Raw genomic sequence first — 1153433 nt, forward strand, 5'->3', positions numbered from 1 at the left:
TTAACTTTGTCGCCACCCTGCTGTGTAATCCACAAAATATACTAGCAAACTTTTATCATTTACCAATATTATTTCAGCGCTTCTTGCGCATCTGTTTACATTCCCCTCACCCGCCATATCCTAAACTTATAAGAACGCTACTACACTTGATCTTATACAAAAGGTTCTTAGAAGTGCTGTTTGGGGAGTAGCCTAGAGACAGGGGCTTGGATTGGCGAAAGCTCGCCTGGCAGCGGAGCGCCAGCTCCATCCCAAGATCCAACTAACATAGTTTTAACTGCAGCACCTTTAATCTACTACTAGTTCACTGCCTCCATACATGGTCCCCTTATCAAACGAGCTGTGTCAGGCAGAATTTTGGGTTGTTTTCATGGCTTCCACATCAAACTTGTTAACTTTGTCGCCACCCTGCTGTGTAATCCACAAAATATACTGGCAAACTTTTATCATTTACCGATATTATTTGAGCGCTTCTTGCTCACCTCCTTTGGTTCCTCTCTGCCACCCATTGGTTTTAAGCCTGAGTCCATTTGGGGTATGTTGCCAAGACACTCTCTAGCCTGCCGCTGCTGCCGCTGCCTCTACATGCCGTCCCCTATAGTGTCAGGGTCAATTATTGGATATTTTAGATGCTATCTAGCTTCATTCTGTCACTCTGTCATGGCCATGCTGTTGCCCATAATTTTGGCATAATGGTGCGTTTAAGCAGCCTCAGAGGCATCCATGCATGCTGCCCCTGCTTTTTCCTGTCCATTTCCGTGGTGTTTCCATCCTTTTCTGAGGTTTCCAGGTGTTTGGCCAAGCTTCCCTGTGCAGAGCCTTGGTCCCCTTGAAAAATGCTCGAGTCTCCCATTGACTTCAATGGGGCTCGTTATTCGAGACGAGCACTCGAGCATCGGGAAAAGTTCGTCTCGAATAACGAGTACCCAAGCATTTTAGTGCTCGCTCATCTCTAATTACAACACATACATTTGGACATAAAAATGCCCAGAGTTCATTATTAATTAAAATGTAAGGTCCACCCCCCCCCCGTAATGTCCCCACAGACCCTTGTAATACCCCCCATAATATTCTTTGCAATGTAAAAAATTAAAAATACTTACCTCTCTCTCACCTGTCTTCCTGTCACCTCTTCTTCTCCTCGTGCAGGACAAGACATGGTGACATTCTCATCTGCATTTCCTGCTTCCAGCATCTGTATGGAGCTGCTTGAAATAGGGAACCCAATGTTATGACATCACCATGTCTCATGCTCTCTCTAGTAGAGCATGCAGCTCACAGGTCCATACTAGTTTTGGTGATTCGAGCAGCTGCCCAAGTCACCCATGTGAACAGATATTCTGCCCTGGTTGGGTGCCCTGGACAGTCGCCCACTCTGACCACCCATTTCACTGACCCTGAATCCACATTCATTTAACTAAAAAACATAAGCTACATTTACTATTTTCTCATTAAAAGGTAATTGGACATCTGGAACTTTTTCAACAACCTTGAAATTCCTTGGAGCAGTAAATCTTTCAAATAACTATTTTCACTAAATCACATGTTAGGACAAGGCCCATGTTTCATAAGAAAAGTTCAGGTCTGGTGCACTAGCCGGTATTATTGACTAGATTTAAACCGGATGAGAGATGACTTGTTTGATTATTTGTGTTAACACTTGGAGTTATTATAGTCCCTCAGCTGATTCTGTGACTTAGGATAAATAGTAATGTGTCTAGGATAGTATATGCTGAAATATTGTTATTGAACATATTCCTGAGTTACTGGATGTGCATGCCAATACAAATGTACTCTACTGGAAATTTGATGTCCTAAACTAGATTTATCCTATAATGTATGAACAATGACACTGGGCAGATTCATATCTCATTCAGTCATACAACAACCAGTTGATATTGTTAATATATTATACTCCTGCTTGCTTAAAAGGCTATTCCCACAAAGATATCATCCTTAAATATACTCAGGATAACAAAATAACAAATTATCTAATTCAACACATTATCATAATTCACAGATATAATTACACTTGTCTCTATCAGTCCTGGTGTTTCCAATTTCTGTTTCCCAGGGATCCAACTTGAAAACTTCTGACTATGGTTGGGCAGGGCAGATTCTTCTCATGAATAGCTTCTCCTGGCTGCACACTGCAATGTACTCTGCATCCAGCCCCTCCCCCCTCCATTACAAGACAACATATACAAGACTACATATACATTGGTATACGTCACTGACTTTCCCAGAATGTGGGGGAAGTAGTGAACATCAGCAGCAGCCAATGATGGGTGGTGTTTGAACTCAGGGTGTGTCAAGAAAAGAGTTGCAAGAGGGCGCGGGGCCTCTAAGGAAAGGGGTGTGTCTGTCAACACATTCCATTAACTTTGAAGGAAACAAAGGTCCCCTCCTGTACATAACCCCCTCACATATGTTTGTGCCAATAACAACTTTACTGACGATGTATACAGCTACAGATACCCACAGGAAAAATCCCTACTTTTTACCTCCAGTGATTGCAGGTGACACGTCCTCCATCTTTTCCATTAGGCCCAACATCACCACATCTTATGTTTCTCTTAGGGAACTTATTTCCCTAATTCTTGGTTCCCTGGCAGTATTATCCTGCTACTGCCCCTAACAAGCTCCCCCAAATACTGTAAGTCTGTGTTCACACATTTGTCTTGTAGTTAACCAACACCAGGTGCTTGTTACCCATCACATGTTAATTACTATAAGCGCAAATCAAATCAGATCAAATCAAGGCCTGTCCTAGTGCCACGTGTGAACATACCCCAAAAAATGTGCCCATTACCCCTAGTAAAGTCCCCCACACAGCCCCCCAGTAATGTCCTCCACACAGCCCCCCAGTAAGTAGCTTGTAGGGGCTATAATATTTATACAGCCTAGAGCCCATGGCAGCCTTAATCTGCCCCTGGAGTGGGGGCTGAGTGAGAATCTTGAAGGTAGGGGGAGTGCAGAATTTTGGGACTTCCTACGGGTTTTAATAAAAATAATTCCTTTATTTATATAGCACACAGATTCCACAGCACTAAGGGGAATCGAGACCAGGAGTGTTTTGAGCAAGTAAAGGAATAAAGTTTGGGCAAGATTGTGATCAGTTCCTACATTTTTTATAAAACTAGTCAAGTTTAGCAATTTAGTGTGTTTTCTGTTGTTTCCTGCTTTTCCCCAACTTCATGGTTGGGCAGTAGTTGTATGCAGAGGACTGACCTGCGGAGCCTTCTTCACAAATCCTGGTACTAATTGCGGGGGTGATTTAAATGCTGGTGGCTCATGGGCACAGCCTTCTTGGGCTGGATAGTCATGAAATTCCTCATATACTGCAATACAGTAATATTGCAGTAAATGTAAGGATGAATTAAACCCCCTAAAATTCATGTACTTGAACACCCAAAACACTGCTCTTTTGCCATTTTGCAACACATAAAAAATGTCCTTTTACACAGCTCTGTATATAAATTTGGTATCTCTGTGATTATACTGACCCAAAGAATAAAGGGGAGGTGTCATTTGAAGCACACAGTGGAAGCTTTAAAAACGATATCCAAAAGAAAATGATGCTTTTTTTCTGTCAATTTCACCATATTTGGAATTTTTCCCAGAACATAAAATACCATCAATAAGAAGTACAATTTGATTTACAGAAAACAAACCCTTCTACAGTTCTGTACACAGAAAAAGAAAAAAAAGTTACAGGTTTTTGAAAGTGGCAAGTTAAAAGTGGAAATGCAAAAACAAAAAAGGGCTGTATCGTTAAGGTTAAAGCAGATATGATAATGATGAGGGCAACAATATTTACATTGTTCCCAAAGAAGGGATAATTTCTCTGTTAGCATTTTTTTCTTTTATAGCAAATTCTCTTTCACTTTCCATGATCCAGCACTCGTCTATTCCTTTAATGTAATTTAAAGTAGATTGCTTTTAAAAGCTTTTGCTTCTTTTAGTTAAAAAAATCCCACATTTCACATTTATAACAAACAGTAGATTGTGGACCTAATGTGACATCCAACTGGTTTAATTTTGGGCCCCCATTAAGGGTGTTATCCTTGGAACCCTCAGATATTCACCCTTATTGGATAAAATTTTCCTTCCATCTGCTCCACGCTGTTCCAATCAGACAGAGCAGAATTGGACCTAGAACTACTAAATGAATTCCATGAATTCCAGAAGCTTATTATTATTAATGCAGACTAGGTCTTCTGTATAAGATTGCCTTCATACTCATTAGGGTATTAAATCACGCACAGGAAATGAGCATGAATATGTATGATTCTCTGTACACCGCTTTTGTATCACTGCTCATAAATCCATAGCTAAATAACAAATTCTAATTGCATGATATTTAGCATCTCAGACTCCAATTAAGTTCTTCAGAGAATGCACATATAAAGACATAATTCAAACCATTCATATTAAGAACTAAAAAGAAACAGCCCACAAGGAGTCTGCCAATGTTACCAGGACTGGCTCAACATAAACAGAGCAACACAGCATATTCCTCTGGGATAAGACAATGTTTGAAAAAATATTAGAAATTCTTGGTGTGGAAATTCTTGATGTGTAAAATATAATAAATATAGAGCAGTAGAATGTTGACGTAAATGGAACCTGTCAGCGCTAGTAACAGTAAGCCAACTACAGGTCCTCATGGACCCTATATCATCTTAGTCCCTGGTCGCTATTAAAAATACTAACATATTATAACTAAGGATGCATCAGACTCATCTCTGGTTCTTCACTGAACTGAGAGCAATCTTCTTGGTGCTATAAGGTGATTTGAAGCACTAAATATTGAGTCCATGAAGGTCTTTGGGTTGTTTAGTGTCCCATATTATCCTGAACAGAAATCTTTAGCCCCTTTATGCCTATGTCTTATTTTTGAGTTTCATTCTTTTTTACTTCCCCCCTTTCAAAAGCTATGGCGTTTTATTTTTCTGTTTTGTAGACTTGTTTTTTTTGTAACACATGGTAAAGTACTTACTAGTGCCACCACTTATTATCCCATGCAATGTACTGGGAAGTTGGAAAAATAAAAGTTTTCATGTATAGTAAAATGGCAAAAAAGGGCTGATTCTGATGTCACATTTCCTTACAGGGTTCACTGCCAGGAATAATATTTTTTTTATTTTGATAGATCAGGCATTTTGGTATTCAGCGATACCTAAAAAATGTATGTCTGTTTGGTACTTTAATCCTAGGGGTCTGATTGCTCATGCCATATACTGTGATACTTATTCTGCCAGATTGGTATAGAAGTCTTGGGGGAGAGGCGGAAGAATGTTTGCCGTGATTACTATAGTTTTCAGCTGATGCTCTGTAACTTTGTTTTCTGGGATCTTGGGAGAGAACAGGTTATTAGCTATATTTTCTCCACAGCCTTGTAAGAAAAAGCAAGAAAAATGTGTTCCCACGAATGGCTGTTGTCTAAATTGGGTTGCATCTTGCATTTAAATCTGTTTCTGAAAATCTGCATGCAGCTGTATGTACTCATGAAGATTGCTATACCAATTGTTACTTCACATTTACTATGCATTAACTTGTTTAATTGGCTCATGTAAATAAGCAGCATGTTTATTGGTCACTGTTGCTCATTCTGGAATTGCTATAATGTTGTTTCCTAAATGAGTAGCCCCCTTAGGCCCGTTCTACACTTGCGAGTGTGATGCGATGAACTCGCATCACACTCGCAACGCGTGCTGCCGAGATCTCCCAGCCTGAACGCGGCAAACCGGGACTGAACTCGCTAGTGTAGAACAGGCCTTAATTGTTAAAACTTTTGTATGGCGACTAGAGTAGAACACAAAAGGATAGCCATTGTGAAATAATTATATTTCACACACTTTTTATATTAAAATAGTTTATTAAAATGAAAAATGTAAAGATTACAAAAATACAAATATTATTACAAATAAGAGATTGTACATTTTTACACCATTTACATTATACAAATTTTTACCACAGAGAGATCAATGAATAAAAATTTTACTTTATTTAAGTCTAAGAAAAATCAATAAAAGGGTTGTCCAACTTCTGAAAATATTGTCTGGATTTAAAAAAATAAATAAATAAAAAATAAACCTAAATCTTCTCAGAGATAACAGATTTCCAGTCAGACTGGTAACTGCTAAGGTCACTCAGTGATGTACCTTTTGTTTATAGGACATTGTTGAGGCCAGTGAGTGATAAAAATGAATCATCGCCTTAAGGAACACGGAAAAGGTGATTTTTTTTAGGCTATTTCTAGGACTAATACAAGTATTCAGGGAAATTTTTAGTAACCCTTTTATTGTTGATGATATGAAAAAAAGAAATAGTTATAAGAATCGTAATACTGCAAAATATTGGTACCATTGGTTTAAACATACAATATCCAAAGGAATATAATGTTACATTTAGTCAGAACTGTTTAATCAGTTCATTAGACCTACTGTACAGACACAGAACATTTCACACATAAGACAACATAAAACAAAGTGTGGTTGAAGAATCATTATGATCAAATATACAATGGGATAATGTCAGTAAGGAATTGCTCTCAATGGGGTTGATCCCACTTAGGAAGTTATCCCCAATTCTATCAGGAGAACGTTGATATCAGATGACCCAATAGAACTGAATGAGCGAAAGTACATGCTCGGCCTGCTACTCTGCCCTTTAGTGTGAATGGAAATCCTGTTATTCTTCCTGAGGGGTCCCATTCTCATGATCAGTGGGGGTCCCAGATGTCAGACCATCACTGATTAGGAAGCTATCCCCAATCCTGTGCATTGGGGATAGGTTCCTGATAAGGGATAGTTTCCTAAGTTGGGACAATCCCTTTAAATATAGGCAACCATTAAAGGACCAATGTCCTCATATATATGTGTTTTCATGGTATTGCCAACACATTATGGTGCTGCGCAACAGATGTAATTGTAACCTTACCTTTGTTATATTGGCTTTTTACAATGTATTCCTGTTGCATTGTAATTTATTTTTCCTTTACTTGTGGTACCAGTATATACATTTTTACATCTAATATTTATATTATTTATATTATCATCACTACACAGAATGGTATCTATCTATAGCTGACATTCTCTTGCATAGCAGGAGAAGCCTTATTAAATATTCAGCTTTTTTAAAAAAAATTGCTATATACATAATACTGCCAAAAAACTAATAAGTGATCTAAATTTAGTTTTAATATAAAAAAGGCTGACAAATGCTGCATACGTACGTAAGTAACATGTTGTTGTTATACTTCACCTTTGCTACTATGTTTGCTATACAATATTTAATAACATAAGCACATAAGTGTATTTATATATTAAATTCCGTTGGCCTTAGTACTGTGCTCTTTGGTAATATTGTGGAAACCTAAATTGTTATGCAGTATAGAGCTATAATAGTTAATAGCATTTCTTTGATAACTATTATATATACAGTGTTATTGTTTAGCAGCAAGATTTTGCTATTAAAGGGTTTCTATGGAGTATATGTATCTTAAAGGAAATCTATCAGCGAAATAAAGCATGATAACCAGGGACACATACTCATTGAACCAGGCACAGTGACTCTGGTAAATTTCTTTAATTTGTTGTCCATGGCCTTCTTCCTTCTAGAATAAAATTGCTCTGAAGGTTGGCATTACGAGTCCCCATTGCTATGGCTTCAGAGGCAGTTACACTGTCTTCCCCTACCCCCTGCTCCTTTATCACTTCTACCTCTCTCTGCCTGCTGTAATCTCACACAGCGAGAGTGGGGAAGTTCTCCTGAACAGTCTAACAGCCAGTGAAGCTACAGCACAGAGAAACTCTGCTAAGACCTCCGAGAGCCCTTCTTAATTATCAGCATAATTATAAAGTTGATTTTAGAAGGAAGGAGGCCATGAATTAAGAATATAAGAAGATTACCAAAGTCTCTCTGCCTGGATCTATAAGTAAGTGTCCCTGGTTTATCATGCTTGATTTTCATGGTAGAAGTTTGTAGAAGTTTTGTGCTCCTGCTATTTTGTCTGCTTTCATGCTTGTCAGATGTAATGTGGATCTTAGATTTTCCATCCTGCTACATATGGTATTTGAGGACTTAAGGCATGTATTGATTTTGCTGCTTTTAAAAAAAAAATCACAAAAAAGTAGCAAATTGCCTTAAAACCAGTTCCTTAACCTGGCGGGAGCAGGTATGGTTTTGCACAAAAATTTGCAATTCCTTAAAACGGTGCAGTGATAATTTAGGCAACACTGAAGAAACCACAAAGCAAAAAAGGCTCAAATAGGTCCAAAAAAGTCACAGAGGTAGAAGAATAAAACAAAACAAATAAAAGATACATGTGTCCCATTAGTTAAATTTGATTTTCCCTAGTAACTAGAATTTCAATAAAAACACGTCATAATATATGTTCCATTAAAGTGGCCAAAGCTCTGTTTTTATTAAAGTAGAGCTTTACTTTCCTTGCATGTGCAAACCTCCAACAAGTCATCCACTGTAGTACTTATTGCATTCCACTAAACAAGAGGATGTGGCTTAGATGGAAAGAGGCGCAACTTAGTATAAACATGGTGCTGTTCTAAATTGTGAGAGAGTTAAGGATAAAGCTAAGCACAGTCATTCAGCTGTTTCCATATCCATCATTATTTTGTCCTGCAGTAAATTCCAGTGGCTAAATACAAAGCAATGACACTCCATAGCAATACAATTAGAACAATTTGATTTTCAGCAGTATAAAGAATTGGATGTATAATGTTATATGTTGTATAATCTACTTAACATCTTATTCGTCTAAGTTTTGGACCATGCTAGATCAATTCCTTTGGGGTGGACAGTGGGCATGTGCACTTTTTAACTCTAGTAGACAGCTAGTAGATAAAATATTAAACTTTTATAACAAACCTCAATATTTCGGCAAGGGGAATTCTTGAGAATGTAATTTTTCTAAATGCTGTAAGGGTTTAAGATAACAGAACATCTTTTGTGACCAACTTATTTTTCATAGATTGTCACTTGCACCATTTCCTTCTAATTGTTCGCACTGAAATGCATATTCCAGTAGAGAGGATGGAGTGACATTCAAAAGCAAATCCTTATCTTGTCAGCAACGTTCAAACAATTTACCAGCCTGATGAAAGTGAAACCTTTATCCAATTTACAAATCATCAAAATAATATACCCAGGTAATGGTTGGGCACCTCTCAATTATGGCACCAAGTGGCGCAGGAAACGTGCTATAATTTTCAGTGGGATGTAAGTTCGCGGTGCTAGGGATTAATGAATTGGCACACGTCCAGAAATAGTCTTACCTAACTCCTCATTCATGATAGTAAAATAGAACTCCCTAGACCTGCTTTTTGCCACTCTTAGTTTATACCCAAAATTATGGCAAAAACATGTCAGTAAAGTAGAAGCGCTGGAAAAGGTGTCGGATTCCCAAGCAGTGGCAAAATTTTGCGCCCAGAAAAAGATGTTGTGAGTGTCGAAAAAGCACCAACATTGTAACTCTGACAATTCATAAATAAGGTGCAACAGGCGCAGCAAGGGAAAAAAATAGTTTTTCGAATGAAAGTCAATGGAATGATGTCTTATGAAGTGGAATGATGTCTTATGATTTAAGATTACTATAGAGATGGCAAAAATAATATATATGAATATATTGTAATTGCTTTGATTTTAATTCTAGGAGTTACTTACTTCTATTCATTATATTTTTTTGGTGTTAAGAAGTATATAAAAAAATGTTCAAAACAGTCCCCAAAACAATGTTTAAAATTAGACAGTTAGGATTTCAGGAATTATGTTGCTGTTGAAGATCAAGATTGATTGTGACTTGTAGTCTCAACATGTCTGAAATAATATTGCATCATTTTAATATGTGTGCATTTCCTAACACGTATTTCATCACAAACCCAATGTTTTGCACATGTGTTTGCTGCTAAACAGAACAAGATAGCAAGATGGCACTTTACTAAAAATGTTTGAGATTATTTCTATGGGGATCATTTATCTTTAGTCTGGAAATCTGTGTCTTTTTATTTATTTTTTGGGGGGGGACCTTGGCTTTGGGTCTATTTGATTTCATCAAGATGATGTTAAATCCGAGTCGGTTTATTTTTGGAGACTTTATTTGCCATCTCTTTTAATTGGAGTATTTTGCACAAAATATTACAACTTTTTAAAACAGTGGATTCCAAAGATAAATCAGACCTTTGCTGAGAGGTGAAAAAGTTGCATAAAAATTAGCAAATTCCCCAATGTGCCCCAAAAATTTACAAAAAAAAATGACAAAGAGAAAAATTTGATAATATCCTCGTATATGTCTAAATTGTTCAGTGGTAATTCAATTGTTAAAAAAATCTTACTAGTTTGCACATTACTTTCAAATGCTTAATGTACCGATTCTACTGATGCTCCATTACACGTCGTTTCGAGCGCTCAATGATGTTCCAGACTCCCGATATATAGGATTGATATCGGATTTTATTGATTAAAAGATCAATATCACAACGCGTTTCGGTCCGGTACTCGGACCTTCGTCATGGATTACCTGACGAAGGTCCGAGTACCAGACCGAAATGCGTTGTGATATTGATCTTTTAATCAATAAAATCCGATATCAATCCTATATATCGGGAGTCTGGAACATCATTGAGCGCTCGAATCGACGTGTAACGGAGCATCAGTAGAATCGGTACATTGAGATACCTTCCCCGGGTGACCCTGGAACACGGAGGACGGGAGAATCATACACGCTGAGCAGCCAGATATCCGTGACTCAAACCCCATATTGCTGTATACTGATCATCGATCAGGTGAGAGTCCCATTGGACAAAGAATTTTTTTTATATCAAATATCATCGCGTAATGCACTAGGAGAGCGCTCCTTTTTGTTTTCTCTCTGTCTCTACACTATTCACTTTGGAGGAAGTTTGCAGATCGTGCATTACTCACTCCAATCCCAGGTTTCTATATTTCAAATGCTTAAGTCACCGGGGTGGAAGGAGAATTCAGCGGCATTCACAACAATTTGGGGTCATTTGATAATTTAAAATCTTATTACTAATTTCAATATGTAAATTAAAATGTTTTTGGAACTTTCTGACTCCTGAAGTTTCATAAGTATTCAGGATCACAGGGTGTGAGAACTCTTCTGCACCTTCTCTTGGCTAGGAACCGCAACAGGGCTTGATGTTCTGCAGAAGACTTTATGAATGACAGTTCAGCAGCCTCTTTAACCTGGAAGTATGGCTCAGGGGCCAACTGGTTCAGATTGCTGAACTACTCCATAGATATCCAGTCACTCTTTTTATAACTGCAAGTTTTATACACTTGTTCCAGTAACAATTGACTTTGTCTTTCTGCCTCCATATGATATTCTGGAATACTCTGCTGTAATCTTGCTTTGATTGTAACCCTTTTTCCTGAATGTTACTACTGTTCTATTCTTAGGATTTTGCACCTCAGAGCCATATTGGTTTGTGTGGTTTGCCTTGATGTCTCCCTTATCTGTTAATTGTCTTTCTCTACTATGCACTTATCCAGGGTAGAGACTATTACCCAGTTGTTGCATTTAGTTTAGTGCAGGGCTGACAAGTAGGTAGGGAAGTTGTTGGGAGCTCAGAGCCCTCCATACTTCTTCCCTATCTTGATACAGGGTCAGTCTATTCATTATATAAGAAACCTAAATAAATTCAAATGGTCTGGTAACCCATTAAAATCATTATTGAGACATTGTTACACACTGGTTTAATGACAATGAAAAGTGTTTAAGGTATTGTCTTCATCTAAAATATCAATTCATAATGCAATCTAGAGAACATGTTGATCCATGGAGGTTGCTAATGTCTTAATGCCAGATACCAACTTCAAAGATTTTTTTGGATCCACACAATACCTCTATGGGAAGTATATTGGTGGCATATATTTTTACATTTTAATGTTATGGCTGGAAAGTTAAAATTTGCAAATACTTTTGATTTCATTCTTAATTAACTAATTAAGTCTTTGTTTCTGAAACTAAACCAAACTTTAGTCATGAAATAAAATCAATACAGATATTTATGACCCTGTGGCGATTTTTGGGTGGACATCATATAGTAGTAGAAGTTGAAGTAGAAGGTTTAGAGTAGATGATGAGGATTTCTGAATTGATCTATAGAGAAAAGTATAAATTTGATGGTGACAAGGATATATGGAGTTTTGTATTTATAACTATTAGTTGATGTATATGTCTACCACAAGTTAAAAATAAATAAAAGAATGACACTTAGTGTAACATTTTAGGTCTGATAATAAACTTATCAATGAAAGCAGCATAAAAGTCTGTCTAACTACATATCTTCCTATTGTTCATACAAAAGTTGTTCAAGTATACTCAGGAAATTTGTCACCCTATCAACCAAATATCTCAGCTATGAAAGAACATGACAATAAATTAATTGTAAAGAACAATAAGCACAACTTGATTATCAAGTAAAGCTTAAGGAATCATAATTACTTTTATCATAGTGATAATTGTATTGTCTATGGAGATTTGTAGGTCAGGATAATCTTGTGTATCCACTTTGCATAAAAAGCCACTCTAACAAAAATGACTGGTCTGTTCTGGGCAGCACAACCACGTCCTGGGATAATCACTCCTTGTACAAAATCAGTCCTGTTCTCCGAACAGACAAGAGGGCCTCCGTAATCCCGCTAAAGAAAGACAAAGCATAAGAGAAGCAAATAAATATAACAAGCTCTGTGTTACTATATACATTTTAGATTCTATTTCCTCTATGGTCTATGAATATAAGCTTTTCCTCATTACAGTTAACACATAAGTGCCTGTGACACCAAAACGTTTGTAAATTGTACTTACCTAAAAGCATTTCAAGCTCATATATAGATATATATATATATATATATACACTCACCGGCCACTTTATTAGGTACACCTGTCCAACTGCTCGTTAACACTTAATTTCTAATCAGCCAATCACATGGCGGCAACATTTATGCATGTAGACATGGTCAAGACAATCTCCTGCAGTTCAAACTGAGCATCAGTATGGGGAAGAAAGGTGATTTGAGTGCCTTTGAACGTGGCATGGTTGTTGGTGCCAGAACGGCTGGTCTGAGTATTTCAGAAACTGCTGATCTACTGGGATTTTCACGCACAACCATCTCTAGGGTTTACAGAGAATGGTCCGAAAAAGAAAAAACATCCAGTGAGCGGCAGTTCTGTGGGCGGAATTGCCTTGTTGATGCCAGAGGTCAGGGGAGAATGGGCAGACTGGTTCGAGCTGATAGAAAGGCAACAGTGACTCAAATCGCCACCCGTTACAACCAAGGTAGGCAGAAGAGCATCTCTGAACGCACAGTACGTCGAACTTTGAGGCAGATGGGCTACAGCAGCAGAAGACCACACTGGGTGCCACTCCTTTCAGCTAAGAACAGGAAACTGAGGATACAATTTGCACAAGCTCATCAAAATTGGGCAGTAGAAGATTGGAAAAACGTTGCCTAGTCTGATGAGTCTCGATTTCTGCTGCGACATTCGGATGGTAGGGTCAGAATTTGGCGTCAACAACATGAAAGCATGGATCCATCCTGCCTTGTATCAACGGTTCAGGCTGGTGGTGTCATGGTGTGGGGAATATTTTCTTGGCACTCTTTGGGCCTATTGGAACCAATTGAGCATTGTTGCAACGCCACAGCCTACCTGAGTATTGTTGCTGACCATGTCCAGCCCTTTATGACCACAATGTACCCAACATCTGATGGCTACTTTCAGCAGGATAATGCGCCATGTCATAAAGCTGGAATCATCTCAGACTGGTTTCTTGAACATGACAATAACTGACAGTTCACTGTACTCAAATGGCCTCCACAGTCACCAGATCTCAATCCAATAGAGCATCTTTGGGGTGTGGTGGAACGGGAGATTCGCATCATGGATGTGCAGCTGACAAATCTGGGGCAACTGTGTGATGCCATCATGTCAATATGGACCAAAATCTCTGAGGAATGCTTCCAGCACCAATGCCACGAAGAATTGAGGCAGTTCTGAGGGCAAAAGGGGGTCCAACCCATTACTAGCATGGTGTACCTAATAAAGTGGCCGGTGAGTGTATATATATATATATATATATATTTTTTTTTTTTTGAGTGTCCTAAAAGCCATCCAGAAAACTATTCCTCCAGTGCTGTACTCTCTACAACAGGGGTCCCCAAACTACGGCCCACGGACCATTTCTATCCGGCCCCAGTCATCATTGGTGCTCTTGGAGTGGCAGCGCCGGCCCCCTGGTTCCGGATTTATTGGTTGGGGGCACCTGGGCTGGTACACAAAATAGAGCCAATGATTAGGCTCTTGCTGGGGCCTCCGGCGGGCCACAGCCTCCGGTAGACGGGCAGGGGCCTCTGTCCGTCCAGAGAGGAAGCTCCTGCCCGTCACTGTACAGTGCTTGATGCGGCCGGAAACGGCCGCTCAAGCACTGTTACTGGAGCGATGTGGCCGAAAGACAACCCTGGCGCACATCGCTCCATGAACTAGGCTGCGCGGCCGCATAATGACATCATCACGCGGTCGCCCACCCCTTCCTGTCTGCCGGCAAGAAGAAAAAAGACACGGGAGCCAGAAGAAGCCAGAGGTAAGAGTAGGATTATTTATTTATTATAGAGCAGTAAAAACATTGTGCCTCCATGGGGCCCAACATATAAAACAATTCATTATGGGAGCAAATGAAATAATTCATTGTGGGAGGCAGCATATGTAATAATTAATGATGGTGGGAGGAAGCATATGTAATAATTAATGATGGCAGGGGGAAGCATATGTAATAATTAATGATGGTGGGGGAAGCATATGTAATAATTAATGATGGTAGGGGGAAGCATATGTAATAATTAATGATGGTGGGGGAAGCATATGTAATAATTATTGGTGGGAGGCAGCATAGGAAATAATTAATTATGAGGGGCTGTCTAGTAATTAATAGGGTGGGGGGAGGGAAGCATATTCAATAATTAATGGAGAGAGGTCCCAGTATATTAAATAATTAATTAACCCAATAATTAATTCATTGGGCCAACATATAAAAAAGTTCACAAGGGGGTGCAGTATATTAAATAATTAATTGAGGGGGGAGCCAGTGTATTACGGATGCGGTCACATGTACCGCTAATTATTTTTAAACTGTCTGAGAGGGACAGTGAACTGCCCCCTATGTAAAAAGTTTGGGGACCCCTGCTCTACAAGCTGACAAAGCTAGGTGCGAAACGTGCATTGGGGTGCCGGACAGTGTGATCTTTTTTGACACTACAAAATGGTCAGTCGTTGGTATTGATTGGTTTCTTCCTTTTTCATGGACTAGGCTTCTTTCAGGATTGTTAATCCTCATCACTCGTTGTTGTGCTTACGGTGCTCATTTTGTCTTCTGGACAATGGGTTCTGATTTGATGTGGTTATAATATAGATCCCTAGCACCACACACGTGTGCTATAGATTATAATATTGTCTGCATTTATACGTCTATCTGATATCATATAGCCAGCGTCCATTTATATCTATTGTTGTACTATTTCCACTGTCTTGATACATGGGTATTTGTATTGTGTTATATGTATCATTTTCACAGCCCAAATATTGAATTTTCCTCATATTGTGCATTGTCTTGTCACACTGTCCATGTTCATTGTGTGTTTTGATATTGTGTTTTTAATAGGGTATTTTTATGCTATTTGGTGTATGGATTTAATATAAATGTTACGACTGGTTATTATTATTATAGTATTCACTGAAGTTATTGATACACGTAGGGGTTGTGCTTTATTCTTCAATAATGTCATTTAATAATCCTAGAGGTGTGATGTGAGTTAATAGTTGAACCAGCAAGTCTTTTCTAAAAGGAGTGGACTGCTCACTACAAACAGTGCCATTTTTATATTATTACATCTAGTCAGTGAAATATATGAAGCTGTTTTGCCAGAGCCCAGAATTACCGTCACAGCTGTCTGTGCAACGTATGGAATAGAGGGGTCCATTTATAGACTTGAACACCTCTGCAAATGTTTACGGTACAAGGTGCATGATACTGGGTACAAAAGGGAGGGTCTTGTGTATTTGCATTTCTTTCTTTCTTCTTCTTAGCATAACTAGCTTTTATATTTGCATGCAACCATACCTCATGCTTAGGTGGTTGTTATCACTTCAGACATTCATTCCCTATCACATAAAATAAACAGATTTGTAGGCTGCAAGTCCCCCAGACCTACCCCATGGAAAATGTGCCAATGATTAATTTATCTTCCCTTACCTCTTAAAGTATAAAAAAACATTTTTGGGATACTGTATGGAGTTCTTTTACTTTTCTTACACTTAACTTTACATATGTTTATAGTGCTATCATATTTTGCAGCACTTGATTTACATGAAATCTTAATAGTACAGAGAAATAAAATGTAGCTTTTCATACAAGTACACAATGAAATTGATAAATTGACACGATAAATATACAATCCAACAAAAAATACAAGTGCAGTGGAATTTTCAAAATAAATGTTTCTCCGTGCCTTACCTCACAGGGAGCAATGTTGGCAGTTTCATTAATTGCACAAATTTCAGATTCATTGACTGTAATCCTCCCCTTGTGATACTCGCTGCATTTTTCATTTCCTACAATAACCATTTTTCCATAATGAAGCTGGCCGTCGTAATTGTTTGCTAAGAAATAACAATTTTATTAGTTATTTTGCATAAAATATACTTAATACACCAATTACTTATGCCATATGTCATTTTACACTATTCAGCTTAGAAATCTGATGAAAGTGTTTTGCTCTCATAAAAACAACCTGAAACAGTGGTGCCATGTAGATTTATGCTGACTTTTACTGGAAACAAAATGTCCTACATCAATATTGCAGATGATAAGATGCCTTTCTTCCTTATTCAAGCAGTTTGTGTAAAGCAGCTTCCTGTCCCCATACCCTCTGACAGCTGAGCACTAAAGGAAACTAATAAAACATCTAATGACTTTGTAATCTCCTTTCAGTCTATTCTCCTTAGACCAGTGTGCTTGGGCCGCTAAGATGATGCACAAACTGTGGTGAATGGGCGGATCATTTCCTATGGACATCAACGGATGATTGCAGAAAAAAGACAAAGAGTATATTTAAAGGAAACCTACCACTTGATGTGGCAGGTTTCAGAAGAAAACACCGAGCACCAGCTCAGGCTGAGCTGGTGCCGGTGCTTATTTTTGTTAGTGTTTTAAACCGCGGTATCGCGGCGCAGGGAGGTACGCGCTCGGCGCTTACCATGCGCGCGGCTCTCCTTCACTTCCTATGTAGCCGCGCGCACGGTCGCGCACATGGTAAGCGCCGAGCGCGCACCTCCCTGCGCCGGCTATACAGTTTAAAAAGTGTTTTAAACCACGATACCGCGGTTTAAAACACTAACAAAAATAAGCACCGGCACCAGCTCAGCCTGAGCTGGTGCTCGGTGTTTTCTTCTGAAACCTGCCACTTCAAGTGGTAGGTTTCCTTTAAAAGTTTACTATTATCCTCCACCCTATTCATTTCAGAAATAAAAAAAAGTTTCTTTCAGTATACTTTATTAGTACCTTATATTCAAGTATCAAGTAAAAATATCTTACTTCCAGTGTGCCCCCATCCATACACAGCACATACTGTTTTTTCTGGAATTGTACATCCATAATTTGGTAATTTGATGAATGCAACATATTCATTAAGCACCGCTGATCTGTTGAAATAACAAAATTAAAGTTAATTAAGAACAAATAACTAGATCTACAATTCCTATATCTGATGTTTTTGCATTAACAGTAATATTTATCTACAAGTGTTTCAACTTACATTCAACGAGGTAAATGGAAACCTTAAAATCTTTATGTGTAAAAAAATATTCAAGGACAATTTCACAGTCAAACATCAAGTATTGATAGGATCCTGTCGGTAATCATTTGTTTATTTTAGTGTACTTTGTTACTATTTAAGGCATTGTATTTATGTATACATAAATACCGATTTGACATGCTTTGTGCAGCACTGCATAATCTGTGTGCGCTATATAAATAGAATTATTATTATTATTATTATTTATTATTATAAGTAAACTGTTACACACCACATGTGCTATTTTAAACAATTCCACATTCCAGCAATTTAAGAATTTTCTTTGTTCTCTATAATGAGAATTATAGGCAAAGCAACTATAGGAACAACAATTGGGAAAGAGTGTTTCTATGAACGCATCTACCCAATAATTTGCAGATAAGGAGTATGAGGAAATGGGTCTTTACATCTACAATGAGCTGTTTTAATAGCTTTATACTTATACTATCTCTACTTCATTTTACCTTTGATTTTGAAATTGTCCCTTTAGCGTGTCACTGCCTAGCATTCCAAGTGACTGAAATATACATTTCCTATGAGTAACTCATATCCTTTGCAGCTGAAGTAGGTTCTATGTAGTAGAACACAAATCATTGCTGCTAAGGTACAGGGTGAGTCACTATCCATTTTAGGACCTACAGCTTGCTTTGGTCTCTTATTAAAAACACATGTTCTCTACTCTATATAATATAGAAGCATTTCATTCTGCTGTCTCCTGTTTGGAATATTGAAATAAAAAAAATTGAGATTTAACAACTTTCTCTATTTTAATTACATTACATTTATTTTAATTACATTTTAAGGAAATGTAAGCCTTACATAAGTAAGATATCAAATAAAAACTATATTCCAGGTTATGTTCCAGGTTAGGTGGCAACTTAATGGGGGTCATTTACTAAGGGCCCTATTCGCGTTTTCCCGACTTGTTACCCGAATATTTCCGATTTGTGCCGATTGTACCTGAATTGCCCCGGGATTTTGGCACACGCGATTGGAATGTGGCGCATGGGCACCGGCCTGCACGCGAAGGAAATCGGGGGGCGTGTCCGAACGAAAACCCGACGGATTCGGAAAAACCGCCGCATTTAAAAAAGGAAATTGTGTCGCGGAGCTTGCACTCACCTTCATCCAGGATAGGATCGTGAACTTCAGTGCATTTCAGGGAACTTCAGCGCAGCAGCGCCACCTGGTGGACGTCGGAGGAACTGCCTTGATGAATTCCGGCCTGACCCGAATCCAGCGCAGAGAACACGCCGCTGGATCGCGAACGGACCGGGTAAGTAAATCTGCCCCAATGAATTTGGTAATCTGAAGTGTAATATTTATCATGGATGTGGTATTACCGTATGTACTTGTGTGTAAGCCTGACCTTGGCTTATACATGAGTCAATTTAAAAAAAAATGTAATACTCACCCTACGGTGCTTGGATCCCGGCGGCGGCTCCTGATCGCGAACCCAATGTTAAGCACATTAAAAAAATAAACTTCATACTCACCTTCTGCCGATACTCACCCCTGATCCTCGGCACCTGCTCCCGATCCTCGGCCGTGGCTCTCCAATCTCGGCGGAAGCTTCTGTCTTCTTTCCTCTCTTGCCGGCGGAGTCGTGTCCATGCCATCTCCCCACCAGCACACAATATGATGTGGCGGTGTCTCCGCTGATGATGTCAACAGCAGCGACACCGCCGCATCATAGTGAGCGGGGAGATCGCATGGACGCTGGCTGGCTGTATACCATTTGGGGCTGGCTGTATAACACTTGGGGCTGGCTGTATAACACTTGGGGTTGGCTGTATAACACTTGGGGTTGGCTGTATACCACATGGGGCTGGCTGTCTACTACAGGGGGCTGGCTCTATTCCTCTTTGGGCTGGCTGTATACTATTTGGGGCTGGCTGGCTGTATTCTATATGGGGCAGGCTGTATACTACATGGGGCTGGCTGTATACTACATGGGGCTGGCTGTATACTACTTGTGGCTGGCTGTATACTACTTGGTGCTGGCTGTATAATACTTGGGGCTGGCTGTATACTACACCCTCGGGTTATACTCGAGTCAATTGGTTTTCCCAGTTTTTGGTGGTAAAATTAGGGGTCTCGGCTTATACTCAGGTCGGCTTATACTTGAGTATACAAATATACCGTATATACTCGAGAATATACAGTAATTGGCTCTTGCAAAAACTTTAACATACATAACTTACCTGGAAAGTTTTAAAAGAACAAGGTTTGATCCCTTTGGTCCATGTACCAGCTGTGAAATATTGAAAACTTGTCTGTGTTCCTGTGTCCTGCTGTAGATATTGTGGATCCCAAGCCAAGCTTCATAGTCTTTTAGGTCAACATCTCTATATAAAGTAAAAATTACTCTGTCAATGTGACCTATAATAAACCTTATTTTTGAAATAATGCTTTTTATAGCTGCAAGAAGCTTATACATGTGACCAATGGACTACAGGCTACCTACCTACCTACAGGCTACCATGATTTAATGCTCTGTCATTAATTTGGACACGGACTGCATTACATGGACAGCAATATATTCTTTGGGGAAATGCCTAGATTCTTTTTCTTTATAAATGGTTCTAAAGCAGATGAATGGACTTGAATCTGTGGCAAATGTTCTTTAAATTAGTCGATATTCTTATCCAGATTTTAATTAGTAAACATAACAAATATACCACAGGGTCTATGGACTATTGTAACAAATGTCCCAAAAAAAATTAAATAAAAAATAGCTTGAACATGTCTTGCATCACATGTATGCCTTTTTGTTTTGGACAATAATTATGTCTAAGTAAAGGAATATTAAATACCCAGCATGAGCAACTTTGATAATGTTTTGCACATGAACTTGTTTTGATACTATGATCAGTAAATCTAGAAAATAATTACACATCCATGTTATAAACTTACTAAGGAAAAATACACTAATTAGTTTTGTTAATTGTTACATTGTCTCTTGTCATTGTCAAGTATAGAGTATTTTTTCTCACTTTTTGGTTAAATTAAAAAACATTGCATATTTACCCAGATAGAAAACACTGACTGGCTGTAAGAACCCATTTTTCATTTACAAGGGATCCTCCACATTTATGTCCATTCCTGTGAAAAGAGCCAAGGTAAAATGGGAACAATGAGATCACAGGTCTAAAAAGGAGAGCAGCTTGTGCGCTTATTTTTCAGGGTTTTATTTGACATTTAAGTTATGGGAGTGTTGAGGAGGTTATCATTTATGTGACATGTCATGGATGCTATCCAAGAATGTAAATGTTATGTGATCACAAAAGCATTTTGTTTCAGTTCACCTCTGGCTAACATGAGATTTGTTGCTTTTACACCAGTACTAGATTCTAAAAGGGCAGCCATTAAAGGAAGGGGTTAGCTTTACACAGTAAGTCCATATCACACAGATGTTAAAAACTTCAGAGAGACAGACTGGGTAAATCCCAGACTAATTTACGGCTGATCTTTATTGCAAGGGAAAGACAGCAGGATAATATAAATGCTTGTTTGTTTTTTCTTGTTTCTTTGCTTTTTTTGTTTCCTGTAGGTCTGTTTTTCAAGAGAGGAATCAAACATCTGGTTAAATTAAGCAAATCTGATTCACTTATGCCCTGTTCTAATCTTTAATAGCTCAAAGCAAAGTATGTATTAGTCAGTCAGCTCACTTGCCAATACTCTATAAATGTAGTCGCTGCCTACACATATAACCAAACGCTAATACAACCACTGGTGTGTATTTGTTTTATAAGCTCAGTGGAGGGGGAAGACTATAAAATCAGAAGTCTGAGAGAGGGGGCGGCAAGCCTACTATTTTACATGTCAGGACATGCCATGAGTTATAATAACTTTGGTTTATTCTGTGAAGTGCATTGCATTCTTGTTTTACAAAAGGCAGCTACAAAGAACATGTCTTATGTGAACAAAGAGACTTCATGCTGAGCACAATTATGTACATCTTATTAGATATTTGAAAATTAGGAGAAGAATGGTATAAGGCACCTTCATGTTCACTCTGATACAAAGAGAGAATATGGACCAGTTACTCTATGATAATTATCACCTTGTGTTCGGATGATAAGAAAATGTTTTTAATGAGAATTGTTATTATATATTATGCCTATATCATATACCGTTTCACCAAGATGCAACAAAAAAAAAAACAGCATTAAAATGGAGGGATGTAGAACATACATTAGGGGCACCAATCAAGAACATGGCATAAAACATTTCAATATGAGAAATGTTTATTATTGTCTTTGTCCCTCTAATACTCAGGAATAATGCACAAAATTATCTCACAGTACTGCATTGAGATACTGCAAACAGTGATGTCACAGTGTGTCTTTCTGAAAACATGAGGGAATGTCATCAATGGAGGCTGGGCAGAGATTCCATGATCTGACAGATTTGTAAGTCTTATAAAAAATATAGTTATATAGTTGGAATGTATGCAATAGCATTCTGGACAATCAATAGAGAAGAGTATTTCTACCCATCACTATAACAAAATATTTAATTAAAAGTCTCAGAAGACGTTAATGTCATGGTTTACAAGGAAGCAAGAAAATTTATTCAGATCCATTGGGGAGTTTTCTAAATTTGTGAAAACACTGTGAAGGGATAGTAGTAGTTGTGGTTGCAATGATGATGTTCTCCATAGAGTTCTATTGTTATCCTGTCTAGTTTGTAATCTGATTTTAATTTTTCAGAGCAATAATGAAAGATCATTAGACAGTACACAGAGTATTTTAGCAGACCTATTAAGCATGACGTATAGCCTAGAGGTTACATTGAAATTCCTTATTTAACTTTTACAATATTTAAATGCTGTTTGGTATTTACTTATGCATTCTTATAAATACTTTATTATGACATAATAAAGGTAGCCTGCAACTTCGAAAGGTTTTCCATTTGGATTTTGAGCTGTGTTAACCCCTTCCCGCCGCAGCCCTTTTTCTGCGTAACAAATTACACTTCAAAATGGTAATATTTTATATTCCATGCCGTGTACTGGGAAGCGGGAAAAAAATTCCAAATGCAGTGAAACTGGTAAAAAAAACGCATTTGTGCCGTATTCTTGTGGGCTTGGATTTTACGGATTTCACTGTGCGCCCCAAATGACATGTCTACTTTATTCCTTGGGTCGGTACGATTACAGGGATACCAAATTTGTATAGGTTTTATAATGTTTTCATACATTTAAAAAAATTAAAACCTCCTGTACAAAAATTTTTTGGGGGATTTTGCCATCTTCTGGCGCTAATAACTTTTTCATACTTTGGTATATGGAGCTGTGGGTGGTGCCAGTTTTTGCGGATTTTGATTAAGTTTACAATGTTATTTTTAGGACTGTACGATCTTTTGATCACTTTTTATAGAATTTTAAATTTTTTTAAAAATGGCAAAAAAGTGCCATTTTCGACTTTGAGCGCAATTTTCCGTTACGGGGTCTAACGCAGTGAAAAACGTTATCATATTTTGATAGATCGGGCATTTTTGGACGCGGTGATACCTGTGTTTATGATTTTTACTGTTTATTTATAATTATATCAGTTCTAGGGAAAGGGGAGTGATTTGAATTTTTAGGTTTTTTTATTATAATTTTTTTTTTTAATTTTTAATTTTTTAATTTTTACTATTTTTCAGTACTTTACTACTAGGGTACTTTAACCCTAGGGTGTCTGTACAATCCTATCATATACAGCCATACTACAGTATGGCAGTATATGGGGATTTTGCTACTCATATATTACAATGTGCTGATAGCACATAGTAATGCATGGGTTAACCCGAAGTAGCTTCAGGTCTTCGTGAGACCCGAAGCTACCATGTCGATGGATCGCCGCTTCCCGATGACGTCACGGGGAGTGACGAAGGGGTTAAACAGAATAAATTTTTAGACGGATTGGGGCACATTTACTAAGGGCCATGCACAAGTTTTTGTCAGACTTCTAGTGCAAACTGCTGGCACTGGTATTTAAGAAGTGTTTGCACCACAAATGTGTTGGACATGACCCTTTTGTGTTTCTGCTACACGACACAAATTTCTGCACTGAAGGTCCATTTCTGTGCTTAGTTGGACCGAGTGCCAGATTTTTGTTCAATAAACTTTATTGAAATTAGCAAATGACAAGGTTCAACCGAGTGCCAGATTTAACACGCAAAGTCCAACAGAATTGTGTTGCATGCCCTATGTTAAAGGTGCATCAAAAAAAAAAAGTTGCTGCACTCTGTCACTACTGTGCAAAGGGCACCAGATTCATGCACTGTTCTTAGTAAATGTGCCCCATTGTTTTTTAAATGTACCGTATATTGCTAATAATATAATTTCCAGAAATTTTCATTTACATTTTTTTGGTAAGACTTTTTCCAGACTAACAGCATAATAAAAACTATAGGAGGGGGGGGGGGGGGAGGGCACGTGGGGTTATAGTCAGTCTACTATTTACAGTACAGTGGCAATTTCATAAAGCCCATGGTATTTTAAAGGGAATCTACCAGTAGTTAGAAGAAATAAAAGTAGCCAACATTGCTGTTATGCGTTCCCCTAACAGACTTTAAGTTTCTGTACAGTACAATCCACATATAGCACATTACAATGAGTACATTTAGTAATATATACAAAATGATCTGAGTTGCAGATGAAACACCTGTTTATATGAAAGATCTGATTGTTAGAAGATGAAAATTGTATAGTAACTTAAATGTATTCACATAAACTGCATCTCAGACCCCCACACTTATGGCTACCTATTGTATGTAACCAAGTTGGTTTCTTCCTATAAAATATCTGTATATTTCTGGCATTATATTTTAGTTTAGTTGAAAGGGGAGGGGAATGGGATAAGCAGTGGATGAGATAACCCTTCCTCTTTTCTAGAGCAAGATTCCAGGAAAGGTTTCACCCATTTTATTCTGACATAAACCGCTAAATAAAAGTCTAAGTTATAGTTATATAGGTATTACCGTATTTTCCGGGCCATTAGGCGCACCGGAATATAAGGCGCATTAGTCCGATGTGCCTTATATATGTAATAATTCCATATATAAGGCGCATCGGACTATAAGGCGCGGGGTCCGAGGGCGTGTCGGAGGTCCGGGGGCGTGTCGGAGACGCGACGGGACGCGACGCAGAGAAGAGACGCGTCGCGACCCGAAGACGAGACGCGGCGAAGGTGAGTGGGAGGTGGAGGAGGGCAGCGGACCATACTTACATAGGTCCCCGCTACCGGAGACAGCAGATCTCCAGCGGGAACTGCAGACCACGCGGCAGAAGTTGTTCGTGCCGCGTGGTCTGCAGTTCCCGCTGGAGATCTGCTGTCTCCGGTCTCCGGTAGCGGGGACCTATGTAAGTATGGTCCGCTGCCCAGCGCCATACATAGGGCGCACCGGACTATAAGGCGCACTTTGGATTTCCAAGGAAATCCAAGGCTTTTAAGTGCGCCTTATAGTCCGGAAAATACGGTATGCTATCTCCTTTATCATGATGAATAATTGTAGTCCCAAAAGCAATTTATTATTTAAATTTGGCCCGACCACAGTAGGAACAGACCTTTCTTACATAACTCAGGAGACTGGATGATTATTTACCTATGTCTCAGGCTGACCATCCATCCATTCTTGTCCTGTGCAGGACTTCCATTTACAACTCTCAGTTGCTTTGTTGATGCACACGAACCTGGATCTAAACCCAAAATTGCATTACACAGTCAATTGTTTTCATTCATCTATCTGTGCAGGCATATTTTTTAAACTATATGAAAAAAGTGAATGAAAATACCAAAGATTATAATTGAAATGCTTAAAACACGCAGGTTATGATTTCTACATTATTCACGTAGTGTTTTTTATATATAATGTGAAAGAACTATAGTTGACTTACTGTCTATAGTTGCCAATAAACTGGTGGTGTCTCCTTCACCTGAAAAAAAGGCGTAAAGTTAATATTGATCTACATTTTAAACCAACGACTGGAAAATCAATGTGGTGCGCAGTTGTCAATTAGTTCATACATTTCTAGGAGGAATAATAGGAACAATGCTACAAACAAGATGATTATTTGATTATTTAACAAACAGTTAAAGAAATTGACTTTTTAAAAACTGATAATGAGTCCCACTTATACAGCAAAAGTATACATACTAAGCCTCAACATAAATCCAAAGTAATGCCCACATCATTTTATCCTTTCACAATAAGTTAATTTGCCAATAAGTAAAATTAAATGGCATTCCAAACTATATACTATGTAAAAGATTGCAAAGTGTTACTTAGCCATTTTTAAGACCATTCCACCAGCATTAACAGCACCAGTAGCAGCACTACTAGCAAAGAATTTTTTCTCATTTCTATGCTGTCACCTCCAATCATTAACTATAATATGTGTTGATGCAGCCTCCTAAAAAATACCAAAGAACCCAAACTTTGTTCATATGCTGTAAGAGCTTGGTGTCTTTGGAACATGATGACTTAGAAGGTAGTATTACTCATTTGGAAGATTGTAGCCCAGTCTTCGGGGTCATGTACTTTTCTTTGCATTGCATTTTTTTGCTCTGCATTTGAAAAGTCCAAACTCATATGAGTATTTATCTGCATTAAAAATTTTACTTTTTAGTAGGATATTTTAATATCCTGAGACGTGTTCTAGAAGGCTGGAAAACAAACACAAATACATTTAAATTGACAAAAAAAACACAGTTGCACAATTTTTTGCTGTTGTAATTATGGCCACCACTGTGTTGTCTAAATGAAACACCCCTTTTGTTTGTGGCTGTTAATGTGAGTTGTCATGTAAGTCATGTTGTTGTCAATGCATTCAGTAATTTTATTCTAGTTTCTTCTCATATTCATACTTACAAAGAGGTTAACTGGCCCTCTATGAAAACACTAAAGTATATGGGGGTCATTTATCTATATTTTTCTTCCTCCTTCTTCTGTCTTTTTTTGAGACATTTTTGGAGCATTGCCATTGACATTTTGAAATGTCCGCCGGACATTTGTTTTGTGCTAAATGCAACAAGTGACATTTATAATTTCAAATTGTCTAAAATTTGCTACATTTTTTGGCGCAAAATACTCCAGAAAAAAACAATACTTCAGGAAAACTTAGAAAATGGAAAGAAATGACTTGAGACATTTTTGTGAATATATAACAAATGTCTCAAAAAGAGATCTGAAAAAAAAAACTCATATAACACAAGGAAAAAGTGAGATTGATAAAATAGGACAGAAGCAGATGGCAAAAACTAGCCAAAACAAACAGAGATAAGATAAATGACCCCCTATGTGTTTTTGGCATGGAATTATTACATTGTGTGCCCCACTAATAACAGGAACTAATATGAATACTAACAATTTATTTACAGTGATTTAGCATATGTTAACGCCAAGAGAGCACCTAGAAAAACATAAATAATGGGAACATACATAAGATTATTCTTGAATTCTTAAAATCAGTGCATTGTCTTTCTCACACCCTTTTGCTGGAATTAATTATCACATTCCATCTAACTCTGCCCCATCACTAAAGATGTCAAAAAGATCAAACAGTTGGCTTGCAATATCTACCAAGCCCCTCTAGAACATTTTAATGGTACTCTAAAACCATATTTAAATCCAACAAAATTTAACACTGTGATCAAGGCCATAACCTCTAGAAATGATTATGTTGATATTATTTTGGAAATTCCTCAGGATTTCTCAGGCAAATAATTCTTGGAAATTATATATATATATATATATATATATGAAAAACTATTTGGGTAAAAATACTATTTTAGACCTGACTATTAAAAGGGACATGAGAATGTGAGGATCCATTTCAATGCGAGAATTTGAATGTGCACCGTAAATGTATAAAAATCTGTATTGGTTAAGGAATATACCAGTAGACCAAATGAGGCCATTAGCCCCTTTGACCAAATTTCATTAAATGGACAATAAAACTTCCACACTCACGAATTGTTCTAACTGCTTATTCCCATTCTCTATTTAAATGTTCTATTTCACCTCAGTTGACTTTTTGATTATTATTTTTTACTTACTTTTTACTATTTTATACTCTAAGGACCTGAGTGATAATGAGAGGATGCTGTGGTTCAAATTCAACCAACAGCAACATTGCGGCATTTGTATTTTTATTCACCATGTTTATGTGGGTTTAGGGATAATAGCTGAGGACTTCCACTGTAAATGATGCTACAGTATGTTGTTGATATAAGCAAATAATTAAATAAAGAGACCTTGGTACCCTCTACAGTTTTGCATCACCCTTTCAACTATCTATTGAAAGGTATCACTGGGGCACATGTATCATAATTTCAGCTAGCCAAATTGTCTAATTTTAGCGGCTTTTGCCGTTTTTGTGCCATTTTTGCGACTTTTAACTCTGTTCTTTTTTTAAGTACGCCTTGGTCTGCACCTTGTGCAGTGTGCCTCATGTATCTTTGCTTTCCAGATGTTCCGTGCGACAATTTGCCATTTTTGAGCCATTTTTGGCGCAATTCTGCACCTGGTCCAGGGCAGGTGCAAAGGAATTTTAATTTCCATGGACGTGATTTTAACATGTAAATTGGAATTATTTCACATGCCTTAACTGTTTAACATTTTGCACAGTAACCTCTTTTGTCAAATTTATTTTTTTTATTGGTCACTTCTAAGGGTGAGGTCCCACGTTCCGGTTTAATTGCGTTTTTAATGCATTTTGAAATTATTTACAACAGCTGAGGAGAGGTGATTTTCCTTATTTCATTACTGTTAAAATTTGCGTTTACAAAACGCAATATAAACACCACATTAACACATGTGTTAACATTGTGTTTACTATGTGTTCGTTAAATTCAAATGTTAACAGTAATGTAATTAGGAAAATCCATTCTCCTCAGCTGTTGTAATAGGTTTTAAAATGCATTAAAAATGAAACATGTTAAATCCCAAATTAACAGTAATGTCCACCTCTGTATATGAGACTCAAAAAAAGGGTAGGATCATGTGTGTCGGCAGGGATTCATAACTTAAAGTTTTTTACAGATTTGCCATTGGCAAACTAGAAGACCCATATCCAGACACAAAAATTGTGATTAAAACATAACTTTTACTTGGTAGCTAATAAAAGGCAAATTTTCTACCGTTTCACATTACTGGATACTCAAACTGGGATTTAATTTAAAAGTACAATGCGCTACCCTGGTCTCATATGGCCAGGCTTAATTTGCTAGTTTAGTGTCTGTTAGAGTACAGGCGCAGATATGTATATAGGTAGAGAATAACCTAGCTACACTAATGACAATGCTGGATGTGTGGTTCCAGAGTGTCTCTGGCGATTTTGGTCAAGAGGCCGCAAGTCTGTGATCTCAAGTGGCCACTTTGTTGTCTCAAAAATATGTTTTAGATTGTATAGATTGTACATTCATTCCACACTCCTGATGTGGTTGGTATGAGACTATGGTTTAGCCACAGGGGTAGCGGTGTTCACACTGTGGTCCTAGAGCAGATAGGTCAAGATGACACTACCTAATCCCTATTGTAAAGTATGGCTCACTCAACAGACCTTATTGCATTACATAATTACACACACTCAATTGGACACACGCACACACACACTGATATATACACCTCTGTATATAACCCCCTCACGTGACTTGTGTCCTCTCCTGCATATAATCCCCTCACATGGCTTGTATCCTCTCCTGTATATAACCCCTCACATGGCTTGTATCCTCTCCTGTATATAACCCCTCACATGGCTTGTATCCTCTCCTGTATATAACCCCTCACATGGCTTGTGTCCACTCCTGTATATAACCCCCTCACATGGCTTGTATCCTCTCCTGCATATAACCTCTTCACATGGCTTGTGTCCACTCCTGTATATAACCCCCTCACATGGCTTGTGTCCACTCCTGTATATAACCCCCTCACATGGCTTGTGTCCACTCCTGTATATAACCCCCGAACATGACTTGTGTCCACTCCTGTATATAACCCCTGAACATGACTTGTGTCCACTCCTGTATATAACCCCCTCACATGGCTTGCATCCACTCCTGTATATAACCCCCTCACATGGCTTGTGTTCACTCCTGTATATAACCCCCTCACATGGCTTGTGTCCACTCCTGTATATAACCCCCCTCACATGGCTTGTGTCCACTCCTGTATATATCCCCCTCACATGGCTTGTGTCCACTCCTGCATATAACCCCCTCACATGGCTTATGTCCTCTCCTGTATATAACCCCCTCACATGGCTTGTGTCCACTCCTGTATATATCCCCCTCACATGGCTTGTGTCCACTCCTGCATATAACCCCCTCACATGGCTTATGTCCTCTCCTGTATATAACCCCCTCACGTGGCTTGTGTCCACTCCTGTATATAACCTCCTCACATGGCTTGTATCCTCTCCTGTATATAACCCCCTCACATGGCTTATGTCCTCTCCTGTATATAACCCCCTCACATGGCTTGTGTCCACTCCTGTATATAACCCCCGAACATGGCTTGTGTCCATGTGTATTTGAGACATTTGCACCAAAAAGTCTCAAAAAGAAGCCAAAATTTGCGCCTGCTAGGATAGGAAAAACATGTATATATATATATATGGAAATATAATTGGGCCCAATTATCACTTTGCAGTCGTTTAGAAAAAAATATATAATTTGCTTTGTATTGAAAATGGTGAATATATAACTTACATCTAGAAATTTGACAATAGTCCCAGGGTATTAGAGGATTATCAGTATAACACCAGGGTCCATGAGCGTCATTGTCAGGATTTCTGCAGTAATTTTTCTCAAGTATAGAAATATCTGGTTCCCGGAAAGTATGTCTGCAACACAACAAAAAGTAAACATTTGATGAAAAAAAAGCAATTAAACTCTCTCTCTCAATATATATATATATATATATATATATATATATATATTTATATACATAAATGTATTATCATCAAAGTATTACATATTCTTACAAAAGCATAATAAAAAGCATAAATTATTATCATTCAAATGATCATGTAAAAAAAAGATTACATAGTTTTAAGTCTACATAAATTTACAGGCTAGAAATAATATATTTGCATACCTTCGTACATCAACCATATTTTTCTCCCACATGGCACATGGAAGCCTAAATCGAGTTCTAGATATAGTCCCTCTGTAAGTGATGCCATTGCCATAGTAACACTCTGAAAAATACCAAATATATATTAAAGCGCAGAAAATGTGAAAAAAACAAAGGCTGACACAAAATCCCACCCAAAGGCAAACAGCAGCTGCTCCAGTGGTTTTTACTTTACACAAAAGAAAAGAGAAAAAGCTTTACAACTGAAACCAAACAACTCTTTGATTAGAAATGAAGACCAAAAGGCTGAATAAATACACAAATGGATTAAAGTTTGTTTTATTAGATTGAAAAAAAGACATCTGGAAAAGAATTGTTTGTATCAGGTTTGATAAGTGACTATATAGAGAAGAAGATTTAGGAAATCTTGTACAAGTGAAAAACAATATTATAAGTATTCCTAGTAAATTGCTATAAAGATTAAACAGCAAGATAGGTGGGTAGGGGCTATCTTGCTGATTGGTAGGTGTCTTGGTGATGGGACCCCCATGGACCTGCTCCATTCATCTCTATGGGCTAAAGGAGATATCAGAGACCTCTGGAGATTAATAGAGGAGCAGGAACATGCGCGACTGGCTGCTCTTTTAATCTGGGGTACAACAGACCGCTGTTCTTGTGATATGTGGGGGTTCCATAACGGAGACAGATTAGCAAGTTGGCCCCTATAGTGGATAGCAGCTAGTTTGTTGTCACTGGAGAGCCCCTTTAAAACCACAATCATATACAGTACAGTTAAAGAGAACCCGTCAGGCAAAATAACCCCCCTAAACTAAATATATTTTCATATAGAAAGCATGCCACTAGAAAGCATTGCCTCTATCCCTTCATTGTCCCTCTACATGCCTGTAAACGTAAGCAATAAGGTCCTAAAGCTATATGCAAATGACCTTTGAAATGTCGAATGAGTCATTAGCATATTCAAGCTGATCAGCTTATTCATGAGTGGGAGGCACAGCCACACCCCCAGTGCTTGACTGACAGCCTGTATAATGGTGTAACGGCTCCTCCATGTGCTTGCTGGTGGCCACGACCCCTGAAACCTGTGTGTATAGGAGAGATACAACAGCTCCAGGCAGCCATGTTATGGCAGAACATGTCAGGTACTTGTGTAGCTGATGTCGGTGTCTCACACATGTGTATGGGAGGATGCAGCATGCCAGCAGATGCAGCACAGACACTAGCAATGCTTTAATATACATTACACACAGACATGAGCAGGGGGGAGAGGGGAGGGGGAACAGGGGTGACATCATTGCCTCTGACCATGTGACCAGCCTCATTTACATAATAAAGAATAGATGATTTTACAATGATTAATGTATGAATTGAATAGTTTAAGGCTGCGATGGGATCCTTGTGAGCTGCTCCAAAAGGTAGTAGTGACAATAGACCTGATGACAGGTGTCCTTTAAACCTCTTTTCGAGAAGACCACTCAATTTTACACTAAAAATTGGTCATAGAAGAGCAGCTTCCATAGAGTATAGTGACAGGGGCGTAACTACAGCAGTAGCAGACATAGCAGCTGCTATGGGGTCCGTAGTGAGAGGGGGCCCAACATCCAACCTAACACACTAAAGAATTGAGGCTTTTCACCATTATACACATAATATACTGTAAAATAACAGGACTAGGGATCTCTCATCTCTAATTCCACATTTGGTCAGCAGCTTCTTGGACAAATCTGTGTAAGCGTATAAATGTATCAGTGCATAAAGTGTTTGCAAAAGTGTATAAATATGTGACAAATATGTATTTTTTTTTAAGTCGTTGGTTCCCCATTCAAAAGTCTGCTATGGGACCCTGACTTTCCTAGTTAGTGGGGGAAAAATCAGACACTGAAAGAAAATTGGCATTTTAGAATAGGTTCTTCTCAAAATGGTGGTCTTTTGGAGAGGCTTTTTCTTAATTTAAATTGGCTTAGAAATTACTTCTAAGCTACACAAGTGTAGTAGAAATGACAATAGAAATAAATTTATAATATCCCAAAACTGACCTATGTTAACCCACTCTATTTTAAATATTTAACTATTTATCCAGTTGATTTCCCAGCGGGTTAAAACTTTTTTTTTTTAAAATGACCTACCATAGGTTAAAAATTATACCTCACATCTGACATGCAGGTAATGCCCAGTTTTAAATGACAAAGCTGGTTCCTTGCGGTAACCTGTTGTTGAGTAGACATTTCCTGTGTTCCTACCTGGAGAAGGAGGTGTGCCTTAATTATTTTACCCATTGTGAGCCACATAGAATATGAAAATTACCCTATTATGCCATTTGTATATCATCAATAGTGTGGGGGATATGTCTTTATTTTGGAATTGTCATATATAACCTAGAATACTGCAAACATACAGTATCTCTTATTATTGTTATTATTTATTTATAGATTTCTATTCATTATATGCTGATGTACATTTGAAAATGATTCACAGACATTACATTAAAGATGGTGACCACTTTTAAATAAATCTGTTCCATTAGACATGTTTCTGCATGTATATGTTCCAGTTTCTTAGCCTTTCCCTGTTCCCACCATGCTGCACTCTGTATATATTCACAACTTCTTATCTCTCTAATAACTTATGTTGTATTAAGAAAACGGGAACCCAAATCATATTAGAGCAATTCAACACTTTATTTTCCTATGGAATGTATGTAGGAAGCATGAAGAATGTCAATGCTAAGTCCTTTATTGTTGTCCTGTCTAACCATCAATCCTAAACTCATTTGCTTGTGAGAAATGTACCACTATGTCCCATTGATCAACCTTTCTTCACCTCTTCTCCTTTTCCCTTGTCTACACTTATACTGTCCCTTTTTGTCTATGTTGACACATATCTCTCATCACAGACATATTCACTAACTACAAAAAATGGTGCTGCTACCTCTCAAACATAAAATATCCCAAGAGATAAATGTTTCAATCCAACTCATTGAAATATTTCCTTCAGTGGGGATCCAAGCTTTTGGTCCAAGCAGAAAATAAATCATGATATTTACATTTAGAAATGTGAGCAGACGTATAAAGAATACTATTATTATTAAAGTGAGGTAGTAGTTAAATGTATTGCTTTAGTCACCCAATATATACACATTTAGAAAGCATAGTCTGTTACACTGTTCTATCAACATAAAAATAAATGTATAAAATGCACAAAAACAATTCATGTAAATAAAAACAACCACAATAATACATGTGAAGAAATGCTTCAAATGTAAAATCATGTTCTTATGGCTGTTATCCACGTGGATTTTGAGTAATCCAAAGAAAGTTACAATAACCCCAAACTGAATTACAGAAAACCACTCCTGATATTCAATTTTTTGTCCAGTTAATAGGGGTCATTTATTATTGGATTTCCGACAGTTGTAGCTATTTATTTTATTTTATTTTTTTTTTGCTGCGGCATGTGCTCCTTACTTTTTATATGTCAGCACCACAAATCACCTTCTATTGCAACACACACTATGTTTTTTTTGTCTCTCAATTTAGATGCAACTTGCAAATTCCCACACTTTTTCTGTACTCTTTGGATGGCCGCAACCCTCTTCAAGCTCATCCAAGCCCATTAACATAGAGCTGGCGTAAAGGGGACAAGAATCGCACTGCCTGACGGCTTGCAAAGTATTGTGATTATTTCAGTGCTTCTAGTATATTGGGGTAAGTGTTCCCCAATGTTTGGGAGATTAAAAATTAAAGCAAAGGGCCACATAAATAGAACAGATTTTTGTACAATATCACTGGGAATCCATGTAGGTGCATGCAGTCGCCCAACAACAAAAGTTAAAGTGCCAGTTATAGGCCAATTATTTATTATCTAATGCTCCCAGATCCTACCTTCAAGTGAAGTTCTGTAAAACTGATCAGGTAAAAAGAAATATATTGCTTCCTTCTATTGTTTTCCGGATGAATTCCTTCACATAGTCTAATGTATCACAGTCACACATACAGAGCTCATGCTTGTCATATTTACTGTGACCTCTCTCACACCCATCAAACTGAAGCCTCCAGCATGACTAGCTATTGGAATCTTGAATTGGATTACTTGAATTTTATGTATGTTTCCGGATTTTAACAAAGCTATTGTTACAAGTACATTTTTCAATAGAGTATGTAATCGAAGAATTATGTACAAAGCATTAAAGAGGTATACAGTGCATTTGCATCCTGTAGGTTCCACATCTCCAAGATCAAAATCTGGTTTTGGCTTACAAATTCTGATGCAATTATTTACCAACTTCAATGAGAAAGTTGTCCTAATCTTGAATTAAATAGAGTGTTAAAGCTGTTACATTCTATAAAATATCAACAGAATTATAATGAAAAGGAGCAGTTACCTTGATGATACGATGGTTCACATTTTGGTATGTGTGAACAGTGGCCAATACGAACATTTGGATCTGTTGTGAAACACCATGGGTACTCTGATCCATCAGGATTTCTGCAATAATTTTCACTCAGATCCCTAGAAAAGGTTTGATGTACACAAACATATTACTTCCCCAAGCAAGCTATAATTATTTGTAATTATACAAATACATTTATTTTATTTAAAGCAAATGAAAAGCATAAGAACAAAAAACGTAATCATAGAAGACATATTGAAATCTGTGTTTATGTCAAAAAAATTACAGAACACTGATTGTAATATACTAGATAGGAATAATATGGCAAAAAAAGGTAAAATAATATATAGACATTTATGGACCATTACTGGAGATGTGGTCACAATATTTTATTATTTTGAACTTTACAGCGGTCCGGAGTTCTGAGGCTATGGCGCTGCAGTGTCCGCTAGCTTTATTGGAGGGTTCCGATAAAGTTAGCAGTTTAACACTGCTAAAAATGGGGTAGCACTAGGAACTCCTTACTTTAGTAGGGTGGCAGGTCCTCTTTAATAATTGTTGTTACAAGAATGTTCAGTTGATATAATTTTTACACTCATTGGCCATAACTTTTTTTCGTGCAATACCATAGAAATGTTTAATGCATTTTTTTTTATGACACATGGTGATTGGGGAATTTTATTGCTTATTTTTAAATATTTAATGATATGCAATGTGTGTGTGTTTTCACTTTTTATGTCCCTCATGAGGTCAAAAAAGACCGATGGGGGACATTTCCATATTTTTAAAAGTTAATAACATTTTTTTTTGCTTTCTTGTTTTCACCTGTAACTGGGGCATCCATAAGAGCCCCAGTTACAGGGGAAAATAACCCCTGTGGGGGCACATGTTTGATCAGAGTTGGACTGCAGCTCTGATAACCCCTACTGATCCAGCAATCACGTGACCACTGGGTCTGTGGAGCACCCTTCTCCCTAGGGTTTGGAGATCCGGTCCTGCTCCCAAAGACGTCACTGAAGACCCATGCTCGCTGACGTCTAAAAACAGTGGGTGGTCAGGATCGGGTAAATTTCCATGCCATCTAAAAGAACATTTCTTAAATAAAAATGAAAGAACAAACAATATGCTAGCAGTGATCTTGCTTCAAAGAATCAAAGTAATAATGCATGGATGTTAAGTAATGTAAAACATCTACAAATTCAAAGCCATAAAACATACATTTTCTGCAGAGTAATAATGTGATGAGAGATTTGGTGATTAGAAAATGTAATTGTGTTTTTCAGAATTTATAAATCGCTGTATTTCCAAGTGATTCACACAGTGGTAACCTCCACAAAAATAACTTAAAGTAAGGAAAAAGAAACTAAGAAAAATAAGTTTGAAAGGGAAAAGAATTTTCAAAACCTTACATTTTTTTTAGCTGAAGACCAGTCATAGGGGCAGATTTATCAAGCTGTCTAAAAGTAAAAATGTTCTTTGTTGCCCATGGTAACCAATTACAGCTCCCCTTTAGAATATTCATTAGCACTGGTAAAATGAGTGTTGAGCTGTAATTGGTTGCCATGGGCAACTTACTTTTAGACAGTTTGATAAATCTGCCCCATAGTCTCCATGTTGACTGGTTGCCATTTTGCCAGTATTGTAACTGTTAGCTGGTGTTGAGGGGTGAATAGTGAACTAGTTGCCAGAAACCTTTGTCTTTGCCAATAATTTTTCTACAGACAGACGTTTACAACATTCACAACTAGGTGCACCTTAGCCCTCCAGTAGATAATGAATGCAGTATCATAGAATGCAAATAATGGTCCCATGTTAATCCCATGTATCAACAATAGCCGCAAACTCAGGAAGGATTACAACCTGCTGTACCTGCTTTATGTTTGGCTTGCACATGTCCCAAATTCACATTCGTGTGCAGGTGTTATTTATGTATAACAGATGTATTATATTTTTAACTCAAAGTTGTATCTCAGTAGGTACATGAATATTGGAAACTTAACATGAAGCAATGGAAGAAAGGGTGTAAATAATATTGTTATAAATCATATGGACGCCCTGGTGTTCAACACTTGATATACAAAGAGGGCAACCGAAAATCGATGATCTAGACAATATTTCTCTTTGGTCTTGGTGTGGAGGTTATCTTGCAATGCATAGGATCACCTACCTAAATGTTATTTTGAGATCAAGTAAACCACTTCATGTCAACAGAATATTTTACCATGCCAGACTACAAATACCATTGCTTAGGAATGGTATAAGAAAGATGATCAATCCATTTATATCCCACTTTCCAACATACAGGACTAAAGAGATCTGCTTCCAACTTTTATCTGAGCGCCAGATTCCACAGATTGCACTAGCCCAATCCTGCTTCAACCTGTCAGGGCTGTTTTGGCTGCACGAGCAGGACCTACTGAGTAAGCAGGTGGGGAACCTTTGAGGAGGATATGGCCCAAAAGCAGCCATCAACCTGCCATTCAGTATGGTAACAGTTTTTTCAATCATGTCCCTCTATATTTTGGAAGATTCCCCATTGTGTAGAAAAAGGGTGTTGTATTCAATTGACCTTCAAGGAAACACAGGGATATTGGATAGTCACACAGATGTCCACTCCTGGCTTGAATAATCACCAACAGGCATGATACATTATCTTAAGTCTCACCTCACATCATCGACTGTTAGGAGACAGACCACACATGTGACTCCTTATTGCTTTTTTTAATACTTTGTACAAAGTGCACATTACTGCATAATAATTAATGCTCCATAGTATAGAATGTGATCATGTCACATGGTTGGTAGAAGTGTATGGGTCTAAATCCTCATAACAGGTTCCATTTAATGTTGGGACTGATACGTATATGGAGAGTAATGTCATTATATGTAATAATTGTAAATAAAATAGGTCTTACAAGAGTTAATGTTTTTGACTTTTGGCTCTTCTATGTGAAATGTGTGACTCATTTATTGAATCCATACTACTACTGTGAATTATTGCGGGAAAATTATCTTATACAAATCTCTGTGAACACACATTTACCTCTTGTGGATTCAAAAACACCTAATTATTAAAAAGGAAAGATAAAGTGTGATGTATTTATCAGCAGAAGGCAGTCCCAGGGAGCCATGCAGCTTGTTCCAAGCAACTCAACAGTCCAATATCTTCACATGCAAATAATATATTCCAATGTTTAGATTTTCAAGAGTAAGTCATTTTCCCCTGAAGCTTGCACTATCTAGCTCCTCCTTAATGTCTTTTGTTTCCATTGTATAAATCTTTATACACTTCATCAGGGGTCACCACATTCAGCTGCTTTCTCAACAATTTTTCTCTACCCTAGCTTGTAATGTGATCTATGACCTTAGTGCTGAAGCAGTAAACCGGTAATTTTATGTCACCCCTTAATTTACCTGGATGAGGTCAGTTTTGTATCTTTCTAATGATTTCTATGTTCTTAAGCAAGAATGCTACATATTACATCAAGTATAGCATCCACTGTATACTAATGCAACAGATTTATAGATTCTCTATTGCAGATTGAAGCACTTGACTCATTTTCACAATTTGCCTATGACAAAAGTCTACACATCTTAGAAAATATGTTTTGATGATAAAGAAAATATTGCCATTCATCCTCTCGAACTTTCTGATTTATAACACAGGGGGTAATCAGGATTTTGTGATGATGGAGTAGTTATTTAGTGGAATTAAAATGAATTACTTTATTTCAGATAGTCTGCACATTTTCTTTTGACTTTCTTTGATGCAATATTTCGATTTATTGCGTTATGATTTATTTTATCATGATACTGTAGTCGGCTTCTCATTAAAATAACCAAGCATCGATAAGTTTTCAGAGGGTATGACATTAGACTTTGAAATCCACTGGGGCAAAATAATAGACAAGAATTAAAATTCTATAGGGCCAATTATTTTTAGAATTTTAGAAGTGTCTAAGAGCAGAACAGATCTAGTTGCCCATGAAAACAGAGCTCAGCTATTATTTTATAAACGGATGTGGTAAAGGGAAGGCTGGGCTCTGATTGGTTGCCATGAGCAACTTGAGCAGTTCTGCTCTCAGAAACATCTGATAAATCTCCCCCTATATTTTTATATATTGAAGTATCAAGATAAGTCAGACAGAGACATGTATAATACAGAGACAAAGAAGAGATGAGTGTAATACAGAGACAGAATATGTCCATGCTATACCTCCTGCTTTGAAGGCCAGTAGTTGCCTTTTGGGACCAATTATTGCACACTCTGCGCTTTTTAAGGCACTTCCCAATGGAAAGTTGCTTAAGATATAAGGTACCCAGTATTCTGCAAAGGTGTAAGAAAACTCCAAAAAGGAACGGCTCCCACAGCCCAGTCTTTGTCAGCTGGGTTCTAATTAATGAATTTCCAATGCTTGGAGCCAATGCTGCCTGGATTGCAGCCGTGGAGACTTACATGTAGATAGGAAAACACCAGCACCAGAAAAAATAAAAATAACTTCCTTTATTAGTTACATCTTAAAATAACAGACAAAGGGTACTGCCACCCCAAGCGTCAGACCGCTTGGGGTGGCAGTAGCCTTTGTATGTTATTTTAAGATGTAACTAATAAATTAAATTATTATTTTTGATTTTTTATGGTGCTGGAACCGTTTTTTTTTCTATCTTCATGCAAATACTGCTGAAGTATATACATACTTTTCTCCTTGTTCAGCTTGTCATAACCTATGCCTGTCCCCTTTACCTGTCACCCACAGTCTAGCTAAAGCTTAATCTGTACACTCACCACATCTTAACCTGTGCTCCTACAAAAAATAACAGTAGGTCTTCAGAGGTCACTTTCAGTAAAAATGACACAAAGGCACTGTGGAATAGGAGCAATTCTATTACCGCGTTAGCCTGGAACCTTATAAAGGTTTTGAGGCTTTCATGTTACTCTAAATAGATGGTTATTTTATTCCTGAAGCCTTACAGTCTTTAAAGGTATTGAAACGTAACAATAACTATATGAATTTTATATATTGTTACTGTGACCTTCAGATTAAAGATAATGGGGGAAATTTATATTATTGAACATTTTATTGAACACTAAGAGCCTCCAATATCTTGCTATATCTGGAGTTGTGCTCCACCACAGGAATTAAATTCCAGATTCAGATGACTTGATATCTGAGAATACATATGAGGTTTCAGATGTCATCTCCACAGGTTTTACAGCAGAGACTATAGTAAATATGGCAGGCCGGGATTTTCACACCCTCGGAAATGAAGGTTTTTTATATGCAAGCTAATTTCACCCAATGTGGCATTTGGACTGCACAGTGAAAACCATGAAAACCCATAACATAATGTCACCACTGTTTTTACTTCCACTACTAAGCTTTTCAAGCTTCCAAGGCAAAATAAAAGGTACCACTAGGGAATTTTATATAATTTGTTAAGGCTTTAAAAAAAGCAAAAATCCTTAATGGTTAAATAAAAAGAAGAGCAAACAAAATAAAACTTCTACTTGGAATAAACAAGTAGAAGTTTTTAGAAAAAAATATTCATGCCACACATTGAAAATATCAAACTGTTACACATAAGCTCAACAAACTGACTCTTTAGTAATGCCACTTTTATTCTTTACTAAGGTTAAAAACATGGAGATGTGGTGGACATCTGTTTATAGCAGATAAGCTTACCATTTTATGAGAGTCTTACTCTTCAGCACATCAATACCCCTCTCTGTTTTAGATTTTCATCAATAATATTACCATATCTTATGTGTTTAAACTGTGGTTTTGGTTCCACATACATTATTGCTCAATCTTGTGCAATATATCTTCCACATACAAAACTCATTAAGCTTCACACTTTTAAGCATAGTAATAATAACATCATGTCTTTATTTTACTCAAAAGACACATTTTCATCTTTCTGTATTAAAACAGTTACATTATATTACAGTAATTTACCAGACACAAATAATGAACGTCCTGGATAAAAAGTAAAAAAAAAATCACTGACTTCCCAAAAATGTAATTTGTGAGAGGATGTCCTACTAATCTTAATGTCTGTTTATTCTCATGGAATATAAAACCAAATATTACAGTGTTATTCTTTAGCTTTGAAACAAACAGCTATGTTTATGACAGTGATGCAAAAGAATATTATGTATATGAGCAGTTGAAAGTAAATTTTACATTTGTTTACACATCTTGGGGCTCCTGTGAGTCAGAACACAGGGATCACCTATGCATTTCATTGTAAATATTAATTGCAGCACATCTCCCCTCTCTCTTTGTATAGGGGACAGGGAGAGAGGTGAATGCTCTCTAAGGGTTAATTAGTGTGGTCAAATGCAAATGACCCTTTCATTTCAAATGCCGTTTCATTTGCAGCTGCAACTACAGCCAACACTGCCCGACCATTCATTTGACTGCAGGCATGATGCTAGCAGGGAGCATTCACAAGCATCCAGCCATCAGCTACCAAGGAAATGTCTACATCTTTAGATTCTCAAACCTATGGAAACCTATTCAATGATTTGAATTCACTTGTATTTGTCTACATTTATTATCAATTCATCATCATGGCTTGCTAGTAAATAATGTTTAATCTTAATTAGACAGCACCTTTAATTTTGCATTGTGAATCAGAATGTGAGTTTATATTAGCATGGAAATAAAGGATTTTTTGAATAAACGTCTTTTTTTTTTAAAAAAAAAAAGGATCCTGTTTTGTTCCTCAAACTCTGGGGCCTCATAGAAAACTCAACTATTATTAACCTGCTATACAGTATTTACTTCCAACAATCTAATGTTTTGGAAGTAAACTAATGAGTTAAATTGTCTGTTAAGAACTTATATCTACTTATATCTACCTTAAATCAAGAATGATAAACCACTTACTCATAGATCCAGGCACTGTGACTTTGGTAATCTTCTTATTTTTGTTATCAATGTCCTCCTTCCTTCTAAAATCAACTTTTAAAATTATGCTGACGAGCCTGAAGGGCTATGGGTATTACCTGAGCCTCTCGGTAATGGGCTGTAACAGGCTGTTAAATTGTCTCACCCTCTCTCTGCTACCTATGCAGTGTGCATTTCACCCCTCCCAATTTGTGGTGAAACTTTCTCTGTTGCTGTGAGATTAGAATAGGAAAAAGAAGGGGGAGGAAGTACCGAAAGACAGGAGGAGGGGGGAGACAGTACAACAGTCTGTGAAGCTACAGTCTGTGAGGTATGCCCAGACTATAAGAAAAAATCAAACACTGTATTCACCTTTCCAACTCTTACCCCCACAGGTCTTCTTCTTTCTCCAGTGATGCTCCGGCTCTGTGTACCTGAGTACAGTGTTTGTTTGTTTGTTTTGATTGAGTCAGGTATAAGCTGATTAGGGTTTTTCAGCACATTTTTGTGCTGAAAAACTTGGCTTATACTCGAGTATATATGGTAACTCTTAAAGAAGAATATCAGAGGTTACCTCTTAAATTATGATGCACCTTCCTATGTTCAGTATGTTCCTATTAGATGTTAAGCCAACAGAAGTACACTAAATACTATGTAGAATATTCTTACATAAACTTTGACCTTCTAACTGAAGAGTGTTATGGATTAAAACCTTAGAGCCTAGATACAATAGCTACATATAAATCATTTTCTTACTTGCATTTGTAGTTTTCTGGAGTAAAATTATGCTGATGTGGAAACTGGGAATCCCAACGCTGACATACAATGCCGTTGAATGTTGTTCTCACAGTTCCCCGATAGCCTTCTCCTTGACTCTTCACACAATCCATTGTAATATTAGTTGGGTCAATTATACTGTGTGCTGAAATATAACATAAGTACATGGTTCTCTTACTTGTCATTGCACAATATTATCTGAGGACAGAATTTACTTTTTACATCTGTAATACAATGGAAAACCACAGCACATTACAACAATATATAATCTTCGAGATCAGAGGTGGCAAAATCTCTTTTAAAGCGATTTCTTTCCCAGATCAGACATCATGTCTTTCTTACAAATCAAACTAGAGCCCCATTGCCATTTAAACTAACAGGCAGCTGTTCCCATATCTAGGACTTAAACATCTGGTAACCAAGCTCACATTGTAATCCATGATATTTGCTGATGTATTATGATATTTGTTTTGGCAATCTTATTTCAAAGGATGCCAGATCATTTCTACAGTGTGTTCATTTACTGGATACTCTGTTAAGTACCATTATTTTCTGGAAATCTTACAAAGCACTGTCCAATAATTGTCTTGTTATAGAATATCAAAGATATTCACAAGATTACATTTTAATAAACCAACATCTTAAATGCTTTGATTTGATAATATACTTTTATTTTTTTTAAATGTCTATTATATTGTTGTGTGCAGTTTATAGTTCAAACCGGACAGTTGTTTATTGAAGTCCTTTATACAAGAATGGTAGAATGGTATTCATGGGACTGATATTGGCTTCCCCATAAGATACGTAAATTACTAGCTATCCATGTGCTGCAACCTTAAATGATCAGCAGTAGGTAAGCAAATGTTAATTTACATTACCACCAAAGTGAAATAAAATCAAATCAGTGGACATCCCCATGACTGCTAAGAAGTTCTAGTTATTTCAGAACAAGAAGCGCTTTTGCAACATGCGACTTCTCACAATGACCCATGAAAAACCACATGAGAAAAGGCACCTTAGCCAATAAGAAAATCATATAAACAACTGTAACTATGATATGAATTTATTGTTTACAGATTACTCTGCCCAGAAATGTTTAAGGTTATTATGACCATTCAATAGTTTTTATATCATTCCTTTGTGTACTTATAAAGTAAGCTTGTGTTACCACTAGAGGTAGTTTTACTTCTTTATGTAAACTGGACCATACTTAGGTTGGTACATATTTGTCACACTTCTGATCCACAGCAGATGATCCACACGATGTGGCATAAAAAAAAATGATCAATTGAAAGGCTCATATATACTTAATTCAAGCATAATTTCTTGATTGTTAAAGTGTTTAAAACTATGGATTTATATATAAAGATATACTGAACATATTTGAGTATATTGGCAGTCTGGTATGCTAATAAAGATAAAGTAAGCCACACAGTAGGATATATTTGGTTACTACTCACCACAGGGTTTAATTGCACAGAACTCCCATGGGGTGTCAGGGTCAAGCGTGTAACACCATGGTCTCGCTTTGCCATCAGGGTTGCGACAGTAATTATCATTCAGACCCTTGTTAGGATATCTAGAAAGGCAGTATAGAAAAAAAAGAACACTTATGTGTCATCCAAGTAGACTGACAGCCCCAGATCACCTTTCATTCTTAAAGCACCCAATTAGGTGTGGGTTTCATAAACACAGCATGGTATTTCAACTCATTAGGGAAGCTGAAGATAACAGGAGGAAAGTCCATCCTTTCAACTGGTAATGAGATTTGTGATGTTCTGCTTGTTACTTGGGCTTAAAGAGGATTAAGGTCATTATTTCTTTTAAATCATTCCTTTTATTATATTTCTCCTTGTCGAAATCATAGCAATCAAGCATTAAAATATTGGAAAAAAGGTCAATGTCATATGGAGAGACACATTTAACTTCACGTTGGTGTTCATAGTAATTCTGATTTATGATAAATAGACTCTAAAGATAAGATGGGTTACAGTAGATATAAAATGTACAGTAAGACAGGTAATAGTGGGCTAACTATATCAAATGCATCTGCTTTGGTATAAAATGCATTGCTACATTTTAGAAGTATTCTGCAGCCAGGCCTTCCTGTAATCAACTAAATTCTGCTCGGAAACCTAGAAGTGCTCAATTCCACTGCAGCATTACCACCAAGGAAACTAAGACTACTGATCAATATTCAAATCATGCAAATCAATACACAGGAGAGATTTAATTGCTTACTCTAAAAAATATCCAAAAGGTAAGAGTAGGAACACAAATTCTGACTATTTGATTTTTCCATTGCTACACATGTGTCACATAAGCACACGCACACACAAAATTTGTCAAGAATGTCTTGATGTTCACCTTTTTTGGAGCATGTCACACTGGATATGCTAGGCCTGGGGTCAGGAACCTTTTTGGCTGAGAGAGCCAAGAACACCACATATTTTAAAATGTTATTTCGGAAGAGCCCTACAATATGCACATGCCTCCCAGTAGATAGTTAGCCCCAGCACATGCCTCGCAGTATATAGGTAGCCCCAGAACATACCCCCAGTAGATAGGTAGCCCCAGCACATACCCCCAGTAGATCGCTAGCCACAGCACATGCCCCCAAGTAGATAGGTAGCTATAGCACATGCTCCTAAGTAGATAGCTAGCCACAGTACATGGCCCCAAGTAGATAGCTAGCAACAGCACATGCCCCACAGTACATAGGTAGCCACAGCACATGCCCCTCCAGTATATAGGTAGCCACAGCACATGCTTTCCAGAAGATAGATAGTCACAGCACGCTCTTCTCTTTGACCCAGGCTTAGACAATGGTGGCAATGGCACCTGGGTCACACAAAGGACGTAGGCTTCCTGTGTACAGTGATCAGTCTAAGACACACAGCAGACACACACTATTTATTTAAGATCTGTCTGAGAGCCATATGCAGCCAAAAAAAGAGCCACATCTGGCTCCCGAGCCATAGGTTCCCTATCCCTGTGGTAGGCACTACTCTGGCATACAATTCCACCATTACCTGTGCCAGGAACCTTGTCCAGGCTAATGGGGCGTCCGTACCCTGGCACAAATAGGGGCAAAAAACATAATTCATGGTCATGCACTAGGAATACAAGGCATGATAAGTACCCCCTATAGTAATGTCAAACAATTTATTTATAGTAAATTTAATCCCCAAACACCCAATATCTGAAGCTATAGGTATCTGACATAATACATTTAAGATTGCTTATAGAAACCATTATTTAGTAGATGTAGGGATAATTTATGAAAACTTTCTTGCAAATAGATTATCATAGATTATCATAGATCATCAGATAGATACATTTGTCATAGATAGATATATAGATAGACAGTCTGAGGGATTAAATTCCTGTATAATTAAACCCAAATGTAGTTCAAAAGCTAACTTACTTTAAACTCATAAATACCCAAAGTGACTTAATAGTATTTTCTCCTATCTATATGTGCATTCCTGAAAGGAATGTGGACAAAAGGAGAAAATTCCCAAATATGTAATTGTAAAATAAGGAGATTTCAGTTTTTACTGTTTATTTTAGATATGTGATATGACCCATCCTGATAATTTTTGATACATGTAACTGTAGAAGTAAAATACACAGGTATCACTTTTTATTTGTGCTTTTTTGATTTTTTTTTCCACTTTAACATAAGTCGTATTGGATACATACTGGTAGTTGTTTGTTATAGAATATAGTATTCTATAGTATTTCAGGACATAGCTGAAGGGGTTTTCCAGTTTTATTAAAAAGAGCTTAGTAACCTGTGCAAACACCAAAACTCTACCTAATCCAAAAAGTCCACAGCCTTGGTGTAATCTTTGATTTTAGCCTCTCCATTAAGTCCAAGATCCAGGCCCCTGATCCTTCTTAAATACGGAGATTATTAAATTAGATTATCCCCTCGTCATTTTCCCTTTGGACTACTGCAGCCTTCTTCTCTGTGGTCTACCAGCTATACATAAATAAAAAGAGACAGAACAACACCTTTAACTTAAAGGAAACCTACCACTGCTCGCATGATAAAATCATGCGAGCAGACCACCTGGTAGGCTATTTAATACTGATGCCGGCACATACTTTAGTTAGGCACGGCGATCGTTAGTTTAGATAAAAAAATGTTTTACTTACATATGAAAATATTCCTCCAGTGCTACCCCTACGTCATCTTCGGAAGGGAGATGCCTTTCGATCTTTAATTATTCACGCCTCCTTCATTGTAGCCGTTTCCTTCGGGTGCCGAGAGCCGTGACATCACCAAGCTCTCGGCACCTATCGCTGTCCAGCTGTGTGAGAGTTAGTATCTGCGCATGCGCGATAGGTGCCGAGAGCTTGGTGACGTCACGGCTCTCGGCACCCGAAGGAAACGGCTACAATGAAGGAGGCGTGAATAATTAAAGATCGGAAGGCATCTCCCTTCCGAAGATGACGTAGGGGTAGCACCGGAGGAATATTTTCATATGTAAGTAAAACATTTTTTTATCTAAACTAACGATCGCCGTGCCTAACTAAAGTATGTGCCGGCATCAGTATTAAATAGCCTACCAGGTGGTCTGCTTGCATGATTTTATCATGCGAGCAGTGGTAGGTTTCCTTTAATATTTAAAATCATTTATAGATACAAAAACTAACTCCAGTTGCAGAATTAAACGTCACAACTTGATAATTTCCAGATGTCTCTGAGCCAGAAAGTCTTATAATTGGTAAGACAGAAGCTTGAAGGTACAAAAAGGAAACCTAGCGACAGGAGGTAACTAATGGACATTGTGTTTCATGATCATTTATGTTTAAGGAAGACAAGACCTCTACTGAGGAGATATTTCTTGGTGCTAGCTATGTTGAAAGACCTACTGAACAAAAAGTCTAGCTGCAAATTCCTTGGAAATGTCAACAGCCTTCTATAATCATGAAATGGATCAATGAAGGAGGCAGTAGTCTGGCACCAGCCGACCAAAATGTTGTGTACCTTCAGTGAAACCCGGCATTGGTCTTGACAGGGTGGTTAAGCCGTAATGCACTTGTCTGCATAACGGTGGTGCTCAGCAAGAACAAAGACAGTCCAAATGTAGAACATAGGAAATAGCGGCACTCACCGATACAGTACAAAATGTGTCCTTTATTGAGGTGTATACATGAACAGAGCGGGGCCAGGCGACGGGCCGTTTCGCGCCAATCTAGCGCATCATCAAGCCAAGTGACCTTGGTCACTTGGCTTGATGATGCGCTAGATTGGCGCGAAACGGCCCGTCGCCTGGCCCCGCTCTGTTCATGTATACACCTCAATAAAGGACACATTTTGTACTGTATCGGTGAGTGCCGCTATTTCCTATGTTCTACAGCCTTCTATAATCACATGCAATTTTTTGAAAATAGGTCAATATATAAATGACCTTATTTTTTTATTTATTTATACTTTTATGTTATGGAATCCACATCTTATTTTTTAACCCTACATAAGGTGAACAAACAGCTAATATTTTTGTATCTGAAACTCCTACTAAGGATCATGACAGAAACAGTCTTGTAAGCCCACAGCTGCACACAGACTATAAGTTAGAAAATTAATGTTTTGCAGTATGTAATTTCTTTATAAAAACAACCCTGTTATTACAAGGTGGATCTACAGGCTTAGGCTTCTTGTTATTGTACAGCATTATTCAAAATGATTTGAAAAGCTATAAAAATCTATGCAGCTGTAGGTTCACCAAATGTGTATCTAGCACAACCCTATAATGCACAGATGTGTCATACAACTGTGATAACAAAAACTATTAGCTACAGTAAATCTAATGGAGGCCTGAAAAAAATGATGTTATCCAGCACTGAAGTTCTGAAGTATCTATCTATCTATCTATCTATCTATCTATCGTTCTGTGTGTATGATTAACTTGTAAAGCACAGTTTAAGTAAGGATCAACACATTTCTGTTCCCCAATCATACATTTACAATCTTTCATTAGGCCACAAAAGAAATCTGTTTAGTAAAGGGAGGCTTTAATCCATTGCTATTGAATGTGCAATAGATGTAGACCTATATTATAAGTTCCAGCACTTAAGCTGCCTGTATCTGGCTGCCACAGGAGCCTTGGTGCAGCGTTCCTCCTGACTTGAGGTAAGGCTCTGGTGGTGATCATTTAAATTTCAGGTGGTCTGATAAAGCTTCTACTGGTGCTCTTGGCTGCCAGGGTCCGATTCCGGTGCTCTGTTATGATCCATTTAGGGGGGGCTGATAGGCCAAGTGGGTTAAGGGGTGGGGTCAAAACCCGGAGCCAATGCACAAGCAGCCACCTACAGCAGTGCCATCTTGGCAGTGCCACTACAAGTACACTAGATTCGAAGTGGGAAGAGGTGATGGAGGAAAGAGGTAATGGTGCTTCTCAGATAACTTTTTGAAAGACAAGAGATAGACATGTTCTTACAGAAAGTCCCTTTGTTCCCTTCTGGTTCAATTCTGGTACTATTATGTAAATGGTAGACTAAATCCCTAGTGTCCAATTCATTAAAAGGATTTATATATTGCTGGGTGGTGTATGAAAACAATAAATACATCACCTCTCAATAAATACTTACCTCTTTCAGCCTGAGCCCCTTCATCTAGCTGTGTTGTGATGTCACTGCTGAGAGAAAGTGGCAGTAACTGGCATCACCACTGGAGAACATGGAGAGAGGTAAGTATAAGATGTTTATTGTTTTAAAATACCATCAGCCATACATAAACCTTTTTTTCTGATCCCAGACAACCCATTTAATCTCTATGTGTATTTTGAATCTTACCACAGAAAATTATGTCAACAGAGAGAAATGTAATTTCAATTAGTGTGTTTTGCCTTCAAACTCCCAAACCCCATTTTACAATGCACTACTCCTGTCAGCCAATGGCTCCAAGTCCCATAATTGAAAACCCTTATTAGCAGCCACATGTAACTGGATGGGAAATTTATTTTTACAAGGTACCTATTAAAACTATTGAGAGACCATGTAATACATGTCTACACTGAGCTTTCCATCCATAGCAAAACTCTTTTAAACTCTGTTTAACACTGTTGTCCTGATCTGAATAATCCAGGAGCTTTCATGTAATTTATTTTTTAGTTTTTTGTATCTTCACTATTGTGGTTTATTTGTATTGTTGAAAACATTCTCATTTGTATGCTTCATATATATATATATATAGAGAGATATATATATATAGATATATATATATATATATATTTATATATTATCACTGTGTATCCTTTCCATGTTGAGCAAGTTTCATCAGTTGTAGTCTGCTACAACAGGTTCAGTCACTGTAAGATGATCCATGTCTTATGCATAAATGTTCACTGTTTAGTATCAGATGTCAGGTTTATGCTTCAAAATCCAACTTGAGATTCTTTAGCGTTTAATCTCTTAGCAGATATAACTATATTGCTAAATTCTTTGTTGAAAGGGAGTCTGCAAAAGAGAATTATGAGTACTCATAGATTATAAAAATGTATCTGTCCCTTTGAATAATGATCAAATTTAAAAGGAAACCATGAAGCAGAAATGATTCATCTGGGAAATGCCTCACAATGTAGTCCCCTTGGCTGTTAACCGCACATGATTAAATATCCAGTCTTCTTTTACAGTACTGTTTTATTTTATTCTAACAAATTATCCTATTTGCCCTTAGACACTCTTATATGTTCTTGGTCTTGCCCTTAAAGTTGGATTAAGGATAAAATGGATGAAGCCAGCCCCCTTATGTCTACATGTGTTAACTCACCAAAAGTTTGCATCTGGGTCCAATCAAACTTTTAAAAATGAAAGTTTTATGGACATAAATCAGTGAATTATTTATGTCCATTGGGCTGTTTACCTCATGAAAGAGAAATGGTACAGTTTATAAATGTATCTTTAAATCTTTACGAGTTTCTCAGAAATCTTCAAAAAGTGTAGATATACATTATTTAATGTAACTTATATAGCACCTATTTATTCTACAACTGCTTACAGATCACCAACACTAATATAAAAAAAAGTTACATTCATTTGCATTGCCTATTTTGCATTGCAGGGCAGAAATGGCAATTTTGATAACATTTCTATTTTATTTCTAACGTTTCTATCAGGGTGGTTTCTATCATTTTATAAAACCTTTGAATACTTGTTATGTTCATATTTATTTATTTATTTTGCCACACAATGAAGTACATGTCTCTTTTCTCTTTCTAGTTTTGCTGTCAGTCTAATTCCTTTTTTTTGCTTTTCAGTCTATTATGTCACAGGTTGATTTTCCTTGTGTTAAATTGCACCTGTGCCTGGTAGTCTAACATCACTGCCTGGTGTGGATCATGCAACTTTTTAAAGTTGCAAATTTCTGTGCAAAAAAAGTTGCAAAGTTAGTTGTCCTGCTTCTACCTACAGGAGAGAAGCAGGACACCAAAATATACCACTGCAGACCTGATACCAATAAAACACAGTTGGATTTTGGTAAGATATTATGAGGCTATCAAAAAAACAAAGTTTGAGACGGCATCCAAATTTGCCCAATCTGTGGTGGGTGCCCGCAGCAGAAAGATCCCAGTTGGATGGGCCCAAGAAGATACAATCGAGGAAACAGCAGCAACACTCTGTTGTAATCCAGCAAATCAAGTGTCCTCTTTAGTTATCAAAAATACATGCAGCATTTTGGCATTTGGTCTTTATTATGCTTGACAAAGACCGATTATTGAAAAGTAGCATGTATTTCTGATGAATAAAGAGAACACTTGATTCACTGGATTACAACAGGGTGTTGCTGCGTTTTCCTCAATATTATGTTGCTATGGTATCAGAATCACAAATGCCAATATCTAATTATTTGATTTGCCATGTCCTAGAGATATTATACTTCCAGGATATATTTTCCTGTTTTGTGTCAAAGAACATACTAAATAAAAGTCTTGCTTCCATACACTGTACATTGTTCACAGTTTAACAGCCAAGAATTAGTGTATCTATATAATTAAAATCTTATGTCCCGTTCTTTCATGTGGAATACGTTTAAAATGTATACCAAGTCATTTCAAAGTTTGGTGTTGTTTGTACATTCTATGTATGGATTTTGGTAAACATGAGAAACAACCAATAACACATCAATCTTGTTGTCACTTTAAAGTAACTACATTGATTTCTGTAATATGGACTTCCTAGACAGGATCCTTGAATGGTCTAAAGTAGATATTGAATTTAACATTGATATGAAATTCAATCTGCCAGGTGCTTTGATGGACACTTGATTGAAAAGAAAGTGATGTTTGTGAGTCGTTTTTGATTATGCTGTTAAGGAAACATAGATCTTTGACTGGAAAAAAAGAATATTGTTTACTAGAAGGACTTCGTTTTTCAGTTTTTTTTTTATCTAGACACATATCACAATTCATATGTGAGAAAAAATATTTTTCATATCTACCATATTCTGGATGAGATTTCTACAATGTGGAGAACATGCAAATCCTTGTTACAGGTTTTCATCTTTTGCAGTGAAATTCATAATAAAAGCTTACTATCTCAGCAATTGACTTTGTTTTAAACACTAATTTCGCTATTAATCCGCAACATATGTGTTCCATATGTGGATGAACACTGCACATATCTAATGATGTGTAAATGTACTACACGGTATTCTGAAGTATTATAGTATTTCATTACTGGGGCATATGCAAAATCATGTACTTTTTGTAGCCATAATATTTTAAATATAATAATTTTCCTTCCACATATCAAATTCTTCCTTAAAAAACCACTTCAAGCATTTAACTACAGTATACACCTATATAGACCACATAACTATCATATTGGGGAAGATTTACTTACCCGGTCCATTCGCGATCCAGCAGCGCGTTCTCTGCGCTGGATTCGGGTCCGGCCGGGATTTATTAAGGTAATTCCTCCGCCGTCCACCAGATGTCGCTGCTGCGCTGAAGAGCATCGGAACGCACTGTAATACACTGAGCCGGGTTGAGTGCAGGTAAGTGCAATTTTCGCGACACATTTTTTTTTAAAATGCAGCCGTTTTTCCGAATCCGTCGGGTTTCACCACGCCCACCAATTTCCGTTGCGTGCATGCCAGCGCCGATGCGCCACAATCCAATTCCGGGGCAATTCTGGGGAAATTGGCTCAAATCGGAAATATTCGGGTAACACGTCGGGAAAACGCAAGTCGGGCCCTTAGTAAATGACCCCCATTGTGTATAGGCTGCAAGGTATTGTTGACATACTATATGCCTAAATTTGATAGGTCAGCAGATATAAGGAGAGCTAGAAGCAACAAACTAGACAATGGATTCATTGTTTGAGAAATACATAAACACTGTTATATTCCTTAATTTGTTAGTCAATCATCAGCTTTTAATGACACTGATTGGTTTGTATTCAATTCTTACCGCTCTGGGCGAAACTTGTGTCTATGTGGCCTTTGCAAGTCCCATCGCTGACATTCTTTGCCTGTTTCTGTGTGATCCATTGGTCCTCTGTAGTGTTCACCATTACAGGCCACGCATTCCACTGAAATGATGATATGTGGTACAGTACATAAACAGTTTAAATAGGTAGAAATATTTACATTTGTCTTAATAACTTTTAAAACATAAAAAATTATACAATGTTAAAAAAGATATCAAATATGTGAAATGACTGTAAAAGACTTACTGAAGGCCTTGCAAAAAACAACATAAGTGTATAATGATCGCGAGGCAAATGATTTAACCATGCAGATGAATGAAAAAGAAGAAGGATCTTGTTAAAAACACCAGCCGAAAATGTTATAAGTTCAATAAAACTGCAATTGCTCCATTAGGAATTGCACTTGCATCATACATTTTTATGTTTTGTATTTAGAATGTCAAATTAGTTTATTTTATTTCCATGGGTCGAATTAGACACAGAAAGCAGAACAAGTTTAATGGCTTTCTTAAGCATCCATCTTTCCTTTGTTAATATAGATCCCATTTCAAGAATTTGCTTTTGCTCTTTCTTAAGCATAATTAGCAGCACATGGTAACACATATGTTCTCAGCTATTCCGGAGTATTCTTATGCACATACAGGCCTCAAAAACTATAAAACAATAATTTACTACCGGAGAAAGAATATATTTTTATGAACCCAAAAAAAAGCTTCAGCCATTAAAGGGATTTTCCAACAATGGCAACCTCCGAGAATAGAAATCTTCTATGTGAGGGGAGTTTCCACTATGAGATGAAGAGTACTGTTAACACTAGAGATGGATCCTTACTTACATTTAATTCAGGGCTATAGATGTGAAGATGTGAATGTTTATGCGCCATTTGCTGATGAACTATTTACTATATGCAACCAATAAGTGATAGGATACACAAAGTAATTTGCACAATACAGGTAGTCCCCGGGTTACATACAAGATAGGTTCTGTTGATTTATTTTTAAGATGAAAATGTAGGTAAGTCGGAACAGATATATTTTATAAGTGAAATTGTAAATACCAGTGACAATTGGATTTTCACATTAAAGGAAATCTACCACTATGTGTCAGTTAAGTTAAACTAAACATTACCTACCGCCATTTTTTCCAGGATCCTGGCATTTATCAGCGGCGCTCTGGGCTGTTTCTTATTCACGCCTCCTGCATGATATATAGCTCCCTCTCCAATGCTGGGATGTCACGCAAGAGGCATGAATAATTAATAGTGCCCAGAGCACTGAAAATCACACCCGATGCTCTGTAGCTGCTTTTATTTAATTCTTTTTTTACAGCGCTCCGGACAGCAGAAGATAGCAGTAGGTAAGTATGTTTAGTTTAACTTTACTACCACATAGTTGTAGAGTTCCTTTAATGAAATAACCATAATGCTTCATTGCAGATAGCTTTGATAACTCTTATAATTGTTCATTGCAGACTGGGGATAAAATTCAGTAATTACCAGCATCCAGAGAGCACTAACTCTGGCCAGAGAAGTTTGTAACTATGGATCGTCTGTAAGTTAGGTGTTCTTAGCTGCCTGTAAATATGCCAAGTGCGACCTCCCATTACCTGCGTTGTCATGGTATTTAATAGGTAATTCCATAAGCTATGTAAATGAGACTTATAGAAAACACATCTGTGTGATAGGTATAGCTTCACTACACTACTTAGCCCTGGTTTTCCCAACTGAAAGTTCTTTTTAAATCACATGTTCATTCGTTTAAAGTAAATACATAGAGACAGATATATAGTTGAAATGTTAAATTCTGATTTTGTGGGGTCAACAATTTCTTAAGTAATCTTCCATGTCAAGATTTTAAAGCTGTTTACAAAAACCACAATGTTTGCTGTGGTTTCCTGCTGCCAGTACAAACAGAAAAGCTGTTGAATCTTGAGGAGGGATTCACTGTTGCAGTCTAGCAGCAATTCATAGAAGAGCTACAAATAATACTGCAAGGCCTTATGTAATAAATAAATAATGTTACAGAAATATTTATATTTACTGATTAAGCCACCTATAAGTTTTATTGGCACAGATATTTTGGGTAAGCTACTACTGCCTTTTAACATCTCCCAGGTTGGCTCTTTGCTGTAGTCTCTATGAGAACTTTGACATTTCCAATTTTTTGCCTATGATGATCATTTTTTGTTGACCTTTTTTTAATGTTTTATTAGTTATCATGATAGCTTGTTATCATATTTAATGTTATACAAAACAAACGTCTTATGCCTCATGCACACGTGTGTATTCGCCACAGATCCAATGTTTGCGGCCCCTGTGTCATCAGTGTGTGAAGTCTCTGTTGTTCTGTCACTTGGTCTTACACAAGGGACTATGGAAAGCACAGCTGTGTTTATGCACCCATACAAAGATGGAATGTGTACTTTCTCTTAGCACATAACCTGAAACAATGTTCATGTTCATGAGGCCTTATGCAGAATTGCAGAAAATAAATGTATATTTAAAATTTGTTATCTTATGAAATGCAGAATTTTGTGAACAGATATGTACATCTTTTCAATAATTTGTATTTCAATATAATGTTTTTATTGATACTCCTGATACTCTTATTTTTACATAAAATTGAAAGAGAGGAGTAATTTGACACTGAATGAGATCTGTTAGTCTATTCAACAGCACAAGGGCAAAATGAAAATGGCAGAAATTAGCACACAGGTAATGAAGAATCTATATGTTTTATAAGTTTTGTGCAAAAGTTAGGTACTGTTTAATGTAGTTTGATTTTACTTCTCATGCAACCAAGTTATTTCAATTTGGAGACCTGGCAGAAAAACACTTGGAGAGGTGTTATACACAATATAATCACTGGGGGACCACATATAGGCATACATGTCTACCCCTTATAATTATGATGTCTTAGTGTGATCTTGCTGCATAGATAATGATTGATGGGAATTGTAAAGTATATGCACCAACAAGTTTCTTTGCCTTGGCAGAGAGAGTAATAATGTACTGAGTCTTTAGAGTCATAGTGGGTATTTATTTAGGTTTCTGCGCCACGCCAGTGGTAGACACCTGTGAAATAATCGCAAATGCTAGCTTATTGCTAGCACATGTGATTATTTTCCCCTTTATGCCATCTCCATGCAAGAGGGAAGTGGAGGGTCTTGAAGGGGAGGGGGGGGGCGCTTCCGTTGGTGGATCGGTGTAGGGTGTAGTGGGCTTGCAAATTTTCACAGGCCTGGCATATAAATAAACGTATACATCAAGAGGCCTTTTGAAGTATGTGTCTGCACTGGCAGAGTGGCAGGGCTATCATACGACAACGTGCCGGCATATGATATATAACTCCCAGAGAGTCTTTAAATTAAGTTAATGTAATCCCAGCTACGATCCACATTTGCCCATGTAGTGTGACATATGTGCACATGTCCAGCCAAGAGAAGAAAACATATATATTTGTAAGGGAGTTTGTGTTTTTTACATTCTATTCAAAAGATAAGCTCCCTGGAAGTTTATTTAAGAATCAGCTTGTGCTAGCCAATGGGGGTGAAAGCCTTATATTTTCTTGGGGTATGTCCATGTGTTCTGTATGATAAAAAAAGGTTACTGCCACATGTTAGAATAAGATAATTCATGTGGGGGCCACATCTATGGAATGGGTGGTGACATTACAAATTCTACATTGATCAGGGAAATTTCAACAAACCAGGAGATATATCATTCAGCATTTTGTACTTAGTGACAAGTTCCCTTTCAATAGGTCTTCTAACGAGGAAGGAAAATTGTAGGTGAATGATGATTTTTTTGACTAACGAGTCGGTTTTTATCCGGAACCAATCAAGTTGCAAAGGAAGAACAAAATTCAGCACTTAAAACATTAATCTGTTTACTACAGTGACTAAAATGGGTAATTCCCGAACATGCACATTGAATAATGGGCAGATGTGGACACTTTTCAGCATTATACCTTCCTCATAGTCCCATAGAAAACAATAGCATCTGTGTCAGTTTATTCTATACTGTATTTGGTTTGTAATTAAAAATATTATCCAAATGTGTTCATTCATCAGTGGACAAACACTGATTTTATTTGCCTTGTTTACAATCATATACTCTAGTAGTAAGTAGTAGTAAGCATGAGAAGATTATCACTTTAAGGTTCCATGCACGCAAACAGATATCCGGCTACAAATATCCATCCCCAAAGACGCCAGTGGTGCCCAGCCACAATACAGTGAGTTCACATGTGTGTCACCTTACTGTACTGTCTATTTTACACTGGTCTATTTTACCCTATAGAAGAGCACAAACTATTACTAAATCAGGGGCATAACTACAGTGGCAGCAGTCATAGCAGCCACTATGGAGCCCATAGTTTTAGGGGGCCCCGTCATGCTAGCTGACACACTAAAGATAGGAGATGGGCTTCACATTATGCATATTATGCTGCACATTATAATATGTAACAGACCAACACCTCACCAGGTAAAAAGCTAAATACAAAAGCTAGGTCCACACAAATGAACCAAGCTAAAATCCAACACTTGTATAAATCAGTTAATTATAAAATGGAGATAAATGTTCAATTAGTGTTTGTAGTAGATATCTGAGGGTATGCGTCAATGTAATTCACCGACTAAAGAAAAAGCAGAGCGAAGGTTTGTCTCTTCTCTCTTATATATACCCCGTGTTTATGCCCTTGCATCCTTCCAGTGCATGGATGCTGAGCAGTAGGTGTAGTAGAAAGGAGTTGGCAAGAATCCTTACAACTAGCATTAGTTATGGAGGGAGTTAAGGGAGAAGAGACAAACCTTTGCTTAAAACAAGTCTATAAGTTAACTGCCTCTCACAAAGATGAGAATATGTATCTGGCAAGGCCTGTAATGGAATGGCTATATTTTTTTCAGGAGGGAAAAATAAAACATTATTTTCCAGCCATCAGCCGTAAAGATAAAATGATGACATGGATAACATATGCCACATATCAACAGCGAGCGTGATTACTTGAAATTCCATAAAATATATTCAAACTCTCTTAATCACTTTTTTATTCAGATATTGTAAGGTAAAGTATTTTTATCACAATTGTGTTTCCTCCATGCCACCTGGTTTGGATTTACAGAATAATGCAGCCAAACAATGAAATGTTGTTGCCATACAACAAGTTCAGTGCTAAAAGAATATTCTCCAACTGGTTTTTCTTATGTACCTAATGGTGCTTTCTGTAACAAGATGAATTTTTATAAGCAGCTTATAATAAAAAAAACTAAGCATTATAAATTATTACATTACAGTGTTATTTTTTTAGCATCTTGGAAGACTTTTGTGTCTGATCCTGCATTCTTAACTCTCCTATTCTCGTTTATAATGTCAGGTTGCTTGACTAATGAGAAGTAGAGCATGATTCCAATGGAAGCTTAAAAATGTTACCAATACACTCAGATATTTATCATACTTTGGCGCAAGGGGGGGAAATAATTGCAAAGTTTTTTTTGTTTCTTTCAATAGCCAAGATTAGGCAAGCTTTATCACATTTGTATGCAAATTTGAAAAAAAATCACAGATTGAAAAAAGCATAGAAAACAAGAAATAATAATTCAAACAAAAATTAAGTGAATGTGATCAAAGGACCAAAGTTATTTCATCAGCTTTTTGCATCAGTAATTACAAGAATGAACCAATAGTAGAAATGTGCTGCAGATATGGTGAAATTGGAAAATTAGCACCTGCTCTGTTTATTTTTCATTCACATTAGCTGATGAAATAACTAAAATGTAAACTGGCCTACAAGTCTTTTAATGTATACATAATAGGAAAAATAGGAGTTTTGTTCATAAATGCTTTATTATGGATTTCTTTGAATGCTTAATATCATTGAAAACAAAATGGTAAGAGATTGGAACAGGACACTTCTTCTATGTCTGAGTTATGAGAAGAGCAAAATATATTTAGGGAGGACATGAAAATATTATGAAATGACGTTATACAATCAGAAAACAGAATGTTTCTCTAATCTTCATCTCAACCTCATGAAATAGTTTTTAGTTGTAAATTTTCATCATCAATGTAATAAAAATCTTGGCATGTAAACAACAACTCGATCTATCTGTTTGGGACATTGTAAATTAATTCCAGAGTGGTTAGTATTTGCTTGTGTGTCTTAGCAATTTCGCATATTTCATAGCAAGTCAAATAAGACAAGCACAAGTTTGTTTTGAGGCCTCATACACTCAGACTTTCCATTTGCATTTTCCATTTGTTTTCTGCCACAAATAAGAAGATTCAGTGAGGTCCTACCTAACACAAGTGTCATTATATTTGTGTCTAATTCTAAATTCGGGGGTATCGTGTGCCAACATTTGGTGCAATTCCTGTGCATATAGTAGCATCTTGTTTTAATGATAGTTATAATATTTAAGTGGATGGTTTAAAACAACAAATACTTTTAACTTATTCAATTCTATATTATATCCTATATATATTCAATATTCTATCCTGTTACATGTATGTTTCTACTCTTTTTATGGGCGACAGTGTGATCATAAATTCTGGGGCAGTATAAGACTGTTGTTTTCTTATTCAGACCTATTTTAGTTGGTTTAAACTGTGCACCAAGATTTTAGGTGGATAGAACAATTTCAGTTGACCCTGCCCCTTTCCGATGAGGCGATCATCAAAAGGTCACACCCTTTTAGTCGGACCAATCACTTTTTTGACACAAATCCATCAAAATTCTGCACAATTATGTTAATGAATTTCCTGCAATGTGTGCCATATTCAAACAAAGAGGCAGATTTATCAAAAGTGTCATAAGGTAAGAAAGTAAATCTAGTCATCATAAACAAATTGATGAATTTGCACCCAATATTTTTTTACCTGAAAATTGGCTGCACACTAATGCAGCCTTAAAGAGTAACTAAACCTTTAAGCCAATTTGCATAAATTAATAGTATTGATTACTATAGTCCTGTTTTTCCTCCCTTTCTTTCTACATATCAAAAATATTTAAAGATGATCCTGAAGAGCTATTAGGATAGTCTGCACCTTAAACTGTCACACAAACACTGTTAAAATAGACAGGCTTACATAATTTGTACCCGTGTTATAATGATTCATATAACAAGGCCAAAACATTCTTGTGTTTGTGCTTTTAATATATTAAAATGGCCTGCATGAATTAGAACTAAATTAAAAAATCCATTTAAAATACAATATATTCTGTATATAGAATTCTTAAAATGTTACCTTCAGAGCACGATGGTATGTTGCACACTTCATGACGAATTTTGGGATTTTTTGTAAAACACCAAGGTCCTCCCTCTTCTCCTTTAGGATTTCGACAATAGTTTTCGTTGAGGTCTTTACTTCGGTAGCTCGAATGCAAAAAGCTAGTTTTAAAATAATATTATAGCACATGTTGTAGTTAGTGGTAGTAGTATCAAAGTTAGTATGAACATTTCACATGCACTCCTACAGTAAAGATATTTTAGTATGACCTCTTTCCATGTAAACCATGCCCTACATGGGACAATCATGCCAAAGGTAATGTTAACCATATCATGGATCCCAAAATTAGCAATATTAATTAGCAGCTGACACTGTAAACACAACTAATTACCAGACTGCTTGTGACAGCTGGCTGTATATTATTAAATGCTTCCTATGATAGGTAAGCTCTAATAGTATACATTGGAAAGTGTTGTCTTGTTATTCGATACTAAATGGTTTGTAAATAATTTGTAAACATAAAACTAGCAAATTAGTAAAATGAATGCAATGCTTAGTCCACAGAATAATAGGGGAGTATTAATAGAAATCTGATTGATTAGTATAAAGAGGAAAACTACAATACACATACTTAAATATTTCTAGGTAATACAATACAGAGACAAGTTTGCATCTTTTGGATATTTGGCTCCACTCTGAATGATATATTATCCAATTATATACTATCAAATATTCTGGCTGCTCATTTCATGTTTGAATACTGACATGAAGTTAAATTATTCCCTTCTAAACTCTACCTGCAATATTAAATTTTGTATATGATCCTCAAACATTATAGTTAACAACTAGTGATGAGAGCACCAATTCAAATTTTAGAATTTTAAAAATCTGTTCAGGTCCGGGTATCCACCAGTAGCGCCTGCAATCGGTGCTACCACCAGTTGTGGGTGTCAACTAAGTAAATGCCACTGACAAAGGCATTATCGCTCCCGAAGACATAGTCAAGTTTTCTAGACAATATTTATTGTCAATAAAGGATAAGCATTGTTATCTTCTATTTAAATCCTAGATGTGATGGGAAGGAGGTGTCACTTGTGTCCAGAGTGAAAAGTGAAGGCTATTGAACCTTTTAATAAATATAGTGACATGGAAAAAAATACTCAAATATATGTTTGACATGAAACTTGGTCATTTTTTGGTGGTACCTTCCCTTAAGGCTCAATCATTTTCTGGTGAGTGTTTTGCATACTATACAACTTAGGGAAATATTACCATCAGAACTTTTTATGATTTGGAGGACCCTGGGGTAAAAATAAGCACCCTAACATAGTATCATAGTATCATAGTATCATAGTATATAAGGCTGGAAGGAGACGCAAGTCCATCAAGTCCAACCTTCAAGAATTAAATAAATGTTTTATCCCCATAACCCGTGATATTTTTTCTCTCCAGAAAGTCATCCAGGCCTCTCTTGAACATGTACATAGAGTCGGCCATAACAACCTCCTGCGGCAGAGAGTTCCATAGTCTCACTGCTCTTACAGTAAAGAACCTTTGTCTATGGTGATGGTAGAATCGCCTCTCCTCTAGGCGTAGAGGATGTCCCCTTGTCCTGGTCACAGGCCTAGGTATAAAAAGATCTTTGGAGAGATCCTTGTACTGTCCGTTCAGGTATTTGTACATTGTAATGAGGTCTCCCCTCAGTCGTCTTTTTTCTAAACTGAATAATCCCAAATTTTGTAATCTGTCAGTGTATTCTAATCCCCCCATTCCCCTAATAATCCTGGTTGCTCTCCTTTGCACCCGTTCCAGCTCTATTATATCCTTTTTATACACTGGTGCCCAAAACTGTACACAATATTCCATGTGTGGTCTGACCAGGGATTTGTATAAGGGCAAAACTATGTCTTTATCATGAGAATCTATTCCTCTCTTGATACATCCCATTATTTTATTTGCTTTAGCAGCAGCCGCCTGGCTCTGGTCACTAAAATTAAGTTTACCATCCACCAATACGCCCAAGTCCTTTTCAGCTTCAGTTTTACTAAGTAATTGACCGTTTAGAACATAATTATACTTTTTGTTTCCATGGCCCAAGTGCATAACTTTACATTTATCTACATTAAACCTCATCAACCATTTCTCTGCCCATCCCTCAAGCTTCCACAAATCCCTCTGTAATGCTAAACTATCGACCTCAGTATTTATTACTTTACACAGCTTAGTATCATCTGCAAATATTGAAACTTGACTGTGTAAACCCACTACAAGGTCATTAATAAAAATATTAAAAAGAAGTGGCCCCAATACTGACCCCTGTGGCACTCCACTGGTAACATCAACCCAATCTGAGAATGTGCCATTAATGACCACCCTCTGTTTTCTATCACTAAGCCAATTACTTACCCAGATACACAGATTTTCTCCTATTCCCAGCAGTCTCATTTTGTATACCAACCTTTTATGTGGCACGGTGTCAAATGCCTTTGAGAAGTCCAGATATACAACATCCACAGCGTCCCCCAGATCCAGTCTTGAACTTACCTCCTCGTAGAAACCAATCAGATTAGTCTGACAGGACCGATCTCTCATAAACCCATGCTGACGCTGGGTTATAAGGTTGTGCACAGTGAGATACTCCAGGATAGCATCTCTAATAAACCCCTCAAATATTTTCCCCACCACAGCAGTTAGACTTACGGGTCTGTAGTTTCCAGGATCGCTATTTGATCCTTTTTTGTATATTGGTACCACATTTGCTATGCGCCATTCCTGTGGAACATAACCAGTCCTCAGTGAATCTTCAAATATTAAAAATAACGGTCTGTCTATCACGGTACATAATTCATGCAGAACCCGGGGGTGTATGCCATCTGGCCCCGGTGATTTATCTATCTTAGTGGTTGCGAGGCGGCGCCGTACCTCTTCCTGGGTTAAACTGTTGACATTATAAAAAGAATTAACATTATTCCTCATTGTGTCTTCCACCAGGGGATTTTCCTGGGTAAAGACAGTTGAGAAGGCGACATTCAGTAGATTGGCCCTTTCCTCATCTCCTTCCACCATGACCCCCATGTTATTTCTAAGGGGACCCACACTCTCTGTTTTTAGTTTCTTATCATTTATATACTTGAAAAATAATTTGGGATTATTTTTGCTCTCCCTGGCAATATTTCGCTCAGTCTCTATTTTTGCGGCCTTTATCTGCTTTTTACAGGATTTATTTTTCTCTCTATAATCCTGTAATGCCTCATCACTACCTTCACGTTTTAGCACCTTAAATGCTTTATCTTTCTCGCTTATTGCTTTCCTTACAAGACTAGTTAGCCACATAGGCTTTTTCTTGTTCCTTTTATGCTTTTTCCCATAAGGTATGTGTTTCTCACAGGACTTTTTCAGAATATATGAGAAAAAGTCCCATTTTTGGGGGGGGCTTTTGTCCTTGAGAGCATTATCCCAGTCTATGCCTTTAAGGTCTTCCCTTAGTTGCTGAAAATTTGCCCTCCTGAAGTTTAGAGTGTTGGTTGCCCCTTCACTAACGCTCTTAGTAAAGCGTAATACAAAATCAATGATATTATGGTCACTATTCCCCAGGTTCCCCCCAACCTGTAGTTTTGATATCCTATCAGGTCTGTTGGTAAGGATAAGGTCCAGCAGTGCCCCCCCTCTTGTTGGCTCCAGGACTAGTTGCGACAGGTAATTGTCTTTTGTTGTTGACAAGAACCTGCTGCCTTTGAAGGACCTGCAGGTTTCTGCCCCCCAGTCAATATCTGGGTAATTGAAGTCCCCCATGATAAGTACTTCACCATGGTTTGAAGCCGCATCCATTTCACTTATCAGCATTTCCTCTGCTGCCTCCATTATATTTGGAGCTTTATAACAAACCCCTAGTAATATTTTATTATTCTTTTTCCCTCCCCTTATCTCCACCCATAGGGACTCCACATTTGCGTTACTGATGTCATCTCGCAGGACGGGCTTGAGGCAAGAATTCACATATAAACAAACCCCTCCCCCTTTTTTATTTATACGATCCTTTCTAAAAAGACTATAACCATCTATAGTAACAGCCCAGTCATAGCTACTGTCCATCCATGTCTCGCTGATGCCCACTATATCATATTTCCGTTCCAACATCAAGAGTTCCAGTTCCTCCATTTTGTTTGTGAGGCTTCTGGCATTTGTGTACATACACTTTATATGGTTTTCCCTGTCCCTATTCCTTTTGTCCTTATTCCCCAATCTCATTCCAGCCCCCCTTCCTCCCCCATGGACTATGACCCTTCCCAGCTCTCTATGTACACCGTCTATTTGCCCTGCACAAGTGTAATTGCCCTCCCCCCAGGTCTCTAGTTTAAACACTCCTCCAACCTTCTAGCCATTTTTTCCCCTAAAACAGCGGCCCCCTCCCCATTGAGGTGCAGCCCATCCCTACTGTAGAGCCTGTAGCCCACAGAAAAGTCAGCCCAGTTCTCCATGAACCCAAACCCCTCCTTCCTACACCAACTTTTGAGCCACTTATTTACCTCCTTGATCTCCCGCTGCCTTTCTGGTGTGGCACGTGGTACAGGCAGTATTTCGGAGAAAATTACCTTTGAGGTCCTTGCCCTGAGCTTATGGCCTAAATCTCTGAAATCATTTTTAAGGACCTTCCACCTACCTGTTACTTTGTCATTAGTGCCAATGTGGACCATGACCGCTGGTTCCTCACCAGCCCCTCCCAGTAATCCGTCAACCCGATCCGCAACATGCCGAACCCGAGCACCCGGCAAACAACACACTGTTCGGTATGCACGGTCTTTGTGACAGATTGCCCTGTGTGTTCCCCTAATAATGGAATCTCCCACTACCAGCACCTGTCTGACTTTGCCTTTGCTCCCATTACCCTTCTTACTGGAGCAGACATTCCCCTGGTTGCTAGCGGCCACATCTTTCTGCAGCATTGCTACCCCAGAGCTGATATCCCCCTCATCCACCAGCCTGGCAAACTTATTGGGGTGCACCAGATCAGGACTAGACTCTCTACAACTCTTCCCTCTACCCCGCCTTCTACATGTTACCCAACTAGCTGCCCCCTCATTCTGCACCTCCATACTTCCCTCCCCACAACCATCTTCCCCAGAGAGTTTGTGCTCCAGGAGCAGCAAACTTCGTTCCATATTATCAATTGCCCGCAGCCTTGAAACTTGCTCATTTAGATCCAGAATCTGGGCTTCCAGATGAGCAATTTTCACACACCCCACACAGCAGTATTCCCCCTCGAACGGCTGTTCAAGGAAAGCATACATGGCACAGGATGTACACCGTGTAGCAATGCCACTTATGGAGTCCATAATTCTAATGGGGATTACAATATAAATATGCACAGAAAGAAGAATTTACAGTCAAAGTAACACAAAACACAGAAGTTACCTACTAAAGCCCCTCAAACTTAAGTCCCTTAAACCTAAGTCACACTTATGACACTGCACACACTTGGGATCAGTGCACACTCGCTGCCAAGCTCACACACTCGCTTTGCTAATGCTTTTTTTTTAAAGTTATCGGCCACAAAAATCTGCAGAGCTCACTGCACAAGATCTGGCTGCAAACACATGCTCAACTTCTCTAAATCTCTGAAAAACCTAAAGAACTAATTTTGATCTCCTCCTTTCTACATCTATAACCTGCTGGGGAAAGATATAATTGCTGCCAAATTATAAATGTTTTTCTAAAATTTCAATTAAATACACCAATGCGTATTTAGAGGAAATAAGTCGTTAAAGAGAAGGGGGCTGACTCAAGCTTACGTTTCTCAGTCCTCAGATCGGAAATGACATAAAACAGAACATTACTACAAACCCCACTTGTAAAAAAAAAAATCAGAAAATAGCTCACAATTACTACACAATGCATTCCATGACATAAACATGGAAACCACCTTCCTAAAAACAGATGTTCAGATGAAGTTGCTCTGTGAATTTCAGCCCACACATTAACAAGCAGCAAATGTTCAAGTTTTTAATTCTTTTCATTTACAGTTGTGCAGCACATGAGCCTGTACTAATGACATCATGATATTTTTACTGATAAACAAAATAGCGTGCGGCCACTTCATTTGTCAGATGACCTTTGTAGGTTTGGACTGTGCAGCATGATGTGAGGAGTCTCAGCCTGGCATCATGCTGTATTTGTTAATGTGCATTGTAAGCTAATTGTCAGGTCAACAAGCTAGACCTTTATTAAAAATAGTTATAGGCATCAATAATTCAGTAACAAATCTCTAGCCGGTGATTATAACAAACCATAGTAATGACACACATGAGCTAATAAATAAAAGATATTGGGGCACGTTTACTAAAAACTCACTGAAGTGTTCAAAGTGCGCCAAATTCATGATTTGTGGCGCCTGTTCTGAATTCATCTGGGGTCCTCTGCACAGCTGTGACAGAGCGCACCACTTTTTTTCTGGTGCACCTTTAACATGGGCCGTGCAACACATTTATGTCTGACTTTGGCAAAGAACTGGCAAAGTCCGACAGAAAACCGGTTGCAAGCACTTTAAATGTGGGCCATTGGGTTTTTTTTATCCAAAAGGTATGCGCTATGTACTGATCAGCTATGGCATGACAGATGTAAACAAAATTATCTGGGTACAATGACACTTGTCAGGAGTGAGAACATATAAGGCATTCAGTTTGTGATGTTGATGAATTGGAAGCAGGAAGAATAACTTCAAATATAAGAATCTCAGCAACTTTGTCAATAGTGAAATTATAGTTAAAGCATCTCCAATATGGCATGTCTTATGGAGTAATTCTAATTTGCGGTGGTTGGGACAAATTAAAACTGGATAAACAGTCCCACAAGACTGTGACAGTGGCCTCTTTCAGCAGAATACTGCCACATGGCCACATTTCTGTCTAATTATTTTATGGTAGAAACAATTCTTTAGAAAAGTATGCAGTATTCCATAGCATTTTCCTGCTCATTCTTTAAACAGTCCAATCTGACATTTTACTTCATGCAGGTGATTACCAGAAGGGGTAGTGCTGACAATTATTTTGAAGAATAACACCCTTGGGTCATTCCTCTTTTAAGACTAATGAGACCTTTGCACTTTGTAACCCAATGACCATCATTTGTTAGTACTAAGTAATTACTGTAAACTAATCACTTACAGTATCTCAATCTATAGTAATGCAAATGTACTTTAACAAAAGCTATGTTCTCAGGCATGGGAAAAAACACAGGGCATGGTCTGGAAAACGTGATAGGTGAAAAATTAAAATCCACAGATAAATTGGTTAAAGCTTTATATTTACATTATAAATGTGGTGTGTACAGTAAATCTAAGTGGGAGCACTAAAGGTATTAATATACCACAATAGGAATGAACTGGGGATGACAAATTCTTAAAAGTCTATTATTTAATCCTAAACAATTCATACATTATTGTTTACTTACAGAAAAATGTAAGTTTGGCATCAGATGTACTTGCATTCTCATTAAGCAGACTATATTTGTGCAAGACATATGTTGTAATGTCATTCCTACCTGTGTTCATGGGGGATCATTGAATTCCATGACTGGCATACAATGCCACTCTTTGTGGTATTCCGTAAACCTTTATAATTACTGCCCTTTCCAATAATACATTCACGGACGTAATCTGCGGTTTTGAGAAAGTGAAGTTAATAGATGTGAAATTGGTACTCTATTTAGTACCTAATGTATATATGATTTATGTTAATCCATACAACAGTCACAAATTCCCCCAAAACTCACAAATACAGACACTTTATTAGTATAGGTTCTCATCACTCAAAAAAATAATTGGGTTTTCCAGGTTATAAACATTAATAACCTAAACATGGAATAGGTCATTAATACCACATTTGTGAATATCTGACACTTAGCACCCCCAAAGTCAGCTATAATTTATTTGGATGCTAGGACTAACAGGGAACTAAGCTACTCTTCTGTTGGGTTATTGCATGTGAAAGGAAGCTGGGAGGTAGTAACTTAATTTGTCCACCATACAGAGAACAGAACTATGCTCCCAACTGTGGCCATTTTCATATTTCTGGTGCCGTAGGTAGCTTCACAGAACTGGTTAGTGAACACCAATCTGATATGCAGGTCCTATTCTATGGATATCTTAAATATTTATAGACTAAAGAACCCTTTGAACAGAATCCATCACCACGATTTACCTAACTTTAGTAACTGCTATGTAGGGCTAAGCCTACACATGCTACCCGTGCTTTTGTTTTATTTTCCAGATGAAACTTCCATGCCAAAAGTTAAATTCATAAATCAATAAAGCTGAAGTGCTTTGGAGAGTATTCCAGTTTCACAGCAATAACAAATTCCCCTCTTACAATGCCCCCGTCCTGTTATCCCTTGGCCTTCAGCTATGTCACTTCTGTATGAAAGTGCCAAAGCACTTTATCCTAATTTGTCTATTTCTAAAGTGAAGTTTTGGCATGGAAGAAACAATTGGACAATAGAAACAAAGATACTGGTGACATGTGTGGGCATAGGTCTACATAGAATAATAGTTATTTTTATCTATCTGGTAGATTGCGGTGACAGATTCCTTTTAAGCCAATATATAACATTGTATATTTCACATTATCTGAATTTTGCTTTCCTGAAATCTCATAAGGAAACATCTAAGACTCATGAATGCTAATGAAACAATTAATTATGTTAATATTTTTCAAATGAATACAGTACATTGAATCTATTAATACATTATCTCTATTTTTCAGTTTGGTTTAATAGTTCAGAAATACTGTACCCCACTTTGATATGCAATTTAAATTTCAAACATAATTAGAATATTGGAATTACCTGAAAATCTGCCCCCACCAATGTAAGTAATCACACATACAACCACAATAAAGAACATTTAATGAGTTTTCTTACATTTGAAGCATTTCATAAGAATAAATGTTACCTTTCTTTTCAAAAAGATCAAATGCATGATCTAGTTTCTTCTTTATTCCTGTTGACAAGCTATTGAAAGAGAACCAGTGGCATCTCTTTATGTTTTTATCAAAAGCAAACGCCCTGGAGAGAATAATGCATTTATTAGCATTAAACATAGATTTCTTTTAATACCCCTTTAGCAAACTACAGTCTTTTGTGCTTCAATCAAATAGGTTGGCAGTAAAGAAAGAATGTAGACTGACTCATTATATTGTTAACTGTATAGGGGCGCATTGGTTTATCAAAGTCTTTGACTGTGTTTGATGAACCAGCATTCACCATAATTATGCAGCACAAAGATGGCACTTATTTCTTCACAGTACAATCATATTGAGTGGGCCCAAGTGAGTGAAACTACCTGCATGCTTCTACTTCTAGTACAGTAATGTCATGACATGCATCATGGAATAAGCCATGGGAATTTCAGTAAATACAGTATGTCGGATGATTATGTTCTTAGGTTTCTCTCCTAATCTTTTGCACTACACAAATTCCTAAGTTCTGAAACCTTGACAGCATTTCAAAGTCTTGTAATATGGAACTTGATATTTTTGAGTATTACATTGTTTGCTATTTAGATCCCCAGGACATAGTGGATGAAAGGGAAATGTCTAACTGTATCATCACTATGTTAGATAAAGGAGAGTAAAAAAAATATAGTAAATATTTTATGATTTATGTGCATAGAGTTGTTTCATAGTCATCTGTATTTGCCTCTCACCAGTCCAACCACCATATTTTGAAAAAAATGGACAGATACATTTAAACATTTTATGAATACATTTTAGATGGATAATAGACACATGCATCCTTATACAGCACTGTGCAAAAGTTTTAGGCAGGTGTGGAAAAAATGCTTCAAAGTAAAAATGCATTCAAAAATGTGAATGAAAAAAGTGAATGCATGAATGACAGGAAAAAGAATCTAAATAAAAAAAAATATTTGGAGGGGCACCCATTTCATGAAGTCCTGGCCCACACAGAACCTTTATTTGGACATATGAATGGAATGTATAGAAAGTAACATAAGAATTACAGCAGGCATACATCCACAGAAGAAGATTTATGGTTCATTTTCTAAGATGTTTGGAACAGTGTCCCTGCCAAGTTCCTTCAAAAACTGTGCTCAAGTGTTCCAAGAACTGTTTTGATTGCAAAGGGTGATTACACCAAATTTTGATCTGAATTATAATAATTCTTTAGATTTCTCTTTTGTTAATTTACTCTTTTAAAATTAAGTATTTTACTTTTTGAAAGCTATTTTTACTATTATGTTTGAAAGCATTTCTTCCACTCCTTTCTTAAACATTTGTACAGTACTGTATATAAGCATGCACATGGAATTTTATGAATTGACTATGAACTATTACTGAACACAACAAATATTTTTAACATTTACCAGACAAATGATGAAAGTCAAGCCTGGGGTGTATGCAGCCAAGCCTACATATGTTTAGCAGATGAAAAAAAAGGCAACACAATAAAATTGGCTTTTACTAAGTAACAATTTAGAGCAATGTGAATGTTCCACACAAAGGAGGGAGAGGTATCATATCAATATCACATAGTAATAGTATCAGCATAACATGTCTTCGTACTTGCAAGTAAAGGCTAGCCCTTTATTCCGGCTGCATCTTTTGGCACAGTTCTCGGTGGTATTGTATAATTTTGTTTTCATCTTAAGCTCCTTGTTGATTCTTATTAAAGTGGTGTCTGAAGTCTTTGTATAATCATGCAGATTGTTTCGTCTTCTTTTCTGGGCCTCTGTGGAAATATAATCACCAGAATAAGAAAATCATTTACAAGCCTCAGTCTCAAGTCGATATAAAACGAATGTACATATTGGGGCATATTTACTAAGGACCTTGTGCCAGTTTACTGTCAGATTTTGCACATTCTTTTCAGTGAAAATTGCTTGCACATGTATTTAAGATGCACCACATTTGTGGGAGCCTTGTAGCTCACGGCGTGGCTATTCAACACCCAAGTGGTCTCTTGCGTTCTGCATGCGCAGAACCCAGCTTTTCAGACGAGTCCGCACAGCTCGTAGCTGTGCGCTGAAGATGGATTGGTAGGCGAAATGCAAGAGGCTACTGGGACGTGGAGTGGAGTGGCTGCGCTGTGTAGCCTCTGTTCCGGCTACTCCACACCCCAGTAGCCTCTTTAGAAAATTTGCATATTGGGGGAATTAAAATGTATAAAAGTTCTGGGCCATGAAAGAGTTATCCCTAAAAAGGGCTATACTACTATAAAATAGAGGAACCTGCCACCGGATCTACCTTAATAAGTAGATCCATGGTGGTAGGTTCCTTTAATGTGTGTAGATTCTTAATAGCCATTGCTGTGGACTATGGAATATGCTAATATGTTTACAGGGTGGAAAAGGAAAAAACTTTATAGTTAGAGTAACTTTAACCCCTTACTACTTTTCAATTTCCTGAAACTGCCCTATTTTTAGAATCTATGTCACTATCAGTGATTATAACTTTGAAACACTTTAACATATTCAGGTGATTTTGAGAATATTTTCTCTTAACACATTGGGGAACATTTACAAAGAACAGTACAAACTTCACTAAATGCAGTTTGCCTGTGTACAGTGCAGAGTGTGCCGTTCTTCATGAATCTGGTACTCCCTGCACTGCTCCGACAGAGTGCACTTTAACACTGCTGTCAGACTTTGCATGTTAAATCTGGTCCGACTGACCACTTGAACGACCCCTCATTTGTGTCGCATGATGCCTAGTGCAGCTGCATCACGTGCGGCAAAATTGTGGTGCAGGCACTTCATAAAAACCGGTCCGAGCTGTTTGCACCTAAAATAACTGGCAAAGTCCGATGGAAAACTGGTGCAAGGACCTTAGTAAATGTGCCCCATTCTACTGCTAGTTACTGAAAATATTTGGGTGATTCTGTAAGTGATCCATTTTCACAGTTTAATGTTTCTATTTTCCAGGCAGATATTCATACCACTCAAATAACTTGATAACTAACATTTATTGAATATCTGCTTTATGTTGGAATGTTTTTTAAAGATTCTCTCATTTTCTAAGGGTGTTATGAGGCTTATAACTTTGGGTGAGATTTTTTACATTTAAATATTTTGAGAGGCCTGCTCAGCTTCCAAGTGAATATGAGAGGCCTAAATAATGATAAAACCCCATAAATTACCCCCTTATAAAAACTATCCCTCATAAAATGAAAAACAACTTATAAGAAGTTTATTAACCCTTAAAGTGTAAAACAGGGATTTTTTTAAAAATGGAGGTGCGATTTGAAAATAATAATTTGGCCCAAACTTACACATTCACACTGGATTACATGATGGAATGGTCTGCCAACTTTAATAACCAATTGTCGTGTGAGATGAGAAGCATGGAGATGGATGGAGGAAATGAAAATCATCAATTCTTGTTTAGAATTAGAGATGAGCGAGCACTAAAATGCTCGGGTACTCGTTATTCGAGACGAACTTTTCCCGATGCTCGAGTGCTCGTCTCGAATAACGAGCCCCATTGAAGTCAATGGGAGACTCGAGCATTTTTCAAGGGGACCAAGGCTCTGCACAGGGAAGCTTGGCCAAACACCTGGGAACCTCAGAAAAGGATGGAAACACCACGGAAATGGACAGGAAACAGCAGGGGCAGCATGCATGGATGCCTCTGAGGCTGCTTAATCGCACCATTATGCCAAAACTATGGGCAACAGCATGGCCATGACAGAGTGACAGAATGAAGCTAGATAGCATCTAAAACATCCAATAATTGACCCTGACACTATAGGGGACGGCATGCAGATGCAGCGGCAGCAGCGGCAGGCTAGAGAGTGGCATGGCGACATACTCTAAATGGACTCAGGCTTCAAACCAATGGGTGGCAGAGAGGAACCAAAGGAGGTGAGCAAGAAGCGCTCAAATAATATCGGTACATGATAAAAGTTTGCCAGTATATTTTGTGGATTACACAGCAGGGTGGCGACAAAGTTAACATGGAAGCCATAAAAACAACCCAAAATTCTGCCTGACACAGCTCGTTTGATAAGGGGACCATGTATGGAGGCAGTGAACTAGTAGTAGATTAAAGCTGCTGCAGTTAAAACTATGTTAGTTGGATCTTGGCATGGAGCTGGCGCTCCGCTGCCAGGCCAGCTTTCGCCAATCCAAGCCCCTGTCTCTAGGCTACTCCCCAAACAGCACTTCTAAGAACCTTTTGTATAAGATCAAGTGTAGTAGCGTTCTTATAAGTTTGGGATATGGCGGGTGAGGGGAATGTAAACAGATGCGCAAGAAGCGCATGATGCGCATGGAGCTGGCGCTCCGCTGCCAGGCGAGCTTTCGCCAATCCAAGCCCCTGTCTCTAGGCTACTCCCCAAACAGCACTTCTAAGAGCCTTTTGTATAAGATCAAGTGTAGTAGCGTTCTTATAAGTTTAGGATATGCCGGGTGAGGGGAATGTAAACAGATGCGCAAGAAGCGCTGAAATAATATTGGTAAATGATAAGTTTGCCAGTATATTTTGTGGATAACACAGCAGGGTGGCGACAAAGTTAACAACTTTGATGTGGAATCCATGAAAACAACCCAAATTTCTGCCTGACACACCTCGTTTGATAAGGGGACGATGTATGGAGGCAGCTATATGGACGGCTTTTGGAGGTAGCAATGGAGACAACGTGTGGAGGCTGCTATGGAGACAATTTAATTTGGATAGTGCCTGTATGTGGCAGTCCAAAAAAGTTTTCAAACCAGAGGAGCAGGTAGGTGGCCCTCCAGAAAAATGAAATAGATTGAGTGCCTGTATGTGGCAGTCCAAAAAAGTTTTCAAACCAGATGAGCGGGTAGGTGGCCCTCCAGAAAAATGGAATAGATTGAGTGCCTGTATGTGGCAGTCCAAAAAACTTTTCAAACCAGAGGAGCAGGTAGGTGGCCCTCCAGTAAAATGGAATAGATTGAGTGCCTGTATGTGGCAGTCCAAAAAAGTTTTCAAACCAGAGGAGCGGGTAGGTGGCCCTCCAGAAAAATTGAATAGATTGAGTGCCTGTATGTGGCACTCCCAAAAATTGTTTAAAACAGAGGACCGGGTAGGTGGCCCTCCAGAAAAATTAAATGCATAAAGTACTATAGCTAGAGCCAGTGGGCCCTGTCAAAAAATAGCCAGTTTCCTCTGCTTTACTGTACAAAGAGGAGGAGAAGGAGGAAAATGAGGAGGAGGAGGAGTGGATAAATTATTCAGGTTGAGCTTCCTTCACCTGGTGGAGATTGGAAATTATGAGAAATCCAGGCTTTATTCATCTTAATAAGCGTCAGCCTGTCAGCGCTGTCAGTCGACAGGCGTGTACGCTTATCGGTGATGATGCCACCAGCTGCACTGAAAACCCGCTCGGACAAGACGCTAGCGGCAGGGCAGGCAAGAACCTCCAAGGCGTACAGCGCCAGTTCGTGCCACATGTCCAGCTTTGAAACCCAGTAGTTGTAGGGAGCTGTGTGATCATTTAGGACGATGGTATGGTCAGCTACGTACTCCCTCACCATCTTTCTGTAAAGATCAGCCCTACTCTGCCGAGACTGGGGACAGGTGACAGTGTCTTGCTGGGGTGACATAAAGCTGGCAAAAGCCTTGTAAAGCGTACCCTTGCCAGTGCTGGACAAGCTGCCTGCTCGCCTACTCTCCCTCGCTACTTGTCCCGCAGAACTACGCACTCTGCCGCTAGCGCTGTCAGAAGGAAAATACTGTTTCAGCTTGTGAACCAGGGCCTGCTGGTATTCATGCATTCTCACACTCCTTTCCTCTCCAGGGATGAGAGTGGAAAGATTTTGCTTGTACCGTGGGTCCAGGAGAGTGAACACCCAGTAATCGGTGCTGGAATAAATTCTTTGAACGCGAGGGTCACGGGATAGGCAGCCTAGCATGAAATCTGCCATATGCGCCAGAGTACCAACGCGTAAGAATTCTTTCCCCTCACTGGCCTGACTGTCCATTTCCTCCTCCTCCAACTCCTCCAACTCCTCTTCTTCTGCCCATACACGCTGAACAGTGAAGGACTCAACAATGGTCCCCTCTTGTGTCTCGCCAACATTCTCCTCCTCTTCCTCCTCATCCTCCTTCACCTCCACCTCCTCCGATATGCGCTGAGAAACAGACCTAAGGGTGCTTTGGCTATCAACAAGGGAATCTTCTTCCCCCGTCTCTTGTGACGAGCGCAAAGCTTCCGACTTCATGCTGATCAGAGAGTTTTTCAACAGGCCAAGCAGCGGGATGGTGAGGCTGATGATGGCGGCATCGCCACTGACCATCTGTGTTGACTCCTCAAAGTTACTCAGCATCTGACAGATATCAGACATCCACGTCCACTCCTCATTGTAGACTTGAGGAAGCTGACTGACCTGACTACCAGTTCTGGTGGAAGTTGACATCTGGCAGTCTACAATTGCTCGGCGCTGCTGGTAAACTCTGGATTACATGGTCAGTGTTGAATTCCACCTCGTGGGCACGTCGCACAACAGTCGGTGAGCGGGCAGTTGGAGGCGGCGCTGCGCTGCCCTGAGAGTGGCAGCATCTGTGCTGGACTTCCTGAAATGCGCACAGATGCGGCGCACCTTCGTGAGCAAATCAGACAGATTGGGGTATGTCTTGAGGAAACGCTGAACTATGAGATTTAACACATGGGCCAGGCATGGCACATGTGTCAGTCTGCCGAGTTGCAGAGCCGCCACCAGGTTACGGCCGTTGTCACACACAACCATGCCTGGCTTCAGGTTCAGCGGTGCCAGCCACAGATCAGTCTGCGCCGTGATGCCCTGTAATAGCTCTTGGGCGGTGTGCCTTTTATCGCCTAGGCTCAGCAGTTTGAGCACCGCCTGCTGTCGCTTAGCGACGGCACTGCTGCTGTGCCTAGAGCTACCGACTGATGGCGCCATGCCCACGGATGGTATTTCGGAGGAGGTGGAGGAGGGGTGGGAGGAGGAGGAGGCATAGTAGGCCTGAAACACCTGGACCGAGGTAGGCCCCGCAATCCTCGGCGTCGGCAGTATATGACCAGCCGCAGGGTCAGACTCGGTCCCAGCCTCCACCAAGTTAACCCAATGTGCCGTCAGCGATATATAGTGGCCCTGCCCGGCAGCACTCGTCCACGTGTCCGTGGTCAGGTGGACCTTGTCAGAAACGGCGTTGGTCAGGGCACGGATGATGTTGTCTGACACGTGCTGGTGCAGGGCTGGGACGGCACATCGGGAAAAGTAGTGGCGGCTGGGGACCGAATACCGAGGGGCGGCCGCCGCCATGAGGTTGCGAAAGGCCTCGGTCTCTACTAGCCTATAGGGCAGCATCTCCAGGCTAAGCAATCTGGAGATGTGGACATTAAGGGCTTGGGCGTGCGGGTGGGTTGCACTATATTTACGTTTCCGCTCCAGCGTCTGGGGTATGGAGAGCTGAACGCTGGTGGATGCTGTGGAGGATCGTGGAGGCGACGATGGGGTTTTTGTGACAGGGTCCTGGGCAGGGGGCTGACTATCAGCTGACACAGGGGAAGGAGCAGTGGTGTGCACGGCCGGAGGTGAACGGGCTTGTTGCCACTGAGTGGGGTGTTTAGCATTCATATGCCTGCGCATACTGGTGGTAGTTAAGCTAGTAGTGGTGGAACCCCTGCTGATCCTGGTTTGGCAAATGTTGCACACCACAGTCCGTCGGTCATCCGGTGTTTCCTTAAAGAACCTCCAGACTTCGGAAAATCTAGCCCTCGCCGCAAGAGCCCTCGCCACGGGAGCTTCACTAGTTGACACATTTGGCGCTGATGCACCAGCTCTGGCCCTGCCTCTCCGTCTGGCCCCACCACTGCCTCTTCCAACCTGTTCTGGTCGAGGACTCTCCTCCGTCTCAGAAGCACTGTGTTCACCCGGCCTATCAACCCAGCTTGGGTCTGTCACCTCATCATCCTCCGATCCCTCAGTCTGCTCCCCCCTCGGACTTCCTGCCCTGACAACAACTTCCCCACTGTCTGACAACCGTGTCTCCTCATCGTCGGACACCTCTTTAGACACTTCTTCCACTACGTCAAGAAGGTCATCATCACCCACAGACTGCGACTGGTGGAAAACCTGGGCATCGGAAAATTGCTCAGCAGCAACCGGACAAGTGGTTTGTGAGTGTGGGAAGGGTCCAGAAAACAGTTCCTCAGAGTATGCCGGTTCAAATGGCAAATTTTCCTGGGAGGGGGCAGACTGGGGGGGAGGAGGCTGAGGTGCAGGAGCTGGAGGAGTGCCGATTTCGGTGACATGGGTGGACTGCGTGGAAGACTGACTGGTGGACAAATTGCTCGAAGCATTGTCGGCAATCCACGACATCACCTGTTCGCACTGTTCTGGCCTCAACAGTGCTCTACCACGAGTCCCAGTAACTTCAGACATGAACCTAGGGAGTGTAGCTCTGCGGCGTTCCCCTGCTCCCTCATAAGCAGGTGGTGTCTCACCCCGCCCAGGACCACGGCCTCTGACCCCTGCAGTAGTTGGACGCCCACGTCCCCGCCCTCGTCCTCTACCCCTAGCCCTCGGGTTAAACATTTTTAAAATGAGAGTTATAACTTTAATTTTTTTTTAACTTTTTTTTGTGTTTTTTTGTTTTTTTTTGTGTTTTTTAGTTTTTAAAACCAAACGATGCTATCCTATTGCTATGGCTATTTTCTAGCCAAGTATGAAAGCACACTACTATGCCAGATGAGATGACGCTGAGTTATTAAACAAAATAAACATAAAATAAAATAAGGAAATGGCAGACTGTGCCTAATTGAAATCCAACCCCTAATAAATTTTCCCACTTCGGTCTTTGCAATGGATATGTGCGTCACTAAGCGCAAAACACAGCGGTCGCAAGTCTCACTACAAATTGCTCACAATTTGCTAGTAGATGCACTGCAGCAAGTACAGCCACCAGCAGATCAACCAGAAATCAAATATATATAACGCTACTGTAGGCGTAAGTAAGCCGTTTGGATTCTCCTATGGCTATTTTCTAGCCAAGTATGAAAGCACACTACTATGCCAGATGAGATGACGCTGAGTTATTAAACAAAATAAACGTAAAATAAAAAAGGAAATGGCAGACTGTGCCTAATTGAAATCCAACCCCTAATAAATTTTCCCACTTCGGTCTTTGCAATGGATATGTGCGTCACTAAGCGCAAAACACAGCGGTCGCAAGTCTCACTACAAATTGCTCACAATTTGCTAGTAGATGCACTGCAGCAAGTACAGCCACCAGCAGATCAACCAGAAATCAAATATATATAACGCTACTGTAGGCGTAAGTAAGCCGTTTGGATTCTCCTATGGCTATTTTCTAGCCAAGTATGAAAGCACACTACTATGCCAGATGAGATGACGCTGAGTTATTAAACAAAATAAACGTAAAATAAAAAAGGAAATGGCAGACTGTGCCTAATTGAAATCCAACCCCTAATAAATTTTCCCACTTCGGTCTTTGCAATGGATATGTGCGTCACTAAGCGCAAAACACAGCGGTCGCAAGTCTCACTACAAATTGCTCACAATTTGCTAGTAGATGCACTGCAGCAAGTACAGCCACCAGCAGATCAATCAGAAATCAAATATATATAACGCTACTGTAGGCGTAAGTAAGCCGTTTGGATTCTCCTATGGCTATTTTCTAGCCAAGTATGAAAGCACACTACTATGCAAGATGAGATGACACTGAGTTATTAAAAAAATAAACGTAAAATAAAAAGTAAATGGCAGACTGTGCCTAATTGAAATCAAACCCCTAATAAATTTTCCCACTTTGGTGTTTGAGGTGGATATGTGTGTCACTAAGAGCTAAACACAACGGTAGCAAGTCCCCCTGCAAATTCCTCACAATATGGTACTAGCTGCAAATAAAAAAAAAAAGTATAACGTTATTGTAGCCCTAAGAAGGGCTGTTGGGTTCTTGGAGAATCACTCCTGCCTAACAGTAAGCTAATAGAACACCCTAACGCTTTCCCTGACCAGCAGCAGCTCTCTCCCTAGCGGCATCCAGACACAGAATGATCCGAGCAGCGCGGGCAGCGGCTAGTCTATCCCAGGGTCACCTGATCTGGCCAGCCAACCACTGCTATCGACGTGTAAGGGTACCACGTCATGCTGGGTGGAGTGCAGAGTCTCCTGGCTTGTGATTGGCTCTGTTTCTGGCCGCCAAAAAGCAAAACGGCGGGAGCTGCCATTTTCTCGAGCGGGCGAAGTATTCGTCCGAGCAACGAGCAGTTTCGAGTACCCTAATGCTCGACCGAGCATCAAGCTCGGACGAGCATGTTCGCTCATCTCTATTTAGAATGTTTAGCTTTTTATTTGGACAATCCAATATATAATAAAAATAATATGTTATTTTTATTCTATGGGTAATTATGATTACGGCGACACGTTATTTACTTTTTATTTTTACCCAATTTGAAATAACTAAAATGAATTTGGAGAAAATCCCATACATTTTAGTACTAACATATTTTCAGAGGTATCACTTTGGTATATTATGGCTGTTGGGGGCTTGATTTTTGCAAGAGTTGTTCTTTTCAGAGGCATCAGTTTGGGACATTTGACACTTTTGATCATTTCATAGAACATATTTTCTGTGTAGGGATTAAATAAAATCTTACTCAGTCACTTACACTCAGATCCTGACAGAACCATGATCTGACATGACAAAGCATCAGGCAGTTCTGGTGCACTCATCCGGCCTTGGGAGGGATGACCCTGGTAAGCTAGCGGGTAGAGTAGAGTTAGGGTGATTCATTTCTTTGGTCATTGCTGCTAGAGCAGGTTGTCAGTTGTAATATAGAGCTGACATCCACAGCTTCTGGCACTAGCTATATTTATGAGGTGATGTCAGAAGCTATACGCATTGCACAATGTGAAAGTCACCTCCCCCGCCATGCGGTACTAGTACACCCAATGGATGGTTAATGCTGTACATCAGCATCAGATTATTAAGAAGACTAGTGACATGACACCGGACAATAGTCCCGAAACAAGTAAGTGTTTTTCAAAAGAAATAAATTCCCAACTGTAGTCAGTGCTGTTTTGATGTCACTGCATCTCCTCAGTTAGGCTAGAGGACTTTGACTCTCCTAAAATTGCCATTGCAGCCAGCGTCTTCAGGCTTACAGAGTCTCACACACAAGGAATATCCTAATGAGTTTTACTATATCATTCAGAACAACAGGATTTTGTCTAGCACATCACAATGATACGATTGACTGAGATTGCAGGACGTTTTTAGTAAAAGAACAGAAAAGGAAGTGCTGCTGAGATGATTTTACTTTGTTGTAGTAAGCAATTTAGTGCAGTTACAACTTAACACAAATGCTTTCCCAAACTGGTCACAAATCTGCCAAATTGATAATTGATGCAGCCAACCACAGGTTTATCACAGGTTGTCAGTGACACAAACATTCTTTTCTTGTATAGTACTGATTCACTGAGGAAAGATTGTGAACGCAGAACAGACAGTATTTACATATATTTAGTTATATTTATACTTAATGAGCTACATTCATAATTTATAAATAACTTTTTTTGTGGGTTTTCTTTTAGTTTTTTCTTTCAAATATTTTTTATTGAGTCAGTCACAATAAACAAGTTACATATATAACAGCTTATGTAAAGGGCATACTTTTTTTTCTAGCAAACAGTGCAGATTTATAGTAGCAAACAATTCTGATATTGAAAGGGAGGCTGGTGGCTTCCAAAATCTTGCAACCAATAATTTTGCTGTCTGAAGTATGTGACCTGTTAGATTCCTAGAATTTGAAGGAATTTTATTGATACCCAGGCCTAATAGCGCTAAGGCTGCGTCTAGCCATACATACTTTTTGTTACAAGAGGATATGATGTCTTCAATTCTCCTCCAAAAGGATTTGATTATAGGACAATCCCAGAAAATATGTAAAATTGCACCTCTGTGACCACAATTTCTCCAGCATCTATTAGAAGATCCTAGGTAGATGCGGGCCAGATGTGCGGGTGTGTAGTACCACCTTGATAAGACTTTCTGATGAACATTGGTGAGGTTTGAGCATTTAGAGGCTTGTTATGACCAGTAATTGGACTCTTTTCATTGTAGCATGGTAAATTCCTGCCCTAGGTCTTTTTCCCATTTAATTAGGCGTGCCATCCTGAAAGTACCCCCTCCCTCTATTAAAAAGTCATAAAAGGAACTGGAATTTTCGCAAGAGGCAGATTCTAGGGTTGTATATAAGATTATGTAGAGAAATAGGAAGTTTGGTCTTCCCTATTTTGTACATAGGATAAGCTTTTCCCTTAGAATTGATTTTTGTCTGTCTAAATTTGGGCTAAAAAAAAAAATAAACTGATTTTCAGTAGTTCTTCTGATAGTGTATATTTTTATGTGTATACACAACTGGCTCTGTGGTTGCAGAGTTTATGAAAAAACAATAGGCTTTGTTTTTATAAAATAGTCTCTCTAAGTACTTGGTAATTACATGCCTTGACAGAGATATACAGATTAAAACAACATAAAATGGTCCTTGTACAGTCATGGCCAACAGTTTTATGAATGATACAAATGTTAATTTTTACAAAGTCTACTGCAACAGGTTTTATAATGGCAAATTGCATATACTCCAGAATGTTGTAAAGAGTGATCAGCTTAACAGCAATTAATTGCAAAGTCAATACTTGCCTAAAAAATGAACTTTTTCCCCCAAAACACATTTCAACTTCATTGTAGGCCTGCCAGCTAACATTGATTCAGTGATTGCTCCATTAACACAGGTGTGGGTGTTGATGAGGGCAGAGCTGGAGATCAATCTGTCATGTTTAAGTAAGAATCACACCACTGGACACTTTAAAAGGAGGCTGGTGCATGAAATCATTGTTTCTCTTCTGTTAACCATGGTTATCTCTAAAGAAACATGTGCAGTCATCATTGCACTGCACAAAACTGACCTAACAGGGAAGAGTATCGCGGCTAGAAAGATTACACCTCAGTCAACAATCTATCGTATCATCAAGGAATTCAAGGAGAGAGGTTCCATTGTTGCCAGGGCGCCCAAGAAGGAGCAGCAAGCGACAGGAACGTCTCTTAAAAGTGTTTCAGCTCAGGAATGGCAGCAGGCAGGTGTAAGTGCATCTGCATGCACTGTGAGGTGGGGACTCTTGGAGGAAGGCCTCGTGTCAAGCAGAGCAGCAAAGAAGCCACTTGTCTCCAGAAAAAAACATCAGGGACAGACTGATATTCTGCAAAAAGTACAGGCAGTGAAATGCTGAGGACTGGGGTAAAGTAATTTTCTCTTACGAATTCCCTTTCAGATTGTTTGGAACATTTGGAAAACAGCTTGTTCGGAGAAGACAAGGTGAGCGATACCACTAGTTTTGTCTCATGCCAACTGTAAAGCATCCTGCAACCATTCATGTGTGGGGTTGCTTCTCAGCCAAGGGAATCATTTCTCTCACTATATTGCCGAAACACATCCATGAATAAAGATTGGTCCCAGAATGTCCTCCAAAAGCAACTTCTCCCAACCGTCCATGATCAACAATGCCTTTTCCAGCATGATGGAGCACCTTGCCATAAAGCAAAGGTGATAACTAATTGGCTCAGGGAACAAAGCATAGAGATTTTGGGTCCATGGCCTGGAAACTGCCCAGATCTTAATACCATTCAGAACTTGTGGTCAATCATCAAGAGACGGGTGGACAAACAAAAACCAACAAATTGTGACAAAATGCAAACATTGATTGTGCAAGAATGGACTGCTATCAGTCAGGATTTGGTCCAGAAGTTGATTGAGAGCTACCAGGGAGAATTGCAGAGGTCCTGCAGAAGAAGGGTCAACACTGCAAATATTGACTTGCTGCATTAACTCATTCTGTCAATAAAATTTTGTTACTCATAATATCAAATATATTATATTACTCAAAATATAATATTTGTGTCATTCTCAAAACTTTTGGCCATGACTGTAACAGGACACATGGTCAATGAAGAATAAAGTTTCCCTATAGTGTTTTAGTCCATGGAACCAAAGGGATGTATCTACGTTGTAATTTAAGGAATGTATGCCTTTAACATAACAATTCACAGAGCAGAGAACTCCAGCACAACAATAATATTGTAAGCTAAACTAACCCACAGTACCAACATTCTCATAGTTAAGTTCCTATACTCACTTAGTCAAAAGGGGTATTTGGTCCCCTTTTATAGAGATCGGGGGGTGTCAATGGTCAGAACCCATTCAGAATTTAACATTTATTAGGTAATAGAGAAAATGTGAAAGAATACACATATATTCCTGTGAAATAATAATTTCAGATTCCTGTGGCATGAATAGCTTCTCTTATGCTGCAGGGGGAGGGCATGAGGCAGAGAGCACTACAGACAGGGGCACTTCCTGCCTAGAAATGTGTGGATGAGACACCAGCTCTACAAACTCTACTGACAAGATAAGATCTTATATCCATCTCATGACTTTGATCTGTCTCATCTCTCTTTTTCTGTGTCAGACATTAGTTGAATCTTCAGAAGCTAAATGAAAGTGTAGATAAACCCTGTATCCTGATAATCTAAGCACATTTTCAGCACACAGAATCTCATGGCATAGAGGAATAGTTAAGTTTCTGCTCTGCTAGGGCCCACATACACTACTGAATCTTGGTGACCAGCCTAGGCATTGATAGAAGCAAAAACAGTAATAAAACTAACATTGCAAAGTAAGGGGTTAAAAATGTTCTTTATTGTGTAAACATCCTAGGGGATTAACATTTCAGAACTTTCCTTAATGGGCAATCTACTTTAAGTGTTATTTATACAGTGACAGTTGTATAGTGTGGTTATTTTTCTTTCAGTTTTATCCTTATGCTTAGTTTAGAGTACATGGGAACTTACTGCACAGCTGTAATATTTCACATTGCAGAACAGATACAGCAAGTGATGAGGATATGTACTGATACATAATATCATTTGCACTTACCAGAGAACCATTACCAATTTTTTTCTCTATTTCAGAGATCACCTATCAAAACATTTTACTAAAGTCATTACTGTCTCTTCAGTTTCCTTGAAATGTTTAATATGACCAAAAACAAAAACAGTCTCAACTTAAAGTGATCTTTTAAATTCAAGTTAGACTGTACTCAGCATTTCACTTGCTGGATAACTGTCTACATTGATTACCAAGATTTACATTGTAAAGAAGACTTAGCATAAATGGGTACAGTTCCTTATATAAATAAAGTAAATATGACAAATGTTGGAGTTTCTCAGAAAATAATCTACTTGTTTGCCTGGATTGACCTTGTATTTTCTCATTGCCTTTGTAGGTTTACTTTATTTTCTGACAGAGCAAAATATTGGTCCAGACAATATAATACATATTACAAGACACGTTGTTTTTTTTTTTTCCTTTCTCTTTCTGGTTTCTAGTTGTCTAGTTTCATTTTTGTCTAGTTTCTTAGTCTAGTTTGTCTTGGTCGTGATATTAAACATAGTGGGGGTCATTTACTAAGGGCCCGATTCGCGTTTTCCCTACGTGTTACCCGAATATTTCCAATTTGCGCCGATTTCCTCTGAGTTGCCGGAGGATTTTGGCGCACGCGATTGAATTGTGGCGCATTGGCACTGGCATGCACGCAACGGAAATAGGGGGCCGTGGACGAACGAAAACCCGATGGATTCGGAAAAACCGCTGCATTTAAAACCAAAAAATGTGTTGCATAGCTTGCACTTACCTTCACTAGGAATAGGCTGGTGAACTTGAGCGCGTTCTGATGCTTTTCAGCGCAGCAGCGCCACCCGTCGGAGGAACTGCCTCAATAAATCCCAGCCGGACCCGAATCCAGCGCAGAGAACGTGCCGCTGGATCGCGAATGGACCGGGTAAGTAAATCTGCCCCAGTGGGTCTCAGGTTTGCCTATTTTTGCGCCTGTTTGTTTTTTTTTTTTACTTTTTTTGACTTGTGATTAATAATGGATCTAGTTTTCCCTTAGTAAATGAGTTTTTGAATTGTGGCATGTCCGATTCATTTGCGCCTAATTTTGCGCCAAATTTGTCTCAAATTATTACCCTACAAAGTATATCTCATTTGCACATTAAGACTGACAATAATCCCACTCAAAAATATCATCCTATAGAAAATGATGGAGTCATTATTTTACATTTTAAAACTGCGCTGAAGTATTTTTTTCATGTTGCATTCAGTTAATTTTTCATTCGGGAAGCGTTGAACTTTGTTTTCAGTAATGAAAACTTTTTAGGCATAAAATTATGTTATATGTCATGCAAACATCTGCAGAACAGCCATTTACTATGTCAGATAAGATGCAGAGAAACCAAAATTTGTGACTTTTGCTTGCACCCAAAAAAGTCGCAAATTAGAGACAAATTTACTGTGCCAAAAAAATTTGCAAAAATGGGTTTTTAGAGCACGTTTGTGTTTGGTATTAGTCTAATAATATTAGGTAGGGCATTCCAGAGTATTGGTGCACCTCAGAAGGAGTCTTGGGGATGTGCACTGGAGGTTAGAATTAAAGAAGAGAACAAAGTAAGAGCACTGCTGATTGAAGAGCACGGGGGTGAAAGATAGACTGCGATGTGGGTAGAGAGGTAGGCAGGTGCAGCACTGTGGAGAGCTTTGTGGATGAGGGTGTGTATTGCAGTGACTGGCACAACCAAGTATGGCTACTAAATTAAGAATAGATTGTAGAATTGATAGGCGAAAGTAGTAGGGACTTACAGTAGTCAAGATGAGGAAAGCTTTTTAAATTGTGAATACATTCCTGTACCCCTATCAGTGATGCTGATATTTATACTGTATAACACTACTCAACAGTTCTAATGAAATGTTTTGTGATCTGCCAACACAACCTGGATGTATTTTTCTATGCTGTCATGAACAACACAGCATTTGGCAGAAGTCTAATATAAGAATGCAGAGGCTTTCCAGAATGGAACTATTCAAATGTCACTTAAGGAGCAAGTAGAATTCAATAACTGACCGAATTTGTTTTAGTTCAGGGATATTGCTATGGGGGATGGGGCAGTTGCGCTTGGAGCCCTGGTGCCTGAATTTGCAATTTATGTTTGTTTCACAAGACTTCAGAACTGCTTCTGATTGATTGATTGATATACTGCTTCTGAGAATGATAATCAAAGAATTGAAGATTGCTGGTAACCCTTGTATCAGTTTAGTTAATACACAGAAAAACACAGAAGACTAACTTTCTCCAGTGAGGAATGGAACAAGATATATATATATATATATATATATATATAAATATATATATATATATATATATATAAACGTCCCCTCGGCTTATACACAAGTCTATTGCCAAAAAAAAATGACCCATTTAAAAAAAATAAACTTATATACTCACCCTCCGATGTCCGCGCGGCTTACCGATGTCCCCGATGTCAGCGTGTTCCTTCTTCTTTCTTCTCCGTGGCTCCTCTTCTCTCTTCTTGCTTCTGTCATGGACGCGGCCATGTTTTCTGCGTGGCCGCGCATACTATGACGTCAGCAGCGGCCGCGTCATAGTGTGCGCATGCTAGAAGAAAACATGTCCGCGTCCATGCCGGAAGAAAGAAAAGAGAAGAGGAGCCGCGAAGAAGAAAGAAGACGGGACACGCTGACATCGGGGACATCGGGGAGCCGCGCCAACATCGGGGAGCCGCGCTGACATCGGTGACATCGGTAAGCCGTGCTGACATCGGAGGGTGAGTATTTAAGTTTATTTTTTAAGGGCCGTGGGGGCAGGCTGGCTGTATACTTCTAGGGGCTGCTGTATACTACTAGGGGCTGCTGTATACTACTAGGGGCTGGCTGTATACTACTAGGGGCTGCTGTATACTTCTAGGGGCTGGCTGTATACTACTAGGGGCTGCTGTATCCTACTAGAGGCTTGCTGTATACTACTAGGGGCTTGCTGTATACTACTAGGGGCTGCTGTATACTACTAGGGGCTTGCTGTATACTACTAGGGGCTTGCTGTATACTACTAGGGGCTGCTGTATACTACTAGGGGCTTGCTGTATACTACTAGGGGCTTGCTGTATATTACTAGGGGCTGCTGTATACTACTAGGGGCTTGCTGTATACTACTAGGGGCTTGCTGTATACTACATGGGAGCTGCTGTATACTACATGGGGGCTGCTGTATACTACTAGGGGCTTGCTGTATACTGATAAGGACTTGCTGTATACTACTAGGGGCTGCTGTATACTACTAGGAGCTGCTAAATACTACATGGGGGCTGGCAGGCTGTATACTATTGGGGGCTGGCAGGCTGTATACTACTGGGGGCTGGCAGGCTGTATACTACTGTGGGGGGGTTTGACCAATGCATTTCCCACCCTCGGCTTATACTCGAGTCAGTAGTTTTTCCCAGTTTTTGGTGGTAAAATTAGGGGTCTCGGCTTATACTCGGGTCGGCTTATACTCGAGTATATACGGTATGTGTATGTATATATATATATATATATATATATGTAAAAAATGGCAGCACTCCGAGACTTATATGTGAAAACAGTGTAGTAGTTTATTCACACATGTGTCCAAAAACTATGTTTCGGCTCCTTAGACCTGGAGCCTTATTCAAGTGAGGTGTACATAACAATGTGAAGATTTATAGCAAATGTAGGGGAAGTGACATCATATCAGCAATCATGTGATCAACAAAGTATATGTAAACATAAACATTCGTATGTATATTACAATTCCATTACTACAGCAGCGTGATACTATAAAGTGCATTAGTGCATATAGTTCAATAGAGATCAATCGCTACCTTCTGAACTGTGCAAGTGTCTTCGGCATCCTGCTTAAGACACTGTGCATGGAACAGCGAGCGAGGGCCACGGCGCCATCTTGGAAAAGGGAAGACCGCAATCAAAAAGGTAATAAAAGATAATACAGCAAAAATGCGATATAGAGAAGAATAAGGTGCTAAGGACCAAGCTCCAACTTAAGCCACTATATCGGGGCTGAGTTATTGGCACCAACCAAACCCATAGCAACCATTTAGGACGATGTCCAACAGACGCACATTTAGGGTCTGGGAGTCACTCCTATACAGGTCACATAGATAAAACCAAGGAAAATATAAATACAGTCCCCCTGAATAAATGTGCACAAACAAAAGTCAAAGATCACTGAATATTAGCGCATATAAAATCAGCGAAGATCGGATCTTCAATTGTGAAGTGACAATGAAGTGCTTGTATATATATATGGTCCTAACCCCATTTATAAACCTGACAGGACACCTGCGATGTGGAAACCTTTTCTGGTGACTACCGCTTGAAGCTCATCAAGAGAATGCCAAAAGTGTGCAAAGCAGTAATCAAAGCTAAAGGTGGCTGCTTGGAAGACCCTTGAATATAAGACACATTTTCAGTTGTTTCACACTTTTTAGTTAAGTATATAATTCTACATGTGTTAATTCATAGTTTTCATACCTTCAGTGTGTCATAAAAGTACAGTAAACTCTTTGAATAAGAAGGTGTGTCCAAACTTTTAGTCTGTACTGTATATATATGGTAAACTAAAATTGTGCAAATCCACAATAAATTGGCACATTAACATTACCACATTGATAGAATGGGCATTTATAGTGTTACAAACTGGGAAACGTATTGACTCAAGTATATACATAACATGGAAAACACCAGACCTTAATAAAAGATCTAGTAGCTCCCCTCATTAATAAAATATTCAACAGCCTCCCCTCATTAATGTAATGTCTAGCAGCCTCCCCTCATTAATGTAATGTCTAGCAGCCTCCCCTCAATAATACGTTGTCCAGCAGTTTCCCCCCATTAACAAAATGTCTAGAAGCATCCACTCATTAATACAATGTTGAGCAGCCTCCTTTCTTTAATGAAATGTCCAGCGCAACCCCTTCATTAATGAAATGTCCGACGCAGCCACCTTAATTAATGAAAAGTCATGCCGAGTACCCTCATTAAGTACATTTTCAGCCCAGCCCCCTTTTTTAATAAAAGAAATATGCCCATCTCCCTCATTAATAAAATGTCCATCTGAGCCCCCTTAAAAAACATAGTACTTATCCTTTGGCGCTCACCTCCAGGGTCCTCTTCTCCTTCCATCTCGTCTTCTGATTCCCTGCAACACATGCAGATGCACATCTATGCGCTCTGCCCATGTATACACAGCAACCCAGTTGGGACTTCTATTGCTTATTATCTTTACAAAACTTCTAAGTCAATTATCTAGGAAATTTCCAGCCAGGACCTGCATGGTCCTTGGTTCATAAAAACCTTATATGGTTGCCCACAAATATTGCAATGGAAGAAGTCCCTTCACTTTAAGCTGATACATTTGAGAATTAGCATGAGAAACAAAACCTCCAGAAGGGAGAGATTAACATTGAAAAACAAACAACAGAAACATTGTAATCATGGACAAAACGGCAATGAAAACAAGCCAATAAACTATTGCTTATGATTCATTCATTATCTTCCTTTTCCAGTGAACTTCTTCTTGCTACCGCAATGACTTGACATTTATTTTACAGAAATGTATTACAAATCAATTACCATTACATGCTCCTTGCTGGCAAGGCTGCAATGACTTCCTCTCACTGTAGCAAATACAATTATTTATTTAAAAGCAGAAGCAATCCGTGAGTAGACTTTACTAACAGTTCAGAGTTCACTGCTACATGATCTTTACGTCTTGTATGATGCATACTCCACCAATTGTGATGGTTAATTTCCAGTGTTTAGTTTGTAGAGCAGAGAACTGCAAATTGCTATACTTTACTTTTGTTATGAGGTCATCTCAGAATATAATACTCAGAATTATCTTTTTATCTTTTCATATACCATATAGTTGTGGGACACCTTTTGCAATATTTTGACTCTTACCAATTGAACAAATTAAAAACAGGTGGGATAAATCATAGAAATCTTCCCAACTTACAACATAAATGCTTTTCTTATTTCTTTTCACCCACACAGAAAAAGATTCCCACAAAATATTGAAACCCTTAGACCCTTCACATTTACCCTTAGAGTAGTTTCACTAAATATTCTTTGGTGCATATCTTTTCTCAATTTTAGGTAGTAAAATTTAAAACAATAAAATTTAGAAGTAAACCCTATCATAATTAAAAATATAATTACATTTCTCTTTTCTTCTTAAATTAGTTTTTATTTTTTTGGCAACTGTAAAAATACAATCATATAAAATCTAATAAAATTGTCCATATAATATATTGTTAGGTTGTTCTTAAGCATAAATATGTGATGTCAACGAACAGTTGAAATAGGTAGAACACATGTAATGATCTTTCATGAACTGTCAGTGATAACCTTTGCACAAACTGTTGTAGGAAAATGAAAGCTTAGCACTCATTGGTTTTCATGTGCAACTGGAACACTTTTCTATCTTTTGAAAGCTTGAAAGCTAAAGACATGTAGGGCACAATGAGGGGTTTCATTTATCCCTACCTGATTCAGTCAATATAGGTGTATATATCATAAACAGAAACTCTCGGTCAGTTGCAGGCCCAAGACTGGAGTAATGTGGGAACATGGAACCAGATTGAGGTAAATATTTTTCCATATTCAAGAACCGCTTTAACTTCCAGTAATATATATATACTTCAGCTCAAAAGTTTGTGGTCAATTTGAAATTTCCATATTTTTAAAGAGCTGCTTTAACTTCCAAGTAATATATGCTACTGCTCAAAAGTTTGGGATCAATTAGAAATGTCCTTATTTTTTAAAGAAAAGCAATATCTACATAGGTGTATATAGGCCTATTTCCAACAGCTACCACTCCAGTGGTTTAATTGTACTGAGCAGAAAGAGAAATGGGAGGCCACACTCTACAACTAAACAACAAGATAAGTACATTAGAGTCTCTAGCTTTAAAAACCAATGCCTCAAAGGTCCTCAACTGGCAGCTTAATTAAATAGTATCTGAGATTGGCTCATAAAAAGAAAATATTAACCCCTTATGGACTTGGCCCTTTTTCGTTTTTGCATTTTCATTTTTCACTCCCCACCTTCAAAAATCTGTAACTTTTTTATTTTTCCATGTAAAGAGCTCTGTTTGGGCTTGTTTTCTGTGTAACAAATTTAACTTTATATTGATGGTATTTATTATTCCATTCCGTGTACTGGGAAGCGGGAAAAAAATTCTGAATGCAGTGAAAATGATGAAAAAACGCATTTGCGCCGTTTTCTTGTGGGCTTGGATTTTACAGCTTTCACTGAGCACCCCAAATCACATGTCTATTTTATTCTTTGGTTCGGTATGATCACGAGGATACCAAATTTGTACAGGTTTTATAATGTTTTCATACATTTAAAAAAAAATAAAAACTTCTGTACAAAAAAAAAATTCTTCATTTTGGGTGGTGTCATTTTTTGAGAGTTTTGATGAAGTTTTTAATTCTTTCTTTTTGATGACTGTATGGGCTTTTGATCACTTTTTATAGAATTTTTTATATTTTTCAAAATGGCAAAAAAGTGGCATTTTCGACTTTGGGCGCCAATTTCCGTTTCGGGATTAAACGCTGGGAAAAATCGCTAATATATTTTGATAGATCGGACATTTTGGGACGCGTCGATACTTAATGTGTTTATGTTTTTTACTGTTTATTTATATTTATATCAGTTCTAGGGAAAAGGGGGGGATTTAAACTTTTACTTTTTTTACTATTTTTTCATTTTTAAAAAAAAAATTTTTTAAATTTTTTAACCATTATTTTAGATCCTCCAGGGTAATTTAACCCTGCAGGGTCCGAATGCTAATACTATATACTGCAATACTACTGTACTGCAGTATATACCTATTTTACAATGATTTTTAATAGCCTGCACTCTGGTGGCTATTATAAATCATTGCACCTGGCAAGCCTACAAATCTCAATGAGACTCTAGGCTGCCATAGCAACCGATCGCCGCCCTCCGATGACGTTCCACACAAAATGGCGGCCGGCATTTAACAGTAAGTTAGGTGCCGCAGTCGGGTTCGACTGCGGCACTTAACAGGTTAACTGCCGCAATCGGTGACAGCACCGACCGCGGCAGTGACAGGCGGGTATTGGCTGTATTATACAGCCGTTACCCGCTGTGTATGGAGAGAGCTCAGCTCGTGAGCTCCCTCCATACACCCCTTGCCGCACGAGGACGATATAGTTCATCTTCGGTCGGTAAGGTGTTAATATGGGCAAAAGAATACAGAAATTGGCCAGAGGAAGATTGAAAAAAGTGTTATGAACAGACAAATCTAAGATTAAGGTTTTTGGAGGAGTGGAAGAGTGCCTGACACCATCCATCAAGCATGGTGGATGTAATGTGATGGTCTGGGGAGGCTTTGTTGCTAATAAAGTGGGAGATTTGAAGGTGAAAGGGATTTTCAATAATGCCATGCCATACCCTGTGAACATGGATCAGAGCCAATTTCATCCTACAACAGGACAATTACCCAAAGCACACCTCCAAATTATGCATGAACCATTTAGGGAAGAAGCAGGCAGCTGATAATCTATCTGTAATGGAGTGCCCAGCCGGGTAACCAGATCTCAACCCCATATAGCTGTTGTGGGAGCAGCTTGACCGTGTGGTACAAAAAAAGTGTGTACCAACTTGTGAGAGGGGCTCATGGAAGCATTGGGTAAACTTTTTCCTGATTAACTCAGCAAATTAACAGCTAGAACCCAAAGGTCTGAAAATTTCAAATAAAAAAAATATATTTCAAACAATGAAGAACTATATTTGCTATTCAGTTTGCAACACATTTAAAAAATTAAAAGAATTACTTTTCATGGAAAACTCTAAATTGTCTGGGTAACCCCAAACTTTAGTTATATATATATCACAAAATAGAAAGTCTCGATATATTCATGCTTTCAGAGGAAATAAAGACATAAGCTACATTTATTCATAAAAGAACTTCTGAACATTATGGTGCCAGGCTAGCAAAACAGTCTGCAATGCACATCATAGCCATTAGGGACCATGTATAGGTAAATATTGCAGACAAACCACTAAAGACAAAGGAATGTTCTTTTAAAAACTACTGAACTCATACCATATGTCTCATGATACTTTGAGCCAAGAGCAAATGTAAAGAAAACATACACCTGTATTTTTGGGGAAAGTGAAGTATTTTGTAAAGTAGTTATGTTTGGGAGCAAAGAGATCCTTTTTAAGTGACTTCTACTACCTGAAATCAATTTGATTTCCTTTCCAACTTTCACTTCTTTCTCACTCTTCTAAATTTATTTATACAGTGATTATCCAGAAACACAAATTGAAGTAATGTCATTTGCAATCTAAAATACAAAAGGTCATAATGTATGCAGTAGATATAAGCCAAATCTCTATAATATTGTCAGGCTGGGGGGAGTAGTACGGTTGCAGATGTCTTAACCAGTCAAACTGGGGCTGGAGGGACCAGTTCATATGGGGATAATAAGAGGAGCTGAGTTATGCCAAGAAAAATAATATATTTTGTTATGCAATATTTTGACTTACCAAGTTTTAACAAAGAATTTTGATAAGGCTTTTAAAAGCAAAAACATTTCATAATAATGAGGAATAACACCAAAACTGAACACTACTTTGAGATCTTCTAAATAATACAGAATAGGTGATGCCTGATTTACACTAAATCAAACAGAATGATAGCAATAAAGGAAAAGAGGCAGAAGTCACACACAGTCCCTTATGCCTCAGAGATCCCAAAGACCCCTATGAGAAGATTTACAAATATTTTGGTGTAAAAACTGCAATATAGCTGTCCTTTTACTTCAACTTCTTTTCTTTGCACTGAGGTCAAGGGGAAGGTCAAATGGTTCTATGAACTGACGTTGTGGGGTAGGTTCCCCATGGTTTAAGAGATCTCTGCTTGCTGTCCTATTATAGAAACTTTCTATGTTTACTTCCTGTGGAAATAAATCTGTCCATGGTCATGTGACTTCTCACAGGTGCTCATGTGATGGAAAACAATATCAATTATTTGCAAAAGGTGGACAACCCTGTTAAGGTACTTGTAATTGTGCATTTCATGGGTCTCAAACAACAGATGTGTGCGATCAGTATGTGTCCACTAACACTTTGATGACCACAATAAAGACAGTCTAAGCCACAAACATGATTAGGAATATGAGGAAAACAAGGCCATGTAGAAGTCCATCGATATGAATTTGTCTTCATGTTAATTGCTGAATTAGAAACAACATACTTGTGCATGTGGTCTTATGCTGATATTTTCCCCACAAATCTCAATCTACACAGCTCCATATGCCCAATCACATTATGCTTACAGACTACAATTCATATGCATGGTACAAGACCCCCTTTACAAGGATTGTGTGGCAGGAAAGAAAGTCTTGCAATGGGTTAAAGTCCAATCAGTGGCTAAGGTTGGTTACTACTGTTGTGAGTCAGTGGCTGATCAGGCATTTGTGCATTTGTATGTTCAGATCGGAATAGGAAGTATAGTATGTATATATATATATATATATATATATATATATATATATATATACACACTCACCGGCCACTTTATTAGGTACACCATGCTAGTAACGGATTGGATCCCCTTTTGCCATCAGAACTGCCTTAATTCTTCGTGGCATAGATTCAACAAGGTGCTGGAAGCATTCCTCAGAGATTTTGGTCCATATTGACATGATGGCATCACACAGTTGCCGCAGATTTGTCTGCTGCACATCCATGATGCGAATCTCCCGTTCCACCACATCCCAAAGATGCTCTATTGAATTGAGATCTGGTGACTGTGGAGGCCATTTGAGTACAGTGAACTCATTGTCATGTTCAAGAAACCAGTCTGAGATGATTCCAGCTTTATGACATGGCGCATTATCCTGCTGAAAGTAGCCGTCAGATGTTGGGTACATTGTGGTCATAAAGGGATGGACATGGTCAGCAACAATACTCAGGTAGACTGTGGCGTTGCAACGATGCTCAATTGGTACCAAAGTGCCCAAAGAGTGCCAAGAAAATATTCCCCACACCATGACACCACCACCACCAGCCTGAACCGTTGATACAAGGCAGGATGGATCCATGCTTTCATGTTGTTGACGCCAAATTCTGACCCTACCATCCGAATGTCGCAGCAGAAATCAGACTCATCAGACCAGGCAACGTTTTTCCAATCTTCTACTGTCCAATTTCGATGAGCTTGTGCAAATTGTAGCCTCAGTTTCCTGTTCTTAGCTGAAAAGAGTGGCACCCGGTGTGGTCTTCTGCTGCTGTAGCCCATCTGCCTCAAAGTTCGACGTACTGTGCATTCAGAGATGCTCTTCTGCCTACCTTGGTTGTAACGGGTGGCGATTTGAGTCACTGTTGCCTTTCTATCAGTTTGAACCAGTCTGTCCATTCTCCTCTGACCTCTGGCATCAACAAGGCATTTCCGCCCACAGAACTGCCGTTCACTGGATGTTTTTTCTTTTTCGGACCATTCTCTGTAAACCCTAGAGATGGTTGTGCGTGAAAATCCCAGTAGATCAGCATTTTCTGAAATACTCAGACCAGCCCTTCTGGCACCAACAACCATGCCACGTTCAAAGGCACTCAAATCACCTTTCTTCCCCATACTGATGCTCGGTTTGAACTGCAGGAGATTGTCTTGACCATGTCTACATGCCTAAATGCACTGAGTTGCCGCCATGTGATTGGCTGATTAGAAATTAAGTGTTAACGAGCAGTTGGACAGGTGTACCTAATAAAGTGGCCGGTGAGTGCATATATAATGATCCTAATTTATATAGCGCCATAAAAGGATATGCTCCTTATATTACCGATAACCCATAACTCAGACATCTGATGTTATATTTTGTTGGTTTTTTTGTAGCCTGTCAGTAAATTTTAACCTGCTCTACTCTACACCAATAGTTTTAGATAAACATATCTTAACACATGATTAATAATTTGGATTTTGTGGTTCCTCTTAGCCTTTTTTCAAGACTATAAGTAAAAATTCTAAAACAGACAATAAATGATGTGCTTAGCATGTATGGTAGTTTTGGTGCAATTTTAGTCAAAGAGAATTTTAATGAAAAGTTTCCTCTTTACAGGTCTTGGTGCACACATCCAACTAAAATAATACATTGCAGAGTAATAAAGTAATTATCAGGTCACACAATAGTAGTGAGGGTCCTGAATAGAAGAGTTTACTATCAATGACTGATCTAAAGTAAAGTAGCAGTGAGTTACATTGGCCCAATTTTTTCAATATGAGTAAATTTGAATGTGCCTTATATTTAGTGACCGAAGCAAGCATTACATACTAAATGATTAAGAATAACCATTAGAAATCTGATTTTGGCATGTTTCCCAACAAGAGAAGGAAACTATTTATCCAGCTCATTAAATCCACCTTTTCAAGTGTTGCTTACAGTTATACGATAGAGAAGCTTGAAATCTACACTGCTGAGACTTCAATAATAACAATAATAATAATTATGAATCATGCTGGTGATGATAATGAAGATGGTATATTTCTGCAGTAGCAAACATGCAGAAACCTTTGCTATGTATAACTGCATTTGGCAAAAGGCCTATACATGAATAAATATGCTCTCTCATTATTTAATTGAATTAGCAAGTGATCTAATTCTTTAGGGAATGTTCTGTTCTTAAAGCTTCAAGCCATATTTCTGAAACCTCAAAATGTTATAAATAGCATTACTGACATTCATATGTTCCACAGATAACAACATACAACTGCACAAAGCCTAGGCCATTGGCCCTATGCCAACTTCAGCTCTACCAAGTAAAACACACAAGCAGCTCTCAGTATGTCTGATGATCAGCTGTATATTGCTTACTCACTGCTAACAGCTTAGACACATACGTATGTGCTAGTGAACGGATGACTGCTCTAACAAAATAAAGTCCATGTAGATTATTAGTTACAACTTTTTCTTACTGTTATATTTACAGAAGAGTAATCCATTTTACATGTCACGGACTGTTACTCATAGACATTACTACTTCGCCTGTATAAATATACAATTTGTTCAAATTCTCCTTTAATGACGCTTCAATGCATGGAACAACAATCTCACATACATATAGTTGGAATGGTCACTAGTATAAGCTGTTTATTAAGTAAGATTTCTCAGATTAGACAGTTATTGCATTGTAAAAATCAGATGATGAAATCCTGTTTAACAATATCTTGCAAAATATATCCCATGTCCTGTTTTTACAATTGATATCACAGAGAATCTACTAGTAAAAATTGTGTCATACACTTTCCCTTAGCTTAATGACAATTGTTTCGTTCCACAAAAGATTACTGTTATTTATTACGGTCCATTGAGTCATGCGTTGTGTCTTTCTTGTATAAACATCTGGTTCTGCTGTTATGATACACCATCACGGATACTAGTTTATATTGACACAGCTAGGATGGATAACAGCCAAGGTGACCATTTGTTAAAAGATGATATTAACAGAACATTATAATAATGTCCTACTCACCTCAATAATTTCCACACACTTAAGCTCTAATGCTTCCCAGTTTTCCCACCAGTCTCTACTTCTTGGTCCCTAGAGACTTCCAACCAAGGATAACGTAGCCAATCACTGGCTCAGACTGATCGCTGCCATGGCAGTTATTGGCTGAGCCCTAAGGCGCTGTCCATTGAGAGGGACCAGGAGGCAGAGACTGACAGGGGAAAGATTCATGGGGGATTGGTGAGTATAAGATTTTCTTTCCCCCCCCCCCCCCCCCCTGCAATTTTGATCTTTTTACTATTGTCTGTGCACCCCCTTCATTATGAAACAAGGTTTGGAATTGATTACTTTTCAAGTATTCTATTTCATTGCAAAAAATAAACTTTCATGCATACTTACTGATAATAATAGTCAATTAACGGATGCTACTTTTTGGAAAAAAAAATAAAGTTTTTATGTGTACACTAAATAGAAAGATATGAATATGTGGTGAGTAAAACAATAAAAAGCAATATCATCAAAACATAAAAGACAACTAAATTCACACAAAAATGTTTCAAAATAAACCTGTATCTATATATAAAATGTCTCATAAAGTTAAATCCTACAGCACCATTTTTTTCGGAATTAGCTACAAATGTCATATTGCTATTACAAATGTAGTAAGTTACAAATAAATTTCTAGCTACCTCTGAATATAGCCATTCAAATTCTGTGGTGTATGCTGAAAATACTGTAATACACTATGTCTGCAAATATTTCCCAATGCAAATCTCTAGTTAAATGAAAACAAGAAGCCTCCAATCTTCCTCACATCAGATTCTCCTTTAAACATAACAATTGGAGGAAAATGACAAGATTTTGCATTTGCCATTTGCAATTCACTTCCTTATCATCAGATACAATATCAGCAGCACGCTCATGTTAAACCACAGACTCAGACAATGAAGATTGTGTCACAATTAATTCATTCTGAAAGCTTAGGATGGAAATCCATTGGTTAATGCTGAGCTAAAGTATACTTCTATTCCACTAACAATTATCTTTTTAACCCCTCTGCTCCCAAAGCCCAGGGCTGTGTGATTATTACCATATAATTTAGTGCAACATGGTTTTTATAGTCCAACTAGAAGTAGCATGCATGTATTGCTTTAGTAGTCATCACATACAAACCAGTGATTTGAGAATAGCCTCCAGATAGGTATTTCAAACATGTGTGACGCCCGGTAACCTGACACATTTTGTCTTTGGTTGAAAAAACTAGAACTATTTATAGAAAAAAATCTATTTATTAAAAAGAATAATTCTACTGAAGCCATCAGAGGAACCCAGTGATATGAATCTGATGCAGTTCATTTGCACTACTTCACCCAGTTAGTAAGTGACCTCTTTATTACAGGTCAGTAGGGTATCAATCTTCTCTTGATCTTCCACCATGATAAAGTTCACATCAGATTTGTTAAGGGAAAACATTCCAGCCAAAGGCAAATCTTCTGTCTGATTAATTTCACACAACCTTTCTCCAAATTTCATTTGGCTTTCCACATAAAACTCTAATGTTTCAGTTCACAGGAGCCTTTAACTAAACAGGCAAGCAAGCCCGATGTTTGTATTTGAAGGTAAAATTTGTAATGAAATTAAAATTATATTCGTGTCTAGATCAGATAATTAAATATTTATAATAAAAACACAAAAATGTGTGTAGAATTCTTACCAACAACCAATGCAAGTAAACTACCAAAACAGACATGTAATAAAATAAAGAATAAAATAAATAGCACATAGTTCAATAAATGTATAACAACTGTCATTTATGAAAATAAATAGCTTATAATGAGAATAATTGGTTAATATGTGAATTGGGGGGATTTATATGTAGTAATTATAAGAACATTTCTTTTTTATGAACACAGTAAAATAATATAACTACCAAAATGAGAGAAATGAGCTGTACTCACCTGTACAAAAGATGAGTAGAGAAAGAAGTAAGAGTTTTGCTGCCCACATGTTGATCCTGGCAGATGTCACAGGGATGTTGACTGACTGCAGAGCACCATTCAGTAAAAAGATGTTCTTCTCAGCAGCTCGTCTTAGTACTCTGGCTGAAGCTGGGTAACTCCTCCTCCCCTTTTCCTTTGCAATAATAAGAATGATTTCTTTGCTGAGCACTGGTAAAAGTTCTCAGTTGCTTGTAGGTTACAATGTCAGTTGTTAGAGGGATTTTCATGTAACAGATATACTGGATATTTGCTTAGTAGTAGCATCCCCTAAAGGCAGCTACACTGGTACTGCAGGGCTTTATGTATCCCAGAGGAAGGAGCATTGCAATCTTATCTGAAATCTGATCATTTAGATTTCACTTCAGAAGGATTTCATTCAGATAAGATTTGTCTGTCCCCACCCATAACAGAGGAAAGCAGACTGTCCACATTCTGATGTCTGTCTCAGAAGCCTTAAGCCATTGTGTTGTAATGAATTTCCCCTTCGCTGGTGTGATTCTCTGAACAATTTAGGAAGATGATATAAAAGTAAAAAAATACACCAGAACTTGAAGACAAAAATAAATGGAAAGGTTTGCCTGCTTAAAGCATAAATACTTTTTAACTGGTCCATTCTGTAAAGGCCATTAAATATTTTTAAAATAAGAGTTTATTGGCTACTCCTTAAAGGAAACCTACCAGTGGTAGTGGTAGTTCTAACCCACAGATACATGGCCGGAGCATATTTTCATTAATACAAGAAACCCCCGATCGCTGATTTATACTTTATATTAAAATCCGTTTCGGCGCACCAGAGTAGGGCACGGTGCACCATGCGCGCGACCATGTGTGCGGCTGATTCTGAAGTGCCGGAGAGCCGGTAACGTCACCGAGCTCTCGGGCACACTCGGGCCAGCGCAACTTTCCACAGCGAAGTTGTGCAGGAACGAGTGTGCCCGAGAGCCATAGACATGTTTCTTAGGGAAAACATCACTATATTCATGGGAAATTATCTTCAAACAGGTAATTTAAAAAAACAAAAACATGTCATTAAAGAAATGTATATGTACGTCCCATTAATTAATGTAATTAATTAATTAAATGTAAATAGCCCTTCAATTCATTCTGTTTGCAATGTTTGCTGCTAACAAGACATTGGGGCAGATTTACTTACCTGGTCCATTCGCGATCCAGCGGCGGGTTCTCTGCGGTGGATTCGGGTCCATTCGGGATTCATTAAGGCAGTTCCTCCGACGTCCACCAGGTGGCGCTGCTGCGCTGAAGTTCCCCCTGGAACGCACTGGAGTACACCGAGCCGGGTTGAGTAAAGGTAAGTGCAAGCTCCGCGACACATTTTTTTTTTTAAATGCAGCGTTTTTTCCGAATCCGTCAGGTTTTCGTTTGGCCACGCCCCCCCCGATTTCTGTCACGTGCATGCCAGCGCTGATGCGCCACAATCCGATCGCGTGCGCCAAAATCCAGGGGCAATTCAGGGGAAATCGGCGCAAATCGGAAATATTCGGAAAGCGCGAATCGGGCCCTTAGTAAATGACCCCCATTGTGTTATAAGGGTGGCAAATACTGGCTTCTGCCTTATTCAGATAATTTTGCCTTGCTCTGGATAAATACTGTTTGATAAACAAAATAAAATGATAAGACAGATAGATAGATGTGGGTACTACTTCTAACCTCTGTGTGATTACTGTTAATGCATGGCTCTTTGCATTCAATTGAATAGGAGTTCCAAAAACAGCAGACACTGCCTGCTTAGTTTTATTTATAAAATTTGCAAAGAAGTTTCCAGAATAATATTAGGAAAACAATGCATCTTTAGCTATCTTGTAAGATAACCCCCCCAAAATCAAGAATGACTTTCCAGAAGCCTAATGATTGACATGATGGTGCAGATTTATCAAGCAGTCTGAAAGTCAGAATATTTCCAGTTGCCTATGGCAACCAATCACAGCTCAGCTTTCATTTCACCAGTGCTCATGAATATTTAAAGGGGAGCTGTGATTGGTTGACATGGGCAATTGGAAATATTCTGGCTTTCAGACTGCTTGATAAATCTGCCCCGATGTGGGAATATGGCCAAACTAGTATATCTTTTCGTGAAGGAAACCAAAGATATTCCCCAAAGCGGGGAAAGAGAGGAAAGACACTAACAACAAATAATAGAAATGCAGTAATTCTTTAATGAAAAAATGTATAAGAAACATACAAAAATGTGTAATGAATATAAAACATAAGATGCAGACAATTGTACAGGATGGTGAAACACAGACAGATTGCAATCGAAAAAAGCAGCATAGGGAACACAGTAGAAAATTCTACTAGGTATAGGTGTATACCAGGGCTGGATATAATATATAATCCCAAGGATGTCAGTTAGAATTACTAAGGTGCAAAAAAATGCCAGGTTGGCACATAGGGAACATGATAAGACATCCAGGATGATGTGAATACCAGTCCTTACCAGTGAATCAGGTATGGTGTTGCCAGTGGCTGCGACGCCCCCAGTGTCTGTGTTTCACCATCTTGTACAGTTGTCTGCATCTTATGTTTTATATTCATTACACATTTTTGTATGTTTCTTTTACATTTTTTCATTAAAGAATTACTGCATTTCTATTATTTGTTGTTAGTGTCTTTCCTCTCTTTCCCGCTTTGGGGAATATCTTTGGTTTTCTAGTAATTATGCGAGGTTTTGACCGCTTTGCGTATACCTAAGGGGTGCCACTAGGCATTTAGATGGGGTTTGGACACCCACACCTGCACTATGCTCCATTTGTTTTCCCCTCTATACTGTTCCTTCTTGTTTGCTTTCTTTTCCTGAAGGAGCAGATTCCAAGTTAAGACAGCATTGTTTTGATGTGGTTACATCTCTTCAGTACAGTGTAGGGAACTGGTTTAGCTAAGTGAGAGGCTTTCGACAAGGATCAGAAAAAAAGAGCTCTACCTACAGAGACTTAGCCAATTAAGTCTGCCTTGTAAGCATTTGGAGACTTATAGCTATTGCTGCTCTGGTTGGGGATTCTGAGAAATATGCAAATAAGTTTAGCATGTATGCACAGTCATGTCTTTCTTCTCTGTGACCATACTTTTTTAAAGGGAGTGCCTAGGATGAAACTGCACCATACAGTACCTACAGCATTGTGTACAGGTTGTCTATGGTGTTGCAACTACATACATGGAAATTCATGGAGTTTCTCAGCAATGCCAGTAGAAAACCATGTACAGGTGTGGTATAATTTCTGGAAGAAATTATTAAAATTAAAATTTGTTGCAATTAAAATTTCAATTAAAACACTGAACATGTACTTTCTAAAAAATGGATAGGAAAAGGATAAATCATCAATATCAGATATGAGGGGCGGTTTGGTAGCCTCATAATTCTATTCAGAACACAGTGCCATATAGTGTCAAGTGGTTGTATCTGGCATTACAAGTAAATAACATTCACTTAAAAGAAACTAAAATTTAAATGAAATTAAGAGAAATCTGACTATCATCATGTGATGTCACACAGGTGCGCAGCTTGTTATAACACACAGCTCTGATTACTCTCTGATACTAACGAGCCGTGACCCTGTGTGATCATGGTCAGATTTATGTCCACTGGAAGTAAACATAGAAGCTTCTTATAGAATGACAGAAAGCAGAGATCTAGAAAACCATGAGGAATTGATATAAAAAGTATATTGCAAAAATGTATAATTTTTCATCATACAAACAAACATTAATTTACCAAAATAAGAATATCTCTTAAATCTTTTCAGGATTCTACAAAATCTTCTATCCAAACTTGTTCAGATTTCAAGTTTGCTTGCACACAGATTTTTATGATATCATTTCTTATAGATTTTAGACTTAATGTAGTAAATTTTTTGCTTCTTTCCTTTATTTACTATTCCACTTGATCTCAAATGACAGAATACCATATGGCAAAGTAATCTGTCATATATTAACACTTCAGACAATTTCTGGTAATAAATTCTCTATTGTAATAATGATCACATGATTAGGCATTTTTTCTGACCCTGGAAACAGGTGTATTGCTTAAAGGTGTGTAGAGAAGTATATACTTGTCTTCAGACTCTTGTTCGTGACATGACTCAAATTTTAAGAACGTAATGAGACTTATGGTCTGGCTGTTTCTTCCGATGGTGATATTTAATTTTATATTTTTACTTTGTTGTTATTATTCATATTTTTATCCATATAAACTATATGTATCACTTTTGATCTAATAATTTTTTTTGTTATTTGAAAAATGCCTACAGTACATATTAGACATTGGGGCTTATTAACTAAGAGTTTATGCGTGCACTTTTGTCTGACTTTCCGACGTTTTCAGGCTTTGCACGGCTGTGACAGGTAATCGGATTTTGGGCACAGCTGCACTGGCTTTTATGTAACTGAAATTGGGGGGCAAACCGTCCAACGATCCAACTGATTCGGACTGAGGGCGGGATTTAACTTTCACTTTAATTGTGTCTCTGTTGGACCTGGGAAGGGAATCGGCACATGTAGGATATCGGGAGCACAATCAGAGCACATTATTGTCGGACAATGTACTTTAGGGGAACTTCATCGGACAGATAAGTAAATGTGCCCCATTGAGTTACGGAGTAGATCAAGCTGAAAGTCAGCAGGACACTATTTAAAGAAACACATTTGATTACAGGTAGCCTAAGTGTGTGATGTGTGTTTTGGGTGGAAATGGGTCTCTGTGAACAAAGCTGCCATCCATAAAAAATTACTATAACCCACCATGACATAGTAACCTTTACTGCACAGTTAAAGTAATTCCAGTTACTTCCTATTACTACCATGGTCCTAAGCAGTAGCAGCTTTTAGACATACTTTTACTATTTATCTCAGTGGCTATGAAAAGTATGGGAATGTAATCTCATCAAAAAATAAGGAGAATAGAATTTTGGACCTTTTCAGACATAAGTACACTTTACATTTTCATGCTGAACAATATTGTACATTTTTCATTTTTTATAGACATTTCCTCATGAATTTAAAAGAAACTCCCATGTGATATCAATTATTTTTCCTGTGAACTGATGAAATCAAAGCAGAAAACAAATCTGTTTTTATACTGTACATTCTTTGAATTTAGTTATTACATCTATTTATTTTGAGCATTAATTCTAGTATGTTAAAATTTGTGTGTAAAATATGATAGTATCTAAAAACGTATTAAACACTTAAAATGTTACCTTTTGGCATTAGCTAGTGGCATCTAGCATACAACGTGTCAGTTGTCAATTTAAGGACATGTTAAATATGACTACTAAGACCCTCTTCTGAAAAGAAGGTAATTATCGCAATAATGAAGTGTCAGTTGGACTTAAAATTCCTAGCTATTACTTTTTGAACTTACTACTAGAACAGCAAGCCATCTGTAATAAAGTTTGGGTTATACTACATTACACATTCTGTATGCTAGAGTCAATTCCCTGCTGGAAAGGGATATTTAAAATTGGCATTGGATTTGAAGAGAGCTATAGAAACTGATTCATTGAGTAAAAATGCAAGACTGATTAGATTTAAAGGTAATTCTTAAATAATGTTGCTACAGTAAAGTTATCTTAAATATAGGATCAGATTCTTATATTTATTTCTTCAGTGCTTCACTTGTATCAGGGACATAACACATAATATTAAATATACTAATAGATTGCATGTGTCAGCAGTTAAAAAAGGATCCTGATATTATTAATCCTACAGCAGAAGTCAAGAATTCTTTACAGCAGAGTTCAATAGTAGGTATTCAAAGAAAAGTGACTATTATTTATTGTCAATAGCCCCATTCATTTTAAAGTCTTTGGCTGAAAAAGCCTTCAAAACCTCAACTCCAGATCACTGCTGAAAAAATGTTTTACAAGCAAGTGAATTATATCTCAAGGATCAATTAATCTCAAAGAGAAAGAATAATACAAACCACACAAATCGCATTCAGAAGTTATTTCAGGCATTGTGTGACTTTTAGTATAATGGAAGATTGCCAGTTTAGTCACATAAGTTTCAATGTAAAGATAATTTGTCTCAATTAGCAAACAAAGTTTTATTCCATTTAGATACTTCTACAGACATATCTGTAAGTACGTACTGTCACATGTTAAACTATAAATACTTAGATCCTTAGGCTTGATAGCTACAATCTTATACGCCAAATATCTTTTACCTTAATTCTTTTGGCATTTTTTAGCCTCTCAGGTGAATATCTTATTCAGTTGATACAGTGTAAGGTCAACTCAAACGTATATTACTTAAATATTACTATTTTTAAATTATCTTCATTCACACAATTGCAGTAAAGTTGTCATACACTAAAATTGGAAATATTTCCAATTTTAACATTTTTACACACATAGTAGACATTTGGCATTTTTTTTCTCTTGCTTTTGGAATTTTAGTAAACATGACATAATTAAAGTCTTAGCATTCTAACATGAAAAGATATCCAAAGAATTCCTCATTAAACTGCACAATGGCCTCTCATTTGTCCACAGCTTTCAATGGGGGATGTATAAACATGAAAAGGGAACGCTATGTCTTTTCATTGGACATGTTTACGGAAAGGATTTCCTTAAAAAAAGAGTAATATACGTACCGATCTCAGACATTCCATCTGCCAGGTAAACATATTTTTTCTTGAATAATTATAGCTAATATGAAAGCTATTACGAGATGAAATCAAGATATACCAATACGTTCTCAGATATAGTTTTCACAATGAACTAGTGAACAAGAAACTTTGCTATATAACACATTGTGAAAGATAGATTTGCCATCAGATCTTAACATATGATCTGGTCTTCGTCATGTGGTAATTGTATCCTCCTTGTCCTCATTGTCCTCTTTTGTTTACAACCAGCTCTGATCCTTTCCACGTCTGTTAGCAATTTGTCTCTAAAAATACCTCAGACAAATGAAGACCCTAATTTATTTTCTATATAGTTGAAGACTTTTCTGTTGCACTATAAAAACATTTACCATGATCTTTGTTCAAAATAAAGTGTCAACATTGCAAATGTATCTTTGTCTACAAGATCTAGTGTCACATTTTTTGTAATAAGGAATTATTTTGTTAAACATTTTTGCAAACTTGCTTTCTTCTATATTCAAAAAAGGGTCTTTTAATCTGTATGGAAATGTATGTACAGAAGAAGGATGCACACATGCATGAGTCCTTATGGAGATTGCCTTTAGAGGCCTTCTTTGAAGGCATACATATACATAGTCTTAAGGAATATGCATGTTCCATCGAGGATTCTGTAAATAAGTGTTTCTGAATGGGAAAAGAAAAAAAAAAACTCATGCCTGCAGACTAAGTTGAAGGGGTTGGCTCAAGGCCGGTGCAAGCTCTAGGCATACCTTGGCAAATGCTGGGGCCCTCAGCTGCTAGGGGTCCACTCTGACCCAGAAAAAATTGCTGTCCAGGAAGCCTGCTACATTTGGCCAGTTGCCCCAGTGCTTAAAACTGCTCTGCTTGCTGTAGCATTTCTGCTTATAGCATCGCTCCATGGGCCGCTGTACCCCATAGTCCATGGGCACAGTGACTGATTTGGCAAGCTCTGTGTAGCGCTGTGTAATCTGTGAGCGCTATAAAGATAAAGGTATTAATTATCAATTAAAGTCTCTCTTTCCTTCCTTACACAGGACTTTTAACACTCCTTTGTGCTTTAACTTAAAGGGTTATTTTCATCTGGCCACTTACATTTCATTTAATTAATATGCCATTCATGTACATTTCTTCAATGGGATGTTATTAAAAACAATTTACCTCTGTAAAGATAATTACAATCAACTAAAATTTCTTTGGTTTTTGACAGGTTTAATTTCAGACTATTTACCACGCACCAATCGCAAAATTAAGCCACAGATGTCCTATACCCCCTATCCTCCCCATCTTTTATCAGTCCTACAAGAATAGTATCATCTGAATATTTTTGTAAAAGCACCCATTGTCATTCCTGCGAAAGTCTGCTGTGTATACAGAAAACAAAAATGGCAAGAGAACTGTCCTCTGCAGTACTCCTATGCTTGACAGAATTTCCCCCAACCAGTAGCCCCCAACTTTCACTTTTTGGGTTCTGTTTTACTAGTAATTCAAAATCCAGCACCCAGTTTTCTGGTCTACGGATAGTTTTTAAAAAATTTCTCCGCCAGAAATCTCTGGCACAATGCAGTTAAAAGCACTGCTGAAATCAAAAAATGTTATGTGAACAGCCTAAGATATCTAAATGAGAATACACCCTCTCTAGTAAATATAGCAGTGCGTGGTCTATCTCTAGTCCAGGCTGGTAGGCAAATTGGAGCGGGTCCAAGTGTGGGGAAACAACTGTCCTTAGTCTGTATAATACTAGGCGTTCAAAAACTTTCATAATGAGTGCTGTTAAGGCAATTGGTCTAAAATCATTCAGATGTGTCGGCCTCTTGACCTTACCCAGTGGGACTATGGTGGTCGTCTTGCAGAGTTTTGACACATAGGCGGTGTCTAGACTATATTACAAATTTTGGGAAGTCAGTTCTTGACTTCATGCTTGCAGGACTCTTGCCGAAATATTGTCCGGACCAGATGCCTTCCTTAATTTAAGTCTATTTAGTTCTTTTTGGAGCTCCCAAACTTCTATGTTACTAAGTACACAATTTGCCAATTCTGAAACTGCATGATTACCCTGCTTTATATCTGGGACTAATGTGGCTGGTCCTAATGAGGAAACCTCATTATTTACTTCACAAACTCCACCAGCCTCTGGTGTGAAGAAACTATTTAGCTTCTCTGCTAACTCTCCAATTACGTCTACCTGCCCCGCTTTAGATGGTAAACCCGTTATTGTTCTCAGACCTTTCCATACTTCCCAGGGGTTACCTTCAGACAGTTTATTCTCTAATTTTTCCCAATATTGTTTCTTACATGCTTTAATTCCTTGGACCCCATCTGAAAACTAACTTTGTCCTTTCTACAAAAAGCTTGACTACGCTTCCTAAGTAAGTATTTTAATTCTGAATTCACACAAGGTTTGTTGTTTGGATATGATTTTGCAGTTCTCGCAGGGACTACATTTTTTACACAAAAATTGATGTAATCTGTGATGGTGTCCACGCAGCCATCAATGTTTTCCCAACAACTGTGCAGAAATAAGCCCCAATCTGTGATTTCGAAAAATGACTGTAATTCTTCCAATGCGGAGTCTGACCACTGGCATACAGTTTTGGCTGGGCACCGTAACTTTAACAACTGGGCACTGTATCTTTACAGACGGGCACCATAGCATTACCACAGGATGGCTGTAGGACATGCAGTAACACCGGACATTTCATAAGAAAAAAATATTTGTGTCTTTATGCGTTGGTGGTGGTTGTATCCAGGGACAAAAATCTCATTTCTAAGGGATCATATGACTACATTTATGATAAACTATTTTCACACAGTTACTTTATCATTAATCAAATCCAATTGATGAAATGTATATATGGAAGATGAACTAAATAAAATGTCAATGCCAAGATAATAATAACCCTTTAAAGAAACAGGCCTATGTGTCTTTAGTTTCTGCCTTTTTAATGTTGCCACAAGACTTCAATGCAAAGGGGCCCCTTAGAAGACCTGTTGTCCAGGGGCCTACTTAAACCTGGAGCCAACCCTGGGTTGACTACTTTAAATAAATCTCTTCCGTTAAATATGTTTCTGCATGTATATGTACCTGTACATTTTCCTACTTTGATAGCCTCAGCTTTTCCTTGTCCATGGTGAATTCCTTCACCATGGTGAATTCTGTACATATACATAACTTTCTGTTTCTCACTGCTCCAGCCTGTCCTCATGGCGTCACCCAATCTGCCTCTCTCTCTTACAGTCCATCTCACTGATAGACTCATGGAGAGGTGAGGGGGGAAGGCAGCATGAGTCATAATGTTGCAGGATCCTCCTATTAACCCCTTAAGGACGCAGCCATTTTGTAGCTTAAGGCTCAGCCCGATTTTTTGGATTCTGACCTGCGTCTCTTTATACGGTTATAACTTTTGAACACTGTTACTTATCAAAGCGATTCTGAGATTGTTTTTTCCCCACATGTTGTACTTCATTTTAGTGGTAAATTTTGGCAGATAAGTTTTGCGTTTATTTACAAAAAAAAAAGAAAATATGATAAATTTTTGGAAAAATTTGCCATTTTCGAAATTCAAAATCATTGCGTTTTCAGGCAGATCGATTTACCACCTAAATAAGTTGCTGAATAACATTTCCCATTTGTCTACTTTACATTTTCATAATTTCTGAAATGTTTGGATAATTTATTTTGCCGTCACGCGGCTTACAAAAAGAATATCGCTTTTCCGGATTTCCAGAATTGACTATTTTGGGGATAAATACAGTTTTGAATGAAATTTTACATATTTAGCATCAAAACCCCCTATATAACCAACCCATTTTCAAATCTGCACCCCTCAAGCTATCAGAAACAGCTTTTACGAAGATTGTTAACCCCTTGAGATCTTCATAGTAATTGAATCAAAAAGGAGGTGAAATTTAGAATGGTCATATTGTTCCCTTATACGTTCATTTAGCCCTAAAATTTACACATTTCCAAAAGATAAAAAGAGAAAACCCACCATACAATTTGTTCTGCAATTTCTCCTGAGTACAAAGACCCCCCACATGTGGCTGTGACTTGTGTTATGGGGGCACAGCGAGGTGCAGAAGGGAAGGAGGGCGCTGCAGCTGCCAGGATTTTAGTTTCCTCATTGGCCCCTTTTGAAGGCTATAAAATTTTCGCTTTTCCGTTATTTGGGCCATGTGATGCCATTTTTTTTGCGGGATGAGATGCTTTTTCCAATGTTACCATTTTGGGGTTTGTATCACCTATTGTTGAAAATTTAGGAACTTTTTTTGAGGACAGGAGTAGAAAAGCATCAATTCTGTACTGGATTTTTTACTTCTTTTTTTTTTGGTGTTCACCGTATAGACTAATAATCCTGTTATCTTTATTCTATGGGTTGATACGATTACGGGGATACCAGACATGAATATATTTTCTTACGTTTTACTAAATTTGTCAAACAAAACCCTAATGTGGGAAAAAATCTATCATTTATGTATTGCCGTCTTCCAAGTGGCATAACATTGTTACTTTTTTGGCTACGGAGCTGGTTGATGGCTTGTTTTTTGCGGGACATGTTGTACTTTGCACCAGTATCATGTCGCAGTACATATGGTTTTTTGATCACATTTTATAGCATTTTTTGTGGGATTGAAAAGGTAAAAATCATAATTTTTGGAGGGTTTATAACAGTTTTTTTTTACGGCGTTTATCGTGCGGGTTCAATAATGATTTACTTTTATTCTACGGGTTGTTACGGACGCGGTGATACTATATATGTGGGGTTTGTCCTATGATTTAGACTTTTTTTTTGAGTTATAGTCTCTTTATATGTTTTGGGGATTTGGGGCATTTTTAGTGATTTATGACTTTATTTTTTTATTGAATAACTTTTTTTTTTACTTTTTCACTTTTTCCACCATGGGACATGAAGAAGCAATCATCTGATTGCTTCTTCATGATAATATTCTGCAATACTGATGTATTGCAGAGTATTATCAGTGTCAGCCTATACACTTGCATAGGCTGGCACTGTGCCAGTAAGATGACGTCACAGACGCCATCTTACTGGCAATTCTTGCAGGTAACTCTGGGGTCCAGATCGGACCCCAGAGTTACTATAGCAACGATCGGCGCACCCCGAAAACGGTTCGGGGGGGCCGATCGTGGGGGAAAGACCCCCCAGATACATGTTAGATGCCGCGGTCGCGCTGACCGCGGCATTTAACGGGTTAAGCACCCGCGATCGGAGACAACTCCGATCGCGGGTGTTACACTGGGGTGCCGGCTATCAGTCACAGCCGGCACCCCGTCTTTCCCGATGCCGGTTCGGCTCAGATCTTGAGCTGAACCGGCATCAGCTCAGCGTCCGATATATCGGACGCTGAGCGCTAAGTCACTGCGCTCAGCGTCCGATATATCGGACGCTGAGCGTTAAGAGGTTAATCAGTGTTTAGTAATGTAAACAAATATCCACAATGAGTTAGCAGAAAGCACTAAAGTAAGTAGCAGGAATGCTGAATTACTTGATAAATATTTAGGGATTACTATTAGGGCAATAAAGGCACATGGGCAACTTATGTAAAAGTCTGTCTTACCTTTTTAAGTAGTTTATAGCACAGGACAAATATGCTTATCTGTACGGACTAAATGAAACAAAATGAATATACTATTTCTGCAAATCGGGCAGGTCATGCACTGTCTGCACAGTTAGAAGCAGGAGACTGGCTATAGAACACCATCTGACCTCTGCTGAATCGGCATGATCATAGTAAATAGAGAAGGACTGGGTAAGGAGAGAAGCGACCATGGTTAAAATCTTTTTTTAAATCATTTATCTAAAAATCTGCTAAATTACTAAGATAACTAAGATTACTAAGAGCACAGAGTGACCCCTTGTTTTGTGTTCCAGTACTGATCATTCAATAGATGAGGGGACAAAGAAACTTTGTTGTGTATTGCCAGATGAACCCCTAGAAAAAGCCGGGTTCACCATTTGAACCAGCTGTAGGGTTCAGCTAGAGAATTAATCCAAAACGGACAGACACAAGGATAATAGAGAATCTACCCGTTGTTGACGCAGCTGGACTTTACTCCACTCATGGACACGCTGAGAAGAGATCTGGCATCTTTACCACTCTATCTGAGATAATATATTATTGCCACTTTCCTTACAAGCCGTGTCTCCATGATCACGCTACAGAAGTGTGTGATCCCAGCAGATGATAGCCGTACTGCACACTAGTCAGCACCGAGTATTAACTATACAATCTAAAGCTGTAAAAGCTATATATTAAGCTGCATAAGCTAATTAGAGGCTAGTAAACTGTAGTCTGAATGTAGACATATGCTGGCTGGTGAATAAATAAGCACATCTTGAATACTCTGCTGAAAAGTGATAATAGTGTATCTAAACATGGGGAAATACTGCTCCCAGAGCAGCTTTAGTGACAAGTAATGTGAAATAAATATAAATTAATAGCACTGTTCAAATATTGAAACACACAACAGAGTTCCTTTAAATCACTTGCTATTTATGTCCCCCGATCCATTGGATGATTATCAGTGCTGTATATTATTGGTGGTGCCCATGGCTTGGTCTAATAAAAGGAGAGTCAGTGTAAACCTGATCACTTAAATGCACTGCAGTACAGCAGTATTATAATGTATTGTAAATTCCTAGCAGGAATTTAAAAAATATGAATAAAGTCCTTTAATCCTAATAAGATATCATGTCACTATACCTGTACTATGGAGGGCATAAAACATAAAAAGCAATCAAAAAGTCAGATAAACCCTAAAATAGTACCAATCCAAACATTAACTTATTGCACAAAAATAAAGATAAAGCTCTTATGACACGGAACAAAAGTCAAAGTTCTCAAAATATGGCAACACATAAACAAATTAGTATCTCTGGTGTGTGCCCCCTTTGGCAGGATCTGCCCTTCTTGTAGCTTCTTATGCCCTTGTTTTTAAGAAATAAAGGTTTAAAAATCATGGAAATGAGCCGGTTGGGCTCCAGGCTCCATTGACATCTATGCAACCCTGAGCCACTCAGGTCCATTTGCATAATTGTTATAACCTGTTTTTTGTAAAAACAGGGTCCTAAGAAGCGAAAAGAAAAGCAGATCCTGCCAAAGGTGGTACACACAAGTATGTAAGTAGGCTTGATTTACAATCCTTCATCCTGGTGGTAGATTTACTTTAACAAGGTGGTTTTTTTTATTACTAAAGTAATAAAACATAGAAAAACATGTACAAATGTGGTGTCTCTGTAATCGCACCAACAGAAAATATAAATTTAACGATTTTACAGGATGTCTTATGTAAACATTTATGTAAATACGTTTATACAATCACACACATTTACACACTTATGTACACAAATTTATATTACCGTATACAAATACACAAAGTTTTAAAGTCATACACTCATTTTTATATACTCATATACACTTTTATGCACACATTTATGAACTTATATATACATTTATACACTAATGCATACAGTATACACAAACTCATAACGTATATACACACATACAGTATTTACACATCCATACATTTATACAAACATACCGTATATATTATCAAATTTGCACCCATACTGTATAGAACATACACATTATATAAATATAGTGTATATATACATCATATACTAATACATACAGTATACACTTACCATTTATACACATAAAAGCAGTATAAAACACACCATATACACACATAGGAGGTCATTTATCATATTCCGGCGCTGCTCCGGATACATCAGCCGGATACATCAAGAGGCAGGGCCTGGTATAGAAATAAACGCAGCCGGTGAATTTTCACATGTAAAATTTCACTGGCTGCATGGATTGCACAGGCGCTGAGACAGGAATGCCCGGTGCCTGCCCACTCCTCATCAGCCGCGCCCCACTGGCGTGAAGGTGGCGAATAGGGGGAAATAATTGCAAGTGCTAGCAACAAGCTAGCATTTGCAATTATTGCAGTGCTTCTATGCAGGGCTTCTACTGTGTACACATACAGCATACATACATATACATACAGTATATACAGAATCTATACACATATTGTGTATACATACAGCATATATACACATACAGGATATACAGCATCTATACACATACTGCGTATACATATATATAAACTGTGGGAGATTTGGCCCAGTAGAGTCTGATGTAGGGGGGTGTTGGGATGCAGTTCAAGACAGTGACACCAAGGTACAGTCCAAAACAGGTCTCGCCTGCATTTATTGCAGCAGAAAAATAAAACAGCCTTTACAGGCCTTTACATTCAGGCATTAAACAAACAAAATCCTACCCGTCAGGGTGCTAACTAAACAGAGTTTCTCTAACTCACCACTAGTACATAAAATAAGTCGCTGCTCCAGGCACAGAGGTCAGGGCTGTGTGCTCTCCAGCCTCCTTTCAGAGAGAACACACTTTTAGCTCTGCTCAGCGGCTTTATGCAGACTCATTAGGCTGCTCCCACCACCTGTGTCCAAGGTGCTGGACAACACAAACCTCAGCACTAAGGCCTTGTATAGTATGAAAACCTAGGGGAAACATACCGCCCATCCACAGTTAACCCCTTCAGTGTCTCACATAGCCTCCCCCTCTGTTTGACCCTGTGAAGGGCGAGCACTTTTGGCCATCAGACAGTGGGTACGAGACAGGGCATCGGCATTCCCATGCAGCTTTCCTGCTCGATGTTCTACCGTGAACTTGAAATTTTGTAACATTAGGAACCACCTTGTGACCCTGGCGTTCCTCTCTTTGGCCTGACTCATCCAGGTGAGGGGAGAGTGATCGGTCACTAGCGTAAACTGTCGCCCTATCAAGTAATACCTCAGGGACTCCAGAGCCCATTTGATCGCCAAGCACTCCCTCTCAACTATACTATAGTTCTTCTCAGGGGGTGTGAGCTTGCGGCTCAGGAATGTCACAGGATGTTCCTCACCCTCCACTACTTGGGACAGGACAGCCCCTAAGCCCACGTCAGAAGCGTCAGTCTGCACAAGAAAGGTTTTGGTGAAGTTAGGGGTGATCAGTACCGGTCCCTCGCACAAAACCGTCTTAAGTCGCTGAAACGCCCCCTCAGCCTCTTCACTCCACTTTACCATTACCGACCCGCTACCCTTGGTCAGGTCAGTCAGGGGTGCTGCTATTGTCGCAAAATCGGGAATAAATCGGCGATAATAGCCCACTATGCCTAGGAAAGCCCTCACTTGCTTCTTGCTCACAGGTCGTGGCCACTGCTGTATCGCCTCCACTTTATTTACTTGGGGTTTGATGACACCTCGCCCAATACGGTACCCCAGGTAACGGGCCTCTTCTAGACCAAGCGCACATTTTTGGGGGTTCGCTGTCAACCCTGCTGCCCTCAGGGAGTCTACCACTGCTTGTACCTTGGCTAGATGACTCTCCCAATCGTTACTATAGACTATGATGTCATCCAGGTAGGCCGAGGCATATCCCCGGTGAGGTTTTAGCACGAGATCCATTAACCCCTGGAATGTGGCGGGAGCCCCGTGTAGCCCAAAGGGGAGTACCACATACTGAAATAGCCCATCAGGAGTAACAAAAGCTGTCTTCTCTCTAGCCCTGTCAGTAAGGGGTACCTGCCAATACCCTTTCGTCAGGTCAAGGGTGGAGAAGAACCTAGCCTGTCCAAGTCGTTCTATCAACTCGTCAACTCTAGGCATAGGGTAAGAATCAAATTTGGACACCTCGTTCAACTTCCTAAAGTCATTGCAGAACCGTAGGGAACCATCAGGCTTGGGAATCAACACAATAGGACTCGACCAGTCACTTTTAGACTCCTCAATAACCCCCAGGTCTAACATCTGCCTGACTTCTTCGGTTATGGCTTGCCGGCGCGCTTCAGGGACCCGGTAGGGTTTTTGGTGTACCCGGATGTGGAAGTACGACCTGGTAACTTAGAGAACACATCAACGTTTCTGAGCACAAACTCCTTCACTTCCTGAATCTGGGCCCTGGAGAGGGACTCCGAGATCCGTACTTCAGGCACCTTGGCATCGGGTACACCTACCTCGGGTGTCACCTTCTTGGGGACAGACACTTTTCCTACTCCCACGGCTATCAGGGACTCTCTTTCCCTCCATGGCTTTAGGAGGTTCACGTGGTATATCTGTTCAGGTTTCCTCCTCCCCGGCTGATATACCTTGTAGTTAACCTCCCCTACTTTCTCTATGACCTCATATGGACCTTGCCATTTCGCCAAGAACTTACTCTCTACGGTGGGCACAAGAACTAACACTCTGTCGCCTGGGTTAAAGGTCCTGAGTCTGGCTGATCTATTGTAGACCCTAGACTGGGCCTCTTGTGCCCTTGCCATGTGCTCCTTTACAAGGGGCATTACTGCCGCTATGCGGTCCTGCATAAGGGAGACGTGTTCAATCACACTACGGTGGGGGGTCCTTTCCTGTTCCCAGGTCTCTTTAGCTACGTCCAGGAGTCCACGCGGGGAACTGCCATATAATAGCTCAAAGGGTGAGAAACCTGTGGAAGACTGGTGTACCTCACGTATGGCAAACATCAGATAAGGCAACAAACAATCCCAGTCCTTCCCATCTTTGCTGACCACCCTCTTTAGCATCCCCTTCAAAGTCTTGTTAAACCTCTCGACCAGGCCATCTGTCTGGGGGTGATATACAGAGGTGCGGAGCTGTTTAACCTGCAGTAATTTACACATCTCCTTCATTACTCTAGACATGAATGGAGTACCCTGGTCAGTCAAGATTTCCTTGGGGAGGCCTGTGCTGGAGAATACCTGGAACAGCTCCCTAGCAATGTTTTTGGAGGAGGTGTTCCTTAATGGAATCGCCTCTGGATACCGCGTAGCGTAGTCCAGGATAACCAGGATGTACTGGTGCCCCCTTGTGGATTTGACTATGGGGCCAACCAAATCCATTGCAATCCGTTCAAACGGCACCTCTATGATTGGTAATGGAACCAGAGGACTCCTGAAGTGGGACACCGGGGCAGTAAGTTGACACTCAGGGCAGGAGCTACATCTCTAGAGGTCCCAAAACACCGGTAAGTCTCTGCCGATAAGTACCACAGGGTGTATGTAGGTTGATGACGGCAGTGGGATATTCGCAAGTGTCCCCATGTATACATAGCACTCCCACTTTATGCCTCCAACCTTTTGACCACCGATTGTGACCATACACACTTGGGATTCTGCATCCGTGACTGACTCGGCTGCCAGAACCAGCCGGGCAAACAGTGACATTCGCCGGGTCTGGTTGCAGTCCATTGGCTCCACTGACAGGGGACAGTTGGCAGCAATATGGCCCATTTCATGGCATCGCCAGCACTGGATACGGCTATGACCTCTGTCACGAGCCTCACTGGGTTTCTGTGTATCCAAGCCCCCCAGTGGACCCCCTCCCAACCTGACCTGTTTCCCTTTTTCTGCAGTCGCAGTCTTACCAGCTGGTTTAATGGCCTTGTCACTGGCACTGCTTCGTGTGGGAGAGATAAGTAGAAGATCCTCCGTAGCCCGATATCTCTCTACTAGGGACACGAGTTCGTCAGCATTAGTGGGACCGGCCTGTCCAACCCATCGCTGGAGCCGAGAGGGCAGAGAACGGGTGAACTTGTCCAGAACCACTCTCTTGACCATCTGTGCTGGGGTGCAGTCCTCGGGTTGTAGCCACTTCCGGACAAGATGGATCAGGTCATGCATTTGGGAGCGCGGGGGTAGTTTTTCAGAGTATGCCCACTGGTGGACCCGGCTGGAACGAACTTGTATGGTGACCCCAAGACGAGCCAGAATCTCCGCCTTTAGATGGGGGTACTCACGGGCCTCTGTTTCACTCAGGTCGTAGTAGGCCTTCTGCGATTCGCCTGTCAGGAACGGTGCCAGGACATCTGTCCACTGCTCAGCTGGTAACTCCTCTCGCTCAGCTACTCGCTCGAACACAGTGAGATACGCCTCCACGTCGTCGGTCGCCGTCATCTTTTGTAAAGCCTTCTGCACTGCAGCCTGTGCGGAATGCTGGACAACCGGGTACCCTTGCAAACCAGTATGGGACCCCTCAGTAGTCGTCGCTTGCGGTGCTGCCATAACGCCAGAAAACTTTTCCATCATCAGCTGGAACATGGCTCGGGACTCTTCCTGCTGTTGCTGGAGCATGGCTTGCTGCTGTTGGGACCTCTCCTCCTGCTGCTGGAGCATGGCTTGCTGCAGCTGTCGATTAGCCTGGGACTCTTCCTGCTGCTGGCGGGACCTCTCCTCCTGCTGCTGGAGCATGGCTTGATGCAGCTGTCGATTAGCCTGGGACTCTTCCTGCTGCTGCTACCGATTAGCTCTGGCCTCCTATTGCAGGTATTTAATAAAGTCCTCCATCTTGGCTTTATCCTGCAATTTGCCTGCTGCTTTCACCCAGGCCATGCAATGTTGCAGGATGTAGCAAGCCTTTCAGGTGTGTGTCTTTTGAACTGCCCGCAATCCGAAGCACCATATGTGGGAGATTTGGCCCAGTAGAGTCTGAGGTAGCGGTGTGTTGGGATGCAGTTCAAGACAGTGACACCAAGGTACAGTCCAAAACAGGTCTCGCCTGCGTTTATTGCAGCAGCAAAATAAAACAGCCTTTACATTCAGGCATTAAACAAACAAAATCCTACCCGTCAGGGCGCTAACTAAACAGAGTTTCTCTAACTCACCACTAGTACATAAAATAAGTCGCTGCTCCAGGCACAGAGGTCAGGGCTGTGTGCTCTCCAGCCTCCTTTCAGAGAGAACACACTTTTAGCTCTGCTCAGCGGCTTTATGCAGACTCATTAGGCTGCTCCCACCACCTGTGTCCAAGGTGCTGGACAACACAAACCTCAGCACTAAGGCCTTGTATAGTATGAAAACCTAGGGGAAACATACCGCCCATCCACAGTTAACCCCTTCAGTGTCTCACAAAACACATACATATAGTATATACAGCATCTACACACATACTGTGCATACATACAGCATGTACACATATACATAAAAATATCTGCAGCATATACATACACTGCACATACATACAGCATATACACATGCATACAGCAAATAAGTTTTGGGCGAATGCCAGAGGTGGTGGGAGAGTGTGCGGCTGACACAGGTGGGCAGCTCTGCGTTCAGTTACTGCTGTGCTGTTAATAGGGAGAGAGGGGCCCAGGAGAACGGCACAAATAAATTTTGGTTTCGCCGTCCATCCTGGGCCCTTGTGCTATAGCTGTTGTTACACCACTGAAAATATAGCTAACTGGAAAAAAAAACCTTACATTTTAAGTCAAATGAAAAATAGTGTAGATTTTTAAATTGATAAAAAAGCTATTTGTAGTGATGTAGACTTGTGGATGTAACTGATAAATTTTATTGATTAAAAAAAAATTCTACTAATAAAAAACATTAAGAGAAACCAGAAGGAGCCACAGGTTTAAACAGGATGGGTTAAAGCTATGGCAATAGATTTCTAGTTCTACTATTAGGATCAGAGTTGTCCAAAAGATAACTTTGTTTGGTGCTCTGGAAATCTCAAATCCACCTCTGCTGATACATTCCTGCAACAGACCAATAAACAAATCGCAGCAGGGAGTAACAAAGCTCAATACTGGAAGCAGTAGGGAGGATGGTTAAATATAGCTTGTTTTGTGAAATTAAATCATTTTCCATTGACCACTTATACTTGTATGCGGCAGTTCATCGAGAGGAAGGACATAACCACCTACTAAATGTAACATACTCCTTACAAAATTCCCACACCAGATGCCAACATCAGTAATGTTATGTTGTGTGTTTTGCTATGTGGTGTTTTACAATAAAGGTACATAATTCTGTCTTCTATAGTTTATGAGTAGAGATGAGCGAGCACTAAAATGCTCGAGTGCTCGTTATTCGAGACGAACTTTTCCAGATGCTCGAGTGCTCGTCTCGAATAACGAGCCCCATTGAAGTCAATGGGAGACTCGAGCATTTTTCAAAGGGACCATGGTTCGGGAATAAAATGTGTTAATTAATTGAAAAAGAATGTCTTCTGATAAGTTATCAGATGTATGCAAACATCTGCAATCTATTCTTCACTGTTCCGCGCATATATTATCTCCCGACAAGTTAACAGATGTGAAGAACAGTGAAGAATAGAATAAAAACAGTGAACACAGGATCATTTAAGTGAAAAACACAGTGAAGAATAGATTACAGATGTTCTGCACATCTGCTTACTTGTCGGGAGATACGCTGTCCCGGGATCCGCTGCTCTTCTTCCACTGAAGTCTCCCCGATGTCTCCGTGCCCCTCGATATCTCCGTGCCCCTCGATGTCTCCGTGCCCCTCGATGTCTCCGTGCCCCTCGATGTCTCCGTGCCCCTCGATGTCTCCGTGCCCCTCGATGTCTCCGTGCCCCTCGATGTCTCCGTGCCCCTCGATGTCTCCGTGCCCCTCGATGTCTCCGTGCCCCGATGTCTCCGTGCCCCGATGTCTCCGTGCCCCTCGATGTCTCCGTGCCCCGATGTCTCCGTGCCCCGAAGTCTCCGTGCCCCTCGATGTCTCCGTGCCCCGATGTCTCCGTGCCCCGATGTCTCCGTGCCGCTCCCTGATGTCTCCGTGCCGCTGCCCGATGTCTCTGTGCTGCCGCTGCCCCATGTCTCCGTGCCCCGCTGCTCTCCGTGCCCCGCTGCTCTCCGTGCCCATGTCTCCGTGCCCCATGTCTCCGTGCCCCGCTGCTCTCCGTGCCCATGTCTCCGTGCCCCATGTCTCCGTGCTCCGCTGCTCTCCGTGCCCCGCTGCTCTCCGTGCCCCATGTCTCCGTGCCCCGCTGCTCTCCGTGCCCATGTCTCCGTGCCCCATGTCTCCGTGCCCCGCTGCTCTCCGTGCCCCATGTCTCCGTGCCCCGCTGCTCTCCGTGCCCATGTCTCCGTGCCCCATGTCTCCGTGCCCCGATGTCTCCGTGCTGCCGCTGCCCCATGTCTCCGTGCTGCCGCTGCCCCATGTCTCCGTGCTGCTCCCCGGTGTCTCTGTGCTGCTCCCTTGTGTCTCCGTCCTGCTCACCGTGTTCTGCAATGTCTTCTTCACACATATATATTGTTCTTCACATGCTATTTTGTTCGCACCGTTCCGCGCGTATCTTCCGACAAGTAAGCAGATGTGCCGAACATCTGTAATCTATTCTTCACTGTGTTCTTCACTGTGTTTTTCACTTAAATGATCCTGTGTTCACTGTGTTCACTGTTTTTATTCTATTCTTCATTGTTCTTCACTGTGTTTTTTTAATTAAATGCTCGATCTCGAGCAGGGGAAATACTCGTCCGAGCAACGAGCCGTCTCGAGTACCTTAATGCTCGAACGAGCATCAAGCTCGGACGAGCATGTTCGCTCATCTCTATTTATGAGTAAAATGTAGAATTGTGTTGCACGCATGTAAAAGGTGCACCAAAAAAAGTTGGTGCACTCTGTCAGAGCAGTGCATGGAGCGCCACATTCATGAAGAACAGGCACCAGAAATCCTGAATCTGGCGCCCTCTGCACACTACACAGGCAGACAGCATATAGTGCATTTTGCACTGTTGTTAGTAAATGTGCCTCTATAATTTTAACTGAATTGCACTCTAAAATATGTGCCCGGGATTCAGATTTTTTTTTTTTACATTTATTGTTATAGGGACCAGTTGCATATGTACAACCATTATGAATTCTATAGTTTAACATACCAGGACAAAATGAAATAAAGGAATGAAAACACCTCCACAGAATTATGCAATTAAAACCTTAAAGGGGTATTCATTGGGGTACCCCTTAAAGGGGTATAAACGTATGATACAAAAACCCATAATGCTATAAATAAATGAATATAACAAAAATGTCATTAGTCACAAAATGAAGCTTAAATAGTTTGATTTTATGATTCATAAAATGTTATGGGCTTTCTAAAGTATCTAGAGTTATCATCAAACTACAATAATAATAATAATTCCTTTATTTTATATAGCGCACACAGATAACGCAGCGCTGCACACAGCTTGCTAAATCAGTCCCTGTCCCCAATGCGGCTCACAATCTAATTAACCTTCCAGTAAGTTTTGGAGGACCCGGAGGAAACCGATGCAAACACGGAGAGAACATAGAAAACTCTTTGCAGATGTTTAAAGAATCTTTTACAAGCCAAAGGCCATTTTACAATAATTTTATCCAGGATATAAATTGTGGGCTAAACCCCATTTTTTCCAGGGTTATCCACAAAAATTATCAAGGAACAGTACTGAGCATTGTCCAGTATTGGAAGGAGTCTGCTGCAGATTTCAGTATAATCTACAAAGATTATCCAATGTAGGACCTCCTGGTCTAAAACCGTCTGATCAGGATGTATCACCTCTCTTATATATTTTTTAATCTTTTTGCCAGAACCTTGGAAAGCAATTTATTATCCCCATTTATAAGAGATATTTTAATGGAACAATTCCACTTTCTTTTATCCTTTTTGGGTTTGTGAACTGAAATTATCAAAGTCTCCCTCATTGATAGATCTAAGGAACTGTTCCAGACATTAGCCAATTGTTCGACCATCTCTTCCTTCTAGATGTCATAAAATTCCACAGGACCAATTTAATATCCTGCTCATCTTACTATCTTTTTTCCCTTCTGCCCTTCCTTCTATTTCCCTCTCACTTCCACCTCTTCCCCTTTAAAGCAAGTGCTACAAATGTCGAGACACAAACACAAGGCGAATATAGATATTTTTAATTCTCCTAGGCTCCAAGGATCTGTAAAACCATTGGACAGAGGATACAAATATTCATACACCAATTTCCAACATAACAGAAGAGGTCCGAGACCAGATAGATGTTGCCCATGCAACAAAGCCTTATTGCAGCATAGAAGAAAGGTCTAAAATTGCACATTCATAAGAAGGGTTAATCTTCCAGTGTCATTTATGAGGCAAAAAAGCAGATAACAGCATTAGTTCTTTCTTTCCAGCTTAGTGCAGCAAAGAGGAAGAGGTTAATAATGCACAAAAAATTGCCCAGATGTAAACATGACCCTCAGTCATTCATGAGCTAGCCGCAGTTTGAGAATCCATTACCTTACTAACAATACTCATCTTTTATGTTGCTGTGCCTTTGACCATTCACCTGGTACATTCTTTACAACTAGAGCTTTATGTCATTTGCTTATAAAGGGGATTCAGTCAATTTTTGCATAATATATCAACATGTTAAATACTCATGGTTTTATACAGATACCTGGGATATTCCCCTTCTATCTATTGTTCAGTACAATGAGTATTCTTCCAAACCTGGGCAAATATTTTCAATTTTAATAATAATAATACAATTATAATATTTATGTTATGTTTTATGATGTTGTTTCATATTTTTAACTTTAGAATAAACTTCAAATTTAAAATCAATATAAACCAAATGAATCAATAACAAATATGTCATATTTTCAGCATTGTGAACATATATCTTTCAGCCACAGATGACATTTTAAGGTTCAACCAATAAAATTATGACTAACAGTAATCTCCTCTGACTAAAGAGTCCGGTTAGGGAATCTAGAAACGTAAAGGAATCCTCATTTAGAAGTTATTATTTTCTGTAAGCTAGGCAATAAAATAGCTTCACCGCTGAGCGTCCCTGTAAAAAAAGGTTTATGGCGGCTTATGGGTCTCCTAGGATGATTTAAGTGACAGAGGGAATGTTATATGGTAATAATTCATTTTTTAATTTAAATGTTTATTTTGAATTCGAATTTTTAGTTTACTCAGAAAAAAACATTTTTAACTAAAAGTACAAAGACTTAAAAAAAATGTTATAATATATAATAATATAGTAATGGAATATAAAGGACCACCATATTAACTTCTGTTCAAATCTACCTTTTTGAGTCAGACTATGAGTATATTCCCTGATATTTACTTATAGAGGGTGGCAAAAAAGTTGCATTTTAGAAAATTGGTTGTTTTTGTTGAGGTGTTCCCTGCACAGAATAAATATTTGTATATTTTAATGTATTTGGCATTTTGAGTTCTGGGAATTTAATTATTTGTGCATTTTAGGGAAAAGGAGGGTTGATACTCATTTTTAGGATTGATTGTTATGTTTTAGACTTCCTAGAGGAGTTGAATACTCATACAACGTTCCGGAACACCTTACTGACTCAATAGCAGGATTAAGATGCAGAGTGTGTGTGTGGGGGGGGGGGGGGGTTATTTTAACATTTACAGGAGCCACTGACAAATATCAATATCATCATACACCATACACAGAAACTCACTACAGTAAATGACGTAGGACCTTTGGTTTGGTGGACAGGATGCGCCTGATGGGTTCCCTTTAAGCTATTCTGCCTTTCTCAGAATATTAGAATACATTGCTTGGTGGCTTGAGCAGCAAACAGTTACTACAAAAATATACGGAAAGTATAGCAATGGCTAAAAGTTAAAATAACTTTACTTGAAATATTCTAATTTTTGCATTTCACTTTGGAAAGCAGACTAAATTTAAATATTCTAAGATGCTGATGTTTTGGAGCAGTCTGTGGAGTAAAAATATGTAAAAACATTTTACACTACAATTAAAATAAAATATTGAAATAACATCAACCAGTAGGTTGTGTAAACTTTTAGCAAACTCAAGGAAATCTACCATCATAAACAAACATCATAAACCAGGGACACTTCCAGGCAAAGTTAATGTGGTAATGTTCCTATATTTCTTATCTTTAGCCAGGGCCACCTTTAGACATAATGGGTTCGTGGGCAAAACTAAAAGTGCGGCCTTAAAATAAAACTATTTTGTGAACAGTCTCAGGCTCCTTTAGTCCTTCACAATAATAATACTTTGTAGTTACATCCAGTAGTGTGGTTGGTCAATCTATAATATGGGACTGTAGGAGAATTGTATAGGAGATAGACAGATGATAGATAGACTGATGATAGAAGATACATTTGAAAGTTGATATATATTTATAGATAGATGTATAGATACATAAATATATGGCAATTAACATTCAAAATTTCCTCTAAAATATTTACAAATCCAGAATACTTATATAAAGAAAATATACTTTTCTAAAACAGTAAGATGTGAGGAGATGATACATACCCCACACCAATATATTCACCAAATTATGCAGCAAAAGGAACGTTAAATCCACAGGGACACCAAACAATTTTTGCAGAAAATTGCACTGAGCGTCACACAGATCTATCATTATATGCTCCTTACACAATGGTAACCCAAATAAATAACTATGTATCCATAAACCAAGCTAACCATGGTGGCCCATGGTTAGATACATAGACAGATAATAATAGTCACATTTAGATGTGTGCCAATGTATTATCCCCAAAATAACAGAACCCTTTCACGCTTCATAAGAATATGAGTGAGAACGCCATAACTTAGGTGTAAATATTGGAGGATAGTGTGAAATATAAACTTTATTCCAGAACATGTGTGTGTTTTTGGTGTTACATATAGCTTTATGGACATGTCCTGGGTCACATTGTTAATATATAACAGCAACATTAGGCAAAGAAGATCGAATGTTCAGTCAATTTTCGAAAAAAAAAACTATCACGAAATAAAAGGCAATGCGAGAGAAAGTGTGTTCTTAGATAGTTCTGCAAAGAGAAGGGTTAAAAACATGAATATTAGTTGATATTATCCCTTCTCAAAATGTAGTAACATATAAAGTGAATATTTCCATTATCTGTGAGGTGCAGCAGCTCCTGTGTGCAGCAAATTCTCCCTGTAGCCTAATGGCTAAGAATCTAAAGTGGGGTACACTCTTCAGGGGGCTGTATCTCTGGCTCTGTGACATAGAACCTCACTTCTTTTTTTCTATGAAAGAAGAGAGTCTCCTCCTCTTTTATATGAATCTAAATTTTTGTTTCTAATTGTCAGGAAAACTGAGCTATTAACTGTTAAACTGCCGTCGGGAGTGATTTTTATATATAAAAATGGCACCTGATATTCTCACTTTAAACCTTTGGATCCATGGCACCTAGAAACAAAGATCAAGATTCATTTGAAAGAAGAGATTCTGCCCTTTCAGGGGACCCTGGGCAATTGCCCACTTTGCCTACCCATAGCGCCGGCCCTGACTGTAAGCGCAGTTAAGGTGCAAGATAGGCGCAATGTTAGATCTGGGCAGTTACATGTGATCCTCCTACAAGCTTCTCTCTGTTTCTCTCCCACACCCCAGCATGACAATTACACTTACATCAGAATCCAGGTTTGTGACACCCTGCACCCAGTGATCTCCTCAGCAGTGGGTTCTCCTGGAGGGGATCCCCCGATGCTGATCTTCTCCTGCACCCTGCAATTCTGGCCAGTATCCTCGTCAGACACCAGTGTGGTCATCTTACTACATGGGACACTTCTCTGTAGTATCTGCAAAATTCTTCTCCCTTCTCTTCTATCTAGTGATGGGTCATTCACAAAGAGACAGCTCTTGTTTGTGATTGACGAGAGCAGGCTCTCCCCTTTAACCCAATATAATCGTTGGTGACTGACTGGCCTGCAGCTCCCTATTATATGTTTAATGGGGAGCTGTTCAGGAGCCAGAAGAGCCAGCTCTTCTTAGTGAGCAGAGCCTAATGAGCCAGCTCACTAAGAAGAGCTGGAATTCCCCTCACTACTTCTATCCTGCTCTGAGCTGCTGTTTTTGCACATTGTTTTGTAAGTAGAAGGTCATGAACTGTAAACAAAGGCTGCAGTAGTGTCTGTACTAGTGTCTGGCTGAGCTCTACTGCAGGGGATAACCTGCTCTGCACAAGAGCTCAGTGGGGGACATTTATCACACTGTGTTGCTTCTCAGTTTATGCCACCTTCATGCTAGAGTGTTTTTGCGCCCGTTTTTGCACCTGAATGAAAAGTCGCTAATGATGAATATTATTAGGGGCAAAAAAACATCTGGATTGGTAGGATAAATGAGGGAAACATGGTAATTTTTGCTGCGCGGCTAGTTTGGTCTTTAGTTGCAAAACTGGCGAAAAAACAGTGCGACACTATGAAAATACGCAAAAACAACAGAAAAAATTAGTGATACATGTGGCCCATGGTTAGATACATAGACAGATATATAGATAGTAACAATTGTAGGGAATAAATAACTAGACAGATATATGGTAGATTTATAGAAAGGAGATAGTTAATAAGCATATACACCCGGGCATTCAACCAAGTGGTACTAAAAGAGCAATACATATTCTGCCCACAAAATGAAACATGCGGAGAGCCCCTTTAGGACAGGAGGCCCTGGGCAAACTGGATGAGTAAATAAGCTGCCTGCTGGCGGAGCACATAAATTGATGAGAGGGTTGCTAGCACAGTGTATGAATTGATGAGAGGGTTGCTTGGACAGTGTATGAATTGATGAGAGGGGTGCTGGCACAGTGTATGAATTGATGAGAGGGGTTCTGGCACAGTGTATGAATTGATATGAGAGCATTGCTGGCACAGTTTATGAATTGATGCGAGGGGTGCTGGTACAGTATATGAATTGATGAGAGGGGTGCTGGTACAGTGTAAGAATTGATGAAAGGGGTGCTGGTACAGTATATGAATTGATGAGAGGGGTGCTGTCACAACATATGAATTGATGAGAGGGGTGCTGGCACAGGGTATGAATTTATGAGAGGGATGCTGGCACATTGTATGAATTGATGAGAGGGGTGCTGATACGGTGTATGAATTGATGAGAGGGGTGCTGGTACAGTGTATGAATTGATGAGAGGGGTGCTGATACGGTGTATGAATTGATGAGACGGGTGCTGATACGGTGTATGAATTAATGATTGGGATGCTGACGCACTGGATGAATTGATGAGCTGGGTGTTGTGGCAGCGGATGATTTGATAAGTTGGGTGCTGGCACAGTGTATGAATTAATGAGCAGATGCAGGGGATGAAATGATAAACTGGGTGCTGGGGCAGTTTATGAATTAATGAGTGGGGTTCTGGTGCAGCGGATGAATTGATTAGCAGAATGCCAGTGAATTCACAATTTCCTTCCTGCTCTATATGTTGTACATCAGTAAGGGCTATATGCAAAGGTCTGAGCCCTCTCTATACACGGTAAGTGTCAGCTCAATAACAGAGCTAACAAAAGAATAAAGTAGACATGTCAAGTTATAGATTATTGAAGGTGTGGAGTGAAAAATGGAAATGAAAAAAACAAAAAAGGGCCAGGTCATTAAGGGGTTGCGTTGATTCCGTATAAAAATTTGTGGGAGCTATAGAATAAACAAATTGATATTGTATTTAAATATTTTTAGTGGGTGCATTTGTATATTTATCCAGGGGGTACTTGATAATAATTTCTTTAGGGAATATATTATATACATGTAATATTTTGGGGGAGTGCAATATTGTGGTATCTTTAATGGAAGTTATAAGGAGTAAATGTTTTTGTTATCCAAAAAACACTATACTGTAAGTAATTGGGATATTTTAAGTGGTGTGGAGATGTATGGCTTAAAAATGAAGATACCTGGCTGGCAGATCCTGTGGGGACACAGAGTAAAGTCCAGGCGTGGACCAGACCAGTGCTAGAGGAAGAATGCAGCAGCTGTGACTGATTTAATCTGCTATATATATCTATATATAAATATATCTCTGCTATATTTATCTCATCCCTGGTGTGAACTGTATTTATATCCACTATATTTACCTGCACAGCCGATGAAATTGTGCTTTATGTGTTCAGTACATACAATGCTGGTATATTTTCAGAATATTCACAATAGGTACATATTTATGTGTACTATAAATAGTGTATACACATTGGCCCAATTTTATTAAAGCCTTTGCGCCAGTTTTCTTTTGCACTAGAAAGAACATGAATACTGCTTGTACACGTGTCCGTGATACATTTGTGTCGCAGAGACGTTCCAGTGCAGAGTCTGACCGTGTGCTACATTTATTACTGCGACTCTGCAAAACAATTTTCAGGAGTAGTATGACTTTTGTAAATGAGAGAGAACAATGGCTCAAGCAAAACCAGATTGGAAGATTTTTTTTAAAGCATGCATCACTAAAGTAAAACATTCTACATTGTTTAATAATTGTTTAAAGCCCGTTTCTCTAATTCCTATTGTCATTTTAGTCCAGACATGTCAATGTCTGTTTATTCAAAATCAGGAAGTATGTTTTTCATGAAGCTGGAACCTTGTCCCCATGTCTCCTGTGTTATTACATCCCTTCATGTCTTCACAGTTGGTGCCTAACCTACATCCTTTTTTTTTTACAACTACAAGTTGTCCGTGGATGCTATTGAAACCTTGACATAAGTTTTATATTTACAGGCATTCAAATTAGGTTGTGGAGACACTGTAATGCAAACAGCACAATTCCAATTCACTAGCAAATCTGGCAGAATGGGTGGTTTGAAACTGACTGTTTGGTGTTCTATATCGTCCTCAAAATTGTTCACATTTAACATCTTAATGCTTGAACTGAATATGCATCTTGATCTGGACTTGGTAATTAGTTCACCACTCCTTGACTATTTTCGAGGTGTTGTTATTGGTTCCCTTTTCTCTACATGTAACTTTTTGAACCCTTTTTTTATTTTGCTCTTTGGGAAGTGGATGCACCTTTCTAGATTTTTTTTAACATTGTTCACTATAAAAGACAAATAACACAAAGGTTAATTTGGTCAGGTTGTTAAAAATTGCAGAGATTTGTGTTGAGCGAACATTAAAAGTTCAGGGCTGTGTTCAGCTCAACTCCCCATCCCACAAAGTTAAAGCCTACGATCGTTGCTAACATTGATCACAGGTGTAAACTCCTTAAGTGCCCGTGCGAACCAACACTAACCTACTGACATCATCGGAAGTAACGACCCTCATCAAAATGGTGGTGTGGATTGCTGCCTGCATGATAGTGCAGGTGTGTGCTGGCCTAGAGCATTTTAAATGTTTCTGGTGTCTTTGCCAATGGTATTTAAATAGTTGACATCCACAATTGATGCCAAACACATACTTGTTCGAACCTAAATTTTAAAAGATCTACTCATCACTAGCAGTGATGTACCATAATAGACGGGCTTTTGGGACCCATAACACACCACGCCCAGAGTGCAACTGCTATCTCTGATGGTGGATGTCTTCGGCCCCTTTCACACTTGCGTTGCAGATCACGTCAAAGTTTGCTCAGTTTTCAGTCAGAGTTTGTTCAGTGTCTCAGTTTTTCACGCGCATTTTCAATGCAATTTCAATGCGTTTTTCACACACAGGTAATGCGCGTGAAAGGACTCAGGGCTGAGCTCTATCTTTTCTATGGCAATTGATTCATGAAAAACGCATTGCACTTGCATTGCACTTGCAAGTGTCTCAGAGTGCAATGCATTTTTGATGCATCTCCATAGACTTGTATGGTGCGTTTTTCACACGCGATGTCGAGATTTAAACGCGCGTTAAAAAAACCGTGCATGTGTGCGTGAAAATAAACGTTTCGAATCGCCATGAATGCTTGACGAAGATTCATGGCGAATCGAAATGTTGCAGTTTTTTCATGCCGGTGTCAATAAGGTTTATAACCTTTTTCATCATATTAGATGCTATGGCCTTTTCCTTTCTAGACCTGATATATATGTTATACGGTTTTATAACCTGTTTTCTCCTGCTAGAGATCTCTGCATATCTTACAGTTTTTTACACTGCTACCACCTGCTGTACAAAGATCTCTGCATGCCAAACCCTGATATCACCTGACCCTGCTATCACTTGCAGTACAGGGAGCGCTACATGTCAGCTCCGGGGATATAGATTGTGAGCACGGGTTGGCCTGCGCTCCTGGACCTTCTGGTGTTTCTTGAGCACATGTATCAGCGATTGCTATGTATTGGTGCATTTTAATTTTGCATTCACATGTTGCAGTCATAATATCATGCAACCTCACAGCAGGTCTGAGCTGCCAGATAACCTCTGCACTCTACAAGACAAGGTAAGCTGAATGCGCTGATGTCATATCTACCTGCTGAATGCGCTGATGTAATGTCTACCTGCTGAATATTCGGGTGCAATATCTACCTGCTGAATGCACTGATATAATGTCTACCTGCTGAATATTTGGGTGTAATATCTACCTGCTGAATGCACAGGTCTCATATCTATCCTTGCTGAATGCTCAGGTATAATGTCTACCTTGCTGAATGCGCTGATGTAATGTCTACCTGCTGAATATTCGGGTGCAATATCTACCTTCATTGCTTATGTATATCTGCATTTCAAGTCACTCCTGCGACCTGACCCCAGGGTTTATATGCAGAGTCTGTGAGCTCTGCTTTACTGTGAATTATCTTACCGGTATTTCCAGGGGTGTAACTTGAGGGGGTGCAGAGGGTGCGATCACAACTGGGCCCAGGAGGCTTAGGGGCCCATAAGGTGTCACTTTCCCATATGAGAAGACTAGTACTATAAAACATACATTATAGTCAAGGGGGCCTAGCACAGACTTTGCACTGAGGCCCTGCAGATTCCAGTTACGCCACTGGGTATTTCATGTGTATAATCTGTGATCTTTACACTGTGAATTTACTAACCATTTTTCTCTGCTCTCAAATGTAATAAATGAGAATACGCTGGTAAGACTGGTATATAATGAGCATGCACTCAGCCTCTGGTATGTAATGAGCATGCACTCAGCCTCTGGTAAGTAATGGCCTTTGTGTTATATACTGTACCAACGGCCTCTATCTGGTGAAATGTGCAGGTATCTATGATCTGTATACATAGTGAAATAATGTAATAATGATACAGAGCAGACTGATACCAGAATCTCTAATTTCTGCTTCTATGTATGTTCTCTATAGTCTGCTCTAGATAAATGGCACTGGAGAGCGATCCTCTCATATCCAGGCAGCAGAACTCCTCATACAGTGATGTTGGCTGCATATGGCTTGTCTGTACACATCTTTACCTCATACTAATGTCTCCTTTTTGTTTTCACTAGATGTCCTCTCCTGAGCGTCTGTCACAGACCCCTATAAGAGTTGGAAAGAGGAGGAAAACTAGGAAGAGGTTATGTACTAAACCTATTGCCTATTGAGAATTAGTCTAATATCTATTCTCCTGTGTTTACCCCAGGATACAGATCCAGAGATTCCCAGGCTAAAACCGCCCAATCATGGATCATCTCACAGGAGATGTCTTCTTTTCTTCTAGATCCCCAGTAGATCCTCTACTGCAGAGTCTCTCTTATAGGAATATTAAATCTCACAGAGATTAAATCTGATGACCCAGACCAGATATTCCTTCTGAAAAAGAAGAAAGAGTAGAATCCACTAAAGATACAGAAGTGAAACGACAGGGAAAGGATAATTCTACTTTCCAATCACTGATGATGACGTCTTCCCTATATAGACGTCCTGTCTATATATTTTCAGCATGGATGGACCAGACCTGATAATGGCATTAGAGGTCCGGTGACCAAGGGAAGAAATCCTACAGTCTTTTCCACTACAGGCCATGTAATCTGTCACAATATCTATTTGATGCTTCTATTACTGTCATTAAGGATTCCTCTTAGTCGCTTTGGACGCTCCAGCAAAAGGATTTTTTGAATTTTCAAGGTTTTTTTTGCCAGTCTTAAGTATTTATTCCACAGTTAAGCAAGATCTTGGCTGCAGTCCCTGTCATTTTTAAGATGTTAAAAATCAAAAATCCAGGAAGTATGGGACAGTTTTTCATTCCCTCGCATTAGTACACAGGGTCGGTTCAGACAGAGGCAACATCTTCCATGGGTCGGTAGAAAGCCACTTAACTCAAAACCAGGGGTGTTAGTGCATCTGGCCTGGTGTATTATTAACAATAAGAAGACTGATGTACTTCTTTCATCACATTGGCCAAAGTATTTATTAGCAACATAAGTCCTGTTTTTTTTTCACAGAAACTAGTGGTGTTTATATTACTTTTCTAATAATAAGGATGATCCGTAGGTTCTTTGCAATGTGAGAGCAGAAATTTAAATCCAAATATATTAGCAAACTCTACAATATATTGTTTCCTACCAAAAACTTAAAGACAACTTCATATAGTCATGATACCAAAAATTATGAACCAACCCTCATTGATTTCTAATACATAAATATAGGAACTGCTATAAAACACTATGGGGCTTATTTACTAAGGGTCCTGCGGCCGCATTTCCGTCAGGTTTTCCGACATTTTCGGGGATCACGCCACTGGAACAGGAATTTAGAAGGGGATTGTGTCGCACGTGATCAGATTTTGGCAGAGTGCAGGATTTAACTTTAAAATTGTGTCGCATCCAATGCACTTACATGCACCTGGAAGAAGAAGGTGTACTCCAGCGGTCCTGAGTGGGAAACGACACATGCAGCATATCGGGCGCACAATGTAAGGGAATTGCGGCACAGTGCATGATCGTCGGGCACTCCGGATCGGGGAACGTGCAGGACTGGGTAATTAAATGTGCCCCTATATATTATTATTATCGAAATAAGGGTCACTCACATCTTTTATGCCTAGGAAGAGAATGATAAATTTCAAGCTTTCTTGGTTGTTACAGATACATTTGGACTGGGGAAATACCAGTGAAATAGATTCTGTGGACCCACCAAATTCTACATGCAAATATTGCAACACATATATAGGCTGTGTCCACACTACGTGTTGAGGAGCATATCTAGGAGAGACCGGGCCCGATAGCAGATTTCTGCCTGCCCCCCCCTTCACCTTCAAAATTTATACATATTTATACATCCACATATATACTTATGTAGACACATAGGGGCAGATTTACATACCCAGTCCATTCACAAAGCGGTGCGTTCTCTGTGGTGGATTCGGGTCCGGCCGGGATTCATTAAGGAAGTTCCTCCGATGTCCACTATATACACTACATATAGTGTATATACACATTCCATACATCATGTACACACATATATAGCGTATACACATATATATATACAGTACATACTGCACATATTTATGCGTACAGAGATGTGTGTGTGTATATATATATATATATATATATACAAATACAGATGCATATAGATAAATATAAAAGGCACATTTATTATACTTACCTCTTGCATGTCAAGGATGTCCTTGTGTCTGTTCGGGATACAGGTCACTCCACGTCATGTGACCTCAGCCGGGAAGAAGAGGATCGGAAAGAGGTGGACGGTCCAGGTTGGGCTGGGCTGCAACACCTAAGGCAACAGCAGCAGAGGAATGGCCCGAAGGCACAGCCAAGTCATAATTTATTTGTGCAATATCCTGCATATGTTGCTCCCCCGCTCAGGTCCCCCAGAGTTCACCATCTTCCTCCCGGTGCATGTAAGTGCTTGGCTTGCGACACAATTTTGAAGTTAAATCCCGCGTTTTTTCCAAATTTGAAGGTTCATTCGACGGGCCGCCTGCGATTTGTGTCGCATGAAAGCATGGTGCGTTTGCGACACAATACGATCGCGTGCGACACAATCGCCTTCTAAATACCTGTCCAAGCAGCGCGCTCCCCGAAAACGTCGGAAAACCCGGCGGAAATGCGGCTGCGGGACCCTTAGTAAATTAGCCCCATAGTGCTAATGCAGTGTAAGGCCATGTTCACAAAATGCGATAAAATGCATCTCAAGTGCCTTCTTACTGAATGCAGATGTGTCTAGATCTAAACTAGTGTCTAGATCTAGTAACATATGTTTTTCTATGTTACAAAAAACACTTCAAAACATAATCCAAGCGAATAGTGTGAAAATGGACTCTCATGAAAAGAAATCTGTGCTTTTAGCAGCTCCCTCTCATGTTGGGGGCCTATTATTTCCAGCCCAGATTGTTTGTAACCCCCCTCATTTCCCCCTGATATTGTGGCCCCATCATCATCCTTCATACTGCGACCCTTGTTATCTTGAGGCCCTATCTCATCTCCACCTCAAATTGTAACTCCCTCACCTCCCCCCTCACATTGATTCCCTAATCTTCCCCCCACATTTTGTTACCCTCATCTCCACCATCACTTTGTGACCCCTTATCTCCTCTTCATATAGTGACCCCTCATATTGTGGCCCCTCATTTCCCCCTCATAAAGTGGAACCTAATCACCCCCCTCATATGGCCACTTATTTCCCACTCATATTGTGGCCTCTCTTCTTCCATTGATATTATGGCCTCTCATCTCTCCATCATATTGTGGAACTTCATCTCCCCCATCCCTTATCTATCTTCTCACATTGTGACTCCCCTAATCTCTCCCTCACATCCTCTTTTCTACCCCATCACATTGTGACCCATTATCTCCTCATATTGTGACCCCTCTCATCTACCCCTAAGATTTTTTAACTTGTCTTTCCCTCATAATGTGAAACCTCTCATATTGTGGCCACTCCTATCAGCCCCTCATATTGTGCCACCTTATCTCCCCTTATATTGTAGCCCTCACCTTCCTCTCATGTTGTGGCCTCTGATCTCCCTCTCACATTTTTGCCTTTCATCTCCGCCTCATATTGTGGCCCCTCATCTTCACCTTATACTGTGACCCCTCATCTTTCCCTCATATTGTGGTTGCTCATCTCCTCCTCATATTGTGGCCATTTGTTTCTACCCCCTTATATTGTGGCACCTCATCTCTTTAATCTCTCTCTACACATTATGGTCTAACCATCTCTTCTCTCACATTGTGAATCTGTCATCTTCTCTCTCACATTATGAGCCCTCATCTTCTCTCTCACATTGTGACCCCCTTATCTTTTCTTCATATTGACGCCTCTCGTCTCCCCCTCATATTGTGGTCCCTCATATCCCGCACACATTGTGGCACCCTAACCGCCTCCTCATATTGAGGTCCCTCTCATTATTTCCTCATACTGTGGCCCCTCACTTCCTCTCATATTGTTGGCCCTCTCATCTCCCCTTCATATAGTGGCCCCTCTCCTTGCCTTCATATGGTTGTCGCTCTCACCTCCCTCTCAAATTGTAGACCCCCTCATCTCATATTGTGCTATTCTCAAACCCTACCCATCACAACGTGGTCACTCCTTCTCCTCAAATTGTTTCAGGTGTAATTAAAAAATAAGAAACACTAGATATACTCTTTCGCTATCAGCTCTCATCCTCTCATCTTCCTCCACTGCTACTATGTGCTGTGATGCCGGAAGACATGTTTGACATCATCACATTGTGCCTGCTGGCCTCTGTTGCTCACAGTTGCACCATCATTCATTATTCAACTCTATCTGTGCCTAGAGGATATATTTGAAGTGTGCAGGCGACAGGGGTCAAAATTATTGGGCGCAGAGGGCAGAGCCAACAAGTGACAGGGCCCGCCCCATTATATGCAACAAAGGTAACGTTCTCTAGAATGTATATGTATTTGCAATCATGGCTATGAATTGTAGATCTTTTTATAATGATGGTTTTTGGATTGTGGGGTTAACACAATGCCAATGAATGATTTTTTCACATTGCCTAATCTTAGATAGATTTTTAGTAATTTGAGACCTTTTTATTTCTGTATCTACCTGAATGGCACAAATATATTTTTTCTTTTAATATTTGTTAACAAATAGCTTACAGGCAGCTTTAAATATAAAAATACAACCTCTCATATTTATAAACTACCTTGTTTAATGTTTATGACTTTTGTTTTCAACACTTTTTGATTCTCTGTGCATACTGTATTCATTACCTAAACAAGAATACATGGGGTCATGCAATTGACTCATTTCCCATGAGTTTAATAAGTTGTCTTGGGCAGTTTTCTCTTTGAGATTTTCAAATGGTTAAGAATTGTGTGATTTCTCTCCATTTAGATTTCAAAAAAGATTATTCTGTATATTTTTTGGTCAAGCCATACGTGTTTGTGTGTCCAATGACTAATAAATATTCAAGTCATTTATTCCAGATGTTACTCCATTAGTCACCAGACAGGAACCTTAAGAAATTTCACAAAAAAAATATAGACAACCTATTTAAGGTAATGATAAAACCAACTCATTGTACGATGTGTGGCCTTCTAGACCACATTCTATAAAGGCAACTGATCTTTATGTCTGCTTTTACACTCGAGGATCCAAACTATTTAACATTGTAACCTATTTATGTAAGGAGTTGTTTTTTCATGCTACACACAGACTAGAAAGATAACTCTGAGCCTAAAACTTTAACAAAAAATATGATTCAGAGTGAGTGACTCACTAAGTAGCAACTAGAAAGGGTCAAGGATTCAAACCTCATACAAGTGATGTGTAATAATATTAACTTTGCACTCAATGCAATCTATTAAGTTACTGACACGCTGTGTATCGAATATAGGTAAGTAATGTGCTAAAGGGAACAAAGATGTGCTGATCACAATATTGTTTCTGAAGTCCTCCTCTTCTTATATTACAGATACATCGTTTATTTCCTGTCTTAATGAGAAGAAAGAACGCATAATCCTGAAAGTAGACAAGAGCTCTAAAAGGTTCTAAATCAGATCTAGATCAGGTAATAAATGCATAGTAATTGGGATTCAAGCTGACATATATGTCCTTATTCAGCCATTACAAGTATTTGATAAGCGGTGATAAGTGAAATAAGATCATACCGGATATATAAGCTCTCAATGAAACTGCAAAATTCACATCCTTCACAAAGACAACATGAGCGTTGTAAACTCCTAACAAGCCTAAGGGACATGCTTACAGTATTGTTTCAGGAACATGGTCCAAAGAGCATTACAAGTATTAATTCTATGTAATGACGTAGTATTTATCGAGCAAATATCATGTGATTTGTCTTTGTTCAATCAAGCTTTATATCCAAACCGGAAATGGAAAACACACAGAGCAATACTGTAGATTAACTCAATAATTACTTAGCCCCTTAATGACCAGGCACTTTTTTGTGTTTGCATTTCAATTTTTCACTCCCCCCCCCCATCATCAAAAATCTCTAACTTTTAATTTTTCCATGTAAAGAGCTGTGTGAGGGCTTGTTTTCTGCATAACAAATTGCACTTAATAGTGATAGTATTTCCATGCAAATGCGGTGAAATTGTGGAAAAATGCATTTGTGCCATTTTCTTGTGGGCTTGGATTTTATGGCTTTCAATGTACACCCAAAATGACATGTCTACTTTATTCTTTCATGGGCATCCAAAATTTATATAGGTTTTAAAATGTTTTCATACATTTACAAAAATTAAAACCTCCTGTACAAAAATAAAATCTTCATTTTGCCATCTTCCAGTGCTAATAAATTTTGGTGTACAGACTTGGGGGTGGTGTCATTTATTGTGACTTTTGATGACCATTTTAAGGACTGTATGGCCTTTTGATTTATTTAATTTATTTTTTTACTATTTTTCAGCCCCCCCTAGGGTACTTTAACCCTAGGTTGTCTGATTGATCCTACCATAAAATTTTGTATGACTCAAGGCTGTCATAGTAACTGATTGTCGGCCCCCGATGACTTCACAGGGACGATCAAATCCAATGTGGAGGCATCCAAGCTCCACGGCAGCTCTGCCAGGAGGATTTACAAGGTTATCACCTGCGATCGGTGCCAGCACCTACCACAGGTGTTACAGGTGGGTGTTTGCTGCAATATGCAGCAAACGTCCACCTTGTATGGAGAGGGCTCAGACTGTTAGGGGCTAAACAAGTCAATGATAAAATCCTTCCAGAAAATGAAAACACCCTCATTGATTTTTTAAACATAAGGTAAAGGGTCATATTGTGACATCACAGATGCTTTATTGCCCACCATAGGATTTTAGCTCTAAATAATTATATAGTTGATTAACTGTGAGCTTTGCAGGTACAGAATGTTTACATTGTACCTGCTCCATTCCGTACTGTAAATATAAATTGTGAAACATTTTGTCTGTTTTTTCAGAAATGGCATTACAAACAAAGCCAATAAAATATCCTCTCAGCATTAAACTGAGAATTATTGTTTCAGTCCTGCAGACAATATCTTAGAAACTTTTTTGGTAAGAAAATGAACATCTACACAGACATAATGCAGATGTTTCTGATTAACACAAACCCTGTGGGAAATAATAAGACACTTAAAAACATAATGAAGCAAATGTTCTCTCCTATCTTACTAAAAGCATTAGCTGTATTCTTAGTGGTGTTTTTGAAAGCAAATAAATGAATATTAAAAAAAAAGTAAATAAAATCATTTGGAAAAATGAAGCTATGTTAAGAGCTCCTGAATAAAAAAAAAAATAAAACAATGGGAGGATAAACATTTGTTTTCAAATGGAGGCAGTAAACAATTCTTACAATCATCTGTCCACTTATACTATTTCCATGTCATACATTTTCCATTCATTTGGCTCATCCACTAATAATAAATCTCTTATACATACCAACAGCGTCGATCCCTTTCTCCTACGTTGCTGTCCCAACCACTACCACATGCCTGCTACTGTCTGAACTCTATATGTGGCAGGTGCATGGATGTGGTGTGGATGGTACTGCTGGCCTCTGCAAACTAACACAGAACATTCAGTGATAGGCAGGAGGGCAGGAGCATGGGAATGCTGAAGAAGCTGAGTAAAAGTAGTTAATTTTTTTAAGCCACCTCAGCCACATAATATTTTTTTTATCCCAAGACAACTCTTTTAATAGTATGACATGGGGTTATATATCATGTTTCGGGGCTTGTGTTCCAACATATGATAGACCCGCCGCCCCTCTAGCGCAGCCGGATACATTAAGAGGTTTATATGTGAAAAGTCGCTGGCGGCAGCAAGTGCCCTGAGACCACTCCCCCATCCTCCTTCACGCCCCCTCTGGCATGGAGCCAGCTTGAATGGGGAAATAATATGCTATAATATGCAAGCATTTGCAATTATTTCTAGTGCAGAAGCCCAGATAAATAAGCCCCACAGTGTTTATCTTTCAGTATATCTTTTTCAAACCCCACAGTAGGTGAAATAGCACACAAACATGAGAGAACTCCACGTGACCGTTGTCAGGGCATAACTAGAATTGACAGGGCCCCATAGCAAAATGTGGTCATGGCACCGTCAAAAGAAACAATGATTAAAGCGTTGTATGGCTTCTATTTATTTTTTACAAATGACGTTGGCAGCTGTAAAAACTAAAAAATCAGCTATAGGAACCTTAGCACTGCCAGTGTCACTGCCAGTATCTGCATGTATACAGAGGTATCCAAAAGAGTGTAACAGGGTGGTAAGGGCAAGAAATAAATAAGTTTACCCCCAGTTAAACTAATAATGATAACCAAAAGTTTGTAAGTCTTTACATCTTTATTTAGTTCACAAAACATAATTAAAATGTAGCCATTGGCAAAGAAAGCCAACAAAATTAAAAAGGTGTGTGTTATAAGCCATATCACTAATTAACCCAAAATAGGACACCAAACCAGCCAGCCCCAACACGTGTTTCGCAATAAGCTTCCTCCCCCCCAGAGGAAGCTTATTGCGAAACACGTGTCTGGGCTGGCTGGTGTGGTGTCCTATTTACTGGTATGATTTATCCCATTGTTTTCTATGTAGGAATTCTGTTGTTATTAGTATAATACAATTAAATTTAGAGTGATTAGGTCTGTTCTGTTGGAATATGCTTTGTACCATATTTATACTTTGGGTTAATTAGTGATATGGATTATAACACACACCTTTTTTTTTTCTGACTTACAAACTTTTGGTTATCATTAGAGATGAGCGAGCACTAAAATGCTCGGGTGCTCGTTATTCGAGACAAACTTTTCCAGATGCTCGAGTGCTCGTCTCGAATAACGAGCCCCATTGAAGTCAATGGGAGACCCGAGCATTTTTTTAATAAAACTGAACAGTAAAAGAACAGTGCAAAAAAAAAAATTCCAGATGTTTGCAGATGTTTTACTTGTAAGAAGACATTGATATAACACTATTCTTCACTTTGCAGGTGTTCGCGCGTGCCTCCCGCTAAGTTAGGAGATGTGCACGAACATCTGGAATGTGAAGAATAGTGTTCTTTCAATGTGTTCTGCACTTAAATGCTCCTGTGTTCACTGTTTTTAATGTTTTAATTCTATTCTTCACTTTCCAGGTGTTCGCGTGTGTCTCCCGATAGGTTCGGAGATACGCGCGCACAGCTGCAAAGTGAAGAATAGTGTTATTTAAATGTGTTCTGCCCTTAAATGGTCCTGTATTCACTGTTTTTAATGTTTTAATTCTATTCTTCACATTGCAGGTGTGCGCGTGTGTCTCCCGATAGGTTCGGAGATACGCGCGCACAGCTGCAAAGTGAAGAATAGTGTTATTTCAAGTAAAACATCTGCAAACATGTGTAATATTTTTTTTTTACAATAAAAATACTTTTATTCAATTTATTTTATTAATTTACTGCTCGATCTCGAGCCGGCGAGATACTCGTCCGAGTAACGAGCCGGTCCGAGTATGCTAATACTCGACCGAGCAGTATACTCGGACGAGTATACTCGCTCATCTCTAGTTATAATGTATACAGAGGTGCACAGGTGATGTCATATCAACAGCATGCAGCCACACCAGATCCTGGTTGTGACTTTTGTGAGCACACACAGGCTGCAGGCAGAGGCTGGTATGGCTGCATGCAATGGTTGAGACATCACTAATGCCCTTCTGTATGCATAAAAAATTGCACATAATAATCTCCTTGAGGCCGCGCTCACATGCTCCTTTTGAATTGCATTTTGAAACACAATTTTGAGACTGTGGTGAGGAGCTACACTACACAGACACCACGTTTTCCCCCTAACAAGGCAAAACACGTAGTCTTTTGCTTCTAATTATAAATGTTCAGTGTAAACATACATGTGACCAAGAGAAGCTCCTCAATGCAATTTAAAAGCAGCATGTGAATACGGCCTCAAGGAAATTATTATGGCTGATTTTTTTTTTTTATTCCATCGCACATCGCAAGGGAATAGATACAGCTGGGGACAAAGGAAAAAGAAACACCTTGAGAGGCAGAGTCAGGGATTCCAGCTAATCTCCTATTTCTCCTCTTTCCCCCTTCTCTGACTACAGCACAAGAATTTCACAGGAGGGAGGGGGAGGTTCTCACTGCAGCAGGGCTCAGCATATAAACATAAGCTGCTGTGTGGGCAGGGTTGACAGTGCAGTCTCAGGGCTTCAGATACTACATATTGGTATGAGGGTGGCTACATTGAGCAGTTGTTCAATATGAGTAAGAGGGTGGTTGCATGTAGCAGATACTACATATGAGTAAGAGGCTGGCTACATACAGCAGATATCACATGTGAGTAAGAAGATGGTTGCATGAAGCAGATACTACATATGAGTAAGAGGCTGGCTACATACAGCAGATATTACATGTGAGTAAGAGGGTGGTTGCATTTAGCAGATACTACATATGAGTAAGAGGCTGGCTACATACACCAGATATTACATGTGAGTAAGAGGGTGGTTGCATTTAGCAGATACTACATATGAGTAAGAGGCTGGCTACATACAGCAGATATTACATGTGAGTAAGAGGGTGGTTGCATTTAGCAGATACTACATATGAGTAAGAGGCTGGCTACATACAGCAGATATTACATGTGAGTAAGAGGGTGGTTGCATGTAGCAGATACTACATATGAGTAAGAGGCTGGCTACATACAGCAGAAACCACATGTGAGTAAGAGGTATGACATACTGCTGCTTGGCTGTGGTTTTGAACCTGACCTTAGTACTGCACGGTAACAATGCTAAGCATTGCATAATAGTCAGATTGATAGATAGTAGGTAGATAAATAGGTAGGATGTAATATAGATAGTTATGGTAAAAGTTATCTAGTTGGTGAACAATTGGCCAGTGTACATCAATATCCTATTGTCTCAACTTTATTAAAGTATATAGCCAGATGTGGCTATACAACAATAAAAATCTATACTATAAAAATATATTTTCACATGTAAATGTAAATTTGTATCTTAGATCCCTTAATGTGCATAGGGCAGTAAATAGACATACCGTTACATATATTTAAACAATCATAGCTCAACTTTAATTTGGTAATAAATTAGCAGTCAAGAATGTGGAAGAGAATGGCTCTAGAACAAGCTGTCAGACTGTCTGATGGACTTGCGTCTGGGCTGTATTCTGCAGCTAACTGTGCAGTATAACATCTGGCAGCTGCAGAAGCCAAATGAAATATACTTTGTTATAAAATAAATATCAGTTAAAATATTAACCACAAACATGTAAAATTTATATTAATTGAAAAGGTTAGAATATGTCCAAATCTTTTCAATGTATGAAACATTTTGTTTCTGTGGTTTCTGCATACAATTTGCGATGTAATGTAAAAAAAGTAAATCTTACCACCATCTTAGGTCATTCAGTTAGTGATTTACCAGCAGCTATACATCATAAATTGTGTTGAAGTGGTTTAAAAATCATGTATCCGAAGTGTGGCTTTCATTAAAATTGTCATTAACTTTTTACTTATTTCAAGTTTTGGGAAGTGACAAATTAAAGGTCACATGTTTAGCTAAAAAAAAAATCCATCCACATTTTGTCAGTGTAAGATAAACAAATTCTACTCTTGATCTCTTTTCCTCCCTTTGAACCTTTGACTGTGGGTAAACAAATTGTGTTTTTTGCAGTCAGTATTTACATTGTATGACTAATGCTCAGGGGAGCTTAGAAACATTTACGTGTTTAAATGTTTAAATGTTTCATGAAGTTGAACAATCATCCAGTGACTATGTATATAATTAGGGGTCCAATGACTGAGAAAACAGAGTAAGACAGCAGTATGGTACAAAGTATAGAGTATGATGTATTTAGTGTTGTGGGTTATAATCTAGTAATTACCTGCAATCAAAGATGTAAGCATAGCTAAATGACTTCATACATAAAGCATGTGCAGTTTTGGTGTCATTTGTTGAGTCACAGCTGGTAGAATCTGTAGCAGGAAGACGTACCTCCTTTATATCAGCTCTAACAGAAAGACGTACCTCCTTTATATCAGCTCTAACAGAAAGATGTACCTCCTTTATATCAGCTCTAACAGAAAGACGTACCTCCTTTATATCAGCTCTAACAGAAAGACGTACCTCCTTTATATCAGCTCTAACAGAAAGACGTACCTCCTTTATATCAGCTCTAACAGAAAGATGTACCTCCTTTATATCAGCTCTAACAGAAAGACGTACCTCCTTTATATCAGCTCTAACAGAAAGAGGTACCTCCTTTATATCAGCTCTAACAGAAAGACGTACCTCCTTTATATCAGCTCTAACAGAAAGAGGTACCTCCTTTATATCAGCTCTAACAGAAAGACGTACCTCCTTTATATCAGCTCTAACAGAAAGACGTACCTCCTTTATATCAGCTCTAACAGAAAGACGTACCTCCTTTATATCAGCTCTAACAGAAAGACGTACCTCCTTTATATCAGCTCTAACAGAAAGAGGTACCTCCTTTATATCAGCTCTAACAGAAAGACGTACCTCCTTTATATCAGCTCTAACAGAAAGACGTACCTCCTTTATATCAGCTCTAACAGAAAGACGTACCTCCTTTATATCAGCTCTAACAGAAAGATGTACCTCCTTTATATCAGCTCTAACAGAAAGACGTACCTCCTTTATATCAGCTCTAACAGAAAGAGGTACCTCCTTTATATCAGCTCTAACAGAAAGACGTACCTCCTTTATATCAGCTCTAACAGAAAGACGTACCTCCTTTATAGCGGCTCTAACAGAAAGACGTACCTCCTTTATAGCGGCTCTAACAGAAAGAGGTACCTCCTTTATATCGGCTCTAACAGAAAGAGGTACCTCCTTTATAGCGGCTCTAACAGAAAGACGTACCTCCTTTATATCAGCTCTAACAGAAAGAGGTACCTCCTTTATATCAGCTCTAACAGAAAGACGTACCTCCTTTATATCAGTTCTAACAGAAAGACGTACCTCCTTTATATCACCTCTAACAGAAAGAGGTACCCCCTTTATATCAGCTCTAACAGAAAGAGGTACCTCCTTTATAGCGGCTCTAACAGAAAGAGGTACCTCCTTTATAGCGGCTCTAACAGAAAGACGTACCTCCTTTATAGCGGCTCTAACAGAAAGACGTACCTCCTTTATAGCGGCTCTAACAGAAAGAGGTACCTCCTTTATATCGGCTCTAACAGAAAGAGGTACCTCCTTTATAGCGGCTCTAACAGAAAGACGTACCTCCTTTATAGCGGCTCTAACAGAAAGACGTACCTCCTTTATAGCGGCTCTAACAGAAAGACATACCTCCTTTATAGCGGCTCTAACAGAAAGACGTACCTCCTTTATAGCAGCTCTAACAGAAAGACGTACCTCCTTTATAGTGGCTCCAGCAGAAAGAAATAACCTCTTCCTTTGGTTTGAGAACTAGATGAAAGCTGCCACAAAAGTCATAGAATTTCTCTTCCAAAAATACGTTGCAACTGAATCACACATTCATACATTTTAGCACAACACTAGAACGAAAAGAAAATAAATAGAACAAACAAATAAATAGAACAATAGAAATAGATTAAACAATGTACTCTATCTAGGAATTGGGTTAAAATGCTATGTGGCTGGTAATAAAGAAAAGTTCAGATCGAGACTCCCAAATGTAGGATAGGTAAATGAACACTGTTTTGAAATGTTAAGTGGTCACTAAGACCGTTTTACTGTATTCAGAAAGTCTACACAAAAGGTCCAATACATTTGAAGGACTTGCCCAACAACAATGAACATAAAAGACATCATAATTGTTGTAAAAAAAAGGTTTAAATTGAAGAATGCAGTTTCTGAAAGCAAATGAGATTCACCCTGCTCACAAAAACACAAAAGCTGGATTTGTATACCCTAAAAGTCAACTAAAAACTTTAGTCACTAAAGAAAACCTGGCAAAAGGTATACTTTGCCATATTGTGTTAGTTATATTGTTTTAGTTTGTAAACCATAAAATGCCACGCATTTAAGCCAAAGCAATGGGTCTCTGCTGTGACCAGCTTTCCCCAGAAAAACCGCCGCATTGCTTAATCCCAAGAAACCAGCTGTCCGATGCATTGCTAATAAGAGCCTGCCTGCAACACAGGAATTTCCAGCCCTGAAATGGAAAAGCACAAGTTGATGACCTACTTGGTTTGGCACAAATTGCAAAATGTACTGATTTTGATGAATCTGGAAATTATTGGATTTTTCTGCACAAATTCCCGTAGAAAAGGGAAAAGCCAGACATTCAGACCAGGTAAGAGCTCTTAGCCAAAGCCAGATCACAGTTATGCTCTGACACAGTCATGAAACTTGGAACCCTTTTCCAGGTCTTGTCAAGTTATTTTGTCATGGTGGATTTGTGTAAAAAACTTTGAAATAGGTCGACCTATCTGTGTTATACATACATTTTCAAGCGTATCATGAAACTTTCTGGGGGTTAAAACAAATCTGCTACAGAAATTGACACAAATGGAATTTCTTGAAATGCTATCATTCTAAGGGTAAATTCACATGAGTACAGAACTTTTCTGTATGACATTCATTTATTCAAAGGATAGCAATGATTTTTATGGGCTCTTATTGTAGAGTAGATCCTATTCTTGCCTGAGTTTTAGGCTCCGGCAGTTACTTCCTGTTCACACTGATGACACTCTGGCCACAGAGAACCAAGGGTACACATTTGAGTGTAGATAGGCTTATTTTGCAATCAAATCTTTAAAACTCTCAGTGTATATTTGTAGAAGAAGTTTTGCTACTAGGTAGTAAAAACCAGTACAAGACTTAGGGAAAAAAAAGAACAAACCAAACTGCAAAAAGTATTGTTTCAGTGTAAGATACTTATAGAAATTGTCAAACAAATGCTTAAAATTAACCCTTACAGTTACCCCATAAAATTTATATAGGATGGTTTTCATCATCGGACACAGCAACAAAGTCTAATCAACACACACATTTTTTTTCCTTGTGATTTTTGCTTTCAAGCGACAGCTTCAATTAAAGGGAATCAAGTACTTTTTATAAGCCAACACAAACAATCTTATCACTCCATTTAAGAATTACGCCTTTTCTTTCAGTCACTGATCTGTTAAAAGGCTGTGCTTCATTTCCCTTGGGATCAGGACTGGAAATTGGATCAGAGGATAATGGATTTAGTTGAAGTTAAATTCCACATCAAATTCTTGGAAACTATGTGCTGACATACATGACTGTGAACATCCAAGCCATGTAGGATTTATGATAAAGTTCCATATGACTGCATGTATTCTAAATAGTTAAACAAATTTGAACAGAGAATTTGAAATTAACAAGTTCATTGAAATCTTTATAGATGACTACCCCTTTAAAAAGTCCCCCAACCTCAGCTCATTTTCTTTACAGATTAATTTTTTTCTGCAATATAAAAGCTACTTTATTTGAAACTTTGCAAGACAGGACAGTGCTAGACCTCATGTGGTTGGAGTGTGTCAGCAGTTCCTGCAATATGAAGGCATTGAAGATATGGCCTGTGCCACTCATTCCCCAGACCTGAAACTGATTGAGCACATCTGCAACATCATGTCTCGCTCCATCCACCAACATAACATTGCACCACAGACTGTCCAGGAATCAGCAGAGTCTTTAGACCAGGTCTGGGATGTGATCCCCCAGGAGACAATCCGATGCATTGAAGGGAGGTCATACAGGCACATGGAGGCCATACACAATACTGAGCCTCATTTTGACTTATTATCAGGACATTAGATCAAAGTTGGTTCAGCCTGTTGTGTGTTTTTCCTCTTTTTTGTAATCAACAATAAACTTTATTAAAGGGAATTTGGAGACATAATGTACATGGTAGATACAGCACATAAATGGTGGTCTTTCAGGACACCACATAAAAGGGAAAGATATAGAGAACAGGGTACAGTTGTACAGTATACAGTTATACAACCATAGCTGGATAGTCTTTCACAGCAAAGAGAAAGAAAAGAGGCATGTAGAAACGTCCAGCATGTTTATAAGCATACATGTGCAGAGTGCACCCTACAACAATGGGTTCAATAAAATTTAGCACATGCCCATGTAGCAACAAACAAATCGGAACATAAACAGCACAAAGCACCCAACCATGTACACACACCATATTCGCACCCAGAGCTGCCTCTAATGGTGTAACTACATAAGGGTGTGAAAGACCAATACATATCAGAGAGAGTGTTAATAGAATGGAATAGAATAGGGGGAGTCAAGCCATTTGTCCCTGATGGCATGGAGCCCCCTATCCTTCTTCCTGTGTATAATTAGGCACTTTATATGTTGGAGGGCGTTGTTCAATGCCTTGATCCAGTAGCGGAGAGTGGGGGGATGTGCAGCTAAAATCTAGCTACTGTCTTCCTAGCATAATACAACACTTTTCGTAAGGAAAGATCATTCTACAGTGTATTGGAATAATTCCAGATCTACCAAAAATCATACATAGCTTGGGGTCATCAGAGACAGCCACTCCCATTTTATCAAACAAAAATTTGCATGTTTTTCCTCTTTAATTTTGGGTGTGACTCCAAATCCAGACCTCCACTGGTTAATACATTTGATTTCCTTTTATGATTTTGTTTTTGTGATTTTGTTCCACATTCAACTTTGTATCGAACAAAGTATTCAATGAGAATGTTTCATTCCTTCAGATCTAGGATGTGTTATTTTAGTGTTCCTCAAATTATTGGTTATTTTAGTGAAAATAAAAATAGTGCAAATGTCCATCCTGTCTTTTTTTCTTTTAACAGTAATCATTGTATATATCTTCACCATTACTAATATCCTTTGTTTAATGTTCTAGGACTAACAAAATAAAGTATTAGCAAATTCTTCGTTAAATTCGAAATGGTTAGAATGGTAATGTCTTCCCTTTATAAAGTTAAAAGCTTTTAAGGCTAAGCACAAAGAACCTGGTTTAATGATTGTAAGACAGTACTTCCTGAGAAAGTATGAATTATAAAATAGATAATGCATTTTTACTGCAGAGCACAGTCAACAGGAAGGAGATATGACGTGTTTGTGGCTTCAAGCAGCATAATCTACGTCAGCCCATGACTTTACTATAGACAGATGTTTGTATCATTCTGGGAAATGTTCCATAATTTGTATTTGTGTGTCACTCATGTATTATACAATGACAAAACTGGGTGTCATTCTTCATTATATATGTATTTTAACCCCTTAACGCCGAAGCCACTTTTCAACTTCCTGACACGGCCCATTTTTTCAAATCTGCCCTGTGTCACTATAAATGGTTATAACTTTGAAACGCTTTAACATAGCTAAGTGATTTTAAAATTGTTTTCCCGTGACACATTGTACTTCATGTTAATTGAAAAATGTTGGTGGTATGTTTTGCATTTATTTATGAGAAAATCAGATATTTGGTGAAAATTTGGAAAAATTCTTGATTTTCGAACTTCAAAATGTTCTACTTTTTCCACACAGTCATAAACGCAAAAAAACTTAATAACTAACATTAACCGAATGTCTACTTTATGTGGACATGTTTTTTTATGCATACTCTTATTTTTGTAGGATGTTATGGGCCTTTGAACGTTAGGTGCGATTTTTCACATTTTCATAAAAACCGCAAAATACTGCTATTGAGGAACCTGCTCATGTTTCAAATCACTTTGAGAGGCCTAAATAAAAGTAAAACCCCATAAATTACCCCATAAGAGAAACTACACCCCTCAGTGTATGTAAAACAACTTTTATGAAGTTTGTTTACCCTTTAATTGTTTTACAGGGGTTAAAACATAATCAGATCCAATTTTGAAAGTACATTTTTTGGGGCTAAATTAATTAATCAAAAAATTTACAAATTCTCAGTGGATAAAATACCAAAACGCTCCACAAAATTTGATACCCAATCCCTCCCATGTATAACAATACCCCATATGTGGTGGTAACCTGCTGTATGGGCACACGCCAGGGCATTGAAGGGAAGCTGCACCATTCAGAGCAGATTATGCATTGTCACTTTTTATTGGCTATACAATCTTTATTTTTTGGCAATTTGGACATATAAGGGCTTACTTTTTGCGCCATGAGATGCACTTTACAAATACTTCATTTTAGTGGGTCATTAGCTTATTGATGAGATTTTATTAATTGAATGTATGGGTGAAAAGAAAATTTTGGCTTCCTTTCTTTTGCATTTTTTGGGGGTTGTACACCGTACACTAAAAATACTATATTATCTTTATTCTATAGATCATTATGATTACGGTGATACCTCATTTGTATAGTTTTTCATTTATTTTTACAATTTTACTGGAAAAAAACTAATATAGAGGAAATCTCATTTGTTTTAGCATCGCCATCTTTTCGGAGACGTAACTTTAATATTTTTTGGTTGACAGAGCTAGTTTAGGGCTTATTTTTTACGTGTTGAGTCGTCTTTTCAATTGATACCATTTTGGCGCACATAACTTTTTTTGATCACTTTTTAGAACAGAGATTTTATGAAAAATTTAAATTTTTGGCGAGTTTTTCAGGTTTTGTTTTTACGACGTTCACCGAGCGGATCCAATAATGTTTCAGAGTTATTGTACGGATTGTTACGGACGCGACTTGTGTTTTTTTCACTTTATTGCATGTGCACTTTTACAGGTTCACTGATCGCTTGTTCAAGCTATTCTTCACCTTATACAGCGTGTTAGGGGTTAACACCCGCGATCGGAGAAATCTCCGATCGCGGGTGTTAGAGGCAGGTGTCAGCTATAATATATAGCTGACACCCGCAGCTTCTGGCCCCGGCTCCGTTCAGGACGTAATAGTACTGCATTTTGCGGGAACGCACCTCCCGCCATGCAGTACTATTACGTCAAATATCGGGAAGGGGTTAAAAGGGATTTTAGAGATATATAATGTCATTGTTTTACATTTCCAATATTAATCTACCTTATTCATATTCATTTTATTTAAGCTGATAAATTAAAATTCCATTCCTCTTGTTACCATTCCCAAAGGGAAAGGCAGTGCAATCGACACTTGCCGGATCTTTGTGCCTCTCAGCCCTTGAGAAAGCTTGGCTATGCCCTTTGCTTGTATTCCGAATTCTCATTGTGACCCCTGTTCCATTGTTATCCCATGCTCCCTGTCCTGACCTACCGCTAAGTCCCCGACTCCGATCCCGTGCTGCCTGCCTCGACCTCTGGCCCGTCCCGGCTGTAACTAACAGCCAACACCCCAGTGTAACACCTGAGGTCGGAGTGGGAGTGGGTGTTTAACCATTGAAACTACCTTCTGGGGGACTCTGCCCCATGATGGCCCACCTGGTGCCATCTTCAGAGGGTTCCAATCATTGTTATGGCAGCCCTGAGGTCCAATCAGGAACTCAGGGCTGTCTGCAGACAGTGCCTGTAAGATGGCATCTGTCACGTTATCTTAAAGGCACAGTGTCAGCCTATGCACTGTATTGCAGAGTATTATCATGATCAGATAGATGATTGCTTGTTCATATCCCATTATGGAACTAATAAAAAAGTTAAAAAAAAAATTGTTATTCAATAAAAAATAAGAAATTAATAAAAATGGCCATAAGACCCATAACATATAAAGAGATATATAATTCACATAAAAGTCTAAATCATAACATAAACCCCACATATATAGTATCTCCGGGTCCATAACTACCCGTAAAGTAAAAATAAATAATTATTGAACCCACACGATAATTGTTTAATACCACAAAAATGCAATAAAATGTGATAAATAAAACATATGTACTCCTAAAAGATACTGCAGTGAAGTACAACATGCCCTGCAAAAAACAAGCCATAAAACAGGCCCATAGCCAAAACAGTAAAAATGTTGTGCCACTTGGAAGATGGCGATGAACAAATGATAGATTTTTAAATTAGGATTTTATTTGCCAAATTAAGTAAAACATAAGAAAATATATATAAGCTGAACTCCAAAAAAAGTAAACAATCTAGTACAGAATTGGTGCTATTCTACACCTTCCCTCAACCCCAAAATGGCAATACTGGAAAAAGCATCTCATCCCACAAAAAAAAATTACGTCACATGGTCACAACAACGAAAAAGCTAAAATTTTATAGCCGCCAGAGGGGCCAATGAGGAAACTACAATCCTGGCAGCTGCAGGGCAATGGATGTAAGATGGATTTTCTTTTTTTCATCTTTTTGGAAATGTGTACATTTTAGGACTAAATGAACGTATAACTAACAAAATTTGACCTAAATTTCACCTCCATACTAATTAAATTACTATGTAGTTCTCAAGGGGTTAACAATCTTCTTAAAAGTTGTTTCGGATAGTTTGAGGGGTCAGATTTAAAAATGGGTTGATACATATGAGGTTTTTAAATGTTAAACATTTAAAATTTCATTCAAATCAGCAATTATCCCCAAAATAGTCGATTCTGAAAAACTGTATAACCGATATTCAAATTGTAAGCCTCGTGACAAAAAAATTAATTATCCAGACATTTTAAAAATGATGAAAACGTAAAGTAGACATATGGGAAATGTTATTCAGCAAAAATAAAAAAATTAGAAAAAATTCATAAATGTTTCTTTTTTTGTCAATAAATTCAAAACTTATCAGCCAAAATTTACCAAAAATGAAGTACAGCATGTAAGGAAAAGCAATCTCTTAAACGATTTGATAAGTAACAGTGTTAAAAAATTGTAACCATATAACGTCATGCAAGTCTTCATACAAAAAATTGGGCTGTCTTAAGCTATAAACTGGCTACATCGTTAAGGGGTTAAACTAGTTCATTAACATCAACAATAAAAAACAATTAAAACACACCCCTGCAAAAAAGCTTATGCTTAATTAACTGGCTCCCAAATGATAAGTTAACATTACATTGTATTAACCACAAATAATACAAAAAATTAGAGGGGAATTGAGGTTTTTTGGACTTAAATTGTCTCTATTTTGCACCATATTTATCTAATTTCATATTTTTGTGACTTTTTGTGAAAAATTTTAATGAGAAAAAATCATATAAATCAGCATCAGCTGATAACATTCTCCTGGCAACATACAATCATTTAACAATTCAGAACATTCTTCAGACTAATAGTATTTTTGTGGGGTAGATTTTTTAAATATAAAAATAAAAAAATGGATATAATTTTATGTTTAAATTGTAATAATACTATTTCTTACCTCTTAAATGTATAGATCAACTTTGTTTATACAAATGCCATACCATTGTATGTCCTATACAGGCGGTCCCCTACTTAAGGACCCCTACTTACAGACGACCCCTCTGCCCACTGTGACCTCTGGTGAAGCTCTCTGAAAGGTTTACTTTAGTCCCAGGCTGTAATGATCAGGTGTAAGGTGTCTGTAATAAAGCTTTATTGATAATCCTTGGTCCCATTACAGCAAAAATTTTTGAAACTCCAATTCTCACTGAGGCAATAAAAAAATGTTGTCTGGAAATACAATTATAAAATATACAGATTCGACTTACATACAAACTCAACTTAAGAACAAACCTATGGAATCTATCTTGTACGTAACCCAGGGAATGCCTGTATTTATTGCTGCATTCACCACTCCTTTTTTACATATACTATGAGGAGAAATTGTGTGGCTTAGGAACATGTCTTTACAATGTATGTCACTGATGTCTCGCTTATAGGGAACTATACATTGGCTGCTACCTAATCCTCCCCCCTGAAAGCAGGGGGAGGAGTCAACCTCGGCAAAAGATAGTGATTGACTGTTGCCAATGTATTTGGTGGTTTCCTAGTAAGGTCAGTGCTCTTATTTGGAAACTGAAATCACTGGGGATCTTAATCCTGCTGAGTGACATATGTGTTCAGGTGGGGGTGGGGTCATGTGAACAACCCCATATTATGATACTTTAAATTGTTCAATTATCATAATTATTTATGTTTAAAAGCATAAATGTTTTAAAAATATATATTAAAACAACAGTCATACAGCTGTCATACAACAACTGGATGCTTTTGATAAAATGTTTGTATGAAAAATAAACATGAAGATACAAAATTAAACTTTTTTTAATCTTTTAACAAAAGTATTAAAATTTTGACAATTAATCAAAATCTGCACACCTTGCTATCTGCACACCTTGTGGACTCCATGTGGATTTTACACACAGATTTCGGTGCAGAAAATCTGCAGTGTAATACAGTAGTAATAAAGTGGATGTTGTTTGGAAAAAGTCATGTAGTTGATATGTTTTTGTCCACCGGGAAATTGTTGTTCATTGCAGAAAATAAAATGATCATCATTATTTTTCTTGTGTTTCCTCACAGATTTTTGCATGCATTTTTTTCACAAGCTATCGGAAAGTGAAAATCTACATTACATCTGCATGTGCAGTTTTCATGCAATTCCCTTATGCAAAAGGGATGGAGAAAAAAAGAGGAAAAAAAAACTAATGCAGAAAATCTGCATGAAAAATGTACATAAAAAACACACATGAGGATTTTGCGCATGACAATCCACAATGCGTGCAGATAGCCTATCACACAGGCATTTTTAACCTACATTTTAAAACAAAAAAAGTATATTTATCACATGTCCTTTTTTTTTTGGTTATCTACGCCTCCTCCACAGAGGAGAAATTTTGACACTGTTTTCAGACAAATTAAAATTACATCCTAGTGCTGCAGGGGGTGTATAGAGAGAGCTCACAGGCTCATGGTCCCAAAATGCCTGTAATGGAAAATTGTGCCCTTATGTCCAAATCGCCACTTTTTCACCAATTTTCCTTCCATGAATAAAAAATGATCAGACCGTCATATAGGTCCCAAACTAATATATATTAAAATGCCAGCATGTACTGCAAAAAAAGACACCTTGCAGAGGTTCGTACACTAAAGTGTGCAAAAGTTATTGGCCTCAGAATTTGGTAAAATGGCAAATATTTTATTTGTAGAAAAGATTTACCTTTTTTTAAAATCTACTAAAACCTAATAAAACCTATATACATTTGGTATCCCAGTGATCATACCTATCCAAAGAATAAAGAGGAAGTGTCATTTGGATCACAGAATGAAAGCCGTAAAAACAGAGCCCATAAGAAAATGCCGCAAATGTGTGATTTTTTGTCAATTTCACTACACTTGGAATGTTTTTCCAGCTTTATGGAACATTGAATGGAATACTAAATGGCGCAGCTTAAAAGTTTGTCAATTTGTCCCACAGATAAGCCAATATACATCTCTTTAAACTTAAAAATAAAAAAAGTTATCGCTGTTAAAATGAGGGGAGTAAAAACAGAAACACAAAAAACGTAAAGGGGCTGAGTAATGGTTAAAAGGAAAAAAAGATAAATCTACACCTTTATTTCCTATATAAAATCCTAATTATACAGTGCAAAAAGTGCCATCAAGGAGGAAGGTAGTGATATATAAGGGGGAGTTTTGCATTACCCATCTTGAGGTAATGACATTACTCATTTACTTTGACATTTGACATGATATTTTGGGGATTCAACTTGTTTTTTGCTTGGCATATTCTCCTTAGGTACTTTTTGCATTTATTTATTTAGTGCTCATCATATCATATGTTATATAACATATCTTATGTAAATATAACATTAGGAATGTTTGGTGAGCACTAGAGATGAGCGAGCACTAAAATGCTCGGGTGCTCGTTATTCGAGACGAACTTTTCCCGATGCTCGAGTGCTCGTCTCGAATAACGAGCCCCATTGAAGTCAATGGGAGACTCGAGCATTTTTCAAGGGGACCAAGGCTCTGCACAGGGAAGCTTAGCCAATCACCTGGGAACCTCAGAAAAGGATGGAAACACCACGGAAATGGACAGGGAACTGCAGGGGCAGCATGCATGGATGCCTCTGAGGCTGCTTAATCGTACCATTATGCCAAAATTATGGGCAACAGCATGGCCATGACAGAGTGACCGAATGAGACTAGATAGCATCTAAAATATGCAATAATTGACCCTGACACTATAGGGGACGGCATGCAGAGGCAGCGGCAGCAGCGGCAGGCTAGAGAGTGTCATGGCTACATACCCTAAATGGACTCAGGCTTCAAACCAATGGGTGGCAGAGAGGAACCAAAGGAGGTGAGCAAGAAGCGATGAAATGATTTCCTATGTCAACAAAAGGTTGACGGTATATTTAGTCGATAACACAGCATGGTGGCGACATAGTGACCAAGTTCCATAACGTATCTGGTGAAACACCCGAAAAAGGGGACGACATGTGGAGGCAGCCATGGAGACGACTTCCATGATTAAGAGCGACAGTATGGGGCATCCATATTGCGCTGCTATGATTGCAACTTCAGGTCTCCAGCATGGCGGCGACAGATGGGCCGAGTTCCACTATGTATCTGGTGAAACACCTGAAAATTCTGCCTGACACAGCTCGTTTGATAAGGGGACGAGGTATAGAGGCAGTGAAGTAGTAGTAGATTAAAGGTGCTGCAGTTAAAACTATGTTAGTTGGATCTTGGGATGGAGCTGGCGCTCCGCTGCCAGGCGAGCTTTCGCCTATCCAAGCCCCTACACGCTAGCGGCAGGGCAGACAAGAACCTCCAAGGCGTACAGCGCCAGTTCGTGCCACATGACCAGCTTTGAAACCCAGTAGTTGTAGGGAGCTGTGTGATCATTTAGGACGATGGTATGGTCAGCTACGTACTCCCTCAGCATCTTTCTGTAAAGATCAGCCCTACTCTGCTGAGACTGGGGACAGGTGACAGTGTCTTGCTGGGGTGACATAAAACTGGCAAAGGCCTTGTAAAGCGTACCCCTGCCAGTGCTGGACAAGCTGCCTGCTCGCCTACTCTCCCTCGCTACTTGTCCTGCAGAAGTATGTCCCCTGCCGCTAGCGCTGTCAGAAGGGAAATACTGTTTCAGCTTGTGCACCAGGGCCTGCTGGTATTCATGCATTCTCACACTCCTTTCCTCTCCAGGGATGAGAGTGGAAAGATTTTGCTTGTACCGTGGGTCCAGGAGAGTGAATACCCAGTAATCAGTGCTGGAATAAATTCTTTGAACGCGAGGGTCACGGGATAGGCAGCCTAGCATGAAATCTGCCATATGCGCCAGAGTACCAACGCGCAAGAATTCACTCCCCTCACTGGACTGACTCTCCATTTCCTCCTCCTCCATCTCCTCCAACTCCTCTTCTTCTGCCCATACAGGCTGAACAGTGAAGGACTGAACAATGGTCCCCTCTTCTGTCTCGCCAACATTCTCCTCCTCTTCCTCCTCATCCTCCACCACCTCCTCCGATATGCGCTGAGAAACAGACCTGAGGGTGCTTTGGCTATTAACAAGGGAATCTTCTTCCCCCGTCTCTTGTGAAGAGCGCAAAGCTTCCGACTTCATGCTGACCAGAGAGTTTTTCAACAGGCCAAGCAGCGGGATGGTGAGGCTGATGATGGCGGCATCGCCACTGACCATCTGTGTTGACTCCTCAAAGTTACTCAGCACCTGACAGATATCAGACATCCACGTCCACTCCTCATTGTAGACTTGAGGAAGCTGACTGACCTGACTACCAGTTCAGGTGGAAGTCGACATCTGGTAGTCTACAATCGCTCTGCGCTGCTGGTAAACTCTGGATAACATGGTTAATGTTGAATTGCACCTCGTGGGCACGTCGCACAACAGTCGGTGAGCGGGCAGTTGGAGTGGCAGCATCTGTGCTGGACTTCCTGAAATGCGCACAGATGCGGCGCACCTTCGTGAGCAAATCAGACAGATTGGGGTATGTCTTGAGGAAACGCTGAACTATGAGATTTAACACATGGGCCAGGCATGGCACATGTGTCAGTCTGCCAAGTTGCAGAGCCGCCACCAGGTTACGGCCGTTGTCACACACAACCATGCCTGGCATCAGGTTCAGCGGTGCCAGCCACAGATCAGTCTGCGCCATGATGCCCTGTAATAGCTCTTGGGCGGTGTGCCTTTTATCGCCTAGGCTCAGCAGTTTGAGCACCGCCTGCTGTCTCTTAGCGATGGCACTGCTGCTGTGCCTAGAGCTACCGACTGATGGCGCCATGCCCACGGATGGTAATTCGGAGGAGGAGGTGGAGGAGGGGTGGGAGGAGGAGGAGGCATAGTAGGCCTGAGAGACCTGGACCGAGGTAGGCCCCGCAATCCTCGGTGTCAGCAGTATATGACCAGCCTCAGGGTCAGACTTGGTCCCAGCCTTCACCAAGTTAACCCAATGTGCCGTCAGCGTTATATAGTGGCCCTGCCCGGCAGCACTCGTCCACGTGTCCGAGGTCAGGTGGACCTTGTCAGGAACGGCGTTGGTCAGGGCACGGATGGTGTTGTCTGACACGTGCTTGTGCAGGGCTGGGACGGCACATCGGGAAAAGTAGTGGCGGCTGGTTACCGAATACTGAGGGGCGGCCGCCGCCATGAGGTTTCGAAAGGCCTCGGTCTCTACCAGCCTATAGGGCAGCATCTCCAGGCTAAGCAGTTTGGAGATGTGGACGTTAAGGGCTTGGACGTGTGGGTGGGTTGCACTATACTTCCTTTTGCGCTCCAGCGTCTGGGGTATGGAGAGCTGAACGCTGGTGGATGCTGTGGAGGATCGTGGAGGCGAAGATGGGGTTTTCGCACGGGAGGTGTTTGGGCCGGGGTCCTGGGCAGGGGGCTGACTAGCAGATGACACAGGGGAAGGAGCGGTGGTGTGCTCGGCCGGAGGTGAATGGGCTTGGTGCCATTGAGTGGGATGTTTAGCATTCATATGCCTGCGCATACTGGTGGTAGTTAAGCTAGTAGTGGTGGAACCCCTGCTGATCCTGGTTTGGCAAAGGTTGCACACCACAGTCCGTCGGTCATCCGGTGTTTCTTTAAAGAACCTCCAGACTTCTGAAAGTCTAGCCCTCGCCACGGGAGCTTGACTACATGAAACATTTGGCGCTGATGCACCAGCTCTGGCCCTGCCTCTCCGTCTGGCCCCACCACTGCCTCTTCCAACCTGTTCTGGTACAGGACTCGCCTCCGTCTCAGAAGCACTGTGTTCACCCGGCCTATCAACCCAGCTTGGGTCTGTCACCTCATCATCCTCCGATCCCTCAGTCTGCTCCCCCCTCGGACTTCCTGCCCTGACAACAACTTCACCACTGTCTGACAACAGTGTCTCCTCATCGTCCGACACCTCTTTACACACTTCTTCCACTTCGTCAATAATGTCATCATCACCCACAGACTGCGACCGGTGGAAAACCTGGGCATCGGAAAATAGCTCAGCAGCAACTGGACAAGTGGTTTGTGACTCTGGGAAGGGTCCAGAAAACAGCTCCTCAGAGTATGCCGGTTCAAATGCCAAATTTTCCTGGGAGGGGGCAGACTGGGGGGAAGGAGGCTGAGGTGGAGGAGCTGGAGGAGTGCTGATTTCGGTGACATGGGTGGACTGCGTGGAAGACTGACTGGTGGACAAATGGCTAGAAGAATTGTCCGCAATCCACGACATCACCTGCTCGCACTGTTTTGGCCTCGACAGTGCTCTACCACGAGTCCCAGTAACTTGAGACATGAACCTAGGGAGTGTAGCTCTGCGGCGTTCCCCTGCTCCCTCATCAGCAGGTGGTGTCTCACCCCGCCCAGGACCACGGCCTCTGACCCCTGCAGTAGTTGGACGCCCATGTCCACGCCCTCGTCCTCTACCCCTAGCCCTCGGGTTAAACATTTTCCAAATTAAAGTGTAAACTTTAAAAAAATTTTGGTGTTTTTTATTTTTTTTTTAAACAAAACGATGCTATCCTATTGCTATGGCTAGTTTCTAACCTACACTGACAGCACACAACTGGATTTTGTGCTGTGCCTGATGACTTTGAGCTATAAAAAGAAATAAAGGTAAAAAAAAATAAATCAGCAGACTCTGCCTAATTCTAATCAAACCCCTAATAAATTGTCCCACTTCGGTGTTTGAGGTGGATATGCGTGTCACTAAGAGCTAAACACAACGGTCGCAAGTCTCCCTGCAAATTACTCACAATATGGTACTAGCTGCACTACTAGTGCCAGCAAGCCCAGCCACAAGCAAACAAAAAAAAAAGGAAAATATAACGCTATTGTAGGCCTAAGTAAGCCGTTGGGGTTCTCCTATGGCTATTTTCTAGCCTACACTGAAAGCACACTGCTTTGCCAGATTACTTTGAGTCATAAAAGTAAATAAACGTAAAAAAAAAATAAATCAGCAGACTGTGCCTAATTCAAATCAAACCCCTAATAAATTGTCCCACTTCGGTGTTTGAGGTGGATATGTGTGTCACTAAGAGCTAAACACAACGGTCGCAAGTCTCCCTGCAAATTCCTCACAATATGGTACTAGCTGCACTACTAGTGCCAGCAAGCCCAGCCACAAGCAAACAAAAAAAAAGGAAAATATAACGCTATTGTAGGCCTAAGTAAGCCATTGGGGTTCTCCTATGGCTAATTTCTAGCCTACACTGAAAGCACACTGCTTTGCCAGATGACTTTGAGTTATAAAAAAAAAATAAACGTAAAAAAAAATAAACCAGCAGACTGTGCCTAATGCAAATCAAACCCCTAATAAATTGTCCCACTTCGGTGTTTGAGGTGGATATTTGTGTCACTAAGAGCTAAACACAAGTCTCCCTGCAAATTACTCACAATATGGTACTAGCTGCACTACTAATGCCAGCAAGCCCAGCCACAAGCAAACAAAAAAAAAGTAAAATATAACGCTATTGTAGGCCTAAGTAAGCTGTTGGGGTTCTCCTATGGCTATTTTCTAGCATACACTGAAAGCACACTGCTTTGCCAGATTACTTTGAGTTATAAAAGTAAATAAACGTAAAAAAAAATAAATCAGCAGACTGTGCCTAATTCAAATCAAACCCCTAATAAATTGTCCCACTTCGGTGTTTGAGGTGGATATGTGTGTCACTAAGAGCTAAACACAACGGTCGCAAGTCTCCCTGCAAATTCCTCACAATATGGTACTAGCTGCACTACTAGTGCCAGCAAGCCCAGCCACAAGCAAATAAAAAAAAATATATATAACGTTATTGTAGCCCTAAGAAGGGCTGTTGGGTTCTTGTAGACTCACTCCTGCCTAACAGTAATATACTAGAACACCCTAACGCTATCCCTGCAGCAGCAGCAGCTCTCTCCCTAACAGCATCCAGACAGAGAATGATCCGAGCAGCGCGGGCAGGGGCTAGTCTATTCCAGGGTCACCTGATCAGGCCAGCCAACCACTGCTATCGACGTGTAAGGGTACCACGTCATGCTGGGTAGAGTGCAGAGTCTCCTGGCTTGGATTGGCTCTCTTTCTGGCCGCCAAAAATCACAACGGTGGGAGATGCCATTTTCTCGGGCTGGCGAAATACTCGTCCGAGCAACGAGCAGTTTCGAGTACGCTAATGCTCGAACGAGCATCAAGCTCAGACGAGTGTGTTCGCTCATCTCTAGTGAGCACCATCATATTTGTGCTTACTCCCAAATATTATTTCACGCAGGAGAGAATTGTTGCTTTTTTAATTCTTTTATATTGCCTTTATTTAACTATAACATACAAATTAACATATCAGGTACAAGGACCTCATTTGTCATAGAAAGAAGATAAAATAGAAACCAACTTGGACATTAGACATGTCCACATAAGCCCATAACATCAATGATATCCAAATGATGCAGATCAAGTATAAAAAATCCTAAGTGGTAGAAACAAGAGTAAAAACAGTAAAAGCAAAAACAGAAGGAAAGAATACAAAGTTCCTACTATAACCTGGATGAGATGGTCCCGGAAATTAAACACAGGTAATATCATTCCCGCAACTAAATACCACAAAGAAACTAAATTCTTCAGATACTTGAAGAAATGTCCAGGTAAAGCAAATTCCCTTAATTTACACCCTTTCCTTGGTCAATAGATGGAGCACCACTGAACGATGTTATGCAGATTAGGCACATTATAATAATTTGTGAAAGCCACTAGCCTAAACTGGAAGACAGAAAAAATAGAATATACAATGTGTATTGCCTTTTTTATTTACAGTCCTTAATAGAGATATGTATGTGTATTCAATGTTTTGGCTAAATATGGAGAGATAACACTTTTCACCAATATCACATGCTAAAAAGTGAAGAGAGTCTATAAAGCTCAGCAGCCACTCTTTGCCATCGTCATTTTTGTCCTTCTTCTGTGAACTAAATGGAAAAAAATAGTTCCTTTAAACATGAAAACGCACAAGAGATTTAACCTTTGGATTTATTAGTCCATCCTGCAATCTAATGTTACATACAAAAGATAAATAGCCGTGAAAATATGGACTTTCATTCACGTATTCTTTAATAAAATGAACAATGAGGGACGTGTTGTAAAGTGATAGCTAGAAATAATACATTGTTCTGAATCATTCTTCTCTATAAAGTTCTAGTGGGATACGGACCAGCGTATGGGATCATCCACCTGGTTTTAATTATAAATTCATTCTTGGAGTTGAAAAGAAAACCCTTTATTTACCATTTTTCACAATTAATGCACATTATTTTTTACAAAATATATCATTATGTTTTCAGACCCAATAAAAGTTTTTAAGTGAAAAATATAATAAAATGTTTTTATGCAGAGAACTTGCAAATATTAACACAGGTCACTGCAGAGCAACTGCATAATTATTCAGAACACAAAGACGCAATTCACTGTATTTATTTGGGAACAACTTAGTAAACTTACAATAAAGTCAGAGGTTTTACAAAGTAAAAATTAATGTGAATATTTTGTACTTTATCACACATTTAATAAAGCTGTTACAACGAAAAGTTTTCATCTTGCTACCAGAAGAGTGCATTGGGTCCCACAATCAGTCTTTAGAATTAGGTTGAAATCTGAGCAGTTATCCATATACTGTACTCGAAAGTGCTCATCCCAGTGCCAAATCCCATATTCAGTTATATTATACATATTAATAATCAGTAGCTAAAATGGGTATCTCGTCATAGGAATTCATCACATAACAAAGAAAAAAATGTTTGCATCATGTCATCATCTTGAGGTACAAAACACGGCTACATTAATTGTAATGCAGATTGTTTTTTAAACTATCGTTGTGTCTATTCCATTTATAAGTAGAGCAGTTCCTCGTTGGTTCTGTTTTTAAGTTAGATTATGGTTTATGAGGATCAGTGAAAAATGGATGCCACATATTGGGAGGTTTTATTACCATATTGTATGGTTTATTGTACTACTTTTTGAAACTTTTTGGGGGGTCATTTATCTCTAGTCTGGAACTTTGTGCTAGTGTAATTTTTTCTCTTTTGGACTTGTTTAATTTATTATGAAAGGTGACATATTTAGCATTTGAGTTTGTTGGGTTTTTTTTGCAACTTTTCAAAAATCTTGAGCTACCCATACCATTCTATTACCTATGTCTGCTGGGGCCTGGAGTTTATTGCAAATTTGTACTGTGATTGTGTAATTTTTTCAACTTTTTTCATATGCCCACATCTGGCTCAAAAATAAAACAAAACAAGAAAATAATCTAAATAACTCCAAAAATGTATTACAAGAATCCAGACAGTAGGGTTATTTATTTTAGGGATTTAGATTCTATCATATCTAGACTTTTTTTAATGCATATATTTGCCTAGCAAAATTAGCCACACAAGAAATTGTCAGTGTTGCAACAGATATATCCTTAAAATATAGATTTGGACTTAAATAAAGTTGCAATTTTGGCACAAATCATGGTAAAATGGTGCAAACAAACGCTAGATTGTGGCATACATTTACCGAGAGCGTTTGACATTTTACTCTATGAAGGGTCACCATATAAAACCACACAACAGTAATTACAATGTATTTTGATTGATTTATTAAAGAATAATTATTAAGGATCATGCAATGTAAGATGTCACAAGTTCAATCTATGTCTGATGACAATTAAATTAAATCTTTATATAAATTATTGAGTTACAAAAGATCTCTCAAGAGAGTTTTTTTTCCCAAAAACAGAGTAAACCCAAAAAGGATAATACTAAAGAAACAATAGGGAAGTATATAAAAGGTAGAAATATTTAAATTAATATACATTATATACTAAATGCCTCCAAGTATAAGAAAATATCCTCATGCTTGCCAAAGTTTGCTATAATGGAGATATAAACAGAAACTACATTCAATGGTTTGGCAGTGATGCTGGCTTCTTTTATGTAAATTAATGTTATACTTTATCCTTTGGCTAGAAGTTACTAATGGATTGTATTTTCCTGTTCTTAGGCAAGATATATATTTACAATGTTGAAACGAAAGAGAACATTTGTTTTATCTAGTGAATTAAATAATTGGCAGTAAAATAATATATTTTACCAATAAAAATTCAAAAATTGAAGCACAGATGTAATAAAAATATTAATAAGTTTGAAAAGAATTTCCCTGTAAGCTAACATAGGGAACATTATTTATTTTTGTATTCACTCTATTCAATGCAAATAATAAAATTACAATTTCCATTATATTGATAGATAGGTAGATAAATGGTTAGATATAGACAGATATAAAGATAGACATAGAAATAGGCAAATTATAGGAGATAGATAACTAGAAAGATAGAGGATACCCTGTTTCCCCTAAAATAGGACATCCCCCAAAAATAAGACCTAGTACAATTTTGTTCAAGCTTAGAAGTATAAGAGCTCCCCTAAAAATAAGACCTAGTGGAAGTCATTGCAGCAGCTCCACCCATGGCATACATTAGTATTTGTAGATCATTTAGGTTGTAACATGGATGAATAATTCATGGGATAACATCCCTAACTGTTGCGCTGAAAATGCAATACAAGCATTATACCCAGACAAGAAGGGTTCATTTAAGGAAAATGCTATTGCTAAACATGAGCCAATGATTCCAATAGAAATGGAGTCACAAGAAATTCTGCATGAAATAAGTTTGGCGAGTTATAAGGATGTTAGAGAAGTTGATTTTTTTTCTTCAACAATAAATTAATTCTTGTTCATAGAAAAATAAGACATTACCTGAAAATGAGACCTAATTCCCCTTTAGGAACAAAAATTAATATAAGACACTGTCTTATTTTCAGAAAATCATGGTCATTATATAGACAGGCATTCAACCATTTGGTCTTAAAGGAACAATACATTCTCTGCCCATAAAAGTCCATTTGCAGGGGGCCCCTTTAGGACAGGGGACCCTGGGCAAATGCCCGGTTTTCCATCCCCTCACGCTGTCCCTGAAGTAGAGTAGATGTCCTTAGCTTGACTTGGCTATTTTGGCTGCTATAGGCACTTATTTCAGCTTTCACTTCCACATGATTTGATTAATGTACTAAACTTTAAAACGTCCTTGGGAGTGAAGTCAATACGAGAAGTATTCAAGATCCTTATGGGAAAAACTCCTATTTCAACAAGATTGCATCACTTAGAGGTTTCACCACAAAAGGTAAACAAGAAATTATCAAAAATAAAACGTATGCATATCATTACTATTGTATAAATGTGTGTTTTGTATAGTGTCAATTCATGGCTATTCCAGCAGAGACTCATGCAACCAGAAAAGGAAACATAGTTTGAATATAATTTTACTTCAATATTTTCAATAGCAATAATGGAATCAATTGCACCAAGAACAAGATTAGTGTTGTTCCTCGTTTTCTTCTGTTCCACTGTTTTCTTTTGTTTATTTTTATAAAATTACTTTTTCTTACAGATTGTAGTAAAACACTACAGAAAGAGTTCAACATTTTCAGATTTTATAAAGAAAATCATAGTTCTTGAATGAACCGATACAATGGAGCATATTTATCAGGGCCTCTGTGGAAGCCTCTTGATGTATCGCACTGGGTAACTGCAGTGGCGGGGCTATCATACGCCGGCACACAAGCGCCAATGTATGATAAATATCCCCCAATCTGTTGAAACAAAAGCATTTTATAATTGATCTAAATGCAGCATATTCCATTCTGTTAAGTTTGTAATAATGCATCTGTAAAAGGTTTTAGACAAAGCCTAGTGTGAGCCAAGTTTTAGTTGTATATGAAACAGAAATTGTTTATTGCAGCTGGTAATGTATGCCTGTTATATACAAATGCATAGGATTACATTAAAGTGTCCCTATTGTGTTAATAATGATAATGAGAATTTAACATAGGATGTGTATAGTGTGTTGAACTGCAGCTTTCATCATGTAAAAGTGTAGTTTCACTGTATGGAATTACAAGTAGTAGTGAAATAAATACATGAAGTTTATAGTCTGTGCTGTGTAAGCAGTAAGGGGTTAACAGCTTCCTATCTGTGTAGATAAAGTGTTTAGAGTGAAGAGCTGGGAGGAGGGAGCTGCAAGTAGTGAAGGTGTATGTGCGCATGTGGTGCAGGCTGAGTTCCAGTGTGAACACTAAAAGTTGTAGACAGAGTGAGATGGAGTAACTAATAAGGACCAGGGGAACTCCTCGGTCTCCACTATTATGTGCTGTAACCACATTGAACTGAATTCTATATCCACAGAACTGCACAGCCACAAGGATCTCCTGCTAACTGCAATGAGAGAACTATTATATGTCTTGTACTCTCTCAGGAGTAAACATCAGCCTTTCCCATATTTATACGATCATTCATCAGAGCTCTACTTCTATTTTTCATTTAGAATCTCCAGACAATAAGATGATCCTTCACTTGTAAATAACATCAAGAATAGTTGTAAATCAGGATACATCCGTTTTCTTACCAGATCCATTTTCCAAACTATCACACCATGTTCCTCTATACTTGATGCTATTTTTCTTCTTCTAGATGGATTACGTAAAGTGTGTAATTACCCAATGTATTTAAACAAAATATTTTTGAATATACACGCAAAAGAGCTAAAACTGTAATAATACAATCAAGTCAACAGGACAGCAAATAGCATAGCCCAACTCTGGTTTTCGCCCACTGCAGCCTCTTCTGGGGAATATAGTTGGTGTCATCACAGTACATTTAATACTTTTTCGCAACATAGTATTAAATACAAAATAATCAGTAAAATTTTAATTTTCAAAACTCATTTCCATAGAATATATAAATTTTATTTAAACTTCATTCCTTCTTTTTAAATTCAGATAACTGGTTTTTGTTTTTTAAAAGTCCCTTTCTATTTATAAATAAATTTCTACTTATCCCTTTCTTCTACTTGCCTTGCATTCAAATGAACTGCCTCCATCCTTCAACCAATCCTGTGTCATCTTATGTAATGTAAATGTAATAAAAACACTTCCCATTTTTATGCCATATTTAGATATCACATATATGCCCAAAAAACAATGGAGAAGTACAAATATAAGAACAGGAAAACCTCCATGTTTAAACTTTGTGCTCCCTTGAATGTCCAATAGTGTGTGAACCAATGTTTTAATATACCAAATCTAGCCAATAGCCACATTAAAACCATTTTAGCTGAAGGTACATCTAATAATAAATTGAATAATAAAATACATATAGACTTATACCCCCCAATTCAAACTAATAGTACATCCATCTTAATTATAGTATTGCATCTACTGACACTGGTATTTTTGGTGCTAGATAAAAACTCTCCTATACCTTTCTGAGCAGCCAATAATATTCATTCCTGATTGAAAAATAGTGGTAATCCGGGCAGACAATGACATTAATACCTACTGTTTGGTGCCTCTTTGGGAAACCAATTTTATTTAAATTTACCATTTGAATTTGGTTATATTTATATATCTCACTACAGTATTGTTGAGGTTCACCCTCCCACTGATTTTTTATGTTCAAATAAATATAAAAATCATTATCCTTCAATGTACTTTATATTAATGTAAAAAACTAATTAATTTCAGATTTGTCCTAACATACCACTTTTCTCAGTGCTATTTAAATGTTAAGGACTGATTGAGTAGAGCTCTGACTAATGACCATTTACAAATGCATTAAGCATCTTTCAATAGGACTTTCTCCTACTGACAGCAGCCCCTCTAATAGATTATTCTAAAATACATGTGAATATCTTGCCCCCTCCCATATAGCTGGTTATCGCAGTTTTTTTGTGCAAACAAGATACGGAATAAAAGAGATAACCAGCACAGAGAAAGAACATAATAAACCACAGACTGGTGATTTTATAGGCTACACTGTGGAGGATGCACAAGAATGCTGAAATGAGGAGGAGGGCAAAATTGTTCCCCTAAGGTTGAGTAATGGCCTCTATATATACATTACCGCTCAAAAGTTTGGGGTCACTTAGAAATTTCATTATTTTTTAAAGAAAAAAACATTTTCTCTCTATGAACTTTACATTAAATGAATCATAATTACACGATATACATTGTTAGTGTGGTAAATGACTATTCTAGCTGCAAATCTCTGGTTTTTAATGCAACATCTACATAGTCGAATATAGGCATATTTCCAACAACCACCTGTGGTTTAATGGTACATTCTGTTTGATAACTACGTAAGAAGGCTAATGGATGTGTAGGAGGCTAGGTTGCACAACTAAACAACAACACATTAGAGTTTTTAGTTTGAAAAACCGATGCCTCACAGGTCCTCAACTGGCAGCTTCATTAAATAGTACCTGCCAAACGCCAGTGTCGACAGCGCTTGTGGTCAGTGCTTGATTGGAGCCAATTTCATCCTGCAACAAGACAATGACCCAAATCACACCTCCAAATTCTGCAGGAACTATTTATGGAAGAAGGAGGCAACTGATATTCTATCTGTAATGGAGTGGCCAGCCCAGTCAAGAGATCTCAACCCCATCTAGCTGTTGTGTGAGCAGCTTGACCGTATAGTATGCAAAAAGTGCCCATCAAGCCAATCCAACTTGTGGGAGGGGCTTCTGGAAGCATGGGGGAAAATTTCCCCAGATTACCTCTGTAAATCAACAGATAGTATGCCAAAGGTCTGCAATTCTGTAATTGTAGCAAAGGGAGCATTAAGTGAAAAAAAATATTTCAACTTTGTCAATGTCTGGACTATATTTTCTATTCATTTTGCAACTCATTTGAAAAATAAAAGTATGAGTTTTCATGGAAAACACAAAATTGTCAGGCTACAAAAAACAAACTGTTGGGGTAGCATAGTACCATGTCATACCATTTCATATTTTTAGATACAGTACCTTATTATATATATATATATATATATATATATATATATATATATATATATATATTTTTTTTTTTTTTTTTTTTTTTTTTACAAGCGGGACCTATGGGTGATGCCTGTAATAGATGTCACTAAATTGCATCTATCTAATAGACTCATAAAAATAGAACATAAAAAATACTGTATTCAACTTGGCAAATTTAGTTTTGTCCAGATGAAAAGTCTTATTCATTTGGACTATAGTCTAGCTATAAATGCTTCTTTTAATGACATACATGATTCTTTGAAAGGATTGTTAATAACAGTCTAGAATAAATATATGAATTTGATATAGTATACAATATAATATTCTTGGGTACAAATAGATAGCAAAATCATTTTATTATATTAACGAAATGTTCAACAACTAAAAAAAAAGTCTAACTAAATATGTACAAAATGGAATATGAAGGAAAAGTCTAATTATTTTATCAAAGAAAATAATTTATTTTAAAAACAAATATCACCTCCGCTAGCACTCCCGTCATGCTAATGCCCCCTCTTACCGCCAAGTTCTTTTTGTTTACAAAGGCTGGCGCTACCACGGCCACAGCCAAACACTTTCAACAGAGATCTGGAAGTGACAGGCAGTGCCGCAGGTGAACGGAAGTATTGGTGGAGGCTAGTGGCAAGTGGTTTATTGTTTTATAGCTAGACCCCCCAAGCCATATATAACATTTTTGAATCCTGGCCAATTTAATCGCTAGGCTTAGAACTCACATGCTGGTTATTCAAATATAACCACTGAGCCCAGGACAGGTACAGTGTTTGTGACATCAATTAACCGCCATTTAATCAGGGAAGTCCTCAGGATAAGCGTGTGTCCTATTATAAAAATTATATTGTTTTGAAAAAGTCTCCAGGGGTTTTTAGTTTTTTTGGAAAACCTCTTTAGTGACAATACATTTGTCTAACTTTTTTGGACAAAAATGTTGCTGGAATTTTTTTTGTATATTCTCTTATAAATGTTTAAATATTTAGAGTGCATTTCATTGTATTTTTATATTTATTTTATTTTTTTAAGAAGTCACAATTCGTTAAAAAGGTAAAACAGTCAAAATAATTATGAAATTTACAGTAGAATTCAATAGAAATATGCACAATTAAAGGGTGACATTAAAATAAAATAGTTTCTTAAAATTTAACAATTTTATTGTAAATACATTTTTAATATTTTGTTATCTTTATAAAGTACATGCATTTATATGTCAATGTATATTATAGAATTACAAATACCAAAAAAGAAATATTTTTAAAAGAAAATCTTAATTACATAATTTGGATGTATTTGTTAATTAAAACTACTAAAATGTAAGTCCAAGGTTGTATTTGATTATGTGCTGAGCATTTTGAAAGTTTGTGATTCAGTTCTAACTTTGAATCACAACAATTTTTTATAAAATATATCTTTCCATTTTCTCGAGTAGCTTAATTGCCAAGGTCACAAATGATTTGACCAAAATTATTTTCATACCTAAATTAAATTAAAGATAACTAAACAGTAAAATAATAAAACTTTTTATATTGTTTCTTCTTTTTAATGATTAAAAAGTACCAAATAAAGAAGCAAAAAAAAAAACTATGAACCAACTGGTGAATGTTCTCCACCTGTTTGCTACATCATCAGTTTTTTAGTTTTTTGGACGTTAAAATTCCTTCTGAGATTTTGTAGTTGATTATAAATAGTAAATAATAGAATAAATAAATGTTTATGATACCATAATTTACAATGATATTGTTACATTACATTCATTTACACTATCTGTAATAAATTGTAGATAACAATTGGAAAATTATCACAAAAGGTAACTAATTAGCATCAGATTGCAGTGCAACAAAATATTCACTCAAAAAACACTAGAAATTTCATCCTAACAAAAAATAAAATAGCAGCAGCATGAGCATGCTAAATACCATTGGTACATTTCATAACCAAAATGATTCTAACTGAATATCCCTCAGTCTTCAGAAAGTTTGGTTAGATTTGATACAGAACTACATGTACAAAACTAGAGTTGAAAAGATTTACACGGCACCCAAAGAGATTCACAAAGGTCAAGCTCTCAAACATTCACCAAATGTATATGCAAATATTGTACAATATACACTTATTCAACTTTTCATATTTGATGCTCATAAAACCATTTGAGTATATATGTCTTTGTGTTAGTAATTCTATTTGGCAAATCAAGCCATTCAATATACAATATAAGGCATTTCAGTTTGTTTGTTTTTTTTGTTTTTGTGTTTTTTAGAAGACTAACCAATATAGATGCACTTGACTAAACAGGAGCATTTCATTTTCCACATACATTTATATATTAAAAGCATTAGTGCTCTTCTAAACACAGCACACAATAATAAAATAGATCTGATGTACACAAGTAGACGCATATAGGGCTGGGGTGCAACAAACTGAAGGTCAAATAAATTTTACAAATCAGATGTACAGAAGCAATATTAAAGGGAGCCCTTTTACATAAAGTCATTGACGATGCAACAAAGAGATCATCATAGTTTGTTCAATAAAGCACATTTACTGTAGATTTCTGTTCTGATGGCATAGATGATGCAGCATTCACACATGATGCCACTGAGGATTTGACACTCCGACATGCAGACTTTGTAGGTGTTTCTGTGAATCTTTCACAGAAAAGTCACAGCATAGACACAGCCATTCTTTAATTGTCTCAATTAAGTGACCTCATTCAAGGAAAACCGAAGGTTAATCTTTTGGCAGGATGTTGATTTAAGAAATGTAGATTTTGGTTTTTAGGGTCATAATTGGCAATGATTACTACCAGATAAAAGCCAGAGCAGGACAAATTGAATGCCTATCATGGACCATAGTGCAGGAGTCAAACCAGATACTCCACCACAATCACTGTCATCTTCCTACAAGAAAAAAAAGTAAATGGATTAATAATCTTGATAATGATGTACGTACAATACTATAAATATGACAGGCAAAGTGTGTTTGTTATAAACTACTAAAAGGCAAAATTATTTAATGTATAGAATAAGATGATTTCAATAAAAGTTAAGTTGGCTTTTGAACATCAAAAAGAGGAGTTGGGAGCTCACTGTAGTTACTGAAAACAGGGGACTCACTATTAAATGCTATACTTTGATTCAATATTCTGGTTGCCTATGGCCAATGAATTGCAACTTGAAGGTTGTTACGCCCATTTTTTGTACACACATTATTGGCACACACCAAGATTAATTTTAAAGAAATTTGCTAGTAATCACATGTTATTAGAGCAGCCCAACATTACTAATTCTCAAGTTCTAGCTAAAGTTGGTGCCATTAAATGGCTTATAAGGGTTGTGTCTGATGACTGGAGTCTGACTTTTCGGAGCAGCAGGACTGTGTTCAAAAGTCCCAAAGTTCCTGTGCAGATTACACTCTATTGCATATGGGGAATTTCAGGGAACCTTCAGCAACCTTCATCTGTCCAGTTCTACCACTGGGGTTCTCAGGGTTAATTCCAAGTAAGTGTAAACAAATTGGAGGTGATTTATCAATCTCTCTACGCCAGAAAATATGAGAAATTTGCACCTGAGATGCCCCGCTGCACATTTACTTATGGTTTTAGAACAGTTTTAGGTAGTTTTCCGACTGCTATAAAAAAGGTGCATGCCCATGACAAAAGGGGGTGTTGTCAGTGCCAGAAATAACTTGTGGGTCAGAAAATTCCATCCTTGCACCACAAAATTAACTATTGGGGCCACAGAAAACCAGAAAGACTAAAAGGAGGTGCAGTCTTATAGTGCACCAGATTAATCTTCCAGAGAACTTTCTAGTTCTACTCTGCATTGGTCTAAAAACTAACACATTGATATAGCTCTCCTATTGTGTCTTGTTGTCTATCGCAACCAGTTCAAATTTGGCAACAAGATAATAAGAATGTTATAAGGAGTAATACTCCAAATGTAACATCTATATTACTTTACAAACAAAAACAAGTTTACATTATTTTTGAATTAAAGAATGTCTCAAAATACATTGATCTTATTTAGATAAAATTACTCGTTTATAATTATGTAGTCCTTGGAAATATATAAAAACGTTATGTTAGTATTTTATGAATGCCTTTTATTATAGGGGACTGCAGCAATTCAAAAGATTCAGGATTATACTAGAAAAAATCCAGAAATATTGGAAGCCAGCCATCCAAAAATTTTTTAGCTTTATTCCGGGTGAATAGTTTAAAAGGCCATTTCCATGTGTGGCTACAGAGGAAAAAAACATAGGTGGGGGCTAGTTAGTCTTCCAAATAATGATGGCAAGCATCTCACTGCTAATCTCTGTTTACCAATGGGACAAAGCCATTTTGTGTGATGATCACAAAGGGATGGGGGGAACCTGCACTATCACTGCAGCTCAATCCATTTAGATGGTCTGTCTGCCTATATCTGCCTACATATTATACCTGCCTACATATTAGAGAGGGAGAATTAGTTGAAATAAATTCAGCAGTTATTACAAATCTTGCTGCCCATCAAAGCTTTACACTTTCTAGTAAAATTTTTATCCATACAGTAGGTGAAATTGTTAATATTCAGTGATGTGATAAAATGTGCATTATAACAGTAGTAGGAAAACTACAAAAGTTCATAATGCTGTACATGCAAAATGCAGCGATTTTGTATCACAGTGATTGCTGCTGCAGCCTCATAAGCTGTCACTGCTTCTATGGGCACTTAGCTCGTCACATCCTGCCTTATGACAAATTTTGGAACAAAATATTTTGTGATGGCATTTTTTGAAACACTTTGGTGAAGTAGTAGGATTTAATTTTTTGAGAATTAATTATGTTTATATTTGTTATATGTTTTTATTTGTTAAATAGAAACTGCAGTGGTTTTAAAAATATTTTAACACTATACAATTTTTCCCTTCATTTTTAAATTCCCTTTGACTTTAACATGCTATTATTTGTGCGCAACTCCACCAAAGTCATGCTAGAGAAATTGTTTAACCGGGAATACTAAAGGACAGAGAGCCATGACATTGGGGGAGATTTATCTTTTCTTTTTCTAGTTGTCTTGTTTCTTATTTATCTAGTTTCTTAGTCTTAGGTGGATTCTTAGGTTAAATTGCAACTGTCCCTGTTAGTCTAACATTGTTCCCTGTTGTGGGAGATGCAACTATTAAAAAATGATAAATCTTCCCCTTTCTTTATTTAATGCTTTTGGTTATATTGTTTTTTCCATTTGCACAATGTTATTGTCTGAATAAAGTATTTCAGATAACATTTTTTTACATTGCTGTCTAGAATGAACTTTTTTGTGACAGAGAATATACCTAACTTTAGTCTAAACAGCTGGATTTGTAAGATAAATACAAAATATCAATTGAAAAGTGGCAAAAAAAGTTTGCAAATAAGTTCTAAGCTTTGTTTTAATAATTAGAAGAAAGGTAGTAAAAAATCTCCCCAATGTTATCACTTACCTGTAAACACAGTCACTATGTTCACTAACACTGATGCTATGAACCCCAACATGAAAGTACCCAAAAACAACCCAACCACAGCTACCCAATAAACCCTAGACACATTATAACATTTTTTGTAAATTTTTTACATCCAAAAAGCAGTATTAATAGATCATTGATATTTGTAAAACATATCAGGAATTGAAAATAAATGTAAAACCTATAACATAAAGTACACTATACAAAAAAACTTACAAATTGACAAATGTATGCAAAATTTCTGTTTAACTGCAATACACTGAAATAGTTTATATATATATATATATATATATATATATATATATATATATATTTATATATATATATATATATATATATATATATATATATATATATATATTTGTGTGAATATTTCCACAGTATAAGAATACTTGCAGTAAAATGAAGATAGGTGTAGCAGTCATCATTGAAGAGGCAGCATTCACTGTGCATAAAGGCTCATCCTATCATTTATACGCAAAGCAGAGTGTAGAAAAAAGAAAGGGAACATAAAGAAAGACACACACAATGATTTAGCATGCAATTGGCGAGCTGTTAGAAAGATGCAATAATTCACTAAAACATTGACAATACTTAAAACAAATGAAACCAAAATCCTTAAACAGCAACATGCAATAAAAAAAATGCACTAAACGAAATGCATAAAACACTTTCACACAAGAACATACTGAATGCCGTATTAAACTCATATGGAAACTACAATAATCAGTTGTGGTTAATAATAAATTATGATCACCATAATAAATACTTTATAATCCCCAAATAATAAATTGATGTCTTGGTCAATTTATTAAGTGGTCAACATAAACAGTATATTATGGTGGGCTCCATTAACACCTTAACAAATTTGCTCTTTTTCGCTTTTGTGTTTACATTTTTTGCCCCCACATTCAAACATCCATACATCTTTTATTTTCCATGTACAGAGCCATGAGGGCTTGTTTTCTAAGATGGGGTAAAATTGGATAAAACTTTACTTATGTCAAATGGGGAAATTATTTTTGCTACAGTATATACAACACAAACAACACATACCAATCACATATACAATAAAAAATGCACAGAATCATAGACAAATAATAATTACTGACCCTACTATATTCTTTTAGAGACCACCGACCCAGCTATCTACCACTCCTATTAACATCAAGTAAATGAATGCACTTGGAGATTTTAATCCTAAATTGTCTAAAACACCCACTAAAAACACTCTTCCTATCCATAATTAGCTTATATAGAGTGTTTGATTCTTTGTTTTAAATAGCATTGAATCTTTCTAAGATTCTCCTGTCTGTTGTCTCTGCAAAACCCTCCTTCTCATCACCCATAACTGCCCTGATCTTCTGTGAAGGAAACTGTGACGTTCCGGACCCCTGAGGGGTACGCAAAGTCACTTAGTTATCCTTTTATAGACACACAGGTTCTGAGAGCCCAAGGAAGTGATTTAAAGTTGTCCACACAACTTCCAGATATGGCACAAAAATAATTCACAGCCCTGAACTCATGGAGCTGCCACCAGTTATTCTTTAATTTAAGCTCAGTCCGTAAAGGGATTATAAAGGGTGAGGAACCAACCCGGTTGCATCTCGTGGATCGATATAAAAGAGCAACACAGATTACATTTTATATTTAATTGCCTTAAGGGCACACTAGGCAAAACAATATGCACATTAGAGATGTATACAGTTACACAGAGTACAAGATACGAGTAGCACTACAAGTAACAGCAGTTCAGTAAGTTTGTTACATTGTGTGTGTTGGGCCTAATGGAATCTGTTAGTCCACACGTTAAGATCCTTCTCTGCTCTTGATATTAAAATGGTTCCCAGAAAAAAAGATAATGTGGCCTTAGAGGTGCCTGATTATATCATGTGGAGTCACACCTCTGCCCACCCAACAGGAGGGTTCATGGGTCCCTACTACCTGGTATTACAACCAGAGCCCTAGAGAAGCCATAGCTTCTCAAGGGGAAGTCATAGGGTCATGGTTCTGGTATCATTGCATCCAGGTGAATCCCTGGATCGCATTGATACCAAACCTGAGCCATTTGCTATGGTCCCAAGTGTTCTAGATTCCCAGAAATTGGACCATTGTGATCTCCTGAAAATATCCAATCCAAAAATGTATTTGTTCTTCTGGTGGGATGGACTATAACTCCATAACTGTCCCTATTCAACCTATTGGTTTGAGAGTTTTTATGGCTATTTGTTTGAGACTTTGGGGGGGTGCATGTAGATGAAGTGGCTGCAGAGGCCCTTTGAAGCTGGGACACCTACTGTGTTCATAAACCACCTAGTTCAATTAGGCCAAATAAGCTGAGGCTGGGGGAAAGTGGGGTAGGAAAAGGCCCCCCTCCCTCTAGTCACATTTATCACTGCCTACATCCCTTTTTGTCATTCCCGGACCAAAACATGTTATCCCATGAAACAAACTCCCAGCTACAGCAGTGTCATAAACCATTTTCAACGGTTTCTTGCTGACATTGAAGGAACAAAGTCTGTAGAAGAAAAACAATTTTGACTGGCCTTTGTATACAATTTATCCTCCACTCCATATCCCTGTGGAGGAAACCCCCCACATATTTGTACTGAATGACCTAAGTCACAAAAGAGTCACCAATCCATTTTTATTCCAACTGGTATGTCCCATTTATTCTGTGATACCAAATTCATATAGGTATTAATATGTTTTAATAGATGTAAAAAAATGTAAACCTTATTTAGGAAAAAAAAAATCTTTATTTTGCCATTTTTTGATGCTTGTAACCTTTTCATACTACAACAACAAACTTGTGTATGGTCTCATTATTTGCAGGACTAGGTGACATTTTCATTGCTGCCATTTTGAGTATAGTTTGATTTGATTATAAATGGTGAAAAAGTGGCAATCTGGACATGTGCTATTTTACATTACAGGGTTCACCACCACGAATAGCTGTTTTTATATAAATCGATATAGATATAGATATATAGATAGATGGATGGATAGATAGGAGTTTTGGGAAGTGGCAATACCCCCCAAACCAAAAATTCCTGCTTATAAAGGACTAAAAGTTGTCCCCATTTCACCAAAAATTAGCTTCCTGTGAGACACTGTACATTAATTACAGCCATTTTTCTGATATGCAGCCTTCTTAACTCCTGGGTTTGAATCTTCTCCTAAACTGGGCTGCCAGTGAACTTTCTTGCAGATCCTGGTGAATGGTGAACATTGGTAAAGAGCCATTTTCAAATCTCTCCAGAGATGCTCAGTTGGGTTTAGGTCGGGGCTCTGGCTGGCCAGTCAAGAATCGTTACAGAGTTGTTCTGAGAAACTGCTTTGTTATTTTAGCTGGGTGCTTATGGTCATTGTGTTGTTGGGAGGTAAACCTTTGGCCCAGTCTAAGGTCCAGAGAACTTTACGAGAGGTTTTCATCCAGGATATCTCTGTACTTGTCCGTATTCATCTTTCTTTCAAATCAGTGGTGCTGTTAGGTCAAAAGGGATCTTTTGGCCAGAGCCCTGGATCTCTAGGTTAGCAGGACATTCGTCCTGCTCCAAAGGCACTCCCCACTCTCATCAAGATCCTTGTCCTCAGGACACAGATCATGATGAGAAAGTGTGCTCCAGGCACACTGCTTTCCCTTGCCGGGGAGAATATTACTACCTGGAGGCTGCAGGACCTGTGATGATGTCATGATCACATGACCTGCAGGGGAAGCTCATGCACAGAGCTGCATCTGTGAGAAGGAAAAATAATGGTAACAAAGAACGGGGGGAACATGTGGGCAAATTTCTGGGGGCTTCATGGGGGACAATACTGGGGGGATGTGTAGGGGACATTACCGGGATTATGTGTGGGGGACATTACTAGGGGCTGTGTGGAGGACATTACTGTCAATATGTGCAGACATTACTAGGGGGATGTGTTGGGGAGATTCCTGGTGGGCTGTGTAGGGAACATTACTGGGGCACGTGTGGGGACATTACTAGGGGGATGTGTGGGGGAATTACTGGGGGGATGTGTGGGGGAATTACTGGGGGAATTTGTGGGGACATTGCTGGGGGGATTATGGGATATATTATGGTGGGGATGTATAGGGGACATTACTCCATACTGTAAAGTTGCTATTGTCCCAACCAAATGTGAGGGGGTAATGTACAGGAGTTGGCAGAAGGAGAATGGCCAAGTTGAGGAAGAGTTGTGGTCGCCCCAAACTTCTTCCATTTAGGAATTATGGAGACCAACGTGCGCTTCAGAACCTTGAGGAACACAGGTCATGATGAGAAAGTGTACTCTAGGCACACTGCTTTCCCCTGACGGTCCTAGCCTTCGGGAGACTACTACTACCCAGAGGCTGCAGGACCTGTGATGATGTTATGATCACATGACCTTCAGCGGAAGCACTTGCACAGAGCTGCATCTGTGAGGTGAGGGGGAAACATGTTGGGAACTAAAGAAAGGGGGGAACATGTGGGCACATTTCTAGGGGGGCTTCATGGGGGACAATACAGGGGTCTGTGTATGGGACATTACTGGGGGATGTGTGGGGGACATTACTGGGGGGCTGTGTTGAGGACATTACTCTGGAGCTGTGTGTGACATTACTGGGGGGCTGTGTGGGGGACATTACTGGAAGGCGGTGAGGACTTTACTGGGGGCTGTATGCGGGACATTACTGGGGGGATGTGGGGGGGACATTACTGGGGGGATGTGGAGGGACATTACTGGGAGATGTGTGGGGGACATTAGTGGGCGGATGTGTGGGGGACATTACTGGTGGGATGTGTGGGGGACATTACTGGGAGGCTGTATGGGGAACATTACTGGTGGGATGTGTGGGGACATTACTGGCGGGATGTGTGGGGACCTTACTGGGGGGATGTGTGGGGGACCTTACTGGGGTTATGTGTGAGGGACATTACTGGGGGCTGTGTGAGGACATTACTGGGGGCTGTGTGAGGGAAATTACTGAGGGGATGTGTGGGGGACATTACTGGGGGGATGTGTTGGGGACATTACTGGGAGATGTGTGGGGGATGTGTGGGGGACTTTACTTGTGGGATGTGTGGGGGATATTACTGGGAGGCTGTATGGGGGAAATTACTAGTGGGATGTGTGGGGACATTACTGGCGGATTGTGTGGGGACATTACTGGGGTTATGTGTGAGGGACATTACTGGGGCTGTGTGAGGACATTACTGGTGGCTGTGTGAGGGACATTACTGTGGGCTGTCTGGAGGGCATTACTGGGGGGCTGTGTGGTAGAAATTACTGAGGGGATGTGTGAGGACATTACTGAGGGCATGTGTGGGGACATTACTAGGGGGCTGTGTGGGGGACATTACTGGAAGGCTGTGTGAGGACTCTACTGGGGGCTGTATGGGGGACATTACTGAGGGGATGTGGGGGGGACATTACTGGGGGGATGTGGGAGGACATTACTGTGGGGGCTATGTGGGGGACATTACTCAGGGGCTATGTGGGGGGATATTACTCAGAGGATGTGTGGGGGACATTACTGGGGGGATTTTTGACTAAAATTACTGGGGGGCTGTTTGAGGACATTACTGGGGGTCTGTTTGAGGATATTACTGGAGGCTTTGTTATGGACGTTACTGGGGGGCTGTGTGGGGTAAATTACTGAGGGGATGTGTGGGGGACATTACTGGGGGTATGTGTTGGGGACATTACTGGGAGATGTGTGGGGGACATTACTGGGCGGATGTGTGGGGGACATTACCGGTGGGATGTGTGGGGGACATTACTGGTGGGATGTGTGGGGGACATTACTGGGAGGCTGTATGGGGGACATTACTGGTGGGATTTGTGAGGAAATTACTGGGGGGATGTGTGGGAGACATTTCTGGGGTTATGTGTGGGGGACATTACTGGGGGCTGTGTGAGGACATTACTGGGGGCTGTGTGAGGGAAATTACTGAGGGGATGTGTGGGGGACATTACTGGGCGGATGTGTTGGGGACATTACTGAGAGATGTGTGGGGAATGTGTGGGGGACTTTACTGGTGGGCTGTATGGGGGACATTACTGGTGGAATGTGTGGGGGACATTACCGCTGGGATGTGTGGGGGACATTACTGGGAGGCTGTATGGGGGACATTACTGGTGGGATGTGTGAGGACATTACTGGGGGGATGTGTGGGGGACATTACTGGGGGAATGTGTTGGGGACATTACTGAGAGATGTGTGGGGAATGTGTGGGGGACTTTACTGGTGGGCTGTATGGGGGACATTACTGGTGGAATGTGTGGGGGACATTACTGGTGGAATGTGTGGGGACATTACTGGCGGGATGTGTGGGGACATTACTGGGGGGATGTGTGGGGGACATTGCTGGGGTTATGTGTGAGGGACATTACTGTGGGCTGTGTGGAGGGCATTACTGGGGGGCTGTGTGGTAGAAATTACTGAGGGGATGTGTGAGGACATTACTGAGGGCATGTGTGGGGACATTACTAGGGGAAAGTGTGGGGGCATTACTGGGGGGATATGTGGGGTATATTACAGGGGACTTGTGTGGGGGACATTACTCCACACTGTAAAGTTATCATTGCCACAACCAAATGTGAGGGTGTAATGTACAGGAGTGGTTATTTGTGAAAGTGCAATACATATGTATCGAGGCCCGTTCGCTGGATCATTTACCACCCTAGCAATGCCCCTGCTTCAATTTCAACGAGTCATTCTATGGCTGCAGCTGAAAAACACCCCTATAGCATGATGCTGCCAACACCATGTTTCACTGTTGGGATTATATTTGGCAAGCAATGAGCAGTGCCTGGTTATCTCCACATATCCTTCTTAGAATTAACACCAAAAAGTAAAATCAGAGAATCTTTTTTTTCATAGTCTGGGAGTCCTTTATGTGTTTTTTTTTGCAGGCTTTCATATTTCCTGCACTGAGGAGAGGCTTCTGTCAGCACACTCTCCCGACTGGTGTCTTTGACTGGAACTTTCTCCCAGCTCCCTACTGCATATCTGAAGCTCAGACACAATGATATTGCAGTTATTTTTTACTTCTCTCATCATGGGTCTTATCCCAGAATTGTTTGGTTTGGCTGAATGGCAAAGTCAAGGAGGAGTTGTGGTCATCCCAAACTTCTTCCATTTATGTTTTATGAAGACCACTGTGCTCTCTGAAACCTTGAGGGCTACAGAAATTATTTTGTAAGCTTTTCCAAATTTGTGCCCTGCTACAATTCATTCTCTGAGCTCCTTGGGTAGTTCCTTAAACCTAATGATTCTCATGTGCTCATGAGCTTCTAAGATCTTATATAGATGAACGTGTGCCTTTCCTAATCAAGGACACACACTCTCTGATGCCAGGTAATATAAGATAAAGTTAATTTATGGGGATGCAAGGGAAACACTTTTTTTCTAAAAGAAGTGTGTCAGGTAGTTACTACTAGTCACTAGCTGTATTTGTGACAATGTGGTGACAGGTTCCCTTTGCATTGAATTTGTAAGTTTTGTAAATATACTTCCAGACAATTAATTTTGTTGTCCCTATGACAATTGGATTGTCATAATTTTGGACTGAGTCAAAGTTCAGTAAATTACCAGCATCCAGAGAGCTTTACCAAAGGTAATTAAGGATTGTCTGTAAGTCAGTCATTTTTAAGTTGGGGACTGCATATACATTTTTAATTATTGGTGGTTATGATATGTACCACTATTAAAGGGGTGATATCCACAAAGGAGATAATTATCTCTGCATAGCTTTTAAAGATCATCACATAGTACTTTTATTGTTTGGGAGTTATTTATTTTTTTTTTTTACTATGAAAGGGGTTTTCACAGCAGAAATAAAACTTGTTTTACTCAGCTCAGTATCCCTTCCTAATCAGTAAAGGACAATATTGTTTCACTGGAAAAGAAATATCAAACATAGATGCATAGTTATAAGACTATAGGACTAGAGATGAGCGAACATGCTCGTCCGAGCTTGATGCTCGTTCGAGCATTAAGGTACTCGAGACGGCTCGTTGCTCGGACGAGTATTTCCCCTGCTCGAGATCGAGCATTTAATTAAAAAAACACAGTGAAGAACAATGAAGAATAGAATAAAAACAGTGAACACAGGATCATTTAAGTGAAAAACACAGTGAAGAATAGATTACAGATGTTCGGCACATCTGCTTACTTGTCGGAAGATACGCGCGGAACGGTGCGAACAAAATAGCATGTGAAGAACAATATATATGTGTGAAGAAGACATTGCAGAACACGGTGAGCAGGACGGAGACACAAGGGAGCAGCACAGAGACACCGGGGAGCAGCACAGAGACACCGGGGAGCAGCACAGAGACATCGGGCAGCGGCACGGAGACATCGGGGCACGGAGACATCGGGGCACGGAGACATATGGGCACGGAGACATATGGGCACGGAGACATCGGGGCACGGAGACATCGGGGCACGGAGACATCGGGGCACGGAGACATATGGGCACGGAGACATCGGGGCACGGAGACATCGGGGCACGGAGACATCGGGGCACGGAGACATCGGGGCACGGAGACATATGGGCACGGAGACATCGGGGCACGGAGACATATGGGCACGGAGACATATGGGCACGGAGACATATGGGCACGAAGACATCGGGGCACGGAGACATATGGGCACGGAGACATCGGGGCACGGAGACATATGGGCACGGAGACATATGGGCACGGAGACATCGGGGCACGGAGACATCGGGGCACGGAGACATAGGGGCACGGAGACATATGGGCACGGAGACATCGGGGGAACGGAGACATATGGGCACGGAGACATCGGGGCACGGAGACATATGGGCACGGAGACATATGGGCACGGAGACATATGGGCACGGAGACATCGGGGCACGGAGACATATGGGCATGGAGACATCGGGGCACGGAGACATATGGGCACGGAGACATATGGGCACGGAGACATCGGGGCACGGAGACATATGGGCACGGAGACATATGGGCACGGAGACATATGGGCACGGAGACATAGGGGCACGGAGACATCGGGGCACGGAGACATCGGGGAGACTTCAGTGGAAGAAGAGCAGCGGATCCCGGGACAGCGTATCTCCCGACAAGTAAGCAGATGTGCAGAACATCTGCAATCTATTCTTCACTGTGTTTTTCACTGCGTTTTTCACTTAAATGATCCTGTGGTCACTGTTTTTATTCTATTCTTCACTGTTCTTCACATCTGTTAACTTGTCGGGAGATAATATACGCGCGGAACAGTGAAGAATAGATTGCAGATGTTTGCATACATATGCTAACTTATCAGAAGACATTCTTTTTCAATTAATTAACACATTTTATTCCCGAACCATGGTCCCTTTGAAAAATGCTCGAGTCTCCCATTGACTTCAATGGGGCTCGTTATTCGAGACGAGCACTCGAGCATCTGGAAAAGTTCGTCTCGAATAACGAGCACTCGAGCATTTTAGTGCTCGCTCATCTCTATATAGGACCTTTGTTGCAGATCTGTAACAGTGTGCCAGTGGCACAATTTAGCAGAACTATGGCAAGCTATATATATACTGAAGTACCCTGGGGGGTTTCAGAAAAATAGTAAAAATAAACAAACACAATCATAAACATGTTAGGTTTCATTCCACAAGTCCTAATCTATTAGAGTATAAATACTTTTATTCCCGGTGTTGAACCCTGTAATGGAAAATAGCACCCAAATGTCAGAAACACCACTTTTTCACCATTTTACTATAAATCTAAATACTGTCACTACAAGTTACAATTTACTATGCAGAAAACAAGCCCTTACACATCTTTATACACAGGAAAAATAAAAAAAGGTATAGAAGTGAAGATTGAAGTGAAGATTGAAACACAAAAACAAAAAAGGCATTGAGGGATTAAGAAATTTTTGTTCTATTCATATAATTTTTAATCATTTGGTCAATTTTATTAACAAATCAATATATAGTTAAAAATCGAATTTTCTCTCTCTTTCATGGCTGTCTTTTTGGGGTGGGAACATAGAGAATCCTTGTCTAAATTTAGGTTTGATTTTCATTTGATCTCCTGTCTACAGTATTCACTGTCACGGTGTGATAATTTGTCCCTTTTCACACATCTCTTACTATCTAGTTTAAAGGGATAAGGAAAATATTGCTTCTATAGCTACGTTTTAAGTCTTCCCCTTTAACATCAAGCATGACTTGCAGGAAGCCTAATTAACATGATGTGGGATTAAAGCGAAAATATCTATCCCAAAAGGAAGAGATTACCAGTAGACAACACTATTTCAATGTGCTTGTGTCTCTTTAGTTCAGCATAAAGAACTGGTTTATCTTCAAGATAGGCTTTTGACTAGGGTCAGGAAGTAAAAGTTTTGTCAATTAAGGCCGCCTTGAAGACATGTGGAGAGTTAAAAAGGGTTTGCTTTACAAGGTAGCTAGAGAGGCAACGTTCTCCTTATCCTATCCTGAAAAACATATTTCTCAGAATATCCTAGTGGAGAAGCAATGTCTATAAGCCACCACATGCCTACAACACAGTAATATGTTTATTTGGAGCACTGCTCCCATAGTTAAGCTGTAACATGAAATTTTAACACTATGCAAATTGAGCTCAAGGGCTATGAGAGACATTACCAGAGCCCCATTTTTAGCACACAGAAATGTGCTACTACGCATTTTTCATTCATCAATGATGTAACAATTGAAAGTAGTACAGGGAGAAAAAAATCATAATTATAAGAATCTTGGTATGAAAATGATGTCAATGGAATGTAAATTGTTTCAGATGAAATGATCCTATGAAACGTTGTAATAGTCTGCAACTCTGTGGAGGGGAGATTTATCTATTTAAAATTATTTATATAGAGAGTTTATTCATATAAACCCTTCCCTTCCCACTGTGCTGGATATGTCTTGTCCCATGCCAGCCCACTTCGCAGCCTACCATCCTTACTTGGCATGGAGGTATTGTAAGGGGGGAAATAGTCACAACAAAAAATGGCATGCAAGATCTGCTAAATATTCTTTATTTGTTGTGTGAAAGTGAATATTCATCATAAACACAATCTAGAGATCAACATGTAAGTAAACACATGCAAGATGATAGAGAGGCATAAAAAGGCATTTAATTATTAGTGCAAAACCACTCACAACCAACACATTTGCAAATGAAAGTAAACAATAATAGTGTGAAATAAAAAGGTGAAAGCTCAATGAGAAAAATATTCAATTTGGGGACATTTAAACAGGTAAAACAGCTGGTTCAGAAATAGCAAAGGGTGGTGAATCTGTGTTTATACCCGAGGACTTCAGGTGAAATAAATTTCTACTATTCTTAATAAAGATATTAAGAATTAATTACTTACCAAATCATCTTGATCAAAACAAGCATCTGGACCTTTTCTATACCTTGGATTTTGAGCAAGCAAGCATGGATCTGGACCATTAGCTTTAGGTTTTAGTTAGGGAGATTTTCTATGAAATGTCAATGCTTATATATATTAAATTGAAAACAACATTTTTATACAATTCATGTCATACAACTTCAGCTGATCACAGAAAAACCTACCCTTTAAATAATTTAGTACATTGAAGTACATGGGTGTAAAATATGGCAATACTACATTGGATTGCACACTGAAAGTCTTGTTAAAAAAAATCTTGTAAAAAACATGGTACAACTTCATTTTCTTGTCAGATCTTCTTTTTTATGTTCAATCAGTACTTTAGTCACTGATTAACTTTCTATTGTGTGAGCGATATCTCAGCATATGTAGTGTCATTCACAAAGTATCAGTGAGCCAAGTCTATATTATGAATGTTGGCTGGCATTGTGCAAGTGTATTATTAGTTATTAATATTTTGGTTCGGGTGGGCCTGCTTTTTAAAGTTTGTATGGTAAATTTATTGTACATGATGTAGCGGGCACCAGGGGTAGCAGATTGTATCTAAAAAGTTAAGATTGGTTGGGCCTACAATGCCTATAAAGCCAGAGGCCCTTGGTAGCCTTAAAGGAAATCTACCACTCGGGTAGACACTATTTGAACTATGAAGAACTACTGGTGGGCCTTTTCTTCAGTGTTCTGAAACTCCTTTGCAGTATTCTTGAAACACCTGTAAAAAGATTTTAAAAAGCCTTTATAGACTATACGAATTAGCGCTGGGTGCTTCTGTGGAGGTCACACAGGCAGCCCCGCGCTTCTTTGTTTCCTAATTATGTACACCTACGGCGAGTGCTATCATACCCAACCATTCCACTTCCCCTGCCTGAGAGCTGGTGATGTCAACCAGCTCTCGGGAAGTCTCACGTGCATGAGCGGTCCAGGTCTCAGCTTAGAAGTCGACTCGCACGCACAAGACTTCCCGAGAGCTGGGCGACGTCAACTGCTCTGGAGCGGGAGAGAGGAGTAGGTGGGTACTGCAGGCATGCATAATTAGGAAATGAAGAAAGGCTGGGCAGCTTGTGTGATGTCCACACAAGTGATCAGCACTGATTAGCATATTCTATAAAGTAGTTTTCATCTTTCATCTTTTTACAGGTATTTCAAGAGTACACTGAAGAAAAGGTCCACCAGTAAGTGTTCATAGTTCAAAAAGTGTCTACCGAGTGGTAGATTTTCTTTACAACTGTGACATTTTATGCATAAATCACTATCAATACAATCCAATATCAAAAAGACCCATAACACTATTCCATGCATACAGTACCAAATTCTAGTGTAGCATATCACAAAAAAAACCTCTTCAGGTCATAGATCCTTACCTACATTAGTTTGAAGTTAATTGAAATTTATATGTACAGATTTGTAAGAACTTTGAAAGGATACAGCGTTGTTCTGCCTGTATCAAAGGCTGCTGCTCACACAACTCACACGTGTGTGGGTTGTCTACAATTATGAATAGTAAATTTGTGTTGAGAATCTTTTCAACATGATAAATTCTGAAAGAAATAATTAGATTGCTTTGATTATCAATAATAAGCAAAGGTCTTAAGAATGTGCAAAATGTATCCCAAATATATAACAATTTAAATATGCCAGAAATGTGTGATTGTTTATGGTTTCATAAATGGAGGGAATATCAAGGTCCCTAAGAGGTTTACAAATTCCCATGTATATACTAGTCTTCCATAAAGCTAGAGTTATAACCAGGTTTTATTTCACCTTGGGTATATGTTCATCAACCTTCCTTAGCTTTCTTGCTACTCTCCAGAACCACAGTACTTAAAGGAAACTTGCCATCTCGGATCTACCTATTAAGTTAGATCTGGTAGGTTCCTCTAATAAATGCCCTTTTTAGGGCTAATCCTTAAAGGGGTATTCTCATCTGGGCAGTCACATCCAGATGAATTAATCTGCCATATATAAACATTTCTTCAATTACATGTCATTAAATTTTTTTTTTACGTGTGTGAAGATTATTTCTCATAAATGCCGTCATATGGTCCCTTAGAAACAAGACAGTATCCCTAGATACGACCACCTCTGCTGGAGGGATTGCACAAAGAATCAAAACATTTTTGTATATGAAATGTCCAGGAGTTACTGCATGTCCTACAGCCATCCTGCAGTAATGATCGCTGAAGCCACGTTGTCAGGCAGGACTCAATAGCGCCTGTCTGGCCACCGCTGCCAAAATGTGACGTGGTCGTATTCGAGGAAGCTATCTCGTTTCTAAGGGACAACATGACTACATTTATGAGAAATGATCTTCACACAGGAACCTTTTTTTTAATAACATCTGATTGAAGAAATGTTTACATAAGGACAATTAATTAAATTAAATTAAAATGCCCGGATGAGAATACCCCTTTAAGTATCCAATAAGTTTGTACATGTTTTATTGCCCTAATATGCAAATTGGAAAAAGAGGCTACTGGGGCGTGGAGTAGCCGGAGCTGAAGCTACACGGCGCGGCTACCCTACGTCCCAGTAGCCTCTTTCGATCCTTCTATCCTGATACCTTCAGTGTGCAGCTCCTGGTAACTGTGAATACTCGTCCGCACCCTGCATAGAATATGCATGCAGAGCCTGTATGCAGAGCCTGTATGCATAGCCTGCATGAGCAGTAGCTCCGGCTTAAGAACCCAGTGTGCACAGCTGCCAGCTCAAACGCAGACGAGTGTGCGCAGCTACCAGGAGCTGTGCATAGAAGATAAAGTATGTGAATTGAGAGAGGATACTGGAGCCGGAAGTAGCCACACTGTGTAGATTCAGCTCCGACTGCTCCACGCCCCAGTAGCCTCTTTCACTAATTATCGGGCACTGAAGGATTTGCCCTAAAAAGGGCTCCAATGGCATTTATTAGGGCAGTGGTGGCGAACCTATGGCACGGGTGCCAGAGGTGGCACTTAGAGCCCTCTTTATGGGCACCTGCACCATCACCCCAGCGCAGAGTTCGCCAAACAGGACTCAAGGCCCAGTAGTATACAGCCAACCCAGCCTGCCCCCAGTAGTATACATCGTGCCCCTAGGAGTATACAGCATGCCCCCAGTAGTATACAGCGTGCCCCCAGTAGTATACAGCCACCCCAGCCTTCCCCCAGTAGTATACAGCCTGCCTCCAGTAGCATACAGCCACCCAGCCTGCCCCCAGTTGTATACAGTGTGCCCCCAGTAGTATACAGCCACCCCAGCCTGCCCCGAGTAGTATACAGCCACCCAGCCTGCCCCGAGTAGTATACAGCCACCCAGCCTGCCCCTAGTAGTATACAGCCACTCACCCTGCCCCCGTTTGTATACAGCCACCCAGCGTGCCCCCAGTAGTATACAGCCCAGAATTTTTAAAAAAACTTATATACTCACCCTCCGGTGGCCCCGATGCGCAGCACTGCTACCCCGATGTCATCGCGACTCCTCTTCTTGCTTCCCGGCTCCTCTTCTTGCTTCAGTGCCCATCTTCTGTCTTCTTTAACATGGTGCTGGGCGCCGCCATTGTTCTCTCCCGCTGCTGACGGGAGAAAAACTTGGCTGCGCCCAGCACGATGGGTAAAGAAGACAGAAGACGGGCGCTGAAGCAAGAAGAGGAGCCGCGATGACATCGAGGGAGCAGCGCTGCACATCGGGGCCAACGGCGCGTGAGTATGTAAGTTTATTATTTTTTAAGTCCATATTTAATGATTTTTTACTCGTATTGACTCGTGTATAAGCCGAGGGGACGTTTTTCAGCCCTTTTTTTGTGCTGAAAAACTCGGCTTATACACGAGTATATACGGTAATTAAGCAGCTAAAAAGGACTTTGGAACATTCATTTTTATTACCTTGTGCAGTTGGGACATTCCAGATATCCACTAAATGATCTATTTTCATTTTCAAAAAAATATTGGGTTTGCTCGGTGATACAGCTCTGTTTTGCCAGAATTGCAGAAAAATCATCATCATCAAATTCAGCTGCAAGACATATTTATCGTTAATAAAATTATACTAAGCATCAAAAAGATTACAGAAAATGATAGTGCTGCATCTTTGTAATTTTTGTTTCTTAAGATACAGTCTCTATCACACAAAACAATCAATTATTTTTATACCTGATACAATAATTGATCATTACAACATAAATACACAACATATGAATAGGTTATGGGTTCCAAGGAGGAAGCTCTGTCAATGAGATACACATTTCACATTACAAACCCCTTTCTACAGGATGTCACCCCACTTCTATATGTCAATACATAGTGGAGACTATAAAACTATAAAAATCAGCAAGCAGTCTCTCAAAATACAAGGTCTACCTAATAAAGGCCTAATATCACTTGTCGCTTCTCTATAATACATATACAGTAGGTATGGAAAGTATTCGGATTCCTTTACATTTTTCACTTTTTGTTTCTTTGCAGCCAATTTGTAAGATCTAAAAAGTTCTTTTTTGCTTATTAATGTACACTCTGCACCTTAATTTGACAGAAAAAAACTGAAATGTAGATATTTTTGCTAATTTATTAAACAAGTAAAGCTGAAATATCACATTGCCATAAAGCACTTTTTGAGCTAGTACAGCCAGGAGTCTTCTTGGGAATGATGCAACAAGTTTTTCAAACCTGGATTTGGGGATCATCTTCCATTCTTCCTTGCAGATCCTCTCCAGTTCCCTCAGGTAGAATGGTGAACGTTGGTGGACAGCCATTTTCATGTCTCTCCAGAAATTCTCAATTGGGTTTAAGTTAGGGCTCTGGCTGGGCCAGTCAAGAATGGTCAATGAGTTGTTCTGAAGCCACTGCTTTGTTATTTTAACTGTATGCTTAGGATCATTGTCTTGTTGACAGGTGAACAAACAGAAATTTTCATCCACAGCATATCTGTAAATAGCCTAATTTTTTTTTTTTCAATTGCAATCTGATGTCCTATCCCTGCAGCTGAAAATCAACTCCATAGAATGAAGTTGCCACCACCATGTTTTACTATTGGGATTGTATTTGGCAGGTAATGAGCAGGGGCTGGTATTCTCCACACACACCACTTAGAATTAACTCCAAAAAATTCCATCTTCGTCTCAACAGATCAGATGATTTTATTTCTCAGTCTTGGAGTCCTTCACGTGGTTTTTGCAAAGTGCGGGCTTTCATATGTCTTTCACTGAGGAGAACCTTCTCCCAACTGAAGCAGAGCTGCAGTGATAGTTGACTTTCTAGAACTTTCTCCCTGCTACATCTCTGTAGCTCAGCCACAGTGATCTTGGGGTTTTTCTTTACTTCTCTCACGAAGGCTCCTCTCCCACGATTGCTTCATTTGACTGGACGACCAGATGAAAAAGGTGTGTTTTGCCCCAAACTTCTTCCATTTAAGGATTATTGATGCGACTATGCTCTTTTTCCAGTTCTGTGCCTTGCCACAATTCTGTCTTTGAGCTCCTTGGGTAGTTCCTTAGACCTCATGATTCTCATGTACCCTGACATGCACTGTGAGCTGTGAGGTTGTATATAGACCGGTGTGTGGCTTTCCTATTCAAGTTCAATCAGCTTAGTTAAACACAGCTTGAATCCAATGAAGGAGTAGAACCACCTCAAGGAGGATCAGAAGGAAATGACCATTTGATATTTCAGTTTTTCTTGTTTAATAAATTAGCAACAATATCTACATTTCTGTGTTTTATTATGCAAAATAGGGTGCAGAGCACAACAGTTTTGTAGATAATGGGGCAGATTTACTTACCCGGTCCAGCGCGTTCTCTGCGGTGGATTCGGGTCCGGTCGGGATTCACTAAGGTAGTTCCTCCGACGTCCACCAGGTGGCGCTGCTGCGCTGAAGTCCACTGAAATGCACTCAAGTACACCGGCCTATTCCTGGTGAAGGTAAGTGCAAGCTCCGCAACACTTTTGCTTTTTAAATGCGGTGGTTTTTCCGAATCCGTCGGGTTTACGTTCGGCCATGCCCCCGATTACCGCTGCGTGCATTCCAGCGCCGATGCGCCAAAATCCGATCATGTGCGCCAAGATCCAGGGGCAATACAGTGAAAATCGGCGCAAATCGGAAATATTCGGGCAACACGCCGGGAAAACGCGAATTGGGCCCTTAGTAAATGACCCCCATTGTGTCCATGCTGTCAGCTCAGCATAAAAAAGTGGTTTGTATATCAGTAGTGATTATGGTAGGGGCACATTTAATAATGATCTTGTGCCAGTTTTCTGTTGGACTTTGCACATTCTTTTATGTGCAAATTGCTTGAAATATCAGTGCCACATAAGTGTCAAGCATGACTCATTTGTGTTGTGGCTTTAAAAATACCCAGAACACCCTATGTTAAAGGTGGACCAAAAAACAGTTGGTGCATGTGATCATATTGCACCAGCTTTACATTTTTTTCATTGTTTCTTGTCCTTTTGAAAAAAATTATAACTGACCAAAGGACACTACATGCATGAGACTCCATTTGGCAGAGCAAATGGTATTTACTCTTTCCAACCTGCCAGTGCTAGCTAGGGCCGACCACACCAGGAGGTCTCTTTGTGATCAAAGATTGGGAGGAAGCTTGTTTGTGCACCACATGTGAGCAAGGCTTGCAAAGAAGAGGAGATCAAAGGATTAGAAGGCCTGTGGGTTGCTTTCCTGCCAGAAAGCCAGAACAGACAATAGAGATATCATAGCTGTCCATAACTGGGACATAATTCATAATTATGGTTCCTAAGTTACAGGGGAGAGTAAGGATCGAGATACCCTATGTTCTTTAACATATAGTGACTGCATGTTCTGTGAGAATCATCAGCGCGCATTGTCTGTGTGGTTGAGGTGCCTTCGGCCGTCTTAGTAAATCTGTGGGTGGTGACATTAAGTTGGTCTTGGTGCTAAATGCTTGGGGGTAAATTTTGCGTAAGGATGCCATTTAGTGTGTGGAGCTTAAGGGCATCCCGCAGTTGGGCTCGAGATTGGGAGTTCATCACAGTGCACACTGTCATTAGTATAGAAAAACAGGTAGGATGTGTAAAAGGACAACTATATTCAATAGTATATAGCAAGAAATATCAATTTATTTATACAAAACACTAAACACTGACATTTAAAAACATTTAAAATGAGCACTCCAAGAATAAAGTGCTATCCACAGTGCATGACAATAACAAGTGCACACTGTCAGGGCAGTGCGGGAAATGCCAGATTCATGCAAAATGAGGCCACAATTAATGATTTTGACGCACCCTGCACACTACACAAAGTGCAGTTTGCACTGTTTTAGTTAAAAGTGGCCCATAATCGCAATACTGGAAGGCTTTCCCTTTACTTTCTTTTAGTGGCTTCTGTTCCAATTTTGGTTTACATTGCTCTTCACATGTAGATAAGTTTATTTATACACGTGGGATGGTCTGATGGTGGTCTGATGTTTTTATTCAGCAAAAAAGTCAAATGTTTGTAATTTTACAATTTTTTTTAAAATGGTGCATGTCCACCCCTTGTGGCGAAACATGTCGGGGGGGGGGGGCTACTGTGTGAATGTTTTTAGAATCATCAGTTCCTTCAGGCAACTTTAAAATTTTCGTATGAATGTGTGTTTGCAGTGAGTGCTCAGATAATAGGGCAAGCATATAGGAATCCTCCCTTCCCCTCTCCCCTCCTCCCCTTAGCACGCTTAGTCCGTATGTTAGAGTATACATGCACTCAACTAGACTCTGCATGGTGCGATCTCTAAAGGGGAAGAGGCTTTGCGGGATAGGGTCCACACACCTATAGAGCACCAGCTCAGTCCCGTGGCTACCTTAGCGGTTACATTGGAGAGCCATAACGGAGCAGCACGATTGCTACACAGTACTGTGGGGCACTCCTACTGTTGTATATGCCCTCGAGTATACTGCCTTCAGTAAGAACTGTTTGAGAAATTTTAAACATTTTTCTTTTTTTTGGTTGGTCCACTTTTAAGTACAGAATTAAAAGTTAAGTTTTATTGACCAATGGGTACAAATGTCCTAATGGACAAATTATTTGCTATGTGAATGTCCATAACTGCAACATTATTGGACAATTTATGGGGCAAAAAAATTTTTTTTTTTTGGTGCAAAAAGAAGCACATTAGATACATCAAGTTGTGATAAATCCCTCCTATTGTTATTTCCATTGAGCTGGTAGGTCACAATTCTCTGACCCTCAGTACAGTTACTTTTAATCTCACACTGTAAGGGGACTTACACCCATTGGTTCACCATTGGTTTCTGGAAAAAATGCAAATAAGTTTTCCAGGATGGGACAAGGAAAACTATGCCTCTTTCGTGTCGCATTCTGGAAAACATATTTGCATATTTCCCATTGTATTGTAAAGTGACATTTGTTTACTCTTTTTTTGTAATTATGTCAAATGGTTGAATCCATTTTACACCCCAAACTTGAAAAAATTGTTCTACTTTAAATAATATTCCTAGTTAGTTCAATTATGACATGATTTTTTAACTCCAAGGCAGAAGACTTTCACCTACACATCTTCACAGCTTATTTTTCTATCCTTGAATTGTACTCATTATTGTCCTTTGGCTTTCTGTACATAGTATAAGTAGGTCCCCTTAGGTATGTTACTGGAGCCAAGTGATATTATGACAAATTGCTCCAAGGATATAGTTTAAATCACCTACAGATTTGGTGTAAGAACATATCAGTTTCATTAAATTTCAACATGTACTTTTCTGACCTTCACTTAACAGCTGCTTTGATTTCGTATACTACCACATTGCACTGAGGATTCTGTTAACTTGAGAATCTCAGGAAAATTCAGGAAGAAACAAACTGTAATTTAATTTAAATGATAAATGCTGGCCTGTATTATTCACTACTCAGCAGACTAAATGATGCATTTTGTGTATATAAAAACCTACTATCCAAAAAACAAGGTCAAGTTCAGCAGCAATTTTTAATTGAATCGAATGCATTTTAAATGAAGAATGAAGTTTACATATGTAGCAGTGTTATAGATGAAGGCATTACATACCATTTATTTCAATGCTATATTATACATTAAATGCAAATTTTGCTACATTATGAAATGTAATGTTCCACCTGCCGGTTATATCAGCTCCGGACTCCGGATATTTTAAGATACAGAATGGGTGCAGGCTATAACTCTACCTCCAAGCATGGCCCACTTTATGCCCCTCCATTCCCTGGTGGTATAAGTGGGAAAATAATTGCAATTCTTGGGCAGAAATTACCATTATTTCAAGGCTTGCTTGCCAAAAAAGTGGCATACAAGCCTTGATAAATTTCCACCCCATTTTCTTCTAATTCTCAAAGTCAGGACTCAAGTGCAGAATTTCATCATTTGGAATGCTAAATTGAAGTATGTATTTATGCTTTTAAAAAATCTATTCTTAAACTAAATTGTTTTTTTTTATTTTAGGAATCATAAAGGGCTTTAATGTGATATTATGACAAAAATGGTATTGTTAAATTTATATGACTTATGTTGCAGAAAAAAAGGGATTAGTTTAAAGTGACAGGAATGTCATTTTTAGCTGGTGATAAATTCTAATAGCCTACTGTCACATCTGCGCCTGCTCTCTGCGTCTCCTCTATCTGTGCTGGTAGGATTAGGAGGCACTGAGTTTTTCATCATCCTGCAGTCTGAACTAAGTTCTATGGCTGTCTGACCTGATGTCTGCCATACTCCTTACTGATTCAGTCTTGAAAGAGTTAACACTGTGGATCTGTAATTGCTTTCTCCTTCCACCTGTGGCAGGGCCTAGGTACCCTAAAAGTGTCAAGTGTAGCGTTGACTCATTGCTGGTAAAACTGCTATGTTGCTGTGTTCACTAGCTTCTCTTGCATTCTCTAGTTCTGGTTTCTGATCTCTTGCCTGTGTTTTGACTACTCTATTTGGATTGTGATTTGTTTATTGTTATTTCCCCACTGTTGCTGAATCGGATTGTATACCTTGCCTTATTGTGTTTGTTTGTCTGTATTGTTACGTGCTCACACCTTACCCAGGGAGGGTAAGTCGCCCAGTTATTGGCCTCCGTTTAGGGGGGAACCAATAAGTAGGTAGGGACAGATTGGGGGTCTCAGTGTCAGGGCTCACTGTCCTTGTTTGTGTCCTGCCTTTATATCTACGCTATGCTGATTTTAAAAATGCCTTTGTCAGCATTCTGAATCATTTCACATTACCTGGCTCCTTGCCAGCAGTGAGTAGTTAGCCCAGAGGAAAGGTGTGGGGGGGGGTGTTAGCTGCAGCAACCTGGATGAATGAGGAGGAGTGGAGACTAACATGGTCACACACAGGCTGCATGGAAGTAGGCAAGTATTAAAATCCATGTTCATCTGTAGAATATTTTTATTAAGACCAGTACTGGTATGCAAATATTGGTAATCAAAGGAGCTGTTAGATTTTAATAAGGAGTATTGGCTAGTTGCTTCTTTTTTCATTTTTAATTCGTTAGAGCAATACAAAAATGTCTGCAAAGTTTAACATAACCTGAAAAAAATTAATTGCCATAAACCTAATAAATAGATACATGATATTTTAAATGATGCAATCACCATACAAATTGAGACACTGAAAATAAAAAAAAACCTAGAGTTGTAATCCTAAAGTTGAAGTAGTAACATAATATACCACTGCTAGCAATGATGATCTACAAATCAAATTTTAATAAATCCAGATTAAATGAGGCACTGAATATAAACTGCTCTTAAACAAATTCCAGCACTTAATTTAAAGTGGCCCATTCTGAAAGTTTACTATTTCTTTAAGAATCTATTCAATATTTTTATAAATTAATATGTAACATTTGCAAAAATGTAAAACACACTTTCCTAACACCATAGGGTAGCTTTATCAAGCTATCTGCACTGGAATTCCAGTGTAACACATTCATCAAGGTTTTTAGACCATATTTTGACACTTTTCAAATGTGTACAAAAAAGGGTCATGGCCTCAGAGAAAGGAGGTGTGGCTTTGGTGCACCAAAATTAAAAGTAGGTCATCAAAATTTGTTGCAGTGAACTTGAGCAACTAAAGATGCCTTACTGTAAAAGGCATAAATAATTTAGCATCATTTACAAAAATAAAAATAGTAAAGTGTAATAACAATTAAAAAAAATACATACCTGCCTCATTGTACCTTGGGAAAGTTAGGGTCAAGAACAACTGCTGCAATAAAGACCTGAAATAAATGTTTAATACAGTCAGTTTTTTCATTAACTGTTAATAAAGGAAAGCAATATTTATTTTAATTAAACAGGTCACATTTTTATGTAATATAATGTATATATAAATCTATAACTTTTTTATTTTTACACGTAAAGAGCTCTGTGAGGGCTTGTTTTCTGCGTAACAAATTGCACTTCATAGTGTCAGTATTAATTATTCCATGCCATGCACTGGGAAGCTGGAAAAAATTCCAAATGCAGTGAAAATGGTGAAAAAACGTATTTGCACCATTTTCTTATGGGCTTGGATTTTACAGCTCTCACTGTGTTCCCCAAATGACATGTCTACTTTTAGTTTTTATAATGTTTTCATACATTTACAAAAATGAAAACCTCCTGTAAAATTTTTGGGGGGATTTTGCCATCTACTGGCGCTAATAACTTTTTAAAACTTTGTTGTATGTGGGTGGTTTGGCAGTATGTGGGTGGTTTGGAAGGGGATTTTCCTCCTCATTCATTAAAATGTGCAAATTGCACATTGTAATGAAATGGTTAAAACGAGACAGCCTAGACTGTCATGGCGACATGCACCGTTATCTTTTTGAAGCTGCCCGCACAGCGGCCGGAGTGCTTTTGGAGGAGCTATAGATCATTGACGAAACCATGATACCAGCATGTACTGTGACATACTGAGGAAGAGCATAAATGTTAATAACCCTGAACACACCTCCAAGACGACCCCTGCCATGCTAAAGAAATTAGGGCTACGGGCAGATACACGCAACAGTTAAAATCGGTTATCTGCTGCCTGTGTTTTGAATAGTCAGCAAACCGCTGCACTACATGCAATAACATCTCCATAGCATGATGCTGCCACCATAATGTTTCAGTGTTGGGATTTTGTTTGGTAGGTGATGAGCAGTGCCTTTTCTCCACAAGGCATTTGTTAAATTTTCATCTCATCAGACCAGAGAATCTTTTTTCTCATGGTCTGGGAGTACTTCATGTATTTTTATAAAACTGTACGCAGGCTTTCATATGTCTTCCACTGAGGAGAGGCTTCCGTTGGCCCACTCTGACATAAAGCCCTTACTCTTCTTCAAAGCTCTTCTCCTATGATTGCTTAGTATTACTGGATGGTCAGGTTGAGGAAGAGTTGTGGTCATTCCAACCTTTTTCTATTTAAGAATAATGGAGGCCACTGTGCTCTTAGGAACCTTGAGTGCTGCAGAAATCCTTGTGCCTTGCCACAAATCTATCCCTGGGAATTCCTTAGACCTCATGATTCTCATGTGCTCTGACATGTACTGTGAGCGGTAAGATCTTATTTAGACAGGTGTGTGCTTTTTATAATTAAGTCCAATCAGTATAAATAAACACAGCTGGACTCCATCACAAGGAGGATCAGAAGGAAATGGACTGCATGTGAGTTAAATATGAGTGTCATCTCAAAGGGTCTGAATAAATTAGCAAAAATATCTACATTTCTGTTTTTTTCCTTTGTTGAGTTTTTTTGAGGGAACAGTAAATTTATTAGATGTATAAAGTGTGCACAGACTACTTTACTACTACTACTGCATTGCCACATCTTTAATTTTGTTCGATGAAAGACAGAATAAAATATTTACATAAATGTGAGGGGTGTAAAACTAATGGGTAAACTTTAAAAAGGTAGTTTGGTGATAGACAAACCCGTATTAAAATTAAAGTTGGTCAAAGGATCACTGCAGATCCTTCCAGCCATCAACTTTTATTGCGAGAGGAAATTTCATTCAAAAAAATGTTTCCCTACAAGTATGGTAAAGTAGTTTAACTGGATCATCTAGGACTATTTCAATGAGATTGCTTTTATGACCAAAACTTTTTAAGTTGAATATAGAGTGAAAGAATACATAAATCATTAATTATCTTAAATAACCAGGTCTAATAAAAGAACTTACCAAGCAGCAGCAGAGGCCCACCATCCAAGATTTAAAACATCTGCTATGGTAGGCTATAATTAAAGGACACATTTGTTATAAAGAGATAGATATTATGTTGCTATATAGTGCAAAGTAATATATCATACCACAAACACAGAACGAGGGGCAGCTGTTTTTGCTGGCTCTTCAACTGGATCACATACTGACTGGTAGTCATAAGACTTATTAAATGCATATACAGAGATGTTGACAAGTTGTCTCATCAAGTTTGGATCAATCTCCCCAAAGAATCTTCCAATCTAGAAATAAAAAACATAAACAACATTCAATTTTCTTCCAAAAATGCTTTCAAAAAGGGCTTATTTATTGCAGAATTAACTTGTTGAGGCGGTTTGATTGGTATTTTCTTGAGGTACATATAACCTGTGGGTTTTTTTTTTTATTATACCTTGCATTGTAGGATAAGCAAAATTATTTATTAGGATGTAAACCTCAGATTACGCTACCACTATTTAAAAGTTTATAAAGTAGTGATTCATGTTATTACCACCATGGCTATTGCAGGAGGAGCCTGATTGTTTATTCTAGTCCGGTTTCTACTGATATCACACAGGCACTACTATGCCATCATGATTACATTCAGGTGTGGATTCACCATTCTTCATTAAATCATAAAGGATAAAGGATATTGTTAGACCATGATGCATCAACCGGTTATGTAATATTTGGTACTGAGTGACTATAAAGAGGTCTCTGCTGTTCCAGGGAATCCCCCTTTCCGACTTCAGCCTGTTCCCTTGTAGCCCAGATGTTATTGATTCTCTTGGCAGAGCACAGGAGCACCGACACAGGTCATTGGAAAATCCAACCGCTTAACCATATAGGGTAATTCCCGATCTCTGGGAGGGTTCCCCCTGACACAAGGTTACTTAACAGTCTTTTATCTGAATTTTGACTGACAAAATTCAAACCCCATAGGAGGCATTACCAGTGAGCTATATGTTCAACTACTATTTATGGGAGGAGTAACTAAAGCTTAAATAGTGTTGTTCTGCATTTCAAGCCTATGGCACTGAAAAATAGTAAAAAGAGATATCTCTATTTATCACTACATTGTTATATAAAGCATATAATAAATAGTATTACATTTAATCAATAAAATATATGACACAAAGTGAATTACACACTGTATAATGACACTACCATGTCTACCATTACAATATAGTAAACCATACAGGCATTACAGTAAAAAAATCCCCAGTGGAAATGCTTTCCCAGTCTGCATGTGACATGTCAATTATACTGGTGTGGAAAAAAGTTGCAATGCAAATGTTGCAAAGGTTCAGCTACACCCCTGGCTATGGCAAAGTATTTTTTGCATTAGAAACTTGCCAATTTACGGATTAATAAAGGGGTAAATCCAGAGGCCATTTCAATAACATGTGCAGGTACACGAAAAGTTTATTTTTTTTCCATCACAAAGTATCATTTTGGTTTCAAGAATTGTGATACTTCACTAATTATTGGTATTCAATTCCAAATGTATGGTATCAAAGAAACAAAATAGAAAAAATAAGCCAGAAAGAATTGTAATAGTTGTTTGAAATAGGAGGTATTATTACCCACCAAAACACATCATATAAAAATGTATAATACAAAAACGGTGTTAATAAATACACATTTGATAAAGGAAGCAGTTGGTTTACAAACACCAACATTTACAAAGACCTCCAATAAGTTTATATCATGTCACTGTTCTCTATGTTCTTATATTAAAAGTACTTTTATAACTTTTTCCTGTATGTGTTTGATAATTGAATATACTCTGTTATGTTAAACATTGTATCACACATGTGTATTTTAGCTATGAGAAAGCCCAAATGAAAACTGACATCTTCTAAGATTTAATTTCAATAAATGAAGCTTCGAAACTTTTGACAGTGTTAGAACCTCTTCTTTTAACACCTTCAAGTTCCGAAATGTCTTTTTATTTGCAATAGTGCTTTAGTAAAAGGATACTCAAAAGTAAAAATAATTCCAACCATTATGATGGTTTGCAACCTAAAAGTAGTGAATATTGTATTGCTAAAATAACTTTAATAAATTTATCTTAATAATTCCCCATTCAGATAAAATACTTTAGTATAAAATAGGAAAAAGGTTATTACAGGACCACATAAGCAATTTTATCTCAACTATAACATGTTTGAAAATTAAACTTCATACAGTTTTCTTATTCTGTATGCCAAGTTTATGCAAAGGCTTAGCATCTGCAATACATTTTCCTAAATTTTCTGTGTAAAACAATCCTTTCACATGTAAGGTGTTTCAAAGTTTAAAAATATTAACTTGAACATTAAAATATCCAATTTATATATATTTCACAAATAGTTATCTTCAAAAATGTTATGCGGTAAAAGACCCCTTTTTGGCTTATAAATGGTATGCCGAAGTTCCAGTGAGGTTGCAATACTTATTGCCCCTGTCCCAGTAGAGATAAAGAAAGTCAAAGCCATACCTGAGTGTTGTAACTCTTTTGATTTGACATTAATAGGAAACCACCATCATCAAGAATTATGCAGTCTAATTGCTGTAAAATATGAAATACATTTTATTAAGATACTTTTAAGCCTTTTACTGGAAAAATAAGATGCAAACTTTTGAAGATATAGTTTTCCAACCACAATGGTGAAGTCAACAACAGGACAGCCTTGTGACCTATAGCAGCATTGGGATCAACTGGCTTTCATTCTACAGCCTCTTTCATGGGCTGCAAACAAGGTGCCCAAATTCTGCTCACACGCCGATGAGCATATAAAAGACTGCTTGAACTTTGGCAGGAATAGGATATCCCCTGAGGTTTTAATCTTGGGGAGTCAGCTCATACACGGCCATGTGTATGAGCCCATTATACAATGTGGAAACCTTTTATAGCTGCAAAATCCAAAAGCTAACATACGTTCCACAAACACGTTTGTGCGCAAGAGGTTTAAAGCGTTGGTCCTCATAGAAAGGCCTATTGATAACATGTATATGTGAGTAACTGTGTAACAACTGCAGCAAATAAATGTTTTATAACCCTGTAATCTACCAAAAATAAATAGATATTGGGGCATATTTACTTACCCGGCCCATTCGCGATCCAGCGGCGCGTTCTCTGAACAGGATTCGGGTCCGGCCGGGATTTATGAAGGTAGTTCCTCCGCCGTCCACCAGGTGGCGCTGCTGCGCTGAAAATCATCTGAACGCGCCGGAATACACCGAGCTGGACCAGGTGAAGGTGAGCGCTTCCCAAGCGACACATTTTCGGTTTTTAAATGTGGCGGTTTTTCCGAATCCGTCGGCTTTTCGTTCGGCCATGCCCCCCGATTTCCGTCGCGTGCATGCCAGCGCCGATGCGCCACAATTCGATCGCGTGCGCCAAAATCCCGGGGCAATTCAGGTACAATCGGTGCAAATCGGAAATATTCGGGTAACACGGCGGGAAAACGCGAATCGGGCCCTTAGTAAATGACCCCCAATATATTGTCACATCTGCTGGCATCGACAAAATTACATTCACACTATCGTTTGGCAGTGATATATTTCTTAAAATGAACAATAAGTGGCACATTTTCATGAAACTCTATATATCATATTTTTCTATAAAATATCACTGATCACCGGCTCCCCCAACTGGGAAAACACAGCTGTAAACTCCAGATTCCTACTTTATACAAGTTTGAGAACTCTTACCGAGCTGTCTAGTTTACAGTTGCAGACTTCATCCATCCGGCACTGGAGAGGGGAAATGGAAAATTGTATTCATTAAAAAAAGACACAAAGGAATATGATCAAACTCTGGCATTTTCCCCCAGACAGCAGCACATTATTCATGAGACAAGCAGAAAATCACATTGTTAACAGTAGATTGAGTAAATTGCGAAGACTTTTGTTTTTTAAATTTACAACGTTGTGTCAACAGAATATAAATGATTCTAATATGTTTGTTAGAAATAAACTATGCTATGCTTTTGTCCTTTTATATGTTATGCCCAGCAGCGTTTATTGTAATGATTACAATGAAGAATGGCGCTGATTAATATGTTAAATGTCACAGTGAGACAAATCTTACTTTTAATGTTCTGCTCATTAGATCAGTATTCAACTTATGTGGTTACATTTCCTGTGTCAATGGACTGAACAAGAGCTAAACTACTTGTTAAACATTCCTTCTATAATTAGATTATCATCGTTGTAGCCCCTTACATAGAGCCACTGCTCATTTCATATTTGCTCAACTTTCATTTTCATTCAAAGCCTTACAGTTTGATGTTGATAAATTAATTGTAATTGTTCTTATGATAACTGCAGAAGTAGAAGACATAGAGGACTTCAAATGCTTTGTTAAATACACAATGGGACTAAATATCAGCCACACATCTATAACACAATATTATAGTACATGATAATTGTACTTAAACCCCAGTACAAAGAGTTGGAATAACGCGTTTCATGCTAGGACTTAGCGCTTCCTCAGATTCAGATTAAGCGCTAAGTCCTGGCGCGAAACGCGTTATTCCAATTTTTTATTGTAAGAACCTTTTATTGTTTTATTGCCATTTATGGCTTAAATAAAAAAAAAGCCTTTTTTAAGGAAAAGCTTTCGAATAAGTCAGCGCCTGTCTCATGTCCCAAAACTTGAGGAGAACATCAACGCACCCCATTCGGATGCTTTTGAATACTGTTTACAGGAGAGTAAACAGAGGGACCAGGCAGCGGCTTAGAGCATTGTTACAGGCATCAAAAGGAGTTGTGCCCTTGATGCACAACTCTCAGAGGTGGGTGGAATACCACAACACTGATATCTATATTATCAAGGGTAATACACCATAGGAGCGCTCTCTGTCTCCTCTTGTCTCTCCACTTCGTTCCTATATCTTGAGTACAAGGCATTGTAAGTCATAAAGAAAACAGTCAGCTACTGTTATCTCTCTCTACCAAAACACAAAATGTGTGTTTGGCATAAAATTGTAGTCCTATGCACAAAATATTGGCCCATATTTATCAAACTGCTTGCACCAGTTTTGTGTCAATGTTGTGTCCAAAACTGTGCATCTAAAGGGCTTTCCAATGTGGTTTTGCACCGGCCACCACATTTATGTAAAAAGTCTTGATAATTGTGGCACACGCCTATAAAACTGATTGCACCAGAAAAAAAACTGGTGCACTCGGTTTAAGCATAATCAGTGTGTGCAGGGTGTGCCAGATTATTGAAGATCATGCGACGGTCTCTATCAATCTGTTGCACTATGCACCCTATGTGCAGTTTTCCTCACTATTAATAAATGTGGGCTATTGTATCTATTTTACACGGTTTTGTGATAGGCGAAGTTCACACCTCATTTTTTGAATATGGGGGGGTTGATACACATTTGAATATGTAAAATCTGAAGAGTTCCTAGAGATATGTTTATGTTGACAAGTGCAGAGAGAATTCTGCTATGCCTATTTTGATGAATTTTTATTCATTTATATTTTTGCAAAGCACAATGTTTTGAAGGAAAATTGCATGAAACCGACAAAATAAAAGGGTTACAAGAAGCATTTGCACAACTGACTTTCCCCAGAAGTATGGTGACTTGACATGTTTTTTTAAAATAAAAGTTCACATGGCTAGTAGCAAAGGAGGATGATAGGAGCAAACACATTTCCAAAACTGACAGGGTTTCACTCTCATTTTCTACATTTTCATGGTGTCTACACAAAGATGAGTGAAATGGGAAAAACTAAACCTTACACACCTCAAATAACCCAAAGACAAAGAAAAACTTACTGGTTCTTTGGTGGTGGCACTTGTAAAATTCTCCATCCAACTCTGAAAATCTATTTTGACTCCAACAACTTAAAGAAAATGACATGAAATTTTTGAGGTCTAATAAATTTATTTTATGAACGACCTACCACAGAATCATTCCAGGAAAGTATTCTGAAGTGGTAAATTCTTTTAACAATAAGTAAAATATCAAATGAAGTTGTGAATCATTTTGTATCTGTTTTACTGTCTAAGCAATTACAGTGTAAAAAAGGAACTAACATAGCCAGTATGGTTCTAGTGTGAAGAATAAGATGTGTCCAGTGAATAGTTGTGGCTAAACACATACTGACTAATCAAAATTGTATTATCTCACAAAAACATTCCCATAAATATTTTAAGCATAGAATAATAAAATGATTCTAATGATTGAGCTAAGAAAGGAGCGAGGACTGAAATGCTCAAACAGTATAAAGTGGTTATAACTACTAATACATTTTCATGTGAAGAATAAACATGATATATACTGAAGTTCCAAGTAATATTTTGCTATAGCTATATTGACTAATGCACAAGTCATATATCTGCACATTGTTCTTATACATTTTTCCATGGCTTACATGGCTTTCCCATGCTTCACAAACATACTACTCTCCTTGTGTTTTCTCAACTAATTTAACTGTCTACTGAGTTTTAAAATTGATGGAACTGTGCTGCAGTTCTCCACACATTTATGCACAGATAGTGGCTGTGTCCCTACTGTACAGTAGGTAATTATTGAATGGGACACAGGTTTATATCAGTATTGCATTCCCTCCTTTTCTTAAAATTTGTACTAAAGCTTTGAACTTTCAACACTGCAAGTGCACCTTGCCACTAAAACATAAAAACTAAAAAATTGCCATCAACATCACCATATATAAAAGAATCTTGTCAAAAAGACATATTTGGCATTTTTTTTCCTTTAGCTTACTTTCCTATCCAGTCTTTCCTTAATATGGAAACAGATTAGTATAATGTGCTTTAGTCTCTGGGGCCGGCACTATGCCCGCTGGCTAATCTACTGTAGTAGTCTAAGTAATAATTTGTAGGTAAAACCACTTACCTGCAGGCTTTAGTAGTTTACCATCAATGGTTATTTCTACTGCCTTGCTCACCATTATTCCATTTTCAAAGGAGGCAAATCCACTTCCTGGAAAAAAAGGCATGTAAGTAACAATTTGGTCTGGATACGAAAGGACACATCAATGAATTATGTTAAAAAGGGTTAAATAACCATGTTATTTTGCATATGGCTACAGTGCTAAAGAATTAGCACTTCTTGTATCTGCTGCAATAGACAGATTTTACTTGAAATTAAGTAGCACAAGAAGTGTTATTATTAACTCTTACCACACCTACAGCATATTCCCTTAAGCTCTCTGAAGTGATCCAGAGACTGTCTTAAAGAAAATCTAACAAGCATGATAAACAAGGGACAGTGATACATCGATCCAAGCATTGTGATTGTGGTAATCTACCTATATCTGTTATCTATTGCCTCCATCCTTTTAAAATCAACCAGCCACCAAGGGAGGTAGGGCAAGAGGAGGGGGGAAACCTTTTAAAATGATGTAATGAGCCTGAACCTTTTTTAATTAAGAAAAGAAAAATATAGGGAAATAGGGAGAGATCTCTGAGGGGATGAATCACTATATACCAGTGTAACCCTGTAACTCTATGAAAGGTCTAGTGAAGCACTTGGTTAGATAAAATCCTTCCATTGACAATCAGTCTATAGCCTAGTGGATAAAAGGTATGGTATGAGAGTGGAGATTGTAAGTTCATATCCGGTCTGACCAAATAATTATTAATTGAATAACATTAAATTATTTAGAGACCTTGGGGGCTATTTATTATATGTTAGTGCTCGTGCATCAACATATGATAGCTCTTAGTAAACGCAGATAGTGAATTTTCACATATGCTTTAAGGATTTAATATTGCAGCATAAAACCAAATACAATGTTCTTTAACTCAGGGCAACAAGTAACATCAAAAATAACTGTCCATGCCAAATGTGCCAATGTGCCTGCAAAATATTAATTAATGGAGTATTTCAGAAATAAGCATAAATCATATACAAATAGGTCCTTCAAATATAAGTTAATATGTAATAAGTTTCCAGTGGCCATCTTGGTGATAACTCTGCCTACTTTAGAAAGCCCATAACGCTGGGTTCTTGTATCAGACGTTCATATTCCCAGAATAGCCCTTTAAATGCTAGTAATAAAATGTTCTTGGCCATGTGAAATCTTTACTCACTCATCTTAATAATTTGTTACTCAACAGTTAGCCAATTCCCCTAAAATTGAAATTGTAGCTCTTTATATAACACTATACATATTTGTAATTAATTCCAGTATAAAAACTTACTGTTAAAGTAAGGAGCAGTAAACACATAATTATCATTGTCCAAACTACGTTTATAGTAGCTATCTTCATATGTTTCAGGATCTTCAATCCAGTACTCTCCAGCACTTTAAACAAAGTATATAAACAAAGCATTAAACAAAGTATATGAAAAATTATAAATATCATCTTTGGTTACAAATAAATAAGGAATCTTTAAAGGGGTTTTACCATGAACACAAGTTAGACCCTATCCACAGGATAGGGCCTAACTTGCTGATTGGTGGGGGTCTCAGTGATGAGACCCTCACAGATCATGAAAACAAATGGTCAGATGGGGTCCCACATACCTCCGCTGAACCACTCATCACTCCGTCAGAGTAATGGAGCAGACGGCCGTGCAAGACTGCTCTGCTCCATTAATCTCTATGGATCTGACGGAAATTGCTGAGTGCCTTGCTCACCGATCTCCTTCACCATTACTGAGACCCCCACCAATCAGCAAGTTAGGCCCTATTTTGTGGATAGGGCTTAACTTGTGTTCGTTGGAAAACCCCTTTAAGGTGCTGTCTCATCTTAGGCTTTTATGACATAACCACAAGATACAATCGGGTCAAAGAGGTCAAGAGGTTGGTTCTTGAGAATATAGGTCCACTTATAGGTCCATTTGTCCTTACTGCTCAAATGGAGCAGTGATTAGAACTAACCTGATTGCTGTTATCAGCGATTCCTTTAACTAGAATGGAGAGAATGTGATCAGATCTGACCACCGCTTCATGTAAGCGGCAACTGAGACGGAGGTAGCTGGCTAGTATGAGAAATTAACCAATATGTTTCTTAGGCCATATCTTTTAAACACATTAAAAAAAACAAGTAGAAAACATATGTGGCTTGAAAAAAAATCCAATTACAACCTTATTCACAAAGGACCATATCAGACATAAAAGATGTTTAAAATGTACTCATTTAGAACTTTATGGAAGCAATTCAGTTATCCATATACTGCAGAGACAACTGGCCTGCTATATGGTTATCTCCATTAGCCTCGGTGGTGCTGATGTCTGACCCAAAAGTTGTATGACTGGGTATACAAAAGCAGCTTAGAGAGGAAGAGACTCTTAGAAGCAAAGAAGGGAAACAGAGTATTGAGAAAGACATGTGGGTAAAGGACAAGGTCCTTACACAATATTATTCTGTAATATGTACGTCCCCTAGAGGACTTGGTTACAGCATGATTGAAAAAACATGCTACAGGATGTTGTCAGGCAGCCAGGTAACCCTCCCTCCTGCAGTCAGTTTGCTGTGCCCACCCCCTGTATCTGGCATCCCAGCCCTGCCTTCTGAATGGGGAAGGGGGGGGGGGTTAATGTGAGGTCAGGCTCCCTTAAAAGGTGTTTTGTGGATGGATGAATCCAAATTCGAAATTCTTTTTGACCACCATGGACTCAAGAGCTTGTTACCATGTTCAGTTCAGCAACCTGTCTCTTTATTGCAGTTGAGCCTATGGCATGTGAAGTTTACATGTCTTGAACACTATCATGCTGAATATTTTAATGATGTATTAGACTAACATATGCTCTCATCCATATCTTTTAGGAAAAACCTTGCATATTTTAGCAAGACAATGCTACACCACATACTGTATCCAGCACAGCAATATGATTTTATGAAAGAAGAGTTCAATGCTACATCAGACACAAATGCAACATTCCTGTCTTAAAACTCAAAAAACCTGTCACTAAACTTCCCAGACATTAACAATTACAGAGTTTTGTTAAAATAAAATGGGAAACTTCTTAGAAATGTCCTGCTGACGTCAAGTCGTAAAAGTTAATACTTTTTCATAAAAGTCTCAATTAAAACATGTGATATGTGTTCTATGATCCATTGTAAATAAAAAACAATAGTAAATAATTGCATTTCATTTTTATGTATATATTTTAAAATTTTATATAGCATCCCAACTTCTTGAGGTTTTTTTTTTTTTTTTGTAAAGAGGTGAAGCTTAGTTTTTCGTCCACTTATGGCAGACAGAGCAGTTGGAAAATGATACTTCTGTCTATAAAGGTATTTAAAACATAATCATAATGAAAATAAGAATAATAAAAACATAAGTAAACCTATAATTAATGGCAGTTGTAATAATTGTTGACATGTATACTTTTTGAAAAGACAAATTATATGTAAAATTTAATGCATCATCTAAAATGTTTTTATTATTGCATCAGCCAATTTGCCCTCTTATGCCCAGTCTCTGTATACCCTTACCTTTTGGGATAAACTCTAGTAATTCCACCATCAGTGGCTACAAATCTAGCTATAACTCCTTTTCTAAAAACAAAGATTATATAAGGTTAAACATTGCTCAATAGATTAGTACATTATAGAAAAGATACATGGATATATAATCAAGTACATCAAAGAGTGAAACAAGGATGATTCCTAACTGCTAATCCAAATTATATATGTAAAATAAAAGAAATGTTATGTGAATGCATGTCCTGTTTATTCAATAAAGAGCTGAGGTGTACAGCCGAGGTACTGTAACTGTTTGCTCCTTACCATCAATTGTACCTCAGTTTGGGTTGATTATTCATGTGCATCCTAATGTCTACACTACACAGAGACTTGTTTTAATTCTACTAAAATTAATTACATGCAGATTATTGATAATTGTCAGAGTTAGACTATAACCTGGTAGTCACCTGTAAAGTACAACTAGTCCCGGTGGTGCATTGTACATGATAATATTATTAAAAATGTATCTATCTTTACAATTGGTGTTGTGTCTTTGACAGACAATTTAAATCACTAATTTCTCCAAACTGAATAACATTTGATAGAAGTTTTTATTGGTCAATCTAACATTTAAGATAAGGGAGGCAAATATATGGAACAGTTTTTATTCCAACTTCTTTTATTCCAACTTATAGTAAAAGGTAAAAGGAAAAAGGACTATTTTTCAAGCGTCTGAAACCTACTACAGAGCCAAAAAGTAATAGTAAACAATTAACAAACTGTCTAGCATGATGGTCAGAAATGTAGTGGACCCACTGGACCACTATGGACGTTGATGTATGCTGACACCAGGGAGGGGAGTCTAAGTGGCACCTGCACAGCGGGTTGGACTTGCTGCTTCGTGGTATCACCAGGTCACTCCACAGATGGTGGCCAAGGCAAGGTACAGAATCATAAGGCAGGCACAGAGTCGTGGTCAGGCAGAAGGTCAGGACAGGCAGCACAGGATCAGAGTCGGGGACATAACAGAAATTCTGGGCTGGCAGCAAAGGAGCAAAGTCAGGAACGGAGCTGAGGTCACAATGGGAAATCAGCATAAACGCAAGGGACATCAGGAGCAAATTTTCTCTAAGGCCCAAGACACACAGATCCGGCATGGGGCACAGGAAAAGGCTGGGAATTGATGTGGGAAGGAAGTTGGCCAGCACCAATCATTAGTGAGCTCACCCTTTAAATCTTAGACGGCTGGCATGCACATACCCTAGCAAGCAGGCACGTGCACGCCAGAACAAGGAGGCGGATGCTGGAAGGCGGCAGAGTAAGAGAATCTGCTGAGCTCCAGGGGCACAGGGAGGCAGATGGGTGCACCTGCGACACAGTATATAGGTCACAGGGGCACACCTGACATGATTTATTACATTTCTGACCATTTAGACAGTTTTGAGTAAGATTGATGGTAGGTACCTGGTCCTCCCCACTAAAATTAGGCAGAAATTTGTCTATTGGAACGAAGAGGGCTTTTGTGAATGTTTTTGTAAATAACTAATAATAAAAAATTGTTATGAATCACATAATCATTTATATAAATATTTTGGTAAATTGTAAATATTTTAGCATAATGCTTGTTATGATGGCTAAAAAATATATAAATAACCCTATTATATTATATGGGAAGAATACAGAACTTTAGATTTAACAGTCCCTATTTTTAACTTTTAACAGTCACACATTCACGGATCCCTTGTGTTTATAATGAAATTCATCAACAGAATAATAATCAGATTATTTCAACATCGTTCCCAGGATACATAAGTGTGACAGTTATGAAAATGTCTCCCTATCATCAGGTCCTACATGATTTCAACAGTCATCCAATTAAAAAAATTAACATCTTACGGTAAAGCTCCTTTCCAGTGAGTCTGCACCAGCTCATATGTAAATCCTGCATCCAATAGAGCTCTATTGATCAAGTCCTTATTGCCTGTTAAAAAAATATAATAAAAAGTTCAACACAGATATTTGAGAATGTATTCTAGTGTGCAAAATGGCCATAGTATTTTAAAATTTTATAAAGAAAGCCAACCATTTTTAAAGGAAACCTACCATTTCAAATGGTAGGGGTAAGCTATAAATACCGAGCACCATCTCAGGGTGAGCTGGTGCCGGTGCTTACTTTCGTTAGTGTTATTAACCGCTGTATCGTGGTTTTGACACTTTTTAAAGTTTATAGCAGAAGCTGCTTCAGAGCTGTCTCCAGCATTTCCTGTGTAGGCGCGCACACGGTGGTGCGCACGCAGCGCCGAAGCAGCTTCGGCTATAAACTTTAAAAAGTGTTAAAACCGCAATACAGTGGTTAATAACACTAACGAAAGTAAGCACCGGCATCAGCTCACCCTGAGCTGGTGCTCGGTATTTACAGCTTACCCCTACCATTTGAAATGGTAGGTTTCCTTTAACTGGAGGAATCTTCAAACATTTACACTGTAAACATTTTTTTTCCTAAGTCTTATCTTCTCTTCTTCACTTTTGGTAACCAAGAAAAATTTTACAGAAAATCCATTCTGGTAAATAAACAGGTAGGAAGAAAAAGTAGTATTTTAATAGGTCCATTAGCTGTTCAGTATTATTGATGTTTTAAAAAAACTTTAATAAAAAACAGCAATGAGCAATTATCTCACTGATCAATATGCATTCCAGTTAAAGAATAGTAAATGAAATACATAAACAACCCGGCTTAGTTTCATTTTTCAATTGGATATTTAGGAAAACATTGGGGCAGATTTATCAAGTGTCTGAAAGTCAGAATATTTCTAGTTGTCCATGGCAACCAATCACAGCTCCCTTTTAAAATATTCATGAGCACTGGAAAAATGAAAGCTGAGCCGTGTTTGGTTGCCACGGGCAACTGGAAATATTCTGACTTTCAGACACTTGATAAATCTGCCCCATTGTTTTGTACCGAATGATATAACCAGTACTAAATGTCACATAGTTTATCACACAATATTGTGTCTGTGGAAAACATATACAGATATTAAATACATAAAATATTGATTGTAAATTTCAAAGTTAATATTTTTCTTCAACATCAAGCATTTCTTAATAGGACAATAAACCTAAAGGTAGAGTCATAGAAAGTAGATGCCCTTTGGCCATATCCCACACTGATGACTGCTGCAATATAAACAATGCTCTTCTGAACCACATGAGGAATGCCAAATAACTCCAGGCACATTTAAGGAGATCATAGACATGCAACTTCAGCATCAGAGCATTATTAATTATTTACATCAATGTGGTCTGCATGCTAGTCAACCTGAAAGAGTACCTGAACACAACACCTTGCACAGGTGTCATTATCTTGCATGGGCCAAGGAGCATCTGTAATGTTGGAAACGTCAAGTACAGTCCTATGCATCAGACTCTATTGTCACCAGTGGAGACTTTGGTGGAGTTAGTGTTTTTACGAAATTTTGGCAATTTTGTATTGCCTAGACATACCTTCCCTATACTTTCCTATGTTAATGGTAACAGTCACGAGCCAATACTGCTTAAATAATATCATTATTCCAGTCATTTTGCCCCACAACACAGGCTTTATTTAATCATCATAGAAGATGTCATTGAAGTCACCACCATGAAGAGGCTCATAACTCTGTACCTCAGAACCTGAATTACATGAGGGTCGCCCTTCAAGAACAGTGTGATGCTACAGTATGCTTTAGCAGACAATGAGTGAACAGCATGATACACTGTATGATGGCATTGCATTGTTCAAGGCCACATACACTTAAATAGTCCACTTTCATGATTTAATATCACTGCTGCTTGAACATTTTGGGGTTTTCACTAGTTTCATCTGAAAGTAAAATATCCCTTTTTGTCAGTAGTGTATACCTGGATATTTCAATCAAATGAAAAGGTGCATAATGCCAATACATGCCACAGCACACAAATGCCATTGTTCACATATACACCCTCCAATGTTATTTTCACTGGAAGCTAACTAGAATTGTTTTGTTTGGAGTGTCATAGAAAATACAGGGAAAAAAAAACATTTTACTTTAGTGGAGATCATATGTAGAATGCATAGGTTGGATCCTATTTCATTAGGTGCTAGTGTCATATAGTAGCTGTGCATGCTACTGACTCACTGGGCTGCCCCGGAATGGGGATGATATTTCCAGATTCTACATATATAGTTAATTTGTAGTTCCCACTTACTTTACATCTTTTAAGTGGAAATTTGAAATTTAGAAAAAGTCAGCTACAAATGATCAATGATTCCCAAGGTCTCAGAGGATGCTTATTACAGATAGTGGATCTATATATACAGTATTTATTCTAAGCTAAGTGATGTATGAAGCAAGTGCATCATATTCATAGTAATGGAGCTAATGATGAACATATTATTTTCATTATTTTCAGGTACAGTGACAGTTAACAGTGACTAACAAAATGCAAACTTTGCAAATAAGGACAATTACTTGTCTGAATAGGAAAATGTCATAACTCCTTTCATGATAAACAGTTTACATAACTTCCTGGTATTATAGTTAATATTTTAGATAAAGTTCAACATCATAACCTATGATACTTCCTGACTAGTGATATAAGGAAGGACAGAAGTCACTGGACGCATGAAGAATAAAAGATAGCTTACTGTACATATTGTTTGTTAAACAAGGAGGAAATGTGAAATAATGTTGCACTAAACATTTCATCAGAATTAACGCTATCAATGTCTGTCATATCACAAATTATAGGTGCTCTTTTATTTAGTAAGATTTTAAAATGGCTTTTATTAGTAATTATTAGTATTTAAAGAGCATTTTTATTGCTTAAGTAAAACAAATACAAATAATAATAGAAATATTAGAGGGATATTTGTTAGAAGTATATGAGATCAAAAGTGTTCTAGTTGCACATGGCAACCAATCAGAACTCAGCTTTCGCTTTCTCACAGCAGTTTAAAAAATGAAAGCAGAGCTCTGAATGGTTACCATGAGCAACTAGGACAGTTTTACTCTCAGACACTTATCTTAATATTTCTTTTGTTAATTATTTTTATAGAACATGTTTTGCACTAAGATGACTGACATAATTTGTAGTCTATTTGTACTGCCCAGGGCGAGTCATTCTTTATCATGGGAAATAGACTTTTACTAATTAAACAATTATGTTTTACATTTTGGAATGGTTCAAAAACTTTATTTTTTTAAGGTTACTTATTTCTTATGACTTCTCTGAAAATTGAATAAAATTAATTGTTCTGTGATGTAAGGATCACTCCCTGGTGTACACCACCTTAATGATACTGTGTAGATAGGGACAGGTAAAAAGAAGTGAGTAATAGCGAGTGGGTTTATATTAAAACATAGCTTTTATTGATATAATATAAGATGGAGTATAGATTCTCCAGAAATCTTGTCACATGAGTTTGACACTAGTCGGACGCTATGCTTGGCGGCAGTTGCAAGAAGAGCAAGCAGACAGTTTGAGCTGGCACGGAGCTTTGATCTAACACACTATCCTGCTGTTGCCGACTGTATGTAGGTGAGACCATACACATTAAATATACTGACTGTCCCTCGTATCACTATCCCTAATCCACCGTGTGGATCATAACTGTCTAGCACATTTCTAGGGGCCAAGACTAGAATTTACCTGCTTGGTAGGTAGAAAGCGCCGCCGTCTGATACATACAGCGACCATGGCCAGCACCAATCACAGGTGTTAGGGGTGGGTGTTTGTGGGCTCGGCCTGTGAGCCCTCTTCAAACACCTGCTGCCACATCATGAGAGAACATCATGTTGCCACAAGGGATTGAAATAATCAAATTTCAGGAATGCTATAAAATATTTAATGTTATCGTATAAATCTATTTAAATAAAACCAGTCCCTTCAGGAAGGGTATAACATGTCCTTTCTAGAGTTCTCTCTTTTATGTGAAATTTCATCCATTTACCTATAAAAGTCAGGCAAATATGACTATAAGTTCTATAGTACCTAGAAACAAGCTTTGTGTATCATTTTAAAGATAAGGGTCTAATCTTTAAGATCACATCATGGTTAATGGTTTTGTAAGCTACAGAACTGGGAACACAGACAGAAAAAGACATAGATAAAATCAGTAGTGGATTATAATATAGGCAGTTTGGGTGGTAGCCTGGGGCCCAAGCCTTTTTGGGGACCCATGGCCACCCAAACCACCAACCAAATTTTATAGTGAGAAGGACCTTCACCAATGAAATCCCTGTGAATCTGTTCATGCTCTCAATACTAATGTACACAACACACAAGAGCCATTTCAGGACCTTTGAAAGTCCTCCCAAGGTCCTGTAACCACAGATTAAAAGCAGACAGTAGGAACACATTGTCTATTCTCCAAGAAGCTTGGTTCTAATACCATATGTAGGAAGTGATTTCCAGCCCAGAGCCCATGACTTAATCTGCCCCTAGATAAAATGCAAGCTACAGCCTATTGATGGGATCTGAAAGATGAGAAGCTTATCTTTAATATGACACCTGTTTCATGGTACTATAGAATGAAAAATAGGGCATCTGAAGTGAAACTCCCCCTTCAGCCACTAAACTTGACTCATCTCATGCAAAAATGAGGTGAGAAGAGTCGCCTAATCGCCTATGTTTGGAGTAGATATTTTATAGATAAAAAGGTGACATTTTACATAAAAGAGGGAACTTTAGAAAGGACATTTTGACCTGATGGTGATAGGTTCCCTTTAATAACAAAAATACCTAATATGTTGTGAGTAGCAGTAGATAACAGAATGCCACAACTAGACAATTACTTTTATTATATTAAAGGTCATTTAATATATTTAGTATATAATAGTTTATTTTGGTTCTGGATTTCAAAGAGATTCTGTACTAAGTACTTTCTTGGCACAAACAAAATGGTTTTAAATATATTATGTAAGCAATTATACTGAAATGTCAAGACCATTTCATGACTAAAGTTTACTGTTTTAAAATGTAACTTACTGAATGAACACAAAATATTTCAGTATTTGTGTTAAATAACAACTTTCTAAGATGTTGAAAGAGATAAAATATATTTTTTTGCAACATAAAAATGTTCCGTACTAAAATGTGACTTTATATAAAGTAGTTTGCATGATAATTAGTTTAGAAAATATTTTATTAACATATTATATTTTGCTAGTTATTGACACATTATGTGACATAAACATGCAAAACGGACATTGTTGGGTCAAAATATTACTTAAAATTTAGTAGGAATTTAGAATTTTATTTGGAAATCAAGAATTCGATGCAGTATTTCCTAGTTGGCAAGGATTATGTGACATAAATAAAGAACCATAAATTATCTACTTAAGAAAAAAATCTACTTACATGATGGACTGCTTGGTGTTTTGGTGTCTATGTATTGGTTGAAACTTAGTAGGAACTCTGTATTATTATTGGAAATCTGTAAGTCTGTGCAGTATTCCCTGTTGATATTAAAAAAAAAGTATATGAAATTCAAAGAATAATCAGAATCAGAAATAGAATCAGAAATCAGAAATAATAGTTTACAGATTCATATCCCTAGCACATAATGACTTGGCTTTAAAACAACAGTTAAAAGAACTTTACTAGACAAAGTAAAGTACTTGATATGTTTGAATAAAGATAAAAATTAAACTGATAAAGCTTTACAATTCAGCAGAAAATTGGCCAACCTTGGAGCTAAGTAAGTAGTACCAACATCTTCAAAATACTCAGGCTTCAATGTTTCAGAGTCTAAAAGAAAAATAAAGCAAATTTAATATAAAAACACATTATTGTTCCATCTGGCCTTTCTCATGCCTTGGAATAAATAAACTACATCCATGGTGGAATGTTCCATAACAAACAAAACATTTCAGACAATAGAGAAAAAGACTAAATTTGATTATATAGCTGTATATATTCTACATCACAAGGTAGGATGTACAATTCAGGATGTACAGGTATAACTGTACAGGATTTGTTTGTGAGCATTTGCATTTGCTCATTTAATCAACAGATATCACTCCCAGCTCTTTAGGTGGTTTATCTCCAATAAAATAAATCTTAGCATCCAACATGCAAGTCCTAATCTCTACTGTGATTTGTTACCAGCAGATTGTCAGGAAGCCCCTACAGGCGGTCCCCTACTTAAGGACACCCGACTTACAGACAACCCATAGTTACAGACAGACACCTCTGCCCACTGTGACCTCTGGTGAAGCTCTCTGGATGCTTTAAAATAGTCCCAGACTGCAATAATCAGCTTAAAATTGTCTGTAATGAAGCTTTATTGATAATTCTTGGTCCTATTACAGCAAAAAAATTTGAAACTCCAATTGTCACTGGGGCAAAAAAAAAAATTGTCGGGAACTACAATGATAAAATATACAGTTTCGACTTACATACAAATTCAACTTAAGAACAAACCTACAGTCCCTATCTTGTATGTAACCCGGGGACTGCCTGTATATGGGTCTATGGTCCTGCTGAAAGTCAGTATCCATCTTGAAAGTGATAATCTCTTTTTTCCAACTTTCTGTTTTGTACTCTTACTCCAAACAAAACAGGCAAGGAGACGATTGAATTGTGGTAACCTGCTGCATATTCTCTGCAAAATGTATGTAAACTTACCTGGGAAGTATTATTAAAGTGTTGCGTGACTGTATAAAGCTGTGTTTATGCAGCTGTGCCCATTGGATATTTGTATGAATACACCATGACTGAAAGTTAATTTTAAAATAATCTTTGAAAGCTTAAAGTTCTGCCTCTAATATGCTGTAATAGCTGTCCTATAGCTCAGTATTATACAACATGCCACTGTAAACGGTCTAAGCGCCAACACATAGAGATGACAGATAAATAAGGGGAAGTAGAAAAGGGTGCCTAAAAGGCTAAAAGGATAGCAAAGACTAGAAAAGTAACCATAAAGGAAGTACTTGCCCTTTAATTTGCCCCTTTTGGCTGTGAATATCCATCATAGAGAGAAAGCAAGGAAAAAAAACAGGAAAAAGGGTAAAGGTAAAGGGGGTCACAAACAATATTTTATTCAACGAAATTCTTGAATAAAGATATTGTGACAAGATCAAAGGTTTATTCATGTAAAATTAAAGTCTGAAAAGAAAAGACACAAAAAGCACAATCACAACAAGAATGTATTAACGTCCCAGTAATACCTTGTTGCAGAAAGGATCTACAAAGCAAATGTAATGATAATGGCTACAGTGTGCCTGCTGTAACATATGCATTTCCCTAATGGCTTATAAATGTCAGGCTTATCAATAAGCCCTATCAATTTTGTATAAACATCTGGATGGAAAAAGTTTATAGGATACAGTTTAATAATGCATTTAGAAATTGATGTGGGTCCCATTGATGGGGAATTACATTTTTCATACATTTATGACATTTTATGAGAATTTATTCTAAACATCTAATATATATGTAGTAGATATTAGTAGAAGAAGACATTGTGATGGAAATTTGAGGTGTTTGAAGTTTTTGAGGTGACTATGAACAAGTCTGGTTGTAGATGAGCCCATAAGGAAATACAACAGCAGTTTCCTCTTTCTGAGTCAATAAAGGAACATAAAATGTGTATATAACTAATAATTTTAAAAAAATATTAGAATTAGCATTAAGTAGCCTTTACTTTCTAGCCAGAGACATACATTTGCAAAGGTATCCTTGATACATCTTCACACAATTAGATTTAGGCTACATTCAGACAATGTATGCCCGCCGTACCATAGTACGGTGGGCAAACATCAGTGCTGCGGAGATACATATACAGTGCATATACGGTACATATACATATACAGTGCACAGCGCCGTATCAGAGTGGTACAGAGTGGTACAGTGCCGTGAGCCCATAGCAATGTATGGGGGACGTATATCGGCTGTATATATACGCCGGCCTTCTATACGTCCCCCATACATGTGTGTGAATACAGCCTTAGGGGGAGATTTATCTCTTCTATTTCTAGTGTTTCTGTCAGTATAGTTCTTGTCTCGCTTCTTAGTCTAATTTTCCTTTTGTTAAATTGGTCATGTGCCTGTTAGTCTAACAATGATGCCTGGTGTGGAGGATGTAACTTTTTTCAGTCACAAATGTTTGCACAAAAAGTTGCAAAGACAGTTGTACTGCTTCTTCCTGCTAAGTTCCTGTGGCCAGGCGAGCTTTTGCAGTTTTTTCCAAGTTTTTTTTAAAAACATAGAAAAACTGCAAATAAGCAAACTACTCAAAAATGTGTGACTTTTTTGCAGTAAAATTATAAAGAAAAAAAATTAAATCTCCCCACAAACTTTTTGCATTTCAAATTTGAAACTTTCCTTTTTCATTACAGTGTACATTGATCATCAATATAGGTTGACATTATCAAAATTGATGAGCTGTATGAGACTTAATAATTAGCACCAATATTTAAGAATCTTGCAATCTTTTGGGGGTTTCATGATGGCCATTGTCAAAAATAGATGATATCACCAAAGTATAGATATAAGCTACATCAAAGTCTATTGTTTGATTGAACATGTTTCAAGTACTTACATTTTGCTTGAGTTATAGTTTCTTCCAGTTTAGCTTTAATGTAATAAAAGCTGTAGGAAGGCAGCACCAGAGCAAGGCTAAAACACAAATTGATAAGTTGTTTTAGGAGTTCAGAATATAGTATTAATCTAATCTCTATGTATCTATGTAAAAACAAATCAGGTACATAATTGTTGTTGGGATACTGATTTACAATATTTTATAACAACAATGAAACAGATATATAATGTAATCAAAGCATAATACAACTGAATAAAAAAATCATATACATGTTTTATACATAATTTTTTAAAGTAGAAGCCCCATTTTGGTAAAAAAAAACATTGACAAACAGGGCAGATTTAATAAAAGTATCATAAGGTAAGACAACGCACAGTTAGAGAAGTGTTATGCTGTACCACCTTTATCAAAGTTTCTGATGATGGATGCAGTTTTTAGACTGTCAATCCCGTACACTTCATATCACTTAGCTTAGGTGACATCAGTTTTTTACAACATAATTTTGTTTTTATCTTTGATAAATCTGTCTAACACTGCACTAGTTGGAAGCCACAGCCTTTCCAATGAACATTTTTGTAAAAGTGACTTGGCGGTCTAAAATCAGAATTGGGACAAATTTTCCTGTCCGTTGTCAGTAGTCTACATAACTATCTTCTCTATTCTGTTAATTGTAATCTCTACTTACAATGGGAACCTCATAAAAATCTACATGTGCTGCTGTAAACCAAAAAGTTATAGCAATAAATGCGAATACTCAGGACACAAGAGTTACGAGACATTCTGGGTCAGAAAGTTAAGTGCCAATATATAACTACGGATAATATAAAATATGTTTTTAGTTGTATTAGGCAGGTACCATATTAGTTTTGGTCACTAACAATATACAGGTATTTCTTAAATTACACTGATTTAATTATGTTTTAATCTTCTTTTTGTTCATTCCATGAGTCACAAATGTACAGCACATAACATGGATGACATACTCAGCGCAAGATTTTAAATGAAGTCTTTAAGTTATAATTCCAACTCACATAGCCAATTAGCTTGAAGACAAATGTCTGGCCTGTGGAAGTTCTTGTCTGGATGTTGGCAAATTGGAATCTCATTCAGAAGCTATTGGAAAATTTTACACTGCATCTGTTCAGAGTCAAACATCTTGTACGTTATGAGGCTCATTAAATCCCTACCCCTCTGTGCACAGGTGGAGATACTTAAATCAACTGACTCAAGAAGCTAAATAATTTTTTTCCTAACATAAGTGTACCATTATTTATCACTATATCAGTCATAAATTTGTATTAAATATAACCTTATGATAATTATGTCACATTACAGCTGCTGCCCTAATAAATATCCTTCAGTCTAATGTATGTAAACTACTTCTAAAATTGTGATCATAATCTGTTTATAGTAATATTTTATGCAACAGTTCAAGAAAAATATATGAATGAAACATTTTAAAAGGAACCTGTCACCACATTTGCACATATACAGTCAGTGACAGGTTCCTATAGAGCTCTATTCACTGACTGACTCCCTTCTTTTAGCTTAAAATAGTTTCGCTTACATCCACATAAATACATAAATCACCTTTTATCTTATATTGCCGCGCATGAGAGGGGAGAATGTCCTGCTCGGCCGGCCCCTCCCATCTAATGCTACCCATGCCTTATGCCTCCAAACTGGTCACAGTATATGTCATGTGACCAGAGTGACATCATCTCAGGTCCTTTAGACTCCTAATAATAGCAAACTGTACCCCATGCATGTATGTGATCACATGTAGTCACAGCCACCTCCATGGACTTCTACTCCTCTCCATCCTCCATGGAGGCTGCTGTGATTTCATGTAATCACATACATGGTGTACAGTTTGCTATTCTTAGAAGACACATGGTCACTTGTCATGAATATAACACAAGGCACCATGTAAAAAGATTGACACAATGGGGCAGATTTATCAAGTGCCTGAAAGTTAGAATATTTCAAGTTGCCCATGGCAACCAATCATGGCTCAGCTTTCATTTTGTCAACCACGAGTGCAGTGCAGCTTCCAACACCTGCACCGCCCAGACCCTGTTATCATTTTTCTGGGGGGAGCATATAGATGGCACTGGCTTCCTGATTATCCCTGCTGGCTACCTCTAATGTCGGGGGGGGGGGGGGGAGATGGTGCTGCTGGGCGCAGTGTTTCACAATTGGTTACGTGGCAGACTTGTCTTGTGTGCTGTTTTGTCTCCCCTTCCTCTACTGCACTGTTCTGGTAGTTAACTGTGTAGTCAGCAGTAACAGCAGGGAAGGGGAAGAATTGAAAGTGACACATGAAGCAGAACAGGAAGAGAGGAAAGTGATCCAACAGATGCAAATTGTTACAGGTGTAATTTAATGCAAAGATTTTTGTATTTTTGTTGTTAAGACATAAAAAAACTTTGTGACTGAACTGACCCAAAGAATGGAGGAGATGTCAACTGAGCCACATAGTAAAAGCAGTAAAAATAAAGCCCATTAGAAAATAGTGAAACTGCATTTTTTTGTCAATTCTACCACATTTGGATTTTTTTCCAATGCACACGGTGCAGAATATTAAATAGTGCCAATAGAAAGTACAATTTTTTTTTTATTTTTTTAATTGACTTGTGTATAAGCCGAGGTGAGGTTTTTCAGCACATATTTTGTGCTGAAAAACGCAGCTTATGAACGAGTATATATGGTAATAATTCCTTTATTTATTTATATATCCATTCATTTGTATGAACACTGTGCAAATGCCATATACTGCAATACCCTAGTTAATGTAACCTAATGGGTCTAAAAATTCTTAAAAAAAAAAAAGTTTCACAAAAGTTTCAAAACTAATAAAAGAGTAAAACACCTAAAAGTTCAAATCACCCCCTTTACCTATAACTGATATAAAATGTAACAAAAGTGAAAATCACAAACACGTTAGGTAGTGCGGCGTCTTAAAATACCTGATCTATCAAAATATAAAAACGGTTACTGCCAGCAGTGACCCCCATAACGGAAAATAGCGTCCAAATGTCCAAAAACGCACACAAAATCACATAAAAAATGGAATAAAAAGTGATCAAAATATCACACTGTCCTCAGAATGGTAGCATTGAAAACGTCGGCTCATTTTGCAAAAAAACAAAGTATGAAAAAGTGTCAGAAAATGGCAAAAAAAAATTTTCATTTTCATACACAATCTTTAACTTTTGAAAATGTATTAAAACGCAATAGAACTTGTATAAATTGTGATTGTAGCAATTGTAACGAACCAAAGAATAAAGCACCTGTTATTTGGAGCGCATATTCATAAAGTCATAAAAACTGAGCCCACAAGAAAGTGATGCAAGCATGTTTCTTTCCAATTTTTCCACTTTTGAATTTTTTTTCCAGCATGGCATGGAATAATGAATAACACCATGTGTTAATGCATAAAATAGGCTCTCACACAGCTCTGTACACGGAAAAATGAAATAGTTATGGATTTTTTAAGGTGGAGAGCGAGAAATAAGTGAAAAAACTCTGCGTCCTTAAGAGGTTAATATGAAAGGAAACCTACCATGAGTAATCTACCATCCTGTCTTCCTCTGCCTAAGTATGTGATTTAATAATCCTGGAACCTAACCCAACTTGTTAAAATCTTTATCTTAGTAATATGTAAATTACCTGCTAAGGCTACTAGGTCATGGAGTGCCTTTACCAGGATCTGGGAGCTAAGGCTAATCCACACTCCAGTAGCCTTAGCAGTGCCACCTCCTCGTGTGTCCTTCCCCCCTGGGAATGTACAACAGTTCCATAGAACCCAGGGGAACATCTGAAACTTTTGTGAAGGCGTAACTATGAAGAGGAGTGAGGCAAGGAGGTGCCACTGCTAAGGCTACTGGAGCATGGAACAGTCTTAGCGCCCGGCACCTAGCCAGGCTACTCCATGTCGTAGTAGCCTCTGCAGGTAATTTACATATTACTAAAATAAAGTACTTAACAAATTAGGTTACATTCCAGGATTATTACATTACAGATTAGGGTAGAGGCAGGCAGGTGGAACCTACCATCAGATTTACTTCTGATGGTAGATTCATCATGGTAGGGTTCCATTAAAAGAAGAGCTATAAGTAATGAAAGTATTTATATACTCTACAAAACGGAGATGTAAATGTCATAAAAGTGTGATCATGATAACAGATAATGCCTGTACAGAACACGATAATATAATGAAATAATTGTTAAAATGTAGATACCTGTAGTCTGTTCCATTTACTGGCCCCCAAGTATATGTCCTGTTTGCTTTGTCAATATATCTCTAAAGATAAAAGATTAAAAAAAAATATTTTAATTAGTACAATTCTTTTACTTTTTCCTGATATAATATTGCTTTAAGGATTATAATGTAAACAACACAACTCCTTTTCTAAAACTGGATTTGCAAATGGTAACTAAACTTTTAAGCCAAATTGCATTAATCAATGCAGAGATTATTCGTCAACTTTGTATATCTTATTAAAGAAAAATTATATTTTTCTTCTCTTTATTTCTTTCTGTATAAAGCATATTTCCATCCCTCACATAGACAATAAGGAGAGTTTTAAAATGTTTTTTAGACCTTGACTCCATGGATAGTCTTATCTCATTAGAGTATTTAGTAATAAAGCTGAATTTTCACTAGGTATGAAAAAAGCTTTTCTAAAATCTTTAGTTTCCTGTCCTATCTATCTGCTGCGTATAGACTTGAGAAGGTCTTCAAAGGCACCGCCCCCTATATTAGAAGAAAGGAGCATAGAAAAGGGAACAGGGATGTTTGTTTACCCTTAATAAATTATTGCAGTTTACATTGCTTATCAGTTTTATTTATTCCTTATTAAAAGAATGAGCAGATTAAGGCTGCATTTAGACAAATGTATGCCCGTGCAGTTATGGCCAGGTGGGTGTAGGTCAGGCACTCTGGATAGGAGGGGGGGGGGGGGCTTGCCTTTCCATAGAAATGCATGGCATATGGCCAAGCTGAAAAAATACCCTCCAGATTGTGTTTCCTTCATGGCCCTGTGTGGTGGCATCATCTAAAAAAAATCAACTTTGAAATGAGATGTAAATTGGTTGTATAAAGCCACAGGGCAGGAACACTAAAATCAACATCAGAAAGCTTTCTTTGCTGTATTCAATGGTCTTGCATCCAGGGATAAGTAATTAGATCTCCTTTCCTTTACACAACCTATTTACATCTCACTTAAAAGTTGATTTTCTGGATAATGCCATCATACTGGACTATGAGGGAAACATGGTCTGGAAAGTGGTAATCTGCTGGCAACATACTGGTAGTGGTTTATTGGCTCAAATCGTGCTGTCAGTTTCCATTTATAAATGTACCATATTGTCACTGATCACCAAAAACTCAATATTAAACTTAAATACAGTGTAACATAAAATTTAAATGAAGACCGCTAGTAACACATCATATTTTTCATTCTTATTCATTTATCTTTTACAGAATATGACTGAAGCGGTTAAACTGCTATGGTTCATGTATCTTATAGAATACATTATCATATACCTTACATTAAACTCTAGTAACTAGGGAGTTCTTGCACCTTATTTCAACACTACCTATCAGATTTTACAATACATATGATAAAATACTCTTCAAGTCTCTACTCAAAATATTCATATTTTGATAGGTTCTTACCTCATCTTGAGATTTCACTAAGGTGTGAAAGGTCCGTTCCCCTATTTCTCCATCAATCATCTTATTACGTATCTAAAAAAAAAAACTATAACTTTGAATCCTGAACAGTATTTACAGTTAGTAGCCATTTCTCTGTAGACAAGCTACTTCTATAGCCTTTGCAAGGTGAAGAATCGAATGTCCAGACTTACTGTTTTATATGACACAAAACCCATCGTATATATCAAACAGGTAAAAATTAGTTACCAGTATATAAAAAAAACTGTAAATTTACTGTACAACTTCCTGTATGGTAATAGCAATTATATTATTTTATTTCTAGCTAGGGAAAAGATTACACTGACTTCACCAATGGTAAAGAAATATAATTTTTCTTTCAAAGTAGGTATAGTATGTAATTAGGAAAAAAAATGTACCTCTACTTTGTGTTCATTTTCAAGTTCTGCATCCAGAAAGTCAAGTGTTACAGGTTCCTGTGATTTTGGATTCTAAGACAGAGAATACATAGTGTAAAATAACAGCCTTACCTCAATTAAACTACCACAATCTATAAAAAGAGCCTAAACTATACTAAACTAGAAATGTAACTTACCCCTTTGGATTTATTGCGCTATGAAGCATTAACCATTTTCAGCAACATATCATATAAATGTGTCAAAAATAAAATGAAGAAATGTCTAATAACTCATAACTAAGATTCATAATACCATTACAATGCAATATGAAGAAAAACAATAGTATTGTTATATTGATTCTGGGCGGACAGACTTGCCGTAGAATAACCATTAAAGTAAACATAGATAACAGTCATAATAAAACTATATGTAGAACATGTAACAGGGCCCATGTATCTATAAAACATACTCAGAATTACAATTAATTAAGTATAGACTCACCAGATATACCAGTGAACAAAGCCAGAATAAAAGTCTTCTAGCAAAGTGGATACTCCCTATAAATATATTCTCGCTGTGATAAATGTATACTAAAAAAAAATACTAAAGTGCTACATTTTACAGCAAATTGTCTCAATGCCACCTGTGAACCAGCATGATGATGCTGAACCTAGGGCAGTGTTTAGCATCGGGCGGGGTATCCAATCTCCTGAGGCACCAGAGAGGTGCGGAAATGGGTACAGAAGCTGCTGATGTACACCCTGCGCTTCCTTTCCTCTTCTTTCATGGAGAAGTCTGGTCAGTGAAAATAGAGGATTGGACAGGGTACACAGGGTGCATAACCCTCACCCTTCTAAAATGACTGCATGGCAGACTTCACTGTGAGTAAGTATATGGAAGAAATATTTGCATGTATGTTCTGCAGGAGCTAAGAGGTATATTAAGAGGTACAGCAGCTGAGGCATGCATAATGATGTTCTGAGATGGGTATTATGATGCTCTGCATAGCTGAGGTGCATGAAGATGTTCTGCAGCAGTTGATGTGTGTACTGTTATGTTTTGCTGTTATGTGAGCTGTGTTTTATGAGGCTCTGCAGAAGCTCAGGTGTGTATTATGACATTCCTCAGCAGCCAAGGTATGTAATGTGAGGTTCTGCAATAGCTGAGATGTGTATGATGATGCTCAGCAGCATATGATGAGTGTGCTATGATGTTCTGCAGCATTTGAGGTGTGTATTCAAGTTTAACACTCAAGTTAAATACAACTTTTTATGCTGTGCACTAAAAATCTAATGATATGTATACAATCTTTACTGCCAGTAGTTTTTGTACATAAACTCAATATACCTGAGTCATCAAATGTCACAGAATTGTATAACATCTATAAAAATGAATTGCTTCATAAATAATTATATTTTATTGATTTTCTGTAGTTGCCAATGAAAGTAAATGAAAGTTGACATCATGTTTGGTACCACATTGGTCAAATGTCACTGGCTAACCATTTAATGTGTATAAGGATGGCTGAACTTTTTCCTTATGGCAGCTGTTGGAAAAAAGTATCTGTAAGGAGCTTATTTACATCTTTCCATTTATCTCTCACGCACTCCTAATTGAACATCAATATGTATGGGGGATCAAGAGAGACAGTTTTGAAGTGTATAATCGGTTCAAGTATGTCTGTCTCATCATGGGTTATCTTGATGATATTCAAGGGGAAATTGTCATTAATTTTTTGCTTGTACTTAACAAAACATATCAACTTTTTTCTAATTGTATCTAATCTGTCCATGATTAGGTTGGTCCCTACCTTACCTGAGCTCAGTTAGCAGCATTTAGTGCTATGCTTTACAGCATTCTTTTGACAATAGACTGGAAGAGTCTGGAGCTGACTCATTGAGGTCTGTGGAGAGTTTTGTAGGAATGTTTTGTGCAGAAATGTGTAGATAAGCTGTAGCATCATATATTGTCAGTAGTGGATGCAATAGTCGTTTTTCCTTTAAGGTGTTCTATGAGCTAAATCTGTAGTAAACTTTGTACAAGGTGACTACTGCATAGAACACAGAACTAGTGTAAGTCTGTTGTTAAGCTTAGAGACAACATGTAAAATGTTTACTTGATGTAGCTGACAAGATTAAAAAGTAACATGATTAAAAAACATTAAAAATATATTAAACATAAAATATTATTTTACCGGTGTGACATTCCCTTTGAAAATCAAATTACCCTTTTATATCGACTACAAATATATTCTACACTATTAAAAAAAAAACAATTACTAGCTTAAGATTTCGGATCCTCTTCTTTTGAAATAAAGTTATTTACAATTATGATAAAGCCCACAAAATCAAAATGCAAAAGAAAAGACAGTTTCTTACATGCAGTGGATAATGAACAGAACGCCCAGGCCAAACAGCATGCAATGACAATGCAGAACAGACATTTTCCCATTCCAACCAAAAAAGAGCAGAAGAAAGAAGAAAACAAAATAGTAAGAAATATACTATATTATGATGCTTAGAAAAGAAATAAAATAAAAACTTTAAATATTTGTAGCACTGAATTGCGATGGCTTGTAGTGAAGTGCTTAGATAGTAATGAAATAAAGTAACAGAAGTATGGCATGCTAGTTGTAATGAAGTAGTAGAATAATAATACATGTCAAAGAATGAGTATTAAAACTCAACAATTTAATGCAACATATTATTATAGAATCATGGAAGATTGGATTGTATAAAGATGCAGGTCTGTCAATTCCAATCTATACAAAAATCCCTTATGTTCAAGGGGGTAATTTATCAAATGCGGGTGCATGGTGCACCAGTTTCTATGTTCCCTCCACCTCTCCTGCATGCTGGATATATCAGGAGGCTTCAGCCTGGTTTAGCATTATGCTTTAAAGGGAACCTGTCACCAACGAGACGCCTGTTAAACCCCTAAACATACCTTATAGGGCAGTGGTGGTGAACCTATGGCACAGGTGCCAGAGGTGGCACTCAGAACCCTTTTTGTGGGCACCCGGGCCATGAACAGAGAGTCCTCCAGGTATCTTCCACCAGCCCCTGATACCCCATGACTTGCTGTGCACAGAGCTAATTTAAAGTGACAGCACTACCTGGGAATACTGGAGGAGTGGGAAGATGTGGACAGATCTGTATTATCATTGTAGCTCCTGCTCCGGCCCTGACAATTTTTCCTGTTTATGGGACCCTAGATGGAACCTACAATGATCATCCAAATTTCTTCTATATCAGTCCTAAGGGGGCTGATATGAATGAAAGCTGTGACAGAACAGGGAGTATAAATCACGAATTCAATTTCTGTGTTGGCACTTTGCGAAAAATAAGTGGGTCTTGGTTGTAGTTTGGGCACCCGGTCTCTAAAAGGTTCACACATTATAGGGTGTATGAATGTTGTCCAGGCATGTCCTTATAATGCTGGTGTGCCAGCCGCATGCTGAAATATCACCTTATATTCCAAGTCATCTACTAGTAAGGGGGGCGGGCTTAGGGGTTGACAAGTCAAGCATGCACCCAGCTTCCGGCCAGGTGTGTCATTAGAACCCTGCATCATTACTCCCAGTATCTCCCCGTCCTCTGGGATCTCGTCTGAAATCTCGGACATGTGCAGTACGTTTAGTATCTCCGCTCCGGCCCTGTGAATAACTCGAGGGAGAAATGCGCACACCAAACATGCGGTGCAATCTGTGCACCTCACCGTCGCATGTGCTGTGCATGTTTCTCCCTCCGGATACCCGCAGGGCCGGAGAGGAGATACTAAACATACTGCACTTATCCGAGATCCCAGAGAACAGGAAGACGCTGGAGACACTGAAAAGAGAAATGTAGGTGGAGTTTTAATGGCGCAGCTGGCAGGAAACTGGGTGCATGCTTGACTAGTCAACCCCTAAGCCCGCCCCCCCCTTCCCGACCAGTAGATGAATTGGAATATAAGGTGATATTTCAGCATGCGGCTGGCACACCAGTGTTATAAGGACATGCCTGGACAGCATTTACTACACCCTATGTTTAGGGGTTTTAACAGACGCCCTGTTGATGACAGGTTCCCTTTAACCGGAGCCCGTTCAGGCCTGAACATAGCCAGTGCACTGGAGTGGTGGCAATCCGCTGCAGAGCACGCTACCCTTTACACCCCTTGCTGGCTTTGGGCCAGGTATTGCAATTATTTTAGGGCTTTTATGCCAAAAAAACTGGCCTGCAAGCTCTGATAAATATCCCACAATGCTTTTATATGCTGACAACATTTCTGAAATTGTCCTGAAGATATTCATTCACATGTTGCCATAAAAATTCTATTTTCAGCATACAATTCAAATGGCACATACAATATGAGTATACATATAATTGAACTAATATTATAAAACAAAAATATTTTTTTTACAGTAATGTTTAAATTATGAAAAGAATTAATAATGATCTAACAGACTTACCAAATTGTATAGTATATGGGAAAGTATGCAACCTTTAAACTGAAGGAATTGGAACTGAATTGGAAATAATTGATATGATATAGAGATAAAAATATACGGGTTGACTTATCAGAAGTGTTTGACAGCAGAACTGTTCTAGTTGCCCATGACAACGAATCAGAGCTCAGCTTTGAAGTTTTACCTCAGACACTTCTAATAAGTCTCCCCCTATGTAATTACTGAAGTTTCTCTGCCCCCCAAATTTTTCTTTATAAGTCACAGAAAAAGTAATTGTTGGAGCTATAACAAAAAATAACAAAGTATTGAATTCATTGATTCTAAAATTTGGGAATTTAAATGCAGATATCATAATAGTTAATGTTTCTTACAGATAATACTAAATAAACAAATTAACTATAATAAGAGACATATAATATAAGGCCTGTTTAGACACAAAACAGTAATGTGCATGGGGCCTAAATATAATGACAGCTTCCAACAAGACTCTTCTGCTAAAATTATCCTCTGATGATAAACGGATCCCATAATTTCCTCTGGTTAAAAACTATCTGTTAACCATCTCCAGAACCCAGCAGGTAGTTTAAGTTTATCTACAGTGCCCTACATGGGATGAGGCTTCAAGACAAATATTAAATTCATTAGGCTTCTGAATGAGGTGATAAGAATATGCTTTACTGTAGTACTCCTCCTCCTCCATCATCGGTAAAATAAAACAACAATATCTAACCAGTTAAGATTTGTGCCTATTTCGAAATTCTACTTTTTTTTCTCACTCTTGTACCCTAATCAACAACATCATAGGTTTGTGCTGGGCATACAGCATTTATGTGAAGCATTGTGTTAAAGCTTTCTGAATAAATTCTCAAATTCAGTAAAATGCCTCCTATAGTATGGACACTATAATGCATGCTTCCACAGAATACAGCCTTCTAGGTTAGTTGTTTTCAGCTGTTTACTAGCATTCAATTTTACCTGAGAACCAGGACTTCTTTTCCTCAAATTTATCATAGGAACACCTATGCCTATTGGCTGAAGTAGTAAAGATAGTTGAATTTCTTCTTACATTTTTAATGATATAAAAGCTTAATAGAACAATACTTGATGTACAGTGACAGAATGTAAAATCTCTCTTCTTGTTTGCATGATTTTCCTCTCGCCTCCACCCAAACTCCATACACAAAATGGTTACATTGTTTCCTAAAAAATTAATCATGTGTTTGGGATTCCCCTCCCCATTGTGAGCCCACATGGAGATTATAAGAGTGATTATAATCTCAGTACAATATAAAATATATAGGTAATATTTAGGCCACATGAATTTAGTTCCTTTACAATATGTTAGGGCATACTGATCAAGTGGTTTACAAATCTGTCTACAATGCCTTTCAGTACATGTAGGCTTTAAGACAATTTTTAGGTTAGCCACTGGGATAGAATTCTTTCCTCCCAGGCTACAGCAAAACTTATTATCTTACAGTTCTAAGTCTCATTTCACTTGAGAAAGTCTTCCATACTCCGAAACGAGTTGTGTTCCGATATTTCCAATAAATACCAACCATTACCCTAAATGACGTATTACTCTGACCCTGTGCGTGCGCTGTAGCAGACAGCATCCGAGCTACTTCTTCCTACCAGAAATGCCAGGGGTCCTTGCTTATTTATAGCATGTCACAACAAACAAAAAAATCAGTTATGCAAATAAAGGGGGGTTGAGAGTAAAAGTGTTCAACTTGCTCATGATACCAAATCAGAGCACAACTTTGCATATTGTAACAGAAATGACAAATCCTCGGGTCTTATAAAGACCCAAGGCTGTCATCGTGATGGATCGTCCTCAATGACAGGGAGTGACAAACACAGATGTTGGCGTCCATGTGTTGCTGGCAGTCACATTCCCATCTGCAAAGCTGAGCCGGCAAGAATGGAGTTAAGCTGCTCGGACAAGGAGACTGGTATAGGTTGATGGTAGGTTTAATGTAGCATACTGCTTAGCCATTTTTAATGAAAATTTGATCTAGAGTGGGCTAAAGATTAACCTTCACCAAGACAATTACACTGAGTACACAGCCAAGATTGTCTCAATGCTGTGACTGCCCTAGGCCCAGTTAGAGTGCTAACTTAACCCCCAATGAATATCTCTAGAGAGACCATATGAATGGATGCTCACTAACAGTTCTCATCAAAGATTGAATATGAACTGCAAAGAAAAGGCCCATTTTACTTCATTTTAATCTTTCAGCAAAGACATACAACATAATACCTACAAAGTGAATATTTATATTAGTTTATATAGTCATACCTTTGGTTGAAGATTTGGATGGAGTAGGACATAACCATTCGGGTCAAGGGCAAAATAATATCCATTAGGGCAGAGCTAAGGAAAAAGGTGTAGAATTACAAAATTGAAACATGTTGCTGCCCCTTTTATGTGCTGCTGTTTACTAAATATACACAATGGTGGGAATTTATCAATGTTCTTTTCGTCTATGTTTGACATTATTTTCGAGCAGTTGTGGTATGTTTAGACGCATGTTTTGGAGAAAAATAACCCGGGTCATCCCCTGGCATAGAAATAGGACAACACCACTACCAAATTTATCAAGATCAATTTGCTCCTTAGAGGGACATATGTGCCAAAAAAAAAAAACATTCTGAGACAAAAACACAAAAAACAATACTATGAGAGAAAAAAAAAACAATAACTAATACCGAATTAAATAACTAACTAATAAAACAACATACATAGACTGACTTGATAAATTCAGATAAAGCACAAATGAAATTAAACATAGACGAACAAATCAAAGACAAATTGTAATGATGGGGCACATGTATTATCGCATCTGCGCCAAAAAAATGCAGGGATTTTAATGTTGTTTTGGCGCAGAACTGTTGCAGATCATTTATGATGAGTTTGCGCCAGAAAGAACAGATGTTTCCGACTATCCCGACACCTCCGACTTTTTTTGGTGCAAGTGGGCGTGGCCTAACATTTCCACATTATCCTCCACATTTATGTGTATTTTGTCGGCATTTTTAGGTGCCCGACTGATCAGTTCCGTCTACTCATTAATTACTAACAGCCTTGCCCCACTTAAATACATCGGGTTGTGCTTTGCAAAGACTGATCTCCGATGCCAACAGACGTGCTTGCGCCACAATTAGTAAATCCCCCCCAATGTGCAGGGTTTATGGGTTTATTGTTCTCTCTGTTGTTGGTCTTACGCCAGTTTTGATATTATCCTATCTTGCATGATACATGTTGGTCTAATTGGTCTTTAATTTGGAATGTGGCGTCTTGTTGCTAGCAGGCCACTGGCATGGTTTTGCGACTTATTGTATGCCCAAATGGAAAGGTGCAAATAATAAATCTGGCACAAAGCAAAAGATCAATTGAAACAGCAATGGTGAATTTGTTGCAAGTTTTGTGCACAGTGGGGGATATTTATCAGGACCTCTGCGCACCGCCAGTGGCGCAGAGGCCCTGAAATAATCGCAAATGCTAGCTTATTGCTAGCTTTTGCGATTATTTTTCACAATCCGCCACCTTCACGCCAGTGGGGCGTGAAGGGGGGGGGCGCAGCCGGCCGAGCGGGGGGCGCGGCCGGCCGAGCGGGGGGCGCGGCCGGACTGGAGTGGGCCGGCACGGGGCGTTACTGTCCCCGCGCCTGCGCACTCGCTGCTGCCGGCGACTTTTCATACGTGAAAAGTCGCCGGTTGCGTTTTTTTTCTACGCCAGGCCCTGGCGCAACTGGCAGCCCGATACATCAAGAGGCAGAAGCCTCTTCATGTATCGGGCTGCGAATTTGCGTATGCGAGCGCCAGCGTATGATAAATATCCCCCAGTATGTTTCTTTTAAAAAGACTAGACACAAAAGGCACATAAAATGGCAGACATAACACTGGATAAATGTAAACTGTCAAATATACCAGAATTAGTGACAAATAAAAATGTAATTCCTGACCTGAGAATTTGACAGAATAAATAAGATATGCAATACATGGGCAGGATATATAATAAACTTACTGTAAATCTTGGAGTAAGCCTTTTAATGTCTTTCAAAGAAACATCTACACCCATAACACCTAGTATTAATTGGTTCTAAAAACACAAAAAAGGGGAAAAAAAGCAACATAATAATTTAGATAACAATATAAAAATTATTATAGAATAGTACAGGAAATAAAATGATAATGCATCAGAGTATCTAAAAATGTTACATAATTCCAAAAGTTTATAATAAATCATAATAATGATGTAAGTAGCTGAGCGCATGGAACGTTAATATACTTCCTACATAAATAAGGCTTATTGATTGTATTTTCCCCCAGACTTCAATTAAACATAAGAGTTTTCTTTTGGTCCCAAGAAACCAATAAAGAATATCTAATGTGTGTGGCCAAGTTTATATTACATGGACTTTTGTCAGAAAGCCCAGAGTGATTTTCCCTTCTGAGATTAGAAGTCTAATAAAACAAATGCTTTAATAATGATTCTAAGATTTATACTGTGGGCAGTTAAAAGCACCATCAATAACCACCAGAAATCAACAAGGAGGTTTCACATGCTAGAGTTCAGATTACGGTACAGAAATATAGCGTGCCACGATGGAGATGCCTGAACCTCCCTGTCTAAAGGACAACATTTAATGTTTATATCCTCACCGGTTTATTTTTATAAAGCAGGAGGAGTGAGCTGGAAACAGATGACTTTATATAGCATAACCAATATATATTTTAATGCTGACCATTTCTATGAACATTTTTTGTTCATCTTTTGATAAACAGAGAATGAACAGGAAACAAATCTGTTCTCTTAGTAGTGGAAGAGTCATGTCCGTATAACTTAGCTCCCATTCAAATGAATGGAAGCTGATCTGCAGTACACTTGCCTCACCACTACAGAGTACAGAGCTGTCTGCTTCCTGCTTCAATCTCTGTTTATTAGGTGCTGTGAACACTTGCTTGGTCGAGGTTCTGGGTGTTGGTCCAACAAATCTGATACTGAGGAGTTATTCTATGTACATCTTTTATCAATAATTTTTACCTGAAAATGCTATGTTGATATTTTAATTTTATGTGCAGTCCTAACACCCCCTTTGAAGGGAATATCTATTTTATTTGCACAAACTAGTAACAAATGCTTAAAAGTCATAACATAGAAACCGAATAGCTCCAGGATTTTTGCTGTATCACAAGAATAACATGTCCAGTCTAACTGAAAGTACAGAGTTAAAATAAAACCTTTTACACAAACCACTTTGGCATAATGGGCAGTGCATTAGGTGCATTAGGTCCAGTCTTCAGAAATGATGTCATTACCATATGCAGAATATAATAGCTGGAGGTATACTAAACTTTACCAAATGGATGTAAAAGTTTAACCCTCAAAGGGGTTGCCTGGTGGTATATGTTCTTTTATTAAATGGGCATAATGAGAAATAAAAACATTGATCATCTCACAGATCCCAGACCCCTGTTGGGTTTCAACGCTTCTGGGGTCCTCCACTGCTCTCTACAACCTGGTTATCCCCATTTGGAAAAATACAAATTACTAAAGAGGAAAGTTATTGGCTGATTTCTCATTTACAGGTTGTTTAGAGAGACCAGGATTTAGAAAGCAAATGTTCAAATGGTAGTCTTATGAGGAAATGTGAGATATATATTATTCTTAATCTATTCTGCACCTTTCCTATAAAGTTTTATCATGACCTCATGCAAGTGACCCCATAATGATTACATGAAGGTTGTTTTATGAACCTTTTAGGTAGCAAACATTTCATCTAGTCAGCAGCTCCACTACTCACAATGTAGTTATTACAAATATGTTCTCAAAGCTATAAATATAACATGGGTATAATAAAACAAAATCTGTCTCCCAATAAGATTAAATACTTATTGTTATAAATTACACTTCCCTAGAGTGCAATAATATTGGCAAGTCTTAAAGAAAGCAAACCTTAACTGTGTCAGAAATCCTACATGTTCACGGCTATGGATAATCCATACAGGAAATTAGAATCACAATTTCAGGTAGATTAGTTTAGTACAAAATATAAATTTCAGCCATCAGTAGTAATGTAAGGAGATGAATCATGTTATAGTAAAGCTGTCACTGGCCTATTTCCCCTCAGACTATTGTGTGGACTAGTTGTTTAAACGCAAAGTTTTATAATTGGAAAATTGCATGCTAAATAGTGTGAAGATTTTATTATAACAGGTGGTAATTGGTGTTATAGCATTTAGTACCTTAGGTTAATACTTATGCTAACAAAGCAGTGACCTGAAACAACATGACACTGATTTGTAGAACTTACTTTATTTTCTTTTCTGTCCCCAGTCAGATTGAACACAGGTAATGTACCAGTGATAACAAGGCCTAACTCCTGCAAATTGCAAATAAAATAAAAAATAGGATTATTTCATCATACAAATTTTACAGCACACCAATATAATATTAATAATAATAATCTTTATTAATATAGTGTTATCAAATTCCGCAGCCCTCAATACTAATATGAATATGTTGACTTTCTGCTAATTCATTATTGATGGAGACTTTATAGACTTAGTCTGAAGTTTTGTAATAAACCCATTACATTTTCATTGTTTTGGCTAGTAAATATTAGAAATTTAGATATGAAAAAAAATGGTGTTGCCTTTTTCAGAGGAATTTACAGTTATACTCCTACACACAACCGTATGTGGCGCCAAATGCTAGCTGTAGGAATGGAGCTGTATGCTAGTTATAGGAATGGCAGCTATCACACAGCTGCCATAGGAGTGCATTGTGCGCGGCACAGTACAGTGAGCACAGATATGTGTTACCCTACTGTGCCATCATCATAAAAAAGCAGCTCTCACCCCCACCACCTCTCATATATATCCAGTCGAACATATGCTACATCCAGGTCCCAGCTAGGGTGTTGCACACGTTTGGGAGCCTTAGATGGTGAGGAACCTTAGATGGTATTTTGGTGTTAAACATTGATGAGAGGTAAAGTACTGTCATAGACCTTAAGATATTTAAAAAACAAGAGAACGGATGTCACCAAGACAAAAGAGTGTATTTACAAAAGAGTGTATCGTATGTACTACGATTTTTATTTTAGGTATAAAGGTGTTTTAGTCATTATGTGGAAAGTATGCAGACTCTTTATTAAAATATGCAAGAAATTGTTGAAATATGCCTACATTCATAATAAATGAGCATAAACATCTGTCATCAATGAAAAAAAGTATAGTGTATACTAGTATACAGTATATAGCACTGGTCAACTATCAGGAAAGGGTTGTATGTTTATACAACCCCAGTATAACAATAAATAACATTAGAGCTATACATCTTACACACATGTAAGCTTATACACACCAGTATTTAGGTCAGTTTCTGTAGGCAAAAAATGTGACTAACATAATAAGAAACCTGGTATCATGGAAAGATTTATATTGATGCATAATTTCAAATGTGCCTTAAAATACCATCTTTTTAGTCAGTTGTTTCCTATTCCCTAACCTTGCCTCACATTCACTGTCCATGCCCACAACTCAAGCACACATCCCCATTTATGGGTGGACATGGTTTCAACAGCCCTATGTGGCCCTTCTACTGTCATCGGCTGATGATACATGGGCAGCAAACACTGGACCATTGAACAAACCATTATGAAAAATAATTCTGTGTGAACTGGGCTTCATTTAAGTCATAATTCATCACAATATACAGCACAGAGCCATGTGCTCGGATTCCATGTGCTTCAATAATGTCCTGTATGTATGGAGCTTACACATAATAACCCCAAAATAACCACTTAACAAACACACACAAACACATATATATTTATATTCTCTTATAGACATTAAACATAATAGTATTTTACTGCACATTCAATTAACCCCATTAATTTTTATAGTACAAATAAAGTCTAACAATGTCCTCAAGGTTTCCAGTAAAATCACAAGACTGTTATGAGGTCTGGCCAATGAACTACCGGTCAGTGGAGTAAAGAGAGATATAACAAATAAATCCATTAAGTAGCTATTTTCTGTCCTGTATCTTGTCAGATACACCAAAGATGCTGAGAAACTTTACTGTAACTCTGAGGAGACCCAGTTGCTGTATGACAGTAAGTGTAGCTAGCATGGACTGAAGTATCAGTTTCTGAATGTTCGGATTTCCTGAAGATGTTTACACTGCAGACACAAGTAAATGATAAGAAACAATACTGTCAGAAATACTGGCAGAACCAGCTAAAGAACACTAGTTAATCTTAAAGGGGTTGTTCCCTTTCAGGAAATATTTAATATGGTTTGATAAGGAAAAGTTATACAATTTTCCAATATACTTTCTGTATCAATACCACATTGATTTCGAGATCTCTACTTGCTGTACAAAGCTTTTTATGTTGATTTTATTGTGGGTAGAAATCTGTCCATGGTCATGTGATGTCACACAGGTGCACAACCCTTTAGTATCACCATTACTCTCTGTGATACGAATGGCTCGTGCACTTGTGTGACATCACATGACCATGGACATGTTTCTATCCTAGGGAAGTAAATATAGAAGCGTTATATATCTAATATTTATTTTGGTATTTATGCTATTGGAAGATTCTATATTTAATATTTATTTTGGTATTTATGCTATTGGAAGATTGTATAATTTTTCATTAATCAAACCACATCACTTATTTGCTCAGAGTGGACAACCCCTTTAACTAATGTTACAGGCCTGGCAAATCTGGACTTACCCATGTCTAACTGAAAACTTACAGGAGTGAAGATGTCATTAAGCACACCTACCCCAAGCACATCACAAACCTACCTATAAGTGCAGGGGTTAGTGGTCCGGTAGTTCCGTCCACTGTGGGGGTGAATACATCACAACCCCGTACACATCTGATAGCCAGTGGGTCCATCATGGGTCCGCTGACACCAAAAGTCTTATATACCCTGTCTTTGCACTTACTATCCGTCTCATACACTCCATATGGATGTAAAGTGTCTTTGATCATCTAAATGTTTTAATGACACATTCCCCTCTGTTGACAACTACAACGGACAAGCATCCTCATGAATAAGGAATGGTGAATCTTGTACTATATGCTGTTTACCACATAAAGGTGAGCCCCCGGTTAGGTCCTATTCAGTATTATTCTTAGATTTGTATAGCGAGTGGAGGACACCAGGCATCTACATGCATATTTTTTCCTTTATTTTTTTTTTTTGCTTGTAAGCAACAGTGTTCTAAATTGTATTGTATCTGTTAGGGATTTTTATGCAGGGCCCCAACAGCCCTCTTGTCTTTTGTAAGGTGAGTCCTAATTAACCCTTTGAGGGAGGATGAGATGGCTGCCGGCAGCGAGCTGACAGAGTAAATGCAAGACACAGTCGGTCTTCTGATGCACTCAAATCACACTGTTTATTTCAAACAGATACAGCTATAGAAATCAGCATTTGGGGTGTTGATAAGGCACTTAGATTCTATTGGCCATTATGTTTTTGTACCAGCACATTCTGGGAAAAATGACTAGGCCTTGTTTACAGCCATGCTTATCTACACAATGGCTCCTAGAAGCTTCTTCATAACCAAAATAAATAACAAGAATACAGAGGCCCGAAGGACAGTAAGAAATGCCAAGGATATTGTGAAAAGGCAAACAACAGTTTAAATGAAAAAAATAGCTGAATTAAAACATTTAACTCTATAGCTTCTTAGAGGGAAGCATACCCCCCCCCCCAAGGTGGCCGCTGTATCTAAGATGGCGGACAGTAGTCAAGATGGCGTCCGAAACCAGTGCGACCTCCTTAACAGTATCCATTTTAATACCCAAGTAAAGGTTATGTTTTAAATCACTCTTTGTATATATTTTTTTAATACTATTATATATTAAGTATCAATCACAAGAAAAACCTAAATCACTGCGATGGGACCTATCTCTAATCCTGCTCTTTAAAGGGGTAGTATAAGGCATTGACAAGGATATACAGGCGGTCCCCTACTTAAGAACACTCGACTTACATACGACCCATAGTTACAAACGGACCTCTGGATATTGGTAATTTATTGTACTTTAGTCCTAGGCTACAATAAACAGATGAAACAGTTATCACATGTGTCTGTAATGAAGCTTTAGTGTTAATATTGATTCTTATGACAACCCAACATTTTTAAAATCCAATTGTCACAGAGACCAAAAAAGTTCTGGCTGTGATTACAATGCTAAAATATACAGTTCCGACTTACATACAAACTCAACTTAAGAACAAACCTACAGACCCTATCTTGTATGTAACCCGGGGACTGCCTGTATAAAATTTTACTAAAGATGGAAGATGGTCAATTCATCGAAGGTATTGATTTATTGATATATCAATAAATATATGAATTAATTTCTGTTAAAAAACCTATCTGCACTCTTACTCCTATGCAACAAAAAAACATGGAGCTTCTTTTCGACAATGGCTAACTATTACATGCATGAGCACATGATTTGGGGGCACAGATTTACAAATTGAGAATAAAAGATTGAACATTACAGTATCTCAGCGAGAGGACCCCCCAGGGGTGTGACAAGTGGGGTGACGGGGGTACATTGGACCCCAGTTCTTGTGATCGGTGGGGGTCCTATCACTGAGACCCCCACTGATCAGCAAGTTAGGTCCCATCCTGGAGATAGTGCCTAACTTGTTTCATGGTGAAACCCCTTTAATTCATACTTTGGATCTAAACTAGGAAACAATGGTCAATAGAGTTTTATAGGAAGAAGACATATGCTGGCACTCTGGAGCTCTGGAATCAGTCTGTTGTGACAAAGAAGCATGAAGAATGTCAAAGGTGGCCGTATTTCATCGAGGGTCATAAACAATTGTGTAGTATTTCAGACTGCAATCATCATGAGTTTCCTCTCGTTATCAGTAGTCTAAAGCTGCCCATTAAAAGTGAAGCAAAGTGTGCAGCTTACATAATTTATAAGACCCCTGCTCTGTACTGAGGAGGTCAGACTGACCAGTCAAAAGATGATTGTAATTTGATACATATGAAGCCTTTACTTATGTGGTAGTAATGTTAGTAAATGGTAATTGATATAAAAAAGCTCCATATTAATCATTGTTTTACTTTTAAATCTTGTGGCATGACTTAGATTGTAACGGTGGTGTCCTAAGACAATTCCAAAGCAGCAGCTATTTGGCCCAAGCCCAGTAGACGGGGAGCACAGACTAGTCAGCAGACAATGGTAATGAATGAATTAGCATTACTGTCTTTTTCCAGTATAACATCTGTTAGGGTGGTGAATAAAACACATGTAGGCAACGTTATGCCTATTTACGATTCATCCATGTGGAAGTAAGTGAATTTGAATTACCACTAGTTGCCTCTACGTGGCACCATGTTAATAGCATGTACTACCAACTGTGCTGCAAATTAGCATTGTGCATGGCAGATTGTAAAAGTGAAGCAACAGTAAGTGTTACTTGCTGTTTCTCAATGATATAGACAAATTTCTGAATAGTGACTTCTTACAATGTCAAAAGTCTATTGTACAATCTCACTTTGGTTAAGGGAGGGGGTTGAAGAAACATCTCCTGACAAGGAGCAGCACATTTATGACCATCATGCAACATTGGCAAGGATTTATTGTGTGCAATATTTTTTAATTCAGTTTGTTGTAGGCAAGATTGCTGTTATGAGATAAGACAAATTTATCAAAATGTCATAAGATGACAATAATTTGTCTAGAGAGGTTTTTTGTTCAATTCTCATGTCCTCAGCTACTGGAATGAGATCACAGTACAATATTAAGAATGAACAATTCATAAATATGTCTGAATCCTAACCTTGTAGTCAGCTGTTTTTTCTCCTCTTTTCCATGTCATAAATGACTACGATATCTGTTAAAACTGGTTAATATTGTATCCTACAATACATTGCTGTAAAAATACACCAAAAAACTAAAAAAAACACAAATACACTGACAAATGTGGGTCATTGCCTCTAACTAAACTCAATTCAAAGATAATGTAAATGATAAATTAACCCCAATATCTTATCCTTAAGATAGCATTGGTGGTCCTGTCTAGCTAATGTTTTATCTTGTTTTATGGACATTTGTGGTATGATTGATTGTTTCAGTGACATTATGTGTTAACTATCATTACTCCCTGTCAACTCTCCTTTTGTTGCAGCATGATGTGTCCTTATATAAACCTCCATTTCGATAGGACAAGAGAGAGGAGAGAACTCTTTTCTGGTTATAATGATTGTATTATTTTGCCTGTTTCCAAATTCCACATGCACATTTCTAAAAAGATATATCCCCATCTTTACATTACCCTGCCTTTTTACCTTTACCTGTGGTTGATAACTTTACACACATGTACATATTCACCAGATGTAAAGCTAACAGGGATCCGGTAAGGCCATGTTCACTTCTTCAGATTAGGTTTCCAATTTAAGGGGTCTTCTAATCTGGGCATTCATATATAATTTAATTTATCTGATATATACACACATTTCTTCAATTGGTGGAATTTAAAAAAAAATGTTCCTGTGGGAAGATAATTTCCTATGAATGTACTCATATGGTCCATTAGAGATGAAGGACAGCTAACACTGTTGGAAGTGATTCCACTAAAGGAACAAATAGTTATTGCAAATGAAATGTCTGTGAATTACTGCATTTCCCACATCCATCCCATGGTAATGAACACTGTGGGAGTGAGCCTCAATAGTGAGTGGCCAGAATGTGGGGGTGGTTGTATCAATTGACAAAGGACAATGTAAATACATTCATGGGAATTTATCTTCACGCAGGTAAATTTTGTCATCCAATAGAAGAAATATATATATTTATTAGAATACATACTGCCCATGAATTAGGTTGGTGCACAAGAATGACACTTTATGTTGGTCTATGTCAATGCTAATGGGGTTTATTCATCTTTTAATGCAAGGCACTAAAATACAGTAAGAGTAACTTAGCAGAGTTGTACTGGGTTTTGAGTGCCAAATGACTCCACTAGGCCCAAAATCTACAGTAACCTAATAATTAGCTGCAAAAAAGGGGGCACTCCAATACCATGGTATGTCTATCGATATGTCATATGACATTGTTCCCATTCACCTATTGTAAACTGTGTAAGAAGTTTGATAAAACAAAGCACTTCTATATCATTCTAATGTCTAAAACTGCATATAACATGACATTTCCCAGATTGATTGAAAATTAGCAACCCACTATCATCTAGGTCACATGTGTGTTATTGTATTGTAAACTTTATGTTAAACCTATTTCTATACATTTTCTCAATACATTTTGTTCTTACCAAGGCGTCCAAATAAACATTTGTCCACTGAACTTGTTTTGCCTTTTCCCTTGCCAAAACCATTGGTCTTCCAAGGACATCTAAATATTCCTGTCAAAAAGAGAAATGATTTTCATGACAGAGCTTTAGTTTAGCTTAAATAAAGATAGCAGTTTTGTGGTGACATCAGACATAAATATTACTTGTTTTACATGGCACGGAATATTTTAATTTTCAACATCATTCAATAAAATGTTACATCCTTCTTATCATAATACAGATACATACATATTCCCTTAACATTCATATACAGTGGTTTAAAACATGCAACTCTGAGAAATTCAGGGAATTTCAAGATACCATTTATTCATTCATCAGTAGTTTAAAATAATGGCTTCCAATTTGTTTGTAAAGTTAGTCCATAAATGTTTTGACCAGGAATACAATAAGGAGTGATGGTAAAGCTCTCTAGGGCAGCTAGCTAGCAGTGCCTATTATTTTGTAGGGTTACACCTGCTGACACCATCTAGTTGTACAGCATATGATGAAGGGCGTCCTGTGGGGCCAAAAGGCAAATGGGCCCGGTAGCGACTGCAACCTCTACATCCCTCATTGCCCATCCATTATTTTCTATGAAGGACATTTTTATCTCTTAAGAGCTACTGTTATTCTTTACCTAAGCTACATTCAGTCCTCTAAGCTTGGCATTAATAATTAATACATGCTTATCATAAAAAGAACAGTGTTTTATCAGGAATTATCACATGATTAGTTCTATTAAACTGGTGAATAAACTTGTGAAGTTCTCCTAGTGTCAAAGTGTTTATGTTACGGCAGCTGCTCACAATTAATGTACCAAGCAGAACGTAAGGTCAGGCTGGGCAGCTGTGTTTAAAATCTCGGCAAACATTATTTACACTCTAATAGCCTATTATATTAGACACATATGTGCACCTATCATTGCATGTTACAAACACCAACTCCCTCCTGCAAATTAGAAACACTAGAAAATCCTGCACTACATTTTGTGGTAGTGGAAAGTGCACCTAGTGGACAGTTATTTAACATCAGGAACATATTTTCATTGATATATGTAACATAAAAAACAGACCTAATTTGACAATCTTATAATGCACCAGATTAATAAAAGTCTCTAATAATGAATGATAAATCTGGGTAGTCTAACTTTATACTGTTTAGCTGGCTTACATTATGACCTTTTTAGGCACACTTTTGATGTAACTTAGGCCAAAAACTGTCACCAAGCTCATAACTCCTTTTATGTACATGAAGAAAAATCTAAAACCACTGAAAAATGTGGTGCAAGGTTCTAGTTCTCCTCCAATTATAAATGATATGTGTTTTAAGCAGATTCAGAAATGTGCACAGACCTGCTAAGTTAGTAATGTTCTATTTCTGAGAATTTACTGTACATATAATGAATAATATATTTTCCTGGTTTATTTCACACAAGTGTTATATGATAATGAGGATATGTCCTGGACTGGATATCAATGGCAAAACCAACAACATCCTATATCCTTAAAGAGGTTGTTCACTTTAAGAAAAGTTCAGCAAATAACTGATATTGTTATTTGTTATATATATGAAAAGTTATACAATTTTCCTATATACTTTCCATGTAAATTCCTCACAATTTTGTATATCTCTGCTTGATATCATTCAACAGGAAGCTTCAATGTTTACTTCCTGTGGTAAACACAAGTGCATGGTCATGTGATGTCACACAGGTGCAATGCACATTATGACACACAACTCTGATTACCCTCTGTGATATAATGAGCTGTGCACCTGTTACATCACATGACCATGTACCGCTATTTATCCACAGGAAGTAAACATTTAAGCTTCCTGTTGAAAGACATCAAGTAAATATCTAGAAAACCGTGAGGAATTGACACAGAATTCATAAAGGAAAAATGAATAACTATTAAATGCAAACAAACAATATCAATTATTTGCTGAAATTTGCTTAAAGCTCATTTAAAATGCTATTTGATATAAAAGTATAATGCATGTCTAAAAGTGACTTTAAAATTTATTATCCACAACCAAGTAAACCAAATATCTTTGACATCAGCGACAAAATGGGAAAAGGTGATAAGAGTGAAAGAGGGATTGTTTTGGAAGAATACATATGATGCAGGAGAATTTTATTTAACTTAAAATAATCACAGAATGTCACAATTTGTGGTGATTGTCATGGGTGCCCCTGTGACCCATGTTCCAGGTTGCAGGCACACCAGTGTGCCTCCTTGTGTCTCCGGCACTCAGCTTCACTTACCTTTGCCATGTTCCAGCGACAGTCTCCTTGCTCCGGCGTGCGAGTGCCCACCTCCCAGGGCGCACTTGTGTTGGCCATCTAAGATTTAAAGGGCCAGCACACCAATAATTGGTGCTGGCTGACCGACTTCCCAGTTAAATATCCCGGCCCCTTCCTGTGTCCCCTGCCAGATCTTTCCCCCTAGTTCCCTAGAGAAAGCTTGTTCCTGATGCTATGCGCTTATATAGCGAATTCCCATTGTAACCCCAGTTCCGTTCCTGACTTCACTACTCTGCTGCTTACCTTGTCCTTTTACCTTGCTCCTGACTCCTGTCTGTCCCCTACTACGATTCTGCTCTACGACTCTGTACTTCGCCTTGGCCACCACTGTGGATAAAGTCACGCCTATTCCCATTTCAACAAGCGAATGTTATTGTTTGTATTATAAAAAGTCATACATTTTTCCAATATATTTTCTGTATCAATTCCTCATCATTTTCTAGATCTCTGGTTGCTGTCATTTTATAGAAAGTTTCTATGTTTACTTCCAGTAGACAGAAATCTGCCCATGGTCACACAGGTGCACGGCTTATTATAACACACAGTTCTGATTATAATTTTGATACTAACTAGCCATACACTTGTGTGAGTATGGTCCTATTTCTATCCACTGGCAGTAAACATAGAAGCTTTCTATAAAATGACAGCAAGCAGAGATGTAGAAAGCTAAGAAGAATTGATACAGAAAGCATATTAAAATTTGTATAACTTTTTATAATACAAACAATATTGTGGATAATACGTTAAGATGTGAATGATATAAAAAATAATAAGAATAATCAAATTATAAGTCTATGTTCTATGTGGTTTAGATACTGGGAAAGAAAGGGAGAGATTACCAAATTACCAACAGAAATAACTAAGTTATTAAGTAAAAGGAAAATTACCGTATATACTCATGTATAAGCCGAGTTTTTCAGCACAAAAAATGTACACGAGTCATACAGTCATAAAAAATCTTTAAAAAATAATAAACTTATATACTCACCCTCCGGTGGCCCCGACCTGCAGCGCTGCTCCCCCGATGTCTTCTGGCTTCGGCACCCGTCTTCTGTCTTCACTAACTTCGTGCCGGGCGCCGCCGGGGAAGAACAATGGCGGCGCCTGGCACGAAGTTAGTGAAGAGAGAAGACGGGAGCGGAAGCCAGAAGAAGACCCGCGCGGACATCGGGGGAGCAGCGCTGCAGGTCGGGGCCACCGGAGGGTGAGTATATAAGTTTATTATTTTCTTTTAATGCTGGGCCGGCTGTATACTACTGGGGGCAGTGCTGTATACTACTGGGGGCAGTGCTGTATACTACTGGGGGCAGTGCTGTATACTACTGGGGACTGGCTGTATGCTACTGGGGACTGGCTGTATGCTACTGGGGGCAGGCTGTATACTACTGGGGGCAGGCTGTATGCTACTGGGGGCAGGCTGTATACTACTGGGGGCAATCTGTATACTACTGGGGCAAGCTGTATACTACTGGGGGCAAGCTGTATACTACTGGGGGCAGGCTGTATACTACTGGGTGCAGTGCTGTATACTACTGGGGGCAGTGCTGTATACTACTGGGGACTGGCTGTATGCTACTGGGGACTGGCTGTATGCTACTGGGGGCAGGCTGTATACTACTGGGGGCAAGCTGTATGTATACTACTGGGGGCAGGCTGTATACTACTGGGGGCAGTGCTGTATACTACTGGGGGCAGTGCTGTATACTACTGGGGACTGGCTGTATATTACTGGGGGCAGGCTGTATACATACTGGGGGGGGTCTGTGACTAATGCATTTCCCACCCTCGGCTTATACTCGAGTCAATAGATTTTCCCAATTTTTGGTGGTAAAATTAGGGGTCTCGGCTTATACTCGGTCGGCTTATACTCGAGTATATACGGTACATGTATGTAATTTTTTAGAAGTTTTGTCATAAATTATGGATTATGCGGTCCCTTCTTATCATAGGTGAAGTTACCTTTCCCTATGAGTTAACATAATTAGCACTTGTTCTGTAGATTCCACTGCCCCTTAGAAATGTTAATTGGTTTCCTGTGTCCTTGAACAGAATTATTCTTGATTGATACAGACTTGGTGTCTCCAAGCCCCTCATGGTTTTTCATGTGTCTTAAAATGGCTACTTAAGAACATGACAAAATTATACTTCAAAGAAAACATGGTCATAAAGCAAATACAGGCAGTCCCTGGGTTACGTACAAGATTCTGTAGGTTTGTTCTTAAGTTGAATTTGTATGTAAGTTGGAACTGTATATTTTATAATTGTAACCCCAGCCAAATTTTTTTGGTCTTTCTGACAATTGGATTTTAAAAATGTTGGGTTGTCATAAGAACCAGGATTGATGCCTAAGGCTAAAGTACAGTAAATTACCAACATCCAAAGGTCCGTTTGTAACGAGGGGTCATCTGTAAGTCAGATGTTCTAAAGTAGGGGACCACCTGTATTTCAATTTCAGGTCAACAAATCTGGATCAGCATCCTCTAATAATCTTGGGATGTCGAGTACCAAAGATTTCAGAGGAAGGGAGCCAAGAAATTGGCTATTAGACCATTGGGCCAACATTTCATAATGGTGTTTGGTATTGTTATATTTGTTAATTCATGCTGAGAAATATGGTGGGCAGATCATCTTATCAAGGGTCCCTTGGGAAAAGATATAACATAAATTAGGAAATGTCTCTAACTTTCCACCTTGATTCAGGTGTAGCCACACTCCTCTCACATGACCAAGGGGGAGGATTAGGTGGTTTGTTAAAAGTAGCATGCCAGCATTCAATTCTTGTTAGTCTGGCCATGGAGATGCATTGAGTTTGCAGGCGGTCCAAGGTTTTTAATCGGTTTGTCCACTGTAGATCTCTATGCCTATCCAATTAGTAATAGGTCCATCTTTTCTTTATTGTATCCCTTTCTATTTTGCTGTTTGCTTTTATGTATGTCTGTTATTTCAACATTTTTGTATCTATTAAGCATTGTGCCTATTTTTCATATTAAATAGTCCTTTATAGTTTTTTCCTTGTGCTTTATATGTTCCCATAACTGTGGAGAGGTAAATCACTGGCAAGCCTTGTTACCTTGTGTGTGTATGTGTGCTAGCAGTAGCTATAGGCAGTGAGTGCCTGTGTACTAGTAGTTGATATAGGCAGTGATTGTCTGTGTGCTAGTAGTAGCTATAGGCAGTGAGTTTCTGTGTGCTATCAGTAGTTATAGGCAGTGAGGTAGCTATAGGCAGTGAGTGTCTGTGTGCTAACAGTAGCTATAGGCAGTGAGTGTCTGTGTGCTAGTAGTAGCTATAGGCAGTGTGTGTCTGTGTGCTAGTAGTAGCTATAGGCAGTGTGTGTCTGTGTGCTAGTAGTAGCTATAGGCAGTGTGTGTCTGTATGCTAGAAGTAGCTATAGACAGTGTGGGTCCAGGTGATCTGTACGGCACCTAGTAAAGTGTGTATCTGGGTGTATGTGTGTGGGCCTAGTGTGGGCGTCTTGTACGGCGTAATTATGAGTGGTGGTAGCGTTGAGTTGTATGGAATAAATGTTGACTGTATCTGGGTGCAGAGTTGCTCTGTGCAGTTGCGTTCCATAGATATGTAAGTGGTAGTGGGTAAGTGTGTAGTGTCTGGGATTCGGATGTGTTTGGTTTCCCTCTTATTTATGCGACTTTGGCAAATTAGATATATTTATGCCTACATTTGCGACTTTCCCATTAGCAAAATTAGTCAAACAAGAATTCTTCAGAGTTGTGCCTGATATATTTTTTAAATCCATATGTGATCATATGAAAAATTTTGGAGCAAATTGAAAAATTTGCAAATAAACTCTAGTCCTGACTAGGTGTAGGAAAAACTTAAGAAGAAGTTGCAGAACAGTTTGAGAATTTTTGCTACCTTTTAACAAAAAGTCACAAAACCCCATTGACTTAGCCGGATATATCAACCTCTAAGATGAATCAAACAATTATTATTTGATAAATGTCAAAAATATATTTTTTTACCCATTTTTTGGTTTTTTTCATTTTTAATTCTTATTTTCTTTTTTATTTATCTATAATATATAATAATATGTAGATATGGTAATGTGATAATTAACATTAAGAAGTACAATATAGAAATAAGGAAGTCAATAAGTTAATGGATATTTGTGAATTATTCTCTACACGCTATTTGGAAAATCTTCATACTCATTTTGCAATCATACAAAAAAACAAAAAACACCAAAACAATCTTTGTATCTAAGACCACAACACTTAAATGTTGGAAGACAAAGAACATCTATAGTACTATAAACATAAAACAAGAGGAAAATGTACAATACTAACCTGTGTGTTAATTCGAATTGCTCCAATAGACGGGATTTCATAGTAGTAACCTGAAATATTGAAGTTTGAGAATGAAACTGAATTGTGTAATTATTAAAAATGATTCCACATCTGTCCACTCCTTTTTTAATTATCTGTTCAAATGGACAGAACCTAAGAAGAATGAATTATACATGATGAAAGGTCCAAAGTACTCTTTTTACATTCCAAAATATTCCAATCTGTATGTATATCAGTTCTAGTCACAAACTGGTGCAAAAAGTTGTCACTAACTAATAAAAAGACCCTAGCAGTAGGTGGCACCATTGTTGCAAATTTTCACTAGGATCTAAGAGCGTTATATAAGGCCTCAATTTTAGTGTGTGTAACACATCCACTTAGTAACCTAAACATAATGATCCAAGGAGGAGGACTATTATATCTTATAGTAAAGATCATGACAATTGTACAATTACTTTTTTATCTTTATTTTTGTGTTACAGCACCCCCACCCATAAAAGTAAATGCTAAAATAAACCCAACCCAAAATGTTTATGTAGGTATGAAGGATTCTCAGAACACAGGCAAAATGGAAACATGTATCCAGTTAAGTGTATCCAGAGCTGAGCTCTCAAATAATCAACTGTCACAAAACTGCAACAAACAAAAAAATTGAATTAATGTTACAGATAATATTTTTTATCTTATAGGGATAAAATTACCAACATTCCAGTAACCAATATTAGTGAAAAAGAAAGGTGAGATGTATTTACATTATTCTATATTGCAACCAATTTCATTACATTAAAATTTAATAATGGCAAATTATTTTTCGATAGGACATTGATCTTATCTATAATATTTGAAACGAGACTCTCATTTTATCATTTAAATCCTTATGAACTGGGCTATTATAATGTAGATTGAGATCAATATCTGTGTGGAGTTTAAAGTGTTGAAGAAACATACAGGGGCACATTTACTTACCCGGCCGACGGAGTTCACCCAAAGTGCATTGACCGACAGTGCCTGTGCCGCGATTCCCTAAGATCGTGTTCCCGATTACCTACATGTGTCGCGTCCCCGCTCAGGTCCGCCGGAGTTCACCTTTTTCTTCCCGATGCATGTTAGTGCATTGGATGCAACACAATTTTTATCTTAAATCCCGCGCTCAGTCATAATCAGTTTGATCGTCAACGGCCTGTCCCCCCCCCCCCCCCCCCCGCTTTCTGTCGCATGAAAGCCGGCGCCGCTGCACCAAAATCCGATCGCAACAATTTGAACAATGGTGATCAGGTGATCAAAGGTTTTGTACTAAATATTGTACATTATAAAGTGGCCACTAAAAATCTATATATTTACATAGTCGAGAGAAGCCTCCTGTGTTTCTATTTCTAAGGGGTAAGGTGGATCGGTAGAATAGATCTTTTGCATTTATTTAAAGAAAGGTAACAATTTTTATTATGTTGGCAAAAAACAGCAGTTCTGGCACATAACAGATGTAGTTTAATAAATATAATAAAAAACAATGCAAAATGTCATTCATGGAGAGTTTTAAGGCTACAGTGGCAATGAGAATCCTTCATATTATAAAAATAAACATTTCTGGGGCTTATTAGAGAACGGAGATAAATGTAAGATAATATCTTCATTCCACATGGGGGTTGCATTGGGTGAACACAAACATCTCACTATGGTTCGTTATCACCTACAAAAACATATTAAGACTGAAATAAGACATTTTCCATGTACAATACCTTTGTTTTCACAAGCCATCCACTGTATGGGTCCCTTATCATAATTATGCTGGCCGACAGAAAAGGTAAATACACGGACCTAGAGAAAAGACAGTAAATGCTGAAATTATATTATCTAGGCACTAGAAGAATATGCGCTCTATAGTGCTTTTGCACTGTTAACACAATATACAGTAGGTTGTATGGATGCAAATGAGTCATCCATATACAGCAGACATTTTGATATTTATTTTAAGGAAATTCCAAAGCAGAATATAGAAAGTATACATATTAATCTCTATCTATCGCTAAATCTTGGTGAAACTGTGGAACAGGACAATGACCACAAGCACACCAGCAAATCAACAACAGAATGGCCCATTATAAAGTTCAGACCTCAACCTAATTGAAATAATATGGCAGTATCATAAGAAAGCTCTTCAAAAACCAATGTCCTATGGTAAGAACATAATTTTAGGGGGTGAACCTCTGCCCCGGAGATTTGGGAGACTCATAAGATGTCTCTTCCATGTTTGGAGGCCCTAGTACTATAACTGTAAAACTATTAGGAGGTCTGGTACAGATTTTGCATTGTGTACAGCAGCTCCAAGTTACACTAAACTCTAAAGTGCTACATAGTAGAGTGAAATACATGTGAGTCATTGGGGCAGATTTATCAAGCTGTCTGAATGGCAGAATATTGCTAGTTGCTAGAGATGAGCGAGTATACTCGTCCGAGTATACTGCTCGGTCGAGTATTAGCATACTCGGACCGGCTCGTTACTCGGACGAGTATCTCGCCGGCTCGAGATCGAGCATTAAATTAAGTGAAGAACAGTATTTTTATTACATAATAAAATATCCCAGATGTTTACTGATGTTTTGCTTGTAAGAACACATTGAAATAACACTATTCTTCACTTTCCAGGTGTTCGCGCGTGTCTCCCGCTAAGTTAGGAGATGTTCGGAACATCTGGAATGTGAAGAATAGTGTTCTTTCAATGTGTTCTGCACTTAAATGTTCGTGTTTTCACTGTTTTTAATGTTTTAATTCTATTCTTCACTTTGCAGCTGTGCGCGCGTATCTCCGAACCTATCGGGAGACACGCGCGCACACCTGCAATGTGAAGAATAGAATTAAAACATTAAAAACAGTGAAAACACAAACATTTAAGGGCAGAACACATTTAAATAACACTATTCTTCACTTTGCAGCTGTGCGCGCGTATCTCCGAACCTATCGGGAGACACGCGCGCACACCTGCAATGTGAAGAATAGAATTAAAACATTAAAAACAGTGAAAACACGAACATTTAAGTGCAGAACACATTTAAATAACACTACTCTTCACATTGCTGATGTGCGCGCACATCTCCGACATTATCGGAAGACACGCGCTAACATCTGCAAAGTGAAGAATAGAATTAAAACATTAAAAACTGTGAACACAGGAACATTTAAGTGCAGAACACATTGAAAGAACACTATTCTTCATGTTCCAGATGTTCTGAACATCTCCTAACTTAGCGGGAGACACGCGCGAACACCTGCAAAGTGAAGAATAGTGTTACTTCAATGTGTTCTTACAAGCAAAACATCAGTAAACATCTGGGATATTTTATTATGCACTGTTCTTTTAATGTTCTCTTTTACTAAAAAAATGCTCGGGTCTCCCATTGACTTTAATGGGGTTCGTTATTTGATACGAGCACTCGAGCATCGGGAAAAGCTCGTATCGAATAACGAGCACCCGAGCATTTTAGTGCTCGCTCATCTCTACTAGTTGCCCATAGCAACCAATCACAGCTCCCCTTTAAAATATTCATGAGCAATGGTAAAATGAAAGCTGAGCTGTAATTGGTTGCCATGGGCAACTAAGAATATTCTGACTTTCAGACAGCTTGATAAATCTGCTCCATTCTGTCACCCTTTCTTCCTCATATATTATAAATAGTGCTGAGCGGATGTGAACCGCAAAGTTCAGGTTTGTACTGTGGCTGGGTTCGGCTCAACCCCTACCCCAGCTGCATTTAAATCACAGTGACCATGTGCACTAGTACCAACCTGCCAGCAGCAATGAGCGTTGCTATTTTGGGGAGGATCTGTACTCCCGTATGACGATATTGGCAGCAGCAACCCACCCCAAAATGGTGTAACACACTGCTACAGTATTTTATTTGCTGCTGCCAACTTTGCTATCAGAATTTAAACAGTCAAAACTTGTCATTTGTGCCAGCACTGTTTGCAGGTGTTACTGGTTGGGATCAAGGTTTTGGTACCCAAATCCGGACCAGAGGAGGTTTTTAAACTTCTATTTTTAATGGGTCCAGTCATCACTGATTGTAAGCTCGTGGCGGTAGGCTCCTTATTCTTATTGTTTCATCAGACCCTTTTATTACCCTGTAATGTCTGTGTGTATATGTACCACTTGATCTGTAAAGTAAAATGATAGCACTATGTAATAAATATTTATTATTATTTTCATAGTTATATTATGCATTGTTACGGTTCAATTTTTTTTACCATTTCACATATTTTTTACCATTAAAACAGGAAAAAATAACTTATGGCCAGGCTATTACTCCACAATGCCAAATCTTTACCTGGTATCAAACTTTGGTACAATGTTGACATGTTGACTAAATTCATTGCATTCTCTGTCTCTATTTCCTCATACTCCCTATTTTGGCATCTCTTTGGCACAGGGTTAATGTCAGATATATTTACAGAATATCCTTGTGCATTTTAAAAATCAATGAATAAGCAATAAAAAAACATTCAAGGACTAGAATACAATGTTAAGTTATTACATAACCACAGCAGGTCCTATTTTACAAATGTTAAGCAGTGACTGCTTTTCTCCTGACCTCAGTTTGTAAGGGGTCAGGTGAACAACAACACTTTATAAATTGCCATGATCACTTCTAATGATAACAGGGAGAATAGAAGTAATTGGAAGAGTATTTGCGGAGAGAACAGAGTGAAAAATGTAAAATACTAACAGATCCGAATCATCCCTCGCATGACCTTACTTACGATGCCGTAGAAACCTTTTGAGATACACCAGACACAAAAGACGAGTAAATGTACATTTCTAAATAGCAAATTCTTCCACTGCAGTTTAGAGAAATAATACAGTGCATTAAACACTGACCCCTGTAATGTAAAGGAGGCGACTGACTTATCCAAACATTTAAGTATCAGGTTCTCTAAGTAATACTTGTAATAAAAACATATAACAAATGTGAAAAAACAGTTCTTATGATCTTATGACGGAATCCATTAGTGCTTCCAATGTCATTACATGTGAAAAATTAGTACTTTAATATCTGGAAAATGATAGTCACAGAAACCTGAAAGGTTCATTGTGTACCACAGCATGCTTTTCAAAATGTAGAGATATTTCTATATAGGAATAAAGCAAAGCAAGACTTTTTTTCTGTCTTTTTTGAGACATTTTATGGCCCTTTGCAATTTTTGCAACTTTTTGGGGGAAATTTTTAAAATGTGTACTGCCGGAAAATTGTTTATCGTCAGTAAGACACATTTATCTTCTATTCCAGTCGCAAATGACATTTATTTCCTCAACATTTGAAACATTTTTTGGTGCAAAAATTCAAGACAAGACCATACTTAAGGAAAACTTACAAAATGGAAAGAGGCGACTTGAGACATTTCTGTCGCAACAAATGTCACAAAAAGAAATCTGAAAAAAACCTTTTAACACAAGCCTGATAAATTATCAAAGAAGCCGACAATAAAAAAACAAAAACAAGCCAAAACAAACAGAGATAAGATAAATGACCCTCTTAGAATAGCTAGGTAAAGGTTGACTTCTTATATTCTCTAGTAAGGCCTTAGGGGTTAAGTTAAAAGTCCCTCTTAATCAACAACAAAAAAATCCCGACTTATAAAACTGTGTCAGTAGTCAACTCTTTAAAGTGACTCAAACAGCAAACAAATGGGTCTATTTCCTTCCAGCCCCACTGGATTCCTCATCATCAGGCTTCTGAGCTTCTGATAATCGGCATGGTGTGAACAATGACAAAGGAGGTTGGTTTCAACACTGAAGTGTGGTAAGATGAATCATTTCTGAGCTTTCATTTTATGTAGTTGTGGCACAAACAATTTATTTGTGAAGATTTATTTAGGACTTACAGCTTGGTCCTGTGCTCCATCAATGCGTCTACTTTTATAGGACACTTGTATGTTCTTGACTGCTAGCTTATGGCATACTGTTACCCACAGTTCTAGCAAAAGACAGCAGCAAATATAGATATCCATCCATCATTCAATAGGGGCTAAAAAAAAGGGTGATGTGTAAATCTTTATCTGTCATTATCTACTGTGTGAACACTATAAACCTTGCTTACATTGCTTACCAACACAATATGCGAGGGTATCAAAAACTATTTCCGACAAAACACTTTATTGTATATTGTAAGCTCTTGTGAGAAGGGCATCATTCCTATAGTTTCATTGCACTATACAGGCAGTCCCCGGGTTACGTACAAGATAGGAAACACAAAACCAAATCAACCCCTACACTCCTCAACAAATCATGAAACGCCTCTCAAACTATACATACAAAATACCAAAAAAACCAGAGCGGCAAAAAACACTAATCTGTAAAAAGTAATATTCTTTATTTAGAAATAAATACATCAATTCAACATATATAACCCTCAAATGGGGAAAGAGTATAAATACAATGTATAGGGGACACAAGTAGCCCAAGATGGAAATAAAGGGCAACACAGGAGACCAATGGCTACCCCTATTTAGCCCAGAGTCCAAATAATATAATAGATAATGACAGTGATGGGGTCAAAATATTTGACTCAAATAAATAGGGAAAAAAAGTGGCAATAGTGCAGTGTGGATAAACCATGCACAACACTGGAGGTACCGTCCAGTGTTGAAAAAGTATCAAATTGCCATTGCACACTTACCCGAAAACATAATGGACAGACGCTGGGCAGATCAGGGGAAAGCCAAAGGATACACCCTATCCTGTGGCTTTCCCCTGATCTGTCCCAGCGTCTGCTGCGCTGAAGTTCCCCAAGGCCCGCTGGAATGCACTCAAGTTCACCGGCCTATTCCTGGTGAAGGTAAGTGCAAGTCCCGCGACACTTTTTTTCATTTAATGCGGTCGTTTTTCCGAATTTGTCGGGTTTTCGTTCGGCCACGCCCCCCGATTTCCATCGCATGCATGCCAGCGCCGATGTGCCACAATCCGATCGCGTGCGCCAAAATCCCAGGGCAATACAGGGAAAATCAGCACAAATCGGAAATATTCGGGTAACATGTCGGGAAAACGCAAATCGGGCCCTTAGTAAATGACCCCCAATATGTTAATGAGTAAATACATCAGAGTGACTGGTTCAGTTGATTGCAGAGCCCCATCTGGAAGAAATGAGCTACTGCAACACAAAATTTTGAATTTGCTCTTGGGACAGGTATTGGTCCATGTACATATATGTATGATAGCTGATGTATTGGAGCAAGTTTTGTATAATATGCAAATGCAAGGTCAAGTTCAGCAGCTAAATGTTCTTGAAGTTTAGGCCTCTGTGTAACTTGGTTTCAGGATATGAAAAACAATTTCTGATGTCTTTCCTGCCCAGATAAACTATTTAGATAGATGGTTAATCCAATTGTAGTCTCCTGGTGCAAGATTTTAATATCAGTAAAATATCTGTAGCATGTAAGATAGGCTGGGGATTATCTTCAAAATGTTTGTAAACCCACAAAACAACAAAGGTACCTGCTTCCATATGATCAGGGTAAAGTAAGTAGCTCCTTAGCCCTACCCCACTAATAGCAGTGTTAAATCGCTGCACTGCCATAGCTCTCTAAACACCGGACCAAACATCGGTCCGGCGTATTCATAAGGGGATTATCTGACCAGGCGACATGGAGCCTGGCAGTCACCGCCAGTATCAGGTGTGGCAGTGGTGGTTCGGGGCAGAATCTGAGGTAAGTGGATTGCCTCGCACCACCCACTCTTGAATGTTGTAAGCTTGGTCTGAAGTTCGGACGGCTATGTAGTGCACTTTTTCCTAGCTTATCTGTATGTTCCGATGAAACTAGCGATTTAACACTGTTATTACTGGAGTAGGGCTAGGGAGCTGCTTACTTTAGTAAGTGCTTCTAAAAGGATTATTTCGCTTGACAGGTCCTCTTTAACATTATGTTCTTCTGTATTAAAAACCATTCAATTGTTTTGTGTCTGTAAAATGTGTTTAATCATTAAAAGGGGTTTTCCTGAGATTTCATCTGCATAAAACTGGAAATCTCAGTCCCCTCTTATCAAAGAATATGACATGTTTAGTTTACAAAAACCTTCATTAATGTTGCTGCGTTGCTATTTTAGGATTTACCATAATATTTCTGATTTGACCTCCTGTAAAGAAACAGGACTCTGACAAATGTCACATGCTTTGTGTACACAACTTTTAGCTGGAAGGACGTCAGTATATCACATTACAGGAAATATTCATCTTTAGATTAGATTGTAGTTACTGAGATAACTGACTTACTGAAAACGCTAGCTTACAATGTTCTTAAACTTGTGTATAGCTGTGTCTTGTAACTTATGACTTCTACAGAACTTGTATCAATTATAGATTCCAAATAATAATACATACGGTGTATATGTTTTGAATGTTTTATTTAATAAGGTAAATACATAGTGAATTGCATATAGTCTACACAATGTTGATAGGATTTTTTTCTCATAAAACTCTAGGAATTAATTTATTATTTATTATTATGTATTGTACTAGGTGCTTTTATTCTTTAAAGGGCACCTACCACCCCGATTCTACCTATAAAGGTAGAAGGGGTGGTAGGTTGATGAATGGGACGTGAGGATAGCCCTTTTTTGGGATAATCCTCACGTCCCGGGTGTCTTTTAGAAAACTTTATGGCATCTTAGGAGCTGCGCTCCGAAGATTACCTGCTAGGCGGAGTAACGCGGCTACTGGGGCGTGGAGTAGCCGCGACTAGTAGTTTCATGTCCGGCTACTCCACGCCCCAGTAGCCGCATTAAAAAATTTGCATATACATGCAATAAAGTTTTCTAAAAGACACCCGGGACTTGAGGATTAGCCCAAAAAAGGGCTATCCTCACGTCCCATCCATCCACCTACCACCCCTTCTACCTTTATAGGTAGAATCGGGGTGGTAGGTTCCCTTTAAGCCCTAAAAGATTAGGCCTAGGTGTGTCTTAATGATCATGGCTTTTTTCCTTGTTTTATCATCAATTTTCTATAGCCATAACTTTTGTATTTTTCTGACAACATAACCGATTAAGGGTGGATCTGTCATGTGGAGAGAGAGCTCTGCCCATATACAAGATAATGTACTCGTATCCTAGCTAACACTTGTGTGATTTTTTTTCCCAAAACACCCAAGGACTTTTCTTCAGAACTAAGTTTGCTGGTGTGGTGTCCCTTGAGGCTACAAAACTAAGTATATGGGAATATTGCTTTGTGAGAAGTAGAGCCCCAATGGCTGGTCTCCAGTCATGCCATTTTGCTAGCCAGCAGCTGTATACATATATCCTCAGGAAAAGCCTCTGACTGCCATTCCCCGTTTTTCTCCGCCTGCTGAAGAGAATCCCCCTGGTATCATAGTCACTACCTCAACCTTGTACTGTTGAAGGAAACAAGCGCAGTTTTAGGCTAAGAAGCAGAGCATTGACATGGCTGCTGAATCTGCTCACTTCGGAAGATGCTTACCAGAGACATCAACTATACATATTTATGATTAGTTTCTACCCTGGCATAGAACACCTTTTGCTTCTTAACTAATTTAATTCCTTACATAAGTGTTTGTACTCAGATCCTATTTACCTTCCATAGTATACCCCCAAATGATTGTTTCAGGTAATTACTGTAGCTCTCCAGCTACAACTTTGGTCATATTTACACAAGGTTATTATAGTGACTGTTAATCTAGACTCTTACAGCATTAAAATAGAGGCCACATACAATCCCTCTTGAAAAAGGCCAAAATACATATTCAAAACCAAGCATAATAACATAGTTACATAGTTTATATGGTTAAAAAAAGGCATATGTCATTCAAGTTTAACCAATGAAGCAAAGGGAATGGATGACATAAGGAAGGGATATAAGGAAACATAATTCTATATTAAATAACATAGCCATCAATGTTATTTTAATGTAAGAAAGCATCTAGTCCATTCTTTGGGCTCTCTGTTGTTCTTACTGTGACCTCCGCCTGAGGCAGGCTATTCCATATATTCACAGTTATTTCAGTAAAGAACCCTCATCACCTCTGGTAATTAAACCTTGTTTACTCAAGGCAGAGACAGTGCACCCTTGTCTTTTGATTTTCTTTGGCCTTTTTTATTTTTTTCACTTCCATTTTTCACTCACCACCTTCAAAAATCTATAACTTTTTTATTTTTCCACATAAAGAGCTGTGTGATGGTTTATTTTCTGCGTAACAAATTGCACTTCATAGTGACGGCATTGAGTATTCCCTGCCGTGTACTGGGAAGCGGAAAAAAAATTCCAAATGCAGTGAAAATGGTGAAAAAACACATTTGCAATGTTTTCTTGTGGCCTTGGATTTTACAGCTTTCACTGTGCGCCCCAAATGACATGTCTACTTTATTCTCTGGGTCAGTGCAATTACGGGGATAACACATTTGTAAAGGTTTAATAATGTTTTCATACATTTACAAAAATTAAAACCTCCTGTACAAAATTTTTTTGGGGGATTTTGTCATCTTCTGGCGCCAATAACTTTTTCATACTTTGGTGTACGGAGCAGTGGGTGATGTCCTTTTTTGCAACTTTAGATGGCGTTTTCATTGCTATAATGTTTAGGACTGTGCAACCTTTTGATCACTTTTTATTAATTTTTTTATATGTTTCAAAATGGCAAAAAAAGTGCCATTTTCGACTTTGGGCGCTATTTTCCATTACGGGGTTAAACGCAGTGAAAAACTGTTATTATATTTTGATATATCGGCATTTTTCGATGCGGCAATACCTAATGTGTTTATAATTTTTACTGTTTATTAATATTTATATCAGTTCTAGGGAAAGGGGGTGATTAGAATTTTTAGGTTTTAAAATTATGCAAATTGGCCTGAGAGGCTCCATTAATGCCTATGGAGCCCAAAGCCTCTCAGTCTCATTTGCATAATTTTAAAATACTTTTTTTATAAAATCCAAGGCATAGAAAGCTAAAAGAAGAGTGGATCCTGCCAGGGGGGCACACACCAGTATGCAGGTGTGCTTGGATTACAATCCTTTATCCTGGTGGTAGATGTCCTTTATCTTTAGTCATTATTTTAAATGAGTGAATAATCACTGAGCTTATGAAATACATTTCATTGACAAACTCAGCTATGCTACATCTGCATACTCCCAAAGGAAAGCAAAGAGTGCAAGGACAACTCTACTGACAACGCATAATAGCTCTATTACCTTGTTAAACTCCTCATGGTTTGAAACTAGATACTACATGACATAACCGCTCTCTAATATAATAAAAAAGGAAATTTATGGAGAAATGGTCACGTTGTGGCCTTCCAAAAGAGACCAGTCTAGTAGGTCACATGATTTGTGTTTCTTAATCATTTTACTGCAGTACCAGGCAATCTTCCATTTACTATTACATTATACAAGGGAACCAAAGAGTAAGACTGTGAAGCAGGGATTACATATTTGTGCTGAATAAATCTCTCTGTTCTTTCTCAAGAGATTTTTAGAAATCTGTATATGATGGATAGCCTAACTGCCTTGTATCCACTTGCCGGCATGCTATTATCCTGTATAATTTCCGCTCTCTTCCAGGCCCGGCACCAGCAGGTGTTTGGAGACCTAATTTAATAGATTTGGACTTCTGAGGACGCTTCAGCATCTGGTTGGGTTTCATACTTCTTCTTACTGTTAATGCTGATTAATGTAGTAGAAGTTAATGCAGAAAAATCCAGAAATAAAGTACTTTGAAATTGCAGGTTTCTGTACATGTGGCAATTTTTTATGCCAGACAGAGACTAGTAAATAGGAATATTGCACAACTTAAAAATAGCAACTTATGTACTTCTTTTACGTATAGGGGGCACAACGTATAGCATGGAACTGTGTTGCATTGATGGTTTAGAAGAGCTTCTGAAAGGACTGAATGGCTTCCACTGAAAGGCATCAGCAAAAGTTGTGTTGGGATGAGAAAGTTAACTTTTGCACTGGGGCCTGTAAGCTTTTTCTATGCCCCCATAGGCACACATGGCATATTACAGCTGTAGACTGTTTTCAACTTGACTATACATAAATATAGGAGGATTTCAGAATCACTACTAAATTATATGATATTTTAATATCCCTTATGTACATAAACTGCTGGAGTTCATGAGGGGATAATGGGATAAAAGCTACTTGACATGCAGTACTAGGGTATTAGTTCAAACGTGTTCTGGCCATTGTATGCATTATCTCTAGGGTATCTCCAAATATAGATGCCACATAAGTAAGTGGTTATACTAGAAATAAAAGTTTAAATGTTACTGCACAAAATATAATAGCCCACATTTATCAAAGCTAGTGCAGTTGTACTATGTGGAGTTTGCCTGCTGAATGTGTAAAGTGTGGCAAATTTATCAAATCTGGCACACAGTCTTCATTTTACTGGTGCCCCCTACACTGCTCTGGAAGTGAATGTGCTTGCACACGTATTTAAGAACTGACACAACGCCAGACAAAATTCTGCACATAAAGGGGCGTTCCGGTGCAGAGTAGAAACCGTTCAGCGCGTGGTTTATTACCACGATTCAACAAAATTATGACGCACGCTCTATGTTGAAGGTGCACCAAAAAAAGTTGGTGAACATTTCCCAAGCAATGCAGGTGGTTCCAGTTTAATGAAGAACACGCACCAATTTTCATGAATCTGCTCACTCCACAGGCAAACTGCACCTAGTAAATTTGCGCTAATTTTGATAAAAGTGTTCATGCTGCACAATTGTGGCACGGACAGAGTTATGGTGCATGTCAGTAATAAATGTGGTGCAAACTCCAATTAAGCACTAACATGCCCCTTTAGGTGAACATTATTTCTGTCTTGTCGGACACAGTGTAGCCGCAACACAAAACAGGCACAGACACTTTATAATTACATGTGCCAGCAGTTTGCATGTTCTTTGCAGTGCAAAGTCAGACAGAAAACTGTCACAAACACTTTAATAAATGTGGAGCAATATTTCAAAATTTTCACTTTGATGTCTTCATGTTCTCTAATGGAAGGAATGCTGGCAGTACTTTACAGACAAATCACTAAATACGCATTCTGCATGCTTTAAAATGATAAAGTAAGTACTATAAAAGTTTTTTTTTTCTATTTTCACAATTTTGGAAATTAATTTAATTTCTGAATGTACAGGAAACTAACAAAGCAGACTAATGGTCACTGTTCACTTTTACGTTGTCTCAGTACTGACATCTTGTGGAAGCTTCAGTAATCCTACAGTTCAGAAAATAGTAAAGAAATACAAAGCTAAGTATCAAGTCCCTTCATGTGACACTTCAAGGCCATTTGGAACTAGAATACATCTATGTGATAGTATATCCAACCGAAAAGAACAAGTTATGGACATCGACAACTGTTAATTAAACTGGCCAAGCACCAAGTGGAATTTGGTGTTATATATAATAACAATAATTCTTTTACTTTTATAGCCCACACAGATTATGCAGCGTTACACAGAGCTTGCCAGGTTCTATATATATCCAAAACGTAGCACTTGGGTGAATAAAGTACCCACTCTTTTTTATATTGTGGTGTGCAGCCTATTTTTTTTACTTTTTTACTTATATATATATATACATATATATGTATGTGTGTATATATATATATATATATATATAAATATATACACACACACACATACTGTACATATAATATATATATATATATATATATATATATATACATATATACTCAAGGAAGTCTTTGTTGTGAAAACCGCTACATTTCCTGTCTCTCTTTTCAACAGTAAAGAGAACTGACTGCATTTAATGATATATTTAGTAACAATTTTTCTTTTTCTTGAGCATATGGCTCCGTAGTCCCTACTGGGTGCATCCTAAATCACTCAGCAGGAATGGGTTTGCTATGTTAAATTTTTTGAAAATAGCTTACTTAACACTGTGTGTACATGTTTTTATGATTTTCATTAAGTCTTTAAGTACAAAGACAATGAACATCCCCATTTAAATTATTCCCATATAGAGGGTTCCTGTGTTCAACAACTCCTTCAGCTTCAAAGGAGACTCTTGTTCAATAGATAGACTGATATAATTAATCTATACAAATATAGATAAATAGATGATTAATTGTTAGATAGATGTAGATAGGTAGATTAAGATGCTAGCGTGTGTTGTGTTAGAACACACTCTTGTCAGATAGATAGATAGATAGATAGATAGATAGATAGATAGATAGATAGATTAGATAGAATAAATTATAGACACAAGATACAGATCAATTATTTGTCATAATAAATTAGAAAACAGACAGTAACTGACATGTCTTCAGTTTTGTTCAGTTTATTTCTGTTTATCATCTTCTTTTTTCCCTTTTTAATGGAAATTCTGACAGTAGTGTCAACTTAGTTGACACTGTCCTGAGGAAATGTTTACAGTTGAGAACCTGTTCCTTATAGAATGTAACCTAAATATAGTGGTTTATAGAAACATCTGTAAATGTAAAGTTCTTTATTTTCAAAAATTGAAAAAAAAATACACATATTGATTTGAAGCTGCTGTTTATGATCACATAATCGGCAGCCTGAATCTGACCCCCTACATAAATAGTCATTTCTTGTCCATCTGGATCTCTATCAAAATCCAGTGAAAGGGAAAATCCCTGTGTCCTGCACTGTCATTCTAGATTTCAGATTACAATAGCAAGCTGTCCTGAATATTATACTTGTACAGAATCCAGAATTTTCTTGTTGGAAAGTACTCACTGTTTTATTCTTATTGTACAGCTTAAATGTTTCAGTTGCCTTATCCTCTCCTCCATCAGTGAACAGCATGATGATCTTATTACAGTTGGCTCTGGATACATTCGTCTGCAAAGAAGATTAGCAATGATATTTAATTAAAAAGGCACCTTATTTACATAGACACATATTTACATCTTAAGTAGTAGATACACTCAGCAGAACTGCAGGCTAACAAACACTCAGACCACCTCTTTATGACTGCTTTTTTGAAAGGGAAATTATATTATCAACTAAATAAATAAACAATTAAGAAAATATCTTATTGATTATAAGTAACCATGGCAGGACACAGCCTTGCCTAGTAGCCAGTCCTAGGTTTGCTCTTCCTCTTTACCAGTCCTGTTTGTTCATGTTGTTAACATTAACCTTTTTTAAATGTACAGATCCCTGGTATTTTAGGAAAAATAATGTGTCACCCCATTTCAGGCTATTAGACTACTATCCCCCACAGGTATGGAATAAAATATTCTTTCTAGCAATGTATTTTTATAGTAAACCTTTTGTTTATCCTGTTTACCTATAAAAAAATCTCCTCAATAGTCATGTGAAAGTGAGCAGAAAGAAAAGTGTCAATTCAGACGTCTCTAGCTTCAGAACCAGAGATACAAACAGTAAAAAACAAAGTCTTAGGGGCACATTTACTAAGAGTCCGAAAACCGCATTTTCGTCAGGTTTTGCGGTTTTTTTCAGATTTGCCCTGAATTGCCCTGGGTTTTTGGCGCACGCGATCGTATCGGCGCCGGCTTGCAGGCAAAAAAAACAAATTGGGGGAGGGATATCGGGACATCAGGACATCGTACAACCCGACTGATTCAGACAAACAGCGGAATTTAAAAACCAAATTGTGTCGCAAAATCAGCACTCAGGAAGAAGAAGGAAAACCTCAACAGGGGAAGCAACACATGCAGGAAATTGGACGCACGATCTTAGTGAATCGTGGCAGCTCCGAATCCTCATCGGACATTCTGGATCGGCGGCGTCAATGGGGTGGGTAAGTAAATGTGCCCCTTAATGTTCTGCGCTGCTGTTAAAGATACAGTTACCATCTATTTCTTTAACAAACATGTATCTCTGGTCCTGTAAGTCACAGGATGACAAACCTGATGTGACCTGAACTAGAATAGACAAAATATGACTCTTCTCTGCTCATTTCCACATGACTTTGGAGATTGTTAATTATAGGTAACCAGGTGTTTCTCAATGTATTTTACATGGTTTTCCAATCTATATATCAATAACTTTGTTTAATTTTCAAATCAAAAATGAGAAAAAAGAAAAGCAAGGCTGATTTGTTTACCAAAGTATATTTTAAAAGTCCTCTTCAACTTTAATTTCTGTTTCCACCAGACAAGTAAGAAAGTATAGAGATCTTCAGTTATTTAGAGAAAGATCAGTCTACTTTTCTTACACTGATACAATATATACTGAAAGTACTATGACATTTATTGAAGGAATCATCTAAATTACAATCTGTAATATTTACAAATATTTACTTTACATTTTCAAAGATCATCTGGGATTATTTAACCTAATCTTACAAAACATAATAAACATCGTATATAATATCATTTTGGTGGATCATACTCCACTGAATATCCTGTAGCTTGATATGTTTTTTTATAGTTTAATGAAATGTAATATTTCTTATTTGTGGGGTAGCTGTCCTGGGAGAATATATAGAATGTCAAATTATTATTTAGTCATACATAACCAATTCCAGCAAAGACTGATTATCTCTATTTCCCCAGAGTCTCTGACTCTGTGTATCTTAATTTCCCCAGATATATCAGCCTTCCAATCTTGCAATCTCTTCTCTTCCTCTTCTTTTTATAGGCTAAATTGTAACAATATTATTTGACTAATAAGTATATCTCTTATAAATGAAGAAAGTGGTATTTGGAAAGAAAATTTTTCATTAAATCTCTTAGCACAATGGAAACATTTAATGCAGCAATTTTTTCATAAGGGAGAAATTAACAAAGAATAATAGGGACAAAGTGGTGGAGCAATAAAAAATGCAGTATCATTGAATAATGCGCAAACATACAGACATCTTTAGGGATGTACAATGACATCCTTTAGGGAAATACCCTAAACAAGGTATCCCTCTGTATGTCCATTGTAAGGACACATGGGGAACCTGCATGTTGTATCCTTAGAACAGATGGCTTTTCCCTGTCTTATATATTAACAGTGTATACATTTTTTGCTTTATGCTTAACACAGTGACTGAAGCTGGATGATACATTTGAGACACCTTGGGGGTCATTTACTAAGGGCCCGAATCGCTATTTTTCGTCAGGTTTCCTGAAAAATACAGATTTGCGCCGAATTGCCTCGGGTTTTTGACGCACGCAATCAGATTGTGGCGCATCCGCGCCGGCATGCACGCAACGGAAATTGGGGGGCGTGGGAACCAGAAAACCTGACGGATTAGAAAAAAAGGCGGAATTTTTTTAAAAAATGTGTCGCTTGACACATGCTTACCTGCACCCAAGATAGGCCGATGAACTCCAGCGAACTCCGGCGGACTTCAGCGCAGAAGTGACACCTGGTGGACATCGGGCGCACTACCTTAGTGAATCGCCGGAAGACCCGAATCCTCGACGGAGAACGCGCCGCTGGATCGGGAATGGACCGGGTAAGTAAATCTGCCCCCTTAAGTTATGTACTCTTAATTTGTAACTTCTATACATGAGTTTAACTTATTGTTAGAATTTTCTGATATAATTATTACACTGTTTGGTATCTTATACTATGTCCTCTTTCCAAAAGCCTGTGTTTTTTGTCAGACAAGTTGTCTATTGTCAATAAAAACTAAATATATGTGGTGCAAGGCAAAAATATCAGTTTTTTGACACAACTTCATTAGTTGTGTGTTTAAAACCACAATAATTAAACATATTTTAATTGTAAATTTGATATCATTGCTACAGTGAGTAACACGGGCATCAGTATTACATGTTGAGATCATTTTTATCCTTTAGTCATTGTTTTGTCTTTTGTAATTCCTCATCTTTGAAACGCCATAACATTTAACATTTTAAAGTCATAATTGCTTGTGAGTGCTTGTTTTTTTGTGGATTGGGTATTATGCACCATTCTCTGGTACACTGAATTTATTGATGCACTTTCAATAAATTTTGTTAAACATTTTTTTTATTTACTGGGCTCAACTTGTGGGATATATAACACAATGGGGGGATTTATTACATGCTGGTGCGTGGTGCATCAGCACTTGATGTAAACGCCTCTCCGCTCACAACACCAGATATATAACGCTGACCTCCTGATATATCTGGTGCTTGCGTGCAGCCAGGCAAATATTACGCTGCAAACTGTGGCCGTTCCTGGTGCAGGCTATATCTTGTGTGCAGACATGGGGCAAGAAATCCCCACACATGCCCATTACCCATCATGCTCCTCCATGTACACTTGGGGTGGGGGTAGTGTAAGCAGGAAAATAAATTCAAGGCTTGACAAATGATAAATAGGTGTACATACAGCGCTGGTTACAATTCTTTATAAATTTTTATAAGAATGTGAATTTAAAATCATATAAAAGCTCCATTGCACTGCATGTATAGTGCAGCATGCAATGGAGCTTTTATATGATTTATTTATTTATTTATTGTCTATATTCAATGTAATGTTGGTGCTGTCGTGGTATAAGTTTTGTTTTGCTACTTTCTATTGCACCAAATAAACATAGGACATTGCAAAGTTTTGCTTGCATCAAATGCATTATTTACATAAACACAATTTTACGTGTTTATTTGTGACTTTCCGTTTAGGCGCAAGTTTCAGTGCAAATTGACACCAGTCCCTACCATGGTCTATGTTCTGTAACTTTTGATGCTTTTTTGCAACTTTCCATTTAGACTCAAGTTTCAGTATAAATTGATGCTAGTCCCTACCATGATCTATGTTCTTTGACTTTTGATGCTTTTTTTGCGACTTTCCATTTAGGCGCAAGTTTCAGTATAAATTGATGCTAGTCCCTACCATGATCTATGTTCTTTGACTTTTGATGCTTTTTTTGCAACTTTTCATGCAACTGTCGCAAACGACCCATACAGCATAAAACAATAATGGGGAAATGATAAGGGCTAAGAGAAACAGTCCAAGCACAGAATATTTAAAAAAAGAAATGGAAAAAACAAAAGAGGCTAAGAGGATATAGGCAACAGACTACAAATGTAGCAGTTAGTAAAATTAAAAATACAAGTAGAGAAAGCTTGCTGCAAGATAAAAAGATCAGAGGTAATGAGATAATGAGAGAATAAAGAAAAAGAATACCAATACACTTATTACATTTGTAACTACATACAGCAGACTTTTTAATGAGATTAAACGGATTATGAATTGAAATGTGTCCATTTTATTGCAGGATCCAGAATTGTACTGTATAACATTGTGTCCACAGGCATTTGATTTGTTTCTAGGAGAGGAACCTCAAGAGGCACATATGTCCGATGCCACGGGCAATAATCCTAATGTTTCTGATTTGTCCAAACACTTCAGAAATTGTCATGGGGGCTACATGGACAGTTTTGAGTGGCAGGGAATAGAAAGAGTCATTAACCCTGTAAGAGGGTAAGATACTAGAAAGAATTTGCCGAATCGTGTGTCCTTCTGATGTTTTTTTAAAAAACAGACATCCATAAGGACTCAATCTATGACGGGATTTGATTCTCTCCTATTAATGTATAGGTATTTATGGAATTGTTTCCTTTTGAATAAAAAAAAGTAATACACTATACAACTAACTAACTAAGGAACTATCCGTTCCTTAACCTCCTTTGTCCCATTGTAATGTATACTGTTCTGTTTATTGTTTATTTCCCCTTTAAGAGAGAAAGAAAAAATATTTCATATTCATTCATTTATTCATTTTGTGCTGGCACACAAAGAGTCTTATGGATGTAAAGTTATATGCCATCACAGAAAGAAGGAGGTAATCTAGTGTTTTAAATTTTAGATATTGTATATCATTTATATATCAAATATCAATTTCTGCAATTGGATGTTATTAAAAAAAATGTTCCTGTGTGAAGAGAATTTCTCATAAATGAGGCCATGTTGTCCCTTAGAAACGAGATAGCTTCCTTGGATACGACCACCTCACATTCTGGCAGTGTTGGCCGGATATAGTGTATTGAGTCCTGCCTGACCTCCTGGCTTCAGCAATCATTACCACAGGACGGCTGTAGGACCTGCAGTAACACCTCGGACATTTCATATACAAAAACCTTTTGTTTCTTTGTGCAATCCCTCCAGCAGAGGTGGCTGTATCCAGGGATACAGTCTTTTTTATAAGGGACCATAGGACTACATTTATGAGAAAGTGTCTTCACACAGGTAAAAAAAAATAATAACATCTATTTGAAGAAATGTATATACATGGCAGATAAATTAAACTGAATTTGAATGCCCAGTTGAGAATACCCCTTTAAGCTGTTACAGCTGAAACGTGTCAATCTATTATGATGTAGTGATGGGAATCTACTCTATGCATGGATGGATTGTATAATGATTAAATCATGAATTAAATTATTTTAACCCACCATGGACTGTGCTGGATCTTTGTGTGTTTGAGGATTCCAAAGTTTCGAGTTTGTCCGTGCACAACAGGTGGATGTACTCAATGAATGGTGAGCTGGAACTTTGTTTTATACATAGCCAACAGATTTATCAATGGCTCAAGACAGTTTAATGAATGGTGGTTAATGGAAAATGGTAATATGTTTTCACCAACTAGCGAGAAGGCATACACTGTATTAGCTATTAGTGCATAGACTTTCATTCAGTATCTTCCACATGACTGTGCAAACTGGCTATATACCAAATAGTAGTATCCAAGAAGCTGTCTTGATTTATGGTAAACAACAGTAGCTACACTATATCCCACTGTTTTACTACATTTGATTGCAACACTAAATAACTAGTTATCTTGCAGCAAAGTATTTAGTAGGATGAAGATGAGAGCAAGAAAACTTTAGAACAGAGACTCCCATCCCTGACATGTTTCACCTAGCTCAGGCATCTTCTGGGGGAATGGGGCTATTCCAGGGCTATGGACCCCCCCCCCCCTCTCCCGTATTACTTTTTCTCTCCAGGTTGGTGCCATTTAGGAGATAACAAATACAAATATTTTTTCCCACCAATTATGTCACCAATAAAAAATAATTTGAGTTTAATATTAAATACTTACATTACGAAGTTGATCAAAAGCAAATTTGAAGCCTTGCTTGTAGTCTGTCGTTCCTTTGGCAGTGATGTTATTGACTGCTTCTTTAAGTACTTTCTTATTTCTAACGTTTGCTTGAACTAGATGGTGGAAGCAGCTGACATCATGGGCATTGCTGTTGAACTAAAAGAAGGAAGTAAAAACAAGTTAATATAAGGAGGCTCTTTTCTATTGAAAAGTTTGATTATTTCTAATGAAATATCGCAGCAAAACTTTATCATCTGGATCCATTACCAATTAAAAATTGCATTGATGTTTACATAAAAAAATGATTTTTTTATGCACACCTGTGTAGGATGAGTAGGATTCGTAACATATACAATGCTGTAAATGAATCATAAAAGTGAATAATGTAAGTGGCTTATGTTAAGTACTTTATTCATTATATGCATGTGGACATGTATTCTTGAATGATGAGCACTTTTGTAATCATTTTAACTCCAATGCATTTTAACAAAATGAAAGGGAGCTTTTACACTGATATAACAAACTAGCAGCCTAAGGAAAGGTATGAAATATGCTCTTAGAATTCACTTTTATGTGGGATCTCTCCTGTGAACTTATAAAATTTACCTCTAAAGTCAAATGCATGAGCTGAAAAGAGTCGCCTTTTACCTGCCGTCAGTCAATTTTAGAGGCTAAGCGGGGGGGGGGGGGGGATTTATCATGCTGCCTAAGAGTAAGAATGTGCTTAGTTGACCATGGCAACCAATTACCGCTTCCCTTTAAAATATTCATGAGCACTGGTAAAATGAAAGGTGAGCAGTAATTGGTTTAGACAGCTTGATAACTCTCCCCCTAGAGGTGGAAAATTAATTTAAATGTAAAAATTGTGAAAACTTCTTTATCAATAATGCAACAAAATTTGCTGAAATTCCTGACCGGGAAAGGGTTAAGGCAAAGTAGGGTATAACAAACCCTAGTCCATGACTGCCAATAGTAACAGTGTGCTGGTAAAATAATTCTAATTGTAGTCTATACATAAAAAAGGTACAAACACAGTTTTAGTGCTGTTACTTTAAATGTAACCCTGTCACTTTTGGTCACTACAAGGTACAAACAGTAACTTAATCCTCAGCAGCAACAAGTGGGAATTAACCAGAGTAAGAATGTGCTAGCGCTGCTGATTAGCGTTGTTAGAAAAATGAGGAGTCATGCAACCATGCCTCCTTGACATTATCCTAGAGACGAGAAATAAAAGTGCTTTTTAAAGCAATAGTCAAATGTATAGAAGTTATTAAACCAGTGATGAGACTCTTGGAAAGTTAATAATAAAGCATTATTTGTAGTTCATGGGGCATATGTCCCTTTTAAATAAAACACAGACAGGTCCTGTTAAGGAACTTTTACTGCTGTGTCTCTATAATTTAAAGCCTTTGTCAGGATTCAGCCGACACCTGGGAGCGGAGTCTAAGTGGTACCTGGTTTTTACCAGAGCTTGCAGTTAAGCAGGTTGGACTTGCTTGCCACCTGATACCACCAGGTTGCTCCACAGACAAAGGTGAACCACCGAGTCATAGAGCAGAATCGTAGTCTTGGACAGGCAGAACAGGGAGCACGGGATCGTTGTCAGAAGTAGAGCAGAAGGTCAGGGCTTTAGTCAGGAACAGAACCGGGGTCACAAGGGAAATTCAAGGAGACAGTCACAAGGCATAGGGATAAAGTTTTCTCTCAGGCACGAGGCACAAAGATCTGGCAGGGGAAACAGGAAGGGGCATGGAAACAAAAAGTATAATTATGTTCTAAACAGTCAATTACTTAGTAAAACTGGAGCTGAAAAGGACTGGGGGTATTGGTGGATGGTAAACTTAATTTTAGTGACCAGAGCCAGATAAAATAATGGGATGTATCAAGAGAGGAATAGATTCTCATGATAAAGACATAGTTTTGCCCTTATACAAATCCTTGGTCAGACCACACATGGAATATTGTGTACAGTTTTGGGCACCAGTGTATAAAAAGGATATAGTAGAGCTGGAACAGGTGCAGAGGAGAGCAACCAGGATTATTAGGGGAATGGGGGGATTAGAATACACTGACAGATTACAAAATTTGGTATTATTCAGTTTAGAAAAAAGACGACTGAGGGGAGACCTCATTACAATGTACAAATACCTGAACGGACAGTACAAGGATCTCTCCTTAGATTTTTTTATACCTAGGCCTGTGACCAGGACAAGGGGGCATCCTCTACGCCTAGAGGAGAGGCGATTTTACCATCAACATAGTTAAAGGTTCTTTACTGTAAGAGCAGTGAGACTATGGAACTCTCTGCCGCAGGAGGTTGTTATGGCGGACTCTATGTACATGTTCAAGAGAGGCCTGGATACCTTTCTGGAGAGAAAAAATATCACGAGTTATGGGGATAAAACATTTATTTAATTCTTAAAGGTTGGACTTGATGGACTTGCGTCTTTTTCCAGCCTTATATACTATGATACTATGAATTTATCAGGGCTGATGGCCTGCTTGCGGCAATTTTCGGCATACTGGTCCTTTAAATCATACAGAGGCGGCACTTATGCACATTAGGAGATGGAGACGCACACATCGGAGCGTGGGGACCGGCGCTGGAGCCAGGAAGGGAAGTGAGGCTGCAGACTGGCTCCAGGGGCACAGGGAGGCAGATGGGTGCACCTGCGACTTGTAACAGGAGCACCCGTGACAGCCTGTAAGCCTACCTCTGATGATGCAAATTCTTATATATATATATATATATATATATATATATATATATATATATTTACATTATATTCATTTATATTTATTTTTACAGTAGTCTGTGACTACTTGGAGAAAATGAATAGTTAGTTTTCAGCATTGAAAAGGTGAACTACTTCAATTTTTGGCCTACTTGAGAGAAAAGCTTAAAAGGGAATTATCACTCTGAGTATATATAAAACTTGACAAAAAGCCATTAGATAACTACAGTAAAGCTACTTTGGCAATGTTAGTATTGCATCAACTACCAAACTGTATCTCAGCAGTACTAAACTTGATATATTATATGGATGCAAGCTGATCCCAAGAAACAATTCTGGTGACCTGCTGAGAACATAAAAAGTAGGGTCAAATCGAAGCACAGTTAAGTGCAGAGAACTTCTGCTTGACTACTCAGTCCTAATACCTTTGGGGGCTACATTGTATAAGTTACTAAATATTGGACACTAAACACAATAAAGTCATGGTTCAATTTAACTGGTTCATAAACTGATTACATACACAAAGATGGGTTAAGACAAAACTGAATTCCCAGTGAGATATAACATACTTTACTCTACCAGTATACGACAAGAGCCTGAAAATGAAATAAAAGCTTTACAGAAAAGGAACAGTTGTAACATGGTCTTACATTGGATTTTATTATTTTAGGATTTGAAATAACATTTTGACAATCCTTCATGCCAAACATTAATAGAAATAGTTGTTGGTGAGAGACAGTAAAAGATACAGTAAGTGGCCGTGATGGAATAACTTGGTGTTTTAGGTAGTTTTAAGAAATGTATCTATATAAAGAGAAAGAAAACAGAGGATTCAGTTTTTATCACAATGTCTGAAAAGATATTTAGTCGAGTAAATGAAGCATTCAGTGCCTTTCCCCAAATCCCTAAGAAAGGAGTCAGGCAACATTGTAAAATGTTTTGTATTGCTAAATCATGCAGATGTCTACAATAAATACTTCTCAAGGCCTGCCTGAAAGACATACAATGAAGAGCTATCTTTTACTGCAGCTTCTTCATCATGGCTGCTCACTTACAGGGTTAGCCCTCTTTAAACAAATACATATTATTGTTTGTATAAGGACAAACTATTGTATTTCTAGTTCTGCAGCACTTATATTTGGATTTCTTGCATCAATAAGTAAGGTGGTGAGCACAGGATCAGATCCCAACCAAGGAGATGGAAAATTAGTATCCCTGCTATCACAGGAAGCAGATGTATCTCCTTGGCTCTAGAATACAGCATGGCCCATGTGCTTAATACACAGTTATCTCATGGGCCTGGTTTAATGTAGTTATATTGTGGTTGCAATGCTACAATTCAGCACACTGTCTGTCTGTCAGTGGTGAATTACTTCATTTATGACCCTGCAAGGGTGAAAGATATAAACTCTGAAATCTCGACTAGGGTCACTATACTGGGTTAGTCTAGGAGCAGTTGTTGTTTGTTTTAATTTACACGTGCCGTACTATTATGGTGCAGCGTCGGGCTGGTTTTATAGAGAGGGCTCACGGGCAGAGCCTTTTCTATACAAGGCGATCAGTGCCAGGATGTTATCTATTCAAATACCCCCACACAACCTCACGGAGGCAGCTATCAGTTACCTTGACAGCCTGTCATTCTGACAGTTCTCTAAGCATCTGCCAGAGATATGCTTTTAGAGATCAGTAGTAACCTGCCATATACTGCAATACAGTCGTATTACAGTATGTCAGAAACAATCATATCCCTAGTGTTCAAGTAAAATAGTGAAGCTAAAAACAGTGTAAAAATAAAAAAGAGAGAGAAAAAAATGTAAAAAACCCTAAAAGTTCAAATCACACCCCTTTACCTAGAACTGATATAAAAATAAATAAACAAAACAAATCATAAGCATGTTAGGTATCTCCAGGTCCCAAAGTCTATTAAAGTATGAAACTGAGGATTTCAGGCAGTGAACCATGTAATGAAAAAATAGCGCCTAAATATCTTAATCGCCCCTTTTCAGACATTTTGCAACAAAAATTGGCATATAAAAGGTCCACAATTAATGACATTTAGATTACAGATGATCGTATTCTACAGCTAGCAAGCTAAATCATTCTTCACTCTGCATTGCCCTTCAAGCAGATGAAAAATCTACATGAGCAGCCATGTTTGAGATGACCTGGAGTAATTCATCTTCAATTATCCCCATGCTAGCATAATATCGCATGGGTAATTTATATCAATTAGTAACCTGCTGACCATGTGCATTGGAGATGAAGCAGAAATTAAATAAATGAGGTACATTTTCTTTATTTGTAAATGTGAAAAGTCCCTAAGCGACTGATGTCAGAAGAATATAAATAGATTACACAGCAAGATGGGTTAAATAGCTAATATTATGAAGAAACAACAATGCAGAAGCTCTATATATCTATAATCTAATCTATCTATCTATTATCGATCTATCTGTCTATCCATCTGTCTATCTATGTCTATCTATCTATCTAGATTCTAATCTATCTATATCTATCTGTCTATCATCTATCTATGTATCATCTATCTATATATCCTACAACTATTTTTAATGCTAGTTTCTAGATTCTTTATTAGGCAGGCTCTTATTTCAGTTATTTTGATATTGTTTGCACGTCACATTAATCATAGTGACATAGACAGCTGTCTTTCATGTCTGCATTCATGTGATAGAACTGGAGTAAGTTGTCTGAGTGGGTAATGAGCCATTTTGAAAATGAAAACTGACATAACTGCAATGATATATCCTCAATATATTATCCTTTTACTCTTTAGGATGATGTGATGATGGTCAACAATCCTATGTATTATGATGCAAGCTGGTTGGTATTTTTCTCTTATTCTGGTTACCTTTATCCCATATGATAGTGGGTATCTGTATATATCTTGCAGCATAGCTTTATGATAATTGTGTGCAAATCTTAGAAGGATTGTGCTGCCTTCCACTCGCGGTTACTGGGGTGTGATATATATCAACTGGGATAAAACAAGCGCTTGGCCACCACAATATGTGGTTTTTTAACCTGTTTCTTAGGTCCAAGTTCTTTGGTGTTGGTCTCTCTCTGGTATAAGATTTTTAAAAAAAAATCTATTACTCTTTGCGCCAGATGTATCACTCGTTTTATCTATTGTTTTTCTGTTTTTGCACCTTTCCATATTATCACACTGTTTTTGCACCAGTTTTGCGACTAAACACCAAATTAGCCACACACCTGGGCTCTGCTGTGAGGGTTATTCTCATGCTGGGGTGCGGGGTAGAAGCAGAGAGGAGTTTGTAACAGGATCACATGTAAGAGCCCGAATCTAACATTGTGCCTAAACTGCACCTTAAGGCCCCTTCCACACTTGTGTTGCAGATCACATCAGAGTTTGATCAGGGTGCGATCAGTTTTTGGTCAGTGAAAAACGCACATTTTGCATCAGAGTGCAATAAGTTTTCAGTCAGAGTTTGTTCAGTGTCTCAGTTTGTTTCAGTGAAAGGACTCAGGACTGAGCTCTATCTTTCCTATGGCAATTGATGCGTGAAAAACGCATTGCACTTGCATTGCACTTGCAAGTGTCTCAGAGTACAATCTCCATAGACTTGTATTTTGCGTTTTTCACGCGCGTGACTTGCAAAAGTAGAGCATGTCGAGATTTAAACGCGCGTTAAAAAAAACGCGCGCGTGTGCATGAAAAAAGATGCAAGTCTGAAAAGACCCATTGATTACAATGGGTCAGAGTGCAATGCAAGTTCTGCGCGTCAAAAGCACGCGCAGAAAACGCGCGTGAAAAACGCAAGTGTGAAAGGGACCTAACTGTGCCAAAATTGCGCCTAAAGTAAAGTGATTAATAAGAGACAGGATTCAACTCATCACAGATGGTTGTAACTTGTGATAATTTAGGCGCAACAGTGTGCCAGAATATAGGTGCAGCAACTACACCTGAGTGCAGAACAGTGATTCATCTGGCCCATTACCTTTTACTTATTGCAAGTAGTATCTGTCCATCTATCAACTGTCATTTTATTTTTCTGCAGAATGTATAGTAGTAATCTCTTTTTAATATACCTGTTCTACAGTACCTACAGTATTTATGTATCTATTATGTAATCTACAATGTATCTCTTACTGTACATACTGCAGATTACTGTACATGCCACATTTCCTCCTGTCTTGCTCCAGTCTAATACTATAAAGCTACGTGGGATCATGTTGTGTATTAAGACCGAATGTAATTGGTGATTGATATCACAGCCTTATTAACTGTAATAGAAACAAAAGAGAGAGTTCTTGAATATATTAAAGTGAAAAAAAAATGATCTTGTGTAGTAGTATTTTATTGTATCTCGTGAAGTACCATAAAAAGGCTGCTAGCATAAAGAAGCATAAATAACATGTCTTAAAATAACTAGATAAGGCTAAGTTCACACTACCATCGGCATATCCATTTAAAAAGAAAAAAGGATGGTAAATAAAGGTAAATAAACTAACAGTAACTGATGACATAGTGTCTGTTTATTTAACTGATACCCTAACATTGCTTGGTTAAAAAAAAAAAAACTTGTTTTTCAGTTAGTGTCAGTTTCTTGAACAATCAGTTTTTTTAATGACCCTTTAGGCCTCTTGCACACTAGCGTTGCGTTTCACGTCAGGGTGCAATGCGTGAAAAACTGACGTTTTGGCTGCGTTTTTGTTCCATTTTTCCTTGGAGTAATTTGCGTTTTTTTTGCGTTTTCGGCGCATTTTTGACGCGTGATTCAATGGGAGACTCGAGCATTTTTCAAAGGGACCATGGTTTGGGATTAAAATGTGTTATTTAATTGAAAAATAATGTCTTCTGATAATTTGCAAACATCTGCGATCTATTCTTCACTGTTCCGCGCGTATATTATCTCCCGACAATTTAGCAGATGTGAAGAACAGTGAAGAATAGAATAAAAACAGTGAACACAGTGAAAACAGTGACCACAGGATCATTTAAGATAAAAACACAGTGCAGAACACAGTGCAGAATAGATTACAGATGTTCGGCACATCTGCTTACTTGTCGGGAGATACGCGCGGAACGGCGCGAACAAAATAGCATGTGAAGAACAATATATATGTGTGTAAAGAACACATTGCAGATGTTTAAATACATCTGCAATGTGTTCTTCACACATATATATTGTTCTTCACATGCTATTTTGTTCGCGCCGTTCCACGCGTATCTCCCGACAAGTAAGCAGATGTGCCGAACATCTGTAATCTATTCTGCACTGTGTTCTGCACTGTGTTTTTATCTTAAATGATCCTGTGTTCACTGTGTTCACTGTGTTCACTGTTTTTATTCTATTCTTCACTGTTCTTCACTGTGTTTTTTTAATTAAATGATCGTTCGCGAGCAGGGGAAATAATGTTATTCTGGTCACCTAGCAACCCTTACGTTTAAAACGCATTGCACTCGCATTGCACTTGCAATGATTGCGAGTGCAATGCGTTCTTGATGCATCTCCATAGACTTGAATGGGGCGTGAAAATTGTGCGTGACTCGCAAAAATAGAGCATGCTGCGATTTTGACGCGCGTGCAAACGAACGCAAGCACGCGCGTCAAAAACAACGCTAATGGAGAAAGACCCATTGAATACAATGGGACAGAGTGCAATGCGAGTTCTGAGCGTCAAATGCACGCGCAGAACTCGCGCGTGAAAAACGCCAGTGGAGAAGGGGCCTTACTTTCACTTTCAAAACATTGATCTACAGCTTCTATAATCTATCTATCTATCCATCCCTCAAACAAATCTATCTAGCTAGCTAGCTATTTAGCTTTTCTATATCTATCTATCTATTTATCTGCCTATTGATCTCTTATTTCTATTTGCCTACCTATCTTTCTTTCTATACCTCACATTTATCTATAATCTATCCATTATTTATTCTATCTATTTATTAACTATTTTGGTCTGTATCTGTCTATTGTCTGCATCTAAAAAATAAAAAAAAAACTTCCTATTTGTCCCATCGACTTCAATTTATAAAAAAGCTTAATGTCGTCCATTGTGGTCAGTTTGAAAAAACTGTACCACTGATGACAATTGATGACATAAAAATTTACTTCGATGGGATTTAAAACTGATCCATTCTATTTCAGTTTTTTACTTTTCTAGGCGGTCTCTAGAGACGGAAATCACAACTGCAGTGTGAACTGAGCCTAACAGGTATGAACTTCATTACTAAGTATTATTTCCAAATACATGTTCTTTGACTGCAACTAGGTCTACAGGAAACAATCTCAATGATAGCCACTAGGTGGCAACAAAGTATTTATGTTGTCTCTCGGCTATTGAGTAGTTTGCAAACACAAGTCACCCAGCTATGTAATAATGTATGAAGCTTAATTCAGTGTTGTCATTTCACTAAATCACAGCCTACAACAATCTTTAGATATATCAATCAGATACTTTCACTGTAGTTAACATTCTGAATATTAAATAGATTTTTTTTTTACAGTATCTTATTTTATTTCAGATAAATTATCTGCAAATATACTCAGTTACATATCTTTAGGTGTAACCTGAAGCCTCAATGGAAAGGCTTTATGCAATAGGATGTTGTAAATGTCCTGCTTTAGCTTTTAATGGTCAAAAGTAGACAAGAAGGTAAGTTGTGGTATGTGTTAGTAGCATGCATTATGTTCTCCAGGGAATGACACTCCTTATTAAAGGGCACCTACCACCACGAATCTACCTATAAAGGTAGATCGGGTGGTAGGTGGATGTATGGGACGTGAGGATAGCCCTTTTTAGAGCTAATCCTCACGTCCCCGCTAGCGTAGTATAAACTTTATTGCCCTAATATGTTAATTTAATTAAGCGGCTACCGGGGCGTGGAGTAGCCGGACACGAGGCTACACGGCGCGGCTACTCCACGCCCCAGTAGCTGCTTTCCCCCGCCTACCCTGTGATCTTCGGCGCGCAGCTCCTGGCAGCTGCGCGCCCTCGTCCGAGAAGCCGGAGTTCTGCGCATGCGCAGTAACTCCGGTCAAGATGCGCGATCTCGGGAACGAGGCCGGAGTTACTGCGCATGCGCAGAACTTCGGCTTCTCGGACGAGGGCGCGCAGCTGCGCGCCGAAGATCACAGGGTAGGCGGGGGAAAGCAGCTACTGGGGCGTGGAGTAGCCGCGCCGTGTAGCCTCGTGTCCGGCTACTCGACGCCCCGGTAGCCGCTTAATTAAATTAACATATTAGGGCAATAAAGTTTATACTACGCTAGCGGGGACGTGAGGATTAGCTCTAAAAAGGGCTATCCTCACGTCCCATACATCCACCTACCACCCGATCTACCTTTATAGGTAGATTCGTGGTGGTAGGTTCCCTTTAAAGGACAGCTGTCAGCCAAAAAAAAGAGGACTAGCTGCACATACAGATGAAAAACTGTCCCTAGCCCTCTTCCATTTACCTACTGTCAAAATCAATGACTTAGCAAAACATACTGATAAACTCTGCCACACTGTGGCAATTAGCAGTCGATCGCAGTGGTCCAGCGTATTCATGAGGGGGCCGTCCAAGGGGTGTTGAATGCAGCATGGGTCCGGTAACAGCTGAACTGTTCTTTGGGCCTAATCTTTTACTGCATCACATTAAATATATGCTTGTCTGTTGGCATCTCATCTTGTCTATACATGTTGAGGGAACTGAGATGTGTCAGGTTGTGGTTTCAGGCTCTGAACTTTGACCTTTGTGTTACTGGCAAGTTGATTGACTCCTGTGCTTCAAATAGTCCAATTACCAATTCCTCTTATTCAAAAAGCCCAATGTCTGACTACATTAGTAAGTAGTTCTTTTCATTTCTACCAGTTCACAAAGATATAAAACATGGCATTTCTGACATGTCTTTACTATGGGCTGAAGCTTGATTTAATATATGTAGACATTTTGATGTGTTCTAACACTGTTAGGTCTTGAAAGATCAGTTTATGTCTTGTGGAAGTCAAACATATGACCCTTCTCTGTTACAAAGATCTTGAACTTTTGATGACTTTGTGACTACGATCTGCTGTCCTTTTACCTAATCTCTTCCACCCCAGCCTACCAGTACAAACCATTCTTAGAGCCCAGGACTGAATAGCTATGTGCAAATACTATCTGAACCACATTCCTAATTTCCTAAAACAGTCCAAGAAACAGTCGCTTCTTCGTCAGACCCGAGGCTGCATGGCAGCTGCAGTTTTGCTACAATGAGCCACTGGCTCATTGTAATAAATACTGTGTGAAAAAAAGCATTGCAGTATATGGTAGGAACTATCAGGCCATCTAGGGTTAAAGTACCCTAGTGAGTCTAAAAAATAGTAACAAAATAAAGCTTAAAAAAGTTTCAAAGTTCCCTAGAACTGATATAAAATGTAATAATCAGTAAAAATCAAAAACATGTTAGGTATTGCTGCGTATCAAAATGCCAAATCAAAATATAAAAAACGGTTACTGCTCCCCGTAAGGGAGAAACAAGGGCGAAACTATTTCTTTTTTGTATACACTTGTTTAATGTTTGAAAATGTATAAAAACACAATAAAACCTAGATAAAATGTGGTATGACCGTGATTGTACTAAACCCAAGAATAAAGCAGAGATGTTATTTGGAGCGCACAGTGAAAGTCGTAAAAACTGAGCCCACCAGAAAGTGACGCAAATGCGTTTTTTGGGGGGAAATTTCACCACATTTAGAATTTTTTCCAGGTTTCCAGTACAAGGCATGGAATAATAAATAATATCACCGAGTAGTAAAATTTATTACAGAGAAAATAAGCCCTCTGTACAATGAAAAATGAAAAAGTTATGAATTTTGAAGGTGAAGAGTGAAACATGCAAAAAAAAAGCCTGCATCCTTAAGGAGTTAAGAGAGATACTGGTTGGTTAGATATTACCTTTACATGTCATCTTGGTCATCTAATGTCTAATTTCTACAGTATATAGAAATAAATTAGGGATAGAGATGAGCGAACACTAAAATGCTCGGGTACTCGTTATTCGAGACGAACTTTTCCCGATGCTCGAGTGCTCGTCTCGAATAACGAACCCCATTGAAGTCAATGGGAGACTCGAGCATTTTTCAAGGGGACCAAGGCTCTGCACAGGGAAGCTTGGCCAAACACCTGGGAACCTCAGAAAAGGATGGAAACACCACGGAAATGGACAGGAAACAGCAGGGGCAGCATGCATGGATGCCTCTGAGGCTGCCTAATCGCACCATTATGCCAAAATTATGGGCAACAGCATGGCCATGACAGAGTGACAGAATGAAGCTAGATAGCATCTAAAACATCCAATAATTGACCCTGACACTATAGGGGACGGCATGCAGAGGCAGCGGCAGCAGGCTAGAGAGTGTCATGGCGACATACCCTAAATGGACTCAGGCTTCAAACCAATGGGTGGCAGAGAGGAACCAAAGGAGGTGAGCAAGAAGCGCTCAAATAATATCGGTACATGATAAAAGTTTGCCAGTATATTTTGTGGATTACACAGCAGGGTGGCGACAAAGTTAACATGGAAGCCATGAAAACAACCCAAAATTCTGCCTGACACAGCTCGTTTGATAAGGGGACCATGTATGGAGGCAGTGAACTAGTAGTAGATTAAAGGTGCTGCAGTTAAAACTATGTTAGTTGGATCTTGGCATGGAGCTGGCGCTCCGCTGCCAGGCGAGCTTTCGCCAATCCAAGCCCCTGTCTATAGGCTACTCCCCAAACAGCACTTCTAAGAACCTTTTGTATAAGATCAAGTGTAGTAGCGTTCTTATAAGTTTAGGATATGGCGGGTGAGGGGAATGTAAACAGATGCGCAAGAAGCGCTGAAATAATATCCCTAAATGGTAAAAGTTTGCAAGTATATTTTGTGGATTACACAGCAGGGTGGCGACAAAGTTAACAACTTTGATGTGGAATGCCCTGTAATAGCTCTTGGGCGGTGTGCCTTTTATCGCCTAGGCTCAGCAGTTTCAGCACCGCCTGCTGTCGCTTAGCGACGGCACTGCTGCTGTGCCTAGAGCTACCGACTGATGGCGCCATGCCCACGGATGGTAATTCGGAGGAGGAGGAGGTGGAGGAGGGGTGGGAGGAGGTATAGTAGGCCTTTGAGACCTGGACCGAGGTAGGCCCCGCAATTCTCTGCGTCGGCAGTATATGACCAGCCCCAGGGTCAGACTCGGTCCCAGCCTGCACCAAGTTAAGTGTAGTAGCGTTCTTATAAGTTTGGGATATGGCGGGTGAGGGGAATGTAAACAGATGCGCAAGAAGCGCATGATGCGCATGGAGCTGGCGTTCCGCTGCCAGGCGAGCTTTCGCCAATCCAAGCCCCTGTCTCTAGGCTACTCCCCAAACAGCACTTCTAAGAACCTTTTGTATAAGATCAAGTGTAGTAGCGTTCTTATAAGTTTAGGATATGCCGGGTGAGGGGAATGTAAACAGATGCGCAAGAAGCGCTGAAATAATATCCCTAAATGGTAAAAGTTTGCCAGTATATTTTGTGGATAACACAGCAGGGTGGCGACAAAGTTAACAACTTTGATGTGGAATCCATGAAAACAACCCAAATTTCTGCCTGACACACCTCGTTTGATAAAGGGACGATGTATGGAGGCAGCTATATGGACGACTTTTGGAGGTAGCAATGGAGACAACGTGTGGAGGCTGCTATGGAGACAATTTAATTTGGATAGTGCCTGTATGTGGCAGTCCCAAACATTTTTCAAACCAGAGGAGCAGGTAGGTGGCCCTCCAGTAAAATGGGATAGATTGAGTGCCTGTATGTGGCAGTCCCAAAAATGTTTCAAACCAGAGGAGCAGGTAGGTGGCCCTCCAGTAAAATGGAATAGATTGAGTGCCTGTATGTGGCAGTCCCAAAAATTCTTCAAACCAGAGGAGCAGGTAGGTGGCCCTCCAGTAAAATGGAATAGATTGAGTGCCTGTATGTGGCAGTCCCAAAAATTGTTCAAACCAGAGGAGCAGGTAGGTGGCCCTGCAGTAAAATGGAATAGATTGAGTGCCTGTATGTGGCAGTCCCAAAAATTGTTCAAACCAGAGGAGCAGGTAGGTGGCCCTCCAGTAAAATGGAATAGATTGAGTGCCTGTATGTGGCAGTCCCAAAAATGTTTCAAACCAGAGGAGCAGGTAGGTGGCCCTCCAGTAAAATGGAATAGATTGAGTGCCTGTATGTGGCAGTCCCAAAAATTTTTTAAAACAGAGGACCGGGTAGGTGGCCCTCCAGAAAAATGGAATAGATTGAGTGCCTGTATGTGGCACTCACAAAAATTGTTTCAAACAGAGGACCGGGTAGGTGGCCCTCCAGAAAAATTAAATGCATGAAGTACTATAGCAAGAGCCAGTGGGCCCTGTCAAAAAATAGCCATTTTCCTCTGCTTTACTGTACAAAGAGGAGGAGAAGGAGGAAAATGAGGAGGAGGAGGAGGAGTGGATCAATTATTCAGGTTGAGCTTCCTTCACCTGGTGGAGATTGGAAATTCTGAGAAATCCAGCCTTTATTCATTTTAATAAGCGTCAGCCTGTCAGCGCTGTCAGTCGACAGGCGTGTACGCTTATCGGTGATGATGCCACCAGCTGCACTGAAAACCCGCTCGGACAAGACGCTAGCGGCAGGGCAGGCAAGAACCTCCAAGGCGTACAGCGCCAGTTCGTGCCACATGTCCAGCTTTGAAACCCAGTAGTTGTAGGGAGCTGTGTGATCATTTAGGACGATGGTATGGTCAGCTACGTACTCCCTCACCATCTTTCTGTAAAGATCAGCCCTACTCTGCCGAGACTGGGGACAGGTGACAGTGTCTTGCTGGGGTGACATAAAGCTGGCAAAAGCCTTGTAAAGCGTACCCTTGCCAGTGCTGGACAAGCTGCCTGCTCGCCTACTCTCCCTCGCTACTTGTCCCGCAGAACTACGCACTCTGCCGCTAGCGCTGTCAGAAGGGAAATACTGTTTCAGCTTGTGCACCAGGGCCTGCTGGTATTCATGCATTCTCACACTCCTTTCCTCTCCAGGGATGAGAGTGGGAAGATTTTGCTTGTACCGTGGGTCCAGGAGAGTGAACACCCAGTAATCGGTGCTGGAATAAATTCTTTGAACGCGAGGGTCACGGGTTAGGCAGCCTAGCATGAAATCTGCCATATGCGCCAGAGTACCAACGCGTAAGAATTCACTCCCCTCACTGGCCTGACTGTCCATTTCCTCCTCCTCCAACTCCTCCAACTCCTCTTCTTCTGCCCATACACGCTGAACAGTGAAGGACTCAACAATGGTCCCCTCTTGTGTCTCGCCAACATTCTCCTCCTCTTCCTCCTCATCCTCCTCCACCTCCACCTCCTCCGATATGCGCTGAGAAACAGACCTCAGGGTGCTTTGGCTATCAACAAGGGAATATTCTTCCCCCGTCTCTTGTGACGAGCGCAAAGCTTCCGACTTCATGCTGACCAGAGAGTTTTTCAACAGGCCAAGCAGCGGGATGGTGAGGCTGATGATGGCGGCATCGCCACTGACCATCTGTGTTGACTCCTCAAAGTTACTCAGCACCTGACAGATATCAGACATCCACGTCCACTCCTCATTGTAGACTTGAGGAAGCTGACTGACCTGACTACCAGTTCTGGTGGAAGTTGACATCTGGCAGTCTACAATCGCTCTGCGCTGCTGGTAAACTCTGGATAACATGGTCAGTGTTGAATTCCACCTCGTGGGCACGTCGCACAACAGTCGGTGAGCGGGCAGTTGGAGGCGGCGCTGCGCTGCCCTGAGAGTGGCAGCATCTGGGCTGGACTTCCTGAAATGCGCACAGATGCGGCGCACCTTCGTGAGCAAATCAGACAGATTGGGGTATGTCTTGAGGAAACGCTGCACTATCAGATTTAACACATGGGCCAGGCATGGCACATGTGTCAGTCTGCCGAGTTGCAGAGCCGCCACCAGGTTACGGCCGTTGTCACACACAACCATTCCCGGCTTGAGGTTCAGCGGTGCCAGCCACAGATCAGTCTGCGCCGTGAGGCCCTGTAATAGCTCTTGGGCGGTGTGCCTTTTGTCGCCTAGGCTCAGCAGTTTGAGCACCGCCTGCTGTCGCTTAGCGACGGCACTGCTGCTGTGCCTAGAGCTACCGACTGATGGCGCCGTGCCCACGGATGGTAGTTCGGAGGAGGAGGTGGAGGAGGGGTGGGAGGAGGAGGAGGCATAGTAGGCCTGAAACACCTGGACCGAGGTAGGCCCCGCAATCCTCGGCGTCGGCAGTATATGAGCAGCCCCAGGGTCAGACTCGGTCCCAGCCTCCACCAAGTTAACCCAATGTGCCGTCAGCGATATATAGTGGCCCTGCCCGGCAGCACTCGTCCACGTGTCCGTGGTCAGGTGGACCTTGTCAGAAACGGCGTTGGTCAGGGCACGGATGATGTTGTCTGACACGTGCTGGTGCAGGGCTGGGACGGCACATCGGGAAAAGTAGTGGCGGCTGGGGACCGAATACCGAGGGGCGGCCGCCGCCATGAGGTTGCGAAAGGCCTCGGTCTCTACTAGCCTATAGGGCAGCATCTCCAGGCTAAGCAATCTGGAGATGTGCACATTAAGGGCTTGGGCGTGCGGGTGGGTTGCACTATATTTGCGTTTCCGCTCCAGCGTCTGGGGTATGGAGAGCTGAACGCTGGTGGATGCTGTGGAGGATCGTGGAGGCGACGATGGGGTTTTTGTGCCAGGGTCCTGGGCAGGGGGCTGACTAGCAGCTGACACAGGGGAAGGAGCAGTGGTGTGCACGGCCGGAGGTGAACGGGCTTGTTGCCACTGAGTGGGGTGCTTAGCATTCATATACCTGCGCATACTGGTGGTAGTTAAGCTAGTAGTGGTGGAACCCCTGCTGAGCCTGGTTTGGCAAATGTTGCACACCACAGTCCGTCGGTCATCCGGTGTTTCCTTAAAGAACCTCCACACTTCTGAAGATCTAGCCCTCGCCGCAAGAGCCCTCACCACGGGAGCTTCACTAGTTGACAGTGGCGCTGATGCACCAGCTCTGGCCCTGCCTCTCCGTCTGGCCCCACCACTGCCTCTTCCAACCTGTTCAGGTCGAGGACTCTCCTCCGTCTCAGAAGCACTGTGTTCACCCGGCCTCTCAACCCAGCTTGGGTCTGTCACCTCATCATCCTCCGATCCCTCAGTCTGCTCCCCCCTCGGACTTCCTGCCCTGACAACAACTTCCCCACTGTCTGACAACCGTGTCTCCTCATCGTCGGACACCTCTTTACACACTTCCACTACGTCAAGAAGGTCATCATCACCCACAGACTGTGACTGGTGGAAAACCTGGGCATCGGAAAATTGCTCAGCAGCAACCGGACAAGTGGTTTGTGACTGTGGGAAGGGTCCAGAAAACAGTTCCTCAGAGTATGCCGGTTCAAATGCCAAATTTTCCTGGGAGGGGGCAGACTGGGGGGGAGGAGGCTGAGGTGCAGGAGCTGGAGGAGTGGGGATTTCGGTGACATGGGTGGACTGCGTGGAAGACTGACTGGTGGTGGACAAATTGCTCGAAGCATTGTCAGCAATCCACGACATCACCTGTTCGCACTGTTCTGGCCTCAACAGTGCTCTACCACGAGTCCCAGTAACTTCAGACATGAACCTAGGGAGTGTAGCTCTGCGGCGTTCCCCTGCTCCCTCATCAGCAGGTGGTGTCTCACCCCGCCCAGGACCACGGCCTCTGACCCCTGCAGTAGTTGGACGCCCACGTCCCCGCCCTCGTCCTCTACCCCTAGCCCTCGGGTTAAACATTTTTAAAATGAGAGTTATAACGTATTTTTTTTTTTTACTTCTTTTTGTTTTTTTTTGTGTTTTTTTGTGTTTTTTTTTTTTTTTGTGTTTTTTGTTTTTTTTTGAGTTTTTAAAACCAAACAATCCTATCCTATTGCTATGGCTATTTTCTAGCCAAGTATCAAAGGAAGCACACTACTATGCCAGATGAGATGACACTGAGTTAGTGCCTAATAGAAATCCAACCCCTACTGAATTTTGCCACTTCGGCCTTTGCTATGGATATGTGCGCCACTAAGCGCAGAACACAGCGGTCGCAAGTCTCACTACAAATTGCTCAGAATTGGCAAGTACATGCACTGCAGAAACTACAGCCACCAGCAGATCAACCAGAAATCAAATATATAGAACGCTACTGTAGGCTTCAAGAAGCTGTTTGTATTCTCCTATGGCTATTTTCTAGCCAAGTATCAAAGGAAGCACACTACTATGCCAGATGAGATGACACTGAGTTATTGCCTAATAGAAATCCAACCCCTACTGAATTTTGCCACTTCGGCCTTTGCTATGGATATGTGCGCCACTAAGCGCAGAACACAGCGGTCGCAAGTCTCACTACAAATTGCTCAGAATTGGCAAGTACATGCACTGCAGAAACTACAGCCACCAGCAGATCAACCAGAAATCAAATATATAGAACGCTACTGTAGGCTTCAAGAAGCTGTTTGTATTCTCCTATGGCTATTTTCTAGCCAAGTATCAAAGGAAGCACACTACTATGCCAGATGAGATGACACTGAGTTATTGCCTAATAGAAATCCAACCCCTACTGAATTTTCCCACTTCGGTCTTTGCTATGGATATGTGTGCCACTAAGAGCTAAACACAACGGTAGCAAGTCCCCCTGCTAATTCCTCACAAAATGGTAAAAGATGCAAATTAAAATAAAAAAAGTAGAACGTTATTGTAGCCCTAAGAAGGGCTGTTGGGTTCTTTGAGAATCACTCCTGCCTAACAGTAAGCTAATAGAACACCCTAACGCTTTCCCTGACCAGCAGCAGCTCTCTCCCTAGCGGCATCCAGAGACAGAATGATCCGAGCAGCGCGGCCAGCGGCTAGTCTATCCCAGGGTCACCTGATCTGGCCAGCCAACCACTGCTATCGACGTGTAAGGGTACCACGTCATGCTGGGTGGAGTGCAGAGTCTCCTGGCTTGTGATTGGCTCTGTTTCTGGCCGCCAAAAAGCAAAACGGCGGGAGCTGCCATTTTCTCGAGCAGGCGAAGTATTCGTCCGAGTAACGAGCAGTTTCGAGTACCCTAATGCTCGACCGAGCATCAAGCTCGGACGAGCATGTTCGCTCATCTCTAATTAGGGAGTTTGTTACACAATCTACCTATACAAAAATATAGTTGGGTTGCTGTATGCTGAATATCTGTATGAAGTGAAGGTTATTATGTCATACTCCATTTATTCAGGGTCTGGAGGCCCACCTACTTTAGGTGAGCACCGGTGGATTGACTTTTGGGACAATCCAAGCCTGGTTGGGTGTGAGGTGTTGGGGAAAGGCAAACTGATGACTACTTGAGAGATCAGAAAGAAGCGGGTTGGATTACTTACTTAATGATCTGGTTCTTTTTTTGCATTGTCATTCCCCACCTCCAAAAAGTGTTTACACTTACAGAGCTGTATGAGGGCTTATTAAATACAAATTGCACTTCCTATGTATCATGAAGCTGAGAAAAAATCCAAATGCAATATAAAAAAATAAAAGTCAGTTGTGTCATTTCCAAAAGATTTATATTGTTTTGTTATGTTTTAATAACTTACTATTATATTTAATAATATTTAATAACTTACACAATTATTTTCAAGGAAATGTCTTTACTATATTGCCATATTCTGCCATATATCTGACTGTATATGCTATATTGTTGTATTGTTGTATGATATATATATATATATATATCATACAAGATAAACAGTCAAATATATATATATATATATATATATATATATATATATATGACACTTATGCTTAACTACTCTGTCCCTCTTGTTGTCCTCCGTCACTGCTTGTTTAGAGAGGTAGGCGTTGCAGTCCCACTACTTCCATTCTTTTGATATGGCGTTGAATATAATGCTGTATAGGCGCATGGCTTAGGACGGGTGGGTGTTCATGCCTGCCTCTGTAAACAAGCAGCAGCACAGCATTGATGGGAGGTACTACAGGACAACAGGATGGCCTGGGAAAGTCAGGAAGTCAGTATCAATGAGACACCTGGAAAGTTGTTGATAGCTTTTCTATGATTTATCAAATAACTATTTTATACAGAATTTATGGTTTTATGATTAATAATTTTTTTGCATTTTTATTTATTACTTTTTCAATTCTTTACCATCTACTTTGCATACAACAGCAGGTTTTCTTGAATTCCAATTTCATTGCTGTTTGATGCACTTGCAAATAAGTAAAACAAAAGCTCGGAGAAGATGAAAAGCAGTCAGAGAATGCTAACTCTCGCTCTATGCATGAGCTTAAAGTGTATTGCGGTAACTGGAAGAGGCGTTTAGATTTTATGAAAAACTTGATATTGTCAGTTTCCATAATGAATATAGTCTGCACATTACAGGAATTGTGCAGCCTGTCAGGATGTTTCCTACATAATGTGCATATTCAAGTCTAAACTGAAAAGACTCCTTGTCTAAAGACAGCAGCTTCCTAGTAAGTGAAGAGTTTCCACCCACCACTAGAGCATTAGATAACTCACTGACTGCTGCTGCAATATTGAGAAACACGTAAAAGAATGTACATAAATATTTAAATTTACTGAATACATTATAATCCCCTGTCAGAAATCCAAAAAAGCAATTCCCAAATTGGGGTAAAGGGTGTATATCTGAAGACTGGCCCTTAACCCCTAAGGGTAACTTTTTTTATTTTTCCAGGTAAAAAGCTGTGTATGGGCTTGTTTTCTGTGTAACAAATTGCAATTCATAGTGACAGTATTTAATATTCCATGCTGTCTACTGAGAAGTGGAAAAAAAATTCAGAATGCAGTGAAAATGATGAAAAAATGCATTTGTGCCTTTTTCTTGTGGCTTTGGATTTTACGGCTTTCACTAAGAGCCCCAAATAACATGTGTACTTAATTTTTTGAGACTTTTGATGGTGTTTTCAATGCTACCATTTTCAGGCCTGTACAACCTTTTGATAACTTTCTATAGAATTTTTTATATTTTTCAAAATTGCAAAAAAAGTGGCATTTTGGACTTTGGATGCTATTTTCCGTTATGGGGTTAAACGCAGTGAAAAACCGTTATGATATTTTGATAGATCGGGCATTTTAAGACAGGGTGATACCTAGTGTGTTTATGATTTTAACTGTTTATTTATATGACTTCTAGGAAAAGGGGGGTGATTAGAACTTTTTGGGTTTTTTAATATATATATATATATATATATATATATATATATATATTTAAAATGTATTTGTACTATTTTTCAGACCCCCAAGGGTACTTTAACCATAGGTTGTTTGATTGATCCTACCATATACTGCCATACTACAATATGGCAGTATATGGGGACTTTGCACATCATCTATTACAATATTCAAATCACACATTGTAATAGATAGCCTAAAACATGACAGCCTTGGATCTTAATGTTACACAAGGCTGTCATGACAATGGAACACCACTCCCCAACGGCGAGTGACGATCCGAGTCAAGATGGCGACGCCCACGTGCCACCAGCTCATTAATGCCACCGGCAGTTTTGCCGGAGGCGATCAAAGGTTTAACACCCGATCTCAGGTGTTAGCGACGGGTGTTTTCTCCATTGTGCAGCAAACACACAGTGAACATGAAGAGAGCTCAGCCCGTGAGCCTGCTTCATACTCCCCTCTACGTAACTGTGTAATTTCTGCAGACAACCAGGACACTTCAAGGCCATGTGTCCACAGCGCCAGGGAGGCCCAGGACCGTCCCTGACACCATCTCCTGTTTTGTTTGTGGGTGGTGGGATGTCCCCTGATAATTTGCAGCCCGTCACCATAGGCCAGGCTAGGGCCATGGGACTGAGAGACACTGGTGCTGGGTTGACCCTCGTACGGCCTGAACTGGTGTCCCCACAGGATTTGATACCTGGGAAAACCCTTGCGGTTTCTGGAATTGGAGGAACAGAACCGGCACTGCCCATTGCCAAGGTGTATTTGGACTGGGGTGCGGGGAGAGGCATGAGGGAGGTGGGCGTGTCACCTGACCTTCCTGTGAGTGTTCTGTTGGGAACAGACTTGGGCCGACTAGTGTCACAGTATGTGACCCCAGAATCATCAGGGACTGATCGGTCAGACAGCAATATGCAGCCGGCCGCTGTAACTGTTATTGAGATTGATTGTTATCACTCTGATGTTGATATTGTCAATGATAATACTGATGTGTGTGACCTACCTACTGCCAGGAATGTGGGGGTGGGTAGGGTCATGGGTCCCACTTTGCCCTTGGGGGAGGGGACCATCCAAGCAGAGGGTCAGGCTACTATGGGGAGTGGCCTGTCATCCTCTGGATACCTGTTGTCCTCTGACACTCCTAGAGTAGGGAGAGACAGGGGGCTAACAGCTGCAGGGGGTTCAGGTAAGAGGGCCTGCAAGTGAGGACGGGAAGGGTCTTCCCGGCAAGGACCCACTGCAGGGCCCCTTACCAACCGGACTGTCTCAGGACCGGGCCCATCCGTCTGCCTTGGCGACTGGGTCAGAGGTGGAGAGGAAGCGGATGCTACCTGCGGTCACAGCGACCATCGTCGCTGGGACATGCAGTCGGAGCGTTGTAGCCCCTCAGGGGCTCATCGACTTCCTCCCTTCTGATCAAGTGGCTGCCAGGTCAGATGGAGGCCAAGAGACAGATCCGGGGAAGCTAGCAGAAGATGTGGGTTTTTTTCTACTCTCCCCACATCGAGTCAGTGGTCTCAGGAAGGAGGGCCTGTCAGCGAGGATGGGAAAGTGCCGGGAGAGGTATTCTTGGCAAGGACTCGCTACATGGCCCATTCCCAACTGAACTGTCTCAGGACAGGGCCCACCCATCTGCCCTGGCGACTGGGACAGAGGCAGTGAGGAATCGGACGCTACCTGCGGTCACAGCGACCATCATCGCTTGGCCGCGCAGCTGGAGCGTTGAAGCCCCATGGGGGCTTGCCGACTTCCTCCCTTCTGATCAAGTGGCTGCCAGGTCAGATGGAGGCCAGGAGACAGATCCGGAGGAACTGGCAGAGGGTGTGGGGGTTTCTTCTACTCTCACCACGTCAAGCCAGTGGTCTCAGGAGGGAGGGCCTGTCAGCAAGGACGGGAAAGTACCGGGAGAGGTAGGTCTTCACTGCAAGGACTCGCTACATGGCCCATCCCCAACTGGAATGTCACAGCACCAGGTCAGTCTGTCTGCCTTGGAGACTGGGTTGGAAGCTGAGAGGAAGCAGACACTACTTGCGGTCACGGCGACCATCGCCGCGGTGACGTGCAGGTGTAGCGTCGAGGCCCTTTGGGGGTCCACTGCCTTCCTCCCTTCCGACCAATTGGCTGCTAAGACAGACAGAGGCCAGGAGATCGATCCTGGGAAGCCAGCAGAAGATGGGGCAGTTGCACAAATTCTTGCCACGTCCAGCCAGGAGTTTCCGGCAGCGGTAGATGCTGACGCTTGCCTGAAAATTAAGGAGAAGCAGGTGGTAGGGTCTCCCTTGGACTCCGACTCCAAGCGGGTCTGGGACCAAAGGCGACTGTACCAGAGGACAATTCAGCAGGGTACACCAGAGGTATGGCCCAGTGACCCACATGCAATGGTACTCTGTCCAGTTTGGGCAGAGGAACCCATTGCGGATGTAGAGGCTTGCCAGCAGCTCCGGGCAGACCAAAGGTCCCAGCTGTGGGCAACCCTTCACCCCTTCCGGGAGTTGCTCAGCAACCAACCTGGGAGGAACCCTTTGGCAGTCTATCACATGGACCCTGGAGACCAAACCCCATCCCAGTTTTCAGCATACCGGGTCCCTCCTGAGGTGCAACAGCACCACAGCTGGGTGACTGACGTGATGCTGAAGCTGGGTATCTCTCAGGCATAGAGAGGTAGTGAGTGGGCGCATGGGGAAACACAAAGATATTACCCCTTAGCGCCCTCTAAAGAAGGGAGGTGTGAGGAACCTGCAGGTATTGTCTTGGTCATCAAGCTCCCCCCCCCCCATCCCCCGGCCTCAGTATATTAACCTAAATGAGCCAGTTTGTTGACAAAACCAGCATGTGACCGGGTTTCAAAGACCTATACAGACAAACCGACTCCAGGCATCACCCCCCCTCGCCTCCCAAGTCTCAAACAAAGAGCCATTAAAACTCTCAAATCACCAGGTTGAATAGAGAGAGTTATGAAGTTATGGTCCGTCTCACCAGAACACCAATTACATTTTTGGATTTGTTATTCTCAGTAAATAATAACAACCCATTGTTCATGGCTCTAGGATACTCAGATCCAGAGATATCAATATCTCTGGATAGGACCATAGCAAATGGGTCAGGTTTGGTATCAATGCGATCCTGGGATTCACCCACATCTAATGATACCAGAACCATGACCCCAGGACCTTCCCATGGGGTAGCTGTAGCTTCTCCAGGGCTCTGGATGTAATATCAGGTAGGAGGGACCATTGACCCCTCCTTAGGGTGGACAGAGGTGTGTCCACAACTGATATAATCGGGCACCATTGAAGGGGCCTGTGTCTTTGTCCTGGGGGAAACTAACATCAACCAAGCGCAGGGAGGATCTAAAAGTGTGAACTATCCATCGCCATTAGGCCACACACACACACAAAGGTAACTAACTAACCAAACTGCTTAGACTTATAGTGCTACCCGTGTAATTTGTACTCTGTTTACTGTATTGTATTGTGTGTACTGTATTGTCTAGTGTGCCCTTAAGGCAATTAAATATAAAATCTAATCTGTGTTGCTCTTTTATCTCGATCACGAATCTTACGTCCGGATTTCTCGCTTATATACATGCTACCGGGTTGGTTCCTCACCCTATATAACCCCGTTACGGACCGGGCTTATATTAAAGGAGAACTGGTGGCAGCATAAGGCTGATAATATTCTGTCTCACTGCGGCTAGTAAGAGGGATCTTATAGCCATTCAGGGATTTGCTTTAGGGTTGCGCCATATCCGGAAGTTGTGTGGACAACTTTAAATCACTTCCTGCGCCTCTCAGAACCCATGCATCTGGGAGTGTCTGTAAAAGGATATCTGAGTGACCTTACGTACCCTTCAGGGGTCCGTAACGTCGCGGTTTCCTTCACAACGTCTTTTTGCGTTAAAGGGTTAATGCTTAACTTTATATGCCAGTTTAGCAAAAGCTTTTTCACTATATATATATATATATATATATATATATATATATATATATATTCTGCACTGCTTCGATTTGGTGAATACTCTTTTATGTTTCTATTGTCCAGTGTTTGCCTTATGTCTTTGCACTTTAGGCAGGAAGGTAACGTTGACCAGTTGTCACTTGGCTGGGTAGGCTGGGCAATAAGGTAGGGATAGCTGAGAAGGGGGTTAGCATAAGGGCTCACTGTCCTTATTGGTTCCAAGCTCTTTCCTTAAATCAGAATAACAGTTTTCTCCCAAGAGATCACTTCCAACAATGTATGTTTGATAACCTTTTACTACAGGCTATGAATTTGTATCATTTATTACAAAATTCCTATGGATGTTAGTGTCAAATTAATTACCAAACATGCTAGTTTGGTTGCATATTTCATTTTCAGTTAATTGCGAGTTATGTACGTGATGAATGTTCTCAAACAATATTTTAGCTTAATTTAGCTTAATTTTATTGCAAAGTTAAGCTAATTAAATTACATAATATAAGCTTAAACTTTTTGAAAGACCTTGATTTATCATTAAAACTGAATGAACAAATGAATATAATGATTAAATAGTACCCTTGAAAACATGGGTCTAGCTTTTCCTGAAATAGAATAAAATATTGAGGTATTTCTGTAGCAACATCACTTTTCACATTGAAACAATAAGCATTGTTTATCCCTGGATGTCTGAACCACTGAACAATGAGATACAGTCGTAGATGTCATTCATTCTTTTCTGCGCAAAATATGGTTATTGAAATGAGTAACCTTGAAAGATAGCTTTAGAACTTAGTTATCTACATATATATGGAGAAAAATCAAACAAAATGTTCCCTTTATAACATAATTGTGAAATCAATATGACCAGTATCTAAATGTAAGAACATGTCATAGTTCTTGCATTTTAGGAATATATTTTATGCATCATGACATAATTTAAATAAAAATTGGTCATTAGAAGTTCTGAAAATTAGGTAAATACAACCTTAGATGAAAAATAACCCACAACAGATTTAAATGTTACAATTAAAAACCTGAAAAAACCTGAAATGCTTAAAAATAAAAAAAATAAAAAAATCAGCATCCTTAAGAATCAAGGGGTAAAACAGTCCACCTGTCTGTAGTAGGAAGCAGGGATGGTTAACTGTTGTCTGTGCCATGCTGATTACTCCATGTATGGTTCTTAGTGAGTGCAATGTACCCAACACAAGACTTGTTGTGATACTCCTGGAAAGCACTGATGAAGGTCGATGAACTTTAAAGTTTAAATTTAAGTGATATTTAGCTGCATTTTATGATCTCTATTTGATCCACACTTAAAACTTCTCTTGAAAAATGTTAATGAAAAGAAATAAGTTTTCCTGAATCATGCAAAAAACGTTGCCTCCAAAACACAAGGCTTCTTGAAAGTCCACCACTTTCTATCACTGGAGGCTAAGTATTTGTAACCTGGCATTGTTACAAAATCATCCATTTGTGGGTGATTGCCACTTACGGAATTGGCCTTGCAAGCCTCTAGGCTGTACTCAGTTACAGTCCTCTATGTCTCCAGGCAAGCTCCAGGCTCCTCCTTCTCTAACTCTCATAGAGTGTGGGTGTCACTGCCTCTTAAAGGACCAGTCTAAACTCCAGCATGTTTGTATCAATGCTCAACTAGGGCTATATAACCCTGCATATTCCCCACTTAGCAGAGGTTCCTAGCTTGTTTAGTCCTGCTGTATGGAACTCCCGATTCTCCCAATTTTGACCCTAGGCTTGTTTCTTGACTTCCTGATCTGTGTTTCTATGTGTACAACCCTGTCTTGTTTCAGATCATGTGCTGTCTGCCACAACCCTTTGAATGTTACCTGTGATATTGCTTGGTCAGACTTCAGACTGACCCTGACCATTGTCTCTGTGTCAGCTGAGCCAGCTGCTATAGTTACCTGGAGTAGCAAAAGAGGTAGTGGCCATGTGACCTCTCTGCAGTGATGTCCAGATCAATGTATAGGGGTGAAGTGTGAAAACCAGAGATGTCCACTGATAATAATAATGTTAAAATGATAGAATGGTAGGAGGGTTCACAACACGCTGCTTGTTACAGTTTCTTTTTTCATCCAACAGTGCAAATTTACATATTCTTTTCCCTTAATTCTTAGTAGAGCAATTCTGGCTATCAAACAAAATGGAATAGGAAACTAATGGACATTATTTCAGTAGAGCTTTTTTTAGGAAATCTCATATATAAAGCTGAGAAAAGTCGCCGGCTGTGTTTATTTCTACACCAGCCTCTTGATGTATCACGCTGCAAAAATGCATTGACGGGGCTATCATACGGCGGTGAAGGAGCGCCGACATATGCTAAATATCCCCCTATGTGTGTATTTGTGTATGTCCGCTATAGCAATCTACACAGCTACATTTACAATCACCAAATTTTAGGGAACTTACTGAACTTCTTAGACTAGGCTTTGAGCCAATATTTTAGCCCCATACTTTCCAAAATACACCTTTTAACCACTATATACAGGAGCGATTGTCTGCTGCTGCTCCTGTGGCAGTTAGAAGCCATGATTGGTTGGGACTAGGGGAAAATCTTTGTATTTTGGTAAGTAATTGGCTTAGTGATAGAAAATAGAGGGTTGTCATTAATGGCACATTCTCAAATTTTGTTGACATTACCAGTGGAGTGCCACTTGGGTCAGCATTGGGGCCACTTCTTTTTAATATTCTTATTAATGACCCTGTAGTGGGTTTACACAGTCAAGTTTCAATATTTGCAGATGATACTGAGCTGTGTAAATAATGAGGCTGAGCTTGAGGAGTGGGCAGAGAAAAGGTTGATGAAGATAAATGTAAAGTTATGCACTTGAGCTATGGAAACAAAAAGTTAAATACTTTGTAAAACTGCAGCTGAAAAGGACTTGGGGGTATTGGTGGATGGTAAACTTAATTTTAGTGACCAGAGCCAGACAGCTGCTGCTATAGGAAATAAAATTATGGGAAGCATCAAGAGAAGTATACAAAGGACATAGAAGAACTCGAATGGGTGCAGAGGAGAGCAACCAAGATTATTAGGGGAATGGGGGGGCTAGAATCCCAAAATTTGGGATTATTAAGTTTAGATGGCTGAGGGGAGACTTCATTACAATGTACAAATACCTGAACGGGCAGTACAAGGATCTCTCCAAAGATCTTTTTATACCTAAGCCTGTGACCAGGACAAGGGGGCATCCTCTACGCCTAGAGGAGAGGTGGTTCTACCATCACCATAGACAAAGGTTCTTTACTGTAAGAGCAGTGAGACTGTGGAACTCTCTGCCGCAGGAGCTTGTCATGGCAAACTCTATGTACATGTTCAAGAGAGGCCTGGAGAGCAAAAATATATTGGGTTATGGGAAAAAACATTTGTTTTATTCTTAAATATTGAACTTGACTGACTTGCGTCTTTTTCCAGCCTTATATACTATGATACTATAATAGAGACTGACAGACAGAGACTGACAGGCTGTGACAGAGACTGACAGACTGTCAGTGACAGAGACTGGCAGACAGTCTGTAACAGACTGACAGACAGTCTGTGACAGAGACTGACAGTCAGTAAAACAGATAAAATATTGTTGTTAACCCATTCTATTTTGTTATAGCTAAGAGCAGTTATTTACTATCCCGGAAGCTACAGCTAGTATTTAAAAAAAAATGTTGATAGAATCAGATATAGATGGATCTATTAACCTTGCATTCAGTGAAAAGTTTAACATTTTTTAATGATTAACAAAGTAACTGAAAAAATAATTTTTTTTCCGCAACTTAAAAAAAAACACCCACAATTTCCTCAGTATACCTCAGTATATATATTTTACAAATATTATGCTTTTCTTCTCTGATATATGAGCTACACTATCAGATCAAATTATATTTACTATATCAACATATGAAATAAAATCTGTAAATAAATAAGGTCAAATATTTGGCTTTATCATCTTCCACTTCTTGCAGTCAAGGTCTATAACTAAATTAGTTGGGAGGATGGTACTTCCCATTCATTTGCAAATTTCACAAAACAGCAAGCTCCTGTCCACATGCAAAGAGCAGCAGTTTCTGTAGCAAAGATGAAAATTAAGAGGAGAAGATGTGACACATTAACCCTTAGGTGATTTATATTGCCACTGCACGGTTCACATACTGCAGCTTACCAAGAAACAAATGCATTTATATAATTAAAAACTCTGCACTTAAGTGTTTCGGCACATTAATATTTAAGCCTCTTGTTCGTTGAGACTTCAGCATAAATCCTGATACGGCTGATTAAGTCACAGTGTCATTTTCCTGCCTTCACTGGCAAGAAAGTATATCTAATCTTTTAGCTGTGACCATGAATAATGATAGGTAAGGTTCTGCTAACAACATGATTGGTAGAGCCACTTTTATTTTTATCTTAATTCTCAAGATAGATGTAAGCAATTGGAGTGCTGCATGTCTGAAGCGCATATGAAGGAGATATTTGGAGATTGCATCTTGATTGCTTTGCATCAGTCTTATTTAAAGGGATTGAAAAGTGTGTGTATTCTTCATCTATGTATATTGAAACATCTTAATTCTGTTCTATGAGCATCATGACATGCAATAAAGTCTACTTTGGGGAATATTCTAGACAAAAATTATACATTGTATTATACCCAGTGATTTCCATTAGTGGTGGTGCAATGCAAATTTGGTTGGACCATATTTACTAAGATGCTTGTGGCAGTTGTCTGTCTGACTTTGCAAATTCTTTTCAGTGCAAACTGCTTGCACATGTATTTATAAAGTTCCTTGCGCTACATTTATGGCACACGCGATGCACCTTGTACCGTACGCTGCGCTATTCTTCATGCAACACAAATTTCTGCACTAAAATGGTCATTTTGATGCTTAGTCACACTGCGAGCCACATTTATCATGCAAAGTCCAACAGAATTGTGTTTCCAATCCTATGTTACAGGTGCACCAGAAAAAAGTTGGTAGTACAGGGGGCACTAGATTCATGTAGAACGTGCACTAGAAATCCTGAATCTGGTGCCCTCTGCACTATACACAGACAAACTGCACATAGTACAATTTGCACTGTTTTTAGTGAATATGGGCCATGGATGGATCCTGGCATTCACTTTAGAACCTTCACTGGGCAGAGCACAATGCTTTGTTCATAATTTTCCTTTAACTGTTGTGTTCTAGAATAAAAAGATTGAAGAGCTTGTTTGATTGATGTCAGGGAAGAATTCAGTTCTCTTACAGGTTTTGTAAACGAGGGAGTAAAAACAGGAACATAAAAACACAAAAAGACTGCATTAGACAGTTTATACCTACAGTGACTGAAATATCATAGAAAAAGAAACCATTCTAGTAAATCAAGTAATTATTCCTGCCATAAGAAGCAAACGTAACACCAAGCTGCTTGCCTATTGCAGATTCACATCAAGCTGCTTGCCTATTGCAGATTCACATCAAGCTGCTTGCCTATTGCAGAAGAAGAGAGAAGAAATCAGGCAATACCTTTTTGAGCCTAACTGAGTATAATTGATGGTGAGCTTTCGAGAATACTAGTTCACTTCGTCAGACATGATGTTATGCATGAAACAGAAAATTCACAGCATTTTATACACACTAGGCAGTGATCATCAAAGGATATTAAACCCTTCCTGACTTTTGATGTGGTACTGCATGGAGCCGGCACCAGAAGCTGCGGGTGTTGGCTGTATATTATTGCCGACACCCACCTCTAACACCCGTGATCTGAGGAATCTTGACTGCGGCATGGAAGGGGCTTTTCAAGTGAATAGGACCCCCCGTGGCACTTACCAGCGAGAGGTCAGCTGCTCTAATCGCAGCGCCGGGTTCTGCCAATGTTCCGGGGCTGTGTACCAGTGGTCCATATCCCTGGTCTATATCTGAATTCCTGTTATCTATCGGCTCCACCATCCAGCAACTGCCAGAAGTTGTAAGTCTTCACTGTCACCTTGTAGGGTCTCTCAGGAAGGTTAGTTAGCTTCCTGATAGCATTTTTACCCTTATCAGGGCAGCTTATCTGCTGCAGGCAGGGTCATAACCCGCAGGGACGTTGAGTTCCCCACCACTTACCCAGTCTGACAACTAGTGCCAAGCCTGGTTGTGTTTGCACTGTTGCTGGACAAGTTCATTACAGACCCGTAGAGATATAGGTTAAACTTGGCTCTTGCCTCAGATCCACTTCATGTACCTACTTTATTTGTTATGTTCTTGCCATGGTATTGAGTATTATGTAAATCGTGGTGGATAATATCAAGAGCACTAGGTATAATGAAATACTGATGCTACATGTCAATATAGGCTTATATTCATTTAAGTTCTAAATGAAAACAGTGAATCAATCAACAAGACTTGTAACCTCCGGTCTATGAGGTACTCTGGGTAATGATAAAATGCCCAATAATTCTTCTGTTGTATTTCCTGCTTCTATAGTATATATTTTCTGGCTTCATGGATGTAGAGAATGGCAAGATAAAGGTTAATTCTTATTGGGGCACATTTACTAAGAACGGTGCAAACTGCACTAAATGCCTGTGGATAGTGCAGTGTATTTACCTTCTAAAATACATGTGCAAGCAGTTTACACCTAAAAGAATGTGCAAAGTCCGACGGAAAACTAGCGCAAGGCCCTTAGTAAATGTGCCCCATTATTTCCAAAGTTCAGTAGATTTTGGCCCCACCACGGCACAGACACTACGCAGAACTAAGAATTGGCAACAAAGAATTGTTCTGAATTGCTTAACCCTTATTTTACAAGTTGTTATGGAAGTTAACACAAACCAAGTATTTTATACTTTTATAGGGTTACTTACAGCAGCAACATTCACAAAATCATCATCTGAGAGGGTTTCCAACATCTCAGACACAGAGGTTCTTATCAACTTCAGTGTCAGCCCACTGACACTCCCGCTCCTGTAGAGAGAGGATGAGAGAGGGGTTACACAAATAAATCAGTCTGAAATATCCTAATCAGTTTCAGGTGCAATGTCAATGAAATTAATTGAAAAGCTTGTCTGGGTTCTCCATGTACGTCTATTTCTTCCTCCTTGGGATAATAGGCATTTTAAAGGATCTAAATGGCAGCTTGTCTGCTTCAGGGCAAAGCTCAAACAGGAGGTATTGCAAATGCTGATGAAACACATTTCAGTAATATAAAAGTATTTCAATCCATTTAAAACATCAGATGCAATCTATTCCATCAAAGCGACAAACTAGAGAATAGATTTTTTAGTACAAAGCAATCTACTAGACACATCAGGCTTGATGCTTTTCCCCTAGACATTCACCTAACAAAGAGTCCTCTATGGAAAGCAAGAGATGCTTTTAATAGACTCAGCCTCCCACTTTTTACCCAGAATATACAACTGTGATATCAACAGTATGTAAAATATCTGGTTGAAGTATTCTATGTTAAACAAAAACAAATCACAACAATTCAAAGAGATTATCAACAAATTCAATATTATAGTTAGGGAGATAAACTAAGAAACAAATACAATTCTGTAATAATTTGTGCTATCAAACTATGCCACAAAGTGTGTTAGACATGGGAAGGGTTTTTACATCCAGTGCAAAAAGGTTTTAGGAAAGGGTTTGAATGGCTTAAATTGCAACATTGTGCACAAAAAAAGCTCCAGTTTTGAGAGATTTTTCTGGCATAATAGGGGGTATAAAAAAAAGAACTCATGGCTCTTGCCAATTGGCCAAGAGTAGGGAAAAGTTCCTTCCTGACCCCAAATATGGCACTCGGATTGGTGTAAAGATACATGAGGTTTCACTAACTTGAAAATCTGGATAGGTATAAAACGATTTAAATTTATTATAGACGGTTTTAGTTTTTCTTCACCAGTGTGTAACATTGAGATTTTTGAACATTGACATTTTGATTGTGTTCAATTAAAAAGTATAATAGAGGACATGTTCTTTAATGCAATATCATAAAGGTGCATGTTGACACAATGGTCCAGTGTCAATAAATACTGGCCTCTTGTGGTAAATATATAACTACCTGTCTTTTATTATCATGTTTCAAATTTCCTTTTTATGCTATGTTAATACTTGCATGCATTGATAGACAGGCTATTAGCCTTATCAGTCTTCTACCGCTGCTCAAACAAAAAGGAGTGTTCTTTTCTGATATTATATGTATCTTGCTACAGTATATTGCGGTTACACCTTTATCTACCAAGCCTACCATTAATAACTATAGTTGACCACTATCAGCCCACTCTTCCATTATTAATGAAACATAGCCACTGCCAGAGTCTAGCTTGCATTATTAATGGAAGAGTGGATAGATAGCAGTATATCAACAGGTTAGCCATTTGAGCGTAAGAAAAATATGGGTTTTCTGTAAACTTCTATTATATTAGAACTTAACACAATGTCAATCTTCTATCAGGGCTATTATGAATTATCAGTAAACTAGTGGTGTTCAATGCAACCTTATAATATGTGATGGTGTTTTTATGCTGCAGGGAATATTAATAAATATTAATAAATACCCCCCAATATATTTTAGCACCATAATAACAGTAATGTTTAGATGATTTATGACACAAGTAATAATGTTGGCAGGTAAAGGTAATAAAAATAATTTATAGATTCTCCTAACAGTGCAGTGTTTTTACTTTATGCCCTCCTAAGCCTTCTTTCTATGTGAATGAGAACTATTGTCCATACACATACAACAGTCAAGCTCCTTTTTACTTAGTGTGTACACTGGTCTATCCTTAGTGTGGACGTTATATGGACTTATCCATATCTACCCGGGAACTGGTGATGTATATATGCTATTGTTGTCTTTGTCATCCTAAGTATATATAAAGAAGATAGTTTGGATTGCACATTTGGTCTGAGTTTTGTTTGAAGTTGAATGAGAACTATTGTTACTGCACGTGATTAAAGGAACTACTACTGAATTTGTGTGGGCATGTTTAGACTTCAAGGCATTTTGTAGCCTAAAATAATGACATGATATCCATAAAATAGGTCTTTAACATCACATGGGCAACAATCCAACACCACCACAGATTCACAGATCAGTGAATGAAACAGGAAGCAGATAGCTCCAGTATCAATGTAGTGTTCGAACCAGATTACTGCAGATCAGATCCCATATATCCTGTTAGCTACTACACTGAGGATGAAAATCAGAAGTAGATTATAATATAGCCACTTTTGGTGGTAGCCCAAGCATTCTAGGGGTCCAATGGCCACCCAAAAGAACCTGCCAAATTTGGTTGGAAACGGGCAGAAAGATGCAACCTCCATTCAACCGAGAAGCTTGATTCTAGTAGCATTTGTATGAAATGAATTCTGGAATATTCATACAGCCCAGTGCCGATTGCAGTTTTAATATGCCCCTGATGAACATGTCTCCTGATGTGAGGAAGATTGCAGGTTTCAGTGATACGCATGAAGTTTGAAGTCTGCTTAGCAATACTATGCTTGCTGAATTACTTATACTTAAAGGTTTATTCTATTAAACTTCACTTTATTGTGTGTTTGTTTTGTTGCACATTCTTTTGACCCTTTGAAAATTGATTAACAAAACTGTAATATGTTGTGGATTTTTTTAAGCATCATTTTTATTAAAAACTAGTATCTTTTGATATCATAAATTTGTTATATGACAGTTAATGGCTATGTCACATGTCAAAGCGCCCTTAACTAGTAATGAGCAGACCCATTCAGGTTTGCTAAGTTCAACTGAACCTCAAACAAAATTTTGGTTAGGGTACCCAATTATTACTCTTTAATACCCAGTATCAGTACAGACACCCTTTACATTCTCACATTACAATCCCCTAGTGATGTTAATACAATAAAGTTCATTTTAACCCCTTACTTTACGATTTTACTCAGTTTTAGTGCTGTTTTAGCTCCTATCACTCCCTATGGTGATCAGTGCAAAATCCCAGGGTGTGGGCAGGGCCTCTCTAAGCAGTCACATTACTGTATTATCCATCTAGTTTTGTGGGGTGACAGTGTGGTTAGATTATCAGGGTACAAGGTGTACATCCACTTTCATCTGGCTTCTGTGCTTACACACTGACACTACATCTGTGTTCTGTGTGCCTGCATCTCCTTCTCTCGGATCACTTATCTCCTTGTAGCTTGTAATTGCAGCTTGTCTCTTCTAACAATCTCCTGCCTGGAAGCGAATCAGTGTATGTGCCTGTGTGAGCTCTGGTGGTAGAACTGCAGGGGGCATGGCTATGGGCAAAAGACACAGAAATCTCATCTGCATGCAGTTACATAGAAATCCAAGATGGTGACCCGGCCCTAAGTGAGAAGTTACAGGGCCGGGTCTAGGGGCAACTGAAATTGTGTACACCAGGACTGATTGAGACATGTTGGACTTATATCTGTGAAATACTGTATTTTTTGTTATTAACATTGAATTAGAGAATGTATTATTTTGTTGTGCTGAGTAAATATAAGAAACTTGTCTTAGTGGGACTACCCCTTTAAATTTATCCTGCAAATCTGCCTCATGAGGTCATTGGGAAGCAGCAATCCTATGGAGAATAGATGCCCGGATCTGAGCTTACAATGTTTGTCATGGACCCGTACATTGTGGCTCGGCTCTGCTCATCTTTACTCTTAATTTTTTTTTTTTTGTATCATTTGGTTAAGTTTTTTTTTTGGTGACTAATAAAGATTATATTTATTATATGGGGTGTGGATGAGTATTTCTTAATATGTTTACCTATTCTACTACAATTTATTGACTCTGTGATGTCCCCCATATTGCTTTCATGTCCTCCATATTGCTTCCAAGGATAGTTCTTCAATATTTCTAACCTGGAAACACCTTTGACCATAGATGTAGGTTATGCTTTACCAAACAGATACCTTAAAACGATTATAATAATTGTTTTATATAACATTCTAATAAGTTAGCAAACTCACTAAAGCCAAAGCAATGGGAAAAAAATGCTGATATCTCATCTATTATACTTTGTATATTTTTAGATAAAAATTAACAAAAATAGATCCATAAAAACCATTAAAATAGAAAATATTAACGTACACAGTTTAGAAAACAAAAATAAAAGCAACAAGATCAAATAAAGTATACATACACATCCACCAGAATAAGCATGTCTTTTGGAGATGCAGCTCCCTGTATGTACCTTAAAATATACAGAAAAAATATATGTTTAGACCATACATATATATTTTTTTGTTTTTGGCATAGAAAACTATTTCTTCAATAGTCAAAAGCATCCTAGGTTTCTATTTGCATGGATCTAAAATATAATACATATTTTGTTATATAAAATATATCACGTGGATGTATCATTTCCGTATCTGAATGCATTTGAGGTTGAATAGAGAATATTAAATAAACCCTATTAATCTGAATGTATTTACTGTGCATAATGGAATCTGAATGAAGCTCTAGAGTTCCAATTTGCAGGAATTGTTTGTTAAATGACACAACCAGAGAGATCAGCTGTTTTGGAAAATAGATTAGTATAATTGTGTTTTTTTCCTTTCCCTTACAAATGTGTTCACCACATTTTCAATGTATCCACTTACCGTAACCTTGTTCGAAATGCAGGCATTGTAGGTATTAGTATGTATCAGGAGAAGTTTTTAGTGGAACACAATTAATTGTATGAGAAGGATGTTTTTAGCAATAAACTAAAGCTTTTGTGAAAAAAGAACGCAAGGCCTTCTGTTATACTGAGGCTAAAGTGCCTTAGGTATTTCACAAACACAAAAGTAGAGAACATCATGTAGTTACCTTCCCACTCAAACCCTCAACATCTATTTTGAACCTCATAATGCCAGAATCTAACAAAAGAAGGCCAAGGATGCAGCTGTATGGAACATAGTTCCCTAATTGATATATCTTATAATAGAAACTAGGAATGTGCTATCTCATATAACTGACCTCTGCAGGAACGATTGTAGCTTTCACTATATGTATACATCTGTAAAGACACTTGTCAAATGCAAACAGATCAGAAAATGCATTGTTTTAGCAAATCAGGAACTAATTAAGATTTTAATGATTGGCTTATTATAAAAAAGAAAAGGAATATTGCATGTTCAATTAAAGAGCATTCATGAAAGATCAAAATGCATGGGGGTATTAATTATAATTTAGGTAATATTTGTCTTATTTATCTAAAAGGAATGTAGATCAATAACAGATCATTTATGAAAAACAAACAAGATACTTAATAATGTCCCACCCATATTCAGTTCTGTGCTGTTTAGACATTTTAGGGTTACTGTTTCTAATTAGCTGGTAGAACAAAGGTCACGTTTACATTGTGCTTAAGGATCAGCAGAAACCACAACCATTAGACCACTTCAAGATTCAAGCTTCATTACTATGCAATCAGTATACAATACCACCTAGCATGCTGATACTGAAATAATGAAAATTAATGATACATAGACCAAATGATCACTAATTGTCTTACATTTTTGCCCTGTATATGCTAAATATATCATTAATTCACTATTATTGAATACAGTTTACTTAAGAAAATGAAGTGCACTCACCAAGGTCTTCTCCGAACATCATAAAGATCAATTTTATTTGGAGTCCGGCTTTTATCTACCCATGGAGAAGCTAAATAGGAGACACCAATTATTATTATTTTGATTTCATCAAAATAGCAATAGAATTGAGCTCACCATATGAAGGTCAAGAGAAAGCAGATTGTTTGTTAAAATAATAGTCAATAATAATCAATTGCTCGTGTGCAACATAGATTTATGTAATCAACATTTTATTGTATAAATTAAACTGGTTTGACCTGATATGTAATTATCACAAATAATATAATTTGATATTTTCATTTTCTTTCTCTGTATAAATGTGTATTAATAAGTGTGTGTGTATACAAATAAACACATGCAATTTAACCTCAATTTCGAATAGCATATTACTGTTACACTGCATTTATTAACACTGTTTCTTTTACTACTCCCAAAGAATAACAGCTTTTTGTAACACAAATACAACAAATGGTAAAAAAAAAATGAACAAATAAAAAACAAAGCCAGTGGAATATTTATTACCTCTCACAGTACTTACACTTCTGGCCTTGAGGAAGGCAACACTTTTCCCTTTCTTACATAAGTTTCTAAAAGCTGTAACTTTTTTTTATCTTGGGTTGAGGGCTTCTTTTTACAAAAAGAGTTGTACTCTTTGGTGGTGTCAGTTTGCGGTGGCTATAATTCAACAATTAGATTACATTGATTCTATCTGGAGAGGTTGAAAGACCCCACTTATTTTGGCAGGTCAGTACTAATCGGTCAATACTAAAGATGAGCGAGTATACTTGTCCGAGCTTGATACTCGTTCGAGTATTAGCGTACTCGAAACGGCTCGTTGCTCGGACAAGTATTTCGCCTGCTCCAGATCAATATGAGATCAATATGTGTGAAGAACAATGTGTTCTTCAGTGAAGAACACATTGCAGATGTTTCCGTACATCTGCTAACTTATCATAAGACATGAGTACAGAAAGGTGTTCTTCACGATAGTTTGTGAAGAACAATATGTGTGAAGAACACATTGCAGATGTTTAACACGGGTCATTCTCCTTTTTGAAGTTCCACGAATATTCCATTGAATAAAAAAAATAAAGAAACAGGACTGACTTCCTTATTTCTCAATAAAATGATACATTTTATTGCAGAGCCTTGGTCCCCTTGAAAAATGCTCGAGTCTCCCATTGACTTCAATGGGGTTCGTTATTCGAAACGAGCACTCGAGCATCGGGAAAAGTTCAACTCGAGTAACGAGCACTCAAGCATTTTAGTGATCGCTCATCTCTAGTCAATACCTAATGCTTATATATCTGTGTGGTGGTTGTTTTGCTAGTGTTAGGCTCAGTAGAGACTAACTTTCAGATTTCCATTTCTAGCTTCCGCTTAAAGTAAAAATAAGAAATTGAATGGATCCGTTATAAATCCTATTGAAAAAAATGTCATTTTTTGTCAGACATTAGACTTTAATCTGGGGCTCCTGAAGCCAGAAGAGGTATTTGTGACATAGTCAGGAGCCCCTGATGCTGATTTGCATAAATTTAAAAGATGGTTTTCTCAAAAACTAACTGTCCTATACATTGAAATTAAAGTAATAAGAGAAATCACCTCCAAAAGGACTTATATAGTTATAACTTGTAAGTTATAACAATGGAAGCAATGAAAAATATGCAAATTGTTGTTAGAGCAGGGAAAGTTAGTAAATATGCTATGGTGAAATGGCAAAAGAAATCAAATTATTTTAAAGGTTTAAATGTACCTTTAATGAGGTCATAATAGGACCGTATACCAAATGGATGCTATGGGATTACATATGACTTTTAGCTTTAAAGTAAATCTGCCATCAAAATCAACCATGATAAATCAAACAAACTTAGTCATAGATCCAAGCACTATGATTGGTAGTCTTCTTATTTGTTATTCATGGCCTCCTTCCTTCAAAAATTCTTATAATTATTCTAATGAGCCTAAATAGCTCTAATTTCCAGAGCCCCTCAGTGCTGCAGCTTCACAGGCTACTACACCGAGCAGAGCAAGTCTCTCTTTACAATTCCTGCTGCTGCTATGCAAACACGTGGAGGAGTGAGAGCGAAGAGGTTGGATGAGACATGTTCTGCTCATTGTAACAGCCTGTGAAGCTACAGCACTGAGGGGCTTTGGTAGCACCACCAGAACTCCTCATGCGCATAATTTTAAAAAGGAAGGAGGTCATGGATATAAGCAGATTACCACAGTCACGGTGCTTGGATCTATGAGTAGATGTCCCTGGTTTATCATGCTTGATATTGATGGTAGATTTTCTTTAAGCCTGAAAAGGTAATACAGAAATAAACAATGCAATAAATGTTAATGAATATCTATCTCTCTATTTTGGCCAGAAAGATTGGTTGTTAATATTATTAAGTACAGGCAGTCCCCAGGTTACATACAAGATAGGGACTGTAGGTTTGTTCTTAAGTTGAATTTGTATGTAAGTCGAAACTGTATATTTTATCATTGTAGTTCCCGACAATTTTTTTTTTTTGCCCCAGTGACAATTGGAGTTTCAAATTTTTTTGCTGTAATAGGACCAAGTATTATCAATAAAGCTTCATTGCAGACAATTTTAAGCTGATTATTGCAATCTGGGACTATTTTAAAGCATCCAGAGAGCTTCACCAGAGGTCACAGTGGGCAGAGGGGTCCGTCTGTAACTATGGGTTGTCTGTAAGTCGGGTGTCCTTAAGTAGGGGACCGCCTGTAATTAGAATACAACCACCCCTGTAACCACTTGCTAATTTGATATCAGACTGATTGATTGAAAATTGTTTGCTGTCTGAAGCTTTCATGCTTTTACAAAAATTACCAATTTTTTTTATCTTTTATCAGTATATCTACTGTATGTTTGCCGGTCTACAGTATCTCTATATGTTTACCTACTATGTTGGACACAAATATTTCTCACATTATTCTGTGATGTCCTTCTAAATGAAGTCTGAAAAGTTTCCTTCGCTAGGAATATTGAAGTACAGTAGTACTTCTCCTGACATCCGCCATGACCTAGTTTGTTAGGCTACGTGCAAATGATTGTGTATGGGGCCCCCATGGAGGTCTATTGTGCATGGTCATGGTGCGGTGAGCAAACTATGTCTCACTACACCATGACCAGGCAAATTATAAAGCAGATTCTATTCCTGCCCATGTTGCAGCATGGCCACCTAGTGGACTGCCAAATATTTTCTTTTTAAACGTACTAAAGTTATGGCACATAAAAGGTAAACTGACTCTAGACATCCTAAAGCAGGATGGGATCATTGATATTATCTAAAATGATGGGTACTTGAATTGTTCTTGTAGAAATGTATTAGAATAGAAAATACAAATAATATAGGAAACATTCATAAGGCTGTATCCTAGCTGTAACACTGAGCTGAAGGATATGCACATGAGGTCGAGAAATAGAAAATCCTAGAAGAAAATTCTGCTCAGGGACTTGATTTATAAGACAAATTAGTCTTTCAGCACTTAGTTACTAATGGAGAAAAATAATATGCTGCGTGAAGTATTGATTAATAGTTATTATAAGTATTACAACTATAATTAAGAATGATCTTTAGCAATATTAATAGTTGAAATGACCGCTTTGCACCTAGCTCACCCTTAAGCCAAACAGTCTTTCTGCCTTGCTAATTGTAATCCCTCTGGACACTCGTTCATAATGGTGCGAGCCGGTACGCCAGTTAGCAGGACAAGGATTGCATAAATTGGATGTAATGTAATATTGGATTCGTTTATAGCAATGTATCCTAATCAAGAGATGCTTATTTAATTGTACTACTGACTGCAGTTTGCAAAGGGCAGCAGTTTTTAGAAAGCAGCAGGGATTCAGGATACTGATGGGAAAAAAACAGAAGCAAAGCACTTCTGAGAGTCCCATTACAAATGTTCTTAACGATAAGCACACCATTTGTTCTGCACAATTTTACATTGTATTGTTAGTATGTACGTTTTAGTTTACATATGGCCATTGTTCCCCAAGATCTTCAAGTACACCAAAGACATGTTATGAGAATTTACCATATCAGGTAAGAAAATACATGATGTACTGATTATCAATTTGCCTGTACTGTTACACCCAAGCCATTTTTGAGAATACAGGCAGTCCCCAGGTTACATACAAGATAGGGTCTGTAGGTCTGTTCTTAAGTTGAATTATTATGTAAGTTGGAACTGTATATTTTATCATTGTAATCCCAGACAGAACCTTTTTTGGTCTCTGTGACAATTGGATTTTAAAAATGTTGGGTTGTCCTTAAAATTTGACCTTTTGGGGGTACATGATGAACAGAATTGAGGAGAATTGTATTAAACCACAATTGGCTCTTATAATGCATTATAAATTGTTAATTCCCTCTTCTATAGAAACTGAATCCCATAAGCCTCCATAAAAAAATGTCTCATCTTCCATGCAGGACAAAAGAAAATAGTGTAGTATAAACTTTATTTTGTTTTTATTTCTCAAGCATGTATGTTCTAACACACAATTTTTCAGCTAATATATATTTTATTCTATTTACTCTACATGATTGAAAGTTGGAATCTTGTCTGGGTTTTTACAAAAGCAATTCAAGAAGAACTATCCACACAAACAGTTTATATTGTGTTGTGAAGCACAGTACATGCGTGAGGGACATATTTGTGCCCAGATTTGCTGTGTACCCAGTAATTTAGTATGGAAATTGGAGCAGTGACCGGTTCTCTTCTGCCAATGTCCAAGGGGTGTCCTCCTTTCTGTGGCTCACATAGCCCACACACTTGTGTCCGTGAAGCCTTGCAATGATAAGCATTAATAAGGTCTGTTATTGGTCAGTTGTGGGCTCATTTCTTACACAGTTGAGATGGAAGGTTAATGCTGAGAATGGTTTTCTACAGTATTGAATGGATCAACCTCTTGAAAGGTCTTTTCAGTTGGAAAACATAAGAAAAAGCTAACTAAAATATTCCAGTACAAATACAAATGTGAATAAGAGAAGTCTCAAGATGCTAATTTGAAGGTGCACTCTATGTCCCAAAAACACATTGATATATTTACAATGAAGGATCAAAAACATCTATTAATCTACATCAAATATTTCTGGAAATATTCTGGAATTGCCTCATAATTGATAAGCACCAATTATTTAATCTCAATGGTCGGTGTAGTATGTAAAACACTATGGCAATAATTGTCTTAGAGGTTCTTAAGTAGGTCAACAACATTTTAGTTTTTTCATATGTTGTTTTTTTTGTTCTACTGACATGCCTGGACTGAGCCCTAATTTACAAATTAAAAAGCCAGAGCCTGTTGTACAAGTTTTGTAGCTTTTAGAATAGCAGAGCTTTTAATATTGATTTTTCCTTTCCATATCTAAAATCTAATACTGTTTGTTCAATATCCCTTGAATTATGAGCAAAGCGAGAACATGAAAAGAGGCCAGTTAAAAACAAGAAACTCTACACAGAACATCGGCTAATAAGTACTTCTCTTATGTGAAATACTTCTAGTTACCATGTTAGCAATTTACAAACTATGGCAGGCAGAGAAACTGGAAATACATACATATCAAGTCCATGGTTATAATCCATGCAATAGTAGCTGTTACATGTAAACATTTTAACAGAGATAGATGCCAGGGAGAGAAATAGGTCACAGTATAATAAACTTTTTATTTAGTTTACTCATATTAAATATAATAAAAAAGGGTGACCTGGAGTATTTGACTCTCCATGCAATTGTCTATAAATAACCAAGCCCTGTTGTATGAACCTTTCTACTAATTTCAAGACCATTCAACTGTTTTATGTGAATAGGAGCCTACTAGATTCTCCACTGACATATTAACTTGATGGTTGGAAGGATAAGGTATGTTGGCATTTCAATGCCCGATATGCAAGGTCTCAGGGAGATAACTCAGAGGTGTCTGCCAGACAATCCATGGCTGGGTTTTATGTGAATAAAGGAGGTGAGAGTAACAGCTACTAAAGTTGTATGGTTCCTTTAACAAGATAATGGAGATGTTGATTAGATATGTATTTCTTTAGAAATATGAGTGATAGTCAGTATGTACAGCATACATTATATGTGCTCAGTATATTGAAAAACAATCTGGCCTTACCTACCTGGGTAATACCTGGCCAGTCCTGTTGCACTTCCAAACACTTGCCAAAGGAGTGTATTATCTTCATTGTGGTTTTTTTTAAACACTTCATCCAATGCAGCGGTCCAGTTTAGTTCATTTAGTACTATGGTAGCTGTAAAAAGTGAAGAGGTTTACAAATGTATTAATGCATTCTGTTTATGAATACAGTTAATATTTATTCTAAATGTAAAAAAAAATGAAATAAGTAAATAACTGCAACACAAGATAAGGGCTATTGCCAGGTTCCGATTAAAACCAATATAAAAAGGACACAGAAGACATTGTGGAACAGTGATATTATTAGCCTTTTAAAGCCAATTTGGGAATAGCTTCACAACATTGTGCTCATTAGTGTAACTTAACTAGATATTCATGTTTATGGATGTGATAACAGAGAAAAATCAGTTATGTGTGCATGAATATTCATGAAATGGGTCAGTTACATAGTGAACCAGAGCTAGGAGGATATTCATATTCAGAAGCATGAACAAATTATTTTTTTATGGTCAAGGACCTGTAAAACGAGAGTTACATTAAAATGCACACTATCACTATCACAATGTAACTGTTTATATGTTGTGCTATCCAATACACATGCCTGACAGTGTCTAAATGATTTATATTGTTCATCATCATTGTGTACATTAGCACAAACTAAGAACTAAATTAGAGTATACGATTCATGATAGTACCAAACTGACTTTTCTATTACTATATATTGTAGATGCATAGCCTGCACAGTATCTGTTCAAGACTGATTCAAAATTGCTTTTTATTAAGGATTGATAGGTATAAAAACTGATGGTGTTAGACTCCCTTTAAATACTGTATGGAATCTACCACCAGGTTTGAGCCTATAAAGCTATTCATGTATCCATACTGTTCTTAAGTGAATAATTGTCATAGTATTAACTCTGCACAGTGGTCACTGTAAAATTAGCTTTTTCTTCTTTTCTTCCTAGAGTGGGATAGTAAAAGTTAAATGGGTTGTAACAAATATATAGGTTTTCAGCTATTCACAGAGTAGGGGATAACAGGATGATTGATGTGGGTTCACCTGCAGGGATACCCACTGATCATGAGAACGGGGAATCCCATTCTCACTAATTGATTGAATGGCAGGATAAGAATGCACCCTGCCACTCCATTCCTATCACTCCATCTATTAGTGAGAATGAGATCCACATTCTGTTAAGTTAGTGAGACCCTTAAAACAGTCCTATTGTAACTGAAACTTCCACAAATATCAGACCCTTATAGAACAAAATTGATGGAAAATCAGTTATGCCTCTTTGTTTGTAGCAACAACAAAAACAAAAAAAGGACTACAAACGGTCACCATGGGATTAATTGCTATTGGCCAAATTTAGCTAACTTATGAAGCCCTGCACATGGTTCCATCTTTCTTCAAACTAAATAAAGTAACAATAGAACGGTGGACCCTGCTTGCAAAAGCTTAAAGTCTACGAGGACGAGGGGATGACACAAGAGGTATTAGAATTTGTATAATTGTACAGCCATTCTTTTTAAGGGGGTGAAATAAAAATAATTTAATAAATAAAAAATGCTGCTGCTTGAACCAGCCATCAGCCGCCATCTTATATACAAAGTTCAAAGTCAGTGGGCCTGCAGAGAAGCATTTTCCGGATAACAGACAGGGGGAGTACCCAGAACTGGTTAATAGAGAATTAAAGTTGCATGCTGTTAGCGAGTGTGATAGACCTGCCAAAATAAATTAGTTTTAAGAGAACCTTTGAAGCATTGAGGGATGGGTATTAGTCTGATAGACCGGGGTAGGGCATTAAAGAGAAATGGTGCAGCTCTGGAGACGTGCATGGGAAGTTGGAAATGGGGGTGCAGAAAGTTAATGGATCCTGTTGTAGGCACAGCTATCCATTAGGGAAGATAAGAGAATATTAGCTACTTGCCACTGCCAATGTCATTAGCTTCCCAACTTGTACAGGGCACCACAATTCATGAATCTGTTGCACTCTGCAAACTGCACAGATAAACTGCTACTAGAGCAGTTTGAGTTTTTGATAAATGTGGGCCAATGTGTTGCTATTGAGAGAAGGGGCTATACAGAGGTTATTGAAACAGTTCATCAGTGCCACCTGGTCTGATTGAATGAAATGCATAATGGGGGAGCTCTATCGATCTATTTACAATAGAATTCTGGAGTAATATGCACCTGAAATGGCTTGTGCCACATTTATTAAGGGTTTTAGACGATTTTTTGGCAATTTTCCGATTCTTCAGAAAATTGGGTGTGGCTTTGGGGAAGTGGCATGACCTAGTCATTGCATCAGAGAATTCAGTGGGTTCACCAGAAAAAAATCAGTTATAAACTAGACCAAGCAATAATTAAGTTAGATTCCACAGTAGTAAACTACTCCAGCTTGGCACAGAATATGATTGTGTAGTCTCGCTCTGCTGTTGTCCCCCAATATGTTTCTAGCTAAGGAGCTGGTGTACCTACAGGATTACAGTTGCAACCACATTCTTCCACAGTTCAAATCAGACCAGATCGTATAACTGTCTGCCTGGTGACAAACTGACAATTTCAGATGTTGATGAAAATAAAAAAAATAATAAAAAATTGTGAAAGATAACATGAGCTAAATTATGCTTCCTTATAAAAATGCTTAATATACACAGACCTTACAATGATTAAAAAAGGATCTATGGGGATACAACATACTCTCTTGAAAAGCACTGCACAAATTAACTTCTCAATAATAGGACTTCAGTTTAAGAGCAGAAAATATATGCAAATATTAAAAGCATGTGGGATGTGTTCTGAGTTCAGCCACCAGAATCTAATTTAATCTCCATGTAAAGTATCTATTAATTAGATGGGGGACTATAGGCACTCCAGATCTAATCTACGTAATCCTGATGGCTAAAAAAATCATTACCCTTTATACAGCTGTAAAATACTGTACCTAAATTGATATATTAAAACCAATGCAGGCAAATCTGAAATATATCTACGTGTAGAAGATACATCAATCACAGTAACCCACACAGCAGCCTCCACCAGTTTAGAGATTAGGATGTGCTTCTGTCAGGTTACATACTATTGATGGTTTCTCAAATGAGATTTCACCGTGGAAACTAAAGTGACTGTAAAGCCTGTGGTTACTTCTAGGTAACCATACAAGCACATGAGAAATATGTCTGGTTACAATATGTATTATCTGAGATTGGCCACCATGTGAACTTACTCTCAATATAATGTACAGGCATGTAGGAATGTAGTGAAAAAGGTTGCTTATAGAGATGAGTGGATCTGAACTTCCTGTTCGTTTTGGGCTCAACCCGAGCATATTGCTGGATTGGCTGCTGAACAGCCAAATCTGGCAAATTTACATCCCAAGCTACTAGCCATGGCTGTGATTGGCAAGTGGGAAACCCCTGGCCAATCATTACTATGGCTAGTTGATATAGGCATTCATTTGCCAGAGTGGTTGTTCGGCAGCCATTACTCCAATATGACTGGGCACATGGGGCACACCTGAACCCGAATTGGAAGTTCCGATCTGCTCATCTCTAGTTGCTTATCATTGCGTTCTCATACTTTTTATTATGAATCTACAATGGTTTACTCTACACAGATTGTATTACAGTTTCTTATTTTCACTTGAACTACATATATACTATATATGAGCATACCTCATAATAATTGGCTGCACAGAAACACTCAGAGTGGGTCCTATCATGAGGCAGGTTTATCATATATTTATTATATCATATATAAATCTACTCAGCTGCTACACTTTACATTGTCATAATTGGCATCAAGTTTATCAAATATTGTATAGTGTTTGATAAAATTGGTTTATCTTTAAATCTAATCTTTTATTCTTCAGAATTTTTTTAAAATTTCTATGGGAATTGCAACAAGTTTTATTAATGAATCTAATGAGGGAGATGAATGATATGTTGCTGCCTGCCATGCCGAATTTATCAGGAGGCTTCACAGGAGTGGGGCTGTTCTATGCCAAGTCCTGGCTAGCGTAGAATTGCACCTGCACCTAGAGGTAATGTGAGTTGCCCCACGCCAGCCTAATTGCTGCTGGGCGTGCACGCCTCTGTACGCCTACTCACAGGACAAATAAATGGAATTACTGGCCATGCACCAAGAATTGGTGCTATTCCTGGGCTTTATAATAATTCTTTATTTCTATAGCGCACACAGATTATGCAGTGCTGCACAAAGCATGTCAAATTGGTCCTTGTCCCCATGGGGTTCACAATCTAAACAACCTAACAGTATGTATTGGAGTGTGGGAGGAAACCGGAGTACCCAGAAAAAACCCAAGCAAACACGGAGAGAACATACAAACTCTTTGCAGATGTTGACCTGGGTGGGAATCAAACCCAGGACCCCAGCACTCCAAGGCAGTAGCGCTACTCACTCAGCCCTTGGGCTTTGCATTTCTTTTTCTTTGTTTACCACTTTCTAAAAGCTATCCCTTTCTACGTTTCTGTGACAAGAGCCATGGAACAAATACTGTAAAATTTTCTAGAGCCACCATAAATATTTAATATTCCATGCAATGTACAGGGTGGCTGGAAAAAAATTCTGGGTCAATACGGTACTCATGTATGGTTCTGTGTAAGATGCTATTTTTTTTATGAAACAGCAGTGGATAGTGATACAATTAGAGAGCCTGTACAACCAGTTTTTATTCAGGAAAATTAAGATGTAAGCATTGTATAATATTTTATAGAACTTTATATATGGAAATTAACATTATATATATATATATATATATATATATATATATATATATATATATATATATATTAAACTAGCTTTTAGTTTAAATGTTTAAAAAATTGTACAGTTTTTTTACATTTTAGTTGGTTTTGCAGGTTGCTGTTGCCTTATATTGCTATCCAACTGTATTGCAGTATATTGCAGGATATAATAGAGATCTCTTAGTGACTAAGAAGCTCTTGGCTGTCATGGCAACTGGTCAGTAACAATTTTTCCCCCACCCCAAAGTGCCATGTTATAGTTTGTGGCAGTTGACAAACGTTAGGGTACATTTACTAAGGGCCGTGCGCCAATCTGACTTTGTGCATTCTTTCTAGTGTATACTGCTGGCACAGATATTTAAGAAGTGTCCACGCTACATTTGTGTCGCATGTGACTGTTCTGTAGCATGAAAACAGTCAAAACATAGGAAAAAGACAGCAACTGAAAAAACTTCTGGGCTATGATGTGGATGATGCACAAAGCTGTAGATCCTGGTGTATGGGATACAAATACTCACAAAATAAGGAAAGTCCACCTCGAAACCTTGCTACTTTTTTCATGCCCATGTGAATAAAGGCGTACAGCCTTCTCTTAACTGCATTGGATGCTGTGGCTTTTCCTTATTATGTTTCGTGGCATGGTTTCACTATGCTTCATGCAACACAAATTTCTGCACTGAAATGGGTATTCCGCCACTCAGTCGGACCGTGCGCCAGATTTAACATTCAAAGTCCTACAGAATTGTGTTGCACGCCTCATGTTAAAGGTGCAGCAATATAAAAGTGGTGAACTCTGTCAGAGCAGTGCAGGGAGCACCAGATCTATGAAGAACAAACACCAGAAATCCTGAATCTGGCGCCCCCTGCAAACTACACAAGTAAACTGCACATAGAAGACTGCACTGTTTTTAGTAAATGTGCCCCATTGTTTGCAGTATACAGACACGCTATGGAGTCCCTCCTTGTATAGACAGGGCTCCGCTTTAATTATTACTTTCTATTATGTTGTAAAGGAGTTAAAAAGCTGGCCTGGTCCTCTCCTTTGTAATGCTCTGACTCACATTTGCATCAATCATTCCATACATGTTCTCAGATTTTGCATTGTTACTTCCTTTTGTATTTGAACACACATATTTTTTACATTTTTCAAACATATCTTTGTTGTAATAGCAAACATAAGCAATTGTTTTCTAAATACTGACAAGAACATGCTTAAGAGTTAAGTATGTCACCCAACACTTTCAAAGAGATCTATGGTGCATTAATGTGATTAGCAACAAACCGCTACTACTGGATCTGTAGACAGCTCCGGACAGTGATTCATTGCTTCAGAAAGGTCGTTTGGCCCCAGTGGGTGAATGATGAAAAGAATTAAACATTTTAAATTATAGCTTTCTTTCTAAGGTTTTTTCTCTTGGTGTGAACATGAATGCAGCCACTTCAGAAACCCATAATCAGTCTAACTTCAGTAGTCTAGATCACTTCAACATTTTGATTAATGACACAGTCATAACATCTCCTGCAACTGCCAAGCATCAAACAACTTTTTGCACTTTTCACAGGGTTAAAAAGTACCATGTATTTAGCATTATTACATACATGAAACAACAAGGCAAGAATGTAGGAAAAAACATGCATTAAAAAATGCCTAAAAATCTACCTCAATGTAAGGCCAATTACACTAAAAACTGTTTTTATTCTCCTGATTCTCATTCACGGCAATTACAAACCAGCATAAATGAAGACAAAAATCAAACAGATAAGTAATACAACTAGTTTTAACATTAATTGTTGATTGTAATTTTTGTTGACATTCGGATCAGATAATGTAAATACCGCTGAATGGGTCAATGTTTCCTGCAGGTTATGGAAGGACTAGTGTTACATCTGTGCTCAGTATTTTCTGAGAGAGTGAGTCTGCTGATAGTGATTGCATGTCTGAACACTGGTGTATTCATTCTCCAGAAAACATTTATTGATTTGCACTACAACCGTCTGTCTCCTGCTCTGCTCTGGTTCACTAATAGTTAATCTGCTGTGATTGATAAAATCTCTTTCCATGCCAATTGTCATTCTATCTGAAATCAGAGTACTGATCCAATCACTTTCTGGTCTGTTCCATCTCATTATTATAAAACATAGGGGGAGATTAGCATGCCTAGAAAACTACCATACGCCTAAGGCCTCATGCACACGACCGAATGGTCTTTTCTGCTCTGTATATACGGCTGTATTCTGGCCGTAAATACAGGACAGATTGCAACAGTATGGCAACATATTGCACTGTATCCATATAAAATATGATGGGCTTGCAAATGATGAATGGCTGACTATTGACTTGTTGATAGAATGCACCTCCCACTGGTACTGGATACTACATGTATATACGGCAGCATATGGTGCACAGCCGTATACAGCACGTATTTAGCATGTATTTCATTGATTTAGTTGCCATTGACTTCTATGGGCCATTCAGAACGGAAATATGGTGGAAAATAGGAAATGCTCTATATTTTTATATGGCGCATTTACAGTACGGTGCGGTGGACAATACGGCTATGTACTTGGATGGCCGTGTTGCCCATTCGAATGGATGCGGTCATATTCCAGCTATATATACGTCCATTTTTATACGGACATGCACATAGGGCCTTATTGAGTTTGCTACAGGTTATTCTGCCTATGTCCATGAGGCTGCTGAAAATAAATAGCTAATAAAGCTCAGGCAGTACGACAGGCCCTGTAATCAAGGACAGAAAACAGTATAAAACAATCTACAGAAAAAGATATATTTTGCCATGTGGCTTCAATCATTCTAAAACAAAAACTAGCAACATATTCCCTTTAAGAAGATTTCCCAGAATACAGGGTGTCTTACACAGAAGACTCCTGCTATTAACAATTGTGACCATGTAAACTACTAGCGGTAACAATCAGTTGTTCCCTATGAAGGGCCCCCAGGCTTGTCATAATAAACCTACTTTACAGAAGACTGTAACCAGACTGCATTGCGTTCATGCATCCTTGGAGGTCAAAACATTTAAATATATTTTCCAGTTCTAGCCCATCTTGAATTTTTTACCCAGCTTTCTAATACATTGCATTGATTTATTCTTTATAAAAAAATTACATTCATATTAAAATAAAAACCCTTAATAGTTATCAAACTATCTTACTCCCTAGAATTTTAGGTAAGTTAAACATTCTGTACAGTATTTCTCTTACAGTATGTTAAATGCCCATTTCAAGCCACCTAATATTCTATGCCATTGTGGTTCTTTACAAAGCAGAGTTAAAATGCAGACGACATTTGCCTTTACATTATCAAAATGGCTTTCTCTGATGAGAATGAGAATATTCCTAGAGCAATAAACCTGTTCCACTAAATGGATCATAATAATGAATTATTGCTGAGTGAAAGACATAACTGAAGACTCGCTGTAGGCCATACTTGATATTGACAAAATACTACTTACAAGAAAAATATTAACCCTAATTACATTCAAAACTATATTTGTACAAAGTACTTTTTAGCCAAGGACATCTTACTCAAAGGATTGGATCCAAAAAAGCTTACAGTATTTATTTTAACCCCTTCGTGAACAATGGTCATTGGTGCCTGAATGTCCAGATCAATTTTTGATGTTCTGCTATGCGCTTCTTTAATTGATGATATCTTTGGAAAAGCTTTACATATCATAACAATTTTCACTTTATTTTTACAATTAAAGTTTTATTTTAATAAGTAGTAACTATTACCAAAATAAATACCATAAATATAAAAATACCATAAATATATTCAGCAATATTCCATCACCCTTTCCCAGGTTGAGCTACAGATGCAGAGGGTGCTTGCACTTTTGCAAAGAGAAAGTGAAAGTCTCCTGCAGCTTCTTCTATATTCTGAATTCAGCTGGCATGCTGTAGGGTTGCACAATTCAAACATCTATATCTCATGAAACCTTGCACCTAGAAAGCCAGTCCTGATGTCATATTAAACAGGAGAGTCTATTTAATAGGATATGGATTGTGCATGGATTCCAAACAGAACCAGAGATATCCACTCTTAAATAAAGGCAACTTATGATCCCCCTTTTTGATGATTCTGTGGATCCAACAGCCAAGACCCCCTGTGATCATATATTTTCCCTCTAATCTGTGAATAGGAGATATAATTAATGACACAATTTCTTTAACTATTTATCTTGTAGACTATACCTCACATATCACAAGATAGCTTTAAATTAAATGCCACACAAATTTAAAAACACAAAGTGAAATTTATGAATTTTCAGTTCATTCATATACAATGCCTTAAACCCTTGACGCTGAAGCCACTTTTCACCTTCCTTCAAAATGTTCTACTTTTTTGACACAGTCATAACAGCAAAAAAACTTGATAGCTAACATTTACAGAAAGTCTGATTTACCGTATGTTGACATGGTTTTTAACACATCCACTAATTTTTGTAGGATATTATGAGGCTTTGAATTTTAGGTGGGAATTGTCAAATTTTCATAAAAAACGCTAAATCATGCTTTTGAGGGACCTGCTCAGATTTCAAGTCACTTTGAGAGGCCTAAATAATAGTAAAATCACATTAATTACCCCATCATAGAAACTATACCCTCAGCATATGTAAAATAACTTTTATGAAATTTGTTAACCATTTAATTGTTTTACAGGGGCTAAAACAAAATCGCGTGCAATTTTGAAATTAAAATTTTTTTTTGGCTAAATGAATGTGCTTTTTTTTAAAATTACATGTTCTGAGTGGATAAAATACCAAAATGCTCCACAAAACTTTATCCCCAATTGCTTCTGAGTACAACAATACCCCATATGTGGTTGTATACCACTGTATGGGCACCCGGCATGACATCAAAGGGGAAGCTGCGCCATTCAGAGCAGATTATGCATTATAATTTTTAATGGCAGTACAATCTTTATTTTTTTGGCAATTTGGACATACAAGGGCTTATTTCTAGCGAGATTAGCTAACTTAGCCCTCTACATAGATAGTAAGTCTTTGCTAAATATTACAGTAAAGACTTACCGGTAACACCCGCGATCAGTGGTAGCACCGATCGTGGGCTTTATCCCGTACATCTCCGCCGACAAAGCTTCCGGTGGCTTCAAAAAGATGGCAGCGCTTGGGCGCAACCATCTTGGTGTAGATAATATCTCCCCATGACGTCATTGGGGAGCGCCGATCAGTTGCCATGACAGCCTCGGGTCATCTGAAGATTTTTGCACATTATAATGAATGAGGAGGAAAATCCCCATATACTGCCATACAGTGCTATGACAGTATATGGTGGGATCAATCAGACAACCTAGGGTTAAAGTAGCCTAGGGGGTCTGAAAAATAGTAAAAATAAAAAAAATAATGTTAAAAAAACCCCTAAAAACTCTGATCACCCCCTACCCTTTCCATAGAAGTCATATGAATATAAATAAACAATAAAAAATCATAAACAACTTCGGTATCACTGTGTCCCAAAATGGCCGATCTATCAAAATATACCAACAGTATTTCACATTGTTTATAACGCAGTAATGGAAAATAGTGACTTTTTTTTACCATTTTGAAAAATATTCAAAATTCTATAAAAAAAATAAAACAAATCCGTTTTTCCACCAAATTTACTGCAATTGGAATTTTTCCCGCTTCCCAGAATATGAATATTAAATACCGTAACTATGAAGTGCAATTTGTTATTTATGTGTAAAAATAATAACTTATAGATTTTTGATGGTAGAGAGTGAAAAATGGAAATGAAAAAACAAAACAGCGGCCCTGGGGTACTAGCAGACCCCAGAACTGCTGCGGGAGCATGGCGTGTGAAGGAGGGGGGGGGTCCGATACACGTTAAAAGCTCCTTGCATGCTGTGGTCATGCGTGACTAGAGCATTTAAAGGGTTAAAACCCATGGTCAGAGGAAAGCCTTGTGCTTTTTTTTTATTTTTCTGGGTTTTTTTTATATATATCATATATTACTTTTTTGTGACTTTTTTTCTTTTTGTATATATATATATATATATATATATATATATATATATATTTGAATATACATACCTTAAAAAAACGAGAATACCTTCAACACACAAAACAAGTGAAAGGAGGACCCTTCCTGTGATGCTCTGCAAACTATATGGGTGGGAAGACCTTGACCAGCACTTACTAAGATGTCATTATGCCAATAAAATTATATAACTTTAAAAGCATATGGAGCACGAGCGGTGAATGTAAATGCTGTGAATAGAATGACCTATTACTTCATAAGCAACCCCTGGAGTACCGGAGAGCCCATTTCATGATTCTAAATGTGTATAGAGTATTTTTATGTACTGCTGTTTACAGAATACTGCATCATCAGCAACTTAAGTAAGATAACAGCAATACTACTACTACTACTAATAATGTAAAGAAAATCCAATTACAAAAATATACAGTTTATTAAATGTATAGAATAACAAAATTAAAGTTTCAAAATTTCATTAAAATTTCAATACCGGTACTTCTACACAAAAATACTATAAATAAATAAATCTTGTATGAGAAGGACACACACAAATTTCTTTTTGAGCCCTCGCAACCCAATGTGCATTTAGAACATACAAGAAACATCTAACATCCCTATCAATATATGCCACAGTTCATGTATATATTTGTAAGTCTTATTAATAGCTTTGTTATGAAAGAAAATATCATTGCAACATGCAATGTTGGAAATCCAATAATGCAATATAGGAATAAAATATTCAGTACAAACAAAACCAATAATAACAGCACAAGCAGCACATGCTGTGCAATATCCCTTCCATTACCATTTGTAAAAGCTGGTTTACAATCAATACAGAAATAATTGGGTCATGCTGTCTGCTAAAAGAAGACAGGCTTTCCCTAATTCTATATATAGCGTCTGGTGTGCACACAACATAAATGGGAAACCCAAGAGCCTGATGACATTTGCAGCAAATAAACATTTGCAAGGTTAATCCCTGTATGAACTCCATACACATTCATAGGAATTATTTATATGTAAAAGCAGGTCACATCTTTACTGTTTCTCATATTGTGCCAAAAATAACAAAACTAGAAGAGAAAGAACTGGTTAGCACAACCAAATCCAATGTAAAGCTGGCCTTGTGTACCATGCATGGACATGGAAAAACAGAGAGAAAAGCGATACACAATGCAGGCCAATATATGAAACAGCAGAATATAATCCAACAATAATATCTTTATTAATGAAAAAACGGACAAAAATACCATATACAAACGTCTAAAAACATTTAAAACACAAATATACAAAGAATGACCAATGTGGAATTCCCGGTCTGGATCATCCACAAGAAACCTCCAAGTCCAGACACTCAGTATGGTCTATAAACCTCTGCCCAGTAAAGATGAATGTGTGGTAAGTATAGCATACAATGCTCCTAAATAACTGGAGATGAATGGTGGGCAATGAACAGCCCCAAGGTAATACTAGAGTCAGAGTAAAACAACCTCTAAAGTGCAAGTGCTACCAGTATGACAACTATATCTACCCTGCTGATGGATAGAAACATCTAGAAAAAGTGTGAACAGACTTATAAAAAGTGCTAAGTGCAAGTGCAATCAGGTAAAGTAGTCTTACAATAGGTAAGGTAGAGAAAGGCACTCCTAAGAAATGAGTGGAGCATTGGGAGCGAGGCAGGACTGGAGATGGATGGCTCCCCACGCGTATCGTCGTCCAAAGGACGACTTCCTCAGGGGTAGGTGACCTACCCCTGAGGAAGTCGTCCTTTGGACGACGATACGCGTGGGGAGCCATCCATCTCCAGTCCTGCCTCGCTCCCAATGCTCCACTCATTTCTTAGGAGTGCCTTTCTCTACCTTACCTATTGTAAGACTACTTTACCTGATTGCACTTGCACTTAGCACTTTTTATAAGTCTGTTCACACTTTTTCTAGATGTTTCTATCCATCAGCAGGGTAGATATAGTTGTCATACTGGTAGCACTTGCACTTTAGAGGTTGTTTTACTCTGACTCTAGTATTACCTTGGGGCTGTTCATTGCCCACCATTCATCTCCAGTTATTTAGGAGCATTGTATGCTATACTTACCACACATTCATCTTTACTGGGCAGAGGTTTATAGACCATACTGAGTGTCTGGACTTGGAGGTTTCTTGTGGATGATCCAGACCGGGAATTCCACATTGGTCATTCTTTGTATATTTGTGTTTTAAATGTTTTTAGACGTTTGTATATGGTATTTTTGTCCGTTTTTTCATTAATAAAGATATTATTGTTGGATTATATTCTGCTGTTTCATATATTGGCCTGCATTGTGTATCGCTTTTCTCTCTGTTTTTTCAAAAATAACAAAACTCTCACTGTCACAGTAAACTCAGTTTCTGCATCTTGTAATACCGTATACTGATATCTCCTGCAAATGTTTATAGCATCACTGCAAAATTATCAAAGTTAAGTGGGAGAATTAGTAAATCTAATATTGTAATGGTCCTCTATAGTTGGAGACCATTTCCTTTGCAAAATGGGATATTATAATGTATAAAAACTCTGTATTATACTGTACACATTTCATACTGCTGCTATCAGGGTACACATACTCCCTTTACTCTACATTCTCCTTCTGGAGGGATCATTGAAGGTTGCAGTAGTGTGGGTAAAGTGGTCAGACATTTATAACTTTTGCAGAATAACATCTGCTCTGAGGAAGTCAAATTATATGACATGGTAAGGGTAACGACATAAAATTTACTTTCAATAATATCAATGTCAGGATAAGTGCTAGTGGATCCTCGGTACCACAGCGGACAATAACATAAGCCAACACTTAAGACCAGAGTCTGATATCCAGTGTTCACCAGAGCCTGCCGCAAAGCAGGTTTGACTTGTTGCGATATGGTCTTTCCACAGGCGCCACTTTGTCCATGGTGGTGGCCAAGTCAAAGTTCAGAATCAGGGACAGGCAGGAGGTTGAGACAGGCACCACAGGATCGGAGTCAGGAATGCAGTGGTAGGTCAGGACAGGCGGCACAGGCTCAGAGTCAATAACAGAACCAGGGTCACAACGGGAATTCGGAAACACAGCATAATTCATGAAATAGCTTTCTCCGTGGCAGTAGGCACAAAGATCCGGCGGGGAATGCTGGGAGAAGCCAGCCTTTGTCAATTTTCTGGGAGTGGCCAGCACTCATTAGAAAGCCCTTCAGTTTAATATGTAAACTGAAGCAGATGCAAATGGCTCCACCATCATCATAGCTCAAAGAACTAACACCCACGATCCAACAAGGCTGGCACCAGGATTACCATTGCAATGTCTTTGTGTACAGCAGAATCATTTATAATGTGGGGAGACAGAGCCTATTCTTTGTATAATAATAATAATTCTTTATTTATATAGCGCACACAGATTACACAGCACTGCACAAAGCATGTCAAATTGGTCCCTGTCCCCAATCTAAACAACCTAACAGTATGTTTTGGAGTGTGGGAGGAAACCGGAGTACCCGGAGGAAACCCACACAAACACAGAGAGAACATACAAACTCTTTGCAGATGTTGACTTGGGTGGGAATCGAACCCAGGACCCCAGTGCTGCAAGGCAGAAGCGCTACTCACTCAGCCACCGTTATAATTATATATTTGTAATGTTTTTAAAATAAACATATATTTTCTTTTTCTCACCAAGTTCCTTGTGTGGGTCTGTGTGCTTTGGTGCACAATATTAACTACAGTAAAGAAAAATATAAAGGCAATCTATATAATCCTACATGATAGGATCATTTAAGTTTCTAAATTAGATTTCGCAGGCAACACAGGCCAGCATTTTATTCCTTGCTCTTTCGCCACTGTAAGCACTGGGATGTTCCAATGATGGAGTGAACAGGGAAGGTTAAAGCTGTAGTACACAGGGAACACAAAACTTTAAATTGTCCAAAATGTGGTAAATGAATACATTCTGAAAACATTTTATTCCTGTAGTAAATTACTGTTACATTTATAGTGTTAGGCACAGTAGGTGTAGCATTATGTCTCCATTTCTGCTGTCAAAGTATCTCTGGCTCAAAAATTACATAAATATGGTTCTTTAAGGGCATACCGCTACCAATAGTGAAGAGATAACTCAGTAGTAGAGAGCTATTAAACTACTGACAAGTGAACGCAGTAGGTAAATTCTGTCAAAAGAGTTTTCTACAAAGCAGGGACAGCTAGCAGTATATGAGCTCCAGCAGCCTCAGTGGAAACATAAAAGAGACAATAACCCTGTATGCTATTAGGTACTGCCTGACAAAAGAAGACAGACTCAGAGTTCTCGCCTTTCTATCATCAGAAAAAGATCAGCTTAGGTTAAAAGGTGGCTCTCTACCACCGAGTACAGATCCAACATCCCCGTGCATTTCTCTATAATTAATTGCTCTACATGAGGTTAGAGAACTCTGCTGATATATGAGATGAAATATAACAAATCCAATTACTAAACAAATTGACTATCAATTTAAGGAAATGCAAAACGAGACATCTTGACAGATGAGAGAGTTTTATTAATTATTTTTCTACAGGTTTATTAGCACTTGATAGCTATGAATTTTATATAATTCTCAAATCAATTTCTTTGTAGGTTAAATTGGAATTTATATTGTCAACACCATTAAAACTTGGTGCATACATTAAATCCTTATACACAGCAACTTTCTTTTATATTTTCTATTGCTTCTTTATGACAACTGTGTTAACAATTGGCTCTAAAAGATAACCACTCTTCATATGGAAGATGACGTGACTTCCATAAACCCTTGTGTGTATTGTTCTACTTATCAGGCGGAGTTACTAAAGGGAAAAGAAGCAATATATATATATATGATGCATAACTTATAATGCTTTCATTCAATATTAAACAATGACATTTTCTGATAGTGGCCCCCGACATTAAGAAATAGGGTTTTATGACTTAGAACCACATCACATGTGCATGACTCCCAGCAAATATGGAGGACATATCAAGGCCTGTACTGGTGTACAAACCTTGATAAAGTTGCAGTTCCTGAAGCAAGCACAGGAATTGGGATTTCCCCTCACCCCCAGGTAACCTCTACCCGTGTAGCTGTAGAGGGACAGCTTGTTTGTTATTTTTTGTCATTACACATTTTTATTTTATCTATTTGATCCAGTTGAACATAGTATTAATAGATAGAGCATGTTATTCATAGGTTCACATATTTCAGATATATAATGTTTATTTTTGTCCAATGTCAGAGTCTTTGCATCAGTCTTCCATCAGTTGTACTAATTTGAGGGCAAAAAACTGATGTACCTGATATACTGTATGTGCACTATGTCATTCATATCTTACTTATCCAGCATTCCACAGCAGTTTGAGATAAAATGTCTACTTTCACATGTCACAAGATACTGTGCCATAAAAAAAACTCTAAAACTCTTATCCCCACCTCTGTGCTCCTGTACAGCTTCTCCCGCCCCCACTGATGTCAGCTCAGCAGACTGTGAACTCTGAAAAGGAGCAGAAGGGAGGAGCTGTACAAGAGCACAAAGGTGGGGGCCAAGAGCTGAGCAGTCAGCAGCACGGACAAGTCAAATGTTGTTTTTTTAAATACATCTAAACCAAAGCCCAACCCCTGGGACTACACAGAGGATTCTATCATGCTGTAGGGTAAGTTATAACATACAATTATATTGTAGTGCAAATGCTTAGAGAAAGCAGAAAGGCATATTTGCACTGCAGATGTAATTGGCTTCTGTAACATGTCGTTAGTGAAAATGAGGTCCCAGGTGACAGTTTTTTTTAAGCATGCTTTGTTAAACTGGATTATATACAGTATACAGAAGAATTTAGTAATCATAATAATAATAAACTGTGATTAGTCTGTAACGTGAATACCAAGTCCTAAAGTAAAAGTTTAACAAAATAAAACGTTTTTGTTAAGCCTCTAACTAACTAATTTCAACCTCTATCAGTTTAGAGTCACATAAAAACAATGGTCTCACCGCACTTTTCAGTGTTGAGAAATTGATTTTAAAGAGAGCTCTGGAACCTGCTTCTTCTTTTCTTCTTACACAGGGAGGACTTTGATGACACTTGTGTTTTCCCCGTAGTAACATCAGTTTCCTGGTCACAGGTAGAAGAGATAGGCCAACCTCATAGTAGAGATCATAGTGAGATTGGCCTATCTCCTCTACCTGTTACCAGAAAACAGACGTTACTACGGGGAGATGACTAGTGGTATCCCACAGCAGTATGAAAGAAGTCTGGGCTATGTGAGTAGAGCGGAAAAAGCAGGTTTCCGGGCTCATTTTTAAAATCCAGTTATAAAGACTAAAACCAAGGAGGTTGAAGCTTGACAAAACTTTTTTTTATTGTATCACTATACTGATCACTGCTTAAAGAAATTGATTGAATGTAACTGTGTTTTCTGGAGAACATAAGAATATGAATAATACTGTAGGTGTGCTAAGTATGCTCTCTCTGTTAATACTTGGGTGTTAAATAAGTGGAAAAATTCAATGTCGTATATATTAATATATTATTTTCCATTATCAACAAGTAACAAGGCTGACACTATGTTTAGCCCAATTCATTTAGTCCAAGGGCACTTTTTAATTGTTAAATATGTAATTAGTTTAGCGCTATATTATTTCCCATATATTCAGTCAATTATCATTATTATGCATTGTTTTCCAATTCTGTGAATATAACTAACAGCGTAAAGAATATAAAGAAAAGATGGTTTTATTCTAGTTACTATGGCTACATCCAAGGACAGGCATAGTCAAGGATAAATGTGCTTACCACTCATGGTTAGATTCCTCCTACCTTAAGACCGTGCAGAAGTTCATGAACATCTTTTTTTTATCTGAATTTTTATCTATTTAAACAAAATTATAACTGTTGTGTAGGCTAAAGCATATTTTTTAAAGGGTCACTGTATATTATTTCCACAAAGTTGAAACATGGCCCAGAAATGAAATGGTCTTAAAAATGATGCTAGTTGTGCAGATAGGATTAGGGAAATCAAGCTGATAGTTCCTTGTCTAATAGAACAAAATACAAAGATACAGGCTTAATACAACTAAGGTAACACAGAATTCAGTCCAGGGAGCAGCAGCAGAGACATTAGGACATTGACAGCTGCAGAGTCAGCATTAACATGGTCACCATAACAGAGGTTGAAAATGTCCGTCTTCCTGACTTCTACTCCATTAATTGTGTAACTGAGTCCATCTCTGATATACCTGCATGTGTTCTGCTGCTCCTCCAGGGTCCTATGGAATGGGGGGCTTTTGAAGTCAGAGATTTGAAGGTACAGCATGCCCATAATAGCTTAGCTATCCAAAAAAATAGACGGACAATCGTGATGAGCTTTGAAGCTTTAAGTAAACCTTGTCACCTGCTACTTTCTAATCAATCAGATGAGATTCAAAAGTAAGCACACTGTCAGGACATTTGATGCCACTAGCAGCTCTGTAGCCGTTAGGCCTTGAAGGCCATCATTTACTTCACTTACAACAGTCTTTATTAAAGTCCTTAACTAAAAATGCTTATATTATAGAGCTGAATATACATGTCCTTGCCATGCCTTATTTTATGACATTTAAATCTCATACTGCAATGTAGATGTGTCCACCCTTATGTAGCTCAAATGTGATTAACCACTTGCCTACCACTGTAAAAATTGTATATATGGTGGAGAGTGTTCATACTGCACTCCGGGCAACTGCTTGCTTTGACAGCCTGTCACAGTGATCATTTAGTAATGAAGACAATGCAGGAAGATTGAGCTTTTTGTAGACATCTTCAATCTCCTTGCACAGTCTGGAGACAGATCACAGAAGTCTCCGATCACTGTGAATGCCTGTAGACAGCGGCAATATCACTGCACATCCAGGAGACTATTTACAGTGATCAACAGGTAAATGGTCACTGTGACAGCCCATCACAGTGATTATTCAGAATAATTATATAGTTTTAGAAAACTTTAGAGAGAGTTTTTCTTTCTCCATGATCCGGGCACCATTCACACTACTGGATGTCCAACTTTTGAAAAACAAACATTCCGTTAAATAGTTTTGTTATAACCTTGAGATATTATATCGGACGATGCAGCGCCATTCTATATGAGAATAAATCCCCAGTGTGCACCAGTAATAAACTAATAAAGATATGCTTTAAACCTGCCTAGATGTGCTATCTGTTCTCCTCTCCCAACCTGCTACACCTGCCTGTAGGTGTATAATCACTGGCTAATCAAGAGTCTTAAAGTGCAATACCAGGTTTGAAAGAATACAAGAGGACGTGTTGCCAAGGGCCAAAATTGTCTGTCTGACTTACGAAGAAGACAGCGAATTAAATGAATTGTTGGTCAGAACATCAGAGAGAATTTAACACAACCTTACATATGCTGTTTGATATCTGTCTTCATTTAAGCAAGTGTTAAGGTACCAATTATATTTCTAAATTAGGATAATGCTGCTTATTCTGCTTTTAATAGTACAGTAACTCATTAAACTCTCTTCCCAATCTCATAATAAGCAGTATTTTGTGGAAAAGCTCATTTCTCATTAAAGTGGGGTTAGAACATTTTACTTCCCAGAGCATTCTTTGCAGATTATTAACCTTGGCGGTTAAACCATCATTGTTTTCCCTTGCTTATACAAGATGTAGACACAGCTAATATGTTGCTAGAGAGACAGGTATGAGCATACTGTAGTATATTCATTCCCTGGTGTCTTTACTTTGTATGCTTTCTGCTCCAGCATCCTCTTGGAACATGTAAAGCTCTGTGTACATTTTTTATGCATCCATCCTGAGGTTTTATATTTTTCACTGATTTGTAACAATAGGAGTGAAATAAAGTATGTTTCCATATGTATGTGGCTGATCAACTATAATAGAATTGATACATTTGTTTGTAAGGACTATACAAATACGTTTTCCAGGGAGGGAAATGGTAAATGCTTACCTCCAGTGCAACTTTAAAGGAAATCTACCATTTTAATTCATGCATTTTGAACCTTGAGAACATACCTTGAACATACCTTGAGAATGCTGTAGATACAACTGATGCATAATCATATGACATGTTTAATCCCTGTGCTGAGTGGTTTGGCTGAAAAAAACTATAATAAAATCCAAGACCTTGGGAAAGCTGTATCCACATTACACACAAGCTTTCTGAACAGCCAAGACAGGACTAATCAACCTGAGCAGGATCACTCATACACTGCAGCTCGGGGATGGTGCATCAATTGATTATTCTGCCTGAAAGGCATCATCCCCTGAGCAGTGCATAACTAATGTGCTAGGAAAAGTGCCGAGCCCGGAAAAAAAGCGACAGAGCTTCATTATCATACTTTTATAATTGCTTTTTCCAGCAAAATCACTCAGCACAGGGATTAAACAAGATATGATCCTGCATCAATGCAGCTACAGCATTCTCATGGTATGTTTGGTTCATAAGGCATCAAATCAAATGGTAGGTTTCCTTTAAATATGGGCATTTCCTATACACCAAGTCAATATTACATCACTTAGGATATTAGCCATAGCAGTATGTTTCTTCCAAAAGGAAAATGCACCTCTTAAACTAGTCATATGGGTTCCCTACACTGTACTAATGAGATGCAATGACATGGAAAACAGCATTTTATGATGTAGGGTTTTTTTTCCTTCTAGAAGAGATTTTTTGGTATGAACAATGTAATAAGGCTTATTGAAAGTTGAAAACTGATATTTCCCTGGAGGCAAATATTCTTTTTCCTAAATATGGAAAACTTATTTGAATATGAATTACTAAGAATTCTCGGTGTGGCATCTGTATTTCGCTGATCTTCAGAAACTGTAGCCTGTGAGAGATCCATGAAAAACAGTTCAGACTAGGCTCTACTCTAACAGATACATGTACAGATACATGTTGCATTAAAATAGAAAAGGCTTGGAGAATCGATCTATTAAATTGTTTTGCATTAAGTGCAGCCTTGACTCTGTTGTACACCTACAACGGCAATCTCCATAAAGAGTTTAATTGCCTTGATCTAAAATATGCTTTGTTTTTCAGACTGCAATTTCTGCATTTCCTTAAACTGTACACCACCAGTTATTCCCCCTGGTACAGTCTTCACATGAGGATTTAGAAACAATTAAGTGGTGTTTTTAATATTTATGTCAGTACATGCTTTTAGCCCATCACAAGTAGAAGTCACACAATGGCATAAATTCACTTTTCACAACTTCTCTAAGCAATGTTCTGTGAAAAACATTCCACATAATGCAAAGATTTTCATGAATCCATTGACATGAAAACAGAAAAAAATTGTCCAAAAGAAGTGCATGCAAAGCTAAGTCACTCTTTATCAAGTTGAAGGGAGATGAGTAGAGATGAGCGAGTATACTCGTCCGAGTATACTGCTCGGTCGAGTACTAGCGTACTCAGACGAGAATTTCCCCTGCTCGCGATCGAGCATTAAATTAAGTGAAGAAAAGTGTTTTTATTGTTTAATAAAATATTACAGATGTGTCCTGATGTTTTGCTTGTAAGAACACATGGAAATAACACTATTCTTCAAATTGCAGGTGTTCGCGCGTGTCTCCCGCTAGGTTTGGAGATGTTCGGAACATCTGGAATGTGAAGAATATTGTTCTTTCAATGTGTTCTGCACTTAAATGGTTCTGTATTCACTGTTTTTAATGTTTTAATTCTATTCTTCACATTGCAGGTGTGCGCACGTGTCTTCCGATAGGTTCGGACGCACATCTGCGTCAAAAAAAAGTTGTGTGTAAATTCAGCAGGGTCCTTGGTAACCCTGCCACCCCCACTAGAAATTTCAGAGGGAAAATGCTAATGCTTAAACTGTATTTTTCTGGCTTGTCTGGGTATCTTATGAAATTAATCAATGCGTTTGGACCTTCATTATTATCTCCCGTCACTAAAATGATAACTGAATTATCTGTTAAACTTTCCATTGATTTCAATTTACTTTTAATGGATTCCATTAGTGTCCATTCACACCACTTCCTTTATTATATAGTTAGGCCATACTTTTAGTTGTAATTAAATACAAAGGACCTCAATAGTGTAGCACAAGGCTAATATCCTTTTCAAGACTATAATGTAACGGTTTCATCACAGTTTGGTCAGTTTAAGGCTGCATTCACACTACCGCAAGGGGGACGTATATACGGCCGACGTATATACGGCCGATATACGTCCCCCATAGACGGCAATGGGCGCACGGCGCCCTACGGGAGCGGTACGGTGCAGCACACGTGCGGCACCGTACTGCTCCGTGCCCCGTGAAAAAATAGGACATGTCCTATTTTTTCAGGGCATACGGCGCCGTGCGCCATATATCCCTATGGAGAGGGGCGGGGGTGAGCAGCGCTCTCCCCCTCCTCCTCTCCCCGCGCGCTGCCGTGTGCCCGCCGTGCTACGGTACGGCGGGCACCGGTCGTGTGAATCCAGCCTAAAATTGACAATTTCAATCACTTTTTCAGTTTTCTCACATTTTTGATCGTTTTTTAAAACCTTTTTCACAAGAAAAAACTGATGATCTTGGTCTGTGTCTTTAAAACAATGAATCAGTGAAACACATTTTGAAGAGTCCTATAGATTTGTAAAATTTGTGTTTCATGCAGCTCACTAGCAAGTATAGAGCATGCTGCAAGTTTTGCGTGCATTAATAGAAGACATAGAATGCCTAAATCGGTCATGCTTGCTCCCAAGGCCCAAGGAGGCCTAGCAGTCCCACATATTGTGAATTACTACTGGGCAACACAGCTACGATATATACCATACTGGGCGGCCTCCGCAGCCTATACTAAGTGGGTCGAAATAGAGAAGCTCTGGTTGGCCCCGATGCATCCTAATTTGTGTCTATGGGAGCCTAACCCCCACCCAACCTACCCAACCATTATTGTGCCCTATTACATTCACCCTGTCCACTTGGTGAATATGCCAAAAAAGGTTTAACCTCTCCTCTAAGTGTTCCCCAATGATGTCAGTCTTATACAACCCTGTTATACCAGACAGCTTGACGTCTCACATGGTGAGACAGTGGTCTAAAGCAGGGTTGTTCCACCTGGCGGACATGGTGGACCCTCTTACAATGGAGTTGAGACAGTTTTCATACCTTAAGGAAGAATGTAAGCTACCTAGAGACGAATGGTACCATTATATGCAAATAAGACACTATATTACTGAACAATATGGTTCAGCGCAAGTTTCCAGGCCTTCTGAGTTTGAACACTTGTGTAGAAGGGGTACCTCGTGTCGAGGTTCAATATCTGCCATTTACCAGATTTTGACTGCCCCTCCAGGGGACGCCCAGGCCACCCATAGATATATGAGTAAATGGGAGACGGATGTCGGACGCACTTTTCCCCTGGCCCTTTGGCAGGTGATTTGGCGTAGGGCGGCGAAATCGTCAAATTTGCACGGCTTATAAGGAAACACAATATAAGATAATGATGCACTGGTATCATACCCCGGCACTACTACATACCCTCAACCCGACAATTCCGCCCATTTGCTGGAGATGCCAAAAGGAAGCAGGCACGCTTTTCCACATTTTTTGGTCTTGCCCTCATATAGCACCATATTGTCGGTGTGTCATGGGGCTGACTGGGAAGCTGTTTAGTACTGGGGTTCCATTGGATCCTCTGATATATCTCCTTAATGTACCTCCACAAAATATGCGCAAACATCATATGAAGCTATTCTTACATATCTGTATGGCAGCCAAAAGTCTAATAGATAAGGCTTGGAAACAGACTGCCTCTCCGTCTGAAGTAGAGTTATTTACCCGCATTAAGGAGATTTATTCACTGGAAAAGATGACAGCCTCACTCAATAACTCCATGGACGCCCTTCTGACAGTATGGGAGCCGTGGGACTCTTTTTGCACCCATATAGGCTTATAAGCCTCCTCGGGCTACATTTTGGACAGCACCAACTATCTAAACTTGGATACCCTGCCCCGAGATCCATTTAACCTTTTGTGTCTATTGTCTTGTCTACCCAAGTCTTGTCTTTATGTTTTATGTTCTAAATTTTGAGTTACATAAAGTTAGGTTACTTGTTATAGGTAGATTTTACGCTTTTGGGAGAAAGCATGGCAGACTACAGAGAGTCTAGGTGTAAGCCTATCTTCAATGGTTGGTCTAATATTGCCTGGTGGTAGATAATTAAGAGTAGGCTTTACTCTGGAATGAGATCTTTATTTGAGCAAATGAACCGCATTATACCATTTCACTGTTTAAATTGCTTGTATTGTGTATTGTACACTTCCTGTACCACCAGAAACAAAATCTATTATTGTACAAATAATGAGGACCGCTGTATTACCATGCTTGTTGTCCCTGTCGTAAAGATTGAAAATATAAAAATTTTAATAAAAATTAAAGTTTAAAAAAAACAAACATGTGAGCATGTATTGAAAAAATAGCATGTGTGAAAAAGCCCTATAATGGGTCAGAGTTCAATATGAGTCCTGCGAGTCACAAACATGTGTGTGAAAAATACTTGAGTGAATGGGGGTCATTTACCAAAGCCCCCGATCGCGTTTTTGCGATGGGTTATCCGAATATTTACAATTTGTGGCGATTTTCCCTGAATTGCCCTGGGATTTTGGCGCACGCGATCGGATTGTGACGCAAAACCCGACGGATTTGGAAAAACCACCACATTTTAAAAGAAAAGTGTCGCTAGATACGCACTTACCTGCACCCAGCGTAGGGCGGTAAACTTCATTGCACTCCGACTGAATTTAGCACAGCAGCGACACCTGGTGGACATCGGGCGCACTACCTTAGTGAATCACCGGAAGACGATAAAAACAGTGCAAAATTATTTGCAATTTCAGTGTCTAGTCTGTAGAGGGCGCAAGATTTGTGAATCTTCGTGAATTTGAAACATCTACTTGACTAGAAACGCTTAAAAATATGAAATTCTCTTTATTAATTCTTTCTTTAAAAAAATTCGACTAGTCTCTAAAAAACATTCTAATCAGGCATTAGCCATTCGAGTCGACTAGTGTAGTGGTCCTAAGTCAGGATATTCTTTTGCTTTATATATTATCCTGGCTTGTGAGCCTTACAACTTTTCAGTCTGTTGGGACACAAGTTAAATAGTATTTTAAATATATGTGCAAGTAGTTTGCACAGACAAGAACGTGCAAAGTCATACAGAAAACTGGTGCACGGCCTTCATTTAATCTGGGCCACAATGTTTAGCTGATTAGTGCATCAGGTACATATTTTTTCCATATTCTACAAATGTTGGTTTTAACACACAAAGATCTGCTTATTTTAAATCCTCTCACCTTTAATACAAATAATATCCTCTGGTGTTGCTACTAAAAAAAATCTGTTGGTTCCAGGTGTCCTGGCCTTTCCAAAAATGTCATGCTGGAAGCACAAAGGAACACGGAATGGCTGCATTGTATATGAACCGCATCTGCCATTGCCTTCTCACAGCCATTATAGATTCTGTAAGCCAACTAGTTCTTGACAGTTGTGACATTTTCAATGTGTTACGTGTTTGTCGTAATAATGAAGCTCGCTATGCTTGGCAGGCATTTCAGGGGCTTCAATTTCTTCCTGCTGTCTTTAAAAGAAAAAAAGCACCAATGTTCTATATATCTATCTTGTTATCTTCTTTATGTCAGGAGTAAAGTACTGCATATCTATCTGCTCTATCTATCCCCTGCAACTAAGGAGATTAAGCTGATGCATGCAACAAATTGTGTGAACAAATGAGTACTACAAAGCTAAAATATATAAAGAACAAGTGCTCTTAGGGCATTTGATCTGTCAGGTAAGTATAGACAGTCTTATTCTCCACCAGATTCATACAAGTGTCCAGCACTGGATGATAAATCTGGTGCAGTATAAGACTGTCTAGTCATACTCTGCACCTCCTATTAGTTGGCTTACTTTATGCCAGAAAGTTAGGACACAATTCTGTTGGGTCAGGAGTATTTTTGACCAAGCCCCATTTTCACAGGCCACGCCTTTTTGTCTAGCTAGTCATAGAAGCACCATAAAACTGTATAAGTGCAAACTACAACAGAATTCTTTAATTGCTGATTAATAAATCTCCCCCTTTGTTTTTAAAAAACATAAATTGCAAGCTATCCCGAGGATTCCTATTACTAGTCAAGCGTGATCCGCTGGATCCTAATTTTTGCCTTAATACAGTAAATGAGAACTAGAGACAATTTATAGTAATGTACACTTATTAGAATAACAATCGAATAAAGATTTTAATAAAGTCAATTTTATTATACATGTATCTTAAAAGTATTCTTACACTTAGACATATGCTCAGGGATGATATCCCTGGCTAGAAATGCCGGTGTGTGGTGTTCATTCATGGGTAAGGACTAATGGACCAATTTTCAATATTTTACTTTCTTTGTCCGTATATGAGCATTATTATTGGATTATTTCCTCTTTCCTTCCCACGTATATATACAGCATTTAAATGTATGTTATTTCACGTGATAAGTACACAAGAATAGATTTTGACCTGTACCCTCGCCGTTTCTGTATAATAAAATTGACTTTTTTAAAATCTTTATTCTATTGTAATGTGGTGGAATTTTTCCTTGTTTGGTTTAACAATTGTTCACACATTCCACGTTTTTGATGTGGCTTCCAATATTGGTAGCAGCTTTCCGCAAGGGATGTGATTGTTGGGTTTCTTCTTACATATTAGAATAATTCACATCTTCTTATAACCATATTAGTGAATGAAGTTTAGTTTCTTTATTTTCAACTTAGTATAAGTCTAATTTCACTATGAACCTACAAAACAAGAGAACTTGTAGCAAAAATCTATAATTAATAATAACAGGGATTATGAGTAAGTATGAGTAAGTAGTATGAACACTAAATTGAATTGTGTATAAGCATACAGGGTTCAGTGTGACCCTTTTTCAGTTTGGTTGTTTATAGGTTTCTAGAATTATAGTGCTTCTTTCAGATAATATTTTGACTAAAACTCCCTAAATAAGTAGGTTATGTTATTTACGTAGTAGCATCACCATAGCTTTGGAATTCGTTATGCAGTACAGATCTCCACTCTGGAATGTATGAGCACAATGGCACAAAATTGTCCTGCTTTCACTTGTATTGGAAAAAGTTGACTGTTAACCATTTACTTAACTATTTTTAAAACAACCCATCTACATAGGAGCTAAACATCTACTATTAATATCAGATACAAAAAAACCTTCATTTTGAACTGTTGTACCTTGCTGAATTGGCATGTCATGGGAAAGACTTTTACAGACAGTTTTTGTCTATGGCTTCAAGCTGCAGGTCATAGCAGAGCAGGGAATAAGATTACCATTATTTGTACAGAATGCTGCAACTTCCACAAGGAAGTGATGACCAGACAGCCTAGAGCCATAGTCTCACAAAAATTAGGTTTTGCTAAATGCATCCTGACATTTGCCTTAGGAAATGATGCAATTTATTTTTTAATTTCTGTGTAGGCTTTTCTCCACATTTCCCATAATAGTAGCAATAGTAAGCTAAAAGTTTTTAGTAAAACAACCATGCATAGATATTCATAGTTTCTCCATGACTAAATAATGTTAATAAATGCTAACTAGGCAGACAGCTTAAGGGTTCTCAAAACAGGATAATGAAGCATAATTAAAAGGGTTGTCCACTTTTAGAAAATGAATGATATTGCTTGTGTAATGAAAAGTTATACAGTTTTACTAAATACTTTCTTTATCAGTACTTCACGGTTTTCTAGATCTCTGCTTGCTGTCCTTCGATAGAAATCTTCCAGTGGATAGAAATCTATTCATGATTATATGATGGACAGGCAGGTGCACGATTTGTTATTATTACAGAGAGTAATCAGAGCCATGTGATAATAACAACTCCTCCCTGTCCATCACATGACAATGGACAATGGGACAGATTTCTATCCACTGGTAGTAACATAGAAGCTTTCTCTAGAACAGTGATGGCAAACCTTTTTGACGCTGAATGCCCAAACTACAACCTAAACCCACATTTTTTTCGCAAAGTGCCAAGGCTACTCCCTGCTCTGTCACATGTTTAAATTGTATAGGCACCTGAGGACACCAATACAGTAGGAAGAAGGCAAAAAAGTTTTGATTATCATTGTAGCTTCCTTCTTGGGTCCTGGGCTGCCTGGGACTGCAAGAGGCCTTGAGTCCTGTCTGTCGAACTCTGTGCTGGGGTGATGGCACAGGTGCCCATAGAGAGGGCTCTTAGTGCCACCTCTGACACCCATGCTATAGATTTCCCAACACTGCTCTAAAAGAACAGCAAGCAGAGATCTAGAAAACTTTGAGGAATTGATGCAGAAAGTGTATTGGAAAATTGTATAACTTTTCATTACACAAACCACATCAATTATTTGCTGAAAGTAGACAACTCCTTGAGGGTAAATAAACTTCTGTACCACAATAATGATCATTATCAGAAAGAGGAATTAAAGGGGTTTTCCCATCTGGGCATTCACATTTAATTTAATAAATTTTCCATATGAAAACATTTGTTCAATTGGATGCTCCTGTTTGAAGATAATTTCTCATAAATGTAGTCATGTTGACCCTTAGTAACGAGATAGCTTCCTCGGATACGACCACCTCACATTTAGGCAGCCGTGGCCAGACATGGTGTATTGAGCACTGCCTGACCATCTGGCTTCAGCATTCATTACCACAGGACGGCTGTGAGACATACAGTAACTCCCGGACATTTCCTATACGAAAACCTTTTTTTGTTTCATTTGTTTTTATTGAAGATTTTTTCAAACATATTTTCACAAAGGAACAATTGCAGTAACATAGCATATAATACATCAATTACCTCTGTCTTATTCTGAAAAAACAGTGTTGCCAGAGTAACTACTTGCTGTATATGTAAAATAAACTTTACTTTCATAAAATGTACTGTCTTTCGCTATTTCCTTCCAATATATGAAATTCGCATATTATCCAAACAATTAACATTAAAACAACATAACTGGATAACAGGTCTCACATGCATCAAGTTACAGTTCCCATTTCATTTCCCGGATCTTCTAGGGAACGTGCCCTATTATTTCCAGTACCAGTACCTTCTTATCTTTTTTCCTTCTACTTTGCACTAGAGCTACAGGGTTGTGCAGCCCACGGAGCCCATATTTGGTGGATAGGTTGTGATTTGAGCCATCCGTATGCCAGAATTTTTTCTAGTTCGTATACTCTGTTTACCTCCTCTGTATATTCCGTTAGACCCGGGGGATTCAATTGTTTCCAATGTCTGCAAATTATTAGTCTAGCCACTGTGAATAGTTTACACAGGAGTGCTCTGTTGCCCTTTTCTAGATGGGGTAGATTCAAGTGTAAAAGCGCTTGGGCCGGTTCTTTAGGCACTGTTTGCATAAATATCTGTTCTAATAGCTTATATACCTGGCTCCAAAAGCCACTTATATACGGGCAATCCCACAGTATGTGAAAAAGTGTGCCCTTACCTCCACAATTCCTCCAGCAGTAAGGAGATGCCCCAGGGTATGCTATATGAATTCGGTCAGGGGTGAAATACCAATGTAATACTGTTTTTAAGGCATTTTCCACCTGGGCACTACATTTTAGGGATTTGTGTGTCACCCTAAGGGCGTCCTTCCATTCTGCCTCAGAAAATTCTTTAGCCAGGATCTTTTCCCATTTTGAGAAAGGCTGCGATTTTTTAAATTCCCCTGCTCCTGTCAATTGGCTATAAAACGGGCGCAAGCCCTTTTTTGTCGCTACTAGGAGTGTAAGGAGGCTTTCATCGAATTTACATTTCCGTGCTAGTAATACAGAGGTTGCATGTTTTACTCTTAAGTACAAAAAATATCCCTTGATATTAGGCCAAATGTTTGAGCTAATTCTTCAAAAGGAATTACTCTTTGGTCCTTTAGGATTTGTGAAATTTTGGTTATACCTTTTTCTTTCCATTTTTTAACATAGGTTCCCCCTAAGGCTATATCTAGTATCTCTATTGGAAGTTCCCTGATATTCATAGTAGAAAAGGATCCGTTAGAGTGCAGGATTTCCCAGCACGGTATGATTGCCTTGGTAATCGGAGATACCAATAATACTTTCTCTGGCATTACGCTACTAGCATATAGAATATCTTTAATATGTAAATCTCCTGCTAATGTTTGTTCAATTTGCATCCAAGGCATATTTGTTCCTGCGGTTGGAGAATCCCACCATTTGGCTGCATTGGCTAGTATTGACGCTTGATAGTAAGCTTTTATGTCCGGCATACCCATGCCCCCTGAGAACTTATGTTTAGACATGATAACTCTGGCAATTCTGGGTCTGCAACCTCCCCAAATACACTGAGATGCCATCTTCTGAACCTCTATAAAAAAACGGTTTGGTACTGATACTGGTAATGTGTGAAATAAATATAGTAGCCTAGGTAACAACAACATTTTAAATGCTGCTATTCGTCCTATCCACGCCACTTCTGCTTTTTGTATTTGTGCCGCTTCTTGTTTCAATTTTGTTAAGAGCTTTTGGTGATTATGTTTGTATAGTTGACTATGTGCCTTGGTTACCATTATCCCTAGATACTGTATGTGTTCCATTTGCCAGTCAAATAGGTATCTTTGTTTTAAAATTTCTAAGGAGGATTGAGGAATGAACAGGGGCATTGCTTGCGTTTTTTGCATATTTAATTTATAGTACGACAGTTTGCTGAATGCGGAGATTGCCTCCATTGATTTTTCTAGGGAATTTTCTGGTTGAGACATGGATAATATAATGTCGTCCGCGTATAGCGAAATAAGATGTGATTTCCCACCCACCTTGATTCCTTGTATGTCGGGGTGATGTCTGAGCATAGCTGCCAGAGGTTCTAGAGAAAGAATAAAAACTAAGGGGGACAATGGACACCCTTGACGGGTTCCATTTGTAATTTGGAAAGATTCTGATAAGGGGCCATTGGTGAACACCCTGGCTGATGGTTTGGAATATAGGGCTTTAATAGCCCTCAGGAAGTTCCCATTGATACCCATGATCTGTAATGCCGAGAAGGCGTATAACCAGTGAATTCGGTCGAACGCCTTCTCGGCGTCCAAGGCTAACAATATTGCAGGCTTCTTACGGGAATCAATGATTTGTGTTAAATTTAGGATCCTTCTCGTATTGTCTGCACCCTGCCTACCTTTGATAAACCCTGTCTGGTCTGTTGTTATTAAGGAGGGGAGGAATTTCATTAATCTGGCTGCTAGAATTTTTGCGTAGATCTTAATTTCCACATTGAGTAACGAAATTGGCCGGAAGTTTTGTGGTTGATCTGGCTTTTTGCCTGGTTTAGGCAATGTTATTATTAATGCTTGCTGGTTTTCAGCTGGGAACACTCCTGTGGACATTGCAGACGCATACATCTGTGTCATAAGTGGAGTTAATATGTGAGAGAAGGTTTTATAGTACTCCCCCGTTAACCCATCAGGGCCTGGGGCCTTGTTAACCGGTGTTGTCTTTATTGCCCATTTTACCTCTGCTTCTGACAAGAGAGCATTTAGTTCATCTGACTGAGATGTATTAAGACAGTTCAAGTTTTGGCTCTTTAAAAATTCCTGAATTTCCTTAGGTTCAGGTTGGAAAGTAAATGGATCCTCTTTTAAATTGTATAAGGATGCATAATATTCTTTAAACCTGTTGGCTATGTCTAAAGGATGTGTTAATTTCCCCTCTTTGTGAGGATGTTTAAGATAGGGGATTTTTGTTTTTAAGTGTCGGGCTTTCAACTGGGAAGCCAATAGTTTGCCAGCTTTATTTCCTTGTGAATAATAAAGGGCTTTTGTTTTTTGCAGCCTTCTCTCATAAATATATAATAAAAGGGACCTAAGTTTATCTCTCAGTTTTTTGAGATTATCTGCCAGTGCTTGTGCCGGTGCGATCTTATTTTGTGTTTCAATTTTATGGATCTCATTAATCGTTTCCCTAGTTTGGGCTTCTCTCTGTTTTTTAATTATATGGCCTAATCTTATTCCAGTGCCCCTAACAAACATTTTATGAGCATTCCACAAAGTGTTTATAGGTATATGTTGATCTTTGTTATTCTGAAGGAACTCTATTAGCTCCGATTCTAGAGTTTGCTTGTGTGTGGGATGAGTTAGTAAGTATGAACTGCACCTCCATAGGTAAGTAGGTGATTGTGAGCAGTCTTCTGATATCTCTAGGGTAATGGCGGCGTGGTCTGACCATGTGATTGTCTCTATAGTGCTGTTAGTCGCTTGCGAGAGGGCGACAGAGTCAATAATAAACATGTCAATCCTTGAGTAAGAATTATAGACAGGAGAATAAAAAGAATAGTCCCTTTCAGAACTGTGTTGTGCTCTCCAAATGTCAAACAGGTCGTTTTTCCACCAAATGTCTCCCATTCCTCTGTCATGGAGTTTAGCTAGGGAGGAACAATCAAGCTGGGGGTCAGATGTTGCATTAAGATCTCCCCCAATTATTAGGGTCCCTTGCTTATGTTTAAGTGCTAGTCGCACTATTTTCCTAGCAAAGTTGGCTTGTTTGCGGTTGGGAGAGTAAGCGCATACTAATGTATACGGTGCGTTATTAATTAAGCATATTACTATGATATATCTTCCCATCGGGTCTATGATCGATTTAATTTCCTGAAAGGCCACTGTGTTTTTTATTGCCATCATTACTCCCCTACTTTTCTTAGTATAATGTGACCAATATATCTGGGGGAAAGCTGCATTCTTGACTCTGAAAGCATCTTTCTCTATTATGTGCGTTTCTTGTACAAACACAATATCACAAGCCAAAGAGCGGGTTTCTGCCCACAATCTAGCTCTTTTATAAGGGATATTTAATCCCTTAACATTCATGGACATGAATTTTAGCACCATAGTCACTCAAATTTCAAAAAGCTGTTAACAAATATATACATCTTATAAACATCATAGTTGTTCATTTTTACCTTGTGTATGGCTATCTGGTTCTCTATACAATCCAGGTTTACTATATAACTGACACTAAGTGAGATGCATGTGAGGAATAACAGAAAATAACCAAACTTTCTGGGATGCCTAGGCATCAACTGAAAGAGCAGTGAAAGTTCTTTCTGCTCTACTTGTAGGGGGAGAAATTATAGTCCTGTTCTTCGGACTTGCTGATACTAGATCAGCTGGTACCTGTTCTGGAGAGGGGACCACCAAGAGTAATCCCGTGTCAGGAACCTTGTCGTTTGAGCAGTCATGTATCCTTGCTCCTTCTTGATCGGACTGTGTTCCATTCCTCTTCTACCCGCCGGGGTCTTTGCTCTCTGGTCGTTACCAGGTTTTCTGGAACGGATATCTCCCACGCCCTGAGGAGTTTACGACCTTCTTCCATGGTTTGGACGGTTTGTATTCTTCCATTCCTGGAGATTAGAAGACGTGTTGGGAAGCCCCACTTATACGGGATCTGTTGCTCTCTTAATGTAGAAGTGATCGTTGCCATTTGTCTACGTGCTCGCAGTGTAGTCGCTGATAAGTCAATAAAGAGCGTTACATCCTGGTATGGGGATGGGAGAGGATGATTTTTCCTTGCCGCCTCCATTACCTTTTCTTTGGTTCTGAAGAAATGGACCCTAGCAAGAACGTCTCGTGGGACGGTCTCATCAAGGTGTTTGGGTCTCGGCAGTCTGTGTGCCCTGTCTATTTCTAAATCCTGAGTGGAGCTGTTGGGTAACAGGACCTGCATGAGCCCTTGTAGGTATTTCGGCAGTTCATTTTGGAAAATCAGTTCAGGTATGCCTCTAAATTTGATATTGTTTCGGCGCGACCTATCCTCAAGATCCGCCATTTTAATTTGCATACGGTGTAGTTCTTCCTCTAATTCATAATGCGCATCAATTAGGGCATTGTGTGATGATGCAAATTCACCCATCTTGTTCTCCACTTGGTGTACTCTTTCTCCTACTTGAGAGAGTTCTGCTGATATTGGATGTATTAAAGATGTGATATCCTTTTGAAACGATCTCCTTAGTGCCCCCAGCATACGTTTCATTGCAGCCTCGGTCATAACGCTATTTGACACAGGCATATGTGTCAGAGCGTCTTGTTCTTCTTCCAACTCACTATCATCAGTAAGTCTCTGCTCTCCTACTCCATTATCTGGATCTTGGCTGCTTATTAAGCGCGGCCGTTGCTTGACTGGGCTTTGTGAAGGGGAGCCCTCTCCCTCTTCCCCCCCGCACTGTAGTCCCGCCATTTTCCGGGAGTTGCGGATCTCGGCCGTTATAGAAGGGGATTCTCTGGACTCACCCCAAGTGCATGTCCTCGTGTCGTGGCGTAATGGTGATGTTGGTGCCGAGGAAGATCTTCTCTGATGAGAGGCTGATTCTCTGGCTCTCTGCGCTGTGAGGGTTTCACGCTGGTAAGAAGGAAGCTTCTCCTCGTGGATGCCATCGCCATCTTGGATTCGCTCCGTGGCTGGTGAGAAGTAAAAGTTCATAAGTTTGTGCGGTTTAAGCACATTCTTCCTTCTTTTAGTCATCTCAGTTGGAGAGCTTGCTGTATAATGCTGTTGGGCACTTTTCTGGCAAGGATAGCTGTTCTTAGTCGCTATTTGTAGGTTCTAACACGGGAGCTCTGTCCTCACACGTCTATACAGCTCAGCAGCCCGGACACGCCCCCCATACGAAAACCTTTTGTTTCTTTGTGCAATCCCTCCAGCAGAGGTGGCCATATCCAGAGACACAGTCTTGTTTCTAAGGGACCATGTCACTACATTTATGAGAAATTATTTTCACACAGGTAAATTTTTTTAATAACATCTAATTGAAGAAATGTATATATATGGCAGATTGATTAAATTAAATGTGAATGCCCAGACAAGAAATACCCCTTTAAGCATCATCCAAACATCAATCCTTACAGACCTATCTATCTAGACCTACTATCCCCATTAATTATGGTAATTAGCATCACTGTGATACAGTAGTTTACTTACCTTAATTACTCTATATTGTCTTGTTTTGAGAACCCTTCAGCGGTCTGCCTACTTAGTGCTGGTGTTATCTGGTTGAATGTCACATATGGTTTGAGGCCTCACTTGTGTTAGTGATTCCTCGTATTTCAGTGCAGGTCATCAAATCACACCATCGATAACTTTATCTTATTACTCCATAGTGGTCATATGTATATCTTTATTGTTCTTCCAGTTTTTTCTGTCTTTTTTAGACATTTTTTGGCATATCTTTTTTTTAAATTTTGAAATTTCAGCTGGACATTTGTTTTTCATCAGTAAGATACATTTATCTTCTATTCCAGATATGCTAAATGTTGCAAATTACATTTTATCTTTTCAAACTGTCTAAAATTAGCGATATTTTTTGGTGCAAAAAAAGGAAAAACCATACTTAGGAAAACTTAGAAAATTGTAACAAATGTCTCAAAAAGAGATCTGAAAAAAAAAAACATTTAACGCAAGGAAAAAGTGAGATTGATAAATTACCAAAAAAAGCAATTGGAAAAAAGACAAAAACTATCCAAAACAAAGATAAATGACCCCCATATCTCCTAATTGCACAAGTGTTTTTCCCATTTTAATTATTAATAAATCATTAACCCCTTAACAACGTGCCTGTTTAGTATGTTTATTAGAGATAACAGGACCATTTATTCTTGGAAACTATTTTGATACATTAGTTCCTAATTGATGAAGTGAATTAATATTACTATTATTACTTTTTGGTCACTGATATTAAATCCAAACAAAGTATATAGATTTAGAGATGTCAATGAAATGGGAATTCACTTTAACTTAGCACAAAAACAACAAGAATGTGCATAAACTGTTGGGATATATCTGCAAACATGCATTTTCTAACCCTCCATAAGAAAGCACTGCTAATAATGAAGAATAACTCCGTCTACGACACAACAGCTGTCTTTGTATATGGTCTAATTTCCCAGGTAGGCAGTATCTTATTTTATCTATGATCTGTCAAAGTTAATAAAGATGAAATAGCAGAATAAGCCCTCGTCCAGTAAACGTCTACCTCCAAACCTCAATTTTATCCAATATGAACGACTCACAGTGCACAATAACATGATATTACCTGAAGTACAGTTGACATTGAGCGAGAGAAGCAGTCAGGCTTTAAAAGCTTTTGTCATAAGGTATAACATAAGCAGATTTGAAAGATGACTATACAAACTGTTCTTGTGCTGGAACCTTGATATATGCTATGAGACTACTTAATGTGCATATGTCTGGCAAAGTGTCTGCCCCTGAAATGATGGGTATCTGTGGTGCAGTATTAAAACAACAATAGTTAACATGTTCAGTAAAACAGACTAGCACCCAGACCCTCCTCTGTTAACCATAAAGGAGAAGAGAATCAGCGATGTATGACATGGTATTTAATTTATTTGTAAGTCTATTGCCTACTACTCCCCAGTGATCAGCTGATATCCACAGTTTCTCCCAATTCATTAAAGGGCACCTGTGATTTCAGACATAAAAACACACCCTATAGTTAAGTCCCTCTTTGCTTGCTATAAAAAAAATGTTTACTTACCACAGTCTGGAGCTCCCAGCGCATGCTCCATAGATACCCTGCTCATGTAGCTGGGTGTACTGCTCTGGTTTCATTGAATCACTGTGCAGGCATAAACAGCAGCAGCTATGGGTCTGTATATTTTTTAATAATGGTGGAATATGAATGTGTACAATTTAGCATATGCATTTACATACATTGTAGGTACAGGCGATCCCCTACTTACACCTGACTTACAAATGACCCCTATTTAAAGACAGACCCCTCTGCCCACTGTGACCTTTGGTGAAGCTCTCTGGATACTTTACTATAGTCCCAGACTGCAATGATCAGCTGTAAGGTGTCTGTAATGAAGCTTTTTTGATAATCCTTGGTCCCATTACAGCAAAAAAATGTGAAACTCCAATAGTCACTGGACCAAAAAAAATTTTTGTCTGGAGCTACAATTATAAAATACACAGTTTTGACTCACATACAAATTCAACTTAAGAACAAGCCTATGGAACCTATCTTGTACATAACCCGGGGACTGCCTGTATATGTAAGAATTTCTGGATTCCAAGAATACATTTTAATAAAGACATATAATAAAGAGTGCACAAAGATCAAATCTGTTGCTTATAAAAAAAAAATTACAGAACCATCAACATAACAAATCTTCTCTCTTTTATTTGTTTGTGCTTAACTCTCTGCTCGTTTGGAGAACTATTCTAATTTAAGGTTTCATTATCTTTGTTCCTTCAGCCTCTGAGTGGTCTGTCACATGTTATTCTCATCACCCTGAACTAGTCAAGCACACCTCTGATTTCAGCCGATGGCAGATGGGAATATATTTTCTGTATAACTGTGTTTCTGTAGAACATTTTTTTATGGCCAGACTGTCTCAAAAACCTGTAAAAAATCTAAGCAACTCTTTACTCGAGATCACTTTGTTCCCTTGACTGTCTTACCTCTCATAGAGGCGACGGTTAAAAATTGAGTCACAAGTTTAAAAAGACTCGAGTATAAGCCAACCCGAGAATAAGCCTAGACCCCTAATTTTTCCACCAAAAATTGGGAAAACCTTTTGACTCGATTATAATCTGAAGGTGTAGTATACAGCCAGCCCCCATGTAGTATACAGTCAGCCCCATGTAGTATACAGCCAACCCCCTGTAGTATACAGCCTGCCAGTCCCCTGTAGCAAACAGCAAGCACCATGTAGTATACAGCCGGCCATTGCCCTGTAGTATACAGCCAGCCAGCCCCTGTAGTATACAGCCAGCCAGCCCCCTGTAGTATACAGTCAGCCAACCCCTGTAATATACAGCCAGCCCCTGTAGTATACAGCCAGCCACGCTCCTGTAGTATACAGCCAGTTCCTGTAGTATACAGCCAGCCAGCCCCCTGTAGTATACAACCAGCCAGCCCCCTGCAGTAAACAGCCAGTCATCCCCCTGTAGTATACAGCCAGCCCCCTATAATATACAGCCAGCCCCCTGTAGTATACAGCCAGCCCCCTGTAGTATACAGCCAGCCCCCTGTAGTATACAGTTTGCCAAACCCCTGTGGTATACATCCAGCCCCCTTCAGTATGCAGCCAGCCCCAAGTAGTATACAGCCAGCCCCATACAGTATAAAGCCAGCCAGCCAGCTCCCTGTAGTATACAGCCAGCCCCCTGTAGCATACAGCCAGCCCCATGTAGTATACAGCCAGCCCCATATAGTATAAAGCCAGCCAGCCCCCTGTAGTATACAGCCAGCCAGCCCCCAGTAGTAAACAGCCAGCCAGGCCCCAGTATGCTAAGCACATAAAAATAAATAAACTTAATACTCACCATCCGGCGATACGTCATCAGCGGCGACACTGCTGCATCATAGTGTGCGCCGGCCGGCAGATCGCATGGACGAGACTCTGCCGACTAGAGAAGAAAGAGAAGAAATAGAGAAGAAAGAAGAGAGAGGAGGAGCAGCCAGGAGCCGCACCAAGGATCCAGGTGCCAGAGGGTGAATATTAAGTTTATTTTTTTTATTTGACTCATGTATAAGCCTGAAAACTCAGCTTATACACAAGTATCTATGGTATAAACTCTGCCCAACATCATGCAAAGGTTTTTAAGTCAATTCTCAATTGGAAAAGTGTATTGGGGAAACACTCTAAAAAATACCTTTAGAGGAATTCTACCACAAGGATGAAGGATTGTAAACCATCTACAATGGCATACTAGTGTGTGTCCCCTCTGGTAGGATTCACTCTCCTTTTAGCTTCTTATGCCCTGTTTTTTAAAGGCTTTTAGAAGTATGCAAATGAGCCAAAAGAAATTTCAGGCTCAATAGGTGTTAATAGATCCTTAAGCCTCTTAGGCTCATTTGCATAATTTTAAAAACCTTTTCTCCTTAAAACAAGGGAATAGAAAGCTGAAAGAAGAGTGGATCCTGTCAGAAGGGGGCACACACCAGTATTTAAGTGTGTTGGTTTATAATCCTTGATCCTTGTAGTAGTTTTCCTTTAAAGAGACTGTACCCTAATGGATACACCGGACCACTGTAAGCTTGGTCCAGCATTCTGAGGTTATGGCAGTGCAGTGTTTGCTAGCGTTATAGGAAGGTTCTGATAAAGCTAGCAGTTTAAGGCTGCATTCACACACATGTATGGGGGACGTATATACTGCCGACGTATAAACGGCCGTTATACGTCCCCCATACACTTCTATGGGCTCACGGCATCATGCTGCACCGTACCACTCCGTAGAAAAAGGCTTATGTCTCTGCACCATGTCATTGAAACTTTTTTATGGTCTACAAATAACCTCCCACTCCCCCCCCCCCCCCAATATTGGGTGTCGGCGCCTGAATTGTGGCTCCCTTCCCTATACTCTTCCCTTACCCCTCCTGCTTGTGATGTTCTGTTTTGTTTCTTTGTCAGTTTTGTCAATGTGAAGTCAAGGAAATTTGGGACACTAAACCCTCCCACAGGTCCTTATGAACCACTGATTTAGTGTCCATAAAGAAAACTATAAAAAAAACTTTTATACTTACCTAAAGGCGGGTCCAATAAGACGCCGTAACCGCATCGCATGTGCAGTAAAGTCGGGGAATAGTAAGCCAGTTTCACTACATTACTGCACAGACATGGGGAGAACCGGAAGCAAGTAAGTATACATTTTTTAAATGAGGGCAAATAGAGATTTGGGGACACTAAAACCAATTGGACACTAAACAACTGATCCATAAGGAGCTGTGGGTGGTTTAGTGCCCCAACTTGTCCTGACAGGTCTTTTTAAGGACACATGTTTAATTTTAATGCAGAACTTGTTAGATCATCAATAGTGCGACCCTGTACAAAGAATCCCCTTTTCAATCTGTTCTGGTGTTAAACTGCAATGAACTGATATACAACACACCATTACTTTCCCCTTTGTTAATGTTGTATGTATGTCCCAACGCAGTCTAGCTTGGAAATCTAATTGCGTATACCCACTTATATATTATATTATATATATTGTGTTGCTTGTATGTTTAATTTTTATACTCATACCATACTTCTCTATACAGTACAAAAAAGTTTTCTTAATGTGTTTCTCACATGTGTGTGTAAAATGAACTCCACACAGACTGAACACTGAGATATTATAAACAGTGGGCATTAGGAGTTTTCTGGATGAACCACAACATCATTTCATGCACTACGCCATTAAAGTCTCCTTTATCGAGTGCAGGCTTATTTTACTTAGAACTGCACCAAGGGCAGCACACAACATAAAATTATAGCTTCTAAAAGACAAAAAGCTTAATTAAAAGCCTAAAAAATGCTCTTTGATGAGCGAAGAGTGAAGTTGCCTTTTGACAATAAAAATCATGCAATTGATTCATGAATTAGAGCAACAAAAGATAATATTTTTATCTAGAGAATTAAATAAGGGTTTTACCGTGATTTCATGTGGTTAGAACTAGTAAAACCACTCAACCTCAGAACCTGCTGCAGATGAGATATAAATCATTACAATATAAAGAACAGGGCAGGAGGGAATAGGAAAAATGGGTGTTCTACACATTATTATAAAGACCTTATCAGTTCTGGGTCATTCTACTTATTTAAAGGACCTGCCTTGGTAATTATTCGGCTTTTGTAGGAGACAGGCTGATGTTGATGCCCTGCTAGTTACTAGGCAACCACAGTTGCAGGGCCTCTAATTGGCAAATCGCCAGATTCATATTTCAGTATTTTTGATAACTCCATATGGTTTTATGTCTAGGTCTGTAGTATTTGTTTAACTCTCAACTTTCTAAATTTTATAGCTAATAGATGAAGCTTTTTGCTAAATGTTTGCTACTTTCTTGCCTGAATAGAAATAAAGCGTCTTTACTATGTAGATGGATTAAATGCATCAGTTTTTTTTACATATTTGCTATTTAATGTTACTATAGCATCAATATTTTATTCATGGGTAATATACACAACAGGTTAAATAATAACCAGTTCTTCCTGGAACAAAAAATACCATATGGAGTCATTTTTGTTACCTTTTAAGCCAATGTCCTACCCTTTCACAATTGTGCAATGTAACTTAAAATTTGCTTTTATTCTCCTAGTTTAATGTTTGGTATCCACAAATTGTGATCACTTTTTGTGATTTATTGTAAAAATCTTTAATCTTTAAGTGAAAATTGTTATTAATATTCAGGAACTCATGTCTAATTTATTTCTTATTTCTCTTGTTAAAGATAGTGCTTTTCTCTTTATGTCTTTTACATGCTCATTTTTATTTCATAAAAGCCCCATCCTGCTTATGGACTGCTCCGACCATGTTTGGCTTATACACATTTTTAAAATTTTTAATTAATGTAAAAACATAATGAACTATTTCTTTAATTGAAAAAGAGTACCATAAAACACAAATGCAGTACCCCGAAGCTTTTTTATAGGCATACAATTGGATAGGTCTAGTGTACACATTCTCACTTCAAATGTGTTCAATAAGCAAAATCCCCAGAGGGTGGGTAAACAAACCTCTAGGTATGCAATCATTTATTTACTTGCTTAGTTACACTTTATTATTTGTCAACTGCTGTGCAACTCAGCATACCTGACACAATATAGGTATCACATATTGTTTGTCATGCATCCTGCCTTTCATATTACTTCTACCATGTTTCTAGGAGAGTTTGACTGTCAGTAACTCTTGTAACACAACTTTTATGACTGGAGCTGAATAGTGATAAGCAGGGTTTCCTGTCAATTAAAGTTGTTGTGCAGGAAAGAACTAGGCAATCAAAAATAACCAAAATATACTTTAAAATATGACTAATTTGAATTAAAATAAGAATACATATGTAGTTTTCCCCTTTTCATATAAACAATAATATTATGAATATTAAATACAAAGACATTATAATTAGGGATGAGCAGACCCAACGGCAAAGTTTGGGTACCGACCAAGACCCAAACCCAAACCTGCATACCAATAAATATTTCCCTATAGTTAAGTAGTAGTATCAATCCCTATACTACAAAACACTAATTCTACTAACCACAGTATATTGGATACCAAATCCATAAAAATACATCAATCTTTATTAATAAATATCACAGCAAGCAATATAAACTAAAAACCCATACCTAAAAACCACAAGAACAAATATGTGGTGGTGGCCAGTCCCATCAAGTATTCAGCATCACAATGTTAATACCACACAAATCCAAATATACATATACAAATAATTTTACACACTCAGGTGTTGCAGGTTACTCACATGTATCAGGGACATAAAAGAAAACCCCCACTAAAGCACCCCGAAATACATTTTGCCGTTGCTTCCTCAAGGGGTTGTTACACATACAAAATGATTTGTATTACATGAAGTATCTTTTGATTTGTGTCCTATTAACATTGTGATCCTGAATACTTGATGGGACTGACCACCACCACATGTTTATTCTTGTGGTTTTTTGATGTGTGTTTTTAGTGTATATTAATTGCTGTGATATTTATTAATAAAAATTGATGTATTTTTACAGATTTGGTATCTTGAAATGATTTAATGTGATCCAAACCAAAACCTGAGCCTGGACTTTATAAGAAGCCTGGGTTTTGGGTCTGGCTCAGCTTAACTCCCCAGCCCGCAGTTGGTAAGTGTTAAAACTGTGACGGCGGCAAATTGAATTTTGATCCAGTGCATGCATGCTGGGATTGCTGATCCTCCCTAAAGTGTGTTAGCACATTACTACTGGCATGTATGTGCCACTTCAATTAAAATGTCACTGACGACTTTCTGGTGGCACTTAAACAACACAATTGGGTGTGTTGCTGGGGTAAAGGGGGGGTGGGGTACCAAACAGGATTTTTAATTTTGGTTCTTGCTGAATACATCCACAGTACCCTATCATCTAGGATAGTGCCGCTTAATCATAATGTCCTTCTGTCTTCTGTAAGATTCAGGATACTAAAAGGTCCTGGCTGTGTACCTGAATTAAATTCCACACCAGTTGACCCCGACCAGCTTCCTGTCCCTTTATTTCTGTTTCTCTGTCCACTTGACATGGATGTGGTGTAGGGGTTTACCAGGAATTGACATTTTTTCATGGCTTGTGGCCATAAAACTAGCATATAAGACATGATAAACTTCCCCACACTGTCTGTTTGCTTACTAACTTCTCAAGTATATGTTTTTTCCCATAAAACCCAGCAATCTTTTTGTCACAGTGCTAAAACTGGATTCTAGAACAATGCTGACACTTAATAATGAGCAGATATTCAGCAGTGGTACAGGTATATTTTATTCCATGCAATTATAGAGTAGGGGTTAAAATGGATACACAAAAGTATCTAAAACATTCTAAGTCATGTAGTACTGAGTAACAAAGAATTAGGAAGATGCTTAACTTTGAGCTGTAACCATAGGAACTAGTTCTGAAGTAGCTTCTAAAAGGGCAAACACATTAGGAGTACCGCTGCCAAAGACTCAGATAACACTGAAATTCGATAATCAAAAAAAGAAAGGAGACAAGTATTGTCTGACCTTAATTCAATCAAATCTTTCGGGAAGCCTGTGAGCAGATTTTGAAGTGCAGCCATCCAAACTAAATCTAAGCTTTCCTTTATTTACTAAGCAAGGCACAATTCCAAAAATATAAAGAAAAAACTCAAACTGTGAAATACACAGAAATACAAGCCATTTGAAAATTCTTTTAGCAAAACCTACACATGGTCATCCAGTAGTCTTGGCACTGTATAAAACTATGCAAAACTGTTCCATCATTTATCTCCACTTTCATAGTGGGATATAGTAGTTATCTGCAATAATCTGTACAAATCTCTCAGATCCTGTAACAATTTATACCAGGCTCTATCTGGTTCTTTATTTATGTGGGGTAATGCCATAATATAATTACTCTGGAGTCACTATTTGTTAAGATTATGATACTATACAATACATTTTTATTGTGTTACATCTCAATATTTGTATCTCTTAGCTTGTTTCTATGCATTACTCTCTATATAGATTTTAGGAGAAATCTATGAACCATGTACAGCAATTACTTCTCCTATTATGCAATTATGTGAATAGAATTGGTCATCCCTGGTGCTGGAGCCTCTTAGTATATCTGGTGGAACCAAAGGGGCTGCAGGAAACATTATAGGTATGATGTAAAAGTGCTAGGTAAAATCTTCCCCTTTGTGTAGCACCATATATATTTGAGCAATGTGCTAGTGAGGTTCAATGTAAAAGTTTGATTTTCCAGAACCTAGAAATTATAACACAGTTAAAGAAATGACAAACTTTTTATAATGTTCTCTTTACATATCTAGCTTACTCATCCATGGCACAATTTAATATAGCTTTAGCATCAACAGTTTTCAAAATAAACTATATTTTTCTGGCTTTTACATTGTGGCGGAAATTAGAATCAAAAGATTAAAGCAAATATTTATAAAGTTAGAGATATGTAAGTAGGGCATCACATAATTAATATGCTTCCAAGTAATTGCTGATAATTACATGTGTATGCAAAATTATATTTTGGATAACACATTCATGAATACTAAGATAATTTCAATGCAATTGACAAGATAAAACTCATTAGAATATTAGATGCTTAAACAATTCTAAATTAGAGATGCCTCTGTGGATATGTCTTGTGAACTTTCTTAATTAAAATTAAAAAAGGATCTTAAGATATATTTTTTAGCATGGTAAACATTTTAATTTTATACTATGTTATAAAGCATTTTAATATAGTGTTATTTGTATTTATTCTTTCCTTATACCTGGAACAGAAAAAGCTTAAAAAATGTACAAGCTTAAAAATATTGTTTTGTGTAGATATCTACAGCAGAAATGTTGGTGCTTTTTTGGGTCATTTTGTCTCATATGTGATAGAAATGTAAAATACATTTCAATGGAATGTAATTTTCTTATAGTAATTTCTAAGCATGAAAGCAATTAGTTGCTTTGGGGAGGGATTAGTGATAGAAAAATTTATGTACAGGGACGTCATTACAGAGGTAGCAGTCACAGCAGCTGCTATGGGGCCCATAATGTCAAGGGACCAATGGAATCTGGTGCATTGGGTGTGTATATGTTGTATGTGTGTATATGGTGTATGTCTCTATATGGTATTGTTTGTTTGTTTGTGTGTGTATGCTGTATGTATATATGGTATGTATATACTGCATGTGATTGTATCTCACATGTGTGAGTATCCATATATATATTTTTTTTTCTTAAGGAGGATGGGGGCCCCATGCAAAAGTCTGATGTGGGGCCCTGCCTCTCCCAGTTATACCCCCGGGAAGGGTTGTAACCAAAGCAGTAGCAGCCATAGCAGCAGCTATGTCAGGGGGCCTGAGCATGCGAACTAACACACTAAAGAATAGATGATGTGCACTAATATATTACACTACACATTGTACAGTATAATCTGAATATAACAATGCACATCTTCCACAGTATACACCATAAATTGGCAGCTCAGATAAGAAATGTTGGGAGGGAAAGGGGGGAGGACAGCACAATGACAGGACTAAGGATCTTCCATCTATAGTAACTGTGATCTACTTCCCTCATGTAGTCAGCATCTACTGGGACAGATCAGTGTAAGTGTATAAATGTATATGTGAGTGCTTAAATGTGTGCACATGAGTATATAAATGTGTGTATAAATGTGTTCGTATACAAATATGTATGTTTTCTGAGGGGTTAGGGCCTCATTTAGAAGTCTGATATAAGGTCCTGCCTCTCCTAGTTATGCCCCTGCCCCTGGGTATGTAAATGTATCACTATGTAGAACAGGCTCCTACAACTACCCTATACATCACATCTACACTACCACATACAAGACAACTACTGCTGACAGAGTTTACTAGCAGGAGGCTTTAATTTTAGTATCGTATGCCCTTGTTACGTGTGCATTGTGCTATAATATCTGCCTATCATTTTGATTGTCACCCCATGTGTAGTGTAGCCATGGATTTATATCCTAATTTTTACCTTTCTCACAAATTGTTATTGTTTACAGGAACATATATTAACATCTACTTTACTAAATGTATAAATAATGTTTTCAGAAGCAGGGAGCATGTGTACACAGGAAGTAGGAAGCATTTTACAGAAGCTTTAAGATATCATAACCATTAAAATTATTGGTTACCATTGCCAATAATATGGATGTCCTGCCTTGGCACAATCACTAAACAGGCAGTTTCATGAATGTATCTCAAAAGTAAATAGTTTTCTGACAAAAAAGCCTAATTAGTATGCAATATTTTTTTTTATATAACATTGAATTATTAATTATTTACAGTTTGCCTTAATCATAAATGAAGTTAATAAGAGTTTACATTTAAACATTTGTATACATAATTGTGGCTTGTAACTAATGTGTTAGGGTTACAGCTATCAAGATGATTTAGGTATTGTCTAGCAGCTAGCCAAAATTATTCATAGAGGTCAAATGAGCAATAAATATATCCCTAAACTCTATTCTATAAATGCCGACTCCAGTAATGTAAACAAATAGCGGGACAGATTTATGATGCACGATAAAACAGCATTTGCTTACTTTCAGACACATTTGGTATTTCAGCAATGCTTAAACAGCATATTACATTTATCGGAAAATCTCATTAGAATAGTACTGTATATATTCTCTTAGCTCAGCAATTATAAAGTGCATTTTATAGTTGTCGCTGCCATCAATTCAACTAATAGCTAAAAAGTCAAAAGTTATCATTAAGTTCATTAATTTATATAATGATTACTAAATGTACAATTAAAATAAGTTGTATGCAACATGTATCTATACAGTAAGTGTATTTATACTATTTTCTATATACTTAGGGAGCCATTATGCTCCAGCACTTTATGTTAAACCCGTGCAGCAGTTCACGCTGGATCTACCATGCAGCTGGGCAATTGTACGCCAGTTCCTGCAAAATAGCAGGTTTCTTTATTTAGTTTTCTACTTTCTATATTTTTTCTGCAAGAAATAACAATCCTGTAAAGGGGTGCTGCTGGGTAGTATGAAAGGCAATTACAAGTGCAATAGCAAACCTGGATCTGCTCTTATTGCATAGATAAGCTAATTTGCATAATGATAAAATATAAAATATATAAAATCCATATTCTTTAACTTCAATGTGAATATGGAAGGCAAAGGTAAAGTAAGGCATAATGCTGATGTTAAATGAGTGAGTGTGTTTCAATGCATCCTTTCCATGTGTCTGGTGAATGTTCCCTTCCAAATGATGCAGCTAAACGGAACTAACGTTCAGAGCTCAGTTCAGCTCTTCTACATATGGGCTGCTAAATCCAGCAAATACGGAGGGGAGGTGTACCATAGCTTTTATTCCAGGTTTCAGGTGCACAAGACTGAAAAAGTTGCAATTCTTGGTGGATGCCCAGGAATTCTGACTTATTATCCACCTATGTCACTCACATAACAGAATTCTACTTTTGGAAGGACCAGGTTCACAATGAGCCCAGTCATAATAAATCCCCCCCAAGGAGTGTAATAGTTAGACCAAACTCACTTGTAAACTTTCCCTCCATATTCAAAGGACCAGCAGATAGATAAATAAATAAATAGAAACTTTAGCAACTTCTCCTTAACTCCGTTTAGACAGTCACTTGATAGACTTATCACCTTACAGAGCTGCCCACTGTGTACATATATCAAAACTGCTTTTTAGATATAACACAGGGGAATATGGGGAGAATACAAAGGACAAAGCATTTATTTTACAATGAAGCATATAACAGAGGTCTGTTATGAGCTGCACTATTGATTTATAAAATAAATTAAGCCACCGTAGACATATAGTTGGAGATTTATGAAAAATATGGTGAATAAACCAGTGTTAGACACCATTATCATATCCTGGATGATGATGTGTGGAATTTGCTTTAGACAAGCTATTTGTTGGCCAAGTTTTAAACGGAATTTTCTGGCTCACAGATTGAATTTTCTGGTGGGTGCTTGTGCAAGACAACATCCTATTTTCAAGGACACAGCCCATTTTAGGACAAGATAGAAAACTGTTTAGCCATGGTTTAAAACCCTCAATAAATGTGGCACATGGCATTTCAGGTACAAATTTCTCCAGTATTCTGGCACAGACAGAACTTTATACAGACAGAAGGAAATATTACTTAGTAATGAATGATTAAAATATTTAAGAAAGCAATAGATTTATGAAAACGTAACTTACAGCCCTCATAAATATCCGTAGGAATATGAACCGCTGAATGCTGGTACGATGTTTGCCGACGAAAGATAGGATCATCTTGAAACACTGGCTTGATACGATGACTTATTCTTTCACTGTCATTGTTCTCTGACTAAAAAGAAACAATATGTAATTGGTATAGGAAAGCAAGTGATCACATAAAGTGCATGCCATATACTATACAGATCAAAAATATGATTAATTCTTATTCCAATTTTTAAAATGTGAATATGTTGTGAAAATGTTAGGTGATCCGGGGGAAAGGGAAATTAAAGTAAACAAACATACTTTACATTTATAGACTCTAACTTCAGTAGCTACCAATGGTACAATGTTGAGTAATGGGATAGTATCATGAACAAGCAATATGCTGCCTCTTTAATCATAATAATGTATTCCATAAATTACTGTAATCCCTCTATTTTTTGAAAAAAAAACTGTCAAAACAACATATGAATTCAATAATATCAATATTCTGTTTCACCCCCCTACTCTCCTAAAGGAATCAGAGAGGCAGTCACATGACTTTTAAATAGTGCAAGTATTTTATTTGCAGAATATATCACTTGACCCTTAGAGGAAGCAATGTTAAGCAATGCCTATTGAGAGAGAATTTATGCTCAGCTGCTACACAAACTCTTGAACCCAATCACTACCTTGCCAGCTTGCCGAGATTAGATGGCTCACCTTTCTCATCCAAGCACACAAGAAATAGGTTTTCGGGAAAATTAGATCACAAAGCAATGTGTAAAATCTTTCTACAGGAAAACACCTTTTCCTTCACTTTGTTAAGATTATATATAATTTTTCAATATATCCCCAAAAGTATATTAATGAAACATAATTCTAACAGTAAAGGATAAAGATTATGTATATTTAATACATGGCGGTCCCCTACTTAAGAACACTCGACTTACAGACAACAGCTAGTTACAAACAGACCTCTGGATATTGCTAATTAACTGTACTTTAGCCCTAGGCTACAGTGATCTGTTGTAACATTAAGGTGTCTGCAATTAAGCTTTATTGTTAATCCTGGTTCTTATGACAACTCAACATTTTTAAAACACTATTGTCACAGAGACCAAAAACTATTTCTCTGGGGCTACAATTATAAAATAATAAGTTGTGACTTACATACAGATTCAACTTAAGAACAAGCCTACAGAACCTATCTTGTATGCAACCCAGGGACTGCCTATATATATATATATATATATATATATATATATATATATAGAGAGAGAGAGAGAGAGAGAGAGAGAGAGAGAGTCTTTTAGTCTTTGAGCAATGTGCACCAGCTCTTGATGTTCTCCTTGCACATTGCACAAGATGTACAAAGAACAACTTCAGTGCTCGCTCGACACTTAGTTCGAACACCGAGCTGAGTGGTTGGAAGGAACATGCAGTCAGTGGGATATCAGCTACTATAGGAGAAAGCTGTACTTATACAGAGTATACAATCGGACACCTATGCTTTGTAAACAATTTTCGGGTTTAAAGACTATGAAATGACACTGATGCACCATGTACAAGCAATGCACCATGTGCAAGCGATAACCTTTCTTGTGACTTATTAACTTCCTTTGTGGTGACCTCCGGAAAACCTGTTCTTTGTGTCTTTGTTATTATTGTTTTATTCTTTGAGTCATTAACCCCTTAACGCTCTGCGCCGTAGCTCTACGGCGCAGAGGTATAAGGGAAGTATGAAGAGGGCTCACGGGCTGAGTCCTCTTCATACAGAGGTGGGAGTTTTTGCATTTTGCACAAAACCCCCACCGCTAATAACCGCGGTCGGTGCTTGCACCGATCGCGGCTATTAACCCTCTAAACGCCGCCCGCAAAGTCGCGGGCGGCGTTTAAAAGACGGCGGCGCGCGGGCGCCGCCATCTTTTTTTCGATCGCCACGCCCCCGAACGTCATCGGGGGGCGGCGATCGGTTACCATGGTAGCCTCGGGTCTTCTCTTGACACGAGGCTACATGGTTTATGCAGGTTCGTTACAATGAGCCAGTGGCTCATTGTAATGTAAGACCTGCAAAAACGCCATATATTGCAATACTGTAGTATTGCAGTATATGGTAGGAGCGATCTGATCATCTAGGGTTATTGTACCCTAGATGGTCTAAAAAATAGTAAAAAAAAAAAGAAAAAAAAAAGTTTAAAAAATAAAAAAAATTAATAAAATATTAAAAGTTCAAATCACCCCCCTTTCCCTAGAACGGATATAAAACATAACAAACAGTAAAAATCACAGACATATTAGGTATCGCCGCGTCCCAAAATGCCCGATCTATCAAAATATAAAAACGGTTACGGCCGGCGGTGACCTCCGAGGCGGGAAATGGCGCCCAAATGTCCGAAATGCGACTTTTACACCTTTTTACATAACATAAAAAATGAAATAAAAAATGATCAAAATGTCGCACAGACCTCAAAATGGTAGCAATGAAAACGTCGCCTCATTTCGCAAAAAATGACCCCTCACACATTTCCGTGCGCCAAAGTATGAAAAAGTTATTAGCGTCAGAAGATGGCAAAAAATTTTTTTTCTTTTTTGTACACATTCGTTTAATTTTTGAAAATGTATTAAAACACAATAAAACCTATATAAATTTGGTATCACCGCGATCGCACCGAACCAAAGAATAAAGTAGGCGTGTTATTTGGAGCGAAGAGTGAAAGTCGTAAAAACTGAGCCCACAAGAACGTGATGCACGTGCGGTTTTTTTTCAATTTTTCCACATTTGGAATTTTTTTTCAGCTTCGCAGTACACGGCATGTTAAAATAAATAACATTACGGGAAAGTAAAATTTGTTACGCACAAAATAAGCCCTCACACAGGTCTGTACACGTAAAAATGAAAAAGTTATGGATTTTTGAAGTTGGAGAGCGAGAAATGAGCCGGAAAACCCTCCGTCCTTAAGGGGTTAATATTATTGTTTTAATATGGACTAAAATTGTGTCATGACATTTCATACATGTGCAGTAATATGATTTAAATAATATGTAGACAAAATAGAAATAAAAAAACTGATAGAAAGAAATAATAATATGGTTTAATATGTAATAAAAAAATCACATTTTATGATGGTAGATGAAAAATAGAATTGTCCATCAAAAAGGGTGCAGGATGAATTTGTGATAAAATCATAACAGCAGTAATTCTGAATCTGGAAGCAACACAAATCAAGAAAATTTACCATCACAATTGAGCGTGGTTAACCAGGGACACTTACTCATAGATCCAGGCGCTGTGACTTGTGGTAATCTTTTTATATTTGTTATCCATGGCCTTATTCCTTCTAAAATCAACTTTTAAAATGATGCTAATGAAAGGACCCCTCTATAATCTGGCTTTACATGCTGTTACACTGCCTCACCCTTCCCCTGCTCCCTCAACACTGATATTACAACAGGAGTTGCTCCCTGCACAAGCACTGAGGGAGAAGGAGGAAGGCGAGACAGGATAACAGTCTGTTAAACCAGACTGGTAACCCCTTAGACTCATAAGCTTAATTTAAAAAGTTGATTTCAAAATGAAGGAGGCCATGAATAACAAATATAAGTAGATTATCAAAGGCACAGTGCATGGACATATGGGTAAGTGTCTTTGGTTTGTCATCCTTGATTTTCATTTCGTTAAAGAAGTTGTAAGTTCACAGGAGACCCAGCAGGTACATGTGATATGTTTCCCAGCCCAGACAAGACAATACAGATAAAGGCTTTATTGTGTGCTCAGTTAGCTCAGATATATGGAAAAAGCATGTGGAAAGACAAAAAAATAGAAGGCAAAAGTGTAAAAATTAAAAAATAGCAATGTACCCAGATACAGTTTCAGCTTTTCTTTATTTTACAGCATATATTTTTAAGTTTGCAAATAAATCAAAGATAAAATAAGCTAAATATATCATATGCCTATGATGAAAATGTATACACACTGAGAAAAAAATACGGTAATTTGGTAGACTGTCTATAGTTTTTTTCAGGCAATATCTGCAATGGTCTTGTGAAGAATAAAATTGAGCAGTTTCAAAAATGTAATCCTCAGATTCTGCAAAAGACAATTAAAATACAACCGCAACCAATTTGTCTCACGAGGAAAAGACTGAAATTCAATCAAAAATGGCACAGCAAACTCCCATAGGATGTTTGGCTGCAGATTAATTTTTCATCTTTTCTCAGTCATCTCTCATTTACTGGAATTCACAGTTACTTTGTGCAGGCTTAGGAGGGAGAAACGTTGCCCTGTATTTCTGCTTTTGTTGAAAGATTTTTGTAATGTTCTCTTTTTCTAAATCCATACTAAAATAATTACTTAAGATAGTGGTAGAAGGGAATATACAATTCTAATCTAATAGACATTGTATCACAAAGCTTACAACAATGCTATCCAAGCATCTGCCATCCCAGTGGCACAGTTTCCTCAAAGCTTTGTTTACACTGGGAAAGGCAGTTGTTTAAAAGTAAAATGCTGACCATTTTTCAGCTAGTTGGCAATGTAGGAAAACACAAATTAGATGAAGACTTATTGTACAGACAGATTGTATCAAAATGTGTGCAACAAGCTTGAGGCTAATCAATCCATCTATGGCCGTTTTTTTTTTTTGCTACTGTAGAAAAAACAAATGTCTGACCTAAGCTGCTACAAAAAAAAAAAAAAAAAAAAAAAATATATATATATATATATATATATATATATATATATGTATAGTACAGGAAGTTACATTCAGGAACATTTTAAGTAAGAATTCTGATTTGACTTAAAAACTCTATGGTTAACCCCTTGTTGCACCATGATGTTCCCTAATCTCATGGTGCAGTAGTGGGTGCATGAAGAGGGATCAGCCAATAATTCAGAAAATACCCACCACTAACACCCGCAATTGAAGCAGGCACTGAACCCCCTAGTTCAAGTATCCTAAGTACAAATAACCCCCTTTCCTTAGAACTCATGTAAAATGAAACAAATAAAACCATAAACATGTTAGGTGTTTTTGCGCCCCAAATCCCCTGACCTATTAAAATTTAAAAAATGAAAAATAGTGGCAAAATATCAGAACTGTCACTTTTTTGCCATTTTGTAACACATACAAATTTTATTCAAAAGTGATCAAAAGGTTGTATAGTCTCTAAATTGGTAGCAATGAAAATGTTATCTCATCCTACAAAAAAATGATACCTTAAAAAGCTATGTTCACTAACACATAAAAAAGTTATTGGAATATGGCAAAATGAAGAATTTTTTTTTGTACAAATCTACTAAATCTACTAAAACATCACACTGACCCAAATAATAAATGACAGGGTTATTTAGAGCACAGTGAAAACTGTAAAAATAGGGTCCAAAAGAAAATGGTGCAAAAGCTAATGAAATTTGAAAGTACTGACTCAAAAATGGAAATTCAAAAACAAAAAAGGGCTGTGTCCTTAATGGGTTAAACAATGAGTCCTGATATTAGACAAAATCATTGTGTATTGTTTCCACTAAATAACCAATATATTTCTTTTAAAATCATAACTCTTGTAAAATCTCGTTGAAGAGTTTAAGTGGTTTGAACCTATACAATGTAATACGTTAACTTGTAACACAAGTAAAGCCCCACTGTTTAAGTACTTAAACCACTTAACGCTCAGCACCATACATGTTCAGCACAGAGCTACTAGCCCTGTATGAAGAGGGCTCAAAAGAAAAGCCCTCAACATACAAAGGTGGGGTTTGCTGCATATTGCAAAAAACACCCACTGCTTATACCTTTTGATTACCGCCAGTGGCTCCGCATAGGTGCCACCATCTTAGTTGAGATCTCTGCTCCTTGTGACAACATCAGTGAGTGCAATTGGTTGCCATGATAGCCTCAGGTCTTTGTAAAACCCGAGGCAGTATAGCTTCAGTATGAATGCTATATAGAAACGCCATATACTGCAATACACTAGAATTGCAGTATATGGTAGAACAATCAGACCAAATAGTAAAAATAATAATAATAATAATTAAAGTAAAAAAAGGAAGTTGAAAAAACTAAATAAATCTCCCCCCCCCTTTCCCTAAAAAACCAGTAAGAATCACAAACATGTTAGATATCCTCATGTCCCACAATTCCCAATATATCAAAATATAATTTAAAATGTGCATCATTTTTTAAGACTCTTTTCATTAAAAACAAGTTTAAAGAAGAGCAGATCCTGCCAGAGGGGGCACATGCCAGTAAATCAGTGTGCTTGGTTTTTACCACCTTCATGTTAAAAGCTGGAGCCAGGTAGTCTGTACTGGTCCAGAACCACTGATATGACAATAGACAGACTAATTAGTGCTACGTGTGTTAGTTAGTTTCTCTGCTGTCGGTGATCATAGACTGAAGCAGAAAGCTTAGTTCTACCCACCTGATAGAATGGATGTGAAAATAATGACGCTGATAAATTGGATATGGTGTGCGCTGTAGATAAATTTTAACTATGACGCACTGAGCATGCCACTGACTATTAAAGAGTCCAAACCTTGGGAGTGAGTAAGTCCTGAGAATCACTGGACCTATGTAATAATTAGCGGTGCAAACATGGTCCAATTTACATTTTACAGACCAAGTCATTTTAATTGCAACATGTGTTTATGTAGAACAATGGATGTTACAAAAATGATGACCTTGTTGTTTAATTTATATAGACTGCTGCTTCTCATATCAGTTGGTTGTTTTTTGAAGACTTTACAACCCTGTAATTTGCCCAACTTTCTTATTAATAACATTTTTTTTTTCATTTTAAAGTTTATATTTCATTCAGTACAAACTTGACTTGAATAGTGGATTACTTAAACACTGTTAAAGTAAAAATTGGGTAGCATTACTGCCAAAAATGTGGGTTTTATACAGTATGACATTGGTTGTAATAGTTTTGGAAAGCTCAGAAGATGACATATTGGAGAGTTGTACATGGAATAGAAAAAAATCAATACATCTTAGGAAAGGGAGGATCCAAGAGAATAGAAGGATGATTAAACTTATATGGATCACAACCAATGTTCTTTATAAGCTGATTGATCTGGAAATGAACTAGTGAAGAGCTAATTGCCCTTTGTCTCTGAAGGTCGGGATTATTAAAAAATGGTCATTTTCACATAAGCAGAAATTTAATAGATATTAGAGCTATCATGTTATTCAATTGAATAAGAGCATGTGTAGTGCTTGAAATATGTTGATTTTTAACTGGTTGCTTATCACCTGTTTTGGATGCCAGACTAGTCTATAATAAAGGCTGTTTTATCCCTTCAATTACCTGGATCTGAATTTCAGTAAGGGGATCTGTGCACTTGATGGGAGAAAACAAAAAAATACAGCGGTGAGCTAGTGGCTTGGACTTATTCATGTTATTTAACAGCTTAAATACACAATATAGATTTATAATTAAAGGAAATGGTCCTTTTTACATTTTGGATTATCTTATTCTGAAAAGCAACAACTTTGAAATGTGGCCTTTTCCACTTTAGAGGTGAAAAGAAAAGAACTATGACTTAACAATATTGATATGTTATGAATTATGCCCTGTGCATGATGAGGTGGTACCATCCTCATGATCTAATGGTATGGTAGTTGTTAATGTAAAAGCTGAGGTCTTGTACAAAGACATGGCATATGATTTCCCAATCTAAGGTCCCTTTTATAGCAAAAAATAATGATTCTTTCTTTATATAGCGCACACAGATTATACAGCGCTGCACAGAGATTGCCATATCAGTTCCTGTCCCCATGGGGCTCACAATCTAATCAACCTACCAGTATGTTTTTGGAGTTTGGTACGAAACCAGAGGACCCGGAGGAAACCAACGCAAACACACAGAGAACATACAAACTCATTGCAGATGTTGACCTGGATGGGACTTGAACCCACAATTATATCCCACTGCTTATTCCACAGCATTACTATCACTATTTCCTTTAGTAAAGATTCCTAGTTATTTTCTATATGATAAAATTCTATAAAAACCTTTACAACAAGAATAAATAAAAATATTGTAAAAACATTTTTAGCATTTTAGCATGTCTCAGGAGTGCTCTATATAACTGTATTTTCGATGCATCCAACAATGAAAAAAATACATAGTATGGATAAATCAAACCTATCTATCTTAATATCTATTGGTTAAATTACTCTAATGGATCCCACAGTCACAAATACAGCAGGTTAATTGGGACAAATGGGTCATGGCAGAAACTTGAATGTAAAGGAGAAAGGACCATACGGTACCAATACCAATCCAGTTTCTAGTGGCTATTTTAACATAAAAAAAACAAAAATCAATTTTCAGTAATAACAATTCCAATTGAATAGACTCCTTAACATCTTAGAAAAATTAAACTAATATAGGTAGCCTTAACCATTGGTATTTTACTTTCATTCTACTAAATTCCTACCAGTTATATTGATTTTATAACTTTTATTGGTTAAATTATTCAAATGCATCCACCCTACAATCACAAATACAGAAGGTTAATTGGGACAAATGGGCCATGGCAGAAACTTGAATGTAAAGGAGAAAGGACCATACAGTACCAATACTCTTCCATTCTATAGTGGCTATTTCCACAACAAGAAATAAAAGAAATCAATTTTCAGTAATAACACTTCCAATTGAATAACCTCCTTAGCATCTTAGAAAGCTGAAACTAATGTAAGTAGCCTCCACCATGGGGATTTAACTTTATTCTACTCAATTCCTACTAGCTAGATTGATGTTGGCGCCGTTAATGTAGATTACAGTCAATTTTAAATACAGTTGAGAATCCTTTACTCAAAGTACCCAGTCAGTGACCAGTTCCTTAAAATTTAGCTGAGGACAAAGCTTATATCAGTCATGTAAAACAACTGGTCTGATTAGGGGATTAACTTTTGCCGTAAAGATAAATCCCCTAAAAAAGCTTTTATAAAAAAGCAAATGTACTTTACGGAAGTCAATTGTTTTCTTTACACATAAACTGATATAAATTTTAAATTAAAGTTATTGTCCCACTTTCAGAAAACAATTGATATGGTTTGTGTAAGGAAAATGTATACAATTTTCCAATATACTTTCTGTATCAATTCCTCATGGTTTTCTAGATCTCTGCTTGCTGTCATTATTTCTATTGATACAAATCTGTCCATGCCCTTGTGTGGGCACTGGGAGCTGTTATTAACACAGAGAGTAATTAGAGTTGTGTGATAATAACGACTTGTGCACCTGCCTGTCCATCACAAGACCTGGGAAGAATGCAATTAAGTTTTCCAAGGTGTTAAATGGAAAACAATACCTCCTTTTGCTACCTTGAAAGGCAGCCCCCTTAACACCAAGTATGACCTACAAGAAGTCTAAAATCATGGTGTGGGATTAAGCCAAACCAGTATATATATTCCATAAGTAACAGACTCCCAACTGTAGACAGCACTGTTTCAACCTGGTTGGGTCTCCTCAGTACCATGTAGGGAACTGATTTGGCTGTGTGAGAGGCTATTGACTAGGGTCAGACAGTAGGTGTTCTCCTTAAGGAGAGATTGCCAATTAAGGCCACCTTAAAATATTAATTGGCAATCTCTCCTTAAGGAAAACACTTACTGTCTTACTGTCATTTGCTGAAAAAGGACAACCCCTTTCATGTATAATGGAATTCAGTAATTTGTTTCTTTTTTTTTTTATTGCAACAATTTTTGTATCTTCTCCAGAATCTGTAAAACTGTCCTAAATTTGATGGCACTATATAAATGAAGGTTATTATTATTATTATATTTAATATTACAGTCATATTAACATGATCTGGAAAGTTAATATTCTGCATTGCTTCATTTGAAATGAAAATATGAATAATGTGACATTTGAACCTCTGGATTTATACCTTTGAAGAAGCATCAAATTCTTACAGCACACGTATAAGGCTGAAAATGGATTGTGAAGTCTTGCAGTAATATATTTCATAGGTGTGAATGATATTTCATTCGTGGTGACGCATGTGTCAGAAACCTGACATAAAAATACTTAAAATGATTGTTGATCTTTCAACCTCTACTATACCAGAATCAGATTTTTTAACATGGATCTTATAGAACATGACACTTGAGGATGGGATACCGATGCTGTCTCAAAGCAGAACACAATTTATCACCAATTGTTATTAGAGAGGATAAGTGCATTGATTATTATAGACAGATATAAACTAGGTAAGAGAACTCTAAATTATGACAAAAAGAAACAAACTGAACAAAAAAAACAGAAAAACAGACACAAAAAAAAGTTAAGGGAACTAGCTCTTGAGTCCCATAAATCAGTGCTGTCAATTAGGCACAGAGCCCTTGCTGCGAGAAATGTGTGCAGTTAATTGAAGGGGAGACAGAGAGGAAGCACTAGAGCTATTAGCAAACACACAGCATAACTGAAGATCCAAATGACTTGAAGACAGCTCAAATTGGATTATGTAAGGGGAATAAAGCATTGGGCTGTCTTTGAATTGAAGTCAAAACATTCAGCATAAGAGAAATACACATTGATGCTGGGAGTGATTTGCATATAAATTTGGGAATTGCATAAAACCTTTAGTATTTAATAGAACCATAGGAGATACATTTGTGAATGTATCAAAACTTTAAATAGCAAATTAAAATATAAAGATAACTCTTAATGGCATTAATTCAATTGGCATGTGTCAAAAATACTAACTTTTACTTCTAGGTAAGGCTGTCCTCAGGACTTGTCTAGTGGGGCTGTGTTCAAGGCCCCCTCCTCCATTTTCCTATCAAAAAGGGGGCCCGAGGGGCTCATAGTGCCCAATAAAACCCACATTCCAGGGTCCTATATGAGAAAATAATAAAATTAAAAAAATCTATACTCACCTTTCGGCTTCTTCTCCATGGCCCCATGGCTCTGTCTTCTGAGAGGTGCATTAGTATGATGTGGCAGTGTCGCGGCCGTGTGAAGTCATATTGCATGTGCAACACCCTCGCCGATGCAATGGCGAGGTAGTGTTTGCGAATACGTCCCACCTGCATGTACCCACATCACACTACATGGTCCTGATAGGACATAGGGGATATTGCAGTGGTGAATCCTGCCTGGCAAGGCAGAGGTTAAGTATTTTGTATGATGCAAGATACTGTTGTCCAATGATATGTGTTACATCCTGTGCTCTGTAAGCTGAGATGTGATTGGAGGAGCAGCCACCACCTGACCAAAGGGAGGTAATAAAACTCCCTGGCCAGGAATGTTCTGGGTCTCAGATTCTGGAGATTGAGAGAGATTCCAGTGTAGGAGAATCTTAGAGTGAGTGAGTGAGCAATCTCTGTCTAGCCCATACCAGAGCAGAAGGAGCCTAGCCGCTGCCTCTGAAGAGTGGAGTCTAAGACTAGAGTTAGTGCAGTGAGGAAAAGGGGTATCATCTTACCTTCAAAGGTGATACCTGAAGCCCTACAGGACAAGCTGAAGCTTCCTACCAGGACACAGCTGCCTCCCAGCCTGCCCTCTACATCCAGGCTGGTGAACTATCTCCTGAGGCTCCCTCCAACTCACATCTCGGCACTCCATCTACCTGTTAAAGGCACGTTGCTGCGGTTCTCCGTCTGGTCCCTGCTAATACGGCTGCCTTCATCACCGGCACCCTGTCCATCACCCAGAGACTCACACTCGGGACATTAAGGGGTTGCCCCAGGGAGATCCGATATAGCAGCCTCTCCCTCATCATTTCTTGCCAACACCACCCTGCTGGAGACCTGCCAGGCTGTAGGACAGCCCTCCGGTTCCCCCGTACCAAGCACCGTGACAATAGCGTGCTTAGGCCGCAACCGCCAGCCACTCCGGTACCGCGGGCCCCGGCTGTCACCAGGCCTCTCCTCAAAGGGCTAGGCCCCGGTGGGGGATGTTGCAAGTGGCGTCACGAACAGGATATATACTTCTGTGCCTTATTCCGGCATTAAAGACTTTCCTTTATTAAAAAGACTGTGCTGCCTAACCCTGCTGCCATCCGGGTTTAGGCCCAAGTAATTGTGTGTTTCACATTGAACTGTTATACTGCTGCCACGTGCTGTCGAGCGCCGCTCCAGCACTCAAGAGGTTAATTCCTGAAGCCTGAAGCATTTACCTCAGAGGCGTGTGGCGCAGCAAGTATTTCAAGCCCGCCAAATCTTGACTGGCGGGAACTCCAGAGGCGTCATTAGGCTCCGCCCCCTGCGCGAGTGGCGCGAACTACCGTGGAGGAGGAGCTGGAGCGAGTGCGGCCGGCAACGAAGAGGGTTAATCGGCCATCTTGGATTTCGGCGCAGGCCGCGCCTGAAGCCTGCCAGCAGTGTGCGCCTCATCCGGAGTCCCGGCGCACGTGTCCTGCGACTGGAGAACACCGCGGAGCATCACTGAGCCCTGCTGCCTGCCGGACATCGGGAACGGAGACCTTCGTGTACCGGAGCTGTCCTGTCACCGCGGCTGATCCTGAGTGAGTACCGCTGGGGAAGTTAAAGGGGGGTAGAGATTGTTTCCGACGCTAGGTTATTGGCTCACCTCCCAGGGAATAGTGACTGTGTCTTAAAGTGTCCACGTCCCATTCTAGCCATCGCCCCTAGCAACGGACATTGTATAACCCTACAGGCTTCCCTCAGCTAGGCCAGTCATGTCCGCCCAGGACGAAGATACGGGACTGGCGCAAGTCCCGTCCCCTGGTCCCTCCTCAGGGTACCGGAGCATGTTAAGTCCTCCAGAGAGTCCCTTCAGCCCTGCTACAGCTAGTGTCCCTGGGACTCCCACCATGATGCCTCTGACTATGCCCTACTATCTGGGGGCCCCCTGGTTACCTTACTACGAGGGAGAATCACATACTCTCCCTGAATTCAGGGACAAGTTGTTAGCCACCTTCGCCTTGCTCCCATTCACAGAGGAACAGAAAGTGGGCATTCTCATCGGGCAGTTGAAAGGACCCGCTCTCCGGGAAGTCAAGTCCTGGCCCCGAGAACAGTGTCAGAATGTGGTCCAGATTCTTGATAGGCTACGTAACACCTTTGACAAGTGTACTGTCTCCGAGTTGAAGCAGAAATTCTTCGGGAAAAGACAGAAGCCCCAAGAGTCCCTCCGAGACTTTGCCCTCTCCCTACAGGAGACATGGAAGGCCATCACCTGCCTTGAACCCAAAGACGCTGAAACCTCTGATCAAACCTTAAGGGAACAATTTATCAATGGACTTGTTGATAGAAATCAAAGGTGTCAACTAAAGATCATCTCTTCTCAACATGCCCAGGCCTCTTTCCTTGAGTTTAAGGAAATTGCCATTGACATATTAGGAGACCGATCACCTACTGGACCGCAGAAAGAGCCTGAATCCGTAGAAATGGAAGAATCTGCTCTCGCTTGCCATCCCACGCAGTCAGCATCACCTACTCCTGCGACTATGGAAGTTACTGGCATAACCTGTCCCTAATCTGGCGGACACCCTGCATCAAATCCTTGATCGGTTGACCCAGTTGGAAGTAACTGTCTCTGCTATGAGGAGGAAACCTCCAGAGAACCCGGTACGGTCAGCTACTCCTCGTGAATCTCCGACTAAACAGCGCCCAAAAGAAGCGAAGTCGTTAAGCACCTGGAGTCAGAAGAAACCCCGTCAGCGGTGCAGCTACTGCCATAAATATGGGCATGAAGAGAATGACTGTCGTCAGTTAAACGACAAACCCTTGGAGCTAAGGGACGACCTCCAAGGGAAGAACTTGTAAGTCCCCGAGATGCTAACTGGATGCCCAGGTTCGTGGGGACTCGCCCCATGGTTCATGTAACCATCAATGGAGTTACCCTACCGGCCTTAATTGATACCGGCTCTCAAGTGACCACCCTCCGGAGTGCTGCCTTCGAGAAATGCCGGGGAAAAGCATCCTTAGTCCAGCCTCCCAAGGCTTACTTGAACATTATTGCTACGAACGGAAAACCCGTTCCCATCCGCGGCTACTGGGAGCCCACACTAACCATTGGAGACACTGAATTAACCAGACAGGGCGTAGTGGTGACACGTGTGCCCGAAAACGGTAACTTCTCCCTGGTACTGGGTACCAATGTCCTCCGCAACTGCTACCCTGAAGTGCTGAAGGCGCTCCACGACTCCCTGCCAACAGTGCCCAACGGTTCCCGGAAGGTAATTCAGGAGACTATGCAGGTTCTAGCGGCGCAACAGAAGTTTGCTGGCCCTAATGGAGAAATCTGCAGAGCCCGGATCAAGGATCCCCAACCTGTCCGCCTTCAACCTGGGACTGAGACGTTAGTATGGTGTCGAGCCTGCATGGGCGTCCAAGGTCAAGACTACCAGGCGATAGTAGAACCTCTACCAGCTGATGAAGACCTGCCCATTCTAGCCGCCAGGAGCCTAGTCACGGTATCCCGAGGACAAGTACCCATTCGACTGCTAAATGTGGGAGACTCCCCAGTGGATCTGAGAAAGTACCAAGCCATAGCCACTCTCTTCAGCGTCCATCCTGAAGACTTGGTGGAAACCTCTCTGTCTGCCTCCCAACAGTTGGAAGTGAAGCAAGGTGCTGAAGATGAGCCTGCCGAGCAGTCCTGGTGGCTTGAGCTCAATATTGGAGACGACGATTTTACTCCTGCAGACCAAGTACAAGGTGTCCTGGATGTCGTTATGAAGCACCACCGGGCCTTCAGCAAACACCCACTGGATTTTGGGCAGACTACTCTGATCCAACACACCATCCCTACTGGCTCTCATCCTCCTATCAAGGAACGATACCGGCCCATACCTCCAGCCCGCTACCAAGAGGTGAAGAAGCTGGTACAAGAGATGAAGACGGCCAACGTTATCCGGGAGAGTCACAGCCCATGGGCTGCCCCGCTGGTCCTTGTGAAGAAGAAGGATGGAACCCTTCGATTCTGTGTTGACTATAGGAAGATCAACAATATCACCCACAAGGACGCCTATCCTCTGCCTCGAATCGAGGAATCCCTCGCAGCCCTAGGGTCAGCTGCCTACTTCTCTACCCTGGACCTGACCAGTGGCTACTGGCAAGTGGCCATGGCACCAGAAGACAGAGAGAAGACGGCTTTCACCACCCCAATGGGCTTGTTCGAGTTCAACAACATGCCGTTTGGGCTATGCAACGCCCCAGGCACATTTCAACGGCTGATGGAGAGATGTTTGGGTCATCGCAACTTCGAGACCGTCCTGCTATATTTGGACGACATTATCATCTACTCCAAGACTTATGAAGACCACCTCCACCATCTGGCTGAAGTCTTCCAAATCCTGACCCAACATGGGTTGAAGGTCAAGCCATCCAAGTGCCACCTGCTACAACCTAGCGTCAAGTACCTGGGACATGTGGTGAGCGCTCATGGAATTGAGCCAGACCCAGAGAAGATTGCAGCTGTCCACGACTGGCCTACCCCATCCACCGTACGGGACATCAAAAGCTTCCTGGGATTTGCCAGTTATTACAGGCGTTTCATCCCGAAGTTTGCCCAGCTGGCGGCTCCCCTGCAAGAGCTTCTAAGGGGCCTGCCAAAAGAGAGCCAACGTTCCCGAGTATCCATTGAGTGGACGGCCGAACGAGAAGCTGCCTTCCAGATGCTCAAGCAACGGCTGACTGAACCTCCGGTGTTGGGATATCCAGACTATAGTCTGCCTTTCACCCTATACACTGATGCCAGCAAGCAAGGTCTAGGGGCGGTATTATCCCAGCTCCAAAACGGAACTGAAAGGGTCATAGCCTACGCCAGCCGTTCCCTCCGAGAACCGGAGCAAAACGACCAGAACTATAGTTCCTTCAAGTTGGAGTTTCTGGCGTTAGTCTGGGCTGTGACCGAAAAGTTCAAGGACTATCTAGCTGCATCATCTTTCACTGTCTTCACAGACAATAATCCTTTGGCGCATCTGAACACCGCACGTCTTGGAGCACTGGAACAACGGTGGGCCTCCAGACTTGCCAATTTCAGCTTTACCATCAAGTACCGGGCTGGTAAGACCAATGACAACGCCGACGCTCTGTCCCGTCTCCCTGACCAGTGGGAGGGACCCTCCACGGATGCTCAGTGGGAAGATGTGGAGATGCCAGCGTTCTATGCCCGGTTTGTGCGTCAAGATGCCCAGAGAGTTTACTCCCTACCGACAGAGGCAGTGCCAGCTACTCCTCAAGAAGAGTCAGAGCCCCCTGCGGAAAAGGACCTCTGGATGAGTCTTCAGGCTGATAGCCGTGCCATAGGAGAAGTAATGGACTATCTCTCTAGTGGGCGAGTGCCTGAAAGAATCCGGCGCAGTAGAGCTGATGGAGAACTGTCTCAATTGTGGCGCCAGAGAAAGACTCTGAGCATGCACCAGGGTCTGCTAAAGAGAAGAACTCTGGATCCTATCACGTATGACCGGCTGTACCAGATTGTGATTCCCAGGAGGGATGCCAAAATAGTACTGGAAATGTACCATGACCAGTCCGGCCACTTTGGCGCTCAGAAGACTGAAGCCACCCTCCGAAGGCGATTCTTCTGGGTCAACATGAAGTCCGACATTGAAGCCTGGTGTCGAGAATGCCCAGCCTGCGCCATCGCTCGAGGAGAGCGACACAATCAAAGGGCCCCTCTCCGTCCCATTGTGAGCCAACGGCCCTTGGAGATCCTGGCATTGGACCACGTGAAGTTGGAGCCCAGCAGATCCGGTCACAGTTATGCTCTTACGATCATCGACCACTATACCAAATTTGTGGTTGCAGTACCTGTCAGAGATCTGTCTGCCAGGACCACCGCAGCGGCCCTGTGGAAGAGCTTCATCCTCCCCTATGGCTGTCCGGACCAGATCCTTACAGACCAAGGAACAGCATTTGAGTCCCAAGTCTTCCAGGAGCTGTGCACTCTATATGGCTGCAAGAAGCTGAGGACCACAGCCTATCATCCCCAAGGCAACGGGCTTTGTGAGAAGATGAATCAGACTCTAATCAATATGCTGAGGACTCTGACCCCTGCAAAAAGGGCTGACTGGCCAAAACTATTGCCCGAATTAGTGTACCTGTACAACAATACCACTCATTGCTCCACAGGGTACACCCCGTATTATCTGATGTTCGGGAGACACGGCCATCTCCCTGCTGATATGACCTGGGACATGGAGTCCCCTGATTCCCAGTCTTTACTCCCCCAGACTGACTGGGTTCACGAACACCAGAGGCGCCTGGCGGATGCCAGAGAAGTTGTGGATCTGCGGTTAGAAGAGGCCCGGGAGAAACAAAAAAGGGACTTTGATCGTAATGCCTGTGCTGAGCCTTTTGCCCCAGGAGATCGAGTGTGGCTGCGCAACAACCATCCTACCAGTAAGCTAGATGGGCGTTGGGAGCGTGAGCCATACCTAGTTAGGGACAGTCTCTCCCCTGAAGTCTACGAGATTTCAAGAGGAGACCGTCCACCACTCCGGGTACATAGGAACCGGCTGAAGAGATGTCTTCGTCCTTTTGCCCCTATGTCTACACCTCTCACCTCGACCCCCAACTTACAGACCTCCTTGTGTTCGCCTACCCCCAGTTTCTTGGAACTTGTGACTGTGCCTCAATTCTGTTTTGTTTCCACTCCAGTAAGAGGTACCTCGCAGAGACCATCATCCCCACCGCAGTCTCCAATACTGCTGCCTGTGGAGGATGATCCGGCTCCACTGTCTGCAACCCCTGAAGCATCAGAGCCAGCTGAGACTCCGACTCCAGCGCCTGAATCAGAGGACGACGATGAGGAGATTGTTATCTTCTCCCAGCCGGAACTGCGGAGGTCTCAAAGGGAGACAAAAGGTAAAGCTCCTGCGTACCTGCAGGAGTATCAGCTGGTGTCACGCAGAAGGAGGAGGCAGGTACGTTTTTCTGACACCGAAGTACTTACCACCGAAGAAGATGCAGAGTAACCCCTGAAGGGCTGTAGCCCACTTCAGGTACTGTACTGTGTACATATTGTATATTTATTTCCATTGACCCTATAGAGCCAGAAACTTTCCTGAGACTCTTACCCTTATTTATCTCAGTCAAGAGATTTCTTCAAAGGACTCTGTCCCTCTACACATAGAGGAGACCCTTTGCTTCTCAGTGCACTTTTCCCCACATCAAGGGCTGTACCCAGAAGATGGACTTTGACACTAGAGACCTTCTGTGAGACTTTTGCCAGATACTACCAGGAAAAGTTGCAATGTAATTTATTATCATTTTGAACTTAATGCCTTCCTTTTTAGGTATGGACATTCTGCTTGCACTCTTTATGCCTTTTCTTTGCAGGAAAAGAGACATTTACTATCTTGCTACCCTGAGTAGCCTATCTATCTGTAACGTTTGTAACGTTTTAAGATGTGTACCCATTGGGCTCCTAAGCCAATGTGAATTTACCACCTGTTTGCACACTGTCGTATATGCCAGTAGTCTGCATTAACCCTTTTATAGGCTTTTCAGGTTGTAGTGTGGCTGTGTCGGACCGTCTTTCTTGTAAAACACTGACCGCTACCTGATCCCTCAAACTGAGGTTTGCACGTGGGGGTAGTCCGTAAACTGCGGGTCCTACGGGGACCGGGGGTGTTACACAGTTAGCACCTGGATGCCACCCATACATGGGTAAGGATACCAGTCAGGAGGTACTCGTGTCGCATATGCTAACGCAATGCAGATATACACACTATATAATTGCCGCCAGGGAAGAAGCGTTGATACAACAAATATACAGGCCTTGGTGCAAGGAGTGGATTACAGGACATGACACCACACCTTTCCTACTGTACAGTTCGGTTTAATGGCGTCAGCGACCAACTGTCATACAGCTATATGTTTTGTCTTAGTCCGACACCAACCCAGGTGCCTGTCTCCAGGACCATGGGCGGTTTGTCCCTACACCTCACATAGCCTGCACTTCCCAGAAGTGCCTTTAGCCCCCTCTGTGCCCCAAACCATCTGTAGTCGAGCCGAGGGCGGCTCTTTCAATTGCCCCCGGGGTATGCAACACCCTCGCCGATGCAATGGCGAGGTAGTGTTTGCGAATACGTCCCACCTGCATGTACCCACATCACACTACATGGTCCTGATAGGACATAGGGGATATTGCAGTGGTGAATCCTGCCTGGCAAGGCAGAGGTTAAGTATTTTGTATGATGCAAGATACTGTTGTCCAATGATATGTGTTACATCCTGTGCTCTGTAAGCTGAGATGTGATTGGAGGAGCAGCCACCACCTGACCAAAGGGAGGTAATAAAACTCCCTGGCCAGGAATGTTCTGGGTCTCAGATTCTGGAGATTGAGAGAGATTCCAGTGTAGGAGAATCTTAGAGTGAGTGAGTGAGCAATCTCTGTCTAGCCCATACCAGAGCAGGAAGAGCCTAGCCCCTGCCTCTGAAGAGTGGAGTCTAAGACTAGAGTTAGTGCAGTGAGGAAAAGGGGTATCATCTTACCTTCAAAGGTGATACCTGAAGCCCTACAGGACAAGCTGAAGCTTCCTACCAGGACACAGCTGCCTCCCAGCCTCCCAGGCTGGTGAACTATCTCCTGAGGCTCCCTCCAACTCACATCTCGGCACTCCATCTACCTGTTAAAGGCACGTTGCTGCGGTTCCTGCCGGTTCAAATAAAGAACTGTAAGTTGTTTTCTTCAACTTCTGTCTCCGTCTGGTCCCTGCTAATACGGCTGCCTTCATCACCGGCACCCTGTCCATCACCCAGAGACTCACACTCGGGACATTAAGGGGTTGCCCCAGGGAGATCCGATATAGCAGCCTCTCCCTCATCATTTCTTGCCAACACCACCCTGCTGGAGACCTGCCAGGCTGTAGGACAGCCCTCCGGTTCCCCCGTACCAAGCACCGTGACAATAGCGTGCTTAGGCCGCAACCGCCAGCCACTCCGGTACCGCGGGCCCCGGCTGTCACCAGGCCTCTCCTCAAAGGGTTAGGCCCCGGTGGGGGATGTTGCACATGCACCGTGGGGGCCCTTACACTATGACGTCCTGCTGCCATGACACCACCACATCATAATGATGCACCCAGGCCGGGAGAGCAGAAGACGGAGCCATGAGAAGACAGAGCTGTGGGGCTGGGGATAAAACGTTAAAAGGTCAGTATTAAGGGGGCATTTGGCAGGACAATTCATCAAAGGGGAGTTTGGCAGGACATTTCATTAAAGGAGGCATCTGGCAGATATTTCATTAAAGGGGGCATCTGCTGTGAAGTGGGAGGCTGACTGGACTGGGTGGGCTATCTATACACTGTGGAGCCATGTGCTGGAGCTGTGTATATAATGAGTGGGCATGTGCAGGGGCTATCTATATACTGAGTGGGCATGTGCAATCAAGTAGGGTCCTGTCTAGCTTGTTATGGCTTAAAAATGTTTTGGTCAAAAAAAGAAATTGGGGGGCCCACAAAAATATTCCAGTCATGGGCCCCAAAATTCCTAATGGCGGTCCTGCTTCTGAGTAGTGATGAGTGGACCTGAACCACAATGTTTGGATCCAAGCCTAACATTACAGGTTTGGGTCACTCAAACTCGAACTTCTGTTAGAAGTTTGGTTCTGGGTTAGAGTCTGTTCACTTCGCCACAACCCAATATCCCCTCCTCTATTATTATCATCCACTATCGATGCTGGAACCAATTTTGGGTGTTAGTTTTTAAATGTCCTTTTACTCTTGGGGCAAATCAGTGTGGCTTTCTTAACCCTGTCAGAGTGAAAATTCTGAAATGTATTTTAATTCAAGGTTTCAATTTGATAAATAAAAGCTTCATTTTACCCATTTCTCTGCTCCATTTTCTGTTTAAAAGATCACAAGAGAGCAATCAACAGACATAAAAAATAAAGAAAATAAAAACCAAGCATCCATTTTGATTCTTCTTTTACAATATTTAACTCTGAGATACCCATCAATATACAATACATAATCTGGCCACCAAAAGTAACCATGGTAACTGGTCTCCATATAGACTGGAGGTACATACAGTATTCAACTAGAATTTTAAACAACAAAAAATGTATATCACACACAATAACACAATAAAACAGTCTAAACTGCTGAGTTACCAAATACCCAAAAGATAGATTGGTAGATACTAGAGATGAGCGAGCACTAAAATGCTCGGGTACTCGTTATTCGAGACGAACTTTTCCCGATGCTCGAGTGCTCGTCTCGAATAACGAACCCCATTGAAGTCAATGGGAGACTCGAGCATTTTTCAAGGGGACCAAGGCTCTGCACAGGGAAGCTTGGCCAAACACCTGGGAACCTCAGAAAAGGATGGAAACACCACGGAAATGGACAGGAAACAGCAGGGGCAGCATGCATGGATGCCTCTGAGGCTGCATAATCGCACCATTATGCCAAAATTATGGGCAACAGCATGGCCATGACAGAGTGACAGAATGAAGCTAGATAGCATCTAAAACATCCAATAATTGACCCTGACACTATAGGGGACGGCATGCAGAGGCAGCAGCGGCAGGCTAGAGAGTGTCATGGCGACATACCCTAAATGGACTCAGGCTTCAAACCAATGGGTGGCAGAGAGGAACCAAAGGAGGTGAGCAAGAAGCGCTCAAATAATATCGGTACATGATAAAAGTTTGCCAGTATATTTTGTGGATTACACAGCAGGGTGGCGACAAAGTTAACATGGAAGCCATGAAAACAACCCAAAATTCTGCCTGACACAGCTCGTTTGATAAGGGGACCATGTATGGAGGCAGTGAACTAGTAGTAGATTAAAGGTGCTGCAGTTAAAACTATGTTAGTTGGATCTTGGCATGGAGCTGGCGCTCCGCTGCCAGGCGAGCTTTCGCCAATCCAAGCCCCTGTCTCTAGGCTACTCCCCAAACAGCACTTCTAAGAACCTTTTGTATAAGATCAAGTGTAGTAGCGTTCTTATAAGTTTAGGATATGGCGGGTGAGGGGAATGTAAACAGATGCGCAAGAAGCGCTGAAATAATATCGGTAAATGATAAAAGTTTGCCAGTATTTTTTGTGGATTACACAGCAGGGTGGCGACAAAGTTAACAAGTTTGTTGTGGAAGCCATGAAAACAACCCAAAATTCTGCCTGACACAGCTCGTTTGATAAGGGGACCATGTATGCTTACAGTTCATGCCAGTAGCTGCACTGGCTGCCAGTCTCCTTTCGAATAGTTTAAAATAATAACCCTCATCCATAAAGCTCTGTATAATGCTGCACCCCCCTACCTCTCCTCTCTTATCTCAGTCTATCGCCCAACCCGTGCTCTTAGATCCGCCAGTGATCTTAGATTAACCTCTACCGTAGTGCGGACCTCCCACTCGCGTCTCCAAGACTTCTCTAGAGCTGCACCAATTCTATGGAATGCTCTGCCCTGGACTATCAGACTAATACCTAAACTCCAAAGTTTCAAACGTGCTCTTAAAACCCATTTCTTTAGGCAAGCCTATAACACTCATTAACTGCATGAAGTTTTAACTCTTCTACTAACCCGTCCTGTGTCGTCCTCCCATCTGTTATCCAGCAACCAACAGGCACCAGACTTCTCTACAGTCCCATTCACCCTGGACCTGGTATATAAGATGACGGCTGAGTGGTTCAAGCGACAGCAATTCCATTTATTATATTTTGTTCTATTCCCTAAGAAGAATGGCTTGACCATTAAATATTCTTTTACCTCGTGTTACCCCATCATCTTCATAAACCGTAAGCTCTGGCGAGCAGGGACCTCACTCCTGTTGTTCCATACAAATGTTGTGCTCTGTTACATTACATTTGTATTTGTTTCCTATGATTTGTAAAGCGCTACGGAATATGATGGCGCTATATAAATAAAGATTATTATTATTATTATGGAGGCAGTGAACTAGTAGTAGATTAAAGGTGCTGCAGTTAAAACTATGTTAGTTGGATCTTGGGATGGAGCTGGCGCTCCGCAGCCAGGCGAGCTTTCGCCAATCCAAGCCCCTGTCTCTAGGCTACTCCCCAAACAGCACTTCTAAGAACCTTTTGTATAAGATCAAGTGTAGTAGCGTTCTTATAAGTTTGGGATATGGCGGGTGAGGGGAATGTAAACAGATGCGCAAGAAGCGCTGAAATAATATTGGTAAATGATAAAAGTTTATTAGTATATTTTGTGGATAACACAGCTGGGTGGCGACAAAGTTAACAACTTTGATGTGGAATCCATGAAAACAACCCAAATTTCTGCCTGACACACCTCGTTTGATAAAGGGACGATGTATGGAGGCAGCTATATGGACGACTTTTGGAGGTAGCAATGGAGACAACGTGTGGAGGCTGCTATGGAGACAATTTAATTTGGATAGTGCCTGTATGTGGCAGTCCCAAAAATTTTTCAAACCAGAGGAGCAGGTAGGTGGCCCTCCAGAAAAATAGAATAGATTGAGTGCCTGTATGTGGCAGTCCCAAAAAGTTTTCAAACCAGAGGAGCAGGTAGGTGGCCCTCCAGAAAAATAGAATAGATTGAGTGCCTGTATGTGGCAGTCCCAAATATTTTTCAAACCAGAGGAGCAGGTAGGTGGCCCTCCAGAAAAATAGAATAGATTGAGTGCCTGTATGTGGCAGTCCCAAAAAGTTTTCAAACCAGAGGAGCAGGTAGGTGGCCCTCCAGAAAAATTGAATCGATTGAGTGACTGTATGTGGCAGTGCCAAAAAGTTTTCAAACCAGAGGAGCAGGTAGGTGGCCCTCCAGAAAAATTGAATAGATTGAGTGCCTGTATGTGGCACTCCCAAAAATTGTTTAAAACAGAGGACCGGGTCGGTGGCCCTCCAGAAAAATTAAATGCATAAAGTACTATAGCTAGAGCCAGTGGGCCCTGTCAAAAAATAGCCAGTTTCCTCTGCTTTACTGTACAAAGAGGAGGAGAAGGAGGAAAATGAGGAGGAGGAGGAGTGGATCAATTATTCAGGTTGAGCTTCCTTCACCTGGTGGAGATTGGAAATTATGAGAAATCCAGGCTTTATTCATCTTAATAAGCGTCAGCCTGTCAGCGCTGTCAGTCGACAGGCGTGTACGCTTATCGGTGATGATGCCACCAGCTGCACTGAAAACCCGCTCGGACAAGACGCTAGCGGCAGGGCAGGCAAGAACCTCCAAGGCGTACAGCGCCAGTTCGTGCCACATGTCCAGCTTTGAAACCCAGTAGTTGTAGGGAGCTGTGTGATCATTTAGGACGATGGTATGGTCAGCTACGTACTCCCTCACCATCTTTCTGTAAAGATCAGCCCTACTCTGCCGAGACTGGGGACAGGTGACAGTGTCTTGCTGGGGTGACATAAAGCTGGCAAAAGCCTTGTAAAGCGTACCCTTGCCAGTGCTGGACAAGCTGCCTGCTCGCCTACTCTCCCTCGCTACTTGTCCCGCAGAACTACGCACTCTGCCGCTAGCGCTGTCAGAAGGGAAATACTGTTTCAGCTTGTGAACCAGGGCCTGCTGGTATTCATGCATTCTCACACTCCTTTCCTCTGCAGGGATGAGAGTGGAAAGATTTTGCTTGTACCGTGGGTCCAGGAGAGTGAACACCCAGTAATCGGTGCTGGAATAAATTCTTTGAACGCGAGGGTCACGGGATAGGCAGCCTAGCATGAAATCTGCCATATGCGCCAGAGTACCAACGCGTAAGAATTCACTCCCCTCACTGGCCTGACTGTCCATTTCCTCCTCCTCCAACTCCTCCAACTCCTCTTCTTCTGCCCATACACGCTGAACAGTGAAGGACTCAACAATGGTCCCCTCTTGTGTCTCGCCAACATTCTCCTCCTCTTCCTCCTCATCCTCCTCCACCTCCACCTCCTCCGATATGCGCTGAGAAACAGACCTAAGGGTGCTTTGGCTATCAACAAGGGAATCTTCTTCCCCCGTCTCTTGTGACGAGCGCAAAGCTTCCGACTTCATGCTGATCAGAGAGTTTTTCAACAGGCCAAGCAGCGGGATGGTGAGGCTGATGATGGCGGCATCGCCACTGACCATCTGTGTTGACTCCTCAAAGTTACTCAGCACCTGACAGATATCAGACATCCACGTCCACTCCTCATTGTAGACTTGAGGAAGCTGACTGACCTGACTACCAGTTCTGGTGGAAGTTGACATCTGGCAGTCTACAATGGCTCGGCGCTGCTGGTAAACTCTGGATAACATGGTCAGTGTTGAATTCCACCTCGTGGGCACGTCGCACAACAGTCGGTGAGCGGGCAGTTGGAGGCGGCGCTGCGCTGCCCTGAGAGTGGCAGCATCTGTGCTGGACTTCCTGAAACGCGCACAGATGCGGCGCACCTTCGTGAGCAAATCTGACAGATTGGGGTATGTCTTGAGGAAACGCTGAACTATCAGATTTAACACATGGGCCAGGCATGGCACATGTGTCAGTCTGCCGAGTTGCAGAGCCGCCACCAGGTTACGGCCGTTGTCACACACAACCATGCCTGGCTTCAGGTTCAGCGGTGCCAGCCACAGATCAGTCTGCGCCGTGATGCCCTGTAATAGCTCTTGGGCGGTGTGCCTTTTATCGCCTAGGCTCAGCAGTTTGAGCACCACCTGCTGTCGCTTAGCAACGGCACTGCTGCTGTGCCTAGAGCTACCGACTGATGGCGCCGTGCCCACGGATGGTAGTTCGGAGGAGGAGGTGGAGGAGGGGTGGGAGGAGGAGGAGGCATAGTAGGCCTGAAACACCTGGACCGAGGTAGGCCCCGCAATCCTCGGCGTCGGCAGTATATGACCAGCCCCAGGGTCAGACTCGCTCCCAGCCTCCACCAAGTTAACCCAATGTGCCGTCAGCGATATATAGTGGCCCTGCCCGGCAGCACTCTGTGCCTAGACTGTGCCTAATTGAAATCCAACCCCTACTAAATTTTCCCACTTCGGTCTTTGCAATGGATATGTGCGTCACTAAGCGCAAAACACAGCGGTCGCAAGTCTCACTACAAATTGCTCACAATTGGCTAGTAGATGCACTGCAGCAAGTACAGCCACCAGCAGATCAACCAGAAATCAAATATATAACGCTACTGTAGGCGTAAGCCGTTTGGATTCTCCTATGGCTATTTTCTAGCCAAGTATGAAAGCACACTACTATGCCAGATGAGATGACGCTGAGTTATTAAACAAAATAAACGTAAAATAAAAAAGGACAAATGGCAGACTGTGCCTAATTGAAATCCAACCCCTACTAAATTTTCCCACTTCGGTCTTTGCAATGGATATGTGCGTCACTAAGCGCAAAACACAGCGGTCGCAAGTCTCACTACAAATTGCTCACAATTGGCTAGTAGATGCACTGCAGCAAGTACAGCCACCAGCAGATCAACCAGAAATCAAATATATAACGCTACTGTAGGCGTAAGCCGTTTGGATTATCCTATGGCTATTTTCTAGCCAAGTATGAAAGCACACTACTATGCCAGATGAGATGACGCTGAGTTATTAAACAAAATAAACGTAAAATAAAAAAGGACAAATGGCAGACTGTGCCTAATTGAAATCCAACCCCTACTAAATTTTCCCACTTCAGTCTTTGCAATGGATATGTGCGTCACTAAGCGCAAAACACAGCGGTCGCAAGTCTCACTACAAATTGCTCACAATTGGCTAGTAGATGCACTGCAGCAAGTACAGCCACCAGCAGATCAACCAGAAATCAAATATATAACGCTACTGTAGGCGTAAGCCGTTTGGATTCTCCTATGGCTATTTTCTAGCCAAGTATGAAAGCACACTACTATGCCAGATGAGATGACGCTGAGTTATTAAACAAAATAAACGTAAAATAAAAAAGGACAAATGGCAGACTGTGCCTAATTGAAATCCAACCCCTACTAAATTTTCCCACTTCGGTCTTTGCAATGGATATGTGCGTCACTAAGCGCAAAACACAGCGGTCGCAAGTCTCACTACAAATTGCTCACAATTGGCTAGTAGATGCACTGCAGCAAGTACAGCCACCAGCAGATCAACCAGAAATCAAATATATAACGCTACTGTAGGCGTAAGCCGTTTGGATTATCCTATGGCTATTTTCTAGCCAAGTATGAAAGCACACTACTATGCCAGATGAGATGACGCTGAGTTATTAAACAAAATAAACGTAAAATAAAAAAGGACAAATGGCAGACTGTGCCTAATTGAAATCCAACCCCTACTAAATTTTCCCACTTCGGTCTTTGCAATGGATATGTGCGTCACTAAGCGCAAAACACAGCGGTCGCAAGTCTCACTACAAATTGCTCACAATTGGCTAGTAGATGCACTGCAGCAAGTACAGCCACCAGCAGATCAACCAGAAATCAAATATATAACGCTACTGTAGGCGTAAGCCGTTTGGATTCTCCTATGGCTATTTTCTAGCCAAGTATGAAAGCACACTACTATGACAGATGAGATGACGCTGAGTTATTAAACAAAATAAACGTAAAATAAAAAAGGACAAATGGCAGACTGTGCCTAATTGAAATCCAACCCCTACTAAATTTTCCCACTTCGGTCTTTGCAATGGATATGTGCGTCACTAAGCGCAAAACACAGCGGTCGCAAGTCTCACTACAAATTGCTCACAATTGGCTAGTAGATGCGCTGCAGCAAGTACAGCCACCAGCAGATCAACCAGAAATCAAATATATAACGCTACTGTAGGCGTAAGCCGTTTGGATTCTCCTATGGCTATTTTCTAGCCAAGTATGAAAGCACACTACTATGCCAGATGAGATGACGCTGAGTTATTAAACAAAATAAACGTAAAATAAAAAAGGACAAATGGCAGACTGTGCCTAATTGAAATCCAACCCCTACTAAATTTTCCCACTTCGGTCTTTGCAATGGATATGTGCGTCACTAAGCGCAAAACACAGCGGTCGCAAGTCTCACTACAAATTGCTCACAATTGGCTAGTAGATGCACTGCAGCAAGTACAGCCACCAGCAGATCAACCAGAAATCAAATATATAACGCTACTGTAGGCGTAAGCCGTTTGGATTCTCTTATGGCTATTTTCTAGCCAAGTATGAAAGCACACTACTATGCCAGATGAGATGACACTGAGTTATTAAACAAAATAAACGTAAAATAAAAAAGGAAAAATGGCAGACTGTGCCTAATTGAAATCCAACCCCTACTAAATTTTCCCACTTTGGTGTTTGAGGTGGATATGTGTGCCACTAAGAGCTAAACACAACGGTAGCAAGTCCCCCTGCTAATTCCTCACAAAATGGTACTAGATGCAAATAAAAAAAAAAAAAGTAGAACGTTATTGTAGCCCTAAGAAGGGCTGTTGGGTTCTTGGAGAATCACTCCTGCCTAACAGTAAGCTAATAGAACACCCTAACGCTTTCCCTGACCAGCAGCAGCTCTCTCCCTAGCGGCATCCAGACACAGAATGATCCGAGCAGCGCGGGCAGCGGCTAGTCTATCCCAGGGTCACCTGATCTGGCCAGCCAACCACTGCTATCGACGTGTAAGGGTACCACGTCATGCTGGGTGGAGTGCAGAGTCTCCTGGCTTGTGATTGGCTCTGTTTCTGGCCGCCAAAAAGCAAAACGGCGGGAGCTGCCATTTTCTCGAGCGGGCGAAGTATTCGTCCGAGCAACGAGCAGTTTCGAGTACGCTAATGCTCGAACGAGCATCAAGCTCGGACGAGCATGTTCGCTCATCTCTAGTAGATACGCCAATGAATGATAGAAAAGTAAATAACTGTACAAATCCAAAGATATTTTTTTTACAATAAATATTTTGCATATTTCTTTTGTTTGAAATATTTAATAAAGTCACACCAGTACCTGGTTTCTAATGTTTCTCTGCAAATCCAACCTGTTGTGTCAAGCAGCCTGTATATTGTTTTTTCGCTAAGGTAGAAATGGGCTGTTCAAAAACAATCTCTATTTTCAGATGATCTAACAAGAAAGACTGCCCATTGGCTTCTTCTTATTGATGAATCCAGCATTCATAGAGACATCAATTCTGATTGAATTCAATGTTGTTTTTACAACTACATACACCATTTCTAAAGCCCAACTGCACTATAATCTTTTCCCAATAAGAACATAAAAAAATGGAGCAACTTCATTTGTTAATATCTGTCACTTTGTAAATGAAAGCTCCAATGTGTAATATTGTGCAAAGAGTTAAGGCATGCTTCAAGGTAAGAGTGTGGTAAAGGTTTTGTTTTAAATTAACATAATGCTGCGTGAATGCATAAAGACAACTATACCAAATCAACTGTTTGTCTTCAAAGCAGCATCAATTTTTCTAGATACATTCACAGTTTTCTGAAGGAATTACTTTCTATCCTGTGAGATTCCAATAAAAATCATCATGGGAGACTTTAACATATGTAATAATACCCCCATATTGCCTCCTGCCTCTCAGCTCTTATCACAAACTACCTCTCTAGTTCTTTAACAACTTTCTTATACTCCCACTCATAATGAATCTAATTTTTCCTTTACAGTTTCAGACCATAGGCTTCTTTGTTTACCTGTCAATAATACAGTCAATAATCTCAGAATCTGTCAAACCCATTGTATTTACTGCAACTCACATGTCATTGACCCTCACCACGTCACAGAAAATTTGTGGTCTTCACTGTCCCCCATCTCCTCCTTTTCCTGGCACAACCTGCTACTAACCATTATAACCTTATTTTCAAAGGAACCCGAAATGAGATGACACCGCTTTCTATCTAAAATTTTTAATGTTGAAGCAGGGAACCTTTGCACATGTACCAAACCCATTTCCTTTGGCAATGCTCCAGCAGGTGACAGCGTATGGCTGTCTTCTAGGTATGTCCGTTTGAAGATTCTCAGCTATAAAATTAGTACTCGATTCCTGAGTCCATTTGAAGTACTGAAGCACATCAATCCTGTGGCGTATACGCTTTGCCTTCCTTCCACCATGCGCATCCCAAACTCCTTCCATGTCTCCATCCTGAAACCAGTCATCTTGAACCGCTTCTCCCGACATCTAATTCCTCCCGCTCCTGAGGCTGATGCAACTGATATCTATGAGGTAAAGGAGGTCCTGTATATGAAGTCAGTCAGAGTAAAGTGGTTCTTTCTTGTAGACTGGAAGGGGTTCTGGGAGCCTGAGGACAATATCCTGGACCAGGATCTCCTGCAGAGATTTCTCCAGCCCAAGAAGAGGGTAAGGCTGAAGGAGGAAGGAGGGGGGGGGTTGGTACTGTCACGGATGCTCGTGCAGGTTACGCCGCTCTTTCCGTGCCTGATTCTGGACCTCGGGCCATGTGCACGCGTCCCCGTCTGCTAGGGGGCACGAACCAGCTTCAGAAAATTTAAAGTGCCAGCGCACCGTTAATTGCCGCTGGCCATTTCCCAGAAATCTGTTCCCTAGAGAAAGCTGTGTTCCATGCTATGTGCAGATATTGTGATTTTCCATTGTGACCCCAATTCCGTTCCTGACTACACATCTCCGCTACCTGTCTCGACCTCCTGCCTTTCCCCGACTACTATGCCTTGGCCGTACCGCATACAAAGTCGGAACTGTGGAACGACCTGGTGGTACCACGGCGCAACAAGTCCAACCTGTTTTGCGGCGGGCTTTTGTGAAAACCGGGTACCACTTAGACCCCAGTCCCAGGTGCTTATTTCATCATCCGTGGTACAGAGGAACCACTACCACTTATCCTGACACAAATGCATTGTAGAAGCCAAAATGTTTTGGGTCTCGGTCACAATTGTATTTTAAAAATGTTGGGTTGTCATAAGAACCAGGATTAACAATGAAGCTTCATTGCAGATACCTCTGATAACTGTTATAGCTGTTTATTGTAGCTTAGGACTAAAGTACAGCAAATTACCAAAATCCAGAGATCCGTTTGTAACTAGGGGTCGTCTGTAAGTCAGGTGTTCTTAAGTAGGGGACCGCCTGTAATTTAGGTAAAAAGTTTCCTCAGTGTCAAGGGGTTAGTAACGTATATTGTATGGTAATTGAAATGTATCTAATATAGGCTTGGAGATGCTATAGATATTATATATTATATTAAAATTATGTAGACTATACATGGTATGGATTATGAAACCACCCATAGCCTCCAAACGCTCATTAGTACATCCTAAAAGCCTTTGAAAGTTTAAAGGATAAATTAGGTCAGAGAGATTTTGGTTCATCATTTATGAAATTGCAAAATTGCAGCATATTATCATTAATAGTGTATTATAAAATTGTTTTTCATCTTTGACAGATTTATAGCAAACAACATAACAACAAGAATTTACCTAAGCCTAGTGTGAAGCATTGCCTATAAAAAAAGAGTATTCTGAAAATGGAGAAATCCATAAATAAGAAAAATTCAGTTCAAATGGTTTACAGTTGGATTCTTTAAACTTGTAATAAAAAATTCAACTTGATAAATGGTCATTGCTTCACAACACAGACATCAAGTTCTCCTTTCCCTTCAATACCAGGATTTCAAGAAGCCAGTCACTGCTCATTACTCCATCAATCAGTGTCAATGCACTTTACCCAATCTACTTCACCTGATTTTAGAGATAGCAGAGCCTCTGCACCACTCTCTCTGTCTCCCTGCAGGACCTTGAATGATGTCAGAAGCATGTGATCAATCACATGCTTCCTGCATGACTGATCCAGGCAATGGGGCCAGTGGATGGGACTTGGTAGGAACTGTGCAATCCAAGATATTCATTCATTGTGGAACAAATTGTTTGCATTTCAATGATTTCTTATGGGAAATCTTGCTTTGATATCAGAGCATTTTGGAATAAAAAACACATTCCCAGAGTGAATTATCCTCAAAATACAAGGTCCCACTTTATCAATGCAAACTAAAAACATACAGTATATTTTTAGAATATTTAAAATGTTATAACTCACTATCCAAAATCCAAACGACATCAGCTTTTAGTTCTAGTTTTTCACAAGGACATTTAACCTTCCAGCTTAGATACAGTATATTTAATACTCCTATGCTTGTAACCACTATGTTTTAGAATTAATAAAATATCAGTAAATTTAAGTGTATTTCCAGTAGACATTAAACTACTGTTCATATGTTAGAGAGCTGAAGGGATGCTGCAGTGGAGGAGGGGTTGTATAATGTTACTCTTCTTTCTCCAATCAGAGGCAGACTGTGCTAGAGAAGCTTCTGTGTATGTGCAGAGTGCCATCTCATATGCTCATCTATTGGCCTGTCCGCTGCACACATATGGGGACATGTATGTGTATGTTTGTCTCATTTTTGTGACTTTTCACTGCAACTTTTGCTGTCGTTTTTCAAGTACACCTTGGTCTGCAACTTGTGCAGTGTGCCTTGTGTACCTTTATTTTCCAGATGTTTTGTGCAATTTTCTCTTATGTATCACTTTTTAATTTATATTTGCGACTATTCCAGGGCAAGTGCAAAGGATAGATTTAAATGATTAAAACATGTAAATTGGAATTATTTCACATGCTTTAAATGTTTAAAATTTTGCCCATTATCCTGTTGGGCATTGAAAGTTTGGGATGTTTTTTAAAATTCATACATTTTTGCTTTTATGTATTGGTTTATTGGGTGAGGTCAAAGATAGTGGTCAAACACATGCATTTTCAAGAACAGACTTGCCTAATTACATTGCTGTTAACATGGTTTTTACCAAAGAAACGTTAATACCATGTTAAAAAACACATTTGTTAGCGCTATGTTAGTGTGTATGTTAACTAAACATGTATCACAAGAAAAAAGACATGATCATACATAAGGTGCAAAAACGACCTTTCAAACTTCTCAATTATACACCAAAGAAAAAAAAACCTAGGATACATGTACCCCATAGTATCATAGTATATAAGGTTGAAAAAAGACTCAGGTCCATAAAGTCCAACCTTTAACAATTAAACAAATGTTTTTTCCCTATATTCTTTGATATTTTTTCTCTCCACAAAGTCATCCAGGCCTCTCTTGAACATATACATAGAGTCCGCCATAACACCCTCCTGCGGCAGAGAGTTCCATAGTCTCACTGCCCTAACAGTCAAGAATCTCTAGACGTAGAGAATGCCCCCTTGTCCTGGTCACAGGCATAACCATAAAAAGATCTTTGGAGAGATCCTTGTACGGCCTGTTCAGGTATTTGCACATTGTAAGGTACATTGTACAGGTACATCAATGAGCATTAAGGAGTTAAATATACCATACTTTATTGTTTACTGGTGTTATGCATTGAGAAATGAAAATTACAACTTGAAATATAATTTTCACTGTAATTAATTTGAAACAAGAATTAAAATAAAAAAAAAACTGCTTTATTGTTATTGGGAGGTTAACAATGAGAAACACAAAAAAAAAATACGAGTCAGTCCTTAATAAACAACTGAAGTTGATTTTCTAACATGACACAATTTAATTAAAAATATAACTCAATCTAAATGTGTAGATAAACTTTAATCTAAAAGGGAATTAAAAAATAACTATTAAAGGATTGTCAATTGAGGATGACAGATATGTGAAAATAGTTACTTACAAGCATTTGATCCTCCTTTGCATTGTAGTAAACTACATCATGGGCCTGTCAAAAAATAAAAAGAGAAGTTACACTTCAACATACTATTCACTTGCATAAAACAACATAAGCTTAACATAATTCCATAATTCAGTTGTTCCTTTTACAGAAAATATATTACTTGGGGAATGAGAAGAAATATGACTTCCATGGAGAACTCAACAGAGGAGATTTATTACTATTGTATTAAAGGGGTTGTCCACTTTCAGCAAATAATTTATATGTTTTAGGCAAGGAAAAGTTCTACAATTTTCCAAAATACGGTTTTTATAAATTCCTCACAGTTGTCTTGATCCCTGCTTGCTGCCCTGCTATAGGAAGCTTCTATGTTTACTTCCACTGAAAAGAAATCTGTCCATGGTCTTGTGATGGACATTCAGGTGCAGAAACTGTTAGTATCACATGGGTATAATTACTCTCTTTGATAATAACGGCCCGTGTACCTATCACATAAGCACGGACAGATTCCTGTCCACTAGAAGTAAACATAGGATCTTCCTAAAGCAGGGCAGCAAGCAGAGATCTAGAAACTGTGAAGAATTGATACAGAAAGTATATTAGTAAATAGAATAACTTTCATTACATACGTTTTATCAATTATTTTCTAAAAGTGGCCAACTTCTTTAAATTTGAAGAGCTTTTGTCCATGGATTTGTTCATTCTTTAATAATAAAGAAAAACAACTTCATTTAACTCCAGCTAACCAATGCTGCCGCTGCAGTGCACTCCCGGGTTTCTGGTATGACAAGCCGCCTGTTTCTGCTATTGCCAATTAGCAGTGACCCTTGCATGATACCCTAGTAATAGAAATCATCATGCTTGTAGTACAGAGCTTCACAGCCGCTGATCATCCTCCATGAAAAACATATTAGATGCTGAATAATAGATTAATAGAAAAGCACATACCTGGCACTGAAAATACCTTTAAGAAATAGCTTATCAATTATCTGATTCCTTCTTGTTTGTTCTGGTTTTTAATTTGAAACTCAAATTTAGCAGAAAAGTTTGTAAAAACTATTGAAGGTGAAAAAATTTGTGGTCATGTACCAACCATCCCGTAACTTAAAACAAGCAATGTGGTTAAGGCTGCAAAAATATACTGCCTGGGTAAAATAAGATAAGTACAATTGATTCACCGACATTGATATGAGTGGGCTCTTATTAATTTTTTTTAAATTACAACCTCCTTTAGAACAGGCAAAGTAACAGGAAGTTGAGCTAAGGTAATCACAGTCGCCCGTGTATGGTCGGCTTACGTTAGACCAATGTGTTGTATGTGATAAACACCCTTCTCTAGACTTTTTGCAAAGTGAAAAAGTTGTCTAAAGCAAATCTAATAAATCTAATTTGTCTAAAACAAATCTAGCACACAACAGGTTGTATTTTGCTAATTGAGTCAAACTGGTTCACAAGAGTGGTTCCTTGAGAAGCTATCCCAGGTTATAAAATGTTGCTGCTGAATTATTAGATTTAAAAGTAGAATGTATAATAAGAAAGTCCTTCTTAATTCTCAAAAAAACCCAGACATTGGGACACCATATGTGTAACTTGTGCACTTACAGGGGTATTCCCACAAAGACAAGATTCTGAAATATACTCAGGATAACAAAATAACACATTCTATAATTCACTGTTATTAACAAAAAATACAGCATTTCACAGGCATAATTTTAACCTGTCTCTATCAGTCCTGATGTACACAATTTCAGTTGCCCCTGGAACTGGCCCTGAATCTTCTGACTTTAGAGTTGGGGGGAACATATTGTTCTTCTGTCTGATGCTGCACTGAGCTCCTCTCTACCTCCAGCCCCCATCCTTGCATTCCAGGACGAGCTCACACAGAGCACAAGTGAGGAGAGAAAAGGTACAGGCAGATAAGGTCTTTATAAAGAGCAGGGGGAGGGAGGCTCAATATTATGTTATGGCTGAGATGTAGCAGAGCTGAGAATGTTTTATGCATCTCATGGATCTCGTCATCTCATCATCTCTGATCTGTCTCATCTCTCTTTCTATGTGTCAGATACTAGTATAATGTTCAGAAGCTAAATGAAAGTGTATATAAACCTGCACTCCGATAATCTAACCACGTTGTCAGCACACAGCATCTCATAGCATGTCTGCTTAGAGAGTCCCTGCCCATACTCTGGAATTTTACACTGATCAGACCAGGGAGTAATAGGAGCAAAAAACGCAATAAAACTGAGCAAACTTGTAGAGTAAGGGGTTAAAATGGATCTTTATTGTGTAAACATCACCTTTAAGACACATCTTTTTCCTTTCAATTAGAACCCATTTAAAGAGAAGTACATGAGAATAAGAGCTAGTAATTTTATGACTGACAAGTGACAAATACTTTTAAAAAATGATGGGTTCTAAACTTAATTATGTCCCTATATATTGAAAAGGGGTTTGCCCATTAAAGAAAGTTCTTAAATTTTAATCCTCTAGTGATGTTTACAAAAATAAAGATAAAGAAAATTTGAGAGTGTGGTGGGCACTAGATGAGCAGAGAGAATGTGTTATTTAGTTATCCTGGGTATATTTAAGAGTCTGGATTGTGAGAATATCCCTTTAACAGAGCTTCCTAAACTGTCCAGACAGGACTAATCAACCTGAGCTGGATGACTCACAAATAGCAGGGGATGGTGCAGCGATTGATTACTTCTGCCTGTCAGGGACAACACAGTGATTACATCATTCTCTGTAGCAATGCATAATTATTGTAAGAGAAGTAGCGCCGAGCCCCAGCACAGAAATCTGCTGCTTGAGGCAAGATACTCATCTCGCCTCATGGCAGATACGGCCCTGACTGGGGGAGTGCTAAAAATGGGTCTCCTGGTGTCAGGTTCCCTTTAAACTTTAGGTGTATTTTATATACAATTCTGTACAGTTTAGTTCATATTCAATAGAAAAAAAATACCAAGTGCAAAATTACATTACCTGTTTCATATTAATAAAGAAACCTTCTCTAAAAACTGCACAGTGAAACCTTAAGTCCCTTTTATTTAACACATCTCTTCCATTATCTAATGGAACTGCTATCAAATAAATCCAACATTTCCACTTTAATAATTATAAAGCGCATAGTTCAGATATGAATTCCTCAATGTTAAGAAAACTGTATTATTTGGTCACTGAAATTACTTTATTACATCCAATACAATTAAATGTCTCAATTGTACAGGTTCAATGGAAAATAATAGAAAAGTAAAATACAACTAACAGCAATGTCCCAGCAAATATATCAAGACCAAAATCTTTTCAATGATAAAAGTATATGATGCTGAATAATTCAATAGACATTCACCTCAATGGCACGGAGAAAACCTTTAAAAATAGGCTATCTCTAATCTGATGCCTTCTCTTTTTCTTCTCTGGTTTTTAATTTGAAACTCTATTTTAGCAGAAAAGGTTGGGAGAATTCTATATAAGCAAGGAAACAGCATAGGGAATTGTATTTACTTGTAAAGCCAAGGACCAGCAGCTTCATTCTATTCTTCTATTAGGTGCAAATATCTTTCTTACTATTACTAAATCATAGGACGGCTAGGGATATAATGCATTGCACATATTTAAAGGGAACTTGAACCCTTCCAAAGATCATACAGAAGATAGTCAGAAGCAATCATTTTGTTTGTCATTTTAATATTTTATCTTTATCATTGTATCAGCTAGGTTTTAGGAATACCAAATTGATATTATCCTGGAACTGATACAATAGAGTATATTCATTAGGGAATGGTGTCTACACTATCCGAATAATCAAGCAGAAAAGGTATCTTCTAGAAATTAGTGTAAACACTAAAATTCTGTGCTTTTTTCTCCAGTAAAATGTTCTTTTTGTTCTAATCTGCTATTTTCCATCTGAAATACTTTCTTTGCGCTTTTGCAAACCAGAATGTGACAGTGTTTTATCTTTTTGTGTGACATTTTTGCTAAATTATTAGGCAAGCAGAATTTTTATATTTTTGAACAATTATGGTTCTGTGGACCAGTGAAAAAGGTTAAAAAAATTAAGATTTAGCTTTTCTTAGGAGAATATATATGTGTTTGTAATTTCTGGGTGAGAAATGGATAGTATATAGCAGTGATGGCTAACCTATGGCACTGGTGCCAGAGGTGGCACTCAGAGCCCTTTCTGTGGGCACTCAGGCCATCACCAGAGATGACTCCAGATATCTTCCTGCAGTCCCAGACAGCCCAGGACTTGCTGTGCACAGAGCTATATTAAAGTGACAGATCTACCTGGGACTATTTTCTGCTTTATTGGTGCCTCAGGGGCTGGTATCAATGAAAACTGTGACAGAGAAGGGAGTATAAATCACAAATTACATTTCTGTGTTGGCACTTTGCGATAAATAAGCGGGTCTTTGTTGTAGTTTGGGCACTCGGCCTCTAAAAGGTTTGCCATCACTGGTATATAGTAACTGTGTGCAAAAAATGTAAACATTTTGAAATAATGGACATATTAATTAAACTACTTAAAATTCACAAATAAACAAAAAGAATTCAGTGACTGCAATAAGAATCAGTCAAATTCAACAACTAACCTACTGTGTAGCTATCCAGAGATATGTACTGTTTTTCTTCACTTTAAAGGGAACCTACCACCACAAATCTACCTATAAAGGTAGATTGGGTGGTAGGTGGATCAATGGGACGTGAGGATAGCCCTTTTAAGGGCTAATCCTCACGTCCCCACACTTTTTTGATAACTTTTATTAGATATATATTCAAATTTACTTATGCGGCTACTGGGGCGTGGAGTAGCCGCATCTGAGGCTACTTTACCCCTCCTACTCACCATCTTCGGCGCGCAGCTCCGCGTAGCTGCGCGCCCTCATCCGGCGATCCTGCCGTCTGCGCATGCACAGAAGAGCAGGCCCGCGCCGGTTTCGGAGCAGTGACCGCGCAGGCGCAGGCCTGCTCTTCTGCGCATGCGCAGACGGCAGGATCGCCGGACGAGGGCGAAGCCGCGTAGCTGCGCGCCGAAGATGGGTGAGTAGGAGGGGAAAAGAGGCTACCGGGGCGTGGAGTAGCCGCCTCGTGTAACCTCAGATGCGGCTACTCCACACCCCAGTAGCCACATAAGTAAATTTGAATATATATCTAATAAAAGTTATCAAAAAAGTGCAGGGACGTGAGGATTAGCCCTTAAAAGGGCTATCCTCACGTCCCATTGATTCACCTACCACTCAATCTACCTTTATAGGTAGATTTGTGGTGGTAGGTGCCCTTTAAATCTACCATAAGAGGAGCTGACACGTTCTCAATAGAGTTAAGGTCATATTTGGAGGGGGTCTATATCCTTATTTTTTTATTGTTAAGGTCTTGATAAGCTAGCCTTGTAGCGTAGTATTTTAATCCATGTGATGGAGTATTATTTTCTGAAATATAAAGACTGTTCCTTGTGCCAGTGTTTAATAGAAGGGTGTTCTAAAAACTGGAAGTAGTTTTGGGGTTGACTTTTTAGTGCACCTTCCACATAATGTCCATCTTTGTTCAAATAGCCCTTTTCCATTTTTTGTGTCTTGTTTTTTTGTGCTCTACTCCTCTAAAAAAAAAACTCACTCTCCTCCATTCTCTAGATCGAATGTCCATGCATCCTAGACTAAAATCTACAGTCCTTACTTGAGCATTGCATTGCATAGTGATGTTATTAAAGAGGTTAAAGGGAACCTGTCACCGCTGTTTCAAAAAAAAAAACCTGAGACAGATTCCCATAGAGCCCTTTAGTCCTAAGGGCTCCCCTTTTTCATCTTACACCAGAAAAGCAGAAAATTATGTTTTATCCTCTACCTGGTAACTAGGGAGAGCCCAGTGAGTTGAGATGGGTGGATCATCTTGGCTTGAGTCCACGGCCTTCCTCTCTGCAGTCAGCCAGCACACACCTCCATCTTTTGTTTTCTACTCCCCCTGTCTGAGTTCCCGCATTTGCAAGCATGGGCAGTGAGCCGGTGGTTTTCGAGGACCACTGCAATACTTACTGCCTGGGGGTCTTGTGACGTAGGAAAGATAGAGGCATGTGCTGGCTGACGTGCAGAGAGGAAGCCAGTGGACCCGCCCAACTCGACTCACTGGGTTTTCTGCCTAGTTACCAGTTACAGAATAAAATGTAATTTTCTGCTTTTCTGAGCATTGCTGGTGTAAGTTGAAAAAAGAGGGCACTTAGGACTTAAGGGCTCTATGGGAACCTGTCTGAGATTTATTTTTGAAACAGTGGTGACAGGTTCCCTTTAAAGGGGTATTCCCATTACAGCAATTTAATGTTATTGTTTGTATTATAAAAAGTGATATAATTTTCCAATGTACTTTTTGTATCAATTCCTCATGGTTTTCTAGATTTCTGCTTCCTGTCTTTCTATGGAAAGCTTCTATGTTTACTACCAGTGGACAGAAATCTGACCATGGTCACACAGGTGCAAGGGTCGTTATTACCCACAGCTCTGATTGTTCTCTGATACTAATGCGCCATGCACCCGTGTGACTATGGTCAGATTTCTATCCACTGGAAGTAAACATAGAAGCTTTCTATAGAATTACAGCAAATGGGGATCCATGAGGAAAAACCGCAAGGAATTAATACAGAAAGTATATTGGAAAATTGTATAACTTTTTATCATAAAAACGTTAACATTAATTTGCTGAAATGGTTGGTACATTGTCAACCAGGTCTGCAAAGGTGTAGGGAACTGAAATGTTCAGCACCGTGTCATTATAACTACATGAATCACAATGACAAAATGCAGCCTTATAATGTGTCAAAACTATTGAATGGAATATCAGCCACACAGATAATTTTTGAAAGGCATTATAGCTACTTTGTATATTGGCAGAAGCATAAATGTTTGCATACATCTCATAAAAATTAGATCAAGGAGATTCTATTTGCTATGAAGTTTTTGTGTTAAAAGTATTGATTATTAAAATGTATTATTCAAAATTATTTGAAATTTTAAAAAGAAAACTTGAGAAAATATACATTTTCTTTTCCTATTTTTGATGTTTCCCTCTTAAAAACCTAAAAAATAAAAAATATACTAGCTTTGGATACAGCAATAAAACCTTGCTTGAGTTGCAAGGAAAGAAAAAAAATATTTAGCTTAAGTATAAATTAAAAAAAAAGCTGGCAAAGTGTCATTCAGGTAAAAAAAATTCAATGGGCATTTAGGCATCCGAAGGCCTTGAAAGGGTAAATATTCCATTCAAAGATGTATGAGGGCTTGTTAACATTTTGTACTTCCTAGTGCTTACCATCTAAAATTCCACGCAATGCCTATGACATGGTTTAATTCAGGACAATAGATCGCCGTCCTCAATGAGGTATTGCGGGGTAACAATCTCAGACAACGGGGCTCATTTACTTACCCAGTCCTGACGCGACGTGGTGCATTCTCCAACGAGGATTCGGGTCTTCCGGCAATTCACTAAGGTTGTGAGCCCAATGTCCACTAGGTGTCGCTGCTGTGCCGAGGTCCACTGGAGTTCACCATCCTATTCCTGGTGCATGTAAGTGTGTGTCAAGCGAAACATTTTTTAAAAAAATGACCGTCTTTTTTCCATATCCGTCGGGTTTTCCAACAGCCACGCCACCAATTTCCGTCGCATGCAAGCTTGAGCTGATGCGACACAATCCGATCGTGTGCGCCAAAAACCCGGGGCAATTCGACATAAACTGGTAATTTTCGGGAGCCCTTAGTAAATGTGCCCCAATGTGACAGGATGTCGATAGCACATTACCACCATGTTTGTTCTGTGTAAAATAGCAGTAAAGGGATCAGCCCATGAGCCATTTTCATTCATTCTGAGCCACAGGTTTGCTGCAATATGCAGTTCAATTCCATGGGCACTAACAGGGACCAAATTCACAAAATAAGTGAAGCGGGAATGCAGCCTGACAACGAAAAGTCTGTGCCGGCTTATTTCACTGATATTTTGCCCTTATTTTCATCCGTCAGTGTCCGCTTTCAAATGGTCAATGATCTATTAGTATTGCTAAACCCAAAAACAAACAGAAGTTGATCCAAAACCACAGATGACCAGTAAATGGGATATTTGCATGTCCTCTGTGTTCTGTATCCATTCCTGCTTTTGGCTATCAATGACAAAGATTGAAGTTTGAAATGAATTCAAAGTTTGAAATTTTTTATTCAAATTTGAAGATTAGAGACACTACATGCATCATTCATTATAATTTCCCTAAAATATTATGTCTTTGCCAAAAAAAAACATGCAATTTGGGGTATACAGATTCCCCAAAATGGACACCCTGGGATTGGAGCAGAAATCACTACAGAAACTATGTGGATTTTACACAGATTTCTTTCTATTCACTTCAGCAACAAAAAACTCTGCAATTTAGGATACACAGATTCCCCAAAACGGACACCATAGGACTGTAGCAGAAATCACTCCAGAAACTATGTGGATTTTACACAGATTTCTTCCAAATCACTTCAGCAACAAAAAAGAACTGCTATTTGGGGTATACAGATCCCCCAAAACAGACCCCCTGGGATTGGAGCAGAAATTGCTATAGCACAGTACAGTACAAACAGCTAGACGCTGGAGACAGTACATGCAGTGTGAAATGCCACGATTAGAAATGGCTGCCTGTTTTTACAGGGCTGTGTGCCATCACATAAGCCTGCCAGTCGTCGCTGATTGACTTACAGATCAAGGGTGTTCCTTTCTTCTTTCCAGAGTTCTTTGTCGCATGTAACACATTGTGCTCACACCCATTTTGGTAATAAAGGAGAAAAAAAAATTCATTCCTACGAATCACCGTAAACTTCGGCTTTGTGACAAATCGAATTTTCCCTGAAATTTGGACCGAATCCCACTTTGTTCGAATTGAGTCACCCATCTCTACCAGTGAGCCCTCTACATACTCCTCTTGCCTGTTACGGTGGCTTGAAGCAAGGGGTTAATATAAATAATATAAAATATAATATAAATATAACATATATATTTAACATAGAATGTTTAATCTATAAGACTCAATTTACTGTGATTTGAAATGATAGGTAAGCCTCCTACAAATATTGGAGTATACAATTATAAATTTGCCTAATGGGAAAAATACACTGCGGACACAAGTACTCCTTTTAGGGTCACATGCTGTGCCTTTCTGTCCATACTACTATAAACCTGGTCCCAATTATGACATACATTTCATGTGAGCCAGTTTGTAGTGAGCAGCTGATCTTGGCTGGGGCTACTATTCTTTTTTTATATGTAACTCATTCTGGCCAATCATCCCCCTATAAGACATCATGTTGAATCTAAGAGTAATATAATGTTGATCAGTGTGTGGAACACACATAGATCAACATTAAAATGCGATTTGTAATTTGGAAGATATATTGCCATAGTGCAGGAAGCTAATAAATTGTAATTCCCAGTTAGGCACATATTAACCTATTTTTTAAACAACACTGAATTTAGTTAGCTTTAGTCCCTGTTTGAACACAGCATAGAGAAAACCTAGCATTAATATCCAGGCTTCTATAATTCTTGTCGTATTACATTTGCAAGGTGACAAGCACTAGCCCGGAGCATGCCTTCACGCTTACAAATCAAGCCATGTAAATATTGCTATCCACAGAGAAAAAGTGCTAATTTCAACTGAAAATATATCATTAAAATTAAATTTTAATGGGCTGTGAATGGTTTATAGCATTCTTTTTATGGTGAAAAGTGTTCATGAATATTTGAAAAGAAAATTGAAACTAATATGAATCTCCAGCACGGAAAGAACACAGTGGCAGTGTGATGGCTATAAATACTTTAAGTATGATACTAGTATAAGAAACATGAACAACTATTCTTTGCAAAAATCAAATAATGCATTGCTACTAGTTACAATATATTATATTTAAGGGTATATGCAAGTATTTTTTTTCTGGATGGAAAATGGACAGTTATGTCTCCAGTGCTATCTTTTAGAAGGCAGTTACCAAGAAGTCAACTGTGGTCTTTCAATAAGCCAAATCAATTCTGGAGGCAAATAGCGACTATGTCACAGTACTTTGTCCTTATGTCTTCAGAGTAAGAAACTGGTTTGGCTAGCCATGGATGTAGTCTTCATTGCAAGAGTGTGTAGATTTATGGTTCATGATTGTTCAACAAAGGATTCTGGGTATGAAATATGGCGTTAACAAACAAAAATATTGAGTTAAAACATTTACCACTGATATAAATCTCAGTTCTTAAAGAGAAGCTGTCACTCACATTAACCCCCAAAAACGAAATATATTTTCATAACCTGCCATTAGAAAGCATTGCCCCTAAACAATCAGGTCCTAATGCTGTATGCAAATGATGTGAGATGGGTCCAATGAGTCATTATCATATTCAGCAGTCCAGATTATTCATGAGAGTAATGCACTGACACACCTCGAGTGCTTGGCTGACAGTCTGTATAATGATGTGACAATCCTTGGGCTGGTTTTTCTATTTGCCTCCTGGTTCTGGCGGCCATGCCCCCAGCATGCCTGTGTGTGTGTATGAGATACTCCTATAAACATGACTGACGGCCTGTATAATGATGTGACACTTCTGGTGCCGGCTCCTCTATGTGCTCCCTGGTTCTGGTGCCCCCTGCAACCTGTGTGTGTATGAGATACTCCTATATACATGACTGGCAGCCTTTATAATGATGTGACACTCCTGGTGCTGGCTTCTTTATATGCTTCCTGGTGCTGGTGGCCACACCCACTGCAGCATGTGTGTGTATGAGATACTCCTATACATATGGCTACATCCTGTATAATGATGTGACACTCCTGGTGCTGGCTCCTCTATGTGCTTCCTGGTACTAGCTGCCATGCCCATTGCAGCCTGTGTGTGTATGAAATACACCTATATACGTGACTGATAGCCTGGATAATGATGTGATGTATAATGAAGTAATGGCTCATCTGTGTGCTTTCTGGTTCTGGCTGCAACACCTTCTGCAGCCTGTGTGTGTATGAAAGACACAACTACGACAGGATGCAGAAATGTGTATAGGAGAACACAGCAGGTACTTGCCTAGCTGACGTCTAGCTGATGTCTGTGTCTCTCACATTACACACAGACATGAGCAGGGGTAGGAGTAACAGGGGTGACATCACTTTCTCTCTCCATGTACCCAGCTTCATTTGCATAATAAAGAAAATATGATCTTAGAATGGTTAATGTATAAATTACCTAGATAAAGACTGGGATGGAATCCTTATGAACTGCTCTAACAGGGAGTGTTAACTGGTATCCTTTATGTAGTCCTCTTCTCAATTCGATTTGATTCATTACTGCCACAGTTATATCTGGGTTATATCTACCATATGAAAATGTATAGTTAAAAAATACTTTCAAAATATATATGGTGATATACTTTTAAATTTATGTTGGTCATGTCTTATATGAAGGCTTCAACCATGAAGGAAGAAACCAATATGAGGAACAAGGGAGTAAAAAGTTGTGGAGGGTGTGGACATTGAGATCTCATTTACAAGTCAGCACTTAGTCAGTATTTCATCTAAGTAGTTGCTATTTTTGACCTGGATATCAGCTATGCATGCAGCTTACTTACTAAAAAGTCCTTACATTGCCTCAAGAAGTGAGCAACTAGCTGCCACCCCAGACTTTGGACATTTATTAATCCAGTGCATTGTCTTACATCACCTTTTTAGAGATACAGACAACTTGTCAAGTAAATAATCAAAAGCTAAATCCTTCTTTATATAAGAAGTAGAACTATCGGACCAAAGGCACATCAATAGAATCAATCTCAATGGAATTAATGGAATCATCTCTGCACTGCATGTGAACAAAATCTCCGATATGCAGGTTTTTCTATTAAAATAAATGAGAATACACAGACCTCTATGCAACAACATATGGAGGGATATCTGTACCACAGCATGTTTTTAAAGTGCACCTGTCAACAGGTGACAGGTTCCAATAGTCGTTTTAGAGTCTAAAAGAATTTATATTAAGCAATAAATATTGATATTTTGGCAACATGACTATTAGTACCTTTCTTTAGTCTTAGGGTGTATTTGCTCTTTGCAGTGATCATGATTCATAATGATCGTGATCGTGAATCATGATTCAATAATGCTCATACTATAGTAGCAAACAACTCAAAAAATATAACTCTCATCGATGAGTAGTAAAAGAATTCTTTATTGTAGTCTTTAAAGCATCATCCACAGCAATACAATACAGGCAAATACAAGTGGAACCTGCTCTGTACAAATTTGTGGGAATTTCATTAAAAAAACCCTTAATGACTTTAAAATTCAGATGATCGGATCAACTGACTTAACCGGTTAAGGACCGGGCCCTTTCCCGTTTTTTCATTTCCATTTTTCACTCCCCACCTTCAAAAATCTATAACTTTTTTATTTTTACACGTAAAAAGCTATGTGACGGCTTGTTTTCTGTGCAACAAATTTCAATTCATAGTGATCGCATTGAATATTCCTTGCCATGTACTGGGAAGCGGGAAAAAAATTCCAAATGCAGTGAAAATGGTGAAAAAACGCATTTGCGGCATATTCTTGTGGGCTTTGCTTTTACGGCTTTCAATTAACGCCCCAAATGACATGTCTACTTCATTCTTTGGGTCAATACTATTACAGGGATACCAAATTTGTATAGTTTTTATAATGTTTTCATACATTTCCAAAAATTAAAACCACATGTACAAATTTTTTTTTTTATTTTTGCCGTCTTCTTGCGCTAATAACTTTTTCATACTTCGTTATACGGAGTTGTGGGTGGTGTAATTTTTTGCGACTTTTGATTATGTTTTCAATTGTATTATTTTTAGGACTGTATGACCTTTTGATAAGTTTTTATAGAATTTTTAATTTTTTTTTAAATGGCAAAAAAGTGCCAGTTTTGACTTTGGACACGATTTTCTGTTACGGGGTTAAATGCAGTGAAATGGCTCATCTGTGTGCTTTCTGGCTCTGGCTGCCACACCTTCTGCAGCCTGTGTGTGTATGAAAGACACAACTACGACAGGATGCAGAAATGTGTATAGTAAAACACAGCAGGTACTTGCCTAGCTGACATCTAGCTGATGTCTGTGTCTCTCACATTACACAGGCATGCACTTTTTATAGAATTTTTTATTTTTTTTTAAATGGCAAAAAAGTGCCAGTTTTGACTTTAGACGCGATTTTCTGTTACGGGATTAAACGCAGTGAAAAAACGTTATTATATTTTGATAGATCGGGCATTTTCAGACGTGGCGATACCTAATGTGTTTATGATTTTTACTGTTTATTTATATTTATATGAGTTCCAGGGAAAGGGGGGTGATTTGAATTTTTAGGTTTTTTTATTATAATTTTTTTAAAACTTTTTTTTATTTTTATTTTTACTATTTTTCAGACACCCTAGGGTACTTTAAACCTAGGTTGTCTGATCGATCCTATCATATACTGGCATACCACAGTATGGCAGTATATGGGGATATTACTCCTCATTCATTACAATGTGCTGATAGCACATTGTAATGAAAGGGTTAAAACAAGGTAGCCTCGGGTCTTCGGACGACCCGAGGCTACCATGGCAACTGATCACCGCTCCCCAATGACGTCACGATCAGCAAGAAAACACCAGCGATCGGTGCTAGCACCAATAGCGGGTGTTACCGGTAAGCCTTTTCTGCAATATGCAGCAGAGACTTACTGGCATACATCGGAACCCAACCGCCACCGTGAATACATGGCGGGCGGTCGCGCACCAGTTCAAAGGGTTGGCCTCATGATGACCTCATGTGAGGTCATGTGATCTCTTTCTGTCCAAGAACAATAGCCAGGGTCGTGGCATGTCTAGTATTTGACTTGTCTAGTATTTGACTTGTCTAGTATATCCTATGTAAACAAAAATGCTTATCTGAATGTTTATATATGGAAAATGAGCTCATTTGAATACAATAGTTAAGACCCATGTGTATCCGCAGCTCTATTATTTGAGTTGAAGATTTTTTTCGTATCACTATACATATTAGCATCACAACATGCACACATTGTCAGCACCCGTCCAGCAAATGCGCAACCAAAACCAGACTTGGCGCTAGCTGTCAGACTACGTAAGTGATGGCGAACTCACCCTGCGACGTCCCTGCGGGCTAAGGCCCTGCCTAAAGCAGATAGACCGCCCTGATAAGGGCGAACCCACTATCAGGTACCCAACTGCCGGTCCCTGAGTGACCCTACAACAGGAAAGGGGACACTTACTTTTTCTGGCAGCTGCTGGATGGTGGAGCGGACAGGTAACGAAAATACAGATATAGACCAGTGTTCACACTGGCGCACAGAAACCAACACAGACTGAACAGGTAACCGGAATAGACCAGTGTTCACACTGGTGCACAGAATGCAAACACAGGACTGAGACAGGGACAAAACAACAGACATAGACAGGTCTTCAGGCAGATAATCACAGATCAGATCCAGATACAGGTACAGGCAGGATATACACAGGTCAGGTCAAGATCAAGCAGATAATATACAGGTCAGGGCAAGATCAAGCAGATAATATACAGGTCAGGTACAGATACAGGCAGACAAGCAGAGGCAGGTCAAGAACAAATGGGTATAAACACAGGTCAGTTAAAGATCAAGATCAAGCAAGTATACTCAGGTCAGACTCAAAATAACCAGCAAGGTAAGATGGGAATGGGCAGGTATATAAAGCCGATCCCGGACATGCCTCCAGCAGCACACTGGGGGAATTGTCCATCAGGCTAGTAACCCTTGCTGGGCAGGACAGAAATGCAAGGAGCCGGGTGTTGCTCAGTTAATCCAAACACAAGAATTAAGCCACAGTTCACACACAGATAAACACCTCTATTCCGCAAACTGTGGATACAGCGACGTTCAGGCACGGACGTTACAATACCCCCCCTTTTATGAGGGGCCACCGGACCCTCACCATTCTCATAGAGGTTGAGAGGAGGGCTTCCACGAAGAAGTGACATGATGCCTACCCTCTTGCCTTCATCATTACCAGAAGACTGGGACCTAAGGTGAAAATACAGCTTGCAAATTTCCCTGAAGGGAAAAATGTCTCCAGCGAAGAAATAAGAAAGCTGTACCTTAGGCTCATACACAGTCTGACCAGAAATCAAAGGGAGGCGCTGTTCATGCTGCTGCATATGTTCAGACAGATTCTGAACCACGTGAGCCAGATTCTGTACCTGACTAACAACATCTTCCATGGCCTCCATAGTGTAGGTTAGGCTGGTTATTATGTCAGCACCCGTCCAGCAAATGCGCAACCACAACCAGACTTGGCGCTAGCTGTCAGACTACGTAAGTGATGGCGAACTCACCCTGCGATGTCCCTGCGGTCTAAGGCCCTGCCTAAAGCAGATAAACCGCCCTGATAAGGGCAGACCCACTATCAGGAACCTAACTGCCCGTCCCTGAGTGACCCTACAACAGGACAGGGGACACTTATTTCGTCTGGCAGCTGCTGGATGGTGGAGCGGACAAGTAACGGAAATACAGGTATAGACCAGTGTTTACACTGGTGCACAGAAACCAACACAAGACTGAACAAGTGTTTTTGTGATGCACACTATCCCCTATAGAAGCTGCCAAACAGTCACAGATGGATCCCACATCTAGCAATTAGTAAAAATAAAACAGTCTGACCGGAGCTCCTTGTGTGTCCTTTTATATTTCCTTTGATAAATTGACGATTTCACTCCTTTCCCAACTACGTTCCAAATTCCTCAGTACACTTCCACACAAACAGTATTTGGATGGGAATAGATCGCTATTCAGACAGTTTTAAGCTGCATTTTCTTGCATCCTGTAGCCAAATAGTGTACAGCTACTATAGAAGAGATTAAGCAACAGATAGGGTAGTATGTTCAAATATATGGAATTTATTTTCTTAAAACATACTCACAAAATAGAATAAAATCATGCGCATATAAAATCCACCATGTGGACGCCAGACTCGCTAGTTCGCCCTAGCGAAGAATACTTTTATTGCTGAGTGCCGGAAGAATCCTTTTCTAGTTGTTTGCATGTGCCGAGCTACAGACCAACTGTGCACCAGATACAGCAGGGATTACACGGAATTTGTGTTAGCTGCCGTACATGTTTTTTCTCATATCATACTATATATAGCTGGGGCAATAGCAGGAAGGGTTAACACTCACTGCCCAAAGCTGTGTAAATAAACAGGTGAGGAGAGAGACCTATCTCCATCCCAGTCAATATGGATATATCTACTATGACAACAGAGAAGTAGCAGTGCATAAAAGTGCCACTCTACAGCCTATTCCTTTACAAACCAATCAGGATTTCTTCATGAAGCATATTAGAAAAATAATCACACAATCAACACAATATCAACAATAATCTTAAATGACAGAGTATACTAATAACAACAAACTACTGAAGGTAAAGGAAATCCTTTTGCGATAGCATGCATGGAAAAGTTATTCACGCAATGATTCTGCTTTTTTGACAAAAAAATAGTGAAGGCTGTATGCTATTTTCTGTTTTACTAATCAAAGCTTCAAAACATGTTAATATTTATTTAGAACAATTTCTGAACGTTTAGCACCCAAATGTAAAGATAAGGATTGTACAGTGCAATTAAAGGTAGTGAAAGTAATTTGTAATAATGTGTGTGTATATGCACAATAAGATCTTGGCATGATATAAAATTAGTTTTGCTAACCATCCATTACTGAGCAATTAACTATGATATCCAGTGTAGTTGTAACATATCTGTTTAGGGAATCAAAGCAATTACTTCATGAATACTCTTTCTTCTTTCTTTTCACACAGGAATATCTGAATGACAGCTCTGTCACAGGTCCCTGAGCCGCATCCAAAAATGAAACAGAAAAACCTGACTGCATGCAAATGATTTGCAGAAGCTTGATTAAATTCTTTCATTTACCATCAAGATAAAAGTGACAAATAATATATTTCTGCCAACGAAAACAAGCCAAACACTTTCTGTCCAGTTTCAGTATGAAGTATGTCGTGAACAAATATTCCTAATTCCAAACAAAGATAATGACATACAAGTAATGGGAAACTTATCAAAAAGGATAAATGAAGGACTCGTTACTAGTTATTATACTTTGTACCATTTGTACCATGCTTCACACTCCATAACATACTTGTCTCTTCCATACACAAGGAAAGACTGGCATCTTTACAAACTACAGAGCCCCTAAATGCATCTGTGCTGTTAAATTTTACGGCACATTTCTGAGAGATTCTGATAAAGACATATTCTCGCCTTCATGAAAACCAAAAGTAATATATAATGTATTCTAATATATAATGTATTCTAATGGCTACACATATTTACTCCAGCACCAACACAGGTAGTGTGCAAATTGTGACCAGTATCTCTAACACGATGTCCTATCTCTATATGACACTAAATCTTCCTTATGTAAAATCTGCCCTTTACTTACAATCGAAAATAGCATTTGTTATTGTTGTTCCCATTTTGATGACTGCACTAATAAGTCTTAGTCTTAGACAGGCTTCTCTTACTATCCAACTACTAATCTGATGCCTATACTTTGTGCCAATCTCTGTATTAGAAGCACATCAACTAATGAATACAATTTGATTTTATTGTCAGGTGGCACCCTTACAGGAAGTCTAAAGACGAGAGGACCCAGTCCCCCTAGGCAAGTCAGATCTACAGTAGGGTGGCTATTTTTTCAGAGCGTCCTGGTCTTGGCAGAAATTCTTCCACAAACAGGGCTAAGCATCATGCAACGCAGGGCTCCAGAGGGTCAAATAGGGATAGAAATTCCTCACAGTCTCACCAAGGAGCAATAGGAATAGCCACATCTTTCTTTCCCGGCCATGCTCAGAGCCTGAATTGGGAAACCCTGAGCACAAACTTAATTGGAAAAATTGAGTGTTTCCTGAGCTCTGTGATGGGACTGGGAGATTGTGGAAACCTTTTCCAATCCCCTGAAGCCCCTCTGGTCATAACCTTGCCCTTGTTGTGGTAGCATTTCTGCCAAGACCAGGAGGCTCCTGGTCACCCTCCTGGAACAATGACTCTGCCTGGTGTGAACAAGTATTCCCAGACTTCCAGAAAGGTTGTCAACCTGGATATCTTGTCTGTTTTTTGGTCCTGGCAGAAATTATGCCTCAACTAGTTCAAGGTGCCAGGCTGTGCCAGAGGTATACCAGGCGGTTTGATAGTCCTACTACAACATCCTGGTCTTTCTTATCCAACCTCCTAGAGCTATTTCCAGAATGACCTGGTGCCTTGCCTCAGGAAGCTCTCAAAAGGTATCCTAGCCAAGTATCCAGAAAATTATTTCTGAATCTTGCTTTGAAAGAGAAATTGTACATCTTTGGGCCTCTATAGCAATGCCAGGAACCTTTTCAGTATGACCTAACCCCTTGACCTCATCATGGCAGTATTGCCAAGACTGTAAGACTCTCAACAAGTAGCCACTCTTGGAATTTCAGCACTGTGGCTTCCTCCAATGAATGCACTTGATAATGGGTTCTTGCACCTGAACCTTTAGCTGCGAGCACTGGCTCTGTGTTTTACAAATACTCAATACTTATTCCTTATTCTAATACCTCAACAAACAATAACCTCTATATTGTAGGTTTTCAGATACACATCATATCCGCAAAAAGAATTGTTTAAGTTTACTACCTATATTATATGAATACCAACAAAGATACCCTCTACAATCAAATGTAATCCCTATACCAATCAAGAGACAAATACCAAAAGGCAGTATATAGGATCTAAGTAGTAAACCACTATCAATATACAGATACCATATTATTATGAAATCAATTTAAACTGTATTGTGTAACAAATTGACACTCCAAAAATATAATAAAAACATGATTAAAACCACAGAAACAACAGAACAAAAGGGTGGTGGTCACAAGTAATAGTAACAATGCATTCCACAGTGGGATATCCCAAACAGGCACATGAAGGATAGTCAAATAGTAGGTGTTAAAAGTAATACCAATGCCCAAAGCAGGGTACAAGGAAGCGACGGAGAACGTACGTCGGGGTGCTGTGGTGGTGGTCTGTTGATTTGAATCCTATTGGTAGGCACTTGTGGGCTATATTATACCCTGCTTTGGGCATTGGTATTACTTTTACCACCTTCTATTTGACTATCTTTCATGTGCCTGTTTGTGATATCCCACTGTGGAATGCATTGTTACTATTACTTGTGACCACCACCCTTTTGTTCTGTTGTTTTTGTGGTTTTAACCATGTTTTTATTATATTTTTGGAGTGTCAATTTGTTGCACAATAAAGTTTAAATAGATTTCATAATAATATGGTATCTTTATATTGATAGTGGTTTACTACTTAGATTCTATATACTGCCTTTTGGTATTTACCTATATTATATGGCTTGTTCTGGCACAGAAGCCCTGATACATGAGCCCCTCTATTTTTATGTTTGTTTTTTGTTCTTTTGTAAAGCAAAACGAAGATAATGTGCAGGATTGACACAAAGATATGTAAGAATTAGAGATGAGCGAGCACTAAAATGCTCGAGTGCTCGTTATTCGAGACGAACTTTTCCTGATGCTCGAGTGCTCGTCTCGAATAACGAGCCCCATTGAAGTCAATGGGAGACTCGAGCATTTTTCAAAGGGACCATGGTTCGGGAATAAAATGTGTTAATTAATTGAAAAAGAATGTCTTCTGATAAGTTAGCAGATGTATGCAAACATCTGCAATCTATTCTTCACTGTTCCGCGTGTATATTATCTCCCGACAAGTTAGCAGATGTGAAGAACAGTGAAGAATAGAATAAAAACAGTGAACACAGGATCATTTAAGTGAAAAACACAGTGAAGAATAGATTGCAGATGTTCGGCACATCTGCTTACTTGTCGGGAGATACGCTGTCCCGGGATCCGCTGCTCTTCTTCCACTGAAGTCTCCCCGATGTCTCCGTGCCGCTGCTCGATGTCTCCGTGCCCCGATGTCTCCGTGCCCCTATGTCTCCGTGCCCCTATATCTCCGTGCCCCTATGTCTCCGTGCCCCTATGTCTCCGTGCCCCGATGTCTCCGTGCCCCTATGTCTCCGTGCCCCGATGTCTCCGTGCCCCGATGTCTCCGTGCCCCGATGTCTCCGTGCCCCTATGTCTCCGTGCCCCTATGTCTCCGTGCCCCTATGTCTCCGTGCCCCTATGTCTCCTTGCCGCTCCGTGCCGCTGCCCGATGTCTCCGTGCCCCGATGTCTCCGTGCCCCGATGTCTCCGTGCCCCGATGTCTCCGTGCCCCGATGTCTCCGTGCCCCTATGTCTCCGTGCCCCGATGTCTCCGTGCCCCGATGTCTCCGTGCCCCCATGTCTCCGTGCCCCGATGTCTCCGTGCCCCCATGTCTCCGTGCCCCCATGTCTCCGTGCCCCCATGTCTCCGTGCCCCCATGTCTCCGTGCCCCGATGTCTCCGTGCCGCGATGTCTCCGTGCCCCCATGTCTCCGTGCCCCCATGTCTCCGTGCCCCCATGTCTCCGTGCCCCCATGTCTCCGTGCCCCCATGTCTCCGTGCCCCCATGTCTCCGTGCCCCGATGTCTCCGTGCCCCTATGTCTCCGTGCCGCTCCGTGCCGCTGCCCGATGTCTCCGTGCCCCGATGCCTCCGTGCCCCGATGTCTCCGTGCCCCTATGTCTCCGTGCCCCGATGTCTCCGTGCCCCGATGTCTCCGTGCCCCGATGTCTCCGTGCCGCTCCGTGCCGCTGCCCGATGTCTCCGTGCCACTGCCCGATGTCTCCGTGCCGCTCCCCGGTGTCTCTGTGCTGCTCCCCGGTGTCTCTGTGCTGCTCCCCGGTGTCTCTGTCCTGCTCACCGTGTTCTTCAATGTGTTCTTCACACATATATATTGTTCTTCACATACTATTTTGTTTGCACCGTTCCGCGCGTATCTTCCGACAAGTTAGCAGATGTGAAGAACAGTGAAGAATAGAATAAAAACAGTGAACACAGTGAACACAGTGAACACAGGATCATTTAAGTGAAAAACACAGTAAAGAACACAGTGCAGAATAGATTACAGATGTTCGGCACATCTGCTTACTTGTCGGGAGATACGCGCGGAACGGTGCGTACAAAATAGCATGTGAAGAACAATATATATGTGTGAAGAAGACATTGCAGATGTATGTAAACATCTGCAATGTGTTCTTTACACACATATATATTCTTCTTCACATACTATTTTGTACGCACCGTTCCGCGCGTATCTCCCGACAAGTAAGCAGATGTGCCGAACATCTGTAATCTATTCTGCACTGTGTTCTGCACTGTGTTTTTCACTTAAATGATCCTGTGTTCACTGTTTTTATTCTATTCTTCATTGTTCTTCACTGTGTTTTTTTAATTAAATGCTCGATCTCGAGCAGGGGAAATACTCGTCCGAGCAACGAGCCGTTTCGAGTACCTTAATACTCGAACGAGCATCAAGCTCGGACGAGTATACTCGCTCATCTCTAGTAAGAATCCCAGCGGACACATATAGTAATAATTTTAGTTTTAAATAAATCCATACCTATGTTTGACTGTTTTCTAAATATACTGTGCCTCAAATTGTATATCTATATTACTTTCAAATTTCGAGCCTTCATCACAAATTCAAGTCTTGTTTCACAATAACAATGTACATGTTATATGTGTAGAGAAAATATAGAAAGGATAATATTTGATAATTATTGAAAGGATTACTTTTGTGTTCCCAGACATTCATATCTTTGTTATTTAACAGTAACAGTCAAACTCTCAAAAAGCAGAGTTCTACACCACACTCTTGTAACAATTCTGTTTCCATTTATAGCCATAAGCCTTCATACTGTAATTCATCAAGATTAAACCGCTTCTGACACTAACTCTTTTCCTTTGTCTTTTGTTTTTTTTTCCCCCTGCAGTAACAAAACTAATTATGGCTCAGGAGTGCATATGTAGATGCATGGACTTATCAGTGTCAAAATTTTTGCTTGTATGATGTTACAGATATAAGAATAGTGGGCTAATGCAAGAAATCATTATTACACTGTTGCACTCTAGTTCATTAGTTATCTTAATTGCATCCAGATTAAGTGACTGTTATACAAAATGTTACTTATTATATTATTATTAGAAGGCATTTCTATAAAAAATATAATAAAGTTGCTTTGATATTACCGCGTGAGATGTATTGGTACCAATTTGTGCTGTGCTGGCAACAGAACAGGTAAACAATCTAAGGTTACATTCACACAATTTTCGGGGACACGTATATAAAGCCCCAAATTATACGTCCCCCATAGATGGCTATGGCACCCAGGCTCGTCACGGTGAGCAAAAAGTTTGCCCAGTGTTCCATGCTTACACAATAGATAGAGCTTGCTCTATCTTTGGCCGTAAGAATGGCCCTGCAGTGTGATGTACTATGCAGAGGGGAGAGATGAGCAGCGCTCATCCCACTTCCTCTGTCGCACACCGTCCTGTGCTTGTCTGGGATACCGTATTTGAGCTTCATGCCCCCTGAAGTGCCTGTGTAGAGGAATGCCCTGAGATGCCACATTTTAGAAACCACATGCTGTGACATATATTAGCTGGTACATACTATCAACTTAACATCAACCCTAAGCCAATGCGTACCAACAGAGGGCAAAGGAAGTGGGAGGCAATGTGCTGGACTGGAGTGAAGGAAAGAGATAGTATAATTTCTAAATCTAGATAGAGCTTTTGTTGTGTTTTATCTCTTTATTATTCACAAGCATGTGTGATATTTCTGCAGCCTGTACACCCCTTTTTATGGCTTTTTTTTTTGCTAAAATAATAACAGGAAACTGTCTTTCTGTCATTTTATCATAACACAACAATACAATTCAAACACTTAATGGGTGGAATCCTGCAGGTATGAAAACAACAAAATCTGAATCCCACTCCAGATCAATAATCTGCTCTTGAGGGCCTCTGGTCATATCCTGTGTAAAAGGCTTCATCTAATTTGTTTGTGAGCAAAACAATATTACAAAATTATGTCATACAGAAGCTTAGTTAGGGGTTGATACAGATGGTGAGGGCCATGAAAATACCTTGAGAAAAGCCTCTAGCTCATAGGCCTCCACAGCTTAACATGTCTAGAATTAGAATTAGTTTTTTATACTGTACAAAACAGATTCAGTTTAATGTTTTTACAAAGCGCTCTTCACAATATCCTGTTCAGAAGGTATTTCATTCACTGCCTGTCCCAAAAGGATTGAATAACATATGTTCCTTTCTTCTGCCCTACATATTTGACTAAACATTCTACTGTAATATAGAAGAGAATAAACATTTAGATGTCATTTAGTTATAGTTCGCATGAATAAATAAAATAAAAACATATTTTCTATAACAACTAATGAAATCTAAAGTCCATTTCATCCATGTATCCATTTACTCTTCTGAAGAAAGTAATTATAGAATTTAACCCCTTGTCACCAAAGCCACTTTTCACCTCCTGACAGAGCCCTATTTTTCGAATCTGCTATGTGCCACTATAAGCGGTTATAACTTATAGTGACACATGTCACTATATAACATTGCAACACTTTAACATATCCAGGTGATTTTGAGACTGTTTTCTCATGACACATTGTACTTCATGATCGTTGAACAATTTTGGAGCTATGTCTAGCCTTTTATTATGAAAAAAACGCAAATGTGACAAAAATTTTAAAAAAAATCTCCATTTCAAATGATCTGTTTCAGACAGATAATCATACCACAAAAATAAATAATATTTTCCAAATGTCTGCTTTATGTTGGCATACATATTTAAGTATCAGTTTGTAGGAATTTAGGAGGCTGTTAACTCTGGGCGTGATTTTTTTGCAAAATCACCAAAACTTACTTTTTCAGGGTCCAGCTCGCCTTTCAATTCACTTTGCAAGGTCTAAATGATAGAAAAAAACACACATTACCCCACCTTAGAAACTACAGCCCTCAATGTATGTAAACTGCGTTTAGGAAGTTTGTAAACCCTTTAGGTTTTTCACAGTGGCTAAAAAATGGAAGTGCAAATAAGAAATAGCATTTATTTGGCTAAATGAATGTATTTTCCAAATAAATGACACATTCACAATAGATTAAATGACACAATGCACTGCAAAGTTTAATACACAATTTCTCCTAAGTATGCAAAACCCCATATGTGGTGGTAAACAGCTGAATGGGCACATAACAGCTAAGAAGGGAAAAAGTGCCACTGCAGAGTAGATTTGTTAATGTTAATATGGACATATGAGGGCTGTTTTGTGGGATGAGATGTACTTTTTCTTATTTTGGGGTGTCTATAGTTCATTGCTGAGATTTTATAAACTCTTTCTTGGTGCAGGAAAAGAAAATAATCACTTCTTTTTTAGATTTTGGGGTTATTCTTTTTGGCCGTTCACGCTTCCATAAAAATAGTTTGTTGTCTTTAATATTTTTTTTTATAACATTCTTTTTTTATTTAATTTTTACAAAAGAATAAACAATACAAAGGCACATAAAAGAAGGCAATAATAAAGAGAACATCTGAAAATATATGAGTGGCATGCTTAATGATTTTCAATAAATGAGTTATAATAGACTTGATGCGGCAGGCAAGACTATGCCAAAAAATGTATAGCAAACAAAGTATGAAAGGTCGTAAAAAAGTAACACAAAAGTAAAAAGAAATAATACATTTACAAAGGGAGGGATGTAAACATGTTGGGAAACACGGGAGTATTGAGGGATGTTTCAAGTCAAGATACGCCGCTGCAAGTTTGCTTCCGCCTCTTGATGTATCGGGGCTGCCGTGCATCCTGGGCCCTGCCTGGCGTAGAAAAAAACACAGCCGGTGACTTTTCACCCCGCGCCGGCGCACTCCCGGTCGGCCGCTCCCTCCGCTCGTCCGGCCGCGCCCCGGGCAAATAATTGCAAAAGCTAGCAATAAGCTAGAATTTGCGGTTATTTCAGGGCCTCTGTGCCACTGTCGTTGCGCAGAGGTCCTGATAAATATGCCCCAAAGAGTACATGTGTTGTGTAGATCAGCAGTCAATTATTTCACTTTCTGGATGCAGCACCAATATTGGTAAGGCACTGAATGGAAAAGGAAATGTAGCCTAGCTTGGACCCTATGCAAGAAACACACTGGGGCACATTTATTTACCCGGTCACCGGAGTCCACTGAAAGTGCATTGTCTGACTATAAAGCATTAATTCACTAAGATCATGTGCCAAAAAATGTGTTGCTTCCGCCATTCAGGTCTGACAGAGTTCACCATCTTTTTTGTGGTGCATCTTTACCTACCACTGAGGATCAACAGATTTCCTCTCCACCCCGGTTGAGAGTGGTTACCAGGTGAGCAACCCCTTTAAGGGGTCCTGCTTCTTTATATCATATTTCCAGGAGGTACTACTCAAGGCACCATCCTCTGGACAAAGTAGGGCTAACATGGATGAGACAATAATGAGGCCATAGATGGAGGAGATATCTCCTTTGGGAGAGGGTCACATAGATGATCCAAAGGAGTGATGTCTCTGGGGAGTCAAAATTGGGTATTACTTGAGGAATATAAAATAGAAAGTTGTGTCTACTTTCATAAAGACTTAGAGGTCATTGAACTACCAGAAAGTTGAGTCAAGAGGGTTCAAGTCTTTGAGGGGCAAATCATTGTAAAAGGGGTTCTCACTTGCCCAACTACCCTGAAAAGCTGGTGTTAAGTTCAGGTTGCTGGTCATGAGTAGAAAGAGTCAATCTGGAGCATACATAGATAATTCCCTTTTAAGCTTCATAAAACCTGGGAAACAATTATAGGAGGGGTAGAGAGAGCTGGCCTTCGTCACTGGTAGAGGCAAATAGAAAATAAGTGCAAACCCTAGTATAATATGCTCCAAAAAACAGCACAGAATAGCAGTGTTAGTTTGTCTCACACCTTCTGGTGGGGAATATGTAATAAATGGACCTTAATATTTGTGCAAGAACAGCATATTAATACAATATATAGTAACCAGTGGGCTAAAAAGCCAAAGTAAATGGGAACAAAACATGTACACCACTGTGGCCACTATCACTTTTTAGAGTTGTAGCATTGACAATAAAAGCTAGATGCCTCTTCATATACATCTTAACTGCATCATTTCCTACTAAAAAAGAGTGGAAATCTTGCAGAAAAAAACTGCAAGGTAGGTATAAGGGTATTGTCTGTAATAGATACAGTAGGCATGAAAAAGCCTACTGGTGACACATCCTAGATTTGCTTCCAGCCCCATCTTGCAATAGCAGACCTAAGGGATTGTGGGAAGGGATAAAGTTCACAGCATAACTATAAACCTAGATATGCCAAAGATCGCGATGACCAGAAATACAGGATATAGGTATACAGAGTAGCGGAAAAGGATCACAGTCCAGAATAATCCCCATTGCAAAACTGTTAGAGACATTTACTTTAAAATGCTGAAGTACCTACCTGACTTATGTGAAGAGCATTATATTTAGTTACTTTAGTAAAATTAAAAGAAATTGCTGAATTTTCTTAACCATGCAAAAAATAAAAAATAAAAAGCAATGAAAAAATAAAGTCATAAATGATACCAATAAAAACTTCAAATTATCCAGCAAAAAAGCACAACTGTAAAAACAAATCTATGGAGGGAAAATTTTATTTTTATGTGCCTTAAAATTTAGTAACAGGAAAATTATTTCTTTGCCAAGTATTATTATGCAAAATCCAATAGACACTAAAGTTAGTGTGTTTTTTATACACTGTAATTTACACATTGTAAAAAAATTGCTTCAAAATTGCATGCCTCAACCCACAAAAAAACAAGCTCATCTACAGTGATTATGAAATTTAAAGATTTAGGAAAATCATACTGAATAGGTGACAAAAAGTGCTTTAGTGTTTAAACCAAACACAGACTGGTAACAAATGGGTGAAAACAATGTTATATTACATTATACAGGTCACATGCTTATAATTTTATACAAACAGCATAGAAGTCTTATTTATTGAAGAATAGCTTTGTACATAAGACACTCAACAACATTTTAAGGAATCACATATGGAAGCAAGTTCTAGTAAATAACAGGAATAATCCAGAGTTTTAATTTAAAATCTAACTTTTCAAAGCTATTAAGCTGCAGGCAATGGACCTGTAAAATAATGAAACTTGGGTTCCTTTCAGTTAATCTCAATTTTATCCATCCATCCTGCTACTCCCCCCATTGGCGAAAGCAGGTTTCCCATTCTCTGGAAAGCTGGGGTGCCAGCAGTCAGACCTTCACCTCTCAGCTAGTTATCTTGTAGCAAGATCAGGAGATTGTGGATGCCATATGCAACCTCCCTTTTTTACATATCCTAGCAGTCTCTCCTGAAGCCCTCACTCAGGCTGGGGGTATCGGCTCCTCCAGCTCCCGCTCCAGGTCCCAGACTTAATGGAATGGCACCACCTGGTGTATGCTCCCTGGGAATTGCAGCTTCAGTTCACTAGCAGTAAGAACTTCTTACTAAGGCAGAGTAAGGGCTCCAGGGGCACTACAGTTTAAGAGAATCTGGCTTTTGTTAGAAATTTGCACCAGGCCGTGTCTGACAGGTATGACCAATTCCACTACAGACCAATTTGCTCATCTACAGTGATATTTATTAGTAGATCAACTATGGCCAAGACACATGTCTGAATCCATAAAAAGTGACTAACGGTTATGGATATCAATGAAAATGTGCAGTTTTTCTGTAAACTCTATGGTGATATGAAAATCACATTCTAGATTTACAAAAAAAAACTTAATTTTCGATCAACACAAAATAGATTAGGGAGAAATGTTCTCTATAATAATAATTATAATAATAATAATAAAAACGATAAAAGCATGTTGGAATAAATCTCTGATCATAATATGAAAAATGTATCCTTGTAATGTAATGAATAAAACATACCCCCAAATCATCCCTCCATTGATGTGATCCTTGTATCTCTTCTGCTTTTTCTGCAAGATGCTGAAAGACACAAAAATTTAGAAACTTAATTTAACATAGGGCAATCTTTTTCATAGTTCTAAAGTTAAAAACCTCATAACATAAAATGACAAAAGGTCCCAAGGTTTTTAAAAGCACAATATGATAACAGTAGGTGTATCACTACAGCCATTCAGAGTATAGGCTCTGGTACACATATATTATGGTTGAGAATATATATGAGAATAGTTATCATTAGAAAATAATTATACCACATCTTCTACTTATAGACAGAACCACAACTAATTTAAATGCACCTTTTGTGGTTATAGCATAATTTCCCATGTGCCTTGTAAAGTACAATAATAAAGTATCTAGAACATTATAGAAATGGGGTGCACAGCATATGCACCTAAATATCAGCTCACTCTGATTTTTAAATTAACCCCATTATCACTCCAACATATGGTAATCTCAAAAGATTAAATTACAATCACCTGCCAGATTTAAAGTAACCTGATCCAAACACTAGTACAGGTAAAATCATTATTTCAATTGCCATTCAAAGTTGTCTGGCACCTGTAGAGCCATTAATTAATTAATTATTAATTACTCTAAATATATCTTAATAAATCAGTCACATAGCCTTTTTTATATTTTAACAAAGTTATTTTTCAATCATTATTCAAAGAAACTACTTTTTAAAACCAGTCTTAATAAACAGATAAATCTGCATTGCACTTACTGAGCAACACATATGATGTGCTCACTTTTTAGAATACCCTTCTTAAACAATAACACCCTGCAGTGTAGGTTATTGAATGGTCTGTTAAATCATTAACTTGCCGAACAGGAAGAAGTACATCCCCACTGTTTTAGGCTGTTTCAAGAGAAAAAAAAAATGCACAATTTTACAGAAGTTTACTATGTATGCATAGTACTGATGAATATGTTGACCTTTTAAAACCTGTTTTTAAAAGCTGACAGCTATTGGTAAGAATAAAGAATAATTGTCAGTACAGTTCAGAAATTTCAATGGACATTTAAACAACTTCATAACTTGTACACTTTTATAGAACCTTGGAATAAAATATAACTTTGTGTCAACTATGATTTAATATTAATTGAAAATAAACTCTGAACTCTGCCCCCCCTCCCCCCCCCCCCCCCCACACACACACACACCCTGTGACTTGCTGGATGTTGCTGCCAGGGAGCCAGGTTTTTCAAATTGACAAAATTAAACCTGCAGGGGTAGGTCTTTCACAGAGGCTTTTTTTCAGATTTAACGTTTGGTTCCAGATGATCCCTTCCCTTTGATCTGTGGGTCTGTACAACCATGAATATACCAGATTTATTTAGATTTTGTTATGTTTTAATACTGTTAAAGAAATTTTCATTTTTCAAAAGGAAAAAATTCTTGGTATTGCCAAATTCTGACACTACTTAATAATAATAATTCTTTATTCATATAGCACCTACAGATTATGATGAGCTGCACATAACAACTTTCTAAATGGTGATTTTTTTTTGTTGGATAGGAAAGGCGCAACCCTTTAATCTCCTTTATTTACATTTTGATGGGTGACAAAATGGCAAAAAATGGTGACTAGGCATTTTGACATTTTTTTCTTAAGACAGTAATCAGATGGAATCATTATTTTTTTATATATCTTATCAGATTTTTATGCAAGATACTCAAAATGTTTATGATTATATTTGTCATATGTGTATTTTTGGATTAGGGGGGAGTACTATGTTTTTTACTATCTTTTTAACTATTTTCCAATGCCCATTAGCAGGTATTTCTTACAAATACCCACACAGGAATAAACAGTCTCATAGCAAGAGTTGTTGTCAGGGCTTTAGTGGTGCCCTATGTGGAGGGGTCCAGCTAGTAGATGCTGAGTAAGGCCTTGATACCTACTGACAAATAAGAAGATTTGGAATTTCTAGGGCACCAAGCAATGTTATGTTTAATTCTGAATTACAGAGACAAAGGAGTCTATTGCTCCCTACTCTGCCGCAGATTTAAACTGTATTTGAATTAGCAATTATAAAAATAATATTGAAATAAACAAAGACTTATGATATAACAATATTAAGAAAAACATGCATGATTTAATTGATGTAGTATTATTGGAACAATTGCAAACATTGCATTAGCACTCTTACTATTTATCCTCATTTACTACAAATTGCAAAATCATGATGGCCATTAAGACTAAGCAACCCAAAAAAAACCCTTTCCCTTACTTAAAGTATTGCAAGATATCCCCACCAGAAGAAAATTGATATTGCCATGAACATTTTGAGGTATCAGGATGTAGAATATATCATTACAAAACTTTTACCTGATATAAAAAACTAAATAAAAAACAAGACAATGGAGAAGATCAATAAATACCTTGGAGGATATTTATCATTCCTTTTTTTTCAAAGTTAGTGCACCACAACCCATGATGCACTGTTTTTAAATGGCTCCGATTTATTTATTTATCTACCAAATCCAGCTGTTTACACTAAAGTTAGTTGTATAGGCCATATGCAACTTTTTAAAAAGTCACAGAAAATTGTGTAAAAGCTCGCCTGATCTCAGGTGGCGAACTTGGCATCCTCAACACCAGACAGAAATGTTAGACCAACAGGCAAAGGTGTAATTTAACACAAGGAAGATCTACCTAAGACAAATTAGACTAAGAAAGAAAGAAAGTAGACTGACAGGAAAACTAGAAAGAGAAAAGATAAATCTCCCCATGGCTGGTTTCTTGTATTGCTTTATAAGACTTTTTGGTCTCTGTTGAGACCTGAGATATTCCATAGAAGTAAATGTACTTGTACAGCTCAACAAACAGCCTCCAGACCACAGCTTAAGTTTGTTGAGAAAGTCTTCTGATGCACGGATTTATTACTGCCTGGACTGCAGCCACAAAATCTTACTTGAAAAACTAGAGAAGGTTCCCAGCACCACAGTTAAAATTTTCTTGATTTATTTAATACATGTTAAAAACGAACAGGCTGGTATTGCTATCCATACTTGCTGACAAGTTTCGGGGACCTTTTACAAATTGTGTGCCCTTAGTCATAGCCTGAGACCAAAAACTCTCAGACAGCAGTACAAGAAACCAGACAATGTGGTGATAGATCTCCCGCTGAATGCTTTTATACAGATTATATAAACCAGCAATAACTTTAACATTGTTATATTTTCAATATATAATCATATACTTTTCCAAGTATTAGCATTCCAGGAAAATAATGATGATTTATTTGTGATTTATTCAGGTTTATCTACATTCTACATTTTTCTCTTCTGTCTATAGCTATAGGGGGTGCAGAAGCAGCAGTCACACTCAGTATCTTGCCAAGTATGTAAACACAGTATCATAAATTACACCTGATAGGTCGGGGGCTGTCATGTGTCATTCAACTTATGCATTTGATTGTCAGTAGGAATTCTTTATTCTTATGAATTATGTGTCACATTTACTGATAAACAGTCTTGAAGTTTTGCTTAAATGTCCATATGAGCAGTGAAGTCTCCAATAATGTTATCAGATAAGCAAAAGATCAGCATTCAAAAACGCTATTCTTCTCAATATAAGCATTCTCTTTCCTTTTATCCTTTCCTCTGCCACGGGGCTACTGAGAATTGTCACTAGATAAGACACAACAAAAGCAGAGCTTATGAAGCCTATCTATTAATACTGCTGTCTTTTATATACTTTGTTAAATAAATTCTTGACATCTAGACACTTCAGTCTGCTAAGCAGGTAATATGCAACTTTCTTCCCAGTCCCAGTCACACATCTAGTTACCTGAGAGCAAACCATTACAAGTTAAAAAGTGTTCTGTCTGTTTTGAAGGCTAGTCTACAAGGAATAGTTCAGAATGTTCAAGTATTATGTAAACTTGTTACAGATGCAACTAACTTCTGGAATGTGAAAGTTAGGAAATTATATAAGATGAGTATTGTCGAACCAAAAAACCCTGTATTAAAGTTTAATTACACTTGGATAACAAAGAGAAATGACAGTATTGTGTTTCATGGATCGAGGTTTACAATGTGACAAAGGTGACATTAAAAGGGTTTTTCAAGAATTTTTATTACTAAAGCACCTTCGATATCTGATAGTTTGGCGGCCCAGACACTGCACAGATAAAATGGTTTGTCTGTTATAGCTGTGAAAAGTTGGGTCTGTTCTTCCTGTAGTGGCTGAAAGCTATAACTACAGCCACAGCTCTAATAGAAATACATATGAGACACAGCTGGTCAACGGTCCTCTGTTCTCTATTTTATGATGAAAGAACAGCTGCTTACCCTGTGTTCATATCTCTTTTATATCACCAGTTATTTGCATATGTTATTTTGAGCCAAAAAAATGTAAAGCAACCACAAGACAGATAAGTTATAACAGAAATACTTACACATGCTCTTTGTGCTCGACCACACCTAGATTTGACTCTATACAACTGATGAAAAATAACTGAACAAGTAACAGAGATGCGAACTGGTCCTAAAGAATCATAATAATTGGTAATTTGCCTTGGAAAAATGAATTGTGAATGTTATATAGTATATATATATATGTATCTGTTGACTCAATGGCCCACATTTATTAAAGCCTCTGCGCCAGTTTTCTGTCTGACTTTGCACATTCTTTTTAGTGCTTGCACATGTATTTATAAAATTTCTGTGACACAATTATTTAGCAGCTACATTATACCCGATGCGACCTGTTATACCCGTTTGCACGCCCTATATAAATGGTGAAACAAAAAAAGTTGACTGAGCAGTGGATAGTACGCTATATTCATGAAGATCGGGCGCCACAATTCATGAATCTAGTGCCCTCTGCACACTTCACAGGCAAACTGCACCTACTGCAGATTGCACAGTTTATGATAAATGTGGGCCAATGTAGTTGAAAATGAACTATAGCTTTTTAACACCTCTAAACAATGGAGTGATAAAAAATAATGATGTGTTGAGAGTGAAAAGCCATTTTCTGTGGCACTCAGACTCATGAGAGAAAACAGCTGGTGAGTTGCATTGACCTAATAACATTCATTATTACTTATTTTCTACAGGAAGAAACAAGAAGTCATTAAGATGTTTTCTTTAATGATTTTGGTAACTTAGCAAGCCTTTTTTAATGTAAATGATCCGATCTTATGAAAGTCTGCCAGTTCCCAAATAATCCATCCAATGATTTAGTTTTGTGCTTGGAAATGTATGTTTGGTCTACATTAAGATTAGAAAAGTGTCTAAATTTCTTTGTCAATCGATAAACAGCATTGTTTAGAAAAAATAGCAATATATGATATACAATTTGATATTAACACATACATAAATGAGGGTTATATGTTTATGAACATTTATACAAATTAGAGTAGATATTTACTACCCCCTTTGGGTAGCCATGGTGACAAAACTCAACAACCTAGGACTGGAAGCTTAGAGGTATCACAATGATGGCATTGCTCCTCATGGCTCACTCTGGCTCCTATCTCTTCATATGATGTGAATTGGTGCCATTTTAGGTATTTATATGTGCATGCTATCTAGTGTATTTTGAAAAAGCGTGTTCCAGCCTGTATTCATTTATTTTGAATGTGTGTCTACAAGATAAAATTTCGACTCCTGTCTGCACGGATGTCCAGAGAGAGCTAATGGCTTGCTGACCAGTATTCAATCCAAGATACCTTTAGACGCATGAGAGTCAATAATCTAATGGGGCTATCTGGGGTATATATTAGATATATTTTGCAGTATCACACAAAATGCTGTCTTTCTTTGTTATTGGTTTTATCTGTAGTTAATTCAGGGGAACGGAAGACAATATGTAAAAAGGTAGCCCTGACCATAGGGCAAGAAGATTTGTGGGTTGGTGAAAGGGAAATTTGGCCCAGTTTATCTTCTTCAACCATAAAGAGTTTTTCTTTAGAAAAATGTCATCCAAGTTAATCAAAGACCAGGATATTTGCATGTTTATTGCCTTTAAGGGCAGATACTCTAGAACAAAGGTAGTTTGTGATAAAATACTCAAACCCATTCAAAAAGCTTTCACAACTTTAATAGGAAATAAAACTGATATGTTTATAGAAAATTATTTTGTAAGATGTGAAAGTATTGGAGGTCATTACTGTAAAAGGAATAATATTTCACATATCCCTGACCAAAACTATGTTCATAGACAGTTAGAATTCATACCAAAAGGTGTTTAATTAGAATGTCTATCACCTAACGCAGTCATCAGCTAGATCAAAGAACATAGTCAAGTACCATTAGTAAATGCAGCACAGCCAGAGCTCAAAGTATTATTGTTAACAACGTGTGTCTTTAATTCTTAATGGAAAGGCGACATTGACACTCCAACCCCTGTCTTAAGTGTATCACTTTCATTTGTTTAAAAGGTAAAATAAAAGAGGAAAGTTTAACAATGTCCCGTATTATCCAACTTTTTAATTAAGTCCAGGTGTTGTTTTAAACACTATAATACAAACATATTTAACAGTTTAAATCATCTTCATAAACTCAAATTAACCACAGATTTAAAATGTTTCCCCCACAATTGAGTGCTTTTAATCACAATTTTTTCATTGTGAGATTTTTAAAAAAGCAAATTGCAAATTCGTTATTTTTTTTTTTTTTAAATCACATCCACAAAGACTAAATAACATCTAAAATGTATTTTCTGGGTCAGTTCAACTACACAGATTCACATATATATTGTATTTCACTTTCTTTTACTTACAATATTCACCACTCTACTATTATATATTTTTTCAACTTAATTCTTTCTATGAAATTATTAGTATATATTTATATTTAATAATACATTCATTTAATAAATATAATTAATATATATTCATTATGTTGTTATTCTTAAAGCATTTTTTACACTGTATTTGTTCCACAGGCGGAATGGAAACTGTGATCTTTGTTCAATGACATAATACACTACTGTTATGTAGCTCTTCAATCCTCACACGAAGTGGAAGAGCTGGGATGTTATTACACTGAACATCTCTGGCATCTGAAAGAATGGAAGACCTAAGCTCCGCTTATACTTTAGCACTGTAAAAACATAATACTCTAGAATAAGGACACTTAACGGTTAAAAAGGTTTATTGACAATCATAGAGGGGGTAAAAGTATTTCCATTAATCCTGAAAAAAACCAATGGGGTCCGGGCAGGTGAAACTTTTTTAAAAATTGTACTTATTCTTCTCCATCTTCTGATTGGCTAATCATTACTGATTGGCCATAGTAATAGACCAGAAAATACAGCAGTTTTCGAACCAGACATGGTGTGATAGAGACTTGGGTGAAGATTTTGGCAGGGATCTGGGAATGAGGGAAGAAGCAGAATGTTTAAGGTAAAGCTATAACTAGAATCAGCATGGGCCTTGTCAGTCATATTCAGCCACCGCTATCCAGGGGTCCATTACCTCTTAGTAAGGTTAAGATGCAGGGCTGGATTATAAGGAGGGCTCCAGGGGTGCATGGCCCAGGGCCCTCACCACTTTACTCATAAGGGAGCCTCCACCAGCAATGTCCTCCAAGCTGTGACAGTGACTCACTGGCTCTGTCAGTGAGAGCATGCCTGCCTAGTCCACCCAATCTCATTCTGCGTGCAGGATGATTTTCAGGAGCTGTGCTGTATTTAGAGTGGCACATGATTCCCCCTCCATCCAATACCTGAACTGGTTGCAAGCCAAGTCCTAGCTGATCTGTATTAGGTTTACTTCCTCACAGATCACTTGGCCCATTCTGTGAGAGGAGTTGAGGGCACTCTAAGGGTAGTAGTGCCACATGGGACTGGTGCGGCTACTAGGACTAGTAGTTAATACCACTGCCACCACTACTGCCAAGTTAATACCACTGATACTGTGCAAAGTAGGCTAATTAGGAAGAAAGAAGGATAACATTTAAAATATTAATAAAAATTTTGAAGAGTTATGTGTACCACTGTCTGGGCTTAATTCAGTTTTTGTGCCCAAGGGTCATCACCAACCTTAATCCGGCCCTGCTAAGATGTAGTCTCCTGTATGCAATAGTGGGAAGTTTCACTTTGTAGCTATCTGCATAGAACTGTTGATAGAATGACAAGATGATTTGGGATATATATGGAGATGGGATAGTTTCAAAACTTACTGGGTTAATAAAAAGAAATTGAAACAGATTAATTTTACATGTACTGTGACTGATTAAATTTAATTGTAATAGTTAACATAAATTTTACACTATATGACAAGGAATTTGTTGTTTATCATATTTTAAATTGACCTTGTATTTTGAAGATTCTAATGTTTAGTATACACATTTAGTATTGTATGTTTAGTATAATGTATATTTGAACACGTTTTTAGGTTTTTTGCACTCGTTTGTGCTTAGGTTTTGCACTTTGCATTTTGACTTATGTGTGGTTATAATATGCTTTGCTTGTGAAAATTTGGATCCCAAAACACTGCATATTAAATTAACTTCACCTATAATCATAATTTTGGATTTGTTGTGTCTTTTGCCTACATATATAAAAAAAAGTATGATCTCTTTATTCTCTAATAAATCACACGATGAAATCTGAAATAATTCTTAAAAATTATAGTGAATGAAAAAAGTGACTGTTAAGGATACTTTCTGGCTTAGAATCCAAGTACTAAATGAAGGTGGTGGAACAGAACATGTTTCTGTCAGTGCTGGTTCAGGAGGACATGTTCCTGATTACTAGGAACCTGTGTAGCAATCCCGATGACCTGAAGCGTGAATGCAATTCAGTCTAAGCTATTAAGATGGTAAGGGTTACGAGCATGAGCATCCAAAGATTCTTCTAATTGTCTGCTCCAATAACATATAATTTTGGTGTCCTTACTAAAATTGTGTAATTAGTATTACACAGCAAGATCACCCAGATCACACAATACATAAAATATATATAAATAATAAGACAATGGAACCAGGCTTAAAAAGCAGTTGATAAATTGGTTAACATGACTGGTAAAGCACCTGTGCTCAGCAGTTCATCAGCCTCACCAGCTAGCACAGTGCATGGTGTATAATTACACAGACCCTCAATGCTGCAGGAGGCACAAATAACAGATGGTGCAGGTTCTGAATAATTATTTAAATTTGACTTGGAATATGAATCAAATTTGTGTGGCAGAGTGTTGTGGGGAAGCATAAAGCCGGTTCACACTAGTCAACTCTTGTGTCTTGTTTCCACATCTTTATTGTACAATGGTCTACAATATTGACCAACATTATTTAAATCAAATTTTGCTAATTTTTTCTCTTTGTCCTACATTAAATTATTTTCACTATAATATCAATCAAATTTTGATATAATGTAATTTTAGTGCAGGCTTCAACAACCGTCATTATTCAAAAAGGTAAAAATGAATATTTTGTGGACAGCAGCTTTTTGTGTGTTCATACAGTGAATCTGGGATCCTATTGCATTAAGAATACTGCCTTTCAAATTATTTATGGAGGAGATATCCAGCAGAGTGTTATTAAGATGTCCTAAAGGTCCCAAAAGGGCAATCCATCACAGCTCAATATATGGAATAAATAACGGACAGCTATAATAGGCTTAGATGACAGTGAAGAAGTGAGTGGCAGACAGGCGAAGGTTAGGGACTTGCCACAGTGATTGCTGGTGTTGGATATCCAAACTGTCAATCAAATCCGTCAGTCAATGCACATTATGAATATAAAATGCATGCATTTTAGTTATTAAACATATCCATTAACACAGCAGCAATAAACAATTGGGAGAGCATGAATCTGATTAAGGAACAAAAATAATTTGGTGGTGAAAAGGTAAAATATCAATCATGGTACTGACTACCTAGCCAAATTAAAACAACCATCACTACTTTAGCATGATGAAGAGTTAGGGCTCATTCATACAGGCATGTCCTTTTTGTTAATTCCAACACATTTGGGTTTTTTCCAGATTCCCACTACAGCTTTCCAGAAAATCAAATGGTACTAGTAAGAAACACATTTTGTTCCATGGAAAAAAAAAAAAAAAACCTCATGTGTCTGCTAGGTGAAAAAAATAATGGCCTTTGAAAGGTGGAAAGTGAAAAAACTAAATTTAAAATAATAGGTGGAGCAATGGTGGGGGAAGGGTTATTGCTACATATGCAAATACTAGAACATTAGTTTTACTATAAAGCTATATGCTGATTATCCACCTAAATTCAGATAATAATGATTAACATTGTCAGTGCAGAAGAATTTGCCAAATATAAATTTGCAGTAACCATATGTATTTTATTTTGATTAGATTGAAGGAACATTAGTAATAATTAAAGTAATTGTAAAAAGTAGGTATTATAGCTTATGATCTACCCACACAATTTAACTGGTGGGTGCAGCAATAGTGACAAAACCTACCGATACATTTTTAAGGTGTCTCTTATGCATAGCTTCACATGACTTAAATAAGGAAAAGAATATATGAAAACAATGGTAATGAATAGCCTTATTCTAAAACCAACCTAGGTCCACAACTTGACCAAAGATTGATTTTTTTTTCTCTTTTTCTAGAATTTAACCACCACCAAGAAGGGAACTGAAGAGTTTGTTTCAGACTAATGGCTTTCTTATAAGCCATCCTATAGAAAATGTGCGACTATGACAGATATCACAAAAGGTAAAGTGACTGCTGAAGTGGTAGAGAACCAACGTTAGTAGTGATTTGCACTTTTGTGTAGTACAGCCCCTAATCTCCTATGCTAATAAGCGATAACTATGTTTTGGCTACTATTTAAAAGGGGTTTGTATAGTGATACTGTGGTGGTCCTTCACCAATGCTGTTTTGCATCCCAGCAACACACTTTGTATGGCTTTTTTTGACAAACCAAGTCATAAAAAAAGAAGACAATAAACAAAGTACACCTTGGGGGAAGTAACTTTTATGAAATTGGAACCACCAGGAGATTGGAGGTGTGTTTGTTCCCTTTACAATGTGTAAACACCAGGACTTGGTGTGTATAATATATTTCGGTTGGCTTTAATTATGTGACCTGAAATGTGGAGCTTTGTTTCATACACATTGCATGAATAGCCAATGTAATTGTATTTATGTAAGAAGTCATTTGAGCTGATTAGTGACAAATACTAAATGAGAATAAAGTATTGTCTGCTATCTTCATTCCACTTGACTTTCTGGTTTATTGGGTAGCTTTTGCAGACATTATGAAAAAAAGGGATATTTGTTAGCTGTATCAAGATTTTATTTAAATAGATTAATTCCCAGCATAATGCTACATTTGCATATTTAGTGAGATGGCTGTGTATTTTAAACAATGTGTGAAGCCAGTAAAATGTTAGTGCCAGGGAAAGTTTATTACAAAATCAATGAACTTATGAATGGAAGATTCATTGAACTGTTAATTGTGCATCTTGAACACCTTCTGTATTCCTCATGGCTGATGTGTCTAATTGCTTCCTAACTTGGAAGGAACATAAATTACATTGACTATAGACATTGCCATTACAAAACCTCTCCAAAGCACTGGTCTCATTTTTCAAAAATCACTTTACATTCATGGACTGCCTGGAAGGAGCAAAACAGAAGCAACAAACATTGGATTGATCTAACAATATCTGCAAGTGCAAATCAATATTCGATATTCCTTTTCTTTAATACACATGCGCTTTATTAGTACTTTACTTAATACTAATAAAACTGTCTACTAGTACTTTGCCAAATATTATGGCACCATTTTGGAATAGTGCCTTATATGATATATTTTGCAAAATATATTTCATATGCAAATTTTTGTACCTCTATATTAAAAGAAATCTGTCACCACCTGGGACGTCATTTTCACTAAAGACAGATTGCTGAAGCCCATTATGGCTGGATTGCAAAGATGCCTTTCTCTCTTTTATGCGGATTTGCATTGCGATATAATTGTGCATTTTATTTTTCTTAGCACCCAGACAGAATCCTGTTCTCAGTTCCAGGGTGTGTTAAGGTTTGGATGCATTTAAAAATAAACATGTTATTTGTCTGTGGTGGTCACTCACTCCTCAGCTCTCCGTCCCCACCTTTTGCTCCAGTAAAACTCCTCCTTCTTTCTCTTTCAATCACACAAGGTCAAAGCTCACAGCTTGGTGAGATGACATCAGTGGGGGAGGTAGGAATTGTGCAGGAGCACAAAGGTGGGGGCTGAGAGCTGAAGAATGAGCAGCACAAACCAGCAGCACATGTTCTTTTTTTTGTAATGCAGCCAAACCAAAACAAACCTGGGACTTAGAGCAGGATTCTGTCAGGGTGCAAGGTAAGTTAAAACACACAATTATACTGTATTGCCAATGCAAAGGCAGAAACACATATTTGCAATGCAGCTGTAATGGACTTCTGCAACCTGTCCTTATTGAAAATGAGGTCCCTGTTCCCTTTAGTTTAGTTTGTAGGTGTCTCTTCCAAGTACAGCATTTTTCGGACTCTGTGGCGCACCGGAGTATAAGGCGCACCATCAATAAATACCTACTAAAATGTCTAGGTTCATACATAAGGTGCACTGGACTATAAGGCACACCTGATTATAAGGATAAATGACCATCAGGTGGCAGACCTGTGCACAGTTCAAGGCAGCTATTGTCTGTAAGTAAGGTTTATATATAAGGCGCACTGGACTATATGGCGCACCTTTGATTTCTGAGAAAATCAAAGGATTTTTTTGTGCGCCTTATAGTCCAAAAAATACGGTATTACAGTTTCATCTCACATACTAAATAAAACATACTAATACGCTATAGGCAGCATGACTATATTTTATGACTTGGGATGAACACTGCACAAGGACCAGGACTACTGACAGAGTACTTGTCTATGATGCTATGAGTCCCAGCGCCCAAAGATTCACTGTCCCATATTCAAAACACAATTGTAAATGTCTAGATCCTGAGGCAGTGCTTGGTGTCAGAAACAGGTTTGTTTAATTTCAATTATTAATGATAATAACAAGTAGCTGCATTTAAATTTATGTGACATCTAAGCAAATTAGTAAAACATTATATCCAATATCATATTAATGGCTATATATTTCAACCAACAACTTCTGTACACTGCTGCTGAATCTACAATATTTCAGTATAGAAAAAAATCAATACTGATGATGCTGAGTAAAATCCAGAACTTGGAAGTATTCTCATTTATTTATGCCCGACAGGCTGTGTCTCTTCCATCCACTAATTATCCATATGTCTCTCCCGGGAACTTATTGTGATAACATGAAAGAGTCACTGGGTCAGCCACAGCTCTTGTTACCCAATCACAAACCTGTCAAATCTAGGTGTAAGCTGCTACCCTTCAACCTTTCCATTTCAATACTGTGGAAACCAGCTGGTGTGGCAACACGGAGTCCCACTCAAAACTGACATGCTATCTACGCGAAAAAGGTTTCACATTTATGTGAAGAAAGAGTCCAAATACTTTGCAGAAGTACCTGTAATGTGAGTTTACCAAATCTCACTTGGTATTACAAGACATAATGGCTCTCAGGAGAAGGAATAAATAACAGACCTGATGCAGAATTAAATGTAAACCTTATCCTGGTTAAAAAGGGAAATATCTATAGAGCACAATTTTTACTTTGTGCTATTGCTAATCTTTTGCTTAGCTTCTTTTTTGATACACAACACTCCTCTGTAAATTAAGATAGGCACACTGAAATATGAATGGTTCTATTTTAATATTACCTCCAAATCACATGGGCCTTTCTAACTGCATAGGACTGGATTACCTTGAGTTTATTATAATTAGTTTGGTTGCTTTTTCCACTGAAAAAAGTGTAAAAAAAAACTTGGCACTAGGTACAATTTTAGTACTGACTACAAGCTAGACACCAAGTGAACGGAATGATAGTTCTGTTATTTCAAAAGTCCAAACTTCTGAGCTCTCATAGGTATTTGTAGATAAAGAATCTACTGTGTGCAGTGAAAAAGCAACCCCGTGGTACCTATAGCCTGTGTTGAACTGTTCCACTTCAAACCAAGCTGACTTAGTATTATTCAGTAGAAAAGGATCTATACAAAACTCGAGTGATAATTCAAAATTGTCAAAATCACAGTGTCTCTAGAGCATTTCTATCAACTTTCATGTTTAAGATATTGCATATCTTCAGTACTAACATATTTCTACTTTGGGTTATGTCAATGTCAGGCCCCTGGGTACATTGTGTGAATATTATATTTGGTTTAATATAAATTATAGTAAGAATATTTGCATTTGAATTTGCACTTTACAAGATAATTCCCATAAATAATTATTTAACACTAATACCAATTAAATAAATGTAATAATGGCTTTTCAAAATCAGAACAAATCCATGTAAGACAAATAAATATGAAGGCAGGTAATGTTAGAAAACTATGAGGGCTCAGTGCAAAATATCTTAACAATAATAATAATAGCAAAAAATATCTGAACAATAAGACATTACCCAAACAACCTTAGTACGTACGCTAGGCTGTAAAATAATGAGAGCCTAGCAGCTAACATGTGCTTATCACTTGTCATGCATGAAACAAAAATAGATACATTGGCTAGCATATTTTTATAGGTTACTACATTATTTAAAAGATATCATTATTTTATGCCACCCATTATAGACATTAATTAACTAATGGATTGAAATGTGTAAGCAATTAACAAATCAAAGACTACAGTGAAGGAAATAATAATTTCATATATATACTTTTTTTTGTTTCCCCTATGAACCATTAATAGTTCTGGCTCCTACAGACCAGTTAGACGCCCAGTTGACAGACAGTCAACTGTATAAAAGACTCCTGCCCATAGACCTAATTAATAAGTCAGACTGTAACCTCCACAATATGGTCAAGACCAAAGAACTTTTGAAGGATGTCCGGGACAAGATTATATACCTGTGTTGCACAAGGTTGGAATAGGCTACAAAACCATAAGTAAGACACTGCTGGTGCATAGTGCATAGTAAGATAATTGAAGAAGAACAAAATGTCAATTGACATCGATTTTGGGCACCACATGGGTATCTATCATCATAAGGAAGGTGAGAGATCAGTCTAAAACTACATGGGGGTACCTGCTAATGATCTCAAGGCAGCAGGAACCACAGTCACCAAAAAACCCATTGGCAACAGATTAGGCCGTGATGGGTTTAAAATCCTGTAGTGCCCACAAGATCCCCCTACTCAAGAAGGCACATCTGCAGGCACGACTGAAGCTTGCCAATAAAATCCTGGATGATTTTGTAATTAGGAGAAGGTGCTTTGGTCAAATTAGATAAAAATGTAGCTCTTTGGCATTAACTCTTTGGAGGAAGCGAAATGCTGCCTATGACTCAAAGATCTCCATCCTCACTGTCAAACATGGAGATGGAAACATTATGTTTTGGTGGTGTTTCTCTGCTAAGGGCATAGGACTATTTCACCGCATTATTGGGAGAATGGATGGAGCCATGTACCTTGACAACTTCCTTCCCTCCTCGGGGACATTAAAAATGGGTCATAGCTGGGTCTTCCAGAAAAACAATGACCCAAAACATATAACCACGGTAACAAAGGAGTGGCATATTAAGGTCATGGGGTGGCCTAGCTAGTCTTTAGACCTTAACCTCATAGGAAGCTGCAGCACTGAGTTGTCAAGCGAAAGCCTCAAAATCTTTATGATTTAGAGATGATCTGGAAGAAGAGAGGACCAAAATTTGTAATGACATGTGCACAAACATCATTGTCAAGTACAAAAACGTGTAACTGTTGCGCTTGCCAACAAGGATTTTGCTTCCAAGTATTAAGTCTTGATTACCAGAGGGATCAAATACTTATTTCTCACTGCAAAATGCAAACAAAATTTATATAATTTATACAACATGATTTTAGGGATTTTTTTTCTGATATTCTATCTCTCTATGTTAAAATTACCTAACCTTAAAATTATAAACTCTTCGTGTCTTTGCCAGTAGTCAAACTTATAAAGTCATCCAGGGATCAAATTATTATTTCCTTCACTATAAAGTATAAGAAGAAAAAAGCTGAAAAGTATTTTTCCATCTATAATATCATAACATAGAATATAAACTTAGTGTATTGCTCTTATTTTGTGACTTATGACATATTTATCTTATTTTGTGACTTATTTGTTTATTTGGAGCTTTTTAATACAATGTATAGAGTATTGAAATTCATTTTAGGCCTATGATTAAACCCAGAGACATGTCATCCTGCAGATGTCTCTTTTTTCTTGGCTGAGCACTGCATTATTTTTATCTCAAGAATGTATGCTTTGGAACTGTTTGCCAATTCAAATTCTCCAAAAGTCAAATTTTTCAAAAGTTCTTCATCGCATCACTCAGATATTTAGGACCCATCTGTTAAAGCAGAGCTTTGCTTGATTAAACAATACTCAGTGGAATAGTACATCTTTGAGATAGAATATTTGAGGTAGCTACATCAACAACCTATTTCTGCGTGCCAACACTAGAGTTCTAATTATTGCTGTGAATTCTCGGCACAGACCTGCCTCCTGTTTAAATCTTCAAATGTACAACGATACAAGTTAAAATTAGACATTAGAAAGATAATAATTTGACTCATAGTTTTAATTTATAATAATAGGAAATTACTTGTTAAATTTAGTTATATAGTAATATCTAGATAAGTATTAAAGCACACGTAATTGTATGTTTGCATCTAGAAATAAAAAGAAAAAACTATAAGCAAGACATTGGGGCACATGTATCATTGTATTTCTGCTGTCTCTTTTCAAAGTTGTTTGCTGTTGGCACATCTGTATGTTCTTATGTATCTCAGTCAGAGATGCACAAGAATGTGTGTTTTTCTTTTGGTGGTGTGAGTTTGAGCATTTTTTTAAAAAATTTTGTGACTTTCTGGGCGCAAATATGGAAGTAAGTATGGGTCAGTTGTACTTTGGTTTGCACCTAAAAAGTCTCTCATTTGCTCAAAAATAGGGGGTAAAGAAAATGCAAATAAATAAATAATGACTAGTGATGAGCAGACCAAAAACTGCAATGTTCTGAAGTAAGATTCTGGATAAGATTTTGCTCAGAATCCCTCCTCTTTCCTGAATCTTAACTAAATGCCGCCTGCAAAGCAAAAGTTACCAGAGTCCATTAGTAACACCCGCAATGATTTTACCAGCTGCATTTTACCAGATGATTATTTTACCAGATTCCTTTCCAATAGTTAACACCCGCAACCTGTGCCAGCACAGACAAGAGGTGTCCTAAACACCATTACACTTATGTTTTTAGAGAGTCAAATATAGTGTCACTATATGCATGCATCTATCCTCTGCATATAAATAAGTGGCCTGCTTCTGTAACTAGAAAGTTTAGAAGTGCAATTCACACTGTTTTATTATTGATTGTCAGTTTATTTATAAGAAGGGGATTTGTTTGAAACCAGTTTCAATAATGTGGCAATTTACCGTACAATCAGTTTTTAATGTCATAGTAATTACTCCCATACCAATAAAAGAAATCTTGCATTTTGTAGAAAGCAACTGTTAGCATAGTTTGGTTTGGTTTTCAAATAGAAATTGTAAATTATTTTTCACCATAGAGTGAATTTGTTATATATACATATAGAACTTATATTGAACTTTACGTATTGAACTTTAACCCCTTGCTGCCGAAGCCACTTTTTACCTTCCTGATACGGCCCATTTTTTTCAAATCTGACATGTGGACACATTGTACCTCATGTTAGTGGAAAAATGTAGGAGATATGTTTGACATTATTTATGAAAAAAATAGATATTTGGTGAAAATATGGTGAAAAACGCAAAATCATACTTTTGAGGGACCTGCTCAGCTTTTGCATTACTTTCAGTGCCAAAATAATAGTAAAACCCCATAAGTTAACCCTTTAATTGTATTACAGGTGTTTACAGGTGAAATTTTGAATTTTTTTTTTGGCTAAATAAATGTATTTTTCAAAAAATTCACAATTTCTCAGTAAACTTTGGTATGGGCACACTCAAGAACATTAAAGGAAAGGTGTGCCATTCAGAGTAAATTTGCAGAGCAGATACATTCTTCAATTTTTTGGCAATTTGGATACATAAGGGCTTATTTTCTGCTAGATAAGATACACTTAACAAATACTTCATTTTAGTGGGTCTTTTAGATTATTTTAAAGAAAATCATCAATTATCATTTCTTTTTCTTTAAATTTTTTAAGGGTGTTTACCATACCATAAAAAATGTTATCTTTATTGTATAGACCACTATGATTATGGTGATACCTTATTTATATATTTAAAAAAAAAAAAATTCAATTTTACTGAAGAAAAACTAATATAGAGAAAATCTCATTTGTAAGCGCTGTGGAAGGATCCAAGTTACTATAGATGCCCATTACATGCCACAGTCATGCACGACTGCGGATGATGGCTGTAACATACAGCTGACATACACAGCTTCTGGTGCTGGCTCCGTTCTAGAGTTGGTGCCAGAAGCTTATCATAGTAGTACGTTACGATGCAAGAAGTAACTCCCGTCCGTGATGTACTACTACGTCCATTGCTAATAAGGGGTTAAAGGAGAATTGTTACATTTATATTAGAAAATGCTCACAACACTTCCACCTCCTACACAATATTAAAAATTATCGCACATGATGCTTTAAGCTTTGATAGTTGTATTTTGCTATTCATGCACTCGATGGTAAACATGTGTTTTACAGGTGAGAACAGAAGCAGATTTTTTTTAACTGCAGTTCTCTACAACTCTACAGTATATATTTACTATATCAGGGTTTTCTCTATATCATATGTGGTATAAAGGGCCCTTAGCACCCTATGCATCTATGAAAGGAATGTGAAGATAGATGCTGTATGGTCGATCTACATATAAAAATCATTTACATGTGCTGCAAAATTATTAATAAGATCTAAGGTCCCATTTCAGCAGAGTTCAGTAAAGGAATAAATTAACAATGCCACGACTTGAATAATCATCGTCCCTCCACAGCAGGTAGTGATTGTGTAGGATCCAATTTAGAACATCTGTCAATACCTTAGGCTCTGCAAAGCTGGTGCTATTTATTGGCTGGCTGTGACTTAAAAGTTCTCTGGGGACATTTCAATATTATAGACTAGTGCATAAAATGCTACAGAAGGGAACAATGCATTTGCTTGGCTTAAAAATTAAAAAGGGATGCTTAGTGGATAATTAAATAAGCTGCTAGCTAATAATAAAAGAAGAGAAACTGCTTCAGCTAAAGTATGAAGATGTCAAATGCAAAATTAATTTTAATCAAGAAAATATTAAACTAGCAGTATCCCTGTGGATATAGCACAATACCAGTCAGATATGAGAACTCTCATAAATGTTTAGTATTCACAATCTTTCCCATATTGGGTGTATTTTACTATGTATGAACCTAACCACTTGATAGTTTCCTTATACAGAAATCTGCTCATTTACTTTACTACAGCTATCCACCCAATGTATGCAAGATGCCAACAATGCACATTGTGTAACGGTTTGGCAAAGTACCTGACTAACCTATTAATTGTGCATTCCCTGAATTTGGATAATTTGGTCTGCATGTCCTACAATTGCCTTCTATTATGCATCAAGTATATATATATATATATATATATATATATATATCGTATATACTCGAGTATAAGCCGACCCGAGTATAAGCCGAGACCCCTAATTTCAACACAAAACACTGAGAAAACCTATTGACTCGAGTATAAGCCGAGGGTGGGAAATGCATTGGTTACAGCCTCCCAGTATATAGTCTGCCAGCCCCTGTAGCATACAGCCTGTCCAGCCCCTGTAGTAGGAAAAAAAATAACACTGTACTCATCTTTCCGACGTCCCCCATAGGTCCTCTTCTGTCTCAGACTGTCTCAGACAGAAGAGGACCTACGGGTGACGTCAGAAAGGTGAGTTTTGTCTTTATTTTTTTAGTTGACTCGAGTATAAGCCGAGTTAGGGTTTTTGAGCACAAATTTTGTGCCGAAAAACTAGGCTTATACTCGAGTATATAAGGTATATATATATATATATATATATATATAGACATGTATCTTTTTGTCTCTTTAGGTTTAAGATACATGTTTGGGGAGGCTTTATCTGTTGTGGAGATGAATAGCCTATGGCTTCTGGCCACGGCACGGTGATCGCAGACATGTGCCACTGTTCTGGCACACCAGTTGTGAAATGTTAGTAATTCCTGGTGCACATACAGGAATTGTCACTATTTCCCCCCCTTGAGCCACCTACTTACTGATCGAGCATGGAGAGATGTAAATGGGGCTGTCCCTGGCTGCATAAGGAGCCTCATAGAGTGTTTCTGCCCCATGCCTGCGCACTAGCTTAAGCCTGCGCCAGGAAATGGCTATTGTCGTACATTAGGTAGATCTTTATCAATGTCCATTGATCACTATGCAATCAAGTATGTTGTTAGGTTGCAACACAAATTACTGTATGTAACTTTATTGTTTTGTTAAAATAAATAAAAAAATACTTAAAAAAAAGAAAATGGCTATTGTAATTATATCCCAATTATATACCATATAGAACCTGTTGCAGAGTTGTCCTGACATACGGCAAGTACTGGATAAATACATTTTCCTTCTGTTTCCATCATATTCTGTGGTTTGCCAAATTTTAGGAATTTGATTTACTAACTCTGTGAGAATTAATAATTCCTGGTGCTTATGATACTCTAAGGCAGATGTGTGAAGCTTTGTTTTCTTTTAGCTTTTATTTTACTCAACTGGGATGCTCCACTAATAATAAACACATTTAGGATCCTGTTAGAAGTGCACACACAAAGTTTAATGGTGTCATTATGTAAATCAACTCAAAAGAATTCTAATTCATTTTCTAAATTTCCTCATGAGAAAGGTTAAAATGATTTCAATACTTGATAACACAGCATATATACCAAAGTTAACAAATTGTTGAGTACACTTGACTAGATCAAAAGCTCCCAAAACAACTTTGGTTCAAAGTCTCAAAAGTGTAACATGAACTTTTTAACATGAACTGAACTTGGTAACACTTTCAAAGTGTTTTATAACATAGAATATTTTTAATAATTCATAAAAAATCACATCAAATTCTGTATTCTATATTTTTTTTAAAATCAATAGCCAAACTGTAGCTCTAAGGAGAAGTACTGATGAATCACCTTTGATGTTCCGCTTCCAATTAGCAGTGTTGTACAAATAAGAGCTGCTTCTATTTAACAGACGTTATGTTTTGCTTCAATCAATAGACAGCTGCAAGTGATTCGTTGAGGCATACAGTTCTAACTCTGAGCGTTAACATATTGACTTCCGTTCCTCGTGTATCACTCATTCTAGTCACAGCTGACTGAGTTTCATGTCAACCTGTCAACCCACAGCTGAAATTCTCATTAACCTTGAACCAGGTTGGGCTTGAACAATTTTTGAAAAATTACAAAACTAGCTGTTAGACAGGTGTATATATCATGCACCTGATTGGAGCCCATATGTTTTTAAATAAAAGATCTCCATTCCTGTTAAATATACTGAAAAAGTTAAACAGCTCCATCTGTATTTTGCAGTCTAGTGTCTATTAACATGAATATAAATTGATAGGTTGGACCTTGGATGTCAAATGTGGATCTTCTAGCACAGTGCACACCAACCTGTTGATTAATTTTCATTTATATTTTGTGCACTGATGACCTTGAAGACAGTGGTGTTTTATAGCTATGCATCAAGTATTTTCTCTAGTTTGTGCTGATGTTCTACCTGAATCAGCAGCAGTCCAAGGCTTTCATCCATTCATCACAATCTGGGTGGTAACTTGTCTCAATAGTCCTATGGCTTGCACTTCTGTTCTATATCTGGACTTGACAGCAGACATTGAGACGCTGAATGACAAATGACATTCCTTTTCAACTTTAAATGATATCCTCGAATAATTTAGTTTCTGCTGAAGACTAAAACTAACAGCTCATTTACATTGAAAATTCAAACCCATTCAGGCAAAAGGAGTAGCAGAATTTTTTGTACTTTTTCATTTTCAATTGAAATGCAAATTTATGAATCTATTTTATTTTATAAAGTTGTCTATACCTTGTAATTTGAAGTGGAATCATTATATTATCCTCTGTCTATTCTCCTTCAGTTTTAAGTAGCTTTTGATAAAAAGTCGTATGACACAGAGTCAACTCATTCAGAAAACTTAAAGTTGCATAAAGGTGATCAACATCTTCAAATCTTAGGAGCCTGTACGGTAATCTGTCTGAAAGCTGGACTATGTTTTATGAGCTGCAACACAAAGAACATTCTCTACATAGTATTGGGAAAATATTTTAGTAATAATGTCACAAGTCACACCTGTGTGCCCCCGTATGGTGATGCCCCATTGCGGCGGCTGCAAATGCGCTCACCTGTCTGTAACCCAACAATGGCTCCTGTGGCCTGGTGCATGTCCCCGCCCCTAGGGTACTCTGATGATTTTGTGAAATTTAAAGGGCCAGAGCGCCCCTAATATATGTCCTGCCTCTTCCTTTGACCTCTGCCGGACCTTTGTCCCCTGTTGCCTGAGAGAAAGTGTGTGACTTTTTTTGTGACTTTCGTGATTTTCCTGTTGTGATCCCTGATCTCAATTCTTTGATGCCTGTCTTTACCACTTGCTAAGTTTCCAACTCCACTTTTGTGACACCTATCCTGACCTCTTGCCTGACTACAACTCTGCCGCTTCTGTACCTCGGTTTGGCCACTACCGCGATCGAGTTGTACCCGTGGAGTGACCTGGTGGCTCTGGTGAATACCGGGTGCCACTTAGACTCTGCTCCCAGGTGTTGGCTTACATTATTGCTCGCGGAGGTTCAGTGGGTCCACCACCACCAACACTGACAAATAATAATTCCTTTATTTTTACAAGCTGGCAAAAAGATGTCCCTAGCAACTAACCATGCCTATGATTGGCCAGGGGTGTCATGTAAGATCTGTATGAAAGCTTTATCTTTTGAGGTTTGTTTATTTTCCATTTCCACATTTTGTAAGTGATTTTTTTTATGGCCTATTTAACTGCACATGCTGTTACCTGGAAAATATAGTCAAAAGAGCAGTTCTCTGTACATATGTCTTCATGTTGAGCATTTAGTCACTGTATCACTCTTATCTGTTTTGTATTAGAAAATTCTAACCTAAAAGATGTATCCATTGTTTTCTATGATAATTAGTATATTTATGATTCTTCTTAAACTTGAGGAAACTTTAAAACATGCTTACCCTGCAGTTACAGTCTACTGCTTTTATGTTTGAAGAAAAAAACTTTGATGGAAACATGTGACGATCCAGTGAGGCTTAAACCATCTATTTATCCGGTAAATGTTTGGCTTTCTCATTGCAGTAGATGTTAATGCCAACGCTTCTTGCAATGCTTGCCAACTTGGTGCTTCCTACTGGTTTTCTAAAGCTGTGTTTCTATTAGTAGTTCTTGGCCATTTCTACTCATTCAATTTTCTCATTGATTTATTGATTTGTTTACAACAAACATTTACTAAAAGATTTTATACAAGTGCTGCTTTCCATTCATTTGTAAAATGAAGCAATTTACAGAGACTTTTCATTAACATATAGAAGGTAATCAGTTGAATTCTACCTCCAGCTTTATGAACGTGTTTTATCATGTCTTGCCTTCCAAGTGCCTGGCATGCACACGTTTAGATACACCATGGGCATTCTGTTCCATTTTTAAGCACCTAACATTAGATTCAAATGACCTTTAACATGCCTATAAAATCTGTGGTTTCCTTATCACTCATTCATCACCATTCTGCTTCTTGAGATGAAGCCTTTATTTATAAGCTCAATGATCAATAGCCCAGATCAACATCAATCCATTCTGAATTGTTCTAAATTCATATTCTATACTTATAGTTTCAAAAATGCAATATCCTTGCATTTGGTATGACACAGTGACTTGTGTCCTGTGTGATATATTTTATCATTTTGCCATCACATTCAAGCAGTGAACTTTATTCCTGTCTCATCTCCCCTTATCTCCCTTTATCACTTTTCATATATGTACCTTGGTGCTGCACTCAATATCTTCTAATGGCTTTGGTTTATGGCTTAATTACTCATCCATACATTACATCATTTTCCTTTTTACCACTGGAGGGTTTTGTAAAGCCCATTTGGAGATTCTGTAGGTGATGGAGCAGCAGTACCAACTTTGATTTTTATTCTATTGACAAGAAATATTGAGAATATTAACAGTAACCCCTTGAACAAATCTTAGGCAAAGGATTGGCTAAAGGATATGCCAAGATTATAAACTAATTTTAAAATACCATATTGGTTTGAACAGAGAGTGGCTACAAGTCTTATTTCTCTCCTGCCAAGTCTGTACTTCATAGAGACAGACTATTGATTTCATGCTGCTCCATGCATAATGTTTTACTTCTCTAGGGGAGGGGCTGCAGAATGATACCAAATATTCATGTTAGTGATATAGGACCTTTCCCTCCCAACAAATATTTTTGAAATATTTTGATCCACACTTAACCAAGTTTCTCTGAGATAAAAAAAAGTGCTTGACATCAAGCATACATACAACAAAGCAATATAGCAAAAGTTAAAAATATCGTTGAAGTCCCAGGGTCAACATCTACAAAGAGTTTGTATGTGCTCTCCATGTTTGCGTGGGTTTCCTCCGCTTTCCTCCCACACTCCAAAACATACTGTTAGGTTGATTCGATTCTGAGCCCCATTGGGAACACGGATCGATTTGGCAAACTCTGTGCAGCGCAGCGTAATCTCTGTGCGCTATATAAATACATTTAGGATCATCATAGGTTATAAATGGACACCACTAGTCAAAGTACTTCACAGAACCACAGAATGAGTGTGTCTTTATGTTCCCTGGTAAACCCAGACAAAAAAGTTTGAATAATTGTATTAATTTTGAGAAAAAGGAAGGTAAAATTAACCACAGAAAACAATGTGACTCCATTTTAAAAGCTATGGATAAGGTAGAGGGAATGTGACTTGAGTTCAAAGGTACTTGTAAATATAGGAGTGAAGTAATCCATAACACAATATAAGTAGGATTATCACTGTTGTATGGATTAATATTGTAATGTAATAATGCTTTAAAATTTGTTTAGTGAAAATTCCAGTATGTCCTAGGTTCCTTGTTCTGTTGTGATATGTGTATCAGAAGTTAAGCAGGTTTTCACTATGTAACATGATCTCTTGATAGTTTAACATGAAGTAATATGATAGTTGACAATCTGTGTCTATTTGTGGCCATCCTGTTGGCCATGGGTGTAAAATCAAATGAAAATATGGATTTTTAGGCTTTCGTTATGAAATTTTGCTGAATCAGTTTAATGAGAAATTGCATTTCACAACTAAATACCAGAGATGGGTAAACTGTACACAGCTCTGTTTTAATTATTAGCCATTTATGGCTGGGGAGACTGATTGTAGCATTATCAAATAGGAATGCTGACAACAAGTGCAGAAAAAATATTTCCCCTAGGTCACTATTTCATTTTATATTTGCAGTTCTGCAAATTTACAGATACAGATATATAGTCTGGTAGTGGGACACTGGACTAGGGGACAAAAGACAGGACAGTGATATAGCGATATAGGACAACCACAAAGGCAGTCTCGTCCTGCCCCAAAGTGTGGACATGTAACAAGATAGACAGACAAATAAAGAGGAGGTCAACAGTCTGGGTCAAAACTGAGATAACATAAGTATATTATCGAATACATAAGAGAATTGTCAAGAACGTAAGCCAAATATTGAAAAACCTGAAGAACAAATGTATAACAAGAAAAGCACGGACAAGAAAGCTAGCAAGACATACTTTTTAACTAGCTATGGAGGATAGGACACATAGAGGTTTTATCAGAGTCTGACATATTCTCCAGGTGAGAGGGGCAGTGCTCTGAATGTGTGGGAGTGTTTATCCTTTCATAGTTCAGAGTAAGAATTACAAAGAGCCTGCAATCCGGGCAATAGAGCACTGTTCAGAATGATGACTGAAAAGCTACGGTTAGAATTCGGTGTCCTTTGCAGTAGACCAAGATACAGATATAATAACTCACAGCACATTGATTAGATTAAAAAAAATGAAGACACTAGTTTATTATAGTTTATCGTCTTATTGCAATAGTTATTCAATAATTCAATATTTCTTTTAATTTCCCTATTGCTTTATACTAAGATGATATCTCTAACATATGTATTTTTACAGGGAAACAAAGTCCTGTTTCCTAAATACACTCTTAGGAACCTAGTAATTTTGTAGATCAGCAATAAAACATTTCTACGTGTGAACCTTGGCTGTCAGGCAAGTAGAGACCTTTACTTATTGCTTTACCACATTTCATTTATAGATCAGCACATAAGCTCTTAATCTTCCAAGCATTTCCAATTGCTATTTCATTAAAGTTAATAGGTGGACCTCAAAATGTCACCAGATGGTGTAAAACTCTTGAGAACGTCTAGAACTTTTTCTAATGATGAGATTTCACCGAGATACAAAACAATTAGATTACAGTAAACTCATTTACATAACGAAATACAGTGTTCTTTTCCTTGTTGAAAGATTTATAGCCTTTATGCTGCCATAAAACAAAGACATATTCTTGTCTGTGACATAAGGTTCCAACTTAAAAATGTAATTTTGGAAGGCAGATAGAGAAACTACTCTCATAAGTTATAATATAAATTCGAAAGTCAACAAGTTGAAAGGTCTAGGAAATAGACTAGATTTCTATACTTTTGTATCCTTTTTTTTGTACACAAATTATAGTGATATTTCTCAGGATGATAATAACCAGACAAATAACCAACACGCCAGCCAAATGGTTAATATACCCAATAGATGAATAAGGCACAACCTCTACCCACAAGGTATTTAGAGCCTAACTACCTAAATGCATAGCATGAAATAGGAACAGTAATAATGTAAGAAAACTGTTTAAATTAACTGTACACAGCATTTATCTTTTGTAAAATATATAATAAAATGCAGAAATACTTCTGCTGAATAGGAGTCAACCAATGGTATCATCTGCTTGAAGAGTGTGCCTTGTGTATGTACAGGTATTTGATTTCCTTTTTACATGCCAACCTTATATTAATAACATCAACCACTCTTTGACATGGCAATTCCACAGATTTTAAATTTTTGTTAATTTTTACAATTCACCCATTTCTGGCCCTATAGCTATATGATGGCTTTTTTAGAGAACAAGGTGTATATTTTTTGTAAGCCTTCTTAAGACTTAACCTGTTAATTTAGCTTTTTTTGGTGGGATCTTTGGATACCATCACTTTTCACAGTAGCATTTGAGTGATACAGTGTCCATAAGCAGTTAGCTTCATTCAAAGACATTGACAATGTTCTGTAAGCTGAGCACAACTGTATGTACTGTATCCTGAGGACCATCATTTTACCTCTGGGGATTGGATTTCATTGGGTTGTAGAGGCCATTGCATATAGCACTCAATATAGGAGATGTATCTTATGCCAGCGCTTCGGGTGCTGGTGTATGATGAATGCACATCGGCAGTCGTCTGCACTGGCATAGAACACGTGGCATAGAATTGTGCTGTTACCAGCTCTGCAGCTTTCCTAATGCACAATACACAACATGTCATGGGCAGAAGCACCTCTTCGCACCACTTAGTGTGGAAAAGGGCTTAAGGGAAAAAAATATATTGCCTGACAGTTTGCCAGGCATTGCAATTGTTTCCAAGCTTGTACGCCAGAAAACTGGCACATAGGCCCTGATAAGTGTCCCACAGTCACTTGTTTTTGGCAAATATCTTCTACATACTGTAGACTTGTAGTATATTTTGGATTTTAATTTTGAAAAAAAGGTTGCCCTTTATAAATACCAAAAAATAATAATCAGGAAAGTATTAACACACTTGTAACATCTTTCAGGGTGCTTCACAATGAGTCATTGTCAGTTCCTGCATTATGGCCAGATAAAATTCACAAATTAAGTGCAGCAAACCAAAGAACAGCTTACATTAGTAACTTGCATTAGGCAGGAAGGAGAAAAGAAAAGGTGGACATCCACCACACACTTGACCCACAATTATTAAGTGTGCCTCGAAACACCAGGACTGTGCTCACATCTCCTTTGTGAAAACGGGGTCTCATATTACTGTAACAAGGTCAGATGAGTTTGTTGGGATGTCAACAATACTATGTCCTTAAAGGGGGTTTCCCACAATTTAAAGTTAGGCCCTATCCACTAGATAGGGCATATCTTGTTGATCAGGGGGTCTCAGTGCTGAGACCCCCAAAGATCACATAGACAAGGGGTCCAATACGGTCTCTCGTTTCTCCGTCAGACCCCTCGTCGCTCCGTCAGACCAATTGAGCAGATCATTATTGCTCATCGATCTCTGTCAGCTCCATAGAGATTAATTGAGCAGAACGATCATGCAAGGCCGTCTGCTCCATTAATCTGACAGAGTGACGAGGGGTCCGACGGAGGTACGTGGGACCCCATCAGACCCCTCGTTTTCGTGATCTGTGGGGGGTCTCAGCACTGAGACCCCCTGTGCTCAGCAAATTAGGCCCTATCCTGTGGATAAGGCCTAACTTTTGTTCATGGGAAAACCCCTTTAAACAACTAATGCATTTTAAAAGAATATACTTTTAAAATAGTGCACTTATATTTCCTGTATTTTAATTAATTTAATTTCTTTATTTATATAGCGCACACCAGTATAACTATGCCATTTACAATGAAAGGTGTACAGCTGAGTAACACTGCTAATACAAAACAATGTTTTAAAATAATATATTTTAATGAGATCCGATTTTTTAATGTGGTTATTGGATAAAAAAAATAAATAGAAAAACGGAAACAAGAAAAACATCAGTAGCCAATATTATTTTATTATTTATTTATATATTAATTATAAAAAATCTTTAAGTTCCCATGTGTACATGCATCATATATTAAAAAAAATGTGAACTGTAATATTCAATTTGGCCACTAGAGGTCCAGGGAGACCGATGCTCTGCACCTCATTTTCAATGCTAAAGCGAAAAATCCAGAAAAAAAAAAAATCGATGTAGTAATCTGCTAATGCATTTAATTCATTATTATAAAGTATTATTTTCGGAAACTATCATTATATAATAAAGATTTAGTATATGGCACTAATTTACAAATTTACTCATATACTGTAGTTTCCACATGAAAAATAACTACACACACATAAAAATCATGCAGCCTTATGAATGAATGAATACCGGCTGTATGAATACATGCAGGTATGAGATTGCGAGATACATTTGCAAAGGCCACCACTAGTGATGAGCGAGTATACTCGTCCGAGCTTGATGCTTGGTCGAGTATTAGCATACTCGGACCGGCTCGTTGCTCGGACGAGTATTTGCCCTGCTCGATAACGAGCATTTAATTAAAAAAAAAAAAAGTGAAGAACAGTAAAAAAATACAATTAAAACATTTAATTTAATCATTTAATTGAAGTAAACAGTGAAAGAACACAGTGCAGAATAGATTGCAGATGTTCGCGAACATCTCCGATCTGTTCTGGAGACACGCGTGCAGAACGGTGTTCTCCGCAATAGTATTTGAAGAACAATATGTGTGAAGAACAACTTGCAGATGTTTGGCAACATCTGCAAGTTGTTCTCTACACATATTGTTCTTCAAATACTATTGCGGAGAACACCGTTCTGCACGCGTGTCTCCGGAGCAGATCGCAGATGTCCCGGAGACACGCGTGCAGAACGGTGTTCTCCGCAATAGTATTTGAAGAACAATATGTGTGAAGAACAACTTGCAGATGTTTCCAAATCCGTTCTGCAGTGTTCTTTCACTGTGTTCTTTCAGTGAAAACATCTGCACTGAACAGTGCTCGTTCAGTTTGTAATTTTACTGAAAAATGCTCGGGTTGATTTCAATGGGGCTCGTTACTCGAAACGGGCACTCGGGCATCGGGAAATGTTCGGCTCGAGTAACGAGCACCCAAACATTTTAGTGCTCGCTCATCTCTAGCCACCACCCATACCACATACAGTCTTGTTAATTAGAATGAGACCATATGCCTCATACAGTATGATTGTGGAACATCTTTTTCTACCCTAACCATTACTAATGCTATTAACAAAGAGGGGCATCCATAAGCAGCTGCCATTGAAAGCACTGAATTTATAGGGACACACCACCAGCATTACCTCAGAAAGATGTTCCAGAACTCTCATATTATGGGAACTGTAATTACTTAATAAAACAGGCAAGTCACAACACCTCTAAAGAGGCCCCTGCTGTCTGACGCGTTCCCACCAGTGCTGATGGCAACAACCTTTCTTGCGTCACTGATTTGATAAAAGTTGCTAAAATGTAACTTTTATTAGTCTGCGTATAAAATGTACCTTTGGCTCACACAAATGCTTAGGCCCTATAACATATGAGCCCTCAACAATTTTACTGTTCTAGTAATTGACCCTGAACCTGACCCTACACGTTTCAGCGAGAGTCACTTCCTCAGGGGTCTTTTATTTCACTCTTTAATTTTCAATGTGTTATCATGTCAGACAAGACTACATTTATTTAAAATAAAGGTCAACAGTATTAAAAGGTCTATTTATCTAGCCTTGCCGTTACTCAGCTCGTTATTCACACCTTGCAGTTGTGTCCTTTTTGGGTACACAAAAAAGCTCCTACAATAATTTTATTAGATGTATTTTCTGTGTATTTCTTAACATGTACTGCAAATAATATCCTAAAGGTGGGATTGCACTGTTATGTGTTAGATCCCATTAGGACTGTGTTCATTTTACACTAGCTCTAATCTCCTATTGAGCAGTTATGTTGTAAAACAGTGGTAGTCGCATATCCTGTGACATGGTAACGCTGTTATTTCCATAAGCATAGCCTTTAACTGATAGTGCTATCCTTCTAAACTTCTCAATTGGTGGCTACTATCACTGTCTCATATCATAACACTAATCGCGCAGTCATGGCATATCCTGGTACAATCTATTACGTCTATCTAGACTTATATGCTCCACAGTCCACTGACTGTCTGGTTTTTAGATGCTTTTACAACATTGGCCACATATAGAGAGCACAGCATTACTCATTATGTCCACCTAGACTGCGCTGTGACTGCTGTACAGAAGACTAACTGCCTACTCAGGAGATCACTGCTGACATTGAACATAACATGTGGCAGATATTATGCCGGGCCCTTGTTCTGGGGGCTTGTGCATCTGTGTGACATCACATGACCATGGAAAGGAAGTAAACAATAAAGCTTCCTGTTGCATGACAGCAGGCAAAAATCTAGGAAACTGTAATGAATTTCTACAGTAAGTATACTGAAAATGTTATTACTTTTCATGACACAGTTGGTGGCATAACTTGAAACTGAGGGACCCCAGTGCAAAGTCTGTGCCAGGCCCCCTTCTTATATGGGAAAGTGACATCTTATAGGCTCTCTAAGCCTCTTGGGTCCAGTTATAATCGCACCCCCTGCAAACAATATCAGTTATTTGATTAAAGTGGACAGTGGGTACCTGTCCAGATGTCTGCATCATAGGTCCACATATTCATATATAGTTTATAGATGCACTGTAACCTATAGAAGTAGTCCTGTGGATCCCTCGTATCTAAGGCCAGCAGCTGTAAATGATGTGTATCTTTCCCATTGACACTCTTAAATATAATATTACATAGAGATTTATTACAGTCCTACAAGAAACTGCATACTTATTACTATAATGAAAGCTTATCTACAGTAAAAATCACTACACTCTGTTCCATTGGTGCTTTTGTACTATGATAAGGATTATCCGGCTCTACACCTGAATAAAAAATGTATAACACTGCCAATATATAGGTAAAAACTGATCATATTAGGGATTCTCTACAAATAAACCTTAAAGACTTTATCCAGTATGTGCTGGTTCAATTATGCCGTTCTCCTGTCAGAAACTAGTATGGGTAAGGATATCATGTCAGCACTGATCCCTGCAAGATTATTTTTCTCAGAGCTAAAAACATACATGAACAATAGGAAGCCAAATAAAAAATGTAACATGCCTCACAGCAAACCCGTACAAAGGAATCAACAATGAGAAAAACAACCTAAATATAACATGTAAAGAATATTCTGTCACATGTTTCGGGCTATTTCTTGGAGCAACTCTTCTCCCATTATAGATATGGGGAACCATCTTCTATTTAGATTTATATATTACAGCCTTAGATTTATTTCTATTATGATACTCCAGAACAGGATAGAATGTTCGTCAGACAGCAATGATTTTTCCTATAAGCCAAATCTTTAGGTCAAGAGGTTTAGTTTTAGATTCTGTTGGGTCACGTTCTGAGAAAGGTCCAAACAGATCCTTTAATTTTGATAGCTAACTATCTAAAGATATAGAATTGAAACATGATAGAACAGAATAGAACAGGTAATCAACATCAGAACAGCAGGGGACTAACACCAAGCACCCTCTAACATCAGAGGTTTCCAGAAGTTGACAAACACATCATATAGCATGCTGCTCCATTTTCGGTGTGGTAGTCAAAGCAGGTTACTGCTATTAGTATAAATGGGATTTAAAGGGAATCTGTCACCACATTTTTCACAACTACTACTAGTGGCAGGTCCCCACTGACGCCCTTCTTTTTTTTAGCAAAATGTTGTTCCCCTCACACTCCCATATATTCAACTTTATAATTTTACCAGGTATCCAAGGATGTCTGTAGAGAATTGAAGTGGGTGTGGCCTTTCTGAATCCAGCTGTTCCTCCTCCTTTCTCTGCATGCAGCAGTAATGTCATGTGACAAGAGTGACATCACCACAGGTTTTTTTAACCTTCTAACATTAGAAACTGTACACCAAGCATATCTCTCGTGGAATCACAGCATATCTTATAACATGAAATCATAGCAGCCTACATGGAGAGGTGTAGAAGTCGATTCAGGTATGCTGTGATTTTTTTATGTGCTCAGATAAGTGCATGGGGTACAGTTTGCTAATGTTAAGAGGGTAAAGGACCTGTGATGATGTCAACATTGTCACATAACATTAGGACATGCCCCTCGACGCAGCCTATAGATCCCTATATACCAGGCAAATGTATAACTCTGATTTTATTGGGCTCCAAGGGAAACAGTTTTTAGCTAACAGAAGGGTGTCAGATAGTTACTAGGGCTCTATAACAGCCTGTCACTAGCTATATTTGTGAAAAATGTGGTGTCAGGTTCCCTTTAAGCTGCAGTAATTCCAGTCAGCCTCTTCACATCTGCTCTGTGAGGGTGCTGGGTATCAGATCCCACTTAGCGATCCTACTCTTCTTCTTGTTATATTTTCTTGTCTTATCTCCTTAAATAAGGAAAAAATGTCATTAAGATTCATAAAACAAATTAGGGTAAACATTTCAAACTGTGTGATAAAGAATTATGTTGCAATTTGCACCAAAAAGCTGAATGGAACACCTTGCACCACATTTTTAAATTTTTTTCAGACAATTTTTAGACACTGTACCAAAAACAGTTCCAGCACATAGACCAGCAGGGGACTAGAGTGACTATGAGACTTTTAATGAGACTTTTTGCAGAAGTCTTAAGTCATGAATCTGGCTTTGTACAGTGTTGCACTAGCAGTAGTTCTATGTTTACATGAGATTAATGAAGAGGTGTATATTTTCCTGTGAACCTTTTTAGCGGTAAAAAGTCTCAAAAAACCTCAATGCGATAACTTTGAGACTTTTTTTACATCAAAAAGCCCAGAAAAAACAATGATAAATACCCCACTTTCAGTCTAACTTTGAGAAACTTTTGATAAATCTGACCAACTGTCTTAGACTTTGTGTGCCTTGTTTTAACATAGTAGTGGCACAGCCTTCTCAGATTGTTGTGTCTGGATTCTAATTGTTTGTGTTTAGAATTGTGCCATGTGGTTTTTTAGCTTTGTAAGGCTATTGCCCTCTTGATATTACAAAAAAACAATAAAATTAAGGTGCAGAATCAGTTAACTATCCAGTTAATAAGGGAATATGTGCTCACATCTTGATAGAGAGGGAAAAGGGGAAATCATATCAGTAGCTGAAAGTGAAGTCTAACACAATTTTATTCTGTCTCTAGTATTACCGCTGTCACCGTGTACTCTTTCACCTGTCAGCTGTGCCACAGAAAAGAAAAGAGGAGGGGGTTGAGTACAATCTGCAAAATCGGCTTGTATCCTACCTCCTGAGGCAGAACACACACATCTTATGGGTAGACCCTCTGCTGGCTGTGCATACAAATAGACAGAAGAAAGCAAGCAGCACGCCAGGTAGACTTAAGTAGCAAAAAAATAATAATAAATCAAAAATCATTTCAGCGCTTTGGCTCTAGCATTTCTCAAGCCATGTGACCAATGTTTGAGGTTAAATTTATTGATAAAATAAGAGAACACATGATTAGAGATGAGCGAACACTAAAATGCTCGGGTACTCGTTATTCGAGACGAACTTTTCCCGATGCTCGAGTGCTCGTCTCGAATAACGAACCCCATTGAAGTCAATGGGAGACTCGAGCATTTTTCAAGGGGACCAAGGCTCTGCACAGGGAAGCTTGGCCAAACACCTGGGAACCTCAGAAAAGGATGGAAACACCACGGAAATGGACAGGAAACAGCAGGGGCAGCATGCATGGATGCCTCTGAGGCTGCTTAAACGCACCATTATGCCAAAATTATGGGCAACAGCATGGCCATGACAGAGTGACAGAATGAAGCTAGATAGCATCTAAAACATGCAATAATTGACCCTGACACTATAGGGGACGGCATGCAGAGGCAGCGGCAGCAGGCTAGAGAGTGTCATGGCGACATACCCTAAATGGACTCAGGCTTCAAACCAATGGGTGGCAGAGAGGAACCAAAGGAGGTGAGCAAGAAGTGCTCAAATAATATCGGTACATGATAAAAGTTTGCCAGTATATTTTGTGGATTACACAGCAGGGTGGCGACAAAGTTAACATGGAAGCCATGAAAACAACCCAAAATTCTGCCTGACACAGCTCGTTTGATAAGGGGACCATGTATGGAGGCAGTGAACTAGTAGTAGATTAAAGGTGCTGCAGTTAAAACTATGTTAGTTGGATCTTGGCATGGAGCTGGCGCTCCGCTGCCAGGCGAGCTTTCGCCAATCCAAGCCCCTGTCTCTAGGCTACTCCCCAAACAGCACTTCTAAGAACCTTTTGTATAAGATCAAGTGTAGTAGCGTTCTTATAAGTTTAGGATATGCCGGGTGAGGGGAATGTAAACAGATGCGCAAGAAGCGCATGATGCGCATGGAGCTGGCGCTCCGCTGCCAGGCGAGCTTTCGCAAATCCAAGCCCCTGTCTCTAGGCTACTCCCCAAACAGCACTTTTGTATAAGATCAAGTGTAGTAGCGTTCTTATAAGTTTAGGATATGGCGGGTGAGGGGAATGTAAACAGATGCGCAAGAAGCGCTGAAATAATATCCCTAAATGGTAAAAGTTTGCAAGTATATTTTGTGGATTACACAGCAGGGTGGCGACAAAGTTAACAACTTTGATGTGGAATCCATGAAAACAACCCAAATTTCTGCCTGACACACCTCGTTTGATAAAGGGACGATGTATGGAGGCAGCTATATGGACGACTTTTGGAGGTAGGAATGGAGACAACGTGTGGAGGCTGCTATGGAGACAATTTAATTTGGATAGTGCCTGTATGTGGCAGTCCCAAACATTTTTCAAACCAGAGGAGCAGGTAGGTGGCCCTCCAGTAAAATGGGATAGATTGAGTGCCTGTATGTGGCAGTCCCAAAAATTGTTCAAACCAGAGGAGCAGGTAGGTGGCCCTCCAGTAAAATGGAATAGATTGAGTGCCTGTATGTGGCAGTCCCAAAAATTGTTCAAACCAGAGGAGCAGGTAGGTGGCCCTGCAGTAAAATGGAATAGATTGAGTGCCTGTATGTGGCAGTCCCAAAAATGTTTCAAACCAGAGGAGCAGGTAGGTGGCCCTCCAGTAAAATGGGATAGATTGAGTGCCTGTATGTGGCAGTCCCAAAAATGTTTCAAACCAGAGGAGCAGGTAGGTGGCCCTCCAGTAAAATGGGATAGATTGAGTGCCTGTATGTGGCAGTCCCAAAAATGTTTCAAACCAGAGGAGCAGGTAGGTGGCCCTCCAGTAAAATGGAATAGATTGAGTGCCTGTATGTGGCAGTCCCAAAAATTCTTCAAACCAGAGGAGCAGGTAGGTGGCCCTCCAGTAAAATGGGATAGATTGAGTGCCTGTATGTGGCAGTCCCAAAAATGTTTCAAACCAGAGGAGCAGGTAGGTGGCCCTCCAGTAAAATGGAATAGATTGAGTGCCTGTATGTGGCAGTCCCAAAAATTCTTCAAACCAGAGGAGCAGGTAGGTGGCCCTCCAGTAAAATGGAATAGATTGAGTGCCTGTATGTGGCAGTCCCAAAAATTGTTCAAACCAGAGGACCGGGTAGGTGGCCCTCCAGAAAAATGGAATAGATTGAGTGCCTGTATGTGGCACTCACAAAAATTGTTTCAAACAGAGGACCGGGTAGGTGGCCCTCCAGAAAAATTAAATGCATGAAGTATAGCAAGAGCCAGTGGGCCCTGTCAAAAAATAGCCATTTTCCTCTGCTTTACTGTACAAAGAGGAGGAGAAGGAGGAAAATGAGGAGGAGGAGGAGGAGTGGATCAATTATTCAGGTTGAGCTTCCTTCACCTGGTGGAGATTGGAAATTCTGAGAAATCCAGCCTTTATTCATTTTAATAAGCGTCAGCCTGTCAGCGCTGTCAGTCGACAGGCGTGTACGCTTATCGGTGATGATGCCACCAGCTGCACTGAAAACCCGCTCGGACAAGACGCTAGCGGCAGGGCAGGCAAGAACCTCCAAGGCGTACAGCGCCAGTTCGTGCCACATGTCCAGCTTTGAAACCCAGTAGTTGTAGGGAGCTGTGTGATCATTTAGGACGATGGTATGGTCAGCTACGTACTCCCTCACCATCTTTCTGTAAAGATCAGCCCTACTCTGCCGAGACTGGGGACAGGTGACAGTGTCTTGCTGGGGTGACATAAAGCTGGCAAAAGCCTTGTAAAGCGTACCCTTGCCAGTGCTGGACAAGCTGCCTGCTCGCCTACTCTCCCTCGCTACTTGTCCCGCAGAACTACGCACTCTGCCGCTAGCGCTGTCAGAAGGGAAATACTGTTTCAGCTTGTGCACCAGGGCCTGCTGGTATTCATGCATTCTCACACTCCTTTCCTCTGCAGGGATGAGAGTGGCAAGATTTTGCTTGTACCGTGGGTCCAGGAGAGTGAACACCCAGTAATCGGTGCTGGAATAAATTCTTTGAACGCGAGGGTCACGGGATAGGCAGCCTAGCATGAAATCTGCCATATGCGCCAGAGTACCAACGCGTAAGAATTCACTCCCCTCACTGGCCTGACTGTCCATTTCCTCCTCCTCCAACTCCTCCAACTCCTCTTCTTCTGCCCATACACGCTGAACAGTGAAGGACTCAACAATGGTCCCCTCTTGTGTCTCGCCAACATTCTCCTCCTCTTCCTCCTCATCCTCCTCCACCTCCACCTCCTCCGATATGCGCTGAGAAACAGACCTCAGGGTGCTTTGGCTATCAACAAGGGAATATTCTTCCCCCGTCTCTTGTGACGAGCGCAAAGCTTCCGACTTCATGCTGACCAGAGAGTTTTTCAACAGGCCAAGCAGCGGGATGGTGAGGCTGATGATGGCGGCATCGCCACTGACCATCTGTGTTGACTCCTCAAAGTTACTCAGCACCTGACAGATATCAGACATCCACGTCCACTCCTCATTGTAGACTTGAGGAAGCTGACTGACCTGACTACCAGTTCTGGTGGAAGTTGACATCTGGCAGTCTACAATCGCTCTGCGCTGCTGGTAAACTCTGGATAACATGGTCAGTGTTGAATTCCACCTCGTGGGCACGTCGCACAACAGTCGGTGAGCGGGCAGTTGGAGGCGGCGCTGCGCTGCCCTGAGAGTGGCAGCATCTGGGCTGGACTTCCTGAAATGCGCACAGATGCGGCGCACCTTCGTGAGCAAATCAGACAGATTGGGGTATGTCTTGAGGAAACGCTGCACTATCAGATTTAACACATGGGCCAGGCATGGCACATGTGTCAGTCTGCCGAGTTGCAGAGCCGCCACCAGGTTACGGCCGTTGTCACACACAACCATTCCCGGCTTGAGGTTCAGCGGTGCCAGCCACAGATCAGTCTGCGCCGTGATGCCCTGTAATAGCTCTTGGGCGGTGTGCCTTTTGTCGCCTAGGCTCAGCAGTTTGAGCACCGCCTGCTGTCGCTTAGCGACGGCACTGCTGCTGTGCCTAGAGCTACCGACTGATGGCGCCGTGCCCACGGATGGTAGTTCGGAGGAGGAGGTGGAGGAGGGGTGGGAGGAGGAGGAGGCATAGTAGGCCTGAAACACCTGGACCGAGGTAGGCCCCGCAATCCTCGGCGTCGGCAGTATATGAGCAGCCCCAGGGTCAGTCTCGGTCCCAGCCTCCACCAAGTTAACCCAATGTGCCGTCAGCGATATATAGTGGCCCTGCCCGGCAGCACTCGTCCACGTGTCCGTGGTCAGGTGGACCTTGTCAGAAACGGCGTTGGTCAGGGCACGGATGATGTTGTCTGACACGTGCTGGTGCAGGGCTGGGACGGCACATCGGGAAAAGTAGTGGCGGCTGGGGACCGAATACCGAGGGGCGGCCGCCGCCATGAGGTTGCGAAAGGCCTCGGTCTCTACTAGCCTATAGGGCAGCATCTCCAGGCTAAGCAATCTGGAGATGTGCACATTAAGGGCTTGGGCGTGCGGGTGGGTTGCACTATATTTGCGTTTCCGCTCCAGCGTCTGGGGTATGGAGAGCTGAACGCTGGTGGATGCTGTGGAGGATCGTGGAGGCGACGATGGGGTTTTTGGGCCAGGGTCCTGGGCAGGGGGCTGACTAGCAGCTGACACAGGGGAAGGAGCAGTGGTGTGCACGGCCGGAGGTGAACGGGCTTGTTGCCACTGAGTGGGGTGCTTAGCATTCATATGCCTGCGCATACTGGTGGTAGTTAAGCTAGTAGTGGTGGAACCCCTGCTGAGCCTGGTTTGGCAAATGTTGCACACCACAGTCCGTCGGTCATCCGGTGTTTCCTTAAAGAACCTCCACACTTCTGAAGATCTAGCCCTCGCCGCAAGAGCCCTCACCACGGGAGCTTCACTAGTTGACAGTGGCGCTGATGCACCAGCTCTGGCCCTGCCTCTCCGTCTGGCCCCACCACTGCCTCTTCCAACCTGTTCAGGTCGAGGACTCTCCTCCGTCTCAGAAGCACTGTGTTCACCCGGCCTCTCAACCCAGCTTGGGTCTGTCACCTCATCATCCTCCGATCCCTCAGTCTGCTCCCCCCTCGGACTTCCTGCCCTGACAACAACTTCCCCACTGTCTGACAACCGTGTCTCCTCATCGTCGGACACCTCTTTACACACTTCCACTACGTCAAGAAGGTCATCATCACCCACAGACTGTGACTGGTGGAAAACCTGGGCATCGGAAAATTGCTCAGCAGCAACCGGACAAGTGGTTTGTGACTGTGGGAAGGGTCCAGAAAACAGTTCCTCAGAGTATGCCGGTTCAAATGCCAAATTTTCCTGGGAGGGGGCAGACTGGGGGGGAGGAGGCTGAGGTGCAGGAGCTGGAGGAGTGGGGATTTCGGTGACATGGGTGGACTGCGTGGAAGACTGACTGGTGGTGGACAAATTGCTCGAAGCATTGTCAGCAATCCACGACATCACCTGTTCGCACTGTTCTGGCCTCAACAGTGCTCTACCACGAGTCCCAGTAACTTCAGACATGAACCTAGGGAGTGTAGCTCTGCGGCGTTCCCCTGCTCCCTCATCAGCAGGTGGTGTCTCACCCCGCCCAGGACCACGGCCTCTGACCCCTGCAGTAGTTGGACGCCCACGTCCCCGCCCTCGTCCTCTACCCCTAGCCCTGGGGTTAAACATTTTTAAAATGAGAGTTATAACTTTTTTTTTTTTTTTACTTTTTTTTTTTTTTTTTGTGTGTTTTTTTTGTGTTTTTTGTTTTTTTTTGTGTTTTTTGTTTTTTTTTGAGTTTTTAGAACCAAACAATCCTATCCTATTGCTATGGCTATTTTCTAGCCAAGTATCAAAGGAAGCACACTACTATGCCAGATGAGATGACACTGAGTTATTGCCTAATAGAAATCCAACCCCTACTGAATTTTGCCACTTCAGCCTTTGCTATGGATATGTGCGCCACTAAGCGCAGAACACAGCGGTCGCAAGTCTCACTACAAATTGCTCAGAATTGGCAAGTACATGCACTGCAGAAACTACAGCCACCAGCAGATCAACCAGAAATCAAATATATAGAACGCTACTGTAGGCTTCAAGAAGCTATTTGTATTCTCCTATGGCTATTTTCTAGCCAAGTATCAAAGGAAGCACACTACTATGCCAGATGAGATGACACTGAGTTATTGCCTAATAGAAATCCAACCCCTACTGAATTTTCCCACTTCAGCCTTTGCTATGGATATGTGCGCCACTAAGCGCAGAACACAGCGGTCGCAAGTCTCACTACAAATTGCTCAGAATTGGCAAGTACATGCACTGCAGAAACTACAGCCACCAGCAGATCAACCAGAAATCAAATATATAGAACGCTACTGTAGGCTTCAAGAAGCTATTTGTATTCTCCTATGGCTATTTTCTAGCCAAGTATCAAAGGAAGCACACTACTATGCCAGATGAGATGACACTGAGTTATTGCCTAATAGAAATCCAACCCCTACTGAATTTTCCCACTTCAGCCTTTGCTATGGATATGTGCGCCACTAAGCGCAGAACACAGCGGTCGCAAGTCTCACTACAAATTGCTCAGAATTGGCAAGTACATGCACTGCAGAAACTACAGCCACCAGCAGATCAACCAGAAATCAAATATATAGAACGCTACTGTAGGCTTCAAGAAGCTATTTGTATTCTCCTATGGCTATTTTCTAGCCAAGTATCAAAGGAAGCACACTACTATGCCAGATGAGATGACACTGAGTTATTGCCTAATAGAAATCCAACCCCTACTGAATTTTCCCACTTCAGCCTTTGCTATGGATATGTGCGCCACTAAGCGCAGAACACAGCGGTCGCAAGTCTCACTACAAATTGCTCAGAATTGGCAAGTACATGCACTGCAGAAACTACAGCCACCAGCAGATCAACCAGAAATCAAATATATAGAACGCTACTGTAGGCTTCAAGAAGCTATTTGTATTCTCCTATGGCTATTTTCTAGCCAAGTATCAAAGGAAGCACACTACTATGCCAGATGAGATGACACTGAGTTATTGCCTAATAGAAATCCAACCCCTACTGAATTTTCCCACTTCAGCCTTTGCTATGGATATGTGCGCCACTAAGCGCAGAACACAGCGGTCGCAAGTCTCACTACAAATTGCTCAGAATTGGCAAGTACATGCACTGCAGAAACTACAGCCACCAGCAGATCAACCAGAAATCAAATATATAGAACGCTACTGTAGGCTTCAAGAAGCTATTTGTATTCTCCTATGGCTATTTTCTAGCCAAGTATCAAAGGAAGCACACTACTATGCCAGATGAGATGACACTGAGTTATTGCCTAATAGAAATCCAACCCCTACTGAATTTTCCCACTTCGGTCTTTGCTATGGATATGTGTGCCACTAAGAGCTAAACACAACGGTAGCAAGTCCCCCTGCTAATTCCTCACAAAATGGTAAAAGATGCAAATTAAAATAAAAAAAGTAGAACGTTATTGTAGCCCTAAGAAGGGCTGTTGGGTTCTTTGAGAATCACTCCTGCCTAACAGTAAGCTAATAGAACACCCTAACGCTTTCCCTGACCAGCAGCAGCTCTCTCCCTAGCGGCATCCAGAGACAGAATGATCCGAGCAGCGCGGCCAGCGGCTAGTCTATCCCAGGGTCACCTGATCTGGCCAGCCAACCACTGCTATCGACGTGTAAGGGTACCACGTCATGCTGGGTGGAGTGCAGAGTCTCCTGGCTTGTGATTGGCTCTGTTTCTGGCCGCCAAAAAGCAAAACGGCGGGAGCTGCCATTTTCTCGAGCGGGCAAAGTATTCGTCCGAGCAACGAGCAGTTTCGAGTACCCTAATGCTCGACCGAGCATCAAGCTCGGACGAGCATGTTCGCTCATCTCTACACATGATCAATTCGGACTGCTACCTCATTTAGAAACATGACACAATTACATTTGTAAAGTGGATAAAAAATAGTGTCAATCCATAATATTTGTGTACAGATTTGTGTATAAAATACAATTACTGATAATATAATAAAACAGTGTTACATGGGCGAGTATCATACATTCTTGTTCACAAAGAATCACATTAAAGTCTATACTAAAGTGACTTGTGCTAAAGTGTACATGCAAAACATACCCCACCGAGTAGTGGATCATCATCCTGAATGCTCCACATTCACAATAACCAGAAAACAAACACGCTGACTCTGTTTTCTGGTTAGTATCAATCGGAGGACCTGTGGCCTGGTCTGTAATTGGCATATACCGATGACAGATCTCCTTAATGTGCTGCTATTTTGAATAGAAATAGCTATATTTCAATCTTAAAAGAAATCTGCTGTCAAAATCAAGTATGGTAAACCAGGAACACTTACTCATAGATCTAGGCATTGTGACTGTGGTAATCTTCTTATATTTGCTATCCAGTGCCTCCTTCCTTCTAAAATCAACTTTTAAAATATGTTAAAGAGCCCCTAACTGCTGTAGCTTCATAGGCTGTTACAATAAGCAAAGCAGGTCTCCCCTCCCCCTGCACTTCCTGCTGTTGCTTTGTTACACAGGCATAGGTAGGAGGGAGAGGATTGGGTGAGACGTGTTCTGTTCATTGTAACAACCTGTGAATCTGCAGCGGGACTCTGGTAACACCACCAGAGCCCCCCAGGCTCATTAGCATAATAATAAAGGTTGTTTTTGGAAGGAAGGAGGCCATGAATAACAAATACGGTATAAGAAAAGTACCACAGTGTCTGGATCTATGTGTACGTGTCCCTGGTGTATCATGCTTTTGATTTTAGATTTTCTTTAACCCCTTAACGACTTGGCCTTTTTTAGTTTTTTCACTTCCATTTTTCACTCATCAAATTCAAAAATCTATAACTTTTTTATTTTTCCACATAAAAAGCTGTGTTATGGCTTATTTTCTGCGTAACAAATTGCACTTCGTATTTAATTGCACTTCGTATTTAATATTCTATGGCGTGTACTGGGAAGCGGGAAAAAAATTCCAAATGCAGTGAAAATGGTGAAAAACCACATTTGTGACATTTTCTTGTGGGCTTGGATTTTACAGCTTTCACTCTGCGTCCCAAATGACATGTCTACTTTATTCTTTGGACGCTATTTTCCGTTACGAGGTTAAACGTAGTGAAAAAACATTATCATATTTTGATAGATCGGGCATTTTCGGACGCGGCGATACCTAATGTGTTTATGATTTTTACTGTTTATTTATTTTTATATCAGTTCTAGGGAAAGGGGGGTGATTTGAATTTTTTTTTTTAGGTTTTTTTATTATAATTTTTTTTTTAAACTTTTTTTTATTTTTACTTTTACTATTTTTCAGACTCCCTAGGGTACTCTAACCCTAGGTAGTCTGATCGATCCTATCATATACTGCCATACTACAGTATGGCAGTATATGTGGATTTTACTTCCCATGCATTACAATGTGCAATTAGCACATTGTAATGCATGGGTTAAAATGAAGTAGCCTCGGGTATTCGGAACACTCGAGGTTACCATGGCGACGGATCGCCGCTCCCCATGACGTCATCGGGGAGCAGCGATCCACGACAAGATGGCGGCGCCCATGCCCCGATCGCGGGTGTTACCGGTAAGCCTTTGCTGCAATATGCAGCAAAGACTTGCCGGCTATGGAGAGGGCTCGGCCCGCGAGCCCTCTCCATGCACCGGGACCCGGCACGCGCCGTACTAGTACGGTTAAATATGATTGTATTTCCAGCAAAATTAAACTGACTCATGTAACTCCATCAGTTTAATCAATCATTGATTGACCTATAAAGATTAATTAAACTTAGCTCAGAAATTATGAGTTCTACCAAAACACACATTTATATGGACAAAAATAGCTTTTTCATATAGCAATCATAACAATAAAGAGAGAAAAGCAAACTTATTACCCCCTTATAGGCCTCGGAATTCTACCGTATTTTTCGGACTATGTGCGCCTTATATATGAACCATACTTACAGACAACAGCTGCCTTGAACTGTGCACAGGTCTGCCACCTGCTGGTCATTTATCCTTATAATCAGGTGCACCTTATAATCTGGTGTGCCTTATATATAAACCTAGACATTTAAGCAGGCATTTATTGATAGTGCACCTTATAATCCGGTGCACCTTATAGTCCGAAAAAATACAGTAGTATGCCTAGTTCTGATCTATATGTAAAAAAGGAAAACTGACATGATAGCCACACTTTTCAGGTTCATGGCAGCTCCACTAACACTTTCCACTAACAGGGGCTGCAATGCTTGGTAGTTACAGTATATTACAGCACATTGGATACAGTGTCAAGGGGACACAGAAAATTGGTTGTAGTATTAATTAGTTCTGTGGTGATGAAGATAGGGGAATATCAACAATTATGAGTAGAAGTAAGTGCCCCCTCACTTACAATTCATCTACTTATCTTTAATCCAGGCCAAGATACTAGTGTCATAAACAGGTGGGTTCTACCCACACCCATTACATAGGCCAGCAAATTGTATGAGATCTAATATAAAACCCCACTTCTTGCTATATCTATCTATACATAAGACATATGTGGCAAAATGTTATCTAATTCGACTTGTGGATAAGACATTACTGGAACTACTTATTTCAAGGACAGAAAATAACAGAGATGAATGTAAACCATCCAAGACAGCACATTGCCAGTGAAATATCATTTAATTCCTGAAGAGCACAATACATAGACCAAATACAGTGCAAATACTTGTCACGTATTTTGTGTAACACAGGAGGGCCTTCTAACAGATATGCTAATATTTGATTTGTTCTCTTCCAGATGCTAAAAACCTATATTAATAATCATTGCATGAGTCTGCACATACTGTTCTCAAATGTCAGGCTGCATCAGATGGTAGCCATCTGCAAAATCTGCGTTTGGCACTGTTGTTTCCATTTATTACATCAGTGTTATTGGCCCCCATTCACACATACCAGGTTTTTTTTGCAGGTAGCGCACAGTTTTGCATTTCTCTTGGGCCTAACCCTGTTCTATCATCCACCAAAAGATAATTTGTTTTTGTCAGACAGCAAGGCCCCTGGCAATTCTGGCTGCTTATTGCAGAACTATACAATTCAAATGTGCCATTAATAACTTCCACTGGGAATAGGTCCCAGATTTTCATGTACAATGTCTTGCCATGAAAGGTTACATAGGTTAAAGTGTTGTTAGCCATATGCAAACAAATAGGATTTCTATCCTCAGAAATCCATTTTATTCCCGAGAATTAGGCTCTAACCATCATTTGCTTTATACTATTCTGCTGGGTCCCATCCCCCATCTACTCTCCAATCACTGCACATTTTCATGTAGCAGATCAGGGTTTGTTGTGTTGTCTTTTACATGCATTATCATGTTTTAGTTAATCTTGAGAACTATAATTAACTACTCTGAGAACAAGACAGCCTTATATTATAGATATTTCTCTTTCCAATTTGTTACGAACCACAGCTGTTATGGGGTCTAGAGAGTTCTCCAGCTGTAGAAACCTTGTAGAAATAATACATACAAAACTAACCGCTGCCATTTTCTTGGAGATGTATTTTGCATTTGTAAAAACATTGCTTCATAGGGGTGAAAATATGCAATAAGAAAGATAGATGGGTGGATAGATAAATAGATAAATATAAATAAAAGATAGAAGAATACACGCCCATGCATATGTGGCTAGATTTATTATAAACTTTAGTCCAAAATGTTTAATTGAATTTTTTATATTTCTTTTGTAGGTTTTCTTGTGAATTTACACGTTTGCATTATTTTTATTGTGGTAGTATGTTACCAATAAATTGAATTCTAGTGGCAGATTCAGGTAACTGCATGATGACCCACAATTGGTGCAAAAGGACATCATTCCAATGCATGGAGAAGAAGTGTTTTACAAATTCATCAAGAGGCATACACCTCTTAACCGCTTAATAACATGTGCCAAATAGTACAGAGCAGTGCTCATACCTAGCACTGAAAGGCTGTAGTGCTGACCACTGAGCCACCATGTTGTTTGTTGTTTCTCAAGTTTCCCAGTGTATTGCATGGATTATAAAATTGTGCCACTAGGAAGTACAACGTACCCTAAAGATAACAAGCCCTCATATAGATTTGAACGAGCACACTGTTATAGATCATGCTGAATGTCAAGCGTGGGACTCTTACATTGACTGTCTCAGCAATCATCATCCCACAATGATGTCATGGGGGACGGGATAATGATCTTGCCCAAGATGGCAGCACCTGTGTGCTGCTGAAATTTAAATGCCCCTGGCAGCTATGCCGGAGACATTTAAATGGTTCACACATGCGATCGGTGCCAGCACCAATAGCGGGTGTTAGCTGCATAATCGGCCTGTGAGCCCTCTTCATACAATCGCTGCTGCACCATAACATTGGGAAATATCATGGTGTGGCAACGGGTTAAAATTACTGACATAGTTGCCAAGAGTCTGCTATAGATGGTTTACTCTAACAAATACCCTCAATGCTAACAGGGGAATAACTCTAATCTTTTTACCAAGATTTCCACTTTGCAATGCCATTAGTCATGTCAATGCCATGTGGTAGATTTTGTCCTATTCTGTATCTATAACCCATTGTATAAGTTGTCCACATGTGGAATAGTGTATTATCATTTTCCTGTAGTACATAACAATAGTCAATTAATCCAGTTTATGCAGTATACTTTGCATGTGTTGTTTTAATAAAAGAAGGAAAGATAAAGGATTTTACTTCATATTTACACTGTGATGATATCAAAGTTCACACTACAACAAAAGCCAGAAGACTCGTCTTATGTAAGATAGCAGATCTATCAGTCATCTGGGGAATACTCTAACAAGCTGCTTCAAAGAGGTGTCTTGCCTTCCAACCCATCACTGTTATGTGCTCCATCTAGAAATTCCGAGTGATGTAAGACATTTGGGTGGAGTCACTATCGATTAGCTGTGTGATACAAAGTGTATTGGAGAAATGTATCCATGTCAGTTAATTTGTGCAGCTCAAAATTCTATCTCTGTAGCCTTGCTTCCAACCAGTATGTAAATGTAATCTTACAGTATATTATTCTTATTCCTTAGTATTCAGAGAGATTCAAACATTGCATTTAAGCGACTTCATCATAAACAACCACCGAAGGCAGTGCATATCTCAACGGGTCAGAATGAAGCTAACTATTGATTTCAAGAACCATGCAAAAGTGTAGTGGACCCTCTTACTAGGCTTCTTTAATGATTTAAACAACATGCTGAGGTCAACAAATAACTTGGGGAAAAATGTTATTATTTTCCTAGGGCTTCCTAGCTCTTTTTTTTCCCCTGGCAACAATACAAACATAGAAAATAAGTTTCTATCTCAAATATTTACTAACCAGTAAACAGTGTATGTGTATACAAGGTACGGAATGGGGGGGGGGGGGGGCGTGCCTGCTGCCGCTGTTTTCACCGCTCCCCTAGGTCCAAACTCACCTCACCTGGCTCCGGATTCTGCAACGGTCCCGTCCTGGTCCCACGCCGGCTTCCTTCCTCCTCTGCCGCGCTCCTGCTTCTTGCCGAGGCCGTGTGCTCCCGATGCTAGTGTGCGCGCCCGACTCTCCAGGAATTTAAAGGGCCTCCTTATTGGTTCTGGCATCCCGGCTCTGTTATATAGCCTGGCGACTCCCAGCATCCCCTGCCGCATCTGTAGGTCATTCTGCTGAAGAGAAAGCCTCCTGAGCATTTCCAGACGCCTCTGTGTTCCTGTGGTGTTCCCATGTTCCTGTGGTGTTCCCGTGTTCCTGTGGCATTCCCGTGTTCCTGTGGCGGTCTCGTAATCCTGTGGCGGTCCCGTAAACCTGTGGCGGCCCTGTTATCCTGTGGCGATCCTGTAATCCTGTGGCAGTCCGGTATCCCAGCCAACCTTCCGAGGTCCTGCCAGCCATCCTTCCGAGGTCCTGCCATCCCGAGATCCTGCCATCCCGAGGTCCTGACATCCCGAGGTCCTGCCTTCCTGGGGTCCTGCCTTCCCAAGTTCTGCCTACCCGTGGTCCTGCCTACCCGTTCCCTACCTTGGCTGCCACCACTGGCCTAGTCGCACCCGTGGAGCGACCTGGTGGCTCCCCACCAAAGCAAGACCATCCCGCTTTGCAGCGGGATATGCAGAGACCAGGAGGTAGTATCGTTATCCCATACAGTGGTCCAGGGAGCCAACAGACTTTAGCCCCAGAGACCCGCACCCCAGTGCGTGACAGTATGTTAATATATATTTTGAATAAAATAGATATATAGTTGCTCCTATAAAAATTAACCATTTCTGACAATAATTTCTGATTAAGTAATTAACACTATTATTGACTAGATAAATTAAGAAATAAAATTATATTAATACCATAGAACACACCTCCTTTCCACTGTTAACAAATAAGGAGCATATACCCTGGACTAGTCTACAAGCATAAAAGCGCTAAACATATCTCCTGTATGTCTATAAAAAGCACATTTTATGAACTGTAGGCCCTACTTATAAAGGCATTTTTCAAGCATTCAACACCTATTCAATGGAAAACATAAGCATCTGATCATTGGAGATCATGACAAGTTCTTATCCTTTAACCCATAAATGGAGTGGCAGCACAGAATCATGACTCATGCAGACAAATTTTTGCTTATTTCTTTCTTCATTTCCTAATGTTACTCATAAACTCATAATCCTACATACCACACACACTACAATGTTTAAAAATTATTAAATTACTAATTCACTGTTGCATGAGTTTGGAGATTTACCAGATCTTATCCTCACCTATGCTCATAGTTGAATACCCTGGTATAAGCCAAGGTACTTAATTTTAACACAAAAAACTGGAAAAACCTATGGACTTGAGTATAAGCCGAGGATGGGAGATGCATTGGTCACAGCCCCCCTGTATATAGCCTGCCAGCCCCTGTAGTATATAGCCTTCCTGCCACCCCTGTATATATAGCCTGCCAGCCCCTGTAGTATATAGCCTGCCAGCCCCTGCCCCCTGTAATTTATAGCCTGACAGCCCGCTTTAGCATATAACCTGCCAGTCCGTCTAGTATATAGCCTGCCTGCCGTCTGTAGTATATAGCTAGCCCCTGTAGTACATAGCCTTCTAGCCCCCTAGAATATAGTCTATCAGCTCCCTGTAGTATATAGCCTGCCAGTCCCTCTAGAATATAGCCTGCCAGCCTCTGTAGTATATAGCTTGCCAGCCCCCTATAGTTTATAACCTGCCTGCCCCAAGTATATAGCCTGCCAGCCCCCTGTAGTATATAGCCTGCCAGCTCCCTGTAGTATATGGCCTGCCAGTCCCATAGTATATAGCCTATATTGGAAAAAATAAACCTCACTCAATGTTTCGGAGTATACAGGTGCACAAGTAGGTTACTACACCATATATATAGAGAAAAGATAACTTGGCACTCCTTATTGGTCAAAAACTGAGAATTTATTTGGTCCAGAATAAACAGTATAGTAATCCAACAAAAATATTATTTTGCAACGTTTCGGTCTTGTAAAATCAGACCTTCGTCAGGCACGGATTGCAAGGCATAAGTAGAAATGGAGATGAGATGCGGTGCTATGACCGCTGGAGCGCAGGTGGAAATGAGGAAAAGCGCAAGAAGACCCGCAAAAGTTAGTTATCCATAGTATATAGCCAGCCTGCCCCCCTGCAGTAAAAAAAAAAATTAACACTGTACTCACCTTTCTGACACCCCCTATAGGTCCTCTTTTTGTTTCGGATCCTCTTTTGGTCCTTTGAATCTCCATCAGGTCTTTCAGTCTTCTTTGGCTTCTTGACCCGGAGCTGAAGAGGAGCGGAAGAACCTGAAGAGGACCCAAAGGACCTAAAGAGACACCGGAACATCGGAGGCAGAAGAGGACCTATGGGGGGCGTCGGAAAGGTGAGTGCAGTGTTGATTTTTTTTAATAACTTGAGTATAAGCTGAGATTTTGTGCTGAAAAACTTGGCTTATACTCAAGTATATATTTAGAGTGAGTCCATCATTTCATTTAGTTGAGCTCATGAGGAACATACACCAGTCACAGAACACTTGTATTCCAGATGTGCCGTGGATGCCTTAATTGGCAAAGTCCACATTCGGCTTCCTGAAAGTCATGCTTGATGGCAAGGCGGGTGCCTTACTAGGCAGCAAATATGGCATGGTTTTCCTTTTCCTATCCTGGAAAACGTATCTGCATATTTCCTAGAATCCTCTAGTGGAGCATCAATGGCCATAAGTCTCCACATGCCTACAAGGTGTCCTCAATTGGCACAGTCTTTGTAAGCAGAGCTCTTACTCCCTTATTCCCACAGATACATATGTAGCACTGGTTATCATGAATGACTTAAAGTGTTAACCCAACATAATATCTTACTCTGGCATAAATAAGGAAGCGGCTCATTTATGAATTGGCTGAATATGTTCACACATCATAGGTCATATTAACCAGTACAATATCTGTACAATGGTCAGAAATAAAAAAAAAGTTACTATAGGTAGATAGTCTAAATTTATCAGTAACATCATTATGCTATTTATTATATAGTGAATACTTTATACGGTGAAACTTCTAATATTCCGATCAACACTACTACATCTATTTATGCAACTATCATTCCTGCCCTATATGTAAAACAACAGAATTAAGTTACTTCCATGTTCTCTGTGTATCTTGCAGCTAGGTTTATTCATAACTTTATTTTATTCCTTATATTTGGTAAATTGACAATCTTTTTGCTTTTACCAATAAATTATTTATCTCACCTCCATGCTGAAACACAAATGCAGGCTTTATTTTCTCAGCTAGTGTGAAGGTGGCCATACAAAAATACAAAAGTAAGCTGAACCTACTGATTTCAGCGATGATTGGTTAACAATCTCATTTGTATTGTGAATTTTAACTTATCCTTTGTTCTCAGTAGGGATAGTTTGCCACCTGAGGTGTTTAGCAGAGACTTGGTCCTCTTTCCCAACATAAATACAAACACATCACGGGATACCCAAAGTACTAAATTACCAATAACTAAATCTAAAAATAAGGATAACAAAACTAAATCAACTGCAAACAAATACCTCATATTTTTTAATTTGTTAATGAAATTCAAATTTTGTTATAGACACATAAAAATTGTCTGTAATATATATCAACATCTCAGAGCACTGCAGTGTAAGTGCTGATGGGAGACTGTCCCCGGGTAAATAAGGCAGGAGAACCATTTCCTGATGTGTCAGAAATCAGCTTCCTGTACATAAAGAGGATGAAAAGCCCATGAAAAAATGTGTACCCGTATAAGTTGCTTTAGTTGTTTTTATTTTTAGCTCTAAAATGAGAACAACTAATTGGAAACAGTTTCAAAGATGCCAATTTGAGGACAAATACTATAAACTGATGCAAATAATTGTAACTTATATATGAGAACATACCCTAAGATGTCAACACGTTTAATTACATTTTATAAATAAAGTATTCATTTGGCAGCAGACCAAATTTTTTTCTGTGGACACCTCAAATATATTGCTAACACTATTGTTTCCAATTATTTCTTGTAGATACGTTAGATGCATAATATCATACAATGCCATATGTTTTTATAAACTGGCATGAAAGTGTACAATCATAAAATTAAAACATGACAAATATGGCTTTGTCTTAGGACTAATTTTAATTCAAATTAACACGATTTTTGAACGTGAAAGACTACTAGAAAAAGCGGTAAGACTTCACATTCACATTCATAAGTAGATGTTCCGAGCGAAACATCATTCACTACATTCTAGAGAGGAAAGCATGCGTCTGGATGTCACAGAGATTCTGCCTTTGACTAATCTGCCTGCCGCCCACTTAAATGGCTCTTCATAAATAATTCAGATTTTAATTACGTTACAAGCCCCTGACCTGAAGAGAAATGTAGACTGAGAAATGAATGGAAGGAAGTAGGAGGGAGGGAAGGGTGAATGGATCCATGGACTGAAATTTTGCCTGCAGCCGATGAACCAATCTTATTTTCTATTCTTCAACAAGCTGTAGCACGTCTTAATGGTGCAGGGATCTCTGGCAGCTTAGTGCACCAGAGAAAAAGAACATTTCACAAAATGGCTTAAAGGGATTTAGTGCAAAATCTAAGCAGAAAGGCTGTTCTTTTCATTGAATAATGAAATATATTACTTTAAAACGTAAGAAAAAACTTGACTTTTTGGAGCTTTCTGCTTACATATATTTTGTATGTGTGTTTTATGCTTTGGGACATATCTGGGGATTTTCATCAGCTTAGATGTGGTATAGGATATTGTTGTAAGGTAAATTGGAAGCAGATCAATGCTTCCACTAACACCCATATCTATGAGCATAATGCAGCACTGCTATGCCAGCATGGTTCTTAAAGCACTATATTTATACACAAACAATAGAAAATTGTGTTAAAATGATAGTACTGGAAAGAATGAATTACAGAAAACTTTAGTATAGACTTTAGTTTTAAAAGTCACAATATATATAAAAAAATGCATAAAATATAAAAACACACATATAAAAAAACATCCAAAAATACACAATTATAGGAATATCATAGATACGCAGCACTGAATAATCAACAGTATATTTAGGTGACAGGCCATCTTTAAATAAAATAAAGCATATCACGTGCGTCGTATGCAACCACATAAGGGTCAAGTACGTAAAGTAGCTGACTGTTACATTAAAAACAGGTAGAACTGTGATGAGCAATTTTTGAGACCAGTATTTACTCTGCTCCACACTTGTGGTTAAGTATTGAATGTGTATTTTCCTTTATGTTTCCGTTTACAAAAGGGAAAAGAAACAAAAATAAAGCCTTTAAAAAAACAAAAACTAGTAGAAGCTTTCTAATGTTGTTAAAAATGGATAGAAGGAGCTCAGATAGCCAATCTAATATATTTCAGTAACTAGTAGACTAGAGAGTAGGCATGAGGGAATCCAATTATGTTTGCACACGCCAGGTTCAGCCAAACATTGAAATTACGTTTGGTTTAGGGACTCAAACCCAAAAAAAACCCCACTTTGCCACAGCCCACCTGTGCACGCTGGTGACTTTGACAATAGCATTTATGGGGTTAAAGGAAACCTACCACTTAAAAGTGGTAGGTTTATACACATACACATGGCACCAGCTCAGGGTGAGCTGGTGCCAGAGCATATTTTTGTTAAGGGAACAAAGCCCCTATGTTAGAATTATAAGTTATATTAACTTATAACTCGGCGCACCGCACTTGGGCTCGGCGCACCGGATTGTGAAGTGCAGGAGAGCCGGTGACGCCTCGTTCCCGAGATCGCGCATCTTGACCGGAGTTACTGCGCATGCGCAGAACTCCGGCTTCTCGGACAAGGGCGCGCAGCTGCCAGGAGCTGCGCGCCGAAGATCACAGGGTAGGCGGGGGAAAGCAGCTACTGGGGCGTGGAGTAGCCGCGCCGTGTAGCCTCGTGTCCGGCTACTCCACGCCCCGGTAGCCGCTTAATTAAATTAACATATTAGGGCAATAAAGTTTATACTACGCTAGCGGGGACGTGAGGATTAGCTCTAAAAAGGGCTATCCTCACGTCCCATACATCCACCTACCACCCGATCTACCTTTATAGGTAGATTCGTGGTGGTAGGTTCCCTTTAAAGAGATGGGACCAGCACAACATAGAGTAAATGGCCTCTAGGTCAGTGCATATATAAATGACTCAACCAAAGAAAACAAGTTAGACATGCCATATAACCAAGACAATACATTCTTTATTGGTATAAAAAATCACCACAACACAAACAGAAAAATAAAAACATTAAAAATGTGAGCAAAGTCACAAAATGATCTGATGCAGGAGAGCCAAACATATGACAGTGTTGGTTGTCCCAAACCCACCAGCTCCCCCTCTAGACAAAGGCTTTACATAACACAAAAAAGGTACAGCAATAATATCCTAATAGCAATTGCTTAGTGAGCTCAAGATAATTCAAAGCCACCATACAAAAATGCCTACCATCAGTCCACTAGTAGAAAATGCCACAGAGCTACACCTGAGTCCAGAAATGAACGTATATTACCTGTGCGGCAAATGTCCAAAAAAGAGGGCCCCAGCTCCCTCTTGTTTGGACATTTGCCGCACAGGTAATATACGCCCCCATGCGTATCAATACCCAATGTGGCTTCTTCAGGGGTCATGGAGTCAAGGCACAGGCAATTTTATGCCAGGCAGGACCTGTGGTAGAACTCCTCAGTTATATATTAAGAGGCCGGAGCTTCATTATATATCCAGCATGGCCAGAGGGGCAGGGCCAACATCAAGCACTGGTGCTCAGAGCAGCAGCGCTTGTCAAATCTACCCTATAGTCTTGAGATAATCACACAGGTAGATGACTTACTACAAAACAACCAAAGTACTATCTCTGCACAATTTAGTGTATAGAGCATAGAAATCAATATAAACCTTTACTATATGCAGTCATATAGTAAATGTACAAATACTGACCAGCAAGTTATCTCAATGTATAATTCACAGAAGGTAAATTAATTTTAATAAAATGTTTTAATTATCCAGTAAAAGTCATTTAAACCCCTTTATAACATAAGATATGAGGACTAAGGGCTGCAATGACAACTTCACGCCATGTATAAATATAGGCTACACCAGTCATTCTGTAGTTTACTGACCTGTATGAAATATCTGCGTTTTGTAAAATGTAAACTTATCCGGGCTGAATCCACTGTGTAAAAAGTTGATGCTTTATATAATAAATGAATGATGAGTTTTTGTGATCATATCACGATGTCTGTTTAGCAGCATCTTCAGAGAAGGATGTTGTCAGCTGCTATGGGAAAAGACCATTTTGTGGGGTGAAAAACTGGAAGAAAACTTTATCAAAAAGAAATGCATCCCTTATTCATCAAAACTCAAACTTCTTATTGTGTCTTATAACAAACACTACTTTGATATACATGATGCAGTTTGTTTCCTTTGCTTACATTTACATCTGGGATTTTGATGCATAACTTGTTCTTCTGCCTGTGCCTAAGGCTTCAAAATGAGATCATCCCAACTTCAGGATAGCAGTTCTGCTTGATAAAATGTATTTGTGGTGACATAGGGATGTTATGTAAGAAGCATAATGTCTCAGTTATTATACCAGGTGCCAAGATACATTGTATTTCACACAAATACTGTTCTGCCCCAATTATCTTATCCAAAACATTACAAAATGTAGATACAAAATGCACAAAAATATATCTATAGTAAAAGTGCTTATACAGTCCCAAACTAACCGCTAGACTCACTGAGGGGGATATAGGAAGCGCTGTTGCATTGTCAGAATTCGATGTTCCTACTGCCCTTTTGCCTGCGCCATATGTAAGGAGATTCTGGCTTCACGGCTGGACACTTCTTAGCCTGTTTGGTATAGACTTGAGCTATAACCTTTGCCAGGAGCTGACTAAAGCCAGAGCGCCAGCTTCTGCCAGCCTAGTACGCCCACAACTCCACTGCCAATAGGAAATGGGGAATAGTCTTGTGCCAGGAACTGCGACTTTAGCAAGGCTTGTATGTCAGTATATCTAACATTCTGGTCCCTGCATCTGATCATTCTGAGCATGCAATCTATGTGTATATAAAACTATATATACTCTTTCTCTAAAGTTTGTAATAATTGTATTACCTTTCTATAAAAGAGGGAAAACAATATGGCAGCTCTACAGCTTTCACCATGTCTGGTGTAGCCATTTTCCTTTTCTATGCTGTCAGACACTGCCCCTATGCATAATGATTGACATCCCTTTTAGAAAGAGGGGTAGAAAAGCACAAGCAGCCCTGCCCACAATAATAAACAAAAATTAGCCAAATTACATATAACTGAGAAACAGAAAAAGTATGTCAGAAAGCTTACGCTTTTGTAACTTGTGGGATAATTCAGGAACAAGTCCCTTTAAATCATTCATATATAATAAAATTATAAATAATAATATTAATTTATATATTGATAAGTCCAATACAGCTCACCCCTGGAGAGTCTTGTAGCTGTGGGTCCGATCACATTTCAGGTCAGTGCCATGGAACAGGTTGTCTGGACACAAAGGAAGTCCTGGCTGTCATGTGATTGGAAGAGGAGTTTTGTTTTCCAATCACATGACAGCCAGTACCTCCCCTCTCTATTTAAAGAGACATTACATTCTCACATTACTTTGCTATGACCAATGGCATTTTTTTTTCACCTGAAACGCATCCGTTTGTCTGCTTTATGTAGTCACTCTTTTCAGTGTAACCTAATAAAACATTGAACAATTTTTTTTCCAGTATTTATTTATATGCTAGGATGAACCCCCTTCAAATTACTAGGTGAATCGTTGTGAAAGATTTCTACATCTTATGTTATTTTATCTGAAATGTACAGAATTATATTTAACATGTGATGCAATAGAAATTATATGTTGTTTTTCAATAAAGAAATAGTCTTTTTAAGAGTTTAAGCTAACTTATTCAAACTACTTTATAAGGCAAGTAACTAATATTTAAAGTTTTACTGTCTCATTAGCGATAACTATATTTTGACACATGTATTTATTATTCATGTATCTTAGCTCAAGTATCTCTCTGTTAGGTAATCCGACTGTCCTCTAGAGTAAATTAACTATAATTAACGTGGCATTTTTAAATTATACACAATGGTATAAATTGTAGAAACATATTGATGTTCTCACCTTGATATCACTTGCTAGTCAATAACTCGAACACTGCATTGTCTTTATTCACTAATACCTTCTTTTACTTTGTTACTTTGGACAAATTGTCTAATCAATAATTTACAAAACACACTGTGATAGGCATTAACTTGCAGACTGAACGGTAAACAACTCAAAGATCTTGGCAGCCGCATTGGACATGATATTGTGCACTGTCCGTCAAATTATATAGCCCTTCATGTTGTCATTGCTAATATATCTATACTTTAAAGCGGTTTTTAAATTTGTCTGATCAGACAGTGTGACATCATGCTACTTCTACATTTCACCAATTCCTGTTCTCAGAACTCAAATTTGAACGAATGACACCTGACCACTGAGGTCAGTGACTGTCCTAGCACTCATTTGTAGAATATATATGATGTTAGCACTTCTTTTTGCCAGAGCCAGAAACAATGGAGACTGAGATTTCCAATGGAGCCATGAGGGACTCTGGAAATTTAGAAAGAATATGGCAAATCTCAGCTAAGCCAGGCCTGGATACACCACTTCAGCACTCAATAGCTGACTGGCTGCAGCACTTCATCACCCCTCATATGTAAAGATAAGTACACTTTATATTTTGTGCAAATAAAAACAAATTATAGCAGGAAAAAAAACACATTTTTAAATTTCCATGGTAAAAAGTCTTTGTAAACTTAGGAACTGGTTGGGACTTTCCTTTTGTCAAAACGTTGCAAATTTATTCCACACAGTAGCACCTAATCAAAACCACATTTATCAAGCTGTCAACATAATAAATCTGATGTGCAAAATGCACCAAAAGAGCTACAAAACTATTCAAAAAAACTAAAATGAGACGTTGAATGATGAATCTGCCCAAAAGTGTTTTAAGCACAACTGTCCCAAAAAATAAAGAAGGAGCTTAATACAAATGAAGGTTTCCTGAGGTCTCTGAGAACTGTCTGGATGTATTATTATCTCTGTATCCTACAGCACAAGACGGCCATGGCTATGTTTAGGATCAACAATCTGGAAACAAAAGCAATTCACACCTAATTAATTAATACCAATCAATAGCTGACCTTAAACTTGATTCAGCATGTCTCATTTATGCTAATTACATGCATCAGAAGTAGTAAAACACACACATCACAATAAGGCAGATGAAGCATGACAGACCTCGGAAAAGGAAGGCTGGCTGGGAACACATTAGTTATTTCAAAGAGAGAGTCCATGTGTATTGCCAATTACACTACTCCATAAACCCTATTATGATACAGCTCTAGGTAATCCCCACTGGCAGCTCATATGTTATCATGTTAACAAGCAGTGAAATACATGGCATGGACAATAACTGATGACCTCACAATGTAAACAAATGGTAGTGCAGAGGATCTTCCCTTATTTTATTTTACTGAAGCAGTGAATGTATTTTCAATGCAGAAGTAATACTCTCAGTATACATGACCTGAATCTAAACGCTATTTCTGTTCCATAGTACGTAAACTGTTTTACAGGTGCATTCACATTCAGCAGATTTAGGATATGTGTGCTTTTCACATGCCGCTAATAATAGATTTGTGATCTGTTGTTTGCTGCCTGTGTGTCATCATTGGCATGTGAAGTTGGCTCACATGCCAGTGACAATGATGACTGCCCAAGCTGGAACCATGAGCAAGAATAGGACGTGCTCGGATATTCAGCCAGCACATAGATGCATGAAAATCATGGCTGTGTGCATGAGCCCATAGAAATGGATTTGTCTGTAATAATGGGTAAAAACAACATTTGTGTTTCACCTGCAACATGAATATCTTGAAGCCTACATCAAAATGAATGGAAACTATTTTAAATTGTAGAAATAATTGCACCAAAATTATTTTTGAAGTAGCGTGTTGTTCTCTAGTGACAGTATGGAAAACCATAGTGGCTGTTGCAATTTCTGATTTACAGACTCCAGGCTTAAAGTGAACCTGTTACAACATTTTCACATATACAACTAGTGACAGTTTTCCATAGTGCCCTATTAACTTCCTGACACCCTTCTTTTATCTAAAAATTTTTCCCTTACGTCCACATAAACCAACTTTATATTATATTCCCTGGCATCAGAGAAAGCCCGTCCTGCTCGACCAGCCCCTCCCATCTACTCCTCCCCATGTCTCATGCCTGTTATCAGCATGTCATGTGATCAAGGTGACATTATCACAGGTTCTTTAGCCCCCTAACATTAGCACACTGTTCACCATGCATATATCGGATCATGTGAAATCACAGCAGCCTCCATGGACTTTTAGTCCTCCCCATTCACCATGGATTTCTACTTCTCCCATCCTTGTTTATTGATTTTATATTTTACATTGCAAATATAAGTACACAAATGAGCATTCAAGTATCAATGATCATTCATTTAACAAAAGAGAACATTTTGCTCCAGAAATTTCCTTAGATGGAGGGAAAAGGGGTGTGAGGGTTGGGACTGGGTATTGGGTTTGGTGGGATGAATTGGTTCTGGGAAGGGAGGGGGGAAGGGGAGGGTTGATGGGGTGTATCTTATCTACATACAAATGAGTATTTATTATGTTTTTCAAACATTTGAGTTAAGAACAATAAACAACCGTGATTTAATGTGATGAGATACATACACAGGGTAGATGTTGCAGATGTAACATGATGATGTCATCCTAGTCATGTGACTTTAAGTGCCCAATGATGTAACAGAGTTCTCTATACAACAGAATATCAAAGTCTGTCAATCAGGAACAAGGAGGCAGGACAATGCAAGTCCATTTTTATATGCATGACTCAATTAGTGTGAATTAGTCCCTTTTGCATTTATGTTTACAAACCGATTTATGTAACATTGCAGCTATGGAAAGGAACCACTTAGAGATAAGATTAATGCTTTTTAATAAAATTTTGTAATGAAGCCTTTATTTTCAGTACGTTCATTTTTAAGGCTGGTTCTTTTTTAAAGTAAATCTACCAAAGTCAAGGGTGACAAGTTATCTGTGGCCTGTTTCCTTCTAAAATCAACTTTTAAAATTATGTCACTTAGTCTGAGGACCCTAGAACCCCTGTGACTTGGTTTTACAGACTGTTACACTATCTCACCCTTCCTCAGCACTTGAGCACTTCCTTCAAGGGAACCTGTCACCAGGAATGTCATTTTTAGCTGATGACAGTTTCCAATATTTTTTGCTGGTCCACTTTTCCAATATCCTTTGCTAGGGCCTAACTTGTTTTGCTATACATTTTCTATACATATACTCATGGATTATACTCTCTAGTCTGACAAGTCTCTTGCTGTGCAGTTCACTGTTGGAGGATTATAGGTTTTCCATTTCATTCTGTATCTAGATCTATTGCAGTTACTCATATAACTTCCACACAATAACCTTTAACGTAAGACCACCCACAGATATAAGAGTTAGGCATTCTCTGTTTTTATCTAAAAAAAAAATCTTTCTCTTCCTCCTACTTACTGGCACTGCTGTTCATGCGAGGTGATTTCAGAACACCCTTCCCATCAGGTTATGTCTGATCCCATCAGTCCAACAATCAGCTTTATCATTATCACAGGGAGGGGTCTTTCTCATGTAAACCCCTGCTCCATGTATGCTTTTCTGCTCTCACCAGTGTGACAAGCACCATCCAGCAGGCAAGACTGTGTTATTTCCGTTGAGAACCTATAATTACTTACCAGAAGCAACACTTTAGCATGTTTAACGTATTAGACAACACATTCAGCGGACAGCGAGAATGACAAGTCACACACAGAGATGTTGACATATTTTATCTAACCCGGATTCCTCTCAGCACTTATATGCAAGAGGCTTCATGTGAAATATTTCTTCAATCCAGCACTCAATATACGAGTCACATATGACCAAATTATTATATGCAAACCATCTGTGTGAGAAGTACATGCATCAGCTATTAAGCTGTATCTATAATAGAGGGATTCAACTTAAGACCCTTATTAACTTCTCTTCCCAAAATGGATTCATGCGTTTTTTGTTTATTGTTCTAGTTTTTGTAGCCAAAACCAAGTGTGAACAATAAAAGGCAAACAGTATTTTTTTCTTTTTTGACTCCAAAAGCTGCCGCAAAAAATCTGAAATTGTGAATCCAGTCACATAGAGCTGTAAATGTATGACACAACCAGAAGTGTCCAAGATATAAAAATTAGGAGAATGTGTGGAACAATATAAATATCAAAATAACTAAAAAATATCCCATCTGTTCCAGCAACACCTCCCAGGGAGTCCAGGCATAGTTGTTACTTGCCTTGGAGTGATGATATACAAAGACCTTCTGGGACCACCAGAGGAACAGAACTGTTTGGCAGTGGAAATAACATGTGAGGTATATTTAATAAGATGTTTCAGCCTTTTTTTATGATCTATTGGTCAACCAGTTACCCTTCATAGTCCTGCAATGTCACACCCCCCACCCCCACCCCCATCATAATATGGCAGGCTGTAATTCATCCCAATTCAAGTAAATGAGGCCAAGCTGCAATACCAAGCACAGATACTATACAATGTACAGTACTATGCTTGATTGACTATGAAGAAGCCACTGTATGACACAACAGAGTAGACTACACTTCCAATAGCCATGCAACAAACAGTGTGCGAAAAATACACTGTATTCATGGTATTATCAAGGCATTCAACACAGTAATCCCAGCAATCACAGTAATGAGTTTACATAGGTCACTTGTGTGTAATAGTCTAGGTTCTATAGGTCTATGTATCAACAATTGATTTAGTTTGTAGTATTTTATATGCCTGATATAGTAGTCTAGATAGCTTTATTTTAGAATGAGGTGTTAACGTCTAGAGTAGAAATTTTGGCAACTTTGTTTTACCAAAAAGACGCTGATCCACCCCATACTACATCACAGGACTAGAGGCAGGGTACAATAGGAACCCCGTCACAATATCATTTAATACAAAAGTTTTGCAGTGTATTGTATGAGTGATTTGTTGGTTTTCAAACACATTAATCAGGCTTTAAAAATTATAATGATAATAATATGATTATAACAACATAAAATATAGTAAGTGTTGCCTTTTCAAAAAATCTAAACTAACACAACAGACAGTAGCCAAGAATTGTACAGTATGCAGTATTAAATCAAAAATGAAGGACATTATGTACTTCTCTATATATCAGTGACAACCAGACGATACAGAATATTTGAGACCATTTATGTTTTCCAAGGTTATTTATTGAATTATATAAATTATTGTAGTCCTCAAATAGCAAAATGAGATAGCTTTTATTTCATTAGAGGTTATATGGAGTGTATTGCTAATGCTCAGAAATGTGCTCCTTCTTGAAGACTTGATGGTTAGTTTCAAAAGAAATATATGTGAGAGCAACAAAAAGCCTCAATCTCCATTGAAATTTATATATTCATGTCACACTATGAAGGAATTACCTCAACTGTTTTGTGGTGTTTCCAAGTCTGACAGCGACTCAGAGCAGAAATTATAGGAATATTGATTCCAACAATAAATCATTCTGAAAGGTGCCATTACAAGGAACGGTACAACTCCTTGTCTTTGTGTTTCCCCATCAACTCAGAAAACCCTACTACTGTATACAAACCAAACTATATAACACGGTATATATATACATATACCGGAGATCAGTATTAGAGAATGATCAGTTTAATAGATTTTTTTTGTAAGAATAGTATTCAATAGAACAGTGTTTTACAAAATTACCAAAGTATATCACCATGAGGTCATAAGGACAAGCTTTACCCTTTTGGCTGTATGCCCTTTATGAAAATATACCCTAAACCATGATACTTCCTCTTCACAATTCTTTACACAATTGGGGTTCATTTTTTCCCAAGTTTGTCAATGAAAAAGCACAATGCTAGATTCATGGGATGAGTTGATATTAGAGATGAGCGAGCACTAAAATGCTTGAGTGCTCGTTACTCGGGTCGACTTTTCCCAGACCCCATTGTAGTCAAAACAAGCTTGGACGAATATACTCGCTCATCTCTAGTTGATATATGTAATCCTTAAATTACAATGTGTATCACAATCCTTTGGCAGCTAGACAAAAGGGTAAAAGTGCAATAGGATTGTGCTACACATTGTAATTTAAGGATATCATGGATCAACTGACCTCATGATACCAGCATTGTGCTTGTTGGCTAGCCCTTCTTTTGAACTTGTGATTGAGCCCTTTTCCTAATTTTTTTCTATGTTTCTTTTAACTATGCTGTGTCCTTGTAAAAGTTTATCATGAATTAAAGATTACATATGTTTTTAATAATAAGTACTGTTTGGAGTTTTGGCTCAGCATTTTCTTAGTAGGAGTTTACTATGTTTTTTTTTAGCTATCCCTATAACATAGAAAGGCAGTTTGCAATTTGGTGATGTTAATTTATGATATAAGCCTAATATACTTCTATTTTAGGATATATTCACATAGAACTACACAATGACCTTGACACTTAGCAAATTGTATGTTGTTGTCTAACACATACTTTCCCTTTACTCACTTTAGTAAGCACAGCACAGTTCCTCACCTTTGCTCTGTACTGTCCATCAAGGAAACCACTGTTGTCATTGCACGGAGCAGATGGAAAGGACCATGGAGCAATTAAGCATTGGGGAATGCATAGAGGCTATGGCATTTGTGCTGTGACAGAAAAGTCGAAGTCAAATAAAAACAGATACTTCTAGTTCTTATTTTCTGAAGCAGAATGTTCTGAGCAGCATCAATACTCAAAAGACACTGTAATTAGAGATGAGCGAACACTAAAATGCTCGGGTACTCGTTATTCGAGACGAACTTTTCCCGATGCTCGAGTGCTCGTCTCGAATAACGAACCCCATTGAAGTCAATGGGAGACTCGAGCATTTTTCAAGGGGACCAAGGCTCTGCACAGGGAAGCTTGGCCAAACACCTGGGAACCTCAGAAAAGGATGGAAACACCACGGAAATGGACAGGAAACAGCAGGGGCAGCATGCATGGATGCCTCTGAGGCTGCTTAAACGCACCATTATGCCAAAATTATGGGCAACAGCATGGCCATGACAGAGTGACAGAATGAAGCTAGATAGTATCTAAAACATGCAATAATTGACCCTGACACTATAGGGGACGGCATGCAGAGGCAGCGGCAGCAGGCTAGAGAGTGTCATGGCGACATACCCTAAATGGACTCAGGCTTCAAACCAATGGGTGGCAGAGAGGAACCAAAGGAGGTGAGCAAGAAGTGCTCAAATAATATCGGTACATGATAAAAGTTTGCCAGTATATTTTGTGGATTACACAGCAGGGTGGCGACAAAGTTAACATGGAAGCCATGAAAACAACCCAAAATTCTGCCTGACACAGCTCGTTTGATAAGGGGACCATGTATGGAGGCAGTGAACTAGTAGTAGATTAAAGGTGCTGCAGTTAAAACTATGTTAGTTGGATCTTGGCATGGAGCTGGCGCTCCGCTGCCAGACGAGCTTTCGCCAATCCAAGCCCCTGTCTCTAGGCTACTCCCCAAACAGCACTTTTGTATAAGATCAAGTGTAGTAGCGTTCTTATAAGTTTAGGATATGCCGGGTGAGGGGAATGTAAACAGATGCGCAAGAAGCGCATGATGCGCATGGAGCTGGCGCTCCGCTGCCAGGCGAGCTTTCGCAAATCCAAGCCCCTGTCTCTAGGCTACTCCCCAAACAGCACTTTTGTATAAGATCAAGTGTAGTAGCGTTCTTATAAGTTTAGGATATGGCGGGTGAGGGGAATGTAAACAGATGCGCAAGAAGCGCTGAAATAATATCCCTAAATGGTAAAAGTTTGCAAGTATATTTTGTGGATTACACAGCAGGGTGGCGACAAAGTTAACAACTTTGATGTGGAATGCCCTGTAATAGCTCTTGGGCGGTGTGCCTTTTATCGCCTAGGCTCAGCAGTTTCAGCACCGCCTGCTGTCGCTTAGCGACGGCACTGCTGCTGTGCCTAGAGCTACCGACTGATGGCGCCATGCCCACGGATGGTAATTCGGAGGAGGAGGAGGTGGAGGAGGGGTGGGAGGAGGTATAGTAGGCCTTTGAGACCTGGACCGAGGTAGGCCCCGCAATTCTCTGCGTCGGCAGTATATGACCAGCCCCAGGGTCAGACTCGGTCCCAGCCTGCACCAAGTTAAGTGTAGTAGCGTTCTTATAAGTTTGGGATATGGCGGGTTAGGGGAATGTAAACAGATGCGCAAGAAGCGCATGATGCGCATGGAGCTGGCGTTCCGCTGCCAGGCGAGCTTTCGCCAATCCAAGCCCCTGTCTCTAGGCTACTCCCCAAACAGCACTTCTAAGAACCTTTTGTATAAGATCAAGTGTAGTAGCGTTCTTATAAGTTTAGGATATGCCGGGTGAGGGGAATGTAAACAGATGCGCAAGAAGCGCTGAAATAATATCCCTAAATGGTAAAAGTTTGCCAGTATATTTTGTGGATAACACAGCAGGGTGGCGACAAAGTTAACAACTTTGATGTGGAATCCATGAAAACAACCCAAATTTCTGCCTGACACACCTCGTTTGATAAAGGGACGATGTATGGAGGCAGCTATATGGACGACTTTTGGAGGTAGCAATGGAGACAACGTGTGGAGGCTGCTATGGAGACAATTTAATTTGGATAGTGCCTGTATGTGGCAGTCCCAAACATTTTTCAAACCAGAGGAGCAGGTAGGTGGCCCTCCAGTAAAATGGAATAGATTGAGTGCCTGTATGTGGCAGTCCCAAAAATTCTTCAAACCAGAGGAGCAGGTAGGTGGCCCTCCAGTAAAATGGAATAGATTGAGTGCCTGTATGTGGCAGTCCCAAAAATTGTTCAAACCAGAGGAGCAGGTAGGTGGCCCTCCAGTAAAATGGAATAGATTGAGTGCCTGTATGTGGCAGTCCCAAAAATTCTTCAAACCAGAGGAGCAGGTAGGTGGCCCTCCAGTAAAATGGAATAGATTGAGTGCCTGTATGTGGCAGTCCCAAAAATTCTTCAAACCAGAGGAGCAGGTAGGTGGCCCTCCAGTAAAATGGAATAGATTGAGTGCCTGTATGTGGCAGTCCCAAAAATTGTTCAAACCAGAGGAGCAGGTAGGTGGCCCTCCAGTAAAATGGAATAGATTGAGTGCCTGTATGTGGCAGTCCCAAAAATTCTTCAAACCAGAGGAGCAGGTAGGTGGCCCTCCAGTAAAATGGAATAGATTGAGTGCCTGTATGTGGCAGTCCCAAAAATTCTTCAAACCAGAGGAGCAGGTAGGTGGCCCTCCAGTAAAATGGAATAGATTGAGTGCCTGTATGTGGCAGTCCCAAAAATTGTTCAAACCAGAGGACCGGGTAGGTGGCCCTCCAGAAAAATGGAATAGATTGAGTGCCTGTATGTGGCACTCACAAAAATTGTTTCAAACAGAGGACCGGGTAGGTGGCCCTCCAGAAAAATTAAATGCATGAAGTATAGCAAGAGCCAGTGGGCCCTGTCAAAAAATAGCCATTTTCCTCTGCTTTACTGTACAAAGAGGAGGAGAAGGAGGAAAATGAGGAGGAGGAGGAGGAGTGGATCAATTATTCAGGTTGAGCTTCCTTCACCTGGTGGAGATTGGAAATTCTGAGAAATCCAGCCTTTATTCATTTTAATAAGCGTCAGCCTGTCAGCGCTGTCAGTCGACAGGCGTGTACGCTTATCGGTGATGATGCCACCAGCTGCACTGAAAACCCGCTCGGACAAGACGCTAGCGGCAGGGCAGGCAAGAACCTCCAAGGCGTACAGCGCCAGTTCGTGCCACATGTCCAGCTTTGAAACCCAGTAGTTGTAGGGAGCTGTGTGATCATTTAGGACGATGGTATGGTCAGCTACGTACTCCCTCACCATCTTTCTGTAAAGATCAGCCCTACTCTGCCGAGACTGGGGACAGGTGACAGTGTCTTGCTGGGGTGACATAAAGCTGGCAAAAGCCTTGTAAAGCGTACCCTTGCCAGTGCTGGACAAGCTGCCTGCTCGCCTACTCTCCCTCGCTACTTGTCCCGCAGAACTACGCACTCTGCCGCTAGCGCTGTCAGAAGGGAAATACTGTTTCAGCTTGTGCACCAGGGCCTGCTGGTATTCATGCATTCTCACACTCCTTTCCTCTGCAGGGATGAGAGTGGCAAGATTTTGCTTGTACCGTGGGTCCAGGAGAGTGAACACCCAGTAATCGGTGCTGGAATAAATTCTTTGAACGCGAGGGTCACGGGATAGGCAGCCTAGCATGAAATCTGCCATATGCGCCAGAGTACCAACGCGTAAGAATTCACTCCCCTCACTGGCCTGACTGTCCATTTCCTCCTCCTCCAACTCCTCCAACTCCTCTTCTTCTGCCCATACACGCTGAACAGTGAAGGACTCAACAATGGTCCCCTCTTGTGTCTCGCCAACATTCTCCTCCTCTTCCTCCTCATCCTCCTCCACCTCCACCTCCTCCGATATGCGCTGAGAAACAGACCTCAGGGTGCTTTGGCTATCAACAAGGGAATATTCTTCCCCCGTCTCTTGTGACGAGCGCAAAGCTTCCGACTTCATGCTGACCAGAGAGTTTTTCAACAGGCCAAGCAGCGGGATGGTGAGGCTGATGATGGCGGCATCGCCACTGACCATCTGTGTTGACTCCTCAAAGTTACTCAGCACCTGACAGATATCAGACATCCACGTCCACTCCTCATTGTAGACTTGAGGAAGCTGACTGACCTGACTACCAGTTCTGGTGGAAGTTGACATCTGGCAGTCTACAATCGCTCTGCGCTGCTGGTAAACTCTGGATAACATGGTCAGTGTTGAATTCCACCTCGTGGGCACGTCGCACAACAGTCGGTGAGCGGGCAGTTGGAGGCGGCGCTGCGCTGCCCTGAGAGTGGCAGCATCTGGGCTGGACTTCCTGAAATGCGCACAGATGCGGCGCACCTTCGTGAGCAAATCAGACAGATTGGGGTATGTCTTGAGGAAACGCTGCACTATCAGATTTAACACATGGGCCAGGCATGGCACATGTGTCAGTCTGCCGAGTTGCAGAGCCGCCACCAGGTTACGGCCGTTGTCACACACAACCATTCCCGGCTTGAGGTTCAGCGGTGCCAGCCACAGATCAGTCTGCGCCGTGATGCCCTGTAATAGCTCTTGGGCGGTGTGCCTTTTGTCGCCTAGGCTCAGCAGTTTGAGCACCGCCTGCTGTCGCTTAGCGACGGCACTGCTGCTGTGCCTAGAGCTACCGACTGATGGCGCCGTGCCCACGGATGGTAGTTCGGAGGAGGAGGTGGAGGAGGGGTGGGAGGAGGAGGAGGCATAGTAGGCCTGAAACACCTGGACCGAGGTAGGCCCCGCAATCCTCGGCGTCGGCAGTATATGAGCAGCCCCAGGGTCAGTCTCGGTCCCAGCCTCCACCAAGTTAACCCAATGTGCCGTCAGCGATATATAGTGGCCCTGCCCGGCAGCACTCGTCCACGTGTCCGTGGTCAGGTGGACCTTGTCAGAAACGGCGTTGGTCAGGGCACGGATGATGTTGTCTGACACGTGCTGGTGCAGGGCTGGGACGGCACATCGGGAAAAGTAGTGGCGGCTGGGGACCGAATACCGAGGGGCGGCCGCCGCCATGAGGTTGCGAAAGGCCTCGGTCTCTACTAGCCTATAGGGCAGCATCTCCAGGCTAAGCAATCTGGAGATGTGCACATTAAGGGCTTGGGCGTGCGGGTGGGTTGCACTATATTTGCGTTTCCGCTCCAGCGTCTGGGGTATGGAGAGCTGAACGCTGGTGGATGCTGTGGAGGATCGTGGAGGCGACGATGGGGTTTTTGGGCCAGGGTCCTGGGCAGGGGGCTGACTAGCAGCTGACACAGGGGAAGGAGCAGTGGTGTGCACGGCCGGAGGTGAACGGGCTTGTTGCCACTGAGTGGGGTGCTTAGCATTCATATGCCTGCGCATACTGGTGGTAGTTAAGCTAGTAGTGGTGGAACCCCTGCTGAGCCTGGTTTGGCAAATGTTGCACACCACAGTCCGTCGGTCATCCGGTGTTTCCTTAAAGAACCTCCACACTTCTGAAGATCTAGCCCTCGCCGCAAGAGCCCTCACCACGGGAGCTTCACTAGTTGACAGTGGCGCTGATGCACCAGCTCTGGCCCTGCCTCTCCGTCTGGCCCCACCACTGCCTCTTCCAACCTGTTCAGGTCGAGGACTCTCCTCCGTCTCAGAAGCACTGTGTTCACCCGGCCTCTCAACCCAGCTTGGGTCTGTCACCTCATCATCCTCCGATCCCTCAGTCTGCTCCCCCCTCGGACTTCCTGCCCTGACAACAACTTCCCCACTGTCTGACAACCGTGTCTCCTCATCGTCGGACACCTCTTTACACACTTCCACTACGTCAAGAAGGTCATCATCACCCACAGACTGTGACTGGTGGAAAACCTGGGCATCGGAAAATTGCTCAGCAGCAACCGGACAAGTGGTTTGTGACTGTGGGAAGGGTCCAGAAAACAGTTCCTCAGAGTATGCCGGTTCAAATGGCAAATTTTCCTGGGAGGGGGCAGACTGGGGGGGAGGAGGCTGAGGTGCAGGAGCTGGAGGAGTGGGGATTTCGGTGACATGGGTGGACTGCGTGGAAGACTGACTGGTGGTGGACAAATTGCTCGAAGCATTGTCAGCAATCCACGACATCACCTGTTCGCACTGTTCTGGCCTCAACAGTGCTCTACCACGAGTCCCAGTAACTTCAGACATGAACCTAGGGAGTGTAGCTCTGCGGCGTTCCCCTGCTCCCTCATCAGCAGGTGGTGTCTCACCCCGCCCAGGACCACGGCCTCTGACCCCTGCAGTAGTTGGACGCCCACGTCCCCGCCCTCGTCCTCTACCCCTAGCCCTGGGGTTAAACATTTTTAAAATGAGAGTTATAACTTTTTTTTTTTTTTTACTTTTTTTTGTTTTTTTTTGTGTTTTTTTGTGTTTTTTGTTTTTTTTTGTGTTTTTTGTTTTTTTTTGAGTTTTTAGAACCAAACAATCCTATCCTATTGCTATGGCTATTTTCTAGCCAAGTATCAAAGGAAGCACACTACTATGCCAGATGAGATGACACTGAGTTAGTGCCTAATAGAAATCCAACCCCTACTGAATTTTCCCACTTCAGCCTTTGCTATGGATATGTGCGCCACTAAGCGCAGAACACAGCGGTCGCAAGTCTCACTACAAATTGCTCAGAATTGGCAAGTACATGCACTGCAGAAACTACAGCCACCAGCAGATCAACCAGAAATCAAATATATAGAACGCTACTGTAGGCTTCAAGAAGCTATTTGTATTCTCCTATGGCTATTTTCTAGCCAAGTATCAAAGGAAGCACACTACTATGCCAGATGAGATGACACTGAGTTAGTGCCTAATAGAAATCCAACCCCTACTGAATTTTCCCACTTCAGCCTTTGCTATGGATATGTGCGCCACTAAGCGCAGAACACAGCGGTCGCAAGTCTCACTACAAATTGCTCAGAATTGGCAAGTACATGCACTGCAGAAACTAAAGCCACCAGCAGATCAACCAGAAATCAAATATATAGAACGCTACTGTAGGCTTCAAGAAGCTGTTTGTATTCTCCTATGGCTATTTTCTAGCCAAGTATCAAAGGAAGCACACTACTATGCCAGATGAGATGACACTGAGTTAGTGCCTAATAGAAATCCAACCCCTACTGAATTTTCCCACTTCAGCCTTTGCTATGGATATGTGCGCCACTAAGCGCAGAACACAGCGGTCGCAAGTCTCACTACAAATTGCTCAGAATTGGCAAGTACATGCACTGCAGAAACTACAGCCACCAGCAGATCAACCAGAAATCAAATATATAGAACGCTACTGTAGGCTTCAAGAAGCTATTTGTATTCTCCTATGGCTATTTTCTAGCCAAGTATCAAAGGAAGCACACTACTATGCCAGATGAGATGACACTGAGTTAGTGCCTAATAGAAATCCAACCCCTACTGAATTTTCCCACTTCAGCCTTTGCTATGGATATGTGCGCCACTAAGCGCAGAACACAGCGGTCGCAAGTCTCACTACAAATTGCTCAGAATTGGCAAGTACATGCACTGCAGAAACTAAAGCCACCAGCAGATCAACCAGAAATCAAATATATAGAACGCTACTGTAGGCTTCAAGAAGCTGTTTGTATTCTCCTATGGCTATTTTCTAGCCAAGTATCAAAGGAAGCACACTACTATGCCAGATGAGATGACACTGAGTTATTGCCTAATAGAAATCCAACCCCTACTGAATTTTGCCACTTCAGCCTTTGCTATGGATATGTGCGCCACTAAGCGCAGAACACAGCGGTCGCAAGTCTCACTACAAATTGCTCAGAATTGGCAAGTACATGCACTGCAGAAACTAAAGCCACCAGCAGATCAACCAGAAATCAAATATATAGAACGCTACTGTAGGCTTCAAGAAGCTGTTTGTATTCTCCTATGGCTATTTTCTAGCCAAGTATCAAAGGAAGCACACTACTATGCCAGATGAGATGACACTGAGTTAGTGCCTAATAGAAATCCAACCCCTACTGAATTTTCCCACTTCAGCCTTTGCTATGGATATGTGCGCCACTAAGCGCAGAACACAGCGGTCGCAAGTCTCACTACAAATTGCTCAGAATTGGCAAGTACATGCACTGCAGAAACTAAAGCCACCAGCAGATCAACCAGAAATCAAATATATAGAACGCTACTGTAGGCTTCAAGAAGCTGTTTGTATTCTCCTATGGCTATTTTCTAGCCAAGTATCAAAGGAAGCACACTACTATGCCAGATGAGATGACACTGAGTTATTGCCTAATAGAAATCCAACCCCTACTGAATTTTCCCACTTCGGTCTTTGCTATGGATATGTGTGCCACTAAGAGCTAAACACAACGGTAGCAAGTCCCCCTGCTAATTCCTCACAAAATGGTAAAAGATGCAAATTAAAATAAAAAAAGTAGAACGTTATTGTAGCCCTAAGAAGGGCTGTTGGGTTCTTTGAGAATCACTCCTGCCTAACAGTAAGCTAATAGAACACCCTAACGCTTTCCCTGACCAGCAGCAGCTCTCTCCCTAGCGGCATCCAGAGACAGAATGATCCGAGCAGCGCGGCCAGCGGCTAGTCTATCCCAGGGTCACCTGATCTGGCCAGCCAACCACTGCTATCGACGTGTAAGGGTACCACGTCATGCTGGGTGGAGTGCAGAGTCTCCTGGCTTGTGATTGGCTCTGTTTCTGGCCGCCAAAAAGCAAAACGGCGGGAGCTGCCATTTTCTCGAGCGGGCGAAGTATTCGTCCGAGTAACGAGCAGTTTCGAGTACCCTAATGCTCGACCGAGCATCAAGCTCGGACGAGCATGTTCGCTCATCTCTAACTGTAATCTGAAAAAATTGAGCTGTTCCATAACTTAACCCCACTATAAAAGACTGCAAGTAAGAAAACACATTACAGTCAAGCAAAGTGCTACATGTGTACAAGGGTGGTGCATCAATGACCTTGAGAAACTATTGCTTTCAACACTCAATTGTGCACACAGCATGCACAGTTTTTCCAATTATTTTCACAGTCATCGAGAAGAATCTGTCTGTCAAGTCTATGCTAAAGTGAATATAACATCAAAAAGCAACATCAGTTATTTTCTTGATCCTGTAATAGAAAATAGGATTTTTCAAAAACATTTGATGAAGTTTGAACTTTTTGCTGATCTAGGGAGACACATACCATTTTAACAAAGCTTTTTATTATACTGTATTATGGATTACTTTATTTTTTATAATAATAATAATAATTCTTTATTTATATAGCGCACACAGATTAGGCAGCACTGCACAAAGCATGGCAAATCGGTCTGTGTCCCCGTAGGGCTCACAATCTAATCAACCTAACAGTATGTTTTGGAGTGTGGGAGGAAACCGGAGTACCCGAAGGAAATCCATTCAAACATGGAGAGAACATACAAACTCTTTGCAGATGTTGACCTGGTTGGGACTATAACCCAGGACTCCAGTGCTGCAAGGCAGAAGTGTTACCCACTCAGCCACCTTGTTACCATTGTGCTCACAGTAAAGTCCTTCCAGTGGCTTGCACACAGAATAGCAAGAATACCTGTTCCTAACGTGACTATATTTTGGCCATAGAATCAGGGATTTATAATCCCTAAAAGAAGATATTGATATATTGATTGTATATTGATGCTGGATGAAGGTAACTATTTTGATTAAAGCATATTTGCCAAAAGTTTGCAGCAAAACACTGTTTCCCAATAATACATTTATTCTGAAGTGCTGAATGTAAAGAAAATGCGGTCCCTGGGTTACTTACAGGATAGGTACTTTAGGGTTGTTCTTAAGTTGAATTTGTATGTACCTTATATACTCAAGTATAAGCCTAGTTTTTCAGCACAAAAAATGTGCTGAAAAACCCAAACTCGTCTTATACTCGAGTCAAAAAAATAAATATATCTAAACTCACCTTTCCGGCGACCCCTGTATATCTTCTGTGCGATCTGTCCGGCAGATGCGGCAGGCTATATACACAGGGGCAGGGTCTGGCAGGCTATATACACTGGGGCAGGGTCTGGCAGGCTATATACACTGGGGCAGGGTCTGGCTGGCTATATACACTGGGGCAGGGGCTGGCTGGCTATATACACTGGGGCAGGGGCTGGCTGGCTATATACACTGGGGCAGGGACTGGCTGGCTATATACTGGGGAGGCTGTGACCAATGCATTTCCCACTCTCGGCTTATACTCGAGTCAATAGGTTTTCCCAGCATTTTGTGGTAAAATTAGGGGCCTCGGCTTATACTCGGGTCGGCTTATACTCGAGTATATACGGTAAGTTGGAACTGTATATTTTATAATTGTAACCCCAGACATTTTTTTGTGGCTACACTTTTTGTGCACCTAAAAATCCTTCATTATACTAATGCAAATTTCTCTCAAGTGAGAGTGGTCTACTTACTATTTAAAGATTAAATCCCACAGATGGTCTCAAAAGAGAAATTTGTAGTAATGCCCTGTTGCTGCCAGTTCTACTATATCTTAGATCTTGCTAATGTACCATTTTTGTTTAGCTTCAATAATAAATCAGTGAATTGCTCTAGTGGCTGCTACTTAAAGAGTAGGAACTTTGTAATTTATGCAACCATTACCCTGGTTAACAAATAAAAAAAATGTCACTATGCCTTGAGTTTTTCACCTGATTCCGGCTATTTTTGAGCTGCTGGTTCTCAAAATACCTTTCATTTCTATCTAGCTGCTTTCGTTGATGAGATGCTAATGCAATGAGTACCTTGTTTTTATGACTATGGCTTCTTATCCCTCATTCTTATTGGAGCAACCAGCATCACTGTGCTCATCACAGGAAATCACAGAATTCAGGTTTCAGAGACCTAACAGAAAATATCCAATCTACAGCCACAAAATATGATATTCATTTTCTAAATTTCTGTAGCACAATATTAAGTGCCCACAATTATTATTATTAACAATATGACATTTATTAATTCTTTGACATTAATTTACAAAACTTTTAAGTACAATATTAAGTGCCTGAGTAACTAGTTTTAGCAGTGTATACTTCGTAAAAGCAGAGCTAATAGATCTCCATATGTAGAGCTGATAGGGAAAAATGGGAGTCATCTCCAGAATCAGGGCCCCAAAGCATAGTTTAAAACAGTTCCAACTTTTAAGGTACCAAAATGTGTTATCATTCTACAAATGGCATCAAGCCCTAAAAGTGGAAGACAATGGGCAAATGTAACGGTCTGAATCACATTGAGTGGGGCCATATTATAATATATAGACAACTAGGTCAGAAGATATCCAAAACAGCACAAGGTCTGTGGTGGGATATTATTGGTAAAAAGAAGTTAATGCCTACATAAAATGGTACAAGGAAGGACGATCAGTGAACAAGCAATGATGTCAGGAGAAGCCAAAACATACTAATGCGTGTGAAGAATCTCATTTAATCTATCTGGCTTGATCCCACAAATGTGCAAATGTAGCAGAAAAAGCTACAAACGATAATGCTCACTAGATTATAAGGTGCATTGTAGCTGGTGTTCCTGAATATATACAATATTAAACATTTGGCAACTCATGAATATTTTCTATGAATGTTTTTGCTGCCTATATTGACCTTCTAGTAACCTTCCAATGGCAGGAACTAGTGGTTTCAAACAAATTTTGTGTTTCTCCTGGTGTCACCTCCGGTAGTCCTGCTCTTGTTTTACACAAAAATGTAATAATAATAAAATCTCCAGTATTATTGACTAATAAATAAAACCTTTGTCTAGAACATACATTTATTTCTATGTCTCCTTAGAAATTTCATCTGTCTCCTTTACATCTCTGCCCTTGTCTGTAACTTCTTTTTAGCCTTATGTTAATGAGCTGAGTAAAAAGTCATGTTTTCTAGCTTGTTCTTATTGAACTCATTTATGTAAATGTTAATCTTTTAACTTGTTTTTGTTATATTATTTATGGGTGGTGAAATGTCAAAATAGTGTTGATTTTTTCATTTTGACATATGTTTCCTACAGACATGGAGTTTGCTGCATATTGCAACGAACACCCAGGATCAACAGTCAACAGTCAGAGTTCAGTGGAGTCCAGTGTTTTTGATCTTCCCTCCCTGTGACGTCATCAGGGAGCAGTGATCAGTTGCCATGACAGCCTTGTGTCTTTGTAAGACTGGAGGCTAAATAGTCTCTACAGATTTTTTAGAATGTGCCAGCGGCACACTGTATTAGATCATGTCTATAAATGTCATATACTTCTACAAAGTAGTATTGCAGTATATCTTAGGAACAATCAGACTGTCAAGGGTTAAAGTAGTATAATAGTAAAAAAAACAATTTAAAAAAGTTAAAAACATTTTTAAAAGACCTACAACTTTAAAATAACCCATTTCTCTAGAACTGATATAAGATACATAAACATTAAAAATTACAAACATGTTAGGTATCTTTGCATCCCAAAATGCCTGATCTATCAAAATATAAAAACGGTTATCTCTGGTGGAAAACCACATAATGGAAAATAGTGCCAAAATGTCCAAAACGCCACTTTTTAGCCATTTTACAACATATAAAAAAATGTAATAAAAAAATTATCAAAAGGTGGTACCATCCTCAAAATGATCACAATGCAAAAAAATTAAAAATTAAAAAAAAAAATTCATACACTGAGGTATGAAGCAATGTTCACATTTTTTAAGATGTATTAAAACACTATAACATCTATATAATTTGGTATCACTGTGATTGTACCAAGCCAAGGAAAAAAGTAGATGTATCATTTGGGGTGCGCATTGAAAGCTGTAAATACCAAGTCCACAAGAAAATGGCACAAATGCCTTTTTTTTACCAATTTTACCACATTTGGAATTTTTTACAGCTTCCCAGTAAATGGCATGGAATAATAAATACTGTCACTAAGAAGTACAATTTGTTACACAGGAAACAAGCCCTCATGCAGGTCTTTACATAAAAAAGATATAGATTTTTGAAGGTGGAAAGCGAAAAATGAACAAAAAAGGTTTGCAACGCAAAGGGGTTAAAGCATTCACCGTATGGAATCATGATATTTGTATTCTATTTTTTTTTATATGTTTTATGACAAAGGGGGTGTTTTGAGCATTTATTTATTCTTAGTTTTTTTCATATTTTTTATTTTACTTTTTTTTAACATCTTTATTGCTGCCGTGATGAAACATTAACATGTGGTCATCGGATCACTTGTACTAAATATTTTATACTGTTGCCATATATGAGATTTTTATACATTGCTGCATAAATAGAGCACACAGAGTCATTGTGTGCCTGGAGTGGCTGAGAGCCCGATTTATAAACGCAGCTCCCCTTCACTTTCAATTGGAGCCATAGTTGCAGTTATGGCATCTAACAGAACAAGGACACAGAGCCATCTTTTTCTAGCCCAGTGTACTTTAGTTATGCAGAGTCTTCCTTCTGTTCAGTTCATAGATATAGTGCAAAAATGTCATATACTAAGATAGTGAACAGCTAAAATGCATGGTTGCTTGTGATCTGCTGATGCCAGACAGTGACTCCTGGTCCTAAGGCAGTGATGGCAAAACTTTTAAAGACTGAGTGCCCAAACTACAACATAGACCCGCTTTTTTATTGCAAAGTGCCAACACAGAAATTTAATTTATGATTTATACTCCCTTCTCTGTCACAGTTTTCATTGATACCAGCACCTGAGGACACCAATAAAGCAGAAAATAGTCCCAGGTAGAGCGGTCACTTTGAAAATACCTCTGTGCACAGCAAGTCCTGGGCTGTCTGGGACTGCAGGAAGATACCTGGAGTCATCTCTGGTGATGGCCTGAGTGCCCACAGAAAGGGCTCTAAGTGCCACCTCTGGTACCAGTGCCATAGGTTAGCCATCACTGTCCTAGGGTATGTGTGCATGCCCCTCCATTAAATCTATATGGCCAGTGTGCCTTATGCTAATGTGCCTCTTGCCAATCTGTGCACACTGGGGTAATAAAAAGCACCCTGCACAAATAGGTGGAGGTGTCTGAGAATTCAGGTTACTATTTGTTACAAGTGAATGTATGTTTTATGGTGTGCTTTGGATTGTTTGGGTTTGATCCTAGCTTTGGCCATAACTCCTGACCATAATTCTTCTCTGTTATTCTCTGTGTCAACTGCTATCTACACCTGAATCGCCACCTTCTGATCTCTATACAGCAAAGGCCAAATTCCTGTATAGGGATGAAAGGGTGAAGACCAAAGTCTGACCAGTTTGATAGCAAAGTAGGTCCAATTCATTTTTTTAAGTACCTGCTTCAGGCTTGATGCCAAATAAGACAAAAAGTAACCATACTATTATGTGTCCAAACTGCCAAGCTCTGATTAATCATCCTACTGTTTGCACCATTCTCATATTACTTGAACAAAGTTAAATTAAACCAAACTAAGTAAATCTTGTACCATGAAGTAAAAAAGGGTCTTTAGAGAAAACATGCATTACATTACAGTTCAATATCTGCATCTTTAATCATCTCCATGTATCTATCACTTCAAGTATGTTTGAAAGAACCTTTTAAGCTAAAAAAAAAAAAAAAAAACTAACAAAAATATATATTTTTGTATGCATGAATAATTGAAATAAATATTATGTCTGGAGTAAATTACATTTTTTCATCCCTTGGTAAATGTAATCACTGCATGAAAACCAATGATACATGAACTATAAAGTTTCTCATAATTATGTTTGCCGTATTTACAGGGGAAACAATGTATTGCCCAGGGTGGTTTTAATTACAATCAAGTGCAAGGTGATTGAAGTTTTAATAAGAAATCTAGCACTTAAAAGACATTAAACACAAAATTATCATGAAGAACTATCACTAATGAGCAATATCTTCTCAGGGTGTACTCTACAACACTTTGATACTAAGAAACTCTAGCAGCTTAAAGATGATGAACATTAATTAGTAGAAATATTATATCACTGCTTGCAGAGATTTCATTGCAGCAGAAACAAATTCTTCCTCATTTGAATAGCTTCATATTTATGTGCTGGAGTAAGCTCCCTTAAAATGTCAGGAAGGATTTTTAGATGTATATACATATAACTTATGCTAAGGAGCAACCAGAAAGATGATAAACAATTTATTTCCTAAAATAATTAGATTTATTTACTATCCAAAGAAGAAATAGACAATTCATGGAAATGTTAATGGTTGATAACTGCATGTATTTGAAATAGAAAATGATATAATATATTTATATAATGCAATCACACAATAGTCGCTACTCAAGTAAGATGTCATGGTTCCTACTATATGCAACAAACACCTATATTATTGAAAAAAGTATGTAAGGACATTATTAGAGATGAGCGAACACTAAAATGCTCGGGTACTCGTTATTCGAGACAAACTTTTCCCGATGCTCGAGTGCTCGTCTCGAATAACGAACCCCATTGAAGTCAATGGGAGACTCGAGCATTTTTCAAGGGGACCAAGGCTCTGCACAGGGAAGCTTGGCCAAACACCTGGGAACCTCAGAAAAGGATGGAAACACCACGGAAATGGACAGGAAACAGCAGGGGCAGCATGCATGGATGCCTCTGAGGCTGCTTAAACGCACCATTATGCCAAAATTATGGGCAACAGCATGGCCATGACAGAGTGACAGAATGAAGCTAGATAGTATCTAAAACATGCAATAATTGACCCTGACACTATAGGGGACGGCATGCAGAGGCAGCGGCAGCAGGCTAGAGAGTGTCATGGCGACATACCCTAAATGGACTCAGGCTTCAAACCAATGGGTGGCAGAGAGGAACCAAAGGAGGTGAGCAAGAAGTGCTCAAATAATATCGGTACATGATAAAAGTTTGCCAGTATATTTTGTGGATTACACAGCAGGGTGGCGACAAAGTTAACATGGAAGCCATGAAAACAACCCAAAATTCTGCCTGACACAGCTCGTTTGATAAGGGGACCATGTATGGAGGCAGTGAACTAGTAGTAGATTAAAGGTGCTGCAGTTAAAACTATGTTAGTTGGATCTTGGCATGGAGCTGGCGCTCCGCTGCCAGACGAGCTTTCGCCAATCCAAGCCCCTGTCTCTAGGCTACTCCCCAAACAGCACTTTTGTATAAGATCAAGTGTAGTAGCGTTCTTATAAGTTTAGGATATGCCGGGTGAGGGGAATGTAAACAGATGCGCAAGAAGCGCATGATGCGCATGGAGCTGGCGCTCCGCTGCCAGGCGAGCTTTCGCAAATCCAAGCCCCTGTCTCTAGGCTACTCCCCAAACAGCACTTCTAAGAACCTTTTGTATAAGATCAAGTGTAGTAGCGTTCTTATAAGTTTAGGATATGGCGGGTGAGGGGAATGTAAACAGATGCGCAAGAAGCGCTGAAATAATATCCCTAAATGGTAAAAGTTTGCAAGTATATTTTGTGGATTACACAGCAGGGTGGCGACAAAGTTAACAACTTTGATGTGGAATGCCCTGTAATAGCTCTTGGGCGGTGTGCCTTTTATCGCCTAGGCTCAGCAGTTTCAGCACCGCCTGCTGTCGCTTAGCGACGGCACTGCTGCTGTGCCTAGAGCTACCGACTGATGGCGCCATGCCCACGGATGGTAATTCGGAGGAGGAGGAGGTGGAGGAGGGGTGGGAGGAGGTATAGTAGGCCTTTGAGACCTGGACCGAGGTAGGCCCCGCAATTCTCTGCGTCGGCAGTATATGACCAGCCCCAGGGTCAGACTCGGTCCCAGCCTGCACCAAGTTAAGTGTAGTAGCGTTCTTATAAGTTTGGGATATGGCGGGTTAGGGGAATGTAAACAGATGCGCAAGAAGCGCATGATGCGCATGGAGCTGGCGTTCCGCTGCCAGGCGAGCTTTCGCCAATCCAAGCCCCTGTCTCTAGGCTACTCCCCAAACAGCACTTCTAAGAACCTTTTGTATAAGATCAAGTGTAGTAGCGTTCTTATAAGTTTAGGATATGCCGGGTGAGGGGAATGTAAACAGATGCGCAAGAAGCGCTGAAATAATATCCCTAAATGGTAAAAGTTTGCCAGTATATTTTGTGGATAACACAGCAGGGTGGCGACAAAGTTAACAACTTTGATGTGGAATCCATGAAAACAACCCAAATTTCTGCCTGACACACCTCGTTTGATAAAGGGACGATGTATGGAGGCAGCTATATGGACGACTTTTGGAGGTAGCAATGGAGACAACGTGTGGAGGCTGCTATGGAGACAATTTAATTTGGATAGTGCCTGTATGTGGCAGTCCCAAACATTTTTCAAACCAGAGGAGCAGGTAGGTGGCCCTCCAGTAAAATGGAATAGATTGAGTGCCTGTATGTGGCAGTCCCAAAAATTCTTCAAACCAGAGGAGCAGGTAGGTGGCCCTCCAGTAAAATGGAATAGATTGAGTGCCTGTATGTGGCAGTCCCAAAAATTGTTCAAACCAGAGGAGCAGGTAGGTGGCCCTCCAGTAAAATGGAATAGATTGAGTGCCTGTATGTGGCAGTCCCAAAAATTCTTCAAACCAGAGGAGCAGGTAGGTGGCCCTCCAGTAAAATGGAATAGATTGAGTGCCTGTATGTGGCAGTCCCAAAAATTCTTCAAACCAGAGGAGCAGGTAGGTGGCCCTCCAGTAAAATGGAATAGATTGAGTGCCTGTATGTGGCAGTCCCAAAAATTGTTCAAACCAGAGGACCGGGTAGGTGGCCCTCCAGAAAAATGGAATAGATTGAGTGCCTGTATGTGGCACTCACAAAAATTGTTTCAAACAGAGGACCGGGTAGGTGGCCCTCCAGAAAAATTAAATGCATGAAGTATAGCAAGAGCCAGTGGGCCCTGTCAAAAAATAGCCATTTTCCTCTGCTTTACTGTACAAAGAGGAGGAGAAGGAGGAAAATGAGGAGGAGGAGGAGGAGTGGATCAATTATTCAGGTTGAGCTTCCTTCACCTGGTGGAGATTGGAAATTCTGAGAAATCCAGCCTTTATTCATTTTAATAAGCGTCAGCCTGTCAGCGCTGTCAGTCGACAGGCGTGTACGCTTATCGGTGATGATGCCACCAGCTGCACTGAAAACCCGCTCGGACAAGACGCTAGCGGCAGGGCAGGCAAGAACCTCCAAGGCGTACAGCGCCAGTTCGTGTCACATGTCCAGCTTTGAAACCCAGTAGTTGTAGGGAGCTGTGTGATCATTTAGGACGATGGTATGGTCAGCTACGTACTCCCTCACCATCTTTCTGTAAAGATCAGCCCTACTCTGCCGAGACTGGGGACAGGTGACAGTGTCTTGCTGGGGTGACATAAAGCTGGCAAAAGCCTTGTAAAGCGTACCCTTGCCAGTGCTGGACAAGCTGCCTGCTCGCCTACTCTCCCTCGCTACTTGTCCCGCAGAACTACGCACTCTGCCGCTAGCGCTGTCAGAAGGGAAATACTGTTTCAGCTTGTGCACCAGGGCCTGCTGGTATTCATGCATTCTCACACTCCTTTCCTCTGCAGGGATGAGAGTGGCAAGATTTTGCTTGTACCGTGGGTCCAGGAGAGTGAACACCCAGTAATCGGTGCTGGAATAAATTCTTTGAACGCGAGGGTCACGGGATAGGCAGCCTAGCATGAAATCTGCCATATGCGCCAGAGTACCAACGCGTAAGAATTCACTCCCCTCACTGGCCTGACTGTCCATTTCCTCCTCCTCCAACTCCTCCAACTCCTCTTCTTCTGCCCATACACGCTGAACAGTGAAGGACTCAACAATGGTCCCCTCTTGTGTCTCGCCAACATTCTCCTCCTCTTCCTCCTCATCCTCCTCCACCTCCACCTCCTCCGATATGCGCTGAGAAACAGACCTCAGGGTGCTTTGGCTATCAACAAGGGAATATTCTTCCCCCGTCTCTTGTGACGAGCGCAAAGCTTCCGACTTCATGCTGACCAGAGAGTTTTTCAACAGGCCAAGCAGCGGGATGGTGAGGCTGATGATGGCGGCATCGCCACTGACCATCTGTGTTGACTCCTCAAAGTTACTCAGCACCTGACAGATATCAGACATCCACGTCCACTCCTCATTGTAGACTTGAGGAAGCTGACTGACCTGACTACCAGTTCTGGTGGAAGTTGACATCTGGCAGTCTACAATCGCTCTGCGCTGCTGGTAAACTCTGGATAACATGGTCAGTGTTGAATTCCACCTCGTGGGCACGTCGCACAACAGTCGGTGAGCGGGCAGTTGGAGGCGGCGCTGCGCTGCCCTGAGAGTGGCAGCATCTGGGCTGGACTTCCTGAAATGCGCACAGATGCGGCGCACCTTCGTGAGCAAATCAGACAGATTGGGGTATGTCTTGAGGAAACGCTGCACTATCAGATTTAACACATGGGCCAGGCATGGCACATGTGTCAGTCTGCCGAGTTGCAGAGCCGCCACCAGGTTACGGCCGTTGTCACACACAACCATTCCCGGCTTGAGGTTCAGCGGTGCCAGCCACAGATCAGTCTGCGCCGTGATGCCCTGTAATAGCTCTTGGGCGGTGTGCCTTTTGTCGCCTAGGCTCAGCAGTTTGAGCACCGCCTGCTGTCGCTTAGCGACGGCACTGCTGCTGTGCCTAGAGCTACCGACTGATGGCGCCGTGCCCACGGATGGTAGTTCGGAGGAGGAGGTGGAGGAGGGGTGGGAGGAGGAGGAGGCATAGTAGGCCTGAAACACCTGGACCGAGGTAGGCCCCGCAATCCTCGGCGTCGGCAGTATATGAGCAGCCCCAGGGTCAGTCTCGGTCCCAGCCTCCACCAAGTTAACCCAATGTGCCGTCAGCGATATATAGTGGCCCTGCCCGGCAGCACTCGTCCACGTGTCCGTGGTCAGGTGGACCTTGTCAGAAACGGCGTTGGTCAGGGCACGGATGATGTTGTCTGACACGTGCTGGTGCAGGGCTGGGACGGCACATCGGGAAAAGTAGTGGCGGCTGGGGACCGAATACCGAGGGGCGGCCGCCGCCATGAGGTTGCGAAAGGCCTCGGTCTCTACTAGCCTATAGGGCAGCATCTCCAGGCTAAGCAATCTGGAGATGTGCACATTAAGGGCTTGGGCGTGCGGGTGGGTTGCACTATATTTGCGTTTCCGCTCCAGCGTCTGGGGTATGGAGAGCTGAACGCTGGTGGATGCTGTGGAGGATCGTGGAGGCGACGATGGGGTTTTTGGGCCAGGGTCCTGGGCAGGGGGCTGACTAGCAGCTGACACAGGGGAAGGAGCAGTGGTGTGCACGGCCGGAGGTGAACGGGCTTGTTGCCACTGAGTGGGGTGCTTAGCATTCATATGCCTGCGCATACTGGTGGTAGTTAAGCTAGTAGTGGTGGAACCCCTGCTGAGCCTGGTTTGGCAAATGTTGCACACCACAGTCCGTCGGTCATCCGGTGTTTCCTTAAAGAACCTCCACACTTCTGAAGATCTAGCCCTCGCCGCAAGAGCCCTCACCACGGGAGCTTCACTAGTTGACAGTGGCGCTGATGCACCAGCTCTGGCCCTGCCTCTCCGTCTGGCCCCACCACTGCCTCTTCCAACCTGTTCAGGTCGAGGACTCTCCTCCGTCTCAGAAGCACTGTGTTCACCCGGCCTCTCAACCCAGCTTGGGTCTGTCACCTCATCATCCTCCGATCCCTCAGTCTGCTCCCCCCTCGGACTTCCTGCCCTGACAACAACTTCCCCACTGTCTGACAACCGTGTCTCCTCATCGTCGGACACCTCTTTACACACTTCCACTACGTCAAGAAGGTCATCATCACCCACAGACTGTGACTGGTGGAAAACCTGGGCATCGGAAAATTGCTCAGCAGCAACCGGACAAGTGGTTTGTGACTGTGGGAAGGGTCCAGAAAACAGTTCCTCAGAGTATGCCGGTTCAAATGGCAAATTTTCCTGGGAGGGGGCAGACTGGGGGGGAGGAGGCTGAGGTGCAGGAGCTGGAGGAGTGGGGATTTCGGTGACATGGGTGGACTGCGTGGAAGACTGACTGGTGGTGGACAAATTGCTCGAAGCATTGTCAGCAATCCACGACATCACCTGTTCGCACTGTTCTGGCCTCAACAGTGCTCTACCACGAGTCCCAGTAACTTCAGACATGAACCTAGGGAGTGTAGCTCTGCGGCGTTCCCCTGCTCCCTCATCAGCAGGTGGTGTCTCACCCCGCCCAGGACCACGGCCTCTGACCCCTGCAGTAGTTGGACGCCCACGTCCCCGCCCTCGTCCTCTACCCCTAGCCCTGGGGTTAAACATTTTTAAAATGAGAGTTATAACTTTTTTTTTTTTTTTACTTTTTTTTGTTTTTTTTTTGTGTTTTTTTGTGTTTTTTGTTTTTTTTTGTGTTTTTTGTTTTTTTTTGAGTTTTTAGAACCAAACAATCCTATCCTATTGCTATGGCTATTTTCTAGCCAAGTATCAAAGGAAGCACACTACTATGCCAGATGAGATGACACTGAGTTAGTGCCTAATAGAAATCCAACCCCTACTGAATTTTCCCACTTCAGCCTTTGCTATGGATATGTGCGCCACTAAGCGCAGAACACAGCGGTCGCAAGTCTCACTACAAATTGCTCAGAATTGGCAAGTACATGCACTGCAGAAACTACAGCCACCAGCAGATCAACCAGAAATCAAATATATAGAACGCTACTGTAGGCTTCAAGAAGCTATTTGTATTCTCCTATGGCTATTTTCTAGCCAAGTATCAAAGGAAGCACACTACTATGCCAGATGAGATGACACTGAGTTAGTGCCTAATAGAAATCCAACCCCTACTGAATTTTCCCACTTCAGCCTTTGCTATGGATATGTGCGCCACTAAGCGCAGAACACAGCGGTCGCAAGTCTCACTACAAATTGCTCAGAATTGGCAAGTACATGCACTGCAGAAACTAAAGCCACCAGCAGATCAACCAGAAATCAAATATATAGAACGCTACTGTAGGCTTCAAGAAGCTGTTTGTATTCTCCTATGGCTATTTTCTAGCCAAGTATCAAAGGAAGCACACTACTATGCCAGATGAGATGACACTGAGTTAGTGCCTAATAGAAATCCAACCCCTACTGAATTTTCCCACTTCAGCCTTTGCTATGGATATGTGCGCCACTAAGCGCAGAACACAGCGGTCGCAAGTCTCACTACAAATTGCTCAGAATTGGCAAGTACATGCACTGCAGAAACTAAAGCCACCAGCAGATCAACCAGAAATCAAATATATAGAACGCTACTGTAGGCTTCAAGAAGCTGTTTGTATTCTCCTATGGCTATTTTCTAGCCAAGTATCAAAGGAAGCACACTACTATGCCAGATGAGATGACACTGAGTTATTGCCTAATAGAAATCCAACCCCTACTGAATTTTGCCACTTCAGCCTTTGCTATGGATATGTGCGCCACTAAGCGCAGAACACAGCGGTCGCAAGTCTCACTACAAATTGCTCAGAATTGGCAAGTACATGCACTGCAGAAACTAAAGCCACCAGCAGATCAACCAGAAATCAAATATATAGAACGCTACTGTAGGCTTCAAGAAGCTGTTTGTATTCTCCTATGGCTATTTTCTAGCCAAGTATCAAAGGAAGCACACTACTATGCCAGATGAGATGACACTGAGTTAGTGCCTAATAGAAATCCAACCCCTACTGAATTTTCCCACTTCAGCCTTTGCTATGGATATGTGCGCCACTAAGCGCAGAACACAGCGGTCGCAAGTCTCACTACAAATTGCTCAGAATTGGCAAGTACATGCACTGCAGAAACTAAAGCCACCAGCAGATCAACCAGAAATCAAATATATAGAACGCTACTGTAGGCTTCAAGAAGCTGTTTGTATTCTCCTATGGCTATTTTCTAGCCAAGTATCAAAGGAAGCACACTACTATGCCAGATGAGATGACACTGAGTTATTGCCTAATAGAAATCCAACCCCTACTGAATTTTGCCACTTCAGCCTTTGCTATGGATATGTGCGCCACTAAGCGCAGAACACAGCGGTCGCAAGTCTCACTACAAATTGCTCAGAATTGGCAAGTACATGCACTGCAGAAACTAAAGCCACCAGCAGATCAACCAGAAATCAAATATATAGAACGCTACTGTAGGCTTCAAGAAGCTGTTTGTATTCTCCTATGGCTATTTTCTAGCCAAGTATCAAAGGAAGCACACTACTATGCCAGATGAGATGACACTGAGTTAGTGCCTAATAGAAATCCAACCCCTACTGAATTTTCCCACTTCAGCCTTTGCTATGGATATGTGCGCCACTAAGCGCAGAACACAGCGGTCGCAAGTCTCACTACAAATTGCTCAGAATTGGCAAGTACATGCACTGCAGAAACTAAAGCCACCAGCAGATCAACCAGAAATCAAATATATAGAACGCTACTGTAGGCTTCAAGAAGCTGTTTGTATTCTCCTATGGCTATTTTCTAGCCAAGTATCAAAGGAAGCACACTACTATGCCAGATGAGATGACACTGAGTTATTGCCTAATAGAAATCCAACCCCTACTGAATTTTCCCACTTCGGTCTTTGCTATGGATATGTGTGCCACTAAGAGCTAAACACAACGGTAGCAAGTCCCCCTGCTAATTCCTCACAAAATGGTAAAAGATGCAAATTAAAATAAAAAAAGTAGAACGTTATTGTAGCCCTAAGAAGGGCTGTTGGGTTCTTTGAGAATCACTCCTGCCTAACAGTAAGCTAATAGAACACCCTAACGCTTTCCCTGACCAGCAGCAGCTCTCTCCCTAGCGGCATCCAGAGACAGAATGATCCGAGCAGCGCGGCCAGCGGCTAGTCTATCCCAGGGTCACCTGATCTGGCCAGCCAACCACTGCTATCGACGTGTAAGGGTACCACGTCATGCTGGGTGGAGTGCAGAGTCTCCTGGCTTGTGATTGGCTCTGTTTCTGGCCGCCAAAAAGCAAAACGGCGGGAGCTGCCATTTTCTCGAGCGGGCGAAGTATTCGTCCGAGTAACGAGCAGTTTCGAGTACCCTAATGCTCGACCGAGCATCAAGCTCGGACGAGCATGTTCGCTCATCTCTAGACATTATAGTATTTTCACAGACTCTCCTATAATTTTATATGTGTAACAAACATTTGACTCTCGAGTTACGGCACAGGGTGCACCTACGCTAGAGAGTCTTAACTTTAGCACATAAAGACCTGGGGATCTATGCAAGATGGTGCTTTTATGCTTCGTTCTACCCAGCTCTTGTACTCAACAACAGTACATTAGGTGGATAGTGTGATCTCCCTGTAAAAGTCCACCAGGATCAACAAACACTAAGTACAAATGGTGGATGTCAAAACTAAAACTTCACTTTTAACCCCTTAATGCTCTGCGCCGTAGCTCTACGGCGCAGAGGGATAGGGAATGTATGAAGAGGGCTCACGGGCTGAGTCCTCTTCATACAGAGGTGGGGGTTGTTGCATATTGCAGCAAACCCCCACCGCTATTAACCCCTTCATTGCCGCCGGCGGCCCGGTCTTCGTTTGACCCGAGGCTATCTGGCTTCTTCAGTGGCTCATTGTAATGAATGAGCTGCAAAAATGCCATATATTGCAATACAGAAGTATTGCAGTATATGGTAAGAGCGATCTGACCATCTAGGGTTAATGTACCCTAGGTGGTCTAAGAAATAGTGGAAAAAAAAGAAAAAAAAAGTTTAAAAAAATAAAAAAAATTAATAAAATATTAAAAATTCAAATCACCCCCCTTTCGCTAGAACTGATATAAAACATAATAAACAGTAAAAATCACATACACATTAGGTATCGCCGCATCCCAAAATGCCCGATCTATCAAAATATAAAAACGGTTATGGCCGGCGGTGACCTCCGAGACGGGAAATGGCACCCAAATGTCCGAAATGCGACTTTTACAACTTTTTACATCACATAAAAAATGGAATAAAAAATGATCAAAATGTCGCACAGACCTAAAAATGGTAGCAATGTAAAGGTCGGCTCATTTTGCAAAAAGTGACACCTCACACATCTCCGTGTGCCAAAGTATGAAAAAGTTATTAGCTTCAGAAGATGGCAAAAAATGTTTTTTCTTTTTTGTACACATTCTTTTAATTTTTGAAAATGTATTAAAACACAATAAAACCTATATAAATTTGGTATCAACGCGATCGCACCGAACCAAAGAATAAAGCTGAGGTGTTATTTTGAGTGCACAGTCAAAGTCGTAAAAACTGAGCCCACAAGAACGTGACGCACATGCATTTTTTTTTCAATTTTTCCACATTTGGAATTTTTTTTCAGCTTCGCAGTACATGGCATGTTAAAATAAATAAGATTACGGGAAAGTAAAATTGTTACGCACAAAATAAGCCCACACACAGGTCTGTACACTTAAAAATGAAAAAGTTACGGATTTTTGAAGGTGGAGAGCGAAATGAGCGAAAAAACCCTGCGTCCTTAAGGGGTTAATAAAGCAAAAAGGATAAAAATACAAGCAATAATGTATAAGTTAGTAATTCTGAGTAGAGCACTTAAAAATTCCAACCAGCAAAGATAAATTATACGCTCATCAATGGGACACAATATGAAATGTCCCTATCCCTCGAGGAACATATCAATGTTTTAAAAGAATCACAATAAAAATGTCTGATAAAAAAAGAGTTAAAAAAGTACCCTTAGTGACCTCTGTAAAAAGATTTCTGCCACAAATCTTCTGCATGTGAATTTGGCTGAAAGATCAAAAGCTTACGGTATTTGTTAAACCAAGTTTTTAGACATCTTCTTGATAGTTTTAATGCATGTCTGTCTATAAGGGATGCCTTTAGAAATTTTATTCATATTACCAATGTATCATGAGACACTTTTACTGATGTGTCACACATTTGAGACATATTCACAAACAGCCAAGAAATGAAGGGGAAACAATGATTTTTACTCGTTATGCTAAAAAACTTTAAATTCAACATTGGAATTCACTGTCTGATCTGACCTGAAGTTCTTGTTTCCTGCAACTGGTGGCTTTATATATAGCAATTATTTAAGGTTGTTTTTGTAGTTTTAGATGAATTTGTGTTAAAGATGTACCAGTGGAGCTGAAACATCTTATTTATTTAGCAAAACAGCAGGAGGGGAGCAAAAATAGAAAAGAGAGCTTTTTTATTGGCTCATTGCACACATTAAGTCTTGACATGAAACCAGTCAAGCCATTTGGCAAACATAGAGAGACTTTGAAAATTTCTAATGCCTCCCGATTCTCTAGTGGTCAATAAATCGAGGGGGTTTACTGAGACTCCCAAAGCAGGTAAAACATGCAAAGAACAAAGTGTTCTTAGAAGCTGGTGGCTAGAACATCATTCGACAGAAATCTTAAGAGTTTGGGAAGCAAAGAGAACATACCTGAAAGATTTAATAGCAGTTTTTTAAATTATGCTTTTAATGTAAAATAGTTATTGTCAATCAGAGGAGTTACTTTAACTAGTAAAGGTATTGCACACAATCCTACTTTCACACTTAGATAATATGCACACATACTACACAACATATACATCTACAGTAAATTACAGAATGTGCAGCTGAATGGAAATAGGAACACATTGTACAGCTGCTGGTTGTGAACGGAAAATGAGATGGAAAAGGAAAAGACAGACACAGGCAGTGAGCTCTAAAGCTAGATGCACCAACTTGCTTTTTCCTACCTACACTTTTTGCCTATCCAACACTTGATGGTAGGCAACAACTGGTTGACATTCCCTTCCTATGCCAAAGTGACAAGCAAAGATAAAACAGGACAAGCACAGAAAATGGACATCCAAATTTGAGTCAAAACAAAGAAAACAATGCAGTACAGAATCAAAAGACAAATGGATGGTTGGAAAATAAACAAGAAGATAAAAATAAGATATAAGAGTCCTGGTTCAGAGAATGATCTGAACGGTCCCCTGACATCAAGACAACAGAGTAGAAATGTGAGTGGAGGAGGTATCTAACCATTACCTAACTATTTACAGCCCAAAACGGGTTGTGGTGGAAATCAATTAAGACAGCCCGAGGTGAAATAAGGAAATGTTCAGAATAGTGCAGGACAGAATGCCAACTAAAAATCATAGTCAGGAGCAAATCCTCTGTCATACTTTACTGGCAGAGAATGAAGCTAAAGCCTAAACAAGCAGAGATGTTACACACATGTTTTGTACTGCACACACAAATATCAGAAATATATTAACATCCACTGTGTGCAGATTCAGAATTTCCCTTTATTGTTTTTCTTCCCATAAAATTCCATTCATATAACAGGAAATAAATATGTCTCAGATGTTTCTAAATATGACTACCTGGTTGATTCATCAAACACTTTTATTATGCATCACACATCAAAGACATAGTTATGCAAAATTCATTAATTGAGACGGTGTGCATAAATTACTTACAGGAGCAACAGTTATGTAGAAAAGTAGTACTAAGATAAAATATCTATGTCTTAATACCAATTTTATATCTATTGTAATACACAAGAGAAGATTTATTATGCCATCAAAATCCACACATCCCCACCAGTTCTGAGGATTATTCACCTCACACACCACTTTGGGTATGTCAGGGAACGGGTTGGGCAGTTGGCGAGTAGTGGCTTGGACACCCCGGATCACCAAATTTAGTAGAGTCACCGTCTGAAAACCATACGGAAACTATAGAAAAAATCTCTGCCAGGTCAGACCTGGTCTAAACAGGAGCCTATTAGAAGATATGGGTGCCGGAGTACCAGTGTGGGAAATTTTAAGACTGGCATTTAAAAAGCCAGTCTTAAAAATTTCCACACAAGGCGCCTAGTGATAAAACTTCAGAAAAGCTAAAATGTCAATTCACAAGGTAACAGTAATGGCTTATTGTATATAGTAAATGTGTTATTTGCAAATTGACCTTCAATTGTGACAACTAGATTAGTTAAATGTTGTAGATTGTCACAGAGATGCCATGAGTTTAAAGCGGGAATGTATTGATTGCTTTGCAGCAGTTCCCTATGTAAAATAATGGAGTTCAAGATGGTGATTTTTCCTGACAATTTTAAAAAACTGGCAAGAATAGTGGTAAGGATTTTGTGTGATTATACATGTCCTCCTTTCTGATATGTATTACATTTACAGTAATTAAATAGCAGCAAACCTTCAGCTATTTTATTCCTCCAGGTACATTGTCTCTTCAGGATTTACCGTATATACTCGTGTATAAGCCGAGTTTTTCAGCACAAAAAATGTGCTGAAAAACCTCATCTCGGCTTATACACGAGTCAATAATAATTAAAAAAAAAATTAACACTCACCCTCCGGCTCCCGGTCCTCGGCGGCGGCTCCTGGTCCTCGGCGGCAGCTCCCGATCCTCTGCAGCGGCTTCTATCTTCACGTGCTGGCAGTCGCGTCTATGCGACTTGCCGGCGGGCGCACAATATGATGTAGCGGTGTCACCGCTGATGACATCATCAGCGGCGACACCGCCGCATCGCACTGTGCGCCCGCCGGCAAGTCGCATGGACGCGACTGCCGGCACGTGAAGATAGAAGAGAGAAGCCGCCGCAGAGGTTCGGGAGCCGCCGCAGAGGTTCGGGAGCCGCTGCCGATGACCGGGAGCCGCCGCCACTAAGCATCAAAGGTGAGTATCGTCGGAGGGTGAGTATTAAGTTTATTTTTTTATTATTCGCTAGGCATACTGAGGGCAGGCTGTATACTTTTTGGGGCAGGCTGTATACTTTTTGGGGGCAGGCTGTATACTTTTTGGGGGCAGGCTGTATACTTCATGGGGGCAGGCTGTATACTTCATGGGGGCAGGCTGTATACTTCATGGGGGCAGGCTGATTGTATACTACTTGGGACAGGCTGTATACTACAGGGGCTGGCTGGTTGTATACTACAGGGGGCTAGCTGGCTGTATACTACACCCTCGACTTATACTCGAGTCAATAGGTTTTCCCATTTTTTGTGGTAAAATTAGGGGTCTCGGCTTATACTCGGGTCGGCTTATACTCAAGTATATACGGTAATACTTTATGTAGGCATAATGATTGCCTAAACCACACCCATCCATCTATAAATCTGTCTTGTACAGCATATTAGAAAAAACTGCTAAGGACCCATAAAACTGCTGATAACCAGGACTGTATCTGAAATTAGGGTCTATGGCCCAATGAAAGGAGTTTATACAGTAGCAGATTATGATATAGGTGGTTTTGGTGGTAGCCTGAGGCCCAAGCCTTCCAGGGGACCCATAGCCACCCAATACACCTATCAAATTTTATACTGAAAAGGGCCTTCACAACCCATGAAATCCCCATACATCTGGTCCTGGTCCCAATACATATGTACACAAGTAACATTTCAGGACTTTTGAAGGTCCTCCAAAAGTCCTGGAACTGCAGATTTAAATCAGACAGAAGGGACAGAGTCTCCACTCCCCAAGAAGATGATTCTAGCACCATATGTAGAAAGTGAATTCCAGACTTGTAGGGGCTATAATATTCATACAGCCCATGGCCCATGTCAGCCTTAATCCGCCCTTAAGTTTATAATATAGTAGACTGGAGGAATAGGGGATTTAATACAAAGCATAGTGGTCCTAAAACATGGGGTCAAAGGGGTGTCACCTTACATTGGGTTTGGGGCATAGAGGAGCGATATATATGTAATTGTTGAAAGAAGTGGGAGCATAAGGAGTCATGGTATATGGGAATTCAAATACAAGTGCTGATTCTAAAAAAGTGTAGGCCCAGGCTTAATAGCATATTAGAGTGGGGATTAAGAGGTTCATAGTCTATATAGTATAAGTGTTGTTATCAATGATGCCAGTGGCGTAACTACAGTGGCAGCAGCCATAGGAGCTGCTATGGGGCTTGGATGGTCAGGGGCCCCCGGCTTCTGACCTGTTACACTAAAGAATGGAGGATGTGTACCATTATATACATATTATGCTGGACAATGTGCAGCATAATATGAATATAACAGTGCACATCTTCAAAAGTACACATCATGAATCAGCAGCTCAGATAAGAAACGTCAAGGAAGAGATATATGTGTGAGTGTACAAATACATGATGAATATCCTTTCACTTGATATCCTTTGTGAAAACTAACCAAATGACATTATAATTGCTTTGAAATAAGCAAATCCAAATAATTGTTGAGTGTATATGGGCCTTTGATGGAAACATATTAAGACTTGGTACCTAGGGCAGTGTGAGCTAGAAAAAGTAGCTACACATCCCAGAATCACAAAGTAGAAACTTAGTTCATTCTAACCTTTATATTATTTCTAAATATTGCACAATGATAATTATATTGGCACCAGCCTTTCTTTCCCCTTCTGAAGTGAGCATATTCGGGTTTGTAAAGCAATGCATTATTCATGTACCTTTCCTTAGTTTCCTTCAGTTCACCTACATAGATTGTGATTTAAGGTCAGTTTTGGAGTTCCTGTTCAATCAACAGCTATGTGACTAGTGATTTACTTGTGTCTTACTACACATTTGTACTGTACCTTTCAGCTATTTTATCTGTTTCTATAACCCAGTTAGTCATTTGGTTTATTAACATTTTAACAGTGCAGATAAAATAGGGAATTTTGAAACATTTGCAGATAAGATAATGTAAATGTATGCAGGAACATGTAGCAAAATAAATGCTCTGCTCAATTTTTGACTTTGTCACCTTTGGAAAAATGGCAGAATGAAAGGATTTTATTTGATATATTATTTACATAATAGTTCAGAGTAGGTTTGGTTTGTGTGTTTTGTGCATCCCATTCTGCCCATTATTTAGTATCTTCAGGGAAGAGCTGCAAATAGCAGTCGTAAACACAGCCAACGGGGCACAGAATTCTTCCTGATGCTGTTTCACTTGCAAAAAAGGTCATTTCGCATCACCAGAATAATTATTTTCATAAAAGTTATGCTTAGGGTTGATGAAGAATTCAAAGCTCCATTCGGGTAGAGAACAGTTGTGTTTAACATATATGTCTTAAATGTTTGTTATTTATTCAACATTGTAGAAATTTCTTTACAATAAGAATATATGATACAGTCATTGGGGATGTTATCATTCATAAACTGTGCTCTTTTTGGTTGTAACATTAACATACAGAGCTGTACATTCCTATTAAATTCAGCAGCTGGAAAATGTGCTATTTTACATTAGTGCTAACAGGCTTCAAACCTGATGCAAAAGAAGGTCAGCGATGACTTAACAACCCCTTGCCGCTTACAAGTCACATTCTCTCATTTGAGAAAAAAACAAATAGATTGGCTCAGAGCCAGATTCTAATTTTCTTCTCTCACCCATGATCTGTAGTACACTGGTCGCACTAAATTTACCACAAGAATCACAATGTACTTTCTTAATGAAGCATTAATGCAGCAAATCCATCACAAGTTGCATTGAGCTGCTGCTCTCGATTTACCACCTGCTAGCATAGCACATTAACCCTTTCAAGAACATTTTTCGGGGGGTTTTATGTTTCCATTTTTTACTCTCCTTCACCCACAAGCCATATATTTTAGATTTTTCTTTTTACAGAACTATATAAGGGTTTTTGTCTGTGGGACAAAATGTTCTTTCTAGTTGGGCCATTTAATATTCTGTGCTATGTACTGCGAAGCTGTAAAAAAAGTCAGAGTATTGGCAAAAAAACACAGGTACAGCATTTTCTGCTGGGTTTTGTTTTCATGGCTTTATTTTACTTACCCATCCTGCGCGATCCCCGAAAGTGCATTGTCCGACCGGAATGCACATCTGCCGTGATTCACGAAGATCGTGTGCCTGATATCCTGCATGTGTCGCTTCCACGCTCAGGTCCACCGGAGTTCACCTTCTTCTTCCTGGTGTACGTAATTGCATTGCCTTGCGACACAAATTGAATGTTAAATCCTGCGCTCAGTCCGAATCAGCCAGATCGTCCGACGGCCTGCCCCCTCCCATTTCTGTCACATGAAAGCCGGCACCGCTGCGCCAAAATCTAATTGCATGTGACACAATTCCCTTCTAAATACCTGTCCCAGCGGCGCAAATCCCAAAAATGTCAGGAAGTCCGAAATGCGATCCGCGGACCCTTAGTAAATAAGCCCCAGTGTCTTTTTTTGTGAGTTTAGACTTTGTTTTCATTGCCATGGGATGCATTTGGAAGCATATGAAGTATTTTCATATTTGTATATTTATATTTTGATAGATCAGAGTGTAGTTATGTAACATGTTAATTAACATGGGTTAATTAGTTTTTTTTATGTGTTTTTTAGGTAAAGGGGGTAATTTGAATTACCGTATACACTCGAGTATAAGCCGACCCAAGTATAAGCCGAGACCCCTAATTTTACCACAGAAAACTGGGAAAACCTATTGACTCAAGTATAAGCCGAGGATGTAGTATACAGCCAGCCAGCCTCCATGTAATATACAGCCAGCCCCCATATAGTATACCGCCAGCCAGCCCCCATGTAGTATACAGCCAGCCCCACGTAGCATACAGCCTGCCCCCATGTAGTATACAGCCTGCCCCCGTGTAGAATACAGCCTGCCCCCATGTAGAATACAGCCTGCCCCCGTGTAGCATACAGATAAAAAAAAATAAACTTAATACTCACCCTCCAGTGTCCCCGATGTTCGTCGCGGCTCTTGGCGGCTCCCGATCCCCATCGCGGCTCCTGGCTGCTTCTTCACTCTTCTATCTTCTATCTTCTCTAGCTGGCAGAGTCGCGTCCATGCGATCTGCAGGCCGTCGCACACTGTGATGCGACAGCGCTGCATCACAGTGTGTGACGGCCGGCAGATTGCATGGACATGACTCTGCTGGCTAGAGATGATGGAAGACAGAAGAGGAGATCGGGAGCCGCGAGTAACATCGGGGACACCGGTGGGTGAGTATCAATATTTTTTTTAATCACTGACTCGTGTATAAGCCGAGGTGAGGTTTTCAGCACATTTTTTTTTAAAAACTCGGCTTATACACGAGTATATACAGTAAATTTTTTATTTTTTTCTGATTATTTAAAATTATTTTTACTATTATTCAGCCCCCAAGGGTACTTGAACTCTGTGGCATGTGATCATTAATCAGTACAAAATACTGTGAATATACTGCTTCTCTATTATAGTCTTTAAAAGGCTCCCATCTGTCATAGGCACCTTCCAAGAACCTCATGGTCACATGTAGCACTGATTAGGTTGTATGGTCAGGTTTGACTATGGCACTTAACAAGTTAACTACTGAAATCAGTGCTACTAGTTAGTAGCAGGTGTCAGATTTTTATCTGCAGCTTGGATTTGTGTGTGACACCATGCTGCTGAGATTTCTGTCCCTCTTTCTGCTCTGCGCCTGTAACCCCCCCTGCCCCCCTGCAGTTTAGCACGGACACTCACGGACTCACTTCCTGCCAGCACCACATGGTTAGTAAAAATAAGCTGCAAACTCCAGGTAGATAAGTGATCCGGGGGAAGGGGGAGGCAGGCAAATGTCAGTGATAATAGATGTAATGCAGAATTGACAGTGTAAAAGTCTGTCAGCCTCTGAGTAATAGGCATCTCATGCATCTTATCATCTATGATCTGTGTCATCCTTCTTTCTATGTGCCAGTGTGTAAGTAGAATGTCAGAATCCAGTTGAAAGTGTATAGTCCCTGCCCACACCATGGAATTTTGCACTGACCAGCCTAGGGAGTGATAGGAGCTAAAACAGCAATAAAACCGAGTAAAACTGTAAAGTAAGGGGTTAAAATTATCTTTATTGTGTAAATACTAGGGGATTGAAATATGAGAATTTTTTTCCATGGGCAAATCCCTTTAACATGAAACCAAAAGCATGTTATGTACTATAGAACCAAAGACAGGGGTATCCAAAGTGACACTTACCCTTCAACCTCTAAACTTGATCTCGGACACATATGTCTCCAATACGCCCCCCCCCCCCCCCACACACACACACCTCTTACAAGTCCCCCAGGGCTGCACAATGTCTTAACCAGGCTGGGCACTGCTATGCGCAGCATGCCAGTATGTTATATAAAAAAGTGAAATACATCTGTATAGCACTGTGTTAGATGAATAAAACCTTGAACAAGCAATTTGAGGATCACATGTTCAAGCCAACCTGTAAGAAATACAAAAAAGTTTAAACCAATTAGTAAAGATTTTTTCCCCTATACACATGCAATGTAATAATAATAATTCTTTATTTTAGATAGCACCTACAGATTCAGCCAAATTAGTCACTGTCCCCATAGGGCTAACGATCTAATCAACCTACCAGTATATTTTGGAGTGTGGAAGGAAACCAGAGTAAAGTACAAAAACACAAAATCACAAAAAACTCCACATTTTTGGTATCGCTGTGTCCGTAACAATCTGTACAATGAAATGGAAACAATGGACCCAACCAGTGAAGGCCATAAAACAAACCCAGAAAAACTTGCCAAAAATGTGACTGCAGCCTATGTACTGGGGGGAGGCAGTGGCTGCAGCCTATATACCGGGGTTAAGCAGGGGCTACAGCCAATATACAGGGGGGAGGCAGGGGCTGTAGCCTATATACTGGAGGGAGACAGGGGCTGCAGCCTATATACTGGGGGGAGGCAGGGGCGGCTGCCTATATACTGGGGGGCGGGGCTGCAGCCTATATACTGGGGGGAGGCAGGGGCTGAAAACTATATACTGGGGGAGGCAGGGGCTGCAGGCTCTATACTGGGTGAGGCAGGGGCTGCAGGCTCTATACTGGGGGTGGGGCAGGGGCTACAGGCTATAAACTGGGGGACAGTGGCTAGTGGCTATATACTGAGGGGCAGGGGCTGGCAGGTTATATACTGGGAGGCAGGGTCTGGCAGGTTATATACTGGGGTAGGGGCTGGCAGGCTATATACTGGGGGGCTGGCAAGCTATATACTACAGAGGCTGGCAGGCTATATACTACAGGGACTGTGACCAATGCATTTCCCACCCTCAGCGTATACTCGAGTCAAAAGATTTTCCCAGTTTTTGTGTTAAAATTAGGGTTCTCTGCTTGTAGGCTTATACTTGAGTTTATACGGTAAGTTATGTCATTTTCTCTATATAAGTTTATCTTCAGTAAAATTGTAAAAACTATATAAATGAAGTATTTGTATGGTACAGTGAATGGCCCAAAAATGCAAACAGTCTTAATCCAGAATGGATGATTTTCTTTTCCTCCATACACTCAAGAGTTAATAAAATCTAATCAATAAGCTAAAGACCCACTAAAATGAAATATTTGTAAAGTGCTTCTAATCTTGAATATAGCCTTTAACCCCTTACCGACGAACAACATATTAGTATCCCTCACATGCGGAGCCCGTGAGACTTCTCCATACAAGGTGGATGCTTTCTGCAATATGCGCCAGCTAGCACCGATCGCGGGTGATATCTCTTCAATAGCCATCGGCAAAGTGTGGGCGCCACCATATTGGCTTAAATTGTTGCTCCCCGTGACCTCATCGGGGAGTGGTGATTTGTTACCATGACAGCCTCAGGTCATACAAAGACCCAAGGTTGTCCCATTTTAACCCATTTATTACAATGTGTGAAATCCCCTCTTTACATGAAAAATAAAAAAAGTTATAGATTTTTGAAGGTGAGGGGTAAAAAATAGAAACGCAAAAACAGAGCCTGTCCTTATCGAATTAAAAAGTGGCAATGAAAATCTGCTCTGAATGGCGTACTTTCCTTCAATGCCATGGCCTGTGCCCATACAGCAGATTACCACCACATTTGGAGTATTGACATACTCAGTAGAATTTGGGTGTTAAAGTTTGTGGAGAGTTCTAGTACTGTATCCACTGAAAATGTCTACAAAGAGTTGTGTGCGCCAGAAATGTGGTGCAGGAACCTCTTAATTACCTGTGCAAGCAGTTTTCACTGAAAAGAATGTGCAAAGTACACAACAAAACTTGCGCATTGCTCTTAGTAAATGTGGACGATAATGCTAATTAACTAAACATAAGCTATTATGTGATTCTTTTTGCATGTGTAGAAGTACTATAAAACACACAGGGCATGTCTATTTTGTCTCTTCTCAACCAATAATTCTTAAAAATTTTACATTATTTAGTATTTTGCACTATTCTACTCAATAAGAAGAAATGAAATAATATGCTTATATGTAACATGATTCAGGAATACATCATATCAGATAATATTATGGTGATCTGACAGTCCTGTTGACCTTCGATAAGTAATGTTATCTCATGGAATTCAGTGGACAGTTATAACATGTAAGGTCTTGGAAATGGAAAACACATTGTAAGCATGCTTTGCTGATTACAATGGCAGATCTATGGAGTCATGTAGAATGATAGTAAAATTAATGCTAACTTACCAATATGAAAACATAAAATAGCAGGATCCGAATAAAATGAATTGCTACTAAAATAGGCAGAAAACTAGGGAGCAACACCTTGGTGTTAGCAAGATTTTTTCATGGAAGGAGGAAAAAGGGCACAAAATGAGATTGAAGACATATAAAAACACAAAAAAACCCTTAGGATAAATAAGCACCAAAAAGAAAACACTGGAAAAGAAAATGAAACAACAAAGAGACCTACAAATGGCCCCAAATATTTTTTTTCCATTTGTTAACTTTTTATGTTTTGTCGATGTCACTAAATAAGGGATTGACGAGTATTACTTTTTAATGGTTTAACTTTCTAACTACATTTTAACCTTGAATAATTTTTTTTTGCATAAAAGAAGTTACTTAAAGGGAACTTACCACCACGATTCTACCTATAAAGGTAGAATGGGTGGTAGGTGCATGTATAGGACGTGAGGATAGCTCTTTTTAGAGCTAATCCTCACGTCCCTGCTATCTTTTTAAAACATTATTGCCCTAATATGTAAATTTGCTTAAGCGACTATTGGGTGGTGGAGTAGCCGGTCATGAGGCTACACGTCGCGGCTACTCCACGCCCCAGTAGCCCCAGTAGACTCTTTTCTCCTCCTACCCTAACATCTTCAGCACGCAGCTCGTCGCGCGACCACTGCTCTGAAGCCGCGTTACTATGCATGTGCAGAACTCTAGCTTCTCGGACAAAGATATCAGGGTAGGAGGAGAAAAGAGGCTACTGGGGCATGGAATAGCCGCGACATGTAGCCTCATGTCCAGCTACTCCATGCCCCAGTAGCCGCATGAGAAAATTTACATATTAGGGTATTAAAGTTTTAAAAACATAGCAGGGCCTTAAGGATTAGCTCTAAAAAGGGCTATCCTCACGTTCCATACATCCACCTACCACCCGTTCTACTTTTATAGGTAGAATTGTAGTGGTAGGTTCCGTTTAAAGGATTTTTCTTTAAGGTTAATCAAAGTAATTTAACAATATATTTGATCTATTAATAAATAAATGATCTATTAATAAACTGCAATCCAATATACAAGGTCTTCTGGATTAACCATGGCAGGCCTTCATTTGGTCTATTTGGCATGGCAACACATCTTTGCCCACTGAGTGCTGCACAGGGTTGGAGTGTGTGTGTGGGGGGGGGGGGGTCGATATTTTCACTTTTGTTTTTCCTATTCTCTTAGACCCAGCTGTCAGTACAAACCACAGCCTCTAGGGAGTTTAACAGAAGTGATCCCTAGTAACATCAACCATTGCCATTCCAGCAGTAGCCTAGCTGTCAGTTGTATGATTTTAAAAGAATTTCATGAAGGAACACCAATTTAAAAACACTATATCATTGTGGGGTTTGGCGGCTTTGCTTCAAAGTTAGGCCCTACACAGACAACCATATTTGGGTTTTGTGTTTGCTTAATTTCCAAACCCCACACCGGTCAAGTGTAAAATAGGAAAATAAATTCCTAAAGTCAATTTCTAGGTGTTGAAATTAGAAAAGAAAACAACAGCATGAAAAAAGTTGTTACAGTCTTGATTTTCGTTTTCAAATATGACAAATGATGTCAATGGTTAGTGATGTGAATTCTGTTGAATTGAACGTCCAATATAAAATTATAAATGGACTCACCACTAGAGCTTTAGAGCGATTTCTTAGAAGTTTTTCTATATTAGTTGCAGCACTTTCCACCAGCTGCCGTGCGTTGTTGGCTTCAACTGTGTACAAATTTTTGTTTTTCAAGTAAATCTATAATGATAAAAAAACACACAATGAAGTCAATTTATGATCAGTTAAACACAATATTTTAAGATTTATTATTATCAACTCAGAAATGTAATAAAGAAGGCAATTATTTCTCATTAAAGCGAGTAGTTAAGAGATTTCTTTTTCAATTTTTTTCTCATTCAAGCTTAATAACATGTTATAATCTAGTTATTCTTCTTGTCAAAGAGAGAGGAAAAGTAAATGACAGACACAACACTTAGACCATCTTGACTAATCCTAGTGTACAACACGTGACATAATAATGGAAAGCAAATCTTTCTATAGCGTGATCACACATATTCATTGTACTTGTAGCCCAAACCGCCTTGACATCTTCTTCAGTAACTTTCTCGTTCAAACCAAAAATGCAGGAAAAAAAAATAGAAAACAATAATCTAACCTTCATCAAAACATAAGCATTCTGTAATATAACAAGATGAGAACATAAATACAACCACACAATTTGATGACACCTTGGCTTTTAAAGGCTTTATACTTTGTAACACTAAAGAAAGATTTTTTCTGAACTTTCTAAAGAAAATCATAAGGTGAAAGTTTGTAACTTTTGCAAAAAATTAGAGATTTACAAGGATATTGTTGCCATAAAAGGCAATAGCATATTGCTTCTCTTGCTTATCAGCAAAGGTTTGAATTGTGGCTGCCACAGAGCGCCCTATTCCATAAAAATTCTCGTGATCCACAATTCCTAATACAAACAGGATTCAACAGCATCCCTCACCAAGCAACAAAGGGTTAACATGCTTGTAAATTCAGTGTAGCAGCCACAGACTCCTGTGGGTAATACATAAATAATGTCTCCCAATAAATTAAGATTATACAAAAAAGTTCCTAAACTGACATGTCTAATATAATATATAAGGAGATTGAAAAAGCATTACCATGGAAACAAACAGGTACCTGGAAGAGATCTGGCAAAGTGCCAAGCATCATATTTTTAACTTGACACAAGTGAATCTTTATGCAATTCTTGTATCAATGAAAGTAGTAAAACAGTAGATCTGTGAAAAGTATCAGTCATTCAGCTAACACTATAATGAGAGAACAGACTTACAAGTTATTAGACTGCTCTGCTGTTACAAAGAATATTCGGTTGCAGTCTCAGGCTAGATATTACAACATAAAAGTTGTTGCACTCATGATGATGTCTGTAATTTTCATTTACAATGATATCACTTAAAAAATGGATTTATTTCTGGGTAATATCATTACCAGCTAACATGTCACTCTCACTACTAGTGTAATGGGCTTGTCCAAATGGTGTTACAGTGCATCAGTTTTCCAATGGGCATGGGTTGTGTAAATATTTGAAACATATATTATGACATATTTTAATCTTAACCCTTACCGACATGTGACATATTAGTATGTCACACACAGGTCGGTGGGCGCCGCCATCTTGGCTTAGATTTTCGCTCCCTGTGACATCTTTAGGGAGCAAAGATCTGCTGTCATGACAGCCTCGGGTCTTTGTAAGAAGTATGGTAGTACTGTAGTATGGCAGTATATACTGTAGTATGGCAGTATATCGTGGGATCAGACAACCTAGGGTTAAAGGAAATCAACCACTCAAAAAGCAAAAAAAACCCTACAAATACTCACCTCTGCTCCTTTTCATCTTGTTCCTTGCGCTGAAGATATGCGGCGATCTGGGATGCTAATTATGCACGCTTTCGCCACCTCTCTCCCATACCGGGAATAGGAGGTGATGTCATGCCAGAGGCGTGAATCCATGTCGTTCACGTGACGTCAGCTGGGGCGAGGGCATGCATAATGAGCAGCCCGGAGTGTCGGACATCTTGTCCCCAGCTCCGTGATGCTAATTATAACTTTTCTAGGTGAATCCAGTGTGTCATCACTAGTGATAGACAGCGCCGAGATCAAGATGAAAAGGAGTGGAGGTGATTATTTATAGGGGTTCTTTTTGTTTTTAAAATGGTTGATTTCATTTAACGTACCTTGAGGGGGGTCTGAAAAATAAATAAAAAGTAAAAAAAAATGAAATCACCCCCTTTTCTTAGAACTGATATAAAAATACCAGTAAAAATCAAAAATATGTTAGCTTACTTTGCATCCCAATATGTCCGATTTATGAAAATTATTCCTGGTGTAACAGGAAATAGTGCCTCAATGTCTAAAACGGCACTTTTTCGCTATTTTCTAACATACAAAAATTTTTTATAAAAAGTGATAAAAAAGGCCATATAGTCCTCAAAATAACACACAGCTCCATACATCAAAGTATGAAAAAGTGATTGTGCCTGAAGATGGCAAGATATATTTTTTCTTGTACAAAAACTTATAATTTTTTAAATGTATTAAAACACAATAACACCTATATAAATTTAGTATCCCCGTGATTGTACCGACCCTAAAAGGAGACATGTCATTTGGGGTGCACAGTGAAGACAGTAAAAAGCAAGCACACAAGAAAATGGAGCATTTGGAATATGCAATATTAAATACCGTCACTGAAAAACAAGCCCTCGTAGAGCTATTTACATGGAAAAATGGCAAATTAGACTCATCTCTTGTGTTCCCCATGCCTTCACAGTTCTTTAATGAAGCCAGAGAACCACATCCCAGCTTCATTGCACAAGCACTGTAACTATGGTGCATCTGCAGTGAGGCCGGGTGTAGTATGCATTTTTTTATTTTAATAGTGCCCACATAGGAACTTGCTAAAGGACAATTTGGAAAACTAAACCACTGTTCTATAAGGTCCTCTTTAAACATTTTATTTATAATATGTATAGTAAATATATGGCTTCTTTTAAATGGTTCCCCTTTTGTATTTTCATGTTTCACTCCTTCACTTTAAAAATCCATAACTTTTTTTTTATTTTTCCCTCTATAGGGCTTTACAGTGCTTGGTTCTATGTAACAAACTACTTCCTAGTGACTGCATTTCATATTCCAGGCAAATGCTAAATAACAGTCAAAATTATGGATGAGGAAGCCATGGTGGTTGTCTATGATAGTAGCCTCATATTCAAAGCTGTAGTGGGTGGTGAAATACAAGCATTGGTTAACATGGCTGTCTTAACCCATTAACCAGATAGGATAACACAGTCTATAGCAATAGTGTCGAACCTATGGCACGGGTGCCAGAGGCAGCACTCAGAGCCCTTTTTGTGGGCACCCGGGCCATTGCCCCAGCACACCAGACAGGACTCAAAGAATCTTCCTGCGGTTCCAAGCAACTTAAAAGATGCTACCTTCAGTCATATATGTAAGTGATACTTACTTCGCTACTTGGGAATGTAGGAAGAGGGAGAAGGGATGAATTATCTTTGGAGGACCTGCTGCTGACCCCACGATTCTCTGTGTACAGAAGGACACTGGAAAGAAGCTAAAATGATACAAATTTTCCAACTTGTCCTCGGGAGGCCATATGATGGAATGTTGATGAGGAACAGGAAGCAATAAGTTACTGCTTTCATTTTTGGTTGGCACCTCGCGATAAATAAGGGGGTTTTGGCTTGCAGTTTGGGCACTCAGACGCTAACAGGTTTGCCATCACTGGTCTATAGTATAAGTGAATACTGGGATCTGCCCATTTAATGTGATAACTAATTGTATTTACACACTTTCAGTCATTTTAACCGTTGTTACATCAGTATGTAGCTTTAAATCCAAAGTACAAAAAATGGTTATTCTTTTGCTCATCAGTATAAATGAAAAAAATATATATATTAAGAATAATTTTCATCTTTATTAATTTTTTAGCCACCGTCTCTACAGTGGTAGAGTGTAATCTTAATAACTGAGCACAGAACAATGTATGGCGGATATATGTTTCTTAGGAACGACCATTCCTAAGACAATGACAACTTAGGTAGTCATGGTCAAATTGAAATAGGTCACACAGCATTAGGATTGCACTATGAGTCTGGATTTTGATTGGTCCAATCACATCTGTCAGGACATCATAACCAGCAATTACAGTGCAGCAGAGAACAAGACAGCAGGAAAAAGAGTACAGGCAGTCCCCGACTTAAGAACAACTGACTTACAGACAACCCCTAGTTACAAACTGAGCTCTCTAGTCACTGTGACTTCTGGTGATGCTGATTTGGACAGATGCTGGCAACTTACTGTAATTTAGCCCCAGGCTGCAACAATCAACATAAGAGTAATAAAGTTAAGTAAAATCAGGGCTGTAAAAATGCTTTTTCCTACACTTATAAAACATACCCCTTCCAACTTACATACAAATTCAAATAAAGAACAAAGCTACAGAATTTTTCTTGAACGTAATTTGGGGATTGCCTAAAGTGGAAAATTCTAGAGCTTAAAGGACACCTGTCATCAGGTCTGTGTCACTATTCCTGTCACTATTACCTGTTGGAGCAGCTCACAAAGATCCCATCCCAGCCTTTATCTAGTTAGTTCATACATTAATCATTATAAAATCATCTTTTCTTTATTATGTAAATGAGGCTGGTCACATGGTCAGAGGCAGTGATGTCACCCCAGTTCCCCCTCCCCTCTCCTCCCCCTGCTCATGTCTGTGTGTAATGTATAGTAAAGCATTGCTGGTGTGTGTGCTGTATCTGCTGACATGCTGCATCCTCCTAATACACAGAGACACAGACATCAGCTACACAAGTACCTGACATGTTCTGCTATAACATGGCTGCCTGGAGCTGTTGTATCTCTCCTATGCACACACACAGGCTGCAGGGAGCGCCAGCACCAGGAAGCACATCATTATACAGCCTCACATCATTACACAGGCTGTCAGTCATGCACTGGGGGTGTGACTGTGCCTCCCACTCATGAATAAGCTGGACAGCATGAATATGCTAATTACTCATTGGACATTTCACAGGACATTTGCATACAGCTTTAGGACCTCATTGCTTAAGTTTACAGGCATGTAGAAGGACAATGAAGGGATAGAGGCAATGCTCTCTAATGGCAGTTTATGAAAATATATTTAGTTTAGGGGGTTATTTTGCATGACAGGTTCTCTTTAAGAGTTCAAATGCAAATAATTGTTCTTATTGATCAGTGTAGTGAGATAAAATAGGACATATATTGGTAAACAACTGAATATAATTAGAACTATTCATTTAAAAGCAGTTTTGTTTCTAAATATAGTAACTGGTTATGTACAGTATAAAGAGACATTTCATGTGTTAAATATTTCTATTCTCCCCATCTATCTTATTCTCTGCATTAATTGGTTACATTATCAAAGTGTGACAGATGCAGAACTATGCAGACAATTCCCATCAGACCAACACTGCTGTGGAGAAAGAAAGGATTTCCATTTCCATTAAAATTTCTGCTTTATATATTATTAGAATCATTTTTAACAGTCTATTAAAAATAAAGAAAAAGCTATTAGGACATATTTACTACTGTCTGACATTGTAGATTATACTGACAAAAAATTACCCAGATTATAGTAACTGATGCTGCTGATAGTTTGTACTGTTGCACTATGTGCTTGCATTAGTGCACATTAAAGGGGTATTCCAGGAATCAGCATAATTCATATACAAAAGGGTCCTTAAAATATAAGCTAATATGTGATTAGTTGTTATTTAAAACTTTGCTTCCCTTAGCAGCAAAATGCTGGTGACATAGACTGTAATGAAGAATTAAAATCTTACTGGCCCTTAAATCAGTCCAGTGATTTTCTCTGTGCGGAGCAGCCACAGGAAAGAAGATGGCGGTGGTCACATGTCCACATCACATGTCCTGCACCTGCCTGGGAAGGTCACGTGATCATCACTATGTTTGACTGTAGTCGGTTGCAGTACACCCAGTATGGCCAGTGTTGTGGTAAGACGTCATCTCGGTGAGGCAATGTACAGTGATGGTAGTTACACATCATTACTATGGTAACAGAGCAGGACAGTCTGTTACATCATCACTGGGAGCAGAGCATAAGAGGGAGGAGGAGTTCCTGAGAACTAATGGATCATGGGACTTGTAGAATCCTATGATAGCCATCTTGGTGATAACTCTGCATACTTTAGAAAGCCCATAACATTTTGTGAATCATAAAATCAAACAATTTAAACTCCGTTTTGTTATATTCATTTATTTATAGCATTATGGGTGCTTGTATCATATTCCCGGCTCACACTTTTCCTTTACTGTTAAAGGGACACTATCACAAGCTTTTACACCACTAGACTAATGGCCCCTTCCGGGAAAATATGAATTATCCTTTTTAGGATTCTTACTTTTATGCTTACCAATATAAAAATAGAGTCCTAAATCATATGCAAATGTAATGTAATGCAAAAAGCTTTTTTGCCTGAGATAAGTCACTTTCAGGGGCTGGAGGAGGAGAATCACTTCAGGCACCCTTATCATGCTTTATAGCAGCAAGAAGAAATAATCACTTCTTTCATAAAGCAACATGATTGTGATTTTGTGTGCTATAAAACCAGGAATACCGAAAGATTAAGACTTGGTTAAGAATGTGAGCTACAGATTCACATCTTTACAGTGACACCAGAACCATGATACCTGCTGCTGTGTGGCCAAAGATAGGGACATTTAAAGTGATGCTCCCTCTCCAACCTCTAAAAATGACTCTTCGAAATTATTTTGCATATAGCTGATTAGTTTTTATAGGTGAATAAGCAATCTTTGATGTAAAAGAGTAGATTTAATACTCTACTTGACAGGGCTTTTAAGTGAACTTCCAGAAGAAGTTCTAACTTTGCCAGTGGCATTTAAACAGTAACCACCCGCGATCAGTGCCAGCATCGGGTCTGCTCATCACCAGTGATTGTGTGCATTACTACCTACTAGGGTCATGTCAGACAGTACTTCTTTAAGATGGCATAACAAGTAGTGTCAATCTGGCCTTGCATGTGTGTAATTTTAAAGGCAAAGCAGAAAAGCTGTAAGCCATTAATTGATCATTATATTCAAGCACTTCCAGTGTCTACGCCTTTCTCCTGATAGATTGTAAGCTCTTGCGATCAGGGCCCTCACTCCTACTCTTTTATATGACTATGTTATTAATCTGTAATCTGATTTGTTTGTATATGTACCCCATGAAGTGTAAAGCGCTGGGTAATATTGCGCTATGTAATAAAGTTTTATTATTATTTTGATAATTATGTAATTTTCTAATTTGCAGTAGTAGTATATTATACTAACAAAATACACAACATTGCAATACATAAAAACTGCAATGATGCAAAAATCAACACCCAGTTGGCTAGCAACATAACCTGGAGGTTAATATGACACCATTGTGTCACTATGAAAAATGTACTGCTTATATCTATCTCCTCAACCTCCCCCTTCATCTTATTTGTATACAAGCATACCACATATATCACAATTCTAGCAAGGTAAAATACTACTGCTATGTCACATAAAAATAAAGTATTTTAAATATCGGAATGTTTATGTGAATACATAGGATAAAATATGAAATCCAGTTTTTGTATGATATGGAATTTTTCTATGGTTCTCACTCCTGTATATCTGAATGTGATCTTCTTTGCAGCATTTTACACGGATCGTAGCAGAACATTCCAAGTATGATGTCAGCCTGACATGCGATTCTTAATGTCACTCATAAAAAAGTAGTTACTTTTCCCTAGTACACATCCCTCATTCTTTCTGAATCTCTTCCATCAATTAAACAACTAATTGGCACTCAGTGCCTTGGACAAATGCCACCATCGTACTTATCAGAGTCTTCTGCATGAACACTTTGACAGCACGACCCGACTTACTAGAGCAAAAAAAGAGGAAAAAGGAGAGTTCAACAAGTATAGGAAATAGCCTACAGGAATTCTAACTGCTAATTATGTCCTGTGGCAATTCAGTCTGTTATGGAAGGGAGTATTAGAAGGCAGAAAAGAATACAGCATGCTCAACATTTTTTGTTTCACAATCTGACTTCCTATTGCTATTTTTGCTCACATTTTCATTTTTACCTCAAGGTGATTTAATTTTCAATAAACATACTGTTATACTAATTGTCTATGATGTGATAGAAACTTGGCAGACTTATATATAATATCATATTAAAGGGGTTTTGCCATGAAGACAAGTTACGGTAGGCCCTATCCACGGGATAGGGCCTAACTTGCTGATCAGTGGGGTTCTCAGTGCTGAGATCATCACAAATTGTGAAAACGATGGATCACTCCATAAGAGTGGTGGAGCAGATGACTGCACATGACTGTTTTGCTCCATTAATCTCTATGGAGCTGATGGAGATTTCCAAGCAATTAGTCAGAGGAGCGGCGGACCCCTCGTTTTCGCGATCTGCGGTCTTAGATGAGTCAGATTAGGCATTATCATTCATTTATCAATCAAGAGTACAAAATGATTGTTGAAATGGTTGAAATAGCCCAAATATAGTCTTTTTTTGTTACCATTAATACAGGTGTGTGAAAAGTTCCATGATAACATAACATATCTGAATACCCAGTAAGTAATTGGTGACGGGCCTATCTTTTAGATAGTGTGATGCGATATTGGATCAAATACATATTAAATAAGGCCAGGACTATTTTAGAAATTGATTGCAACAATCAGATTTGCAATATCTCTAATAGTCAGCAGTGGATTATAGCATAGATGCCTTCTATGGGACCCATGACCACCCAAACCATCTACCAAGTATTATACTGTACAACTGTTCATGCTCTCAATACACATGTATACACAAGCTCTGAAGGTCCTGCAAAGGTCCTGAAACCTCCAATTGACAGCACACAGAAAGGATACATCCTTCGTTTTTCAAGTAGCATGATTCCAGTATCATGTAGGGGCTTTAATATTTAATACAGTACAATACAGTAAAAAAAGGTTTTCAACATTTAAACTTGCAACAACAACTGGTAATGTTCCCTGTGATGCATAGCTATTTGTTTTTTCCATGGTACTGCTAAACACAAAACTGAAGGCCCTCACTTTGATTGTTATGACTCTGTACGCAAATCTTTATTGTCAGGTTTTTTTTTGTCTTGGGTGCCTGGAAATGAATGAATGCTACCTACAAAGCAAACCTTTTCTTCTATTAAAAGATGTAAGACTCTTTATTATTCACGTTTGCTGGACATGTCCAAAGATGTGTGATCGAATGGCTTTTCATGGCAATATTGTTTGCCCATTGTGTGTCATATAATGATATCCCATGTGTGTCTATGTGTAAATATATTTCAATACTAGACTATAATAACACTTGGAAAGCTATTATTTTATGGTCTATTAACAAATAAGTCCCTGGCTCTCTGTTATAAGTGTTCACTGGTAGTGACAGATTTCCCTGATAATTTCCTGTACAAACTCCCGGGTGATTCATAATAGCCCAGTGTAGTTATACTATGGTCATTGTGTGATGCCATTATCAGGTGTAGTGTCTTGTAAACTGAGTCCCAAATGGATCCTGAAATAAGGCTTCAGCTGCAGCCTATACATAGTGCAGTCATCTTTATAGATGATCATTAGAGATGAGCGAGTATACTCGTCCGAGCTTGATGCTCGTTCGAGTATTAAGGTACTCGAAACGGCTCGTTGCTCGGACGAGTATTTCCCCTGCTCGAGATCGAGCATTTAATTAAAAAAACACAGTGAAGAACAATGAAGAATAGAATAAAAACAGTGAACACAGTGAACACAGGATCATTTAAGTGAAAAACACAGTGAAAAACACAGTGAAGAATAGATTACAGATGTTCGGCACATCTGCTTGGGGCATGGGGCAGCGGCAGCAGCACGGAGACCTGGGGCAGCGGCAGCAGCACGGAGACATGGGGCAGCGGCAGCAGCACGGAGACATGGGGCAGCGGCAGCAGCACGGAGACATGGGGCAGCGGCAGCAGCACGGAGACATGGGGCAGCGGCAGCAGCACGGGGACATGGGGCAGCGGCAGCAGCACGGGGACATGGGGCAGCGGCAGCAGCACGGGGACATGGGGCAGCGGCAGCAGCACGGAGACATGGGGCAGCGGCAGCAGCACGGAGACATGGGGCAGCGGCAGCAGCACGGAGACATGGGGCAGCGGCAGCAGCACGGAGACATGGGGCAGCGGCAGCAGCACGGAGACATGGGGCAGCGGCAGCAGCACGGAGACATGGGGCAGCGGCAGCAGCATGGAAACATGGGGCAGCAGCAGCAGGGAGACATGGGGCAGCAGCAGCAGGGAGACATGGGGCAGCAGCAGCAGGGAGACATGGGGCAGCGGCAGCAGCACGGAGACATGGGGCAGAGGCAGCAGCACGGAGACATGGGGCAGAGGCAGCAGCATGGAGACATGGGGCAGAGGCAGCAGCACGGAGACATGGGGCAGAGGCAGCAGCACGGAGACATGGGGCAGAGGCAGCAGCACGGAGACATGGGGCGGCACGGAGAGATCAGGGAGACTTCAGTGGAAGAAGAGGAGCGGATCCCGGACCGCGTATCTCCCGACAAGTAAGCAGATGTGCCGAACATCTGCAATCTATTCTTCACTGTGTTCTTCACTGTGTTTTTCACTTAAATGATCCTGTGTTCACTGTGTTCACTGTTTTTATTCTATTCTTCACTGTTCTTCACATCTGCTAACTTGTCGGGAGATAATATATGCGCGGAACAGTGAAGAATAGATTGCAGATGTTTTCATTCATCTGCTAACTTATCAGAAGACATTCTTTTTCAATTAAATAAAACATTTTATTCCTGAACCATGGTCCCTTTGAAAAATGCTCGAGTCTCCCATTGACTTCAATGGGGTTCGTTATTCGAGACGAGCACTCGAGCATCTGGAAAAGTTCGTCTCGAATAACGAGCACCCGAGCATTTTAGTGCTCGCTCATCTCTAATGATCATACAAGAATTTTTTTTATCTCATTATCATGTTTCTAGAGTTATATAGACTAATATACAGAATCGCAGGAAATATTCTGCTGTTTTACTATTGCCAACCTTTTAAAAAAAAGATGTGCAGAAATGGGGCTTACAAGGAGGGATCAAAATTTGTAAAATAAACTGCTTTGCAACATAAATCACTGTAAAATATTAGTTACGTAGACCAATCTTTGGTCTCTTTTTAAGGAACTGTTATTGTTATAGTTGACTAATAAGAGGAGGAGACTGCTTTATGGGAAATATTTTTTTTTTCATAACATTGTTCCCTGTAGTAAAATATTTTGTTTGTTACAGAGATTAGCAGATTGTGGGTCATGCTGTTATCTCTAAATTTACTGTAAATGGAAACTCCATTACAGACCAGAATATCCCACAGAATTCATTGGGGAGTCTCGCTAGAATGTTTGCTGAGCAAATATCTTTGAGCTATTTCTTAATAAAATGTAAAAAGACATGCTGAATTGCTGTGTTCTTTTGGAAATACACAGTAGCATTGTTATGCCCAAATCTGAATCTTTAAAAACTACTTCAAATATCATTCTGTATAAAGGAAACGGTCCTCATCTCAAGACATCTTCTTCTGAATATCTATTTCTAGGGAAACTAGTTAGAACCAGGGTTTGTTCTAAATTGTATTGCTTACTTTAGACACCAGACTTAATCCACATTTAGTACACTTGATGGTGCTGCCTTGCATGCTGAAAAGTCAATTCACAATTTTAGGTCCAACATCAGTGTCAGTAGTGATAATTTTCCCTTGGGATTATCAATGATGAAGATATTATAAAGTTTGCACTAAAGTTTCAATTGTAGCATAGACAGTTGTATACTGCACCAGAATGATCACAGTTTCAAACACTGGTTGATAAACCTGTTGAAATTTTACAAATAGCAGTTTAAATTTTATACCCCCTATAAGTAGGTGTAGAGGCACAATATATAATGCTGCTACAACATTTACTAGATCCATAAACTTTGAACATAAAACCACACCCCTTTTTAGTATAAGTCACTGAAATGTGTAACGTGTCTAATATTGTTGCTGAACGTGGCAGAAGTAAGCTACATAAAATAATATTTCATTAAGGGGGCACTGAATATGGTATTATTTATTTTAAGAAGGCACTACAGGCAGTCCCCGACTTAAGAGCACCCGCCCATTGTTACCTCTGCTGAAGCTCTCTGGATACTTATTAGCTATTCAACTGATTTATAACATGTAAATATGAATATCAGGAAAATATGTTTTAAGCTAATCATAAAAAGGGACACAAGGACATCCTAAAGAGAAATCAATAGTAAAGATTCAGTAAATATATAGTAAAGAAAAGAAATGGTGATAAAAAAATTAGATAAAGAGAATAAGGCACAGCCAGTCCTCATAAAGAGATTACAACAGCTAAAATAGCTGATATAATTCATTAGGAGAGAAGAGCAAGGAGAAATGACGTCAAGGAATATAGAGAGAAAATTAAATCATAAGCATTTGGCTGACATTCTCCAGTAATAAGCCTAAAAGCGAAAAGGCTATATTTTGTCCAGGAATACTGCCAAAAATCATCATTTATTTTTTGTTATCCATTGTTCTTTATATAAATACATATACCGTATTTGTTATTCCTACCAGCCTCCAATATTTTAGTAGTAGAGATTAATACTAAAATGAAGGTATTTAGATTTTGAATGAAAATATGTCACAGACCAAAATAATATTGACACTAGTCCTTTTAAAAAAATAAAATGAAATAGTTCTTGTATATGGCTGCAAGGCCGTAGAAGAACTCGGAGTAATTAGTATACATCTCAGTATGACTTAGAAGTGTGCAGCCTTCAAGTACTGTAAGTCGTCTTGGGAAGCCCTTTCATGCAGTACTTCCAACACTGCAAAGGTCAACACACTGCAAGCTACACTGCTGTTAGCTTTCATTCCTGCTTTTGATTCCATACATATCTGGTTTCAAAAACACACAAAAGATTTGTTGCTTCATACTGCAGTAAAACATACAGGGCATGATTAAATATTAACTTTAAAGTTTAGCTGACTTTGTAGGAATAAAATAGAAATGAAGTGGCAGATATTACTTTCTTCAAACAAAATAACATAAAACGCTCACACTATAATAAACCAATGACTGCAGCTTACAAGAGAGCAAAAAGTCAGGTTTTTATAACAAATATAAGACAAATGTAGTTAATATAAAAGAAAACATTGTAATTTGCGCAAAACAAATAAGGCACACAAATTCATATCAATCGGGTAGTGGTTTTTCTAATAAACGAATAAAGAAGTAACCACAAACAGAATGGGGACATGTGCTTGCACCAGTTTTCTGTCGGACTTTGCATGTTCTTTCATGTGCACACTGCTTGCACAGCTATTTAAGAAGTGTCTGCGCCAAATTTGCGTCACATGCGACCCTTTTGTGTCACGGCTGCACTAGTGATCATACAACACAAATTTTGACACTGAAATGCAAAGTCAGACAGAATTGTGCCCCATGTTAAAGAGCACGAAAAAACGTTGATGCACTCTGTCGGGGCAGTGCATGGAGCATCAGATTTATGAAGAATAGGCTCCACAATTCCTGAATCTGGCGTCCTCTGCACACTACACAGGCAAACTGCACATAGTACAGACTGCACCATTTTTAATAAATGTGCCCAAATATGTATGAATGACACACAAAATAAAAAGTATTGACCGCTCATGGAATTTGTTTATTTAATTAAGCTTCATGGTGTCATATTGGAATTAATGAGGATTTTAAGAACAAAAAAACTGAAAAAGGCTCCTTAATATCAGTGTGAACAAAACTATGCAATGCCAAACTCAGTGTCTAAAAGAAAAAGTTATTATTCCCTAATTCATGAACTCAGGTTTGGCTGAAGCTATAGTCTTCGGCAACATTACATTTTAAATTTTCTCCAAACTGTTCAAGTTCAGGCCTCTGGACAGTAATTAGGTAGAGTAATATATCTTGTGAAAAATTAACACTATTCCCCTTAGCAGCGATGGGCCTTTTTACTCTTACAGGAACTACGTGGCCTTATGCTCTCATATGTACTGGAAATCCTTGTTCTGGATCCTGTAGGCTCTGTACCCAGGCCTCGCAGTTCTGTAATGTAGACCTTTTGGTACTGGTTGTACATCTATACAATAAAAATTCTGTAGACATCATATTACAAGTCTGTATCAACATATTAATCAAAAAGATGATCATTACAATCAACATGTCTCGATAAATATTAGATCATTTTAAAATGAATTATTTATCACACACCCAACGGTACAATAACTGACTGGAGCTGATATTTCTACTTCATTAATAAGTCATCTGCTTTAGTAAGGTAGTAATAACAAACATATTATCTGCATACCAAATAGATCTGAAGAAAGCCCCCAACATTTTCTACATTTGCTTACTTACTTCTGCAAGCTGATCCACACCACTTGCTGTTCTTGCCAAAGTAACAAGATCATTCTGCATCTTCTCAACCCATTGTTTAATGCTAAGAAGACAAAATAGATAAAATAGATTTAGCACAGGAAAATTTGACAAATATCAGCAGTAGAGTAAAGGCATAGCATCTTATTGAAATATTGGGGCTCATTTACTAAGAGTGTGTGGACCGCACAAACATCAAATATTCCGACGATTACCATTTTGTGCTGCATTTAAAAGGGGATTGTGGTGCACGTGATCGGATTTTGGTGCATCGGCGCCGGCTTTCAAGCGAAATTGGGGGTCGGCCCATCAGACGATCCAACGGATTCGGACTGAGCGCGGGATTTTACATTTAAATTGTGTCGCAAGACATGCACTTACATACACCAGGAAGAAGAAGGTGAACTCCTGCGGACCTGAGCGGGGAAGCGACACGTGCAGGATCTTGGGCGCACGATCTTGTTGAATCGCCGGACTTCATCTTCGTCGGACCGTCCGGATCGAGGATCGTGACAGGACCAGGTGAGTAAATGTGCCCCATTGTGTGGCTATTTAATATCAGTTTGACAACCAGCAAATGGCCTTAAAAGGGTTGTCCAGGCTTTACAAAAAATGTTTATCAGGCCTGAGAAGGCTATAAAGACAATAATAATCTTATACTTGCCTCCTCTATATGTCAATGCCGTGCTCCTGTGCTCCAGGCCTGTGCTTACATCTGTCACTTTCATGGTGTAGCTGGCGTGTGGAAGTGCCAGCCTCTGTAAACAAACAGGGGCACTCCAATGACAGGTGGAGGAAGTAAGCAGAAGTATAAGATTTTTATTGTTTTAATAGCCCCCCCCCCCCCCCCCCAGGCCTGATAAATATTCTTTGTAGGCCTGGACAACCCCTTTAACAAAGTGAGACTGCTAATGACAATCTTTAGTCAGCAACTATAAATATTCTGAATATATGTCTATATTTCTTGATCATGCTGATACTTTTATCAAATGGGTTGTACCAAGTTCTGTGGTTCTCTTCTTCATGATTGTGACATAAAAAGTAGATTCCCATGCATATTACCATAGCAATATTGACAGTATAACAATACTTATTATGGAAATTACGGACATGTAACATGTATGGAAACAGGGGTGACATAGATTAATAGATCCTAATATATAGATATAAGTCTTTAAAGGGGAAGCACACACTTTATCCACGGCATAGGGCAGTGGTGGCGAACCTATGGCATGGGTGCCAAAGGCGGCATTCAGAGCCCTTCTTGAGGGCACTCGGGCCATCGCCCCAGCACACCAGACAGGACTCAGAGAATCTTCCTGCATTTCCAAGCAACTTAAAAGATGCTGCTTTCAGTCATATTTTGATACTTACTTCGCTACTTGGGACAGTAGGAAGAGGGAGTATTAGACTGGGCCGAATTTTCTTTGGAGGACCTTCTGCTGGCCCTACGATTCTCTGCGTATAGAGGGAAACTGGAAAGAAGCTAAAATGATGCAAATTTTCCATCATTCTACTGTGTTGGTGTCCTCAGGAGGCCAATATAATTTGAAGTTGTTTAACAGGGAGCAATAAGTTACTGCTTTAATTGTTGGTTGGCACCTCATGATAAATAAGCAGGGTTTTGGGTTGCAGTTTAGGCACTCGGACCCTAAAAGGTTTGCCATCACTGGCATAGGGGATAAGCTAATAAATGGGGCTTTGACTCCTAGGACCCTCCCCAATCACAAGAATAGAAGTCCTGTTCTCACTAATGGATGGAGCAGTAGGTTAAGCATGCATCCTGACAATCCACTTAATTTGATAGGAGTGCTCCCTAAAGAGAGGTACTATTCTACTCATTTGGAGGAATAATCCGATCTTTTGCCCTTTCTGGAAGGCTGATTTTGAGATATATAATCAAACATCTATTTGTTCACTTTCTGCTAGCTATGCTATCGCTGCTCTCTGCTTCACTATACTACTCAGACTCTGACATTTTCTGTGTGTACTAAGATTCCCCGCGATTGGAGGAGTCCTCAACCTCTGATTATGGTAGAATGAGTCCAGGCCAACCATCTCCACATAATGGAAGAAATTATGATAATTTTCTTTCCTACTGGCAACATGAGGTTACTCCAAGGTTCCTTTGCCTTTCAGGCTTTTGTGGTTTAAAGGGGTATTCCCACGAAGACGTTTCTTAAATGTACTCAAAATAACAAAATAAAACATTCTCTAATTCAATGTTATAAACAAAAATACAGCATTTCACAGATATAATTCCCTCCTGTCTCTATCAGTCCTGCTGTATACAATTTTGGTTGCCCCTGGACCCGACCGTGAATCTTCTGCCTCCTGTCCCCACCCTCGCATTCCAGGACAAGCTCAGACAGACTCACACACATACACACACAAATACTGAATTCCTGCTGGGGCTGTGGGGAAAGTAAAGCTTAGGCAGATTCCATAAGGAGGTGGGGGGCACAGCAAATCTGACAATTTGTGTTATAAGTCAGATATAGCAGTTCTGTGTATGTTATGCCTGTAATAGTAGAGCTGAGAATGTCATATGTAATATGCATCTTTTTCTATGTATCAGATACTAGTAAAATGTACAGAAGATTAATGAAAGACTATATAAACCTGTACCTTGATCATCTAACCACATTGTCAGGACATTGCATCTCACAGCACTAGAGAAATCTTAATGTGTCTGCTTAGAGAGTCCCTGCCCACACTAAAACAGCAATAAAACGGAGTAAAATTGTAAAGTAAGGGGTTAAAAGTGATTTTTATTGTGTTAACATCATTGGGGGGTAATTTATTTAAGCATGTCCCTGAGTTAAGTATACCTTATACTTAAGGTATACTTAAGTAATGTTGCACTGGTAACATTCATCCAGCTTCGCTTTGAAATGTTGTTGTAACAAAATATATGCAAAAAATGAATAGTGGCCGTGATAAACTTTGATGTGAGTAAGTGGAATGTTCCACCAGCACTCTATAAACAGAAGCAATTCAATTCCATAAATTCAAAAAGACAGCTTTTAAAACACATCAGGGAGATTACATAGCAACCAATTAAAGTGACGCAAAATCAAGACACTTCTGGCCTTTTAAATAGATTTCTTTTTACTGTGCCATTTTTTCAAGTAATGATTCTGCTGAATAAGACAAGTGAGACACAGAGCTGGGACCATGATGAATCATCTAATCTGCCAGAGAGCTATTAGTAGAATTGCAACACATTTAGATAAAGCATACATATTTCAGAGGGCAGAGCTGGCTTGTTATGTAGAGGTGAATAAAAAGAAGACTGGGCGCCATCCAGTTTTTATAATATACATTAAGATGGTTTTAACTATAGTCACTTTGGTCTGGATCTCACCTCTGTACATTTAAAGTAAAACATTGGAGCTATAATCTCATTAACCAATTATATTATGTACGCAATTTCTTCACAATGATGTATCAGTAGTGAATAAGTAATGATCAGGGTGTGATACTATATATACCGTTTTTAAGAGTTTAAGAAGATGGTGCAAACTGAACCAAATGTAACTAAATGATGCATTTGGCAAAATGTATTAAATCCCCAACAAGATGACAAAACATCTTGGACAGCTCTCTGGAGACGTCTCTGGCATAATTTATTGTATACACAAAATTGTTGGTACTGCTCTTTTAAAGGAAGAAAAACCCACTGGGAGACAGGGTATGTTAATATCCCCCATTGCTTTCTGTTATTTTTACATATGCCATTGTGGGATTTTGAAACATTGCTTAGAAAACCTCCTCAAATCGTCTAGGGAAAAACCATCAACAATTTAAGCGATTTGCAACTAGCTCATCTGTAGCATCTTCAGGGCTGGTGTTAGGGGGTGGCAAACTGGGCAGAGGTTGTATTGCTCTTTTAATACCCCTTGGTTGAATTCTGGGTTGAAGATGCTTATCATCTATCTCTGGTCTACTATATATGTATCAAAATTTGTCTATTTCCTATCTATATATCTGTCTATCCAATGATTTATCTATCTAGCTTTTTTCTATCTTATTTATCTACTTATCTTCTACCTACCTAGCTATCTCCTATCCATTATCTATTATCAATGGATTTTCTATTTCTCTTCTACTGTATAGTACTGTATCTATAGACAGAGACAGTCTGAGAAACTTGAAGACATAAACAGAGATAGCCAGAGACAATTGCAGATAGTCAAAGACAATCAGAGACAGACAGTGTCAGAAAAATCAGAGACAATTGGAGACAGTCAGAGACAATCAGAGACAGACAGTGTCAGAGACAGTTGGAGACAGAGATGGTCTGTGCCATAGATAGTTTGAGATAGACAGGCAGAGACAGAGATGGTCAAACAGTCAGAAACAGAGATGTCAGAGACAGTCAGCGCCAGAGACAGTAAGTGACAGACACAGTCAGAGACAGTTGGAGACAGAGACAGACACAGTCAGGGAAACTTATAGACATAAATGTTTGGAGACAGTCAGAGAGAAATGGATAAAAATAAAAATATATTTTTTAACCCATTCTATCTTGTTATAGCTAAGAGCAGTTATTTACTATCCTGGGCTACAGCTAGTCCCATATTATAGGTTACCTTACCATAATGCTGTTTGTAAATGATAAAGTGTTATTAAAGGGCTTAAGATAACCTTTCACTGAATGTGACTGTCTAAAACTGGCCCTGAGCATCTTTTCAAGTTTTCTGAAAGTAATTTATAAGATAACTACAATTCTACAGTACGTTCTACAGTATTAGGCTAAGACAATGTAAATTCTAGCCCTTTGACTATTCTCATTGTTCTATTAATATTCATTTTCAGCAACAATGTGAACTTGCACTGAATCCCTAAATCATCACTTCTACAGTATGTTAGACAGCCCTCTAAGTAATTTCAGGATATGCTAATAAACTTGAAGAATATAAGCCAAGCATTTTAATTAGAAAATGGATAAAAAACCAGGATGAAAAAAAATGACAAGAAATAAATAGTAAATATAAAAGCCCATCTTTTTTGTAACTGGTCAAACAGTAACTTCAAATGGAAAGAGGACTTCTCACAATTTAGGTGAAGAAATCCTTTTCTTTATTGGTTAAAATACGGCATAGCGATCACAAATACAGGTACATCGTAATATTAGCGATCGTCGCGTTTCGGCGTATAGCCTTAGTCATGATCTAAAATTGTGTGAACAAACCCGGTTTAAAAAAGCATCCTCATCTAGACCTCATGTCCAGTGGGAGGGGAAAAGGTGCAAACCAACATTAACCTTTGCATTGCTGGCCTATGTTAAACAGAGATCACTAATCATACAAATGTGAACATGGGCCTATGGGGAGCAAGCCCTAAGACACTATACATGTGTACACAATTCACTAATGTTCAAAAACAATAACAAATTATAAAAATTATCTGCATTATCCACACACAGGGTGCTTCTTTACAAAGATACAATGATCATAGCACAAGTTTTGTAAACAAACTAGTGAATATTACGAAGTGGTTGCAACCACGGATGTTAAAGGTCAAAGTCTTCTTCAACCCCTGATAAACTTTTGCTTACACCTACTCGGGAATGGAGTTTATTTGTGCCAAAGTAGCGTCCACATATGGATTTTAAAGATATATCAAATGCAACACTGAAAAATTCCGCCAAGGCAAACTTTGCTAGTTGAAAACTCACAAAGGTTAGCACAATAAAGCAAATGCACCAAAAAAAGTCACAAATATAATATAAGTGAAAAAAAAAAGCCTAAGATAAATGATCCCCAATAACTGGTTGATATACCCTTAACCCCTTAATGATCTGGCCCTTTTTTGTTTTTTCATTTCAATTTTTCACTCCCCACCTTCAAAAGTCTATAACTTTTTATTTTTACACGTAAAGAGCTGTGTTATGGCTTGTTTTCTGTGTAACAAATTGCACTTCATAATGACGGTATTTAATATTCCATGTTGTGTACTGGGAAGTGGGAAAAAAATTCAAAATGCAGTGAAAGTGGTGAAAAAAAGCGTTTGTGCTGTTTTCTAGTGGACGTCAATTTTACGCCTTTCCCTACATGCCCAAAATGACATGTCTACTTTAATTTGTGGGTCGGTGCGATCACGGGGATAACAAACTTGTACAGGTTTTATAATGTTTCCATACATTTACAAAGATTAAAACCCGCACAAAAAATGTATTTTGATTTTGCCATTTTCTGTCGCTAACAACTTTTTTATACTTTGGTGTATGGAGCTGTGGGTGGTGTCAGTTTTTGTGACTTTTGATTAAGTTTTCAATGCTACTATTTTTAGGACTGTATGACCTTTTGATCACTTTTTATAGAAATTTTTTTATATTTTTCAAAATGGCAAAAAAGTGCCATTTTTTACTTCAGGCACTATTTTCCATCACGGGGTTAAACACAAAAAAAAGGTTATTATATTTTGATAGATTGGGCATTTTCGGATGTGGCGATACCTAATGTGTTTATGAGTTTTACTGTTTATTTATATGACTTCTAGGTAAAGGGGGAGGATATGAATTTTTTTATATCATTTTTTTAATTTTTATTTTTACTATTTTTCAGAGATTTTTCTCCTCATTCATTACAATGTGCAAATCGCACATTGTAATGAATGGGTTAAAACGAGACAGCCTTGGGTCTTTGAAAGACCCGAGGCTGTCATGGCAAACAATCACCACCCATGACCTCTGCCGGAGGCAATGGACGGGATAACACCCATGAATGGTGCTAGTAGAGGTAAGTGTTTGCTGCCATATGCAGCAAAAGACTATTACGGCACGTCGGGAAGGGGTTATTAGGTTCATATGGGGTGGGAAAAGGATTACATTGTTAGGTCCCAATAATTTGCTGTAGTTTATGAAATATTTCATTTTCTTCCTGTAAATTCTCCTTGCAAATTATATTTAATTTTCATTTTATTTGTTGCTCGGCATTTGATTGATGAATACCATGTGAGCTATGCGGCCGCTCTCTGCTCTCAGAGGTGTAATTGTATGTGTATAATAAGCAGTACAGGTTTGCCTTCTATAATTGTATGCAGCTACTAGAGAACATTATTTCCATGGTTTATTTACTTACAGGTCAGCAATAGATTTTACAATGGGTTTTATGGTCAATCTCAGCAATATAAAATGTTTCATGGATAACTGAACTCTGTTTTTAATATTCTCATGCTCACTGATAAAATTTGAATGAATGAATGGAGAAGGTTGTGTTTACTTACATCCACCTCTCTATTGGGAGACGCATCTATAAACCCCTTCAGAGTTTGGAAGCAACACATAAAGCTGAGTTACAATGACAGGTTACTCAGCAATTACTGCTATATGGGGACTTTTATTACAAGTAACCCAAAAACCATTAGATGAAGCAACAATGCTGGCACTAATACTGTAATAGAGGGGGACATGATTTCTGCCAATTTTTAAACATGCCAAGAGAAACTGTGATTTTTATCTATTTTGCAAGAAATCACTTGCAGAAACATGCTAACTTTTTAAAAAATACATCTTTTTTGTCTTTGTGTGCCACATATCAAAATGAAAGCAGAATAAACATTTATGAATGATATCTGTGCCTACATATCTCATGTTCCTAGCTAAATTTAAGGTATCTTGAAAACCAATATTGGGGAATTACCAAATCCTTCCCCCCAAGTGCCCTGGAGAAAAATGTGCAAAATTTTGCATTACTTTTGACTGCCCATAAACCAGAAAACTAATCTATAAAGAAAAGCATTTATTTGCATCATAACTTACATACATTTCTTGCATAAATTCTAGAAGAAATGTTCTTCTGCAGGTTTCACCTTTATCTATACCCCAAATACTTTTCCCATCATTTTTCCTATCACAAAAAAAGATGTGACCAGGTAACATTAGGCCACGTATAGGAGATGCTACTAATGAGGCAGTAAAATGTTTCTATGAAGAGATCACTCTAACACAGCAAACCATCTTTAGATACCAAGCATAGAAATTTCTTCCTGTATGGAATCATATGCAGTTAAAGAAGGGCCTCATACGAGGCTTGGAAAGCTGTAATAAAAACATGGACATGGTCAGTGATTTAGCAATGCTAGGCTATATCTCATCATTCCACATAATGAATTACTGTGCGGTGAGCTGTTCCGATCAGGTTTCTCTCTTTTGTAACTATGGCTCCTTTAGTAAATTACATACAGAGTTCATTTCCGTCAGATCAAACATCCTCATGGAATCCGTATGTTTTCCCTTTTGTTTGAATTCTATACCTTTGATACCTTTAACCCCTTAGGGATGTGGCCCTTTTTCGTTTTTGCATTTTAATTTTTCACTCCCCACCTTCAAAAATCTGTAACTTTTTTATTTTTCCATGTAAAGAGCTCTGTTTGGGCTTGTTTTCTGCGTAACAAATTGCACTTCATAGTGATGGTATTTATTATTCCATGCCGTGTACTGGGAAGCGGTAAAAAAATTCTGAATGCAGTGAAAATGATGAAAAAACGCATTTGCTGCGTTTTCTTGTGGGCTTGGATTTTACAGCTTTCACTGAGCGCCCCAAATCACATGTCTATTTTATTCTTTGGTTCGGTAAGATCACATGGATACCAAATTTGTACAGGTTTTATAATGTTTTCATACATTTACAAAAATTAAAACCTTCTGTACAAAAAAAAATTTCTTCATGTTGCCATGTTCTGGCACTAATAACTTTTTCATACTTCAGTGCACGGAGCTGTGGGTGGTGTCATTTTTTTGCGCCTTTTGATGATGTTTTTAATGCTATCATTTTGAGGACTGTATGGGCTTTTGATCACTTTTTATAGAATTTTTTATATTTTTAAAAATGGCAAAAAAGTGGCATTTTTGACTTTGTGCGCCAATTTCCGTTACGGGGTTAAACGCCGGAAAAATTTGCTCATATATTTTGATATCGGACATTTTGGGACGCGATGATACCTAAAGTGTTTATGATTTCTACTTTTTATTTATATTTATATCAGTTCTAGGGAAAGGGGGGTGATTTAAACTTTTACTTTTTTTTACTATTTTTTCATATTTTTAAAAAAAAATTATTTTTATTTTTTTTACTATTATTTAAGATCCTCCAGGGTAATTTAACCCTGCAGGGTCCGATTGCTAATACTATATACTGCAATACTTCTGTATTGCAGTATATAGCAATTTTACAATGATTTTTAATAGCCTGCCCCCTGCTGGCTATTATAAATCATTGCACATGGCAAGCCTACGAGTCTCAATAAGACTCTAGGCTGCCATAGCAACCAATCACCGCCCTCCGATGACGTTCCAGGGGGCGGCGATCGTCCATCCAAGATGGCGGCGCCCATATAACGGTATGTTATGTGCCTCGGTCGGGTTTGATCGTGGCGCTTAACAGGTTAACTGCAGTGACAGGCGGGTGCTGCCTGTTTTATACAGCCGTTACCCTCTGTGTAAGGAGAGAGCTCAGCTCGTGAGCTCCCTCCATACACCCATTGCTGCGCGAGGATCGGCAAGGTGTTAAAGAGGACATGTCACCCTTAAAAATGGCACTAAGAGCTGCTTACTAGTGCTACAACAGTCCCTGCAGTGTTACAATATTAGTGTTATCGGAAACCTCCGATAACTGGACTGTACACAAGATCTTAGCTGATGCAAAGGCACAAACAGATACACCTATAAGATATTTTCACTGCTAGCGAAGATCTGCTGGAGGGAAACATGAATTTAAGGTGACCTGCAAACATTCCCTAAATTGTCCATGAAACACAAAATAACAGCTATTTCTCATCTGATCTGGCATCCTATGGATACATTGGAAAGTTTTAGTGTAGCATGATGTTTGTTCAAAACATGGACAGCATTCAGCCAATATACACTGTTGTGTGCCACTGGCCTAAGGCTTGCTTAAAAGGAACCTGTCAGCAAGAACAGGCACAATAAACCTTACCTCCCCCCCCACACACACACACACACAAACACACCGTGCCTTTGTTGAAAAGTGCATTGCAGGCATCCTGGCTTAAATATGCCTCATCCTACCAGTAAAATCACTCCCCTATATTTCTGTGTCTATGTTGGCTCCACCCATTGCTGCTTGGCTCGTCCTAATGCAGGGTGTGTGAAATAGTGAGAAGATCTGCAGTTTCCTACACAGTACTCACTGCTAAGTTCACCATACAGAGAGAGGGAAAGCATTCTTGTCAGGGAGAGGACTTCCTGTCTTCTTTGACTGTGATCTAAAGAGACACAGAGCTGTCAATCAAAAGAAGGAGGCGGGTTTCACTGGCAGCCTGGAGGAAATGTGACTTTTCTCTACAGCTCATTTTAGGTGGTATGGTGAGGACTTTTAACCATTTACCAGCAGATATTACTGTTGTGAGGGTGTATAATCCTGGTGACAGGTCTTCTTTAAGTAAGTAAATAAGACGATCAGATTGATTGTCATTGTGTCTGTATGAGACAGAAACATAAGAGGAAATGACTATCATTAAAGTTTAGCTAATTTTTCCAAAAAACTATGAGTAAATTAGCAGTCCTTGTGTACATGTCGAATAACTCTGTTCCTGAGAATTATAGGACTTTTTATCTTAATTTTCCAACAGTTCTCATATTTTCAGGCTCTTTCAGTTATCTGCAGTTGTCTCACAGCTGGTAGGTACACATCTAACTGCTGCAAGATTGTCACTGTACACCTCAGTCACTATCTGTAAGTAAAGTAAGTAAAGCATGAGGCACTTTCCTCTAATAAGATGTATTACAAAGTTTCTTGTATTCACTTCATTCAAGCTAAGTTTGTTAAAAAATTAGTTAAGGCTTACACTTTTTGTACAGCACTGCAGACTAAGTTGCCAAAAATATAAATATACCCCAAATAAAAATGTTTTTCCACCTTTATTGTTCACTCCAAACAATACCGTCCATATTAATGTGTTTATTCTTAGATTGACTAGGCAGGTGATAATATATAACTCTAATTTATACTGTTCTGTTTGTCAAGTAAATGTGTGTTTGATTATTATCAAAAGTAATGTTCTTCATAACCAGCAAAGCTTTCCAGCTAATAACAAGAACTGTAGGAAGCACTAATGTAATGAGCAAAATAACAGCATTGTAAAAATGGCTTGTGGCAGTTAATAGTAAATGAGTGCTTCAATGTTATATTTCGCTTATTATTTACGACCTTCATCTTTTATATGGTAATAATAAAGCAGCTAATTTCATAACAAAAAGTTTCTGATGCAATAAAACATCTGGTCGTTGTGCTGTGCTCACATGATATCATGAAGTTTAATTTCATGGTTACAAAAGCAAAATAAACCAAACAACATGAATTCTGCTAATAAGGTGGAGCCTGCTGTGTAAAAAGAAGGAAAATCTAATTTGCATGAAAAAGATAAAGTTGCCTGAATTTTAAAATGATCTCAACAGATTTTATGTGAAGCTCATCTGTTAACTAACCTCATTTCATCAGGGACAATAATTTTTGGTTTATAAAAACTAGTTTGTAAATAAATACAATTATAAAGATACATATGACTCCACAGTGGAATTGTGGGTATAACCTCCTAAATTAGGTCATGCATATTATAATTACTTACACACAATAAAGTTGGAATACTGTTTTTTGATTACCGGTATTACAATTCAGAAGCGTCCTTTCTTTTTGCTTTTTATACTTTCTCACATATACTATGTTCTCACCTCCCTATGTGAACTGTAAGAATAAGAATGTGCTTCAAGAGATTCCCCTGTGACCAGCAAAATGTTTCTCCAGTGAAGGTTGTAGTTCTCATGCTCAGAGAATTTATTGCTGACAAAGAATTCTGTTTTGTATTTATTTCTTTACATCAGAGCCTCTCTGCCTTGTAACAAATGTAAAAAAAATATATAAATGTTGTTGTGTATTTAGGTTATTTTTCTGATCTAGAAATATAAAATAAAATTGAAATTAATGTGTCGGTTTTCCATCAGTTAAAAAAACCAACAAAAACAATGGGGCACATTTACTAAGAACAGTGCAGTCTGTACTATGTGCAGTTTCCCTGTGTATAGTGCAGGTGGCGCCAGATTCAGGGTTTCTGGTGCACATTCCTCATGAATCTGGTGCCCACTGCATAGCTCTGACAGAGTGAAACACTTTTTTTTGGTGCCGTACACCTTTAACATGGGGCGTGCGGCACATTTCTGTTGGATTTTGCATGTTAAATGTGGAACATGGTCAGACTGAGTACCGGAATGCCCCCTTCAGTGCCAAAATTTATGTTGCATGAAGAATAGTGCAGCCGCGTCACAAAAGGGTTGTATGCGTCACAAATGTGTACTTTCTTAAATAAATGCGCAAGCAGTTTGGACATGAAAGAATGTGCAAAGTCAGGCAGAAAAATGGCGCAAAGCCCTTAGTAAATGTCCCCCAATGTTTGTGGGATTGTAGTCTAAATATTAGAAACCCTTTAGGGTGGAAGGATTTTTTATACACATGCTTCCAGACATCTGCACCTCCTATGTAAGGATCAAATTAACCATTTAATGGCAGTCATTAGGTTAGTACATAGTCCAGTAATGGAGGCTGAAAAATGCAAGTGCAAGGGATAGAGTATTTTCATAGCACATGTCTGCTAAGCTATATATAACATTTACTATGTTTCTACCAATACAATCAAGGAAGACATCACCATATGTAACAGCACTGTAATCACATCTCACTTTGTAAAATTGATATCTAAATAACACCATAGAGATGAGCTGTAACTTGGCTGCCATTAACAACGAATAAAGAAAGACTTCACATGGCTTTGTCAGCATATGTTACCTAAGAGAATGGGAATACAGAGGACATTAAGAAAATGCGACATTTTCTAGTCCTTACATAAACTGTCTAGATATCTACAGTGGCAAGGTGGTAAGTAAAGTGTAAAAAAAACAGAATAAAGGTAGTATAGTGCATAGTATACTTCACTGCTTAGATACATTATTAGAATTTTGTTTACAGCATAGCAAAACTATCAACAGAAAATAGGAATAAAAATGTACTTTTATTATAACATGAGATTAAAAGGTGGATTCCACACAAAGGATGTGTCAGTACTAGAGATGAGCGAGACGAACTTTTCCCGATGCTCGAGTGCTCGTCTCGAATAACGAGCCCCATTGAAGTCAATGGGAGACTCGAGCATTTTTCAAGGGGACCAAGGCTCTGCACAGGGAAGCTTGGCCAAAGACCTGGGAACCTCAGAAAAGGATGGAAACACCACGGAAATGGACAGGAAACAGCAGGGGCAGCATGCATGGATGCCTCTGAGGCTGCTTAATCGCACCATTATGCCAAAATTATGGGCAACAGCATGGCCATGACAGAGTGACAGAATGAAGCTAGATAGCATCTAAAACATCCAATAATTGACCCTGACACTATAGGGGACGGCATGCAGAGGCAGCGGCAGCAGGCTAGAGAGTGTCATGGCGACATACCCTAAATGGACTCAGGCTTCAAACCAATGGGTGGCAGAGAGGAACCAAAGGAGGTGAGCAAGAAGCGCTCAAATAATATCGGTACATGATAAAAGTTTGCCAGTATATTTTGTGGATTACACAGCAGGGTGGCGACAAAGTTAACATGGAAGCCATGAAAACAACCCAAAATTCTGCCTGACACAGCTCGTTTGATAAGGGGACCATGTATGGAGGCAGTGAACTAGTAGTAGATTAAAGGTGCTGCAGTTAAAACTATGTTAGTTGGATCTTGGCATGGAGCTGGCGCTCCACTGCCAGGCGAGCTTTCGCCAATCCAAGCCCCTGTCTCTAGGCTACTCCCCAAACAGCACTTCTAAGAACCTTTTGTATAAGATCAAGTGTAGTAACGTTCTTATAAGTTTGGGATATGGCGGGTGAGGGGAATGTAAACAGATGCGCAAGAAGCGCTGAAATAATATCGGTAAATGATAAAAGTTTGCCAGTATATTTTGGGGATTACACAGCAGGGTGGCGACAAAGTTAACAAGTTTGATGTGGAAGCCATGAAAACAACCCAAAATTCTGCCTGACACAGCTCGTTTGATAAGGGGACCATGTATGGAGGCAGTGAACTAGTAGTAGATTAAAGGTGCTGCAGTTAAAACTATGTTAGTTGGATCTTGGCATGGAGCTGGCGCTCCGCTGCCAGGCGAGCTTTCGCCAATCCAAGCCCCTGTCTCTAGGCTACTCCCCAAACAGCACTTCTAAGAACCTTTTGTATAAGATCAAGTGTAGTAGCGTTCTTATAAGTTTGGGATATGGCGGGTGAGGGGAATGTAAACAGATGCGCAAGAAGCGCTGAAATAATATCGGTAAATGATAAAAGTTTGCCAGTATATTTTGGGGATTACACAGCAGGGTGGCGACAAAGTTAACAAGTTTGATGTGGAAGCCATGAAAACAACCCAAAATTCTGCCTGACACAGCTCATTTGATAAGGGGACCATGTATGGAGGCAGTGAACTAGTAGTAGATTAAAGGTGCTGCAGTTAAAACTATGTTAGTTGGATCTTGACATGGAGCTGGCGCTCCGCTGCCAGGCGAGCTTTCGCCAATCCAAGCCCCTGTCTCTAGGCTACTCCCCAAACAGCACTTCTAAGAACCTTTTGTATAAGATCAAGTGTAGTAGCGTTCTTATAAGTTTGGGATATGGCGGGTGAGGGGAATGTAAACAGATGCGCAAGAAGCGCTGAAATAATATCCGTAAATGATAAAAGTTTGCCAGTATATTTTGGGGATTACACAGCAGGGTGGCGACAAAGTTAACAAGTTTGATGTGGAAGCCATGAAAACAACCCAAAATTCTGCCTGACACAGCTCATTTGATAAGGGGACCATGTATGGAGGCAGTGAACTAGTAGTAGATTAAAGGTGCTGCAGTTAAAACTATGTTAGTTGGATCTTGACATGGAGCTGGCGCTCCGCTGCCAGGCGAGCTTTCGCCAATCCAAGCCCCTGTCTCTAGGCTACTCCCCAAACAGCACTTCTAAGAACCTTTTGTATAAGATCAAGTGTAGTAGCGTTCTTATAAGTTTGGGATATGGCGGGTGAGGGGAATGTAAACAGATGCGCAAGAAGCGCTGAAATAATATCCGTAAATGATAAAAGTTTGCCAGTATATTTTGGGGATTACACAGCAGGGTGGCGACAAAGTTAACAAGTTTGATGTGGAATGCCCTGTAATAGCTCTTGGGCGGTGTGCCTTTTATCGCCTAGGCTCAGCAGTTTGAGCACCGCCTGCTGTCGCTTAGCGACGGCACTGCTGCTGTGCCTAGAGCTACCGACTGATGGCGCCATGGCCACGGATGGTAATTCGGAGGAGGAGGAGGTGGAGGAGGGGTGGGAGGAGGAGGAGGTATAGTAGGCCTTTGAGACCTGGACCGAGGTAGGCCCCGCAATCCTCGGCGTCGGCAGTATATGACCAGCCCCAGGGTCAGACTCGGTCCCAGCCTGCACCAAGTTAAGTGTAGTAGCGTTCTTATAAGTTTGGGATATGGCGGATGAGGGGAATGTAAACAGATGCGCAAGAAGCGCTGAAATAATATCCCTAAATGGTAAAAGTTTGCCAGTATTATTTTGTGGATAACACAGCAGGGTGGCGACAAAGTTAACAACTTTGATGTGGAATCCATGAAAACAACCCAAATTTGTGCCTGACACACCTCGTTTGATAATTGGACGATGTATGGAGGCAGCTATATGGACGACTTTTGGAGGTAGCAATGGAGACAACGTGTGGAGGCTGCTATGGAGACAATTTAATTTGGATAGTGCCTGTTTGTGGCAGTCCAAAAAAGTTTTCAAACCAGAGGAGCAGGTAGGTGGCCCTCCAGAAAAATGGAATAGATTGAGTGCCTGTATGTGGCAGTCCAAAAAAGTTTTCAAACCAGAGGAGCAGGTAGGTGGCCCTCCAGAAAAATGAAATAGATTGAGTGCCTGTATGTGGCAGTCCAAAAAAGTTTTCAAACCAGAGGAGCAGGTAGGTGGCCCTCCAGAAAAATGAAATAGATTGAGTGCCTGTATGTGGCAGTCCAAAAAAGTTTTCAAACCAGAGGAGCAGGTAGGTGGCCCTCCAGAAAAATGAAATAGATTGAGTGCCTGTATGTGGCAGTCCAAAAAAGTTTTCAAACCAGAGGAGCAGGTAGGTGGCCCTCCAGAAAAATTGAATAGATTGAGTGCCTGTATGTGGCACTCCCAAAAATTGTTTAAAACAGAGGACCGGGTAGGTGGCCCTCCAGAAAAATTAAATGCATAAAGTACTATAGCTAGAGCCAGTGGGCCCTGTCAAAAAATAGCCAGTTTCCTCTGCTTTAGTGTACAAAGAGGAGGAGAAGGAGGAAAATGAGGAGGAGGAGGAGTGCATAAATTATTCAGGTTGAGCTTTCTTCACCTGGTGGAGATTGGAAATTATGAGAAATCCAGGCTTTATTCATCTTAATAAGCGTCAGCCTGTCAGCGCTGTCAGTCGACAGGCGTGTACGCTTATCGGTGATGATGCCACCAGCTGCACTGAAAACCCGCTCGGACAAGACGCTAGCGGCGGGCAGGCAAGAACCTCCAAGGCGTACAGCGCCAGTTCGTGCCACATGTCCAGCTTTGAAACCCAGTAGTTGTAGGGAGCTGTGTGATCATTTAGGACGATGGTATGGTCAGCTACGTACTCCCTCACCATCTTTCTGTAAAGATCAGCCCTACTCTGCCGAGACTGGGGACAGGTGACAGTGTCTTGCTGGGGTGACATAAAGCTGGCAAAAGCCTTGTAAAGCGTACCCTTGCCAGTGCTGGACAAGCTGCCTGCTCGCCTACCCTCCCTCGCTACTTGTCCCGCAGAACTACGCACTCTGCCGCTAGCGCTGTCAGAAGGGAAATACTGTTTCAGCTTGTGCACCAGGGCCTGCTGGTATTCATGCATTCTCACACTCCTTTCCTCTCCAGGGATGAGAGTGGAAAGATTTTGCTTGTACCGTGGGTCCAGGAGAGTGAATACCCAGTAATCAGTGCTGGAATAAATTCTTTGAACGCGAGGGTCACGGGATAGGCAGCCTAGCATGAAATCTGCCATATGCGCCAGAGTCCCAACGCGCAAGAATTCACTCCCCTCACTGGCCTGACTGTCCATTTCCTCCTCCTCCAACTCCTCCAACTCCTCTTCTTCTGCCCATACACGCTGAACAGTGAAGGTCTGAGCAATGCTCCCCTCTTGTGTCTCGCCAACATTTTTCTCCTCTTCCTCCTCATCCTTTTCCACCTCCTCCGATATGCGCTGAGAAACAGACCTGAGGGTGCTTTGGCTATCAACAAGGGAATCTTCTTCCCCCGTCTCTTGTGACGAGCGCAAAGCTTCCGACTTCATGCTGATCAGAGAGTTTTTCAACAGGCCAAGCAGCGGGATGGTGAGGCTGATGATGGCGGCATCGCCACTGACCATCTGTGTTGACTCCTCAAAGTTACTCAGCACCTGACAGATATCAGACATCCACGTCCACTCCTCATTGTAGACTTGAGGAAGCTGACTGACCTGACTACCAGTTCTGGTGGAAGTTGACATCTGGCAGTCTACAATCGCTCTGCGCTGCTGGTAAACTCTGGATAACATGGTTAATGTTGAATTCCACCTCGTGGGCACGTCGCACAACAGTCGGTGAGCAGGCAGTTGGAGGCGGCGCTGCGCTGCCCTGAGAGTGGCAGCATCTGTGCTGGACTTCCTGAAATGCGCACAGATGCGGCGCACCTTCGTGAGCAAATCTGACAGATTGGGGTATGTCTTGAGGAAACGCTGAACTATCAGATTTAACACATGGGCCAGGCATGGCACATGTGTCAGTCTGCCGAGTTGCAGAGCCGCCACCAGGTTACGGCCGTTGTCACACACAACCATGCCTGGCTTCAGGTTCAGCGGTGCCAGCCACAGATCAGTCTGCGCCGTGATGCCCTGTAATAGTTCTTGGGCGGTGTGCCTTTTATCGCCTAGGCTCAGCAGTTTGAGCACCGCCTGCTGTCGCTTAGCGACGGCACTGCTGCTGTGCCTAGAGCTAGCGACTGATGGCGCCATGCCCACGGATGGTAGTTCGGAGGAGGAGGTGGAGGAGGGGTGGGAGGAGGAGGAGGCATAGTAGGCCTTTGAGACCTGGACCGAGGTAGGCCCCGCAATCCTCGGCGTCGGCAGTATATGACCAGCCGCAGGGTCAGACTTGGTCCCAGCCTCCACCAAGTTAACCCAATGTGCCGTCAGCGATATATAGTGGCCCTGCCCGGCAGCACTCGTCCACGTGTCCGTGGTCAGGTGGACCTTGTCAGAAACGGCGTTGGTCAGGGCACGGATGATGTTGTCTGACACGTGCTAGTGCAGGGCTGGGACGGCACATCGGGAAAAGTAGTGGCGGCTGGGGACCGAATACCGAGGGGCGGCCGCCGCCATGAGGTTGCGAAAGGCCTCGGTCTCTACTAGCCTATAGGGCAGCATCTCCAGGCTAAGCAATCTGGAGATGTGGACATTAAGGGCTTGGGCGTGCGGGTGGGTTGCACTATATTTTCTTTTCCGCTCCAGCGTCTGGGGTATGGAGAGCTGAACGCTGGTGGATGCTGTGGAGGATCGTGGAGGCGACGATGGGGTTTTTGTGCCAGGGTCCTGGGCAGGGGGCTGACTATCAGCTGACACAGGGGAAGGAGCAGTGGTGTGCACGGCCGGAGGTGAACGGGCTTGGTGCCACTGATTCGGGTGTTTAGCATTCATATGCCTGCGCATACTGGTGGTAGTTAAGCTAGTAGTGGTGGAACCCCTGCTGATCCTGGTTTGGCAAAGGTTGCACACCACAGTCCGTCGGTCATCCGGTGTTTCCTTAAAGAACCTCAAGACTTCTGAAAATCTAGCCCTCGCCGCGGGAGCCCTCGCCACGGGAGCTTCACTACGTGACACATTTGGCGCTGATGCACCTGCTCTGGCCCTGCCTCTCCGTCTGGCCCCACCACTGCCTCTTCCAACCTGTTCTGCTATAGGACTCTCCTCCGTCTCAGAAGCACTGTGTTCACCCGGCCTCTCAACCCAGCTTGGGTCTGTCACCTCATCATCCTCCGATCCCTCAGTCTGCTCCCCCCTCGGACTTCCTGCCCTGACAACAACTTCACCACTGTCTGACAACCGTGTCTCCTCATCGTCGGACACCTCTTTACACACTTCTTCCACTACGTCAAGAAGGTCATCATCACCCACAGACTGTGACTGGTGGAAAACCTGGGCATCGGAAAATTGCTCAGCAGCAACCGGACAAGTGGTTTGTGACTGTGGGAAGGGTCCAGAAAACAGTTCCTCAGAGTATGCCGGTTCAAATGCCAAATTTTCCTGGGAGGGGGCAGACTGGGGGGGAGGAGGCTGAGGTGCAGGAGCTGGAGGAGTGCCGATTTCGGTGACATGGGTGGACTGCGTGGAAGACTGACTGGTGGACAAATTGCTCGAAGCATTGTCGGCAATCCACGACATCACCTGTTCGCACTGTTCTGGCCTCAACAGTGCTCTACCACGAGTCCCAGTAACTTGAGACATGATGAACCTAGGGAGTGTAGCTCTGCGGCTTTCCCCTGCTCCCTCATCAGCAGGTGGTGTCTCACCCCACCCAGGACCACGGCCTCTGACCCCTGCAGTAGATGAACGCCCACGTCCCCGCCCTCGTCCTCTACTCCTCTAACTTTTTTTTGTGTTTTTTTGTGTTTTTTAGTTTTTTTCTGTGTTTTTTAGTTTTTAAAACCAAACAATGCTATCCTATTGCTATGGCTATTTTCTAGCCAAGTATGAAAGCACACTGCTATGCCAGATGAGATGACGCTGAGTTATGAAAAAATGAACTTAAAAATAAAAAGTAAATGGCAGACTGTACCTAATTGAAATCCAACCCCTAATAAATTAGCCCACTTCTGTCTTTGCGATGGATATGTGCATCACTAAGCGCTAAACACAGCGGTCGCAAGTCTCACTCCAAATTCCTCACAATTGGCTAGTATATGCACTGCAGCAAGGACAGCCACCAGCAGATCAACCAGAAATAAAATATATATAACGCTATTGTAGGCGTAAGTAAGCCGTTTGGATTCTCCTTTGGCTATTTTCTAACCAAGTATGAAAGCACACTGATGAGATGACGCTGAGTTATGAAAAATAAACGTAAAATAAAAAGGAAATGGCAGACTGTGCCTAATTGAAATCCAACCCCTAATAAATTATCCCACTTCGGTCTTTGCGATGGATATGTGTGTCACTAAGCACTAAACACAGCGGTCGCAAGTCTCACTCCAAATTCCTCACAATTGGCTAGTATATGCACTGCAGCAAGGACAGCCACCAGCAAATCAACCAGAAATAAAATATATATAACGCTATTGTAGGCGTAAGTAAGCCGTTTGGATTCTCCTTTGGCTATTTTCTAACCAAGTATGAAAGCACACTGATGAGATGACGCTGAGTTATGAAAAAATAAACGTAAAATAAAAAGAAACTGCCAGACTGTGCCTAATTGAAATCCAACCCCTAATAAATTATCCCACTTCGGTCTTTGCGATGGATATGTGCGTCACTAAGCGCTAAACACAGCGGTCGCAAGTCTCACTCCAAATTCCTCACAATTGGCTAGTATATGCACTGCAGCAAGGACAGCCACCAGCAGATCAACCAGAAATAAAATATATATAACGCTATTGTAGGCGTAAGTAAGCCGTTTGGATTCTCCTTTGGCTATTTTCTAGCCAAGTATGAAAGCACACTGATGAGATGACGCTGAGTTATGAAAAAATAAACGTAAAATAAAAAGGAAATGGCAGACTGTGCCTAATTAAAATCCAACCCCTAATAAATTTTCCCACTTCGGTCTTTGCGATGGATATGTGCGTCACTAAGCGCTAAACACAGCGGTCGCAAGTCTCACTCCAAATTCCTCACAATTGGCTAGTATATGCACTGCAGCAAGGACAGCCACCAGCAGATCAACCAGAAATAAAATATATATAACGCTATTGTAGGCGTAAGTAAGCCGTTTGGATTCTCCTTTGGCTATTTTCTAGCCAAGTATGAAAGCACACTGATGAGATGACGCTGAGTTATGAAAAAATAAACGTAAAATAAAAAGAAACTGCCAGACTGTGCCTAATTGAAATCCAACCCCTAATAAATTATCCCACTTCGGTCTTTGCGATGGATATGTGCGTCACTAAGCGCTAAACACAGCGGTCACAAGTCTCACTCCAAATTCCTCACAATTGGCTAGTATATGCACTGCAGCAAGGACAGCCACCAGCAGATCACCCAGAAATAAAATATATATAACGCTATTGTAGGCGTAAGTAAGCCGTTTGGATTCTCCTTTGGCTATTTTCTAACCAAGTATGAAAGCACACTGATGAGATGACGCTGAGTTATGAAAAAATAAACGTAAAATAAAAAGAAACTGCCAGACTGTGCCTAATTGAAATCCAACCCCTAATAAATTATCCCACTTCGGTCTTTGCGATGGATATGTGCGTCACTAAGCGCTAAACACAGCGGTCGCAAGTCTCACTCCAAATTCCTCACAATTGGCTAGTATATGCACTGCAGCAAGGACAGCCACCAGCAGATCAACCAGAAATAAAATATATATAACGCTATTGTAGGCGTAAGTAAGCCGTTTGGATTCTCCTTTGGCTATTTTCTAGCCAAGTATGAAAGCACACTGATGAGATGACGCTGAGTTATGAAAAAATAAACGTAAAATAAAAAGGAAATGGCAGACTTTGCCTAATTGAAATCCAACCCCTAATAAATTTTCCCACTTCGGTCTTTGCGATGGATATGTGCGTCACTAAGCGCTAAACACAGCGGTCGCAAGTCTCACTCCAAATTCCTCACAATTGGCTAGTATATGCACTGCAGCAAGGACAGCCACCAGCAGATCAACCAGAAATAAAATATATATAACGCTATTGTAGGCGTAAGTAAGCCGTTTGGATTCTCCTTTGGCTATTTTCTAGCCAAGTATGAAAGCACACTGATGAGATGACGCTGAGTTATGAAAAAATAAACGTAAAATAAAAAGAAACTGCCAGACTGTGCCTAATTGAAATCCAACCCCTAATAAATTATCCCACTTCGGTCTTTGCGATGGATATGTGCGTCACTAAGCGCTAAACACAGCGGTCGCAAGTCTCACTCCAAATTCCTCACAATTGGCTAGTATATGCACTGCAGCAAGGACAGCCACCAGCAGATCAACCAGAAATAAAATATATATAACGCTATTGTAGGCGTAAGTAAGCCGTTTGGATTCTCCTATGGCTATTTTCTAGCCAAGTATGAAAGCACACTGATGAGATGACGCTGAGTTATGAAAAAATAAACGTAAAATAAAAAGAAACTGGCAGACTGTGCCTAATTGAAATCAAACCCCTAATAAATTTTCCCACTTTGGTGTTTGAGGTGGATATGTGTGTCACTAAGAGCTAAACACAACGGTAGCAAGTCCCCCTGCAAATTCCTCACAATATGGTACTAGCTACACTACTAGTGCCAGCAAGCCCAGCCACAAGCAAACAAAAAAAAAAAAGTATAACGTTATTGTAGCCCTAAGAAGGGCTGTTGGGTTCTTGTTGAATCACTCCTGCCTAACACTATTCTAATAGAACACCCTAACGCTTTCCCTGACCAGCAGCAGCTCTCTCCCTAGCGGCATCCAGACACAGAATGATCCGAGCAGCGCGGGCAGCGGCTAGTCTATCCCAGGGTCACCTGATCTGGCCAGCCAACCACTGCTATCGACGTGTAAGGGTACCACGTCATGCTGGGTGGAGTGCAGAGTCTCCTGGCTTGTGATTGGCTCTGTTTCTGGCCGCCAAAAAGCAAAACGGCGGGAGCTGCCATTTTCTCGAGCGGGCGAAGTATTCGTCCGAGCAACGAGCAGTTTCGAGTACGCTAATGCTCGAACGAGCATCAAGCTCGGACGAGTATGTTCGCTCATCTCTAGTCAGTACCTGTCCAGCAAACCGCACAACCACAACCAGGCTTGGCGCTAGCTGTCAGACTAGGTAGGTGGTGGCGAACTCACCCTGTGGAGTCCCTGCAGGCTAAGGCCCTGCCTAAAGCAGATAAACCACCCTTTCAGGAACCTAACTGGCGGTCCCTTAGCGACCCTATAAGATTACAGGAAGACTTACTGCGTCTGGCAGCTGCTGGATGGTGGAGCGGACAGGTAACGGAATACAGGACTAGACCAGTGTTCACACTGGTGCACAGAATACAAGCACAGGACTGAGACAGGGGGAAAACAACAGATATAGACAGGTCTTCAGGCAGATTATACACAGGTCAGATCTAGATACAGGCACAGGCGGGATATACACAGGTCAGGTCAAGATCAAGCGGGATAATATACAGGTCAGGTCTAGAAACAGGCAGACAAGCAGAGACAAACAAACCGGGTCAAAACCAAGATGGCTGCAAAGGTACAGAATCAGATACAAAACACAGAATACCAAACAAGATAGCAAGAGCACTAATCTAATGGGAATAGGCAGGTATATAAGGCCGTTCCCGGGCACGCTTCCAGCACACTGGGGGAACTGTCCATCAGGCTAGTGACCCTTGCTGGGCAGGACTGAAATGCAAGGAGCAGGGTGTGGCTCAGTTAATCCAAACACCAACAATAAGCCACAGTTCACACACAAATACACGCCATCTATTCTGCCAACTGCAAATGGAGCGACGTTTAGGCACGGAAGTTACAGGATGATTGCTTTAACCACATGGGGCCACTCAGGAAAAAACAAAAGCCTGAAACAATGGTCACTAACATGGGTTACACTATTAAAGGGATCCTGTCATCATAAATTGGCCTAATAAACCACAAGCAGTATATTGATAAGCAGCTGAGAAGATTCTAGACAATGTTTCTTTCATGACCCATGGCATCATCCAGAAAATCAACTTTGAAGTGGAATGTAAATTGACTTTATGAAGTCAAGGAGGTGGAGAGTTTAACACTGAAGTCAAACTTTCCCTGCCTTAAAATGCCTTCTTTACTGTAATTGATGGTCCTATGTCCAGGGACATTATTGATCAGATCTCCTGAAGTCCGCTGCATGATGTCAATCACATGGGAGGAGGTGCTCAGAGAGCTTGACTTTTGACTTCAATATTAAAATCTCCACTTCCCTGACTTTATACAACTAACTTCAAAGTTGATTTTATGGATGATGCCACCAAACTGGGTCAAAAAAGAAACCTGATCTAGAAGCTTTTTAACTGCTTGACAAAATACTGGTAGTGGTTTATTAGGCCAATTTCTGATGACAGATTCCCTTTAAATAAGATGTGATAATAAAAGTTAAGTTTCATAACTACACTGGCGACTTGGATTCCAAAATTTGAAAAGGGACCCTTAGCCAGGTAAAAAATATTAGAAAATATATGATACTATTTTATCTTACGGATTTTCATGCATAATGTGCAATGTGTGTGGACGGATTGAGGATTTTTTTGATCTCTCACTTAAGGAAGTCACAGTACATGAATAATACACACAGTGATGTCGCCATACAAGGATAATGCAAACAGTCATGTCTCGGTACAAGAATAGTCTGAGAGCAATGGCATTTCATAGTTGCTATTTCCCATGGCAACTATAAAGTTACAGAACTGAAACTAAAGCAACTAGTTATCTGCTCCCTGTCACACCAGTCCTTAATGACAGCAATATGAAAAAGGAAACCTACAACACTTGCGTAAACTGTATCTAATTCTGATAATATGGAATATTAGCATTAAAAGTACAGCTATCTGAATAGCTGGGCTCTTATGTTATACAGAAAGAGCTCATGAATCTTTTAAGTAAATGTCCAGGCCAGTCTTGATATAGGAAATTATTGGCTTAAACACATGGCCTAAGCCCCTTTTTGTAAAATCAAATGTTATTTTAAAATGGAGCCAGGACCACAAATTGTTTAAGTAGTCGCTAATGTATTCATGTCAGATATTTTCTGTTTCTGAGCTTCTCCGAGTCCCTTTCTGGGATATGCCAGGATGAAGCTATAAATAGCCAGTAGTCCTGTACTGCTAGGGAATACTGAAATGTGTTTAACATTCTGGTAAACATGAGCTAGAGGCAGCTTTATGTAGCTGAGCTCACAAATGTGTTATTTACCTTCCTGGATTATGGCAACAAAACTAACATCTGACATCCATTCTCCAAGGATATAATACACAGAGCACAGTCTATGTTTATATTTATTTCCGGGGATGATTGTCACCACTTTACATTCAAAGACACCACTATACATAGCAGCAAGATCCGCTGCTCTGCTGTCCCTTCTCTAAATCATTGGGCCTCATCAATAAAAAAACAAGATCTCTCAGATTTTATTCACCCCATATTTTCTCAGAGTATATAAGTATAGCATCACAAATCCCATAGAAGAAACACAGTGTAAAGATCCATCTCTAATAGTTCCAGCCGCTAATACCACCAATAATTTCTATTCTAGTTATGGCCACATGAAAACGCAGAATAAAGAAGACCTTTATAAACCCATGTTCCCCTGTGCCCTTAAGGACTTTAAATTTGCAACAGGATGACTGCTAGGAACTCCAGTGATAAAGAGAGCAAGTCTTAAAGTTCACTGGGACTTTCAGTGGCATTGCTAATCCTTCAAACTTTCCCTTTAAAGGAAACCTACCACTTAGAATGGTAGGGGTAAGCTGTAAGTACCGAGCACCAGCTCACCCTGACGCTTCGGCGCTGCGTGCGCACGATCGTGCGCGCACCTACATAGGAAATAGCGGAGATGTTGCGCGCGCATGGTCGCGCGCAGCGCCAAAGCCCCTTCTGCTCTAAAGTTTAAAAAGTGTTAAAACCGCGATACCGCGGTTTATAACAGTAACGAAAGTAAGTACCGGCTCGGTACTTACAGCTTACCCCTACCATTCTAAGTGGTAGGTTTCCTTTAAGACCTGGTATAACTACCATAGTAGCAGTAATATAGGGCTCATCAATCAAAGAAACCCTTATCAACAAATCAACCCCTTAATGACCGCCCTATCGGGATTCTATGGCGGCCATTAAGGGTACATCGGGATTTAGGGACATCAGGTCAGTATAGTGCCGCGGTCGGGCTGTGACATTTTTATGTATAATATCCCTGTACATCACTATATTTTATACCTATTCATCCTGTTTATCACGGTGCCATTATCCCTCTACTGTGACTTCATTGTACTAGTTATGCCCCAGCTTTGAGAGCCATGTTCATGTGTTTGCCAGTGTATTAGTACAGAAGAAGAAATATGAAAAAAAAACTAAGCCATTTACTTCTTACTTTACTTCAGCAACGCCCCGGAAGAAGCCTTGCCGGCGAAACCCTGGGTCGGGCGGATAGAAAGCTAGCGTCCCGTTATGTGAATTTGTGATATGCGCATTTTTAATGGATTTTTGTGAGTATGATGAATTGGAATAAATTTTAACCTTATTGGAACATACCACACCATCTGCCTGCATATTTTCTTCCAGTTACAATACAATTAAAAGAGGAGAATGAGAGTGCGATGGTGCTAGTCTGAATGGTGACATACTTTCAGCAGGAGAAATTGAAGATTGGTGCTGTTCATCGAAGTTTTAAGATAAAATAAGAGGGAGAAGAAGAATCCTTGGAGCTCCGGTCATAGTGAAAATACTTTTCTCTATTTTTGTGGACTTAACTTAACAACCTAGACAATCACTAGAAACCACTCAGGTGCAGAATAAGGCTGAGACTTTAAAAAAGGCAAATTCTTATTAATTGGTTGGCTTTGTTGCCTGAGTACCACAACCATTATATTGCAAACATTCAGATTCTACAATCTCAACCTTTAATATTTGCCCGTGCATGTGCACAGACCCTACTAAATTGCAAGGTTATCATTGCCTTTATATCACCTATGAAAAATTGTATAAGACTATCTTGACACCCACACCGTTCTTTTTCAAAGAATTTCTTTATTTGACAGGAATTTTAGCACATCAAGCAACAGTGGGGCAAATTTACTAAGAATGATGGAAACTGCAGTAAAAGTGCTCTGCCCGTGTATAATGCTGGGTGCGCCAGATTCGTTAAGAACATGCGCCAGAAATCGCAAATCTGTTGCTTCCCTGCACTAGCCCAGCTGAGTTCACCATCTTTTTTGTGGTGCACCTTTAACATAGGGTGTGCGACAGACTTTGTAAGATAAATCTGGCGCACAGTCCGACTGACAGTCCCCCTAATTTGTGTCGCGTGGTGGCTAGTGGCTAGTGTCTGCACCACATTTGTGGTGCAGACACTTCTCAAATACCTGTGCAAGCAGTTTACACTAGAAAGAACGTGCAAAGTCCAACAGAAAACTGGCACAAAGCCCTTAGTAAATTTGACCCATTATGTCTCAAAACGAAAGACAATGGGCCACATTTATTTTATTATTATTATTATTATTATTTAAGTGTTTGCACCAGTTTTGTGTCTGACTTTGCAATGAAAAGAACATGCAAACTGCTGGCACATGTATTTATAAAGTGTCTGCGCCAGTTTTGTGTCACGGCTGCACTGTGCCCGACAAGACAGAAAAAATGTGCACCTAAAGAGGCATGTTAGTGCTAAGTCGGAGATTGCGACACATTTATTATTGACATGTGCCACAATCCCGTCTGCTCCACAATTCTACAGCATGATCAAAGTGCACCATAACAAACTTCCCTCGAGAAGTGCACGGAGCACCATATTAATGAAGACTGTGAGCCAGTTTAGATGAATCTACTACAAACTGGATACTCCACAGTCAAACGACACAAAATACACACTGCACTAGTTTTGATAAATGTGGGCCAATGTGTCAGTATCCAACAGACCATACGAGTCAAATGCATGTTACTGTTGTTGTTCATCATGCAATAAATATGGAACTGTTTTGAATTGTGTAAAACCAGTAAAAACTACCTAGTCAAAATTCTACACATACAAAAGAAAACAAATAAATAATAGTATACTAAACCTCTCAGTAGTATATAGCCCGGTCACTCTTGGGAGTCAATTATAATAAGATGTATGCATAAAACCTGTGTTGTATTCTTATTATCTACACCTGGCTGATGGCTGAAATCCACACAAATATATTGTCTACTACAAGCTTTTTTATTACAGGGTTTACCAACATGGATCACAGTATTTCATAACTTGCACAGAAAATCAATTTTATTGTTGAATGACCTCTGCTTTCTTGGAGGTTTCGATTCCCAGTTGCAGCCTGTCTTCAGATCTCAACTACTTCATATAACACATAAAATAGGTTATCTGTACAGTTTCACTGTAGTGCCTGTAGAAGAGTAACTTCAATGCATGGCTTTTACATATTTCATCATTGACATAGTAGAACCTGTCAGGGGCGTCGCTAGGTCAAAAGATCCGGGCCTGTGCCCCGGATCTTTTGCCTTGTGCCCCGAATGTCCCGGGTCAGCAGGACACTTCTCCTGCTGCCCGGGCAGATTTCCCCTCTCTGTACCCTGTAATGGAGAACAGAGCCATCAGCTCCGTTCTCCACTAGAGGGAACAGGAGACACAGTCACACAGCGTCTCCTGCTTCTAGCAGCTCAGTACAGCTGCCAGGAGCAGGAGACGCCGGGTGATGACGTCACCGCGACTCGGTCCTGCAGAGAATAGCAACAAGCCTGAGGAGACTGAGGTGAGTGGCAGTGTTTTTTTGTTTTTTTTATTATGCAGTGGGGGAGGGGAGAGAGGCACAGTCAGACGACTTAGTCATGTGGGGGACATTGCTGATGGCTACAGGGAGCGCTGGGGATATCCCTGGGGCTGTAGGGATGTTACAGGGAGCTTTGGGGGACTTCTTAGTTGGGGCTCTGGAGAACATCATAGAGGGCTGTGGGGGACATTACAGGGGGCTCTGGGGACATTCCTGGGCCTGTGAGGAAATTAGGGGGCATTGGGGGGGCATTACTGGGAAATGTGGGGGGTATTCTTAGTGAGGGACATTAGAGGGGGCTCTGTGGACATTACAGGGGGGCTGTGCAGGACATCACAGGGAGTTCTAGGGACATCACTGGGGCCTGTGAGGAAATTAGGCGGGGTGTGGGGGAACATTACTGGGAACTGTGGTGGGTCTTCTTAGTGGGGGCTGTGAGGGACATCACAGGGAAAATGTGGGCGACTTTACAGGGGGCCTCTGGAAACTTTACAGGGGGGCTGTGGGGAACATTAGAGGGGGCTCTTTTAACATTACAGGGGGGCTGTGAGGGGCATTAGAGTGGTATCTGTGGACATAACAGGGGGCTCTTTGGAAATCACAGGGGGGGGGTGTGGAAGACATAACAGGGGGCTCTTTGGACATCACAGGGGGTGTGTGGAAGACATAACAGGGGGCTCTTTAGACATTGCAGGGGGCTCAGGTGGACATTAGAGGGGACTTTGAGGGACATTACGTTGGACTGTGAGGACATTGGGGCACTGTGGGGGACTTCTTAGTGGGGAGTGTGCAGACTGCTCCTTTATGTGGACATGATTAGGCAGGGCATCATTTAGTTTAGGGTCATATGGAGGGCAAATTAGTGGGGGGCCACAGTTAAAGATATATATATATATATATATATATATATATATATATATATATATATATATATATGGTGGTTTTTATGGCTTTTACAATATGTTATATTAGGAAGCATTTATTATTTCTGTAATAACAGTATTTTCAGGAGGACTTTCTGTGTATCTGTAGGCCCCTTTCACATGATTGTATATGTTGGCCGTATGCTAGCTATATGAACAGTAGCTAACATACGGCTACCATAGGAGAACATTGTTCACAGTACAGTGAGCACACTTGTGTGTCACCAGAAAAAAGATCTTTCGTGAGAATGTGAGGAGCGGTCAACCCTGCACCTCCCCCTGCCAAGCAGTCCTGGCCTGGCCGTAGCATACATGTATGTGAAAAGGGCCTTACAATAAAGGCGTTAGAGTGTTAGGGGTAGCAGCAGGATAACACTGTTAGGGGGCCAAGATGCAGGGACAATGAAGAACATAAGATGTCTGTGTGGTGAAATCAACAAGGAGGACACATGGCTGAGGAGACGTGGTGATGCCAGGACCTAATGGAGAAGATAGAGAACATATCACCTGCAGTCACTGGATGGAACAGGTAGGGATTTCTCCTGTGGTTTCTAGAGCTGTTATATGTTAGGTACAGTAGTTATAGGTCCAACCACACATGTACAGGAGTGGGCATTACTGAAAGTTCGATACATGTGCATTGGGGCCCGTGCCCCGGCTCTTTTACCACCGTAGCAACGCCCCTGGAACCTGTTATGATACCCCTGTGATCACTGCTATAAAATACTTAGGCAGGAGTATCGAACAGCAAAAAAAATTTTCACAAAAAGATACTCAGATACCATGTTAATATACCCCGCAACTGTCCCAGATTGACTGTAACAGGTGGTGAGATGTATGTCCAAGAATCCCTTGATAGATTTCCATGTAATGGTGGATTAGTGAGCTGGCAGTCCACCATTAGTCCTCTGCGGTTATTTGCTCTTTATTCTGTTGTAAGGAGGCATTGCACAATGGTGGCCACTAAGGCATTAAGCAGTTTGTACATTGTTCCCCTTTATTGCCCCTTTTATCATATACCATATATACCCGAGTATAAGCCGACCCAAGTATAAGCTGAGGCCCCTAAAAAAACTGGGAAAACCTATTGACTCGAGTATAAGCCGAGGGTGGGAAATGCATTGGTCACAGCCTCCCCAGTATATAGCCTGCCGGACCCTGCCCCATAGTATATAGCCAGCACCTGCCCCCCAGTATATAGCCTGCCAGCCCATATCCCCCAGTATATAGGCAACCCCCTGCCCCAGTATATAGCCAGCAGTGGGGGAAGCCAGAAAGGTGTGTTTTGATATATTTTTTTTTACTCAAGTATAAGCCGAGTTTGGATTTTCAGCACATTTTTGTGCTGAAAAACTAGGCTTATACTTGAGTATATATGGTAAATTAGTGTCCCCCACTCCCTAATGAACAATGTTTTTTTTCTGTGTCACCCACTGTGGCATTTTACAGTGTTGGGAACACTGGGGCTGGGATTATTACAGTAACTTTTACTGAAAATGCTTGGCCCCATTTCATCAATGTACTGTAAATGTAGGGAGATATGTCCTTTATTAAACAGCAATGTAAGCCATTAGATGCCAGGACCAAGTATACAGATTTGAATTTTCCCCTAGACCAGTTGTACAGAGTCAAGTCCAGAGCATAAATCTTGCTCTGCGTATCTGGCAATTTTGCCATCCCATACCACATTTAGCTCAACTGAACTTAGCAGGTCCTTGTTAGTTGAGTTCAGCTGATTAGTGTTCCGATCAGTAAATCCACCATGGACAGAGCCGTGACACATGGACAGAGCCGTACATGTAGTAAACTGCAAACATTAACACCTTAATGTGCAAACTTATCAAGCTGTCTAAACCATTACAATAAATCTAATGTGCAAAAAAGATGTAAGAAGCTCCTTAGCTACTCCATAAAAGTAGTGTAGATACCTAGTACTGATAAATGGAGCTCATTGATCTTGTGCTGAGTTACAGAGTAGCTGCTGTATGGATTTTGCTGTTCTGTGTGGTGCCTACATTTGCAGAGACTATCTTTTGTCAGGAACAATCTCCCTCGCTCTGATATGGATTTTAGCAGGTACTAATTTGCTTGGAGCTTGTTACTAATTATATTACGGATCACTGCTGAGAAACTGACAGGTGTTGTTGTCTGCAGCAGGACAATGCAATTTATAGGGGCTTATACAGTGGGTTACAAAAGTATTCATGGACAGAAGAAGAAGGAATACAATTTTGAAAGAATTCCATAAGAAATCCTGCTTGATATTCGTGACAAACTATGAAGGAGACAGTGAGGATATGGAAGATAAATGCACAGTGAACTTTATGTAGAGTAAAGCCAACATTTTACATCATTTTGATCACACAGTCCTCACATTATGAATGGTTGGGACAGCATCATGATGTGCTGTGTGTTGCTTCAGCAAGAATTGCTAAACTAGTCAAGTTAAGGGGAAGATGGATGGTGCTAAATATATGGCAGTCCTGAAGAAAAACCTGTTATAGGCTGTAGCAGTCTGGTCAGGGAATTAACATGACCTAAGTTGTATTCAGGTTAAACTCACAAAAGGTCGGTAATATTCCTTGTATTACTTAATACAGCAGAGTAGTAATGTCTAGTGAATGGGTTAACCCAGTGATGGTGACCATGTGTATATGGGTAACACAGAAGACAAGGCAGTTTTATGTAACATAATTAAATATTCCAATTATGTGTTGGGGTAATAATTGCAATTCTAATAAATAGTAATCGGCAGTAATTAATGAGAGAGTTATCTAATGAAATTTCTGATTGATATTATGATACACCTATATTTCTTGTATATGTTAATTATACTATTTTTATCTAGTATATGTAACTATGAATAATTACACTAGCTGGTTAAAGAGAGGCTTGTTTAATAGGCTGTACCTGACATGACTGTAGGCCAGCTACCATTCTGAGGAACGGGGCCAACCATGAGTGTGAGAAAGAGAAGAATGTGATAACAGTCTGCAACTCAATCACTTCACCTCGGATCTCCATAAATTCAGATTAACATTCTGTTTATGGAGTATTACCCATAGCCACTATAACACAAGCTCTCAGTAAACAATACAACTATTCCCAAATGTATTTGTTAGGAGTATACTGAAAGAGGCATAGGTGGCATTCAGCTCCAGAGCCACAGACATTCAGCAGCTCTGAGAGACAATACTAAACAATGAGCATTGGGCCTGGGCAGATGGCACATTAATTAATAACCACACTGCTCTGAACTTTGGCAGAAGACAGATGTTAGTATGTTATAGCTGAAAAAATACCATGTTCACAAACCCTGCTACAACGGTCTCATAGTGAGACACAGAGATCATTTTAGCACCACACAAACACATCTAATATATACATATATATTCCTAAATTTAACTTTGCAGTGTAAGTGCTGCAAGTCACATACATAGGAATCAACATCAAAAACTGCATTTAATAAATCCACAATGCTCAACCTGCACATCAATGTGAATGCACACCTGAAAATTAAAAGGGCTTGCCCATGAAAGAAAGTGTTCAAATTTCAATCCCCTAGTTTGTTTACACAATCGAGTCAGGAGATGGAAAGAGGTGTAAACACCTAAGCAACAGAGGAAAGGGAAACTTCACACAGGGACATACTTAAAGGGTTTGCCCAGGAAAGAAATCCCCCCATTGATGTTTACACAATAATAATCACTTTTAACCCCTTACTTTACGGAGCGGAGACTCTCTAAGCAGAGACATTATGATCCCTCTAGTTCTGTGTGCTAACGATGTGGTTAAATTATCAGGGTACAGGTTTATATACACTTTCATTTAGCTTCTAAACATTCTACTAGTATATGAAACTTGAAAATAGAGATGAAACAGAACAGAAATGACACATGGCATTCTCCCCTCTGCTATCACAGCCATTACATACCAACAGATCTGCTATATGCCTCCCTCCTCCTCCCCTGGATAAAGATCTTAACTGTCTTTAGCTTGTAGCCCACAATGTATTGCTTGCTGACAGGAAGTCATGTGTGTTTGAGCTCTTCCTGGAATGCAAGGGAGGGGGCTAGAGGCAGAGAGCAGCTCAGTGCATCAGCAGACAGAAGAACAATATGTCTGTTGACCCTTAAGTTAGAAGATCCAGGGTCGGGTCCAGTGACAACCAAAATTGTGTAAACCAGGATTGATAGACAGGTTGGAATTATATCTGTGAAATGCTGCATTATTGTTAATAACAGTGAATTAGATAATGTGTTATCCTGAGTGCATTTAAGAATATCGTCTGTTGTGGGAATACTCCTTTAATTTTCCTTTTTAATTTATTTTGTTAACTACATTAGGAACATAAAACAAGCACACATATCTGCACCTTTTAATTCATAAAAAATATATCCTTAATTGAATACTGAAGAAGGGCATACAATTCCTTTTCAAAAACAATTAAATACACAAAGGAAAATCAGAATCATACATGGTGGATTAACAAATCCAACAATCCTCCAACTATCAATAACTAAAAGGTCATTACAACAAATAATGTTCACTTTTGCCAAAACTTCAGCAAAAAGAGTAATTTTTGTGTACCTATATCTCGTTTAGATTAAAGTGAAGCATAAAGTGAACCTGTCACCAGGAATGTAACTTTTAGCTGGTGTTGGGTTCCAATAGCCTATTCTATGCTAATTTTAATTGAATCAGTTCAGTACTTTAGAAAGCATTATTTCACATTACCTGGCTCCCCAGCAGTGTTCGGTGAATCACAGGAGGGGCAGCTGCAGAAGTCTGTCTGTGTCTCGACAATGCATTCTTCCTTTCATCCACACCCCCCACACCCTCTCCCCGTACATGAAGTGGGGATGGGTGAGGGAGCTGGATGAGTGATGAATGCATAAGGAGACTGATACACAGGCTGCTGTAGTGGCCTCCACCCTATCAACGTGCCCCCCAATCACAACAATGTTATGTGAAATAAAGTTTGCATACTGAAATGATTCAGAATACAGACAAAGGCATTTTTAAAATCAGCATAGCATAGCAAATGCTAATGGAACCTGTCATCAGCTAAAAATGACATTCCTGGACTGATTAAATTGTCCACTTTAAGACACAATTTTAAATGACAAATTCTCAAACTCAAGCTTTACACCAGGCGGCAGAAATGCTTTTTCCTTATTGCAAATAACTGGATTCACAGCGAAGATTATTAGCAGTCTCATATTTCAGTCTGGAGAATAGGTCACCGTTCAAACCATCACAGCATTCAAATCAACGTTCTTCAATGTGTTTTCAGGTTCTTCACTAGTCTTCACTTCCTTGTTTTTAATCTGGTTATCTGCAATAAGGGAAAGGAATTGATTGCTCCCTATACTAGAGCTTAAAGGACATCTACCACCAGGATGAAGGATTGTAAACCAAGCACACAGACAAGAGCAGGTGTGTTTCCCCTCTGGAAGGATCTGCTTTTATTAAGTGGCTTACGGCCTTGTTTTTAAGAAAAAAAAGCTTTACAAATTATGCAAATGAGCCTGAGAGGCTCCAGGCTCCATTAACACCTATGGAACCAAGAGCCCCCAGGCTAATTTACATAAAATGTACATATAAAAAAGGCCATCAGAAACTAAAAGAAGAACTGATCCTACTTGAGGAGGCACACACCAGTATGACAGTGTGCTTGGTTTCCATTTCTTCATCCTGGTGTTAGATGTCCTTTAAGTATGCAGAGAAGAAAACCTCTGTCATTGTAATTTACTGCTGTCACAACACTCACATTATATTTCCACTCAAACTTAAACTATATGATATCCTAATAAAATACATAATAAAATAAATGTCCCTGGTATAGATCTTTTTCCCTAATATTAAGCAGAGAGCCAAATCTATTCCAGTGATTGACAGTGGGGAACAAAAAAAGGAGAAAAACCAGTGCCATGTTTCTGTTAACCAACACCTGAAAGCTTCTCTAAGACTTACTATTTTGGAAATGTTCTGACCCTTTCTTCTAGGTGCCAAAAGTTATGTTGGTTACCAAGCTCCTGCTTCCTCGCCACAACCACCCCAAAACTGGATAATAGCTGTCAATTTTACACCCATCCTGTCAACTGGTCTTGCCACAAGTGTCAGGTTTTTAATATTGAGTTATAGATGAAATAAAACAATTGGGGATGTTTAATTACATATAGGTCTGTTTTAAAACAAATATCACAAAATTGTCACTTTTTTAAAAAATTGCAAATTTAGTGGCTATTCTCCAGTTGTGCAGGAAAAACTAAGGAACTGTTTCAATCAAGAAGTTCCAATTCCACTCCAAACTGTAAAGCCTCAATGCCAAAATGAGACATTTATAAACTTGTCAAATTCTATAAATCTAACATACATAGACCAAAAGAGTAAATGTAATTTAAATAAAACTGGAGATGCAATTTGTGGTCGGTGTATTTTGTCCTGCAAGTATTCACAAATAAAGATGTATGGAACTGAAGCAAGAGAACTGGTACTTTATGTTTTAAGATGTAATTCTGGACCATAGTAATGTGGATTTGAACCAGGCTCACAGCACAAAAAAGGGGTGAACTGGAATACAATTTTTTGCTGCACTTAGGATAAAGGAAATGCAATAAAAATTAGATTTCTTCATAATTATAATCACTGTTAATCAGTGATAACTGATCAAAAATACGCTTTCTACTTTAAGAAAAAAAAAAATAAATTGAGAGTTGTCCTCTTATGGATAGCTGTGCTAGAGAACTTGAACACTCTTCTCTTTTTTACTGCATGACAAATCCAGCAGAACATCCCACTACTCCACCTTATATCAAATCCAAGCGGTTTAATTGCGCTGCCATTTTCTTATTTTTCAAGCTCCGCCTTGGCATGACCAGATGGTTGTGCATCAGCTTTTAATGTGACCCTTCATTACCCTATACACAAAACACATGTCTATTCTTATGTAAAGTAGAAGGCATTCTTGTCATAGCAATTATCTATCTCCACGTTAAACAAGAAAACATATTTTAAAATGTTTAAGGGCAAACAAGACAGTACAGCTCCAACCTATTCTTTATCAGACTATTGTGTCATATAAAATTACTATATTAGATATTGTCCAACTGTGGTACAATGAAGATATATTGCATATGAGTAGATTGTACAAAAAAGAGTTTATTTCATTATACATTTGTTAGCATTTCATTTTCTTCCAGGCCAATAGAAGTGTTGAGGGTCACAAATTCACCATGTGCCTCTGAGTACTCGATATACCCTAAAAAGACAGCCTATTGAAGAGCAGCCAGTGACATTTCTATAGTGACTCCCTCCCCTTTTGAGTCTTTCTTCCCTATCTTGACACATTCCTAATTAAGCAGTAATATAAAGCTGTGTAATTGAACAGATGTAGTAGTCATTAACAAGAATTACCCATTCTTCTATAAATTCTGGATGTACAGAGGGGGCTGGATGAGCAGTGGGTGAACCTAATTGCCCAGGAATTCCTCAGGGAGATGTAGTAACAGATCAAGACATCACAAGAGTGAGAGGTGTGAGTTCTGACATAGGATTCTTGTCACTCTCTCGTTTATCTTGCTGCATTGAAAAGTTAATGGTGGCAGGAATCAGTCTTGGGAGGTGCCATAAATAAGGCAATGTCTACTCCTGAAATGAAGCACCACTGCTTTGTCTGGTTTTTGGTGACATTTTGATTAACGTGTGACATAAAGCAGTGCTTTTTATGAGCAGCTGCTTAAGAGACAATCTATTTAAGTGAAAACACGGTTCCAAGTCTCTCATTTTTGTCAGCAATTTACTGGAAGGTATGTGTTCTGCTTATGAAATCATTCTCTATCACAGATTTATCCAAACTATTATTGCTGGAATTTGTATAATACTAAATGATTCTCTTTTCAAAGCAAAAAATGTCATTCTGATTTTTAGAGTGGCAGGAGGGTCAACCACAATGTCATAAAATCAATCAGTCATTGCAAAATGTTTACTTTCCCGAGAAGATCGTTATGTTCTTTTGGATAGACCCAACAAATACTTGATATTTAAGTAAAGTGAAACAGTATCCGTTTTCTTTTATCTGCATCATTGTGCACAAAGACTGCATAGGCGCATGAGGGGAATTTATATAATGTCACAAAATTGTCACATCTGACAAAATGTGACAAATTTGTGAGTTTTTGCTAACCCACTTCACTTTTTATTTCAGGTAACTGGATGTTTAAACTGAATAAAAAGTGGTAGACAGATTTATAAAGTGCAATTTAGAGTAGGTACAAATTCACTCCAGCTCCCAGTGGCGCAAGAACAAAAAGTTTCAAATCTGATGAAAATGCCCAGAAAAGGAGTAGTCCCATCTGGGCATTACATTTAATTTACTTCATTTTCCATATGTAAACATTTCTTCAATTGGATGTTATTACAAAAAATGTTCTGTGTGAAGATAATTCCTCAAAAATGTAGCCATGTTGTCCCTTAGAAATGGGATTCCCCGGATACGACCACCTCACATTTTGGCAGCAGTGGCCAGACATGCATTATGGAGTCCTGCCTGGCCACATGGATTCAGCGTATAGTACCACAGGACGGCTGTGGGACATGCAGTAACACCCAGACATTTCATATACAAAAAACTTTTGTTTCTTTGTGCAATCCCTCCAGCAGAGGTGGTCATATCCAAGGACACGGTCTTGTTTCTAAGGAACCATATCACTACATTTACGAGAAATTATCTTCACACAGGTAAAAAATTTTTAATAATATCTAATTGAAGATATATGGTAGATTAATTAAACTGAATGTGAATCCCCAGATGAGAAAACCCCTTTAAATGTATACGTAGTGGAATAGATTATGTAAAAGACAACTTATTATAGTGCAATGTTTAGTTTCTCCCTTGATGATCTTACAGACACTTGATCACTGGGTTTGCCAGTAAACACAGAACTTATACATACAAGCAATAAAACATAGAGCAATGAAAAAGGGGCACTATCCAATCTCCTTATATGTCTTGAGTGCAGATATATGTGTCCTGAGACGGCACAAACATTATATATAAGAACATATAGGTGGTGCCCAGCATTCATAGGAAAAGTACAGTCAGCATGAAAGAGATAAAGGAAGATTGCGGCACTCACCAATAAAAAGTCTTTATTTCATCACAGGTTAAATAGGTCCGACATAATAGCCCAGTCAGGATAGAGGTAGGAGCGGGGGATTAGAAAAGGCCCCAGCCGTTTCGCGCCATACGATGCTTTCTCTAGCCTCTATGGTGTGGCGGCCTCACCTCACCTAAAATACTACTACTGCATTTGCATCACTAAGTCCTAAGTACTACACATATTTCCAATTGGGACTATTTTGCATGAAAATCACATGACTACCACAAAGTTTATATTGTCTGTGAGTTACTATAGTACTGGTCTTATAACACAACCAAAAGTGGTTTGCTGGATTGAGAGCTGCCTGTGTCGATCATTTAGGTATGTTTAAATGAAGTATACACTCAAAATATAGCACAATAAACCAGGGGCACTTACCCATAGATCCAGTCACTGTGACTGTAGTATAATCTTCTTCAAATTATGCTAAAGAACCTGAGGGGCTACCTTAGCCCCTTTTAATCTGGCTTTAGAGGCTGTTACACTGTCTTACCCTCCCCCCTATTCTCTCAGCACGTGTGCAGTGACCACTTCCTGATCACTGCTCAAGTGCTTTGGAAGGTGAGGGGAGGGTGAGACAGTGTAACAGCCTGTAAAGCCAGATTACAAGGGGCTGGGGTAGTCCCTCAGGTTCTTATGCATAATTTTAAAAGTTGATTTTAGAAGGAAGGAGGCCATGGAGAACAAGAACACAAAGGGGCAGATTTACTTACCTGGTCCATTCGCGATCCAGCGGCGCATTCTCTGCGCTGGATTCGGGTCCGGACGGGATTTATTAAGGCAATTCCTCCGACGTCCACCAGGTGGCGCTGCTGCGCTGAAGAGCATTGGAACGCACTGGAATACACTGAGCCGGGCTGAGTGAAGGTAAGTGCAAGCTGAGCGACACATTTTTTTTTTAAAATGCGGCGGTTTTTTCCGAATCCGTCGGGTTTCGTTCGGCCACGCCCCCGATTTCCGTCGTGTCCATGCCAGCGCAGATGCACCACAATCTGATCGCGTGCACCAAAATCCCGGGGCAATTCAGGGGAAATCGGCACAAATCGGAAATATTCGGGTAACACGTCGGGAAAACGCGAATCGGGCCCTTAGTAAATGACCCCCTACAGTAACTGTGCCTGGATCACTATGAGTGTCCCCGGTTTATCATACTGAATTTTGAAGGTAGATGTACTTTAAACTATTATGGAATTTGTGAAATCAGTTTCTTTTGGCAGAAACAACATACATTTCATTTTAAAACAGAGTTTGAAGTTATTTGGGAACTACATCTAATAACATGTAAGCAAGATTAAACGAAAAGAAAAATATATCTTACAATTAAGTGATTGCAGATTCCATGGAAGCTGAAACTAAGAGCTTTTCAGAAAGAGTATCACAGGTTGCCTAGTCAAGTCTCAAGTATTTTGTGTACATATTACAAGTTGACTTCCTTCATTTTTTTGTTTGCTTCTAAGTACTATTGACTATATTATCTACCTCAAAGTAGAATAAGTCACATGGAATCACTTCATTTCCACCACTGCTAATCCATTATCCAAATTTTGTCAGAGAGATTCTCGATCGATCCTGCATAACACATGGCAGACTCTACACCTAATAGAAACTGACTTGCTTCATTGGGGCCACACTGCCTTCCTGTCCCTCTGCCAACATCTTAGATTTCATTTATTGATTTCAGATTCAGAACTACTTTGGAGAGTGCGAGATTCTCAGCTCTTCTCCGATTAGGTTGTAACAGAACATTACAATAAAGACAGCACCTTTCATTCCATAGTGGGCTTCATTTACATCAGACAACTTTGGAATAACTGTATGACTGAAGTGGGTATTTCAAGTAGGCAATACCCTAGCTCTATCATTATTACAGTACTTCACAATATTTCTATTGTTGAATGATCTTGACTATACAGGCAGTCCCCGGGTTACATACAAGATAGGGTCTGTAGGTTTGTTCTTAAGTTGAATTTGTATGTAAGTCGGAACTGTATATTTTATCATTGGAATCCCAGCCAGAACTTTTTTGGTCTCTGTGACAATTGGATTTTAAAAATGTTGTGTTGTCATAAGAATCAGGATTAACACTAAAGCTTCATTACAGACACCTCTGATAACTGCTAGAGCTGATTACTGTAGCCTAGGACTAAAGTACAATAAATTACCAATATCCAGTGGTCCGTTTGTAACTAGGGGTCGTATGTAAGTCGAATGTTCTTAAGTTGGGGATCGCTTGTATATAGGACACCAAACTGATCTATAGATATCTATGGACCTGACACTTGTAAAAATAGTGATCCTATTGACATGATGTATTTATCAGCATATTGTTAATACCATCAATGAAAAGCATAAAGGACTAGTCAATACGATGCATCATATGCAAATCTTGTGACATGGAAAATAGTTGGACACCTCTGACTCATTTGTCTGGCATATAGGCACAAAATAATGGTTGCCTATAATCTGTATAACCTTACACATTATAACCTCACTGGGATGAATGCATTCACTACTTAAACTAAACTAAAATAAGTTCTAATAATATAGAATGTTATATGGGTATGTTTTGTTAATGCAGAAGTAGTAGAGTGCTAAGCAGGTTTTAATGTCTGGGATTGTAATATTATACATATCAAAAGTCTCAATGTGTTGTGTGTGACTCAATGTGTAGTACTGTACAGAATTTACTAAATGTCAGGTCATTAAATAAAATAGGCCTCATGCCTACTTGCTAGCGGTGACAATATAAACAGTATATATTTCTGGTGTAAATTTCATCCTGCGATTTGGGGTGTTAACTACATCATTAAATATGCACTGATAGGTTGCTTTTCTAGTAACCATAGCAACTTTCTTGGCATTTAAAAAATTCCTGATTTGTTAATCTAATCAGAAGTACATAGAGAATGCTCATACATTACTCGTATAAGTGGGTTACTACTGGTATAATACTTCAAACTGAATAATATTTGTTTGCAAGTTTCTTCATGTTTATCTGTAGAGGATTTATTAAAAATCAATGGATATCAGTTTAGAAGTGTGAAGAGGAAGTTGTGTATAAATCAGCATGTGCTAATAATTTATAATAGTTAATATTTCATGTTCCCAAGGTTGGATCTTAGCTTGTGATATTTCAGAACACACGTTATTATTGTATGTTTTGTTCCTAACAAAAAATAAAGCACCATGAATTCATATCTAATTCTATTATTTTTGTATGAGCGCTTTCTTCAACCAATTGTTCATGTATTTTTAATTATCTTTGTCTTATTTATAACAGTCATATCTCTGTAAAATCCACAGTAAAATAACAGCAGCATATTAAAGCTAAATATTTGTACTAAGTCTAAGTCAGTTTGACATTTTTAAGGAACAGTCCAAGTAGCCATTTTTTAAGGAGCTCCTTGATTGTAGAGAGTAGATGAGAGAGTACAGCAGGGTTTCAAAGGATGCCAGCAATCTGCATATATCAACAGAAGATCCTAAGGAAGATATGAAGGACCGTAGTTGAAATTAAGGCAAACCAAGGCAAGTAGGAAAGTTTCTAGTCAAGAGCAGATGGGATAAGTGAGCCTTGAGATTTTCCTGTCCAGTAAAGGTAGTGAAGTAAGTGGTATGAGACCTAAGTCTTCATCTAATCTAACCCATTTGTCCTTCAAGTGAAACCAGTCATTAACTCTCGTGAATAAATCAGACTGGTGGTATCTATGGAAGTCTTGGAACCCCATGCCACCCTGTAGCTTAAGGTGAGACAGGTTTGCCATCTAATCTTGGGAATTTTGTATGGCACAGTCTGCAAAACATATATATGAAAATATGAACATTAATCCTGCTAAAGAGATCATACAAGAGGGAGGAAACCTGAATCCTAAATACCCCATACTAGTCTTAGTTTTAGGATGTTTGATAAACAGGAGAAAATCCTCAACATGTATGGCCAGTTTGGATACCGAGACTCCAGTGGCAAACTACTAATAGAAGGGATGTTCCATAACTAGAGTACATAAATTAGAGAAGTTTGGGCACCTCTGGTGATTTTAGAGGCATTGGAGCAATCCAGCAAGCCAGTGCCTTCAGTCCATGATAGAGAGCCATGACTTTAGTATATAACAGAAAGCTGATTCCTATCTGTTGGAAGGTTTTACAATGGACTATATTGAAAGCCGTTTTGGCATCCATCGAGAAGAGACACATTGGAATTTTCTTAGACTAGGCACAAACTATAAAAGTCGAGTTTTATTAGTATTGACTCTCACTTCATTTCCTGGGATAATCCCCATATAGGCAATTGAAACCAGGTGGGGGGGATGATCAGTCTGATATGCAATTTAATACCCAAGATAACTTATGGTTGAACCTATCAGATCCAAGGTTTTTCGCTGATAACACTTGCAACATCCTCCACCGAAAGATCAGAGTAAAGGGATTTGCTCTCTTTGTCAATCATCATTGGCACGGCTGTTTTGGCTATGTAGATGTCTTGTTGATGGTCTACGTTAGGATACATATATGGATCCTCTAGTAGGGTACAGAGAACATAGTTTTGGGATAAACGAAATATGTATAAGTGGATAGACTGCTCTCCCATATTAGTCCGGAAATGTATTGTAACATCTTCTAATCCTAACCTGGCATGTTTCTGATCAATCAAAGCTCTTAGATAGTGCTTATCGGCTGGACCGGAAGAGGACTGGGAGCGTTTATGAGCACTTTATAACTCATATTTTACCATGCCTCGTACTGTGGTGAGTTGTTTCAGCCAGAGTACAGTTATGTTGCACTGGCCTTCAGGTGTATTCACAATTAAAAATGCATTGTATAAAGCTTAATTCCATTTTGTTGTGTTTTTTGTGAAATTGTTAGATTTTTTTAGGTGAAAAATGTAGCTGTTAAATTAGGAATCTTTAATCACTTAAATTGATCAGCTATTTGTACCTGAAAAGTGAAATAACCACTGCCAAACTATGGTGGTTGGAGTAGTGAGTACGGTTGAATGCAGTTATTCTACACTAATTTCGTAGATATTTTATTAAAATATATTAAACATAACAATAATACATAAAATAAACCAATTTGGCACTAATTCTGTAACTCCCATAGAGGTGATTTGACTTATGGAAATTTTGTAGCAGAGTAACTTTGGAGTAAAACCATAGCTTATTGTGCTACCCTATTTCTGTAGAGCCTATTCACCTCCATGGGTTTGAATTCACCTACATGGGTGTTATATATACAGGCAGTCCCCGGGTTACATACAAGACAGGGTCTGTAGGTTTGTTTTTAAGTTGAGTTTGTATGTAAGTCGGAACTGTATATTTTATCATTGTAATCCCAGCCATAAATTTTTTGGATTTTAAAAATGTTGGGTTGTCATAAGAATCAATATTAAGGCTACATTCACACGACCTTATGATTTCTCCAGTCACGTATTTACGGGCCGTATGAGCCCGTATATACGTAACGTTTTTCATCCGTATGCAGCACGTATGTGACCCGTATTTTATACATCCCCATAGACTTCTAGGGCATACAGGACTGAAATACGGGAGAAAATATATATATTTTTATACGGCTAGTATATGGTACGGTACGCTACAGTGTCAAAAACGGTAGAGATACGGACGTTTTCATACGTCCATGTGAATGTAGCCTAACACTAAAGCTTCATTACAGACACATTTGATAACTGTTACAGCTGATGATTGTAGTCTAGAACTAAAGTACAATAAATTACCTATATCCAGAGGTCCGTTTGTAACTAGGGGTCTTATGTAAGTCGAGTGTTCTTAAGTAGGGGACCGCCTGTATGGCATTGAACAGCCCCAGTCTGCTGTTTTTACAACTGCAACTACCTCAAGTTGCTGGTATGGTGAAATCTCAGGTTTAGTAGTGACATGTTACCAGAATGAAGACCCAAGCAGATAAGAGGATCAATTGATTTACTGTGTATATTAATGTACAATAAAAACATAAATGCATACAAATAGTACTCAAAAATACAAAACATGATAATATCATCCTATAAAAATGCATAAAATGGTGCATCAAATCACATAAAGCAATAATACAGTTGAATAAACACATTTAATATAAGGATAACATATAGATATATAGACAACACATATAATAAATACATAATGTATTTGAAACATATGAGTACAATAAAACTTACAATATCATACAATATATAAACCATAAAATCAGATTTAAGCCAATGACATTTTATTCTTATTATTATAAAATTAAATAAAAAATTACAACCCCCCAAAAAATAATGGCGATTTGCTGGGATTTACTAGCAAAAAATGTTTATTTAGCATAGAAAAGCATAGAAAAGAGATGATATGCAAAGAATGACTCCACTGTGAAGTCCAAATATATGGGCAGGGAAAAGGTATATTCTGTACATAGCATCAGTCTTAACAGACTTCACCATGTTCCTATTTCAGAAACTTTTGCGCAAATGGAGTAGAATAAGGTTCAAATCAGTGGTTTCCACAAAATGGCTTTGATAAATGCTTGGTATGATGTGCAGAAACATATGGCACGGAACACTCAGAAACAATGGGGACAAGAGAAAACTTTTATTTTCTCATTATTACTTACTTTCAAAGACTTCAAAGACAACTACAGCTCTCAGATTTAGCTCTAACAATTTAGTTAAAAAAAAAAAACATTTTTATTTGTTGATCTGGTGCAACGGTGTTTTGTCTGTACATAAGTTAATGGTTGTGTGTTTTGAGAAAAAAGCTGTAATTTCCTCTTCCAAACTGAACTTAAAGGGGTATTCCAGGAATCAGCATGATTCATATACAAATGAGTCAGTAAAATATAAGCTAATGGGTAATTAGTTGTTATTTAAACTTTTGCTCCCCCTAGCAGAAAATGCTGTAAACATACACTATAATGAAGAATTAAAATGCTACTGGCCATTTAATCAGTCCGTCAATTTCCTCAGCGTGGAGAAGACACAGGACAGAAGATGGCCGCTGGTCACATGTCCACATCACATGTCCTGTATCTGCCTGCGGTGCAGCCAGTATGGCCAGTGTTTTGGTGATGTGCAGGGATGGCAGTTACACATCATTACTATGGTAACAGAGCAGAAAAGTCTGTTACATCATGAATGGGGGGGGGGGGAGAACAGGAGAGGGAGAAGGAGTAACTGAGAACTAAAAGATCATGGGCCTTGTAGTTTCCAGTGGCGGCCATCTTGGTGATAACTCTGCATACTTTAGAGAGGCCATAAAATTTTGAGCACCATAAAGTCAAACTAATTAAGCTCCATTTTGTGACTAATGACATCGAGTTCTGTTATATTCATGTATTTATAGCATTATGGGTTTTTGTTTCAGACATTCATATTCCCGGAATACCCCTTTAATACTAACTCATTCTTGTCCTATTCCATGAAAGGTTATTGCAACAACTATGCAGTCACTGGGGCTCATTTACTAAGGGTCCGCGGACTGCACAAATGTCAGATATTCCGCCGATTATCGTTTTCCGCCTTATTTAAAAAAGGGTATTGTGGCGAGTTTTGGCACAATCACACCGGCTTTCATGTGACACAAATCTGGGGCGGGCCATCCGACGATTTAAAGGGCACCTACCACCACAAATCTACCTATAAAGGTAGATCGGGTGGTAGGTGAATCAATGGGACGTGAGGATAGCCCTTTTAAGGGCTAATCCTCACGTCCCCGCACTGTTTTATAAACTTTTATTACATTAATATGTTAATTTACTTATGCGGCTACTGGGGCGTGGAGTAGCCGCATCTGAGGTTACACGAGGCGGCTACTCCACGCCCCGGTAGCCACATTACCCCTCCTACTCACCATGTTCGGCGCGCAGCTGCTCGTAGCTGCGCGCCCTCGTCCGCCGATCCTGACGTCTGCGCATGCGCAGAACAGCAGGCCCGCGCCTGCGCGGTCACTGCTCTGAAGCCGGGGCTGCGCAGGCGCGGGCCTGCTGTTCTGCGCATGCGCAGACGGCAGGATCGGCGGACGAGGGCGCGCAGCTACGAGCAGCTGCGCGCCGAACATGGTGAGTAGGAGGGGTAATGTGGCTACCGGGGCGTGGAGTAGCCGCCTCGTGTAACCTCAGATGCGGCTACTCCACGCCCCAGTAGCCGCATAAGTAAATTAACATATTAATGTAATAAAAGTTTATAAAACAGTGCGGGGACGTGAGGATTAGCCCTTAAAAGGGCTATCCTCACGTCCCATTGATTCACCTACCACCCGATCTACCTTTATAGGTAGATTTGTGGTGGTAGGTTTCCTTTAATGGTTTCGGACTAAGCACGGGATATAACATGTAAATTGTGTCGCAAGACAATGCACTTACATGCACCGGGAAGAAGAAGGTGAACTCCAGTGGACCTGAGTGGACACATGCAGAATATCGGGAGTACGGTCTTAGTGAATCGCGCCGGAGTCCATGATCGTCAGGGAATGTACAGCGAGGATTGCGACAGGACCGGGTAAGTAAATGTGCCCCACTGAGTTGTTGGCTGTATTGTTCATCTAGAGTGAATGAAACAAATATGATTCCATACCCCTTATGTACCAATATAGACTGTGAAAGGTAAGTAGTTAGAGAAGAACTTCTCTCATCTACTCAACCGCTATACAACAAAATCGCAGGGTACTGAGAGGTTGCTATGGTAATGAGAGACCTAAAAGAAATGGCCTCTAGGATGCAACATATAAATTCCCATTTGGCCAAGAAAAAGACAGCACTAATGCTGAATAGTAGCAGTACAGCGCTTTGGATTACCTCAATGCTAAATAGATTCAGTCACTAATTAATTTCTGCTTTACTTAACTACTATCAGTGCACTATTCCCTTTAGTCCCATCCCATAGTCATTTACAGGATCAGAAAGGTCAATGATTAACAGCTTCCAGATTGATCAATATACTCATCTCATGATCAATACTAAGTTATTCAATGTGAAGATGTGATAAAATGTCATTATATCCCAGCCCACTTAAAGCAAATCAAAATCCATCATTATGCTAATGAGCCCGAGGGGCTACCCTTCCTGTGCGGGGATAGGGTGAGACAGTGTAACAGCATGTAAAGCCAGATCACAGATGGGCTAGAGTTGCCCCTTAGCTACTTTAGAATACTTTTAAAAGTTGCTTTTAGAAGGAAGGAGGCATTGGATAACAAATATAAGAAGATTACTACAGCCAATGTGCCTGAATCTATGAGCAATTCTCCCTGGTTTATCATGATGGATATTGATGGTAGATTTCTTTAAACACTTATGTCCACTTAAAGGAAAACTGTCATCAAAATAAAACATGGTAAACCAGGGACCCTTACTTACAGACACAGGCACTGTGAGTGTGGTAATCTTCTTATATTTGTTATCCATGGCCTCCTTGCTTTTAAAATCAACTTTTAAAATGATGCCAATGAGCCTGAGGGGCTACCCTAACCCTTTTATGATCTTTTACTTTTACTATTTCTCACTCTCCCCTCTCCTGAGTATACAGCAGGAAGTGCTCACCGCTCAAGTGCTGAGAAGGCAGGGGGGAAGTGAGACAGTGTAACAGCCTCCAAAGCCAGATCACAGAGGGGCTTAGGCAGCCCCTCAAGTTTATTAACATAATTTTAAAAGTAGATTTTTAGAAGGAATGAGACCATGGATAACAAATATAAGAAGATTAACATGGTCACAGCGCCTGTATCTAAGAGTAAGTAACACTATGTTTATCATGCTTGCTTTTGATGATAGATTCCCTTAAGGCCAAAAAGATTAATGAAAATGAAAAGTGCATAATGTTATAAAATAACCACAAGAATGAGTATATACTGTAACATAAAACCCTTGCAGAGACCCTTTTACACCAAATTAATTGGTTTACCTCTACTTCTGAAGGGTGATCTTACACATCTCTATAGAGATGAATAGTACACAGATGCTCTAAAGGGGGGACTCATAAACCCATCAGTAATGTATATTGTATATATTTTATATAATTAACAAGTTGTTGGCCTCTAAGACACTTTAGGACCCTTAAATGGTTACCCATATCATACTTTCCCTGGTAAAGTTTTTGTGTAATCTTTGGGGTTAACGTGATCGTAATGTCCAGTGTCCTCCTAGCTACCCGCAGCCAGAGGAGGCTGTGCAGCCATTACAACGGTAAGCATCACATGGGCGACCACTATTAGTAACAAACATCTTAAAACTGTATTGCATTGCATTTGATGACACCACTGAAGGTGCTTCCATATAGTTTTGTATTATTACTTTGATTCTGTAAACCTTTCTAAAAAAGAGCTAAATAGTCTTTAATGGACTGAGTTTTCTGCTTTTCTCACATTGAGTCGCAGGGCTGATACTTTTCAATGGGTGTAAAGATCGGGATAGATCGTGTATACATCAGCCTGCAACTCAGCATGTGGTTGCTAGGACACCAGTGAGCCAACATTTACATAACCCTTTCAGCACCAATGCAAGATAAAACCCAGAACTAACAAGGTGTCATCCTAAACACATTCTTATTTGCCAATGATATGCAACGTACAGTATGAAAACGTTTGTTATGAGAACTTGGGCGCTTTAATATGTGCAGTTGGGCTTCTGACAGCGGCAAGTCTAAATATAGCGTAATGATTATTTAATATGTGGTATGCCTTTTCTGCTTTTCGGAGATGGGTTATGTGCTTGTGCTCGTGATTTGTTTAACTTGCAGTGTTCCAAGCCTAAATTGTGTAGGAGGACGCTGAAATGGATACAGGGCAAATTATTTCTGTGATGTTCGTTTTTACATTAGGCTTACTATCACTACAATTAGATATATCTTTGCTACCTAACATTAGAGATGATTTATGCTTTTTACGTAAAATATTGTCTTTGTTTTTCCTATATTAGATTCATTTGATGTTCAATTAAGAAGTAATAGAAACATGTCTTTGACTCTGTACTACTCCATGGATTTGGGATTTTTTTAAAGTGGGGAGTGAATGGAATCCCAAAAATAAAAAAGGACTGTGGGGTTGAAATGGGGTTTTGAACTGGACAAGCTCAAGAGAGAGTTTGCTGCATACGCGCTGCCAGTCTCCATTCAGGTTTATGAAGGTAGAATGGCTGTACATGTGCATCAAACTCTGTATTTGGCCTGGATATGGACAAGGAGTCAGAACACCACCATTCTAAAGATAGGTTTGGATTCCAGAGGTAACTGTATCAATTGTGTATTTATGACATATCCTGTGGATGCCCAAGATGGGGAAAACTGCTGTGTGCTGATGAGCAACTCTACCCCGTAAAGTCTTTGTGAAGCAACAATGTTATGTGTCTGCATGTGGGATTTACAAAACTCAGTCTTTGCACCTTTTTTTTTCAATTTCTGCTACTAGCATCAAGGCTCCAAGGCTCCATCACTCATATCAAGCAACTACATTTTGTTTGAAGACAAGTTCTTTCTCCAGCTGTGGTGGGGAGCTCTTGTGCTCCCACATTCTCAAACCTTTCTTTAGGCTGCTGCTAAAGAGAAATCACCTTCTAAGAAAGCATGGAGGAATGGACCATTTTCATTATAGTCGAGGTTTATTGACAATATTCTCCTCCTCTGAAATTGTACCCAGGAAGATTTCAATGATTTCAATATATTCTTCATATGTGAAACCAACCAGAGAGAAATTATAAATAGGAGAGCTGGTGACTAAACTGTTCAGGAAATCGACTACCATCAGTAGAAAGAGGGTATACCCAATGGACAGTACATGCAAATACACAGAAACTTTGCATCCACTGAGTAATATTTGCAGGCAGCCAGGGACCTTAAACAGAGATTTCATGCTAAAGGATATCCAATACCAATCTTGAAGGAGGCACACTATTACACTCTCAATAAGCATAGAAATGAATGACTGAATCCAAAGCCCAGGACTGATCAGATCAAGCACTGAAATTCTTGGAACATATGATGCGAGCCATAGTGAAGTACATCAAATCTTACAAGCTAACTGGAGGATTTTTAAGATGGACCTTGATATTGCTGACCTAATTGACAATAAGTCTTGCAGACGGAGTTGCAATATTCAGGACTGTGTGTTCATAGCCGTATAAAACCATCAACAAAAAAAAAGACATGGCTTCCAGACTTTTAAATGTAGTGGCTGCAAAGCCTGTATTTATTTAATAAAAGGTAACACCTTTTGAAGTTTGTTTACTGGAAAACCATATTGAATGAGAAGTTTTGCCAACTGTAAATCAGTAAGGATTATCTATTTGATGACCTGTGTACATCATAAATTTTATGTTGGCAAGAGGGGTCAGGAAGCAAGAAGAAGGTCTAGGGATCATATCAACAACACTAGAAATGGAGAGGGCACTGCCATGTTTGGGACTCTCATGGCAGTGATTTAAGGGTCCTATGCTTTAAGATCATTTAGGTGGTTGCGGTGGGCCTTACCACATCCTCTGATATCACAGTGGGAGGGTGATCCCATTGTTTTAGCTCAAACCTCCCTGCATTGATGATGTATAGGGGCTATCCAATGGCAAAGCACCTTGTGGGTCCAAAACTTCCCTGGATGGACAAGACATAGAAGCTAAAGAGCTGTGTATGCATTTAGGACAGCCACACCAGTGTCAACGTCCTGATAGCTAGATTGCACAACTCTGTATCAGATAGTTAGCTAGTAGAATGTAGATGGTAGGAAGCACCTTCTTTCTAAGCATTGCGTAGTGCATACATAGGTTGAGCTTCACGTCATAGAACCTCTAATTAATCACCATAATGTCTCTTGGCATGGAAATGTGTTAGGTGCAAAGGCTTTTGAAGGGATGAAATTAAGCACAAGGGTGCCTCATTACCAGCACTTCAGTAGGAACTAGGGTATTTAGTGGACCTTGGTTTTTAGCAATATAAGCAGTTAGAAGAACTGGGGGAAACAGTATATAAATTAAAGTTGATATATACGTATAACTCTTCTGTCCATGTTAACCTAATACATATGTTTCAAATGCCACTGATCAAAAACCTAACACCTAGTCCCTGAACCTGCACAGTTTACATATGGGCTCTCTCTTTTTTGCCTTTTAGTCCACATTTTATGTTCATTTAATAAGTTGAAGTTGTATGTGATTTTTCTATAACAGTAATAGTATAAGGCAGTATTACTTTACTTTCTTTAAGACTGCCATCAATTTGACTTGCAGGACTGATATCAGAATACATCTTGTGTCACTGTTATTAAGTTTTGTTGTTCGGGGAGGTGTAGAGATAGGTCAGGAAGACACTGGGCAAGCACAGTTGCTGAGGCAACCATCTAAGTTAGAAGAGTTTCCTGCTTGACCCCTATTAATAAGAATACAGTAGGTCAGAATGGTCATAATACTTTGATCACACATTGATCATAATACTTTATTAAGATTGGTTGCTTTAACAGCATAATAATGTTTTGTTGTGTTCTGTCATTCTATTATTGCACCTTCTTTTCAGAAGATGTAAGCAATTGTAGTTAGATCCCATAATTATCCTAATATAGAATAAGAAGATACATTAAATCATCAAATGTATGTGTCAAAACCAGATAACCATCTTTTCTTTCTATTGCAATTCCCTCCTGTTCATCCCATTCAGGTTTTTATCTTTATAATTTATGAGTTTGTCTTGCTGAGATACATGGGAGATACTAACCATCACGTAGCATGAAAACAAATGCATTACAATGTATAGTTATTACTGAATAATGACATGTTTTCATCTAATGTTTTGTCAGCACAGAAAATAGGGAGATCACATGTATTTGTGTTCAAAAAGAATCTTTAAACAGAGAACATCTGTCAGGCAGAAATCTAACCATAGACAGCCTGAAACACATGAATAGTAAGGCCGGCCGCACTATATACATTAGGTGTCCTTCTTATTTGAACAGTGCACAATGCTTGACAGAATAGCAGATGGCAGGGTCTCACTATGCAACCTGTGCATGAAATATGAATTGAAGTAGTGTGTACACACCAATGATCAAAGAATTGCTTCCATATAGATTAACACGATATGGCAAGACATCAAGGCTTTACATTTTGCATTTACATAAGCTAGACTTTCCTACACAGAATGAAAAAAGTACCAGTGTATACCAATATATTGCTCCCTGGCAGTTCCTCTTGCGGCATACACAGGGTCCATAAGTGTCTATAGATAAATTGAAGGAAATGTATTAATCCACTGTTGAGACTTCTGCTATCATTTGTGTTAAAAACTGTCTAAAATGACTTGAGACACATTTATGAAGGCTTTTAGACTATTTTTTAAACACTTTTCCAAGTTATTAGATTAAAGAAGGTTGCCGTTGAAAAGGGGGGCGTGGTCAGGTATCAAACAGTCCATTTGCCAAACATTAAATTAAAATTAAGACTTTGGGGCATATTCATTAGGACCTATTGATAGCACTTGCAACTATTTAGCCCTCTCTGGGCGCCGGGCGACAGTCCAAAAGGTCCCTACGGGATCTGCCATTGTTGGTGACCATATGTTTACAGGCATATCAAGTAAGTAGTTAAGCAGAGTTAGTAAATAGAGTAAGATGGAAAGAGAGCTGTTCTTAAACCCCTTCTCCTACCTTCAGTACAACCTTAGCTTCTGCTGATCTAGGTGGGAATGGCACAGGAAGTACTTTTGCTACTTTTTCCTCTTTTGCTAGCATATTAGATGCTTATACTAGTGATATTTAGCTGCACTATAGTATGGGATGCCATTTTAATAAGAAGCTAAAAGAAGAGCAGATCCTGTCAGAGGGGGCACAAACTAGTATGCCAGTGTGCTTGGTTTACAATCCTTAATCCTGGTGGTAGATGGCCTTTAATGGATCAAATATCTAATACCAATAAGAGATCCTGTAATTACATAAGAGAAAAGTGATATAGAGTCACAACAATAGCCACATGAACAAAAGTTGTAGGTCATCATACACCAAAATCTTATAATGGTGTGAAAAGCCTAAGTAGAGCCAAAGCAGTAATTCTTCAGGCCAGCCCAAACAATCACAGGATAAACCATTAATAGATGACATCTGTAAGATTAAAAGGCATGAACAATGAAATGAAATCCATGTTCTCTAAGCAGATCTCCACCTACTTGAAAGCTGCAGTGAAGTGTAACATGAAGTGAGAACACACATTCAAGACTAAGGCAGTAGAAGTAAAAATGTACCTGTTACCGTTACCATTTTTTTGCAAGTAAATTTTGTATTTTTTAAAATTATGTTTCCTTTTGAACATATTTATTTAATGTATTTTTCAAATTCTAAAGAGAATGATGAATTCTGAAAAGAATGTCACTGAACACAAATGCAAATGCTAAAAACCAACATACAATGTATGTAGTTGTTTCTCATTTCATCTTGAATATTAACCCCTTTGTCATTTTTGTATTTCAATTTTATGTGCCCCTTCCTTAAAAAATACTAACGACTTTTACAGCTTTCAATGTGCGTTGCAAATTACACCTCCCCTTTATTTTTTGGCTTGGTACAATCATAAAGATACCAAATTTATATAGGTGTTACTGCGTTTTAAAGGATTAAAAAAAATTTAAAGCATCTCGTACAAAAAAATTCACCTTCTTGCCATATTCTGACGCCAATAACTTTTTTTAGTGTAAGGAGCTGTGTAAGGTATAATTTTGTCCATAATGAACTGATATTTTCATTACTACAATTTTGGGAACGTATGACTTTTAATTACATTTTCCATGTTTTGAGAGATGGCAAAAAATTCACAATTCAGACATTGGGGTGCTATTTTCCATTACTATGTTCACCAACGGGAATCATTTTTTCTATATTTTGATAGAGCTTTTAGGTTGCGGAAATAGCTAACATCTTTACAATAATCTATGTTTATTTATTTCTATTTTTTAATCTAGGTAAAGTAGGGATGATTTGAAGTTTTATTTTTTTAATTTAATTTTTTAACTTTAACCCTAGGGCGTTTGACCGTTTAATCCATATACTGCAAAACTACTGTCTAACAGAAGGCTTTAAACACAGCTTACTGATACAGAAACTAACAAGAGGCAACTGGCTTGGTGGTTATAGCATGGATTAGAGAAAAGAGCAGAGTTATTGACTAGAAAATCTTTTCAATAACATAAAGTCCTTAGTAGAACCTAAATGTATGGACATGTACTCCAGAAAAGTTACATTTCTAATATAAACCCCTGTCTTCTGTGTGTAACTTTATAACCCTTTTAACTATTTGTGTAGAGAGGATCAAAGGTAAATAATACTTTTCACATGGGACATGAAGGAGCCGTGCAAAGATGCAAGGCGTTAATGTCATTTAACATTTTACACAGTCACCTATAACCAGTGACTATTATGCTCTTTCATTCTATAACTAAATATGGAGGAGGTTTTTTTGGCAAATTCTTGGTATACGTTTTGATACCTTTCTTGAGTATAAAAATATCAGGGGTTATGGGAAAAAATATTATTTTAAATTGTGTACATTAGACTTGATGGACCTATGTCTTGTCCCGGCCTGATCTACTACGATACTATGGAAGGTGCACAGAAGATCTTCTACTACCACACATATTGAAGGCACCCTACTACCATTACTGCATGTGTGGAAGGCACCCTTCAGTCATGTTTCAGTTAAATCTAACATTTAAAATGATGTGGTCTGCAGCACTATTTTCACTGTTTTGAATACATAAGTCCAACATTATGTTCTGCAGTTTTCATTAAATCTGCTTCCATGAAAATCCATACTGACAGGATGATAAAACAATCAAATTGGTCCTTGGGTTTTAAAACTAATTCATATGATTCTTCCGTCCATCTATAATACGCAGAATAACCAAAGCTGAATATTTATAAAAATAAAGAAAAGACTTAAATAATTAAAAATTGTTCAGATGTTTCTATAGTTTATCTAACGTCAGATGTACTTGTCACGTGGTACCAAATACTAAGGAATTTAGTTCCACTGATGTATTATGTACCGGTTGTTTTTCTAGTTAGAAAACAGAGGCAATATTGATAGGTAGTCATTATTTCTCTGCTGTATTATCTCGCAACTCACTTGTCAATACACAATGTAAACCATATATACAGTTAGCAATCATTGAGTATAATAATCATGCTACATTCACCATAAGCCAAACACTTTGGAAATCATTAATTCAAACAACTCTACATGTCTATGTAATGTATGGCAGTAAATACAGGATCCCTCCGACAGTTAAATGTAACACACAGCTTTTAAGGGGTAACTGCAAATCTATTTGTGAGACAGCTGTTCATCAGAGTTAAGAAAAGAACTCATCAAAGCCAAAATATAAGATTTCTATAAATCTTTTGTAACTTTTTGCAGCACTACTTACTTCCCATTTCTATGAAATATTGTGGACTATAATTCTTGATCAATAGTTTAAATTCTTCATTAAAGTATCAAACATTCACTTTGTAACTCTGGTCTTAAAGCGTTTATCCAGTTTCAGCAATACATTTTATTGTTTGTATAATTAAAAGCTAAAAATGTTTCCAATGTATAGAACAAGGGTGAAAATGGAAGAGCGCACCTATCTATCCTCACTATATGTTATGGATGGTGCTGATGGAGATAGTAATCCCTGGTATCTTTGGGAAAAGATTTTGTATATGAAAAAAGAAAAATCTCTGGCACTTCTCTGCAACACACAATAAAATATTTCTTTATTAAAACTGTTGCGTAACAAGAGAGCAACATGAACACTATTGTAAATTATAATGTAGCCCAATCTATTTCCTTACTTAATGTTAAACATTTACATCACAAAGATATATAATATGCTCCTTAAAATTCTGGTAAACACCAGAAACAATATATATGAAGTGCAGATTTCTAACGAACCACATAAAAGACAATGGGAGAAAATTATCATACGTCTTTCATCACATGCATTTATTTGGTGCAACGAGCTAACTGCGCCTATTTTTTGCAACTTTTTGAAGCGACCCAGCAGTTGCCCTTTATTGACCATGGATGTACTGAAGTGATAATCAGCTGGCTTCATTTTTTCACTTTCGCTCAGTGTGCAGGACCTAACATCATCTAAGTAAGTGACTGCGCAAATAATTGGTGTTGGCTTAATCGTACTACCCATTATAGTAGTTTTTTGCCTTTTTTTAAACTGGGGGTTCAACTGGATAAATGTTTTAATTAAGAAAAAAAGGTAGCAAAATAGATGTTTATTCTGTTCCCCCAAAACAAAGGTTTAATAAATCTGTATCATGATCTTTACTTATTTTTAGATTTATTATATTTTATATATTAAATAATCTTTAGCTATTATATTTTACCCTAAAAATCAAGCCTCATTTAAGCCATATAGATACAACTCGTGTCACAAGAAGACAAGCCCCTCAAATGTTTGTGTAAGACAAATAATAAAAAAGTTATGGATTCTGGAATTTGACCATGGAAAAAACAATGCGCTCCATCACTCTGACAGAATAGGCTTTGTACTATTTTCAATACATTTCTGGGTAGCCATGACTCTTCTTAAACAAACTCATTAATAATATTCCATTTTTGGCACACATAATTTTTAAATTGAATCTTGGATAAATTGTGTTAAAAAGGATTGTCCGAAAGTTCAAATAGACAGAAGCCTACCCCTGTGTAGAAGTGGTCCAGAAGTGATGACAGTCCATTCATCATCCTCACTGGATCCAGCAGTGATCTGCACAAATGAAATATGACTTAAAGGGAACCTGTCACCAGGAGACCCATTTTTAGCACTCCCCCAGTCCCCACAGAGCATAGCACATACACTACCAAAGTGTTTTTGTATTAAAAATTGGTTTTACAGAAAAAAAGATATGTTATATTGTACCTTTCATTAGCATCTGCTGTGTGACTAGGCAGTTGCCTTTTGGGAGGGGCTGGAAAGGAGCAGTTCCCCCCCACCCTTGGGAAACATGTGACCTTTTCAAATATATGAATAACTCCCCTCACTCAGGATTGGCTGTAGAGGAGCAGGGGGCGTCGCTAAGCCTAGTGATGGGTGTTTTCATATGTTTGAAAAGGTCACATGGAGTAGCTGTTCCCTAAGGGTGGGGGGGAACTGCTCCTTTCCAGACCCTCCCATTTGGCAACTGCCTAGTCACACAGCAGATGCTAATGAAAGGTACAATATAACATATCTTTTTTTTCTGTAAAACCAATTTTTAATACAAACATTTATGTTAGGTTTTCTCTTTTTTTCTCATATATGCGACGTTTTTGGGGGGTGCAGAGGAATCTGCAACATTTGTGAGACTTTTTTTAAAAAGGCACAAAAAAACCAACAGTAACATATGCCTGATATATCGGCATCTATGATAAGTTAAACATGTTCAAAACCCATAAAATGCAAAAAGAAAAAAGAAAAGCACAAATATCCTGACTAAGGATAAATGGACCTCTAAGAGTAATTTATACTGGTCAACAATTTGCTAGGTATTTCAATCTTAGCAATCTTAGCAAAAACTCCTTTCCCCCATTCTTCATAAAATGTGGTGCTGCAAACATCACTTTCAAAACTTCAACAGCCATTTCACACCATTTCTAAACATAAAATACAATTTTGTTGATATCAAAAATAAAATGTGCATATAAAAAATGCTTCTTTTTTCACTCCTTTTCTCACCACATGCACCATTTTGTCTAAACAAGCTTCAATATGACCATGCTTACACATAAAGCAGACAGATAAGTAGAACAAAGTTTTGTGGAAAGTTTATAGTAATAGTTGTAGATTGACTTCTCTCGTAACACAACTGAATTAGGGCTCCCACAGACTGTTGTGATTGGTCCATAAATTAGAGTGGTCCTGTTCCATAGACTGATACCATTGCTGGGAGGGAACTCCTTGCATCATAGTGATGTATGGTGAAGCAGCGACTCCATGCATCATATGATGCAAAGAGTCTCATCCTGGATACTATGGTTGGTCCATGAAAGAAGACACTGGATGGTTTCCGATTCCTTGACTATTCACAGCAATATGAAACTACCCTTATTCAGTGAAATATTTTTTACCTATCCAAGTTGTTAATATTTAGCTTATTATCCTTGTCTGTTGTTGTGTTGAGGACAAATAAGAATTTTCCTTTAAAAAAGTAGAAATGCTGCAGTTAGGAAAAAAGGGAGTTTATTCTTGTTTTCTAATTTTCTTTATGCCATTCTGAGATTGTGAAAAAAAATTCTGGAAAAAAACTTTAATTGACAGTAATTTTACAATCCAACAGTTCTGAAAGATAGAATAAAGTATACAGATTGTCTTATGAAACCTTACCAAAGTTTTAAAACTTATAAAAAATCATATAAATTTAAAGACTATTTACATAGACATGTCAACAGGCAGGTGGTTATTGGATTTTCCATCAGCGTCATAGAATATTAAAAAAGTATTTGTAGAAGCAGCGGATTGTGTGGACTATGGGGCAGGATATCTGACCTACCAACAAAGGCGTTCATTGTGACCTCAGCATCTGTTGTTTGCTTTGTATGACCAATATAAAATTACATAAAGCTTTCATGGCTAATAAATCATTTATAGATGGAAAATGGATTGTTTGCCGATTAAAAGAAAGAAAATAAATATCTAATTCATTTTCCAACCACCAAAAATATATGGGATAAACAGATACTGTGGTGTGTGTGTAGGCTATAATATTTGAGATGTAATATGTAACTGCTATAGGGAATGCCATTGCAATAGATGATTTCACAGCTTAAAAGACATCTACCATCAGGATGAAGGATTGTAAACCAAGTGCAATATGCTGGTGTGTGCCCCCTCTAAAAGGATCTGCTCTTCTTTAAGATTCTTATGCCACTAGTTTTAAGAAAAAAAAAGGCTTTAAAAATTATGCAAATGAAACTGGGGGCTCCAGGCGCCATTAACACCTATGGAGCCTGGAGCCCCTCAGTCTTATTTACATATTTATAAAAGACCTTTTTGTAAAAACAAGAGCATAAGAAGCTAAAAGAAGAATTGATATTGTCATAGAACACACACACCAGTATGTCAGTGTGCTTGGTTTACAACCCTTCATCCTGGTGGTAGATGTCCTTTAAATATGCAGTAGTGTCTTCAAAAACTCCTGGGAACAAATGAAAAATCTATAACAGGTGCTCCACCTACCAAGAGTTTATCATATTAAATTACATTTGGCCTATCAGGAACAGAGGTCAAGGTGTGACTTCTAGCTCAAGACCTCATAGCATCATATCAGAGCATCAGATATCTAATAATTTAATTATGCAAAGTAATGCAGCAAAAAAAAATATGATAACTAAATTCTACTGCGGACGTCGACTTACATTGTAAATGTAGTCACAGCGAGTCAGAAATATTATACTTTTCATACACATCTATTAGGATCACAGGCATCAACTATGAAATATAAACATATGTTTCAGGGCATATCATGCATATGCTCGAAAAATGCTAATGAAACCACTGGCACAAGATGACGTATCTCAGCAGTTCATGTTCACCTTGCTAACATCTGCTAAAGATTTTTCTTGTTCATCAACCAGATGTACCATCAAGCTCTGCAATAAACAATTTATTGTGCTAAATAATTAACTTCCTCACATCTAAAATCTTCATCATTTCCAAAACAACTACTTATTGTTGGCAAAAGCCCCACAAGCAATACCTATTCTTCTGTATGTTCCCTCAAACAAGAGCTGCTGAGGTGAATGTTGTGCTGTCCAATGTGAACCGAAGCAACTCAAGTGTTACGGGGTGAACCTCCGTATAGTTTCCTTTCTCCATAGGCAATGCGAAATGAGCAATCATGGATGGTTGAACTAGTCAGTCTTATCTCTTAAACTGGGCTCTCATTTCACAAACAATTTAACATTTGACTAGTTTTCCACTCGCCTAGCAAAGTTCACCCCAACAGAGTTTTTCAGTATTGCACCTGATATGATGTGGACGTGTGAAAAAGTTGTGGTAAAAAGTTGCAACTTTGGTACAAATAAACTCCACTCCCAAGCGGGTGTGGGAGAAAGTTTAGAGGGGAAGGCAGAAGAATAAAAGAAAGTGCAAAAACCCACTAAAAAGACATCAACAAATGTCCAGACTAAAGATAAATGACCTCACTGGCAACTGTTAAGAGTAGGAAGAAATCAATATTTTTATAATGCGTAGTGCTATTTCTCAGTGAGAAGCCATAGGTTACTAATTGCTAATCAGTGATGGAAACTATGGAAAAAGCTGGAAGTAGACATCTCAGTCCATAGTGTAGCAGCTGTCTTATTATGCTAGATGGCTACTAAACTATGAACAGAGCTGTCTACCTCCGACCCAATCCATCTGCTCACATACGAATGGCCAATCCTATACATAGGTCATTAAAAGATTTTAAACCCTTTAAGGAAATAGATTAATGCTATATACCAGTGATGGCAAACCTTTTTGAGACCAAGTGCCCAAATTACAACCAAAACCCATTTATTTATTGCAAAGTGCCAACACAGCAATTTAAGCAGTAACTTATTGCTGTCTGTTCTACCACAAATTCAACAGAAGAAGGACCTCCATCGATAAACCGCCCCTGTCCATACCTTCTCACTCTTTCTACAGTCCAAAGAAGCCAAGGATGTGTTGCTTTAAAATAGTGCTAAGAGCATTTACAATACCTCTCACTGCAGGTGAATTCTTTGAGTCGTGTCTGGTGAACTGGTTGGGGCAATGTGGCCTGGGTGCCCACAGAGAAGGCTCTGAGTTCCACCTCTGCCACCCGTGCCATAGGTTCACCACCACTGCTATATACTTATGAATTTTTAATCAAATAGATATGTTGTGACACAGATATTTGCATTTGTTAGAATTCAATAGTCTTAGAAAGCAACTAAGTGGGCACGCTATACTTAAAGGGAACCTGTCACCAGGAGGCCAATTTTTAGCACTCCCCCAGTCCCCACAGAGCATAGTACATATGCTGCCAAAGTGTTTTTGTATTAAAAATAGGTTTTACAGAAAAAAAGATATGTTATATTGTACCTTTAATTAGCATCTGCTGTGTGACTAGGCAGTTGCCAAATGGGAGGGTCTGGGCAGTAGCAGTTCCCCCCCCACCCTTGGGGAACAGCTTTTCCATGTGACCTTTTCAAATATATGAAAACACCCATCACTGGGCTTAGCGACGCCCCCTGCTCCTCTACAGCCAATCCCGAGTGTAGGGAGTTATTCATATATTTGAAAAGGTCACATGTTTCCCAAGGGTGGGGGGGAACAGCTCCTTTCCAGCGCCTCCCATTAGGCAACTGCCTAGTCACACAGCAGATGCTAATGAAAGGTACAATATAGCATATCTTTTTTTTCTGTAAAACCAATTTTTTTATACAAAAACACTTTGGCAGTGTATGTACTATGCTCTCTGGGGACTGGGAGAGTGCTAAAAATGGGTCTCCTGGTGACAGGTTCCCTTTAAAGGGATTTTGTCACAATAAATAATGTACTACTATCAGTAGAGCAAACCATTTTGAACATGTTTGTAATATAAACCTATTGCCAATTTTGCTTAGTTCTCAATATTTTGACTTGACCAATGTCCCCAGTAACTGTCAGTGATATTTTATAAGACAGCCACATCCTGCTTAGCAGCCATAAAAGCAGGTCGGGCTCACGCTCATTCAGTTCATTCGGGCTCACGCTCATTCTATGAATCTAAGGTGGATGAAAAAAGCATGCATATTGGTTTCTATCCATATGCTATTCATATGTGTATATAACCGCTCATTAGTCATAGTTCCAGCTAAATGAGCATGAGTTAGACCTGCTTACATGGTTGTTAATCAGGATGTAGTCATGGGCAACTGTAAAACTGACAGGGTAGTGGGGACACTGGCAATTCAATATATTGAGGACAATGCAAAATTGGATATAGGTTTATATTACAGCTATGTTCAAAATGTTATGTTCTAATGACAGAAGCCCATTATTGTTAGTGACACAATCCCTCTAAACCCAAATGTAGAGAACCACATATGACTAAATAAACTGTCCTTGTCTCATAAGGTGGGGGACACTAAACACAGCAGCCTCCATGCAACAATACAAGCAAATATAACATGGTCTCAGTGAACACAATGATACATGATTCAAAATGTATAGAATTTAGCTGTTGGTATAATGCCGATGGATAGTACTGACACAGCTTCATGGAGTCTATATTTATTTATTATACTAATATATAAATGTATATATTTATTTATTAGATTGCACATAACTTGTACAGTATACCTTGGGGACTCTCTGCGCATTGCTAGTCTTTTTGAGCACTCATACACAAACATATTGAGAACCTGACAAAGGCGTAGAAAGAGCTGCTGAGTGCCAACACGGCAAGGGTAGTGACAAGTTGTGAGCAAATCTGCTGCTCATGGGAGCTGCTGTCATCTATTTGTTTTAATTTTTTTTAGACATACAATTTCCATGTATTGAGCCCTCCCAGCTGTTCCCCAAGAAAAAAAATGTCTGCAGTTAAACTGCAGTACGAATGATACTCAATGTATAGTGTATTTTAATGCTTAAGTGGAAGTGTTCTTGAAGACTATGCTTTGTAACAAAAGAGTTTGAGATTTTGGACTAAACAGCTTCAATGTGCAGAAATATATGCAGTGAATGATATTGCCTTTTCTAGGGTGACAGGAGCAAATGAAAGGCAGCAAATCATTGTAACAAGGCAATATCAAATATCAAGACATATATAGCTAATGGAGCAATATCCCAATGTCACTGATTGTGACCAACTCAGGGAGGGAAAATAGTGGTTTAGAGCAGTGATTTTCAACCAGTGTGCCGTGGCACACTAGTCTGCCGCGACACATGGTCGGGTGTGCTGCGGGGAAAGTTCCCCAAACTATGGTGCCCCCTGTGTTTTGTTTCCCGGCACTGCGCAGTGATGAGCAGTCACGGCTTCTTACAATGTTGTGTACAATAACACATGCGCAAGCTTTGAACCTCGCGCAACAAAATGACATCAAAGAGGCCGGCGCATCATCCTGAGAGCGGAGAGACTCTCGCATTTGCCCACCGCCAAGGTAATGCCCACCAATAATGCAGACTATATGAGCTTTTGCCTGAGTATATGAACTGTTGGCAGAATACTCAGCATATGAGCTGGTACTTTTAGTACTCCAGCAGTATACTGCATATAACAAAGAGAAATGTAAAATGAGAAATACTATAGTCATGAGGCTGGAGTACTACAAGTACCAGCCCATATGCTGAGTATATGAGCTGGCACTTGTACTCTGGCCTCATGGCCATAGTACTTCTCATTGTACCCCTTTATTTTGCAGTATATGAGCCACATAATAATCAGCACCATATACTAAAAACAGGGAGAAACTGAGAACTGTTGAGGAAGAGCTTCGTGTGTGTCTTTCCACCATTCCTGCCAGGATATCCCTTTTGTGTTTATCGAAACAGGCCCAGGTTTCACACCGAGTGAGTAAAATTTAGAATCTATATTATTGACTATATGTATAATATGACTCTTTTAGTGTCATTTTGTGCTATTTTGGTTGGTGGTGTGCCCCAGGATTTTCCAAGTATAAAAAGTGTGCCGCAGCTCACAAAAGGTTGAAAATCACTGGTTTAGAGGTCTGAACAGTGTATAATTCCCTTCAGAGAAAAACAGAAAGCTAAATTTCCTTACTGTGTATTATGGCTTTCTTGAGGAGAGAGATTTCTTCGATATGATTTTGTGTAAAAATCTGAGCATGTGGCATTTGATCTATAAAAGCAATTAAAAGTAACTTGCTATAAGGAGTAAATACATTAAATTCTTTAACAACTACTCCTTACCTATGTGCTTTCTGAGTGTGAAAATAAAATGTATTTGGACATACTAGTATGGATAAAAGGGAGGAAAATAGGACAAATAGACTTTTTAGTTTAGTAAAGTATATGACAGTTTAGTTGGCTTTAAATATTAAAGGGGTATTGTGGTATGGGCATTCACATTGAATTTAATTAATCTGCCATAACTATACATTTCTTCAATTAGATGTTATTAAAAAAATTACCTGTGTGAAGATAATTTCTCATAAATGTAGTGATATGGTCCCTTAGAAACAAGACTGTGTCCTTGGATATGGACACCTCTGCTGGCGGGATTGCCCAAAGAAACAAAAGGTTTTTGTATATGAAATGTTCGGGAGTTACTGCATGTCCCACATCCGTCCTGTGGTAATGAACCCTGAATCCAGGTGGTCAGGTGGGCCTCAATAGTGCATGTCTGGCCACTGCTGCCAAAATGTCAGGTGGTCGTATCCGAGCTATCTCGTTTCTGAGGGACAACATGACTACATTTATGAGAAATTATCTTCACACTTTTCTTTTGATAACATCCAATGGAATGAATGTTTACACATGGCAAATGAATTAAATTAACTGTTAATGCCCACATGCTAACATCCCTTTAAGTTACAACAATAGAAAAAACTACAGAAACCTAAAAGCCCTTATTGTTCAGGGCTGTATGTACTGTATAGATTTGTCCATCAAGTGTAAAGTGGGCATGCCAAGAAACTGCAGCTCTTGGTCTATTGTCTTGAATTTTTCTTTAAACTGAAAGTATAGGTGTAACTAGTTCATTGGAAAATTTGGATTGGCTTTATATAAATCTCTTTATAGTGTTGACCCAACCAGCTCACCCATTTTGTCTGATAAATAGGAAAAGCAATCACTGGAGGTTATCTATCGCTAGACAGGTTCCTTGAGACAGTTCTATGTCTATTTTTGGAGCTCCGCTGCTCATTAGATGAATTAAAGTGGCTTTGGCCCTATAACCACATACCGACATGGGACGTAGTACTACGTCATGGGCGGCAAGGACTTCCCGCATCGTAATGTAGTACTATGTCCAGGGCCGGTGCCAGAAGCTGTGGGTGTCGGCTGTATATTATAGCTGACACGCGCCACTAAACACCACGATTGGAGATTCCTCCAATCGCGGGTGTTAACCACTTACACACCGCGGTCACGAAATCGGACCCTTGGCACTTCCCGGGGGTTGCAATGCTCGGATGGCAGCCCCGGGGTCTGCCAGTGCCGCAGGGCTGCGCGATCTTTCCAGGGGAGCCGGGTCCTGCCTCCCAGCAGGAACCGCCTGTAACACACTCAGCATGCTAACACATTGAGCTCTAACACACTGAGCTGTAATAATCTGTATTACACTGTGTTATATGAATTAGAGATGCTCTGTAAAAATAAAAAACAAAACACTTGAAAACACTTTATAAACACATTTTTTAATAAAAAGAATTAATTAAATAAAGTGAAAGTCCCCTAAGCACCAACATTCCCTTTACATACCTAATAAAGTACAAAAAAAACCACAAAATAATGAAAAAAAAAAAATTTGGTATAGCCGCATCCGCAGCAATCTGTACAATAAATCAGTAACATTATTGGACCCACTCGATGAGTGCTGTGAAACCAAAACCTGAAAAACTTGGCAAAAATGTAAATTTTTCATAAAATCCATTCACAAAAATGTTCCAAAAAGTGATCAAAAAAAGTTATGTGTGCCAAAATGGTACCACTGAAAAAGACAACTGAACACGCAAAAATAATCCCTAAACCAGCTCTGTCAACCAAAAAATATAAAAGTTATGTCTCTGATAAAAGATGTCAATACAAAAATGAGATTTTCTTTACACTGGATTTTCTTCAGTAAAATTGTAAAAATATATAAAAAATATGTATAAATGAGGTATCACCATAATCGTAGTGATCCATAGAATAAAGATAATATTTTATTTTTATGGTACGATGTACGGCCCCCAAAAAATACAAGAAGAAAGGAAACCACAATTTATGATTTTCTTTCCCTACGTACATTTAAGAGTTAATAAAATCTCATCATTCAGCCAATAACCAACTAAAATAAAGTATTTGTAAAGTACATCTCATGTCCTGAAAAAAATCCTTATATGTCCAAATTGCCAAGAAAATAAAGATTGTATAGCCATGAAACTTTATGAAAGTTGTTTTCCATACGTTAAGGGGTGTAGTTTCTATAATGGGGTAATTTTTGGGGTTTTACTTTTATTTAGGCCTCTTAAAGTGACTTGAAGCAGGTCCCTCAATAGCATGATTTTGTGTTTTTTAAGAAAATGTGAAAAAACGCACCTAAAGTTCAAAGCCCCATAACATCTTTCAAAAATGAGAGGATGAAAAAAAACCAAGTCAACATAAACCAGACATTCAGTTAATGTTAGTGATCAAGTTTTTTTGCTATTATGACTATGTATGGAAAAAGTAGAACATTTTGAATTCGTAAAACAAGAATTTTTCCAAATCAGTTTTTTTCATTAATAAACGCAAAACATACCACCAAAATTTTTCAACTAACATGAAGTACAAAGTGTCACGAGAAAACTATTTCAAAATCACTTGGATATGTTAAAGCGTTCCGAAGTTATAACCACTTATAGTGACACAGGGCAGATTTGAAAAACTGGGCCGTGTCAGGAAGGTGAAAAGTGGCTTTGGCATTAAGGGGTCAATTAACTTTCTTATGGTCTATTTTCTGTCTATTTTCATTTTTTAAAAAGTCCCAAAAATAGTCTCAAAATGCATAAAAAGTTCCATAACGTCTACCAGCTGAGGACTGGAGTAACTATGAGACTTTTTATGGGACTTTTTGCAAGAGTCCCAAGTCATGAATCAGGCTTTTCACTGTGTTGCATGGTGTAGCACAAGCAGTAGTTCTATGTTTATGCCTGATTAATGAAGTGGCGCAATTAGGTGATACATTTTAGCATTCCCAAAAATTCCCAAAAAACCTCAATACAACTTTTTTGGAAATATTTTGAACAGAAAAAAATTATTAATAACCCCCACTAAGTACAGTCAATGAAAAGAGCCTGTGCATACTTTGACTGAAACTTATATATGTTATTCCTTTTTTTAAGAGGATTGCATAAGATTAAGATTTATATCTGTCCCTATTAGTAAGCACTGACAAGGTCATAATATAACAATCCTATTCTGAAGCAGAATAGTAACTGATAGGGCTAGTAGATTCTTTATAGTCTAGCTATGAACAGATAAAACCATTTAGGCCACAGATTTGTCTATCCTTAACTTAACTCTAATTTGGTTAAAGACTTAAATTTCTCATAAAGCTCAATGCCAACCTAAATCAAAGACTACAACTTCAAACACAAACACTGGATGGTAACACATTGACACATGGAAGGACATTTATCAGGGATTGTACAGCAGTTCTCTCACATACAAGCCTCCTGATTAGAGATGAGCGAACATACTCGTCCGAGCTTGATGCTCGTTCGAGCATTAGCGTACTCGAAACTGCTCGTTGCTCGGACGAATACTTCGCCCGCTCGAGAAAATGGCAGCTCCCGCCGTTTTGCTTTTTGGCGGCCAGAAACAGAGCCAATCACAAGCCAGGAGACTCTGCACTCCACCCAGCATGACGTGGTACCCTTACACGTCGATAGCAGTGGTTGGCTGGCCAGATCAGGTGACCCTGGAATAGACTAGCCGCTGCCCGCGCTGCTCGGATCATTCTGTGTCTGGATGCCGCTAGGGAGAGAGCTGCTGCTGGTCAGGGACAGCGTTAGGGTGCTAGTAGATTACTGTTAGGCAGGAGTGATTCAACAAGAACCCAACAGCCCTTCTTAGGGCTACAATAACGTTATACTTTTTTTTTTTTTGTTTGCTTGTGGCTGGGCTTGCTGCAGTGCATATACTAGCCAATTGTGAGGAATTTGGAGTGAGACTTGCGACCGCTGTGTTTAGCGCTTAGTGACGCACATATCCATCGCAAAGACCGAAGTGGGAAAATTTATTAGGGGTTGGATTTCAATTAGGCACAGTCTGCCATTTCCTTTTTATTTTCCTTTTATTTTTTCATAACTCAGCGTCATCTCATCAGTGTGCTTTCATACTTGGCTAGAAAATAGCCAAAGGAGAATCCAAACGGCTTACTTACGCCTACAATAGCGTTATATATATTTTATTTATGGTTGATCTGCTGGTGGCTGTCCTTGCTGCAGTGCATATACTAGCCAATTGTGAGGAATTTGGAGTGAGACTTGCGACCGCTGTGTTTAGCGCTTAGTGACGCACATATCCATCACAAAGACCGAAGTGGGAAAATTTATTAGGGGTTGGATTTCAATTAGGCACAGTCTGCCATTTCCTTTTTATTTTCCTTTTATTTTTTCATAACTCAGCGTCATCTCATCAGTGTGCTTTCATACTTGGCTAGAAAATAGCCAAAGGAGAATCCAAACGGCTTACTTACGCCTACAATAGCGTTATATATATTTTATTTATGGTTGATCTGCTGGTGGCTGTCCTTGCTGCAGTGCATATACTAGCCAATTGTGAGGAATTTGGAGTGAGACTTGCGACCGCTGTGTTTAGCGCTTAGTGACGCACATATCCATCGCAAAGACCGAAGTGGGAAAATTTTTTAGGGGTTGGATTTCAATTAGGCACAGTCTGCCATTTCCTTTTTATTTTCCTTTTATTTTTTCATAACTCAGCGTCATCTCATCAGTGTGCTTTCATACTTGGCTAGAAAATAGCCAAAGGAGAATCCAAACGGCTTACTTACGCCTACAATAGCGTTATATATATTTTATTTCTGGTTGATCTGCTGGTGGCTGTCCTTGCTGCAGTGCATATACTAGCCAATTGTGAGGAATTTGGAGTGAGACTTGCGACCGCTGTGTTTAGCGCTTAGTGACGCACATATCCATCGCAAAGACCGAAGTGGGAAAATTTATTAGGGGTTGGATTTCAATTAGGCACAGTCTGCCATTTCCTTTTTATTTTCCTTTTATTTTTTCATAACTCAGCGTCATCTCATCAGTGTGCTTTCATACTTGGCTAGAAAATAGCCAAAGGAGAATCCAAACGGCTTACTTACGCCTACAATAGCGTTATATATATATTTTATTTCTGGTTGATCTGCTGGTGGCTGTCCTTGCTGCAGTGCATATACTAGCCAATTGTGAGGAATTTGGAGTGAGACTTGCGACCGCTGTGTTTAGCGCTTAGTGACGCACATATCCATCGCAAAGACCGAAGTGGGAAAATTTATTAGGGGTTGGATTTCAATTAGGCACAGTCTGCCATTTCCTTTTTATTTTCCTTTTATTTTTTCATAACTCAGCGTCATCTCATCAGTGTGCTTTCATACTTGGCTAGAAAATAGCCAAAGGAGAATCCAAACGGCTTACTTACGCCTACAATAGCGTTATATATATTTTATTTCTGGTTGATCTGCTGGTGGCTGTCCTTGCTGCAGCGCATATACTAGCCAATTGTGAGGAATTTGGAGTGAGACTTGCGACCGCTGTGTTTAGCGCTTAGTGACGCACATATCCATCACAAAGACCGAAGTGGGAAAATTTATTAGGGGTTGGATTTCAATTAGGCACAGTCTGCCATTTCCTTTTTATTTTCCTTTTATTTTTTCATAACTCAGCGTCATCTCATCAGTGTGCTTTCATACTTGGCTAGAAAATAGCCAAAGGAGAATCCAAACGGCTTACTTACGCCTACAATAGCGTTATATATATTTTATTTCTGGTTGATCTGCTGGTGGCTGTCCTTGCTGCAGTGCATATACTAGCCAATTGTGAGGAATTTGGAGTGAGACTTGCGACCGCTGTGTTTAGCGCTTAGTGACGCACATATCCATCGCAAAGACCGAAGTGGGAAAATTTATTAGGGGTTGGATTTCAATTAGGCACAGTCTGCCATTTCCTTTTTATTTTCCTTTTATTTTTTCATAACTCAGCGTCATCTCATCAGTGTGCTTTCATACTTGGCTAGAAAATAGCCAAAGGAGAATCCAAACGGCTTACTTACGCCTACAATAGCGTTATATATATTTTATTTATGGTTGATCTGCTGGTGGCTGTCCTTGCTGCAGTGCATATACTAGCCAATTGTGAGGAATTTGGAGTGAGACTTGCGACCGCTGTGTTTAGCGCTTAGTGACGCACATATCAATCGCAAAGACCGAAGTGGGAAAATTTATTAGGGGTTGGATTTCAATTAGGCACAGTCTGCCATTTCCTTTTTATTTTCCTTTTATTTTTTCATAACTCAGCGTCATCTCATCAGTGTGCTTTCATACTTGGCTAGAAAATAGCCATAGCAATAGGATAGCATTGTTTGGTTTTAAAAACTAAAAAACACAAAAAAAAACTAAAAAACACAAAAAAACACAAAAAAAAGTTAAAAAAAAAATTAAAGTTATATAACTTTCATTTTCAAAATGTTTAACCCGAGGGCTAGGGGTAGAGGACGAGGACGAGGGCGGGGACGTGGGCGTCCATCTACTGCAGGGGTCAGAGGCCGTGGTCCTGGGTGGGGTGAGACACCACCTGCTGATGAGGGAGCAGGGGAACGCCGCAGAGCTACACTCCCTAGGTTCATCATGTCTGAAGTTACTGGGACTCGTGGTAGAGCACTGTTGAGGCCAGAACAGTGCGAACAGGTGATGTCGTGGATTGCCGACAATGCTTCGAGCAATTTGTCCACCAGTCAGTCTTCCACGCAGTCCACCCATGTCACCGAAATCGGCACTCCTCCAGCTCCTGCACCTCAGCCTCCTCCCCCCCAGTCTGCCCCCTCCCAGGAAAATTTGGCATTTGAACCGCCATACTCTGAGGAACTGTTTTCTGGACCCTTCCCACAGTCACAAACCACTTGTCCGGTTGCTGCTGAGCAATTTTCCAATGCCCAGGTTTTCCACCAGTCGCAGTCTGTGGGTGATGATGACCTTCTTGACGTAGTGGAAGAAGTGTGTAAAGAGGTGTCCGACGATGAGGAGACACGGTTGTCAGACAGTGGTGAAGTTGTTGTCAGGGCAGGAAGTCCGAGGGGGGAGCAGACTGAGGGATCGGAGGATGATGAGGTGACAGACCCAAGCTGGGTTGAGAGGCCGGGTGAACACAGTGCTTCTGAGACGGAGGAGAGTCCTATAGCAGAACAGGTTGGAAGAGGCAGTGGTGGGGCCAGACGGAGAGGCAGGGCCAGAGCAGGTGCATCAGCGCCAAATGTGTCACGTAGTGAAGCTCCCGTGGCGAGGGCTCCCGCGGCGAGGGCTAGATTTTCAGAAGTCTGGAGGTTCTTTAAGGAAACACCGGATGACCAACGGACTGTGGTGTGCAACCTTTGCCAAACCAGGCTCAGCAGGGGTTCCACCACTACTAGCTTAACTACCACCAGTATGCGCAGGCATATGAATGCTAAACACCCGAATCAGTGGCACCAAGCCCGTTCACCTCCGGCCGTGCACACCACTGCTCCTTCCCCTGTGTCAGCTGATAGTCAGCCCCCTGCCCAGGACCCTGGCACAAAAACCCCATCGTCGCCTCCACGATCCTCCACAGCATCCACCAGCGTTCAGCTCTCCATACCCCAGACGCTGGAGCGGAAAAGAAAATATAGTGCAACCCACCCGCACGCCCAAGCCCTTAATGTCCACATCTCCAGATTGCTTAGCCTGGAGATGCTGCCCTATAGGCTAGTAGAGACCGAGGCCTTTTGCAACCTCATGGCGGCGGCCGCCCCTCGGTATTCGGTCCCCAGCCGCCACTACTTTTCCCGAGCCCTGCACCAGCACGTGTCAGACAACACCGTTTCTGACAAGGTCCACCTGACCACGGACACGTGGACGAGTGCTGCCGGGCAGGGCCACTATATATCGCTGACGGCACATTGGGTTAACTTGGTGGAGGCTGGGACCGAGTCTGACCCTGGGGCTGGTCATATACTGCCGACGCCGAGGATTGCGGGGCCTACCTCGGTCCAGGTCTCAAAGGCCTACTATGCCTCCTCCTCCTCCCACCCCTCCTCCACCTCCTCCTCCTCCGAATTACCATCCGTGGCCATGGCGCCATCAGTCGGTAGCTCTAGGCACAGCAGCAGTGCCGTCGCTAAGCGACAGCAGGCGGTGCTCAAACTGCTGAGCCTAGGCGATAAAAGGCACACCGCCCAAGAGCTATTACAGGGCATTCCACATCAAACTTGTTAACTTTGTCGCCACCCTGCTGTGTAATCCACAAAATATACTGGCAAACTTTTATCATTTACCGATATTATTTCAGCGCTTCTTGCGCATCTGTTTACATTCCCCTCACCCGCCATATCCCAAACTTATAAGAACGCTACTACACTTGATCTTATACAAAAGGTTCTTAGAAGTGCTGTTTGGGGAGTAGCCTAGAGACAGGGGCTTGGATTGGCGAAAGCTCGCCTGGCTGCGGAGCGCCAGCTCCATCCCAAGATCCAACTAACATAGTTTTAACTGCAGCACCTTTAATCTACTACTAGTTCACTGCCTCCATAATAATAATAATAATAATAATCTTTATTTATATAGCGCCATCATATTTCGTAGCGCTTTACAAATCATAGGAAACAAATACAAATGTAATGTAACAGAGCACAACATTTGTATGGAACAACAGGAGTGAGGTCCCTGCTCGCCAGAGCTTACGGTTTATGAAGATGATGGGGTAACACGAGGTAAAAGAATATTTAATGGTCAAGCCATTCTTCTTAGGGAATAGAACAAAATATAATAAATGGAATTGCTGTCGCTTGAACCACTCAGCCGTCATCTTATATACCAGGTCCAGGGTGAATGGGACTGCAGAGAAGTCTGGTGCCTGTTGGTTGCTGGATAACAGATGGGAGGACGACACAGGACGGGTTAGTAGAAGAGTTAAAACTTCATGCAGTTAATGAGTGTTATAGGCTTGCCTAAAGAAATGGGTTTTAAGAGCACGTTTGAAACTTTGGAGGTTAGGTATTAGTCTGATAGTCCGGGGCAGAGCATTCCATAGAATTGGTGCAGCTCTAGAGAAGTCTTGGAGACGCGAGTGGGAGGTCCGCACTAGGGTAGAGGTTAATCTAAGATCACTGGCGGATCTAAGAGCACGGGTTGGGCGATAGACTGAGATAAGAGAGGAGAGGTAGGGGGGTGCAGCATTATACAGAGCTTTATGGATTAGGGTTATTATTTTAAACTGTATTCGAAAGGAGACTGGCAGCCAGTGCAGCGACTGGCATGAACTGTAAGCATACATGGTCCCCTTATCAAACGAGCTGTGTCAGGCAGAATTTTGGGTTGTTTTCATGGCTTCCACAACAAACTTGTTAACTTTGTCGCCACCCTGCTGTGTAATCCACAAAAAATACTGGCAAACTTTTATCATTTACCGATATTATTTCAGCGCTTCTTGTGCATCTGTTTACATTCCCCTCACCCGCCATATCCTAAACTTATAAGAACGCTACTACACTTGATCTTATACAAAAGGTTCTTAAAAGTGCTGTTTGGGGAGTAGCCTAGAGACAGGGGCTTGGATTGGCGAAAGCTCGCCTGGCAGCGGAGCGCCAGCTCCATGCCAAGATCGAACTAACATAGTTTTAACTGCAGCACCTTTAATCTACTACTAGTTCACTGCCTCCATACATGGTCCCCTTATCAAACGAGCTGTGTCAGGCAGAATTTTGGGTTGTTTTCATGGCTTCCATGTTAACTTTGTCGCCACCCTGCTGTGTAATCCACAAAATATACTGGCAAACTTTTATCATGTACCGATATTATTTGAGCGCTTCTTGCTCACCTCCTTTGGTTCCTCTCTGCCACCCATTGGTTTGAAGCCTGAGTCCATTTAGGGTATGTCGCCATGCCACTCTCTAGCCTGCTGCCGCTGCCTCTGCATGCCATCCCCTATAGTGTCAGGGTCAATATTGGATGTTTTAGATGCTATCTAGCTTCATTCTGTCACTCTGTCATGGCCATGCTGTTGCCCATAATTTTGGCATAATGGTGCGATTATGCAGCCTCAGAGGCATCCATGCATGCTGCCACTGCTGTTTCCTGTCCATTTCCGTGGTGTTTCCATCCTTCTCTGAGGTTCCCAGGTGTTTGGCCAAGCTTCCCTGTGCAGAGCCTTGGTCCCCTTGAAAAATGCTCGAGTCTCCCATTGACTTCAATGGGGCTCGTTATTCGAGACGAGCACTCGAGCATCGGGAAAAGTTCGTCTCGAATAACGAGTACCCGAGCATTTTAGTGCTCGCTCATCTCTACTCCTGATATATCCCCAGCAGTGGAAGGGCACAGGGAACATCATATGCTAGAGAGCCGTATGCCAGCAAATGATAAATTCCCCCATGTTGCACATCACTTTGCGATGCAATATCATTGCATCTTAAAAATTTTCCCATGAGATACATTGGTATAATAAGTGGTAGATTTCCTTTACACGGACAGTCTTTCACTCCACCAAAACACAGGCTAATTCAGAAGAGTCCACGCATCCCAAATAACCATGAAATTACACACCAAAAGAACAGTTGGATGCGTACAATGGACTGACCTATATTATACAAAATACAAAATTTATTAAACAAATTCTTTAACCCCTTCACGCTCCGTGACGGATATATCCGCCACGGAGCTGTGAAGGTTGTATGAAGAAGGCTCACGGGCTGAGCCTTCTTCATACAGTGATGGGCTTTGCTGCATATCGCAGCAAAGACCCATCGCTATCACCCGCGGTCGGTGCTTGCACCGATCGCGGGTGTTAACCTCTTCTTTGCCGCCGGCAAAGTCGCCGGCGGCACTTTAAATTTGGCGGCGCGTGGGCGCCGCCATCTTACCTCCGATCGCCGCTCCCCCGAACGTCATCGGGGGGCGGCGATCGGTTGCCATGGTAGCCTCGGGTCTTCGTTTGACCCGAGGATACATGGCTTCTGCACATGCATTACAATGAGCCTGTGGCTCATTGTAATGTATAGTGTGCAGAAATGCCATATACTGCGATACAGTAGTATTGCAGTATATGGCAGGAGCGATCAGACCGTCTAGGGTTAATGTACCCTAGAGGGTCTAAGAAACAGTGGAAAAAAAGAGAAAAAAAAAAGTTTAAAAAATGTAAAAAAATAATAAAATATTAAAAGTTCAAATCACCCCCCTTTCCCTAGAACTGATATAAAATATAATAAATAGTAAAAATCACAGACACATTAGGTATCGCCGCGTCCCAAAATGCCCGATCTATCAAAATATAAAAACGGTTACGGGCGGCGGTGACCTCCGGAACGGCAAATGGCGCCCAAATGTCCAAAATGCGACTTTTACACCTTTTTAGATGACATAAAAAATGTAATAAAAAATGATCCAAATGTCGCACAGTCCTCAAAATGGTAGCAATGAGAACGTCGGCTCATTTCACAAAAAATGACCCCTCACACATCTCCATGCGCCAAAGTATGAAAAAGTTATTAGCGTCAGAAGATGGCAAAAAATTTTTTTTCTTTTTTGTACACATTCGTTTAATTTTTGAAAATTTATTAAAACGCAATAAAACCTATATAAATTTGGTATCACCGCGATCGTACCGAACCAAAGAATAAAGTAGGCATGTTATTTGGAGCGCAGAGTGAAAGTCGTAAAAACTGAGCCCACAAGAACATGACGCACATGCAGTTTTTTTCAATTTTTCCACATTTGGAATTTTTTTGCGGCTTCCCACTACATGGCATGGAATAATAAATAACATCATGGGAAAGAAAAATTTGTTACGCACAAAATAAGCCCTCACACAGCTCTGTACACGGAAAAATGAAAAAGTTATGGATTTTTGAAGATGGAGAGCGAGAAATCAGCGAAAATACCCTGCGTCCTTAAGGGGTTAAACAATGAAGGAACAGGACAATTAAAAAAAAAAAAAACATTTAAAACGTACACCCTCAATATGTACATAAGCTACCAAGGGCCAACATGGACTCTTCACTCTCTAGCTCAATCTGACAATCCAGTAAGCACTAGAGATGAGCGAGTATACTCGTCCGAGCTTGATGCTCGTTCGAGTATTAAGGTACTCGAAACGGCTCGTTGCTCGGACGAGTATTTCCCCTGCTCGAGATCGAGCATTTAATTAAAAAAACACAGTGAAGAACAATGAAGAATAGAATAAAAACAGTGAACACAGTGAACACAGGATCATTTAAGTGAAAAAGACAGTGAAGAACACAGTGAAGAATAGATTACAGATGTTCGGCACATCTGCTTACTTGTCGGAAAATACGCGCGGAACGGCAGCAGGGAGACAACAAGCAGCAGGGAGACATCAAGCAGCAGGAAGACATCGGGCAGCACGGGGGAGACATCGGGCAGCGGGGAGACATCAGGCAGCACGGGGGAGACATCGGGCAGCACGGGGAGACATCGGGCAGCACGGGGAAGACATCGGGCAGCACGGGGGAGACATCGGGCAGCACGGGGGAGACATCGGGCAGCACGGGGGAGACATCGGGCAGCACGGGGAGACATCGGGCAGCACGGGGGAGACATCGGGCAGCGCGAGACATCGGGCAGCACGGGGGAGACATCGGGCAGCACGGGGGAGACATCGGGCAGCACGGGGGAGACATCGGGCAGCACGGGGAGACATCGGGCAGCACGGGGGAGACATCGGGCAGCGCGGGGAGACATCGGACAGCTCAGGGGAGACATCGGGCAGCACTGGGGAGACATCGGGCAGCACGGGGAGACATCGGGCAGCACGGGGGAGACATCGGGCAGCACGGGGAGACATCGGGCAGCACGGGGAGACTTCAGTGGAAGAAGAGGAGCGGATCCCGGGACAGCGTATCACCCCGACAAGTAAGCAGATGTGCCGAACATCTGTAATCTATTCTTCACTGTGTTTTTCACTGCGTTTTTCACTTAAATGATCCTGTGTTCACTGTTTTTATTCTATTCTTCACTGTTCTTCACATCTGATAACTTGTCGGGAGATAATATACGCGCGGAACAGTGAAGAATAGATTGCAGATGTTTGCATACATCTGCTAACTTATCAGAAGACATTCTTTTTCAATTAAATAACACATTTTATTCCTGAACCATGGTCCCTTTGAAAAATGCTCGGGTCTCCCATTGACTTCAATGGGGCTCGTTATTCGAGACGAGCACTCGAGCATCTGGAAAAGTTAGTCTCGAATAACGAGCACCCGAGCATTTTAGTGCTCGCTCATCTCTAGTAAGCACCAAGGTGTATGAAAAGGCAAATACGCATGGAAATAAAGACCGAGTGGTAACTAATGGATGATATTAAAACCAAATTCAAATAAACCAGCAATAAGCCTAAACAATACAATACCGCTGTAAAGATTGTATGTCCGTATATTGGAGGCATAAAGGCATGGTCAGAGGGTGGGGGAGGTGGGTAGACCCCACGCGTATTGTCACAAAAGTGAGACTTCCTCAGGGGTAAGCAATTCTTTAACTCGACCAGTCACTGAACTATATATCTGGCATTGTTTAAGGCTAGTGATGAGCAGACCCATTCAAATTCTGGTTTGGCCGAATCCAGCTGAACTCAAATTTTTCACCACAATGTCTTAGTGGTTAGCATTATAGCCTTACAGCACTGGTCACCTGGGTTCAAGTCCCAGGGTCAACATCTGCAAAGAGTTTGTATGCTCTCTCCGTGTTTGCGTGGGTTTCCTCCGGGTCCTTGGGTTTCTTCCCACACGCCAAAAACATACTGGTAGGTTGATTAGATTGTGAGCCCCATGGGGACAGGGACTGATTTGGCAGGCTCTGTGCAGCGCTGCGTAATCTGTGTGCTCTATATAAATAAAGGAATTATTATTAGATTTTAAAATCCTGTTAGGCACCCAAACCCAGGCTCCAACCAGTAACACCTGCGATCGCTCCTGGCACTGCTGGTTTTAACTATTTAAATGCTGCTGGCATAGTTGCTATGTGCACCCATTTATATAGCCATTTTGTGTTATCGGTTACAAAAGTGTCTAAAACCCATAATAAATTAAAAGCGATGTATCATAAACAGATGGATACCGGAACGTATTTATATATGTAAGTTTGTTTGGGAAGAGTCATTAATAATAATAATAATAATAATAATAATTGTATTTGGTGGTTGACAAAATGCAGGAAGTTCAAAATCTCTGGTTAAAGTAACCTGATTTGTGGTCATCTCATGAACATATTACAACAAGAGCTCAGTTATAAAAACCAATGCTGTAAATGTTATTGCACACAAGGGTATAGTGCATGAAATATATAAATAGAATAGAATTCATATGCCATCTGTTGTAATTTCATAATGCATAGCAATATTACAAGTAAATAAATGATAAATGTATGAAGCTGCACTGAACAGAATGGAGGGCAGCAAGAAGTACTTGGCCAAACATGTTGTTCCAGATAAGAATGTGAGCTGATTACTTGACATGTATCCAGTCATCAAATGACCTGTTCGGCCAGGTACGCCTTGCTGTGATCAACAGCTGTGTTGTAGTAAACACTGAAATTCCGATATTATCAGCAAGTTCTAAAATGTCTCATACCAAGCTATAATGCAATACAGGAACTTTGAAAAATCAAAGGCACACAAAAGCAGTTACTATGGGACACAACTATTTTTTAAGAACCTTATGGACCGATCCGTTTTAAACAACTTTCCTATCAATAACAGCAATTACAAAGCATTTTCAGTCTGGTCAAGTCAAGTATGTAATCGAACCCCATCACATAAGCGTTTCAGTCTCTCTTCAAGGGTACAGACTAGAGATGAGCGAGCACTAAAATGCTCGAGTGCTCGTTACTCGAGTCGAACTTTTTCTGATGCACGAGTGCTCGTGTTGAATAACGAACCCCATTGAAGTCAATGGGAGACTCGAGCATTTTTCAATATGTGTGAAGAACACAATGCAGATGTTTCCATACATCTGCTAACTTATCAGAAGACACGCGTGCAGAACGGTGTTCTTCACAATAGTATGTGAAGAACTATATGTGTGAAGAACACATTGCAGATGTTTCCATACATCTGCTAACTTATCAGAAGACACGCGTGCAGAACGGTGTTCTTCACAATAGTATGTGAAGAACTATATGTGTGAAGAACACATTGCAGATGTTTCCATACATCTGCTAACTTATCAGAAGACATGAGTGCAGAACGGTGTTCTTCACAATAGTATGTGAAGAACTATATGTGTGAAGAACACATTGCAGATGTTTCCATACATCTGCTAACTTATCAGAAGACATGAGTGCAGAACGGTGTTCTTCACAATAGTATGTGAAGAACTATATGTGTGGAGAACACATTGCAGATGTTTCCACAGGTCTCATGCTGCCATGCTGCGCTGGGACAGGGTAAGAAGAAGAGGAAATGGGAAATTGTGTGTGTGTATGTGTGTGGTTCTGTGTGTGTGTATAGGTGAGCTGAGTGAGTGTGTATAGGTGAGCTGTGTGTGTGTATAGGTGTGCTGAGTGAGTGTGTATAGGTGAGCTGAGTGAGTGTATAGGTGAGCTGTGTGTGTGTGTGTATAGGTGAGCTGAGTGAGTGTGTATAGGTGAGCTGAGTGTGTATGTGGATGGATGATGCAGGGCTGAGCGTGTATGAGGATGGATGATGCAGATCTGTGGGTGTATGTGGATGGATGATGCAGAGCTGTGTGTGTATGTGGATGGATGATCTAGAGCTGAGTGTGTATGTGGAAAGATGATGCAGAGCTGAGTGTGTAAATGTATGTCTGTGTGCACTGTGCTTTAGTGCGACCAACAGGGATATTTTAATTGGTGTAAAATATATTTTTCCTTTTTTTTGGAAGCCTAAATCTGGGGTGCGTCCTATAGTAAGAAGCGTCTTATAGTCTGAAAAATACGGTAAATGATCCTTAATGATCCTTAAATGATCCTATGTTCACTGTGTGCACTGTATTCTTCACTGTTCTTCACCGTGTTTCCTTAAGTGAAAGCTCGTTCTCGGCAGGCAAAATACTCGTCATAGCAAAGAGCCGTTTCGAGTACGCTAATACTCGAACGAGCATCAAGCTCGGACGAGAATGTTCGCTTATCTCTAGTACATTATCTGGACTGTTCTTTAGATGAAACCTAAATGTCAGTCTGCCAAGGAAACATATTTGTGTGCTCTTCTTGTACTCTCTTTTACATTCTAAATATGGTAAGAGGCATTTACCAAATGTAATTTTGTTCAATCAGGCAGAAAATAATGGGGCACTTTTTCCGTAGGCAAGCTTATTACTCCTTACTTACTTACTCAATTTTTTAAAAAATTTAAAAAAACATAAAACTGGCATAAAACTGCCATTTGTTTACTGTTTTAAGGTGAACAATGGTCTATCTAGTATTAGACATTCATTTCTAGTATTATGCAAATAAGACCTAACCATCACATATAAAAAAAAAGAAATCACCTAGGAAATGGGTCATATGCAAATTAGCTGAAAAAAATCTGTTTTTGCCTGAGATGAGTTCATACTAAGACTGTGGAGGGAAATGTAATTTCTGACATTCCTATTTTGGATACTATAGTATTCTTATGGTGTTGTTTTATAGATGTGAAACATATCAGGGTTGTGGTTCTGTGTGCTACAGACTATGTACTAAGTTGCTAACTTCCTGTTTTTTTTAGTTCTTTAGAACACAGAACCACAGCCACACATTGATTTTAAATGCAGAGAGTCTCATCATATCAGTAGCATGTTTCTATAATTCCCAAAATATGGGCATCAGAAGTGATATTTCTGCTCCTGCCTCTCTGTGACTATTTTGAGCTCATTTTCATATGGCTTTGGAGGTGATTTTATTGTAGATAAATGAGCGCTTTCTTTTTTACCTATAATAGGAAATGCCAAAAATGATATTACACACCATACAATGATGGTGGTAGGTTTCCTTTTAGGGGTGATTAAAAATGTGCAAGTGAAAATGAAGTTTTTTTTTCCACTACAAGTGGAGTGCTGCTGTTTTTCTTTATTTGGATCTATTGGACTGTGACTGGTGAGAGTTTTGGATAGTACCCATTACCTTGGTTACTGCAGGACTGTTCTTATATTTATATACTATATATATATATATATATATATATATATATATATGTATATATATATATATATATATATATATATACATATATATATATATATATATATATATATAGTTTTATATAAAGGATAGTAAATAAACCTGCATTGCTCATGAATTTTATTTTAGAAATATCATTATATTGGAAATCACATCCTACAGAATTTTCTAACATCATACATCCACAATAAATAATACCATGCTGCTGGAATTAAATAGCACCCACTATGTCAAATCTAACATGCCACATACACTAATAGGTTCTAATTAGACTTTACCGAGACCATCACATTCCAGAGGTAAACTACAAGAACGTACTTTATGTACAGCTGGATAATTATGTAAGGTTCCTATTGCTGATTGAGGGTCATCGAGATATTTCCTAAGTATCAGCAAATGACTTTTCCTGTAATAGCAAAATACATCTTCAAGCTTCGATAATTATAGTGCTCATGCTTAAGAAGGGTAAATTAGTAATTACTGCTAATTCTGATGCTAGAAGTCTTGGATATTTCTGTGGCATAACACATTTTTATTACTGGATTCATCTACAATTTCAGATACACATATTATGCAGCTGTGTTCTTTAATGGTTGTGTCTGCAGTAAATCTGTAACCAATGAATTGGTATGTGGATACTTCCTATGACGATGCTGACTGTTTAGTCTCAACAAAAACTTGTAAAAGAAATAACCTGTCATATACTTGGCTATACTACAAAGAAAAGAACTGCTTCTTATACAACAATTTAAATTAATATTGGGACAACCATTGGGATGAAAACATGGTAGTTTCTGACAATGCCCAAACTAGCAATTGGTTCCTTAAAAAATCAACATAAAAATAAAGATTAAAAAGAAAATATGCAGATATTTAATCCAGATAATGAAATCCTCTAGGCTGTATATAGAAGATAAAGGCTTCTTCAGCATCTTGTGCAATTGATATAAATTGGAACATCATCAACTGGTGTCCAATGGAGCAATATATCCTAGTGCAAGAAATAAGCAGCACCGAAAATGTAGTAGCGCATTGTACAGTAAAGAGGCACCACTAGACAATCGGTAAATGCTCTTCAATAATACAGATCCAATCACACGCATCACAGATATGGACAGTTTTTGATATTATACATTTAATGTGATTTCCGAGGCCAATATGCCATGACAAATCCCTGTATGATCAAAATACTTCAACCTGAGGCCATTCTGACTTATAATCAGTGCATACATATACCAGCTATATTTGTCTGCCCATACTATGCCTGCTGTAGTCCGACGCTGAAGCAACATTAACTAACTACATGATGCTATGGGAAGAATACAAATATGTTTTCCAAGGTGTTACATGGAAAACAATGGCTCCTTTTGCTACCTTGAAAGGCAGCCACCTTAACACCAAGCATGGCCCACAAGATGTCTATAAGGTGGCCTTAATTGGCATACTCTCCATAAGGAAAACTGCATGTGACATATAGAATATGCCACATGCAGAACATACTACAAGTAGATACTGCATGTGGACACACCTCCAGATATTTCTGAAAAGGCCATACTGTAAACTTTTGTATTGTCCATATGGTACAATAATAATTGATCACTAAGAAATTTTAAACAGTTGTTCTCTGATCATCCACTATAAGGCCAGACAACCGCAGTGCCAGGGACAAGTGATCAGGCATCAGAGTGATATATGATGCAAAGAGTTTTCTCCTTCCCACTGTGCTGAACTGTAATAATGATTATTGGGTGATTGCAGATGCAGCAATTACTAATATGTGCCTGTATTTATCTGTAAGTTAAAGTCTGGCAGCCATTAATACCACACCCCTGACACCCAATACACATAAACCAATGGATTCATCGGGCCCCTATCTACTATGTAATGACATGGGTACCCCTTTATTTACTTTTTTGGCAATATGGATGCTTAACAAAAGGAGCCTAATCCATCTTAAACCACAAAGATGCCACATCTTCTCTACTGTGTTTCTCTGTCCTTCGTGACTATTCACTAATTGCTAGACAGATTGCCAGGGAGATGTCCTCTTCCTTGCAAATGCTACATGCTACCTAGCAAGTCATATATAATATACAAGACTCCTGATAAGCCCTTTAGCCTTGACCGTCAGTTTCTTGGCAGATGGAACCTCTCTTTGTGCATCACCTGCTCCCATGACTATGATCGATAAAGAGGTGTAGGACCTTGTGCATTGCATTGTGGTTCCATTGTCTTGATTATTATGCATGTTCAGTTATGTATACATTATGTGATATATGAAAGTCTCTTGCTGCGATCATAGATGTGCCCCTTCCATTCACCTGAAATTTACTTGTTGCATAATTGTGACAATCCCACGAGAGCTCATCAGTAGACTCTTATTAAATATTTGGTTAATGCAGCTTCAAGTGACCTGTCACTGCAGTCCTGCGGAACACTGATGCTCCCTCCATCTCGGTTGGGACCCAGATTCTATTTCAAAATTCACAGACATAAAACAACCATTATGAATGTGCCTGAGCCTCATGGTTTGTGTGGTTTTATAACTCGGCCATATCTATTGCATCTACCACATCCACCACAAGGCTAAGGCCTCAGGACACAGGTTGCAACAAATCATAGGAGGTGGCATAAACCATACCCTGCTAATTAAGATCTTATGTACTTTTAAGCTTATTTAACTTGTACTACAGTGTAAATGTCTGTTTCTCCCTTTTAGTTCCCAACAGCCCCCTCCTTCTTCACAGTTGGAATGTGCGCATAGTGCAATGTGATGCAGCTCAGTCAGGTCAGAGGCATAGCTGCTACAGGCAGTCCCCGGGTTACATACAGGATAGGTTCTGTAGCTTTGTTCTTAAGTTGAATTTCTATATTTGTACATGAAAACCAGAATTAACCCTAAACCTTAAATTGCAGACAGCTCTGATGACTGTTACCGATTATTATTGTGGCCCAAGGCTAAAGTAGAGTAAATTACCAACATTCAGGGGTCTATTTGTAACTAGGGGTTGTCTGTAAGTCGGGTGTTCTTAAGTAGGGAACCACCAGGTTTAAATATGAGTAGATGGCTTCTGTACAGTTAGTTTTTGGTTGTAGGGTGGTGCCAATGACCTAAGCTTTTAACTGTCTGTATTCATATTGTTCCTTCTGGCTTATGTCACCAATGAAGTTGGTCTCCCCAATTTGTCTGCATATGAGCAGCTAAACAGAAAAATAGTGCTCAGGATGGTAGATGATTTCATATAAAAATGGTAACTGTATGTGTTTGTATTGTAGGTGTAAGGCTATATGCACATAGAAAATAATTTGGACAAATGCAAAGTTTGTGTGCACTAGGGCTAAAGTATACAAACAGATGTAGCTAATGTTATGTTTAACCTCATATATAGCATTCATTTCATGTTATACAACATGTCAAATGTTAGATGCATGTATATAGTTATATAGGTTTGTGTATCTATAAACAGGTACGCTTTATGGGGCTGGGTCGCAATTTCTCTTTTTGCATCAGTCAGCAGAAAGACTTTCTTTTATCACAATAATCACCATAAGATTAAAGAATTTCAATTCTATCTCATGTCTCATAATAATTTTGGTGACTCATGCAATGCTCATGTGTCTTGGACAATATATGGGAATCCGAGAACTTGTTGGTATAGGGGCCTATGTGTGATGAATGTGTAGTCAACCTTATTCGACAGAGGTTTCTGACTGATAATACTCCAGATGGAATCCTTGGAGAAACATTGTGAAATCCTTGTGAAGGAAACCTGACAATTGGTAAAAACCTCTGTAATTTCCGTAGCATCCATTACCAGTGTACAGGATGCCATTTATAATCACACTCATATTGATTGTCATTAAGCAGTTTACAGCTTTGTTAAGATTTGCTTGAAAGGAAATATACACTGCATCGCTTAATAATTCCCTTATAGACAGGATCTTATGGAATGTCAACAAATGCAGTTACATTATACACTCACCGGCCACTTTATTAGGTACACCTGTCCAACTGCTCGTTAACACTTAATTTCTAATCAGCCAATCACTTGGCGGCAACTCACTGCATTTAGGCATGTAGACATGGTCAAGACAATCTCCTGCAGTTCAAACCGAGCATCAGTATGGGGAAGAAAGGTGATTTGAGTGCCTTTGAACGTGGCATGGTTGTTGGTGCCAGAAGGGCTGGTCTGAGTATTTCAGAAACTGCTGATCTACTGGGATTTTCACGCACAACCATCTCTAGGGTTTACAGAGAATGGTCCGAAAAAGAAAAAACATCCAGTGAGCGGCGGTTCTGTGGGCAGAAATGCCTTGTTGATGCCAGAGGTTAGAGGAGAATGGGCAGACTGGTTCAAGCTGATAGAAAGGCAACAGTGACTCAAATCGCCACCCGTTACAACCAAGGTAGGCAGAAGAGCATCTCTGAACGCACAGTACGTCGAACTTTGAGGCAGATGGGCTACAGCAGCAGAAGACCACACCGGGTGCCACTCCTTTCACCTAAGAACAGGAAACTGAGGCTACAATTTGCACAAGCTCATCAAAATTGGACAGTAGAAGATTGGAAAAACGTTGCCTGGTCTGATGAGTCTCGATTTCTGCTGCGACATTCGGATGGTAGGGTCAGAATTTGGCGTCAACAACATGAAAGCATGGATCCATCCTGCCTTTTGTCAACGGTTCAGGCTGGTGGTGGTGGTGTCATGGTGTGGGGAATATTTTCTTGGCACTCTTTGGGCCCCTTGGTACCAATTGAGCATCGTTGCAATGCCACAGCCTACCTGAGTATTGTTGCTGACCATGTCCTTCCCTTTATGACCACAATGTACCCAATGATGGCTACTTTCAGCAGGATAATGCGCCATGTCATAAAGCTGGAATCATCTCAGACTGGTTTCTTGAACATGACAATGAGTTCACTGTACTCAAATGGTCTCCACAGTCACCAGATCTCAATCCAATAGAGCATCTTTGGGATGTGGTGGAACGGGAGATTCGCATCATGGATGTGCAGCCGACAAATCTGCGGCAACTGTGTGATGCCATCATGTCAATATGAACCAAAATCTCTGAGGAATGCTTCCAGCACCTTGTTGAATCTATGCCACGAAGAATTGAGGCAGTTCTGAAGGCAAAAGGGGGTCCAACCCATTACTAGCATGGTGTACCTAATAAAGTGGCCGGTGAGTGTATATTTAGTTTAATTTGAAACCCAGATCCGTTTACCCAACAAGAAAAATAATCTGTAACGCATGGAGGCAGAGAGTACTGTAGATATTTTAGAAATCTGAACAAAAAGCACATCCGATCTGCATAAAAAATGCATGTATCATAAATGCAAGTGTGAACAAGCCCTTTGGGAGAGTTTCCTACTGTAATTTTCATTTCATAAATGGAACAATTGGGTGTTTTACAGATGAACAGCATTAAAATTACATGACTCCTGAGTAGAGTAATGTGGTGAACACACAAGCAATCTATAATTAGCCAGATTAAATTCACTCTGTCTCATTCTACTAATCCTTTAAAACCGGGACTACATAATAGCATGAAGTTACAGACATACCTAAACACTTTTGCATATGCATAATTTCACGATGCAAGTATTTGATTGGTTCTGTTTTATTCACAAGCAGGGATGATCCAGTATTGACAAGCCCAATAGCTTTATAGAAATGATAAAAAATTATTTTTTTATCACTGCTATAAAGTGATTTTATTATTTTGTTTTCCATCAGGATGAAGGATTGTAAACCACGCACACTGAGGTGTGTGCCCCTCTGGCACGATCCACTCTGCTTTAACCTTCTTAAGCGCTTGTTTTTATTTAAAAAAAAAAAGGTTTTAAAAATGATGCAAATGAGCTTGAGTGGCTCCAGGCTCAATAAATGTAAATGGAGCCTGGAGCCCATCAAGCTCATTTGCAGAATTTGTAAAAAAAATGTTTATCAAATTTATCAAATTGTGGCACACCTCTTTAGGACTTTAAATTTTGTTGCATGAGATGATATAGAAAACAGCTGCTTTTACAATGTAGAGTTGGAGTTGAATTAAAATTGTGAAAATTTGTGACATGTGGAATTTCACACTTGACCACTGTACAAAATTAAATTTTGGTCAGGAATAAAACAGCTACCATACAACAAGTCACATTAAAAATTATATTAAAAAAACAAAAGTAACATTCTATCCAGGCAATTGTGTGAAAGAATAATTACCGTATATACTCGAGTATAAGCCGACCCAAGTATAAGCCGAGGCCCCTAATTTTACCACAAAAACCTGGTAAAACCTATATTTTGTTTACTCGAGTATAAGCCGAGTTTGGGTTTTCAGCACATATTTTTGTGCTGAAAAACTAGGCTTATACTCGAGTATATAAGGTAAGCCTTTATGTGGCACTGCTAGGTAGGCACCAAATTAGACTGTATAGTTGTTTGTACACTATAAGATGGTGACTATACAAATAATCTATTGATATAAAATTGTACATATGCTGATCATGTCTCCATGGCATTATAGTGACATGCTTGCTAATATCTCCATGTGCAATGGCAACTATAAGCTACAGTACAGTGGTATAGAGCACATTTGTAATTGACAACATATTTTGCCATTGTAGTGTCTATATACTTTTATTATATTTACCAAATGTTAGGAACCACAATTTTACATAGAACCTAAATGGAATAGGTGTAATAATGTAAAAGAAGCACTAAAATGTTTTCTTGGGAACTCTTGCTCTAAAATAAGCTGTTGCAATTCCATTTTGTCTATCATTAGTCTTAATAAATAATACATAACCAAACATATAAAGATTAGTGGTGTAGCTCTTCATTTCTATTTTGAAAACCCTGGACTCTTGCTAGAGAACATTACATCCACAATAAAATAAATAAAAATAATTAAATATAGTCTGAAACTATACAAGTTAAAACAGCAGTTTACAACTTGTATCAAACTCAACATATAAAAATAACAATTAAAGAACAAATCTGCTATTTGTTTCCTTGAATTTGACAAAGCAGGAGCTTTGCCCCATGCAATCATCAGGAGGTGCTACAGAAAGCCTAGGACAATGCCTCAAAATTGTATCAAAATCTTATATAGAAATAGTACAATGTCGCACAATTATGACTTATTTGGTTGTTCTCTGGTTACTTACTCCTATAACAGGAATATCTTCATAATTTAAAAGCGGTAAAATGATAACCAACATTTTTACTATTAATATAATGTCTAGGGAGAGAAAAGGCCCACAACCCCAATTCCCTACCTAATACCCTCACAAACCCTAGAGGTAAGGTACTACTGGTCGACAACCCCTACTGTTTCAATGTGCTCAGAACAGAAGTAAGATGAACATAGAAATAGACCAACATATAGATATGCAGACACAAGAGATGGGGGAATAGGCTCAGGAATTGGGTTAGGTAAGGGCTTGGGGTTCAGGGTCCTGCATTAAATAGGATGCAGGCTCCATTACAGGTTTGGGGTTACAGATCAATTTGGGGTTCTGAATCAGACAGGTTCCGTTTCAGATACAGCTTCAGGGTTCCAGATCTGGCTGAGGTTCAGGTTTACGGATCAGACAGGATTCAGGCTCAGGTTCAGGGTTTCAAATCAGGCTGGGGTTCAGTATAATGGATCGGGTTGGTTACAAGCTCTGGCAGAGGTTTCAGGATACAGGTCCAGCAAAGCACAAACAGACAATAGTACTACAAGTCACAGAAAAAGTATAGTAAGCCTAGAGTGAACTGATGATTGAATATTTAAGGTATTCCTGAAAGCCTTCCTAGGAGTGCTGCCCATCTTTATTTTTTGTATATTGATGGGCTGAGTCAAACCCCTGGGCTTTGAAGCCACACATAATATATTATTTTTTGTGCCAATTTTTCATTCTTTACTATATATATAGTGTTAACAGCTGGATATTTTATACATTTGTATAAAATTGGGAGCAAGTAGAGACATACTGAGGCAAACGTCTTGCCATAATACTGTTAAATTCATTAATACATGTCCTTTTTTAATAATTGTTCAAATCAAGCCACTCCCTCCCCCTTTCCCTAAATACATTTTCACCAGGCACCTACATGCTTCCATTATTCCTCCTCTTTGCTAAATTCCAAATACTTAAACCACTTCTGAAACATGTCCCTAAATTGATTATTTTGCGTTTTGATTACAAGTACTTGAAGAGCACAGAACACTTCTGGTTGATTAAGATATAAACAAGGAGGTTGTTCAAGTCAATCATAAATATTAAGTTAACCCTCACAATAAGCTTAAGTGGTAGTTGTCGGAAAGAGATTACTTTCAAATTCAATGGTTTCACAAACCTGTAGCCTGAATTGTCTGGCATCTAACCAACCATTAATTTACATAATAACCATGTTCATAATTTGAGTTTTCGTTTTCATAATTAACCTTGAAATGTTAGCATCTACATAATTGATTTTGTTGGAAGTTTGAATATCCTTTCACCTACGAAATATCTAATATGTAGCCATTCATGATTAAAAGCTACGTTACTAATTTGCATTAAAACAGGTCCAGTTAAAATGATGTTTGACTAAAAATCACTTTTATTAATTTCTTTTTATAGGAAGAAAGATATACTGCAAAGTAATACAGACACACACAAAATAATGGGGGAAAATTATAAAAGTTTTTTTTTTTTTTATAAACTCAGTTTTTGTTACCTAGAGTGAAAGTTAAGGTGTCTTCAGTTACTATTTGCAGAGACAGTTTTAAGTTATCTACCCCCATATGTTTGGATACACACACAAATTTTTCAGAAATAATGTAATATTTGAATGACTTCAAATGACTTCAGGGCATCTGCTGCAAAGGACATCACTAGTCTCTCCCACTGCTCAGGTGTGATTGGGTCCAATCTTCTTTCAGTCTCCTCCACAGACTGTTGTGGCTTTCTTGGCAGTAACTTTGTCACCAGGATTTACTCTACCATGTAGCTGTATGAGGGGTCCAACTCCTGCTATAACAAATATTCCCCAAACCATGACACTTCCTCCACCACTTTGGGTTTTCTTTCCACTAATGAATGGTTTGGTCACTGCAAAGTGGACTTTCAGTCCAAATGCTCTAAAACGTCAAGACACTGTATGACGAACTGAAGAGCAATTCTAGCTGCAGTCTTGAAACAATTACCCATGGAGATTCTCTGCATTATCTTGTCCTCTCTTCCATTTGCCTTTCAAGGGTGACCAGCTTTCTTTGGGGATTTAATGAGTTTCTGATCTTGTAAAGATGCAGGAGTCTATAAATCACAGACTTAGAACGAACAATTTCTCTTGCTGTGGCTGAGAGTTACCTGTTTGGCCTTTATCTGTGGGAGGGTTTTAATCCCTTTGGAATTCCAAAAAGTCAGTGAAAACTGGAAAGTTGGATAATTAAAGAAATTAACACCAGGTGCCAGATTAACACCAATAACTTGCAGGTATCTGAAAGTGTTCTTTAATTTTGTTCAGTGTTCTTTTCCAGAAATCTCATTTACATTTGATTCTTTGTTTAAGAGTGCACACAATATATGAAATAAGCTTAAATACTGCTATTTTACTCATGCTAGGTTATGTTCACATAGGACTACACAAAGAGCTTGACATTTAGGAAATTGTGTGTTGTTCTCCAATTTGAATATACAGTATATGTGTATGTTTATACATATGTATATTACATACTTAGGCTACATTCAGACAAAGTACTGAATGTACGGCGGGCATACAGCGGCGCTGCGGAGAGGAGCAGGGGATAAGCGCAGCTCAACCCCGCCCCTCTCCATAGGAATATACAGCGCACGGCGCAATATTACGTAGTAAAATATGACATGTCCTATCTTTCTACGGGCTATGGAGCAGTACCGTGGTGCACGTGTGCTGCACCATACCACACCCGTACAGGGCCGTGAGCCCATAGAAGTGTATGAGGAACATATATATGGGCTGTATATACGTCGGCTGTATATACGTCCCCCATACATGTGTGTGAATGCAGCCTTACATATATTTTACTGCAGAACCAAACACAATGCAATGTGTGTTGGTAAAATACATGGAAGGAAGAAATGGAATGGAATTTTAGAATGGAAGCTATGGTTCATTGGTTCGTTTTAGTCAGTGCGAATATCACATACACATTATGCATGATATACAGCAAATACATAAACATTAAAAACAACCATGGCTTCTATTCTGTATTCTTTCCTCCTTCCATGTATTTTATGATTACACATTGCATTGTGTTCAGTTCCACATTGAAGGCTGACAATGATATCTTAGTCTACTGGGATTTAATTTAATCTCTGCATAGCAAATAAGAGTAACCCTCTAGAGACCACCTAGAAGTGTGTCATATGTTTATGCACAGATGTGACCTGTGGTCAGTTTAAACACCGGGTTTTTTTGTATGTTTCTTTACTGCACAACAAATGACTGTACAACATGAAGTATATACAATAAGGAAAATCTAAAACAAATTGTGTAACTTAACATTCTCAATAATTTTATTGTGGCATTTTTATGTTGTTGTTCTGTTTAAAGTGCTACTTCTGAAAACCTACATTTCTAACATAAGGGGGAAGATGTATCTTTAGTCTTGAAATTTGCGCCTGTATTTATTTATGTTTTATTTTTGAGCTATTGTGATTTCCTTAAGATAATAAGTTTGATGTGCAAATGTATTTGCACAATTTCTGAAAGTTGCACGATTGTTGTGCAACCAACAAAAACAGTTGCCTATGTCTGCTAGGGACCAAAGTTTATTTGCAACTTTTTAGGCGCATATCAGTGATATAAAATGCCAGCAGTTCAAAGATGAATTACATCCAAAGCTGCAGAAGCAGTGTATGGTGAACTACAGAGAATACATGAAAAAGTTGCAAAATAATTAGCTAATTAAAATAAAAAGAAAAAAGTGCAAAGAAAGGATAAATCTACATCTAAGATCTTTAGCATCGAAGCATTTTACTGGTAAAAGGAGCTATTCTTGAAGCAATTACACAAATAAATTGATATTAATACTGAATTTTGTAAAATAAGAATAATTTAACCTACATTTTGTCTTAATGCAGCCTTGATGCAGTCTTGTGTGCCACAAGGCCCTAAAAAAATTCCTGCATAACCCAAACTCATCAGGTATTGAAAATATGTGTACTAAGCCAGTGCTAATAGCAACTTCTGAAACTTATGAACCTTGAATAAAAAAACATAGTAACAAGTCTATGCCTGACCTTGTATATTCAGGCTGTTGGGTAATGTATACAGGGCATACAAGGGGAAACTGCTTGTGGATTTGTAGAAGGCTGGCTTTTCTCTTCCAAAGCTAAAAGAATACAATCTGCCAGTGCATATGTTTCTCTAAATCCAGAAAAAGGAGTGATGCATGGCTTCACTTTTCCTTTAAAGCACTGTGTGAAATACATGTAAATTATGCACTGTTATTTGAGTCACTCCAGAAATCCGTGGGAGCTGTGAGAGGGATATACCAGAGTTAATCAACTAGGATGGCTGAGTCTTCCTCAGACCAAGATTGTAGAAGGAACAATAATGTGAAAATATTCATTATGATAGATGGACAGAACTTCAATTGAAGATTCCTCCATTATTAGAGTTCATTGTGTGACCTCTGACTCCTTAATATTGATACTGGAGAATACGGCGTCTATCATCTGGAATGGATGTGCGTTCTCCACAATTCGCATTATTCGCATACAATAAGAAATACTGTCAACAGGCTATTTTAGTCATTCACACCAACTCTAATATCAGCTTTGCCGGAATGAGTCACATCTATTAGACAGCTTTGTTGTGCTGCATATAGGCTTTTGGTTAATCTTGAATTTAACACTTAGTTTATAAAAGGATTTATTTTAAGTAATTAAATATAATAAAATGCCTGTGGAAAGGGTTATTTCCATTCCAGTGATGACAATAAGAAATACAGTAAGAAATACAGTAGCCAGGAAAAGACTACCCTCAAAATGCTTTAAACAATAAATTGCAAATGAATGCATAATAGACAAGAGGTGTTTTCCCCTGGAGGATACAATCCATTACCCAGGACTAATGCTAAAAGATTTATACAGCTAAATTCTCCATTATGAAGCTGGACAGTGAACCCATATTGGTATATTAGGCCAACAGAGGATATTACATTATTATGTCTTATATATTTGATAACATTTTAGGTGCACCAATATCAATGACCATGTTGGGTGATTATATCCCATCTTTGATATTTCCCCACAATACTTCACAATGGCAACTAAAAAAAGACTTGATTTTTCTCGATTACTGATTGATGTGTACAATAAGTGCATACATAGCAAACACCACATCTTATCCATCAATGCTGTCTGAAAAGACAACTGACAACAGCTTTAGCAAGCAATAGACAGAATTACTTCTGGGTCAACGACTGCACCAACTAAATGAAATCCCCATAGGACTGGGTGTAACAATGCACATGTCAGGGACACGTGGCAGATTTGTTCCAAGCTGTGAGTCAAGTTTATTATCAGGAAAGGGTTGTTTCTGCAGCATATGCATATATCTCACCGAAACCATTTCATGTAAGGATAATAGACCAAAAATGATAATACTTTTTTAGTTCTTTGTCCTTGATTTGCTTTCCTGTGTCTAATTCCCTTATTGATGTATTACAATCTTCTGTTTTTAGCATATTTTGGGACACCTTATTATCCAAAGATTAAAAAGATCTGTCATTTTGGTTTTATTATTGCATAGTAGGAGTTAATTTAACACATTTTACAAGGAAAATAGATATGGGGCTGCAGTCCATAGAAGATTGGTGGGTGTGTGACTAGTCAGATCATGATCAAGAATGATTTAATCCAAATATATATGAATGTGAATAAGATTCACTCAATGCTGAAGAAGAATATTTTGCAACATATTACAGACACAGTAACAAGAAGGCCGAATAAATCAGCCCTTGCCTTAGAAGTCTATGAGAGCATGAAAACACACTGATATCATCCCCATGATGTCAGTATTTACGGATCCATTGCTATTGAACACAATCATGAGACTCTACAAGGGGTTCAAACAAGCTAGTGACATCAATGGCCAACCTTTCATTTTGTTTGGCAGATCCACAAAAACAGATGACATACGTATGACATACAAAACGTATTTATGGACATACTGCTTAGAAACAGATTACACACAGATGACATTTGGACCACAAAAAGTGATCAGTGAACTGCTGTTTGCGGCCTGAGAACAACACATGTCTTATTCTAAAGCCTTATTCCAATGTAAAACGCAAAAATTGATATTTTTACAACTTTCGAAGGTAAAAAGCTGTTTACAAACCTCTGGTAAAAAAAAGTTTTTCTTTTATTTTGTCCCAAATCCCCCCAAATTGGGCTCTATTACCTTATTCAGTAGTTTGTTTCTAACTGAAAATTGTAACCACTCATTAGTTTAGTCATAAATCTGGCGCTCCCTGCCCAACAAAATGCACCAACTTTTTTTGGTGCACCTTTAACATGGGGCGAGCGATACACATCTGTCTGACTTTACATGTTAAATGTTGCGCATGGTCCAAATGTGCACCGGAACGCCCAATTCAGTGACACATATGTGGTGCGGACACTTCTTAAATACATGTGCAAGCAGTTTGTTCATGACAGAGTGTGCAAAGTCAGACAGAAAACTGGCGCATGTCCTTTAGTAAATGTGGGCCAATATGTTTTTACAATGGGAGCCTAGCAAAAGTTTTTATTCAATACTTATTAAGTGTGAAGTTTCACGGCCTTCTCAGAGCTAGTAAACTTCTAACGTAGCCATAATTGTCTATATTATGTTGAAAAGTGCAGATGACAATACTTTTCAATGCAAAGCGAATCTTCAAAAATTATACACTATGTTGATTACTTTTTACAATGTCACTCACATTGCAATGAATAGGTTAATCCATTAAAAATATATTAAAATAAACTAAAGGAATATTATGGCATACAATATAAGTGACTTATTCATATGCCTAGGATGTACAGCATAAAATTGTAGTCCATATGTACACAAGTATACAATAAATGTCATGACCACAAAGTTATCTAATGGGCAAGTGTATTGTAATTCATGCTGTGAAATTCAAACGAAAAAGTTTAGCCGTTTTCCAAGAAGAGCACATATATAGGTAAGACCTGTCAGTAGACACACATAACAGTAGGTCCACAATTCATCTCTCTTTAAAACACATGGATATGGGGAATCAGAAGGAATAGCTTTATTTATTATTAAAGATAGCCAGCAGTTAGCCCCCTTCGGCTTTGCATTTACCTTGACTGCTTTAACGCTATCACGACTGGCCAATGTTAATATATGGCTGGACGTGAAGGGGTGTATGGAGAGGACTCAAGAACCGGGATCTCTCCATATGGTCCGTTTACCATGAAAGTTATCGACAGGTGTCAGCTGTTTAATACAGCTGACACCTGTCGGTAACTTTCATGGTAAATGCTGGCAATGATGGCGGCAGTTAACCTGTTAGGTGCCGCAGCTATCTTGGATAGCTGGTCAGCAAAGCCCCCTCCCCTCCATGACATCATTGGAGGGTGTTAATTGGTTGCCATTACAGATGAGAGCTGTTTAAAGGTTTCAGAATGTAGCACAGGAGCAATAAATTCACAACATATTCTATAAGTGATCGAACTCCCTAAGGTTTAAGTATCCAAGGGGGGCTGAAATAATAGTAAAAAAAAAATTTAAAATGAAAAGAAAAAATTTAAAATAAAAGAAAATCAAATCACCCACCCTAGAACACATATAAAAATAAACAAGTAAAATCATAAGCATGTTATGTACACCTTATCCCAAAATGTCCAATCTATCAAAGAACCCTTTAACAAAAAATAGCACCGTATCAACACATTTTCACCATTTGCCTCCAATAGAAATTTGAATAAAAAGTTATCAAAAGGTTGTAGTTTTTAAAATGATATCAAATGAAAACGTCAGCCCATTCTGGAAGCGATCACATATTACACAGTACACTTAAGTATTTCAGTAATTGTTTAGGTGTTAGAATATGGCACAAGGAGTTTTTCTAATGGCAAGGTTTTTGAATTTTTAAAGGTATTAAGACATAGCTAAGCTATATAAATTTGGTATCTTTGCAATCATCATGATTCAAAGAATAAATGAGAAGTGTAATCTTGTCTGCACATTGAAAGCAGTAAAATAAGGCTAATCAGAATATAGGGCAACTGTGTTATTTTGTTAATTCCACCACATTTGGAATTTTCTTCCAGCTTCCCAGTACATTGGACAGAATATTAAATGGTTCAACTAGAAAATACAATTTGTCTGAAAGATGAAAAGCCCTTATATGGCATTGTAAATAATAAAAAGAAAAAGTTACGGTTTGTGGAAGGAGTGGAGTAAAATATGGAAACAATAAAAAAAAAGAAAAATCTTGTCCTTGACGGGGTTAAATGTAATCAAATGAATACCAATAGGGTCATATAAATCAGGAATTGAAATGTTTACTGAAAACAATAAAATAACATATTTATCAATAAAACTATAATAGCAACTACATTCTTTCCACTAGATTTAGAATTGTTATGAATTGTTATACTGATAGTAAAATTATATTATGATCTATAGCCGAAAGTGTACATTTCCTTATTACTTATTCCTTATTATTCTCCACTGTTAAGTCTGAGTAAGTCATAGACCAACTAGACACAAACACAAACATGCTACACAAAAGATCTTAAGTAGTGCCTTTCACCTAAGAGGCTGAATAAACAATGTAGTAAATGCGTCTAATAAACTTATAATAGAAAGAAATGTTTAAAAATTGTGGTCATGGTGATATACTAAGTAGCGCTAATTAAAATGTTCCAGCAGAACTTCATGATTAGCGAGTGTGAAATAAACTAAATAATAATTGGTTATAGGTCCATCCATAAGTATCACATCTACCCGCTACTTAATTTGTATAAATAAATCACACCTAGTAGTGAAATGACTGCAGGGGAAAGTCAGTCTCCAGACAGCAATGCTGTAATAAATGAGGGATGGCGAGCCAAGGTAACCAAGTACATGTAATTAAAATTCATATTTTACCAAACTGTCACATAACACAAAGGAGAGCCAGATTACTATCACATTGGACCTGCTTCAGCAAATTCACAGACAGAGGCATCAAAACCAGTGTATGTGTTTTAGAGCAGAGCATTTCAAGATGAGCCTTGTGATTGATTTCGTAGTGTGTGGTGATGTATAACTGTCTAATGTAACACATGCTCACTGTCTGCCCTCAGGGATCTACATGCAAATTAGACAGATCGGCTAATCAGATTATTCTGGGTAGCACTGAGCTGCTTTTGTGAAGGGCCAATTTTTTTTCATTGGATATATTTGTACATCCATTTAATTTGGCTTACATTGCTAAGTCTGAGCATGCTATTGTATGAAAATCCCTTTTGTGTTATCATTTCATTGAAAATATAGCCATCTAATCAGCAAACATCTACCTATCTCTTACTCAAGGGCAACAAGTACACAATTCTTTGGGCCAACGTGACATATATAAATGTGCGCTATATTTAAAAGTGCATATTTATTACTAATATTCTTGTTATGTTATTGTACCAATAATATTGATATATTCATTGATACGCAGAATGTTTGTCTATTTATCCTCCCATCTACTTCCCAATACATTACACCATAACAATGATTCAATATTTATGGTGATTGAACTATTAAATATAAAAATGTATGATACATTACTAAAAATTATTTGGAGATTTTAAATATCTATTATCTATATCTATATATTATATATGTCTTAGCAAACTGTGAAACACCCCCTTGAGATGCATCTCCTATATTCACCACACTAACATTTTTATGCTTTATGTAGATTTTTATGCTTTAAGTATATTTAAAAATTGACAGTGTTTTTGTAAATTTAAAATACTTAACAAAATAAGTGAATAATACATGATAAAATAATCGAATTTTACCCTATGCAAAAAAAGGGGACATAGGCCAAAATGATTAAATATTCATAGAGTAAGGTGTTCAATTATTTGTAATGCAGGGAACTGAACTAAAGTTTTCTAAAGGATTTGGAAGGTATCACAATGCTGATAGATGCTACATATATTATAATGCAGCATCTTCATCCATTTGTTTGTTTATAATACATAAAGTAGCGTTTTCTCCCAAGCATCCGTCAGGTGAATAAACATTTCCTTGAATGCTAATGTGCTGGAAACACATTTTAGATGTCTGTAAAGATGAAATACACTAGGGTGTGCATTTTATTAAAATCTTATATCAAGAGCTAAACAGTGCCATGAATTTCTTTGTGATACATGGGTCATATAACTTGTAGGAACAATCCAACACTTCAAGTGCAAATAGCATCCAATATGTCATGGTGGCACATTCTGTACTAAATGCCGGAATAGAAGCTTGAAGATAATTTACATTCACAATTAAGTTTACAATTAGAACGTGTGTGTGGGCAGAAGCTGGGATGTACATGAATAATTCCTCTCTCAGGAGTGTACATAGTGGTAGAGAACCTTCTACTCATAACTAGAAATGCATCCATTTCTTATGTAAATCCAAAGAAAAGGACAATCTGTAAACATGTGTAGCTATAGATAACACTCCTATCTCCATATATATATATATATATATATATATATATATATATATATATATATTACAGTTTTATGCTTTATAAATTAACTAATATATTTTCAATATCACATCCGCCTTCAATAGAATCATGTTCTACATCAACAACACCCCCTCCATAAATTCATTAGTAGCAGTTGTTACAATTACATATATACATGGTCTAAGATCATTAGAGATTTGACACATAACAGCAGATGACACACCAGCTTAAGTTGAAGAGAATATGTGCAAAGCACCACCTGTTCCCTGAATCTGCAAACTGTTCTACTGTAAAACAAGTGACCATGTTTCTTTACCACAGTCAGAATTAGTATTCACTTTTATTCTGGAAACAGACACAATGAAAGCATGAATATTAGGACACTTTACCAAGCTGGCTATTGGGGTTGATTTAATTGCTAAATTTTTTATTTAAAAAAAATTGTATATAACATAAAACATATTATTTGCACACACAATTACTAAAAAGACAAACATGGCCCACATAAAATATTAAATATTTGTAGTTGATCTTGATAGAATTTTTTTAGAATTTTATACAGCAATATTTGGGAACAAAATAATTTGGGGTCAGCAATGTTGTATTTTAAAGCAAACAGTGCATTTTATGTAATTACTGTAGCTTGCCATATGTGACATATATTTTGAGTAATAGATATATATATTTTTTTCTTAAATGCATAAATACATATATAAACTACATATGCTATATATATATATATATATATATATATATATATATATATATATATATATTATATACAGTTGCTGTAAACATTTTAACTAGAAATAATTACAGATATATAGTTAAATGTCAATTAATAACATAAAAACATTTTTGCTTCTTTTTTTGTGTAACACAACTAATATCATAGCATGGGCTTATTTCTGAAGCAGATTGTATAGTGGACAAAACAAAGGAACATTGGCTAGATGTAGTGACATTAACTCCCCCTGGAATATAGTAAACACTTTTCACAACAGTGAATGAAAATTTAATGTGCTCCTGACATCTGAGTTGGTGGATAGCACTCAGACATCTAAGGACGCTCCTGAGATTTTACAGGCTACAAATTCCCACCATATACACAGACATATACAGCATCTTAAAATGAATCTGCTCATTTTGGGAAAGTGCTTTAAAGCAAACCATAGATTGAACAATAAACCTTGTGGCTAATTTCAATTGTTTCTCTCCAATTGCCAGGAAATGAGCTAATAGGACAATGGTGGAAAATGTCAATTCTCTCTTTGCCTTTTAGTATTTTAGTATCAGACACAAGGAGCTTATGACTGATTTTTAACATTGAAACATTCTCTTCTTCCTAGTCAAGTATGTTCTATGTGCTGCCAATTATTCTTGGTCGGATACATAATGGAATAAATCCTGGGAACAGTATCCATTTATAACAGCACACAAGCAGCACTAATTGGACAAATGTACTACTGGCAAGCAGTGAAAACTCCCTTCCATTCTGCACTGCCCTAGTCTAAGAGCAAAGACATACAATACTATCAGGGGAAGATCACATCAAGACTTGGGCTTTGTTTGGTTGAGTGCCTTTGCTGAACAGGTCCTATTCTCTGCCTGTGTCAAACAGGGAGCAGCCCCTGTAATTAGGAAAGTGGATTCCTTTGTAAATACCCAGAATGGAGATATCAGGGTAGAGATGATGAGCCACAGATCAGATACCTGTTATCTCCTCTATGTCATATCTCCATATGTGAAATGTAATGTGATGAAGACGCATGAGAATCATTCATCCCTGCCACTGCTATATAGTCTAGCTGGGGGGACAGATGACATCTCAGCACTGCTCACATCTAGACACATGCCTGATTTATAACTATAGGCAGCAGAGATTCATGGGGCTTTTTTTTCCAGGAAGCAACAACTGTCACAACAAGCATGCTTGATGGGTCCCTGGCTCAGGCTGTGTAGTCTATGAGTAAGGCTACACAGGTTGCGGACAGGGGAGTACTTTAATCAGGCTTCCTGTAATCCAGAGACATGACCTTCCCTTATAAAGAGATAAACTTTCCCTGCTAGTTATATTTAGAGTTTGGACCTGACTTCTGCTCCCTTGCACATTCCCAGGGATTCCCAGAGAGCCATGCCCCTGCCACCTTCTGCCCAGAGCTGCCCTCAGTGCCATGAAGGCTGGGTACTTACGTTGCAGCAGATGGAAAGTATTCTTCAGAGGAAGGACATATCAGCAAGGATTGGAAAAGTGTCAGGATAAGGACTAGGAAGCAGGAAGCAGCCATCTTCCCAATCTAACAGGCAGATCTCGTATCCAGTATCAGGCAGAGGGATGGGATGGGGAGAGAGAAGGGTAACTCCAGGCACACGCTGTCACTCTGGCAGCCAGCTCTGAACAGCCGCCATCAGGGAGACTTCTCAGCTCGCAGCCTCTTCCTATTCTCATTTATTCCCCCGATGGCAGAGGAGGAGGGAGGGAGAGAGGATGAGGTGGGTAACTTACAGGGGAGGAGGGAGGGAGGGAGGGAGGATCACACGCTGCTGGAAAGTTCAGCTCAATCTCAGCTGACAGCACACCACGCCCTGCATGGGGACCACAACTTTCCTTCTCATCCGAGGGGCTCCACATCCATCTCTCCAGCGCCCCGCATTACCGTAATTACCCTGCTGCTGCGGCCGCCCTATTGTTTCCAATTACCGACATATCCAGCGCTGAGCGCCACTTCTTATCTGCGTGCACATCTACAGCACACAATGCTCAGCCCTGTACACACTGACAGCTGGACCCGGACACTGCTGGACACACACAGCCAAAAGAGCTTGCTGGGTCTTGTAGTGCCACCACATAGAAAAACCTGTGCAACTACTATGTTTAAAGGGGTTGTGCAGTTAGAACAAAATAAATGACATTCTAGATCTCTGCTTGCTGTCATTCTATAGGAAGCTTAATGTGCCCTTGTTTGTAAGAAAAAAAGGCTTTCAAATTCATGCAAATGAACCTGAGGGGCTCCGTGCTTCATTAACACAGATCTCCTCGGACAAAAAAGCACCCTTTTTTGTAAAAACCAGGGTATAAGAGGCTAATAGAATAGCAGATTCTGCCAGAGGGGGCCCACGCCAGTATGTCAGTGTGCTTGGTTTACAATCCTTCATCCTGGTGGTAGATGTCCTTTGAATATGATTTGTTAAGACTGGGACTTGTAGTTCTACAATACATTTCAAAATTTGCATGCCTGAACCCATTTCTTAACATATTATTCATTAACAAAATATTTAATAATAAAGTTTGTTATACCTATTATTGTATACAAACATCACAGTAAATAGTTTGGAATATGCATGGTAGGGTTTTGATTTTAGCCTTCCACAATTGTTGTGTTGTGGAACTACAACTCCCAGCATGCAGATCTTACCTATCCTATCTAATTATCCATGCTTCCTTCCTTCCCTCCTTCCCTCCCTCCCTTCCTTCCCTCCATGCCTTCATTCCCCTCTCTCTTTCTTTCTTTCCTCTATGGAAAGCACAGATGAGCCTTTAAGTGCCCCACCTTTTATGAAATACTAGCTGTAGATCCTGGCATTGCCTGGGATACTAAATAACTGTTCTTAGCTATAACAAAATAAATATAATATTTTTTTGTTAACGGAAACCTACCATTTCAAATGGTCGGTGTAAGCTGTAAACACCGAGCACCAGCTCAGGGTGAGCTGGTGCCGGTGCTTAGTTTCGTTAGTGTTATAAACCTTTGTATCGCGGTTTTAACACTTTTTAAACTTTATAGCAGAAACTGCTTCGGCTATAAAGTTTAAAAAGTGTTAAAACCGCGATACTGCGGTTTATAACACTAACGAAACTAAGCACCGGCACCAGCTCACCCTGAGCTGGTGCTCGGTGTTTACAGCTTACACCGACCATTTGAAATGGTAGGTTTCCTTTAACCAATTCTATCTATGCATCTCTGCCTGCCTGTCTGTCTCGCTCTCAGTCACTCTCGCTGCCTGTCTGTCTCTCTTTCAGTCACTCTCCCGGCCTACCTGTCTGTCTGTCTCTCTCAGTCACCCTCTCTGCCTGTCTGTCTATCTCTCTCATTCATCTCCCTGCCTGTCTGTGTGTGTCTCTCAGTCACTCACTCTCCCTGTCTCTCTCAGTCTCTCCCTTCCTGTCTGTCTCTCTCTCAGTCAGTCCCTCTTCCTGCTTGTCTGTATGTCTCTCTCAGTCACTCTCCATGCCCATCTGTCACTCTCTCTTTCAGTCACTCTCCCTGCCTGTCTTTTCTCTCAGTCAGTCACTCTCCATGCCTGTCTTTCTCTCTGTGTCAGTCACTCTCCCTGTCTGTCTGTCTCTCTCAGTCAGTCACTCTCCCTGCCTGTCTGTCTCTCTCAGTCAGTCACTCTCCTTGTCTGTCTCTCTCTCTCTCAGTCATTCTCCCTGAATGTCTCTCTCAGTCACCCTCACTGTCTGTCTTTATCTCAGTCAATCTCCCTGCCTCTTTCTCGCTCAGAGCTCATATTAATCACCTGTGGCAAAACAGCATTCACGGCTCAGCTTCTAACTGCCACAGCAGCAGCAGACAATGGGTCCTGTATATGGTGGTTAATTAGAGGAGTTTGGAAAGCCCAAGGTGAAAACTAAGATGTTCTCTGAGTCACAAAGAGAGGCTATGTAAAATTTGGAAGTTTGTAAACGCGACAGTGCAGATTCCTTTAGTGGGCATACATACATACACACATGCACTCAGCTTCTTATATTAGATGTTGTCAGGCAGATTAAAGGAGTCAGTCACTAAAAGAAAAAAGTTGGGAACAAGCTCTCATAGGTTAACATCTGATCCGTGTATATTCCAGTTTTTGGTATTTTATATGCATATCTTTTAATAATAAATGTTACTTTCAACTTATACAACCAACATGAATTTTTGTGCACCCTTTTGGAAGTGCAGCACCACCAAGGTCCATTTTTGTAAACCTTCTCTGCAGAGGTTTACAGGGGAGGGCGAGCAACAGCAACTGCCCACTGGCCAAAGGAATTTTAACAAATAAACTTCATACTCACCTTCCGCCGCTTCCCGCAGCTCCTCTTCTCCTTAATAATAATTCTTTTATTTATATAGCGCACACAGATTACGCAGCGCTGTACAAAGCATGTCAAATTGGTCCCTGTCCCCAATGGGGCTCACAATCTAAACATCCTAACAGTATGTTTTGGAGTGTGGGAGGAAACCGGAGTACCCGGAGGAAACCCACGCAAACACGGAGAGAACATACAATCTCTTTGCAGATGTTGACCTGGGTGGGATTCGAACCCAGGACTCCAGTGCTGCAAGGCAGAAGTGCTTCTCACTCAGCCATTCAGCAGTAGCACATGCAGCAAGCTCCGTGTGCCCATGCGCACACCATGATATGTTGCCTCATGATGTCATAGTGTGAGCACTAGCGATGGGCAGTACTGAGTTTTTTTATGTGCTAGAGGCAGTTTGCTGGCTATATACTAGGGGGTTTGTTCAGTGTGCTAGTTGCCTATATTCTGGGGCAACAGTGTGCTGCCTACCTATCTACTGGGGAGTGTTATATGCATATTATGCTGTAGAATTTGCGGCATAATATGTATATGATGGTGTACAACCTCCACTCTTTAGTGTGTCAGGTTAGTTGATGGGGCCCCCTGACACTGTGGGCCCCATAGTGGCTGCTTTGGGTGTTACCACTGTAGTTACGCCCTGCCCCTAGTGAACATCCATACAATTTTTTTTAAGTGGCTTACACTAAGTGGTCTTAGGCTAGGAGGCAGATTTGAATAGATTAACTTACTGGAGAATCAACATGCCTTGTAAAGGGGAATTCTTTACGGGGTATCAATAGATTCCAATTATAATTGGTTTCCAGTCACCATATAAGGAATTGCAATACAGAATGATTATACAATCAATTAAAAAAAAGCAGTAAAAAATTCAATAAAGTGTTTGGGATCATTGCGTTTCTGCAATTTCCACCCTTGTTTCATCTTTATCATCTTGGTAGGTGGAAGCAGGTTATCAGTAACTGTATGTTTCGGTACATTTGTCTGTTCATCCTTTCTTCAATTATAAGAAGCATGCCGGTGCCGTATGCTAAACAACAGCCCTACATCATCATCCTACCTGCCAACGTCACTGGTGGTATTGTGTTTTAGGGGTGATAAGGAGTGCCTTTTGGCCTCTAAACATGGTGTGTATTTGGCATTTAAACAGTGCAATTTTGGTCTCATCTGACTAAACCATACTATCAGAGTATTTCACAAAGGGCTGGCGCCAGAATCCGGCTAACCCGGGCAAGCGCCGGGCCCCCAGAGCTCCCACAGGGCCCACCATGATCATAAAAATCAATTACATTGGCGACAGCATCCTTGTGTGTTGCGATGTAATTGAAAGGTAGATAGTGTCTTACGGTCTCCACAGGGGGTGGCGCCGCAGGTGGATCATAGGACAAAATAGTTCCATTGTCGACATCTATCACTGCGCAGGACACTTGCCGACCCCGCGTGGTGACTTCACGGCACATGCATCTGTGCTGGAAGCTGCGATGAAGATTAGAACCTTGGACGAAGCCTTAGACCTGCATTCTTGAGGTAAGTTAGCTTTTATTATTTTTTTACTTGCCACAAGATGCTTTATGTCTATTGTAATCTACAAATTTAATTATGGAGGGGTGCAGTGTAATTATGGGGGGACAGTATGGCTTATGGGGGACAATGTGGCTTTGTGGGGGGAAAAGCGTGGCTAATGGGGGGAAAGTTTTGCTATGGGGGGCATAGTATGACTATGGGGGGCACAGTTTGGCTTATGGGGGGCACAGTGTGGCTTATGGGGGGACAGTTTTTCTATGGGGGGCATAGTATGGCTATGGGGGCACTACCTAATAGGGACCTGATAATAATAATAATTCCTTTATTTATATAGTGCACACAGATTATGCAGCACTGCACAGAGCTTGCCAAATCAGTCCCTGTCCCCAATGGGGCTCAAAATCTTATCACCCTACCCGTATGTTTTGGAGTGTGGGAGGAAAACAGAAGACCTGGAGGAAAAACCACACAAACAGAGAGAGAACACACAAACTCTTTCAGATGTTGACCCTGGGGCTTGAACCCAGGTCCCCAGGGCTGCAGGGCTGTAATGGGCTCAAGGGTTTTGTTGAGCACACTTTAAACACACTTGAACTTTCTTTTGTTCAGCAATGGAGTATTTTGTGGTGAGTGTGCATACAGGTCATGGAGTTTATTCCTTACTGTTTGTACATTTTGATTCCAGGTCTCTGTAACTCTCCACAGATGGCCATTTGCTCTTGGACAACTCTTCTTCTGATTCTTTTTACTCTGTGTTGCTGGGAGAACCTGGGCATGGTCAGTTTATGGTACACAGCTGTTCTTTTTTCTTCTAAACTAAGGCCCCAGCAGTACTCCTCCAGAGAACTTTCAGATTGTGAAGATTTTGATAAATCCCACTGGCTTTAACCATCTCGAGATATGGTTTGTTGTGGCAGGTTGGTAAAGAGACACATTTTTATTAGGTATAAGTTGAACCAGTTGATATTGTTTTTCAGTAAGTGTCAGGATTGCTTTCTAATTACTATAGATTTCAGCAAGTGTCATGACTTTCCATGACTCTTGCACCTCTCTTTCTTCATGTGTTCAGTTCTTTTTCTTTATGTCATTTCTCATTATTATACATAATTTACTGACATCTATAGCTTTATTTCTCTGCCAATGTAGATTGGGTGGGTTGTTACTGACATCTGGTAAGAATTTCAATAGCACACTGAAAATTGCTGAGATGTTCAATATTTACTTCACCAATTATTTATAACATAGCTTCTGACATATGGATGCATTATCACGATATATGCGGTCATGACATCTGTGTAATATATATACATGTCACAGCATGTAGTTATGTACCTTTACCTTTATCTGTTTCAGCCACTTGTTATCTGTCATTAAACTGAATCACCTAAAAGGGCAGGCCAGAATTTATTAATGATGACCTGTCCTCCAGATAGGGTACTAATACTAGATTGGTAGGGGGACGACATCTTTTCCCAACACAGATAAGCTGTTACCCTGTATCCCTGTATCAGGCGAAGGATTTACTGAAGTTGGGACAAAAGTAAACTTTGTATTGATGCTACCTAGGGTGGAATATTATCACAAAATATCTATTGATATCCACTCACTTCCACCCATTTGTAGATATACTATGAAGGGAAACTGCTGCTAGATTCAAAAGCTTTTAAACAGCATTTTTTCTTCAATATATTATAAGATATTATTTTTTATTACTGTAATTATTGGTATTATCATTAGTTCAATAAGAAGATTACATACAGTACATTACATCAAGATGAGAAAAATGAAAGACAAAAGACACAAAGATTCATTGAACTGGTACCCTGGAACTGGTATCTGAAGTGAAAATGGGGCCCTGCCATAAAGGTTCACAATCCATGTGGGTTGGCATATGGAGATACTAGGTGTTGTAAAAGTTTGGAAGGTGATGGAAAGTTTGACACCTTTTGATGAAGTTTTGGAGACAAGTGAGAGAGTGAATAGGAGGAGAGCAAATCAGGTCATTGCGGGGCGGGGGAATTGATCAGTCGCCATGACAGCCTTGGATCTTCTGAGGACCCGAGGCTGCCTCGTTTTAACCCGTTGATTACAGTGTGCAATTAGCACATTGTAATGAATGAGGAGGAAAATTCCCTATATACTGTCATACTGTAGTATGGCAGTATATGGTAGGATCAATAAGACAACCTAGGGTTAAAGTACCCTATGGGGTTCTGAAAAATAATAAAAGTAAAAATATAAAAAAGATATAAAAAATTATGTTAAAAAAACCTCAAAATTAAAATCACCCCCTTTCCCTACAACTGATATAAATATCAGTAAAAACAGTAAAAATGACACATTACATCTAAAAATACACCTGATATATCAAAATATAATAAAGTTTTTTCACTGCGTTTAACCCCATAACGGAAAACAGGGCCAAAAGTCGAAAATGGCACTTTTTTGCCGTTTTGAAAAATATTAAAAAATCTATAAAAAGTGATCAAAAGACTGTATAGTCCTAAAATAAAAGCATAAAAAGACCTTAACCTTAAACCAAAGTATGAAAAAGTTATTTGTAAATGTATGAAAATTTTTTAAAACCTATACTAATTTGATATCTCTGTGATCGTAACAACCCAAGGAGTAAAGTAGATGTCATTTGGGACATTGAAATCCGCAAAATCCAAGCCCACAAGAAAATGTAGCAAATACTTTGTTCACCAATTACACTTCATTTGGAATTTTCTTCCCGTTCCCGGCATGAAATATTAAATAACCTCACTATGAAGTGCAATGTGTTATTCAGAAAATAAGCCATCAAATAGCTCTTTACATGGAAACATAAAAAAGGTATAGATTTTTGAAGGTGGGGAGTGTAAAATTAAAACGCACACACAAAAAAGAGCCTCGTCGGGAAGGGGTTAAACTGAATACGTTGTACAAAAGGTAACCAGTGGAAAGACTGGCAGAGATCAGAGGGAGATAAGAAACACAGAGAGATGGATTACATCGGCCAACATAGTTAAGGATGGCTTTATGAGGCATTAGCATATTGCAACAGACCAATTTTGTAAACTACTTTTTTGGAAGGGTTGGATGTGAAATAGTCAAAGATTACTCCAAGGCAGTGGATTTTTAGAGGGGGCGAGTGTGGAATCATAAATTGTGATGGATAGGTCTTGTGGGAAGAATTTGTTAAGTAGAGGAAGATTATGGGGCAGATTTACTTACCTGGTCCATTCGCGATCCAGCGGCGCGTTCTCTGCGGTGGATTCGGGTCCGGCCGGGATTCACTAAGGTAGTTCCTCTGACGTCCACCAGGTGGTGCTGCTGCGCTGAAGTTCCCTGGAATGCACTGATCTTCACCAAGCCGGACCTAGTGAAGGTAAGCGCGAGTCGCGCGACACTTTTTTTTTTAAATGCAGCGTTTTTTCCGAATCCATCAGGTTTTCATTCGGCCACGCCCCCGATTTCCGTCGCGTGCATGCCAGCGCCTATGCGCCCCAATCCGATTGCGTGCGCCAAAATCCTGGGGCAATTCATGGAAAATCGGCGCAAAACGGAAATATTCGGGTAACACGGCGGGAAAACGTGAATCGTGCCCTTAGTAAATGACCCCCTATGAGTTCTGTATTGTCCATGTTAAAGAGAAGACAGTTATGGCTGATTGATACACTGGGATTCTTACTAGCAGAGTGGACATCCCTGGGCCATTGGAGTGGTACTGAAAGTTCTGGGACAAATTTATTGTATATACGAGTTTTCCTGTAGGCTTCACAGTAGGATTTTTCCACCATACAATGCAATATAGGTGGGAAATGTGTGATATGATCACTAGGACATCAGTGTTCACAAGAAAAGGGACCAGCAAGGACTCCTTAGTCTTCCATATGAATGAAGTGTACATATTTATAAAAACACTCCATTCACTATCGGTCAATTACAGGCAGTCCCCGGGTTACATACAAGATAGGTTCTGTAGGTTTGTTCTTAAGTTGAGTTTGTATGTAAGTCGGAACTGTATATTTTATCATTGTAATCCCAGCCAGAACTTTTTTGGTCTCTGTGACAATTGGATTTTAAAAATGTTGGATTGTCATAAGAACCAGGATTAATAATAAAGCTTCATTACAGACACCTGTGATAACTGTTATAGCTGTTTATTGTAGCCTAGGACTAAAGTACAATAAATTACCAAAATCCAGAGGTCCGTTTGTAACTAGGGGTCGTATGTAAGTCGAGTGTTCTTAAGTAGGGGACCGCCTGTACACTGCATTTGAAATGTTGTGGTGGTAAATTAAGACACTCCTTTGAGTTTGTTTATGGTTTTGAAGTATACTTAAGCCATTCTGTTGTCTAGTTACAACTATTGGCTTGTAGGCTCTGCACCTCGGTGGCAGATAGCATTCTTAATTGTTCAGTAGTCAGAAGTCTCATTTAGCAGCTGTGTATACAGTATATGTTAGTGATCTCCAAACTAGTTAAGAGTCGTAGCAGTAGGAATTAGAGTACATAATAAAATATACATGTACATATTACATGCAGTATTTTAAGCTTATTTTATAAATTGTATTTATTCTAAGGCACAGAATAAAAATGTAAATGAGGTCAATGAAAAAGAACAAGGATCAAAGTTAGAGAACACTTTCAGATACCTGCAAGTTATTGGTGTTAATCTGGGCACCTGGTGCTAATTTCCTTAATAATCTGGCAAACCCTATTCAACTGGCAGCTTAACTGTCCAGTTTTGACAGAATTTTCAAAAATGGTGTGCCATTCCAAAATGACTGAAACGCCTTAGCAACAAGTGGTCCAGATGAGGGGCAAAGGGGGGACCCTATCAGCCATAGCAAGAGAAGTTCTTTAAGATGTTGGCAATCAACTTTATACATCAAACGACAGCATTGAAAGTAGCATAGGTAACAATGCACAAATCGGGGGGTGAGCCATTGGACGATCCGACGGATTCGGACCACGCGCAGGATTTTACATTTAAATTTGAGTCGCAAGCCATGCGCTTGCATACACCAGGAAGAAAAAGGTGAACTCCGGCAGACCTGATCAGGGTACCGACACATGCAGGAAATCGGGCACACCAACTTCATGAATCATGGAAGAGTTCATCCTCGCCAGACAGTCTGGATCGGGGGGATTGCACAGGGACCGGGTAAGTAAATGTGCCCCATTATTTTAAAGACTTTTTTATTACTTACTGCAAAATAAAAAGTTTACGTACACAAAGATTACTATGCTTTTAAACAATTTTGGGACAGCCTATATCAGTGATGGCTAACCTTTTAGTGGCCGAGTGCCCAAACTGAACCCAAAACCCCTTATTTATCACGACGTGCCAACCAAAAATTAAAGCAGTAACTTATTGCTCCCTGTTTAACAACTTCATATTTGCCTCCTGAGGACATCAACACAGAAGAAATTTTAGCTTATTTCCAGTGTCCCTCTGTACACAGACAATTGTGGGGCTAACAGAAGGTCCTCCAAAGATAATTTGGCCCTGTCTATTCATTCTCCCTCCTCCTACAGTCCCAAGGAGCGAAGTAAGTATCAAAATATGACTAAAGCAGCATATTTTGAGTTGCTTGGAACTGCAGGAAGATTCCTGACTGGTTTGTTGGGGTGACAGCCTGGGTGCCCACAGAAAGGCCTCTGGGTGCCGCCTCTGGCACCCGTGCCATAGGTTCGCCACCACTGGCCTATATGATGAATCTTCTGATATTTACAATATCTTAGTTAGAGACACACCTGTGGCAAACACTCAGGCCATGAGCCCTCTCCATACACCTGCAGCCAACGTGTGATGTACTAATAAGTTACACATCAGAAAGGGGTTAATAGACAGACATAATATTGTACAAAAATCATTGCGGCACACAGAATGACCCTTGCACAGCAGACATTTTTATGACCAATCCATTTTCTAGTTCTGCTTGACAGCATGGTTCCTCTTTTATTCCTTATTCCCAGAATAGTATTCCTGAAAATATTGGTCCCCAGCATGCATTGCCTCTCATTTCTAAACCTCTACATGGTACCACTCTGGATAACAGCATGGCTTCTCTTTCATTTTATTTTAAATCTATTTCCACCATCTTCCTAAGATATATGTAATCGGGTAAAATCAGAAGATTTAAGTTCCCCTCCACTTCCCAGTTTATGGTTATGAAGTTTACCTTGGTAACCTGATGCCAACCATATAATCATTACCAAGGGAAACTTATAGTGAGTCTTTACCCAAGAACATATGTATAAATCTGTCCTCCCACTGTATAATATGCTCCCTGTTCTTGCTCTAAACCAGATACACATATGGTCAAAACAAAAATGCTATGTTAAAGGGGTTGTCCGCTTTAATGCATATTGTCTGTGTAATAAAAAGTTATTAATTTTTCCAGCATACTTTTTGTATCAATTTCTAACAGTTTTCCAGATCTCTTCTTGTTGTCGTTCTATAGGAAGCTTAATTGTCATTGTCATTTGATGTCACACAGACGCACAGCTCATTATATCACAAAGAGTCGTCAGAGCTTTGTGTTATAACCAGCTGAGCAACTGTGGGACATCACATGACCATGGACTAGGGTTTATCTACAGGAAGTAAACGATGAAACTTCCTGTTGCATGACAGCAAGCAGACAACAAGCAGAGATCTTGAAAATATGAAGAATTGAAACAGAAAGTATTTTGGAAAATTGTATAACTTTTCATTACACAAACAATATCAATTATTGACTAAAATTTGTTCAAAGAGGGCAAGCCATTTAAGTGTTTTTCTTTAATTTAAATACACTCCACACAAAAGGTGAGTGATTGGAAATAGGACAGAATCCAATAAAGGAAAAGGTTATAACATGCTGAATGCTTTTTTAAAATGTGATAAAGTACAGCTGGATCCAGACTTCCTGCCAGATCCTTACTCAAACCATCTGTGCAAGTGAAAGATATATCTATCCCATGTCAAATATGGAGAAATTTAATGGGAACTGTCAGAAATATTTACATGTTGTCACAGCCTGTCTGTCATAAGTATGGTGTCTTGACATCCTGCCAAAACACCAGCACAGACCTCATTATGTAATTGCAGAAAGTGTGTTTATAAGTATTTTTTATATGAGAAAAAAACTGTAATATGTTGAATAATTGTAAATAATATAATATACAAGAGGAATCATTTTCTTTTATAAGACCTACAAGGCTGGCTGCACATATGACGTGAGTAATGCTGTATTGATGCAGTCTTTGTGAGCCAAATATGGTAGTGTAACAAAAGAAATATCATTAATAGATTAATCATAGCCATGAACTTGGGTGATTATCACATTACAGAAAGCATGTTTATCTACTGGAATTAAACTATAGTGATTTACCAGTGTATAAGAGTTAGCAGTGACAACTGTGAGCAATTATTATGATTTGGAAATTTACAGGTAAGTTTGGTGACCTGCTCTTAGAATATTATTCTTTCGCTTTCTTTCTTTGTTATCCATGGGCTCCTTTCTACTAAGATCAACTTTTAAATTATGCTCATAAGACAGAATTGCTATGTGCTGTAGCTTCACAGGCTATTACACAGAGCAGGAGAAATTCCCCTCTCCCACTGTGCCCTGACACTTCCTCTGCTGCAGTGAAATTAAATCATGTAGAAGAAGGGGGAAACAGTGTAACGGTTTTTGAATCTGCAGCGCAGACTCTGGTAATGCTTCCAAGAGCCCTCCAGGCTCATTAACAGAATTTAAAAAGTTGATGTTATATGCAAGGAATCCATGGATAAAAAACATAAGAAGACTACCAAGGTCACAGTGCTTAGATTAGTTAGTCCCCCCGGTTTATCATGCTTGATTTTGATTTCCTTCAAGCCACCTTTCTACATGGGACGCTACCTAAAATAACCTACAGGGTCAGGGGCAGACTGATCAGTGCTCAGTGAAGGCAAGGAAACAATCACATTTCGAATAGCGGAGATGAACAGTGCAGCAGCAGAGAGAGGGTGTCTGTGACCTGATGGCTCTACAATAGTGCATTAAGCAGAGCTGGCACTGCAATACCAAAAAGTAAATATAAAAAATAATTTTATTGGAAAAAACCTTTAAAGTATAACTGTTATAGTTCTCATTTGATTGTATTTGATCTGAAGCAAGGGTCAAGAAATCATAAGATAACAGTTATTTAGTGTGTGTGGGCGAGTAGAGTTCTTATTGGTAAATGCTGATGCAAAGCGATAGTTTTGTCTTTAGGCACAATGAGTCCTCCATGAAGAACAAGGTATGTGCTAATTATAGTGACAGGAGTGTCAGTGGATTAATGATGGTGTGAACTTTCTCTTGATGCCAGAGATATTGTACATACCACCAAAGCCATTTTTCACTAGCAGAAGAGTATGCACTGAAAATCTAAAATAGGCATACTGCAAGAAACATCCTGCAAAAAAAGCTATTAAGATCTTTGTGAAAATTACCTGACGCATTACACATAAATTAATAATAAGTAATAAGACATATGAAACCCATATAATTTTTTTTTTATCTATAAAAGCAGAATTGACATAAATGATTAAGATGGTTGGTATCACATACATAGCAAGCATGTTACCAAGGGAAAGCATCAGTTCACCTATAACCAGTAAAATTAGAAAAGGGCTGAACATGTTTGTTTGGAAGGGTTGCCCTCACAGAGTCTCTTCTTTCTAAAAAGATGATGGAAGCATGACTTAAGGTTGAAAAGTGTAATTTGTATAAACCACGATGATTGTATAATTCCAGAGTCCCTTGGACAGGAAAAACCAAAGCATTTGTCCATGAGAACCGTTGACGCCTTTGGTAAAAACCAAACCAGAATATCAGTATTAGCACTTAATAACCCTTAGTTACAGTGGTGAAGTTGAGATGATTTGGGCTTGTTTCCCAGCCACGGGAATACCTTAGGAACAAGGTCTTATTGGGTTTTCAGGACAAAGTGTTTTGTATTGGTTTTTTTTCATGTTTCTATCCTCAAGGTTTGTCAAACTTTGGGTCTGTCAAATTCAGGCGAACTTGAGTGAAAAGTTTTAAACTAAAACCAAATAAAATTCTGCTAGTGCCATTGTGCTTGAAGACAGTTTAGGCAATGGAAAAATAAAATAAGTTGTGGGGTGCAAAAAAAATGGACAAATACAAAAAAAAAAGGCCAGGGTTATGGGGTTAAGGGATTTACATGTACATATGGTGGCATATATATAGAGTATGTCTTCAGAACTTTTGGATATTAAGTTCAAGACCAGTTGTCCACAATTTGCAAGTTTGCAAGTTACAAATTTGCATTTGTAAAGATAACACCTTTATGTGTGTCATGGACTGCCTATAGGTAAGGTGATCATGGCATAAATGTCATTTCAATTCCACAGGTTTAGAAGTTGTAACTGTGAAATACTACAAGAGTCCAGTAGTGATTGACGGCTGGGTTCTGGTTGCAAAGATCCCTCACAGACATTCAATTTATCACTTGCCACAATAATTAGCAAAGTGCAGCATTGAAACCCGAAACACACCCCTCAAAATCCCAATGCGTTGCTATGGATTATGGGGACCTAGCAATGGCTTCCATCGCTGTTATCTTACTGCACCAGTAGGATCTAAAATACTTGTGCTTGTAGTACCCTTAAAGGGGTATTCCAATAAAGACAAGATTCTTAAAGGACATCTACCCCCAGGATGGAGGTATGTAAACCAAGCACACTTACATACTGAGTAGAATTGTAACAGAAGGGGTTCAAAATGATTTTAATTGTGTAAACAATAAAGGGGGTAAAACTTAGAAAAAACTTTCTTTTATGGACATGCCCAAGAAGCAAACAAAAAACATGTATGTCTTATATAGGTTGTTTCTAAAGAATGAAGGTAAGCAGAAAGGGTCAAAGAATTTATAATGCAATGTAGTTATATGGGCAGGTTAACTGGGTTGTGCTATAATGGTCTAAGCTGTAAATAATAAACATATACCAATTTTTCATTTTTGCTCTCCTGTCCTGTACATGGTGCACTTCTTTGTATCAACAATTTTAAGCAGCAAAACTTTTGTATTTCGGGTAGTAGATCAAAAAGTAGGAAAACAGTATCAATTTTAATTGACGAATAAATATTTTCCAAAATTAAAATGCTTTTGATTGTCCAGTCATGTAAATGACTTTTATATCCATGTATCATGTCTAAACTGAACTTCCTTTATGCATGTTTTATGTATAAACTAAATTAAAACTGAAAAACAGAAATGTCCTGCATTGTAAGAATTCAAATACCAAATGATGCTTAAGTTTCCAAAGTTTTTGATAATATTAGATACAAAGGACCTTCATTTTATACCCTGTTACTTTTGAGGTCTGATGTCACTCTAGCTTATTAAAATAAATGATTAATGCTTCTTTTGCATGGACGTTTAATTGTAACGCAGCATCATAAACTGTGACAGAAGCTCATTTGCTGCCTTCAAAGAAAACCAGAGAATCATTGGCAGTATAACAAAATGGCTTAGATCTGCTGAAATGGTTACCATTTAAAATAAAGGATATCTGTAAAATGGCAAGAGCCAATTAAAGGTATGTCACATTTCAACTGCAAATTGGCTGATTGCGTGAACTGTCACTGTAGAAGGCAAATGAACTTGACACAGTGTTTTCTTGCTCTACAACCACTTATCTCATAAAGGAAATAAAATGTCATATATTGCAGCCTGAAACATCTCTAGATTGAATATTCATTATGTATAAATTGTGCTAATTCCAGAGATGTTGCCTTTAAAACAAGTCCGATCAAACATAAATAAGAATGTTTCACTTCTGTTTCCAAGCAATCTCATTCATTGTGTGTTGTGACATATTTACTATGCAATTTTTCACAATATTCGAAGCATATCTCCATTAATTGGTTGGAGTAATGTATGTTTCAGTGGAAGAATACAACATTATTCTTGGGAATAAAGAAAATCTGTAAACCCAAGTTTCAAATGAAAAGTTCTGGTAAATTATTTTTATTTGTTACATTGTAAATAACCTTTTAAAGTTGTTGTTAATATATGCATTGGTATTCTTATGAAAAATGCTCCATCAGTAACAAACATCTAACTTTCTAACTTAACTACTTTAGTTTCAGAGATAAGAGGCTTTCTGCTGGCAACCCTTCTGAGCAAGCCATGCTTCCTTCAATGTTTTTATAACTCTACTGCCATGAGCTTGAAAAGTTTGGATACTGTGGCCTGCAGAGTCTATGCTCTTGGGATTTGGACCTTTGGTGTGAATGTGTCAATTTTTCTCAGAACATTGTCAACTGTCTTACTGTCTTGAAAATGTGTCATAAAATATACTGTACTTAAAATTGTATGGTAATGCGTCTTTTAACTTTTTCCAAATGGATGGACAGCTTCTTGATGATTTCTCTTCTCTTTGGCGGTGTGTCAGAACTTGCCTAAATGCTCCATAATAGCAAATTGTCATCATGTCTGTTTTCACAGAGGTGGTCACACTTGCTGAAGATCAGGGAATCAAGGGTATTTTAATGGCAGTACCTAAATCCTATATTAGTAGTAAAGGTGTTCTAAATTCTTCTGTATTTTTACCTAGTTTTTGTTAGATTTGTAATGACTTTGTGTTATATGTTAAGTATATCTGTGCATTTCAGGTTGCATTTACGTAATTCTAAGGGCTTCTAAGGGGGCGATTATTTTTATTATGTCTTTATACGTAAAACCATAGGATTCTAAAAGGGTATGCTTTCTCTTTCTTTGAACTATTCCACCAACATGCAGAACAGCCAGTAGTATCTAGAATTGAATCTAGATGACATATCTTAACCCCTTCCCAACATAGGACATAAAAGTACGGCACAGGAGGCAGTGACTTGCCAACCCATGCCATACTATTATGTCCTTCTGGCAAAAGCTCCCAAGCCGAGCTGGTGCCAGAAACTGCGGGTGTCAGCTGTGTATTATGCGTCACTTACCAGGGGGTCCAATCCTCCAATGGCCGCCCCAGGGTCCGATGAGCACCCATAAGTGCAATGTCTTTGAACACCTGGCTCTGCCTCCAGGCTAGACCCAGCTGTAACCTACTGAGCATGTGTAACCTGCTCAGTGAGCTACATAATACATTGCAGTATATTTATTGCACTTTATTAGCTCAATATGAGCTTGAACAAGCTATTAGAGGATCCCGTGTTCAAGCCACCCCATAAAAAAAAGTTTTATATAAATTAATAAAGATTTTTTTAATAAAAATAAATCATTAAATAGTGAAAAAAGTGAAAGTCTCCTAAACACCACCATTTCCCATACACATTGACTAAAGTACAAAAACACCCAAAAATTTTATATTGCTGTACAATTAATCGGAAACATTATTGGACCCGGTTGGAGTATACCATAAAAAAAAAAAAAACCTTACCAAAAATGTAAATTTTTCATCCAATCACCTCACTAAAAAGTGGTCACGGTGCCGTGAGATGGTAACTCACCAACCAGCACCACAGATGTCAATGTTGCGGCCGCATATCGGTTCCTATTATGTTCGTAGGTATAAGCCCTAAGCCTAATGTGAAAAATTGAAACTAAAGTTCAAAGCCTCATAACATTCTACAAAAATGAGATGAGCCATAAAAACCCATGCCAACATAAAACAGATATTCTGTAAAATAGTTATCAAGTTATTTTGGTGTTATGAAATCTAGAAAATTTAGAATTTTGAAAATCAAGAATTTATTCAAGTTTTCGTCAGATATCCGTTTTTAGTAAATAAAATATCACCAAACATTCTCATTTAACATGAAGTGGAATGTGATACGAGAAAGCAATCTCAAAGTCACCTGGATATGTTGGAACGTTACAAAGTTATAACCAGTTATAGGACGCATTTTCGTTGGGTTTCCCGAAGTTTTCCGATTTGCACCGCATATACCAGGGTTTTTGGCACACATGATCGGATTTTGGTGCAATCACGACGACTTTCATGCAACGCAAATCGGGGGGCGTGGCAGTCGGACATCCCGGCAGATTCAGACTACGCACAGGATTTAAAATTCAAATTGTGTCTCAAGACACGCACTTACAAGCACTGAAAGTAGAAGGTGAAGTCCGGCAGACTTCAGCGGGGAAGCGACAGATGCAGGAAATCGAGCGCACAAGCTACGTGAATCGCGCCGGACTTCATCTTCGTTGGACCGTCCGGAAACAGTATCGGGTAAGTAAATTTGCTCCATAGTGACACATGTCAGATGGGCCTTGTCAGAAAGGTCACGTTATTAACAAAACTACCTGCTTATTAATCATATAACTTTAGTAATGGAGTTCTGAACAAAAATATCAGAAGTGCCAAATCTTAGCTAAATAGTGCAGCATGGACATAATTTTGTCCAGATTGTTTGAGACTCTCTTAGAGCTTCCAACTGGACTTGTAGAGTTTATTTTTCTGCTTATTCCAAATGGTCAATGTTTCTACAGCAGATTCAACAGACAATAAAGAAGTATAATTGTTCTAAATACTAATGTAATATTATTATAATACAATAATAATAATATACTAATTACACCACAATGATTATGGAAAATAATTTAACTGAATCTTTTAGCTTTCCATATATGAGTTACCTGGTACACTTTAAAACTCCATAGGCAAGAAAATAACACTAACCCTTTGATTTTATGATACGAGAAAAACAAACTCCTGGAACTAGAAGAAAACAGAACTTTAGGTCACATAAGAGGATTTGCACTTGTCTTTGTATTTTGGTCAGTGCTACTTTAAAATGTAAGAGAACAGTGCAAATACCTCATTATCTAGCATCCATACTGCTCTGTGGAGAAAGTTTGCAACTGAAGAAGGAATATTATTATTAAATTACAGACGTATGTACCAGAACTTACATGGATATATTGTCAAACTAAAGTCTATTCAAAATACTAAATAAAAAAACCAAACATTTGTTCTACTAATAACTAATAGAACTATGATAAGATTCAGTGATCTATCCTTCCTCAGATTACTTTGATTTTTTTTAGACACCTGAGCAAAATTAATAATGTATTATTCTTTAAAAAAAAGAGTTAAAAGGGTATTCCCACGAAAACAAGTTTCTTAAATGTACTCAGGATAACAAAATAACACATTCTGTAATTCACTGTTATTAACAAAAATACAGCATTTCACATATATTATTCCAAACTGTCTCTATCAGTCCTGGTGTACACAATTTCAGTTGCCCCTGGACATGACCCTAGATCTTCTGAGTTTAGAGTAGGCAGCAATCTTGTCTGAGTCTTACCAGAGCTTGTTTCTCTCTCTCTGCTCCTAGCAGGGGCCTCTTCCCCCTGCATTCCAGAACTGAGCTCACACTGATACACAGACACTAACCTCCTGCCAGCATGTACACAGCGTGAGGAGAACTACAAGTTCTTTATCTGGGGAGGGGGAGACAGGCACAGTATATGCCGTATAAGCAGTATGGGCAAACTGCTTAAAATATCATTTACTATTATTATGAATAAATATGTTATATGTTAATTTATGGCACAATCAAATAGGATTGCTTCATCAACAGACAAGCATTATCAACCATGTTACATGTTATAGGCAAAAGTAAGAGTCATAGCAGAATGTGACAATTACAATGAGCCATAACAGACAATTACAGGCACGGGTATATGAAACAAAACAGCTAAGTCTAAATGTAGAGGTCAGGTGCGGCCTCAGCAGTGCCCTCCAATGCTCCCATTGGACTGAGAGACACACCTTCTGCTCAGAGAGGCTGCTGACCTATCACTCCAACAGCTTGCCACAGAACATCATACCCGGGTTTGATCCCAAGCTAGGACAACAGATGTGCCGAAACTTGCTGCTGAAGAATGAGTCAGGTCAGAGCTCTGACACTTTTATTTTTCCAGAAACTCCAGACATTGGGTAAAAGTATATATATACCGTATATTCCGGCGTATAAGACGACCTGGTGTATAAGACGACCCCCCTACTTTCCTGTTTAAAATATAGAGTTTAAGATATATTCGCCGTATAAGACTACCCCTTTTCCAACGCATACAAAACACCGGTAAAAATAAAAAAAAAACAGATTTGAATTTAACATGGTCCTTTTTTAAATGTAAATTCTTATGACATGCAGGTATATAGCAGGAAAACTGTCGCTCATAAACATAAGGCATACAACAACAACATTACCATTACAGCACTGCCCCCAGTAGTATACAGCACAGCCCCCAGTAGTATACAGCACAGCCCCCAGTAGTATACAGCACTGCCCCCAGTAGTATACAGCACTGCCCCCAGTAGTATACAGCACAGCCCCCAGTAGTATACAGCCCTGCCTCCAGTAGTATACAGCACAGCCCCCAGTAGTATACAGCACAGCCCCCAGTAGTATACAGCACAGCCCCCAGTAGTATACAGCACTGCCCCCAGTAGTATACAGCCCAGCATTAAAAAAAAAATAAACATATACTCACCCCGATGCTCCCCCGATGTCCGCGCCGTCTTCTTTCTTCTGCCGGGCGCCGCCATTGATCTTCCCCGGCAGGCGCCTAGTATGACGCGCCGCTGCTGACGTCATACTAGGCGCCGACCCGGGGAAAGACATGGCGGCGCCCAGCAGAAGAAAAAAGACGGCGCGGAAGACTGAAGACAGCACAGCGCGGACATCGGGGCCAACGGAGGGTGAGTATTTTCCCCCCGATGTCTTTTTGAGGCTGCCGGCAGCTTTTTGAGGCTGCCGGCAGCCATCGCTGTGCAAACACCCGCGATCGGTGCTAGCACCGATCGCGGGTGTTACCGGTAAGCCTTTGCTGCAATATGCAGCAAAGACTTACCGGCTATGGAGAGGGCTCAGCCCGTGAGCCCTCTCCATGCACCGGGACCGCCGCCGTATAAGACGATTACCGGCGTATAAGACGACCCCAGAGAAGACAGAAGATTTTTCTGTCTTCAAAAGTCGTCTTATACGCCGGTATATACGGTAATAAAATTCAGAACAACAGAAACGAAATATTTTAGTATAATTTCTAATAGACTTTTACCCTAATTTTATTATTTATAATGGAAAAATAACTGCTTTAGTCTGTGCTACTTGTTACTTTACCAACACCTGCTCTGCAGCCATTATGTGGGTGGCAAGCACATAGATGGACCAGAAAAAATGTTGAAGAGGTTGCAGTATGCTACTTCAAATTAGTATTTTTAAGATCTTGGCTTATATTAATAAGGCTGGATACACTTCTATACCATTAAATGAGAAAATTAGACGATTACAATGATGCACTCTAATGGATGTTAAAAATCCCTATTGACATTTTGGTTGTTTGTTGTTATTCTATTTGAGCGACTGTCATTTTTGTAGAATCTGCAATGGAGGAAACTAATGGAGTCTCCATTACAGAATAGTTTTTTTCTTGAAGTGTTTGGCATATTGATAATGTGCTAGACAATGTTTGTAGGTCTGATATTGGGTTTGGGAAATTGTATTAACCCCTTAACGCTCTGCGCCGTAGCTCTACGGCGCAGAGGTATAAGGGAAGTATGAAGAGGGCTCACGGGCTGAGTCCTCTTCATACAGAGGTGGGGGTTTTTGCATTTTGCACAAAACCCCCACCGCTAATAACCGCGGTCGGTGCTTGCACCGATCGCGGCTATTAACCCTCTAAACGCCGCCCGCAAAGTCGCGGGCGGCGTTTAAAAGACGGCGGCGCGCGGGCGCCGCCATCTTTTTTTCGATCGCCACGCCCCCGAACGTCATCGGGGGGCGGCGATCGGTTACCATGGTAGCCTCGGGTCTTCTCTTGACACGAGGCTACATGGTTTATGCAGGTTCGTTACAATGAGCCAGTGGCTCATTGTAATGTAAGACCTGCAAAAACGCCATATATTGCAATACTGTAGTATTGCAGTATATGGTAGGAGCGATCTGATCATCTAGGGTTATTGTACCCTAGATGGTCTAAAAAATAGTGAAAAAAAAAAGAAAAAAAAAAGTTTAAAAAATAAAAAAAATTAATAAAATATTAAAAGTTCAAATCACCCCCCTTTCCCTAGAACGGATATAAAACATAACAAACAGTAAAAATCACAGACATATTAGGTATCGCCGCGTCCCAAAATGCCCGATCTATCAAAATATAAAAACGGTTACGGCCGGCGGTGACCTCCGAGGCGGGAAATGGCGCCCAAATGTCCGAAATGCGACTTTTACACCTTTTTACATAACATAAAAAATGAAATAAAAAATGATCAAAATGTCGCACAGACCTCAAAATGGTAGCAATGAAAACGTCGCCTCATTTCGCAAAAAATGACCCCTCACACATTTCCGTGCGCCAAAGTATGAAAAAGTTATTAGCGTCAGAAGATGGCAAAAAAATTTTTTTCTTTTTTGTACACATTCGTTTAATTTTTGAAAATGTATTAAAACACAATAAAACCTATATAAATTTGGTATCACCGCGATCGCACCGAACCAAAGAATAAAGTAGGCGTGTTATTTGGAGCGAAGAGTGAAAGTCGTAAAAACTGAGCCCACAAGAACGTGACGCACGTGCGGTTTTTTTTCAATTTTTCCACATTTGGAATTTTTTTTCAGCTTCGCAGTACACGGCATGTTAAAATAAATAACATTACGGGAAAGTAAAATTTGTTACGCACAAAATAAGCCCTCACACAGGTCTGTACACGGAAAAATGAAAAAGTTATGGATTTTTGAAGTTGGAAAGCGAGAAATGAGCCGGAAAACCCTCCGTCCTTAAGGGGTTAATGACATAAAATAATTTCAAATGAAGATATTACTGTCCTATTGGGATTGACAAAACATGTCTAGATAATCCTGTGCTACTCATTATCTTACCTGTATCTGTTTATCTTTACCAGTTTCTCTGCATTGATAAAACCCTGAATGGATTCCTGAAGTGTTGCTATAGCAACTAGTTTAGTATTAGTTGTATTCTGACATATATTATTCATGTATATTACTTTGTGCTATCATTTTATGAAAATATCTGCATATCACATATAAATACAGTATTTTTTGGACTATGAGGCGCACCGGATTATAAGGCACACTGTCAATAAATGCCTGCTAAAACCTCTAGGTTCATATGTAAGGCACACTGGATTATAAGGTGCACCTGATTATAAGGATGAATGACCAGCAGGTGGCAGACCTGTACACAGTTCAAGGCAGCTGTTGTCTGTAAGTAGGTTCATATATAAGGCGCACTGGACTATAAGGCTCACCTTTAGTTTCTGAGAAAATCAAAGGATTTTTTGTGCGCCTTATAGTCCGAAGAATACGGTAAGTAATACTGTATTAATTTAAGACTTGAGAATGGGAATTTGTGAGAATTAGCCTAAAGGTATGTTGTAAATATTTTTATTATATAGACCTTGGAAGACGCAGAGCAATAGGGTTTAGGGGATGATATTCTGGACAACTACTGTATATTGATGTACACCTCCAGTACCAAAGTATAAACTGGTTGTGATAAAACTGTTAATGAAGGCTGATCCTACATATTACATGTCCTTAAATGAGATCTGACCAGCCCTTATGGAAGAGGATAATTCAATATGGATGTTAAGCCCTTCAGTTTCCATAGGTTTTATGAGTGCACAACCAATATACAGATAAACTCCTACTTATTGTGACAACTCTAGCTATAGGTCCAAAAAACACAATCATGTATTGATCCTCCAAAATGCTGAAATTTACAGCTTTATCAAAGTTTCAGCATGAAGGATCATGTCAGTGTGCACAATTAGAGGTCAAGGACCCATCAGATACTCAAGCCCTAGCCAAGTACAAAATTCCCATATTAAAATCCAAAATTGCCCAATACACTCCCATGTTTTTCTTTTAGAGAAACCACCCTATTAATTTGACTTTGGAGTCCATAACCTAAGCATTGAAAATATTTCTTTGAAAGTCCTGAATGATTATGATAGTAAAACATAGAAGACCCCCCATCCTTACAAAGCCCCCACCCCTTAATAGCAGTGAGCCAGGTAATGTAAAATATAGTTTTATAAAGTGCTGAAATGATTCAGAATGCTGATAAAATAAAGTGTTTTTATCCAACAATATTTAAACCTTCTCTATTTATTTTCTCTAGTGAGAAATGACCCCTATATAGTGGTAAGTCAGATCAAAAAGATATTTTTAAAAAGTGTCTTTGGATGCTGCATACTCCTATTAGAATATAAACCATAAATCTCTTCTGAAAGCAATTGGTCATTTTCTCTACCTTTCAGATTGTCAGACTTGTACATTGCTGATAAAGCGACATAAATTGGCATGAACAAGGCTTCTGTCATCATACTGAGAATGATATACTGTCAAGTAAAGGAAACAGGATTTTTTTGGAAAATCTCACACATTGTATCAAATTTTGGGACCACATTCTGGCAAGAAGAGCAAGATCAGTTGATAACACAAAATAAAGTTCCTGTCTGGATTGCTTCATTGTAACTTCATAAATGATTTCAGATCCAGATGAGAAGGAAATGTTTCAAACCTTCAATTTTCTATTGCCCTTAATTTCCTCTTCATGATGCTTCTTTGGACTTTTAATTAACAAGGTTTAGTAGTCTAGTGAGCTTCTAAACAATGACATAAAATATTGTTTCTCATATTTTTTTTAATGCCTTGACTAAGACCTGGGTGTATAGCAAAACGTATATTAAATAAAATAGCAGAGTTACACTGTATTGCTTTTTTGTACCAGATGAATGCACCTATTGTATTGTGGGTCAAGTAAACCCACAAAGGGACATATTACACAAGGGTTTTATGTTCCTCTCTCCCATTTTTTTGTCTTTTTCTATGTACCTGGGACTCCCACTACATTCTCTCAGGTTATCCATCATTTTAATTAATTAATTTGGCATGCATTATTTTTATATTTGATGTTGCATTAAAAGGTACAAATGACTTTTTTTGCAGTCTGTAAAGTAATGGGATATGGGATATTTTACTTTTTTTATGCAACCTTAGGGTACAATAGTTGTATGCTTTATTACATTTATTTAGAAATTTGACACAAGATTGCATTTGCTTTACAGTCAGAGAGGAAAGTAATGGCTTATTTACTATGGGTCTGTAGCCGCACTTTCGTTGGACTTCCCGACATTATTGGGTTTTGCTCGGCTGTGACAGGTATTTAACAGATCATAAGTTGTAGGAAATGTGTTGGACAGTGAAGACTATCACAAATATCCTCTACTAGGCTGTCCATGTCTCACCTACTCTTTAAAATAGTGAGCCGAACAGAAGAAAAATTAAAAGAGTTAGATGTTATAGCATCAAAAATAGTAGTTTCATTTTATACCCGGAAAACGATTTAATGCTTTTACCAGTCAGTTCAGTCTGTTGAAGTTTCCACACTTTCCATACATGAAACCTTTATAGAAATCATATATTTGGTAGACGAGTCACTGAATGGATTCTTTAAATATCCTCAATAATATGTGTAATTGGAGTACTATTTCATTGCTGTGCTGATGTTGCTTGCTAGCCCGAATTTTTAACATAAAAGTTAAAATTAGCCAGTTGTATTACATTGCATTAGTTTTGCCTTCGGCATGTGGTCTAGAAGGATAGCATTTCAAAGAGCTGTAGAAGAACAGTACATTGTGCTCAGAAGCAGTGGTGATGAGATATTGAGCACAAAATGATCACTGTTATTCTACCACTATGTAGTCAGTAAAGGGACAATAAAATGGATGTTTACTTCTTATTTACTAACACTAACTGAAAACTGCAGTAAATCTTAAAGTAGATAAAGGAAATGTTAATATCTAAAATCAGGAAAAGAGTTGATTACAATGATAGAACAGAGAATTGTCATCTCTTTGTTCTTTTATTTACAAAAAGTATTGGCATCCCTGCAATTCTGTCAGATAATACTCGTTTTCTTCCAGAAAATTATTGCAATCACAAATTCTTTGTTATTAACATCTTCATTTATTTTGCTTGCAATGAAAAAAAAACAAAAGAGGATGAAAAAAAGTCAAATCATTGATTATTTTACACAAAACTCCAAAAATGGACCAAACAAAAGTATTGGCATCCTCAGCCTAATACTTGGTAGCACAACCTTTAGACAAAATAACTGTGAATAACTGCTTCTGGTAACCATCAATGAGTTTCTTACAATGCTCTGCTTTTCTTTGAAGACCTCTTTTTTTCCCTGTAAACTCTATGTTGAAGCCTTTTCCCAAACAGCTCTACCTTTGTCTACTCTCACCAGAGAACATTCTCCCAAAATGTTTAGCCTTTCTCAAGTAAGTTTTGGCAAACTCAAGCCTGGCTTATTAATGTTTCCGTGTAAGAAGTGGGGTCTTCTTGGGTATCCTACCATACAGTCCCTTTTCATTCACACACCAATGAATTATACGGGCTGACACTGTTGTATCCTCGGACTGCTGGGCAGCTTGAACTTGTTTGGATGTTAGTTGAGGTTCTTTATTCACCATCTGCACAATCTTGCATTGAAATCTCTCGTCAATTTTTCTTTTCCGTCCACATCTAGAGAGGTGCCACAGTGCCATGGGCTTTAAACTTCTTGATGACACTGCGCACGGTACACACAGGAACATTCAGGTCTTTGGAGATGGACTTGTAGCCTTGAGATTGCAAATGCTTCCTCACAATTTTGAGTCTCAAGTCCTCAGACAGTTCTTTGGTCTTCTTTCTTTTCTCCATGCTCAATGTGGTACACACTAGGACACAGGGCAGAGGCTGGGTGAACTTTAATCCATTTCAACTGGCTGCAAGTGTGATTTAGTTATTGCCACCGCCTGTTAGGTGCCACAGGTAAGTTACAGGTGCTGTTAATTACACAAATTAGAGAAGCATCACATGATTTTTCAAACAATTTTTCTTTTGTGGTTTTCCATTGAAGACATATTCAATGAAGATAATAATAGCAAAGAATTTCTGATTGCAATAATTTTTTGGAAAAAACTAAATATTATCTGACAGACTCGCAGGGGTGCCAATACTTTTGGCCACCACTGTACTCCAGTTCACTTTCAGTAGGAATCCTATCTTTTTAAAGTGCAAAACTATGGGTCAGTTTCCATGAATTGAGTACATTGGTGTACAGGTAGCCTAAGGTCTCATTTCTTTAGAGTCTGATTGTTATATTGATTGTATTATGTTTGTAGAAGACATAAGTGTTTACAACAGGGTCGGACTGGGACTAAAAAAGGAGTTCTGGCAAGTAATTCTTACTTGTACACAAAGAATATAACCACCCACATGAAAAAACACTTTCCACTGTCACTACTGCGTATTATGCTGGTTAATCAACCCTCATAGTAAATTTAAGTGGTGCTTATTAAGCTGAACATATTTGGTGAGCTCAACGCTGAAAACATCCTTACGGAATAGTCCTGCAGGGACTTGTAGCTCATAGATAATAATGATTCTTGAAGAATGGCTCCATTAGGTCCATGAAATAACGTGCCCACTCAATGAAAACAGAACAGTACAAACAGTATGGTGTATTAAAAACCTACTATACAATGGCAAAGACACATCTCTTAAGAAATTATAAAGGGACATTATTAGATCATGCTGTGTACTGGGAAGCTGGAAAAAAATTCCAAATGCGGTGAGATTGGCAAAAAAACGCTTTTGTGTCACTTTCTTGAGGGCTCAGTTTTAATGACTTTCCCTCTGTGTTCCAAATGATACATCTACTTTATTCTAAAGTTTGATATGATCACGTTGATTTATATAAGTTTTATTGTGTTTTAATACATTTTCAAAAATTAAAACAATGTATATGAATAATTGTTTCGCCATCTTCTGACGGTATTAACTTTTTCATACTTTGCTGTATGGAGCTGTGTGAGACGTAATTTTTGTGAGATATGTTTTACATATTGGAAACATAAAAGAAGGAAACCTTCCTTGGGTTCACATTTCAATTTTAGTATACGCCCAGCATATAAGTCGGAAAAGCTTGCAACATAAATTCTAAGTGTGGCCATTGACATGTACTGGCAGACGGAGACATAGTTGTTACCTCTGTCTGACCAGTATTTGACTTAGGCTACATTCAGACGATGTATGCAGGCCGCACCGTAGTACGGCGGGCATACGTTGGCACTGCAGAGAGGAGCAGGGGATGAGCGCTGCTCACCCGTCCCTCTCCATTGGCATATACAGCGCACTGCGCCGTATTATGTAAATAGATAGGACATGTCCTATCTTTCTACAGGCTACGGTTTGATATGATAATAAATAATAATAATAATAATAATTCCTTTATTAATATTGGGCACACAGATTATGCAGCGCTACACAGAGCTTGCCAAATCGGTCATGGTGATACTAAATTTATATAGGTTTTATTGTGTTTTAATACATTTTCAAAAATTAAAACAATATATACTAAAAAAAATTGTTTTGCCATCTATGACGCTAATAACTTTCTAATACTTTGCTGTAGGGAGCTCTGTAAGATACCATTTTTTGTGAGATGAGCTGACAACTTTATTGCTACAATTTTGAGGTATGTGCGACCTTTTGATCACTTTTGATTACATTTTTTATGTGATGTAAAATGTTGTAAAAATAGTGTTTTAGATATTTGCCGTTATGGGCTTCACCACCAGCAATAACCGCTTTTATATTTTGATAGATTTAGCATATTGGGATGTGCCGATACTGAATATGTTTATGATTTTTACTGTTTATTAAGTTTTATATCAGTCCTAGGGAAAAGGGGATGATTTAAACTTTTAGGTTAATTCTAATTTTAAATTCTGTAGAGAGTTTAAGGTGCATCAGAACCCCCTCTTTCTACAGGAAACTTTTGCAGTGTAGCCCTGCCTAAATAGTGCTACTTCATCCAGAAATCACAAACAAATGTCAACTGATCTAGGAGTCAATAGATAGTATAGTTAAAATACATCAGGCAGCCTCATGACCACAGTAAATTGCCTATGCAGATTCAGGGCAGGAAGAACGGGGCACATGTATCATAGTTTGGTCTCTCTGATGTGAATTTTAGAGACTTTTGGCGGCTAGTTTTTGCACCTTATGTATGATCCTGTCTTTTTACTTGTGATTAATGTTCAGTTTTTCCTATCCTGGAAGGCACAAATTTTGCCTTCTTTTTGAGACTTTTTGTTGAAAATGTCTCAAATCCACATGAACATAAGCCACGTAAGGGGTTATATACAGGAGTGGACACAAGCCATGTGAGGGGGTTATATACAGGAGAGGATACAAGCCATGTGAGGGGTTATATACAGGAGTGGACACAAGCCACGTAAGGGAGCTATATACAGGAGTGTACACAAGCCATGCGAGGGGTTATATACAAGAGTGGACACAAGCCACGTAAGGGGGTTCTATGCAGGAGTGGACATAAGCCATGTGAGGGGTTTATATACAGGAGTGGACACAAGCCACGTAAGGGGGTTCTATGCAAGAGTGGATACAAGCCATGTGAGGGGGTTATATACAGGAGTGGACACAAGCCATGTGAGGGGTTTATATACAGGAGTGGACACAAGCCATGTGAGGGGGTTATATACAAGAGTGGACACAAGCCATGTGAGGGGGTTATATGCAGGAGTGGATACAAGCCATGTGAGGGGGTTATATGCAGGAGTGGACACTACTGTTAATTTGGGATTTAACATATTTCATTTTTAATGCATTTTAAAACACATTACAACAGCTGAGGAGGTGATTTGCCTTATTTCATTACTTTTAACATTTGAATTTACAAAACGCATAGTAAATGCAATGTTAACACATGCATTATATAACACATATATATAACACATGCATTTATATTGCGTTTTGTAAACACAAATGTTAACAGTAATGAAATAAGGCAAATCACCTCTCCTCAGATGTTGTAATTAGTTTCAAAATGCATTAAAAACGCAATTAAACCTCTGCGTGTGACCCTTAGAAGTAAAAAAAAAGAGAAAAAGAAAAAATTTAAGAATTTTGACAAAAGAGGTTACTGTGCAAAACAGCATGTGAAATAATTCCAATCTATATGTTAAAATCGGGTCCATGAGAAAAAAACTTCCATTGCACCTGCCATGGACCAGGTGCAAATTTGCGCAAAGTCGCAAAAATAAGCAAAAAAAGTGATACATAAGTGAAAAGTCACATTGAACATCTGGGAAACTATGATACATAAGACTCACTGCACAAGGTGCAGACCAAGGCGTACTTGAAAAACGACAGGTGAAAAGACGCAAAAAAGTTGCAATTATGACAAGTCGCAAAAATGAGACAATTTAACTAGCAGAAATAATGATACATGTCCCCCATCAACATGTGTTTTACAAGGTGGCTGTATAAAAGAGTACCTTGGGTTGCAAATTTTGCGTTGATAAGTTATAGCCGAAAAAATTTATCAAGCAGTTCCAAGCCTGTTGGTTGTCACCTGTGATTCCACTGTCTGTGTCTGATTAGTACTGTACTCACTGACTAATCTTCTAGTATGAGAGAAAACTCAGTGTGCATGAAGCCAGATCTTCTGAATTTGTACCAGCAAACTCCAGGTTGGTGGTGGGGTGTCATCAATTATTAATAATATTTGCTTAGTAATTTAAGTGGATTTTATATACTTGAGTAGTTTTTCAGCAGAATTTTTGGGTATGTAAAAAAATAAACTCTGTACTCACTATATACTATGGGACTCACTTTATAAAGGCTCTGTATGTCTACTGGCTATATACCGGGCTGCATAGCTATATACAGGGGACTGTCTGGCTATATAAAGGGGACTGTCTGGCTATATAAAGGGGACTGGCAGACTAGAAAACGGGGACTGGCAGACTATATACTGGGGACTGACAGACTATATACCGCGGACTGTCTGGCTATATACTGGGGACTGGCTGGCTATATACAGGGGACTGGCTGGCTATATAAAGGGGACTGGCACACTATATACAGGGGACTGTCTGGCTATATACAGGGGCTTACTGGGTATATACAGGGGCTGACTGGCCACATACTGGGGACTGGCTGGATGCAGAGGCATTTTTTTGCCAGACCCCAAAGCCTAGTACCAGACGTGCAATATAGACAGATTGCTATCAATCACACCTTCCACAGACTACAGTTTATATAACTCAATGAAGTATTTCTTTCTCAACTACAAAAAGTAGAGCTAACTAGGGCAGCTAAGGTCAGCCACACACACTTTACTACATAGAGGAATGTGGCAATCCTTTAAAAAAACAAATTTCTGTTGCCTCCCCTAGATTTACTATCTTATTGGATTTACCCACTAAGAAGTGTGCAAATTCTTTTTTGGATCAGTTATGCGACACTCTAGTCGCTTCCTTTTTCCACAAACAAGATCAGGTAGATGAAGTGTATGTAATGCACAAGACATAGCTTCTGTTAAAGAATTTTCTTTACACTTTAGATATCATGGATATAAGCTATAATTTTTTGTGAGAACACTAAGTAACTCAAGCCCTTATGGCTTGAATCTTAAGCTACCAAGAATCCCATGCATAAGCAACTGATGGCCTCTAGACACAACTCTATTTTTAAACTTCATAAAACATCGAAACACTGGAAGGACAAACTGGATGAAACGTTTAAAGACAAAGAATGTCCGGAGATACTCTGCACATCCAATGGGTTTAGTAGTATAATAGGAATACTCAATAAAATAGATATGAGATATACAATAGGAATGATGAAATTAACCGCTTACCGACATGTGACGAACTATGACATCACATACCGGCTGCGGGTGTATGGACAGGGCTCCGGGGTTGAGTCCTCTACATACAAGGTGGGAGTTTGCTGCATAATGCTGGCACCCATCGCGGGTGTCAACCCTGTAAATGCCTCTGGCAAAGCTGGCGGAAGCATTTAAATCCTGGCGACGCGTGGGCATCACCATCTTGGATATGATTGGCGCCCCCTGTGAGGTCATCAGGGGGCAGCAATTGGGTGCCATGACAGCCATGGGTCTTACAAAGACCCAAGGCTGTCTAGTTTTAACTATATTTGCACATTGTAATGAATGATGAGGAAAATTCCCATATACTGCCATACTGTAGTATGACAGTATATGGTAGAATCAATCAGATAACCTAGCATTAAAGTACCCTGGGGGTCTGAAAAATAGTAAAAAAATAATTTAAAAAGTTAAAAAAAATTATATAAAAAAACCTAAAAATTCCAATTACCCCCTTTCCATAGAACTGACATAAATGTAAAAAAACTGTAAAAAATCATGTCTGATCTTTCAAAATATATTAATGGTTATTTCCAGCGTTTAACCCCGTAACTGAAAATAGCACCCAAAGTTGAAAATACCTCTTTATTGCCTTTTTGAAAAATATAAAAAATTCAATAAAAAGTGATCAAAAAGCCACACAGTAATAAAAATGGTAGAATTGAAAACATCAACAAAAGTTACAAAAAATGACACCAAACATAGCTCCGTACACCAAAGTATGAAAAAGTTATTAGTGCCAGAAAGTAGCAAAATGAAGAATTTTTTTTTTGAACAGGAGGTTTTAATTTTTGTAAATTTTTAAGAAAAAATAATACCTATACAAATTTGGTATCTCCATGATTGTACTGACCGAAAGAATGAAGTAGACATTTCATTTTTGGCACTAAGTGAAAGCTGTAAAATCCAAGGCCTCAGGAATACGACGCAAATAAGTTTTTTCACCATTTTGACCGTATTTGGATTTTTTTCCCCAGTACATGGCATGGAGTATTAAATAGCGTCACTATGAAGTATAATTTGTTAAGCAGAAAACAAGCCATCACACAGCATTTTACATGGCAAAATAAAAAAAAAGTTATAGATTTTTGAAGGTGGAGAATAAAAATTGAAAATGCAAAAATGAAGAAGGCCCTAAGCAGGAAGGGGTTAAATTCACACTCTGTTTATTAGGCAGACAGTCCAAGACAGACAGTAGGTAACAAGCTGTAATGGTTCTCTTTTGCAGTGCTCCACAAGGCAGTGGTTGGTTGGATCAGTAGCACACTTGGGATAGTAACTCAGCCCTGGTCGAGTAGTTTGAGGCTGGATATTACCTTTGGCTGCTTAGAGAGCAATCAGGCTGCGGTCCCTGTGGTATTTGGCAAGCAGAGCCACTGGTCTGGCAGAAAGGTATACCTCTGAAGGGAGACAGCAGCAGCAGACTCACTGATACTGAAGAAAGCCACAGGCTTTAAATCTGTATTTGACCCCAGTCTGAACTGGAATATGTATCTGACCGGGTATCCAAAATAAGATAGTACCTTGCATCCCAGTATAAACTGGAACCTGTATCTGAGCCTGCATTCAGCCTGAGCTTGTACACTTGTATTATTGTATTATTATTGCTTGTATTATTATTATTATTATTTATTTATTTTTACGTTATATTTTATACTGTACTCCAAGGCTATATTTTTATATTTAGAAACTATATTGCATGGTGACTATGAATGGTATTGTAAAAATGTATAATAATAAAAAATAATTCTGAAGATATGCTGCCAGAACTACCTATTTTACAAACTGTGCATTTTCTGACCTGGTGACACCAGGAATAGCTCTAGAGCCTGTATCTTTTGAATTCGGTCTTTATTTCAGCTGGTGTGCCATCTTTTACCTTTTATACAAGTGCAAGCTCTTGTTTGTCAGTTGCAGAGCCTGGTTCTAATGATCCTGAACCTGGCTAAATGTGTGCAGCTGCTAGAACAGCTCCTCCCTCAGCACTTCAGGTCAGCCAGTATTATTACCCTGAGGGTCCAGTGACCACTCCTTAAAACCATGGTATACCGAAGTACTGCCTTTTCCAGAACCCTGTTTCCTGCCTTATCTGGAGCCCATGGTTCCTGTCTGATCCAGAACCCTGAAAAACCAATATGATTCAGCTGGTATGTCATTATGTAGCGGTTTCTAATTTACATATTTCTCCTGAATGGAACTCATGAGACGTTGGGGCGATCATTAACCAAAAGCATACATTGATCAAATTTTTATACACAATGCACTTTGTATTCTTCACATGCACATGCATTTTTGTACTCATGTTACGATTATGAATGTATAACTTGATATCTTTGTATATTATGTAACATGTGCAACATCCCCCACCGGGACCTAGCCTTTTTCTTGAGGCCTGGAGACAGCCTGGGCCCGCAGTACCTGAGTGGCTGGTGGTTGCGGCCTAAGCACGCTTGTGTCACGATGCTTGGTATGGGGAACCGGAGGGCTGTCCTACAGCCTGGCAGGTAATCCTCAAATTACCTCTCAGCTCACAGAGACAGGATGCAATACATGTGATTGGCTGACACATATGACATCACATAAAACAATTAACTCCTGCCTTGCCAGGCAGGATCTACCACTGCAATGTTCCCCTGTGTCCTATAAGGACTATGTAGTGTGATGTAGTGACATGCTGTGGGGCTGACTAGACCCTACACAGGCTGCAAGCTACATGGTGGGACGTATTCGCAAACACAGCTCTGCCTTGCATCGGTGAGGGTGTTGCATACCCCCGGGGCAATTGAAAGAGCCGCCCTCGGCTCGACTACGGATGGTTTGGGGTGCAGAGGTAGATAGGGGCACTTCTATGAAGTGCAGGCTACATGATATGTAGGGACAAACCGCCCATGGTCCTGGAGACAGGCACCTGGGTTGGTGTCGGACTAAGACACAGATATGTAAATGCTAAGTATGACAGTTGGTCGCTAACCCCATTAAACCAAACTGTACAGTAGGAAAGGTGTGGTGTCATGTACTGTAATCCACTCCTTGCACCAGGGCCTGTATATTTGTTATATAAACACTTCTTCCCTAGCGACAAATATATAGTGTGTATATGCATTACGTTGGCATATGTGACACAATTAAACATTATACAAATGTATAAGTACCTGCCGACTAACATTCTTACCCTTGTATGAGTGGCATCCAGGTGCTATCTCTGTAACACCCCCGGTCCCCGTAGGACCCGCAGTTTACGGACTACCCCCACGTGCAAACCTCGGTTTGAGGCATAAGATAGCGGTCAGTGGTTTTACATAGAGACGGTCCGACACAGCCACACTACAATCTGAAAAGCCTATCAAAGGTTAGTGCAAACTACTGGCATCAATTGACAGTGTGCAAACATATTGTAAACGCACATTGGCTTAGGGGCTCAATGGGTACACATCTTGAACGTTACAAACGTTACAGATAGGTAGGCTACTCAGGGTAGCAGCATAAAATGTCTCTTTACCTGGAAAGGAAAAGGCATAAAAGTGCATGCAGAATGTCCATACCTAAAAAGGAAGGCATTAAGTGCAATATAATAAGTCAATAAAGTAGCAGCTTGGCAAAAGTCTCTCAGAAGGTCTTTAATATCAAAGTCCATCTTCTGGGTACAGCCCTTGAGGGAAAAGTGCAATAAAAGAAGCAAAGGGTCTCCTCTATGTGTAGAGGGACAGAGTCCTTTGTAGGAATCTCTGCTGTGGCAGAGGAAGGGGTGCTATCATAGCACATGACAGTGGGCAGTTCAAGATATGTCTCTTGACTGAAATAAATAAGTAGGGGAGAGTCTCAGGAAAGTTTCTGGCTCTATAGGGAATGGCAGTAATAATATTTACAAGATACACAGTACCTGAAGAAGGCTTGCAGCCCTTCAGGGTTAATCTTCTTGCTGCTCAAGAGCAATGGCTGCAGGCATGAGAGCAGGAACTGCAGCATGGACATCATCAGCCTGGGTGAAGAAAGCAGTGTTGAGATCTGTCACCTGAAGACATCTGGTGGTAGAAACTGGAACTGCTGACATGGGGCACCCAGAAGCTGGAGCTGGAACAGCAGGGAGGTCATCTGCGGCGGCAGGCATCTCAGCAAAGGAAGAAAGCAGGCACTTCTCTGGCTGACCTTCTGTAGCTGGGGGCGCTGTGGAGCGCATGATGATGACCGCAGGAGCTGTAACTTCTTCATTGCTGACAACTGAAGGATTGTTGTTCCTGGACTGACCTGTAGCTCTTGGGGGCGCTGTTGCGCTGACGGTGGTAACCTCTGTAGCTGGCAGGGCGTTCTCACCGAACAGCCGGGGCCTCTTAGCAGCAATGGCTACAGGAGTGTTGGGCTCTTCTGAGATAGCTTCCAGAGCAATGGGAGCCCAGGGGAATAGCAGCGGTTTCTCTCCCGCTTGGGCTGGCTCCGGCAGGTTCCCCAAAACAAAACGAAAACCCTCCGGTGCATATGGAACCTGGCCACCGATAGTGGAGAGGGTCCTCTGCAGGGGTGGAACTGGAGTCCCAGCCGGGGAAGATGGCTGCTGAGGATGGTCTGCCATTTTGGACCTATTGCAGAGAAGTCCGGCAGCTAGCAAACTCGATGCGTGTAGAGGGGCACTCTCCGTCCCAGACCGGAGGTAAGTGTCCGCAAAGGAGGCCCGAGTTGTACCGCGAAATGCATTGGTCAACCCCCCCTGTAGTATACGGCCTGCCAGCCCCCATGTAGTATACAGCAGCCCCTGTAGTATACAGCCTGCCAGCCCCCATGTAGTATACAGCAGCCCCTAGTAGTATACAGCCTGCCAGCCCCCATGTTGTATACAGCAGCCCCTAGTAGTATACAGCAGCCCCTAGTAGTATACAGCAAGCCCCTAGTAGTATACAGCAAGCCCCTAGTAGCATACAGCAAGCCCCTAGTAGTATACAGCAAACCCCTAGTATACAGCAAGCCCCTAGTAGTATACAGCAAGCCCCTAGTAGTATACAGGAGCCCCTAGGAGTATACAGCACTGCCCCTGTATACAGCAAGCCCCTAGTAGTATACAGCACTGCCCCTGTATACAGCAAGCCCCTAGTACAGTGATGGCGATCCTTTTAGAGATCGAGTGCCCAAAATGAGACTCAAAACACACTAGCTTTTCCCAAAGTGCCAACACGGCAATTTAGGCATTAACAAACTTATTACTACCAGAATCTTTAAGCACCAATCCGACCCTGTCCACACCTCCTCACTCTTCAGACAGGCCAAGCAGCACAGGATGGGTCACTACTTGGACTGCCTGAGACAGCAGGAAGGTGTCATGTCAGGCAAACTCTGTGACTGGGAGACAGCCCGTGTGCCCAAAGAGAGGTCTCCGAGTGCCATCTCTGGCACCAGTGCCATAGGTTCGCCACCACTGCCCTAGTAGTATACAGCACTGCCCCTGTATACAGCAAGCCCCTAGTAGTATACAGCAAGCCCCTAGTATACAGCAAGCCCCTAGTAGTATTTAGCAAGCCCCTAGTAGTATACAGCAGCCCCTAGTAGTATACAGCCAGCCTGCCCCCACAGCCCTTAAAAAAATAAACTTATATACTCACCCTCCGATGTCAGTGTGGCTCCCCGATGTCACTGCTGACATCGGAGGGTGAGTATATAAGTTTATTTTTTTTAAGTGGGTAATTTTTTTTTTAATAGACTCGTGTATAAGCCGAGGGGATGTTTTTCAGCACATTTTTTGTGCTGAAAAACTCAGCTTATACACGAGTATATACAGTATATATTTATATATATATGAGTGTTAGTTAAAATGATAATGTAATACGCTATGATTGATTGTCATAACAAGTTATAACATATATTTGCATCCTTTCTTAATGTCACTATGAGAAAAGCCATATATTCTTCTCTGTTTGCTTTCACTTCTTTGTGCATTTCGTATGGTTGCTCTGCATCACTGTTCAGAGCATTATTTTCTAATTTCCCTCTAGCACCATAACATATGACAAGGTAATGCTTACGGGCAGGATAGCAATATGTGCTTCATACCCAAGAAATAAGACAAGAAGCTCATGTTTTTAACACTAGATCTCAGGTTTGATCAAGTTTTAAACCAATGCACGATAAATATAAAAATATATTAGCAAACTGAATCATTTATTTTATGCTATTATGATGATTTCTCCTATTCTAGCATCCCACACAACCTTATGTGAGTACTGAATGGCTTTATTAATGCAGTGTGACTGTCATGCAATACAAGATTCTCTAGAGAACACCAGCTAATCCATTATGGGGTTTCTGGGTCAAGGTATTGGTATTTTTGTCTGTGTTTGTTCCATTTTAATTTGATGGAGTGCTCAATACATAATAAAGATTCAATTTAGAATGATGTGCATAGACCTGGAGCATCTTGGTTCAACTATGACTAATAACCTTGATACAGGAATGAATGGCATTTAGTCAGTATCTGTTCATCTATTCTTATAAAATCCTATGCATCCTATACATGTTGTCATTAATATCATCCAAATATTAAGCTGAAGATAAAGAGTTCTAAGTATTCTAACAACATATTGCTGCTGTTGTTTCGATTTAATCAACTGAAATTGTGTAGCTGATATCGTATGGACGACCTTGACAGATCTAAAATTTCCTTTATGTTCTGAAACTCTCTTAAGGGCAAAATTCATTAGTTCTTACTTGCAGACAATTAGCCATATACATGTATGAATCAGCCTTAGATGCTACTCTGATTAAAGAACGCCCTCTGCTGACAATTAAGTGCTTAGCAATCCATCTGCGAGAGACTAAGAAATCTGACTTGCATTCTAAAAAAACTCAAAGGTTTATTTTTTTCTTCATAAGAATGGAGTTCTCAAATGTTTTAAAATATGGCACTATTTTGCTAAAAGAAGTAATGAGATAATACTCTGGACATGTAGTTTAAGAATCCAGTGTATTCAAAGGAGAAAGTGTAGGGGGATTAAGCAATCTCCTCATCGAATCACTGGACTCATAATTATAACTTGCTGTTGCTGTTTTATTTTCACATATTAAGATCACTAGATAGAATTAAGATTACTACATAAATACAGCACTGGAACCAAGCTTACTACATACATATAAGACTGGAACCAAATTTACTACATACATTTAAGACCAGAGTTAAGATTATTAATTAGATAAAGAGCCAGAACCGAAAAAGAGGAAGATTTATTCTATTAGGTTCCCCACTGCACCATCATCAACAGCTTCTTCATATGACAAACGTGATACTACTATCTTGCTTCTCTAAAAATAGTTATTATGATCCAGAGGGGAACATGCAAGTTAAATTGTCTCATTTTTGTGGCTTTTGTCATTTTTGCGACTTTTCCCTGCAACTTTTGCTGTGGTTTTCCAGGTACACCTTGGTCTGCATGTTGAGCAATGTATCTTTATTTTCCAGATCTTCCATTCGACTTTTCACTTATGTATCACTTTTTTTGCTTATTTTGTGACTTTTAGGTGCAAATCTGCACCTGGTCCAGGGCAGGTGCAGAGGCAGATGGGGATCGCAGGGGCGCCTGTGACACCCCTTATAATTTTCGTGGCTCTTCGTTGAACCCTCTCCATCTACATGTCATCCTTAATATGGACTTGTGCCAAGAACTGGACAGCATACTCCACGTGAGGCTTAAACAATGCCTTGTACAGTGGTAATATTACATCCCTATCCCAAGAGTCCATACCACTTTTTATACATGACAAGATCTTTCTGGCTTTAGAGGCAGCTGATTGACATTGCATGCAGTTAATTGATTTATGATCTACTAGTAGGCCCAAGTCCTTCTCAACAAGGGACTCTCCAAGATTTACTTCCTGAAGGACATATGGATTATTAGCCCCCAGGTTAATTGAGTCAAAGCTATAGTCATTAACACTCTGGGACGTATAGACTCAAAGGATTTCCTGAGATGTGCTAGCACTCACTATTTCAAGAGGTTTCCCTCTACTTTCAGACAAAGGGTCATAGAAATACCAGACCAATATGTCTCTTGTGGACAATAATGGATTATAATCCATCTCCGCAGAAGGCTAGCTACATTTTTGGGATGCCAGGGCAACACATACCGGTTTCTAACTAGGTTGTAGCATTCTTGGACAAAGAGCTATAAATATCTCTAAATAGGAGCATAGAAAATAGGTCATGTCTAAAATCAATATGATACAGGGATTCATCCAGATCCAGAAGAGACCAGACCCCTGACCCTCTGACTTCCGATTAAGAAGCAAGAACTCCTCCAACATTCTAGACCTGATAACAGTAGGAGGGTACCTAGAGCCCTCCAATGGGTGTGAAGGGGTCTGTTTGCATTTATTATAACCAGGGCACCACTTCTGCCCATTTTCTTTGCTGGGGTGGAACTTTTCACCATTACGAGCACAGAAAGGATCTTAAAATGTAGACTATCTGTCCCCATTAGGCCCACACAAGGTAACAGAATTGCTGATATTTGTAGTCCTAACATTGTACTTTGTACTCTGCTAACTGTATATATAACTATTGTGTGTACTGTTGTTCTAGTGTGCCCTTAAGACAAAAAAATAAAAAATGTAACCTGCACTGCTCCTTTATTTTGATCCATGACTCTCCACATCCGTGGGGCTCCCAACCCAATATAATCCCATTACATTATTGGATTTATATCAAATGAGAGCTGGTGGCAGCTTATTGGGCTGATAAGGTTCTGTTTAATTAGGCTAGAGAATGGAGTCTTTCAGCCTTTCAGGCTCACTTCTTGCACCTCCCAGAACCGCGTTTAGGGAATGTTTATAAAAATGATAATTAATTGATCTTGCGTATCCCTCAGGGGTCCGGAAAACGTCACTTTTCGTCCCACCCCTAATAGTCCCAAGGGTCCCCTGTAGCCAATATTCTCAGGCCCCTATCAGTCAATAGTCCCAGGGGTTTATAGATCTTATTCATATAGGCCCCCCTCCAAATGATTTATTTACTGTTGCCATTTAAAAAATAAGTCATTTACTCATGTACAGTATGTCGGTGTCCTCTTCTTCTGCATCCTTTTCCTGTGTGAGAGTGCAATGTAAGCCCATCTCCCTTTTCTTAGCTCTCTAGCGAATGTCAGCAGTAGTAAATTATGTCTTGTAAATGTTCAAATCACATTTTATGCTTTTCTCTAGACCTTAACATGACCTGAATGTACAGAGACATTAGAAGCCTCAAAAAACGGAAACATTTCAAATAAAAAAGGCCATACTATTCTGGCCAAGTCCATTACTACAGCATGATATCCTTTTAATAGTAAGGTAAATTTTTATCCTACCATGGTTCAGATGGACACTTGCGTGGCCTGGGGCAGGGTAATTTGACACTGGGTGATATCTATCTTTTGATGTGCCCAAAGACTTACGCCCCTACAAGGGCAGTTTCCAGACTGTCCCTAAAATTTTGCTTCCCCTCATAAGAATCATCAGAGGGTATAGTTGTTGGAGTACAATACAGCTGGAGTACAGTAACAGAATGTTTCCTGGGATAGTAACTGGGTACAAAATCATCTAAAACAGTGAGCCTAATATTGTTTAAAGCAGGCTTTAGGCATTGGGAACCACCTGAGTTAAATAAAAATAAATCATAAGCAATGGATATGTAACTCTTTGTTTGAATAATAAAATTATTTGGTGAAATACTAAAGAAAAAAAAACAATAGAAAACAAACATAATAAGTTGGGTAAACAGAAAAGAGAAGAGAGAACACAAACCCCTTTGGAGTTGGTGTGTCATGTTTTAAAATCCGGCTGTCCCTCCCGCTGCTTAATGATCCTCTCCCATTGTCCCAGGGTATCAGATTCTGTCAACCCCCATGAAACGTTTTTTATAGGTTTATCTCTTTTATTAAACCTATAATATCCCATAGGTGTTCACTTATCTGCCTGCAGAGCTCCCTGATAGTTTAACCTATGTATCCCATACCACAAACACATGTGGATTTGTAGATCACTCCGATGGTTTTTCAATTCAATTGAATCCTGAATAGAATGACTCCTTCCTGTGACATTGCTCCTAAAGACCTTGCCTGTTGTTAAAAATAGGCACACAATGCAGCCCCCTTTTAACTTTGTGATCAAGCAAATTTCCAGCTGGTTTAGGGAAGGGAGTCTCAACTACCCCATCCCTTTGTCTGTGCTCTTTCTTGTGGATTAGAGATGGCATGTTATTCTTTGAGACCATTTCTGATGACTACACGTCTACAGGGACTTTTAATGACTAGGTTCTCTTTATTTAGCACTTTCAGTGGCTGTGACATGGTTGTTGTCCTATCTCAGAGCTGTATGAAATGGTCTTTTAATGTTTTGGTCACTGTTGGTCTGTCTAATTGTACTACAGACCTTTTAAGTGCAGTTCCCTTAGAGATCTTCCATCTAGCTCTGATCTGAGGGTGATAAATCTCTTCTTTGCTGAACATCACTATTTGATCTAACACTTCCTTACTTTTAATGCCATTCAGAATTTCCTTTGTTATATTTCAATGTTATTTGAAACTTGCTGAAAATATGAAACAAATTAGATTTTATGGAAGGGGAATAATGTCTGCCAATTGACTTACATTTATAAGTCTTCAATAAGATCAGGTCAACCCTCCATTCTTTCAACTTTTTTATATTTGCCATTTAAAGATCTATGAGGGCTTGTTTGTACTTTCTAGTTGCCAGTGCAATATACAAGTAACCTGAGAAGATAGGGTGTAATTTTAGCAAAACGAGTAGTTATTAGCCAAATAAAAGTAGGCATTATCTTGCAGGTTTGTTTTAACACCATTTAATGTGCAGTAAAAATGACAGTGCAAGTATGGCAATTCAAAATTTAAATAGTTTTTAATATCTTCAAGTGTTTTCTTTTTAAACAAAAATAATGGGGGTCAATAATCGGCGCCGGCATGCACATGACGGAAATCGGGGGGGGGGGGGGGGGGGTAGTGGCCAAACGAAAACTCAACGGATTCGGAAAAACCACCGCATTTAAAAAAAAAAAGTGTTGCGGGACACGCACTTACCTTCACCAAGTATAGGATCATGAACTCCGACGGGCCTCGGCTGACTTCAGCGCAGCAGCAACACCTGGTGGACGTCGGAGGAACTACCTTAGTGAATCGCTGGAAGACCAGAATCCACCACAGAGAACGCGCCGCTGGATCACGAATGGACCGGGTAAGTAAATCTGCCCCAATGTCTTAGCAACTTGGGAATTACAACAGTGTCCAACCAAGAAAATTGCAAATACCTGAAGTTTCCTCCTTGTGGTGATTTCTTTGATAGTTATTCAGTATTGGTTCATCCGCACTTGTGCTGCCTCTTTTTGCACTTTTTCGTTCTGGTGTAGCCCTGGCCGGTGGCTACTTTTGGATACCAAACAAAAAAATGTTTCATAGAGCAGTCCTCAATCCGTTGACATCACCTCCTTGGCTACGGATCGTCATTTGGGACAAAAGACATCCAACGCGTTTCCGAGGAGAATCGTCTTCCTTCACCGTTAACGGATTGAGGACTGTTCTACGAAACTTTCTTTTGTTTGCTATCTGTAATAAGCGGCCGTCCGAAAGCGCAAAAAGAGGCGGCACAAGTATGGATGAACCAATACTGAATAACTATCGAAGAAATCACCGCAAGAAGGGAACTTCAGGTATTTGCAATTTTCTTGTTCGGACACTTTTGTAATTCCCAAGTTGCAAAGGAGCATAGTTAAAACACATTGAGGCACATTTACTTAATCGGTCCTGCCCGATCCCCGCTGTGTGTTGTCTGACGAGAGTGAACTTTGCCGTGATTCACAAAGATTGTGCGCCTGATTTCCTGCATCTGTCGCTTCCCCGCTCAGGTCCGCCGGAGTTCACCTTCTTCTTCTTGGTGTATGTAAGTGCATTGGTTGCGACACAATTTGAATATTAAATCCCACGCTCAGTCCGAATCAGTCTGAGCGTCCGATGGTCCACCACGCCGATTTCTGTCGCATGAAAGCCAGAGCAATTGTGCCACAATCCGATTGCGTGCAACACAATCCCCAGTTAAATACCTGTCATAGCGGCGCAATTCCCGAAAATTTCTAAAATCTGACGAAAGTGCGATAAGACCCGTATTCCTGTTTTATACACTTTTTGACTGAACCACAGTAGGGATGTACATTTTAACCTGCTGCACCAAACTGTTTACTAAGGGGAACCAGCGCCAGTGAGTCTATTTTTATTGCATTTTCTTTTTAGCCTTACATTCTTAAAACACAAAAGAAACAAAAGGCAATTTTATTGGGTAATGCACATCAAAAAATGAAATTCAGCTAATTTTTGTCTTCAGGACAGAGCACTTTTTCAATTTTGCATGCTCAAATTCCAGAAGACATAACTTTTTTTTATTTTTCAACAGTTGTATTTGCAAATGGATTCATTTATTGGGTGCATATAATCATAACACCATATTAGTCCTTTTCAATGGGGAAGCAATTATTCAGTAGGTTAGTGGGATTAAGGAGATGCCAAACATGTAGAGCGTGGCTCAGCTTCTCCAGGAATCCTCTGCACCTGCACACCAGAAGATTCCCATTGTAAGTATGTACTTGATGATAGATGAAATAATGTATGGATAGGTATATTTTTTGCTTTACATAGTTTATAATTAGCATTTATTAATTCAGGATTTATTTTCAATTCAAAGTTTTCATAGCCATTAGCTGTAGTTACAAATAACCAAATAACAGTGTCAGGATCAGGGGTAATGGACCCACTGAACCACCAAGAGTGGAGTCTAAGTGGCACCCGGTTTGCACTTGAGCTTGCCGCAAAGCGGGTTGGACTTACTGCTGCGGGATACCACCAGCGAAGGCAGCCAAAGCGAAGTACAGAATCGTTCAGTAGGATCTTGGTCGGGGACAGACAGGAGATCAGGACAGGCGACACAGAATCGAATTGAGGTACAAGGCAGAAGGTTAGGGCAGGCAGCAGAGGAGCGAAGTTAGGAACAGAACCGGGGTCACAACGGGAAATCACTATAAACTCACATGACATAGGGATTATGCATTACCCCATTACTAAGTGTTGGGTAAAAGATATGGAAATATGAAAATTAGGAGTAGAATAAGGTGCACATCCTCTGACATTACTATCCCTTTCCCCAAATCCAGGTCCAGAGCCTAATGTCATAAACCACCATCCTCACAGGACCAAACACCTATCATAATACCTGATGTTAGTACAGAGGTTTCTACACAAATCCATTACAGAGATCAGAAAAAACCTAGTGTCTTCTACAGCTAAGGTCACATCTAAAACCTCCCATCTTTATACATCAAAGAAAAATGTGGTATAATTCATATTTTGAAAACTACATCCAGGTATCTGCTGTTACTGTAGCAAAGACAACTTAATTGAACCTCTACAAGAGGGAGCAATTAAACAATTTCGAAATCATTGATATCTCCATGTGTGATTTGTAGGTAAATGTGTCAAAAAAAGGACATTACCAAACACATGGACTTACTCATGTCATCACAGGCTTGGGGAGGGTGGTTAGGGGGGATGTTGGAACCCTTGTTAGGTGGAAGTGTAAAAATAGCAAATTGTCATTGTTATGGGATCTATAAAGGATGGGTTTCTGCTTCCCCACCTAATTAAGTCCCCACCTAACTTGTCTTCAACTTTGTGTCAAACAATAATAATTTTGTAAAAAATCATGAAAATATATTTTTAACCTAAAACTCAAATCAATGCCAATGTTTAAGAATGTAAAAAAAATAATAAGTCAAACGGGGCAAATTTATATATTCCACAATACAGAACATCACCAAGAATTTATAATCCAAATAAAACAAAATCCAACTAAAACAAACGCCATGCAATACTTAGTTGTAATCCTCAAATATGTCAAAAAATATATAATGCACAAAGAAAAAAAGCTCCTAACCTGTAAATATTTTTTCCCTAGAAAGGACAGGGTGCCATGTAAGCAAAAATAACTTTTTAATTAATACATACACCCCCCTTTATGCAACATTTTATCACTGTGATAAAAGGCAAAAATTACATGAAAATTCAAAAATTACACTAAACTATGTACAAATCCAGATCCCCTATATAAAAAAAAATGTACTCTCCTAAAAACAGTAAGACGTGAGTAGATATCACATATGCGTATATACACAAAAATATGCAGCAGAGGAAATGTTAAATCCGCAGGGTTATTGTTACATCTGTGTCAGCGTTTTCCTTGGCTCATGCTGGGAGATTGAGGAAACGCTGATTTTCTATGTGCCTCATTGTCTTTGGTAATGTGAACAGTGGTTTATGTGCTGGGCTAATTCACCACATCCATCTCTCTGCAGCCTTGCTCTGGATCAGCAATGATTAACATACTGGGGCACATTAACTTACCCGGTCCTGTCGCAATCCCGCGATGAGTTGTCCGTCGAGGATTTGGGTCTGGCGCTATTCACTTGGCCTGCTTTATACCCTGACAATTCCATTGTGTTATCCCGAATATTTCCTTTTTGCCCATTTTGCGCCAAATTGCCCCAGGTTTTTGGTGCACACAATCGTATTGTGGTGCATCACCGCCGGCTTGCACGCAACAGAAATCAGGGGGCATGGCCGTCGGACAACCCAGCGAATTCGGAAAAACCGCAGAATTTAAAAAACAAAATGTGTCGCAAGATCACGAACTCACAAGCACCAGGAAGAAGAAAGTGAACTCTGAACTCGGCACAGCAGCGACACCAGCAGGAACTCAGACGCACGACCTTAGTGAATAGCGCCAGCCCCAAATCCTCGACGGACAACTCACCGTGGGATTGCGACAGGACCGGGTAAGTAAATGTGCACCAGTATGTTAATCATTGCTGATCCAGAGCAAGGCTGCAGAGAGATGGATGTGGTGAATTAGCCCAGCACATAAACCACTGTTCACATTACCAAAGACAATGAGGCACATAGAAAATCAGCGTTTCCTCAATCTCCCAGCATGAGCCAAGGAAAACGCTGACACAGATGTAACAATAACCCTGCGGATTTAACATTTCCTCTGCTGCATATTTTTGTGTATATACGCATATGTGATATCTACTCACGTCTTACTGTTTTTAGGAGAGTACATTTTTTTTATATAGGGGATCTGGATTTGTACATAGTTTAGTGTAATTTTTGAATTTTCATGTAATTTTTGCCTTTTATCACAGTGATAAAATGTTGCATAAAGGGGGGTGTATGTATTAATTAAAAAGTTATTTTTGCTTACATGGTACCCTGTCCTTTCTGGGGAAAAAATATTTACAATACTGACCCCTGTGGCACTCCACTGGTTACATCAACCCAATCTGAGAATGTGCCATTAATGACGACCCTCTGTTTTCTATCACTAAGCCAATTACTTAACCAAATACACAGATTTTCTCCTATTCCCAGCAGTCTCATTTTATATACCAACCTTTTATGTGGCACGGTGTCAAATGCCTTTGAAAAGTCCAGATATACAACATCCACAGCGTCCCCCAGATCCAGTCTTGAACTTACCTCCTCGTAGAAACCAATCAGATTAGTCTGACAGGACCGATCTCTCATAAACCCATGCTGACGCTGGGTTATAAGATTGGCCACAGTGAGACACTCCAGGATAGCATCTCTAACAAACCCCTCAAATATTTTCCCCACCACAGAAGTTAGACTCACGGGTCTGTAGTTTCCAGGATCGCTATTTGATCCTTTCTTGTATATTGGTACCACATTTGCTATGCGCCAGTCCTGTGGAACATAACCAGTCCTCAGTGAATCTTCAAATATTAAAAATAACAGTCTGTCTATCACGGTACATAGTTCATGCAGAACCCAGGGTTGTATGCCATCCGGCCCCGGTGATTTATCTATCTTAGTGGTTGCGAGGCGGCGCCGCACCTCTTCCTGGGTTAAACTGTTGACATTCCAAAAAGAATTTACATTATTCCTCATTGTGTCTTCCACCAGGGGATTTTCCTGGGTAAAGACAGTTGAGAAGGCGACATTCAGTAGACTGGCCCTTTCCTCATTCCCTTCCACCATGACCCCCATGTTATTTCTAAGGAGGCCCACACACTCTGTTTTTAGTTTCTTATCATTTATATACTTGAAAAATAATTTTTTGCAGCCTTTATCTGCTTTTTACAGGATTTATTTTTCTCTCTATAATCCTGTAATGCCTCATCGCTACCTTCATGTTTTAGCACCTTAAACGCCTTATCTTTCTCGCTTATTGCTTTCTTTAAAAGACTAGTTAGCCACATTGGCTGTTTCTTGTTCCTCTTATGCTTTTTCCCATAAGGTATGTGTTTCTCACAGGACTTTTTCAGAATATATGAGAAAAATTCCCATTTTTGGGGGGGAGGGGGGCTTTTGTCTTTGAGAACATTATCCCAGTCTATGCCTTTAAGGTCTTCCCTTAGTTGCTGAAAATTTGCCCTCCTGAAGTTTAGAGTGTTGGTTGCCCCTTCCCTGACGCTCTTAGTAAACCGTAGTACAAAATCAATGATATTATGATCACTATTCCCCAGGTTCCCCCCAACCTGTAGTTTTGATACCCTATCAGGTCTGTTGGTTAGGATAAGGTCCAGCAGTGCCCCCCCTCTTGTTGGCTCCAGGACTATTTGCGGCAGGTAATTGTCTTTTGTTGTTGACAAGAACCTGCTACCTTTGAAGGACCTGCATGTTTCTGCCCCCCAGTCAATATCTGGGTAATTGAAGTCCCCCATGATAAGTACTTCACCATGCTTTGAAGCCGCATCCATTTCACTTATCAGCATTTCCTCTGTTGCCTCCATTATATTTGGAGCCTTATAACAAACCCCTAGTAATAATTTATTATTCTTTTTCCCTCCCCTTATCTCCACCGATAGGGACTCCACATTTGCATTTGCGTTCCTGATGTCATCTCGCAGGACGGGCTTGAGGCGAGAATTCACATATAAACAAACCCCTCCCCCTTTTTTATTTATACGATCCTTTCTAAAAAGACTATAACCATCTATAGCAACAGCCCAGTCAAAGCTACTGTCCAGCCATGTCTCGTTGATACCCACTATATCATATTTCCGCTCCAACATCAAGAGTTCCAGTTCCTCCATTTTGTTTGTGAGGCTTCTGGCATTTGTGTACATGCACTTTATATGGTTTTCCCTGTCCGTATTCCTTTTGTCTCTCTATCTACACTGTCTCTTTGCCCTGCACAAGTGTAGTTGCCCTCCCCCCAGGTCTCTAGTTTAAACACTCCTCCAACCTTCTAGCCATTTTTTCCCCCAAAACAGCTGCACCCTCCCCATTGAGGTGCAGCCCATCCCTACTGTAGAGCCTGTAGCCGACAGAGAAGTCAGCCCAGTTCTCCATGAACCCAAAACTCTCCTTCCTACACCAACTTTTGAGCCACTTATTTACCTCTCTGATCTCCCGCTGCCTTTCTGGTGTGGCACGTGGTACAGGCAGTATTTCGGAGAAAACTACCTTTGAGGTCCTTGACCTGAGCTTATGGCCTAAATCCCTGAAATCATTTTTAAGGACCTTCCACCTACCTGTTACTTTGTCATTAGTGCCAATGTGGACCATGACCGCTGGTTCCTCACCAGCCCCTCCCAGTAATCTGTCAACCCGATCCGCAACATGCCGAACCCGAGCACCTGGCAAACAACACACTGTTCGGTATGCACGGTCTTTGTGACAGATTGCCCTGTGTGTTCCCCTAATAATCGAATCTCCCACTACCAGCACCTGTCTGACCTTGCCTGTGCTTCCATTACCCTTCTTACCGGAGCAGACAGTCCCCTGGTTGCTAGAGGCCACGTCTTGCTGCAGCATTGCTACCCCAGAGCTGATATCCCCCTCATCTGCCAGCCTGGCAAACTTATTGGGGTGCATCAGATCAGGACTAGACTCCCTACAACTCTTCCCTCTACCCCGCCTTCTCCATGTTACCCAACTAGCTGCCCCCTCACTCTGCACCTCCATACTTCCCTCCCCACACCCATCTTCCCCAGAGAGTTTGTGCTCCAGGAGCAGCAAACTTCGCTCCATATTGTCAATTGCCCGCAGCCTTGAAACTTGCTCATTTAGATCCAGAATCTGGGCTTCCAGATGAGCAATTTTCACACATCCCACACAGCAGTATTCCCCCTCGAATGGCTGTTCATGGAAAGCATGCATGGCACAGGATGTACACTGTGTAGCAATGCCACTTATGGAGTCCATTGTTCTAATGGGGATTACAATAGAAATATGCACAGAAGAAGAATTTACAGTCAAAGTAACACAAAATACAGCAGTTACCTGCTAAAGCCCCTCAATCTTAAGTCCCTTAAACCTAAGTCACACTTAGGACTCTGCACACACTTCGGATCAATGCACACTCGCCACCAAGCTCACACTCTCGCTTTTCTGATGCTTTTTTAAAGGTAATGTGCCACAAAACTCTGCAGAGCTCACTGCAACAAGATCTGGCTGCTATCTCAGTTGTGACCCACATTGTTTACCACCCTCATTGGGTTTATCTGTTTGTTTGTCTGCACTGTGCCCTAGGGAGGGATTGCCTTCGTAGTTGTCCCGTATTACCTATGATATGCAGAGGCAAGCAGTGCTGTTGGAGATTTAGGGTATACTGTCAAGTCCAACAACACCAAAACAAAGAGCTTTAAAAAAATTATAATAGTACTTTATTAACATACCAAAATAATACACATAAGCGACTTCCAGTAGAAGTTCCTAGAAGTATGAACATAAGTGTCAAGTTCGCTAGGGATAATGCTGGGACTTCTGGTTCTTCTGCTGGTGCCAGCAGCGTTCTCCGACCCCCGGCGCATATCCGCACAAACTCCACCTCTCGTCCCTGGCAGCGGCTGCTAAGATCTTGCGCTGTCTAGGAGTTGTGTTCGGAACTGCTGGGACTTGTGGTACTTCTGCATGGTGCCTGGTATTCTGCACCATGAGGGGTTAATTCCCAGAAGCTGTCCAGCTCCTATCAGGTTCTGCAGGTAGAGTTCTGGCTGCATAAATTGCAGCATCACTAATCACCTGTGCCAGTGTTTGAAATCCCTTCATCACTCGCACGCTGCATTAGGTTGTATTGACTCTTTTCTTACTGATTTTGCTCTTGACGTACCCTCTCGTTGTGACTCCGGCTAGTTTACCATTCTTTTGTGTTTTATGTTTGTCAGTCTGTTTGTGTTTCCCTTCCCACACTTATCCAGTGTATTTCGAGTCTTCAAGTAGTCGTCCCACGGTTTAGCGTGGGGGGGGCTATAGGAAGGGACAGAGGTTGGGACAAGCTCAGGGCACACGATCCCCTGTCTTCTGTGTTACCCAACCCTAACAATAAGGAGAATAAAGGTATCGCAGGTGGAAAATGGGACTGGCACTGAGTACCTATGACTCCCCCTCCTCCATATGCCCCAAAATCAAAGATATGCCAGAAAAAAATATTTTTTCCAATGAATGCTCCGTCCAAAATAGGACCGGTAAAGGGAAGATAGACCCAATTGCACATGAATCTCTACAATAAACCGGAGGTACAGTCCGGTATTTAATAAATATCAATAGTGCAGGTCAAACTTACCCGAAGGCATTGTGAAGGTAGGCAAAGAGGCGGTCAGAGGGGAGGCCAGAAGATACACCTTGACGCGCATTTCGCACTGATGCTTCGTCAAGACCTCCTAAGTGTGACCTGCACTATTGATATTTTCCACCTGGGACACCTCGATTCCCCTTATGTTCATACTTCTAGGAACTTGTACTGGAAGTCGCTTATGTGTATTATTTTGGTATATTAATAAAGTACTATTATTATTTTTCTTAAAGCTCTTTGTTTTGGTGTTGTTAGTTCTTGATTTTTGAGGGCAGATGAGACTGCATATGTGGGCTTTTTTGGTTTTTTATACTGTCCAGTCTGTTGTTTTTGTCCCGTGCCCCATTAGAGATACATTATTATACACCCCCTTACACATTAGTAACCCAATTTCAAATCTATACATCCACAAACCAAGCTAATAAGATAACAAAGGTCATTTTTAGATGGGTGTTATATCTACGCCATTGTATTAGCAGTACATTAACGGAATCTCCTGTAGTTCATAAGAATTTGAGTAAGAATTCCATAATGTAAGTATAAACAATTGAGGGATGGTGTAAAATAAAAACAGAAATGTATGTGTATTTTACATGTTATATGCAACTTTCTTTCAGGGAGCTTTAGATATTAACTGTTAAAATGACAGTCAGGAGTGATTTATATATACTGGAAATTGTCATTTTACATATAAATATCTCTGGATCCTTGGCACCTTGAAACACAGTATTAGATTCCTATGAATGTATATTCTAGGTGTCAGGGATCCAGAGTTATGGCTCCTAGAATCCAGCGTGTATCTCATACTTTCTTGGCCACTGGGGTGCCAGCCTGTGAGGATGTATGATGTACATCCTTGCCAAAACATGGTTAAAGGGAATCTGTCAGCAGTTTTGACCATACTAAGCTGCAGACAGTCTTAAGTATTGTCCATGGAGAACCTTGTAACCACTCAGTGAAATGCAATCCAGGATTGTAGCTGGACATGAACCTGGATAACTCACAAAATGGATGTTTCCTGTTTTACCTAACATTATAGACTAAGTAATTATGTCTGGCTAAGGAGTTAAACCAATTATGGTAACTAGTGCTAAATATGTATGATCAAAATGCAGGCAGACTCCCTATGAATGGGTATTCAAGCTCATACAAATAAATTCTAGTCTTTTCCATATTTAAAGTGTAAAATACTTTAGGAGGGAGGAGAGATTTTAACTTTTTCCATTGTGGTCGGCATTTTACATATTGATGCAGATGTTACTTTGTTGTTATGGCAGGATATAGGAAAGTCATCTGGGTTTCTGCTTTGTGCTAACAGTAACCCAGCATAGAAGTAATATATGTGTCAGGATCAGTGGATCCTCTGGACCACCGCGGGAGGTGGAACTAGCCAACACCCGGGACCGGAGCCTAGCGGCACCTGGTATTCACCAGAGCCCGCCGCAACGCGGGTTGGACTTGCTGCGGCAGGATACCACCAGGACGTTCCCAAGTGTGACCGCGGTGGCAGCCGAGGTCGAGGTACCTTAGCGGATGACGATCACGTAGTCAGGTCCAGACACAGGGTCAGGGCAGGCGGCAGAGATGCAACGTCAAGTCCAAGTCCGAGTTCAGCAACAGGAGGTCCAGGCAGGCGGGAACGGGAACACAGGCACACGGAGGAACTTGGGTAAGACGGCAACACAGGACTCAGGAGCGGGGACACACAGGAACGCAGGAATACACAGGAATGCAGGAATACACAGGAACGCAGGAATAGACAGAAATACTCGCTTGGAAGCTTTCTCTAAGGCCATGAGGCACAAAGATCCGGCAGGGAATAATGGGAGACATAGGGTTAAATACCAAACAGGAAATGACCAGCACCACTCACCTGCGCGCTGGCCCTTTAAATCTGGAGACACTGCCGCGCGCGCGCCCTAGATAGCGGGGCCGCGCGCGGGACCTAGTCCGGACGGGAGCGGGAGCCAGGCGAGGTGAGTGCACGGGAGCGGGACCGGGGCAGCGGAGAGAGACACGGGTGCACCCGCGATCCGTGGTATGGATCGCGGTGGTGCCAGTGACAATATGATTACATATTTTAAGTGATTTTATTATGCCATCACAGACATGCAACTTTTTGGGTATAGAAAAACATTTTAAGTTTTTATAAATCCCTCTGTTTTTATTGGTTCTATAATCTCTATCTGTTTGCTGGCATTGAATTTACTCCCAGTGAGTAAAAATCTGTCCTGGCCATGTGATGGACACATCTGCAGGATACACATGGTAATGAGTTCAGCCAGAATGCCCACAGAACAGCAGATGGTAAGTTCTACTCCATCTTTCTAAAATACATGATATAAAGTTATGTTACTTTCAGAAATAACAGTTTCCACTTAATTGATTAACTACATTTTCCGTTTTTAGCTGAAGGAAAACCTTGTTAAATATTCTTATTGGGTTTCCACAGCAACAAGTAATGCAGGCTATAAGACTTTTTGAAATTATTGAAACTTTCACAAATTGCTCATGAAATGTTTGTTTTGTTTATAACCTTTTGTGCAAAACTATTTTTGCTCCATGATGTTTTCTTTTAACAATTATTTTATAGAAGTGTTTTTCTTCCTTAACTTTAATTAGGCATAAGTAAACAAGTAATATTCCTTATGTCTTTGCTTTAATATAACAAAGCAGGTCTAAAGGACAAGCCCCTTAATTAACTGGATAAAGACCACCCACTGACTTTAGACTTCTACTGGTGTGGGGCCCGAGTCTCCTGCCACGTCTTTCAATAAGTGCAGGAGAGAAGCCTAAGTCTCTAGCTGTCAGAGACAACTGAAGACATCTCTATTCACAGAAGTATGAAAAATAAGGAGAAATTAAGACTTTTCTTTCATATGAAAGGTTTTCCTTTTTGTAACCTATGTTAATTTTGTATCTCTGTTAACACCCCAATGGAAAGAATAGAGTATATTTGTGATTTCGAGCACACAGTGAAAGCCTTGAAAACAGAGCCCCCCCCCCCCCAAGAATCAGACGCAAATGCTGTTTTTAATCAATTTCACCGCATTTGGAATTTTATTCCAGGTTCACAGTGAACGACGTTGAAAATCAATTACCACTATTCAGAAGTACAGTTTTTTATGCAGAAAACAAACCATCATACATCAATGTTCATGGAAAAAGAAAGTTATGGATTTTTGAAGGTAGGTCACGAATTACAGAAATGGAAAATGGAAAAAGTTAATTGGAGGGAAGGGTTTATTATTTCCCAATAAAAATCTCTACACTATGAAAAACATCACTGTAGTTGCTTTGTTTACTCAAGACTATACATAGTATTGCAGTATATGGTGGGGATGATCAGACACTCTAGGGCTCAAGTACCCGTGGGGGGGGGGGGGGAGTCTAAAAATACAGTAAAGAAAAAGTTTAACCCCTTAACGACTTGGCCTTTTTTAGTTTTTTCACTTCCATTTTTCACTCCCCACCTTCAAAAATCTATAACTTTTTTATTTTTCCACATAAAGAGCTCTGTTATGGCTTATTTTCTGCGTAACAAATTGCACTTCGTAGTGACGGTATTTAATATTCCATGGCGCGTATTGGGAAGCGGGAAAAAAATTCCAAATGCAGTGAAAATGCATGCCCCAAATGACAGATCTACTTTATTCTTTGGGTTGCTACGATCACAGGGATACCACATTTGTACAGGTTTTATAATGTTTTCATACATTTAAAAAAATTAAAACCTCCTGTACAAAAATTTTTTTTGTGATTTTGCCATATTCTGGCGCTAATAACTTTTTCATACTTTGGTGTACGGAGCTGTGGGTGGTGTCATTTTTTGCGACTTTTGATGGCGTTTTCATTGCTATCATTGTTAGGACTGTATGTCCTTTTGATTATTTCCGCTATTTTCCGTTACGGGGTTAAACGCAGTGAAAAACCGTTATTATATTTTGATAGATCGGACATTTTCGGATGCGGCGATACCTAATGTGTTTATGATTTTTACTGTTTATTAATATTAATATCAGTTCTAGGGAAAGGGGGGTGATTTGAATTTTTAGTTTTTTTTAATATAATTTTTTTTTTTACTTTTTTTTACTTTTACTTTAACTATTTTTCAGACTCCCTAGGGTACTTTAACCCTAGGTTCTATGATCGATCCTACCATATACTGCCATACTGCAATATGGCAGTATATGGGGATTTTACTCCTCATTCATTACAATGTGCTGATAGCACATTGTAATGAATGGGTTAAAACGAGACAGCTTCGGGCCTTCGTGAGACCCGATGCTGTCATGGCAATGGATCACCGCTCCCCGTGACGTCATCGGGGAGCGAAGATCCGCGGCAAGATGGCGGCGCCATCTTTTTGAAGCCTCCGGCAGCATTGCCGGCGACGATTGCCGTGAAAGCACCCGCGATCGGTGCTAGAAAAATGGCACACTAAAAAATGGGGGAAGTGCACCATTATATACATATTATAATGCACATTGTATAGCATAGTATGTAAATAACATATATGTGATGTATAAAGGCTGTATGCATATGCTTTACTTGTATACAGTGTGTGGTGGGTGTTGGTCGCATAAAAGCACAGCACACACAGATCTACTACATCCATGCATTTAAACACACAGCTCTGCTACATTCACACACACATACATACAGAAATAGGAACACACTCATCGCTGCTATACATACACATATAGGAATACACTGGGAAATAATAATAATTCCTTTATTTATATAGCGCACACAGATTATGCAGTGCTGCACACAGCTTGCCAAATTGGTTCCTGTCGCCATGGGGCTCACAATCTAAACAACCTACCAGTATGTTTTGGAGAGTGGGAGGAAACCCACACAAACACAGAGAGAACATACAAACTCTTTGCATATGTTGACCTAGGTGGGACTTGAACCCAGGACTCCAGTGCTGCAAGGCAGAAGTGCTACACACTCAACCACCAGGTACTGCTACATACATTGTGCACTGCTATACAAAATGGGCACTGCTACATACAAAATTCACATATAAGGAACACACTCGGCACTACTGTACACATAAACACACACAGCTCTGCTATACACACATAAGTAGCACACTGGGCACAAATATACACATAAACACACACAGCTCTGCTATAAACGCATAAATAACACACTGGGCCCAACTATACACATAAACACACACACAGGACACATAAGGAATACACTGGACACTTCTATGCACATAAACACATACACAGAACACCCCCCCCCATCCTCCCCTCTTCTTCTTCTTACTCTGTCCCAGCGCAACATGTCCCTATCCTTGGCAGCATGAGGACCTTCAGTGATGTAGGAAGTAGTGATGTGTTCTTCACGAATGAGCTGGCACTAAGAGCAGGCTCTTGTTCGTGAATGACGTGAGCCAGCTCACCTAAGTGAGCCAATGGCTCATTTAACCCCACCCCTAACCGGCTCACCACACCCCTTACTTATAATAATAAATAGTACAGGTAGTCCAAGAGAATCTTTAGCAGAAGTAAACCCCTTTGTAGCTTTCCAGGAAAGCTCTGCAACAGCAGACTTCTTATACATCCCTAATGAGGACAATCCCAGTCATCTGGGTTTCCTGAGTCTGCCCCCTCCTGCTATGGACAGGAGGGGATGGGAATAGAAAGTTCCACTGCCAGCCTACCTGCGATTCCCTAAAAAAATCCACCCTAGTGCACAGCACTTGAACAATGCACAAGATTTTCTCATCTCACCCATTTGAACAATCTGGGTGAGATGTAAATCCCTTCCATTATCTGACCGACCATTGGCTTACATATCCCCCCTTCTTCTCCAAACCGCAGGGCTGAGTATTTGTGTCCATTATGAAGTGTGCCCTTGACAGGGCATCAACATTTCCCAGATTCTATGGTGAAAACAAAATTTTGTAAGGACAGACACCACCTGGTAACTCTGGCTATCCTTGAGAGGGGCATGGTCTGTTACCAAGTTAAACTTTCTGCCCAGCAGGTAATATTTCAGGGCATCCAGTTAATGGCCAAGCACTCCCTTTCCACAATTGCATAGATTTTCTCAGCAGGGGACAGTTTCCGGCTCAGGTGCATCACTGGATGCTCCTCATCATTTACAACCTGGGACATGATTGCTCCTAGAACTTCATCCGAGGCATCTGTCTGCACAAGAAATTCAGGGGTTGCCAGCACTGGCAGTTGGCATAGGGAAAACTTTAACCTATGGAATGCATCCTCTGCAAAACATTTCTAAATCCTGCTTTGGGCCTCTTCCACTTTTTGCAGTTGTTTTTTTACAGAGGTCTGTATGTGGGCAATTTTAAACAGCTGCATAGCTCTTTTATCACTGTTGACATAAAAGGTTTGCCCTACTCAGTCAGTATTTCATTTTATATGCCTGTCTTAGAAAATATATAGAACAACTCAAGGGCAATACTCTTTAATGCAGTATTACGCAAGGGTACCACCTCAGGACAGCAAGTAGCATAATCTAAGAAAACCAGGATATAATGGTGACCTCTAGCTGACTTTACTATTGGACCCACCAAGTCCATAGCAATCCTTTCAAAAGGTATTTCAATGATGGGTGGTGGAACAAAAGCACTATGGAAATATAGGGTTAGGAAATGTACCTAACATGTAGGACAGGACACACAGTAGCCCATTACTTGCCCATACAAGCCTAGCCAATAAAACCTTTGGAGAATCCTCTTCTGTGTTTTTTCTGTCCCTAGGTGACCCCCAAGCACATGATTACGGGCCATATAAACTACGTTATGGCTTAGGTACAAGAAGCAGCTCCTCAATTTCAGCATTACTTTTGTAACTCGATAGAAGAGTGATTATTCATGGCAAAATGTGGAAATTGGTGGTCAGCTTTAGGTTCCTGAAACAAAATATATTTCTGCGTCATTGTCTCTACAGCATTCTCAAGGTATATTTGTTTCACAATGCATAAAAAACAAATGGTAGATTTCCTTTAATGCATACAATTTATATAATTATAGATGCAAAAATATCCTTGTCAAATGTGAAAACTTTATTCCTACTGAAAAGTAAATTTAGTAAACAAGTGCTGACAGTTTTTCTGTGGTAGAACTTTTCTTTGTAAATCCAAGTGCGTAACTATTAATAATATAAAGTGATTAATTTTAAGTTTAGTTTTTAATTAGTTTTCCATTTTATTTAATCTTTACATACTGTATATTCAAACAAGAACATAACTTAATTCTGTTGTGTACTACTGCCATCTACTTTTTACAAAGTGTATAGCTGGCACAGATACTTCTGAAATGATTTGGCTTCAACGTGGAGATTCGTTTACTCCTACACTTACAAACAAGAACTGTATAGGTATGTGCAATGTGACAATTGAGGCATATTATTAACAAAAACTCCATGAAGAATCCATACCGGGATATTGGACAGTGTACAGCAACAAGTAGTTTATAGCTGAGGGAGGGATGGAACCTCAAAACTGAAAATTATGGCCATTCTGTCACAGGTGTTCCTGCGATCCCCTCTCCTGGGTTGCAGGCACACCATGTGCCTCCCTGTGCCCCCTCTTCCCTGCAGCATCCTCACTCACCTCTCGGCATTCCTCCGGCAGTCTCATCGCTCCAGCATGCACATCCCTGCCTCCCAGGGCAACCGCGCACCAGCGTTCTTAGATTTAAAGGGCCAAAACAATGATAATTGGCTGGCTGCCTTTCCTGTTAAATTCCTGGACCGCTCCTGTCTCCCCTGCCGGATCTTTGTGCCTCATCCTTTAGAGAAACCCTATGTCTTGTGATTGTCTGCTGAATTCCCGTTGTGACCCCGTTTCGCGCTCCTGTGCTGCCTGACCTTCCGCTATGTCCCTGATCCCGTGCTGCATGTCTGAAACACATAGGTTGTATTTTCACTGCAACTATGGTCTGCAAGTATGTAGTGTGCTTTTAATAAAGATGTCGAAATAGAAACCAAAAATTTTTAATTCTGCCTCTGGTGCGGAAGCTGGTTCATTTGTTTCTTCAAATGGAAGATCGCCAAGTCCAGGTGAGGCTACCTTCATATCTACAGCTACTGATGTCCCCTCTATATCAGCATCCCACAGGGCTCTGTCCTGGGGCCCCTGCTCTTCACCCTCTACACCTCTGGCCTGGGACACCTAATTAAGTCCCAATGCCTTTCAGATGCAGATGATACAGAGATCTTTATTTCTGGTCCAGATATCTCCTCTCTTTTACACTGAATTCTAGAGTGTCTGTCAGCCATATCCTCCTTTTTTTAATTCCCATTTTCTAAAACTTAACATGAACAAAACAGAAATCATAATCTTTCCTCCATCTAACACATCCCTACCACCTGACCTAACCATCACAATTCACGGCACCACACTCTCCCCAGTCCCTAAAGTCCGCTGCCTTGGAGCCACCTCTAACTCTGCCTTATCATTTAAGCCTCACATACAGGCCCTTACTACAACCTGCCTCCTCCATCTCAAGAACAGCTCTCGCTATTGACCCTTCCTCAATCCAGAGTCTACAAAATTACTAATCCATACCCTCATCTCTTGCTTGGACTACTGCAACACTTGTCTCTGTGGTCTCCCAGCTATATACTTCATACACACATTGTACTTCATATGTGGTGGTAAACTGCTATATAGGCACACAACCAGGCATAGAATGAAAGCTATGCCATTTAGAGATTTGGAATGTCACAGTTACAGGTTATAATATGAGGGCTTATTATTTGTGGGGTGAGACACAGGGAGCATCGATCCTCGGCAATATGACACCGCCCATCAGAGGGAAAATACCTGCGATCGGTGCTAGCAACGATTGTGGGTGTTACCGGTAAGTCTTTGCTGCAATGTGCAGTAAACACTTACCGGCTATGGAGAGGGCTCAGCCCGTGAGCCCTCCCCATGCACCCGCACCCAGAATGTGACGTACCGTTACATCACATGCCGTGATTTGATTTGATTCGGTTCAAACCAAATTTTATCTGAAAATAACTGGGTCGAATCAAATTTTGATAAATTCGCCCATCTCTACTTAAGACCATCTGTTAAACACTGTATTGTGTCTGCAATCTGTGTACGAACCACATGGTAGTGGAAGAACTCATTGCCAGTGATGTATGCAGAATATACTCTAACCTAATTATATGAGACACATTATATAGAGTATACTGAATGTGAGTGAAATTCCCTTTGATCACAACATAAGTTAAATCCTTTTTACTGAATAGATTTTTTATAAGCCAGTATAATTACATATGCTATCTTTTGTTTAATTCTAAAGATAATAGCGGTTCTATGTTTTACTGCAGTAGACTGTCTGCCAGCTCTTCTCAATTAAAAACATTTTGGAGACATTTTAGACCATTCTCATGAGCCCATACCGCTTATTCGTCCTCATGTCACCCATGTTTATTACAAGTAAACCTGACAGATGGTCGAAGGATCACTTAGCACTTCTACCAATCGTTTTTGCCACTAAGACAGAATAAGTGTCGCTGAGTAATGTACTTTAATGGTCTTTTATAGGTTGAAGCCTCTACTACTGTATATGTAAGATGACAATAGTTTATCTAAGATCATTACATTTACATGGCAATACAAATTATGTCCTCAACAATCTTATGTATATTTTTATTTGTTCCAAGATCATGTTTAGAACATTTTGTTGTTGCTTATTATAACTATGTTTTATTTTTAAGTAGGGGTGTTTTTTTTATACATAATTAGTTTTTTAACAATATGTCATTTCTTAGACTCACAAGGCAAAACTGACATGTAATCACTTGACACATATAATACTATGTACCACTTACGTACTACAGTGTATTGTATGTAGCCTAATATGAAAGCAAAAGAAGATTCCAGCTCACCTCAAGCCTTTCTTATGTACGGAACCGGCACAGAACCCACCTTGTTTGAGGCAAAGGAATATAAAAATAATCTGATGGTCCAGCCAGATTCCAAAGTGTATTTAAAGTTTATTAAGTTCAATCTTTACATCCACAGTGTAATTCCTTATCTCCACCAACGCGTTTCAAATGGTATAACCATCCTTAGTCATGGTCTGTCCAAACTAAGTCGTGTCTGCATCTTTATGCACTGATAAATTGTGGAAGGAATCGTGCAGGAAGTCTGCATCCAAAGCTATAGTTGGTCAGAAAAATACAGAGTAATACAAGTGCTTTCTATTATATAAAACATATATCTTTGTTACAACATGTTATATATTTTAAAACAAGAAAATAAGAAACAAAATATACATTAAGTATATAAGAAGAAGAGAACCCTGATGCTTCCGGTTACCAGGGCAACATAGGCGCCACTTGTGTAAGTCATGTGATAAGATCACGTGAGAAAACTGAACATGTGACAGCGGCTGTGAAGAATTCCCTGTGACGGCCGGCCCGGGATAGGAGAAGAAGAAATCCCCCGGGGAATCACATCTGCAGGAGACTCATGGGCGCCGGACACCATGGTAAGTATATGAATACTAAGCGTCCATGGTAATGTTATTCCTTGCACCTCCGTTGCCATGGTAATCCCGGAGTATCCTAGGTAAGTAACACGAATCTGAAGGAAATAAATAAACATTAACAAAATTGGCCCATGATGAATAATAAGGCATAGATGCCAAATCAATAACAGTGAATAATATGTCACTCCTGGGGACTGCTGAAAGTTTGGGCTAGGGAATGGGTTAAAATCATCATTGGGCTAGCAGGGGAGGAGTCTCACATCAGTTCTTGTGCGTGCTGGCATCCTCATTCGTTACCACCCCCCTATTAGAATATGGCCACTCACTTTAGTCACCTCAGTCATGTCTCCTCCCCGCAGTCGAAACACACCCACTTGGGTCAGGCTGTCAGCGGACCGCATCTTTCTCTCAGTCTCCCTTTGGCATGGTCTGTGAAACTAGCGACCCTGGTCTCTGTTCCCTATGTAAGTCAATCTGTCTCATTACAAAACAGATGTACACTACACTGTCAGGTCCTGTCTCCTCTTTATCTCATCTAGACACTCGAGACTCTCCCTTCACCATCTCCAGTGTTATGTGCTTTCTATAAAGTTCTGGCCAGACTCCAACATCTCAAACAGAAGTCAGGTACACTTGTGTTGGTTTTTCGTCATAAAGGAATTAAAGTCAGTCATAGGCTCTGTAATACAGTTGGGGGGCTTGTTCTTGCTTAGTCTGTTCGTGGGGTACACAGGAGGACATCACATCATACTGTATTCTTCTATCACAAGCAAATTCTTCAAGTCTTTTTATATTGTCAGGAAGAACTCTAAACGCAGGCCCCCCTTTTTGTAAACAATTTACACTGTCTGTTCTGTCCTAAGCACAACACAGATCGCTTCAAGGCCAGATCTCACACACATTGATAACACAGCTCAGGCAGAGCCCAGCACAGCTGCCCCTGGATCTGACCATCGTTAGCTCTTTAAACTCCAGAAAGCAGTTACCAGAGACATTGCAACATGTTTTATAGTAATTTTTCTCTAATTGTCAGGATCAAATAAGTTTTAATTAGACCATACCCAAATAAACAACGTCCCACACTCCAAGACCCTTAGCAAATGTTTGAAATTGTTTAAATATCACCTTAGCTGGCGTTTATTCCAAACGTCTGCCAGGACGCTTCAAGGGTGCTCAGCTGCTATCCTACCATAAAGTCCCACAAGCAGCCTTTATGGCTGCCCTCAGAGTAGAATCATAGGCAATTATCTTTCAGGGACTTGAAGGGAATATAACTGTCTTACGATGGCTGCCACTGAAGGATGGTAGGGCGTGTCATCTTCTCTAACCACCAGATACAGGGGTGGAGTCTGCATTCCAGAGGCCAATATAATAAAATCTCTTTTTCTCAAATTCTTTCCACATCAAAAACTTTGAAATGTCGCCTGTCTCTTTCTCATTGGGCACTCTGAAGGATTCCTGTGACTCTGCCCTGGTCCGTCCTTCAAAGTCAGAGGCTCTAAGTGTCTGTTTGCAAGTCTGATCAAGTTTTCTCACTTGTACAATCATCAGATCATCTGACACATCCCAAAACTTTCAAACCTTCACTATTACTTTTCATTTCAGCACAAAACTACCAGCGCTTCTGTTCCATCATATCAACTTGCACTTTTCCATCAGTCCTACTTAACTCAACAACCTTCTGTCTACCTACATATTTCCCTTGATGTGAAAAACATGTCCCTTATCCCTCATCACATGTCTGCAATGCACTTGGCTCAATTCCAATTTAACCTATTCTCTTACCATCATAAATGTCCACAACTGCAGCGCTGCCAAACTTGTCCCCACAGATACAGTGAATCCAACAACTCGTGTGACCGACCCCAAAGAAACTAGATACCAGACTTCCACAGAGGACTCTTTACCAAGTCTCCCTTATTGACTCTTTTACCAAGTCAACTCTCTTTACTGAACTACTCTCTCCTTGATTCTTTACCAAGTGAACTCTCTTTCTGCCTCTTGACCAAGTCACTACTAGTTCTTCAGTCATCCACAAAGTCGTTCAGACTCCCCGAAAGGAGCTGAATCCACACCTGATCCAGGCGGGTCTCCACAGAACATGCACAAATTGAGATCTCTACCTCTACGGGCAACCCTATTGGCACTAGTCAAACAGTCCTATAGACACTATGATAATCTGACTTTCACAACAGAATATCTCCCACTCTAGCATTGCAGACATCTAAGGGTTACTACTTCCTGTCTCCACAGACTGTCTGACCAACCATCACTGTCCAGTCTCTGTCGATCCCCGTACAAGCGGTCCTTTGCCACAATATAGTGAACATACTGTTATATATGGACATTTAAGGCAAAGTACATAATATCACACAAGGAGATGACCTTACCCAGTCCTTTTCAGCCAGTGAAACAGAAGTGACAGTTAAAGGGGTTGTCCGAGTTGCGCTGCATTCAGCTTCCGGACGGCCGTGGCCGGGTACGCCTATCCGTCCCTATACACAGCATTGTGTATGGAGGCCGGAAGGTTGTCGGGTCCGGCCGGAAGCTGGATACCGGAGGGCACCAGAAGGTAAGTACAGCTTTATTGTTTTAGGCAGCCCGCTCCCGGCCACATATATTTTTTTTTCAAAACTCGGACAACCCCTTTAAGGCAGACAATTAAAGTAGACTTACCCGGATGGGTGCTCATTGTCAGTTCTGGTCACTGGCCGCCTGGACTCCTGCGGAGGTCATCTCGATGATCAGATGTCCACCCAGGGACGTCAATTAATGTTAGAGATTTTTATCTAGGACTCAAAACAGTCCTTACATCATGTTGTACAGGTGACTTTCAAATTAAATATTTCATAACTGCCCCGGGGCTTGAACACAAAACCAAGGCACACGTCAGTCTCTTAGTGTATGTAAATTTCTTCTCCCCCGTTTAATCTCTCAAATGCATAATATCACAGACAGAATAGTCATCAAAGAGGCGTGAACAGAATACTACAATGCTATTGGCCATAATGAATTCATCAGCACATTCTGTGAAAAAATTAGCACACCTTGTTCCCAGACATGTTTATACTAATTTCCCTGAGAAGAAAAAGAAAAAACATAGAGGCCGAAGGACAGCAAAATGTCAAGGATAATGTAAAAGGCAAACAATAGTTTAAATAAGAAAATTAGCTGAATTAAAACATTTAACTCTATAGCTTCTAAGTGGGCAGCATACCCCCCCCACACACACACACACACACAGGTCAGGCCTGTAATGGAGTCTGTTTAATTCTCTTGCTCAAGATGGCCGCCGTAGAGGAATATATCAATATATCACCAACAGTAACAAAGATATATGTTTTATATAATAGAAAGCACTTGTATTACTATGTATTTATCTGATCTGCCTTGGATGCAGACTTCCTGCACGTTGATCCATACCCATTTCTACATAGGTGGATCAATTTATCACTGCATAAAGATGCAGACATGACTTAGTTTGGATAGACCATGACTAAGGATGGTTATACCGTTTGAAACGCATTGGTGGAGATAAGGAATTACACTGTGAATGTAAAGATTGAACTTAATAAACTTTCAATACACTTTGGAATTTAGCTGGACCATCGGATTATTTTTATATGGCCTAATATACATCCGCTACAAGCAGAACTGGAGTCCTTCAATGGACCCTTTGTGAAGTCTGATCCCATCAGCACCCCACAAGCCCTGCTTCAGAGTACTGATGGGAGATAGAAGGAGCTTCCTACCTCAGAAGTAACTAAGACACTATGGCCCAAGTAAGACCATGGTGTCTAATGGGTTAAACAATCAGGATCTGAGCTTTTGTGAGTAAGCGCAGGTGCAAGGCTGTTATAATACAGCAGAACACCCACTGCAGCAGGACCCAATGTTCTTTTTAGTAGGGACATCAGAAGTACCATAATCCTGCTGCTGTAAGGTCAGGAATATGACTTTGATTTTTCATCCATCGAAACAACATCTCTCTCGCATGAAGTCATATATAGCTGTTCTTTCATTCTTCTGTAAACTATTTCAATACACCTTTCATCCAATTGTGCAGACCCTGAGACAGTGAAGCAGCTCCAAATGAGCTTCAAGGTGGTGTGGTGGTTAGCATTAAAGCCTTGCAGCACTCGGGACATGGGTTCAAGTCCCAGGATCAACATCTGCAAAGAATTTGTATGTTCTCTCCATGTTTGCTTGGGTTTCCTCTAGGTCCTCCAGTTTCTTCCCACACTCCAAAACATACTGGTAGGTTGATTAGATTGTGAGCCCCATGGGGACAGTGACCAATTTGGTAAACTCTGTGCAGCACTGTGTAAACTGTGTGTGCTATATAAAGAAAGGAATTAAATAGTCATTATACCATAAAAAATTGGGGAACATCCAGGTGATGATAATAATAATTCCTTTATTTATATAGCACACACAGATTACGCCACGCTACACAGGGTTTTGCCAAATCAGACCCTGTCCCCAATGCTGCTCACAATCTAATCAGCCTACCAGAATGTTTTGGAGTATGGGAGGAAACCGGAGGACTCGGAGGAAACCCACGCAAACACAGATATATGGCAGTCCTGAAGTAAACAGAAATGTTTACTTCCTTTGCATACAGTATTACATAGTAAATAATACTTTATAATAAAAGAATGTTTTCCACAATGTAGATTACCAGTATACAGACATAGTGGGGAATGACACAGAGAATGAGAGAAAAGTTGGATTTTAACTTGCTTGCATTACTGCAAATGAAGGCATCTTTTACTAGGTGAACAGTTTTCTTCAATGCACTGAATCAGATTTTAATTTTACAGCTCTGCAAATAATTTGCATATAACATTTAAAGGTCAACGTAGCACATGTGTCACATTTCCTCTTAGAATAAATAAACTTTAGAATGCAACTCTGTTAAACATTGATGTTAAAGCACAAAGCAGTCTATGCAACACATATTTCAGTTAGGTAATTAATCGGTGTACGGGCACGTGCGCCTGTGCATGGACCTCACTCAGGGATTTCACTTTCTCCCTGTTCCTTAGCAACAAACACAGTTTCCTCACAACAGCACGCACGGCCTACAGAAAGCAGATGTACCTTCACAAATTAAGCTCTACTGGTGATCTGATAGATACCTGATTAATAACACTCGTACTTATTAAAGATGTTCCTTCATTGTTTATTTTTACAATTAAGGTTCTATTTTTAAAAATCAAGTTATTGTTGATATTCTTGAATAAGTTCTATAACAAAGTAAAGAGAACATAAGCAAATAAAGGGGTTTAAAGGGGTTGTCCACTTTTGGCAAATAATTGATTTAGTCTGTGTAAGGAAACGTTAGGCAATTTTCTTTCACAGTTTTCTAGACCTCTGCTTGCAGTCCAGCTATAGAAAGCTTCTACGTTTACTTCCAGTGAATAGAAATCTGTCCATGGTCAAGTGATGGACATGCAGGTGCATAAACCATCATATCACAGAGTAATCAGAGAAATGTGATAATAACAAGATGTGCACCTGTGTGTCTATCACAAGACCATGGAAAAAACAAAAATTAAATTGGAAAGATCCAGAATTTAAATTCTGGTCTAGACCTATTGTAAGTCAATATTTAGATTCAAATTGCATTTCTGCAAATGGAGGTCTTTTGACCAAAAGTATCAGAGGTAAGTATAAAATTTAACTTTTATTTCTATTTTTCTAATAAATGATTCAGAGCTCGGTCTATGGCTCTAATTTGAAATCAATATGCTGAATCGAAAAAAGTGTATTAAAATATTTATGTGATAGCGGAGGGTAAGTATTGATGAATATTATATTATCATGGAGGGAGACCTTTGGAGTCTATACCCGTGTGGTATATGCGCGTGGGTATTGTGCCAGTCCCCTGGCGGTTGTAGGTTTATCGTGGCGCTCCTAATAATCCCCAAAATTGGTGGAGGAATTCCACTATTTAGTATGTCATAATTCCTCTCTTTTGCCCGTATTCACACAAGCTCTCAAGGGAGGGGTATTTGTAGGAGATATCAGGCATTCACATGCTCTCAAGGAAGGGGTATTTGTAGGAGATATCAAGCATTCACATTTGCATACACACACGCATCTATCTATTCAGGTAACCAAGTAGTCCCTCTATTAGTGGTAATATTAGAGAAAATTCCCAAATTGAGCCTCGAGGTGTGTCGCTGCAGTCTGACACATCTAGGCTCTAAGGCTACCCTCCGCTTTTTATCACAAGAATTAAAATGTTTCTCGCTCGGTCAGCCCCCCCAACATGTTTCGCCGCAATCTGGCGTCCTCAGGGGGTGTCAGGGCTGAACTGAAAAGTTTAGCTTGTCTACGTGTCTTTATAAAGGCTTTTTCTTGATGACATCACATGAGTGGGTGTGCGCTGTATTAACCAATGGACTAATGAGAAGCCGCCCCTCGGTATCAGCTGATGTATGTGTCATTGTGTTTCGTTGATGATTGGTGGAGGGGGAAGGCTGGGGGATTAGTCATTGCTCAGAACTCCTACTATTGTCCATCTGGGTAGTGTCACATGATCTTGCCGCCATGGAGACACAATGACTCACAAAGAGCTCTTCTAATGCATGTGATCACGCATGCGCACAAAATCGCGCACTGCATCTTTTTGCATATCTGGTAGCCGTAGCAACGGAAACGATAGAATGTTGCGCAGGCGCGTCAACTTGTAATTTTGTTCGTGGCAACGGAGTCAGTGGATTATTCTCTAGGCGCATCAATTTAAAGGTCCTGTCTAAGGTAATTGACGCGGACATTTTTCAAGACAGGATAGAGATTCCAATTACTATTTAGATTCTATATGTCATATTTAAATAAGTATTTTTCGTGGATGGTGAAGTCCTACTTCGATTGGTTATGTTTTAGAAGGCAGGGAGTTGTTGTATATACTTCAGATAAAGGGCGTAAATGTAAAACCCTCATTTAATCCACTTGGGGTCAGGCTTTTTAGCCGATGGATCCATTTTGCTTCCAATTGCATTAGTAGACGATCAATATTCCCCTTTCTAGGGCCAATTTTAAGGGTGTCTATTCCCCAAAAACGAAGATGCTCCATGTCCCCGTTATGTTTTAGACGTATATGTCTGGCAAGTGAAGTGTCCTTTCCCGTCCGGGTGGCACTTAAATGTGAGGAAATTCTTCTTCTAAATTCTTGGGTCGTTTTTCCCACCTAAAACTTGGGGCAGTTGCAACTTGCCACATATATGACGTTTGTAGTTTTACAGTTGATGAATTTCCTAATTTCGTATATTTTGTTATCTACAGGGTTAGTAAAGTTCTTAATCTTAAGAATTTGTTTGCAGAAAGTACATGTACCACACGGAAAAGATCCCTTTAGGGAACTTTGTAGCCACTCATTTCCTTTAGATATTTTATCGGATAGGTGACTATGCACTAAAAGGTCTCGTAAATTCCTACCTCTGCGGTAGGTAATGGAAGGATGGGGTGGTAAAACATCTGTAAGTTCTTTGTCATTACTTAGAATCGGCCAGAGAGATTTTATTATTCCTAATATTTCCTGTGAGTACGCGTCATACGTACCAATGCATCTTGCCCATTTAGTCTCGTTTTGTTTAGGTTTGTTTGATAGTAATTCTTCTCTTTTTAAAGATTTTGCTCGATGGTAAGCTTTGTGAAGTGTTTTTTTAGGGTATCCCCTTTCTCTAAATCTATTGTATAGACTGGAGCATTCTCTTTCAAACGCCACCTCCGTGGAGCAGTTTCTCCTTGCTCTGATGTACTGGCCTACTGGTATTCCCTTCTTTAGGGGTTGTGGGTGCCAGCTCTCCCAATTCAAAAGGTTATTAGTGGCGGTGTCTTTGCGGTAAATCATAGTGTGTAAGTGCCCTGTATTGTCCTTAGTGATGGTGAGATCTAGAAAATTAATCCGATTTTGATCAATTTCTGAGGTGAATTTCATAAAAATCGTGTTTTGATTCAATTTTTGGACAAATTCCTGGAAGGTGGGGATGTCACCCTCCCAGAGGACCAGCACGTCATCTATATACCTGCCCCAGAATAGCACATGCTTGGTGTAGGGGGCGAGTTCTTCCGTGAAAACGTGCTGGTCCTCCCACCATCCTAAGAAAAGATTCGCGTACGTGGGTGCACAAGTGGTGCCCATGGCGGTGCCCTTCAACTGATGGTAAAGGACACCGCCAAAAAGAAAGTAGTTGTGTGTTAACAAAAAAGTGAGGAGAGTAATGGTGAATTGATTGTGCTGGTAATATTGTGTACTTTTTGTGTTAAGATAGAACTGGACTGCTCTTATCCCTAGTTGATGTTGGATACTACTATACAGCGTTTCAACGTCTAGACTCGCTAGATATGTCTGTTGAGTGACAGTGATATCATGCAATTTACTGATAACATCCTTTGTATCCTTCAAAAAGGAGGGTAGTGAGGACACAAAGGGTTGTAGAATTTTGTCTACATAAATACTTATTCCTTGTGTTAGGTTATCATTTCCTGAGACAATAGGTCTCCCCGGTATAGGTTTTATAGCTTTATGAATTTTTGGGAGAGCATAGAAGGTAGCAACTGTGGGTTTGGGATTTAGCATAAATTTGTATTCGTCAGGGGTGATCAGTTGTTTTTCTTTGGCTTCATCCAGAATTCGAGTTAATTCCGTTAGATACATGGGAGTGGGATCTTTTTGAAGGATCTCATATGTTTCCTGGTCATTAAGTAATTTTTTGGCCATGAGTATATAATCTGTTCGATTCATAAGGACGGTGTTTCCACCTTTATCAGATGGTTTGATTATTATCTGATCGAGAGTTCTTAATTCTTCTAGTGCTTTTTGTTCGTCTTTGTGTAGGTTTGATGCTGTTTTACTTTTAGATATTCTCAAATTTTCCAGCATTTGTGTGGCTGTATCCACAAAGGTTTGTATGTTCGGATATTGAGAAAAAGACGGTGTAGTTTTGGATTTGGGTCTTAAATTGGTGAGTGGTGCTTGAATTGATTCGGGAGTGCTTATGTTCTCATCCTCCAGTTGTTGGAGTGTGTTGAGTACTATACAATCATTATTCTCCATTATGTCTTGATCATTTTCAGATGTGAAAAAACTTTTTTGGAGAGCTAACTTTCGAGCAAAAAGATTAATGTCTTTTATCCATGTGAATTTGTCAAATGTGGGAATGGGTGTAAAGGAAAGTCCTCTTCTCAATAAGAGTAACTGTGCCTCAGTTAGTTTATGTGAGGACAGATTTATGACTAATTTGTCTATATCATTCTGTTTGAATATATTTGAATTTGTATTTAGTTCACGTTGTACCCCCATTTTCCCCTTTCTTTGAGGCCTTGTTGTGATGTCCCCACCCCCCCTAAAAAAGGGGTCCTTGGTGGTGCAATTGTACTCTCTGCTGCCACTATTGGAAACAAAGTTCCTGTAGTGGTGATATTCGGCATATTCTGTATTGGATTTGTCATATTTGTCACTTGAGAGTGTAAAAGTGATAATGCTTGACCTTGTGTTGGAATGGGTCTGGAAGTGGTCATAGTTGTCTGAGAAGTAAATGTTGGCGAGACAGTAGATGATTGTGATTGTAAGGAGTGGTTGTTGTGAATAGGGTTGTTTACTGATCCCCATTTTTCCGCTGCTTTATTTTGTGACGTTTTTTTTGAATGTTGATGATTTCTACTTCTACCTTTGCGTTTTATGCCTCCTCTTTGAGATGATGTTGACGTGGTATCGTCAGTGCCTGAAGTCTCTGTTTCAGATATTTCTGTGTTTACCCAGGAATTATTAGTTCTGTTTTTAAACCTACTCGGTGCTCTCCGTATGTAGACCTGCCCTGTCTCAAAATCGTTTCTATCACAAATATATTTTCTATGTTTTCTTTCTTTTATTTCGTTCGTTAGTGTATTGATGTTTATTTGTAATCTGTCCTCATAGTTTTTAAAATCTGTGTGAGTTTTGAAGGTCTGAATTTCCTTGATTTCCCTTTCTAATTGTTCACTGTTTTTTTGTAGAAAGCTCTTTTCATATTCCCACAGATAATTTATGAGACGTAATGAGCTTTCTGTGAGAATCTGTTGCCAACCTTTGACAAAGTTAACATCTTCTTGATGTGCGTTTGGAAGTAGATTGATACGTAGTCCCCTGTAGACTATTTTTTGCTGTAAGTATGTTTCCAAACTTAGTATTTCCCAGTTGGAGCGTATATATTGTTTGTATGTTTTGGTAAGATCTTTGAAGGCTACCTGTATATTGGATTGACTAAGTGGAAGAGATTCTCTGGAAAATACTATAGATGCTCCTGTGGAAATATAATTGAAATCTGCCTTTTGGGAAAGGAAACTTGCCATTTGGGGATAAATAGTTCGTCTAATTGTGCTGGTACAACCTAGGTCCCTACTAGGAACTTTCCTTTGGGGTGATCACCCCTCTAAATGGGTCTAGGAAAAAACAAAAATTAAATTGGAAAAATCCAGAATTTAAATTCTGGTCTAGACCTATTGTAAGTCAATATTTAGATTTAAATTGCATTTCTGCAAATGGAGGTCTTTTGACCAAAAGTATCAGAGGTAAGTATAAAATTTAACTTTTATTTCTATTTTTCTAATAAATGATTCAGAGCTCGGTCTATGGCTCTAATTTGAAATCAATATGCTGAATCGAAAAAAGTGTATTAAAATATTTATGTGATAGCGGAGGGTAAGTATTGATGAATATTATATTATCATGGAGGGAGACCTTTGGAGTCTATACCCGTGTGGTATATGCGCGTGGGTATTGTGCCAGTCCCCTGGCAGTTGTAGGTTTATCGTGGCGCTCCTAATAATCCCCAAAATTGGTGGAGGAATTCCACTATTTAGTATGTCATAATTCCTCTCTTTTGCCCGTATTCACACAAGCTCTCAAGGGAGGGGTATTTGTAGGAGATATCAGGCATCCACATGCTCTCAAGGAAGGGGTATTTGTAGGAGATATCAAGCATTCACATTTGCATACACACACGCATCTATCTATTCAGGTAACCAAGTAGTCCCTCTATTAGTGGTAATATTAGAGAAAATTCCCAAATTGAGCCTCGAGGTGTATCGCTGCAGTCTGACACATCTAGGCTCTAAGGCTACCCTCCGCTTTTTATCACAAGAATTAAAATGTTTCTCGCTCGGTCAGCCCCCCCGACATGTTTCGCCGCAATCTGGCGTCCTCAGGGGGTGTCAGGGCTGAACTGAAAAGTTTAGCTTGTCCGCGTGTCTTTATAAAGGCTTTTTCTTGATGACATCACATGAGTGGGTGTGCGCTGTATTAACCAATGGACTAATGAGAAGCCGCCCCCCGGTATCAGCTGATGTATGTGTCATTGTGTTTCGTTGATGATTGGTGGAGGGGGAAGGCTGGGTGATTAGTCATTGCTCAGAACTCCTACTATTGTCCATCTGGGTAGTGTCACATGATCTTGCCGCCATGGAGACACAATGACTCACAAAGAGCTCTTCTAATGCATGTGATCACGCATGCGCACAAAATCGCGCACTGCATCTTTCTGCATATCTGGTAGCCGTAGCAACGGAAACGATAGAATGTTGCGCAGGCGCGTCAACTTGTAATTTTGTTCGTGGCAACGGAGTCAGTGGATTATTCTCTAGGCGCATCAATTTAAAGGTCCTGTCTAAGGTAATTGACGCGGACATTTTTCAAGACAGGATAGAGATTCCAATTACTATTTAGATTCTATATGTCATATTTAAATAAGTATTTTTCGTGGATGGTGAAGTCCTACTTCGATTGGTTATGTTTTAGAAGGCAGGGAGTTGTTGTATATACTTCAGATAAAGGGCGTAAATGTAAAACCCTCATTTAATCCACTTGGGGTCAGGCTTTTTAGCCGATGGATCCATTTTGCTTCCAATTGCATTAGTAGACGATCAATATTCCCCTTTCTAGGGCCAATTTTAAGGGTGTCTATTCCCCAAAAACGAAGATGCTCCATGTCCCCGTTATGTTTTAGACGTATATGTCTGGCAAGTGAAGTGTCCTTTCCCGTCCGGGTGGCACTTAAATGTGAGGAAATTCTTCTTCTAAATTCTTGGGTCGTTTTTCCCACCTAAAACTTGGGGCAGTTGCAACTTGCCACATATATGACGTTTGTAGTTTTACAGTTGATGAATTTCCTAATTTCGTATATTTTGTTATCTACAGGGTTAGTAAAGTTCTTAATCTTAAGAATTTGTTTGCAGAAAGTACATGTACCACACGGAAAAGATCACTTTAGGGAACTTTGTAGCCACTCATTTCCTTTAGATATTTTATCGGATAGATGACTATGCACTACAAGGTCTCGTAAATTCCTACCTCTGCGGTAGGTAATGGAAGGATGGGGTGGTAAAACATCTGTAAGTTCTTTGTCATTACTTAGAATCGGCCAGAGAGATTTTATTATTCCTAATATTTCCTGTGAGTACGCGTCATACGTACCAATGCATCTTGCCCATTTAGTCTCGTTTTGTTTAGGTTTGTTTGATAGTAATTCTTCTCTTTTTAAAGATTTTGCTCGATGGTAAGCTTTGTGAAGTGTTTTTTTAGGGTATCCCCTTTCTCTAAATCTATTGTATAGACTGGAGCATTCTCTTTCAAACGCCACCTCCGTGGAGCAGTTTCTCCTTGCTCTGATGTACTGGCCTACTGGTATTCCCTTCTTTAGGGGTTGTGGGTGCCAGCTCTCCCAATTCAAAAGGTTATTAGTGGCGGTGTCTTTGCGGTAAATCATAGTGTGTAAGTGCCCTGTATTGTCCTTAGTGATGGTGAGATCTAGAAAATTAATCCGATTTTGATCAATTTCTGAGGTGAATTTCATAAAAATCGTGTTTTGATTCAATTTTTGGACAAATTCCTGGAAGGTGGGGATGTCACCCTCCCAGAGGACCAGCACGTCATCTATATACCTGCCCCAGAATAGCACATGCTTGGTGTAGGGGGCGAGTTCTTCCGTGAAAACGTGCTGGTCCTCCCACCATCCTAAGAAAAGATTCGCGTACGTGGGTGCACAAGTGGTGCCCATGGCGGTGCCCTTCAACTGATGGTAAAGGACACCGCCAAAAAGAAAGTAGTTGTGTGTTAACAAAAAAGTGAGGAGAGTAATGGTGAATTGATTGTGCTGGTAATATTGTGTACTTTTTGTGTTAAGATAGAACTGGACTGCTCTTATCCCTAGTTGATGTTGGATACTACTATACAGCGTTTCAACGTCTAGACTCGCTAGATATGTCTGTTGAGTGACAGTGATATCATGCAATTTACTGATAACATCCTTTGTATCCTTCAAAAAGGAGGGTAGTGAGGACACAAAGGGTTGTAGAATTTTGTCTACATAAATACTTATTCCTTGTGTTAGGTTATCATTTCCTGAGACAATAGGTCTCCCCGGTATAGGTTTTATAGCTTTATGAATTTTTGGGAGAGCATAGAAGGTAGCAACTGTGGGTTTGGGATTTAGCATAAATTTGTATTCGTCAGGGGTGATCAGTTGTTTTTCTTTGGCTTCATCCAGAATTCAAGTTAATTCCGTTAGATACATGGGAGTGGGATCTTTTTAAAGGATCTCATATGTTTCCTGGTCATTAAGTAATTTTTTGGCCATGAGTATATAATCTGTTCGATTCATAAGGATGGTGTTTCCACCTTTATCAGATGGTTTGATTATTATCTGATCGAGAGTTCTTAATTCTTTTAGTGCTTTTTGTTCGTCTTTGTGTAGGTTTGATGCTGTTTTACTTTTAGATATTCTCAAATTTTCCAGCATTTGTGTGGCTGTATCCACAAAGGTTTGTATGTTCGGATATTGAGAAAAAGACGGTGTAGTTTTGGATTTGGGTCTTAAATTGGTGAGTGGTGCTTGAATTGATTCGGGAGTGCTTATGTTCTCATCCTCCAGTTGTTGGAGTGTGTTGAGTACTATACAATCATTATTCTCCATTATGTCTTGATCATTTTCAGATGTGAAAAAACTTTTTTGGAGAGCTAACTTTCGAGCAAAAAGATTAATGTCTTTTATCCATGTGAATTTGTCAAATGTGGGAATGGGTGTAAAGGAAAGTCCTCTTCTCAATAAGAGTAACTGTGCCTCAGTTAGTTTATGTGAGGACAGATTTATGACTAATTTGTCTATATCATTCTGTTTGAATATATTTGAATTTGTATTTAGTTCACGTTGTACCCCCATTTTCCCCTTTCTTTGAGGCCTTGTTGTGATGTCCCCACCCCCCCTAAAAAAGGGGTCCTTGGTGGTGCAATTGTACTCTCTGCTGCCACTATTGGAAACAAAGTTCCTGTAGTGGTGATATTTGGCATATTCTGTATTGGATTTGTCATATTTGTCACTTGAGAGTGTAAAAGTGATAATGCTTGACCTTGTGTTGGAATGGGTCTGGAAGTGGTCATAGTTGTCTGAGAAGTAAATGTTGGCGAGACAGTAGATGATTGTGATTGTAAGGAGTGGTTGTTGTGAATAGGGTTGTTTACTGATCCCCATTTTTCCGTTTTTACGTATCAATCTACTTCCAAATGCACATCAAGAAGATGTTAACTTTGTCAAAGGTTGGCAACAGATTCTCACAGAAAGCTCATTACGTCTCATAAATTATCTGTGGGAATATGAAAAGAGCTTTCTACAAAAAACCAGTGAACAATTAGAAAGGGAAATCAAGGAAATTCAGACCTTCAAAACTCACACAGATTTTAAAAACTATGAGGACAGATTACAAATAAACATCAATACACTAACGAACGAAATAAAAGAAAGAAAACATAGAAAATATATTTGTGATAGAAACGATTTTGAGACAGGGCAGGTCTACATACGGAGAGCACCGAGTAGGTTTAAAAACAGAACTAATAATTCCTGGGTAAACACAGAAATATCTGAAACAGAGACTTCAGGCACTGACGATACCACGTCAACATCATCTCAAAGAGGAGGCATAAAACGCAAAGGTAGAAGTAGAAATCATCAACATTCAAAAAAAACGTCACAAAATAAAGCAACGGAAAAATGGGGATCAGTAAACAACCCTATTCACAACAACCACTCCTTACAATCACAATCATCTACTGTCTCGCCAACATTTACTTCTCAGACAACTATGACCACTTCCAGACCCATTCCAACACAAGGTCAAGCATTATCACTTTTACACTCTCAAGTGACAAATATGACAAATCCAATACAGAATATGCCGAATATCACCACTACAGGAACTTTGTTTCCAATAGTGGCAGCAGAGAGTACAATTGCACCACCAAGGACCCCTTTTTTAGGGGGGGTGGGGACATCACAACAAGGCCTCAAAGAAAGGGGAAAATGGGGGTACAACGTGAACTAAATACAAATTCAAATATATTCAAACAGAATGATATAGACAAATTAGTCATAAATCTGTCCTCACATAAACTAACTGAGGCACAGTTACTCTTATTGAGAAGAGGACTTTCCTTTACACCCATTCCCACATTTGACAAATTCACATGGATAAAAGACATTAATCTTTTTGCTCGAAAGTTAGCTCTCCAAAAAAGTTTTTTCACATCTGAAAATGATCAAGACATAATGGAGAATAATGATTGTATAGTACTAAACACACTCCAACAACTGGAGGATGAGAACATAAGCACTCCCGAATCAATTCAAGCACCACTCACCAATTTAAGACCCAAATCCAAAACTACACCGTCTTTTTCTCAATATCCGAACATACAAACCTTTGTGGATACAGCCACACAAATGCTGGAAAATTTGAGAATATCTAAAAGTAAAACAGCATCAAACCTACACAAAGACGAACAAAAAGCACTAGAAGAATTAAGAACTCTCGATCAGATAATAATCAAACCATCTGATAAAGGTGGAAACACCGTCCTTATGAATCGAACAGATTATATACTCATGGCCAAAAAATTACTTAATGACCAGGAAACATATGAGATCCTTCAAAAAGATCCCACTCCCATGTATCTAACGGAATTAACTCGAATTCTGGATGAAGCCAAAGAAAAACAACTGATCACCCCTGACGAATACAAATTTATGCTAAATCCCAAACCCACAGTTGCTACCTTCTATGCTCTCCCAAAAATTCATAAAGCTATAAAACCTATACCGGGGAGACCTATTGTCTCAGGAAATGATAACCTAACACAAGGAATCAGTATTTATGTAGACAAAATTCTACAACCCTTTGTGTCCTCACTACCCTCCTTTTTGAAGGATACAAAGGATGTTATCAGTAAATTGCATGATATCACTGTCACTCAACAGACATATCTAGCGAGTCTAGACGTTGAAACGCTGTATAGTAGTATCCAACATCAACTAGGGACAAGAGCAGTCCAGTTCTATCTTAACACAAAAAGTACACAATATTACCAGCACAATCAATTCACCATTACTCTCCTCACTTTTTTGTTAACACACAACTACTTTCTTTTTGGTGGTGTCCTTTACCATCAGTTGAAGGGCACCGCCATGGGCACCACTTGTGCACCCACGTACGCGAATCTTTTCTTAGGATGGTGGGAGGACCAGCACGTTTTCACGGAAGAACTCGCCCCCTACACCAAGCATGTGCTATTCTGGGGCAGGTATATAGATGACGTGCTGGTCCTCTGGGAGGGTGACATCCCCACCTTCCAGGAATTTGTCCAAAAATTGAATCAAAACACGATTTTTATGAAATTCACCTCAGAAATTGATCAAAATCGGATTAATTTTCTAGATCTCACCATCACTAAGGACAATACAGGGCACTTACACACTATGATTTACCGCAAAGACACCGCCACTAATAACCTTTTGAATTGGGAGAGCTGGCACCCACAACCCCTAAAGAAGGGAATACCAGTAGGCCAGTACATCAGAGCAAGGAGAAACTGCTCCACGGAGGTGGCGTTTGAAAGAGAATGCTCCAGTCTATACAATAGATTTAGAGAAAGGGGATACCCTAAAAAAACACTTCACAAAGCTTACCATCGAGCAAAATCTTTAAAAAGAGAAGAATTACTATCAAACAAACCTAAACAAAACGAGACTAAATGGGCAAGATGCATTGGTACGTATGACACGTACTCACAGGAAATATTAGGAATAATAAAATCTCTCTGGCCGATTCTAAGTAATGACAAAGAACTTACAGATGTTTTACCACCCCATCCTTCCATTACCTACCGCAGAGGTAGGAATTTACGAGACCTTTTAGTGCATAGTCATCTATCCGATAAAATATCTAAAGGAAATGAGTGGCTACAAAGTTCCCTAAAGGGATCTTTTCCGTGTGGTACATGTACTTTCTGCAAACAAATTCTTAAGATTAAGAACTTTACTAACCCTGTAGATAACAAAATATACGAAATTAGGAAATTCATCAACTGTAAAACTACAAACGTCATATATGTGGCAAGTTGCAACTGCCCCAAGTTTTAGGTGGGAAAAACGACCCAAGAATTTAGAAGAAGAATTTCCTCACATTTAAGTGCCACCCGGACGGGAAAGGACACTTCACTTGCCAGACATATACGTCTAAAACATAACGGGGACATGGAGCATCTTCGTTTTTGGGGAATAGACACCCTTAAAATTGGCCCTAGAAAGGGGAATATTGATCGTCTACTAATGCAATTGGAAGCAAAATGGATCCATCGGCTAAAAAGCCTGACCCCAAGTGGATTAAATGAGGGTTTTACATTTACGCCCTTTATCTGAAGTATATACAACAACTCCCTGCCTTCTAAAACATAACCAATCGAAGTAGGACTTCACCATCCACGAAAAATACTTATTTAAATATGACATATAGAATCTAAATAGTAATTGGAATCTCTATCCTGTCTTGAAAAATGTCTGCGTCAATTACCTTAGACAGGACCTTTAAATTGATGCGCCTAGAAAATAATCCACTGACTCCGTTGCCACGAACAAAATTACAAGTTGACGCGCCTGCGCAACATTCTATCGTTTCCGTTGCTACGGCTACCAGATATGCAGAAAGATGCAGTGCGCGATTTTGTGCGCATGCGTGATCACATGCATTAGAAGAGCTCTTTGTGAGTCATTGTGTCTCCATGGCGGCAAGATCATGTGACACTACCCAGATGGACAATAGTAGGAGTTCTGAGCAATGACTAATCACCCAGCCTTCCCCCTCCACCAATCATCAACGAAACACAATGACACATACATCAGCTGATACCGGGGGGCGGCTTCTCATTAGTCCATTGGTTAATACAGCGCACACCCACTCATGTGATGTCATCAAGAAAAAGCCTTTATAAAGACACGCGGACAAGCTAAACTTTTCAGTTCAGCCCTGACACCCCCTGAGGATGCCAGATTGCGGCGAAACATGTCGGGGGGGCTGACCGAGCGAGAAACATTTTAATTCTTGTGATAAAAAGCGGAGGGTAGCCTTAGAGCCTAGATGTGTCAGACTGCAGCGACACACCTCGAGGCTCAATTTGGGAATTTTCTCTAATATTACCACTAATAGAGGGACTACTTGGTTACCTGAATAGATAGATGCGTGTGTGTATGCAAATGTGAATGCTTGATATCTCCTACAAATACCCCTTCCTTGAGAGCATGTGAATGCCTGATATCTCCTACAAATACCCCTCCCTTGAGAGCTTGTGTGAATACGGACAAAAGAGAGGAATTATGACATACTAAATAGTGGAATTCCTCCACCAATTTTGGGGATTATTAGGAGCGCCACGATAAACCTACAACCGCCAGGGGACTGGCACAATACCCACGCGCATATACCACACGGGTATAGACTCCAAAGGTCTCCCTCCATGATAATATAATATTCATCAATACTTACCCTCCGCTATCACATAAATATTTTAATACACTTTTTTCGATTCAGCATATTGATTTCAAATTAGAGCCATAGACCGAGCTCTGAATAATTTATTAGAAAAATAGAAATAAAAGTTAAATTTTATACTTACCTCTGATACTTTTGGTCAAAAGACCTCCATTTGCAGAAATGCAATTTGAATCTAAATATCACAAGACCATGGACACACTTCTATCCACTGGAAGCAAACATAGAAGCTTTCTATAGAAGGACAGCAAGCAGAGATCTATACAACTGAAAGGAATTGATACAGAAAATATTTGGGAAAATTGTATAACTTTTCATCATACAAACATTATCTATTATTTGGTGTATGTGGGCAATCCCTTCAAGATAGGTGGCCACAGGCAATGGATGGTCACAAAGTCAGTGAGGAAAACAACCAATCAAAATAATACAAAAAAACAAGACTTATCTCAAACTATCCTTGCACATAACACAGCCACATTGAAAAGCTGTACTATAGTGTTTACCTGATATCAGTTGGTGACCTAAACTATGCTATAGGGGGTACTTTACTATTCAACAGTTTGCATACATCAATATATCAGTGTGTTTGTACTGTAAATGGGATGTTTAGGCTATTTTTGCACTTATTTTATGCATTTTTCCCACTATGCAGGCAGTATATAAAGTTTACAGTTTATCTGCTGGGTGGAGATGACTTCTGGCTATGATTTCTGATATATACTGTATATGGATGATCTGCTTCTCTTACCCTCCCTTAATATCACCCAATAGGACATAAAAGAGAAATATTGACTAGTTCTAAGAATATAACAGTGAGGTAGAAACTTACTCATAAATAAAACTCTGGCTTTCTATGAGAATTGCTTATATAGCAGTTTTCATTACAATCTGCAGCTCAGAAAAGACATAAAGATATGTACCAAACCTAGACGTTCAACACAATGAAATACCTACATCATGTTTTAATCATAATAAAGAACACTTTTAACTTCATTTGGTTTTTCGAAGCTGTTACACATATACCATATTATTCTAGTCTTCCTGGCCACATATTACCTGTATTATTTATTTTCATCACTGAATATTTCCCCCATTATTTAGAGTATTTTCATAAGATCATTTCTAGTGTTGGGTACCTGTGATGAAGTTTCCCTCCACTTTTTAGCACTGTATCCAGCCCCTTAGTCCACAGCTCTATGGATTGAAAGGTACTCATTGAAGTTACTTAGTGCATTGATAAGCTTACAAAATTGACCATACTGTAGTGTACACATTAGATAAATATTTACCAAACCTAACTAGTTCAAGAGTACCTGCTAAATATCTAAAGTATATAGCAGTGTCATGTTTTTGTGGTAAAAACAGACATTCTACGTATTTTTGGGCTTCTGCAATGCTAATCTGTTTGATTACAGGGCAGATAAACCATCACCCAAGTTTTCTGGAGAGGAATCTTCCAGTGTCTTCACCCCTTTTCTCATTGATGATATATGTAGCATTATTTTGTCCAGCTGTGTATGGTTCTTCGATTTGAATAATTCTGGGGCAGTTCTATAGCTAAGATTAATATTTAAAGAACTATAATGGAATTGGACATTCAAGTGGTATTGGCGCTACAATAAATCTGTTAGCAGTCTGTTTTTTTTTCCCTAAATAATCACAAACTTGTAACTTGTAAAAAGTTGCATGCACATACAACAGGAGAAGACGTGACTTTTTTTGTGATTTTTTTTTTTGGTGTTGCACTAGCAATAGTTCTACGATTAAGACACTATTAACTACGATTAACTCACTAAGTGGAGAGAAAAGTCCATTGCAATTTTTTGGCACTAAAAAAATCATGAGTAACCTAAATGACAATGTTATGCCAAAAAGTCAAGAAAATCTTATAATAAATGTCCCTCAATAATTCTTTTTAACCTCAAGGGTATTGAAGGGAATTTAAAAAGACTGGCATTTGAAAAGTTAGACTTACAATTCCCCTAAAATTTTTATAGAAAATGTATTTTTGTAAATGAGATACTGTTCTGGTCTTCTTCCACTTGCTGGAATCTGGAAATTTTGGTAGAGAGTTCCATAGTATGGGAGATGCACAGGAGAAGTCCTTGATATGGTTGTGAGAAGAGAGGATGGTAATAGAGTGTAGCTGAAGGTCCTGTGTGGAACAAAGATTATGTGTGGGATGGTATTGGCTGATGAGTTCAGAGATATATGGAGGGGAAAGGTTGTGGATGGCTTTGTAGGGCATTGTTAGTATTTAAAATTGAAATCACTGTACAATAAATAACCAGTGCAGAGACTGGCAGAGAGGAGAGGCAGAGGAGAAGCAAACAGACAGATGGATTAGCCGGAAGCGAGTTAAGGATAGATTTGAGTGGCATTAGAGAGCTAGCTGGGAGACCACAGAAAAGAATGTTGCAGTAGTCCACGTGGGAGACGTGGAGGCGGCAAGTTGTGGTAAGATGTGAGGCTTAAAGGATAAGGCAGAGTCAAAGATGACTCCAAGGCAGTGGACTTTAGGGACTGGGGAGAATGTGGAGCCATTAATTGTGACTGTTAGGTCTGGTGGGAGGAATGTGTTAGTTGGAGGAAAGATTATGTGTTCTGTTTTGTCCATGTCCTGGTTAGAAGGGGGGGGGAATTCTGGACCAGAAATATAAATCTGTGTGTCCTGTGCATAGGAGTGGTATTGAAAGCCATGGGACTTAATTAGATGTTCTAGGCCAGAGGTGAAGAGTAAGGGTCCCAGGACTGAGATAGTCCTAGGAAAGAGGTAGTATGAAAGTGATAGACACTGAACATCCGGTTGGAGAGGTATGAGGAGAACCAGAATAGGCCACGTCAGTGATGCCAAGAGTACATAGCATCTGCAGCAGGACAGAATGGTTAACAGTGTCAAAGGCAGAGGACAGACGAAGAAGGAGAAGTAGTCCAAGTAGGAGATGATGAGAGCATGGATTAGTAATTTTATAGACCCTGGATTGAGGAAGTGTTGGATGCGAGAGATGTTCCTGAGATAGAGGTGGCAGGTTGTGGTAAGGCCCTGGATGTGAGACTTAACGGATAAGGCAGAGTCAAAGATGACTCCAAGGGGTCCAGAGATAGCTTATTTAGGATGGGTCCGACAGTTGCATGTTTAAAGTAAGATGAAACAAGACTAGTGGATAGTGAAAGGTTAAAGAGATGAGTTAGAACTGGGATTAGCACAGTGTTGAGGTTGGGGAGAAGATGCAACAGTATTGGTTCAAGCGCACAAATAGTGAGATGGTCAACTTGACAGCATGGAGAAATCTCTCTCATCAGTTAAGGAAGAAAAGTTTGTTAACAGGGGTTGCAGGGATTGAAGGTTTCCCTGATACTGTCTATGTTGTTTATAAAGGGTGAGACAAAATCCTCAACTGAAATGAGAGATGTTGTGGGGAGAGGGGTGCCAGAGGAAGTAGAAGGGAATTGAAGGTAGAAAAATAATTGTCTGGGGTTGTGAGGTGTAGGTAGGTGAATACCGCCTGCTTGTATAGCAGAGGGACTTCCTTTAAGAGGGATTTCTTCCAACACTGTTCAGCACTCCTGGCAGTTTGCCTCAGGTGTTTTGTGAGGTTGTTGTGCCAGGGTTGTCGGTTGGGTTGTCTAGTTGAAGTGAGAGTTAGGAGTGCTTCATAGTCCATGGCTGCAGAAACTGTGCTGTTGCAGAAGGTTACAACAGTTTCTAGCTCCTTGCATGAGTTAATGGAGAGGTAGGAGAGTCTCAGAGAGTTTGCAGATGTCCAAATGTTTGAGATTCCTATGGTAATATATAGGCCTGTGGACTGCAAGAGTGCTTGAAGCCAGATAGGAGGAAAGTAGTGTTACGTTGGATAGGGAACAGAGGTGGGTAAAAAATTAAATCAAGCGTGTGGCGAGTGGCTGTAGAGGAAAACTTTGTTAGGCCAAAGGGGGTGGTAAGTGAGAGGAGTTTAAAGGTAGCAGAATTAACTATATCAGTGGGGATATTAAAGTCGCCCATGATGATGGATCAGGTGTGAAATGAGAGGAAGAAAAGAAGCCAGGTTTTAAAGTGGCCAATAAAAGCAGTGTCAGGGCCAGGGTGTTGGTAGATGACAGTAACTTGGAGGTTAGAGGGAGTATAGATTCAGATGGAGTGAGGGTAAAGGTGGGATTGGTCTGAAGCAGCAGTTGTCAGACTGGAGGATGCCAACCACTCCACCAGGTTCATTGCAGGACCAGGGAGTGTGAGTAAAGCGGAGGCCGCCATAGCTCAGCAGGTGAGGCAGTTTCTGAAGGCCCAGAAAAGACATTTGCCGAGAAATGAAGAGGTCATGAATATCAGTGACTTTGTTGCATATGGATCATGCTTTCTTTAATGCTCCAGATAGAGAAGGTAAAGGAGGTGGTGAAGAGAGGGTCAGATGGATATGAGGTAGATTAAAGTGGTTACAAGATTTGGATGAGATTGGTCTGTGACAGAAGGCTGCAGTTACATTGGAAATATGTTTAAAAAGCCCCCAATTGGAAGAAATGTCACCAGTGGCAAGATTTAGCAGAGATAGTAATAGCAGGTAAGAGTAAAATAGAAAATGAGCTGGTTGCTTCTGTTTATGAGGCTGGAGTGTAATGCTCAGGTAGTCATCAGCAGAAACCATTAGATGAGAGGGCAGAAGAGATGGAGTGCACAGCAAAAGAAAATAGGTCAAACAGACACCAAGACAAACTATCAAGCGACTAGACCAAGAGGCTTAAGAAAAGCAAGTTTAAATGGAGTGCCCTATTGTTATGGCTTTTGAGCACTCTTTTTGACACTGTTCCTGCGCGATCCCCGAGGTGCGATCCCCGACAAGAACGCACAGCCGCCGCCAGGGCCGGATTAGGGTTGGTGGGGACCCTGGGGCGCAAAATCTGGTGGGGGCCCCCATTGAATGTGGCCCAGACGAGGAACAAAAATCGCTATGCACAGGCCCCCAGCAATAGCTATATGCTGTTCCCCAGCAATCGCTATATACAGCTCCCCCAGCAATCACTATATACAGCTCCCCCAGCAATCGCTATATACAGCTCCCCCAGCAATCGCTATATACATCCACCAGCAACCGCTATATGCAGCTTCCCCAGCAATCACTATATACTGGTCCCCCAGCAATCACTTTATACAGCTCCCCCAGCAATCTCTATATAGAACTCCCCAGCAATCACTGTATGCAGCTCCTCCAGCAATCTCTATATACAACTCCCCCAGCAATCACTATATACAGCTCCCCCAATCAATCACTGTATACATCTCCCCCCAGCAATCACTGTATACAGCTCCCCCCAGCAATCACTGTATACATCTCCCCCCAGCAATCACTGTATACAGCTCCCCCCAGCAATCACTGTATACAGATCTCCTCAGCAATCACTATATACAGCTCCCCCAGCAATCGCTACATACAACACCCCCAGCAATCAATATATACAGCTCCCCCCAGCAATCACTATATACAGCTCCCCTGAGCAATCACTATATACAGCACCCCCAGCAATCAATATATACAGCTCCCCCCAGCAATCACTATATACAGCTCCCCTGAGCAATCACTATATACGGCTCCCCCAGCAATCACTATATACATCTCCCCCCTGTAATCATTATATACAGCTCCACCAGCAATCACTATACACAGCTCCCCCCAGCAATCACTATATACAGCTCCCCCCAGCAATCACTATATACAGCCCCCCAGCAATCACTGTATACAGCTCCCCAAGCAATCACTATATACAGCTCCCCAAGCAATCACTATATACAGCTCTCCCAGCAACCCCTGTATACAGCTCCCCCAGCAACCCCTGTATACAGCTCCCCCAGCAACCCCTGTATACAGCCCCCCAGCAATCACTATATACAGCCCCCTAACAATAACTATATACAGCTCCCAGTAATCACTATATGCACCTCCAGTATTAAATACATACAGTCCCCCTATAACAACTATATACAGACCCCTATAATAACTAGAAACATCCCCTATAATAACTAACTATATACAGTCCCCTATTATAACTATATACCCCCATACAAACTATATGCACCCCACAATAATAACTGTATACAGTTCCCCTATTATAACTATAAACACCCCATAATAACTATATGCACTCCCTATTTTAACTAACTATATACACCCCTACAATAACTATATACCCCTCATAATAACCATTTACAGTTCCCTATTATAACTATAAACACCCCATAATAACTATATCCACTCCCTATTTTAACTAACTATATACACCCCTACAATAACTATATACCCCCCATAATAACCATATGCACCCCCATAATAACTATATACAGTTACAATATATTAAACTATCTACAGTTCCCCATTATAACTATATACACAACACCTATATAACTAACTATATCCCCCCAATAATAACTATGTGCAGTTCAAGGTAAAATAATAAAATTATACATCACCTACCTCCGTTCCCCCGCTGGTGGCGCCAACACAGTGTGTGACGTCAGACAATGCGCCGACGCCGTGACGTCCCACACTGCACCGCCAGCGGGGCACCGCCATCTTAGTTTGATCGTCAAATGGCAGAGCAGGGAACTTACTGTTCCCTGGCTCTGCCATAGGCTCAGGTCGGGCGCCCCATTTCCCGGCCCTATCAGCGCAGACTCAATTACACAGTGGGCAAATTGGGTGGTCATGCGACCGCTGGAATCGCCCACATTTGGTGGGGGCCTCTTTAGGAGGAGAAGTGGTGGGGGCCCCGGGGCTCGCGCCCCCCCTATGATCCGGCCTTGGCTGCCCCAATTCACTTACAGCGTGCACCCAATATCCTGCATCTGTCGCTTCCTCGATCAGGTCCGCCAGAGTTTACCATCTTCTTCCCGGTGCATGTAAGTGCATTATATGCGACAGAATTTTAAAGTTAAATCCCGCGGTTTGTCCAAATCCGTCAAACCCGCCCCCGATTTGTGTCGCGTGAAAGCCAACGCGATTGAGACACAATCCGATCGCATGCAACAAAAACCCCTGTTAAATGCGGCGCAAAATGGAAATCGTCGGGGAACCCGACGGAAATGCTGTCCACGGATCCTTAGTAAATGTGCCCCAGAGTATAGCCCCAGGTGTGTTCACAAGCCCAGAAAACAACAACATAGAAGCTCACACCTGCATGACTACTGGATTACATATTAAAGAGAGGTAGCAAGTTCTGACACAACCACTTCACAATCAATATCTGTATATACAGAGGTGGAAATTAAAGTGCCTGGACCAGAATTATTCACTTATGGTCAAGGTCAACTACTGTATACTTTAACTTCTGTTACCAATGGACTTCTGTTACCAATCATCCCACTATACTCCTGCTTCTATGAAACATCAAACTCTCTTTCCACTATACTATATACATTGTAAAGAGGAAACGAGATGCTAAATTTACATGATTCAAGAAGAAAATGCAAGCAATGCTACTAATAAACTTCAACCATCATATGTGTGTTTGTCAATTTGAGACTAGAAACTGGTATGGATGGATTTTGATTACTTTGTCAAAGCATGTGTTTGTTTTTACTGCTTCTAGTCTATGGAGGCAACTTATCAGAATTGTACATAATTTGTCTTAAAAGTTGCAACTCACAGCACATGTCACAGTTGGCAACCTGACATGTGTAACTTAAAAATAGTCTAAGCAAATGCTCACATTCTTTTAAGTGTGTGTAACTTGTGGAATCAGAACATTTTAACAAGTTTATGCTAATTTTTTCTCAGTTCCTAAGTTTTTTATAGATAGTGTTTTGTTTGCTTTAATAATGTATGACGCTTTAATGTATTTTTTCTTTATCTTACTTTAAAATCCTGTAAAAAGTATTCTAAATGAATTACTGGAAATGAATCAATTTGTAAACCAGAACTGAGTTGTGAACTAGAGCATAATACGGCAGCCAAATAAAAAGGATAACAGCGCCATCTAGTGGACTGTAGTAGTTATAACATGTAGGTGGAAAATAATATCTATGACTTTGACTAGGTTATACAATATAGGAACAGACCAATTCTTGCTTTGTGGTGAAAAACAATCTTTTTTCCTATTTTAAATCCCTAGAGAATAGCTTTATTTATACAGTTGTTTATACAGTTGTTTTCTGTGTATGTTGGCTTAGTCTTGTCTTTGTTTTCCTTTAATAAATTCAAGCAGTTCTGCTGCACTTTTTTATTTTATAGTTTACACAATCATCATAAAATATACAAAAAATTTAGTACACAGGATATTATGAACTTGTCCATATATAGTTTGGGATACAATATTCTATTTTCTTTAGTTTTTTAATGGCTATTTTGCTTCTATAAAGTGAATTTATTTCAGATCTCTATTCATTAGTTACAGTATATTATAATATACACCACTGTATATTATATATATATATATATATATATATATATATATATATATATATATATATATATATATACATATATACATTTATTCACAATTCCCTGTTTAGTATCTCTATTTTTACAAATAGAGCTAGTGACAGGTTCCAAAAGAGCCTTAGTAACTATCTGAAACCCTTATTTTAGCTAACAATAATTTCCCTCACATCCCCATGAAATCAGAGTTATAAATTTGCCTGGTATCTAGGGATCTATATAGTGAGTCGGGGTGTGGCCTAAAATCATATGACCTGGATGACATTATCACAGGTCCTTTAGACTCTTAACATTAGCAAACTGTATCCCATGCACATATCTGACCACATAGAAAATCAGTCAGAAAACATGGCACACAAGTCCTGTATTCTTTTGTTCTTTTTTTTATTTTTCAGTGAGTATTTCACATAGTATAGCCTTCACCATAATATAAAGTGCACAAATTACGAAGTTTCAGTCATCCTGACCTTTGTCAAGTTAGATCTGACCATCCAAGAGGTGCAATAATTAAATGGAGCACGTCTCTAGTTCAATGTTTGCTATTTCTTTGTCACTGTCCCGACAGTTGTAAATTGCTACAGAATATGATGGCGCTATATAAATAAAGATAGAAATATAAAATATAAATAAATTATTAATATAAATGAATTACTATTTCTCCCTATTGCTGAGGTGCCTTCGATACAGTAACAGTGGAGACCTGGATAGAGTTAGTAGGGAAAAATATGAGGCAGAAATATGAATTATGCCGCACATTTCTTTGATGTGTTGTTACATCTTTGTCAAGGTCTTCTTCTGTTTTTGAGTATTGCTGCTTTTCAGTTTGCAGTCTGAACTGTGCTCTACTGCTGGACAGCTGGAAAGCTGCAACCTCTTCTCTGGACCAGTAAGGGTTAGGGCTTGCACAAGTTCTGCTTCTCCTTCACCTGTTGAACTTTTATTTAGGCCTTTTTCACAAGTTGCAGATCACGTCAGAGTCTGATCAGGGTGCGATCATATTTGGTCATTGAAAAACTGACATTTTGCATTAGTTTTCAGTCAGAGTTTGTTCAGTGTCTCAGTTTTTCACACACATTTTTTTTTGTTGTTTTCAATGCATTTTTAATGGACTCAGGGCTGAGGTCTTTCTTTTCCATGGCAATTGATGTGTGAAAAACGCATTGCACTTGCATTGGACTTGCATGCGATTTAGAGTACAATGCGTTTTTGATGCATCTCCATAGACTTGTATGGTGTATTATTCATGCGTGTGACTTGCGAAATTACAGCATGTTGAGATTTAAACACGCTTTTCAAAAAATTGTGCGTGTGTGTGTGTGAAAAATAAAGCAAGTCTGAAAAAAAACATTGATTACAATGGGTCAGAGTGCAATGCAAGTCCTGTGCATCAAAAGCATGCACTGAGCATGTGAAAAACGCAAGTGTGAAAGGAGCCTTTAGATCTGTGTGCAGCCATTTTACCTTGCTGGTCAAACAATGAGTCTGCCAAGCTCTGTTATACTCTGCTATTTTTCTGTTTCTCTTGTTCTTCCTGGTCTCTGAATATTTGGTATGTCCTCGACCATTCTACTGTCTTTTTGATTCTGTATTGTATTTTCTATCTAGTTGCGTCTGATTGTTGGGCTCCTGTTTGTGTTATTTGTTTGTCCGTCTTGAAACATGGTCACACTTGGCGTGGAAGGGAATGATGACCAGTTTTTGGCCATCATTTCGGATGGACACCATCACCAGGCAGGTGACAGAATGGGGGGCCCAATAGTAGGGCTTACGGTTCTTGTTTGTGTCTGGCCATTACAGGTTGACAAGCCCTAGTTGTCATCATGGAAGCAATTGGCGGTCAGTTATAGGGCCTTGTTCACAGGATCTGGCAGAGTGGGTTTAAGTACAGGAAGCGCGCCTAATTACTCCTTCCAGTCAGTTTGTGTCAAAAATTAAGGTCAAGACACCAGATTTGTTCAGCAGACCTTTAAGCTGTATTTCTTCTTCAAGGAAAGTACAAAATTATATTTCTGCCACAGACCTCAGTCCTCAGGTAGTGTCACACAGAGTAGGCAATATTATAACTCTCCTACTTGGAAGTCCTCAGGAAAGGGCTTATTCTTTAGCCTCAGATGCTTCAGCATTCTCCTCAGTATTAGGTCTGAGCATTGTATGAGGAACCTGATAAAACTAGGTATGCTGAACGTCAGTTAACAGCTTTGTGTCAAGGGAAACACCAGATGTGCTTAAAGATTTGTTAGTGGGGCATCCTGATCCTAAACCTTGGAACAGGTCATGTCTCTGTCAGTCAGAGTAGACTGATGGTTTAAGGAACATGAGCGTGAACAATTGTCGGATTTAACTTTTTGTACCCCTCAGTCTGCTCCTCTGTCTTCCTCTCCTGTCTCTTCTATCTGGTGAATCTCTATCTCTTCTACCCTGGTGAATGTTGAAGATCTTAGGCAGATTGGGAATATGTCAGCTTGTCATTGCAAGCACTGCATTAAGAAGTCAGTATTCTTCTACTGTGGAAAATCCTGTCATCTGATTAGATCCTGCCCCATGAGACTAATGCTGGAGAACTACAAATGCCTAAGTGACCAAAACTTTTATTGCCTGTATCTTTTTCTGTCACTGATAGGTCCATTTTTGGCAAAGCCTTTGTTGATTTAGGAAAATTTTGCAGCCAATTTTGTCAACATTTTTTGGCTCTAAACTTAGCTTACTGTTCCCCTTTAAGAGATGAAAAGGGTTGTTTCTACCCTTCAGGGGATCTATTCACACGGAACCAACTGCTGTAATGTTATGTTTTCAATCATTTGTCTGCTGATATCATCCTAGGACTTCCCTAGCTATTCCTGCATAATCCTGTCTTTGACTGGACCTCTGGAGAACTGATAAAACCACATTATTTGTTTCTGATGCTCAGGTTGAGAGAGTCAATGTGCCTTAATTTATTTCTCATTTTGCTGATGTGTTTGATAATGTTTCTGCTGACACCTAACCCCCACATATTGCTTATGACTGTGAGATTGATATCCTAAAAATGTTTACAAAAGTGACATATTTGCCCTCCCAGTTGTCCCATGGGGACAGGTGTCTTTTTTGTAGGAAAAAAGATGGGGGCCTTAGGCCATGTATTGACTATCATGAGCTCAATAACATTACCCTCATATGGTAATCCCTGACTAGTTTAATCAGATAGTTGGTGCCCCGTTGGTTCTCTTTGATTGATCTCTTCAGGGCCAACAATCTGATTCAGACTGCATTTAATACTCCTGAGGGACATTTTGAATACCTTGTATGTAGAGATGAGCGAGCACTAAAATGCTCGGGTACTCAATATTCGAGATGAACTTTTCCCGATGCTCGAGTGCTCGTCTCGAATAACGAGCCCCATTGAAGTCAATGGGAGACTCGAGCATTTTTCAAGGGGACCAAGGCTCTGCACAGGGAAGCTTGGCCAAACACCTGGGAACCTCAGAAAAGGATGGAAGCACCACGGAAATGGACAGGAAACAGCAGGGGCAGCATGCATGGATGCCTCTGAGGCTGCTTAATCGCACCATTATGCCAAAATTATGAACAACAGCATGGCCATGACAGAGTGACAGAATGAAGCTAGATAGCATCTAAAACATCCAATAATTGACCCTGACACTATAGGGGACGGCATGCAGAGGCAGCGGCAGCAGGCTAGAGAGTGTCATGGCAACATACCCTAAATGGACTCAGGCTTCAAACCAATGGGTGGCAGAGAGGAACCAAAGGAGGTGAGCAAGAAGCGCTCAAATAATATCGGTACATGATAAAAGTTTGCCAGTATATTTTGTGGATTACACAGCAGGGTGGCGACAAAGCTAACATGGAAGCCATGAAAACAACCCAAAATTCTGCCTGACACAGCTCATTTGATAAGGGGACCATGTATGGAGGCAGTGAACTAGTAGTAGATTAAAGGTGCTGCAGTTAAAACTATGTTAGTTGGATCTTGGCATGGAGCTGGCGCTCCGCTGCCAGGCGAGCTTTCACCAATCCAAGCCCCTGTCTCTAGGCTACTCCCCAAACAGCACTTCTAAGAACCTTTTGTATAAGATCAAGTGTAGTAGCGTTCTTATAAGTTTGGGATATGGCGGGTGAGGGGAATGTAAACAGATGCGCAAGAAGCGCTGAAACAATATCGGTAAATGATAAAAGTTTGCCAGTATATTTTGGGGATTACACAGCAGGGTGGCGACAAAGTTAACAAGTTTGATGTGGAAGCCATGAAAACAACCCAAAATTCTGCCTGACACAGCTCGTTTGATAAGGGGACCATGTATGGAGGCAGTGAACTAGTAGTAGATTAAAGGTGCTGCAGTTAAAACTATGTTAGTTGGATCTTGGCATGGAGCTGGCGCTCCGCTGCCAGGCGAGCTTTCGCCAATCCAAGCCCCTGTCTCTAGGCTACTCCCCAAACAGCACTTCTGAGAACCTTTTGTATAAGATCAAGCGTAGTAGCGTTCTTATAAGTTTGGGATATGGCGGGTGAGGGGAATGTAAACAGATGCGCAAGAAGCGCTGAAATAATATCGGTAAATGATAAAAGTTTGCCAGTATATTTTGGGGATTACACAGCAGGGTGGCGACAAAGTTAACAAGTTTGATGTGGAATGCCCTGTAATAGCTCTTGGGCGGTGTGCCTTTTATCGCCTAGGCTCAGCAGTTTGAGCACCGCCTGCTGTCGCTTAGCGACGGCACTGCTGCTGTGCCTAGAGCTACCGACTGATGGCGCCATGGCCACGGATGGTAATTCGGAGGAGGAGGAGGTGGAGGAGGGGTGGGAGGAGGAGGAGGTATAGTAGGCCTTTGAGACCTGGACCGAGGTATGCCCCGCAATCCTCGGCGTCGGCAGTATATGACCAGCCCCAGGGTCAGACTCGGTCCCAGCCTGCACCAAGTTAAGTGTAGTAGCGTTCTTATAAGTTTGGGATATGGCGGATGAGGGGAATGTAAACAGATGCGCAAGAAGCGCTGAAATAATATCCCTAAATGGTAAAAGTTTGCCAGTATATTTTGTGGATAACACAGCAGGGTGGCGACAAAGTTAACAACTTTGATGTGGAATCCATGAAAACAACCCAAATTTGTGCCTGACACACCACGTTTGATAAGGGGACGATGTATGGAGGCAGCTATATGGACGACTTTTGGAGGTAGCAATGGAGACAACGTGTGGAGGCTGCTATGGAGACAATTTAATTTGGACAGTGCCTGTATGTGGCAGTCCAAAAAAGTTTTCAAACCAGAGGAGCAGGTAGGTGGCCCTCCAGAAAAATGGAATAGATTGAGTGCCTGTATGTGGCAGTCCAAAAAAGTTTTCAAACCAGAGGAGCAGGTAGGTGGCCCTCCAGAAAAATGAAATATATTGAGTGCCTGTATGTGGCAGTCCAAAAAAGTTTTCAAACCAGAGGAGCAGGTAGGTGGCCCTCCAGAAAAATGAAATAGATTGAGTGCCTGTATGTGGCAGTCCAAAAAAGTTTTCAAACCAGAGGAGCAGGTAGGTGGCCCTCCAGAAAAATGAAATAGATTGAGTGCCTGTATGTGGCAGTCCAAAAAAGTTTTCAAACCAGAGGAGCAGGTAGGTGGCCCTCCAGAAAAATTGAATAGATTGAGTGCCTGTATGTGGCACTCCCAAAAATTGTTTAAAACAGAGGACCGGGTAGGTGGCCCTCCAGAAAAATTAAATGCATAAAGTACTATAGCTAGAGCCAGTGGGCCCTGTCAAAAAATAGCCAGTTTCCTCTGCTTTAGTGTACAAAGAGGAGGAGAAGAGGAAAATGAGGAGGAGGAGTGCATAAATTATTCAGGTTGAGCTTCCTTCACCTGGTGGAGATTGGAAATTATGAGAAATCCAGGCTTTATTCATCTTAATAAGCGTCAGCCTGTCAGCGCTGTCAGTCGACAGGCGTGTACGCTTATCAGTGATGATGCCACCAGCTGCACTGAAAACCCGCTCGGACAAGACGCTAGCGGCAGGGCAGGCAAGAACCTCCAAGGCGTACAGCGCCAGTTCGTGCCACATGTCCAGCTTTGAAACCCAGTAGTTGTAGGGAGCTGTGTGATCATTTAGGACGATGGTATGGTCAGCTACATACTCCCTCACCATCTTTCTGTAAAGATCAGCCCTACTCTGCCGAGACTGGGGACAGGTGACAGTGTCTTGCTGGGGTGACATAAAGCTGGCAAAAGCCTTGTAAAGCGTACCCTTGCCAGTGCTGGACAAGCTGCCTGCTCGCCTACTCTCCCTCGCTACTTGTCCCGCAGAACTACGCACTCTGCCGCTAGCGCTGTCAGAAGGGAAATACTGTTTCAGCTTGTGCACCAGGGCCTGCTGGTATTCATGCATTCTCACACTCCTTTCCTCTCCAGGGATGAGAGTGGAAAGATTTTGCTTGTACCGTGGGTCCAGGAGAGTGAACACCCAGTAATCGGTGCTGGAATAAATTCTTTGAACGCGAGGGTCACGGGATAGGCAGCCTAGCATGAAATCTGCCATATGCGCCAGAGTCCCAACGCGCAAGAATTCACTCCCCTCACTGGCCTGACTGTCCATTTCCTCCTCCTCCAACTCCTCCAACTCCTCTTCTTCTGCCCATACACGCTGAACAGTGAAGGTCTGAGCAATGCTCCCCTCTTGTGTCTCGCCAACATTCTCCTCCTCTTCCTCCTCATCCTCCTCCACCTCCTCCGATATGCGCTGAGAAACAGACCTGAGGGTGCTTTGGCTATCAACAAGGGAATCTTCTTCCCCCGTCTCTTGTGACGAGCGCAAAGCTTCCGACTTCATGCTGATCAGAGAGTTTTTCAACAGGCCAAGCAGCGGGATGGTGAGGCTGATGATGGCGGCATCGCCACTGACCATCTGTGTTGACTCCTCAAAGTTACTCAGCACCTGACAGATATCAGACATCCACGTCCACTCCTCATTGTAGACTTGAGGAAGCTGACTGACCTGAACCATAGACAAAGGTTCTTTACTGTAAGAGCAGTGAGACTGTGGAACTCTCTGCCGCATGAGGTTGTTATGGCGGACTCTATGTACATGTTCAAGAGAGGCCTGGATGCCTTTCTGGACAGAAAAAATATCACGGGTTATGGGGATAAAACATTTATTTAATTCTTGAAGGTTGGACTTGATGGACTTGCGTCTCCTTCCAGCCTCATATACTATGATACTATGATACTATGACTACCAGTTCTGGTGGAAGTTGACATCTGGCAGTCTACAATCGCTCTGCGCTGCTGGTAAACTCTGGATAACATGGTTAATGTTGAATTCCACCTCATGGGCACGTCGCACAACAGTCGGTGAGCGGGCAGTTGGAGGCGGCGCTGCGCTGCCCTGAGAGTGGCAGCATCTGTGCTGGACTTCCTGAAATGCGCACAGATGCGGCGCACCTTCGTGAACAAATCTGACAGATTGGGGTATGTCTTGAGGAAACGCTGAACTATCAGATTTAACACATGGGCCAGGCATGGCACATGTGTCAGTCTGCCGAGTTGCAGAGCCGCCACCAGGTTACGGCCGTTGTCACACACAACCATGCCTGGCTTCAGGTTCAGCGGTGCCAGCCACAGATCAGTCTGCGCCGTGATGCCCTGTAATAGTTCTTGGGCGGTGTGCCTTTTATCGCCTAGGCTCAGCAGTTTCAGCACCGCCTGCTGTCGCTTAGCGACGGCACTGCTGCTGTGCCTAGAGCTAGCGACTGATGGCGCCATGCCCACGGATGGTAGTTCGGAGGAGGAGGTGGAGGAGGGGTGGGAGGAGGAGGAGGCATAGTAGGCCTTTGAGACCTGGACCGAGGTAGGCCCCGCAATCCTCGACGTCGGCAGTATATGACCAGCCCCAGGGTCAGACTCGGTCCCAGCCTGCACCAAGTTAACCCAATGTGCCGTCAGCGATATATAGTGGCCCTGCCCGGCAGCACTCGTCCACGTGTCCGTGGTCAGGTGGACCTTGTCAGAAACGGCGTTGGTCAGGGCACGGATGATGTTGTCTGACACGTGCTGGTGCAGGGCTGGGACGGCACATCGGGAAAAGTAGTGGCGGCTGGGGACCGAATACCGAGGGGCGGCCGCCGCCATGAGGTTTGCGAAAGGCCTCGGTCTCTACTAGCCTATAGGGCAGCATCTCCAGGCTAAGCAATCTGGAGATGTGGACATTAAGGGCTTGGGCGTGCGGGTGGGTTGCACTATATTTTCTTTTCCGCTCCAGCGTCTGGGGTATGGAGAGCTGAACGCTGGTGGATGCTGTGGAGGATCGTGGAGGTGACGATGGGGTTTTTGTGCCAGGGTCCTGGGCAGGGGGCTGACTATCAGCTGACACAGGGGAAGGAGCAGTGGTGTGCACGGCCGGAGGTGAACGGGCTTGGTGCCACTGATTCGGGTGTTTAGCATTCATATGCCTGCGCATACTGTTGGTAGTTAAGCTAGTAGTGGTGGAACCCCTGCTGATCCTGGTTTGGCAAAGGTTGCACACCACAGTCCGTCGGTCATCCGGTGTTTCCTTAAAGAACCTCCAGACTTCTGAAAATCTAGCCCTCGCCGCGGGAGCCCTCGCCACGGGAGCTTCACTACGTGACACATTTGGCGCTGATGCACCTGCTCTGGCCCTGCCTCTCCGTCTGGCCCCACCACTGCCTCTTCCAACCTGTTCTGCTATAGGACTCTCCTCCGTCTCAGAAGCACTGTGTTCACCCGGCCTCTCAACCCAGCTTGGGTCTGTCACCTCATCATCCCTCAGTCTGCTCCCCCCTCGGACTTCCTGCCCTGACAACAACTTCACCACTGTCTGACAACCGTGTCTCCTCATCGTCGGATACCTCTTTACACACTTCTTCCACTACGTCAAGAAGGTCATCATCACCCACAGACTGCGACTGGTGGAAAACCTGGGCATCGGAAAATTGCTCAGCAGCAACCGGACAAGTGGTTTGTGACTGTGGGAAGGGTCCAGAAAACAGTTCCTCAGAGTATGCCGGTTCAAATGCCAAATTTTCCTGGGAGGGGGCAGACTGGGGGGGAGGAGGCTGAGGTGCAGGAGCTGGAGGAGTGCCGATTTCGATGACATGGGTGGACTGCGTGGAAGACTGACTGGTGGACAAATTGCTCGAAGCATTGTCGGCAATCCACGACATCACCTGTTCGCACTGTTCTGGCCTCAACAGTGCTCTACCACGAGTCCCACGAGTAACTTGAGACATGATGAACCTAGGGAGTGTAGCTCTGCGGCGTTCCCCTGCTCCCTCATCAGCAGGTGGTGTCTCACCCCACCCAGGACCACGGCCTCTGACCCCTGCAGTAGATGGACGCCCACGTCCCCGCCCTCGTCCTCGTCCTCTACCCCTAGCCCTTGGGTTAAACATTTTGAAAATGAAAGTTATATAACTTTAATATTTTTTTTAACTTTTTTTTTTGTTTTTTTTGTTTTTTTTTTAGGGTTTTTTTTGTGTTTTTTAGTTTTTAAAACCAAACAATGCTATCCTATTGCTATGGCTATTTTCTAGCCAAGTATGAAAGCACACTGCTATGCCAGATGAGATGACGCTGAGTTATGAAAAAATAAACGTAAAATAAAAAGGAAATGGCAGACTGTGCCTAATTGAAATCCAACCCCTAATAAATTATCCCACTTCGGTCTTTGCGATGGATATGTGCGTCACTAAGCGCTAAACACAGCGGTCGCAAGTCTCACTCCAAATTCCTCACAATTGGCTAGTATATGCACTGCAGCAAGGACAGCCACCAGCAGATCAACCAGAAATAAAATATATATAACGCTATTGTAGGCGTAAGTAAGCCGTTTGGATTCTCCTTTGGCTATTTTCTAACCAAGTATGAAAGCACACTGATGAGATGACGCTGAGTTATGAAAAAATAAACGTAAAATAAAAAGAAACTGCCAGACTGTGCCTAATTGAAATCCAACCCCTAATAAATTATCTGTCACGATACTGGTGATATATTGCTGGAATCCAATAGCAGGGACTAGACAGGACACTGGAAGCACCAAGGGTGGACACAGGAGGTGCAGTGAGCAGGCTGGGAACTGTAGTACTACAACAAGCAGGTAATCAGAACTTGCAAAAGCCAGGAGAACAATCTGGGAGGAGTAGTTCAGCAAGCAGAAGGGAGGAACAATCCGGAGAAGGAGTTCCAAGCAAGAGGACTGTCCAAGCAGGAGCTAAACACAATACTCAAGCAATGTCTACTGAGCAGGACAGGAAATATATACCAAACAGGAAGTAAGATGGCACCCGGTTGAGACAACATCCACCATCTTAACTGAGGGCAAACTTAAGGGCAAGGCAAACTAGATGGGGAATAGCAGAGCCATGCCTGACATTACTCCCACCTCAACAGCGGCCTCTGGACGGCACTTTACTCGGCCTATTAGGATGTCTTTGATGAAACTGTTTGATCAGTCGAGGAGCATTAACATTATTCACAGGTTCCCAGGAATTCTCTTCAGGTCCATAACCTTGCCACTTAATGAGATATTGTAGGCGGTTCCTAAAAATTCTTGAGTCCAAGATTTTCTCCACCACAAACTGTTCTTCTCCGTCTATCTCCACAGTATTGGGAGGAGGAAATTCTCGTTCTGGAAAAGGATTGGGTATGACGGGCTTTAAAAGAGATACATGGAAAACAGGATGAATCTTCATAGATTGCGGGAGCTTGAGTCGAACAGCTACTGGACTAATTATCCCCATAATCTTGTAAGGTCCGACAAATTTCTGTCCCAGTTTTGATGAAGGAACCTTAAGGTTCAGATTTTTGGTGGACAGCCATACCTTATCCCCAATCTTAAAAACTGGTGCTGGTCTACGGTGCTTATCTGCAGTCTTCTTGTAATTGTCTTGGGAGGTCTCTAGTGTTTTTTTCAATAACTCCAAATTTTGCTGTAGCATAGAAATCCTTTCCTCTACCGCAGGAATAGATGCCATGGTGGGAAATCTTGGAAGGATATTTGGATGATAACCTACATTTGCAAAAAAAGGAGTTTGCTTGGTGGAAGCGTTTTGAGTGTTATTATAGGAAAACTCAGCAATCGGGAGCAGATCTATCCAGTCATCTTGCAAGTGGCAAATATAACACCGGAGATACTGTTCAAGAGTCTGATTTGTGCGTTCTGTCTGCCCGTTAGACTGAGGATGAAATGCGGTTGATAAATTGATTCTGATATCAAGTGCCTTGCAGAAACTTTGCCAAAATTTTGATGTGAATTGCACTCCACGATCCGAGACAACTTCATCAGGGACTCCATGAAGACGGAACACATTATGGACTACTAAATCAGCGGTGTGTTTAGCAGAAGGTAGACCCGTACATGGAATGAAATGTGCAGCTTTGGTGAGCCGGTCCACTACTACCAGGAGAGTATCTTTACCTTTAGATGGGGGTAGATCTACAATGAAGTCCATAGATATAGAACCCCAGGGACGAGAGGGGACTGCCAAAGGCTGTAATAAGCCTGTGGGTGAGGAACGTGGTGTCTTGCATCTCGCGCAAATATCACAGGACTTGACATATTTTCTTACATCCCCTTTATAACTGGGCCACCAGAAGAAACGGGCTAAGAATTCTTGCGTCTTCTGTACTCCTCTGTGACCAGCTAATTTTGAATCGTGGACTAATTGTAGAATCTTTAATCTTACTGTTTCGGGTACATACAGCTGTTGCCCATGAGTCCACATCTTGTTTTTAAGCATTAGATGTAAGTCATCTGGTGGTCGAGATAACAGATAATAAGTGTCGGTGTCATAGGCTACTCGTATTTCTTCAAGCAAGTCTTTATTATGAATTACTCCAACAAAATTAGATTCAGGAAGGATGGTCTTTGGTGGAACTGTAGAAGAGTCATTGGAAAATATTCTGGACAAAGCATCAGCTTTACCATTACGGGAACCAGGCCTATATGAGATCACAAAATTAAATTGATTGAGAAACAGACTCCAACGCGCTTGACGAGGGGACAAACACTTGGCAGATCTCATGAATTCCAAGTTACGGTGGTCAGTCAGAACTATTATTTGCTGTGAGGCTCCCTGAAGAAGATGTCTCCATTTCTTAAAGGCTGCAATGATGGCTAGCAATTCTTTGTTCCCCACATCATAATTCTTCTCAGCAGGTGATAAGCGTTGGGAAAAATAAGCACAGGGGTGCAATAAGCTTTTCTCTCCTCTTCTCTGTGACAGAATAGCTCCTATGGCGCAGTCTGAAGCATCTACTTCTACGATGAAAGCAAGTTCTGGATCGGGATGAACTAATATAGGAGCTGTCGTAAATTTGGATTTTAGCCGAGAAAATGATTCCTGTGCTTCAGAAGACCATGCAAAAACATTCTTTTTCTTAGTCAGCTGTGTGATAGGGGCGATTACTTCTGAGAAATTTTTAATAAAACGTCTATAAAAATTGGCAAAACCTATAAAACGTTGTACATCCTTCAAGTTCTTAGGAGTAGGCCATTCAATAATTGCTTTGATCTTGCTGGGGTCCATCTGTAATCCGTGAGGCGAAATTATGTAGCCGAGGAACTGGATCTCAGTCTGATGAAATTCACATTTTTCAATCTTAATGTAGAGATGATTCTTTCTTAATCTTTCTAAAATGAGCATCACATGACGTTGATGTTCTACCACCGAGTTGGAAAAGATCAAGATATCGTCTAGGTAGATAACTACAAACTGGTCCAGGAGATCTCTGAAAATATCATTGACAAGATGTTGGAAGGTGGCTGGGGCATTACATAGGCCAAAGGGCATAACGAGATATTCAAAGTGTCCATAACGTGATCTGAAAGCTGTCTTCCATTCATCCCCGGGTCTTATGCGGACTAAATTATACGCGCCACGTAGGTCTAATTTGGTGAAGATTTTTGCATGTCGTACTCTCTCTAGAAGCTCGGGGATCAGTGGTAAAGGATAACGGTTTTTAATAGTAATTTTATTTAGCTCACGGTAGTCGATGCACGGTCTTAGTGAGCCATCTTTTTTCTTTACAAAGAATATGGGAGCCCCTGCTGGCGAGGAAGATGGACGGATGAACCCTTTAGCTCGATTCTCTTCTATATAGTCCTTAAGGGCCTGTAGTTCTGGGCCTGCCAAAGGGTAGATGTTTCCAAAAGGTATAGAAGCACCAGGAAGCAACTCTATGGGGCAATCATATGGTCGATGTGGAGGGAGCTTATCTGCATTTTGTTTATCACAGACATCTGCAAATTCCTTGTATACAAGAGGTAATTCTTTTGTCTTGACATCCTGTACTGACTTCTCACGACTTTGTTCAGACTGGAGTGCCAGAGGAGCATCACCTGTTGGGAAACTTACTTCCTTAGTTTCCCAGTTGATAACAGGATTCTGTGCCTGTAACCAGGGCAAACCTAGGATAACCGGAAAATGTGGAGATGAAATTAATAGGAATGGTAGAACTTCACGGTGATGGGGTGTTATAATGACTTCAAGTGGCTCTGTTTCTTGATCCACTGGCCCTGAACTCGGTGGAGAACCATCCACAGTCTCCATTACCATGGGCGAAAGTTTTTTACAACATTTTACCCCATGCTTCAAAGCAAAAGAGAGGTCCATGAAGTTGCCACTAGCTCCGGAGTCCACCATAGCAGAGGTGGGTATCCACTGAGAATTAATCAGAAGCTTAATTCGTAGAAAGCAATGGGAGTCTTTATTTTCTTTCTTAATATGAGGAGCCACTGAAGAAATGGAATGAATTACTGTCTTCTCAGGTAATTCAGCTTCGGAAGCAGTTGATTCCACCTCAGAAAAGTCAGGATCCGCAAGGGCTGCTACAAACTTCCGTGGGCGGCTAGGGCAGTTGATAAGGAAGTGGTCCGACTTCCCACAGTAAAGGCACAAGTTCTCCCGCAGCCTACGCTCCCTTCGGTCGCTGCTTTCCCTTCGAGATACGGAATCCACTTGCATAGGCTCACTCACTGGTTCCCGGGAAATTTTCCTTTGGGGTTCCCTGGAGATAGAGACAGGGAGAGAGGAAGGTTGATTAATATCAGGATTCCAGGTAGCCCATTTCTCTTGTCTTCGTTCAGACAGTCGGGTGTCAATTCGAATGCAATGGTTAAAAAAGGCATCCAATTCTACGGGGGCCTCTGCACAAGCAAGTTCATCTTTTAAGGAGCTAGAGAGCCCTTTTCTGAAAAAAGATAATTTTGCTGCATCATTCCAATCAGTGTCGACAGCCCACCTCTTGAAATCCATTGCATATTCAGTGACTTGGCGTCTGCCCTGGCGTAAGACTAGTAATGATGCTTCAGCTGTGGCAGCACGATTGGGGTCATCAAACATCTGACTCATGGCATCGATGAAGTCCTTCAAGTTGTTCAGCCGGGCATCTTCAGTCTCAATTAATGGATTTGCCCAAGCGATGGCTTTATGTGTCAACAACATAATTATACACAAGACTTTAGATTTGTCCGTAGGAAACAGAGTAGGATTTGCAGCAAAGTATAAGCGACACTGGTTGAGGAATCCCCGGAATTTGTCGCGGTCTCCACCAAATCTGAATGGTGGCAATTTAGGCACTGTTGTAGCTGCTGGGATCTGTGGTGTAGTCTGATTCTCCAAATGGGCTATCCGATCAGACAGCGTCTGCACAGTATTCCGTAGATCTTGAATTGCTTGTCCATAAACCTGGGTGTTGTGATTGGACTGTCCTTTAAAGGCTTCATATGCATTTTTGAAAGTCTGCATCTCAGTATGCATATTAGTCACAGTAGTTTGGAGTTGTTTAATATGAACCTCCAAGTTTCCAGTCCCGGCGGACTCCATCTTTAAGGCTTGAGTATCCTGTCACGATACTGGTGATATATTGCTGGAATCCAATAGCACGGACTAGACAGGACACTGGAAGCACCAAGGGTGGACACAGGAGGTGCAGTGAGCAGGCTGGGAACTGTAGTACTACAACAAGCAGGTAATCAGAACTTGCAAAAGCCAGGAGAACAATCTGGGAGGAGTAGTTCAGCAAGCAGAAGGGAGGAACAATCCGGAGAAGGAGTTCCAAGCAAGAGGACTGTCCAAGCAGGAGCTAAACACAATACTCAAGCAATGTCTACTGAGCAGGACAGGAAATATATACCAAACAGGAAGTAAGATGGCACCCGGTTGAGACAACATCCACCATCTTAACTGAGGGCAAACTTAAGGGCAAGGCAAACTAGATGGGGAATAGCAGAGCCATGCCTGACATTATCCCACTTCGGTCTTTGCGATGGATATGTGCGTCACTAAGCGCTAAACACAGCGGTCGCAAGTCTCACTCCAAATTCCTCACAATTGGCTAGTATATGCACTGCAGCAAGGACAGCCACCAGCAGATCAACCAGAAATAAAATATATATAACGCTATTGTAGGCGTAAGTAAGCCGTTTGGATTCTCCTTTGGCTATTTTCTAACCAAGTATGAAAGCACACTGATGAGATGACGCTGAGTTATGAAAAAATAAACGTAAAATAAAAAGGAAATGGCAGACTGTGCCTAATTGAAATCCAACCCCTAATAAATTATCCCACTTCGGTCTTTGCGATGGATATGTGCATCACTAAGCGCTAAACACAGCGGTCGCAAGTCTCACTCCAAATTCCTCACAATTGGCTAGTATATGCACTGCAGCAAGGACAGCCACCAGCAGATCAACCAGAAATAAAATATATATAACGCTATTGTAGGCCTAAGTAAGCCGTTTGGATTCTCCTTTGGCTATTTTCTAACCAAGTATGAAAGCACACTGATGAGATGAGGCTGAGTTATGAAAAAATAAACGTAAAATAAAAAGAAACTGACAGACTGTGCCTAATTGAAATCCAACCCCTAATAAATTATCCCACTTCGGTCTTTGCGATGGATATGTGCGTCACTAAGCGCTAAACACAGCGGTCGCAAGTCTCACTCCAAATTCCTCACAATTGGCTAGTATATGCACTGCAGCAAGGACAGCCACCAGCAGATCAACCAGAAATAAAATATATATAACGCTATTGTAGGCGTAAGTAAGCCGTTTGGATTCTCCTTTGGCTATTTTCTAACCAAGTATGAAAGCACACTGATGAGATGACGCTGAGTTATGAAAAAATAAACGTAAAATAAAAAGGAAATGGCAGACTGTGCCTAATTGAAATCCAACCCCTAATAAATTGTCCCACTTAGGTGTTTGAGATGGATATATGTGTCACTAAGAGCTAAATAGAACGTTCCCAAGTCTCCCTGCAAATTCCTCACAATATGGTACTAGCTGCACTACTAGTGCCAGCAAGCCCAGCCACAAGCAAATAAAAAAAAATATATATATAACGCTATTCTAGCCCTAAGGAGGGCTGTTGGATTCTTGTAGACTCACTCCTGCCTTACACTAAGCTAATATAACACCCTAACGCTATCCCTGCAGCAGCAGCAGATCTCTCCCTGACGGCATTCAGACAGAGAATGATGCGAGCAGCGCGGGCAGCGGCTAGTCTATCCCAGGGTCACCTGATCTGGCCAGCCAACCACTGCTATCGACGTGTAAGGGTACCACGTCATGCTGGGTGGAGTGCAGAGTCTCCTGGCTTGTGATTGGCTCTGTTTCTGGCCGCCAAAAAGCAAAACGGCGGGAGCTGCCATTTTCTCGAGCGGGCGAAGTATTCGTCCGAGCAACGAGCAGTTTCGAGTACGCTAATGCTCGAACGAGCATCAAGCTCGGACGAGTATGTTCGCTCATCTCTACTTGTATGCCATTTGTTTTGTGCAATGCTCCTGCTGTCTTCTAACACTTTGTTAAAATTATCTTCTGGGATTTACTGGGTAAGTATGTTGTTTATTTGGATGATATCCTTATTTTTCCCCTAGAAAAAATAGCAGTAAAAAATGGGAGAAAGAGCGCTCATAGGGTGGTCATTGTAATGAGACCATTATATATATATATATATATATATATATATATATATATATATATATATATATACATATATATATTAAGACACAACTGTAGTATAGGTGTGAGAGATAATTTACAAGGGTGAAGCCTACGTCTTGAAAGGGAGAAAGGAAGGCGCACACCGATGAATATGATTCTAAAAAGGTAGATTTCAGTTATAATCAAAGGACAGTTTATTAAACATATATAAAAACAAGGGATCACAATGGGTTTTCGGGGATTAACAGATACCCCTTTCTCAAGTGGAATTTCTCTATGAACATAAGAAAAGAACACAGTACAACAAACAGCAGGACAACATAGTGAAGAAAAAGTGGCCATTCTGTATTACTTAATTGATTTTAGCATTATCATTGATATAGATAGTCATGATAAAAGTATAAACACAGAGCATGAAAAATAGATATTGACAACTTAAAATTCATCAGAAAAGATAAATAGCATGGGTCAGTTATAAAAAACGTATAAATATAGAACGTTTGTCCAAAAGTGATAAATATATATCATGAATAAATTACTGTATTAATAGATCATGGGTAGGGACTAGTGGGATCACTAGTGTGGCTGCCTGTAGGCAGATATAAAGTGGTGAAAATAAGGACAAATGTGTAGTAGACATACCAAACTCCTGATTTCAGTCCTGCATGTGTCCAGGAGATTAATTTGAACGACATGCCCGGCAAAGGTTTTTGTAATCAAGAACGGGCTGGTCTGATTCCCTGAACAAACACAATGGGGTAGAGAATCCAAAAAGATCCGTTTCAAGCTTTCATAAGATTTATCTAAGTGGCATGAACGCCAGAGGGAGCTGTGGTTATTTGATATAGATGATCCATAAAATAGGGACATAAAATTGGAAAAGAAAAGTTAGGAAGAATAGAAAAAATGGACTGATTGTGTATATATTAGATATAAGAATAAACATTGGGTGAGAAAGTGATAAATCAGGAGTTACTGCTGAATGCTTAATTGGAGATTAAGAATATGTTTTTAAGTTCTCATGGTGAGTTGCTGTGTGGCGTGAAACAGTATGTTTTAAGTAGTCGTTGGTTTAATTGCTACGGTGGGCGTTCATGCGAGTACGTAAACTTAGGCAAGTTCGGCCCACGTATTGTAGTCCACAAGAACATTCTAGTAGATAAATCACGTATGGTCGAAGAGCAATTTATGAACTGGTTCATTTTGAACTCTTCTCCTGTTTGGTTGCTGATAAATGATTTGCTGTGGTTCTGGAAATTGGAGCAGCAATTAGAATTTAGATGGCCGCTGTGATGGAAACTGTGACGTTACGGACCCCTGAGGGGTATGCAAGGTCACTTAGTTATCCTTTTATAGACACTCCCAGAACGCACGGGTTCTGAGAGGCGCAGGAAGTGATTTAAAGTTGTCCGCACAAATTCCGGATATGCCACAACAATAAATCACAGCCCTGAACTCATGGAGCTGCCACCAGTTATTCTTTAATTTAAGCTCAGTCCGTAACGGGATTATATAGGGTGAGGAACCAACCCTGTAGCGTGTATAGAAACAAGAAACGGGGACGTGAGATTCGTGGATCGAGATAAAAGAGCAACACAGATTAGATTTTATATTTAATTGCCTTAAGGGCACACTAGACAAAACAATATTAACAGTAGAGATATATAGTTACAAAATACAAGGTTCAGTAAGTTTGTTACCTTGTCTGTGCCTAATGGAACTTGATAGTTCACACCTTAAGATCCTTCTCTGCTCTTAAAATGGTTCCCAGACAAAAGACAAGGCGGCCTTAGAGGTGCCTGATTATATCAGGTAGAGTCACACCTCAGCCCTCCCAACAGGAGGGGTCATTAATCCCTCCTACCTGGCAACCAGAGCGCTGGAGAAGCCATAGCTTCTCAAGAGAAAGTCATAGGGTCATGGTTCTAATATCATTGGATTTGGGTGAATCCCTGGATCACATTGATACCAAACCTGACCCATTTGCTATGGTCCTATCCAGAGATATTGATATATCTGGAGCCAAGGGTGCTATAGTCCCAGGAATTGGACTATGTAGTTGTTCTTCTGGTGAGATGGACCGTCACTCCATAATTATCCATATTCAACCTATTGGTTTAAGAGTTTTTATGGCTCTTTGTTTGAGAATTGGGGGGGAGGGATGCATGGAGATGATTCAGCTGCAATGGTCCTTTGAAGCTACACCTCCTGGAGTGATCGTAAAGATCCTAGCTCAATTAGGCCAATTAAGCTGAGGCTGGGGGAAGGAGAGGGATATGGGTGGCTTGATGAACAGGACAACATCTGGCCTTATACCTGTATGTTCATCACAGCTGCATTTAAAGCTACCAACGATTTTGGGGAAGAGAGAAATATGTGTTAAATTCTTTATTCCTGCACAGTTTGCTAGGAGCCACATTCCATTCAATGTGAGCATCTGTATGTAATCTTTGGTTGTTTTGGAAGATTTTTTTTTTTTTTAAATAGGGATCATTTAGAAGTATTGAAGTATTGGCCAGGATTTTTTTAGGATATTGTTGAGTGTCTGATGATTACAGTTGTATTAAGTTATGAAACTGGAGAATGTATTTGAGGTTTGATGTTTATTATTATTTTTAAGAGAAGGTTTTTACACATTCTCCTTGGCTTAAAGTGATGGCTCGCACATCAGCTGCTTCCACTAAGTGTTCAGAGGAAGCCTTTCTCTTTGAAATGATGCTTCAAGATGATACTTTGGTTTCTGAAAGTATCCGTATTGGAGCAATTTTTACATATCCTCCTAAATTGGCTAAAAGGGATATTGGATTTCCATTTAACCTGGTGTGCACTTTTAGCCCCTTAGAGACCAAACTTATTTGCATCTTGATGACCATGGCCTATTTTTAAGTTTGTTTTTCCATTACATTTTGTAATTTAAAATAGTGGGAAATTTTGGTTGATATATTTAACATAGTAACATTTTATTTATGAAAAAAGGTGAATGTGGTAAACATTTTGAAAAAAAATTTGCTATTTTTAAACTTCAAAATGTTCTGTTTTTCAAACCTACCCAAATTAGTGCTAACTAAAATGTATCATATCTATGCTTTGTGTTGGTGTTATTTTAAAAGTGTCCTTTTGTTTTATTATGACGCTATAGAAAGATCACATATCGAACAGCATTCTTTCAGATTTTCAAAAATTTTTTAGAATCAATTATTTTAGGGACCAGTTCATTTGGAAGTTCTGTCAATAGAAAGCCCCCACAACAGGTAGGAAGCTTGTTAACCCTTTACGTATTTTACAGAAATTCTAACAAAATGAAGGTTTGATTTGGAATTCATTAATATTTATCATTAATACATTCATTGAGCTGCAAAATTTACCCACATAATTTGAATAAAAGTAGAAAATGCATCTTAGAATATATTGGGCAGTTTCTTCCAAGTAAGAGGACACCCAACATGTGGATGTAACCCACTGTCAGGGCACATGGCGAAGCGCAGAAGGGAAGGAAACATTGAGATTTTGTAGGGCAGGATAGTTTTCAGGTGCCTTGAAGTGTTTGTAGAGACCCTGGGGCCATGTTCACACGTAGGATTTTGGTTGCATTTTGAAACAAAATCCAAAGGCTCTACCTGCACGTTGAGGTAAGATTGCATTTACTTTGCATTAGTTAACATGTTCGAAACACAGTGTTACCATGATATATGATCACGAGTGGAGCCTTTGGATTGTGTTTTCAAACATAAGCAAAATGCCAATGAGAAAGCTTCCCCTGCGTTTCTTCTGTACTCTGATCTCCCGTTGTGACCCCGAACATGACTCTAAGTTTGTACCTTTGCTGCCAGCCCTGACTTCCTGCTCCGTCCCCGACTTTGCATCCTTGCCACCTGTATTGACCATCCGCCTGTCCCTGACTGATCACCCGCTGATTCTGTACTTCGACCTTGGCTGCCACTGTGGGCAAGTGGCCCCTGTGAAACAACCTAGTGACACCATGCTGCAGCAAGACCATCCTGCTTTGCGGCGAGCTCTGGTGAAGACAGGTCGTCCAAGGGGTTCAATAACCCTGAATCCTGACGTTAAGATAGACCCTGCCAAGGTGCTCCTTCTGAAACTGGCTCATCTTACTAGCGTTGTGGTCCAGCAATCACAGTTTAGGAGAACTGCTTCGGCAAGTCACCGTCCTGCTGCAACAGTTGCTTTCCACTCAGCTTCTGCACCAGACTCCTGAGACTACAGTCATGGCCAAAAGTTTTGAAAATGATACAAATGTTAATTTTTACAAAGTCTACTGCATCAGGTTTTATAATTGTGAATAATAGATGGGGAGACAAAAGAGAAAGCGCTCCTATGGTTTAATACCCTTGGTGTAAATATTAATTATGATGGTGTAATATTACACTCACCTGGTGGAGTTGTGCATCAAGGGCACAACTCCCCGTAGAGCTTATCTGAAGACTTGGTGCCACTGCCGCGTTCCTCTGTTATCTCCTTCTTAGTGGAGATGCAGTCCCTCAAATGTGTATTCTTTGGCATCCGATAGAAGGGTGCATTTTTTCTCCCCCAGTTTGGAACGCTAAATAATGACACTGGCTTCCTCGTGTTGTTGTAATTTTTACATAAAACATTCGTATTCAATAAAAAAGATTATTTAAAATAGAATAACGCTTTTCGCGCTTGTGCCAAGCGTTTCATCAGATGCATAGGTGTCTATTCTTTAGCACAAAATTTATAAGAGTTCATTAATCGTTCACCGGAAGTGACCGGAAATGTCGTGGTTCCAATTACGTTAAAATTAGTCCTCGAGTACTTCAGTAGTTTCAATAATTTGATAAGTGGCCTATATAGTGTTACATATATGAATATATAAAATCTAAAACACACACACCGTTTATTTTTTGTTTCTCCTGATCGCTTACTGGAGAAAATAGAACTACAAACATGGTGGCGCACAGAAAACTACAAGTACGGAAGCCTATGAGGGTCAAATTCTACCAGTATTTCTTGTTTGAACCTGGCTCTTTACTGACATTTTGTGGTAGACTGTGAATGAGTGTTCGAGCTGATGTTTATACCGGAGATTAGATTTTGGATGTAAGTAAGTGTGGTTATTCTGGATTAGTAATAAACTTACTGGAAATTGGAGATATATATGGGAGATTACTGTGAAGAATAAATATGATATGTGATATTGTTACGATACTATCTAATGCAGTACTATATTTATAGTATTGTTTTCAGTTGCATGTTATATTATTAAAAAAAAACATTTATTTTTTATGTTTTTTGTATAAGAGAATGGAGAACTGTTCTGGTAATACTGGCCGGGATGGTCCGGATAGATTAAGAGCAGACCGGCTTGTCTATATGACACCCCACGTGATGAATGCCAACCAGAAACAGTGGCTGCAAGTAAAGGAACAGGAGGTACTACTAGGTAGGTTGTTGTAGATCATATTGGAAAAGTGCCATATAGTGTGTACATATTACAAGATTGTTTCTTGGATTTCATTGAGGCCATTTGGCGCTAGCGTGCTAAACTTGTACATCCAATAGACTTCCTGTCTACAGAAATCTGGGAATCTATTGGGTACTGTGATGTGATTGATTGGCATAATTGAGATCGAGCACTTTTTTGGGGGGTGACATAATGTACAATGTTTGGAAACTCCATGTAATGAAAAAAATTTTTCGAATGTTTTCTCTATGTTTATTTAGTCGACTTTGGAGTGTTTTTACTGTTCATCCAATCTATTGGAGATGGCAAATCCGGCATTCAATTAAATAAATAACATAGCATCACATGACATTCTATGTTTAATTTGAAAGGTTTCTTCTGTATTTTGAGATTTGAAAATCGATCCTATTTTAATTATATTGCAGCACAACCATTTGGATTTATTGCATTTCTTGACAAGGCTATTGGTCTTGGCATTCTTGTTTTTGTGTTGCCTAAGTATTCTTGGGGCCAGACTGTTCTTGATCGTGGCTGCTCTTCTATAGATGATTTTAGGGCAGTTTGAGAGGTGCTATACATCCGTCTTAAGAATTGGCCAATGTTTTTGCAGGATCTTCCTTATATTTTCATGTCTAGAGTTATACCCAGTAATAAAATTTGTTTCTTGTTGGATATTAGATTCTTTTTTATGTATGTTTGCTTCTATACACTCCTTTTGGCTGTATAATTTATCTTTTCTATAGGCTGTTCTCAATATGCTATCGGGACATCTTTTTCAAGGAATCTATCTCTCAGCATATGTGCCTGTATATCATAATCGTTTACATTTGTGCAGATTTTCGTATTCTTTTGTTTTGTGAAAACGGATATTTTTTTATCCATTTCTTATGATGCACACTAGAATAATTGAGGTAATTGTTGGAATTAACTGTTTTGAAATGGGTTTTTGTGCTGAAATGATTATCTTCGTGATAAATTTCGAGGTCTTGGAATATAATACTAGTAGTCAAACAATCTAGTGAATAGGAAGAACATGGCACTCACCGGCAAGAAGGACCAGCCAGCGCCATGACTGTCTCTTAAAAGTGTTTCAGCTTCATGATCGGGCTATCAGCAGTGCTGAGCTTGCTCAGGAATGGCAGCAGGAAAGTGTGAGTGCATCTGCACGCACTGTGAGGTGGAGACTCTTGGAGCAAGGCCTGGTGTGCAGGAAGGCAGCAAAGAATCCACTTCTCTCCAGAAAAAAAACATCAGGGACAGACTGATATTCGGCAAAAGGTACAGGGAGTAAACTGCTGAGGACTGGGTAAAAGTCATCTTCTCTGATGAATCCCCTTTCCGATCGTTTGGAACATCTGGAAAACAGCTTGTTCGGAGAAGACAAGGTGAGCGATACCACCAGTCTTGTCTCATGCCAACTGTAAAGCATCCTGCAACCATTCATGTTTGGGGTTGCTTCTCAGCCAAGGAAATCTGCTCTCTCATCGTCTTGCCTAAAATACATCCATGAATAAAGAATGGTACCAGAATGTTCTCCAAGAGCAACTTTTCCCAACCATCCAAGAGCAGTTTGGTGATCAACAATGCCTTTTCCAGCATGATGGAGCACCTTGCCATAAAGCAAAGGTGATCACTAAATGGTTCAGGGAACAAAACATAGAGATTTTGGGTCCACGGCTTGGAAGCTCCCCAGATCTTAATCCCATCGAGAACTTGTGGTCAATCATCAAGAGAAGGGTGGACAAACTAAAACCAACAAATTGTGGTCCAGAAGTTGATTGAGAGCCAGGTCAGGTAGAATTGCAGAGGTCCTGAAGAAGAAGGGTCAACACTGCAAATATTGACTTGCTGCATTAACTCATTATGACAATAAACTCAATAAAAGCTTTTGTTACCCATAATATGATATCACTTGTATTTCTGTATGTGATACAAAAATCTGACAAACATACATAAAAAAACAGAGGGCAACAGATCATGTGAAAATATAATATTTGTGTCATTCTCAAAACTTATGGCCATGATTGTACTCCTGTGACTTCCCCTGCTACCTTGGCTTGTCTACCTGCTGATGGACCTAGGCTAAGACTGTCTATGCCCGACATGTATGATGAGGATCCCAAGCTGTGCAGTGGCTTTACCACTCAGTGCTCCTTGCACATTGAAGTTATACCATCTCAATTTGTCACTGAACGCTCCAAAGTGGAATTCATTGTCAGTCTTCTCTCCGGGAAAGCCATGGCCTGGGCTACCCCTCCATGGGACAGAGGGGAACGGGTAACGGCTATTCACACTGCATTCCTGGCGGAATTCTGCTCAGTGTTTGAAGAACCTGCATGAGCCTCCTCAGCTGAGACTGCGCTGCTGAACCTGTGCCAAGGAGATTCATCCGTGTGAGAGTATGCTGTTCAGTTCTGTACCCTGACTTCTAAACTCTCCTGGAATGATGCGGCCCTCACTGCAACCTTAAAAAAGTACTTTCACCTTAAGTTGAGGAGGCATTGGCCACTTGTGATCTGCCATCTACTCTGAGTGGTCTCATCACACAGGCCACATGGATTGACGTGCGCTTCATGTAGCGCGCTGAGGAGTTACCTCATGAGTATCCTCCAGCCCATGTTCGACGTCTACCTTGCTTGGTCCCTGCCTTCCACAGGCCGCTCCGGCTTTCAGCCGTATTGCTTATAGACGGGCCTATGCAGTTGGACAAAGCCTGACTCTCCCTCCAGGAACGTTCCAGACAATGTCAGGAAAATCTTTGCCAGTCCAAAGAACTTCATTTGGGCTTGTCCGGTCCGTCCCCAACATCCGGGAAATGCCAGCTCCTAGGGTTCTTGGGAGAAGCAAAGGGTTCTAGGTGTAAGCAAAGCTTCTCCATGCCTGACCATTCCTGTGCTCTTCAGCTTCAGCACCCACACTCAAATTCAGGTCTCAGATTTCTTGGACTCCGGCTCTGTGGGGAAATTTGTGGATGCCGCCCTGGTCTCCCAGCATCACATTCCGGTGGTTCCTTTCAAGTAGCCCCTCATCATTTCCTCAGTCAGTGGACAAATTCTCTCCAATCTGGTCTGGTACCACGCCAAGCCTATCTCTCTGCAAGTAGGAGCTCTTCATAAGAAAAGACTGTCCTTTTACTTGCTGCCACACTCCACCTCATTTCTCCTGCTGGGTCTCCCATGATTGTAATTCCAGTTAAGGACTCAGTATATTAAAGAGAACTTGCAGAGAGGTTTCATCCTCCACCCTGGCTGGCGCAGGATTCTTTTTTGTGACGAAGAAGGATGTCTCCCCCCGTCCTTGTATTGACTATGGCACATGGATCTTTGACCGCCTGTGTGGTTCCAAGGTCTTCTCCAAGCTGGACCTTCATGGGGCCTGCAACCTCATCTGAATCCTGAAGAGTGACGAATGGAAGACAGCGTTTAACACTCATTGTGGACATTTTGAGTACCTTATGATGCCATTTGGATGGTGTAATGCTCCAGCTGTGTTCCAAGAATTCATCAATGGCATCTTCAGAGATCTGCTGTATACGTGTTTTGTGGTCTATGTAGATGACATCTTGGTGTTCTCCCCAGATCATGCGACCCACCAGTCTCACATACAGCAAGTTCTTGGCCACCTTCGGGCTAATCGTCTCTACGCCAAGCTCAAGAAATGTCAGTTTCACCAGCGGAGTCTTCTTTTCCTCGGCTACATAATCTCTGACAAAGGTTTCCAGAGGAATCCTGCTAAACTGTATGCACTTCTACAATGGCCGTGCCCAGAAGGTCTTTGTGCCATTCAGAGGTTCCTGGGTTTTGCAAATTATTATTGCCAGTTTATTCCACATTTCACCACTCTGGTGTCTCCGATTGTGGCGCTCACCAAGAAGGGCACCAATCCACGCCACTGCTCCTCAGCGACTGAAGAAGCCTTCTCAAGGTTAGAGTCCGCTTTTGCCTAGGCTCTAGGCTCTCTAAGACCAGCTATGCCTTGAGCGCCTTCTTTGGAGCATTTCTGGTGGTTACTGGCAAAACCACCCTCCCCTATCTGGGCTCATGGAAGTGGGTCCTAGCCGCGAGGTCCAGGGAGCTCTTGGAGTGGAAAGTAGAAAAGAACCGGGAAGGAGGATTATCCGGTGAAATGCTGCCAAAAAGGGCTCCACTAGCCTGCCCTGGTTTTTGACAAATTCTGGAGCTGCCAGCAACATGGTAGGAGCAGCATATAAGTAAACATTTAAAAATTAATAACCTTTATTAAAGTCTATTAAAAGTGGAAATAATGCAAAAACTCACATATAGGATAACAGGCCCGAGGCCTAGACGTCCCAACACCCACACCCTAGTGAATCTATATATACACAAATACTTTAGTTAGGCGCATAATGTGATACACACCTGCTTGAGACTAGCAGGGTTGCAATATGGGTACGAGCGAAAACATACCTGACCTGGGGGTACCTCAATGTTAGACCCACCAGTGATGTTGTTTGCCCATATGCTTGTCAATGTCCGTCTCAGTAGTAGGGCTTTGGAGGAGCCACCTCTATCTCTTCTGGAGGTCAGTGGGGAAGGGGTGTGACACCTTGTACTAGGCTTCCCCTATTCCCCAACAAGCTCCCGCCCTTACAAGGGCAGTCCCAAAAACTGTCCCTTGTGCTAAATGTTACGTCACACCTCCCTGACGCGTTTCCACAGAATGTTTCATCAGAGGGAGAAAACTTCATACATACATTGCCCTAAAAACAATAATTAAACTTATATCAGTACAAATATTGCATCCCCTATACCCAAGTAGGTTCCTTCTATCCGGCTCACCTTAGGTCAGTGGGGCAATTCCATAAGCAATGGTCCGGTGGGAGAGGAGTGCCTTCACCCATCCATTTGCGCCTAGTATCCACACCGGGTAATTGGCGTGTGACGCCTTTCCGGATGTGAGCTGCTTAAAAAGGGGGCCTGTCCCGCCCCTGTAACCTCATTCAAGTGTAATGGGGGCTTACCGGTTTGCCTTCAGCGCGTTCCCCATACCACGAGGAGCACACTTACCACGCTGGCGGTCAAACCGGAAGTGTCGCCCACGTCACTTCCGGGACGGCGGCCAAAGGTTCTAACGCTAAGGCGGTGCCATAGCAACGCCTTAGGAAGCCGCGCCTGCGCAGTTGCATCGCAGGCAGCGGACCTTTACTCTAATAGGCCTGGTTAAAATCCACATAGCACAGGTACAGATTGTAACCTCATAGCGCTACAAAGTTGTCATGACATAGTTGGTATTCAGGTAAGTCCCGATCAAGACTAAAAATCAATAATACATCTAGTACGTTTAGGTCCAACCAGCGATTGTGCTTACAAAGTTAACACGACATAGTAAGTATTCAGGTAGGTCCCGATCACGCCTAGAGTCACTAGTATATCTCATATATTTAAGTACAACCAATGATTGTGCCCATATGCAAATGCATACAGAGCCGTTATAATCATATATGAGAACATAGAAAATTGATATTGTTAAAAAATTCTCTGGGGAACCGGACTTTGCAAAAAAGGAGTCACAGTTACAGTCGGTCTTGGAAAAATTCCAGTACCATCTTAAAGATAGAAAACATCGACAATTCACAAGGGATCTACAGGACTTTAGGGACAATAGGGCATACACCATCCTGACCCCCACCAATACAAATAGGGAGGCTGAAACAGACCTATCATCTACTGATACGGACCTATCAGAAACAGAGAGTAGAGGAAGGGGGGAAAGGGGTGGACAGAAATCCAGAGGAACAGGGAGAGGAAGGGGAAGGTCTAACACATACACACAAAAATCCTCTTAACAGCATTTTTGGGAAACAGCTTACCCCCTGAGGAATCGAAATCCACCTCAGAATCCCAGGTGATAAACCTGTCCTCAAGACCCCTGACCGTAGAGGAAATAGAAGTCCTGAAAAAAGGGCTCAATTTTGTCCCCACTACAGACTTTGACTCATTCACTTGGACAAAAGACTTACATTTATTTGCCAGAAGACTAGGGGGGCATAATTTTTTCAAAAGGAAGGATAAGAAAACAAGCATGGATTTAGGCATCCCGATAGAAATGTTGGAGGATGTCAGACTGCTACAGAGTCTGGAAGAGGACTCAAACATAAGGGGTCTGGGACCATTCACGCCATTGAGAGGGACGAGCACAGCTATGCCCCCCAAAACAGACGTGTCATGCATAGATGTCTTTGTAGAATTGGTCGAGCACGACCTGCGAACATTGACTAAAGGCAATAGATGATTTAACCTATCTAAACAGGAAATGACAGCACTGAGGGTACTAGAACAAGATCTAGACATTACGATAAAGCCCTCAGATAAGGGCGGGAATGTAGTAGTGATGGATAACAAACAATACCATCAGATATGTCTAGGTATACTGAAAGACAAAACTGGCTATGAGATCTTGAATGAGAACCCCACTCCAACTTATAGGAAAGAACTAGATGGCATATTAAAAACGGCCTTGGGGAAAAAGTTGATATCATAAACAGAATATAGATTTCTTCTCCCAACATACACGACAATAGCCACCTTTTATACCCTACCGAAAATTCATAAGGGTGTAAACCCACTAAAAGGGAGACCTATAGTCTCCGGGGTCAACTCGCTCTGCCAAAACATTGGGGTATATATCGACCAGATCTTAAGGCCCTTCGTCGTGGCTTTACCATCATACATTAGAGACACGACAGATCTACTGAGACACCTTGAAGGAATCCAGGTAGACAGGGGGGTATATTTAGGGAGTATAGATGTGGAAGCCCTATATTCCTCAATACCACACAATAAGGGAGTAGAGGCAGTTGAGTCATTTCTATCTACAAGAGGCAGGCAGTTTGGTCCCCACAGTATGTTTATTGTGGAACTACTACAGTTCTCTCTAACCCATAATTTCTTTTTATTTGATCGTAAGTTCTACCACCAGCTCAGGGGAAGAAGTCTTTTATTTTTGGTGACTCCCCCCCAGAGGACATTGAGAGAGTAGAACTCTTCTTAAGATATATCGATGATATATTTGTCTTGTGGAGAGGTGACAAAGAGTCCTTTCGAACATTTGTAAAAAAACTGGATAAGAACAACATTGGATTACGCTTTACTTGCGAAATTGAGGAACATCAACTCCCATTCTTGGATGTATTAATTAAGAAAGACAGTAGGGGCTTTCTACAGACGTAAGTATATAGAAAACCATCATCCACAAACGCGCTATTACGCTGGGAAAGTAATCACCCTAGAGCACTATGTAAGGGTATCCCTAAGGGACAATACCTTAGGATGAAACGCAACTGCAGTAGCAGAAAAGAATTTAAAACACTTGCAGATGATCTGAGGGGCAGATTTAGAGAACGGGGATACCCCGATCATTGTCTGCGCTCAGCATATCAACATGCAGTGGAAAAAGATAGACAGGACCTCCTAACCCCTAAGAAGGAGGAGTCGAGCAAGGTACAGAAAGTCATGAGGATGATTGCAACATTTGATAACGGGGCTGATATGGCCAAAGAAATCTTGGCTAAACACTGGCCCATCCTCAAGATGGATCCAGACCTGGAGGATGTTATTGGGAACAGACCTATGGTGACCTTTAGGCGAGGCAGATCGATACGGGACAGAGTGGTACATAGCCACTACACGGCCCCTGCTCCCAAAGGAACCTGGCTTGAACGAAAGACACCGGCTGCTTTAAATGCAGCGCGTGTGTAGCCTGCCCGTTCTTGAAGACAGGTAAATCATTTGTCGGGAACAACAGCAATAGGACATACACTATTAAAGATATCATTAACTGTAAATCCAAGGGAGTCATATATAAGGCTACATGCGCTTGCGGACTCGAATATGTAGGAAAAACTATTCAAGAGTTCTGCAGAAGGATTGGAAGCCATTTAGGCGATATTGAACACAATCGGGACACCCCAATAGCGCGTCATATACATGCCAGGCACATTGGTCAAGCTGCTGCCATTAAATTTACAGAAATTGAACTGGTGCCCCCCCCCCCACCCAGGGGGGGAGACGGGGACCGGAGGGTACTACAGAGGGAGGCGAGATGGATATATTTGCTTAACACCGTATCCCCTAGCGGTCTCAATCTCCAGTTACAATATGCCTGTTTTATTTAAACATAGGATTGCTCTATTTAACAATCTAAATAAATCTATATATAAATAAAAAACTGACATCCCACAACTATGGCTGCCTTAGTGGACAGTGCTCCCAAGAGACATCCATTGTTGGTAGAGTGACATGAAGCACGGTGCAGCCGGCCCTCCTTTCTATGTTCTCATTTATGATTATAACGGCTCTGTATGCATTTGCATATGGGCACAATCATTGGTTGTACTTAAATATATGAGATATACTAGTGACTCTAGGCGTGATCGGGACCTACCTGAATACTTACTATGTCGTGTTAACTTTGTAAGCGCAATCGCTGGTTGGTAGAGATGAGCGAGTATACTCGTCCGAGCTTGATGCTCGTTTGAGTATTAAGGTACTCGAAACGGCTCGTTGCTCGGACGAGTATTTCTCCTGCTCGAGATCGAGCATTTAATTAAAAAAACACAGTGAAGAACAATGAAGAATAGAATAAAAACAGTGAACACAGGATCATTTAAGTGAAAAACACAGTGAAAAACACAGTGAAGAATAGATTACAGATGTTCGGCACATCTGCTTACTTGTCGGAAGATACGTGCGGAACGGTGCGAACAAAATAGTATGTGAAGAACAATATATATGTGTGAAGAACACATTGAAGAACACGGTGAGCAGCACAGAGACATCGGGGAGCAGCAGAACGGAGACATCGGGGAGCAGCAGAACGGAGACATCGGGGAGCAGCAGAACGGAGACATCGGGGAGCAGCAGAACGGAGACATCGGGGAGCAGCAGAACGGAGACATCGGGGAGCAGCAGAACGGAGACATAGGGGAGCAGCAGAACGGAGACATTGGGGAGCAGCAGAACGGAGACATAGGGGAGCAGCAGAACGGAGACATGGGGCGGCAGAACGGAGACATAGGGGAGCAGCAGAACGGAGACATAGGGGAGCAGCAGAACGGAGACATGGGGCGGCAGAACGGAGACATCGGGGAGCAGCAGAACGGAGACATAGGGGAGCAGCAGAACGGAGACATAGGGGAGCAGCAGAACGGAGACATCGGAGAGCAGCAGAACGGAGACATAGGGGAGCAGCAGAACGGAGACATCGGGGAGCAGCAGAACGGAGACATCGGGGAGCAGCAGAACGGAAACATGGGGCGGCAGAACGGAGACATCGGGGAGCAGCAGAACGGAGACATAGGGGAGCAGCAGAACGGAGACATGGGGCGGCAGAACGGAGACATCGGGGAGCAGCAGAACGGAGACATCGGGGAGCAGCAGAACGGAGACATAGGGGGGCAGCAGAACGGAGACATAGGGGAGCAGCAGAACGGAGACATGGGGCGGCAGAACGGAGACATCGGGGAGCAGCAGAACGGAGACATAGGGGAGCAGCAGAACGGAGACATCGTGGAGCAGCAGAACGGAGACATAGGGGTGCCGAACGGAGATCGGGGAGACTTCAGTGAAAGAAGAGCAGCGGATCCCGGGACATCAAATCTCCCGACAAGTAAGCAGATGTGCCGAACATCTGCAATCTATTCTTCACTGTGTTTTTCACTTAAATGATCCTGTGGTCACTGTTTTTATTCTATTCTTCACTGTTCTTCACATCTGCTAACTTGTCGGGAGATAATATACACGCGGAACAGTGAAGAATAGATTGCAGATGTTTGTATACATCTGATAACTTATCAGAAGACATTCTTTTTCAATTAAATAACACATTTTATTCCCGAACCATGGTCCCTTTGAAAAATGCTCGAGTCTCCCATTGACTTCAATGGGGCTTGTTATTCGAGACGAGCACTCGAGCATCTGGAAAAGTTCGTCTCGAATAACGAGCACTCGAGCATTTTAGTGCTCGCTCATCTCTACTGGTTGGACCTAAACGTACTATATGTATTATTGATTTTTAGTCTTGATCGGGACTTACCTGAATACCAACTATGTCATGACAACTTTGTAGCGCTACGAGGTTACAATCTGTACCTGTGCTATGTGGATTTTAACCAGGCCTATTAGAGTAAAGGTCCGTTGCCTGCGATGCAACTCTGCAGGCACGGCTTCCTAAGGCGTTGCTATGGCACCGCCTTAGCGTTAGAACCTTTGGCCGCCGTCCTGGAAGTGACGTGGGCGACACTTCCGGTTTGACTGCCAGCGTGGTAAGTGTGCTCCTCGTGGTATGGGGAACGCGCTGAAGGCAAACCGGTAAGCCCCCATTACACTTGAATGAGGTTACAGGGGCAGGACGGGCCCCCTTTTTAAGCAGCTCACATCCGGAAAGGCGTCACACGCCAATTACCCGGTGTGGACACTAGGCGCAAATGGATGGGTGAAGGCACTCCTCCCCCACCGGACCATTGCTTAAGGAATTGCCCCACTGACCTAAGGTGAGCCGGATAGAAGGAACCTACTTGGGTATAGGGGATGCAATATTTGTACTGATATAAGTTTAATTATTGTTTTTAGGGCAATGTATGTATGAAGTTTTCTCCCTCTGATGAAACATTCTGTGGAAACGCGTCAGGGAGGTGTGACGTAACATTTAGCACAAGGGACAGTTTTTGGGACTGCCCTTGTAAGGGCGGGAGCTTGTTGGGGAATAGGGGAAGCCTAGTACAAGGTGTCACACCCCTTCCCCACTGACCTCCAGAAGAGATAGAGGTGGCTCCTCCAAAGCCCTACTACTGAGACGGACATTGACAAGCATATGGGCAAACAACATCACTGGTGGGTCTAACATTGAGGTACCCCCAGGTCAGGTATGTTTTCGCTCGTACCCATATTGCAACCCTGCTAGTCTCAAGCAGGTGTTTAACCTTATGCGCCTAACTAAAATATTTGTGTATATATAGATTCACTAGGGTGTGGGTGTTGGGACGTCTAGGCCTCGGGCCTGTTATCCTATATGTGAGTTTTTGCATTATTTCCACTTTTAATAGACTTTAATAAAGGTTATTAATTTTTAACTGTTTACTTATATGCTGCTCCTATTCTGACCAGTAACAGACTTACAATATTAATATTTCTGATGCTTTTGGCAAGCAACATGGTAGGCCACACAGTGGCACAATGACAAATCATGGAGGTGGCAGCAGCAGCATGAGGTCAGAGAGTGGCACAATGACAAATTCTGGAGGTGGCACCTCTGGAGCTTGGGACACAAAATCAGAAACTTGTCTGGAAACACAAGAGGGGTGTTGAAAGGGACATCATCCCTTGAATTCAGTCCTACTCCCTCTGTTCATGGTGGGGTTGGCGTGAGCCGCTGCACGTTACCTGCTGCGCCCCCCCCCCCTCCCATTTCTAATACAGGTTGATAGGTCGATAGGCTATATAAATAAAGATTATTATTGTTATTATTTGTGTCTGAGGAAGGAGCTTCCCCTCCGAAACGTCACGACACACCGTACTTTCATTGTCTCAGTAAGGAGCCACCGCTGTAAACGTGTGAACTACTCTATGGACTTTGGCAACACACTTTGAAGTATGGTGATGTACTGATGCCTTGATGTCTTATTTATGATGAAAATATAAAGATTGTTGTTTAAATATGTTCGGTCTCCTGGATCAATTTTAAGTGTTGAAAGGGACATCATCCCTTGAATTCAGTCCTACTCCCTCTGTTCATGGTGGTGTTGGCGTGGGCCGCTGCACGTTACCTGCTGCGTGCCCCCCCCCCCCTTCCCATTTCTAATACAGGTTGATAGGTCGATAGGCTATATAAATAAAGATTGTGATTGTTATTATTTGTGTCTTGTTGTATTCTGTATATATCTGTATGTTTATGAAGGCACCACAGAGCATAAAGTAAATCTTCCCTAACCACATTTTATGTTTAGTGTATACATTTTATTGTATGTACAATATTTATATTTTAAACAAAGATTTTGTACTGTGTATTAAAATCTTGAAAACTAAAATAAAATATTTCAATACTGACAAAACATTGACAATATATTTTACTTAAAAATGTATATATTTGTTGTAAAATGATATATACAAATTATATACAAATTATATAACAGAGTTTCAGGTGTGTCCCCTGTGACCCAGACATATTGCCAGCTGTGAGTGCTTTTAATTATGCAACAAGTTCTAAAGTAAATCCTAAATTGTGTCAGTATACTAATTGCCCATCATTGGTGAAGGAGATAATTGATCTTTGGCTAATGAAAATAAATATTGTATGTATATGACTCTGCCCAAACTCTGTACAGGAGATCTACTCTACCATATCTACCAAAATCAAGACAGCTATACAGTGAATTCACAGAAGTCCTTTCATTACAATGGGTTAAACTGTGATTTTTAAAAAATGAGTTTCCATCAAGTTTTGAAACGACTGCACATGAAGTTTTCAAGGTAGATAGTAATAGAAATGTGAGTTGCAAATAAGGCTTCATATTATATTAAATTTAGGACCAATAATATTGTGCCTGTTAACAGGGTGAAATGTTTTATCAAATAAAAAGCCTTAGGTAACAGCCAATTTAAAAACCTTTCTGAAAAAAGATTGGCTTCAAACGGTTAGGAGAGGAAGCTTTTACAGAGGAAGCTTTTCTGCTGGCGATGTTCACTTTTAGACATCTGGTGGTCTTACAAAGACCATGGTGGCGGGTGGTGCACTATTTATTTCCAGAGGACCTACCTTCCCAGCTCCCTGGGGCTCTCATGTGACCCTGTGTGGACTGGAGGATTTGAGAAAAGAAGAAAGCTCCATTTCCTTTCATAAACTCATTAGGATTAATATTTCAAGACAATGGAGATCCTTAAAGATTCCTGCTATGGTGGCTATAACATGAGAGATTCGACACAACAGTATTTTGGAAAACCTTATATTCATTAGAACAGGTACCCTATCCACATACCATGAAATATGGGCACGTTGTTTTTTTTTCAGGTCACTATCTCCCTTCTTTTATAATTCTTTTAATAATTCTTTATTTATATAGTGCACACAGATTACACAGTGCTGCACAGAGCTTGCCAAAATGGTCCCCGACTCCAATGGGGTTCACAATCTAATCAACCTATCTTTATGTTTTGGAGTGAGGGAGGAAATTGGAGGACCAGGAGGAAACCCACGCAAACACGGAGAGAAAATACAAACAGAACAGAATTTTGGGTAAGCAATACGTCCTGTAAGCATGAATTGTTCTCATCAGCCCGTAGTGTATTTTTCTTGTTGACCTTTTATCATTGTATTTGCTGTAACGTTTATGCTGAGTGTGAATAATATCATTTACCAGCTACAATACTGCCAATAAGGAGAAACCTATTTCTGTATGAAAAAGCATTGAATCATATTTAAACAACTGACAGAGAAAGAGATGTAATAAATATTTATTCATTTGACTGGATTACAACCTTTTGTACATCACAATTTGCATAAGTTCTCAAGTTACATCCTGTGTACAACCACAAAAAACTATGACATTTTTTTTTACATAAAATGAAAACATTAATGGATTTACAGGCATATTCTATACAGCTTCTTTTAACTTTTTTTTTACATCTTTATTTCCTTAAACAAAATATTAATAAGGGGTTTGTAGCAACAAAAAATAAAATGCTAAAAAATACACAAAATAAAGAGCAGACCTCCATCAATGCATGCAACATTCAATATGAAAACATTAAGTGTAGGACAATACAGAATTTATGTAGTTCCATTATAGCTTTTTTTTACACTTTTCTTATATCTTTTATATATCAGACTCTCTGTACAGATTCTCAATGGACGACGACAAACAAATCGTTCAGCCACCGGTTTATCATCTGACCACATCACAGAACACCTCTAGAGTTACAATTGAATGGAATGCTCACATTTACATGCTGAATGCCTTAGGGGAGTAGAACCCTTCACTTCTTTCCATCTACAAAAATGTATACCTATTTACACAATAACAAAATAAAGGAACTTGCTTCTTGCGACCTTTGCATTCAGAATTCATTAGACTAGCAGAGCATAGAATGGTAATTCATATATATAGCTAAAAAGAGAATATTTGGCTTCTATGGCCGATCTTGCTTCATATTTTATGAGAGCAGGATGTTTTTCCTGCAATGTGAAGGGTAAAATAAAAATGTATTTTACCATTTTCAAATTGAAAAATTGTATTTAAAATACCTGAAACTATGCAACATATCTGAAATGTAAACAAAACATCAGGCACTAGTTATGTCTGCAACATTTAGGACTTGGATGTGTTTTGTTCTGAGGCTTAAGTGACTTGCAATGTGTATATTGTGTTATGTCGTTATGTTGGCTACTTAAACATACTGTTTTATATGTTACTATAACATGTGCTTAATAAAGACTGTTTACAGTTTTGCCAACAACGAAGCCTGTTAAAAAAGAATTCCACCTCTCTAGTCTGCAGACATGGAATGTGAAATCATATCAACTTAAGCTCAAGATCTATAACTCATCATTTCCAGATTTGTGAACCTAAAGTATTCAGAACAATAGAAATCTCATTCATGTGTAAACACACACACACTGTGCTTTGTATTTGAATGTTTCAATTGCAATGAATTTAACTAAAATTTGATTGTTTACATATAAATTATATTTATGTCAATGATTTTATCTTGGCTTTTTATACATAAAGTAAATCTTAATTGGGTGATTACTAAATATACTTCCGAGAGAAACAAAAAGCCATATACACTAGGAATGTGTTTAAATATGTGCAACAAAAAATACTGATGCCTTTCTCTTACATATGTTTAAATATTTTCTGTTTTACAATATTTTTTAGCATTTTCACTTACAGAAAAAGCATTGAAACATCAATGTTGCATAGAATACTTCCATAATGACTCAAGAATTTGGTATTATACATTGTTGGCACACATCGGAAGCATATAATGCACCATAAGTCAGGGATGCACCAAAATAGTTGTCACTCACTCTATACGACAGATGAGAAATGCATCTGTAAGATTTCATTTGTTCGAGAGGTACTAATTCTACGAATCTCTGCACTAGGGAAAACAGATACATGACTTTATATACAATTTATGACTCAGAAAGATAGAAAGAAAATCATATTTCATGGTTTGGAACAATGATGCAGTTCTTTCAATGGAATGTGTTGTGAGAATAAAGGCAAACCAATGTTAGCCCTGCTAATTTAGTGCTGATTACAGGTTTCTTAGCAAGAATCCGTATTTGTGCTATCATTCTGACTTGACATTTCTATAGCAACCATCCACATGCTTTGCAGTCTTTTACAGTATACCTCTGCATAAAAGAACTACAGTTTAAAGGAGAAATGCACACTTCTGACACGCTTAGCTTGTGATGGAACCTGCTCGAAAATAAAATTCCAGAAGTACTAACAAATATGTACCTTGTAGTGATTTTACTTTACGCCATTTTTGCTTGATTTTCCAAGAGACCATTTACTGCATCATAGTCCATAGTTATTGTTATGTTTATCAGTTAAAATACATTATCAGCATACCCATAATCTCAACCATTCACCTGAGTTTCTAAGTGAAGATGCAGAATGTCATCTTAATCCTTGCTCTTCAGATACCTTGCCTAAATTTAGGTTAGCCTAAAAGAAGAGGTCATACCTTGGCTTTATACCTCACTTTAAACACCATGTTACTGAAGCCTCAGTTTGTATTGTAACACTAATGTTTTAACTCTTAAATGTACCTAAATACAAGTTTTGATTTTCCAGTTAATGCAAAGAAACCAGCAAGATTTGCCAAAACTGAAGTACTTATTCATTTTGCTTTTCGATTTACAGAAGATAGGCACTGCACGTTTACTGTACTGATACTGTACACGTGGCATAGTGAGAACATTACCTGCAACTCATAGGAATCAAATGTACTATTCAAAATTAAACTTAGTTCATATCTAATAAACATACTAAGTTTCAATGTATAGTACGTATAGATAGGAAACAGCTAAGGTGCAAATAAGTTAGAACACATACTAGGTGTGATACTTATATACGTTTTTTTTGCTATAATCTGTTGTATCTGATATTGCCTAAGTTTTGAGTACTTGTACTTCTAAGCTGCTTCATAAAATTAAACATCAAAAAAGACACTTCTAGATTCTAAACTGGAATCAATAACATTCATCTAGATGCTAAAGGCCATGTTGTCTATAGCCTCTGAACTCCTTGTGCTCCAATCAACTGTAAAACATGTCAACAAAACCTTCTCAGTCTGAAACACATTCTGCATCCGGGTCCTCTTTAATTCCATTGAGCTCTATCCTGACATTGTGCCCCAGCAAAAATTATTGATCAATGTGTTTGAGCAGAGCTGGCTAAAAGTTTGTGCCAATTTACTATCCGTTTTCTAAGGTCCACTTTGTCCAGCCAGATGTAAGCCTCACCAATCAGAGTTTTCTTCATGAATTTTCCTCCATTTGAAGCGAGTAGAATCTATTATGTAAAAAATATAAATGCATTGTATTAAAGAGATATTACCTAAATAAGATACAACAATGAAGTAGTGTACCATTTACAGTTCTATAGATTTCTTTACATATAGCCGTAACTATCCAGCTACCATGTATCATGCCCGATAACTAAAGCTCTAAATCTCTTGACTTTAAAATCCCAATGTAATGGGAAGACTGAACTTTTAATTCCATAATTAACTTAACATTCTTTTTCCCAGAAGAACTTATCATCCTACAAAATAGGTACACCTAAAATTAATTCCCACTTAAGGTTCTGAGCAGCTCATGGTTCAGTGTTTAGTTCCTAGCTAAAGTAAGCAAGCTAAAGTAGATGAGTCAATCATATGAAGACTGCTTTGGATCTCCAAAACAATGGTGCAAGATCATTTTGGTGATGTGGTGTGCACCTTCACATGCTTATGCTCCTGATTTTTGGCCTACCATCCCAGAGCTCTTTATTTTGCACCTGTTCCAAAACAAAAACCTCAGTTTTCCAAAACTCAATCATTTTATTGGTTCTCAATTAGTATGCAGCCTTTGTCTATTTTTGCCGCAATTTTGCCACACATTGAGACTAACAAAAAGCAAGTCTACCAACTTTGAAAGTCCTTCCTGAATTTGGAGTATTCTTTCTGATGCCCATTTTTCTTCTAGTGATGCACTAAATACGTTAAGGCTATGCCTCACAATATAAAATCCCAGTGAAAAGCACAGCTAGAGCCGGGCACCAAAAAATGGACCTTGTGCCAAATTTATCAGGATCTTTATTAGAAGCTCTTTTGCACCTCAGATTTATTATAGTGGCTTAGACAGCTTGGAAATTGTAGCATATGAAGATTCAAATCCCCACAATGTATAAAGTCTATATGAGTTGGTATCTAATTTATAATAAAAAAAACTCTTACTTGCAGTGAGTGCCCAGCGGGACTCATACTAAATCGAAACGTCTCATTGAATGAAGGTTCCCGATCATGCCTACAAACCCTTGTTTTCTTCTTTATTATTCGTTTCTGTGTTGCTATGTTAACTACGTAGAGCTTCACATAAAGATCTGTAAAATAATGTAAATCATGTATACAGCAAATGAAGCTCATGACTAGTTAAGCAGTTGACTGAATGGTTAAATTTGTTCTGTATTAATGGTACTTACAGCAGGGTGTTTAATCTGCATCATTATAATCCTGGTATAGTAAGAGGTGACACAGCACAGGAAGACTTCAGGTAACTCTATACCCATGTCTTCTATGTCATGTACATCGGTTCTGGTAATTGCTAGGCATTTTACATTTGGTGGATGGATACTAAATCAGATCGTTGTATGGGCTAATCTTTGACTACTTATTAAAAATGAAAGCAGGTCATTTATGTAACCAGTTTATCAGTGGTTGTTGCTTAAAGCAAGAGCTTTAAAAGGACAAATGGATTGGTAAATAAAGTCTGTATTTCACCTCAATTTAGAAAGAAAGCATTTGAGAATCAACTCTTTGAAGCAGAACACTAGCTGGGAGAGGCATAAAGAAGGGTAAACATTCTTTCAGAATGAAATCATAACCCTTATATATTTGGAGTTGTACATGAAAAGATAATATGCAGCTATGAGTCCAGCACTATGAGCACAGTTAAAGTATAACACAAAAATGTACCCAGTGGAAAGAATTTATCAACACTTATACGCCACCTCCATGCCAAGTGAGCAAAGAGCGGTCTGGAGTGGTGGGCCTCGCGCCAATTTTTAGAAAGATCTAATACAATGTTATATATATTTTCAGGCAAATGGAAGCTTGGGATGTATAGGTAAGTGTATTACAGAGCACATACAAATGAGAAAATGTGAAAGCACATCAGGAGATTGTAGAATGGCCTTCCAATTACAAATTCAAAAAAGGATCCACTTGTAGTTATAACATAGCTATTTTCCCTTTAATGTTACTGGTACAATAGACAGAAATCTGACAAATTTGTAATTTACCTGGCAGATGATCAGGAGATTTAAATTTATATGTAATATTTCTGCATTGTAGAATCTCTACTATCAGTTGCTCTCCATCTGTCTTCATCTCTTTTTTCAGGGCAATTTTGATTTCACCCATCACTTGGGTTTTACCTATAATACAACAGGGTAATAATATGTAAGTGCTATAGGAACCTTGTTGTCATTTTCAGGTCATAATAATTCTAATAAATCTTCATTTATATAGCATACACAGATTACGCAGCACTGCACAAAGCATGACAAATCGGACCCTGTGCCCAATGGGGCTCACAATCTAAACAACCTACCAGTAAGTTTTGGAGTGTGGGAGGAAACCAGAGGGCCTGGAGGAAACCCACGCAAACACGGAGAGAACATACAAACTCTTTGCAGATGTTGAACTGGGTAGGACTAGAACCCAGGATCTCTAGTGCTGCAAAGCAGAAGTGCTAACCACTCAGGTCATGCAACTGAAGCATAATCAGTAATTTTCTGGAACTTTCTATAATACGAGATGCAGACAAGTTGTTCTCAAAGCCTTGAAATAAGGCAAATGATTTGTTGATGGCCTACAATAACCATTAAACAGTGCATTGAGTCGTAACATGAAAAATAAATCAAGCTGTTCAGATTCTTAACAAGCTTGAATGAATGAATGTTTCCATGAGACATTTTCTATTTACTGCCATTCTTAGCAGTAAACTACAAGAGTAATAATGTTCTTGTGCTGTAATAAAATGACAATGCATACTCTTCAATGGCAGGTAAAAAATGCTTTAACATAGAGGCTATGCCATGTAGAAAAAGTAGAAGTATATGTTAATCTATGTACTGTATTATGTTTCTTTTTTTAATTTTATAGATGTATCCCTCCTTTCCATTTCCACTGGTGTGAGACATTCTGAAATGTCCAATTCTGAGTGACCAATTAAAAAAACAACATGTTGAATTACTTATGCAAACAATGCTTAAAGGGGTTGTCTAGAGGTTGAGAAGCATGGCTGGTGTCTTTCTAAAACAGTGCCACACCTAATGGCTTGAACAGGTATTGTTGTAATATCAACACCAACCATGGTCAGGTGTTGGGATGTTTTTGGTAGATAGTAGCCATGTTTATCACCCACCAGACAACCCTTTTAACAACACATTTGTGCATGTCTTTTTTTTTGCTTTTTCTGTGTTTTGGACTTTATCTTAGAGGGTAATATATCAGGCATATGTGTAAGTTGTTTTTTGCCCCTTTCACAAAACTGTGACTTTTTTATACATCCACATCTGGATCACAAAGATATAGCAGATGCCACAAAATTTCTGGCACAGCTAGGTTTTGGCACACATATGCAAATGCATCCAATAAACTTAATATAAAAATGAATATAAATATTAACAAATATGATAGAAAAAACAAAACACCTAAGATTAATGACCATGAATTTTTGTTTCCAGAAGTTGAAGAAAAGTTAAAGATGTGTGTACTACCAAATTACCTACATATGTGATAACAGCTTTTACTCCTAGCACTCTATATACAAGAAATGTATTGTCTAACCCATAAGACCCATCTAGTCAGCCAGCGCTATGGGGCCCACAGTGTCAGGTGACCCCCTTGATCTGGGTTATTGAGTGTGTATTGGGAGTATATTTTCTGTAAGTCTATATATGGTATTGTATACATACGTGTATATAGTCTATAAGTGTGTGCATATGTGATGTGTATATGTATATGTGGTGTGCATATGCTGTGTATGTATATACGTATATAAATACTGTATGTGTGATTATATACACAAATACGTATACATTTTAAAGTTGGAATGGAGTCCCATACAGAAGTTCACAATGGGACCCTGTCTCATAGTTATGGCCCTGTCTATACTGGTCAATATTTAGAACAGTGTTAATTTATCTCCCCATCGTGCTTTACATGTACATCATACAGTAGATTCTAGATGGCTATTGTTCCTGCCTTTCATTGAATATACAATCATTATACAGAGAAATGGATGCTGAGGGAAAGCAACTACATCCAACAGCACTCATTAGGTAAATGTGCACATTGAAGATGATGCAACACCATACTGTGTAAGTAAATGTCATAAATATGTACTGATACAAGACTGATACAACTGTAGAAAGCTCACCTGAGCACTTTTCCTAAAGAATAATGTTTAGTTGTGATAAGCGGACCCAAACTTTAGTCAGCAGTTTAGTTGTCTCACCCCCTTTTACCCCTGTGATAAGTGCTAGCTTTGCAGGCAACATTTACAACATAAACGTGATTGGTGCTAGCAACGATTACAGATGTTACCGTGGGGGTGACATTCGGTCCCTGGACAGACTCTCAGGTTCGAGTCTAGCCAAGTTCTTGATCGGGTCCGCTTATTCATTCTCTTTAGGGTAATATTTAAGTAATATTTAAATATTTTTCTTTGTTATTATGTTTGCTATGCTGTTACATTATTTTTATGCTGGGGTAGCACCAGGGACGTCGCCAGCACCAGGCTTACCTTGGCAAGTACCGGGGACTAGAGCTGCTAGGGGGACCCACACAGCCGAATCTTACTCCCCAGCAGCCTGGCAGCACCTGATATTGATGGCTGTATATAATTAAACCATGAGGGGACTGTATATAGTTAAACTATAAGGGGGCTGTATATAAAATAACCATGACAGGGCAGTTCGGGACTGATAAACTACGGAATATTTTAGTTAGTTTCTGAATTTTTGTCAGCTGTATAATTATAAAAACAACCCTAATTGGGTTATAGAAAAGAAAATCATACTTACGTCACTGATATTGCACCCTTGTCAATCACTACTACTTGTAGCAGCATCCAAAATATTTTCTCCTATCCCTGAGATGCACCCCTCTGGCAAGCACCATGTGATATTATCTCAGTTTATATACAATACACTGCTATAATAATACAGCAGCATATTATATGATTAACCATACACTCTAGGATTAAAACATCCCCGGTGGCCTAAAAATAATCTAGAATATAGAAAGATACCAGCAGTTTTGACCATATTAATCTGGAGACAGAATCAGGTAGTTGCCCTGAAGATCTGTGTAACCATACATTTCTGTGTTTTGATAGTAGCAACACTACTGTGAAAAAAAAAAAATATTTCAAGATCATACCTGTACTCAAACTGTTGTGCACTTTGTTCCATGCTGTAATATTTAACCAGAAGCATGCTACTGTTCTTACTCAGAGCAGTACTACTGTTCTTACTGTTACCAATGCAATGCAAAGATCAACCATGTGCACCAACTCCAGCTACAATCCTAGAATATAAAAGCTTTTTATCACAGTCTTGCTCCTACTAAAAGCAAAAAGATAGGTATGCTTACAGAGATCTCCTAAGCTGCTTACACAGTCTGTAGCTTTGTATGGTCAAAACTGAGTGATCTATATAAGAACATGGGAGAGGCAAGTTGTGTTGCTTCAGAAATGATTGACTTAAAAAATCAAATATGATATATGCAATTTTAGAATTTAAAAATTGAGTTTGCTTTATAAACCTGATGGAAAACATCAGAAACAAACAGCCAAGTGACTAGTCAACCAATATACAAAAGAAAGAGATAAGTTACTGTAGATCCTACCTTCTGTTTCAGTCAAACCCAATCCAGTCTGGTCTTGTCCATTTTGGTTCATTTTACCACTGTTAAAATCAAGCATATTATTATCAATCAACTGGACTATTTGCCAATTATCTTAAGCATGACAAAAGGAAATGCATTGAATTAATCAAAACTACTCAATAATCAGTTTCCAGTGAAATAATATTAGAATTTTACCAGAGGCTGAGAGCCTATAGAAACGGAGACAGAAATGGCAATAATTAATATGTTATTGTTAACGCTCCCTCAGAACCAGTTAGTCAATTACACAAATTGATGATGTTGGCAGCGTTCATAGAGTTAGTAGCTGTTAGTAGAGTCCAGTGTTTGCTCAATAGGTAACTAATTTTGTGGGCTTTGCTGTTCTTTGCGTGCACAAAACATGGCCTTACTCACACATGCATTTGTTTTTCAATTCCTGGCTTCAATGTTGCCTTACCGAATAAGTAATTTCTATGTGCTTTTCCCCTGTTTTTAAACAAAACACCTTTTAGTTATAGATCAGTTAAGAAGGTATAGTATCTCCTTCCAGACAACTAGATTAACTCTTTCATGACTGCTATATAGCTGTATTTGCAGATAACATGGTTATAGATGTCAAGCCAATAGTCAACTTCAATTTATAACATATTTTGGTTGCTTTTTTACAATTTTACCACTCTCAAAAAAAATTGAGAATAAAATGAGGAAAATGGCAAAAAAGCATATGTAATCACATTTTATTTATTTGCCGCAAATTCTATTAACAAAAACATGTTATGAATAAAATTATTCTATCAAGTTAAAGTCTTGCGTGTCATCAAAAAAAAAAATTAAAATTGTCATATAGTAGAATTTCTGGAAGCGCCTCAGTCTTAACAGCAACGAAGCAACAACAATACACAACAACACATTCTTTTTTCCATGAACAATGCCTTAAATGTTTGTACAACAAAAGAATCGGAACTCTTAATAACGTGGTTTCTTCATGAATAAATGAATATTCTAGTGTTATACTATAACTAATGTATGTTTGGAACTTTGCAACCCCTTCAAGACTGCCATTACTATATACATAGTAATTAATGATGCACTGGGCATATATATATAAGCCAACTACTTAAAGGAAATCTAACATCAAAATTAAGAATGATGAACCAGGGACACTTACTAATAGATCGCTGTGACTGTGGTAATCTTCTTATATTTGTAATCCATGTGTACAGAAAGTTTTGGCACACAGTAGGAGGGGGGTGCTCCTTACACATGGTAACAGCTTGTAATTCTGCAACACAGAGGGACTCTGGTAATGCCCTCAGATCCCTTCTGGGTCATTAGCATAATTTTAAAAGTTGATTTTAGAGGCCATGGAAAACAAATATAAGAAGATTACCACAGTCACTATCCCTGGATCTATGAGTAAGTGTCGCTGGTTTATCATGATGGATGTTGAAGGTAGATTTCCTGTAAACAATACATTTATACTGTATAGAGCTTTAGCTTTCCAGTTAAAAGGTTTCATCTGATTCTTTATCAGGACAATCCAATCAATAATAAATAATTGTTATATTTGTCCAAAACCTAGCCCATACAGACATTAATAGCTGGAGAAACACATTTAATTAATACGGTGAGCTTTACTGTTGGGTATCATAGTGATGATGCTGTTAACCAAAATACACCTAGTTAGCATTGTAATACACAGGAAAATCAGATATTAATAAATATATACACATTAAAACTGAAAATGACTACAACTTATTACATTTGGAAATGTAAAAAAATCTATATGTAATTGTTTACCATTTTTGCTCATTTCCCTCTACAGGCAATCCCTGGATCACATCCAAAATAGGTTGTTTAGGTTTGTTCTTAAGTTGAATTTGTATGTCATTTGGAACAGAAATATTTTCATTGTAACTCCAGACAAAAAAATGTTTAAGTCCAAGTGACAAGTGGGCAGAGAGGTCAGTCTGTAACTAGTGGTCGTTTGGCGGTCGCGTTTTCTTAAATCAGGCACTGCCTGTTTATTCAATTTTAAACTAACAAATATTGTTCCAGTTATGGTACCAAATAAAAGCCCAATACATGATAAAAAATGTAAAAGGGTGTATTAAAACTATTAAAAATATGGTAATAAAATAGATTAATCATAGTATAGTATAAATAAATTTGTATCATATAAATAAATACATCTACCACTTTACCCTTCTCTTTATGATCAGATCTATATGACTAGTGCACATGGTGGTGGATGACATTCTAAAGGAACTAAGAATAATAGTGAGCTACAATAACACTACTACTCTCATTCACAATGAGAGAAATGTGATATAAAAATGACCACACCATAGACTACTTGAGGAAAAATCTCAGTAGCACAAGTGTGAAGAAATTTCAGGTGCAAGCTTCCAGGGTCAGGTGAATGGGTCCTCCAAAATAGGTCCAAGGAAAAATGCTGCACTTTTTACAACATTGTAATAAGTGGCGATGTTTTGGCTCAGTATGTGCCTTTCGCAAAACACCATACACTAGTTTAAAAAAATACATGGCTTTAATAGAAAGTTTTAAACCAATTTGAGCAGAGCTTATGGAAATGTTTATAAAATAAATTGCATATCCATAAAATAAAAAAAAGTAATACATTATTTCTTAATATAAAATGTAATATATTTTGGAATATAAAATAAAGATTGTGACTTACATTCTTGGAACTTGAAACAGAGTGTTATCCCCTTGCGTGGTGTTACAATCACTGTCCATACTGTACCCACTGCCAAAACTACTGACTGATGACGTCGTGGAAACTGTAGATTCAGTAGTCCTGTGAGGAGTTGTTCTTGCTGTACAGGAAAGTAAAAACTGTATGAGAATATGTTACCACAAAAGTAACATGCTTATTGCCTAGGTTATGAAAGACAATATTTCCTGAAATGCAAAATGTTAATAGTAATATTAAGAATCAGCATTTACTATAGTTTTATCCATATCACTATATGTTTAGGCTCTTTGCTTGGTTAATGTTACATACAATTCCCTGGAAACAGAGATACTGTTTACTCAGTGGTTTTGCCCAATAAAACCCTCTTTTTATTGTAAAAAGAAACAACTAATATAGTATAAACCGCTTCCTTTCTTTGATACACAGAAAACTAGTAATTTGTATTTATTTAAAAAAATATTACCAGGACAGGACTACCAGTATTGATAGCAAGGCATGTATGCTTCATGGTATCTCACATTTCAAAATAATAATATGTGGCCTAAATGATTACTTCATTTGTTGGTGCAGTACTAGATTATTATAATATTTTATAAATAAAAACCTCTTCTGACCCTGAGAAAAATTCTGAACCTCACTTTAAAAAAATATATATGTGTATGGCTCATTCAGGACACTCATGAAAACTTCTGCAGTAAAAAGATGCATTCTTTAATGTTATAAGAGTTGTAAAATACAACATTATGTATATTGCCAGTCAAGAGATGATAGTGATCATATTTCCCCATATTATTATATGGTTACATATATACAGTAATGGTTGTTACAAAAAATCTGTTCAACCTTTTTTCATCCTTTATTTTATAATACCTTATTCTGTAACAAAACACATGACACAATTTGATAAATGAATAGTCCAGATGATAACAATAAACTTTGAAATGTACTTTATTAAAGAAATATGCTCATGTGTCCTTTTTTTAACCTGCCTTTTTTTTCCATTTTTAAGCAGTTTGTGTAAACCAGCTTTCTATCCTTTTCTTAACAGACAACTGAGAGACAAAGAAGCCTGATAATGACTTCAATACTACTCTTCAATAGACAGTCTCTGGATAGTCTAACCAGAGAGAGCTTAACACAGGGAAATATTCTATAGGTAATGAAAGAGTTAATCATTAGCCTACTTATCTCTCTGAAGTGGACAATTTAAGACACACTGCTCATTGCTGGAGAAATAGCAGAAACAAGGTAAGGAGAACCTGCTTTACTTAATGGAGAATATTACAAAGTTTACCATTATCACTGAGTCTATTCATATCTGAAATAAAAAAAAATAAATTGCTTCAAAAATGTTGTTACTCCAGGTAGATGTTTCTACTTTATTGAAATATGTGAATTGACACATTTTACTGTTAGCCATGAGTGAAATCATTAAATTAAAAGATTAAAGGGGTATTCTCATTTCAGCAAAAAAATATTGTTTGTATAATGAAATATACTTTCTTAATCAACTCCTTAAAGTTTTCTTTGATCTCTGCCTGCTGTCATTGTATAGGAAGCTATGTTTACTTCCAGTTGACAGAAAACTGACCATGGTCATGTGATGTCACACAAGTGCACAACTTGCTATAAAACACAGCTTTAAATACTCTCTGGGATATTAAAAAGCATTCACCTGTGTGACCTTGGTCAGATTTCTATCCACCGTAAATAAACATAGAAACTTCCTATAAAATGACAGCAAGTAGATACAGAAACTATATTTTAAGATTGTAGAACTTTTTATTATACAAACAATATATTTTGCTGAATCGGAAATACCCCATTAAGGGAGTGTTTCATTTTAAAGTGAAAGACATAGTTTTCAATATATGTATATATAAGTAAGAGCTCTCCTTATGGAGAATTTGCCAATTGAGGCCGCCTTGCAGGAGTCTGGAGCCATTAACGCTCCCCTGAAGGATTCTTTGAAATATGCAAATACAATTTCGAGGTAGGTATAAGGAAAACATTGCCTCTTTTGGTGTCCTTGTAAGACAGCCCCCTTGACATCAAAAATCACTTCCAAGAAGCCTAATGACATGATGCAGGATTAAAGCCAAACCAGTATATCTATTCCAAAAGGAACAGGTTCCCAATTGTAGACAGCACAACTTGTGAGGTCTTTGCATCTAAATAGTACAGTATAGGGAACTAGTTTATTTGAGTATTTACATATTTTCCAGAATGCTTTAGTGGAGCTTCAATGACTTTAAGTCTCCACATGCTTGAAAGGTGGCCTTAATTGGCAAAGTTTCTGTAGTTAGAGTTATTACTTCCTGATCCTAGTCAAAAGCCTCTTACTCAGCTAAACCATTTCTATCCACTGTACTGATGAGATGCAAAGACATTGAAACAGCACTGTCTAGAATTGGGACATCTGTTCCTTTTGGAATAGATGTACTGGTTTGGCTTTAATCACGCATCATGTCATAAGGCTTCTTGCAAGTCATGCTTGATGTTAAAGGAGCTTCCTAACAAGGTAGGCAATGTTTTCCTTATCCTATCATGGAAAAAATATTTGCATATTTTCAAGTATATCCATATGGCATTATTCTGGACTACATTGACTGTAAGTTAAAGGGGTATGTCACATTTTATCAATATCATTATTCCTGGGAATGAAGCACTCGAATAAGAGGGAAAAGTGGTATCAATGTATAGTAAAGAGGTTTTTGCACAATTATTATGTATCACCTTGTACAGTTTCTGATAACTGCAAGCCACTATCAGTACCAAAAAGTAAATATTTGCTCCACAGTTAACTCTAAGCTCTATACATTATATGTTAACCATGACAAAATCTTATGTTTAGTGTTTACTTCAATCATTGATGGTAGAAAGATACAATGTTAACTAAGTATCAGTATTTGTCTCACCTTCTGCTTTGACGGATCCATCGGACATCACCTTCTTGAGTGCTAGCTGGCTTTGGTCTTTGCTGTCATTTGCTGGTGAAGGCAGATTGTCAGACTGAGTTCTTTGAATTGGGAGTACTCCTGCTATGCTGTGTCTATGTTGCTTCCTGGCATAATTAGACTGACCACTTTTATGTGCTGCTGTGGCAGTGTAGGTGAAATGGAAACCCATAGTATGTATCCTCAGATGGAACCAGCTTAAATGTTATTCATGCAAACAGAAGTGTTGTTTTCTGTATTCAGATAGGTAGTGTTTATAACACCAAAGAGACACCACATGCACAGCATTAAGGGGCTTTAAAACTGGCTGTTTCTTTTTATTGGTTTAAAAAATGTTTTTTCCCACCACGGCTTTAATCCTGTGAGAACACATGCAAGAACAAGATTCTGCGACAAATACATTTATCTCTCTAGCAAGGTTTTCGTTTTCATAAACGATATTCTCTGGGGTGTTGACTGGTATAACAAATAATATGTGCATTCAATATACTTTACAGTAGCATCACTTAGGAGGTCAGTCACTAGAATGTTATGTATCAGTATATACATCTGGGAACAGTAGGCTTGAAAAACAAGTGACATTATTTACATTGAAAGTGCTTAGTGAAAGATATACCATGTGGAGCCATCATTTCATGGTACTGTGTGTATGTCATTTATTTACACAACAGGCAAGGAAATCTAGAATAGATAGCAACACTGAACATACTAGCATTTCCAAAAGTGTTTACTAACCGATTGCCACTCGACTATACTTAGACCACTATTATAGTTTCAATTTACTTACATCTGCAAAAATATATTGTATTTGTACAACTTACAGTAGTGAAAATTTAGAAACATTTCCTGGTTGTGCCTATATCAGAAGAATTTATCACCCTGCATTATTTGTAGTATTGGGAAGTAAATTGTATATATATATAGGTTCACTGTATCTTTTCTCATTTAGCAACATCACCGTTATGTCCACTATGGACAACGGAGGTCAAGAAAGCTGTAGTCCCAATACTAACCATTACTCAATATAAGTATTTAATTTTTGGGGGTTATTTATATATAATATATCTTACACCATAACTGCTTACATTATATCTGCCTAGTCAGCTTTATACAATTAACTGTAAAATAAAAGAACTATAAGAGTATATCTAAATAAGAACAATATTGTAGTGTTAGCTATATCTTTCTTTCTTTCTATGTATGTTTTATTTTGTCAATAATTGACAACTCCTTTAATGATTCCTGTTTATAGAACAATTTCTCATATTCTATACATACCATATAATGAAACAAAGTTTTTGACTAAGTTAAAACTTGTGGTTTACATTGCAAATTACCACTCAAAAGTAGTATGTGTGACTAGAGGTCTAATGACCAAAAAAACCCTAAATTAAATATGACTAAGAATAATTCAGTCATTATGTTCATTCTACAATCCATAAAAAATACACTTTAATGTTTCATATATGGAGAATGTTGGCATGGGCGTGCAGTGATATAAAGCAATCACTAAAAATGATATGATTAAATGTGTTTACAGAGGTGTGGCTGTGGTGGTGGTTCAACATTTATAAATCTAAAATATGGCCATGATTTTCACTATAATGATAATGTTTATATGAACTATGTAACATTATCTCTTAGTAAACAAATACATGCCTTAACGCGCAGATGATGCTCACATACTTTGCAGGAATAGAGAATAATAATTGTGAATTGACTAAAATAAATTTGAAGAGCTAAAAATGATGCTGAGATTGGACCTACAAGTGTCATACAGGTAATCAACATTATGGGGCATACCAGACAGTATACAAGATGAACACAGTTGGATGAAGGGATGAACCAATGAGGAAACAGCCAGTTTCATAAATTTTCAGTAAACAAAAATCGGGTAACATATATTAGATGTGGACAAAATTTTCACAATAAAGGACATTTAACAAAGGTGAACAAGTAGTGACAACAAATAATGGTCAACAAGGGAAACAGCAGGAAAAGGCAACAGATGAACATTAAGCTGCCATGCTGAGGAATTTATTTGCGTCTTTTACTTGGTTGAAGACGAAGCTGTTGAACAGCTGCTTCAGCAGCCGCGATGGCTGCTCCAGCATCTTCTAGATGGGTCTGAGTGACACTGCTTTTACTTTGGCTACGTGATGGTCCATGTGAACGAAGGTGTCCCTCAGAAGAAGATTTTGAGCTACCAGGACTGCTATGAGATTTCTCTATAGTTGGAACCTGCATATCTAAAAGAATACAGTTAGACACCTAGTTGGCTTCAGCATATTTAGATCTAGGAAATGAAAATATATTATTTTTTGGTTTGTAGTTTGTATTTCCAAAATCTAATTGAGAATATGATATATGAAAGTTATTAAGGCATCATTTGCTAAATAAATACAGAAATGTATTGACAACATGATTTACTGTTTTACCTTTAGATGGATCTGGAAAGATTCCATGACTTCTGCTCTTAATGACTGATGGCTTTGGTACTTGTTGACTGCTATGACTGGAGTGAGACTTGGCATGGTCAATACTTTCACTTTGCTCTTTTAATGGGTACCATCGAGGCATGTTATCAAGATAGGAGGCGTTTGACAAGTCTATTAATACCTATAGAAATAAAAATTATATATATTTACTTATCAGTTACTTTTGGTATATATTTAAAGTAGGAACTGTGATTATACAATTACCTAAAAAAATAACAACTTCCTACCTGGTAAACTCTGCAGGTACCTGACTGCTGCAGTTAGTCACTAACCTCATTGTATATTTCTACATGAATGGAACAACACTTTAAATGTAAGTGATTAACTATAGTGGTCACAAGGGTATATGTGATTTAACGCTGTGAATTTCCCCACTGTGGGACTAATAAAGGATTATCTTATCTGATTATCTTATCTTATCAGTGTAGGAGAACTGGCATGGACCATTGCTGGTGCTAATGGAGCAGAAACTTTACCAGACAAGTATTAAAGCACACCTACCATATTTTTTCCACATAACAATAGCTCTTGGGATGAAGAACAACTATTATTTTAATAACCCATGTGCTGCAGTTTCTTTTCTATCATCCTCAGTTTAGACTGTCTCTGCAGTGCTTCATGGATTTGCTGATTTCACCTGTGATTCTGTAGAGTAGGTTTCACAGAGCAGAGGGACTGCTGAGCCTGCTCACTCTACATGGAGGAGGTCATGTGACAGTACTCTCTCTGTGTAGCTGAGTGTGTTCAATACTGTGGATGCAGAAGTCTCCTACACAAAATAGTGAGGTAAATTATTTCTTCTCAGTATCAGATCCTCCATCCCAATCTGTGATTCTGTAGAACTTTCTCTGTCTCTCTGCACTTCAAGCTGCATCATAGATTCCTCTCCTGCAGCCCCCTACCTCACCTTCTGCTCTTGTGGCACTTTGTGCACTTCAGAAAAGTAATAAATCCTTAGGGCTCGCATAGAAGAGACTATACACTTGTTCTCTTTGTTTTAAGGGGGGGAATCGCATATGATAATTTGGCAAAAATCATTATAACATTGGAGCTAAGTATACTTTCCAGTGCCATGAAGAGTCAGTGAACAATCACTGAAATATTCATCTGGTAAACATGGATCGGATGATAATAAGTTACTGTACCTCACCAAGAAAGTCATTTGAAGAAAATTTATCATAATCCCATACAGTGACTTCCAATGTTTTCTTCTTTAGCTGTAATGGAGTTCAAATAACAATAAGTAAAATTTTACACATAGTCACAAAAGTTCTAACATTTTCACAGGCTAGATGAATGACTACAAACCTGTTCCATGGAGATGCTCTTGTAAATCACTGTCTGATTCCATTCTGGGTTTAAGCTTTTTTGTACATATTTTGTTCTCCGTTTGTGTTCAGCACTGAGGCAGAAAATTACAGTAATGTCATTTCATATATGGATCTTCATGATAATTAACTTGCAAATAAGCATTGTGATAAATGTAAGACTATAAACTCGTTATGCTTTATAGTATAGTTTGGTTCATATTCTACAATTGTACAAAATTATAAAATTAAGGTATGCTACACAATTTAATTATATTTACTCTACAAACTTTTTGCAAGGAGTCATACAGCAGGTGAGGACCTAATAAAAGCCCCAGGAATCCAAAATTCCATAATACACTATAAGTACTAGTATAATACATTCTATAGTGATATCACTTCAATGAAAGGTATGTCTGCATTGTGGCTGGATGAATTGTACACTACAGAACTATGTACTTCAGACTCTGATAATAGTTTAGCAGAACAATTAATGATCTTTTCTGTGGATATGTAAGCATTAGTACAGAAGTCAGAATAAAAAACATCTTTAAATCTGCTTCTGAAACTGGAATGCATTGTCTTTCTATTTAGAACACTAGAATCTGAGTGTTCAGAGGTTGCTTCTGTTTAATGAGGACAAATGCCACTCAATCACTTTTAAGACCGGTTTAGCATGAAGACCCAATAATCCCCAAGATGTGTCTTTGATTTCTTATCCTTTCATTGCAAGATCAGAAACACAATCCCAAAATGTTAACAATGTTTTTCCGTAATGTTGACAACGCTATTTGATAAATTTAAACCAGTATAGCAGATTCATGAAAGGATTATTACTTTAAATCACAGAGGAAAAAGAAGAAGGAAATACATTAAGAAGATAACAAAAACATTTATAAAAAATTGGCAAGAAAAAAGCAAGGGGTTCCTAGCGATAGATAAAAAATAATGTTTTTAAAAATGCTATAGTCATAAGCTTAAACATGGCTATAAACGGAATTTGGACAGACAACAAAGGAAATTACACTTTTAATATTTTAATCGGTATGTGATTGTTTTTATGGTTATTTGGTGGCAATATATTAAAGAAAAGGAAATTCTTTGTAAAATATTAGAATTTTCTTTGTTGGTGCTGATATTAAGGATAAATGTATGGAGTGTGTAAAATTGAGGAATAATGTAATTCATATGATCCTTATATTTAAAAGCACCATGCAACTTAGTTAAAGGGGTTCTCTTTTGTAATTGAGTTACTATATATATTATTTGTATGCTACATACATATTCTTTTGATATGATATTTTTCAAGAGAATATATAGCATAGATAGTTTTTATAGAGTAAGAATAGTTGTTGAAGATGGGTATAATATGAAATATATGTTTAACATGGGTATAATATGGTCCTGCTGGTATATTTCACATATGAACTTTTAAAGGACACCTGTCATCAGGTCTCTGTAACTATTTCTGTCACCACTACCTGTTGGAGCAGCTCACAAGGATCCCATCCCAGCCTTTATCTAGTTATTTCATACATTAATGATTATAAAATCATCTATTCTTTATTATGTAAATGAGGCTGGTCACATGGTCAGAGGCAGTGATGTCACTCCTGTTACCCCTCCCCTCTCCTCCCCCTGCTCATGTCTTAAGGTATAGTAAAGGATAGTTAGTGCCTGTGCTTCATCTGCTGGCATGCTGCATCCTCCTAATACACAGAGAAACAGACATAAGCTACACAAGAACCTGACATGTTCTGCTATAACATGGCTGCCTGGAGCTGTTGTATCGCTCCTATACACACGCAGGCTGCAGGGGGCGTGGCCACCAGCACCAGGAAGCACATAGAGGTACCATTATACCTCACATCATTATACAGGCTGTCAGTGAAGAACCGGGGGTGTGGCTGTACCTCCCACTCATGAAAAAGCTGGACAGCTTGAATATGCTAATGACTCATTGGACATTTCACAGGTCATTTGCATACAGCTTTAGGACCTCATTGCTTAGGTTTACAGGCATGTAGAGGGACAATGAAGGGATAGAGGCAATGCTTTCTAATGGCAGTTTATGAAAATCTATTAGATTAGGGGGGTTATTTTGCATGACGGGTTCTCTTTAAGATCTACTGTTTACCAATGACTTAATGGGGTCATTTATCTTAGGATTTTTCTTTTTTTTTCTCTTATTTTTTGCACATCTGAATATTAGTTCAAACATTTTCAACTTTTTCACCTGCCCAAAGATTGTGGGAACCTTTTTTAACCAGTGTGGTGCCTAACATACCTTTAAAATCCAGATGTTGTTGTATGAAAAAGTTGCACCTTTTTGCACAATCTTGGTAAAAAGTTGCAATTGTCTGTGCAAATAAACTACACTTTCAAGCAGACTTAGACAAAAGAATGGTACTCAAGACTCTGCAACTTTTCGTGCAACATTTTTTGAACCCAAGTCGCAAAAAAACTCAAATGCCAAATATATCCCCCTCTAAGTTAATTGAACAAGACAGAAACCCAAAAGAAAAAAAAATAGACAGACACAAAATCCCAGACTATAGCTAAATGATCCCCAATGAGGGGGGAAAAATTGGGAGGAGATGATATAGAAAATTTAATTGTCCATTATTGGTAAAAAAAAAGGACAAAATGTGTTTGAAATGGGAAAGTGTTGTTTTAAAAGGAGAATTTAATCATGAAAAAAAATTAAAAAAAAGAAGCTATACAGACTCCAAGGATGTAATATTATCTCTGAACTAACTTTCACATCACTACAGTAACAAATAACATTTGTTCTGCACTGCAAGGCATCCAAAGGAAAACTAAGTTAGGGGAGATAGGGCAGTAGATGATATTTCATGTGCATACTTAGCATTGGCCATGTGCAGGTGTATGGATGTAAGAAAGAAAGCTCTGAGATAATTACATCATTGCTATATGTATCTCCTTAGCTGGAAAGTAGTTTGGGGGATGCATTCAGTTGAATTTGGATCAAATAATCCAGAATTGACCTAAATGGCAAGTATAGAAGGAGCAGTATCCCATTGGGTACCCAATCTAATCCCAACTACTAACAAATTATTATATAAACTATAATAATTAAAACTAGAGAACCCCTTTAATTCCAAAATGTCTACAAATATTGATTTGTAATACATTTTGTAAAATTGAGCAAGCAAAAATCATCAAGCATTGTTGTTTTGTGTAAGTGTTTCATGCAAATTACTAGTATATCAGTCTGTTTCTCAATAAAAATATAAAGTCCAACTCTACCTGGCATTCTGGACAACCATTACTTGGCTGTAAGGACCCAGTGAAGGGGCATTACACAAATCATAGGGAGCAAGCAAAGATAAAACAGAATATACAAGTGAAAGACATAAAACACATAGAAGGTAAACAAATCTCTTCATTCCTGGTAATGGGCGGCAACATATTCATTAAAAACATGAAACAGACGTAGAATAACTAGATATATATTTCAGTAGTGTACTGGGAAAACATTGACAAAAAGAAAAACATGGCAGTGTTACAGCAGGGGGATATATGATACAGTGCATTAATATAACTATATTTTGTTTTTTTTTAAGGAATGATCAATGACTTCCAGGTTCTGAGATTCCCACAGTTCTCTAAAACAAAACATAGCAATTTTCACAACTAGGGGAGCCAAAAAAATATGCAGTCTAGTAGATTCATTTTAGCTCATGGTGGAGATCTCAGAGCCTTGAGCCCCACAGCTAAGAACACATCTTAATAGCAGATTAGCCGTTTACTGGGCATATGTTATACGTTTTTGAAGCTAGGATGCAAATATAATTGGACACCTAGGGCTTTACAACATTAGGTAAAGACATTTAATAAAGGAAAATTAGAAGCTTACATTTACATATTATATAGTACATTTAATCTCCTTGGGACCTTTCTCTGTTGTATTATATAGTATTGATTATTTACATAGAGATTATTTTTCTATTTATTATTTACATTGATTATTTATATAGAGAGTAATATAGAGTCATTTTAATATATTCTAGAAGTGTCTATTTCTAGTTTGTTCCAAGACTTATATTGACTCTATGGCATTTGGATAAGGTTATAACAATGAAACAAATAATTGTTTGATTATGAAAAAATAGAAACTAATAATAATAAAGATTTTTGAGAATTGAAGTGTTACAAAAGTTGTAAAGTTGTAAAGTCCGGCAAATGTAATGCTAGTCTTGTTAGTTCCTCGCATATGTCTAAAAAATGTTTATGCAGCTAAAAGTTACAATCTTCTTACCCTCTTCCCGGCAGAAGATATACTTTCACAAAAGGATCTGAATAACCATTGTTATCTCTAGGAACAAGATTTCTTGCTTGCAGAATGTGGATTATGAGATTACCAAGATGCTTATCATAATTTACTTGAAGCTACAAAATACAAAGAAAAAACTCCCATACTTAAATGCAAATGCGTCACTGATAGGAAACAATTTTCTGTATGACAAATAAATAAATTCATAAACCATATTGCAATGAGCATGGGTGGGGGTTTTCTGAAATGAATCACTTACTTGTATGCAACCATATGAAGGGAAAATATACCAGTAGATTCAGGTCTGTAGATGGCTTTGATCTTTAGATAATGTGGAAATGGTCCATCAGAAATGCCACCACAATTCCCACCAGTGGAGTGTGTGATCAAGGAACTTAGATTTCCAAAATAAGTGAGCTAGTTATTAATTGTAAATAATCCTCATGGATGGGGGGAGGGATTTTCATGGGCACCTATTGGGTGTTTTCAGTCAAGTAACTAACCAGGTAATGAACATACTTGCCTTTAAGATAGTGTAAGTTAGGTGTAGCGGCTGTGTTACCTGTATAATCGTACTGATCGGCAAAAGTTTGTCGAAAAATTAAAGGTTGTCTCTGGATATGATTCATTGTTGTAATCAAAACTGATGAAGAGTTCATTCTAGACTAGAAATGCGTCTTGATATTTATTTTATTGTTTTATTCATTTACTTTTAAGTTCGAGTAAATAAATATTTTATAAAGTAATAAGGTTCTGAGCTCCACTATTTGGGATCTACGACACTGGATCATATCCAGAGACAACCTTTCAGTTCCACACCAGGGACCTGGTGTATGGAGAGAAAATAAGATTATTCTTTTTAACTTCTATATAAAAGGAAGCTGTGCATGAAGTGCTGTCTATTTTTTTTTCTTTTAAATGCAGTAGAGAAATGGGCACATGAGTGTATATGCAGTATAAATTAATTAACAATTCATTTTCAAGATGCTTTAAATAATTCATCTAATATTAAACAAAAATGCATTTGAATACCTGGATTTCGCCAGTAATTGGATGGGAAGATACTTTCACAGCTTCAGTAGACTAAAAAAAAAAAAAATCAATATATTTCTGTTTTAAAAATTTTGAGCAAATATGAATATTGCTTCTATTTATGATTTAACTTGCTAAATAGCAATAGCAATAGCAAAAGCATGAAATAGCATACATGAATATAATATTATAAGTAAAATCCCCAGTGATAACTTCACGAACAGCATTGGAATGACTATTATTGTTAAAATTGGCATCAGTGGCCTAATGCCTTACATGCATGCATCATTGTGGCTGGCTACATTCATAACATGGATGATATATAGATCACTGTTGCAGGAATCAAAGGGATCACCAGACTGTTGCCGGAGTGATTTAACAACTTAAAGGGAACCTGTCATGAGCAACTGGCCTAATTAACCACGTCCAGAATATAATATCAACAGCATAACACCTTCTAGTTTTTGTTTCTTTCACGTTCCACTGTGGTGGCATCATCCGGAAAATCAACTTTGAAGTGAGATGTAAATTGCTCGTACAAAGTCAAGGTGAAGAAGAGTTTAGCACTAAAGCCATGGTGGGGAGTTCTGAATGCTTCCTCCTCTGTAATTGTCGTAATGCATTGGACTTCAGGAGATCTGGTTAGTGATGTTTCTGAATGCAGGATAATCAGTTACAGTGAAGGGGCTTTCTGAAGAAGAGCAAGCATGACTTCAGTGTTAAAATCTCTGCCTCTTTGACTTTATACAACCAACTTACATCTCACTTCAAAGTAGATTTTCTGGATGCTGCCACCAGACAGGGTCATAAAAGAGACATGATCTGGAAGGTGTTCAGCTGCTTGTAAACATACTGGTAGTGGTTTATTTTGTTGATTTCTGCTGAAAGGTTCCCTTTAATATATATTATTTATGATATTGGATGTTTTTAGGCAAATTTAATACAATATTAAACATGTGATTTGAGGAAACAAAAACCACATTAATACCACATTAGTTACCATTGAAAAACAGTACAGGAGGGAGGGAGACAGCAATACCAGTGAAAATTTATATAATGAGTATGTTTGGGGGTGGCAGGATATATACTTGAGGGGGCTGGCTATATACAACAGGGGATGGCTGGCTATATACTCCAGGGTGCTGGCAGGCTATATACTCCAGGGGGCTGGTAGGCTATATACTGGGGGGGGGGGTGTGACCAATGCATTTCCTACCCTCGGCTTATACTCGAGTCGGTAGGTTTTTCCAGTTTTTTGTGTCAAAATTAGAGGTCTCCGCTTATACTCAGGTCGGCTTATACTCTAGTATATATGGTATTTCAGGCCCCCTTGGATACTTTAATCCTAGACGGTCTTATCACACATACAATTTTCTGTAATACAACTTTATTGCAGTATACTGTAGACTTACGGCCTTTAAATTACAGTCTGTCTCCTGCAGATGTTAATAAAGATATCGTAATGACAGCCGTGGGAGCCTTTATCATGACTGTGATGTGTTGACTGCCATTTAAAGATGGTGGCATCTGGCAGCAGATCTGTTTGGTGCCAAAGTCGGGTTCATCAGGTTAACTAGGGAAATCATTGCCAGGCCGAATAGCAGCGGCAGTTACCGCCTGTGTAATACTGCTGATACCTGCCATATGATGTATACAGTCATATAGCAGGAACTGGTTAACAAATATTACTTCACCATAAACTAGGCTACATTCTAGAATTTTCAGTCTTCAATTTCAAAAATGTTTTTTAAAAGAGCCACTTAAATGTGCAAATTTATTTTCCTTGTTGGGATAAGGAAAAAATTGTCCGACATTTATCAAAAACAGTGCAAACCGTGCTGTTTGCCTGTGAAGTGTGCAGGGTGCGCCAAATTCATGAATTTTGGTGCATGTTCTGCATGAATCTGGTACCCCTGAACTTCTCCAGCAGAGTGTATCAACTTTTTTTTGGTGCACCTTTAACATAGGGTACTCAACACGATTCTGTATGATACTGAAGGATAAATGTGTTGCACGGTCTGACTGTGCGCCAGAACGCCCCAGAAACGCCCCAGAAATTTGTGTCGCGTCAGAAATAGTGTGCGAGCAGTTTTCAATAAAAAGAACGTGCTAAAACCGACAGAAAACTGGCGCAGGGGCTTTAATAAATCTGGACTACTAACTTTTTTGGCTACCTTGTAATGCAGATCCTTAAGATCAAGAATTATTTTTTAGAAGTCTAGTGACATGATGTGGGATAAAAGCCAAACCAGTATATCTATTCTAAAAGAGACACAACTGTAGACTGGGCTGCTTCAATTTCTTTGCGATTTAAATCATCTTAGCATTCTCATCCTTTTAATACCTTGCTGCTGTGCCTTTTCTTGCTTACTGAAGGGGAGCCAGGTTGTCCAGGACTAGGTACTGCACTGGATCCTGCGGATGTCGTTCCTGAATGAATATATGATCCTTTCTCCATTGCTGAAGAAACAACAGAAGGTGTCTGCTGCTGCGAAACCTTCTGGAGCTCGGCTGCTAGCTGTTTAGGATCCACTCCAGGGGACTTTGTTTTTTCTACTGTAATGAGGCAAAAATGCATAACAAACAATAATAAACTGGCAGACATGGAGGTGATTGTATAGGACTGAAAGAATTCCAGAATGGGTTATTTTGTAGATGGCTATGTCAAATACTGCAAAGAGATGTCATTCCAGGAAATCGGTATCCACTTTAATCTTTAACCCTCTTAAATCAGCGTAGAAACAAGCAGTTATTTTAGTTATTACTCCATGTGACTTACCGGCCTTTCCTGGGTCATGAAGCTCTAAATTCTGTGGTGTTGCAGAACTTGATAGCATGCTGATATCCCTGGGATAACAGAGTAAGAGGTGAAAGAAGAAAACAGTTAGATCTGAAGACATGAACATGCATGTTGTAATATTATTGTTCTGACAAATTCTTTGGATAGGCAAGAGTAATTTTATTGCGTATGTGTGCCCCATATACAGTAAGAAATCTTTAAGGTATAACATAAAAAATATAATCTCGGTATTAAGGATGACTTTAGAGCCATTAATGTTTATGTATGTAGCGACCTGAGCAGGTTTTTCTAGACGTTCATGAATTACAAAATACAGGTAGCAGGCAAACCTGAATGGCTAACACATTTAGCTGACCGGATTTAGCTGTGATCGGATGACCATCTTGCATGCTGTCATCTTCACATTGTAGCTCAGAATACCCAGCCAGGGATGCTTTGATGGCCCCCATAGCAACATGACCTCACATCTGCCCATTGAAACGGAGCTCTGCAATATGACTGCCGGCTCAGGCTTATTATCCTATTTAATTTGAACATGTGTAGAGTGATATAGGACCCTATGGGGATCTGATGGGGAACTCATGCCATACATTTTTGTGGAGCATGCTATTCCTGAAAACAATGGGAGGGGAAAATGTATCAAAATTCAGATTATTGTGCAAAACTGTGGCATAATTATGGACAAACGACTTGTGAGGTGCAAAAGCCAGCACCAAGTTGCAATAAATACACCAATGTTGCTGTGATCAAATATGAATAATTATTTGTATTTTTCATTTGTCAGAAATCTGAAATAACTTTACTTTGCCACGGGTTTTCCAGCAGATTTACCTATGTATAACTCAACGGGGCAAAAACATGGATTTTCTATGAAAATTCAGAAGCAGTAATACATATTCTATGGATTCTAAAATATACAGTACATTTATTTACTTCACTATTTCCCCAGAGAGAGTGAATCGAATACATTTCTATTTATAAGCAGTAGAATGTCAACAGGTTTTTTCTAGTGAACAAAGTATAAAACTAAATGTCATTTTATGATTACCTGAATCTATTTTTCCGGAAACTTGTGGAATTCAAGCAGATTTGCCTGGCTACAAACTGTTTGCATTAGGCCCACTGCACACAAATGTGTTGCACAAATGTAACAGTTGTTACAATGTCAGCACTGCTTTTCATTACACAGGACTCCCGTCTAGTGCACTGTGCTCGGATCTGACCAACCACAGGTCCCTTTCCAGGGATGCGACATGTTCGGGTGCAGGAGGCCTTACACTGTAAGCACTTGGGATCCTTTGTTTTGGCTCCACAGTTTTTAATCATTTCAGGTTTTATGTAATTCTCTCTCGGTATAGCTAACCTTTGCAACAACATGTAGGGTCAAGACAATATCACTGGTAAAAATCACAACATGCTATGTAGTCATTCAATGAGAGTTCATACTGTAAAAAGTAAGCAGCAAAAATAAGAATATGGAAGCAAACTCACAGTCTTACACAAATATCTGCTTCTCCACTTGACTGGCTAATGATACTCTGAACTTCTTCATATGTTTTTCCAGTTAATTGGAAACCATTCCACTCTAAAACCAGCATTCCTGGAATGATAATTTCTAAAATTTACTGAATGTAAAAAAATAGGAAAACACAATTATGATTATCCTTTTTAGCTTTCATCTTAGCCTTGTATTTCTTAATACAATGGGTTTAGTTAAAGCAAATCTATCATTTATTTTGTGCATTATAAACCAGTGTTACTTGTTTTCAGCTCAGCATCTTGATCATGGATATTTCTTTATATTCTTTGTATGTGACCCCATTCATCCAAAAATTAAGTTTTAAAAATATGAGAACTTCTTACCCACCCACCACTTCATCTGCACTGCTTTTTCATGTCAACTTTACACCTCCTCTTCAACTAAATTTTGTGTCTGTGCAGTAGATCTGTTGGCTTCACTGATGCATTGTGCCTGCACAATATACTCCCCAAAAAAAGATCTACTGCGCGGATGCAATATTTCAATGAAAATGAAGAGTCATGAAGAGAACATAAGGAGGCAGGAGAGAATGCTAATAGGGTGATACTGTTTAGACACAAACTGCGAGAAGAAGGTGAAATAAGGCTCAACAGATGTAGTTGTGCAGCAGATAGGTAGAACTCTATTTTATGCCTAAGTATGCTACCGTAAGGGGCTGCCTTCAATAGATAGATCAATTGTTGTCAGTTGCCTTACTGGTTTGGATCCTTGCTTGAATTGGAACTGGTTTGGTCTATTCGAATGGCGCACTCAGGTCAATGACAAACACATGGGTGGTGATATAAATGGATTTTATTGAGGTCTAAAAATCATAATGCCTTTCACCCAAAGTATAACTTTTATTTGCACTTGAAAAAGAGATATATTTACCATAAAATGTGAAGACCTCAATAAAATTTGTTTGTATTTGCCATTGGGATAGATCATACCAGTTTCAATTGGCATGAAGGGGCAGTGAGCATGCTGTGGTGGGTTAATAAGAACTGCACCTTGGGGGCATGTATAAGCCTGTGAAGCTGTAGTCCAGAATGGCTTTGGTGAAGCCCACCAAAGCACTTTTGGCTCATTTACATATTTTTAAAACTTTATTTTTAGATGATGAATATAAGACATATACATGATGCTCAGCTGAAAATGTGATGCCGGTAATGTTGGCTTTTTATGGACAACATTGATAGATTTCCATTAACTGTACAAAGATTGTTCAAAGTGAGTTTTGAAAAATATCTTGTGTTTCATCTGTATGCAAAGTGTTTTAGTGCAAGAGCAAGGTGAGTTGCAATTAACCATGAATATATTTTATGATTTATTTCCGTGATACATGTAGTTAATTGTACTTTTGAAAGCAGTTTGTTGTTTTATCTGTCTAGTGCAGAAAAATACTAATAAAACACTTAATGACATACTCACTAATTTTAATGCTGGATAGACCCTCACCTTCTCTACTTTTTGCTGCAGTGATAACATTGTAATACATGGACATGTGACCATTGCATTATGTGCTGTGGTAACTAACCACAGAAAGTGATTGACTTAAGCAGTATTGAGATTTTGTCACTATAGAAGAAAGTAGAGACTTTGGGGGTTGAACATTATTATATTACAAATAATTTGGGTGAGTTTATTTTGTATGTCATCAAGAGTTTAAAACTTATTTTTTGTCACTGAACAACCCCTTTCAAGTGTAACACTACTAAAAAGAAAAAACTGTTGTTCTTCTTTTGCCCAGAGCTAAGTCTCCTTACATAGCCCCAAAAATTTCAGAGTTATTTTACCTTAAAAATAGATGCAGTAAAGGTAAAAAAGTTCTGCTTTTCTGGAGCATGTTTTTATGAATCTGGCGCTCCCTGAGCTGCCCCAACAAAGTGCACTAACTTTTTTGGTGCACCTTTAACATAGGGCTTGCGACACAATTCTGTTGGCCTGTGCATGTTAAATCTGGTGCATGATCCCACTGAGCACTGGAACACCCCCTAATTTGTGTCGTATGAAGACTAGTGCTGCTGCACCGCAAAAGGGTCGTGTGTGACACTAATGTGGTGCAGACACTACTTTAATACCTATGCAAGCAGTTTGCACCTAAAAGAATATACAAAGTCAAACTGGTGCAAGGGCCTTAGTAAATTTGCTCCATTATGTTCACATTTATTTTAGATAATTGCTTTAGTGAACAGATTTTATCCCCTATTAGCTATTTCATCAAATAAAAACTGATTAATATTGATGCTAAAATACTGTAACCTGTAATCAGCTACCAAACTAATCAAATGATCAGATCTACTAAAAATAGAGCCTACAGGAACAATGTGAACAGTGCTGTATCCATAATGTAAGAAGTCCATTGCATAGTTCTTAACCTTATTGAACCCCCTCTGCATTGATACAGGCTACGGAGTAGTTAGACTTCAAAAAGTCATCATTAGCACAAATAGAAAACAGTTTGAAGGGGCCTAACTCTGGGTAAAAGCCGAATCACACTTCATTTACTTAAATTTCATAATAACTTATTAATAAAGTTATTAGCTATAAATATCCCAAGTTGATGCATATATATAAAATAAAATAAGATATCATTTTCTGATTCAAACAAACACATTTTGTGTCATGCCTATTTTACTCTACTCATTGAGTAAGACCAGTTCCAGGAGTGTGTAAATGTGTGTACTTTCTGGTGGATGCCATGTTGCTAATCAATTCAATTCTAGTAATTTAGAATTATACAAACCACAAAATTCATAGTGCACCATGATATAGTGTATATTAAGTATGTTTCTATGAATGTGATTTCTTAAAGCAGTTTTCTCTCAAAAAAATGAAGATTAAATTCTCAAATTGGGAAATGTCAAAAACAACGTAATGGCATCATTTTAAATTTAGATGTATGTAAATGGGGACTATTCACAGAAAGATACACAGGGTGCATTTCATTTATGGAGCAAAAACAGGAATACATAAGAGCAATAAATTTGATATAGAAAGGATTGCAAAGCAAAACTATTAATGTCGAAATTGTTTAGGTGCTGCTTTAAGAAAGAATCTCACATTCTCATTTTTTACTCAGCAAGCTGAAATTGAGGACGGCACACAAGGAATGTCCACTGCAAAATGGTACAATCAGAACTTACAAAAACTAAAATGGATCTTCGTACATGTTTTGCGGTATTCCTGTGCTGTGGCATAACAAAATCCAAAAATAATAGATTGATAACATCATCTGAACCTGTCACACCCACCATACAAACATGTTAAACAGTATTGTAATGGGTGTTTCAACATTATAGATCTGGGTACAAAGCTCTATAAATGAGAAAAACATGGAAGGACAAGCAATATCCAGATCTATTGTGTAACCCTTTACTCATCTCAAATACATTTTACAAACTTAATAGTAATATACTGAAAGGAGATTGCATGGCTTATAGTCGGTTAAACAAGTATTCCTGGTGCAATGTTTCTGTCAATTGTATAACACACAATATATTCCTCTATTTATAGAAATTAAGCTACTGAAGCTTCCGTCCTACAGACCATGTCATTTCTAAGTGTCGTGAGCTGTCAGTATTATGAAAGAGCATTGGATAAGAAGAGAATCTCTAAAAGCCAAGTCCAGACGCCTAAACCTAATAGTGATAGACTAAAGCTACTCACATTGATTGTGACATAAATGGCAAGACTTATTTTCTGGCAATTACATTGAAAATGATAATCCTTCATGGGATTCATTAAAGGGAACCTACCACCACGATTCTACCTATAAAGGTAGAACGGTTGGTAGGTGGATGTAAGGGACGTGAGAATAGCTCTTTTTAGAGCTAATCCTCACGTCCCTGCTAACTTTTGGTAAACTTTATTCTACTGCAGAACGCAGGCCTGAGGCACAGCAGCCACAGCTCCGAGGCCGGAGCTACTGGAGCTACGAGGAGCTGCACGCAGCACACAACAGGGTAGGAGGAGTAACGTGGCTACTGGGGAGTGGAGTAGCCGCGCTGTGTAGCCTCGTGCCCGGCTACTCCACGCCCCAGTAGTCGCATAGCAAAATTTACATATTAGTTGAATAAAGTTTACCAAAAGTTAGCGGGGACGTGAGGATTAGCTCTAAAAAGAGCTATCCTCACGTCCCTTACATCCACCTACCACCCGATCTACCTTTATAGGTAGAATCGTGGTGGTAGGTTCCCTTTAAGTCTGTTTATTGTTGGAGTTAGTATATTTTACATTATAGAATATATAATGAATTCAATCAGAATTTTCTGAAGAAGTGGTTGTGGATGTGTAGATTCTTCATTTTTCATTAGATTTAGCTCCAAGAAACACTTGGTATGTTTATAAAGTAAGTAACACAAATGTGCTAGAGTACTATCGTATTGTATTGTAACTGAACAATGTAATTCGCTGTAATTGGACTGTAATGCACCAAAACACTGATCAAAGACGTCCCTAAAGTCTGTCTTGGAAACTCTGTTAGTGACTAGAACAGAACATACAGGGGCACATTTACTAAGAACATTGTAAGGTCATGCTTGCTGTCAAGCGAGCTGCCTTACAAGGTATATCAAAGAGGTGTGGTTTTCTTAGAATCCCCTAGTGGAGAGTCCACCTGTAAGCATGTCTCCTTCAGATCCCAAATTGGGTAACAAAATATCAGTAAATGAAATAAAAATTTGAGTAATTTCAAAACCAACCTAACTCACGAAGAGTATCATTCAATAAAGATAGATTAGGCTTTACTTCAGTGCAGAACTATGTGCTATGGGTTAGAACACACATCTTCATCAGGTTCGCCCACACCAAGGGGTCAATCCTACCCGGTAACATGTACTGTTACAAAGCCTAATCTATCTATATTGAAAGGTACCATGTTTCCCCGAAAGTAAGACAGTGTCTTACATTCTTTTTACCCCCAAAAGTCCCACTATGTCTTACTTTCGGGGTATGTCTTATATTGGGAAAAATGTTATACATTGTGAGTAGGGGCATTATACAGTGCGGGAGGTTATACAGTGTAAGGGGGGCATTATACAGTGCAGGGAGGTTATACAGTGTAAGGGGGGCATTATACAGTGCAGGGAGGTTATACAGTGTAAGGGGGGCATTATACAGTGCAGGGAGGTTATACAGTGTAAGGGGGGCATTATACAGTGCAGGGAGGTTATACAGTGTAAGGGGGGCATTATACAGTGCAGGGAGGTTATACAGTGTAAGGGGGGCATTATACAGTGCAGGGAGGTTATACAGTGTAAAGGGGGGCATTATACAGTGCAGGGAGGTTATACAGTGTAAGGGGGGCATTATACAGTGCAGGGAGGTTATACAGTGTAAGGGGGGGGGCATTATACAGTGCAGGGAGGTTATACAGTGTAAGGGGGGGCATTATACAGTGCAGGGAGGTTATACAGTGTAAGGGGGGCATTATACAGTGCAGGGAGGTTATACAGTGTAAGGGGGGCATTATACAGTGCAGGGAGGTTATACAGTGTAAGGGGGGGCATTATACAGTGCAGGGAGGTTATACAGTGTAAGGGGGGGCATTATACAGTGCAGGGAGGTTATACAGTGTAAGGGGGGGCATTATACAGTGCAGGGAGGTTATACAGTGTAAGGGGGGCATTATACAGTGCAGGGAGGTTATACAGTGTAAGGGGGGGCATTATACAGTGCAGGGAGGTTATACAGTGTAAGGGGGGGCGGCATTATACAGTGCAGGGGGGATGGGTGTTTTAACACAAACCATAAAACTGTGCAAGCAAACACACTGACCCACACACTACATGCATACATTATACATGTACATAAACATGTACACAATGTTCACATATAGATCAGACATCACACCTACATACACACTACACATAACATACATACTTTTCAGTGTCACTGACTGCAGGGCTGAGTAGAGGCTGGTCCAGGCTGACATGTGCTCCCCTGCTCCTCTCCCCCTCCTGTTCCGACTGATGTAGCAGAGTTTAGGAGCTACACAGGAGGGGGAGGAGCTGCTCCAGTAACACAGACGGCAGCAGCACACAGCAGGAAGCTTCTCCCTCGGCTCCATGCTGCAGAGTCCAAAGTGTGCAGCGCTGTCTCCTCTCTCCTCATGTGACCGGAGCCTGCACGGAGTAGCTGAGCTCCGTCACATAATCTTCTATCGGCCAGGAGCTACAGCAGTGACATGAAGAGGCTGCAGCACCCGGCTCCCGGCAGCTCTAACTATGTCTTACTTTCGGGGTACATCTTACATTAGCCTACCCCCCTAAAACACCCACTATGTCTTACTATCGGGGGTGTCTTACTATCGGGGAAACACGGTAGCACAGCTTTGAAAGAAATGTTGCTTCTTTTACTAATCTTTATTGATTGTGAATGGTCCAGGTAAACAATAAAGGCCATATTACCTTTCATCACCCAAATATTGCCGTCTGTAGCTGGAAATAATAATGTTTAAGACTCCAAGTTACTATAAAGCCTATACATAAGACTATTTATCTCTTAATTATTATGATCTTATGACCATTAATCTTCTTTTCCTGAGTTGGTTATAACATTTCCAAACTTATGTCCAACCAGAGGTGTTACCATTAAAACAAAGTGCAAAGTGTTTGTAGACATTTACATTGTGTTAGCTGCTCTGCGATATAACACATTAAAGTCAGAGAAAAACTAGACTTACTCTCGATGAGTTGGTTGCAACAATCACAACTTACTGGATGGGAGTTTTAAAAGTTCTCTTCAAATGCTCTTCAAAAGCCTGTAACCAATCTGCAGCATGTCACTTACTAGGGGTTATTTATCTTTATTTTTCTTCCTGTTTTTTCTGTCTTTTTGGAGAATTTTTTTGCAATTGCAATTTTTGCACCGTTTCGGGGGCATTTTGAAATGTCCTCCGGACATCGTCAGAAAGACAGATTTATCTTCTATTCCAACATTTATCATTTGAAAATGATAAACATTTTTTGGCACAAAAACGCTCCAGACAAAACCATACTAAAATTGAGATTGACAAATTACCAAAGAAGCAGATGGAAAAAAGACAGGCTAAAAAAAAGCCAAACAAACAAAGATAAGATAAATGACTTCCACTGTCACAAAAGTGTGGAATTTGCACAGCAAATTGCTGCAGAGCTCAAACCAATTCAAGTGGTCTTTTTAGTTCAGCGTGTCCCTGGACTATCAATCTACCTTACAAAGGGGTGCAAGCTTATGTTTGTGCAATGGATTATGCTATCTCTTTGGACATTATTCTGATTAACACAGTATATATTTTATATAGTCAGCGTGTTACTACATTATTACACATTTATTCAAAATATTCTGTACATTAAAATATCTTCTTACCGTTTTCAAGATAAATTAAACATCTTTTTACCTTCTGTGAGTCTGCCTGTCTGCTCAGCACTTCCACCAGGTAAAATCTTGGCAATGTAGGCTCCAATCTCTCCTTGGCTCCCAGGAATCTCCTTTCCGCCAATAACCCGTATACCAAATCCATTTCCTAACAATGAACAAAAGTGCAGGATATTGGTGCCCACTTCTTTAAAGTTGACAATTGTAATGCAAGTTATGCAGCATCATGCCAAACCCTAACAAATACTTTTATGGCACATTAGAAAAAGCCTGGGAGACTCAGCGAAACACGTGTTGGGACACAATCTATGCCCACAGCCACAGCCTAGGGAAAGATCACTATAAGAACAGATGCAGTAGCGGTACTCACCCCCTGTGGGACTGCTGTACAAGAGCATACCAGGACCATTAAGTGTTAGTCTCGGTAGCGTTGACGCAGCATCCCGAGACTACACAAGCCACGTAGTGATAGATAGAGGAGACGTGGTGTATCATTCCACCACGATTGCCTCACACACAACAGCCGGCACATGCACGCAGCTGTACTGTGCTGGACAGTAGCGGAGGTCCCTTAAGATCTCTCACTCTAGGGAGACTCAGACTGCACTGTCCCGGATTCCCACTATTGAATTACAGAGGGCTTCAGTTATTCTGCAGTAGGGATTAAATACATTATAAGGGGACTCCCACCTGTATTTGCATTCTACAATATATGTGGCTGGGGCAACAGCTTGGCAACAAAATTTATGCCACGCTTGTTACTTTAGCACTACTATATAAAAAATGAGAACGGACTCAAGATTTTAATAAATTAATAAAAGTAAATTTTTATTACACTCACAACTTTTTCTTTCTCCTAAAAATCCCCCTCCCTTTTTCTTTTCTGTGATACATTCTACTAGGTGGTGCACACAGTGAGTGCTTTACTATTTGAACACACTACGTGAATTAAGTTTTTAAACACAAATACCTAACATTACATACAAATATATAAAGAAACTATAAAGAGACTGTCTCTCTCCTGTTTGTTTACACAGCTGTGAGCAGTGAATGTTATCCCATTCTGCTCTCTCCCTTGCTATGAGCATTATTTTCAAACATCAATCTGACAGTAACAGTGCATAACAAATTGCACTTCACGGCAACCGTATTTAGTATTCCATGCCATGTACTGGGAAGCAGGAAAAATTATTCCAAATGCAGTGAAAATGGTGAAAAAAAGCATTTGCGTCACATTCATATGGGCTTGGATTTTATGGCTTTAACTGTGCGCCCCAAACGACATGTCTACTTCATTCTATGGGTTGGTGCGATCATAGAGATACCAAATTTAATGATATTTTCATTGTTACCATTTTAGCACTGTACAGCCTTTTGAAAACTTTTTATTGAATTTTTTCAATTTTTCAAAATGGCAAAAAAGTGATATATTCGACTTTGGGTTCTATTTTCCGTTACGGGGTTAAACGTCCAAAAAACCTATTAGTATATTTTGATAAATCGGACATTTTGGGACGCAACAATACCTGACATGTCCTTGATTTTTACTGTTTATTTATATTTATATCAGTTTTGGGGAAAGTGGGGGTGATTTGAATTTTTAGTATTTTTTAATCTAATTTTTTTTTAACTTTTTTTTTTTTTTTTTACTATTTTTCAGTCCCCCTATCCTTAAAACCTTAAACATGACAAAATAAAACATTTAATAACAAACAGAATCTCTAAATTGTAATAAGTCATATTATACATTATTTCTTGATGGTGATATGGCTATAATACTAATTGAGCAAAGCAATAATTAATGATGCTGTCACAATGTAACATGTGCTAAATATATTCACAATAGATTATACCTAGTTAGAGAGCAGAGCATCAAAACATATTTTAAATATTTATATCCCACAATCACCAGGTGTTTCTTCCTATTTAGAAATGTTTTAAAATGTCAAAGAAATAATTTGTACATGCTCATTACTACCGAGCGTAAAGGTCAAAACTATATTGTACATTTAGCTTACATACAGTACATCTCCTTAGCTGCCTTAGAAAACCCTCACTTTCACTTGACTTAATGAGATAGATGAAATGGCACCATTCACTAAGCATGTCAACACCATGCTGAACGAGAACTAAAACCCAAGTTTAATTTCAGTAAAGTAGAAAAACATGCAAAAAAGGAGAAATTCCTGTTGTTTCCACGTGTTGAAAACATGATATTTGAAGCACTTTTTATTAAAATTGTAATGCTTGCTGAAATGGACAAAAACATTTCTGTTACTGGGTTTACTGTTCACTGCTTATCTTTTGATAGACCAGCATTTTGGAATATAGCTAGTTACTTGAACCCTTGGGGGTCTGATTGTTTCAGAAGAAATCAGGTGATACCATTTTGAGGCTGGGGATACATTTTATAGATGCTGGGAATTTTCTGCTTCATGCATAATATCTTGCCTGATGAAGAGAAATAGTATTCTTGGAAACTCCCTATCAGATATTCTCAGCTTCAGTAAGGCATCACCTAATTTCTTCACTCTTCTTCTACTTTCTATTGCTAACACTGAAAACTGCCTCTGGCAGGCTGAATGACAGGTCTGGCAATCCTGGAGAGACTCATGGCACATGAGATTTAATTAGACATATTAGACATTTTTGCTAATACAATGTTACAAATGTCATACAGATACTTTTAGAATTCAAACCAAAAAACTGACCTATCTGCTTAGTGAAGTGTGGTTGGGTTAATAACCCCAATTACCCCTCCCCATTTGTTTTCATTTCTTACTATTATACTAGTAGGGTAATGGAAAAATTATTGTAGAACATAGTTTTGTAAATAAAAATACAAAGTAAACTGAAATACCTTCTAAAACCAATACACTATACAATAATTGAAGTAATAGTAAAATACAGAAGGTAAATAGTTCTTTTAGTTTTACAACTTCCATATACCAAAAACATTCACATTGTTAAAATTGTTAAAAAAAAATGCATGGAATGATATCAGAAGCCATAAAATAAATTACTATGTATTATGTTTCTAAATATCTTTTACCTGATACTGTATGGTCCTTTAGATCCCTCTGTAGTTTAACTCTGGTATGAGGAAATGAATAGTGGATAGGTTTTCCATTCATCTGGTACATAAATAGCAAAAGTAAGAAATTGTGTATTGACACACATTTTGGAAGCACTGTACATACACAGTAATCAGAATAAAGTACACCATCTTTGAATTGTATGATTTTACATATAAAGGACAAGGTCCAAATTAGGTAAATACAACCTCAGCAACACAAAATAGATTGCAAGTCATTATTTAAAAAAGACTAGGAAAATGGAAAAGCCATATGTAAAAAGTTATGCACGCTCCATAAATCAGTGTGTTAATATCATTTTTAATAGCGATAACTTTGAGTCTTCATTTTTTTAAAATTTACATAAGTTTCTGACATTGTTCTAATTAAATAACTCTTCTATATTTGTTATACACCACATTTAAAAGGTCCCAATACATTATTGTGATTGATGTGAAGAATGGATTGAGCCATTGCCACAACCTGATTATTTTCTTTCCCGACCATTCTCTTGTATATTTGCTGGTGTGCTAGACATCACTGTTCTGTTGCATGTCCCAGCTATGCCCAAGCTGTTGGATAGATGGCCTCAAATTTTACTCTAGGATACTATGGTATAAATGAATGGTTAATTCAATGATTGCATGTGCTAAATTCCTGTGGTAGTAAAACATCAACCCACCATCATTCTTACCATGACATGTTTATACTGATACAATATCTAGTGTTTGGATTTCACCAAAGGTGGCCTTGTTCATTATGGACACATATAAATAAGTTTTGTGGCTTGTTCAGCTACCATGTTATTTTTAGAAAAATTCTTCCTCTGAACCCAACCAAACAAGTTATATTAGTTCCGTAATTTGGGCATGGACGTACGCATTTAACATGTAGAGGCCTGTAGAGTATAAGATATAGCTCTTGGGTTTTCACAATTACCCTGAGCTTTGCTAAGTCTTACCTAAGTTAATGTATTGGGTTGTCCAATCTCTACTGTCAAATATATCATAGGTTTTCTACCTGTGAATAATTTTTCTCATTGTAAAATAAAATGCCTTTAAACTGTTTGGAAATGGTCTTCAGGACCATCACAGATTCATGTGTAGTATAAATTCCTTCTATAAGATTATGGCAGAAATTGTTTCTACTTAGCATTTTGTTAAATGCATGAATGCCTCAGTCTATCAAACAGTTTGCTTCTATGTAAGTGGTCACACTTGCTGATGATCAATTAACAAAGACCTTTTGCTACTCATCCTCTTATTTTCTATGGAAGCAGTAAAGATGTACTTCATTTTTTACAAATTGCTTCTGCATTTTGGCTTAGTTTTTTGGTAAATAATAGCACTGGGTAAATGGTAACGAACTGTTGTTTAAGACCTTTAAAGTACCAAATATTTTTTATTATTTACTTATATGTAAAACAGCATATGTGACGTTTTATTGGACTGTTTGCAAAAGTCCCAAGTCAGGAGTCTAGCTTTGCATAGCTGTGCACATCATTGCACTAGCTGTAGTACTGTGTTTTAACAGATTAATGAAGTGGGGGATTTAGTCCTTTGACTTTTTTGAGACTTTTTTTAATGTCAGGCAGGCAAAACCAATGATAAATAACATGCAATGTTTCTATCTTGGATCTACAGATTAATTAAATTAATCTCTAGCATGTTTTCAGAATTTATCAGTATTTTCAGCTTGTTTTTTTCCACTTGGCTTGTATCTGTTGTTGCATTCAAGCTACCACATACTTGGCTTTAGGGATTAAATGTAATGCTTTTGCAAGCCAATACAGTAGCATGGGATGGCAGACTCTAGGCCAGTGATGGCGAACCTTTTAGAGCCTGAGTGCCCAAACTTCAACCAAAAGCCACTTATTTATTGCAAAGTGCCAGCTTTGCAATTTAAGTAGCAATGTATTTCTCCTTGTTCATTGACAACTTTCAATCCTTTAGCCTCCCAAGGACACCAACGCAGTTGAAAGGAGGAGGGCAAATTCATCTATCATTGTAGGAAGGTTCTGCAGGCAGATTCTTCGAGTCCTGTCTGGTGAACTTCATTCTGGGGTGATGGCCTGGGTGCCCACAGAAAGGGCTCAGAGTGCCACCTCTGGCACCCATGCCATAGGTTCGCCACCACTGCTCTAGGCTATCATAGACACAGATTGTTACTCCCCGATGACTCCATGGGGAGCAACAGTCCTCCCATGATGGTACCGCCCATGCTCTGCTGAGAATTTGAATGTGGCTGACAGCTTTACCAGCAACATTTTAAAGGCATAATGCAGGAAACACCCGGTATGTATGGAGAGGGCTAAGCTCCATGACATATATGTATGTTATGGTGTAAAAGCTACACCTCCTGAATAGACCATCTACCAATAAGAAACAGGTAATAAAACCATAATGAATAGTGACATATATTTATTTGTGAAATATCCTATGCAAGAATGTAGATCTCCTGTCTGCATCATTTTGGAAACATAAATTTTTTATTTATGTTAATTATACTGTTTTAAATATTAAGTGGGTTGAGTATGAATAATTATCCAATTTTCTAGGATATTACCTGTTCATGTGGATGAGCTGGTCTGGTGTGCGACAACTTGTCAGGAAGTTTCCTTTCAAATCCATGCCCATTTTCCAGTCGGGTTTCTCTAGGTTTATCAAACCAATCAGTTTCTTCACGACGAAGATGATAGGCTTTGAAAATCAATGTTATATTAATATTTCTATTTCAAGCATTATAGAGGTAAGGGGGAAGTAAAAGACTACTGTGAGGCAGTCATGCAAAAGACCAACCATGCAGCTTAGGTCAACATCAGAAGGACACATACAGGCAAGCAGATTGGCAGCTTACTGTACAATTGCAAAGCAAAAATAAGTTAGTTCATTGCATTTTGACAAAAAAATTGCCATGCTATAGTGTAATGGATCTGAATATTTTATAATCATTTTTATTGGGTGCAGTGATAGGTGACCTTATGTATACAGTAATTTGTGAGGATTGAAATGATCTAAACATGAAAAAGGTGAGACTTTTCCCAAATATCAACTGACACATAAACATGAATCAAGAAACCAGATACAATGTATATCTCCCAGTAAAAAATGCTATAGACGAAGAGTTTACCGTGATATCAATAGAAATCTTCTTTTATTATTAATGCATTCGTTCTTTGATAATTTTATACATTGGGGCACATTTACTAAGAATGTGGGAAACTGCACTAAAAGTGCTCTGCCCGTGTATAATGCTCGGTGCTCCAGATTAATTAAGAACGTGAGCCAGAAATCATGAATCTGTCGCTTCCCGGCACTGGCCCGACAGAGTTCACCAACTTTTTTGTGTCCGACTGAGCACCAGAACGCCCCCTAATGAGTGTTAAATATCTCTGCAAGCAGTTTACACTAGAAAGAACATGCAAAACTGGCGCAAAGCCCTTATTTAATGTGCCCCATTGTGTATTTGCAATGCATTTTTCATTTCAAAAGTTATATACAATTATTATTGATTAATAACGAGAGAATGACTCCAAATAATTGTATGAATGTTGAAATATTCCATACTGTTCACCAAATGTCTGGTTCTAAATCTATTTATTTTGGAGTTGTTTTCACATAAAGCTACTTACTGTATATACTGAAATGTGTAGCTCTTCCTAACAAGCTATACTAAGAAGCTATAATCTTCAACATGAATCCGACAACTGAGTGAAATATCAGCATAGGAGTCCACAAACAGTTTTTAGGAAATGGTTTTAAAAATAACTATCCCATAATCCATAGTCTTGAGAGGGCTTAAGATGGATTTATACTGTAGATACATGAACCAGTAAAATCAAGCTACTCTTTGGAAAGAACATGTAATATTATATGTAATTCAGACATATTCAATATTTTTAAGAGTTCGTCAGGTTTTCTTTATCATGATGTCGTTTTTTTGCTGTCTTTACAGCATGTTGTAACAATAAATACATTGAAATTGTGGTGTCTGGTTAAAAATGTAGAACTTAAAGTAGTTGGCCAGTGAAAGAAACTTTATCAGGTTAAGAAAAAGACCCTAATAGGGTCACCCATATTGCACTTACCCTAATAAAGTTTATTCGTATTCCAGAATTAAATATCTTTTATCAACCATCTGGTTATATTCTAAATAACCGTTATCAAACATCTGGTTCTATTCTAACTACAAAGATCTCACTTATTTGGAAGTAACTTGGTATGTTGGCATTGTTTTAGGGGCAGAAAATGGATCCTATAGATAAAGTTTTTGCTGAGGACCAGTATGGTGCAAGGTCCTATCATTGCCTCTGTGGCTCTTAAATAGGATTTAACATGTAAATATACAAGACTATGTTCATTACATAATATGCATATAATGTAATAAGCCAGGAAAAGCTTCCAAAGCATATAGTATGCTTAAAATGTCTATGGAACTTCCATTACTGTTTGTCTTCTAAAGATATAGTAATGTACATCAAATGGAAGCTATATTCTTAATGGGACCGTTTCCCAGGTTTTACTCTGCTAAACAGCCAACTCCCTCAGGTAGGGTATATCATTTCTATCATTCCCTCTTTTATGTTAAAACCTGCCAATGTACCTTTGGAGAAATCTTCTCCAATAAAGGACATGGATTGGAATGCAAGTTGCAGATAAAGATCACATTTTCTACTTTTTCTTTAACTGCCTCTATTTACTGCTCAATAGCTCAAGCGTGATCTGACTTTGTAGTCTTTTTATGGTAAAGCAGGCAAGGTTTAACAAAAAAATAAAAGAATGACTTAAAGTATATGTCATACCATATCTGATGGTGTTGATAGTTTAATGTTGTGGGCTCTCTTCAAAGGAAATGTATCATCAAAATCAAACATGATAAACCAGGGACACTTATTTATAGATCCAGGCACTGTGACTGTGGTTATCTTCTTATATTTGTTATCCATGACTTCTTCCTTCTAAAATATACTTTTATGATTCTTCTAATGAACCTGAAGGACTCTGGGGGTAGAACCAAGGCCCCTCAGTGTTGTAGCTTCACAGGTTGTTACAATGAGGAAAGAAGGTCTCCCCTTCTGCACTTCCTGCTGCTACATTACACAGGCAGAGGGAGGAGCGAGACAGCAGGGGCTTGGGTGAGACATGTTCTGCTCATTGTAAGAGTCTGTGAATCTAAGGGGCACCATGGATAACAAATATAAAAAGATTACCACAGAGACAGTCCCTGGTTAATCATGGGGTATTTTGATTTTCTTTAATGTGAACAAAATGTTCTATATGAAGGAGACAAATGCATTGATCATTGTTTTAATTTTGATTATTGCTTTGACTGGATCAGTAACTGAGCTGTATTTGCTTTGTACTGTAATTGTGACACTGCCTTAGAACTCTACATCACTATATTAAACTATTTAAATTATAGGCACAGTGTTCTAAAATGATGAGTATTAAAAATAATATCCAGTCACATTAAGAAGCACCCTTCTAAAAATGATATTTTGTAGATTTGCCATGCAGTAAAATAACAGAATATACTCAATATTATGGTTTATGCTTTTTGTACAATTGAAATATTTAAAATATAGAATTCATTTTAGTTTTTCCAAAGTAAAAAAAAAACTATTCCCCAACTCTAACAGCTCAGTAACTTCTTAAGTTATCTGAATGTCACAGACCATATGTAAAATTGAATACATTTTTGTTATGGATTTCTGTATGATTTTAATGCCTTATCACAAATGGACCAGTATTGCATGTTTTCCACACAGCAAAATATACACTGAAAATTCAATTCTTCTGGTGGATATCACTTTGAAGTGCAAACCACTATGAACAAATGAGGTGAAGACAATCTAATGATGTACATTATGGGACTTTTGTTGCATCATTCATTTCATTTGCATTGTCATACACTTTAGTTTTGTCCTCTAAAAGATGTGGAATTTCAAGCTGCAATTTTTACTTTCTTGGTTAATGTATGTACTCAAATGGGCCATTTCATATATTCATATTATCAAAGTAAATAAAAATAAATCAATATAATATTACATATTATGTAATTATTAATCAATAGGTGTAGCAATATTTTTCCTTTCTTATGGTAAACTGTTTAATATTGATTCAGCATCTTGCAATAGTATTATATTACTATACTCATAGCTATTATAAGAAGAATGTATATATCTCTATGTATAGATATTTTCTATAATCAATACATTCCAGTAAGTTCTTATTAAAGAACAAAACCAACATGCAATACAAAGACATACAGTACACAGACTCTACAAGAATGGCAAGGGAAGACTCCTACCATCATTAAAGGAATTGTCTGGAGGTTACCCAAAACAAACAGAAAAAACATTCATTTACCAACAGACACATTGCTCACATCACATTTTAGCCACAATTTTAGAGCAGTTCGTGTTAAGAATTCGGAGATCTAACAGGTACAACCATGTAGACCTCTGAGTAAAACAAAAGCAGTATAAGGGAAGAAAACATTGAGATACCAAAAAAAAAACAACAAATGTCTATTTTGGCAAAAAAAAAAAAACTTTTAGCATGGCAATGGCAGATACAGTTTGTACATTTGCACTTTTTTCAATATGATATCTCAAGCCTGCTACTCATCGCAGGAGACTGACTAAGGTTTATTTTTCTGCAATGCATAGTATTTATACCATCCAATCAATATTGTATACAAACCTAATTGTCCATTTACAAGGAAGTAGAACTCAGACCCCATGGATCCACTGAACCAAACTAATAGTAGTGAACGTCCCTATGATGCTATACATTTGATTTGTCAGAAATGTGGAGCTATGAGCTTTACAGATAGTATACAGATAAATGTGAGTACAAGATGTGAATCAGGCTATAACCTTGTATTTATAAACATTCATGTGTCAATTTGGTGAACTATAATAAGTTATATAGTACATAATATTAAACCCACAAATTCAATTTAGCATATTGAGCATTGGGTTTTGAAATACTAAGTAAGTAATTCATCCCTTATCAGATGGATTTTTCTCAGAAATAGTCATATATTTTGCAATGCCATCAAAAAGACTGATTACCCAAGAGCACTGCTGAAAGTGCAAGATAGGCTGATATGTATTTGAAGCAGCGTCTACTTCTTATTACTTTGAGATATAAAACTTTTGACATTTGTCACCTTATATTTCCTGATATTCCTGAACACATGTGTACAACAAGAAAGTCACTTGATGACTTTTCAATATTTAAAAGCGTGTGGGCTAAAAAAAATAGGGTTTTAATTTTCCTTGCTCTGTTCTTTGATTATCTCTCATAGGGTTCAGAGGAAGGGGGTCACATATATGTGCCTATTTCTAGTCTTGATTTTTATACTGGTAATCTCTTCTTGATGGGTGTTGGTTGGGTACAAGGGATTAATACCCATCAGAGAGTTATAGAAATATGTTTAGAGTGGGAAACCTCCCTTAAGTGTCAATTACAGAATGAAGGATCGGAATCTTTGATACAATGTTTGGAAGTTCCCAGAGTTGCAGTCACATGTAGTGTATGAATTGCAACATGAAATGTAATTCAAAGGCTCTAGTGAGGTGCTTGGCCAAATCGCATATGCATTTACACTGAAATACTTGTGATTGGAAACAATCTCCACAAATTTTGCATGTAAACAATGCATAGCATGTGGTTCTCATTCCTGATCGCAAGTGTTTCAGTGTAAATGCAAATGCAACGGACCCAAGCGGCGTTGAATTGTGTTTCAAATCGCAAATCAGTGAACACGACCTAAGAGCTGTGTAACAGTTTTATATCATACTTGATATAAAACTATTCAAATGCACACACACACATATGTATATATATATCCAAATAAAGAAAACGGCAGCACTCCAATATAGTGAAAACAAACGTAGTGTTTATTCCACCTCTAGCAATGTTTCAGCTGTGTTCCCAGCCTTTGTCAATCAATGTGTGTCATGATACATAGAGATATATATTGTCGCAGTGTAGTGACATCATACATTAGGGAAACATCATATAGACATCCAATATATACAATACAGTGTATAATTGAATATATTTTCATCAATCTAAAGATTGATTATCCAATCTTTAAGTGATACAAGTTTAAATACATGATCAAATGATTAGTATTAAAAAAATATGTTTCAATATAAATTACTGTCATAATTCACCTGTGTGGGAACCTCCTCCTGGCCAGGTGCTATATAACAAAACAGATGGTATACACATCTCCACAGCGCAACTGCGCATGTCAGTGAAGTGTAATGGAGAGCAGATACTCTAATGCGCATGTCACGCATGTGAATAAACTACAAAGACGTCTAAGAGCGCCATCTTTGATAAGGATATACCTCAGTAAAATGTAATGGAGAGCTGTCACCCATGCGCATAAGCAACATGAATGTCCGGAAATGCCATCTTGGATAGGGGTTTAGCTCATTGAACAGGACGCATTCTTGCCCATACACTATCAAATAGGGATCTGCGAGAAATATAGAGGAATACCTTATCTACATTCTACTATAAGCGTAAGAGAGTGTTATTGATATTGATAGTACTATCAGAATGTCCAATGGATATATACAGTGTGTTAACTGTGTCCTTATGCTCCACTATAAGGGGTGTAGGGCAACCTCCATCTCTAAATTTTATAGTGAGATCAGCAAAATTCTTTTGGAGATGGGATTCAAGAGAGACAATATGGCAGACCCTAAGAAACTGGCTATACGGTAGTGACCTCATCAGTTTTTAGGGTGATTACTCCTGAATAATCTGTAACATTTCAGGAGTAATCACCCTGTTTGATGTATAATTAGACCTGTTATATACTTAACAGCTATATATATGGTTATATATGTTGGTACATACTGACCACTAGGGCCACTAAGCTTAGTTGTCCACTAGTGGGGGAAGATCCACTCGGCTCACAGTTAGAGATGGGATTATTTCCACTGCAAACCAATGTACCCAGTATAGTGTGACCCACATAGTTCGTGGCAGTTTTTACTTACAGGTACCATATTCTAAAGTATCACAGGTGAATTATGACAGCAATTTATATTGAGACATATTTTTGATCATTTGATCATGTATATAAACTTGTCTCAATTAATTTTCAGGTTGATAAAAATATAATCAATTATCCACTTTATTGTACATATTTGACACTTATGTGATGTTTACCTTATGTATAATGTCACTACACAGCTGAAAGTTGCTAGAGGTCGAATAAACACCACATTTGTTTTCACTATATTGGAGTGCTGCCGTTTTCTGTATTTGGATATTTTGGACTCTGGCTGGTGAAGGCAAAGGACCCATTGCATTTGTTACGGAGGACTATTTTTTTAAATAAACATACTGTACCAGTTACTCCTTTCCATACTATATCCTAAATAAAAGTAGAAAATATTCCATTGCATACTTATTCATGGTAAATTTATTTACCATTTTATGATTCATTTTTGGAATGTTTCCGAAATGTTATCTTTCTGATACAATAAAAAATTATTGTATAAACCAAAATACTGTTGATTAAATTTTCATGCAGCATATTGACATGCGGTCCATTTCTTAACAATAATCATAAGCAATTAAAAATGTGCATGCACATATTTATTAAATGGCACACATACATGTATTAGACATAAAAAACAAAAAGCACAAAATGAATGCACATATTTCACATATAAATACAAAGAAAATTCTATGAAATAAATAAATAAATATATAAAGAAAAAAATATTTAGATTCCACAGCACTTACTAATACTGTGGCTTTTTTTTATATCTCCTTGCTGCTGCTTAGGGCTTGCTAAAGCAAATTGCAAAGCAGACTGTTGCAGGTGCTGACAGCAGCAAGGAGTTTAAAGTATTGCAATGACTATGTGAATTCTAATAAACATTCAGATGATGCACATTGACACCAAAAAATTTAGTATGAATTTAACAGTTCCATACTTTGCTTTCTATGATGATTGATTTTAAACTATACTAGGTATAATTGCTTTAGAGTTTTTACAAATTTGAAAAAAAACCCCTAAATTTATTAATTTTTTAATTATTTAATTATCCTCATTGTTCATTATATTAGAATGCTGATAAATATATAAGGTAAGGTAATAATTCAGCTTTTTACTATGGAACATATATTATTTAAAACACATGTTTAAAGATACACATACAATGAGAATATGTTACATGTACAAGTATAAATAAGGAACAACAACAAAAGAAAAATTAAAACATATTAAAGAAAAATATTCAAATAAATCAGTTTAGAAAACATAAAAGAAAACACAAAGAATCCACAACAGAAAGAGAATGTTTGAAAGTCACAGAATTCATTAATAGCATGCAGAGAAATGAAGGTTTGTGTTGTGATAATGGTATAGAATTCTGATTTCCTGATTACCTTCACTATCAGACATGGCATGCTGAAAGTCATCCATAATGAATGCAATGTCTCGATCATAGCCACGAGTTCTGGATTCTTCTCTCATGTGTTGTTGTACCTCAGGTAAAGAGTGACTAGAGCCAAACTGATCCCTGGTGTCTGCAGAAATTGGTGGCAAAGGTCCAGCAGCAGCTCTTGCCATCCCCATAGGTTGACCGACAGGACTTAATGGACTTTCCTCTTCAGAGTTCTGTGCTACTATTGGAATCCTTCCCCTACTTTGACTAATAGGTAGACTGGATGGTTTTGTTCTTCCGGAAGGTGTTGCATGACTAAATGTCCCCTCTAATGCTTCTGACTCATTCGCTTTCTGTCTTAAAGATGAACTAGATAAATCTCTTTTTATTGACAAATCTAGACCATAGACTGATGATGGTCTTGATGAAGGCCGTGATCGACTACCACTCACGTAGGGCTTATCAACTTCATCTTGCATTGCAGTCCTTATATTTGCATTAAGCGTTGACCCAAGGCTTTGAGCCAAGGCAGGGCCCAAAAATTTTTGTTGGTCTGTAATATTTTTTCTTAAGCCATATGTAATATCATCCTGGAGTAGTCTTACCTTTGATGATATGCTTGGGATTGAAGATGTACTAGAAGAAAGATAACTGGCATAGTCAGGCTCTAGATCTCTACTTTCTTGAATTGGAGAAAACTTTGAAATCTTTGGGTCTATTAAAGATTTTTTATGCTTAGGTTGTTTTTGATACAATATAGCTGGCGGTAGCTGCTTAGCAGCCTGTTTTTCTAGTGTAAGTCTGCTAATGCTATATTTTTCAGTCTTCGGAAAGTGTCTATAGAGACTATCAGAATGATAATAAGGTGAAAAGCCAGCCAGTGGATCTAAATTTTCTGTACCTCTACGAAATTCTTGTTTTATTTGATGTTTGAGAAGCTTTAGCTCATAAGGATCTTCCATTGAGTCTTCATCCCCTTTTCCATATGTATGTAATCTAGAAGAAGTTGACATAGGTCCTAAAAAGTCTGTTACTTCAGGAGCTCTTCGAGAATCTACAGTTCGAAGAAGGTGGTCCGTTTTGGAAAGCTCTTTTTCATGGAGTCCAAATGCAGAGCTTATGGAACCTGAACCTTTAGTAAGTTCCCCAATGTCATCAATTAATACATAATTCCTGGAAGCATGATGTTCTAAATCAGCATAAAAAGAATCTGCAGATATGCTAGACATTGGGCTACTTGCCATGCTACTTTTTTCATCTAAGCCTAAACGTAAGTCCAAAGTACTGTATTTACTGCCAAGATGCGAAACAGAGTAGCTGCTATCAGTAGAGGCAGGTGCAATAATAAGAGGTTGATTTCGTATAACATCATAATGTGATGTTATTTTACAATCTAAATCTAATGCACTTTGTCTTGCTTTTTGCTGTAATAATAATAATTGGGAAGGGTGTTGATAAGCAGATTGACTTGGTGTTGACTGTGGCTGAGGAGTAAATGACATAGTTGGAACAGCTTGAAAAGTTGGTTGAGTTTGATATGATGAAACTTGTTGATGGTAAAGGGATGGTTGGTAATGAGACTGTTGAGAAAATTGTGTTGGAGCTTGAGTAAGCAAAGTAGGGGTCTGATATTGGTACTGTGTGTAAGGGCTTGTCTGAGGTGCAAATGAAGTTTCTGTTTGTGTCTGTGGTGGCAAATAAGGACTATAGTCAGGTTGAGGGGCAGTTTGTGGCCTGTCTAAGCCAAGATGGTTTTCAATTCTAGTTGGCCTTGTATTACTAACTTCACTATCTGACATGTAATCACGCTCTTCAGCAACACCTTGTAGATAAGCTCTTTCTCTCTTTTCTCTCTCTTTCAATAATGCTTCTTTTCTTCTGTTAATTCCCATTTCCAGATATCTAAGTTTTGCATCAATTTCTTTTTCCTCCTCATCTAGTTCAGCTTGTTTCTTGCGCAGTTTGGAAGATTCTCTTTCAACAAGGTCCAATTCTCTATCAATATCCTGAAGAATTTTAGCTCGAGCCATTGTTGTAGTCCTACAAACTCTTCTACGAGAAACAGATCCAACTGAGCTGTATGTAGACTGCAAAACATTCCCAGCTTCTTCTGGTGGAGGGTTTGGAAGGGTTCTTTTAACTTTCTTTTGAGTACCGCTTTGAATTGTTTTGGCCTATGATGCAAAAATAAATGAACAAAAAAAAGCAGATATAAGTGAACTACCTAAGCCCTGAAATAATACATGTCTTTGTACAAAGTTTTTTTTAATTATGATATATACAAAAATGAAATAAAACAATAATTTACATATTACTTTTATAGCACACAAGTTATAAGGGATTTGAAATCTTGTAAAAGAATATTGATTTTTTCTCAAAAATGAATGCATCAATGTGGCTGGCTATCCTTTCTACATTCAGCATTATTAACAGTATTATTTCCAGACATCAGGATTTTTTTGTGCATTTAATGTTAATTAATCCATATATAAATTGAAAAAATGGATATCTATGACAACAACAATGTTCTAATGTATCTATGACAAATGCACTGTTCTCACAGCGAATTCAAAGAGCAAATAGTCTGCAGGGTTGAGCGAAGAAGTAAGAAGAATGAGTGTGGTTAAAGGGGTATTACCAACTGTAAATTTACAATTCATAATTTATCTGCCATGTACTTACATTTCTATAATCCAATTCAAGTAGAATAAAAAATGAATGGAACTTATCCTTGCCTTGAATCTTCAAATTCTGTGTCTATTTAACATAGACATAGACATACTCACAAACATAACAGTAAGGGATGGTAAGGAATGGTATGGACATCCTCCTAGGTAGAATAAACAAACATTTCACATCTTGTGCTCTACTGAAGAGCTGGTAGAAGCATAAGACGCAAAATGTCCGTTGCTCTTTCTAGTGGGATGTCCATACGGTTCCCTTACTGTTATCATGTTTGTGAGTATGTCTAAACACCAAATTTGAAGATTCAAGACAAGGGTGAGTGCCATTCTTTTTTTCTCTACTTGAATTGGTCCTGTAAATCTCATCTCTATGAACAGAGTACAACCCAGTCAGTGTTCAATACCCTATTTGAACAATGACTAAATATACATCCAAGTCCCTAAAAGTATAAAGGTAGTGCGATTCACAGTACTCCATCCTCGTTTTAAAATTCTATATCGGTTATATAAAAAATGATATAACAAAGACAAAGCAGGACTGGCAGTCATTTAACCTAGCATGGATAAAGCTTGAATTGAGTGAGTGCACTCTTTTTTTATTTTTTCCATTTTATCAAAAAAATTACCTCTCTGAACATAATTTCACATAAATGTAGTCATGTGGTCTATTACAAATTTAGGACAGCTGTCCTTCAATATGACCACCACAGATGGAGTGATTGCATACAAAAAAGTAGTTTTTGCATATGAAATGTCTGAGAATGACTGAATGTCCCACAGCCCCTGTAGTATTAAACACTGAATACAGGTGGTTGGGCGCCTGAATAGATAGACAACTATCTTGTATCTAAGGGAAAACATGGCTACATTTCTATTATCTTCACACCGGTATATTTAAACAACATGAAATTGGAAAAAAAATTATGGCAGATAAACTACAGTAAAGTTTTGATAAATGCTTTAAGTATCTACAACAATGTATCTACAAAAGTTATTGTTAAACTTGAATTTAGATTCCATGCTTCCCTATCAATATACTCATGCTACCGATCCAAAAACATTGACAACATAGCTTTATGTCAAAGCGGTTTTCAAGAATTTCAGATAAACAAAATAAATAAATTGTACGCACCCTACTCTGGCTCCCATTTTCTATTATAGGATGATCTACAGTCCACAATTCAGACCAGAAAAGCTAAAAGTCAGAGGACCCACTGCAGCCAATCATGTCCCAAGAACTCTCTGAGGCCGGCGATTGGCCACTTAGGCAGTGCTGGGAGACGAAAGATAGTCATATTGCTAGGACATAGCATCTTCTACAGGGCCCATAATGTTAATGGGTTCATCCCTACTTATCATAGCTGCCATGTCCGCAGTGCTAAAGGGGCCCCCGGGATCAGGAGGCATGGTCGAGTCCCTCTATGCCTCTGCTGCCTGTCCCTAGGCCTGCCTCACCTAGCACATCCACCTCTGTGTCTGTGTGTCTGTGCGGTGGGCCACCCTATCTTCTTGCTGTCTGAGGTAATGTGACGTCACATGACACATCCCGACCGATGTTGAGTGGAGGTCCAGGGCGCCAATTCACAGAGGATACATCTTTTGGTAAGTATATACTTTATATATGTGTGTTTATGGTGTGTATGTGCTGTGTATATATATATATATATATGTTGTATGTGTGTGTTTATGTATATGCTGTATGAGTTTATATGGTATGTATATGATGTATGGCAGTGTTCCCCATCCTTTTTGTATCTGGGGACCGGCTGCACCTAAAAAAGACCAGGGCCAGGTGACACTCTTACCATGGCCATTGGAAAAAAATAGTGTGCCCCATAAATACTCAATATCTAACACCATCCTATATAGTGCCCCTTTTTCTGCAGCCCTCTTTTAATATCTTGATAAGAAGATGGCTACAGAAAAGGTGACATTATAACACCCCTTTGTATAAAGTAACCCCCACACACCTATATTGTCCCCTTTGTCTTTGGACTTTTCACTGAAATGTCCACAGCGGAGCCCCCCAATGCAATGTCCCCAGCAGTGCTCTCCCAAATGCAATGTCCGCAGCAGTTCTCCCACACATGAAATGTCCCTAGCAGAGCCCCTCCACCCAATGAAATGTTCCCAGCAGTGCTCCCCCAGTGAAATGTCCCCAGCAGTGCTCTCCTCACTCAATGACATGTCCCTAGAACAGCCCCCCACCCAATGAAATGTCCCTAGCAAAGCCCCCTACCCAATAACATTTTCCCAGCTCAAGCCCCCTCAACGCAAGTTCCCCAACAGTGCTCCCCTATTAATGAAATTCCTCCAACAGTGCTTCTCAGCCCATAAAATGATATCCCCAGCAGTGCTCCCCCATTAATGAAATGCCCCAAGCAGTTCTTCCTCCCCCCAGCAATGCTTCCCCCCTCCCCAATAAAATGCCCACAGCGGTGGCCCAATAAAATGTTGCCAGCAGTGCTCCCACCCCCATATAATTCCCCCAGCATTGCTCTCCCTGATGAAATACCCTCAGCAGTGCTCCCCCAAACATATTGCCCCCAGCAGTGCCCCCCCAATAAAATGCCCCTAGCAGTGCTCTTCCCCCAATATAATGCCTCAAGCAGTGACCCCCCCCCCAATGAACACATCTGTACCCCCTGTGGGCAGAAGGTAGAGACGTGCCTTTGTCGGAACTTGAGGGGAGAAGAATGTGTACACTAAGTGTATATATTCTGTATGTCTAAGTGTTATATATATACTTTATACTATTAGTAGAGTATATATACTATTTGGGGGTTATTTATCACATGCTTGGTCTTCGGCGTACAATAACCCCGCTGAGCCCCCACGCCTCCGTTTACTGTTACCTTAAACTATATATCAATCATCTTAGCTTCTCCCCATAATACCCACAAATTACCCACTAATGTCATGGTCACAGGTTTATTTTATATACTGTATTAGTGCTACACAGAAATATTGGAGTAATTTGCATGTTTGAGACATATACTGAATTCAAAAAAGACTATTAATACTCATTTTTATTCTATTAATAAACATGTCCTAGTATATTCTGTTTCTCTTGTCATGAAATCAGTCTTGATGTGTGAAAAAGATACCAGAAATAAATGTTACAAATTGTATAACTGATTTGTCCTACAAATGTAGGACATGGCTATGATTCCAAACATGTACAAATATGTTTATTAATAGATTTCAAAAGTTATTTGTTATTGTATTCAATTAATCATTTAATTTGGAAATTGAAATAAAGTGTCATTGGTTTACTCAAAATATGAAGGATACAAAGAAAAAAAATTACTTAGTAGTCATTACTTATTGGCTTCTTAAAAATATGTTAATACAGGACATTTTAAAGGCAGTTTTTCTGTAAACTGTTGAATTCATGATGCACCCAATTTTTTCATTGGTTGATAAATCTGGCACATCTTTCAGTCTGTCCTCAAATTTTACTTGTTATGAATTTTTTTTTCTCTCAAACATTGCAAGCAAAGTATCTCCTAGTGAAAAGGAGTTCTGCCAAGGAAGCAATTGATACTAAATTTAACAATAAATGTTGGGATTTGCCATCCACAATTTAATCAGATTCCATAAGATGAAAAACCTAGTGTGCAGTTCTATTATTTAGATTGAATCTGGAGACCTGTCAAACTGAAGTTTTGTGGCAGAAGTAAATATGGCACAGACTTTTCTTCTTCATTCTTGACAAAACAATTATACTGGATGCATCTGGGTTTGTCCCAAGCTTTATAAAGACAACTCCTAGCAAAGATTAGGGGACATGGCAGCAACATTTAAGCCCACTAAATTAACATCCTTAGTTAGGGTATTGTTCCATTTTTAGCAAGGAACAAGCCCTCATAAGCTCTGTAAATGAAAAAAAATGTATTTTTTTAGTATATGTGCTGCTGAAACTACGGTATATAGATTGTATTTTTCATAATGACTGAAGTGACTGTTGCCATGTTTATCCTTTTGCTATGAGCTCTTCAAACATCTAATCACCAGTATAATAAATATTGATACCATACTAATCTTATATTGGTGACAAAGTAATAAATCTAAAAATTCAGGAATACCTTCATAATCATAAAAAACACCAACACTTTAATTTCAAATGTATCTATTTTAACATATATAATAAAAATTAGTTCTTACTGAGTATCCATCTGAGTATTGGAACTGTGTTCTAGCAATGTCTTCTGCAGTTGGACTTAAGGGTTTTGGATCTGACATAGACCGCTGCATGACCTTCCCGGATTTTGGGCTTGGTGGTGGAATCTGCACAATATCAGCATGTGGCTTGTGAGTGTCAATATCATCCACGAGGGTCTTATCATAGGGTACAAAAGCAGATTCTAGAGCTTTACTTGGTGAAACTGGTGAAATTGGTGAATAAAGAACTTTAGGACTCTTAGGAGGAGAAGGTGCAACCTGCAGTGATGAATCAGCCCGAAGGTGAGAAGAATAACCTATTTCTAAAGGTGTTGGACGTCTTTTATCTTTTTGTAATGCATCATTAAGATATTGTGGGCTCTGTACATCAGAATCAGTTTCTGTTTGGCACCCCAAGCTATCTCCTTTATAGCTCTTTTCTGGAGCAGAAATATGCTTAATTATTTCTACCTTTGAATCAACTTTTGCCCTTATTGATGGTGTTCTTATGGTTCCAAGTGGTTCCGTTTGTACTGAAATTTCTGCCACAGTTTGCACAGCTATACTAGATACTTTGGAAAAAGGTCTCGATTTCTCAGCATCAGGGTTTGCATCAGTGTATTTTCCTGAACGTGATCTTCTTCTTGACCTTGTCGGAATATCCCACTCATCTTGATCTTCATCATCAGTCTGGACACTTGTATCAACACCTTTTTTTGACTTTCTCCTTCTTCCAGTATATCTGTTATCATTTCCATCTTCATCATCAGTTTGGACTCCACTATCAACAATTAGTTTGTAAGATCTTGGTTCTTCTTGCAAATTTCCATCAATTTCATCATACATACCACTGAGCCTAGGCATGGAACTTCTTTTTTTGAGCTGTCTTTCATCATTAACATCCATATCTTTTAGAGATAATTCTGAAACAGAATTAAATATCCCCGGTCTTGAAATATATTGTTGAACATTATCTGACTGTACAGCATACCATGGATCACCTGGTGTAATTTCAATTCCTGAAACTGCTGCTGATGTAGTTGCAGTATGATCACCAGTCCAGAACTGTCCTTCTTCTGGAGCTACATATTGACCTTCTAAAATTACTTGCTCAGAAGTAGTTTGAGGTGGCATATTTTCCGAGTCATAGCCATATTGGTAGATTTGTCGCATTTTTTGCTCCTCTAACTGTTGATGAAGTTGCTGCTGAAGTTGCTGAATTTGCTCAAGATGCAGCTGCTGTTGAGCTAATGTTTCCTGCCTCATCATGAACTGGGCCTGCCTCTCCTCCTCCTGTTGATAAAGTAGGTGCTGCTTCATTGACTGTAATTCTTCAAGTTTTTTCTGAACCATAAATGTTTCTTGCTCTCTAAATCTTTGAATTTCTTGACGTTCCCATTCAAGCTCCTCAGCTAATCGCTGTTGTTTCAGTTTCTCCAGCTCTAGAAGCTCTCGCTGTAAATGAAGGTGTTGTTGCTTACCATCATCAGATGGCATTATAAAAGATGACTCATCTTCACCAATTTCGGAAAAAGTCTCTGATTCTGATGTAAAAATGGAAACAAGATCACTTTGTGTACTTGCTGCAATATCCTCAGGAAAATTTTGCAAACTAGTATCAATCACAGACATTACATCGGTAACATCTCCCACCGATGATGTTAATATGCTATATGTTCTAGGTAGTGGCTGAGTTTGATTTAAGCTTGACAATGAACTAACTGTGTCTGTTGTAATAAAGGTAGATAAATCTTTTACTGATGTACTGAAGATAGAGCCAGGTTGTGTCGTAATGGCAAACGTTGAAGGAATCGGACTGGTAACAGATGAATAAACAACGCCATTGGATGACCGTAAAACACTTCCCATGCCATATGGTGGGGCTACAGTAGCAGTCATACGTGCTTGAGAATACTGGGGGGCACTTATTCCAAGACCAGAAATGACTTGTCGTGTCTCTGGGTAAGAACCTGTAGTCTTGGTTTGGTAATCCAAAGCCTCACCTGAAAGTATAGGGGTAAAGTTATAGTCCATTTCCTAAAAACATTGAGTTTTGGTGGTTTGGTGAGCCATCCAATTTCGATGAAATACATGTTTAGAATTGCATGCAAATCTCCAGGATAATGATTATTTGGGCAAAAAGCTAAATTAAATTTGGAACATGCAGACACATGCATGTGAGCCACACAAACAAATAATGATACAAAAAAGAAAATAAAATACACCAGTAATCAAAAATATTTTGCGACAATGTGCCAAAAAAAATAAAACGAAATTAAAAAAAATATATTACCCAGAAATGAGATGAGGAACACTGTAATCACATTTCACAGAAAGATTTGCTGGCACATCATACTGACCTGAAGTCATTTTCCCAGATGTAAGGTCTACAGCAACATCAGCTATTCCAACTGGGTAATCAAAAGTATTTTTGCTTTTATACAAAAAGAGTCCTGCTTCAGCTAAATTTGTATCAGACATAGAAGGTTTCATACCGCCAACACCTCGAAAACCAGAAATTCCAGTACGATCATATTGATAATGGTCATCTCTATATCCAAAACGGTCTTCAGGTAAAGTAGTGGATGGTTGCTGTGAAATGCAACTTCTTCCAAAAGGCAATTTGTATACCACATCACAACACACAGCTCTTCGACCTGCAGTTAGGTCCACAGGTTTATCATCTTCAATTATTTCAGTGACAATGGCTGACGAAGTGTCATCCACAGTTACCATTGTTTTTAGGAATTTTGTTGTGCTAAGATCCACTACTCCACTGTCTACTGATTCTTGAGAAGTAGAAATATCAGTAGAGCCATTTGTAACACTAATGGAAGAAACTGGTAAAGGTTTTGTTGTGGATCCAGATACTGAGTGTGTTGTAACACCCAATGATAAGTTAATTGGCACTTCTACATTCACAGGATACTTCCCATTTTCCTCTTCATATTGTTTAGAAGTTGTCAATTTTAAGGGTTCCTTCATTGAATTTCCTAAATCAACAAGACTCTCCAAACTTGTTGTATAACTTACAGTTGTTGAGCAAGTCACGACTGTAATGGATTCAGTAACCAGTAACATAGATGAAATTACTGGCGATACAGTACTAAGGTTTACAATAGCAGGTTGCACAGCGCTTATTGGTCGATTCATTGAAATAAGAACAGTAGACTGACGTTTTCCTTCAGTTGTTGTGGAGGAGAGGTCCATACAGCTATCAGTTTCAAAATCTTTAACATTATGGTCAATCTTGTTCAAGGTGCGCAGGTCTATTATGTCGTTAGATTCAGTGGATCTCCCAACCTGTGTTAACTGAGTTTGAGCTGTTACTATTCTTTCAGTTGGAAAGACTTCTGCCATGCTAGTGAATTCAGAGACTGTGCTTTGAGGTAAGGGAACAGTAATCTTGGTATCTTCTGCAGTCATTTTTGATAGACCTTGCAGATGGACTGATGGTTGACCTACTGTAGCTTTTTTATTTACACTAAAAGGTGTGGTAGAAAACACTGTTTGTGTAATTTGTGGAACCTGATCATGGACAGATGTTTGTAGAGGCCAACATGTTGTTGTGTGAGATTCATTTTCAGTTGGTGTACCCGGTTCAGATGGCAAAGTAATAACCACATATGTTTCTTGAGATGGCTTGGTTAATCTTGGTGAGGACTTATTAGAATGAGGAGAAAGAGGTGATGTTGGAGAAGGTAACTGATATTCTGTCGATGAAACTAAATGTAAGCTCATACTTGTTTGCACTGAATGTGCTGGTGTTTTTTGTTGTGCTTCTGTTCTCTTTTGCATAGCAACTGGAGATTCACTAGCCACTGGTTTTGCTACTTTCTGAGGTTTTGAACACTCAGGTGTTTTATGACTAAATACCAATCCAGCTGGAATAGAAGATGGCTTTGGAGGGACAGGTGGAGGAGGAGCATGAGGCCTAGCGGTAGGAGCTGAACTAGTTTTTGATGGGGAACCTTCCTGAACTCCTTCTTTTTTGTATACTGTGGGAGGTTTTGGTTTTGTTGTTGGAATTTTGGGTGCTGGCCTCTTTTTTGAACTTAATGCAGGCTTTGGGGTTGCTGCAGGAGGTAATGGTGGTGGCGGTGGTGGAGGGGGTGGAGGAAGAACTGAAGTTTGAGTTGTTACAGTATCAGTAGGACTTTTAAAGAGAGACATTACTTTTGATTTGACTGATGGAACCGATGATATGACTGATTGCAAATTAGAGGAAGTGCTTGTTTCCTGTACAACTGCTGTAAAAGTCTGAGCCTGATTTTTGGGCATTATGTATTCTGTGGTCATTGATGGAACATGATTAACAAGTGACCCAGCAATAGCATTTGATGCATCCTTTGGATATCCTTTGCTGTCACCTTCTAATAGTGGGTCAGTATCATGTTCTGTTGCCATAGTATACACTTCAGAAAAATTTTGTATAGTTTGGGCACTTGTAGTTTGAGCAATATCAGGTACAGAAATAATAACATGATCAGTAGTAGATGCATCAGCAGCTAAACTTGGTGCTGATGTTTGACTAAGCTGAATGTCACTTTGTGATAGAATAGAACCAGATTTGAAACCGCTCTCAGCATTTGATGTATTTTCACTAGAGCCATCATTTTTGGATACATCAGTGCTTTTGGAAACAGAATAATCAGAAGCTTTTTCTATACTATAATCAACAACCACATCATCTTCAGGTTCTTCTGCAGTAAAATGTTGAGTTATTTTAACATCAGGAATAGACATTGAGTTAAGAGATGATGAGTCTATAGAAGCAGTAAGTATAATATTTTCAGTTTTGAATGAATTTTCATTGGAAGATGTGCGTGCAGGTTTCATATTGAAACCATTTCTATGTTGAGTAGGACTGGATCCTGGTGTAAGCTGCATGTCCTGACTTGTAATAATATCATAAAATTCAGTAGTAGGATCATGGCATTGCCTGTCGTCTGTGTTATCTAAAATAATTATTTCATGGCTTTCTGGGACAATGTAAGAACTTGAAACAATGTCTTCTTGAGGCACCATGGAATGGAATGTTCCTGCTTTGAAGCATTTGGTGTCTATACTTGCAATAGTCTGAGATACACTGGTGTGACCTTCATCAGCAGAATGTTTTTTTACTTCCTGTAATTGCTGGTCAAACAAATGATGTTGACCACTTATTATGTTAGCATCTAAGCTTTCCTCATAATTCTCTTCAATGAGGGATTCATAAATATAATCTTCGATCAACATCCCCCCATATAAAGGCTCCTTTTCAAAGACGTCTTCTTTCTCCTTTTCACTGTGATATAATTTTGCTTTACATAAAATATCTTCATAAGCTTCCTCAGCGCTCCTTAGAGTCTGCTGTCCAGTTTTCTTCTCTGGTACAGGAATATTAGGGGATACCTCAGTAGGCGAAAATAGAGATACTGATGTTGGTAGTTTATAAACCTTTTGAACTTCTATTATCTTCTCAGGACTAATTTCAAATCCTTCTGGTTCAGACTCTATGCTAGGAGAATACTCTGAACATGAAGATCTATGAAGTTCCTCCATTTCAGCTGCTTGACGCAATTCCTCTGTTGGAGACGCATCTTCAATAGGAGATAAATTACTCGGAGGTGTTTTAGGTCTTTCTCTTCTTCTCTGTGCTCTTAATTCATCTTTATCTTTTTTAGATTTTTTACTAGAACTTTTTCTTTGCTGCTGTTGTTGCTCCAGTTCTCTTTGCTTTTCTTGTTCTTTCAAAAGTTCCTCCTCTTCTCTTAATTCTTCCTCTTCAGAAGAATCTTCTATAGTGGGTAGAACTTGCCCATGAGATCGATGTCTGGCTTTTCTCTGCTGTTTACTTTCTCCGGACATCTTTTTGTGGCTTGGGCTACTGTCACTGTCTTCATCCAGGGATGAAACTGAAGTTGGCGAGGTGCCTGGAGTAAAACTTGAAGCATGGAGACTTGATGATCTTTCTTCACGTGACCTGTCTTCTGGAGAATCTGTTAAGCTTTCCATCTCCAACTCTGGTTCCTCATCATAATATAATACAGTAGGCTGTTTACTAGATTCTTCAGTGTAGGTATTAGACATTGTGCTATTTAGCTCTATAGTTTTAAATCTTCTGAGGCCCCCACCGGCACTAACTGACAGCTCTTCATTTTCTTGGCTCTTTGTTTCTCTAAATTTTGTCTCAGGGCCTTGATCATACGTTTCCTCATCTTCATCTTCTTCATCATCATCATGCCAGGAATGTCGTCTGATTCCATCCTCATCATAGCTTGCACTGCTTTTTTTAGTTAATCTCTTGCACTTTGCTGGTACTGGCTTTGATTTTGTTTCCTTATTTTGATTTTCAGTTGCACTTATTTCCTTTAATTTTGTTCTAATAAATTCCTCATCTTCAGAGCCGGAGGCATCTTCATCAGCACTCATTTCAATAATCTGTTTTCTGATAAAATCTTCATCATCTCCAGATCCTTGGCTATCATCATGTTTAAAGTCATCACTACTTGATGATCCATTGCTAGTTCTTCTTTTCCGCTGTGGAACTGGTGAATTTTCACTTTCACTACTGTCATCAAGTGAATCCTGTCTTTTGCGTATAGTTATATCTTTTAATGTGCTTATTCCCTCCTTTTTGACTTTTCGAGATGGAAATACCCTTTTGCCATTCTCATCTAGTGTCTCTTCTTCCTCTTCTTGCATGTCATCAAGCTCTTCCTCTGAGCTGTAGGATTCTGGTGTTATTGGCAATATCTTAGTCCTATTTCTGTCTTGAGTCTGTCCAGCAAATTTTCCATACAGATCATTACCTTTTCTTAGCTTTTCATCAGCAAGAACACTTGTCTGTGCTTCTAAGATTGATAAAACTGTACTTTCCAACTTAGCTAAATCCGAAGGACTAGAAGGACTGCTTTCATGTGAAAGAGATTCTTTTTTTAATGATTCTTTATTCACATCTTTTTCATCACTTGGTATAAGACTTGGAATTTCTCCCAGTGAACCAGATATACCATCAGATGAATAACCTGTATCACTTAGTCCTTGTGGGCTTTTTTGCTGCTGAGAATTTGATGTATCAGATTTGTCATCTTCCTTCTCCTACAAAACAGAAAGTGAAAATTATTAACAAACAATAAAAGAAATAAAAAAACTTCACATACACTTTTGCCTTATTATGATAGATATTACAACTAAAAATACACAAAAACACAACTAAAACAAGATCAAACTCTGGATGTCCCCCTTGCTATACATTACCGTTCTGAGTAGAATTTAATTAATTGATGTTAAATAAACATAAAAAAATTCTAATCCACATAATTTGTAAGGTTATTTAAATGAACAAAATATTTTTTTTGCCACCCATAAAGCGATTAAAAGGTTGCTAATTTACGACACTGTTGTGTGTTTTACCTATGTCTAAAGATTTTCAGTGTCCCAGTATATTGTACAGAATATTATAAGTAATTTTTTGCCTAAAACCAGCCTCATGGCCTTCTAAACAGGAAAAAAATATTTAAAAGGCAATGAGAAAATTGTGGCATTAAAGGATATCTGATTTATTTGTTGATTTATTTTTTAAGTCTCAAAAAGAAATCTGAAAAAAAAAAACATTTAACAAAAGGAAAAAGTGAGATTGATAAATTACCAAAGAAGCAGACAGAAAAAAGATAACAAACAGAGATAAGATAAATGACCCCCTATGACATTTTTTATGCTTCCATGAGACTGTAAAATATATGGGAAATAGATAGACAGCATATGAGCTTTGTTGAAATCTTTAGGCCATTAAAACATCATGTAAGCAAACCAGAGCTAAAACATATTTCATGTGCAACAAATAGCTATATAAATCAGCACACCAAAAATATGTAATCCATAATGGATGCGAATTGGTGACAATCATAGCAATGAGGAAGGACGCAGGGTGCGCTTGAAACGCGTTGCTGATTCACGCTGATTTTTTTTAAGCTGTTTTATGTGGGAACTGGAAATTTGTGACTATGGTCCTGAAATAAAAGCATGAAGTTTTATCGGGTTCAGAGTGTCCTGTTTGATGGATCGCAACAAGTTTGAAATTCGAGTGACAATCATAGCAAGCCTGTACTTCTATAAAAAATGGAAATCATCAAAATAATTAGCCATCTGAGAGCAGTGGAAACATATAAGAAAATGCTTTACAAACAAGAGTTTAATTTGACCCTTCTTTCAATACAACACTGCAAAAATACTGTACTAATAGAAAAATATACCTACAGTGCTTACATTTATATTATATTTACATTATTATAATTGTGACATAGCATCTACTCTTGGTCTCAAAATTGGTAATTTGGACAGTCTGAAATTATAAGTCATTTTAGTGAGTACAAATGCCTATAGAAGTCACTTACTTAGTAAATAGAGTAAGTCTGTTTATGATTTATTCTCAGTAAGACTGAGCTGTTTTGTGAAGACCTTAGAGTTTCCTTAAAGAACATTAGTGAAAAAAAAAGAAAATAAGCACAAGCTCTATGCATCTAAAGCATCACTGTCTGTAAATGAAAGGAGTTTGGCACAACTTTTAACCTACCAGAACATGGTCGTCCACCTAAACTGAAAGCCCATACAAGGAAATCACTCCTTCACACTGTGGAGGAACTGCAGAGATCCACAGCTCAGGTGGGAGAACTTATGTTTGTGTACTCCACAAATCTGCTATTTATGAAAGAGTGGAAAGAAGAAAGCATATTGGTGGCAGCATCATGGGGATGATTGGGTCCTGCAGGTACAGCTAGCAGGTGAGAGTTGATGGGAGATGCATGAAGATAAATAGAGAGAAATTTTGGAGGAAAACTTTCAGACTAGGGCACAAGTTCACTTTTACAGTAGGACAATGACCCTAATCAAACATCCAAAGCTATAATTGAATTGTTTAATAAAAACATATTCATGCGTTAAAATTGCCCATTCAGAAGCACTTTCAAAATGCCATTGAGAATTTGTATCTCATCTTGAAAACTGCTGCTCACAAACAGTCTCCAACCAACTTAACTAAGCGAAAGCTATTTTGCAATGAAGAATCTAGGAAAAATCCATAATCCTCTAGATGTAGAAAGCTGGTTGAAACATGCCCCAGCAGATTGGAGCTATCACTGCAGATAATAAGAATTATTCTCACAGTTAATTTGGTTTCGTTAGTCGGCCCCAACTGGAGGATGACCCTTGACCTCTGTAGGGACAGGAAGCAGAGCGGTTAAATGCCCCACCCCTGCATCCACACTCCATCGGCTACCAAATAACTAAACTGCCGTGGATGCCACCCATTTTATTGTATGTTATGATCACACACATAGCAAAATAGGCAACAATAAGATTTTTATGACATATGCTAGTCTAAGATAGGGAGGTATATATATATGGGACGTCATAGTGGACTAATGGAAACCAAATTAACGGTGAGAATAATTCTCATTTTCCATAGCGGCCCCAACTGGAGATGTATCAGATAATATATTTCTAGGGGAGAGCAACTGCTTTAAGACCTTTCTTCCAAAGGCCTGATCCCTAGCACTCTGAATATCTAATCTATAGTGCTTAGCAAATGTTAACTGACTAGATCAGGTGGCTGCTTTACACATTTCATCCAAGGAGGCATCCCTTTTTTCGGCTCATGAGGCTGCCATTCCCCTAGTTGAGTGGGCCTGAACAGTTCCTGGAATGTCCATATCATTAGAAACATCAGCCTCTTTGATGGTGGCCCGAATACATCGGGCAATGGTTGCTTTAGAGGCTTTTTTGCATCTCTTTTTCCCCTTGAACTGTAGGAGGATATCGGCATCTTTCCTGCAAAGCTTGGTGATGTGTAAGGGCTCTCTCTCATGTCTAGTGCATGCCATGCAGATTCTTTGGTGTTTTTTGGGTTCTAGCAATAAGAAGGTAGAATAATCTCCTGATTACGAACGAAGCTTGAGGAAACCTTTGGATTAAAGGGTTTGTCGAGTGTTGAGATATTTCTATCATCATATATTTTAAGAGTTCCTTGATGGAGAGGACTTGGATTTCTCATAGCCTCCTAGCTGAGGTTATGTCTATAAGAAAGGTTAACTTAAGAGTTAATTCTCTATCTTTTACATTTTCTATGGGTTCAAAAGGGAGACTTGTAAGGTCATTTAGGATCAACGGTAGATCCCAGTTTGGAACATTTTGTTTAACATGTGGTCTTAATCTAGAGGTGGCTTTGACAAACCTCTGAATCCATCTATGATTTGCCGGTGAGGTGTTGAAAAAGGCACTAAGAGCCAATATCTGGACTTTGAGAGAAATTGTTTTTAAGCCTTTATCAAATCCAGCCTGCAAAAAGTCCAGTACCTGCAAAATGTTAGGAGACAACTGATTAGGAGGGAATAAACCACAGAGAGACACAATTATTTTCCCATATTCTGGAATAAATTTTATGAGTGACTGGTTTTCGGCTTGCTGTCATTGTAGATATTATGTCATCTGATAAGCCAAGAGATTAACAGCATCCTTTCAGGATCCATACAGAGATCTGTAGAGCCTGTGGATTGGTATGGTATACTGGACCATGAAATAGAAGATTGGACGAGGAGGAAGCAGAATGTGTTCTGCCAATGCCATCTTCCTTAACCATGGAAACCAATTCTTTTTTCAACCACCATGGTACAATGAGGATCACCTTTGCATGATCCCCTGAAATTTTTTGGTCACTTTTGCTATGAGCGGAATAGGAGGGAATGCATACATTAGTGGCTAACATCAAGACTGGCAGAAAGCATCTCTTTGGTTGATGGAGACTGCTGGGTCTAGAGAAAAAAAATGAGATACTTTTACAGTCTTGCTGGAGGCAAATAGGTTTACTGTCAGAAGTCCCCATTTGTGTGTCATTTAGACACCACTCGTTCTGGTCTATTATCTGTCGACTGAGGTAGTCTACTACCTGGTTCTCTTCTCCCTTCATGTGAGTGGCTGAGAGTGAACAAACATTGTTTTCTACCCAGAAAAATATCCTTTCCAAAAGACTCAGAAGATTGGGGTTCTTTGTGCCCCCCCCCCCCCCACTGGTGGTGGAGATATGCCTCCGTGGTGATATTGTCTGAGTAAATTCTGATATGCTGGTCTTTCAATTGTAAGGTACTGATTTTTAAGATCTCTAGCACCGCTCTTATCTCTCAGTAATTTGAGGATCGAGCTTTGATTGACTTTGACCACTGTCCCTGGACAGGATGTCCTGCCACATTCGCTCCCCAGCCTGACTGACTAGCATCTGTCTGAATAATTAGAACTGGAAAAGGGTGCCAGGATATCCCTTTTCCTAGGCTTCTCGGATTCAACCACCAGTCAATGGATTTTCTGACTAATACTGGTATTTCTACCCTTTGATTTAGGTGAAAAGGGTTTTTGTCCCAGGAGGTTAATATCCAATTTTGCAGAGTTATTTTATGGCTTTAACTCCAACATACACACTTGATACATATTGTCATTAGTCCAAGGATTTTCATTGCTTCTCTTATAGTGCAGTATTTCTTTTTTTTTAAATTCTACTATTTGTTGGTTTAGACTGGTTTAGTTCCTTTTTGCTAGTGTAAGAAAAGACATTTGTTGTATGGAGTCTAACAAGACCCCTTCGTACTTGGAGTTAGATTGGATTTCTCCATATTTACTATCCACCCTAATTGTTGAAGAGTTACTAGGGTGAAGAGCCTGTGTTATATTAACTCCTGTCTTGAGCTGGCAACCATTATTGTCCCTTTTGTTCTCAGAAATGCCACCACTTTGATAATAATTTTTTAATAAGTTCTTGGAGCCAAAGGGGAGGGTCTGAGATGGTTGTTTGGTTAAGATAAATTCCTTGGGAGGAAGAGAGGTTAGTTCTATTGTGTAGCTATCTTGAAGAATAGACAGGATTCAAGGATTTGTTGTGATCTAGGTTGACTGAATTTTTGCTATCCTCCTCCCACTCTGGCATCATTGTTTTCTGTAGGGTTGGACAGAATTGCTGGCACTAAGGAGAAATCCTCTTCCTTTACCGCCTTTTGGATATCTCCACTGTCTTTTCTTACCTTTTCCTCTATAAAAATGTCTCTTATCCTTAAGGTCCCAAAAGGGCTGCTTCCTCTGGCTGATTTTGAATTCTGGAAACCCTTTTTTCTTATCGACTGATTTCTCTAAGATTGTATCTAACTCTCGCCCAAATACATATTCCCATTCGAAGGGGATGCCACACAGTTTGGATTTGATCTAAAGTCCCTGCTCCATTGCTGAAGCCTGAGTGATCTCAGTCCCAACTATCAGAGATGAGGAGAGATCTTATCTCTACTCCCTGCCCTATGTAGGGACAGGAAACCTCTGGTGTGTGGATGCAGGGGTGGGGCATTTAACCTCTCTGGTTCCTCTCCCTTCAGAGGTCAAGGGTTAACCTCCAATTGGGGCCATCATGGGGGATGCTATGCAAAAAGGTGATCCCAAAAAGTAGTTTTGCGCTTAAAAAGCCCCACTCAACTTATGCTTAAGTATATAAAAATAAAAAAGTACTTACCTCCCGCTGTTCATTTGAAATAAATAAATAAATAAAAAATTCTCCATATTTAAGGTTCTGAATTCTCCAGGCAGAGTCAAAGTACCCAAATAACTTTGTAAGTTACATTTCCCAAATATCTGCTTTATATTGGCATGGCTTTTTTTTACATCCTCTCATTTTTCTAGGTTGTTAGGAGGTTTAATTTTTTTATGAAAGTCATCAAAACATATATTTATAGGGAACTATACAGCTTTAATAGGCCTTTGATAGGCCTAAATAATAGTAAGACCATGTAAATTACCCCATTATAGAAACTACACCCCTCAACATAAAAAAACAACTTTAAGAAGTTTGGTAACCCTAGGTAGGTATTTCACAGAGGTTAAAACAAAATGGAGGTGGAATTTACAAACTGTAACTACAAACTTTATCGACTATTGCAATCCCAACTGTTACTATAGGAGCACAGTTTTCACACACTGCCAAACTCACACAATGATCGCAAGGGCTCAGCTTCTGAGCCCAGGCAATCACCATGACCCAATTGAACATCAAGGTGGTGGAACGACCCGCATCCAATGACATACAATTACTAAGGGAAGGGGTTAATAGTCAGAATTAATACAAAGACACACTGAAGCAGATGAAGAGATTTTTTTCCCAAAAATAAGGCAAGGTCTTATATTATTTTTTGCTCTGAAAAAAATGGGTTGGGGCCGACTTTTAGGGGATGTCTTATTTTATTTATTTATTTTCCATGAACAAAAATCCACATTTATTCTTGAATAAAACAATCAACATTTATTCAAATACAATAATGGCATCATATTTTGGAACATCCTCAAAAACTTTGCACACCCTGAATTCTATTATTAATTTCTTTGAGAGTCTATTGTGTTTTAAATAATTAGCTCCAATTACTTTTGCCTTTCAAGGGCACTTTTTTTTATGAGGCACTCTTGTCCACATATCTGCTTGTAGCACATTGCATTTGTCCACTCCCCCTGCTTCTTCTCCATTCTGCCTTTGGCAAACAGGTATATCTTCTTTACTATGGCACCTAGAAATACTGTTCTGGTGTCATTTTAAAGCTGCTTGTCTCCCATTAAATATCTCTCTGTATAAGGACTGTGTGCCACAGTCATGGAGATATCCAGTACTAACGTTACAGTCATGAGTGGGAGCTGTAAAGGAAAATTATACTTCCTTAACTTTAACAGTGCATATCTCTGGTTCTGTGGTACCTAGAAACACATCCTATGTAACATTGAAGGGAAAATTTGCCTCCTTCAAATGTCATCAGAACTGGGTAGAGTTATTTTTCAGCCCTACTCAGCCCTACTCTGAAAATCCTAAAAAGACCTTATTTTTGGAGAAACAAGGTAAACATGATACAAGTAGCAAATACTTAACTACTTATACAGTATAAAAGAACTTAAAGTATGATAAACTGCTGATTTTGGCATAACTATAAAATGATACTATGTAATTGCTTGAGATAATGAGCTTCATGATGTTGTAGAAGCTAAATCAAAGTAACATTATAGTGGCCCATAATTAGACGTTATTAAAAAACACATAATGCAGTGAAGCAATTTTTTTGCAAACTATTTTGTTATGTTTGCAGCAGGGCCACAGGAGGCATGGCTACGAAGCATATTTAGGTTCTGTAAAGTTTTCTACTGATCTAGTCAATGATGGCACAAGGGGTGATCTAACACTATGTTGTCTTTTTTCATTTGCTACTTTCAGAGACTTAGTTGAGAGTGGGACAAATAAGTCTGTACTGGGATAAATAAGTCTCAACAGGGACAAATATGTCTCAACTGTAACTAATAAGTTTTAACTGGGACACATAAGTCTCATAAGTAGTAAAAGAAACCAGACAATGTAGCACATGTATCACAGCTTTTTGGCTGCAACTCAAGTTTTCTGACATTAGCCTACTTAATCATTGCAATCTATCTTAAGTTTTTTCCCTTTGTGATACATGTGATGAGTTGCCTGTTTAGTCTCACTTTTGAGACTTTTGTGGTGTGCGACTTTTAAGTCCCAAATAGTAGTTTACCAAAAATAAGTCTGGGTGTAGCATGCTCTGTTTTGCGTCTTATTAGGCGCAAGAATGGGACAATTTCAGAGCCCAAAAGTTGAACAAACATTTGGGCTACAAAGATAAATACGGCACACTGCACTAAACCCTTGAGGCTAACTTCGGTACACTGCGTGATTCTGCGCCTAAAAAGTCCCAAACTGTGAAAAGTCACACAAAAAGTTGCACAAAAAAAAAGAAAAAGAAAGCAATAGGAGTGATACATATCCCCCAATTTGGTGATAAGTCTAGATATATCTTTCAAATGCTGGATATTTGTGGATTTCTGTTGAAAGTGTTTTGGACATTTCAGTAGAGAATACAATATTTCGCATAATACATGAGCACACTAACACACAATTTTACATTCATCTATTTACTGTATTTTACAATTTTCATCTACAGTATAGTTTTCTGATCATAGTCAAGTGCACATCATCTTAATGCCGTCAGTTTTTCCTGCATGTGTTTCATGAAAGTTGCTCAGAACTGTGAAAATCAGATGTGAAAATGGCACAACTAGGATGACAATAGGACTACAAAAATGGAAGATCAGATAGCACTAGGCAAGCCCTAGAATAGTACTTGGAATTTTAATCTGACCAAACTTTAATCAATGATTTTGGTCAGTGAATATTGAATATCGAGTTTTACAGACAACTAGCCAAAATGCTACAGATTCATTCAATGTAAAAAAAAAATCATTGCTCAAAGGCTAAACCATCTTGCAGCCACTGAAACATTCACCATTACTTTTGTTGAAAACTGCAATAAGACCCTCAACACAAATACAAACATAAAAATGCACATAGCTTAGCATTTATGTATTCAGAGGAGGAGCTGAAGACACACAAGTCCCACTGCAAAGTTCTGCTTCACCTCACATTGCAATGTTTCGTCATGACCACTAGGCACAACCTACCTGTACCTTTCAACAGCTCATGTGACATGTGACACATGTATTCAGCATGAGCAGCACAAATGTCTTAAGTCATTTCTTTCCATTTTCTAAGTTTTCCTTGAGTATGGTTTTATTTGGAGCTTTTGGCGCCAGAAAATGTTACAAACATTAGACAATTTGAAATGATAAATGTCATTTGCCACATTTAGCTCAATACAAGATAAATGTGCCTTACTGACGACAGACAAATGTCAGGTGGAAAAAATGTAATGCACCAAAAAAAGTCTCAACAAGGACAGAAAAAACAGGATAAAATATATTGAGTGGGGAATTAACCTATTATTAAATGACCCATTTTGACCCATTTTCTGCTTTCTTAAATGATGATTAAAAGTTAAATTATGACATTGTCACTGTTTTTGTAAAGCACAAGGAAAAAACACAGAAATTGAGATATCCTGCCAAAACAAACAAGTTGTATTTCAAGCTTAATGCCAAATATTCAAATCCGCGATTAATTTTTTTCTGGAACTCAATTTTTGAATAGAATTTTCCCCCCTATAATCTGTTAATTACACATTCAAATAAACCCTTTTAGATGAAAACAGAAAATAGGAATTGATGTTGGTGTTGTAGGGTGACTATGGTTCTGTCAATTTTAACATATTGGCAGCTGTGTACATAAACAACTACTACTTACAGTCTTTTCTTTTCCAGTTTCTTGATCTGGGAGTTGGCTTGCAATAGGTTTAATTCTCTCATCACAGATTCCTGCATCAATTTTCTTCAAAGCCGCCCCTGAAAGGTCAATCATCAAGTCTTGCTTTGGCAGCATTTTCTCTTTCGATTGTAAATGCTCTGTATGTACAAGGATAGTGTCCTGTACAATATTTTGTTCATGTTCTTTCATTGACAGTGTCTCTGCTACTATGGGAGCCACTATAACTGGGTCTTCTTTCATCACTACAGGCTTAAAGTTTATCAGTTTTACATCTTTGCTTTCTTTATCAGCAAAATTATCAGTCTGTCCGAGTTTATCGGCTGGAAGTGCTGTAATTTCTTTTTTTAATACTTGGTCAGTTGTTTTCTCATTCAACTTTACATTTGGTGTTGAGGGCTTTTGTACATGGTCTGCAGGAACAGGATGCTTTGGTGAAGACTTGGATGATAGTCCTAATGGTTGGGGAATCTTGTCTAAATCCCCAAGATGTCCTGAGAGTGCCCTTTGTGTCTGACAATTTAAGCATAGCCACTCTGCAGCCTAAAAAAGGAAGAGAAACAGAATTATTTCATTTGCATAATATACAATCTATAGTTTTTTAAAGAAATCTTTATTTAGAATATTCTAAACCTATTGACCTTTTCTGCATACATTAGCATCTATAGTCAACAAATGATTTAACTATGCAGTACTTCGATACAACTCCCATCATCAAAGGAACTGTTATCTAGTGCCAACAATATTCTTTTGTGATGGACAGCACGGCCCAAGGCTCTTATTGATTCCCCACTGAGTAGCCAAGTAGTAGTACCAAAGTCAATTACTCACAATGCAATACAGCTATCTGTACAATAGATACAACTGTCACCATAATTTCGTGAATTTTCAGAAGATAGTGTAAAACTGCTCACATGTCCATTCCCTGATATTTCATAGAACTTCTGTAGAACATTTATTCGCAATTTACATAGAAACTTAAATGGATATTCTCGTCTGGGCATTCACAATCAGTTTCATTAACTGAATGAATGTCAGGCAGGACTCATTACAGCATGTCTGACCACCGCTGCAAAATGTGAGGTGGTCGCATTCAAGGAAGATATCTCGTTTCTAAGGGACAACCTAGCAACATTTAAGAGAAATTATCTTCACACAGGAACATTTTTTTTATTAACATCCAATTGAAGAAATGTTTACATCTGGAAAATTAAATTTAAATGCCCAGATGGGAATACCCCTTTAAGCCTGTATGTACATATGTCTGCTGAAGGAATCTGCGCCGTCATGTTTACAATCACCAAATTTTGCACAGCTGCTCTCTGTGACTCAGGCACATTTCAAGCTGAAATTTCCACCCCGCGCTTTCCAAAATCCACTGACTGAATAACAGACAGGCTGTGACAGGGACTGATTGACAGACAGGCTGTGACAGGGACTGATTGACAGACAGTCTGTGACAGGGACTGACAGACAGACAGTCTGTGATAGGGACTTTTATAGCTAAGAGAAGTTATTTACCATCCCGGGCAATGCCAGGAGCTACAGCTAGTACTGTATAAAAATCTGTTCTCACAGTTACACTACTAGTCAGAGGATACCCATTGAGAGGCTTATTGAGCCCCCTTTTACTAGAGCAAGCCAAAGTCAACATTTGCAACTCCAGAAAATTTGTCTCCATAGGCAGTGCTATAAAGAAGTGCCTCATGGTAGAGCCACATGATAAACAGAGCCAAGTTTTATAGTGTCAGCAGGTGTCTCGACATCATTGGTGCTATCCGTAACTTCCTTCCTTTCCACTAAAACCAGCAGCCCCTCGTACATTTGTCCCCTCAGTCATTTCTAAAAACCAACATTAGTCCCAGGGACAAAGACTAAACAAAAATTCCAGATGATATCCAGGATTAATAGCTTAAATGCCTGCTTTTTATTCATTTTTTTTTGTGGGAGACTCCCATAAATAGTTTTAATTCAGAAGTATGATTGCCCAGGTAACTGATTTATCAGTTACCAAAATATTTTACAGTAACCAAATCAAAATAGAAAACAACATATTTAAGAAGTGAGAGCTTTGTATAACAAACACTGCCTTCCATTATTATTTTAATGATTATGCTTTAAAAAAGATAAGATTTCAGCTTGCGAAAAAATGAGAAATAACTTGCAGTCATATTTTCATGGAGTCTGTCAGAGTGTTAAATGACCTACTGTTACTATGGTATCAAGCTTGCATACTTCTATCAATTTATGTGAACACGAGTTGACTGAAATTATTTCTATTTCAGTAAATGTGAGAAAAATGTTCATATATGACCGGGTTAATTAAAGGAATTGACCTCCTTTTTCTTTGTTCTTTCTATTTTTTACCTCACTGAAAAGATACACTTGGCATATGAAAACGTTTATGTTTCATTATTTAAATAATGCTGATATTTTCCTAAACAATATGCATTGTCCGTTTATTCACATGCCTTACATTATAATCTAAAATTCCTAGACAAAAGGCTTGACTTGTCTAGAGAAAAGGTGCTGCTGCCATCACCATAGACAGGGGTTCTTTACTATAACAGTATAGACTATGTAACTCTCTTGTAATGGCTGATACTTCACACATGTTCAAGAGGGCGGCCTGGATGTCTTTCTTAAGAACAAAAATCTCACAATATGGAAACTATAAATGCTGTTAATGTGATGATGATCCAAAAAATATTATACAAGGCATGTTAAATCAGATTCTTTGTTGTCCTAATTTTGTAGTGGTGCTTTAAGGAAAATACAATTCATAAATCACATATTAAGAAAATAATAGAGAAAAAAAGTAAAATTATTTTCTTTTTTAAAATGGTAACTTCCGAGGCAGTGAATGTAACAGTTCCAAAATTTCAATGTAAAAGTAATTTATGCCACACATTGTTCTGGAACAGTTCAGGCTGAATGGCTGCTTGGTATTAATAACATGGATAATTGCACCGTTGTTTCATATTCTAAAGGTCAGCATTTTCAATTTTTGTTCCGGCTACCTTTAATATTCAGTGTTATGGATATGCTGTTCTGAAATTATGTATTTAAAGAATGTATGGTAAAGTGCCTGTGGTTATGTCTATATAATAATGTAAGTATTAATTCTGTTAATTAGAAAAAATAAATAAATAAATTATATATATATATATATACATACACTCACCGGACACTTTATTAGGTACACCTGTCCAACTGCCCATTAACACTTAATTTCTAATCAGCCAATCACATGGCGGCAACTCAGTGCATTTAGGCATGTAGACATGGTCAAGACAATCTCCAGCAGTTCAAACTGAGCATCAGTATGGGGAAGAAAGGTGATTTGAGTGCCTTTGAACGTGGCATGGTTGTTGGTGCCAGAAGGGCTGGTCTGAGTATTTCAGAAACTGCTGATCTACTGGGATTTTCACGCACAACCATCTCTAGGGTTTACAAAGAATGGTCCGAAAAAGTAAAAACATCCAGTGAGCGGCAGTTCTGTGGGCGGAAATGCCTTGTTGATGCCAGAGGTCAGAGGAGAATTGGCAGACTGGTTCGAGCTGTTAGAAAGGCAACAGTGACTCAAATCGCCACCAAGGTAGGCAGAAGAGCATCTCTGAACACACAGTACGTTGAACTTTGAGGCAGATGGGCTACAGCAGCAGAAGACCACACCGGGTGCCACTCCTTTCAGCTAAGAACAGGAAACTGAGGCCACAATTTGCACAAGCTCATCGAAATTGGACAGTAGAAGATTGGAAAAACGTTGCCTGGTCTGATGAGTCTCGATTTTTGCTGCGACATTCGGATGGTAGGGTCAGAATTTGGCATCAACAACATGAAAGCATGGATCCATCCTACCTTGTATCAACGGTTCAGGCTGCTGGTGGTGGTGTCATGGTGTGGGGAATATTTTCTTGGCACTCTTTGGACCCCTTGGTACCAATTGAGCATCGTTGCAACGCCACAGCCTACCTGTGTATTGTTGCTGACCATGTCCATCCCTTTATGACCACAATGTACCCAACATCTGATGGCTACTTTCAGCAGGATAATGTGCCATGTCATAAAGCTGGAATCATCTCAGACTGGTTTCTTGAACATGACAATGAGTTCACTGTACTCAAATGGCCTCCACAGTCACCAGATCACAATCCAATAGAGCATCTTTGGGATGTGGTGCAACGGGAGATTCGCATCATGGATGTGCAGCCGACAAATCTGCGGCAACTGTGTGATGCCATCATGTCAATATGGACCAAAATCTCTGAGGAATGCTTCCAGCACCTTGTTGAATCTATGCCACGAAGAATTGAGGCAGTTCTGAAGGCAAAAGGGGGTCCAACCCGTTACTAGCATGGTGTACCTAATAAAGTGGCCGGTGAGTGTATATATATATATATATATATATATAGTTATCGGAAAAAACGGCAGCACTCCAAAGGCTTGTGAATAAAAAAGTGTACTTTATTCCAACATGTGCCAAGCTGGAATAAACTACACTTTTTTATTCACAAGCCTTTGGAGTGCTGCCGTTTTTTCCGATAACTAAGTATTTTGGGACCTCTCGTCCTGGCCCCTGGATGTGCACTCATACCTGAATTTCTTTGAGTGCTGCGACTATCTTTTCTATATATATTTTTTTGGCTAGTAATTCAGTTTATATTTTCACTGAATTTGATAGTGGTGTATTAGTTAATAACTCATTAAATTGTCATAGGTTCACTGTAGATGTAGGTATTATTATTAGAAATTAAAAACATAGCTTTTATTTCCCACAAATAAATTATTGGACAGGACTGTATTTTCAGACACAGATTTGTATTGTTGCCTTTAGTGAGTGCATGATTTGTTACTCATTTTGCCCTTCACTATGTATCACTATACACTAAGGCCTGATGTACAATGATGTAGATACAAAACAAAGTACCATATATACTCAAGTACAAGCCTAATTTTTCAGCACAAAAAAATGTGCTAAAAAACCCTAACTCAGCTTATGCTCGAGTCAAGGAAAAAAAACAAAAAGTGAACTCACCTTCTGACGCTCCCCTTGCATCCATCGCTTGCGGCTGACGTCATGGTGCCTGCGACAGACCGGGAGGGGCTGGCAGGCTATATACTCGAGGGGGCAGACAGGCAGGATATATACTCGAGGGAGCAGGCAGGCAGGCTACATACTCCAGGGGGCTGGTAGGCTATATACTCCAGGGGCTGGCTGGCTATATACTCCAGGGGACTGGCAGGCTATATACTGGGGGGGCTGTGATCAATGCATTTCCAACCCTCGGCTTATACTCGAGTCAATAGGTTTTTCCAGGTTTTGGTGGTAAAATTAGGGGTCTCGCTTTATACTCGGGTCGGCATATACTCGAGTATACACGGTATTCAAATTCATAGGGAAGATGTGGGTAAATTATATACATCCTCACTGTATAGTTAGTCATTAGTGGCTGGGGAGTAACAAACCCATTACACTTGGTCTCTAGTATACTTCGTTACTCGGTGACCGATTGATATTATATGGTCTTTACTGTCGCTGAATAGCTATCAATATACTACAGACCTAGTCTCTCAGTCTATTTCACTCTCTTTCCAGGTGGCGGATAGACAGAGCATCTGATCTATAAAGTTTCTTGAAAATTTTATGATCAATGTGTTTATTTTAAATAGTTCATTAATATAATATTGGTGGAGAAAACCCCTCTGGAATCCCTGCCATTAGGCTGTTAGTAAGGGTTGTAATTTCTGTAATCAATATACACAATGGAGATGACAATGTACTGATACTAAAGATAATGAAAAACTGTGTTGTATGGTCTAAATGATGTGAAATACACAAAAACCATGTGCCACGTAGCATAGAAACAAATCTTTATTAATAGACCATACATACACAAAAAATACAATAGACAGACAAACAAACATTAAAAACAATTAAAATGGGAATACAGCCCAACTGTTTCCCAACATCGAAACACAGGAAGGACAATGGCACCTGATAATGCTACAGAAATGTCCTCCTATGGAGCCCTGATCCAGATACTGCCCTGTGGACATATACCATTCATGAAAGACAAAGCAGGTATGGTCTATTAGAAAAGATTTGTTTATATGCTGTGTGACACATGGTTTTTTTGTATTTCTCATGAAGTTGTTTACGTTTGTGGGGTCCTACTCTTCAGTGTTTATTGCATGGTCTAAATTATGTCACTCAAGACCTAGCTTCACAGGCTGTTCCACTGTCTCATCCTCCCTCTCTTCTATGTCAGCTATTCCACCTCCCTCTGTATGATGCAATCTCATTTCAGCAGAGGAAGTTTCACCATACAGTGGGAGGGGGGAAGGACTCCTGCACAGTGCAACAGCCTATGAATCTGAAGCATGGAAGGAAACACCCAGACCTCTCCTGTTTCATTAGCACTATTTTAAAAGTAGATTTTAGGAGGAAGGATGCCATAAATAACAAAGTTCCTGGATCTAGGAGTGTCCCTGGTTATTCATGCTTGATTTTCATGGTAGATATCCTTTAAAATTACAACTTGTGCCAAAATTCCATAGATATCAGGAGGGTTAAACTATTGAATTTATTTATTCATTTTGAAAATTAATTCCCTATTACTTTATTAACTGGAATTTGTATGGGTGCTATGTTTCCATTTTATACTAAATATAAGATATTTTGATTTTCTCTGTCTGGAATTTTATTGCTACAATTTAAAAGTAGTGGACTGCAACAAATTCTGAGACAAGATGTTTTCAGTTCAATATTTTTACACATTTCCTAAAATGTAAATTATGGTATTTAATTCAGCTCACTTTTCACCCTAAAAAAAACCTCCTAAATGTGAAAATGCGCAACTCTGCCAGCGAAAACTTAAAGTTGTCTGTTTTCCAAGCCTTCAGCTATAGCTGTTCTTTTTTTGCATTACAAAATGAAAATTCATTCTAACAACAAACTGCCTCTGCGAAGTTCAGCAGAAAGACAGGCACAGCATTCAAGTGTACATCTTTATTGAATAACACTTTCTTTATTTTGGATGAAGAAGTATCCTTAAAGATATCAATTCCGTATAAGTACAAAAGCTGATTGTTATAATGACACCATTCACACCATATAGCAAAGCTGTGAAATCTGTGGAGTATGTAGAATATTTAATCAAAAGACATACCGTATTTACTCAAGTATAAGCCATCCCAAATATAAGGCGAGGTACCTAATTTTATCACAAACACATGGACGACATATTGACTCAAGGAAAAATCTAGGACGGGAAATGCATTTGTCACAGCCTCCCATCACTAATCAAATGCCCAGCAGCCTCTCTTTACTAATGAAATGCCCAAGCACCTCTACTCACTAATACAATGCGAATCAGCCTCCACCCACTAATGAAATATCCAGCAGCCTCAGTCACTAATGAAATGTCCAGCAGCTTCCCCGCACTAATGAAATACCCAGTAAAATACCTAGCAGCCTCCCGCACAGGGCCCTTTATTATACAATATCTGAAGCAGTATCATGACACCCAATATCAATATATTTTCAAGAAAAGGAAAAAAGCATCATCTGAATTCAAAATGTTTAGGGTGTGGTCACAAGGGACATTTATTTTTCTTATAGCACCTGGTATTTGGTGCCACCATGTGTCATGTATACCAAATTCTTGCATTTTCTTGTGGTACTTCCTAATGGTATCACAAAAACATGGGAAAACATATTGGGGCTTATTTATTAAGGGTCCTGTGGCTGCATTTCCGTCGGGTTTTCCAACGTTTTCAGGGATCGCACCACTTGGACAGGTATTTAGTAGGCGATTGTCTGTATTTGGTAGGCCTCCTGTGCATAACCCCTGAACACCTCCTGCACATATTCCAGCTCTCTAAATTCACAGGATTACAATGAAGAGTGTGTGTGTGTGGGGGTAATTTTATAATTAACTGGAATCAATGACTCATTTCAATATCTTCCTGCAGGGCAACTCACTACACTTAATGAGGCAGGACCTTTGGTTTTGGGGCTAGATCTGCTTGACAGGTTCCCTTTAAAAACTTTCATGAAAAGAGAGTGTAATGTTGTGATGAGCCCAATATACTGTCATATGGTAAGGTACATATCCTCTTTCTTATTTTAATGTTTACATTATGGGGACACAGGCAGTTCCTGACTAGAGAACACCTGGCTTACAGATGACCCCAGTTACAAATGGATCTCGCTGTCCACTGTGACTTTTGGTGAAGCTCTATGTAATGGTCAACTATAAGGTGTGTGAAGCTTTCTTGTTGATCTATTCCCATGTCATCCTAACATTTCAAAAATCTATTGGGACCAAAAAAAAATACTTTGTCTAGAGTTCCACTTTTACCAGTTCCAACTTACATACAGATTGAACTTAAGGACAAACCTATGAACGTAACTGCCTGTACTATTGTACATTCTACAGATGTCTTTTTTATGTATACACACCACCAATGGTTTTCAGAATGTCAATATCTGTTCTATTTCTTCCTGTGTTCCACTCTTGGTGCAAATTAACTAAATTAGCCTTATGACTCATTGCACCATCCGTTTATAATTGCATATAAATCATTTAGACAAAATGTAGCTTGATGTTTACAAAAAACTATATTCATAAAAGTAGAACTAGAAAGATCTAGAAGCTGTATTTTCTGTGCACAAACTAAAATACAAATTAAGGTATATGTTTATCATGTATGCCATAAAATATTTATCTTGAACAATATTTATTCAGCACGAAAAAAATCTATGCTATATGTATCCAGTCCACATGAAAAATAAACTCATTGGAGGACATTCATCGGGACTTGTATGCCTGAAATAGTTTCAAGTACTTGAAGACCACCAGTAATTGCAATTATATTCCCTTCATACCACCCCCATGCTAAGTGGCCATGGAGGGGAATGAAGGGGGTGGGGGTGGGCCAAATTTAAATTGTAAACCAACACAGCAGCCCCACCAACTCGCCTGATATATACAACGCCACCGATGGAGTGAGGACTTTATCCTACAACGGTGCTCTTGATAAATTTCCACTATTGTAAACATTTCCTTCAAGATGTATTCAGCAACAAAGAACCCATTTTCATATTCCTTGAAGGGGACAGACGAACGTGAAACAGTACAACGGTATAGGAAGTTGGAGAGGAGTCTGTGGTATAATATGCATAAGGAAGTTTCTAAAGTATGACTTGACGAAAAGTGGGGGTATAACTTTGGGACTGGGTGTAGGGATGTCATACTGATAATAGAGGTACTGCTCGTCAAACAGTGAAATGAGTACTGGAAAAAGTAGGAATATAAGGAGGTCTCTAGCCAATGGTGGCATTACAATTGACCCTTACCTTTGCAGCATTAAAGACCAGGACACATTTTTCAATTATTAACAGGTGTCACTAAAAGTGGTTATAACTTTGGGACACATCAACATATTCAGGGGAATTTGAGACTGTTTTCTTGTGTCACAGTGACCCACATTTACTAAAAACAGTGCAGTCTGTACTCTGTGCAGTTTGTCTGTGTGGTGTGCAGAGGGCACCAGATTCATCATGTGTGGTGCCCCTTCTTCTTAAAAGTGGCTCCCTCTGCACTGCTCAGACAGGGGGCACCAACTTTTTTTGGTGCACCTTTAATATTGGCCGTGCAACACATTTCTGTCAGACTTTACATCATAAGTGTGTTGCATGGTCCAACTGAGCCTCCGAACGCCCATTTCAGTGCAGAAATTTGTGTCACGTGAAGAATAGTGCAGCCTCCTCACAAAAGGGATTAGAAAAAAAATTAATCCTCGCAAAAACATTTAATTTCAATGTGATCAAAAAGATAAAAATATGGTATATAGTCTTAGCCCTAAGGTATCTTAAACCATATAGGTACAGTGATACACAATATACCGTATATATTTGTGTATAAGCCGAGTTTTTCAGCACAAAAAATGTGCTGAAAAAGTCCCCTCGGCTTATACACGAGTCAATACTTACGTCAATGGGCTTAAAAAATAATAAACTTATATACTCACCCTCCGGTGGCCCTGATGTGCAGCGCTGCTCCCCCGATCTCCACGCGGCTTGTCTTCTGGCTTTGTTCTCGGTGCCCAGCACAATGTGACAGTAGAGGAGCCGGGAAGCCAGAAGACGAGCCGCACGGACATCGGGGGAGCAGCGCTGCACATCGGGGCCACCAGAGGGTGAGTATATAAGTTTATTATTTTTTTAAAATTCTGGGCAGGCTGTATACTACTGGGGGCAAGCTGTATACTACTGGGGACTGGCTGTATACTACTGGGGGCAAGCTCTATACTACTGGGGACTGGCTGTACACTACTGGGGGCAAGCTGTATACTACTGGGGACTGGCTGTATACTACTGGGGGCAAGCTGTATACTACTGGGGACTGGCTGTATACTACTGGGGGCAAGCTGGATACTACTGGGGGCAAGCTGTATACTACTCGGGACTGGCTGTATACTACTGGGGGCAAGCTGTATACTACTGTGGGCAGGCTGTATACTACTGTGGGCAAGCTGTATACTACTGGGAGCAGACTGTATACTACTGGGGACAAGCTTTATACTACTGGGGGCAGGCTGTATACTACTGGGGGCAGGCTGTATACTACTGGGGCAAGCTGTATACTACTGGGGGCAAGCTGTATACTGCTGGGGGCAGGCTGTATACTACTGGGAGCAGGCTGTATACTACTGGGGCAAGTTGTATACTACTGGGGGCAAGCTGTATACTGCTGGGGACTGGTTGTATACTACTGGGGGCAAGCTGTATACTACTGGGGCAAGCTGTATAGTACTGGGGGAAAGCTGTATACTACTGGGGGCAAGCTGGGCTGGCTGTATACTAGTGGGGGCAGGCTGTATACTACTGGGGGCTAAGCTGGGCTGGCTGTATACTGCAGGGGGCAGGCTGAATACTACAGGGGGCAGGCTGTATATTATAGGGGGCTGGCTGGCTATATACTGGGGGGGGGGTCTGTGACTGATGCATTTCCCACCCTCGGCTTATACTCGAGTCAATAGGTTTTCCCAGTTTTTGGTGGTAAATTAGGGGTCTCGGCTTATACTCGGGTCGGCTTATACGGTATTAGTGAATATCAAGACCACCATCGCTTATCACATAAACATTAATGGAAAAATACACAAAAGAAGTTTTCGATTGATCACAGAAAAGGGGACATGGGAGTGAGCGTATCGCCTGTACTTGCAGACTTCCTTATGTTGGCATGGTTTTTTATTCATCCTCTCATTTTCATAGATGACATTTTATTAACTATTACTTGGTGGAGAAAAGGAAAATCTTCCATTCTTGTTTACGATTTTTAGTTTTTGTAAACAAAAGCCATTTACTGAACTATAAATAAAGTGTTATTCTTATTGTATGGGTCAAAAAGATTACACTAATACCTAATTTCTAAAGTTTTTTATAAAATAAGATTTTACGGTATAAATACTAATTTAGAGGAAATATTGTTTGTTACATCATCACTATCTTTTCATAAGCACAAAGATGGTTAAGGAATAATTTTTTTGTGATGATAGTTGTTTTTCTCCGTGGTCTTATTTTGGGGCATGCAACATGTTTTAACCCCTTTTTAGAATTTTTATTTTAATGGTTTAGATGAAAAATCTTTTTTTTTTTGGAAAGCTTTTTTTTTACGGCGTTCAGCGTGTAGTTCGGATAATTATTCTGTTTTATTGTACAGATTTTTACGGACACGGTGATACCAAATATGTGTTTTTTGTGTTCTTTTATACTGTACTAGGCTGCATTCACACGGACATGTATTTCTCCAGTCCTGTATCTACAGGCTGTATTTCTGTATAAATACGTGACGTTTTTCATCCGTATGCAGCACGTATTTAACCCGTATTTTATACATGCCCATAGACTTTTAGGGCATACAGAACTGAAATACGGGAGAAAATAGGACATGCTCTATATTTTTATACGGCCAGTATACGGTCCGTACACTCCAGTATCAAAAACGGCAATATAAATGGTTGGACGTATTGTCCATTGAAATGAATGTGGCCGTATGTAACCCGTAAAAAAACGGTACGTATACGGCCGTTTTTATACGTCCGTGTGAATGTAGCCTTAGGTGTTTCATTTGGAATGTGCAATTATAGAGGCTTATACTTTATTTTATATCTATTTTACACTTTTTTTTACTTTATATACATTGGGCTTGAACCAGCGATGCTCTGATCGCTCGTCAAGTCCAAGACATTGGCTGCAATACTAAAGTATCACAGTGCAGTTTAATCTGTCTGAGCATGCAGGCGCATGAGCAAACAGTTTACAAGGCATCAGGAGCCCTGAGGCACTAGGCAGACCCTAAGGCTGTCCTTATGAGGACTGGATCCCCTAGTAAGTTATAAAAATGATAAGTGATATACCTTCCACAATGAGTTCATAAAATTTTGAATACCACTTGTTAAAGATGACCTTACACATACAGTTCCAGCAGAACTCTTCAATTAAATCATTGTCCATATTTTTCAGACTATAGAACATACCTTGCTAAAAGATGCAACCCAGAGGTATTTAAAACCTAACTGGTTGAGAGTGTCAGTAATTTCAGTAGTCTAGTCTACTACCTGTTTTGATGTTATTCTATATTTGCTAAAACAAACACACATCAAGCTTTTGTAAATATATAAAAATGCAGGGTAAAGCTCAATAGTTGCATTTTGTAGTGCAAAAAAAAGACTGGATTTTTTTTTTTGATCAACCCAAGCAAGCACTCACTTCACTCATATGAGTTGAAGCTTTTCTGTTTATTCTGGGCGAAACTTAATCTTTTTTATATTGGTACCCTGGAATAATGTCACTTTGTTCCTTGGATTGATAAAAACAAGAGTCTGTGGAACCAAGACCATTAGGCTGCGTACAGGGAAGGATCTTGAACATATACGTAGTAATGTTTGTTTGTTTTTTTAATTTAGCATATTCAAGTATAAAACCAGTTTTGGAGAGGGGTAAAAGGTAAATGCAAAATATCCCTTAACCATTTTCTAGAAACAATAGCCCTAGCAAGCTCAAGCGCAAGAAAACAGACCATCTAATCAGACACATTTGATGTGAAAGAGTGAGCCAAATATGCACTTAAGATGAAGTAAATATCCAGCCGAAACAAGGAACTCATAACAGGATCAAGGACCCTAGTGGACCACAATAATAATATGCGTTTCAACAAAAAGAGAACCTGAAATAAAAACACCAGTGCATCGGCGCCCTTGTTTAGGCCATCCTTCCACCTCCCTTCTATTTTCATTGCTGTTGTTTTACAGTTGGTACATACTGTATCTTCTGGATGAAGCACAATATTGTGATGTGACTTTTACGTTTTCTTCATTTACTGTTCTAAATATCAAAATAAAAACAAAATAAAAGTATCAGTCTCTTTGACTTTTTTCATAACTCTATCTTGGTTTCGCTGTCGTTGGCAACAGAACTGCTAGAATTTGAAAAAAAAAAATTGGAGATTTCTTGACACACCTACAGTGTAGCAAAGTAAGATGTCAATGCCGTTCTGTTTTCTATACACAGACATATAGAGACACTGCATTTGGTAGTGAACAATGCACGTTTGTTTAGAAAGTGACCTCAATAACAACTTATTACAGAGGACTCCATGGGGCATATGTATCATAGTTTCAGCTAGGCAAATTGTTAAATTTTAGCGACTTTTGCAGTTTTTTGCAACTTTTAACTCTGTTCTTTTTCAAGTACACCTTGTCTGCACCTTTGTGCAGTGTTCCTTATGTATGTTTGTTTTCCAGATGTTCCGTGCAACTTTCGCCATTTTTGCACCATTTTTGGTGCAAATCTGCACCTGGTCCAGGGCAGGGGCAAAGGAAGTTTTTTTTTTAATGGACCCGATTTTAACATGTAAATTGGAATTATTTCACATGCTTTAACTGTTTAACACTTTTCACAGTAACCTCTTTTGTCAAAATTCTAAAATGTTTGAATTTTTTTTTATGGTTACTTCTAAGGGTGAGGTCACACGTAGTGGTTTAATAACGTTTTAATGCCTTTTGAAACTAATTACAACAGCTGAGGAGAGGTGATTTGCCTTATTTCATTGCTGTTAACATTCACGTTTACAAAACGCAATATAAACGCCACATTAACGCATGTCTTAACATTGTGTTTACTATATATAAACATTCAAATGTTAACAGTAATGTAATTAGGAAAATCTCCTCTCCTCAGCTGTTGTAATAGGTTTCAAAATGCATTAAAAATGCAACATGTTAAATCCCAAATTAACAATAGTATCCACTCCTGTATATAACCTCCTCACATGGCTTGTGTCCACTCTTGTATATAAACCCCTCACATGGCTTGTGTCCACTCCTGTATATAACCCCCTCACGTGGCTTGTGTATACTCCTGTATATAACCCCCTCACATGGCTTGTGTCCACTCCTGCATATAACCCCTCACATGGCTTGTATCCTCTCCTGTATATAACCCCCTCACATGGCTTGTGTCCACTCTTGTATATAACCCCCTCACATGGCTTGTGTCCACTCCTGTATATAACCCCCTCACGTGGCTTGTGTCCACTCCTGTATATAACCCCCTCACATGGCTTGTGTCCACTCCTGTAAATAACTCCCTCACATGGCTTGTGTCCACTCCTGTATATAACCCCTCACGTGGCTTGTGTCCACTCCTGTATATAACCCCCTCACATGGCTTGTATCCTCTCCTGTATATAACTCCCTCACGTGGCTTGTGTCCACTCCTGTATATAACCTCCTCACATGGCTTGTGTCCACTCCTGTATATAACCTCCTCACATGGCATGTGTCCACTCCTGTATATAACCCCCTCACATGGCTTGTGTCCACTCCTGTATATAACCCCCTCACATGGCTTGTGTCCACTCCTGCATATAACCCCCTCACATGGCTTGTGTCCTCTCCTGTATATAACCTCCTCACATGGCATGTGTCCACTCCTGTATATAACCTTCTCACGTGGCTTGTGTCCTCTCCTGCATATAACCTCCTCACATGGCTTGTGTCCACTCCTGTATATAACCTCCTCACATGGCATGTGTCCACTCCTGTATATAACCCCCTCACATGGCTTGTGTCCACTCCTGCATATAACCTCCTCACATGGCTTGTGTCCACTCCTGTATATAACCTCCTCACATGGCATGTGTCCACTCCTGTATATAACCCCCTCACATGGCTTGTGTCCACTCCTGTATATAACCCCCTCACATGGCTTGTGTCCACTCCTGCATATAACCCCCTCACATGGCTTGTGTCCTCTCCTGTATATAACCTCCTCACATGGCATGTGTCCACTCCTGTATATAACCCCCTCACATGGCTTGTGTCCACTCCTGTATATAACCTCCTCACATGGCTTGTGTCCACTCCTGTATATAACCTCCTCACATGGCTTGTGTCCACTCCTGTATATAACCCCCTCACATGGCTTGTGTCCACTCCTGTATATAACCCCCTCACATGGCTTGCATCCTCTCCTGTATATAACCCCCGAACATGACTTGTGTCCACTCCTGTATATATTTTTTTTTTGTTTTAAAATTGTTTTTATTGAGTACAATGCGGAACATACATATATACCATCATGCTTTATGTTGTACATTTTTCACTTTTTAAGCTATACATTTCAATGGCGTTTTGTATGCCGAGCAGTATATACATGTACATTTTAGAAATGGATTTACAATGTTGTAACACATATAGGCTGTTTGATGCATCTTCCATATAAATTGCCTTATATTAACTCCGATATGTACAGATTCTGCTTGGCTTTGTCTTTACTTCTAAGTTCTGCATTGTTTCTTAAACATGTGATTATAGTAACACATAACAACTTTACCAAAAAACTTGTAGCAAGCAGTAGTCAGGTTTGATTACTTCATTGCGTTTTAGGTAGATGTGGGGGGGGGGGTCTTGCAATAGGAATGAGTGGTGAGGGGAGAGGAAGGGGGAGGGGGGGGGGAGAGGGATTAGATCACCGTATATTGTTGATGAAGTTTATCCATGGGTGCCAAATCTTTATAAATTTGGTGCGAGTTCCCCTCTCCCAATGGGCTAGTTCTTCAAACCTATATATTTCTTGGACCATATCTTTCCATTGGGAGAGGGTTGGTACTTGGTTTGTCTTCCAGAGACGTGGTATTAAGAGTTTAGCTACTGTTAATAGTGTGGTTTTCATTTTTGCGGAGGGCAAATTCCGTTGTGGATTTCCCTAAAAGTATCACGCTAGGTTGACGTGGTACTGGTCTGCCACCAATTTTGTCTATCTCATCTAAGACCTCCCTCCAGAACCTTTGGATGTCTCTGCAGGACCACCAGATATGTGTCATATTTCCTATTTCCTTGTCGCATCTCCAACATTTTTCTGATACATTCTTAAACACTTTGTGCAGCCATTGTGGCGTTTTGTACCACCTAGTGATTATTTTATATGAATTCTCCTTAATTCTTATACACGGGGAGAAGCCGTTTGAGGCTTTCAGGATCTGTTTGCACTCCTCATCTGAGAACTTTTCTTGTAATTCGTCTTCCCATTGTTGGATGTAGTGTGGTTTTGGCAAAGCTTGTAGTGTGGTTAATTCGTTGTAGGTTTCTGCTACTAGCCTTTTATGTAAGGGGTCTCTGGAGGCTATTTTTTCCAACCACGTGTTATCTGAGTTATTAGATCTATATGATAAGAATTTAGTGCTCACTGTTGTGAAATCTGTAATTTGTAGGAAGTTTGTAAGCCTGAGACCTGTTTTCCTCATCAGGTAATTTGCGTCTGTTTGATCCTGTTTTTCAAAGAATTTTGCAATCGATATGTGTTTCAAGCGGTTCCAAAATGTGTGTGTCTCTTTTCTTTGCGGATAGACTAGTTGGGGCAGCAAATCGAGTGGCACCATTGGATAGTTGCTAGAATGAATTGGGGTTAATGCTTTTATTTCTCGGAGTACTTGCAATAATCCCTTATGCAAGATGCTATTAACTTTAACTTGGGGTGTTATTGGCTGGATTCCCCATAATGTAGCTCTATTTTCTAATGGCGTCAATATGTTTTCCATTTCCGTGTATAAGCTGTGGTTTGGTGACTGGGTAATTAGAAGCCATCTGGCTAGTTGGCATGCTTGATTATAAGTCCTCGGGTCAGGCAAGCTAATGCCGCATCTTAGCGGTTTTTGGGATAATAATTTGGCCCGTATTCTCGGTTTCTTGTTTTTCCACAGGAATTGTGATGTTATCTTATTAAGTTTTATGAAAAAAGATTTGGGCAGCCAGATTGGGGCTATTTGTAAAAGGTATAGTAATTTGGGCATAATATAAGTTTGGAGGAGGTTTTTCCTTCCCCACCATGACATAAATGGGATTTTCAGTTCGGCTAGTTGGTTTGTGATATTTGTAAGTAAAGGAATATAGTTAAGTTGGTATATACTCTGGGGATCTGCTGGGAGTTGTATTCCCAGGTATTTAATGCTTTCCTGTGGCCAATTAAATGGTGAGTTTTGTTGTAGCAGCCTGGCTTTTTCTGGTTGAAGTGTTATGTTTAAAATCTCTGACTTCGAAAAATTCACTTTGAAATTCGAGAGTTTTCCAAATTCAGAGAATAGCTGAGTGATCACTGGCAATGAGCGGGTTGGATTGGTCGTAACAATCAGCAGATCGTCGGCAAATGCCGCCGTTTTGTGAGTGTAATCTCCTATTGTTAGACCCTCTATCTCAGTGGTCATCCTTATCTTTCTTATGAGAGTCTCCATGACCATGATGAATAGAGAAGGGGACAATGGGCAACCCTGCCTGGTCCCATTTCTTATCGAGAACGGGGTCGACAGGAGCCCATTGACCCTCACTCTCGCGTTTGGGGCCCTGTATAGTGTTGATATAGCATGTCTGAATGCTGGTGGAATGCCAAATTTTTCTAAAGTGGCGTATAGGTATGTCCAACTGACCCTGTCAAAGGCCTTCTCGGCATCTGTGCCGAGAAGTACCAATGGCAGTTTTGTGTGTCTGGCATGTTCAATAAGCCGAATTAGTCTACAAGTATTATCTCTTCCCTGTCTTCCTTGCACAAATCCATTTGCTCTTTACCTATAATTGTTGGTAAAAGTGGATTTAATCGTGCTTCCATGGCTTTTGCCCACCATTTAAGGTCACAGTTGAGGAGGGATATAGGGCGATAGTTACTGCAGACTTCTGGGTTTTTACCTTCTTTAGGTATTACTGTTATGTGTGCTTCTTGTGCTTGTTTGGACAGATGTCCCCCTTTTAGTAAAAAGTTGCATACGTTTGTAAAGTGCGGCAGTAGAATATGTTTGAACATTTTGTAATATGAAATGGAGAGTCCATCTGGACCAGGGCTTTTGCCTGACGCAATTGTTAAAATAATTTTATCCAATTCCTGTTCAGAAAATGGTGAAATTAAAGTGTCTGCTTCTTCTGGCGAGATGTGTGGTATGTGACTAGTCAGGAGAAACTCTTCTAATTTATGTTGCCATTCTTCTGGGGTAGGTACGTCGGCTATATTGGGAATATTATATAGGCTCTCATAGAATTTTTGAAATGATTCGCATATGTGTTCAGACTTGTGTAACATGCCTTTAGTATTATCCTGAATTCTGTGAATATGGGATTTCTCCCTTTGTTTGCGAAAGAGGGCGGTCATCATTTTGTTGCCTCTATCTCCATAGGCATATTGTTTGTATTTTATTGCCCTAAGGGCTTTAAAGGCTTGTGTATTCAGCAAGTCTTTGACTTTATGCCTCAAGTCATTTAATTCTATCAAGATCGATGGTTCTGCTCTCTTTTTGTGGGACGTTTCTAGCCGGGATATCCTATTAAACAGATCATCTAGTTTAGCAGTGCGTTGTCGCTTCAAGAATGTACCCAGTGAAGTCATTTCACCTGAGACCACTATTTTGTGCGTTTCCCATAAGCTAGCCGGTGTTACTTCTGTTGTCTGTTTATTTTTAAAGTATTCTTTTATTTTTTCTTCTAGTGCAGCTTTGTGTATGGGGTCAGCAATTGCAGTTTCATTAAATCTCCAGCACCATTGACTCCTTGGTATAAGTTAATTGTGGCCACTACTGGTGAGTGGTCAGAAATGTGGATTGACCCAATTTCAATTGATCTTATCATGGGTGCTTATTGTGTTTGTGTGAATAGGTAGTCTAACCTGTGATATGACCCATGAACTGTGGAGAAAAAGGTGTATTCCTTGGTGTTCGGGTTGAGTGTATGCCAGATATCTACAAGTTCCAACTCTGTTAAAGCTTTTGAGATGCGTGCCAATTTTTTGTTTGAGGTAATTATTGGATTGGTGGTGTCTAGTGAGGGTTGGAGAGCTACATTCAGGTCTCCACCTACTAGAAGAATACCTTCTGAGAATGTTTTCAATTTGTTGATGGTCTGGGCAATCCACAAATGCTGGTTCTTGTTGGGGGCATAAAGATTTGCGAATGTAATTGTTTCCGCTCCTATGGTGCCTTTCACAAATAGGTATCTCCCTTCTGGGTCTATTATCTCGGATCTAAAAGTGAAGGGGATGTTTTTATTAATTGCAATGCTCACTCCTCTGGAGGCTTTTGTAAATGGGCTATGATACCACCATTGGTACTCTTTTGTTGATAAATGTGGCGTTTTTCCTTTTTTGAAGTGGGTTTCTTGTAGCATCACTATGCTGGCTCTATATTTTTTTTAAATTCTTAGAACTTGGCTCCTCTTTTGTGGGATACCCAGGCCACGTACATTATATGTTACTATATTTAAATCTGTCATTTTGGGTTATGAGGGATACTACTGGTATGGGTTTTGACCCTAGGAAAGGCTTGGTTGTGATCTGTCCAAGGGTATTGGTTGGATGGGGAGGGAGGGGTAGTACGGGTTAATGGGTGTGTACTTGCAGTTTTAGCTATTCTTAATAGTGTTGTTGTTGCAGAGTGGTTTCTGCATGTTCTTACTCTTGCTACATTAACAAAAAACTTATACAAACAGATATACAGATCTAAAAACAGAAACTGTTGGGCATTGCCATGTGGTGGAATTATGGCGAAGTGATGCCCTCCACTCCTGTATATAACCCCGTCACATGGCTTGTGTCCACTCCTGTATATAACCTCCTCACATGGCTTGTGTCCACTCCTGTATATAACCCCCTCACATGGCTTGTGTCCACTCCTGTATATAACCCCCTCACGTGGCTTGTGTCCACTCCTGTATATAACCCCCTCACATGGCTTGTATCCTCTCCTGTATATAACCCCCGAACATGACTTGTGTCCACTCCTGTATATAACCCCCTCACATGGCTTGTGTCCTCTCCTGTATATAACCCCCTCACATGGCTTGTGTCCACTCCTGTATATAACCCCTCACATGGCTTGTGTCCACTCCTGTATATAACCCCCTCACATGGCTTGTGTCCACTCTTGTATATAACCACCTCACATGGCTTGTGTCCACTCCTGTATATAACCCCTCACATGGCTTGTATCCACTCCTGTATATAACCCCCTCACGTGGCTTGTGTCCACTCCTGTATATAACCCCCTCACGTGGCTTGTGTCCATGTGGATTTGAGACATTTGCAACAAATAGTCGCAAAAATAAGCCAAAATTTGATCCTGCCAGTATAGGAAAAGCTGAACACGTATCACAAGTAAAAGACAGGATCATACATAAGGCGCAAAAAAAAGCTGCCAAATAAAATTCACCTCCATGAGTGTCAATACATAAGCTATGGAAAAGGGCCTCTTAAATTAAGACAAGGGTTGACAAAGTAGAATTACCATGTTTTTTACTATGATTTTAACATTATTGCTATTTGTTTATTATGAACAGTAATTTCCTCTTTATAAAATAATAAAGCAGTTGATGATAAACCACTAGGTATAAGAACAATTTTATATGATACATTCCAATATCTAGTAATGCTCTGCAAATAGATTTTATGAAAATGTAACATAATCAGCAGAGTGTGCATTACCATATAAATACAAACCATCAACTTGATCTGAGGATGATTTTGTCTTGCTTTTGCTAATCTAAGTCTTTTATGCCCTTGGGTACATAGCATATGTCCAATGGAAAGTAAAACATATGACTACAAAAATCTGTCAACCATACATGCCTACAGAGGAAAATGTATTTTTCCAGTTGAGCAAACAAAATGAGTTGAAGAAATTATACAGAATATAAAGTGTATAATAATACAAAGAGGCCCCATCGTTCATATCCTGTAAATATCTAGCTAATATTTATATACAATGTACACAACATGTTTCTATTTTAGTTTTAAAGGGGTTGTCCACTCTTTTACATTTGTTGCCCTTGTGCCTTTACCGCCATTATAATAATAATTCTTTAACCCCATAGCGCAATAAGACATACCCTTATGTCTTGTTGCGCATGGGGGAGTATGGGGTAATAAAAATGCTTTTTGATGTCACTACATGTCATTAACACACCTGTGTAAAAACCTGCATTGCACTTACATTGTTGCTTGCTAATGCCTTCATAGAGAGGGCGAAACATTGCTTTTTTTATATCAACTTGGAATAAAGAAATACCTTTTTAAGGAGTGCTGCTTCGCTACTGTATTTTTCTGGTATACATGCAGAGGTATATCTAATGGAACAGATTTATTGATCAGTGGCCAACCCATCTAATGTTATAAAGTTATATTCATTATATGCAGTTTTGTATGAATAAGAATAATAAATGACAGGTTTAACATAGACTTTTTCCAAGTGAAATGCAGGATCTGGGAATGTACAGGTGACACAGACAGAGACAGCAAGCCCTGGAACTAAATCTCATTATGTTGTCCCTGCCTGATTGCCTTGACTACCCTATGGGGTAGGGAAAACAAGCTGATGTTCCCTCCCTGTGCCAAAGTGCAAACACGGAGATGAAGACAATGCAGGGTAAATATAGAAAAATAGGAACCAGAGCCAGGTAAGAATACAAACTAAAGGTCAAAATACCATAATGCAGAGTACAGAATAACAGGATAACCAGGAGCTTACTAAGCACTTATAGCAGGTAGAGAACCTAGTGAAGGTAGATCTCTTACATCATGTCCCATATCCAGGAAGTGATTGGACCGGACTCTGAAATCCATACAGAACAGCATGGGAGCATGTGAGTGCTATTAATAATCTGGTGCAGAGCTACCAGAAACTGATGGCTGTGGTACATTTACAGGAAAAGGAATACACGAGTTTACTCAAACCAAAAAACAGCGTGAACATACTGACATGGCATCAGCCGCTGTACCTTATGGACAGAGGATAGCATAGGCACAGGTATAACACCAAGCGTGTGAGATAGGAGCAAATGAAACTGCTTAAAGGACATCTACCACCAGGATGAAAAACTGCATACAAATGAGCATAGGCTCCATAGATGTTAATGGCTGTTAAATTAGCTCATTTGCATACAGTCTTTCATTCTAGTGGTAGATGCCTTTTAATTTACTTTTAATCTCACCTTTTACACCTTTGGGGTTATTTATCATACTTATCATATCATATTTATTATAGTCCCGCAGAGTATCCTGCACAGCCGGATACATCAAGAGCCTCCAGCCTCTCGACGTATCCGGCAGGGGCTGCAAAGCATTTATTTCTATGCTAGGCCCAAACTGGCGTAGAAATAAATGCAGCTTGCGATTTTTCATGTATGAAAAATTGCCAGCTGCAGCGAGTGTGCAGGCGCAGGAACAGGAATGTCCCACAACAGAAATCATGAGAAATACCCCTCCTTGACTCGATTTTCATACTCCATAATGCCACTACAGATAAAGATGATTATTATGTTTTGCTAACCTAAGTATTTATTTATTGCTCTTATATAGCACTTTACAGACACTTTATCAAAAACTGTGCAAACTGCACTGGGCGCACTTTTCCTGTGGAGTGTGCAAGATGCACCAGATTCATGAATTGTGACGCCCGTTCCTTATGAATCTGGCTCTCCCTCCTCTGCTCCGACAGAGTGCACCAACTTTTTTTAACAGCTTTACTAACGCGGTCCATTCGCGATCCAGTGGCGCTTTCTCTGCGGTGGATTCAGGTCTTCCAGCGATTCACTAAGGCAGTTCCTCCGACATCCACCAGCCGGGCCGAGTGAAGGTAAGCGTGTGTCCAGCGACACTTTTTTTTTTAAATGCGGCGGTTTCTCCAAATCCATCAGGTTTTCATTCGGCCATGCCCCCAATTTCCGTTGCGTACACTCCGGCGCCGAGGCCCCACAATCCGATCGCGTGCGCCAAAACCCCGGGGCAATTCAGGGAAAAACGGCGCAAAACGGAAATATTCAGGTAACGTGCCGGGAAACCGCGAATCGGGCCTTTAGTAAATTACCCCCATTGTGTCGTGTTGGGTATTGTGCACAAATGTGTAACCAGATTGTCAGCACACAGGAATCATAACTTAAAAAAGCAATACAATTTGTAATTTAAGAGGGTTTAAAACAATCTTTATTGTGTAAACATCACTAGGGAGATTACATTTGAGAACTTTCTTTCGTAGGTAAATCCTTTAATTCTACTAATTCTGTAAAGAAAAAGAAATGTAACTAATAAAACTATCCTATCAAGTTAATTAATCACATGTCATGAAAATAAGCAAAGTCGTAAAAAAAATTGTTATGGTTTGTAAAGCTGTTCAATAGATGTTGTAACTTAAAGGGCACCTACCACCACAAATCTACCTATAAAGGTAGATCGGGTGGTAGGTGGATCAATGGGACGTGAGGATAGCCCTTTTAAGGGCTAATCCTCACGTCCCCGCAATTTTTTGGTAACTTTTATCAATCGTTTATGCTCATTTTATTATGCGGCTACTGGGGCGTGGAGTAGCCGCTTCTGAGGTTACACGAGGCGGCTACTCCATGCCCCGGTAGCCTATTTTCTCCTCCTACTCACCATCTTCCACGCGCAGCTGCTCGTAGCTGCGTGCCCTCGTCCGACGATCCGGTAGTCTGCGCATGCGCAGAACAGCAGGCCCGCGCCTGCGCGGTCACTGCTCCGAAGCCGGGGCTGCACATGCACCGGCCTGCTGTTCTGCGCATGCGCAGACTGCAGGATCGTCGGACGAGGCCGCACAGCTACGAGCAGCTGCGCGCCGAAGATGGTGAGTAGGAGGAGAAAATAGGCTACCGGGGTGCGGTGTAGCCACCTTGTGTAACCTCAGATGCGGCTACTCCACGCCCCAGTAGCCGCATAATAAAAATAGCATAAACGATTGATAAAAGTTACCAATAAAATTGCAGGGACTTGAGGATTAGCCCTTAAAAGGGCTATCCTCACGTCCCATTGATCCACCAACCACCCGATCTACCTTTATAGGTAGATTTGTGGTGGTAGGTTCCCTTTAAAGAAGAGCAGAACAGAACTGCAAAAGGTGACCTGGACATTTTGGCACTAATGACCCTTGGTATAGACAAGGATTTGTATTAAATTCACAAACTGTTTTGGTTTTACAGAGTGGATGTCCACATTTGGGGGATCATACTATTATGTCTACAGTACGATAGTGTTTTTTTCTCTTGAGTTATCATAATGTATGTGTTACTGTGGGTAATAAAAGCAAAGATGGCGTAATTGGAGGATGTAACATTTTTTAAATAAATGGTCTAATTAAATAATGTCTCAGGACTGTGTCCCAATGACAAGCTTTTATTTTTCCTATTTGTGTATAAGCTAATTAAATCTATATTTCTCCTCATCCAGAAAATAACTGAACAAATATTGGAAATGTGTGTTGCTACACTGCTTTGCTTTATTCAATTAGTAATTTATGATTTCCGGTCTCTGTGCATTGCTTATTTTTTGCTACAAAATTTTCTGGTTGTGGTTTCTATAGTAACTGTCTGGGAGTCCTGTCACGTTTAATATTGTTAAATGTTTTGTTACAGTATTCTGGGCAATGTGCCATGTGCTGGAAAGACCTATACTTCACTTACAATTTTAGTAATGTGGATGATGGTTGTCTGTAACACTTTTAGTGATAATGTTAACCAAGCATGTATGTAGATTAACCCTAACACATCTGAAGATAACTTTATTAATTATTTTTCAGGTCACACACCAAAAACTCTTAAAAAATCTACTATATAAAGTTTATATTTCCTATAATCTTCATAATATAGGAAAGTCTGTCACATGTTACAGTTAGTTATTAAACAAAGTAATGTATTCATATGTAGTCTTATTTTTCTTTTTGTTTCAAAAGGACTATGGCAAGTCCGTGAATCCCTTGTTTTATGGATATGGACAAACCGCAGTGCAGAGAATAGAACTCCATGCAGGGCTGTATTTGCTATTAGGCACTTGAGAGCCAGTATTTATTTTCATTCCTGACTGCTTCCAGACTAAAATCAAAGTAGTAGAGGGTGATGAGCGTTGGTATCAGCGCTGGAAGACTCTTCCAAACGGATGTTTCAAAAATATTTTTATTACATATATTTTATTATATATACATATTTGTGATAAAAGGATTAAAAGAACAAAGCGTTTCGCTTGTACCGAGCGCTTTGTCTGGTTAATAAACTATAGAATGGGTGGCCCATAGGGTTAAAGTACACAAGAATAAAGGGATTGGGTTTATATTAGATAAGTGTATAAATACAGAGGTTAATTGTCTACAAGGGTGGGTCAGAGGCAATGGTTAGGATTTGTATAAATACCATCTACTCTGCTACTAATGTCAATTCATGCAAGTTAGTCAAAGCAGAACCGCCATTGCTAACCCACAGCCAACCATTCCTGCACCAGGCCATAGACAGATATATCAGTTATATATGGGGAAGATCAAGAGTGGCCTAAGACGAGTCTTTTGCTGCACCATGTTTTTCACCCTGTCTGATGCTGGAAAACATCTAGTTTTTCTTTGCACCTCCTATTATTTGACTTTGTTTACTGCAGAAAGCTGCCCCACAATTCTGCAATGTTAGCATTATTCTTGGAGCAATCCCTTTTTGGTGCAATGCCATGCCCCCTTTTCATGGACCATGCCATATTTGTGGTACTAGTCATAAAAGTGCCTACAAACTGTCTAAAACCATTGATCAATATGACACAGACAATTTTTTGGTGCAAATTATGACATAATTTTGTAGTAAAAAGACTGATTAATCTGCCTCTATCTCTTTTTTTCTCTCTGGTTTGTGTGAAGAGGTAAATATCCTTCTTCAAGAGGGATATAATCTGAGAGGAGATTCCTTGTGTGTAGCTCCAATTTAATATATATATATATATATATATATATATACACTCACCGGCCACTTTATTAGGTACACCATGCTAGTAACGGGTTGGACCCCCTTTTGCCTTCAGAACTGCCTCAATTCTACGTGGCATAGATTCAACAAGGTGCTGGAAGCATTCCTCAGAGATTTTGGTTCATATTGACATGATGGCATCACACAGTTGCCGCAGATTTGTCTGCTGCACATCCATGATGCGAATCTCCCGTTCCACTACATCCCAAAGATGCTCTATTGGATTGAGATCTGGTGACTGTGGAGGCCATTTGAGTACAGTAAACTCATTGTCATGTTCAAGAAACCAGTCTGAGATGATTCCAGCTTTATGACATGGCGCATTATCCTGCTGAAAGTAGCCATCGGATGTTGGGTACATTGTGGTCATAAAGGGATGGACTTGGTCAGCAACAATATTCAGGTAGGCTGTGGCGTTGTAATGATGCTCAATTGGTACCAAGGGGCCCAAAGAGTGCCAAGAAAATATTCCCCACACCATGACACCACCACCAGCACAAGGCAGGATGGATCCATGCTTTCATGTTGTTGACGCCAAATTCTGACCCTACCATCCGAATGTCGCAGCAGAAATCGAGACTCATCAGACCAGGCAACGTTTTTCCAATCTTCTACTGTCCAATTTTGATGAGCTTGTGCAAATTGTAGCCTCAGTTTCCTGTTCTTAGCTGAAAGGAGTGGCACCCGGTGTGATCTTCTGCTGCTGTAGCCCATCTGCCTCAAAGTTCGACGTACTGTGTGTTCAGAGATGCTCTTCTGCCTACCTTGGTTGTAACGGGTGGTGATTTGAGTCACTGTTGCCTTTCTATCAGCTCGAACCAGTCTGCCCTTTCTCCTCTGACCTCTGGCATTAACAAGGCATTTCCGCCCACAAAACTGCTGCTCACTGGATGTTTTTTCTTTTTCGGACTATTCTCTGTAAACCCTAGAGATGGTTGTGCGTGAAAATCCCAGTAGATCAGCAGTTTCTGAAATACTCAGACCAGCCCTTCTGGCACCAACAACCATGCCACGTTCAAAGGCACTCAAATCACCTTTCTTCCCCATAATGATGCTCGGTTTGAACTGCAGGAGATTGTCTTGACCATGTCTACATGCCTAAATGCACTGAGTTGCCGCCATGTGATTGGCTGATTAGAAATTAAGTTTTAACGAGCAGTTGGACAGGTGTACCTAATAAAGTGGCCGGTGTATATATATATATCATAGTAAATAGCCACATCTATCTATGAACACGGTTATTGAAAACAAAACACTATCAGTGAAAATATTACTTTTTACCTAAACACTGTACAGTAAGTATGGCCCAGTAATGGTTTAGCAAACCTGGAGTTCTTAGTATTACTTATTTATCTCCAACCCAAATAACAAAAGATATTTCCTTTTGTATAAGAAATTTGCAGTATCTGGAAACAATCCAGGGAAAATTTGTGATTTTTTAAATTTATTTTTAGTTGCTTGTTTACGGAATCAAGTCAGGCCTCCACTAAAGTGAGCAGAGACGAGACATATGAGAGAGACTTATACAATTGTTAATTACCATATGATAATACAAATATAAATAATAATATTCCTCAAGTTGCTCAATTTTCAAGTTCCTCAAGTTTCAGCACAATTACACCTAATGTAACAATTTTTGTATTTTTTTGTGCTGTCTACTTTAATTCTTACAAGACACAGACTACACAAAATAGTAGCTGGGAACAAAATGTAAGCACATCACATATCATCCTTAACAATAAAGCAACAGTCCTGCCTTGAACAATACCCATGAATCTAAATTTATACACAATAATTAAAACTATTGTTGTGAACCAAAAGTCATTACTAGCCCAATTTATTTTCTCTTGTTTTGCTTTAAAATGAACAGAACTATAGAGCTTAGAAATGTTTGTATGAAATGTTTCAGCCATCTGCCTTTACTAAACAAAATAATTCAGAAGGAAAAAAACTGTTCTATATGTTCCCATTTACAATCCTTCAGATCACGCTAGACTAAACTATAAATAAAGCTTCACAATATATATTAATAAGGTGTATCAATGGCAATACATGTCCCAAAAGAAATCTGTCATCTTAAGGCTGGAGTGTTGAGTGTTAATGGCTGAAGGAAAATTAATTTTTTTGTATTTGCCATGAACTCCCTAAACCATTCAGATGGCTTTATACTATATATGTATTTCCCTATGTGTAGGCGTTTTATTTAATGGAGAAATGGGAAATTTTGCTTTACTCTCCTGTAGGCCACTTGCATATGACTGCGTTGGCATTTGGGCCTCAAACGCACGCATTTGTTTCTGGTCTGACTGATATGAACAGGGTGAGTGCCATCCAATGATGATCTAAATATTTAGGAGAAAATAAATGGGACAAAAGTTAAAATATGTGTAAAGCAGGGTTTGTTACTGTACTCTATCTAACAATAATATCTACCTATTCTAAGGCATTGAGCCTCACGACTGAAGGAATTAGTGAAATGTTAGCATTAATATGCAGGGTATTTTTGTTAGTGAGCAACCGCGCAACAGATGTCAGCCATGCTGTTCTTTGAATGAGCTTCTATTTGAACTTCTATTTTTATGACAGCTTCTTAGAGTCATCTTTCCTCCGAGTGTATCAATGCATTTTTTAAGTTAAAACCAAATTCTGTTCATAGTGTTTGATTTTTTTTTATATATAACATGTCTGTTCTAGGGTATGTTGGTATTATGTAAGGTGACTTTAGTGATTTGTGGACTGTTTTTTTAATGTATTTTTTTAACTCTTTTGTTTTTTTACGTTATGGTTTTTAATTTTTTAAATATTTTTTTACAGTTAACTTTTCCACTCTTACTGATGAAGCTCTGCAGCCCCAGTTATAGGTGAAAACTGCACATCTGTAGTTACATTTGTTACCCTTTGGGCTATGCTGGGTCTGGGAAGACCTGGCAACCCCTCACTACTGGGTAGCCTCCAAAAGCTTGTGCCATAAAGTGCTTGGGTGGTCCTAAACAAAATAAAGGTATTTAATATGTTAAACCTGGTAACTCCTTTAACATACATATATTATTACAAAAATCACCATATCTAGATTATCAATAGTTATTGGAGGGTGACTTTAGTGTTGTCCAACTTATTCGAAACATTAGACAATGATTTGATTCCTTCATCATTCTTCAGACATTCCCATACTGTAGTTGATGCTATGGCATGCTGTCCCATACTTCTGTGAACATGATTTCAAACTGTTTATACCAACCCAAGGGGTTGTCCCATATCTGTCAGGTGAAGAGATCACAATGTTTAGACAAACATTTTATGAGCTGCATGGTTGAAGATCACACATCCATCACTTGTGCAGTGTTTGAACAACACTTTTTTTTAAAGGTCTGCAAGCTCAATGTCAATAATCTAAAATGCTCTGTTAAACATTTCTACAACTAGTGGGTAGCAAAGGCTTTCTGGCCATAAGTATCATCTGAATTTGACTTCAGCAGCAACAAAGTTAAAAACAACATCTGATCAATGCATGATTTGTTACAGAAAAATGGCAATATTAGATTTTTTAGAAAGTTAGGTCAGATCATTTACCCATTATTCCTGTAACATTCTGACTTTATCATTAATTGTGTGACAGAGGGGACACAGCAGTATAGCTGCTTTTACTATCATCAAAATGAAGAAACAGACAGAAAATTGACAAATATAAATATATGGGAAGTTAACATAGCACAGTACACACTACTTGACTTGTTTCAAATGACACTTTTAAGCTTTTGATCTGACAGCTTTTGCTTACCTCACTTTCATGACATGCCACCTAAACAGATTGTACAGCTAATCCCAGGTTAAGGCAGGCCAATCTCTAACAATTCTGAGACTATTCCTTTAATTTGTTATATCCTGCTAAACATGTGTCACGCAAATGTTAATTGTAATAAGTGTCACTTATTTAACCCTTGATGCTACCATATTCTTACGTTCATCAAACTGATTCCAATAACTATTTCAGAACTTGAAAAGGCTTTGATAGATACTCCCTGAGTGAAAATCCCTGGCCAGGATGGCTTTTCAGCTGCACTAAACTTTTACATACCAGCTTCTGCCATATATGCTTCATACCTTTAACTCTCTAACGCTTGGTGAATAGAATTAAATACTCTTATATACTCTACAATCTGGGGTACAGGGATGGAAAAATGTTTTTTTACGTCAAACTCAATTCAATGTAAAGTCTCTGGGGACCAAACATACCTCCTGGTAATTAGAGAATTAAAAATCATGTTCTCCAATTTTCACAAGATCGGTGGTACTGTAATTACTAATGAATGTAACGGCAAGGTGAGCTTGCATCCTGCCACTTACTGTCTATGGAAGTACCAGAAGTTGCTGAGCACATTGCTTGGCATTCTCTGATACTCATGAGAGTGCAGGAAACACCAAAAAGCACTTGCACTAGATTGAATGGATCGGTTGGACACATCACCCATTTCATCAATTAGAGCAGGACCCAGTCCTCATAATTAATGGGAGTCCCCATGATCAGATTGTTATCCACTATCAAAAGCTGCAGGTAAATTTAGCTATATAGATAATAATTTAGATTTATTTAAACAATCAAGACACCAGATTTTAATTGCAGTGGCGCCTGGGTCAAGAAACTGACAAAAAGTTGCAATTTCTTGCCGGGCACCAAAGATCCGCAGACAAGGCATAGTAGATGTCCCCTCCTGTCTCTTATTCATGGTTACAGAAAATTGATTCTATGCGTGTATTGAGAGATGAGAGCTGCTGTGCATCAGTGGATAAAAATTTCAAAGTGAATGATGTTCATCTCTCAACTAGCTAAAATACATCTTACTATCTGCATATGTCTAAAGTTTCAGTAATAAAGTGTTTTGCCCATGTCACTGGCTAACCAAATCTAATTACCACAACAAACCTGTGAATGTGGAGAGGCTTTAATGGACGCATGTGGTTAAAAATAAAGTTGTCATCTGTTTCATTAAAGTAAACCCACCATCAGAAATCTACCTATTGAGGTAGACTCCTCCTTCCATCCTCAGCCACAAACTGTTCTCCTGTAATTTTATATTAGCAAACCTGATCTAATCTTTATCTTACTAATATACAGATTATCAGCAGAGGCTACTGGGACATATAGTAGCCTGTCTGGACTGTGGAAGAAAAGGCTACTCCACACCCCAGTAGCCTCTTCTGTCCCTACCTACTTGCTTGTCCTAATCTCCCTCCTCAAGTTGTTTGTAAGCTGCAGTTGCAGTGTCAACTTCTCTGGAGTTCTGCACACCCACAGTAGCTCCTGCTCCAGTGCCGGCAGCAGCAACAATATGCTCAGAGTGTGTGCGGCTACCCTCACTCCCGCTTCCAATGGAGGTGGGGGTACTGGACATGCATTGATTTACCATGAAAACGGTAGCTACTGTATCATTTTACATTATGTATGCATTAAGTAATGCTTTCATAATTGAATCTGTGATTATATGTAACACAAATGTATTAAAAATGTGTATTCATGAGCAACAGCTACTGCATCTGTTAACAATGTATAGAAAATATTGTTTGACTTGCTCATTTGGATAACAATATGTAACTTTATGCCAAGCAGTTTTGCTGCATTCACTGAAAGCAAGCTCAATATGGTCTAAGCAGTGCCCCCATGGAGAATGCAGCTGGTAAGTTGGCTTCAAGAGCCAAAGTATATCTTTTTATGCTCCTAATATTCACACAGACTCAGACTCTGCCAGCTTTAAAATAGGACAATACTAAGTAATTGCAAAGGCTGAAAGTGTTTAGAGGGATAGCATCACTTGGCAATGTATCTAAAAGCTATCATCTATAATCTGGAAACCATTTCTTCACAGAAAAGAATCAAATATTGAAGGGGTGAAGTGAAAAGATTACTAACTAGCCTTCCAGTGCCATCTATTATGCTAGTCTTTTTCTTTTCCAGATCTATAAACCTGCACAAATGCATTTGTGATGAGTTGATAATTATGTATGGGAATTGTTTAGAATGGCTGGCTCAGGCAAAATGGGAACGGAATGGATTTCACGTCATTCAGAAAATGTCTGCTAGTTGCTTATTTTTTGTTTCTTTTATAAAATGATTAGCTTTTTTATTATTCAGTAGGGCTCTATAAATGCTATAGTATGCAGATTAATATATAGTCAGCATAGTCACTAGTTTATTACAAATGCAAAATTATTATCTCAAACGGAGAGCACAGTCATTTATAAGTATTAAGACATTTTTATTTACTTTTCAGAAGAAAAGAAAGGCATTCAGTTCATACACATTCTTACTTCATTTGCTCAGAAATTTCTGTGCACTTATACATCTTTCAAATAGAAAGGTATAGAGAAGGTATAGCTAATGCAGGGCCATTGGCCTCCACAAGATTATTACATTACTAAAATCTATGCCAGTCCCATGTTGACTTAGCCTCCTTATGCATGCTGAACCAGCCCTAGGAGTTATCAAGGTGTGCAAAAGTCTAGAAATTCTGCCATTATTATTTTGTATAAATTTATATTTACCACTCTAGGTAATGGGTTTTAAAACCACAGCTTATTTTCACATAGTCATGTAGTTATGTTTGCTACCGTAATGTATGCAAGTTTGTAAAGCTCAATTAAATACAATCACAGTCATGTGGTAAATAGCAACATGCTATGTCACTACCAAAGTGAATCACAATTACAGTGGGGTAGAGAAATTTCCAAAAATTTTAGTCTATGTTTATCACTTTACTGATTTAGCTTAGATACAGTGTACACTTGGGGGAGATTAAGCAAGTGCTGGTGCAGTATGTGCTTGATGTTATCCACAACCCTTTGCCACATCAGATATACCAAGAAATTAAATAAGCTCCATTGGTTAGTAATCATTAATGCCTTCCTCCATGCTTGTGCTTGCCACCACCCTTTCACTACCAGAGAAACAGTGCCAGTTAGCAGTTGACACAGTTGAAAGGGGCTTCTGTGGCATGCAGAGGCGCCCCTGAGGTTCATTTGCATATTTGTAGAATTCCCTTTTCTCGAAAAATAAAACATTAACAGAAAAAATGAAAAATGGATCCTGTTTAAGGGAGTATGTATGCTTTGATTAAAGCTACCAAATCCATGTGGTTGATTTCCAATTTATTCAGGTCCCACCTTGTTCACTGTAGCCGGGCTCCGCCTGGCAGTCTTGAAGACAACCGGTGATGGGCAGGACCAGGCTTAAGTAAACAAGGTGGGGCATGAATATATTAATAGCCGGCGGATACACAAGATGCTCCGGGGAGGCAGCCTGGTGCGCCTCCGGCTCATTTATATATTTTTAAAACTTCAAATTCCATGAAATATGTCCATTTCTTGATATAAAAAGATCAGGTTCTGGCACATATTTTGAAAACAGGCAGGTCAGTAATAGGAATCTACCATCAGTCAGTCTGATGGTAGATGTCCTTAAATGCCGAGCAAAGTTCCTACTCCTCTTTTGCATTTATCCAAAACAAGGAAGCTGTACATCTCCTTAGAACTCTGTTTGGCTGCACACCACAATCTGATTAAGGCTTTTGACCATCCTACCTTTGGGGAAACTACAAATTTGTTTTGTAACCACCTCCCTTCGCTACCCTCCTGCTTTTTTTTTTCTCTTTTCCTAAGAAAGAAGAGAACTGAGCTCCTGAGTCCTCGCCATGCCAGCATAGCCATGCTGCCCTGTACATATGCCACTACTAAAATGAAAGAATTGAGCAGAAAATTAAACAAAGCCATGCTATATCATCTTCCTAGTGACTCCTCTTTGCAAGCTATATACACTCACCGGACACTTTATTAGGTACACCTGTCCAACTGCTCGTTAACACTTAATTTCTAATCATTTAGGCATGTATACATGGTCAAGACAATCTCCTGCAGTTCAAACCGAGCATCAGTATGGGGAAGAAAGGTGATTTGAGTGCCTTTGAACGTGGCATGGTTGTTGGTGCCAGAAGGGCTAGTCTGAGTATTTCAGAAACTGCTGATCTACTGGGGTTTTCACACACAACCATCTCTAGGGTTTACAGAGAATGGTCCGAAAAAGAAAAAACATCCAGTGAGCGGCAGTTCTGTGGGCGGAAATGCCTTGTTGATGCCAGAGGTCAGAGGAGAATGGGCAGACTGGTTCGAGCTGATAGAAAGGCAACAGTGACTCAAATCTCCACCCGTTACAACCATGGTAGGCAGAAGAGCATCTCTAAATGCACAGTACGTCGAACTTTGAGGCAGATGGGCTACAGCAGTAGAAGACCACAACGGGTGCCACTCCTTTCAGCTAAGAACAGGAAACTGAGGCTACAATTTGCACAAGCTCATCGAAATTGGACAGTAGAAGATTGGAAAAACGTTGCCTGGTCTGATGAGTCTCGATTTCTGCTGCGACATTCGGATGGTAGGGTCAGAATTTGGCTTCAACAACATGAAAGCATGGATCCATCCTGCCTTGTATCAACGGTTCAGGCTGGTGGTGGTGGTGTCATGGTGTGGGGAATATTTTCTTGGCACTCTTTGGGCCCCTTGGTACCAATTGAGCATTGTTGCAACGCCATAGCCTACCTGAGTATTGTTGCTGACCATGTCCATCCCTTTATGACCACAATGTACCCAACATCTGATGGCTACTTTCAGCAGGATAATGCGCCATGTCATAAAGCTGGAATCATCTCTGGTTTCTTGAACATGACAATGAGTTCACTGTACTCAAATGGCCTCCACAGTCACCAGATCTCAATCCAATAGAGCATCTTTGGGATGTGGTGGAACGGGAGATTCGCATCATGGAAGTGCAGCCGACAAATCTGCGGCCACTGTGTGATGCCATCATGTCAATATGGACCAAAATCTCTGAGGAATGCTTCCAGCACCTTGTTGAATCTATACCACGAAGAATTGATGCAGTTCTGAAGGCAAAAGGGGGTCCAACCCGTTACTAGCATGGTGTACCTAATAAAGTGGACGGTGAGTGTACTTTTTTAGTAAGTAATTTCTCTGTTATTCTTATAATTGTATAAAATGTAGATATAAAAGTTTCAACAACATCAGACCTAGCATAAATGTGTTATTATTTATCTTTCAGCTATTAAAGGGGTATTCCATTGCAGCAAATTAATGATATTGTTTGTATGAAAAACATTATACAGTTTTCCATCATTTTCTCTACTATTGTTTATCCTATAGTAAGCTTCTATGTTTGCTTCCAATGGATAGAAATCTGACCATGATCACACAGGTGCACGGCCTGTTATAACATAGAGAGTAATCAGAGCTGTGTGATATAACAAGCTGTGCACCTGTGCGACCATGGCCAGATTTCTGTACACTGAAAATAAACAATGATGCTTTCTATAGAACGGTACCAAGCAGAGATCTAGAAAGCCATGAGGAATTGAAACAGAAAGAAAGTATTGGAAAAGTGTATAACTCTTCATAATTCAAACAATAACATGTATTTGCTAGAATGGGAATACCCCTTTAAATGCAGAGAAATATGAGATAACGCAATTTCACTAATTACAACTGCCATCAAGTATTAGAATTTTTTTATACGATATGACAAAAACCTTCATAAGAATGTAAATTAACAAATGTTGAACCATATGATGCAGTAGAATTAAAAATTGTTAACATCCTGATTGCAAACAATGTGAAAAGAAGTGAAAAGGGAATGAATGTATGATAAATGTCCTGTATTTTAATGAGCGATTGCTGTATTATCCTTTTGCAAACTCAAGCAACTAATCAGCTATATTGTCCTTACTGCTAATATCTTCATATGCAAATGCACTACACAGCCCAATGTAAAGTAATATAGAAAGGGAGATGGCAGTTATATTCTAGCTGTAATGATGAATTGTGCTGTGCTATTTTTTACAGGCACATTTCTCAACCATTTACAGTAGTATGTATGGTTTTGCGTGTTTATTGTTTTTCTCTTTATTGGGTGTGTAACATACTCTCTAGTTGAAGCAACATGGATTATACAGAATTGACCTTACTAAACCATATCATGATTATGTGATCAATGCTGTTTAACAGTCACAAGGTCATACAATTATTACAGTAAAGTTCTTTCTTGGCAACCCCCACCCTCCCCCACACCAGACAGCTTCTCTCCACTGAGTGTTCTGTCATAGATTTAAACTGTATTGGTGTCCAGACAATACCAATACAGTAAAAGCACATGCAAAGGATACAGGCCAGCATCACACTACCCCTTGAAACAGCAGTATCTCTAAATATTTCTGTGGTCCTATGTATTTGCATAGATTGACTTCTTGGTAATTTGTCCCTGTCTATATGTAGTGTCCTATGTTTATTACAGTCATAGCCAGTGAGCTACATATAAAAAATAAAATGAATCATATGAAACATTATATTGACTAGCAACAAATTAGAAACTCGAAGCTGAATGGTGCAGCCGCTATAAAGAGCCCTTTCTTTAAATTCAAAACTTATTAAATTACTTTTTTTACTTATCCTATAACTAAATTTGTTATCATATTTCAGTAATTGTCATTTCAAATAATCTTTAATATTGTGGGGAAGCAGTGTAGTGTTGTGAACATTTTTTGAACATTTTTTAAATATAATTCATTAATAAATTCAGCTTTTTTTGTAAAGAAGCAGACTGCCTCTGTCAAGTGGCTCTGTCTACCAGATTGACATAGGACCCCTCTCCTATCTTGTTTACTTACACAGCTCTGAGCAGTGAGTGGTAATCCTTTTTGCTGTCTCCCTTTTGAAATAATCATTATTTTCAAACATCAAGCTTAACCCCTTCACACTCCGTGGCGGATATATCCGCCACGGAGCGCAGTGACTTAGCGCTCAGTGGCGGAAATATCCGCCACGGCGCTTATGCCGGCTCGGCTCTGGATCAGAGCCAAACCGGCATCGGGAAACACGGGGTGCCGGCTGTAACTAATAGCCGGCACCCCAGTGTAACACCCGCGATCGGAGTTGTCTCCGATCGCGGGTGCTTAACCCGTTAAATGCCGCGGTCAGCGCGACCGCGGCATCTAACATGCATCTGGGGGGTCTTTCCCCCACGATCGGCCCCCCCGAACCGTTTTCGGGGGGCGCCGATCGTTGCTATAGCAACTCTGGGGTCCGATCTGGACCCCAGAGTTACTTGCAAGAATTGCCGGTAAGATGGCGTCTGTGACGTCATCTTACTGGCACAGTGCCAGCCTATGCAAGTGTATAGGCTGACACTGATAATACTCTGCAATACATCAGTATTGCAGAATATTATCATGAACAAGCAATCAGATGATTGCTTGGTCATTTCCCATGGTATAAAAGTGAAAAAGTAAAAAAAAAAGTTATTCAAAAAAAAAATAAAGTCATAAATCACTAAAAATGCCCCAAACCCCCAAAACATATAAAGAGACATATAACTAAAAAAAAAGTCTAAATCATAACACAAACCCCACATATATAGTATCACCGCGTCCGTAACAACCCATAGAATAAAAGTAAATCATTATTGAACCCCAACGATAAACGCCGTAAAAAAAAACTGTTATAAACCCTCCAAAAATTATGATTTTTACCTTTTCAATCCCACAAAAAATGCTATAAAATGCGATCAAAAAATCATATGTACTCAGGCATGATACTGGTGCAAAGTACAACATGTCCCGCAAAAAAAAAGCCATCAACCAGCTCCGTAGCCAAAAAAGTAACAATGTTATGCCACTTGGAAGACGGCAATACATAAATGATAGATTTTTCCCCACATTAGGGTTTTGTTTGACAAATTTAGTAAAACGTAAGAAAATATATTTATGTCTGGTATCCCCGTAATCGTATCAACCCATAGAGTAAAGATAACATGATTATTAGTCTATACGGTGAACACCAAAAAAAAAAAAAGTAAAAAATCAAGTACAGAATTGATGCTTTTCTACTCCTGCCCTCAAAAAAAGTTCCTAAATTTTCAACAATAGGTGATACCAACCCCAAAATGGTAACAATGGAAAAAGCATCTCATCCCGCAAAAAGAATGCCGTCACATGGCCCCAATAACGAAAAAGCGAAAATTTTATAGCCTTCAAAAGGGGCCAATGAGGAAACTAAAATCCTGGCAGCTGCAGCGCCCTCCTTCCCTTCTGCACCTCGCTGTGCGCCCATAAAACAAGTCACAGCCACATGTGGGGGGTCGCTGCACTCAGGAGAAATTGCAGAACAAATTGTATGGTGGGTTTTCTCTTTTTATATTTTGGAAATGTGTAAATTTTAGGGCTAAATGAACGTATAAGGGAACAATATGACCATTCTAAATTTCACCTCCATTTTGATTCAATTACTATGAAGATCTCAAGGGGTTAACAATCTTCGTAAAAGCTGTTTCTGATAGCTTGAGGGGTGCAGATTTGAAAATGGGTAGATTATATAGGGGGTTTTGATGCTAAATATGTAAAATTTCATTCAAAACTGTATTTATCCCCAAAATAGTAAATTCTGAAAATACGGAAAATCGCTATTCTATTTGTAAGCCGCGTGACATCAAAATAAATTATCCAGACATTTCAGAAATTATGAAAATGTAAGGTAGACAAATGGGAAATGTTATTCAGCAACTTATTTAGGTGGTAAATCTATCTGCCTGAAAACGCAATGATTTAGAATTTCGAAAATGGCAAATTTTTCAAAAAATTTATCATATTTTCTTTTTTTTTGTAAATAAACACAAAACTTATCTGCCAAAATTTACCACTAAAATGAAGTACAACATGTGGGGAAAAAACAATCTCAGAATCGTTTTGATAAGTAACAGTGTTCAAAAGTTATAACCATATAAAGCAACGCAAGTCAGAATCCAAAAAATCGGGCTGAGCCTTAAGCTACAAAATGGCTGCGTCCTTAAGGGGTTAAAGTGAAGGGAGTAAATCTCACTGCCCAGAGCCGTGTAAACAAACACAGGGAGATTAAATGTGAGCTCATAGTTGCTTCCATAGGCACAAAATATATAGGCTGAATATGGATCTACAAAAATTGATTAATCCTCCGCCTCTACGTTCATCCACTCCACATTTAGGGGGAAAAAATGCAGTATCTTTCCAACCAGAGATTTTTGGTACTCACGGGGACAGTCATTAGTCCATACCCAATGTCCTCAGCGTTGCATGCCTAGGGCATGAAAAATCCTCATACAGGGTACGGTAGCTCGGCACGGCGTCCCTCCTGGGGATTCTCAAGGTAGCTCGTAGCTTCTGTGCTACTCCTAATTGTTCCCACCCGGGAACTTGTTCCTCCACTACTCGTTCCACTTTCTTTGTTCCTTCTTCTAATTACTATTCGATTTGGGAAGAGAAAGGAAAAAAACGATGGTGCAGTACTTTTTTGATCTTTAAAATTGTTTTAATGGTAATACTCACAAGAGTAAAGATTAAAAAGGCCTTATGGATAAAACAAACACGCTCGGTATACCGCCCGACTCTGAGTTTCGCCTGATATGGTTTCTTCCGGGGCTTACCGGCGTGTTGGGCTACGTGTCTTTTATATGCAAATTCAATTCATATGCAAAACATTTCTCACAATTTTTTTTTCTCAAAATAAAATAAACTGTTTTCATGCAATTCTTTCAATAATGTTCGTATCAATGACAAAGTCTTATTTTAACAGATGAAATTTCTAACAGTCCTATTTGTAAACTTTACAGTCATATTTGTTAACAAATGTGTTAACATATTTGTTAACAACTGAATTTTTGCAGGATATTGGAAAATTTTCAACAGGGGATGCTACTAGCTCTAAAGTGGTGAATAATAAAGTGCTGAAAAAGTGTGTGTGAACCTAATTAAAGTGCTTAGTAATATTTTCAAGTATTCATGTAAACCATGTTTTACAGTGCTGATGTACTCCATATTGAATATTCAATATCCTGCAAAAATTTGGTTGTTAACAAATTTGTTAACAAATTTGTTAACAAACATGACTGTAAAGTTTACAAATAGGACTCTTAGAAATGTCATCTGTTAAAATAAGACTTTGTCATTGATACGAACATTATTGAAAGAATTGCATGAAAACAGTTTATTTTATTTTGAGAAAAAAAATTGTGAGAAATGTTTTGCATATGAATTGAATTTGCATATAAAAGACACGTAGCCCAACACGCCGGTAAGCCCCGGAGTTGGGCGGTATACCGAGCGTGTTTGTTTTATCCATAAGGCCTTTTTAATCTTTACTCTTGTGAGTATTACCATTAAAACAATTTTGTTTTAATGGTAAAAGTACTGCACCATCGTTTTTTTCCTTTCTCTTCCCAAATCGAATAGTAATTAGAAGAAGGAACGAAGAAAGTGGAACGAGTAGTGGAGGAACAAGTTCCCGGGTGGGAACAATTAGGAGTAGCACAGAAGCTACGAGCTACCTTGAGAATCCCCAGGAGGGACGCCGTGCTAAGCTACCGTACCCTGTATGAGGATTTTTCATGCCCTAGACATGCAACGCTGAGGACATTGGGTATGGACTAAGGACTGTCCCCGTAAGTACCAAAAATCTCTGGTTGGAAAGGTACTGCATTTTTTTTCCCTAAATGTGGAGTGGATGAACATAGAGGCGGAGGATCAATCAATTTTTGTACTAACATTTACTGGTTATTTTTTTGGATCTTTTTAATCTGTATCCTCCTTGCAGCGTTTTTTTCCATTCTTTTTGCGAGTAAGGGTAAACTGAATATCGTTCTTCTATTTGAATATGGATCTATACAACAAAGAGCATTGTAGTCGTATTCTTTAAAAACAAAACAGAATTTTTTAATAAAGTATACTAGAAAAATGTTCACAATACTGCTCGCCACACAATATTAAAATGATCTCAAATGACAGTTACACTTTAACTAACATTTTTAACCATGCTGATATGAAAGCCTGTTGCAACATACCGCAAGCCTCACGTGCCACCAAGGTGGTCCCTCACTCAGAGGTACACACTGCTCCTTTCTCCTTCCACACCCCCTTTGTTCTGCTCCAAGTGATTGCAAAATTCTCTTATTAGGAGAATCAAAACAGCTTTACCAAACTAGTAGAATACGCTGCTGCTAATGCATTCTCAACACTCACAAACGATGTGCTTCTATGATATATCTTGATCTCTACTGAAAACAATAAATAGTTTCTAGTTTTTCTGCCATTATATAAAAGTTTTAATTAATAACTACAGAACACAATCTTTTAAGGTCAAGGGGATGTTACATAACCGTACATAAAAGTGTAATTTACTCTGCCGGTTCTTATTGATGTGTGTCAGATGATTATTAATTCATTGTATTTACCCTAGTGAAGATGTCCTTTGGGCCATTACACAGCTAGCAACAAACTGATTCAGGATTCATGTGCTATATCTATGTAATATTCATCTACTTTGAACTGTTGAAGTAACTCCCCAGAGTCTTAATAAAATGTAGGACATTCCCTCAAATTATCATAAATTTAAGTAGAAAATGATTCACTAATTTTAATAGAAAATAAAACATATTTGGCTAGTATTGTGTATATATTGTATACTATACTATTATGTTCCAGAAGTTCAGAACATGTAATTCTGATAAGAATATATATTAACCATTGCTCTATTACGGCACAGCATCGGATGTGTTTATGGAGAGCTCTCAGGGGCAGAGCTCTCTCCATATGGGGGGGGGGGGGGGTTCTGCATATTGGTAACACACATGGGTGGTGCTGGCACCAATCGCAGGTTTTAACCATTTAAATTCCTTCAGCAAAGCTGGCATTTAATTCCTAGCAGTGTGTGTCAATCGCAGGTGTTTGCCTCTGGCAAAGATGGCATTTCAATCCTGGTGGCACGTGTGTGTGACATCTTTGATTCAACTGTAACCCTCCTGCCAGGTCATAGCAATCGGTTGATATAACAGTGGAGTCTATGGTAGGCTCCCAGGTCTGTCATTCAGCCTGCTCTGTCAAACACTTAGAGACCACTAGCAAAACTGGCATATACTGCGATACTGCAGTACTGCAGTATACTGTATGGTAGAAGCAATCAGACCCCAATGGTGATATAAAAATAAACATGTTAGGCGCCCCCATGCCCCAAAAGTCTTGATCTATGAAATTATTAAAATGTAGCGTAAAATAGCACCCAAAGGTTTCAACTGCCACTTTTTTGTCAGTTTGCAACTCATAACATTTTGAATAAAAAAATGTACAGTAAAGCAAAATGACAGCAATTAAAATGTGATCTCATCCCGCAAAAATGGTCTGCTTGCTTTAATATGAAAATGTTTTCGCCATCAGAACATGGTGGATTGAAGACATTTTTTCATACAAAAGGTTTTCATTTCTAAAAATCTATTAAAACATATTAATAATACCTACATAAATTTTGTATCGCTGTGATCATAGCATCTCAAGGAATAAAGAAGAGGTGTTATTTTGAGCAAAAAGTGTATGATGTAAATACATAAAAGTATATTTGGCTCCCTGCCAGCAAACTGCATTCAGTTATCTCCATTATCTGCTCTCTCCTCCCCCTACCCTTATGCACTGACCCCACACTGTAAGAAAATCTGTGTTAGCTCACCTCTACAGGAGGGAGGGAGTAGGAAGTAGAGTTGTGTGCAGATAATGACGATGACTCCATGACAAGATTCAGTTTGCTGGCAGGGATCCAGGTATACTTTTATATACTTTTAAAAATGAGTAGAAGCAGCAATGATAATTAGAGAAGCAGTATTAAAAAGGCTATGGGAACCTGTCATTAGGTGAAACTGTGATATCCAGATGAGAGGTTCCCTTCAACATCCTAAATTTCATTGTTCAGGGATATTAGAATCTATTTCCACTGGAAGATGAAATGAGCTGACAGGCAAACAATCTTGAGTACGATTGCTCACAGAAAACCTATTCATCATTGCCGGTAACACTGTTTAAAATAAAGTTGCTTCTTTTGTTCTCATAAGGGATCCAGTCAATGACAAACATTAACGTTTTATGATCAGATCATGTTTTTCACAAAGAAAAGAGCAGATTGTCACAACATGGCAGATCTATCTATCTAAATTATACAAATAGTTCAGCATTACCATGCAAAATCACTTAGGGTGCATTTGCCTCCATGGTCTTGACACACCTATTAAGTAGTTAAAAAAAATGAAGCTGCACTCCAAAGATAAAGTAAAAAGGTGGGTACTTATTCATCCAAAGTGCGTCTATACAGAGCAGGGACCTGAACTAAAAACAGTCATAGTAGTAGAGTATAAAGGCTCTTTAGACAAAAATCTGCAGTCCAAAATCTTGCAGCTCTATTTAAGCGGTTGTCCAGCACCAGTCTAGTCAAGAGACTACATTACTCAGTGGTGCATTGCTGTATCAAAATTTCTTAACAAGCACATTGGGCCACATTAATCAGAAGTATATCTGAATTCTGGCAAAACAGCCATTAAATAAGTGCAATCCCTGGCACATGGCATGAACTTGCACCTATTTCCCCCATTACATCACCAAGTGGGTGTGGCGGCAGGGCAGTAACTACAGTGGTAGCAGCCATAGTAGCTGCCAATATGTATATAATACATAATATGCGTAATATGTATATAACATATATGTGATTTGTATATGCTGTACGTGTATATGGTTTATGGTGTGTCTGTATACTGCATGTATGCTTGTATATGGCACTGTATGTGTGTATATGCTCTACATGTGTGCGGACATATGTGTATAAATGTGTGATTGTAACTTGCATGAGTGCCTCTTCTAGTTACACCTCTGTGTGGAGGTGTGTGGAGGGGATCACATATGGCAGCAGAGTGGCCTAGGCACTGCCTATAGCCTGCACCCAATCAGGCTAGGACGCAATTCTATGCCAGGTCAGACCTGACATACAATAGCCCCGCCCTGGTAAATTGTGTCCTGATAGATACAGCGGGTGCTGGGTGGTGGGGACACCATCATAGGCTGGCACACAAAACGCAAGCAAATGACAAATGTCTCCCATTGCTTCACATAATACAGTGGCTGTGCTTGGTATTGCAGATTGGTAACATTCAACTACATGGACCCAAATTGCACGAGGGGCACATTATATACAGATGTGGCGTAACTGACCAGTAATGTGGAACCTCACAAGACTCTCGAAGGGGGATGAAAGATCTGAAATTGATCACCTTCATTCTGGTCATCATTGTCCTTAAAAGGGCCTGATCTTGGTTCATGTTAGTATTTATGGTGTCAAATATCAAAGAAAATAAAGTCTTTTCTATTTTGATTTCAGTAAATGTAGCAATATCTTACAAATGTAGCAACAGCAGCAATCTTAAAGTGATATTTAGTATGTTATGCCCTGGACGTAATAAAAGGATGATTCAAAAAATGCCTTAAGCGAATATATATATATATATATATATATATATATATGCACACATACAGGCGGTCCCCTACTTAAGAACACCCGACTTACCCATTGTTATAATTCGACCTCCGGATGTTGATAATTTACTGTACTTTAGCCTTAGGCTACAAAGATCATCTGTAACAGTTATAATTGGTGTCCGCAATTGTTAATCCTAGTTCTTATGACTACCCAACTTAAAATCCATTTGTCACAGAGACCAAATAAATTCTGTCTGGAGTTACAGTTATAAAATATAAAGTTCCGACTTACATACAAATTCAACTTAAGAACAAACCTACAGAACCTATCTTGTACGTAACGCAGGGTATAGCAAATACCTTTTCCCATTTGCTCTTCCTTGCATGCATGCCATTAAATGATGACTTTCACAGTAAACATGTCAAATCAATCTTGAGATCTCATCTGCCAAAGCACATTACAAGGCATGCCTAAAACTCACCTTAACAACTATATGACAAATAGTTGCCAATAATAATTAGATTATATTTACATCTACTTGAAGGCTCCATTAGAAGCCTCCATTACATATTCTGTCAGAAATCACAGATGAAATAGTATACTGCACTGTTTTGTCCAGAAAAACAACACCATTACAGAAACCAGATCCATTAGTGTTCATCACACAACACATCTGTAATAAGGGCTCGGGGAAGGACAGATAGGGGGCTCAGTTTAGTCCCCACAGACCTAACTGTCACCTGCCTACTGGTCTATGTGTATAGGTGAAACGAGACAACTAGAAGACAGTCCCTCCCTATATCACTGTGCAGACATAAAACACGACAAACAAATCGAAAACACAATAAGGTGTGGTCAGAGTGCCGGATTACAGCAGAGTTTGCAGATAAGGCACAAAGTCACAGATACAAAGAGAACAGACACAGAACAATAGCCAAAAAACAGAAAACCAGAAGTACAAAGGTACAGAAAGAGCAGCAAACTGAGTACACTAACAGGGTAAAAAGCAGGCTAAGCAAAACTAAAACCGGCATTGGACTAAATGAGAACAAAACAATTATCAGAGACCACAACCTGACCTCCAGTATGATTGGCGCAGAAGGCTTTCAATCACTACATAAGCTGTTGCACTGCAGGTGGATAAGTGTGGTGCAAACAACTCTAAATCAGCTTGCAAGCTAAGTGTGTGGTCACACAGGCAAATGACAAGTAAAACATTGAGACAAATCAACATATCCATGGCTGTATACCAGGGACACAGGATGATGCCAGCATGCACAGGATCTGATAATTTCCATTTTTTTTTTGTTTTTCTGTCCATTTAACAGATAAAATGGTTAATGTTAGTAAAGTCAGTGTTGACTCAGTCTCAATTATCAATTCTTATTTCTATTATCTTACAGCATTTTACATAAACAGTGAATGTAGTTCCAAGAAGCAATTACAGTAAATTATTTACATTTTTCTTAGAAATAAAGTGATCTTTCAAGCCTTCACTCTCTTCCTATGCTTTCTCCTCACAATTATCTCTGGGTGCATTCCTCATACTCTGGATACTATGTTCCTTCACCTGGTGGCTGCATATTACTTCTTGTATAGATTGTGAGCTCTCGATGACAGGGTCCACCTGCAACATGCGAACATGCAAACCTCTTTTTGAGTGTACAGCAACATGGAATTAATGGTGCTCTAAAAATAAATAATTGCAAAGTGCAAAATGGTGCATTAAGCAGAGGACATAAAATGAGAATATTTAGGAGGATTCAATAGGTAGCTGAAACATCCTATGGAGAACACATAATAAAAAATCAATAGGACATATCTAAAAATAAAGAATTTGGGGCAATGTTTATGATTTAGAAACAGATGTATTAATAATGCAAAAATCAGCAGACACAGAGAGTGGACCATGAGACTAAAGCCCTTTCCCAGTGACCTTTACCTATATTCCCAGCAATTCTAGGCATATTGGTAGGCAACATTCCCTTCCTGAGTCAAAGTGCAAATCACAGAGATGAAGACAGTACAAAGAGAGAAGAATAGTAGCCAGTATCTGGTGCAAACCAAGAGGACAAATGCAGTACAAAATAAGAAGGCAAAAGATAGTCTGAATACAAGCAAAGGGTCAGGATACCAGAAAACAGAATAATAGGGTACACCGCAAACTTACTAAGTGCTAATACTATAGCAGTCTTATGTGATCTTAGAGTCCCGGCCCAGGAGGTGATTAGAAATGCACTCTGAAATCCAGAGAAGACTGCAATTAATTAATTTGAGTGGAGGGAGATTCTTTCAGTAACAGCAGGTTAAAGGGATCCTGTCATCCGGATTTGACATTTCTACCTGATGACAGATTCCAATAGATTTTAATATGATGAGTGCAATGCGGCTTTTATTATCAATATTCCATGTTCCAAGAAGTTATAAAAGTAAATCAAAGAATACCTGGCTCCCTGTCAGTAAGAAAAATTGTCCCTGTGTAATTGAGTCATCTTCTGCCATACTCCCATTTCCTCCGTCCCAAGAGATTTGCTCAGCTTATGTAGGCAAGAAAGATGAGGGAGGAAGAAGCAGTTGGGAGTAGGAGGCAGGAGGGATGCATTGAAGTGCATTGAAGCTGACTCCCACAGAATTTTGTAAATTTTTTGGTATGTTGAAGTTTGATTATAAGACAGAATTGCACAGAAAATGCTATTGGAACCTATCAGTTAGCAATGGCAAATCCTGATGACAGGTTCCCTTTAACTGTTGATGACACAGAGCAGAGCTGCAGGAGACAGACATTTGTAAAGCGATCCAATCAAGGCTGCCAGGGAAAGGAACACACCATTGTTAACACAAACAGAAAAAGCATAGTACTGTACACTCAAAAAAGCATGAAACAAACTGACACATCAGTATCAGAGGATGACATAGGCACAGATGTAACACACTTTTTTATATATAAATTATACACTTTGGTTCTTATTGGTTACCCAGATGTTAGGACTAAAACATTACATATGAATTACCTTAAAAAATGTTTGAAGCACTGAAAAATAATGATAATGGAGTGTTCTGTTACATATGTATTGGCCCATACTCCAGCAACTATGTATACCAAAGTGTGCCACTGATAAAATTCTACATACATGTGTGTAGACAGGCCCGGCGCCAGCACCCGGCTAACTCGGGCAAGTGGCAGAGCCCAAGGGTGTTAGAGGGGCCAACCCGGGCCACCGGATCAATTGTACCAGTGTTGCTTTAAGACACTGGAAAAAATGTTCACCATCTGGCTTGTGTGCGTTTCTGCCTCTATGCTGCACTCATTGGGAGAGCAGCATAGAAGCAGAACCCAAAACTCACCTTCAAAGCTGGCACGTACAGCAGGCACATGCTGAAGAAAGAAGGTGGCTGTTTCTGCGCTGCTTCATGGGAGTGAGGAAATGTGAGTTTTTTTTCTTTCCTAGAGGGAGGGCAGTGTGGCTACAGCGGGAGGGGGCAGTGTGGCTACAGGGAGGGTCAGTGTGGCTACAGGGGGTGCAGTGGAGCTACAGATGGGGGGCAGTGTGGCTACAGGGGGAGAGGGCATTGTGGCTACGCGGGGGAGGGGGGCAGAGTGGCTATGCGTGGTAGGACAGTGTGGCTACGCGGGGGGGACAGTGTGGCTACTGGAGGGAGGCCCACGAATGGGCCCAATAAGGCTCTGTCGCCCAGGGGCCTACTAAAACCTGGAGCCGGGCCCTGTGTGTAGACATATGTCTATAACATATCGTAGTGTTTGCCTATCTACTATTTTTACACAATTATTATTATATTTATATTAATTACTGATTATTATATTTGAAAATATCAGACTTAATCGTCACAATTTCTTAAAGAAAGTCGTAATGCATGTAGAAACCTCAGAATATTGTACTATTTTAGGGAAATCATTTGTCAACTGTAGCAAAAACATGATGTGCAGTGATGTGGATTGGATGACACATTTCAAAATATCAGCTTTAATGCAACTCTGATTCATCATATAGGATGGAACCAGTGTGACTGTAAAATGAGTAATTCAATGAAGCTGATTTTTTGTCAATTCATATTTGTTAAATTGAGCAAAGGTGTCCTGAGTCACAGCAAATTGTCCATTTACACTTACTAGTAGGACTTTGTTCTACTGACTAGTATTACAGAGCATTACAACAAAACAGACAAAAATTTATCTACAGCATTTCTTGTAGTATTGGCCACACAATCTGCATTGATATACTTCAAATTTTAGAAGATGCTGTCTATTAGCAAAAAAAGGGAATGACAGGAGACAGAGTTTTGCGAAAAGATATAACTAAATGGCTGATAAGTGCTCGCTGCCTGCTATGGCTAATCATTTTTTAATATTGTAAAGCAATACTGCAAAGATAAGTGCCTTAACTTCAGACAACAGCAGTGTAATGACTTGCATATGCTTCCCTGCATTTGTCTATACCAGTGGTGGCGAACCTATGGCACGGGTGCCAGAGGCGGCACTCAGAGCCTTTTCTGTGGGCACTTGGGCCATCACCCCAGCACACCAGACAGAACTCAAAGAATCTTCCTGCAGTTGCAAGCCACTTAAAAGATGCTGCTTTCAGACATATTTTGATACTTGCTTCTCTACTTAAAACTGTAGGAATAGGGAGAATGGGTACACAGAGCTGAATTATCTTTGGAAGACCTCCTGCTGGCCCCACGATTCTCTGTGTACAGAGGGACACTGGAAAGAAGCTAAAATGATGCAAACTTTCCATCTTTCTTCTGTGTTGCTGTCCTCAGGAGGCCATTATGATTGAAAGGTGTTGAAGGACAGGGAGCAATAACTTATTGCTTTAATTTTTGGTGGCACCTCGCGATAAATAAGGGGGGTTTGGGTTGCAGTTTGGGCACTCGGTCGCTAAAAAAGTTCACCATCACTGGTCTATACAATAAATGGGGCACGTGTATCATAAGTCTGGCTTTTTCTGTCTCTTTTTTGAGACTTTTCTTGGCTTTCCTGCTGGTCAAATGTATCTTAGTGTTTTTTTCCCTTATTGATACATGTGGCATTTGGCGTTTTTGAAAATTCACAATTTTCACATCTGGATTTAGGTGATAACTTAGGGAAAACTGCAGAAAACTAGACAATGGAAACTTTTAAGGGAGACAGTTTTAGGCGCAAAAAAAGTCACAAATAAGCACAAGCACCATGAAAAGTCTCCCTCCTATCCAAGCACTTTTAACTCCTACTGTGAGATTTCATGCTTGGATATGAGGTAGATGCTGGAGACATGAGCTGACTCACATATAGAACACACACCCCATGTTAATTTTTTTTAGCAAAAAACATGTTGGTAATAGTTTGCATAGTGTTATTAGCTTTATTAGTAAAACATCTGGTGACAGGTTCTCTTTAAGTATCCCATAGTAGATAAATTCATATTTTTAACCTCTTATTGACCAAGCTCATTTGCGCCCTGATGACCAAGGCCTATTTTTGAAAACCAGCATGTGTCACTTTATCCAGTTATAACTTTAGAAGCTTTAACTTACTCACGTGTTTTTGAGTTTATTTTTTTCCGTGACATTTTGTACTTCAAGTTAGTGGGAAATTTTGGTTTACCCACATTAACGGAATAAAAGTAGAAAATGCATAAAGCAATATATTGTGCAGTTTTTTTCTGAGTAAGAGGACACCCCATATGTGGATGTAACCCACTGTCAGGGCACATGGTGAAATGTGGGAGAGAAGGAGCCATTGAGCTTTTGTAGGGAAGAAAAGTTTTCAGGTGCCATGACGTGTTTGTAGAGCCCATGTGGCCACAAATACATGTGGTATTTTGTTTGCGTTTTGAAACGCAAACCAAAGGCTCCACCTGCAATTGCACATTGAGGTAGGAGTGCATTTACTTCACATTTAGTTAACGTGTTGGAAACACAATGTTACCAAAATATGTTATCTGGGGTATTTTAACTCCTTGCCACTGATGGGCTTTTTCCCTTTTACTTTTTGTTTATCGTTCCCTACTTTCAAAAATCAATAACTTTTTTATTTTTCCTTGTACAGAGCTGGATAAGGGCTTGTTTTCTGCATAACAAATAGTACTTCCTAGTGATGGTATTTTATATGCCATGCTATGTAATGTACTTGGAAGTGGAAATATAATTAAAAAAATTTGCACCATTTTCCTGTGGGCTCTGTTTTTACGTCATTTACTGTACATTCCAAATAGCATCTCTTAAATATTATTTGGTTTGGTATGATCACAGGGATACCACATTAATATAGGTTTTATTAGGTGCAAATTAGTCCGAGGTGCTCCGGCTTACCTCACGTCACCACCCCTGATTGCCTCAGCTTATCATTTATTCACTCCCCCTTACTCATCAAGCCCTGCTTAGTCCTTCCTGGCACCATAATATTTTTTTTTTACATTATCTGGCTCCCTATCAGCAGTGTATGGTGAGTCCTGGAGGGGGGCAGCTGAAACCTATGTGTACCTGTCAGTCTCCTCTCCTCCACTCTCATCCAACTCCCTCCCCACTTCCTGTCATGTGCATTGAGCAGTCAGGGATGGGAGATTGATGGAGTGAAGGTGAGGGAGAATGCATGAGGAGACATAGGCACATACAGGCTGCAGCTCCCCCTCCCTGGGACCCACCCCATGCTGATGGCAGGGAGCCAGGTAATGTACAATAAACTATTGCAATGATTCTTGTCTGAGCGCCTTTGACTAATTAACATATATTTTTAACTCTTTTTCCTGTTAATGATGCCATTCCTGCTCTTACTAGGAACAGTTCCAGGATTGGCATCACACGACGAGCATGTAAGTGCAACCATCTACCATCAGTTAAACTGATGGTAGATGTCCTTAAAAATAAAACTTTCTATTGAGAACTGTTTTGGTAAAACATAATACTGTAGGATACAGAAAGCAATAGGCTCAGTCTGAGCGCAATTAATGTTTATGAAAGATTTGAGCCTTTGGAAGAAGAGAGAACACTAATCAGCTTAACACCTCGGTGTAATAAGTGTTAGCTGCCAGGTCTCATCTGTGAACGCTTGCTGAATATGCCTCTCCTATTCCCAATAACTAATTAGTTGCCATAAAATAAATTCTCTTTAAACCCAGGCAATGTAGAGATGTGTCACAAAGTGTGTCACAAAACTGCAATGAAATTTCTACACATGAATATCTTAGTCAGCCCATCATTTATGTGGCAGATTTAGAGTGAGATGTAGAAACTCAATGATACTTCCGACTAGCTGTGAATAATTGGCACATGCATAATGCACACCTCAGACAACTATTGTTTGTTAACATATGTCTGAGCCATATATAGCCCAAACTTGTGACTTTTCGTTTTCACTTGTAGAGAGAAAAGCGACTCATCCTCAAAAAAGTACATCAGACAATCATTGAGTATTTTCTACTAAAACCTTTTCGTGAACAGTGAAGGTTGACCTAATGAAGAGCAATGCATTTACTTGGCACAGCTTTAATGGAGCTAACAGAGTCATTTACTAAACTTAAAGTGATGATATTGCCATTTTAGAGCATACATATAACCAGTGCACGATTACAAGCTCTGCTGAAACATAAACGGGCAGAACTTTCCCTGGAGGGGCTTCACTTCTCTACACAAAGTGAATAGAAATTGGGCATTTGAACACATTGCTGGGAATTATACTCAAAGGCATATCATTTCATAGTTAACCCAATATTCTGGATAAATACTTGTATTCGTTACAAAAGCAACATTTTTTAGTTTTTCTTTTTACATATTTATTTTTTAATGTGCCTAACCTAGAATAATCTAGTCGACCACACTTGGTGTAAGTGTATGTCACAGGCCTGCTTATGTTTATACAGACTACCTGCGATACTATACTTACAGAAATATGCCAGTAAAGACATCAAAGTGGGCAATGAAATCAACGTTCTAAATTCTCTACTTTTGATGCAGACAGTCATAGCACCCAAATAAATTCATAACTTACATTTCCCAAATGTCTGCTTTATGCTGGCATGGTTTTTTAAGATTCCACATATTTTACTAGAATGTTATGAGGCTCAGAATTTAGGTATCATTTTTCACATTTTTTGTAAAATGTATTTAGATGGACCTGCTCAACTTCTAATTGACACTGAGAGGCCTAAATAATAGCGAGAATCATAAATTACCCCATTATGGAAACTACACCCCTTAATGTATGAAAAACCACTTTTAAGAAGTTTGTTAACCCTTTAGGTGTTTTATAGGGGTTAAAACAAAATGGAGGTGCAGTCTGCAAATTGTAATATTTTTTCACAATACGCTCATTTTGGGTGGAAAATTAAACATTTACAATGGATTAAATGAAAAAAGGCTCCACAAAGTTTGATACCCAATTCCTCCCGAGTACACCGATACCCCATATGTGGTGGTAACCTGCTGTATGGGCGCACAGCCAGGCATAGAAGGGAAGGAGGCGCCATCCAGATCAGATTTGCTATGTCACATTGTACAGGCTATAATTTTTTTCTTTTTTTAATGTAGACCTATAGGGGCTTATTTCTTTTGAGATGCACTTTTCTGGTACGTAATTTTGGGGCATCTATAGCTAATTGGTGAGATCTTATTAACTCTTTGTTGGTGAAGGAAATGAAAATCATCAATTATTAGGATAATTTTTAGAAAAATGTTATTTTATGGGTCGCCATAATTACGAAAAGACCTCATTTATATAGTTTTCCCCCCCCATTTTTACTGAATAAAAAGTAATTTGGTAAAAATGTTGTTAATTTTAGCATCACCGTCTTTCATATGCATAACTTTTTTATTTTTCACCTCACAAATCTGTTTAAGGGCTTATTTTTTGCGAGAAGGATTGTTCTTTTTAGAGCGCATAACATTTTAAATCACTTTTTAGAGCATCTTTTTATAGGGTATTAATTGAAAATTATCTTTTTTTTGGAGATTTTTTTTTTTTACGGGGTTCACTTTGCGGTTCTAATAATGATTCTGTTTTATTACGCAGATTGTTACGGACGCAGGGATACCAAATATGTGGGGGTTTTGTATATTTTATTCAATTGTACTGAATAAAAACTAATTTGGAGAAAATCTTGTTCATTTTAGCATCACCATCTTTTCATATGCAGAACTATTTTATTTTTCGGCTTACAAATCTGGTTAAGGGCTTATTTTTTGTGAGAAGAGTTGCTCTATTGAGTGGGCTTATTTTAGAGTGCATAACATTTTTTAAATCACTTTTTAGAGCATTTTTTATAGGGTATTAATTAAAAAACATCATTTTTTTTTTAAACGTTTTTGCGTTTTTTTCCTCCGGCGTTTACTGTGCTGGTCCAGTCATGATTCTGTTGTATTATACAGATTTTTACGGACGCAGCAATACCAAATATGCGGGGTTCTTTGTGTTTTTGTGGTTTTTATACTTTATTAAGTGTTTTTTTTTCATTTTCATTTTAGGGGCTTATACTTTAATGTATTTATTTTTTATTTATTATAACGTGTAGTGTTCAATGTTTTTCACTTTTTTTTACTTATATATACTTGAACTCGAACCAGCAATGCTCTGATTGCTGGTTCAAGTTCAATACTCTGCTCTACAATACTATTTTATTGTAGAGCAGTGTAATCTGTCTGGCATGCTCGCGCATGCTCAGACAGTTTGCAGTCAGACTCGGAAGGGGTCTGACTGCCAGGGAGACCAGGCAGCTCCGGGGCACATGCCAGTCCTCGGAGTTGCCCAGAAGTGGATTGGATCCCGCATTAAGCGGCGCGGGGGATCCTATCCATAGCGCAAACACACTTACACGGCGCGGTCATGCTGTTAGCGCAGGCTGTCAGCTGTGATAGACAGCTGACAGCCACTGCTTCTGGTGCCGGCTCCGTTCGTGAACTGGTGCCAGAAGCAGGACGTTATAGCATGTCCCGGTGCGCTTAGCATGTAGCCCCGGGGACATACTATAACGTCCTGGTGCACCTAGGGGTTAAATACAGGCACAATAACCCCCCCCCCCCCAAAGAACCTTTGTTGAAAAGTGCAGTGTTCCCAGCTTAAATCTTCCCATCTGTAAAATCACTCCAAAACATTTTTCTACAGTGATCGTTGACCAAATCAACATGCAGTGAGAATATTCCTGATTATTGTTGCAATTGTTATTGCTGCTAACGTTTGAACAACAGAAGATATTGCTAAACCTGTCATGGGGTTTTAGGCCCTCGAACTACTAGCAACCGATTACTCTGGGCAGTCACAGGATCACAATGATGTATTTCTAGATTCTGTATTTTCACGCCCTTTTAGGATTCACAAGGACAGAGAAGAGTCATATTAGGCAGTCCCTGTTTGGTTAAAATACTGCCCCACAGGTATTCTAAGTCATTAAAAGCTTCCTTCAGCAGCTGCTATCCAACAGTTGATCATGTTATGTGAAACTTGGTATGATGTATCCTGCCTATGTATTTTTTTTCAAATACAAGAGTGGACATCTAAGGGAGACTCCCCACTACGGCTCTGACTGCTTGCAAGTTATTTGAATGCAGTGTTAGGGATCCATGTGGAACTACTGAGTGACATCCAATTGTTACTCAGCATTGAAAGTGACAATGTCCTGTCGGGTGAGGGTCTATTTACCAAGCTTAAAAAGAAAAATACACAACTGCCACCCTTAGGAGACACTTCGCCAATTGATGTGTTCTTACAACTAGTAATTGACGCCCTTCGGCACTTTCAGTCAAGCTACAGTAATTCTAATTATAAAAGGACTGAATTGGATGCATTAAAGACTCTTTGTAACCTCATTGTCCTAGCCTTGCCACCTTTTACGCACTCCCTAAAGTGCATAAAGGTACCGCACCATTAAAAGGCAGACCTATCGTGTCAGGGTGGACAGCTTGGTTCAAAATGTGGGCTATTACCTCAATATAGTCCTAAGAGATTATGTAACCCCCCCTACCGTCCAACAAATGTGACACACCAGACCTTCTTGAGAAACCTGAGGGCATCGCCATCGGTGCTGGATCTTTCCTGGCCAGCATCGACGCAGAGGCCCTCTACTCCTCAATTCCCCATGAGGCTGGCCTCAGGGCAATCTCTAATTTTCTATCAATCAGAGGAACTTAATTTTGGGCCATAATGATTTCCTGCTATGTCTTCTTGAATTTTCCTTGACCCACAATTTCTTTCTGTTTAACAGGAAGTTTTACCACCAGCACAGGGCACCCGACATGACTTCCCCATACCCCTGATGATGCCAGGTCGGCGAAACATGTCAGGTGGGCGCAGCTGAACTGAAAAATTATTTTTAATGAACAGTAGATAGCGAGCTTTAACTCACTAATTAGCATTGTTCTTAAGCAAAAACTAATAAAAGTTATATTTTATTACATGTTCTGCCTTGGTGGATCTAAAAAGGCCTTTTGGTCGCTAGCCGGGGCGACTATTGGAAAATTAAATTGTCATATATGCCCGCATCCCCCTTGTGCTTGTACTTATAGGGTCAAGTAGATCTCCCTCTGGGGGCTAGTTTGTGTATGATGGTGTATAAAGGCACATCTGTATATATTGATATATCTCCCTTTTATTATAGCAATTTATACACACTCACACTATGCTTTGCTTGTTTCTTCTATTTTACTATTTTCTCTTCTTTCAGTATGTTATAAGCCTCTCTGCCTCAAGTAGATTTTTGTTATTTTGAGTGTAAGCATAGCATATCTATGTCTCTGGCCATGAATATTAGGCTGTATTCTCCCCCAGGGTTCAAGGTATCTATTTGTAAATTTGTCCATATGATGTCTTTTATACACTCCCTCAGTATTGCTTATGCACTGTTAATTAGGTATTTGTGCACCACTGTGCCTTTTAACCTATGTGAGGGTTTCACTGATGATTGCTAAGCAGCTCATTGCAGTATCATCAGTGTTTCCACTCCTCCCCCTAATCCACGTCACATGAGGGTATTCTCATGTGGATGGGAAGGGTGTCATGTGACTGAACTTCACTTCCGGCCACATGTCACGCACTTCTGGCTCACATGCGCCACACCACACTTCTTTGTGCGTGTGCGCCGAATCGCTTGACGGACAGGGTGACACGCAATAGGTAGGCTGTTCCATCTGCTGTTTTCTTTGAGGCAATTTCACAGCTGCATAGATTTCTTCCTACCTCAGCCTAATGAACCTAATGACCCCCCCCCTCTGATACTACATAGTGATTGGCTCTGGTAACAGATAAGGGGCGGGGACGCTATTGGGCAGATTGATTATATTTTCCATGAGATGAACATGCATGGCTGCCTCTTGAATACACAACTGTGTTTGTATACATGAAGGAGGGAGCCACAGCACCAAGGATCAAATTCAAGAGGATTTATTTACATGTGCATCCAAACATGATCAGCGCGACGTTTCGATTCGCAATGAATCTTTATCAAGTCTGTATACAGACCCCTGTCCTGTGTTGCGACCTGCATGGTATTATGCATGCACTACTGATAAAGTTCCCCTGATGAAAGACTCTCCTTTTGGTGTATCTGTATCTGATTACTGTTTTATGCTATATTTATTAAAAGTTATATTTTATATGGCCTTTCTTCACCCTTTCATGGTATTAGAATGCAGTGTTAACAGCCATCTTGGAAAAATGGTTAGGGTTCGTTAATGGACCTAAATTCTCATGACTATTTTTTGTAAATTGGTCATCAGGGCAACATGAAATAGATGTGTGAAAGAGACGTACAATGGTTTATTTGTGCCATCTATTTACTGTTATGGGGAAACATTTTCATTCTGTACTATGGAGGTCAACACCACCACATACTACACATAAATACCACATTTGATTATGATTGTGTTCTTGTCGACTAAGGCTGAACTCTCGACTATACTCAGTGTTCAATGTTGGATTTACATAAACAAATTTTCTTAATTATTATTCAAAATGTAGGAATACAACAAGCTGCGAGAATAATGTTTTCAGCTTAATCTCTGCCCTCAATATGGTGTATTCAGCTGAAATACTAAAGTAAGGAGTGGTGGAAGACTTGTATGTGTAACACTGTCCAGGCTATTCCTAGCACAGAAGAAAAGGGGATAACACATCAATATGTTGCTAAGCTATGGACTGCAGAAGACTATAAGTCTCATAGCAGGTTACTGGACAATGGGGTTTAGGTCATATATTTATAGAGTTTCTCTAAAACCTTTATTGAACAGAAAAAATGCTTACCTATATCATTACTTTCTTATACAACTATATACAACAATAAAAATTGTGATCTTTCATGATGGAAAGGTAACTGCTTACAACTACAAAAAGCCATGACATGTCTGGGGTAGCTCAAATAATAAGGCTTTTACTGGTGTTTTCCCTCTTTATGTTGCGTCCACATCAAGTGGCAGTGGAGGGGCATGGAGTACAGCTTTCCTAGCACAGAACTGCCCGGCTACACAGATATACTAAGAGGTTTGAGCCTCTTGATAAATCTGTTGGGACCAAAGTGGTTGGGGGAGACATCAAGCGTCTGAAAGGTGAAGTGAAAGGTAATATAGCATACTAACACACCTTGCCAGCACTGCACTACACCTTTTCTGCATTTCAATAAAAGAGGAAAACGTTGATGTACCGTATATACTTGAGTATAAGCTGAGCCAAGTATAAGCCGAGGCCCCTAATTTTACCACAAAAACCAGGTAAAACCTATATTTTTTTTACTCGAGTATAAGCCGAGTTTGGATTTTCAGCACATTTTTGTGCTGAAAAACTAGGCTTATGCTTGAGCATATATGGTAATTCATAGTTTGGTAACATATGTTGAGGCTTCACGATGCCTTGTAATAATTAACCTGCAATACAGCAAGTTACCTTAGTAACCTAGATGATGCCAGTCATAAAAGATCATAGTGAACAGATAACTACAGTAACACTACAGCTCATGGAAACATTCACAAACCATATTCATAAATGTCACAACCACACAGGATTCTTCTTACTGTTCTTTCAAATTTATCTTAATTTTTAAAGCCCCTTTAACATGAATGTTTCTACACTCATGTTCTGCAAGTGTTAAAAACACATTGCTTTCTGAAATACATGAACGTGTAATAAGTAGAGATGAGCGAGCACTAAAATGCTCGGGTGCTCGTTATTCGAGACGAACTTTTCCAGATGCTCGAGTGCTCGTCTCGAATAACGAGCCCCATTGAAGTCAATGGGAGACCCGAGCATTTTTTTAATAAAACTGAACAGTAAAAGAACAGTGCAAAAAAAAAAAAATCAGATGTTTGCAGATGTTTTACTTGTAAGAACACATTGAAATAACACTATTCTTCACTTTGCAGGTGTTCGCGCGTGTCTCCCGCTAAGTTAGGAGATGTGCACGAACATCTGGAATGTGAAGAATATTGTTCTTTCAATGTGTTCTACACTTAAATGGTGTTGTATTCACTGATTTTAATGTTTTAATTCTATTCTTCACATTGCAGGTGTGCGTGCGTATCTCCCGATAGGTTCGGAGATACGCGCGCACAGCTGCAAAGTGAAGAATAGTGTTATTTAAATGTGTTCTGCCCTTAAATGGTCCTGTATTCACTGTTTTTAATGTTTTAATTCTATTCTTCACATTGCAGGTGTGCGCGCGTGTCTCCCGATAGGTTCGGAGATACGCGCGCACAGCTGCAAAGTGAAGAATAGAATTAAAACATTAAAAACTGTGAATACAGGACCATTTAAGTGCAGAACACATTGAAAGAACAATATTCTTCACATTCCAGATGTTCTGAACATCTCCTAACTTAGCGGGAGACACGCGTGAACACCTGGAAAGTGAAGAATAGTGTTATTTCAATGTGTTCTTACAAGTAAAACATATGGAAACATGTGTAATATTTTTTTTTTACAATAAAAATACTTTTATTCAATTTATTTTATTAATTTACTGCTCGATCTCGAGCCGGCGAGATACTCGTCCGAGTAACGAGCTGGTCCGAATATGCTAATACTCGACCGAGCAGTATACTCGGACGAGTATACTCGCTCATCTCTAGTAATAAGTTTTTATGGATCCATTTCTATAGAAAAATAGACCGTTCATCAGTTTATTTTTTCAAATGTGAAAGATGTTGAAAAAAAATGATTAAAGCGATGGGATAAAAACTGACACACTTAAAATCTGACAGAAAGCTGACTGAAATCTAATAGGAATTGTCAGTTTTTCAAATTCTGATAAAACTCAGATGAAAAGCTTAGGGCCCTAAGACTTAAAGGGCTTGGCCACTTTACCTCATTTTTTTTGTAATGTGTGTGTAAGTGTGGGGGCTCAGGATATGACCCTCCATCTACCGCCATCTTATGGTCTGTCTGATGTAAAAGACAGGAGGCTTCACTTCACATATCAAGAAAGCATCACAGAACTAATAGATGTGTGTTGGTAAATTACCTGAAATCCTGCTCCCCAAACTTACACACACATTATATAGAACACAAGATAAAGTGGCTAATTCTTTGCAAAAAGTCACGTGACTGACTTAACTTTATAAAGATATGAATTATCAAGAACTAGATTAGCAAATCTTAGACTTTCTGTCCTTATCTATCTGCTGGGAAGGCTTTCAGATACACTGCTCACTGCAGTAGAAGAAAGAAGAAAAAAAGGACACAGAAGATTTCTCCTAATAAAGTTAATAGTGAAGTCTACTTGCACTCTTCATTTCTGAAATTAAAAAAAAAAAAACTTTTTAAAAATGTATTTCTGGATACCACAAGGATGAAGGTTTGTATGCCAAACCTGCTGACATACTGGTGTGTTCCCCTTCTGTCAGGATCTTCTCTTCATTAAGTTTTTTTAAGCCCTTGCTTAAATGAGAAAAGGTTTTAAGCATTAGGCAAATGAGCCCCTTAGGCTCATTTGCATAATTTTTAAAACAATAGTACAGTATAATACTCAGTTCTAATTAAAAAAGCAAGAATGGATTAGAAATGTTTTAAAGTCTTCCCTCGCTTGATGGAAATTACTTCATAGGGTCTTTCAGTTATATTGGGGCTAGGTAAAAATGATACTTACCTTGCTCTGGCTTCCTATTAGCATGTTACTCTTTGTTTATACCTCCAACTAGGCCAGATGTTTTGATGGCCAAGATGATCATGTTATTGCTGCTGCCAGTTAATAGCCACGAAGGTCAAATCACTATTGAACTTTACTATTCTCCCTCTTGCCTTGCAGAAGCTTGTGTCATGGTAACAGGGATACCTTCACAACTGAAGCATCTCAGGGCTCCCATGCATCAAAGTGATGGACTTATAGTCCAAATGCAGAGAGACTTCGAATCTGCTTCAAAGACATGTGAAAATTTCTCTCCATCTAACTGTTACAATCCTGGCAAGTCTGGAGAGCTACAAGGGAATCCTGAGGGCGATGGATCTTGAGCACTGTGGGAAAAAGTGGGACTCTATGGCAAGGACTGTAGTGAGAAAGTGTAATACACACTACAGGGCCTCAATGGCTGCCGTATGGAAAGGGGGCACACTGTATTTGCAACATATCACCTGATGTTGTCCCACTGGAAATCGGTATACAGTTGTAGATTAAAAAAAAAAAAACAAAATGTTTTTCTGGCTTTGTTTTTCGTGGGCCAATTCTGTTTTCCACACATTAATAAGTGCCTTCTGCTTGGCATTTAAAATTGCTTTTCTTTTCATATTGAGCTTTAGTCACCAAATAAACAAAATATATTGGCAACCATAGCAACAAGTAAGATGTAGGCTGCAAAGTGATATAAGAAACAATGATATTAGAAAATTATAAATAAATAAAATGGCAGTGGAGTCATTACACAGTGCTCCATTTTAAAGTGGAAAAACACACTATTGGCTGATCCAAATTTTATGTAATGTCCTTACAAAAGCCAAAATGAGGCTCAGTATTGTTTGTGGCCTTCCCGTGCCTGTTTGACCTTCCTGCAATGCCACTGCATGTTTTTGATCAGGTTGCTGATGATCTACTGAGGAATCTCCTTCCAGACCTGGCTACTGAGGGTACTAAGGGAGCCCTGTGGCTACTGGAGGCATTTTGGATTCTGGAGGAACCAGGAGCATTGTGGCTACAGGGGCACTGGAGGAGCACTGTGGCTTCTGGGGGCATTGCGGCTTTTGGGGGGGCACTAGGTGCATTGTGGCTACTGGGAGCCCTTTTGGGGCACTGCGGCTGCTGGGAGGCACTGTGGCTGCGGGGGGGCACTGTGGCTGTTTGGGGGAGGCACTGTGGCTGCTTGGGGGAAGCACTGTGGCTGCTTGAAGGGACACTGACTGCTTGGGGGGTACTAAATGCTTGGGGGGCACTGTTGTTGCTTGTGGGACACTGTGGCTGCTGGAGGAACACAGTGTGGGCACTGTGGCTCCTAGGGGTGCACTGTAGGGCACTGTGGCTTTTGCTATAGGTGCACTCTTATTATTTTGGGTACATACAAGCCATTCTGATGTCTTAGGTTATTTAACACTATGTCCAGCATTGTGGTTGCCCTCAGAGAGCTGATTGTAATCGTAATACTGTGTGAATGTAAATAAAAAACAGCTGAAGTAGAATCTACAATTTTTATAGTCATGAAAAAACAGAAAACTCTATGAATAATAAGGTGTGTCCAATTTTTTGGTCTTTGCTTTGTATACAGGTGGTCCCCTACTTAAGAACACACAACTTACCTACAGTTAGTTACAAACAGACCTCTGGATGTTTGCAATTTACTCTACTTTAGCCCCAGGCTACAACAATCAGCTGTGACAGTTATCAGTAACAGGTGTCTGCAATTAGGCTTTATTGTTAATCCTGGCTCTTATGACAATCCAACTTTTTTAAAATCCATTTGTTACAGAGACCAAAAAGATTTTAGCTGGGATTACAATTATAAAATATACAGTGTCGACTTACATACAAATTCATTAGAACAAATTTACAGAACCTGTACGTATTCCGTGGACTGCCTTTATATATGAGTTTATGTATACACATAGCACATACAAACAAATAAACACTAAATCAGGCTTTGTACCAATGTAAGATATATGCAGCTCTAATGCACCCTATAAATACATTGGGATTTGTAGCATTAACTACTGTGGAGAGCATAAGAAAAGGATAATTATAGAAAAGATTAACATTTCAGTACGCTTATCTTAGAATTAGTGTATGTCAGAACAGCTTTAATCTGCAAAGCTGAATACTATAAAAATTCAAAGCAATTCCGAATAATGGACTTTTATAAGCATTAGAAAATTATTCTCATTTGTGCTGTAGCATATGTGAAAGAAGCAATCTAGTTGTGGGAAATAAAGTATTGATCCATGTAGTAGCAATAATCAAGGTACATCTACATAGGATAAAAGAACTGCTCAATTTCCGACAAGCTTCTGTAGAAACAGTTTGAGATGGAATGGTTATGGAGCAGCATTCATCCATGGATTTCAAGTGGGTATCTGTAGACAACTATATTAAATGTCCTGATTATACGTCTTCTCACAGTCCCACATTTATTAAAGTGTTTGTGACAGTTTTCTACCTGACTTTGCACTGAAAAGAAAATGCAAACTGCCTGCACATTTATATTTATAATTATATTTATACATTTGTATATATAAAGTGTCTGCGCCAGTTTTGTGTCACGGCTACACTGTGCCCGACAAGACAGAAAAAATGTGCACTTAATGGGATCTGTTAGTGCTTAGTCGGAGTTTGCGGCACATTTATTACTGATGCGAGCTACATCTGTCTGCACCACAATTCTGCAGCATGATCAAAGTGCACCAAAAAATAATGGTGCGCACTCCCAGAGCAGTGCAGCGGGTGCCAGATTAATGAAGACCGTGCACCAGTTTTGATGACTCAGCCACCCCCTGCACACTTCACAGGTAAACTGCAATAGCTTTGAAAAATGTGGGCCAATGTGAGATGAAATCCAATGGGACACATTTATTAAGGTCTGTGTGCCAGTTTTATGGCAGACTTTCCACGTTCTTTAAAGTGCAAACTGCTTGCACAGGTATTTAAAGGGAACCTGTCATCAGATATTGGCCTAAAAACCACCAACAATAGGTTATCAATCAGCTGATCAGTCAAGTTTTCCCTGCCTCAGGACACCCCCTAGACTCTTCTTGATGGTCCTGAGTCCAGGTACATCATTGACTAGATCTACTGAAGTGCGGTGCATGATGTCAATCACAGGAAAGGAGTCATTCAGAGACAGGCAGAGCTTGACTTCAGTCTCAAAAGTGGTTTATATGGCCAATTTCTGTTGACAGGTTCCCTTTAAGAAGTGCCTACACCACAATTGTGTTGCACGCAACCATTTTGAGGCGCAGCTGCTCTAGGCATCATGCAACACAAATTAGGGGGTGTTCCAGTGCTCAGTCGGACCGTGCGCCAGATTTATCATGCAAAGTCTGACAGAATTGTGTCGCACATCCCATGTTAAAGGTGCACCAGTAAAAAAAAAAAAAAGTAAAATTGGTGTACGCTGTTGGAACAGTGCAGGGAGCGCCAGATTCATGAAGAACGGGTGCTGGAAATCATGAATCTGGCGCCCCCTGCACTATATACAGCCAAACTGCATTTAGTGTGGAGACTTGGAATAGGAGCATCATACTCATCTAAAGTCTTGTAGTATAACCATGCTTTCAGCGTGATAGATAGCTCCACAGAGAGTTATAACATCATAGATGACTATGTCCAGGTCTCCAGATAGCCTGACATGATGTCATTTTTTACCCTTTTTCAGCCATATGCGGTACATGGCTCAGAAACTTAGATACATTCTCTCATGAAATGAATTTCATTAAAAATGAGTAATTGCTTTTATAAATATCATTTATAAGGGTTTCTTCAAAGTAATTTGTTTCCAGACAGTGTCATTGATAAATTTCCACATTGATCGACTGATATATTAAAATTCTTTGCCATTCTATCTCAATGTACTAACTTATTTAAAAAACACTTTATATTAAAATTAAGTAATGAAAAACATGGCACTATGATCATTTTGTATGCTGGGCATTGGGCTTTTAGAGTTTGGTACTGCTCTTTCATGCATTTGGATAAAAAAGTATACAGAGGGTTAACAGAATCTCTTATATGAGCTGTGCTGTGCTGACACAGGCTACACGGCATACAATGAAGCATGATATACTTTGCATTATGCCTCCCCCTCCACATTATGTTTTCAATTAAAAGGTCTCACATTGTACGTCACTGAGATACGGTATGACTGCCAATGCGCAGTAATTCAGAATGAATCATACTACTTGACATAATGCTGTCTTTTAGCTGAATTCCCATTAACTTGTTTTTATTTTATTTGTAATCTTTCTGTTTTAAGATTGACACCACAAACTTTGAAGCAAATGCAAATAGTTGTTTGTTGGAATAAGGGCACTTTTAATGTAACTTCAGCCTCAAAATGATGAAAATGTTGGGGTACAAGAAAAAGTCTATGGGGGAGATCTATCACCAAGTTCTCTGGTGTCCTTTACAGGCGCTCCCCTACTTAAGAACACCCGATTTACAGACAACAAACGGACCTCTGGATGTCGGTAATTTACTGCACTTTACCATTAGGCTACAATGATCAGCTGTAAATTTATCACAGGTGTCTGTAATTAAGATTTATTGTTACTCCTGGTTCTTATGACAACCCAACATTTTTAAAATCCAATTGTCACAGAGAGCAAAAGAAAATTTGCCTGGAGCTACAATTATAAAATGTACATTTCCGACTTACATACAAATTTAACTTAAGAACAAACCCACAGAACCTATCTTGTATGTAACCCGGGGACTGCCTGTACTGCTTTATGAGACTCTTAGGTCTTCAAACAGCAGTACAAGAAACCAGACAATGTAGTGATAGTTCTCCCCTATTATCGATATTATAGAAACATCATATGCCACAAAGAACTGAAAGCTGTAAATGAAAATGTTGCTATTTGCAGTACTCAAGTTATATATGAAGGACTGAAAGTAAAACTTTCTGGGAAAGGTTCTGATTAGTCAATGTGTATGGAACACGATCAGGTCCAGCCCTTGTTGGATATTACATTTTACCAGAGTTCGCAGTAATGCTAAAGTCAGGGAAGTGAAACTATAAATTTGCCATAAAAAATACCATCACAAATGGAAATGTTATTTATTTCCTTGTATTGTTATGCTTTTTATGCTATTTATGTACTGTATGTTTTATAAAACAGCCTCTTAGAGCAAGCATACAGTAGATTACATAAGTGTGTTGTGTGATGTTTTCATGTGCTCCATCTACATATGTATGTTGTGTGTGAACATTTGTTGTGTGTGTACGCTGTATGCACATATGTGTGTTGGGTGTGTGTGCACTGTATGCATATATGTACAGTATGTTGTGTGTGTGTGCACTGTATGCATATATGTACAGTATGTTGTGTGTGTGTGTGCACTGTATGCACGCATGTGTGTTGGGTGTGTGTGCACTGTGTGCATATATGTACAGTATGTTGTGTGTGTGTGTGTGCACTGTATGCACATATGTGTGTTGTGTGTGTGTGTGCACTGTGTGCATATATGTACAGTATGTTGTGTGTGTGTGCACTGTATGCATATATGTACAGTATGTTGTGTGTGCACTGTATGCACGCATGTGTGTTTGGTGTATGTGCACTGTGTGCATATATGTACAGTATGTTGTGTGTATGTGTGCACTGTATGCACATATGTGTGTTGTGTGTGTGTGTGCACTGTATGCATATATGTACAGTATGTTGGGCGGTGTGCCTTTTATCACCTAGGCTCAGCAGTTTGAGCACCGCCTGCTGTCGCTTAGCAACGGCACTGCTGCTGTGCCTAGAGCTACCGACTGATGGCGCCATGCCCACGGATGGTAATGAGGAGGAGGAGGAGGTGGAGGAGGGGTGGGAGGATTTGGAGGTATAGTAGGCCTTTGAGACCTGGACCGAGGTAGGCCCCGCAATCCTCTGCGTCGGCAGTATATGACCAGCCCCAGGGTCAGACTCGGTCCCAGCCTGCACCAAGTTAAGTGTAGTAGCGTTCTTATAAGTTTGGAATATGGCGGGTGAGGGGAATGTAAACAGATGCGCAAGAAGCGCATGATGCGCATGGAGCTGGCGCTCCGCTGCTAGGCGAGCTTTCGCCAATCCAAGCCCCTGTCTCTAGGCTACTCCCCAAACAGCACTTCTAAGAACCTTTTGTATAAGATCAAGTGTAGTAGCGTTCTTATAAGTTTAGGATATGGCGGGTGAGGGGAATGTAAACAGATGCGCAAGAAGCGCATGATGCGCATGGAGCTGGCGCTCCGCTGCTAGGCGAGCTTTCGCCAATCCAAGCCCCTGTCTCTAGGCTACTCCCCAAACAGCACTTCTAAGAACCTTTTGTATAAGATCAAGTGTAGTAGCGTTCTTATAAGTTTAGGATATGGCGGGTGAGGGGAATGTAAACAGATGCGCAAGAAGCGCATGATGCGCATGGAGCTGGCGCTCCGCTGCTAGGCGAGCTTTCGCCAATCCAAGCCCCTGTCTCTAGGCTACTCCCCAAACAGCACTTCTAAGAACCTTTTGTATAATATCAAGTGTAGTAGCGTTCTTATAAGTTTAGGATATGGCGGGTGAGGGGAATGTAAACAGATGCGCAAGAAGCGCTGAAATAATATCCGTAAATGGTAAAAGTTTGCCAGTGTATTTTGTGGATAACACAGCAGGGTGGCGACAAAGTTAACAACTTTGATGTGGAATCCATGAAAACAACCCAAATTTCGGCCTGACAAACCTCGTTTGATAAAGGGACGATGTATGGAGGCAGCTATATGGACGACTTTTGGAGGTAGCAATGGAGACAACGTGTGGAGGCTGCTATGGAGACAATTCAATTTGGATAGTGCCTGTATGTGGCAGTCCAAAAAATTTTTCAAACCAGAGGAGCAGGTAGGTGGCCCTCCAGAAAAATGGAATAGATTGAGTGCCTGTATGTGGCAGTCCAAAAAATGTTTCAAACCAGAGGAGCAGGTAGGTGGCCCTCCAGAAAAATGGAATAGATTGAGTGCCTGTATGTGGCAGTCCAAAAAAGTTTTTAAACCAGAGGAGCAGGTAGGTGGCCCTCCAGAAAAATGGAATAGATTGAGTGCCTGTATGTGGCAGTCCAAAAAAGTTTTTAAACCAGAGGAGCAGGTAGGTGGCCCTCCAGAAAAATGGAATAGATTGAGTGCCTGTATGTGGCAGTCCCAAAAAATTGTTTAAAACAGAGGACCGGAAAGGTGGCCCTCCAGAAAAATTGAATAGATTGAGTGCCTGTATGTGGCACTCCCAAAAATTGTTTAAAACAGAGGACCGTGTCGGTGGCCCTCCAGAAAAATTAAATGCATAAAGTACTATACCTAGAGCCAGTGGGCCCTGTCAAAAAACAGCCAGTTTCCTCTGCTTTACTGTAGAAAGAGGAGGAGAAGGAGGAAAATGAGGAGGAGGAGGAGTGGATAAATTATTCAGGTTGAGCTTCCTTCACCTGCTGGAGATTTGAAATTAGGAGAAATCCATGCTTTATTCATCTTGATAAGCGTCAGCCTGTCAGCGCTGTCAGTCGACAGGCGTGTACGCTTATCGGTGATGATGCCACCAGCTGCACTGAAAACCCGCTCGGACAAGACGCTAGCGGCAGGGCAGGCAAGAACCTCCAAGGCGTAGAGCGCCAGTTCGTGCCACATGTCCAGCTTTGAAACCCAGTAGTTGTAGGGAGCTGTGTGATCATTTAGGACGATGGTATGGTCAGCTACGTACTCCCTCACCATCTTTCTGTAAAGATCAGCCCTACTCTGCCGAGACTGGGGACAGGTGACAGTGTCTTGCTGGGGTGACATAAAGCTGGCAAAAGCCTTGTAAAGCGTACCCTTGCCAGTGCTGGACAAGCTGCCTGCTCGCCTACTCTCCCTCGCTACTTGTCCCGCAGAACTACGCACTCTGCCGCTAGCGCTGTCAGAAGGGAAATACTGTTTCAGCTTGTGCACCAGGGCCTGCTGGTATTCATGCATTCTCACACTCCTTTCCTCTCCAGGGATGAGAGTGGAAAGATTTTGCTTGTACCGTGGGTCCAGGAGAGTGAACACCCAGTAATCGGTGCTGGAATAAATTCTTTGAACGCGAGGGTCACGGGATAGGCAGCCTAGCATGAAATCTGCCATATGCGCCAGAGTACCAACGCGTAAGAATTCACTCCCCTCACTGGCCTGACTGTCCATTTCCTCCTCCTCCAACTCCTCTTCTTCTGCCCATACACGCTCAACAGTGTAGGACTCAACAATGGTCCCCTCTTGTGTCTCGCCAACATTCTCCTCCTCTTCCTCCTCATCCTCCTCCACCTCCACCTCCTCCGATATGCGCTGAGAAACAGACCTAAGGGTGCTTTGGCTATCAACAAGGGAATCTTCTTCCCCTGTCTCTTGTGAGGAGCGCAAAGCTTCCGACTTCATGCTGACCAGAGAGTTTTTCAACAGGCCAAGCAGCGGGATGGTGAGGCTGATGATGGCGGCATCGCCACTGACCATCTGTGTTGACTCCTCAAAGTTACTCAGCACCTGACAGATATCAGACATCCACGTCCACTCCTCATTGTAGACTTGAGGAAGCTGACTGACCTGACTACCAGTTCTGGTGGAAGTTGACATCTGGCAGTCTACAATCGCTCGGCGCTGCTGGTAAACTCTGGATAACATGGTCAGTGTTGAATTCCACCTCGTGGGCACGTCGCACAACAGTCGGTGAGCGGGCAGTTGGAGGCGGCGCTGCGCTGCCCTGAGAGTGGCAGCATCTGTGCTGGACTTCCTGAAATGCGCACAGATGCGGCGCACCTTCGTGAGCAAATCAGACAGATTGGGGTATGTCTTGAGGAAACGCTGAACTATCAGATTTAACACATGGGCCAGGCATGGCACATGTGTCAGTCTGCCGAGTTGCAGAGCCGCCACCAGGTTACGGCCGTTGTCACACACAACCATGCCTGGCTTCAGGTTCAGCGGTGCCAGCCACAGATCAGTCTGCGCCGTGATGCCCTGTAATAGTTCTTGGGCGGTGTGCCTTTTATCGCCTAGGCTCAGCAGTTTGAGCACCGCCTGCTGTCGCTTAGCGACGGCACTGCTGCTGTGCCTAGAGCTACCGACTGATGGCGCCATGCCCACGGATGGTCGTTCGGAGGAGGAGGTGGAGGAGGGGTGGGAGGAGGAGGAGGCATAGTAGGCCTCAAACACCTGGACCGAGGTAGGCCCCGCAATCCTCGGCGTCGGCAGTATATGACCAGCCGCAGGGTCACACTCGGTCCCAGCCTCCACCAAGTTAACCCAATGTGCCGTCAGAGATATATAGTGGCCCTGCCCGGCAGCACTCGTCCACGTGTCCGTGGTCAGGTGGACCTTGTCAGAAACGGCGTTGGTCAGGGCACGGATTATGTTGTCTGACACGTGCTGGTGCAGGGCTGGGACGGCACATCGGGAAAAGTAGTGGCGGCTGGGGACCGAATACCGAGGGGCGGCCGCCGCCATGAGGCTGCGAAAGGCCTCGGTCTCTACTAGCCTATAGGGCAGCATCTCCAGGCTTAGCAATCTGGAAATGTGCACATTAAGGGCTTGGGCGTGCGGGTGGGTTGCACTATATTTGCGTTTCCGCTCCAGCGTCTGGGGTATGGAGAGCTGAACGCTGGTGGATGCTGTGGAGGATCGTGGAGGTGACGATGGGGTTTTTGTGGCAGGGTCCTGGGCAGGGGGCTGACTATCAGCTGACACAGGGGAAGGAGCAGTGGTGTGCACGGCCGGAGGTGAACGCGCTTGTTGCCACTGAGTGGGGTGTTTAGCATTCATATGCCTGCGCATACTGGTGGTAGTTAAGCTAGTAGTGGTGGAACCCCTGCTGATCCTGGTTTGGCAAATGTGGCACACCACAGTCCGTCGGTCATCCGGTGTTTCCTTAAAGAACCTCCAGACTTCTGAAAATCTAGCCCTCGCCGCAGGAGCCCTCGCCACGGGAGCTTCACTAGTTGACACATTTGGCGCTGATGCACCAGCTCTGGCCCTGCCTCTCCGTCTGGCCCCACCACTGCCTCTTCCAACCTGTTCTGGTCGAGGACTCTCCTCCGTCTCAGAAGCACTGTGTTCACCCGGCCTCTCAACCCAGCTTGGGTCTGTCACCTCATCATCCTCCGATCCCTCAGTCTGCTCCCCCCTCGGACTTCCTGCCCTGACAACAACTTCCCCACTGTCTGACAACCGTGTCTCCTCATCGTCGGACACCTCTTTACACACTTCTTCCACTACGTCAACAAGGTCATCATCACCCACAGACTGCGACTGGTGGAAAACCTGGGCATCAGAAAATTGCTCATCAGCAACCGGACAAGTGGTTTGTGACTGTGGGAAGGGTCCAGAAAACAGTTCCTCAGAGTATGCCGGTTCAAATGGCAAATTTTGCTGGGAGGGGGCAGACTGGGGGGGAGGAGGCTGAGGTGCAGGAGCTGGAGGAGTGCCGATTTCGGTGACATGGGTGGACTGCGTGGAAGACTGACTGGTGGACAAATTGCTCGAAGCATTGTCGGCAATCCACGACATCACCTGTTCGCACTGTTCTGGCCTCAACAGTGCTCTACCACGAGTCCCAGTAACTTCAGACATGAACCTAGGGAGTGTAGCTCTGCGGCGTTCCCCTGCTCCCTCATAAGCAGGTGGTGTCTCACCCCGCCCAGGACCACGGCCTCTGACCCCTGCAGTAGTTGGACGCCCACGTCCCCGCCCTCGTCCTCTACCCCTAGCCCTCGGGTTAAACATTTTGAAAATGAAAGTTATAACTTTAATTTTTTTTTAACTTTTTTTTGTTGTTTTGTGGGTTTTTTTTTTTTTTGTGTTTTTTAGTTTTTAAAACCAAACGATGCTATCCTATTGCTATGGCTATTTTCTAGCCAAGTATTACAGCACACTACTATGCCAGATGAGATGACGCTGAGTTATGAAAAAAATAAACGTAAAATAAAAAAGGAAATGGCAGACTGTGCCTAGTTGAAATACAACCCCGGGCCCTAATACATTTTCCCACTTAGGTCTTTGCGATGGATATGTGCGTCACTAAAACACAGTGGTCGCAAGTCTGACTCCAAATTGCTCCCAATTTGATAGTAGATGCACTGCAGCAAGTACAGCCACCAGCAGATCAACCAGAAATCAAATATATATAACGCTACTGTAGGCGTAATTAAGACGTTTGTATTCTCCTATGGCTATTTTCTAGCCAAGTATTACAGCACACTACTATGCCAGATGAGATGACGCTGAGTTATGAAAAAAATAAACGTAAAATAAAAAAGGAAATGGCAGACTGTGCCTAGTTGAAATACAACCCCGGGCCCTAATAAATTTTCCCACTTCGGTCTTTGCGATGGATATGTGCGTCACTAAAACACAGTGGTCGCAAGTCTGACTCCAAATTGCTCCCAATTTGATAGTAGATGCACTGCGGCAAGTACAGCCACCAGCAGATCAACCAGAAATCAAATATATATAACGCTACTGTAGGCGTAATTAAGACGTTTGTATTCTCCTATGGCTATTTTCTAGCCAAGTATTACAGCACACTACTATGCCAGATGAGATGACGCTGAGTTATGAAAAAAATAAACGTAAAATAAAAAAGGAAATGGCAGACTGTGCCTAGTTGAAATACAACCCCGGGCCCTAATAAATTTTCCCACTTCGGTCTTTGCGATGGATATGTGCGTCACTAAAACACAGTGGTCGCAAGTCTGACTCCAAATTGCTCCCAATTTGATAGTAGATGCACTGCAGCAAGTACAGCCACCAGCAGATCAACCAGAAATCAAATATATATAACGCTACTGTAGGCGTAATTAAGACGTTTGTATTCTCCTATGGCTATTTTCTAGCCAAGTATTACAGCACACTACTATGCCAGATGAGATGACGCTGAGTTATGAAAAAAATAAACGTAAAATAAAAAAGGAAATGGCAGACTGTGCCTAGTTGAAATACAACCCCGGGCCCTAATAAATTTTCCCACTTCGGTCTTTGCGATGGATATGTGCGTCACTAAAACACAGTGGTCGCAAGTCTGACTCCAAATTGCTCCCAATTTGATAGTAGATGCACTGCGGCAAGTACAGCCACCAGCAGATCAACCAGAAATCAAATATATATAACGCTACTGTAGGCGTAATTAAGACGTTTGTATTCTCCTATGGCTATTTTCTAGCCAAGTATTACAGCACACTACTATGCCAGATGAGATGACGCTGAGTTATGAAAAAAATAAACGTAAAATAAAAAAGGAAATGGCAGACTGTGCCTAGTTGAAATACAACCCCGGGCCCTAATAAATTTTCCCACTTCGGTCTTTGCGATGGATATGTGCGTCACTAAAACACAGTGGTCACAAGTCTGACTCCAAATTGCTCCCAATTTGATAGTAGATGCACTGCAGCAAGTACAGCCACCAGCAGATCAACCAGAAATCAAATATATATAACGCTACTGTAGGCGTAATTAAGACGTTTGTATTCTCCTATGGCTATTTTCTAGCCAAGTATTACAGCACACTACTATGCCAGATGAGATGACGCTGAGTTATGAAAAAAATAAACGTAAAATAAAAAAGGAAATGGCAGACTGTGCCTAGTTGAAATACAACCCCGGGCCCTAATAAATTTTCCCACTTCGGTCTTTGCGATGGATATGTGCGTCACTAAAACACAGTGGTCGCAAGTCTGACTCCAAATTGCTCCCAATTTGATAGTAGATGCACTGCAGCAAGTACAGCCACCAGCAGATCAACCAGAAATCAAATATATATAACGCTACTGTAGGCGTAATTAAGACGTTTGTATTCTCCTATGGCTATTTTCTAGCCAAGTATTACAGCACACTACTATGCCAGATGAGATGACGCTGAGTTATGAAAAAAATAAACGTAAAATAAAAAGAAACTGGCAGACTGTGCCTAATTGAAATACAACCCCGGGCCCTAATAAAATTTCCCACTTCGGTCTTTGCGATGGATATGTGCGTCACTAAAACACAGTGGTCGCAAGTCTGACTCCAAATTGCTCCCAATTTGATAGTAGATGCACTGCAGCAAGTACAGACACCAGCAGATCAACCAGAAATCAAATATATATAACGCTACTGCAGGCGTAATTAAGACGTTTGTATTCTCCTATGGCTATTTTCTAGCCAAGTATTACAGCACACTACTATGCCAGATGAGATGACGCTGAGTTATGAAAAAAATAAACGTAAAATAAAAAGAAACTGGCAGACTGTGCCTAATTCTACTCAAACCCCTAATAAATTTTCCCACTTTGGTGTTTGAGGTGGATATGTGTGTCACTAAGAGCTAAACACAACGGTAGCAAGTCCCCCTGCTAATTCCTCACAATATGGTACTAGCTGCAAATAAAAAAAAAAAAAAATTATAACGTTATTGTAGCCCTAAGAAGGGCTGTTGGGTTCTTTAAGAATCACTCCTGCCTAACAGTAAGCTAATAGAACACCCTAACGCTTTCCCTGAGCAGCAGCAGCTCTCTCCCTAGCGGCATCCAGACAGAGAATGATCCGAGCAGCGCGGGCAGCGGCTAGTCTATCCCAGGGTCACCTGATCTGGCCAGCCAACCACTGCTATCTACGTGTAAGGGTACCACGTCATGCTGGGTGGAGTGCAGAGTCTCCTGGCTTGTGATTGGCTCTGTTTCTGGCCGCCAAAAAGCAAAACGGCGGGAGCTGCCATTTTCTCGAGCGGGCGAAATACTCGTCCGAGCAACGAGCAGTTACGAGTACGCTAATGCTCGATCGAGCATCAAGCTCGGACGAGTATGTTCGCTCATCTCTACCAATATGATCTTCTTTTGCGGAGTTTTGATTCGTCTGAGTTTTTGAAGGTCCAGTGATTGGACCCAGTTGAAAGGAGCACTATCACCGTCCTAGGGGTAAGCCAGGCATGTCCAACATAGAGTTTAAAACACCCAAAGACATATTAGGGGCTTTGATATTTTCTGGGGGAAGATTCATGGTGAACATTGCAGGCAAAGAAAAAACCTATAACCTTTGGCCAGTAAATTTGTAACTAATATAAATTAACTGTCTAGTGTGCCCCTATGGCACTTTATATATATTACCTGAGCTGTCTTCTGTTGTTCAATTTAATCCTGTTACAGACTGGGCTTGTATTTAACAAGAACTGGTGCAAGACTACCTGACTGACTAAGCTCTATTTCAGGGATGTGAGCGACTTTTGTGCCACAGAGGCCACAGAGGTTGTTTGGGCCAGTCTGTTACTTCTTGTACCTCCATGAACCCATGTGTTCAGGTGGTGTCTTGCATAAATGATAGTTAACTGACCTTACATACCTAGGGAGTGTGGAACATCACAGCCCCATAATCCAAAAAATATTTAGGCCAGAGCACCAGTAGTCCAACCCAATCATCACAGTGTTATGGGATATCCGATACAATGTTGCTTTATTTGAATGCTATACAAAAACTGTCAATTTGCTGTTGTAACTCTGACTTCAACGCATAATAGATTAAAACTATTGACAGAAAGTGTTGAAGGTGCTGATTACCTAATTGCTTTAACCTTTCCATTGTAGTCATCAAAATGACAGCTCTTGGCAGATACACAAACTACCTGTCTAAGAATAAATTACCAAATTATAAAAGGAATATTCTAGCAATATACTGATATTGGGCCATATGTATGATGAAATACTTTGCTATAAGTAGCATTCGTTCAACATATGAAGTTATTTCATATAGGTTGCATATTAAACAACAAATATATTGATGATGCTTCTAAAGATAAATACTTATGTACAATAAATAAGAAATTTGACGCAACTTGCTGCACTTTTAGGTCTGAAACATTTGATGGAATGCAACATTTAAAAATACTCAATGGGGAAACTGTATCATTAGGCAGGCTCCTCTGCTGCCCTTCAGGTGTATCATAAAGGCCTGGACTACTTGAAGCACCTGATCCACTGCAAAGGATTTGCAATTTTTTTTTTTTATAAATATCTATTTATATGAATTCCATGAAGTAATACAAACATTTTACACATGTAATACATGTATAGTAACCCACATACATATTCCAATAAGTAATACTACCATAAATAAATATAACACACATAATAAATTTCTTTTACATCTTGATATTAAACAATACTAGAAGACCACTTTCCTCATTATTATTTCAACCATTACCATCCCCATACCCACCACAGAAGCGCCAGTCAGGAAAAAAAGGATAAAGAAAAAAAAAAGAAAAAAATGGTATACATATATTATGAAAATGTGGGACATAACAAATTATATATTTTTGGTTGTTCTTTTAACCATATTCAGGGAGTCAGGTCAGTCATTTACAGAAAGTTCTACCAGACACCTATACGTCAATCAACCACCTATACAGTTAGGCCAAAAAATCGTTTATACCCCTACCTCAAATCCCTCAAATATTGGATGACTTTCTTCTTTGAAATCATCATCTGTAAGGGTGATGTTGAAGGCATACCTAAGCTGGACAAAATAAATCTGACGCCTAGAGCTTAAACCATATACCCAGCAAAACTTTTCAAATGAAATCAAACTACTGTCCCCAACTACCTGCTACCTCTGGGGTCTGTATGGGGCTATATATAGATGGGGGTGTTTGAAGTGTCAATATATAGATGGGGGCTATGTGGCTGTATATAGAATTCAGAGGGAAAATAAAGCAGGGTGCTGGGGGGTAGGATGCTGGGAGCAGCAGTCTGTCTTTCTGTTTATTTATCTATATATCTCTTATATATATATCTATCTGTATACCTACCTATCGCACATATATCTAGCAGCACTCCAATCCAGGTATTAGGTGAAATATGTTGTGAATTTTATTCCAAACAGTAAAGTTATGGCCGAGTAGCCTTTTGAAACGTTGCAGCTTTTTTCACCTGATATCTGGACTGGAGTGCAGCAATTTTTTCTACATAAATTACTGGAGGGTTTTGCTTGCACATATTACTTTTTGGAAACTAAAAAGTGCTATTATTCTGCAGGGCTGTTGCTGAATATGACAGTTATATATAACTAAAATATTGTATATACTCGAGTATAAGCCAACCCAAGTAGTTTTATTTTAGGGTTTCACTTTTAGTTTTGCCCAGGGCCCCACTTTGTCTAAAACCAGTCCTGACCGGGTGATACAACTTCTTTAAACTAACTTGCGATATATTTCCACAGCAAAAAAAATCCCTAATAATTGCTTCCAATGTCTTGAATACCCTTTTAGAGATGACAGTTTATAGGACAAACAGGTCCTGGGGCAGTTATCTTCACTACTCTGGCCAAAAATTGGGAGATTCATGTTTTTTCCACACACAGATTATATTGGACTTGTCTTACACCATGAGAGGAATAGCGTGGATCTGCTCCATAATTTGCAACTTTTGAAAAACTTATTTGTCATAAATCTGACTTGGACATCTGGATTTTCTTGAAGAAAATGTTGAAGAAAAATCCAAAATATGATACAAAACGGCCGATGCAATAGTTTGACAACTTTTATACATAGAAAACTTGCACAGCCAGAATGACACATCACCACTCCGCCCCCCCCCCCGCACACACCCATTGTGTAACTCAACCACATAAAAGGGAAAGCTGATGTTCCTTTTATGGAAGAAATTGCTTGTTTTGACAATTATTCAGTCATGAGTATGAGCCTTTAGGTGCCAAGCAGAAAATGACCAAATACAGTGAGCTGCAAGTACAGTTAACATGATTTTTTTCCTGCAGTAACTTCCTTATTCCCTTTTGAATTATTGGTCATTGGATACATTTCTTAGAGACTAAAAAGGTTTTATGAAAATGTTAAAAAAGAACCAAATTGCCGGAAGAGAAAGATATATGAAGAAAGACTTTAAATACATCTTCAATTTACTTGATTGCTAAAGGTCTCCGAGATCAGACACCTATTGCTTCTCAACAGGATAAGACATAAGTCTGATTAGCTGAAAAAATACCTTTGGAATTTATAAATAGCATTATTGTTTTGTAGAGAATCCCTATGCCAACACATTCACATATACATATTACACACATATTAGAATAGGATCAAAATCAGTTGTGTAATACACATAGGACTGTGTGTATCTAAACATATCTATATTTAAGGATGCTTTTTGTTTCTTATTATTACAGCAATTGACTTTCCCAGCAGGGGTGCTGTTGCCTAGAAACAATGCCACACGACGCTAAGGTGATGACCATAGATTAGATCAGAATCTACAAGCAACAGAAAAAGAGAGGGATCACTTTTTTATCTGTTTATTTATTGTCTATGATCTGGCCCATTTCCCATACGTGTGCTTAGCCGCTACTAATATATGAACTGTAGATTCTGCTAAGAACAGAATACAATATAAGGGTGTAAAAGATACAATATATACAAAATAGTGACCTAGCTTCGTGGGAAATTTTTTCTGGTGTAAATTATGTAAATGAATGAGATGTGCAAATCAATGCTTCAAGGGAGAAACCTATACCTTTTGCACATAGCATGGATGCAATTTACCTGCATTTTGGACAGACAAAACCTCTGTATGAAAATAAAGATATATGGAGTTACTGTGCAGTGGAAGGTAGGTTTCATGTACATAAGCCCTAGATCATATGATGCAAGGAAATCAAGCAGAAGTGAATATATTCAAGTTTTACAATTCTACATATAAGTTTCCTGCACTGGTTTTAGAATCGATTTTCTATTCAGTCATTATATTGCAAATAGCCCCCTCTCCTTTTGATACTATCTGTTTATAAAAACTTGACAAAATTATGATATGTCATTATTTATTTTTATGAGTTATATGTATTCCATGAAATTAAAGATGAAGGTTAAAGATTCTAGATTAAAGATTCTAATTATTTATTGGAGAAAGTCCAACATTGCATGCCGGAAGACAATACCTGAAGGCTAAGAGTGTCCCTTTACTGGGCTAATAACCATAACTTTTACATCTATGTCTAGGACAAGAAATCTTGGGACCTCATGTTACAGTATAATAATATTTATATCTAATTATAATAGTGAACTGAATCAATTTGAGGTTTAAGTCAAGAAATGTAGTAGGTAAAGTTTAGGGGGGATAAGTTTCAGTTTAGTTTTTAAAAACAGTAGAGTTTATCAGATGATAATGTGCTGATTGTGTTGGGTTCGGCTGACCATCTAATATGTATAGGACCTTTTGACTTTCCCCTATTCTCAAAATAAGGGATTGTCAAATTAGACTTTTACTGCCAATTCATTTTGATCCATTGACAGTTATCTCACGTTTTTGTTGGTATAAAAATCATGGCACAACCATCATAATCCATTGGGGTCTCACAAATCCAAGATCAGAGGTCAGTCAAGCTGCAAAAACATAAACAGTTTGCATGAAAGCAGGCACAGATTAAAAGCTCCGTCAAGTATACCGGAAATCAGTGTCCTCAATACTAAAAATAGCCCTGTCATTGAATTATACAGGAATCCATTGTATCTACAGTCTTTAATTTGTACTTATAAGAATACAACCCTATTATATTTCTTCTTACATGTAATGTAATTCATATATACAATATGTCAATGGAAAGTGATGACGGTCATCCATTTTGCTAAAACTCCTTTCGTGGCCATTAATGCTTCAGCTGGCAACGAAGAACTTACAGTAGGTTCAGCACTTTAATTAAGATCCATCCTAAATTGGAAGCTTGCCATGGATTCTGCATTTAGTGCATATACTGATACAGCAGATGACAGGCTTCAGGTTCTTTTTAATGGTGATCATCAGGTTGCTAATGGAGAACATCTGGTCTAAGAAAATTAATATTAGCTATTTGTTGCTGCTAAAAGCAATGTTTATTCCCCTAGAAGTCTTCACCTACCAAAAGTAAAATACAATTCTAATAACATTACATAAAGAGAGAGAATGGAAGATTATATCATTACTTAATCCATCAGTTCTAAATTGCTAGTTGTGTTCGATGAGCATCTATTGTAGCATAGGACCAGTATAATCATGTGGGAAATAATAGGTTTGCAAGAAGTTCCTTTTTTTGTATGGTTAATTCTGGGTTTTACTTAGCACAATCCTTATCTATGTAAAGTGTATCTATAACTATAAGCCTAATTGTAGAAAACAATAGTGAATATGATAATATTAGACTTTATAATATACTTTATTAGGGAAAATTGTAACTTTTTCCCTTCTATTCTTCTTACTTTTAGCAGTGTTTCTAAATCAGCTGTTCTTCATATACAATGACACCTGGTAGATCAGATAATGAGATAAAGTGTCTGATAACTAAACATTCTAGAGACAGCCACTAAATAGACTTTTAGAAATGATTCATCAAGTGGAATATTCAGGTTGTACAGATTAGAGAGGAATTTCACAAACAATGCTCACTACAGGAGAAGGAAGTAGCAGAAAACAAAATCAAAATAAGCTTTTTTTTTACTTCATAAAGTATAAAACAGCATGTACTATCATTGACTGCTTATTCATTACTGAAACATAAAAATCAAGGTACTTCAAAGGTTTAATTTTACCTAACTAATATACAAAATATGAAACACATGATAATCATAATACAACATGTGATGCAGTTCTAATATAGACCAACATAAAATACATCTGTATTGGATCAGTTGTAGTCAGGAAAAAGCTCTCTAAAACACCCTCTTTAAAAATTCCCTAGGACATTACTTCAGTACAATGGTGTCATAAGACCATTGCAGTCTGACTAGACCAGTCTTCTGTTGTGTCAGATTTATCACAGTGACTGATGTTGGATGATATATCTGACATATTAGTAGGTCCAGTTCAGTGTGCCACACATTAGACCATTGCAGTTATCTAGACCAGACTTCTGCTGCGTAAGATGTATCAATGTGTCTAATGATGGATGATACATCTGGCATATTTGTGGGTTTAGTTCAATTCATCACATTATTTAATTTCTTGGCGCACATACCATATGCTCCAAGCTCACGGCCCTTTGTCACAAGGCCATACCTCTTTCATAAGTCATAAAAGAACCTAAACACGGTGTAAAACCCGCAATTAATGTGGTGCAGGGGATTTTAAACAATTTTGGTAAAGACAACTTGATAAAAATCCCCCATATCACATCATACCAGAAAAAACAAATCAGGGGCAATGCATTGTGCTAGTTTAGTTTTCCGTTTATTTTGGGTGTTGCAATAACAATTACATCTCTGAGGGTGGCAGGTCAGGATATCTAAGTGAATATCGACATTTGAATTTCCTATTTTAACCATTCTATATCAGCAATAAAAGAAGCAAATGGAATTACCTGAGATTTTGCCTAGATTACTTATACAATCAGGTGGTTATATAGAAAAACATAGTCTAACTAAACCAATAACACACAAACACTTGTGCATTCATGTTCTTCAGTAAGAACATTGTTTTAACATCCAAAATAAAGTGAGGAAAAGTAACTGAACCATTGAATGTAATAATCAATAGATTGAATTTGTAAAACCTTAAGGAATAACTCTGAATTATTCCTCCCACAAACTGTGTTTCAGCTCATCAATATCTCTCTTTCTAGTTGATGTGCTTGTGTGCTTTAGGTCATTGTCTTGGTACATCTACCATTGCTGCAGGCCAGATATACTAAGAGGTACCAGCCTGGTGTGGGGTCTTCACACCCACCTCCTGCTTCCCCTGTCATGCCCAAAATGTTGGCAATAGGACTTAATACATGATTTGTTAAACAGAAAATTGGAATACAAGACATTGTAAATTCCCACTTATGTTCTTTGGGTGATCAGAAGGCATCCAAACCATGAGACAGCAAAACAGCTCAACATCATGAACTTACTGTATGTGCACTACACAAAGTACATTCTCCTCCAAATACAGCATTTTACAAAGAGTAACACTTTTGCCTCATCTGACCATTAATTATTTTTTTCATATGCATTGTTAATCATTCAAATGGTTTTGAGATTGGCCAGAGTGCTTTACATTTGGACAGCAATGGCTTCCATCGTTACATCCCTTTGCATTCTGTGTTTATAGTAATGATCATAATCTCCAACGCTCACAAGACCTTCTGTTTTACAAACCATCCTCTCCTCACAACCGTCTCCAGGACTTCTCCCGTACATCCCTCATGCTCTCTATTCTCTATGTGTCAGACTGTCCCCTACCTTACAAAACTTCAATCATAACCTGCAAATTCATCTATTTAGAATCGACCTATATAATATGCAATAATCACACTGCTATGCTCCATCACGTACATCCTCCTGAATAGACTGTGAGCCCTAACAACATGGTCTTCCTTTCACTTGTTCCAGATCTCCGTAGCTTTTGTATTTTGTACATGTATTTATTCTCATCCTAATGTATGTGACTTACTGATTGTATAGCACCAGCGCTCTATAAATAAATAATAAAAAATAAAATAAATAATACATATCACTTTATAATATGGGGATTCATGGAATTATGGGGAGTTTTATGGGCATTGAGATAAAGGATTATGGGGGACATTGATCATAACTCTTTATGTTGTTTTTGCCATTCTTTGCACAACTTTTTGGCACAGTGTGTCTTTAAATGTGTCTCTAATTTTCGACTTTTTTGGGTGCAAGCAAAGCCCAGCGCTTAGTGGTTTTGATTGTCTGTGCCTTATCTGACATAGTGGTGTTCCGCAGATGTTTGCACTGCATCTATCATTATTTTGTGCCTAAAAAGTCGCAAAAAACCCCCCAATAAAACTCACTTGATCTGAGCAAGTGCACTTGAAAAAGAAAACACCCTTTTCATTACTGGAAACAAAGATCTAGGCTTCCAAAATGAAAAAAATAGTGTAACATTTCATCATCTTTCCATGAAAATGACCTCAAGTAACTACTTGGGGTACACATCTAAAATGTTATGAGGCTCTATTTCCATTAAAAAAAATTGCCTAATTTGAGCAAGAAAAAAAATCATTTGAGAATATTTTTTTTGTAAACATATATAACTTTAACATTTAACTTTTAGTCTCTGCACGAACAACTAAATGTAGTCTGGGCATTTTACATGCATTCACTTTTTTTGTGAAAAAAATGAAGCTAGGTTTGTTCTGTCACACTTGTTCTCAATCTAGTTTCCTTATTGGCCGCAGTTTTTAGGGGAATAATTTGTGACAATTTAGGCGCAAATGACTTGGATGCGAAAATGGATGAATTGGATGAGCTTTGAAACATTTGATGTAATATTATACACATTGCTGTTAAGGCTGTATGGAGAGGGCTTACAAGCTTAAATCTCTACACTGTATTATACAGCAGACAACTGCAGTTAACAGCCATGGCCAAACCCAACTACATCACCTTAACAGTGGTAGTGCCTGGTCTAAAGTATTTATTTTAGTATAAAGAATTCATAAAAATGTACAAATTGAAGTCACTCTCTTTTTCTTACGACTCCCCATATAGGTCATAAGGGCTTGACTTGTCATGTGTATACAAAGACAACAATGAAAGCAAGCCCTTTACAGTCTTCATATTCTTCATATATTATTCAAGTATATCCTAAATCCCTTCCTCATCCAATCCCTTCCCTTTATTGGTTGAACTTGATGGACATGTGTCTTTTTTTCAACTGTATAAACTATGATACTATAAAGTAATAGCTGATCTCTTACCTCAGTCAGATGTGGAGTTGGGTTAAATCCACATAGGTTGCATACCATATTCTTGCATTCTGTACATGTATTGTAGTTGGGAAGGTCTTTTGAAACAATATTAAGTTCTGTTTTACAGAGAGGACAAAGTGTTTTTGGCTCTTTGCTTTTTTCAATAATTTCTGGCTCTACCTTAGCAATTGGTTTAAATTCAGAAATTTCTTTCTTTGTTTCTTTCTCTGGATCTTTTTTCTCATCAATGTCTTTCCTTAACGGACTTGGTTTTTGCTCCTCTGATACTTTTGTAGGTACTGACTGTGTTTCTTTCATTATTGCAGGAAGCTTGGGTGAAGGTGGAGCAACAGGCTCTTTTGTTGATTTATGGTTATCACTTATTTTCTGTGCAGTTGTAGGTTGCTTGGATGCTGAGCCTTGTGTGCTTTGTGTTTGAGTACCTGGTTGGGCTGCAGTTGATATAAAACTTGAGGCTTGGCTAAAAATTGATGCACCAAAACCAAATAGCTTTCCAGTCACAGTTTCTTGTGGTGTTGTAGGCTGCAGTTTTGGGGTTTCAGCAGTACTTCCCAGATTTAAACTGAAACGTCTAGGCTGCTCTTGGGATTTAGGGGGCTGTGCTGTAGATTGTGCTGTTTGTGGGGTGCCAGGTTTAGGCAGAGGACTGGGTTTTGGAGATAAAGGGCCTGTAGGCTTGGAAGTTGTTTGTGGAATGACAGACTTGTGAGAAGGGCTAGGTTTGGGACTTCCTGGTCCACTGGGAGGTGGAGCTGCAGGTTTGTTAGCAGGATTTGGTTTTGGACTTCCAGGTCCAGAAGGTTGGGTAGTTTGTGGAGCTACTGGTTTATGAGCAGGACTAGGTTTTGGACTTCCTGGGCCAGAAGGCTGTGTGGTTTGTGGAACTACTGGTTTATGGGCAGGACTAGGTTTTGGACTTCCTGGCCCAGAAGGCTGTGTGGTTTGTGGAGCTACTGGTTTATGAGCAGGACTAAGTTTTGGACTTCCTGGGCCAAAAGGCTGTGCTGTTTGTGGAGCTACTGGTTTCTGAGCAGGAATAGGTTTTGGGCTTCCTGGCCCAGAAACCTGTGTTGTTTGTGGAGCTACAGGTTTGTGATAAGGGCCAGCTTTGGGACTTCCTGGCCCAGAAGGCTGTGCTGTTTGTGGAGCTGTAGGTTTATGATAAGGGCCAGATTTTGGGCTTCCGGGTCCAGAAGGCTGTGTTGATTGTAGAGCTACAGGTTTATGAGAAGGACTAGATTTTGGACTTCCTGGTCCAGAAGGCTGTGTTGTTTGTGAAGCCAAAGGTTTATGAGAAGGGCTAGATTTTGGACTCCCTGGCCCAGAAGGCTGTGAAGCTTGTGGAGCTATGGGTTTTTGTAAAGGACTAGGTTTGGGGCCTGCTGGCAGAGGTGCCACTTTTGCATCTTGCTGGTTGGTTGGCAAAATCATTTTGGAACTTTTTATTGAGTCTTGTTTTATCTGTGTTTGTATTTCTTGAACAATATTTTTCTTTTCACTAGGTAATGCAGATTGTTTCAAATCCTTAACTTGATGGGATTCTAGTGATCTATCAAGTTGTTTATCTTTATTAGTAGCTAATTGTTCAAACACTGTCTTTGTTGATTCTGTTATTTTACTTTGTACTGTAATAGGGGGAACAGAATCCTTTTTAGTTTGAGGAGATACAGTTTGAATTGGTTCAGCTGGCACTGCTGGTTGGGTTTTATTTGATAATGTAGGTTTAATTGTTTTACTTTCTGACGTGGACGATGAGTCTGGGGCAGCTATCTGGTTGGTTTTAAAAAGTGATGTCATGGGGCCTTGTTTCATTACTTTATCTGGCACTGAACTAGGTTCTTTCTTTGGAGAAGAAACCGATACCCCTGTTGAGGGTCCAGATGATTTTGGCTTGGCTGGCTGAGGCATAGGTGAAGGAGGTCCTGCCATATCCATACCAAGTGCTCTCTGCATCTGACAGTTCAAACAAAGCCATTCACTTACCTGTTAAAAAACAAACAATATAAAAATCTATTATCTTTTTCGTTATTTAAATTAATTTACTGGAATTAATAAATGTAAAATATAAAGAACATGTTTTGTACAGCAATAGATTTGACAGTGCTCAAAGTATTAGGTAGCAGTCCAAATACATTGTTGAACCATACCTTTGTGTGTGTGTGTGTGTGTGTGTGTGTGTATGTGCGTTAGTAGCAGCAGGACTGGGAAATGTGGATTTATATCCACCACTTGCAATGGGGATATTTCCTTAAACTGCTGTACTTTTTGCTATTTGTATTTAGCTGCTCCAGAGCCCCCACTACTACTGACACAGTTTTTACTCAGTGTATATAGCTTAGACAGAACCAAGTCAAGTAATGGCATCTCATATCAAAAAAACAGATAGTGTATTGTAACCTGCTGACACATTTCTTCAAAATATAATAATTAAATAGATTAGCCCTTTCTTCATCTCCCTACACCATGACCCCCAGGTTATTCTTCAGAGCGCCCACACTCTTTGTTTTTAGTTTCTCATCATTTCTATACTTGAAAATTAATTTGGGATTATTTTTACTCTGCTTGGCAATATTTCTCTAAGTCTCTATTTTTGCTGCCTTTACCTATTTGGCTCCAGGACCATGTAATTGTCTTTTGTTGTTGACAAAAGAACCTGCTACCTTTGATGGACCTGCAGGTTTCTGCCCCCCAGTCAATATCTGGGTAATTGAAGTCCCCCATGATAAGTACTTCACCTTGCTTTGAAGCCGCATCCATTTCACTTATCAGCATTTCCTCTGCTGCCTCCATTATATTTGGAGCCTTATAACAAACCTCTAGTAATATTTTATTATTCTTTTTCCCTCCCCTTATCACCACCCATAGGGACTTCACATTTTCATTTGCGTTACTGATGTCATCTCGCAAGACAGGCATGAGGCAAGAATTCACATATAAACAAACCCCTCCCCCTTTTTTATTTATATGATCCTTTCTAAAAAGACTATAACCATCTATAGTAACAGCCCAGTCATAGCTAGTGTCCAGCCATGTCTCGCTGATACCCACTATATCATATTTCCGCTCCAACATTAAGAGTTCCAGTTTCTCCATTTTGTTTATGAGGCTTCTGGCATTTGTGTACATACACTTTTTATGGTTTTCCCTATCCCTATTCCTTTGAACGTATCCTAGCCCTCCTTCGTCACCCATAACTATTCCCAGTTCCCTATCTACACTGTCTATTTGCCCTGTTCGAGTAGTTCCCGTTCCCCAAGTCCTTTACTTTCTTTCAGAAAATGTCAAAATGACATATAATGTGATATTTGAATTATGCAGAACATACAATCATATAAACTTATAAAATGTTATTAAACTTTATAAAAAATTCAGATAATATTGACAAAGAAAAAATATAAAGCCCAAATCTTAAATTCTGGTATCAGTCATTTTGCCAGTTCTGCATGCAACATGTATTTGATTTTTGCAAGGATCTCCGAAGCCTTTCAGAACCACTGACATTATCTCAGACTGAAAATGGATTTACTGTACAATGTCTTCATCTTCTTTATTTATCGCATAAGGAATCAAGAACTTGCAAAAAATTAAATTGATACTTATGATGATAAGTGCTTGAATCTTGTGATTGCATAGAATATTCATCTTATATTTACATATTTGTAAATATTTCCTAACATTTCCTTACCATTTCAGATTTCATAGATATGCACATATAATCAGCACATTGATTCAATTGCATAAAAAAAATGTTACGTAAAATGTATATGTTGGATTACTAAAGTAGCTCCAGCTGGAGAATCCTCAGATCTTCCTGCAGAAAATTGGCTTTTGTGCCCTACTTTTTGTTACAACTTGTAAAATTAAACCGTATGTGCTCTGGGGGCGTCACCAGAGCCTCTGCTAGCTCCTGCAGCACTGGCAAACACCTGCTCCTGGGAAAACTGATTACACCCCCGACCTCCAGTTCTTGCTTCCTCCTGTAGCCTGTGTTGCTTTCAATTCACGAACTGTGCTCTAGCTCTCCTGCTGCTTCAGGGATTCTTTATGCAGGCGCAATGCATAAAAGGATAAATATATGTACATGATTGCATCTTCAACAGAGGAGAAAGGGAACTACAGTGCAGGCTCAGGCTTTTGAAAGTAGCTGGCCTGTGAAGTAACCTTCAGAAGGAAGCGAGAATGCGGTAGTGGTGGAGGGGTCTGTAATCAGGTAATTGCCAGCACTGACGGAGCCTAGAAGGGCTCAGGTGATCCATCCATCAGAGCACTTAAAGGCTTGCATAAGTCATTTTTTAACACATAAGAGAGCGCAAAATTTTCTGATGTGCGTGTTCATGTGTGTGTATAACAGTGCAGAATGTGTTCATGTGAATGAATGTACAGTATGTAGCAGAACTGAGTGCATGGATATAGCAGGGCTGTGTGTGCTCATGTGGCACCAACGGAGAAAATGTAATTGGTGCATTTTTTTTTTTTTTGGATAGCTAAATCTAGGGTGCATCTTATAGTAAAGTGTGTCTTATAGTCCGAAAAATACAGTGGGGGGGGGATTATTAATTGTGTTGCAACCTCGAATGTCGGCATCTGAGATCCGACTACGGAAAGCATAGCCCGATGCATTAAAGTAGCGCACGGCTGTAAGTAATTGATGTGCAAACGGAACTAATCAGTCAAGCAAGATGAAATGTGTGCCAAAATCGTACATGGGCTGCACCTGGTTTTCTTTTTCTTTTGATTTCAGACCATTTTTTTCCTGGTCTGTTCTGCGCCAAAAAAAGCCGACAAACTCCACATAAATGTAGCGGTTGATGTGGGAAATATAGGCTACACCCACTTGTGCCAAAAAAAGACGGCCGAGTCGGGATAGTCAGTATCATTTGTTCTTTCTGGAGCAAGTGCATTGTAAATGATCCGCAACACTTTTGCGTAAAAAAAAACATGAGTTCCCAACACTTTTTCGGCGCATATATGCGATAATACATCTGCCCCAGTATGTTACTTTTTAAAGTATGCTATCCAATGTTAAGTGTAAAAATAATGTGTCATATTAACCTAATACTATAAACGAAAATGTTTGCTAAATTATACAATATATATATATAATGAAATTTTACTGCTTTTTACAACTATCCTGTGGTTTTTCTCGGAGAAAAGGAATGATTAAAAACACCATGTGCATCAGTGGCAAAGGATGTAACATAATCTTAACAGTATTTGAAAATACAGATTATCTTGTCTGTTTAAACAAAGAGCCGAATGTACTTCCTGCACTGGCATTACCCAGCGCACAGCAAGCCTGGTCACATGGCACATTATAGTAGTGAATTACAGTTGCCAGGAGACAAAACAAAGGTGCAGATGGCTCACTGTAGTTGACCTCCTTAGCTATGCAGATAAATGTTTTATTTACTCCGCTGTTTAAAAAAAAAACAAAATCCCTTTTTAATCTCTAAAAACAAATGATCAATATTGCTTGAATGTTAAAATAGAATAAATAGGATGAAGGAAGCAATGATACTAGATATTTAATCTGCTTACGTCGTTAGATGACATGCATTATAATGTTTGTAAGCATACTTGTATCTGATCCAGGGTCACATATAAAATAAACATAAAGCATTGTTGGTGCCCTGCATGAAAATATAGTGTACTCATCCTGAAAAATCTGTGACCTGGATGCAGAGAAAGCTTCATTTTTATATATTTGATCACATGGTCCAGAGCACCTTCTCTTGCCCCATTCCCCCACCCCCTTGTCAAACTGGATAACATAGAGTGAACCAGACCTCGAATTCATGACAACAGTGCACTTAAATTATGATTTCTCTCCACTTAGGTATAAGACTTTATTTTTCAAGAAAAGTGTACATCAAAGTCAAGGTTTTATATTTAATTTAAACGTGACCCATATTTATTGCTTGCGTAATGAAAAGTTATACAATTTTCCAATATTTTTTCTATATCAATTCCTCACGATTTTCTACATCCCTACTCATTGTTTACTTTCTGTGGACAGAAATCTGACCGTGGTCACTGTGAAAAATTGACACATTAAAAGTATAGGAAAATTGTATAAACTTTCCATTACACAAACAATAACATGAACTTGCTGAAACTGAACAACCCCTTTAAAAAAAGCTTTTGTTCTTTCACCTTGTAGTGAATTTCGTGGATGAAATTCCATTCCTTCTTAATAGATTTGAACTAAGGGAAAATGTAACAATGGTATGGTAAATCATTGTTGACTGTCCTGCTCTGGTGGTTTTTAAGTTTTTCTGTCAGTCAATGGCATTGAATGAATTTTTGATAACACTTGAAAAACATTGGTTTTGAGTTGAGAAGCAACAAAACCGCATATTTGGCTTTTTCCATTGTGGTGTTCACATTATGGGATAAATAAATGTAGATTTTTCTAGGTTGTACATTTTTGTTGTGATTAATAAAATAAATATAGATTTTTTTCTTTCTTTTGTAAAATGAGATGAGTAGGTGATTTAGAGTTTTTTGTTTTAATGTATTATTGGTAGCTTTACTTTACTTTTACAAACTCGACCGAAGCCCAGAGCTAGATTTCTTTAAGATAATATGGATGGATTTAAAACAGCAGTGTATGACAAATAAATTTGCACTTTATAACAGTAAATAAAGACTCAGATAGCTCTGACAAACTGGGAAATGTTAGTTATTAAAGCCACATAGTGAAATTATGTATCGGTGAATTCTGTATTATTGAATATTACTATTGTCTATATTATATTATATATTTATTTTACTTAGTATAATGGTATATTCATATAATGATGTTTAAAAATGTATCCTATGTGTCCAACATAAAAAATGGAATGTGCCAATATAACTATGTGTAGAAGATGCTAAATAAAGCAGGGGTGCATAGAGGTAAAGAAGGGATTCATTGATCAATTTGGTTTAGTACAATACTGTATTATTTTAGTTTTTTGCTTAATTTTCATATGAAATAATAAACAAAACATTATTGTGAACCTAGCCTAAAACAGAAAGGATACACGATTACACACATGACACCCAGGCATCTCAATTATTTATGACACGAAGTGTTTGCCAAAATAATCAACACATCAGACAGTACAGAATGTAGAGATAAAACTGAGCAGAGACACATATAAATATATGAAAAAGTGCACAGTTCTACATAGTTTCATCTGGATAATCTTATCTCTGATGGTCTAATTAAACTTTATAATAGCTGAAAGGACAAGCCCTTTATACGCCGTTCTAAACAATCCAACTTTCTACCGCTCTCCACGGCATCTCAGTTACACTGTTTCCAATTACAACAGCAATGTGAAATTGAACTGTATCTAGTCAGATGGATAGATAGTTTTACATTACCACTGAAAGGAACTATTCTGTCCACTGTACCTTGGATAACCTATAACTTCTTAAATATGAGCATTTAGCAGTGTTTTGTAGACATTAAATATACATTTTGATTTCCGTTCTTTAGTTGTGCTATGTACTCATGGTAATGCTAGAATAAAATGAATCCATTTATTGCTTTACCAGTATTTGTATTTATTTTTTACACCAGCACATCTGTCTTTCTATCTATTTCTTGTATATAGACTACAAATAGAGATTGAGGTTTCTTATTCATGCTATGTTTGACAGTGATGTTATCCTCTAATGTGTCACTGCTTTCATTGGAGCCATCTTATACACCTAATGTGATGAAAAACATCACACACAATACTTTAAACAATGGCGCAAAAGAAACAGGCTCAAGTCTTCTATTTAATAATCTGTATATGCTAATCTTTAATGGTTTGGTAAAGAGCAGTTTATGATTCATAGTCCAGTAAATGTCTTTTGTGCTCAAAATATAGAATATACATTTTCCACAAGGATAAAAAATGCCAAATTTAACTAGCGATCTTTAGGAGTAACAGTTGATCACATGCACTTACATGTATTTAGAAATTAAACTTAATTTTAAGAAGGTGGCACCGCTAATACATACTACACAAGTAAGTTTTAATCTCGAGTAGCACTGTGGTATCATACTTATCAGTCTCTATTATAGAGCACCTATCTAGTATCTCTTGTTTATAGTTCCCTGTACCCGCAATTACATACCATAAAGGTGGGTTACTGTGGTACTGTACCTATCAGTCTCTATTATAGAGCACCTATCTAGTATCTCTTGTTTATAGTTCCCTGTCCTCGCTTTCACATACCATAAAGGTGGGTTACTGTGGTACTGTACCTATCAGTCTCTATTATAGAGCACCTATCTAGTATCTCTTGTTTGTAGTTCCCTGTCCCCGCAATCACATACCATAAAGGTGGGTTACTGTGGTACTGTACCTATCAGTCTCTATTATAGAGCACCTATCTAGTATCTCTTGTTTATAGTTCCCTGTCCCCGCAATTACATACCATAAAGGTGGGTTACTGTGGTACTGTACCTATCAGTCTCTATTATAGAGCACCTATCTAGTATCTCTTGTTTATAGTTCCCTGTCCCCGTAATTACATACCATAAAGGTGGGTTACTGTGGTACTGTACCTATCAGTCTCTATTATAGAGCACCTATCTAGAATCTCTTGTTTATAGTTCCCTGTCCCCGCAATTACATACCATAAAGGTGGGTTACTGTGGTACTGTACCTATCAGTCTCTATTATAGAGCACCTATCTAGTATCTCTTGTTTATAGTTCCCTGTCCCCGCAATTACATACCATAAAGGTGGGTTACTGTGGTACTGTACCTATCAGTCTCTATTATAGAGCACCTATCTAGTATCTCTTGTTTATAGTTCCCTGTCCCCGTAATTACATACCATAAAGGTGGGTTACTGTGGTACTGTACCTATCAGTCTCTATTATAGAGCACCTATCTAGTATCTCTTGTTTATAGTTCCCTGCCCTCGCTATCACATACCTTAAAGGTGGGTTACTGTGGTACTGTACCTATCAGTCTCTATTATAGAGCACCTATCTAGTATCTCTTGTTTATAGTTCCCTGTCCTCGCTTTCACATACCATAAAGGTGGGTTACTGTGGTACTGTACCTATCAGTCTCTATTATAGAGCACCTATCTAGTATCTCTTGTTTATAGTTCCCTGTCCTCGCTATCACATACCATAAAGGTGGGTTACTGTGGTACTGTACCCATCAGTCTCTATTATAGAGCACCTATCTAGTATCTCTTGTTTATAGTTCCCTGTCCCCGCAATCACAAACCATAAAGGTGGGTTACTGTGGTACTGTACCTATCAGTCTCTATTATAGAGCACCTATCTAGTATCTCTTGTTTGTAGTTCCCTGTCCCCGCAATCACATACCATAAAGGTGGGTTACTGTGGTACTGTACCTATCAGTCTCTATTATAGGGCACCTCTCTAGTATCTCTTGTTTATAGTTCCCTGTCCTCGCTATCACATACCATAAAGGTGGGTTACTGTGGTACTGTACCTATCAGTCTCTATTATAGAGCACCTATCTAGTATCTCTTGTTTATAGTTCCCTGTCCTCGCTATCACATACCATAAAGGTGGGTTACTGTGGTACTGTACCCATCAGTCTCTATTATAGAGCACCTATCTAGTATCTCTTGTTTATAGTTCCCTGTCCTCACTTTCACATACCATAAAGGTGGGTTACTGTGGTACTGTACCTATCAGTCTCTATTATAGAGCACCTATCTAGTATCTCTTGTTTGTAGTTCCCTGTCCCCGCAATCACATACCATAAAGGTGGGTTACTGTGGTACTGTACCTATCAGTCTCTATTATAGGGCACCTCTCTAGTATCTCTTTTTTATAGTTCCCTGTCCTCGCTATCACATACCATAAAGGTGGGTTACTGTGGTACTGTACCTATCAGTCTCTATTATAGAGCACCTATCTAGTATCTCTTGTTTATAGTTCCCTGTCCTCGCTATCACATACCATAAAGGTGGGTTACTGTGGTACTGTACCTATCAGTCTCTATTATAGAGCACCTATCTAGTATCTCTTGTTTATAGTTCCCTGCCCTCGCTTTCACATACCATAAAGGTGGGTTTCAATCTTGAGTAGCACTGTGGTATTGTACCTATCAGTCTCTATTATAGAGTACCTCTGTAGTAGTTCTTGTTTATAGTTCCCTGTCTCAAGGCACCACTATTGGGTGTAGTAGAGAACAGTCTCACCACTTTAATAAATTATATCAGTGGATATTGGGCAAAGCTGTTGTTAATGCATATAGCAAGGCAGTAATGCCTTTACAAATAATAATTTAAAAAAAAGCCACCTAGACATTTTTCACCCGCTGAGGGCAGTTCAGGGGTATTTGTGGTGCAAGGGAACACTAAGTTTAGTCATAGGTTTTATTTAAACATATGGATTTGTTTAGTGGATAAGCTGCCGCATGTTTGTACATGTTTGCTTTAAGCCTATTAGTATGCAATAAGAGACACAATCAGGTTGAAACAATGCTGTCTACAGTTGAGAGTCTGTTCCATCCTGCATCATGTCATAAGGCCTTTTGTAGGTCATGCTTGATGGCAAGGGAGCTGCCTTCCAAGGTAGCTAAAAGAGGTGTAGTTTTTCCTTATCCCATCCTGGAAAACTTTGCATATTTTCCCAGAATCCCCCTAGTGGATAATCCATGGCTATAAGACTCCACAGGCCTACATGGTGGCCTTATTTGGCAGTCTCCATAAGGAGAACTCTTACTTCCCTTCGTTGCTTGAGATATTCTAAAATAAGAGGAGTAAGATGACAAGATTTTTTGAAAATCTTGTTTTCTTTTATTGTCAGTCTTTTTTTTTCTTCCATAACCATCATACCAACCAGGTCCCCTGCCATTAAATTTGTATATTCTTACTATCAAATAAACTGATCGATCCCAATCTGCCAGAATTCACTGCAAATATTTACCTTGGCCCACCTTAATACTGCACAGTCAGTGTGAAGAGTATCAGAGTGACCCCAGAGCCGCAATTGTAAGGTAGGGTCTGAAAGTCTCAGGCTTTCCTCTTGTTGATGGGTTACTTTCAAAGTGATTCACATCAATGTATATTTAACATATAGATTACATCCAAATGTATTCAATATTTATATTGGATGTGAAAATGGATTGACTGCAGGAAAATAGGGTGAGGAATAGAGATAAGCAGACCCGAACTTGCAATGTTTTGGTCTATGGGGATCAGTTTGGTCTTTGGTGACCATTTTTGGTTCAGGTCTGGAATTCAAGCTTAACCTCCACCAGTGACACTGGTGCTGCCACCAATCATAAGTTTTAAGTGTTCAAATTCCATCAGCTAAGCCATATGTTCAAAATCCCACCGGTTACCCAATAAATGTAGTGTATGGGTATTCTTTTAAGTTATTTAGTCACTATTGGCAAAAGCTAAGCAGTTTTTAAGCTTGTTTTATTGCTATTTCTGTGCATGTTGCCTTGGCCTTTTCCTCATTTTGCTTCCATGGTCACCCATGAAACACATTGGTCCACAATTGCTAAAAACAGTGCAAACTGCACTAGGTGCAGTTTTCCTGTGCAGTGTTCAGGGGGCGCCAGATTCATTTTATCGTGGCTACGTTCTTCATGAATCTGGCACCCTCTGCACTGCTCCTACAGAATGCATCAACTTTTTCTGGTACACTTTTAACATAGGACATAAAAAATAGTGCAGCAGCAACACAAAAAGGTCGAGTGTGACACATTTTTGGTGCAGGCACTTCTTAAATACCTGTGCTAGCAGTTTGCACATTATAGAATGTGTCAAATCCGCCAGAAAATCAGCGCAAGCCCCTTAGTAAACTTGGACCATTAACTATATTTTAGATTTGCACAATGCATAACATAGAAAAAGCAGATACCATATATTAGGTTTTTTTTATACATGATTAGAAAACAAAACACTTACCTCAGTTATATGTGGATTAGGATTGAATCCACACAAGCTGCATACAGTAACTTTACACTGGGTACATGTATTATAATTAGGCTTTTTATTTGCATCCAATAGTAGTTCTGTTGTTTTACACAGAGGACACATTTTCTTTGTAGCAGCTTCTGATACTTTCTGTGAAGTATCTTGTTGGGCTTTAATAAATTCTGTCCTCTGTTCCTTTAAGGGTTGTGGTTGTGAAGCAGACACAGATTTCCCAGGCACCTGTACAGGTTGTTTAGTGCCACCAGGTTGTGTCATTTCTGGCTTCTGTGTTACTTGTCTTGTACTTGTTGTGGGGTGAGCCAACTTCTCTGTTGTAGGTCCTTGTATTTTTGAAGGACCTGATGACTGTAGCTGTTGGTTCATTGGTTTTGGTTGCTGCTGAGGAGCTTTAGCAGTAACAGCTTGTTGTTGTTGTGGCATTTTAGAACTAGGTTGTTCTTTGAAAGCTTGTTTGGCAGTAGGTAAGGGTTGTATAGATTGTTTTTCTTGCTCAGATATTTTTGAAGGTACAGAAGGTTTTGATGGACCTGGCTGTGGAAAACTCTGTTTTTCCATAGGTGTTGGTATTGGTTTAGCAGATATATCTTGTCTCATTGGTGCCTTTTTAGATTCTTGTCCTTGGAGTAATGAGGTAGTATGTTTTGGCTCTTGAACTAGGGGTTTTGTGGAGCTTACAGATTCAGGCAATGGAACTTTGGGCATATGGGTATGTGGAAGTGGTGATGTTGTGGCATTTAATGGTTGTGTTGAGGTCCTCGCAGGGCTTTGTTGTAAGGAAGTTGGCTTAACCTCAGACTGCTGTTGTGTAGGCTTGGTAAGTGGTTGTTGCGTTGGTATGGTGGCCTTAGCAAGTCCCTGTTGCTGTTGAAATGGTGGAGTAGGTATTATTTCTTTAGGATCTTCCTTATTTTCTCGATCTTTTTCCTTTTGTTTCTTGATTAGGTCTTCATTAGGATCACTTTTTGCATCAAATGGGTTAAATTTGTTGACCACAGAGGAGACCATATTCATTGGATTACTTTCAGCAAGGAAACCACTCATCATACCAGTTTTTTGCTCTTCAGGTTTAGATTTAGGTTCTCTTAAGCTCATAGCTGAGGGACTTCTGCCAGGTGGCTTTGTTTCAGTTTTGAAAGCATCTACTGTTCGACTTTTGCTTAGACCAGTTGGCCCTGGATCAGGGGGTTTACTTGGATGTCTTGGAGATAGAGAAGTATCATTGTTTGGATTTCTGCTGTAAGACAAAAAGGATAGATAAGAATTTGATTGTCATTTTCAAAATGTTTTAAACAGAGCTATGACCTTAACTTCTACAGAATTTGCATATGCATGATGATTAGAGATGAGGGAGCACTAAAATGCTCGAGTGCTTGTTACTCGGGTCGAACTTTTCCCCATGCTCAAGTGCGAAGTATTGAATAACGAACCCCATTGAAGTCAATGGGAGACTTGAGCATTTTTCACTGAAAGAACACATTGAAAGAACACTAAAGAAGAACACATTGCAGATGTTTGCAGATGTTTTCACTGAAAGAACACATTGAAAGAACACAGTGACGAACACATTGCAGATGTTCCATACATCTGCTAACTTATCTGAAGACACGTGTGCCAAACGGTGTTCTTCACAATAGTATGTGAAGAACAATATGTGTGAAGAACACTTTGCAGATGTTTCCATACATCTGCAATGTGTTCTTCACACATATTGTTCTTCACATACTATTGTGAAGAACACCGCTTGGCACGCATGTCTTCGAATAAGTTAGCAGATGTACGGAACATCTGCAATGTGTTCTTCACTATGTTCTTTCAATGTGTTCTTTCAGTGAAAACATCTGCAAACATCTGCAATGTGTTCTTCACTGTGTTCTTTCAATGTGTTCTTCACTTAAATCATCCTGTGTTCACTGTTTTCATTGTATTCTTCACTATTCTTCACTGTGTTTGGTTAGTTAAATGCTTGATATCGAGCCGGCGAGATACTCGTCTGAGCAACAAGCTGTTTCGAGCACGCTAATACTCGAACGAGCGTCAAGCTCGGACGAGTATACTCGCTCATCTCTAATGATGATGCATTTTGATTATGTATTTTACTGAAATACATGCATACAATACATATACAGTGGGGGACATTTATCATTAAGCCGGCATTTTGCAGCTATTTGGTCAATTTAATAAATCTGTCAGCAGTGTTCTACACCTATCCAGTGGTTTTAGAGACTTTTGTTTTGAAAAGTCACATAAAAGTTGCAACTTCAAATATGCTAAAGGGCACTGGGGTGGTTTTGCAACTTTTTAAAAAAGTTTTAATAGATCATGCATTCTTAGATGGATCAATACATTCACAATATGCTATAATACAAATGGATTATTGCTATATATTTTTGCAATCAAAGAAAAAAGTTTTAAAATTTAAAAGAATTCTAACATTTCAAATCACCACTCTTTCTATAGAATGTACATAACGAAAGAAAATCGGTAACATCTTAGGTACCTCTGATCTCTCAAAATGAATTATTTTATTCCAAAAAGTTTTTTTAAGCATTAAATCGTAATGAAACTGTACCAATTTCCCCACTATTGAATTTTCTTCCAGCATAGCATATTAAATGGTGCCACTAGAAAGAACAAGTTGCTTTACCCTTGGTATGTCTCCATTAATGGAAAAATTAAAAAAGAATTATGTTTTTTGAAGGTAAAAAATAGAAACACAAAAATAGAAATGACAGCTATGTTTTGAAGGTTAATATACTGCTTCCCTATTACACACTGCACAGTGTAAAACGGATGGGGACAGGGCAGGCATAGGAACCTCTTAGAGGCTGTCAGATACTATAGGATCGTCACACGCTGATGATGTCACCGGTAGCAACGAGCCTCAGCAAAATGGCGACACTGCAGAGTGGACAGACTTTTCATAGTTCTATCGAAAACTTTCATTTAGATACCTCAGGCACTATATAATAAACTATCACACCTCCTGAGCAGGAATCAATTGTACAGATGCATTGTGGATGTGATGCCTCCTGAGCTTGGAACTTGTTCTTAGTGACCAATTCATTAGGTAAATCAGTGGATATGGACAGTGTTTATGCAACTGGGACAAAACCTTTGATGTTCAAACAATAAACTAGCAATATTTAATATGCACATGTGACTACCTCTTTTTATCTCTAATTTCTCTTGTCATTGACTTGTAGCAGTCTACAAAGCATTCATTTGAAGTACAAAACAAATGTAACTATTACTTCTTTTGCATGTATAATTTGCACATGTTACATAATTTGCTTTGGGTCTTTTAAATGGTGAAGTGAAAACAATTCACAAAAGTTTCAGAAGTCACTACTCAAACTATATAGTTTATGGATTTTAATAATTCATTATTAATTATCTCGTCAACAATTTCATCATTATCATCACATGATAGGGGGATTAACTACATTTTATCATTACAATGTCCCCCCCTCAATAATGATTTTTTATTTGTTTTGGCAGCATTTGGCGAACCTTTTAGAGACAGAGTGCCCAACCTACAACCAAAACCCACTTTTATGTTGCAAAGTGCAACATGACAATTTGAGCAGTAACCTATTGATCTCTGCTCTATCACAAGTTTCAATTGTATTGCCATCCTGAGGACACCAACACATTCAAAAGACGATGTAGAAATTTGGATTATAGCCTCCTTCCAGGGTCCCCTGAAGAGGAAGAATCAGGGGATCCAGAGCAGGAGCTCCAACGATAAGACATCTCTGTCCACAAGGTCTTGCTTCCTCATGTAGTCCTGGCAGCCAAGGAGGTTTCACTTTAAAATAGCACTGTGCATAGCATGTCGATGGATGTCTTGGACCGCAGGAGAAAGCCTTGAGTCACGTCCAGCAAATTCTGTGCTGGGGTGAAGGCCTGGGTGCCCACAGAAAGGGCTCTGAGCGCCACCTCTGGCACCTGCGCCACATTTCAGGTGAGAAAGGTTACTTGCCTAAAAGTCAAAAAATAAAGATGGCCACTTGCAGCATTATCTTTTCTGAAAGAATAACAGTCAAGAGCAACAGAAATTATTTAAATTTAATTGTTGAATTCCATCAAGCTTGTGTTCTCTACAATCCAAAGAAATTATTGCTGCCACTACCCTTCCCTTTACCTCCCATGTGTACCCTTCTCTACACAGAGCAATTATTGTTACAGTTCGTGAAGCCCCTTTAGCAGTATTGTTACTGTAAAACTAAACTAAAACAAGTCACAAATGGATTAGGAAGCCACTCTGGGGCAGATTTATCAGACTGTCTGAAAGTCAGAATATTCTTAGAAGATTCTTAGTACAGCTCAGCTTTCATTTTACCAGTGCTCATGAATATTTTAAAAGGGAGCTGTGATTGGTCATCACGGGCAACTAAGAACATTCTGACTTTTAGGCAGCTTGATAAATCTGCCCCTCTATCTTCAGAAGTTCTGATTATCCCCTTCTACATATAACCATTACTTTATGCTACAGGGCGATTTTTCTGAGTTCACTTTTGGCACCATTTGTCTTTCCTGCTTAGGATAAATCTATTGTTTAGACTGGAGAACCTAATTTCTAATGATTATTTGATTAGATGTGTCTCCTCTTTCTATATAACATTGTAACATCTACAGGATAGCTATTAGTTCTTGTTTATAACATACTCATGACATGAGCAAATAACAAATCATTTCTGTTCGGACTAACTGAGGTATTCACCCCATGTGTTGTTGCACTAATGGAATATTACTAACTAAATTTGCAATATATAGTTATCTAACAAGAACACCGATGAATTCAATTAATCTTGAAACATTCAACTCATTGCTGGTATTTCTAGAAAGACTTAATTTGCTTTGCCTCATCATCAAATACACGCAATAGCAATTTCTTTATCAGCAAGCAGCACATGTCCAGCCAAGTAAAAGTCGGAATGATTTGCATTAAATAATCATTTAATCCAGCCTTTCTACTCCAAACTAATAAAAAGCAAATTGTTTACGACCAACACTTAAGGTTTACTTCTCATTATAAATCAGGTATAACTGTAAATGCTTATTCTTTACCAAGAACACACAATATGTCATGATGTGTCATTTATACTAATGTTAACTAAAAAGGGGTTGACTTGTCATGTGCTGACCTTGTGAACAACATCTTCACCAGTCTTGAAGTGAGCAGCCAACTGGTGCTAGCATTTATACTTATGCAACAATTATATTATTAGTATTAGGCTTTATAATACGCTATAAGAACAATCCATTCTTTAACTGTTCCATGGCTGTTTAATATGTGTATGCTTGTGTATGCCCCTATTGTAGATCCACAATACGGACCTGATAAACTACACTGTAAGGTTCCTTTGACATATGCGTTTATGTTGGTCGTAAGCTAGCTGTACGAACAGAAGCTAGCACACGGCCACCACAGCAGTACATTGTAGACGGGCAGGGTATGTTAGCACAATGTGGGTCACTGTACCGTGCCGCAGCCAGAAAAAAAAGATAGAGCATGCTCTATAGTCTATATGTACTCGCGGCTGCATAGCTCCCTATGGAAAGGGTAGGGCCGAGGCGCACACTCCAACTGTTAGCCAGGGCAGATACCTGTGAACAAGGGATTCAATAAGGCCATATGTTACAAATAACACATTTTACCTCCATAGCATTTCATTCTGATAACAAACAACACCATTAAATTTACCTTTATATATTACCGATTACAGTAACACAAAGAAGCTAAGATTCCTTTTCTTATTGCTACAATCTATCAACACTGACACTTCTTGTTTTACACAGAAAACCCAAATCAATTTATCTTTTTATGCCTTTAGCTATATACGTATGATTCTATTGATTCAGAAAGTAAATGCAATGATGCTAAGACCCACCTCGAGATCAGACTGCAAACAAGCAGTACTTTATAGTGTAGATATATATTTTAAATAAAAATGAGCATATCTGATAGCCCACCACTTTGGTTTTGAGGATGCCTAGGTCTCCATCAAACTCTATTTCCTGGTGTTACAACAAACAGTATATGTTGTTAAGTGCCAACTCGAAGGCCACATAGCTCCCCTGTCATCCAGTGATTGGCTGAACTGGACTTGCATGAAAAACGATGCATGGACTCTCAGTCTGCCAGCCTGCACAGCACAGTTCTTACAGTCTGAACGCAGCTGTTTGCTGGCAGACAGGGAGTCCTTGAATCATATTTCTGTATTATGCATGGATTCCCATACTGTGCAATATAAGCAGTCTGTGGGATTGAACCATCGTACAGGTCAGTTTCCACAGCCTATGTGACATCAATTAAGACAGGAGGGGCAAGCCTCTTTCCTATCCTGTGATGTCTTACAGGTCATCTGATTACAGTCACTCAGAATAATGAAAAGCTTTATTGTAAACTGGACACTGTCTTGGATACCCGGTTGATAGTTGTTTGTTGGCCTAAATCCTCATGACAGGTTACCTTTCAAATCAAGTAGCTTAAGAATTGTACTATGAACTAAAACTACCACTCATAGTAAATTCTCAAATTTCAACCCCCTAGTGAAGTTTATATACACTGACCTTATTTGTCTGTAACTTGAAGATTTACTCACCTCACCATGTGTTGTTTGCCAGCAGGATGTCTCTGTGTGAGCTCATCCTGGAATGAAAGGGTGGGGACTGGAGGCAGAGAGCAGCTTAAAGCAGCATCAGACAGGAGAACAGTATGTCTACCCGACCCTAAGGTCTGAAGATTCAGAGTTGGGTCCAGGGGCAACTGAAATTGTGTACACCAGGACTGATAGAGATACGTTGGAATTATATATTTGAAATGCTGTATTTTTGTTAATAATATTGAAATAGAGAATGTGTTATTTTGTTATCCTGAGTATATTAAAGAATCTTGTCTTCCTGGGAATACCCCTTTAAGAAGAAGACATGAGGGGATCTAACAGGGAACCCTGAGAGAGAAAATCTGCTTTTACAAAAGGTAAGGATATGTTTGAAACACGTGTGACCTTCTGTTATGAAGTAATATAGTAACATATGTAATTTTAATTGAAGCATAATAAAGTGACATAAGGATTGTAGAGAAAATGTTTATATTATCTTTTATTGAGGTAAAACTTCTTATATCTCATGAGATGATATCCCAATCTACTGGTGTCTACTATTCTATCCCATATCATGGATTATTTTCTCTTACATTAACATACAAGTATTATTTTTTTGTAGCTTTAGTTGTTATTTTATGGCACGTTTTATGGTGACTAGGATCTGCCTCAATGCTCAAATAATTACTCTGGGAGGACATCTTCATGCTGTTCTTGCTGAATCCATTTTCATTTCCTCCATGTGAAAATTGCTTATGCTCTAATGTATTACAATTAAATGCTGCAGCAATTTCCAGACTGTAAATACTATGATGGATATTATCAACAGTGTCACATATATATATTGAACCCAACTGTAGATTAAGACATAGACCACACAACATATCCTACAATTATCTATTGCTGCTGTGTGAATGTTTCGTAAAGGGGTATTTCCATGAAGACTAAATTCTTAAATATAACAAAATAACATATTCTCTAATTCAATGTTATTAACATAAATACTGCATTACACAGATATAATTCCAACCTGTCTTTATCAGTCCTGGTGTTTACATTTTGGTTGTCCCTAGATATGACCATGGTTGGGCAGATTCATCTGGCATGAATAACTTTTCTTGTACTGCAGGGGGAGGGGGAGGAGACAGAGAGCCCAACAGACAGAGGCACTTCCCATCAAGCAGCAGAGGAGACAGCAGCAGCTCCAGATAAGTTCTTGATCCAAGGGGAGGGGTGTTTAGCAGTGTTGACTGTGTGTTTTATAAGTGAGATAGTAGATGTTGACTGTGTGTTTTATAGGTGAGGTAGTAGAGCGTGTCATTGTGCCCTCATGACTTTGATCTGTCTCTTCTCTCTTTTTCTATGTGTCAGATACTAGTACAATGTTTAGAAGCTTAATGAAAGTGTAGATAAACCTGTACCCTGATAATCCAAGCGCATTGTCACCACACAGCATCTCATAGCACAGACCGATCATAAGGTGTTTGCTCAGCTAGTGCCCACCCACACTCATAAACTGAACATCACTGAGTGATAGGACCAAAAACAGCAATAAAACTGGGTAAAATTGTTAAGTAAAGAGGTTTAAATTGATCGTTATTGTGTAAATATCACTAGAGGATTTAAATTTAAAATCTTTAATGGGCAAACTCCTTTAAGTTTTTTTACCCACCAAAAGAGTGTAGCGTAAAACCACTAATTTCTCCACCACAAATATGTTATTATTTAGTATTATGGTATTATATTATATTATTTTAGTATTATATATAGAAATAACCGGATCAAGGAAAGTATATGTCTTCCCCCTACAAATTTCCTAACTGTTGTTCTTGGAAATTGTGGTTCCTGCTTGTCTATCATTTTGGCTTGTCTGACCGTGTTATTCTCCTGCTTCATTTATGCGTATGGTACATAGCAACCCATTATTTAGTGTCAGGAGGGGGAAGCTTTAGGAGAGGTCTAATATATATATATATCCTAGATTCATTTTCTATGTGTCCATGTAGTCTTTGATACCTTCTATGAAACAAATCTTATGTTTATGTCCCATTTTGACATGTGCCCAAATCATGCTGCACTTAATTTAGGACTGTACCTGGGTCCATGACTCCAGGATTTTCATAGTCATAGAGTTGCTATACATACTGTATAATTTTTGGTTCCTTATAAAACAGAGCATCTTTGCAATTCATTACAGTTGTTGTAGATGCTCAGAAACCATAGCTTGCTGATGTAAAGGCAAGGAAAACCACAGGGAAGTGGAATTTCCTTTGCAGCCTAGCAACCTAGTGATGCCAATAATATGTTCACTTTTAGATTCTGAATCCACCAGTGGGACTTTGAGACTTTGTGGATTCCTCTCAAAGGACAGAACCCCTACTGAGCATTTAGGCACATACAGAAGTATCAGACGTCACCTCCCAGCTGTCACCTGCTAGGATTGCTGGCACAGAGCCAGCCGGGAACTATCAGGTAGCACTGTTTTGACAGTAAAATCAATGTGTTTCCATTACAGTTTACTACATCTGTAATGGGCATTTAGTTCTTGCTATATTACATGTGTCTTTCTAGATAATTTAAACCAATCTTTTTTGTTAGAATTTGATGTGCCATGTCAATATATGAACCTATGCTATAGAAGGAACTTACCACAACTAAAATAATAGGCCAATCCCCTTAATATAGCATGCACAAAAAATACAGGCCAGTACCTCAGAGTATAAAGTATGGGTAATGTTCCATCACAGTGCGGAGTATGAATGAACAATGGCTAAAATGACAAGTTCAGGTTTACATATCTTAACATAAAATTAATGATTCTACTGATAATTGTAGCCTAGGGCAAAAGTACATTAAATTACCAACATCGAGAGGTCCGTTTGTAACTAAGGGTTCTTAAGTAGGGGACCACCTGTACTTCATTACTACATTAAAAAGGTGCAATGGATATATGTTCTGTAGGTGCGTTTCGATCTATAGAAAAATTTTAGCAGTCCTTTGTTCAACCAAGGGCTTGTAATAAATTTTCTATACTCCTAAACACGCAAGTCTCACCTAAACAACATATACCCATTCATCTTTTTAATGTAGTAATAAAGGATTGGATTTTAAATGTATGGAGCACTGGACAACTTTTTCCTGAATTCAGTCTTCCATTACCGACGCGGTAACGAGGAACCACACAAGGATTTCTTTTCCTCTCTCCCTCTCCTGTGCATACTACACGATTGACTTCACGCTTCTATACAGCTCTAGGTGAGTTGGCATAATCTTTTTTATATTTTGTTTCAGTTCAGAAGAGGTGACAGGTCCACTTAAAAGCAGGGGAGGGCGATTCCCCAGTGTTAGTGCCTTATAGGGATGTTACAAAGGTAAATCCAATCCATTGAGTTACTTTTACTTGGTATTACACTATTTCAATATAAACCTACTGCCAGTTTTTGGTGATATCCAATAACATTGCCAACCTTGAGAAACAATGATGTGACCAAGAAAATCTTTATATAAGCTGCTTCATGGTCAAACACAACTCACATCTGAATCCCAGGGGCGTAACTAGGAGAGGAACTAGGTGTTGTTTGTGGGGGTCTCCCCTTATTTTTTAGATCTTGTATATTGGTATAATTGTTGGCTCTTTGCTCCTAAACAACTTTTCTATGATACTGTTAGCCCATGTTTTGTGATTAACAACTGCATTTTGTTGTCTATGCAATGTACTGCTATATCTGATGTACTTAGGCCCTTTTCACACTTGCGTTTTTGAAGCGGGTGTTATGCGCGTGCTTTTGACGTGCAGATCTTGCATTGCACTCTGACCCATTGTAATCAATGGTTTTTTTCAGACTTGCTTTCTTTTTCATGCACACACGTGCAATTTTTTTTAACGCACGTTTAAATCTCATCATTCTCTACTTTTGCAAGTCACGCACATGAAAAACGCACCATACAAGCCTATGGAGACGCATCAAAAACACATTGCACTCTGAGACACATGCAAGTCTAATGCAGGTACAATTTGTTTTTCACGCATCAATTGCCATAGGAAAGATAGACCTCAGTCTTTAGTCTTTTTCAAGCACGTTTTCTGCACATGAAAAACACATTGAATTTGCAAAAAAAACAACGTGCATGAAAAACTGAGACACTGATCAAACTCTTTCACCAATTCAATTTCGTCCTTTTTTGGTCTTAGGAAAATTCCCACCAAACTAACAAACAACAACAACTAACAAACTTATACAACTTATAAATTAAGAATTTTACAACTATTATAATAAAAAATCTTTATATTTTTTATTTCATAATCTTTTCAAAACCTTACATAAATTACATAATAACATATAATAAAAATGGTCCCAAATAATCGGGGGATCAGGCAGCCAAAAAAAACAGTAAAGTGCTGGGGTTTTTTTGCCTTTATCTATGGATCTCTATGCTTTACCATGAGCCGCTAGCACAAGGTATGAATACCTTAGTTATTTGGCTGCCGTCACACCCGCGCCCCAACGCGCATTTCACCTGTTGCTGTATGTATTGGATCCTTGAGCTATAACTATGTGAAAATGAATACTGTATGGTAGATGAGTCTTTTCATGGACTATGGCCAGAACCTTTTTAATTGCATATATGTGTTTTAATGTGTTTTTTGTGTGGCTATGAACTAATAAAAGGGATTTTAGTTTATTGGGTGTGCAGAAGGCTATTGTTTCCTTGTTCTTGTTGTTTATGTGTCTAAATTAGAGGACTACCTTACATCCCTGCTGTGTGCTCACTTTCTTATGTTTGTCAGTACCTGCTGACCATGTGGAGAAAGTACACGTCAGGGATTAGAAATGAGAGATTGCTAGTCATGTCATTCTGCTGTTCCCTCCCTCTCTCCTGAAATTTTCTTATCTAAGCTGCCTATTCATACTGTGTAATGTGAATATGTGCACTGTTATATACATATTATGCTGGACAATGTGCAGTATAATATGTATAGAATGGTGTGTCTTTAGTGTGTCAGGTCTGATGCCGGGGCCCCCTGACACTGTGGGCCCCATAGCAACTGCTATGGCTGCTACAGCTGTAGTTATGCCCCTGCTGAATCCTAATGGAAGGTAGTGGCATGTATAAAAACAACCTAACTGAGGAATATAGACAAAAAAACATTTTCCTCCTGGATCTGTTGTCATCTACACAGGAAAAGCACAGATGTCAGGATTGGGAAACCAGCAGTCATCAAATGTAGAATGAACAATGGGATCCAGCTTCCAAGTATAATCCATTTTATTAGAAAAAATTAAAAACTAGGATGTCACTAAATGAAAAAGTCACATTTAGTTTGTAGCCTCAGGCTATGACTAAGAACCCTCCGATTGGAAAAGGGTCAGACATTTTCATTTCATGACTTCCTAGTTTTTAATTTTTTTTCCAATAAAATGGATTTTTAATCTACAACTCTTTCCACTATACTCGAAAGCTGGATCCCATTGTTCATTCTACATTTGATGACTGAATAATGACTGCTTTGTGAAGACAGATTATTCCCAGGTCCTTGAAGACAGTCCTTTGTGAAAGACACCATCCTTTAGACAATAAATATTGACTTCAGTGTTGAATAGTTGACTTTCCAGAAACTATTACAATACGCTCCACTTCAAAGGGGAAAGTCACTTCAAATAAGATATTTCCATTGCTCTACCAATGTCAATATCTTACTAAATAAAATTTATTCGACGTAAGGCTTGGAAATATTTTCCAGTGTTATTATTGCTAGAATATTTGTAAATGTAATAAAAATTGCTACAGCTTCTGAATGAGGACATAATTCCTGTAGAGAAATGTTTCTGTCAAACCAAAGGATTGGACAGGATAAAGCTAAGCTAGGTTAAGTGGAGTGGCCTGAAACTACAGAAATGTAAAGCAGTTAATACTTACATTACAATCATTTTAACACATTGTATGCAGCCATTAAAACCATATGCTATACTTTGAGTCTTAACTTATAATGCCAAATACAATTGCATTGATCTTGCATTTTGTTAAATGGACTGATCGCCATTGATGTTCTTTCCCTAGTGCAGTGTTTGCATTGTTTCACATTAACTGTAATTTCAGGTCCGGATCTGTTCTTAGCTGTTTTGCATCTTTTGCTTCATATTGAATCTTTAATTTTGCCAGATTTCTCTCAAGTTATCAGTTTCCACCAGCTATTTTTACAGAAGATGGTTGAGAAATAAGGCAAAAAATGGGTGAAAAACAAAATGATAAAACTCAACTCCAGACAGAGGAAAAAAATTATGTGTAAGAGGTTGATTGTTGGGGGAAAATGTTGCAGAATCGCTGCAGAATATCTTCTGCATTGATTCTGACCATGATGCAAACCGTGACAGCTTTAGGTAACAATTTGCTTCCTTTGGTAGGGCAAATTTTTACCTTGCATTCTGCAATTAATTCAGCATGAGATACAGTATTATTCTAAGCAACTAAAAAGAGTAAGGCTGTGAGTAAGGCTCATCAGCATAATTTTAAAAGTTGATTTTAGAAGGACAGAGGCAATGGATAACAAATATAAGAATATAACTGCAGTGCCTGGATCTATGAGTAAGTATCCCTGGTTTATCCATGCTAGATTTTGATCTAAGATTTTCTTTAAGTGGGGCTATGCTAGGTAGTACAATTTGTTCTGATGCAAACAAGCCCTCATACATTTCTGGAATATGGGAAGAGGAGATAAAAAAAGGAAATGAAAAATGCTGTGTTATATTGACAGAGACAAAGTGAAAAATGATCTACTTTATACAGAAGATCCACAATATAGGATTACAGTAGATCTCAATTACCATGTCGCTTTATCTAGGAGCTAGGATCTCATGTGTAAGCAGCAGTGGATTATACTATATAGGCCATTTAGGCAGCAACAAGGGTTCAAGGCTCCCCACCAAGTTTGATACTTCCCTGAAGAGATAATAGTAAGGAACCTCTAGCCTTGAAATTCTTATACATGTTTGCTGGCTTCCAAAACATGTGTACAAAAAGCCCTAACTGGACCTCTGAAGTTCCTCCAAAGGTCCTCAACCAGCAGAACTGAGCAGACGAAACACCATCTCCTTTCCCTAAAAGTATGGTTCTAACACCGAATTTAGGCAGTAAATGGCAAACCATTAACAAAAAAAAAGTCCAATGAGGTATGAACATCTGGAGGTACCACTCATTACCCAAAGTAAAAGGCAGCAACCCAAACCAATTTCAGCTCTTGCTTGCAAGATATATGTCTAATAGCTAAATAACTACTTATCATTAGGTCTGATGTAATCATAAGAAATAACACCTGGCATGCCATGCAATGCCTTATATATTTCATCAACACACGGCACTACATGCTACAGATCTATATGAATAGGGCAAAAGGTTCCACATGAATCCTTTCAGTGTATTTGACCTTGATAATGTATTCTGAAGGTGATATATTTGTAACATTTCCTAGTTTACTGAGATTTTACATTGGTAAGATTGAAGCTAATAACATTTTTGTAATGGTAGAAGACAAAGACAGGCAGCCTTAATGCTGAGCTCCCCAATCTGTCACCTAGCTACATGTTGGGTCCACACTAAATGGTTGCCAATAACTGGGCGGCGTTCCCTTCCTCTGCAAAGCATGAAAACATGACAAGACCAACAAAACAAAAACACAATAAGGATAGTGGACAAACCGGGTCAGCAACAGAGTGGGAAAACTAAGACAGAATCATATTCAAAAAGAGAAGATAAAAACAGCCCAAGATCAGATACAAGAATGATAATAAAAACACGGACAGCGCAATGTGAACCAGCTTGGCAGAAGTAAGCGCCCTGGTGCAGGTGGAAAGAGCAAGTAATCACAGGAACAAAGAGTTAACTCTTTCAAGACAATTGCAGAGTGCAAAGTAAAGGGTGTGGCAGATCTCAGACCAGTCAGCCACTAGAGCCCAGTTCAAACTGCCTAATCAAACAAAATCGATATGTCCTAAACCTACGAGGAGAATTTCATTGTGTAGTTCTTATTTAGGGAAAAATATTGAAAAAGGGCAGACATGTTTGATTAGTAGCAGGAGCGGCTCTAACAAATGTAATATGCCACAAAGATGAGGATCGTAGGTATAGGTTCTTCTTTTTTTTCTTTTAAGAGCAGCAACAGCTTCTATTTAAAATATAAATAAGCCGCACATCACCTTTAAGGACTGTTTGTACTTTAAGAAAATATTTTTTTGTTCATCTATTCCTAGAGTAACCTCCACCCTTCACAATTCATAACTTTTTTTGTGCATATATAAATATGAAGGCTTGCTTTTTAAAAAATGTGAATTTTTTTGTGTCATATTTAGGGTAAGATAATCTAATGATTAAAATGTTTTAAAGGAGTTGTCCAATTTCAGCACATTCCAAGAAATAATTGATATTGTGTAATGAAAAGTTACACATTTTTCCTAATACAGGCAGTCCCCGGGTTACATACAAGATAGGGTCTGTAGGTTTGTACTTAAGTTGAATTTGTATGTAAGTCGGAACTATATATTTTATCATTGTAATCCCAGCCCGAACTTTTTTGGTCTTTGTGACAATTGGATTTTAAAAATTTTGGGTTGTCATAAGAATCAGGATTAACAATAAATCTTCATTACAGACACCTGTGATAACTGTTACAGCTGATTATTGTAGCCTAGGACAAAAGTACAATCAATTACTAATATCCAGCGGTCCGTTTGTAACTAGGGGTCGTATGTAAGTCGAGTGTTCTTAAGTAGGGGACTGCCTGTATACTTTCTGTATCAATTCCTCACTGTTTCTTGTCTGCTTGCTTTCATGCAACAGGATGCTTCATCGTTTATTTCCTGTAGATTAACACTGGTCCATGGTCATTTGATGTCACAAAGTTGAATGGCTCATAACAATGCACAGGTCCGCATTTATCAAAAACAGTGCAGTCTGCACTATGCACAGTTTGCCTCTGGACTGTGCAGGATGCGCCGGCTTCATGAATTGTTGTGAACATTCTTCATTAAACTGGTGCCCCCTGCACTGCTCTGGAAGTGGGTACCATTTTTTGGTGAACTTTGTTCATGCTGCAGAATAGTGCCACAGACAGAATCGTGGTGCACGTTGGACAGAATTGTTGCATACGGTCTGACTAAGCACTAAGGACACTTGCGTTACAGATCACGTCAGAACAGGGGTGCGATCAGGGTTTTTAATTTTAATGCGTTTTCATGCGGAGGTAACGTGCGTGAAAAGGACTCAGGACTGAGCTCTATCTTTTCTATGGCAATTGATGCGTGAAAAACGCATTGCACTTGCATTGGACTTGCATGTGTCTCAGAGTGTGATGCGTTTTTGATGCGTCTCCATAGACTTGTATGGTGCGTTTTTCATGCATGTGACTTGCAAAAGCAGAGCATGCTGAGATGTAAACATGCATTAAAAAAATGCGTGTGTGTGCGTGAAAAAAAATGCAAGTCTGAAAAAGCCCATTGATTACAATGGGCCAAAGTGCAATGCAAGTTCTGCACGTCAAAATCACGTGCAGAAAACGCGTGTGAAAAACGCAAGTGTGGAATGGGCCTAACATCACTCTTTTGGTACACATTGTCTGTCGGACACAGTGCAGCCATGACACAAAACTGGCGCAGGCACTTTATACAGTAAATACATGTGCAAGCAGTTTGAATTTTCTTTCTAGTGCAAAGTCAGAAAAAAACTGGGGCAAACACTGTAATAAATGTGGTCCAAAGTGTAATCAAAGTTGTGTGATGCTAACAAGCCATACACAGTAAACATAGAAGCTTCTAATAGCATGAGAGCAAGTAGAGATGTAGGAAACCATGAGGAATTAATACAGAAAGTATATATTGAAAATGTAATAACTTTTGATTACACAAACAATATCAATTAACTATTGTAATGTGCTTAAAGAAGACAGCCCCTTTAATTCTTTCTTGGGAAGATGTAATAAAAATGCTATTTTTTTATTTCAATTAACCGGTATTAGTATTTTTTAGCTTTTTATGTTTAGTGCAATAACTTTTTTTGTTTTTCCATCACATATTCATTATTAGAGCTCCTTTTGTGTCATTAGATTAGATACAATAATGTAAATTTTGGTATTTTATTTATTATTTTTAAGCCTTTCACTATACAGGTAGCCTTTCAACCGTACAAACATTGTAATAATCTTTTTGTGTATACAGTATGTGTAATTAAATAAGGGGACAGGTGATGTTTATGGAGTATTTTAATTAAGTATTTTAGAAAACTTTATTCAATTTTTTTTAATGTTGCCTCTACATAGGACTTAAACGTGATCACTTACAATATCATTAGTCTTTACTCTCACAGAATGCGAGAGGCAGACTTGAGAGGGACAGCTGGATATATACTATACACAGCCTGCTGTGTAAGGCTTCATGAGAATTTTTTGTCTCAGCATGTACACAAACACTCGAAAAATAAACAATGTATGAAGGGATCATAGGGACAGGTCAATAATTTTATTTAAAGAAATGGGTTTAACTTAGTGCTCGGCTAAGGTATGGGGATGTTATCAAACATCGTTTCAAGAAAACTCATAAAAATGTCCCCTAATTATGACAAACAAACTTATCCTAAAAGCTTAACTAGTCAAGGTGATTTCCGCTATCAACATTTTTCAATCTTAATTGTGTTTCTGTCCTTAACCTGACATGTCCTTTATAAATTGATAATTCTGTGGGTACACACATCTTTTTAGTTAAGGTGCAAAAACTGGTAGTCTCAAGGTAGAACAGGCAAGTCAGGGTTAATTGTTTAATGCTTGGGGTAACATACATCCTGTGTGACAAGAATGTATTGTGTGAATGCTTGAGCACCTGCCCATGCAAAATACATTTGTGTCAGGGTGATTAATAGTGTGCATGTAAGTATGGAGATAATTGGCTTGCTTGTTTTTTTATTTATATTTTGTGTTTTTTTACTTTTAATATTTATTATTTTATTTATTTACATTTTACTATGTGTATTAAAGGTATAGCATAGAAATAAAACAATCCCTACTCACTTCATGGTTGCCCTCACTTCTTTTTCCCTATGGATCAATAGTAATGATGTACTGAAACACAGGTTTCATCACTGCTGCCAATCACAGATTATAGCAAATCATAATTTTATTCAGTGACTGCAGTAATATCAATGTGTAGACGTGTTATCAATGGAACAACGAGTACAGATCTGGAGGACTTTAAAGTTTGGTGTGAACCTACTGTGCCACTGGTTTGACACAACTTTGTCCATTAGTTATCTAGTTCCATGAGGATGTATAATTCTTGGCAGAAGACTATCTGAACCTTGGTGTAGACTACATTTCTCATCAAGTAGTCCGGGTGCTGGTAGCAGCTGATTAGGACATTGCACTGAAGGCACTTAATACTGAAAGTGGTCCCAAAGATCCAGAAACATACTAAAACAAGTAACAAGTGTGAAAGCAAATTAATTGCTAATTAAAATAAACACATTTTAACACAATTATTGGCTTGGCTTTTGTCAGTAGTATGGCCTTACCTAAGTATAGAAATCCGAGGTCAGTTTGAATACCATCTTACAACCTGGACTCAGTTTGGAAACTTTCGGTAAGCTTTAACTGTTTGCTATAAGACTAATATCACAATATGTGAACTAAAATGTTTAACCCATGATTTCCAAGTAGCAAGACATCACGTAACACTTGTAGAAGGAAGGAGGCCATAAAGTGCCTAGATATATAATTAAGTGTTGTGGTTTATCATGCTTGATTTTGATGGTAGATCTCCTTAATCCCTTACCAACATGTGACTTAATAGTACACCACACATCAGGTGTGGGTGCATGGAGAGGGCTCACGGGCTGAGCCCTTTCCGTAGCTGATAAGTTTTTGCTACATATTGCAGCAAAGGCTTTCCAGTAATACCCGCCGATCGCCACCGGCAAAGCTGCCAGAGGCTTCAAAAAAAGGCGGCTGTCATCTTAGCGGAGATCGTCGCTCCCCGTGATGTCATCGGGGAGCGGCAATTAGTCGCCATGACAGGCACGGGTCTTGTTGATTAGCACATTGTAATGCAGTCTCGTTTTAACCCATGAATGAGGAGGAAAATCCCCACTGTAGTATGGCAGTATATGGTAGGATCAATCAGGCAACCTAGGGTTAAAGTACGCTAGGGAGTCTGTAAAATAGTAAAAATAAAAATAAGTAAAATAAGAAATATTATAATAGAAAACCCAAAATATTCTAATCACCTCCTTTTCCCTAGAACTGATATAAATATAAATAAATAATATAAACTGATATAATATAAATATAAATAAATATAATAATGGTTTCACTGTGTTTAACCCCGTAATGGAAAATAGCGCCCAAAGTCAAAAATGGCACTTTTTTGCCATTTTGAAAAATATAAAAAAAATACAATAAAAAGTGATCAAAAGGTTGTACAGTCATTAAAATGGTAGCATTGAAAACGTCATCAAAAGTCCCAAAAAATGGCACCACCCACAGCTCCGTACACCAAAGTATGAAAAAGTTATTAGCACCAGAATATGGCAAAATAAAAATAAAAATTGTACAGGAAGTATACATGTATGAAAACATAATAAAACCTATACAAATTTGGTTTCACCGTAATCGTACTGACCCAAAGAATAAAGTTGATCCGTAAAATCCAAGCCCACAAGAAAACAAAAATGCAAATGCATTTTTTCACCAATTTCACTATTTGGAATTTTTTTCTCGCTTCCCAGTACACGACATGGAATATTAAATTTCGGAAGGGGTTAAAATGGCCAGCTCACAAACTGCTGCTGCTCACAAAGCACAACAAAGAGCTCAGAGAATACCAACTTCAGCAGCAAGCAGTGTTATTTATTATGTGGACAATAACTTTACCAATCTTGGGTTTTAGTGCAATCATCAGGATCTGATTGTTTCAGGCCCCAAAAAGAAAGCCTGTGGAGATTTATTGCCGCTAGATCTCTGCACTCTTCAGCAGTTGAAATGCAGTCACCAATTCCAGTAGGTCTGTAGTGCCCAAGCGGTGCCCTCCGCAGGACGTGAGTGGTTCAGGTCCTGATAAGCATCTGCAGTGCAGATAAGAAGCAACGGCAAGAAGAACGCATAAAAGCAAATTGTGACAAATGATAAACCAGGGACAATTACTCATAGATCCAGGCACCCAGTCGGTGGTAATCTTCTTATATTTGTTATCCATGGTCTCCCTCCTTCTAAAATCAACTTCTAAAAGTGGCTCCATGACATGACCGAGGACTGCTTCCAAGCTTAGAAAGAGCAGGAAAATGAAATACCAGTTACAATGAACCCTTTCTAACTTCATTTGCACGGTGACCGGCTCCCTTTAACCTTGATTTAAAGGAAACCTACCAGTTATAATGGCAGGGGTAAGCTGTAAGTACCGGGCACCAGCTCAGGGTGACCTGGTGCCGGTACTTACTTTCGTTAGTGTTATAAACCGCGGTATCGCGGTTTTAACACTTTTTAAACTTTAGAGCAGAAGACGCTTCGGCGCTGCGAGCGCACAATCGTGCGCGCGCCTACATAGGAAACAGCGGAGATGTTGCGCGCGCACGGTCGCGCGCAGCGCCGAAGCCCCTGCTGCTCTAAAGTTTAAAAAGTGTTAAAACCGCGATACCGCGGTTTATAACACTAACGAAAGTAAGTACCGGCACCAGCTCACCCTGAGCTGGTGCTCGGTATTTACTGCTTACACCGACCATTCTAAGTGGTAGGTTTCCTTTAAGTATAGTTTGAGGATACAGACTCAATTATATCCTCATGTCTAGGTATTTCTGCAGCCCAAATGCATTTAGCAAGCTACAAATGTAGCATCATCAATGAAGTTGTTGTTTTTACACATCCTTAAAGTTGTATTCCCTACTCCTCGGCAAATCACATCCAAGATGTTAAAAAGCTCCCAACGCTCATATTAGGAGGTCCAGAGGCAGCTGAACACAACTGTTTCAATCTATTTCCCATTTCCTATTGAGTAAATCAGAGTACAGGCAGTCCCCGGGTTATGTACAAGATAGGGTCCATAGGTTTGTTCTTAAGTTGAATTTGTATGCAAGTCAAAACTACATATTTTATCATCGTAGATCCAGACAATTTTTTTTTTTTTTTGCCCCAGTGACAATCGGAGTTTCAAATTTTTTTGCTGTTATTGGACCAAGGATTATTAATAAAGCTTCACTACAGACACCTTACAGCTGATTATTGCAGCCTGGGACTAAAGTAAAGCATCCAGAGAGTTTCACCAGAGGTCACAGGGGGCAGAGGGTCCGTCTGTAACTATGAGTCATCTGTAAGTCAGGTGTTCTTAAGTAGGGGACCGCCTGTATTGAAAACAGCACAGGGAGCTAAGAGTAATTCCCAACTTCAAGAGTTACGGAAACTGTGTACAGTGTCTTTTCTGTTTGTGACTCCTTTTACCTCTTCAGTAGCTACAGAAACAGCATAGGACAGCCATGTTCAGCTGTTTCCACGAATCAGGTCCACTTCAGGCAAGCAGAGATATGGTTTTACTCTCTCAGTCATGAAAGGCTGAGATGCAAATAACCATTTAAATCCATGTACCTAATGTACCTAAAAATTGCTGCTAATACCTGAGCTTACATAATGTTTTACATTGCTGCTTATGTAAGTTTTTATTGTCTGGCTACTGAAAAAAAATAATTGTCATGCGTGGCTTCCCAAATAGTACAGTCATTTGTTCAACCCCGCTTTATAAGTGCATTACATTGGATTATTACTTATAGAAAGTACAATTTGCTCTGCTGTTTTGGAGTGAACTACAGTAAATGGAAATCACTGCAGCCTGAGATATTGTATTTTCTGAAATCTGTGTTCCTTGTGATGACATGATCAGTGGGAGCTCTTTCAGTCAAGAAATATTAAGCTTGTCACCAAGTCACTAGGACATTAGTCACTTTGCTTTTAACACAATGCATTTCATCAGTGTACTGGAGGCTAATCATTCTCCAACTACTGTATATGCAATGCTATAAGATTATTGAGAGTGGGGGTGAGCACAAATTATGAGACGCAAGACCCAGGAGGTGCTCTGGTGATGTCATTTAGAGCGCTTTAGGTTCATTCACATCATTTTACAGGAATCCTGCCGTTCCAAAACTAATCAAAAATGGTACCATCCCTTAGAAAACATAACGGGCAGGTAAATTATGGCAGTCTTCCCTCAGGAAATCTGATGGTAGAGGTCCTTTAAACTTTGGATACATACACAGGGGGAGATTTATTAGAAGTGTCTGAGGTAAAACTGTTCCAGTTGCCCATGGAAACCAATCAGAGCTCATCTCTAATTTTATAAACAGCTGTGGGAAAATGAAAGCTGAGCTTTGATTGGTTGCCCTGGGCAACTAGAACCGTTCTGCTCTCAGACGCTTCTTATAAATCTGTATAAATAATGTTTAATTGTTGGGCCTACTGTATGTTGTCATTATCTCTGGCAGCAATGTACTCAGAAGACCCATGACTACTTTCCCAGGAACCTGATAGCTTGAACATTACGTTCAGAACAACACTGTATTCTTTACCAAAGGGATACATTATTATACAATTGTACTGATGTGACAACAGAACACTAGAACATGGTGTATAATGTGGATCTGATCAGGATAACAAAATGATGATTGCCATTTACTTTATGTACATAAATTGCACAAAAATATCTACCTAAGGCTTCATTCACACAACCGTCATGGGGTCGTATATACGTCCGCAAGCTTGTGGCCATATATGTCCCCCTAGACAGCAATAGGCTTCCGGTGGCGATACGGTGGATGATGTTTACTGTGAACTGTGCACAGAGGCTGGCTTAACTATAATTCAGGTTTCCACACGATAAGGCTAACCACCAAAATTGTCCAGAAACTACTTGGACAGGAGCATCGTAGGATTCTTTAACAACCTCCTTGTTTGTCAGGAAAATGTTGTAGCCAGCAGTTTTCTATTGAAATTTTGGAAGCAATAAAACAAAGCACATACTCTCTTCTATAGAATTTCTAGACATAAGAAATTTGTGGAGTCCTGAAATCTCTGGAAAGTCACTTGTAAATTATGCAGATGTATGATTGATCTGAAAAAAGTTTTTTTTTTTCTTACCCTTAAATGTTTGATGTGTTTTAAATAAACGATGAATGTTCATGGTAACACTCTGCTGACGTGTTTACTGGTCATCTATGAGGGTAGTGTCCAGGTTCTTTTTGGTATATACTAGAGATGAGCGAGTACACTCGTCCGAGTATACTGCTCGGTCGAGTATTAGCATACTCGGACCGGCTCGTTACTCGGACGAGTATTTCCCCTGCTCGCGATCAAGCATTAAATTAAGTGAAGAACAGTGTTTTTATTGTTTAATAAAATATTACAGATGTTTCCTGATGTTTTGCTTGTAAGAACACATTGAAATAACACTATTCTTCACTTTCCAGGTGTGCACGCGTGTCTCCCGCTAAGTTCAGAGATGTTCGGAACATCTGGAATGTGAAGAATATTGTTCTTTCAATGTGTTCTGCACTTAAATGGTCCTGTGTTCACTGTTTTTAATGTTTTAATTCTATTCTTCACATTGCAGGTGTGCGCGCGTGTCTTCCGATAGGTTCGGAGATACGCGCGCACCTCTGCAAAGTGAAGAATAGAATTAAAACATTAAAAACAGTGAATACAGGACCATTTAAGTGCAGAACACATTGAAAGAACACTATTCTTCACATTCCAGATGTTCGTGCACATCTCGGAACTTAGTGGGAGACACGCGCGAACACCTGCAAAGTGAAGAATAGACTTATTTCAATGTGTTCTTACAAGCAAAACATCAGGAAACATCTGCAATATTTAATTAAGCACTGTTCTTTTACTGTTCTGTTTAAGCAAAAAAATGCTCGGGTCTCCCATTGACTTCAATGGGGCTCGTTATTTGAGACGAGCACTCGAGTATCTGGAAAAGTTCGTCTCGAATAACGAGCACCCGAGCATTTTAGTGCTCGCTCATCTCTAGTATATACCATATTTTCTGATGCCATTCTCAGTATTGTACTTTGTAAGATTTTTCAAAAGTTGCTCAATCTTTTATGTATGCAAATATATTTTTTCTCAACCATATTACAGTCAGTGATTGGCTATAGTGCTTACATCTCCTTGTGTCCTGCTGTCATGGTGGTCATAGTATAGTAGCAACAAAGTATGTAGCTCTGACTTGTCCATTTTTTCAGTGGCCAACTACTTAACTCAAGGCCAAAACTGGCTTAGTTACAGTCAACAATTTACCTTCATGAAGTAATGATAGTTGACTTTGGATCATGAGTTTACATTTTTGCACTGTGAACAAGTTCAGCTATATGGAAAGTCTTCCATACGACTAAATTTCCCCTGCAATGTTTGGAAATGTCCAGCAGACCATGGATCAGTTGTTTGTGTGAGTGCGGGAAGCAGGATCACTGGATTGCCCTGAAGGCCATGTTTTAAAAGGGGAATACCTCTAATATATCAACCACTTTCACCCAATTATTTAAAAAATCAGCCAACTGGCAACTCCATTTCCCAAGGGCAACAAAAATGGCCTTAAGCACATTACACTCACTTTCTAATACCACTGAGACTAGTATTGACAGGAATCACTACACTCCTATGTCAGAATAGCCAAATGTGACAATATGACTTCCTTTCCTTCAGTAGTCAAGGTAATGCTGACCACTGAAGAAGTAAATTTGAACCATATTAACCTTGTTAACCATTCCACTCACAACCCAGTCATGCTATTTTCAGATGGGAGTATAAAGGGACAAGACTAGTAGGAATTACAATGAGATGAGATTCTAAGAGAGTTGCTTGTCTGAAAAGAAGGCTGAATAACTGACCAACCCTGTGTGAGACCTAATTCCCTTCCCAACCCTTCAAAACCTGTTGCAAATACAATTTCACCGTAACATCTTTTACATCTCAAATCAGTTTAGACTGTCTAACTATGTATATACCATTACCAAAGTCCAATGTAGATTTTCTCATGGACATAAGAATAAAAGCTTTTAATCTGATAGGACATGGTCTTTTGTTATAAAATAAATATTATTCTTATTGACACACAGAATCATTGAATTTCCAAGTCAATTTACTGGATTCCATTAGGAAACAGAAAATAGTTAGATCAAAATTGATGATACCACATTACAAGATTACTGGAAATGCTACATCCCTTTATATAACCTCACATTGCCTTTAGGGTTTGTACTGCAATCCTTTATCATCTTGTCCATCTAATAATAAAGAGGAAGTTTGAATTCTTGAGCATCATAACTAACCATCTTTGTGAATGTAGTAGTAGTATAAGAATTTGGTAAAGTTATAACTAGTAATCCTGGATTTTTAGGGTGAACTGTGGTAAAAAAAAACATGTTTTTCTCTGCTAATCAGAAGTTTTTCTTTCACAATTCACAAAAATACTGAGCAAGAACAAGCATAGAGACTGGGGGTGAATACCTTTTAAGCAAAGAAGTCTAAAGGGGGTCATTGATACATTAGAATTATGTGGAAAAAGCTCTAGACTACTCCCCTTTCCAGAGCCCCAACATTACTGGTACCTCTCCCACTTCTCAAATAGTCAACATAGCATGGAGACTGACTGACTTCAGGGGTTATTTGATCGGGTCAAAATTACACAATTGGAGGATAGGTGGGGGGTGGGCTATGTATCAGTGACACAGGAGTGACAAAGATCTGAAAGGTGAATATGAAGCCATTTCTTAGTTTACAGCATTCTAGTGCTTTCTGCAAATAAATGTAAAACTCTGGACAAATATTTTTAAACCCGTATGTACATATGTGTGTTTTTAATACACTCAAAAATCTTTGTAAATAAACCATTTTAAACATTCCTGGTGTATTTATCAAAGTGATAATAAAATAGTCCCCAGCTCAGGCTAATGAGAAATTGACTCTATGGGGCTGCTGCGGAATCTGCTGTTTTGTGCAGTTCTACACTCTATGCTTTTCTTCAGCAAGTTTAAGTTTTAACACTGTCATCTCCATTCAGGATTAAAGAAACTGATTTGAATCTCAAGTAATGGAGTATAACCTGAAGCAATCATGCCAGGAGGCAAAACATTGCTGCAAAGCATCTATTACAGCACTTGATGAGTGTAATACTTTAAGGCCTCCAAGTAAAAATTCATGTCTCATATATTACCACAACAATGCTTGGAACAGCCAATATCCATATCAGCTTATACAGTAATGGCTTTTCCTTTACCTCAGCCTTACATGCAGATTGCCATATACAGTGACTGTCAGTCTAAGAAATGAGAGAGGCATAAAAGAAAGGCCATAACATCAAGCATAGACAAGAATTGAAATCAATAAGCATTCTGCCAGTGATGGTGGACAGTATCCCATTGATAGCAAAATGATATATATGTCCCACAGTATATAGAATGGCTGTGCTAATCCTTAATGAATGAGGAAATCAGAGGTTCAGCTCACTAAATAGTCATTATAGAACCTGATTTGTAGTATAGATGTCTATATAATAGTACATGCTGATAAATAGCTGATTTTACTAAAGTAGATCTGTTACATAACATGAGATTGTCCAATCCCAATTCCCTAGTAATGTTTCCAATAAGGTGAAACATCTACAGATATAAATAACACCTATATGTATGTATTTGTAACATATACGTTCCAGATCATACAGTACTGAAGCTGTATATAATGAAGCATCCTAGGAGACAGGCAGCACTTCAGCACCATGGACAGGGCTGATAGATGGCTGGAGAAGCAGTAATGGATCCCCAGCCAGGGATCACATAGCCTGGTCACTGCCCTGGCATCCCTGACCAAGGAAAGCTGGAGATTGCATTACAAGATGTCATCCCCTGCCGCCATAAATCGTCAATCATAAATCTAATCCATTATTAATCCTGATTCCTCTTCTGAGAACTGATGCGGGGAGGGGGTGATCGATGTGCTGAGGCTATTTAAAGGGGCAGGTGCCCTCCCTGTGTACACTCATTCATGCAGAACATGGGCACGTCCCATCAGCACACAGTGCCAGGCTCTTGTAGGGAAGGGAAGCAATGGGGGCGATTCCACACACCGCCTGTCACGTCCTTCAGGAAGGGGGAGGAAGGGGATCAGACATATTATACAGCACACACACGGGGAGACATGGGGACGTGCCTGAGCGGTGGCCGATCCGTCGGCAGTTCCTGCGCCCTTGACATGACGGCGGCGATCTGCTTCCTCTCCTCCTCGCTGAGCCGGCTCAGATCAGCCTCCATCCCGGCAGGGATCCCGCCGCCCTCGCCTCCTTCTATGCTGCCCTCGTTCCCCATGATGAGCCGCCTGCCGTGCCCTGTGTCCTGCTCGTCTAATCCTCCATAGTGACGGCTCCGGCGATAGTGATCCGGGCTGGAGAGGCTACGGCTGGGAGTCTCCTCCTCTCCTGGGCAGGGAGCATGCTCGGCTCCGGCAGCTGATCAGCCGCATCATCATCATCCCCGCTGCCATCCACGCTTAAAGGAGCAGTGTGAATGATGGCTGACCTCCAGCACCGCCGCAGGACACCTGGGGACCTGCACTGCTTCCCCTGTGCAGCAGAGATCCGTCTCCCCTATCATGGAGATCTTCTACCTCTAATGATGGTGCTATCTCATCAATGATATAGCAATGTGACATAACAGGGATGTAGCCTTACTACTAAAGCCCAAAGCCAGACCTTAAATGACACATATAGTACAGAAAATCCAAATTGTACATATACTTAAGGTGTAGCCTTATTACTAATGTCCATACCCAGACCTTAAATGTTACATATAGTACAGAAAATCAAGATTGTACATTTACTTAAGGTGTAGCCTTACTACTACAGTCCCTACCTAGACCTTAAATGTCACATATAGTACAGAAAATCAAGATTGTACATATACTTAAGGTGTAGCCTTACTACTACTGTCCCTACCCAGACCTTAAGTGTCACATATAGTACAGAAAATTCACATTGTACATATACTTAAGGTGTAGCCTTATTACTAATGTCCATACCCAGACCTTAAATGTTACATATAGTACAGAAAATCCACATTGCACATATACTTAAGGTGTAGCCTTACTACTACTGTCCCTACCCAGACCTTAAATGTCACATATAGTACAGAAAATCAAGATTGTACATATACTTAAGGTGTAGCCTTACTACTACTGTCCCTACCCAGACCTTAAGTGTCACATATAGTACAGAAAATTCACATTGTACATATACTTAAGGTGTAGCCTTATTACTAATGTCCATACCCAGACCTTAAATGTTACATATAGTACAGAAAATCCACATTGTACATATACTTAAGGTGTAGCCTTACTACTACTGTCCCTACCCAGACCTTAAATGTCACATATATTACAGAAAATCCACATTGTACATTTACTTAAGGTGTAGCCTTACTACTACTGTCCCTACCTAGACCTTAAATGTCACATATAGTACAGGAAATCCATATTGTACATATACTTAAGGTGCAGCCTTACTTCTACTGTCCCTACCTAGACCTTAAATGTCACATATAGTAAAGAAAATACACATTGTACATTTACTTAAGGTGTAGCCTTACTACTACTGTCCCTACCTAGACCTTAAATGTTACATATAGTACAGAAAATCCACATTGTACATATACTTAAGGTGTAGCCTTACTACTACTGTCCCTACCTAGACCTTAAATGTCACATATAGTACAGGAAATCCATATGCATGTTTTGACTGAGCAAAGGAACCCCCTTCATTGCAGAGATTTGTGTCCCATAAAGAATAGTGCTCCTGCACCATAAAACAGATGTGTCTCAGACACAATTTCCAAACCAAGCTGCGACAGATACTGCTTGGTTCTGAACCTACGCTGTCAGCTTTGTTCTGCTTCTATGTGGCTTGGTTCTTGTACTATAGCTATAAAGTGGTCCTAGGTCTAGTACAGTTTCTTGATGCTGTATATACGTCCTCCAACGGTGGTTTGAATGCAGACTATGACTGGTTCAGAAAACCAAAAAACTGGCTCTTGAAAAATCTCCCCAATGTCTATCAAAGAGCTAATCTTGACAATGCAGGGAATGTGTCACCAGTTTTCTTTTTGTCGCATTAAAATCACATAATGAACCTCCATAGTAGTAACAATACAAGCAATTTTCTGCTGGATGCTTTTCTTTTTATTTGTTCTGTTGAATTAGGACACATTTGTAGGTCACACTACATTGTGCTGAAAAGCTTTGTACTGAACCAGGGCTTCCTTTATCACCACTTATAGACTGGTTGGAATCAGAGTGTGCCATTTTTCTGTAGCCTTCATCACAAACTTTTACTGTGTCCTCAATTCAGTACTATTTTTTGTTTGAGATTTCATTTTTGCAGTTATCAGAATTAATATAATACCTTTTATTAAAGACATGTAAAGTCCCATTTTTGCAATATGTAAGTTATAAAAAAGACATCAATGTCTCCATTTGCCTCCTAGGAACAAAGAATAAGGCATACAATTAATATTTCCATCAAAAACCATCACCGAACAATTCAACTACATGAATAGTTTATTGGGGTATTCTGCTATAATTGGCAGGATTTCCCCAAATCTTCTGTATGTAGAAAGCTTTATTTAGCCATACATTGGGGCACTATGTTGGGTGCAGCCCCATCCTAAATGTCTCCATGCAACCTGCACCAACCTTTAGCTAGCCCTGCACACAGCAATGGGATGTTCAGCCTAGTTCAAGAACATGCTGAATACGCCTAATAAAGAGTGCTAGTTTTAGAATATTATACCCACAAGATACCTAGGCAACCAGTCTATAAACACATGTGCGAATGAGACGTTGACAGGCCGCTGGGAGTGTTGAAAGTTATTATGAAAGAGCTCACTTTCTCGGTTTTAAGATATTTATATATACAGTTACACATAGATATTCTTATCACTTACCATATCAGCAATACAATGACATTATTAAAGATATTCCTTCATTACAAGGGCAAAGCCACGTGTCAGCTGTGGAAGAGCAACCACCTATGGTTTGGCCATGCATACTTTCATAATTTTTTATTGCTTGTTCACTAAAGGCAACATAGTTTGGCAGGTTTGGTATACTAGAAGTATCATATCATAGGACTACACCACTATGGCTAAGCAGCCATTGTGTGACCAGGCCATGCATACTTTCTATGTATTGTTTGTTGCTTGTTCACTAAATGCAGCATAGTTTGGCAGGGTTGATATACCAAAAGTATCATATCATAGGACCACACACTATAAAAATCTGTGATACTATGCTGAACAAATATCTATACCAAAACACTGGATCAAGATTTAGTCTAAAACATAGGGTTAGCTTTATGTTTACAACTCGCTAAGAAGTAATTTAGACTGCAGAAGAAGAGAGACCCATAGTCGCAAACAGTACAGCATTTTTCACAGCCACTTGCTATTGATTGTTAAGAAGTTATCAATTAGTTAGTATAAATGTTTTCTGCCACATGTTTGCTTTGTCCCCTTCATAGGTTTTTTTTCAAACTGCAAAGTTTGAACTTACTTTTTACCACTCTTCCATAAACTCCAGATTTCTAGAGTATATGACTAATAGCTGACCCGCGGACAGATTCTCCCACCTCAGCTACAGCTCCTCCAGAGTGACCCTGGGTCCCTTGGCCACTTCTCTAATCAATGCTCTCCTTACCTGGGCTACAAAAGGTGTGGGACAGCATCCAAATTTGCCCAGCCTGGGCTGATGGATGTGTGCAGCAGAAAGATCCCACTTGCACGGGTTCAGGAAGATACAATTGAGGAAAAAGCAAGTGTTGCAAAGTTTCATATATTTCAGAGGAATGAAGAGAATAATTAATTCAGTGGATTACAAGTGAGTGTTGCTGCTTTTTCCTTGAGTGTATCTCCTTGTCAGGGCTGTCAGTGGACAGTGGACAGCCATATCCTATACCAGTGGTGGCGAACCTATGGCACTGGTGCCAGAGGTGGCACTCAGAGCCCTTTCTGTGGGCACTCAGGCAATCTCCCCAGGACAGAGTGCACCAAACAAGACCAAATCCACCGAATTGTCCTGCAGTCCCAGGCAACTGTTTAAAGTGACACTTCATTGACTGTTTGGAACTGCAGGAAATATTAAAAGGTTTTGACTGAAGATCTATGGAGGTCATCCTGTTGGACCAACCATTTTTCCTGTACAGAGAGACCCTGAAGAGAAGCTACAATGATGGTCTGAATTTGCCCTCCATCTTTCAACTGTATTGGTGGCCTCAGGCAGCCAATACAATTAAAAGATGTGGAAGAACAGGTTACTGCTTAAAATGCCATGTTGGCACTTCAGGGTAAATAAGTGGATTTTGGTTGTTGTTTGGGCACTCGGTCTCTAAAAGGTTCGCCATCACTGTCCTATAGCCTTTTCATGTACATATGATGGATTGAACAGTGCTGCTACAGATGCTTAGAGCTTGGGCTTATTTTTTTAAAACCTAACCCAACAATACTGTTGGTCACAACTATATGCCTAAGCTGTCTGGTGTATTCTGTTCTTTTCATGATGCTGTGAAAATCTCACAATTCCTTGGAAAAGGCCAGGAAAAGGCCACTTGTTGCATTCCTCATGGTAGGCTTACCTTCAGCCGCCGTGTCTGGCCATGCTTCAGCTCCATGAGGCAGCGGGACGGTGCCTCTCACTCCTGTTTAAAGGAACATGGTGTTTCCCAACTAGGCTGTCCAAGCCTATCAACATGCACCTCCGTCACATAATCCAGCATGCCCTACTCTACGCGCCTGAGCAAGGCTGTTAGTTAGGTCTAAACTTGCTGTATGGTGTTTGTATCTGCTTGACTTCCCATGTGTGACCCCTGCTCGTTCCCTGACTCTGCTTCTGCTCCGTGTTCACTGGTATCTGACACAGTTTTGTATTCTGAACATGTGCTGCCTGCCACGACCCTCTGCTTGTCTACATTTCTGCTTGTATGCAACCTGCCTTGACTCTGGCTGACTGTGACATCCTGCTCTGATCCCTGATCCCTTGGTACTACATACCGATGTCTCTGTGCCCACTGGGCCAGCTGCTATCCACACTGAGACCACCACAAGAGGTAACAGTCTTGCAATCTCTCTGCAGTGAATTCCAGATCCCTATATAAGGGTAAAAGGGTGAATACCAGAGAGGTCCAGGGATAACATCCGTAGTGTGTGGCCCAAAGCTAAACCAGTTGGAAATCATAGTAGGTTCAAAACCCACTGCTTGTCACAGTCAGTAGTCACGGTAGTTCCTAAGTTTGTCCTACACCACTGAGGAACTGGGGGGATTTTCTCTTAAAGAGGACCTGTCAGCCCCCAAAAAGACCCTTACCAAATATGCTCCTTATAATCCTCTCCCCAGCCCTTACTATATCTACCAATTTTTTTTTTAATTTATGTTTGGAAAGGTGGTTTTAACCGATCCGATCTCTTCCAAGTAACAGGTCGGATCCTTGTATCCTCTGCAATTGAAGTCGACCTTATACATGAAGGGGCCACCCCCAGCACGCCCCTGTCAGCTAGGACCTATAGGAGAAGCCGGCAGCATAGAATATATTGCGTAATCGCTGCCGATTCTCCGTGATGCCGCCATGCCGCACTGTCAGCGACTGCGGACGTGGGACTCTTTATACACAGTGCAACTGTGCCACACTGTCAGAGGCTGTGGTCATGGAACTCTTTTTACACAGCAAAACCATGCTGCACTGAAAGTGCCTGCGGCCGTGGGGTCCTCATACACAGCGCCGGCCGAATATATACAACGTTCGGCCGGCACTGTGAATGAGGACCCCGCGGCCACAGCCACTGACAGTGTGGCGGTATCACGGAGATCCGGCAGCGATTACACAATATATGTTACGCAGAAAGCAAGCCCATACACAGCTCTTTACATAAAAAAATTAAAAAGTTATAGATTTTTGAAGATGAAGAGTGAAAAATAAAGGGCTTGGTCCTTAAGGGCTTAAGGAAGAGTCAATGGACCCTCCACTTAAGATGTTTTCCCGCCTTTAAAGATAAGAGTTTCTTATGCCTTTAAACTGTGCATAGAATGGACATCCAGTAACTGGGTGGGTAAAAAGATATACAAGAAACATGGGGATCAAAATAACTGCAGGAAAATGCACTGGATGGAAAAATGTGATCGTTATGCACAAACTCTCTAATACCTAAATGTCTCCCCCATTCTCTCTGGCAGACAAACACAAAGTTCCTGATATACTGTTCAATGTGACAGGATGGTGACAATGGCAATTGTATTCCTAATTTGAACCCCATTGATCACAAATAACAGATTCAGAAAGTCCATGCAGTTTAAAGATATTGTCAACAAACAACATGGCAAATTCCTTGGCATTTGGCAGTTTTTCTAGCGGGATGAAATGACACATCTTAGAATAACAATCAGCAATCACCCAAAATATAGGCCTCCCATGAGGAAGGCAAGGAATCAGTGGCCTTAGCACAAACATGACATGCTGCAACATAGTTCTCCACATCATTGATTCATAAATCAACTGTCTAGTAGCAGTGAGTCTAGAATGTTCATTAAGTATAGTACCATGACATTCTTCTATAACCTTAACCCGATGTTAAGAAGGTACAAACCACTTATTTCTAGGGGTCTAACCAAGAGCCAGATGTTGATTTCCACAAATGACAGTAAACAAATATGGATCACTAACATACACATCAACTCTGGGAGGCAGTATAGACACAAGTTCAGAGTCTAGAAAACCAAGGCCCCCGTCACTGTGGGACTTGGTGTATTTTGCCCCTGACTCAATAATGACTTTGTCAGTCACCAATATTTTCAACCAAAGAACAGACAAGATGGGGCCTTTATTTGAGGTTCTAGAAATACCCGGGCACCTAGTCAACCTCCACAATTATCACCCAGGTCCTGATGCTTCTTCAACTGAGGTCGAGAAGGACAGGACTGGATGAAATGACCAGAGTTACCACAGTAGAAGCACAATGCATCTGTCTTTCGAAGCTGTCTGCATTGCTGAGGTGAGATAACTCCCACTGCCACTTACATGGGTTCATATGACTCTACTTTTGTCAAAATAAGAGTGTAAGGTGTAAAAGAATAATGCCCCTGCCACACTTGTGTTGCAGATCACGTCAATGTTTGATCAGGGTGCGATCAGGGTTTGGTTAGTGAAAAACTGACATTTTGTATCAGAGTACAATCAGTTTCCAGTCAGAGTTTGTTCAGTGTCTCAGTTTATCATGCGCGTTTTCAATGCAATTTCAATACGTTTTTCACGTGCAGATAATGCGCGTGAAAAGGACTCGAGCTCTATATTTTCATTGCATTGCATTTACATGTGTCTCAGAGTGCAATGCGTTTTTGATGCATCTCCATAGACTTGTATGGTGCCTTTTTCACGCTCGTGATTTGCAAAAGTAGAGCATGTCGAGATTTAAATGTTCGTGAAAAACAAATGCAAGTCTGAAAAAGCCCATTGATTACAATGGGTCAGAGTGCAATTCAAGTTCTGCACATCAAAAGCACGTTCAGAACACACGCGTGTAAAATGCTAGTGTAGAAGGGGCCTAAGACATACTCCCCAGCAGGGCGTTTGCCTTGCTTCAGAGAAAGGAGTAGAGATTCCACAAAATGAGTTGGACATGAGCAACATGATCTGGCTCAGCATAAATGGATTCAAAGGATCGAAAACATTTGTTCACCTTTTGCAGAGCAAGAGGTGCTGCAGAAGCTATGGCCTAATGTTGGGAGAGAACATGGACTTGGTTAGCTAAATCAGTTAAGTTGTCTTAAATGGAACGTGGAATAGGTTGAAAAACCTATTGGCAGATGCAACAATTGTAAGAAAATTGTGAAGACAAAATTACTGATGTAACTGCCATCATACAAGCCCGACTGGATATTATTAAGGGGTATTAGAGTATATGGCTGAAAACATATTGACCCCACATTTTAACCCCTTAAGGACGGAGGGTTTTTCGCCTCATTTCTCGCTCTCCAACTTCAAAAATCCATAACTTTTTCATTTTTCCGTGTACAGACCTGTGTGCAGGCTTATTTTGTGCGTAACAAATTTTACTTTCCCGTAATGTTATTTATTTTAACATGCCGTGTACTGCGAAGCTGAAAAAAAATTCCAAATGTGGAAAAATTGAAAAAAAAACGCACGTGCATCACGTTCTTGTGGGCTCAGTTTTTACGACTTTCACTCTTCGCTCCAAATAACACGCCTCCTTTATTCTTTGGTTCGGTGCGATCGCGGTGATACCAAATTTATATAGGTTTTATTGTGTTTTAATACATTTTCAAAAATTAAACGAATGTGTACAAAAAAGAAAAAAATTTTTTTGCCATCTTCTGACGCTAATAACTTTTTCATACTTTGGCGCACGGAGATGTGTGAGGGGTCATTTTTTGCGAAATGAGGCGATGTTTTCATTGCTACCATTTTGAGGTCTGTGCTACATTTTGATCATTTTTTATTTCATTTTTTATGTTATGTAAAAAGGTGTAAAAGTCGCGTTTCGGACATTTGGGCGCCATTTCCCGCCTCGGAGGTCACCGCCGGCCGTAACCGTTTTTATATTTTGATAGATCTGGCATTTTGGGACGCGGCGATACCTAATATGTCTGTGATTTTTACTGTTTGTTATGTTTTATATCCGTTCTAGGGAAAGGGGGGTGATTTGAACTTTTAATATTTTATTAATTTTTTTTATTTTTTAAACTTTTTTTTTTCTTTTTTTTTTTACTATCTTTTAGACCATCTAGGGTACATTAACCCTAGATGGTCAGATCGCTGCTACCATATACTGCAATACTTCTGTATTGCAATATATGGCATTTTTGCAGCACATTCATTACAATGAGCCACTGGCTCATTGTAACGAATATGCAGCTGCCAGATAGCCTCGTGTCAAAAGAAGACACGAGGCTACCATGGCAACCGATCGCCGCCCCCCGATGACGTTCGGGGGCGTGGCGATCGAAAAAAAGATGGTGGCGCCCGCGCGCCGCCGTCTTTTAAACGCCGCCGGCGACTTTGCCGGCGGCGTTTAGGGGGTTAATAGCCGCGATCGGTGCAAGCACCGACCGCGGTTATTAGCGGTGGGGGTTTTGTGCAAAATGCAAAAACCCCCACCTCTGTATGAAGAGGACTCAGCCCGTGAGCCCTCTTCATACATCCCTTATACCTCTGCGCCGTAGAGCTACGGCGCAGAGCGTTAAGGGGTTAAAGTTCTTGAATGTGACAAAATTGTAAAACCATGCATCGTTTTCTTTGTTAAAAATTGTTAAATACTCGATAGTTTGCATTAATCACATCAAACATCAACACACTACATTTACTGTCACTTTGTGGCTGTAATGTTAACAAATTGAGAAAAGTCCAAGGGGTATGAATATATTTGCAACTCATTGTAATGTTATAAGCATTTCCTATAGCTATAGTCACATTCGGCAAAAACTTTAATTCAAAGTAGTTAACCCTTTAAATGTCATTAATATCTATATCTACATCACAATAAAAAGAGAAGTTCCTTTTGTTTTCCTTTGATTCTCCACTTACGATCCCCAGCGACTGTTAGCTGAATGGGTCTAACTTTTTTTTACAATTACGATACATTTCCATTATGCCAGTTTCACACAGCAGCAAAATACTGAAAAGTAGATAAAAATTTAATAAAGATAAGAAATTTTCTGAAATAAATATTCAAAGCTTGGTATACTTGATTCTTCTAATTTTTCTTCAGTTCCCAATGCTTTTATAGAGCTTATTCTCCAAATATGTTTGTATCTCAAATACAGTCTTGGTGCAGTTTTTGAATATAGAAATTGTCATAACAACCCTTTAATTTTTATATATCTACAGGTGTTCCCCTTCTTAAGAACACCCGACTTATAGACGACACCTAGTTACAAACGGCCTCTGGTAATTGGTAATTTACTGTTCTTCAGCCCTAGGCTACAATAAACAACTATAACAGTTATCACAGGTGTCTGCAATTAAGATGTATTGTTAATTCTGATTCTTATGACAATCCAACATTTTTAAAATCCAATTGTCACTGGGATAAAAAAAACTTTGGTTTTGAGTTACAATTTGAGTTACAATTATAAAGTATACAGTTCTGACTTACATACAAGTTACATACTTAAGAACAACTTAAGAACTTAAGAACAACTTAAGAAGTGCCTGTATATGTATATTTAAAAATAGGAAAAACAGCACTCCCAGATTTAAGTGAAAATTCAGACAAAAAATGTATTTCAAGATGATGACGTTATGGTGTAATACACCTTCCCCAGGCAAACAAAAAAATGGAGGAGAGGAACACACAACAGTTTTTAACTTGAAATTTTGTATAAAATGTTTACATCATGTACTTGGATATAATTTGAATATGTAATGGGATGCTAGTTTACCCATGGTGCTTTGGATATATATGTGTGTGGAATCACTTGCAAGCCTGAGGAAGGTGTGCTACACCGAAACGTCGCCATCTTGAAATACATTTTTCACCTGAATTCTCACTGAAATTTGATAGTGCTACCTGATTTTCCTATTTTTATATGAAGCAGGTTTATGTCTGAAAGCCTGCGGACCTGCACCCAGCCTCATTGGTTACACAGTGCTGCCTTAGAGTTTCTCACTTCTCTCTCTCTCTCTCTCTCTCTCTCTCTCTATATATATATATATATATATATATATATATTTATAAACATTGATCGTTATTAGAGATGAGCGAACATACTCGTCCGAGCTTGATGCTCGTTCGAGCATTAGCGTACTCGAAACTGCTCGTTGCTCGGACGAATACTTCGCCCGCTCGAGAAAATGGCAGCTCCCGCCGTTTTGCTTTTTGGCGGCCAGAAACAGAGCCAATCACAAGCCAGGAGATTCTGCACTCCACCCAGCATGACGTGGTACCCTTACACGTCGATAGCAGTGGTTGGCTGGCCAGATCAGGTGACCCTGGGATAGACTAGCCGCTGCCCGCGCTGCTCGGATCATTCTGTGTCTGGATGCCGCTAGGGAGAGAGCTGCTGCTGGTCAGGGAAAGTGTTAGGGTGTTCTATTAGAATAGTGTTAGGCAGGAGTGATTCAACAAGAACCCAACAGCTACAATAACGTTATACTTTTTTTTTTTTTGTTTGCTTGTGGCTGGGCTTGCTGGCACTAGTAGTGCAGCTAGTACCATATTGTGAGGAATTTGCAGGGGGACTTGCTACCGTTGTGTTTAGCTCTTAGTGACACACATATCCACCTCAAACACCAAAGTGGGAAAATTTATTAGGGGTTTGATTTCAATTAGGCACAGTCTGCCATTTACTTTTTATTTTACATTTATTTTTTCATAACTCAGCGTCATCTCATCAGTGTGCTTTCATACTTGGCTAGAAAATAGCCAAAGGAGAATCCAAACGGCTTACTTACGCCTACAATAGCGTTATATATATTTTATTTCTGGTTGATCTGCTGGTGGCTGTCCTTGCTGCAGTGCATATACTAGCCAATTGTCAGGAATTTGGAGTGAGACTTGCGACCGCTGTGTTTAGCGCTTAGTGACGCACATATCCATCGCAAAGACTGAAGTGGGAAGATTTATTAGGGGTTGGATTTCAATTAGGCACAGTCTGGCAGTTTCTTTTTATTTTACGTTTATTTTTTCATAACTCAGCGTCATCTCATCAGTGTGCTTTCATACTTGGCTAGAAAATAGCCAAAGGAGAATCCAAACGGCTTACTTACGCCTACAGTAGCGTTATATATATTTTATTTCTGGTTGATCTGCTGGTGGCTGTCCTTGCTGCAGTGCATATACTAGCCAATTGTCAGGAATTTGGAGTGAGACTTGCGACCGCTGTGTTTAGCGCTTAGTGACGCACATATCCATCGCAAAGACCGAAGTGGGAAAATTTATTAGGGGTTGGATTTCAATTAGGCACAGTCTGCCAGTTTCTTTTTATTTTACGTTTATTTTTTCATAACTCAGCGTCATCTCATCAGTGTGCTTTCATACTTGGCTAGAAAATAGCCAAAGGAGAATCCAAACGGCTTACTTACGCCTACAATAGCGTTATATATATTTTATTTCTGGTTGAGCTGCTGGTGGCTGTCCTTGCTGCAGTGCATATACTAGCCAATTGTCAGGAATTTGGAGTGAGACTTGCGACCGCTGTGTTTAGCGCTTAGTGACGCACATATCCATCGCAAAGACCGAAGTGGGAAAATTTATTAGGGGTTGGATTTCAATTAGGCACCGTCTGGCAGTTTCTTTTTTTTTTTACGTTTATTTTTTCATAACTCAGCGTCATCTCATCTGGCATAGCAGTGTGCTTTCATACTTGGCTAGAAAATAGACATAGCAATAGGATAGCATTGTTTGGTTTTAAAAACTAAAAAACACAAAAAAAACCTAAAAACACAAAAAAACACAAAAAAAAAGTTAAAAAAAAATTAAAGTTATAACTTTCATTTTCAAAATGTTTAACCCGAGGGCTAGGGGTAGAGGACGAGGGCGGGGACGTGGGCGTCCAACTACTGCAGGGGTCAGGGGCCGTGGTCCTGGGCGGGGTGAGACACCACCTGCTGATGAGGGAGCAGGGGAACGCCGCAGAGCTACACTCCCTAGGTTCATGTCTCAAGTTACTGGGACTCGTGGTAGAGCACTGTTGAGGCCAGAACAGTGCGAACAGGTGATGTCGTGGATTGCCGACAATGCTTCGAGCAATTTGTCCACCAGTCAGTCTTCCACGCAGTCCACCCATGTCACCGAAATCAGCACTCCTCCAGCTCCTGCACCTCAGCCTCCTCCCCCCCAGTCTGCCCCCTCCCAGGAAAATTTGCCATTTGAACTGGCATACTCTGAGGAATTGTTTTCTGGACCCTTCCCACAGTCACAAACCACTTGTCCGGTTGCTGCTGAGCAATTTTCCGATGCCCAGGTTTTCCACCAGTCGCAGTCTGTGGGTGATGATGACCTTCTTGACGTAGTGGAAGAAGTGTGTAAAGAGGTGTCCGACGATGAGGAGACACGGTTGTCAGACAGTGGTGAAGTTGTTGTCAGGGCAGGAAGTCCGAGGGGGGAGCAGACTGAGGGATCGGAGGATGATGAGGTGACAGACCCAAGCTGGGTTGAGAGGGCGGGTGAACACAGTGCTTCTGAGACGGAGGAGAGTCCTCGACCAGAAAAGGTTGGAAGAGGCAGTGGTGGGGCCAGACGGAGAGGCAGGGCCAGAGCAGGTGCATCAGCGCCAAATGTGTCACTTAGTGAAGCTCCCGTGGCGAGGGCTCCCGCGGCGAGGGCTAGATTTTCAGAAGTCTGGAGGTTCTTTAAGGAAACACCGGATGACCGACGGACTGTGGTGTGCAACCTTTGCCAAACCAGGATCAGCAGGGGTTCCACCACTACTAGCTTAACTACCACCAGTATGCGCAGGCATATGAATGCTAAACACCCCACTCAGTGGCACCAAGCCCGTTCACCTCCGGCCGTGCACACCACTGCTCCTTCCCCTGTGTCAGCTGATAGTCAGCCCCCTGCCCAGGACCCTGGCACAAAAACCCCATCGTCGCCTCCACGATCCTCCACAGCATCCACCAGCGTTCAGCTCTCTATACCCCAGACGCTGGAGCGGAAACGTAAATATAGTGCAACCAACCCGCACGCCCAAGCCCTTAATGTCCACATCTCCAGATTGCTTAGCCTGGAGATGCTGCCCTATAGGCTAGTAGAGACCGAGGCCTTTCGCAACCTCATGGCGGCGGCCGCCCCTCGGTATTCGGTCCCCAGCCGCCACTACTTTTCCCGATGTGCCGTCCCAGCCCTGCACCAGCACGTGTCAGACAACATCATCCGTGCCCTGACCAACGCCGTTTCTGACAAGGTCCACCTGACCACGGACACGTGGACGAGTGCTGCCGGGCAGGGCCACTATATATCGCTGACGGCACATTGGGTTAACTTGGTGGAGGCTGGGACCGAGTCTGACCCTGCGGCTGGTCATATACTGCCGACGCCGAGGATTGCGGGGCCTACCTCGGTCCAGGTCTTTCAGGCCTACTATGCCTCCTCCTCCTCCCACCCCTCCTCCACCTCCTCCTCCGAACTACCATCCGTGGGCATGGCGCCATCAGTCGGTAGCTCTAGGCACAGCAGCAGTGCCGTCGCTAAGCGACAGCAGGCGGTGCTCAAACTGCTGAGCCTAGGCGATAAAAGGCACACCGCCCAAGAGCTATTACAGGGCATCACGGCGCAGACTGATCTGTGGCTGGCACCGCTGAACCTGAAGCCTGGCATGGTTGTGTGTGACAACGGCCGTAACCTGGTGGCGGCTCTGCAGCTCGGCAGACTGACACATGTGCCATGCCTGGCCCATGTGTTAAATCTGATAGTTCAGCGTTTCCTCAAGACATACCCCAATCTGTCTGATTTGCTCACGAAGGTGCGCCGCATCTGTGCGCATTTCAGGAAGTCCAGCACAGATGCTGCCACTCTCAGGGCAGCGCAGCGCCGCCTCCAACTGCCCGCTCACCGACTGTTGTGCGACGTGCCCACGAGGTGGAATTCAACATTAACCATGTTATCCAGAGTTTACCAGCAGCGCAGAGCGATTGTAGACTGCCAGATGTCAACTTCCACCAGAACTGGTAGTCAGGTCAGTCAGCTTCCTCAAGTCTACAATGAGGAGTGGACGTGGATGTCTGATATCTGTCAGGTGCTGAGTAACTTTGAGGAGTCAACACAGATGGTCAGTGGCGATGCCGCCATCATCAGCCTCACCATCCCGCTGCTTGGCCTGTTGAAAAACTCTCTGATCAGCATGAAGTCGGAAGCTTTGCGCTCGTCACAAGAGACGGGGAAGAAGATTCCCTTGTTGATAGCCAAAGCACCCTTAGGTCTGTTTCTCAGCGCATATCGGAGGAGGTGGAGGTGGAGGAGGATGAGGAGGAAGAGGAGGAGAATGTTGGTGAGACACAAGAGGGGACCATTGTTGAGTCCTTCACTGTTCAGCGTGTATGGGCAGAAGAAGAGGAGTTGGAGGAGTTGGAGGAGGAGGAAATGGACAGTCAGGCCAGTGAGGGGAGTGAATTCTTATGTGTTGGTACTCTGGCGCATATGGCAGATTTCATGCTAGGCTGCCTATCCCGTGACCCTCGCGTTCAAAGAATTTATTCCAGCACCGATTACTGGGTATTCACTCTCCTGGACCCACGGTACAAGCAAAATCTTTCCACTCTCATCCCTGGAGAGGAAAGGAGTGTGAGAATGCATGAATACCAGCAGGCCCTGGTGCACAAGCTGAAACAGTATTTCCCTTCTGACAGCGCTAGCGGCAGAGTGCGTAGTTCTGCGGGACAAGTAGCGAGGGAGAGTAGGCGAGCAGGCAGCTTGTCCAGCACTGGCAAGGGTACGCTTTACAAGGCTTTTGCCAGCTTTATGTCACCCCAGCAAGACACTGTCACCTGTCCCCAGTCTCGGCAGAGTAGGGCTGATCTTTACAGAAAGATGGTGAGGGAGTACGTAGCTGACCATACCATCGTCCTAAATGATCACACAGCTCCCTACAACTACTGGGTTTCAAAGCTGGACATGTGGCACGAACTGGCGCTGTACGCCTTGGAGGTTCTTGCCTGCCCTGCCGCTAGCGTCTTGTCCGAGCGGGTTTTCAGTGCAGCTGGTGGCATCATCACCGACACGCCTGTCGACTGACAGCGCTGACAGGCTGACGCTTATTAAGATGAATAAAGCCTGGATTTCTCATAATTTCCAATCTCCACCAGGTGAAGGAAGCTCAACCTGAATAATTTATGCACTCCTCCTCCTCCTCATTTTCCTCCTTCTCCTCCTCTTTGTACACTAAAGCAGAGGAAACTGGCTATTTTTTGACAGGGCCCACTGGCTCTAGCTATAGTACTTTATGCATTTAATTTTTCTGGAGGGCCACCTACCCGGTCCTCTGTTTTAAACAATTTTTGGGAGTGCCACATACAGGCACTCAATCTATTCAATTTTTCTGGAGGGCCACCTACCTGCTCCTCTGGTTTGAAAACTTTTTTGGACTGCCACATACAGGCACTCAATGTATTTCATTTTTCTGGAGGGCCACCTACCTGCTCCTCTGGTTTGAAAACTTTTTTGGACTGCCACATATAGGCACTCAATCTATTCCATTTTTCTGGAGGGCCACCTACCTGCTCCTCTGGTTTGAAAACTTTTTTGGACTGCCACATACAGGCACTCAATCTATTCCATTTTACTGGAGGGCCACCTACCTGCTCCTCTGGTTTGAAAAGTTTTTTGGACTGCCACATACAGGCACTCAATCTATTCAATTTTTCTGGAGGGCCACCTACCTGCTCCTCTGGTTTGAAAACTTTTTTGGACTGCCACATACAGGCACTCAATCTATTTCATTTTTCTGGAGGGCCACCTACCCGCTCCTCTGGTTTGAAAACTTTTTTGGACTGCCACATACAGGCACTCAATCTATTTCATTTTTCTGGAGGGCCACCTACCTGCTCCTCTGGTTTGAAAACTTTTTTGGACTGCCACATACAGGCACTATCCAAATTAAATTGTATCCATAGCAGCCTCCACACGTTGTCTCCATTGCTACCTCCAAAAGTCGTCCATATAGCTGCCTCCATACATCGTCCCCTTATCAAACGAGGTGTGTCAGGCAGAAATTTGGGTTGTTTTCATGGATTCCACATCAAAGTTGTTAACTTTGTCGCCACCCTGCTGTGTTATCCACAAAATATACTGGCAAACTTTTATCATTTACCAATATTATTTCAGCGCTTCTTGCGCATCTGTTTACATTCCCCTCACCCGCCATATCCTAAACTTATAAGAACGCTACTACACTTGATCTTATACAAAATGTTCTTAGAAGTGCTGTTTGGGGAGTAGCCTAGAGACAGGGGCTTGGATTGGCGAAAGCTCGCCTGGCAGCGGAGCGCCAGCTCCATGCGCATCATGCGCTTCTTGCGCATCTGTTTACATTCCCCTCACCCGCCATATCCCAAACTTATAAGAACGCTACTACACTTAACTTGGTGCAGGCTGGGACCGAGTCTGACCCTGGGGCTGGTCATATACTGCCGACGCAGAGAATTGCGGGGCCTACCTCGGTCCAGGTCTCAAAGGTCTAGTATACCTCCTCCTCCTCCCACCCCTCCTCCACCTCCTCCTCCTCCGAATTACCATCCGTGGCCATGGCGCCATCAGTCGGTAGCTCTAGGCACAGCAGCAGTGCCGTCGCTAAGCGACAGCAGGCGGTGCTCAAACTGCTGAGCCTAGGCGATAAAAGGCACACCGCCCAAGAGCTATTACAGGGCATTCCACATCAAACTTGTTAACTTTGTCGCCACCCTGCTGTGTAATCCACAAAATATACTGGCAAACTTTTATCATTTACCGATATTATTTCAGCGCTTCTTGCGCATCTGTTTACATTCCCCTCACCCGCCATATCCCAAACTTATAAGAACGCTACTACACTTGATCTTATACAAAAGGTTCTTAGAAGTGCTGTTTGGGGAGTAGCCTAGAGACAGGGGCTTGGATTGGCGAAAGCTCACCTGGCAGCGGAGCGCCAGCTCCATGCGCCTCATGCGCTTCTTGCGCATCTGTTTACATTCCCCTCACCCGCCATATCCCAAACTTATAAGAACGCTACTACACTTGATCTTATACAAAAGGTTCTTAGAAGTGCTGTTTGGGGAGTAGCCTAGAGACAGGGGCTTGGATTGGCGAAAGCTCGCCTGGCAGCGGAGCGCCAGCTCCATGCCAAGATCCAACTAACATAGTTTTAACTGCAGCACCTTTAATCTACTACTAGTTCACTGCCTCCATACATGGTCCCCTTATCAAACGAGCTGTGTCAGGCAGAATTTTGGGTTGTTTTCATGGCTTCCATGTTAACTTTGTCGCCACCCTGCTGTGTAATCCACAAAATATACTGGCAAACTTTTATCATGTACCGATATTATTTGAGCGCTTCTTGCTCACCTCCTTTGGTTCCTCTCTGCCACCCATTGGTTTGAAGCCTGAGTCCATTTAGAGTATGTCGCCATGCCACTCTCTAGCCTGCCGCTGCTGCCGCTGCCTCTGCATGCCGTCCCTTATAGTGTCAGGGTCAATTATTGGATGTTTTACATGCTATCTAGCTTCATTCTGTCACTCTGTCATGGCCATGCTGTTGCCCATAATTTTGGCATAATGGTGCGATTAAGCAGCCTCAGAGGCATCCATGCATGCTGCCCCTGCTGTTTCCTGTCCATTTCCGTGGTGTTTCCATCCTTTTCTGAGGTTCCCAGGTGTTTGGCCAAGCTTCCCTGTGCAGAGCCTTGGTCCCCTTGAAAAATGCTCGAGTCTCCCATTGACTTCAATGGGGCTCGTTATTCGAGACGAGCACTCGAGCATCGGGAAAAGTTCGTCTCGAATAACGAGTACCCGAGCATTTTAGTGCTCGCTCATCTCTAATCGTTATCTTATATAAGAGGAGTCAACTGCAGTTATCTGCTTCTCTGCACAATCATCTCCCTGACAAGTGGATTGAGGCACAGTGTATCAGCAAAATTATCACAGTTCTGTGCCATATCTGAGGATGAAAATAAAGGAATCTCTAGAGAAATTGTTGCTCTGGAAACAAGCTTTCACGCTGATGCTGAACCTTGAAGGCACACCTTTAGAGATAAGTGTCAGAATCATAAATTATACTCAATTTCTGCATAAACTACTAAGGATTCTTAACATCATGGGCCAGTGGTATATCCTGCACTATATATCATGTGTTAAAATCTAACTTAAAACATGTAGTTACAGTAGACATCACCTCAGTATGAGTGGGTTGCTTTACACTTTGTCTACTTTCACACTGTCAAAAATACTAAATTGAGCAATTTCACATCATTTACTCCTTTGACCTCAGCAGGGAAAAACTACAGTAGGGAAATCCTCAAGGGAAAAAAAAGAAACACAGCAGAGTATGTTTCAGAAGAGACAGTGTTTCCCTACAATGACTTCTTTAAAAAAGCAATAAAAAGCCACACACTACATTAACGGGATGTGGTTAATTATGTGCCATTCTAATGAGATTTATTCTAGATATGGTGCAAATTGAAACACCAGCTCTCATCAAATGAAGCTTTGTTTTTCTGAGTACTCACTGCCAAAAGTTGTACTGTACATATCTTATGTCTTTATAGATTTGGTGCATGAAGCACTAGGTGGTGTATGAAACACTAGTCTTAAAGATTTCCCACCAAGAGGCAGTGATGACTTTGTGGGATCATTGAGAGATAAATAACATATTAATTTGCTATTGATCACATTTAAGAAGGTACTGTATGGGGATGCAGTATTGGAATTTATAAGGGGAATACTATATAAATTAGTAAGGGGGCACTGTATATAAATTCATGAGGTATACTCTATAGCTAATTGTTAAATTCTGGAAAACACAGAAAAAACAACATCATAGGTTTGTATAATAATGACTGCCAAACTATGTTCTTTAAAGTGCTACACAGTAATGTACATATAGCTGATTTAAAAAGCATAAAAAAACAGCAACCAAATTCAGTTCAGTGGTTGGCACCACTTCATATCCTACAGTTGATAAAATACAAAGAAAGGGCAAGTAGATTGACAAAGTACACAACAGATCCTAGGTAGAACAAAATGCAATTCATTGCTCCTACATAATTCTGGAACATGTACACTTCTTGTTTTGAGGATGACAAAGTATGGTAACATGTGACTTATGGGTTTTACAGTATCTTCTTATGGAGCAATTAGCAGAAACTAATATCTTCCATTTACCTATATACCATTAGTTCTTCCCCATTGTCTCTTAACAGTTAGTTGAAATTTACAGACTTACAAATGTAGCAAATGGCAAACAAACATTTGTGGTCCACTACGCTACTAGTACAATGCATCTACACTGTGTATCTCGTGGGCTGCTCATACTTTTAGTAGCAGAATGTCTTGCTATGTAAATGTAGTAGAGAACCAAGGTGAGAACTATGACATCTGTATTTCCTCTTTTAGCACTACTCTCTATGTTACAGTAACTATGAAGCTATGAAATTATTCTCTGTCCACAGGTGCAGTCAAAAAGCTCAAATCTTGCCTTGTATTTCCTAGCCGTAGGCTACAAATGTATTGACATGCATAAGAAGGGCTAAATGTCAAATACAAAATTATGCTCCCAGTTTTCAGGCTCTTCTACAAGTCTATTTACATACAATGTGTTCAGTATATGAGGCATGCGCTTTCTTTTAGCATGATCCAGACCTCATTAATATTTTAGTCTAGTGTTATTCTCCTGAAGCAAAATGTACTGTAAAATGCCTAAAGCATTTTATCACTTTGCAACTGAAAGATATCTGCCAGGTTGAGTTTCTTGTGGCTATGTGTATTGATCAAGAAGTCAGCAAGCATTCAGTGAGTGTTTAATGTACTGTCCCTTCGTGAAATGGTTATTTTAATTTCACACATCGTAATGAGCAAATGCCATATTTTCCTCTTTTACAAATACAACTGAAGACATAGATGAATGCTCACAGTGTTAGAATAAAATGTAAGGGTGGATATCAAATGAGATGAGTATTTAGCAGCTTATAAACCATGGAGACTTATATATCCATCCACAAAATCATGAAACACTCCCAATTTGCGGCCAGAAATAGATGGCGATGGCGATCCGGCGTCATGCTCTATCTTTCCCTGTGTGTACGGCCATGCAACGCTGTTTCCTATGGAGATGGGAGTGCGCCATCATTAATTTAAAGGCAGCCTTAGATATTCTGACTTTATTTTGCCAGATTACTAATGTTATACTGTATTTTTTCATGTGTTTTTGTTAAACGCCACAAATTCTTTTCCTATTTTCTTATGGCCATATTCAAATCATAAAATTCTTCTAAGGCAGCAGAGCAGTTTCTATATAATTTACCTAACATGATGAACATAATTCAATATTTAACATTATTCATCATAATAGCCTATTTAATATGTACTAACAAGCAAGGAAAGCAGAGGATGCAAATGATGGACTTGAATATGGAAAAATTTTATTAGGAATACATGTCTATATACAATACATGGGACAAAGTTAAAACCACCTAAAATTACACCACAAGGTGTAACCTAGGGCCTAGAGGCATGCATAGGCCCTATGCTCCTATTGCCACAATGTACACAAAGTGAATGTATTACATACCAAAAAAAAAAAATTGGTGGATGAATATGTAATGAACGTGGTCACCAAATGAAGCCTGCAACCAAATCTAAGCAAATCATGTCAAAAATTGAGTGTGTATAAAGGATGACCAGATGGGAGGTGAGGCAGAGGCTGTGAGGAGGGGCGGCAAAGAGACTGCACATGTTTCAGCACAATGATGTAACTTCCTCAGGGGTAAGTGAGGTATTAATGCAAAGATCCCACATATAAATTATCACTATATCTGTATTTTATGTCTGAAGAACTGTATAGTACTTTGTGTTCACTTATATTTTTAAATTTTTGGATGTGTGTATTTTTCATCTACTTGCGTGGTATTGTAATTTATATACTCATAGCCTTGTATTTTAATTTATGCACTCTCCCCAAAGCGCTAATGGTCCCGTCCGCCCCCATACTCTATTTGCTCGGGAGAAGGGGGGACTGTGCTGGACCACTATCGCTACACGGGGAGTGCATAAATTTTTGCAGCACATGCACCAGCACTAACATTCCAGAGAGGCATTTTGGGGAGCATTGCTCCCTGATGATCTCTCCCTGATATGGAGGCACCCTGCAACTGCAGCAATTTAAATTCCAGCACAGATAGTGAGCCTTAGCGATGGGGGGGTTCGAGCCAAATCCGGACCTGGCCCGCAACTTCTAGGGAACAACACATCAACACTATGAGCAAATTGAATGGATAGGAAGCCTATGAGATTAGAAAGGAGATAAATCTGTCTATTAGAGAATAAAAAAGATAAAGTATAAAGATAAGACAGAGGGATTATCATACTAGAGAGGGTAAAGATAGGTCTGCTGACAGAAATGAGTACCTATAAAAAGTACCTATAAAATATATACATATACAAAAACCTGTATGTTTATTGGTCAGCTGACTATTGTCATCTCTGATAAACTCTGATTAAGTGACAGGTCCAGTGCAATAAACATAAATAATCTAACCTGAGATTCATTATTTTAAGATAAACAGATTCTAGTCCAAGAAATGTGTTTATATTCCTAAAAACTACATAAGATAAGTTGGAAAGGTCCAACCAATAAAATTATTAGTTTTCTTCTCTAGGTGTTTGAGGATGCCCCCTTGTTGTGGCCACAGGCCTAGGTATTAAAAAGATCTTTGGAAAGATCCCTGTACAGACAATTCAAATATTTGTACGTTGTAGTACATTTTGTTCCTTATCTGAACAACCCCAAAATGTGTAATCTGTCATTGTAATCAGTCTCTCTATTCATTTCATAGTATCAAAGTATCATAGTATATAAGGCTGGAAGGAGACGCAAGTCCATCAAGTCCAACCTTTAAGAATTAAATAAATGTTTTATCCCCATAACCAATGATATTTTTTCTCTCCAGAAAGTAATCCAGGCCTCTCTTGAACATGTACATAGAGTCCGCCATAACAACCTCCTGCGGCAGAGAGTTCCATAGTCTCACTGCTCTTACAGTAAAGAACCTTTGTCTATGGTGATGGTAAAATCGCCTCTCCTCTAGGCGTAGAGGATGCCCCCTTGTCCTGGTCACAGGCCGAGGTATAAAAAGATCTTTGGAGAGATCCTTGTACTGTCCATTCAGGTATTTGTACATTGTAATGAGGTCTCCCCTCAGTCATCTTTTTTCTAAGCTGAAACATCCCACATTTTTTAATCTGTCAGTGTATTCTAGTTCCCCCATTCCCCTAATAATCCTGGTTGCTCTCCTCTGCACTCGTTCCAGCTCTACTATATCCTTTTTATACACTGGTGCCCAAAACTGTACACAAAATTCCATGTGTGGTCTGACCAGGGATTTGTATAAGGGCAAAACTATGTCTTTATCATGAGAATCTATTCCTCTCTTGATACATCCCATTATTTTATTTGCTTTAGTAGCAGCCGCCTGGCTCTGGTCACTAAAGTTAAGTTTACCATCCACCAATACCCCCAAGTCCTTTTCAGCTTCAGTTTTACTAAGTAATTGACCGTTTAGAACATAATTATACTTTTTGTTTCCATGGCCCAAGTGCATAACTTTACATTTATCTACATTAAACCTCATCAACCATTTCTCTGCCCATCCCTCAAGCTTCCACAAATCCCTCTGTAATGCTAAACTATCGACCTCAGTATTTATTACTTTACACAGCTTAGTATCATCTGCAAATATTGAAACTTGACTGTGTAAACCCACTACAAGGTCATTAATAAAAATATTAAAAAGAAGTGGCCCCAATACTGACCCCTGCGGCACTCCACTGGTAACATCAACCCAATCTGAGAATGTGCCATTAATGACCACCCTCTGTTTTCTATCACTAAGCCAATTACTTACCCAAATACACAGATTTTCTCCTATTCCCAGCAGTCTCATTTTATATACCAACCTTTTATGTGGCACGGTGTCAAATGCCTTTGAGAAGTCCAGATATACAACATCCACAGCGTCCCCCAGATCCAGTCTTGAACTTAAATCCTCGTAGAAACCAATCAGATTAGTCTGACAGGACCGATCTCTCATAAACCCATGCTGACGCTGGGTTATAAGGTTGTGCACAGTGAGATACTCCAGGATAGCATCTCTAATAAACCCCTCAAATATTTTCCCCACCACAGAAGTTAGACTCACGGGTCTGTAGTTTCCAGGATCGCTATTTGATCCTTTTTTGTATATTGGTACCACATTTGCTATGCGCCATTCCTGTGGAACATAACCAGTCCTCAGTGAATCTTCAAATATTAAAAATAACGGTCTGTCTATCACCGTACATAATTCATGCAGAACCCGGGAGTGTATGCCATCTGGCCCCGGTGATTTATCTATCTTAGTGGTTTCGAGGCGGCGCCGTACCTCTTCCTGGGTTAAACTGTTGACATTATAAAAAGAATTAACATTATTCCTCATTGTGTCTTCCACCAGGGGATTTTCCTGGGTAAAGACAGTTGAGAAGGCGACATTCAGTAGATCGTCCCTTTCCTCATCTCCTTCCACCATGACACCCATGTTATTTCTAAGGGGACCCACGCTCTCTGTTTTTAGTTTCTTATCATTTATATACTTGAAAAATAATTTGGGATTATTTTTGCTCTCCCTGGCAATATTTCTCTCAGTCTCTATTTTTGCAGCCTTTATCTGCTTTTTACAGGATTTCTCTCTATAATCCTGTAATGCCTCATCGCTACCATCACGTTTTAGCACCTTAAATGCTTTATCTTTCTCGCTTATTGCTTTCCTTACAAGACTAGTTAGCCACATAGGGTTTTTCTTGTTCCTTTTATGCTTTTTTCCATAAGGTATGCGTTTCTCACAGGACTTTTTCAGAATATATGAGAAAAAGTCCCATTTTTGGGGTATTGCCATGAAGACAAGATTCTTAAATGTACTCAGGATAAAAAAAATAATGCATTCTCCAATTCACTGTTATTAACAAAAATACTGCATTTCACAGATATAATTCCAGCCTGTCAGTCCACAATTTCGGTGGCCCCTGGTTCTGACCATTAATCTTCTGACTTTATGGTCGGCAGACATATTGCTCTCCTGTCTGACACGGCACTGAGTTGATCATCTCTCTGCCTCTAGCTCCCATGCTTGCATTCCAGGACGAGCTCACACAGACACACACTAATTTCCTGCCAGCAAACAGCATATCATATCATGAGGAGAGTAAAGCTACAAGCTAAAGGCAGATAAGATCTTTATCCAGGAGGAAGGAGGGAGGAATATTATAGATCTCACAGTATGTAATATCTGTTATAGAGGGGAGAATGTCTTGTGTAATATGCATCTCATCCTCTCTTATCTGTCTCATCTCTCTTTCCAAGTGCCAGATAGTAGTACAATGTTTAGTAGCTAAATGAAAGTGTATATAAACTTTGTACCCTGATAATCTAACCACATTGTCAACTCACAGAACAAGAGAAATTATGAAGCGTCTGCTTATAGAGTCTCCGCCCAGACTCTGGATTTTTACACTGACCATAGGACCTAAAACAGCAATAAAACTGAGTAAAATTGCAAAGTAAGGGGTTAAAATGGAGCTTTATAGTGTAAACATTACAAGGGCATTGAAATTTGAGAATTTTCTTTGAGCTAATTCATGGATTTTGAATATGTACACACTCTGTATTCCCTAATTTCAGTTTTACTCTGACTATTTCTTCTGTCTATTCCTTAGTGCCTTGTTCCAGAGCCATTGGATATATTGCTAATGCTACAGTATAACTGATAGAACACGTAACACTCAACAATAACACTTTGGCAATACATAATTTCTTTCAATTGTCCATTGTTACTATATCGGGCCATTGCATAATAACATAGCTATTAATTTATTGGAGAGCCAAAAATCTGGCACATACTAAATCGACTTTTTTACCTCCTTAAGGACGCGGCCTGTTTGTAGGTTAAGGCTCAGTCCTTTTTTTAGAAATTTGACGAGTGTCTCTTCCTGTGGTAATAACTTTTCAACGCTTTAAGATAGCCTTGTGATTTTTTTGAGACTGTTTTCTCGCGAGACATTGTAGTTTATGTTAGTAGTATCATTTTGGTGATCCGTTCCTTTTTTGGGGGTAAAAATTCACAAATTCCCCGGGGCTCACAGGCGCGGTGCCGGTGCGACTCACCTCACCCCGCCCCGGAATCGCTGCCAGGTTCTGGCCGCGCGCGTCCAGGCCTCCTAGGGCGCATGCGCGGCATCTTCAGGAAATTTAAAGGGCCAGTGCACCGCTAATTGGTGCACTGGCTGATCACTTCCCCTTTAAAAACCCTGCACCTTCCTTAAACTCTTGCCGGATCTTTGTGCCTCACAGCCTTAGAGAAAGCTCTGTTTCGATTTGCCTGCGTTCCAGTGTCTCCTGCGTTCCAGTGTCTCCTGCGTTTCAGTGTCTCCTGCGTTCCTGACTCCCTGCGTGTTCCTGTGTTACCTGAGACCCTCCGTTTTCCCGTGTACCAGTGTTCCCCCGTGTTGCGTGTGTGCTGTGTTCCCGTACCCTTCTGCTTGGACCTCCTGTTGCTGACCCCGGACCAGACTCTGACGTTGCATCTCTGCCCCCTGCCCTGACATTGTGCCTGGACTTTGACCACGAGAATGTCTGCCGTCTCTGTACTTGTACCTTGGCCGCCACTGCAGACAAGTCACGCCTGAGGAACGACCTGGTGGTACCCCGCCGCAGCTTGTCTAACCTGCCTTGAGGCAGGCTCTGGTGAAAATCGGGTACCACTTAGACTCCGGTCCCAGGTAGTGGCTTATGTCATCGTCTCCAGTGGTCCAGAGGATCCACACCTGCAAGCCTGACACAAATTTTATACTTTTTAGACAAAAAGTCACACCACAATTTTTTTTGGTAGAAACCTTTTGCCATTGGTCTTCTTTTTCTCTCCATTATTTGTTTTACATTTCCATTTTTTCACGGATGTGAGAAGGTTTGAAGTTTTACTAGCAAATTCTCAGATTTTCTTGAAATTTGAAAAATGCTAAATTTTTGGTGACCATTTCAGTTTGGAAGTGCCCTACAGAGGCTTTTGTACTATATAACCCCACAAGTAACACGATGTTTTGAACCTAACATCTCAACCTATTCAAATCAGCTTTTGAGAAGTCTATTAACCCTTTAAATATTTTTTCGGAAGCAAATAAAAGTGGATTGGAAATTTCAAAATTTCAATTTTTGATTATGATTTTTCACATTTAGCCCTAAAATGGACACATTCAGAAGGAAGTTGTGGCAAATATACATCCCAAAATTTTGCCCTGCTTCTTCTGAGTACGGCAATACCAGACATGTGGATGTTAATTGCTGTTGCACAGCGATGTCCAGAACAGAGTTAGTTCTATTGGGTTTTTGGAAGCTAAATTTGGCTTGAAATGTTTTGTGGTGCCACAGTGTACTTGAAGAGCCTCTGAAGAAACAGTACAGTAAAATAATCCCAAAGATGTCACCATTTTGAAAACTAGACCCCCTTTTCACTTGTGCCAATAATTGACAGGCTGGGCACACGGCAGGCCTGAGAAGGGAAGGAGTGAAATTTTAATTTTTCTGCTCTGTTTTCACATGATTGGATTTGGAGTGCCATGTCATGTTTGCAGGGCCCGTGAGGTAGCAGTGCAATAGAAACCCCCAAGAAATTATACCATTTTGGAAACAAGACCCCTCAAAGAATTCATCTGGGGTTGAGGTGAGAATTTTAACCCCCAACATGCAGGTCAAAATTGAATGCAAAGTAAATGGTGCATAGTAAAAATTGTGTTTTTATTGCAAAAATGTCATTTTAGTGCCTAATATATTGCGCCCAACCCATGGAAATTTAGACAAACACTGCAAAAATCATTCTGCAGTTTGTCCTGAGTATGGCAATATCACACTTGTGCCAATAATTGACAGGCTGGGCACACGGAAGGCCTGAGAAGGGAAAGAGTGAAATTTGGATTTTTCTGCTCTGTTTTCACACGTTTGGATTTGGAGTGCCATGTCATGTTTGTAGGGCCCGTTAGGTACCAGTGCAATAGAAACCCCCAAGAAATTATACCATTTTGGAAACTAGACCTCTCAAAGAATTCATCTGGGGTTGAGGTGAGAATTTTAACCCCCAACATGCAGGTCAAAATTGAATGCAAAGTAAATGGTGCATAGTAAAAATTGCGTTTTTATTGCAAAAATATCATTTTAGTGCCTAATATATTGCACCCAACCCATGGAAATTAAGACAAACACCCAAAAAATCATCCTGCGGGTTGTCCTGAGTACAGCAATATCACACTTGTGCCAATAATTGACAGGCTGGTCACACGGCAGGGCTGAGAAGGGACAAGCAAATTTCAGCTTTTGGAGCACCCTTTTCACTAGACTGATGTCGGGGTACCCCTGAGGTACCAGTGCAATGGAAGCCACAAGTAGTGACCCCATTTTAGGAAAGGGCACACCTCAAAGTATTGTTCTAGGATTGTATGAGCATTTTAACCCCTAGGATGCTGGTCCAAATGTAATACAAAGTGAATGGGTCAGTGTAAAAATTGCATTGCTTTTTTCAAATGCGTCATTGTAGTGACAAATGAAATTAGCCCAACTCATGCCACTGTGGATAAACACCCCAATAATCATTCTACAAGATGGAGGCACGGCAGGGCTCGGAAAAGAATAGCATTTGGAGCACAGGCATTTAATTTTTTATTTTGACAGCATAAAACAATTATAGATGCCCTTAGGGATCAGAACAGTAGATACCCCTGAAAACTGATCCTATTTGAAAACTACACCCCTCCATGAATAAATGAAGGAGTGTAGTAAGCATTTTAACCCCACAGGTGGACCCCAAGGATGATGCATAATGGATAGTGTATAGTAGAAAATATCCATTATGTCATCTTGTGCCCAACTCCTGCCACGGGAGACAAATACCCCAAAAATCATGATGTGGGTTTCTTTTTTTATGCCCCTTTTTGAGCACACCCTGCATCTCTTCTGTATCCTTCCCTTGCTGGCTGTTTGGGGAACTTCTCCTGGAAAGTGCTGCCCTGTTACAATCCGTGATGTGGCCTTGCTTCCAGACGTACTAGGCACTTAAGGTGGTAGCCCTGGTCCAGTAGTGGATGCACTAAATCCCAAACTACTTTCCCAGCGATTCCCAGGAAGGGGGGCATTCAGGGGGCACTATTTTGTAATCCTTCCATTCATATATCCTGATGCACTCTCACACAGCTTATACATTTTCACGCCATACCTTGCCCTCTAATTGGGCAGGTACTGGCGGAACTGAAGTCTCCCTTTGAAATGTACCAGGGACTTGTCTATTGATAAATGCCTCTCTGGAGTATATACGTCCATAAATTGGGCATTTAGATAATCTATTATGGGCTGGATCTTATACAACCTATCATAAATGGGGTCATCTCTGGGTGGGCACTGTGCATTGTCTGCAAAATGCAGAAACTTATGGATGGCTTCAAAGCGCATCCTACTCATCGCCATGCAGAACATCGGGGTGTGGTACAGTATGTTTGTGCTCCAATAATCCCTGATAGAGGGCTTTTTAACGAGTCCCATAAGAAGTACAATGCCCCAAAACTTCTCCATCTCTGCTGCACTAACAGGAGTCCACCTGTAGGGTTGTGCATAAAAAGAAGTGGGCAATGTATTGTGCAGCATAGAGATTGGTATGGGACACCATCAGACCTCACCACCATCAGAACTAGGTCCTCACTAAAAAAGAACTTTAAAAAGTCCACTGGCCTGAGACCTGCCGTGTCTCTGCGTATCCCAGGACTGGCCGTAAAATCAGGGACCTGAGGGGCATAATTACTGGGGGTCATCCATGTGGGGTCAGAAGACCAGGCACTCCAGGAGAAGTCCCGGGCACTCCAGGAGAAGTCCCGGGCACTCCAGGAGAAGTCCCGGGCACTCCAGCAGAAGTCCCGGGCAGTTCTGCACTACTACGTAAGCGCCTTCTCGGGGGTTCCTCAGAGTCGCTTTGTGAGGCTGAGGTAGACAAATACAAAGGACACTCGTCCCCACTAGCTGACTCCATATCGGAGGCCATATAATTAAAGACCTCCAAATCAGTGTATGTCTTCTGGGACATTATGGGGGGGATAGTATAGAACCTACACTACACTACAGCTACTACACTACACCTACTCCACTACACTACACAATGCCTTCTCCTCCTCACAACGCCTGCTCCAGCATGCACGCCTTCTCCTCCTCACAACGCCTGCTCCTCCTCACAATGCCTGCTCCACCACGCACTCCTTCTCCTTCTCACAACGCCTTCTACTCCACACACGCCTGCTCCACCATGCACGCCTTCTCCTCCTCACAACGCCTTCTCCTCCACACAACGCCTACTCCTACTCGCTACTCTTACACACTACTCCTACATGCTACTCCTACACGCTACTCCTACACGCTACTCCTCCAACTCCTAACAGTTGTGGGGGATAGGGAAAACGTAGGGGGGGGTAATTGAGTGTTTTGTGGTACAGTACAAAAATGGCGCTGTTAGAGAGGGCTGTGCTAGCTAGATCAGGCCCCCAGCGTCAGAGTATCTGGATCGATTGGCCAATCCCACCGACGTGTCACCTGGCCAGTGTCACGTTCGCTGTCATTGGCCAGTCGCAATCGATTGGCCAATGGCGGCGATCAACATCACAGGATCAATCAAATAGGTCCTGTGATGTCATCAGTGGGGTGTCGGCAAGCGATGCCGACACCTCCCACCGACGTGTCACCCTGTCTCGCGACAGGGTGACGTCCGAAAATGGGGAAGCGCTTGCTTCCGATATATCAAACTCTGAGCGTTAAGGCACTTTGCTCAGCGTCTGATATATCGGACACTGAACGTTAACAGGTTAATGTAAGATTGGAAAATAGAAATCATGCTTAAAAATTAAATGATCTATATCATGTTTGTAAAAAACAGAGGCTTCAAATGTATGAAATAAAAATATTAAAATACTCTATTTTTATTGTCTTGTTTTAATATCCTTAGTATAAGTGAAACGTCTCAACATATTCATACATAAATGATGGATAATGCATGGTACAATAATTTCTATAGATCTTTCATGGAGATTTATGATCTTATTTTCAGGCTTAGTTTTTCAAGGGCATTATATTTCTGTCTTGTCAGAAGGGCATATACTATACAGTCTAGAAAGGGTTGTCAGATATAGAAAATTAACTTTCAAGTGCTTCGTTTGCTGTAGATCAGGAAGGGAAGAATAAGTGAAATACTTTCCTCACGGTCAGGGTTCACCTTCAAATTGTTCCAGATCTCTGTAGTTTTTGTATTTTGTACTCTTCTTAATGTAATATATGGGAACTGACTGTATAGCACCATGGAGTTAATGAATAAATAAATAAATAATAATAATAAGAAAATTTAAGAAAAGTCTTTATTTTGTTGTTTTGTAACATTTGGACAGTTATTTGAAGTTGTCATGTGTTTTTAAGCTGTTCTGCTTACTTTTATGGAGCTATTATTGTGCGATATTTTTGTGGCACTAATGTTTATATATTATACCAGGATCACCCTCGCTCACTGCATGAAATTTCAACTCTCTCTTGGCAAACCCATCCTGTGTCCTTCTCTTGTCTGTTATCTGACAAAAACCAGATACCAGGCTCCAGGTGTCAGATCCGCTGGAAGGGACACCGTGTCTGCTGGTCCTTCCACCTTCCATGCTGACAATGCTAGCGGTCTTCCCCGAGTTTCTGCACGTCTCTGCAGTAACTTCGCCCCCTGTCCGCAGCGAGTTATCCTTGTTGCACGCTTGGGGCAGCCGGCACCCAAGATGTATGTGCTTTAGGGAAGTTTATGCTGTCTGTCTTCTGAATCAACCTGGGTTCCTGCTCCTATGTGATTCTGGGGGCGGATCTCAGGCTGCATAGATTGGATTTGGACCTTCCACCTGTGCCAGTGTTTGTCCTTCTGGAACTCACAGCCTAGCTGGATTCCTGGTCTCCTGTGCTCCCTTAGCGTTGTTGCTTCTCCCTGGTATTGTATTCACCAGTTAGGTTACTTTTCCTTGTCTACCGGTTTTGACCTTGACGTACTCTCTGGTGTGACCCAGCGGTTTTGCTCAAACGCCTACTTTCTGTGTCTGTACATCTTGCATCTGCTTTAGTTTCCTATTCTGTCTTAAATCTGGTTTGTTTCATTATTGTTGGTCCTGTTTTTCTCTCTATCTGAATACTGCCCTAACTCCCACACTGCAGTTTTTTGTATGTACCACCTAACTGGGGCTGACCTATTTGGGTTCCTCTCACCTCCCTGGCCCTTGCAGGGTAGATAGGAGGTCCCTGTGGCAGAGGTTCCCTACGTTCAAGGGGGTTTCTGCCTTGGTAGGGTCTAGTCATTAGATCAGCACAGGGTTAGTTCGCCCTTTATTCCTTCTGTCAGCCTGCACCTAGACTTGTGTGGTAGTTCTCTTTGTGTGAACAGTATTCCAGACGTAAGTTTTCCTAACACCAGGCTTGTGTGCAGTCCCATTGACCTTGGTCTTTGTATATAAAATGGTGGTTGATGGCTGGTTCAAGCAGCAGCATCTTTATTTATTAAATTATTTTATACTGTTCCCTTTACCTCTTTTGTCATTGTCTTCATCCAAGTATAAAAAATTACAAAATGAAATAGTCTGAATGCTACAAATTTAACTGTTCTGTAACTGAATTACACTGCAGTACAAAATGGTAACAATGTTTTTAACTTTTGGCATTCAGGCTCCGTATCTCACCATGTCCTACAGCTGTGAACAAAGACTACCTTCATTTTATAGACCAGTGATTTTCAACCTTTTTTGAGCCGCGGCACACTTTTTATACTTAGAAAATCCTGGGGCACACCACCAACCAAAATGACACTAAAACGGTCATATTATACATATAGTTAATAATATAGATTCTAAATTTATTTTACTCACTCATTGTGAAACCTGGGCCTGTTTCGATAAACACAAAAGGGATATCCTGGCAGGAATGGTGGAAAGACACACACGAAGCTCTTCCTCAACAGTTCTCAGTTTCTACCTGTTTTTAGTATATGGTGCTGATTATTATGTGGCTCATATACTGCAAAATAAAGGGGTACAATGAGAAGTACTATGGCCATGAGGCCAGAGTACAAGTGCCAGCTCATATACTCAGCATATGAGCTGGTACTTGTAGTACTCCAGCCTCATAACTATAGTATTTCTCATTTTACATTTCTCATTGTTATATGCAGTACTGCTGGAGTACTAAAAGTACCAGCTCATATGCTGAGTATTCTGCCAACAGTTTATATACTCAGGCAAAAGCTCATATAGTCAGCATTATTGGTGGGCATTACCTTGGCGGTGGGCAAATGCAAGAGTCTCTCCGCTCTCAGGGTGATGCGCCGGCCTCTGTGACATCATTTTGTCGCGCGAGGTTCAAAGCTTGCGCATGTGTTATTGTACACGTCTCCTACATTGTAAGAAGCCGTGACTGCGCATCGCTGCGCATTGCCAGGAAACAAAACATAGGGGGCACCATAGTTTGGGGAAATTTCCCCGCGGCACACCCAACCATGCGTCGCGGCACACTAGTGTGCCACGGCACACTGGTTGGAAATCACTGTTATAGACAACCATCTTGGCTGTAACTGCATTTTTACTGCTTGTTAAACTCTAAGTTTAAATTTGTATTATTTTTTAAACAAGAGATTCTGAACAGAGAGGAATACAAAGGCAAATCACCAAATGAAGCCTAGGTTTGGCCATCAGGTTCTGACCACAAAAAAACCTTACTCACACTTCATGTGACTAGTATAAAACTTGCATCTACTTTGTGCCCCTCACACTTCAGGGACCAGTAGAGGCTGATACCTCTGCAATCCCTATTATTATACACTGTGCCTTTTATAATTTATATATCACAGAAAATGCATGTCATTTTCAATTAGTAGTAAAGTATCCAATTCTAGTTTAACTTATAAAGCAAAGTATCTATTTCTATTTTAACTTATAATTGCATTCTGTAGTATCAGCTTGAAACATCTGTGTTCTTGTTTAATAAGATTGTACACATCTTTTTATATCATTTATTAGCTGTAAACTCTTGAGGTTAAACCCATTTGATTCCTATCCAAAATCAATATCAATTCTAAAGTCCTCTGCCTTTAACCAGAGGCAAGCTCATAATGTTTTCTTGAATCCATCTGCAGAGAAAGGTAATGTTTGAGAGGGAAACTGAAATATGTAGTAAACACAGCAACTTCAAAGGCAAATCTAATAATGCTTAATGATGGATACACTTATTCTAAGTACTTGAAACTGAATGTAAAAACTTATAAAACTTATAAAACTTTTATTAAATGCTTTCACAGTAACTCTACCAAATGACATGTGGTTTTTCGTCAGGTGCCAGTCTACAGAAGTTTTAGGATTTGGCATTGGGTTTCAGTTCAGTTGAGCTTTTCTAGTTGAAGGTAAAGCTATTACTGTTCCAAGCATAAGCATTACAACTCAAATATGGCCTCTTCTATATCAATATTTTTGCCATTGTAGTTATACACTGCCAGTATAGTTATACACTGCACAGTTCTTATTTTAACTATTATTACTAAATCCTCCTAACTATAGATTTTGTCAAATAATTTGTTTTTCTGACCAGATATGCCTAGGTCTCATAGACCAAAAATATATGTAGTTATTAAAAATGCTTAAGGGGTATTTCAGAGATGTGATTTTCAGAGCTGTGACATGTTGTACATTTTCATAAATGCATTGGCACATTTTGCAGCATATATTTTTTGAGAGGTACAGTGTGGGCTATTTTTATTAAGAGGAAAGTGTGGAAAAAAACATTTATTCAGGAGCACAGCTTGTTATATAGTTATGATCTAAGGAAATAATACATTTTATTCAGGATTATAATTTTATATGCCTACTTAAAATGGTTTCTGAGAATTAAAACACAAAACCACAAAATAAAAATAAAAAATTAAACTTTTTATTAGACTTAATTGTTTTTCAGTAATTGGTTCCCCATAATTTTTATATGAAATCTGCAAGATAAAATGAGAACAAAATTGTCCATTCTGGTTTCAAATATACTAATCACAGAGCAATGAAAGATCAGAACTGGTAAGATAACTGTAGAAAGTCCATAAGAATTTAAACCACTCTTTTACATAATTTGACCATCTGCTCCTTGCCTTGTAGATAACCCCTGAATCAAGTGCTTCAGTATTCCTGCTACTTACTTTTGTACTGTCTGTAAACACTCTGATTCTTTCTTTACATGTGAGCATAGCTGAATTGGAGGGGCTGCAGCTGTAGAGATATGACTCATCCTCCTCCTCCCCTCTTCCTGTCTACTGTTATTTGTGCATTGTGCTTACTGTAACGGGATTAGCTCTGGAATTGCCGTCTCCTGGGATAGACGTTGGGTGCAACTGGCCTCAACCAGTTTTATTAACTTCAAGCAGGAAAAATGGCAAAACAAAAACAATACAGAAATAAAACCCTAGGCCGTCTGGCCACTAACTATACAATACAGTAGTTTCCTCACTACCAAGAAACTGTACCTACTGTACAGCTTTCCAACCACAGCTCTCAACCATACAGCAATTGGCAACTCACATAACGTTTTTCCCAGGAGCAGAGAGAGCGCTCCTCTTGTGCATCTTCTGACTTTTTAAAGCAACATCTCAGAGCTGCTGGTGATTAGCCCCAATTACCTCAAACACCTGGAGTGGCTGAGCAGAGTAGGGACCAAGCCCTACACTCCAAACTGCAGCAGCCAGGTCTTCCAGACCAGGTTTTGGCTCCCTAGATAGTGTAGTACAGAAACCTAGGGGAATCATACACACCATTTAACACTTTTCCCCTGGTCCTGTCACATATCCTCCCCCTCTGTTTCGACCTCAGGGCCGGAACACTCTGTGCCAATGAGCAGTAGACCCTTGAGAGGGCATCTGCATTACCCATCTGCCGTCCTGGTCTGTGTTCCACTACAAAACTAAAGTTCTGTAGAGACATAAACCACCGTGTTACTCGCCTGTTCTTCTCACGGTTTTGACACATCCACTTGAGTGGGGCATGGTCAGTGACAAGTTTAAATGTCCTGCCTTTCAAGTAGTACTGGGGCGCTTCCAATGCCCACTTAATTGCCAAGCATCCCTTCTCTACAATGGCATACTTCCTTTCATGGTCAATTTCCTACTCAGGTAGACCACGGGATGTTCTTCATCTCCCCTAACTTGTGACAACACAGCACCTACACCAACATCAGAAGCGTCTGTTTGTACAACAAATTCTTTGGTAAAGTCTGGTGTTATTAAGACTGGCTGGGCACAAAGAGCTTGTTTTAGGCTCTGGAAATCCTGCTCAGCTTCAGTGGTCCATTTGACCATGACCGAGTCTTTGCCTTTCGTAAGGTTGGTTAATGGGGCAGCAATACTTGTAAAATTTTCAATAAACCTCCTTTAGTAGCCAGTTAAACCCAGAAATGCCCTTACTTGTTTTTTATTTACAGGCCTGGGCCAGTTTTGTATGGCCTCAATCTTGTTTATTTGGGGCTTGATAACACCTCGTCCTATAGCCTCTTCCTGTTCAAGGGCACATTTCTTTGTATTGGCTGTCAAACCTACTTCCCTGATAGAATTCAGTACTGCACGAACCCTTGTAGATGACTTTCCCAATCTAAACTATGTATGATGACATCATCTAGATAGGCAGCTGCATAAATTCTGTCCATCAGCCTCTGGAATGTGGCTGGAGCCCCATGCAACCCAAATGGAAGAACCACATACTGGAAATGGCCATCAGGGGTACTAAAGGCCGTTTTCTCTTTGGCCTGCTCTGTCAATGGTACTTGCCAGTAACCTTTTGTAAGGTCTAAAGTAGTGAAATACCTGGCGTTACCCAACCTATCAATTAACTCGTCTACTCGAGGCATGGGATATGCATTAAACTTTGATACTGCATTCAATTTCCTAAAATCATTGCATAAACGCAGGTTACCATCAGGTTTTGGGATAAGGACTATAGGACTAGACCAGTCACTGTGCGATTCCTCTATAACTCCCAGTTTGAGCATCATTTGCACTTCATCTGCAATCACCTTACGTCTGGCCTCAGGTACCCTGTAGGGCTTTTGGTTCACTCTGACCCCTGGCTCTGTTATGATGTCATGTTTAATATCATTTGTTTTTCTTAGCAAGTCAGAAAACATATCCCTATTGCTTTCTACAAACTCCTTTACTTCTTGGATTTGAGCACATGATAAAGTGTCAGGAATTTTAACCTCTGGTACCCGTGGAACATCCTCCTTTTAACCAGTATTGTTAACCGCTACCAATACCTCCCGTTCTTTCCAGGGCTTAATTATATTTACATGATAAATCTGGTAGGGCTTACGTTTTCCTGGCTGGTGCACACGATAATTTACCTCTCCCACTTTTTCTACAATTTCATAGGGCCCTTGCCACTTAGCTAGAAATTTGCTTTCCACTGTAGGAACGAGAACCAAGACCCTATCACCGGGATTAAAAGTACTAACTCTGGCAGACCTGTTATATACCCGGGATTGGTTCTCTTGGGCTTTCTGTAAGTGTTCTTTAACCAGGAGCATTATTTTCTCCATTCTGTGTTGCATCTGGGCTATGTGCTCAATTACACTTTTGTAGGGGGTGGCCTCATGCTCCTTAGTCTCTTTGGCAATATCCAAAAGACCTTGGGACTGTCTCCCATACACCAACTCAAATGGGGAGAAGCCTGTAGAGGCTTGTGGTACCTCCCTCACAGCAAACATGAGATAAGGGAGAAGACAATCCCAATCCTTACCATCATGTGCGACAACCTTTTTAAGCATTCCCTTTAAGGTCTTATTGAACCTCTCTACTAAACCATCGGTTTGGGGATGGTAAACTGATGTACGCAAGTGAGTTATCTTCAACAGTTTACACAACTCCTTGGTGACTTTGGACATAAATGGTGTCCCCTGATCTGTAAGTATTTCTTTAGGTATCCTTGTACGTGTAAACATATGAAACAATTCTTTTGCAATCATTTTTGCTGAATTCTTCCTTAGAGGGATTGCTTCTGGATAGCGTGTAGCGTAATCAACAACTACAAGAATATGCTGGTGACCTCTTGCGGCTTAGCCAGAGGACCTACCAGGTCCATCGCAATCCTCTCAAAGGGAGTTTCAATAATTGGCAGGGGCACCAAGGGACTCCTAAAATTTGGTACAGGGTTGTGTAACTGACACGTTGGGCAAGAGTCACAATACTCTTTTACCTCTTTATGCATCCCTGGCCAATAAAACCTTTGCAAGATACGGTCTTTTGTCTTCTCATATGCTAAATGACCACCTAGCTCATGTGAGTGGGCTAGATCCATAACCTTCCTATGATGCGATTTTGGAACCACAAGTTGTTCAACAATATGTCCACCCACCTCATCCACTCTGTAAAGCAAATTATTTTCCATTGCAAAATGGGGAAATATTTTATCCACCCCAGGTTCTTGGGGTACCCTGTTTATTACTTTTATACCCTCTCGTGCATGAGTTAATGTAGGATTCCTGAGTTGGGCAGTCCCAAAATTATCGCTGGAGACTGGCAAATCAGGGAGACCAATTTCTTCAGTGTTTTCCTCTATATCTCCAGCAAACACGTCCGAGGGAAAACCCTCCGTTTCACCCAGCGTTACCCCTACAGCTTGCACAGGGTCAGGATCACTTAGTGGGATGGGGCCTACAAAAGACATATTTTCATTAGGAACATCCCTCTTAAGCATTTCCCACAGCTGCCAAAACAATGGAAGATCACATCCCACAATAACATTATGCATTAAAGACTTTACAACTCCTACTTCATGGCTCACTGTCCCACATGGAGTTTCAACTGACATTATAGCAGGGGGGTACTCTCTGGTATCCCCATGTATACAGATGACACCCATCTGCTTGTTTTGCAGTTTGTTAGTGTCCACCAAGATGACATTGATAAGAGTCACCAAACTACCTGAGTCCAGCAAAGCATCAACAGAATGTCCTTCAAGAACCATGTGGCAAGTTTGTCGCTCTACATTTGGAAAAAATAAGGCAGAGTAGGAGGGTCGAGCAAACAAGGATTTTCTTCACCCACTATCACACTCCATAGGCTCATCCACAAGGGCAGTTGGCAGCCACATGACCCAGCCCTTGACACCGCCAACAAACAATGTTCTTTCCACTTATTGTCCACTTAGGACTAGCTGGGCTTGAAGGCCTAGCTACAAAGTCAGTCGCAGTTACTACTTTCTTGGCCTGTTTTACCCCCTTAACATTAGGAACAATCTTACCAAGTTCACAGATCTTTTGGTTCCTTGGGGTTGCCTGGAAAGAAGAGACATCACATAGATAGTCCTCTGTATTTACATATCGTTCCACCAGCGCCACTAGCTGATCCACATCTTTGAGCTCTGTTTGTCCCACACAGCGTTGAATCTGAACTGGTAAGGCTCTAATAAACCTGTCTAGGACCACTTTTTCCACGACTTGTAATGCTGAAGCGAGCTCAGGCTGCAGCCACTTTTTAGCCAGATGAAACAGGTCATACATTTGGGACCTTACTGGTTTATCCAACTGAAATGTCCAGGTATGTACCCGCTGTGCTCTGACAGCCTGTGTAACTCCAAGACGAGCAAGAATTTCAGCTTTCAGCTTAGGGAATTGTCTGGCATCCTTCTCACTTAAATCAAAGTAGGCTTTCTGAGACTCACCACTGAGGAATGGAGCCACGACATCTGCCCACTGGTCAGCTGGAAGATTCTCCCGCAATGCCGCTTTTTCAAATATGGTGAGGAACGCTTCCACATCATCCTCAGGGGTCACTTTTTGCAGAGAGGCTTGCACTCTTTTCCTAGCAGAGACACTTTGGGCCTGAACTCGAGGTCTTTCAGACAGCACTTTAATCTGTTCCATCAGCTCTCTGTTTATCACCTGCTGTTCTCTGAAGGAGTCATACTGCTGTGCATTTGTCAATTGCTGCTGTGCATTGGCCTCTTGTTGCTGTGCATTGGCTTGTTGCTGCTGTGCATAGGCTTGTTGCAGCTGAATGTTAGTCTGCATCAGCTGTTTAATAATGTCCTCCATGTCTGCAGAGTTGGATTTTGCAATAGCAGCAGACATAACCCACGACATTCAACTTGCTGGATTTTGTGCCAGCGCAGCCTCCACCATTTGTAACAGGATTAGCTCTGGGATCGCTATCTCCTGGGATAGACGAGCACTTTTTGGCACAACGCAGTCACAGTCCATTCCAGACAAGTTGGGTGCAACTGGCCTCAACCAGTTTTATTAACTTCAAGCAGGAAAAATGGCAAAACAAAAACAATACAGAAATAAAACCCTAGGCAGTCTGGCCACTAACTATAAAATACATAGCATCAACTCTACATATGTGGTGGACCTGTGATCGAGTGGTGCATATATGGAACTATGCTTTCGATCTTATTTCAATAATAAGGAATACCTATACCCCACCTTGCCCCGCCATTGCTCTATTGGATATATATATGAGGGGGTTCTCTGAGAACGAGAAATGGCTAATAAGTAGACTATGTGCGGCGGTGGGAATGACTATTGCAAAGCAATGGAAATCTGCTAGCCAGGTTAATAGAGACTCAATAATAGAGAGTATGAATGAATGCCATCGCTATGAAATGTATATGTGGGAACAAGGCATAATAAGAAGTAAACATTTTAAACATAACTGGCGTCCGTGGTTAATTTTGAATATATGAACCCAAATATGCCCCTTCAATTTCAAACCTCAATCTGGTTAGTGCATTAGATTACATATACCCTATAAATCTAGGAACTGAGATACCTCCTTTGGTCCTGTTGTAGTAACCCGACTCCTGTTAGTATATTAGCGTATTAGGATAGTAGAATACTATATTTATTCTTTCTCTTTCCTTTTTTCCTTTTTTTTTTTTTTTCTTTTTCTCTTTCTTTTTATCTGTTTCTCGGTTAAACATGTGCCATATTTAAGTATTAGGGGAAGTACGATGATGGGAGGATTTTTCCTCCACAAATATATCTGCTGACATTTTCATGTTTAGGAAATAATGTCGATCTCATCTCTAGGAAATAATGTCGATCTCATCTCTATATTGTAATAAGTAGTAACTAACTGTTTTGTATGAATTAATCTATGTTTACTGGTGAATGATCAATAAACATGTTGTCACATAAAAACTATACAATACAGTAGTTTCCTCACTACCAAGAAACTGTACCTACTGTACAGCTTCCCAACCACAGCATACAGCAATTGGCAACTCACATAAGGTTTTTCCCAGGAGCAGAGAGAGCGCCTCCTCTTGTGCAGCTTCTGACTTTTTAAAGCAACATCTGAGAACTGCTGGTGATTAGCCCCAATCACCTCAAACTCCTGGAGTGGCTGAGCAGAGTAGGGACCAAGCCCTACACTCCAAACTGCAGCAGCCAGGTCTTCCAGACCAGGTTTTGGCTCCCTAGTGTAGTACAGAAACCTAGGGGAAACATACACACCATTTAACACTTTTCCCCTGTCCTGTCACATTACTTATTGTATGGCATAATAGAGAAATATTTATGATACTTAAGCTGATAAAAGAAAAAAATGCTACATATAAATAAATCAATCAATCCATCCATCAATGTTTTCTGAGCTCTAGCGTGCCAGTACCTTGCTGGTGATAGATTAAACAATTTTTTCTTGAACAGGCTGACAACCACTATAATGTATGTAAAATGAGTTTTATTTTGTTGTTTTTATTAAGAATATGAGAAAATTGTTCAATTATCATTCTGCAAGCTCATTTGGAGGTGTATAATAACACAAAGAGCTTTCACTGTATGTTATATAAAATTAAATTTAACAGAAGCATCTTATAACTTCTTGATAATTTCACAATTATAAATAATAGAAAAGAAATTTGGAATGAAGTCACAAAAGGAAAAGGTTCGACTACAAATTCAATTATAGGATCTTTAGGATATTGTTTTTTTTACAATTTTTTATTGCAAAAATATAAAAATAGATACATACATTAAAAAAACAGATTCCATGTGTCACACTGTAGCGTTCAATGATTACAGCTTATTTTAGAGCATAGTCAGATATTTTAACGTTTTTCTTTGTGTGTACTGGAATCTAATACAATGAATTTTAACAAAAGGTTGGACCAATTGTCAGGCAGGGTGTTTTTATAAGGTAAGTACAAAAACCGTCCTAGGACGGCATAAGAGAGCCCATATCCCGACAATAGATGGTGTCAGCTAAAACTTAGCTTTTATTAATTATAGGAATACGATAAAAAGTAACCACTATAGTGCTCAAATCAAGAATAATATATTAAAAACACAAATGTCCTAGGGGAGGTGACCTTTGATTGTAAAGTCGTATTAAAGGCTTCATAATAAAGTCAAAGATTGGCTGGGAAGACGGCCCCCTGAAGGGTAAGGGGGAGCGGGTAACCACCCTATCCGATGCGGGTGGTAGATACAGGGTTTGATGTTATAGTGGCTAGTAGATCGTGTTATCTAGTATTGCGATGATACAAACCTGAATGCTATGAGTTATTATCATTTAAACCCATGCATTGATTCCTGTGGTCAGGGATCAATCCGATCCCAACCTTGTACAGGAACCTGTTGTGGTTGTCACAACAAAGCCCTAATCTTAACCAGCCAACAGTACAAGGGTAACACCTCCCACTAGGTACACTGCAGTATAAAATAGAGAAAGAGATTAGCCCCCCGACATGTTTCGCCAGTGACCTGGCTTCATCAGGGGTCGGGCTAATACTGACCAGCGGCGCTATCGTGCCGGATATATAAAGGGCATGGCCCCTCCCCACAGTAGATATCTTGCCCAATGAATAATGTGGCTTATAGTCACCGCCTACTATCCCGGTTGGATTGCTATGTAGCTGGGGCGGACAGAGCTAAAGCATCCGCCAATGATAGGAAGCAAGGGGCGAAGTGCGCATGTCAGAAAGGGAGATGCGGACTCGGCGACAGGAGCGACTGCGCATGCCCAGGCACTCCGTCTCCGATCACTGTACTATATGTAAGTCGGTATGCGCACATCTGTTGGATTAGGTAAGTATGCCATCGCGCTCATTTCTGAACATTGATTATGTATGTGTATTAGAAGTGTTGGTTATCCAATGTCATTAGTGTATCATATTCAGGGTACGAGCCAGTGACAATAGTATAATGATAGGGATGGCTTTCTGATGTCTAGTGACAACAGATATAGTGCTCTGAGGTTCAGTGGATGCGTTTCTGGTGTATAGTATATCATGCATATAGTAAGTAGTGCTTAAATCACTGTATCACTATAGTGTCAACAGATATTTACGCCCTTCAATTGATAAGTTGTTACGAGTGAGTGCTTCATATGAAATATCCTTTCTAAACTTGAGTAGGAATGGGATATTGATAAAGGGAAGAGTATATTTCTGGGCAAGTGGAAAAATTCTATGATTGGGGAGGGGTATAGACTTCTTGATAGGTACACAAGGTGGTTAGTGACCAAAGTTTAAAAGGTGAATAAACAGTTCTTCTTTCCCAAATAGGTAGAGAAGAAGATAGTAGGGGTGCACGTATATGGCCCATTAGAGAAACGCTGCAAAATTGAAACCTTCATTCAAACCCGATGGGCTTAGAGATTTCAAGCGGTGGATCCATCTGGCTTCTAACTGTAGAAGCCTATGGTCTATGTTTCCCTTTCGAGGTCCCAATCGGACCTGGTCTATAGCCCAAAAGCGCAGGGCATTTGCATCTCCTCCATGATGTAATCTCACATGTCTAGAGATCGGGGTGTCCTTGCTTGTAGTAATGGAGCTCATGTGACTGGAGATCCTCCTGCGGAGTTGTTGTATCGTTTTGCCCACATACCAACGTGGACAAGTGCATTGTGCCACGTATATAACTGCTGTACTTTTACAGTTTAGATGGTATTTAATTGTATAAGTGGAGTCATCCACTGGATTTGTGTATGTCTTGACTTTTAGCATTAAGGGGCAAAACGAACAGGTCCCACAGGGGAACGATCCATGTACAGTGTTCCTTGGTCTCTGGACTGATTCCGAAGATTCTCTGAAGTGGCTATGTACTAACAGATTTCGTAGGTTTGGACCTCTACGATAGGTGATGGTAGGTCTTGCTGTTAATTTTTCTTCCAAGTCTGGGTCCGCGGTTAGTATTGGCCAATAGCGAGACATGATATTCCTGATAGTCTCGGCATATGCATCATATGTGCCGATACACCTAACAATTTGTTTGGTGGGTTGGTGGTCTTTCTTAGTAAATAATGTTTTTCTGTCTGTATTTTTGGCTCTTGCATATGCTTTATACAGGCATTTTTTGGGGTAACCCCGACTCCTGAATCTACGGTACAGATTGTCACATTCCTTTTTGAACGAGATTTCGTCTGAGCAGTTTCTGCGTGCCCTTAGGTACTGTCCTATCGGGATGCCTGACTTGAGTGGTTGCGGATGCCAGCTTTGCCACTGTAGGAAATTATTCGTGGATGTCGGTTTACGATATATGTCCGTTTTAAGGCATCTCAGTGAGTCAATACTAATTGTTAAGTCCAGGAAACAAATCTCACTCTCATTGATTTCTGATGTAAATCTCATCCCGATCTGGTTGCAGTTAAGGTGGTTGACGAATTCCTCAAATAAATCCTTTCCTCCCTCCCATAGGATAAGGATATCGTCTATAAATCTACCCCAGTATGAGATATACTGGGTGTATTTGACGTGTTCCTCCGAAAACACTATGGTGTCCTCCCACCATCCAAGAAAGAGGTTAGCGTATGAGGGCGCACAGGTCGCCCCCATCGCGGTCCCCCTGACCTGGTGGTAGAAGGAACCATTGAAGAGGAAGTAATTTCGGGTAAGAATAAAACGTAGCAGTCTCAGTATGAACTGGTTGTGTTCTCTGAACTGTATTCCTTTGGCGGCCATAGGCTTCTACAGTTAGAAGCCAGATGGATCCACCGCTTAAAAATCTCTAAGCCCGTCGGGTTTGAATGAAGGTTTCAATTTTGCAGCGTTTCTCTAATGGGCCATATACGTGCACAGTGATACAGTGATTTAAGCACTACTTACTATATGCGTGATATACTATACACCAGAAACGCATCCACTGAACCTCAGAGCACTATATCTGTTGTCACTAGACATCAGAAAGCCATCCCTATCATTATACTATTGTCACTGGCTCGTACCCTGAATATGATACACTAATGACATTGGATAACCAACACTTCTAATACACATACATAATCAATGTTCAGAAATGAGCGCGATGGCATACTTACCTAATCCAACAAATGTGCGCATACCGACTTACATATAGTACAGTGATCGGAGACGGAGTGCCTGGGCATGCGCAGTCGCTCTTGTCGCCGAGTCCGCATCTCCCTTTCTGACATGCGCACTTCAGCTGAGGAGCGAGGCCGGCGCTCGCTGCGGATGGTAAGTGCCATCAACAGCTGTTTACTTTTGCGCCGCCCCTTGCTTCCTATCATTGGCGGATGCTTTAGCTCTGTCCGCCCCAGCTACATAGCAATCCAACCGGGATAGTAGGCGATGGCTATAAGCCACATTATTCATTGGGCAAGATATCTACTGTGGGGAGGGGCCATGACCTTTATATATCCGGCACGATAGCGCCACCATTCAGTATTAGCCCGACCCCTGATGAAGCCAGGTCACTGGCGAAACATGTCGGGGGGCTAATCGCTTTCTCTATTTTATACTGCAGTGTACCTAGTGGGAGGTGTTACCCTTGTACTGTTGGCTGGTTAAGATTAGGGCTTTGTTGTGACAACCACAACAGGTTCCTGTACAAGGTTGGGATCGGATTGATCCCTGACCACAGGAATCAATGCATGGGTTTAAATGATAATAACTCATAGCATTCAGGTTTGTATCATCGCAATACTAGTTAACATGATCTACTAGCCACTATAACATCAAACCCTGTATCTACCACCCGCATCGGATAGGGTGGTTACCCGCTCCCCCTTACCCTTCAGGGGGCCGTCTTCCCAGCCAATCTTTGACTTTATTATGAAGCCTTTAATACGACTTTACAATCAAATGTCACCTCCCCTAGGACATTTGTGTTTTTAATATATTATTCTTGATTTGAGCACTATAGTGGTTACTTTTTATCGTATTCCTATAATTAATAAAAGCTAAGTTTTAGCTGACACCATCTTTTGTCGGGATATGGGCTCTCTTATGCCGTCCTAGGACGGTTTTTGTACTGGAATCTAATACAGACACTTGATTATCTGTATTTGAGTACCTGATTTATCCCAGGTACCCCTCCCCCCCAAAATCCAGTTCCCTCTCTGCCCGAGGAAAAAAAACAAAACAAAAAAAACCTTCCCTTTTCCTCTCTCCAAATTTCTTCCCATTCCTTCAACTTATTACGTTTATCGTAGTAAGGTTTTTCAAATGATTTAATTCATGTTGTTCTTTCCATTTTCTCGCAATCAATATCTTTGCTATCACAGACAACCTACAGATAATGGATTTTTTGTATTCTAGATAGTAGTGGGGTGTTATCGTGTAAAAAATCGTTAAGAATTAATAACTCAATGGAGCATAGAATTGGGCATCCCAACTAATATTCAATCTTGTGATGTACCTCCTGCCAAACAGTGTGTATGTGGGGACATGCCCAACACATGTGAACAAAATCTGCTTCTAGATTCTTACATCGTGGACATGTAACAATCTCATTTATATTAGTTTTCTTAAACTTATTTAATAAAAGTGGAGTGCAGTACAATCTGTGAATAAAATTGAAGTGTATTATTCTATGATTCATGTTCAAAGAGGAGAGGGGAGTGTTTTGATACACTCCCTTCCATTGTTTTTGCGTGAGCTGAACACCATCTCTTTCCCATTGTGCATTGTCTTTGAACAATAATTCCTTTGTGGTCTCTTTCAACAAGTTGAACTGTTGAACAACTGTTTCGCAAAGCTCAAAAAAGGCCATCTTACCCTGCATTTTCCCTGACAATACTGCGAAGCCCACTGAGCTCCGCCATTTTGACATAAAACATACTTTAGCAGCAATAAAATATAACCTGAAATTAGGGATTGTGAGTCCACCGTCCCTATTGCTTTTATATAGGTATTTTATTTTGATGCAGGCACATTTTCTTCCTCAAATAAGCTCATTACATAGTCTCTCTATTGACCTAAAGAGTTTTTCCTCAATCCATACTGGGGCAGCCGTTAGAATGCATAGTAGTTGTGGCAGGGCTACCATTTTTAGTAAGCCAATTCTGTCTGCTCGAGTGAGGGGGAGTTTTACCCATATCGAGATCTTAGATCTTATCTTTGAAATTGTTGGCAAAAGGTTGATATCAGCCGAAATTCGCACCCCCAGATATTCCATGGAAGATTGTGGTTCTATTACATGAAGACCCCAGTGGTTAATGTTTTTTAATTTTTCTAATGGTAATAACGCTGTCTTTTGCCAGTTAATTTGTAAGCCAGAATGCCTTCCAAATTCTTGAATCAATTCCATAGCTATAGGGATAGAAGAGTCTGAGTTCCCTAGGCACAATAGTATATCGTCGGTAAAGAGCAGAATTTTGTCACTCTTGTCTTTACAACCAAAACCTACTATTGTGTCGTTAGATCTAATTAAGGAGGCCAGAGGTTCTACAAAGATATTAAACAGAAAGGGCGAAAGGGGACGGCCCTGACGAGTTCCCCTGTAGAGGTCAAATTTATCTGAGACATGTTCATTGGTCAGGATCCTAGCGACAGGTTCTTTATATAATAATTTAACCCAAGATATGTATTGGTCACCTAGCCCCATTTTGTGCATGACCGTCCATAGGAAGGGCCACCCCACCCTGTCGACTGCCTTAGCTGCATCCAATGACAGGATAGAGCGCCCCCCTTCCCCTGAGCCCAACTGTATATTCAAGAACAACCTATCCAAATTGTCATGGATGACCCTCCCGGGGATATATCCCGACTGGTCCGGATGAATGAGATCCTTGATCACTCTCCCTAGCCTTATTGCGAATAATTTAGTGAAAATTTTAACGTCCGTGTTTAATAGGGATATCGGTCTGTATGATTCCTTTTCTATTTTATCTTTACCTTTTTTAGGGATAAGGACAATCAAGGCCTCCATCATGGATTTAGGTAGTTTCCCCTGGGAAATACTGGTGTTTAATACTTCCAAAAATAACGGGAGTAGAGTATCGCTATATGTTCCATATACCTCAAATGGTAGACCATCAATCCCTGGACTAGTGTTAACTGAGATGGATTTTACGGTGAGAACAATCTCCTCCAATGAAAAGAGGTGATTTAATGTTTCCTTTTCTATTGTTGTAACTTGAGGTAAAGGTATTTTAGCTACATACTCCTCCAGTTGGATTTGTTCTATTTTTGACTCAGAAGCGTATAGGCTGGAAAAAAATTCCACAAAAACCTCACTGACTCGTTTGAGCTTACTAACTGACCCTTCTCATTTCGCAGCTGGTGGATGCGTTTGCTTTCGCCTTGGTTTTGTACCAGTTAGGCAAGTAGCTTTCCTGGTCTTCCTGCCTCAATGTCATGCCTTTGTCCTTGAAAAAAACACCCTCTTCTGTACCTTTTCCCCTATATATTTATCATAATCAATTCTACTATTCCTGAGAGCCTCCATTCTGTTCTCTGAGGGGGAGTTATTATATTCTTCCTGTGCTTTCTCCATTTTTTTTAAGTGCCTCTTCTTTCAAACGATAAGATCTCTTCTTACATTTAATTTTATATTGCCACCATGCCCTCATGTGCATTTTAAGGGCGTCCCAAACCATTCCGACACTAGTGGACCCACTGCTGTCTTTCCAAAAATTTTGGATCTCATCCCTCTGGGTTTGCAGCCAGCAGATTTTTGTGGCACATAACCTTTATAAACAGCATCAGAAAAGCGAGTGTGGGAGCTTGGTGGTGAGTGTGCATTGATCCGAAGTGTGTGCAGTGTCTTAAGTGTGACTTACGTTTAAGGGAAGGAGTACTTTTTGGATCCAGTTACAGATAGATAAGTGCATCTACATTTTTATTTCCTGAATTTCATTGTGTGAGTTTTATTGCAACCAAGTAGATCTGAAGGTATTTTACTTGCATAATCTGTATATTGTGTGGGGGGTATAGGGTGGCATTCACCTTGCTTATCTAGACAGTATAGTCAAGGGTGCTACCTAATTAATAGTGGGGTGTGGCTATCTAATTAGCAGCATTTATATACTTCTGTGGTAAGTTTGTTTGGTGGTTTGCAGCCAGATCTTGTTGCAGTGAGCTCAGCAGATTTTTGTGGCAGATAACCTTTAAAAACAGCATCAGAAAAGCGAGTGTGGGAGCTTGGTGGCGAGTGTGCAGTGATCCAAAGTGTGTGCAGTGTCTTAAGTGTGACTTACATTTAAGGGACTTAAGTTTGAGGGACTTTAGCAGGTAACTGCAGTATTTTGTGTTACTTTGACTGTAAATTCTTCTTTCTGTGCATATTTCTATTGTAATCCCCGTTAGAACAATGGACTCCATAAGTGGCATTGCTACACAGTGTACATCCTGTGCCATGTATGCTGTCCTTGAACAGCCATTCGAGGGGGCTGTGTGGGATGTGTGAAAATTGCTCATCTGGAAGCCCAGATTCTGGATCTATGTACCTCGCCTTGGCCCCTATCGCGAACATTGTCACACCTGTGGAGCGACCTGGTGGTATCCTCTGGCGGGCTCTGGTGAAAACTGGGTGCCACTTAGACTCTGCTCCCAGGTGTTGACTTACATCATCGCTCACGGTGGTTCTGTGGGTCTGCTGAAGCTAGCAAGACAGTGGTTCAAAATACCTCACCACCAAAATTTAAAGGTAAGCTGCAACCATGATTATAAACCAAGCACACTTACTTGCTGGTGTGTGTTCCCTCGGATGGGATATGCTCTTATACACTTTTTTTTAAGGTTTTGATAAATTATGCTAATTATTTTGATATGTTAGTTGAGCCTTGAGCTGTTAAAGCCTATTTTTTTGGTTGATAATCCTTCATCCTGGCGGTAGATTAAGATTGTAATGGTAGCTCTGCATTATATCAATAGCCTTTCATTTGGTGGTATGTCTCAATCACCTTCACTTTTTCTTCAATACGATGGCAGTTGTAAGTCTTGGCTCAACACATCTTCTTATGTTGTAAATTATATAGTCTCTCTCTCTCTCTCTCTCTCTTTATATATATATATATATATATATATATATATATATATATATATATATATATATATCTTTTAATCATGCACCTGAATTGCACTGCATATTGTGGCTTCTGGTGGATTAAAATAAGAATATCTGACCTCAGCAATTATGACCCTCCTGTAAATTCTATGGGATTTAGTGGGATACAGTGAGATTATACATCTTCACTGGAATCTCTTGTGCACAGTTGGGCTATTCCACTATACCCCACCTCTATCAATATGAACAACTTATAACTAAGGCCTGGAAAGAAATGTCAGGATCTGTCACCAATATTTTGCTAAAACTTCATCTGTTCATGAAGCTAATGACTTATTTGTAGAATAAATTACCGAGTATAAGCTGAGTATAAGCCGACCCGGGTATAAGCCGAGACCCCTAATTTCAACACAAAAAACTGAGAAAGCCTATTGACTCGAGTATAAGCCTCCCAGAATATAGTCTGCCAGCCTCCTGTACTATATAGTCTGTACTATATAATCCCTTTAGTTCTACCCATTGAAACCCTTCTTCCGGGGTGGAGAAAAACACAGTTCTCCCCTGATATATCACTCGAAACTTGGCAAGGTACAGTAATGAATAAGATACATCTTTTTCAGCTAACCTTTTCTTTAGATCTACGAACCCTCTCCTCTTCATCAATGTCTCCCTGGAGAAATCTGGATAAACTGATATTTTAGACCCGTTATAGGATACTTCCTCCTTGTTTCGTAGCTCCCTTAGGACCGTATCCCTGTCTCTAGAGCATAGGAGTTTAATCAAAATTGTATGAGTGGGGGAACCAGGAATAGGTGGCGACCAGGGACCCTATGGGCCCGTTCGATAACAAATGTTGGGGATATATAATCTTTACCCAGGGTTTCAGTCAGCCAGGATAGTATAAACAACCCCGTGTCCTTTTGTTCTACCCCTTCTGGGAAACCCACTAGTGGAATATTTGATCTATCTTCTAGGTCAATAATCTTGGCCTGCATGTCCCTTTTCTCGGCTTCTATTTTTGTTATTTTTTAATGGTATTTCTCGGATGATTCCTCGATTTTAAGTAATCTATCACCTTGATCTTTAATATGCTCTCTAATTTTATTTAAGTCTTCCCGTATACATGAGATATCGTTTATTGTAACCTCCAATTGGCCTTTTAGCCCCTCCATTGCCGTATTGGTTTTATTAACGGCTGCAAGTATTTCATCCCAAATAGCCGGGGTGCTTTCACGTCTTTCTTCTCCCTCTGCTTCGAGAGTGGAGAATCTCGACCCTAGCTCTGGGTCCTTAGGATTTTTAGAATTTTTCCCTGGTGGGGTTCTTAAAAATTTATCTAGCTTAGATGTATTTTTCTCTCTAGGAGAACTAACCCCCCCGCCCCCCAGATTTACGTGCACTCTTAGGCGGCATAGTGCCTCGATGGGTCACACAAATAGGTTAGTTAATATGTGGGGGAGCTGCAAAAAATTTTAACCCAGCAGCACATCCACCATAGGTGACACTTGCAGATATACTCGGTAGAGGAAGAACCTCTATCCCTTAACCACTTAGGGAGATGATTGTAAGAGCAAAGAAAGGGCAAACAACCACAAAAATTAAAACACAGAGCAGTCCTTTTGTTCAAGAACACTGTCTTTCTTTTCCTCTTATGACGGGGCAACCCCCACAGAGGGCACAGTACAGGAGGGTAGCGCGAACCGAGACCTTCCGTATGGTTTCTCCAGAAGATGCCAACAGGTCAACAGAGTGTTTTCTGCGGGAACAATTCCCTCAGACAGTTCCTAGGTCAAAGTCACATAGGAAAAAGCTCTAGGAGTGACCACAGGCTGCTTAGCAAACTGTTAGTCATCGAATAGCAACATACGGCTTGGTCTGCTCCCAGCACATCCACCATAGGTGAAACTTACGGATAGACACTGTAGAGGGAGGGCCTCTATCCCTTAACAGCTTAGGGATATGTTTATGAAAGCAAGGGAAGGGCAAACAAGCACAAATATTAAATCACAGGGCAGTCCTTTTGTTCAAAGGTACCGTCTTTCTTTTCCTCTTGTGGCGGGGCAACCCCCACAAAAGGCGCAATACAGAGGGGTACAACAAACAGAAACCCCTCGTATGGTTTCTCCAGAGGATGCCAACAGGTCAACAATGTGTTTTTGCTGGAACAAATCCTTCAGACTGTTCCTTGGTCAAAGTCACATAGGAAAGAGCTCTAGGAGCGACCACATGCTGCTTAACAAACTGTTGGTCCTCAAAAAGCAATAAACAGCTTAGTCTGCTACCTTGGAGTCCAACCGTGTTCACAAGCAAGAGTTAACAGGGTACCACAGAGGGCCACAGTCACCTCCAAAAGGGCAGTTAAGTAGAGATGAGCGAGCACTAAAATGCTCGGGTACTCGTTATTCGAGACAAACTTTTCCCGATGCTCGAGTGCTCGTCTCGAATAACGAGCCCCATTGAAGTCAATGGGAGACTCGAGCATTTTTCAAGGGGACCAAGGATCTGCACAGGGAAGCTTGGCCAAGCACCTGGGAACCTCAGAAAAGGATGGAAACACCACGGAAATGGACAGGAAACAGCAGGGGCAGCATGCATGGATGCCTCTGAGGCTGCTTAAACGCACCATTATGCCAAAAGTATGGGCAACAGCATGGCAATGATAGAGTGACCGAATGAGGCTAGATAGCATCTAAAACATCCAATAATTGATCCTGACACTATAGGGGACTATGCAGAGGCAGCGGCAGCAGCGGCAGGCTAGAGAGTGTCTTGGCAACATACCCCAAATGGACTCAGGCTTAAAACCAATGGGTGGCAGAGAGGAACCAAAGGAGGTGAGCAAGAAGCGTTCAAATAATATCGGTAAATGATAAAAGTTTGCCAGTATATTTTGTGGATTACACAGCAGGGTGGCGACAAAGTTAACAAGTTTGATGAGGAAGCCATGAAAACAACCCAAAATTCTGCCTGACACAGCTCGTTTGATAAGGGGACCATGTATGGAGGCAGTGAACTAGTAGTAGATTAAAGGTGCTGCAGTTAAAACTATGTTAGTTGGATCTTGGGATGGAGGTGGCGCTCTGCTGCCAGGCGAGCTTTCGTCAATCCAAGCCCCTGTCTCTAGGCTACTCCCCAAACAGCACTTCTAAGAACCTTTTGTATAAGATCAAGTGTAGTAGCGTTCTTATAAGTTTGGGTTCTGGCGGGTCAGGGGAATGTAAACAGATGTGCAAGAAGCGCTGAAATAATATTGGTAAATGATAAAAGTTTGCCAGTATATTTTGTGGATTACACAGCAGGGTGGCGACAAAGTTAACAAGTTTGATGTGGAAGCCATGAAAACAACCCAAAATTCTGCCTGACACCGCTCGTTTGATAAGGGGACCATGTATGGAGGCAGCCATATGGACTACTTTTGGAGGCAGCTATGGCGATGACGTGTGGAGGTAGCAATGGAGACAACGTGTGAAGGCAGCTAAAAAGACGACGTGTGGAGGCTGCTATGGAGACAATTTAACCGGTTAAGGACCGGGCCCTTTCCTGTTTTTTCATGTCCATTTTTCACTCCCCACATTCAAAAATCTATAACTTTTTTATTTTTACATGTAAAGAGCTGTGTGACGGCTTGTTTTCTGCGTAACAAATTGCACTTCATAATGATGGTATTAAATATTTCATGCTATGTACTCAGAAGCGGGAAAAAAATTCCAAATGCAATGAAAATGGTGAAAAAACGCATTTGTGCCATTTTCTTGTGGGCTTGGATATTACGTCTTTCACTGAGCGCCCCAAATGACATGTCTACTTTATTCTTTGGGTCGGTACGATTAAGGGGATACCAAATTTGTATAGGTTTTATAATGTTTTCATACATTTACAAAAATTAAAACCTCCTGTACAAAAAATTTTTTTTTGATTTTGCCAACTTCTGGCGCTAATAACTTTTTTATACTTTGGTGTACGAAGCTGTGCATGGTGTCATTTTTTGCGAAATTTGATAATATTTTCAGTGATATAATTTTTAGGACTGTACGACCTTTTGATCCCTTTTTATAGATTTTTTTTAGATTTTTCAAAATGGCAAAAAAGTGCCATTTTTGACTTTGGGCGCTATTTTCCGTTACGGTATTAAACGCATTGAAAAACCGTTATCATATTTTGATAGATCGGGCATTTTCGGACGCGTCGATACCTGATGTGTTTATGATTTTTACTGTTTATTTATATTTATGTCAGTTCTAGGGAAAGGGGGGTGATTTGAAATTTTAGGTTTTTTTATTATAATTTTTTTTTTTTTAACTTTTTTTTATTTTTATTTATACTATTTTTCAGACTCCCTAGGGTACTTTAACCCTAGGTTGTCAGATCGATCCTATCATATACTGCCATACTACAGTATGGCAGTATATGGGGATTTTCTTCCTCATTCATTACAATGTGCTATCAGCACATTGTAATGAAGGGGTTAAAACGAAATAGCCTCGGGTCTTCGGAAGACCCGAGGCTACCATGGAGACGGATCGCCGCCCCCCGATGACGTCACGGGGAGCGGCGATCCCAGGTAAGATGGCGCCGCTATCTGTTTGAGGCTGCCGGCAGCTTTGCCGGCAGCCCACGCTGTAAAAACACCCGCGATCGGTGCTAGCACCGATCGCGGATGTTACCGGTAAGCCTTTGCTGCAATATGCAGCAGAGACTTACCGGCTATGGAGAGGGCTCAGCCCGTGAGCCCTCTCCATGCAGCGCGACGCGACCGCCGCCGTGAATACACGGCGGGCGGTCGCGAACCGGTTAATTTGGATAGTGCCTGTATGTGGCAGTCCAAAAAAGTTTTCAAACCAGAGGAGCAGGTAGCTGGTCCTCCAGAAAAATTACATAGATTGAGTGCCTGTATGTGGCAGTCCAAAAAAGTTTTCAAACCAGAGGAGCAGGTAGCTGGTCCTCCAGAAAAATTACATAGATTGAGTGCCTGTATGTGGCAGTCCAAAAAAGTTTTCAAACCAGAGGAGCAGATAGCTAGTCCTCCAGAAAGATTAAATAAATTGAGTGCCTGTATGTGGCAGTCCAAAAAAGTTTTCAAACCAGAGGAGCAGGTAGCTGGTCCTCCAGAAAAATTACATAGATTGAGTGCCTGTTTGTGGCAGTCCAAAAAAGTTTTCAAAGCAGAGGAGCAGGTAGCTGGTCCTCCAAAAAGATTAAATAAATTGAGTGCCTGTATGTGGCAGTCCAAAAAAGTTTTCAAACCAGAGGAGCAGGTAGCTGGTCCTCCAGAAAAATTACATAGATTGAGTGCCTGTATGTGGCACTCCCAAAAATTGTTTAAAACAGAGGACCGGGTAGTTGGCCCTCCAGAAAAATTAAATACATAGAGTACTATAGCCAGAGCCAGTTGGCCCTGGCAAAAAAATAGCCAGTTTCCTCTGCTTTAGTGTACAAAGAGGAGGAGAAGGAGGACAATGAGGAGGAGGAGTGCATACATTATTCAGGTTCAGCTTCTTTCACCTGGTGGAGAATGGAAATGCGGAGAAATCCAGGCTTTATTCATCTTGATAAGCGTCAGCCTGTCAGCGCTGTCAGTCGACAGGTGTGTACGCTTATCGATGATGATGCCACCAGCTGCACTGAAAACCCGCTCGGACAACACGCTAGCGGCAGGGCAGGCAAGAACCTCCAAGGCATACAGCGCCAGTTCGTGCCACATGTCCAGCTTTGAAACCCAGTAGTTGTGGGGAGCTGTGTGATCATTTAGGACGATGGTATGGTCAGCTACGTACTCCCTCACCATCTTTCTGTAAAGATCAGCCCTACTCTGCCGAGACTGGGGACAGGTGACAGTGTCTTGCTGGGGTAACATAAAACTGGCAAAGGCCTTGTAAAGCGTACCCCTGCCAGTGCTGGACAAGCTGCCTGGTCGCCTACTCTCCCTCACTACTTGTCCCGCAGAAGTACGCCCTCTGCCGCTAGCGCTGTCAGAAGGGAAATACTGTTTCAGCTTGTGCACCAGGGCCTGCTGGTATTCATGCATTCTCACACTCCTTTCCTCTCCAGGGATGAGAGTGGAAAAATTTTGCTTGTACCGTGGGTCCAGGAGAGTGAATACCCAGTAATCGGTGCTGGAATAAATTCTTTGAACGCGAGGGTCACGGGATAGGCAGCTTAGCATGAAATCCTCCATATGTGCCAGAGTCCCAACGCGCAAGAATTCACTCCCCTCACTGGCCTGACTGTCCATTTCCTCCTCCTCCAACTCCTCTTCTTCTGCCCATACACGCTGAACAGTGAAGGACTGAACAAAGGTCCCCTCTTCTGTCTCGCCAACATTCTCCTCCTCTTCCTCCTCATCCTCCTCCACCTCCTCCGATATGCGCTGAGAAACGGACCTAAGGGTGCTTTGGCTATCAACAAGGGAATCTTCTTCCCCCGTCTCTTGTGACGAGCGCAAAGCTTCCGACTTCATGCTGACCAGAGAGTTTTTCAACAGGCCAAGCAGCGGGATGGTGAGGCTGATGATGGCGGCATCACCACTGACCATCTGTGTTGACTCCTCAAAGTTACTCAGCACCTGACAGATATCAGACATCCACGTCCACTCCTCATTGTAGACCTGAGGAAGCTGACTGACCTGACTACCAGTTCTGGTGGAAGTTGACATCTGGCAGTCTACAATCGCTCTGCGCTGCTGGTAAACTCTGGATAACATGGTTAGTGTTGAATTCCACCTCGTGGGCACGTCGCACAACAGTCGGTGAGCGGGCAGTTGGAGGCGGCGCTGCGCTGCCCTGAGAGTGGCAGCATCTGTGCTTGACTTCCTGAAATGCGCACAGATGCGGTGCACCTTCGTGAGCAAATCAGACAGATTGGGGTATGTCTTGAGGAAACGCTGAACTATAAAATTTAACACATGGGCCAGGCATGGCACATGTGTCAGTCTGCCGAGTTTCAGAGCTGCCACCAGGTTACGGCCGTTGTCAAACACAACCATGCCTGGCTTCAGGTTCAGCGGTGCCAGCCACAGATCAGTCTGCGCCGTGATGCCCTGTAATAACTCTTGGGCGGTGTGCCTTTTATCGCTTAGGCTCAGCAGTTTGAGCACCGCCTGCTGTCGCTTAGCGATGGCACTGCTGCTGTGCCTAGAGCTACCGACTGATGGCGCCATGCCCACGGATGGTAATTCAGAGGAGGAGGTGGAGGAGGGGTGGGAGGAGGAGGAGGCATAGTAGGCCTTTGAGACCTGGACCGAGGTAGGCCCCGCAATCCTCGGCGTCGGCAGTATATGACCAGCCCCAGGGTCAGACTCGGTCCCAGCCTCCACCAAGTTAACCCAATGTGCCGTCAGCGATATATAGTGGCCCTGCCCGGCAGCACTCGTCCACGTGTCCGTGGTCAGGTGGACCTTGTCAGAAACGGCGTTGGTCAGGGCACGGAGGATGTTCTCTGACACGTGCTTGTGCAGGGCTGGGACGGCACATCGGGAAAAGTAGGGGCGGCTGGGGACCGAATACCGAGGGGCGGCCGCCGCCATGAGGTTTCGAAAGGCCTCGGTCTCTACCAGCCTATAGGGCAGCATCTCCAGGCTAAGCAACTTGGAGATGTGGACGTTGAGGGCTTGGGCGTGTGGGTGGGTTGCGCTATACCTCCTTTTGCGCTCCAGCGTCTGGGGTATGGAGAGCTGAACGCTGGTGGATGCTGTGGAGGATCGTGGAGGCGAAGATGGGGTTTTCGCACGGGAGGTGTTTGGGCCGGGGTCCTGGGCAGGGGGCTGACTAGCAGATGACACAGGGGAAGGAGCAGTGGTGTGCCCGGCCGGAGGTGAACGGGCTTGGTGCCATTGAGTGGGGTGTTTAGCATTCAGATGCCTGCGCATACTGGTGGTAGTTAAGCTAGTAGTGGTGGAACCCCTGCTGATCCTGGTTTGGCAAAGGTTGCACACCACAGTCCGTCGGTCATCCGGTGTTTCTTTAAAGAACCTCCAGACTTCTGAAAATCTAGCCCTCGCCACGGGAGCTTGACTACGGGCAACATTTGGCGCTGATGCACCAGCTCTGGCCCTGCCTCTCCGTCTGGCCCCACCACTGCCTCTTCCAACCTGCTATAGGACTCGCCTCCGTCTCAGAAGCACTGTGTTCACCCGGCCTATCAACCCAGCTTGGGTCTGTCACCTCATCATCCTCCGATCCCTCAGTCTGCTCCCCCCTCGGACTTCCTGCCCTGACAACAACTTCACCACTGTCTGACAACCGTGTCTCCTCATCGTCGGACACCTCTTTACACACTTCTTCCACTACGTCAAGAAGGTCATCATCACCCACAGACTGCGACTGGTGGAAAACCTGGGCATCGGAAAATAGCTCAGCAGCAGCAGGACAAGTGGTTTGTGACTGTGGGAAGGGTCCAGAAAACAGTTCCTCAGAGTATGCCGGTTCAAATGCCAAATTTTGGTGGGAGGGGGCAGACTGGGGGGAAGGAGGCTGAGGTGGAGGAGCTGGAGGAGTGACGATTTCGGTGACATGGGTGGACTGCGTGGAAGACTGACTGGTGGACAAATGGCTAGAAGCATTGTCCGCAATCCACGACATCACCTCTTCGCACTGTTCTGGCCTCAACAGTGCTCTACCACGAGTCCCAGTAACTTGAGACATGATGAACCTAGGGAGTGTACCTCTGCGGCGTTCCCCTGCTCCCCCATCAGCAGGTGGTGTCTCACCCCGCCCAGGACCACAGCCTCTGACCCCTGCAGTAGTTGGACGCCCACGTCCACGCCCTCGTCCTCTACCCCTAGCCCTCGGGTTAAACATTTAAAGTGTAAACTTGAAAAAAAAAAAAAATTGTGTTTATTTTTTTTTCGTTTTTTATTTTTTGTAACAAAACGATGCTATCCTATTGCTATGGCTAGTTTCTAACCTACACTGACAGCACACAACTGGATTTTGTGCTTTGCAAGATGAGTTTGAGCTATAAAATGAAATAAAGGTAAAAAAAAAAAAAATCAGCAGACTCTGCCTAATTCTACTCAAACCCCTAATAAATTGTCCCACTTGGGTGTTTGAGGTGGATATGCGTGTCACTAAGAGCTAAACACAACGGTCGCAGGTCTCCCAGCAAATTCCTCACAGTATGGTACTAGCTGCACTACTAGTGCCAGCAAGCCCAGCCACAAGCAAACAAAAAAAGGAAAATATAACGCTATTGTAGGCCTAAGTAAGCCGTTGGGGTTCTCCTATGGCTATTTTGTAGCCTACAATGAGAGCACACTGCTTTGCAAGATGAGTTTGAGCTATAAAATGAAATACAGCTAAAAAAAAAAAAAATCAGCAGACTCTGCCTAATTCTGCTCAAACCCCTAATAAATTGTCCCACTTCGGTGTTTGAGGTGGATATGTGTGTCACTAAGAGCTAAACACAACGGTAGCAAGTCCCCCTGCAAATTCCTCACAATATGGTACTAGCTGCACTACTAGTGCCAGCAAGCCCAGCCCCAAGCAAATAAAAAAAAAAAAAAGTATAACGTTATTGTAGCCCTAAGAAGGGCTGTTCGGTTCTTGTAGAATCACTCCTGCCTAACAGTAAGCTAATAGAACACCCTAACGCTTTCCCTGACCAGCAGCAGCTCTCTCCCTAGCGGCATCCAGACAGAGAATGATCCGAGCAGCGCGGGCAGGGGCTAGTCTATTCCAGGGTCACCTGATCTGGCCAGCCAACCACTGCTATCGACGTGTAAAGGTACCATGTCATGCTGGGTGGAGTGCAGAGTCTCTTGGCTTGTGATTGGCTCTGTTTCTGGCCGCCAAAAAGCAAAACGGCGGGAGATGCCATTTTCTCGAGCGGGCGAAGTATTCGTCCGAGCAACGAGCTGTTTCGAGTACGCTAATGCTCGAACGAGCATCAAGCTCGGACGAGTATGTTCGCTCATCTCTACAGTTAAGGCTTGCCTTACCGGGCTTCAGGCTTTTCTCGACCGGAGTGGCAGCGGGACTTTCCTGTACTTTTCCCAGGAAGGACTCACTTATATTCGCTGTATCCCTGCAGAAAATCCCGGGTCAGCCAGACACGAGTCCTCTGGGCAGCAGCAGTCTCCTCCGAACGTGACCTCCCTGACGGGCCACCAAACTCTGACTCCACAGTGGGCTGTCGCCTCTGGGCATCGCCTCGGTCCTCCGTGCTCTGCCGCCAGCTATTCAGCCTGTTTTTGGAGGCTTCCGAGCCACGGCGGGATGTTGCGACGAGCAGCTATCGGAGGGGGAAAGGTTCAGTGGGATCGGTCCAGCCTGTCCTGGGGTCCAGTAGTTGAGCGTCCACACATGGTGACCGGAGTCCGTCACTACGAGGGGAGGGGAGGCGGCTCTGTGAGCGCGGCGTGCTACGTCATGCCGCACATGCTCTCACCTACCTTACCATCTTTAGGATATTGTTAGTGCTGCTCCTGTAAACCATGTCTCGGGTCACAGGTGCTATCATGCCAGCCGTAGCCTCATTCACCTGTCCTCGCTCCATTGACGACTTCGCTGCTCTGGTGCATGTTTCCATGCCTCTTAGGGCAAGCGCGTGCCAGCTCTGTGAAATTTAAAGGACCAATGCGCTGACCACTGCTCTAATATATAGCCTGCCTCTTCCTGTGACCCCTGCTGGATCTTTGTGTCTCATAGCCTGAGAGAAAGCTTGATTTTGTGACTTCTGTGATTATCAATTGTGACCTTTCTTTTGGTTCCTGACTTTGTATCTCTGCTGCCTGTTTTGAACTTCCACTACGTCACCGACTCTGATCCTGTGCCGCTTGTCCTGAACTTCTACCTGCCTTTTATGTACCTCGCCTTGGCCCCTATCGCGAACATTGTCACATCTGTGGAGCGACCTGGTGGTATCCTCTGGCGGGCTCTGGTGAAAACTGGGTGCCACTTAGACTCTGCTCCCAGGTGTTGACTTACATCATTGCTCACGGTGGTTCGTTGGGTCTGCTGAAGCTAGCAAGACAGTGGTTCAAAATACTTCACCACCAAAATTTAAAGGTAAGCTGCAACCATGATTATAAACGAAGCACACTTACTTGCTGGATGGGATATGCTCTTATACACTTTTTTTTAAGGTTTTGATAAATTATGCAAATTAATATGATATGTTAGTTGAGCCTGGAGCTGTTAAAGCCTATTTTTTTGGTTGATAATCCTTCATCCTGGCGGTAGATTAAGATTGTAATGGTAGCTCTGCATTATATCAATAGCCTTTCATTTGGTGGTATGTCTCAATCACATTCACTTTGTCTTCAATATGATGGCAGTTGTAGGTCTTGGCTCAACACATCTTCTTATGTTGTAAATTATATAGTCTCTATATATATCTTTTAATCATGCACCTGAATTGCACTGCATATTGTGGCTTCTGGTGGATTAAAATCAGAATATCTGACCTCAGCAATTATGATCCTTCTGTAAATTATATGGGATTTAGTGGGGTTCAGTGAGATTACACATCTTCACTGGAATCTCTTGTGCACAGTTGGGCTATTCCACTATACCCCACCTCTATCAATATGAACAACTTATAACTAAGGCCTGGAAAGAAATGTCAGGATCTGTCACCAAAATTTTGCTAAAACTTCATCTGTTCATGACTTATTTGTATAATAAATTACCGAGTATAAACTGAGTATAAGCCGACCTGAGTATAAGCCGAGACTCCTAATTTCAACACAAAAAACTGGGAAAGCCTATTGACTCGAGTATAAGCCTCCCAGAATATAGTCTGCCAGCCCCCTGTACTATATAGTCTGCCAACCCCTGCAGCATATATACTGCCCAGCCCCTGCAGCATATATACTGCCCAGCCCCTGTAGTATAGAGCCTGCCGAGCCCCTGTAGTATACAGCCTGCCGAGCCCCTGTAGTATACAGCCTGCCGAGCCCCTGTAGTATACAGCCTGCCCAGCCCCTGTAGTATACAGCCTGCCCAGCCCCTGTAGTATACAGCCTGCCCAGCCCCTGTAGTATACAGCCTGCCCAGCCCCTGTAGTATACAGCCTGCCCAGCCCCTGTAGTATACAGCCTGCCCAGCCCCTGTAGTATACAGCCTGCCCAGCCCCTGTAGTAGGAAAAAAAAAATAACATTTTACTCACCTTTCTGACGTCCCCCATAGGTCCTCTTCTGTCTCCGATGCTCCGGTGCCATCTTCGGTCCTTCGGTCTTCTTTGGATTCTTCAGCTCATCTTCGGTTCCTCTTCGGGTCTCTGTGCTCGGCCGGCACACAGAATGACATCAGCGCTTGCCGACATCATTGTTTGGGAGCCGCTGGCATTGCGAGGGGACCTAAAGAGGAGTGGAACTTCTTGAAGAGGAGCGGAAGAACCCAAAGAGGATCTGAAGGACCCGAGGTGGCACTTGAGCATCGGAGACAGAAGAGGACCTACGGGTGATGTCAGAAAAGTGAATTTTGACTTTATTTTTTCACCTGACTCGAGTATAAGCTGAGTTAGGGTTTTTGAGCACACATTTTGTGCTAAAAAACTAGGCTTATACTCGAGTATATATGGTACTTTAGTTTACATTATTTATCTCCTAGTGCACTTTCATTTTTACTGTACAGTTGTCAGACATTGCCTTTTTAGTAGCATCTCATTCACAATCACCCTAATGTGGATCCATTTTGTTTACACTACAAAACACAGGTTCAGACAGTAGGTGTTCTCCTTATGGAGAGATTGCCAATTAAGGTCATCTTAAAGGCATGTGGTGACCTAAAGCCATAGATGCTCCACTAGGGAATTCTGGGAAGTATGCAAATAAGTTTTCCAAGGTGTTAAATGGACAACAATGCCTCCTTGAAAGGCAGCCCCCTTAAACACCCTACAAAACACAGTCAGGCTCAGAGGTATTAATGAGTGTTACATATATGTAAAACAGTACTGAACATCCAGAACTATGGTACAATCCATATATAGAATGGGTGGTTACCACCGTACATAAATGTAGTAAAACTTGCTGACGTTCGGTCACAGCAGTCTACCAGTGGCTACATTGGGCAGTACCACAGGTTAAAAAAAAATTGTAGCATGAGGGTTAACAGGGTAGCATGAAGGTAGTATTAATACAAATTTCTAAAACAACTCATCTGGTCATTTTGGAAAGAGTTTTCTGTTTGTGTATACAGTTGAAACCAGGTTTATTTGAAGATACAAACTTTCAAAATGCTATAATTCCACAATTTATAGCTTAGTCATTGTTTCTGCTAAACCTGACAAATCAAACATCTTTTGATCAAAGGACTTTAGAAGATGTACAACAAGATATATATACAAAGATGGTTGTGGCTGCAGCAACCGTACAACAGGTCTTAGCAAACCAAGGATAAGAAGATCTTGCATTTATAGCCAAGAGTCAATTATCCTGCCTCAATGATGTTTTTGTGCTTACACATGACAGAATGTATTATGCTAGAGCTTTAAAAAGGAAACCAGGACATCCTAGGGATATAACTAAATAAGTCATTTCTTTCCTGACTTGGCATCATTTTATTTTGCTTTGCCATACCACTTATATAGATTTTAATGTACTTTTTATAAAGTCACTGTGTACACATTTTACTGAGCTATAAAGCAAAGCCCTCTGGAAGATATTTAAATATAGGGTATTCATTTGAAAAAGAAATAAGTAAGTGAACCCTTTGAATCTATTTGGATTTCTGCATCAATTAGTAATTGTTTCAATAAGAGAAAATGTTTATGTATACTATTGAACATATTGGGACAGAATAATTTCATAATTTCTGCCAAATTTTTTTTTAATAATTTGTCCTCCAGTTTCCTTTTTTACAATGCCTTAAACATTAGCAATTCTTGGCCAACTTTTCTGCATGGTAGACACTAGACACTAGTTTATCTGAAAGTAGACTTGACGGGAAGGGGAGAGGAGCCCTGACCCACCAAATTTACTAGCCTTCCTCAAAAAACCATAATAGATTACAGCTGAAATTTCCTCCAGTTGGCAGACATTTCATTCCAGCGGCAGAGCTCACCTTAAGATTTCCTAAGGATGTGGTCACATCCTTGTGGTGCGTTTTGGTTGCGTTTTCATTGCATTTTGAAACACATTGCAACAAGATAATAAAAACAATTAGAAGGCTTTTACCTCCTGGAGCCCTCATGTGAGGATCATCAGGTCTTTAAACCCTTTTTGTGGCAATCCTTGGAAGCACTGACAAGATACCAAGGGAAGACAGGGCTACATGAAAGTCCAACTATTTTATGAAAATCATTCAATCGCTGGATGATTATGCATAATGCTGTATTGTGGTGGCGGATAATGTTGGCTCCAAGCACATGCAACAGATCCTTATGTCCCTGCGTGGGAAAGCTGATGGGAAAGAACACCATGGTGCGCAAGGCTATCCGTGGCCACTTGGAGAATAACTCTGCCCTGGAGAAGCTTCTGCCTCACATCAAGGGAAATGTGGGATTCTTGTTCACCAAGGAAGATCTTACAGAAGTGCAAGATATGTTGCTTGCCAACAAGGTGCCAGCTTCTGCTCGTGCTGGAGCCGTTGCACCATGTGAAGTCACAGTGTCTGCCCAGAATACTGGTCTAGACCCTGAGAATGCTTCCTTCTTTCAGGCTTTTGGAATCACCACAAAAATCTCCAGAGGAACTATTGAAATCTTGAGTTATGTCCAACTAATTAAGACTGGAGATAAAGTAGGTGCCAGCAGGGCCGGTTCTAGACAAAGTGGGGCCCTGGGCAAAACTAAAAGTGGGGCCCCAAAATAAAACTATTTTATGACCAGTCACAGTCAGTTAGAGGCTGCCTTTAGTATGGTAATGCAATCTGTAATATGGGAGAATATTATAGGAGATAGAGGATAGGAAGGTGGTTAGCACTACAGCCTTGCAGCGCTGGTCAACATCTGCAAAGAGTTCTCTCCGTGTTTGCGTGGGTTTCCTCCTGGTCCTCCCACACTTTAACATTAACCTTTTCACTGCCAGGCATTTCTGGATATTTTGTCGTGTTATTGACCAGAGAAATTTTTAGAATTTCGACATTTAAAAATAAAATCGAAATTACACCCCAAAAAAAACATATATTTTCTGAAAGCAGACACTTGCCCAATTTTCAAAATTGCATTAAAGAGTTTATAGACATGCAATTTTTATTTAAACCGAAACATTTCATAAAACTACTAAATACTTAAAATTTGACTTTGATGTCAAAAAATGTACTCCAAACAGAAACTATTTACCTTCACATCTCCTAAATGTAATAGATGGACATGTGTAGAGTTCACAAATCTCCCATATTGATATGTTCACATAAATAAATCATCATCAGATCACTAAAACTGTAATAACTAGATATCTGCTTTTCAGCTAGAAATTTTAACAGTCACAACCTGCAAACTATGTACAAATCCAAAATATTTATATAAACAAAATGTACTTTCCTAAAACAGTAAGATGTAAGGAGATGATACATACCCTACATATGTATATTCACCAAAATATGCAGCAAAGGGAACGTTAAATCCACAGGGGATATCACAGGGGATTGGGCAGTTGCCCACTTTGCCAACCCATGGCGCCGGCCCTGGGTTCCAGTGAAGCCACTTTGCTGACCATGTTGAACATTTTTCCATTCTCCTTACCTGTTTGATCATTCAGCAAGTATATGACAATGGAAGCATCTACAGCCCAGAGGTCTTGGACATGACTGAAGATACCCTGAGAACTTGCTTTTTGGAGGTTGTGAGCCAGTGTTTGCCTGTAGATCGGCTATCCTACTGTTGCCACCATTCCTCACTCAATCACCAATGGATACATGGGTTCTTGCTCAGGAGGAAGAAAGAAGAGTCTGAGGAATTTGATGATGATATGGGATTTGATCTCTTTGACTAAGTTTCATAGTCAAATTACATCAATAAAATTCCATTTAAGTAAAAAAATAAAAACAATGCGGGGTATTTAACAAAACTCCAGGCACACTTACAGTAAAACAATCTGGCAAGATAGCAGAAAAAAAGAAGACAGAATAAACACAACAAGTACAATACTATAATAAATAAATAATAATTCTTTATTTATAACGCACACAGATTACGCAGCGCTGTACAAAGCATGTCAAATTGGTCCTTGTCCCCATGGGGATCACAATCTAAACAACCTAACAGTATGTTTTGGAGTGTGGGAGAAAACCGTAGTAAACCCACGCAGTGCCCCAGTGCTGCAAGGCAGAAGTGCTACCCACTCAGCCACCGTGCCGTACAATAGCAGGCAAAGAGCACTGGTCTGCATAACCTTATGTGAGATACCATAGCCCTAGTCCGGAAGTTGATTGGATGGGATCTCTATCATTAGATAGGGTAGCAATGGAGTGGGGAGAGATTCTGTCAATCACTGACTTTTCTTTCCATTTTGTAAATAATTATGCATTTTCTTGAATACTTCAGTCAATGAAGTAACGTCACATGCTATTATTAATATTGCAGTTTTCAAATTGCTGACCTGTGACTCAGACAAGACAACAGATGTGTCTCCTACCCACAAATGCTAAATTAATTTTAATTACTTGAATACATTTTCACATTTTACAAGTCATTTTTTATACTTATTGTTCCAAAATCGTAACCTAACCACAGAGAAACCTGTGCTTAGAAAAATAGAACTGAACATAACTGACTGTTTTGTTATAAACAAAAACAAGCACAAAGTAAAACTTCACAAAGAACAATAGAAATAGCTTGCCCCAAGCATTGTATATAAACTACTCACACAGTCTTGTATTGTATAATATTACATTCAACATAATGGAAATATTAATAATTGAATAATATTTTAACATTAAGAGTCTAAAATGTAACTGAAAGCAGATGTGCCACCTTGTGGACTGTTACAGAATGTTTCTTTTTTTTTTTTAAGAAAACATTATAATATACTGTAAATGGGGCTTACCTGCCCCCTAGCAATGTCCCTGTGATACTGTAACCACCTCTCGTCAGCAGCGATGGCCGAGCATGCGCATGGAAAGAGCCTTCCGAGTCCTTGAACACATCGGGAATATGTAAACACGCATGCATTAGCTATATACACTCACACACTCACTCCTCTAGTAGTGCCAGCTTGCTGCAGTACACAGCTGTCCTGAGGTAAGGATTGAATAACCAGGACAGCTGTGAAGCTACTGTGCAAGCACGGGAGCCATCCTGATCAAGCAAGCCAGGTGGCCAGGAACATGTGAACTGTGCAGGTGCAAAGACACTTTCCATGCACCTGCGAGGCCACCGCTGCTGAACAGTGCTGGTGGTCATATCTAGTGTCGGCACATGACCATTGCTAAAAGGAAGGTAACCCCCGTTTACAGTATATTATGGACATAGGTTAGGGGGGGTGTAGAGATTGAATTAACTATAATAAGTGAGCTGGGAATACTTAAAAAGGGACAGTAGTGTAATATTCTTCAGAAATGTTAATGGATTAAAAAGAAGAATGGCAAGTTTCCACTTCAAATAATTCTAAGAAACATTTTGACAGCGCTGCAGAGATGTTCTAAGAAAGGAAACTACACATTTGTATCTGTATTGAGAATGCAAGAATTAACTGAAAAAAAAAAATTTCAGGGGAGGTGAGAGGTCCTTTTTAAAAGGGTTGGCCACTTTTCAATAAATCTCTTCCATTAGACATATTTCTCATGTATATCTACCTATATATTTGCCTCCTGTGAGAGATTCAGCTTTTTACTGTTCCCCCCATGCTGCACTTTGCATCTCCCCAGAGATCCATCCTAATGGCAGCCTCCAGTGTGTGTTTTTTTCTCTCAGAAGTGGAAAAAAGTCATGTCATGAGGGTAGGAAATCCCCACACGTTGCATCGCTTGGTGCGACTTCCTCAGTGGTCTGTGACCTACAGACCTACACACAAACGTCTGCTTTTTTTGGCCTGTGTGCATACCTCCCAACCGTCCCGCTTTCGGCGGGACTGTCACGCTTTTTAACCCCAGTCCCGCCGCCCCGGGAGGATAAGGGAATGTCACGCTATTCCCCGCATTGTCCCGGGCCAGGAGACTGAGTCCCGTCTCCTGGTCCCGGGACCAGGGTCCGACTTGCCTGGCTGAGAGTAACGCGGTGACCGCGGTAACCGCGAGGGGGGGGGGGGGGGGGGTTCGGGTGGGCAGGGCACACCTGCTGGCTGCAGCACACACTACCTCTGGGGATCATCACAGCAGTGAATGTGGTCAAGGACCTTCGATGAGGTCATGACCATGTGACGCCTATGTGGGAGGAGCTACTGAAGACCCCGGTAGAGGTTGCTGCCATGCATGCCGAGGTATGTATGAGAAGTTATACAGAAGCAGTGCAAGGAGGTGAGACAGGTATATAATGTGGGGGTGGGGGGCAGTGTGACAGGTATATAATGTGTGGGGGGGGCAGTGTGACAGGTATATAATGTGTGGGAGGGGCAGTGTGACAGGTATATAATGTGTGGGGGGGGCAGTGTGACAGGTATATAATGTGTGGGGGGGCAGTGTGACAGGTATATAATGTGTGGGGGGGCAGTGTGACAGGTATATAATGTGTGGGGGGGCAGTGTGACAGGTATATAATGTGTGGGGGGGCAGTGTGACAGGTATATAATGTGTGGGGGGGCAGTGTGACAGGTATATAATGTGTGGGGGGGCAGTGTGACAGGTATATAATGTGTGGGGGGGCAGTGTGACAGGTATATAATGTGTGGGGGGGCAGTGTGACAGGTATATAATGTGTGGGGGGGGCAGTGTGACAGGTATATAATGTGTGGGGGGGGGCAGTGTGACAGGTATATAATGTGTGGGGGGGCAGTGTGACAGGTATATAATGTGTGGGGGGGGGGCAGTGTGACAGGTATATAATGTGTGGGGGGGCAGTGTGACAGGTATATAATGTGTGGGGGGGGCAGTGTGACAGGTATATAATGTGTGGGGGGGGCAGTGTGACAGGTATATAATGTGTATATATGTGATCTAGTGAAAGGGGGTTGCTTTAAAATTTTTCTTTTTTTTCAATTTTTTTAAAAAAATGTTACCATTATTTTAGACTCTCTAATATAATATACTGGAATACTAGTGTATAGCAATATTACTGCTGATCTCTAATAGCCTCTCATCTGCTATTAGAGATCATTACACATGGCAGGCCTACTAGTCTCAATGGGACTTTAGGCTACCATGACAGCCGATCACCAAGAGGAGGAGTTTGGGAAATCAGGAGGCTGCTGGAGGAGGAGGCTGGGGACAGGAGGAGGAGGAGGCTGGGGACAGGAGGAGGAGGAGGCTGGGGGACAGGAGGAGGCTGGAGCAGGCTGGGGAGCAGAAGGAGGAGGCTGGAGGACAGCAGGAAGATAGAGGATGGAGGGGCTGGGGGGCAGGAGGATGCTCGAGGCGGCTGGGGGACAGGAGGAGGCTGGAGGACAGGAGGAGTATGCTGGAGGAGGAGGCTGGAGGACAGGAGGAGTATGCTAGTGGAGGAGGCTGGGGGACAGGAGTATGCTGGAGGAGGAGGCTGGGGGACAGGAGGAGGAGGCTGGGGGACAGGAGGAGGAGGCTGGGAAATCAGGAGCAGGCTGGAGCAGAAGGAGGAGGCTGGAGCAGAAGGAGGAGGCTGGAGGACAGCAGGAAGATAGAGGATGGAGGGGCTGGGGGACAGGAGGAGGATGCTGGAGCAGGCTGGGGAACAGGAGGAGACTGGGGGACACGTGGAGGAGGCTGGAGGACAGGGGGGCTACAGGAGGAGGCTGGAGGACAGGGGGGCTACAGGAGGAGGCTGTAGGGCAGGGGGGCTACAGGAGGAGGCTGGAGGACAGGGGGGCTACAGGAGGAGGCAGGGGGGCTACAGGAGGAGGCTGGAGGACAGGAGGAGGCTGGAGGACAGGAGGAGGCGACAGGAGGAGGCTAGAGGACAGGAGGAGGCGACAGGAGGAGGCTGGAGGACAGGAGGAGGCTACAAGAGGAGGCTGGAGGACAGGAGAAGGCTGGAGGACAAGGGGATACAGGAGGAGGCTGGAGGACAAGGGGATACAGGAGGAGGCTGGAGGACAAGGGGATACAGGAGGAGGCTGGAGGACAAGGGGATACAGGAGGAGGCTGGAGGACAAGGGGATACAGGAGGAGGCTGGAGGACAGGGGGATACAGGAGGAGGCTAGAGGACAGGGGGATACAGGAGGAGGCTGGAGGACAGGGGGATACAGGAGGAGGCTGGAGGACAGGAGGCTACAGGAGGAGGACAGGGGGCTGGAGGCTACAGGAGGAGACTGGAGGACAGTCTATATGTTTTACATGTTACAGAGTTGCATTAGGGGATATTATATTGGTCCACGGGAAGGGGGGCAAATTAAGGGGCGTTGTAGCATTTGGGGACCATCAAGTTCGATATTATACTATGCTTGAGGGTTGGACAATGGGCGTGGTTTAGAAAAAGGGGGAGGAGCTTTGTGTCCCTCTTTCTCTTCTCCAAAAGTTGGGAGGTATGTGTGTGTCATTGGACTACCGTGTTTCCCCGATAGTAAGACACCCCCGATAGTAAGACGTAGTGGGTGTTTTAGTGGGGTAGGCTAATGTAAGACGTACCCCGAAAGTAAGACATAGATAGAGCTGAGGGGAGCCGGGTGCTGCAGCCTCTTCATGTCACTGCTGTAGCTCCTGCCGGATAGAAGATTATGTGACCAGAGCTCAGCTACTCCGTGCAGGCTCCGATCACATGAGGAGAGAGGAGGCAGCACTGCACACTTTGGACTCTGCAGCATGGAGCCGAGGGAGAAGCTTCCTGCTGTGTGCTGCTGCCGTCTGTGTTACTGGAGCAGCTCCTCCCCCTCCTGTGTAGCTGCTAAACTCTGCTACATCAGTCGGAACAGGAGGGTAGAGAGGAGCAGGGGAGCACATGTCAGCCTGGACCAGCCTCTACTCAGCCCTGCAGTCAGTGACACTGAAAAGTATGTATGTTATGTGTAGTGTGCATGTAGGTGTGATGTCTGATCTATATGTGAACATTGTGTGCATGTTTATGTACATGTATAATGTATGCATGTAGTGTGTGTCAGTGTGTTTGCTTGCACAGTTCTATGGTTTATGTTAAAACACCCATCCCCCCTCTGCACTGTATAATGCCCCTACTCACAATGTATAACCTCCCTGCACTGTATAATGCCCCCCCTTACACTGTATAACCTACCACACTGTATAATGCCCCCCCCCTTACACTGTATAACCTACCACACTGTATAATGCCCCCCCTTACACTGTATAACCTACCACACTGTATAATGCCCCCCCTTACACTGTATAACCTACCACACTGTATAATGCCCCCCCTTACACTGTATAACCACCCACACTGTATAATGCCCCCCCTTACACTGTATAACCTACCACACTGTATAATGCCCCCCCTTACACTGTATAACCTCCCTGCACTGTATAATGCCCCCCCTTACACTGTATAACCTCCCACACTGTATAATGCCCCCCCTTACACTGTATAACCTACCACACTGTATAATGCCCCCCCTTACACTGTATAACCTACCACACTGTATAATGCCCCCCCTTACACTGTATAACCTCCCACACTGTATAATGCCCACCCTTACACTGTATAACCTACCACACTGTATAATGCCCCCCCCTTACACTGTATAACCTACCACACTGTATAATGCCCCCCCCCCCCCCCTCACACTGTATAACCACCCATTACACTGTATAATTCTTGGCACTTGATTTTATAAAACTGTTTGGTGGTGAATACCATACTGTTCAGCCTGTTAATAAATGTTAATTTTATGGTTAAAACAAAAATTTAAAATTTTTTTCCAATATAAGACATACCCCGAAAGTAAGACATAGTGGGACTTTTGGGGGTAAAAAGAATGTAAGACACTGTCTTACTTTCGGGGAAACACGGTATGAGCTCCACTCATGTGTAGATACCAACAGAAGAGAGTGCCCAAGCTGTATACATGAGCAGGAATAGGACACAAGGCCATAGAAACTACTGACATGTGTGAGCCCATTGTTATACATGGCCATTGAAACAATAGGCCGCGATGCCAATTCATGTGTATGTAGCACATGGTCAGTATTTGATCAGGAATTTACAGATGTATTTTTAAACCAAAACCATGAATATTCCATAATATGTAAAAGATGCAGATCTTTCCATCATACTTTTTCTCTGTGTAGGTTCCACTTCTGGTTTTGGCTTATACATACTGAAGGAAATCCTGATCAAATACTGGGCATATATAATATATATATATATAACCTATGCCACAGGTGACTGATATCTTGTAGTCGAAGGCTAAATGAATAGTATTCGTGTTCTTACAAAGGAGCTGTTCTTTTAATTAATTCGACCTTTTTGACTCATTCTTTACTTGTCACCGAGCAGGTTATTAAGGCACAACTGTTTCATGCAGAGTGATAATAACTGTCGTTTAAGAAAAGCATTTATAATAAGGCCGCTCAGTGGTATATAACTGATTGGATTGTATGTGTCACATGTATACGTAATACTTACAAGCAGTAAGGCTTAGTCACAGGTGCTATTCAACTGTGTGTAACTGTTATAGAGAGAGAGATATTAAAAACTGCTGACATTTCTGAAATACATGTGCTGCACAGTGCTGTTGACCGCCTCTTGAGAAATGAATGAAAGGAATAAAAAAATGATTTAATGTTACTAAGAATACACAAATCAGCAATTTATTGTATATTCATGCAGAATAGAAAACAGCTGTATCAGTATCCTAAGAGGTTTTGTACATTGGAAAAACATTTTCCTTATAATGTAAAATCAGTGCAAGAACCGTAGGGCAAGCAGGGGGTGTAGCTTTAGACCAATACGAAAATGTTAAGCAATTACTACTTACAAAGGCCAAGAGATTAGTGACAGAAGAAAATTTCGTTTTTCTGTACCATAGGGGTTCATTTAGACTTTGCTTGGCCGATTATAGTTTGATTTAGAGAGGAATTTACAGTTTACAATGACATACAGTATTAATGAAATAAGGGAATGCAATAAAAATGAGCTCAACTATTAAGTCTACTTTGAAGTTTAAATTACATGCCCCTGACTTGCGTGCATTAGCCATATAGTGAGTCATGGCATCCAAAAATAGACATGATTGTAAAAGAAATCATTTGAAAATAACAATAAGTCCTGGAATTGTTATGTAGTCCACTTTTCCAATGATTCAAGGAGGTTCTAACAATGAGGAATTGATTTTGTTGGTTAACCAAATAGAAAGGGATCTGAAACCTAAGACCCCTCTGATCACAAGATCAGGTCTGACCATATAGAATACAGCTTGCACAAAATTTCTAAACATTTAGAACAATTTTTATAAAAGTGCTGTTATTGGCTGTTGTGCTCTTTTTAGAGCATTTTTGTGTCCAATTTATGTTTAAAGGGGTCTTCCCATGAAAGAAAATTCTGAATTTTCAATGCCCTAGGGATGGTCAGTGTAAGATTCCAGGTTGTGGGTGAGGACTTTCTAAGCAGACACGTTATGACCCATCTAGTTCTGTGAGCTGACAATGTGGTTAGATTATCAGGGTACTGGTTTATATACACTTTCATTTACCTTCTGAATATTGTACTAGTATCTGACACATACAAAGAGAGATGAGCCAGATCAGAGATGATGAGATTCATGACGTGCATATAACATTCTCTGCACTGATACATCTCAGCTACACACACATACTGTCAGCTATTATTTACCTCCCTCTCTCTGCCCAGGATAAAGAACTTTTTTGCTGGTAGCTTTACACTCCTCACGCTCTGTACATGCTGGCAGTGTCTGTGTCAGTTTGTGAGAGCACGTCCTGGAATACAGGGGGAAGGGACACTTGCACGGAGCAGTGGGAGAGAGAAGCTCATGATGCGTCAGTCAGAAGATATATGGTCAGGTCTAGGGTCAACCAAAATTGTGTACACAAGGACTGATAGAAACAGGAAGGTGCCATGGTGATCATGAGAACTTGAGAGAGGGGAGCTTAGTTTCTTTGTTATTTTTATACCTTATAATGCCCATAAACAAAACAAACTCTGCTTCCAGCCAACCCTTTAACACCATGCAGCAAAATGATATACCTTTATGTCCATGCGGGCAGTGAGTTTCCGCAATCCAACAAACAGTCTGGTAATTGTGCTGCCACAGGAGCTGTAGAAGCCCTTTTGAGGTGATCTTGGGCTGTCCCCTCCCTCTCACTAATGCTGCTTTTACTATTGGCCACAACATTTCAAGGGTACTGTTTAATAAGCATGAGCAAAGACTCTGTTGACACCTTTTGGAATATAACAGTGCAGGGTCCTTCTGTCTCCTAAACCCATGCAAGCTAGGTAAGGAATAGGTGCCTCTACAGGTGTCACTCATTGAAGGGAATAAATATGACATAAAGGTCCACACACCAAAAATGGTGACTAGAGATGAGCGAACATACTCGTCCGAGCTTGATCACAAGCCAAGAGACTCTGCACTCCACCCAGCATGACGTGGTACCCTTACACGTCGATAGCAGTGGTTGGCTGGCCAGATCAGGTGACCCTGGAATAGACTAGCCGCTGCCCGCGCTGCTCGGATCATTCTGTGTCTGGATGCCGCTAGGGAGAGAGCTGCTGCTGGTCAGGGAAAGCGTTAGGGTGTTCTATTAGAATAGTGTTAGGCAGGAGTGATTCTACAAGAACCGAACAGCCCTTCTTAGGGCTACAATAACGTTATACTTTTTTTTTTTAATTTGCTTGTGGCTGGGCTTGCTGGCACTAGTAGTGCAGCTAGTACCATATTGTGAGGAATTTGCAGGGGGACTTGCTACTGTTGTGTTTAGCTCTTAGTGACACACATATCCACCTCAAACACCGAAGTGGGACAATTTATTAGGGGTTTGAGTAGAATTAGGCAGAGTCTGCTGATTTTTTTTTTTTTTTAGCTGTATTTCATTTTATAGCTCAAACTCATCTTGCAAAGCAGTGTGCTTTCAGTGTAGGCTACAAAATAGCCATAGGAGAACCCCAACGGCTTACATAGGCCTACAATAGCGTTATATTTTCCTTTTTTTTTTTTGCTTGTGGCTGGGCTTGCTGGCACTAGTAGTGCAGCTAGTACCATACTGTGAGGAATTTGCTGGGAGACCTTCGTCCGTTGTGTTTAGCTCTTAGTGACACGCATATCCACCTCAAACACCGAAGTGGGACAATTTATTAGGGGTTTGAGTAGAATTAGGCAGAGTCTGCTGATTTTTTTTTTTTTTAGCTGTATTTCATTTTATAGCTCAAACTCATCTTGCAAAGCAGTGTGCTCTCATTGTAGGCTACAAAATAGCCATAGGAGAACCCCAACGGCTTACTTAGGCCTACAATAGCGTTATATTTTCCTTTTTTTTGTTTGCTTGTGGCTGGGCTTGCTGGCACTAGTAGTGCAGCTAGTACCATATTGTGAGGAATTTGCAGGGGGACTTGCTACCGTTGTGTTTAGCTCTTAGTGACACACATATCCACCTCAAACACCGAAGTGGGACAATTTATTAGGGGTTTGAGTAGAATTAGGCAGAGTCTGCTGATTTTTTTTTTTTTTAGCTGTATTTCATTTTATAGCTCAAACTCATCTTGCAAAGCAGTGTGCTCTCATTGCAGGCTACAAAATAGCCATAGGAGAACCCCAACGGCTTACTTAGGCCTACAATAGCGTTATATTTTCCTTTTTTTTGTTTGCTTGTGGCTGGGCTTGCTGGCACTAGTAGTGCAGCTAGTATCATATTGTGAGGAATTTGCAGGGGGACTTGCTACCGTTGTGTTTAGCTCTTAGTGACACACATATCCACCTCAAACACCGAAGTGGGACAATTTTATTAGGGGTTTGAGTAGAATTAGGCAGAGTCTGCTGATTTTTTTTTTTTTTTTAGCTGTATTTCATTTTATAGCTCAAACTCATCTTGCAAAGCAGTGTGCTCTCATTGTAGGCTACAAAATAGCCATAGGAGAAGCCCAACGGCTTACTTAGGCCTACAATAGCGTTATATTTTCCTTTTTTTTTGTTTGCTTGTGGCTGGGCTTGCTGGCACTAGTAGTGCAGCTAGTACCATATTGTGAGGAATTTGCTGGGAGACCTGCGACCGTTGTGTTTAGCTCTTAGTGACACGCATATCCACCTCAAACACCAAAGTGGGACAATTTATTAGGGGTTTGAGTAGAATTAGGCAGAGTCTGCTGATTTTTTTTTTTTTACCTTTATTTCATTTTATAGCTCAAACTCATCTTGCAAAGCACAAAATCCAGTTGTGTGCTGTCAGTGTAGGTTAGAAACTAGCCATAGCAATAGGATAGCATCGTTTTGTTAAAAAAAATTAAAAACTAAAAAAAAATAAACACAACATTTTTTTTTTTTCAAGTTTACACTTTAATTTGGAAAATGTTTAACCCAAGGGCAAGGGGTAGAGGACGAGGGCGTGGACGTGGGCGTCCAACTACTGCAGGGGTCAGAGGCCGTGGTCCTGGGCGGGGTGAGACACCACCTGCTGATGGGGGAGCAGGGGAACGCAGCAGAGGTACACTCCCTAGGTTCATCATGTCTCAAGTTACTGGGACTCGTGGTAGAGCACTGTTGAGGCCAGAACAGTGCGAAGAGGTGATGTCGTGGATTGTGGACAATGCTTCTAGCCATTTGTCCACCAGTCAGTCTTCCACGCAGTCCACCCATGTCACCGAAATCGGCACTCCTCCAGCTCCTCCACCTCAGCCTCCTTCCCCCCAGTCTGCCCCCTCCCACCAAAATTTGGCATTTGAACCGGCATACTCTGAGGAACTGTTTTCTGGACCCTTCCCAGAGTCACAAACCACTTGTCCTGCTGCTGCTGAGCTATTTTCCGATGCCCAGGTTTTCCACCAGTCGCAGTCTGTGGGTGATGATGACATTATTCACGTAGTGGAAGAAGTGTGTAAAGAGGTGTCGGACGATGAGGAGACATGGTTGTCAGACAGTGGTGAAGTTGTTGTCAGGGCAGGAAGTCCGAGGGGGGAGCAGACTGAGGGATCGGAGGATGATGAGGTGACAGACCCAAGCTGGGTTGATAGGCCGGGTGAACACAGTGCTTCTGAGACGGAGGCGAGTCCTATAGCAGAACAGGTTGGAAGAGGCAGTGGTGGGGCCAGACGGAGAGGCAGGGCCAGAGCTGGTGCATCAGCGCCAAATGTTGCCCGTAGTCAAGCTCCCGTGGCGAGGGCTAGATTTTCAGAAGTCTGGAGGTTCTTTAAATAAACACCGGATGACCGACGGACTGTGGTGTGCAACCTTTGCCAAACCAGGATCAGCAGGGGTTCCACCACTACTAGCTTAACTACCACCAGTATGCGCAGGCATCTGAATGCTAAACACCCCACTCAATGGCACCAAGCCCGTTCACCTCCGGCCGGGCACACCACTGCTCCTTCCCCTGTGTCATCTGCTAGTCAGCCCCCTGCCCAGGACCCCGGCCCAAACACCTCCCGTGCGAAAACCCCATCTTCGCCTGCACGATCCTCCACAGCATCCACCAGCGTTTAGCTCTCCATACCCCAGACGCTGGAGCGCAAAATGAGGTATAGCGCAACCCACCCACACGCCCAAGGCCTCATCGTCCACATCTCCAAGTTGCTTAGCCTGGAGATGCTGCCCTATAGGCTGGTAGAGACCGAGGCCTTTCGAAACCTCATGGCGGCGGCCGCCCCTCGGTATTCGGTCCCCAGCCGCCACTACTTTTCCCGATGTGCCGTCCCAGCCCTGCACAAGCACGTGTCAGAGAACATCCTCCGTGCCCTGACCAACGCCGTTTCTGACAAGGTCCACCTGACCACGGACACGTGGACGAGTGCTGCCGGGCAGGGCCACTATATATCGCTGGCGGCACATTGGGTTAACTTGGTGGAGGCTGGGACCGAGTCTGACCCTGGGGCTGGTCATATACTGCCGACGCCGAGGATTGCGGGGCCTACCTCGGTCCAGGTCTCAAAGGCCTACTATGCCTCCTCCTCCTCCCACCCCTCCTCCACCTCCTCCTCTGAATTACCATCCGTGGGCATGGCGCCATCAGTCGGTAGCTCTAGGCACAGCAGCAGTGCCATCGCTAAGCGACAGCAGGCGGTGCTCAAACTGCTGAGCCTAGGCGATAAAAGGCACACCGCCCAAGAGTTATTACAGGGCATCACGGCGCAGACTGATCTGTGGCTGGCGCCGCTGAACCTGAAGCCAGGCATGGTTGTGTGTGACAACGGCCGTAACCTGGTGGCAGCTCTGCAACTCGGCAGACTGACACATGTGCCATGCCTGGCCCATGTGTTAAATCTCATAGTTCAGCGTTTCCTCAAGACATACCCCAATCTGTCTGATTTGCTCACGAAGGTGCGCCGCATCTGTGCGCATTTCAGGAAGTCCAGCACAGATGCTGCCACTCTCAGGGCAGCGCAGCGCCGCCTCCAACTGCCCGCTCACCGACTGTTGTGCGACGTGCCCACGAGGTGGAATTCAACACTAACCATGTTATCCAGAGTTTACCAGCAGCGCAGAGCGATTGTAGACTGCCAGATGTCAACTTCCACCAGAACTGGTAGTCAGGTCAGTCAGCTTCCTCAAGTCTACAATGAGGAGTGGACGTGGATGTCTGATATCTGTCAGGTGCTGAGTAACTTTGAGGAGTCAACACAGATGGTCAGTGGTGATGCCGCCATCATCAGCCTCACCATCCCGCTGCTTGGCCTGTTGAAAAACTCTCTGGTCAGCATGAAGTCCGAAGCTTTGCGCTCGTCACAAGAGACTGGGTAAGAAGATTCCCTTGTTGATAGCCAAAGCACCCTTAGGTCTGTTTCTCAGCGCATATCGGAGGAGGTGGAGGAGGATGAGGAGGAAGAGGAGGAGAATGTTGGCGAGACAGAAGAGGGGACCATTGTTGAGTCCTTCACTGTTCAGCGTGTAAGGGCAGAAGAAGAGGAGTTGGAGGAGGAGGAAATGGACAGTCAGGCCAGTGAGGGGAGTGAATTCTTGCGCGTTGGGACTCTGGCGCATATGGCAGATTTCATGCTAAGCTGCCTATCCCGTGACTCTCGCGTTCAAAGAATTTATTCCAGCACCAATTACTGGGTATTCACTCTCCTGGACCCACGGTACAAGCAAAATCTTTCCACTCTCATCCCTGGAGAGGAAAGGAGTGTGAGAATGCATGAATACCAGCAGGCCCTGGTGCACAAGCTGAAACAGTATTTCCCTTCTGACAGCGCTAACGTCAAGGGGGCGTACTTCTGCGGGACAAGTAGCGAGGGAGAGTAGGCGACCAGGCAGCTTGTCCAGCACTGGCAGGGGTACGCTTTACAAGGCCTTTGCCAGTTTTATGTCACGCCAGCAAGACACTGTCACCTGTCCCCAGTCTCGGCAGAGTAGGGCTGATCTTTACAGAAAGATGGTGAGGGAGTACGTAGCTGACCATACCATCGTCCTAAATGTTCACACAGCTCCCTACAACTACTGGGTTTCAAAGCTGGACATGTGGCACGAACTGGCGCTGTACGCCTTGGAGGTTCTTGCCTGCCCTGCCGCTAGCGTCTTGTCCGAGCGGGTTTTCAGTGCAGCTGGTGGCATCATCACCGATAAGCGTACACGCCTGTCGACTGACAGCGCTGACAGGCTGACGCTTATCAAGATGAATAAAGCCTGGATTTCTCTGGATTTCCATTCTCCACCAGGTGAAAGAAGCTGAACCTGAATAATGTATGCACTCCTCCTCCTCATTGTCCTCCTTCTCCTCCTCTTTGTACACTAAAGCAGAGGAAACTGGCTATTTTTTTGCCAGGGCCAACTGGCTCTGGCTATAGTACTCTATGTATTTAATTTTTCTGGAGGGCCAACTACCCTGTCCTCTGTTTTAAACAATTTTTGGGAGTGCCACATACAGGCACTCAATCTATGTAATTTTTCTGGAGGACCAGCTACCTGCTCCTCTGGTTTGAAAACTTTTTTGGACTGCCACATACAGGCACTCAATTTATTTAATCTTTTTGGAGGACCAGCTACCTGCTCCTCTGCTTTGAAAACTTTTTTGGACTGCCACATACAGGCACTCAATCTATGTAATTTTTCTGGAGGACCAGCTACCTGCTCCTCTGGTTTGAAAACTTTTTTGGACTGCCACATACAGGCACTCAATTTATTTAATCTTTTTGGAGGACCAGCTACCTGCTCCTCTGGTTTGAAAACTTTTTTGGACTGCCACATACAGGCACTCAATCTATGTAATTTTTCTGGAGGACCAGATACCTGCTCCTCTGGTTTGAAAACTTTTTTGGACTGCCACATACAGGCACTCAATCTATGTAATTTTTCTGGAGGACCAGCTACCTGCTCCTCTGGTTTGAAAACTTTTTTGGACTTCCACATACAGGCACTATCCAAATTAAATTGTCTCCATAGCAGCCTCCACACGTCGTCTTTTTAGCTGCCTTCACACGTTGTCTCCATTGCTACCTCCACACGTCATCGCCATAGCTGCCTCCAAAAGTAGTCCATATAGCTGCCTCCATACATGGTCCCCTTATCAAACGAGCTGTGTCAGGCAGAATTTTGGATTGTTTTCATGGCTTCCATGTTAACTTTGTCGCCACCCTGCTGTGTAATCCACAAAATATACTGGCAAACTTTTATCATTTACCAATATTATTTCAGCACTTCTTGCGCATCTGTTTACATTCCCCTCACCCGCCAGAACCCAAACTTATAAGAACGCTACTACACTTGATCTTATACAAAAGGTTCTTAGAAGTGCTGTTTTGGGAGTAGCCTAGAGACAGGGGCTTGGATTGGCGAAAGCTCGCCTGGCAGCGGAGCACCAGCTCCATCCCAAGATCCAACTAACATAGTTTTAACTGCAGCACCTTTAATCTACTACTAGTTCACTGCCTCCATACATTGTCCCCTTATCAAACGAGCTGTGTCAGGCAGAATTTTGGGTTGTTTTCATGGCTTCCACATCAAACTTGTTAACTTTGTCGCCACCCTGCTGTGTAATCCACAAAATATACTGGCAAACTTTTATCATTTACCAATATTATTTCAGCGCTTCTTGCGCATCTGTTTACATTCCCCTCACCCGCCAGAACCCAAACTTATAAGAACGCTACTACACTTGATCTTATACAAAAGGTTCTTAGAAGTGCTGTTTGGGGAGTAGCCTAGAGACAGGGGCTTGGATTGGCGAAAGCTCGCCTGGCAGCGGAGCGCCAGCTCCATCCCAAGATCCAACTAACATAGTTTTAACTGCAGCACCTTTAATCTACTACTAGTTCACTGCCTCCATACATTGTCCCCTTATCAAACGAGCTGTGTCAGGCAGAATTTTGGGTTGTTTTCATGGCTTCATCAAACTTGTTAACTTTGTCGCCACCCTGCTGTGTAATCCACAAAATATACTGGCAAACTTTTATCATTTACCAATATTATTTGAGCACTTCTTGCTCACCTCCTTTGGTTCCTCTCTGCCACCCATTGGGTTTAAGCCTGAGTCCATTTGGGGTATGTTGCCAAGACACTCTCTAGCCTGCCGCTGCTGCCGCTGTCTCTGCATAGTCCCCTATAGTGTCAGGGTCAATTATTGGATGTTTTAGATGCTATCTAGCCTCATTCGGTCACTCTGTCATTGCCATGCTGTTGCCCATACTTTTGGCATAATGGTGCGTTTAAGCAGCCTCAGAGGCATCCATGCATGCTGCTCCTGCTGTTTCCTGTCCATTTCCGTGGTGTTTCCATCCTTTTCTGAGGTTCCCAGGTGCTTGGCCAAGCTTCCCTGTGCAGATCCTTGGTCCCCTTGAAAAATGCTCGAGTCTCCCATTGACTTCAATGGGGCGCGTTATTCGAGACAAGCACTCGAGCATCGGGAAAAGTTCGTCTCGAATAACGAGTACCCGAGCATTTTAGTGCTCGCTCATCTCTAATGGTGACACATCGGAGGCTGGTGTAATGAGAGTCTCCGCCTCTCACACATTGGGGGGCTGGTGTAAAACTCCTCATAATTGTTTATAATTAGCCCAAAATAAACAAACAAATATTTACCAACATTTTATTTTTAACATTGTTGCATTACTTAAGTTGTATGCAATAATAATAATAATACGCAGCTGTACAATAACAAGAAAATCAACTAACACATGAAGAAAAAAGCTATGGTTAGAGTAATAAAAACATGTTTTCTGTTATTCTCTCCTGCCATCTTAGTTGTAGTTAATTCCATTTCTAAGCCTAAAAGAATTATAGTACTCCATCATGTGAAACAAAATGATTTTTACATTAACAAGAATAAAATACACCTACATGGAGAAGGAGGTGGAATTTTTATGTATTGCATTTTTTACACAAAGGGCACCGTTATCCCTAGAAGAAATGTGCATATATGAATATATATATATATTTATTTAATAACCCCAAAGTATTACATTCTCTAGATGTACTTTTTTCCTTCCTTAAAATACTTATTGTGCTTTGATAATCCATGTTTATTCATATTATACATTGATATAAACAATTCTAAAAGTAGAAATAGTAAACATTAAAAAAAAATTACTTACACCATGTGATCGTTCATTTTCAACCTAGAGAATGAGCATTATGTAGTTACGCCAATGCATGAGCATTTAGCATTCTGAAACTGTTACTATGCAGTGAAACAGTTATCTACTCTTAAAACGGATTATAATATGCATGTGTCTATTACCATCCAAAAATATACCATGATTTTAAGTCTAATTTAAAAACTACTGTACTTTTAGGTCACTTTTAAACTTTAAAGGAAACCTGTCATCAGGATTTCACATTTTTATCTAATTACAGGATCCCATAGTCTGTTCCACCTGTTATGTTTAGACTACGCTTACAACTCTACTCAGCTCATGTCTGCATGAGGGGAGGTAAAGGAGGGAGGAAGTACAGTTGTTAGAGCAGTGTGCAGTTTGCTGTCTGGGAGCCAGGTATACTTTGATTCATTGTTAAAACGAATCCTAAATGAATACTAAACAGGTTACGGGAACCTGTCATTAGGTGAAAATGTGATGACAGATTTCCTTAAAAAAATATAATTTTTTTTCATTTTATAAATAAAAAATGCAGGTGATAATTCAATGTTATATATTTTATAAAAAAAACATTTTCTCTGTACTCAGAAAACAGATTGATAATAAGAAGTTAAGAAAGATTCTAATAACTTAACACCTTACAGAACTGAAAAGTATTATCTAGGTCTGAATGGACTGAAGTCTTTATAAGCTTCTACTCCCTGTGAACTGATTTCATAAGTGCTTTCATGTATACTGATCATTGCATAGGAAAAGGTCAGGGAAACAGGATAAACAAGCCATTGCAATTATTTCAGGGCTTCTGCTCCAGAAATAAGGGTGGGGGCATTTATCAGGGCAACACTAAATTTATAAATTCAGTGACATCATGGGTAGAATGCTGAATTCTTCCACTTTTTCTTTCAACATGTCTATTCAGTATATTATTTATTTGTGTGGCTACTTGGATTGTTAAAAGTATGCATTCTTTTATGGGACATTTTGGGGTTTTAAAAGTATGCCCTTATGCCTCATATATGTTAAAAATACATAGGGCAGTATATTAAGCTTACAGATCAGCTGAAAATCTACCATTTGATTTGATGCATTATGAACTTAACATACCATGAGAATGCTGTAGCTACACTGATGCAGAATCATATATTGTTTAATCCCTGTTGTGAGTGGTTTTGCTGAAAAAAAACAATTATAATAATATGATAATGAAGCTCTGTCACTTCTGTACCTGAGCTCAGCGCTTTTCCTTTCACATAAGTTATGCACTGCACCAGATGCAACCATTGTTCTCCTTGCCAGGCATAATAATCAAATGCTGCACCATCTCCCAGGTGCAGTGTATGAGTCATCCAGCTCAGGTTGATTATTCCTGTCTTGGCTGTTCAGAAAGATTGTATGTAATATGGATCCAGCTATCCCAAGGTCCTGAATTTTATAAATGTTTTTTCAGAAAAACCACTCAATTCAGGGATTTAACAAGATATGATTCTGCAGCAGTGTAGCTATAGCATTCTCAAGGTATGTTTAGTTCATAATGCATCAAATCAAATGGCAAATTAATTAGCACATGCCATGCTTTGTCTTTTTCCACAAAACGGAACAATATTTTTCACTGAAGAGTAATAAAATAATTTTTAGAAATAATAGTATTCAAGTTATCTTTTATAAAATTTGGTAAGGGATTTTATAAAAAAAAAGGATCTGTAACTAAATTGATGAATGGCCCCTACGTTATTATTTTGCCATAAAAGAAAAATATGAAGTTAAAATAAGCTTATAAAACTAATGAACTTCCTTCCTAACCCATTTTAATTATATACAGTAAACCATTAGTTTCCAAACCGTCCATATTTGCTCACTTCTTGAGAACTATTCTTGCATACATTTTGTAAACATAAAAAAATCATAATTTGGTTATAATATACAAAGCAAAATTAACAAATCCAGTAAATCCAAGTTAAATTATGGATATAAATGGGTGTAAAATCAAAATTTCTAATAAAATATGTATAAAATATTTACATAATGCCAAACCAGTCAATATTTTATGGATCTTTCATTAGATATGATTGACTTAAAATGGTGATTGAATATATTCAATTGTCTTTGTCACTCCAGTCAATTATTGCTGATTATTGCTCAAGCAGTCCTGAATTGAAAGCTCATGGCTGTAGTATATGTCTTGGTGTGCGGTGATGTTCTGATTTCCCACGTGACTTTCGCTCTTGTGGATTTATATGTTTCCATTTATTTGAAGACATTTTCAGTTTCCTTTTCCTTTTATCGGTGCACCACACTTTCTCACAATATTCCTCAACCTTTTGGAAATTACTGTATCCAATTAATTGCAAGAACTCCTTATACCACTGCTTGGATGACTGGGGGATGCTCGGTTGTCCAGGACAAGGCATTTTTTGTAGTGTAATTTCTTCCTCTTCTTCTTTGTGAAATATATCATCAACACGTTCTTCTTCAACAATGTCCAAAGTCATTTTTCTAATGGTATGAATGTAAGAATTTTCCACAGTTTGGCAATAATATATTCCAGCATCTGATTTATGAAGCTTTAGGAATAAAAGTCCAAACTCTGTCATTATTACTTTTTCACTTGTTTTCACCTATGGAATAAATATAAAAATGTATTACAACAGAAATCTTTTCTAAAAATCAAATGGGACTGAAAATATATAGAAAAATCTATAAATCTGAGATGCCACACTCAGGAACAGTGAGTGGAGTTTCTAGAAAAAAACATTTTTTTCTAATGTCTAAACTCTTGTCTTTCACACATTGGGGCAAATTTACTTACCCGGCCCATTCGCGATCCAGCGGCGCGTTCTCTGCTCTGGATTCGGGTCCGGCCGGGATTCATGAAGGCAGTTCCTCCGCCGTCCACCAGGTGGCGCTGCTGCGCTGAAAGTCATCTCATCGCGCCGGAATGCACCACCTCGGACCAGGTGAAGGTAAGCGCTCTCCAAGCGACACTTTTTCGGTTTTTAAATGCGGCGGTTTTTCCGAATACGTCGGGTTTTCGTTCGGCCACGCCCCCCCGATTTCCGTCGCGCGCATGCCGGCGCCGATGCGCCACAATTCGATCGCGTGCGCCACAATCCCGGGGCAATTCAGGTACAATCGGCGCAAATCGGAAATATTCGGGTAACACGTCGGGAAAACGCGAATCGGGCCCTTAGTAAATGACCCCCACTGTTTTTTTTTTAAGCAAAATGTGACTACTGAAGTGCTATGTTAGACATTGACTCATCACGTGGTATAAAATATAATCTTTGAACCTTTACTGCATATTATTAACACATTTTATTTTGAATGATGCAATTTCCGTTGCTCGATTTTGTTTTTGGCTTAATATATTGTTCTGTACAGTAGCTATATATAAATAGACTACATGGTTTACATCTGGATTCTGTATATTCTTTGTGTCTTTGTTTTGTCTCAAGTTTCCTTTCATATTCCACAAACATGCTGATAGGATAATTTACGTCTAATAAAATTAGTAATGTGTCAGTGTCTTTTAGATAAAGACTTTGGATGATGAATTCCATCTGTGGTAATATTAAGGTTATAGAATCAACTTAACACAATAATACAGTACATGAGTAAAACAACATAATAGTAACAACAAACACAAGTCTAGTGTACTCTGACTGTATTACAGCTTAAATTAGTTACATTATTTTCTACTCTGTTATCTTTAAAATATCATGTAAATACTTTTGTGTAAAAGCTACAAAAGTGCTTAAGAAATGATGCCTTTATTGGCTAATCAGAAAAATGATATTTGTTGCAAGCTTTCAGGGCACACAGGCCCCTTCTTCCGGCGTCAATACAAATGAAGCACTGAGAGAAAAACACATTTGAGAGATGTTACACTAATATAATTAGTACATATGGTGAGACACAATTAAGATAAAGCCGGGGTAATAAAACTGGAGGTTATGTCTTTTGTGGGGTTTGAAGTGTGTCCATGTACTGGGCCATAAACCCAGGTGCAATATTGAGGCCTTGGGTCAGTAACTAGAAAGTTGTCATCACCTTGAACTCCCAGGTTTTCATTTCTTTGCTATCCTTAAAGTCTTTTAGTATTAGGACCTTTATCGTTCCTTCTCGCTGTTGCGAATGTTTTCCCACAGGTGTGTGCATCCCTTCGCTTATGGTGTGCCAGTGAGAATTCATCCTGCTCTGTAGTTTTTGTTGAGTCTCCCCAATGTATATATTATTTTTGTGACACCTCATGCACAGTATCATGTACACAACATTGTCGGATGTACAGGAGAATGTGCCTGGGATTTTATAGTCCTGTTGTGTGTTGGGATGTGGATTGTGATGATAGAACATGGGCACAAGTCTTGCATTTTTTGTTGTTGCAGGGAAAAGTGCCTGTCTGTGTTGGTGGTGAGAGGGCAATTCTTACCAGGAGATTCCTCATATTTTGTGGTTGTTTGTAGGCAAGGAGGAGTAAGTCCAGCAATATATTTTCTATACCCTGTTGTCCTTATGAAGAATGGCCTGGAGATTTGATGCAATTTTCTTTAAAAATTTCACTCCGGGGTTGTACATCACCACTAGGGGAACTCTGCACTTGTCCTCTTTCTGTTGGTATTCCAGCAGGCTGCTCCTTGGAATCCTTGTAGCTCTGTGGATACGTGTATCTATATCTATATTTAACTTCAGACCCCTACAATCCACCCCCACCCCATGGCCCTTCTCTGAGTAACATAACCTCCAGTTTTATTACCCCGGCTTATCTTAATTGTGTCTCACCATATGTACTAATTATCTTAGTATAACATCCCTCAAATATTGTGTTTTTCTCTCAGTGCTTCAATTATTTCCATGCCTGAAGAAGGGGCCTGTGTGCCCTGAAATTCAATAAATTACAAGCATCCAGGCAGCTTTACCAGATGTCACAGTAGCCACAGAGGCCATCTTTAAGTTGGATGTTCTTATCTGCCTGTGTAAAGTATGATTTGTCTGAAACAAACTTAATGATACTGAGATACCTTAGTTAACTAAGCACGTGGAACTATAATAGAATGTTGTATTTATTTGACTTTGAAAAAACCTTCATAAAAGAAAATCTAGAAAAATGTTTTTTCTATTTGTAAGCTATTTGTCATTAAATCCTTCAGTGACTTCAGTAGATACAATGGACACACATCAGGTAATGCAACTTAAAGCTGTTTTCTCATAAAATACATTTCTGGTATGTTTTCAGAATATGGCATACATATCTGAAAGATGTATGATCTGGCCTCAGAAGTTGCTAATGTATTGCCATGGCACCAGAGGCCTAGTAAAGGCTTTCAGGACTGCCGGAGTTAACCCTTTCGTTAGTTCTGCCTGAGTTAAAGACTTAATATACTGACCATCAGCTCTATGCTGACAACCAAAACACATTGCAATATCATTGTAATGCAGTATGTTAAATGTGTGATCAGGGTATCAAAAGTAAAAATATGTGTAAAAGTATAAAAATTAAAGCAAGAAATCCCCCTTCATACAAACCATTTTATTACAATAAAAAATGACTATAATCGCCCCACATGTAGTATTACTCTAATCCAGTGATTTTCAACCTTTTTTGAGCCGCGGCACACTTTTTATAATTAGAAAATCCTGGGGCACACCACCACCAAAATAGCACAAAATTACACTAAAACAGTCATATTATACATATAGTTAATAATATATATTCTAAATTTATTTTACTGTGAAACCTGGGCCTGTTTCGATAAACACAAAAGGGATATCCTGGCAGGAATGGTGGAAAGACACACACGAAGCTCTTCCTCAACAGTTCTCAGTTTCTCCCTGTTTTTAATATATGGTGCTGATTATTATGTGGCTCATATACTGCAAAATAAAGGGGTACAATGAGAAGTACTATGGCCATGAGGCCAGAGTACAAGTGCCAGCTCATATACTCAGCATATGAGCTGGTACTTGTAGAACTCCAGCCTCATGACTATAGTGTTTCTCATTTTACATTTCTCAGAGATGAGAGATGAGCGAACATACTCGTCCGAGCTTGATGCTCGATCGAGCATTAGCGTACTCGTAACTGCTCGTTGCTCGGACGAATATTTCGCCCGCTCGAGAAAATGGCAGCTCCCGCCGTTTTGCTTTTTGGCGGCCAGAAACAGAGCCAATCACAAGCCAGGAGACTCTGCACTCCACCCAGCATGACGTGGTACCCTTACACGTCGATAGCAGTGGTTGGCTGGCCAGATCAGGTGACCCTGGGATAGACTAGCCGCTGCCCGCGCTGCTCGGATCATTCTCTGTCTGGATGCCGCTAGGGAGAGAGCTGCTGCTGGTCAGGGAAAGCGTTAGGGTGTTCTATTAGCTTACTGTTAGGCAGGAGTGATTCTACAACAGCCCTTCTTAGGGCTACAATAACGTTATCCTTTTTTTTTTTATTTGCTTGTGGCTGGGCTTGCTGGCACTAGTAGTGCAGCTAGTACCATATTGTGAGGAATTAGCAGGGGGACTTGCTACCGTTGTGTTTAGCTCTTAGTGACACACATATCCACCTCAAACACCAAAGTGGGAAAATTTATTAGGGGTTTGATTTCAATTAGGCACAGTCTGCCAGTTTCTTTTTATTTTACGTTTATTTTTTTCATAACTCAGTGTCATCTCATCTTGCATAGTAGTGTGCTTTAATACTTGGCTAGAAAATAGCCATAGGAGAATCCAAATGGCTTACTTACGCCTACAGTAGCGTTATATATATTTGATTTCTGGTTGATCTGCTGGTGGCTGTAGTTGTTGCAGTGCATCTACTAGCAAATTGTGAGCAATTTGGAGTGAGACTTGCGACCACTGTGTTTTGCGCTTAGTGACGCACATATCCATCGCAAAGACCGAAGTGGGAAAATTTATTAGGGCCCGGGGTTGGATTTCAATTAGGCACAGTCTGCCATTTCCTTTTTTATTTTACGTTTATTTTTTTCATAACTCAGCGTCATCTCATCTGGCATAGCAGTGTGCTTTCATACTTGGCTAGAAAATAGCCATAGCAATAGGATAGCATCGTTTGGTTTTAAAAACTAAAAAACACACAAAAAAAAACAAAAAAACACAAAAAAAAGTAAAAAAAAAATTAAAGTTATAACTCTCATTTTCAAAATGTTTAACTCGAGGGCTAGGGGTAGAGGACGAGGGCGGGGACGTGGGCGTCCAACTACTGCAGGGGTCAGAGGCCGTGGTCCTGGGCGGGGTGAGACACCACCTGCTGATGAGGGAGCAGGGGAACGCCGCAGAGCTACACTCCCTAGGTTCATGTCTGAAGTTACTGGGACTCGTGGTATGAGCACTGTTGAGGCCAGAACAGTGCGAACAGGTGATGTCGTGGATTGCCGACAATGCTTCGAGCAATTTGTCCACCAGTCAGTCTTCCACGCAGTCCACCCATGTCACCGAAATCGGCACTCCTCCAGCTCCTGCACCTCAGCCTCCTCCCCCCCAGTCTGCCCCCTCCCAGCAAAATTTGCCATTTGAACCGGCATACTCTGAGGAACTGTTTTCTGGACCCTTCCCACAGTCACAAACCACTTGTCCGGTTGCTGATGAGCAATTTTCCGATGCCCAGGTTTTCCACCAGTCGCAGTCTGTGGGTGATGATGACCTTGTTGACGTAGTGGAAGAAGTGTGTAAAGAGGTGTCCGACGATGAGGAGACACGGTTGTCAGACAGTGGGGAAGTTGTTGTCAGGGCAGGAAGTCCGAGGGGGGAGCAGACTGAGGGATCGGAGGATGATGAGGTGACAGACCCAAGCTGGGTTGAGAGGCCGGGTGAACACAGTGCTTCTGAGACGGAGGAGAGTCCTCGACCAGAACAGGTTGGAAGAGGCAGTGGTGGGGCCAGACGGAGAGGCAGGGCCAGAGCTGGTGCATCAGCGCCAAATGTGTCAACTAGTGAAGCTACCGTGGCGAGGGCTCCTGCGGCGAGGGCTAGATTTTCAGAAGTCTGGAGGTTCTTTAAGGAAACACCGGATGACCGACGGACTGTGGTGTGCAACATTTGCCAAACCAGGATCAGCAGGGGTTCCACCACTACTAGCTTAACTACCACCAGTATGCGCAGGCATATGAATGCTAAACACCCCACTCAGTGGCAACAAGCGCGTTCACCTCCGACCGTGCACACCACTGCTCCTTCCCCTGTGTCAGCTGATAGTCAGCCCCCTGCCCAGGACCCTGCCACAAAAACCCCATCGTCGCCTCCACGATCCTCCACAGCATCCACCAGCGTTCAGCTCTCCATACCCCAGACGCTGGAGCGGAAACGCAAATATAGTGCAACCCACCCGCACGCCCAAGCCCTTAATGTGCACATCTCCAGATTGCTAAGCCTGGAGATGCTGCCCTATAGGCTAGTAGAGACCGAGGCCTTTCGCAGCCTCATGGCGGCGGCCGCCCCTCGGTATTCGGTCCCCAGCCGCCACTACTTTTCCCGATGTGCCGTCCCAGCCCTGCACCAGCACGTGTCAGACAACATAATCCGTGCCCTGACCAACGCCGTTTCTGACAAGGTCCACCTGACCACGGACACGTGGACGAGTGCTGCCGGGCAGGGCCACTATATATCGCTGACGGCACATTGGGTTAACTTGGTGGAGGCTGGGACTGAGTCTGACCCTGCGGCTGGTCATATACTGCCGACGCCGAGGATTGCGGGGCCTACCTCGGTCCAGGTGTTTCAGGCCTACTATGTCTCCTCCTCCTCCCACCCCTCCTCCACCTCCTCCTCCGAACGACCATCCGTGGGCATGGCGCCATCAGTCGGTAGCTCTAGGCACAGCAGCAGTGCCGTCGCTAAGCGACAGCAGGCGGTGCTGAAACTGCTGAGCCTAGGCGATAAAAGGCACACCCCCCAAGAACTATTACAGGGCATTACGGCGCAGACTGATCTGTGGCTGGCACCGCTGAACCTGAAGCCAGGCATGGTTGTGTGTGACAACGGCCGTAACCTGGTGGCGGCTCTGCAACTCGGCAGACTGACACGTGCCATGCCTGGCCCATGTGTTAAATCTGATAGTTCAGCGTTTCCTCAAGACATACCCCAATCTGTCTGATTTGCTCACGAAGGTGAGCCGCATCTGTGCGCATTTCAGGAAGTCCAGCACAGATGCTGCCACTCTCAGGGCAGCGCAGCGCCGCCTCCAACTGCCCGCTCACCGACTGTTGTGCGACGTGCCCACGAGGTGGAATTCAACACTGACCATGTTATCCAGAGTTTACCAGCAGCGCCGAGCGATTGTAGACTGCCAGATGTCAACTTCCACCAGAACTGGTAGTCAGGTCAGTCAGCTTCCTCAAGTCTACAATGAGGAGTGGACGTGGATGTCTGATATCTGTCAGGTGCTGAGTAACTTTGAGGAGTCAACACAGATGGTCAGTGGCGATGCCGCCATCATCAGCCTCACCATCCCGCTGCTTGGCCTGTTGAAAAACTCTCTGGTCAGCATGAAGTCGGAAGCTTTGCGCTCCTCACAAGAGACGGGGGAAGAAGATTCCCTTGTTGATAGCCAAAGCACCCTTAGGTCTGTTTCTCAGCGCATATCGGAGGAGGTGGAGGAGGATGAGGAGGAAGAGGAGGAGAATGTTGGCGAGACACAAGAGGGGACCATTGTTGAGTCCTTCACTGTTGAGCGTGTATGGGCAGAAGAAGAGGAGTTGGAGGAGGAGGAAATGGACAGTCAGGCCAGTGAGGGGAGTGAATTCTTACGCGTTGGTACTCTGGCGCATATGGCAGATTTCATGCTAGGCTGCCTATCCCGCGACCCTCGCGTTCAAAGAATTTATTCCAGCACCGATTACTGGGTGTTCACTCTCCTGGACCCACGGTACAAGCAAAATCTTTCCACTCTCATCCCTGGAGAGGAAAGGAGTGTGAGAATGCATGAATACCAGCAGGCCCTGGTGCACAAGCTGAAACAGTATTTCCCTTCTGACAGCGCTAGCGGCAGAGTGCGTAGTTCTGCGGGACAAGTAGCGAGGGAGAGTAGGCGAGCAGGCAGCTTGTCCAGCACTGGCAAGGGTACGCTTTACAAGGCTTTTGCCAGCTTTATGTCACCCCAGCAAGACACTGTCACCTGTCCCCAGTCTCGGCAGAGTAGGGCTGATCTTTACAGAAAGATGGTGAGGGAGTACGTAGCTGACCATACCATCGTCCTAAATGATCACACAGCTCCCTACAACTACTGGGTTTCAAAGCTGGACATGTGGCACGAACTGGCGCTGTACGCCTTGGAGGTTCTTGCCTGCCCTGCCGCTAGCGTCTTGTCCGAGCGGGTTTTCAGTGCAGCTGGTGGCATCATCACCGATAAGCGTACACGTCTGTCGACTGACAGCGCTGACAGGCTGACGCTTATCAAGATGAATAAAGCCTGGATTTCTCCTAATTTCCAATCTCCACCAGGTGAAGGAAGCTCAACCTGAATAATTTATCCACTCCTCCTCCTCCTCCTCATTTTCCTCCTTCTCCTCCTCTTTGTACAGTAAAGCAGAGGAAACTGGCTATTTTTTTACAGGGCCCACTGGCTCTAGCTATAGTACTTTATGCATTTAATTTTTATGGAGGGCCACCGACCCGGTCCTCTGTTTTAAACCATTTTTGGGAGTGCCACATACAGGCACTCAATCTATTCAATTTTTCTGGAGGGCCACCTACCTGCTCCTCTGGTTTGAAAACTTTTTTGGACTGCCACATACAGGCACTCAATCTATTCCATTTTTATGGAGGGCCACCTACCTGCTCCTCTGGTTTGAAAACTTTTTTGGACTGCCACATACAGGCACTCAATCTATTCCATTTTTATGGAGGGCCACCTACCTGCTCCTTTGGTTTGAAAACTTTTTTGGACTGCCACATACAGGCACTATCCAAATTGAATTGTCTCCATAGCAGCCTCCACATGTTGTCTCCATTGCTACCTCCAAAAGCCGTCCATATAGCTGCCTCCATACATCGTCCCTTTATCAAACGAGGTGTGTCAGGCCGAAATTTGGGTTGTTTTCATGGATTCCACATCAAAGTTGTTAACTTTGTCGCCACCCTGCTGTGTTATCCACAAAATACACTGGCAAACTTTTACCATTTACGGATATTATTTCAGCGCTTCTTGCACATCTGTTTACATTCCCCTCACCCGCCATATCCTAAACTTATAAGAACGCTACTACACTTGATCTTATACAAAAGGTTCTTAGAAGTGCTGTTTGGGGAGTAGCCTAGAGACAGGGGCTTGGATTGGCGAAAGCTCGCCTGGCAGCGGAGCGCCAGCTCCATGCCAAGAACCAACTAACATAGTTTTAACTGCAGCACCTTTAATCTACTACTAGTTCACTGCCTCCATACATGGCCGCCTTATCAAACGTGCTGTGTCAGGCAGAATTTTGGGTTGTTTTCATGGCTTCCACAACAAACTTGTTAACTTTGTCGCCACCCTGCTGTGTAATCCTCAAAATATACTGGCAAACTTTTACCATTTACGGATATTATTTCAGCGCTTCTTGCGCATCTGTTTACATTCCCCTCACCCGCCATATTCCAAACTTATAAGAACGCTACTACACTTAACTTGGTGCAGGCTGGGACCGAGTCTGACCCTGGGGCTGGTCATATACTGCCGACGCAGAGGATTGCGGGGCCTACCTCGGTCCAGGTGTTTCAGGCCTACTATGCCTCCTCCTCCTCCCACCCCTCCTCCACCTCCTCCTCCGAATTACCATCCGTGGGCATGGCGCCATCAGTCGGTAGCTCTAGGCACAGCAGCAGTGCCGTCGCTAAGCGACAGCAGGCGGTGCTCAAACTGCTGAGCCTAGGTGATAAAAGGCACACCGCCCAAGAGCTATTACAGGGCATTCCGCATCAAACTTGTTAACTTTGTCGCCACCGTGCTGTGTAAGCCACAAAATATACTGGAAAACTTTTTTCATTTACGGATATTATTTCAGCGCTTCTTGCGCAGATGTTTACATTCCCCTCACCCGCCATATCCCAAACTTATAAGAACGCTACTACACTTGATCTTATACAAAAGGTTCTTAGAAGTGCTGTTTGGGGAGTAGCCTAGAGACAGGGGCTTGGATTGGCAAAAGCTCGCCTGGCAGCGGAGCGCCAGCTCCATGCCAAGATCCAACTAACATAGTTTTAACTGCAGCACCTTTAATCTACTACTAGTTCACTGCCTCCATACATGGTCCCCTTATCAAACGAGCTGTGTCAGGCAGAATTTTGGATTGTTTTCATGGCTTCCATGTTAACTTTGTCGCCACCCTGCTGTGGGTGGCGACACAAAATATACTGGCACAAAATATACTGGCAAATATACTGGCAAACTTTTATCATGTACCGATATTATTTGAGCGCTTCTTGCTCACCTCCTTTGGTTCCTCTCTGCCACCCATTGGTTTGAAGCCTGAGTCCATTTAGGGTATGTTGCCATGCCACTCTCTAGCCTGCCGCTGCTGCCGCTGCCTCTGCATGCCGTCCCCTATAGTGTCAGGGTCAATTATTGGATGTTTTAGATGCTATCTAGCTTCATTCTGTCACTCTGTCATGGCCATGCTGTTACCCATAATTTTGGCATAATGGTGCGATTAAGCAGCCTCAGAGGCATCCATGCATTCTGCCCCTGCTGTTTCCTGTCCATTTCCGTGGTGTTTCCATCCTTTTCTGAGGTTCCCAGGTGTTTGGCCAAGCTTCCCTGTGCAGATCCTTGGTCCCCTTGAAAAATGCTCGAGTCTCCCATTGACTTCAATGGGGCTCGTTACTCGAAACGAGCACTCGAGCATCGGGAAAAGTTCGTCTCGAATAACGAGTACCCGAGCATTTTAGTGCTCGCTCATCTCTAGTTATATGCAGTATACTGCTGGAGTACTAAAAGTACCAGCTCGTATGCTGAGTATTCTGCCAACAGTTCATATACTCAGGTAAAAGCTCATATAGTCAGCATTATTGGCGAGCATTACCTTGGCGGTGGGCAAATGGGAGAGTCTTTCCGCTCTCAGGATGATGCGCCAGCCTCGGTGATGTCATTCTGTTGCGCGAGGTTCAAAGCTTGCGCATGTGTTATTGTCTCCTACATTGTAAGAAGCCGTGACTGCGCATTGCCGGGAAACAAAACACAGGGGCATCATAGTTTGGGGAACTTTCCCCGAGGCACACCCGACCATGTGTCGCGGCACACCAGTGTGCCACGGCACACTGGTTGAAAATCACTGGTCTAATCTATAAATACAATTTATTATAAAACCTGTGCGAAAAAAAATCCCAACAAATTGCGTAAAAATGCTGTGTTTGTGTAATCTAGTTTAAAATAACATTTTATAAAAAGTGAGCAAAATTCACACAAACCCCCAGATTGTACCAATAAAATTACAGCTCATCATGCAAAAAGCCTTAACTAGCTTTGTTGGTGGAAAAACAAGTTATGACCTTAGAGAAATATGCAATGAAATTATTGTATATCACTAATAAAAATAATCTATAATATATATATATATATATATATATATATATATATATATATATATATATGTTAGGTATTGCCAAAATCCTAAATCCTAAATTACAATCAATTAATTAGAGCAAAAATGGCCACCACCACGAAGTACAACTAATTTCCCAAAAAACAAGCTCCCAATCAGCGACATACGAGGAAAAATTTTAAAAAATTACTGCATTTAGAACTCGACAGAAAAAAAAGAAAAAAGGATCCTGAAAGCCAAAGAGGTCTATAAGGGTCAATTGTCTTTCACAGGAAAACCTCTACAAATTTTCAGCATACCTCATCTTTCTTTCCATCATGTGCTTTTTGCACAAACCAGATGACTTTAGACTTTAAAGAGCGGGGCATACATTCCAATAAAGTGCTGTTATGTTCGATACCATATACTGTATACTCTTCAGTCTTTCCTAGACCTTCTGGAAGAGACAAAAATAGTTGTTATTGCCTGTGGTGATGACCCCCGGAGCACTTGCAGCTATAACAAGGCCAAAGCCTGCATCAGGGTGCAAAGTGGATTCAGTCAGTGATGCAGCTTTAAAAGGTATAAATCAGACGGTACTTTTCCATTAAGATCAAGAATGTAAAGATATTGATAACACATAGGAAGACATGTGATGCAGTTGCAATGTAGATGTAAGGTGTCAGGCATTGTGGGTCTGTTCTCTGTTTGAAGCTGTGATTGACATGTTATCTCTGAGTTGGTGCTAGTTGGACTGATGGAGGGATCAGTGCCTGATATATAATCTTCTGGCTCAGTTGTCCTCTGCTTGATACATCTGATTACTCTGCCTTTTGCTTGACTACTGACAATACTCTTTCTCAGGCCCCTTTCACAAAAGCATTGTGGGGACATATATTCAGTTGCATGATTTTATATCCATCCCCAAAGACGCCAATGGAGCCCAGCCCATCACCAGCAAAAAGATAGAGCATGCTCTATATTTTCCCATAAGTAGGGCCAGGTAGGAGGTGTCCTTGTGGAGAGGGGAGGAGTGAGCAGTGCTCATCCCTCCGCTTATCCATCATGCTACGCTACGCCTGGTTCCTGGGCCAAGGTAGCACACATACGTGTAAAAGAAGCCTTACTGTTTTGTACCCAGAGTAGGGACCTTGGTCTAGTCGTCACCTGCGGGTTTGCGCAGTGTAGCCTGAATAGGCTCAGTGCTAACACTTTTTCTTCCCTGTCATGAAATGAGGCCTTCCAGTCTTTACAGAATTCAATAATACGAGAAAAATACAAGTAATATGTCAGTGTTTATCCTTGCTAGAAGAAGACTCGTTGTGAGCTGAAATGTTACCATGTGCTGCCATGTGCTGTTTCCAGCATAGGAATTAGTATGGCTTTATAGTTACAGCATTTTTATATGCATAAAATGTCAAATTTATAGTTTTACAGAGAAATATCCTAGTGCTAAAAAAGAGTATATGGATCCCATCTTATTCCATGTAATCATAAAGCACCATCCCTATATATATCCCTTAAAATCTATGTGTATTTTTAGCAATAAAGTTAATAAGCCCAGGCTTTTACATACAGCCTAAGGCTATATTCACACTGCCGTTGCCCGCCCGTACCGTACCGTAGCGGGCAACGGCAGTGTACGGGGAGAGGAGGAGGAGGTGAGCGCAGCTCACCCCCGCCCCTCTCCATAGCAACCTATGGCGCACGGCGCCGTATTACGGGAAAAGATAGGACAGGTCCTATCTTTTTCCCGGGTACGGAACGGTACGGTGCCGCACATGTGCGGCACCGTACCGCTCCCGTAGGGTGCCGTGCGCCCATAGAAGTGTATGGGGGACGTATATCGGCCGTATAAACGGCGGCCGTATATACGTCCCCCATACGTTCGTGTGAATATAGCCTAAGTGTATCTGTTTTTGATACATTGATTTGCTTGCCTTACCATTAAAATGTTGTCCTGAGCACTGCTGAGCTGCATTGCCGTGACGTACATCTTGTCTTCTGAATCGCCTAAATAGTAAATAATTATTGTTATATGGCTGCTGTTGAAGCATGTTACAGAAAAAATTATTGTTACTTAGGAATACATAATGAATTGCATTATAAAAAAAATAAAAGTTATCCGGCATGCCCCGGAAGAAGCACAGAGGCGAAACCCTGGGTCGGGCGAGGATTGGCGTCCTCGTGGAGTTATTTGTGATATGCGCATTTTTTATCTACATATGTGAGTAGAACTGGAAATAAAAGTTTGAAAAGTTTGAAACTGTCTACACTATGTCTGGATATGCAGTGAGTGGAGGAGACTGGGACAGGAGTGAAAATATTGATGGTTTCTGGTCTGAATGGTGACTTATCCCTGAAAGTGATCCGTTGTGTTTGGTGCACAAATAAGGAGGAAACGTGCATGGATCGTCTTTTTAGTTTTTGAGCTCCGGTCACAAGAGTTTATCCTACAATAAAATTGTGCTTTGTATTTTTCTTCTCTCTCCTCCATTTGGTATTCTCCATTACTACGCCATCATTTTAGAAGAGAGAGGCCTTTCCCAGTGTCTAGTTTTTGGTGGGATCACTTTAACAAGCAGACAATTTTAAATGACTTGCCCATATATTCAGATGATACCAGAATTACCATTCAGCTAAGAATTTGATAGTATTATTTTTGTGTGTTTACAGATCTAAAAGTTTTTTTAGTGCTCACCTTTTAGAGTGTGTTCCAATAGGAAAGTACCTAGTGCAGGACATACCATCCCAAGCACAGTAGGGATCACGTGCAAGGCAACAGTCAGCACATGCTGTACCATACATTTCACACTGATGAAGTTTTACTTGAGCCACACTTGATTTGGATCCAATGTATAGTTGCTGCTATAGTAATAAAAATAAAGACTTTTGTGAGAAAACCAGTGGGATTTAGGACAGTACTATAGTAGCAAACAATCATAGCATATGAGCCTAATGTGTGCTGTCTCTACTTTTGTCACTAAGGTGGAATGAACTATTTAAGAAATACAGCCTTCAAACATTGAACATTATGGATCTACAGTATATGACCATGTGCTTTAGTAAAATAACAGAAAGGGTTAGTAAAGGTCACCTTTTTTACTATTAAGGAACTTTGGGCCATGCTTTATTGTGTTTTTTACTCCTACCCCTGGCTGGAACAAAAGAGTAAATGCTTTTCTATTCCCAATTTCATGCATCTTTATATACATTACAAAGCTACAAATTTGGTCATATTTTTATGAATAGCAATGCCCTGTTTGAGGTGCAATGTAAACTTTTTTACATTTTTTATATGTATATACACAGAGTTGTCTTCAGTACTTACTCTTTTTGAAGAAATTTCCATTGCGACAATAGGCTCTGTAATCTGAAAAGTTTAAAAGAAAACAAGTTCTTGATGAAAATTTAATAATTCAATAAAATAGTGCCCATTTGTTATATACTTGTGTAATTTTTAATCAAGAACACTATATGAACATACACTTCAAAAATGTAGAATATGTAGTTAACAGAACCACAATTCTGAGACACATATAGCATAGGAGAATCATTTGATATCTATGGAAGCTATATTGTCCATACACAGTCAAGAAAATTAAGTTATGAGTATTCAAACTAAAAAGGGAAAAAAACAACAATCTTGCTACACTGGAATTAAAATGAAAGTACTGTACCTTAAACACTTGAAGTTCTTCAAGGATAACTTCCTCTGCTGTTTCTGTTTCTTGATTGTAAATGGTGATAATTTTCAATACAATTCCATTGTCTGTTTTAGTTGAAAAATCAAAAAGTGTTTGTTACTATAGAAATAACATGTGATACTAATACTTTTGCATTCTAGAATGATAGCTTTTATATGCAATGTCGTGTAAATCGCATTATGAAGCATCAATTATCACAGTAAGGCTTCATGCATAAGTAGGCATGAGACATGTGCTGTGAGCTTCAAACCGGCTGGAGATGGAGGGGGTGAGATCTGCTAACCCTCCAGTGCAGAAAATCAGGGCAGAAATAGGACCTGCCCTATCTTTTGCGTCTATGGCGACCATCTCACGGCTGCCATTTGTGGACATGTGCATGGAGCCTAAAGTTTATAAATCTCAACAAAATTGTTAAATATATTCAACTACACAGAAAATCAATGCATATAGAAAGATTCACATTGTGAAAGTAGCATTTCAAAAACAGGCCAATTAGTAAGATCAAAAAAATTTTTTTTTTTGCTCATTAATGTACATTCTGAAGCCCTTCTTGACAGGAAAAAACAGAAATATTTAACAGATATTTTTGCTAATTTATTAAACAAGAAAAAATATGACATGGTTGTTAGTATTCAGATCCTTTGATCAGTATTGAGTAGAAGCACCTTTTGAGCTGCTAAGACAGCCTTATTGGGAATGATACAACAAGTTTTTCACACCTGGATTTGGGGATCCTATGCCATTCTTCTTTGCAGATCCCTCAGGTTGGATAATGAATTGGATAGTGGTTGGATAGTGGAAGACATTTTCAAGTCTCTCCAGAGATTTTCAGTTGGGTTTAGGTAGGGGCTCTGGCTGGGCCAGTCAAGAATGGTCACAGAGTTGTTCTGAAGCCACTGCTTTGTTATTTTAGCTGTGTGCATTGTCTTGCTGGAAGGTGAACCTTTGGCCCAGTCTGAGGTCCAGAGCATTTTCATCCATTATATCTATTTACTTGGCCACATTCATCTTTCCTTCAATTGCAACCAATCGTCCTGCCCCTGCAGCTGAAAAGAACCCATAGCATGATGCAACCACCATCATGTTTCACTGTTGGGATTGTATTTGGTAGGTGATGAGCAATGCTTGGTTTTCTCCACACATAGTGCTTTGAATTAACACCAAAAAGTTCAATCCTAGCCTTGTCAGACTATTTGAGAATCTTATTTCTCAAAGTCTGGGAGTCCTTTATGTGTTTGCTTTTTTTGCAAACTATATGTGAGCATTTTTATGCATTAAGGAGAGGCTTCCATCAGCAGACTCTTCCATAAAGCCCTGGCTGGTTGAGGGCTACATTGATAGTTGACTATGTGGATCTTTCTCCTATCACCATCTGGTATCTCTGAAGCTCAGCCACAGGGATCTTGGAGTTCTTCTTTACCTCTCTCAGCGAGGTTCTACTCCCAAAATTGCTTAGTTTGGCTGGATAGCCAGGTTGAAGAGGAGATGTGGTTGTCCCATACTTTTTCCATTTAAAGATTATGGAGACCATTGTGGAGTCTTAGGAAACCATGTGCTGCATGAATTCTTTTGTAACCTTGGCCAGATCTGTGCTTTGCTACAATTCTGTCTCAAAGCTCCTTGGGTAGTTCCTTAGACCTCATGATTATGTGCCCTGAGGTCTTATATAGACAGATGTGTGCCTTTTATAATCAAGACCAATCAATTTCATTAAAAACAGCTGGACTCCAATAAAAGAGTAGTACCATCTTAAGGAGGATCAGAACGAAATGAACCGCATTTGAATTCCATATGAGTGTAACAGAAAATGGTCTGAATACTTATGACCATATGATATTTCAGTTTTGCAAAAATATCTACATTTCTGTTTTTTTGTCAATATGGGGAGCAAAGTATACTGTATTAATGAGCAAAAAAAGCTACAATGAAGCAAAGAATGAAAACTGTAAAGAAGTCTGAATACTTTCTGTACACCATTAATAAACACCACAGGTGCCATGCAGATGCATGCATCCTCTATAGCAGTGATGGCAAACCTTTTAGAGACTGAGTGCCCAAACTACAACAAACACCCGCTTATTTATCGCAAAGTGCCAACACAGAAATTTAATTTATGATTTATACTCCCTTCTCTGTCACAGTTTTCATTGATACCAGCACCCTGAGGACACCAATAAAGCAGAAAACAGTCCCAGGTAGAGCTGTCACTTTAATATAGCTCTGTGCACAGCAAGTCCTGGGCTGTCTGGGACTGCAGGGAGATACCTGGAGTCCTCTCTGGTGATGGCCTGAGTGCCCACAGAAAGGGCTCCGAGTGCCACCTCTGGCACCAGTGCCATAGGTTAGCCATCACTGCTCTATAGGCTTTTATATGGTGTGTCCTGGTGGATATAACCTATTCTGAGCAGACAGAGGCAAAAAAGGATGCCTCAGTATAAGCCTATGGACATGTTCAGCATATATACTGGGAGCTTCCAGGTGTAAACACTGAACGTATCCTAAAATTGAGAATGTGGATTGTGGCCTTACTTACTTACTCTGTTCTTTTATACTAATGCATTATGAATATTGAGTACTGATATGGCAGATAAGTCATAAGTCCCCTACCCGAGCAAACCTCAGTCACCAGGGCCCAGACATGACAAAGACTTACCTGTACCTAAAAACATTACATCATACTGTCCATCCTCTGCTTGTACTCTATCAACTGCAATTTGCTTTAAGTTGTATTTCCCATCAACCTTCACAAGAATTGGCCTTTTATGTACAGGTTTAATAGGTTCATACATCAGTGGATGACTTCTAGCAAATCTCAAAGCATCGTCTGGGTAATCCTTAGTAGTTCCATAGTGACCACCATTAACTTTGCTTGGACACTAGATTTCAGAAACAAATCAAACATAATTTTGTTAATTCATATATCCTAACTTATACTTAAAACTAATGGTCATTGTAAAAATCAAGCCAGAGGTCCAGTACAAGCCACAGTCTAATAATTGTGTCTCTTGCTTGTATATTTAGAGATACCATCACTAATGCCATGTGATTGCTATCTCAGGGTTGGCAAGAATATATTCTAAATGATGTTTAGTGAGTGCACCCATAAACATTTAGAAAAGTCCAATGCTGGGACTGACAAAAACATCAATTTGCTAGCTGCTATCGTCACTAGTAACAAAGAATACTAGTAAATGAATATGTATTGATATAATGGTAAGTGCTTACAAGCTATTTGGTATTTATGAGTAAGATTGCCCTTTAAGTCAGAGAAATTCTGTCCTGGCTGGGCTCTTTTCAAGGCCCTTGGATAATGTTTAGTTACTGCTTATACAACCACTAGTTCAGTCATCTAATGATATAATAGTAATACATGTTAAAGGGTCAATGTTGGTGGATTGTTTACTTCAAAATGACAAGATATTTATTCACTCAATAAAAAAATTGTGCTAAACTGATATTAAAATGAAAATTGGCAATAGTTATTTGCCATTTACCCAATGATTAGCCCCTCATGAGAGCGATCAACTAGTTACATATTTATCCCTCCCAAAAATATCATGAATAATTCCCAAATTAGAACTTCATACTGCCAACACACTGACTGTTCTGTAGAATATTTAGAAGTCATATGCAACTTGATTGCCGCTTGGCATTACATTAGCTTGATGTGTCATGCCATTCCACACCGAATAATTTAGCTCAGCTGGAGGCAAAGGACTAGCAAAAAATGATTGCAGAAAGCTGATAGTTATTTTTGGCAGGTTCCATGTCTTTTGTGAATTCAGTTTAAATTATGTTGTCTGGAAAATTCTTCTGAAAAAAACTTACTGTGCCAGGCCTTGGATATGGTACTTTGCCCTCATACATTGTCCAGTGGTATTCTGGTCCTTCCTTGTGTGCATAAGGGCCGTTAAATGCTTCACGTATGCTGGACATTTGATAGACACAGACTGCATAGCCTTTAAAAATGTTGCTGTAAAAAAAACAAAAAAAATCCAAAACAATAATGTTTGTAAATTAAAGGAGTCATTGAAGAGTATGTACCCTTTTAGTGTAGCTCCATGAACATATACACATAACAAGTGAAGGATTAAACACCTACAAAAAATGGAGCTTCTGTATCATTATGATTGTTCTTGGGCAAGTAAATAATAATCCCCATAAGTTACTGTCAAGGCAAGAAAGAAGTGTGAGTCGGGAGTTTCCCACAACCTCCACTGCCTACTTGCAGGCCCTGTGATAAACCACAGAAGACAACTGGGTGGCAGTCTCTACATTGTATACGTGCACAGTACAGTAAGACAAAGGGAGTCAAAACAGACAATAAGGCATTGTCAGTCAAATTTGGGCAAACACCAAGATGGTAGGTAGCGAGGTAAAAGATTGTAAGGCAGAAGAGTAGTCAAAGTTCAGTGGAAAGGTCAGAATTACAGCAAAGCACAGCAGAGTATAGAACAATATTACAGGGAGCCAGAAAGACAAAGGCAATGGTAAAATGAACAGCTGAGTATAAATGGAGTGACCAGAGGCAAACACAAATTCTTTGTTCAGAGAGGCTGCTACTCTGTTAATCAAACAGCCTTAAAGCAACTGATCTGTAGAACCTTGCATCAGGAAAAAAGCAAGGAGCAAGGAAGTTGTAGAAGGAGCTGACGTAACTTGCTTTACATTATATTCCTAGTTATAGCTAGTTCCGTGCAACTTTTCACTCATGTATCACATTTTTTTGCTTATTTTTGCGACTTTTTAGAGTGCAAATCTGCACCTGGTCCAGGGCAGGTGCAAAGCAAGGATTTTTTTCTCCCGGCCCGAACGCTGCAAACCGGGACTAAACTGATATGCTGGAAGATCCCAGCAGCAGGCGCTGCGCGTGTGATGCGGGTTCATCGCATCACACTTACATGTGTAGAACGGGCCTTACTGCTGGTCAAATTTCTGTCCTTCTGTCCTTTCTTGTGTGATTATATCTGCTGACCTTCTGATATCTGATCTCTTTCCTGTATTCCTGAGTTCTCTTTTGGATTGCTTATTTGTCATTGTCTGCTGTTGTTGACCCAGTTTGTCCACTCCGCCTTATTGTGTTGTGTGTTTGTCATGTTCCTAGTGTGCACAGAGACCTAAGTAGGGATTGTCTTGACGTTGTCTACCCCCTACTTAGGGGGGCCGTGCAACAGAAATGGACAGCTGGAACAGGGTTCAGCATCAAGCACCACTGTCTGTGTCATCTGTCTGTCCTCAGGGTCTGATTTACAATCAATGCAGGGATGAAAATCTGCAAAGATCATTATTAATAGCATACATACAAAACAGCAACAGCGACTACCATAATATGCTTTGTACGCCATATTTCCACATTTCCTGTTATTACAAATAAAATACATATTTTAACTTTTTTCTAATCATGTCTTTTTTTTTAATTGTTACCTGGTAGTACTGAATAAAGCAAAGATTTCTGGGTTCTTTACATCTCTAGTTTGCATTAAGAATACATCTTCTGTTGCAAAGAAAAGAAAAATGATATTACTATGCCATTCCAAACATTTTACACTGAATTTTTAATTTATATAAACACCTAAAACTATAAACTGTCTCTTCATATCTTTTCCAACCCCATAGCCAGACAACTGATCCAGTGTTTATTATATCTCAAAATACAGAGTTTGATTACTCCAACATTGCTGTACCTAATCAAGTCTGACACTGTATTGCCTCTTCTAGGACAGACTAGAAGAAGGACATTTTTATAAACATCTAATAACAATTGCTCTCAAAAAGTGTTGAGGAGAAAACACGAATCGCAAAGTTTGGTTCATCCTCACCACCCACCAACATCACCACCACCATTAAGGAGCCACGATCGGTTTTGGCACTGATGGTGGGCAAAGTCGCCATCGGGAGTGGCAATCCTCTTGAAAGATACAAGTGCAAGGCCACAGCAATTTAAATACCGCTGGTGACTTTTCCAGCAGAATTTAAAGGCTAGAATTTTCAGAAAAAGGATGACACTTAGGCCTCTTGCACACTAGCGTTGCGTTTCACGTCAGGGTGCAATGCGTGAAAAACTGACGTTTTGGCTGCGTTTTTGTTCCATTTTTCCTTGGAGTAATTTGCGTTTTTTTTTGCGTTTTCGGCGCATTTTTGACGCGCGATTCAATGGGAGACTCGAGCATTTTTCAAAGGGACCATGGTTTGGGATTAAAATGTGTTATTTAATTGAAAAATAATGTCTTCTGATAATTTGCAAACATCTGCGATCTATTCTTCACTGTATATTATCTCCCGACAATTTAGCAGATGTGAAGAACAGTGAAGAATAGAATAAAAACAGTGAACACAGTGAACACAGGATCATTTAAGATAAAAACACAGTGCAGAACACAGTGCAGAATAGATTACAGATGTTCGGCACATCTGCTTACTTGTCGGGAGATACGCGCGGAACGGCGCGAACAAAATAGCATGTGAAGAACAATATATATGTGTGTGAAGAACACATTGCAGATGTTTAAATACATCTGCAATGTGTTCTTCACACATATATATTGTTCTTCACATGCTATTTTGTTCGCGCCGTTCCGCGCGTATCTCCCGACAAGTAAGCAGATGTGCCGAACATCTGTAATCTATTCTGCACTGTGTTCTGCACTGTGTTTTTATCTTAAATGATCCTGTGTTCACTGTGTTCACTGTTTTTATTCTATTCTTCACTGTTCTTCACTGTGTTTTTTTAATTAAATGATCGTTCGCGAGCAGGGGAAATAATGTTATTCTGGTCACCTAGCAACCCTTACGTTTAAAACGCATTGCACTCGCATTGCACTTGCAATGATTGCGAGTGCAATGCGTTCTTGATGCATCTCCATAGACTTGAATGGGGCGTGAAAATTGCGCCATTGAATACAATGGGACAGAGTGCAATGCGAGTTCTGAGCGTCAAATGCACGCGCAGAACTCGCGCGTGAAAAACGCCAGTGGAGAAGGGGCCTAAGATGCATCCTACATTCGACCAGTGTTTACTGTGTTACAGGTGAAAGTAGCTGGCACTAAGCTACAAGAAATTCATGGAAAAGACTGGCACTAGTAGACATGGTAAATAATATAAACTTTTAAAAATGTAAACTTGTAACAAATCTAATTGATATCAGTTTACATACAACGTGACAATATGAGACACAATTGATATTGCTAAAAATATGAAAAAGTTCATATACCTACATTAAAATAACTCTTAATCCAGAACAATCAGTAATCTGACTGTTACTGGTGGGGTTTTGCTCATCACGGCTCTCAATAGAAATGTAAAGATTTTCTTTTGCGCTACAACCAGATGATTTCAAACTCACAGTAAATTCCACAATGGGGGACATTTATCATAAGCGTCTGAGAGGAGAACCTTTCTAGTCACCTTTGGCAACAAATCAGAGCTCTGCTTTCATTTTCCCACAACTGTTTTTAAAGGTAAAGCTGAGCTCTGATTGGTTTCCTTGGTCAACTAGAACAGTTCTGCTTTCAGACATTTCTGATAAATTGTAAATTATGTATTTCTGATGCATCTTCATTGTGTTTTTCTTCTAAAAATATTTTAGAAAAATCTTTCTATGACACATTCAAAGTTTTTATAGCAATGTTGGAAGGAAATAAGATGTCAGAAGATGACTAATGCCTCTAGTTGTATGAATAAGTGCATAGTTTTAAGGCTCTTGAAAATTCATGACATATAGTAATATTTGAGTCATACTCAATGTTAACTTTGCTTTGGGTTTATCGGATATGCTTCTACAGAAGAAGGAAATACTTACCAAGTTCATCAAAATGCGTATCAATTCCATTACGGCCAGGCACAGTACAGGTCAGCCTGGCTTTAAGAAAGGTGGTCCACTTATTTACCATCATTCTTTGTCCTCCAATGTCATTCTAATATTAAAAAAATGAAATATTGAGTTCACTGACTTTTCTTAGAATCCCAAAAAATGCTGATATAAATAGTACCTAACGTTTTAACAAACTGTGCAAAAATCAGCAGAAAATAATTCAGAAAATTTCAGAAAATTATATGACTTTATATAGAATTATATAAAATTATATTCTGCATTTTGTCCTCTCCAGGCATCTCTTACAATTTGCTGTTGTCTTGCAGCTATTGGGTAACTTAGCAAATTTACCATCAAAATGCATCATGATAAACCAGGGACAATTACTCATAGATGCAGGCACTGTAACTGTGGCTATCTTCTTACATTTATTATTCATGGTCTCCTTCCTTCTAAAATCAACTTTTACAATTATGTTAATGAGCCTAGGTCTCAGGGGGCTGTTACCACAGACCCTCTGTGCTGCAGCTTCACAGGCTATTACACTGTGCAGCATCACTTCTCCCTCCCACTGCTGCAGTAAGATTGTATCATGTAGAGGGAGGGTCAAAGTCCTGAGGGATACCTCTCCAATGACATCATGCCTGCTTTTAAATGCCGCAGGTGGGGTGAGCGGAATGCTGGACCCCAATTTCTGGCTGAAGTCCAGTTTCGGGTCCACTCATCACTAGTCAAGAAGGGAATGAAGCTGTTTATTTTGTATTATTTTGTATTATTTTGTATTATTTTGAGTCTTAAAGGCCATTCATCCTTTGCTGAGAATTCTGGGTAATTCTAGCCTGCATTTTTTTTATATGAATAAGGAGTTTAGTTCCCATCCTGACTCTTTAAAAACTAAAATAACTGCATACAAAAAGTTACAGAAAAATATGTTTTAAAAGAAAACATGTATTATTAAATCTATACTTCTAGAGCATGGCCAGGGCAGAATTATAGAGTGGGCCCCCACCACTTTGCCCTTGGGCATCCACCAAGTCTAGGTAATTCAAGCGGTTGCATAGCCACCAAAGTCACCAACTATATATTCAGGTGATAGCCTATAGACTTCTGCCTATGGCAGAGCAGGGAACAATATGTTCCCTACCATAGTCCCTGGAGGGCACAGGATGTTGGCGTCCTGATGCAGGCAGTGCAGTGACATATATATGTATAGATTTATTTATGGTAGAGGTGGCTGTATATTGATTTATTACTTGCGGAGGCAGCTGTATATAGGTGTATTACTGGAGAGTTGAGGCTGTATATTGATGTATTACTTGGGGGGATGGTTCTGTATATAGATGTATTACTGGGGGTGAGGCAGCTGTATATAGATGTATTACTGAGGGTAAGGTGACTGTATATAGATATATTACTGCGGGTGAGGCAGCTGTATATAGATGTATTACTGGGGATGTAGCAGCTGTAGCGAGATGTCTTACTGAGGGTAATCACACCCAAAAAAAAAAAAAAGTTTATATATTATGACCAAAGTGTGACTGGGTATACAACATGTATACTTATTTACAAGGAGAGAGTGGTGTCCTGTAAGGACGAGCTATACCCATTTGTCACTAAAATTTAACTTTTATTCATGTAACATTAAAAATGGAAAAACGATACTTCATCCACCATTGTGTTTTAAAATTATCAGCAGAGATCTATTGCAGCCACAAATTGGATTCGTATTCAAACAGAACCTCTAATGTCCTATGGTGAGTACTGGACACTACCCTGGTACAGCGTCCCCCTATCCGTATATCCCTCGTACCTAGGGGGAGTTAATACTCCCTAATGCCCTGATAGCTGAGCTCAGCGTTCTAAGGGGAGGAGGGGGAAGGGGGGAAGGGAGGATTCCTAGCAGACTAAGCTGATATACTATCTCTCCTATAAACGCTGTATAGTGTGTTCCAGTAGGTAGCCTATAGCCTGTCTTACTCTCTGTTTAGTTAGGCTGCTATATACTGCTGCACTAAAATGGAAACAAAATTAGCCCCCCCGACATGTTTCGCCACTCAAGGTGGCGTCCTCAGGGGTATCGGGGCTATTATGCTGAGGGTAAGGCTGCTGAATAAAGATGTATTACTGGGGTTGAGGCAGCTGTATACAGATATATTAATGAGGGTGAGGCTGCTGTATATAGATGTATTACTTTGGGAGAGGCAGCTGTATATAGATATATTACTGAGGGGGAGACTGCTGTATATAAATGTATTACTGGGGGAGAGGCGGCTGCATATAGATGTATTACTGGGGGGCTGGCAGCTATATATAGATGTATTACTGAGGGTGAGAAGGAGTACATCCATGTATGCTACATTCAGTGAGAATTTGCACCCAGGGGCCCCAAACAACTTTAATCCTGTATTATGCAGCTTTTACATTATCTTAAACTGAAAACATACCGCACAGACTCTGCCCACTCGAGAATAGAGAGCATGGACTCCATCTCCTTCTATTGCCTTTTCAGTGTAAAAGAAGTATATTTTATTGTCATCCTTGTCTTCATTGTCTGGAATCAAGTAGGAACCCACAAATTTTGGCTCTAAACAAAAATAGGAGAAAATTCAGAAATTTATAGTTTTCTTCTCGTAAATTTAAAAGGTTATTCTCATTTCAGCAAATTAATGTTAATGTTTGTATTATAAAAAGTGACACAATTTTCCAATACAATTTCTGTATCAATTCCTCACAGTTTTCTAGATCTCTGCTTGCTGTCCTGCTATATACAGCTTTTATATTTACTAACAATGGTCAGAAATCTTACCATGGTCACACAGGTGCACAGCTCACAAAGTATCACAGAGGGGAAACAGAGCTGTGTGATGTAACGAGCTGTGCACCTGTGTGACCATGGTCAGATTTCTGTCCCCTGGAAGTAACCATAGAAACTTTCTATAGAATGACAGTAAATAGAGATCTATAAAACTGTGAGAAATTGTTATAGAAACTATATTGAGAAATTGTATAACTTTTTATCGTAAAAACATTAATATTAATTTGCTGAAATGGGAATATCCCTTTGATTTTAGCATCTGGCAATGTATTTAAAAATGAAGGTCCCTTCTGTCTGCTTTATGATTTTTTTCCATCTGAGAAGATACTGAACACATAAACTTGATATTTTGAGGGAAATTTATCAACACTAAGAGAGTAAAATAAACACAACAACTTTTCCAAAACTGTATGGAAGGAACAATGATTAGTATTTCTGCACAAGTGTCACCTTTTAGGATGCGATCATCATCGTGCTCTGTCCTTATATATGGAAGATGTCCCATGCTCCTGAATAGAGTAGCATCTCTTCCCCAGAAGTCATTGTAGAGACCAACAAATAATTCACCCCCTGCAGAAAAATGACTGGTTTAGCTTTTTATCTCTTACCTAGAAATGTAATATTATGCTTTTTAGTTCAAGATTCTGGAGATTAACCAGATATTATAAAATATAAGAGTAATAACTTTTTACACATGTTCAAAAACTATACATTTGTATAGGAAGTGAGGGCTTAGTGTGCCGGGCTTCCAATTTTATGTCCCTTGTGTGGGGATCTCTTCTCTTACATTATATACGGTAGTTATAATTTGTTAATAATTTATCTATCTTTTATCTATTAATTATTTAAACCCTTGTCGCAAAAGGAAGTATTATTACTGTGCACTGTGGCAAGAGGTGAATGGAGAGGGCTCACAGTTCATTCATTTTGTATTTATATAAAATTATTATTTATTTATATCTATAGTTATATTTATATCTATGTATATTTCATCCGTAGACGTAAAAGCAATAAAGTGTAGCTTTGATGAGATTCTGTTCATGTCTGATTCTTTACATCAAGCACAGGTGCATTATTCCATCTAATGTGCACATCTGATCAGATTAAAACAAATGAGATCAGAAAAGTCAGGCAAACACAACTTTATTTTACAGAACTTGCATCAAGAGTGTCATAATAATTGAGTGGCCACTAGATGGCGAGCATGCATTAGAACTGGATGTGAAAGAACATCAACATGAACTTGGTGATGTGAATGTAACACCATGCACAGTAGCTGCAATGGGTTCATATTATTTAGTTTTATCATAAATTAAAACAAATGTAAATATGTTCACAAACGGTAAAAATACTCCACTGACCTCAGCGCCCAATGGCTGGATCAGCTGTGTGCGTTGCTGAAGAAGAATCTGCTGATCATTTTATTAGCCAATACTGGAATTGTTTCCCTCTTTGAGTCATCATTTATATCATCCCTTCTTACATGATAATAAAGACTTGCCTAATAATGAATGCCACCTCCAATGAAGTCCTTTAGAATATTCAGTTTGCTTTCTGTGTTAGTGGAATGTTCTGTTTCCTCTTAGTATGCAGATTAATGCACCTGTACACACATATGAATATGCTTTTTATATCCACCCAAATTAAATCAGTGTGACTAAGGGTTTCTAAACTCCAAAGTGCCCTAAAAGTCATGTTCTGTTCAGCATTCATGATTTCTTCTTCTCTTCTTCCTTCTACAGTAGGTATACTTGTTTAACAGTAGCCACTTGACTATAAGATTTATTTGCCCAAAGGGACAGGTACATTTAAAGATTCATTTATTTCATCACATTTTAGCATTTTAAAAACCCATTTTAGAAAACAATGGTCCTCATTTTATCATACACAATAGTTCTTTATTATTCCATTGAAGCTCAATAAATTACAGTATTGATGGGTTCCTTTGGACAACAACATTTTGTTTTAGGTTGATATGTAAGTTTTTTTTACTCTGCCCAGCTTCTGGCATTTTGAATGGTTTTTAATGGTCTTTTTGTGCACACTCCTGGCTGAGCCAAAAGTGTAGATGGTCACATGACCACTGAGCCATTCACTGGCCTCAGTAGTCAAAAGAGGGAAAACTTTTCTCAGGCTACATTTTATGTATTATCTTTTCCATTCCTTGAGCCAAGTGATTTCCGGTGAACCCAGACAACCAGCTTAACGGATCCATAGGCTCCATAATTGAAGCCACCATTCTACCAGAAATAAAAGTGCTGAATTCTGTGCTATTTTGTTTCTAGTACATATGAAATTACATGAGAAGGAGCCAGTGGTAGAGATTTTATTTTTCATAAAATCTATCTGACTAAAGTAAAAGTCTCATGTGCATCAATCACTAGTCCGAATTCCCATGACCATAACTACCTGCTAGTGTAGAAATCACAGAAGAATCAGGGTCAAAGGGGCATCTTCCTCGCCCACGCTCAATTTTCTGTACTTCTTGTTGAAATATATGTTCCTATAAGCATCAGAGAAAAACAGAGAATGGAAGGGTTACCAATTCATATGCACCAATCATCCTCAGAGCTGCAACAAATACTGCTGGTTTGAAAAGATGCAAAGGCAATCTCTACAATTAGATACATTTTATCTAGGTGTTCCTATTTTTACTATGTGCGTGTAAACAATTTGATTGACATTTTTCTTTGCACCGTATGACGTACAGCAGACCTTATCCGATACAGTAGACAAAAAATATTGGCAAAGATAGTGAATTCATCATGAAATGGATCCAAATGTTGTATAAATTAAAGACCTTATTAAAACAATACATTCAAATAAGAAACAAAATTGCAACCCCAGGGAAATAGAAATTTTACCAAAGCGGTTTAAAAGTGTCAAGGAATTCCTTCAAATGAAAGAACATTTTACACTAACTGCTGAAGAATAATAATCAGGATTTCAAAGACTTGACATTATCCATAAGACTGAGTATGACTGCTGGAAACAGTTTGAAGGCAGGTTGACTCAATGCAGTTCACGTGTTGCATCTGCTCATTTCCACATGTGGACAATTTGAGCTGAAGAGGGATTACAATTATATGATAATATCTATTAGATAAGGTTATAACCTTAGGGGTTTCAGCTATTTTGACATTGACATATCCTATGTGTAAGCACCGTGGAAACTGATTTAAATTGAAAACAGACACAAGAGTAACATCTCCCTCACTGCACCGACCAGGATTTACATTTTCATTTCTACATAATATAAAGCAGTACAAATATATTCAGATATAACATGTGCTAGGTGTGGTCCTACAATCCAACCCTAGAAGGGTCATTTAGTTTTTATTTTTTAAATCTGGAATTATTTTAGGTTTTTGTTTATCTTAAAAATAATATAGGTTTGATAATACGATTCTATTCAAACCCACTTAAATTTATTTCAAAGTAAATATACTAAGTTCCTGAAATGTCAAAGCTAATTTTCTACCAATGAGCACATTTGGACTATTCCAGCATTAAACACTGTCAATAATATGATACAACATAATATTGGCAGCATTTGTTGCTGAAATTGCTTCTACTTCATGTGGTATTACATTGATATTTATGTGTATAAAACTGATGAGAAGTTACCATTGTTATTTCATCTAATTCTTTATGGCCTCCACTAAGGGTCCCGTGGCCGCATTTTCGTTGGGTTTACCAATGTTTTCGGGGATCATGCCGCTGGGACAGGCATTTAGAAGGGGATTGTGTCGCACGCAATTGGATTTTGGTGCAATTGCGCTGACTTTCAAGTGGCAGAAATCGGGGGACGGGCCATCGGACAATCTGACAGATTTAACTTAAAAATTGTAGACAGTAGAGAGAAACGTAGCACACATCCTGTGTTGAATTTTAAATTTTCATTTATTTCATATCATATATTTTTATAATTACAGCTCTACCGGGTTTATGAAAATAAGGTACTTTTATAACAACAGATCATAGAGTTTCCTTGGCGACGTTTCGGTCTAAATCGACCTTTGTCAAGCTCGATCTGAAGTATTGAGATAGCTGTGTTCCGGCTCTGGTGGAGAGAGAAGGCCCTTCTGTCTCCACCAGAGCTGGAACACAGCTATCTCAATACTTCAGATCGAGCTTGACAAAGGTCGATTTAGACCGAAACGTCGCCAAGGAAACTCTATGATCTGTCGTTATAAAAGTACCTTATTTTCATAAACCCGGTGGAGCTGTAATTATAAAAATATATGATATGAAATAAATGAAAATTTAAAATTCAACACAGGATGTGTGCTACGTTTCTCTCTACTGTCCACTAGGGCTGAGTGACCGATGTAAGCACCATCCATATCCCACAAGGTGTACGGTACCCCTGTTTCCTAGACTTAAGTTAAAAATTGTGTCGCAAGACATGCACTCACATACAAGGGGAAGGTGAACTCCGGCGGACCTGATTGGGGAAACGACACATGCAGGGCGCACAATCTTAGTGACTCGTCGGACACTCCGTATTGCAGTTGGCCGGGTAAGTAAATGTGCCCCAATGTTTTTAAGGCAGGTTTCATCTTATTGCTGATATAGTAAATTAAGGTGTTTCATTATTACTATTTCTGGTGTGACCAATTATTCATAGAATACCAGAATATATGTTTCATTTCATCTATATCTGTTAGAGTGTTGCACTCATATGCTTACTACTGTCTATCCAAATTATGTCCCTGTTGTATAACCCTACAGAGGGTTTCACCAGTCTGGCCCGTTACAATGACACACCTGTCCCTAATTGCCAATTAATAGATGAGGGAGGCTCATTGACTGAAGATAGTGGGTGTCCAAGTGGATGCGGTGCATTGTGGGGCCACACAGTGTCTGGTAAAACAAAATTGACTGCTTATTCATTCATTTATATGAAATAACAGAGGTTGTCTCTTTTTCTATATAGTATACATAATCTCCTGATGACCCTGCTATATATTTATTGCAAATTGAGAAAATGCTAATTGAGAAATGCATTGAGAGTTCCAAGTATCTAGCAATCTACAAGTAGGTAGCAAATGCCGATACTAACTTGCTGGTGTCATTCAGATGAGGGTCGTCTCTCCTGATGACATCATGCTAGTGCCAGTACTGATCGTGGGCATTAAAGGGGTCGGGGGAAGGTTGAGCCGAATCTGGACCTGAACTTTTCAGTTCCAGTCTGCTCAACACTAATTTATAATACATTAAAATACTATCGTGTTTGTGTTCTATTTTCTAAGCACTATGCAATTTTGTTATCTCTAGTTGATAAAAGTAACATACATAAAAATATAGATGTTAGTGTTTTACAGTGTTTTCAAGTATCATTGTTACTGCTTTGGTATTGTGAAATCGATTTCTATAATACCATTTATATTTCCAGTGTCACAAGATTTCCTGAAAACATTTTAGTATTTGTAATTTTATTCATGAAATAAATACATGAGGTTTGTCAACTAACACATGTGAGGGCTGTGCTGTGTAAGATTTTTGGCTCCAATTAAAATAATATCAAGCATTCCTGTTTTCCTGGCAAAGAAGCAGCTTGAAAGTCCAAGAGCAGTAACGATAAAATATGTCTAATGATGTCATTTTTGATATATGTACAAGTAACGCCCTGCTGCTCCCTATAAAAACGATGTGGCAGCTAAAATAATGATATTTGAAATGTTAAAGAAGTTGAATTCAAGTAGGTCACTGCATTTTTGGGGTTTTGGTTTAACAGAATCATAAAGTATTGGACATGGTTACCATGTGTCCTTTTTGTTTTTTCTTTAATTTATTGGTCTTTCGTGAGCCTTTCTAGCTCCCTGCATCAGTCTTCAATACAGATTTACATCAAAAACCTGAAGCTACTTATAATGTATTTTGTGTCCTTTTTGACACTTTTAAATATATATACATGTGTATAAGAGGAATTGCACCAATGTATAATGGCCATTATGGTTTCAGAAAACAAATGCTTACTTATGGTTGTATAACATAATGAAAATGTATTAATTCCTCCTGGAGTTACTTCCAGATGATAGGAATATGTCCTGCTCATTTCACAGATATATAAATAGAGGGTCCTTGAATGTTTTATTTCATAAATAACGGGGAACTGTTTAAAGGGGTTACAGTGTGAAAAGTGTCAGAGGTCACTTTATAGGGCCATTGTATGAGGATGGGGGTTGCTTTATAGTAAGGGAGGCACTGTATAGGAGGGAGTTGCTGTATAGAAGGGAGGCACTGTAAAGGAGGGAGGTGCTGTATAGAAGAGGACACAGTACAGAAAGTAGATGGTCTGTAACTGAGGTGTACTGCTGTACAGTGGTGGACCAGGAGAGGGTGATGTATAAAGGGGTGATCTGTATAGAAGTGAGTATGGTATAGTAGAAGAGAGGTGCTTCATGTAAATATAGGGGGGGCATTGTAAATAAATCAATGAGGGAGGCACTGTAAAGCATGATGAATCTTTACATACATTACAATGTTATAGGTAATGGGCTAAAGGTTTTTGATTTTTAGATAGTACATCCTCAGTATCAGCTTTTCAAAAACTGGTAGTGGTAAAATATTTTCTTTTCTTTGCTATCGGGCCCTAAGATTTCTAAGTATGCCCCTGACCTTTCTGTAAAGTTTTAAGTATAAAGGTTATGTGGGCTCAGTTCCAACTACAACTTCTAAATCTACACCACAGTCTGCAGGATAGATTATAAGTAGCTGAGCATTCTCAACCCGCCTCCTTCCACAGTCCCACAGAAGTGAATGTAGCTCAGGTGAAGCATGTGTACAGCACTCCATTCACATAATGCACATAAGGTAAAGATGATGCAGTGCAGAGCACACAACCAATTTAAGCATTATACATGGGTCCTTAATAATTCATTGCTAATACCTAACCTAACTATGGTGCCATTTATTTAACCTGACAGTACCCTATACTATGTTACCCCTTTGTTAAGCGCATAACTGGAGTCACTTAAAGTATGTGGTGTAACAGCTGCTGGGTTAAGTTGTTACGCAGTCTTTTTTTATATTGAATGTGGTGCCGCAATCATTAACTAATAGTATTATGGTAAGAAAACATATTTATTTGTATTAATCTACAATGTATGTAAAGTGTTTGATTCAAAGTATGTCAGTAAAAAACCAAAGCTATAAATAAATGTAAAATGACCCTATTATATAACACATTCGCTCTGGAAATAAGTTGTATGGGCGAAGGATGATGTTCTGCTTTACATTTAATAGAATATTCTTCATAGATGTGACAGTGTTGAAAACACCCAGCCTCAAGTATTGCCTCATAAATTCCTCACCTAAGTACAATCTGATTTATGACTTGTCAAGAGCAATGTATTAAACTTGAGTTTGAATGTTGCTACCATATTGGGATTTACATATTTGAAGAATTACACCACTGCAGTTACTTTTACCTGGCTGTAGATAATAATACTTATGATTATGGTTCTAGCTCTATGGTATTTATTGAAAATAATGGAAAAAACATGGTTATGAATCACACTATTATTTATATGTCATCCCCTTCATCTTGGATGTTTAAGGCCATGTTCACACAATGTTTCCATAACACTTTCATACAATGGATAGAAGGCACAAGCAAAAATTATTATGCACTATAATGTATAGTGTATATTCATTTACCAATTGAATTAATAGAATCACATGTATTATTTAGGACTTTATATACCCTAAGGTTAGTGTTTTATGACCAGTGTTCTTGAGGCAAGGTCCACTGAAATATTACCATGACCACAACACAGGGGGATAGAATATTTTCTAGATTTAGAAAGAAAAACAAAAACAGAAGACAGAAATCATTGCATCTGTGAAGAGGGTCTTCAAAGCTTTCAAGTTAACTTCAATCATCTTAGAGGTAACTTTAGAAGCAAAGTTGCAATCTTCCAAAAGAAGAAAACAGAATTCCAGCAAAAACCTTGTAAAAGTTCTTAAAACCACAAATCAAAGACATAAAACTATGAAGTGCAACAAGAAAATGTATTGCTGAAGGGTAAAGGACAATGCCTGAAGTATATCTGCAAAGCACATACCTGTGACCTGAGTCCCACTCTTATAAAAGTACAAACTGGATCAAATGCTCCTGTACCACAAGCCAAAAGATGAGTCCGATTATAATGATGAAGAATTCGAATAAAGTTGGCACATTCTCTCTGCAAATACATAAATCGACACAATGTCAAAAAATAACATTTGTATATAAGTATTTGTAACAAATTTATACAGTATATACAATGTATATAAACATATATTTCTTTATATCGAGTTGAAACAGTTTAGATACACTATCTTAAAAGACACATGTGCATGTTTTTCTCACTATCTGACATGAAACCTTTCCCGTTTTAGGTAAGTTAGGATTACCAAAATATTTATATTTGACAAACGCCAGAATAATGAGAAAAACAATTTTTAAAGAAATTTTTATTACTTTCTGCAAAGCCAAACGTTTCCAAACATTTTATTAGTATTTGGTACCATTGTCCATAAACTTGGGTCAAACTTTGGATATCCACAAGCTTATTCCACAAGCTTCTCACAATAGTTGGTAGGAATTTGGGCACATTCCTTCTGACAGAACTGGTGTAACTATGCATTGTTGCTTGCACCTGCCTTTTCAGCTTTGGCCATAAATTATCAATACAATAGGGCTTTGTGATGGCCATTCCAAATCATTGACTCTTTTATCCTCAAGCTACTTTGTAACCAGTTTGGCAATATACTGCGAGTCATTCTCCATTTGAAAGAGTCATTCGCGTCCAAGCTTTAACTTGCTGGCTGATGTCTTGAGATGTTGCTTCAGTATTGCCACACAATGTTTTTTCCTCATGATGCCATTTCTTTTGTGCATTAAATGCAGCAGTCCCTTCTACACCAAAACAACCCCACAACATGATGCTGCCACCCTGTGTTTCAAAGGAAATATCTCCAAAAATTAAGTTCTTTGTTCCTTCCTGTATCTTTTACTTTGTTATTGGGTTGGTATGCACATTTCAGACCAAAGCACAGTAATTTCTGGGACACAGAGCCTAACTCCTTCCTGAGCAGTATGATGGCAGAACATTACCATCTTGTTTGTGCTTGCATATAATTATTTGTACAGATGAACAAGGCACCTTCAGGTTTCTGGAAGTTGGACCCAAGAATGAACCATACTTGTGCAAGTTCACAATTCTCTTCCTGATATCTTGACTGATTTCTTCAGACTTTTGTGTAACAATGTTACACAAAGAAGCAGTGTGTTTCAGGTATGCCTGCAAATACATTCACATGTGTGTCTCATATGTCAATCAATATTTCAGAAGCTTCCAAAGACATGACATCATCACATAGGCTGTTCCACTTTTTTCAAAACATAGTGATCTTAGTGTATGCAAACTTTGACTTCACAAAAAGTCATAAAAATCCCTTAAAAATTCATTTACATACTTGGAAAATATATATTTTGGTAATCCTAAAATAAATTGGGTAATTGACATGGGAATAGGTTTATTCAGAATTCATGTTATGCAGTGAGAAACCCATGTGAGAAAAAGACCATTAGATATAAAATATTGTACAGAATCTAAGCTAGCCATTATGTCAAACCCCCTTCCTCTATATCCTAACATACTGAATTTGGCAAAGTCTATACGAGTTTAAAATAATGGGGTTAGAGGGAAATAAGCTACTGGCAGACACCTTGACAGGTTTACGGTCTGCAAGAAATAAGGTTCAGTCATGTTGAATTCCATATGCCATGAAATGGTTATTTAATGTGAATAGGTCCCTAAGAGAATTGGGCTGATGTTACTTGCTACAATTTAGGGTATGTAGTGTCCATGCAGTATCTAAATTATTATCTGTCCCATCTGCTCACGTGACAATTGAGATCTCTAAGGTCATGCAAATTACAGTAAGTAAAGGGTGCTATGACACTAGATCAATGCAAAGTGTATAAAATATGTGCAACAAGCTCTTCAACTGTCTACGGAGTATTCAACAGCTATTTGACCCAAACATGTCAAGAGTATCTAGAAACCACAATTTTTTTGTGCTGATTTATAATGATAATAATATAATTACTTATTAATTGACCAATAATGTTGCAATTGGAAAGGCTGATGCAAAAAGTACACTGAGAGAGAATAGTTGCTGCATACATTGTTACAAATCCTATGAGTCGTCTTGGTTTTTGGCAGCATATAGTTACAGTATTTACACAGATTAATAAGCTTCTAGTAATCTTTTATGCAGCGTAAAAGATGTCAAACAAGATGTATTCAGATGTCAAACAAGTATTTGCTTTGTTTGCTACCAATAATTGAACATATAATCAGGGTATGTAAATGGATTTTAAGTCCTGTAGAAACCTTTACCAAATAATGTATCTGAATAGGAGCTAAGTTGGGTGTCTCAGGAAATGGGAATAAAACCATCTATGTACCATATGTTATTATAGATATTTAGATAACATAACCAGTACAACTATCCTTGATCTCCTAAAACCAATTGTTAAAATAACAGCCAATGCAAAGAACCGGGGAGAAACAGGATGCCAATAAAGATCCCCATTAACTGTGGCAGTCTGTAGCCACCAACCCCACTGATCATCATCCCTTAGGGAGCAGTAAACATGTGACATGGAGGACCCATTTGTGACGCAGCCAGCACAAGAATGACTGTTTATTAGAGATGAGTGAGTATACTCGTCCGAACTTGATGCTCGTTCGAGTATTAAGGTACTCGAAACGGCTCGTTGCTCGGACGAGTATTTCCCCTGCTAAAACACCTGTTAAAAAACACAGTGAAGAACAATGAAGAATAGAATAAAACACAGTGAACACAGGATCATTTAAGTGAAAAACAAAGTGAAAAACACAGTGAAGAATAGATTACAGATGTTCGGCATCTGCTTACTTGTCGGAAGATACGCGCGAAACGATGCAAACAAAATAGTATGTGAAGAACAATATATATGTGTGAAGAACACATTGAAGAACACGGTGAGCAGGACAGAGACATCAGGGAACAGGACAGAGACACCGGGGAGCAGCGCAGAGGCATCAGGGAGCAGCGCAGAGGCATCGAGTAGCAGCGCAGAGGCATCGGGGAGCAGCGCAGAGGCATCGGGGAGCAGCGCAGAGCAGCGTATCTCCCGACAAGTAAGCAGATGTGCATCAGGAAAAGTTTGTCTCGAATAATGAACCCTCGAGCATTTTAGTGCTCGCTCATCTCTATTGTTTATGCATGCACTAGATCAGAAGAAGCTTTTACCCTCTTGGCCTTCCTTACCCCAGAACTGGTGATAAAAGATTTAAATCCTACTTATCTTTATACTCTGTAGTCAATATGACCTATTAAAAATATCTACAAGATAAATATAGGTTAAGTGTAAAATCTAGGCCAAAACAAAAACCTTCCAGAAAAAAAAAATTGCACTCAGCCCTGAAGCCTTATGGGTTGACATGAGCAGTCCCACTGCACTTATTTGCAGTCCTTTTTACACAGTAGCTGTGACTATTATACGTGTAAAGCTAATATTGAACACTATTTACCTCTTCTCTTCCTTTTCTGTAGCAGTCATCAATTTGCGGCTCGGAGCTTGGCCAATGTATCTGGTAGGAAGGGGAAACTAATTTGTTAATGTCAAGTTTCATGTAGTTTTCACAACAAACATTAATTTTAGGGAGCTGTATTCAATCATTTTTATCACAGAAAAGTATACATTAAAATGTACATATTTATTTCAAGGATTGATAGTATTGTCAATAAAATGATTATAAAAAATTGATGTGACCATATCAATACAAGTCGTTTTTAGTACTAGATTTTCTTCTGTTTCTTTAGGCTGTAGAATGTGGTTTGATGAATGGCTGTATAATTGCTAACAAGCAGATTAATCCTATTTATATAATATATTATGTTACTTAGCTTCTAGGCAGATTATGCTAACATAAACCACACCCTGATTGTTACAGATATAAGGTCAGAGTCATATATCAACAGAATTAACTCATCTACCCCCTACATTACAAACCATTGCCTTAAATATTCATGCATGTTTAAGTATTAAACACTGTCTCTTTAAAAGGAAAATGTTACTGAGACTAAAACCTGTAATACTATCCATGTACGGGTATAGCTTTATGGCTCAATAAATTGCACTTCTTCAGAATGACAGCAGATAATTAATAGTCCATTAGTCATAATAAACCTGAGATAACAACTCAAACTCCCACTGATATAACACATTCACACAGTACTGAGAAAATGCTTAACAATATCTTGTACCATTTGGCTAAGTGGGTTTCCAGCCAAAGCCTACTACAGACATAAATAAGAACAAATGAAAAAATTTGGATTTTCATCAGAGAAATATACCCATATTAACCCAATGAGGACTCAGCCTATTTTGGCCTTAAGAACACAGCACCATTACTGATTTGGGAAACTCAGTGCAGTGTTGCGTAATCTGTGTGAGCTATAAAAATAAAGAATTATTATTATTTTTCAGTTCCAAAAAATTTGGAAAAATTCTTTATTTTTAAAGTTCTAAATTCTCTACTTCTGAAGCAGATAGTCATAACACCCAAATGAATTCATAACTTACATTTCCCAAATGTCTGCTTTATGTTGGCTTGGTTTTTTAAAATTCCATGTTTTTTACTTTTTAATGTTTTAAGGCTTAGAATTTGAGTGCCATTTTTAAATTTTTTTGGGAAAATCGCCAAAACCTATATTTATAGGACTTGCTCAGTTTTCAATTGACTGTGAGAGGCCTAAATACTAGCAAGACTTTTTTTTTGTGGCATTCACCGTGCAAGTCCATTAATGATTTTGTTTTATTAAACAGATTGTTACGGATTGTTACAGCAATACCACATATTTGGGTTTTTTGTGTATTTTATTCAATTTTACTGAATAAAAACTAATTTGGAGAAAATCTTCTTCATTTTAGCATCACCATCTTTTCAGATGCATAACTTTTTTTTACATTTTGGCTGCTGAATCTGGTTAAGGGCTTATTTTTTGCAAGAATGCTTGTTCTTTTGAGTGGTCTTATTTAAGTTTTGGGGGGGTTTTCTTGCTGAATTCACCATGTGGGTCCAATAACAATTCTGTTTAATTATACAGATTGTTACAGGCATCCATACCAAATATGTGGGGTTTTTTTTGTGTATTTGTGTTTTTTATTATTTATTAATTGTTTGTTTGGGAATGTGTTATATTAGGGGCTTATATTTTATTTATTTTTTATTTATTTAAATGTTTTAAACATTTATTTTTTTACTTTTCTTATTTTATACAAACATGAACTTAAACCAGTGATGCTTTGATCGCTGGTTCAAGTCCAATACACTGCTCTACAATACTAATGCATTATAGAGCAGTGTAAACCGTTTACAGTCAGACCCAGAAACTGACTGTAAACAAACCCTTGAAAAGCTACAATTAACAAACCAGTGACTTAGTGACCACTCATAGCCAAGTATATAATATGTATAACATTTAATCATCTTATCAATTTGTAGCAGCACATTGTGAAAGTGGCTTCTTGAGCGACACATATTTGAACGTGTCCAACCAAGAGGAAAGGTAAGGACACATCTGTATATACTTTGAAGAAATATGACACATTGAAAAATACCTTTAAAATTAAATCATGTCTAATTTGTGCATACCTCAAGAGAAAAGTAATATAATATTTATGTTGTCCAGATAGTTTATACAGTATGTGGATTTAGTGTATAGAAAAATATATGTTTCCCCTATGTGTTGAAGGGCTTCTGGAATTTATATTCCCTTAACAATCAGTACAGGCAATTACAGAATAACTATGGTTAGATAAAGGACACACTGTGCTCAATATCAGAAATGATCACGCTTGAACATAGTGTTAGTAGTTTTAGAAACAATAGCAATATAACAATATACTAATTTATGGGGTGATTATCTGATCTGAATGTGCCAAAACATCAGCCTAAGGCTGCATTCACACGACCGCAAGGGGGACGTATATATACGGCCGACGTATATACGGCCGATATACGTCCCCCATAGACGGCAATGGGCGTGCGGCGCCCTACGGGAGCGTTACGGTGCCGCACACATGCGGCACCGTACTGCTCCGTGCCCTGTGAAAAAATAGGACATGTCCTATTTTTTCAGGGCATACGGCGCCGTGCGCCATATATCCCTATGGAGAGGGGCGAGGGTGAGCAGCGCTCTCCCCCTCCTCCTCTCCCCGCACGCTGCCGTGTGTCCGCCGTGCTACGGTACGGCGGGCACCAGTCGTGTAAATGCAGCCTTAGGCTTAATGTTTTATTGATACGCTCAGCTTATATACTAGGAAATCTCAAAGCGTATACCCTGAGAATATCCATAGACATATGGATTTTTTTTATATATTGCTACATCCTGTTAAGATTCCACACTCAGGGGCTCTGGTAACAACCCCCATAGCCCTTCAGGATCATTAGCATAACTATAAAAGTTGTTTAATGGAGGAAAGGAGGTCATATGTAACAAATATAAGAAGATTACATAAGATGTCACAGTCACAGTCCCTGAATCTAAGAGTAAGTATCCTTGGTTTATCATGTTTGATTTTGGTGTTAGATTTCCTTTAATAAAGATTTGCGGTAATATGTGACCATAATGTAAGTGTAATGTAACTGTTATATAACAGAACGTTTCTTTACCTTTTACTTACGGCATGAAGTCTTTGCAGTTACTGTAACTGTAGATGAAACGTTTATCTAAAAATCCCATAATAAGATAGATTTGTGTCTCTGCAAATTACTGTTCATTGGAAAAGAGTAAAGTGAAAGATGTTAAGTGTGCTCTACTGAATAGTGAAATTGACACTCCATAGGGGAGATTCCTTTAAAGTAAGATAAATTGGTCTCAGGGTCTGTTACACACAGTGTGTTTTAAGTTTTAGCATTATCATTCTTTCAAAGGTTAAATGCCCAAAACATTTGTAATCATTTTTGAAAAGTTGCCAACCCCCATAGGAAAAATATATTATATTCAAGCAAACAATATGGAACTGAATTACCAAAACATTAAAAGGACACTACACACATTTATATTAGAGGTAAAAGTTTAAAGTTTTAATTTACCAGAAGTTGTAGTCATTTCTTTTTTTCATTTCTAATTTCTCATGCTTTGCCCACAGCCTATACAGTATAAATGAAACTTTATTTATAAATATTTATGTTAATGTCAAAAATGTTCCCAGGTATTTTTTACATTAACATAGTTCTGAAAATGATGTGGAAATGCAAAAGGAGGTAGTTGGGATTCAAAATATGAATGACCTGAAGGGGAATCTGTCAGCAGAATTACAGCTAAGAAATCATTTTTTTGTAACGTTGCATTGGTGACATCATCTAGAAAATTAACTGTAAGTCTCCTGAACATGACCATGTACAGGCCGTGGAAAACGGGGAGTATGTTGGCCTGGCCCCACAGACTGTGCAACTAGTGGGGTAAGGAAATCCTTGCATTACATCAAAAACTTTCCATATGCCCGCCTTAACTGCAGTATTGGCACTGAAATTGTTAATACTGCGCTGAAGCAGACGAGAAGTCGTTGCATTGTATTTGGAGATGATGCAAGGGCTTCTGTCCTCTGCATGGTGCAGTCTGTAGGGCTGGGCCGTCATACATGCAGAAGGCTTTAAGGTGAGATGTAAATTGGTTGTTTACAGTCATGGAGTAGAATACTTTAACACTGATGTAAAGCTTTCACTGTGCTTCACAACATACTGGCAATCTTTTATTACATACATTTCTGCTGACAGGTACCCTTTAAATCCTATTAAGCTTGTTTAGGATGGACAGTAAGAATGGTAAGAACAAAGTAACCTAAAAGTGCAGTATACTTGAATGCTGCAATAATTTGCAAAATAAATTGTAGATATAAATTGTGAATGAATCTAGAATTTTTCAACTTATGTGCTTTCATTTCAAAGTACACGTAAGACATTAAAACTGTGTAAATAATAATGAAAATTTTAAAAATAAAGGTTTTATAAGACTGTTAAGGAAAAGTATATATATTTATATAACCTGTCTCCTCACAATTGCCCCCACAAACCACAAGCAATACCCTGTCATTTACTTAATACTATTCTGAAATAATGTGAAATCACTGTTTTATTATTCTCTTTATTTATTGCACCATTCTTCCAAATTCTACCTTTCTCCCCTTTTTTTCCCGTATATAAATCTGCCCCTTTGTACCGAAGTCACTTTCTCCTTTGTGTAAATTTTAGCGCATGTGCCTGATTTTTAGAAGAATGGTGCAACATGAAAAAAAGCAGTAATTGGAATCTATTAAAGTACAGAACTCGGTTTTATTTGTGGTTTGTGGGACTTTCACGAGGTGACTCCTTTATGTTCACTGATATAGCTCCATAATCAGCCATCCACCGGCTGAAACTACATTTCATCCTTCATTTAGGTCCAGGTTCTGCTTTATATTTTCCCAGCTGCTGATCCCCTGAATCATTACATACCTTAATGACTTGTTACTTAGCAAGGGACAGAGGTAGTCTAAAACAAAAGTCCTGTTTTATCATTGTTTTAAGCTGCTTCTCCCTACTTCTCCCTACAGTTTTGACTTCCATCAACAGCAGGAAGTCAGTAAGTGGCAACCCATTATCAGTCGAGAGTTATGAGTGGTGTACCCCAGGGTTCTGTGCTTGGCCCACTACTATTTAATATATTTATTAATTACATAGAGGTGGGAATTAATATCACTGTGTCTATTTTTGCAGATGACACCAAACTGTGTAGTGCAATACAGTCTATGGAGGATGTTCATAGGCTGCAGGGTGACTTGGACAAACAGAATGTTTGGTCATCCACTTGGCAAATGAGGTTTAATGTGGATAAATGTAAGGTTATGCACCTGGGGGCTAATAATCCAAAGGCAAAATATGTCCTTGGGGGAGTAAATCTGGGAGAGTCCCTTGTTGAGAAGGACCTGTGTGTACTAGTAGATCATAAATTGAATAACAGCATGCAATGTCAATCAGCTGCCTCTAAAGCCAGTAGGATCTTGTCATGTATCAAAAGTGGTATGGACTCTCGTGATAGGGATGTAATATTACCACTATACAAGGCATTGGTTCAGCCTCAGCTGGAATATGCTGTATAGTTCTGGACTCCGGTCCATAAAAAGGATGCCCTGGAGCTGAAGAGGATTCAACGTAGAGCCAAAAAAATGATAAGGGGTATGGAGGGTCTTAGTTATGAGGAAAGATAAAAACAACTAGATTTATTTAGTCTGGAAAAGAGATGACTGTGAGGGGACATGATTAATTTATTTAAATATATGAATGGTCCAAATATGATGGCAAATTGTTTCAGATTAAATCAAATTAAAAGACGACGGGGCACTGTCTCTGTTTGGAGAAATCAAGGTTTAATCACTGGAGGCGACAGGGCTGTTAATCTGTGGAATAGCTTGCATCAGGGGCTGGTCACAGCAGGGACAGCAAAGAGCTTCAAGAAGGGTCTAGATGCCTTTTTTACACCTAAATAACATTGATGGTTATGTTATATAGAATAGTTTTCCCCTAAATCCCTTCCTCATGCAATCCCTTACCTTCCTTGGTTGAACTTGTTGGACATTTGTCTTTTTTCAACCGTATAAACTATGATACTATGAGTATACCCAGTTTAGAAATGTCAGCACGATATACTATCCCTTTTAAAATAAGTGACTGCTATTGGATGAGAGGGGTGTCCAAACCACAACACTCTACAAATCATCTTTCTGAACATACCACACTGTTTGGATGTTTGCAGTGGGGTCTTCACAATTTTCAAACAGCTGATCAGTTATTGATACTCCCCCTCCATTCTGATATTGTTTACCTATTAAATGGATTGTACTGGGAAAGTGTTCAAGCAACTAGTCTGGGAAAATAACCTGTTGGAGATTCCAGAGAGTGCTGTAATATTATTAAGTAAAATATATATGATCCATATGATGTTACCCATCTTCCGTAGAATTGGTTTTAAGAGGATTGTTTCATGCTGTGTGATTCATTAGTAGTTGAGGCTCTGTAGATCATCTAAGATTAAGTTGCAAAGACATATTCTTCTCATTTCATCGACTTAAACCTCAAGCACAGAACTTGGTAGAAAAGGTGATTATCACAAAAGAAATCTATTATGAAGCAAACCCGTGCTTTTACTGAGGTAATTCTGGATGACAAGTTCAGACTTCTCAACAAACACTTAATCTGTCAATTATGTTTACAACTATACAAGAATCATGAATATACCAGTCATGGCTGACTTATTAAACTCCCATGTGAAAGCATGAGATGTGCTCTGAGGCACGTGCTCTTACGTTATTCAATAGTGGAAAATTATGTGGAAACTGTTATGTTCTAATACAAGGGGAATACAAGATGACTCAACTGGCAGAAATGACTTCAGAAATATTCAATGGCCTGATCTTTGACCCTGTGAAGGGTATAGCATTACCAATATTTAATTTAAAAAATGAAGGAAGACTTATCACATAAATGTAAGCATCATTATTGCTTATTTATTATTATAAACAGATTGGTACAGACAATGGATGTGACACCTATACAAGCAGAATTGTTTCTTAAAGGAAAACTCTGGGAAAAGTATATCCTTAGTATAATAATAATAATAATAATAATAATAATAATAATAATAATAATAATAATAATAATAATAAATAATAAATAATTAGTATAGTAATGAAATCACTTAGGTAGGGGCAGCAAGAATACAGTCACAGTAGACTCTCTTTTTTAAAAGTGAAGTGAAAAAAGTTTTTTGTTACAGTATTTTGTTTCCTTTTAATACACATTTTCTCAGTGTAAACTACATATATGTTTTTGTTGTCATCTTTAATAAAAATCCCAACAAAGCTGTGAACATACCCTAAGGAGAAATAAGACGTGTTGTATGCTGTAAAGTTTGTATTTTAAAAGAAACCTACCATTTGATTTGATGCAGTATGAAGCAAACATACCTTGATACTGCTGTAGCTACACTGATGAAGGATCATATCTTGGTTAATCCCTGAGCTGAGTGGTTTTGCTGATAAAACAGATACAACAATATGATAATGAAGCTCTGCCTCTTCTATGGCTGGTTCAGCGCTTGCTTTCCCGCTTCTCATATAAGGAAATTTTCTCTCTGATTGCATCATCATCTCCTGCAGTTCCCTTCCTGCCAGACAGAATAATCAATTACTGCACCCCCCCCCCCCCCAGCGGCTGTGTATGAGTCATTCAGCTCATGTTTATTAGTGCTTGACTAGTCATGCTTTATTTAGCAGCCATTTTAATTCCAAGCTCCCGTGTAATGTGCAATCCATCTGTTTTGCAGCCCTATTGACTTCTATGGGACTGTCTGAGCCAAAAATACAGATTAGAATGGAACATGCTTTGAGTTTTCCTCTTGGGATCTAGGCTCATAGCAATACATGGATCTGTGATAGAGCAGCAAAACAAAAAAAAACGTTGTAGCCCCTTTTGCAGGAAGGCTTAATGTTCCTACCTCCAATACAGTACTGCAGTATGTCTAAAGTTCCAGACAAGGTAGGAATTTTGTAAATAATATGCCACACTTGAACAGACACTCAGCTGTTACTATTCCTTTCCCCATTAGTATTAGAATGTAGCTGTTAAATGCTGACAATAATCCTGAAAGTAATTAATGTATTTATATGCAGCTTTGCACAACATAGCTTTCAATAGCATAGTCCCTGAGCCTAGGCTGGAGGCTGAAAAGTAGGTGCATGACATAGAGTCTCCCTTTTTTACTGTTGCTAACAAAGGTTTTATAAGGCATCTAAGGATGCTCTTATAAAATGCTATTGCTGCCATTGAAGTTGTTGGGCTGCTAAGGAAGAAAAATTTCAAGAAGAAACTAAGAATAAAATGAGCTTTGGTATATGAACAAATTGGAAATCTCACAGAATACATATGTAAATGTATACAATATATTAAATTAATGTAAAGAAAACTATATCAGAGGCAACTATACTATGACCATTACTGCAGGAGTGGTGAATGAATTCCCCTGCACCAAGAAGACCATGATGACAGTGTGCAATCTCACAAATGTTCTGCTATGGACGGCGCCAGGATGGAACTGGGCCTATAGGAAACCTTTACCCAGGAGTCCAGAATAACTTCTTAATTGAAGAAGTTCTTCTTTTTACATTACCTCTTTATATTTTTCACTGATGTTTTCCAGGCTAAGTGAATACACGTGGTCTCTGCCTCCAACAAACAGTCTTTCTTGATACTCATCCAAAAACATGGTACGTAGGTCAAGAGATCCAAGTTGACTCTGGAAGATTGAGGTTCTGTTTAAATCCCAGAGCTCTGAAATATAAAGGAAAATGTTACAATTTATATTTTAACTTAAGAGAACAGAAAAATTATTGAGACTAAACTTCCCATGGATGGAGGTCTGATTTCATTACTATTTAAAGATCACTTTGAATATCTATTTAACACATGTGTATAACTGATATTACAAAAGAGGATGATGGAAGGGATACTTGTATCCAGTGAGTTAGCTCTTCCCAGTGTTGTAAGCAAATCCATTGTTCCTTGGAAACTAGGTTGGAGTTCCTGAAGGCAGGAAGTTGTAAGATAGGATTGGTTAGGAAGGTATGTCAGCTATAATCTTTCAACATGTACCTTTCAAAAAATTAACATATTTGTGTTTTGAAATGTTTTTAAAAAAAAATAATAAATCATGTTTTAAAACCCTTTAAATGATTTCTAATGCTTTCTTCAATTTAAGCAGGGATCATATAAATCCAACAAGTATATAACTGCAAATCACTTTATGGAAATACATACATTTTCTGAAGACAGGACAGACACTCCTTTACTTCAATCTCATATTTAAAGGTGTAGCCTTTGTGGGGGACCTTTATACTTACTCCTCAGGGGACATTCATGTGGCTACTGTTCAATCTCTGACACCTGTGCATGTACATGTCTGTACCAACCCCTGACCTGAACATGACTTCAGAGGCCAATGATTGGTCAAGATGTTACAAGAACAATAGATATGGCATCATAGCCAAAGGTCTATCATGGGGATCGTTGTTATTGGACGGTCTCTACCGGAGCCAGGGGCACCATATAGAGGTGTAAGTATTGATAGTGTTTCTATTTCTCCTTGAGAAGTTTTCTGTAATACAGCTAATCTTTATCTTTTTCTGAGTAGCCTGAAATGCCTCTACTAAGCGAATAAGACATTGCCTCATAGAGATGATGATGCCACATTGATTGGCTGAGTGCTACAGCCTCTTCAAACAGCTCATAAGGACGCTGAGAGTTAAATCTTTGGGGCTATTGCCGATGAGCGGGTTTGATGTATGCAACTTGCATCAAACTCCCATCATTTGCTTGCTGGAATGTCCAGGCTGAGCGGTTAGAAACTGAACTGAACTTCTGGGTTATGAGTGGTAGGGCTGGGCATTCCAGCAAGCACACAATTAGAGTTTCATGCATCAAACTGACTTGTGGGCGAAAGGCCTTATCAAAGTTGTGATCCCAGAAAATCCTTTCAATTGTTTTTCTTTAATTACTGCACTTGTACATTTGGCAGCGCTGTTTAATGTGATACAATCATTGAATTCCTAATGAATAGAGTGTCTACCATTTTATCTCATAGTCATTCAATAGTCTTATTCTTATGAATTGTTGAATCCCATTATAACATGAACTGTCAGTTCGACTTGAAATGAGCCCATGTCTCCATGCTAAATATACAGGTTTTCTATTCCATGTCTCTTTTGTTAGAGTTTCTTTTCCAGCGCTAGAATGACAGTGAGCTTAACCTCTCCTGTGAACTTGCCCTTAAACTACATTGACTGTCATGTCCCTTTGTAAAGAATGTCTAGGAATTCCTCACTTTCCTGGGAACACAAGAGATGCCCAGTGAATAGAGTTCAGAGACAGTAGACAGTGAGTGTTTGAGCAGGGCAGGAGAAAACCAAACATGATCACAGCACAGGCATAGACTCATAAGGCAAAGACATAATGAAGGCCAAACCCAAGGTTGGTCCAGGTGGCAGCAATCAGTAGTGACATAGCAGGTCAAGGTCAGTAATAACAGCAATGACAATTTTGGTTCTCATTAGTAAGACCATAATTAGTCCCTTATGAAAAATCCTGATGATTTTTTAGTAAGAGCAATGAACGTGATCATTGTTGAGGGAATAGCACATAACACGTATTTCATTGTAACTCAAACTGTGAAGTTTAGGTTATGATATGTACAGTATGTAGATGCAAACTTCATGATATTAAATGTTAATAATGATCCAATATAGAGAAGAAAAAGGCAGGATATATTTATCATGATTATTAGTCATGCCATATTCAAATGGTAGTTTTTATCTATAAATGCTATAATTTTAGTTATAGCATAAGTTAGTTATAGTTTTTATGAGTGACAGCTGTGGTGGGTGCACTAGCATCAGAGTGAGATTTTGGAAGATGATGGCCAGGATGTAAAGAGCATGCTCGCCTGAGATTACTCTCCTATTCCCTCTGTAGTCACTTGATTGGACCTTGGTCCACCCTATTACTGCTGAAAGGGCAATTGTGGAAGACAGTTCTAGTGCTTTGAGGTGTCTGAATGCAAGTCCACAATAAATGTAGGTAAATTAGTTAGTTAAATGTTACTAACTGCCTTCACTACGGAGTTAAAGTTGCTGCGCTCAGCAGGATAGCTGTCCCACCTCTGAATGCTGATGCTATCAGGTACTGAAGCCAAAGGAGGAATGTGAAGGTGGCACAACTCTTCTTCTGAAAGCGCGTAGTGAACAGCTGCTATCCTACCCTCGTTAGTGTAGGGCACCATGCCGCGCTCCCAGCAGCAGAGTTACCCCACCTCCGGATGCTGTCAGTAAAGATGTTGCTGCACGTCACCTCTGGTGACAGATAGGTTAACCATCACAAGTATAGACCTTTTAGGATGATGTTAGTTTCTCATCGCTTATACCTTTTGAGAACACTTTTATTTAATTTTATTTAACTCTTTTATTTTCTTCTGTTCCGAGTTAAAATTGTCATAAAAAAAAAACCTCTAGTGCAGTGGTCAATGTGAAAAAGGTTAAGTAGTATAATAAATGATGTGAGATTTGTGGCCAATACTGATTAACATTATTGCCATCTCATTTTTTGCCTAATTTTCATGTAATTTTGAACATTACTTTGAGCACTTAGCAGCACTTAGCTGTAGCTGTTATTTTCTCTTTCCCTACTTTTCCAAACATTGTCAGAACTAGGAGTCCGTAAAACAATATTACATAATGGCTGGAATTACTAAGCAAGTTAATGAAAGGCAGTGTCCAAACACAACACGCTGCATTGGCTGTTCTGCTCAACTGAATGTCTCATTCACTGGTAATATTTTTGTAAAGCAATACTGTGCAATACTTCAGTAACTGGTCAGCGACACATTACGTTTATTTCAATTCTTTCCACATGTCATTTTAAAGGAAGCTTTAATCACTTTAATCACTTGCCTGTTACATAGATTGGCAGGGTTAATACCTTGAGCTACAAATTCCACATGCATTTTAGGTCAAGAGTTGGATCCATTTTCTCTTTGAATTCGGACAAAAATGTATTTTAGAGAACATTAGATACTATAATGTGATTTTCATTTGACTAAATGACCTTGTTTCAGTGGAGCTGCTTGATGTTTCCTCCAGCACAAATACTGAATAGAAGAAGGGTTATGCTAGTTAAATGTTCAATTTGCTTGGTTATAATAGAATGATGAGTAATTATTTGCGGTCAGATTTTTCCCATTTTTTTAATCAGTTCAGTACTTTTATGAATGGTAATACATACCAAGAGAAGAATATATTTTTCTCTGATTCTAAGATTGGACAAGCTTATTTTACTTGAAGACAATACATTAATTGGTTAACATTATGTATCATTTAAGGCTAGAAATGAATAATAATAAAGGCAGTTTGGGCAGTAGCTCAGGGCCCAATCCTTCTAGTGGACCCATGGTCACCGAAACAACCCATCAAATTTTATACTGAGAAGGACTTTCATCCATGAAATCCTCATATATATTTTGCTTTTCTCAATACATATGTAAATAAGAGCCATTTCTGGACCTTTGAAGGTCCTCCAAAGGTCCTGAAACCACAGATTGAAAACAGACAGAAAAGGCAAATCCTCCATTCCCCAGGAAACCTGATTCTAGTATCAAATGTAGGAAGTGAATTCCAGACTTGTAAGGGCTAATCCACATGTTTGTTTCTGTTTTCAAGCCATGGAAAAGTTGACAACATTGACCATTTTCATCAGTTTTATCTGTATGTGTCCATGGTTTTCTGTGCTTCCTTTTTTTCACATATGTTAAAAAACCCACAATGAAAAAAGGTCACATGCACAGTTGCAATTCTAAGTGCACAGCTAGAAATGGAGAATATGAAGCATGAAGCATCCATGTGCTGTCTTTATTTATCTTAGACCCATTGTGGCACATGTATCATAGTTTCAGCTAGGCAAATTGTCCAATTTTAGCAACTTTTGCAGTTTTTGTGCCATTTTTGCGACTTTTAACTCTGTTCTTTTTCAATTCTGCCTTGTCTGCACCTTTGTGCAGTGTGCCTCATGTCTCATTGTTTTCCAGATGTTCCGTGTGACTTTTGCCATTTTTGCGCCATTTTTGGTGCAATTCTGCACCTGGTCCAGGGCAGGTTCAAAGGAAGGTTTTTTTTCATGGACCCGATTTTAACATGTAAATTGGAATTATTTCATATTCTTTAACTGTTTAACATTTTGCACAGTAGCCTCTTTTGTCAAAATTTTAGATTTTTTTTTTTTATTGGTTACTTCTTAGGGTGAGGTCACACGTAGAGGTTTAATTGCATTTTTAATGCCTTTTGAAACTAATTACAACAGCTGAGGAGAGGTAATTTGCCTTATTTCATTACTGTTAACATTTGCTTTTACAAAATGCAATATAAACACCATGTTAACGCATGCGTTAACATTGCATTTACAATACATTTTGTAAATTCAAATATTAACAGTAATGTAATTAGGAAAATCACCTCTCCTCAGCTGTTGTAATATGTTTCAAAATGCATTCAAAATGCAACATGTTAAATCCTAAATTATCAGTAGTGTCCACTCCTATATATAACCCCCACACGTGGCTTGTGTCCTCTCCTGTATATAACCCCCTCACGTGGCTTGTGTTCACTCCTGTATATAACCCCATATGTCCTTGCCTGTATATAACCCCCGAACATGACTTGTGTCCACTCCTGTATATAACCCGCAAACATGATTTGTGTCCACTCCTGTACATAACCCCCTCACATGGCTTGTATCCTCTCCTGTATATAACCCCCGAACATGACTTGTATCCTCTCCTGTATATAACCCCCTCACATGGCTTGTGTCCACTCCTGTATATAACCCCTCACATGGCTTGTATCCTCTCCTGTATATAACCCCCTCACATGGCTTGTATCCACTCCTGTATATAACCCGCAAACATGACTTGTGTCCACTCCTGTATATAACCCCCTCACGTGGCTTGTGTACACTCCTGTATATAACCCCCGAACATGACTTGTTTCCACTCCTGTATATAACCCCTCACGTGGCTTATGTCCATGTGGATTTGAGACATTTGCAACAAAAAGTCTCAAAAAGAAGCCAAAATTTGAGCCTGCAAGGATAGGAAAAGCTTAACATGTATCACAAGTGAAAAGAAATGATCTTACATAAGGTGCAAAAAAGTCTCTAAAGTTCACCTCAAGAGACAAAACTATGATACATGTGACCCACTGACTTCCATGGGTGAGGTGTCAAACATATTGTTGGACACAAAAAAAATCAAAACACATAGTCACAGGTGAATGGCATTGATGGAGAAATAACAGAAAACACAGACATGTTTAGGTCTCAGTAAGTCTCCATACATGTGTCCGCAGGAGTAGTCAGTGTTCAGTGAGTCTACTGGGGATGGAGTGAACACCGCCTATCCCTCCCCTATCCATAAGGAATGAGCAGCTGCGTCACAAATATATCCAGGAACAGGACCTGACGAAATCTTTTGCAGAGCAGCTGCCTGGCTGTCTATGGTGGCTGAGAGCGGACGTGTACATGCAGCCTTAGGGTGGAGTCTTATCCATTTACTGCCGATTTGGGTGCAACTTACAGAAATATCACTCTTGTTGGTTCACATTTTACATATTATAAATCACATGTTAAAGGTAACCTATCACCAGGTTTTACCCAAGTAAACTACTAGTCCTCTCAGGTAGGGTATGAAATGTATTTTCTACAATTCCCTCTTTTATTTGAAATCTCATCAGTTTACCTACAAAAAAATCTCCACCAAAGTCAGCTACATATGACTTCTTATCCCATTTTCACATGAGATGAGTTGAGTTTAGTGGTTCCAGGGGGAGTGTCACTCCAGAGGCCCATATCTTCTACTCTATAGTACCCAGAAAGATGCTTTTTTCAGATCCCATTAGGCTTGAACTTACAGGCAGTTAAATAATAGACAGGAACTTGGTCTTAATCTGCAGCTTGCACTTCCAGCTATGTATTTAGCTTTCTGTATTTCTGGTTTTGTAGCTGACAAAGACAATTGCCAAAGCCCAATGTAAAGTGAAAGATAAGATTTGTGTTTTTAAAATGCATGTTTGTAGGTGCTAAAGAACAAAAGATACAGGCTTCTAAAGTGAACCACTAAACTTGACTCATCTCATGTGAAAATGTGAGAAGAGTCATATTTGACTGAATTTGGGGGAGATTTTTTTTAAAGTAAACAGGTGAGATTTCGCATAAAAGAAGGGATTCTACAAAGGATATTTAATACCATTTAATACTTCTTTATGATGCAAGGACTCAGGTTGTATTAACATACAGGTACATGTCCACAGGCTAAACATTTTCATTCTCTTTTCCTAGAGAGGCGAGGCATGGGGTGTAAAACTTCTTATGCTTTAATGGCACTCACCTCAAGGAAAAACTAGGTATTTTCAGCAACAAGGTATTTTCAGCAGCAAGGTATTTCAACAAAACAAAGTATTTTCAAGGTATATTCAACATAGACTCTTTTACAATCATACTGTATTTAAAAACTCATACATACAATGTATATTTGCTTTACGCTATAATATGCTAATAAGCAATCAAATATGTTACTTTGAATTATTACTAACAAAGTAACAAATGGGTTTAGGTCAATTTTGCTTACTTCAAATTCTTTCAATATTATATGCAAGTTAAGATTATTGTATTTTTCATTCATGCCCCCTTTAATGTTTTAATATGTATGTAAAACTGTCCACTAAACTATGTAAATTCATGGTTAAGTGTAACCATAATTGTACATTCCAAAGATCTTTCGTACAGTCGTTCGCCAAGAAGTATTAAGAAAAACCAAAAGTTTACCTATCATTTTTCTGTTTGCTGACTAATTTCTGCAAATATTGTAGAAACATTGTTCTTCCGGCACACCAAGTAACTATGGGTTATCTAAGGTGAATTGTAACAATCAAAACTACCAATGTACAAGTGAACAATATTTCCAAAACGAAATTCTATAGTGCTTGGTAAATACCAACATTTTCTGTAAACATTAAGTTATTCTTATTTCAATGAAACACTATTGGGGAAATTAAAGTAAATGGGGCTCATTTACTAAGGGTTGCGCCGCTCACTTTCGTCAAACTGTGCACCTTTTTCAGGGATTGCACAGCCCGGACAAGTGTTTAACACGTGTCTGCGCTGGGATTTTGGAGCATGCAATCATTTTTTGGCACTGCTGCGCTGGCTTTCATGCAACAGAAATGGGGGGGGGTTGCCGACGGAGGATCCGACTGATTCAGACTGAGGCAGGATTTAACTTTCAAATTGTGTCACAAGACAATGCACTTGCATGCACCAAGAAGAAGAAGGTGAACTCCGGTGGACCCGAGCGGGGAAGCAATATGGGCGCATGATCTTAGTGAAACGCAGCAGAGTGCAATGCACTTTTTGTGACCTCCAGCAACCGGGTAATTAAATGTGCCGCAATGTGAAGGAATGTGATTAGAGATGAGCGAGCATACTCGTCCGAGCTTGATGCTCGTTCGAGTATTAGCGTACTCGAAACGGCTCGTTGCTCAGACGAGTATTTTGCCTGCTCGAGATCGAGCTTTTACTTGATCATTTAAGTGAAGAACACAGTGAAGAACACAGTGAACACAGGATCATTTAAGGATCATTAAGGATTATTTAAGTGAAGAACACAGTGAACACAGCGAACACAGTGAAGAACACATTGCAGATGTTTCCATACATCTGCTAACTTATCAGAAGTCATTAGTGCAGAAAGGTGTTCTTCACAATAGTATGTGAAGAACAATATGTGTGAAGAACACATTGCAGATGTTTAACACGGGTCATTCTCCTTTTTGAAGTTCCACGAATATTCCATTGAATAAAAAAAATGAAAAAACAGGAATGACACATTTTATTGTTCCTCTTGGTCCCCTTGAAAAATGCTTGAGTCTCACATTGACTTCAATGGGGCTCGTTATTTGAAACGAGCACTCGAGCATCGGAAAAAGTTCAACTCCAGTAACGAGCACTCGAGCATTTTAATGCTTGCTCATCTCTAAATGTGATCAAAATTTTTTACCAGCTAAAACTCTGTTGTCGACTTTTCAATTCCAAATTTGACCAACATGCCCATAATTTGAGCATCATCTGCTTAGACTCTTATCACTTCATTGTATAGGCAGCCTCCCTTATTCATTAAGAGATGTTTTTCTCTTAATAAATTAGGTGAATCTCCCACTTGAAACTCAAAGAATTGTGCTGGCAGAGCCCGACCACAAAATGCTAAGCACTTACATCTACACTTTTTTTCATTTTATAATAATCCTGTACCATTCGCTATGTGACCTGGGTCAATGTGCAGTTTTATTGGGGCCTTTCTGTAAAGAACAGTTCATGCTTTCTGAGCAACGCATGTCAGGGGTTAATCCTATTGGAATCTGTTTACCCTCGGGTTGTCTTTAGTATTGCTTGTATTGTAAAAATGTTCAGAACTTTAAATGACATCTACCATAAGATTAACAAATGGAAGATGTTTACTACTCATCTCCCCATCCTGTCCCCATCTGCAGTAAACATCTTTTAGTATGTCTTAGAACTGCCAGGTTTTGTAGAAATAAAGCTTTTAAAATATGCAAATTAGCCTGAGGTGCTCTGCTGAGTGCCTCTTGGCTCAACTAATAAGTAATTTATTCATTGGTCCATGCCCGACTGGCACGCCTTCATGGCGAAGGTGATGTTACTGGCTCTCCCTCTTTAGCGCTATGCTTGATAACAGCAGTGCATAGAGGTAATGTTATGACCGCACACAGTGAGAATTGCAGAGCAAGAGCTGGTGACTTCACTGGTTCTCTAACCGCTGTGCCGGCCAGTCGGGACTGGAACCATGAATAAATTACTTATTGGTGGAGCTAAGAGGCGCTCAGCAGGGCACCTCAGGTTCATTTGCATATCTTTTAAAAGTTTTAAGATATACTAAAATAAGAAAACATTTCCGCAACATGCAACATGATGATTGTAAGCGTGATAGTTCTAATGCAAAGTTGTATTCACACCTCACAATTGTGTTGCAGTTTTTTTGGTGTTTTGTTGTGATATTTGCAGCAGACACACTACATAAACTATGAGATGTAAATCTAACAAGCCGTAAGACTCTGCACACATCACACGCCCATGACAGATATTTATACACTGCTAGTAAATAATAAAAGCTCTGATTGAATAAATACAAGCAAAGATCAACAATGTGAAATTATTAAAACAATATTCTAGAAAATATTATTTTTACTACATGACGAATTTACCAATTTTATTGAAAAACTATAGCTTTTGTTTTTAACTATTTTAAATTGTAAAGTAAAGTACCTCTGAGATCAATGTGTCTAACTGAAGAACAGGGAAATCCAGAGAAAATATGAGGATTAGAGATGAGCGAACATGCTCGTCCGAGCTTGATGCTCGGTCGAGCATTAGGGTACTCGAAACTGCTCGTTGCTCGGACGAATACTTCGCCCGCTCGAGAAAATGGCAGCTCCCGCCGTTTTGCTTTTTGGCGGCCAGAAACAGAGCCAATCACAAGCCAGGAGACTCTGCACTCCACCCAGCATGACGTGGTACCCTTACACGTCGATAGCAGTGGTTGGCTGGCCAGATCAGGTGACCCTGGGATAGAATAGCCGCTGCCCGCGCTGCTCGGATCATTCTGTGTCTGGATGCCGCTAGGGAGAGAGCTGCTGCTGGTCAGGGAAAGCGTTAGGGTGTTCTATTAGCTTACTGTTAGGCAGGAGTGATTCTCAAAGAACCCAACAGCCCTTCTTAGGGCTACAATAACGTTCTACTTTTTTTATTTTAATTTGCATCTAGTACCATTTTGTGAGGAATTAGCAGGGGGACTTGCTACCGTTGTGTTTAGCTCTTAGTGGCACACATATCCATAGCAAAGACCGAAGTGGGAAAATTTAGTAGGGGTTGGATTTCAATTAGGCACTAACTCAGTGTCATCTCATCTGGCATAGTAGTGTGCTTTGATACTTGGCTAGAAAATAGCCATAGGAGAATACAAAGAGCTTACTTACGCCTACAGTAGCATTCTATATATTTGATTTCTGGTTGATCTGCTGGTGGCTGTACTTTCTGCAGTGCATGTACTAGCCAATTCTGAGCAATTTGTAGTGAGACTTGCGACCGCTGTGTTCTGCGCTTAGTGACGCACATATCCATAGCAAAGACCGAAGTGGGAAAATTTAGTAGGGGTTGGATTTCAATTAGGCACTAACTCAGTGTCATCTCATCTGGCATAGTAGTGTGCTTTGATACTTGGCTAGAAAATAGCCATAGGAGAATACAAAGAGCTTACTTACGCCTACAGTAGCGTTCTATATATTTGATTTCTGGTTGATCTGCTGGTGGCTGTACTTTCTGCAGTGCATGTACTAGCCAATTCTGAGCAATTTGTAGTGAGACTTGCGACCGCTGTGTTCTGCGCTTAGTGACGCACATATCCATAGCAAAGACCGAAGTGGGAAAATTTAGTAGGGGTTGGATTTCAATTAGGCACTAACTCAGTGTCATCTCATCTGGCATAGTAGTGTGCTTTGATACTTGGCTAGAAAATAGCCATAGGAGAATACAAAGAGCTTACTTACGCCTACAGTAGCGTTCTATATATTTGATTTCTGGTTGATCTGCTGGTGGCTGTACTTTCTGCAGTGCATGTACTAGCCAATTCTGAGCAATTTGTAGTGAGACTTGCGACCGCTGTGTTCTGCGCTTAGTGACGCACATATCCATAGCAAAGACCGAAGTGGGAAAATTTAGTAGGGGTTGGATTTCAATTAGGCACTGACTCAGTGTCATCTCATCTGGCATAGTAGTGTGCTTTGATACTTGGCTAGAAAATAGCCATAGGAGAATACAAAGAGCTTACTTACGCCTACAGTAGCGTTCTATATATTTGATTTCTGGTTGATCTGCTGGTGGCTGTACTTTCTGCAGTGCATGTACTAGCCAATTCTGAGCAATTTGTAGTGAGACTTGCGACCGCTGTGTTCTGCGCTTAGTGACGCACATATCCATAGCAAAGACCGAAGTGGGAAAATTTAGTAGGGGTTGGATTTCAATTAGGCACTAACTCAGTGTCATCTCATCTGGCATAGTAGTGTGCTTTGATACTTGGCTAGAAAATAGCCATAGGAGAATACAAAGAGCTTACTTACGCCTACAGTAGCGTTCTATATATTTGATTTCTGGTTGATCTGCTGGTGGCTGTACTTTCTGCAGTGCATGTACTAGCCAATTCTGAGCAATTTGTAGTGAGACTTGCGACCGCTGTGTTCTGCGCTTAGTGACGCACATATCCATAGCAAAGACCGAAGTGGGAAAATTTAGTAGGGGTTGGATTTCAATTAGGCACTAACTCAGTGTCATCTCATCTGGCATAGTAGTGTGCTTTGATACTTGGCTAGAAAATAGCCATAGGAGAATACAAAGAGCTTACTTACGCCTACAGTAGCGTTCTATATATTTGATTTCTGGTTGATCTGCTGGTGGCTGTACTTTCTGCAGTGCATGTACTAGCCAATTCTGAGCAATTTGTAGTGAGACTTGCGACCGCTGTGTTCTGCGCTTAGTGACACACATATCCATAGCAAAGACCGAAGTGGGAAAATTTAGTAGGGGTTGGATTTCAATTAGGCACTAACTCAGTGTCATCTCATCTGGCATAGTAGTGTGCTTTGATACTTGGCTAGAAAATAGCCATAGCAATAGGATAGCATTGTTTGGTTTTAAAAACTCAAAAAAAAACAAACACAAAAAAAAACAAAAAACACAAAAAAAAACAAAAAAAAGTTAAAAAAAAAATAAAGTTATAACTCTCATTTTAAAAATGTTTAACCCGAGGGCTAGGGGTAGAGGACGAGGGCGGGGACGTGGGCGTCCAACTACTGCAGGGGTCAGAGGCCGTGGTCCTGGGCGGGGTGAGACACCACCTGCTGATGAGGGAGCAGGGGAATGCCGCAGAGCTACACTCCCTAGGTTCATGTCTGAAGTTACTGGGACTCGTGGTAGAGCACTGTTGAGGCCAGAACAGTGCGAACAGGTGATGTCGTGGATTGCTGACAATGCTTCGAGCAATTTGTCCACCACCAGTCAGTCTTCCACGCAGTCCACCCATGTCACCGAAATCCCCACTCCTCCAGCTCCTGCACCTCAGCCTCCTCCCCCCCAGTCTGCCCCCTCCCAGGAAAATTTGGCATTTGAACCGGCATACTCTGAGGAACTGTTTTCTGGACCCTTCCCACAGTCACAAACCACTTGTCCGGTTGCTGCTGAGCAATTTTCCGATGCCCAGGTTTTCCACCAGTCACAGTCTGTGGGTGATGATGACCTTCTTGACGTAGTGGAAGTGTGTAAAGAGGTGTCCGACGATGAGGAGACACGGTTGTCAGACAGTGGGGAAGTTGTTGTCAGGGCAGGAAGTCCGAGGGGGGAGCAGACTGAGGGATCGGAGGATGATGAGGTGACAGACCCAAGCTGGGTTGAGAGGCCGGGTGAACACAGTGCTTCTGAGACGGAGGAGAGTCCTCGACCAGAACAGGTTGGAAGAGGCAGTGGTGGGGCCAGACGGAGAGGCAGGGCCAGAGCTGGTGCATCAGCGCCAAATGTGTCAACTAGTGAAGCTCCCGTGGCGAGGGCTCTTGCGGCGAGGGCTAGATCTTCAGAAGTCTGGAGGTTCTTTAAGGAAACACCGGATGACCGACGGACTGTGGTGTGCAAAATTTGCCAAACCAGGCTCAGCAGGGGTTCCACCACTACTAGCTTAACTACCACCAGTATGCGCAGGCATATGAATGCTAAACACCCCACTCAGTGGCAACAAGCCCGTTCACCTCCGGCCGTGCACACCACTGCTCCTTCCCCTGTGTCAGCTGCTAGTCAGCCCCCTGCCCAGGACCCTGCCACAAAAACCCCATCGTCGCCTCCACGATCCTCCACAGCATCCACCAGCGTTCAGCTCTCCATACCCCAGACGCTGGAGCGGAAACGCAAATATAGTGCAACCCACCCGCACGCCCAAGCCCTTAATGTGCACATCTCCAGATTGCTTAGCCTGGAGATGCTGCCCTATAGGCTAGTAGAGACCGAGGCCTTTCGCAACCTCATGGCGGCGGCCGCCCCTCGGTTTTCGGTCCCCAGCCGCCACTACTTTTCCCGATGTGCCGTCCCAGCCCTGCACCAGCACGTGTCAGACAACATCATCCGTGCCCTGACCAACGCCGTTTCTGACAAGGTCCACCTGACCACGGACACGTGGACGAGTGCTGCCGGGCAGGGCCACTATATATCGCTGACGGCACATTGGGTTAACTTGGTGGAGGCTGGGACCGAGTCTGACCCTGGGGCTGCTCATATACTGCCGACGCCGAGGATTGCGGGGCCTACCTCGGTCCAGGTGTTTCAGGCCTACTATGCCTCCTCCTCCTCCCACCCCTCCTCCACCTCCTCCTCCGAACTACCATCCGTGGGCACGGCGCCATCAGTCGGTAGCTCTAGGCACAGCAGCAGTGCCGTCGCTAAGCGACAGCAGGCGGTGCTCAAACTGCTGAGCCTAGGCGACAAAAGGCCAGATGGTCAGTGGCGATGCCGCCATCATCAGCCTCACCATCCCGCTGCTTGGCCTGTTGAAAAACTCTCTGGTCAGCATGAAGTCGGAAGCTTTGCGCTCGTCACAAGAGACAGGGGAAGAATATTCCCTTGTTGATAGCCAAAGCACCCTCAGGTCTGTTTCTCAGCGCATATCGGAGGAGGTGGAGGTGGAGGAGGATGAGGAGGAAGAGGAGGAGAATGTTGGCGAGACACAAGAGGGGACCATTGTTGAGTCCTTCACTGTTCAGCGTGTATGGGCAGAAGAAGAGGAGTTGGAGGAGTTGGAGGAGGAGGAAATGGACAGTCAGGCCAGTGAGGGGAGTGAATTCTTACGCGTTGGTACTCTGGCGCATATGGCAGATTTCATGCTAGGCTGCCTATCCCGTGACCCTCGCGTTCAAAGAATTTATTCCAGCACCGATTACTGGGTGTTCACTCTCCTGGACCCACGGTACAAGCAAAATCTTCCCACTCTCATCCCTGCAGAGGAAAGGAGTGTGAGAATGCATGAATACCAGCAGGCCCTGGTGCACAAGCTGAAACAGTATTTCCCTTCTGACAGCGCTAGCGGCAGAGTGCGTAGTTCTGCGGGACAAGTAGCGAGGGAGAGTAGGCGAGCAGGCAGCTTGTCCAGCACTGGCAAGGGTACGCTTTACAAGGCTTTTGCCAGCTTTATGTCACCCCAGCAAGACACTGTCACCTGTCCCCAGTCTCGGCAGAGTAGGGCTGATCTTTACAGAAAGATGGTGAGGGAGTACGTAGCTGACCATACCATCGTCCTAAATGATCACACAGCTCCCTACAACTACTGGGTTTCAAAGCTGGACATGTGGCACGAACTGGCGCTGTACGCCTTGGAGGTTCTTGCCTGCCCTGCCGCTAGCGTCTTGTCCGAGCGGGTTTTCAGTGCAGCTGGTGGCATCATCACCGATAAGCGTACACGCCTGTCGACTGACAGCGCTGACAGGCTGACGCTTATTAAAATGAATAAAGGCTGGATTTCTCAGAATTTCCAATCTCCACCAGGTGAAGGAAGCTCAACCTGAATAATTGATCCACTCCTCCTCCTCCTCATTTTCCTCCTTCTCCTCCTCTTTGTACAGTAAAGCAGAGGAAACTGGCTATTTTTTGACAGGGCCCACTGGCTATTGCTATAGTACTTCATGCATTTAATTTTTCTGGAGGGCCACCTACCCTGTCCTCTGTTTGAAACAATTTTTGTGAGTGCCACATACAGGCACTCAATCTATTCCATTTTACTGCAGGGCCACCTACCTGCTCCTCTGGTTTGAAACATTTTTGGGACTGCCACATACAGGCACTCAATCTATTCCATTTTACTGGAGGGCCACCTACCTGCTCCTCTGGTTTGAAAAATTTTTGGGACTGCCACATACAGGCACTCAATCTATTCCATTTTACTGCAGGGCCACCTGCCTGCTCCTCTGGTTTGAAACATTTTTGGGACTGCCACATACAGGCACTCAATCTATTCCATTTTACTGGAGGGCCACCTACCTGCTCCTCTGGTTTGAAAAATTTTTGGGACTGCCACATACAGGCACTCAATCTATTCCATTTTACTGGAGGGCCACCTACCTGCTCCTCTGGTTTGAAAAATGTTTGGGACTGCCACATACAGGCACTATCCAAATTAAATTGTCTCCATAGCAGCCTCCACACGTTGTCTCCATTGCTACCTCCAAAAGTCGTCCATATAGCTGCCTCCATACATCGTCCCTTTATCAAACGAGGTGTGTCAGGCAGAAATTTGGGTTGTTTTCATGGATTCCACATCAAAGTTGTTAACTTTGTCGCCACCCTGCTGTGTAATCCACAAAATATACTGGCAAACTTTTACCATTTAGGGATATTATTTCAGCGCTTCTTGCGCATCTGTTTACATTCCCCTCACCCGGCATATCCTAAACTTATAAGAACGCTACTACACTTGATCTTATACAAAAGGTTCTTAGAAGTGCTGTTTGGGGAGTAGCCTAGAGACAGGGGCTTGGATTGGCGAAAGCTCGCCTGGCAGCGGAGCGCCAGCTCCATGCGCATCATGCGCTTCTTGCGCATCTGTTTACATTCCCCTCACCCGCCATATCCCAAACTTATAAGAACGCTACTACACTTAACTTGGTGCAGGCTGGGACCGAGTCTGACCCTGGGGCTGGTCATATACTGCCGACGCAGAGAATTGCGGGGCCTACCTCGGTCCAGGTCTCAAAGGCCTACTATACCTCCTCCCACCCCTCCTCCACCTCCTCCTCCTCCGAATTACCATCCGTGGGCATGGCGCCATCAGTCGGTAGCTCTAGGCACAGCAGCAGTGCCGTCGCTAAGCGACAGCAGGCGGTGCTGAAACTGCTGAGCCTAGGCGATAAAAGGCACACCGCCCAAGAGCTATTACAGGGCATTCCACATCAAAGTTGTTAACTTTGTCGCCACCCTGCTGTGTAATCCACAAAATATACTTGCAAACTTTTACCATTTAGGGATATTATTTCAGCGCTTCTTGCGCATCTGTTTACATTCCCCTCACCCGCCATATCCTAAACTTATAAGAACGCTACTACACTTGATCTTATACAAAAGGTTCTTAGAAGTGCTGTTTGGGGAGTAGCCTAGAGACAGGGGCTTGGATTGGCGAAAGCTCGCCTGGCTGCAGAGCGCCAGCTCCATCCCAAGATCCAACTAACATAGTTGCAGCACCTTTAATCTACTACTAGTTCACTGCCTCCATAATAATAATAATAATAATCTTTATTTATATAGCGTCATCATATTCTGTAGCGCTTTACAAATCATAGGAAACAAATACAAATGTAATGTAACAGAGCACAACATTTGTATGGAACAACAGGAGTGAGGTCCCTGCTCGCCAGAGCTTACGGTTTATGAAGATGATGGGGTAACACGAGGTAAAAGAATATTTAATGGTCAAGCCATTCTTCTTAGGGAATAGAAAAAAATATAATAAATGGAATTGCTGTCGCTTGAACCACTCAGCCGTCATCTTATATACCAGGTCCAGGGTGAATGGGACTGCAGAGAAGTCTGGTGCCTGTTGGTTGCTGGATAACAGATGGGAGGACGACACAGGACGGGTTAGTAGAAGAGTTAAAACTTCATGCAGTTAATGAGTGTTATAGGCTTGCCTAAAGAAATGGGTTTTAAGAGCACGTTTGAAACTTTGGAGGTTAGGTATTAGTCTGATAGTCCGGGGCAGAGCATTCCATAGAATTGGTGCAGCTCTAGAGAAGTCTTGGAGACGCGAGTGGGAGGTCCGCACTAGGGTAGAGGTTAATCTAAGATCACTGGCGGATCTAAGAGCACGGGTTGGGCGATAGACTGAGATAAGAGAGGAGAGGTAGGGGGGTGCAGCATTATACAGAGCTTTATGGATGAGGGTTATTATTATTTTAAACTGTATTCGAAAGGAGACTGGCAGCCAGTGCAGCGACTGGCATGAACTGTAAGCATACATGGTCCCCTTATCAAACGAGCTGTGTCAGGCAGAATTTTGGGTTGTTTTCATGGCTTCCATGTTAACTTTGTCGCCACCCTGCTGTGTAATCCACAAAATATACTGGCAAACTTTTATCATGTACCGATATTATTTGAGCGCTTCTTGCTCACCTCCTTTGGTTCCTCTCTGACACCCATTGGTTTGAAGCCTGAGTCCAATTAGGGTATGTCGCCATGCCACTCTCTAGCCTGCTGCCGCTGCCTCTGCATGCCGTCCCCTATAGTGTCAGGGTCAATTATTGGATGTTTTAGATGCTATCTAGCTTCATTCTGTCACTCTGTCATGGCCATGCTGTTGCCCATAATTTTGGCATAATGGTGCGATTAGGCAGCCTCAGAGGCATCCATGCATGCTGCCCCTGCTGTTTCCTGTCCATTTCCGTGGTGTTTCCATCCTTTTCTGAGGTTCCCAGGTGTTTAGCCAAGCTTCCCTGTGCAGAGCCTTGGTCCCCTTGAAAAATGCTCGAGTCTCCCATTGACTTCAATGGGGTTCGTTATTCGAGACGAGCACTCGAGCATCGGGAAAAGTTCGTCTCGAATAACGAGTACCCGAGCATTTTAGTGTTCGCTCATCTCTAATGAGGATCTCTTATCAAGGTGATCGGGCCTTTCCACTGTTCTGTAGTCGACTGACCACTTCTGATATCACCAAAGAAAAAAGACTTTGGAATCGTTGTAAGCAGTGAGAAGGGTCATAATCACCCAAAACTTTTAAAAGTCAAAAAGTTCAAAAATATGTCCAGATGCCAATGGTGTAAGTTCCATGAATTATAAATCATAATGTAAAAGAAAGAAAAATAATAACTTAAAAAGTATAGATTATTATAGAATTTTAAGCTATATTAGAAAACACAGTAGGTAACAGAATTATTAGGTGCTTCTTAAAATGGGGTTTCTCAATGAATAAGAATTATATTTACAAAGACTTTTTTGGAGGCCTATAAGTAGTAAAGAATGGACCTGTCAAATTAGGGTTGGGGCTAGTTCAGCCAAACCCAATTCTTAAAATCTGATTCAGGTACTGAAGCTGCACCCCAACTGTTAAAGGGGTATTCCATATAAAATATAAACTAATGTGTTATTAGTTGTTATTTAAAATTTTAGCAGAAAAAATGCTATGGACATACACTGTAATGAAGAATTAAAATGCTACTGTCCCATTAATCAGTCCAGTGATTTTCTCCATGCAGAGCAGCCACAGGAAAGAAGATGGCTGCTGGTCACATGTCCACATCACATGTCCTGCACCTGCCTTGCAGGTCATGTGATCACCACTATGTTTGGCTATAGTCGGCTGGTTGCAGTGCATCCAGTATAGTCAGTGTTGTAGTGATACCCATTTCAGTGAGGTAATGTGCAGTGATAGCAGTTACACATCATTACTATGAGTTACTATCACTGAGAACAGAGCATAAGAGGGAGGAGGAGCTACTGAGAACTAAAGGATCATGGGACTTGTGGCTATCTTGGTGATAACTACACATACATTATAGAGGCCATAAAGTTTTGTAAATCATATAGTCAAACTATTTAAGCTCCATTTTGTGACAAATGACATTGAGTTTTGTTATATTCATTTATCTAGAGTATCATGTATTTTTGTATTAGATGTTTATTTTCCAGGAATACCCCTTTAACATCTTTGATCTATGCTGGAACCAATCGTGGGTTCCAACCAGCGACATTTTACCCACTGTGGGTGTGCACTGCACTGCAACCAATATGCTGGCAGCGTTGTGTGCCACCATTTTGCGGAGGATCATCGATCCGGATGATTCTAACAAAAATGATTGAGCTTAATGCTGCCGGCAAGTCAGTGGAGGCATATGTGTGCGCACAGTAGTTTGAATGCCGCTGCCTGGCTTTCGCAGCAACAATTCAACAATGACACCCACGACTTTGCTGGCTGTATTTAAAGATTTAAGGCCTGCAATCAGTGCGGGTGATAATTTTGTGTACAATCATTTCAGGCCCCATGCACTTAACATGCATCACCCTTTCCACCAGTTGTTGACTGAGAAGTGTTCTCTAGTGTTTCCTATTGTGTTGGGAGAAACCTGAAAGCTTCTCTGTATTTCATACTGTGCATGCTTATCCAAGTTCCTTAATTTTATGTGGTTTTCTAATAAATTGTACATGTTTTTTGTGTTATTGCACTTATTGGACTATTAAAAGTAAAATGACAAAGGACTTGCATCCAGGAAAAAGTTAAATTGACCATGCACATTAGCTGAGCACTCATTCTGCTGACAGATATAACTCTCAACACCATTCATACACTTATGTTAATGGATTAGTCAAGAGGGTAGTAAGCTGCTAAAGGACATGTAAATGTAATGGCTTATATTCAGTTAGGTTCCCTTTCCATCGGCCATGGAAAAAGAGTTATTAGATCATCAACAAGATCCGACTAAGACTTCCTACACAAAAACATGTTTCACGGGCCACAAACAACAGACTCATGGTCAATTGCAGCCTGTGGGACCTGCCTGAGTCTTGGACCTCAGACAGGTGGGTCACATATGGGGTCATAGAAACAACTGCTATGGTTGTGATAACATAGAAACAAACAATGGCTAGCACACATCCAAAAAATATGTTTTTGTAGGTTTTCACAGCAATGATTTTAACTCATAAGGAGCCTGTTTCAGTGGCCACAGGAGTTCTCAAGAAAAGTATGATTATGAGGCAAGATACATTTATCGAAAACACCATTTGTTTAGTTTATGTGTGATTGGGGAGCTAGATAGCTTAAATTCAAAACAATGAGCAGTTATTATCTTGGGAATGATGATAACTGTGAAATATGTTCATTGATTCAGAATGTGAACTTCTTTTTTGTACTTTATACATTTGAACATACAGCACCAAAAATCACATACATTTTTTAGTACTTATTAGTATACATTTATATATACGGGGTGATTCAAAAGTTTCAGGAAACCCTTTTATTTCAGAACAATAGTCGAAATGACATGTTTGAATAACCCAGCAAGCAAGGGGTGAATGGACCTTTCTTTGAGGCTATGTTTGGATTTTGAAAGCCGTCATATTGGATCAAGTCGGGCAAGTTTTTCCAATGGGAAGGTGGTCATGGCATATCAAAGTTGCATATGGGAACTTCACATGATGCACAGCTATGTGTTGTGCTATCTATGGTGCTGAACACAGAGCTGAAGGCACAGAATCCAACAGTTACAGCCTGCATGGTAATCTTTATATATGATAGATAACCCACTATAGTGAGGTTTAAATGACTGTGGCAATGTTTTTCTGCAATCTTCTGCATTCATATCTATTTAATGTATAGCTGTCCTAAAGCTTATTTTGGAGTGCCTCTTTGGCAATCAGGAAATACACACAATCCATGAAATGCTGAGCTTTTATTGACAATGATGTCATATTCATCATACGGCTTATAATGTTTTCTATAATTAACTAAATTTCAGCAGATGTTCATGAATATTCAAACTTTAGATTTGGATAGACATACAGTCTGTCTTATATTACTCTTCAGAATTATTTCATAAATATTATATTTCATTTGCTATGCAATTCAACCTTCTACTCAGCACTTCATCAGGCATCGACGATGTACAATATATTGATCACTCTTTCCTGAGTGCTGAGCACCTCAATCATCATATATTCTGAATTGTACCCTGTAGTTTTCCATTTTGCACACAAAAAAAATTTCATGTTGCCAGATTTTAAGACTAATAGTAATTTTAGAATAGAAATTTTTACACCAACAGGGATGTTTTTGGTTTATTTTTTGCAGGATCTCTATGTATCTCTGAACTATTCAGCCAATACCCTCCCACATGTAATCTCTGTGCTTCACTCTATTACCATCCTCTCTTCTCACAAACATATCCAGGACTTCTCCTGTCCATCTTCCATACTCTGGGAGACGGTCCCCTACCTTCCAATCCTTGAAACATAACCTGAAAACCCACCTGTTCGGGATCACCAACAATACACAATAACTGCACTGCTAGGATACCTCACCTTGTGCCTCCATCTACCTGCCCATACAGATTGTGAGCCCTCATAGGTAGATTCCTCCTTCCACTTGTTTCATATTTCTGTGTTTGTACTTGCATTTGTTCTTGTCTTAAAGTAATGTATGTGAATCCCTTATTGATTGAACAGCACCAAGTAATTAATGGTTCTCTATAAATATATAACCAAAAGTTTAATGTAGTGGCAGCTTATTAGGCCCAGCCTCTGGGTACCTGATGAGGAACAGGCCTGAGCCATCCCTACTCTGGGGTGCCAGGAAAGATACATTATATACTTCTGCAATATAACTCATTTGGATTCCACTGTAGCTTTGATTGTACCATCTAAAGAGTTTACACCTAGCTCCTCTGTCCAACCCAGTTCCTTGCACACTGCTAACATAGTACTAGCAGCTGGTATGGAGCCTGGTAGGAGATGATTCACCACAGATGTCTATTCATGTCCTTATACAATGTAGATCAGATAATTAGGACATGGAAAGGGAGCACAATGGAGCCAAGTGGTAAAGTATAACATTGTCATATGTTTTTCTCAATCATATTTCCTTTCTTTACAGAAGGCAAACCTAAAGCCAGTGTTAAAGAAGTGCAAGAAATTAAACAAATATCTTGATGAACCTCCATCTGTCATAATGTATCCATTAAAGTAGGACACCTATGCTATTGGAGCAGGGGATACAATGAAATAAAAAATTATACAACTTTAATATACCTGAAATGAATCTTTACACTTTAAGGGTTAATTTACACTGCCTCCTATGTTATAGGGCATTGTGCTCAAACAACAGCATTGATATGGAAAGAAATATTCATAACAGAAAACAATAATAACTCAAATTGGGACATGGAGAGTGTCTGCTGATATGAGGAAAATGTGCTTCTTTGTAGATTGTCCAGAATGAAAAAGGTCCATTACCCCCAGACCATTTATCTAGATCTTTAAAAAATTGAGTTTCAAATGGCAATTATTCAATGATAATTATTACACTGTATAGTAGAGGTTGAAAATATATAAATCTCAATAGCACAAAATAGGTAGTTAAAAAGGGAATGTGAAATCATGAAAAACTTATACAGTATTCAGGTTTCTAGAAACAAAGCCCTGCAGCATTCAAATATTGCGGCATCTTTACCAGAGGACATCTGTTGGTGTTTATGGCTGAAAGTTACATCTAATAAATTCTCAGCTGATTTATAACACAGCAATGGGTCAAGGATTAGTAGAGTTCGAAGCAAAACATAAATGTCTTATCAATCTGAGCCTTAAAGTAGAATTACTAAAAATCTAATTGACTCAACTACAGAAATGATCCATGTGTAAGTGTTTATCTTATATGGTGCGGCTGTAATGTAGACAATGTGTAAGAAAATCCTTAAAGCTCATAGAAGAGCATGCCTGTCACACAGGAGTAACAGATGAAACGCAGCCAAAAGTGCTTTTTGTAAACTGGGCACAGGAAGGGATATTTTGAAAGTAAAAGCACATAAACAGAAAATCCATTGTGCTTCTCTTCTCATAATGGTTTTAGCCTGTTTATATCTAAAATGCCAAATGTAAGTGACACTAATTGATGGCTGGATAAAATTCAGTTTAGTGACCAAGGATTGTTGTAGTTTTGTATTGAAAGATACTTTGCTTATGGTAATTAATACATGGTATTGTATGTTACCACTAGCATTGTTTTATAATAAATGTGAATATTTTTAATTAAGATTGAGATGAACATTTGTTTGTCGTAATACCAGACATAATTTTTAGATATAAATAAAAAATAACGACAAAGTTGCTAAAACATCCTTACAAAGGGAACCTGTCATCAGAAATTGGCCTAATAAACCACTAGCAGTATGTTGTGGAGCAGCTGAGCAGCTTCTAGGTGATTTTTCTTTCATGACCTAGTGTGGTGGCATCATCCAGAAAATCTTCTTTGAAGTGGGATGTAAATTGACTTTATGAAGTCAAGGAGGCAGCGAGTTAAACACTGAAATCAAGCTTTCTCTGCCTTAAAATGTCCCCTTCATTGTAATTGATGATCCTGCATCCAGGGACATCATTGATCAGATCTCCTTAAGTCCAGTGCATGATATCAATCACATGGGAGGAGGTGCTCAGAGAGGTTGACTTCAATGTTAAACTCTCCACCTCCCTGACTTTATTCATCTAACTTCAAAGTTGATTTTCTGGATGATGCCACCAAGCTGGGCCATGAAAGAAACGTGATCTAAAAGCTGTTCAACTGCTTAACAACATACTGGTAGTGGTTTGTTAGGCTAATTTCTGATGACAGGTTCCCTTTAAGTTTAGCTAATTTTGTCTCAAGGACAACAGACATTTGGCATACCATCATCTTCAATGAAATGAACAATAAAATGTAACTATGAATCCCAATTTTTCTCTTTTGAAAAGAGATTAAGAAGTTCTGTTTCATGAAATGGCTTTCAAATTTCCTATATTATGATAATGACACCTCCTCGCCTAATTGGTCAAGAAGCATTTTACAACCTTGCACAGTATGGTTATAGTTACAACTTATTCGACCCTTACATACTTTTAATTGTATATGCAATCAAACCATATATAGTGTGTTTATTTGGTAGCAATATTTAAGATAAACCTGAAGTAAAGTAAATCTAAAGTAAAAAAAAAAACCTAATCTAAAGTAAGGCTTCTTTGACTGACAGTTTGATAGTATTTGATTGAATGATCAACACTGTGTTTGTCCAAAATCTCTGAATGTACTGCTGAGTTCAGAACTTTTGAGCTTCACCCAGGGGTGCCTTGCTAGGAGCTGATCGACAACTACGTTGCAGTATCTGATACCTGGAAAGTTGAGTGGTTCATTCTGCAGTGTAGTGTTGGTCTCAATTGTGGGTTAAGTGATGGAGTGGCTAGCCCGTCAGCTGCTGCGGGGCATCCAGGCTCTGGATAAAGAGCTAATCCATAGTTCACTCCATGTGGTGGTTACACTTTTTCCTGTAGAACTACTGTCTGTCTCAGTTTTTATGGACCTGAAACCCTGAATTTGTACCTGAGCCTGTATCCAACCTGAGATGGTACCCTAAGTCCTTGTCTTAACTGGAACTTTTATCTGACCCTGTAACGTGTTAGATCTTGAACCCTGTATCTTTCCTAATCTGGAACCCTGTGTCTCAACCTGATCTGAAAACCAGTTTCCCAACCTAATCCAGAACCCTGTACCACAAGCTGATCCAGAACACTGAACTTTGTATCCTGCCACATCTGTAACCCTGAAACCCATCCTGATGCAGAACCACAAACCTTGTATCCTGCCAGATCCAGAACCGTGACCCTGAAGCTGTATCTGAGCCTGTTCCTGGTACTCTATTCCGGACCTTGTACCCTGATCCTAAGCCTGTACTCTGATCCACCTTTTCAGAACCTATACCCAGAGATTGTTCCTCTATAATCTTGTGTCTGCATATTTATACTTAAATGACAGTGTATGTATGTAGAATGGATTGTAGTCAGATTTCTTCCTCATATTGTAATCTTGGGTTGCAGAATCTTTCTACAATCTAGGTGCTTTTTCTGGTTCTAACATGTGCATAAGATCTCTGTCACTAAATAAAAGAAGGTACAATCTATTTTATAGCATCTTTAATAATTTAAGAGTTTTATTCCAACTTTTTATTACTAAACATCATATAACTTGTAATTAGAATGTATTTATTTCTCTTACACAGATTACAGTTTGGGACCACCTAGAATGTATGAAATCAAAGAACAATACCTCTTTATGAAAACCACTGAAAGATACTTTGCATTCGTTAGTTTGAAGAATAGACAATGGATAAGGATGGTGAGTCTCAGAAGACCTAGTCAGTGTGTGCCACATTTTTGACTGACACATAAGAGTCAAGGATTTTGTCATACCTATCAACACTATTCATGTAGCACCCATGAGAAACTCAAACTGTTTGCCAACATATCTGCTGAAGGTTTTTAAAGATGATGCATCTGGAGCTATTTAACTTCATTATATGTGAACCTAAGCGAAGCACTATACAAATACAACATATTCAGCACAATATTTACTTATCGTAATAGACCAAAACTCTTGTCATGGAGGATGTGTGGTGTATCCAATTTAGTATGTGGTATAGATATTTTTGAAAGTTCTTGAACCTAAGCAGTAGATTAACAGTTTTGGAGAGATTTGGAGAGATATGTGCAAAATGTGTTAACCATGTATGTCATGTTGGTATGTTGATAAGGATTAGGGAAGAGAACATATCTTTAATGTAATAAAGACTAAGAAAAGATGCATCCACAGAAGAGGTGCATTTGAAAGTATTACTTTTAAAATTCTTTATCAAAAACAGGTTTTGGACTCTGGATTTTTCTTCAGTACTTTTAATGCTACACCATTTTTATCATTGGATAAAAAAATGTTTTGAGCCAGGTACGGCTCAGCCTCCCCCCCCCCCCCTTGCTAGCACGGATTAGGGAATGGGTTTGGTACCAGCTTTTTAAATTACAACGGGTCTGTTCATCACTAGTCACAATTCATTTTCACTTTCTTTTTGTTTCACTGCAAGTTTTACAAAGTACCACAGTCCCATTGAATTAATGGCTCTCATTCATACAATTTCTGTCATCATCTAAGCATTACGAAATGTGCTGCTGAAAATTCCATATTGAAGTAGGGACCTCATTTTGTGTTTTGCTATGGGGCCAATGGTAACAAGGGACTCTGCTATACATCAATTTATACTACATTAATTAATTAATTGATCCACCTATATGTACTTGAAATATGATCACTTTTTATAATCATGATGCTATGTATATTTTGTGAAGTGGGAGTACCCTGATATGGGTCTTGTGACCACTTAATTTCCTATATATACATTCTTAAATGCAACACATGATATGCTTGAGAAAGGCTTTGATAAGCCATAACAAAGCATGGAGTAAAGACCACAGTTTCTTCTCCTGAACCTGTGTTTGGATGGTTGCTTTTTTCGAACTTCATATTTTGGAAGCACTTGTTATAATAAACAAATAAAAAAAAAGATTGTTTGTTCTGCCTTATTGTTTCTGTCTGTGAAGATACTATAAACTACTGGTTATATTTTCGTTTTGCATCGATTTTAATCATGCTTTATCTTCCTATTAAATGACTATTTCAGTTTTTTTTTACTTTCCTTACTTATGTGATTACAAGTCCCTGCAATGGAAGGCTCAGAATATTGCCTTGATAAATGTCATGTAAAAGGAGATTTTCCGATTATATGATATAACATTTCCCCTTCAAGCATAGTGTATGCTTAATGTTCAGATATTGAAGTTCATGCAGTTATCCATTAATATATACATAAGTGACAAAGGTAATTAAACCAATATATATATTACAGTTCACACATGTTCCATGGCACTTTCTCTGAAAGGTCATTAACAAGTTGTACTTGTGAATGACTTTGTTAAATAATTCCAGAAATTAGAGTTTGTTAGGAAATGAAAGGTCAAATGGTTTCCTCTAAGGCACAGAATCACGTGCAAATCTAGAAGCGCATCTTAATTTATATGCCCATTGTTAACACTTCTAAATCCCACAATGCTGATGTGGGAATATTCAGAAAGATTTCATAGCACGAGAATTAACACCCTTGGGCTACTAATGCTTCAAGAATAACACTAAACTTTAAAAAGACATTCATTTCCCTGACAATATTTTCTTCCTGGCTAAGAACACACACAATAAGAGGTAGTTAACGGAGCACCCAGTACTATTGATAGACAGTAGACAATCATCCCTTGAGGATCATGCAGGTAAGAAATGCTCCAGGAGGGATAATGCAGCTTCAGGAAAAGCTTTGTTTTTATCTTCATTAGCATGTATAAAATGACAACGTGTTTTTGCTTTGGACGGAAGCCTTCATCAGGTAGATATGCCACTGGATGCCACCTCTGAAGCTGAATGCTGTAATTTTATATTTGCCATTTAAGATAAAAACATACGGTAGCTATTTCTGAAGCGGCTCTATCCCATGTAGAGTATTTTTTCACTTGCATGACCCTTAAGTTGCCTTCTGGTGTGTGTCATAGTAGTGGCTTCCAACAACACCAGCTCTGCTCACCAAGTCTACACTTCTAATTATTATATGCCTCTGTATATCTTCACTAAGGTTTATATCAAATTGGTATCATTTAAACTTTAAATTAGAAATGTATTGCATAAAATATATTGCATACCATGTACTGCAAGGATCCTCTTGATCTGTTAGCGATTTTACCATGTGGCGCTTTGTTATGACTTTTATGATGTCTATGGGCCTTAATTGTGCAATAAGGCAGTGATTGATCCAGACAACCCTTTAAGTTCCTCCAAGTGAATGCTCGTAGTGAATACTATAATACCATGCAGAGGGGAAGATGTACGTGGTACAGTATAGATGAAAATGCAGCAGCTTCTCAATAAGTGCAAAGAATCATTAGACGTCACTACTTTATTTTGTTATCAGTGAACTGTGATTGCCATTACTGATATATAAATGGATACATACAATACAATTTGATAAGGCTTTCTTCACATGACATGTGCTTCTCTTTCTGTGTCTATCCTAGGTGTTACAAAAAAATAAACCCTAGCTATTGTTTCAACTTATGACTACTTTTTTCTGTAATTTCTGATCTGGAAAATGTTGGCGCACTATAACAACTTATTTATTGCAATTATGTTTTCTAATGTTTTAAGCTAAATGAAATAAATCTAAACTATGGGGGCAATGTATAGATAAAATGATACCTAATGGAGAAAGGATTGATATCAAAGAATTCCATACGTATGTTCATATCTTGTAGTTTAGCCACTGTTAACATGTGGTTCGTGGTGACCTCTGGTTTCACATATGGGACAGGTACAGTACACGGGGGGGAGGGGGGGTTGTAAAATATCCCTGCAGATAAGTGTAAGCAGACACTGTGAACAAGCAACCACCCAACTACCTTAATATTAATTGGAATCACATTTGTCAGGAATAAAATGCACCACAGGACACTAAGACTTGCAAAGGGTTAAATATGGACTACACCATCATTTGCATAGACAGATATAACGCGTCAAAGCAGCAAAGATGTTACACAGAGAACAGAGTGGTTTCTATACAAAATATAAATAACATTGCACTTTGCAGATTGCAGATTTTAGGCAATGACAAAAAAGACAGCTTTGACAGAGAGACTAAATAGATCTTACATATAAAATGTCAGCGGAGAGTCAAACAAAGTCTCAAAAGCTAAATTCCAGAGAGCATTCCTGAGACAAAAACATTACTTCCAAAATCTTAATGTAGAAGACAAAATAAACAGTTGTAAATGGTGAAATGGAACTTACTGCTGCATTTGTAGCATGTGGTCCAAGTGTCAAATTATTTCCCTGACTACAAGGAAGATAGCCCAGGCTTTTACATCTATAAATAAGGTGCACATTCTCATTATGGCTAGAGTCTTTTCTATTCTGCATCTGCAAACAATCTTATTAACAAACACTTCATTCAATCATAGGGAAATGTTATTATAGGGAATTGTAAAATATTGTCATTGTCGATATGAGTTATTGAAGTTGTGCTCTTATGCCCTATGCCGCATTTGGGGTTAAAATTCTGAACAAATTTACTACCATATGTGTAGATAATTTATAGGGAGTCATGGTTTCATAGTGTCATGTGTATGACGCACTTCTTCTAAACCTGAATCTGCTACATATAAATGAAAATGTCCTAAATCTGCTAGGGGAAATCAACATCTCTACACATGACATCTATGACATCTCTAACATATCATACATAAACATAGTAATTTTAGTGATACATACAGAAGATAAAGATTGCTGTAACATCTGTGCCATCATTGTCTTCTGTTTGCAGAATGTGACATAGATGTTGCTGAATTTCCTCTATGTTTGGTGTGTATGAACTGTGGTTAAGGTTTCTGCTCTATTGGAACTGATTGAACCAACCTCAGTCCCTCTGCACCTCAGCTCTGCCCAGAAAACTGTTAGCATGAGTGATGGACGGCTGCTTCAGTCAGCCACTGAGTGTGGCGTTCAGGAACTCCTATATATATCTGCAAAGTTCCATTACACCTTTCTGGTTTTACTAGTCTTTTGATATCTTTACATATAATTTACATATCACTAAAATAAAGTTTTTAACACGTTAGGTTAGGTTCCAGGATTATTAAATTACATATTAGGGTAGAGGTAGGCAGGGGAAATCTACAATCATATCTACTTCTAATCGTAGAGTCGTCATGGTAGGTTTCCTTTAAAGGAAATCAAGTACCTGTAGAAAGTGGTTTTTAGCAGAAGGTCACTTACCAATAAGTGGATCAGTGGTGATGATGGATCATATCTTTGATAGTCCCAGGACTAACAGAGATTAACACTGTTTTAAACAAATGGTGATCACAGCCTGGAGCGCTGGAGAAGATCTCTGGCACTCCCTCATTACATAATTATGGATGCCTTTCTGTGTCCGCTTCTTCCCTGCTCCTTATTCTCATGTACGCGAGCCGGCTTGTGCATGCAAGAGGTGTGCATAATTATGCAGTAAGGGAGCGCCAGAGCTCTTCTCCAGACCTCAGCCTTTGTTTAAAATAGCATTTACCTCTGCCAGGGGCACTCCTGGGACTAATAAAGATACAATCTGTTATCACCTCATATAAAAAGCACTTTCCACAAGTGGTTAATTTCCTCGAATTTTTGAAAATTAATTGTTAATGAACAAAATTGCAAATGTTAAGTTTCTAATAAGTTTGTGTTAATCAGAATGTGCATTACATCAGTCATAAAATAATTACCCCTCTCACCAATTTTAGTCTGACCAATATTTGTACACATATTTGATAAAGTGAATTTGAGGATTTATTTATTAACTACAACATAGCATGGGAGAATTAAGGCAAAGCTAAATCATTCCTGTTTTTGTGGGTTTCCCCCCCCTAAAATAGACCTACAACATTAAATGATATCCTGTCCAATTTTTAAAATGCAGCATTCCAAAGGGTGAATTTTTGTTGTTATATTGAAGGTCTAAAGGTCAAAACACTTTAGGGTCATCACGGTGCATTAAAGGTACTGGGTATATTGGGCGAGGTATTGTGCACCACAATTGTAATGAAACATACTGAAATCAATATAGCAATATAGCAGCCATGTAAGGAGTCTTTTATATACTGACACTTTTATAACAATGCCTTATAAAGGAGTTTTTCATGTAATTTGAAAGCAAAACACTAAAAAATGTATGACTCCTGCTGTGAATGTTGCCAAAATGTTGTACAAATTCTGCACACACCTGAAAGTTTAAAATTCTACTAAACATAAGTTCAAAAGTGTAGGAGTGCACCATAACTCTTTCTGACACATTGTACTTGTTCAGTCACAGAGAAGGAAATTAATACATAGCACCACAAGTTGTCATTTTGCTAATAAACATGACTGCCATTAGTGAGGCCTGGACTTCATACTAGGCCCTAAGAGACATGTCAAAGGGCAATTAAAGTGCTCCATTTTACTCTGACTCATTGGCATAGATGTCACCTCTTCGTGTGTTTCCATCCATATGGGTTCTCCCTTCATAAATGTGTGAGAATTAACCAAGAGAGTGCTATGTGTAGAATCGGGCCTTCAATTACATGTTTGACATATCCCTAAATGGCTTTCTATTAGAATCAATTAAAGTAGTTGCTTTTCCATATTCATGTCATAAGACTTTCTCCATCATTTTCTGCTCCCTAGGGCCATATTTTAAGGATTTCTTTACTTATACACAGATGAACTCATTTAACGTAAAATTTCCTACATTCTGTTATAGAAGACTGAATACAGACACAGTTCAACAGATGTTGCTGTTCAGCAATATATACACATATAGAAGAGGATCATATATAATTCAAGTGAGAAATGTACCTTGAAAGATTTTATTAAGGGTCATATGAAAATTCTTTGTGGCAAGAGAAATGTACCTTGAACGTCTTTATTGAACATCAGTGGCTATTCTGGTTTCACCATATTTAAAGGGGTATTCTTGTCTGGGCATTCACATTCAATTCAATTAATCTGCCTTAATCTACATTGCTACAATTAGATGTAATTAAAAAAAAATGTTCCCGTTTGAAGATAATTTCTCATAAATGTAGTCCCTGTTTCTTTGGATACGGCCACCTCTGTTGGAGTGATTGCACGAAGAAACAAAACGTTTTTTATATAAAATGTCCGGGAGTTACTGCATGTCCCACATCCGTGCTGTGGTAATGAATGCTGAATCAAAGTGGCAGGATATCTCAATAGTGCATGTCTGGCCACCGCAGCCAGAGTGCAGTGTTGTTGTATCCAAGGAAGCTATTTTGTTTCTAAAGGACAACATGGCTACAGTTATGAGAAATTATCTTCACAAAGGAACATTTTTTTGATAATATCCAATTGAAGATATGTAGCCAATGTTTTATATCAAAACACATCTTTGATACAAGCTGTTTTTAGGGCTATCCCAAATATCAGGCTTAAAGGGGTTGTCTACTTTCAGAAAATAATGAAAAATTGTTTGTTTAATGAAAATTGATATAATTTTCCGATATGCTTTCCATATCAGTTCCTCTCCATTCTCTATATCTCTGCTCGCTGTCATTCTATAGAAAGATTCTTAGATTCAGCTCTGATAACTCTGTGCCCCTGTGTCACATCACATGGCGAGTGCCAGTTTTCTATCCTCAGGAAGTAAACATAGAATTTTCCTATAAAAGTTTCCTGACAGCAAGCAGAGATCTAAAAAAAACCTATGAGGAATTGATACTGAAATTACATTGGAAAATCGTAAAGTATCAATTATTTGCTGAAAGTGGAAAAACCCATTAATATACAGGTAGTTCTGGGTCCATCTAGACCAGGGGTCTCAAACTCAATTTACCTGGGGGCCGTTGGAGGTAGATTCTGGGTAAGGCTGGGCCGCATCAAGTTTTCCACACAAAATGCGCTTACAAAATATCATTATTCAGATTCAAATGTCACGGCGTCTCCCAGTGCAAGGAAAGCCCCAAGCTGGGAGACGTGTTTTCTCTATGAACGCGTCCTGTGTACCGAGGGGTCCCAAGCTCCTACCGCACTGAGCCCAGTCAGGGACGCTCCATTCCCCCCCCCCCCCCACCTCCCCGTGTCCCTCCCATCGAAGAAGATGAAGTCGCCGCTCTGACCTGCACCAAGTGCGTTCAGAGCGGCGACTTCATCTTCTTCAAGTACCGGAGGGAAGGGGATTAACCGGTTACGGGCCCTTTCATGTTTTTTCATGTCCATTTTTCACTCCTCACCTTCAAAAAACTATAACTTTTTTATTTTTACACGTAAAGAGCTGTGTGATGGATTGTTTTCTGCGTAACAAATTGCACTTCATAGTGATGGTATTAAATATTCCATGCCATGTACTCGGAAGTGGGAAAAAAATTCCAAATGCAATGAAAATGCATTTGCGCCATTTTCTTGTGGGCTTGGATATTACGTCTTTCACTAAGCGCCCCAAATGACATGTCTACTTTATTTTTTGGGTCGGTACGATTAAGGGGATACCAAATTTGTATAGGTTTTATAATGTTTTCATACATTTACAAAAATTAAAACCTACTGTACAAAAATATTTTTTTTTATTTTGCCAAATTCTGGCGCTAATAACTTTTTCATACTTTGGTGTACGGAGCTGTGGGTGCTGTAATTTTTTGCGAAATTTGATAATATGTTCAATGATATCATTTTTAGGACTGTACAACCTTTTGATCACTTTTTATAGATTTTTTTATATTTTTCAAAATGGCAAAAAAGTGCCATTTTCGAATTTGGGCGCTATTTTCCGTAACGGGGTTAAACGCACTGAAAAACCGTCATCATATTTTGATAGATCGGGCATTTTCGGACGCGTCGATACCTGATATGTTTATGATTTTTACTGTTTATTTATATTTATGTCAGTTCTAGGGAAAGGGGGGTGATTTGAAATTTTAGGTTTTTTTATTATTTTTTTTTTTTTTTAAACTTTTTTTTATTTTTATTTATACTATTTTTCAGACTCCCTAGGGTACTTTAACCCTAGGTTGTCTGATCGATCCTATCATATACTGCCATACTACAGTATGGCAGTATATGGAGATTTTCCTCCTCATTCATTACAATGTGCTATCAGCACATTGTAATGAAGGGGTTAAAACCTCGGGTCTTCGGAAGACCTGAGGCTACCATGGAGACGGATCTCCGCCCCCCGATGACGTCACGGGGAGCGGCGATCCCAGGTAAGATGGCGGCGCCCATGCGCCGCTATCTTTTTGAGGCTGCCGGCAGCTTTGTCGGCAGCCATCGCCGTGAAAGCACCCGCGATCGGTGCTAGCACCGATCGCGGGTGTTACCGGTAAGCCTTTGCTGCAATATGCAGAAAAGACTTACCGGCTATGGAGAGGGCTCAGCCCGTGAGCCCTCTCCATGCAGCGCGACCAGGTGGGGGCCGCAAAATATTGTCCCGCGGGCCGCAGTTGGCCCGCGTGCCGCAGGTTTGAGACCCCTGATCTAGACACTAGGACATTTAATTGGAAAGTCTCCTATTAACATGGTACAGTCACACAGTTATATAGTAACATGGCCAGGATCAGTGACACCTGTAAAGAAGGGGTCAACAGTGATTTAACTCCTTGCTACAAACCTATGTAATAGTATGTAGGTGTGCGAAAAGGGGTGTATGAAGAGTCCTCAAGGGTTGAGCCCTCTCTGGATGCTTGCAGCAAACACCAACCGTTAACACCCACAATTGGTGCCTCAGGTGCCTGAGGACATGCATGCACATCTGTTACAATTTGCTGGTGGCACATTGTAATAGATCATGTGCAAAAACAGCATATACTGCCATGCTGTAGTATATATCAGTATATAAAAATGTTATTCTCAGCAATAAACCCTGTAACAGAAAATAGTGCCCAAAAGTACAAAAAGCCACTGTAATCATTTTCCAACTCTTATAAATTTAAATAAATGGTGATCAAAAGGTTGTACAGTCCCAAAAATGGTATCAATGTAAATGTCATTACGTCCTGTAAAAAAGACACCTTACACAGCTCCATACACCAAGGTATGAAAAAGTTATTAGCTTCAGAAAATGGCAAAATTAAGGGTTTTGTTCTAACAAAAGGTTATCATTTTTTTAAACCCTATTAAAACCTAATAAAACCTATGTACTTTATCCTCATAATTGCACCAACCAAAAGAATAAAGATGAGGTGTCATTTTCAGTGCATAGTGCAAGTCATAAGACAGAGCCCACAGGAAAATGGCGCAACCACATTTTTTTGTCAAGTTGACTACAGTTGGAATTTTTATCCCACTTTCCAGTACACGGCATAGAAACTGAAAGATTGCCAAACGGAAATACAATTTGTTTAACAGACAACAAGCCCTTATAATGTTCACAGAAAATAAGTTCTGGATTTTTGGATCTGTGTCTGCTTTGGAATCTGTTTCTATTTCTACATTCAGGTCTTACAATGCAGCTTTTGGGGTAAAAAACTGGTTTGGATTAAAAAGAGGCTTAAACTTCTGGTACTTCTCACTACTTCACCATACACTCCTGGTCGTGAATGTAGGAACCCAAAATCAGTCTACTGTAATTTAGGCCAATTAAAGTAGCAATTACACAGTGATGAATAGTCATATTCTTGTTCTGCTTCATTTTGTTTTGTGAAGTCATTTTATTCAAGTACATTTTTCTATTCAGAATAAATTTAGTTAGAAATTATTTTTTGTCTTGAAGAATGTGTGCTCAGTGCATAACAACTACAGTATTAGTAAATGGTGGAGAAACCCATTGACATGAACCATGAGACTTGACAAATCACAGGCTGTAAAAAGAAAACAGATGTGCCGTGCTACAGTAAAAAGTTGTAAATATCCATTTGAATTCATGTGTGAAACTTAATTCCTGTTCTAACCACGAATAGTATGTGGATGATAATGGCAGCGTGACTTGGAAATGACCAATGAAACATACCTTTATTGCAATTAGACAAGAGGAAGAAAGCTTTCTTTGTGCTAGATGCAGCTTCATAAGCTTTAAATTTGATTGGGCATGGCAAATGTTTTTAATATTTTGGCATGAGTCTCCTGAAATAAAGTATAGAAGAATAGTGCCTTGTTTTTCCTGTATCCACTTTTGTAATTCAACATCCATATAGTCATAACAAACAGGAAACATGCACACTAATATTGTAATATCCAAAAAAAGTAGAGTTTGATCGGCACTCGGAAATTGCTTAAAACTTGAGGCTTTATTTCATATCCATTAAAAATACGTGTACATTTGCAGGTAGCAGACGACCTACGCGTTTCGAACGTAGATATTCAGTTCTTATTCATGGTCTAAAACCATGAATAAGACCATGAATAAGAACTGAATATCTACGTTCGAAACGCGTAGGTCGTCTGCTACCTGCAAATGTACACGTATTTTTAATGGATATGAAATAAAGCCTCAAGTTTTAAGCAATTTCCGAGTGCCGATCAAACTCTACTTTTTTTGGATATTTAAACCGGTCTCCGACAAGCCGTCTTGGATTCGAGCACCGGGACTATGCAGATACCTCCATTACCTTCCCCAGTCTGGCATACGTGAGTGAGCGGACAGCTCTGTTAACTAATATTGTAACTTGAAGTTAGTTTTTCGAGACTGTGTACCGTATATACTCAAGTATAAGCTGACCCGAGTATAAGCCGAGGCCCCTAATTTTAACACAAAAAACTGGAAAAACCTATTGACTCGAGTATAAGCCAATGGTGGAAACTGCATTAGTCACAGCCCCCCAGTATATAGACAGCAAGCCCCCTGTGTTATATAGCCAGCAAGCCCCCTGTAGTATATAGCCTGCTAGCCCCCTGTTGTATATAGCCTGCCAGCCCCTGTAGTATATAGCCTGCCAGCCTCTCTAGTATATAGCCTGCCAGCCCCTGTAGTATATAGCCTGCCCAGCAAGGGGTGCACCTGTATTGAGGAGAGTTAAGAATCTCGCCTTAGGCGGCACGCCTACTGCTGAACGAGGGTGCGGCATCGTGCTCCCGCCTGCCTGTGGCCGGCACTATGCTCCCGCCACGTTTCTCCCACCCTCCGGCCAGCATCAAGCTCCTGCCTTCCATCCCTGCACTGTGCTCCAGCCCTCCGTCCCAGCACTGTGCTCCTGTTAGCCCTCTGGCCGGCTCCCAGCGCCTGCCACCCACTCCCTGCATACCTTAGCTCCCGAGCCAGACTCCGGCTCCTGCTCCCTCCTACTGCTCCGGCCTCACTCCCGCCCCTGTCCGCTCCCGCCCCCCCTCTTTTCCCGCCCCCCCCCCCCCTCCGCTCTCCCGCCAATCCGATATTGATTGCCTATTTTAATGATAGGTCAGCAATTATAAAGTAAATCAATTTAAACTCCACAGAGGCTTGCAATATACTGTTAAATGATAAATGTGACTAGAACACATCAATATACAGTAGGTACAGGCGGTCCCCTACTTAAGGACACCCGACTTACAGACAACCCATAGTTACAGACGGACCCCTCTGCCCACTGTGACCTCTGGTGAAGCTCTCTGGATGCTTTACTATAGTCCCAGACTGCAATGATCAGCTGTAAGATGTCTGTAATGAAGCTTTATTGATAATTCTTGGTCCAATTACACCAAAAATTTTGAAACTCCAATTGCCACTGGGGCAAAAGAAAAAAAATTGTCTAGAACTTCCATTATAAAATATACAGTTTCGACTTACATACAAATTCAACTTAAGAACAAACCTCCAGACCCTATCTTGTATGTAACCCGGGGACTGCCTGTATACTAGAATTATTTTGTTAACCTTTTATAAATATACTTTGTTTATAGAGGAACTCAATGTAAGGTTATATATATCTCCACAGAGGAAGATCCATTGTCTGAGAGGTCTGTGCACCAACTCATTACAATATTATAGAAATGAACCAAGAATTAAGATAACGTTGGCCTTACAGTCAACAGTATGGAATAATTACATACAACAAAGAAAGTTTCTGCATTTATTATATTACACTGTGTTAAGTACATTTTTACATAGAATGTTTTGAGCCTCTGTATTCATTGAGAAAAAATTTATTTAATACAAGACTCAACATAATGATAACAAACATCACAAATAGTCGGTGCCACAAAAATTAACTTACGGCAATAAAAAACTGTGGGATTGAGTTGTGTCAATGCCTTGCTTCAATACAAACAATAGACACTCAAATAACATTAGGCTCATGACAAACCATTCACAAATGCATCAAAATGGTCAGAGATGAGATGACTTTGATGTTGATGGGAACAACTTCTAAACAGCTACACTCCCACAGTAGCGGAATATAAGGGTGTTTACTCCAAAATAGAGATTGTGTTGTTTTCGGTACACTTCTAATAATAAATAAACCGTAGGAAAATAAGTAAAGCAAAGACAAAGAAATAATAAAACTAGTGTTCTCAAGTACAATCCCCGCTATTATAATAGCTGTTGTACATCTTCTAATTTCTCTTTCACACAACTTTTTACGCCTTCAAAGATGTGAGATAGAATCGAATGTGTAAAGTATCACATTTTCTAGCTGGAAAATAGTCAGAGGCACAGAAAGATTAGATTCATCTTCTGTTCTGTGAAAGCCGTCTCCTGCTGTTATCAGCGGGCAGTCCCATTAAGGTCATCTTGGGAAGTGACATGAAGACAGCAGGAAAACAAACCAGCACACAGTGTGTATTAATAAAGATGATTTATATTCATGTTTCAAACCTTCCTTGTGGAGAGATTAAGACAGAGCAAAAGATATGGTAATAATCTACTACTTAGAAAGGCAAATATAATGCAAATAACACCTCACTGTATAACTAATTCGACATATCATATATCACAACCTAACAGTACATATGCAAGAGGCCTCACTTCAAGGGCTTAAACCCTGATTCTAAGGCCACAATACAGTCCACCAGGAAATTCACAAGAACTTTTATTCCTACATATTTGATTAGTTCTTGAGTTGTACAATTAATATACTACATACAAATGACTACTGATTGTACTCATTGGGTGATGTGGCATATGTTGGTTTCATATGCATAGCTCATAATTATTTTTTTATGACATTTGCATTATTGGCAGAAAGTTGGTTGCAATAATTTTCAATAGTCTTGATTGGTGAGGGCGTGGTAGCCAAAAACTTAAACAATAGCACTTAAAGGGAATCTACCATTTGATTTCATGCATTATGAAGCAAACCTTGAGAATGCTGTAACAACACTGATGTAGACACATATCTTGTTTAATCCCTGTGTTCAGTGGATTTGCTGAAAAAACAATTGTATTTATGATAATGAGGCTCTGTAGCTTCTGTGCCTGGCTCAGCGCTTCTCCTCTTACATTAAGGATGCACTGCTCCAGAGAATTATGTAATCACTGTGTTGTGCCTGACATGCAGAAGTAATCAAACGCTGAACCATTTCGCAGCTGCTGTGCATGAGTCATCCAGCTCAGGTTGATTAGTCCTGTCTGGAGCTTTCCTAAGGTCCTGAATGTTATAATTGTTTTCTCAGCAAAACCACTCAACTCAGGGATTAAACAAGATATGCGCCTGCATCAATGTAGCTACAGCATTCTCACGGAATGTTCAGTTCATGATGCATTAAATCAAATGATAGATTTCCCTTAATATCAGTGTTGGTGTCCTGTTTGATATTCTAATCCTTTGTAGTGATTATTCCTCATGATTTGTGTAGGATTTTTATTTAAAAAACTGTGCATATAATAATTTTATCACAGTAAGTGTGATGTATGTCTCTGATCATCTGCTGTAAGTCTCTCACACAGTACATATAGTTTTTAAGTGCTGAAAATATAGGGGGTATAAGTTTTCCATCAGCTGTGATTCTAAATGCAACTTACATGCTGTTTTTTTATGCAGACATGAAGTTGTTACACTATTAATATGTAAAACTAAGACACAAAGTTCATTGAGATGCTTCAGTATAACAACTTGTCTATAGTAGATATAGTAGAGGTGGGAAGACTCATGATGTGCTGCATAACTGACATAATGCTGCAACCTGCAATATCCCACACTATAGCCACACAACGGGAAACATCCCATATACACTATGCTTCTTTATCTTGGCAAGAGCAGGTAACTGACCATCCAATACTAACAAATCCGTACCCACTGGGATCTGGTGCATATAGAAGTGTGGGTGGAAGGGGTTCCCTAGTAGCATCACAACTATGGAAACATCAAGGAGGATGCAACTATCAGCACATTTCGCTCTTAAGAGAAGCAACTTCCTTATTGTTAACATCAGTCTGGCATGCGGCATACTACCTACTGTAGTGTCAGAGCAAGTCACATGGGATGACGCGGAAATATCCAGCACTCTCTTTACCATATAGATACAGTAGAGTGACCAATATAAAGACTGCGGGTGTCCATCCCAAGGTGCTACACATTGACAAAGCTATTATAAGTTAGACCTCCAATAACCAACTATGGGGATATATACTAATGATGGCCATATATAATATTCCTATTATGTATCAGTATATTTTGTTTCTGTATTTTGAAGTTGGGAAATGCAAGTTACATACATATTTGAACGTACTTGAACGTACTTATGTAATGCAGATGGCAGTGTAAAGATTTACTTTGCATTTTCATTTCTTTATTATGGATCTGTGCCAATTTAAAACAAGCTAATACTGATGAGGATTCTCTGTGATTGCTCCTGGATAAATCACAAAGCAGTTTGTCCCTATGCCATACTAAACATCTCTCTAATTTCAGTATTATACAGCACTCCTTGAATAGGGAACTTACATGTTACTGAGTACTTGTACAGAATAGCAGTTTGTAGAAATTTGGGAATGAGCATTATTCTTTTTTTTTTTTTTTTTTTTTTTTTTTATAATTAAAATTTTTTTATTAGGTTTTTAAACAAACAAATACAAACATACAAATACATTGATACAAGGTGCAGTGTTGTAGTATGTATCTTATTGATATAAAATATAATGAGTGACATAAACATGTATTAATCTCCTCTTATATTATCTCAATATATTGTATTTATAATACATCCATTTTTCCTTATTCATATGGGGGTAATAGTTTTGCCATTGAGTAGTGTATGGGGTGTATTATTGAAGAACAGTCAATAACATCATAACAATTAAACAATACAACTGTGACCTGGTGCTGGGAGGTGTGTATCAAAGTTCACCCTTGATGGTTGGGGCCATTTATCCATTTATCCCAGTTTGCTATGTAATTGTGGTATTTGTTTTCCTGTATGGAGATGTGTTTTTCATATGAGCAGTTTGTGTTCACTAGATTTATGACTTGACTTTCCTTTGGGCATTGGGCGTCTTTCCAGTGTCTGGTAATGAGTGACATAAAAACTTGTATTTATGTTTGTTTATCCATTAGTCAAAAGCCAAAATTAGAAATTCTTTAGACATTTTATATCTATCTGTTAATTTGACTTCAATTAAATTGAAGCTTATCAAATCTGCTCTGGTCTTCTGCGACATCAGTATTCTATATTTTTTTATATTTTGCCAAATGACAACCCTGCACTGAATATCTTGAATTACTTCATGCGGTAAAAGATGTAATTTATTCAGGATAGCTGCCCTCCCTAGTATATTGTTCAGCAACACATGTAAGGAAGACTGAGCAGATGTGTACAATGTGTGCTGTAAAATGACAACAGATATCTGGAATATGTAAAACCAGCAGATACTTGGAAAAGATCTTAAAGGAAACCTATCATCCAAATCAAGTATGATAAACCAGGGGCAATTACTCATAGATCCAGGCGGCTGTAAGCTACTTCTATATATTATCCACAGCCTCCTTCCTTCTAAAATTAACTTTAAAAATGATGTACAACATGTTCAACCGAAATTAGATATTCCAGAATTATATACTAATTCCTACAAGAGAGGTAAAAATCACTCTTCTCAATGTCTCACAACCACCTAGGAAACTATGGAGAAACAATTTAAGTCTGTCTCTGTGGCACTTGGGGCTTATATATCCATTAATTAATTTTTTTTTAATTACTTAATTGATTTTTGACGTTTTTTTCTTTCTTCTAATACTACACAGCACTATTATTGAATAAAGTATTCAAGGAGCAGCAGTGCACATTTTATACCCCCATGATGAGAATGTTGTTCCCTATCCTTTGGATAAGGGATAACTTTAGAACTTGAGCCAACCCCTTTAAGGGAGGAAACATTTGACAATTCCAATTCTACAGAAGCTCAAAAGTGAGGATAGCCCTAGTTCTAACCTACTCCCACCAATCATCTGGAGAACTATTGTCTCTTTTGACAGTTCCCTTTTAGCTGTTCTTTCCATCACATAGGCCAAAAACCTCAACTTGTAACAGAAAGGCTATCAAGGAATGCAAAGGAATACTTCCCTCTCCCACTGTGTGCTGAAGCTTCTTTTCTCCCGTGAGATTACCTTGGGCAGAGAAAGGGGGAAGTTCAGGGAGAGACAGTGTAACATCCTTTGAAGCTACAGAACAGAAGGACTCTGGTAGGGCCACCCCAAAGCCCTTCAGGCTCATTATCCTAATTTTAAAATTTGATATTAGAAGGAATGAGGTCATGGATAACAAATATAAGAAGATTACCACAGTCACAGTGCCTTAAATACATTCAATATGGGGACTCTCAAACTGCTTGTACTCTAGCTTTAATGAATCAAATTTAGTATGCTTATTAAACTCTTACATATTGCCCACATTTTATATTTACATTGTCATATGCATTCTGAGGAGCCATATGGAAAGCCCAATGACTTAACATCAGTAATATGTAATGATAGACCATTAAGTTCACTTTCCTTTAGGTAATTATGAACTACAAGTCTATGGATAATCTTCTCTTGACACAATGCAGTACGGTCCTGGGTAGTAGTAGGCAGTTCAGAGTACTTAACATTTGGCATTTTATAACAAGTCTGACAGAGTCATGTGCCTTTCATCATTTTAATAACATCTTCCTCTAAGAGTAAACTATTTACAACAAGATGTCTTGGTTCTAAATTGGTTCTACAGAATATACTCTACTACCATATTGGTAAATGTTGATCACAACGTGTTCATAAACATATTCTGATCACTTCATGTGTCTTTTACATGTTCTTTCAGTTATTGGCCATATTTGGTCCTTTGGAGTGGACGATTTTATTTAATGTAAATTTAAGAAGGGGCCTAACAGCACCCCTGACACTGTTTCCTGACAGCAGATTGTTTGAGTCTTGATAATATATTATTGTCCCACTCTGCATTGTATTGTTTCACTGTTGTTAATTCTAAAAAGCATTAAAAATGAGCCAAATCTGCAATGCTTATCTACATTTCGTAACAGGATTCTTTTACTTTTTATATTTTATTATTATGTATGTATCATTGTTTCTATGTTTTTTTAGAAAGAAAAAAAATTGAAAATACCATTATTTGATGCAGACAACAGAACCAGGAGAGCAACTTCTTGGCTAATTCCTTTGGCCCACATTTATTAAAGCCCCTGCACGAGTTTTCTATCTGAATTTGCACATTCTTTTCAGTGCAAACTGCTCGTACACATGTATACATGAACTGTCTGCAACACATTTGTGTCTATATCCAGCACAACACAAAATTCTGCACTAAAAGAGGTGGTCCGGTGCACAGTCGTACCATGCCCCACATTAATCTTGCAGTGTGCGGCAGAATTGTGTCCCATGCTCTATGTTGTCACAGTGAAGGGGTCACAAGATTCATGAAGAATTCATGAATCTGGTGCACCCTGCACACTTCACAGGCGAAATGCACATGGTGCAGGTTACACTGTTTTTGATAAATGTGGTCCAATGGGACAAATTCATTAAATGCAGTTTGCCTGTGTATAATGCAGGGAGCGCCCCCTACACTGCCCCGAAAGAGTGCACCAACTTTTTTTGGTGCACCTTTACCATTGGTCGTGCGACATAGAGGGACTTTGATAATAGTTTTTTAGACAGTTTTTTGCCATTTTTCTGCATAATTTTTTGGCGCACTTATTAAATCATTTTGAGTGTCTGCTCCTTATCTGACATAGTGAATGGCTGTTCTGCAGATGTTTGCACTGCATCTATCACTATTTTGCACCTTAAAAGTTGCAAATATACACCTGCTGTGAGCAGGTACGTTTGAAAAAACCTCCCTTTTTATTACTCAAAGCATTTTTTATTGAAGGCCTTTGCTTTCCAAATGAAAAATTGACTCTATGCAACGTAAAAAAATACTTCAGCACAGTTTTAAAATGTAAAATTTTTATATAGGACCATCACTCTGAGTGGGATTATTGTCAATTTTAATGGGCAGATCCAAAAATGTTGTCAGACTCCATTTCCCATACATTGTAATAAAAAAGGCAAAGATTCATTTGAGCAAGAATTTTTGTTTTACATATCTGTAACTTTGGGGAACATTTATCAGAGAATGCACTAAAAGTGCTATTTCCATGTATAATGCTGTTTGCGGCGATTCACTAAGACCGCCTGCCAGAAATCATGAATCTGGAGCTTCCCTGCACTGGCCCGACAGAGTTCACCATCTTTTTTGTGGTGCACCTTTAACATAGGGCGTGCGACACAATTTGCAAATTAAACTTAGTGCTTGGTCTGAATCAGTCGGAGCGACCAACGTCACAGCCCCTAATTTGTGCCACATGGAAGCCAGCGCAGCTGCAGCACAAAAGGGTGGTGAGCGACACAATAACCGTGCAGACATTTCTTAAATACCTGTGCAAGCCATTTTAGCCTAGAAGAACATGCACAGTCGGACAAAAGTGTGGCGCAAACCCCATAGTAAATGTGCCCCAATGTAGTCTGGACATTTTACAAGCAGTTACTTTTTTGTGCAAAAATGAAACCCTAACAGTTCTGTCATTTCATTATTGGTCACAAATGAGATCTAATTTGTGGAGTAATAACTTGAGACAAATTTGGCACAAAATGTGGCGCAAATGAATCGGACATGCAACAATTCAAAAACTCATTTACTAAGGCAAAACTAGATCTATCATAAATCATAAGCCAAAAAAAAAAAAGAACAAACTAAGTGCAAAAATAGGCAAACCTGAGACCCACTATGATTAATGTCCCCGGACTCTGCATGTTAAATCTGGCACTCGGTCCGAATGAACACAGGAACGACCCCAACTTTGTGTCGCATAATGCCTAGTGCAGCTGTGTCACAAAAGGATCTTGTGTGACACAAGCAGTTTGCACTAAAAAGAATGTGCAAAGTCTGACAGAAAAATACCGCAGGGCCCTTAGTACTGTAAATGTGCCCCAATATGTTTGCTAGGTGCTGCCTTTGATAAGTTAAAACATTGTTACCCTGTTGCTTATGTTTATCCCTTGTAAGTGTGATGTGATTAAATTAGTTAGTCTCCTAAATGATTCAGCTCTATCCAATTTCGTCATATATACTGAAAAATAATGTAAGGATTTTAAGATTTTAAAATGTGCAAATTACCACTGTGTACATAGTGACTAGAAGTGAACACCTGCTGTAATATAGCGAGGGAAAAGCAAACAACACCCATACCACTAATGGGAATATAGAATTCCATCTAAGAGGAAATATAAAAAATAATCAAAGGCCTCTGTCCGTAATGATAGTGTAGGAGACATCAAATAAACCTTCCAAAGCCACAGATCCTTGCATTCCGTCAACTGCCAAATCTCAAAAAGACTTCAGAAAATTCATGTTTCTTCCATTTCTGCACGTCACATCACTTACCACTATTTTTTTTAGTTCAGTACTGCATATCTTTTTTCCTAAAGCCATGTTTATGTCAGCATTTTTCTTTCATTTTATCGTAACAATTTACATTTGGTTCTTTTGCTTTATGCTAATGAGCTGACACATAAATCAGATGTGTGAAGCTAACTTTAACATATGGTTTGCAAAATTAGAAACAAAATGTCTCTGACTGACCCATTGGAGAAATATGAGAGTCAGAAGAAGAAAAAGGTCTGGACTTGATTGTCGACGGCTAACAGTAATGTAGATTATATTAAAGAGTGATTGCATTTATTACCTCACCAAGGATGCACATATGGTTAGAATTGCAATGTAAATGTATTTTATAGAACATTGGTCCAATCTTTAATGGGATTTTCTAACATCCCACTGTAAAACGGATTCAGCAATAAATAAAATAACAAAAAAATTGTCACATTCTTTTCCCTAGGGATCTCCCTTGGTTCTTTGCTCTCTAGGTCATGGCAGTGATATGTTCTCCCGGACTGGTTGTTAAATAGATTGTTAAAATAGATTGTTTAACAAATAGTATGGGGAGACAATGAGAAGTGAGATTCAAACTTGCAACCTCACCCTTAACATTCTTTATACTGTGTCAGTGTCTTTGCAATACCAATACAATTTAAAGCTATGAAAAATCAGAGACTAATGAGCAATGCTCATTACCTTAGGGCAGTGGTGGTGAACCTTTTAGAGACCGAGAGCCCAAACTACAACCAAACCCCACTTATTTAAATGCAAAGTGCCAGTAATATGTTGCTACCTGTTTTGTCACAGCTTTTAATTGTATCGGCATCCTGAGGACACCAATGCAGTTGAAAAAAAGAGAAGAAATTCAAATAATCATTGCAGCTTCCCTCCAGGGGACCCTGAACAGGAAGAATTGTGGGGCCCTAAGCAGGAGCTCCAATAATAACACAGCCTTGTTTGTACCTCCTTGCCCCTCCTGTAGTCCCAGACAGCTAAGGAAGGATGTGTAGCTTTAAAATAGCCCTCATCACAGCACAACCTGGGTGGCCAGGGACGACAGGAGGAGGTTTTGAGTCCAGTATGGACTTGGTTGATGGCTTGGGTGCCCACAGCGAGTGCTTTGAGTGCCACCCGTGCCATAGGTTCGCCACCACTGCCTTAGGGGGTAAGTGCTAATGTTTCTGTCTTGTTCCTCCACGTCTGCTTCACTGAATAAAGCACTTCATAAAAATTTAAATTTTTTAATAACATGCTTTATTCTGTGTAGCAAACGTGGAGGAACAGAACAGAAACACTAGCACTTACCCCCTAAGCATTGCTTTGGTGACCATCTACCAGTGCTAAATCTTTAAACCTGGAAAGTAGTATGTTTACTGTGAACTCACAATGATCAAGTGGAGAACTGAAGTCAGATGTGGAACCCGCCCCAGTCGAATTTTGCTACAGTATATGACTGTACCATGACACAGCCTGTCAACATATATCAAATTGTAATTACATGAATATCAATGTGATTATTTTTAACAGCTTTATAAACACTTCATTCCATTTTTATAGTACATTGTGGGGGTTTTGCAAGCAGCTTTTTTTGTTACTGTTTGACAACAACTTTGCAGATAAATGTGTTCTATATGTTAGTAAAGTATTGTAAACTGTATTACAAATGATGTTTCCAATTTGTTGAGTTTCTGGTTTTTACCACATTTTAACCTAAACAATGCATTCTCTAGGCTAATAGTAAGGGTTATGTTATGGTGAAGAAATGCGAATTATCCTAGAATCTGATTTATACTGATATCACATGACTATGAATGATGAACATACCTGGGAATCTATAATATCCATTCACAATCAATACTATGTCTGAGTTTACAAAGAAAATGGCTTTCTATAGAATCCAATACTCTAAGTAATATATCACTAGTGTCATTTTTCCTAAACTGTTCTCTCATCTGTTCTGATCTTTTGTGAATGCTCCAGTTAATATTGTATGTCTTTATGTTTTATAAGTTTGTCGTACATACTCATCAAACACCATGCAACTGATAAACACAAGGGTCATTTGTGTATTTTCTTTTTAAATGTGCTTTGATTTTATGTTATTTGGGTCACTATGATCATAGAGATTGCATATTGCCATGGCGTTGCTCTGTTTAACAACTTTGTAAACCATAAATTTTTCAGAAAAAAATTCTGTCCTGCCATAGTTGTACACACGTAACTTTTTTACACTTTTGACTATGCATCTTTGTAAGGTGTCATCATTTGTAAGATGACGGTTTCATATTTTGGGAACTGTATGCCCTATTTTGGGAACAATTTTGGGAACAATTTTGGGACCTTTTGATCACTTTTTATTTAAAAAGTTTGAGTGCCGAAATAGTGTAAAAGTAGCATTTGGAAATTTACATGTTAAGGGCTTGTTTCAAGGTAATTTAAACAATAAATGAGAAGTTTTACCAGCTTTTTGACTGAGCTGCTCATGTAATAGGGAGATCATACTGCTTGTTCAATATGCCATGTTCCCTTTTACACTTTTAGTTTATTTATAGAGGTTTAAGAACTTATTACTGGAGGTTGTTTCAATGTTTCCTGATCTTCTCTTTTCTACTTCCAGTAATGAGCAGTATGAATGTTTGGGAAGTAGCACAGCAGAAGATAACATGCAGACTACCTACTGAGTTGGAAAACATCAAAGGTAAAATCTGTAGCATTGTATTAAACTATCACTGCATCATACAAATACTTAAGCTCCTTTAGAATCTTCTGCTGCTTTGATGCCAAGATCAGTAGCAGATGTAAGACATTTCAAGGTAAAGTTACAGACATTTACACTTGCAGCAATGCGCAAATTATCAATGTCACACGTCTGGTAATTCATTACAGAAATTTAAGGATATTTCTGACCCCTGGGACATGTTTAATACTTGTGACCCATCCTAAGGATAGGTCATTAGCATTAGATTGGTATTAGCCAATCCTGAATGGATAAAATGATCCAGGCATCCTCTGGCGCTGAAACTACACTGTGGGTGGAGTTGGAAATAGGACTGCAGCTTATCTCTAATGCCCTTCTTAACTAATAGTATTTCACCAAATATGGCCTAGGAAACAGGTAAATCCCTTAAAAAATCTATTGTATAAAAAATATGCAATTGATATTGATAATACCATTCAGTGATAAACCTATGATGCACAGTCTCCTACCTCCCAGAGTTATAAGAGTAGGCATGTTTTTTTCAACTGAACAGAATAGGTTTAGTTGACTTGTTCCAGAAAATGCTGAATTTAATAGGAACTTATTACTTGTCATGGTGTTCTCTGTACAGCAAGAGTGTGCATTCTAAATATAGACGGTAAACATTGCTGTCTACGGTTGGGAATCTGTCCCTTCTGACAGATACACTAGTTTGGCTTTATTCTCGCATCATGTCTTTAGGCTTCCTGAAAGTTATGCTTGATGTTAAGAGGCTTCCTTACAATGTAGCAGAGGTGTGGTTTTCCTTTTCCTATCCTGGAAAACTTTGCATATTTTACCAGAATCCCCGAGCGGAGCATCAATGGCTATACGTTTCCACATACCTAAAGGGGGCCTTAATTGGAAAAGTCTGTGTAAGAAAAACTCTTACTTTTCATTCTAAATATACACATAAGGCTGTATCATTAGGTACACAGTAATGTCCCACTACCTGGCTAACCCATTATATGGGGATATGATTATTTACCGAAATAGGTGCCCAAATGACATCTCATTCCAAAAAATAGATGAAACTATGTAAAAGAAAGACAAAATTGTGGTAACTGAATGTGTTGAAGTAAAGGTCATAGTGATCTTGATAGTCTCGATTCCTAGTACTTAAAATCCACACAAGACTCCAATTTTTCATTATAACTACATATATCTTTATATTTGTATGTAGCTCCACCTAAAAATTTTTGAGCGAATTCCCTTTTGACATTCATCAGAGAGAATTTAGTGTATGTGCAGTGAAGATACAAATGCCAGACTGTTCCAGGTGCAACCAAGCTGTCTGTCTCTGCATCTTATCATCGGGTATTACTACCCATGACATAAGGCTCCAGAACCATTGAATAGCAAAATGGTGAAGACTAATGAAGATTGTATTTTAATTCCATTACATTACACTCTAGGGAGTGCATGAATTACCTATACAATAAGAGTGTTTCAGTACACAGGTGCCTGTAAATACAGTATAACCTTATATATAAATATTGTAGCTTAAAATATTATAAATAATTCTGTAATTATTGTGAATTTTAAGTCTTATAGCACTTATCTCTTATCTACATCATATGGAATAAGTGTTTGATTGCTTACCGGGACCCCCCTGCAGTTAATATTTCAGTCATTATGATTTGCATTTTGTCTTGAATGTATGTTACTATTTTGTTTTGATATGTCTGACTAATAAAGATGCAATGAGTCTTCTGGTACTTTTTAATTGTACTATAGATGTCGTAAAGTATTTGCATCCCTTTCATCCATGTCAGGTAAAAAATTAGAAATTATATTTTATATTGATGCATGTCTTATTATACAGGTTGATCAGATATACAAAGTATTATGAAATCCATGTTTAGCTATTCAAAATGGTTGCACTATAGCAGAGGAGAAATGACTATGAGTGTAGATGATGGGAATGGAGTCATAATAATTATAAGCATAAGAGGACTCACTAATCTTCTCAGAAGTAAATTACATATATGGTGTGATATCTCTACAGATGACAGTGTTTGTTGATATCTTGCACCCTTCTTGCATAAGCAAAAGGTGGCACATATACTGTCACCTAGGGTAGTATCACTCTCTAGTAAGGTGCGAAATGTAAATCAGAAATTCACAGCTAATATACTGAAACACATTTTAGTGATAATTTCAAAATATCACACTATTAAATTTGTTACAAAAAATGTAATACAAAAAAACTGATATTTTTTGTAATGGTAAGATTGTGTTTGATATTTTAGGGCCCTAACCCAAAAGACAGAACATTGCCAAAATGTGCATCGGGTAGGCACCATAGGTGAACTACTTGGATATGATCTGATTGTTGTCTGACCTCCAAGTGACACAATAAGAGATGTATTACTGTGTGGATCTTTAGACCAGTGCAGAGTAGAACTAGACAGTTCTCTGCTGCGCCAGATTAATCAGTGTGTCTGATGCTGGATGATTAATCTCTCCAAATCTCCCCCAATAACTAGTGATTTCTATACTGTGCTTTATGTATTGAGACTTCATTGTTAATATATAATAATATTTATGTAATGATGACTAGAACATGTGCTTGTTCTCCCGTGTGCTGTCATAATCATTGAATGTTTGTATGTTCTCTTTCTTAATAATAATAATAATAATATATACTTTTGTATGGCAATCATTTCTTCTATAGGCTGGTATGTTTGTTTAAGTTTAGTGAGATCTAATTTGGGAATAAAAGGCATAATAAATACCTTTCCTACAACTGTGGTTTTTCAATTACACAAAGCAGTCAATTATATCAGCGGAAATAAAAAGTTGCTTTCATCAACTTTTTTGGGGGGAATTGTGGTCCAAAGCTGAGATAATGTCTATTTTGGTCGTGAAGAAGGCAAGCCTGTACTTCTGAAACTACCACAAGGGGTTATTTGTGTTCTCTTGCAGACTGTTTTGTGCCTTTTTGAGATTACAAATAATCATCATCTTAATTGAGGAAGAGCTATTACTTTGCCAGTCTCAAAAGCACCAGTGATTTCTGTTCACAATGATGCCAGCATGCCAGATGTTCTGTAGTCCCATATATATATATATATATATATATATATATATATAACACCCAAAAATCATATCTGTTAAAGAAATGTTTAGTCCTTATAGAATATAGAATTAAGGGACAAGTGCAGCCTAATAATTCTTAGCCCCTGGTGAAGATGAATCTGGCTATTGCAGTCATTATAATACCTTATATTATACATGTTAATAGTCATTTAAAGTTCCCTCCTTCATTATAGGGTTGTGATATATGAAAAATGTACCTAACAATGTAGAAGAACCATCTACCTTTTCTAAGCACCCTTCTTTTGGGAAATGGGCTTACAGAGGTTAAATAAGGTCAAGTTGTATTCTATGGATATTTTAGTTATTTGCAGTTATATCAGTATATTTATCCACAGGAGGGGGTCATACAAAGTGCAAATGTTGGGAAACACATGGTTAGTAAGGATAAGAGGAAGCCACTAAAGAGTTGGATCTGGACTAATTACTAATTAGAGTTAAGAACTATTCCATAATAATCCTGTAATTGCAGTGCATGATAAGAAAGAAAAACACAACATAATATATAATAAGTCATAAAGAAGTACACAAAGTACTGAACTCTACAGCAAGTCTATGTCATGATAGAACGTTGAATGTCCACTACCAAATGGATTCTTAGATCAATACACTCAACACATGTGGAAAATGCTCTAACATCTTTCAGGTATGTTGATGTCATTTTTGGATTCCAACACATAAATAGAATGAGAATGTTCTTGCATGAACAGCCCCTAGAGGGGTGTCTCAGGATTGCAAAACACAGAGTGGCTTTTATTCCAGAAACAGCCCCACTCTTGTCTAAGCTGGCCTAAGATGTAATAGCAGATGCATTAGCACAAGGACAGGAGCGGAACTTTTTCTGGATATTTTCTCTAAACCTGGCCAACTTTTACAGGCTTTCCATAGAGCTTCACCATCCTAAATAAGATTGTGTATGGTCTTAATATTCCAATTCTACATAAATTTTGGTGATACCAAGAGCCAGGAATCCATCATAATAACAATTTTCAATAGTCGTTTACCTAAATAAACATATAAATAATCAACAATTGTATATGGCTTGTCCAACATTTATCTTAGGCTTCTTTCTCTTCTGTGTTGCAGTCTTCATCAAAGAATCTGTCAAAATACCAGAAAAGAGACTTTTTCCCCAGCTCCTAATATCAACACTATGGCAGAGAACCTACATACACAATAAAAGTTATTTATTTAGGTCATATTATGGATTTGTCCCTGGCTTAGATTCCCTTTTTCTGTTTCTGTTACCAGAACATGAAGAATTTTATTTCTATTGATACAAATGTATTCACAAACTTGGTAATAAATCACCAGTGCTAAATACCAGAAGTGATAAATGTCTGTTTGTCAGAACACTAATATGAACAGATGAGTAGCATTTACTGTGAAGTGTGAAATCATGATGATGCCATCAAAATAATTACATCCATTTTTAGTAGATACATTGCCTAAAAATCTCAATGAATGTATACTTCTATATTCTGGGTCCAATGGGATCTTGACGGTTATGACTATACATGTGATAAGGAGCCAGTTAAGTTTGACACATTAGTGAGTACAATTTGTTTGCATGCAGGGGTACTACTGCTTTACCTGTTGTACAATACACTGCTTTACTTATAATTATGTCGGCCTTGAAGGAGTCTATAACACAACATAAGCTCCTGACCTCAAAGCACTGAGTATTCTGTAATTACTGTATTACTTTTCCTATAATTTACATACACAGGGCAGTAATTACATGGCACATACAAACACACACTTTATATTTCTTTACTTAAAACCCAACCATTAAATTACATTTAGGCACCTTGTAGGCCTGGGATTAACACATTGCCAAATGTCCCTTTTTACAACATTGAACTCACATGTCTGTCAATATCTACAGTAGCTTTTAGTAGCTTTATTATAAAGGAGGGGAAGAAGAAGAGATTACAGTACTCTATATGTGATGTGATGTGATGTACTTAACATTAAGAGATAGTTTATAAATATCAATTAGATAAAAATCTGATTTTCCAAATATGCAAATCCCATAATTCTAATAGACTAGAAGAAAAGCTTCTGTTCAATATTATGCAGCAAATTGGTTACATAAAGCAAGTAAGTTATGTCACCATCTTACCTTTATAAGACAGACGAAGTCTTGGCTGGTTTGCGTCCGTTGCCAAAGACGCACAGACATAAAGTCCAAGGAGAAGCGCAGCTTTAATGGGAATATATGCCATGCTGTGTGCAGTCAGTCCTGTGTGGCTCTTCTGGAAAGGGCTTTAGCTTCTCTGCTGGAGTTTAGAAAACAGCTCTCTTTTCAGTGCCTTCTATATCTCCCTTAGGAATCCCTTCTCTTCCTAGTACACATTTCCTATTTGTCATGCCTCATTACAATGTGTACTACAGAGTGGTCTCTTGCCATGACATTTGTTTATAGACAGACATGTCATTCCTCAGTCCATGCCAGTGCTGTGCTGTCTCCTAGTCCTGCCTTCAGTATAACCAGGCATTCAGCACATTCATTGGAATAAACGCCTCCTTGCTGCAAGCTGCTGAGAAATCTGTTCCTTGCGAAGACCTGCCAGACGTTTTGTCTTAATTCACCTTTCACCTTATGTAATTAAAAGGGAAAAAAAATGATTTTTAAGAGCTGTTAGATCCTAGCAGCGGGGATGCCAGGAGTGAGACTGCGCTCACTAGCACTGAAGACCAGTGAAAGACGAGAGAAAGTACTTCACTACTCATCTGGCAACTCCTACTTACTGCACAGAAGCTATTTGTGTCATTGCTCAATTAACATTTTTTTTGCAGTGTACTATTTTTGTAGACTAGGAAATGGTGATTGGCTATCAGGGAAGAAAAGTCATGTGTCTCTATTGATTATCTTCATAATTCATATAATGTATTAAAGTAAAATCTTTATAGAATTTTAAAAGTCCACATTTTTTTATTATATCGAATTGATCTAAGATGCCATTATTATTATTTTAAAGCTTTGTATTATTTATTTGGTTTAAGTTTTACATTAATAAATTATCTGATTTAAAACGTACCAGTATTCAATGGTCCTGCAGTCCAGAAACGTCCATTTCATTATTGCTATAAATAATCTAAACTCAGAGCTCAGAGACATTTCCATATATTTCAGAAAACATATAGATAATTATGTTTTGTAGTTATTGCTTCACAAGTGACCACCTTCTGGATATTGTATTTCCTACGTTTCACAGGCTGTTACAATGTCTCCCCATTCCCCCCTGCTCCCTCAGCCCCTCTCCCCTTCCACTGCTTGCTGTGATCTCACTGCAGCAGCAGAAGTTTCAGCACACAATGGGAGGTGGGAAGTGCTCCTTGCACAGTGTAACGGCCTGTGAAGCTACAGCACAGTCTGGATAACACCCTGCATGATTAAGAAATTTTATTTTAGATGGAAAGATACCATGGATAACAAGACAAGTGTTTCTAGTTTATCATGCTAGATTTTCATGGTGGATTTCCTTTAACCCCTTCACGCTCCGTGGCGGATATATCCGCCACGGCGCTTATGCCGGCTCGGCTCTAGATCAGAGCCGAACCGGCATCGGGAAACACGGGGTGCCGGCTGTAACTAATAGCCGGCACCCCAGTGTAACACCCGCGATCGGAGTTGTCTCCGATCGCGGGTGCTTAACCCGTTAAATGCCGCGGTCAGTGCAACCTAACATGCATCTGAGGGGTCTTTCCCCCACGATCGGCCCCCCCAAACTGTTTTCGGGGGGCGCCGATCGTTGCTATAGCAACTCTGGGGTCCGATCTGGACAAAAGTGAAAAAGTAAAAAAAAAGTTATTCAATAAAAAAATAAAGTCATAAATCACTAAAAATGCCCCAAACCCCCAAAACATATAAAGAGACATATAACTAAAAAAAAAAGTCTAAATCATAACACAAACCCCACATATATAGTATCACCGCGTCCGTAACAACCGGTAGAATAAAAGTAAATCATTATTGAACCCCCACGATAAACGCCGTAAAAAAAAAACTGTTATAAACCCTCCAAAAATTATGATTTTTACCTTTTCAATCCCACAAAAAATGCTATAAAATGCGATCAAAAAACCATATGTACTCAGACATGATACTGGTGCAAAGTACAACATGTCCCGCAAAAAACAAGCCATCAACCAGCTCCGTAGCCAAAAAAGTAACAATGTTATGCCACTTGGAAGACGGCAATACATAAATGATAGATTTTTCCCCACATTAGGGTTTTGTTTGACAAATTTAGTAAAACGTAAGAAAATATATTCATGTCTGGTATCCCCGTAATCGTATCAACCCATAGAATAAAGATAACATGATTATTAGTCTATACGGTGAACACCAAAAAAAAAAAAAGTAAAAAATCCAGTACAGAATTGATGCTTTTCTACTCCTGCCCTCAAAAAAAGTTCCTAAATTTTCAACAATAGGTGATACCAACCCCAAAATGGCAACACTGGAAAAAGCATCTCATCCCGCAAAAAAAATGCCGTCACATGGCCCCAATAACGAAAAAGCGAAAATTTTATAGACTTCAAAAGTGGCCAATGAGGAAACTAAAATCCTGGCAGCTGCAGCGCCCTCCTTCCCTTCTGCACCTCGCTGTGCGCCCATAAAACAAGTCACAGCCACATGTGGGGGGTCTTTGTACTCAGGAGAAATTGCAGAACAAATTGTATGGTGGGTTTTCTATTTTTATATTTTGGAAATGTGTAAATTTTAGTGCTAAATGAACGTATAAGGGAACAATATGATCATTCTAAATTTCACCTCCATTTTGATTCAATTACTATGAAGATCTCAAGGGGTTAACAATCTTCGTAAAATCTGTTTCTGATAGCTTGAGGGGTTCAGATTTGAAAATGGGTTGATTATATAGGGGGTTTTGATGCTAAATATGTAAAGTTTCATTCAAAACTGTATTTATCCCCAAAATAGTCAATTCTGAAAATCTGGAAAAGCGATATTCTATTTGTAAGCCGCGTGACATCAAAATAAATTATCCAGACATTTCAGAAATTATGAAAATGTAAAGTAGACAAATGGTAAATGTTATTCAGCAACTTATTTAGGTGGAAAATCTATCTGCCTGAAAACGCAATGATTTAGAATTTCGAAAATGGCAAATTTTTCAAAAAATTTATCATATTTTCTTTTTTTTTGTAAATAAACGCAAAACTTATCTGCCAAAATTTACCACTAAAATGAAGTACAACATGTGGGGAAAAAACAGTCTCAGAATCGTTTTGATAAGTAACAGTGTTCAAAAGTTATAACCATATAAAGCGAAGCAAGTCAGAATCCAAAAAATCGGGCTGAGCCTTAAGCTACAAAATGGCTGCGTCCTTAAGGGGTTAAATTGACATGTCCCTGTTTTCTGCCTGTCCTTTTGCTGTTCCAAGTAACTGCCTGGATAAGTTGTCATCAATTTACAGGGATCTCCCTAGAGTGGAAGGGTGAAAACCACAGTGTAGACTCCCCCATACTCCTCCTGGTCTCAGTTTACATCCATAATAACATATGACATTGGATGCAGTGGTTACATGCTGGCTGCATGTAAACAAAGGCAGGTAGGATCACAATTAGTGATGAGCCAGTATACTCGTCCGAGCTTGATGCTCGGTCGAGTATTAGCATACTCGGACCGGCTCGTTGCTCGGACGAGTATTTGCCCTGCTCGATAACGAGCATTTAATTAAAAAAAAAGAAGTGAAGAACAGTAAAAAAATACAATTAAAACATTTAATTTAATCATTTAATTGAAGAAAACAGTGAAAGAACACAGTGCAGAATAGATTGCAGATGTTCTGCACTGTGTTCTTTCACTGTGCTCGTTCAGTTTGTAATTTTACTGAAAAATGCTCGGGTCTCCCATTGATTTCAATGGGGCTCGTTACTCGAAACAAGCACTCGAGCATTGGGAAATGTTCGGCTCGAGTAACGAGCACCCAAGCATTTTAGTGCTCGCTCATCTCTAATCACAATATATTTAGTGCTGGCATGAAAGAGTATGGAGATGTAAGTACTGTTATATACTTATATACTTGCATAACTTTTTATTAGAGACTTGCAAATCTATTTGTTGGTTCTTAGCTTTAGTACAAATCTGCAATTTTTCAGGCAATCAAATGAAATCTGAAACTGTAAGAGGGTCATAAAATAATTTCCAAGACAACTGAAGCAGTAGTTTGGATCGATTTGATTCGGACCCAGATTCAATGGGGCTTATTTACTAGGGGTCGCGGATTGCACTTTTGTCAGACTGTTCATGGTTTTCGGGATTTGCGCAGCTTTGACAGGTATTTATGAGGGGATTGTGTTGCACATGATCAGATTGTGTCACAACTGCACTGGCTTTCATGCAACAGAAATGGGGGGGGGGGCAGCCCGTCAGATGATCCGACGGATTCGGACTGAGCGCGGGATTTAACTTTCAAATTGTGTCGCAAGACATGCACTTACATACACCAGGAAGAAGAAGGTGAACTCCTGCAGACCTGAGCAGGGAAGCGACACATATCGGGCGCACAATCTTAGTAAATTGTGGCAGTAAATGTGCATTACGCAGGGACAATGTACTTTGGATGAACTCCAGCAGCCGGGTTAGTAAATGTGCCCCAATATTTTGAAAAATTGTTCATAATAGAGTTTTTCACTGCAAGAATATATTGAAATGTCTTGATGGTACAAAGCTATTATTGATAAAATAGGCCAGAACAAAATATTTAGGTAATTTACTGGATAATCATAATGGGGGAGATTCTTTATGGCTTCTCAGCAAGTTTTCTGCCAGAGTAGCCATATGAATCTCTCTCTATGACGGTTTCCTAGTTTCTCTGACCAGCACGTCACTATAGGCTTGTCGGAGCGGAGAATGGGTGGGCAGCGGGGCAGGTGGAGGTAGGGCAGGGACTTGAACAACAGTCAGTCACACTAACTCTAGTCTTCACCTGAGACTATGAGACTATAGCAACAAACTCTGCCAGTTCCGATCTGGTCTAAAGAACGGAACTGGCGGAGTTAGCACCAATATTTACTAAGAGGCTTGAGAAGAGAGAGAGAGGGGGAAGGGTCTTTACTCTCAGTTGTGGAGGACCCTAGGAAATCACTTTCTGGGTATAAACAAAATACAACTAGTGATTAACCCCTTAGCGCTCCGCGCCGTAGCTGTACTGCGCAGCTTCCGACGATTAGCGCTCAGCGCAGTACAGCTACGGCGCGAGCGCATAGGATTTTAGAATTGTCACCACGTCTCGCGACGTGGTGACATCGGGACGAGAATTGGGTGACAGAGGCAGGAGGAGTTCCTGTCTCCGTCACCCGACCAATCAAATCGGTCCCGCCCGCCGATCGCCGTGATTGGCCAGTCAAACCTGACTGGCCAATTACAGCGATTTTGGGCTAAAAAACGTGGTTTTAGCCCCTTCCTCTTCCTCCAGCGGCACCATTTTGGTTTGGTATCGCTGGAGAGAGGAGAGAGCGTTACTGTGTGCACCAAAATACACTTTTACACTATAAATAGTGTTCTGATCCTTATCTGATCCCTATTGTTCCCTACAAATTCCCATCCCTATCTGTTTTTTCCTGTGTCCTGTGTGTTCCCTGTGTGATCGCCTTGTGTGATCCCACGTGTCTTCCGTTTTTCCCTGTCTGTCCCTTCTGAACCCAAACGCACTTTTCAGTGCGCTGTGTTAGCGTTGTTCTGCACTGGACGCACTTTTCAGTGCGCCGTGTGAATAGCGCTGCACAGAATCTTTAGCAGTCTTAGCGGTAGTTAGTTTGTCTTAGGGCAAGCTAGGTGCATTTGTAGCGCCTTTTTGCGCGGTGCACATAGGTTTTTTTTCGGTGCCTGGTAATATTTTTTTCCAGAGCGCCCGTACGTAGCTACTTTTTGTGTGTGCCATCTGTGCGGCTGGTCCGTGTGGTTTGGTGTGCATTATCTTTTTTTTTGTGTGCTATCTGTGCGGCTTGTCCGTGTAGTTTAGTGCGCATTATTTTTTTTGTGTGCTATCTGTGCGGCTTCTCCGTGTAGTTTAGTGCGCATTATTTTTTTTTGTGTGCTATCTGCGCGGCTTGTCCGTGTAGTTTAGTGCGCATTATTTTTTGTGTGCCATCTGTGCGGCTGGTCCGTGTGGTTTGGTGTGCATTATCTTTTTTTTTTTTGTGTGCTATCTGTGCGGCTTGTCCGTGTAGTTTAGTGCGCATTATTTTTTGTGTGCTATCTGTGCGGCTTGTCCGTGTAGTTTAGTGCGCATTATTTTTGGTGTGTGCCATCTGTGCGGCTTGTCCGTGTAGTTTGGTGCGCATTATCTTTTTTTTTTTGTGTGCTATCTGTGCGGCTTGTCCGTGTAGTTTAGTGCACATTATTTTTTGTGTGTGCCATCTGTGCGGCTTGTCCGTGTAGTTTGGTGTGCATTATCTTTTTTTTTTTTTTGTGTGCTATCTGTGCGGCTTGTCCGTGTAGTTTAGTGCACATTATTTTTTGTGTGTGCCATCTGTGCGGCTTGTCCGTGTAGTTTGGTGTGCATTATATTTTTTTTTTTGTGTGCCTGCTAGACGGTTTATCCGTGTAGTTTGGTGCACATTATCTAATTTTTCTAGTTCTCTATTTTTTTTGTGTGCAATGTCTCAGAAGACGTACACCGTGTTGGAGGCATATAACATGCTTGCCTCTGACACCGAGTCAGCTAGTGGGGATGATGGTCCCTTTTACCTATCATCATCCTCCTGCTCATCTTCCAGTGACCTGAAAGGACCCCCAAGAAGGCGCCGTAGGGTTCCAGGGACTTCTGCAGGAGAAGTGCCTGGGACTTCTGCAGGAGAAGTGCCTGGGACTTCTGCAGGAGAAGTGCCTGGGACTTCTGCAGGAGAAGTTTCTGGGACTTCTGCAGGAGAAGCGTCTGGGGCTTCCACTGACCCCACATGGGTAGCCCCAGATAATTATACCCCTCAGGTCCCTGACTTTTTGGGCCATCCTGGAATTAACTTTGACACGACAGGGCTCAGAGCTGTGGACTTTTTTAAGTTTTTTTTTGATGAGGAGCTGTTGAATTTAATTGTAGTCCAGACCAATCTCTATGCTGCACAACATATTGCCCAAAACCCCACGTCCTTTTATGCACAACCCTACAGGTGGACCCCTGTCACTGCAGCAGAGATGCACAAGTATTGGGGCATAATACTCCTTATGGGGATAGTAAAGAAGCCTTCAATCAGGGACTACTGGAGCACAGACATTCTGTACCACACCCCCATGTTCCGCATGGCAATGAGCAGGATGCGCTTTGAAGCCATCCATAAGTTTTTGCACTACACTGACAACACACAGTGCCCACCCAGAGGTGACCCCAGTTATGATCGGTTATTTAAGGTCAGGCCCATATTAGATCATTTTAGTGCCAAGTTTGCCCAGGCATATACCCCCGCAAAACATGTAAGCATAGACGAGTCCCTAGTACAATTCAAAGGGAGACTTCACTTCCGCCAGTACCTGCCCAATAAGAGGGCAAGGTATGGTGTGAAGATGTATAAGCTGTGCGAAAGTTCATCAGGGTACACATACAAGTTCAGGATATATGAAGGGAAGGACTCCACTATAGTGCCCCCAGAATGCCCCCCCTTCCTGGGTGTTACAGGGAAGATAGTGTGGGATTTAGTGCACCCACTGCTGGACCAGGGCTACCACCTCTACCTGGACAATTTCTACACCAGCACCACCCTGTTCAAGTACCTCACTTCCAGAAATACTGCGGCATGCGGCACTGTACGCAGAAATCAGAGAGGTCTCCCTAAGTCGCTGCTTGGGCAAAAACTTAAAAGGCACGAAAGCAGGGCACTATGCAGCGACTCTGTATTGTGTGTTAAGTACAAGGACAAGAGAGAAGTCCTTGTATTAACCACAATACATGAGCACACCACCACCCCTGTCCCAGTACGAGGTGCCAGTACAGAAACCCCCAAGCCAGACTGTATTTTAGATTATAACAAATACATGGGAGGGGTGGACTTGTCTGACCAGGTGCTTCAGCCGTACAATGCCATGCGGAAGTCGAGGGTGTGGTACAAGAAGCTGGCCGTGCACATGATGCAGATGGCATTGTATAATGCTTATGTGCTGCATCGATATGCCGGCCAGAGGGGAACTTTCCTGGAATTTCAAGAGGTGGTAATAAAGTACTTTCTTTTTGGAGACCAGGAAGGGGGGAG

The 1153433-nt window shown here is 39.7% G+C and overlaps 4 protein-coding genes, 1 long non-coding RNA gene and 1 pseudogene across 24 annotated transcripts; 2 read left to right on the forward strand and 4 right to left on the reverse strand.

Moving 5' to 3' along the window:
• Positions 1–10634: 10634 nt before the first annotated feature.
• HGF (hepatocyte growth factor) lies at positions 10635–100270 on the reverse strand. 2 transcript variants are annotated; one of them, XM_072147260.1, is made up of 18 exons: positions 100114–100270; positions 71284–71449; positions 69654–69766; positions 68246–68360; positions 60728–60855; positions 53463–53583; positions 44499–44617; positions 43018–43183; positions 35360–35487; positions 30982–31084; positions 30594–30727; positions 25781–25819; positions 25489–25582; positions 20923–20997; positions 20097–20240; positions 17634–17740; positions 16554–16699; positions 10635–12687 (listed from the first exon to the last, which is right to left on the reverse strand). In XM_072147260.1, exons 1-18 carry the CDS (start codon positions 100160–100162, stop codon positions 12517–12519), a joined length of 2118 nt encoding a protein of 705 aa, XP_072003361.1. In that variant the 5' UTR covers positions 100163–100270; the 3' UTR covers positions 10635–12516. The 2 variants fall into 2 exon arrangements, with proteins under 2 accessions (XP_072003361.1, XP_072003360.1); XM_072147259.1 differs by having other exon boundaries at positions 60728–60870.
• A 70652-nt stretch (positions 100271–170922) lies between these two features.
• CACNA2D1 (calcium voltage-gated channel auxiliary subunit alpha2delta 1) lies at positions 170923–643498 on the reverse strand. Of its 14 annotated transcripts, none has more exons than XM_072147262.1 (42): positions 643064–643498; positions 541365–541446; positions 526938–527054; positions 425246–425305; positions 421192–421233; positions 397271–397315; positions 363843–363972; positions 315799–315930; positions 309667–309736; positions 308229–308279; positions 303951–304050; positions 272201–272359; positions 265948–266052; positions 252959–253037; positions 251223–251272; positions 244593–244682; positions 237581–237649; positions 235291–235365; positions 233563–233637; positions 232236–232292; positions 226835–226906; positions 226419–226490; positions 224980–225041; positions 220736–220812; positions 219130–219150; positions 217881–217941; positions 217552–217649; positions 212071–212155; positions 210205–210267; positions 207961–208064; positions 206651–206737; positions 205567–205634; positions 203487–203528; positions 202270–202341; positions 199898–200050; positions 199770–199822; positions 197788–197843; positions 190530–190659; positions 188098–188210; positions 186637–186719; positions 175671–175738; positions 170923–172690 (listed from the first exon to the last, which is right to left on the reverse strand). In XM_072147262.1, the coding sequence occupies exons 1-42, from the start codon at positions 643156–643158 to the stop codon at positions 172654–172656; spliced, it is 3360 nt and encodes a 1119-aa protein (XP_072003363.1). In that variant the 5' UTR covers positions 643159–643498; the 3' UTR covers positions 170923–172653. The 14 variants fall into 14 exon arrangements, with proteins under 14 accessions (XP_072003363.1, XP_072003364.1, XP_072003365.1 ...); XM_072147263.1 differs by lacking the exons at positions 175671–175738; positions 232236–232292 and adding exons at positions 227011–227028; positions 229093–229116 and having other exon boundaries at positions 643064–643497; XM_072147264.1 differs by lacking the exon at positions 175671–175738 and having other exon boundaries at positions 226835–226891.
• Positions 251909–414371, forward strand: LOC140127063 (uncharacterized). The gene is made up of 4 exons (XR_011854945.1): positions 251909–251959; positions 256920–257014; positions 281070–281136; positions 414124–414371. It is a non-coding gene; the product is annotated as an uncharacterized lncRNA (long non-coding RNA).
• Positions 643499–767444: 123946 nt separating the features above from the next.
• Positions 767445–961687, reverse strand: PCLO (piccolo presynaptic cytomatrix protein). 5 transcript variants are annotated; one of them, XM_072147278.1, is made up of 27 exons: positions 961410–961687; positions 934543–935808; positions 922634–924628; positions 839177–839737; positions 825342–830064; positions 822985–824984; positions 816135–818307; positions 812014–812031; positions 808270–808403; positions 805683–805764; positions 802653–802778; positions 795244–795352; positions 793732–793799; positions 793297–793508; positions 790953–791003; positions 789906–790036; positions 788894–788920; positions 785625–785718; positions 785462–785533; positions 784257–784437; positions 783873–784067; positions 781780–781851; positions 778844–778982; positions 776143–776201; positions 772527–772661; positions 771463–771608; positions 767445–770537 (listed from the first exon to the last, which is right to left on the reverse strand). In XM_072147278.1, the coding sequence occupies exons 1-27, from the start codon at positions 961557–961559 to the stop codon at positions 770397–770399; spliced, it is 15060 nt and encodes a 5019-aa protein (XP_072003379.1). In that variant the 5' UTR covers positions 961560–961687; the 3' UTR covers positions 767445–770396. The 5 variants fall into 5 exon arrangements, with proteins under 5 accessions (XP_072003379.1, XP_072003378.1, XP_072003381.1 ...); XM_072147277.1 differs by having other exon boundaries at positions 934543–935806; positions 961405–961687; XM_072147280.1 differs by lacking the exon at positions 812014–812031 and having other exon boundaries at positions 934543–935806; positions 961405–961687.
• Positions 961688–1012816: 51129 nt separating this feature from the next.
• On the forward strand, positions 1012817–1027200 carry LOC140128470 (large ribosomal subunit protein uL10-like; annotated as a pseudogene).
• A 16121-nt stretch (positions 1027201–1043321) lies between these two features.
• On the reverse strand, positions 1043322–1145930 carry SEMA3E (semaphorin 3E). Of its 2 annotated transcripts, none has more exons than XM_072147284.1 (17): positions 1145340–1145930; positions 1091926–1092086; positions 1083246–1083305; positions 1079742–1079861; positions 1074079–1074172; positions 1072120–1072239; positions 1071299–1071438; positions 1068843–1068957; positions 1066468–1066537; positions 1064872–1065016; positions 1063697–1063919; positions 1061017–1061108; positions 1060668–1060709; positions 1060038–1060204; positions 1059282–1059349; positions 1057657–1057790; positions 1043322–1046458 (listed from the first exon to the last, which is right to left on the reverse strand). In XM_072147284.1, the coding sequence occupies exons 1-17, from the start codon at positions 1145440–1145442 to the stop codon at positions 1046003–1046005; spliced, it is 2310 nt and encodes a 769-aa protein (XP_072003385.1). In that variant the 5' UTR covers positions 1145443–1145930; the 3' UTR covers positions 1043322–1046002. The 2 variants fall into 2 exon arrangements, with proteins under 2 accessions (XP_072003385.1, XP_072003384.1); XM_072147283.1 differs by having other exon boundaries at positions 1057657–1057793; positions 1145340–1145929.
• Positions 1145931–1153433: the final 7503 nt, after the last annotated feature.

Source organism: Engystomops pustulosus, chromosome 4 (genome assembly GCF_040894005.1).
Source record: "Engystomops pustulosus chromosome 4, aEngPut4.maternal, whole genome shotgun sequence".
NCBI classification, from domain to species: Eukaryota; Metazoa; Chordata; class Amphibia; order Anura; family Leptodactylidae; genus Engystomops; species Engystomops pustulosus.

What these genes read in the sequence shown, in the direction of transcription:
- HGF (XM_072147259.1), bottom strand. Translation starts at nt 100,162, where the DNA reads ATGTGGGCAGCAAAACTCTTACTTCTTTCTCTACTCATCTTTTGTACA. An exon ending in CTGTGCAATTAAACCCTGTG is followed by an intron (nt 43,184 to 44,498) that starts GTGAGTAGTAAC and finishes GTTATATTTCAG; the next exon opens with CACACAGTATAATTGACCCA. An exon ending in CTATTGTCAAATTTCTAGAT is followed by an intron (nt 25,820 to 30,593) that starts GTAAGTTATATA and finishes CCTTTTTTTCAG; the next exon opens with GTGAAGGAGACACCACCAGT.
- CACNA2D1 (XM_072147261.1), bottom strand. Translation starts at nt 643,158, where the DNA reads ATGGCTGCTTCCTGCTTCCTAGTCCTTATCCTGACACTTTTCCAATCC. An exon ending in TGTACAATAAGAATAAAACA is followed by an intron (nt 253,038 to 265,947) that starts GTGAGTACTTTC and finishes TCTTTTCTCTAG; the next exon opens with GTCCGTGTATTTACCTTTTC. An exon ending in AAAAGAGTTACAACACTCAG is followed by an intron (nt 200,051 to 202,269) that starts GTATGGCTTTGA and finishes TTTTATTTCTAG; the next exon opens with ATTGGAAGATTCTTTGGGGA.
- PCLO (XM_072147277.1), bottom strand. Translation starts at nt 961,559, where the DNA reads ATGGGGAACGAGGGCAGCATAGAAGGAGGCGAGGGCGGCGGGATCCCT. An exon ending in ATCTGGGAAAATGACTTCAG is followed by an intron (nt 824,985 to 825,341) that starts GTCAGTATGATG and finishes CTATACTTTCAG; the next exon opens with GTGAGGCTTTGGATTACCAA. An exon ending in CAATTACTGGCGAAATCCAG is followed by an intron (nt 790,037 to 790,952) that starts GTATTCAAATGC and finishes TGTATTTTGTAG; the next exon opens with CTTCAAGTAAATTATGATAA.
- SEMA3E (XM_072147283.1), bottom strand. Translation starts at nt 1,145,442, where the DNA reads ATGGCATATATTCCCATTAAAGCTGCGCTTCTCCTTGGACTTTATGTC. An exon ending in GAGTGGGACTCAGGTCACAG is followed by an intron (nt 1,074,173 to 1,079,741) that starts GTATGTGCTTTG and finishes TGATGCTTATAG; the next exon opens with GAACATATATTTCAACAAGA. An exon ending in TGATGATCGCATCCTAAAAG is followed by an intron (nt 1,071,439 to 1,072,119) that starts GTGACACTTGTG and finishes ATTTTTGTTTAG; the next exon opens with AGCCAAAATTTGTGGGTTCC.